A 1,133,326-nucleotide genomic window follows, 5' to 3' on the forward strand; every position below is an offset into this window, starting at 1 on the left:
GCAGTCCTCAACTTAGAACATTTTGAGTTACAACGTTTTGCATTTACAAAGTTTATAAATTGACACCCCATTTCAACTTTCTGATGTCAGTTTTGACTTTACAACGCTTGATCCGATGCCATGCCTTGCCAGCGAACAAGTTCTCTGTGTCACCCATATTCCTGGAGAACATCTGTCCAAACTTCCTTGGACCCTTTCTTTAAAAAAAGAAGACAAGACTCCACAAAAACCTGCAGCCAAGACTCCTGAGAAGACTCCAGCCAAGAGCCCTTCAAAAAGTCCAAGCAAGAGCCCTTCAAAAAGTCCAACAATGTCACCTCAAAGAAGTCCTTCCAAATCAATATGATTGCTATTTACAATATAACTACATTAATATAGCTATATTACTCATCTATAATTGATTGAGTACAAAATTCTGGGTTATGTTTGGTGAAAATAGGGTATTAGGCATTGGTTCAGGAACCAATCCCCCATTTACAACATTGTTTCCTATGAGAAAATCAGTTCCAAGTTGCAATGTTTCACGTAAGAGGCGGTTTTCGGGATCCAGTTGTGTCAGAAGTCTGAGGACTGCCTGTATAGGCCAGAGCCAGGAACTCTGAGCTCTTGTTCAGTTTTTCCATTATTCCCTACTTCCCCCAGGCTTACAGCCATATATATTACATGACTACATAATAAACAGTTATTAATGACATTCATCTTTCTACAGCCTGATTAGATATATGATAACAAAAGGGGTTGATCATGAAGCCCGTCTCCTCAAATAACTGAAGTATTGCTTTGATTGTGTGGCTCTAGTCAAACACCTAAATCAGTGCTTTCTTGTTTACATCAGCAAAAACCTGGAATCTGGCCTTGGAATCAAGGTTACCCAAAGTTCCTTCCAACCTTTATATAATGGAAGATATATACAAGGTGAAAGCACTTATGCCAAAGCTTCTAATGTGTTCCTTACATGTGTACAAGCTCTAGTAGAAAATTTAGATCCTGCACTATTTTAGGTTGGGGTTTTTTTTCTCATTTTGATATATGTATGGGAAAAGAATCAAGCCCTCCATGAGATTCAATGAACAGCAATTTTTTCTTACCCTTTTCCAGGCTGGACTTGAACAACCCAACATAAGTGGTTCAGGCAGATATTCCATTTGTTGTGTGATTGTCCCCCTGAAAGCACTCTACAGCTGTGCCAGATACACATGCATGACTTGAGAGCAGTTTGAAAGTGGCCTATTACAGGACAAATTCATCCTCATTTGATTCTTGTTCCCTAGGGTCAATCTGTCCCATGATCAGGGCTGGACTTATGTAGCCCAGCCCTGCTCCCCATGCTGTCTGCAGAAAGGGATGAGGGAGTGTGCTGTGGGCTAGGGTTTGCACAGCTTGAGCTGGGGTGCAGGGGGTAAGCTAAATTGAAGCCCCCACCTCATGGCCTCCCCCCAGGCTCCCACCCTCTAGCTCAGGCTGCAGCACACTCCCCCTCCATTCTCCGCCTTCCCTTCCTGCAAAGAGCACTCGAGCCGGAAGGTGAGAGTGAGGCTAGGGGAGACAGGCTGCAGGCAGGCTCCTAGGCCTCAATTGTCTCCAAAGAGGAGCTTGATTCCTTCCCCTAACAGAACAGGTGAACATCTGTTGGGTCGGGGTGGAGGCATTCTACCTCATGGCACTTTATGTAAAGCACCATGAGTTAGAATTGAGGACCAACACATCTGTCAATGCCCAAAGAGTATATCTTGGTATCACAAGAACTATCTAGCCCAGATGCATATAGGCACATTGCCTGTGTTGCTCTCTCATGCTCACCAGAGACATCTCCCTAAATGAGTGACTAGCTTTCTCCTGCTTATTTGTAACACAGTATTACAGATCTGTAAGACTTTGCTTTCTGTGAGTTCTGAGAATCCCTCTTGAATCCAGACATTCAGCATTGTTTTCATCACACTTGTACTTTGTTCCACTTTTAGTAGCAGCATGATGTCAGTCACATTTAAATCAGATGAAAACCTGAATTTTTCATATTAATTAAAGTTCAATGGATTCCTTATAAAGAATAGATGAAAGGAGCAGAAGTGACAGGGGAGTCTTGTAGGCCGGATTTTCTGCAGATTAGCTAAAGCTGGTATGAACTTCCCCTGGCTTTCTGGAATGTTTCTTGATTTTGAATAGATTGACAAACTAGGTTTTACATAATGCTGCAGGAGCAATTACCTTAGCAGTTTTACAATGTAAAAAGGAGACAAATAGAAAATGCTCTCCAAAATGCTCTGTTAACCCAGCAACCAAATTCATCCCTGAGACCAGGATAAAGACTGCATAGACTTACCCCAGGAATTAGCGCGGCTCCAATATGTTTAGAAGCCAAAATAGGATCATTTAAAATGTATACCTAATTTATCAGCCAATAGTTTTAATTTGAGAGGGGAATTGTCAGGTTGCTGCTACCACTCCTCTCCTTAGGGTATTAGATGGTATGGACATCGGCAAGGTACCACCTTCTTCTACCCCAAGTCTTAGAAAATCCACCAATGAAACAAAAACCAATGTAGTTCCAAATGGACAGGTGATTGGAAGGAGAAAGTATGCAGTTCATGTCCAAGAACTGCATCGGTGTCCCTCATGTTTAGTCAGTAGGAATAAACAGTAAAGTCATTGTTAGAATATGTACAAATACAGAGACCTATCTATCTTCTATTGTCCCATACTGAGCTCAAGTGTGAGAGAGAGGAGAGAAAGATTCCTACTATTCCAGTCCCAGCATGCTACAGAACCTTTCTATCAATCTCAACTTTTTTTTTTTTTCCGTATGGAGATAGGTTTAGGATTTAAATGTATATTATAAATGCATATTCATAATATAAAATAATATATAAGTTGCTTCAAATCCTCTGTTTTTCAGTAGAGGGTGTTAGTTACAGCTGTAAAAATAGGACAAAAAGTGAATCTGTTTGCAAAATAGGCATCTAAAAATGGGAAAAAAATTACAAGTATTTTCACCTAGTTAAAAACATTGTAAATAGGAAGTAGTGACACATCTCAAGTCAGCCCTCATTTTTCTATATTCTATTTTAAGCAGACACTTGCCATTCACAAAGTATAAGTAAGATTGCTTAACTAATATCAGCAAAAATCAGAGTCATGGAATTTTTTTTTTTTTTAATGAATCAGTAGGGGTAAAAAACAAAATAGCACTGTGACAGAATCTTTTGCCTGACATCTCATAGTATGCCATGAATGTCAGTAGATTTCCATGAACTAATCTCTGGTCTCATCTCTATTTTGTAGGGATGTAAATATTGTTTAACAAATGATCCATTTAACATCCTCTAATTATGTTGGTTAGACAGTTAACTGATAACAGATATCTAGTCCAGGCTGGGAGGGTATGGAGCCCAGGGCCTGCCCTGCCCCAACCCATCACGGGGAAGGGGCCACAGCTGCCTGCCTGGAGCAGCATGGGACGGTGGGGGCTGCACATAGACCTGCTCAGAAACAGCTGCTGCTGGAAGCTGCTCCCCAGGGCCTTTGATGGGGAAGGGGATGGAGGAGACAGAGGCAAGCCCCACCAGACAGCATAGCCCGTGTAATTCTGTGGGCAGCAGCAGCAGGTGAGAGGCTTTCTCAGCCTGCTACAGCTGCCAGCATGATGGGAGAGAGGGAGCAGACTAGCTATGTGTACTAGTCCCCCCTTGCCCATTACTCTCACCCTCCTCTCCTCCCTCCTTCTCTCCCTCTCTTCCTCCCTCATGCTTGCCCTGCTGCCTTCCTGTTCCAGAGGCACCACATCATTTCCCTTCCCCACTGGACTGTACCCCATGCTAAATGTTAACTCATAATGCATTACCAGTTAAAATATACTCATCATTTAAACATTTAACTTTTCACATCCCTACTGTTTTGGAGATGAGGAAACTGAGGCATAGAAAGAGTGAGTTATTTGCTCAAGGTTGTAGTTCAAGTCCATGCAGAACTTAGAATCTTATCTTCTGATTCACACTGCCATGTCTTCATTATAAAAGTGTACTGTCTTCCCAACCTACATGTACTGATTGAGTCTAGGATGACCATGAACTACCAGTATAAGACAGCTGTGACAAAGGCTACTGCAATGTTAGGGTGCATTAGATATGACGGAGAGGTGAGGAAGCACTAGAATACCATATGTATTTCAGATAGATAGATTACACTTTTGAAAGAGCCACTTGGATACCACGTGAAATATTGCTGCAGTGCAGAAGAAACACCCCCCTGAATTGCACACCGCTTGTTATGACATATCATACTTCCCTGGAACCTATTTGGTGCTGGTCACCAACTGGTTGACCATAATCAACCAGTAGATCCTGGAGACTCTTGAAGTCTATCCTGAGCTGGGTGGGGTTCAGCAGATGCATACATGCATGCGCTCACCTCCCCCAGCCCAACAGGTCAGTCGGTGGGGGAGAGAAGAGGCGGAGGCCCAGGGGACACAAGCAGGAGGGCTCGGGGCACAAAGCCCAACCCGTAGCAGGAGCCACCTCTGCTAAGCACAGATGGCGGGGGGGGGGCACATGCCCTCCCACAAACACGGGGCACCACCACCAGCTGCAGCTCCGAAGTAGGTAGCAGGGCTGGAGCGGGGGCAGGCCCTGCACAGCCGGTGTGGGGCAGGGGATAGAGCCATGAGTGGCTTGTCTGGGGGCGCATGGGGAGGGAGGGCACATAGTGTGGGAAGGCATGGGGGGCACTTGCCTCTGGATCTGGCCATGGGGCAGGGTGGGATGGGCTGTGGGCTGCTCCCACACGGCTGTTCCCAGATGCATCGTGCTTGTGCCAGGCAGCGGTGGCAGTGGCAGTGCTGCGAGCGAGGCCATGCAGGGGGGCCATAGCCCTCCCAACCCTCACTCCTGGCATCGCAGTTGCTCACCCAAGCACATGATGGGCCAGGCCTGGTGGGAACAGCCCAGCGCATCCTTCCCTCCCCCCCCCCGCCCCTAACCCCCCAAAGACATGGGAGCCAGGGACTGGCAGGTGTGGATCAGGGTGGACTGTAGCTGCGGGCTGGAAGGCTGCACTGGGCTGTTCCTACCAGGCCTGGCCCACACTGTGATTCAGGTGGGCAGTTGTGATGCCAGGAGCAGGAGTTGGGAAGGCTATGGCCCCCCTCCATGGCCTCCCTCACAGCACTGCCACCACTGCCTGCCCCAAGCACAACCTGGCCAGGAACAGCACAGTACCACCCAGCCCGCAGCCCATCCCACTCTGCCCCGTGTGCATAACTGGGGGAACACACTCCATGTGCCCTCCCAGGCTATGTGCTCCCCCTCCCGGTGCCTCCCAGATGAGCTACTCATTGCTCCGTCCCCTGCCCCATGTCAGCTGTGCTCCCTCCCTCCCCACCATTGGGGGGTGGGGGCAGATCAAGGTCCCAGCAGTGTGGAAGGGAGTGGGGGCTAGGGCTGGGGCCTTGAACTGCCCCCCCCAACAGCCCTTTCCCCTCCCGCCTTCTCCTTCCCCTCCCCACAGACTTACCTGCTGTAGAGTGGGAGGGTCGATCTTCAGCTTGTTTTAAATTCCCAAAGTGATCTTGGACCTAAAAAGGTTGAAAATCTCTGCTATACAGAAATCTACAAACAATTGCACACCATGCTAGAATGAGACCCAATTCTCAAAGAGATTTCCCCAGGACCACCCATCCTATCCTAGAAACAAGCACCAAACCTTGTCAACCTCATCACCAGAAGTAAACTTCCTAAGGCCCAAAATGTACTGAATTGGATCTAGACCATGCTAAGACAAGAAATGTAAAACCTGACAACACATCTCCACCACCCCCACAAAAGCACCATCAGCATTCCTGGATCTTACACCTGCACCTCCACAAATGTAATATATCTCATCCAATGCACCAAACGCCCCAATGGAAAATACGTAGGAGAGACCAAACAACAACTGCGCACCAGAATGAATGCACACTGAACATCTACCAAAAAGAGGAATACCCAACTACCTGTGGGGGAACATTTCTCACAAGAAAAACACTTTCTCTCTAATCTCTCAGTTCTAATCCTCAAAAGAAATTTACAAAACACCTTTCACAGAGAAGCCTATGAACTTCACTTCATCAACCTACTGGATACAAAAAATCATGGACTAAATGTAGACATTGAACTGATAACACATTATAACCTACCTAACATCTAACTTCTCAGGTAAACCCTCCACTTTTTACCAAATATTCTCAGTTCCTTGCCCCCCCCCCCCCCCAGCACCTCTCATCCTTTGACTACAGATACTTTCATTCCCCCTTCCACCTCAATTTACATCTTAACTGACTGGCTTTCTTGCAAAGGTACACTCCTCTGACTGCTTTACCACTCCAGCCGGGAAGAGCACAGACCATCTGCAGACACTTCCTCAGACTGACAAAGGGTGTTTGTGCCCAAAAGCTTGCTAGGTAAGAACATCTTTTCCAACTATTTGATTTGGTCTAATAAAAGATGTCAAGTTTACCCAAAGAGCCATGTCTGACTATATGTATTTGTGATCACCAGTATTAAAAAAAAAAAAAAGATAAACTGAAAGGAGCTTAAAGAAGGATCAGTAAAATGGTCAAGGGCACTGAGATCTTTTCTTATGAAAGATCAAAGGATGCTGTTTTTTTTCATTTAGTAAAATATGGATTGAGAGGAGATATATGATCATCTTTTGCAGGTATATTTTTGGCATGAATATTTGGGAAGGAGAAAAGCTTTTTAGGCTGGAAAACAACATCAGCACAAGAACAAATGGCTATAAATGGGCTATAGAGACATTTAGATTGAAAATTAGAAGATGATTTCTAAATATATGATTTGGAATGATCTTCCAAGCAGAATGGTGAGATCAGAGAACCTGCATTTGTAAAACTAAACTGGATAAGTTTATAGAGGGGGTGGTATGAGAGAACTGGAAATTCTGGCACACCAGTTCACTTTTGTGATGCTGAGTCCCTTGTCCACAGAGCACAGTATGGATAGACAGGAAACTTTTGCCTTGTGGAAGGCATTGGGTAATCCTCCACCTCAGGGCTTTCTTACTTGAAAGGGTGTTGATTCTCCAATCAGCTGGAGCTCATCAGTGATCCTGCACAGAAGATTGGAGAAATAAAACCACAGAAAAAACACATGGAACACCTCAGCAGTCCCATGCAACTTTCTGCTGTGGTTTTGAATACCCAGGATGCTTCACAAAACTTCATGTTTGCAGGTTTGGGAACCCACGTGAGAGATATCTAGGTTCCGTTGTATTTAGAAAACCCAGAGGTTTCTGGCTAGCAACACTTGCTCTTTGGCTCTGCATCAGTTTCCAAAATCACTTGCCAATCTGGAGTCAGGAAAGATTGTTTTTCCCCAGGTCACATGAAGGGTTTTGCCTTCCTGTAGAACCTGGGGCATGCCCATTTTCCTAGGATCTCCTGAGCATATATTAACCAAATGCTTCATTAGGAAGGCATTGGCAATGCCTTTGTCACCCCTGCTTTCATCTGCGGCACGTTATAAGTTGCTCTATGTATTTGTGGGTGATGGTTTGCAGCGGTAATTTTGCAGGGGGCTGGGCTCACTAATATTCTTGCCACTGATTTTGTTTGGCTTCACACTGGAGTCTTAATGTTGCAGCAATGAGGTTGATCCTTGTTTTCCCCTTGAGTCAACTTCAGAGCAGGATTCAGCCCTAAATTAGTTTCCTGGGTTTTGCACAAGTACTAAGGCCCACACTCCTTTAAAGGTATTTTAGGTATTTAATGCCATTGATTTCAAAAGAACTTAAGTGCCTGGAACATCACTGAGAATCAAGGCATCTATGCTTCCAGAACCGAAGCCTTGTAATGTAAAAGAGTAAACAGCTAAGGCCTATCTTATATAAGGAAAATGTGAATTGACCAGTTTATACAACTACTACATTTGCTAGCTCTATCAGCAAATAAGGTTACACTTTTCATAAATATTTGAGGAGGACTAATCAGAATAATACGGTCAGAACTTGCGTGATGTCCATTTCCTTTTCCAATCAGGAAAGGTTGCAAAAGTCTTGCAACTGTGGCATGCTAAGAAAAAGCTTTCCTCTTATTTTATTTTTTTTTTCTATACAGATTTGGTTCTTTTACTCTCTACTCTTTGTACTGCCTGTTACAGGGGTTGGAAATAAATCTTTTCATTGTCATCTGAATTGAAAACTGTCTACAGGACCCTAAACAATGGGTGATGATAAACATCAAAGTAGAAAGTTGCTGGGAGGTGTCGAACAGGTACCATGGGGATTTGTTTCAGGTCAAGTCTTATTTAATATCTTCATTTTGGTCTAGCGGCAAGGAGCAAACAGAATACTAATGAAATTCACAGATGGCATGAAATCGGGAAAGGTTATGAACACTGGTGAAATAATGCAAAATGCAGATTAGGAAAATGGGCCTATAACAAAATTATATTTAACTCAGAAAATGGCAAGATAATCCCACTGCAGAAAAAGAATTAATATTCAGTAGCAACAGGGATGTAGGTGACCTAAAATGCAGTGATAATGAAGGAGACATGGGGTGAAAGTAAACAGTAAATTAGATGTGAGACTGCAACGTGAAAAAAAGGGAATAGGGTGGGGGGAAGAGGCAGTTTGGGAATGATTACAAAAATCAGATCCATCATGACATAGGACAAGAGCAATGATTATCTCTCCCTGAAGAGCTACACCTGGCATATTGCATCTAAATGCAGGTATCTCATTAACAGCAGCAAAAAAGTATTGTTGAACTACAAAGACTTAAGAGAAAATCAATATTATTAGAGGTTGTAAGGATTGAATTTGTTTTAGTGAGGAAAAATTAAAAGTTAGAGTATATGTATGTGTGTGTGGCTATATTAACCTGCAACTATTTGAAGCTTTTTGCAGCAGAAGAATAATTTAGGGGTTGCCAAGGAGCAATGGGGTAGAATTAAAAATATCAACATTAAGATCTAATGGACTGTAAAATACTCACTTATGGGAAGAGAGGGAGTCTCGTAGCTAGAGTCATTTAAAAAAACTGTATAATAATGAACCTTGCCATGGTAGGAAGATGGACTCGATAGCAAAATAGATCTTTCCCATTTATATCATCTGTTATTCCCTGCTGACTTTATCCCTTCCATTTGGAAAAATGTTGTTATTGGGACCGAGGGTTTCAAACAAGACGGAGGTTACAGGAGGAGATTTACTTTTTGTTGTTCAGTTCAGCATCGCCATTACGATTTGTGGGGGATTTTAAAGGTCAGAATAGACTATTATGTTCATCTGGACTGACCTTCTGTAGCACGGATTTTACTATTTTAGCTATCTGAGCAATTCTAGAGCTCTGGTAATAGTGTCATATTGTGCATTTGGCACTTATGGCAAAATCGCAGTTAACAAATCCACTGAGTCTGGGCTTTGAGTAATTATGAGTTGGTTCCAGTTTCTACAAGTTACCAGTTACTGCACATGGTCTTTTTTCTTTAAACTTTTAGATTTATATCCTGACCTGTCCAAAAGACTTAGGACTAATGTATTAGCAGTTTAGCTCTGGCCAGGAACAGGCATTCAGTTTCTCCTGCAAGAGTTTCTGCTTTCCCAGGAGGAACCATGTACAGATATTCAGAATTTTCCTCCCAGAGCAAAAAGGGAAGAAAATAACCAAGTTGAAAAACTGTACATATTTTCATTTGAGAGAAGTCAAAGTTCAGACCTCCAGCATTCCCAGGGTGCTTTGCTTCTTCCCACCCCCAAAGACACTGGGTCACTTGCTGGACTTTACTGCTCCAGCTAAGTGGGGAATAGAATACACCCCCTTTACAGTCTCCACATCATGCTACAGGAAGACATGGGCTGAACAGCCCAAGTCAGCCAATCAGGGCTGCCTTATGCACCCTTGCCATTCTGTCTCCAGGCAGACTGAGGGAGCTCACAGAGCAGCCCTGTGAGCACTCTGCTCTTCAGGGGCTCAGCATCCAAATGCCTGTTCAGGTATGTCCAAGTAAGTTTTTTTTTCACCAGAGAAACAAATTCAGGAAAATTCTCCCAGATCACTTGAACATGTGTAAGCAGCCTCTGTTCCCACGGACCTAGGTAAGTTATTAAATATCTTCTGTACCTTCCTTTCATGTTGAGAAAATAAAAGATAATGCACAATAACAAATAATGCAGTCTTCCATAAAGTGCCATCAACATATGGAATTTGTTATAATTATGCATTGTGTATTTTGGAGGCCTCGTTCTATCACTGTCTTCAGTACAAAGTAAATTCATTTTTGTCCCTCTAAACAACTGATTTATTTGTTTCCAAAAACTCTTAGCTATACAGTTATAGGATTTTATTAAAGAGTTTATGATCCACAAGATGTTCCTCAGCAGATAGCGGTTTTAAGACAAATCAAATTTTAGGCCTCAATTACATGTCTTTTTAAAGCTGGCACATCTAGTTCTTATTTTATAGAGAAAGGCTTCCTTTTTATGTACAATACCTAACAATGATTAATGGGTTTCATTGTTAGGACCAAAACTTTAATGAAATCTACCGTAAGTGCTGTAATAACCAATAATTGCCTAAACCGAATTATCTAAAGTCAATTGAATTGTGAAAGGGGGGAGGGAAGTGAAAAATCGCTTCCTACTTCATTAAATATGATATGCACAATACATGATTCCTAATTGTTTAATACCAGAAATTCAAATGAGTAACTGTAAATTGCAGTTTGTTTGTAGCTGCAACAGCACTCATTTAAGCCCCTAGCTTTTTTCTGTTTTCTTTTTTTACATCATGTGGAATGGTCTTTGAACTTTAAATCACGTTTTTCCCCCTTTTTTCTTTCTTTTTTGTTTATGTTCTGGTTTGTGGGGGTGGGACTGGGGTGGGGAGGGCTTTATATTGTTTTCTGTTAACTCAGAAAAGTCTCAAGTAGGAGACCAGAAAATTGCAATAGCCAACAGGAGTTTACTATTGCACATATCCATCTTTGGGATCTCTTGCTGCTTAACCCAGCGGAAGTACAATTTAGTGTAGAGATTTCTATCAGGAGGTTTGCTGAAATTTTGAAAAGTTCAAGAAATACACGGGAAGCTGGATACAGAGGGCATATATTCTATCTCACACTCCAGCCCCTGTACAACAACCCCCTCACAAGACCCGGCATGAGGAGTATGCCTGCAGCACTCGGCACAGCGGGGATTTGGAGCTGTACCACAGCTAATAGACGTCTTAGCATCCAGAGAAATCATTCAGGGCATGTGACAGCTTCTCTAATTTACACCAGGGGCTCCTGCCCCCACACCCACCATGAATCCCAGAACTTAGAATAACCTATGAACTCTTCATGTTTAGCAGTATTAGTCCTGAAGGTCTCTGTGGGCTGCTGCTAATGGTAACATATGCTTCAGTCAGTACTGCAGCTTGTGTGAAAAGTGACACGCTCATACACGGCGAAGCAGTTTGGATGGTCTCACACTCGGAGGGTATGCCACACGGTGGGTGGGGATAAACACAGAGCATATCATATAAATGAGTTCCTAGTAGGCACAGCAACTAGTTAAACCATCAAATTGAACTCGGCAGGCACAGCCTCTGTTCATTATTACTTTTATGTGCAAGGAGTCATAGACCTGGACCCCATCCATGCTGTACAGGCACAGCTCCAAAGGGCTTGGCATACTTCACACGCCCATATTATACCCCAAAGCTGTGTTAAAAGAACATTAGGGTTCAAAGTCAAGCCCTCCAAATGTGAGGAATTTACAGAATTAAAATTGCATGTGCAGCATCAGGCCACATGTGCACATGAGTTTGTCTTAATGATGCCATCGCATTCAAGCTGTGATTAGACCATCATTCTGTTTCCACTTGGCACCTTCTCTAAATTCAAGCTTGTTGCCTATGCTCTTTCATACCCTAGTTCCCAGTTTCTTCTGCCAGGCTTCTAATGCCTTTATCTGGTTTCAGTCCCATCATCCCCCACCCCTGCACAACACACTCCCTGTCCAAATTTACTCCCCCTAAACCCACTTCACCTCTCGTGCCTCTGCATTTGAACCAAAACGTTTCTTTTCCCATGCTGCCAGAGCTGAGAAGGAGATAAGTAGTAACAGCACTAGAGAGGCAGGCTGAATGAGCTCAATTCATTACAAGCAGGGCTGGATTAATGCATAGGCAAACTAGGCACATGCCTAGGGCCCTAAGTGAAGAAGGGCCCCAGTTGTCCTTATTTTACATATTATAATAATTGAGTAGCAAAGTAATATAAATATACAGTATTACAAATTTGTTTGCCTAGGGCCCACTAAAGGGTGAATCCAGCCCGGGTTACCAGTCCTGAACCCAATACATGCCAGAGCTGTAATCGTTGTTAAAGTCTAACCTAGCCCTGGGCTGGAGACTACTGGCTTCTGATGGCCCTTCAGGGAACTGAGCTGCAAGTCTCTTTTGAGCACGTGTGAACCCTTCAAATCGATTTAGAGTTTGCAGCGTTGCAACTTGCAACCACGTAGCCATACATCTGTCATGTGTACATGCTAATTCACTGAATTAATGTGTACTGAGCCCCTTTTAAAGCTTGTAACGTGGCTGAATTTGGTTACATTTTCACAGGGACAGCAAAATGCAAATCTTGAATCCCCCCCCAAACCTCCTGCCAAGTTTCATGGCACTGTTTAATGCATGAGCTCATTAGAATTTCTCCGAAATACTACTGTAATATGTGAAAACATCATATTTCTCTCATCTCGGGTTCTTGGAAATGGTTGCCTTTGGGCTGTTCAGCAAGCAGGTAACCTACAGTATGGAAAACTTCATCCCAATTTTGAGTCTGACAATAAGTTACAAGCAACAAAAAACAGGGTTTTAGATTGGCAACTGTTGGGTAACCTCAGGAAACCATACTGAGAGCCCTGCTTATAATTGGCATTTCTGTAGATTTTATATTATTCCTCGATTCTTTTGTCAAGACTGCAAGACACAATGAAGAAGTATAGATGGGCTAAGTAAATGATGATTCATTGGTTCTCTACATCCTGATGTTTCTCTACACGAGACACTGACTGAGCTGTACCTTGTTACTACCGCGCAGTAGTGTTTCATGGCACGAAGCGTGACACAATGCCATTCAGGGACACTATGGCACATTTAGTATTTGTATATGCAAGTGCTAAATGCACAGTAACACCTGCACAACCAGCATCTCGTATAGACGTGGTGAGTGGGTTTTCAATTTGAAAGCAAGATTTGTTCAGGTGAGATCTGTCATCTGTGCCTTCTTCAGTCCTCTTGGTTTCCCCAGAGATTGCCTCAATAAGGTGTTAATACAAAAACCAAATTGCAGGGTCAGTGCTGCATTGCAAGGATGTCTTTTTTGACTAAGAGTTCAATGAACACTCCTATCATATGTGTCAGGATTTACTGAGTACATTTAGGGATGCTGCCAAAGTGTTTGGAGTGCCTTTGGCAGAAGAAGAAACAGCTGGTCCCATCAAAGTGATCACATTCTTAGGCATTAAATTAGAGCCTGAGAATGATGTGATGCCTGCCTAGGGATAAGCTTCATAATCCTAAAGGGTTAGTGGCTCAGAAATTGCAGGCTAGGATGGTAGGTTTAAAACAGTTTGAATCACTTCACTAACCAATCACTTGAACTTTGGAGGAGTAGTCATTTATACAAGGTGCATGTTTCCATACTGACTGACTCCATGTCAGCAGTGACATTATTGTTATGCAAGGTGATTAAGCACTTAACTTTGGCACTGAATACCATTTCGGGGAGGCTTAGCTTATATCAGATAGCAGATCAAGTCAGTGCTAAAGCAAAGATGAATTATGCAGAGAGGTGTATTATAAATATCTATTTGAATATGTTTGTAAGCTATACTGTGAACTTATGGTTGGCTCAGTGTACTGTCGAGGAGATAAACATCAGAGAAAATAAAATATGCATATATAATCAGCACTTTTAAAACAGGTAGTCCATAGCTGTTCAAACTACTGTGGTATTTCTTAAATTTTGAATGGAACAAGTAAAACTGCATTAAATGTTGACTTTATAGTGTTTCTATGGTATGCTATGGGATTAGTTATATTTTGCAAGCCATGTTAAAAGACATATTGCTTTTCAGTCCATCCAAACACATATACTGAGCATCACTTTCCCCCAAACACCTTACAAATCTATAAGATCATAGAAAAATCAGGTTGAAGACAGTTCAGGGAAACATCTAGTCTAATCCACTGCTCAGGGTAGGATTATTCCATGTCTAAGCCAGTCCATATAGATGTTTCTCTAATATGCTCTTAAAAACATCCAAGGATAGAGATTCCCCAGCCCCTCTGTGTAGTCTGTTCCAATATTTAACCACACTCCTAATGAGAAAGTATTTCCTAATTTTCAACCGAAATTTCCCTTGCTGCAATTTAAGACCATCGTCCCGTGCCTTATCCCCTGTGGCCACTGAGAATAGCCAAGAAAAATCCTCTTTATAACCATCCTTCAAGTATTTCAAGACTTTCACTAAATCCCTTACCACTCACCTCTTCTTTTCTCCAGACTAAATAATCCCAGTCCTTCCAACCTTCCCTTGTAAATAATGTTTTCTAGACTTCTAATCACTTTTGTTGCTATCTACTGGATTCTTTGTGCACATCTTTCTTGAATTGCAGTGTTCACACCTGGACTCCAGGGGCACTTGTACACATGATGGCAAGACAATGTACACGTGATGAAAATTTCTCTTTGTGTGGCTTGGTGGCATCACCCTTTACACGTACATGAGTTTTGCAGGTTTTAAATTAGTTCTCACCATTACAAACTAAACCACATCCTGATGTAGTTTAGTTTGCAGCGTTGCAACTTGCAACGGTGAGGCCATTAATCTGTCACGTGTACATGCTAATTCACTGAATTACATGTACTGGGTCCCATTGTCCGCCCATCGTCATGACAGTTTGCAGGTATTTATGTGCAATGAATGTTTTAGGGCACCAGGTGTAGCTGCGGAGCCTGGCATGAATCAATCTTCTGCTCACCTCTTCTTTTTTTAACTTTATTGAATAAATAATTCAAAGAAACCACTTTTTCTTTGTTGTCTCCTATTTCATTTGGTGTGGTGGGTGGGTGTGCTAGGGTGTGTTGGGGTGTGGAAGATCGGGGTAATCCCAGTCTCCGGTGGAAAATGATCACTGTCTGCTGTATATGTGCTCCCTTCTCCATTATTGTGGATAATGCAGTGTGTAGTGTACCCTGACCCCCTCAGTGCTATTATAGAAATCCTGCTCAGTGAAGCATGCTATTGAAGGCTTTTGCTCTGAGCATTTAACACCTAATAGGAGGTTAATGGGTCCCCAAAGTTCCCTTGCTGCCTGGACAGCTGCCCTGCTCTAACTCTTTGTCATGACCCAAAGGGTATGATTTTGTGTGTGCTTCGGCACTGCAGAATTATTTCCCGCCACGAGGAGCTTTCTTTGCACGGTGCAATTCTCAGTTGCATGGAGAAAACCCCGGTGCAAAGGCGTTCCCGCCACCCGTATGTAAATTTGTGTCCCACTATTGGCTGTTTCTAAATTATTCCCACGTGGCGGCTAGCGATTGGCTTGCTAGCTATATAAGAGGCTTGAGCGGTTTCCGCCCAAGCCGGAGATCTCCGGGGAGGACCTCATTTAGGAGGACTCCACATCCATCTCGTGGAGAACTCTAAGCGCTGTGGAGCTTAACAAACCCCGCGTGTGCCTTAGAGGAGGATATAGGGGCCTGATCAACCTCTAGCCTCTCCCCGTCGCCGCCTGATCCCTCGACGTACCCTTCCCTGCGCGCTCGTTCCACGGAGCCTAGCAAACTTCGTGTGTGTGTATCCAGAGCTCTGTCCGGGTTGTTTCGAGAGGCTCGAGTTTTCTGTGGGTCTTGTTCAAGTTCGTGTTGTGGAGCCTAGCAAACTCCACGTGTCTGTCTGTAACTGCAACGCAAGCAAGTTTTTCCTGCCTGCACCGCGACCATCCACGGTGTAAGTAAAATAATCTTTAATCAACCTCTACGCGTCTGTGCCTAATTCTAGTCCGCCGTGCTGAATTCCCCGACCCACGTGCCAGGGCTGCTGGCCACAGCTCGCCGCGCACCCCCAAAAGCCTCGGACCGCTCCCGGCCCGCACACTCTTTACAAAAAGAGGAGAGGTGAGCTCTGGCCCTGTTGGGTGTTTTCTGGGCTGAGCATTTAATGCAGTTAATGCCTAATAGGAGGTGAATGGATCCACAAAGTTCCCTTGCAGTCTGGACAGTGGCCAGTCTTTGCAAGTACAAGGAGGTCATCTCTGGACCCATTGGGTATGTTCTGCTCCAGCCAGAGGAGGGATGGTTGCAGGAATCAAATCCTGCTGGGTGTGGGACCTCTGTGGCCCCCACCCTGCACCTCTAAAACATCCCTTCAGCTGGCTGTGGCATGACTGTCCCCCATAACACCATTAATTCGCAGACTGCTTTTTTGTGACACTACCAAGCGAGGTTCTGTGAACCCCATTACGAGCCTAAAGTCTGGCCATTTTATGAATAGCAGGTGAGTTCTCTCACCATTTATTCCCTCACTGGCTATTTCTCAAATGCACATCTCACGGGGTGTGCTGCTGGGACCGGTGTCTTGACACATGGGTCACTGGGCAGCCTGGCTCTGTTCCACAGTATCCAGAACAAGCATGCCTATAAGATACACTGAGTTGCTACAGGTTCAGCCAGAGCCCCCGCTCCCGGGTTTGACCCTTCCTGGCCCCCGAATGTCTCAGGTGAACCCCTCTCTCTGGCACCAAAAGTTGCAACACTTGAGACCTCACCAAGCTGAATAGATCAGAAAAGTCCCCCTGCCACCACCACCTTGCCTTTTAATTGCAAGTGATGTTCCCATTAAAACAACCCAGTAAACTATTAACATTTTTTTTCCATCAAGTGCACACTGTTATCTCATCCCACCGTCAGCAATAACCCCCAGGTCTGCTTTAGCAATGCTGCAGCCCAGCCAGTCATCCCTGTCTCTACCTGTGATATTATTTCTACGTAACGTATGGAGAAATGGAGACTCAAGGTCATGCCATAAGAAAGTAACAAATAGCAACATCACCCCAGGTTCTGTGTCCCGTCCCCTATGTCGTAACCACTAGCACAGAAGATTACAAAAGTGTCCCTGGGGAGAGATGTTATCGTTGTTGTTGGTGGAGACCCTTCCCATTTGCAACCGGATGGACAGCATCTCCTTTCATCTATGAGTGTAGACTATCTGTCAACATTATGAAATTGCTGAGTGCATTTTTTTCAGCTGCATTTGGATGCAATTTAGCAGCTGGAAACAAAGAGAAGAGCCACTGCCATGTGATCAACTGGTTCTCTGCAGACCACCGGCCAGCATGCTGTTGAACATAATTGAACAGCAGCTGCACTAGGCTGAACCCCTAAAAAATCATGATTATGAATAGAAGTTGCATCCTTTTCCTTTCACTTTGTTTCCCAGGTGGGGAGGGAGCTGGCTAACATTACGCGTCTGCCCTTTTAGGAATAGTTTGTTGAGTAGAGCCTTAAGACGCAAGCATTTGAAAGGCTATTATGCAAAGCTGGATTAATTTATCAAAGTACCAAATCCTGTAGATATTTTTATGCCAGCCCTTTTTTGATTGTTATGAGACAGCAGGGTGTACTTAGGGGATCGTCACAAATGTATGAACAATTAATTCAACTACAAGCGAGGAAATGGAGAAAGACTGAGATGTGTAACTGTCTGTTATTAAATCACCCTATGTACAGAGGTATTGTCTTCCTCCAATATGGGAGGTTGTAGAAAGAAAGCTGTACATGAAAAGATGCGCTAACAAGCCGTGTGGTTTTTTTATTTCCCCTTCTGGAAAATATGTATCGATGGTCATTCAACACACAGCTATCATTAGAAATATATCAGCTTACCTTTCACATTGTCAAACCATTTTCATGTAATCTGGGGGATTTTTTTTCCTGTCATATACTGGTGAAAAGTATATAGCTCAGCTCGTCAGATGTAGGATTTCTACGACAGTACACTAGTGAAATAATGCACTGTTTTCAGCAACTCGGCGGACTGTACAACAAGTATTCAGTGTGCAGCAGATGCCACACAAAAAGCTTCCTTTAAAAAAGCTTTTAATTACTGTATATCTTTGTTTAGAAGCCACCCTACATTACCTTTTCCATGTGAGCTGCAGGGGAAAGCAATTAAATATACCAGAAAGCCACCCTCAATTTACAGCTGCAGGAGGAAGCAATTAGGTGCAATAGAAGCTGTTGCTGCTAGACAAAGATATACGGTACGCAAAGTTTCCAAAGACTATACTATTCAGACCTAGTTAATACAGACCGTAAATCTCAAAATATACAAGGTTGAAGGCTCTAACCAGACGCATTGCCTATGTGTATTTCTAGGTTCCTGACTTTTATTTAGGCAATGCCCTACTTTGTCATATAACTTATACTTTAAGGTCTCTCTACATCTGCAAGGCAGTGTAAGGAGATTTAGCATGAATGAATAGCCAGCTCCTTTGTTGTTAGGCTCTTTCTGGCAGGAGGGGTTGATAATGATTTATACAAAGGCCTCTCTTACTACTTTGCCTATGGAGCAAGTCTATGCCATGTTACTGCTAGGCAGCCTCACGCAAATGAGAATCTGAGCCCAAATTTCTATCTGCTGAGTTTGCAAACATTATTCCTGAGAAACTGGATCTTAGATCATAGGATTAGGCCCTTATAGGGTACACTAAATCATCAGCCTGTTGAAGTCAGTGGCAAACTCCTATTGATTTTACTGGGGCCAGAAAATGCCTCATGCAATCAAGAATATTTAATTAACCTATGTGAATCCTTTTCCTGAGACACCTTCTGTGGTATTATATGATGCGGCTACTTCCACTAATTAATGCCTCTGTAATTTACCATTGTTTCATTAAAGCTGATTGTATAGCTACAAAGAAAGATAGTGCACAATGCCTGCCAGACACATGGTACCTGACATGACTTATTTGTACTGCCCAAATTTTACAACCTTTAATCAAGCTTAGTTATCACATGGCTGCTGCACTTCGAACAATGCATCATCATAGAAGAACAGAGGTAACAAGTCCTGTTGCCTCGTACGGGGGTTTGCCCTGTTGTGGACCAAAATGTTTGTCCTGATGTTTCCCCATCATCCAGGAAAAAAAGAGAGAGACCTATATATCTGTATCTGTATCTATATCTATATCGATTATTCGATTGATCAATAGATAGATATGTATGTGTGTGTATATATTTGTATATATGAATTGGTATATAAATTGGTCTCCCGTGTGTGTGTGTGTGTGTGTGTGCATTATATAATGTGTGTGTGTGAACATAGATTAAAAATATGGATGTGGATATAGATAGATATACACACATTTTTATTTAGGATTTTACCTTTATTCCATATCATCAGTATAGGTTTTTGCAAATATGTGCTTTTACTACTTCTTCCCCATTTGGGTCAAATATTCATGGATCTGTTACTTTGCTTGACTGTATCTGCTTGCAAAATCAGGCTTCTTTCAGCATTTGTGTTGTGTACTGTCTTCGTTGTTTAAAGACGCAATTCAATTATTTGTATATTGAAAGCTTAAGTGCCTTATATTTTTAAACTGCCAAGTGTACTAAGAACAAACCATCCTTGACTTTTTCAAGGAGTACATAGACAAATGAGTTGGAGTCAGTGTGAGTTGTGGGGGGAGAGAGACAAAGGTACCAAGAAAACACGGATCGGACACTGTCAAGTCATCAAGGATAGTTTTTGACAGCTTTTGTGTTCCACGTAAAGAGTGAACATGGAGTATCCAAAATTTTCGACAAAGGTTGAAAAGCTTGGAGACCCAAAGTTAGAGAAAAATGGACACATTGTCACTTGCTTAGCCTCTAAAATGTGGCTTCAGAGCAATGGGAGTGTCAATCGCCATTATATTCTCATTCAAAAAGGCTAATGATGCGCATTGGCCGTGTGCAACTTATGAAGGCATTTGATGTCAGAGGGCTCCCACTTTGAATACAGGGCTTGGTTGCTGCCTTTGTTCCCATTTGCCTCCACATTGAGATAACATGGGAGAGAGCTTTGCACCTGGCACTGAACTAATAATATAGGGTCTTAAGCTCTCATTGTCTTTTTAAATGGAGCATGCTTGGGCAGAGATGACTGCTCTCCAAGGTAAACCAGATTTTCAAATCTGAACTGTAGGACCTGAGGTAACTTAGTAGTGCCTGGGACTGATATCTGATGAAACGGAGAGAGTGACAACGGTGACTACAGGTTAGAAATGGAGGGCTCTCTCATTCTCTGGCCATTTGAGAGAGCAAGAGTGATGAAGAAAATTGACCATAAAATGGGAGGGGAAAGAGAGAGAGACTGACTCTGATTCAAAGGAATAAACACGTATAGAAATCCCCTTCTTTAGACAGCCCTGACATAACCCCAAAGAAAGCTCAGAAGTACTGGAGAAACTGAGGCAGGCACTGGGGAGTCTAGAGGGAGAGGGATGCACTGGTAGTGGGGGCTAGATGTAGCAAAGGCCTAGTTTCTGTCTCAATAGAGAGCATGTGTCTAGGAAATGTGTCAAGGGAAAAAAATAGTGCCCCATTTCCCACAGACCAAGGAAATGTTAAGAGCCAAGTCAAGTATAGTGTCACCTAAGGAGCAGCCTTGTGAGTACCCAGCCGGGGAAGGTCTACAAAGGTTGTACAATACTTCCAACACTGGGCCCAATCCTTGAACACTTACATTGTGACTAGTCCCACTGAAACTATTTCATCTGCTCAGACAAATAAAGTCCTGGACCCATTCATGGTAAAAGAATAATATAATACACTTTGGTACTGCAGAGCTTCTGAAAATCTTCTTAATAACCCAACTGTCTATGTATGACAAATATATTTTATTGAGTATGTTTGTCCCTTCTCATCTCAAGACCAAACTCAGTGTATGAGCAGAGATTAGAGTTACATTTCAGCTTTTTTATTTCCTGGTTACACACATAAGTAGGATAATCACTGAATACAAATTTTGCCTATTTACTGTGTCATGATCTGAGCAATTAGTACTAAAGCATTAAGGAAAAGGATCATTTCACTCTTTTAATTTTACTTTATAATTAGGTCAGAGCCATCCTTTCATGGTTACAGTGTGTGGTTTTTCTTTTGTTTGTTTAGGAAGTATCCGTTTTTAGGTTGGTTGCAAAAGTCTGTTAAAAACTGTACAACCAACAGACACAGCACGTGTCTTTGGCCAGTGTAAATTTGCATCAATTATTTTTGTACTTCCATGACGGTTTGCATTGTTCTCTAACACGTACTGACTTTGAACTTGAGACGCAGCTTTAACACATCCTGTGAAATAAAGAGGGTCAGATCCTACTCCAACTTCTAGGCATTGAACTGGACATGGGCACTGAAGTATGAGCCTATTCCAGCCTGCTCAAGTTTCTGATATAGCACTGATGCCTCTACTTTTGTAACGTGCCAACGTCTTTACCGAGGTCGCAAAAAGCAGTGAGGAGGAGGGCGAGGACCCACCCATCTTTTGTGCTAATGTTTTTTTCAGGCACTCGAACAGGCTGGAATAGGATTCTACTTAGGTGCCTGAAGCCACTTAGGCACCAAAAAAAAAAACAAAACAAAATTAAATAAGAGCTTTTATCTACATGTGTTGTTACATTTGCCCATTGTGTTTTATGCATTGTACTGGTTTTCCTTATTATGTCTCCTGTTTCTGTTACTGTCATTGTTACGTCTGTTTTAGCAAGTTCAGAATGAAAACAGAAAGCAGAGAGCAAGCAGAACTGGCAACTGCTCTGTGCCAGAGGAGTTCTCACTTGTTTTCCTGAAAAGCTTGCTACTTTATCGTCTTTGTCCACTTTCCACCCAAAAGATTTTGAATGGAAATACAACATGCACGCACCCCCAATGGGTGCATCGTATTTCTAGAGGCACAATTTTGTATTTCCAGCATGGGTGTATCCGCAGAGAATATGCTATTAAAATCAATCAGATCGAGTGCATTTTAAAGCTGGAAATCCTGAATAACGCTTTCTCTCTGGTGCGTGCTATGTCTCATCAGTTCAAATTAAATGAAATTTCATGCAAAGAAGCAAACTAAGGGGGGGGGAGGGAGCCCCCACAAACAAACAAACAAACAACAAACCCTTTCCACTAATGATTTTTAGTCCTCAGGAGTGGAGAGAGACTCAGACAGCAGACAGCATGGTCCCAGCATGCTTTTTGCCTTTTTTTTGTTTGCATACTCGCTGTCAGTTGCAGCCCTGCAGGTAGAACCCAGTGGGAAGAGGGGCGGGACAGAGTGATGCAGGCTGAACTGACAGCAAATTTAAATGACTGAGCCTTCTTTTTTTTTTTTTCTTCTTTTTTTCTTCTTTTTTTTAATATTTTTTTCCTACTCTGCGACAAACTGAAAAGATTCTAGCACACGCTAATGTAACAATCCTGCTTCTTCTATTTTTTTCCCCTCTCCTCCTGCTTCTAGGATAATTAAAAGAGAAACCTGTAAAGGCAACATTCCTTCAAGCGAGTTGGTGCCATAACGTGCCGGTAAGACCAATTTATTTTTTTCCACCCCCCCCTTCCACATCTTTTCTTTTCCTTTTTTGGAGCAGAAAGCTTTTGTATATGTAATGCAGGCATAAGTGTGCTTCCCTGCTGTGAGGGGTTAGGACGTAATGAAAAGGTGTAATTGCTCGATATGCAACCTTCTCTTATTACTTAAAATGGGTAATAACAGCATTTGTATCTGTCCTGATGATGCCTTCTCTCTGTGAATTGACTATTTGCCCAACAGAAGCAATGCTGTGATTGTCGCACTATGACAATGATGACTTGATTTTTTTTTTGATTTTTTTTTTTTTTTGGTGTTACCATTCCATAATCCTCTCAGAAAGAATAGTTGAGTTGTCTGGCTTTTGAAGTTGCCTAAAGCACTGACATTCTGGGAGGCGGGTTTAGTAGCTCCTGGGGCTCACTGACTGTTCAGCTGTTTCCCAGGTGGGAAGTGCGACGGTGAAACTTCAAAAGAAAAAAAATAAATATTATTCTTCACTCTGGTCTTGCTGGGGTCAGAGTATACAAGAGTCACCATTGGTGCTAAGTAAAGTTCTCTCAGTCCATTAGATTATTCTTCTCTCAGGTGGGAGAGGAGGAGCTCCACTCTTACTTCTTCCTACTTAAATTCAGTGAAGCTGAAAACTTTTGCATGGAATAGCTGCAATGCCTTTGAAAAGAATGAGTTTGATCCTGGAGAGTTTCCTAAGAAAACAAGCATGCCAAGTTACAGTTATTAGAGCTACACAATGCACCTTGCAGATTTTGCCTTCAGCCTCTCCTGGTTTCTAACATCTTTCTGACCTTGTGAATGAATCAATTCAATACATTTAATCCATGCTTTTAAGAAAGATTAAAAAAAAAACCCACACAACAGATACATTGCCTGCCATGTGTGGCTTTTTGTTAGACTTTCTGGGTCTGAACCTCCCAAATGCTGAGTGCCTGAAACACCTACTCAAGTCCAAAAGCAAGCTGAATTTGCCCAAAAGATTACTGAGCATCTCTGTGTGTTGGACCCTAGGGTTGACCAAGTATCTGTGTCTTAATTTTTCCAATTACTATTGAAGTGTTTTTACACTTAGGACATGCTTCTGCAAATTGTTTTTCACATCAACAGTCACACTGAAGTTACTGGGGCTGACAGCAAGAGCCAGAATTACTCATCCGAGTAAAAGTTTACAGATTCAAGCCATCACATGGCTATGTTGAAGAAGACCTATTTAGGTGTATTTGGCCGGGGGTTTTCTAAGGAAGTGAAGTGCCAAGTTCTCAATGAATTTCAGAGGGATTTAATCCCCTAATGCTGTTGGGCTCCTTTGAAACTTTCTGCTTCCCCCAATACAGTACCAAGGGCAGCCATGATTTGCTCTGAAATTAATCAACCCTATGTTGATGCACCAAAACTTTATCTACTTTGTCAAGTCTGCAGTATATGGAAGGGATACATTGATGTTATAAAAGGGAGAGTAAATACGGGGCAGAGGGTAAACACAAAGCTCTCTTTAACAAATCAGGACAGGAGAACAGGGAGAGAGTTATGCCGTGTGTCAATTTACATTATTTTGCTGTGAAAAAAATGGTTTGAAAAAGTGAGGGGGGTAAACAGGGAATCTGCTGGTGTAAGTCTGTTGCTGTACCTGGTTCTGTTATATTTTACCATAGAAAGGTTGTGCCACCTGTGTAGAGATGTATGGTATCTTATGAAATTAGGTCAGTGTCACTCCCGCATCTCATTTCTGCACTTGATAGCTCTGTGTCCCCCCCGAGCAGTAAGGTCCACAAGGGCCCTGGAATTCAGGCTGTGTCCCTGTAATCCTAATTCCCCAACCATTTATAACTAGAGGAGGGAAGTACTGATTGATCTTTCTCTAGACTTGTTATGGAAATATGTTTTTATTCACTATCCACTGACAGTTAGAAACTTATACGATGCAACATGAATTAACTGTTGTCTGTTGACAGTAAATTATGCAGCTCCAGACCCTGATTGTCTCTGAAATAGCCCTTTTTACAATTCTCCAGCGTTATCAAGGGGATGAAACAATACATTCCCAGCTCCAGGCTGATTTTTCCAATTGATCTAGAATAAGCTGATCAAGAGTAGAGACTTCCCTCATTGCCTCTGTCAGTCATGGTGGTGGCCAGGCCTAAAAGCTTCAAAGTGCATACCCATGAGCACTGAGCACCATAGCAGAGTACCATAACTCAACTGCTAAAAGTTCAACCATTGTAACTTGTCAAACAGGAAATGAAACATCATGATCTAGAGAACTGTGCCTTTAAATATGCATTGACTTTCACTTTAGATTTAATCTTCTAAAAAAAATTTCAGTTTAGGAAACTGCACTTTTATATTAGCACTCCTCTTTATCCACTCAGACAGCATTTGGGAATGTCTAGCTGAATGGAATTGATCTCCTAAAAAAATGCAAACCTTATAGTAATTTCTTGTCAACATCATTGAAATAAGAAAACTCCAAGCTCATAAAAATCTATCTGAGGCTACAATTGTTACCAAGATTCTACAACTGAAATGGTGCTATTAAATGTGAAGAACTGTTATCATCACTAGAGGAATGCAATATAAAATTATGGGTTTCACTATAGGGCCCTGTCATCCAAACCAGCAATCAGTCCATAATCCTACTCATGAAGATGCCAGGAGACCTGATACTTCTCTCTGTTAATAAAATATTAAGGACATCTTGCAATTAACAGTTTGATAACACTCCCTCTAAGTTTCTCTGACAAGAAAGAACAAACTCTGTGTTGCATTTCTGCTGCACTTCACACTTCAGATAAGTCATTGATTACTAAGGACGCGCACGCAACGCAAAATCAGACCAAATCCTACAGAGAATACGTATGGGATTCTACCAGGTATTTCTTCTTCACAGGCAATTTGAAAATCCCATGAATCCAGGCCCTGATCTGTCAAAGCGCTTAAGCATGTGCATGTGATTCATCTCAGTCCCTGGAAAAATTATGGAGCAGGTCCTCAAAGAATCCATTTCTAAGCCCTTGGAAGAGAAGAAGATGATTAGGAGCAGTTAACATGGATTCACCAAGAGCAAGTCATGCCTGACCAACCTGATTGCTTTCTGTGACAAAATAATTGGCTTTGTGGATGCAGGGAAAGGAGTGGCCCTTGACTTTAGCAAGGCTTTTGATAATGTCTCCCGCAACATTCTGGCGAGTGAGGTGAGAAGGTATGGGTTGGATGAGTGGACTTTAAGATGGATACAAAGCTGGCTGGATTGTCGGGCTCAATGGGTAGTAATCAATGGCTCAATGTCTAGTTGGCAGACGTTATCAAGTAGTGTCCCAGGGGTTGGTCCTGTGGCAGGTTTTGTTCAATATCTACATTAATGATCTAGAAGATGGGATGAAGTGCGCCCTCAGCAAGTTTGAATATGCCACCAAGCTGGGGGTGTTGTAAATAGACTGGAGGCTAGGGCTAGGGTGACATAAACAAATTGGAGGATTGGGCCAAAAGAAATCTCATGAGGTTCAACAAGGACAAGTGCAGACTCCTGCACTTAGGACATTACAATCCTATGCACTGCTGCAGTCTGGGGACTAACTGGCTAAGCAGCATCTCAGAAGCAAAGGACCTGGGAGTTACAGTGGACAATAAGACAGATAAGAGTCAGCAGTATGCGCTGGTTGCCAAGAAGGCTAAAAGCATACTGGACTGCATTAGTAGGAGCAATGCCAGCAGATTGAGGGAAGTAATTAGTCCGCTCTATTCTGCACTGATCAGGCCACATCTGGAGTACTGTGTCCAGTTTTGGGACCACATTATACAAAGGATGTGGACAACCTGGAGAGAGTCCAGTGGAGAACAACGAAAATGGTTCGAGGACTGGGGCACATGATTTATGAGGAGAGGCTGAGGGAACTGGGTTTATTTAGTCTGGAAAAGAGAAGATGGAGAGAGGATTTAATAACAGTCTTCAACGTACTGAAGGGTGGTTCCAAAGAGGATGGAGCTGGACTGTTTTCAGTGGTGGCAGATGACAAAACAAGGAGCATTGGTGTCAAGTTGCAGCAAGGGAGATTTAAGTTGGATATTAGAAAAAATAACTTTTCACTAGAAGACTGATGAAGCACTGGAACAGGTTACCTAGAGAGGTGGTGTAATCTTCATCCTTAGAGGTTTTTAAGGCCCGGCTTCACAAAGTCTTGGCTGGCTGGGGGTGGTCTTGCTTTGACCACCTAGATAGTTCCACTAGAGGTCCTTCTGAGGTCCCTTCCAACCCTAATTTTCTATGATTCTATGGTGTCATAGATTTTGATGGGACTATGTACATTCTGATTGCTAACCATGATTAGCTGGACTAGAGCCATGGCCGTTCAGAATCATTTCAAAACATCTAGAGCAGTTGACCTTCTGGAAATATTTTGTTACATTTGGTTAATGAAAGATGAACTTCTATACTGTTATTTAATTTCAAGTGGATGATTTCTCATTTAACTGAACTTGATTTACAATATTATTTAGGGGGCTGACCTTTTTACATTTGACCTAATGAGATATTATCAATCAATTATTCTTCAACAGAAGCAAGATCAAGCCCAAGGGTGCCAAGCAAAGCAAAAGCTTTTCATGCCAACATGTTTTAATAAAGATGAGGCTTAGGGTTTGTTCCAAAATATACTTGTAGTTTGGGCTAAACCAGGGGAAAGGTCCTCATAGATACAGATACAGAAAGGAGTATCTAGCTCAAGAGTGGGCAATTATTTCTGATGGAGGGCTGCTTACCGAGTTTTGGTAAGGTGTTGAGGGCTGCATGCATGAACGACGCATGCCCTTGGTGGCCAGTGGCCAGTGGGTTATGGTGACCACCCACAGGTGACAGTGGCAGCCGGGGCATGGCAGTGGCGAGCGGGGAGCTCCCGCAGGCAGCTGTGGTGGTGGTGTCGGTGGTGGGGTGGGGGGGTGGGGTAGCAAGTGCCATCCGGCAGTCAGAGACCACCCTCATACACTGCCAGCAGCATTGGTGGAGGCCAGTGGTGATCAGCAACCACCCAGAGATGCCACTGGCTGTGTTGGCAGCAAGGGGGGTGGTGGCGAGCACAGACCATCCACAGGCACTGTCGGCAGCGTTGGTGGTGCTTCTTTCAGGGGGTGCACCACCAATCTCAGGGAATGCACGTGCACCTGCATGCACCCCCTATGCATTGCCAATGGCCACATGGGTAGCCCCACCCCCTGATCACTTGGGCTGCTTTTCTCCCACATGGAGCAATAGTTTGTTCCATGCCCCCACTGCTCAGCTTGGGCCCCACACAAGCTCGGGGCTGAGGAACAGCAGCAGTGGCAGCAGCAGCTGGGCATAAATTGCTGCTCGGGGATGAGGAAAGTGCCCCCACCCCTCACCATCACAGGGCAGTGTTTGCAGCGGCCACCCAGAGCCCTTCTGTGGTGCCCAGTGCGGCATCAGTGGCCATGTGGAGCAGCTACACTGGGCAGCTCACAAGCAGCAGTGTTCAGCATGGGAGAAAAGCAGCCCCTCCCTTTCCTGCTGCTGGTGCTCCTTGGTGCAGCTGCTCTCAGCCCACACAGAACAGCCCAGAGGTAGTGGTGATGTGGCGGAGACACAGAACGGCCCCACATCGCCTCTATGTGGCTGCACCAGGAAGCATCGGCCATCGGGAGAGGGAGGAGCCACTCACTTCCACTGTCCCCTGACCCCGCTTCACCACTTTCCCCATTTTCCTGCCCACTCGCCACCCTCTACAGCACCATGTGGCTCCCGGCTGTGCATGGTCAGACTGGGGGACTCGGCAGGAGCCGGCCCAGCCCCAAGGACTGGCACAAGTGGCACAGTGTGCAGTCTCCTCTGCTCCTCCCCACACATCCATCCTGGCTGGCTTCCTTTGGCACTGTATAGTCCTAACACTATGGTTTCTAGCAGCCCGGCCCACATGAGACAGGGCATGATGCAGTATGCCCAGTAGCCATCCCATCCACCCGCTGCAATAAACTGCTGCTGCTGGTGGTGCTGACGCGCTGCACAGGGAAACTCGAGGGTGACTGCTCCTGACCAAGCCCCGCCATGGCTGGCACAGATTAGTGGTGCCATGGAGTAGTGGCTTATCATGGTGCGTAGATGGTCTGTCTACTCACTGCACTGTATCACGCCCTGTCCAGTGCAGGCCCAGCTGCCAGCAGCCGCAATACCAGGACTATGTAGCTACAGTGCCAACAGAAAGATGGGCTGGAGGGATGAGTCCAGGGGTGGAAGGAGGCGTCTTCCCACTGCACAGCCTGGCACAACCCTGGCTGTGGCAGAGCGGAGTGGTGTGGGGCACAGCCCTCCCTGTTCAGGCTCCTAGTGGCAGCCAGTGGGCTGGATAGGATCAATTGGTGGCCCGCATATTAGGTGGGCCATAAATTTGTCCACCCCTAGAACACAGGATCATAGGAAATTAGAGCTGGAAGGGACCTCATGAGATCATCTAGTTCAGCCTCCTGTCAAGGCAGGATCATATCTGACTCAGCCATCCCAGACAAGTGTCTGTCTAACTTGCTCTTGAAAATTTCCTGGGATGGAAATTCCACGACTTCCCTAGGTAACCCATTCCAATGCTTGGCCACCCGCAGAGTCAGCAAGTTGTTCTTAATCTCCAGCATAAATTTCCCTCCTGTAGCTTGAGTCCATCGCTCCTAGTCCTGTGACCTATAGCCACAGGGAATATTCTATCTTCATCCTCTCTGTAATCAATCACCCTTCAAGAATTTGAAGACTGTTCTCCGATCTCCCTCAGTCTTCCCTTCTCCAGACAAAGTAATCCTAGTGCTTCTCCTGGCTTCATAAGTCTTGCTTTCCAGGCCTCTAATCAATTTTGTCACTCTGCACTGGACTCTTTCCAATCTGTCCATATCCGTCTTGAAATGTGGGTCTCAAAACTGGACACAGTCCTCTAGCTGAGGCCTCACCAGTGCTGAATCACTTGCCTTGATTTGCAAGGGACACTCCTGTTAATACAACCCAGTAAGCTGTAAACTGTTGTGATTTTTATTTTATTTTATTTTTGCAATGAGACTGTGTATGCATACATACATACATACATACTAAAACATATCATCATACTTTTTCTCATTTTCCTTTGTCATACTCAGCAATAGGAATATTTTACGGCCAGCATATTAAATAAATTAAAGTTGAAGTTTGCATTTATAATTGCTCCTAATTGTCTTACTCCTTGGGCTTCTCAGTTGTATTTTAACAACACCTGCAGCTGTGGGGCATTGAAATTACCCTTGTCCCCCTGCTTTACCTTTAGCAAGTTACATGTTCTTGGTGTTTCTGTGCAATCTGCCTTGTAGTTGTGCAACAGGGTTTTTGTGTAGTTTCAGGAATAAATTAGACAAGCACTAGTAGGATGGTTTAGAGAGGATAATCCTGCCTTGGCCAGGAGGTTGGACTATATGACCTCCTGAGGTTCTTTTTCAGCCCTCATTTTCTTTGATTCTGCTATATTATATTATAGTACCTTACTAATAAGATGCAGTATTCAGTGCCTTTTAATGCACATCCTAAGCATCCTTAAATTATGAGGAAAGCCTGAATTTAAAAACTAGGACTAAAGATCGAATCTGACTCTAATTTCAATGATGAACAATGGCAATATTTCCAGTGATACTGTCAGACAGAGACTATTCTGTGGACAGTATAGGCTAGTCACTGTTATTGAATGGGTTTATGCATTTAAGCCTTGAGCCTGCAATGACTTAGACACATGCTAGCTTAACATTACCAATAAAATCCTGGCTGTGCTGAAATCAATGACAAATCTCCCATTGACTTCAAACGGGCCACCCTGTGAGTAGCCTTGTTGACTTCAGTGCAACAATGCACAAAGTTAAGCATGTTGAGTAAATCTTTGTAGGATCCAGCCTTTATTTGGATGAAGTATTAAAAGACTGGGGGTGATGCAGTGCATCTTTCAAAATGCTTCCTCTGTTTCCGGACAGACCATGTGCGTCCAATTATGCATCACAGCTTGATCTGGAATGCAGTGCTCTGTGGAAAAGCCTGCAGGAGTGGGTTCTGGGAGAGGAAGCACAAGTTCCTTCTCCAGCCATCCATGGGGAAGAGGGGTGAGTGGTTGGTCTATCCCTTGGAACAGGCCCCAGGACACAGTGCTTTCAACATCACAATATTTACATGATACCTGATGATTTATCTTAAGCCTTTAATCCTAGCATTGGGTAAGCACACCAGAATCTCAGCTTTTGCTACAAATTTTTAGCCACCATGGTGGTAGAATTCCTTTGGAAAACATGTGCCCTGTTGGCTTAAAACAGCAGGAAGCCAAAAAAAGAACCCCAGACATTATTTTAAAAATACATATTTTTGCATTCTGCTGTGAACTTCATGTGCTTGAAGTTGGCCATGCTGATGACCTGTCTCCGAACCTGACAGCTCCTTAGGACTCTGAGAGACTGACTCTGGCCCCATCAGGCCAGGCTTTCTCTCTTCCGCTCCCTGCTTCCAGTGGCCCAAAGTGAGAAGTGCCACAAAGCTGAAGAGTTTAGAGGAGCAATGGGCCACATTTGTTTCTATATATATTGGACATCCCAGTGTTCCTAGGCACCAAAGTAGGATCCTAGTCCACCTTGAGGTCCTGAAAATCCATTGCATCTAGTTTTGCAACACACCAGCATCTGACCATTAAGATTGAATCACATAAGCAGTGGAGGACAAGGAGGAGGAGGACAACGGCATACTGACCTTTTGCATTAAATGAAATAGATTTGCAGTTAGGCACCTATGTCTACGTATGCATCTTGTACATGGAATATAACCTGGCCCAATATGTGTCTTGTCTTCCCGTTCCTCCCCATGTCCTTCCAGCTCTCTACTCCCTCCCCACAGTATAGCACCACACAGGTCCACATGTAGCCTCATAGCCACATGGCACTCAGTGTTCGCTGACTGGGCCACAAAGATGAGTGAACATGCCATAGCTGTGACTAATATTGTGGGGAGCTGGTGGTGAGGCCATGAGAGGGGAGAGGAAGGGAAAGGAAGCAGACGGGGCCATTTGCACCACCGCCATGGAGCAACGTACCCCCCGCCCCTGCAGCTCAGAGCCCTAGGCATGTCCTTAGTTTTCCTATATATTAATCCAGCCATGTGTCAGGCAGTGGTAGCAAATATTATAATATCCAGATATCACAGCTTCCAATGACAGGGTTGTGCATTACAGCTTGTTTGTAATAGGAGAGTTGTACCAGTCTGTCTAAACTAGCACAACCCTCTTATTGCAGGAACAGTTTCATGTACATAATTGTACTTATCCTGCCTTGGGGAACTAGCAAAAGTGCTATTAATACAAATACAATTGATAGAACTATATACCCTAAAAAAGGATTTGCACTGGAATCGATTTGTTCCTTAAAAAACATCACATGCATAACCAACATAGTTGTTAGTCAGACATTTGACCCTTGCAGGTGCAGATCTGGGAAAAGAAAAAAACAGTTCTATTCAATGCAGTTTTAAATTATCTGGGGGAAAAGCATCTGAAGAAATAAATATTTCCCAGGAAACTTGACTCTTTAGTTTATAGCAGGACTAGAGAGCAGGGTAAACCTCCAGTTGACATCTGTGTACACTAGTTTACTACTTCTAACCTCAAAATTTGGCAATCACTTAAAAAAGTTTATCATTTTGGTGGCATGAACCAGGGTTTATCTACATCTCAGTGTTTCTGCTGGACTCTGCACTGCAGCAGAAAAGGAAAACATTTCAGACATTAAAATTAACTTATTTTTTCCTTCAAGTGTATTTTAATTTTATCTTCCTTTCCATCATGGTGCCATAGCAAAGAGGCTTTACATAGTCTTAGCATGGTTCTGTATGATAATTTTTATATAGACAGGTTACAGAAATTTACTGTCTCACAGACACAGTCAAGTTGCCACAAGATTCTGTTCGTTAACATAGCTGTACAAATGCATTGGGCCTGCCATCGCTTAGCATAGGGATTTTAAATATAGCTAGGAAGAATTTAAGAGAATGCCTGTAAAATGGGGTTTGGCCTTGTCGGTTTAGCTTTTAGAGGAAAGAGTGCAGTGTAAAGCCCTCTCCCATAATTGGACACAAGTGACAGCTTTACTTAATGAGTGTTCGCAAATGACTAAGCAACGAAAATACTCTGCCTCTTCTCACCACGAAAGAATGACCATGCTAGATGTTAACACTGTTGAGAAAAGCTCTGTTGTAAATGCAGGTGAGACAAATGGGAGACTCGTTAGTCTGTGAATTAAAACCTCCTCACAGCTGTTCTTAAGATATGCATTTATGCATTATCAAGTTGGGGTAGGGTAGCACATCCTGATGTGAAGCTGTAAGAGAGACACCTGCAGAACAGGTATGAGACTAAGCCTGTTCCACTTATTAGGCATCTAAGGCTTTGGAGATACGTAACTTGAAACTGTTTATCAGAAGAGGTATTGCCGCTCGGGGGCATATATCAACTGTACCAGTTTAACCACTCCTATAGGGATATAACTAAGGTAACTGTAACAGGGTCAATAGTACAACCATTTTACTCCACTTGTAACACTACAGAAGTGAACAGAAATATCAGTTATGGGACACATCTACAGGAGACTTTAGTGCGGAGTAGCTAATTAGCTTTGCAGTAAACATCGCGCGTTTACACGTGCATCCCTATTAGGCTGAAGTTAATTTACTCTGCAGTGGGATAGTACTTGTAAATACTTGTAGACTTGTAAGTACTTTTTTATTCTGCAGCAGCATACGTGTTAAAGCTACCCCAGCTGGTTGGGGGTGCTTCAGTGCCTGCCTCCTGGCTAGCCCTGCACTGAAGCACCCTCATGGCCCAGCCAACCCCTCCACAGCATACTTAGCCAGAAGGAGCAGTTCCAGTGCCTGGGGCTCCCTGCCACTTGGGGCTGCTCTGACCTGGTTCATTGTGCTCCGGTCCCAGGTGCATGTGCAAATGGCTCATTTGGAGCAATAAACTCCAGACCAATAAGTTCTAGAGTTTATTGCTTTGCATTCATATACACACGTAGATGCACTCAGGGTAGAGTAGGATTGTACTTACGTATCTAAGTACCACTTAAATGTCTAATAGATTTGGTTTGCCATGTTAGTCTGAAGTCAGGCAGAAGGTAGAGGGTGAACAGGGGTGGTGACATCTGATTCATAGGAACATGAGCTTTCATAAGCCACAATTTACTTCATTAGCTAACATCTGATTCTATTTGATGAAGTTGTTGGCTACAAAAGCTCATGCCTCTCTAAATTAGTTAGTCTCTAAGGTGACACTCTGCCCTATCTTTTGCATGCCTAGATAGATGTAATAAGGTCTGGCTCACAGTTCTTTCTTCCTGGGGTATTTAGAGCCTGGACTGTTCCTGTAGCTGTGCTTCTATGCAAGTCCTTATCTCTACATCAGTCTTTCTTGGTTCATCTTACAAGAATTATGTGGTTGCAGAGCCACTGGCCATCATCTTTGAAAACTCATGGCAATCAGGAGAGATACCAGATGTTTGGAAAAGGGCAAATCTAGTGCCCATATTTAAGAAAGGGAGGAAGGAGGATCCAGGGAACAACAAACAGGTCTGCCTCACCTCAGTTCCTGGAAAAATCATGGAGCAGATACTCAAGAAATCCACTTCTAAGCATTTGGAAGAAAAGTAAGTGATAGGAACAGTTTGCATGGATTCACCAAGGGAAAGCCATGTCTGACCAACCTGATTGCCTTTTATGATGAGATGACCAGCTCTGTGGATGCAGGGAGACTAGCGGATGTGATACATCTTGACTTTAACAAGGCTTTTATTATGGTCTCTAATCACATTCTCACAAGCAAAGTAAGGAATTTCAGGTTGAATAAATGGACTGTAAGGTAGATAGAAGCCTGGCTGGATCATCAGGCTCAGAAGGTAGTAGTCAATGGCTCAATGTCTAGTTGGCAGCTGGTATCAAGTGGAGTGCCCCAGGGGCCAGTCCTGGGGCCAGTTTTGTTCAATATCTTCCTCCCTGACTTGGAAGGTGGGATAGAGTGCACTCTCAGCAAGTTTGCAGATGACACCAAGCTGGGGGGAGTAGTAGACACACTGAAGGGTATAGGTAGGTTTCAGAGAGACCTAGACAAATTGGAGGACTGGACCAAAAGAAATCTCATGAGGTTCAGTATGGACAAGTGGAAAGTCCTGCACTTAGGATGGAGCAATCCAATGCATCATACAGGCTGGGGGCTGACTGGCTAATCAGCAGTTGTGCAAAAAAGGACCTGGGGGTTACAGTGGACAGTAAGCTGAAGATGAGCCACCAGTATGTCCTTTTTTCCAAGAAGGCTAGTGGCATACTGTTTGCATTAGTAACAGTACTGCCAGCAGATTGCGGAAAGTGATTCTTCCTGTATATTCAGCATGGGTAAGGCCACATCTGGAGTACTGTGTTCAGTTTTGGGCCCCCCATTTCAGACATGATGAGGATAAATTGGAGAGAGGCCAATGGAGAGCAACAAAAAATGGTGAGAGGGCTGGGGCACATGACTTCTGAGGAGAGGCTGAGGGACCTGGGCTTATTTAGTTTGAAGAAGAAAAGCCATGGTCTCCAGTTGCAGGAAGGGAGGTTTAGGTTAGATATTAGTAAAAAAACTTGCTCACTAGGAGGGTAGTAAAACACTGGAACAGTTACCCAGAGAGGTGGATCTCCATCGCTGGAGGTTTTTAAGACCTGGCTAAATAAAGCCTTGGCTGGCATGATCTAGTTGGGGATGGTCCTGCTTTGAGCAGGCAGTTGGACTAGATGACCTCCTGAGGTCCCTCCCAACCCTAATTTTCTATGATTCTATTAATGTGTGGCAAAATAGTCTGGCTGCTGGGTTTTTATCTTCACTCCAAACACAAAACAAATTTATGGTGTACAGCCCAAATATGGACTGTTCTACTATTTGTATATATGCATATTGTTTTCTGTTTTCTTTTGAGTGCTACAGCTTACAAACTGTGAACTGAGCCAGGAATGTCTGCTGACATTGCTTCTACATGTCTGATCCTGGTTCATGGCAAAAATTGTAGCTGGCTTCAGCAACTGGTCAACTTTCCAAAGTTTTAAGAACGAAAAGAAGTTCTACAGCACCAAAATTTTCCTGTCTCTAATTTTAGCTGTGACAAAGTAAGAGCCAACAGGAGTATTGACTCCAACATCAATAGGAGTATTTCCATGGATCGTTAATAGGCAAATAATGAACATTTCCAAAAAGGCTGAGTATTTAATTCCTTTTTTTTTTTAATTTCATTCTTCACAAAAAGAGTGAGCTAGCAGATGAGAAGCATAGTCAGGAACAAGGACAGGGAAAGATATACCCAAGTTAGAGTAAGGAGAAAGAAAGTGTTTAAGCAAGTGTTTAGTTAGCTAAACAAGCTGTTTTTAAATAAGCAGGGCCTGTTAAAATTCATCCTAAAAAAAAAAAAAAACAAGTTAATTGGCCAAACTAATTCATGGAAGTCAGGTGAGGTGCCAGAAGACTGGTAGAAAGAACAAATATAGAGTTTTTCAAAACAGAAAAAGTAGGACAAGGGAAATTGAAGAGCAGGGATCCAGGTCTTCTATTCCCTTTGGAAAAACAGAGACAAATGTGGATTTCCCCTTTTACCCAAAGAAAATGCAGATTTCTCATTTTAACAGACAAACACATGGATTTTTCCCTTTTGCAAAGAGCTGTCTGCAGGCCAGGGCCTGCGTTCCAGCCTGCACAGGGGCTGGGGGAGTGGGAGGAGGGTGCCCAAGCAGGGGGCACCATGTGCATGTATATGCACATCACCACCAGACAGCCTGGAGAGCAGCTCCTGCAGGTAAGTGCCGGGTGAAGGAGGGCTTGAGGCCCCCATAGGGAGGGAGGGAGTTGGGGAGGGCTGAGGCTGGGGGTGGGGCTGGGGCTTTGGGGCCTAGGGCTGGAATGCATGGCCACCAGGCCCCAATGGGGAGTGGCACAGGGCCATGGGCACCTTATCCAAGGGGCTGGGGATGGGGCCAGGTCCTCACCGCTGTGCAGACACCTGAGGAAAGAGGGGGGATCCATGGCACCCAGATCTGTGCATGGGGCAGGAGTAGGTGTGGGTGCTCACTGTGGTCTCAGACTCCCCATCCTCCTGCCCTCCCCCAGGGTCTCCACAGCCCAGCAGGTGGGACCTGGTCCAGCAGGGCAGAGTGGGGTGGCCGAGGAAGCTCCTTGCCACTGCAAGCTCCATGCAGGCCTGCCCACCCCACAGGTGTGAGGGGCACAACCCCTTAACACTGCCCCCACTGCTGTGGGGTGGGCAGGGGATGCCTCACCAGGGCAGCAAGGGGCTCACAGCAGCAACGAGTTTCCCCACCCACTTACCTCTGCTTTGCCCTGCACCATGTCTTGCCCATTGGTCCATGGAGGCCCCAGGGGAGGGAAGCAGGTCTGGGAGCCCCCATCCTGTACACAGATCTGGGGGGCATGGGTCTCCCCTGGCTCTCTCAGGAGTGTGCACAGTGGTGGGGAGACAGCCCCACCCCACCATACAAATCTGTAGCAGGCAGCTCACAGCCTGCACCTCCCCTCCATGGGCTGCACTGCAGCCATGCTGCCCGTGGCAGAGAGGGCACCAGGCTCTGCTCTCTGCTTTGCTGCAGCAGCCACCACTTCCCACAGGCAGCAGCTGGGACTCAGGTGCTGCTGAAGGGCACAGGGGGCTGTGGACCCCTCGGCTGTGGCAACTGGGGGGGGGGGAGTGAGGGGCATGAGCAGGGGTGGGGTGCTTGTGTGGGGGGAGTAAGGGGTACCAGCAGGGCCAGGGGCTGTGGGGTAGAATGAGGAGCACCATCAGGGCGGAGATTGGGATGGGAAGGAGTGAGTGGCACTGGCATGACCAGGGGGGCTGTGGATGGGGAGTGGGGGGCACCAGCAGGGCTGGGGGAGTGTAGAAGTGAGTGAGGGGTACTGGCAGGGCCAAGAGGCTGTGGGGGGAGAGGCGGATGAGGGGCACCAGCAGGGCTAGAGGGCTGTGGCTTGGGAGTGAGAGACCTGGACCTGTGTTCTGTGAGCTAAGGGAGCAGGGGGAGCTTTGATTTTCCATGATAAAAAACCCAAAATAAAATACCAATATATATAGGTATTTAGAATGTATTTTATTATAGTGATTGAGGCACTGGTAGGCTTCCAATTTGCTTTAAAACTGTAAATATATCAATAAAATATTGTGTTCAACTGATACCTATGTATATAGCCCCTTTCATTTTAATCACAGATTTGGGGTTTTTTAATCAGAGAATTTGCAATGTTTCATCAGGGAAAACCAGGATCCTTGCTAGTCAGTCTAGATTTGATACCTGGAAAGGTACTGAAGGCTATCATTATATAATTAATCTGTAAGCACCTAGAGCAAATCAAGATTATGTAATCCATCTTTGATTTGTAAAAATCAAATTATGTCTAACCAACCTGATTCCTTTTTATGACAAAATGATGGGTCTTTTGGATAGGGAAGCAGCAGTAGGTGTGGTGTTCCTCAACTTGAGTAAGGCGTTTAATGTGGTTTCTCATGACATTCTCACAAGACATTTAAGAACATACAGTATATATGAAACTATTATAAAATGGGTGCATCACTGGGTGTATCACTGGTGGGTGAATTTAAAAGGCACATCCAGATGAGTGCACATCTGTGGTTTGCAGCACCTCAAAGCTGTTTGAGGCACTGCAAACTGCATACAGTACATGTGCTTCCATTCACCACATTGCTAATTTGCAGTGAGGTGCCAAAATTTGACACCAGGAGATCCCAGTGTCAAAAAAAAATGTGAGGGCAGACAGGCACCACTGCTTCCCTGGGAGGACCCCAGGACTCCAGGTAAGGCTGCTGGAGCCAGCACAGGTGCTGGCCCCAACCTCCCCTACCCATCCAGGACAATTTGGTGCGTGCTGGAGTGTGCATGCAGGGGTGTTCCCTTGCACATATATGTACTGCTGCTATTTGTGCCATGGCAAACACACACCCCTGCACATGTGCACTCCTCCGGATGCTCCCAAAGAGCAGTCATCAACATCTCAATATCAAGCTGGGAGGAAGTATCCCCTAATTTTACCTAAGGCATGTTATAGGGTGATCTTAGTGTTTAGGGGACACTTCCAGTTAATGAATGAAGAGGATTGGTCTCTGGCCCAGGAGGTCCGTTCCAGCTTTATGTTGCTGTATATTATGTGGGGTTCCCCAGGGATCTCTTCTGGATCCAGGGCTGTTCAATATTTATATTAATGACATAGAGGACAGAATTGAGTACATTTACAAACAAATGGAGCTTGGAGAAAAAGTAGAGGTCTAGGAAACATGACACTGAAGGAAAGCTGGGAATAATTCAGATAAATTGGAGAACAGATGAGGCTGAGATGGGATTTGACAACAGGCAAATACAAAAAGGGTCAGGGGCAATGCGTAGGGGGTGCACACGAGTGTACGTGCACCCCCGAGTGTGGCGCTGCACCCCCTGCAAAAAGGTGCTGCCAACACTGTCGGCAGCACCAGCAGGTGGTCACCACTCACCACCAACACCTCCAACAGCATCTGTGGGTGATCCATGATTGCCCATAGCTACTGCCAACGCTGCCGGCAGCACCTGCAGGTGGTCGCCAACCCTTAGTCAGCACTCGCCATCCTTCCTCCACCGCCAACGGTGCCGGCAGTGTCTGTGGAAGGCCACCAGGCTCTCGCCATTCCCGCCACCGCCAGCGCAGCCATGCAGCTGCCGGGGGCACATGCCATTCATGAAAAGGGTTATCATAAAGATGATTTCAATCAATTCCCTGGAGGGTACCACCAAGAAGTCATGAGGTTCTAAGTAGGAGGGTGACAAAGCACAGGAATGGTTGCCTTGAAAGGTGGTGGAATATCTGTCATGTGAAGTTCTTAAATGTAGGTTTGAGAAGCATTTGTCTGGGATGGTTTAGACTGGGATTGAGCTGGATGAACTCATAGGGCGTCCTTCTAATTCTTTATTCTATGACTTTATGAATGAGGCTGATTAATATAATGTTGTTCCTGTCAGACTCAGGAACAGATGTATAGAGGCTGTGCTCAAGCAAAACCCTTAATCACATCCTTAACATGATGGTTTCCATAAAAGACATTTGGTCTGTGCCCTCCAGGCCCATTCCTATTTAGAAAGTGATTTCACAGAAATCAACATAATGATCCCAATACAAATATTGGGGGGGGAAAGTTTTCCTCTATAATTAGTCTGCAGAAGAAAAAACTGAGAGGGGATTTAATAGCAGTCTTCAACAACCTGAAGGGGGCTCCAAAGAGGATGGAGCTGGACTGTTCTCAGTGGCAGCAGATGACAGAACAAGGAGCAACGGTCTCAAGTTGCAGCAAGGGAGGCTTAGGTTAGATGTTACGAAAAATCTTTCTCCCTAGGAGGGTAGTAAAACACTGGAATGGGTTAACCAGAGAGGTTGTGGATTCTCCATCCCTGGGGGGTTTTAAGACCCGGCTAGACAAGCCTTGTTGGGATGACATAGGTGGGGATGGTCCTGCTTTGAGCTAGGTGTTGGGCTGGATGACCTCCTCAGGTCCCTTCCAACCTTAATTTTCTACTATCCTATAATTAAATATGCATGTGATCTTATCTCTATTCAACAAAACACTTAGGCATGAACATTAAAAAAATCTTCTTAAAGTTAACTGTGCACTGACATGGGGATTAGGTCTTTGCTGGAGTCTTCATTTCCAGTGTTATCTGGGTTTCGTGAAATTTAACCTGGTAATCCGGTGGAGATTTTTCCTGTTAATAAAAGGTCACTGGCCCCCATGCTTCCACAAATTTAATAGTGGCAGAAGTAGAAGTGCCAAGTGCCAAATTCAAAATGCTCTGTGTGTGTGTGTGTGTGTGTGCGCGCGTGCACGCACGCAATCTTTTCATTACAGACTTTGGGCAGAGTGATTCTGTTCTGTATAAGTGCCCAGGAGTAATGATGTCCAGGCACAGAGCCAAATCTCAAAACTGCCCCCTCCCTTCCTAGAGGGATATAGTCATACTTTGCAAGAGCAGCAGTAAACCGTGTTCTCATTCTGCATCCGAAAGCACAGCACCCCAGGAGGAAAATTCTTGCCAGGCATATGAATAAGCCTCACCAGGGTTGAGCATTGCTGGATAACAGATTGTAGCTCATAAATAAAAATCCCATGCCATCCCCAATTCATAAATCTAACTGTAACATGTCTCTTTACAACTCTAAGTATGGAGGACCCATGGAGGACCATGGGTTATTTTTACAGAGTTTAGGGCTGGAAGGGACCTCATGAGATCATTGGGCCCAGCCCCCTGCTGGGCAGGAAAGACTGCTGGGGTCAAATAACATGGGATGGCTAATAACTTAACCAGTGTTTGAATGAACCTGATCTCATGCTAAATCAGAATTTACAATAGGATGAGATGGGCATTGGCAGGATCCACTCTAGATGAATCAATGACTGGTCACAGTACTGAGAAAATGCCAGAGAAGTATAATTCCTTTAACTGGATCACTAGCTGGTGGTTTTTGAACAAGCAACTAGACTGCAGTGTTGATTTTGGAGCTGACGTCTAGGGGTGTGCAAAGCAGGCCCTATTCGATTCAGATTTGGACTTGGCCCAAATCAGGGACAGTGATTTGATTCATTGGTTCGGATCACTGTCCCTGCTTTGATTCAGCCTAATCTGAAGATTCAATGCCGATTCAGAGAATCAATGACTCAGACATAGACACAGCTCCAAAAGTTTCCTCTGCATACCCTGAGACAGCAGGCGTGGCTCGTGATCGCAGCAATGGTGGGGCAAATGGAGCATCCCACAGGAGCGTGGCGGGCCTCCACGTGCTTGGCAGCAAACCAGGAAGTGGACCAGAAGCACCCCCAGTCCACCTCTGGGTCTGCCAACGAGCAGATCGGTGATCGGCTGCAGGGGGACCCCAGTCCCGGGAGGCACCAGTAACCAAGCCGTGCTCACTGGGAGACCCAGAAGTGGGCCAGTAGTGCTTCCAGTCCACTTCCAGGTCCACTGCCAAACATGCCGGGGAGTCCCCTGCGCTCCTGTGGGACACTCCATGTGCCCCAGCACCACAGCGATCACAAGCCCCCTCTACGTTTTGAGGGAAGCCAGAATAGAGGTAGCCAAATTCCAGTTCACTCTCCTAAAACTGTCCATATTTGTTTTTGGGAAGGTATTTATACACAGTGCCTAGAAGAATTTAGCCCATAGTGCTCTTATTCATCATTCATACAACCCCAGCGAAGTATGCACTGGAGCTCCTGCTATGCCAGCACAATACCTCTAATCCAGCTGCTGCTTAAACGAATGAGCTGAGTTCTTGATAGTAAAAGTTGGGTGGGGATAAGGACACACTGAGGGTGTCTACACGTGCAAATGCTGCTAGATGGATTTACTCCACACTAATTTACTATGGCGTAAACCCACCCTGGGTAGACATCTACACACGCAGGCATTTGGGAGCAGATTTGCTCCCACCCTGCTCTTCCTCCTGCAGCAGCTGGGGAAGCTCCAGGCTCCCCCTAGGTGCTAGCCCAGGGGATGGCAGGGAGCATGGGGCCAGGAATCAGCTGTCTTCTGGTGAGGGCTGGGAGATTGCTCCCTACTTCTGGGAGCTGCCTGCTGCCGGGTTGGGCTCTGATGGTGGAGCCCAGGCTGGGACAATGTTCCCCTGTCCTGGCAGCAAGGAGCTCCTGGGGGCAGGGAGAAATCTCCCACCCCCTGTTCTGATTGTGGAGTTGGGGCCAGGAGCTCCCTGATGCCAGGGCAGGGGACCATTGTTCCAGCTCAGGCTCTACCATCAGAGCCTGTCTCAGCAGCAGACAGCTCTTGGAGGCAAGGAGAAATCTCCAAGCCCAAACTCCAATTGTGGATCCAGAGCTGGGAGCTTCCTGGTGATGAGGCAGAGGGAAATTGTCCCAGCCTAGGATCCACCATCGGAGCCCAGGCAGTAGCAGGCAGCTTCCAGGAGCCAGAAGCAATCTCCAGCCCCCTGCTACCTGGCTGACAGGGAGCAAATTTGCTCCCCCTTAGCCATCTACATGTGCCTTAACGCCCAGTAACTACTCCACAGTTAATTTGCTACTTGCATTTGCAGGTCACAAATTAACCTCAAAGTAGACCAATTTACTGCACAGTAACCATCTGCATGTGTAGATGGCGATGTTGACTGCACAGTAAATTGGTCTACTGCACAGTAAAGCATCTCATGTAGATGCACCCACTAAGTAGAAACAAGGACACACTTCTTGAAAAAAGGTTTATTTATTAACTTCTAATTTCTATACAAGGAAAAGACAGCCTGATGGTCAGAACAGGGAACAGAGACACAGAATATCGATGCTGATGGCTATTATAGAGATGGTATTAACTGTAGTGCCTACAAGCCCTTTTCAGAGAGCAGGGCTCTAGTATGCAAGGTACTGTACAAACACACAATAAAAAGCTTGCTTCTGCCCAGAGAATTACCAATCCTAGTAAAAGACAAGAGACAGCAGGTCAATACAGACAGAGGGAAATGCACAAAAAAGGCAACCATAATTATAACCATGAAATTTAGTAACAACAGCCTTGTTTTACAGGTATAACAGCAACGGAGAGTGTTAATGAGGCCTTTAACAAAGAACAATGTGATCATTTACCAGGAGTCCCTCCCAAAAATTAAGACAAAGGATACTTCTTCTATAGATTTAGACAAACAAATTACTTTGTATCATAATTTTCCGAGCTGTAAAATGGGAACAAGAACTCCTGTTTAAGTACCTTCCAGAGGCACCATTAGAAATAATTATTTAATATTTTCAAAGTGCTTTCAAGAAGAAAAAGCATTGTGTGTAACCACTAAGAATTGTTAATATGCAGCCCTAAGTATATTATTAATATTTCTTGATGGTCACATTCTCCAAAGAGTGGTAAACAGTCATCATTTCTTTTGTGTTGGCAAATACCTGGTGGATTTCATGGATTTATGGGTACTGGCACACCGAGCAGTTTGCAGGATCATGGCCTTGGCTTTAACTGTAAAAGAAGTTGAAAATAGAGTTCTTCTTTGAACTCTTAGTTAATATTACAGGGTAGGTATCATTTAACTAAGTGACAGCACTACAGCCCAGATGCAGACACAGCTCTACAAGCAGAAGGTGGCTTTCTGCTGTCTGAGTTAAACCAACTCTTTGGAAGAACAGTAACTCTGCTGATAGTTATCTTTTGCTCAAAGAGTTTCATCTATACAGGGGATTTTGCTGACACTGCTGCTTTCATTACCTCCCAGCAAAACTAGTGATGCTAGGTCTTTGTCATATAGACTGGTCCCTAGCTGAGAAAGTTTATAATCCTTACTAATCCTACCACTCTTAAAGGAGGGTGTCAAATAATTAGAGAATGGATCATTTTTTCAAAAGCCAATGTGCTAAATTGTGCATGCTTGACTTACAGTAGTTCAACACTTGTTCATCACCTGATTTTGGTGAGCAAATCCTCATAGGTAAATTGGGTTTTGAGTACACACATGCATTTGTACATAAACAAAAACACAGGAACGGTTTGATAGAGGTGCTTTGGAAAGCTCAACCACATGTCCTTTAAAATATTGCAATCTACTGATTTTCCCCTCTTGAAATGTTGCTTTATTCTTCTTTTTTAAATTAAGCATCTTTATATTTCATTATTTCTGGTATCCCTCAAAAAGGGTTATAAACACAATCCATCCGTAGTCCCATTGAAATAGTAATGACTGAGGATTCATTGGAAATGCAGGAGATCCAATTTAAGTGAAAGTTATTTCTGGCAATGAAATATTCAGAATCATGGATGCAGAGCTACTAATAATGCCACTTTCTTTTCTTGCTTGTTTGTTTCGTTATCCACATTCCCTGACTTATTTTAGCAAATGGAGATTACAAACCTAACAATAAGCATTGCATTTGTAGAAGAGGACAGTGCACAGTATTTCCTCGATGAGAAAGTTAATGTATAGGGTTTTAGCCTCTGTAGTGTCCTTATCTGTGAAGTCCTTTCCTGCTTTTGGCCTGTTTAGAACTCTACTAAGAGGTGGCCTGAGACTCAAGCCAGCCTTGATCTATAGATTGTACCTCCCCAGCAAATAAGTATCTGGCCCTAAGTGGCTGTGTCTACATAAGATACTGAATGCACATTAGCTCGTTACTACTGTGCAGTAGGGCTGTGCGAAACCGCACCATTTTGTTACAATTTCCATTTCACTGTTTTGATGGGACAGTGTCTCATTTTGAGTTTCATTTCAAAACCACTGTTTCATTTGGTTTCATTGAAACTTTCGCTGTTCGGATGCAGTTTCGATGCTTCGCCCATAGGCTATAAAGGAGAAGCACATAACTGCCTATAACTGTGTCATTTTTTGGCAGATTTGTATAAAAACAGCAAGCATGGTAGCCCCTGCTGAGGTGACAGAGCCTGCCAAGTGTCAAAGTGATTGGTATAGGGAGGACTGTACCTCAAGCTGCTGACAAGCAAAACTCATGTCACACATGTGTGTTGAGGCACAGCAGGGTGAAAACTGCAGGGATGGTAGCCCCTGCTGAGGCCATGAAGCCTGCCAGCTTTCAAGGAGACAGGTGCAGGGATTTCTGGGAAACTGCACCTGAGGCTGCTGACAAGCAAAACTCATGACATGTGTGACTGTGTGTGTATTAAAGTGCACTGTCACTGGTGCTGGGGCCTCTTCATGACACGATAGTGTGCCCCAATGAGGACTCCTCCTCCCCTATGGCCTCAGCCTGGTCCACCACTTTAAATGACAACAGGTAAAATAATAACTTAGTGAGCAGCAGCACAGTAGTGCCAGCAGCATCTCAGGCAACCAAACTGTGACAGAGCCTTTCTTTCCTCTCCTGCAGGAGCTTCTTCTACAGCAGCTGCAAGAGAACTCTCCCTGCCAGCCCCAGCCCTGGGGCTTAGATGTGCCAGGGCCCTGTGTCCTTCCGGTCAGGTGCTAGGGGTGTTGGTCTAAGGACATGGCACGGGCAGACAAGGTCCTTTGGGTCAATCTAATCTGGTATGTTTTAGCAGACCAACTGAATAGTTACAGAAATATATCTTAGCAAGGTTTTGGGTTGAAAAACCCTTCGTCAGGCTGAGGAAGCACCTGCAGTTGGTGTGTGCACTGTTCTTAGGTGAAAGGAATAGTAAAGAAGCCAGAGGCTGGCATGCAATGCAGGCAAGAAAGACAGTCAGTAAAAATGGAAATGGAGGCATCAGGGGATGAGGGACAGGCTGAGCTGCAGGAGGTGGGAAGGAGAATGTAGCAGTGCAGGTAAAAGTGGAGAGGTACCTGGGGAGTCAGATGTCCGGCAGGTTGTAGTGTGTCAGAATTTCATTGTCTATATTGAGTCCATGAGTTTCTGTACCTAGGAGGTCGATGAAGTGCAGGTCATAGGCTCATCTGTGAAAAGTGGTTTGTAAATTCAAATAAGCTCTGAACCTTGCTAACCTCATCACCAGAAGCCAACTTCCTACAGCCCAAAACACACTGAATGGATCCAGGCCATGCCATGACAAAACACACAAAATCTGCCAACAATATCTCCAGTATGGAGATATCTTCACAATACAATACATATCTTCATCAGGGCACCAAGTACCCTGTGGAAAATACGTGGAGGCACCAAACAACAACTGTGCACCACAACAAGTGTACACCGAAAATCTATCAAAGACAACAACAGAACACCATCTGTCTCCAGTCTCTCAGGCCTGATCCTCATAGGGAATTTACAAACCACTTTCCACAGATGGAGTGAGGAGGGTGGCATTCACTCCATCTGCACCTGGAGCTTGGGGAACCCCAGCAGCAGGAGGTTCACCTTGAGGAACACCAGCTGCTCCACCAAACCCGGATCCAAGCAGGTGCAGTGGGGTGTCACTACATCCCCAGCAATACTGAACACCCTCTTGTTTGGAACACTGGTCAGTGGATAGGACAGGTGTTCCTGGGCAACCATGGCCAGATATGGCCACATCTGGCTGCGGCTTGCCCAGTATGTCAAGGGGTCGCACAGCAGCAGCTCCAAGTCCTCGGTGAGATAGACAGCCACCAAGTCCAGACTGCTACCTGCCTGATGGTGGGGTCTGGTGCCTCTGGACCCCACCATGGAAGCCATGGCCTTGGCCTACATTGGCAGCACCTGTGGAGCTGGTGGAGGAGGAGACTGGCTGGTGGATGGGGTGCTAGCATGGGACAGTGGATCCCCCGCTTCCACATCCCCCCGCCTCTGCTGTTGTGTCTCCCTGACTCTCTGCACCAGAACCTCTGTCCAGTGATTCAGGCTTTATCTGCCGCATACAGTGCCCTTCACTCTCAGATCACATATGGCAGCCGGAATGTTGACCATACTGGACAGCAGAGTATCAAGCCATTTCCTGATGCCCTCTTTCACATGTCACACCAGCGCCTGCATGTCTGGTGACAGTGGCTTGCCCCACCCAGGAACACTGATCCCCTAGAAGCTCTCCATTTGGCTCTGAAGTTCCCTCACTACAAGGATTACCTGGCTAAAGAGGGCATCGCCAGCGTTGAGGGTCTCAGTGGCCTTGAGGAAGGCCTTGAGGACCACCAAGATCTGGGAGATGGTATCCCACTCAGCTCTGTTTAGGGGACCACTGATCCCAATCTCCCCAAGCAAGGCCATCTCATGGATGGCCTTCTGTTGCTCCACCAACCTCTCAAGCATCAGGTATGTGCAGTTCTGCCGAGTCTCCACATCCTGCATGATTTTATGCTGCGGGATGGTCAGTTCTGCCTGTTTGTCCCACAGTATCTTGCTCCCCTTGATGCTCTGGTGGAAGTAGCCCACCACCTTCCTGCATTTGGAAATTGACTTGCTGGTGGTGCTGGCACTGTCACCAGCAGCCCTGTCCCCCTCCAAGGCATCCCTGACTATGAGGTAGCATTTGTGTGCCACAAACCAGATGCCAACAAAGTTGGCATCATGAACCACCTTGACCATATTGGCCCCATTGTCACGAAGCCAAAGGTGAGCTCACTCTGCCTAATGAGCCACCCCTGCACCAAGCAGTTCATGCCCCCCATGATCTCTGTGGCCATGTGGGACTCATTCATCACCTCGGCTCAAAGGAGAGACTGCTGATGGCCTGACTGGTCACACCAGTGCCCTGTGAGGGAGAGATCGGCATGATCTCCACCCTAGCTGCTCCAGATGTCCGAGGTAAAGCGTAAGGCCACCTGCTGACCTGCCTTGTGCGGCTCCTCCCTCAACTACTCCCTTCATGTCTCATACAGGGAGGGTACCACTGTCCTGCTGAAGATGGTGCATGGTAGGATGGGGCCACGAGCGCAATGAGCTGACTGAACCCTGGCTGCTCATCTAAGGAGAAGGGCTGGCCATCCACAGCAAGCATCTCCCCAGTGCTATGAGCAATCTCGCTCACCTTGCAAAGCACACCCCCTTCTGTCCGCCTTTCCCCCACTGTTCCAGGGTGGCCTGCCTCTGCTTCAGGAGGATGGGGGCTTTGGAGTGAGAGGGGGACATCCCTTTGGGCATGCTCCTGCTGGTGCCAGGCTAAGGGGGAGCAAGGGCAAGGGGGTGGTGCCAGCAGAGATGTATCAGCATCCCTGTGGTGTTCATGTGTTTTGTTCCCTTGCCCCAGCTGGTTTTGGCTGAGCAGTGCAGGTAGATAGCATACATGGGATCATCTTCCAGCTCAAAATGATCCCAGACCACACTACCCACTTGCTTCTGGGGTGCAGGTGCATGTGTGGATGCTGCACTTTCCCCCTTCTCAGCAAGTGGAGGCACAGCAACAGGAAGAGCGGACTCAGCTTAGCCGCTTGCCTCTGCAACCTCTACCTTAGCCTCCTCAGAAGTACCTTCTGGGGAAGGATACCCAGCTCTAGGGGAAACTTGATGGGTGTGGAGAACAAATTCAGCTGATTCCCCCTCCTTCCCCAGAATTTTCCTTGCTAGGGCACTCAGATTCAGCTCCAGCTCCAGCTCTTCCTCTGGCACTGGAAGGCTCAGCATGGGAAGTGAAATGGGGGTGAAGGAGACTGTCATACTGGTGCTGGTGCTGCTGTTTGTTGTCATGGTGGTGGGGTGGGGGTTATGGCTGGTGCTCTTGGAGGGGATGCAGACTGAGGCACAGGCAGTGGCATTGGCACTGCTCTTCTCTCCTTGCTGCTTGTGGAAGCCTCATCCCTGCTAGTTGTAGGAAAGAGGCTGTGTCTCAGTTTGGGTGAGGGGGGAACTTACGCCTCTCCCTCTACCCCCTCTTCCACCTGTCCCTAAAGGCTTGCCAGCTGCCTTTCCAGCATGCTTCATGTTGTGTTTCATAGTGTCTTGTCTTTATAAAAATATATAGATGTATATGTGCCTTCTTATATAAATTCTATAGTATAATATGCACTATAATTATCAAATTGAAAAGAATAAATCAATGAATATAATAATAAAGTAAAAGGGTCTAGAAAGCAAAAGGTATTGTGGATCCCACTTGCTAGGCTAGCAAGTAGGAAATCAAATCAATGGTAGTAGTAGCCTTTGGTGTCTAACGCTCCAGAGCTGCGGGAAGATAGCTCAGTAACTGTCAGACCCCAAGGCAGAAAACAGGCCATTTCAAACAATGCTGCCTTTTATCCTGTTGTTCCATCCCTCCCCCAGAGCACTGGGATTGGAAGAGGCCTCAGGGAAGGATCACAGTCACTTGACAGCTACACAGTCAATGTCAGACCAGTCCTTCACCCCTCTTCCCCCTCCCTCTCCTTAACTTTCTGTTTTCCTGCAGGCAAGTCCAGCTTCAGCTTCAAAATTCAAAACACTTTTAAACTTTTGAAGCATTTCAACAGCCCTTGTTTCGTTTCAAAGGCTGTTTTGAAGCCCTTCGTTTTCTTTCAGTTTCACTGTTTCAAGCTCAAAATAAGTCGAAACAGCGTCAAAATGAAACAGCCAGTGAAATTTCGCACAGCCCTACAGTGCAGTAGCATCACGTGGCACAAAGCGTGGCACAATGCTACTGCACAGTAGTAATGAGCTACTGTGTAGTCAGCGTCACCTGAAAGCTGTTCGGTGATGCTACCGTGCAGTAACTCCAGTTACTGTACGGTCATTTTGTACTTGTGTATAAAAGTACTAAATGACTGTGCAGTAATGACTGTGCAATCAGCATCTCATGTAGACGTGCCCAGTGAGTTCCTCTTTATCTCCTACTTCTGTCACTACCTTCAGTAACCTGAAATGGATTTTCCTACCATTCTTCTCTAAACAAATACTTTCTTACCTTGCCTTTTTGTGAGCTGGAAGCTTCTATGGATGTTATTAGATGTTAAAATTTGCACGTGGTAACTCTATGCAATGGTATTTAGTATTAAAGGTAGAATGCGCTGTGAGCAGTCACACATTGGCCATATCCACACAAGCAGGGGCGTTCATTTGCAGCAGCATAAACAGTAGCTGCACAAATTTGTGCCACTACTTTGTGCGGCAGTGCACACCCCTGCCCATGTACATTATCCCTCTGCTTCATGTGCTACACAGGGGGATGACTGGGGCACAGGGTGCCTATGTGCAGGCCTGGCTGGCAGACAGCCTCCACACTAAGGCACACAGTGCCCCAGCCGGCTGGGAAGCAAAAAGCAGACACAGAGAATCAGCCAGCCCAAAGCCATCTCCATGTTTGTCCCAGCCCACTGCACTTTGGTGTGTCTTGAGCCACATTTTTATGGGTTGGGCAGGGGCGGGGGGGGGGTTGCCACTTGGAAATCCTGGTGCAAATTAGCAGTGAGGGGCATGGTTTGATGTGTGACACATGTGATTTGTGGCATAGAGATTTGCAGCACCACAAACTGCATGTGCCTGCATGTCTGGATCTGGCCATTAAGATTTAATACCCTCTCTAACAGGTACAGCTCTGACTTGCTGCTAGATGGTTAGTGAGCAAAGGCATGGCTAAAAGCTGTGAAGTCTGGCCCACAACGGCTCAGCTGTCTGGTGGCTCTCCTATGGCTGCCCAGCTCCTTCATGACTGCCCACACCACTGCAGCTCCCTCTTGCCTGCCTGCTTTCCCAGAGCTCCCCCATGGCACCCTTGCAGCTGCCTGGCTCCCCAGCTCCCCATCAGTCTTGCTGTCCAGCTTCCTGGCTCTCTATCAGTCCATCAGTCTGGCACAGTAGAGTTTGGGAGTATAGATCACACATGCAGAGGGTGGAGGACCTAGGAGTGGTAGATCCTGGGATACTGAAAGACCACAAATTGCTCATATTGGGCATATCCAGATGAGCATGGACATTTGGTTCCCCAGAGACAATTAGCAGCTGTGCACCTTGCGCCACTGCTACATGTCCCCAGGGAATGCCTATGCCATGAGCACTTTGGCGTATGTCAGGTTATCCTGGGTTGGGTAGGGGGGGCTGGGACCAGCATTGGGATTGTCCCAGCAGCCTTACCTGGGGTCTTGGGGGCCTCTAGGAGCTGCAGCAGTGGCAATTCTGCCACATGGAGTCTGGCCAGCAGCCGCAGTGCAGGTCCAGGCGACCCAGCTCCACCTTTGAACGGTGTACGCTGCCTGTGCATGTGCTGCTCTGCTTTTTTTTTTCTACGGGGGTTTTGACCCCTGGGCCAGGGGTCAAAACCCCTTTTTTCCAAAGGGGAAAAAAGAGAAGCAATGCATGCATAGGTAGCACTTCCTTGCAGTGTAGAGAGCGTCTAAACGCGCGGTATGTGGTGACAGATGTTTGTGGTGCCACGTGCCACACGGCTGCGCTCATCTGGACACAGCCATTGATGCTATGGAGCTGACTGACATTGTTGAAACACGAGCTGACTAACACCAGCTGCAGATACTCCTTGCTTGAAGAGGCATAACTTTGAAATGTTCAAAGCACACCTAGCTTGTCTTTTCCTGACTTAGTGTGTGTGTAGATGAAACGGGGGCCCTAAATTGAAGCAGTGGGTTTTTAAAAACATCACTTCAATTTAGGGCCCTTTAAAACCCCATGTCGTACACACACCCAAACTTACCTGCCTCTCCGGCGGTGCAAAGGGGAGAGTGATCTGCCGACGGGCAGAGCAGTCCCTGGGCTGTGGGAGGGGCTGGTGCTTCCCTCCATGGTAGTGGCAGCACCCCACCCAGGTGGCACCCACCTTCAGGCACCCAGCTCAGGCAGTCCTGAAGGGCACTGCAGCCATGGAGGGAAGTACCATGTCCCCACACAGCTCAGGCAGGCAGGCAGGCTACACAGGGGGAAAAAACGTTCTTGGGTGGACCATGCCTTCCCAGACTGCTGCCAGGCTGCCTGAATGGGCATCCTGCAGAGCCCCTGAGCTGCACAGAGCCCAATGCTTCACTCTGCATCTGTAGGGCAGCAAATTAAAACTCCTCAGTGCCCCAAGTCATTTAAGGTGCATTACTCCACTGATTTTGCTGCAGCAGCTAGAATTACTGCACAATACGCCACCGACACGTGCAAATACCAACACCATTAAAGCGGTGCAAAAGCATTTAACCCACTTTAGAGTGTTGTGTACACATGCCCCTCAAATTGTCTACACACAGCCTTAATGTGCAGATGTCTTAAGCATATTTAACATGGGAAGAGTGTCATCTAACATCATCCTATCTTGTCCTAAATGACAAATTCCTTAATAGTGTAAATGACTGAAACTCTCCCTAAGTTAATAAAGCAGATCCCATTGACATCTGCAGAAAATTTGGTTGATTCCATATCCAAGAAAAATGGAAATCCACTTGGGATTGGTTCTGGTACATTTGATCATCTGTAAAAATGTCCTTCCTCTCCTACAGAAGATCGCTTTGTCACGCAACCTAAGCTACAATGGAAAAGGCGGTCAAAAATGCTCTTGATGAGACAATTCTGGTAGATAAGATGATCTAACAGGGATGTTTGAGCTATATAGTCTGATCAAGCATGGGCATAATTTATTACGATTTTGTTACCAATCTCCTCAGTTTCTCTTGTGTACCCTTTTGCAGGAACACCTTCACAGTGTGTAGCACTGATTCCAGGTTGCTTTTCAAAGAAAGCATCTGCTGATGCATCAGAGATTAAATAAGTCACTCATGATGGATTGTGCTTCATGGCTTTATATACCACAGAAAATTATGCATTTTACACTATCTTGTAAAATAGCCATTTATCTAAGTAAACATATTGACTTCTTTTGGATTCATATGAAAACTATCCTGGGCTGTGAATCTTAATTTAGCAAACTGTTGACAGACAGGAAAGAAAAAGAGGCAACTAACAATGATGGAGAAGAATCAGTTACTTAAATGTCAATAGGGAGAGTTTAAAAAATGAGCCCCAAGTAAGAAACCCATTTGTTCTCAAGCATCCAGTTTGAGATACAGCCTTGGGAACTTTACTGCTTTTTTTCCCCCGCTTGAAATGCAGCCGTCAGCATAGTTATATACCAATGAAACTGCCACATAAGGGATACCTTCTGCCAGCCTCTGGATGGCAGTACAAGAATTGGGTTCAGATTTGGTGAGCAGGGTTGGCTTGAGGCACACCTAAAAACCAGAGGAAAATAATCTTTACTTGGTGTCCTGAGAGAACAGTTTCCCCACTCTCACGCATTTGTGTTATCAAACAGAGAATAAAAGTTTATTGAAGGTAAATAAAAGTAACCAAACCTTATCAAATATCACATCCCACCATATCAAGTACTCTAAAATATTAAACTCCCTGGGTCTCTTAGTTGCATTCTTTATTTGAAGACTCCTCATCCCTCGGAGTTGCTACTTTGCACTGTTCAGTGGGAAGGGGAGTCTCTCTCCAGATTGCTGCTGGAGATTGCATCAATGGTTGCCATTTTGGACTTCTTGTCCTTCTTGAGGGTTGCCGTAACTCTTCAGGAAGCACCACTTGGGCCTCCACTGCTCTGGGAGTGCCGATAGGAGTCACCACTGCTCCATCACTCAAGGTTAGCACTGAGGTGCGATGCCTACCACCATTCTGCATCTCTGCCTACTCTTAAGGTCACTACTTTGGATTGCCACTACTTGGAGTACAACCCCTCTGGGATGTTAGCTCTTGGTCTTATGAGGAAGATAGATTCAGATGTTTTTTTACTAGAGAGGGCTGAACAAGCCACAGCAAGAATGTCCTCAAAGAAGGAATCCAACTTAAAGTTTCTCAGGGCTCTGCCTACTTAAAAAAAATCTATAGGCCACCTCACAGCAGGTTGTAACCAGCTCACAGTGAATACTATGGTTCTGGGCTAGGGACAGACGTTAAAAAAAAAACAACTGAGCCTGAATTGATTCAAACTTTGCAGGTTAGTCTAACCCGGCTAAAGTAAATCTGTCTGTAACCAAACAGGCATCCCAGACATGCAGTGCTAGAGCAGCCCTCCCTTCCCTTCCACAGGGCTGAGCTAAGGGAGGCATGGCCAGGTCCTGGCAGCATTAGGGAGGGGTTCCCCCCCTCCTTGATAACAGTATTTATCAGCTCTGTTATCAGCTGTTATCACCCCATCAGAAAACAAACAGCCTCTCTCATTAGCTCAAGCTCTTCTTAAACAAAGAAGGACTGGAGGGATGTTACCAGCTGAGCTGTTGATTAGCTCAAAAAAGTCCTAAACCGACCCCGCTGCCTGCCACAGTATGCTAGCCAGCATGTGGTATGCTAGCTAATGCTGAGGTGTCTGTGTAAGGCACAGGGGACAAGGAATCCCTGCTTTATAGGAAGTGGTGAGGGGAGGGGGAAAGCAAGAAGAAGTCAGGCAGACACTGCTGTGCCTGCAAGTCTCTGCCGGAGCTGCAGCCAGGGGGCAGAGGGGAGGAGCCAGGCCTGCTGTGGTGCAGATAGCCCCAGCCAGCCCAGAGAGCATGCTGGGATGCTGGGGGAATCTGGTTTATCTTAAACCAGCAACGGGTCTGGGACAGACATTGCATAAACCAGTTTGAGACAAATCAGTTAAGTCTGATACTACATTCAACCAGGCTTATCTCAAACTGGTTTCAGACATTTTCAAACCAGTTTATGTGCACTGAATATCTGTTCTGTTACAGGTTTAAACCAGCTTCTGATCACTTTAACCAGTTTATGTGTAATGCCTGTCCCTAGCCCTGGTGATTCTGCGCAACTGTCTCGCACAGGCTGTATGTGTGTTCCTACTGCAGAGAATCTGGGATGGCGGCCTAGTGATAAGATATGGCCAGAGACACACAAATTTGCCTCCCCAACCCACCCACTTACATTTAGTTTTGTAGACATAAATCAGATTGTTCAATCTTTTGCATCTGCATACAGTAAATCAGAAGTCTATTATCGGTACACATGACCAAACAGTGATAGTATCAGCAATTCACAACCTTTTTAGACTTAAGGCAGCCCTGGAGAGATTTGACACATCCCTTGGAAAATACCAGCTCTTAGTTTTCACTCTTTTTGACCACAGAAAAATAATAGAACAGTTTTTCTTTTGCAAAGAACTCATAAAGACAATTATGGATTTCTATTTGAAACTTCTGGGTTTATCTTGTTTCGGGGGTATAGGTTGTAGCTGTGTTGGTCTAAGGACATGGGCAGACAAGGCTGTGATACTGTGAGTCATCCAGGGAGTATGACCTCCCAGGAGACAGTCCAGGTGAGGTAGAAGGAACTTCCTGGTGTGGTAGGATCCATTAAGGCGAGGCCCCAGACTCTTTCAAGGGCAATAACAACACTGATCTTTTCTGTAAATAGTTCCTTATATAAGTTCCTGTAAATAATAATGGGTTTCCACACCACAGGATTATAGATTGTAGCCGTGTTGGTCTAAGGACATGGGCAGACAAGGTTCTTCAGGTAAATCTGATATCTTTTATTATACCAACTCAAATAGTTGTAAAAATTCTTCTTAGTGAGCTTTTGGGCACAAACACCTTTTGTCAGGCTAAGGAAGCATCTGCAGTTGGTTCCTCAATCTGATGAAGGGTATTTGTACCCAAAAGCTTGCAAAGAAGAATTTTTGCAACTATTTCAGTTGGTCTAATAAAAGATATCAGACTTACCCAAAGAAACTTTTTCTGGATTTATCTTGTGACTCATGTTTGCAAACCTAACAGTGTTTAGGTTGCAATCCATTGCGATTCATTGTGACACCCTTGAAAGGCTGTCAAGGCACCCCAGGGTGCCATGGCCCCCTGTTTGAGAATTACTGATATCTGTATCAGCAGGGTTGCATAAGCATGCAAAAATCAACAGATACAATGCTTATTAATAGATGCCATAGTTACAACTAAAGTTAGCAAGTGGCAGTCAGTTGTCTTGCATCCTTTTCCTGCCCTCCCCACTGAGTTACTGTGAAAACCTCAACAAGACATCTTGCCCCTTCTATGCCTCAACTTGCCCATGTATACAATGAAGACATAATTGAAATGAGAATGATGTTCAGAACCTGGCCCTTTAACAGAATTGTACCAGTAAATAATTTGTCCCACTTATTTTCTTTAGCTAACTTAATTATTGAGCGGCACAAGCACGGTACAGGTTTGCCTGACTAAAATGTACACAGAACCTTTCCCCAGCATGAAAAAAGTCAAAGTCTGTCTAGGGCAAGTGGCCCGCCATGGCTGAGACACACTGCCGTCTAATATCTAACCACACACAGGCAGCAATCTAGCTAGCATCATATTCTGCTGCATTTAACTTTCCAGGCCTGTTTTTTGCACCAGGCTAGAACAGGGCTTGGGCTCCCTCTTCTCTTGGTAGACACTTTAGCAATAGCACTGCTCCATGCAAGCAGCGGTGGTGGCACTAGCATCCAGAACTGGCAGGAGGATGGCAGTCCTGTGCAGCTATCAACCTATCAGCTGGTCAGTGCACATTGTATCCATCTCAAAGATAATATGATTACCGCGCCATTGTACACGCCCCTATATGAATGTTAGCTCCTCTGCACCTTTATCTAACAAAGGGTTTACACTCCACTCAAATCAATTCCAAGGCCAGATCCTTATTGCTATCTTTACTGGAATGAGGCTATAATAGCTTAAAACATCTGATTGCCTGGCTCTTAACTCTTAAAATGAAAAACCTCAGCGACAATGACAGAGCGAAGTATTGTCTTTTGTGTATTCCTTTTCCCCACAGGTTTCATCTTCAAAAAATGCCATTGTCCTGGACACTGTGTAACGTAATTCACCATGGAGCAAAACATTGTAACTTGATACAGATCTGGGCAGTGATTGAAATAATAACAGACTGTTTAATTGCTAAATTACAGTGGCGATATTATGAAATAACATATTATATCCTCATTTATAACAAATTAATCCATCATGATTAAAGGTCTCACAATGAATACCAAATGAATTAATACATGATTGGCCTTTATAAGTGCAAGGCTTTAAAATTATGCAGTGTTCTACGAGCACTGGCAGCCAGCACAGGGAAGGTACTGCGCAAAAAAGGCCCAACAAAAGTTTCCAGCTCTATTTTAGAGTTTGCAGGGAAGCCTTCATCCTTCAGTGCATTTTATTCATTGAATTAGATGACAATTGTGATAGAAAGCTTTTTACCATGAGAAAAATATGTCCGTAATCACACAGTGTTTGGGGAAAGGGGGAGAACATTACCATGATCTGACTAATTTTATGAAAGACATCTGTCATTTTCTACTGTTATGATACATGCAGTTTAGTAAGTAAATTTAATTAACCAAATTTCTCATTTAAAAAAGAAGTCGGGGGGTGAGGAAGGGAGATTTTTAGAGGATGCCAGGAACGTATCCCTTGAATACAGTTTTGTTTAATGTCTCTAATTAGATGGAATCATCAAATTTTCTGAGCCTAAAATATCTAAAATTAATTTGCTTCCACGCTGCTTGGTTAGAGACCATTTTGCAGCCAACTGTATTGTCTGGTGGATGTTTTTTATTGTTGGTCTTAGAATGGTGCTTAACTATTGCAGCTGATAACAAGGCCATATCGTGCTGGGCACTGTACAGTCATTAAATAAGGAAAAGTACTTGCCTAAAAGATTTTACAAACAAAACAGACAGGCATAAGAGGCCTGTGAGGGAAAACAGAGACCTGGAGAGGCGCAGTAACTTTTTGCAGGCTACAGAGTAATTCAGTACCAGTACCCCTGATTCCCAGCCTATGGCTCTATCCACAACTAGGCCACATTGTCCTCTCAGCCCATGATTCTGCACTAATTAAATCCAGTGGAAAGGTTTTGTGGCAGAGAATTAAGGCCTTCATGTCCTTCTAGCAAGATAATGGAACTCCCATTGTAGTTCATAACCGTTTCATGCAAGGGAGAGTCTTCTATTAATTTATTTTTCATTACACAATGATTATGTGCTTGGTTTGATGCTGTACAAAATGGAAAATACTTGACTTGTCTACACATGGGCCTTTTAAATGGGATGAACCTAAAATAGCTATTTTGAAGGTGCATGAAGGGCGCAAGGTCACATGTGTGCACCCTTAATGCGGTTTAAAAATGGCAATTTTAAGCTAATCCTTCCTAAATTTGATACCTGCTTAAAACAAGTACCAAATTTAGGCTGGCATAGCTAACCTGCGTTAACCTACATATAGATGCTTGAATGATCTATTTGAAAATGCTCCTGCTCAAAGCAGGACTATTTGAAAATGGTCCTGCTTTGAGCAGGGGGTTGGACTAGATGTGACCTCCTGAGGTCCCATCCAACCTTCATTTTCTATGATTCTGCGATAACAGACATGGATCTCTGAACAATTGCACTCTTTCCCAGAACAAAATGGTTTATCTTAGGACAAATGTAATGTCTGTTTATATGTGGTAAATCTGATGCCCACCTCATCTCCATCAGTATTTACAGTTATATCTCAAGCAATGCTACCAAATTTGGGGGCTGTGGGACACAGAGCTAATAGGAAAACAGTCACAGGGTAAGGAAGATCATCATGATACATGGACAAACCTGGACAACCTCAAGACCACACCTGCGCGTGCAGATTGTAAATGTTCAGCCCAGTGTCCAACCTTAGACTATCTAGCTCTACACCAAAGTTTTCTTTCCAGATCCTGGAGCAGTGTCAGGGGCTCCAGGTTGCACCAATGGATGTTTGAGCATAAGGGGAGAGGGAGAAGGACTGTGGGAGAGAAAATGGCCCAATGGTTACAGTGCTAGGAGCTGGGGTCAAGTCTTTAGTCTTCAACAGGTTCTCTGTGTGTCCGTTCTACTCTCTGTACGCTGGTTCCCTGTCTGTAAAATAGCATTGCCCCAACATCAGGGCTGGAATGAAGTGTGTAAGGTATCTAGAGCCCTGCTCTAGACCAGGGGTTTTCAACCTTTTTTGAGGAGTGTACCCCTTCTGGTGGGCACCCCTTTCCAGATGTGGGGATGGGGGACCCCTGGGGGCCACCAGTAGACAGTCAACAAGCAGGGGGCATCCCCCAGCGACGCGAAACAGTGTGGTGGCAGTGGCAGTTCAGGGGTGGTGGCAGTGGCAGTGGCAGCACAGCGGTAGTGGTGCTGCAGTGGCCACACAGCAGCACAGTGTGTATCCCCTGGGGCCTTCCCGAATCCCCCCAGGGGTACATGTACCCTCAGTTGATAACCCCTGATCTGGACCTTGGCCAAAGGCTGCCTCCAGCTGACCCAGCTGTAAACTGATATCTGCTTGTTTGGGATGGGAAAACAAAGGCAGCTAGATGTGATATTAGCCCCAGTGCTTTCTCATGTGCCATTGGATATGAAAACTGGTGTGCTTGAACCATGCTAGTCTAATGGGCAGCCAGGCTTGGGAAGGCATTGAACCTTGAACTTTTCTGAAACAGTTAGCACTGCAGTGCAGAGATTAAAAATTGGGCAACGGAGACTATTTAAGTAATCATGGCTTACAGACACAACAGGTGTGCCCGTCCAAGCAGATACGAGGTATCATCCCATCTATTGCTACATACAAAGAGGGTCACCAGCGAAGATGATCTTAGGATCCTAAGGGAAGTTTCTCGGAGCAAAAGCAGTCGCCTCAAGCTCCGTGTCTGAAAAGCTTTGAAGACAGCATAAACAATCCGGCAATTAATGGAGACATATTTACTTAGTGCATATTACGGCACAGCCGACCTGCATCCTTGGCTTATTAATTTCTCCCACTAGTACAAGGAGGTTGACGTCTTCTAAATTAAAAGTGGTTCCGCCTTAGGAAGAATTGCCAAAGAATTTGTACATTAGAAGTCTCAGGAGATGCAGCTCTTGCATGCTGCCTTCACTGGGGAGGAGTACATGCTTATCCTTCAGGAAGTGTCATCTGCCAATTATGACAGCTACATATTTGTATTCATTTATGAATTCACAATGTACAACTGTGGCTATTTAACACTACAATTCCCTTGAAAATCCTTGGACTGTGGGTTTGCATAACAAGTAAAAACTTTCAAAAATAGCTTTTTTTCTTCCCTCTGCTCTATTTTTGTTTTGCACCCAGCTAACGTACCCAAGACTATTTTAAAGCAGGTCATAGCAGTCATTATTCTAATTTCTATGCATGCAAAAAATGTCTTCGGCAGAAATGAACTATTGGCGGGCCTGCTCTGGGTGACAGCAGCACTGACTGGGTTATGTTCTGCGATGATCAGCCTGGCTCTGCTACTCGCATATAAGGACAGTCCGTTCTGGGGTAGGAAGGAAGCTCTGCTGGAAATGGCAGTGCTGTAAAAACCCAGAGAGATGGGTTCAGTTCTCTGTGTCGTACTTCCTGGGGGTATGTTATTTAAGCTACCAGGAGCTTTAGCTACACATCTGTAAAATGGGACGTATACTTTCCTACTGCAGAGGTGTATTGTAAGCTCAGGTATTGCCCCCTTCACCATAGAAAGTAGGTAGCTAGACTGTTCAGTCTATATGGTGTGTTGCTTTACATAGGTGTCTGATAACAGACATTAATCTGTGGCAAGTCAAGGCAATTAGTTACAGTCTCGTGTTCTCAGCTTGGAAGGATCTGGGAATTCAAGGGGGATTGTATACATGTGTTTTTCTCTTTACTTTCCATTCATAGTCTAAATAGCACTGTTGGTTAAGGGGGGGAGTTATAAATGGTGAGAACAAGGAAGGGTTTGTTTATGTCAGTGGAGGCAAAAATGAGAAAAAGCTGCCAAAAGCATGAAATGCCGTCTGAAAAGGCGAAACAAGGGCCGAGTTCTGATCTCATTATAGCAGAATAAGTTTGGGGCAGCACATTTACCTGCATATAGCATGAGATCAAAATCTGACCCTCACTGGCAGATTGTGCTTCTCTCTTGCCCTACGATTTTTTTTTTTTAAGAGAGGATTAAAATATTTGAACACTGATGGTCTGTCTGAGAAGAGCAGGGGGCGACGAGACTGCAGCAGATTAAAAAGAGATCTGTTGGTGGTGGAATACCTCAAAGAAGTCCGGGCAACATGCTGCTTAGTGCACAAATGTAATAATGGGAGATTTATGAGGAGGAGAGTAGGCTATAAGAATAGATCACATTAATCTTCTGCTTCAAACTCCACTCATTAATCTCCCAGTAATAAACTCCAGTGGTCAAAGAAAAGAGAATGTTTCTCTGGGCTGATTTTGCCACAATTTTACTGAGTCCTCTAGTAGTTTCAGATAACATGGGGCCTTTATTTTGCTTCCATTTCTCACTGCTCTCAGTTCTGGCTGAGGTCTGACAAAATCCTCCTGGAATACCCCCGCTTCATTGTAGTCACCTGGCTAATCACCCGGACATCTGATCACTTCTAGCTTTACATGAACATGGCCATTTCTCATGAACCAAGCCCCCGACTTAACTACAGTGACTTAACTACTAAAAGAGCAGTATTAGTATATAGACAGACATTAATACATGTGTGATTTACACTGAATTTGAATATCTAGAGTAAATGACACTGGGATCAGGAACAGGCAGACATGAAGCTGTTCTATGGTAGTTGGCATTTCTATTATGCATCACTGTTAGGTGGCAAGGGAGCAAGTAATAGCTTGCATTTAGCAAATGGCTACACTGCGATGGAAGCAGACAGATGAAACCAATGTAACTCACACTGGTTTTATGCTGGCTCTTTCAGGGGTAACTCTCCACAGAATGGGGCAAAGTCGCTCTGGCTTGGAAGTCAGCATTGTGTGTGTGCTACTTTTTTTGCCAGCACAACACCAGTTATGCAAGTGTAAGCAGTTCATCTGCAAACACACTTCCAGAAGTTTGCTGCTGCAGTAGATTCTGCAGGCATTACAATTTGCGTGTGTGATATGGAAATAGAAGTGGCAGCAATCTGACAAAGTACACTGAAAAGATATGGTTTTGCCTTTATTCCCCACAAAACAAACAGAAATTCAGTATTAAAGGTTAAATGTCCTGTTGAGTACTGTATGCTGCAGGCAAGTATTGCAGCAAGTGCTGCGTGTTGCTAAAAATTATACCCTATCCAAATAGCCTAGTAAAACGTATTGATCTAATCACTATCTATTGAGTTTCAGTTTAGTTTCCTTGCTCTGGTGGATTGCAAATATTCACTAAGTGTGGTTTTACAATTTTCCTTTATCTTTAAAAATACCTTGGAAAAAAAAACAATATAGGCCCTGACCAGATAGGGATCATGGACCCAGTGTAGTCATTTTTCTTCACAGGTTAGTAGGAGTAACACTGTCACAGCAGCAGAATTATATTATATCCAGGGAGTAAATATATTGATCGCTTTCTTAGCTGACCTAACACATGGTGTGTATTATACTTATTCTCTACAGCCAGCACTTGACTCCCAATATGATTTTGGAAATAATTCAAGGTGTTGGTTTTGGCTGGAGTCCTGGCTGTTTTGGACTTTTTTTTTCCCCCTATGTACTACTTCCTATGTCCTGCCAACAGGACATATGAAGATCCAACTGCTAACTGTCTCTGCTGAACAACGAGGCACTTGCAGGACCTCAGCTACAGAATATACTTCTGCTGGCTTAGTAGCACTCACATCATTTTGAGCACAATGCAAAACTCATCTATTTTCTCAGACTTTTGCCTGGGGGCTGAGTGTGGGCTGAGTCAAGGCCATAACTACAGGAATTCATTTCTTGACATTTGTCATTTTGTTTGCCATCATTGTTTTCATGTCTTCTCTGCATGTGCCCAGAGGTTTGTGCCATTGCTACTTTCTTCCAACATAAAATGAATGTGACAGAGCCTTTCACCTCTTGGTCACTAAGATCAGCTGGAGTTCAGGTTAGCAGTGACCAAATGTTTCCCAGCTGAGCAGTTTCTCAGCCGTCTGTGTGAAATGATTTAAGTTCAGCTCTTGCTGTTCACAGCTGGCACTTGTGAATGTTTAAGAGCCAAAGTTTCTCTGCAGGAGGTATATGCTCCTCTTTGCTTTAGTGGGATGGGTATACTCTTCTGGCAGGGAGTTTTAGAGAATCTCAACTCTGTGTTTTAGGCAATCTGAATCTCAGTGCTGATATTCAAGCACCTCTCGAAGACACATGACTGTAAATAAAGGGAAGGGGCCTGCAAATGAATGTTTGACTAAGTGACATGTACTTGATGTTTCATTACTTTGCTTTGCCTTTGAGAGTTTTGCTCATTATAGCATTGTTTCCCTGAAGAATCCACCTGGCCATGAAATGGGATTTTGATGATGTGCCTGCTTTGGCTTGAACACAGGGGCATAAAAGAATGATATTTTGCTGTGTGCTGTGGGCGTGCTAGGTGTCTATTCAGATTTCTTTCTAATAAAATGCTAATAGCCTTGGCTAGCACATTACCTGTGTGACGGCCCCTACAGAGACTCTGCCTATTCAACTTAGCATATGTCTACACTGCCGTCAGGCGAGGAGGTGTGCTTGTGGTGTGTGGATATACCCACACTGGCCTTTGACTACCCAGCTTTGATACCAGGTGCTGTGAAGCTGTAGTAGCTGCAAAGTATGTTCCCTGGCAGGCCTGTGCAACCAGTTCTGAAGCCCATGCTCTTGCAGCTGTAGTACTATCAACACATGAGATAGCTACATTAAAGCTAGCATGGGTACATCCACAGAAGCCTCAGTCACATCACCCAATTTCAGAGGGCTGGCTAGAAAGAAGAAGGAATTTTTCAGCCTTTTTAATTTTTTTGCAAGGCCTTATTTTAACACAGCTGTCTCTGGGAAAGGTTTCTCCGAGGGAGGAAACTCACCCCACAATAGCAAATAGCCCAGTGGTTGTGGCATGTGAGTCATACAGAAGGCTTTGGATCTCAAAAAGTGATGCGTGACCCTGCTCCTGCACATCGCAGGTGAGTGTCTGAACCACTTCTCTCTCATGAGTTCACCAAAAAATAAGTTTAATGTGGAACAGGACTTTTTTTTAAATCTCAGTGTTTTAAATCCTTGTGGGTGCATCTACATGAGATGTTTACTGCAGAGCTGGCTAATTAGCTCCAAAGTAAATGTGTCAGCATCCACACATGCAGGGCAATCAGGTTGGAGTAAACTCAACTAATTAACGCCGCAGCAGGATAGTACTTGTAAATACAAGTACTATCCTGCTGCAGAGTTTTTTACTCCATAGCAGTGCACGTGTAGACACTGATGCAACTGGCTGGGGGTATGACGGTGCTTTAGTCCAGAGGCTGCCTGATGACTAGTCCTGCACTGGAGCGCCCTCGTGCCCCAACCAGCCCTTCTGTAGCACGTTGAGCAAGGCAGGAGCAGCCCTGGGCTAACAGCCTTCCCTGCCAGCAGGGGCTGCTCCAACCTGGCTGAATGCACTGCAGTCCCAGATGCACATTCAAACGGCGTGCTCTGGAGCAATAAACTCTGGCACAATAAGTGCCAGTGTTAATTGCTTTGCATTGATTGCACATGTAGACACACACAGTGTGTGGAACAGGAACACACATTTTCTGGCCATTCCTGGGTCCCTGGCCTGAAAACGGCCCCATGTACTGTCACCCAAAATACTATATTTTTTACCTTTTCTTCCCTCAAGGCCACTCACTGGGGGGGGTGCACGTTCATGTTCTGTAGAGAGGGGCTATGGTGTGCTGTCTTCGGGAGGTTTGGTGCTGAGAACACTAGTGTTGAGAAATACTCCAGATATAGCACAGAAAAAGCAAAACTTCCTCGGGTCCTTAGCATCCGTTGAGGGATGACTGTCCTTGTCCTTATCTCTCCCGCTGTGTCTTTTAAATTCTTGCATTGCACCCCCTCCTGATCCCAATCAGGCCACAGAGCTGCTTTGTTATCAATTCCATAAGCTCTCTTCTCTTCTCCGTTCTGTGAGAACAGATAAACGGGAAGTAGGTGTGCTGTATCCAGCATGTTAACTGAGCGAGAGCTCCCAAAATCTGCTTCTGTAGGTCTCGCTTTTATCTTGTCTTTAACACCAAGCAGCAACCTCAGATAACAACCAGATTAAAAAGCACTATCAGATTAACATTTTTATGTAATAAATGGTCAAGAAGACATTAAAGGAGTATCTTCCTTGGCATTAAGCATCCTTCACTCACCCAGGATGCCTTTATCAGCTTGAACCTGCTCTGCTCATTGCATAATAAATCTCTGAACCCTGATTTCATCGTAAGGAAATTCTTCATGAGGACAGCAGGGACCTAAATGGATGACTGTGTTTGAATGGAAAATCAAGCAAAAGATTAAAGGGCTGGTCGTCTTTAGTTTAAAATTAACTCCCTGTGTTAAGTCTTTGAGCTGGGGGATTGCCTGGCTGAGGCATTTTGTGATGCAAAACCATTTCTTAGCCAGGTGAATTCTTCAGGAAAGTCAATAGTATAATGTTCTACGCTGATTCACATTCAGCTTGAGCAAGAAACAGGTTGAGAAAAACCGATGATCTACCTGAGACGGTCAGAAATGAGAAGGCGTCCTTCACCCTCCCCAGTTCATTTGATTGAAAAATGGCCTTTCTTCTAAAAAAATCTGTTTTTCTCCCCACAGTGGCCAGCATGATTTGTTTCTCACAAATTTATTTATAAGAAATAGAAAGATGTTTAAAATCCATCTCTGTTTTTTTCATTACTTTTCTTACTTGAAAATGAGTTTCCAATAAATAAATCAATCAATACAAAATGTAGTAGATAGTGTCTTTTAAAAAGTTATGAAAAAGGAAGTGATGTCTATTTTGAATGCCAAGTGGAAGCAAGTTTGAAAATTTCACAAAAAATTGTGTTCTATTTTTCAATCACTTCCAAAAGTCACTACAAGTTGGGCGTTCCTTTATGAACATGAAGTAGTTTGGACATCTCAGTCCAGTCTATAGTAGAGATAGTTATACATTGCACAACCATCTCTATGATTGACACTAATTTATACTCTTGGATTGGCTAAACGTTGAATACGTGCAGAAGAACAACCCTCATATCTCTAAATGTGGCCCTCTCCAACTCCAGGGATGTTGGACAAGAGTGAGGATTCAAGCCTGTGCCTATCCTAGGGATAAACAAAGCATTTGATGAGCTGGCCACTTTACATGAGCGCTCAATAAAACACAAGAAGAAAATCCTTCTGACACACTGAATAAATGCAAAATTGTCTTGCACGGAAACACTGCTTTTTTGCATAGCATATCCATGCTAAAATATGATGACTTAACGAGGTTTTCAACAGCTTCTGTCCCAGAAACGGTTTTAAATTCATTCAGTGCTCTGTTGCTCTTCAATATCTTTCTTGAAGATAATCTTCAGTATACTTTAGCTACACTTTAAAATAGGCTGCCTGGCACAGTCCCAAGTTACTTGACTACCGGTGCCTGATAGATTTGATTTTCAATCCTGAGATTATTTTTGGAAAACATATTGAGAATCTATAGTGCCTGAAGGAAACTGAGTTTAGCTTTCTCTTCATGCTACTGGACAACCTGGGTCCTTTATTACTGGGCTGTACTATACTTAAACTAGATCCTTAATAGCCTTCCTATACACTGTTCTTAAAACTATATATAAACTCTAACACCTTGTCACTTAATAAAACAGCTTTTCAAATGCATGTGGTCCCAGCTTTGGGAAAAGAAGAAATCTCCATCTGTGAGAATTTCACCCTTTCCATATCTAAGCTTGTTAGGAATTACAGCTCTGTTACCATGTTCATTCATATGCAAATGGAAAACGGTTGAGAAAAGTGAAAGCCAATAATAATTTTAAAGCTACTGGAATAAAAAGGAATCTGTGTACATCGTGGACTGCCCATCAGATTTATGCAAACAAATTGAGGGTGATTAAGCAAATTGCACACAGAACAAGCAGAATTTGGCTACTATGGACATGGGCATTGCTTGGTTTTGGGGGATGTTTCTTTTTTAAAAGAAATTCTGTTCAATATGCACCTGGCATTAGATGTTGCCTTTCTGCCTCACACTAATTCTTTTATGCACATGGAGCTTCATCTAGCCATTTCAACTGAAATTTTGCCACTGACTTCAGTGTGAGCAGGGTCTGAATATCGCCTACCAAGTCAACAGTACTTTGGTCGTTCAAAAATTGCATAATCCAGTCTCAGTAATGCACAGCTCCAGTTGCTGAGTTGGAGGGTGTGCATGAATGACACCACTGCAATTGCTAGCCCAGACACTGGCCCTGCCACCACTGTGCACCACGCATGAATTGCTTGTTGCGCCTCTGTCCATCCTTGGGAGTTGATCAGGTAGAATTTTTATGCTGAAGCTGTTATAATGTAAGGACATGGATGCACTAACCACTGGTATTTCAAAGTACATGGGGGCACTTCAATCTTTATTTGTATTGCACCTGTCATCTAGGCAGATCCCAAAGTACGTTGCAAACCTAGCTCATTGTTCAAACAATATGAAGATGCATTTATCCAGCAGTGAAGTTCAGCAACAACTGGGGCTAAACAAAGCAACAGCATAGAGAGAATCTCAACAAAGGCATACGGCGTAGAGGTAATGACGATTCCACAGGGAGGAGCAGTCCCCTTTTCTTTCAAAGATATTTGGGAAGCAATCGAAGTGGTAGGTGCAGCTACTATTGTGATTAGTGGCAGAAGAGTCTAGATGGACAGGCTGAGCGAGCTGATTGGGTAGGAAGACCAAACAATTAAAAAAGTGCTTTCAGCACCAGATGTCAATTTCCAATAAATGTAAGTACCACACAGGGTTTTAGCCACATGTCTCCTATTGACTTTAATAGGAGTCGTGCGGCTAAAAACCCTCATTGCTCTAAAAGCTGCTTATTAAAAAGTGAACACAAAAATTAATTCTAGACAAACGGCCTATTCTGGAAGATCTGGCATAGAAAGACGTTGAGTTCTAGCGCCAGAAAATGTGCCCTGTTAGTTGCAAAAGTCCCTTAGACACATTTGCTATTTGATATCTTCGCTATGCCTTCTCCGAAGCATTCGAGCCATTGGATAGAGAGGAGCCGTCGCTCGGTTAATGGCTTGGTTGGCTGCCAGGAGGAAGTTAATGAGGCTTCTATTTAAAATTTCTCTGGAGATCCAAGAGTAGGACTGTGCAGCTCTGTAGATATGGCATGCTTAAATCCCAGCTTCGGGAAGAGGACTATGGGTCCTCTCTCTCAGCCCTCCACTGAATAAGCTGCTGTGAGACTAACCTATTTGTGTCGGTGAGAGGGAAGGGGATTTGAGCTGGGAGGATGGAAAGAGTGTAGAGAACCTCCCTCCAATCATTAGGACTTACAAAGGATGAAATATGTTTCATTCAAGCTGCATCCTCCACAGGTTTATAAAGCAAGAAGAGAAAAATGGTCTGGACAAGGGAGAAAAAAGACATTTTCAGCCAAGACAAAGTGGAGCATAAGTAGGAAAGCAAAGGAGCACAGATTCCCCTGGCAGGCCTGGGGGAATACTCAGAGATTTCTTTAGAAACACTGATTAGAAAGAAATCATCTGCTTGAACAGGGATTGTATGTTGAAGCTGTCATTTTGTCATAGTGAAGTAATGGGCAGCTATTATAGTGCAGATGTTTGGGCCAAAGCTACTGGTTTGGTTTGGTTTGGTTTGGTTTGGTTTGGTTTGGTTTGGTTTGGTGGGGAAGGATTGAGACATTCATTGTTCTGGGAGCTACACTTCAAGAAGGACATAGAGAAGCTTGAGAGCATCCAGAGAAGAGCCACTGATATAATTAGAGGCCTGAAGAGCAAGCCATATGAGAGAAGGCTGACAGATACGGAACTGTTCAGCCTAGAAAAGAGAAGACTTTGTGGGGATTTGGTGGCAGCAGTCAGGGGAGAGCATCAGGGGCTAGATGAACAAGTATTCACCAAAGTGCCCCAAGGGAAAACCAGGAGCAAGCCCCCAAAGTGCCCCAAGGGAAAACCATTACCATAAACTTCTAGAAGAAGGTTTCAGACTGGATATAAGGAAAAACTTCTTCATGGTTCCAGCAGCGGTGGTGCAGGCACCTACCCTGGAGACCTCCAAAAAGAGACTGGATGCACACCTGGCTGAGGTTATTTGACCCCAGCAGTCTTTCCTGCCTATAGCAGGGACCCTATGATCCCATGAAGTTCCCTTCCAGCCCTAAACTTCTGTGAATTGTGGGGAAAAGACATTTCTCCAACTTAGTTCCTAACACCATTTACCCCATAACAAACTCCCTCGAGTACATGCGCTTGAAACACTGCAAATACCTTTGCATTAGTGTTCAGAAACATAAGAAAAGCTTCTAATTTGAACTATTACTGTCCTTGACAGAGATGCTGTGTAGTTCCCCGGGAACAATTAGTTCTCACGCAAAGGCAGCTGCAGTGCTGAATACGTGTTGCTCTTTTGTTCAGTGCTCTGGCAGAACAAATAGTCGTATGTAGTTGTGTGCTAGAAACATCTCATAATCCTGTTTTATAGGAAAGCAGAGCTGGAAAGAGAGGTCTTCTAATCCAGTTTCCCATTTAAGGCAAGATCATCCCTGACAAACCATTCATGTTTGACCTGTTTTTAAAACCTTCCAGTGATGGAGATTCCACAATTTTTCTTGGTAATCTGTTCCAATGTCTTTCCTAATATCCAACCTAAATTTCCTGTGTTGCAATCTACTTCCCCTGTCCCCTGTGGACACAGAGAATAGTTGATTGCCATCCTCTTCCAATCCTTTTTGTATTTGAATATTATCAACTCCCCCTTCAATAAAGTCTTCTTCAGATTAAATAATCCCAGTTCTTCCTTATAAGTCAGGTTTTCTAGAGCTCTAATACTGTTTATTCTTCTCCATTGAACTCTTTTCAGTGTATCCATATCTTCCTGAGGTCTGGTGCCCAAAACTGGGTATATTATTCCTCACCAGTGCCTCTCAATGGAATGGAAGAGTCACTTCCTGTGATTGCATGCAAAATACATCCAATTCTGCCATAGACTATTTTTGTGATGGTACAATAATACACAGTTGATTTATATTCAGTTAGCAATCCACTATGGCTAGGAACAGACATTGCCTTTGTCCCTGAATAAGTTGTGCCCGTTTTTATCCCGGAACAAAAATAGCCCAGCATTGGTGTATACACACATTGCCCTTTTAATCAGTCTTAATCAGTGCACCTGAATGCACTCCTGTTTTTCTGCTATTGAATCCATGATGTAATCCCAAGAAAACTGTACCAACATATTTTGTAATATCCTGGAAAAACTCTTACCATATCCCATCTGGGAAACTTTTTTTAGGATTTATCCTGGGATAGCAGACATATGCTCTTGTATGATTACATTTTGTTCCAGGATAAATTTTGGCCTACAGCCCTCAAGTCCTTTTCTGAAGCATTATAATGTAGCCACTTTTCCTCCCAATTTCAGTTTGGGCATTTGATTGTTCAGTCCTAAGGGCAGTGCTTTAGATTTCATTAAAACACCATCACTAAAATAATTATCTCTTTCTAAAATTATATCGTTTGTGTTACTACACAGATCTTATGCATGGTTGCTATGTTAGAACAGAGTGGATCTACTTGGTACTAATAGAATCATCTCTTATTGATTTGTCTGCTGTCAAGAAGTATTGGCATTTGATATATTGGGCCAGAAATTCCCCATCCCTCCAAAGGAATGGCTGACAAAGCGACAAATGAATGAATATAAACTAATATGCTTCAGTGCTTAACCTACTTTCTAATTATTAGAGAGTTAGAGGAGAGTTTAGTGCTCTAGATCTTCCCATATCTATCAGCTGCTAAGGCCAGGTACAAACATTACACTTTTACTAGAATAAGTGATCAGAAACCGGTCTATGCCAGCAACAGAACAGAAATTTGGCACACAACACCAGTTTATACCTGTAACCGAACAGAAGTTCAGCACACACAGACTGGTTTAAAAATGACAAAATCTGGTCTACGATTTGCCCCAACTACTGAAGAGTGAATATGTGTTCTGTTGGCTACCAATCTAAACTACACCGATTACAGAAAACCACATCACATAGATCGATTCTGCCTCATGGTTTTTGAATGCCTGTACCTAGCCTAAATTTCTCGTACCTTATTTGATGGCATTTGTAGCTCACTAGGCATGTCTGCACATGCAATTAATGTGCAGCAATAAACTCTGGTGCATGTGACACCAGAGTTCATTGCTCCCAGGCACTGCATGAACATGCACCCAGGACCACAGCACGTTGAGATGGATCAGAGCAGCCCTGGCTGGTAGGGAGCCTAGGGAGGTCAGCCTGCCAGCCAGGGGCTGCTCCAACCTGGCTCAATGTGCTACAGAGAGGCTGTCTGGATCATGAGAGTGCTTCAGTGCGGGGCTAGCTGGTAGATAGCCTCTGCACTGAAGCACCCTTTGCCCCTGTCAGCCTCATCAGCATCTACACATGCATTGCTGCAGAGTGTAAAACTCCACTATAGAATACTACTTGTGTATAGATACAACCTATGGTGGATTTAATTAGTTTACTTCATCCTAATAGCACTACACATGTAGATGCTGAGACATTTACTGAGGAATTAATTAGGCAACTCTACAGTAAACATCTTGTGTAGACATGCTCGCTATGTTGACAATGGGAAACTAGGTGACCCAAAGATGACATCCAGTAGGGCAATCCCATCACTATGTGATATAAACCCTTTAAAGGTAATTGAGAGGCACAGAAGTACAAGTAGGGTATGTGAGAGTCTAATCCAGTTCTACCTTTGTAAGTGATGTGCATGTTAGGAGCTCTGAATAAGGAGCAGCAAGAGGAAACAAATGCAGTACAGGTCAAAAAGTGTTACTGATCATATAAAGCCCAGAAAAATATATGACAATCTCCATCAGTTGTCACTCTATCTATAACTATTTACTTTTATACTGATAGATTAGTCCTATAACAGTGCCCAAATAACCTGTCCTTGTAAACCTTTTTGGATTCTGATTTTGTATTATGATTTCATGTTCATTCTTACAGAAGGTCTCAGCTTCCCCATCCACACCCCATACACAGGTGTCATGGTTTACCATCCCGTAAGTAGGAGGCCAGTACAGGAGGAAGCTTTAAACTGTTTTTCTCTGCCTATCAAGTTCTTGCGAGACTAGGGAGAAACTCCAATAGTATCACTATTTCTGATACCTCTGTATTGTTGGCTTCCAAATTGTGCATAGTAGCGAGTTTGCAGAAAGCAAAAGTATCTACGAGGTTTTTCTCAATTTTTTCAAGCTGGTTGGTCCATGGCTAGTGGTAGTGGCTGTGTTTCATGCAATATGAGCTGTCACTTATTGTACAAATACAAATACTTGTTATATTTTGTCATTAAACACAGCCTACAGAAAGTCCCTTTTCAGTTAGGTGACTGAGCATGGTGTGTAAGTGCTTATTTTTCAATTCACAGTTATGATGAGAAGCCTGAAATGTTTTGATTCTTCAGTTAAGATGTTCTTCCCAAGAGGTTTCAAGGTCCTTGGCATAAAGATAAATGTGTGCTTAAAAAAAAGAGAGAAAAGAAGAAAATATCCTTGTAGCTTGCATCCATTCCTTGGCAATCAAATTCAGAATATACCGTTACCCTCAAACATGTCTCTTTGTGCTGGTAAAAAAAATGTAGCTTTAAAAGGAAAAAAAAAGCCTGAATATGTGCAATACTAAGACTCAAGAGACACTAGACACAAACATCAGTCTTCAAACTAGAAATATGTTAATTGGAAATCAGAGAAGAACAATGTAAAGCAATGTAATGAAGCAGCAATACGCAGAAGGTTTTCAACTTATACCTGTAGTTAAGAAACATATGGGAACTGCTTTGCTTGTTGTATTCTTTGCAGGTTGATTCAAATAGCTGATAAAATGGAAGAGAATAAGCAGTTACAGAAAGTACTCCTCTTGATCACGCTGTCTTGACATAACACCATTTTTGTTAACAGTAGGTGCATCTCTATGAGACGCTTAACTGTGTATTAGCATAGTTTACTGCAAAGTAAGCATGTGCATCTGCAAATGCACATGTTCACTACACAGTAAATCTCCCTAATCCTGAGTAAATTTGCTACCTGCAAATGCAAGTAGCAAATTTATTTGAGATTAGTAATGATGTCATATAGACACCTGACCAAGATCAAAATCTGCCATCCACCAGGGGGTGGGATATAGCTCAAGTTGCCTGCTGCCAGGGTGGGCTCCACCACAGAAGTCCAAGGGACTCAGGGGCAAGGGGCTTGGAAAGAGCTGCAGGGGTGAGGTAGGTTCCAGTCCCCTGCCTTGATCTACCAGTGAGGCAGCTAGCTGCCCCTCCGCTGCAGTTCTTTCCATGCCCCTGATTGGGGAGCCAGGGCCAGGAGCTCCTTGCTGCCAGGGCAGGGGGACATTCCCACCCCACAGCAACAGGGGAGCCTAGACTTCCCCCCGGTGGCAGCAGGCATCCTTTGCAGGGCTGTAGGAACATGGTGGAAAGAGCGGCAAATCTGATCCCTAATCCTCACATGTGTAGATGCCTGTCTAAAAGCATTTACTCCCAAGTAGTTTACAACAGAGTAAACTTAAGTTGGATTAAATGCATGTGTAAATGCACCCAGTGAGTGCATCTACATGTGCAACTAATGTGAAACAATGAACTCCAGAGCAGTTGGAGCCAAAGTAAACTGCTCCCATGTGCAGCATCTACATGTGCACCCTGGACAGCAGCAATTTGACCCAGGGTGCAGCAGGCCCCCAGCTGGCTGAGCTGACTGGGCACAATTTACTTGAGGTCACTGTCTACGTGTGTGTTTCAGTGCAGTAAATGACCCCACCATAAGATACTACTATCCCTGACAGCACTATCTTATGGCAGCGTTAATGGGTGTCTTTATACGTGCTCTGGAGGCAAGAGGGGGACACTTTAATTAAAGCAGTTCTAGTATATCCCAGGCTGCTGGAGTCTAATTAACCAAGTCTGCTCCAACATGCTGTAATTGCAGGGTGCCAGAGCAAACATCCCGCACATCTACAGGCACCCAGTCAGTTTACTGATCCCTAATACTGGCACACGTGTAGATGGTAGCACTTTACTATATAGCTAATTAGTCTACTCTGTAGTAAAATGAACACGTAGATTCACCCAGTTTGGTTACAAAAAAACCTTACATTCCTTACATACCTGAATTTTATATTCATGAAAATTATATGCAGTGCTTAAACAAATAGTGCTTCAATAGGAAATTAATCATTTTCAATTTCAATAGGGGTTTTAAGGGTTATAAATTGGCTATTGTCAAAGTTGCCAAAATATGCCATAAAGTTAGATCCCAGAATCCACATTTCAGTATGTAGTATGACATGGTATGATTGGTATGATTTGCACTGCTCTGTGGGGGGTCAGAACTATGCACTATAAACTATGGTCAGAGAACCTGATCAAAAGCCCACCCCTGTTAACTAGAGTCTTTCCATTGACTTCAGTAGGCTTTTTGATACGGTATACAAGGTCAAATTTTCAGTTACTTGGAAACTAGCTGGCCTGGGAAGCCCAAGGATGGAGGTTCTTGGCCCCTACCATTGGTTGGCAGCTCTGATGTAGTCAATGTGGCACCACTGCTGTAGAACCCTAGCTGTGGAAGCCTGACCCAATTTTTCGAAGACCCAAGCTTCATGCCTGGGAGCCTAAAAGCCCCAGCTTGAGTTAGGGATCCTGGGGCTTTCAGACATCCTCTGTCAAAGTCAAGAATCTAGATGCTGTGCCCCATCTACACAGGAGCTCTCAGAGATGTCAGGGCTGCCAGGTTCCTGGCTCTACATCAAGGAGTGCTGAACACTGGGAAGCACTGTCTTCCCCAGCCCAAAGAGAGGTTGGATACCAGGGCTGTACCAGGATGACAAACCATGAAAGTCTTGGTTTCTCTGCTCCCACAGCAGTCTGCTGCCCAAAATCACAGACCCTAGGAACCCAGATTCCTCAGCAGCCTGTGGGGTGATCTTTCATAGATTTCATAGACATCAGGGCTGGAAGGGACCTCGGAAGATCATCGAGTCCAGCCCCTCGCCCAAAGGGCAGGAAGTCAGCTGGGGTCATAGGATCCCAGCAAGATAAGCATCCAGTTTCATCTTGAAGGTGTTCAATGTAGGTGCTTGAACCATCTCCGATGGCAGGCTGTTCCAGACCTTGGGGGCTCGGACAGTAAAGAAATTCTTCCTTATGTCCAGCCTGAAACGATCTTGTAGTAGTTTGTGACCGTTTGACCTCTTACAGCAAACAGAAGGTTTCCAACAGAAACCAGCATGTCCTTCTGTGAAAATGTGTCAAAATCAAGATATTTCCATAAAATGCTTAAGTTTTAGATAACTTGCCTTTTTTTCAGCAAAATGCTGTTTGACTGGAAGATTCCTCGCCTGCTCTAGAAACATAGTACGAGGAAGCCAATGGGGGACAAAATGTCACAACAAAACTAAGAGGCCAGTTTCCAGCCATTGAACAGCAAGGATATCACTGCAACTTGAAGATATTAGGTTTACAATAAAATAGCAGCAGCACTGTTGGATGTGACAGATCTGATATGTACCTTCCAAAATCTGCATGAAACCTAACTGTAGAAAATCCTCACTGCAATTGCTTCTCTTCTTGCCGAATCTGGATTGCATGGTTCTGGGACAATCTCAGCATGCTCCTACACTATTGCAATCATCTCTAAACCTCCTTTGGCTTTTCCACCCCTATTACTTGTCCCTACATCCAAAATTCAAACCACAATTTATCATGTCAACAGGAAGATTAGAAGAACTGGTCAGGCCACAGTTCAAAGCAAAACAGTTGCCCTGCTAAGACATATTTAAAGGCAATGAGATCTTAACTATAGTAATGTTAAAAAGGGGGTTAGAAGGAAATATCTGATTTTAGAAGATATGTGATTATCGGTAAAAGATGGGTGAACCCATTGGCTAATGTGTATTACAGGACTTCCACTGTGTCAGTCCAATCAATAGAGGATACAGATTGTTATACTTTTTGGCTACATAGCTTTGGCTCTTCAGCACAAACTGTAGTGGCTTATGCTTTAGCCTTGGAAATCCTCAGTTCAGTCCTTGCTGTGTCAGCCAGGAGTGCCCATGGCACATGCCGTTGATTTTGAGATCAGTTTTGAGATCACCGCTTTGATATCCATGCCCAGATTTTCACAGTTGCTGATTACTCCAACCCCAAACAATGTAACTGAGGGCTCAAAGTGTTTGCCCTCTCTGACAATCTGTGTCCCTGTGTTTCAGATGGGCACTTATAGTTAAAGGAAACTTTCAGTAATGTTGGCCTGAACATCTTACCCACACAAGCTTTGAAAGAGCCAGGTTTCCTGAATCCTGGTCCAGCCATTTAACCACAAGAACACACTTACTGTCCTCAGTGACTGAGAAACATTTCTCCCATAGGCTTTTTAAATAATTTACTCTAAAAGTTTGAGCCACTAAGACACATTTTAAGGTGAATAGTTTATTTTATTCTGTCTTGCAGTTCCGGCTCACAGTAACATTAATGGGAGTTGCACGCATGCATTAGAGGTGATATGCATCTAAAGATGATACTTTGAAGTGCCAGCTTTTATACACTTGTATGCCTTACTCTTAATTCATAAGAAAAAAATAATAATCTTGAGAGACAGTTGTAAGTCATTTTATTACCCAATATGCAGGCTTCACTGATTTATGCCACCCAGCTTTCCTGCAGTAAAATGGGGAAAAAATAGAAATGACATTCAGCAGACACCTCCTGCCTTTCAATCCTTCCTTATTAACACAATTAACTCCCACACAATCCATGGTAACGCTCCTATTAACCCTGTCCAAACAAAAAAAATAACATAAGCTAATCCTGACCATCCTCTAACTCAAGCAAAACCATGACACCGACACCCATTTAAAATCAACCCTAAAGCCATCTATACCTAATGATTCAAAAACTGACAGGTTTATTCATATATTTCACCATGCACACTTAGCCCCTGAGGGCCTTGGATCATTTTCTTCCTAGATCCTCAGGGAATTTATGCAAATACCAAGTTCTCTACTTAAGAGAGTTTCAGGAGTGGAATAACAAGGATGCTGTAACTCAAGATTCAGGAGCTGCAATGCGAGGGAAGGTTGCGTAACGCCGTATTCCAACCGCATCTGGGCAATGTAGTAAGGTCCTTCACCTTTATGACAAGAGATTCTCACAAGAAATGTTTTGGGGTTAGGTGAGGTCATACCCATCTGAAGAAGCAGGTTAAAATGTCTCTTTGGTTGGTTAGTACACTGACCATTAAACCTGAACCATTTATTTCTCAATGAATAAAGTATTCACAAAATTATGGTAGTTTCAGCCAAAAAAAAATGTTCGCAAAAGTCTAGACTTTTTTATTGACAGTTTTAAAACAAAGTCCCAAGTCCTATTCTTCCTCCTAGAAAACTAAATATATCCAGCCACCTGGCCAAAACATGGGTGTATAAGCTCAGGAAAGAGATCCTATTTTGTTTTGTGTTAAATAGTCATGGGCATAATGCATAATTGCATTGGGAACTCCCTCCCTCCCAGGGGACTGATCATAGACTCATAGAAAAGTAGGGTGGAAGGGACTTCAGGAGGTCATCTAGTCCAACCCTCTGATCAAAGCAGGACTGTTCCAACTAGATCGTCCCAGCCAAGGCTTTGTCTAGCCAAGTCTTAAAAACCTCCAAGGATGGAGAATCCACAACCTCTCTGGGTAACCTGTTCCAGTGCTTTACTACCCTCCTAGTGATAAAGTTTTTCCTAATATCTAACCTAAATGTCACTTGCTGCAACTTGAGACCATGGTACCTTGTTCTGTCGTCTGCCACCACTGAGAACAGTCTAGCTCTATCCTCTTCCAAACCCCACTTCAGGTAGTTGAAGGCTGCTTTAAATCCCCTCTCAGTCTTCTCTTCTGAAGACTAAATAAGCCCAGGTTCCCTCAGTCTCTCCTCAGAAGTTATGTGCACAAGCCTCCTAACCATTGTTGTTGCCCTCTGCTGGATTATCTCCAACTTTCTGTAGTCCGGGGGCTGGAGCAAAAATAGACACAGTACTCTGGATGTGGCCTCCCCAATGCTGAATAGAGGGGAATAATCTCTTCCCTCAATCTGCTGGCAATGCTGCTACTAATGCAACCCAATATGTCATTAGCTTTCTTCATAACAAGGGCACACTGCTGCCTTATATTCAGGTTATTGTCCACTGTCACCCCTAGGTTCTTTACCGCAGAGCTGCTGGTTAGCCAGTCAGTCCCCAACCTGTAGCAGCGCATTGGATAGTTCCATCCTAAGTGCAGGACTTTGCACTTGTCCTTATTGAACCACATGAGATTTCTTTTGGCCCAATCCTTCAATGTGTCAAGGTCTCTCTGAATCCTAGTCCTACCCTCCTTAGAATCATAGATTCATAGAGGCTAGGGTTGGAAGAAACCTCAACAGATCATCAAGTCCGACTCCCTGCCTGGGCAGGAACGAGTGTTGGGATCAGATGAAGTCAACCAGATGCCTATCTAGCCTTCTCTTAAAGACCCCCAAGGTAGGGGAGAGCACCATCTCCCTTGAAAGCTTATTCCAAATTCTGGCCACCCTTACCGTGAACAAGTTTTTCCTGCTGTCTAACCTAAATCTGTTTCCTGTCAGTTTGTGACCAGTGTTCCTTGTTACCCCAGTATCTCTACTACTCCCCCCAGCTTCATATGATCTGCAAACTTGTTGTGAGTGCACTCCATCCCATCTTCCAAATTACTGATGAAGATTTTGAACAAGACAGGCACCAGGACCAACCCACAGGGCACTCCACTTGATACCAGCTGCCAGCTAGACATTGCACCATTTCTTACTAACCTTTGAGCCCAATGATCCAGTCAATTTTCTATCCAACTTTCAGTCCATTCATCCAACCCAAACTTCTTTAGTTTGCTTGCAAGAATGTTGTGGGCGACCATATCAAAAGCCTTGCTAAATTCAAGGTATAATGCATCCACTGCTCTCCCCAGATCCACAGAGCTAGTTATCTCAACTTAGAAGGCAGTGAGGTTGGTTAGGTATGACTTGCCCTTGGTGACTCCATGCTCACTGTTCCTAATCACCTTCTTCTCTTCCAAATGCTTAGAAATGGATTCCTTGAGAATCTGCTCCATTATTTTTCCAGTGACTGAGGTGAAGCTATCTGATCTGTAGTTCCCTGGCTCCTCCTTCCCTTTCTTAGAGATTGGCACTATATTTTCTCTTTTCCAAACATCTAGGACCTCTCCTGATCACCATGAGTTTTCAAAGATGATGTTCAGCAGTTTTGCAATCACATTGGCCAACTCCCTCAGCACCTTTGGGTGCATTGTGTCCTGCCCCATGTCCAGCTTTTCTAAATAGTCCCTAACCTATTCTTTCACCACTGTTGGCTGCTCACCTTCCCAAACTGTGCTGCAGGTGCAGTAGTCTGGGAGCTGACCTTGCCTGTGAAGATTGAGGTAAAAAAGGCATCGAGTACTTCAGCATTTTCCACATCATCTATCCATCACTAGGTTGCCACCCTGTTCAGTAAGGGATCCACACGTTTCCTCATCTTCTTCTTGTTTCTGACATATTTGCAGAAACCCTTTTTGTTACCCTCACATCCCTTGCTAGCTGCAACTCCAGTTGCACTTTGGCCTTCCTGATTTCATCCCTGCATGCCCAAACAATACTTTTATATGCCTCCCTAGTCTTTTGTGCAAGTTTCCACTTCTTGTAAGCTTCCTTTTTGAGTTTTAGCTCACCGAAGTGTTCCCTGCTAAGCCAAGTTGGTCATCCTCCATACTTGCTAGTCTTTATGATTCTTATTGGGCTGTGCAGTCAAGCTCCATTCTGTTTACTTACCTTCTGGACCCATGTCTCCTGCATTTCTTTCTGACCCATAGCCAGTCTTTAGCAGAGGAATGGAAGATATTTCAGCTTTATCTAACATAAATCATGGTGGTTAGGACACTTTCCTGGGAAGTGGGAAGGGTGGTTCAAGCCCCCCTCAGAATGAGGTGGAATTGTGGCCCAAGTTTCCCAATTCCCAGTCAAGTGTTTTAACCACTAAGCTGTTGGGCCATAAGTAGGTGAGCCCTCCTCTCCCCATACCCTGCTGCAAGACAAAGGCATATTTTAAAGGAAAATTTATTAATGGTTTTCAAAGGACTCAAGAACAGGTGGAATAAAATCATAATCAGATTTGTAAAAGCCAGGTAAGGGCCACTTTCAAATCGTAGAGGTGGAAATGAGCCAACATGTTCCAATTCTTCATTTCAAAACAATGTTTTTATTTTTAAAGCCAACATTTATGTGGTATATACATGTTTAAAAAGGACCCCCCCACAAATACCCCAAAGAATTACGTATTTGGGTTTTGATAACCCCAAATATTTTTCCCCTTTTCTTTTTTTTAAGAAAAGATTTGTTTTGTGTTGATCCAAAATGAAATGTTTTCTTTTCTATATTTATGTTTAGTCAGTGATCCAAGAAATAAGTTACTTGTACTGACTGTCCAGTTGAGAAATCTAAAGCAGATGCCATCATCTTAGATCTGCTTCAGTTTTACTTACAATAAGTACATGATAAAAATCAATAGGAACCTGTGTGCAAGCAACGAATAAACACATGAAAATCTGAGGCAGCCTGCCAGAAAGCAAAATCTAGAAATGGCCTATTCAGTGCCCACTTACTCAAAACCATCCTGTATAAATTCTCTGTATTGATTTTTGTACCTTGACAACTGTTGACATTTAGCTAGCAAATTTGGATAATATGGTCTCATCAAATTTATCTCTTTATGTACTGTACTATCTCAGTAAAGTGATGTCTTGCTTGCTCTTTAGCTTGGTTGGTTACTTTGGAAGAGACAACATGCTTTTGCCCATCCACTATCTAATGGGTTTCTAATTTATTGAATTTCATAAGATCCTCGTGGGCTAGGAAATTGCTGTTAGCTCCATCATAGCTCTAATCCAGAGGCCAAAATCATCCATGGGATTTTTGTGCCAACTCTCCAGGACCTGATCTAAAGAAACTAAGGCCCAAATATGTAGGACCATAAAGATGCTACCAGACTGTAGCCACCATTAAAAACCCCAGTGTTAGCACTAGATTTATACCCATATACCTTGTTCCGGGTGGACCCAAACTCTCAAACTGACCATAACCTCTCTATTCGATAATAGGTGAATTCTATTGATCCACAGTGATAACAGATAAGAATAATGCAAACAATCCTATATCCACCAGTCCTAGAGCTGTCATCAGAGGGAAGGTACGTCTAGCCAATACACAAGCTTCACCCTGAGGTTCTCTCTTGAATGTCAGATGTCAGCAGCCTGGAGGTTGAAGGCTGGCCCCTCCTACCACCCCGCCCCCACCCCACGGAAGGTGGGTGAGGTGGGCTGGTGGTATATCCTCTGTCCATAGTGGCCTTGTGTTCTCCTCCCAGGGACCCTCTGCTGCTCTGAAATCCCTCCTTTTGTATCTTTTTCTTCCTTTGGTGTCTCTTCATCTCTGAGTATCACTGATTGGTCTCCCTATGATCATCATACTATCCAGGTTCCATCCTGTCAGGCTATTCTTTTGGGTCACAAACCTATCACATAAACACATACTAATTTGGTTATTTCCGGTGTCCTCTTAATTTGGTCTGTCTCCAAAACCAGAAATCCCAAGGGTTGTACAGTTGGGATCTGTGACTGGCCCCAATGCTGCAGAGTCCCTTGTCTCTGTTATGAAACAGTATGGTACATATCTTCAAATTCCCAGCCTGTGTCTGCTTGCCTGTGTCAGACCCAGTAGGCCTTGAAGAAAATTTTGTCACAAACAGGCTTTTAGAAATCAATTAACCCTTGCTGTTGCCCTGACCATTGTTCTAATGCATATCTACTTTACCTACAAGCCAGTTCCCAAAAGCAAATCTCTAAATAGCATTTTCTAGCCATCACCCACTAGCCTCCTAAATACATTTTGTAAATCAGGCCATGGGGTCTACAGCAGTGGTTTTCAACCTGTTTTCATTTGTGGACCCCTACAAAATTTCAAGTGAAGGTGCAGGCTCCTTTGGTTTGTAAGTGTGGGTATTTGCATACATTTGATTGATCATAGTCATCTTTCATGTAACCCTTAGACATAGAGGTAAGGAACTGAATTTGGATATGCCATGAGCCAGGGTAGTACCTTATCCAAGAGGCTGTCCATCTCTGATAGCACCCCTCTTGTCTTCATTTTCACCTGTGTCCTTTAAACCCATCCAAATCCTTTGTCCCTAGCACAAAAGAAAAAGAAAGAAAAAGACTCTTTCATAGATCTGTAACTATAGCAGAGGGTTTACCAGGGCAACCATCCCAGAAACTGACTCCAGAGCTGGGGGTGAAAAAAAAATGTCTGCTGCCAACAGCCTCACAATAGCAAACATAATTGTACCAGCAACCAGAAACCACCATTGCCTCTGTGTCATGGGTGCCATGTCACTATTCTGCAGAACTACAGACAGATGAAAGATTTCAAAACCTTCAATCTGTAAAAAGGACAAGACATATATATCATTTTGTTACTTCCTCCTGCCCTCCTCCCCACCTCCCCCCAGTGCAAAAAAACCCCAACAAACCTTTATAATTGGCTGGAAATATTGGAAATTTCCACAAACCAAAAAAAGGGGGGGAAAAGTGCATTTCTATTTTCGTCAACACTATCTCCAACCCACCCATTGTACTTCTTATTAGCCACCTGGAATATCCTTATCTTAAAGCATAAAAAGGCACACATTATTAAACTGATGATATCCATTTCTCTTAAGCCAGTGATTCTCAGTCATAGTGCTATAACTTTCAGGTGTGCCACAGGGTGCTATGCACAGTTAATCTTGTTAAGTGTACAAACAGAATTCACAAGATAAATACAGAGATTTCAAATAAGAATCCAGAGTGTTAAAAATATCTTGACCTGTGCTCTGCAACAGGAGAATTGCTATATTATTTTCCTGTAGCCAAAAAATGAGCAAAAAACAAGTGTTGGCATCTTCCAAGGATGCCTCAAGTCCAATGGAGGGTTTCTTTAGTCTAAAAAAATTAAGAACCACTGTCTTAAGCATTCACTCAGGTAAGTATTGAAGCTCATGCTTAATATGGATTTCAGGAGGACTTTTTACATTCTTGAAGTTAATTGTGTCTTTAGTGTTCTCCTTACCTGAGACCCTGATCCTACAAAGCTTTACATGAATGTTCAACTTAACCAAGTCTAAATTACTCTTAGGTCAGTGGAACTATATCTGTGCTTAAAGTTAAGAAAATGTGAGGCAACTGGGGCTTTAAAGAAAGAGTGTGACAACAGCAGTGATGCCAGATAATTATTTATTACATTGTCCTTATCTTTGGAAGGGCAGAACAGGGACAAAAGTGGTTCAGTACTTATTTTTCTCCTGTTGTTCCTTTCTTTCTTTTCCTGATTTTTAAAAAAGACCTTGTCCTTAGAATTTAGTGTGGCTTTTTCCCTGTTGCATTCACCCAGGGGCAGCTATCATATCATATACAGGAAAGATAATTGAATGAAGAATTGATTTTATTGCCTGTAATAAAAAGCAGCTCTTATTACTTTTACAAATTACTCATAATTACAATTGTCTGGAGAATGTCTTATCAGCCTGAGTGGGACAGAAATAAGCTGGATGCACAATAGCACTTCTTTGTCTGTGATTTAAAACTTGTATTCTCATTAATGGCAATGTAAATTAGCATTATGGCAAATTTAGTTCATATCATTTTACTGGACAGATTTTAATACAGTTGAGGAACAATCTTAAGCAGACATGCAATTAATTCTGAGTGGCATCATTTTGGTTAGAGCATGTACATTGGGTCTGAGGAGTTTTTTAATTATTAAGAAAGAAGAAGAAGCATGCAAGTTACAACGCATAAAACATTTTCATTCTGTCTTTTAGAGCGAAAGTGCTGCAAACTCTGAAGTGTTATAACCAGGAGGCAGATATATTAGACTGTAGACACTGAAAGCTATTTTAAGCATTATGATTGTTCTGATTAGTTTGGCAGACACAGATTGAGTGGCCTTTTCTAAAGTCTTGTCTTCACATTTCACAGGAGAAAAACAGGAGAAAAAGTTACATCTGCCATGTCTGAATACTTTATCTTGTATAGGATGCAAAATGGCCAATTAGAAATATATCTTTGATTTTATTTTATTTTTACTGGGGACGGGGGAGTAGTAGAACGGGTAACTATTGGTTACTTTCCAATCTCTTATCTGGTACAAGACTGAGAAGTGAAAAGCCATGATTAATTGCAGCCCCACTCCCCTCCTTAAAGAAAAATGAATTAACAATCTGCAAAGCAATCAGTCTTCATTAACTTCCACCATAGAGGTCTATGCCTTACTTAAATGGGCCATCCTGATGAATCAAGGTATTGATCCTATTTTGTTATGGGGGAAGTATCTTCTCAGTATAAGACCACAGGAGTGGGAGTAAGAAATGCTGGGGTTTATTCTTTGTTCAGTGACCTGTGCCACCCTTATGCTAAATCTTGTTAGCCCAGATGAGAATCAAACTGTGAATTTGCTGAGTCAGATTTAAAGCTGAAAGCTGACTTAGTAAACACTAGGACTGATACTTGTACGGAATTTAAGAATGACGTAGCTATGATGATCCAGAAATTATGCAAAAGGTAAGGATTGCTTAGGGTGATATCTCTTATTGGCCCAACCTTTGAAATGCTTTCAAATGCAAGATATTCTTTGTCAGGTCACCTGAGTCAGTGCTTAAGACAGGTTACCTGACAAAGAATGTCTTGCATTCAAAAGCTTGTCTAACTCTGCTACACAGTAGACACATCTACATGTGCATTAATATGCTCTTGCTACTGTGCATTACATTTAGCATTTCTAATATGAGGTACTACATACTAGCATCTCTAATATGCTGTGCGGCTGTGCAGTAGCAAAGGCGCCTAGTCTTTTCATGACGCTAAATGTGCAGCAGACTAATTCTACTGCGCATTAGCACAGGTTTTGCCATGACACACACATGTGATGTAGAATTAGTCTACTGTGCATTAAGTATCACATCGGCCCAGCTGGGCCAATAAAAGATATCACCCTAAGAAATCCTTACCCTCAATATAATTTAATACAGAGGTCTGGGGATTGAGTTCTGGCATTTCGTTCTGGTATCATTTCAGGCTGGTTTTACTTGGGATAATACTTGGCTACTGTCCTGGATGTTTAGGTAATTTTTAACCAATAAACAAGTGTTTCTAAGTCATTGAAACCACATGGGCATATAATATACAGCTTAAAGATGGTACATAGATTATGTTTGGATATCAGATGTCCTAGGTATATAGTAACAACAAATGCGGTCTTGCCAGCAGGTCATATAAGGCAGCACTTTGTAGGCCTTTCTTTTTGGACCTTCTGCGGCCTTTCTTTTTGGACCTTCTACGGCTAAAAAGAAAGGCCTACAATGGATGGAGGATGGGATCCATCTCCAAGGAGGAATATTCCACACTGGTCTGGTCCTGCAGGGAGCAAACCAGGAAAGCCAAGGCTGCAACAGAACTCCAGCTAGCTAAAAGTATCAAGGAAAATAAAAACTCCATTTTCAGATATATGGGGAGCCAGAGGAAAAACAAGGGCAACATTGGACCCCTGCTAAACCAGATGGGACAACTGACAACCAATGCCCAAGAAAAAGCCAACTTATTAAATGGGTACTTTGCATCAGTCTTATATCAGTCCCACGGGATACCTGTGCCCATTATGGGACAGGGAGGCCCGGGTGAGGGAGATTCCCTGCCCTCCATCAATGCTGACCTCGTGAAGGAACACCTTGAGAGGCTGGACACCTTCAAGTCAGCCAGCTCTGACAATCCAGGGTACTCAGGAGCTGGCTAGTATCATAGCCCAGCCCCTGGCATGGATCGTTGAGCACCCTGGCGTTCTGATGAAGTGTCCAAAGATTAGAATAAGGCCAGTGTGGTGCCTATCTTCAAGAAAGGGAGGAAAGTGGATCCAGAAAACTACAGGCCCATCAGCCTGACCTCTATCCTGGGCAAGGTCTTGGAAAAGATTATCAAGGATGCCATCCTTAACAGACTAGCTGACAGCAATATCCTGAGGGATACCCAGCATGGGTTTGTTGCGGGTAGATCTTACTTGATCAATCTCATTTCTTTCTATGACCAGGTGATCTAAACACCTGGGCAAGGGAGAGGAGATTGATGTCATATATCTTGACTTCAAAAAAGCCTTCAATCTGGTATCCCATGATCACTTCTGGGCAAAAGTGGCCAACTGTGGCCTCGGGTTCACCACGGTCCCCTGGCTGGGGAACTGGCTCTGTGGTCAGACCCAGAGGGTGTTGGTTGACGGAAATTAATTGTCATGGTGCCCTGTGACCAGTGGGGTCCCCCAAAGCTCTGTTCTTGGACCTGTATTGTTCAACATCTTCGTTAATGATGTGGACATTGGAGTCAGAAGTGGACTGGCCACGTTCACCAACAATACCAAACTCTGGGGTAAAGCATCCATACCTGAGGACAGGAGGGCAATCCAGGCTGACCTTGACAAGCTCAGGAAATGGACGGATGAGAACCTGATGGTGTTTAACACCGAAAAATGCAAGGTTCTCCACCTTGGGAGGAAAAACCTGCAGCATGCTTATAGGCTCAGCAGTGCTATGCTGGCTAGCACTACAGATGAAAGGGACTTGGGGGTCATGATTGACCACAAGATGAACATGAGCTTCCAGTGTGATGCTGCAGATAGTAATGTGAGCAAAATGCTGGCTTGCATCCATAGATGCTTTTCAAGTAAATCCTGGGATGTCATTCTCCCGTTGTATTCAGCCTTGGTGAGGCTGCAGCTGGATTATTGCATCCAGTTTTGGGCTCCACAATTCAAAAAGGATGTGGAGAAGCTTGAGAGAGTCCAGAGAAGAGCCATGTGCATGATCAGAGGTCAGGAAAACAGACCTTACGATCACAGGCTGAGAGCCCTGGGGCTCTTTAGCCTGGAAAAGTGCAGGCTCAGGGGTGATCTGATGGCCACCTATAAGTTTATCAGTTTATACTGTTTATACTGTTCAACATCTTCATCAGTGACTTGGATGAGGGGGTAAAAAGCACCCTGTTCAAATTTGCTGACAACACTAAGATGTGGGGGGATGTGAGCACACTAGAAGGGAGGAATAGGCTGCAATTGGACCTAGACAGGTTACAGAGGTGGGCAGATGAGAACAGGATGGGTTTCAACACTGACAAGTGCAGGGTAATGCACCTGGGGAGGAAGAACCAACAACATATCTACAAGCTGGGGAACTCCCTTCTTGTCAGTGCAGAGGCAGAAAAGGATCTTGGAATCATTATTGATGCCAAAATGAACATGGGCCAACAGTGTGGGGACGTGGTCAGGAAGGCCAACCGCACCTTGTCATGCATCCAGATGCATCTCAAGCAGGTCTAAGGAGGTGATCCTCCCCCTCTATGCGGCACTGGTCAGGCCGCAGTTGGAGTACTGCATCCAGTTCTGGGCACCACACTTCAGGAGGGATGTGGACAACTTGGAGCAGGTCCAGAGGAGGCCACTCACATGATCAGGGGACAGCAGGACAGGTCCTATGAGGAGAGGCTAGAGGACCTGAACCTGTTCAGCCTCCACAAGAGAAGGCTGAGAGGGGATCTAGTGGCCTGTTACAAACTAGTCAGAGGGGACCAGCAGGCATTGGGGGTGTCCCTGTACCCCCAAGCACTCCCAGGAGTGAGTACAAATAATGGTCACAAGCTGGCAGAGGGTAGATTCAGACTAGACATCAGGAGGTGCTACTTCACTGTCAGGGTGGCTAGGATCTGGAACCAACTTCCAAGAGAAGTGGTGCTGGCTCCTACCCTGGGGGTCTTTAAGAGGAGGTTAGACAAACACCTTGCTGGGGTCGTTTGACCCCAGTACTTTTTCCTGCCATGGCAGGGGGTCGGACTTGATGATCTGTCAAGGTCCCTTCCGACCCTACCTACTATGAAACTATAAGGAAGATTTTCTTTACTGTCCAAGCCCCCAAGGTCTGGGATAGCCTGCCATTGGAAGTGGTTCAAGCACCCACATTGAACTCCTTCAAGAGAAATTTGGATGCTTATCTTGCTGGAATCCTATGACTGTAGCTGACTTCCTGCCCCTGGGGCAGGGGGCTGGACTCAATGATCTTCCAAGGTCCCTTCCAGCCCTAATGTCTATGAAAATCTATGAAAGGGACAAGGAACCAGTTTAGTTGAAAGGGACACATTTACAGCATCAAGATTATCATTTAAAAGTCATATTTGAGGGTTCTTTTAGGACAATCTATTAGACATTTCAATGGCTGTATCATTATATCTCCATTGTGTTCTGAAATATCCTTGATATGTTAGAAAGAATGCAGGCTCAATCAGGTGACTTTCTGTTACTGAAGTGCAATAAAAACAAAGAAAAATAGCCTTTGAATGGAAATCTCATTAGCTAGTGCTGGTAATTTCATACTGGTACCCAGTAATGCTATAAGGGTTCTGCATCTCCCTTGAGAGACTCAATAAAACTTTAAGATTCAACATGGTGGCCTCATGTTTTATACTCTGTTGCAAGGCAAATGGAAGAGGTTACCTTCTTATTTTCCAGTTGGATATTTGCATGCTTCCCCAGTTTCTCTGTTCTTTATATTGACCTCCGATGAGTGGCATAACTACTTGTTATATATAACAACTTTCTTCAGTGATTTTCTTATGGGTGGGCTTTTTGTTTTGTTTGTTTTGATGATTGATTATATTTCTGCATTCCCCTAATAATTAAAATCTGCCCTTTTAAGTAATTTCTTTCAGTATATCAAAGGTATACACACATTACACACTTATTTCTTATATTTTTCCATTTTCCTCTTATACCATTCAATTCTTATCACTGCTTGAGAATAACAATAATGGAAGTATGTAAAAAAGACAAACTGACAGAATCCTGTGTCAGGAAATTTATCTGGAGCTTTATAGCTGCACTAAATTTGATAGATGTGGTCTTTGCATTCTTTGGTTGCATCTAATATATTCCTTTTCACAAAGCTTACAATAGAATATGGGACCTATATTGAAGGACAGATTATCTCCGTATCAAGAAGTGGTATATCTTGTTCATAAAGGAGACGGGGGGGTTTATTTGGGGAGATCAGATGTAGAATTGACTTCTTTGGGGCTGATCAGGAAACCTGACCTTGTTTACTTTGAGTTCCTTGTAGATAATACAGGAATCTGTTCTTAAACAGTATTTTTCACCCATTAGTATAACTTAATTGTGATAAAAGGGTCAGCCCTCAGAGTACAGACCTGCTGAGGGTGCAGATTTGTATAGACCCTTTCCAGCTTTCCACTGAATATGAGGGCCATGCAGTGAGAGCCAGGGTGTACCTAGGATAATCAGGAAGTACAAGATGCAGATGAGGACAAACCACAGGGACTCCCAGTATCCCTGGGAGGAGATTTCAGGAGTTATCTCCCATGTGGTCATTCCTAATGCAGGGATGGACCCATCAATGACTGAGGGTTGCTTTGCACACACCGCTATCCAATGATCTTTGGCAAAACTCAAGATCGTAAAGTTTCTGAGAGTCTCAGAGTGAATGAGCACTACCTGGAAGACATCTAATATGGCAGGAAAGGAAAGACTTTGATGCACTGGGAGCTGTCTTGATGGAACAGACATCAACTGGAGTGGAAAGAGGAACAACATTGTGGACTTGGTCCAAAACATTACTGAAGCCAGGTTGCAGGAGCATTTTCTTATTTGACATGTGGACCTCACCTTCAGAGATGATTATGTAGTCCTTAGGTATCTAAGGCTAAGTCCAGCTGTGTGTGTGAATGTGTGTGTGTGTGTGTGCATGCGTGTGCATGCATGCTCATACGTGTGTGTCCCAGATGCCTAGGTTCTGCGTGTGTGTGTTCATGTGTCCTGGACCATGTTTGTGTGTGTGTTTGGTGGGGGGGGGGGGGGGGTGTCCATACCTCAGACATATGATTTCTGTGTAAGTGGGGTGGCCACACTTCTGGACACACGTGCATAACTATGACCACAGGGGGTGGCCTATAACAGCTTCAGCTCTCCCTGCTGCCCCTTCCTTTCCCCCTTTCTGCCCCCCCAAGGGTTCCACATCACCCCTAGAGCCTGGGTCTCCATCATGGTCACACAGTGCTGGAGTGAACCTTACCATCATGGGCTGCACAGCATCCTCGCACAAGGCCTGGCTCATCAGGAGAATTGTCATGGCTGGTACAAACTCCATGCCTCTGGGAGGGGTGTAGTGGAATATGATAGCACTTGTGGAAGCCATGGCTGGCCCCTGTGTGAGGAACAGTGTCCCAGGGCCTCCCCTCATAGAATCATAAAAAGTTAGGGTTGGAAGGGACCTCAGCAGGTCACCTAGTCCAACCCTCTGCTCAAAGCAGGACCATCCCCAACTAGATCATCTCAGCCAAAGCTTTGTCTACCTGGGTTTTGAAAACCCCCAATGATGGCGCTTCCACTACCCCTCTGGTTAACCTGTTTCAGTGTTTTACTACCCTCCCTGTGAGAAAATTCTTCCTAATATCTAAACCAACCTTCCCTTGCTGCAACTTGAGCCCATTGCTCCTTGTTCTGTCATCTGCCACCACTGAGAACAGTCCAGCTCCATCCTCTTTTGAAACCTCCTTCAGGTAGTTGAAAGCTCCTATTAAGTCCCCTCAGTCTCTTCTCTAGACTAGATAAGCCCAGTTCCCTCAATCTTTCCTCGTAAGTCATGTCCCCCAGCCCTGTCACCCATGGGAGTGGGGGGACTGCCCTGTTCTGGATAAGGAAGCAGCACAGGTCCTTGTAGAACGTCAAACTCTGCCTCCGGCACCTGGACCTCTTTGTAGTGTCAAGCATGCAGTCATAATGTTTCTTCATCAACGTGGTCTTGGCAAGGCACTGAGACCAATCTCTGTTGTGCATGCATCTGCTGGGTAATACACTTGAAGACATGGTGATGAGATCCTTTATTTTCCTGTAATCACAGTTTGGTGCCTGGGTTTGGCTGTTGGCAGCCGATGGGATGAATTCGTCTGTGGTCTGCAGCAGTGTCCATGGGTGGGTGTGGTTTCTGGCTGAGAGGGAGTGAGTGGAAGGCTGGAAGGGTTGATGGATGAATGGAAATGGTGGCAGATGCACAAAGGTGTGGTTTGGGACACTTGATTTCACTCTCATTTCAGAGGTTTGTGGCCCCTGCTCCTGTGTCACCTGGGCTCCACTGATCATATCACCTCCACATTCTTGAAATTCTCAGGGGCTTTCAGCAGATTCCCTGTGTTCTGGCAATACCACATGCTCCACCTGGGCTGTAAATTCAAGTTGTTCTTAACCCTCAATCAAGGAGGCAGCTGGGCACACACCATGTGGTCCTGAAGGTCCCCAGGTGTCTGTCTGCTTGCCCCAGCTTGGATGTCCAGTGCCCCTCCTGACAACATGTCCCCCCACATGCTCTTGCAGTACAGGATTCTGTAGCTGCAGCCAAACAATCCTTTCAGCACACCATAGACCCATGGCCTGGGTTCCTTACGGTATTGCCCGAGCCACTGAATCCACAGGGTTGGCTCCATGCAGGCCCATGGCTGATCTCCTGGACCCTGCCATGCAGCTCCTTCTCAGTGGGGAAGGAGGACCATGCTGGGCTCTGCATGGAACAGTGATTAGCCCTGGAGCTCCTAGACTGGTCTTCTGGGTGCCAGGGCTGTGATTCTGTGGATCTGTCCCCTTGTGCTGGGGCTTCTCATGGGCTCTGTACCAGGTCTGTGGAGTAACTGGTGACTGAATTGTGGTGGGAGGGCAGGGCCAGATATAAGGGTGGCCCATTGAAGGGTCTGGTGCAATGAAGGAGACCCCTTAATCCCCCCACCCACCTCCTGACAGGCTGCAACTCACAACTGGCCATGATCTGAATACAATAGATGAATGAATGTGTCATGTGTCTTGTGTGCAGCAGAGGTCAGAGGTGAATTTAGATTGAGCTAAGGATGTCTTACAAGCAAGTGTATAAAGGATCCAAGGTTTCTGGGACTTTGTGTCTGTGAGCTGGACTCCTGCATTTCTGGTCCTGCAATCTATACTGAGCACAGGCAATGTAAGTGCTTCTTACAATCTACATTTTGCACATGCATTTGGTTTCCCCAGACAAGTTGTGAAAGAGTGATACTACATATTCATATTAGTATGTGTAGGTATGTTGCTGTATATTTTGGGGCATGTTCCAGTATATTTTTATAGGAATAGGACTTGGGGTTCCTATCTACACCAGGGACTCTGTAACAGTGTTTGAAAAGCACAATACATTTGACAGTGTAACAGAACTATTAAGTAACTTGGTAGAGGCTGAGGCTAGAGGGCATTTCCATCACCAAATTTATTTTGATGCCATTCTGAAGCAAGTTATATAGCCAGGAGTTAAACTTTTTTTTTTTTATATCAAAAGTCTCGTGTCCGTTAGGGAACTTGCCCATTGCCAGAAATCAGTGCAGATGAATCAGTTCTTAAGACAGGTTAACTGTGAGCAGAAGCGGCCCTAGTTTCTTTGAGCCTAAATCAGCAACAAAACCACACTCAGTCTTGCTCATCGGCACCCATGAAAATATGCAATAAGAGAAATTCAGCAATAAGCTGTTTTCTTTGTGTGGTGTATCTATGCTAACCAGAGAAAGGGCCTGAGTGGGCCTGGAGACAGAAGCTTCGCTGACTCTGGTTAAGGCCCTGTTGTTCATGGGCCCCTAGGAAGGGAGAAAGAGTCTGGAGGGACTTCTTCATGCATGTCTACATAGTGGCAGCAGCATATTTAATCCAGGACAGCCTCAAAGTACACCCTACCCATGCTCCAAACCAAGAAATGCACTGATAAAGATGCCCCAAAGAAATTTTCACTGGTGTATTTTCAAGTTTTCAGATATGGACAGGGCCATCCCCACTGAGATATGCCACCACCACAATGTAGACATGTGCTTCCTTCAGCAACATTCCCGCATCTGGTCATCTACCTTTATACTAAGTTCATTGAAGACCCTCGACCATCTAGAGGAATCAAGCCAAGCCAGTCAATCTTTTATTTTGTCCTTAAGGCCAGGATGAAAATGAAAACATCGTGCTGGTTCATGCCACCATGAGTCCTCCATCTCGGAGCAAAGGCAGCAAGAGGGCACAGCAGCCCCCCTGGCTCTCCAGGGATCTAGCAGACCTCCTGAGGCTAAAAAGAAAGGCCTACAAAGGATGGAGGATGGGAGTCACCTCCAAGGAGGATTATTCTGCACTGGTCCGGTCCTGTAGGGAGCAGACCAGGAAAGCCAAGGCTGCAACTGAACTCCAGCTAGCTTTGAGCATCAAGGACAATAAAAAGTCCTTTTTCAGATATGTGGGGAGCCGGAGGAAAAGCAGGGGCAACGTTGGACCCCTGCTGAACCAGATGGGGCAACTGACAACTGACGCCCATGAAAAAGCCAACCTATTAAATAGGTATTTTGCGTCGGTCTTTCATCAGCCCCATGGGACGCCCGTGCCCGCTACAGGGCCGGGAAGTCCGGGTGAGGGTGATCCCCTGCCCTCCATTAATGCTGACTTTGTGAAGGAACATCTTGAGAAGCTGGATACCTTCAAGTCAGCCGGCCCTGACAATCTTCACCCCAGGGTACTAAAGGAGCTGGTGAGCATCATAGCCCAGCCTCTAGCGCGGATCTTTGAAAACTCTTGGCGCTCTGGTGTAGTGCCCGAAGACTGGAAGAAGGCCAACGTGGTGCCTATCTTCAAGAAAGGGAGGAAAGTGGATCCGGCTAACTATAGGCCCATCAGCCTGACTTCTATCCCGGGGAAGATCTTAGAAAAGTTTATTAAGGAGGCCATCCTTAATGGACTGGCCAATGCCAACATCTTAAGGGATAGCCAGCACGGGTTTGTTGCGGGTAGGTCTTGCTTGATCAATCTCATTTCCTTCTATGACCAGGTGACCTATCACCTGGACAAGGGAGATGAGATTGATGTCATATATCTTGACTTCAAAAAAGCCTTCGATCTGGTGTCCCATGATCGTCTCTTGGAGAAACTGGCCAATTGTCGCCTTGGGTCCCCCACGATCCACTGGCTGGAAAATTGGATCCGGGGTCGGACCCAGAGGGTAGTAATTGATGGAAGTCACTCAGCGTGGTGTCCTGTGACCAGTGGGGTCCCCCAGGGCTCTGTCCTTGGACCCATACTGTTCAACATCTTCATTAATGATGTGGACACTGGAATCAGAAGCAGACTGGCCAAGTTCGCCGATGACACCAAACTTTGGGGCAAAGCATCCACACCAGAAGACAGGCGGATGATCCAGGCTGACCTGGACAGGCTCAGCAAGTGGGTGGATGAGAATCTGATGGTGTTCAACACCGATAAATGCAAGGTTCTCCACCTTGGGAAGAAAAACCCGCAGCATCCTTATAGGCTCGGCAGTGCTATGTTGGTTAGCACTATGGAAGAAAGAGACTTGGGGGTCATCATTGACCACAAGATGAACATGAGCCTGCAATGCGATGCTGCGGCTAGTAAAGTGACCAAAACGCTGGCTTGCATCCATAGATGCTTCTCAAGCAAATCCCGAGACGTCATTCTCCCCCTGTACTCGGCCTTAGTGAGGCCACAGCTGGAGTACTGCATTCAGTTTTGGGCTCCACAATTCAAAAAGGATGTGGAGAAGCTTGAGAGAGTCCAGAGAAGAGCCACGCGCATGATCAGAGGTCAGGGAAGCAGACCCTACGATGACAGGCTGAGAGCCCTGGGGCTCTTTAGCCTGGAAAAGCGCAGGCTCAGGGGTGATCTGATGGCCACCTACAAGTTTATCAGGGGTGACCACCAGTATCTAGGGGAACGTTTGTTCACCAGAGCGCCCCAAGGGATGACGAGGACGAATGGTCACAAACTACTACAACATCGTTTCAGGCTGGACGTAAGGAAGAATTTCTTTACTGTCCGAGCCCCCAAGGTCTGGAACAGCCTGCCGCCGGAGGTTGTTCAAGTGCCTTCATTGAACACCTTCAAGATGAAACTGGATGCTTATCTTGCTGGGATCCTATGACCCCAGCTGACGTCCTGCCCTTTGGGTGGGGGGCTGGACTCGATGATCTTCCGAGGTCCCTTCCAGCCCTAATGCCTATGAAACCTATGAGACAGAAGACACTGAAACTCTGCAGCATAATTGAAGATGAGGCATGAACCCTGTCTTCTGGCCTGTCCTGCCACCTTACTGGTTTATTCACAGTGAGTGTGATCAAAGATGATTGGCATGGCTCTTATATGATGGGTTCGTGGAAGGCTGCAGTTTCTAAGGAGTAGGGAGGCCCAACAGGCAATCTGATTCAAGTCATCTACCTTCAGGTCCACACCAGTGTCCATCAGACTCATGGTGCCCTTCACCAGCTAGCCAGCTTCAAGAGCATGTTCTTCTGTCTCTGAGTACAGACAACCTGCTTTAGGGATTTAAGGTAATCAAGGCCTTCAGTATTCCTGAATTGTGCATCTTGGCATTTCTTCCCTTGCCCGGGTCTTTCAGTTCTACGATCTTGTTTGTAATTGAGCAGTACTGTTTTACAAAGATCTGGGATGTCCTTCCTCCTTCTGTTTTGGACCATTCTAATTACTTTACAAAACTCAGTGCCTGTTTGATTGACACTTTTTTGTTTCGTGAACCTAGGAACATAGGGCCTGACTGGTCAACCTGGAGGGGACTGGCACTGGGGCAGTCTAGCTCAATTAGGGCTGAGATCATAGAACTGAAACAGAAGCTGAAGATCAGGAGCCAGGGAAGGGAAGTAGGAGATCAGCTGAGTGTCAAAAGTGATCAAGTTTGGTGTCAAAAGTGATCAAGTTTGGAACCAATGGCAGAAAGAAACAATTTAGCTAAAGGTATAAGGAGAGACTTGGAGCAACAGCCACAGGCTTTAGTGTTACAATACTACTTAATAACCTTTTGGAATGTATTTCATGATCATTTGTGGTAGTGTTTTAATTAAACTCTTTGCTATGTGTCTGCTTGAAAACACAATGAGGCAGACATCCTTGTTCTATGGGAGTTGACTGACAGGAAGGAACAGATTGACTTGGCATGTTAGTGGGACTCATTAATCTTCTTCAAGTACATACTGGGAAAACATGGAGTTCTCTCAACAAGCTGTTACCAAAACATCACTTCTATTTGAACAGTTGGAAAACTAACAGTACAAGTGGAAGTTATAAGCAAAGGATGACATGCTCTTCCGTGATAAAGGTTCTTTTTGTAATCGTGTGTAAAATGTAATATTGAGAACAGTGTGATACTTATTAGAGTATGATCCATTAGTGCTCAAACCTGCAGGCTTAAACTCTAAATATTTAGCTATTAGCTATTAAAGTCTTGGCTGGGTGTCCTTGATGAGCTTTGATCTATACATTACTGTATTAATTTTATATTGCATGAATGTGAAGCTAATTAAAAAGAAAACCATGCATAACAGGGCACCAGAACCTTCCAAAATAGATAGAGCCCATTGGAACAAAATACAACAGAGACACAGTAAGTAAAATAGATAGAGACGTCCTAGAGCTACCTGGACTTCTGTCTTGAGAAAGACACAGATGAAGTCTCTTAGCCAAGGCCTTGTCTATCTCATGATAATGTCATAATGGGTGCCTGTAGATGTGCAGGGATGCACCTTCCTTGGAGCAGACTTGATTGATAGAGTCGGTTGCAGCGTGCTAATTAATGCACTCCAGCAGCCTCAATATGTTATGTATTCAGCGTCCCTGCAGTTCAAAATGAAGGAAGTGGTACTTTAACTAAAGTTTGTCAAATGAGCTTTAGTTAAACCACCCTGCCACCATTTTGAAGCTCAGGATATTGAATACACAAGACACTGAGGGCGCTTTAATTAGAGCAGCTCTCAGAGCCACCCCACCCCCACCCCAGCCCCTACCCCAAACCAACCTGGAGGATGTGTAAAAAAGCCCTATTGCTCTAGAATAGACTATCCACACGAAGTGGAGTTATGCTATAGCTACAGCAGAATAATTATTCTACTCGCAGTTCTGGTCAATTGTCTAAGTAGACAAGCCTTCAGATTATCCCAAAATTATTAAGTATATTGAGAAAAGGTCCCTCTGGCACTGACCATTTTCTTTATAATATTTCCTGGGATATTTTTTTTCCCACATGAATGGATTCCTAACTAGCAGGAAATTAAAATTGTAACTATAGCTTCACAGTCAGCTCCCATAGTTGTTGTCATACTTATTAATCAGATATATTTGTCAACCAAAGAAGCCTCTCTTCAAAAGAGAATAGATAAATAGACTCAAGCTATCTTAATGTATATGTAAATGTTGCATTATTGATATGCGCTGGGGAACTGGTGACAACCTGGCTGTAATCCTTCCAGTAAGTACTTTTTAGTTTCCAGTAGCTTCAATAAGAAGTTTAGCACCATACAGAATTACTTCCATAGCACAAAACTGTTAAGGCCCAGGGAACAAAGACAAATCTTAACAGTCTTCACAATATCATCGGTGACCATACAAAGATGGGACCGTATTTTTTAAAGTCTCATCCCCAAGCTGTAAACTGCATCATACTTAATTCATAGAGAGAAAATGTTAAGTTGTCCCCAGTGGTTTTTCCAAATGTAGTTGTAGCGAGTTTGAGAGTCTTGTTCTCATTTATTGTTTTTGCTAATTCTAATTCTCAGTGCACTTGTCTGTCAGCATATGAAGGCCCTAGCTTTAATAGAAAAAAACCAAGCCTCTGTTATTTCAAACCTGATGCTTAAATCACTTAGCCCTTAAATATATTTTCCATTTTATTTATTTATTTATATAAATAAGCGTATATACACACACATACAGGTTGATGCTAGAGATAGTACTGGTAAATTATGTGTCATTTTCTAAAAAGAAAATCATTCAGAGTGAGGTCAACGTCTTTTGTACACGGTACGTGGTAAACAGAAGTTTCCATTCATGCACTGCATGAGAGATTTTTATTCACATTTATTGTGCCATAAGATTTCTTTTTTTCCCCCCAACGCATATCAATTGAATCCTTACATGGTCTAAGGCTAAGTGTAGGTACACAGGAACAAAGTTGGATATTGTTATTGGTAGTTTCTTGGTACCAGAATCACAGCAATGTAAATTGTTAGTTACATTGGTTACTAGAAATACTCAGGAATGTCATATTCTGTTCTGAGAGGCAGAGCTGACAACAGCGACAAAAAAAATTCTCACTCTTGTAGGTAACCTAGGAAATACTTCAGGTGGTTTGCATTGTCCCTTCTTCTTTATGCACCTTTGACCTTTGAAGTTATATAGCTGCTTTCATTTTCAAATACCAATATACATTCACACTATTGTACACTCTACGGAGGTGGGTAGGGAACCTCGTCCCCATTTTATTGATAGGGAAAGGGATTCATAGAGAAAATAGCCTATGTTTGCAGACACCTACAATGATTTTGATTGTTTTGGTTTTGTGATGGTCAGTTGAAACACCTTGGCTAGAGACAGAAATTACACACAAACCAGTATAAATGATTGGAAACCGGTTCAAATCTGTAAGACAACAGAAGTTAATTGCACATGAAGCGCTTTCAAAATGGCCAAAACCAGTTTTAGAGAAACCTGGATGGAAATAGTCTCAGACTCAACTGATTTAGGCTAAAATCAGTTTATTGAACTTCTGTCCTAGATCTCTTCCAGATTCAAATTAACTCACAGTCCTTCCACATCCCAGGATGCTTTGCACCTCCACCAAAAACCACCCCTCACAGGGTGGGCAACTTAGCATTGGACCAATTGTGTCTGCTTCAGCTGAGTGGGAAGGCATGCTCTAGTGCCCCCCAGCTTCTGGCCTGGGCCACTATGGTTGCATTTCCGGAATCAAAAAAGTGAATGTGTGTTCACTTGTTTAGTGGTTCAATCTATGCAGCTTAGACTAACCTGCGAAGATTGAATCAATTCAGCCTCAGGCATTTTGATTGTGTGTAGTTGGCTCTTGGACCTGATTGTGAGAGATGTTATCTCTGTTTCAGCTGAAATTAACAGGAGCTGATGATCAAGCTCACAGAACCTCAGTTGAATGTCCCACATCTGCCTTAGCTAAATTTGATGGGTGTCCAGATAATTCACTACATTGACTCACTCAGGGCCACTTGGGAGTCTGCCGGGATTAGCACACAAAAGAAATGTTGGAATATTTTTGCTGAAATGAAAAGTTAGCAAATTTGTATCTTTATCAAAGCTGAATCATTTTCAAAATGAGCAGAAGTTTCCATTAAACATTCACTGGGCAGGTTTTGAATCCAGGGCTGGTAGAGGAGACAAAACAAATAATAGAAACTCTGACTTTCTAGCTTGGTGTTTTATGCTACTGAGCTGGGATATAAAACATTTGGGTTGGCATGAGTGACTGGTGCCTCCCAAGTCTGGGGGGGCACCAGATCACTGACTGGGGTGGGGAGGGGGCCACGGCCAGTCGCCAAGCGCAGAACCACCAGCAGCAAAACTGGAAGTGCATTTCCGCCGGCACTTCTGGTTTCACGGCTGGCGCTTCCAGGGAGTGCACGGCCAATCTCAGGGGGTGCATGCACCCCCTACGCGTTACCATTGGGTTGAAGTACCTACCTGCCTTGCTTGATTTGGGATAAAAATGCTGATCTGAATCAGCCAGAGCAGGAATGTGACTTAGAGATTATCATATCCCACACTAGTCCTTGAACTGCCATGCAACATGGCAGGAAAGGAAGTTTGAAACCTCATCACTTGCTGTGAATTGGAACTGTTGTCATCCTTCTTTACCAGTCAGCCCTGCCCAGTTTCTGGAGTCCTGTAATCAGAGCAATGTATTGTGCCACCTTTGTCTTTCATTGACCCCACAAGGTTTTATTACCACCACTTCAACTTGTTTTCCAGGTCCATCTTCATGCTCTGAGTCACCCCTCTACCTGGGGTTATATTCTTGAAAAGCCAGAATTGGAGCACAAACTTCTGAGTCACAACATATAATTGTGTGAAAGCAACAACTAACAATAGATTGGGCTATCTTTCCATCCAAGCATAAAATGTTTTTTCTCTGCAGAGAAAGACCTAAAAATGGATAGGAGTCCCCTAGGGAATACATTTGACTTAACATTAAAAATAAGAAACTGAGAGACTTCTGACCTGTACTTATCTCAGTCCCATGGCATCATGCTCTAACATCTCCTATTTAGGAATCTCTCAGGATCCAAAGTTAGAATACTGTAAAGTGTGACCTCTTGTGGACCATTTTCATGAGTGGTTTCCATAAAAGGATATTGTGTTTTTCCTTACATATATTAATCCCTACCAAATAAACATTCAAAACGTATACTATCTTCCAAACTACAGAGCATCTTATAGATCTGGGTATAATTTTAAACCATTTTGCTTCCTTAGCCTAATCCATTTCCTGAAAGCTCCTAGCAAGCTGAGTTGATGGTTGCCCATCATCAGTCAGAAGATTAGTTCAACCACTTGCTTCAGGAAAATTATTCCCTTCAACAAATTGAATCAGCAGACTAGCTACATGCAGGGGAGTGTTCTGCTGTGCCGAAAAAGCTGAAATTCCCCTCTGTTAAAGGTTTTCTAACAGACAAGACAATTTCATGTTACTTCCCTCTCTTTACCAGAGCATCCTGACTTCCTCAGAGTTAATCAATAGATGGGACACCCTTTGGACTCCACTGTTAAGTTAACAAGTCACTTAAATGAACTGATGACCCTTCAGCAGCCAGTTTAAACATTCCCAGGCCAATCTCATCATTGCTTTCAGAAGACTTTTAGACTCAAATTTTCTCTGCTGCTACCCTGACTTAAAAACTGTAAAATGGAGAAGGAAAGAATACAATGTACAGGCCAATTAGAACAGAGGTGGAGGAAGATATGATCATTTCAGTATAGACTCAAACCTTTCCTGTACCCATAGTATTAGAAGTGAAATAACAGGTAACTGCTTTTATTGAGAGGTCCATTTTTTTAATTGCTAGCTGGCCTTCTCAAAGATTAAAAGGCATGGGAGGAGCATGGCCTTCTCCAAAAGTGCCACTAAAATGTTCTCAGAAAAAGACAAGTTCCTCATGCCCCCTTCTAACATAAAGATAAAGGGTAAGATAAAGGGTAAGATTTTCACAAGCTCCTCAGACCTTTGCACCAAAGCTCTCAGTAACTTTCAGTGGGACCTGCGTGCCTAACAATACATCGATACTGGCTCCATACCACTCTTGAGATTGCCGCCAGACAATAAACCTCTCCTACCAATTTCTGCTCTGCAGGCTCCAAAGTTGGAAAAACAGCAGTGAGAACGTTTTAGAGATATCCACTGCTATCACAAAATTGTAAAAAATTAGGGTTAGAAGGGATCCCAGGAGGTCATCTAGTCAGAAGGGCCCTCAGATTGGAAGTGACCTCAGGAAGTCATATCATTCAAATATACTCTTTCGGATTCCAAAGCGAGTCATGTATTTATTTATACACATACTTTTTTGTCCTGTGACATGCTGGAAAGCTGCCGCTTTGGAGCAGACTCGATAAATCAAGTCTGCTCCGCACGTGAGCTGATGCAAATTGCGCTGTGCCGCGTGCAGTTGTATAAGCAGCAAAATACACAACAGCGTGCAGAAAATGGCGGCAGCGCGCAAAATCTCCCAAAATCTCCAAAATGTTTTAGTTCAAAAGTGCGCCACCACCATTTTCTCAGTGCTGACGCACATTTCGCCATTTATACACCTGCAAGTGTTGCAGCACCAGATGCTTGGCACTGCAGCACTCGCAGGTGTAAAAATGCCTATTGAGACTAAATTGCATTGACTTATATATGTTTAGGCTTCTCAGTGCTCAGCCTATAGACTTCTGAAATTCTAGACCTAACTGTCCCACCTATAGTCACCCAGAGAATCCGTGCCCGAACCAAAACTTGACCCCACTCTTAGCCTCCATCAGTGTCCTAATTCATCCTTCTTACCATCTCTGCATCCCTAGTGGCACAAATGGGCACCTGTTATATAACTCCATATAAATGAAATGTTTATGTTAACACAATCATAGAAAACTCCCCCTAAACTGACATGTGGAAAAAGCAGCAAGCATTGTCTTATACTCCGTCTCCTATAAGGAAACCAGACAAATAATGGCCCAAGTGCTGAAACTGGCAGAGAAAGAAGGAGCCTTTAAATGAAGTGCATATTGCACTGAAACCATCTAAATGGTTAAAGAGCTGAGACAAATGGGAATAAGTCAGCAGAGGAGATGTATTCTTTTGGCTGCATTCCAGGAAGATGACTGTGGAGGGTTTGAAGAACATGCATTGTACTTTAAACCCCTCAGGATAGAGGATGACACCGATAACAATCAATGAAGGAAATATGACAAGCACTTTAAAAATTATTCCTATCTAAGGCACCTAGTGCTGTTAATCCAGTCAAAATAGCTTCAGAAGTGCTGGAGCTGCATATCCAATAGCAACAGTTATCTAAGAAACTGCCACCGGGTACTGATACCATTCTTACAGTTTGCGGGGTAGTGGGTGTTATGCTAATTCACAAAGGGCATGATAATGGTTTAGTTATTACCACATCATTTCTGTATTGCTAATTATATGGCACATTGTGAATAAATTATTCATAAACAGTTTAACCTTTTTTTAAATAAATGTTTTTAATCTAGCTCCTGTCCACTGTACGCAGCACTCTTTCTGTTCAAGTGTGTGTTCCCATTTTGGATAATTGAATTGCTGCAGGTAAAAGGAGGGATAACTTGGAGGGGGGTAAAAGCAGGGGGGAGGCGACAATATTTCAAGACTTCTGTATCGCCCTTTGCCTGGGCACATGGTTACACTTAATTACTACTCTAACTATGTGGTAAGTAGGCCAGGTTGCAAAACCAATCATAGTTAAATGAATCAAATATTGTTTCTGGCACAGTAATGGATTGTGTACAGTTGATGATCCAACTCATATTGCCAATTACATTACAGCCTGGTCAAAAACAACATGAATGATACTAGAATAAATAAGCTGCAAACCCTCTTCATTATTATTATTATTGCTATTGTTCTGCCTGCGTTGCCCCTTTTGGGACATTCACAGGCATCTTTTGACAATCACTTAACGTTTATAAGAAATGTGGAAGGTCAAGAAAGTCTGACCTTGTTTGACTTCTCTGGGTCCGCACCAATGTTCAGTACTCATAGTAATTATGTTTTAGGTAGAAGAAGCAATAAAGTATGGCAAGTCATCCTGAGACTAGGAGACAAATCTTCCCAAGCCATTCCATAAAACAGGGCCGATGCTATATATTTTCTACATGTCTGGTATCTTTTAAGCCAATGACAACTGAGCATATAACAATTGCAGAGTGACCCCTTTATGCTTGAAGGAACACATTTTCAACACCCAGAAGCTTAACTTAGATGCCCAAATAATTGGATAGATTTTCAGAAGAGTTCAGGTCCTAATTAGGCATATAAATAAATGTGCCAGGCCCTAAAAAAAAATTGGAAATGTTTCCTGATATCCAGTTTTCAGTCTCCTTTATTCTTCGTAACACCACTTTGGAACTTCATTTTAAAGGCTTATCTGAGATACAAAAATTAATGCACTTTTCATTTCCTAGCATTTGGTATTAAACACAGGCTGTAATCTTTGCATTATTTTTTGATGGCAAAGGTTGTTATTTTTCTCTTTGCCACATAGATGTCTGTAACTAACAACACGTAAAATTATCTCTACTCTTCGATTTGTAAAATTGTAGAGACATAGTGCTCCACTGTAAAGCTCTGTAATTTTCATGTTTTTTTCCCTTTCTTTTTTTTTTTTTTTTTTTATTTAATACCCTGCATTTAAAGTTTCACATCTGCAGATCTGAAGAGGAGGATGTGAAATATAAAGCACACAGTGTTCTCAGGAAAACAAAAGAGGAGTGGGTGGCTTTAGATAAAGCAATTGCCTTGTATCTCTGACACTGATTATTTTGTTTGGTGGTAATGTGAGGCTTTAAAAGAGAGTCCATTTGGGAGAGTCATCCACTCTCTGAAATTGCCAAATACAATATGATACGGGTTAGTCCTTGGTTGAAGAAACTGTTCAGATGAATTAATGCAGAAATGAATGTGCTGTGTTAAGCAGTGGGGGCCGTATTCATGAATAGACATGAATGGACAGAAAATCGGTCATACAAGTCTAATGCATCACGTTTAAAATGAAAAGAAAGCATTGCCTCCCATTTCATCTCCCTTAATTTGCAGTCAAGCAGCAGTGACAAAATGCAGGCTGCCTTTCGGTCATTATCAAACCAAAATTTTGATGACCCCTATCTGCCAAGTAAAATGAGGCCTTAGACACTATGGGCACTTTTACACACGCTCCGACACATTCTGATTCGAACGCATCAGAGCAAACTCGATTAACTGCATCTGCAGGAGCATTCTGACTAGAACGCTTCAGCCTGCTACAGTGTCTCATGTATTCGGCATCCCTCATTTCAAAATGGTGGTGGGGGCACTTTAACTAAAGCTCATTAGTTAAGGCATCACAGCTGCCATTTTGAAATGAGGGATGCTGAATACACAAGACACTGTGGGTGTTTTAATTAAAGCAGCTTTTAGGAGTTCCTCTAATTAAAATGCGCCCCCCACCACTCCTCCACACCACACGTATAGGTGCCCTATCACACAAGAGATGGTAGGCCACCCTGGACACAGGTCCATCTTGAATCTGTGACCAAAAACAAGTCACCAGCTGAAGGTGACATACACTGACTTGGATCTGAAACTCAAGATCTTTCCCTGAACTGAGAATACTTCGTCTATGTATATTAACATACTTTGATCAAGACTTTAAAAGTTTGGTAATACTATGTCATTCACAAGAATTTCACAGGGAAGAAGCACTTTCTTGTATGAGATTTTCTATTGCAAAACTAGCTGGAATACAAATGTTCTTGCAGGTCAATGAAAGCAAAGGTACTAAAACCCTTTGTTTAATAATCAAAAAAGTAATATATGATATATCTGTGTAGACATCTATCAGATTCAATAGTTGCTTTAATTAGTCTGGTTGTAGTGCTAACAAGGGATAGTGATCCCTTTGGAGTACGATCATGTTAGATTATAATCCTGTTGCAAGAATTGCTTTACGCACCAATTATAAAAAAAAAAAAGCTTTCTTTCAGACTCTTCTCATTTCTTTCGTCCCCAAAAAGGAAGATAATTCGAAAGATTTCACTTTTAAGTGTCCTACTTTAAAAGACTACATAGTACTTTTATCTTTAGGTATTTCACAAACATTAATTCAAAGCACAAGTCTAGGAGGAAATGCAAACTGATAGGTAAATTGAGGCAAAATAAGGTTCTGTAATTTGATCAAGGGAATGTAACTTGTTGTTGAAGGGCCAAGAATAGAAATAAGTGTTTTATCCTCTAGTGTCATCTTTCCCATAACTGGAAACCACAACATTATTTTCTTCACATGTAAGATTCATGTGCGTGCCAATATTGTTGCTATAGGTCTCAAATGGTTGTACTGAGGGTACCTTATATACTAAAATGAAGACAAAGGGAGTGATCCTTACCCTTCTGGTCTATCACTCTGCTTCCTTTGGGTATGTTTACACTGATTCTTGAAATAAGCTCCTCCTACTACATGCATGCAAATTAGTGGAGCTGATGGCTCCTACACACGTACATATACATACACATACACACGCACCACTGTGCTCAGATTCTCTGTCTCAATGTGGTCTGAGGGTGTGCACACAGGGGCCACTCAAAGTCATCTAGTCTGCAAATCTGTGGGCTTGGGGTCATACGCGGTAATTTGAAGTACACTGACACAAAAGCAATGTTTCCAGTTCCTGGGATTTTTTTTTTTAATTTAGTTTTAGTCTGAATTGCATGGAAATAACCATTTGATTCCTAAATTCTGCACAAACTGGAAGCTCCCTGTAGCAGGTCAGTGAAATTGACATTCTTGTTAGTTTCACTCGTAATAGAATGTCAGCTTCACTGAGCAGCTACAGGCATCTCTCAGGCTCCCTGGCTCTAAAACAGGACTTCCAGGTGGACTACCGCAGAGCTGAGGACCATCGGTTCGCTCTATTTTCTTAGAAAATGCCTGGCTTGTTTTAGTGCAAAGGGTTCCTGGAAGGCATCTGTGGGAAGATCCCCCAAAACCTGTGGAAGACCACTATAGATTGTACGTCTGCTTTGTAAGGACCCCCCCACTTCAAGTTCTGGCATAAGAGGCATATAACTATTAGACAAGCAACTTCTTAATGTTCCTCTATTTCTTTTGAATCATTTGGAACTGTAACCCTCTCACATGCAACAGCTGCAGTTCAAGACAGTGAAGAATCGGGCCAACAGAGTAAGATTTTTTTTTTAATGTTCCCAAAGCCTTCCCTGGTAAATATAGATGCTGCTGGCACATTATTTGTGCAGTGGAATCGAAAGATTCATTTGCAGGTCTGACACTCCTTTGAATATGCTCTTTCTATTCCACACTCTGACCACCTTCTAATCACAAATATCAAGGGTAGTATATAGTACTATAATAGATAGTATTATGCTTCCTAGTTTACCTTGACCAAGGGAAATATCACAGGCATACAACTCTTGCTCTTCCCCTATCCACAATGCTAAGTGGTAGGAAAAAGGCAAAGAAATGGCGAGAAGAACCAAGTTAGAAACTGGCTTACTTTAAACCACCTAAACCCAACCTGGGAATGGCGTGTGCATGCATTTGCAGCCGGTGGGATCAGCCCAGGCAGCCCAAGATAAGTAATTTGGGGTGAGGGGAGAAGCTAGTAGTGAAGGGAGGATTGATGGGTCTGCAGGAGGAGTTGGTGGATCCTTGGGATGGGGAAAGGTAATCTGGTCCAGGGAGGGGTTAGCCAAGGGGCTAAAAATACCCCAGTCAGATTTGGGGGAAGGGGTAGGAACAGCAGAGCTTTCCCAGCCCTGGGGCTGTGTTGTGAACACATGCAAGCATTTGCTAGATCAGATTAACCCTTTGTAGATCTGGTTAACTCTTTTTTAATCACCTCCTGAGGTAAACTAACTTAGATCAGGCAATGTGATTCTTACAAATGCCTGCACCACTGAGTATTTCTGTTGACCTGACCTTAGTTAGGCAATCTAAATGTAATGCTCTTATGTACCTACTGGGCATGTCTACACGTGCGCCCCACTGCCCAGCTGGTACAATGCAGTCATTTACTTGCTTTAGCAAGTACTAAATCTCTGGGCAGTACCCTCCGGTACTGTGCAGTCCCAGTGGTGCACGGGTCATTCCCGACCTTACTGCACAGTAGCAGTACTGTCACAGTTAGTGCCCGCTGATGCTACATCACTGTAGCAGTGAGCTACATTGCCAGAGCTCATTGCTACAGCAATGGAGCACCTCGTATAGACACGCCCACTAAGAGCAAAATGGAAGAAAAAGAAAGACCGAAAGCTAAGGATGCAGAAAACCACTAGGTGAAAGATAATATGAATAAAACAGACATGAAGGAACAAATGAGACAAAAAGTTTCAGAGCCAAGAAGCAAGAAAGGAGCATGTTAGTGTGCTGAAAACATTCAAAGATGGAACAAAACCAAACTAAGAAGAACGAGAAAGAGAAAACTTAAAATGGAGAATTTCAGGACAAAGCCAGGAAAAAAAATGGAAAAGGACAAATAGTCAAAGAGTAAAAGAAATATTAACAAAAAAAAAACAACCAGTAATACAGTACAATTTCAAATATCCTATTTACAAGAATGTGACCCTAACCATGCCTGAAGATACTGAATCTATAGCAGCCAAATTTCATTTGCTTTTAGGTGCTAAAATGTGGGAGTTTCTAGGACAGAAATAATGTATTGTGGCTCTCACTGAGAAGGAAACATAAGCACATGCTGAACTTTAAGCATGCAAGAAGTCCCTATGATTTCAATGGATTTTCTCATGTGACTAATCAGAGTATATGCTTAGGAACTTTTCTGGACCAGGAATTTTAGAAGATAAACTGAAAATACCTAAGCGAGGACAGAGTTTTGCAGTAACATCAATTGACTCTTACGCAAGGCCTTTTTCTGGCTGTTTAGGATACAACAATAGAAACACTGGAGATCATCTAGTCCCAACTCCCTGCCTAAAGCAGGCTTATCCCTATCTAAACCAGCCCAAGCAAATACTTGTCTAATTTACTTCTGAAACTACATAGCAAACCCACTCAGACAGCCACAAAGCATAGCACCCTATACTGCCATAGGTAAAGCAAGGGGACAGTGATGGCCAATGTCCTGCTGCTGCAAAGGTTCTTCAAATACACTTGCATGCCGGAAGGAAAAGGGGCCCACACCCCTACTGCATGCGTGTAATGCAGAGTTCTGCTCAAATGCATCACTTTCCATTTTTCATTCATTTTCACGGACAATGAAAGGCCATTGTTTCAGGATGACTTTTTTTGTGTTTTTGTTTGCTTTTTGTTGCTGAAGTGGGATACATCCTTTAGTTCCTTTGCCATCCTGTTTGCAAAATTCTTAATTAGAGACCAAGCAAATTAAATAGATTTACATGAAAAAATGTAGTGTGGGAAGAGAAAGGTAGAGAACATTTCAAGTCCCACACATTGAAAATTAATGAGAATGCTAGGTCAAGTTGAAGGGGCAGGATTTGGGAAGTATACAGGAAAAACCATTCATGCATGTAAAGAGATCCCCCCCCCCCCACCTCCAGTTACTATACTAATTAATCACAAAAGGTGAGGCAGTGGTAAACATTAGCTCTGGTTTCTGTTCCTTTTTTCTAGCAGATCTGTTCTTAGATAATTTTCGTTTTATGACTTCTTCAACACAGCAGTCATATTGGGATACATCAGCTGCATTACTGCCAAATTACATGATTAATTTAATGTGACCTAAGTAATGCAGCTAAATGAGGCATGTTCTGAGTATGACAAGATGGAAGGCAAGTACAGCACAGAAGGGAGGGGTCTTAACTCAAAGTTGAGACAGAGTTATGGATTAATCTTCCCCTGCACCTTTTGTACTTACGTACGTCTCTGCAAAGGGGACCTTAAATGAGACTCAATAATGTATACAAAAATGCAGGGCAATGGTGAATCAGGTTCAGAACGTATTCTGATAGGTGTCAAGAGGACCATGCTCTCCAACTTATCTGTCTTTTTGCTGCCAGTCCTCTTCTCCCTGACTTCAAACCTGGCGATCGTAGGTACAAGGATGACAGTTCTGTTGTTTTCTTTCAGCCCTTCTAGAGTTATTCATCTTTTCTGCTTGTTTTAACCCAGTGAACTTCACAGACCAAATACATGCATTTGAGGGAAGGAAGACTCACTTAGACACACGCTTAAAAATAAGTACAAGCTCTTCTTGAATCAGAGCCAAAGAAGGGGAAAAAAGTGACCTGCCCAAGATCTTTGGAAGAGACTGTGGAAGACTCTCCTTGAGTCCCAGTCTTGTTCATGGCATCAGCATAGACCATCCTGCCTCTTTTTTAACTTCTTCCTACATGGTGTCTGCAAGCTGTTATAGGCATTTTCCCTCACAACATCATTTGGCTCTGAAGCAGACTCCTAAAGCACTGATATTATCAACCTCATTTACGTTGGGTAATATTATAATATTTTTCTGTTGACCATCTCTCCCAGTGTACCTCCCGTTCATTATTTAATTCTGAATTGCTTTTTAGTTCAGAATAATTAGTAGATGCCTCTCTGTCCTCTTCAGAAATATCTCTGATAAATTCTCTCTGCTGGCTTTCTGCCATCCTTGTCCTGATAAAAGGCCTATTGTGAGAAACGTTAGATTTACAAGCCAAGGTAGAATATACAAATTCCCTTCCATCCAAGCACTGAAAACATGTCTCTTTCTATATCCACTAGAGTCTTTTAAAAAAACCAAAACAATATTTTATGAAGAGGGCTCTTAGAGTCCATTAAAAGCTACTAACAGAATCAATTAAACATGGCACAGTAAAAACGGCAGAACAAAGGAAAGAAGCTTTTCCGGGTACAGTATGTTCAATTAATTATTCCTTTACGAATTAGAGGCAATTAAGATTAAGATCTTTTTCATTGATTTGTGCAAGTTTATCCAGGATTGAGCCAGACATGCATTTCAGAAAAAAATACAGGCCAAAACAACATTAAAATACATTGAATTTATTTCCTCTCAGCTGAAGTTGGGAACTCTGCAAGCATGAAGCATTTCTGGTTCTTTAGGAACCAGAAGTAGCAATTCAAGTTTTCAATCTATGGGCCCAGTTCTCAGCCTCTCTGACTGCATCCCATTGAGCATGCAAATGCAGGAGTGTGTTTCCCATGGGACAAATAGCAATGGCCACATATTTGTGCCGCTGCTGTTTTTCCCTGGGCGCACCCTTGCACGTACGCTCTGGCACGCATCAGAGACGCAGGTGGGGTAGGAGAGGCTGGGGCCAGCACCTCTGCTAGCCTCAGGAGCCTTTCCTGGGGTCTTGGGGGCCTCCCAGGACAGCAGTGGCATCAAGGCAGATGCTCAGAGCCTGGCCAGCAGCAAGAGTGTGACTGTCAGCTGACAAGCGCCCCACAATAGGGGCCTCGGCCTGTCTCAGGTGGCTTTTCCTACCAATTATAAGGTCTCTTCCTGCTGCCAGAATGGAATTTAAAGTCTTTTCAAGCTCAGTGTCAGAGTCTGTAATTCCAGACAGTGAAACACTAGTCACTTTTATGGCCCTGAAGATACAACAGCGCCAGCTGACACCAGTGTCATGTTTACTACAAGCCTGCAAAGACATTTCCCCAAGAGTGAAAGCAACGGGGGGGATTGACTGGACCAGCAGCTCTAGGTCACTGGACACCGCACCAACATGCTGTAATTACAGCGTGTCAGAGCAGATTCTATTAATCAAGTCTGCTGGCGTCTGCTAATTAGCGTGCTCCGGCAGCCCCCGCATCTCACAGATTCAGCATCCCCATGCTTCAAAATGGCAGTGGGGGCGCTTTAACTAAAGCTCGTGGAATGAGCTTTAGTTAACACATCCCCAGCACCATTTTGAAGCACAGGATGCTGAATACATGAGATGCGGTGGGCACTTTAATTAGAGCGCCTCATGGAGGCGCTCTAATTAAAGTCCCCACCGCCATACAAGCACATGTAAAAACACCCTTTCTTAGCAGGAGGGTAGTAAAGCACTGGAACAGACTCCCCAAAGGGGTTGTGGAGTCTCCATCCCTGGAAGTTTTGAAGACTCGGCTAGACAAAACTTTGGCTGGACTTATCTAGTTGAGCAGGGGGTTGGACTAGATGTTCTCCTGAGGTCCTTTCCAACCCTAATTTTTCTGTGATTTTATTCTATGAAGACTTCCCCCCCCCCACCACCACCACCACACACATGCACACACACACACGCAGTAACAGACCTTAGTAACTAACATAAATCTCCTTACTAGTCTGTTAACATCCTTATATTCCAGTGGAGTCAGCTGGCCTCTCAGATTGCATGGACATTCATGGATCTTCATTGCTTCGGAGTTGCCCACCAATAAACATGGTTCTGACTACCTGTTCCTTCTCCTCATGCACCAAACTTGGAAAGCAGACAGTGGATCTGCCTTAGGGGTGTCCATCACTCCCACTCTCAAGCTCCATCTCCAGGTTGCTTGACATTAATGCCAGGAGGCAACACCAGACTGGCTTCCCTTCTGTGTTTCTAAATTTGGTACATGAGGAGCAGGATGGGGGGGGCGGGGATGGTTCTCAGCATGTCAGAAGCACATTCAGCGGTACTGGGAAAGAAGTATGGACGTACCTTCTGTCATTTATTCGCTCCCTGTGTTGAAAGGGAAGGCATTGTAGGAGACACAGAAATAGGGTCAGAGGAATCACAAAGACTCTCAAAGAGGTATATGTTCCACATTATATTTCTCCCTACAGTCTATACTGCATGATAATATGGACAGAGCATTTTCCACCTCAGTAACGGGCCTATAATATGGAGAAGAGTGAGGGGACTGCAGGAATGGGCTCCTTCTGAAGGATAATTACTTTGTTTGAATCGAACTCCACCTATAACATAACACATTTATGCATTTGTGAGAAGAACTAGGTGCCTCAGTGGGACAGCAATTGGCCTTTAAGGGTGAAAATTTAGCCAAGGTCAAAAGTTGATGCCATCTATTTGTTGTTTAGTAGCCTTCATGAAATGAGTTGTGTAGTCTACTTCCCAGTAGACAGCAGCATCACATCGCAGTAATGACTGCCATCACCGTCACTGTTTCTTGATGCCAGTCTCAGCCCTCAAGGGTAGAAATGACCTTAATTCCCATCATTGGTAATACGTAGGGCATGCACGCAGGTACACGTGCACCCCCTGAGATGGGCCGTGCATTCCCTGGAAGCACCAGCAGCGAAACTGGAAGTGTACTTCTGGTTTCACCACTGGCTCAGCAATTGGCCACTGCCCCCCCCCCCCCCCCACCAGCGATCTGGTACCCCCCCAGACTCGGGAAGCACCAGTCACCCGTGATTCCCATAGAGGCAGTGTTTTCAGATCAGGATTCAGCCACATTGATAGGTTAGTATGGGGAATTCTGCTATTCCTCTGCCAGGTTGTGCATGTCCCTTGAAATGGCAGTTTCAGAGTCCAAGGGCTTCCCCTGAGATCAATGTCATGATAAACAAAATCACTTGAACTATAGAAGCATCCCATATTTCCTCTTTGCAATGTGCATTTACATAAAGATATAAATCAATGAAATGTGTGATTAGGAAGAGCGTTAAGAAATGTCTAATCTCTCTAATACATTTTTCTTTCTCTAGTCTCTCACTTCCCCTCCCTCTTTCTCTATGTGTGTGCCTGCCTGTCCATCTCTCCTGCCACATGTATCCACTCCTCCAAAGATTATGGCGTGGTCACAAAATAGGCACAAACGTAGATAAGTACAGGTGCACCCATGAGAGCTAAGATGTCCCATGCCACTTGGAAGCATGCATGGAAGTCATTTAACTCTTCTGCACACACCCATTTTTGGAAAGCGGGTCCTGTAAAATCACTGTTTCCTTGCTTACATTTTAAGTGCAAAGAGAGTTGTTATCTTCCTGAAAGAGGAAAGTGCAAGTGGAATAAGTGTGACTAAACTGATTTGCTTCTGCTCCACTGTATGCTTGCTAAAGGAGCCTTTATTTTTATTTTTTTACGTTAGCTTTTCACAGCTGCCAGTAGCTTTTTATAGATGATATTGTGCATTTAACAAGGAACCTCTACATTATTTTTTTTATATATAATTTCCAGGTAAATAACTGATGTAACTGAAGAAATAAAATTTAGCCCTGGCAATCTGTGCCTTTCCATAAGTAGGCCTACATATATGATATATATCAGTCGTCCTCATGCACAGTGCTGCACCAGCCCAGGGTGTCACATACCCTCCAAGGGGTGCCTTGAACAGTGCAGGAACAGCCAGCAAGTGAAACTGCTACTTGTGTCTCTTGGACAGCAAGATTGGGATGGGCTGCGGCAGGAGCAAGTGTTCCTGCTGCAGGCCATCCGGGTCCAGCCCCACACTTTCCTCCTGGAAACAGAGCATGGCAATTCCCTTTGGTGATGGTGGTGACAATATAGAAGCCTGGTGATTTATCTGGGTGTTTCTCTAGCCTGCTATATTTTCCACACCACCATCAGAGTGAACTGTCCCATGTGCCTCTGTTCCCAGGAAGGGTGTGAGGCATCAGACCGTAAAGGGCTGCACCAGAAAATATTAGGTTTATCAAATAAGCCTAATATACATGGGAGAGCCTGTTCCTGCTGCGGCCTTTTCCAGCCTGGCTCCATGTGTGGGGAATGTGGCAATGTCAGCAGCCCAGTTGAGAAGCACAGAAGTAAGCTGAAGCAGTTATGGAGGGGTGCCTTAGGTCTAAAAAGTCTGAGAACCACTGTGCTATACACTACTTTCCTACCTTCTGCTCGTATCCTGAATAAGCATTTGTATAAATGAATTACACAGTATTTAGATCAGCTCAACAGATCTCAGATTTGCAGACTGCAGATGTTAAGACAAGTATATATTGCATATAAATTCAATATTTTGCATAGTCTACCATCTTCATGAATATTAATTAGGCAATGTAATTGTTTCCTTAAATTTTACTATTTTAGCACGTAGTAGAAAATCAGCTCCAAAAATTAACGTCGCTTCACAGCAAGTGATATAGATCTCTAGTACTGCAGAGGCAGCACCCTGTCTTTGGCTAATCCTTTGCTGTAGCATAGCATACGTTGGTTTTAATTCATTGCTCAGGAGGGAGTTCAGTAACTTACACTGGGTAAAGCAAACTTCTTTCCGTCTTTGAGCATTTCCACTTATATCTCAGAAATTTTGTTGTGAAGTGTCTTGGGGTCATTTTAATTGTGGTAGTACTTTTCACAGCATGATGGCCCCATACAGCATATATGCTTTATTAGATCATTCCTTCAAGCTTTGGCTGGGGTTCCAAAGAGTGCTTGTCATTTGCAAAGTGACCCTAAAGGACTTCGTGAGCTCCCATTTACCTTCTCCTAATGGGTTCCATGCAAAATGTCTCACTACACGTACAAGGATGTACAACAAGGTGGATACATAACGGGATGGCTCAGTGTAATCAACAAGTAGTCATCAATGACTCAATTTCTAGCTGGAGGAGGTATCAAGTGGAGTTCCCAGGGGTCTGTCCTGGGTCCAATACTGTTTAATATCTTCATTAATGGTTTTGGAATTAAGTGTATGCTTAACAAATTTATGGATGACACGAAGTTGGGTGGAGTTGCAGATACTCAGGAGACTAGGGCTAGGGTCTAGGATGACCTGACAAGACTGGAAAAATGGTCTGCAATCAATCAGATGAGATTCAGCAAGGACAAGTACATAGTCCTACACTTGAGATGCAATAAGTGCATGCACAAATGCAGACAGTGGAATGACTGGCTAAGCTGCAGTACTGCAGAGAAAGACCTGGGGGTCTTAGAGGACCAAAAGCTGAATATGAGCCAACAGTGTGCTTGCTGGGTTGTGTTAACAGGAGTGTCAATGGCAAATCAAGGGAAGTGGTTCAGCACTGGTGAGGCCTCACCTAGAGTATTGTGTCTAGTTTGGGGCCTTACATTTGAGAAAGGATGTGGATAATTTCCAAAAAAAATCCACTGCAGAGCAACAAAAATTATTAGGGGCCTGAGGGGCACAAATTATGTGGAAAGGCTGAAAGAACTAGGGTTATTTAGTCTGGAGAAGAGAAGATTGAGGGTATATTTGACAACAGTCTTTACATAAGTGAAAGTTTCATAGTTTCATAGTTGGTAGGGTTGGAAGGGACCTTGACAGATCATCAAGTCTGACCCCCTGCCGTGGCAGGAAAGAGCACTGGGGTCAAACGACCCCAGCAAGGTGTTCATCCAGCCTCCTCTTAAAGACCCCCAGGGTAGGAGCCAGCTCCACTTCTCTTGGAAGTTGGTTCCAGCTCCTAGCCACCCTGACTGTGAAGTAGCTCCTCCTGATGTTGATTATAGAGTGGATGAAAATGGGGTTTTCTCTGTTTACGTGGGGGTCAGGACTAGAAGCAATGGCCTCAAACTGCATCAGAAGAAAATTTGGTTGGAAAGTAGGAAGAACATCCTCACTATGGAAGTGGTTAGGCATTGAAACAAGCTACCTAGAGAAGTCATGGAATCCCTAACCTTATTTTCAAGAGTAGTTTGCACAAACACGTGCCTGGGATGGTTTAGTCAGAGATGATCCTGCCTTGAGGTTGAACTAGATGACTTTGAGGTGCCTTGCAGCCCTACTTTCCTATGACCCTATTTTCCTTTCTTCCACCATTTGACCTGCAAGCTCTGTCTGGATCCTGAAATCAGAACTCAGGCTAGGTTCTTCCTGCTTCTTGCTTCATCATCACCCTTAACAAATAATCTACAAGTGGATAACCTTGCTAATGATGCCCAGGTGATAACAAAACTCAACTTGTTGTAACCAGTTGGCTTTGTAGTTATATCCTAGGAAAATATCATAGTTTGTCCCACAACCCCCAATATAACACATACCTTGTTTTTTGGAAGGCAGAATATAGACAAAAAGATTTTTTCAAGAATTATGGCCAACTGTATGACACAGAGTAACTTTTCCTGAAAACAAAGAGCATCCAGTCACCACGGCATCCCTCCATGGCAGTCTGGTTGAGGTAACAGGAACTTCCTGGTATGGCAAGAAAGCAGCAAGGATAGGCCATAGGCCCTTGCAAGGATAGCAGAAAGATGGTTACTTCTTTACTGAAATAGTGTTTTATATAAGGTCCTGTATATAATAGTGTTGTTTCCACACCACAAGATACTACAGATTGCTTGCAGCAGCAGCTCACTCACCCTCAGGCACTCACTAGCTCTCCAAGCAAAAGTTACTGGTTCACTAGTGGGTATGACAGAGTTAGCACAGGACTCTGCCTCTTCAGCTTCCTGGATCCAGAGGGCAGCAGCAGCAGGTATTTTGGCAACCATTTCAGCAGAGTGCCCACTTGCTTCTTTTCTTCTCTGCTTCTATTTCAGCAGAGACATTCCCATCACCCCTGCCCCAAACTTCCTTTCTTAAGACATGAACCCCCATTTTGGAGGGCTGATTTGGGGGGGGGGTACATGTGATAGATGAGTAAATACGGTATGTTTTCTATCAGCATGGCAAAGAGAAGATTAAGAGGAGATATACAGAATGAAACATAGCATAGCATAATACACTGTAAAAGGATATTAGTATTTAATGAGGAGATTGCTTTGTTCATTGCCTGGCTCAAAAGATCAATCTGAAATAATACCTAAGGCAGATTGCTATACCTGCATGGAATCCAATTGACTTACATGATCAAAGCAAGAATTGGTCTTTATCCAGGATTTTTTATTAAGTGCCTTGAGGACAATATAATGATAGACTGTATATCCATGACAGTATCATTTTTATTGAACCATTCTTAATTTTTTCCCCCTAATATAGTGTAAGAATAGTTTCCTCAGGCTGAGAAGCCAACCGAGTAGTAGCCAACAAGGATTAGTGTAATGGGATTACAGAAGATATTTTGATGGTCCTAGTTCTAGGTAGATGTTTCCGCAGCAGTAGGCTCGTTTTCCTTACTCTCACCTCTCAGAAAACCAGGAAGCTGTTTTTTTAGGAATTACATTGACTGTATCTGAGTGGGCCTTACTACAGTTTGTTCATATTACCTCTGTCATAAGCTGGAGCTTTGTGAAAATTGGGTTTTGAAGTGACAAGAAAAAGATTGTAAAAATTAATACATCACATTAGTATTAACAAGTAAAACCTCAGCCAAATACAGTTATCATAGAATAATTGTGGACTAGAAATATGGGGGTGTGAAACAAAACCTTTAATCTTCTTGAGTTGCATTGCACTGTCATATTTTTATGGTAGATTGCTTCAAAAAGCTCCTTGCTCTTATGAAATTGCAGGAATTTTTTTGTGTCTGTATATGTGACTTGCTCTTGCATGTGCTATGCCTAATCTTTCACTGCAAATACAGGTATAATGCACTTCACCATTCCTATCAGATACTGTATTTTTGTGCATGTATGTGTGTGCATATGTGTTATACTCATACATGTTCAAATCACTCTTTTTAACATTAAATAGTCTTCTGGGGCAAAAAGTAGGTTAATCAAAATAACACTGTCAAGTGGAGAGTACAGACTTTTTTATATGAGAAAATTAAGTAGAACTGGTAATTATAACTGGTGTACAACCTTTCAATGTAGTCAATAAGAAAGTCAATTTGCTTAAAATAATGAGGTACTCTGGCATGAACAATCTGTTCATATTTTGTTCCCAAGAGCCTCCAGTGAAAATCACAGCCCTAGCTGACATTTGATACTTTCTGTCAATTTATCAACTCTGTGTCAGTCTGAGTTATAAGATGGGGCTTGGAGGTTGTTTGGGGACAGCTCTGAAACTGGGAATGTAGAATTAGTTTCCAATGCAGCACATCCTTCTTTAAAATAGGTAAATGCTTCACATTTCTATCGATGCTCACTCAAAAACTGATCCAGGAATGGAACATTTATGTAGCTGATAAAAAATATGTAGTATTAATTCGTACAAAAGCTTTTGGAAGGTATAATACAGGTCCTGATTCAAGACTTATGGCAAGCGCTAAGTGTTAGAAAGTATAATAAAACCTGCTGAAGGGAGAATAGGAATTACCCCATATTTGCCTATGGGGTGGTAGGTCTTTTGCTTTCTTGTGAAGCAGGACACTGAACTAGATGCGCAGTTTGACCCATTGACAATTCCTATGTTCTGTGATTTCCAAGGGGTCAGAGCAAATCTGGACATTTGGGGATTCCTATGAATGCTGTTTTCCCAAATATATTTGGTCTGTGAAAAGGTCTGTAAAGTCTAACTGAAAATATACATAAACAGCAAAGTAGAGGAAGGGAGGGCTCTTGCTATCACCTGCAGCTCTCTTTTACTTGCTCCGTTCTCTAGTCTATCCTGGACTAAGCCCTGCATGGACTGACCCCTGCGATCCATTAACATGAACAGTGATGTGTGTGGGGATGGCAATCCTTATAAGATCACACTACAGGAAAGATGTCTATGTATAGTTCATTAATGGGTAATAAGCCGGGGTTTGCCTGCTGTGAATTTCAGCAGTTTGTAAAAATCAACCAAAGATGAACCCATCCCATTGTTAGCACTAGGCTTAGAGCTAAGCAGAGGCAGCTGTCAAGATTGCCAAGAAACTGCTAACAAAGCATAACAGCATAATAGGCCACTGCACAATATTCCTAGACTGGTCAAATAACCCATCAGAGGACATGGGCCAGCCATGCACTGCTTCATTTGCACTGGGCAGGGAAAGTTCCCATGTTGCAAAAATATTTGAGGTGTCAAGTATTAGGATCACAAGACCTTTCTAAGATTTTCATCAACAAAGCAAACTTTCACTCAGTAGCTTAAGATGTATTTGCACTCATCTCTGATACGAGAGATCAAGGTTCAAGCCTCTGCTGAAATGAAAATTTAATTATGACAAGTAATACCCACAGGAATAGCTCTGAAGAGACACTGAGAGAACACCATGCCACGAGAGCCAAGAGGTCAGGGTAGTCTACCAGAAGATGGGAAGATAGAGATTTAAGTCCTCCTGAATATTGGTTATCTACATCCTTAGTGAATGCTCTAATTGCTAAGCTACTGGCTATTGTGAGACGGATGAGACTTTCTCACTCCCCAGGCCTTGACCAGAAATACCATCTTTCTTAAAATTGGTACATACATACAAACAGATGACTTTGGTTTTAACAAAATGTTATTTTCCAGTGAAAAGCTACTGCCTGAAAATCCCCAGCCAGCTATAAGGTACATAGAATGCTTACAGCAAATAAATTTTAGGAGCTGACAATAATGAAAAAGGTTATATAACAAAGCAAAAAGGGGCAACAGCAAAACACATTTTATTGTGACAGAGATACCAGATAGTTTGTTGAACTCCTGATAGGATAGCCAATAAAGGTATTGTCAATTCCTCAGCATAGACACAAGAGAAGGAGACGAGGAATGCATCTGAGGAATAGCACCAAGATTATCCATGGCCTAAAATATCTCCCCCAGTCTAGCTGTTATTTCCGAAGAACCAGAGAAGAATTGTCAATGTGGAAGACTCAAATGAGTTGTATTTCATTTTTTCAAGCAATGCCAGAAAAAGGGCATTTACCAATTGGTTTAGTGACCCTTGTGAGTTAGCAGGTGGGGTAAGGTGGAAATATGTGGTGTCTTGCATAACTTTGAGCCCTATTTCAGACCCATGTCAAAGGCTGTTCAGCTGACACAGCTGTAAATGGTTCCCTCATTTGGTGAGTGAGGGAGACAGCTGGAGTGGATATGATACTAGTTACATTGCTCCCTTCTCTGCTGTTGGCTCCAGCAACTGGCACCCATTAACCAGACCACCCCAATGTGGACCTTTGATTTTGACCTCTATGACTTGCCAAAAGTAATACTAGAAAATCTAACAGCACAAATCTCCTGTGGCTGAAAAACAACAAAAAGAAAAGACCAAAATGAAACCAAGTGAAGTGAGAGAGCATCAAAAAGCCTGGTCATTTCAAAGACAATAATCAGTTGAGATTTTGACCTTTTCTTATTAGCAAAATGTCATAGAGTTTTCCCTATTCATATCCTTATAATCCATTCATGACCAAGAAGCCAGTAGATAGCATTCAAGAATAAGCAGCATTGTTCATTGATCTGTAAAATGAATAAAGGTGGTTGTGTCCTAGAAATGTCTTCTTGAGTGTAGCCCTTCTACATGGACGCCGTAACAGTTGTCCGCCCACATGGAACTGAACACAGGACCTGGCCACTGGTGAGCTAGCAAGATCTTCACTGTCATGCCTAGGGCACCGGGGTCCATTGCTACTATTTTAACAATGAGTGCCCCCACGTTGTTTTGCTTGGTTTTCTAAGTAGGCCCACGTAATAGGTCTATTTGCACTGGCAAGGTAGATGAACTCCTCCCCCTCCCTCTCCCCCCCCCCCCCATTTTATACTAAGTGCTTCCCTACAAATAGAAAGGAAGGAATCAGCACCCAGGAAACAAAGGTAGGCCCCAATCCAGCATAAATTCCATAAACTCAGATATCTACAGCCACGCAATACCTTTCTGAATGTATTAGTACTCTGCAAATGTGCTCTTGCAGGATCACAGCTGTAAAAAACCTTCCTAGAGATGTTGATATTACCATAGGACAGCTGACAGTGCTTGTAACAGGAGAGTGCTAGAAAGTAACGACATTTTAAAGAGATTATTCTCTCATAAAGAAACATCTTTCAAATACTTGACTTCTGGCGCAATCTGGCCAGCTTTGAAAGCAAATGTTAGTTCTTCAGAAGTATTTTTATGGAGCTCCATGGATACGATTCATGTCTATAATTTAACCTCTTACCCTTCAATTAAGTTCATAGTAATTTAATAAGATGGTCCCAGGAGGCCCCCTTCTGCCCATGATTGTAGCCCCTTTGACTAGCATAAGTTATGGAAGATGCCTAACTTTACAACAGCTTGTTTTAAAGGAAGAAAAACACATTAAATACTGATCAAAAGATGAAGACATTAATTACTCTGTAATGTAAACCAAATCCAAAAAGAATTTCATTTCCATGAACTTGTCTTACAAGAAAAACAACCCAATTCCAGTAAGAAAAAAAAAATAGGTTACATTAATTTTCAAAATAAGTTCCAGTTAAAACATAAAACACAGATACACATCCATATAAAAGTGTTCAATATCGTCTTCCAGGAAGTTGTCATCATGACATTATTGTAAAACTTCCCCAATGCTGAAGGGGTTAGTCAGCAATTTCCTGACCTGTTTCAAGCCAGGGAAATGCTAGAATACATTATTTCATTCTGGATCTCCACTTCTTTAAAAAGTGCAATTTTAACTAGCCATGAAGAATTGAAATTCAGGCTGGACTTGTATCACAAATATGAGCCTTTAATTCTGGAAACATAACACAGATTAACTTTATTAAAAGGGAAAAATCTAATGGCACCTACTGGATGACAAATGTAATTTAGCTCACCCAGTGCACTGAATGCCCTGATGGAAACTACGTAGGAGAAACCAAACAGCAACTGTGTACCAGAATGAACACACAATGAAAATCTATCACAGACAAAAATACCCAGTTACCTGCAGGTGCACATTTCTCATAAGACAGCCACGCTCTCTCCAATCACTCAGTTCTGATCCTCAAAGGAAATTTACAAAACACCTTTCGGAGATGAGCCTATGAACTTCCCTTCAGAAATCTACCAGATACAAACAATCATAGACTCAATATAGACATTGGATTTATGGTCCATTATAATCTGCTTGCTATTGGATAACTCCCTGTAGCCTCTCTATATTTTACCAACTATATTTAATCACCAGGCAACATTCCCCATTTTTATCTCCACACCTCCCCACCCTCCCACCACCTAACTGTCTCACACCCATTCACTCCTATCCTCTCTGATCATCCCTGCCACACATTTACATTTTCATAGACCCACATTTTGCATATTGGCTTAAGCTTCAATTTGACCCTAGACAGTACACAGAGACCAGCAGACTTTCCCTATGCCTGAAGTAGGGTGCTTGTGCTTGAAAGCTTGCAAAGAACAATTTTTTTTCCAACTATTCAGTTGGTCTAATAAAAGATATCACATTTACCCAAAGAACCTTGTCTGCCTATGTCCTTAAACCAAGATGGCTAGAGCCAACACCCCCTAATAGCAGACAACCAACAGTCACTTCTAACCTACTTACCCTTTTACAAATGCTCACTATCAGTCTAGGCTACCATACACAACCATTTTATAGACCTTTATAGACCTTTCCAGAAAGGGGTGGGGCATAGAGAAAATGTAGGTATCATTGGAAGAGGTTCTGTAACAGCTCTCACCAGAGGGTCTTTTGCAGCACTTTGCTTGCTACAGGTTAGAGTTTAAGCTGAATCACAGGGACCACACCACAAAATGAAGTGTAGACCCCTTCAGAAGTTGTCTGAGGGTTTATGGCATGGCCTTGTGTTTCATTTGCACAGCATCTGACTGTGTATTTCTCTGATTGATAGTAATAAAAACAGAAGGTAAGGATGCTATCACATGAAGTTGAGGTAACAAAACAGTCTTCACACTAGCACATGGCCACACACAGAGACACACAGTTGCTAGAGGATACCAGCCTAAGAACTCACCAACTTACTAAGGTAAGCACCTAGTGTTCACCTCATGCTAATGCTTTTGTTTGTAGAAAGGTGTGATTTTATATAGGCAGACAAGGTTCTTTGGGTAAATGTGATATCATTTATCAGACCAACTAAATAGTTGGAAAAATTGTTCTTTGCAAGCTTTCAGGTACAAACAACCTTCCCGGCTACAACCAACACCCCCGATTCCATATAGCCAGTGCCATAGCAATGAAGTTTGGTGCCTGTGGCAAAGCCCACAACAGCACCCTACACTCGATCCGCACACAGATCCAGAGGGCACATGCCCCCCCCTCCACCTCCCCACTTGCCCAGGAATGCACACAGCGGTGGAAGAAACCCTCCCCCATCCCCCCCCCAAATGATCCACTCGCAGCTCTCTCCCACACCCCGCCCTAGTTGGGCAGCATGTGTTGGCACCCGTTCGCTTTGGTGCCCAAGGCGGTAGCCCTGCTCACCCCCCTCCCCCTTGCTACAGGGCTGCATATAGCCTACATTTTCCAAAGTGACCAGTGGTGAATCAAGGTGTCTTGTTTTGGAGAAACTTTATATTATTTTTTCTTTCCTAAGTTAAAGTTAAATATAGTACCTTGGGTGAAGCAATCTTATGTAAATCTCCCCAGGTATAGTGGCCCTGCTCAAGGCTGTCTGGCTGTGCCACATGTTCCATTCAACCTACCTAAATTAGTAGGCTACTCTTTGATCCTAAAAGGAGGTGCCTGAGTCTCTAATGCTGCTTAGCTGGTGGAGAAATTGTCTGGGTTGCTTTGAGGCCTGAGCCTTCCAGTGGCTTTTAGATGTATTTTACATACATTTTAATTAATGCTGATATGCATTACAACAGTGACTCCCAAGTATATTCCAAGAACTCTGGATGGCCCATGTGCACCCCTGTATTTGTGCTGTGTGATATGGACAAAATCCAGGCAAGGGTTACAATGGGACCATGCCTGGTGCAGAGTCTTCTTGTTTGGGAGGGGTCGAGGCCTCAGATGAGGTGGAAACAGCATCCCCTGCAGCAGATGGCTGTGTGCAATCAGTGGCATGTTAAAGATGCCACATGCCAGCATAATTTCCCAGTGCATGCTCTGCAACTCACCTATGTAGCAATGCAGATGGTCCTCAACGGCTCGCAGCTAAAGGCTGGATGGGAGATCTTAGAGCTGTTTACTGGGAGTGGCATTCTGCATCTCTGGACACGTTATGGGCTGGAGATCCATCATTTGTTGGACTTATATATGAATTACAGTATTGCACACTAATGTGATACTATTTTAACCAAGTCATCATTCATCTTAGCCTTATAGATAAATCACACAAAAGTGCAAGTAAGTGGAGGACTCATTCAACTCCTGCATTAGTAGTTTTTCATGGACTTCAGCTGGGTGGAATAGGATCAACTTAGTCACATAGAGGGCAGAATAGGATCTGGCACCTCTCCCCTTTCCCAGCCTTTGCACACAACTCAAATACTGGTTTGCAAAGGTCCATTAAGCCTTCTGTACTATCAGGGCACTATCAGGCACAAGTAAATGACTTTATGAGGTCCTGCAGTATGTCTGTAATGGAGCTCAGTAGTCTTGATTGTCTTTTCCTTACTATGACCGTCAGCCTCTGCTCTCCCTGCCGTAGAAAAAATGGAAGCGCAGAACACAAATGATCGTTAAGCTTGTTTCACAACCTAGATAAGTTGCTCTGCTGTGTCTCATTCCATAGTTATGATATAATCTCAAAAGGATTCTTATCTCACATCTTCACAGGGCTTATGCACTATTTCTGGTGTGCAAGCCTGAGTTCACATCAATGGGGATTATATACACTCATGTTGCAACTATCTTTTGCTTGAAACTTCAGTACAATTTGCATGTAACCTGTTACATGGACAAAGTTGCTGTCCACTACCTATCGATTAACTGACTTTCCTGTCTTCATTACACTCAGGGGGTCTTTGGAATGAATATACTGCAGCTTTTTTTATTAGTATTGTGGCAAAATCATATTTTCCAGGACTTCATGATTGCTTCCCTACCTGGAAAATGACAGCAACAGAGAGGAAGAACCCACTGCTACCACCAGTTGTGTTCAAGAGAACATGTGTTTGGTGTTAGCAATATTGGGTTTTGTGCTGCACAGTTCTAGTACGGATTTGATCTGATAGAGGATAGTGGCTCATACATATACCAAACAATTGATAACTGTAGGGTAGAGATTAAGAAGGGTAGTGAAAAGTGGCTGAATAGACAGTAGTACCTTTCCATCTTGCCAAAACACGTACTTACTGTGTTTCCCTTTTATGAATCAGCCCAAGGGGATTTGCGTTTTTTGTAAAAATATCTTTCTGAATAATTTCTAAGCCTGTGTTCTGTCACAGAGCTAGTGGTTCAAGAAACAAAAAGCATTAAAAAAATATTTCTCAGGGATCTATTTTAGCCACTGTGCCAAGTCAGTATAGCTTTTATGATCTGCAGCAGATCTGAAATATTTCCCTTTGTATTTCATCTGCATCCCAAGTATTTAGTGTACTTGAAATGCTAAATGATCCAATGATTGATTTCTGAAGCTGTAGACAGCATGCATAAAACATGAGCATGTTTATTGCATGTTGTCTTGGTATCTCTTCTGGAAATGTCTTTTATAGATTTGTCAGTCATCATTAGTTCACAAGTGCTATCACACTTACCATATTTCTTCTGGGACCTAGCAGTGTGCAAGGACTTTGACTTGTGTTGGACAGCTGTAATGATCAATATCAAAACACTGAATGAAGCTGTGCTGGCAAAATGCTTATTAACGTGAAGCTGGGGGTAGAGGGAAAATGACCCATCTTAATGCTGCTGACAGCACATTTGTCTTGGTGTCTTTTTGTTTTAATTTGTCATCTGATAAATGTCCATTTATGTAACTGAGAGATAAGTGTTCATTAGTTTATATTTAGTGTTGTGTCTGGAGTCAGGTCAGGCTGCCAAAACTGATGTTACATGAAAGCTATTAATAGCCACAAAAGATTATTTCACTAGAAATCTCTAAAATGAAATACTTGATTTGTAACCGTTGAATAGTCTGAGTGTGGTTGTCTTGTCATTTTCTCATTTGCTTGACACTAATTTATGCTCAGGGTTTGTCTGTTTGTTTGCCACACTGTTTCTTGAAAATGTTGTGCACCGACCCACAAACTTGGAATCACTTTTGTATAAAAACTTTAAATTGAATCTGAAATGTTTAAAATATAAAGTTTAAAATGCCTCACTGTTGTTGCCTGGGGGTATTGTGAGTATTGTTAAAACAATACACAATTGTGTACCGGTCACTTTTGGAGCTGTCCCATGTCCTGATCTTTTGCCCTTTTGATTTTTGCATGTGTTTTTGTGTGCTTGATACCGCAGAGGACTTAAAGACTTTATCAATGCTAGTTAAATTGCATGTCTGGAATGGTAATTTATGGGGCTTGCCTCTGAGATCTGCGATACCTGATAGCGAGTAGCAGGAGGGGCATAAATTATGAGATAATCCCAAATTTATTACTGGGCTTTCAGTCGAGCCAGTCAGAATTTCTTTTTCAAAGACAATTTTAATTAAAATGAATTTTTGTCAAAAATGACGCTTTTATCTTTGCCAAAAATTTCAGCAGAAAAAATGACTTGGTGAGATTGGAGCAGAAGGGGTTATAGAGCTACTCATATAGAAAAACAAACTGGGGAGCGAGGGAAGAACATTTATTTGTTCTGGTTTTGTGCACTGCCTGGCACAAAGGGGTCCTGATCTATAATTTACTGCTCCTAGGCACCACCGCAATGCAAATAGCAAGTAATAAATAATAATAGTCCCTAGATTAGGATCTGCCTTGGACCCAGATGGTGCTTTCTACCCATCTCCAATGCAGAATACACAGTTCTGATGCTGCATACAGGTATATAATGGTTATATATTAAAATCCTGTGTGTAAGAAAAGGAATTAAGTGTCACAGATACAGAGTGGAGAAGGTAAACAATGCATTGCAAAGCACTGAAAACAATCTCCTTGGTGTCTCTTTGATATCTTGTTTCCCTAATACTTCATATCTCCTTTTCACTACATGCCATAAAGCAGGTTGATATAGACAGGTTTGTAGAAGTTGGGCAGCAATTGTGGTCTATAAAAATATCTGCTTTGTGAAGTGTTATACAGTAGTTCAGCCACTGTAGAGGTGTACTGCACCTATCAGTATTGCCAACTGTCATGATTTTTGGTGTTATGCTTAAAGTCTACACTTCGGGAATGTGAAAAACTTAGCTCTTTCATATATATGTATATTTATATACATGTATGTATGTATGTATGTATGTATGTATGTATGTATAGATAGATAGATAGATAGATAGATAGATAGATAGATAGATAGATAGATAGATAGAAAAGACTGTTTTTCACATCCCTGAAGCATAGATTTTAAGAACAATACCAAAAATCATGGAAGTTAGCAATACTAAACTATTGGTGCCAGGTTAGAGAAGACAATCAAATCTGCATTGTTTGGAAACCAAATGGGCCACCACCGTGATGGCTTCTGGTTGCACATCACACATTTTCCCATTTCTAGTTTAAGGACTGTCACGCTCACCATTCTCCAGACACTCTTACCAGAAGTACCCAGCAGTTCAAGATATGGTAGGGTGAGATGACACATTACAATTAGACCATGTTAAGGCTACTTAAAACTTGAATGATCATACATTGAGCGTCGTTACACTTCACAGTTAGCATGTGCTAATATAAAGGAATGTTAGTTGGTGTTAGCATGTCCTATGAGCAGTCACATGTTGAGGTGTAATACCTCCTGTAATGCACACTGCTCTGGCCTGCCCTTAGAGGGCTAGTGAACAGGGGTGTGGCTAGGAGCCCAGTTGGCTCTGTGCCTGCCTAGCTCACCTGTTCTCTGGGGCAGTAAGCAACTGATCAGGACCTTACCAGCCCCTGGCAGCCCACACTAGGTGCACCAGCTCACACCCACCTATGCTAGGTACCTGCTGCCCCTCACCATCCACTGTTCCCCCAGATCAGGTCTCCCACCTTCTTCCTCCCGCCGTCACCAGCCCCACTCTCCTTCCAGCGTGCATCTGGCCTGGCACTAGCCCAAATTGGGCCTGCCCCCCGCAGCACCTGGTGCCCTACTCACTACGTCCCCAGCAGGTCCCAGCTCCGGGGCACCCTCCCAGGGGCACAAACAAGGAAGAGGAGTCTGCCCACCACCACCACTGCTCACTGAGCTCGGTTCAGCCCAGAGAACAGCAGTGGTGGTGGTGGCAGCAGCAGCAGTGGGCAGGTTTCTCCTCTCTGCCTGTTCTTCCAGGACAGCACCCCCAGCCACAAGTGAGTCAGGAAACTCAAGAGACATGGCTAAGCCATGAGGGATAATGATAAGGCCCTGACAACAGGGTAGAAACAGAGCAGGGAATCCAGTGCAGCAGGGGAGAAAGCCCCAAGAGATGGGACAGGGGGCAGGTGGGAGCTCTGGGGGCAGGGGTGAGCCCAGATCAGGAAGGGAGGAGGGAGTCTTATCTTTAGGTGCTCAAGTTAAGGTAACTTCTGGCTGTCCACTGGAGACAAAACCACCAATTTGTGATCCTCCAGTATCCCAGGAGACCGTATTTCCAGGTCGACTAGCTATCATCCAGGACTCTGTGGCCCTGGACTGATAGCTGGGCAGCAGGTGAGTGGGGAAGGAGAAGGTCTATGGGGAAGGAGAGAGAGAGAACAGAAGTAGAAATGGGAAGAGGGAGGAGGAGGTAAGGAACCTCCCCTCATCACCCAGTCTTCCTCCTACCATCTGGGTACCACCCTGCAACTCTGATCCTCCCTGAAAGCGGTGATGGCGGGGAGGGGGTTCTCTCTCCCTGCATGATCCCGGGCTCCCTACAGACCACATCCCTGTGCACCCAGGTGAAGAGCTGCTGGGCAGCCACAAAGCCTGGTAGGGCCTGGATCCAAGCACACAAGGGCAGCATAGGTTAAAGACAGCATGGAAGCAGGCAAGGGTAACCTCTACCGCCCACTACCACCACTACCCCTCTTATACTGATTGGGGTGGCAGGGTGGCCATCCAGGGGTTGGGGGTTAATCTGAGAGCCAATCGAAGTTGGGGAGAGCAGAGATATGATCCAACCTGCTGGGGGCCCCCCCTCCCCTCTCCAAGCTTACCCTAGCTTTCATGCAGCTAGAGTGCCAGCAGAGCAGGCATGGGGCAGACTTGGCAGCTCCTAGCTATGCCCCTGCTCACCAGCCCTCCCATGGCAAGTCTGAGCAGTGCATGGTAGAGTTGGTATTAAACCTCAACATGCTACTGATCACTAGCATGTGCTAATTTTAACACCAACCAACATATGTTACAATTAGTACCTGCTAATCCTAATGTGTAATCTCACCTTAGCTTCTGTTCATATGACTGGCATGGTATAGAAGTCTGAAATAGGTGGGAATGGGATCAAGCCTTGTCCTTTGCAGTCAAGGAGCCCCAATCAAGAGGCATCAGCCTGGCTGCTCTACAATCACTTAGTAAAGCCACTGACCTTATAAAGATTCAGTGAAATCTCTTCACTAGCATCTCCTTGTAAATTCTGGCTTCTACCACCTTGCAACAAGTTATTACTTTGCCTTGTATCTGAACTCTGACTCCTACAGCTGAATTTAAAACAGCTTTAGCCTCAAATCCTTTTAAACATAGGGTGATATGAGAGAGCTTAGTGTGTGATGCACAGCATTACTGGCACGTTAAAACAGCACGTGTAGTGTTTTAAAAGCAATCTGAGACCTAAATATATGCTGACTTCAAATCCATTCTCTGGCCCACGTTAACCTTACTTGAAAAAAAGCAAGATGGTTTTTGTACAGCTTAAAATGTAAGAAATGGACAAGAGGACAGCAGCTTGTAGGGAGAATTATTTTCCATCTACTTCGGCAAACTGAGGCAGTAGGGTCTACCTTCAGGTGCCCGCCCAAATAAGCAAGTGGATCAGGTACCTAGTGTGGGTTTCGATCTAGCCTCAATTTTTCTATATATAAAATAGGATAATGATATGACCTCTTTTATAAAGAGCTTCTAGATCTGCTGATAAAAAGTGCTTCATAATTATGACCTGGTAATGGTGATTTGGAAATGTCAGGGACCTTAACAGGCAGGCCAGCCTGGGCAAATTGCCTAGTGGGCCACACCTGCCTGGGCCTTTGACTGGCAGCCCTTACCCAGCTAATGACTCCAGCTGGCCACTGTCTGAGACTTCAGCCTGGCTGCTGGAAGAGCAGCCTCTCCATTTATCTCCAGCTGTGGCAGCAGGCACTAGGCTAACTAATATTTTTGACTATGCTCTGCTTAGGTAAGTCTCTGTGTTAATATGCTCTGTAGATTTCCTTTTTTCCAGACCCTTCTTGGCTCTGTTCTTGCACTCTAGTTTGTGGATTTTTTTTTTCCTTTGGCTTTGGTAACTTAGCATCTAATCCTCAACCTGTCTGTATTTTGGACTCTGCCCCTGAATTTTCCTCTGGGTATGGTAACTCAGTCTCAAACTGAACCTTGACCTACTTCTTTTAGCCTCTGCTTCAAGGTTTCCCATTTAGATCTGGTAACTTGAGTCCCAAACCATAACTCAGCCTCTTTTAAGCTATGCCCTTGGCTACTGCCTTCCCTTGGTGCTCTAACCAGTAGGCTAGATAGCTTCCTGTACGGGAGTGGGTTGTAGGTAGCTGATCACTGGGCATTACATTTCCTGCTGATCGTGGGAGGACGGGATTCTGTATGTCTAACATTCACCTGGCTGCAAGTCTGGCTCGGGCTTTCTGCTTGAAGGTTTCCAGTTGAATCCCTGGTGCTCCTACACAAATTCCAATTCCCCTCCAACATGACAGCCAGGGAGCCATGGTGGATCAGGTTGGGAGTCTTACCCCCCAAGCCTCAGAGTACAATAGTGAAAGGGATTTCCTTTCTACCTGCACCATAGGGAAGGGATACACAACATGCAGGTATTGGGCTACGTGCAATTTCCCAGGATAACTCCAATTCCCTATTAGCCCAGTTCTTTCAACCAAAGAGAATTTGGAAAGCAGAGTAGTGAGTCCTACCTCCTCATTATGTAGCTGTTAGTTATTCTGCTTGGGCACCTGCATGTGTGGTCCAGGTTCCTGCTTTAAAGCTGCTGAGAACTTTCATCCAGTTAGGGTAGATTGCACTCATGGCAGCCATCCATTGGAAATGGAGCTGTGAAAGTCAAGCAGCTTTCCATAAAGCTTGAGTTGTGCATTCCTCCTCTGGTGAATACAAAAGGTGGTACAGGGAAAAGTGCCAGGGATGCTGGGGCAACTGAGGGTGTACATGGGCTGCTTTCCACTAAGTGGAAGTGAGAGTGCCTTGTTTGTACCAAGCTTAAACCACTTATTTTCAGAATAAGGATGTCCGTATAGAATAGGATATGGACAGATGAATATCTTACCATAGTGTTAACACGGGGTGGGAAAGACATCGCCACACCTCGGCTACTCAATAACTGTCTGCGGGCATGCCTCTATCACATCTATTGCAGAACAGGTGATGCGTGTAATGGGGCCCCTTCATTCCATTGCAGGGAAGAAGGGATGGGGACATTTTAAAGAAGAAATTGGGCAGGCTGGAAGCCACACACCTGAGAGCATTGTAAAGGACGGGCCTCAGCAACAAAGGAGACCGAAGGGCTCTGCCTGGGGAGAAGGAAAGACCTCTGCATGGAGTAGTAAGAGAAGAGACCCAGGAGAGCTGCCTGGGGTAAACCTGGAATAAATACAGGGAACTTTTTCAGAAAGAATTGGAAGCTTGAAAAGGAAGAGGCGGCTTGAGGATGAGCCTAGAGGACTTTCCAGGGGGCAGAAATCCAAGCTAAGAACGTGGCAGAGTTGGGGGGATCAGCAGAGCCCCAAACCATGTCGATTAGATGCTCCTCCTGTCCAGTTACCTGCGCGCTGAGTCAAATTCTCACAAGGTGGGTGAGATAAGCAGGGACATGTGAGAAGGGCCAGCGAGGCTGGAGCAGGCAGGAGTACAGTCGGGGTAAGTGGCAAGGTGTGAGCTGTTATGGTACTCTACAGAGCCCCAACCTCTTCTCTTGTGGTGTTTCCCTTTTTACCTGTCAACGCGTGGAACTGTCCCCAACTAAGGATATGGACATGCAATCCGTGCAACGGTACTGGGAATAAAGAGATGGTGTAGAACAACATAACCGGTTCAGACAATGTTGCTGATGTAGTTAAATATTTTTTTTTAAGCTGTTTTGACTGGGTGGCAGCATTTTTCAGTTAAAAAAAAAAAAAATCAGGGTGTGTGTGGTGGAAAGGGTGCTGCATGGGCTTTTTTTGAGGGGAAGGGGGGTTGTTTTGGGGTTTTTTGTTTCTTTTTTAATTATAAAACTCTGGTATAAGTGTACATGTGTAGTGGTTTGTTGTTGTTTTTTCTCTCTTCTCTGCTGCATCTTTCCCCTCTACCATCTTTTTAGTGGAAAAATGGAAAAAGGGGCATAGAAGAGGGAAATTGAAGGATAAAATAAAACTGTAATGTTCCAGGATTACCAACTTTTCCTCCTGTTTGATTAAAATGTTCATGGAGGTTTCTGCATCCATAAAACAGAATGCTGGGATTACAAATGTCCATTGGGACATTTGAATCCTGTTGTGAGAGGGTCCCTCTAAGTGTCTTAAGTAGAAGAGTGGATACATCAATGCTATCTATGCTCATTTCTCCTATTCTAGAGCTCTACACTGCACAAGCTGCGTCGTGCTGACTTAAAGCCCCAGTGATAATTTGTAGTTTGGGGCAAATTAGGTTTTATGCCTAGGATTTTTCGCCTTGGCAAGGATTTCCTATACACCTATGATGCACACTTCTTGTTTGTTAGAAAATGTCCAGCCTTGATGAAATCCTAGGAGTTCCACTCGTCTCTGGCTGGATGAATACAGGGGTGGGGTAGGCCTTTGGTGACCATTTTTCAATAACTAGTACTTTGTTGGGCACTGGGATTGCTTGCAAACAACTTTCAACGGGGGGGAAAAGGACTGAACTCCTCAGAACTTGCTCTCAACAAAAAACTTTTCAGTACAAGCTGTACAACATCATGTTACAATGTGGTTTGTTTTAGCTTGTGTTCCTGAGAATGCAATGCAGTCAGCTTGTCCTGAGAGACGAACTGCAAGTTGTAATCCTAAGGGTTCCCATCAAACAGTGCAGCCTGCTTCCATCATACCAGTGTATGTAGGGATCAAAAGGCTCCTTAAGAGAGTTGCAAGGCATTTCTGAAGGTCTTTTCTGAACATAACAAAAAAAACAACCAAAAAACAGCTTGGTCTACAGTTTGCAGAATATTTTTACCACTGTATCATGGTTTTAGATGCAATTTTAATCTGCAGAGATCACATGTCTCAAATGAATTGCTGGTTCACCCCATGGGTTTCCATTAAGCCCATTGCATTTTACATACGTGCAGAATTATGTCAAGAACAGGTTACAGAAGTGAACCATACCAGCATAGAGAAAGGCGGGGGCTAGATTGCAGCTTTTCCCACAGCCCAAAGCAAAGCATGATGAGTAAATGGTGGCAGTCCAGACAGTTTTGAAGCAAAGCCCATCTGCAGTCAAGGTCCTGCTCATTTATAAGCATTAAGACTGAAGATCCAGGTAGCCCTGGCAGCAACAATAGGAGGGGAAAAAAAGTGGTTCTTCAATAGCATGGAAACATGGTGCAAGTTGAAATGGAGATCTAATGAGGCTCTGACCTTCGTTGGACCTCTCAGTGCTACTATACTAATAATATATGGGAAGTAATACTTATTTGTGCCACTCACAGACTGGACCACTAATGAAATAAGCACTGGACAAAAATACGATTCATGTCTCCAGTCTCACAAACTAAGTACACTTTGAATCCCCTTAATTTTACTAGGATCCAAAGTCCAATTTGGCCAGGCTTAGTTTACTATATATTGCACTTCTTTAGGCTTCTGAGACCAATCAAAAGGGATCTCCTAAAAAGCATAGTTCACACAGAATAGACTCACTATTTTCATTTTCTTCCACATAAATAATGCAATGTTATTATGGAAAGGAATAGAAAAGATTATCTTTTTTTTTTTTTTTTCCCTTTAGTTCCAGTATTGGGATGAAGGTTGAAAAATATATTACTGTAGTTTGCAACATTACACATGGAGAAAGGAATTTGAATATCAATAAGAAGAGAGGCTTTTAAATGGATATTTACATATAATATCACTGTGTTTACATTTTAATATCACATTGGATTTAATCTTATTACGTTCAAAAAAGCAATTGGGTGAAGAATAAACACTGTGGGAAGTTATCTCATTGATATGCAGAATCAATATGATGATCATGTTGCTGATATAAACTCATAAAGAAAAGCTTATGACATTTCATCTAGGCTTCTTAATTTCAATATTTACAATGTATGTCTGAAACTATATACTGTAGTCTTATTGTTTTAATTATGAAGATTGCATTTTGTATCACTTTTCCTTTTTCTAATTACTCTTATTCTCCTTTCAAATTACTGGAGGCTAATACTTTCTGAACTACTAAAATGTCATGGAGACATTTTCTTTTTATAAGATGTTTTTATTAACGGATACATAGCAAACATAAAATGAGGAACCAATAACAGCTGAGGGAAAGCAGGGGGATGTAGAGCGTACGTCTCCCAGTGTCTCAAAGCTGTATGATTGTTCAAGGGATCATGTCGGCGTTCCTGTAAATGTTTTGAACCGCATGAATTGGACAGTCCGTATCCTGACATTTGGAGAAGCATGGTCTTGTGGTCGCGGCATTAGACTGAAAGCAAGAGGGACCCGCTTCTATTATTCCCTGCTAGTCTCAGACCACTTGCTGTTTTAACTGCCGTTTGACTGTCTTGTTAAACGGGTACGATGTCTGTCGCAATAAAATCTGGTCTCATTTGGTCATTCTCATTACTATCATGTAAAATAAGTGAGCCTTCAAGTCCATTTAGGAATACAGCCCTGGAAAGGGACCTCCTAGTTCACAAAGTCCAGGCCCCTGCTTCTGCAGGCAACCAGGCCCTGCAACTCCTGCTTTAAACTGATCAAGCTCCATCTGAAAACTAATTTGGCTTTTACCTCCCCACCCCATCATGCTCCTTTTAATTAGGAAGAACCTCACTCATGTGATGATTAGGAAGTTTCTCTCATTTTAAAGCCTCATTATATCCCTGACCAGTTTATACCCCTTTCTCCTTGTGGCAACATTGTCTTTTTAATTTAAATAGTGCACTTTCTCTTCCCTGGTGTTTACTCCCACAGCCTATTTCTCAAGAGCAGTAATATTCCCTCGGTTTCTGTGAAGACTGGCCCCTGCAACGGAGAAAGCCCTGAAAAAATTCCCAGCCGAAGTTCCCTTACCTCTTCACTGGGTTGTCCACTAGAGCACAGCATCGCATATAAGGCCAGTGCATTACAACAGCTCTCTGATAAGGAGAGGCAACAATGACAAAATATCTTTCACAAGTGCCTTTAATAAAGTGAGGACACTTCATGAAACATGCTTCACTGTCTCTGTTAAGCAACCTTACCCCTGTGCAAAGCACTCTATGAAAAAGTTATAAAAGTCCAATGCCTCTAAGGCTGATATATCATTAAAGTCTCCACAACATTCCAGGCAGCACCACAAGTAATTTTGCGAGGTAGGATTGATTGGGTCTCTATTCAAGAATAAAAAACGAGTGGTGTGCCAAGAATGTTGACAAGGAGCAATATGAATCCAGCCTTATCTCAGTGTTATTGCTCTTGCCAGTCACTATCTTACTATTAAGATAAAGCAAGTTACCCTGGTGTGTAAGCCACTGATTGAAGGACGGATAATGATTTTGGGATTTTTCACTACAAGTGCGATATTGGACAGAGGCTGCCAGAAGATGGATTGGTAAATTGGAAACGTACACTTAAGGATGTGCATGTGAGCGCTTAATGAATTTATACACCTGAACATGCATGTTGCTCCCTTTGTCAGCAGAAACAAAAGGCATCTGTTTATAAAATTGTACATGAAAACATTCCCTTTATGCTTATTTATATACTATGATGCAAGATGTTATTCCTGTTCTGAAGAGTCTTGTGATATGATGTGCGTCTTGGAACTCAAGAGGTGCTTCTGCTGCATGAATGCTGCACAGTTGCATGCAATGCTTCCATATATGAAAAATAGGCAGTGGGCCTTATCCTTTGCCCAGTGAAGTAAAAGGAAAGGAAAGGAAAGCCTGTGCTGCATGAGAAATTGTTTTTCTGATTTCAAAAGTCTTACACAGCAGGACAAAGCCAAGGCTTGTAAAAGTCCCCTCCCTCCTGAGAAAGATGCACCATGGTAAATGAGTCCCTAGGCACTCACCTGTGAAAATCTTGGGTTGAAGTCCCCACACTCCAATCAGAGACTCTAATCTCATTCCGATTTTCTTCTCCTATTTTCATAGACATTAGGGCTGGAAGGGACCTCATAAGATCATCTATAGGCAGTGGTGATGTGTAAGGGATGCACGTGCACATGCACCCCCTGAGAGTGCTGGTACACCCACTGGCTGGCTGCAGTCATCGCTCAGGCAATGGGTGGGGGGGCCCAGTGCCCTCCCTGCAAGTGCCGGGTGGGGCGTGGGAGTCTTTCGCAAGCACTGCAGCCGCTTTGCTATTAGCTTCAGGGGCCCCCACTCCAGTCGGTGAGATTTGGCTGCAGGGGGACCCTCCTCCCCCAGTCACTGTTCGGTCACTGGAGGGGCATGTGCCCCCCCTGACTAAGGTGGCTTCAGTCACCCATGTATTTAGGGATAGTCTAACTAGCGTTGAACAGAAATTCCATCCTGAGAACCCTTTCCCTGTCAAAACCAGTACTTGCCTTGCTGTGTTTGTTTCAACATTTTTCTGATGAGAACCAGTTTCATCCAAGGATTTGCAACCAGCCCGAATGTACAGCCGTCATCCCCTCTGTGCATGCATGTTTTACAGATTACTGTGAGTTCATTCTTTCAGCCCTCCTATGAGAGAGGGAAAGACCATTGTCTTATATAGGTGGAGTGTCTCACACAACAGGATTATAACCTGGCTGCTAACATATTTGATGTTAATATGTTTGTGGTGTTTAATATATTACAAGCAAATACTTCAATTTTAAATATACTGATGAAGTGCTGAGCGAAGCGATTTCCCTCTGGTCGTGTAGGATGTTTGTAGCAAAGCCAGGTATTGTAGTCAAAGCTTTGGGTCTCCAGTAAAATGCTTTTACCACAGCACCATTTTCCTTGATTTAGGGATTAGCAGTTGAAAAGTGACTCAACAATAGCTGATGGGGCTAAGGGAAGGCTACATAAATGTAACCCACTAGGTAGCATGTCTTCTGTGTCCCACTCTGTGCCCAACCCACAGAACCTGTACATTAAAGCTGTCTATAAACCAGGATGTAATTCTAGTGCAGTAATTTTTTTCAAACAAAATACTCTGCAATGCTGTGAAATGCTTTTAGGGGCGCCACCTTACTAGCACTGTTAAGTCATGGGTATATGTTTGCACACTTTAAAATTCTCATAAAATAGGGGTTTGGGGTTTTTTACTTTTTCTAGAAGAAATTTAGCATTTTTACAATAATGAAGAGTTTCCCCACACTTTCTTCCTTTGTTTTCTTCTCTCAAAGGCAAAATACCACGGCTGTCTGTCTTTTCTTTCTTAAGTGGAGGGAAAGAAAAATAATTAAGAATAAACCAGGAAAATGTGGAAAAAAAACAAGAGGAAGAAATAAAATGAGGATTTACATTAACATCGTTAGACATTTATAATGGTTCTCTAAGCACTCGAGAGGAGTAATTTTTGTGTCTTCCCTAGTTTTCTGGGTGTTTTCACCATCTCAAACTTAGAGTTTATTTGAATTTGAAACTCAGGTCAAAAGGGAGGGTATCTGCAGATTGACATAAAGGAAAAGTCGCATGTCCTACCTGTTCAGTCATAAGTTTCTGTGTTGAAGTGAAGAATGCAAGTTACTCTGTTTGCATATGTATACATATAATTTACCTTGTTATTAGATAGTTGTATTACACCGTTTTGTTACTTGGTGTGCGTTTTCCTAAGAAAATAACCCAACACTATGCGCTTCTATGTTGACTATACATGCAATTATTTATTAAGGCCCAGCCAGGGAATGGAATAATTAAACTAAAGGAAATCTAGATTGATTTCTACAAGTATTCCAGAACGTTTTTCTAATTTCTATATTTTTTTTTCATAAACACCATATTTAAAATGTAGAACCTATAGTCTGAGGCCTAAATGTGTTCCTTGGGCTTAAATCAACATGGCAACAGTTTCTATATGGTACCTGCTAGTCTGAGTGGTTATCCTGCCCTTGGATTTTTTTTTAGTTGCGAACTTCTTTATCGCCTCATACCTTTGTCTTAAGTAGACTGGTTGACCTGTCTCTGGAATATTGTAACTGATAGGTCTCAAACTCAAGAAACTTTCTGTGGTTTTTTTTCTGTCTCTTTGAAGACCACAACAACAAAATCCACACATGCACAATTATCAGTCTTTGCCCCAGATACACTGAAACAATATATTGAGTAAACTTTGAATTTCTGTCTAGGAAACTACAGTGAGTTATCCTGTAAACATCCAGTTCTGAAGCAGAGAGAGACCATGTTTTGGTGCAAAATCTGAAGCAGCCAATAGAGAGCTTCATGCCAGCTTCCAAGCTTGAACGTTCACTTGCAGCTTATGGGTGCATTTTGTTAAAATGCTATTTTTAGCAGATTGATCAATTTTTCTGTTACTAATTTGTTCTTCATGATTTTTTCCACTGAAAATCCTTGTTTTCAATCATAGTATCACAAATTGCACACACATCACATAAGTGAAATTAAAGACAGTATTAACCTACTGTATAGGTATTGCAAAAGGTCTTTGCTCATACTCCATATATTTAATGTGTATGTAGTATGGCATGTTTCTGGAGCCCAGGGAATGAGTCCTATCACCACCATTCATCCCCTCCTTTCTTCTGCCACTCAGTTCAACAGGGAGAGGAGGGCAAACAGCAACAGTGCTCAGCCCTTGGGCTCCAGGGCAATGAGAAAGCAGGGGATCCAATCAGACCCCACCCCAGTCATTTTGTGAGCTATTGGTCACGCACGGTACTTGAACCCAGTCCTGGCTCAGTATCCTAACCAGAAATTCATTTTTCTCTTTATTGCAGAATGGGATTTCTGAGTGTTTCATTTGTTCTTGAGTATTGATAGTACCCTTAAATCTGTGTAACAGGGAGGTATAGCTTGTATTCTGGAGAGCTTTAGAATCTAGCTGTCAATGAATACATACTGTGAGAAGGACAGTTTAGCAGAAGGGATATCTTTTGAGTCACATTCCTTTAACTGAAAGCTTGGAAGGTCAGAGACTTTCAGCTTGGCAGTGGCCTTGAAGAATTTCAATGAAGTGAAGTTGAGCATACAGGAATAATACCAAAAAAGTCCTGAGGACTGGAACATGAGAATAGGAGGTGATACCAGAGGTGAGAATTTGTTGGAAGAGCGGGGAACAGAAGCAGTAGGAAATGACTGAGACCTCTGCAACTGCTGAGTTCTCACAGACTCCTAAAGAGGTAGACAAGAATATAAACTCGATACAGATGACGAGAAGAAGCTAGAAGAGAAATTGGAAGAAACAAATTATGTGGGGTTTGATCCTGAAGAAGTCTTTGGCCACATCCAGCCAAGCACAGCTGTGCGATATGTGGTGCCACAGCCATGTCTATGGTGCCATATGCCACATGTTCAGTTGTTCTCTGTGTTGCAAGGGAGCAGTGCAAAGAGTTTTTTCACCTATCCAGGGGGTCAAAAAAATCTATGGAGAAAAAAAGGAGAGTGGCACATGTGGCGGCAGCATGCAATGACCAGCCTGAGCTGTGCTCTGTTGCCAGCCAGGCTCCTTGTGGTGGGATTGCCGCTGCTACAGCCCTGGGAGGCCCGCAGGAGCCCAGGTAAGGCTGATGGGGCCAGCCCAGTGCTGGCCCCAGCCTCTCCTATGCTACCCAGGGTAACTTGCCACACGCCAGAGTGCACGTGGCACAGGTGTTCCCAGGGACAACTAGTGGTGGCACAAGGTACACCGCCACTAGTTGTCCTTGGGAAACCAAATATCCACATGCATCTGGACATGGCCTTCAAGTTTCTGTCCTGGGTGACTGGTGCCTCCTGAGTCTGCAGGGGCACCAGCAGGGCACAACCCAGGGAGGGGGGTCTCCCAGCAGCCAGCCAGCAAGCGGCAGAAGTGCCGGCACTTTCTTAGAAAAGAAAAAGAGACAAATCAAAGAGAACATATCAGGCAGGAGGTCCAAACAGTGAATAAGCATTTTAACTGATGGTATGAAGAAGAAAGCCTAGAATAATAAGGGTTTGAGAAGAAAGAACTGACAGGCTTTGATTGGGTTGGTTTTTGGCAAGAAGAAAGCTGAAAAATCACCTTAAGGTTGCAAATCTTCGCCATAGGGAAGATGGCCGCAAACGTCAGCAATGAAGGAGAAGGGGGCTGTGAGAAGAAAGAACTGGGAGGAGAGCTGATGATTTTGCAATACTAGAACATTTCACAGTGAGTGCAGCCAACTTTCAGCTCCAAATGGAAGCTCCCCTTCTCCAGTATGAAATACCTTAGATTGGAAATATTACTCCTTCAGTGATCCAAGAATGCAATGTTAAGGCTGGGTTGTATCTGTCCACATTGATTATCATTAATCTGGTGTGCTCTTGTGCACGTATCAAATTGTAAAACATGTTGGCTCTTTTATTGATTTACAGTATAAATTACAGGCTGTCACTGCTTAAATTACTGCTTGGTCCACAACAACGCTTGGGCTACCAGAGTTTTATCATTCATGATAAGTCATTTGCACACGGAGGTTATGTTAAAGTTCCCATCAACACATGCCTTGACAAATGTGAATGGGCTAATGTATAGAGTAAATGAGGTAAAAGCAGAGCAAAGGCTGTAAATCTTTAGGAGTTCAGTATGCAGTTAGCAGCATGTAGATTCATGAATGTGATTAACAATCTTCTGCGTGTAAGCCAGCTTTGCTAGCTGTCAGGACTTACACAGAGAAAAAACCCAATTACACATAAACAGATCTTGAATTCTCCCTCTGGGCTTGTGTTTCTCTTAGCTATAGATTTTCATTCTTTCTTTTGATTTTTTTTTTCCAAATGTAATATTTAATGCATCTAAAGGTTGTTTTTTTTTTTATTGAGGAATTCAGACAGTGTAATTCCCTGAGTGGCATTTTTTTGATTGCAAGCAGTACATTTGGAATTGAATATATTGACAGCCTATTCTAACATGCTTTGTCCTGTAAATTAATTTACAGTTTACATACATTAAATATGGATTATAAACACCTATTTGTATTTCTATTTTAATCATTTAGCCACTCTTTATATACAAGCACCAAAAACCGGTAGTACATGTTTTGCGGTTTTAAATAATAAAATCAAGTTACTCCTAAAGGAAACTTGTGAATGGGATGTGATGACTTGGACCATTCCATTCATAAGATTTCATTTCATTCTGTTACCAAGTTCTTGCTTGCAATCATATGCCCACCAAGATTCAAAACCTGCCATCTATTTACTTTTTGATTTGCATGGGACAAGTTACTTCCAATATAAGTCACTAGAGAAAGGTCCACCCCCTTGTTGGGACCCTAAGGAGTAGGTTACATAGAGCTAAATAACTAAATCACCTCACTTTTATTGTAACAGGCGAGTAGCATCCATGGGGATGTTGGCACTGCTGCTACCCGTGTTTTAGGGATTATAAACCCTGAAGTCTCAAATCCCTTCCATACAACATGCATAAGAATACAACTCACTTAATTTTAAATTTCTTAATATTAGAGGGAAGCTGTGGGAAACATCTGTTAAAATCCATTACAGTACTTGTATGGCATTTTTAGCAGCTTTGTTATTGTGTATGTTTCATTGCAATATGCAGACTGTTCAGGCCATAATGTCTTTAATTACCAGTAATCTATGCACTGGGGGTTTCTAGTTTCTATACACACACTGAATTCTAAGGCTCAAATATGGGAGCCCCAGGCTACCAAAAAACATGCAGTGAGCTATAAGTGACCTCAAAGGGAAACCTAAAGCAGTTAAGATGTCATATAAGGCAATGAGGAAGGAGAAGCAGTAATAAAGAGGTTGGGATTGGATCCAGGGTTGTACAAAAGAGAACAGGGAAGGGAAGATATCTTTCCCTGGGTCTAGATTTCTGAATAAATTTACTATTTATTTCCCCACCTTTTAATGATGGGTGCTATAATTTAGAGATACTGCCTTACTTAGACTAAAGAGGTTGGGAACTTCAAGGAAGTCCCTGAGGCAGGTTAGTTAGTGCAAGGGAGACAGACAAAAAGTCCACAGAAGTGCCTACTGCTCCACAATAAAGTTTGTTGTTGTTAGTTCTTCCCATTCATGTTTGCCTGTATTTATTGAATCTGGTAATCACCACACATTTCACAATCCTAAAGTCCTCTCCCCTTGAGTTATTATGTTAATCCTAACAAGAAACTTCACTTGGTTCTTCCCCCAGGTTCTTTCTCATCCATCAAGTCTGACACTACTATCTAAATCTCCAACATTATCTAAACCTAAACCTTTCAGAAATCATGGCGCACAGGGAATACCCCTGAGGATTCGAAGAGGGCCAACATTGTGCCCATCTTCAAGAAGGGGAAGAGGGAGGACCCAGGCAACTATAAGCCAGTCAGCCTAACCTCCATCCCAAGGAAAATCCTGGAAAAACTCATTAAAGAATCTATGTGTGATACACCCGTTGAGGGTAAGATTATGAATGACAGCCATTTCATCATGGGTAGGTCTTGTCTTACCAATGTCATCTCCTTCTACGAACAGGTCTTTCACCACCTAGACATGGGAGAGAAGGTTGACATATACCTAGACTTCCAAAACATCTGTATGTACCCTAGGAGACTATTTCTTTCATTCTAAGAGTCACAAATAATTCCAGTCCACTTCCAGGTTTGCCACCAAGCATGTGGGTGGGCACCCCGTGCTCCTGTGGGACACTCCATGTGCCCCAGCATTGCCACATTCACAAACCATGTTGGTACCTTGAGGTATGTAGAAAAAAACATTTAAAGCTGTGTCCATGTTCGAATCACCGATTCTTTGAATCGGCATCGAATCACTGTCCCCGATTCAGGCCGAATCTGAATCGAATAGGGCCCACTTCACACACCCCTAGTTTTTGAAGGTGAATGGGGGAAAATAATCAGAATGATTTATTTTAACGTCTGATTCCTTAGAAGCTGCAAGGACTACAAATAAATGGTATGCACTGCAAGTGAGTTTAGATCTCAGTCTGAGCCTCCGAATACTGTGTTATTCTACAGAAAATGTCTTTGCTGCCATTTTTGCCATCCATCTTCACGATTCATTTGCCTTTAAAGTCTAGTCCAAGTTAATAGGCACTCACTGAGTTCAAAACAGGCCAACTGATATCAAGTTCAAGATACCTTCTTTTTTCTTATCCTGCATCTGGACGTTGCTAGGTCTTAACAAATAGTTTATACTTGACTGGTCCCTTTGACTTTGCTTAACTTCCTTCTCTGGCCTATATCTATTTGAAAATTTTTCCTTTTTTGGCATAATAACTGTATACAATTTATCCGTGTGTAGTGGTGTATGTGTATATGTGTGAAATCGAGTACTTATCTGGCATAAACTGGTGTAGTTTCCTTGGATGCCTATAGGTGTATGGGGAGGCTGGTCCAGTGTGCTGTAATTATAGCATGTTGGAGCAGATTTGATTAATCAAATCTGCGCAGCCTTTGCATCCTGTGCATCAGCATCCCCAGTCTTCAAAATGGCTCTTTGATTCCTGCCCCACCCAAAATTTAAAAGCAGATTCCTGGGAGTGACAGCAGCATTTCTAATCAAATGGTGCTGAGGAAGTTAATTGACTTCATGGCTCATTATAATCTACCTGATCCCTTCTAAACTCTTTATTTCATGACACTTTCTTCTTTTGAATAGTTTTAATGGTTGTCTAATCAAGCTAGTCTTTGCTCTGCAATTCAGTTGTCTTGTTGGCTGCTCCTGGTAATGAAGCTCCTATTTCACGTCCCTGAAGATAGTTTTTAACTCATTCCAATGAAGTTACATTTGTTTTTGCTTCAATCTTAAATTGAATAATACAGCCCTAGGCCCCTAGTATATTAGTAAAGTTTCTATTTTATTTTTAATTGGAGAAAAATATATGTTGTGTTCTATGTGATGGTCCACTTCACCGTCTGAGCCCTGCTTTTCGAAATTGTAGATCCCATATCAGGTACCTGTTGTTTATAAATGGTGATTGCTCCTCTTCCAGAAGCCAGATGAATTCAGTACAGTGACAGTGTTTTGTATCAGTTCCCTTGTGATGACATAAAACCCATGTAGGAAAGCTGAAGAATTAAGACCTTATGCAAACATTAGACCAAGTTATGTTTTCAGTTACCCCTAACTCCCATGGTCCTCCTTGAAACTGTGAGCTCTAGCAAATAGTGGTTTCATTCTAAAGTCAGAGCAGCATTCAGGCCCTGAACCAGCACACTGCTTAGGCATGTGTCTAGTTCTCCTTATATCATTAGTCCTATTGACCTCAGCAAGACTTACTTTCATGCTTCCAGTTGGACAAGTCGTAACATGATTTGTAGATCAGGGCTTTGTTATACATTAATTTTAGGTGGCTCAGGGAGCTCTTAACCCCTGGATTGTCCACACACTAATACATGAAACTATTTTAAAGCACCCTTGAGGCATCTTAAAGTTCTACCACTCCAGCCTTATCTGTGTTACCCAACTTTTGTTAGGCTAACATATGGTCACTCTAAGCTACACCCCTCTGCTTCCCCATCCCCTGCTAGCTCCAGTCAGGCCTGCTGCACCCCCCCTCTCCCCCAGGCCCCTCTGTATCTGGCTGCAATCTGTCATCCTCCCCTCCTCCCCTATCAGCCCAGATTGGGCCTGCCATCCCCCACAGCCATCCTCCAGCAGCCTGGATCAGCCAGCTGCCCACCCCACCCCACCCCACCCCACCCCCATCCCTCACCAGCCCAGATTGGCCCACCAACTCTCTCTGCTCCCAGCTCACCTGTGGCACTGTCCCAGGGGAGCAGACAGGGAAGGGGGAACCTGCCTGCCCAGCTGCTGCTCTGGCTGCCATTGCCACTTTCTGGGTTGGGTTCAGCCAAGAGAGCAGCTGTGACTTGGTGGTGGTGGTGGTGACCAGGCAGATAGGTTCCCCTTCCTTGCCTACAGGAACAGTGCTAGCAGCCCCAAATAAGCCGGAGGAAGGGGAGGGGGGCATGGGTGAGCCAGAAGGGCCAGAGGGCAGGGGAGAACCCCAAACTGTAGAGGGGAGCCCTGGGATTGTGGGGAGGGACCTGGGGGAGACCCAAGGGGTTGTGGGGGGGGGGAGGGGAGGAGCCCAGACTGGGAAGGGAGGGGAGGGGAGTCCTCAAGGTTCCTGCTTGCCTGAATGTGCAACTAGTCTAAACTCAAGCTAACACTAATGCTGCTCAACATTTAGGAAGTTTAAAATGCAATGTGTAACACTCAACTTCTGTTGCTTTTAATCATTTTTTAATTATTCCCTGTTGGTTATCCATATCGCTTGGTTCAAAAATGGGTAAAAAATGTTTTAAAAGATTCCTGTCTGTCATCAAAAGACGGTTTATAAATGTAAAGCCATATGGATTTGCTGTGATACATACCTGCCTTTTCAACCTGCAAAGGCCTTTTAGCTAAGACAAGGGAGCTGTTCAGTTGACATCTAAATTTCTGGGCCTTTTCGCCCAGGAACTGCTGGAGAGATGCCAGCTCCATGACAAGACAAGGCTCTCAGTAGATATGGATATTATGTTTTGGTATTTTAGATTTGGACTTTAATTTGGCCTTGATGTGGGAATACAAGCATCCTCCTCCTTGCCCTCTTCTGGTTACTCCATAATTAACACTAGAGAAAGACGGCTTTAATTCTGAGAGACAGATATTTATTTAAAGTACCTTCTGCTGTATATAGTAACCCTTCTCTGTTTACTTTTTAAAGCAGTTTTGAATTTGGCCATAAATTTTGGTTATGTTCTGGTAATAGCCTGGGATGGTAGTAAATGGGTCTGTTTGAAAAGAGAGGCGAGCCAATCATGTGCAATATTATTGCATATGTTTGTACTAAGGATACACATAGGGGATGCACAATGGAAACATGACTCATAAATATAATTTATGCTGGACAATTTATGGAGAAGATTATTAGCATGGAAGTTGTAATATCAATTTACATGTATCATCTGCATACACTCATGCATTAACTGGCTGTTTTCCAGTTAGCTTTTGGAGGAAGTAATAGCAAAGTTAATTTGTTACATCTATTCAATTCCTTGGCATGAAAATCATCCCAGTGGAGAAAGAGTCTACACGCTCCCAAATAAAGGGGCATCGGTGGGGATGTAGGACATGTGGGGTGAATCTCATCCTTGGTATTTGTGCAGCTTTCTGCAAAGGAGCAAAATAAGCCATGTAAGATGGTTTTCACCTTCAGCAATTCAGCAGAGACTAGATGCAAAGGTATCTTTGAAAAGGTTTCTGTAGCTACAAATGATTTATTTCAGAGCTCGGTTCTTATAGCTAACACCCGCTGCTGTTTCCTCCTCATTCGCTGTAATTTAAATACCAAATGGTTGGTCACGTCACGTAATATATGCATAGGCATGGCTCTCCAACTCTTCTTTCCTATCTGGGGCCCACACAGAGGATGCAAATGTTCATACCTCAATGCACAGTTGACACTTTGGTTGTATGATTTACACTTCACCCAGCCATAGCGCTGTTGTGGATACCTAACTAATGTACACGCAGAACACAAACTTTATGGACGAGATTTTCAAAGCTGACTGGAGGAGGCTGCCACAGAGCTCTCATTAATAAAATAGGTGTTTTGTGGTCAAATCCTCTGGTCAGCTATGAATACTCCAACCTACAGCTCTTTGCACTTTTCCATCGCTAAGTGAGAAATTTGGGGTATCACTTATTAAAGATAATTTATTTAAATTTTGAATAAATTATTTTAATAAATGTTAATAAATTAAATAAATTTTAATCTAAGCTTTTGTAGATATACCCGAGCGAGATTTTAATTGAGCCCTCCAAAAGAGGGCTAGATGAAAGGTGCCATGTGTGATTCATCCCCTTCCTCCAGAAAAGAATTGAGTGTGAAGTGTGTGATTTTTGTTTTTGTGGGGTGTTTTTTTTCTGAGAGCCGTCTTTAAAGGTCTGAGAAGACAAGCACTGTGAGCCATAATAAGGAACTCGCAGGTGGAAGGAAGGATTTGTTTATGGATAGAGATCTCACAAAGGTGTCACAGATTTTCCTAAAAATATTACAGTTTGCTCCTGATTCTTTGAAGTAGCTGGATAATGAGTAAATACTCCGGCATCTGGACAGCTTGCTGTTGGCTACATATATCATGTGCAGGAGTACAGATGAATCCTACCAGAGCCAATTGTAATTTACACTAGCTAAATTGGATCCAGATCCACCTTTTTTTCTGACAGTAACATAGAAATAACAAAGGTCTTGGGTGGGGGGGGGGGGGAAACATTTTTTCATCAGCTGTTTCTTTTTTTTTTGGATATTTGCCATCACAAACACAGAGGGGATGTAATAACAGTAATTTGGAGTTCCGTAAACGTTGTCGTCGGAAGATCTCAAAGTGCTTTCCAAGTGTTAATTAAAGTCTTATAACATCCATGCGCCCATGCAGAATAGCTTTCAGGTTCCTAGCCTGTCTCCGTGACTGCAGCGGCTCACCAATCCTCTGCAGCTCTCCTTACAAGGGGAGCCTGCTCAGACATCTTAGCTCGGCTTCCCAGCAAATACCTCGAAGGCTTATTTTGTACTGGCTAAAATCTTCAAAGGTACTGAAGTGTAGCTATGGAGCCACTAAATCTTAATGGCACCTTTTTAAAAGTGTCCTTGTTTTCTTGTATAAGACGTTTATTAGCAGTTTGAGAGAGAGCGGCATTAAAAAGACACTTTGATCAGTACTACAGAAAGCAACGGCACCAAACTTGGGCATAAAGTAAAGATGATTTCCCCATATTTTTTCTCTCAAAACATTCAAAAAGCATGAGTCAGGCTTCAATTTCATTTCTTTATTTAATTGTTTTCAACTGTGGGGTATTCCTATGTGGATTTTTACTTGGCTTTTAATGTTGAGCCTTTGGCGTTCATGTGTTCGAGTTTCTGCCCGCCCCCCATGAATCACAGCTTCATAGGATAGTAGGACGGGAAGGGACCTCCAGAGGTCATCTAGTCCAGCTCCCTCCCCTCCAAACCATCCCATATGATCCATAATCTAAACTCTGTGCAAGACTGCACCACAGACGTAACGCCGTAACTTGCCATAGGCCAAGTAGGGGAACCACACCAGCCAATCTCCTGCTTTTATAAAAGGTTGAAGACCAGAAATATTCTGTTTCAAGTGAAAACTAAACATTTTCTCGCTGTGACACGATTCCAGGGTTACAAGGGGAAAACTCCAAACATCGTGGCTCACTTTAAAATTGTGAGTTGGAAACACTACTCACCTCTATATCATCATTATCTTGTCCTTCTTCAGGACCGGGTGTCTTCCAAGGTGAAAAAGGCTCGCCCAGTCTCTAACAAGAGACCCTCTTCACCCCGATTACAGCACAACCAGGCCTTTGAAATCTGTGGATTCAGATGATCAGGAGTATTTCACTGCCCAGCTCGGGATGCTTATTTGTCTGGTGCTCATTTGCAAAGCTATATTCTTTTTTAGCTATCCATCATTTTTTCTGTGTTATACGTTCCAGTATATGCCGTGTCTACAGAAGGGGACTGTTGGTCACAGCCTTCACTAGGGTACCTTTACTGTTTAGTTCAAGCTGTAGCACTTCTATGCTTTTAGCTCAGACATTCAAACCTCAGTCTGTCAGCCATGATGATAGCCATCACGCATGGATCCAAGGAAATATTCTCCCCAGTCTTCACCTCGGTGTTTCTTTCCCTTGAAATACAACATGTGGACCTTCACAAAATAGCCGCTAGTGCCAATAGTAGTCGAGGTGCAGCAGGGCAGAGCAACGCCTAGGTGAAATTACTCTGCTGAGACATCTTTTTGGGACATTATGTACTCTCAATCTTCAGCAGAAATTCCTTCCTTTAACAGGCTGCCTGTGAATCAAGGCCAGTCTAAAATCCTTAAAGACTGGAAAGATAGTAAGAAGCTAGATTTCAAGAGTTGCTTTATGATCTTGATACCCCATAAGCTACATACAGCACTTCTTTAAGTTAATAATTAGTCATAAAAACTTTAAAATACTCATTCTCTAGCAGAAAATATTGTTTTCCTTGTATTGTTTGTGATTAATATGCAAGTTATGAATATCTCACTGGATAGCAAAACACAATACCTAAATGTCTTGATTTGGTTTTAATGGATAATATTACTGTCAATTTGTGGCATGCAGCTTTTTTAATTATGGCAAAAGAAGAATTCCAAATTAAATTAAATAAGGCTGCAAAGAACACTTTAGCTGGAGGGGGCGGGAGGCGGAGGGGGGGCTTGGGTTATTGTTGTTTTTTTTCCTGTAAAGTTTTTTCTGTGCTTGAAATGTCCTAGTCTATTCAAGTTTTTATATTGCATTTAGCATTTCATTCCCTTTCAATGTATTAAGTGATGTGACTAACTTCTGTCACAAATTGTTTTTCCTTCTACTCAGCCACCCGAAGGAAATGCATGCAACATTTTGTCTTGGAATTTGGTGCATGTCTGTGTGTGTGTTGTAGGAGGTGAGCTCAAAGAAATGTACCTTGCACTTGTGATTAGCTCTCAGATTTTAGTTCAATTTTAGGTTTGTACCTAAGAGAACTCCATCTCCTTCGTAGGGTTGGTGCAACCCTGCCATTTCAGGGCATAATCAGTGTCCAAGGCTCTCATGGTCTCTCTCTTGGTATGTTACCAAGAGGTTCCCCATGTCCCAGATTACAAATTTTAGGAAAAGGTTCAGCCCCTCCTGCATCATCTTACAGATCACCCTCAAGATATGTTTCCCCCTGCCCTTCTAGTAGTCTAGCTCATAGACGATAGGCTTGATCATAGGTGTGATGGCTATCATCATGACTGACAGACTGAGTTTTGAACACCTGAGCTAAAAGCATGGAAGTGCTATAGCTTGAACTCAACAGTAAAGGCTCCCTAGCGGAGGCTGTGACCAACGCTGTCCTATAGCCCTCTGCACTGTCTCTTAGTCCCTCCTTCCCAAAACTTCGTATAGCCAGAAATCCTAAGAAGCTGTCAAATCAACAAGAAATAACTTCAAAATAGTCTACGACTATTTTGTCTGAGAAACACCCTGAACCATTTATGACCCAGTAAGTCTGGGTAAGGGCTCATAACTCATTAAGGGCCGTTGAGTCCCAAAAGTGTGTCTAAACAACAAGATCATCCTTTCTTCTGTTCTTACCTGAGAAGCTTCCTGAACCATTTTATGAAATATCCCTGTCTAGGGGAATGTAGACCACTCATTGTAGGAGCTGAATGCCTTTCAAATATCAGTGAATTGCAACTGGTCAGTAATTATAAACCCTGTACAACAAATGGGGAAACTGAGGCATACATTAAGGAAGTTGGCCAAGGTCAAACAGTAAGTCTGGGTAAGGGACTCATTTTAAGGGACTCAGTAAGTCTGGGCAACAACTCATTAACGTCCGTTGAGTCCCAATAGCGTGTCTGAACAATAAGATCATCCTTTCTTCTGTTCTTACGTGAGCAGAAGAATTGATTCTTATACTGACCCTAACTCTAGGAGTACACGTGATAAAAATATGAAACAAGTGCAGTCTATAAACCATTATATAGGTTTCTTGGCAGCATTACAGCATACTTAAGCTTTGATCATAATTTGAAAGGTGGCACTTCTCTGTATCGTGACTGCATTCTCCTTTCAAAGTGTTGTTCCTGATGAAAAACAGGATACGATGGCTTTGAAGTTAACAGCCATCAGGATATTACATTAATGTTATGTTGACTCAGTCCTTCATCTTCCTGAGAGAGAAATTGAGTTCCATACAGGTTGCTATGTGTTAGACCTTTAAAATAATACCATTGCATACTTATTGTCACATTGTCAAGATCAAAGCACTGCTATGGGGAAGCAGTAGATAAAGCACTGAATGCTGTTCTTAAATGAATCATTTCCCTTTCCCGTGCCTCAGTTTCCCCCTTTGTAAATGGAGGTAATGAGTACAACCCTCCTTCTGCAAAGCCTTTTGGGATCTGTGGATGAAAAGTACTATATTAGAATTAGGTGGTAGTGTTTAACAGTACCAGGTGCTATATAGACACCACCATAAGAAATTACAATCCAAAGAGTTCAGTCTAAATAGATAAGTTAGAAGAGGGAAGATGCAGGGAATATCACCTCCACTTTCATAGCTCTGGAAATGCAGGGTGGGCCTACATGTTGCAGTATATTGTCATGGCGAGATTCAGGTCTGGGTGATGGGCAAAGCATTTTGAGGTCTGGGGGATGGGTGAAAGACTTCAGTATCACTGAGTCCTCAGGGAAAATATTAGCCAACTAACATAAGTAGCAGCCAACAAATACTTTTCATGATGTGTATAAACATTTCTCCTTACTAAGCACCTTCCAGAAGAGGCACTAGATCATAGTCAGCAGGGCTGATGTAGAGGTGGAAACCAATGGATGAGGTCTCCAAGATGTCCTCCCTAGGAGAAGAAGATAGCTGACAAGCTAGGTGGCTTCTTCTCATATTGGGACAGAAGGAGGAAGAGCACAGGGCAGGCCAATGATTCCATGAGCAACCACCCTCATGCTCTGATCCATGGCAGAAGATGGCTTTTCACTAGGGAAAAAAACCATGGAGATGTTTATTTCAGTTAGCACAGAGATCCAGGCTCATGTTGGATGCTTCACATAAAGGTAGATATGATCTCCACAGCCAAGAGTCATGCAATAAAAGAAGGAAAATTGGGTGCTTGTATCATTCAAGAGCAAGAAACTAACACTGAAAATGGAAGTCACAATATACAGCAGATGCAAGGAAATATTTCTTGTTTGGGTTATAATTTTTAACACTGTACACCATCAGCCTGAAGTTACTATTGCAAGAAATCACAAAGGCTGAAAGTTTCTTTGGATTAAAAACAAGCACAACTCTCAAGTTTCTATGAAGAGTTTGTACCTACATTACAGTAAAATGAGAAATTAAAGCCTAATGCTTTAAGGCATTAATTTAACCTTGACCTAACATGAGTTAAGTTGCCCCTACGGGCAAGTGAAATTACCCTTATGGAGTATGGTAGATGATATAGAAGTGGCTTGTCAAACTCACTTGAAGGAGACGGATGAGTCAATGATGGACCCAGGTGAGTGGGCCAGGGTATTAACTCCCCAGCATGCACAGCGACTGCTCCTTGGGTCAGTAGGATTTTTTTTTGCACAGGGATCAAGGGGATTATCTGGCCTTCATGATGGCCTTTTGCAAAGGTGCATATCTACCCTGCCGCTGCCTTGTCATATGTCAGCCTATGAAAATATTCTCCCCATCTTTGTGTGTTTCCTTCTCTCCATTTACTTCCCTGCAGAAACTCCCATCCAGTAAAATGACCAGGGATCATATAGTTCCAATCAAATCAGTAGAAGAATAAGAGTGTCCCTTACTCCTCTGAGTCATTGCCTCAGGCTGCCTGTATGCAGAGGCAGAAATCACTGCCTTGGTAACACTCTGTTCCTGTAAGGAAGATTAAGTTTGTAACCATGTGGGATGAAATCCTATTCATTCCTTTAAAAGAAAAAAACGGCCCTTTATTAATGAAAGGCTAGTTTTGGAGAATCATCATTGTGAGCCTTATAAAATGCAGCTAGATCCAGTCTGTGGGCCATATGTTTGTTTGAGAGCCTTCTTCTAAAGCTTTGCTGCTGGTCATTGCTGGAGGCGAGATACCGTGTTAGAGTAGAGGACTCGTATGACCTGGAATAGCCATCCCCGTGTTCCTAACCTATCTAGGATTCCCTGAAATGCATACCTCCACAGGAGCTGAACTCTGTAGAGCCTTCCCCAGCTTTGGTAACAAATGTCATGTTACGTCATTTTTAACGTAGCTCTGTTCCAAAACAAAAAAATTTACTGTATCATCTGAGCATGCCGACACCCTAACAATTCCTTTTGTTATTCCCTGGAACACATTGGAATTAAAAGAAAAAAACTTTATGACATTTATTCTAAACATTATAAAGGAAGAAATGCACATTTATTCCCTGTGCCCACCCCTCTTCTTGCATTTGTTTTTAAATGTCAGAGTCACAGGATGGCTTGCCCTTCCTAGAGGAGTAAAGAACACAGGAATAAAGGACTGGGAAGGACCTCCTGGGTCACTGAGGCAGGTCCCCCGCTATTGCAAGCAGACCATGTGATATAATACCTTTCATACATTTATCTGGTCTTGCCTTGGGGCCCACCCTCACCTGTTATGATCAGCTGTCTCCTGGCTTAGCCTAACTGGCTAGGGACCAGGTGACTGTAAAAACTATCAAGTGGTTCAGCTGAATAGAGAGCTGCAGGGGGGAAGTAAGTCTCCTGTACATAGGTGACTGGTAGGGGGGGGCCCTGAGATTGCCCCCGAATCGGCATCGCTCAGAAAGGGGGGGTGGGGTTCATGCGCAGGCCAGCAGCGTGTTGTGGGGTGGGGGAGCACTAAAATGCAGCCCAGAAATATAGGAGTGGGTATGGGGCTTTTGGCCCACCCTTGGGTACACCCAAAAATTATGCCCCCCCCGACTCGGGAGGCACCAGTCACCCCTGCTCCTGTAGGAGTATGTGGGGTACATGGGAGAACTACAGCAATCTGCCAGGCCTCTGTCCCCATCTCTAGAGGCTGTCGGGGAAGGGAAGAGGTCTCTAGCAGAAGCCCTAGGCTAAGGTGAGAGAGAGCTCGTGCATCTGTTTATGTGCATGGAGTTTCAGAGTTCGTGCTGTCAGTTTTACATGGGGGAAATGAAGCTAAAGCACTAAGAAAAGGATTTGAAACAGAGTTTTGGACATAGCAGCTCCTCTCTTCAAGCTTGGTAGGATCAAGCTTGCACAGATTTCTTGGCCTTTTAGATTAGAAAGCCACCCCACATTTTAATGCAGTACAAGACCAGAGAGCATATAAAAAATACAGGTGTTGCCTTTTAGGTCCTGAATAAAGCACATTTCTGACCAGAGGGCTGGGGCGAAAAAGGGTGTTTACAAGTTGTTAATAACACAGTGTTGCAATTTAGGCTTCCTTTACAAAATCGTGTCTAGTATCTACTGTCTCATGATAAATAGAGGCTGCATTGCATGACACTTGTGAACAATGGGTGAAATGGATATTAGAAAAATCTCATTTATCTTCTGCTTTATTTCTTGATAGAGGTCCTTGTCACCGTGGCTATTATGTGACTAGACCTGGAAAGGCCATCTCATTAGTTTTTTCTTATCAAGATAGCAAGGTCCCCTTTAAAGGGACAGCATATACGTTTTAGATTAAATTAAAAACAGAATATTTTTGTTGTTACTTCTAGTTCGAGATGCCTGACTGTTGTGCTGCTTAAATGCAGAGGTTATTTCCATAGTTACTATTACTGTCATCACGTTGAAATTAACACTCCCATCAGGAAGAAGGTGTCTCTGGGCTACAAATGCTGGAAATGTTGTTTTTATGTGCCGATTGCCGGGATTTGTGATGTGTATTTCTTAAACAAAAAAAAAAACAACAAAAGCAATTTTGTGACTTGAATTTTGAATGTATTTTTCCCCTTTGTCTTCTGTACTCACAAGTACAATCCTCCTCTCCTCTGACAACTACTTTGAACGTTTCTTCTCTTGCCACCAAGGCAACAGTGTGTGTGTCAACAAACCAGTAATGATTTAGATGTCAAACGAAATTCCACTTTTTAGTCTCATTTCAAAAATCTTAATGACAGCTCGACAAAGTTGGACAACACCATCTCGGGCTGGCTTTCTCTAAATTTAGATGGGCATTTTTACAAGATAAAGAAATTGCTTGCCAGATTTCTGGAATAGACAGGTCTGGAGAAAGAGTAATACAGTATTACTTCAGCAGAGCTAATAGTACAGAATTGCTCTATTAGCCTCTTCTAACCTGATGCATAATTAAGAAACATTTTGGATTGTGAGGAGAAAGAGCAATGATTACAAAAGCTTGTTGTTAGTTTCTCTTCTGTCACACGTGGTCTAGTCGTGATGAACTGTCTCTCATAAAATGTTTTTAGATAGGGATAAAAATTGAATGAGCGTACAATGACAACTTACCCAAGGAGACACTCAGTGGTAACAGGAGATTAGTGAAGTAAGTCTGACAACACTCCTTCCCTACACTATAAAGCATTGTGATTTTATTTTACTGCATTTTAAATTCAGATAAAATATTAAATGCAAAAAAGTAGTGCATTAATACAACATTAAGGTTAGGAATTTAACAGCATAAAGAATAGAAATGTAAAAACTAAGGCTTTCTTTGTAGTATTACACATGCATATATCCAGTAACTAGTATTTATCACATTTATCACATTGCATGCAAATATGTAAAATACGTGGGGATTTCTCAAACTATGGGGCCAGCTGATGATGCCTAGGAGAGTGAGGGTAGATGACGGTTGATATTTTTGCCTCTCCAAGTAATCTGTAATTATGAATCGGAAAATGAAAATCACAGTATAGGATTTTTCTTATGACTTATGCATAAACTGCCATGGTACTGCTCAATGTGTTTTCCCTTCTGCAATGAGTTGGAGCAGCAGTGGGAACTATTCCTGGGAACTTTGAATCAATTAATATGTGTTGTTATAGTGCCTAGGGATCACAGTCAAATATGGATGACCCCATTGAGCCTTACTGTACAAATACAGAGCAGAAGATGACCCTTGCCTCAGAGATTTGCCATATAAGTATATGACAAAGGATACAGACAGATAAGGGGGTAGAAGGAAACAATGAGGCAATATTGGTTAGGAGAATAAGTAGTAGTTTCTGAAAGGATAAGCCTATACTGCCTAAGCCAGAAGACACAGGTCTGGTAGCCAAGACTGTAGTATGTTCACCAACTGCTATTTGGGACCAAGCTATCACTAAAGTGGAAGAGCATACTACACTTGCATGTGATGCCAGCACAAAGAGGATGGCAGATAGATAGAGACTGAACAAACAAATCTGAAATTTAAGGAATGATTTACAGATTGGAGGCCTTGCTGACTCATAAGTGGTGGTAGAAAATAGTTCCCTTGTATTTCTGTTCTTGTAGTTGGCCCCTCCTGGAGCCTCTGTTTCCCTATTCATTTACCCATTTCCACTCCCTCCAGAGCCTTTGTTCCTGTTCAGGTATTTAAGGCCTACCCAACCATTTTGGTCTGGGACAATTTTTCCACCCTGGATGAACTCCATGATCAGCAAGAAACTTCTCCTCTGAATTGAAGAATATCCAGGCAGCATTTAATATGTTGGGGTTGCATTTGTGTATACAAATAATCATGGGAAGAGTTTTATTTCACATGTTGAAATACAAAGTGGAGCATGATAGTTGCATCCCTTGCACTAGAAACAGGAATGAGACCCCCCACCCAACTTCATTTAATGTAGATCAAAAAATAATAGTCATCAAATGCATTACTTCAATATTAGCTTTAATCCAGAGTGAGTCAAGCAGTGCCCTACAGAGGAGAAGCTCTTTTCTAATAAGGTTTTTGTACTGCACAGAGTTTCAGTTTTTTATTGTAACCATTGTCTAGAGATCATCTATATCATCTAAAGACCCAAATGGAAATTGCATTTCTGTTGTGCTGGGTAACGGCAAAAGGTATTAATGGCTGCCATCAAGCATATCTTTGACTGACCTAAAGATGAAACAGATATGGTTACAATCAATAGAGCTATAGGGAGAGAGAAAATTTGAGCCTGAAAAGAGCCCACCTCTAGGGGTGTGTGAAACAGATTCAAAGAGGTCAAAAGATGTTGCGCACACACAGTGCAGCAGGTCATTGTGTGATAGAATCAAGGTCCCAAAGTGTCAGTTGAGTATAACATCCATTTCTATAATTTTCTAACCAAAAAATCTTTTAAAAGCCTTCTTCTATTTCATAACCTCTCAAATTGTAGGAGGTTCTGTTGAGGGACAGGGACTTCTTTTCTTTTAAGTCTTACTGGATGCGTCTACATGTGCAACTAAATCAAAGCAATAAATGCCAGCACTTACCACGCTGGAGTTTATTGCTTCCAGGGTGCCACATTTACACAAGTTCCTGGGAGCACAGTGTGTTGAGCCAGGTCAAAGCAGCCCCAGCTGGCAGAGGACCTGGGGGATTAACTTGCCAGCCCAGGGGTGCTCCAAGCTGACTTAACTTGCTGTGGAGGGGCTGGCTGGGGCACAAAGATGCTCCAGTGTGGGTCTGGCCAGCAGCCTGCACTGAAGCATCCTCGTGCCCCATCCAGTCCCTCTAGCATCTACACATGTGTTGCCATGGAGTAAAAAACTCTGCAGCAGGCTAGTCTTTGTATTTACAAGTACTATCCTGCTGTGGAGTTAATGAGTTTACTCCCACCTAATAGCACTGCATGTGTAGACATGAGATGTTTACTGTGATACTAAGTAGTCGACTGCAGTAAATATCTCATGTAGACATGGTCACTGGCATGTTTTACTGCATGTAATGTTCACCTCCATGGTTCTGGAAACCATCACATAGACAAAAACCAGTCAGTATAAATACCACAGGCACTTGTTACATAACAAATCTTTATCTATTTACCTTTCAGAACATTAGATCGATTTGCTGTGAACTTTGGTCTTTTCAAAATAATAACTATGATTGTTTCCCATTCATTGCAACTGCTGAAATAGCAGGGGTACTGCTGATGCAAAGACCATGACCTTACTTATTACACCACCTGTGTACCCTTGAGAACCCTATAATTGAAACATTACATGTTGACTTACCTTTTTCTATGATGTATTGTATCTTCTCAAGGCTAGGGTTTTCAGTCTTGGGTTTTCAAAGTTGTATTGCTGAAACTGATTTTAAATCAGTTCTAAGAAAGAAGCAGCTCTTCCTCAAACTCTAAAGCTTTCTCAGATATTTCACTCCACTGGAACACAAGCTCTTAAAGCCAACCTTGTTCCTCCACTCCCCACTGGATTCTTATATGTACAAAGTGGTAACTTTGAACAATAACGGTTTAAATCACTTCTGTCCAAATAATTCTTTAGAGAGCGCTTGAGGAGATCTGTGAACCCCCACAGCTGACATAAATGTTTTGGGGGGAGGGGGGGCTTCTGTCAAACAGCCTCCAATTTGTGATTATATGGTATTTATTATGGAATTGAAGGGTAAGTGATTATTGCACTGATAGGCATATAGGATGATCATCTTCCTAATCTCCCCTGGTCTACTTGTTGAAATCAGAAAGTAGAAAGTGTATGGATCATAAAAGAAAAAAACATTTTGGACAAGGTACTGTACTCAGATATGTCCCCTTTTACCTCTATACTGGGCATGTCTACACATGCACTTTAATGCACATTAAAGCATCACTAAAAACCATGGGCATTGAAACATGTACTTTTGTCTGCTCCAATGCGCCAGAAATCCAACACATTGGAGCAGACTCGATTGAGTCTGCAGATCACACAAACCGATGAACCTGGCGCTGCATTGCATACATTTGTATAAACGGTGAAATGTGCATCAACACTAAGAAAATGGTGGTGGTGCACTTTTGAACTAAAACACATCAAAGGAGTTTTAGTTCAAAAGTGCACCACCACCATTTTCTTAGTGTCGACGCACACTTTGCCATATATACAAATGCATGCAGTGCAGCACAGGGCACTCTTAAAAGTGCCTAGAATTACATTGCATGCTTGTATACAAATTCCAGGTGCTATTTAGTTAATGCGCATTAAAACAGGCTAATGTGCATTAAACATCATTAAAAAAAACATGGGCTGCCTCCACATGAGCATGGAGGCTGCTCTGATGTGACAGAATTCCAGTGCGTCATAGCATACTTGATTACTCTCAATTAATCGAGTCTGCTGGAGCATGACAATCGCTGCACTGCAGCAACCTCCTGCATCTCATGTATCACTGTCCCCTCACTTAATAATGGTGGTGAGGGTGTTTGAACTAAAGTTCATCAAACAAGTTTTAGTTCAAGTACCCCTGCCACCATTTTTAGGTGTGGGGATGCTGATACATGAGACACAGTGGTGCTTTAATTAGAGCAGCTCTCAGAACTGCTCTAATTAAAGTGTTGCTCCCCCTTCTCACCCCACACATGCAGGTATAAAAGTTCCCATGCTCTTTAATTAAAGCACATTTAGACAGGATAATGTGCATTTTCCTAGTACCTCACAGTGGAGGGTGTTTATAGAAGTGCTCTGGAAAGTGGAGGAAGTGCTTTAATTAGCTTTAGTTTAAAGTGCTCCACCACTATTTTTTCAGTGCAGGGACACTGATTCATGTGACATTGGAGTTTGCTGGAGTGTGGTTATTACCATGCTCCATACTGGAATTACAGCACATCAGAGCAGCCACCCTGCACATGTATAGGAGCCTGGAGATACTAGATTTAATGTGCATTAACTAAAGCACATTAATGCATCTGTAGATGCACCCACTACTGTGTCTGAAGATAGCTCATACAGAGTTCACCTGCTGGACTTCTGTGCTAGGTACAATGCATCTAGGCTTGTTGTCTTCTCATAGACATGTCTGGAATAGAGTATGGCGGGGTTTAGGACCCCTTCAGTCTTTTTGTACTTACGGGGACCTAGATGATGAAATTAGTTCCCTAAAGGTATCAAATTCCATGCCCTGATAACTAAAAGAAGAGGCACCAAGATTGCTGTTTCTCTAGTAATCATAAAACTTGAAGCATACTGAACTCTGTCTGAAGCATAATTTAATTCTAACCAAAACCACAATGACATATTCTGGTGATCATTCTTGCAGACAGCTTTTCAGGCCTTGACCTTAGATTAGCCAATTACTTGTAAAGTGTTTATAATGAAGAATATGACACCTCCTGCAGTAAACATGGACCTTTCTCTACTACTGTTTCCCATCTGAAATTGGGATAATGTTGCTGATCTTTAAAGCATTTTTGAGATCTACTGATGGAATGAGCTATAAAGGAAACAAGGCAGTTGGGCAGAAAGAATTCGAATTCCTATGTATAGGAGTTGTTAGTCTCTGGGATGTAACACCATTTCTTATTCTCTTCTCAGATGAAATGCATTTGCAGACTATGGTATTCCTATTCTATAGACCTTTTAAAAAAAGGATAGTCTCTAAAAAGAAAGGCATGAAATTTATTCTTGGCTTTGGTTACTAGAGAAGTTTAATATAAGCCACTTGGATTATTATTATAAAAATGTTATTCAAATGTTTTTCCTTATGTAACTCTACCTTGAGAGTTTGATCATGAATGGCTTTTGTTCTTCAAGTTCTTCTTGACCTGCATAATCCTTTGGTTTAAATTCTTATGGGAAAATAGAGGTGTATTAAGAAAATCATGCTCAGTGTACAAATAATTTTTCACTATTTGCATAATGAGAGAGTAGACTTACTATACTCCTTTCTTTTCTGTGAAAAAATGTCTTTATGTCTAAGATGCACATAGTCAAATCAAAGTTGTAAAGTATGACAATGAGTTAAAACGCTTTAACACAATAATTTAAAATATGCTGTACCAGTTGCTTTCTGCTACTTATTTTTGGCAACAATAACATAATTAAGAAATGAAAAGGAGGAAAAAAACCTGTTTTCTTTGCTGGCCTACATAGAGTTTCATGTCTGGCTTGTATACATAATAACAGGGGAATAAGGGAAGCACAATCATTCTATTGAAGAATTGTTAAAGGAATTCCACATTTTTGAAAGACTAACCAATGTGATAGACTTGTTTCAAAGTCTGAGAGGAAAAGGGAGAAAATATTTAACAGTTGCTTGTCACCCTGAATATACAATTGTAACCTACACTCGCTCAGCAGTGGTCTTTGTCATGTGGGTAATCCACATACTGGCTTCTGAGTCTACTACTCCTTTCTGGTTACCTGGTATTATCACTAAAGCAATCAAGACTTTTGTTTTCACAAATTCCATGTTCACTTGTCACTGATGACCTGCCTAAGAATGTTATCATCCTATCTACACCTGTAAAAGAAGGCTATATCAGGTGTGAGATGGAAATTCAGTGATTTGATCACAGCTAAAGAAAGAGTGCTGCGGTTAGACCTGCCAACCTAATTTCCTTCCCGTCCCATCCCATCTGAAAATGATACACAGAGCCCCAGATCTCTAAATTATGCCTCACTTTGAAGAAGGAACAGACGTATTATTATGTAACTTTTTCCATTACTAATGTGGCAATACTGATGAGTTGTGATGTATTGCAACATCCTGCTGGAATTTGCTAGACCAAATGTTTTTATCACCTTACCCTTGCGTTCCTAGAAAAAACTTGAAAAAAGTATGAAAGGAACTAGACAACATTTTTTGAGAGAGAAATTTTTTTTTGTTTTTATTCGTATGGAATACAGCAATGGAATGACAGAACAAGCTGGAAACAACCTGTAGAAAACCTATAGACAACAGCACTGAGGGATAAGGCTAAAGTGACAGTTTTAGATTTGATATCCATTGCAAAGCATCTTCAGTAGCCTGGTGCAGGTCTTCAGTTTAACCATTAAAATGATAACTAGGACACTCCTCTGTGATCTGTGCTATAGTTTGGTTTTTACCACAGTCACACTTGTAATCTTTACTAAAATTCCATTTATGTAGTACGCCATTATATCTACCTTGTCCAGTATGAACTCTCTTCAATGTTGTCCAACTCTGCCTTGGTAATTCAAAGCTAGGAGGTTTAGATATGGGGTCTGTGATGAGAAATGTATTAATGATGTCAATTGTGTTCCATTGCTGGATCCATTTTTCATAGAGTCATAGATTGTTAGGGGCTGGAAGGGACCTTGCTCTAGACACAAAGACAACTGGGGTTAGGTGACCCCAGAGTGGTGACTGTTTAGTCTCCTCCTGAAAACCTCCAGGATAGGTGAGTATACCACCTCTAGAGGGAGTTTATTCCACAGCATGGACATCATGACTGGGAAGGAGTTTTTCCTGGTACTATGCCTGAAGCAGCCTTCCAGGAGTTTGTATCTATTGGTTCTGGTCTTCCCCAGGGGTGCCATAGTGAGCAGTTGTTCAACAAGCTCCTGATGCACTCCTCTGATATAGCGGTAAGCCAGCCTCGACTACTCCACAGTCTGATGTCTGGGGAACTGGCTCTGAGGTTGGACACAGAGAGTGGTAGTTGATGGAGCCGAAGCAACATGGCACTTGGTGACTAGTTGTGTCCCCCCAGGCTCCGTTCTCGGACCTGTACTCTTCAATGTCTTCATAAATGATCTGGACACTGCTGTCAAAAGCAGACTGGCCAAGTTTGCTGATGACACCAAACTTTGGGGAAGTGTCTTCACACTTGAAGTTAGGCTGGTGATCCAAGTTGACCTCAATAGGCTTACAAAGTGTGTGAATAAAAATCTGATGGCATTCAATATGGAGAAATGCAAGGTGCTCCACCTCGGGAATAAAAACCCGCATCACACTTATGGGCTTGGCAATGCTACACTTGCTAGCACCATGACTGAAAGAGACTTGGGGGCCATGATTGACCACAAAATGAACATAAGCCACCAGTGAGATACCACAGCTGGCAAAGCAAACAAAACTCTGGCTTGCATCTACCAATGAATCTCAAGCAAGACCCAGGATGTCATCCTCCCACTATACGCTGCCTTGATGAGGCTACAACTGGAGTACTGCCTCCAATTCTGGGCTCCACAATTTAGGGAGGACATAGAAAAGCTTGAAAGAGTCCAGAGGAGAGCCATGTGCAAGATCAGAGGGCAAGAGAACAGGCCTTATGAAGACAGGCTGCAAGCTGTGGGGCTCTTCAGCCTGGAGAAGTGTAGGCTTAAGAGTGACTTGGTGGCAGCCTATAAGTAAATGCGGGGTGTGTTTCAGGATCTGGAGGAACACCTGTTCACCAGAGTACACCAGGGGATGACAACATCCAACGGTCACAAACTCCTGCAAGACCATTTTAGGCTAGACATAAGGAAACACTTCTTTACTGTCTGAGCCCCCAAGGCCTAGAACAAACTCCCCCCAGAGGTGGTGCCAAGCACCTACTCTTAACACTTTCAAGAAATATTTAGACATTTATCTTGCTAAGATCCTTTGTCCCTAGCTGACTTCCTGCCCTTTAAGCAGGGTGCTGACCAGCTGATCTTACAAGGTCCCTTCCAGCCCTAATGTTTATGAAATCTATTTGTAAATGATGCCTGTAGGTAAGACTATCATCAAGGTGGACTCCTGAATGTCTGGGGTTAGGTTCATAGTTGACCAGTTTTCCACACAAGCTGATTCTTATTCAAGCATTTACCTGGGTTGTAGTGAGATGAAAAAAGGATGCTGCGCACATTGGCTGGGGCCTAGACAGTACTGTCTAGTGGGTTTGGGGCAGGTGCGGGCAGAAGCATGGCACAGGCTACCCCAGCCAGCAGTAGGCAGGGCTCGGCCCCATGAAGAGTGCCATTGGCCAGATTGGGGGTGGGAGGTGGACTGCACCTGCACTACACTGCCCAGGTGAGCTCTGCTGCACATGATCCCTGCATACCCCTCCCTCCCCCCCACCCCAACTGGCTCCTAGGACCTAGCATGCAGGCAGCCTCCCTCCCCACACAAGTATACTCACCCCCCCACACACACACTCCCCACATACACCCCCCAGTCCTCCCCACACACAATATGCAAGAATAAATCTTTTATTTTGAGTTATCATGCAATCACCTCTATATACACTACTCAAAAAACATAAATCAAGCAAAAATTATTTTAAATAACATTAAAATGTTATAGTAGACTTTTTTATTTTTAATACATGATTTGGTTTTTTATCTATAATTTGTTAAAAATTATGTCTTCTGAAAGATTTTGTGTGTGTGGCACTCAACGGCTTACTAAAACTCATTAAGTGACCCTCCAACAGAAATAATTGCCCACCCCTGGATTACAGGGACTGCATCCCTTATCTGCATATCCCCTATTGGTATTTCATAGATTTCATAGACATTAGGGCTGGAAGGGACCTCGGAAGGTCATTGAGTCCAGCCCCCCGCCCAAAGAGCAGGAAGTCAGCTGGGATCATAGGATCCCAGCAAGATAAGCATCCAATTTACTCTTGAAGGTGTTCAATGTAGGTGCTTGAACCACCTCCAGTGGCAGACTGTTCCAGACCTTGGGGGCTCAGACAGTAAAGAAATTCTTCCTTATGTCCAGCCTGAAACGGTCTTGCAGTAGTTTATAACCGTTTGACCTCGTCATCCCTTGGGGCGCTCTGGTGAACAAACGATCCCCCAGATACTGATGGTCACCCTTGATAAACTTATAGGTGGCCATCAGATCACCCCGAGCCTGTGCTTTTCCAGGCTAGAGAGCCCCATGGCTCTCAGCCTGTCATCATAAGGTCTGTTTTCCTGACCTCTGATCATGTGTGTGGCTCTTCTCTGGACTCTCTCAAGCTTCTTCACATCCTTTTTGAATTGTGGAGCCCAGAACTGGAAGCAGTAATCCAGCTCCGGCCTCACCAAGGCCGAGTACAATGGGAGAATGACGTCCCGGGATTTGCTTGAGAAGCATCTATGGATGCAAGCCAGCATTTTGGTTGCTTTACTAGCTGCAGCATCACTTTGCAGGCTCATGTTCATCTTGTGGTCAATGATGACCCCCAAGTCTCTTTCTTCCGTAGTGCTAGTCAGTGTAGCACTGCTGAACCTATAAGGATGCTGCAGGTTTTTCCTCCCAAGGTGGAGAACCTTCAGTGTTAAACACCATCAGGTTCTCATCCACCAATTTGCTGAGCCTGTCCAGGTCAGCCTGGATCACCCTCCTGTCTTCTGGTGTGCATGCTTTGCCCCAAAGTTTGGTGTCATCGGCGAACTTGGCCAGTCTGCTTCTGACTCCAATGTCCACATCATTAATGAAGATGTTGAACAATATGGGTCCAAGGACAGAGTCTTGGGGGACCCCACTGGTCACAGGGCACCATGACGATTGACTTCCAGCAATTACTACCCTCTGGGTCTGACCACAGAGCCAATTTCCCAGCCGGCAGATCATGGTGGACCCAAGGCCACAATTGGCCGGTTTTGCCAAGAGGTGATCATGGGATACCAGATCAAAGGCTTTTTTGAAGTCAAAATACATGAGATCAATCTCATCTCCCTTGTCCAGGTGATAGGTCACCTGGTCATAAAAGGAAATGAAATTAGTCAAGCAAGACCTACCGGTAACAAACCCATGCTGGCTATCCCTCAGGATGTTGGCATCAGCCAGTCCATTAAGGATGTACTTTTTAATAAACTTTTCTAAGATCTTCCCTGGGATAGAAGTCAGGCTGTTGCGCCTATAGTTTGCCGGATCCACTTTCCTCCCTTGAAGATAGGCACCACATTTGCCTTCTTCCAGTCTCCAGGCACTACACCAAAGCGCCAGGAGTTCTCAAAGATCTGTGCCAGAAGGTAGGCTATGATGCTCACCAGCTCCTTGAGTACGCTGGGGTGTAGATTGTGAGGGCCAGCTAACTTGAAGGTATCCAACCTCTCAAGGTGTTCCTTTATGACGTCAGCATTGATGGAGGGCAGCGGAACTCCCTCACCTGGACCTCCCTATCCCACAGTGGGCATGGGCATCCCATGGGACTCATGAAAGACCAATGCAAAGTACCCATTTAATAGGTTGGCTTTTTCCTTGTTGTCAGTTGTCCCATCTGGTTTAGCAGGGGTCCAATCCTGCCCTTGCTTTTCCTCCGGCTCCCCACGTATCTGAAAAAGGACTTTTTAAGGTCCTTGATGCTCAAAGCTGGTTGGAGTTCAGTTGCTGCCTTGGCTTTCCTAGGTTGCTCCCTGCAGGACCAGACCAGTGCAGGATATTCCTCCTTGGAGGTGACTCCCACCCTCCATCCTTTGTAGGCCTTTCTTTTTAGCCTCAGGAGGTCTGCTAGATCCCTGAAGAGCCAGGGGGGCTGCTGTGCCCTCCTGCTGCCTTTCCTCCGAGATGGAATTGAATTAGCTTGTGCATTGAGGATCGCTCCCTTGAGGAGCAACTACTCTTCCTGGACTCCCCTCCCCCTGGGGTCATGGTCCCTTAGGGCCTCACTGGCAAGTCTCCTGAGCTTGTTAAAGTCAGATTTCCAGAAGTCAAGGACTTCTGTATTGCTGACTGACTTGCCAGCTTTACGGTGGATGGTGAAGATGATCAGCTCATGGTTGCTGTCACCCAGCTTCCCATCAATCACTAGGTCACCGATTAGGTCATCCCCAGTAGCCAGTACCAGGTGGAGCAGCGCTTTACCTCTCATTGGCCCGTAAACTTCTTGAGTCAGGTAGAGGTCATCCACGCACAATAGGAAGCGTTGCGACCGCTCAGATTTTGCTGAGTGATCCTCCCACGAAAAGTCTGGGTAATTGAAGTCACCCATGACAACCATGGTCCTGGAGCATGCGGCCTCAGCCAGTTCCTGAGCAAACTCCTGGTCAAGTTCTTGACTTTGGGTGGGAGGTCTGTAGTAGACTCCCACTGTTGTGTCCCCTGTGCTGTGTTCCCCACGCATTTTAACTGAGAGGGTCTCCAGTTGTCCACCCTGGTCACCAACATCAGCTTGCAAGGATGCGTAGCTTTCCTTAACATAGAGAGCTACACCCCCACCCCTTTTATCTACTCAATCTCTCCTGTAAAAGGTATAGCCATCTATACCCATGGTCCAGTCATGGCTGGAGTCCCACCAGATCTCCGTTATCCCTATGATGTTGTAATTATTTGTGTTAAGCAGGAGGACGAGTTCCTCCTGCTTATTCCCCAAGCTCCTGGTATTTGTGTACAGGTAGGCAAATGTCTCCTTGGGGGCTCTTGCCTTGTCCACAGATTGTACCAGGGCTGGGGCAGGGGTGGGCTCCCTTAAGTGCCTTGGCCTGCTCACTTTGCAAGGGTTACTCAGTGGGTCAGCAGTGGTGGTAGTCCCCCTCTGCCCTGGCAGGCTTAGTTTAAAGCCCAGTGGAGCAGGTTAGTCAGTCTGGCTGAGAAGAGTTTCCTCCCCAGGGGTATGCATGGGTGAAGGAGTGAAAAACTCTTTTGTGCTTGTTTTTACCGTGATGACATGTTTTAACTGCTCTTATTTTGACTGTAAGAGGCCAGGGAAGTCTGGTTTGTGTACACTGGCCATGCCTTCTAAAATTGTGAAGTTCATAAGGGGACCGATATACTTTCATCCTTTGTGGGCGAAGATGCTTTCATCCAGTGTGGGGAGGGAAAGGAAGGGAAGAAGAGAAAAAAGAAGTAGGAAAGAAAAAGGGAAAGGAGAAAAAAGGGAAAGGGAAGAGAATGAAGGGGATGAAGGCTATGTCACGTGAGTACGTAAGTGACTTATAGGTCCGATCTTTGCTTTGAACAATCTGCTGCAGCAGGGGCAGGAGAGCCATGAGACTGGATACGGGGGATTTTCATTTCATCATTACTGGCCACATGTTTCTTAATTGCTTCTGCCATGCATTGCTGTTCAAAGACCAATGCTCCATTCTAGATTTGGGATCTCCAGGATGGACGGTTGCAAGTGATTTGCTCCCATGACTCTGGGTCAATGCCAAAACTCTTTAGAGACACCTTTAGATTGTCCTTGTACTCTTACTTGGTGTGCCGCAAAAGCGTACTCCATTTGACAGTTCTTCATAGAAGACTTTCTTTGGCAAGCAAGTGTCAGGCATTCCCGAGAGGTGGCCAGCCCATCTTAGCTGTGCCAGTTCCAGTAGTGTGTGAATACTGGGGAGAGTTGATCTTCTGAGCACCTTGGTGTCCAGAATCTTGTCCCGTCACTTGATCTTTAGTATCTTTCGCAGGCAGCACAAGTAGAAGTGGTTTAGTTTCTAGGCATGACACTGGTAAATGGTCCAGGTTTTGCAGACATTGAGGAGGGTCGGAAGGATGATGGCTTTGTAACCTTCAGTTTAGTTGACATTCTGACGCCTCTCAGGTCCCAGACTGATTTACGGGGTCTGCTGAAGGCCATGCTAGGTTTCACTAATCTCACATTGATTTTGTCATCAATGTGGATAGCACAGGACAGCATGCTGCCTAGACAGGCAAACTTGTCGACCATCGACAGTTGTTGGCCTTTAACTGAGATGTGTGGTTCCTGGGGTGTTGTGCCAGGTGCAGGCTGAAACATCACTTCTCTCTTCTTTGTATTAATAGCGAGTCCAAAGTTATCACAGGCTGACGAGAGTAGAGGACCGATAACATAAAAGATAATTGAGTAAATGTAGCTGAGGGGTCAGTGGTCACCATCACTCGGTGGAAGTCTAATATGAACAGACCCCCAGCTCAGGAATCACAAGAGTAGGAAAGGCTTTAGATAAAAACTTTTCTTACTTGTTACCACTGAGGTGGTTTTCCCAGGGGCAGGGAATGGCTGCTTTTCTGGCACAGGGTAGTACCCGTGGTGTTAATGTATAGTTAACCTCTCACTTTCATTTCCAGTGGGAAGATCTTGGCTTTACACCCACTTTATGGAAATGGGAGACTCCTCCCTTGCTGGCTCCTGTGGCTATGTGGCTGAAGCCAAGTGAAACTCAGGGGCATCTGACCCCCAAGCCTCTGGGTTTGCGCCTGCACATAAGATGCCTACTACATGATTAGGAAGTATCTGAAGCCCCAGGTGGGGTGGAGGATGTTTGCCAGTAGTAGGGCCACATATGGTCCTTGAATGACTTGCGGATTTGGAATTGATTTGGCTGATTTGGCTTGGAACAGGAAAACATTTCATTAAAAAAAAAAAAGTATGGTATTAAATGTCACCATAATCAAGAAGTTTTATACTAGATATGAGTAGATACTAACGTGCTTCTCAAAAGTGTGTTTATGAAACACCTGTGTTAAAACTTGCAGCCATTTAAAAAAAAGGTAACATGGATCAATTCTGGATGAGTTAAGTCTATGGGTACTATATGCAAATTGCTCTAGCCAGTGTCTGACAGTGAAGGGAGGGGAAAAGGGAAAACGTTGGGGTAAGTAGAAAACAAAGAGCTAGCTGATTTCCCAGATTTATTTTCCCTACTGTAACAATGGCTAACCTCCAATAATTAGACTCTATATATGGAAAATTTATAAATTTGTTTTAATTTTCTAGGTATAGAATCAGATTATTAGGGGGTCCTCTTATAATAATCTTCTAATCAAGTAAGTACAGTAATTGCAATGGTGGGAAATGTCATGCAGAAGCTTTGTGGTGGTCCAGTATGCATGGCATGTCTTCTGAACTAGACAGGCTTAATGAACATGTCCACACACATCACTAACAATCATCTGAGCTTACTTGCATAAAGTATTCAGCAAATCCCAGCAAAAAGCAAGGGTTGGAATTGGCTGTGGGTAAAGGGGGGAAAAGCGAGGAGGAGAAGTGGGGCTTCATTTCTTAAACCACTCAATTGCAATGAACTGTCTACGTTTGTTCATAGTCCAGACTGCCGTATGTTGGAAACTGTCCTAAAATGTCCTCACTCTTTCTGTTTAAAGTCTATCGCAGGGGTCAGCAACCTATCACCTGCAGGCCAGATCCAGCCTGCAGAACCATTGGATCTGCCCTGCAGACATATGGCTTCAGTGGCATTTGGCAGCGGGGGGATTTGACTGTGGCCTCTCTTCCCATGCTGCCTCAAAGCCGAGCAGTGGTGACAGCCAGATCCTAATACCTGCCCGCCCATCTCAGATTTGGTGTGTTACTGGCCGACAGACAGAAAAGGTTGCCTACCGTTAGTGCACAGCATGAGAACACGGAGGCAGGCCCTGTGTCCATAGGGGAGAACATGATAGTGTAAAAGGAAAATGTATTTATAGTTCCAGATGAAAACGAAGTTAAAGTTGAAGGTCGGTGTTCTTGCAGGTTTCGCTAGCTATCTAGAATTTAAAATAGATTCAGTTATGAATGCAACAAAATCATGGTAACTGGAAATGTGAGTCAGTTAGTTGTGCCATAGACTGAAACATAACCGCTGAACTAGAAGGGCATGGGAAGAAGAGCTATATGCCTTTATAAATCTAACCTCTCTCCTTCCCGTCATTAGATTCCTACTCTGCTGCTGAATAGTCTTTGGTAGGGGCTTTTAGCATTTGATAAATGAAGGCAATTTGGGGATTTTTCTACTTGTGGATATATTGCAGGACTTGCTGTGTAACTTGAAAGCATTTTTCCTGTAAATCAAATATTACCTTGGAAAATAACAATACTGGCAAATGAAACCAGTGAGGTGCCACTCAGAACTGCGTTCCTGCTTTAATCATGTTGCTCTTAGGGAACTTAAAGCTTTTAATCACGTCAGGCTGCAGCATTTTTAGTTAAAATTTATGAGAATTTTCCAATGTTATTTTGACCACTGGAGAGCTTCACATAAATATAATGGGGAATCTATTGAAGTCACTGTATTTTTTTTTTTTAAATGGAATGTAATGACTCTAAATTTCAAAGCCTGGCATAAGTTCGTAAATGGCAATTTTAATGAAAAATAGGCTTAATTTACTACAAATATGCATCTTCAGTTCCTTTACAGTGTGTCAGCAGTTTGCATTTTCCCATGATAGATAATAACAATTGATATGAAAAAAAGAACAAGCTCACTTTGATACAGTCAAAGCAATAGCTCAGTTCAGAGAGAGGGCTTTGATAGGGAATTCAACTGCACAGGCAGATCTTTACATTCATGGTGGCATCTGTGTGCAGTTTAAGTTAAATGTTGGTCATCTCTCATCTACTACCTGCCTAGGGTTAAGCAAAAAGGTCTGCTGCATAGTGGTAGGTAATAGGGAATTATCAGGACGAGTCAATTTTGCATAGTGACGCTGCTCCTACCAACACTGTGCCTCTATTCATAGTCCATTAGAAACCTCAACGAAAAATAGGATACACATGGTGTGGTGAAAAAGCAGAGCAGGTCTTAAAGATACTGCAATCAAACCAGAGAGTTGGAGGGAATGCAAGAATGAAGTGACCTGCTGAGGGTGAGACAACAGGTTGGGTATTGGAGTAGCATTTGTTCTTCTGGTTCTAGTTATTTGCCTTTGCCTTTAAATGCATTGATCTGGCAAGCAGCAGGAGGTCATTGCCTCATTGGTGTCATTTGGTATAGAATTCCCATATTCCAAAATGGCACTGAAACAATTGAATTACTTTTATTTGTCAAAGGGGAAGAGTACATGAAAAACTGGGAAACCCAGTTGCATCTGTTTTGTGTTTTCAGAAAATTCTTGAGGTTAATACCAGGTTGTGGAAAACTAATAATATGTTATAAAAACCATTAGTGGAATCCATGGGTCAGCCTTGCAAGTTGATGCGGGAAAGATTGACTATATTATAACAAGCATGTAGGCCATTTTTGACTGAAAACATTGCATACATTTATGAGCCTTTTGAATAATCCTCCATCAGTAATATTCTTCACATTAAAAATCTTTCAAATACCTTATGCAAGCATCGTTTTATGCAAATCAGACTTTCAAAGGTGCCATATGAGAGCATATGCGCTAGAGCCAAATCAACTACAATGCTAGGAGTAAATTCATGTTGCAAAGTCATGGTCATGGGAAGATCAGAACTGACCCCCTCTCTGCCCCCCACAAAAATAAACCAGTATTTCTTGAGCCTAGATTCACTTTTCCACAAAATCATTTTCCAACTAGATTTATTTCTCAACATCCTAAGTTTTTAGTACATCTTGGCTTGGCTTTTCACACCTAGAGGACTGTCAGATAGATATTTGAACAGCTATCTGTTTTTCAGACATTTAAATTAATCTATTCATGGATATGCATGGCTTGTAAACCTTCCTCTACGCACTGATCTTAATGAGATTTTGCTCTCCAGATTTCTGGCTATGGGCAAAACAATACAATTCTTTGACTCAGGTATACGTGTTGAATATGAAATTTGTCTGTGAATTTCTACCTCTCACCTTGGTATCTGGATATAATGGTATCTAATAATGTCACACATAAAGAACTAGAGAGTTAATTAGCCATGTTAGTCTCAAGTTAGGCAGAAGTCAGTATAGGGTGGCACCTTAGATACTATTTCAGAGATGCATAAGTTTTCATAGGAAACAGCCTACTACACTTTTTAATAGTGAAGCCAGTTAACCTTGCTAAACTTTGTATGGTTTGTATATTTGAAATTGTGCACAAGCACTGCAAAATCTACTGACACTTCATTCTAACAAACAACACTTTCCACAAAATACCTTGGTGCTGTTAACATTGAGTTTAGCATTTACGTATCATTTACATTGAAATTAAAACAGTTTATATCAGAACGCAGTCCAGCACAGTAGATTTTATTTTTCTCGCAGGGTAGGTTTGCTATTGAAATTGTTAATTAACTAAATTTAATTAGTTAAATAAAGGGCTCTCTAGTTGCTTAACCTTTAAGGGTCTAATGTATTAGCTTTGTGAAGTTACTTTAAGTATTGCCTGAATATTCAGTCCAACTCAACCAAGTTGCATGCTGTGTAACTCAATAAATATACTATCTTGAAGAACTTTGAAAATGCTATCTTAGATTAACTAGCTCTCAGTAAATTGTCCAACATAGCTGTAGTGGAATAACTACTGTGCTGTAACTATCCTGGTATAATTCTCCCATGCGTATACTCAATTTTGGAATTAAAATCACTTTAATTATTCTGAAATACAGCATACATACTGAAGAGTTATGTCAGAATAATTTATTCTGCTCCTGCTGTGCTATGCCAATCATTTGTAGACAAGCCTGATGATGGGAGGCTTATGCAAAAGGCTTACACTGGGCATGTCTAGATGTGCAATTAATTTGACACAATGAAGTCCAGCACAGTTTGTAGAGTTTATTGCTCCAGGCTCAGTGTCTTCATGTGTGCCCAGGATCACAGCATGTTAAACTGGGGCAGGGCAGCCCCAACTGGCTGGGAGCCCAGGGGGTCAGCCAGCCACCCTGGGGCTGCTCCTGCCCAGCTCACTGTGCTCCAGAGGGGCTGGCTGGGTCACGAGGGTGCTACAGTGTGGGGCTAGCAGGCAGGCAACCCTGCACTGTAGCACCTTTGTGCCCCAGCCAGACTCAGTCACCATCTACACGTGCATTGCAATGAAGTAAATAACTCCACCGTAAAATAGTACTCGTGTTGGGCAGTACTATCCTATGGCGGAGTTAATTAGTTTACTCCTGCCATAATAGCACCGCTCATGTAGATGGTGAGACTTTTTACTGTGGAGCTAATTAGGCAACTCCACAGTAACCATCTCCTGTAGTTGCACCCACTGAGTGGCAAACTGTGCACATCTCTGTTTGGGAGCATTCCCACTTAGGCAAAGGAAAGCATTTTTTAAGTATACTAGACAGGCTGGCAAGCTTGCTAGCATCAGACAGCTAAAGTTTTAGTGCTGTTTACCATAGGTCCCTGGCATGAATCTATCAAATATCGGTAATAGCTAAAAAGCAAGTTTTTCATCATTGTTTCCTGTTTGAGCTGCTTGCGCACTTGCCCAATACAATCAAGGTCTTGCCTTCCAAACAAATAATGGAGTTCTTGGCCCCAGAATTTACAGTATCGGCAGTAGACAGATTCCAACAAGTTTCCAGCAGACTCCAACAGACATACATCAAGGCTGAGGTAATAAGATGGACAAGAAAAGAATAGGGGTTTTTTGCCTGAATTCAAATGGAACTTCAATTGTAGTGTCAAAAGAGAGAGAACATGAAGCTAGTGTGGACTTGAAAGGATTGACTTTGCTACAAGGTCAGGCTCCTAGATACAAACCGAACTATAAACATCAAAGAGAATAACATACTTTAATACTTTATCACAGATTTATGGTATTCTGAGAAATATGTTATAGACCTTTCAAGAGCTAATAGTGTATACCTAGATAAGGACAATTTAAATCCAATTTAAAAAGATGAATTCCTGATTATTTTGATTATTCTTATTCATTTTTTTTTTAATACAACCTTTTGAGAAGTAAAGTTCAGATAAGCTTAAGAAAATGTTTCATGTTCACATGCCTCTACTTTTCCTGATTTTTAATGACAACTGAAAGTGTCAGAAATAATCATCAGGACCTATTATCAAGCTATCTCTGTTCCAACAAGAAATAGGGAGTACAGAATTCAAACAAGAAAACTTGTAAGCTTTCCACTACTATTGCTTTATGACTTCAAGTTGGATAGCTTTAATGTATGTAGAGTAAGACTCCAAACTTTTTAGTAGTGCAATATGAAGTCGAATACTGAAATATTAATGGAGATGAAATGATCCTCCCAAATCTGCTCTGGAGAGGCCACAAGTCTAGAGTATTTTGATGAGGCAGTTTCAGAAAGACTGTTTCTTTGATCATCTGGCAGATATTATGGAGGCTTTCAGTCTCCAGCATTACCTGCCTTGAGCGGAAAGAGGGGGAAAGAAAAATACTTGTCCAAGTACATTACATCTCCCTTGGAAAGAGCTCAGTGATCATCCTCTCTTCTCCTGTTTTAAATGCTCTTGCAGTCCCACATTATGTAGGTAGCCCCTGACTAGCTGGGTTTCTGTTCTCCAGCCAAGGGAATGCCTGTTTTAAATGAAGCGCCCATCCACCTGCGAAGTAGTAACGGGTTGTATTGACAGGTAGCTCCAAACTTTTATGGGACTTTTGGTAGATTTCTCTAACAGTAGCCTGAACAGAGTTATAATCAGAGTTTCTCTCTGCAATGGCTTTAAATCTAGGATTACCCCTCCTATAAGCAGGTCATTTTAAAACTGGAGAAGTTTAGGACTCTCTGAATATGAGCACTTAAAGAAAGCAGCGCATCAGCAAAGGTTCTTGGCCATTGATAGGCTTTAATGTGTTGGGATGTATGCCACTTAACAGCAGGACCAATCATGCTCCATGCTCACCAGCTAATAAACCAAATCAAATAACCTCTCTCCTCTCATTGCCTTTCTGGTGGCATTTTTAATTTTAGCTTGACAGTTGAAAGGTGGGTGGGGTGCCAGGTAGTCTAGCCATACTCGGAAGCTGAGCGCTGCAGAACGTACTGAACGTTCTCACGTTCTGCTTATGCACAAATGTAACTTTAAGTATTTGAATAATCGTTTTGAGGTCAGTGAAGCCATTTGTTTACTTAGTTATGAACGTTCACCGGTATTTGACTAACTCGGGCCACTAATGAGTTTGCTCCTGACAGGTGCTTAAAGCCTAATTCTGGCCTTTGCATGCCTCTTTCTACTAACTTGCTTATATACATTGAAGCAGAGAATTTGGCATTTAATATCTATTGTTGTCTAGTTAAATGCATTTTCCTTTCATCCCCGTACTAAAGTAGTGCTCTTTTAGGGCTATGTGCACTAAAATGTTCACCAGCTGTGTACCAGGTGCAAGATTTACATTCTAAACAAGTTATTTAGTATCTTGATGAGAGTTAGATCATTTGAGATTTAAACTGTTATAATCTGAGGCCCTGACCCTCAATTCAACCAAAGCATCTGAGCCTCAATTCCTAATTTTGGTGCTGTTCAACCGGAAGAAAGACTTGAATATTTGGCCAAAGAATAAAGCAAAGTGCTGACTTAGTTCTGAATCAGCAAAATGGAAAACTATATGTTGTTTTTAATTTCTGTTCATACTTTTATTCGTTAGGTCTACAGACATAAGAACTAAAGGCATTAACCAGTTGAAGAGGTAAGAGTCAAACTTTATCTGGGATTTAAAATTTACTGTTTTTATTGAGTTTCTCCAGTTCCCTACTAATATTATTATAGAATAAGCAAATGATCTGATTGGCCTCAAGTGTCTACTACTTATGGACCTTTTATTTTCTTGGGGGTTGGGAGGGGGTTGGCACTTTTATATTTTGTTACTACTTTTTCAAGTTTACTTCTTTTTTTTCCAAATTTTAGCAGTCATATTTTTAATAAAAAAAAAGATTAACATAGCAGCAATGTATTCAGGTCAATACAAAGAAAGGCAGCAGGGTGATGGCTATTTCGTTATTGGGAAGCCGGAAAAAATAACACCTCTTTCAAAGCAAAGTTTTTAGAGTTTAGACACTTTTCCTTAATCCCAGCATGCACAAATATGCCCCAAACTGTGAAAATTTGATGTAGCTTTCTTGTGATTATGTGAACTTTATCAAGACAGTTAAGGAATAATTGAAATAAACTCCTAATATCATGTTTTTAATGCAGTAGTTAGAATATATATGTATTGTTTCTAGCAGAGCCTTATTAACATTTACAAAGGTTCAGAGCCCAGAAGATAAATTACAGCAGTATCAATAGATTACTTGATCATCGTTTAGTAAATACATTTTTTTTTTCTCCTTTCCTTAGATAGTCAGCTCTTTGCACCTGAATATCAAGATCTAGGTAAGCTACAATGATAAATGATTCCTTCCAGTATCATATTCTATTTATAGCATTTTCATTCATTAGGGTTTTTAATTTGTTTTGGTTTTGTTGATTTTCATGCTTGCATGTATTTCTTTAAAAAAAATCATTATGGTTCATATGTCTTTCTTTTCAATATTATAATCCAATTACTTTCTCAGTAAACAAGCATTCTTCCCATTTATGTGTAATGAACTACAAGCAGGAGTGATTTCTGATTAGACAAGCTAATTTTGAAAGGACAAACAGAATCAAGCAACAAACTGTATTATTAGCAAAATATACCTTGTTAGATGACAAATGAGACTGATTATATATGGTGAATATTGGAGGTACTTGATATTAAGATATATTAAATGACAATCGTCTTGTTTAACTGCTATTTACAGCTTATAGTTAATTTTCTGCTATTTACTTGTGCCTGCTATTCTTTGTCATTGTCCTATATTGAGCCGGGCAAGATTGTGGCTTTTAGTTGGACCTTCACATTGGGGGCCAACATCAACAATAAACAGTGTTATTAGGAATTCATAGGGAACCAATTACATGGCATATTGTTCACAGAGTAAGAATCCAACCAAGCCCCCTATTCAGCAAAGTTGTAAAGCATTTGCTTAATTTAGGCATGTAATCAATGCCACTGAAGCCAATGTGACCATTCTTGTGTCTAAGGTTAAGCAGGTATTTGCTCAAGCCCTGCTGACTTTGGACATTGAATGTAATAGAGTCTTGGGTTCACTGCTAATCCCTTGATATAGCTTATCAATATTGTCAATTGTTCATCTGTTCATCACTGGGAGCTGTGAAATGCTGTGGTCAGAACACAGGGGTGAAAAGCAAATGCCATAACATTTTGGTTTAAAAAAAAAAAAAAGGAAAACCACCTTTAATTTACAATAGAAATCTGGAATTTTTTTTTACAAAATATGCTGTAGAAATCCTCCTTGCCATTTTGTTCAACAACAAAAATTGCGAGTGGATGGCAGCTGCATGTTTGCCTTGACTTCCTCCTTTACGCCTCTTACTGCTTGCTCATGTATATTTTTAAGCAGTTATGCAAGCTCCATAACTCACTCAGCTGACCTGTTGCTTTAGTTTTTCTTTCTTCCCCTATATATTAAAAAAAAAAACCAAAAACCGTGCACGCAGGAATTAACATGGATGTTTGCTTTTAAAAACATGGACATTCGAACACGTGATGTTTTTGACAGCAATGATCAAAACATAACCTAAGGCCCCTGTCTGGCAGTCGCATCTGCAAGCATAGATCACTTAGCCTATCTGGAACTCTGCTGATTGCTGGAGCTCAGCCAAGGCAGCTTTGATTTCAGGATTGTGACCTTAATTTATTAGTCATTAATAGTAGCAAAGGCAAGGAGGAACTCAAGACTTCTTTCAAGGCCCATTGTTTTGAACAGCTTCTTAAATAAGTATCCAGTAGCTGATTGAATAACTTGATGGTGATGTATTCTGTTTTTCCCTACCACTCGAAATTTTCCGCAGTTTGTTTTATTGTTTGGTAAAAATATATATTTATATGCTATTTGCTCAGGTGTATAGGTTCAAGATGACTGGCTTTTCCTCTGTTCTGGTAAATTCTAAAGTACATCAGTAAAGCAAGATATCTGGGATAGAAGCAGAATGAGGAGGGGAAATTGTGGTTCAAAATAAAGTCCTTCTGTCAGTAAGGTCCTATCGGTCTATACACTGGTACGAAGGTAAAGTGGGAAGAAGAGAGAGCTCCCCTCCCAACCTTATTGCTAGTAACATATGTAGTAAAATGTGGGAGACTACTTGGTGATTTTTGTCACTCAAATAAGTGAGATGATGGATGAGACGGAGCTGGACCCTGCAGTTGGCTAACCTGAGAGCAACAGGACTTGTTTCTGCTCTCAGGTTTAACACTCCTTATCAGTGAGGCTGCTCCAAAAGCTACCTTGGAGAACAATCACCTGTCTGAGGACTTGAGGAGTTTCCATGGGTGCAAGCGTGGGGGCTTGGATATACCTCTCTGCCTGTGTCTGTCAGACAGGAGTTTAAAGACAGAGGTGCATGCTTTTTGGGTACAGAATGCAGAAGAATGGCAGACTGCTCAGCAAACAAACTGCCTGATGCTGTTTTCGGATGTACTTATGGAAACAGACCTTTGTATACCAATGTGCGGGGGGGGGGGGGGGGCGGCAGGGGGGGGTATGCCTAAGAGTATGCCTGAGCCATTTAATTTGGTTCTCATCCTAATGGAGACAATGCAAAGCCCTACACTGTGACTCAATCATTGGGTGAATAGGGCACAATATGAGTACTAGTGCTTAAAGTGCACAAGGTCAGTTGAACGCAATTAAATGAAGATGTATCGTCTTGTTATGGGCACGTTACTGTGGCATGACACTAACTACTGTTGCTTATTCTTAGAGCCAGCAGTTAAGCAATTAGCAGTTGAGTCAGCTAACCCAGCTGACATGCTTAAATTTCTTTTTTGTGTTCAGCATCTGATATTCTCCATTGTGTTTGGAGCAAGGAGGAATTTTACATGTCACCCATTACCATTGTCTGTCGTAATGTATTTCCATTTGTTCAAGCTTTCTTTATCCTCCCTTAGAAAATTGTAAATAACTCTCCTTAAGTAATTTTGAAGATTTTCTGCTTTCAAACAGTAGAGAAATACTATTTGCAACTATTAAGAGGTCAGAGTTTGACATCGTCCTCTAATGGTGTATTGTATCATTGTATTATCTCAAACAGCAAATTTACTTTTGTGAAAGACTCAGTTAAGTACTGCCAGTTACTGCTGTTGGAAGAAGGGAAAAGTATCTGCAGATGCAGTTTAAGCAGATACTACTCCATTCTTGGGGAGATTAGGGGTGAATCGATCTTCCCAGCACCTCCAGAACAAGTACTAGGCAGCAGAGGACCCCTTTTGCTATGGGCATCACTAAAAACCCACAACGTGCCAGTGTCCTGTTATGTGGCCTTTAGGAAAGAAAAAACATCGAGGGAGCCAACCAAAGATGGTAGAAGTAGTTGCAGAGCAGCTTAAGTAGATGCATGGACCACCTGCACCCTTGAAGTATTTTCTACAGTTTTAACAAAACATCATATTCCTTGTGCTACATCCTCTGCTCACCCTCCCCTTCAACATCTCTTCATCTCAGCTTCATTCAACACCTACCCACGTATCCACCTCTGTCCTGTTTTGCCTTCCTACCGTCCTGCCTCCAAACTTTCTGTTTTGTTCATCACTTCCAACTCTCCAAAACAAATGCAATGAAACCAAATGGGATGTTTGCCATCATCATGTGCTGCAAACGTTTTCTCCCCTACTTTTCATCTCTTCCATGTATTGTAAGCTGTTTGAAGCAGGGCTGCCTTGTGCTGTTTGTACAAGGAGCAAGCTAAGTTGATGCCTAGGCATTGCCATAAAAAAAAAACAAAAAACCTCCCCCACGATTAATAATAAAACTTGAAGAGGAGGCCTTGTATGTGGATATACACCTGGCAATTAACAGTATCCAGTGCAGGCCATGATTTTTAAGCTTTCATAGATGTATGCACATTGAATGGAGATCTGCTAGATCTCTCCTGCAGTCATCCCCAGAATTGCAGAACCTCTTCCTCAGTCCCCTGATTTGTACAATATTGGGGAAGTATTTGAGTCACATTGTAGATGTGATGGTCCAGAAAATATGAGAGAAGCAAAGGATTTTTGTGGGTGATAGCTTTTATTGGACCACCTGCATGGATGCAATAGACTTACAAGCTTTTGACTGCAGTCCATTCTTCTTCAGGTCTCTTAGGGGAGTTGTTTGTTGGGGGGGTTTTTGCAGGTGGTGTTATTTTGGTTTGTTTTTTAAACTATTCCTGTTTCCTCTCCATTTTGTGCACCTTTGAGAAGCAGATAAGCTAGTTCTCCTTCTATGTTATGTTGCCTGGAAGTTGTAGGCAATATAATTCTTCTTTGCAACAAAGCTCCTAGATTAATCTAGATGCCGGAAGGTATAATCAGAGACCTGCCAGTCAATCAGCGACAAGTAAGAGCTGAAGAGAACTCAACCTGAAAGTCTGAGAGCCTGACTGCCAGTATAGGTTATGCTTGATGGTTTTATTTGCTGGCTTTCCAAAAGAGAAGCTAAAGTTAAGTTCCTACAGGGGAATCTTCCCTCCTATTTTCTCAGCCCTTTACAACAGGTAAAATGGCTGGAGTTGCATAAAACCCCTGGGCACTTTTACATGTGCTCCAAAGGGAAGGGGGTGGCAATTTACTTAAGAGTGGCTCCAAGAGCTGCTCTAAGTAAAGCACTGCCACGTCTCCTGTATCATCATCCCCGTGCTTAAAAGTGGTGGCAGGGGCATTTGATCTAAAGCTTGTTCAAGCTTTGGTTCAAGCACCCCCCCTACCATTTTTAAACTGATACACAAAATGCAGAAGGCAGCTGGATCACACTAATTACCGCACTCTAGCAGACTCAATTAATCGAGTCTTCTCCAATGCATTGGAGTTCCAGCATGTCGGAGCAGCCTTTGCGCTTGTGTATGATCACCCCCTGGTTCCTACTGGGCTTGGCTTCACCCAACAAAGGCACCGTGAAGGTAGCTGAAGACATGCTGGAGATAGAGCACGTGCTTTAGAGCAATTTAGTGGGGGTGAAACTTCAGCATCCACAGGACACGGTACTGGGGAGCCCCCCATGGAATACATATAGACTTACATCTTCCTTGGTTGCTCTAAGTTAGAACAGAAACCTTATCCTGATCTCAGAAGATGCCAGGACTAAGGAACGGTTAAGTTGGGGCTGGCCCCGATGATCTTCCAAGGTCCCTTCCAGCCTTCCAATTTATGAATCTACTAATTACAATCTATGAAAAAGTTAGCTTACAGTATCACGCTTAAATGGCCTCTCTTCTGGAAGTCCCGAGTACTTAGTGGCTCCCACTGAAGTCAATCTCTGAATCTCTCCGGTTGAAAGAATAGCAGCTGCTTATAATCTCACAGAATTGAGGTAGGCAAGGAGCTAAGCAGGTTTTATTTTACATGGGATTGTAAGGTCTGATAATTTGCAAGATGCTGGAATGGTAACTAATGCTGTCAGTACCAATACACTTGATCAAACATTGGTCCCGGGGGAGAAAGAAATGAACCCTGTGTTACCTTTGGCCCTTAAAGCTGTGCTTGGTTTTGGCAACCAAACTAGTTATTTTAAAGGGCTGTCATTATAGATGAGAGTCAAGCTGTTGCTGTAAGAGGGCATATTGTAGATGCATCTTCTTTAAAGCAACTTTTCAAATCCTACATTTTTTTTTTTTTTTTTAATTTGGATGCTGAGAACTTCCCCATTGTGATATTATTCTAATTGAATTCTTCTTGTCCTATCACAGAACGTAGGAGTCTTGCCGCTGTGTTTCCAGTGTAATGAAACTCCCGGTTCATTTTTTTCCATGTCATTTTCACCTGGAAAATATACTAATATTACTAATATTGCGTCCACAATAAAAGATGTATTCTTCTAAATGAGTGGCTAGTTAACAAAATACCAAGTCATTCTATTCATTTTGCTGAATTTGTTTCTCTCATCCTGTTTTCATTTCTTAACCTAAAAAATATCTACTATCAACAAAAAACCAAGAAGTCTTTTGATGTCTTTGCTGATTGCCAATTTCTTTCTAAATGATAAATTCTTACAGCACAAAAGAGTGCTTGCTCTTCTTTCCATTTTCTCATAAAGACTAAACCGCTATTATCCTGATTGCACATAACTGGAGGTTGTATGTCTCCTTCCTCCCTTATTCTACTCAACCATCCCATGTCTAAATCCCTCCAATTCATCTTCCATGATACCAATATAAAACCTTTTTTGTGTGTTTCAGTAGCTGAAACTTCCCTCCCTTTTTTCCTCAGTTTCTGCAACCTGTTTTCCTCTGGCTTCCCTCTAGTCTGAATGAGATGATCCCACCAAGATTATATTCAATGTCTATAGTTCTGACCACATGACCCTCTTGGAGTCCTTTTCTCTGCAGCATCAACTTCCTAAGATACTTCTAAATGGCCATCACCATATATGGTCTGGGTTACAGAGAGAGGCCGAGTCATCCAGGGTTATACAGATGTTTAGTATCTGTATCTATTGCCTTAACCACTAGACCCAAGACTTCCAGTAAAGACGGCAGCTCCACCCTAGTTGAGGAACCTGGAAGTGAGCACTATGTGAGTTGGCTTTTGCCATACTACTGGCAGTATATACAATATTTGTTCTGATTCTTCGGTCCTGGGTGGGCCATGATTGCACAGCATTCAATTATTTTTTTCACATCTTCAGGCTGGTTTGTCTATCCATAATGAATACAAAACATAGATGGGGCAGCAGAGATGAATGTTCACTTATTACTCCCTTGTAACAGTTGCTGTTGTAGGTTGGTGACGTAGTGCAGTGGTTCCCAACTTTTTTTTTACCGCGGCCTAGCAGGAGCAGGACAGGGGCATGCGAAGCCAGCTGCCTCCCTCCCGGGGTTTTCCCGCCATCTGGCTTTAACTCTGGAAGCTCAGCTGTGGCCCCAGAAGCCATTCACCCTGGTGGACAGATGAGGGTCCAAGCAGGGGGCTTATGCCATGAGCTGGCAGCCAACCCACGACCTGGTGGTTGGGAACCTCTGATATAGTGAATTTAGTGCACGTAAAAGATAGCATAAATCAGAGCCTTTTTCATATAACCAAAATGAGTGCAGTGTGATATAGACCGTATAAAGATTCTCCATATCAATCTCAAGATGTGCTCCATCTAGAAATAGAGAAGTAGTTGCTCTTGAATTAGGGAAGCCCTGTATTCTTGATTCCAAAGCGATCCACTTTGTTGAACTGGATGGGCATGCAGACAATTTTAAACCCTGCCTCTTTTGGAAGTTTCATCAAAATTGCACAGCCCTGTGAAATATTTTGAGTGTGATGAATCAGCATTTTACAACAGAGGGAAAATGTTCTGGTTGGTATGCTTGCAGCTCTACTTTAGCACATTGCAGCTCTAGTTCCCATATCAAGGACACCCTCTCCACCAAAATTAAAACAGCCTTTTGGATAAGGACTGTTTTCCTTTGTTGTTTTAATGACGCTACAGTGGCTCAGACCATAACATAAGCACAAGTCAAAGGATAATTCTCTAGCAGTCAGGTTTTCTTTTTTTTTTTTAAGTTTCCAGGGCAGTTCAATTGATGGTCCCTCTGCTGATTCTACCAGGATCTTTCCTCTTGGCTTGCACGCTGATATATTTATGCTGCATAAATATATTACATTATTACCCACCTAGGATCAGTCAGTGGTACAGAACGCCTTAGGTTGCCATAAGTATACTTAATATATGAGTCTACTTCAGGCTATGCACCCCAATAAAACTCAGTCCCACAATTTCAGTGTCTTAATGCAATGTTTCAACTAGTGATTTTTCTGGCTAAACTGGTCTTCAGTTCAGAGAGAAAATCAGGTTAATTTTTCTCCTTTCTCATATCTACCTCTGAAGTTTACTTAATGTCCAAGGTAGCATAATTTATTTTTCACTCTAATTTTCTCTGCTCATAAAAGGGGAACTATGATCTCATGAAACTGACATTAAATTATCAAACAATATTGAACAGCCTAATGAAAATCTTAAGCAAAAGTCATTGTAAATTAGTTATTTGCTATACTGACAACGCAAGCCTTTGTAAACCTGATATTGTTCTTATGTAAACTCCTGAATGGAGACTTTCTCAAATAAATTACTTAATAACATCAGAGAGTCACTGGCTGTGTAAATATATCCCAGGGGCACACACAAAGATTTCTGAATTTAAATGTTCAATAGAATATCATATTTGTCACCTTTACTAACGAGTTTTTCCTTATGAAATCATTATTACCATGAAAAAAGTTAAATTTGGTATCTAATTTCTTGAGTTAATGCTCTTTAAGGACCCTAAGGGTTTGAAAGTTCTCTTACTGGAATGCATCATTTACATAATTTTCATCGCCCCAACACTTTACTCCGCTATGACTGCGCATTGTCATTTTTTATGCTTCAAGGTAGCAGCTTTTATTTTTCTATACACAAAACAATTAACAGAAAAATAACAGGTAATAAAGCCAATTCATTCTCAAGCATTATGTTAGTGATGAAGGGCCATATTTCTTGGCTCTGCCACAATACCGCTGCCTGAATGATAGGTCAGCCTATGATGATCTTGTTTCACACTATGAAAATATTTGATTAGAATGGGGAAACAATTGAGTTAAATGAGATTAGTGAGCTTTCCATCATTTTCAGGTTGACATTTGTAAGCACGCAGCGGCATGGCCAGATTTTTAAATAGGCAAGATGGTTATAGCCCAGCTTATTTGCCATGAATGTATTTGCTTCCTGACAAGTTTCCTCAACTTGCCAGAATAATATAAATCCTCCGCTCCCCCCGTACAGACAGGAAATTGTTATCTCCACAAGTATGCTAACCTTCTGAGAGCAGTGCAAAATGCAACCTTTGACCAAGCATTTTCCTGACTGACAAATTTCTGGCTCTTGTTCCTAATATTAAACTTTTATTAAAGTAGTGGCTTGTGACTCCAGCTGAGGAAAGGGGCTCATTACGATAAGCTTTGTGCAAACAATAGTCCCTGCCCTGAAGTGCTTATTTCAGGTTAGTTGGAGAGCTTAGTACTAGATCTCAGGACTGCATGCTTAGTGCCATCCCTACTAGATAATATCATTATGTCCTGATTTGATTTAATGTTACAGTTGTTTGGATGCTATGTGGGACTGGGGAGGGTTGTTAATCTGTTTTGTTGCTGAATAATGTAACATGCCCAGATGCAGATAGGGAAAATGGACTGCATGTTTTTGCACAAATACATGGAAGTAATATATTCTATCACCCTTCAAAACTGATTTTTCACCAAAAATAAATGTTCAGCATCAGACACATCCACCTTAAGCCAAAGACAAAGGAAACAGTATAGTAAAGTAAATGTGGATTTTTTTTAAAACAATCTGGCTGTATCTCAAAATCCCCTGAATTCTCTTGAAACTTCCATAAAATACATAGTACTCTGGGCTTGCTTAAAGCAGGTAAAGAAGAAAAAGAAAGGCAAACATTTTCTATGTAGCTACAGAATTTCTACACATACCTCAAAGGATTTGTATCATAATTTTATGAGTAATCTTTGATGTCATCAGACAGTCCAATCCCAGTAGAACCAAAGGTATTCAATGATCAAAAGGCTATGGAAAACTTAAATGAAAAGGAAACTTGCTATATAAAAGGAAAACCAAACACTAGGAAATTGAAATCCAAGTCTATAATGTGTCTTAAGAGTAAGCAAGAGTTTAACTCAAAGATAAGATTTGACAGAATGAGACCAATGTTCCCTGTAAGTCTGTCTTCCAACACTTTCATGATGGTCCTCCCCCGCCTTATTTCCTTGGATGAACTGCTCTGCCTACTGTGGAGGAGATACAGACACGTGTGACCAATTATGTTCAAACATAAACGTTTATAATTTTATCAATTTGATGACATGTGCATGTGTAGGAGTTCACTGTCTCTCAATTTCTTCATTCAGGTTTCTCAGTTAACAACTTAACACATTATTTCCCGGCCCAGATTGCTGGAGAAGTCTTAGGAGTAGTTACAATTAGAAGTGTAGATTGCATTTATGTACACGCCAGAGCAAGAATCCGTCATTCAAGTTTCTTCCAAAGCTCCTACAAGTCTGTGGAAAAATGTCTGTTGCCTTCAGGGATTTTTGGATCGGGCCTACAATAACGTCTCTGTTCAACATTAACTGGTTGGGAATGCCCAACCAGTGCTCTAACTTGGCTCCAATATTGCCTCAGTTTCTTGTGGACTCTCTTACTGGGTTAATTGTAGTGACAGCAATCATAAATCTCCAATTAAAACTTTCTATTCAACTTCCCCTTATTAGGAGTATATGTCTAGGGGAATCTAGGTGAGAAGGTCTCTGTATTCAATATTGTTCCATAAGTTTGCTCAGACCTACAACAGTCAAAAAAAAAAAAAAAAAAAAGAAAGAAAGAAAAAAGACCAATAGTGTCAGGATGGTGGCATCTTCTGATTAGAACTGCCCTTTTCAGTTAAATACCTATCTCAGGATGAGTAATTCTTGGACATCTTTTATTGCAAGATTATTGACTCCAAGATGAACATGAGCAGCCAACACCAGACCGCAGCCAGCAAAGCCAACCACACCTTGTCGCGCATCCAAAGAGACATCTCAAGCCAGTCCAGAGAGGTGATCCTGCCCCTCTACACGACATTGGTCTGGCCTCAGTTGGAGTACTGCATCCAGTTCTAGGCACTGCACTTTAACAAGGATGTGGCCTGCCTCGAGAGGGTCCAGAGGAGGGCCACCCGCTTGGTTGGAGGGCAACAGGGCAGGCCCTATGAGGAGAGGCTGAGGGACCTGAACCTGTTCAGCCTCAGCAAGCGGAGGCTGAAGGGGGACTTGGTGGCTGTCTACAAACTCATTAGGGGAGATCAGCAGCAAATAGGAAGGGTCCTATTCCCCCCAGCAGCACCTGGGGTGATGAGGAACAATGGTCAGAAGCTGCTGGAGAATAGGTTCAGGTTAGAGATTAGGAGGCACTATTTCACTGTTAGGGTGGCTAGGATCTGGAACCAACTTCCTAGGGAAGTGGTCCTCGCTCCTACCTTGGGCAAATTTATAAAGAGGTTGGATGAACACCTGTCTGAGGTCGTGTGATCCCAGCGTGTGCTCTGGCCAGTGGCAGGGGGTTAGACTAGATGATCTATTTAGGTCCCTTCTGACCCCTAACTACTATGAAACAAGACTATTTTGGTACTGCTTGTATTCTTATTGCCAAAATGTTCTCTTCCCATCAGAAACTGATCCTCCAAAAGTATTCCCACATGCTGAAGTTGTGATTCAGTGGAGCACATTTTTACCTTTCTTTCTTCTGAGTTTATTTTAGAACTCAAACTTTAAAAGACCTGCTGGTTAAGAAGTTCTCCAAGCTGTCCAAATGATTTTCGTTATTGCACAATTTTGGCTTGTAACTTCTCAAAAATAGTTCTCAAAAATAAAATATACATCAAGGAGCACTTTACTTCCTAGCATAAAGTTAAATCATAATTTGGATAAGAATTCACAAGAAAAGGGAACAAGTATTTGGTTTCATTTTCTTGGAAATCTGTGCCTACTAACTGCTTTGCTATGCTCGGTGTCCATATACTGTCAGCTTTTCCATTAGTGTATCTTTACTATGTGTTTTAATTTATACAGTAGGTATCCAGTACATGGCCTTGTATACATTATAAGTTAATTAAATAGCTTGAGATTGTCTTACTGTATTGAAAGATTTGGCATTCAACTGATTGGGCACATCTACACATGCACTTTACTGTGCAGTAGACTAATTTACTGCACAGTAAAGCATCACTGTCTACATGTACATGGCAACTGGGCTGGCATAGACTAATTTACAGCACTGTTAGATAGTCTCATCAGACACAGGTACTATCTGATAGTGGAGTATGTTATGCACTTAAGTGCACGTGTACATGTGACATTGGGATTAGTTTACTCTGGCTCAAATTTCATCAGAGTTTATTCAGTCACATTAATTGCACGTGTAGACACCCCCATTGTGGTCTGCTGATAGTTACCTAAGGAAAAAGCTCCAATAAAAGACAGCTTTTAATCTAGCAGAAAAAACTTGTAACAAAACCCAGTGATTGAAAGCTAATGTTAGACAAATTCTGTTATATTTTTCTAATATTGAATTTTTCTTGGTGCATGACTTATGCAGAATGTTGCAGCTTCTACAGTGCTTAAGACTGGCTCTCTTTTTAAAAGGTACTATAGCTCAAACAGAAATTGTTTAATGGAAAAATTACTGTGCAAAGTTCTTGGCCTATATGATATAGGATGGCGGACAACAAACTTATCATAGCAGCTCCCTCGGGGTTTAAAAACTACGAACTTATAGATATGTTTGTTACAATCACTGGATAGGCTGTTTCTCCCAAGACTCTTCCAGAAATCTGACCACAATGGCAAGTGCAGACTTACTCCTTCTCTTTGGAGTGTTTCCAGTCATTCTGACCAGCTCTTATAATGTACACCGCTATGGTTGCTAACTGATGTGTTGTAGAAGTACAATGTGTGTTCACCTGCCAGAGCTTCCCTTTAGGAGCTTCTGGACAGTAAATATCATATTTTTTTCACATGCAATATGCAACTTTTTTCCAAAAATCAGCTGCTGGAAACTGGGACGTAAATTATAAGCTAGGGAATACAAAAATAGCAGTTTCTGCATAGTAAGCCTCTGCCAGGGAAAGTGAAAGTAATGTTGCACCTTTTCCACCAGGGGCACATCTACATTTGTGCTTTAATGCACATTCACCTATTTTAATTCACATTAAAGCATCACTTAACAAAACCATGCTAGGTAGTTAATGTGCATTAAGACAGGCTAATGCAGATTTTCCTAGTACCTCACAATGGAGGGCATTTATACACGTTCTCTGGGAGGGGGGGGAGGGTGCTTTAATTAGAGTGGCTCTGAAAGCCACTCTAATTAAAGTGTCTGGAAACAAGCTTTAGATAAAGCACCCCTGCCACCATTTTGAAGCACAAGGACACTGATACACAAGATGCAAAAGGCTACTGGAGCACAGTAATTGCCACACTCCAGCAAACTCGATTAATCGAGTGTGCTCTGATGTGCTGGAACTCCAGCAAGTTGGAGCAACATGCCTGCTCATGTATAGGGACCTGGAGGTACTAGATTTAATCTGCTACGTGCACATTTAATGCACAATTTAATGTGCATTAACTAAAGTGTGTTAATGCACATGTAGACATGCTCAGGTAGTAGCACAGTGAGCATTCTGGGGTCCTTAGCTGCTGCTACTCAGTTTCTTATTGCTACTTACTCTCATTCTGGAGTGTTTATATGTAAAAAATATATATATAATAGTCTGTAGCTTCTTCAGACCAAAATCAGACCAGTCTGCCAAAAGATATACAGCACTCTAAGAAAGGGATTTTAAGTAAGTGACCCATGTCTTATCTAGGCATGGCATTCCCCTCAAGTCCCTGAGTGGAGGAGGTGTAGGCTTGGGGCTCCCCATTTTTGCAAGGACCAGGTTGCAAAGTTTTGCTAAAGACTCTTCTATTAGTCCACATCTGCCTCTCACACTTGACAGTCTTTCTCCCCACTTCTTCTGGAGGGCAGGCAGTATTTGAAACACTTCATGTCCTTCAACCTCCAGATTCTCATTTCATAGCTTTTTTTGTTTAGCCATATTAGGCATGTGTGTCCTGGACATAAGCCAATAATATTTACACTGGATACTTCTCACTAGGAGCAGATCAGCCATTTACTGTAATATATACAGAATTTATTTACCAAGTATGTGAAGGTGAGCAAGCATGTGTTGAATGCTTTATAGAAAAACAGTTTCTAAGCAGGCCACACAATACAATTAGATGGTGGTTGTTTTAAGTGTAAGTTAAACTTAATGCACTCCAACATATAAAACATGGTTGTGACTTTTAAAGGTAAACACAACACCTTGAGCACTTACAAAAGTCTGTTTAAAGTCACTGTCTTCTATTTATTTCTTTGGAATTCTTTCCCCATGGTTCCTGCTGTGGAAAACTCAGAGGGAACAGGTTATAATGGAATAGCAGATAAGCAAAATGAAAGGAGGACATGGTTGGTTACTAGACCATGTGTTTTGAAAGTAATCACGCATTTTAGAAGAATGCGCTGAGACATCTAAGGAAGAAGTCCATTTTTAAATTGGACTTGGAAAAGAAAAGAATGGAGGTATGGCAGAATGGTCTAGTCTAGAGACTGTAAACATAAAGGACTATGTTGGAAAAAGGCATAGAGATGAGAGAGAAAGAGAGAGAGAGAGAGAGAAAGAGGATAAAAATTAAAGCATAAAATAAAAAGTCTAAATCCCTTTTCCTTGGAAGGCTTTTAGGAACATCCAGCAAGACAGAGAATCTCGTATACCTACCATATTTCAACAGTAATTTTTTACTATAAAAATTTTTAGTTTCCACCAACAATGTATTCCTTTTCACTTGATGGCAAACAGTCATCTGCATGTTTTATCCCCTTTTTTGTTATGGAAGTCAATGGATTTACATAGATAGAAGTGAGGAGAGAGTTGGATCCATTGTGTTTAGTGGTATCCTAAACATCACTGGAGAGAGTTTTCTATTATGAAGACATTCTGCAGTTGGCTACTCTTTGATGAGGATGCATCTCATTTGCATCCTCATAACACTGAAATTCCTAACAATTTCTTCCTCCAATGTGGGTGATTTTAAAGAACAGCCCATGATTTTCATTGAATGACAGTGAGGAGATGGATCCAAACAGTATTCAGCACGACACTGTAGTATAGTGCAGGCTCAGGGGTGATCTGATGGCCACCTATAAGTTTATCAAGGGTGACCACCAGTATCTGGGGGAACGTTTGTTCACCAGAGCACCCCAAGGGATGACGACTAGGTCAAATGGTCATAAACTACTACAAGACCGTTTCAGGCTGGACATAAGGAAGAATTTCTTTACTGTCCGAGCCCCCAAGGTCTGGAACAGCCTGCCACCAGAGGTGGTTCAAGCGCCTACATTGAACACCTTCAAGAGCAAACTGGATGCTTATCTTGCTGGGATCCTATGACCCCAGCTGACTTCCTGCCCTTTGGGCAGGGGGCTGGACTCGATGATCTTCCGAGGTCCCTTCCAGCCCTAATGTCTATGAAATCTATGAAATCAAAACTAGCCACCTTCCCAACATTAGGTTCCATTAAGATAACTCAACCTAAAATCCTACCTTTAAACTTGACTGTTCCCGGAGTTCATCCCTTTGGAGTTGTCAGATTCACACCTTACAGAACAAATTTCACTTCTTCTCTAAGGTGATAATAAAAAAGCTACACCTGCCACCTCAAGTTAGTATGTCCTGGCACCTGCTAACAAGTCAGGCCGATTGAATAACTCAGCCTCCCAATGTCTGTTATTAAATGGTAGAAATCTATGAAGTTAACTATTTGCATTTGGCATACACTATTTTGAGATGAAATCACTCAAGATGGTCTGTTCATGAGAAGTTTTAGCCATGTGTAAAACAGAATGAGAAAATGGGCTCATTCACATTGTGGATGTGATGGAAAGCCAAACCACCTGGACAGACAGATACCAATCCTAGGATTCTAAGCCAACTCCTCTGGGAATTTTGAACGAGCTTTGATATGGCCCATGCCTGCCAATGGTTATCTGAGAAAATGCATATGGGCTACCAATCTGGGACATCTGAAATGTTTGAAATGCCAGCCCTATAGGCCGGGTACAGAAGTTACACTTATTGTGCAGTAGGAGTGCAGAAAGTGCTCTATAGCCCTAACCAAACAGACAGTCAGAGCACACAGAGCGCTGCAAAAATGGAGGATCCCACTCTCAAATAACTGTAGATGGATGTGGTATCATAATGAACACCTGTACCATGCCCCATCCCAACTCATATTAGGTGACATTCTGCCAACAACCCATGGGGCCTTGTAGCACCCTACTTACCCCCTCCCCCGCTTCCGTGGGTAGTGTTCTAGCTTTGGCTAAAGCTCATCTGGTCTGCACAACTGCCAGGTCAGCCCACCCCTGGGCTCTCACTGATGAGTCAGTGAAGCCTCTGTCCCCAGGCTTGCCTACGTCCTCCCTCTGGGTAGCATAGATGTATCCACATAAAGAAAACTGCTTATCGCTGAATTTCTCTTATTATATATTGTCATGAGTGCAGATGAGCAAGTGCTGAATGCAAGTCTGATGCTCTTTCGTCTCTGCTTACAGTTAACCTCTCTTTAGAATCAAGTCATCTGCACTGATTTCTGTCAATGGACAAGTTCCCTAATTAAAGTAAAAAATGTACTTGAACATGCCCAACATGTACATTGCCCAACGTGTACACCTATGCCTACTAATATGTAGCATCACTGTTTTCTGACTTTTCAAGGGAAACCAAATGCATAGGGTCCTACCGAATTCATGGCGCAAGTGGGCTGCAGGACAGCTCCCCATTGCTGATTGGCTGAGGGGCCCGATTAGCCCTGCTGTTTTTTGCTGATTGTCTGGGAGGCAAAAACGGCACCATATTTAAAACCATGGATTTTGCCTCCCTGCCAACCAGAAGTGAGTGACGGGGCCCCTCCACCAATTGGTGTGGGGGAACCTGCAAGACTGAAGGAGCTGCCATGCAATCCATTTCCACCATGAATTTGGTAGGGCCCTACAAATACATGTGTAAAATGTATATTATGAGAAGCACTTACACTTCCTGTGCTCAATACATGCTGCAGGACCAGAAACCCATGAGTCCAGCTCACAGACATGAAGTCCCAGAAACTTTGGATGCATCCAACGACCCATAAAGAAGCAAAAAGTGTTTCTCTGTTCTCATGTCTTAAAACCCATTTCAAATAATTTGGATCACTTGAGTAACGGTTTGGAACCATGTGCACTAGAAAGTGTTACAGAGTTTGAGGCATGCTGCTGGGAGTCCCGCAGATACCTGCATAGGGCAGCTAGCCCTGGGAACCTTTTTTTTTGTCAGGTTGCCAAACTTTTGTTTTATTACTTCATGTTTTACAGTTGTCACTTTACCTGGCCATATGAATAATAATATCCAATGGCCTTGCTAGCATTAATGTAGTGTTCCCTTCTTAAGGCAACTCCCATTACAACCCCCCCACCCCCAAAAAAAAACCCTCTGAGACACAGTGTCTATGATGTTCCCCTTAAGAAACACCTCATATTCTTTAATGAGAAGAGAGGAAACTCTTTCCCCACCTTCCCAATCTGCTGCCTGCCAAAGAAGCAGAGATTTGATTTTCCCCTTCCGAACTCAGTAGATTCCCTAAAATCTGTACTGAATTTTGGAAGCCACCAGACAAACAGGGTCATTCTCCTGAAGCCCTACTGAGTGGAGGCAGTCCCATTTGTTGGGTCTTTCCCCAGAAAGGCTGACTTAGGATCACCAGGTATTTGGTACTGTCTCATTATTCCACCAGTTCATTTTGAATTGCCTAATTACCTGGAGCCCTAATATTACTAGCCAATTGGAGGCATTGCATGTTTGCAGGATGGGCAGTGGAGCCTAGATCCCTTGGCCCAGGGCAACACACTGTTTATCAAGAGTTTGTTCAAAGGTTTTAAAAAGCATTGAATGTTTGCGCTCAGGGCAATTACATTTCCAAGTATGTGTTTTCTAAAGTGATCCAATGGATAGCACAGTGAACTTCGGTGGGGGGAAGGGGAGGGGCATTTAGTTTATCACAGTCCTTCAGTCACATGCAAGTTGTTGAAATGTAGCAACACTTAAATCTGAAATTGGGGTAATTTTCCCTTGATTTCAAGTGGAGCAGGTTTGAGTCTTTGTACTGTGCTATTTACTCTATAAGGTACATCTCTAGCCTGCCCTTGTTTTGTCTCCTTGCAATGAATTGGAGAAATTGCCTGAGCTGGGTAATCACTAAAAGCAGTTAAATTATGCAAAAATTCTGCAGTTTGGGGTTAGGGGGAGAGAAAAAACAGCACATTCAGGGATGAATGAAGTGCACTAAGGTTTATCAGGTGAAGCTGCTAAGCTCTGTATACCTGTAAAGAAAATAAGAATAAGAGCCAGTTATGTGTGTGGATAAAATAGGAAACAAAATCTTGCCCAAAATATTTTAATAGCATCCTACTTTCTTCATCTGAAGGCTTTTGTGGGGGAAAAATATCCAAAAAGTAAACTGTATTTCTTGGTTTTGATATCTATAATTCATAATATCTACCCTCCCCATCTTGCACTCCAGAGTGATTTCAGTAGACAGTATGCTCTCATGCAGTAGGAGCTGATGCACTAAGTGACTTCTTACACCCAGAAGTATTTTGTAATGTCTTGATGCAAACAGTATCTTGTTCAAATCAAATTCGTGCTTGCCTGGGACTTAGGTTAGTTCTCAACTTTGAACCAAAAACTCTCTGGGCATGCCTAGTTCATTCAACTATGACTTTCACATACAGGGGGTAAAGGGATAAAGGGATAGAGGGGTAAAGGGATAAAGCCTTAAATATGAATTTTCAATTTAGGTGCGTAGAGGAGTGTTTGCATTAGGGTCTTGGATCTGAGCCATGACACATGGTTTTGTTTCCAGCACTAAAATAGTTTTGCCTATGTCTCTTCTTGAAGGGTTACAGCTCCGGATGATGGAAAATAATGAGAGGAGATGATTTGTCCTTATCTCTGTCTCAGACCTCCTCCATAATCTTCTTCCTTTTAAAATCGCATGCCTCTCCATACCGCATCTGCCACCACGAGTCATTCCAACTTTCTATCTTGCTCAGGTTTATAAACTGCATACTCAATGTATTTATTTATTCCTTAAATATCAAAATGAACTCATACCAATGCAAAACAACCCTTTGACAGCGTGTTGCCTTGTGCCTCCTCACTAGTGACATCTGTATTTATATTGAAATCACCTCCAAACAGGGACCTTATCGGTGCCAGTTGAGAGACGGGGAAAGAAAGGTAAAAGTGAAAAAATGAAATCTAATTAAATTGACAAGTTTTATTTGGGGTTGAAATTCATAACATGCCACTAATAAAATCCAGTACCCTAAAGTCTCCCATGTTATAAGAGTGTAAATTAAGGATGGCTGAGTTGGGCCCTAAATATTTGGCATCACTTTTTTTTATTATCCTAGCTGAGTCCTGGCCTACGGCTCTCAGACAGACATTGGGCCTGGGATCATGCAGCTGTCCAGCTCCTATACAGAGAAGTCCCTGGTCTTGATTTCAGACCCCTGAAAGTAGGGTGCCAGGTCAAAAGCCCCTTACCCTGTGCATCTTCTTCAAGGTTTCATGTTTGTTGAGTTCAGGCCCCGCAGCATCCCCCCAACCCCAAACCCCTTCCAGGTTTTGTCGCCCCATTCTCAACCTCTTCCTATCTCCGGTGCTGCCAAAGGTTTGCTGTTTTGTGTTAATTGGGAGGAGGGACCAGGCTGAGGCACAGGCAACGTTGAATGGGTTTTCTTTATTAAACATAGGAACAGTTTGGCAACCACAACATTTTAAACTGAGGCATGTCTCTTCCTTACTCTGCATTCTCCCACACCCCAGCATTGTGCCCCTGGTGCGGGGGAGGTTGTGGAAGGAGAGAGGAAGGGGGACGGTGCTTGGGCAGCCAGAACTGTGGGCAGCTGTGCCCATGATGAAGGGCTGGAGGAGCCCATGACAGGAGACCCATGGCCTTGTTTCAGGGTATGAGCATTTGAAGCCCTTGGGCTCTACTCATCCAGGTAGAGCTCCCAGTCTGCACAGATGAGGAGCTACTTGGCTAGGTCTTTGTGGATCCAGACAGCCTAGTGCAGTGTAGTGCCACACACACTAGCGAGGGCTTGCCCTCTTCCCCATCCCTGCACCACCTGTGCTCACGGTGCCAGGCTGAGTCCATAGTTGAAGTGCTTCTTCAGTGGTCCAGCTGGCCCGCAAAATGCCTCATGAGTCAGGGCCAGAGGGGGTAGGCCAAGCCGACCAATGAGGATTGAGAGGGCAATGTCACTGCTGATGATGAAATCGGGGACCCTGGGAGCATAGCACCTGCTCTCAATCATCCTGGGGAACAGGGATTTGTGCAAAAAACAGGTATCATCCTCATAGCGCCTGAAATCCAGTGGCCCAGTCGTGCCCCAAACATTGTGTGTGTGTGTGTGTGTGTGTGTGTGTGTGTGTGTGTGTGTGTGTGTGTGTGTGTGTGTGTGTGTGTGAGTATCAAGGACACGTGGGTTTTGTGTGTAAAGGGTGGGGGCATGTGAACATGCATGTGCACAAACATACACACACACACACACATAACTCAGGCATCTGGGACAAATGTGCATGTACACACTCTCTCATAGAACACAGGTGTCCAGGACTTACACATGCAGAACTCAGACATCTGGGACACACGCGCACACACACACACACACACACACACACACACACATCCTAGACATTTGGGGGACACACACGTGGATTTCAGGCATCCGGGACATGCACACAGATCCCAAGCATCTGGGATGCACACACATACACATGCGCGCGCACACACATCCCCTAGGCATCTGAGATGCACACAAATACAAACAAGATCCCAAGCATCCAGGGAATGGACACACACACCAGGTGTCTGATGCACACACACTTGGAGGGCACCAGGTGCCCTGAGTGGGCATGAGAAGGACGGCCAGCTGATGGTTCACAGTCATAGATTCATAGATGTTAGGGTCGGAAGGGACTTCAATAGATCATCGAGTCCGACCCCCTGCATAGGCAGGAAAGAGTGCTGGGTTTAGATGACCCCATCTAGATGCCTATCTAACCTCCTCTTGAAGACCCCCAGGGTAGGGGAGAGCACCACCTCCCTTGGGAACCTGTTCCAGACCATGGCCACTCTGACTGTGAAGAAGTTCTTCCTAATGTCCAGTCTAAATCTGCTCTCTCCTAGCTTGTGGCCATTATTTCTTGTAACCCCCAGGGGCACCTTGGTGAATAAAACCTCACCAATTCCCTTCTGTGCCCCCCGATGAACTTATAGGCAGCCACAAGGTTGCCTCTCAACCTTCTCTTGCGGAGGCTGAAAAGGTCCAGGTTCTCTAGTCTCTCCTCGTAGGGCTTGGCCTGCAAGCCCTTAACCATACGAGTGGCCCTCCTCTGGACCCTCTTCAGGTTATCCACATCCCTCTTGAAGTACGGCGCCCAGAATTGCATGCAGTACTCCAACTGCAGTCATGATGAGCCACTACCACATCAGGTCCAGGTGGGTGACCATGATGTCCCCACCAGCCAATCAGGGGTGGCTCCGCCATTCATCTCCTCTGGGAGGTCTTTGACTGCCTGGGGAGCCCACAGGGTATACTGAAAGGCATGCAAGAGTCCCCCTACCTGCTGCATTCAGGCCATGAAGGCAGGCTCTGAGCCCCTTCTTCCTGCATGTTCTGCTTCCTCCCGACCTAAGAAGTGGTGCTTACAGTAAAGCTCAAAAGTTAGAGCACTCTTGCCACAGGCTTCTTGAATGCCTGTACTTAGCCATAATGACTGAGGCAGTTAATTCTGCTGGCAAATGTTGTGCAGTGTTAATTTCTAAACCTAAATTTAAATGCTTAATTGAGAAAATGTGAAGTATAGTGAAATATAACTAGGAAATTTCATTTTCTGCCTATTAATGGTTGAAAAGAAACAATGCAATGGGAGTATTCATTTCCAATAGATAATTCCACCCAGAATCAAAATGCATACCTTACTTAACTTCAACCAGATTTGACTTAGGAACCAACTGCATTAAAGTGTGCTATGGTTTCAAAATAATTTCTAACTACAAATGGATTGAATCTCTTGTTTTCCATGGACGGTCAATATTAATGAACAGATATTGACATTGTTCACCTAACTATTTTAATAATAGGCATTGAGTTTGCCATAGCATAACCAGACCCCTATTTTTTTTCCTCTTCATTTAAAAAGGAGCGTTTGCATGTTTCAGTCAATGGTGTGGAGAAAAAAAAGACCATAGTGCCTTAACCACGCTGCATAACTTCCATAGAAATTAAGGCATTTTGAAATGTGAAGATAAAATATTGGTCAAAATTTTCAAATCTAAATGTGTTTAAAGCCAAGCAAATATAGGCTCTATTTTTCATCAAAGTGATATTTTTACTCCAGAAATGTTACAGTGCACCTCAGCTTTGTCATTTTCCATTATCTTCTGTACACTTGGTCTCCCTATTGAGCTACAAGTCTCAGATGCACTATGAATGTCAGCAAGAGGCAATGGCAGGCTAGGAACCTGATATTCCATGGGAAAGTGATGTCAGTGGAAATTTCAAACTGTCGTAGCCCAAATCCATATTTAGGCCTTAATTTTTCACCTGATCGTGAGTGTCCAACATTTGATTTTCAGAGAGTGGACGTTCAATCGTTTCTAAAAATTGGTGCCCTCTCAAGTACAGCACCCAAAAAATCCCAAGTCACTTTTAGAAACCTAATTTTGTATTTAGCTGCCTAACTTTAGACATCCACCTAGTGAAATTCTTCCTGTTCACTGGCTTGAAGGTATTTGTAGTGAGTTTTATACAAACAAGATGAAAAATTGTGACTGTTGAAAACTACCAGTTGAGCAGATTAACTCATGCTTTCCTTTTAGCTATTGTTTTCTTTTTGCTGCATTCCTTCACTTTTCCATCTTATTCTTGATATAAAAAATCAGTAGTTAGTCATTCTGGGGTTTTTTCCAGCTCTGTAGCAGTGATAATTGTAGCGACACTTCAATTTTCTCTACAGAAGAATCCAGAGTGGAATACAGGGTAAAGCATTGGGTTTATATGGCTACATAATCACAGAAAACATTGATCTTTGAAAAAGGCCAGATCCATAGATGGTGTATAATGGCACCTCTCTATTAAAATCAATGAAACAATGCCAGTTTCATAGATTTCATAGACATTTGGGCTGGAAGGGACCCTGGAGGATCATTGAGTCTAGCAGCCTGCCCAGGGGCAGGAAGTCAGCAAGGATCATAGGATCCCAGCAAGATAAGCATTCAAAAGTGTCTTGAAGGCATTCAAAGTAGGTGCTTGAACCACCTCTGGCAGCAGTCTATTCCAAACCTTGGGGGCTCGGACAGTAAAGAAGTTCTTCCTTATGTCCAGCCTGAAATGGTCACAGAGGAGTTTGTGACCGTTTGATCTTGTCATCCCTTGGGGTGCTCTGGTGAACAGACGTTCCCCCAGATCCTGATGAACACCCCTATAAACTTATAGGTGGCCACCAGATCACCCCTGAGCCTGCGCTTTTCCAGGCTGAAGAGTCCCATGGCTCTCAGCCTCTCGTCATAAGGGCTGTTTTCCTGACCTCTGATCATGTGTGTGGCTCTCCTCTGCACTCTCTCAAGCTTTTCCACATCCTTTTTGAAATGTGGAGCCCAAAACAGGACTCAGTACTCCAGCTGCGCCCTCACCAAGGCCGAGTACATCGGAAAAATGATGTCCCGGGATTTGCTTGAGAAGCATCTATGAATGCAAGCCAGCGTTTTGTTTGTTTTAGTAGCCGCAGCATCGCATTGAAGGTTCATGTTCACCTTGTGGTTGATTATGACCCCCAAGTCCCTTTCATCTGTAGCCTAACCAGCGTAGCGCTGCCAAGCCTATAAGCACGCTGCAAGTTTTTCCTCCCAAGGTGGAGAACCTTGCATTTTTTGGTGTTAAACACCATCAGGTTCTAGTCTGCCCATTTCAGGAGCCTGTCAAGATCTGCCTGGATCACCTTCCTGTCCTCAGGGGTGGATGCTTTACCCCATAGTTTGGTGTTGTCGGCGACCTTGGCCAGCCCGCTTCTGACACTATGGTCCACATCGTTGATGACGATGTTAAAAAGTAAGGCCCCAAGGACAGAGCCCTGAGGGACCCCACTGGTCACAGGGCACCATGGCAATTGACTTCCATCAACCGCCACCCTCTGGGTCCGACCACGGAGCCAATTCCCCAGCCAGCAGATCATGGTCAGGTCGAGGCCGCAGTTAACCAGTTTTGCCAAGAAGTGATCATGGGATACCAGATCCAAGGCTTTTTTAAAGTCAAGATATGTGACATCAATCTCTTCCCCCTTGTCCAGGTGATAGGTCACCTGGTCATAAAAGGAAATTAGATTGGTCAAGTAAGACCTACCCCCAACAAGCCCATGCTGAGTATCCCTCAGGATATTGCTGTCAGCTAGCCTGTATAGGATGACCTCTTTGATTATCTTTTCCAAGACCTTCCCCAGGATAGAGGTCTGATGGGTCTGTGGTTTGCTGGATCCACTTCCCTCCCTTTTTTGAAGATAGGCACAACATTGGCCTTCTTCCAATCGTTGGGCACTACACCAGAGCACCAGGAGTTCTCAAAGATCCATGCCAGGGGCTGAGCTATGATGCCTGCCAGCTCTTTGAGTAAACCGTCAGGTGTAAACCATCAGGGCCGACTGACTTGAAGGTATCCAGCCTGTCAGCATGTTCCTTTACAAGGTCAGCTTTGATGGATGGTAAGGAATCTCCTTCACCTGGGCCTCCCTGTCGTGCAGTGGGCAGAGTTGTCCCATGGGACTGGTGAAAAACTGATGCAAAGTACCCATTTAGCAAGTTTGCTTTTTCCTGGGCATCAGTTGTCAGTTGTTCCATCTGGCTTATACTGCCCTTGCCCTTTTTCTCCGGCTTCCCACATATCTAAAAAAGGACTTTTTATTATCCTTGATATTTGTAGCTAGCTGGAGTTCCATCACAGCCTTGTACGGAGGGTCTGGATTGAAAAGTTCAGGGTAGATGCACATCATGTTCTGAGATCATGCTCCTTTAGGGAGTTTGGACTATGCCAGTGCTCCGTGCCTCTAGGGTAGGACACACAATCCAGTTCTGACGAACAGAGCAGAGAAGGGAATTTTGCTTACCAAAAAAATACCATAGAAGGAAAGGTTTCAACTGCTCTAAACAGTTTAACACGGGCCTGTAGTGTTTACGGCTGTAGTATGAAGGAAAACATTTATTGAAAAGAATTTTAATAAATAAAGTAGAGCAACATGAGTGTAATATACTCTTGGCTAGTAAAATTGGCTTCATTTTTCTTTTGCTTTGACATCTCTAAAAGTCTTATTTGTATGCATTATAAATCTTTGATAACAATAGAGTATGGTGACTTAGCTTGAGCCTGACCAGTGCTGACTGAGTATAAAATGATAATTTGCTATTGTGTGCAGCCATTACTATGTATTCTCTTTTGTTTATACCTCCTTTCCCATAATCCATAATAGACTGCATGCACAGTCCAGCCATCCCCCTGAGTAGCTTGTGGAGAGCCAAACCAATACTAATGACTAATGGGGTGTAGTACTGTATTTATTCAGATGCCATATTTATCTTTCTCCCAAAAATTAACCTTCCAAAACTGGGGTGTGTATCTTAAACAGGGGAAGTTGATTTTTCTACCCACACTAGGAGCATGGAGATACTACAAGATATCTGTTGCTTCTTTTCCTTCTCTTCCCTCCAGCAGTTGCATAGAGGGAGGGACATATCCAAGGGCAGTGCAGTGGTGCGATGACACCCAGCTTTTATTCTTCTTCCACCCAAAGTGGCACTTCTACTCAGGCAGGACTGGAGGAGACAATTGATATCATAATCTACCTGATTCCCACCAACTGCTCTTCAGTCCACCAGTATTAGTGACCCTCCTTCCTTTCTAATGTTCTTGAAGTTCCACTAATCATGCTTTTCTTTTTTCAGCAGTTTTACTGCAGTTAGCTATTCTTTGTTCCTGGTTTCCTATTTCATAACTCTGCAAACTGTTTTTAGCTCTTTTTGAAATCCTAGATCCGCCCATGAAGTCCAGACTTCAGCAACAGCTATGGTTTCAGCTTTTGGCTCAGCAGCCAAGAGCAGCTGACAGTTTCGCTGTGAAAGAGTTCCTAGGATCATAGGAAAGTAGTGCTGGAAGGGGCCTCACCAGGTCATCTAATCCAGCTCCTCACTCAAGTCAGGATCTTCCCTGACTAAACCAACCCAACCAAGTATGGCTAGATATAGACATTACATATAATCTGGAATAATTGGTCAGAAAGCAAACCAAACCCAAACCTATACGGAAGTCTGGGACATGTAGACTGTTCTAAAAATGGTGTAACCCAGTCTAAGATAGTTCTGGATCGATGTGCACTCAAACTTATTCAGATTAGGTTAGTGCGGTGCATTGAACTTCTGTACTAGATCCCCTATCCAATCATGTTACGTCGCTGTCTGTCAGCATCCAAGACTTCTTCATGGCCCTCTGCATTCCCTCCCTACCAGGGAAGTGCAGTACCACTTGCCCTGCACTCATCTGCTCCAGCCAATCACCTAGTGGTTCCCACCCCCAAGCTCTTCCAGACCTGAGCCAGGAAAGCCACAGTCTCCAGACCCGCCTCCTGCCTGTGGTCAGCTGTCAGTGACAGCCAGGCAGCTGGGGGGTGGTAATGGAGGCTTCTGCTGCACAGCCCCAGCCCCTAATCAGGGTTTGCCTGGCCGCTCGGCTTCACTCGGCATTCTCGGGCAGCCTGCGGAGCCCTCAGGGCCTGCTGGGAAGAGTGCTGGCGTGCCCCAACCTGCTGGCCTCAGCCCGTGCACGCAGCCCCACCCGCTCAAAAAGGGCAACCGTATGTTCTGTTTGCTCCTTGTCCTTTACAGAAAACTGAGTAACTTAGATCAATTCTGCCTTAGGCTTTTTCAACATCTGTACTTCACCTGTCTTTCTAACCTGCTCTCGGAAACTTTCAAGGATGGAGATCCCACAATTTCTTTGGGTAGCCTGTTCCAATGCTTAACCACATGTACAGTCAAAAAGTTCCTCCTCATCTCCAACCTGTATTTCCCCTGCTCAACCCTGAGGTCATTACTCTTAGTCCTGACCCCTGCAGTCACAGAGAAAATCCATCTCCATCCTCTCTTTCTCAGTCTTCACTTCTCCAGATTAAGTAGCCCTAGTTCTTCCCAGACCTCTAATAATTTTTGTTGCTCTCCACTGGACTCTTTCCAATCTGGCCACATCACGCTTGAAGTGTGGGGCCTAAAACTGGATGCAGAAGCCCAGGTGAGGCCTCACACATGTTGAATAGAGAATAACTTCCCTTGCTTTGCAAGTGACCCTCCTCCTAATACAACCTGTATTCTCTTGACATTTTTTGCAACAAGAAGACGATATGTAATTATAGGTTTTACCTGCATAGGAAATAGAGGGTGAGTATGCCAAAGGCTAGTCTCCATCCCTACTCTGTGTGGCCATAACTATTTTTCTTCATTCTGCCTGCCCAAAAATAAGCTGTGTGTCTTATTTTGGGGCATGTGAATGTGGTATATTATGATTTATTTATTTTATTTTATTAGATTTTTTTGCTGCACTCCCCAAAAGAGGCTCAGGATGGGATACAATAAAAGACAAGTTAAATTACAAGTAAAATAAAAGAGGAGGTAATAGAACAATGTTCTCAAACAATACCACAAACTTACCATCACTAGATGAAATTCTGCCCATATAAAGGTCTTACAATACCCCCAGAAGATAGCCTTGTATCAGATATGCAAGAGGGCTGATTTGGATTGGTTTTAGATATGATTAACAAATTGAACGCTTAGTTGTAAGAGCTGAAAACAATGTCCAGTGATTTATCTAGACCTACATGTTTATTTTCATGTTGCAGGGTTGCAATTTGACCCTTTCATTTCAAGAGAAAAAAAATTGAATGAAATCAAAATTTTAGTCTGTCATGGGGGCAGAAGGGGTTGCATTTGTTTCAGTGGAAATTCATTTGGGATTGTTGCAATATTCACAGTGCCAAATTGAAACTAATGGACTTTTTTATACTTTTAATGGTAGCAAAACCTCTCCACACCTCTATTCCAAAACTGAAACAAATGAAATGAGCCTGAAAGCAATGTTATATTTTTTCCCTGTAATCAGAAAAAATGAACAAGATTATATTTTCATCCATTTCCACAATTTAAGGTTAGCTCTCAGTAGTAAGTATGATTGTTAGTGTTCTTTTCACACAATACAGTACCAAACACAATAAATTACGTAAATTACTATGGTTCATAAAAATCATTGTAAATGCAATACGTCTCATTTGGTACAGATTAACTTAGTTAGGGTTGACACAGTAAAGATAAGTTTCTAAATTATGAACAGTATTTCTGTCTTTTATTACACATAACTCAAAATTGTTTTTTATTTGTATTTGTAAAGATGAGGTTAATGTTGAGGCTCAGTGGGAGCCTTAAGATCACAAAGGCAAAAAGAGTAATTGAAAACAAAGTTAGATCAACCAGATTTTGGACAGGGAGGCAAGATGTGTGTTTAGAGAAGCTAGACCGCAAAATGCTCAAGACATGAGAATGCCATATTATTCCAGGCCAGGTAATGGGCTTACTTTTTTAGAAAGAAAGGAATAAAGAGCATCCAAGAAATGGCTATAAACTGGGAGAGTAGGAAGGGATCAAAGAGGACTAACAGGCATGTGAGCCTTGAAGAGTTTTTTTGTTTTTTAATTTTTAAAAAAGGAAAAGATGCCTCAAATACTAGAAAGCAGGGGTGTGCAAAACAGGCCATATTCAATTCAGATTTGAATATTCAGCCTGAATCAGAGACAATGATTCAATATGTTAATTCAGGTCACTGTCCCCGATTCAATTCAGCTGAATCCGAATCTGAAGAGTCGGTGCTGATTCGGTCATAGAAACAGCTTTAAATGTTTTTTCAACATACATCAAGGTACCAGGTGCAGCTCGTGAATGCTGCAATGCTGGAGTGGATGGAGTGTCCCACAGGTGTGGGGGCTCCCCCATGTGCTCGGCGGTGAACCCAGAAATGGACCGGAAGTACTTCCAGTCCACTTCCAGGTCTACTGGGGAGCGCACTGGAGGCCCCCTCGCACCCTCCCTCGCTCAGCGATCAGCCAAAGGGGAACCCCAGGTGCCCCCCCCCAGACCCAGGAGGCACCAGTTGCTGAGCCAGGGGGGGAGCACAGGGGGGCAGCATGCTCCCTGGCAGACTTAAAAGTGGACCAGAAGGGCTTCTGGTCCACTTCCACATCTGCCGCTCCATGCTCCTGCAGGATGCTCCATCCTCCCTAACATCGCAGTGTTCACAAGATGCCTGGAACCTCGAAGTATGTAGAAAAAATATTTAAAGTTGCATCTATGTCCAAATCTCCAAATCTCTCCGAATCCATTCAGAGGGTTCTGATTCAATTTGGATTCAGAGATTCAGCCACTGAATCGGGCCTAACCTCTACTGAATTAAATCAGGGACCTAAGCTTCGGACAGCCCTGCTAGAAAAGTTTTACTTCCAAAACTAATTTTAATGAAAAGGTAAATTCAGTAAAATCTCTCATACATCATACCAATCCTGACCACAATGATGATGATTATAGACCAAAAAAATGTTCCACAGTCAATCAGATGAGATTCAACAAGGACACATGCAAATACCTGGACTTGAGATGGAACAATTGCATACACAAATGCAGACCGGGGAATGATTGGATAGGTTACAATAATCCAGAGAAGGTCATAGGAGTCACAGAGGGCCATCAACTGAGCCATCAGTGTGCTCTTTTTGCAAGAACAACCTCAAGCATGTTTGGTTCAATTAACAAGAGGGTCACTTGCAAATCAAGGGAACTGATTCTACTACTCTATTTAGCCCTGGGGAGGCAGTAGTGTGTCCAGTTTTGGGCCCCACACTTCAAGAGTTATGTGGACAGATTGGAAAGAGTCCAGTGGAGAGAAACATAAATGATTAAAGGCTTGGGAGGGAAAATTTATGAGTAAAGGCTGAAAGAATTAGGGGTATTTAGTCTGGAGAAGAGAAGAATGAAGAGAGATTTGATAAGAGTCTTCAGATACTTGAAGGGAGTTTATAGAGAAGATGGAAATGGTCTTTTCTCTGTGGCCATAGTGAACAGGATTAGGAGCAATAGCCTCAAGCTTCAGCAAGGGAAATTCAGGTTGGAGATTATGAGGAATTTTCTGACTCTGAGGGTGGTCAAGAATGAAACAGGGTACCCACAGAAACTGTAGGATATCTCTCCTTGGAAATTAAGAGCAGATTGAACAGGCACTTGGCTGGGTTGGTTAATTAAGAGATGATCCTGGCTTCAGCAGGGGACTAAACTTCATTAGGTCCCTCCAGACCTACTTCTGTATGATCCTATAGCTTCTATCATTGCTAATAATAAGGCTGATCATTGTGTCCATGATCTGATTTTAACCATAATGAAGAATCTCACTTTATTTTTTACAAAACTGTCTATGTAAAGATACCAATAACCTGATAAAAACAATGTTAAACTAGCCCTTTGGTGAAGAGAAAAGGAAACTGGATTCTACTGTTCAGTGCAAAAGATAGAAGGAATGTATCAATCTCTGTGTGTGCAGAGAGAGAAAAAGAAAGATAGAGAACGAATGAGAATAGCTAGGTGATTCGTACTGTAAATGCATGATTATTCCTCCAGTGAACCAGTTACATTTGGGTGGTTTTCCAAAAACTCTCTCACAAAAGCAATCCAAACTTTTAAGCTATTCCTTTGCATGGGGCTGTGATATTAGACAGAAAACTGAAGATCAACAGAGCTGAAAAACTGTAGCAAGACTGATCATGGTTAATAAACACTATGAATGAGATTTCCATCAACCCTCACTTTAGCCTACGTCTCCTTTTGTCGATTTTCATTGGAGCAGAATGGGACAGTGTGCGGGATTTGCTAAAGTCTACCTACAGAACTGTATGCTGTTCTCCAGCCATGCTGTTCACTACTTTACTTTTGTATGTAAATCTAGCTTTAGGTTTTGACTTAAATATAAACTAGAAAGTCATCAACTTTGATGAGGACTTAGCCCTAGCTGTAAATTGTAGCCTAGAATTGGACAATAGTTTAACTACTTCTTCTTTCTGTAAATGTTCTATAAAAATGGATTGCATTAAAACAATATAGGTTATTTAGATTAGATTAAAATATTCCGTGGTGGGACATGTGGGGCAGAGGGTTGGAAGTTAGGGGTGGGGTCTAGTAGTCAGAGACTGTGCTGAGCAGTCAGACGGCAGCCTCCGACATGTTAGATTAAATATGTAATCTAACATTTAAATTATTTACCCTGTTTTAACTTTTTGGTGAGTGTCATGTGTCTGTAATATTGAAACAGGAAGTATCATTTCCTGGTTCATAAAATGTTTCCTCATGGTATGAACCTTCAAGAGAATATTTAAATTGCCTATGAAGTTGTTTGCAGCCTTTCATTTGCATGAACCATTTATGTTCTTTATTACATACTAGTTAACCTCAACATTTACATCTGAAATATCTGCTTGCTAATTGTGTCTCTTTAATACATCCATATTGCTAATCAATGTGAGTGAAGTGCTTTCGTAATCTAATAATGAAGTGGATAAATCCAACTTTTCAAACAGGTGAGGATAAATCATGTGTGCTTGTAAATAACAGTTTTTATCAGTGACTCAGTGGGATCATAATGTATTCTTTCAATCTGTACCAAAGGTAGTAGCAGGAAGCTATTTTATAGATTTCTTGGTAATCTGAGCTGATGTTATACCTGTTACAGGACATTTCCAATAAAATAGAAACACAGCAGGATAAAAAAGATACAAATGGTGTTTTTATACTAGTCAATAAAAGCATGACTATAGTAATAGAAAATATGTTCATGAATGGTAGCTTGGTTGGTAAGGCATTAAAACAATTCCTGTCCTGCCATTGTAACTTTTTTACCATTATGCCAACATGTGCCTTTAATTTTCTCTCTCTCATTTTCATTGTCAACAAGGGGGGAAGTCAAGTACATATACAGACTGCATAATCAAAGCAGCATATTGGAATAGCTTCTTAAGCTACTTTTTGTAGTGTTTTTGGCAAGGGAGGAAAAGTCCAGCACAGTTACACATATCAATTTACATCTAATGGTTCTATTTCACATTATGGAAGCTAATGACACAGCTTCCTTCTCTAACTAAGTAAAGCTAAGGCACATTTTTAAAATCTTTTTAACTCTACACTTTGATTTGCAACCTGATATATATTAGCAGACACCTGTCCCTATGCAGTTGCTTCTCTAATTTCACTGGGACTTTCCACAGGTGCAAAACTCTTACCTGCAGGAATGAAAAAGTTAGATTGAGCCTATAATTTATGGACGTACATTACAGATACACAAGTTAAATTGAGTGGGCCAGAATCAGATCTCGGCTACCCCAGCATAAAATGGGAATAATAAAAAACTTTACTGTAGATGCATTTTTTTTTCATAATTTGGCCCATACGTTTATAAATCTGTCACATAGTTCTTGAGTTTGCTTCAAAGAAAATTTAAGGCAATCCAGAGAAAAACAGCAGGAAAAAAGCACAGATATAGTTAGATTCAAAGAATGCACACGCTCATTCGCCATTCTATGTTCATGTGGCGGACCTGAAGCTGCATGAACATAGACCAGGAGCAGGATGTAAGGCATTTGCTGATCCTAGAAGCTGGGTGGGGAAGCTGTAGTAACTGAGGGTGTGGGGAGGGATGGGTGGGATCAGCAAGCATTGGCAGGATGGGGGGGGGGCTGGCACAGGAAGGGGATGGGTTTCTCGAGGGAGGGGGGTTGTCCTTCTGGGAGTGAGGTGATCGGGGGGCTAAAAATAGCTGGGTCAGGGTTGTTGGGGGGGGGGGGGGTTGAAATAGCACAACCCCAAGGCTGGGGCAAGTGGCAGGGCTTTCCCAGCTGTGGGGCTATTCTCCAAATGCAAAGAGGTGTTCATTTGTATTAGCTAACCTTTTCCCAATCTAAGTTAATTCACCTTCTCAGGTGAACTGATTTAGGTCAGACACACCATTTTTTGCCCTGTTTGACCTCCCTGAAAGCCCATGTGATAAGGCATTTAGATCAACCTAGCAATAGTTAACTGACCTTATGACAGTTAGGGTATGTGTAGCCCAACTGAACTGGCATTAGGTAAGGCAAACAAGTAGGTAGTTCAAGTTAGTCTGCCTTTAGCCCCTTCTCTGCAGCTGAGCTCTAATCCTCTACATGCTGCAGACGTGTATTTGTCATTATCACGCTATGGTGATAAACTTACTTTTGAATAATGCATATTAATTTTGAACAGCAAGAAGTTGAGATGTTTATTTCACCAAACATAACGGGGTTAGTTTTATCCTAAACAAAGGGAGTCTGGTTAGAAAATGCTGTGATTTTAAAACAAATGCAGCTAAGAACATATTGACCATAAGGGAATTGTCTTTTCTTTTCTACCTTGCATGAAAAAAATCATGAGTGGTATAAATTTTACATCTTGGATCTCATTTCCTCTCTTGTACATAAATCTTGTGCAAGGGAAATTGCATCTGTATTGTTTCTTAAAGATAAAACGGTTTCTAATGTGGATTGTCCATATTCCCCCAATCACATTCCTGGTGGATACTTTAATAAATAATTAACTACATGCCCTAGCGGGAGGATTCTTAGTTCGTGATTACCCTTCTTTCTTATATTTTTTTATGTATTTCAATCTCTATTAGGAAAGGATGGTAATAAAATTAGACACTCTTTTGTAGGTTTATTAATACTGAGTTATATAGAATAAACAGGAAAATCGGTTATGTTTTTGGTTGTTTATCATAGTTTTATGCAGGTGTTCATATTTGTAATGACCCACAAGTACAAAAAGTTGCTAAATGTCCATTAGTATCTCCATGCAGGTATGTTGACTAGCAATGAAACAGCTGAAATGCTTGTCAAAATGGTTCAACAGAGTACATCATAGAAGAAAGAAAAGTAAACCAAGAAATAAAATAAGTAAATAAATAAATAAATCAAAGATTAATTTCATATGTGAGCAATAGTGTCCAGTGCGAACAATGGCAGACAGCTCTAATAACACTGCTTATACAGGCTCTACTTAGAACAAATTACCCAGGGCCTTCAGTGCTGAATAAATCCCAGAGATCATATGAGAATCTGAATATTAGCTCTTTCTCTGCCAAGGTATTCATCTCTAAGGTCTGTTGAATCATTGTAATCATCTTTTTAAATTTCACTTCAGCTTCCAAGGACTGAGCTAAGGTCAGTGAAAAGAAGCTCTCATGTTAAATGACCCCATCTACGTTTGTGAATGTTTTCTCATGATTTTCTTTATAGTCCTCACCTGTTGAATTAGAGCTAGGATAAAATTTTCAGAAATGCAGAAGGTAAGGATTTTTGTGGATTTTATTGAACCAATTGCATAGTTGGGATAGACAATCATTTGAATGAGAAGATCTCTTTATCAGGGCATCAGTCCAACACTATCATCAATACAAAAGTGATTTAAAATGTAGCACAAGCTTGGTAAAGCTCTCCTTGACAGGCACTCAATAGGCTTCTGTGTAGGTGATCCCAGGTGCTTGGCCTATATACTTTTTAAGCTTTCAGAGACTAAACAGAGCCAAGGTATTGCCTGGAATATAGGTGTCTCTGGATTTCCAAGAACACTCAATCTGCAAATTAAGCACCACATTTATATATGAGCCAAAACCCTGGAGTCTGGCTGTCTGCGATGGCCCCAGAACTGATGCTGGTGTCCCTGACATCCACTGACTTATGCAAAACCATTCCCACAACTATATCTTAATGAGCAGTGTGTTTTATAGCATACTTCTACATGGATTGTAGCTCATAACACAGATTGCAAAAGGGATTCTGAAACAATTACTCTTTATAGAGACAGCATAAGTGATATAAAGACCCAGAAAAAGCATTCAAATACTTATGTATGGATTCTAGAGGGTTCATTGGGATTTGGTTCAGTATCTTTTAAGCAGTCCCAAATCCTTCCCTTTTCCCAGCATCTTTCACACAGTTTCTTCTCTGGAACATGAAGTCTACCTAGTCTCTTCTCCCTCTCTCTAAAAATTGGTCTCCATTCCTCTTTATCAGGTGACCTCCCTGATCAGGCTCAGCAAGTGATCAAGGTCCATTCCTTGGTGACAATGTCTTGAAAGTCGGGAATAAAGGGGAAGAATGTCAAAAAAAATAAGTTGTCGTCTTTAGCCATTTAAATAAAAAGGAGAATCAGGTGAAAGTGAGGTAGCTATGCAGTGAAGGAAGGGGGTAGAGATGGAATAAAATCCAGGTCTGGCAGGAAAAACTAAATTAACGCTTGGTCTCTATTTATGATATTGCTACTGATGATGAAAACTGGGACAAAGAAACTATTGGCTTGAAAGAAGATTACCTAGTAGATCCCAGGTGACTAGACTCTGAGAGCCAGGTCATAAGCTCTGCAAAAAAGGACCTGGGGTTATAGTAGACAATAAGCCAACAGCGTGCTCTTGGTGCCAAGTCTAACAGCATACAGGGCTGCATTATTAAGAGTGTTGCCAGCAGGGAAGTGATTCTTTCTTCATATTTTGCCATTTGAATTGGAAACTTAACAATGTGAAGAAGAAAGAAGCCAAATCCAAAGCGACATGTATTTCCCAAGCCTGGACTAAATATTGACTTTGGATTTATGGCACACTACATCTTGCTTGCCCTCTGATAACCCCAAGCAAACTACCTGCTTCTTAACAGCTATTGTCTCCCAAACTATTCTGCATTTGCATATTCACAGAGCAGCTTTTTACAAATTGGCTTCTTTTCTGCCTTGGAGAACTCATAACAGCTTCCGTTTCTCCTTTGCCTGATGAAGGGCATGTGAGCTCAAAAACTTGCATAGAAGAAAATTTTTTGCAATGATTTGGTTGGTTTAATAAAATATATCATCCCTAGCCAAAGAGCTTTGTCTGCCATTTGAATAGGCAATGTTTCAAATCGAACAACCCTCAAACATTAGTTAAATGGCAGATGGAAGATTGCTCCTCCCCTTCTTGTGAAGTTTACCTGGGTGTGGAATTTAAGGATGGTAGAGGAGGTGCACACACTCAAAATGGGGCATGAAGCCTGAGCCAGAATTATTATTATATTTAGTGTACTGCCTAAGAATACTAGTTTACAGGAGCAGAGGAAAGCATGGCAGGAAGGAAGTTGTTTAGTCCAGCTGCCTGCTTGGGGTAAGACATCTCCACTTGAATCTCTCTGAGTTAGACATTGAGCCATTGATAACTACTTGTTGAGCATGATGATCCAAATTAGTTGCATACCCACCTTACACTGGCTTGTAATTTCTTAATTATTAATGAGCATATCATGGGAGACAGTGCCAAAAGCCGTACTAAAGTCAAGATGCATTGCATCCACTGCTGTCTCCCTTTACATGCTGGCTGTCATCCTGTTCACTTCCATGATTTTAGAAATAGACTCCTTGATAACCTACTCCATAAGTCTTCCAGAGTTTGAGGACAGACTTCTTGGTAATTCCCCAGATCCTCTTCCTCCTCCATTTTTTTAAAGCTGGGTACTATATTTACCCCTTTCTGGCCATTCAAAACCTCACCTGCCCTCTCTGAGTTCTTAAAGACTATAAAAAATGGCTTTGCAATGACCTCAGCCAATTTCTTCAGTATTGTAGAGTGTATCCCCGCTTGCCTGGCTGACAAGAAAATATCCAATTTCTCCAAGAAATCCCTAACTTACTCTAGGATATCCTTCCCTATCCTTGCTACCAACTGAACTTCTCATCTGGTAGCTGACCTTATTCATAAAAACTGAATTAAAAATGGCACTAAATACTTCAACCTTCTCTGCATCACCCATTATTAAATTGCCTTCTGCATTCAGTAAAAGACCTAAGCTTTCCTTTGTCCTCTTCTGACATACCTGTAGAATCTTTTTTTTACTGCTTTTTACATCCCTTCCTAGTGGTATCTCAGGAAATGGTTAATTCTGTTCTTGTATCTAACACAAAACTTTGCATGTAATGTGGATTAAGGCACTTAGGCTGTAATTCAGTAAGATACTTAATCACAGAACTCACTTTAAGAAAGAAATATGCCCTGTTTGACTTCATTTGGATGACTCAGGTGATGCATTGCACTGGCTGAATCAGGGCCATAATCTGTGGATTTCATTTTTTTATCTTTAAAACAGGGTTTGTACACACTTCCTTGTCTTTGCACATTAGACTATCTGTTCTTTGGTTGAAGGAGAATCTCTTGTCCTGTATATGTATTGTATCTAGGATTATGTGACCCAAATCTTGGTCTGAAATTTTAGATGGTATTGCAAACAAATATTTGGATTATACTTAATGGACTGATTGCACAGTGGCTGAGCAGGAGAATTAGGGACGTGGGCAGAAGTGCAGCTGCTGGGTCTAACTCATGGCAATTCATAGGAAGCAGCATGCGTTAGACTGATCCTTCTGACCCAACAGACATTAGCTGTTGGATTGGGAGGGTGGAGGATCAGCTGCAAATTGGAGCCAATCCAGGGAGAGAGACTGTGTCTGTGCAGCCTCTCCCCCTAGCTCTGCTCCCCCTTTCACAGCTCTGCTGCTGTCTCCAGATGTGAGGTCTGTTTTGGGGTTGTCTCAGCCCCACTGGAGTGGGGGTCAGGTACACTAGAGCCCCCCTGAGGTGAGGGGCTCCAACCCACCCACCCCTCCAGTCCAGTGGGGCTGAGGAAACCCCAGAACAGGCCTCTCTCTGCTGCCTTCTCCCCCTTCCATCCAGAGAGATCAGGTGGGCCAGGCTGTGCAGCAGCCGGAGCAGACAGAAATTAACAAAAGCACTCAGCTTTATTTGAACCCTCATACAATGAGGGTTCATTTGTCGTGCAATCAGAGCCCTGCTGTTTCGTTTGGGCATGGCTTTACAGAGCTTTCAAGGGGCCGATCATGTGACAAATGTCATTTCTGCCTGCACCCTAGACGATAAGTATTCTTTGATCTTCTTTACCATTAAACTGATTTGGAATCATATTCAGATCATTTGCTTCCTTCTCATTTTGTCATAGCTAATTTAAATGATCAAAAGCGAATACCAGAAAGTGAGCTTGGTTTATGCAGAATTCTAGCCTGGATTTCCCTGGGTGTTTAAAAAAGCTTAAAGAAAAAAAGCAGTTAGGAGAGGAACCTAACAATCACCTTGGTAGTCATTGTTTCTTTTATACCAAGATTGTAAATTACTTCAGCTTGGTCAGTCCTTTTTCTGTCTTTGTACAATGGAGTCTTGGTCTATAGAGGCTTGAGAATCATGACTTATGAGAGATGGCTGAAATAACTAGGACTGTTTAGTCTGAGGGCGACTGAAGGGGTGTTTTGATAACAGCCTTAAATATCTAAAGGGGTTGGAGAATGGAAATAAACTTTTCTCTGTGGCCATAGAAAAGATAGGAGGAGAGGAAATATAGTTTGGAGATGAGAACTAACTTTTTGACTATGAGGGTGGTCAAGCCTTGGAACAGGCTACCTAGAGAAGTTGTGGAGTCTCAGTCTATGGACATTTTTAAGTGCAGGTTAGACAGACAATTGATTGGGATGGTTTGGTCAGGAATGATCAAATAGCATGCTCCTGTGTGCAAAAAAGGCCAATAGCACACTAGGTTTTATTATTAAGAACATAACTTGCAAATCAAGGGAAGTGATTCTCTCACTATATTTGGCACTTGTGATGCCTCACCTGGAGTATTGTGTCCAATTTGGGGCCCCACACTTCAAGAAACATGTGGAAAAATTACAGAGTCCATTGGGGATCCGCAAAAATTATTAGAGCTCTGAGAAATGTGATTTATGAGGATGGGCCGAAAGACCCCAAATTATTTAATCTGGCAAAGATAAAACAGAGAAGGCCTTAATAATACCTGAAGAGTGATTATATGAAGAATGGAAATAGGCTATTCACTTTGGTCACAGGGGAAAAGATAAAGGGCAGCGGGTCCTAAATTGTAGCAGAAGAAATTTAGGTTGGAGGTTAGGAGGAAATTTCTGACTGTGTGTGGTTAAATGTTGGAATAGGTTACCTAGAAAAGCTATCGAATCTCCATCCTGGGAAATTTTCAGAAGCAGGTTAGACAAATACTTAGTTAGAAAATTAGAAAATTATGCTTGGTAGGGGCCTCAGGAGGTCATCCAGTCCAACACCCTGCCCAAAGAAGGATCATCCCGTAGATCATCTCAGCCAAAGCTTTGTCTAGCCAGGTCTTGAAAACTTCCAAGGATGGAGCTTCCACCACCTCTCTGGGTGACCTGTTCCAGTGTTTGACTACCCTCCTAGTGAGAAAACTCTTCCCAGTATTTAACCTATACTTTGCTTGCTGCAACCTGAGACTTTTGCTCCTTGTTCAGTCATCTGCCACCACTGAAAACAGTCCAGCTCCAGCCTCTTTTGAACCACCCTTCAGATAGTTAAAGGCAGCTATTAAGTCCCATCTCAGTCTCCTCTTCTCTAAATTCAATAAGCCCAGTTCCCTCAGTCTTTCCTCAGAAGTCATGTCCCCCAGCCTCCTCACCATTTTTGTAGCCCTCCGCTGGACCCCCTCCAATTTGTCCACATCCTTTCTGAAGTGGGGGACGCACTGGAATGGTTTAGCTAGGGTTGATCCTGCCTTGAGCAGGGGGCTGGACTAAATGACCTTGTCAGATCCCTTCTGTCCTTACTATCTTATGATTCTGTGACTCTAGTCCTAATCTTAGACCACAGAGCTATCATTCTTTAATATATGTGGGGTTTTTCAGTGTATTGCTAACAAACTTTTTTCCAAAACTGTTCCATAACTTAGTGGATCAGTGGTGGGAAATTTCTGCAGGTATCAGTTTAAATATTCCTTTTATTATTTTTGGTTAATTTCTAGTCTGATTGGAATGGAATTAGTTTTGACCTTCAAAATAGTTAAAGTATTTAGTATGAATCTCTTTTCTCTCTAGTCTTATATTAATTTTCAGGTCTTTGCAGGTAGCACTGCATTGACGTAGTAAGGGTGAAGTAACACATTATACTTAAGCTATACTAAGGGTACCTAAAATGCAAGCGTCTGCACATTAAAGCTTGTTAACTTGTGCTACGTGCCCTCTGATCTCAAAGTTATGCCACTTCAGGCAAGGCTTAACTCTGTACCATGATACCTAGCTCAGGTTAGGGTAACTTCAGGGGGTTCCACAGTGATAAAATGAGCAATATGCAGTCCCATGATGCACCATTCCCAGGGCCCCAACCTATCTCCAGAGCAGGGATAGGGCTCAGGTATCCTAGTTCCTAGCCACACAACTTCTTACTAGCCCTCTAGAGCCAGAAGGAGAAACAATTATGAATCCCTTCATCTACTACTAAAATGCTGTTATGAAAGTGTGGCCGTTCTTTGGTGATGCAAAGCAAAACTACACAACCAGACAGGACAGGACAAGAAAATCTGTTCCATATCAGTAGTGGGAACCTATTGACCTTTTAGAGTTGACATGAGATGCTAGTTCTTAATAGTCTAATAATATTTTCACAATAAATTGGATGGATTTTAAAAACCAAAATTGATCAAGATTTCTGTTGCACTTTTGGCACTGAAGACATTTCTAGTACCCTTCTGCTCCTCTTATGACACAGCATTCTGTAAGAAGTACTGACTCGGAGAAACTGAATCCAGCAGCACTATTTCCAGCAGCTCCCTCCTTCATCTTACAGGCCTCCCAGGCATGTATTTACCATGCCAGCCCCTGCTAAGCATGTGAGATTTGATGCGATAACACCCTGAGGTTGAATGGATGCAGGCCTTAGGATACTGTTGAGTACAGAAGGAAAGGAGATTAGAATGTCGAAATCTTAATAGTGAATCACAAGCCTATCTGCAAAATATTAATTCCTAACGTTGACTTTTTTCCTCCAGAGGATATTGTGGCTTCTGTGCTGACACAGTTCATTAGGGCCTTGTTACACAGTAATTTTAGGTGGCTTCTGTATCTCTTAGCCCCTGGGTTGGCTACACCTTAACACCTTTATGTGGCTTAATGCATTTGTTATTCAGCTCAAAGTTACGCCACTCCAAGGCAGGATTATCTCTAATCCGCACAACCTTGGTCCTGTTCCATTAAGGTGTGGTGGCTCCCCACAGCTATTTCCGCCCAAGCTGAAGTCTTCCAACATCCCCAGATGCTCCAGGGATGTGGCTCTCGTTATGCCCGGAAGAAGCAGTGAGCTGGTCCAGGCAGTGGCAAGAGGCAAGACACTCCAGGGCTGCGGCCCTCACTCTGCCCAATGTTCCTGGGTGGCCACTGACTGGACTGGCTCACTGCTCCTGATGGGCAGAGCAAGCACAACAGCTCTGGAGTATCCAGTGGCCACAGCACCTCCCACCACCAGCCAAACCAGCTCGTTGCACCCACCAGACAGAGCTACTGCAACAGTCCTGGAGCACCTGGTGGCTGTGGTGCCTCTGGTGTGGTCATCTCCCCCTCCCCCCCCCCCCATGTCCAGCAACCCCTCTCCCCAGCCACAGATGCCCTCACCCCTTTTACTCTCCAGATTGAAAGGGGCTCAGCTTTAGGGGGCTCAAATCAGTTTTTTAATCACAGAAAAACATATGAAACATTATGGAGTATCACCTTTATCTAGGGCTGTACATAGCTCCTAGCCCTGCCCCTATTTCCTAGTCATGCCCCTCACCAAGCCTCTAGTGGCAAGTCACAGCTGAGCAGGTGAAGGACTGTCAAAGATGAGGTTTTTTGCTTTAAGATGTGACTGTTCCACTAAACGGAGCAACACTAAGCCGATTAACATTTGTGCATCTTACAGCATAAGGTATAACAAGGCCCTTAGTGACTGTGGTTGATCCAGAGTTATTGGCTTATCTTTGATCAGTCTCAGTCTCCTCCTTGTAGAGCGCATTAGTGCGTATCCCAATTGCCTTTGTACCTTTCACAGGAATAGCAGTCAGAGAGTTTACTTCACCAGGAGAGTCAAGGCCAAGTTTTCAGTCCGATGCATTGTTCCTAATGAGTCACAGAAATTACCTTATGTTATTGCAAACATTGTAAATTATGCTCTGGGTTTTATTTCTTGCAATTCCTTTTCCACTGCAACATACATCAGTAACCGTTCTCATTTCTCCCCAAGTATCAAATGAGCTTTAAAAGCAGAAGTTCTTATTAGATGAATAATTTATCCTTAAGACAACAGCTGTCCTATTGAGGCTTTAAGTTTCTTAATTGCCTCTGACTATTTATATTGATGTGCTAAACTAAAATACACAGTAGAATCCCTCTTCTCAGCCAAGCCCTTGGAGGTGGTGATGTTTCTGTTTTATGTGTAAGTGAAGAAGAGAGCTAGGTGCTCAGATGAATCTATCCGTAGCCCCACTTCAGCAACATAGTTAAGCCTATGCCTAACTTGAAGTATGCAAGCAGCAAAATTGAATTCAGATATGCAGGGTCATATATGTTCCTTTCACCACAGTATCTGAATACCTAATATCCCATGCATATGCATCAGGGTTTTTAAATTAAAATTGCCAAATATTCTCTTGCCTAATTTGTTTAGTAAGGAAAATAATTACAGAGTTAAAAAAAAAAAAAAAACCCAACCCTTTTGAAATTATTGTCTTCCTCCTTTAGTGTTGATAGGAACACATTTACAAAATTGTGGGTGCCTTGTTTAATAAGACACCAGCTGAAGACTACCATTTGTTTTCTTTGATGTGCTGTTAAAATAACACCTTAGATGCCTGAAAAAGATTAATAGTTTTTGAGCAAGAACTTTCTAACTATGGGAGTGATGAAGCATGAGAACAGACTACCTAGAGATTCTTGCAAGTTTTTAAAAACAGTTTAGGCAAACACTTAGATAAGGTGGTTTAGATAGGGATGATGTTGTCTTGAGCAGGGAATTGGACAGATAGATGACCTGAGATCCATCTGTTCCAGCCCTGTTTTTCTGGTTCATCCTTTCGTTCTTTCATCATCTTTGTTTCTTTGGTAGTTCTATTATAGCCATTCAGTGTTCCTGTTTTATATCTTTCACAGCTATTGGGTAAGACTGGGGTGTGTGTGTGTGTGTGTGTGTGTGTGTGTGTGTGTGTGTGTGTGTATTTATATGGGATATTGTTATTCTAAATCCAGTAGCAGCACTGAAACCTGAAAGTTGTTTTATAACAGCAGTTCTCAACCAGGGTGCTGCCTTAAGATCTTTTCAAGGCTGCCAAAGGGTGCCATGAAATATTATTACTTTTAGGTGTGCAAACATGATTCAAAAGATTAAACACAGAGGAATCCATCATGTTCAATGCGTTCTGACTACTTGTGTTCTTTCTGAATTCCTTGCAACAGAAGAATTGCTTTATTATTCAAGAAACACATATAAACTTAGAGCCAACGTTTTCCAAAAGTGCTTTAAGTCCAATAAGGTTGAGAACCACCGTTTTAGAATATATTTTGAAATTGGTAACATTTTAACATGTGTTCATATTATTAAAAGGCGTGGCTGTGATTAATTGTGTAATTCTATATGCTGGGTCTGCTATAGCAGTAGTCATGTCACCAGTCTCAAATGTATTGGTATAACCTGGATTACGGAGTGCAACATCAAGCACCATTGCCCTCTATAAGACAAGTGGGCATTGGGAGAAATAGAAGCTGCCCACTGCCAAACTAGTGAGAACACTGTGATAGCAAACTACCTTTAGGACTTGTATGCAAGAACTAGTTAGAAATGCACAAAACAAATGTGAAGAACATATGTTCCTTACTCCAATCTCAAAGCATGGACATGTGTTTATAAAATGTTATCTTTTTATATATTTGGATTGTATATTTACATAATTTTATAAATACATGTCCATGCTTTGAGATTGGAGTAAGGAACATATATTCTCCACAGTCTAAAATGTGGTGCATGTTGAACAACTTTACTAACACTGAAATGCAGCCATCTCTGGGATGGAGTATGACCACCAAGTGATGAACATTATACATCATATTATTTGTCTGCCTCCCATGTTCTGAATCATGGCTATATGAAGCTCTGTAGACAAAAAAGCCAACAATTTTTTTATGGATGCCAAAGGGGTAGAAAGCATAATTGTACTGTATTAAGAGACTTTCAGAAAGCCTTGCAGTCTCAAAACTGTCATCTGGCTTTAAAAGGAAAAAAAGCTGCTTCTTTCTGCTTGCTTTTATATTTGTACAATCCTTTGAAGACTGAGAAGATGTAGTACCATCATTAGTAATCTATCTTGTTCTTACATTACTTTGCATGTTTTCTATTAATTTCACATCTATTTCTTTAGATTTATTAAGGGCTGCCCCCATACCAGAGGCATTCTACAAATTTAAATTACTGCATGCAAAATAAAGATGCCAAAATCAGTCTGCACTTCCCAAGCCATAACTCAATAATATCTACCTTCCATGAAAATAAAACCCATAAAAATGTCATAAAGTCTGTATTACCTTCATGGAGCATAAGCCATTGATTCTACTCCTTCTACCCCTCCCCATAAAATCCTCTGAGTTTAATAAAGTAGGCTATTTAGTCTAGGTGCTAGATAGGATGTCTTTTGTTTTTGGTTGGGGTTTTTTTCATGAGCATTAGTGTTGCCTAAAATGAAACTTTTTGGAGTGCTCCTACTTCCTATCCATTTGTAGTGCCCGGTGCGAGGTCCATCCTTTCTTTCCACCGTGTTTCAGAAGGTGTAGTTGAAAAGAGTAAAGTTAAATGTAACAATGCTGATTACACTCGGCCTGCTGAGTTCTGCGTTTTGGTTACTACCTTGACTTCCATGTTTGACAAAACCTGAAAGAAGTTGACAGGCTGGAGGCTGCTGAGAAGATCAAGGACAGTGATTAGCGGATGAGCCTGATTTAGAGAGGAACAGAAAGATTAAGAATGAAAAGTGAGGATCTGGCTATTGGTTCAGAAGCATACCCTGATAAACTGCATATTCATGGCAGTTTTCTTACTGACCTCTCCTTGCAAGTTCAACATGCTGCTTATCCTAGGCTGTCATCCATTTCATTTGGAAAAAAATCATTTTTTGTGGCATATAATATATGCCAGCTGCCCAATATTGTACAGAATGTTCTTTTTGGTGAGCTAAATGAAGAACAGGTGTAAACTAATTACTTGGTTCAAGAGACATTAAAAACATTCCGATAACCGCAGATTCATACAAGCTCATTTTAGTTGTATTAGGACTTTTCCATTCAAGGAACAAACAAATTAGGCTTTAAGTACCCTGGGCTCACTTGTTGCTTTCAACCTAATAGTTACAGTGCACAAGCCTTACTTTCACTAACCTTATTTCTACCGCAAAACACCCCAATAACAACGTAGGCATATCTGTAATTTTCAAAAGGGGAAACAGAGCTGCCAGAAGTGGTTGTTTATCCACAGTTCAGCATAGAAGGGACTAAAACCCAGGTCTCTGACCCCTAGCCCTGTGCCTGTAACAAAGCCATTTGTTCTCCCTTATACAATCCATAATGTGTAGGGTAATAACTGTGTTTGCAATAAATGATAGATGCCAGCGAGGGTTTGAACTAAAAGAGAGATCATTTGCACAGGTGGGCAAAATGCGGCCCACGGACCAGATGCAGCCCTCTAAGCCATTCTATCCAGCCCATGGAGCCCCTAAAAAATTTAGAAAATTAATATTTATCTGCCCTTGGCTACGTGTCATGTGGCCCTCAATGGGTTGCCAAAACTCAGTAAGCAGCCCTCCACCTGAAATAATGGCCCACCCGTGCAAGAGATATTTGGTTCAGTGCTGTCACTGTATAGCATCCACTTCAGTCACTGCCAGAGACAGGATATTAGGCTAGACAGGCCATTGGTCAGATCCAGTACGGCACTTACGTTTCTTATGTTCTTATGTTTTGTTTTATGTCCATAATGTTTGCTCCAATATTAAGAGCAATTACGTCTATGGGCAAATGATCAAATAGGGGCAAGGGCTTACTAAGGAACAGCTGACATGTGGTCACTGTCCTTCTGTCTTATGGTAAGTGAAAGCTAAACCATCACAGATTACCCCGATTGAAACAGGGCTATGTCACCCCAGTTAAGCTTTCACTTACCCTAGAGGTAATGAGCATATGGTCCATCTAGCCCAATATCCTGTCTCTGACAGTGGCTAAAGTGGATTCTAGACAGAGAGAGCACTGAATTGGGTATCTCTAGAGTGATCTGTCTCCTAGTTCAAACCCTCCCTGGCATCTATCATTTATTGCAAACACAATTATTACCCTACACATTATGGATTGTATAAGGGAGAACAAATGGCTTTGTTACAGGCACAGGCCTAAGGGTCAGAGACCTGGGTTCTATTTATGACAATGACAGCTGATCTTTAGGAAGCCCCTCCCCACTAGCACACTGAATTTTGATCATTTTTCCACCTCCTAATATTTGATGAAGAAACAAACAGGACACCTGTTGCTGACTTTCACTGTGCAGGGAAGGGGACCAAAAAAGGTGAAAAAAGAAAAGGATGTCCCTGAAACCAATAGATCGGGTCAGCAGGGAGCCCTTCAACATGTTCCCTAACTTCAAAACCTACTCTTCATGAACCCTGGTGATTTGGAGGTGTGAGGAAGTTTATAGAAATAGGGGGGGAAGCTACTTTGTGAGCAGGTGTATAGAAGTGGGGGGGAGGGGGGAGCAACTCCGTGCAGCACGACTCTCTCCAAAAATCTGACAGCAATCCACATGGGAGTTAAAAGGCTGCCTGCAATATCATTAACTCCCACTCAGTGAGGGGGAGTACTTCACAGCCATATGGGAGGGAACCAGTGACAGCACAGCTGCTGTGAGTGAGCCAGGCTGCTAGGGGGTGGAGGGATGCTGGATAAGCATAGTGGCGCCCACGAGATTTGCCTGAAGATCAGAGGAACTGTGTGATGGTGTGATTTTGCCTCGCTACAACCCCCACTTCCCAGAGGGGGGAAATGCAGCAGGAATGGAAAAGGCATCAGGAGGCACATTCCCCCATCCTGAGAGATTTGGTCAGGACTTGCAAGTCTATGGAGGCTTCTTGCTTTATAAACTTCTCTGATACTACTAGCATTTGCTTTCAATCTAGCTCAATACCAGCCATAGGCAAAGACGAAAAGTACGTGCAAGCTGAAAGCGAGATGAAGGCTGCCTGCAAAATACAGAAATAGTCCATTTTCTTTCCATTTGCTGACCGTTTGCTGACCTCTTTGAGACTGACTTTGGCCAAACCTCTAGTCAAGCATCTATCACAAATACAACTTTGCATAGGCGACTGGTAGTAAAGGCATGGGGGGGCACATGCCCCCCCGAGATTGGTGGCTACTGCCACCGGCAGCTTCTGCGGGCAGTCACCGCCCAACACCCTGCCTCCAACGCTGCTGCCCCCCAGTCTCAGGAGGCACCAGTCACCCATGCAGCTTTCTGCCTTTTTCATAGTAACCTCCCCATTGTGTTGTGCCATCAATCTAATGGAGCCAGTGGAGTTCATCTACTGAGAACAGGGTTGAAACACATGGTTGGGGAGTTGAGGGGGAATCACAGAGTTGAAAGGAACCTCAAAGGTCCTCTGATCCAACCCCCACAAAAATATCATGTGGAGAGGTGCTGAGCAGCCAATCAAGGTCCTGGTGACAGGTCTCAAACCAGGAAGCCTGCCATTGTCAGGCTAAGAACACTACCAGTAGGCAATTACCAGGGGACACAGGGACAGTTGTCCTACCTTTTCTCATACATTTTGGCATAGTCTGGGGCAGAAACCAACTTTTCTTGGGCGTAAGAGGAAGACATTTTAACCTAATAGGTAAGTTATCCCATAACTGCCTAGGTACAAGGTTTCTTGAATCTTCCCTGTGTGGTGACCTCCGTGATGGAGACAGCACAGAAGAATAAATAGGCATCTTTTGTCCATTTGTGATATAGACATTTCCATGTCCCTCCTAGGTGTTAGGCAGCTTCATGCATATCAATCCAGTACCTTTCACAAATGCTAAAGTCACTCTCGATGTAATCTGCAGTAAACATATTATTTAGAAAGTTGAGCTATTCTGCCTACTTGGAAATACATTAAAATTGAGGCTTTTTTAAAAGACTCGAGGCAGGCCTATGCCAGTTCCAAAAGTTGACAAATTTTAAAATATTAATAATGTGTTTGCTTGTAGTTAATATAATTTATCCATGTTAATGTACACTGAAATGTCACTTGGAAGTTAACAGCAGTTTATACACAAATAATCAAATATTTAGTAGCCGTTTAGGAAAATAATAATTGGTAAAAATCAAAGCTGCTATTTGCATTCTTTGATTAACATTTGTGAGCTAAAGTTTTGAAAACAAAATAGTGCCTCACAGCAATTTTCTTTATCAGTGCATATTAGGTCGCAGTCTGGCTCTGGTTAAAGCTGTTTTATAGGGGTGTGTAAAGCAGGCCCTATTTGATTCAGATTCAGATTTGGCCTGAATCAGGGGATAGTGATTCAATTCGTTGATATAGATCACTGTCCCTGATTCGATTCGGCTGAATCTGAAGATTCGATGCTGATTTGCAGAATTAGTGATTCGGACATGGATGCAGCTTTAAATCTTTTTTCTACATACCTTGAGGTACCAGGTGGCTCATGAATGCTGAGATGCTGGGGCAACGTTAAGTAACATCCAAACCCAATATGAAGTAGCATCCAAACCCAAATTTATGGTGAGACTTAACTATGTGGTGAGACTTTCAATGAATCTGAGCAATATCCAAACACAACTCGGTAATTTGCATAAAGGCCAAATTTTCCCAAGCGGCTTCTTGATAAAAGTTTGCAGAACTATGCATGCACAGGGCCAAGTGCTACTTTAAGTCTACCTACGTCTGTTGCACTGATATTAATGCAAAATTAGTGAGTGTTGAAACCTGTTTTTTGTCCCCACAAAAGGCTACTTGCTCCAAGTGTTGTATACCTTCATTTCCATTGTAATGAGCTGCTGTAGTGAATTCTCCCTCCACACTGCCTCACTGGTTCAGTGTTGACCCTTAAAGAAAAAGTAATTCCTACTTCAGCTTCTCCATCACTTTTTTCCCCCCTTTTTTTGGATTCCTGTGTTCTGGTGATCTCCAGGCCCAAATACATTTTTAGCTGGCAATATTTAATGAACTCAAAGGCCAAGGTGATATGACTGCACACTTTGTCAATCATTTTGAATGCAATTTCATAAAAATTGAAAAGTTTCAGTTCAGGAACTTCACTCAGTTTGAGTGAGCTCTTACCATGTAAAATTTTTCATGGGGATTTTCAGAGGAGAAGTTTTCTGGGCAAACTCTAGGTAATACTCAGTGTTAGCTCCTTTTGTGCTGGCACAGCACTAGCATTTCTGAGAATTCAATTATTGTAGTGCTGGATCTTTAGATGAAACTTGCTTTGGATTTATCAGTCCTCAGCGCTCCTTTACTCTGAAGAGTTTGAAATTACAGGCCCATCAGTCTGACCTCTATCCCAGGGAAGATATTGGAAAATATTATTAAAGAGGCCATACTTAGCAGACTGGTTGATGGCAGCATCCTGAGGGATAGCCAGCATGGGTTTGTTGCGGGTAGGTCTTGCTTCACCATCTCATTTCCTTTTATGAACAAGTGACCTATCACCTGGACAAGGGAGATGAGATTGATGTCATATATCTTGACTTCAAAAAAGCCTTCGCTCTGGTATCCCACGATCACCTCTTGGCAAAACTGGCTAACTGTGGCCTTGGCCTCACCTTGATCCACTGGCTGGGGAATTGGCTCTGCGGTAGGACCCAGAGGTTGGTGGTTGATGGAAGTCAATCATCCTGGTGCCCTGTGACCAGTGGGGTCTCTCGAGGTTCTGTCCTAGGGCCTGTACTATTTAACATCTTCATTAATGATGTAGACATTGGTGTCAGAAGCGGACTGGCCAAGTTCACCAGTGACACCAAACTCTGGGGTAAAGCATCCACACCTGAGGACAGAAGGGTGATCCAGACTGACCTTGACAGGTTCAGGTATTTGGTGGATGAGAACTTGATGGTATTTAACACCAAAACATGCAAGGTTCTCCACCTTGGGAGGAAAAGCCCGCAGCACGCTTATAGGCTTGGCAGTGCTACTCTGGCTAGCACTACAGATGAAAGGGACTTGGGGGTCATCATTGACCACAAGATGAAGGTGAGCCATCAATGTGATGCTGCCGCTAGTAAAGTGAGCAAAACACTGGTGTGCATCCATAGATGCTTCTCAAGGAAATCCCAGGACATCATTCTCTTGTACTTGGCCTTGGTGAGGCCACAGCTGGAGTACTTCATCCAGTTTTGGGTTCCACAATTCAAAAAGGATGTGGAGAAGCTTGAGTTAGTGCAGAGGAGAGCCACATGCATGATCAGAGGTCAGGATAACAGACCTGATGAAGAGAGGCTAAGAGCCATGGGACTCTTTAGCCTGGAAAAGTGCAGGCTCAGGGGTAATCTGGTGGCCACCTAATAAATTTATCAGGGGTGCTCACCAGGATCTGGGGGAATGTCTGTTCACCAGAGCACCCCAAAGGATGACAAGGTCGAATGGTCATTAACTCCTCCGTGACCGTTTCAGGTTGGACATAAGGACAAAGTTCTTTACTGCCCAAGCCCCCAAGGTTAGACTAGAATAGACTGCCACTGGAGGTGGTTCAAGTGCCTACCTTGAATGCCTTCAAGAGACACTTGGATGGTTTTCTTGCTGGGATCCTATGATCCCTGCTGACTTCCTGCCCCTGGGGCAGGGAGCTGGGCTTTATGATCTTCCGAGGTGCCTTCCAGCCCTAGTATCTATGAATCTATGAAATGAACATAAAATTGGAGGAGTATTTGAACCCAGATTCTATCTGTCAGGGAAGAAGCTAATGCCCATAGAAAGAATTTAAATCCTGAAAGACTTGGGGACAGATTCTGTGTCACCTGTTAAGCTCATAGTGGACTTAAGCATGTAAATGTGATTCTGGTCCATCCTGCCTAAGTCCCTAAAAAACAATTAACTATTAAATACTATTAATAACTATTAAATAAAATTTAAACTATTAATAAAAAGGTGCATGGGTCCTCTTCCTCTTCTGTCCTATTCTGTGACTCAATCTTAAAGTTAGGATGGTGTGTTAAAGAAGTGAATGTATTAATGCTTGGATAACAAACTCACCTGATGTCCCAGTCCAGGTCCAGACTGCATGACTTCTTCTTGGTTAAATCCAGCCTGGATCCAGAGACAGTGGGAGGATTCTGGTGGTGACAGTAGGTCCAGGGAAAGGGTCCAGGGCTTGCTGCTCATGGCTATGGATCCAGGGAAAAGGTCTGGGGCTTTATTACCGTGTTCAGCAGGGCTAAAGGGCCCTGAATGCTGAAGCAGGCCACACACCAAACTTCCAGTGGCCCTCCAGTAGACTACAGGGCTCCATGCACCATATATCTGGCCCTTTGTGGCCTTAGTGTTGGTATGCTGCCAATGTTTTACCAAGGGGTCTCCACCAAATCTTTTCCTTTCACTGTGATAGGCCATGTGTGCCAGGATACAAGTAAATCAGCCAGTGAACATGCGTAAACATGTTATCACTGATATATCCATTTTTTTCTTATAGTATATAAATTGCACTACAGTTCATGGTATAGTATTGATGATATAGTATAGTGTCAAACTTTTGCACTTGAAAAGGTGGTGGGAAGTAAGGTCCTTTATTATGGCACTTGAGGGATGCTCTTAAGAATCACTCTCACCATTTGCTATAACCTAATTCATTACAAAGGCTCAAAAAAGATCTCTTTTAAGAAACCCACTGTAAGTCATCTCCGGCAGGGAAATATGACTCATAGCTAGAGTAAGGGTGGGTTTCACTACAGTTAGGGAAAAGGCAACAATCTTTCTTCAGTCCGGGGGTGGAATTCATAAAGAGGGGCTCCCAAAAGCCCCTTTGAGCACTGTGCTTTACAAACCCTTTGAAGAACAACTTTGGAGGCTTGGGGACATATTCTTCAAAGAGTAACAAACGGATAGCCTGTTTGTACAACTTTAGCAAATAAACACCAGTCATTTCATAAGTAATTTTTCTACATCCTCATGTTCCATGAAGGAGTTTAGGTGAAGGATCCCATTGACTGAGTCCAATGTTTTTTACTTTAAAACACAGTGCTTAACAAGTAGACGATTATATTTTCTGCTGGGCATGCATCTGTTGAATCAAGTGACCATGCTTCAAGAAAGATAGGGACAGTTTGGAAGGAATCCAGCACAGAACAGTAAAAATGATTAGGGGCCTGGGAGGCAAGACTTATGAGGAAAGGCTGAAAGAACTTTCTTTAGCTGTTTTGTTCCCCCCAGAGAAGACTCGGAAGGGTTGGGGGGAATAAGTTTCTTCAAATACGTGAAGAGCTATTATAGAAAAGATGGAGATAGGTTTTCCTCTGTGACTGTAGGACATAGGACTAGGAGTAATGGCCTCAAGCTTCAGCAAGGGAAAATTAGGTTGGAGATTATGAGGAACTCTCTGTGAGGATGGCCAAGCATTGGAACTCAAATGAAGTCGGTATCAAGTACAAGGATGGTCAAGCATTGGAACAGGCAACCTAGAGAAATTGTGGGATCTCCATCCTTGGAAGTTTTCAAGAGCAGGTTTGAGAGGCACTTGGCTGGGATGGTCTAGTCAAGGATGATTCTGCCTTGAGCAAGGGGCTGGACTGGATTACTTCATGAGGTCCCTTCCAGCCCTACTTTCCTATGATCCCATATTTTGGGTGGGGGGAAGGATGGAGAGAGAGAAGAATGCAGATGAAGCTGCAATCAGTTGCTTTAAATTTTAGACTTGTTTGAAATGGAAATCTGCCTTAGTTTTTATACCCAGTGGAGAAATGAATAGAGGTACAACAACTACCTTTTTCTGAAAATTGTTGGTGCAGTTTTCATTGCAGCTTGTTATTCAAAGGTGAATAAAGGCGACTTGATCTGTTTAAAAATCTTGCATTTTAAATAGTTACTAATAACACCATGTGCTATTACAGTAGGCTGTGGTACTAACTCTCCCAATTTTCGTGCTGTTTTGTCTGCAGTTTAGACAGCGTACATTCATCAGCTTCAATTTAGTTTCTGCTGAGCTTCATTCAGACTTCTCATTGGTTCCTGTACCACAGTGTTGCCGTGTTTAGGTTGCAAAGTATTTCAAAGAGAACATGTCAGCTTTGCTGGATACAAGGGAATTTGGCAATCACAGAAATAAAATGATTTCATGGCCGCAAACAAATTGATAACAGGAATTAAACCTTTGGCAATCAAAACACTGTGCAAGCTGAAGGAATTAATTGCATTGATTGTAGCATGAACATACCTACTTAAGTAGTGCATTGTATAAACATTTCTGTTGATCTTTGTTTCAATTTAAAAAGTTAATTAGGACAATTTTGACCTGTAACCAACAGTGTAAGCAGTTATTGAAATATCATTGAAAATCGGTGTGGTTTGGACTACATAAGCGTCTAAAACACTTTAAGAAATAGAATTTAAGCATTGGTTTAACACATCACCCTTGGGTACTACCAGAAATTGTCAGGAATACCAAACTGGCAAGCTTGGCACCTTGTTATTAATCCTCCAAGTTTCCAACCAATAAAACTTATATTTAGATGGCTAAAGTAAAAATGCTTTTTTCTTGGGTGAAATTTTATATATTAATACAGAAATCATTTTCTGGATCTTTCAGCTAAAAGATGCCAAATTATAGCTCAGTTAGGACCTCTATGCAGTAAGTAGATAGGAAAAGTCAAACTTCATGCTCTGCTTACTGTAGGAAAAAAGTCATCCTTATTTATTTAACAATTAGCTTATTTTAAATAAACGGCAACAAAAAGAGGATTGGAATATGAGTTTATTTTCTTTAGAAACACAGTTTCTTTAGAAACACAAGGCAAGCGGAGTAAATATTCAGCTCCTGGAATCTTCTTCTTGTTTGGAAAACAACGTTTGAATTTTGTAATCATTTTAAAGAGCAGTAAAAAAATGGTTTCACTACATATGGTGAATTGAATTTAATACAAAAACGTTTTTTAATCACAAGTGGTGAAGGCAATTAAGAACCAATTTAATTTAGGTTTTTAACTGCCTAAGAATCACTTGCAAGAGTGACTTTTTAAAACAAGACGCAGCATATGGACATAGGTACGTATGTTTGGAGCCATTTCCAAAGGGGAGCCACTGATCAGGAGTGAGCAGCAGGTATTACGCTCTAACTGTTCCATATGCACAAGTTGAGAACGATACAAATTGTAGAAAATCTGATCTAGTTTTAACATTACTTTATCTAGTGTTGAAAATGGAGCAGTTTTGCTACTTTCGTATCATTTCAGGCTTCTCCACACACAACTGTTAGAGCAGTGGTTCTCAACCATGGTAGAATAAAGGCACCATTTGTTAGACTCAAGGCATGCATCAGAAAACGCTTGCTTTTAGTTTTCACTCATTTTTTGACTACAGGAAAATAATGGCACAATTCTTCTATTGCAAAGAACTCAGAACAATGAAAGAGGGCAGACTGGTTTTAACACTATGGATTCCTGTTTGTAATCTCTAGGTTTATCCTATAAACCACGTTTGTACACCTAACAGCTAGGCACCTTTGAAAGGATCTCTGAGTATCCATAGCACCCTTGAAAGGATCTCAACGCAGGATGCTGCGGCACATTGATTGAGAACCACTATGTAACAGCTGCCACACGACCGGGCGCAAGAGTTGCCCCCTCCCCATTTTGAAATATCTGTGTCCCTTAAGCTCCTTAGTCAAGTAAGCATCTTTGAAAATCTTACGTTGTATATGGGATTCAAAATCATCCATTTGACTTGAAAGGGAAAGCCATTAAAAATTAGTCCGATAAACTTGGAATTAAAATGCATTAAAATGTAGATCAAAGTATTTTATTCATTTTATACATACATACACGTATATCGAATAAAATATTTTGATCTAAATTTTTAGGTATAGATATGTCTATGTCTAGTAGGGCTGTCCAGCTTCTAAGTGGCTGAGTGCCACACAGACTGCACCAGCAATCATTTAGGCCAGACCCCCACAGGCCACACGAGAGTGAAACATGGGCCCCAGAGGTCATACCCCCCCCCCCCAATACTGCACCATGCAGGTATCCCCCACTGCTGCACCCACATCTCCAACACTGCGCAGCATACACACCCCCACCACTACCACCACTGCACTATGCATCCACCCCCTCCCTATTGCTGCATTCGACACCCGAGCCCCCACACCCCCAGCACTACACTGCGCACCCATGCCCTCTCCCCAGTGCTGCATCCCAGGCCTCTAAGGACTGTCTGCTTCCCCCCACCCACTGCTGCAACTTGTGCCTGAGACCCTTAGGTACCCCAAACATGCTGTACTGCATTGCCGAATCCACCAGTTAGACAGACCTGATATATAGCATATTCATAACATAAGTGATATAGGACAATTACGTATATGACGTGTTAAGTCTACGTGAACGGAGCACATATTTAATAGCAAATATGTTTTACATATGATAAATATCCAGCTTTATGTTTGTATACAGTTGTTATATGAACTCAGGGACAAAAAAGGTGTCAGATAGCTAAAAGACATTTCTCCTTATTGCAGACATCAATACAGTTTTCCCTGTACTTTCTCCAGCAGCCCTGAACTACATGATCATCTCAGGGGTAAATGGCAGTTCAGTTGGATAATCCATAACACATTCCCTCACTTTTCCTCTGTTTAGGTTGTTAATTGTGACTTTTTACATTTTGCATGAGATGTTGACCACTTTGCACTAAGACCCCCAATTCATTCTGCACAGAACAGATCACCAGTGTTCAAGCAAAAATGTATCCCATTCTTTCCAAACTAGGTTTTTAGTGGGTCCCCTAAGGGTGAGGGAAAAAAGACTGTCACATTCCACATGTTTAGGCTAATCAGGGATCTTCCCAAAAAGCCTAGGATAGCACAAGTTGACAAAGCACTTTCAAAGAAGAACATGCTTCTGCATTCCACTTCATGTTGACTTAATTAAGTGGAGAGAATTGCATTGGTCAAATTGATGTTATTCCCCCCACCCTTCCTGTTGGGTGAGAGACTTGAGGACGAATTGCAGGAGGGCTCACTGATCTGATTTTAAAAAAAAATTACAAAGGAAGTTGATATTATCTCCATTTTACAGATGGGGAAAACTGAGGCAGAGAAAAAGAGAAGGAGACTTGCTCTATTTCATCTAGTGCATTAGCGGCTGTCAGCAGAATCCAGGTCTTCTGGGTTGCAGTCCTACCCTCTATAGTTTAGACCAGAGGTTCTCAAAGTGTGGTCCGCGGACCACCACTGGTCTATGAGCTCCCTTCAGGTGGTCCACAGAAAGGGGACCTAAGGCTAACAAACATTACACCCAACTTCCCAGAACTTTGCTCAAAAAAAAACAAACAGGCATATCTATCACATTATAAAGGTAAGACTACTAATATTAAAATATGAGTTATGTGCTTTGATGTATAGAACAAAAAAAAGTTAAAGTGGTCCGCCGAGACCCTCAGCAATTTTCAAGTGGTCCACAAAAAAAAAAGTTTGAGAACCACTGATTTAGACCGTACCTCCTTCCATTTGGTATATCCCCATTTCATCATTTAATAACAATACACTCAAGCTAAAATATCCATGAATAAGGTTGCCACCTTAACTATGTTAACGTAATTAAAGCAGCACAACACATTCAGTAGAGATGCAATTCTGCTGATTAGTATAGCTTGTTAGACGCACTTTTCCTACTTTGGTGAAGCAAAATACACTAGCATAGAACACGGGTTACCTATATACCTCTATACTAGTGGTTCAAACAATGTAACTATGTTATACCCCTTCTTGACATATTGGAAAAAACATTTAAAATGTAGCTCTTACTAAACGTTATAGTCCTGTGCTTACTGGACGATAACATTTGCAATTTGCAGCCCACATAAATGCTGGTGGAAATCTAATTTGCCTGTCATGGAAGACAAAGGGGTTTTTTCTTGTTTTGTTTTCCCCCTACTTAGATCCGTACGTTAAGATAAGAAGTCATCTGTACTCAAAGTCCTTGCCTTCACCAGGGGAAAAATGTATTCTAACCACATGTTAGCTAAATATGTGGAGTACAATCCTAAAGAAAATTAAGCTGTTGGTAGTTCACAGGGTAATACATTGAGGTTTGTTTAGTATGAAAGATAGCAGCCTGCGTGGTATGTACTAGGATTGTATCTCATTTAAGTATAGGTCAATTTAGACTTTGTAAGAACATGTGCCCCCCCTTCCCCTCCCATGTGAACACACTGAAAGTGAACTTCCTTATTAGTAGAGAGTTTTTCTTTCTTTCTGTTTTTACTGTTTTTTATTCCGGTCTGATAGTTTCATTTTTTTCCCCCAAAGGCAGAGTGAAAGGAAATAAGTATTTTGTTTTATAGCATTTTCAGATTGTTCCTTTCAGAAATTACAAGGATAAGACAGTGCAGAGTTGCATGCATCTCATTTCCCCAAGGGATAAAAACCCTCCATTCCTAAGAGATCGCCATTTTAATTCATTATTTAAAAAGGAGAAGAAGAATTGGAACCCCTGGTTTGTATTGGAGAAGTCATTAGGAGTAAAGGTAAATTTTCAAGAACTACAGCTTGAGAAATATCCATTTTGTATGCGGCACATATATTTGAATGCAAAGTGCAAAAACTTTTAAAAGCTCTTAGGCACCATTTATGCTCTGACTGAAGGAGCAAATAAAGCATCGAACACTTTAGTCCACTTAATGGAAACCCATTTAAAGTAAAAATATTTTCCATATATCCAAGGTTTCCATACATTTATCAAGAGTCCTTTTTTAATCTGCAAAACTCTATGCAAGCACTTATTCTCACAAAGTACCTAGGAAGGAAATAAGTTTTATCTCCATTTGGACAAAGAAGCACAATCAGAAATCAACAGATTTGACCCAAGATTTGACCCAATTACATCAGATGAGGGGAAAAGGGCTGAACTAGATAGGTCATGGTGCCATGCTCAAATTGCAGAGATATAATCTATATTGTAGTTGATAGGTTTCCTAATTCCTAGTTCTCTGCTCAGGACAGTAGTCTGATACTATTGTTTCTTTTGTATACTAACAGCACATGATTACTAATTCAATGTCAATTAAAAACAAGCGACTTTCTGCTTTTAACATCGGTGAACTTAGCACATAGCACAAAAGAGTGGCTCACTGAGTTAATTGTATATTTTAGTGGCTTCAATACAGCTGCATTGTTGCTTTGTTAAACAGTGACCTACACAGGACCTGGTCCCAGATCTTTTGAGTCACCATCAAAAGGAAAATTGTAAAATTTAATTGTAAGCACTTTGCAGAAGGGGCCACGTCCTGTATTGACTAGAAAGCACCCAGCCACCTTGGGGAACTGTAGAAATGATTAATTTTTATTACTCAGCTGTTTCATGAATAATATGAGAACAGACCTGCTTCCGGATGATTATATTAAGGATAATTGGGACAAAGTAGTGGGGCATTTTCTTGTTACCCTTTGTGAATTGTTGTTCCTCATTTATAGCCTTCTCATATTATAGCCTTCTAAAATTAAATGTCTTGTATTTGTTTTCCTGTTTTAAGGAAGACAATATTGTTTTCCAAGTATCATTTCTAGAGAGCCTTAACACATACCTGGTATATGTAGGCAGTATAGCATGTAAACAGTGTAAGTTTGTATTTTTTGTACTTTCCTTGCAATATGAGGTGGGAGCGCTAGCAGGTTGCTATATTTATGGGACCTGAAGCAGTTAAATGATTCAGCTGTCTCCTAATGTGCATTATATTTGAGTTTGGGGGGGAGGGGAAGACATTATTGCCATAACAAGGTCTACTGCTAAACTGAACATATGTTGCTCATAATGTCACTTTCTAAATCAATGAAATTATCATTATAGAACATGTCGACAAATTAGACATGTAAAGTGCAGGCTGTATGCGGGAGAGATGTAATTTGGCTCTATAAAAAGAAATTAAACAATAAAATATCAATGACAGATGTAGTTAGCTAAAGGTTTTGAGGTTTAAATACCAATTTGTGAAAAAAAATTACGCAGACCCAATCAGGGTACGAGATAAAAATACCAGCTTTCGTGCAGCAAGATGATTAAGTATTTGGACCAGATGTTCGGAGACCTTAGCTGTGCCCTTTATTTAACTGGCAAGCATGCTGGCAAGCCCTTAAATTTGTAAAATCCAAGTAACAAAGGTTAGCTCAGATGGAAGTAATAAACCAATCAAATATCAACAGTCATTCATGTCTACATACGATAGATCACGTTGTAGTTTTGAAACCTTTCTTTCCCTCCACACCAGCATTAAGTTGAAAGGAACATTGCTTGTAAATCTTTTTTTCTTTAAAGAAGAACAAAAGCAACATTTGTAAATATTTCCTCTTTCCAACTTCTTTGTTTCCTAAATGGATCTAATAATTTAATCCATTAAACATGGTCAAGACTGTATTCCCACAGGTTCTCAGATTTTTATGGCTCTCAGGTGTCACCTAAAATCAATACGTTGTATACATCTGGATTATATTCCAGCCTCTGAGTTGCTATTACTACGAGCAAGCCCCTTACGGCTGACTTGTGAAATGTTTCTACAATCCAGGAGAGATGGTCTTGGGTGGATAGATACTAGACTGGGAATTACATTCATTCCAGATCTTACATGGTCCTCTGGAAAAGACTTTATGAGATAGTCACTTAGGGCATGTCTGGTGCACAGTGTGTTGCAACCAAAGTGTTTCCCAACATCCTGTGTCCACTCACTTCAGCTGACAAGCTCCGAACCAGAAATGTGCTGGTGAGGACGCTCCAAGGTATCCCGTGGCAGCTGCTGTGAAGACCTCTGACTCCAGTTTGCTTGAAAGCAACCACCAAGGGACGCCCTAGAGTGGCCTCTCCAGTGTGTTTCCAGTGTTGGTGTGTGTTAGCAGTAATGGGTGGATGGAGCATGTTCAGGGAATACCAGGTAGAGCATGCTCTCACCTCAGTGTAGATATGCCCCCTAGGCTCTCTGTAACTTGATTTCTCCTCTATATAATGGGGATCTATATAATATGTTTGTTCTTCTGCACTTTGTCTTTTGACAACAGACTGACTCTTACTATGTCTGCCAGTGCCTGGTATACACAACCCCCAGTCTTGGTTAAATCTTCAAGGCACGGTCATACAGGTCTGGGGGCACATATAGGACCTTCTCTTTCATGGGGTTTTCAGAGGGATGGCTGGGTGTGCGTAAAGTGTGTAGGAATCAGAGAACAGGTGCCTGAAAATGGGCTGACTTATGAATGTGGCCTTCTAGAAAACAGACCATAGACATACCTCATAACTTCTGTAAATATGTCTCAGATGTCCATGATTTGGTTGTGGTTCAGTTGGGTGCAAGGCACTATTACCTTCCAGTGGCTACTCAGCAGCAGTGGTGGCAGCAGTCTCCTGATATGAGGATTACAGTCTTCAAGTAAATAGGGGAGTCATTGGGGAGTCTATTGATGACCAAAGAGGACAATCTGAGATCCACATGTTTGATTGCAGATGTGGCAAATAGTCCTGGAAGAAAGGAGTAAATCCTGGTGCTGTCAGGTCACAGCTCTTTCCCTTTGTCTCTCTATCATCTGTCCATCTCCATAGTGAGGTGAGTTTGCTCAAAATGATGGATGCTTTGTCATACATCATGGCACTACCAGGGACAACTCAGTGCTTGAGTCTTCCAAGTGTTAATGTTAATATTGCATTTCTTCATATTGGTCTTCAAGGTGTCCTTGAATCTTCATTTGCCCACCTCTAGAGTGGTGACCATCAGAAATCTAGGACCTGTTTAGGGAGCCTGTTTTTAGGCATCCTTATGACATGTCCTATCCCATGGAGCTGGAGCTGTATAAATGTGGCTTCAATGCAGGTGGTGTTTTCTTGAGCTTAGAACACTAGTATTCACTCTTCTGTCCTTCTAATTGAAATGGGGGATTTTTCAAAGACATTCAGAGCTTTCAGGTGTTTTCAGATTTGTTGTCCAAGTGTCACACCCATACAATACGGTACAATGGCTTCTAGGCCATTCGCTACATTTTGAAGTCAGAGCAGCTGAGGCATACTGGCGCTTTAACTGCAAGTTTGCTTACCCCTATAACCTCCTCAATATGATTTCTTCTCTGTCCAGGCCTTTGCAGTCTTCTTAGAAGTGTATACTGATATTAGTACATAGCAGAGCTGATTCAATAAGGGACAGGGTGGACTAGGAGATGGATATTTTGATTAAGAAAAACTATTTCTCATCAGAAGTTTTATTTGATCTTTTTTCCTTGAATCATCCCTAGAAAAGTTGGGATTAGCATTAGGGCTGTGCGAAGCTTCGCTAACGCTGTTTCAACTTGTTTCAAACTCAAAACAGCAAAACCAAAGACAAATAAAGGGCTTTAAAACAGAAATGAGGCCAGTCGAAATGTTTCAAAACTTTCTAAATGTTTCAAATTTTGAAGCAGCATGGTGTTGGGAGGCAGGGGAAAGCCAGGGCTCCGCAACCCGATGTGGCTCAGCCCCGTGGGGCACACGGCCCTGGCTCTCCCCGCCTCCTCTGGTGTGGGGCCCAGGATAAATCAGTTTGTTCATGGACCCCCTGCCACCCCGATCCTGAGCCAGCAGCAGGTCCCCACATGGGCTGACTTGCGGGGCCCTGGGCAAATCAGCTCGTGCACGGACCCACTGCTGACCTGATCCTGAGGCAGCGGCAGGTCCCTGCACGAGCTGATTATGCCGTCCAAGGAGGGTGCAGGGCCTGGGGCAAATCAGCTTGTGCGGGTACCCATCCTGGGCCCACGTGCCACTGGCCCCAAGCAGCAGCACCAGCCTCCTGTGATCCGGGAGGCAGATCAGGGACCTGCAACCCTGGGAGCAGTCCAGCACAGCCCCTGCAGTCCTTCTGGGGGTGCAGGCAAGCCCCCAATCTTCCTTCCAGATGACACGAGGCTGGTGCTGCTGGCTGGGGCTGGCACTGGGCACAGTCTGTGCTGGGAAGATTGGTGCTGCCACTGGCCCCAGCTGGCAGCACCAGCCCCCTGTCGTCCAGCAGGCAGATTAGGGGCTCACCTGCATCCCTGGGAGGGCTGCAGGGACTGCTCCCGGTGGTGCGGGCTCTCCATCTGCCTCCCGGATTACAGGAGGCTGGTGTTGCAACCTGGAGCCAGCAACAGCACCAATCTTCCCGGCACTGCCTATGGATGAAACATCAAAACAGCATCGAAGCAGCCAAAGAGTTTCAATGAAACAAAATGGACCAGTGCTTTCAAAATTAAATGAAACTCGAAACGAAACACTGTTCTTTCGAAACAGAAATCAAAGCAGAACAATGCTGTTTCGCACAGCCCTAGTTAGCATCTACCACCTTTTCTCATCATAAATAAAATCTATGAAAGATGACTAACAGTATGGGGAATATGTGGTTTGTATTGGGGCAAAGGACTCGGTTCTGGAAAAGTAGCACGTTTAAAAGATCAGTTTCATCCTCTTTGAGGACCAGATCTTGATGCCTTGATTTCAGTGAATAGTCTTTTTTTACTCTTTTTTTTTTCCTTCAGCTACCCCAGTGTTTACTTATGGAGTACAATAATATCATGGTGGATCTGGGATCCCAGTATGGGGGGGGTTGAAGTGAGCAAAGAGAGCTCACTATACATGTGCCGCACAGCTAAAAGGAGTATGATCACACCCGCTTTGCTCAGATCCTGGATGCCAGTGAGTCTCTGCTTTTGCATGGCTCCAAAGCCCAAGGAAACAGCATGTTCATTGTTCATCCCCCCCCCTCCCCCCCAAATTCAACAACAGGGTAAAAGAGACGACATGCAGCAGCGCTCATCTCCTAGGCTTAGGAGTTGTATGAAAGCTGGGACTCTGGCCAGACCCTCCATTCACCAGCCTGTAAGCTCAGAGCTTGCATGCAAAGCTCCAGCAGCATCTATGCTAACATGCTGGTAAGCTCAGAGAGTTCACTGCACATGTGGTGCACAGCCAGAGGCTTTACACCCCCCTTGTATACTACTCATCATGGGTGATAGTGTTAGAATGAAATCTTAGCAATTTCAAGGGATTAATATCCACATAACTATGTAGATATTATGCTCTCCATATTTATAGGTGTATCTTGGTCTAAATGATGCCTTCAAAGAAATATCTGCTTTCTGAATTGTATTATCTTTTTTTTTTTCTTTTTCTTTTACTCTTGTTTCCTTTCATTTCTGTAACATTGCATTATCTATACCATGTTGCACTGAACTGCATTATTGCAATAAAATCAGAATAGCAAAATGTTGTAACCCAGGCTACCTGCAGGTCAGCTAGGACCCTGTGCTTGCTGCTAGCTGAACTAATTGTGAACTGTTTGACATATTGCTATTCCTACCATGGGTCTTGTGTTTCATTGTTTCATGTTTAATTATTTTTACTTTTGTCTGGGCATGATTAGTAGGGCAGTTGCTACTTTTCTAAGGGGCTTTGAAAAAGCCACTGCCTCATCATGGCAAACTTTGCAATCATCCTATTAATGGGCACAAAACAAACTTTCTCCATAACTGAATCACTCAGCCCATTGAATGGATTGGAAATGGGGTCCACCTACATTACCCAACCCCTGATGTTCTTTTCTTACTTATTATGTATATTTTAAAAGTGCACCTAACCAAACAGTCTGGGCATCATGTAACTAAAAGAGTCATGATTTGTCCAAGCAGGGGTCAGAGATACTCTCTAAGGCAGGGCTGTTCAACTAGTGGCCCATGCTTGGAGCCTCCAGGCTCTCCTTCCCTCTTCTGGTTTTTGCTGCTTGCCCCCTTCCCAGGGCATGAAGCAGCACCATGCAGCATGGGGGAGCTGAGGGTGAGGCCAGGGGAGGGTAGTGTGGCAGTGGGAATGGAGGGTGCCTGCATAAGTATATCATGCATGAAAGGGGGGGTCACACACAATGGTGGTCACCAGTGAGGAGGCATCCACTTGGGGCGCAGAAAGAAGTGACAGTTTTCAAGCAGTATGGCCCTTCAAAGCAACCTACAGCCAAGACTTAAGACATACACAACTGCAGAATGTTTTAAAAATGGCCAATCACATGAAAAAGTAACCCTCATTAAATCAGGTATTATATTAAAGTGTTTAAAAGCAAAGTGCCTTAGGAAACTGATGTTCCCTTCAGAGTTAATTTGGGGTTGCCCAGCCCCACCCCCCAGCTGTCAGGGGGAAGTCAAGGGAGCTGCAGGCAAATAAATGTGGGGGTGGGGGGAGGGAATGGAGCCCCTTCACCTTGTCATCCCCCCAGCTACCCTGGCCAGGATGTAGTGGGGATCTGGGTCAGGCTCCCCAAAGTGAAGGGGCTCCAGTTCCACCCCCCATCCCACCACCAATTCAGCTCCCATCCAGCAGCTGGGAACTCCCTTACTCACAGCCCCAAAGCTGGGGGGGCAGGGCTGGGGAGGGGGGTTGGTGGCCTCCTGGGAGGCTTCTGGAGTTCCCCCACTTGCTAAACTGGTAGTGCAGGCTGCCTCCAGCCAGCCCCGCACTTGCCCCCAACCCAACAAGTGAATGTCTGTTCGGTCGGGGATGGTACTTTAACTGAAGGTATGTTATGTTAAGTGCCAAGATTTAGAGTGGGGCCCTAATCTGTCTGTGCCAATGGTACGCAGCTCAGGGGGCCCATGGCTCACTCTGGTGCAGCCTCTTCTGGGTGGAGTCCCCCACCCCAGCTGCATACAAGTTGGACAGCCCTACTGTAAGGAGTACATGCAAAATAGTCTACCACAAAAAGACCATATGCAGAAGATGACTAATAAGGAGACAGGTTGAGGGAATATGATACCTCTGTTTAGGAGTCAGCCTAACCAAAGAGATGTCTGACAGCATGCTGTGAAGGAGCAAGACATAGGCTCCATTGGGAGCTGATCACCTGGCCCCACAAATTCAAAGTTGAAGGCTGAAACCTAGTTGATTAATTGCATGTGCATTCTTCACCTAACAAAAAAAATCTGTAGGCACAAATGCAAGATAGGGAAACATTCTTCCAGTCTATACATTTTATATAGTTTAACTTAGGACCTGCTATCATGGACTTGCTTTGTAGATATGTCTACCAAGATGTTTGTTTAGATGCTTTGTAGAAGTATTGAAAGGTTTGGTAATGAAGCTCTTTAAAGATGGGGATGTGATCTTTAGATATGTACAAATCGGAGTTAAGTTAGAGATGTTAAAAACATTATGCCAAAATATTTTTGATGGCAAGTTGTTCCAAGGAAAAAGAAGATGTCAGTCTCATCCATTTTTAGTTGTCTTCAGAAAAAATGAAAATGGGAAATCTCAATTTTCAGTTTTTTAACTGAATTCTGGACAGTGTTAAAAACCCTCAGTTTTTTGCAAGTAAAATTCTTGATCAAGTCTCTTGTATAATATCCATTTTGCATGGTGTCAGGATTTAATTTTTCCCTTCTAAGTAACTACTAGAAAAAGTTGATTGTTGGCATGGATCCAGGCAGCTGGCCTCAGTGGGACATCTTCTTTGGCCAAGCCTTTGAATCCAAACTTTGTAGATAAACACTGCAGTGAATAAGCCACCCCTTTAACACTGTGCTCCAATTACACCTGTTGCTATATCTATCTATCAATCTATCATTATATATATATTACTATATGCATAGTACTATATATATAGTCATATATCTATATATACAGTGTTTTATTTTATATATATATACACACACACATACACACACACACACACTTATTTTTTTTTTACTTTGCCAAGGGTAGACCATCCTGGAGCAGCTGCTGAGATTATTCCAGCATCTTGGTCTGAGATCTCATGAACTGAAAGCACTAAGCAAATGAACTCCACTGTGATTCTCACATAGCACAACCATGAAAGTTGAGTAATAACCTACATAGATTGTTTGTTTGGATTCTGAGTTTAACTGGGTTAACTCAATTACCTTTAGTTAATCAGAGAGATAAGCCTAAAACAATCTCCTCTAGATAGGAGATGCAGTGTCAGATCCAGAGGGGGTGCAGAGCTGCAGTCACACACTCCCTTTGGCTGTGCCGCACATGAGCTCTCAGCACGGGTTCTCCACACAGACCCTGCTTTCAAAACGTGATCGCTGTCCCTACCGCTCATCCCTTCCTTCCCCCTGTTACTGACTTTATCGGGGAGGGGGAAGAATGGGAAAGATGAACGGCAGCAGCGTTCACCTTCTGAGATCTGGAGTCGCATGGAAGTTCCCCAACCAGCTTTATATATCTATATCTATATATCCAGACACACACACACACACATATATATGTACGTATATGTCCACATGCATATATACATGCAAAGATGCATATATGTACACACACACACACATACATATATGTGTGTGTTTATGTGTGTGTGCCTAGATATAGATATAGATATATATTAGTGTTTTCATTTTTAATCATAGAAAAACACAGATGGGGGGGGGGGGGGGTTAAACAGAGACTTTTAGATTTTTAACAGAGAAAACCAAGATCCCTGGATAGGAGGGAACAACATTTACAGAGACGTGTGTGTGTGTATACACACACACACACACGTTTGACACAATATTTTATTGATATATTTATAATTTTAAAGCAATTTGGAAGCCTGTCAGTGTGATCATTGTCATAAAATAAATTCTAAATACCTCTATATATTTTGGTGTTTGATTTTGTTGGGTTTTTTTTATCATGGAAAATCAGAGCTCTCTCTGCCTCCTTCACTCACCAGGCTGCGGCTGCGACTGCCCCCGCTCCCCTGCCCCCCTGCTTTGTGGTGCTGAGCAGCCCTGATATGCCAGTGCCATGCCACTGCCCCTCACTCCCAACCCACAGTTCCCCAAATCTTCCATCTCACATAGTGGTTTTCACAGATAAAGGAGAAACTGATTCCTGTCAGTGCCACTCACTCCTGACCCACAGTCCCCCACCCCCTGCAGCCATGCTGGTGCCCATCATTCCCAACCTGCTGCCCCCCACCCCCAGGCCCCAGGCCCAAATTGGGTGGAGAAGGGGGGGTGTGGGGAATGGAGGGGGTCTGGGGGACAGGGGTTCTGTGGACATAAGTGACACCATAGATGCCATTTTGGGGGGCGTAAGGGGGCATGTGCCCCCCCAAGATTGTTGTACCCACAGCTGAACACAAGGCTTCAGCCTGGCTGGAACAGCCTCCATGGCCCACTGGGAAGAACCTGACATGGGAGGGAGCACCACACCACCGTGGCTGCCAAGCTGGGGCACTCCCTGCCCACCTGGCAGCAGCAGGGGAGGGGCCATGACTCTGCCACTACCAAAAGCCCTGCACCAGCCATGAGACCATAGCTACCAAAGCAAGGTGCTCCAGCAACATGGAGTTGTGCCCTCCACTATAGTTTCATAATTTCTAGGGTCAGAAGGGACCTGAACAGATCATCAAGTCTGACCCCCTGCCCTGGGCAGGACAAGTGCTGGGATCATAATAAGTCAGCCAGATATCTATCCAACCTCCTCTTGAAGTCCCCCAAGGTAGGGGAGAGCACCACCTCCCTTAGGAGCCCATTCCAGAGCCTGACAGTCATAACCATAAAGTAATGCATCCTGATATCAAGCCTGAATCTACTCTCAATCAATTTGTGGCTGTTATTCCTTGTTATCCCAGGTGGTGCCTGGGGGAACAGAGTTTCACCTATTTTCTACTCGTCCCCCCTGGTGAGAGAGAGGGCCACCAGATCCCCTCTCAGTCTTCTTTTGTGGAGGCTGAATAGATTCAGGCCCTTTAGTTTATCTTTGTAGGGCCTGGCCTGCTGCCCCCTGACCATGTGAGTAGTCCTCCTCTGGACCCTCTCAAGGTTATCCACATCCCTCTTGAAGTGCGACACCCAGAACTGGGTACAGTACTCCAACTGCGGCCTGACCAGCGCTGCATAGAGGGGAAGGATCACCTCCCTGGACCTGCTTGTCATGCATCTGTAGATGCACGACAAGGTGCAGTTAGCCTTAGTAACTGCTTCCTCTCATTGGCAGCTCATGTCCATCCTGGAGTCAACAATGACTCCACAATCCCTTTCAGCCACTCAGTTGTTGAGAAGGGAGTGCCCCAGCCTATAGGTATGTTGCAGGTTCCTTCTCCCTAGATGCAGCACCCCGCACTTGTCTGCATTGAATTCCATTCTATTCTCATCCGCCCACCTCTGTAACCTGTCTAGATCTAGTTGGATTCTGTCCCTCCCCCCCCAGTATGCCCACTTCTCCCCACATCTTTGTGTCATCAACAAATTTGGACAGTGTGCTTTCCACACCCACCTCAAAGTCACTGACAAAGATGTTGAATAGCACAAGCCCAAGGACCGAGCCCTGGGGAACTCCACTGCCCACATCCCTCCAGGCCAAAAATGACCCATCCACCACCACTCTCTGGGTGCAACCATAGAGCCAATTTGTCACCCATCTGACTATGTAGGCATCAATGCCACAGTCACCTAGTTTTTTGTGAAAATGGGGTGAAAAACAGTGTCAAAGGCCTTCTTGAAGTCCAAGTAGACAACATCCACCTCAACGCCTGCATCCAAGGACTTTGTGACCTGGCCATAAAAGGAAACCAGGTTAGTCAGGCAGGATCTGCTCACAATAAACCCATGTTGGTTGCCTCTGAGCATTACTTCCCATGCTTGGCCCCCGCAGATGTGCTCCTTGATAATTTTCTCAAAGGTCTTCCCAAGGACCAAGGTGAGACTAACTGGCCTATAGTTACCCAGGTCCTCCTTTCTCCCCTTCTTGTAAATAGGGACCACATTGGCCCTTTTCCAGTCCTCTGGGACCTGGCCCGAGCACCATGAGTCCTCATACAGCCATACCAGGGGCTCTGCTATGACCTCCGCCAATTTCCTCAGTACCCTCAGGCGAAGAGCATCCGGACCTGCTGATTTAATCATGTCCATCCCCTCCAAGAGTTCCCTAACTAGATCATCCCTGACCCTAGGCATGGCATCTTGTCCCCTGAGCCTGTTCATAATCCTAGTGGGAGAGTTGTCTCGGTCCCTGCTCAGAAATATGGAGGCAAAAAAATCATTGAAGAGATGAGCTTTTTCCTTTGCTACAATCACCAGCTTGCCAAGCCTGTCCTGTAGGGGCCCCACATTACCTGGTGCCTTCTTCTTACTCCCTGTATATTTGAAAAAGGACTTTTTGTGACCCCTAATTCTGGTCGGCAGCCCTAGTTCCATCTCTGCCTTGGCCTTCCTAACCACCTCCCTGGAATTGCAAGCAACCGAGGTATAATCCTCCTTGGCGATAGCCCCTTGCTTCCACTAATTGTATGCCACCTTTTTTTCCCTTAGGCCCTCCTGGATGCCTTTACTGAGCCGAGAGGGCTGTTTAGCACTCTTGTCCCCTTTGGTTCGTATTAGGACTGACTCCCTCTGAGCTCAGAGGATCATCTCCTTAAGAAGCAACAGCCTGTTCTGGACTCCCATCTCATTGAGGCTACTACTGCCAGGCAGGAGGCACCTCACCTTAGCAGCCATGGTGGCACAGCACTTCTGGCAGTAGCAGCAGCACCAAGCCTCCCTACCCAACTCTGCCTTCCTGCACCAGGTCCTGCCCATTAGGCCAAAGAAGTGTCTCCTACCCAGTGCGGATCTGGCCAGGCTGCAGCCACATGCCCTGCTGGGGGCACAGAAATCTGAAGAGGTCTTTGACCTCCCCCCATGTGTCACCTATGCCCCCCTGCCCTCCAACACATCACCTATACCCCCTACCCCACAAAGCATTGCCTATGCTCCCCATAGACCTACCTGGAAGGAGCTGTGGGAGTCGCTCTCCACCACCCTACCTGGCTGTGCTGCTGGCCACGTGCATGTGTGCACATGCATGTGTGCATGTGGGCCCCTGCCTCTGATCACCCTCCTCCACTTTCCCCAGCCCCAGCAGCCCCTTGCAGACTGAAACTCTGTCAGGCTGCAAGGGGAAACCCAGCATTTCCCAGGGTTTTCTCCATTAAAGAGAAAAAAAGGCATGATTTTTTCCTTTAAAAGAGGAACTCTGTGTTTTTCTGCAGGAAATGGAAAACCCAGATCCCTGCTTATAAGAAGAGCTTGCCATCAGATAAATTCTAAAATGTAATCTCTTGAAGAAATTTTCCATACATCTTTATTTCCTCCTGTGTGTGCAACAATTTTTCCATCTTCCCTGTTTAAATTTATCAATACTCTTTAAAAAAAAAAAAAAAACCCTTGATATTAAAGTTTCTAAGCAGAAAAAGTGCAAATCTGATAATGGCTTTATGCCTGTGGGGATTTTTTCCTCTTCCTTTTTTTTTACTCCCATGAAACCAGTAAGTTAAGAGTCTTTACTTTCCTGTTGTTTGTTGCCTATCTGAAAGAATTTATCTTTGTAGTGATATCTTAATATGGTAAGTATTTGCTAGGAAAATGATTAAGATATTACAGGCAGATGGTCCTGACACTTATTAAAGGAGTTCACCTGCTCTTTGAAGCTTGTCTCATTTTTGTAGAGGATTCTGCCTGTACTCAGTTTCTCAGGAATAGTTCCATCAACTTCATTAGGACTACACATGCAATATAAAAATAGGCATGTGATGTAAGTTGAATATACAATGTGGCATTTCTTAGTAGGTAATTAAACTTAATACAAATATGTTTACAAAACACCGACCCCAGGTTTTAGATATCATCACTTTCTGAAAACCGTGGCAACAAACAAGGGATTCTTGCAACCTACAAAGCATCTGTGGCTTGACACCACACCTGATTCCTCATTCCCATAAACAGTCAGAAGGAAGTTTCCAACTTTATTGCAAGGAATTCAGTTCCTCCTGTTCTCACTCACTGCCGAGATCTCCTGTCTAAAAAAGGTCATCCTCCAATATTAGCATATTTAGTCCACATAATAAAGACAGCATGGGTACATCTACACATGCAATTAACATGATGCAATAAAATCCAGAGCCATTTCAGCCAGTCAACTGCTCCCTGGAGCAGCATCTACATATGTGCCCGGGACAGCAGCCATTTGAACCAGGGCAGAGCAGCCCCAGGCTGGCAGAGGGCATAGGAGGTCAGCCCCAGATTTGGGGTTGCAGCGTTGGGGTTGGCTAGGGCATGAGGGTGCTTGGAGTGTGCAGCTGTATGGCTACGCAGCAGGTAGTCCCCACACTTCAGCACCCTCATGCCCCAGCCAGCCCCGTCACCATTTACACATGCATTTCAGTGCAGTTACTTATTCCACCATAAGATGAAGGAGGCATGCTAGTGAGGAAGGCCGCGTGTACATGAAATGAGAGGTGTGCATGCACGACACTTTAAAGAGGGCTAAATGCTTTTGCATTGCTTTAATGGTGTCGGTGTTTGCACGCCTTGGCAACATATTGCACATGAATTCCAGCCGCTATAGGAAATTTGGCAGCATAATGCACCTTAAATGACTTGGGATGCAGCAAACTAAAACTCCTTCAGGAAGAATAGGCAGAGGAGAAGGAGGAGGAAGAGGTGCACGGGATGTAAAAGAGCTGTATGATTGCTCAGAGCTCCAGTATGAAACTGGAGATAGGCCAGTTAAAAGTCTCTGCATTAAGGTTAGAGGGGAGAGAAGCAAGGGTAATGTTGTGGTGGATGTCTGTCTTAGACCACCAGACCAGGAGGATGAGGTAGACGAGGCTTTCTTCAGACAACTAGCAGAAGTTTCCTGGTCACTGGCTGTGGTTCTCATGGGGGTATTCAATCACCCTGACATTGCTGGGAGGGCAATACAGCAGTGCATAGGCAATCCAGGAAGTTTTTGGAGAGTGCTAGGGACAACTTCCTGGTGCAAGTGCTGTAGCAGCCAACTAGAGACCATGCTCTTCTTGACCTGTTGCTCACAAACAGGGAAGAATTAGTGGGGAATATAATAGGGGATGGTAACTTGGGCAGCAACAACCATGAAATGCTTAAGTTCAGGATCCTGAGGAAAGGAAGGATGGAGAGCAGCAGAGTAAGGACCCTGGACTTCAGAAAAGCAGACTTTGACTCACTCAGGGAACTCATGGGTGGGATCCCCTGGGAAGCCAGTCTGAGGGGGAGAGGAGTCCATGAGAGCTGGCTGTAATTTAAAGAAGCCTTACTGAGAGTGCAGGAACAAACCATCCTGCTGTGCAGAAAGACTAGCAAGTATGGCAGAAGACCAGCTTGGCTTAGCAAGGAACTCTTCAGTAAACTAAATCACAACGAGGAAGCTTATAAGAAGTGGAAACTTGGACAAATATAAAGGGAGCAGTATAAAAGCATTGCTCAAGCATGCAGGGATCAAGTCAGGAACGGTGAACTGCAATTGGAGTTGCAGCTAGCAAGGGATGTGAAGGGTAACAAGACGGGTTTTTACAAGTATGTCAGTAGCAAGAAGAGGATCAGGGGAAATGTAGGTCCCTTACTGAATGGGGCAGGCAACTTTATGACAGAGGATGCAGAAAAGGCTGAAGTGCTCAATGCCTTTTTTGCCTGTCTTCACAGGCAAGGTCAGCTCCTGGACTACTGCACCAGCCAGCACAGTTTGGGAAGGAGATGACCAGCCCAGCGCTCAGTGGTGAAAGAACAGGTTAGGGACTACTTAGAAATGCTGGACATCTACAAGTCCATGGGACCAGATGGGATGCACCCAAGGATGCTGAGGGAGTTGGCTGATGTGATTGCAGAGTCATTGGGCATCATCTTTGAAAACTCATGGTGATCAGGAGAGGTCCCAGATGATTGAAAAAGGGGAAGCATAGCACCCATATTTAAGAAAGGGGACAAGGAGGATGCAGAGGACTATAGACCAGTCAGCTTTACCTTAGTCCCTGTAAAAATCATGGAGCAGATCCTCAAGGAATCCATTTCTAAGCACTTGGAGGGGAAGAAGGTGATTAGTAGCAGTCACCATGGCTTCACCAGGGGCAAGTCATGCCTGACCAACCTCATTGCCTTCTGTGATGAGATGACTATCTCTGTGGATGCTAGGAGACCGGTGGATGCAGTGTACCTTGATTTTAGCAAGGCTTTTGATATGGTCTCTCACAGCATTCTTGCAGGCAAGCTAAGGAAGTACGAGCTGGATGAATGGACTGTAAGGTGGACAAAAAACTGGCTGGAACATCAGGCTCAGAGGGTAATAATCAATGGCTCAATGTCTAGTTGGCAACCGGTATCAAGTGGAGTGCCCGAGGGATTGGTCCTGGGGTCAGTTTTGTTCAATATCTTCCAAAGCTCTCTACAACCAGATCATCGATCAAACCCAAACCCTGGTTGTTGCCAGGTTATTTTTCTCCTGAAACTGCCTGTTTTGCTTTGAGAGAAAGATATTGAATATCTGCACATTTATGGTTTCTCCTAAAAGAATGGCAACTCACCCAGGAGGAAGTGGATGTCTTAACTTGGCCTAAGTGACTTGCTCAGACAGATGCAAAAAGTCCATTTGTTACACAGCGCAGAACTGAGCTCCTGGGGCTTCTTTACACATGCTCTGGGGTGGAGGAGCAGTGGGCTCCAAGAGCTGCTCTAATTAAAGTGCTTATAGCCAGTACCATGGCAAGGAAGTTTGGTGCCAGGGGGGAAGCCCGCAGCGGCAGCCAACCCTCGCCCCGTGCACAGATCTGAGTGGCACCCCCCCCATGCTTGCCTGGGAATGTATGCAGTGCCCCCCCCCCCGTCCCTGCACCCTACCCCCACCTCCCCAAACAAGCTTCCCATGGCTCCATCCCGTGCCCTGCCCCAACTGGGTAGCACCTGTTGGCGCCCCTTCGCTTCGGCACCCAAGGCGGTCACCTCGCTCACCCTCCCCCCCTCTTTGCTATGGCACTGCTCACAGCATCGCGTATGCAGCATCCCCACTGCCATTTTGAAGCGCGGGACAATACAGAGCTCCCACCTCTTCACCAAGCAAGCTATTCTGGACACTAACAGATCTCATCGAACAGCCAGCAACATTTTATTTAAAAAGTTTTTCCTTTTTTAAAAAAGCTTTTACTTTAAAAAGTTTTACTTTAAACAGTTTTACTTTATCTAAAAGGTGTTTCTTGCACCCTAAACATGCCACTTTCACTCTTACTATAGAATCATGATTTACATGAATGACTTAGAGAATAAGAGATCTTTGTTCAGGCAAGATATGGATGGAAATGTGTATGGCAGAAAAGGGTTTTCTTTGTTTTATAGTTAAGCCTGAGAGTTCATTCCATAAATCTCTATTCTCTATCATTAATTGTCTTAACACGGATAGCTGGAGCAAAGTATTAATCCCATGAGTTGCTCTATCTAAATACCTCTGTCCAAATCAAATCAGTAGGGTTGCTTTGGATCCTTCTTTTACAATCCTCTTTATGGATTGTATCACAGAATTAGAAGCCTCTTTTTTTTTCCCTTTTTGCTGTTTGCAAGATGAGTTGAAAAGAAACAAATGAGGACAAAAATTGGGTTTTGTTTGTGTTTTTTTTAAACAAGGTATCTTGTTTTCAAAGTAGAGTTCAAGTAGTAGTGGAGCTATGGTGATCCAGGAGATCTATAAAAAGCAGGACTTGCAGATAATATCTTTTATTGGACCAATTGTATAGCTGGGAGAGATGTTAGAAACATTTCTGGGTACAAAGTGCCCTTCCTCAGATCTTGAAAGGAAGCAGATTGAACCTAAGCAAAATACCATAACAATTATTTTTGTTAAACTCGGTTAAGTAAATGAAAATAGTCACTTAAAGAAAAGAAAGATGTCAATAAACCCATGAAGCAAAGATCAATTATCAGAAGTAGCTACAAACCTAGTAAAAGGCAGTTGAAATAAGTAAATCAATAATGTAAAGAATGAGACCATTCAAAAGGGGTTGTTTTAAAAAATAATCAAGATTTCTTCATGCAACCTTAAAAAATTCCTGTAACCAAGTTTTTATGTCCACTCAATGGAGTCAGTTTCTCCTTCATCTGTTTGGCAGCCTAATGGAAAGAACAATAGGGTCCCAGTGGAAACAATAGGGTCCTAGTGGAAAGAACAATAGGGTGGTTGCTATAGTAGACTAGGACTTCTAGAGATATGACAAAAGATTTTTCATGTGTCTTCCATCAGGCTCTTGTATGTCTCTGTGGCCAAACTCCCTCGCATATAAAATATAGCCTATGCCAATTCTTTTCTCCTACCCGTTGGCTACTGAGTCTGTTTTGATCACTAATACTTTAGGACAAGGACCATCTTTTACATTGTATATAGGGTACAACAAAGCCCTGATCTTAACAGGGGACATCTCAGGGTGCTAATGCAATACAGGCATGAATAATACTGAAGTCTAGTTTCAAAGTTCAGCTCCAAAAAGCCTATTACTGCCTGTTCCAATTTGTATGCGAGTGGTACCTAAGTCAGTCATTATCCCAAACTAAATGGAGAGACGATGAAATAGCGGGTGTGGAATTCCTGTTCTGGCCTTTGGGGAGCGTGTATTCTTTGCAATGTATAAAATGTTCCATTTCTTTTGGGCCTTCCTTTGTGCCCCGACAGCCAATCCTTCAAGATGCTAATCACCTCCTAAAATACCTTTAACTTTAAATGAAAATAATGGCATTGAGCAATACCAAAGGTTGGGCAAAGCATTGGAATAAAATGCAGACACCGCTATAAAAAGATGGTAAATGTAGGAGTTGAATGCGACTATCTGCTAGGATAAATAAAATGTGGCATTCGCATATATATAATTTTTCACTGTGATGTTTAGGTTTCACTCATTTATGTGGGAATATTCAATACCTCTCTCCGTACCCTTCAATTATTTTCACATCTGAATAATTGCTATTCTGAAAACACATAAATTGAAGTAAGTGCCTTTTTTCATGCGCTAAAACCAATTTGATGTGTGTGGACCTGAAATGTAAATAGGTAACAGCAGTGTTAGTAGGTTTGCCTGGGCATGACAGTAGCTTTGTAGCTTCTGTGAGCAAGTGAAAGAGAATGGTATTGTCACCTGTCTGTCTCTCTACCCTCCTTTATTTAGGCTAGAATTGATTAAGGTGTCTCAAACACTTCTTGATGTAGTGCTATTGTTCTTCTCAGCCTTTTTAGATTTGAGGTGCATGTTGATAGACTTAATTCACACCTCATTATATTCAAGGGACCCCTCCATAACTTGAACAGCACCCCAGTAAAAAAACTAACTTATTTATTGCAATTTTTACCTCCTTGCAGAAGGGCCAGGGAGTAGGGTGGCATGATAGCTAAGCAGGGGAACCCTGAGCCTGCATTTATCTCCTTATCTTCTTGCACCTTGGGGCACCCTTCAAATTTCTATAGTAGAAATGCAAAACTCTAGAACCCTTGGTTCAGAGGTGATACCTTTTATTAGACCAACGAAGAAATAGCAAAAAAAAATTATCTTTTTCTGCAAGCTTTTGGGAACGCAGGCTGAGCTTGAGGAAGGGCGCATGTGCCTGAAAGCTAGCAGAAAAAGATAATTATTTTTGCAATTTTTTAGTTTAGTTTAGTATCATCTCTGAGCCAAGATTTCTAGAGTTTTGCAACTTATTTTTTTTCTCCAACACAGCCACCAAATACATCTCTAATATAGTAGGATGCTTTTAAGAAGCTGCTATGGGTGAAGATGCTTCTCTGAGTCACTAACTCTTTTATTTTTTACTCAAGTTCACACATACACATCACCACCTTCCTTCGTTAAAAATGCAAACTGGTACTAAAACCCACAGACGTGACACATCCTGCTTCTCAGTATAATTGTTGGAATTTTAAACATGTTTTCCCTAAAAATCACAGCCTATTCCCTCTGCTCTTTAGAGAATGCAGTGGGATTAAGAACACAGTTGTCTTTGTTACACACACACACATCACAAGACTGTGTGGTGAGTGTCTAGTATTTAAAAAATATTCTGTACATGTCCAGGGCCCAATCCAAAGCCCCGTAAATTGGACCCTTTCAGAATTCAGTCTGTACTTAGCTATAAAAAAAAGGACACCCAAAAGAGCTACTTGAGTGTTTTAAAGCCTGTGCCTTCTAAATATGAAGTCATTAATGCTGGAATTGTGAAACAGAAAACCATCGGTCATTCTTCACTTCTATTAAAAAAAAATCTAATGTAGATCTGGCCACTGCTCACAGCATAATCAAGTTACTTGTTTGTGAGAAAGATGCGGCAGCATTTATTTTTTTCAGTATGTCTTGGTATCTAGGTACCATTCATCATGTTACTTGATGCAAACTCTTATTTGCAACTTTTTACATTATTCTTTTCTCCAGTGTTTGAAGAAGTCTAAATGTTTAGATCCTAGTAAGGAATGAATAATTGCAATAATTTTGTTACCATACATATCTGGCTTATAACCTTGACTAGGATCAAAAAGTTTCTCACGCATAATTGCAGTCATTTTTTTTTTTTTTTTTTGCCTATTATACAAAGTTATAATGTTAAATAAAAATTTGAAAGCAGATAACAAAGTGGACAACGTTTTATATTAGTACAGCCAAAACAAGATCTATTCTGTTCACTATTCAGCAGTAACACTTGCTATCTTTCCAGTGATTTGCACAGCATTACAAACCTACCTTGAATGTTGTTTGCTCTATGCAGTAATCTTATTGGAGCATTTTAGGGCAAATTTTGAGATCCTGTTGATTTCATGGAAAACAAGATAAAAATAAGTGAGACCTATCAAACTATAGTATGTCTTTTTCATACTGAAGCTCTCTCTCATGAATATTTTCTGCTCTGGCATTTTGATTGTGTTTTTGTTGCACTGCAGATCTTGATGTTGTATCATATTTTAAATCTCATAATGCTTGATACGCCCATGATAGCTAGAAATATTGGAAAGAGGTATTTCATGTCAAAAGGTCTTGGGGTCTGTTTTTTTGGAAACACGTACGTGAGTCACTTTAAGCTTGAAGCCCTGTAATGTTGTCTTGGGCTTTCAGGAATGAGCAAGAAAAGTGTTTCATAAGGCAGTAATTCTTTTTCAAATAAATCCTGCTTTCTCACTTTAAAAAAAATCAATATACACAGTAGCAAACTTTTTTTTTTTTTTTCCAGTAGGGTACAAACGACTAGAATCCATGAAAGAAAAGAAGTAGCTTGTCAACTGCAAATACTGTATTTAAAACTAAACCCTGAATACTGCCTGACTAGACCAATGTTTAAGCAAATAATTATATTCAAATATTCAAAGATACAGTTGATGTAATAACACTTTTTGCTCTGCTTAATTCCAAAATCATCACAGTGTAATCAACAGAACACCCCTTAAAAAAACTAGGAGAGAATGAAACAAGATAAGATGGAAGGGAATATAGATGAAAAAAATCACAGCAGATATATGTAGCAGTGAACTCATATCAGCAAAGGAAACCAAACTGCACATTAAAACAGAAAAGGCATAACATAGTTGATGAGAAAAATAATTGCTTATATAAGATAACCAAAGGAGACTCTCTGCCTACGCCAGCCACCTCATATGGCAGTGCTTCAGTTTGGTGTCAAATATCCAAAGATAGTGGGCATCTCCAGACAAGTGGGAACATACGGTTTGCGGTGCCTCAAAGGCATTTGAGCCTTTGCAGGAATCGGGCTTGCAGGAATGAGCAAATGCATGCGGTGCATGTGAAAAAGTTCTCTGTGCTGCAAATATGCAGCACAGAGCTGAAATGAGATACCAGGAAATCCCAGGATCTAAATAACCCGCGCCATAAAAAAGTGGGGTGGCGCACATGGCTGCAGCGTGTGCCATCTGAAAGTGGAGCCTGGCCGGCCGGAGCTGGCAAGGCTCCATGTGCCTGTATCACCACTGCTGCAGCCCCAGGAGGCCCCCAGCAACCCAGGGAAGGCTGCTTGGGTCAGCCCAGGTGCTGCCCCAGCCTCCCCTACCCCACCCAGGGCAATCTGCCGTGCACCAGAATTCACGTGCACAGGCGTTCCCCAAGGAAAGTAGCTGCTATTTCCCCCAGAGAAATGCACATGCATGCTCATGGGGTTGCACTGTGTGAGTTTAGTTCTCTAAAATCATGATTTAAATAAATAAATAAAGACAAGGTTCTTATTACTTCTCTTGTTTCTGACTTTATAGGGTGCCGAGAACCACATTTTCAAGCTTTATTCTGGATCTCTCAGGGTTTGAGACATTGCATTTTTTATTAGAAAAGTGAGATTCTCAAATGTTCATGTGGATCCTGGTGCTCGGGTTTGAAGGAAACTGCCAGGTGTACTGAGACAAATGATAAAAATCATAGGAATTGGTTAATATGGCTATTAACACTATAGTAGAAGGTCCAGTTTATTTCAAAAGTTAATTCAGATCTTGAATCTATGGCACATTTAAACATATTTAACTGTAAGTACTTGCTTACCTCCCATTGAATTAAGGAAGAGCTCCCTTGCTCCTCCCCACCCCTTTTAGTTATTTTGTCTGCCAGTCTGTAACCATAAGGATGGGACTCTCTGGCCCCATCTACACGTGCACATAAAGACCCAATAGGATCTAATGCACAATCCACATAATTGCACCTCCTGCCATGCCACACATACATGGCAGGAAGCATGATCATAGGATCCAACTGGATTTTATTGCTGTGGTAAGGGGAGCCCAGTCCTTTGCTGATGGGGCTCCCAGTTGCAGGTACCACATGTAGCTGGGACCAAGAGCCCCCTCAGGTGCAGGACTTAGTCCCAGCCTTGTATGTGATGCAGCCAGGGCCGAGCGCCCCATCAGATGTAGGGATTTTGGGTCCAAGATGCTGGGACTGCTAGCCCCATCAGCTGTGGGACTCTAAGCCCCTGCAGTCATGGGATGCTGTTGTGGTCTCCTAGCCACAGTGGTGCATGGAGCACCCTACAGCTGGGAGATTGCAATGGCTGGCAGATCATAGCAGCTGGCTGTGATCTTCTAGGCCCAAGAGGTCATAGTGGGCTGAGTGCTCCCCAGCAGCTGGGAGATTGCAGCAGCTGCAGTCTCCCAGCTGCAGGACTGCCTACACATGCAAATTATAGCTGGATAGAATGTGGTTATAAAGTTATTACACATTTTTGAGCAACACTTTTATAGCTGGTTGGTTTAAGGCGCTATAGTTAATTTGCACATGTGACCAGCCAAAACGTGTTGTGCAATTAACAAGGTAATTGTGCAACAGATACGATGTGTAGAGGAGGCCTCTGAATTGGAGCGGAGTGGAGGGCAGTGCAGTCAAGGCTGGAGACAGAACTGAACGGTCAGTACTAAACCTGCCAAGTGAAATCTGTATGCAGCACAGCAGCCTGATCAGTAGAAGTGAAGAGAGGTTATAGTGCCCACCGCTTGGTTTAATTGGTGTTAAGTAGATCTATTATGTCTGTGTGCCCCATAGACTAGCTGTTTATTTTGATTAATGCGCACAATGCCATGAGTGAGATTTTTTTTCTGGGTAAGTGTGGCTTTTAGGAGAAATAAATGAACAGGAGAAAAATGCTTTGTTCACCTAAATTCTTTCCAAAGTGCTTGTTTCATTTCGGTGGGCAATTCCAGACCCTGTTAAAGGGGAGGGGGAAAGCTACTTTTCAGAGTGGACAGTCCTTAGCCATTTTGAATAGGTCTCACTTCAAGAGGTCATCAGTTTTACAGGAGGCCAGGCTGGCGAAAGAAAGAGCCTATCTTCATAACTATGTGTCTGTACTTATATTATGCAGTACAAAAAAGAGCCCAGAGTTGTCAAATATCACTTTAAATAAAAAATGGTCACTTTGCCCTACACAGTCATTCTAGTAAAAAGATTACATGGGAAGTTTTATTGAAGGTTAACGAAGTTGAGCTATGATGCATACAACAAGGTGAGCGAGCTCCATAGCTGAAGTGCCTTTACCAAGAGGAAGCACTCTTCCCAAAGAAATCAAACCTTGAGCTTTGTACACACAGGCTAAGCGCTCAGCTAATTTAAGCATATGAATGGCATGATTGCTTACAGTTATATTTACCTAAAACTGAGCAAAGTTAGTAGAAACTTCCTCGCTTGTCTGATCTTATCCCTTGTATCCATGTAGTTATAAAGAGAGAATTAGGAAGTGTCTAAGGAAAAACGGACCCATAGAGATCCTTGTAGACCCAAATGTGTTGGGTCTATTGGAGGATGGAAGGGTAAAAGGGAGAACGAGAGAAAAAAAAACATTAGAGGCTTTTGAGAAGGTCATGACAACAGAAACCAAGTCCTCATTGGAAAAGGAAGAGGGAGGATTAACTCAAAACTGGGATAATAGCTCATAAGTATTCAAACTTTCTAGATGCTTATCCTAATGGAAACTGAACCTCTGGTCCTTTGAGGTTAACTTGTTTCCCCTTATAACATAATTAAGAGATAATGTCAATGGGATGGAACATTGTCACAGGACAGCAGTTTCCTACTGCTAAGTAAATGCTGAGCCCAAGCCAAGATATTTATTTTCAAAGTGGGAGATATTTATCCTGTAAACATGTTCTGTTCCACTGCCTTTATGTCTCTTTCACCAAACTGCTAATGAGGTGGATGCCGTCTGATACATGTGGATAAACTAATAACAGCTTCGCCACATCTTGCTATTGAAAAAAAAATCTATGTTTTTATTGGATTAAAGAATAGATTAGTTCAGCATTTCAGCCAATCTGAAACCCAGCTGATTCACTCTAGTGTTGTTTTCTGAAATATGCCCTACTTCAGTGGCTCCCAAACTTAAACAGCTGGAGAGCCATCATGTCATTAAATGGAGCTACAGAACTACAAAATGATTGCCTTACAAATCTGATGTCCTGACATTTTGACTTGTCTTCACATCTGCGTTAATACCATCACAGAAATCAAAACTGAGATTTTGAAAGCTTAGATGCACTACTCTTTTTAATTTAAATGGGATTTATGTATCTGTTAGGCTTTGAAAATATCAGCCACTAGTTCCTGACTGGCTGGAGAAACTGAAGTTTCAGCTTGAAATCTACCCGGCGGATACAAATCCATGTGTTTTTAATTGCATATCATTGGAAGCATTAAAAATAATGGTTACCAATACATACACAGTAAAGTCTTTATCATGACCAGATACAGGAAAACCCAGAAAATATCACATGGAAAATAAACTCAGAGATAAGTGTAGCATTTAGCAAAAAGACGTAGTGCCTTATAGCTACCAGTCAAAGTACACTGCTCCTCCAACGATCAAATAAATGTCTATTAAAAGTTTCACTGGTCTGACCTAGAAACAGTAACAGGAAATTTAAAACATCCTGACTGAGAAACAATATGACTATATATTGCTAGGTGACCGATATATTTTAGTGGAGCATATCGGTTTGTCATTTGCACTGGTTGTCTTAATTTCCATGACAGCTTTTTCTTGTTTTAGGTAAAGGAACTGAATAGACAACCCAAGATTATTAAACCCGCTCCTAAATCACTCACAGAGGTCTCAGAGCATCCCTCTTCTGTGTTTCTGTAGAGCACTTTTTTCCTCTCCACACCATCCTCCAAGGGGAGGGGGTCTTATCCAGTACTTTGGGAAATGTGCCAGGCTTTCAGTTCAGAGATTTAACAAGGCCACCTAGATGGCCACTATAACCCAGTTTATTTCATGTTCTTTATTTTGTTATGAACTCTCTGTGCTGCATTCACTTCTATAAGGGCTAAAAAAGAATTGCAATTTCCAGGAACAACACTGGGCAAAGGATAAATACCTTATAGCTGTGTATGTTCATGCTTTTTGACATATATTCAAAACTGAATACATTGGAATGATTTGCGAGGGGCAAGGTCCTTGCAGTGTTTCAGATTAGGAAAGTTTTACTGTTACCTTGATAGAATAGGAAATTGTGTGGCTGAGGGGAATTTGTAACGGGGTTTGTCACCAAAGAATCCAGCCCAGGTTGTTAGTGATAGCCAGGTGTGTGAAATACATTGGTTGTCTCACTTTCGTTTCAGAAGGCTATAAAATAGCGCTATAATTGACATTAAACTATACCATTATTGCCATCTCTCATGACTTTTGGTGTTGTTGTTGAAGTCTATGCTTCGGGAATGTGAAAAACTTAGCTCTTTCTTCTATAGATGTATATACATAGCTATAAAAGAAAGAGCTAAGTTCTTCACATTCCCGAAGCATAGGCTTTTAGAACAATGCCAAAAATCATGGGAGTTGGCAATACCACTAAACCTTCACTGGCTGGCTCAGAAGAGACAAAGAAGTGCATGCCCAAGGATACTTAGTGGTTTTCCTGGCTCTCTCAGGGCAGGATTGGAGTCACATTGAGGGCAGTTTGGAAGAAGCTTAAACTGCCACTTCCTGTTTTGCATTTTCTAGTTTTCTCCAGGGCTGTAGGTTAGAAGCTTTTCACACACAGTAAATTCATCAATGCTCATTTTGAACCATTTCCCTTTAAGGGACTTAGGCTATCCCCATGAAGAGTAAAAGAAAAGGCTGAGAGATTCTGTTTTTCAAAGTGACCTCCCATTCACTCAACATTGTAACTGAAATCTGTCTCAGATATTAAATTTGTAGTTTTAGCTTTGAAAGTCACTTTTACCACAGAATGGGCGAGCAGAAATCTTGTTAATAAGTACAAAAAAAGCAGTTACAGGTTCTGGAGCTGCCTGTGCTAAGGGTTTGCCTCGATTTTAGTTACCACTTGCCTATTGCAAGCATATTTATACTGGTGCAACCAGGGTTATCAGCTGTACATAAAAATACAGGCTAACCCCCTCTATCTATAAAGTCCATAAGAAAATTTAGTTCTGTATAAAAACACAAAGCAACCTGGAGCTGCTTGAGTATCCCTCATCAGAAGTGAGGCTGCAGTTCAGCACTGAAGGACAGACAGAGCAGAATAGCACCCTCTGGGCTAGAGACAGAATTTGCACATAAACCAGTTTAAGTCATGAGAAACTGGTTTAAACCTGTAACAGAACAGAAGTTCAGTGCACATAAACCAGTTTCAAAATGGCTGAAACTCATTTAAGATAAACCTGATTGAATGTAGTATCAGACAACTGATTTGGGTCAAACCAGTTTATGAAACTTCTGTCTCAGACCCCTTCCTGGTTCAACTTAAATCACAGTCCCCACAGCATACTTTCTAGCCCTGGGCTGGGCTGGACTGTCAGTTCCAGCAGAGAAGGGTTGGGAGGGGAGGCAGGGACTACCCCCCTCAGGCTGGGGTCTGGGGCCAGGGAAAGGGGTTAAACCCCCCTTTCCCCAAGTACCGATCTGTCCTGCACTGCTAAACTTACTGAAAGTTACTGCTAGGTATAACTGTGGACTAGAAATCCCAGAGGCACCTGAAAGCAAGAAAAGGAAGTGATGAGCAACCCAGCAGAATCCTGCTGTTGTGATTCTGGACTGCAAATCACAGAGACCTTGGGGGCAGCAGGAAGAGGGAGTGAACACAGCCCATACTGGCTACATGTTAGACAGCTGTGCTATAGCACCCCCCAGCTTCTGGCCTGGGCCACTGCAGGCATGTGGCTGCATTACCTGAATCAAAGGTAAATGTGTGGCCAGTTGTTTCTCAGTTTAATCTCTGCATCTTAGAATAACCTGCAAAGAGTGAATCAATTCAGTGTGGGGCTTTTTGACTGTCTGTACTCATCCATGATGTCTGAGTGGGAGCCAGTAACCTTCACTGATCTCTGTCAGGACTTTCTAGCTCAGTGGTTCTCAACCATTTTTTGCACCAGGACCCGTTTGTTAACATTAATAGCCAATCCCAAACCACTGCCCCTGCCACCCACAGGCCCCAAGTGTGTGGGGCAGGGGGTGGGTATGTGGGTGATGAGGGGCCCCAAGCAACCCCTTGCAGGCTGAAACACTGCCAGCCTGCAAGAGAAAAGCCAGTTTCCCACATTGTTCACCTTTAAAAGATAATCCATTTTAATAGTTTGTTTGTGACCCTTTCATATACTCTTGTGACCCACTTTTGGGTTGCGACCCACAGGGGGATGTCAGGGTATGGGGAGCCTCAGGGTGTGGGGTGGCCTCAGGGGGCTTAGGGAGCCTCAGGGTGTGGGGGGCCTCAGGGTGTGGGGGAGTGAGTAGGGGAAACCTGGGGAGGAGGGGAATCAGAGTGTAAAACCATTACTGCAGTCAAGGAAGGTTGCCAAACCAAGAAAATTTACTACGATATATGTTAAATCCCTAAATTTGAACTCAGGCCTTGTCCAGGGCCTGGCAGAATTATGATACTTATGTTACATGAAACATATGCTAGTAGAAAAGTTTGGCTGTCACTAAAAATGTTTGTGGACTGTCTGTAAAAATAAATGAATAAAAATCTTGGGTTGGTAACTATAACAGGGGACCTTCTCAGGGCCGAATTCCCTGTGGCCTGCCCACCTGTTTCTGGGCTAACCAGCTACCTTCTGTCCTGCCATGCCTTGTTGTTAATAGTTTAATTGATCTTAATAAGTGGGAGGCTGCCCATTTCTTGCCCCGATGCCAGGGGGCTCCATTCCTCCCCTACACCGCAGTCCAAGCCTCGCAGATGGCATCCATAGTTCCACAATCACCGCCCCCCTCGCTGAGCCCCAGAATCCTACTGTTGAACCCCTCTACGATCTCTCCATTCTGGCAGCCTAATCTGCCTTCATCCTGGGCAGCATAGCTCCCTGAGCTACTTCCCCCTCACGTGTGTGGTCCCCCCAAGACCTTGGGCTACTAGCCCTGGCCCACCTCCAGGCCAGGTGGAACCCCAGGGCCTCGGCTCTTGGGCATTCCTCGCAGTGGGCCCCTGGTCCTTTGACCCTTCCAGTCCTGGCCCCAGCATTGACCAGTCGGGGGGATGTTCAGACAGGTTCGTGAGTCCATGGCCTCTCTTTCTCTCTCTCTGGGATTCCATCTTCCAGACCCTACAAAGTGGGGAACCCACCCGATTGTGGGGGCTAGGGGTTAAGGCACCCCAAGCCACCTTTCACTGGGGTGATAACTGGCCTGGTATTTCCTAGGGGCTCCTGCATCACTGGGAACCCCACCAGGTCACCCATTCCTAGCAGGGTGCAGTTTTAGGTCATACCCAGGACCAGGCGCCTCCTGACCATCCCCTACAGATCCTCTCTTACCTCCAGATGATACCTGCAGCCAGGCAATGTTGTTGCCTCACCTCCAGCAGCAAAACTGCCCTGTTTATATGGGCAGCGCCAGATTCAAAATGGGTGCCCTCATCAGGCACCTGGCAGCTGCCAGCTCCAGGCCCTTAAAGTGGCAGGCACCCGCAGTGCCCTGCCACAGTAACCCTGGGTGCAATTCCCTGAGAGATGGGACTATAAATTGTTCTTCATATTGACATGACTAACTCCAATTTGAAATAGAGGTGTATCACCAAACTTTTCTAGTTTCAACTCTAAAAAAACCCCAGAACCATGGCCTTTTCTAGAAGAGGAATTTGTTGGTTTTTTGGGGTTTTTTTTAAAGAACTCATTCTTTTTTTTTAATATTGAAAAAATTACATTGAAAAAATAGATATTTTTTCTGCGGATTTTTGTTGGTTTTCTTCTTTGCTTCTTTCTCGTTATCAGTAGCAAAATCCAAACCCAAAATTAAAAATTTCAAAAATAGGATATTGAGATAAATATTTTTGCAGAAAATTTTGGATAAATAGAAAACAATTCTAACCAAAGAAGAGGTTGAGATGGGGCTTAGTTATGGTTTTATTTCTTCCCTCATTTTTTTGTAGCTAGATCCTATCAGGTTTGATGGACTACACTATGAGTTGTATCTGTAGAGATATGGTGATCTCTGAAATGGGGGCTAATCCCCTGCGTACCCAGTGCCTTTAGAATTTTTATAAATATGCAAACATGAATAGCAACATTTTAGTATACACATTATTCCAAAGGAAAATTCAATTCATAACATGTATAGAAAGAATTGAGACATTAAGTCTGCTGCAGCTTAATGTGGAAGCTTAATTTGTATTTCCTATGTTTATTTATAGGTAGGGTTTTATTATGAACAGGATGTTCATCTGATCAAATGCAATGATGCAATTAAATTGCTGCTTGTTGAGACAGGTTTTATAGTGCTTATTAAAAGTAAATATAAATAAATGTTTGGAGATTTGTGTATTCTCAAGCGTTTTTTAATATTAGAGCAATAAAATACGTTAACCCTTACAATGCTGAAGATGAGTGCATTAATTCTCCCCAGAGTGGATTAATATAGAGACAGTTGATATAATTTGTCAAAGCCTATCAACAAGAGGCTATTAAATGCAGTAATCATGGACAAGAGTTAAAGCATGGTCACGTATCAGAAATTGGGTAAGAGCAGAATAGGTGGATGGGCAAATGTTAATGGAGATATTCAATACTCCTTTGTTAGGAGTTGTGTAGTTTAATGCATGTATTAATATGCTCAAGTGAGGTGACATTTGCAGAATGACACAGAAGTGCACCTCCTCTGTGAACAGGACACAGAATAATTTAATTTAGCTAAAATTATAGAATGTTTTGAGGGACTTCAGATAGGACCAGACACAGCCGAATGGCAGATGGATTTCCTGTTGGCATACATGTAATGATGCCGTTTGAAATAAAGATATTGAATTACTCATATGCACTCATATGCACTGCTGGGCTTTAACTGTCCATAACCATTCAGGAGGAAGTCCTTGACATCACTGTGGGTGGCACAATGAAAATGTCTGCTTAGTACAGTGATAGAGTTTTCTTTTCTTTTGGTTTTTGTAAATGATAGGGTAAGGGATGGATGTTAACAGCATTCATGGCCAGTTAACTACAGTGTGTGACATCCCTTCTTGATCTAACATGGGAGCATATTGTTTTTTCTTAAATTAGTGCAGTTTCTTGGACTTCGCCAACTTGCTTCAGCTGAGAACTTGGCCTGATTTCTGAAGGCCTATCCCGAGACCAAAACAGGTTACAGGCTGATGCTCAAATCTGTATATCTATGTTAGTGTTTGTGTGTATGTGTGTGTGCGCATATGCATGCATGTGTGTGCCGCACAGACAGATCTTTGCAGTTGTTTGACACTGGCATGGCCACCAGCTATATCTGTGCATTCTCATTTTGAACTCTGGGACCTTGAAATAAGTGGAACAGAGTTAATATCTCTGTGCTGTGTAACTGAGTCTCGATAAAACTCAAGTTCTTTTTATTGATAGGCGATGAACTCTGTGACTAGAGTGTATGGAGGAGGGAAGGGATTCCTATTGAAGAAAAAAATAACTATTGAACTACTAGTTTTGAGGAAAAAAGGAAACAACACAACTCTATGTACTCTGTATTAGATTCAGATTCACCTCTAGGCCCTTTATGTACTTTTTATCCATTTTTCTCCCTGCTTTGTTCAGTTGCTCCAGCCCACAAGGATTTGTCAGCAATATTGCCCTTCAGCTCTAAATGGAGGGCAGCAAAATATTAGCTAGTTTAATGACATGCTCCTGCTCCCTACCAGAGCAGCATTCATCATTATCATTTAAGAAAACACCTCCTCTCTTTGTAGACAGGCTCTAGCAGATTATTATATTCACATCCTATCATGAAGGTACAGTATCTACATAGAGGTTATACAAAAGTCAACGTGTATTTTACTACTACTTCATAGAGAATTAATGTATTGAACCACTGTGTTAGTTAATTATCCATATCATTGACCTTGACACCTTAATGGAAAATACTATTCGCCCATTGCATGGCAGTTCACATAGAATTAGTGTTGCATTCAAGACGCTATAATTAAGGGTTGTGAGTGCATAAATTGTTAGAAATGGGGAAAGGCCACCCAATCCATTTTGCAGGGCCAATTTTGGTCTTAATCCTATCTTCTTGTTATACCTGCAGACACAACTGTACATATGCTTTGAATTAATATGCTTGTACACATTTTGTTTCAGCCTCCTTCCTTAGTAACATCCTGCATGTTAACCATCCTTCTCACAAAGAAGTTTCCATTTTCTTCTCTTTTCTAGATTGCCATCTATTTTTGAGGCATTTTCAATTTTTGACCCACTGTTAATTTGCTTCCTTTTTACCTATGTGTTAGTTCCACTCTTAATTTGGAAAGTGTCCACTAGGTGACTTGGAGTCAGACTCCTGAAACATTTTTCCTATGACTTAAATACAATGAAGACAATTCTTCGTATTCCCCACACGATGCACAATTTTAATATAATTATTTGTGGTGAGTGAATCATTTAAAGATGTAAAGATTTAGCGGGGTGGACTATAGATGACCTCTGGAGGTCCCTTCTATGATTGTTTCTATGATTCTATTGCTAGATTCTAGGAAAGCATTCAAAGGTTTGGATATTGGTCACAATCTTATGTGCTTGATTTCAATCTTCCCAGAATTAGCCTGGAAATTTCACAGTATCAGGTACTAATTTGTTTCCAGGACCTCTACCTTCTCACTCATGGGTTGGAAATATCATGGGATCTGCCTTCTATGGGCATTTTGGTCCCTCGGTTTCTGATCTTTGCTGGGACCAGGAACTGTGTGTAGTAGTGAATAGAGGTAAGAGAGGTAAGAGAAATTCCAGACATGAGAAAGTTAGTCTTTCCATGCATTGGCCCAAAGGAGGAGGACTAGGGGTATTATGCAGCTTGGAGTGGTACAGTACTGGGTTGTCACTCAGCTTTTATTTTCCTGGGGGCAAACTTGCCATTTTTCAATCTCCGCCCTCCCCTCCACTTTAGGAGAACAAGTCTATATTTGCATATTCCAGCCCAGGGCAGTGATGTATCAAAAAACAAAAAAGCTGCAGGAATAGGAACTACCTTGTCAACTGTGGACTGGCCTCCTGCATGGCATTAAGACATGTTAAAGAGTCATGGTCAGCGACCAAACAAAACCAGGCCTCTAGGAAGTAGTAGCAGAAGACCTCAACTGCCCACTTAATTCCTAGGCACTCTTTTTCTATGATGGCAGACTTCTGCTCCAAGGGAAGGAGCTTCCTACTGAGATGCAAAATGGGGTGCTCATCATCCTCAAACTCCTGGGAAAGAATCACCCCCAGGCCTCTCTCTGGCATCTGTCTGTAATATAAAATTATTTGGTTAAGTCTGGGCTGCACAGAAGTGGTGCACTACATAGCAGCCGTTTTACTGCCACAAATACTGTTATCTCACATTTGGGTGACCACTGAATCCTTTATGGTGCTCCCTTCTGCAAAAGATCAGTCAGTGGGGCTATAATGGATGCAAATTGTGAGATGAAGTGCTGAGTAGGTTGCCAAACTCAGAAATTATTTCATCTGTTTTTTCGGTTGTTGGCACCAGTGCTTCCACCAAGACCTTTACTTTGTCAACTAGTTGACAAATATACTATTGCCCAGTATATATCCCAGGTATCCATGTACCCCAGGCAACATTTAGCTGTATTAGCCATCAGACCAGCCACTAATATTGACCACAACACTTCTTTCAGCTGCTGGAGGTGGTATGCCCACGTGTTGGTAAATACTACCACATTGTCCAGATAGGTGGCTGTATATGCTTGGTGCAGGTAGGGTACTTTGTTCATTAAACATTGGAAGGTTGCTGAGGTTTCATGTAGACCAAAAGGTAAAATCTTGAAGTAGTACAGTCCCCAGGGTATTGCAAAGGCTGTGATTTCCCATGGCACTGGATCCAGAGGAATTTACCAATATCCTTTGGTCAAATCTAGGGTGGTTATGTATTTGTCTTTCCTATTACCTCCACCATTTCGTCTAATCTGGACATAGGGTAAATGTCACATTCTGAAACCATGTTGACTTTACAGAAGTCAGTGCAAAACTAGAAAGTGGTCAGGCTTTGGCAACAACATAATTGGGCTACTCCAGTCACTGGCCAATTCCTCTATTACCCCATAGTCCAATATCTTCTTAATTTGTTTTACCATTTCCCCAGTTGTACTGGAATTCTCAAGTGTCCCTTCTGACCTGTACAGTTTGGCTTGAGGATAATCAGGTGTTTGATTAATGTCGAGACTCACTGTAACCACCTTTTTAAATTCTTCCAGGAGACTTCGTATTTCAGCCTGTTGAATCAGGGTCAAATCCTCCCCTAGAATGAGGACAGCTATCAGATCCAGGAGGGGATCCAAAATCCCCAGGCCAACTTCTAGTAAACACATACAGACCAGACAGGCCTCTCATACCTTCCAGTGCTTTAGAGGGTTCAGGTGGTATATCTGTGAACACTACCATTTCCCCACTAGGCAAACTTCATAAATTACCTAACCTACCATCTGCAGGACCACAAAAGGGCCTTGCCACTTTGCCAGTAACATACTCTTGATGGAGAGAAGCAATAGTAAGACTCAATCCCCTGGCTGGTAGACCTGAAGCTGAGCATTTTTACTGTATTGCTGTTCTTCCTCCAGTTGGACCACTTCAAGTTGTTCCTTGTGAGGGCCCCCCTCAGGTCTAATATTTCCTGCAGCATCAAAACATCCTGAACTACATTTTGTGTAGTTGTCCCCTGGGCCTGCCAGGACTCTTGCAGGATGTCTAACATGTCCTGGGGCTGCCTCCCATGTAGGAACTCAAAGAGTAAAAAGCCCATGAAAGACTATGGAACTTCTTGTATAGAGAACAAGTAGTGTAATAACTGACTGCAATTTCACGGCTTATCTGAGACAAATTTCCTCAACATCCCCTTCAGTGTTCGATTAAATCTTTTGACCAGGCCATCCATTTCGGGATGGTACACTGAGGTCCTTACTGAATAAATCTTCAATGAGCCCCAGATTTCCTATAGTAACCAGGGCATGGTCTTCAGGAGAAAATCTGTAGTAGCTCACAGGCCACTGCTGTGCTAAAGCCTCAGGGCAGTAGGTGGCATAGTCAACCAGGACCAGGATGAACTTGGATTCCCTTGAACTGGGCTCCAGTGGTCCCACCAAGTCCACCCCAACCTGCTCAAAGGGTATGCTGACTGACAAGACAGGCACCAGTGGGGCCTTACAAGCAAGCCATGGGGCAGCCAGTTGGAACTCAGGGCACGATGCACAGTAGTCTTTGCTTTTCTAGTATGCCACAGGCCAAAAAGATCTTGCCATCACTCTATCTTGGGTCTTTTCCACCCTCAAATGGCCTTCCTGTGGTACATCATGTGCTGACTTCAAAACCTGGCCAGGATAATGTTTTGGGACCAGCAGTTGAAACCACCACACCCCTGTGTCCTTGACTTTGGTCACCCTCATCAGGAGGCCCCCTTGCAAATCAAAATGGGGGCCCTAGCCCACTGAGATTGCATCCACTATGGCCTCATTGGCCATCCCATCCATCTATACAGAGAGGCATATACCAGACTCTCCCTTTGATCATGGATGAAATCTCAGCCTTCCCCCACCTGGTGCAGTCGATCCTCCTGAGTTTCCTTGAACCTCCACTTCCTTTTAGGGGGTTCAGATCACATTGAACTCACACCCCTTTTCCTGAGTCTTTCTTCTGGCTGGCAAGGGCCTTCCGCCTAACCCACCACCACTCTTGGTGTGACTTGGGTTGAGGTCCAAAAAGCTCAGGGTCCAAAAAGAGAAATATCACCCATGGTTCTGGTTCCATGAGATTGGAGTCAGCCTGGGTTTTATCCATTTTCTGGGCCAACCATATCAACTTGGTCATCGAACCCCAATCTCACCCCACCACCACAGGATAGGCTAGATAGCTGGCCACCACTGCTCTTACATGCCCTTCCTGTCCCCTGATGGTCAAGCTCAGGCAAATTATGTGGTAGTGTCACATATCCCCATGAATGCAGGTGACATATGCATATTCACCTACTGGGATGTCTGCCATACTTACAAACCACTAGTAAAAACATCTGGCTAGAGCCTGAGCCATACCACATGGACATCCCCAATTTTTACAGGTTCCAAACATCCCCTCAGGCCTCAGTTTTTCTGTCTAGCTTCCAAGACAAAGGTATGGAAGTACTCACAGTCCATCTGTGGGCAGTCCCAATATCAGTGGCCTTTCTCCTAGCACTGGAAGCATATCATTTGACCTTCCCTTCCTCTGTCTGGGCTGCAGGGATGTCCAAGGGGGTTTTCTTTCCTGGTGGGTACATTCAAGGGCTCTCCTCCTGCCTGGGGCCTCAGAGGTGATGGAGGAAGAGCCTTTACTGGAAGCCTCCCTAGAGACCCTGCCTGTTTGCCCCATGGCCCCAGCTCTCTCAGGCCTAGCTTTCCCAGGGATCCTGGAAGTCTAACTCTGGCCCCATGAAGTCCTCTACCCTCCACATGGCTTCCTCCAGGCTGGCCGCCCAATAGTGGTATACACAACCACTGGGCTTTTATTGAGAGGATGGCACAGAACTGTTCTAAAATCATTAGTTTCATGACCTCTGCACCTGATCAGGAGTCCAGATTTAGACAGCAAGTGCACAAGTCCTTTAGCTTGTAGGCCATGGGATGCGGCCGTGCACTTAGATTTCAAGTCTCCACTTGAAACCTGTGGCTATAGGCCTCCTCCATGAGACCCAACTGGTCCAGTATAGCCACTTTAAGGGTCTTGTAATTCCAGGCTGAATCTGGTCCCAGGGTCCAGTAAGCAGTGTATGCTTCCCCAGTTAACAGAGGAACCACCTTCATAGTGTATGTGTCTCATGGCCACCGATAGGTCTCTACTACCCACTCAAAAATTGCAAAGAAAGCCCCTGGGTCATCTTCAGGTCCCATCTTGGTAAGGACTTCACCCTCTAGCTTCTGGGAGTCTGGTGACTCACCAATGTGGGTGGGGATCCATTTCACATCCAACTGGCATTTCAGGAACTCCTGTTGTTGCTGCTCTCTCTGGAGCTGCTGCTGCTGGGTTTGGAGCTGCTGAAACAGATACTGTTCTTGCTGCTGCAGCCCCTCCAACCATTTTAGCAGGGTTCCAGTCTCTCTGGCTGACATGGGGTTTAAAGTCCCTGCATTCTCCACCACATGTAGTGGGTTGTCATTCAGCTTTTATTTTCCCAGGGGCAAACTAGTCCCCACAGGAAACAGCATCAACCATAAGACAAAGAAATATACAAACAACAAAGGGTTAACTAAAAACCTGCAAACTCAGAACGTGTGGTCCTTCCTTGCACCTGAAGAATGCAACCCTTGTTCTGTGCTGCCTTTCTAGCACCGCTGCCTTCCCTCTCTCCTTCAGCTCCCCTCCCTAGGAGCTTTTAACTTTCCCTGGGACCAGGCAATCATCCCTGTCAGCTGTGCTCCCACCCCTCAGTTATGCACCCAGTTACAGTTACACACTAAGTCACTGTCCTTGTGCCTTAGTTTCCCTATGCATTAAGTAGGAATAATATTTAAGTATTAAGGCATGATAACTTCTGGCAATTGACAAAGGTTAAAGATGATCTTTGCAATGGAACAGTTTGTCTTTAGTAAAAAGTTTTTAATCCTTCTTTGAAATGCATAAAAGCATTACTGTCTTGTGGAGTCAGCTTCATGAAACTGCTAGAGAGAGAAAGACTTGGAAATTGAGATTCCCAAGGAAGCAAGATACCATCTTATAGAACAGAGGTATGCCGACTCACACACAACACAGCTTGAAGTCCAGTGCAGGAGCATCATTCCCATCTTGGGTCTAAAACTGAATGGCAGCTATAGCACAGAATTTTTTGCCCTTAAAATGAGCCATCAGAGATGGAAGTAGGTTATACAAGAGTAATCCTTGCATTTTTGAATCAGTGAGTCTACAATGGTAGGAATATTTCCAAAAAACCAGTAAAAATAAAAACCCCTTAAGACTCAGTTGCCAACGTGTAAACATCATTGTATAATATTGAGACTACAAAGTATCAAGTCTGTAAAGCAAATAGAGTAAAGCTCAGTACATATTTTAGTGGATTAGATGTATAATGCAGGTAGATGACTGGCCTAGGCTATGTTTTGTTTGCTACACTTAATGCATCACATCTTACAGCCCACAGAGAATTGTGCTCCTGTATTAATTACATTTTTAAAGTGATTTCCTAATCTTTGGACCATTTAAATAACTGACTGTTGCAGAGACAGTGAATTAGAATTTCACACAGCCTTGCCATTTGAAAGAATTTAAATTGTAAGCAAAAGCTCTCCATTTCTTAGTGTTCTTTCAGCCATTTATTTCTATTACTATCAAAGTAGCTGCTTTGCATTATGCAAACATTCATTCTAAAGGCAAAAGTATGTTTGATAGTAGGTTAATTTTTATAGAAGAAATACAGTGTGGGTCATGTTACATCCTGGGTAATGTTACAATCATGAGTTTGCTTGAGAGAGAGAAACTTAATATTAACTTCAAAAGAAATCAGGCTTTATATCAAATGAAATTACCGTAATCTCAGTAAGAACCTAAAACACTGTAAGACCACTTATCCAACAGACATTGTAATTTGTATTCTGGGCTGTTGCATTATTTAAACAAAAATAGTATGGTAATAAAAAGCATGGTACTGCAGACAGTGGTATGCTAAGGAATGTTAAGAAACCACAAAACCATAAAAGCTAAGGGAATTCAGAGCGAAGCCTATAAACTTTAGAATAAAGCAATACCTTCATCTCACCAATTTAGGCTGAGATCTTATCTCATTGAGGGCATTTCTGGATACAGTGTTGCAGTGACTTTTAATGAATGTGAATTTTCTTGGTCCTTTGGGCCTCAGACTTGCAACCGAATGTTACACACTTTTAAGCAGATAAGGCTCTTTGGGTAAATATGATCTCTTTTATTAGACCAACTAAAGAGTTGGAAAAAATTGTTCTTTGCAAGCTTTTCAGCACAAACACCCTTCTTCAGGCATTTCCTCTGCAGTAGACAGGGTAATCCTTATTAGGGCTGTACGAGGCTTCGGACCGTGCTTCAGATCTGGAGAAACTCCAGACACTTCAGCATATGAAGCAGCATGTCTGGACTGAAGTGCTGGCTTCGTTAGGCTTTCTGAACTGCTTCGGAGCCGCTTTGGAGATCCAGCCATAGGGTATAATGGGGAAATGATGAATTATCTATAACGTTGTTGTTTTTTGTCTGATTTGGGTGAACTTTGCAGGGGTGATAGCCTCTACTGAGAGCATGAAGCCTGCCAAGTTTCAAGAAGATCGGCAGGGGTCCAGGGGAAACTGCACCCCAAATTCTTGAAAGAAAACTCGTGTCATGTCTATGTGTTACACCACAGGGGAGTGAAAACTGCAGGAGTGATAGCTCCTGGTGAGGCCACAAAGCCTGCCACGTTTCAAGAAGATTGGTGCAGGGGTTTGGGAGGAACTGCACCCCGAATTCTTGAAAGCAAAACTCATGTCACGTCTATGTGTTGCACCACAGTGGAGTGAAAACTGCAGGGGTAGTGGCCCCTGCTCAGGCCACAAAGTCTGCCAAGTTTCAAGGAGATAAGTGCAGGGGTTTGGGGGAAACCGCACCTCAAGCTACGGACAAGCAAAACTTGTGACATGGGTGACACTGTGTGTTAAGGTGCAGCAGGGTGAAAGCTGCAGGGATGGTGGCCCTTGCTGTGGCCATGAAGCCTGCCAGCTGTCAAGGAGATCGGTGCAGGGGGGTTCTGGGGTCCTGCACCGCTAGCAGCCGACAGGCAAAACTCACGACATGGGTGCTTGTGCAGGTGTGTCTGTCTTGGGGTGAAGAGGGGTGGGGGTGGGGGCGGGGAACTACTGCAGGCCTGGTTGCTAAGCTACTGTGTTACCAGTTATCAATCAATCATGATTCACTCAATGCACAGTTGCTAGCTAATTTAACCAGTTAATTAGCAACAATTAACACCTACAAAACCACAGACTAGGGACAGGAAAGTATCAGTACAGACAATCAACTGCCCCAAGACGGAGACAGTCAGTTGCACAAGCACCCATGAACTTGAGTTTTATCTGTCAGCGGCCAGAGGTGCAGGGCCCCAGGACCTGATCTCGACAGCTGGCAGGCTTCGTGGCCTCAGCAGGGGCTAGCAGGCCTACAGCTTTCACCTTGCTGGGCCTTAACACACACAGTGTCACCCATGTCACAAGTTTTGCTCATCGGCACCTTGAGGTGCAGTTTCCCTCAAACCCCTGCACTTATCTCCTTGAAACTTGTCAGGCTTCATAGCCTCAGCAGGGGCTACCACCCCTGCAGTTTTCAGCCTGCTGCACCTTAACACACAGAGACTCATCTACGTCACGAGTTTTGCCTGTCAGCAGCTTGAGGTGCAGTTCATCCCCAAACTCCTTCACCGATCTTCTTGAAACTTGGCATGCTTTGTGGCCTCACCAGGGGTTACCACTCCTGCAGTTTTCACCCCACTGTGGTGTAACACATAGACTTGACATGAGTTTTGCTTTCCAGAATTTGGGATACAGTTTCCCCCAAACCCCTCCACTGATCTTAAAACTTCATGCTCTCAGCAGAGACTACCATCCCTGCAAGTTTCATCTAAATCAGACAGAAAACAACAAAGTTATAGATATTTCATTGATTCCCCATTATACCCTGTGGCTGGATCTCAGAGGCGGCTCCGAAGCTTCAGAGCCACTTCAGCCAGATCAAAGCGGGAACTGGCCCAGAGATCTGGATTGGATCCCTGGCATCCGAAGCAGCTGGATCTGAAGCCAGATTGAATAGCTGCCTACTCGTACAGGCCTAATCCCTATAAAAGTTGCACTAACCAGGAAGGGAAGTTGACTTCATATAATCCAGCTGCTGAAAGGGACTTCCTGAGGTCATCTAGTCCAATCTCCTGCCTGAGGGGATACAAATAAATTGTCTCACTTATTAGCAAAACTACACAGTCAACCCTGACAACCACAAAACACCCTAATCTGCCACAGGTAAGACAGGAGCACCACAGCAGCCTATGTCCTGCTCCTGACCATAGGGTAAAATTCCTTCCTGACCCCAAATATGATGATGGGTCTGACCCTGGGCAGAGGGCCAAGACCCTCTAGCCAGGAACCTCTGGGTTTAAGGGACAGCCAGAGCATTGGCAAGCCCCAGTCAAAATCCCCGGCCTTGGCTCCAGCCAACACCCAGTGCTTCTGAGGAAGGATGTAAAATAAATCCTGACACAGCATCAGGAGTGGGGAATATTCCCTTCCAGCCCCATGGCAATCAGCAAAGCCCAGGTGTATGGTTAATATTCATAGTAGAGCATAGGCATAGCCACCCCTAGACCGTTCCTGACCCCTAGACCCTCACTTTCAGTAATAGAAAGTCCATGACTTCCCCAAGCAGTCTATTCCAATGCTGCAGTGTTTTAACGGTGAAGAAGTTTTTTCCTGATATCCGATCTAAACTTACTTTGCTGCAAATTCAAGCCATTGGTCCACATCCTGCTCTCTGCAGCAAGAAACAATGTGTTTTTCCTCTTCCCTATGCGGCCCTACAGGTATTTTAAGGCTGCTGTGAAGTCCCCTCTTACGCACCTTTTCTGTAAGCTGTCAGCTGCTTTCTGGACCATCTCTAACTTCAAGTCCTTTTTAAAACAAAGAGTACAACATTGCACACTCTAGGTGAGTCCTAACACTGACAAGTAGAGAGGCACGATCACCTCCCTTGTCTTGCAACTAATGCTTCCGTTAATGCATCCCAAAACCGCATTCACATTTTGTGCAGCTGCATCACACTGCAGACTCATATTGAGTCTGTGATCTACCAAGGCTCCCAGACCTTTCTGCACAGTGCTGCTATCCAGCCAGTCCCCCAATTTGTATTTGTATTTTTGATTATTGATTCTTTCGCAGGCATAGCACCTTGCATTTGTCAACACTGAATTTCAGTCTGCTAGCTCTAGACTAGCTTTCCAATCTGTCAAGATCCTTCTGAATTGCTGTTCTGTCCTCTAACATGATCACAGTCCTTACCAGATTTCTATAGTCTGCAGACTTGCTCAGTTCTTGCATCTAAATCATGAACACATATGTTGAACAACACTGGACATAAGGCAGTCCCCTATGAAACTGCACTTGAAATCTCCTGCCATTCTGACATGGCTCGGTTTTTAATAACTGTTTTCTTGTGGCTACTGAGTCATTTATTTATCCACCTTACAGTAGATTTCCCCAGCCCACATTTCTCCAATTTGTTTATGAGACGGTCATGCAGGACCTTGTCAAAGCCTTGCTGAAGCCTAGCTTTGCTATATCCACAGCATTTCTTTCATCCACCCACGTAGTTATTTTGTCAAAGACCAAGTTTGTTTCACACCATTTGTTCTTCGTGAATCTATGCTGGGTTCTTGTGATCAGCCTTTCCTTCTCCAGATGATTGCAAATGGGCTTCCTTAGGATACACTTCAGTATGTTCCCAGGTATTGGGGTGAGCTAACTGGTCTGTAGTTCCATGGGTTTTCCTTTTTGCCTTCTATAAAGAAAGGTGCTGTATTGGCCCTTTTCCAATCCTCTGGTACCTTAATCATCTCCTGTGACTTCATAAATATTATTACCAAGCATTCCAAGATCACCTTTGCCAGTTCCTTCATTATGTGGACTGAAGTTCATCATGCTCTCCTGACTTGACTTCATTCAGACCCATCAAAAGCTCTCTCTCTCTTGTTATCTCATCCCTCAGCTTGTTCCCTTCCTTATCCATATAATCCACAGTAGGTGTCTGGTTGCAACTTTAATTTTTTTGTGGAGACTGAGGCAAAATAGGTGTTGCATAGCTCCATCTTCTTTGCATCTTCTGTTAAGACTCACATTTCCTATTTAACAGTGGACCCATAGCTTGCTTAGAGCTTCTTTTTTGGACAATATTTATAGAACATCTTCTTGTCTTTAACCTCCCTTGCAGGAGCTGCTCATTCTTTATATGCCTTCCTGATTTTGTCCTTGCATGTTTTTGTTATTTTCTGGTAATCTTCCTTTGAGACCTGCCTATTTTTCCATTCTCTGTATGCTTTCCTTTTACATTTCAAGCATCCTAGAAGCAAATTGTATAACCACATTGGTCTCTAACCATTCTTCTTGTGCTTCCATCTTGTCAGAACAGTGTCTTTTTGGGCTCGAATACTGTGCCATTTGAAACTTTCCAGGTCTCTTGAGCACCTTTATTCTTCAGTTTGTCCTCCCATGGCACCATACCTATTAAATGCTTTAGTCTATTGAAATTCACCTTTTTGTAATCTAGTACCCTAGTTCTGCTGGCCTCATGCTTTCCCCATCTCAGAATCTGGAATTCTATCATATCATGCTAGCTTCCTCCCAAGTTTCCCATCACCTCCACATCCTTCACCAGTTCTTCTCAATTGTTTAGGACAAGATCCAAGATAGATGTTCCCCCTGAGGTGTCTCCTCGACTTTCTGGCACAAAGTTTTCCTCCACACAAATTAGAAACCAGCTCAACATTTTATGTTTGGCTGTATTATTCTTCCAGTAGATGCCTGAAAAACCGAAGTCTCCCACCAGTACTATCCTACAGCTTTTGTATGATTTTGTCACCTGCTTGAAACGTACCTCATCAACCTGTTCTTCCTGAGATGGTAGCCTATAAATCCTCACTATGCATGTATGCACATGTATTCGCTTTCTGCCAGTTAAGTTGACTTAACTATCCGAGTGTACACACACGGAGTAGAGTCAATTTAAAATGCAGCACAAGATAATATACCTCCGAGGTGTATTATCTTGAGTCACATTAGCCAAGTCTGTAAGTTGACTTAAAGTACATGAGTATGGTATGTCGACTTAACTTGGCCAGGGCTACTAGGGGAAGGCCCACAAGATGAGTCCCACCATGTCAGGGATCTGTACATGTGTACACGCTGACATGGTTTAACTTAAGTTGACTTAGTTAAATCATCTTAGTTAAGTTGCTATAGTTTAAGTTGACTTAGACATGTGTACACTAGGGCTGTGTGAAACACCATCATTTGGTTTCAACATCCATTTTGCCACTTCGAAGGGACAGTGTTTTGTTTCATCGTTTCATTTAATGTAGTTTTGAAGCACTGTCCTATTTTGTTTTGTCAAAACTGTTTTGACACGTTTCGCCCATAGACTATAATGGTGAATCATGAAAATGCCTAAAACTTTTTAATTTCTTGCCTGATTCAGATGAAAATTACAGGAGTGGTAGCCCCTTCTGAGAACAAGAAGTCTGTCAAGTGTCAAGGAGATAGATGCAGAGGTTTCTCAGAAACTGCACCCCAAAATGGAAAAAGCAAAACTCATGACACTTGCTGGCAGCGGCAGCCTCCTGTCACCTGGCACACAGATCCAGGGGCCCACACCCCCAGGAGGGCTGTGCCAGACTCTTCCTGGGGGTGTGGGCCCCTGGATCTGTGCCGGATAACAGGAGGTTGCTGCTGCTGCCTGGGACTGGCGCTGGGCACAGCCTGCACTCAGCGCCAGGGAAGACTAATGCTGCCTCTGGCCCCAGGCAGCAGCCCCCTGTCATCCAGCCTTGTGGCAAGAGGCAAGGGAGAGCCAGGGCTGTGCTCTGAGTGGCTCTGCAGCCCCATGGAGCTCAGCCCAGTGGTGGGAGATGGAGTGCAGCCCTGGCTCTGCCCACCTTCCACCATTGGGCTGAGCTCCATGGGGCTGGCAGAGCCTATTGGAGCACAGCCCTAGCTCTGCCTGCCTCCTGCTGTTGGGCTGTGCTCTGATCAGCTCCACCAGCCCCACAGAGTTCAGCCCGGTGGCAGGAGGTGGGGAGAGCCAAGGCTGCACTCCAATCAGCTCTGCCAGCCCCACAGAGCTCAGCCTGGTGGCAGGAGGTGGGCAGAGCCAGGGCTGCACTCCACCTCCCAACATTGGGCTAAGCTCCATGGGGCTGCAGAGCCACTTGGAGCACCGCCCTGGCTATCTCCTGCCTCCTGCCACTGGGCTGCTTCAAAACTTGAAATGTTTTGAAACTTTCAAAAAGTTTTGAGTGTCATCATTTCGTTTTGAAGCTGTTTCGAAGTTTTTTGTTTCATTTTGATTTCACTGTTTCTAGCTCAAAACGCATTGAAACAGCTTCAAAATGAAACACTCAGCAAAATTTCACGCAGCCCTAGTGTACACAAACTGTTATATCAGAGCTGTATCTTTAGTCTTTTATCTTTACCTAAATGCACTCTGCTCTGCTATCTTCTTTCTCCTGAACCAGAGAACTTGTGTATGCATTTTTGACATTCAAGGCAACACCACCTTCTTTTCTCCCAACGCTATCCTTCCAAAACAGGGTAGCCCTCAATGTTGACTTTCTAGTCATAAGAGCTGTCCCACAAGGTCTCTGCGATACCAGTCAGATCATAGTTCTTTTCATAGACTGTGACTTCCAGTTTATCATGTTGCGATAAAATCATGTTGTCTACATTCGTAGACATAGATTGGACATATTTAGCATTTCAACCTATTATTTTCCCTTTTGCATCATTTATTGCTGTCCTATGGCACTCTAGCCCTATCCCAGAGTTGAGCTGCTTTCCCATCATACCCCTTCAAATTTTCTTTGCTTGCAAATAGCTCCACAATACTGAGTACCTATAAAAAAATAAGAACAGATTCATCACCAGATCTAGTTTTCAAATTCTCTATTAAAGTTTGTTTTCTGGAAATGTTCATTTTCTGAAATTTTGCTGGAGTTTGTCTACTTGGGCTAAAATTTTAGTTTGACCAAATTTTGGTTTTGCCAAATTTTTACACAGCCCATGAATATTTTTCCCCATTTCCTGACCATGCTATATTAATACCTATCCTTATTGTAGAGCATTCCTCAACACTCCTATTAAATGGCCACTCTCATTATCATTATGGGGGGGAAGTAAGTTGCTCAGGACTACTCAGTAAACCAGTTAGAGGAATAAAACTTATCTCCAGAAGCCTTGTCCAGTGCTCATTCATAGTCACTATTCAGTAGTTTCTACATTGGACAACTTTATTTTTAGTAGAGATGGAACCATGGATCCAAATACCATGAAATCTGTGCTGAGATGTGGATTTGACATTCACAGCTGACTGGGTTTCAGCAAATTCACTTGCAGCAGCTGTGTTACTCGCATGCGTAAATGTTCACTGAAGGAAGCCCTAAAATTTGTCTTGTAAAATATCCTTCCTACCTACCATTCTCAGGAGCCAGATATCCAAAGTATGTGGTTCTAAATTTTATAGCTTTACTTTTTAGCTCAGCTGTAAAAGAAGAGAGGGAGCAGGTGTGGGAAGGAGGGAAGAACAGTGGGGCTCCTTCAAGACAGGAAAAAATATTCTCAAGCAGGGAAAAAATAATAGGTTTCTTGCTATGTGTTGCTAGTACCTAAAGTGAAGGGCAAAACTACATGCCAAACAGTGTTTCAGTTGCTCTGCCCACACATATTTTTTTCTTTGTTTTTTTTTCCTTTTTTTTGCTTAATGGAAGAACCTTATACACTATTATGTCAAATTAAAGGCAATTATCTCATGCAGTCACTAGGATTTTCATGATCCTACACTCCCTATCTGCTGGATGGTTATGCTTGAGGAATATTATGGAACTAATATATGATTCCTCCTCTCCTAAGGCACATTTTCCATGTAGTCTTTTCAAAGCCTCCCTTCACAGACACAGATATTAAACTTTATTTGTCTGTCCCTAGGAGAAGGACTGCCATAATTCAGAGCTGGTACAAGAAGGTCTGGGGATGAAGCTGTTCTTGTTAACTTTGGGTCACACAGACCTTTTGAAATCCCCAAGAAGACTTTCACAATCATGAATCACCCTCTCTGTGTCCCTAATAAAGAAAGAAGTGAGAATCTGAACAGAGAGACAATAGAGCAAAAGGGAAACCTGGGATCTAGGAGTGTTGCTCTGAATTCAGAGGAGCTCAGGAAAGGCAGTTGAGCCCTAAAAAATCATGATTCACTAGCAAAAGAAGTGCTAATGGAGAGAACTACACAGAAAAGTTAATCTGTAAAGATGAGAACTTCCAGGACACCTGCTTTTCATTTTTTACCTAGGAGCCTGGAAGTTTGCCAGCCTCGCCTGTGAATATCAAGGCTATTTTTGTTTATTCTGGTTTATCTGGAGAGCTTACTTTAGAGATGCTGGCTTCTGACTACTGGATCCTATGTTTAGTTAATAGCTAGACTAATACAGGAGATTTATCAAAGGTATTATTTTGTCCTGTGGTCCAGAGGAACCTCTACTGCAGTGGTTCTCAACCTTGTTGTACTCAGGGCACCCTTTGTTGGACTCAGGACACTCCTCCATAACTTTTGTGAATTGAGTAGAATCCCATTTCAAAAACTAATTTATTTATTACGGTGCTTCAGACAGTAGGGAGTGGGGAAACAGCCAGGCAGGGAGAGCCTGGGTCTGCCCGTATCTACTTATCACCAGATCTGGAGCTAAGGTGGCCACTGGCACATCCCCAGAATACAGAATATCCCTTTGGTGAGAGGCGGGTCCCTTTGGCCAACCAATGGTGAGTGGTGGCACCACTTCCTCCTCAGCCAGTCAGCAGCAAGGGGTGGGGCTGCTGGACCCCTTGGCCAATCAACAGCAAGGGGTGGTGCCACCATAAAAAGGCCACCTCCCTCCCTTGCTCCCTGGCTGGGAATCCTGCTCCTCCTAGATGGAGAGCAGCAAAGTAAGGACCCTGGACTTCAGAAAAGCAGACTTCAAGGAGAGGAGCAGAAGTTACACATAAACAGGTTTAAGTAATCAGAAACTAGTTAAAACCTGTAACAAAATAGAAGTTCGGTGCACATAAACCAGTTTCAAAATGGCCCAAACTGGTTTAATATAAACCTGGTTGAATATAGTATGAGCATGCAGGGATGAAGTCAGGAAAGCCAAAGCGCAATTGGAGTTGCAGTTAGCAAGGGACATGAAGGGTAACAAGAAGGGTTGCTACAAATATGTACAGAGAATCAGGGAAAGTGTGGGTCCCATACTGAATGGGGGAGGCAACCTTGTGACAGAGGAAGCAGAAAAGGCTAAAGTGCTCAATGCCTTTTTTGCCTCAATCTTCACAGGCAAGGCCAATTCTCAGACTACTGCACTGGGCAGCACAGTTCGGGGAGGAGATGAGCAGCCCTTAGTGGTGAAAGAACAGGATAGGGACTACCTGGAAAAGCTGGAAGTGTACAAGTCCATGGGGCCAAAAGGGATGCACCTGAGGGTGCTGAGGAAGTTGGCTGATGTGATTGCAGAGCCATTGGCCATCACCTTTGAAAACTCATGGCAATCAGGAGAGGTCCTGAATGTTTGGAAAAGGGCAAACAGTGTCCATATTTAAGAAATGGAAAAAGGAGGATCCACGGAACTACAGACTAGTCAGTCTCACCTCAGTCCCCAGAAAAATTATGGAGCAGATCCTCAAGGAATCCATCTTGAAGTACTTAGAGGAGAAGATGATTAGGAACAGTCAGTATGAATTGACCAAGAGCAGGTCATGCCTTACCAACCTGATGGATTCACCAAGAGCTGGTCATGCCTGACCAGCCTTCTATGATGAAATGACTCACTCTGTGAATGCAGGGAGACCAGTGGATGTGGATATACCTTGATTTTAACAAAACTTTTGATACAGACTCCCACAACATTCTCACAGGCAAGCTAAGGAAGTACAGGCTGGATGAATGGACTGTAAAGTGGATAGAAAACTGGCTGGAGCATCTGGCTTAGAAGGTAGGTATCAATGGCTCAATGTTTAGTTGGCAGCCAGTATCAAGTGGTGTGCCCCAAGGGTCGGTCCTGAGAACAGTTTTGTTCACTGTCTTCATCACCAACTGGGATGATGGCATTGAGTGCACCCTCAGCAAGTGTGCACACGAAACCAAGCTGACGAGAGTAGTACATGACACCAAGCTGGTGAAAGCTGGAGGGTAGGGCTAGGATTAAGAGTGACCTAGACAAATTGGAGAATTCGGCCAAAAGAAATCTCATGAGATTCAACAAGGACAAGTGCAAAGTCCTGCACTTAGGATGGAAGAATCTCATGCACCAAGACAGGCTGGGGGCTGACTGGCTGGGCAACAGCTCTGCAGAAAATAACCTGGGGGTTACAGTGGACAATAAGCTGAATATGAACCAAAAGTCTGCTCCTGTTGCCAAGAATGCTAACAGTATACTGGCTGCATTAGTAGAAGCATTGCCAGAAGACTGATGGAAGTAATTATTCCCCTCTATTCTGCACTGGTGAGGCCACATCTGGAGTACTGTGTTCAGTTTTGGGTCCCCACTATGAAAAGGATGTGGACAAATTGGAGTCCAATGGAAGGCAACTAAAATGGTGATGGGGCTGGGGCACATGACTTATGAGGAAAGACTGAGGGAACTGGGTTTATTTAGTCTAGAGAAGAGGAGATTGAAAGGGGATTTAATAGCAGCCTTCAACTACCTGAAGGAGAGTTCAAAAGAGGATGGAGTGAGACTGTTCTCAGTGGTGGCAGATGACAGAACACGGAGCAATGGTCTCAAGTTGCAGGAAGGCAAGTTTAGGTTAGATATTAGGAAGAGTTTTCTCACTAGGAGGGTAGTAAAACACTGGAACAGGTTACCCAGAGAGGTGGGGGAATCTCCATCCTTGGAGATTTTTAAGACCCAGATAGACAAAGCTTTGGCTGGGATGCTCTACTTGGGGATGGTCCTACTTTGAGCAGGGGGTTGGGACTAGATTAGGATCCTGAACTCAATCATGTCATGGTCACTGCTTCCCAACTTGCAATCTACTTCTACATCTCCCACCAATTCTTCCCTGTTTGTAAGCAGTAGGTCAGGAAGAGCATGGCCCCTCATTGGCCTGTCCAACATTTGAACCAGGAAGTTGTCTCCGATGGTCTCTAAAATCTTTCTGGATTGCCTGTGCGCTGTTGTCTTCTCCTCCCAGAAGATGTCTGGGTGATTGAAGTCCCCCATTAAAACCAGGGCCTGTGATCCGGAAACCATCCACTACTACATTCCCCACTAATAATTCCCTGTTTGTGAGCAACAGGTCAAGAAGAGCATGGTCCCTAGTTGGCTGCTACAGCACCAGGAAGTTGTCCCTAGCACTCTCCAAAAACTTCCTGGATTGCCTGTGCACTGCTGTATTGCCCTCCCAGCAGATGTCAGGGTGATTGAATACCCCCTGTCGCAGGGCACCTCGGTGCCCTGCTCCTAGAGAGGGGAAACTGCCAGGGAGAGAGAGCCCTGACAGGGAATAATGAGCACAGCTGGGGGTTGCCCGGGGCAACCAGGAAGCCAGCTGACCGGAAGGGGCAGGGCCTGGCCCTCATAAAGCCCAGGGCTGAGGCCAGGCTGGCAGTTCCCTGCCAGCAGCCAGAGGGGCGGGAGCTCCTGAAGTTAGGATACGAGGAGAAGCCTAACAGCAAGTACAGCTTGATCAGAGTTGAGCAATGTTGTTATAGCCAGAGGGCGTATGTTTGAGTTATAGCCAGGAGGCTCGAGTTTGTGTTGTTATGTATTACACCGGTGGTTTGGATGAGGCTCTAGGGGGTTGCAGGAGGCCTCATTGAGGACTCGCAATGAAGTGTGAGGACCCCAGCACCAAAGCAGGTGCAGCATACTCATAAAGGGACCCACAGTGGCATAGGGACCCCGGCACCAGTGAGGGCGCAGTATCCTTAAAGGGGCCACACAGCCGAGTGTGAGGACCCCGGCGCCCAGGAGGGCGCAGCATCCAGGGTGTATAGACCCCAGACCTAGAGAGGGGCACTTTTGAGAAGCCCAGGCGTGGGCGTGGTGAGCTGCAGAGAGGGGACCCTATTGAGTAGCCCAAGTTGGGCACAGCAAGCCCCAGAAGGGGGGTCGCACTTCTGAGAAGCCCCAGTGCAGGTGTGGCGAGCCCCAGAGAAGGGGTACTACTGAGAAGCCCTACTGCGGGCTTGGTGAGCCCCTGAGGCAGGGCGGAGTACTGCGGTAAACCCCGGAGAAGGGCGGAGTACTGCGGTAAACCCCAGCAAGAGGGGGTAGTGGTGCGGTGAGCCCTGGAGAAAGGGGGTAGCAGTGCGGTGGGCCCGAGAGACAGGTGGCTCAACCAGGAAGTCCCAGAGTGGGCACAGAAGTCCCCAGGAAAGGGGCGGCTTCATAGGGAAGGCCCCAGAGAGGGGCGATATTACAGAGAAGGACCCTGAGAGGGGCAACACTACCGAGAAGGCCCAGAGTGGGCATAGAGAGCCCTAGGAAAAGGGCAGCATTAGAGAGAGAGCCCCAAGAGAGAGGCAGTATTCTAGAGAAGACCCAGAGCAGGCGAGTGTACAGAGGAGGCCCCAGAGAGCGGGCGAGTGTATTTTGACAGACCAAAATCTATCCCATCTGCGAGGCTTGGGGCATGGTATCAGGGGTGGTTGGAGCCACACGTAGCCCATAAGGCTAGGGTGCCCAGGGCACCCATTTGCAGGACAAGACCCACGAGGGGTCTGGGGGTCCAAGGGGACAAAGGTCACAGAAAACCGTGTCCAAGAAGACGTGAGGCAGCCTTCCAACCTTATCTAACAGCAAAGACGTGGCGGGCGAGAAACCGAGGATGCCCTTGGGCCAACTTGGCACGGAAGAGGGGGCCTTAAGGAGATCACGGCCCTCCTTGGAGGACTCCGCCATGACACCCCCATAAGAACCAGGGCCAGTGACCAGGAAACTTCTGCAGTTGTCTGAAGAAAGCCTTATCTACTTCATCCTCCTGGTCTGGTGGTCTAAGACAGACATCCACCATAACATTACCCTTGTTTCTCTCCTCTCTAACCTTAATGAAGAGACATTCGACAGGACTATCTCCAGTTTCATACTGGAGCTCTGAGAAATCATACAGCTCTTTTACAGACAGTGCACCTCCTCCTCCTCTTCTCCCCTGCCTGTCCTTCCTGAATAGTTTGTACCTATCCATGACAGTGCTCCAGTCATGTGAACTATCCCACCAAGTCTCTGTTTTTCCAATCACATCATAGTTCCTTGACTGTGCAAGGACTTGCAATTCTTCCTGCTTGTTTCCCAGGATTCTTGAATTATGCATAGACACCCAGTGTGACAAGCCAATTGCCCTGCTATCTTACAAAGAATGAGGCCTCTCTTCTTGCTCCCTCCTGCTTCTGCTTCCTCCAGGTCTCCTGCTTCCCCACTTACCTCAGGGCTTTGTTTTCTATCCCCCTGTGAGCCTAATTTAAAGCCTTTCTCACTAGGTTAGTGAGCCTGTCTACAGAGATGCTCTTCCCTTTCTTTGTTAGGTGGATCCCATCTGTTCCTAGCAATCCTTGGAACAACATGGTTGAAGAAGTCAAATCCCTGCTGGCGACACCTGCACAGCCATGCACTGATCTTCAGGATGCATCCACTCCTGCCAGGGCCCTTCCCCTTGACCAGAAATTGAGAACACCACCTATACCCCTGGCTCCTTCACCTTTGCACCCAGAGCCCTGTAACCACTCTTCATCTGGTCAGGGTCACCCCGGTAGTATCATTGGTGCCCACATGGATTAGCATCCTGGGGTCATAGTCAAAGGGTTGAATGAGTCTCGGTAATCTTTCTATGACATCTCAGATCCAGGATCCAGAGAAGCAACAGACTGATAGACCTATCGGTCAGGACAGCAGGTAGATCCCTCCATACCCCACAGAAGGGAGTCTCCAACCACCACTATCAGTCACTTCCTCTTCATGGCAGTGGTCTTGATCCTCCCCACCTTAAGGATTCCTGGCCTGCCTTCTTCCATCAATGAAATGTGCTCCTCCTCCTCTGTTGCTAGCACTCCATATCTCTTCTCCAGGCAAACAACTGCACATGGAAATGATGACTTTTTTTGCTGCCAGAAGATACAAGCTTTCAGCTTCCACATTCCTGGGAGTCCATGCCCTCTTCCTTTTCTAGCACAACCTCTGGCAGCCCTTCCTCTACAGTCCTGGAGGTTTCCTCCAGCATGGACTCTTGAGCCTGAACCTGTACTTATCAACTTATCTCTTCATACTTGCTGTGGCACCCCATGATGCCCAGGCACCCTGGTTGAGAACCACTGCTCTAGTTTTTTACTAGTTCTTTGCCTGTTTCTGAACACAGCTGAAAAGCCTGGGGTACCACCATGATCTGAATACTAATGGAAACTTGGAGATGCTTAGGCGCAAGAGATAGAGGAGAGAAAAAAACCCAAGCTTCATGACTTTAATTAGTTCTGCCCTGCAACCATCATGGAAACCCTCTGTCTCAAAAATGTCTCTTCTTAAAAGATGGAAGTGATAGACCAACATATTGAACAGTGCCTAAATGAAAAGTTATTTATTGTGTTACAGTAATACATAGAGGCTCCAAACGAGGTGAATGGTCAGATTGGTATAGACTGTGGGGGTTTTGTCTTCCTCTGAAGTGGAGGGCATGTCCTTCTTCCTGGGATCTCTTGAATGTATTTTTAACAGCCTTTGCATCAGCATGACATTGACTGCTGAGGTCCCCTTCCTTTGGCAGATTAGGGTGTGTGTCTTGTGTTATTTTAGGATTGACCTAGTTTTACTAAGAGGTTAGAAAACCATGTGTATGGGATGGTTTAGATAGATTCTGTCTCAGGCAGGGGGATTGGACTAGATGACCTCTCAAGGCTTCTTCCAGCGCTACTGCTTTATGACCCATTGTGCTATACATTGAACTAACATTGGGCAAGACGGTTTCTGTCTGAATGATTTTACTATTTAGATGGACAAAAGCATGGGAAAAGTAAAATGGTAATGATGGTATTTATGAAACAGGAACTGAGGCAGACAGGTTAAGTCACACAGCAAGCCTGGAATATCCAGCAACAGAATCCAGATGTCCCAAGTCCCAACCCTGTGTCTCAACCAGAAAGCCATCCTTTCTGTCTTAAAAGAGCTGTTGTCTACACCATTTGATCAGTGTCCAAGGCTGTCAGCATTCATCCTATATCCTTCCAGATTTCCATGTATCTATTAAGTTTCCTCTAGATGGAGAATGATGTAAAAGGTCAGGCTAAAAAACCACATAAAAATGTGTCAAGGAAAATACCGTCCCATTTCTGAAAGCTTAATGTAAAATAAATAAAGTCGTATTAAAGAAAAGAAAAATTACCCAGGGAATCATAAAAAGTTAGCTTTAGGCCAGAGAAATGTTGCTTTTCATTTCTATACAGTTCATGGGAATATTTCGTGGACTAACAGTGCATGAATAATGTTTTATTAAAACGTATATCTTTACAGCTTTATTTTATCAGGTCCTTCAAGGCTCGGCATAAAAAAGGTTTAACAAGTTTGACACATGCTGATTTAGCATTTATACCACCAACTGAATCTGCTGCTTTGTGAAGGAAAATAGGCCAGCTTTCAAAACACAAAACACTGAAGTATTCAAAATGAAACAAAACAAAAGTGAGGAGTGGGAAGAACAAAAAATAAGCCACAATTGTTTGAACGATGCTGTGTACGTTTCAAAAGAAAGGGCTTTGGATTGACTTGGACGATTGATCGCATTAAGTTTTCAGTATCTTTTGTCTTGGTATCCTAGTGCTGTGATACAAAATGTTCATGTGGGGACCGATCCATTAAAGTCAATAAGATTCTTTCCATTGTCTTCACCATGTATTGGAGCAGGCCCTTAGTGAGCAATTGTATTGTTTTCAGTGGTATGAGCTGCAATACATTTTTGGCAAAAAGAAAATAAAATCTACAGAGATAAATAAGCTCTTTATTATTACATATTTGGTCACTGGCAGAGCCAAGAATTTAACCTTGGAGTCCTGACTGCTGAGTTTGGTCCCCATGCAATTGACCAGAACTGGTTAGGGGTGCCCAGGTTTGTCTAAACCTTGACAGTGGCAGGTCTTGTAGAACAGGGTTGCTCAACCTCTGGTCCATGGCCCATGGAGCCATCACATATGGCTTGTGGGGCTCCCCATGGGTCAGGAAATTTGGTGGTGGTGGAGCAGTGACTATTAATATGGTCACCCTGCCTGTGTTAAATTCCCAAACCCCAAGCCCTGCAAAGCTGGCTGGGGCTAGGCATGGCAGCAACCCCTTCCCCTACAGGGCTGAGCCATGCATCCTCCCACTGCAGCTGTATCAGGAATGGGCCATGCCCCCTCCCCTGTATGGGGACAGGCCATACCTGCTGCCCCCCTCCAGACTCAGGACTGGCTTGGGACTGGGCCACATCCATTTCCCCCATGGCCCTGGACTGGGGCTGGCCATGCCCCTTTGCCCCCAAAGGCTGGCTTGAGGCCAGGCCACACCCCCTTCCTCCCATAGGGTGAAGCCACATCCCTTCCTCCTCCTGCAGAACCAGGTCAAGCCCCCATCCCCTGTGGGACTGGGTTGCACACTGCCCTCCTGCCCATGGCTGGAGGGTGCCTACTGTACCTTCTCCAGATGCTGGATTGGAACCACCAGCCAGATCTAGCTCATGGACCAAACATCAATGCCCATTCAGCTCTCTGGAGAGAAAGGTTGAGCACCACCACTATAGAGAGTTAGATGCATAGATTCATAGACGTTAGGGTTGGAAGGGACCTCAATAGATCATCAAGTCCGACCCTCTGCATAGGCAGAAAAGAGTGCTGGGTTTAGATGACCCCAGCTAGATGCCTATCTAACCTCCTCTTGAAGACCCCCCGGGTAAGGGAGAGCACCACCTCCCTTGGGAGCCCGTTCCAGATCTTGACCACTCTAACTGTGAAGAAGTTCTTCCTAATGTCCAGTCTAAATCTGCTCTCTGCTAGCTTGTGGCCATTATTTCTTGTGACCCCCAGGGGTGCCTTCGTGAGTAAAGCCTCACCAATTCCCTTCTGTGCCCCCATGATGAACTTATAGGAAGCCACAAGGTCGCCTCTCAACCTTCTCTTGCAGAGGCTGAAGAGGTCCAGGTGCCCCAGTCTCTCCTCATAGGGCTTGGCCTGCAAGCCCTTGGCTATACGAGTGGCCCTTCTCTGGACCCTCTCCAGGTTATCCACATCCCTCTTGAAGTGTGGTGCCCAAAATTGCACGCAGTACTCCAACTGCGGTCTGACCAGTGCCCGATAGAAGGGAAGTATCACTTCCTTGGTTCTGTTCGTCATGCATCTGCTGATGCACGATGAAGTGCCATTAGCTTTTCTGGTGACTTCGTCACACTGATGACTCATGTTCATCTTGGAGTCCACTAGGACTCCAAGATCCCTTTCCACTTCTGTGCCACCAAGCAGGTCATTTCCTAGGCAGTAGGTATGCTGGACATTTTTCCTCCCTAGGTGCAGCACTTCGCATTTCTCCTTGTTGAATTGCATTCTGTTGTTTTCTGCCCATATGTCCAACCTCCCCAGGTCTGCTTGTAGTTGTTCCCTGCCCTCCAGTGTCCACTTCTCCGCACAGTTTTGTGCCATCCGCAAACTTGGACAGAGTACACTTCACTCCCTCGTCCAAGTCGCTGATGAAGACATTGAAGAGTGTCGGTACAAGGACCGAGCCCTGTGGGACCCCACTGGCCACACCCTTCCAGGTCAATACCGACCCATCCACTATGACTCTCTGGAATGAGTTAGGAATGAACGTGCCCTACCTACTGTTCCAGAGACAGAAGTTCACATGTGAGGCCACTTCAGACTTTACCCTAGCTCCTGCTCTGAGATACACTGAATACCAAGACCTCAAAACCAGGCTCCAAGGAAAAAAGTGCACCAGTCTCAGTCAGTTCACCCTGACCCTTGGCCCAGACAAGCTGCTGGTAGCCTTAAATGCAGTCTCTGACAGCTGACTGTGAAAGCTGTCATTAAGAGCTCTTCTAATAAGAACTCAGAATTTATCCTGGAGATTGTTAATACAGTCAAGTGCTCTAGGACCTGACATATCTGAGGCAATTCAAGGCCTCTAATGGGAGTCAACAATACTCTGAATTGCATCCAGAAATGGGTACAAAATGAGGAGTGCATGTCCAACATCAAGTTACGCTACAGAATAATTTGTCCTTCAGTAAAAAGAACACACAAGTGGGGATAAGGAGGCATAGCTTCTATTCCTTGAGTCTTCCTATGACCTGGTGTGACAGGATAAGTTACTTTGCCCCTTCAACTCTTCTCTTGCCAACTTTATGTAAACTGTGTAGTTTCCAAGGAAGTACAATGTTTGCATTTCCATGGATGCAAAACACTGAGAAAACATCACTTTCCCTTTTAAAGAATATCTAATTTCAGTAAAACACCAGTGATCTGTTTCAAATACTCATCTTTCCATGTGAATGGTTAAGAACTAATAGGATAGGAACAGACATTACACATAAACTGGTATAAGTAATCAGAAACTGGTTTAAGCCTGTAATAGAAAAGAAGTTCAGTACACGTAGACCAGTTTCAAAATGGCTCAAACTGGTTTAAGACAGACCTGGATGGATGTAGTATCATACATAACTGATTTAAGTTAAACCTGTCTAACTAACTTCTGTCCCAAACTCCCCCTCCCTACCTCCCCTCCCCCGCCCAGCACAAGTTAGGTCTCAGTCCTCCTGTATCCTACAAAGGATGGAGGACTGGATCCACCTCCAAGGAGGAATATTCTGCACTTGTCCAGACCTGCAGGGAGTGAACCAGGAAAGCCAAGGCTGCAATGGAACTCCAACTAGCTACAAGTATCAAGGACAATCAAAAGTCCTTTTTTAGATATGTGGGCAGACAGAGGAAAAGCAAGGGCAGTATTAGACCCCTGCTAAACCAGATGGGACAACTGACGCCCAGGAAAAAGCAAACTTGCTAAATGGGTACTTTGCGTCAGTCTTTCACCAGTTCCAGGGAGACCCAGGTGAGGGAGATTCCTTACCCTCCATCAATGCTGACCTCATGAAGGAACACCTCGAGAGGCTGGATACCTTCAAGTCAGCTGGCCTGGACAGTCTACACCCCAGGGTACTCAAGGAGCTGGCTAGCATCATAGCCCAGCCCCTGGCATGGATCTTTGAGAACTCCTGGCAGTCAGGTGAAGTGCCCGAAGATTAGAAGAAGGCCAATGTGGTGCCTATCTTCAAGAAAGGGAGGAAAGTGGATCCGGCAAACTACAAGCCCATCAGCCTGACCTTGATCCTGGGGAAGGTCTTACAAAAGATTATCAAAGAGGCCATTTTTAACAGACTGGCCAATGGCAACATCCTGAGGGATAGCAGCATAGAGTTGTTGTGGGTAGGTCCTGCTTGACCAATCTTATTTCCTTCTATGACCAGATGACCTATCACCTGGACAAGGGAGAAGAGATTGATGTCACCTATCTTGACTTTAAAGAAGTCTTTGATCTGGTATCCCATGATCACCTCTTAGCAAAAGTGGCTAATTGCAGCCTCGGCCTCACCACGATCCACTGGCTCGGGAATTGGCTCTGTGGTAGGATTCAGAGGGTGGTGGTTGATGGAAGTCAGTCATCGTGGTGCCCTGTGACCAGTGGGGTCCCCCAAGGCTCTGTCCTTGGGCCTACACTATTCAACATCTTTATTAATGATGTGGATATTGGTATCAAAAGTGGACAGGTCAAGTTCACCAACAACACCAAACTCTGCGGTAAAGCGTCCACTCCTGAGGACAGGAAGGTGATCCAGTCTGACCTTGACAGGATCAGGAAATGGGTGGACAAGAACCTGATGGTGTTTAACACTGAAAAATGCAAGGTTCTCCACCTTGGGAAGAAAAACCTGCAGCATCCTTATAGGCTCGGCAGTGTTACACTGGCTACCACTACGGGCGAAAGGGACTTGGGGGTCACAGTTGACCACAAGATGAACATGAGCCATTAATGTGATGCTGCAGCTAGTAAAGTGAGGAAAACACTGGCTTTCATTCATAGATGCTTCTCAAGCAAATCCCAGGATGTCATTCTCCCATTGTACTTAGCCTTGGTGAGGCCGCAACTGGAATACTGCATTCAGTTTTGGGCTCCACAATTCAAAAAGGATGCAGAGAAGCTTGAGAGAGTCCAGAGGAGAGCCACATGCATGATCAAGAGTCAGGAAAACAGACCTTATGTTGAGAGGCTGAGAGCCATGGGACTCTTCAGCCTGGAAAGCGCAGGCTCAGGGATGATCTGATGTCCACCTGTAAGTTTATCAGGGGTGCTCACCAGGATCTGCAGGAACTTCTGTTCACCAGAGCGCCAAGGTCTGGAATAGACTGCCACCAGAGGTAGTTCAAGCACCTACTTTGAACACGTTCAAGAGACAATTGGATGTTTATCTTGCTGGGATCTTATGACCCCAGCTGACTTCCTGCCCTTGGGGCAGGGGGCTGAACTTGATGATCTTCCGACGTCCCTTCCAGCCCTAATGGCTATGAAATCTATGAAATCCCAAGATGCATTGCAGCCCTCTGCTAATCCCCAACACATTGCAAGTCAAGTGGGCTAGCCTCCACCCCAGCTTGTCTGTTCTAATCAGGCGGGGGAAGGGGGGGCATCCCCAGCTGTCACAGAGCTAAAGCAGCCTCCCCAGACCCACTGGGGTGAAGCCAGGCTGCATGTGGGGGGATCTGCTAGGCTGCAAACATGCCAGCCCCACCCATTCATCAGCCCCCTGCCTGTCAACCTTGGCAGGGGGAATGAAACCCTGTTCCAGTCCCCCAGCCAGGGTCTGCACCATGGGTAGGCCTGTCAGCCTCTGGGGCTTCTCTCCAGTCCTCCCCACTGTGCAGATCCTAACTGGGGGGGAGGGGTCAGGACTGAAGCAGGGGTCCATTCCTGCCCCCACCACCTACCTGCCTGTGGCTGATAGGCAGGGGGCTGGTGAGGGGCCGGGACTGGGACATTTGCAGCCCAGCAGAGCTTGGAGGTGTGAGAGATCTCCCCCACCTTCTGACCTTGGCCTGTGCAGGCATCCACCTGCCTTGGCCAACTGATGAGAGAAAGTGGCGTCGCTTGAATTGATTCTGTTTCAGGCTCTTTGATTGTCTGTATTTAACCTTAATGTCCAATGAAGTTACCTAGTTTCCTAGCCAAGGCTGAACAGTTCCAAATACATCAGTGTCTTTACAGCTCATGTAACATGCACTGTGTGAATAATCTACCTAAATATCCAAAAAGAGCAAGAGGTGATTTACCTGTTATAAAAAGAACTACTGCAGTGCTTAGGGGATAACATTTTTTCTTGCCTATTCCTGCGATGTCTGAGTAATGGCATGGCTTTCTGTAAGCAGTCTGATTTTACTGCTATGTCAGTGGGTACTACATCCTGGAAAGCAACAACTCTAGAGTGAAAAATTGTGAAGTCAAACATCAGTGCAAGTAAAATGATCTTCCTTGGATCTCTTGAGCATATTTTAACAAACCTTGCAGCAACAGGATGCTGGCTGCTGCTGTTACCTGCTTTACCTGTGGCAGGTTTGGGGCTGCGCCTTATTGTGTGACAAGGATGACTGTGTAGTTTCAGGAATAGGTTAGAAATGGATTTGTATGGGGTGGTTTGGATAGGGATGATCCTGCTTCAGGCAGTGGTTAGAATAGATGATCTCCAGAGGTATCTTCCAGCCCTACTTTTCTATGGTCTAATGCAGCTAATGCAAGTATGTAGATAGCCCTCCACAACAAGATCCAAATCTCATATGTGCTTCAATTTTTTAATATCTATTTACATTTGTGTCCTGTTTCCTGCATATCTGTCAAGGTGGAGAGAAGAGAAACTTGCATTCAACACAGCACAGATTTCAACTTGTGTATCTTGATGTTTTTGGACAGCAGGGACATACAATAAATAATAGCTCAACATCACCTAAAGTTGTGATCTGCTGTGTGTGATGTCCATAGTTGTATGTTGTCTCTATCAGTGGTGGTTTTCATGAAACGTGTTTAGACTAAACTGGCTTCTCATGGTCTTTTTCTTTCTCTTTACTCTACAAATCTACTTTGTAGCCTTTAGAAATCCTCTCAGCAGAAATCACCCCAGAAGTAATTAAAATATTTTGGATTTATATAGATCTTTCCCTGCCAAAGTTTTCTTTTCCTCTCTCTCTCTCTCCCCCCCAAATTTGAAGACATATGCAAGCTTCTTGCTAGAATCATATTGTCTTCCAGCTGTTTAAGTGAACAAAGCCACCCTACACAGCAATTCAAGAACAGAAAACAATGATGAATATCACATGTAATTGAAATATCTGTATTATGTTCTTGAAACTCTAAAACCTCCAAAATAGACCAAAGTCACATAATGCATCCAGTGTGTTTTGAATGAAACCAGCACTCCTTCAGTAAGAAGTCTACTAGAAGCAAGCAACTATTGTAAGTATACATGCCAGAAAGTCTGTAATTTATTTTTGAGCTTTGTGAAAGCATCTTTGTTCTGTTGGAAAGGGAGCACTTTGTACTTTCAGCCAATAATTTTTATCTTAACTCTATCATCTATTGAAATTCTTGCCTTTGCAGCCTGTATTGGCAAAATAATAATAAAAAGACACCCTTTGCCCTCCCAATCAGATACTTCTTTTCTCCTTGTGGTAACTGGTGTGGTAACATGAATGCATGTTTTAATTCCTTTGTCTCTTTTTGTTGAGTATAGAAAATCTTCATGTTATCTATGGAGTTATACCATACCTCCATAGAAGCACTGCCAGCATTTTTCCATCACATTTTAAATTGCTGGATGATTCAAAATGAGCTTTGAAATGTCACTTAGAAATAATTTAAGGGAAAATAAATCTGAAAAAGAAGTCTGAAATTTGATGAATTCTTTAGATTTCCTGTAAAAATGTAGATTATAACATTTCCTGGGTCTCCTACTATGCAAACACTTGGGTTTTGATAGCTTAGAAGTAGCTTACACTGGAAAGGGGACTTTCATGGCAATAGTAATGAGATAAATGAAAACATTGTCTCTGAGTATATAGTACAAATCCTACTAGCCCTTTAGGCCTGAAATTCCTGATGTTAAAGTTATCAAGTTTGTTTTCCAGTTGCTTACACAAAAGTGTTTAGTTTTCCCTGTAATGTGTAATCTTTTATATGCACAGTAGACTGCTCTAAAGAGACAAACCTTTCATAGCTGAGATCAGTGGCATATAAGGCCTAAATTCTATGACAACGACCCTTAAGTTCAATAGCAGCAACTCCTAAATTATGCTGCCATGAGAAGACTATTGATATTACCATATTTACCTAAATCAAAGATTACCCTGAATTTAAGATGACTCCCCAAGAATTAGACTCTATACATGGAAAATATATAAATTTGTTGTAATTTTCCTTGTATAGAGTCTCATTTTTAGACTTAAAGTTAACTTAAATTAATATCCCCAACTGCTGCAGCAGGGGAAGCTGTGGCAGTGGAGCAGGAAGTGGGGGAGGCAGTAGGAGGACAGGTAGTAGAGGGCAAGAGGTGGGGAGGTGATAGGGGGTGGCCACCACTGCTACAGGGCTGGGCTGGGCTACGACCTATGCAAACAAATGCTCCATGCCCTGGGCTACAGTGGGGACAGAGCCTGCCAGAGCCAGGGTGAGTAGGAGTTCCCCCCGCCACATCACCTCATACTCAATTCCAAGACAAGGGGAGTTTTTTCCCCATGTTGAATGGGGAAAACAAGCTCATCTTGGAATTGAGTAAATACAATAAATCCTTTTCTCCTATTCCTCCACCCCACACTGTCTGAGATCTAGGTGAATATATTCATTGATCTAGAAGGTGTTCATAGGATTTTGACAATTATTGGAAACACCTGGATCCCTTGGCATGTTACCAGCAGCAATGTCTTTGGAAATCCTCCATATCATTTGGAAAGACAGAATTAAGAATGCCAGCCCCCTGTGTCGAGCCCCTCTACAGAGCCTTCTGCCTGCCTTCAGACTAGCATGACTTACTCCCTGTTTCTATTTAAAATATGGGTGCTCAATGCCCAACCTGCAGGGCTGCCCATTGGTCTGGAAATCTGGCAGTTGGAGAGCACTGGCACTACTCCCCTGCTGCCAAATTTCTAAACTGGTGGGGAGCCCCAGGCTCTGCACTCTGGATCTGGGGCCTGATCCCAATGTGCAACACTGGATGGAGGCAGTGCCAGACCCCCAGCACCCAATTCTGGTATGTAGGGGTGGGAGGAAGTGGCACCAGGCCCCTAGGGCCCAATCCCAGTGGGAGGGAGTGGCACCAGCCTCTGGGGCTCGATCCCAGTACAAAGTGCAGGGAGCGGGCAGTGCCAAGCCCCAGCGCCTGATCTTGGCACACGATGTTTGATCCGGCCCATGGACCAGCCCTGCAGCAGTCTTCTAGCCCACAGGGCTAAATGGTTGAGCACCACTAATCTAGACCGTTTAACAAGTTAGCCTTATACATAAGACTCCTTATCCCTCTATTTCATATATATAAACTCTTGCTCTGAGAGAATAGCATGTTCCATGGAATAGGTGACAATGCGTGCTCTACTGCACTAATAAATACCAGCTTGGAGGGAAAATTGGACAGTTAAAGGTTCCTCTCCCTACAAGACATAGTTACCTGCTTTTGAGCTATATGACAAAAAATCATAGCAGGAGGCAGCCAAATTCTGTGTCTATGGAATCCACAAGGTCCTGACTGAGATTAATTGAGGCAATTCACATGTTTCAGAGTTTCTGCAGACTGAATTAGTTTAAATGCGGTTCATGTTTTCAAGTTTATCTCCACAATGAAGGCTAGAAACTTTTTTTTTTTTTGTTAAAACCTCAGATCTTGGAGTGCAATTCTGTGCCAAGTAGTTAAATTATGGAATATGGAGAGTCAGGACCCTGTGACTATACAACTAACTAAGCAAAACCATCCTGTAAGATTAGAGGATAACATATCACTTTCCTGATTGCATAGCTGGAGCAAGCTACAGGAGGGGGCCTTCTTGATGGACCGCCTTGTCATCTGAGGCAAGTGGTTATCAGTGACTTCATATTAAGATGACCAGACAGAGAATTCAGAAAACACTAAAGAAACAACTAAAGAAGAGTGTGCCATTTGCCTGCAGAAAAAAAAATAGATTTAACAGCAAGATGCGATGGGATTATAAAAGCATCAGATAAATCTTCACTGGTGGTGGTGAGATGTAGTGGAACAAGTGAGGAAATGTCTTGCAGTTGCCTACTGATCATAGAGCACTGCAGCTGAGGAAAAAGGCCACAATTCCACAATCAAGGAAGAGAATCATTTTGGCTAAAAATAACTCCAGTTAATGGTGAAGTGGAGGTAGCAATTAAAAATTGTGTGCATGTGTGTGCATGCATGCATGTATGAAAATACATTTTAAATGGTGAGGCACCAAATAGGTAAGCATAGGGCATCTCTACACATGCTTTTAGGCATGCCTAAGCTTAATGCACATTTGCCTAATGCGCATTAAGGCAATTTAGGCAAGCATCTACATGTCCATGTGCTAAGTTGCATTAATACGGTGTGTAGACTGACTTGGGACTCAAGTTAGTCCCAAATCAGTCAACATACACAGCGTTAATGCATCTTAGCATGTCTACACGTGCATTAATGAACTTTAGCTATTCACCCTGAATTTGATGCCTGCTTTTGCAGGTATCAGATTTAGGCAGAAATAGCCTAAAATTGCCATTTTTAAGGTGCATTAAGACCACACATGTGTAGACCCATACCTTTAATGTGCCTTAAAGATGGTTAATGCACCTTACATCGGCCCACATAGATGTGCCCATAGATTAGAATTTATCTAGAGTAGAAAATTGAGAAGAGATATTGAAGACATAAGAGAAAAACCCATGGCTGGCAGGCAGAAGGATAATGAAAATTGTGTGTGTCAAGAACAAAATCTTTCTAGCAAGGTTCTCAACCTTTTTAGACTCAAGGAACCCTTTCTTTTACTGTACACACCTCTCAGAGCTCTTAGCCTTCTTTTTTTTTTTGCCTACAGAAAAATAGTAGAGTAATTCTTCTGTTGTAAAGTACTCAACAAGACCACAACAGGTCAGAATGTTTTTGACATTATGGATTCCTATTTGAAATCTCTGGGTTTGTCTATGAATTGTGCATCCGTGATTGCACCTAACACTGCTAATATTGTGTGGCACCCTTAAAAGGATCTCACAGCAGCCTGGTTGATAATCAGTGGTATAATCTGTTACTAGAGAGGGAGAGTTATTAATAATAGTTCAGAAAGAAGGGCAGAAAGAAGGGCACTTAAGAGACTTACTAGGTCAGAGAGGCATGAGCTCTCATGGCCAATAACATACTTCATCAGATGCTGACAGTGATGCTGAAACAGCAGATATAGTCCATTAATATTCGCTATGTGTATAAAAATAAGCAGGATGATGTACCCCTCCCAATGAGGGTGAAGAGTATTTCCCAGTTCATTAATTTGATGGTCATCATACCAACTCAATGTTGGTGTCAATGGTGTTAGAGGAACTGGAGAATTTGCAAAACAAATACTTCCTCTGTGGGGCCTACTAACTAAAGTGACTTGCTCAAGGTCATGCAGGATAGCAGCAGCAGGATAGGAAAAGGAATGTAAACCTTTCAGGTTCCAAGCCAGCATTTATAGCCCTGGGCCATCCGTCTTCCTTCTCGACTATGAATAACTGAGACTGTTAAAGAAAAGTCTTGTGGAGATAATTTAATGTAAATTAGTCTAGATGGTTTTTACCCAAGAGCTGCTAAGGAGCTGAGCCACCTATCTCCATTGTTAGTGTCTTGGAGAACTGGGGAAATTCCAGAAGACTTCAAAAGGCGTCATGTTATGGCAATATTAAAAAAAAAAAAAAAATCAGTGGGATGAGACAAGCACCTTTGAATTTTTTGACCTGACATCCTAAACAAAATAATAGAGAAAATCATATAGCGGTGAACGGCTAATGAATTAAAATATAACTAATGCTAGTCAATATACAAGGGTTTTTTTGAAAACCAGGTCTTGTCAAACCATGTAATCTCAGAAAAATAAAATAATAATGTAAGAGTAGATAGAGATATAATAGTGGCAAAGTGCCTTGGCTCCGATACTGCATGACATTCAGACATGTTAAGTGAATTTAATGTTGGCTATGTGACAGATCTCAATAGGGGATCCCTCTCAAGCGTTCCTATTTGCATTCGCATTGATCAGTATTAGGTTCACCACTTATGTAGCAGGGCTTAGTAGTGGGCCTAACGTCTTCATCAACAATCTAGCAGTAAATGTATAAAATAGCTGCTGTTAAAACTTCTGGGGAACACGCATATTACCCAGGTGCCAAATCCTCATGAGGACATGGCAGTCATACAGAGCACCTTGGATCATTGGATCAACTGAGCCCTTTTAAAAATATATTTTAATAGACCTAAATGCAAAGTATTTTTTCTTGGGAACAAAGGATGCAGGATATACCTGTAGAATAGGGGACAGGATTGTGGAAAGCAGTGATTCTGAAAAGGATGTAAGGGTCATGATGGACAAGGAACCTGTCGGGACCGAGGGCGGTCTAAGGCTATGGCCAGTAGCCCGGACCGTCAGGTGGGGTTTTTCCACAACGGAGTAGAGTTAGGCATGGAAGCGTATTGGTTGTACAAAGAAAGCTTTACTTACACTGCCGATGGTCACAGTACAAGAAGAAAACTTGCTTGATTTACAGTTGCACACAAACAAACAGAAGTGAGATCTCTTCTCGCACCAAACAGAGATGAGTCGTCGATATACGACTCTGCACGCTGAACACGGGGGATACGTCAAATTTTCCACTATGTTGGGGAGTGGCTAGAAGCTGATCAGGCCCCTATATCCTCCTCCAAGATACATGCGGAGTTTGCTAGGCTCCACAGCGCTCTTAGAGTTCCCCACGAGATGGTTGTGGAGTCCTCCAACTTGGGCGGAAACTGCTCTAACCTTTTATATGGCTAGCAAACCAATCGCTAGCTGCCAGGTAGGAATAATTTAGAATTGACCAATAGTGGGACACAAATTTGCATACGTGTGGCGGGAACTCTTTTGCACCGGGGTTTTCTCTCTGCAGCTGAGAAATCCACCATGCAAAGAAAGCTCCATGTGGCGGGAAAATTCCAATGTGCCGAGGCACTAAAAATCATTGGGTTATGACAGAACCGAATACAGGCCCCCAATGCAAAGCTTCAACATAAAGGAGTAATTCATTCCTTGGTTGTATAAATGGGGAGTAGTGAGTATCATAGAAAGGAATAACAGTATGATTTTACCTCTGTGTATGGCACTGCAGAACCCAGTTCTGGAATACAGCAACCAGTACTCACCTCCACTTTTTGGAAAAGATTTTGAAAACTTGGAGAAGGCACAGAGAAGAATTTTAATAAATGTAGTACGCAATCAGAGGTTTAGAGCTCAGTCGGTTTAACCTATCTAAAAGAAGATTGAAAGGTGACTTAGTAAGTACTTTTGCCAGAAGAAAATGCTGTAGGTCTTTTTAAACTAGTGCAAGAAAATGCTGTAGGTCTTTTTAAACTAGTGGAGAAAGGCGGAACAAGAACCAATGGCAGGTAACTAAAGCAGACACTCTGAATTGGAGCCAAGGCACAAATATTGAACCCTGAGAGTGATTAACTACTGGAACAAACTACCAAGGGAAGCATTTGATTCTCCATCTTTTAATATGTCCAGTTCAAGCCCAAATGCCTGCCTAGAAGAGATGTTTCAGTTGAACATAAATTGTGATTTAGGGCAGGTCTGCCCTGCCTCCATGCTGTGTCTAGGAATGTTGCCATTAAACTTGTTCCATCCACTCACTGCCACACCGTTCATGACAAAATCCACCCCCAAACAAGACTGTAACTACCTTGGAGCAGCCCTGTGTCCATGCCAATATGCTCACTCAAGGCAGAGCTCAGAGTGGTGCTGGATGTGCATGCAGGGCTGGTCTAAGGCAGTTATGTTCTTTCATTTTTGGGAGTTGTCTCAGATAGAGCAGGAGTAGGTGGGTGAGGTGTTCTTCATGTGGAACAGCACAGAGACCGTTAGCCAAATGCATGTTATTTGATACAGAGATTAAGAGGTAAATGCTAAAGAGGTCAAACTTAGAGGCTCTAATGATCCCTTCTGGCTTTAAACACTATGAATCTATTAAATTAATCAAGCTTCCTAAGGCCAGTGGGTCAGTATGAACTTGGACTGTTCTGCATCTTGGATCATGCTGAGTTCAGAGATTAAGTCTTTGGGGTTTTTTTCAAGTCTGTAGTGGAAAATCACCAAATCGGAAATGGAGAATTGCATCCCTGGGGTTCTGTGCTCATCCCATTCAACCATGATCTTCTGTCTAGACCTCCAGTGCCTAGAGGGCAGCATAATGCCTTAACAAGCTGCTTCTATTTATCCAGCTCTTTTGTAGTCAGATTCTTCATCTATCAGACCCCGCCAGACTAAGCATTTATGCCCAAGGTTTCTAAAATAATAAAAATGTTTTATTTCAATCTGGGCACTTATGCCTGCCTTTATGAGAATCACAGCTCAGCTCCATTTAACTAGAACAGTGGTTTTCAACCTTTTTTCATTTGTGAACCCCTAAAATATTTCCAATGGAGGTGCAGACCCCCTTTGAATAGTAAGTGTGGGTATTCACATAGTTTTAATTGATCATTGTCATCTTTCGTGGACCCCCAAGACAGAGACTGCAGATCCCAGGGTCCGTGGGCCACAGGTTGAAAACCACTGAACTAAAAGAAAAATCACCAGTGCTAGTGAATAGCGAATAAGAGGAGCAGTAAAGAGATCCTGAGTATTTGGGAATGATGAAGGGAACCCTTGCACTAAATGAAAGACTTTTTGGCAGGCAGTGATTGTTCTTAATGTTTTGAATTAGGGCACATTTCTGAAAATAAGAAAAAATGAAATAGGCAATAAATATTTTTTATGTGATGTTCTTCTGAAATGATTAGGTGTAGAAAGAAGGTAAGTTTTATTTTATCCTTAATGAAAGAAATTTTTATTGTACAGTTAACTCAGGGGAAGTAATTGAGGTGTGAAAGCAGGTTGAAGCCAGAAATTTCCCAATTTTTTTCCTTAGATAAGACTAGGAATCTTTTTTTTTTTTTTTTTTTTAATAGCTAAGCTGAATTTTCTCACTAGACTCTAAGTTGATTTTTGTGGTAGGATCCCCTTTCCCTCACAGACACCATTTTGTTTTCACAACAGGCGGGACGAGATTTACTTTTCTATGTGATCTGTTATGTCTGGCTTGTGTGAATGTGTGCCCGTACTTTATATTAACACAATAACACATACAAGCCAGGCACAACAGATCACACAAATATATGCAAATAAGCAGCTGGCTGAAGTTTTTCAAGAACCAAATAAGAATTATTTGTCCAATTTCTACTTGTTTTTCAATAAGAATTGAGTATTAACAGTTCTTTGTGCCTTTGAAATCCTCCAGCTGCCATGGGAAGCAGTAGTCTCTTATATTGTAGTATTTTCCTACACTTGGGATAATAAAAAAATGCCATCTCCAGTGTGCGTGTGGCAAGTGTTGATAAATTTTGAATCTTGACCACTATTATACATAAAGCCAGTCAGCACTGGTGCAGTTCATCCTTAGGCAGAAAGGATGTTCCTCCGTGCCTTTATATGAAATATGAATGTGACTACTCAAGCATCTAAATCATTTTCTCTTGCCCTACTTTCATGTCAGGTTTTTTTTTTTTTTATTTTATTTTTTTGGATCAGTAGCAAAATGTACATCCTTATTTGATATTCTCATATCTTCTTTGTTTAGATCACATTAGCTACTATGCAAATAGGAAGTGCAAACGTTTGTGCTCAGGGTTTTCAAAAATATATGCCTGAATTTCGCTGCTTAAATACGGAATGCTAAGCCTTAAAATCCAGTTCAGCAAAGCATTTCACTATGTGCTTCAAGCCATCATTATACAGCCAAGTTGGTAAGGGTTGGCAAGTTAAGCACATGGAAATACTTTGCTGAAGAGGGGTGAACTGCTGTTGAGGGAGCCTGTAGATGGGAAAGGGGAGCTGCTGGGTCCTCTGCATTTTAAGTTCTCTTTTTAGAGGCTAAACTATGTACTAATTTAAGGCTCTTAAACTTTTTTAAAGCTTTTTGAAGCAACTCTCTTGGTCTTCACCTATTCTAATGAAACACAGAAATATGGTTATTTTTTAGGGCATTAGACCAGCCCATTCCAAGTCACTCCCTCCTAACAGAGCTGAGAGTTAATCACAGAGAAGGACATCCGAACTCTGGATATGTATTCACTACAGCCGCATTTCTCAACCCACGGGTAGTGCCCCAACAGTGTGTCGCACGACTATACAAAATGGTCGCAAACAAACTTTAAACATGGATCCACAAACTTTAAAAATGGATTCTCCTTTAAAGGTGAAAAATATGGGAAATGATGGCTTTTCCCTTGCAGGCTGGCAGAGTTCCAGCCTGCTTAAAGCCCCCGTGTCCCACACACCCACCTCCTGCCCCACAGCCTGGGGGTCAGCGGGTTGAGAGTGAGAAGCACCGGGTTGGGACTGGTCATGAATGTTTACAGATGGGTCCTAGTATAAAAGAAGTTGAGCACCACTGCCCTACAGAACTAGCTTCAGTTGATCAGCACCTGGGTGTGAGCTCTTATGTTAGCCTAGCCTGGGTGTGAGTGGTCACCCTGCAAAGCCTGGCTGTAATTTTTGGATACCATCTCAGGCAGCAGTCCCCAGTATTGGGTCATTAAGACCTCTGGAGGCATTGTGTGTAGTTCTTGCTCCTCCAGTTTGATATGCTGAATATTTTCTGGTGAACTGTAGAATGGCTGTTCTCCTAGGAGCATGGGGGAAATTCCTGCAAGGGCAATGGAGGACAATCCATCCATGAAAGTCTAGCTTGAGTTCTTAGTTTGAGAGCGAGTTACCAGTCCAAATGAAAGCAGCAGCCAGATTCTAATTCCTGTCCCCAAACGGGACATCCAGTCTACATTGACGTCGCCACTAAATCTGAGACGAGAGTTTCTTCGTGTTTGTAGCAAAAGCAAGGTGGCAAGGATTGCATGCTAGCGTAAGAATAGCAGCTAATTCTGCAGTGAAGACATACCCTGAGTTGCTGAGGGACTTCTTAAATAATAACTTATCTCTAATGAAAATACACTTTTAATTCTGAGAAACTCCCATTAGCCCTCCCCCGTTCCACCCTAATTAACATGGAAGTTTAGCTTTTTCACTCTTTTTCTTATTTCTCACTTAGCTCCATTTAGGCCTGCATCGTCTCTAATCCTGCGTAATGGTTTTTATTTTTAATACAGATGTACATGAGTGACCATAATTCATGGCTTGGATTTTTGGATGTAAAATTTCCCAAATTTTCCAAGATGATGGGAAGCCATCTGTCTGAATGGACTGCCTCATACAGGCCATCTGACTTCTATTTATTCTATTTAACGGAGTAGAGAAATAATGTTTCCGTTGATCTGGCCCTAAAAAACTTGCCACCTTCTGCTCTTTGGAGATGGAACGGGGATTATCAATCCTTTAAATTGAAGTGTTCTACAGTATTCTGGCATCCGTTTTTTCTTTGAATGGGCATTATCCCTCCTTCCAACATGAGAATTGGGGTATGGAGATGGGAAATGCCTTGTTTCCAGCTCATGCAAGAAGATTGCATCAGGAACTAAGCCAAGACATCCAGTTGAGTGCCTTAATCAGTAATCTTCCTTTCCTGTGGATTTCTGCAGTAATTGTATACACAGAGATGCATTCTTCAAAGTACCAAGAGGAACGGGGCACTTGTGGAAATTCCCTCTTAAAAATGTTTTGCCATTTGCATGCTTCATAATTTAATGGATTTATACTTTTAACGATACTAGTTCTGGATTTATACTTTAACAGCTTGCAAGCTGGGAATTTCATTCACAGCATATGGAAGTGGCTGTGTCATCTGAAAACATGGCATTCAAACCCAAGTGATTGTTAAGGTCATTATCTAAAGTTGTTTTTTTTTTTATTTCCTGAGCTACATGGTGGAGACTGCCTCTACAATGAGCTTTTCATAGGGAATTCATAAGGATCCCTGGGTGTACGCTGACAGTGGATGGAAATGGAAAGACAGAACAATATGTGCTTTGCTGTTTCGATCAAGTGCAGCACTAGAGGGGTTAACAGCTGCTGTTTTTCTGTGCGTACCAAATTTGACCCGTGACTCCCCTGAATGGAATGAAAAGGAACAGATTGGGGTGTGTGACCAGCCCTTTCATAAAATGTCTGGCAAATACAAGGAGGCTTTATTTTCTATTGGGTTGAGAAAGGGAACCCATGTATTGGAAACTGCACAAGTGTTCTTGTTCTGCCAAGCCTACAAAATTAAAAAGCTTTCCTTCTGGCCCATAAAGAGTAGTTCAGTAGCAGACACAAAAAGTTTGGTCCATATGCTGTGTAAGGTGAACTATGAATGCTGTAAAGGTTTCCAGGTCTTTTGAGAGACACTGCAAAGAAATTCTCCCATGATAAGGTAGTTTGTAATAGTAACTCCTTGTTAGGTGAATAGGCACAAAACACATCTTTGTTCATAAGGCTTTTTATTGTGCCAGTTGTCATGAGCAAAACCTGAAAGTACTTGAAAATCCATTAAAATTGCATTCACATAAAAAAAAAATGCCATCTCTTGAAAGTTCGTCTCTGAAGACTTTGTTAAAGTGAAACGTCGATATGTATGAGACATTTATGTAATTTAAGATTAATGGTTAACTGTTAAAATGCAGGTTTCACACACGCCTGGCTGCTGCGTAGCAGGAAAATGAAATACTTAAAAGTCAACATCCAAGTTGTTTTCTCGGGGTGAAATGTATCAAATTTCAGGCTTCTTGGGTATTAGTGCGGTGCATATTGGTGCTTGCTAATTGTCTGATGGAGGCTCAATCATGGTAAAATATCACAGCCCCAAACGAGGTAACTGTCTTCAGGCTTCACTAAGGTCTTTTAGAGCTACTTTTTCTGAGTTCAGATCTTCGCGCACCGCCCTGCGATTCTCCTGAACTTGGGGCTTACACAGGGTCCGAGTGAAAAGAAAATGTATTTAACTGAGCAAGGCAGGAATTGTTTTTTAAGGTTTTGAATACTTTGGATTCTCGGAGAGCAGTTATTAATGTTGACATATTTGGATTGCAACAGAGTGATTAAACTGGGTAGGATTTTATCACTTGAGTAGGCCGAGAACAAGTGCCTGAGTTCCCAAGTTTAAATGGTGCCTTGCCAACTATAAAACATTTGGCTGGTCAACAGGAAAAGAAAGGCTGCTTTTAAAGTACTGGAATGCATTTTCAATTAGTCATTGCATTGCTTAAAAAGAGAGCCATTGGGCACTGTGGGGTTGTGGCTTGGTAATGTGGGAGGGGAAACAGCCAGAAGAAGAGTCTTTATCAGGCAGCAGCAGACAGCAACTAAATTTGAGGCCACACTTGAATAGATAAGTTTGTTTCACAATAGGCTCCCTCCAGAGACAATTGGGGCTTAATAATTAAAAAAAGAGAGACAGAGACCCAAGCTTCTTCTAACCTAATATTTCTTTGCATGCAAAGCCCTGAGACATGGTTATGAGAGAAAAAATATGAGTGGTGGGAAGATGCTTTAAAGGGCAGATAATCCTCACCCGGACCTTTCCTTGGCTGTCTGATAACCTGATTATTGGTTATCCTGGCTCAAACTGATTGCTTTGGCAGACTCTTTCCTTGACTCCCTCAAATTCTTTTGAATGATGTGACCCCCTGCAAAAGCACTGCATGGCTGAACTACGCTGCTGCTTACACTTGTTCTACTGTTTGCTGTCCGACACAATTACATGCATAGCACAACAGGTCCCTGATGAACGAGCGCCTGGAAAAAAAATCATTTTGACATAAAATCAGCCTTATACACTCAGTAACTGTCATCTTTATCATTTTTTTTGGTGATACTTTGTCCTGCACTTGACCTGCAAATGCTTGTAGCTGACTAATCTGGAACTTTTCGAGTGCTTACAGCAGATGTGGTTATCTCAGCCAGGAAAGGGGACACTATTTTGAGGTTGTTGGTTTGGGGTTTTTTTCCTTGTGTGCATGTGAATGTTGTATTGGGGTTTTTTTAAATCTTTTAGCACCAAAGAAATTCTTGGAAGCCTGCTGCTTATTAATAGAGAACTGCTAACCTCTTTCTGGTGCTGCATTCAATACATGTTACAACAAGGACAGACCTGAATTGCATTGACAGGTAGGCTGGGATCCTTCAGCAGGTAGAGGAAACTTTCAGCACTATTGCCTCCAGGCTAACTGTAGTAAATTTTACTTTGTAATATTTTACAGATGTGATTGTCTGTTTGATGGGGAGCAAGCTGAAGTTCACTGATTTTTTTTTTTTTCCTATTTAAAAAAGAATTTAAAAGGGTAAAAGATCAGACATCACAATTACGCAGGAATTTGGCTAAAAGAGGGGAAAGTCCAGTAATGAGCCGCAAATTATTGTATCCAGGGCTTTTTGGTCTTGTTTGGTTTTTCGTCCCTATTGTTGCTAACCATTATTATTATTAACTATTATGTCAAATGCATGAGGCTGTTTTGGAAAATCCATCGCCTGTTGCAAATTTCTCTGTGCTAAACTTAACCTTCTCATCTTATTTTTAGAAAGCTTATAGTTGCTTTTTTTCAGTGCTGGAGAGAAATTGGCAAAATGTCAGTCAGGTCAGGAGAAAGAAGGATTTGACTTTATTTCCAGAGAGGGATAGTTTAAGAAGAAAATAATATAAATAACCCTACACAAGTCTAAATGAGAGAGGAAATATGTTTCTTGACTGTTGGGATATTTCTTTACTGTAGAGACAGTGGAAGAAGGTTATAAAATGCTCTCCAAGGGCAGACCAGGACTTTTGCAAAAGTGAGTGCAAGTAAAGCACGAAACACATTGACTAGAGATAATATTTGCGACATGAGCTAGGCTTTGTGGGCTTTGCAGATATGGAGATTAAATTGGGCTCCGAAATTTTGGAGGGTTTATTTAAGCAAGTTTCGATGTGGAGCCTGCAGCCTTGAACAAGTTGCTTTTCTAGGCCTCAGTTTCCCAATCTGTAAAATGGAGAGTAATGTTACATGCTCTCCATTCAGTGTAGATGAGGCATTATGCTATGTCAGTCGTAGGGCTGGAATGTTATATACAGGTGCTCCTATCCTGTGGTTTGGTTCAGGCCCATCTTTATGTGAGCTACATGGCCAATAATGAAATGATAAAGTTATTTATAGCCCTATAATAGGACCTGGAGTGAAACTAGTTCTCCCTTCTCCCAGCTTTAACTATATAACACTCATCTTTTATAATGTGACAAAGACCCATGATATGATTGATACAAAAGGGGAAAAAAAGGAAGTTTGAGGTGATAGGATATTTTCTTCTCTGTCTCCCTCTCTCTCTCCCTCCCTCCCTCCTTCCCCAATTCTGAAACATTGCTTAGGGTGAAAAAAGTTACACTTTTTTTTATCTTGGTAATTAACATGAATTAAACAGTGAGAGGCCTGTAAGGGAGTGATATAAATGTGGTTGGGGGGGGGGGGGTTTAAGTGATTTATTTGAAAGTGAGGTAAAGTGGAGAGAGTGGGAGAGGAGTATGTGCTTCCCCTATATTAGCAAGAGACCCCCAGGAAGCTCACATGCTTGCAGAGAGGAGGAAAAGAGGGAATGTATAATTTAGCCTTTAGGTAGAATCAAAGAAACATGAATTTTCCTTCACCACAACCATGAAACAAGGTTGCCAACCCAAGGGAATATTTTCTTAAATTTGCAATCTGCAAACTTTCTACTGACAACCAAACTTTTTTACTAGCATGTGTTTTACTGATATGTCTTAAATAATGTAAATGTAATTCTTCAGCCAGGCCTTGCCTCACTGCAAGATCCCAGTTAAAAGGGCTAGGTTCAAATTTAGGATTTAACATTAACCACAATAAAAAAAATAAAAGTTAGTTTGGTTGTCATTGGGGAAAAAAAAAAGTTTTCAGTATTTTTTTCTTGGTTTGGCAATCCTGTTTGACTGCAGCAATGGTTTTACATTGCACTGCTCCTGTACCCAGGTCCTCTATTAACCCTGATGCCCCGACCACAACCTGCTGCTTCATCCAAACTTACCCCTGACCCATCCTGGAATGGACCCCCAAAAATGTGTACCTGCAATCCAGCAATACTCTAGGCCAGTAGTTCTCAACCTTTTGCACCTTGCGTCCCACCAACCATTTTGTCAAAAAACCCTGGTCCCACCGTGATAAAAACAAAACCCTACTTTTTCCGAGAAGTGTATTTTTATATTTACATGCATTTTAGTATTATATTCATCATTAATGGACATTTTTAAGGACAAAAAAAGTCCGGCCTACATGATCTATGCGTCCCACTGGTTGAGTAACACTGCTCTAGGCAGACAAAAGGGCTGTCCACAAAGCATAGAGGGGTGCTGTACTGCAGGGTGCTGTACTTCTGCCTGGACAACAGGTGGCGGTGCTGTGCTCTACCTGTCCTTCAACACTGCACCAAGCTTATTGCAGACCAGGGATCTTCAATCAGATCCAACTGCTCAGAGTTTTTATGGATGGCTGAATTTTTGTATGACTTTTATCCTGAATTTTTACTAGCTTATGGACAATTGGCAATCCTGCCATGGAAGGAAGCAACAGATTGGATTGCTAGAGGAGGGCACTAATCATGTAAAGCACTTCAATGGGTTTATTAACAAACTATCTAACCACCTCACTGTCTTTAATGTGTTTATCCAAACGAGCGCCCTGTTTCCTGTGTAGACAAGGTATTTTGGGTAAATCCGGTATCTTTTATTAGACCAACTCAAATAGTTGGAAAAATTCTGCTTAGCAAGCTTTCAGGCACAAATGCCCTTCATGTTGCAGATGCAGAACTGCAGGAGAACTGGCATAAGGCATCTGTGGAGTAGCAGGGACTTTATCCTGAGTCTCTCAAGTTCCAGGCTAGGCTCTTTCTCACTGGACTTTCTTGCCTTAGGAATGCAAATTGTTCCTCACTTTCCCCGAGAGTTGTTTCTACTGGAGGACAGCATAATTTGGAAGGAGGAAAATGGAACAAGGGTTGTCCCTCTGCTAATGCATGGTTGGGGAAATATCCACCATTTGGTCCAGCCTGGCCCTTTCCAGAGGTTTGCCTGGCAGTTGCATGTTCAGTTCAGCGCCAGCATTTTCATTACAGGAACTCTAGAATCTCCTCCAGTGAATCAACACTGATGGGCAGGAGGGAACAATCATTTTTCTTTGAATGGGAGGTGTGAAGAGGAGAAAAAAATATATAGACAGACACATTCAAAAACCAGTGTCAAAAACAATCGTGCAAAAAATACAAAGAAAGCACTCATTCATATATATATTTTTAAATAGCGTATTGGCCCAGAAGAGTGCTGTTAAAATGCTGTGCACTCTAGTAATCTGAACAATGCTTGACTTTTTTTTTAAAGATGAGAAGAAAAAAAAAAAAAGAAACTGGCTTGAAGGATTTTAAATAGACACCTTTAAGCCCTTTCAGGCTTTTATGGGGATACATTTGACTTTGAATTATTAAGCTTGTTCTACAAAAAAAAAAAAAAAAGGAGCCTTGTCCAGAAACCAGGGTGCTTTGAATTGGAGCTTCAGTTTACAGAGCTGTTATATTTGAGGGGAAAAAATACAAAACAAGACAAAGCCAAATTTGTAAGGCTCTGAAGTTTTTGTTATGTTTGGTTTTTTTTTTAAAGGGGAGAGATGTGTATGCAGAGTGGGGAGTCGCTTTAAAAAGACCCTACTTGAAGTAGCAGAATCTAAACTATAGAAAAGAAAAGCATGGGGGATGGGAAATACTAAACAACCTTTGGAAAAAGGATATGAAAGCAAACCTCAGAGGCAGAAGAAATACCCAAAAGGAGAAGGCTGCAGCTTGCAGTAATCTGTAAATGATTGCTGGCAAAGTCTAGAGGCTTCAAGCTTGATCTGTGTTTGTTCCAAAAGAAAGCCAAGAAGGACGGTGTTAATAAAGAGAGATTTAACCGAGAGCTGTGCTTGGAATAAAGTGGGCTACAAAAAGGTCAAATTTGATCAGTTGGAGCAGATTACAAGGGCTTTAAAAGGTAGTGGTGAAGAAATGAAACTGGGACTGTGAAGCAATATAGCACAAGATTGATTTTGGGGGTGGAGAGAAGCTGGGACAAGTGCTTATCAGCTTGAGAAGTAGGAAGAGCTCTGCTGGGGCCGTTGTCATTCCCACACTGAGCAGAGTACTTGCTGCTTTTTGTGGTTAGCCTTCTCCGCAGCTTTTTTTTTTATCATTATTATTTATACAATGGTTTCTATAATCTCTGACTTGGATCCTCTGAAAAGCTGGAAAGTTTTAAGGTAGGCCTGTGTTTTCTTCTTTTTGGTACAGTCATCTTGGTTTAGCCCCCAAATTAACTGGAACTTGAGTTATAATCGAAATGTGAGCCCTGGGCTTAAGTAACAGAGGAGTTTCTGGTAATTAGATCCCTTTAAGATACAGAAAACCTTTAAGCAGATGTTTAGAGAGACTCCAGGGAGCATTTAAAATATACTTCTCCGTGTTACAGTGCAGCAAAGAAGTGCTGATCATTTTTTAAAGGGAGATTACTCTGTAAATTAAAGTTAATAGTAAGTCTAACACCAGTTGATACTGCAGCAGGATTAACTCTTTGCTTTCATTGCTTTGCTTCCAAAGGGAACGTTTTAAGAAACTTTTAATCAGCGAGAGGCGGTGCAAAAGTTGATCAGTAAGGATGGATGTTCTTGCAGGGAAAACAAATGTGCTGTTGTCTTATTTTGTGCTGTTGGGCATTTCAGTGGTCTGTTGCTTCTCTAAGGCATAGGCATGGTCTTTGCAACTTCTTCATGATTCTTGCTTTGCCCTCTATTTAACAAAGCCAGTGAGAAATATAAACATTGTAACAGCCACATTGTTTTTTCCTGATCTTTTTTACTCAGTGCAGAGGTTGTGAAAGTTTTATTTTAAAACTCACAGCCATTTAACAGGTCCTGGTTGGTGCTATTTTAGCTGTATGCTTGTTGAACTAATTGCATGATAAAACTTTGAAGAGTATTTTAGGGGAACTTCTGTTGAATGTTTTGACACCTTTTAAGTCTGAGTGGCGAAATCCAAGCAGTTTTAAATCTGATAAATCTGTTCCCGTTTTATGCCCTCTCTTAATACACAGGGTAGTACACCATGCTATTATACTTGTGTGAGGCTTCTGAAAGGAGTGCGACCCATAATTTTATATACTATCCTGTCTTTTACCTTTTTAGCATATGTCTTTTCAAAGTGCTGATTATGTTTGGTGATGAATTTGGAAACTGCAGAATATGAGTTCAAAACTTGAGCACTATTTTAATCACACTTCCTTTCTGGAAGTGTTCTCTAATACTTACAAGGTGTTGAGAGTATCTTCAGAAATGAAACTTGCCACTTGCTATCTGGGTCTCAGCTAGGATGTTATATGCCTGTCTGTGGTGCGAGAACAGGCACATCCATCCAAATACACTGTAAGTTTGTTTTGGGTGTTTCTCAAGTAGGATTGTTACTTTTCAAAGAGCTCCAGTGTATTTTTCCACCAAGCTAACTGCTACAATATTAAATTACTTTTAAACAGGAGAGAACTTTCCATATCCACTGCAGAAATAATGATACTGGATGCAACATAGGCATAAAATATGATAGTGTAGTTTGTGAGGCTTTATTGGCATAGGGTTTGGGAGGGAGTGAAATCTTGAGTTACTTATGCAAGTCACTCCAAATGAATGCTAGTAAAATGTTTTTGCAACACCACCATGTGTTTTTATATATGTCACATGAGTTACAGAAAAGCTATTTTAAGAATCTAAACTCTTTGAAACATAATTTTACAACATCTACTAAAGCTGTATTCCTATGTTAATAAAGTCAGGTGGGACTGGCTGAGCATTAACTGGGATATAAAGCTGTGGACTTCAAAGCTAATGTATTTTGGGGTAAAGAGTGTCTGTTGTTCGAGCTGGACTGAATTGTGCCTGTCCTGGATCGTAGGCTGAAGGGTTGTTGTTGTTGTTGTTGTTTCGTGGGGGGAGGAGGGAGCAGGAAATGCAGCATTTTGATGGTGGGAGAGGAAACATGTCTTAAGCTAACCAAAAAAAAAAAAGCCAATTTACTAACATCCTGAGGCTGATGAATTAATAGATCAAGGGTGTATGATTAAATTAATTCCTCACACATTCTTGCAATTTATTGCATGTATATCACATTATAAGTTAAGGTCTGGGAATACCAATTACATTTTCCAAACACATAAAGGTGATCAGCTGATGATAAATCCAAACATTATTTATGTGTTTGAATTTTAAGCAGAAGACCAAACCAAGAAAAAACATGTTACATTCATGTTTCTTTCTTTTAAATTTCAGCCTCTTTTACTTTTTCACACCATTTTCCCATTTCAGTTTCATTCTTCCTTCCACTTGAATATTCAAATTCCCTCCCTCCACAAAACTTGTACATGATTGAGTTGGCATGTTTCTTGCAAGTTGTAGAGCCGTGATTCTCCACCAGGGTGCTGGGGCACCCTACAGTGCTGCCACATCCTTTGAAGGATGCCACAAAGTCGGAGGAGATAAGTGAGGCCTAAGCGATGCCCCAGCCCCGTTGCCCATCCCCTGTGTAAGGAATTAAGCCCTATATTATATTAATTCATTTTTGAAATTGGGGCCACTCAATTCCCAGAAGTTTACAGAGGTGTGCCTCGAGTCCAAAAAGTTTGAGAACCACTGTCCTAGAGTATCAGAAGAGGTGGTTCTTTGGAAGAGATTTAAACGAGGTAAGCGTATGTCTCAGGCCAGCTCACATGTGGACAATAGCCATGTGTATAGGAAAAACCACATTTACATGGAAAAACAGACCAGCCAAGCATCAAAACTAAGTGGGTCGGGCCAACACACATAAAGGGCAGGAAGAGCTACATTGGGGTTAGGAGAGGATATCAGCAAGTGGAGGCTGCAGAACTAATAAGGGATTTCAGAGAGGAAATAGGACAGAATAGGGGGGTGCCGAAGCCGTATTATGCATAACAACGTTGCAGGCCCCCTTTCCACTCGCGTTTTGCTGCAATATAGGCCACAGTTCTTTCTCTGTGTCAGGCTCACTCGGAAAGTGTTATATTGTTAAACTCTGATGAATGGGTGTTAATAGTTCCCAATCTCCACAGAACAACACACAGAGTCTTAGTAAGGACCATGCCCCACGTTAAACTTGAGGCACATTACCTACACTTAAAATGGCAAGCATCCATGCATTCAAGCAGCAAAAAACATGCTAAGTGTGATCGTGTGGTACCAACATGATGACTTTTCATGGGAGGAGCATTCCCAGATCATATTAAGAAATGTAGTCGGCTTTTGTCAAACTGCTCCACAGCGGTAATACGAGTTCCAGACTGGTGCAGTGCCAGGGCTGGGGCAATCATCTGATTGTCAGTCCCAGCCCTCTCACCGAACTGGAGCTGGTTCAACACTGCCCCATGGACCCAGTGGGAGGAGCTGTACCTCTCCCAGGCTCAGCTCCTTGTGCCTCCGTCCACCTGCAGCAGAGACCCGGCCAGCGCAGTGTGCCAGGGGCAGGCACACCTGGCCTAGGCAGTGTTGGGCACATGGTGGTGAGGGCACCAGGCTCGGTGTATGTGTGTGGTTTGCATACTTCATAGGCAGATGTGCAAGCTGCAGCATCCAGTACTAGGTTAGGTAGGGGGGCGAGGGCAGCAGGGGCCCTGCAGCTCCAACCCAATCCAGAGCAAACTGAGATCACAGTAAGAATTACTGCTCAGAACACTTTCCAACTTTTAATATGGCACCATAATGCTAACTGTGATCTCGGATAAAGCATGTGCTAAGTGTTCCAGGTGACAGGGCCCTAAGAAAAACATTTCACACCTGCACACAGAGAAAACATTGTAAATAGCAGCAGCTATTGTCTGGTATTTGCAATATTATCAGTAGTTCTTGAACAGAAGCTGTTGCAATTTCAAAGTTATTACATGCTGCAGTATGAAGTATAGAGATTTACACATGCACAGGCAGACAGCAGCACTCTTCTGAATTCTTTCTCTCCAAGAAATATGTGAGATTGGCTCCAGCTTTAGGCTTTATCTTCTCTACCATAAAAAAAAAAAAGTGTGTTCTTAGCTCAGATTAGCTTGCTCCAGGTAAAGTCAAGGCATTTTGTCATTTTTTTTCACAAGGATTAGCAAATTAATTAAATGTTTGGAGCAGGATGTGTACCACAAGTGGCATGCAGAGCCTCTTTGTGGAAGGTGGCAGATGAGGCAGGGAGCAGAAAGCGGAGCAGCAGATCAGGAGGTGAGAACGGGTTGGAGTGGCACTCTGGGAACGTGTGGGGTTTAGCTTGTGGCATGCCTACGAAAAAGGTTGGCCCCCACTGGCCTACATGGTACCATGAATTTAACGTAGTAATTCATGCAAAAGCTACGAAGTTCCTTGATTTTTAAGAAGATTTTAAGGAGTTACTAAATCCATATTGGCTAACTTACAAACACACTCTTTTTGTAGTGAACACGTGTAATGTAGCTGTTTTCAATCTGTCCCACAGAATTGGGCTCTTGTAGCACAGCCAAACCCACCATTCACAATTAAAATACCGGTGAGGTCTCTCCCTATGTAAATTTTCCAAATCTGTTTCTAAATAGGTTTGGATTTTCATGGTTGAAGCAGTCTAAGCACTGGGTTGTTATAGTTGGTGAATGAGAGAAGAAGACATTTCAGCTTTTCATTTGTGATTACAAAACCAACAATACCGTGGAGGATTTTCTCTGGATAATAGCCAGCATATTAAGAGAAGTCTAGTTGGTCTATGGTGCTTAGTTTTAAAATAGGGAAGGGAGTTTGAAGTACAGCCTGTGCAGTTATCTATTTCAGTTCATGGCCTGGGACTTTCCAGGGATACTTTTTAATTGCAAGTGGTGTTGTGCCACGTGTACCTGCCACAGCTGTGTGTTAAAATGAGACGCCTATGGAAGTGAGTAATACGCAGAGATAGTTGGACTGGATAGGGAAGTCACTGCTGATTTTACTTCTGCCTCTGTGTTTCAGTAGGACCAATAGAGGGGAAATCAGTAGGGTGATGGAGAGGACTATTATGTTTTTTGAATTAAGTGGATGGAACATTTTAGTACGTTCTGGACAATCAGCGTGGAATTACCATTGAAAGAAATTTGTCTATAATTCCTCTTTCTCTTTAGGGTCCTCGGACCTACCCTTAAAAAGGGCCTGAGTGTAGAACACAATCCTGGAGTCTATCACTACCCTGAAAAGATAAAGGAATTTTGGACCTCATTTCCCTTGTAATTGCCACAATATGTTTGTTAAAAGAAATAAATATGCAAGAAGACAGGGCGTATACATCTGCTGTTAATTGAAAACACATTGAAAAAAATGCTTTCCCGTTTAACCCATTTGAAAATACAGGCCCTATCAAGTTCAGAGATGCCTGTGGAGGTCATGCAAGCCAGAGCCAGTTACACAAATGATAGCAGCTGAGAGGAAGTTACAACATTTTCACAAGCTCTCTGGGATTTTATAAAATTAAATAAATAGAATATAGGAGCGGTATAACACAGCCAGGTCCCTTCTGTTCTTGGGTCAGGCCTGTAACACAAAGTAAAATGAAAAGTACTTGCATCAAAGGCAAAACCCAGTGCTGCTAAAGGATATTTTCTTTCTCCCATATTTAGATTCATTTCCGTTGTGCGTGCTTAGTGAGTTTCTACAATTGCACCCTAATTGCACAATGAGCTATACTGGCAGTGTGATCTGAATTAGTATTTCTGTATTTGAGTTCAAGTAGTGTGCCAAGACAAGGCTCTTACAGGGTTAAACGAAAGACACAATTGAGAATTTTAAGCTATAGTACATAGATAGTGGTTCACTAAGAAATGGTGTTAGGGAGTTAGGAAATGTACACTAAGAAATGTATTTTTCTTATTTCTTAATACAATTTATTAAGAATTAAGCAATAAAATTTATTAAGAAAAATGTATTTTTCTTGCTTCTTAAATTCTTATTACACTAAGAAATGGTGTTAGAGATTTAGCAGTTAGGTGTTACCTAATTGGTGTTAGGGACAATCCTGTCCAAGGGGTCCATTTCTTTCTCAGTGCAGAATTATTCCAGATATATATTTCTCATACTTGTTACACCAGCTTAAAATGGGATTTCTACCATTGCCTAAAGGAGACAGTTCTACAGTCTTTTCAGAAATCTTCCTGTTTTAGATCAAGGCTGAAAGCGAGTTGACTACATAACCTGTTCATTTAAGCATGAGAAATTTTATCAGGGCTATTTGGAAGTTTAGCCATGTGACTATTAATACTATCCCCCATCATGGTTGTTCCACCATTTGGTTATTTCCATTGCCTAATTAAAATTCATAGATCATAGTTCCATTGATTTCAGCAGCAGATTTAGCATGGAAAGAAGGGATAGCCTAGTAGATACAGCACTTGAGTTGGACTCGGGTTTCCAGTTTCCTGCTCTGCCACAATTTTCTTCTGTGATCTTGGATAATTACTTAATTTCTGAGCTTCTCTGTTCCCTAGTTATAAAATGTGGATGATATCCGTCTTGCCTATTTAAGCCATTCACGGCCCAACTACGGGTTTGCACAGCACCCTAGTACAGGAGGAACCTCGCCTTGTTTTCTGCATCACTAGATGCCTACCATAATACACATACTTAATTTTTACCTCACTAGTACCATAATTTAGATCTAATGAGATCAAGTCATCTATAGTTTATCTATAACATCTCTTCTCTCTCTTTTCTTTGGACCGAACACATGTGGAGTTTCCTAATTACATGAATTTTCCAAACTCCGCAGGTTTTTCAAACCTTTTAATGAGACGTTTTTGAACCCTGTGTTCTAAAATGTCTTGCCCAGAAGGGAATGCTCCAACTATGGCTCCACCAATGGTGAACTGCCTGGAGTGGAGTTATTTTCTGTAAGACTTCATAATATCAATTACATGGATTTTTGTACTCTATCAACTATCTGTGAAAGCCAAGTTCCTTTCTTACATAACTGTTCTGTAAATAATACTCTCGCATTTTGATATGTGTTCTGTCGAATAGTTCCTTGCTAAATACATTGCTTTCACACTTAGTTCTTGTTCCTAAAGCTTCAACCTATTTTTTTCTTAAGTTGTTGCATTTTAACTATCACAGCTTATCATACATAATTCAATATGAATTCAGAACCTTGCACCATCTAAAAGCCGTTGGTACTGTTTTCAGCTGGTCAGCATGCGTTGTTTCATCCCCTCTCTTACCTCTTTGCTTAATCCACAAGAGATATCGAACTGGGCAAAATTGCTTTGCATATTCAATAGAAAATGATTTTCCAGTTTGACGGCGACCAAAGTTATTCAAATTTATTGAGCGCTTTGGCAGAAGCAAAAGTTTATATAAGCATTCAAATATCTAAATGGTTCTTTTAAGCTTTACTAAAACAAAATACTTACTGTTTTACGTAGGATTACTTGGGGCCTTTTTAAATTTTGCAAATGACATGGTTTGGTCTGAGAGTTAATTTGTATACAATTTACATTTTGTGTGATAGGCTCAAGTCTCTAGTTCAAAGTCTCCTGCTTCCCAGGATACTGTTTGAACCACTGGCTGATGGAGTGTTTTGGGTGGGTCTCTCTTGTTTGAAGGTATTTAACTTCACATTCCTTGGAGCTGGGATTTCAGTTAGATATTGCCACTCCTAAATGCCCCAACTACCAGATCATAGTTATTTTTACTCTCTAGCCCGTGACTATTTAATAAAATTATTTTTTTATTTTAAATTTTTCAACCAGATATATGGGAAACAGCTAAAGAAAATGTTCATTAACGTTTGCAAGATGCTTTGGGTACACGTGATACCTTTTATTAGATCAGCTAAATAGTTGGGGAAAAGTTTTTTGCAAAGATCTATTTAGTTGGTCTAATAGAAGATATCACATCTACCCAAAGAACCTTGCCTGCCTGTGTCCTTAGACCAACATGGCAACAACCCAGTGTGCTGGGCAGCAGACCCGGAAGTGGAACAGAAGCACTTCTGGTCAAATTCCTGGTTCACCCAGGAGCACACGGGGGGGGGGGCAGTGCCCCCCCCAGCTCAGCGACTGTTGCCTTCAGGGTCTGGGGGGGCACCTGGGGTCCTCCTATGGCCAACTGCTGAACTGAGTGGGGTGCAGGGGGTCCCCCAGCACGCTCCCTGGCAGACCCAAAAGTGGACCGGAATTACTTCCCTTCCACCTATCAGCATAATCTGGTGACAGTTTAGCCCCACCCCTACAGGTGTGGGGGGAGGGAGGGGGGAGAAGAGTCCCTCCGGCTTCCAATCTGGGCCACTGCAGGTGTCTGGCTGCTTTTCTGCATTCAAAAGTGAATGTAAATTCACTTCTTTATTGGTTCAATCTACAGAGTTTAGAGAAACCCGTGCAGATTGAATTGATTCAGCCTCGGGCTTTTTAGGCTGTCTGTACTTAGCCTAAATAGGTGGTAGATAGTATACTCATGCATATCCTTTAAAAGGTGTAATTTTGAGATGCTAGCTCTGTCTTTGCTCCACCCTAGCATAAGGCCTACACAGGGGAAATGTTGATGTTTGAGGAGATAGTAGTTCTTCCACAGTCAGTTTTAAATCAATACCTATGAATACTGCTAAGGATGCTGTCTTTCAGCTCAGATGCAAAACTGAGGTCCCACATATGAAATATTACGGACCTCCAAGTGAATAGATTTGCTGGCTCTGAAAAGGAGTTAGGTTTTGGAGAAACACATGCATCACAGCTGACAACATGTGTTTAGATGCTGAATATTAATCATCAGCTGTCCTGTCATCTTTAATCTTTAAGAATCTTTTTATCTGTATAGATAGTGCCTGCTTGTTGGAAAGTGAGACGGTCGCCCAAGGAACTCTGCAGGAAAAGCTTTTGGAAGTAAAAACATAGTCTAAGAGAATGATCATACCACCTAAAAAAGACTTGAATTTTAGACCAGAGAGATTTATCTATATTTAACTATTAAGATGGCAGTCGAATCAGTTTTGATGGAAAGATTTAATTTTGATTGAAATGGTGAATGTAGCCATGTTCATATCATTATAGGGACAAAGTACTTGAAATGATAATTTAACTGTACGTCTTTCCTTTCCACTTTCTTAAAAAAAAAAAAAAAAAAAAGAGAGCAGAGCACAGTGAATAAGGAACTTTTATATAGCGAGGGGATTAGTAAGGGACTTTAAGGTTAAGGATCATTCTTGTGTTTGGCATGTCTTCTGTGTATGTAGCATGACAAACTCGTGCAAAAAAACCCAAACCTATTTATGCTGTGCATGTCACCACACTATCGTGCTTTTCGTGTAACGCGTTTGGCAAAAGAGATGTACCGGATGATGTCAGCTCTGAGTAATTGTATTCCACCAACAATATCGAGATCTCCCCTCCATCCTGAATTTTTAATATGGTGAGGTTAACTTCACTTTTGATTGGAGACCTTCGCACTGCTCTGTTCTGAACAAGTTGCTGCAGTTCAGACAGAGGTGGCTTCAGGCCTTTGGGTTAATATAGCTTGTAGTAGGCAAAAGTCCCTTCAAGAAGAAAAGCTGTGCAAATGAACCTCATTATATATCTTAAGGTTTGATTTACTCCAGATTTTCAGTGAAGTGGAGTTGTCAAGCATACTTTCTGTTCAGCCTGGGACTGCCTTCCTCTCCTTCTTCTTTTTTTTTTTTAATTTTAACCCAGAAATAGGGATTCTTGATCTTTGTCAGTATACTAGGCAGCTGTTCTGGGATTTTTAACATTAAGCATTCTGTTTCCGCCAATGGCCAGTGCTGTTTAGCATGGGGAACATCCAGTGGATTGAGAAAATGATGCCTGGCAGCAGTTACGATGTTGGCAACTGTGGTCAAAAGTGTTTTTATAATTAAAGTGTCTGTATGGACTTGGAGGATATATGAGGTCTGGAATGGCTGTGTGTGTAGGAGGTGGGCAGCATTTCAATGCTGAGGATATGGTTACTTAAGAACATGTAACCAATGGGGAATTTTCAAGCAAAAATGCTGCAGGGCCCGAAGTGCGATTGTTTGCGGGTGGATTCCCAGCTGATGTAAGCTGACAGAGCTCCCCTTGACTTTGCTGGAAGTATACAGACTGACTACAGCAGAAAAGAATCTGGACTTGGGTTTTTAAAAGGATTCGCTCTCTTCAAACAGGAAGTTTCTATAACTAAAAACTAGGGGGAAAATGTCTCAGAGACCTTGTTAAATAAATTATTTCAATCCTGTTGATGTCCAGTTCTATGTATGCTGCATCTGCAGGCTGGACTCCAAAATGCTTCTGGGAATAGAGCTACAATAAGCTTTAATTCACTAGGGTTTGGGCTTTTATTCTAACATAAGAAAAGATGACAACTGGCTTATTTGTGCTCTTTAGGTCATTGTTCAAGCAGCCTCATAAAATGAGCATGTTCCACTGACAACCCCAAGCCACCCCAGGTTTTAGAAGGAGATCGTGGCTGTGCAAACTGCACAGTACTGTCAAATACTGGAAAGCAAGAAACAACTTGAAGTCCTTGACATGGGAGTTCTTATTACTTACATGTTTTCTTAAGCATTTTACATCTGCCTCAGTCCAAAATGTGTGATTTTGCAGACAGTATTTTTCTCCCTATGAAAAATAGTTCATCTGCTTAACCTACAGTAACTCTGTTTCCTATGTCGAGCTGTGGGACTGCTGTTATTCACAGCTTTGATCCCACGGTTATATAGGGAGAGTTGCATCAACATCTGTAGGCAGTGTGCTGCTCTGTTTGCCATCTATATTCATAAAACCGCTTATTAATTAGAGGTTAGACTGTCAGAGCAGTGAAAATGACTGTGACTCCAAAGGACTGTTACATAATGCCTTGAGGTTAGGTGGATCAGAGCTTTAAACGGAGATCTTTGGGAATCTGAATACATTCCTTTCCATTAGAAGAATGAATTGGATGTAATCTCTCTCTTTTTTTTTTCTTTTTTTCCCCCCTCCATAAAAAGTTAGTGAGCTTTCAACTTCTAATCAGTTATATAAATGTCTGCTTAAAAGGATCTTCTGCTAAAACAGCCCCAGCTATGACTACCAATTGAAACATATAGAGCAGTGATTCTCAACCAGCTTGCTGTGGTGTGCACCCCCTTAGGTGTACACACAATTCACAGGATAAAATTCAAGATTTCACATAGGAATCCATAGTGTTAAAAACATTCTGACTTTTTGTGGCCTGAGTTATTTGAAACAGGAAGAACTGTCCTATTTTTTTTTTTTTTTTTTGGTGGTCAAAAAGGAGTGAAAAATGGCAGTAAGAGCTGGCGTTTTCCAAGGGATACCTTAAGTTTAATGAGGGGTGCCTTGAATCTAAAAAGGTTGAGAACCACTAAAAATTTAGAGTGTATCAAAAATATTTGGGTATTAATTATTCAAATGTTATGTCCCTTTTTCTATTAAAGGGTTTTTTTTTCCCTCCGCCTCTTTATTATTACTTCAATTCTGTTGCCAAAAAGAGAGAGATTCAGGATAATATACAATAAAAATGGCTAATTATTCTTTTTGCAGCAGCTAAAACATGTTAGGTGTGATACAGTATAAACATAGAGGGACAGGTCATAGTAATGGGAAAATTACAGTGTCATTTTGCATGTGACCTGACTGCATAGTGGTAAATATAGGATTTGAATGAAGAAGGAGGTAAATTGCAGCTGTAATTTTATGTAGTAACTTAATTTGGACACTTGAAAATGATGTTAACATTAGTATTTTTCTAAATTAATAAACATTTACTTGAGTGTTGTGGAAAAAATGAGTAGTAAAGCTGGTTTATAAGCTGACATTTTATCAGTGAAGTACATATATACAATAGATAAAGTAATCTGCTGAACAGAGAAACTTGGCATGCCTATGCTGAGTATTAAGATTAATCCTATTGTGCTAATTCACTGCCTTGTTTTGCTATTAAACTCTCTGCAGGTGACCATATATTAAAACATTGGGTCTAGTATATGTGAGATATCAGGTTATGGATTAAAGTTAAGCAGCTACTAAAAAATATCTCAGAAAAGATTTAGTTCCTTTGATGAAAATGAGTCACGTGCATAACAAGTCAGTGATTTGGATGTGCAACAATGTTGGATTCCAAGTTTGGGGGGTAAGAAAACAGAACAGATTGAAGGAAAGAGCTGTTCTTCTGTATTTTTATCTGTTCCTGTACTCCACTGCAAGTCAGACCACACAGGATGTTTGCGCAAGCTTACCAAATGCACTGAGGGTGGAATAAGGAAGGAGAAACTAGTTCAATGACACTGAGCTGTTCTTTTAAGATTAGAAATGTAGTCTGTTCATGTTGATTTTAAAATATGTCCGTATAGTGGGTCTTGTGAAGGTCTGGACAGTGGTTTTCTAGTCAATCCAAAAATGTAAGGACTGATGTATTGGAATAGATCATTTGCCCCTATATGGTAGTCCCTGTCTTCTGTCTGGTAGCGTCCAAGTTTGAATGCCTTTAGGAAGATGATAAATTGATACTTCTAATAGAGGGGTTCCAGATATGGTTGACTAGTAATTACAGGCATGAAAAGATTTCCTTATGAGTAGAGAATGAAAGATTGGGACAATTATAGTTTTGGAGACGAGACAACATAATACAATAATATATGAAAAGATGACACTGGAGAAAGTGAATGGGCTCTGCCATTCACCCTTCGTCATAACACGGCGGGGGTAGGGGGAGGGAAGAAGTATGCCACAGATTTTAAAATGATAGAGAAATTACTGTTTTATGCACAGAACAATTATCCCATGAAACATAGTGCCAGCACTTAACATTGAGGCTAAATGCTTAGGATTCAACAAAGGATTTATATGGATAATTAGAACACCCGCAGTACATTAGGTAGGATTAAAAAGAATTGGAAGGGATATAAACCCTCATGTTGCAACCAACCATGAACTGTCTGAGGTTATGAAGGAACTTGTTCTATTTGGCAGGTGACCCATAACTGTCCATTATAGGATTCTTGCAGTCTCTTGGTGCTTGTTGATTTAATCTGGTATTCTGTTCATAACTCCTGGTCTGATCCAGTCTGCAGCTCCAATGAGCATGCCACAGCCCACAAATCGAGCCTAATTGTATAATAATCTAATACGAGCATAAATTTATTCTTGATGCTGGCTGTTGATCTGTTTACACAATAGATAACCTTGTGTTACTAAAGATGACATTGCTACAAAATAGACTTCTGTTGTCCTAAGCAATTTCTTGACTGTATCTTGTGGCAAAGTATTCCACAGTCAAGTTTTATATTGCGTTAAGACTGTCCTCTCTACGCAATATAAGTAATTGCACGTTTTTTTAGAGCTTCAAATGCTCTTAGGTAAATGAAAGATGCATTTTTTCCCTGAGGCTTGTGGACATGTGACCCATTTACACTGATGCAAGCTGCCTTTATGCTGATGTAGATGTGGAACAGCCACACAACACATGGCCTACACCAATGCAAGTCACACTACCCAGGGTAGAGCTACTTTGAGGAAAATCGCAAACATCTGTACACTAGTGTAAATTGGGCAGCTGGGGTCTTGTGTCTGCAGTTCTTACTGGTTTCATCTTGAAGTAGTTTTTTGCTCCAGGAAAACAGACTGTTACCAGCTACTTATTTGTACGATAGTGTAATAGCACCTATGGTGGAGACCTGTCTACTGGAGGTGGTTGTCTGGCTTAGGTTGGTATACAAAACAAATGCAAATTGTATGGGTCTTCAGGCACATAACACATTAGGAATGTATTTTTCTCTTGGTACCTTGGGGAGAATTTACGCTGCTGAAGTAAACCATCTTCTCCTTTATTAAATCACCATAGAAGGTGATATTACTGCAGCACGCTAGGATGTAGACAGTGCCATCACAGAGTAACAAATTGGCCAACCTAACCAAATGTTTGGTAGAATAATGGAGTATTGGGTTTCAGCTGCAAGGCTGTTCATTTTTAACCTTGATTGGGTGGCAGATAGCCATACTAACAGCTTGCACGTAGTTGATATATCGCAGTAAAGTTGTTTATAAACAAGATTCCTATTTCATTGTGGGGAATTTAATCTTTGATGGCAACGTTGTTCAAAGATAAATTCAAAACAGCCCTGAGGATATGTGTTGTATTTGATTTAACCGGGAAAGGCTGCATATTGGAATTTAAGTCATTTCTTTGGTGGCAGTAAACATTTCCAAACCTAGAGGGCCCAATTTCCCTCTTGGGAATATTTTAAAAATCTGTATTTCAAAAATTCCAGTGTGCATAGAGCGGTTAAAAATGACTGTTGCTGTTTTGCCTTGTTTGATTTCTACCGATTCTAGCTTGAATCAGTTACTATAACAGATTTACACACTCAGGCAGAAAACTTTCTTTTGAAATCCTAAATTATTGTCCTTTTTATGTGATTTTTATTTATTCCCCCCATTAAAAATGCATAATGGAACCAAGCTGACTTTCTCAGATTTAAAGATGAGCTGAAAATAAATGTTTCCACTTCATGGAGCTTAGATCCATCAGGATCAAAAACTGGATTAGAGCTTTGTTGAATAGCCCCGTCTCTGTGACAGACTGAATAAAACCTCAAAATCCAAATTCTGGAGTCCACATCTAAACTTGCACTTTCAAATTTAGCATGGCTGCGTGCTAAATAGCAACAATAAAATAGGAACTGATCTCAGATATTTACCCCAAGATGAAATTGAGCATAGACCGGTCTGTCTCTGAGGTTTTAAATTATTGGGAGCATCATTTAAATATTGTTTCCCTTTTTTTACGGTTCTATACCTGGTATTTTTAGTTGAGATGGGAAGAGCAAAAATATCACAAAAGAAACTCCAGTGTTGCAACTTTCATAGTGTCACCATTTGTCTCACAATAGCTGATGCTTAAGTTAAAGCCCTAGCTCCCACAAATACTGAATTTCCACTTTAATTTTGTTTCAAAAAGTTTCTCTCTTTCATAGGCACAGAGATGAGCTTAAAACCCATGGCTGAGGTACACAGTAAAGGCTCAAATTCGGACAAAATAATACTTTTTTTTTTTTTTTAATCTATAAAAATTTAGATTTTTTTTTCTTTAACTCATGATTTTAAAGACCTTTCCTTATATGTAAACTCTTGGAGCTGCTAGTTCTGGACAGTTCACATATTTCATGCTGAGCAGAAACAGGAAATAAGTAAATATTGCAAGTAAGGCTCTCCACATGAGATTTCCAACCACATGGGAGTTGGAAAAGTAGTTTTGACAATTATCTGAAATGAGCCTCGAATACTTTGAAAACTCATATCTACTTTGGTTGTGATATTTCTCTTTCCCCTTATTCAATAGCATTCATGATCCAAACAACATTTCTCAAAACTGAGTGGAGACATCACCCTTTTTTTTTTGCTGACTTTAACTTTTGTGGTAAAGAATTTTGAATTATATACAGTAGAAACTAAGGAAAAATTGCTACTTCACTCCAGCGAAGGATGTCAAAGAAGCTTAGGCTGTGCTGCTTAATGAGTTGAAAATGTGTTTTAGGAAAGAGAGGAGGTCAGCCTAAAAAAATTGTATGACTGGTGTTGGCAATAAACATAAAAGCATATTTAAAGAGAATGTATTTAAAGAGTTATTGCTTCTGAATGGTGCTTTTGTGAACAATTAACTATTCAGTATTATTTACGTGCCTTAACACTATGCTCCAAGACACACTATTTATGCTGTTGTTTACCAAAGAAGTATCTATGCCAAACCAGAGACCCATATCATCATTGAGTGCTGGGTGGAGACCTTTCTGTTTAGTTTTTGTTTGTCCTGGAGACAGTGTTATGCTGAAGCATGTATTTTTTAAGCAGCAAAGGGATTAAAAATTATAGTTCTACAGCCAAGTTTTCCGATTTAATTTTAGACGAAGCAGAATCCATCAAGGCTATTAGCCGAAGTGCTCTGTACCAATTATCTCCCATTTGTCTCTTAAAAATGCTCAGCACCATTGTTAAGCAAGCCAATCTGGTCTTTAACCGATATATTGAGGCAGATTTTAAACCTACCAGTTTATTGTTCTAGGCACCCGCAGGTTAATGGATATAGGGATATGGGGACTCTCGCTAGCCAAAGGCACCTGCAGCAAGGTGGCAGTTGCCTTTCATTATCCTTGAGTTTAATAGGGTTTGGTTATATTCAACACCTGGTTGGATCAAACTCTTGATTTATCCTATAGAGAGAAGTCAGAACATCTGGACCAGAATTCCACTTATGCTAATTTAGGAACGTTTGGGACATGGGGCTTTTGATTTTTGTATTTTGTCCATATCTTAATAGTTTCTAATTGCATTTTAACCTAAATGTGAACTTCTGTTTGGCAAAGGATTGTATTTGTTCATTTGGAACAGGTTGGGTTTCCACGCCTTGCCCAAATTTCCTCGTGTTCTCCAAAATGTCAGTGGTTTATTTGGGAAGCTGGCCAAAGTATTATATTTCAAATAGTGGTAGTAAGATTTGTGCTTTCAGATGAGGCTTGCATAAGATTGAAGCCAATATTTGTGGGCAATGATTATATATGTTTGGTGTTTTCTAGGGAGGGTAGGGAGGAATGTAAGTGTTTTATAAGTTATGCTTTCTGCCCACTGGGGTTTCTGTGAATCCAAGCAGTGACTCAACAGGTTATCCTGCAGAGGGGAAGTTTTTTAATATGTAATGCTGATACACATAAATCAAAAGACTAATTTCTGTCCTTATGCTTTTAAGAGAGATCATGGGAGCAATATATTAGAACATTAGTTTCTGGTAAAATACATCATATGCTCATTCACATGCAACAAGACAATTTAGAAATTTTGGGTCTTTGCAGACCAGGAACTTTTAGAGCTAGGTGTCTTCAAGTAGAGGAGATGAATTAATACAACTTTTATGAAATCTCCAAACAATTCACAGAAAAAATGTGGATACATTTTGGTTACTGTGTCTTAGGCTGCATACACACTGGCTAAGTACAGACAGTCAAAAAGCCCAAGCCTGAATTGATTCAGTCTTTGTAGGTTAGTTTAAGCTGCATAGATTGAACCAATAAGCAAGTGAACAGACATTCACTGTTGATTCCAGAAATGCAGCCGCATGCCTGTAGTGGCCCAGGCCAGAAGCCGGGGGGCGCTGGAGCACGCCTCCCTGTTGGGCTGGAGCAGACAGCTTGGGCCAAGACTAACCTGCCCACTTTGTGAAGCACGGTTTGCAGGGGAGGTGCTAAACAATCCTGAGATGCTGGGGGACTGAGTTAACTTGAATCTGGAGGGGATCTGGGACAGAAGTTCAATAAACCTATATAAGTTATTTCTGATACTACAGCCATCCAGGGTGATCTTAAACTGGTTTCAGACATTTTGAAGCAATTTATGTACCCTGAACTTCTGTTGTTTTACAGATTTGAACCAGTTTGTGATCACTTACACTGGTTTATAAGTCATTTCTCTCCCTAACCACAATAGCTGCCTATACACATGCTCAGAGCAGGGGAGGGGGGCATTTTAAGTAGAGTGGTTCCTGGACAGTGGCTTTAATTAAAACAGCTCACCATCACATGTAATAAGCCCCTGTATGTTTAAAAATGGCCATTCAATGAGGTTGACTAAAGTGCCCCCGTGGCCATTTTAAAATGTGGGAGGGCTTAATACACATAACAGTGAGGTGACGCTGGAACATTCTAATTAGAACACAAATGAACTTGTGTATAGGCAACCGTTCATATCCTTGTGGGGAATTCTCCCAGGTTTGTTCTCCAGGTAGAGAAACTTACCCAGAGCCTCATGTACAGACATTCAAATGCCGAGGCCCTGAAGAATGCAGGGCTTTCAGTCCTGATGCTGTGCAGCTGAGGTGTAGTGAGTGGGGGAGAGGCCTAGGTATGCATCTCATCATGCTCTGCAGGCTCCCATAGACAGATGGTAGTAGTTCACAGGACAGACTTCACTGGTTGACCAAACTGCCCATGGTCAGCCTGTGTTTCCCTGCAGCACAATGTGGGGATTGTGAAATGGGGGGTGCTCCCTGGGAGCATCCACTGAGCAACGCAATCTCCCCGGGGAGGAGGGGAGGCGAGAAGGTACAGGGCTCATGCTGGAGAATGCATGAAAGAAGCCATGGCATGTACAGATATTCACTCTTCCAGAAGAAACTCCTAGGAGTGGTTTAACTCTGGTTGTTCCCAGGTATTTTTCTCCTAGAGTGGCCAGGTTTACTCTGGGAGAAAGACTGAACTCATGGTTTCTACTGGGAAAGCAGCGAGTCTTCCAGGAAAAACTGAATATCTGTATGAGGTCTCTCTTGGTGAATTTTTAACACCATGGTAATCATTCAGAACTATCACTTAAACTTTCAGATTCCTCTGCAAGGTAGAATTACATTTCTTGCGGAAAAATGCAAATATATATTAGGAAGATGCCTAGGGTGAGATGTTCTGTTTGTTTCCAGAGCCATTCTGTTCATATTCCGGAATATTGGTTTTTTGGGTTTTTTAAATCGTTGCTACTCTAAACAAGTCAATGTGTTGCATATAATCTAGTCTCGATATAGTGATTTCTGGCCAGAAGTATATAGCCTATAAATGGCCTCCTATAATAAGAGAGATTTTAGGCTCTTGATATGCAAAGACACATTTATTTATGTTATGTAACACTACTCCAAAGCAAAATACAAATTCTGGCTATTAAGCGTGATATTTTTATTTTTTAATTCAGTCTCAAAATGTATTGTGGAATTATAGTAATACCCCAAACAATGTTTTATAAAGGATGGTTGGACTGTGAGAAGCAATATATTCATAGATATTTTATAGTGGTGGTTATGGCTGTGACTTAATTTTCCCAAAAACATGCAATAAAACATGTGGCATACTAAACTGATTGTTTCCATATGAGAAGTAATCAAAATTAGATTGTGGTGGGGGGTGGGGGGGGAGGGGAGGATAAACTCACTCTCTTTCATACTTGGAAGCATAAAAATTTACTATATCCAATTTTTAACTTTCTTCTACTGTATTGAGGCAGGACGGAGGTGCACCTTATAGACTTCACTGAATCAGAGATGCGTAAAGTTTTTTGAGTTACAGCTCATTTCATCAGATGCTATGGAAGGACATGCAGAGAGCAAGCTATCAAATAGGAGTGATTTAAATACCTTAGGTAGGGAGAAAGGAGAGAGAGCCATGAAGAGAGAGGCAGAGGTGGTTAGAGAGAACAAGTAAGCAATGCGCACATAGGCCGCATCCAGAAGAGCATGGCCATGCAGTATGTGGCACCGCACACCCGTCTGCAGTGCCACACCACACATTCAGGTGTTCTCCATGCTAAAGCTAGCAGCGGAAATCCTGGGGTCAAAAAACCCATGCAAAAAAAAAGCGGGGCAGTGCATATGGGGGCAAGGTGCACCACCCAAAAACGGAGCCAGGCCGGGTGTAGCCACTCTCCAGCTGCTAGCCAGGCTCTGAGCAGCAAGTTCACCATGGCTGCAGCTGCAAGACCCCCAGGTAAGCTGCTGGAGATAGCACAGTTGCTGGCCTCAGCCTCCCCTACCCCACCACAGGTAACCTACCACACTCCCGAGGGCATGTGGCATAGGCGTTCCCTGGGGAAAAGTGTGCCACTGCTTCTTTTTCCTGGGGAAACAAATGTCCATGCTCATGTGGATGCAGCCATAGGGACATAACATCTAATCTAGGTGACAGGATAAGAATCCATAGTCCTGGTTTTTACCATACTTAACACCAGCCCAGTCTTTGGATGATTTCTTGTTCTGCAGTTTTGTGTTCAAGTCTATTTTTAAAATTCCATTGCTTAAGAAGAGCCATTCGTTAGTCAGAGATGGGCTATCCAGAGAGGTTGAGGTGTTTTGCCATAGGTTCTTGCTTATCTCTGGACTCAACGTCCGTTCAGTGCCCATTCATTCTGTCACATAGGGAAAACCCTGTCATTCCAATGTAGACAGCAGAAAGCACTGTGGTCAGGTGATGGCATATATGACATTGGTAGAGAAGCAGGTGAAAGATGATGAAAGTAAGGGGTGCGGTTAGTAAAGTGAATTGGGCAGTCTCACTGAATAGCACTGGGGGAATCTGGAGTAAAATTCATGTTTCCATACTTGAAGTTCATTACTTCTGTCTAGGGACTTGCACTGCCACCATGTAAAATCAGGAAGCCCCTTTCTCCTAGATTTCTGTAGCCTGGGACCTTTTCTGTCGTTCTGCTCTTTTTGCCCCACATAGGCTTGGTTCCTTGGCTCTGTCTCATAGCTTTCTTGGCTGTCACAGCTGCACTCTTCCTCTTCAGCTTTCCCAAGCTTGTTCATCCTCCCTGCAACATAAATGTGATGCAGTTGTATTCAGTTCAACTCAAAACCGAGTTGAAGCTGGCTCTCAAGATACCAAAAATTCATTTCTCCTTACATGGTATTAAAGTGCTAATGTGCACTAAGAAATGCTACACTGAGAGAGGCTAATAAGGGAGGATAGGAGTCAGACGGTGAAATGGTACCACAGTGACCTCTTAACCGACGACTAATATACAGACACTGCTGAAATGATACCGTAAAAGAATAAGCTTAATGTGGTGAAGATTCTAGTTTTGAACCGCTGGGACTCTAAAGGAGTGAATTATCCATATCTCAATTGAATTTCAGTAAGACTCGGGTATACCACCTACACCAGTACCTCCACGAAGAATGGACTAAAACTGGATTTGAGTCCACCTACACTAGGTAATGTTTTGAAGTAATTATAATCTACCTTTCAAAAAGTGATTTTGTTAGATTAGGCCAAGTTTGGCACCTATGTAGTCACAGGTACAGGCAGGTAGGGTTGTAATCTAAATGCCTCCATGTCTACCCTAAAAACCAGAGGTGTGATTACACAGACCAGTGATTCTCAACCAGGGTGCCATGGCACTGTAGGGTGCCTTCATATCCTTTCAAAGTTGCTCTGGGATACTAGGCAGTGTTAGCGCTGTTAGCTGTACAAATATGATTCCCAAGATTAAAAATAGGAATCCATGGTGTTAAAAACATTCTGACTTGTGGTCTCTCTGAGTTCTTCTCGACAAGAAAACTACTCTATTATTCTTCCATAGTTAAAAAATAAAACAAGTGATAACTAAAAGCTAGCATTTTCTGAAGGTGCTTTGTGTCTAAGAAGGTTGAGAACCAGTGGCATGGATGTATCTAAGTTAGCTTTAAAGTAGGTAGTTTGGGTACTGATAACGGTGGGCCATTTTACATGTGCTTCCAGACATGGCGCCAGGCGCTTTAATTAGCAAGGTGCACTAATTAAAAGCAGCTGTGCATCTCATGTATCAGCATCGCCGTGTGTCCCCCTGCACTGAAAAAATGGCAGCAGGGCACTTTGAACTAAAGCTCATTGAACATGTTTCAAAGTGTGCCACCGTCATTTTGTCAGCACGGAGACACGCAGTAACGCCGATACATGTGACCCTTGAGGTTGCCAGAATGTATCAGTTTCCGTGCTCCCGCAGACTTGATTAAATGAATATGCAAATTAGTTAACCCCCCCGGTCTAATTAATCGAGTCTGCTCTGATGCGCTGGATTTCCAGCGTGTTGGAGCAGGCTCCACACGTGTGTAGGAGCCCAGCGTGACTCCTAGCAACACTGAGCTCAACACAAGTTGTCAAACTTGCCTAGTATGGTAGCTATACACCCACGTTGTTAACTGAGCTCTGTGCTGCCAGAGCTACAGTTATTAGTCCCTAAAATAGCTAGTTTTAAAGTTGGTTTGGGTTTGGGTATGCCCCCTTCAACTAGCATGTAGGATTCCCGTAGTTTCTGTCTTGCTCAATTCTCCATATGTAAACGGGGATAATAGTAGTGTCCTGCTTCACAGGGTTGTGGCATGGTAAATGCGTTAAATGGTGTGGTGTTCAGATACTGTCATAATCCACATCATATAATGACCTTGGAATGGGATTAATGCTTTTTTGTGAGGTTTGTTTTTTGCTTCATCCATACCTGGATCTTCTCATTTTTTAAAAGGTTTTCCTCATTGTCGCAGTTATTCTTCAGCCTTCCCGCTCCATGGATCACTTGAGAAATAAATTCTTTAATGGATCATCTTCTGTCCCAACTTTAGCATCCCCTTTTGTCCAGGTCTCATTTATTCCATTCCAGTTCAGAAATGGGTCACATCAGATTGTTATGTGCTAACCACAACTGACATTCAATTTGTCAAGGACTCTTTAGAAGAACAGTAATAGAATGTGACTGCTCATGCTGCATGTCATCTCTATGGCTTTATAATGATGCCCAGTCACTTCTAGATATTTGTATACATTTTTATTGTATTGATACAAAAGACCATACAAAACAAGAAAACACACAACTACTTTTCTCTGTTGCTTCATAGGATCCAGTGCATATTCCATATGGTATGATTAGAGTGCTCATATTAATAAAAGTCATGGCTATTCTTCCCCCAACCCTTTCGCCCCCCCCTCCCCTCCCCCACCCTCTGGGCAAGACCCTTTGGTTGGCTTTTTTTTTCTTTCTGTCTTCACGTCTTAATTTACCAAAAGCAAATTGGTGATAACAGCAGGTCATGACAAGCGTTGTGCAAGTTCTTGCCAATGGCTATGCTAGTTCTTTCCCACTCTTACCTGCAGCAACCCTGGTATTTTAATCATGGGCCCCAAGCAGAACTTGTCAATTAGATAGAGCCTTGTGGTTGTCTTTTGAATAAATGTTCCTTAGCAGGTAGATTTAGTTTCTAGGTAGTGTATTCCCCTGGTTTCTATGTGCAATACACCTTCCATATACACTAAAATGAAGTAGCTTCCTGGGGAAAAAAATTCTATCTAAGTGTACACCAGATAAAGTGGCTACTCAGTTGAGCTCAAGAAAGAAATAAGAGGGCTTGATGAATGCCTTGAGGCCAAAACAATGATTCTCTTGCTGCTTTCTCCTGGAATAAAATTGTAAGAAGGAAAATCTAAGTTATTTCAATTTAAGCAGTACAGAGGATTGTGCTAAAAGAGGCAGAGTAGTCTCTTTTATTGGGTCTGCATTTGATCAAGTGCTTTTTTGAACAATTTCATCCCCAAGTGGGACAGGAAAAACTGGGAATCTGTATGCAGCTACAGTTGCAAATTATTGGTGAATGGACCTAAAATATATGTGAAGATATACCATGACATATTCCATCTCACATTTCAGTGTCGGTGGATGCTTATGAAGTGAATAAGTTCACAATGAAGCATTTAAAAAAGCAGTATGCGGTTTCAGCATGCTTCCAATGCCCATAGCGTAGAAACCATGGTCAATTTGCATAATACTAAACCCTAGGTAGGAGAACTATTAGACTTGATAGGTAATAGACATAACTGAAGGATGTCACAAATCCATGGCTAAACAATTTTAAGAAATTTTATCATACCATTCTTTGAGGGAATCTTCCCACAAATTTTAAGCCCGCATTAGGAATCCTTTTTTCTTTTGCAGTAGGGTTTTCGCTACTGCTATTCATTTTACATGGAATATGTTCCCATACTGTGGTGCTGGCCGACAGTATCAAACATTAGGATAGACCGAACACACTCATGTCTTGCCCCTTGATTGCCCATCTGGATCGTGGTTTGGGCACATTAGCTGAAAAGGCTGGCAAAGCTGAGCCTTTCTGATGCTTGACTTCTGGGCTAGGGACAGACATTACACACAAACTGATTGAAGTGATCAGAAACTGGTTTAAACCTATAACAGAACAGAAACAGCTTGAAAATAGCTGAAACTCAGTTGAGATAAACCTGGTTTAATGTAGTGTATCAGACTTAACTGATTTGAGTCAAACTGGTTTATGCAAAGTTTGTCCCATACCCTTGCTGGTTTAAGTTAAACCAGATTTCCCTCAGCATCCCAGCATGCTCTCTGGGCTGGGCGGGGCTGTCTCCACAGCAGAGCTGGACCCTCCCCTCTGCTCCCTGGTTGCAGCTCTGGCAGAGACTGCAGGCATTTGCCTGGCTTTCTCTTGCTTCCCCCATCCCCTCACCACTCCCTGCTAAGCAGGGATCCCCTGTCCCCTTTGCCTTACACAGACACCTCTCAGCATTAGCTAGCAGGCCACATGCTGGCTACGGTCCATGCTGTGGCAGACGGGACAAAGGCAGAATCAACAGGTAGCTGTTAATGTCCCTCTGTTTGCTTAATGGGGTGATGAACACTGAGTTAGGGTACTGATAAACAGTGTGTTATCAATTCCCTGCTGGGCTGGTAAGGGGGGGGGGGAGGAACCTCTCCCTAATCACAGTGTCCTACCCACGACCCCCTCAGATCAGCAGTGTGAAAGGAAAGGGAGGGCTGCTCTAGCACCCCCTGGCTTCTATCCTGAGCCACTGAAGGCATGTGCCTGCATTTCTGAGATGTCTATGCAATTCAGCCTAGCCAGGTTAGACTAACCTGCAAAGATTGAATCAATTCAGGCTTAGGCTTTTTGAATGTCTGCCCCTAGCTCTGTGGATGAAGGGCATCAGTATACAAGGTTCTTAATACATTATCTTCAGAAGTCTTAACTTCATTTAATCCCTCTTCTTAAACAGTGAAGGGTAATTAGCAATATTAGTCTGAAGTCAGGCAGAAGGCAGGGTAGAAGTGCACCTTACAAACTAACTGAATTGGAGAAGAATAAGCTTTTATGGGCAACAGAATGAGCTGTTGTTCATGAAAGCTTATGCATCTGATTCAGTGTTAGTCTACAAGTGCACCTCTACCCTGCGTTCTGCCTCTACTTAAAGGCGAAGAGGGAGAAAATCACTTACTGCAGCTTTTAAAACTGACACTTTTTAGACCTTTTGTATGTCTTGATTATAAGGAGCCACAATTAATTATTGATCCAGCCTGGTTCTTAGCAAGCACTCCTCCTTTAATGTCAATCAGAGACATTCATGCTTATTTAACGGGAAGTTTCCTCTGAAGGATAAGGAGGTATCCCAGGTGAGTTGTGAGCAAAATGAATGTTGGCATAACTGATCTGGCCCCAGTCCTCCATTCCAAATTCTGCCAATATATTGATGAACAAAGTGCCATCTTTGGCAATATATATGACTCAATATCTCAAGAAATGGTAAAGTATATCTGACACAGGTCTTTATAGATCCAAGACTCTAGAATAAATAATTCACTAGATTGATTCTGGACATTGCAGTAGTATGGTTGTTCTCACAGAAATCAGCTTTTATTTGTGTATGAGCTTCCTGGTATATCCTTGTTCCAAACTGGTAAAAGACTGAAAGGCAAACCTACCTACCTAAACATATTTTAGATTTTCTTTCATCCGTTGAATCTGCTCATAAATAGATGGGATTAAAGAAAATAGGGATGGACAGGATCTCGAGGCATCCCATCCATCCCCCTGTGATGAGACAGGCTCAATGACACCTAAACTATGCTTGAGAGACGCTTGTCTAACATACTCTTAAAATCCTCTTCTGATAGAGGTTCCAAAAACTCTATATGTAATTGTTGCCAGTGTTTATCCTTAGTTATTTTTTTCTTATCCCATCTAAATCTCCCTCATTACAATTTTGTGCCACTACTAATTTTCCTGTCCCCAGTTGACATGCAGAACAGTTTAGAACTTTTCTTTTTGCTTTACCTTTATCTTTGACCTCTGAAAGTCTGTCGCCCCTCACCACCATCCTCATTTCTCCACGGAACAAATGAAGTTCTTACTCAATTTATCATGTTCTCTAGAACTTGGTCAGTTTGGTTTCTCTTCTTTGGATTCCCTTTCCAGTTGTCAGCATCTTTCTTGATGAATGTTGTCCAAAACTGGATGTAATGTTCTGAGATTCTGAGGCCCCACCAGTACATACATGCATTACTCCTGTTTATGTATCCTAGTATGGTGTTGGTGTACTCTTGCTCTTTCTCGTAACACTAAGGGCGTGTGTAGATGAAACAAGGGGCATGTGTGCATGGCACTTTAAAGCAGGTTAAATGCTTTTGCACAGCTTTAATGGCATTGGTGTTTGCACTTGTCAGCAGCATATTGCGCATTAATTCCAGCCACTGTAGCACATTTGATGCCGTAATGCACCTTAAATGAGTGGGGTGCAGCAAGCTAAAACACCTCTGAGGAGTTTTAGTTTGCTGCCCTACATCCACGGAGTGAAGCACTGGCCTCCATGAGGCTCGGGGGCTGTGCAGGCAGCCTGGCAGCAGCCTAGGAAGGCAGGCTCTACCAAAGGAAGAAAAGAAAAGGAAAAAAAAAAGCTGTGAGCCTGATCCACCACCCGAGCCTACCTGCCTGCCTGCCTCCCTGCATGAGCTGCGTGAGGACCCAGTCCTTCCCTCCACGGCTGCGCTGCCCACCCCCTGGACTGGCCGAGCTGGGTGCCTGCGGGCAGGTGGTGCCTGGGAGGGTCCGCCACTGCCATGGAGGGAAGCACCAGGCTCTTCCCCTCACGTGCAGCCCAGGGACCACTTCACTCACTGGCAGCTCACCCTCCCCTCCCCACTGCCGGAGAGGCAGGTAACAATTGGGTGTACACGACACGAGTTTACTTACTTTTTAAAAACCCACTGCTTCAATTTATCGCCAAGTAAACCCCCGTTTCATCTACACACGCCCTGAGATGTTAACTCTTGGTCTGTTTATGGTTATTTTTTCCCCCCTGTAACTCCTCAATACTCCACAGAAATCTGCCCTAGTCGGTCAGTCCTGGTTTTGTATTTGTGCAGTTGATTATTCCTACGTAAGTGCAGTGCTTTGCACTTACCCTAACTGAATTTCTTCCTATTTATTTCAGACTAGCTCTCCAATTTGTCAGCATCTTTTGGATTTTAATCCCTTTCTCTGAAGTGCTTGCTATCTCTCCTGGCTTATCATTTGTAAATGTAGTAAGTGCAGTCCACACCATCATCCAAGTGATTAACACAAATGTTGAATAATACCATGGTAGACCCTTGTCGAACTGCACTTGAATCATCCTTCCACATACTCTGAGCATGATTTTCCAATCAGTTGCACCAACCTTTCAGCTGCTTCCTCTCCAGTTTGCTTAAGAGTGTTCTTAAGGTGTGGATGATCACAAAAGACTATTGAATTTGCAAGAAAGTTCAAAATTCTTGTCAAATATTTATTTTCACGTTACGTCTTGAGACTAGAGCCCTATTGTGCTCAGAACTTTACATGTGCAGCGTAAGAGACGCTCCCTTCTTTATGGAGCATGCAGTGATCTACTGCCACCATTGAGATCAGATGAAAAGGAAGTTGTTCTTATGTTACAGATGGGGAGATGAACTACAGAGCAGTTAGCAGGATTGGTGAAGGTTATACAAAGTCTCTGGCAGAACTGGGAACTGAATTCAGGTTTTCTGACTACAGGCCCAGTGCTTTAACCACAAGGCTGTCCTTCCCCTTCAAAAATGAACCACTTCCCTTAGTGTCTGCTCTGAGACTTACAACTGGGATGTAGGAAAATGGATCTTAATCTTTTCACCTTTGATCTCTAAAATATTGAATTGGTTCCCCACCCCCCATCTCTTTGACTAATAGAATCCAGGTACAGAATGGAGTTGAAATTATGAAACTCTGCTACTTCTCCAGCAGAAAATGGCATTTATTTTCATTAAAATACAGGGAAATTTCCAATGCTAGTTGGATAATCTATGATGGAAAAGAGTCTACTACCACATGAACTCCGGGAAGTAAAATGCACAGAGTAAAATGGAAGCACCACTTTCTTATGTTTCCCATACAGTTATAAAGCGACTCCCTGGTTTGTTTGAATTTCCTTTGTCATTATGAGTCATAATACTCCGCCTGCCTGATATTAAAAGCAATTGCATCTCCATTCATGCAGATGCCAGCCTGTTTAGGTGAATTTAGTTGGTCCCTAGATGTAAATGTTTATATTACCGTTGTCTTTGGGCCGTGCTGAACATTATAATTCTCTTAAACTAACCTCGCCTTTCCTTTCATCTCTTCATTAGCACTTTCATCATGAAACATGAATTTAAAAAAAAAAAATCTTAAAATGGTATGTAACAAAGCTGTTTTTATCATCCCAATTTGTTAGGTTGCGCTTTCAGAGCTGCATGGTTTTCAGAGTCATAAAATGGCACAATTATTTTTTTGTGTTGTATTGCTTTGTACCCTGAGGTTCCATTTGAAGCAACGCAGAGACATGTTTATAGGCCGTATTGAAAGCAGTGTATATGGATCCTGATGTCAAGCTATATTTTAGTGGAGCAAGATTAGAAAATAATCTGATGACAAGCTCTGCTCTACTTGAAGGAAAATCAGAATTAGGTTTTAATGCCAAAATATGTAGTTTTAAACAAAATTAGAGCACTGTCAAGCCATGGTGATTTTTTTGCATGTTAGTGGAGTGGTATTTTTGTGGCCTTTAAAATACAATTTTGAGTATTTCAGGGGAAATATTCTAAACAGTTTAAACACATTGGACCATTTTGAACATTGCAGCCTATCCTCAATACTGTCAGGTTTGGGTTGTGGGGTATTTTTTTTTAATACCCTGGAGGTATAGAAGTCCATCAGATATCTGAGGATTGCAATTTCCTGCTATATATTGTGCATATCTGTTAAGATTAAATCCTTTTGAACAAATTTCATTTCCTCCTCGTGTATAAAATTGCCCTTTTAAACAAGTGCATTTTAGGTAAAAGCTTTTTTATTTGATCTTTTCAACTACCTCTTTATTGCTGTGAAAACAGCAAGGCTGTGAAGGTTTACTTTTTAAGGGGGCTGGATTTAAGGTAAATCTATTTGTATGTCAAATGCCTGTGCTTGGCTTTATTTAATATCTGCAATACAGGCAAGAAAATTAGTACCAGAAAATGATCAAAATTGAGGATTATGTTTGTGTACAGTATAAAACCGTGCCTGGGGGAAGCAGGACTTGATAAAATTGAAGTTGGCTGTACTTTACTGGCCAAAAAATTCTCTCGTTAGTCTCCATGGGAAGCAAGGTTTGAATTAAAATTACATTTGGGATTAGCAAAGAAATCTGAAACTACCACAAACCACAGGCTTAGTGGTACTATTTTTTAGGCTTCATATCAGGGAGCAATCAGTTTTTTAAAAGGTGGTCAGGGGAATATCTTAATGCAGCTCCTGTGAAGAAATACTACATGGCAACTGCATTCACATCATGATTTCAGGGATGCTAGCATGTCGCTATCTCAGTATTGCAAATCCTTAAGGTACTCTGAATATGGCACATTGAAAATGGCATAATTGCGCATTCTGGTTGTGTTGTAAAATGTTCATAATATTTAAGTCAAAGAAAATGTTGGGTCCCTGCCAGTCTTGCAAACTCAACCTGAGATCCAAACGTCAAGCTGGGTTCCTTCCATTCTGTGCATTGCTGATAATGAAGTAACCACCAGTGCCTTGGGTAGATGTAGGAACTCAAAAAAGAGGGTGCAGGAGATGGCACTGGTGCTGTATGGATGGCTGTAGCCCACCCCTTCCCCTCCCAAGCAGAAAGACTGAATCTCAGCAGCAGCTGCTGTGGACTTTTTGGGTCCCTAAAGCAGGTAAGACTCCTCCTCCCTCCCCACCCCACCCCACCCCCCTCCCAGCATCACCATACCATCTAGTGTAAGCACCCCCCAGCCCATTTCTCCTCCTCCCCTCCCCCTACACTCCACCCCAGCAAAGTTTGCCCAGGGTTTTCTTGGCACAGGAAGGAAGGGACTGCCCACTGCCACTCCTGTCCCTGGTTGACAGGTGTTGGGAACCCCAGATTCACTTCTGCGAGCATCTGCTCAGCATGTACGGCTTGGCCAGGGACAGCAGCAGCAGGTGGATCTTCCCTTACAGGTGCTTCTTCGCCCTGCCCAGTTCCTCTGGATGTCTCCTTCTGGATAGGAGAAGGTGCTGGAAGGGGAACTCTCCAACCATTGTTACCATTCATAGCTGGGCTTCGCATCCCATATAACCACTCCCCTCAGCTGGAGTCCCTGGGATGATGGGAGAAGCGCAGTGAAGGGGAATGGAGCAGGGACCCACCCATTGGTGCTGAGCCTGGAACCCTGCACAGATGCTCCCAGCAGGAGCCTCCAGAAAAAGCAGGGCAGGAGTAGTCCTGGGGCTTCCCCCATCCCTGGATCATCTGGGGACAACGGTGGCAGTAGATGGGCCCCTACTTCTTCATCTGGTCCCCACTAAGTCCCCTGGTCTTCCTGGGTGCCCATGCCAGCCTGGGGCTCCAGCTGCACTTCCAGACTCCACAGGGGACCCAGACATTCAGAAATGCAGGAATTTGGAGCTGCTGGTGCATGACGTGTGCTGTGGAAGAAGGGGTGCCAGTTCACCACAGCACCACCCTAGACTCTAGATCTACCCCTGGCTGCTGCTCTTCCAGTACTGGAAGAAATAAAATCTTACCTCTGTGTGATCTAATGGATTAAATGCTGAAGCAAGAGTTGGCAGACTAGGTTCTATCGCCGGCTTGGTCGCTGACCCTGCTGTGCAACCTCTGGCACGTGGCTATATTTCTTTATGGGTGTTTTCTCTTCAGTTGTGTGGTTCTATTTACATTAAAATCTCTTTAGGTTAGATGCTGTGCTCTGTACTTGACACAAGGGAGTTCTTGATCGTGGTCTGAGGTCCCTAAACATCACTGTAATGCAAATCATAACAGTAATGTTCTACAGGCATTTCTCTTTTGCAAGGTGATTAATGCTGAGGCCACGTGCAAAAAAGATTCCCTTTCACCTGATGGGATTTTAGGTTCCAGATGCACACAGATTCCTTTGTAAAGGAAAACCCAACAGGGTTCAAAGTGTGTGTATGAGGCAGGGGAGGGATAAAATAGTATCTATTTTTCTTAATCCAAAGAGCAAAAATATCACTAGTTTTTCTTTTTTTTTTCACAGCATCCTCCAGTAATATTCTGTCCACATGGCTCCTATCCTGCATACTATTCTGATGCTTTTTTTGATGAGCCACATCCTCACTCTGCCCAGAACACTGGGCTAGCCCATAGCGTAAGGGTGGTGCCTCGATCAGAGATGTGCAATTAATATCCTTCAGGAGAAAGGTTTTGTGGTTGAGCTGCTAAACTGAGACTCCAGAAAATACAGCTTTCAATTGTCAGTTCTTTCTGAAACTCATATATAGCTTTGGGCCTTGCTTCTCAGTCTCTAAAGTGAGGAGAGACCTTTGTATGGACCTTACCAGTTTTGACTGTGAAAACTTTGGGGTTCAGATTCTCTCATAATATGTGTGTACAAAGCATAGCACCGTGAAATCAAATTTAGATTGGAGTAGGGCTGGAGTCTTTGTAGCTGTGATTATCCAGATGGGACGGGTTTGCAGTGATTTTTTTTTTTCATTGGAACAGCTGCATAGCTGGGAGAGATGTTAAACTCTCAAGCCAAAATTACCCTTCCTCGGGTTTCTTCCCCAGACCGAGGGAACATCTCTCCCAACTATGCACTTGATCCAATAATAGATCTCTCCAAAAACCCTGGATTCTTGGGACCTTTACGTTCTACTCTAAGGCTAAAGACAGACGTTACACATACACTGATTTAAGTGATCAGAAACTGGTTTAAACCTGTAACAGAACAGAAGTTCAGGGCACATAAACCAGTTTCAAAATGGCTGAAATTGGTTTAAGATAAACCTGGTTGACTGTAGTATCAGACTTAACTGATCTGAGTCAAACCGGTTTATGAAACTTGTCCCAGACCCCTTCCAGGTTCAAGTAAAATCATAGTCCCCCAGCATGCTTTTCAGCCCTGCACAGCTGGACTGTGCTGTCTGCCCACAGCAGCAGCAGAGTTCTGCTGCTGTGAGCCTGGACTGCAAATCTCAGAGACCTTGGGGGCATCATGCTCTAGCGCGCCCCAGCTTCTGGCCTGAGCCACTGCAGGCATGTGGTTGCATTTTCTGAATCAAAAGTGAATGTCTGTTCAGTTGTTTCTCTGTTTAATCCCTGTAGCTTAGACTAACCTGCAAAGACTGAATCAATTCAGCCTCGGGTTTTTGGACTCTCTGTACTTGGCCTAAGACAAATAATGAAAACAGGTTCTTGTCTGTCATCCAATGCAATAAGCAGGAAGGGATGGATATCCTGTGCAGAAGGTCATCTCCTTTTATCTCATGAAAAGGTCCCGGTAAACTCTATGACCTTGATATGCTAATATGACAGAGATGATCTCTGTGTGCAATTGTCAACTATGTATGTGTGTGCCAGCAGGTGCATCACATATTTTTATCCTTGATACATGTACAGCTTTTATGAAAGATTTCTTGAGCCCCTGCTGCAATACAACATGTTGATTTGGCAGCTTCATTTATGTAGGAGCTCGGTGTCTCTTTCTTCTCCTGATCAGATGCTCTGTTTTGGCACACGTGTCAACAAGTGTGATCAGGTGTAAAGAGGCAAGCAGCACCGAAGTGACATGGCTGTCACAGAGGATGGACTTCCTGGTGTAGAGATGGCACTTCCCGCGGTATTGTGCAGGCTGCTCATATAAAATCCTTTGGCATTTGTGTCCCAGTAAGAACTGGCTCACCCCTTAGAAAGGGGCATAAAACCTTTTCAGCGCCTGTGATGTGACACCCAAATTCCATGTGTGGAACAGCGACACTGCTGTTCTGTCCCTCTGCTGCTTTGCTATGTCTTTCTCAGGAGGCTACGGCATTGTAAATTCAGCTCTCAGTAGGATTAATTTTGTCTAGATAGTCCCTGTAGGTGATTCTTTGCAGGATTCAGGGTTTGGAGGTTGGAAAATAAAAATAAGGAAATTTCCTTTTTCCCTTTTTTGCTGTTTTTGACAGAAAATCACTCTGGTAGAACAGACTCCAAAAATGGGAAACTAGGTTTGGCCCCAAATTGAGACTTTTATTTGATAACCTCTCCTTGCTGCAGCTACTATCTAGGTGGTTTTTCATACAGTGGGTGACTTTTTTTTTTTTCTTCCTTTGGGAAAATATTGAAATTCTGCACAGTATGCAATACCTTAAATGAAGCTTAATATTAACCTTCTGAGTGTACAGAATTGACCTACATAATAAATATATTAGTAGGGGGGAAAGCGCAAAAGCAAGACTAATGAAAATATGACATTCGTAGTAAACGCTGTGTCTTCAGTACAGCTTCCTTTAGAAGGTATTCTGGCAGGACTTCTGGGGGGACTAGTAATGGGACATGTGGGCTTTCCTTCTACTTACTCAGTTTGTATCCAGCAAAAGCATATTCTCAGCTGTTGTAAATTTTCATAGCTTCTTTGAAGTCTGTTTCCCCCTCTAAGTATCTGACTGGAGGGCGCTGAGAGAAAAATGGCCTTGTGACTCTTTGACCAAGGTGAAATATATTGCTTACCTCGGTTCCAGTCCTAAGGGATATGTTCTGTCACAAATAACCTCACCAGCATAATTGTCTATTGCAATAGAGGTTGAGGATTTAATATACAATTCTGAACTTCACTCTTGTGAAAGTCAAGGCTCAGGTACTTTGGTACAGTGTGGCGAGGCTTGCCTTGCTGCCTGTGATGTATTGGTGATGAGGATAAATCAATAACTTGAGAGTGTAGAGCTGTCAGTCTGACATCTTTCATCAGTGCTAATTTAACTTAAAAAATCTAGAGGGACGCAAAATCAAACTGGGCTTGTCCCATAGCTGTGTTAACTAATTTTGATCGCATGCGCCAAAGCTGGTGGTCCAGCATAGGCAGGTGTCTGCACTTTTTTCCCCCAGTGGTCTGGGCAAAGCTCACTGAGTGTGGGGGGAGACAGAAAAGCAAAAGAGAAAAGAAACCGCAGCCTCAGGAACAGTGTATTACTCAGTTGGGTTTGAATGCACAGATCCAGAGCACTGTAGTTCAAAATGCTCTGATTAAACAAGGCAGTGACAAAAATTTAGGCTGAGGCCGCAGCGCAAAATTCCAACCATAATTGCAATTCTACTGAGTCAGCCTATTATTCAGACAATGAACATTTGAAAAGCTATTGACATCACTCTATTTCCTTAATCTTATGATTAAGATATTATATTAATTCACTTCTGGCTGCAGTCAAATGTGGTTAATTATTCATTTAGTCATCTCAAGACTGATTTGGAAAAACCAGGGTAAACCAAACTTCTCTTGGTGCACTACTGACAGCATGTCTTGTTTCAGACAGAGGCCCATGAAGGATTTAGATCAACTCTCAACAGGTTCAGCATTATAATTTGGTCCTCCTGAGTACAGGAAATTGGCTGGTTTTGAGTATCATAGCATCATAGAAAATGAGGGTGGGAAGGGACCTCAGAAAGTCATCTAGTCCAACCCCAACTAGATCATCCCAGCCAATGCTTTGTTGAGCCAGGCCTTAAAAATCTCCAAGGACGGAGGTTCCCCCACCTCTCTAGATAACCCATCCCGGTACTTCACCACCCCTAGTGAGAGAGTTGTTTTTCCTAATATCCAACCTAACTTCCCTTGTTGCAAGTTGAGATCATTGCTGCTTGTTTTGTCTTGTATCCTGATCTTGTTCGCTGTGTTTCAAGAAAAACCTGAAAGGAACAACCTCTTCCATAGTATTTTGTTTTCAGTTCCCCACTTGAAGTGCGAGAGCTCCATGAAAAGGTAGTTAGACCAAACTTCTTCAGCCTAAAATAGGGTTTAATTCAAACCGTGGCTCCTTGTTTTAGAAATTAGCCTTCTCCAGTTAAAGGTTTGATCTGAAACTTTATAATTCTAAGGAAATTTCCTCTCTTTGGGGGCTTGTTTTCAGTGACTTACCTCTCATATCTCTTTGTGGGGTAACTATTAGCCTGGCGTCCAAGGTATGTGCTCTGTAGAGGTGATTCAGTATATTTTTTTTACAAATCAGCCAACTATGCGAGTGCCTAGGTTGGTGTAACTACTTGGATTTACAAGCATATTAAATAAACCTAAGAAAAGAAAGATCAAAATTCTCCCCCCAGAAGCCCATCAGTCTAGCATGCTTAAAACCATACGTACTCGTTTCAATATCCCGCAGTACACAAGGGAGTGATGTGGTTAGTAGGGCTGCGTGATATTTCGATGGTTGTTTTGTTTCAAAGCTGTTAAGACGCGTTTCGAGCTCAAAACAGAAAAATCTAAATGAAACAAAAGGCTTTGAAACTGCTTTGAAATGCAATGATGGCACTCGGAACATTTTGAAAGTTTCGAAGCAGCCTGGTGGCGGGAGGTAGGGGAGAGCCAGGGCTGTGCTCTGAGCGGCTCTGCCAGCCCCATGGAGCTCAGCCCAGTGGCGGGAGGCGGGGTGGGAGAGCCAGTGGTGGAGCCACTCTAAGTGCAGCCCTGGCCAGTGGCTCTCCACTGCCAGGCTCAGCTCTGTGGGGCTGCAGAGCCTCCCACTGCTGGGCTATGCTCGCCAGGGCTGCACTCTGAGCGGCTCCACCACTGGCTGTCCTGCCGCTGGGCTGAGCTCCACGAGGCTGGTGGAGCCACTTGGAGCAGAGTCCTGGTGAGTGTGGAGGCTCTGCAGCCCCACAGAGCTGAGCCTGGTGGTGGGAGGTAGCAGGAGGTGACGGAGAGGCAGTGGTGGAGCTGCTCAGAGTGCAGCCCAGTGGTGGGAGGTGGGGGAGAGCCACTGGCCAGGGCTGCGCTTGGAGCCAGGGCTGCACTCCGAGCAGCTCTGTCCCTGGGTCTCCGCCGCCTCCCATTGCCAGGCTCAGCTCCTTGGGGCTGCGGTGCATCCAGCCTCCGGGCTGTGCTCACCAGGGCTGCACTCTGAGCAGCTCTGCCACTGGCCTACTGCCACCGGGCTGGCAGAGCCACTTGGAGTGCAGGTCTGGCTCCGAGCACAGCCCAGCGGCTGGAGGCTCTGCAGCCCCATGGGGCTGAGCCCGGCAGCGAAAGGCGGCGGAGAGCTACTGGCCAGGGCTGCACTTGGAATGGCTCTGCCGCTGGCTCTTAGAATGGGCTACCATCCCTGTAATTTGCATCTGAATCAGGCAAGAAATGACAAAGTTATTGGCATTTTTATGATTCCCCATTATAGCCTATGGGCTAAACGTCGAAATACATCGAAACAGCAAAACAGTTTTGATGAAATGAAACGGAACAGCACTTCAGACCAAACAAAACAACATTTTGAAATGGCAAAACAGAAGTCAAAATGAAAAGGTGTTGTTTCACACAGCCCTATTGGTTAGCATTATACCTGGTTGCTTTTGCCTCAAGCCCAAAGGATTTAGTACCTATTTGCAGCTAGGTTGATTGAAAATAGCTTTCATAGGAACATAGCACTGGAAGGGGACTCCTGGGCATTGACACTTTTCCTCTTCATTCACAAGTGATTGTGAACCAGTGAGATCGAGATCCTGAAAATAAGCATTTCAGGCTCCTACCGACACCATAAGCATGAGTGTGGAGAGAAGCTTAAAGTCATGTCTCTGGATCCAAAGGAAGGTACCTTTCTGGTATATCAGCCCACACTAAATCTAAGATTTCTATTAATCTTAGTGCCAAGTTTACTGTTTTAATATGCCATCCTATCCCAAATAAACACTGGCAGATAAAGCATCCCTCTACTGAATACAAAGGTCTTTCAGATGTTCCAGTCAAGAATAACTAGGTCAACTTCTCTTGGATTTCTTTACAGAGAAAAATTATTTATATGTGGCGGCTAATAATTTTCACGTATATATTAAGCAAGAAGTGAGAAATGTGGTGGTGTGCTAGTTAACTCTAGAAATGTAGAATTCTGCTAAAATCCTTAAGTCATCCATATTTTTCATAGGCTTTCAACTGTCCCAGTGTCCTTTTGGAGCAAATATCAAAGGCTGGGATTTTCATTGGACTCCATACCCTGCAATGCAAGGACAAGGCTTTCATCACACATGGATACTGATCTAAAGAAGGGGTAAAGCTACATGGGCTATCTCATGAGCAACTGGTGCCACCTTAGCCAGGGGGAGCACATGCCCCACTAGGGACCAGTCAGCAACTGGGTGGGAGGGTCCCCCCATGGCCAGTGTTGCCAACCGGAGGGGGGGGGGTCCCCCCCATGGCAAAATTCACTGACTGGGAAGCAGCCACGGTGCTCCCAGAAGCGACTGCGGTGCTACATCCGGCACTCCTGCTCCCCAGCCGGCACTCGCAGTGGGGGCACTGGTGCTCCCACCTGCCCTCCCTGCCCATTGCCTAAGTGGGGAGCATGTCTGGTCACGGGGTGTACCAGTGCTCTCAGGGGGCTATCTGTTTTAAAAAATTGGACTGAAACATCGGATACCTGAGGTGTATACCAAGCCTTGCCATAAAGGCCTTGTGTGGCCATGGACTAATTGCTTAATATTTCAGTTCCTTAGTTCATCATCTGTAAAACTAAGGTGATGATTTCCAACCTCAGAGGACATGTTATAAGGAACAGATGTATTAAGTCATGTGTAGTCCCCTCTGCTTGTTTTATTTAATGACACTGTGCCGGTTTTTCTTCTAAGACCTGTAGTATATCTTGCATTCAAAAGCTTTCCTAACTCTGTCCTAACTATGTAGCTGGCCCAATAAAAGATATCACCCACAGCAATCCTTGATTCTCACATAGGTCTCAAAACAGTATCTAAGGGCTATAAGTGATATCTAGAGAGGTGAATTTTCATGGATTCCTGTTAGGGGGATTAGGTTTTTGGTCTGAGTATGTTTGACCATGCTACAGGCTATTTTGCCATTGCTAAAGTACATATGCATAGGTGCTCCTTTTGTGTATGACTTTGATGATAGTCGAAATGTAAAGTTTTAACATAACTGAATAGTGGTACCTTGCCACTAAAATTACAGGAAAATTGAAAGACATGGCAAGGATCAAACTCTTCAGGGTACAAGGGAAAATATGCTTGTATTGAAGTGCAGCAAATCTTGCCAGTGCAAGGGTTTGTCTAAATGACTAATATAGATTATGTTTTTATGTTAAAAACAGAAATTCATAGTCACAAAAAATCCACTCCCTGAAGATGGTCTTAACACAAAAAGACTGCTTTAGTGGTTATAGTTTCTGCCCAAATGTTAGCTTTTTTCACAATTAGAAATGTGTTCTCCATGAACTTTCCTCTCCTTCAGAAAAGTGCTGATCAAGATTACATGAATAGAGTAACCTATCCTTGCATGAATCTAGTTATTTGTTTTTTTGAAGCATCCGGACAGGGCTAAGACACAGTGTCCTACGCAGCGTACAAACACTGGAACATAATGTCCATGTTCTGAAGAATTTAATGTAATTAAGATAAAATATATTAAGTGGGTGTAGCAAATAACTAGAAGCAGCAAGGAGAGAGGATTTGAAAATCTGCAATAAGAGCATTGATTTGCATAAGGATAGCTGTAAGCACAGGAAGGTGTTTTGAGTTTCCTTCAAATAAACGACGATGTATGTGACAAAAGAGAGTAAATATTAAAGATTCCTCCTGGCATTCTGCCTTACCATCATCAACAAATGGTTTTCCATTGGCAAAATATAGATTTTGGGGAAGACCTTTGGAATAGGTCAATGGGAGTGAAGGAGTTGCAAGGCAAAGGGACCTGAGAGGTCAGCCCCTGCTATTGCAAGCAATCCCATTTATGTAGACTACTTTTGGAGTATGGGCTCTATTATTAGTGGGCAGGGGTCCATGGGAATAATAGATACCAAGGACAATGCCATTGGTATTCACAATACAGTGCAAGTAGAATTGTGTAGAAATGGGCTAAAACCATGGCATTTTTGGCTGGAGGGGGTAAGACAGTACTACTTTTATTTTGCCTTTTAAGCCAATTTAAAATTCAGTGGTAGAAATCCACCCTGATCAAAATACTCTGATCTCATGTGTTACTGGAGCGAGAAGTTGTTTTTGATTTTGGTTTGGTTTTTTCTAATATACATTTATGCAGTCAATGATGTTTAAAGGTCTCGGAAATTATGGTACTTTTCTACAGCATACAAAAACATGGGTGCTTTTTTAAAAACTAAAACTTCACTAGCACTAGTTCATACTAGGTGTAAATGCCTATGGATATTTGTAGGAGAAGAATAAAATCTTATTATTTCATTATAAGCCTCCTAAGTTCCTGCCTTGGGGGTCCACTTTTACTAACATTGCTGTATGTAGGTAGTGCCACTTTGGCAAGGTAAAGTACTTGCTCGTGTAGGCATGGGGAGGTCAGGCTACTTTCTTTTTGAGATTGTTTCCTACATGTTTTTCTTACAGCACTTTCAAAATCAGGCCCCAGTGTATTTTGCTGCAATAGAAATACATTTTAAGTCCTATAAGAGTGGGCGTGATATCCTAAATTCACTTTGCAGAAGTGCATCCCAAAGGAACTGGAACATATGTGGAGTTTCATCCTCTTATGAACGTCCTGTCTCTTTGGGGGTTGTGACAGTTAGCATTACTTTTATGTTTGTGTGAGTTATGAGGAGTCAAAGTGGTGATTCATGCCAACTTAGAAATAGGAGTGCTATCGTTGCTATTTACACAGGATAGAAGCTGAATGTGGAATCGGAGTTACCCTAAAACCCGATTCTTTTTGTGTGTTTGCACAGATCTAATCACTCCTGAACATTCAGGCACCAACCAAAAAAAAATCCATTTTAATAGGGGCCTGAACTTATGGTGCAATATTTGCAGTGGGAATTTCCTTGTTTTCTTAATTGTCATGTTTCCACATGTTCACTGAAGAAGAAAAATACTGTCAAATACATCCAATTTGCATGAGATTTTTCATGCATGAAGTTCTTGCTGTGAAGTAGAGTACGTTTCCTTTGCACTCAGAGAAAAATGAGAGCCTGCCAGTGGCTAGTTTAACACCTGTAAACCCATCTGGCTCTTAACCAAATACTGTGTAGCCTGATAGATAAAGTAGTCCTATTTCAAAGATACTGAGTTCAAATCTGGTGGTGGTACATTTTCTTTTATCTTCCGTGTCCAATCCATTATTTTGTTTTCAACACTTAATTTTCTTTTTTTCCCCAGTACTCTAAACTGAGAATGAAAATAATCCCAGTACAGAAGGCCTTGCCTGGATAGTTTGATAAATGAATATATTTTATTAAATTGGGTATTTTATATAAAGGGCTGCTGAAATATATCAAATTATCACATATGGAAACAAAACACATGATGCAGTCTAATTTTCATACTGTTGGATAACTATATAGCTCTACATAAAGCACTTTGAGTTTCAGAGCCAGCCTACTTTTTTAATTATTTTCCCAGTTCCATATGCTTTTAATACAGCCTCTTGCTGGCCAAAGCATTCCCCTTGACTTCCCTGAGGCTACTTTGACATCTGCTACTCCTTTTTCATAGATAATGAATTGGAATTAAAATAATTATGTATGAGCTTTTCCAAAAATGTTTAGCTGAGGCACAGATTCACAGGAGAAACTTTAGAATGAGTATTTACATTGCAAGCAATTGGCTGTAACAGAAAATGTCAGGGAACTTTAATAAGGTTTTTATTTTATTTTATTTTTTTAATAATACATATGGCATCCTGCAGGACAGATGCATCATTGTACGAGATATATATGTATTCAGTGTATGTGTGTAGTGCTTTGAACACTTCAGCTGTCACCTACCTATTGGTAGGCATAACTCCAAGTTTCTAGGGGTTATATTTACAATAAATAAATAAATGGTGTGATCAATTCTTTTTCCTTTTCTAAAACAGATGAATAGATGTGTACTATTTGATTCTTAAGACTGTGCATCAAAAATCTAAAAAGGCAGAATTCTGTCATACTAAATATAATTTATGTAAGACTCGCCAAGTTTACAAAAGATTATATGGTTTACTTATGGCTTACTTATGAAACTGGGCTGAGACCTGCTAGAGTCTTGCAAAAGGTGTTGGACACTACCCAGAGGATTGGTGCCTGGTCTACTCTCACTGAAGTCCATGAGTGCTGACAGTCTGCAGTGATTGAAAACTCAAATTAGACAGGATGCAATTGTCTCCTGAGTCATCCCAACTCAGAACTCCTCTTTATTAATGCACAACTAAATTGGCTAAACGTTTTTTTTCTTTAATCAGGACATTTTCCAGCTAATCCCATTGCTCCTGAGTAAGATGCCTTGTCTGGAAGCATGTGATTTATTTTAAGGTTTGCGGAAGTCAAAGGGAACTTAAATATGGGCTTGAAGTTAAGTATGCATTTTAGCCCTTTACTACTTGAGGGCTTTATGGCCAGGTACACATTACACTTTTACTGGTATAAGTGATCGAAAACCTGTCTATACCCAGAACAGAACAGAAGTTTGCTGCGCACAGAATGGTTTTGAAATGGCAGAACCCGATCTAAGATTTGCTCCCGGCACCGTAGGGCAAATGCGTCTTCTGTTTGCTACCAATTTAACAACACAGCTTACAGAAAACAGCGTAACTTGGATCAACTCTGCCTTGGGCTTTTTGAATGTCTGTACCTAGCCTATGTGCCTGAGCTTTAGAATAATAGAAAATGAGGGTCGGGGGGGACCTCCAGGCTAGGGACAGATATTACACACAAACCAGTTTAAGTGATCAGAAACTGGTTTAGACCTGTAACAGAACAGACGTTCAGTGCACATAAACCAACTTCAAAATGGCCAAAACCAGTTTGAGATAAACCTGGGTGAACATAGTATCAGATTTAACTGATTGAGCTCAAACCCATTTATGCAATGTCTGTCCCAGATCCCTTCCTGGTTTAACTTAAACGAAGGGTCCTCCAGTATCCCAGCATGCTCTCTGGACTGAGTTCTGTACTCCAGCAGACCAGGGGTGGCCCCACCCCTCTTCTCTCCAGCCAGAGCAAGGACAAGCAGGGAAAGGCAGGGGCGGGGGTCTGGCCAGAGAAGGTTTAATTCCCCCCTCCCTGTCCCGCCAGCAGGGACCCGAGCCAGGTCTGCTGTGTGCTCCCCACTCGCTGCTACAGCAATGGGTCAGCATGTCCCCTAATGCACGAGGTGTATGGGGGGGAATTATTTCCCCCACTGCCCCTGCGGGACTGCAGCCAGGTCTGCCCACCCCGACCACTGCCACCGCTCGCTCCCTGCTTGAGGCAGAACAGGGCTCATTCTGCTGCTTGCCCAGGGCAGGGAGCAAGTGTCAGTGGCTGGGGCAAGCAAACCCCACTGTGGTACCCCAGGGGCAGAGAGAGGAATAACCCCCACTCCCTGCCCTCTGCCTAAGTGGTCCTGCTGGCCGGCCTGTTCCTGCCCCCCCCCCCCCCGAGCACCGAGGGGGGAGTGACCATGATGGGCAGCAGCCCCTGTCATGGTTTCCCTGAGCATGAGCCTCTTCTCTTGTGGGGTGGGGAAAGCTGCTGCGGGCAGTGGTGGCAGCTTGGAAGGCTCTGGCCCCCTCCAGGCCCCAGTGCTGCCATGCACTGACCACTGCAGTGGGGCCCCCACACTGGGAGGGGGCTCACACTCCCCAACATTGTGACCTGGGGTTGCTGCCCCCACCAAGAGCCCTGCCCCCTCACTGCTGCAGTGCCCAGGTGAATAGCCCCCTACCCTGCCCCCTCTGCCTCAGGGGCCATGCCAGCCAGCATCTGGCCGTGCCTGGACCCGCCACTGCAGCAGCTATTGGGGAGCACCTGGCAGACCCAGCTGGGTCCAAGGGTGGAAAGTCCACAGCCTCTCTGGGTAGCCTGTTCCAGTGCTTTATTACCCTCCTAGTGAGAAATTTTAGTTCTCCTTCCATATGAAATGTGGGTTTTTTATACTTTTTACCTTGCCTTTTGCTTTGTTTTGCACCAGGCTTTCACTTTCCACATGGCACAGGGAAATGTAGGGTCCTTTTTTCCATGATCATGGACAGGATACTGATAATTTATTGATGATTTTCTGTGAATAACAAGGAAGCCTAAGACTGAACAGTATTAAACCTTCTGCATGTTCTTGCCCAGAAATGAAAAAAGGTTATTACCTTGAAAGAATATTATTACCTCGAAGCTAAGAAAATGAACTTTGAGAACTTTGTTTAACAATCATTTCTCCTCCTGATTGAAATAAATGAGCCCAAAGATTTAGCCCCATGTTCACTCATCTGAGAAAGGGCTTTTACATTGATTTCTTTCAATGAGCATAATTTTTTATTTTGATGTGCAATTAGGGCAAATTCAACTTATTTTTTCCAACTTTCACCTCCACACAATGCCCCTTAATTAAGAGTACTATGTGGGGATGGCAGGTGACTTGATGTGCCAGCCTGAAACTCCGCTGTGAACAGAATTAGAGCCACAGTTCACACCAATCGTTGGCACTTTCTGGGATACACAGCAGCAAAATTAAAGGTGAGGAAGCCAAAGAAACATAATGGCTCATTACTGAACCAGTCTTTGAAAACCAAGCACCAGTCTGCCTTCTCTACATGTGAGGCAGAGGGCTCTATTGAGCACAGCATTGTGTTTGCCAGCTGGTGTTCACACACTGCAGAGGACACGTCTAATTAACGGAGTCCAACAAAGTGACTGGACCTGATGTGTCCATCTTGCATGTTAATTCAGCTGCAGACTTTTACTAGGACTTTTATATGCGGAAGCAGCTCCGAGTGAGTGAAAAGGAGCTTGCGGCTTGTCAGGCCAGCGGGAGCTGCGCTAATCAGGTTAAAGTGGTGCTGCCTTGTGTTCTGTGGCCCGGGCTGGGAATCAGTAAGAGATAACACTTCATTCTCTGGCTTGAGCAAACCTTAGTGTCCTTGGCTCTAACATGGGTATCATTCTTACGTGCTGTTCCAATATTCATAATGTTCATCTTGAAAGTACTTTGTAAATCTGAGGCAGTACTCTGCTTCAGCTGGATATGGCCTTTTGGTACATCTGACATGGGAAATCACAGGTGGTGGTGGGGAGGAATGCTGGTTAGTCCATTCACAATGCATGCAGAACTGAATCCCCAAATGCTTTACGGGCTTAAATACAGCCAGAATTAACTAGTAAAGTGACGGGAGGTAAAAGCCAAGCATGGAGCATAGGGAAAGAAGATATTTTTATCCTCATAGCGAAGCCGGATGAACCACAAGAAGCAGAAGGAGATAGGAAGCATCTTCCAGACAGCAAAGGAAAGCATATCGAGGAGGAGGTGCAAGATTGCGTTTTAAGGACAAAAGCAGGTCAGTGCCAGGTGAATAGGGGAGTGAGGTAAGTTGATGCTCTCAAAACAAGCTTTAAAAATAAGAAAGGGTGAAGTATTAACTAAATTAAGATAAACAGGAGTAGTGGTTTCTGAAGACAGGAATGCAATTCTCTAGGTGTTCGGAGTCACTGCATACAGTATAGATTAGGACCTGGGGAGGCCTTGGGAGAGGGGACTGCAGTCAGGGAGACGGTTTCTTATCTTCCTTTTTTAATATATCCTGGTTGCCTCTATCCATATTTCCTCTGTGAGAAACTCCACAGTAGCTGCCCACAAATTGTTGTGAAGTGCAGCAACCCGTTATTGCCCTGTAAATAATTGAATAACCTCTTCCAGGCAACATGGTCAAGATGCAGATTTAATTTACTTACGGGCCAGGAGTAAAGATGGCTGCATCCGCTCGGTTCACTGTCTGCGGTTAGGGGCATAGCATATTGGTACATAAATAGTTTACTGAAACTGTCAAATTCCCTGCAGAGAATAAGTATGCCCTCTGGTCTGTTACATGTGCTTATATGAAACCGTTTCCCTTCAGTTCTCAAGCAGCAGGGAGTAATATATTTTCCAATACTTTTGTGGAAAAGGCAGAAGACATAATGAATCATACATATTGTAGTAGAAACATATATGGATTTTTTGATTTTTTTTTAAGTTGAAGGTGGTGAAAAATCTTTGGAAGTTTCCCTGTTTTCCCATGACATGGTATGGCTTAGCTTTCAGGGTGATGTCCAAAGCTTTTTTTTTTTTCTTTTCTTTTTTTTTATGTGCTAAGATTTGAGATCAGGGTTCAGATTTCTTTCTGCTATCAGATGGCAGCGTCACCAGCACTGAAATAGCAAGTCCCTTAAATACAAGGTGATGTCACGCTAATCAAGTGCAGGGATTTCAGAATTTAAACTGGCACCATTGGCTCAGTGACCTGCAATCCCACCCGTGTCCTGGCGTGCAACAAATATGTTGGCGCTCATTTTTACACTTGACCTGCCACCTTTTGCAGTGTCTCTGGAATATGCTTGGTGAGGGTTTCATTTTCAGAAATGCTGAGCGTCCATCCCCTGAGAATTGAGGTTTTTAAGTGGTTTTGCATGGGTACCCGGAGACGTGAGGAACTCCAGGATTGCCCATCTTGTTTGAAAATTTAGCCTGATAAGCAGCAGCTTTTTGGACTATTTTAAAGGGAAGCAGCCTAAAACATAACCCATGTGGCCAGCTTAAAGTCACAGTAGCAACCTTGGATGAAATCATGACTCTCCTGAAACTGGCAGGACATGATAAGGACATGTGCCCAGTGCCCATGTGTGCCATTTTGGTGTTTCCAGAGCATGGAGTCTAGCCAATGCAACTTAAACAAATACTCTCTTTCTTTTTCTTTTACCCCCAGTAAAATTTTCAGAAAGTACATGTGTGTTGTGGTTTGCTATACAAATACATAACAGGGAAGATGCATTATTTTGTGCATTCTGAGGTTTTGCTTGACTTAACTTTTTTGTGCTTTGTCGGCTTGAATAAGGCAGCCCAGAAAAACTGGAGAAGTCCTGTTTCTAAAGCGTATTTGTTTTCAAAAGATCACTTGTTCTTTCATGCAGGGGTGTGTGTGCGCGCGCGCACGCATATGTGCACGTCTGTCTGTACAGGTAATAATTGCACACACACACACACATGCACATTCAATATTTATAGAAGCACTCTGTGCGACTTAATAGTTTTGTCACTTAAGTTGCAAGCTTACATAAAATCTATGGCCGCTGTAGGGCAAAGGAATAAAAGTTTCATAAGTAATATAAAATATACAAAATGTTGTTATTAATATTTAATAAAATTTGCAGCAGTCAATGAGCACAATCAATGTGTATTAATTAAGTTGTGTTGTAATAGCAGCTCTCTTTCTTTTTTCTTTTCTTATATGCATGTGGTGGTGAGGGAAGACCACTTTTTTGATCTTTAAAAATGATGGCATCTGCAGCACTTGTATTAATTAATCATGCTTGTATTTAATGCTTATATATACTTGTTTTTCCCTTTTTTGTTCAGTAAGCAAGTGAGGCATTTTCAGTCATATCTTTTATTTAAATGTGTTCCAGAAGAAAGCTGAATTTTGTGCAGAGTATTTAGTGAGATAAATTGGAGGTCACACTGGTTATACAACACACAGCTAATACCAAATACCTTCTGATACGTTCTATTCCATCTCTATTATAATATTCAAAGGAAGTGGGGACAAGTAGGTGCAACATATGAGTTTATCAAGATTTGGTATCTTTTACAGTGGAAAGGCCTAAGGTACATGCAGACATTGCACTTAAATTGATTGAACTAGGATTAAGTCAATCTGATTGCTGATCTGCGCAGACATTTGGGGAGATTAAATTAGGCAAAAATGCTGGGCCTGATCTAAATGAATTGAAGGTGAACTGAGGAGGTGAATAAATTTTAGACTGGGAATGTGTTGGTCCCAAGCACAGCCGTGGGGCTGGAAAAATACAACTGCTCACCCCAGCTCCCAGACTGCACTCTTCCTAACCCCCCCCCACAGCCCTCCTGTCTACTCCCCACCCCAAGTTACTTGCACCCTATTCCAAGCACAGCTCCCGGGACTAGTGAATGTGTCCCAAGTGCTGCTCCAGATCTACTATCATGGAGCTTAAAGCTGTGTGATTGTAGACCAGGTGTGGCAAATGACTGCATGCACCCCAGTGAGCAATTTAATAGCCTGCAGGTGCATCTCTATGGGATTGATTCAGCAATATGCTTAAACGTGTGCCTCAACTTCATAGAACGACTCGGTTCCTTGCTAAATCAGACTCATTGAGCTCTGTCGTGCAAATATACATGTTCGTCCCACTTGTAAGCCAAACTACTCTAGCAAGTAAAGTTATTCACCAGCACACACATTTGCAGGTCCAGGCCATTTATCAGCTGTAATTCAAGTGCAGTTACAACTCGAGTCGGCTCAGTTTATCAAGATTGCACAAAAAATGTTAGCCTTGAGGTCTTGATGATGTGAGACTCTGACCAACTGTGATTAAGAGCAGGCAGCTGCAGATGGTCTGTTATGACCATAGCACTATCTTTTGATTAAATTGGATGTACAACATTATTTCTGTCACTAAACCTGCTCGTTAATCTGACAACGTGGTTTAAACTTTTTTTTCCACTTTCCTATGGTACATTTCCCTTGAATGAAACCAGAGAGGGTCACATTTAAAATAAATGCATAAGGAAAAGGCTCTTTAGATACAATTTGAGAATCCACTCTAAGGCATTAGAACATTTGGTTACCAATGATTGAGCTGAATTTAACTAAATATTGATGGCCAAGAATGTAATGCTCTAGCTCAAAGGTTGGCAACCTATGGCCCACAAGCCAGATCTCTCTGGCAGAGGTCCGGTCCTGCATAGGGAATCAGTGGCATGGAGCTGTGGTGTGTTGCCCATCCTCTCTGCAGTGCTTCCTTCCACTGCAGAGCCTGCTGTTCCACCCCGTCTGTGCTTTTCTTATTACAAATGGGTTAGATGCCTGCAGTGAGGGTGAGTGCAGGCAACCGGCTGTTCTGGGGAGCAGAGACATGCAGCCAGTAAAGAGGGCTGGGTTGCAAGCTCCAGCCCATGCTGGTGAATGGTTGTCAACCCCTGCTCTAACTGAAGTTGTTTTATGTAAACTGTAAGGGCCTATAAGTGTATCTCAACTTTTCTGGCTAAGTACAGACCAAAAAGCCTGTGTTTGAATTGATTCAATCTTTGCAGGTTAGTTTAAACTGCATAGATTGAACCAATAAGCAAGTGAACAGATATTCACTTTTATTCTGGAAATGCAGCCACATGCCTGCAGTGGAGCAGGCCAGAAGCTGGGGGGCGCTAGAGCTGGGGGTGCTGGAGCAGACAGCTTGGGTTGGGCCAGACCTAGCCTGCCCACCCTGTGAGAGATGGTTTGCATGGGAGGTGCAAAGCATCCTGGGAGGCAGACTGTGAGTTAACATGAATCTGGAGGGGATCTGGGACAGAAGTTCAATAAACTGATTTAACCTAAATCAGTTAAGTCTGCTACATCAGCCATCCAGGTTCATCTTAAACTGGTTTTAGCCATCGTGAAAGCAGTTTATGTGTACTGAATGTCTGCTGTGTTATGGATTTGAACTGGTTTCCAATCACTTATTACAGTTTATATGTCATTTTTCTCCCTAGCCCTTGACTGATGCATAATGTACCAGGGAGGACATAGTCCATTTGGATATGATAGTCTTATCACAATTAGATGACTTCATACAAATCAGATAATTTTTGTTGGAATATTCCCCCCCACCCCAAGGACCCAAGCATTGCTGATTTTAAGTTGAACCAGACACCCCACCCCCAGCATCCCAGCATGCTGTTTGAGCTGGGTAGGGCTCTGCTGTCTGCTCTGAGCTGGCCCCTCCCCTCTGCTCTCTAACTGGAGCAGGGACAGGGCATGGCCAGGTGCTGGCCTGCCATAGCCCCTGAGGCAAATTCATCACACCCCCCCACCTCTCTACCCCCTACCCCGCAAACCCTGCGGACTGCAGCTGGGGTTTGCCAGCCTCAGCGGCACGTCCACGGCTTACCTGCAGCCAGGCAGGGGCTGAGTTAATTCCTCCCTGTTCCCTCTGTCCCCTGGAAGGGAGGTAGGGGGTTGGGCTATAGTCTCAATCATCACACATGTGCTGGAGATGTAGTTAAGGGAAGTTGCAGACAGCTTCACCAAAGAATGCACCAAAGAGCTACATTTACATTATAAAGCAGAACCTGTAAAAGGTGAGAGTACCTAAACAAAGCCTTTCTCAGTGCCTGGCTGTAAGGAGACACGGGATTAGTAAGATTTATACAAGGCTTTCTCTTGTCTTCCTTGTTTACATTTAAGTTGGACTAAGTTGTATATGCTGTGTTTTACTGTATCTTAGCTTAGGCAAAGATTTGTGGTAGTTCCCTGTTGTATGCTTTGCAGATTGCTACATTCACTATATACTTGCTTCAGAGAAAGGACATTTTCCCCATCCCCATTCCTCAGTCTGGCAGCAGCTGCCTCCCCACAGAAAGTAGCTGGCATGTCATGTGGCTGATGCCTGGTCACACCCCGTCCGCTCCAGCAGGTAGGGGCGAAAACCTTGGAGGGTGCCTTCTTTCCTCCCCTTTGGCAGTGGCTGGCAGGTGTGCTCTAGCACCCCCCAGCTTCTGGCTTGAGCCACTGCAGGAATATGGCTGCATTTCCTGGTATAACAGAGAACATCTGTCCAGTTATTAATCACTTCAAGCTGCATAGCTTAAACTAACCTGCAAAGAGCAAATCAATTCAGGCTTGGGCTTTTTGAATGTCTGTCCCTAGCCAAGAGGCTTTAACTATTTCAATTTGAAATTACTTTTCGTGCAGAATTTTTTCATTATGCAAAATAGACTGAAGCGAAACAAGAGACGAAGAAAGCACAAACTTTTTTCAGAACACGTCTTCATGCACAATTCTGAGACTTTCCGTTTTTATTACCATTCAAAATAAAGCCAAATCTAGAAATCCTGTCCCTAACAACTCCTAATATTGATTCTTCAAAAAGCACCTGCAAAGTAACAGCTTGGTTGATAGAGGCAGAATCTAGCAGTGCTGTAAACTGTGCAAGGCCGAAATAGTTAAGTCATTAATCTATTTTGTCTATGACCATCCCTAAAGCAATCATAAAAGCCATCATACTTATTTAATTTTGTACTTTGGGCTAGAAATGACTCGAGTCTACCAAGGATCTTGGTTGGAATAACTTTTTACAACGGCGCCACATTATTTTGTAGTGCACTTCTAGGGGTTTATTGAAATACATCAACCTTATTGCTAATATTTCACAGACGGTTCTTCATTTCAGCAATATAGAATTCAATTTACCAGAAATGTGATATTCCTTCTGAAATTTTAAATTCCCTGTAGATGTATAATTCAATTAAGTTCAGAAGATTAAAAAAAAACTGAAATCATTCTCTATACATACACTCTTTCTGCTCAGTTCCAAAATAATGAAAAAGTACAGCTGTTCAGTTTTGGTTCATCTATCACTTTGTACAATTTTTATGGGTTTTATGTGTAATCACATTTGCAGAGAGAATTTTTATACAGTCTGCTCCATTTTTGCACAGTTATTATCTTTCCACATTGAAAACAGATTGTAAAAACTGATATATACACACACAATCTTAGGGTTCACTCTTTAAGAAAAGTAAAGCACAATCATTAATCATTAGGTTGTCTTTTATGCACTCAATTCGATTACACTGTGGGACTTCCCTTTTTCTTCTCTCCCTTCAGTCAGTGCACAATGATCTTCCTGACCATTTTGCATTTATTACATTTATTGGAACCAATCTTGCAATTGTTACCAGTGCATAAGTGACTTCATTCAGAATTTAAAGATATATCTAAATTATAGGGTTGAGCCCACTGTCTTCAAAAATGAAGAATCCTTTTGTTTAAACCTTCAGAAATGAAGAGGTTCTTGTCAGGTGAGTATCACAGATTTTGAGATTTATCTGAACCCACCGGTCCCAGAAATCAGCTTGGAAATCTTGAGGGCCATGGAGAAGGGTTTGCTGTTGTGCTATATTTTATATACTTCATGTGATCCTTGTAATGTCAAATAACTCTGCATGCCTCAGTTTTACCCGTCTCTGAAATGGCCATAATGCACCCCTGCTTGATGAGGTTATTATGCTGCTTGAACCAAACTGCATCTTTTCTAGATTCTGAATGCCTTCTCCCAGAGAGGACTAGAAATCCTATGATTCAGGTTCTGCGTTTCAGAGGTGTAACTTGTTCTTTGCTTTGAATCTAAAATTCCAATGGAAAGATGTCATCAATCTACTTTTAAAAGGTTCCCCTGATTGTTCAATCAAGAAGGGGGAGATTTGCAAATGCTACCTTAGCAGCTCATCAAATGTAAATAGCATCTAATCAACTGTCTGCCTGCTTAACACTGCTTTAAAGCTTGGCATTGACCTCATGAGAAAGTAAACAATTGATTTGCTGACCTGTCACTTGAATGATTTTAGCCCAGTGTAAGTTCCCAAAGGTAGAGAGGCTTCATACTTATTCAGTGCCCTGTAATAAGGGAAGAGCATCAGACAGATGTGAAATATCTCCCGGTGCTTCCACCTGCAAAATAAACCAAGTGCAGACATGTGAAAACAGGGTTAGGGAAGCCAACAGGTTCTCGTACAGCTGGAGTTTTATCCCAAGTTTTAATTTCCAGTCAAAGTAATTGGAAACAAACTTGAATGATGGAGCAAAACTGTGGTTAAGGATGGAAAGAGATGTGCTGAGCAAGATTGCGAACGAAGATGGAGCTTTGTAATTACTACAGTCGCCCCACACAAGGTATCCAATTACCCATCACACTAGCAGCAACACCTCTGTCCTACCTCTGGGTTTGTTGTACAAGTCACCAATTATTCCCACGGCCACAAAATGATGCTCAAGCCATAAATCCTGTGTTTGTTCACATATTGCTTTTGATTAAGTAGGGCACCACAAAGTATGGGAGAGCTGAAGAAGAATAGTTTTTGTAATGCATGTGTCCTGTTGGTGTGAGATTATCCGAAGGTTTAAATCGTAATTTTCTTGTCATAGCTTTGACATCCAGCTTCCTTCTTATCTCACTTTTGGCTCTGCCGCTGATTTGTTGGGATGTTCAGATGAGTCAACGCTCTCATGCCTTTATTTTTCTATTTGAATAATGGGGGCTGACACCTTTGCAAATCACTTCGACGCATTCAAACATTAATGCTCCCACTTCTGTCGGTCCAAGGTATCATGAACTTTACCTCTCCTCTGCCTCTTCTCTCTCAATTTAGAGGCCAAAGAGAGAAATGCTCTTTTGCTTGATGAAGTTGTAAGTGAATTGTGCTTGACAACCCTCCCATTCTCTCTGCAGATTGGCCACCTAGTAGCTACCTCTGAACCTCACGCTTGTCAGGCTATGGTGAGACTGCTCTATCCACTTCCAAAGCTGCCACGGCCACTTAGCAGAACAGCAGCCTCTCCTTGTACTTCCAGTCTTGCCTGCATGCTTAATTTATATTCAGCACAAACCTGCGCACAGCAAGAGGAGGAGAGATGTAGAAAAAGGGCTCATAAATGCCATCGGTGTTTACAGTGATCTGGAAGGCTTGCATACAGCATTGTATTTACTTGGACAATCCAAAGGGGTATCATTAAGCATGATTGCACTTTATAGCTGTCTGCTGGTGCCGTATAAAAAAAAATATCGGGAAAATGTATCCCCAATTTTTTATGGCCTGTAGAATCTATTTTAACCTTTTATATGAGCCATGAGACCAGGGTGATGAGACAGTTTATAATGTAGAACCAGGGCACTTGTCACAGTGGGGGGTGGATAGAAAGTAAATGTGCTGGGGTTTGACAGGCGGAGAGTGATCTCTGCTTTTTCTCATTCCCAAGCATACAGATACTCCTCCCTCCTTCCCTATGGGAAGCCTTATCCTTATTCCTCTTCTATAGCTAAATCCATCCCTTTCCATGCTCCCCCTCTCTTAAACACGTTGAGGCCAGCTGCCACTGATAAACCCTGGAACTGCTTCATTGCTTCTTGCTGCTGAGCCAACCCTGCAAATAAACTCCATTCAAACAGATAACGTGGCATCTCCATCCATCTGCTGTTGTCACTGATTTAACAATTTACAAAGTATTCTGGATCATGCTCGTCTAAGTCACTGTAGGGTACCTGACCCAGTTACTAAGGGTGGGACAAAACGTAGAGGCCCAGAATAGATGTGGAGCAGAGAGACTGTGAGACAGCCCAAAGCTGGTGCTTTTTTGTGAATTCGGGATGTCTGGCTGCCATCTCTGAGACAAAGCAAGAAGCTCAGCATTTCATATTTGCATATTGTTACCCAGCTGTGGTCAAACACTCTCTCCAGGTTGGACTTCATAGACGGAGCCTCTTTTTCTCGCCCAGATATTGCTCAGCTCTCCTGCAACCCAGAGCTAGGAGCAGGGGTCTGTTCAGTGTTCGCATAGTGAGGAATATGTGCCTGCATGTGGCAAACTTTTAATAAGTTTAAAACTTAAAAATAAGCTCTCTTCAGCAGTGAATTGTGTGTGTGTGTGTGTGTGTGTGTGTGTGTGTGGTCTTCAACCAGTTAATAACTGGGATACCTTCCCGTCACTTATAACACTAAACACCTTTCAAAACTGCCTTTAATTTAGCTGGATGCCAGGCCACATGACTGGGGCCAGGAAGTGAAGTTGAATTTCCTACCTTTCCAATCTCTCCCCCTTGTTGCAGTGAGTTCAGCAAGTCTAACCTTCCAGGGCCAGCATTCACGCAGCAGCAGCCGGTATATTATCTACGGTTAATTAGGGCCCCAAAGTCAATTTTCTGTAGCAGTTTGACAGGTTCACAGGTTTATCAGGCTGGGCTCTCCTGGAGTGGATGCAGCCACCAGCTTCTCCACAGCCTTCCAACACCTGTTTTTAAAAGGAAGCTTGGATACAATTTTGAAGTGCCGTTAGCAAACAGCTTACAGGTTTGGTGCTTCTCTGGGAATGCATGAGCAATGGCGTCCATCCTTAGAAGTGTGGTAATAGCTCTTATTCAATCCACTACGTAGCTGGGAAAGATGCTAAACCAGCTTTTGGGCACAAAGGGCCCTTCCTCAGGTCTGGGATAGAAGCTAATGCAACCTCAGCTAAATACCACTCATTTCAGTTGCTTCCCCAGACCTGAGGAAGGGCTGGCTTTTGTGCCCGAAAGCTTTTCAGACATGTGTCCTAACTATAGAGTTGCAGAATAAAAGTTATAACCAATCAAATCTTCCTTCTTGCATATTCTCTGAAGCATCACAGCTACCGCAGTAATCTACAAGTGTCCATGATTAGTACAGTTTTCTTCTCTACCATACTTCAAGCAGGTCAGTGCTACACTTGTAGGCTCAGCAGTACTACACTCACTAGCACCACGACCGAAAGAGACTTGGGGGTCATGATTGATCACAGGATGAACATGAGCCACCAATGCGATATCACAGGTGGCAAAGCAAATAAAACTCTGGCTTACATCTACCAATGCATGTCGAGCAAGACCCAAGAAGTCATCCTGCTTTACTCGGTCTTGGTGAGGCTGCAGCTGGAGTACTGCATCCAGTTCTGGGCTCCACACTTTAGAAAGGATGTGGAGAAGCTTGAGAGAGTCCAGAGTAGAGCCATGCGCATGATAAGAGGTCAAGAGAGTAGGCCTTATGAGGAGAGGCTGAGAGGCATGGGACTCTTCAGCCTGGAGAAGAGAAGGCTCAGGGGAGACTTGGTGGCAGCCTATAAGGGGTGCACATCAGGAACTGGGAGAACATCTGTTCACCAGAGCACCCCAAGGGAAGACAATCTAGCTGTGACAAACTTCTGGAAGACCGTTTTAGACTCGACATAAAAAACGTTTTTACCGTCTGAGTCTCCAGAGTCTGGAACAGACTCCCCCCAGAAGTGGTGCAAGAACCTACTCTGGATACCTTTTAAGAAACGCTTGGATGCTTATCTTGCTGGGGTGATCTGACCCCAGCTGACTTCCTGCCCCTCGGGCAGGGGACTGGACCTGATAATCTCACGAGGTCCCTTCCAGCCCTAATGTCTATGAAATCTATGATATTGTAACTGAATTTCTCCCTTTAAGAAGAATGTAATTTTTTTCTGTCTGAGGTGTCTAGAATAAACAGGACAAGTTAGAGGTTTGTTTATAGGTTGGTCCCTTTTTCTTATTGTCGGGTGCACATTTACATCTCCAATTACTTTCTTGTTTCCATCAAGAGAGGAAAACAATGCTGAGTGCACTCACAGGTGGTCAGCCTTTTAGGTAATCAAATGAAAGCAATTAATTCCTTGCATGCATTGCAGTGCACTTCCTCTTAATGGAAAATAAACATTGTCACTTTCCATAACACAGCTGAATGCTAAATAAAAGACCCAGCGAACCTGGATCTTCTCATCTGCCACATCCACTGTAATGCTCTTTCTTTCTTTTATTTTTGGGATTCTTGGCTGGTCATTTGTGTTGTAAAATGACTGCCTGGGAGGAAGATATTGCAGTGCCATAGAGAGCAAAGGACTAGAAGGAATCCTCTGGGCCACTGTGTTTAGTCCCTACATTGCCAGGCATCCCGTTACCTAGAAACTACTAAAATTGTCCCCCTCAAACTGCCACATGTGACATATATTACACAATTAACTGGTGAATTGCATGCAAAGTAATTATCACACCATAAAAATGTCCATCAAGCTATAAAACAAGCCAACTGGCTACAAAGTTAGTGCTGGGAAACGTGCAACAACTTTATAGCTGGTTTCTAGCCAGGTTTAATTTGAACGAGTGGCAGGGCCTTTGTACACAACAACTGCTCTATGCAAAATGAGACATGCCAATAAAAAAACCCCCCCGAATTCGAGAAGGTAGCATAGATGAACAGTAGGGGAAATGAAGGCACGGACAGTGCCCTGTAATGGGAGTGAAGTAGTTGCTTTGATATGTGCTCAGTGACAGGTAAAATACTAAGGTACTTATCTCTGTAACAAACTACTTTTTTTAGAGGAGCTGGTGTTTAAGAGACAGAACAGTAGACAATAGCATAATTGCAATTAGTTTTGGAAGCTACTGTTTCAACCCTTTAAGCTTAGCCATACTTTTGAAGCCTCACTGCAACTTGCATGCCTCGTGGTGCTACATTTCAAACATGAATACAGCCAAAGTTTAGAGATGTGGAGTGCTGCTAAGTTGAGAGGTACAGGAACATGACAGGAGATAGCAGCTCTGTCCGTCTACCTGATGCCATGACTCTAATCGATTCATGTTAGGTCACTGTCCACCAGTATCCCAGGGGCCTTTGCAGCCCTTCCCACTACCCTTCCTCCTATAGAAAGGTGTGCTAGCACTTACCAGGTGCTTGGCTTCTCTGGGCTATCACAAACCCAAGCCAGCACAGATGCAGGTGGGAGGGGGGCTTGTGCTGGCTAGCAGGGATAGCACTACATAGAAGGAAGAATTGGGCCCCTCAGATCTCATCACCATGGCAGCTGAGGGGCCTGGTCCTTCCTCCTGCAGAGAGCCCGTGTCTCAAGCCTCCTGAGCTTAGCACCAGCCATAGCAGGTGGCAGGGACAGCCACTCTGGAGAAGGAAGGCTTGGACCCTCCAGAGCTCAGCACCTGGGACAGCCGACAGGACATGCCCAGCAGCCTGGGAGGCTTGTGGAGTTACTCCAGAGAAGGAAGGATCAGGCCTCTCAGCTGTCACTTGTGCTAAGCTCCAAGGGGCCCGGTTGTTCTTTCTCTGGAGCACTCCTGTCCCTGCTGCCCGGCACATCCTGCCAGCTGCTGCTGGTGCTGAGCTCTGGCAAGATGCAGCAGGGGCAGAAGCAATCCATTGAAGGAAGGATTGGGCCCCTCAGAGCCCGATCCTTCCTTCTACCAAACTGGACCACCCCGATTAGCTGTCAGGCATGCACCCCCATTCCCCTGCCATCCCTGCAGACCTTCCCCCACACCCAGCCCTAGACTTCCAGGGGAGCCCCAGAGCAGGTCACCATGGCATGCCTGGCTGGTGGTGGCAGGGGGGGATGTGCCATGGTGACCTGCTCTGGGGCTCTCCTGGAAGCCTACAGCTGGGTGCAGGGGAGGGTCTGCAGTGACAGCAAGGGCTTGGGGGCATGTGCCTGACAGCCACTCAGGGATGGCCCCTGCTCTGCTGGCTGTCCTCGGCAATCTCCGGCATGCTGGGAGGCGTGTGAGAGCACCCCCCATCTTCTGGCCTCGCCAATGTGGGCAGGCGTCTGCTTGCCCCTCTCCATGCCCCCCCCCCCCTTTGGTACTGATTCCAGTCTACGCAGCTTAGAGAAACTCAAAGGCTTGATCGATTCTGCCTCAGGCTTTTTTGAGTGTTTGTACTTAGCCTAAGAGTATGGTCACCTATTCAGTGTCTTTCAAATATCGGTACAAAGTGAAAGGCTTTAAGAGTCATGTCTTCCAGGGTGTCCTCGTCCCTCCCATGAAAACGAAGACTGGAAACTTACCGTTTCGTAAAACATGAAAGCTGACTTCTGCACAACAACTCCAGCCCAGGCAACTGGTAGGGAGGCACAGGGGGCCACGTGCCCCCCCTCACAGGGCCGTCCCCGCTGCCAGCACTTTCTGCAGGTGCTCACCAGCCCCATCCCCACTGTCAATGCTGCCAGCGGCTTCTGCAGGTGCTCGCCAGCTTCATCCCCGCTGCCACCAGTGGCTTCTGAGGGTGCTTGCCAGCTCCACCACTGACACCACTGGCGGCTTCTGCAGATGTCCCCCCAGACTCAGGAGGCAAACCATGAACTCCAGAAGTTGAGGTTTGAAGAAAAATGCTATTGCAGGACTTGCCAATCAGAAGTCCTGACCAACAGACATGCCCTTTCAACCAAAGAAGATTCATGTGATTGGAAAGGAGATCATTTCACACAACGCACAGGAGTGTGAATATTTGTCTTGGTTGAAATTTTTTCAATTTTGAATTCTCCTGAACTCCACTGTGGTTTTTGTCTGGTTGTTTTTTTGTTTGTTACTCCATGCTTTAAAAACATTTTTAAAAGTTTGGGTTCAGGTTAAGTTTGGACAGTTGCATCTCGCCTTTCATTTTGAAATGAAAACATCCTATAATAGTCCAGTAGTTTGCTCCAGTATCATCTTTGAGGATTTTCAAGTTACTTCCCAAAGCAAAAAACTTTCTCTAATCAGAGAGTGAGACTGAAGTTGCCCAAACCCAAAATTCAAACCAAATCATTGCGTTTGTTTGAAAATTTCAAACAAAATAATATAAAGCTGAATTTGTTTTGCTGCTGCTGCTGTACTTCCTGAGTTCATCAAACACTAGATGCAAAAGTAAAGTATCATGGGAGAGGTTGGTCGCGTGATGGCTCCAGTCTGGCTGAAAATGGAAAAGAATGTCAATTTATTCTTGTTTGTGATGTTAGAAATTGTGGAGTTAGAACTACTGCAAAAAAGGGAAAAGGAAGAAAGAATATTTCTCTAAATGTCCCTATGTAGAGTTGTCTCAAGACAATTATTTGCTTTTAAAAAAATACTCTGGGGGTATATTAGATGGTGGCCTGTGGCCATGCATGTTGTATTGTTCCACAGGGAAAAGAAATACTATGAACATGTCTACCGAAGGTCAGATGGTGATGAAGGCATGCCCGGCCCACTCACTCCTGCTTCTCCCACGATGCATGCTGGAAAAAAGTCATATAGCTGCTTTTTAGTGCATTCCCAATGTATGATCCTGCTCATGTGACAGTTTACCAATTTGTAGAGCACACAAGGTGGGTGGGGTGTGCTTTTTATCATGCCCTGACTAAGGAGACCTGTCTATTCTGTTTTATATTGTGACAAGTCTAGCCTCTTTGGCTCACCACAACAATCAATTATCTTGAATTAAGTGAGCTTGGCATTTTTACAAGTTTTTATTAATCACTGAAAGACTTGCAGGCATACTCAATAAAATATGTACTTCAAGACTCTGAGGTCTGCAAACCTTTCTGTTTGAATATTTTTTAACATGCTTAACCCTAAAGCTAAAGAATAAGATACCTGGGGCATGTATTGCAGTATTTCACATATACGCATATAGTTATCTATCCCCTCTTGTCTGTCTGTCTGCCTCTGCCTGTGGTGCACTGACAACATCTTGGGATGTACTTGTAATGCCAAAGGCCAAATCTAAACTCAACTGAGATCAGTGGAAAGACTCCCATTGACCTTAATGGGCTTGATTCTTCTCTATATGAATGCCTATCAAATTTCCCATTAAACCCTGGTTTATTGGAAATGTATGGTAGGTGAGTTGGAATATACGATGACTAGTGAATATTTGATATTTTCAATTCAAATTACACTAGAACTTCAGATGCTGTAGTCTGACAGCTTAGCAAATATGCCTGTAATGGGAATCTATCTATAAATTGAATCACTTCATATCAGCTTGGAAAAACTTCCCTGTTACTGCCGACCCTCCTCTGAGCTCACCACTTTTTGATACGTTCACTCAAGGTCAGGGAAAGATACAGCTTTCTCCTGATTTTTGCATTATTTCTGAAGTCACCGAGTCAGGTAGGATAAGGTGTAGCTAGTTCCCTGGCGGCCACACACATGCAATTCTTAAACCCTGTGGTTGGTCTCTGATTACTGCTTCAGATGTAGATAGATTTAACACATTTTTGTGAAAAGCAGGAAGCTATTTACTACTTCTAATCCTACTCTTGTATTTGGAGGACTTTAGCCTTTTGGGTTACAGAAAAAGCTCCCGAGGCTTTCTCATGAAAGATGGTCTGCAGGATTGGAATAATTTGGCTATAATTTCTGTCTGGACTTCTGATAATGAGACTATATTGAATCTCTCTTTCTCTCTCTCATCATCATCTTTTAAAGAATTTCTGGTTTTATCTTTTTATCTGCAGCAGGTTTTATTATCCCAGTTTTGCAAATTTTGATATTCTGGTTACTTTCTTGATGAAGGCAGCATAGATTTGCACCTTATAGACTAACCAAAGTAGATATTTTGCATAAGCTTTCATGGGCTGAAGTTCACTTCATCAGGTGCTGTGAAAGGGCATGCACAAAGCAGTGTATAAGGAGAGAGAAATTTAAATATAAACGGCAGAAGGGAGGGGGAGAGAGAGAGGACAGAGGGGGAAGCAGAGTAGTGCTGGGAGAGGCAAACAAACAAGCATTAAACCCACAGGAACAAAGGACTTGCAAACCCTAATCCAGGTGGTGGATAAAACTGTTTAAACAATACTTAGCAGAAGCCAGTCTGTGGATGATTTCTTTTCTCTCAATTTCCCAGGCTTTTAAATGTTGACTGCCTAAGAATGGCCATCCGCAGGTCAGAGACGGAGCGTCCAAGCAAATTAGTGTTCTGCCACAGGCCCGCATGATACCAGATCAGTGTTCATTCATCCTCTCACATAGGGATTGCCCCGTATGCCCAGTGTAGACAGCAGAAGGGCACTGTGAACAGGTGATGGCATATATGATACTGGTAAAGCTGCAAGTGAATGCATCATGAATGTTATAGTTCATTTTATTCTGTCCAGTGATGATGTGGTCTGTATTGATGTTGGGGCACACAAGGTATCTGTGCCTGTTGCAAGGTCTGGTGCCTTGGTGAGCCAAGGAGTTAGGTAGCCTGTTGCTTGAGAAATACCCCTTGAGCTCTCTCTGTCTATAAGCCAAGACTAGTTTGTCCCACGTGGCTACTTTTCCTGGAGGGTTGGGGGCCATTAATGATGAATCTCAGGTGTTTAAGCTGGGGGATGTAGGTGACAACCAGAGAGACTCTGTTCTTGTCCTGAGATGGGCATTGTAACATCCTGATGTTGGAATGGTCTGACTCTGGCTTGTTGGTTTGAGTGGCTGTAGTTTTGGGATTGTGCTGTAATTATAGCAATCCTTGTATTAGAACTTGAAGATCCTAATCAATGGAATTAGAGCAGATACAGCTGTAACAGAGAGAAAGCTTAGCTGGAGACAGTGGATCTAGTAGTGTGCTTAAAAAATTGGTGGTGTGAAGGTAATTGTGGCAGTCAGTTGCTTTCCAAAACAAATGGGGGAAAGGTAGCAATTGGCACCCTTCACTATAGTGTCTAAAACATTAATTTGTTGGATAGAGTATTCCAGAGTTAGCTTGATGGAGAAGAGAAAGTTGTTAAAATCCTGGTGATTTCTCTAGCGATTCCTTCCCATGTGTCCATATAACAAAGATGTCATTGATGTACCTTAAGAAGATGAGGGGGATGTGAGGACAGCTGCAGAGGAAATGGTCTTAAAGGACTATCATATATATGTTGGCATATTTGTAGGAGAGGAAAGTGGGTATAAATGTGCCCATGGTAGTGCCACTTGTTTATAGACATAGTCCCCAAACTTGAAATAGATGTGTGTGAAGACAAAACTTAATTTCTTGATGGCAACCTTTCTGGTGAAATCACCCTCACACTTAGTTTTCCAATGTGTGTGATATTTTGGGTCCCAACTTAATTTTTTTCCTATAGGCTAATTACAGACAGTCAAAAAGCCTGAAGCTGAATCAATTCAATCTTCACAGGTTTGTCTAACCAGTGTAGATTGAACCAATAAGCAAGTGAATAGACAGTCACTTTTGTTTCCACAAATGGAGCCACATGCTTGCTGTAGCCCAGATCAGAAGCCGGAGTGGGAGGGGGGGTGCTATAGCATGTCTCCTGATTCAGCTGGAGCAGACAGCTTGGACCAAGGCTAACCTGCACACCCTGTGAGCAGGGCTTGCAGGGGAAGTGCAAGGCATGTGAGTTAACTTGAATCTGGATGGGATCTGGAACAGAAGTTCAATAAACTGATTTAAACTAAATCAGTTAAGTCTGATACTAGTTCCATCCAGGTTTATCTTAAACTGGTTTAACCACTTTGAAAGCAGTTTATGTACACTAAACTTCAGGGCTAAATACAGACATTCAGGAGGTTAAATCAGATTAAAAATGACCACCTGATTTTAAACTCGGTTCATCCTGTGCCGAGTTTGCACTTACAGACCCAGTATCAGTGCCCAGCAATCAGTCTAAACCTATAATTGCACAGAAGTTTCATGCACACAAACCAGCCTAAAAATGGCAAAATCTGGTTTAAGATGAAAGACCTGGATCTATGTAGTACCAGACTCATTCTATTTAGGTCAAATTGGTGCAGGGAACTTCTGTCTACTTCCTGGAAAAACCAAACCACTGGCCCCAGCCCCAGGGCTGCTCTTTTTACTCCCCCCTCCCCCACACCATTCTGTTTTTGCCCCCAGCCCTCTCAACCCCCATCCCACAAGCTACTCCGGGTGCAGCCGCTTTTATCAACATTCGCCACTGCCCGAGTCAAACAAGTAAGTCCTGTGGGGGGGAAGGGTAGGAAGGGTAGGGATGTAGGTTCATGGGGGGGACCCCACCACACCCCACCCATTGGTTATGCCTGCCCCCCCACTTCACTCGCAGGTTGTGCCTGCTCTTCCTCACCCCACCTGTGGGTCATATCTGCACCCCAGTCTCCCAACAGACCCCAAATCCTCTCCATCCTGCTGGACCCCCAACTCTCCCCTCTGTCTAATTCCCCACCCCCCATCCTGACTTACCTGATATTGGGCAGCCATTTTGAATCAATCTAACCTGCTCCTAATGCCCCAAATGTCTCTACTTAGCCCTGCTGTGTTATAGATTTGAACTAGTTTCCAATCACATATACCAGTCTATGAGTAATTTCTGTCCTAGCCATACTGTATTGTGGTAAATAGTTCATCTCCCTATGTTGTGTCCTCAGTTAGTTTTATTCCAATAAACTTTACCAAATGTCAAAGGGCTTCTACACCTTAACTCACTTGTGTTTAGTTTCTTGTTTTTTCATGTACTAAAAAAGAATAAAAACAAGCTTAACATCTTCTGTTATCCATTATAGTAACTACAGCAATGTTTGTATGTGGTCAGGCTGACTGCCAATAACTTAAGAATTTAAGGGTTCATTCCACTATAGATGTCACAACTTCAGGTCATTTGAGTGCTGAGAAATTGTCTTAAACTGCTAAACTATCCGGTAGATCATTCAGGTTGCTGCTGGCTTGATTTGTCTTCCTCTAAAAAATCTTCCAGCCAGAAGGCACTTAAAGTAGCACATTTGGTAAACTCTCTACCTCTGCTATCTGTTTACTGATTTCTATTCATAGGATGGCAGAAGACGAGCATGCGACAAGGAGAAAATTTATTTGCTGGTAATTTTTTGTTATCCTGTTCTTCTCCTATCCCACATTCTTCCTTTCTCAGTGTCTGGGCATGTGCTTGACAGATATTTCGTCCTTATCTCACTCTCTCTCTATTGCTTTGTCAGTAGTATCTGATTGACAGAAAGTGGGTAGGCTGGTACTTACAAAACCATCCTTGGCTGATAACTCTTTTTCTGCCACCTCTTCTGGATGGTGATGGAGTCGCTACTCTGTTTTGACTGATTCCTAATCATAGGCTAGGATAAGAGATGGCTATGACAAAAATAATTGCCTGTGGGTAGTTCTAACATGGAACATTAATAATACCTGAGCACCACAATGACTCTGCTCCAACAAAGGATGTAAGCACAAGCCTAACTATTAAGTTCCTCCGGCTTCTAAATTTTAACACATGTTCAAGGATTCTGGTCAGGTTCTAAATTCAGTTTAGATAACAATCCAAAAAGATTTTGTTTTAAGTTCAAATCCCCCCCCCCCCTTTTTTTTTTTTTTTTTAACTCTTCTTTATATATCATTTGCTGGTCCTGGGTATGACTGTAAACTGCATCTGACTGGAGGGGCTGGTACAACGTGGTGGGGCTACTTATGGTTGGGTAGCTCCTATAAAATATTGCAATGTTGCAGCCTCCATAGTAAGGTAAGTATAGGGCACCTCACAACCCTAGCCCCCACTGCCTGGTGTGTGCTCCTTGGTTGGAGAAGGGCTAAGTGACATCACAGAAATGCCCCCTCATTAGGCAGTCAGCAGGAGGTCTTATCTGTTGCTCTCTGGCAGAAGCTACAGTCATTGAGGCACCGAACATCTGGACTCGGTCTGGCCTTTGAAGTCTGTCTCAGTTGTCTAAAGTGGGGATAGTAGGTCTTGGGCAGCCTTCACTTCTCCATGCTCTTGCCTAGGCATATGCATCAAAGGTCTTGGTGTGATGGTCACAGGACTCCATACAAGCAGACTCATTGGGCATCTGACTAGACCCCTTAGGCGTACACCATAATACAGAGGATCAATGGTTACCTACTGGGCATATGGTTTGCCCAATCCTGGTATTAACTTCCAATTAACTGCTGATAAACCTCAAGGAAATTAAGGGATATGGTGATGAGATGTGTGTAAGTAGCTAGACAGATTTAAATGCCCAGATGTTTTTAAGGACTCTGTGTTGATAACATAATAGTTACAGATAGCCATAGTGTGGACCCTTGTCACGTAATGGGTAAAATTGGAGTTCGGTCCTTAAGTAATTTATGCCATGTTTATCTGACAGATGATTTTCATCCCAGGCAGCAGCACCCTCAAATACACTGTACTGTCTCGTGTGGGATGACTCCTAAACCAGAAATGGCCTGGCCACGTCCAGCTGTGCTGCAGACAGGCAAATTAGTGTGGTCCCTCAGCAATCCTACCTAATGCAGCCCCATTGCTTCTAGTTTAGGGAATAATAACCCATTTGGAGAATTATGTGTTTACTGTGACCCTTACTGAAAACTTTACTCAACTCCACAATGCAATGCAGCATCACTGTTGTAAATCTCATTATTTTATCCTGTGTTGCATCCTAGCATCGTGTTGTCTTGTCTGATTAGTTATAAGATGCTTGGGGTAGGGTCTTTACTCTTCTGTGAAGCATCACAGACAGCTATGCTATAGTTTTTTTGTAAAAGTCTAAGGGCAGGAAGGAAATGGGAGAGGGATGTTTCTTACCCTGATGGTCCCTTTTGGACTGAACAGAAGCACCACCACTTCTACATGCAGCTGATAAAACATTGATGGGAAATTTTAGTCTCTGGAGCTGTTGTTTGCAAGTCAGTAAATCAGCTGTAAAAGAGATGTGTTGCTGCTTCCTCCATTTTTGGTAAAAACTTAAAAGTACAGCTTGCTTTTCTCATTCTTTGTTTTAATAAGCAACCAGTCCAAGCTGCTAAGACACTGATGTAATGAGAACCGCCTTTTGGACAATTGTGTCACTGTGCATCCTTTTTATTATCATCTTAACTAAGTATCATTGCTAGCACACAAAGTTTAACAGGACAGTTTTACCATTGATTTCATTGGGACTTTGTGTAGCAAGAAAAACCTGGCAACTGAAACATTTTATGCAATAAGAGCAGTGTCTTGCAAGCAATTTAGGAAACCGCTGCAATGCATATACTTATCACAGTAGAGTACTTTGGGAAGTCTATTTGAATTGAATAAGGCTCCCAAACTGTTGATTTTGTTGGCACTTTGTGTACTAACAATAATAAACAGGGATAGTTTATGGTCACCTAATATATGAGGGTTAGGATATTTTGATTGCTGGAATATGTAACAACAGTCATGTCATTTCCACTGAGCCCAGACAAGAAAGCGAAGCAATACAATGAATGAAAAGTCTAACTCAAAGGCACAGAAGCAGGAAACTGCAATTAATTCTGCCCTGATTTCCTATATGCCTTGGTATAACACCTCATAATATAGCGGGTAATTACAACAACCTTGTAGAAATAATTTAAATAGCATTAGTTTTATCCAAATGCACTTCATAAATGGATCAGATATGCAAATAGTTTCTGTGCTTATGCTGGGTAGATATAAATTAAATGGCTTGAATTCATCCTGATGAAACTTGCCTGAAAATAGACATTTATTTACTTGTTCAGTTTGCCTTTTTTTCTGATCTTGAGAAGACAATTGTTGCTTGTGTATGAGAAGGTAGATTACTTTTAAACCATTTACTGATGGTGCATAATAGGAGTATATATGTGTGTATATAAAAAAAAAAGAAAAGAAAGCTAAAGAATATTTCTCTGCCACAGCAGATGGGAAGCAAGAGACATTTCAGTCTTAACGTTAGAACTGCATAATTAATTCTAGTACTTGGGATTTACACCGTTAAAAGCAATTGGGAAAAAAAGAAAGGGAGTCTGATCTGTCCAGCAGGTCTTCTGTTCTTTTAACTGACTATTGGTTACAGCAGTGTTAACTGGTTTCCCAGCCGGCAAGAATAAACAGTGGGTGCAAGTGTGCAGACCGTGAAACAAAGAATGATCCTCCGCATTCTCCCCTTAATGTATTTCTCATCAGTACTATAGCTGGACCTGTTTTTTATTCGTGAATGGAACGGGGGTGCAGTGCCTAAATAGATCACCAATTGAGCTTCTAGGGTAAAGACCATAGTTGCACATGTGGATTGGTTCAAACCGCTGCAATGTAATGCATCTTATTTAGTGGAATTTTTTATAACAAAAAAAAAAGGCTTCAAAAGTCCCCTGTATGTAGCTCTTGGTTTTTTTTAAATCCTTTATGCAGCAAATACTTGACTGAAACTGCATCCATTAAAAATGTAGGCACTAGTTCTTGTAGAAGACTATGGGCCATATCACGCTGTTGCTTTTTGAAGCAGAACTCCCACTGACTTCAATGAGTTCTGCTTTAAAACAGATGGCTTGCTTTGGCCCAGTTGAATTGTGCAGGAAATAAAATCAAGGCATGAACACTCTGTTCGGCAAATCCTTTTGAAAATGGGGTAAAAATTTTTTTTTTGGTTTTCTGTGATCTGGCTCAGATCTCAAATACTCAGGATATTTTGCACTTCTTTGTGGAATAATTTCTTACTGTGCAATGTCAGGAAAGCTTTTTCACATTCCTGCTGATCTCCTGTGATCAAAATTGTGGCATTTCCATCTCATTTCTCACCTTTCTTCCTGTTAGGACGCTTGTTCCAGTATCTCCACATAAAGAGTGGACTTTCCTCTGGTACACAGAGGGTCCACAAATGCAAATCGTTGAGTGCCTTAGGGCTGTAGCTGTTTTAAATATTTTTTTACATATATTTGCTCTAATTTGGAGGCAATTCAGATTGATTCTGTGCTTTCAGAGGACTGGAAGAAATAATTTTGAATTTTATGAATAAATATGGCTTAAAAATTGGAACCATATATTTTAGCTTGTTCTCAATTCTATTTATTTACTAAGATCTGAGAAAAAAGCAGCACAGTTAATGTGAAGCGCACACACATTTGCATCGACTTCAATTAGATTGGTTTCATGCTTAAAGTTGATCACAAGCCTGAGAGCTTTATTAGACCAGGGACTAAATCCAGCAAATCTGACTATAGTTTCCAAACAAAAAAAATCTAAATAGCCTTCACCAGCAGCGTCCCCTCTAAGTTGTGCGATGTGCGCCGCCACGCAGGTGTGCCTGGCAGCACGGCGTGAGCGTGCCTGTGCAGCCATGCACACCGCACAGCTTAAAGGGAATGCTGTTCATCAGCCAGAAAGTCACTGGGACACGAGCCATCTCTTTTTTCTTGGTTTTTTTTAAACAGCCCTAGTCCAGGAAGGGGGAGGGAGAGGGTTACTACATAACAAGGCTTGCTAGGCAGTACAAATAATGATTTTTTTTTTCATATTTTGCCTGAACCTGTTACCCTACATCAATTTTTTAATCTCATAGGAATGGTTTCATTAAGATTTGGATGCCTCTGCTACACTTATGGTGCCACAGCATCTGGGGAACTTCACAGCCTTTAATATGTTTATCCTCACAACTCCCTTGTTACAGAGGGAAATACTATTAGTGCCATTTTTCATAGCTGGGGAAACTGAGATGTGAGGAAAGTCAACGACTTGCCTACAGGACAGCTGGGTCTCCTAGGTCTTGAACTGACACTCACACCACTGGCCCACCTTTACTCTGAAGTCTTGTGTCTCACCACTCAAGGAGGTTTGCTTTCTTTTTGGTGTTTAAGGTTTGGGCCTGGGTTAGACAGAGCCCAAACTTGGGTTAAAACTGATATTTCTCTAGCGTTATGGTGATTGGAGCCAAATCCTTTTCCAACCTTCTCAGGTGTCTGAAAAACCAGTACGGCCCTCCAGCTGCAGGGGGTGAGGGAAGGGGTCAGCAGCAGGGGCATGGTCCAGACCCAAGCCAGCTGCCGGTGGGCATGACCCAAGTCCAACCTGTCACATGAGGCTTGGGGTTTGTGAATTTGATAAGGGAGAGGGTGGCATTACTAATTGCCACCTCTCTCCCACCACCAGATTTCTGGACCTAGGGGGAGCCCTGCTGACCAGATGCAATGGCTCCATGGGGTTGTATCCTGGAGGTTGAGCACCCTGGTATAAACCACCCAAGTGTTTGTTTTTTTTTATAATCTCTTCTGAAAAAATTCACAAACAAATCTTTTGTACAGCTTAAGTGCCCAAAACATCAAAAAACCCTAGCTTTACTTTGGGTAAAGCAGAGGCATAAGGGCACTGTCAACGTCCTACCACTGTGAAGATAGGACGTAGTGGTTAAAACATGCCCAAGAGATTCAAAGAAGCAGATCATACCTCTTCTACAGGCAAAAGTCCCCACGGACCATGTGGATCTGCTCCTAGATGGATTGTCTGCATGACAGTTTTAACACAGGTTTTCCCTGACTATGACCATGAAGTGAGCAGAAAGCAGGGTCGATTTTTCTATGGTCTGTAAGGTGCAAATCTACTCTGCCTCCTACCTGACTTCAGACTAACATAACTAATCACCTCTTTGTGCTCATGAAGTTGGCACCGTTGCAATCTAGTCTGTTTTTTTTTGCTCTGCATTGCATTTTCAGATGTATCATTTAGGAATAGAGGGACAGCTTTTGTCTAATTTCACACTCTTTGGTATCCAGCGGGTTGAAATATTGAATCAGCCTTGCAATGTTTTGGTCACACATTTCACTAGGAAGATTCTTGTCTTGATGCCACCTAGGCACTGAATAAGCCTTGTGTTAATTCAGGGCTGTCTAAGATATGGCCCATGGACCAGATCCAGCTCGTGGAGCCATGTCGTCTGGCCCCCAGTGAAGTCTGCCCCATCCTTACTCTTCACGCCAGATCTAGTGCCTGCAGTGCTCACCACTTGTGGTGTAGCCCTGGACCCAGACAGAGCAGGTGCTGGATCTGATACTCCATGGTTCCCCTACATGCGGGGTCCAGCACCTGCTCCAAATCATCCAGGACCCACACTGTACATGGCATCCTGGCATATGACCCAGATCAACTGGAGGGGGCAGCAAATGCAGTTCACTTCCTGAACCGGCCGAACCAGTCACCACATGTGGTGCAGTCCTTGACCAGCTGGAGCAAGCACCACAGGTGCTAGATCCAGAAATGGGAGAGTGAGGGGGGATGGGACAGGATGGGGCCAACACTGGGAACCAGATGGTGTCCTGATCTGAGCAGAGTGGGCACTGTGGGTGCTGGATTTGACATACAGGTGAGGGAGTGGAGGGGTGCCGTGGGTCTGTTCCGGCCTATGGGGCCGGTCCTATGCCATTCACTTGGCCCATGGACTGGCCCTGCGTCTCTCATCTACCTGATGAGTTTTTCCTACCAAATGGTCCCCCATTAAATGTAATAAACATAGAAAAAGACTAGATATGTTCCACATCCTTAAAGTAGCTGTGTAGTTGGGTGAATAGTAAGCGGAGTAGCTTGGACTTGCCTTGGGACTTTTCAAATACAGACTGTGTATCGGGGGTGGAGGGGTGCGCAAACACGTATGGCTTTTAATGATGACATTTTTTTGTGACTGGATAAGGGATGGGGTGGAAATAAAGGATGCTTAGTGAAATTGCTCTCTGTATACATGTAATTTCTAGTGCTTACTGTGAACACTGGTATTTGCTGTTCAATAATCTATTCAGTGGATGTCGCAACTGGACAATAGAGCATAACTAGAGGTACTGTGCTAGATTCTTTAAGCTTATTACAGTTTATGCAACCAGCAAAAACACAGCAGGATGGCAAAAGCATGATCTATTTTCATATATCCCTTTAGTTGCTAATCTCAGGGTAAAATCTCCATGTACCTCCAGTAAAAAAATAAAAGGAAACCAGTAAAAAGATGACATCTGTACAATTAAATGCAACTGCATGACATACTCATGTGTGTGGATTCAACCCCCAAAAAGACGCTAAGCCAAAGGGATTTTCAGACTGAAATCCATGGATTTACTTTCTTGTTGTTCTCTATTCTGAGGCTATAATTTTGTGAGATTGAGACCTGCGTTTGGTGTTCATCTATACCTAACAACATTTCTGAGAAATCGCGTGCAGTTGTGCTTCCACTTTTTTTTGTTTTAGTTCAGTGTATATATAATATTGCACAATAACCCAAAGAAAGCAGGGTAAAGTGAGGAGATAAACTCCACTTGTGAGTGTTTTTTTTATACACCGATCAAAACAACTAGTGTTTATGTTGCATAGTAGGTTTTTTAAATAACACACATCTCTACCCCTAGTGTTTTTTCTCCGGTATTTAGGAGTGAATGTTTCAAAGCCACATAGAGGAATTTAAAAAACCGTATGCATCACTTCGAACGTTAATGTCTAGCTGTTCAGTTCTAGTCTACTGAATGACAACTATTAAAAACAAATGAGGAAACATGACTACACTGAGCAGTGAATCCAAGTGCTTTTCCTGCATAACCCAGCAGTTCATAACTCAGGAAAATAACAAAACCAAAAAGTAAAGGAGCAAATTCTGCTCTCTATATAGGATTGGGGGGAGTGGGGCCAGAGCATGGAAACATGGCTGCTGAATGCTAGTCCAATGGGTGGCCGAACGCAGGACAAACACAGTTCGGTAAAATGGTTTAAGGAAAGAACTGTTAAAAAACCTGAATTTCCCTCCTGTAGGAGATTTCAGTATTTCAACAGGAATCTTTATCCTTGATCAAAATAAAGGTGAAATATCAACATTTTTTAAAGAAAGACAACTATTGATATTTCGGAATACAAGTTTTCAGAACTTTTCCTTTTAAACACTCATGATTAAAACAACAAAAAAACCAGAAGTAGAAATAATTCAGTTCAGTTCAACTGAACATTGAACTGTCTGCTTGTAAACCCAGGAAATGGGATTTGGATGTGTCAAACTTGCCTTCTGTTCTGCGGGCCAGATGGTCCGGTTACATGATCCTCTTCGATGAGGACACTCTTGAAGGGGACACGCGTGTGATGTCACATTCTGTTGGGGATTGATTTGCAATGTATCATAGGAAACGTAGTCCAGTGAGGAAAGTAGTACCTGGAAGATCATGGGAACTGGCATCTGAATGTCTTATGCACCCATTAAGTACTACAGTGGTTCAGGTAGGCATAAATTAATGGAGCTGAAAATAAGCTGCTTTTTTTTTTTTTTTCATTGTGGTTTTTAAAAAACATTATTTTCATTTTGACTGCCCCGACCGGAATAATAGAGCAGTTCTTCTGTTACAAAAGACCTCAGAAAGACTACAACAGGTCAGAAAAATTTTGACATTGTGGATTCCTCTTTGAAATCTCTAGCTTTATTTTGTGAATTGTGTAGATATTTGCACACCTAAGAGTGTTAACATTGCACATGACCATGCAGCATGCTTGCAAGGATCTCATGGCACCCCAGGGTGCCACAGAATCACTGAAGTAATGCAATTGTAGGTATAACTATAATAACATGAATGGGATCCTGAGGTTCCCATGTGCCTTCTAGCTTTAATAATATTGAAAGTGATCATTTAGACCTTAGTGGTGAGGGATAGGAACAAAATATCCCCCTTTTGTCCAGTCTTCCTGAACCTACTTCTTCATTTCCAGCATGTAATATGCTTGTCATTGCCAAATACTAATGCTCCCACAGTCTATGAACCCCATGACTTATGAATCTAAACACTGGGAGCCAACATGTATAAGGCAGCTCCTATGTATGGGAGAAGTTCTCAAACTGGTAATTGCCCACAGTTTAATGTAGTGGTACAATAATAATGTAGTGGTATGCTCACACAATAATTTAATGTAGTGGTTCACACATAGTGATAAGAGAAACTGATCCAAACTGCCCTTTTGGCTCCCCCATTATTAGCTATCTTAACTTGCCAGGTGTGGGCAGATTGTGGTATCAAACATAAGATTGGGGTGTGTTTGGAAGTTATAGTTAGGTTTTGATTGTATTGAACTTAAAAAGATTGTAAGGCCTCTATCCATAAGGGCAAATTGCAGTGTATTGATGGAGCTGAAATATGAGTACTTGGCACAGCTATTGTATCTGAACCCTTGTGAAAGAGGAATAGAAAAGAAAAATGCCAGGAAAGGAACTGTGTTTTGTCCTCATGAAGACGCAGAAGAGAGGAGAGGACAGAAATATGTTGTAGATGGCCATGAGCAAAGTATAAAAAGAAGTGTGAGCTCAATGTCAAAAGCAGCAGAGGGTAGATATATTGAAGGGATCAGAAACTTTGATATAAGTTTTATAGAGGACAGAAAAGAAAGTACTAGGGAGGTCATAGTATGGGAAATATGTTACTTTTCCTTTTTTGAAAAAAGGTTGTCTAGGTTTTATGCAGGGCAGGTAGTAGCAGACTCGAAGGAAGGACCTCTACAGTTAAAAATCAGAAGCTAGAATTTATGACTAGGAAACAATTGTAAAAATGTTTTGGGGTCTTGAATTGCAAGTGGTCAAGATCTCTTCCTTAAAACTCAGTATCTTCCAGCAGCACAACCCACCCTGGCATCATTCTTAGGCATTGGTTCAATACTAACTCAAAGGAAAGGATACTATTTATTTGAGTCACCAACCACCAATTCCTGGAGCAGCTATGGTTTCCTCAGCGGTTTCTCTCGAAGTACTGGTCAAGCCTGTCCCTGTTTAGCTTATGAGATCTGACGAGATCATAGCCTGAGGTAGTACAGTTTCTTTAAAGAACTCCATAGAGGCAAGGGAAAGGACGGATTGGGGTCAAACTGATGAGATTTAGGTTGACGTGTATTTCTTGAGATTAAAAGGTCATGTTTTAATGAATCACGTGTTTTTTCTTTTTTCTTTTCTTTTTTTCTTGTCTCCTGAACTTTACAGTTCCTAATCTGGTCCACAAAATTTAAAGTAGTGTCATTACCTAGGAACATAAAGTCATTCTAGGAACATAAAGACTGCAGGCAGAGTACATGTTCTGCCAATGCTATATTTCTCCAAAAGCACTGCCATTCCTCATCCTACCTCCTACATATTTGTAGGAATATCACCTATGCCTCTTTAAAGTACTAATATCATAACTGGCACTACAACATCATATGTAAGTCATTTACAGACTATGTTGTCATTCCCATTACAGAGATGTAACCTGTACAGTTGTGGGAATCGGAGAGTTAAGAAGGCTGTTTCTCCTTGCAATGGAGGTTGAATAAAGAGGCTAAGATATCCAATATGGATGTGCTACTATTGTGTACTATTATTATGCATTTGTATGATGTGAGCACCCTTGGGTGCATCCACACATGCAGGCACGTGCACTTGCAATAGCTCAAATAAGAGTGGTACAAATTTGTGCCAGGGATTTTTGCCTCAGCACACGTGCCCAGACATGCATTTTGGTGTGGGGCAAGATGTGCCACTTGGGGCAAAAAAACTCTTCCCAGTCCATCCAGATCTGCAGCCAGGGGGCTAGAGGCAGAAGTTGTGCCACAAGTGCTGGCCCCAGCAGTAGAAAAAGCTGCCCTGGTGACCAGCTCAGGCAGCTTCTGAGGCCCAGCCACTTGGGATCTGGGGACACTACCCCTTGTGCCAGCTGGACTGCTGAAGCAGCCCTGACCTAGAGTGGTCCCTGCCCCCTCTACCCACTGCAGCAGTCTGGCAGCAGAGGCTGCTGCCTGGCTGTGACCTGCTGCCGCCTGTGACAGCATCCACCCCCTTGGACCTGTGGCCCCATGGCTGCATGCCTGCCAGACACAGATGGGGTGCCCCCACTTGGGTATCACCCAAAAGATGTGCTCCTTGCGGTGGCCCGCTTTGAATTGTGAAACTGTGTCCCAAATGGTCAAGAGGTCAGCCACCTCATCCGGCCTCCAGTTGGGTCCCCAGTCCTGGCCCTGGACCAGCTCCTCTGCCCAGGTTCATAGATTCATAGATGTTAGGGTCGGAAAGGACCTCAATAGATCATCGAGTCCGACCCCCTGCATAAGCAGGAAAGAGTGCTGGGTCTAGATGACCCCATCTAGATGCTTATCTAACCTCCTCTTGAAGACCCCCAGGGTAGGGGAGAGCACCACCTCCCTTGGGAGCCCGTTCCAGACCTTGGCCACTCGAACTGTGAAGAAGTTCTTCCTAATGTCCAATCTAAATCTGCTCTCTGCTAGCTTGTGGCCATTGTTTCTTGTAACCCACGGGGGTGCCTTGGTGAATAAATCCTCACCAATTCCCTTCTGTGCCCCCATGATGAACTTAAAGGCAGCCACAAGGTCGCCTCTCAACCTTCTCTTGCGGAGGCTGAAAAGGTCCAGTTTCTCTAGTCTCTCCTCGTAGGGCTTGGTCTGCAGGCCCTTGACCATACGAGTTGCCCTTCTCTGGACCCTCTCCAGGTTATCCGCATCCTTCTTGAAGTGTGGCGCCCAGAATTGCACGCAGTACTCCAACTGCGGTCTGACCAGCGCCCTATAGAGGGGAAGTATCACCTCCCTGGACCTATTCGTCATGCATCTGCTGATGCACGATAAAGTGCCACTGGCTTTTCTGATGGCTTCGTCACACTGCCGGCTCATGTTCATCTTGGAGTCCACTAGGACTCCAAGATCCCTTTCCACCTCTGTGCCACCCAGCAGGTCATTCCCTAGGCTGTAGGTGTGCTGGACATTTTTCCTCCCTAGGTGCAGCACTTTGCATTTCTCCTTGTTGAACTGCATCCTGTTGTTTTCTGCCCACTTGTCCAACCTGTCCAGGTCTGCCTGCAGCTGTTCCCTGCCCTCCGGCGTGTCCACTTCTCCCCATAGCTTTGTGTCATCTGCAAACTTGGACAGAGTACATTTGACTCCCTCGTCCAAGTCACTGATGAAGACATTAAAGAATATCGGTCCAAGGACCGAGCCCTGCGGGACCCCACTGCCCACACCCTTCCAGGTCGAGACCGACCCATCCACCACGACCCTTTGGGTGCGACCCTCCAGCCAATTCGCCACCCACCGGACTGTGTAGTCATCCAAGTCACAGCCTCTTAACTTGTTCACCAGTATGGGGTGGGATACCGTATCGAAGGCCTTCCTGAAGTCTAAGTATACGACATCCACCCCTCCTCCTGTGTCCAGGCGTTTCGTAACCTGGTCATAGAAAGAGACTAGATTGGTCAGGCACGATCTGCCTGCCACAAACCCGTGCTGGTTTCCTCTCAGCATAATTTGCCCTGCCGGGCTCTCACAAATGTGAGCCTTGATAATTTTTTCAAAGACTTTACCAAGGATGGAGGTGAGACTGACTGGCCTATAGTTGCCCGGGTCCTCCTTCCTCCCTTTTTTGAAAATGGGGACCACGTTAGCCCTTTTCCAGTCCTCCAGGTCTCGCCACTTGTCTCACCAACAGAGATCCTAGTGTTCCCTGTTTAAAAATTGCAAATTTTCTCATTTTAAAATACCCCAAATAGTGTTCTTTCGTTATTAAAATGAAATGCCACTAGAGAGAGAGGGATTATTTAGGCAATGTTTTATTGATATACTTCCAAGTTTTAAACAATTTATAAGCCTACCAGTGCCTCTATCATCATAATAAAAGAAATTCTAGCTATCTATATGCTTTGGCATTTACTTGGGGGGGGGGTTGTCAGTTTGTCATAGAAAAATCAGAGCTGCCCCTACCTCCTTCACTCAGAGACTGTCCCTGCAGGGCCACAGCTCCCCCCACAGGGGTCACAGCCTCCCACTCCCACAGGGCCCACAACTCGCCCTGCAGCAGCAGTGGCCAGGCCCGCTGCTGGGAAAGCCCCCCACGGTGCGGCCCAGCACTGGCCACCTGAGACCCGGCGCCACCTGTGCTGCTGGTGGCAGGGCCGGCCTGGCTTGGCGTGGTGCTGTGCAATGTCGGCTGTCACCCAGGGCTGGTGCCAGTGCTGCTTGTGGGGACCAAGCGTTGTGCCAGGCTGGATCCTGGCATCTTAGGTTCTGACTACAAGGGTAACTGCTAGTACAATTTTGTAGATTGGAGGTGGTGGGGAGGGAGTTTTCCCCACAGCTACTTTTTTACAGATAGTATTACAGATAGGTAGTGGTTTCATTTACTTTCTACCCAATTTGGAGATATGCAGCCCAAACTGGGTCTTGATTCCCCAGCTGAAATGCTGCTTTGAGATATTTGGCTGCATTTTTCTACGTGATCATGATCCATCTATGACCCCTGTACTACTACATTATCTGACTCTCCGAATAGCCGCATAGTTTCATTCACTATTGCTAGGTTTCAAAAGTACAGTTGATGTATTTAGAGAAACAAGAAGTAAAGATGTGAATTTAGCTTCTTAAGTAAGACATGTTGTGGTATCCTGTTGGAAGGATTGATTTGGGCAACTTCCATTTTGATTATCCTTGTAACGGAAGTAGATTAATGACACATGTTCACAGCACTGATTAACCTCTGAAAAGAAGGAAAGGAGCCGTCTCTATTTGTGTTCTCTTTGATCTGAACAATCAACACATTCAACGATAAAACAGTGAACCTTCTTATGTGCACAAGTGCAAAGAAGTAAAATCCTCTGTCTCAGCGAGTGAGTGAGTTCTACCATGCATTTTAATGATGAGGCAGGTCAGCCAGGTTATAATTGTCTTTTTAATTTGTGCTTCCAGAAGCTGTAACATTTACCTGCAGAACAGTGGCGCTCAATAAAGTGTAAGATTTTTTTTCCCTGCTTCTGAAAACATCAAAGAAGTGCCTTCGGTTCTGATATTTAAAACAGAACAACCTGCTGATTGACCAAATACATCAACACACAGTTTTGCTTTTATTTTATGTTTTTTCCTATCTTCCTTCAAGAACATTACAGGATGTGCTGCTTGTTCTTCACATTGAATAGCATGTTGAATTCTCATGATTATCTCTGAAATCCTTGGAGACTGTGCAGAATTTTGTAACTGAGGTTATCTAAGTTCTTGTCTAGTTTTTGGGGTTTTTTTAAATAATGAAAAGAAGAGATTGTCTTTCCTGCTCTATCCAGTCTTTTTTTTATCTTGTCTTTTTAAACTCTTTTGCCTACAAGGAGCTGAGTAAGCGATGAACTGCATGTAGCTGAATGGATTTTTTTTTGTTTGCTTTTCAGTTCTGTGGTCACCAGTAAAAATCCCTTCCTTTTGGAGAAGTTTTCACAGCAGACACCCTTAAATCTTAATTTCCTTCAGTTATTTTGCTCGTTGTTGGATTTTAGTTGCTTTTTCCTTCCCTTTTCTCACTTGTTCCTTTGTGGAGAATAGGTTCCCTTTCAGTATATCTGTTCTGTGGGAGGCAACTGTGGGTGGTTACAGCTGAAAAATGTGCTTCAGAATTTTGTAGCATTTGTTAAAAAATTTGCCATTTGCTCTGTTGCATTTTTAACTAGTTGAGGCATATCCTGTCAGTCTAGGGAACCTTGCACCCATGCCCCAGAGCTATGACATTTCTGTCCCACCAGTGCGTTGAGACCCACAGTCCCAGAGGACTCGGATGGGACTTCTACAACAAGAATGCCATGACTCTGTCTTCTGGCCCTATTAGAGAAAAGGAAAGGGCACAGAAGTTTTCCGGGTTGCAAACATTTCCAGTCCCTTCTGGAAACTTCCTGTGCTGATAAGAATTAAGGAGAAGAGCTGCCTGTGCCTTTTTTAAAAGCTTTTCACTGTCCCATCTACAACCTACGCTCCTGCTGTATCACCTGGGGAAAGCAGCTACCCACGACAAGAAGAGGCGGGAGGCAGTGGGAAGTCCACTTATGCCAGCCACCTGTATGAGCTGGGAGATGTGATGGTGGAGGAGGAATAGTGAGAGAAGCCAAAACACTCGTGGTGGAGGAATAAGGGAAAAGAGCTTCTGTAGATAGAGCGGAGGAGGTAACAGATCAGATATTTGGGAGTAGAATACAGGTAGTCCTCAGACTTGCAACACAATTTGTTCCTGAAAACCGCAACAAGTCAAAATGTTGTAACTCAGAACCAATTTTCTCATAAGAAACAACGTTATAAATGGGGGATTGGTTCCTGAACCAAGGCCCGATACCCTATTTTCACTAAAAATACCCCAGAATTTTGTACTCGATCAATTATAGATGAGTAACATAGCTACATTAATGTATTTATATGTAAATAGCAATCATATCGATTTGGAAGGACTTCTTTGAGGTGACTTTGCTGGACTTTTTGAAAGGCTCTTGGTTGGACTTTTTGAAGGGTCCTTGGCTGGACTCTTCAGGAGTCTTGGCCCAGGTTTTTCTGGAGTCTTGTCTGCTTTCTTAAAGAAAGTGTCTAAGGAAGTCTGGACTGATGTTCTCCAGGGAGATGAGCGATGCAGCTAACTTGTTTGCTGGCTTGGTGTCGCATCGGATCAAGTGTTGTAAAATCAAAACTGACGTCAGAAAGTTGAAACAGGGTGTCTATTTATAAACGTTGTAAGTGCGAAACGTAACTCAAAATGTTTTAAGTCGAGGACTGCCTGTAAATATTTTGGGTAAGTTGATGGCAATAGGCCTGTTTCATAGTATTTAGGGTTAGCTTGTCCTTCAAAATTGATTTGGGCACTGTCTAAATGGTATGTTTCCATGCTGGCCCCATGACAAGCTGCCTTAAGGGGACTGTGTAGCGTGATCCTGTGGTCTCTGCAAAATAAGTTTCCTTAACATTATTGTTACAGAGATACTTCTGCTCCTCGTGGCGAGTCTCAACATCCATCATGCGAAACAGAATCTGAGTTCGTTCTTTTCCTGGCATTAGAAAGGAGATTTCTTTCTTTGTAAACATTGAAATGTTTTGCAGCTTGTGTTCCTTGGTTTTAAATAGAGGGGGAAAATTTAGCTCAGTATAGGATTTTGCTTCAGTTCCAGCATCTGGTAGAGGGGGTTTAAAATAGTAACATTTAAAAAGAGCCTAAAATATGATTTAGTAAGGATTAGAATTTTAACTGTAATTTAGTTTCCATTTTTCTACTTTTCCAACTGAAAGACTTTTGTCATGGAAACAAATGCCCTTCCTTCTTTTATGAAACTAAAAATATCTTAATGCAGCGTCTTTTCATAAACTGCTCGCTGTTTACATTAGCAATGGTTTCAAGATTCATAATTTAGAAATGGGTTTGGGACACCCCCGACATGGTGGATGTTTTGAAACTGAAGTCATCTTTCAGGGAAACATCCAAATGTAGCTGATTCTACTTAACTCTTATTTACTGTCATCTAATGTTCATTTACAGTGGGGGGGGGGGGGGTTATATAGCCTAAAGCTTAAGAAATTCATCTCTTTTCTTTATATGGACCGGATGAATTGTGTTTTTGTCCACGTGGATCTTTGCTCTTGTGGTGTACTGATTTCTGGGCATTGTCGCTTTTGAATCTGTGAATTCTTTTTGTCTGGAGCAAAGGCAAAACTGCAGAGGGATGAAAAGTGGAGGGTCTAAAAGTCAAACATATAAATCCATGTTCTTGCATTGTATTTGTCCATTTTTTGTTTTCCTTCATGTGAAACTAGTCATGTAGAAGAGTGAATGGTTCGTCCCATGTTTGAAAGGCTTTTAGGTTCCTACATTGAGCATGTGTTGGGTCCATTCCCATGTTCTTTGCCCTTGTGACCCTGAAACATTCGGGGCCTCCTGGAAAACCCAGGACAAGCTTTGTCTTCATAATCCTGGACTCAAGTTTCAGGTCCCAGTTTTGGTGCAAAAATCTAGAATACCAGGGAGAGGCAGGGAAGGTGATCCTTTGGGAGCTTGCTAATGTGCTCTTGTAATCTTCCACAGAGATTTTCATTTTAGAGTCATCTTAAAAGAAAGAAAAAACCCTCTAATGCAGAGATAGGTAACCCTCTGTATGGGTGCCAGAGCATGGCAAGTGAAGGCATTTTGCTTGGCATGCACACTTTGGGGAGAACGGCCAGGAAGGGGTCAAGGCTGCACTGCCACAAGGGCCACTCGCAGCTCCCTCCCCCTGGCACACCAACCTCTTACAAGATGAGGTTGTAAGCGTTTTTGGCACTCTGCCCAAAAACGTTGCCAACCCCTGTTCTAATGTTCTCTTTGTCCAGAAGTGAGAGTACCTCATCCCATGCTTCCAAGAGTATTCATGTCCACGGTTTCCCTTGACCCAATGGGAATCATGGAATTCAATCCCTGTGCCCATGGAAAAGGTGGTCCCAACCCAGGTTTCAAATGAACTTTTATCTGCACTTGGTAAAGAACCTCTTTTGTCGTCTCATAACCTTTTATCAGCTAAATGAATATACGTGATTGCCAGAGAAAACATTTTCACTGGGCTCTATTATAAATGATAATTCTGGTGGATAGGAGTTAAACGATTAGTTCTAAGGAACGGTTCCAAAGCTGCCACAATTTTAGGGATATTTCAAAAAGGTGAGAAGTAGGTGTCATCCACAAAAGAAAGCACTTGTCTCTGGCTTTACAAGTATCCCTTTAATTTCACAAACCAGTATATGGATGAATTACTACACTGCAGATCAGTCATGTCGTACAGTATAGGTATCACCCAAGACCTCCAACTGAGATTGAGGACCCATCTTGCCATACACTGCAAGCTCGTTATAAGCAACAAATCCTGCCACAAATAGGTGCATTAGGCAAAGTTTGGGTGGAGAACTAGGTCGTCTGGGGTGGAGTGACATATCTTTTGTTGCATGGCAAGTCAGTGGCAGAGCCAAGAATAAAAACATATTTCCTGATCCACTAGATCATGCTACCTCTAATGATGTACCCGTGAAAGATTAATGGAATAGAAAGGGAAAACCAATAGAAGTCAGCTTCTGCGATATGATTATCTACTTAGGTGATTGTATTTGTTATGTAGTTGTACAGGGCTGCAGGTTGCATGCCATATCTTCATCTTTTACATGCCATATCTTCATTTAGAGACTGGCACCTTTTACATTTTTTTTTCTCTGCTCTGTCTTAAAATCAAAGGCAGCTTAAAAATGAGGGTGGCTTCTATTACCCTTAATTATTTTTCCCTGTAGCCGGCATGGTTACTAATCTGGCAGCTTTTAAACAGAGATATAGTTAACATATCCTTTTATGAAGGATGTTATGTAAAAGTAACCTGTAAAATAGAGGAACACAGCATACCCTTTATACCAAGCTTAATTTAATAACAGCAAAACAAGCTACTTGTAACAATGTTTCCAATGTTATTTTAAAGATTTTTTTTTTAAGCCAAATTTGGCCTTAAAACATTTAAGCAATGAAACCTTTAATTTGTTCAAGTTTTTTTTTTTTACAGATGTATGGGGTGAAAAAGGTTAATGATAGAATTTTTTATCATATGTTCTATTGACTCTAGATGGCAGATCTGACAGCTAAAATGAAAATTGTTCTAGAAGAAACTTGAGTCAAACTAATTATGGGAGATGTTATAGGGCTGTATAATTATATTCACCTTTTAAAAAAGAAAGGGAAAAAAGTTTTATTACAAATGTGCTTTTTAAAAGAACAAGTGGAGAAATAAAAGCTGTAATTGTTCTTAATTATAGCTAACTGTAATTGCACACAATTTCAATATGCAGCACATCAGCAGTAGATTAAGAAATCCTGGCGTATATACAGTGAGCACAAGCAACTTTGAGGAGAGGTATAGTTTTATGAATGCTGTTATCTATAATTTAGCTCTTTTACTTTTGATTCCATCCTTGTTGATTTGATTTTGGTTTTTACGGTTATTGTAGGGAGATAATTGTCAATGGGAATGTGCTGTTGCTGTGAGTTATCTGCTGCAGATAAGTCAAAATTACCACCTTCAAAAGGAAGCTGCCAAGGTTGTTAGATGAAAAATTCAGCCTTTCTTACCAGTGATCTATTCCACAAGGGACAGATTTTTCTAAGGTACCTGGGCAATTGACAATGCAGATCGGCATCCCGTGGGATTTGCAAGAGTTTCTAAATAGGCTCGGCTAGAGAAACGTAACTCCCGTTAATTTTGGCTTCAATTTCAGGTACATTTGAAAATCCCCTTTGGTGTCCGTCTGCAGCTTTACATGCCTCCGTATCGTTTGAAAATCTGACTCTAAATCCCTAGCCTTCGGGAAAAATGTTCTTTGGCCAAAAATGGTTAATTGGTTGCCTAAAAGTAGGGTCCTATTTGCATATTTATAACTTAAAGTGGCCTGTCTCTTTCTTTCGTTCTTTCTTTTTTCAGCTGCGTATGGATCACTGGTTAATTTTAGTGAGACATTGATGCTATACAAACAATGTTGTTTTTGGTTTGTTTTTTTAAGCATCTTACATAGAATTTCGGAGTAAGACATCCTGCTTAGTAAATGTTGATATTTCTGTCTTACTTAAACCCATACCTCTTACTCTTGGTATTAGTACAGATGAGGTTTGTATGCAAGTGCACACAGCTATTCATGAACGTATGGTTTTATGGTGACCATTCTTATGCCTCTTTGACTGCTTCATATGGGCTGTATCCACTCATCTGTCCATGCCAGGACTGCTTCCAATATTGCAAACCTGCTTCAAACAGTTATTCTTTTAACCCAAGGCCAGGTACAGACGTTACACCTATTGTGCTTTAAGCGTGCTTAAAACTCTCTAAAGCCTTAACCGAACAGACAGTCATAGCTCTTAGAGTGCTTTAAAAATGACAGATTGTGCTCTAAATTAATCTTTAATGGATCAGGTATTGGACCAAAGCATTTTCTGTTAGAGCGGTTTATCAAACATCTGTGCAAGATCCCATCGAGAGTTAACTTAGAGCACGGTTGCTGCCATCCCAAGTAATGTTGTGCAGAGCTGTGCTCTCGCCTTGGCTCCAGCTCATTTGCTGTGTCCAAGCACTGGGTCAGCCCTGCCCCCTCAGCTGTCACTGACCCAAATCAGTGACCGCTTCTGATCCAAGCCCCACTTTCTCCCTTTGGCCAGCTGTGAACCACCAGAAATGATGGTTTATAATATAATGGTAAAATAATGCCTTTTTCAGACCATCACTTTGCTTTGTTCTAGTACAATTTAAGGGCTATTATAGTTCCACACTTGAGGAGCTGTTATTCCACATCTCATTGTATTTTACTATGTGTACATAGGGCAAATGCCCGTGTCCATTCTTGAAAAGGCTGGATTGGGTTTGGGAGATAATTACTGAAATAGCTTATGGTTTTGGACGATAGATATCAATAAAGAAGAGTTGCAATCTGATCAGTAGGTCTGAGTAGAGGATGTAACATTATAAGATTTAAAATCTGGAAAGGAAGAATGAGGAGAATTCATGGTTAGGTTTATAGGGAAGTAATGAGTGTAATATGGGTATATGTATGCTCTTGAGCGTGGGGATGAAAAATCAGAACTTGTCGGAGAGAAATTATTAAATTTCTCAAAACATTGAGAGCAGTGTTGCTCACTGCCATATTCTAAATAAACCTCTCATTTTCAAATGGCTATGCTATAACAGTAGCATACCTATTAGAGGGTGCCCAATGAGCAAATTTGAGTAACATTTCTTGACAGCATTTAAAAAAAAAAAGTCTTTGTTAAGCGGAAAAATATCTTAAAGCTAAAATCCAAATAGCAACCAATTTTGGTGCTGTTTTCTTACTCTAACATTAAGTATAGATGGATGTATTGACCCTGATGTGAACATCTTGGAGGATAATGCTAGTTAGCAGAAGCTACTTAATGTGGAATTAACTGTGTATACATTTGTGTGTGTATATGTCCCCAGAAAAGCCAATAATATGATTCCGAATGCAAAACATGTTCGCTGCTCCTCTTTGTTAATACATAGCATTGCTTGTGCGCGGCAATAAACTATTATTTCTGTGCTACTTCTGTAATTACATTTAATAATCAGCTCTCAGAGTCCAATAGTATTAAACGTAGGAGTCTTTTCAACAAACGATGATAAATAGCTCTTTGCAGAACTGTTGTACTTGAGGAAGCTTTATAGCTCTCTTTGTAAGATTTGTCATTTTCTTAATGCAGCTTCAAAAAGCTCATAAGCTTTGCTGCGTGGCTTGACCATCTCTTCCCCTTCCCCCCTCCCTCCCACTTTTCTCCCCTCCCCGCCTTTCTGTCTGTGACTGGAGCTGGGTAAATGAAGCTTAATGTGCCATTTCCAAGCACTATGACACTCCTCCAGGGCTGGTTACATTTACCATTGCTAAAGTCTAAATAAGTGAGTTTTAATGAGTAGGAATGCTTGCTAATAGCTGATTCAGGTACTTAGCGTCCATGTTATTTAACTGTGGTAGAATTACAGAGCATAAATGGCCTGATGATTAATAGATGTACCTGCTATGTATTGCAGCCTAATAGTTCTTTAATGTACAAACTATCTTATGAAAAGTACTTTTTTGGAGGAGTGCATGGGGAGAAAAGGTCCAACTTGGATGCATGTCCTCATAGCATTAAAAAAAAAAATCCATAATGCCATGAATCAAAGGGTAAGAGAACAATAGTGTAGAGGCTTCCCTTAGAGCCCAAGTCCACAGGTTTGCTTTTTATTTAGGGCTGACTAACTAATGCTGGTGATTTCTTTAACAATAATGGCTGAACAATAAAAAAATGGACAAGATGCTATTCACACTTCTCTCCTTGATCTGTGCAGTGCTAGGGGTATCAACCAGGATGTGACCAGATGGTTTGAATGGTTCTGCTGTAGAGGTCAAAAATACCCTAACCCTTTTGCAGATGTAATAAAGAAACAAAGGCATCTAGCATGAAATGAATAAATCTGGCACATGGTGAGAATCAGACGATCCAAAAGGATGGACGTTGCAGTACTTCAAAATAGTTTGGAGGTTGTTGTGAACTGCAGCTGATGCATTTCCCTTGGCCAGCAGTGTCAGTGCATCTTGGTACCCTGTCATCCACATACATTTCCTGTTCTCTGCCACTGCTTGTGGTTTCTGTCCTCACGTTACTAGATTTTTCCTTTTTCTTCCTCTCCAGCAGTGAGACTGGGTGTTGTGGAGTGATACCATGAATGAAAGGGTAAACTGAGCATTTATTTTTTATTTATTAATAAGGGTACATGTATTACGGTAGATGGATTAAAGGAAATCTGGAAAGTATAGTGCTTACAATACAGAGAATTATATAAACTGGCGTGTTATCTGTCCTGTTATCCTCCTTAAATGTTGGGTTGTATAAGTAGTATCCAAAATGTGTGGATGCTTCGCTGCCTTGGCTGAGGACAGACATTACACATAAAACAGTAGAGGCAATCATTACAAATACTTGCTTTTTAATAAGGGGAATCCCAGACTTATTTGATAGAAATGTCATTTGTAGTTAATTTGGAGTGTTATAGTTATGAAGATCCAGGAAATGCATGAGAGGCAAGGTTTTTTGTGGTATCTTTTATTGGACCAACTATATAGCTGGGAGAGCAGTTGAACAAGTTTATAGCCGTCAGGGCTAGGAACAGACATTACATATAAACTGGTTGAAATGATCAGAAACTGGTTTAAACCTGTAACAGAACAGATTTCATTGCACATAGACCTGTTTGAAAATGGCTGAAACTGGTTTGAGATAAACCTGGTTGAATGCAGTATCAGACTTAACTGATTTGGCTCAAATCTGTTTATACAATGTCTGTCCCAGACCCCTTGCTGGTTTAACATAAACCAGACTCCCCCAGCATCCCGCCATGCTCTCTAGGCTGGGCAGGGCTCCCTGCTCCACAGCAAGGCTGGGCCCTCCTCTGTGCTCCCTGGCTGCAGCTCCAGCAGAGACTGCAGGCATTTGCCTGGCTTCCCCCTGCTCCCTGTTATCTGGAATAACACTGTTATCAACTGCTTGCTGGGCTGGTCAGGAGGGGGCAAACCCCTCCCTAATCAGAGCATCCTGCAGGGGCCTGGCCACGCTCCCCTCAGCTCAGCCCAGTGGAAGGGAGGGGAGGGCTGCTTTAGCACCTCCTGATTTCTAGCCTGAGCCACTGCAGGCATGTGCCGGCATTTCTGGAATGACAAGGGGATGTCTACCCACCTCCAAATCAGTTCAAGCTTTGCAGGTTGGACAAACCTGCAAAGATTGTATCAGTTCAGGCTTTTTTAATGTCTGTCCCTAGCCCTAGAGGCAAAAGCAGTTCTGTGGAAATCATGAGATTTTAGGGATTTCCAGTTTTCTGCCACGTGGGGAAATAAACTTCAAGTTGTTGCAGTCAAAAATGGAAACAGGAAACACCAAAAGTTTTGAATGCCATTTCTCTTGCAGTTGTCAGCTCAGTCTTGCAGAATATGGAAGTGGCAAAATATATTAGAAAGACTCCTAGACTATCCCCCAGCTAATTCATGCTCAAATCCACTATGCTACCTTTGATTTCAATACCTAATTTTTATCCAAATTTCTCTGACCTTACCCCAAAGTGTTTAAAGACCCCAAAAGTCATAGCTGTGCCCATTTAATATTTAGGTGCAATTCAAGCATCTAAATATTACATTATTAGAATTTCTTTATCCCCTACCCTTTGCTAATTTTGACATAATTGTCCCAATTAGGGATTTTTAGCTAGGTCAGAGACAAGAAACCTTTAATCATGATGCTAATTGGCAAGAAGTCTGGAGTTTTCCGAAATAGCATTTGCGGAAAACCCAAAGTTTCCCCCAGTGGCACCAAGTCAGCATGAGTTAGCAAACATACCCAGTCCCAGGAAATCCCAAGATCTTAGGTTCTTAAGCACAGATTTTGTTCCATCTCTTGGGTGCCTACATTCAATTGATTTTTTTTTTCCCCCCCATCCTACTCAAGTCCCTGAAAAACAATTAATAAAAAAGGTGGGTAAACGGTCTTTCTCCTCACTGCAGTTATTGTGACTTAATCTTAAAGGCAAGATGGCAGTGTGCTAAAAAAGTAGATTCATTGAATGGACTTTCAGGATTTAAACAGAGTAGAATAGAATTTTGCCACCTGAGTCCACTTAGAGCAGTGGTTCTTAAACAGGGTGTCAGAGCACCCCCGGGTGCCTTGAGCTCCTTTCAGTGTTGCTCCAGGATGCCAAACATGATTTACAAGGTAAAATCCAGAGATTTCAAATAGGAATCTGTTGTGTTAAAAATGTCTTTCATCTTGTGGTCTTTCTGAGTTCTTTGCAACAAGAAAACTGGTCTAATATTTTCCATAAAACAAAAAGACAAGTGAAAACCAAAAGCTAACATTTTCTGAGGGTTGTCTCAGGTCTAACCAAATTAAGAACCCCTGTATTAAGGCTTAATGCATGGTGTAGAATCTGGCCTGTGCTGTATGAAATCCTACTAAACATTTACATAACACAAAGCTCAGTTAAGAAAAAAAGTCCATAATAACACTGAAAGAGGCACAATATTCCACATACACACACATCTAAGGAAGCATAACTCATTTTTAAAAGTCCAAGACATGAATCATGCATTAAACAATGTGTACTTACAAGGAAACAAAAATCTGTCTTTGGTATCAGAAGATATGTGCCCTGGTTTCTACAGAACCGTCTTAGAAATTAAGGTAGAAAGGGCATAAGCCATTCTTCTGCAAACATATGATTGATCCCTAAATGCTGGTTGTGCTATATGGTGTTTCACATGTCCCCCCTTGACGGTTTGACTTGGTCTGTGGTTTTACTGACATACAAAAAGCTAAATTCTGCCCCCACTTATGCATCTGTGCAATTGAGTCTGCCCTCCAATTACTGTCAATAGCTCTATTGCCTTGACACTTACATTTTTGCAATCTTATGTAAAACAATTTTGCATCTGCTTTGATGCAGGATGCAGGGCACTGGAAAGCCAGGCCTGCAGGTTTTGTAGAAACAGAGATGTGAATTCATTAGCACTAATGGGAATTATCCATAGTCACCAAAATAACGAAAAGGACAGTTTGGTCTTCATTAAGACCAGATCTTTTTTTTTTTTTTCAAGCTTCTGCATCTCCAGTTTCAACTTCCTCAGGAAACGAGAGTTCTCAGAAAGGGCAGATCCTCCCAGAGACTTCCCCCTGCTGCTGCCTTCTGCATGCCATTTCCCTATATAACTGAATGCTGCACGCCAGTGGTGGCACTCACCATCAGTTCCCCAGCCTTTTCCTGGGATTTGTTACTTTGAGAAACCATATAAGGACAGGAAGAGGATAATTTTATATATTTAAGAAACTGGATTTGAATCTTTTACATCAGTTCTCACCTCTGCCTCAGATTTCCTTTATAACTTTGGGAAGTTGCATAATCTTTGTGCTTCTACAAAATGAGGATAAATCAACCTTTCTCCTGCCCTTTTCATAGATTCATAGATGTTAGGGTCGGAAGGGACCTCAATAGATCATCAAGTCCGACCCCCTGCATAAGCAGGAAAGAGTGCTGGGTCTAGATGACCCCAGCTAGATACTCGTCTAACCTCCTCTTGAAGACCCCCAGGGTAGGGGAGAGCACCACCTCCCTTGGGAGCCCGTTCCAGACCTTGGCCACTCGAACTGTGAAGAAGTTCTTCCTAATGTCCAGTCTTTTGGATGCTAATCTATTTTGGGTGGGCACTGTGTCATACTATGTGTTAAGCTAATACTTACTAGGGGAGTGTGAAGCGGGATGTATTCACCTTGGGTTCAGATTCAGCCTGATTTGAGGGATAGCGATTTGATTAGATGAGTTGGATCACTGTCCCAATTCAATTTGGCCAAATCCAAATCTGAAGATTCGATTCTGATTTGGAAAATCAGTGATTCGGCCATACACACAGCTTTAAATGTTTTTTTTCTACGTACCTCAAGGTACTAGGCACAGGTCATGAATGCTGCAATGCTGAGGTGGATGGATCATCCCACAGGAGTGCATGGGCACCCCTTGCATGCTCGGCGGTGGACCCAGAAATGGACCAGAAGTACTTCCAGTGGACTGGAAGTAATTCCGGTCCACTTCCAAGTCTGCCGCCGAGCATGCAGGGGACCCCCCCCACCCCCCCCCCACTGCATCCCCCTGGCTCAATGATCAGCTGTGGGGGGACCCTGGGTGCCCACCCAGACCCAGGAGGCACCATTTGCCGAGCCAGGGGGCAGGAGGCGTGAACTCCATGGTGGACCCAGAAGTGCTTCTAGTCCACTTCCAGATCCACTGACAAGCACACTGGAGACCCCCTGCGCTCCTGTGGGATGCTCCATCTGCTCAAGAATATCAGCATTCATGAGTCTCCTGGTACCTTCAGGTGTGTAGAAAAAACATATAAAGCTGTGTCTATGTCCGAATTATCGAATCGGAGGCTTCCAGTTCAATTCAGAGAGATTAATGGGTCTCCTGATTCAATTTGGAGTTGGAGATTCAGCCGCCGAATCTCCTCCAAATCAAATCAGCAACCAAAGCTTCGCACAGCCCTAGTGCATAGTATAATGTACCCTAATTTTTAGTAGTAACCTATAGACATCACTGCTATACAAATAGCAAGGTGTCAGTGTTCACTCTGCATTATACTTGGTACAAAGACTCCTCTTCTAGAAGATCACATTCCCTGAATATGTTTGTTTTTACAACAAAGCTAGAATTTTAGTATCTAAAATGCTTCTGTTTAGAAGGCTAAGGAAAGCGTGCAGCAGTTGAGTAGGTATACGACACTGGTGACAGACATTCACATCGCTATGTCGAGTACACACTATTGTTTTCATTGTAAGGTGCAAAAGTTTGAAATTCTGATTTAACAAAGTTACAACAGTGAATTAATTGACTTTAAAAATAGTCCTGAGGGCAAGCATCAAGCATGTTTCCTCCTGTCCTCTGCTTGACAACAGTCAGCTAGTTTTGCAGAGTATCAGCTTGTACAGAAATAGCTTGTACATATGAACTTACTGCATCACTTCCTAAAAAAAGACATTTGTGCTTGAAAGGCAAATTCTGTGGTGGCTTACTTAATGACAGTGTTGCAAACATACAGGATCCATTCGATAGACATTTTACAAGACTCACAATTTTTAATGTTCTGTTATAGCATCAGATCTAGTAGAAATGGCAAAAAGGTAACAAGGAAACCACTAGCCAATAAGAAAATCCCTTTGAAAACCTTAGGTTTTTTGTTTTAAATATAAAACTATTTATAATAATTTTGATTCTTGTCCATGTGGGGTTGCTTGTAGGGCATTATTCCTGAGAGAGGCAGCAGCCCCAGCCCAGTCAGGGAGAAGCAACAGCAGCTTCCAGGTTGGGCTGGGGGCTACAGGGACCGGAGTTGGAGCAGAAAGGAAGAGGGAAGAGGAATTCAGGGCAGAGGGAGGAGTGGGAGGCAAGCAGGCTGTACAGTCTCATGCTCCCCCTGAGGTATGTGAATGCCTTCCCTGGCTTCCCCCCTCCCCTCCACCCTGCCCAGAAAAATAGTCGATTTGTCCTATAGACGTCTAAACCAGTAAAATCACAACACAAAGGTTTTCAACATTCAGGAGCACACTAAAACTAGAACCACATGCATTCTCTAACCATTGGTTATTTTAAAGTGATCCTACAAATCCAAGGGAATGCTTCACTTGCAGAATGGTATGATTACTCATTTCAAAATGGTATTTCCATAGGCAGTCTTCATTCCTGCAGGTCCCTGTTCAACTAATCCCTGGTGTGTTGCTGAGAAAAGGAGGCAATACTGCACCTTTGGTGCTGTTTTCCAGCTGTAAAATCAATGTTCTGACTATTTGTGGTCATTAAAGGTCCCATGATACTTTTCTGCAAAAGTAGAGGCATTAACTCCAATGTCCTGGTTAGATTCCCATTAGATAATTTTGTTCTTCCTGGCTTAAATGCCCCCTGCAGTTATAAGTGGATAATTCTTTACTTCCTGTTGCTGTTTTGTTTTGCTCTGTTGAATAGTCATTGTCTTTTCACCTCCTCTTTGCTGCGTTGTAGAGATAGGTACAGATTTTCGGGGGGGGGGGGTGTGTGTGTATGTGTATATATATATATATATGTATGTATATACACACACAATTTATTAAGGGTTCAGTCCAAGGCCCAGTGATTAATGGCATCCATCCAAGTAATCACAGTTCTTATGGTTCGCCTCAATATTATCTGATATTGCTTTGTGTGGCTGGTATGGCAGATAATCCTAGAGAAATATGATTTTTCCTTCTATTTCTTGATTTCTAATTATATAACTGGTGCCTTCACACACTGTGGCATGGATACTTGGCCAAGGAAGCTCTAGAACCCAACTTTAAACTGTTACAGGATTCTCCAAAACCAAATTTGTCAACCCAACCTTCTCTTTTTCTACCCATTGCTTGATTGTTAGAAGAGACAGATTTGGTAATGTAGCTGAACAGCACATTTCAGCCCTTGGCAAACAGGTGGAGTGAATTCCATCATTAGGGAATAAGGAGCATCTGACAGCTTCCTACCTTTCTCACAGCATATAATAAAATACCCTACTCCGCCCACATGGGTAAAATGAGCTGTTAGCTAAACCGCCTTCACTGATCTCTGCTGTGACCCATTGCATAGCTGTCCTTGATTGTGCAAAGATCACTCCTTGCAAGGTGGAAAACTTCCGGTGCAGACAGAAGTGCGGCTGACTTCTGCAAAGCATGCTGAGTTACATTACCCCAGACCAAACAGAAGTTCACTTTTGGTTCCAGGAGGGAGGGGAATGGTTCCCTTAGGAATGGCCAGGGCTCTCTGCTAGTACTCACTGTTTTCACAATGGGAGGGGGGAAAGGCAGCGGAGGGAGCTCATTCTTGGGGCTCCCCAGCTGGTGCTGAAGGGTGAGCTGGATGAATTGGAGCCTCCCCACTTTGGGGGAGGCTGCAATACTCTCGCCCCACCCTCAGGGGGGAAAGGGGCTGAAATCCCCCCCAGACTAAACTCCATCCTCTCCCTTTCCCCTCTCCCATTCAGAAAACAGGGACAGGCTGGGAACTCCAGACACAAGTTACAAAAGATGGTACATTTGGTAATATCTTTATCTGATCCAATGAGGGGTCAGATTTTCACCCAATCGGCCATTTTTTTAAGCTGTTTGCAACTGTGCACTTGTGTTTGGTCACAGCTATAAACTGCTTTCTGTGGCCAGTTCATGCAAAAATTATCACTTGCATCTGCACCTTTTTTGTGTTCTAACTTTTTACAAACATTAAGGGGTTTAAGGACCAATTGCAATAATTCTGTACAGGAGCCAGTGCTTTACAAGGAGGTATGCTGATTTACACCTTCTAGTGATTTAACGTTTGGCCCTGAAGACTTTTTGCATGTCACGGAAAGACTTTTGATATAAGTAAAAAAACAAAACAAAACAGATGTGCACATGAATGCTATGGGAGACTGCACTGGAAGTCATGTGACACACATGCTCTCTGTTAATTCCCCCCCTCTGCCATATATCAGTTTTCACATCTATGAATTTATTTGAAAGAGGGAAAGAAAGAAACACTGTTTTTTTACTGGAAGGAGACCAGAACAATCCAGATTAGATGGGTCGTAACATTATTTCATAAATTATTTTTAAGGTACTTTCCATAAAGAGATTTGAAATTGTGTAAAATAGTGTGTACAGTTCATTCCTAAAGAAACAAGAAACGTTTCTAAACACAATCCTGACCAACGTGGCTTCCACTTGTATAGATTAGTTGGGAGAGTGCGGGGTGCAGACTCAATATTATAGTACAGTTCTATTATACAATTTCCTCTGACTTACTTTCCATCTCTGCTGATGCTTAGGCCAGAATCTCTATTCTGTTTAGAAAGAAGAAAGCACACACAGTAAAACCACTAACTATAATACACAAAATGCTTAACATAGATGGTAATAGCAGGCGCCAGTCACCCTAGAGTACCATATGCTTATTTAGAACCAAAGCATCAATACAAATGCAATGTTTGCAAAACCCTTTTATAGGGGTGCACTGATAGAAATTTTGGGGGTCAATACCAATAGCTGATTTTTAAGAAGGCATATCAGCCGATACCGATCCGATTTCCGATATGCAGCTCTTCAGCTTGAGGAGTTGCATCCAGCTGGTAAGTCTGGTGTAGTAGAAGGGGGATGTGTGTGTGGCGGGGGGGCAGGTAGATCAAGGCTCCTGTGGTGAGGGAGGGAGTGGGGCTGGGGCAGGGGCAGGTGCTGACTAACCAGGGCAGGGAGGGGCATGGAACAGAGACGCAATCGGCTTGTCTGGGGAGCAGGTTGGGGGTGTGCACCTTTGGATCTGCATGGCACGGGGCGGTCTGCAGCTGCAGGATGGGGCTGGGGCCAGGGCGGGCACGGGATGGAGGCGTGGCTTTTGGGGGGTGCAGGAAAGGAGAGGAGCAGCTCCTGTTGCTGTGCATGGCTCATCCAGTGCTCATTCGCCAGTTCCTGCCACTGTTCCCACCACTCATCTGGGAGGGCATGGGGCAGGTGTGTACCCCCAGATCTGCCTGGCCAGAAAAAGCCTGGCCCCAGCCTGCCCTGCGCAGATCCAGGGGCACACAACCCACCCCCGTGCCCTCCTGGATGAGCATCGGGAGCCGCCAGCTGAGCACTATGCCTGTCCCAACCCCGGTTGGGCAGACCCCAACCCCACACCATCCCTCACCATGGGGGTCTTGATCTGCCCCCCACACCTCTTCCCTCTCCCCTTGCCCTTTCCTTTCCCCTTCCACCACACCAGACTTCTCAGCTGTACACAGCTCTCCATACTGCCGGGCTCTGCTCCTCACTGCCTACATGCTGTGCTGCAGCTGCGTGCATGCACAGGCATTTATCGGACAAATTATCGGTCATATCAGCCCTATTTCCAGTACAAGAAATTTTCTTTATATCAGTGCCAATCCGATATCAGACTGATGTATCAGTGCACCTCTACCATTTTAGGAGTACTTTTGAATAACTTCCTCAAACACACTGATTAGCAGTAGGCTTACTGGTATTCTCCATTCAGAAGTACTCACTTTGCTGGTTTTACTGGTATTTCAAGGCAAGGTTGTGGCAAAACATTTATACTTTGGTGCACACATGCTGCTAAAATCTCTCAAGGCCGATTTCTTGGTCTATTAAATAGTGCCTCAAAACTCATGTGGCATACTTCCTTGAATTCTGCAGTCTGAAAATGGCATCTTCATGTTTCTTCCAAATGTTACCAAATTTCTTCAGCAAAAGGTGCAAAACTATTCGTAGCTAGCAGCAAGTTCAGTTCATGGAGCCAATACAAACGTGCTCTCCATTTCCCATCTGAGATGCTGGAATCTCTAGCCTGTACCCAAGCTAATAGATTGGGTGATGGTGACAGACAGCTGCTGAGTTCACAAAGCAGCCTATGGTTTTCTCCCTGTCTCCGACAGTACGCACGCACGCACGCACGCACACACACACACACACACACACGCACACACACACACACCCTCTTTGAAATGCTGAGTATGTGGAACCTGCCTTCCCCTACCCTGTCCACATTTTCAGAGAGAGCTATTGAGCTTGTCTTGTCATTACCCTGCTTCTCTGTTTCTGGGTTCCCTTACATTGTCCTGGTCTGCTCTTTTTATTCTTCTGTACAGACATAGAGGATTGACTAAAATCCATGTTCGTGTCGTCTTGCCACAGTTCGTCTCCTCTTCCTTAGTTGGGACAATCAAACACTGCATGTGGGTTACATCTGAAAAGGCTTGATAGTAATGCCGTTTCATAGAAAGCACAGTTCAGCTGGTCTGCATCTTCCTAGGTGGAGCTGTATACTCTCTACTTCCATTCTGAGAGCTTAGGCCTTAGGGAGAGTTGAATGTTTTAGCATAAAGTCATCCACTGGCTAACACTCTGCTCCTATAAGCAAAAAATGTAGTGTTCAATGAGGTTATATTAGTACACTATTTAGCCACGTAACTTTTACATTTGTGCGTGTGTTTTTTTTTTAAAGGTTGTCCTTCCAAACTTTAAACAGGGTCTTACCATTATGCTATTTGTTTTATTTGTCCCCTGAGTATTATCTTTCCCAGTGTTGGCTCATCTAAGACTGATTTTTTTAATAAACTTTTTATTTTGTTTTTCCTGCTGACACAATAAATACAGACAATGATTTACTAAGCAAGTCATTTGGAAGCAGTAGGAATATGAAAATGAGTTGTATAAGTCTAGTTTCTGTTTCTTGGCTATTTGTTTTTAAATAAACTTCTTTTTTTAGGGTTTTTTTTTTAGCTAAGTAGTCTGCTTTATAGAAAGCAAATATTTAGGAGATTTTTATTGTGATAAATGTTACTGTTGTAGAAGCAATCATTGCAAGTACTTGCTTTTTAATAAGGGGAATCCCAGATTTATTTGATAGAAATATTGTTTGGAGTGTTGTAGTTGTGAAGATTCAGGAAATGCATGAGAGGCAAGGTTTTTTGTGGTATCTTTTATTGGACCAACTATATAGTTGGGAGAGCTGTTGAACAAGTTTATAGCCATCAGGGCTAGGGACAGACATTACACACAAATGGGTTTAAGTGATCAGAAACTGGTTTAAATTTGTAACAGGACAGATATTCAGTGTACATAAACCAGTCTGAAAATGGCTGAAATCAATTTGAGATAAACTTGGTTGAATGTAGTAATCAGACTTAACTGATTTGGGTCAAACCAGTTTCTGCAATGTCTGCCCCAGATCCCGTCCTGGTTTAACTTTAAGCCCGAGTCCTCCAGCATCCCAAATGCTTTGCAGCCCTGGGAGGGGTGCTGTGCTCCACAGCAGGATTGGCTCTGCCCTGCTACTCCCCAGCTGAACCTCAGGCAGAGACTGCAGCCACAGCAGCGTCTGCCTGGCATCCTTCCCCCCCAGCCCCCCCCTGCTCAAGCAGAGATTCCCCCTTTCCCTCCCACAGCACAGACCATAGCCAGCATGTGGTATGCTAGCTAATACTGAGAGGTGTCTGTGTAAGGGAGACAGGACAGTGTCCACTTAGGGCTTTTTGAAGCTTAAAGAAGAGTTTGCACTAATGAAAGAGGCTTTTGTTTTCTTGATGGGCTGAGAAACACTGTTACTCCCTGTGTAACTCCCTGCTGTGTAAGTAAATGCTGTGTAACTCTCTGCTGGCTCCATCACTGGTCAGAGGAGCAGCGGGTGGTGGGGGAGGGGCCCTCCCTAATCAAAGTACCCTGCCAGGGCCTGGCCATGCCCCACCCTCAGCTCAGCACTGTGTAAGGGAAGAGGGGGCTGCTCTAGCACCCCCAGCTTCTAGCGTGAGCCACTGCAGGCATGTGCCTGCATTTCTTCAGTCCAGAGGAGATGTCTGTGTGGTTACAAACTGGTTCAATCTAGCCAGGTTAGACTAACCTGTAAAGATGGAATCAATTCAAGCTCAGGCTTTTTGAATGTCTGTTCCTAGCCCATGCCTCACGCCTGAGAAAGGACATTTGATGCCAGAAAGTTTGTCCAACAAGTCCCTCAACTATACACTTGGTCCAATAAAAGATATCACAAGTTGATAGTGAACAACCAATCTTCAGGTAACAGACTCTGATGTTGTGTAATTTTTTTAAATTTTTTTTTTTGCTTTCGAGTTGCATTTGTTATCTGATCACCATTTGAAAGCTCCTTCCCTTATACATTTTTGTTAAAATGCAAATGTGATTTATCAGAATGCAAAATTGATATTATAATTAATCATGCCACTCCATGCTCTGTAACCTGGATGAGTTTGAGCATGTGCTTATTTTGTTATAATACTGAAACACATGTTAAAATAGGTTTCATAGAGTTTTGGTTGTTATCATTACATTGTTTTATGTGACTAAAAAACAAAAGCAATCTCTCTTTTGGAAGAAGGAATGAGCATCTTCCATAGCCTTTCCATCCCATTTCACTAATATCTATGGGAAGGGAGAAGGTTTGGGATTAAAATGTATGAGAAAAGGGAACCGATTAGTACAGAAACCTTTTATCAAAAGGCTCATTAATATTTTATAGAAATGTTAGTATATTAATGAGTTTTTGGATTTTGGAAGCAGTGAGAGACTTTGGGATATCTCATCACTTGGAATCAATGTTATGTGACTCATAATACAAATACAATGTTTTAAAATCTGTTGCTACACAAAACACTTCCTCCACAAGGTCAAACCGAAATGCGTGCTGCTCCAAATTAGGTTCTTCCTCTTACCCTTTTCCATTCAACCCTTCAACTTTTCATACTACTAGTTTTCTAGGACCATGGCCTTAAGAGGTATCTGAGATTTATATAATATGAGACCTTTCCAATATATTTATATGAGGTGTCTGAGGCTAAAATATACTAAATGCTCATTTGGTTGATATCACTAGGAGCTGAATCTAGGGACTGTAGGTATAACTAGGACCTTTACCTTTAAAAATAACTGATAGTGAATGGGATAGAGAAGTGGAGAACACAAGTAGCCCTCTCTATCCCTGATGCCCCTCTGCAAAAGCTAGATGCAGTTGCAGTCCCTGTGTTTCCTGAAATAATGCACTCCAGAAAAGATTGGGAACAGTGGAGAGACACCAGGTTTCTGTCTCTGTGCATAAGCCAACTCATTCTATCAAATGATGTAGCAGCCACACTGCTCCATCAGCTCCATTTAAAACTGTTTTTTGTTTTATGTACAAATACCAAACTTATCTGTGACACTTCACCCTGAGATGTCACTGGAGCCAAATGTTTAGGAAGAATCAATACAGGTTGTTCAGTGCAAATGCATAAGTTTACAGCAGCTGCTGTAGTCAGTAAAAATCTATCAGTGAAATCTTTTAAAACAAAGATGGCCTTGTGAGCCATAGAGGCACTTATTCAGGATCTCACCATATCATTGTGCCAGTACCAGAAAAAGCTTGCATGTTAGAAAATGTTAGGAAAAATATATATTAAAGGCTATCTTTTGGTGCAATTCAGAAGCTAAGATAGAAGGTGGAGACGTTGTCTGGCACTCGAGTACATCACACACCAGGAATGTTCATAGGCCCTAATTTAAACATGTATATTTTGAAGTTATATGACATTAAGAAGTTTATTATTAGTGACTTTCCCCCACCCCCTTTTGTGGGTGTTTACATTATTATCTAAGGCATGTAGGAATGGGTACTTTTGGAGGGCAGATAGATAAAATGAATGGACCATTTGTCTAAATATGGTAGCAGTCCATATGTTCCTTCTGGTTTTTGAGAAGAAGTGTGTTAAAAATAACAGTTTTTCCTTACAAATTCTCAAACTAGATTGCCTCTTTGAATATACTGAGGTCTCACAAGAATGGGTTTAGTAGTGCAGCTTGATTTTGGTTGTACCTGTGTTGGTCTAAGGACATAGGCAGGCAAAGTTCTTGGGTAGACATGATATCTTTTATTAGACCAACTGAATAGTTGGAACAAAGTTCTTTGCAAGCTTTTGGGCACAAGTACCCTTCTTTAGGCATAGGGAGAGACTGCCATTGTTCTGAGATCTCCAAGGAATGAAAGAAGCTTAAAGTGTGACAGGAGGTCAGTGAGAATATAAACAATGGGTAGAGAGGGGAGGGGAGAAACAAGGGGGTAAAAAATGAGTGAAGGTAAGCAAGGGAGACTGCTGTAGTGATGAGTTCTCCAAGGTGGAAGAGGCAGTCTGTAAAAAAAAAAAAAACAAAAAAACAAACAAAAAAAACAAAACAAAACCAAAAAACCAAAAAAAAAAGTGAATTTCCTGTATCTGTCAGTAAAAAAGGGTGGGTTTTTTTCAGCATGGAAAAATGTAATTTCTCACTTTTTAAATTACTACTGCCCAAGGCCCAGAATGAGAAGATTCAGTCCTGGGCCACAGTAACGTTTGTACATCGTAGCTTCACAAAATTGCAGTCAAAACTCAGTATTCCTGCCAAGTCCAAAATGAGAGCTTTTTTTCTCCTGTGGCAAATGGACTCACCAGGTTCTGGCTTTCAAGGAAGCAGCAGTCTTGGCATTTGAAGTCATGACTTTAAAGTTGCACATAGAAAAATAATTTCAACCATCCAAAATTCAAACCAGGGAAATCTTTATTATCCACCTCCACCATCTATTTCTTATTTATCACATGAGTGTACATGTTATTACGGGTATATTGTTTCTTCAAAGGAAGTGTGTGACCGGTGTCAATGCGAGTCTGTATAGAAAATCCAGCTGGTGTTAAATGTCTTCACTTTAAAAAAATATTGCAACCTCTTATAATACTAACCAATTTTTCCTACCTTATATCTCTTTCAGAGAGACTGCCGAGTTATCTGGAACATTACCAAGGTAAGCAAGCTGTTCTAAACTAAATCTGTATATCAGCTCTGGTTGATGCTGAAATAAGTGTTGCCTCTTGAGACAGCATCATTCTTTCATGAAGAAGCCTGCCATGGTGAGGGAAGAAGGGAATACTTACATAAGGAGAAAGCACTTTGATCTACCTGATTTGTTGCCCTATCCAATACAATGGCTGTGAAGTACTGTGACCCTCCCCCCAAAAAAGGATCACTCTAAGGCCAGGTACAGACATTACACTTTTATTGGTATAAGTGATTGGAAACCAGTCTGTACCCATAACAGACCAGAAGTTTGGCGCACAAAACTGGTCTATATATCTGTAACAAAACAGAAGTTCAGCACACATAGACTGGTTTAAAAATGGCGGAACCCAAACTAAGATTTGCAGCCCCTCCTCCCCCCACCAAAGGGCGAATGGTTGCTCTGTTGGCTACCAACCTAAACTATGCCGCTTACAGAAAACCATGTAACTTGGACCGATTCCACCTTTAGGCTTTTTAAATGTCTGTACCTAGCCTAAATCAACATGTTTCCAATTACTTTGAGGCTTAGCTCAGCTGTCTGCTGCTTCTGGACAAGCATTGCAGAGATGGAGATCTGCCAGGTTCAAACTACACGTGTTGTAGGTGGCTTTGACTTTGTTTTATACTCTACCTGCGGGTAGAAGTCAGTTATGAAGATCCAAATGAAAGAACATTTAGAAAGCGGGAAACCTCCATAGATCCAATCCACTCATTGGCGTGGCATGGAAGTAAGCTTCCAAGGAACAGGTTACGGGGAGACCACCTACATGGTATCGGATGAGACAAACAATATGTTGCAAGCATGCAAGTAGAAAAAAAAAAGAAATCTGGGGTGGCATCCTGAATTCTGTTAAGTGACAGATTTACATTCTGAATATCAAGCAACAACCCATGTGTTCCCTTTTGCATCTCATTTCATTGCAGCTTGTTTATTATTCAGCTGTGTGGTTTTTTAATAAGCTTAGTTATTTTTCAATGAATATGATGTTGTAGTTTGTTTGTTCGTAATGAAAATATGTAACATACAAACAATGAGATCCTTGTTGCAATTGCCAAATTGATTTTTTTAACATGATAATAGGGGCATTAGACATGTCAGTTCGTTTTCACTCTAAGGCAGCTAAAACATCTGCCTAACTTTTTTTTTCCAGAGGATCACTGTGGTATTAAGAGTTTTGGCTTTCCTTCGTTCCAGTATATAAAAATTAGGTGCATCTTCCTTTATTTAATGGCTGTTTTCCAAGCTTGTTTCTCTTGATAGTGGTTTTGAAGGTGCAGTCTTGTTCAGTATAATCAGATGTTTGTGTTTTAGGGTACCTGTCATTTGATGCTTTAAGGCTAATGAAATACCTTGGAGCAACAGAAACAGCCTCTGAAATATTGCACTGGCTAATGAATTTTATGTTGTAACAAACAAAATGCGCACAATTCTGCAAATGGCCAAAAATAAAAATAGTGATTCGTAAAGCAGCTTAACGGTGATTCTTTCATTGAAAACATTAGTCATTTCCATAATCCATATAATTTAGAATTGGTTTTAAAGGCAGAAAAATTCTGGTTTGCTGTTATGTCATTAATTTAACCTAGGCTAACTGTGAGCTGACTACATGTTCAGAATATCACACCCCTTCTGCAGAAGTAACCTCTATCTTGGTAGTTTTAAACGTTTCAGACTTAAAATGAGAAATCTGCAGTAGGTGCTTGAGTAAGCATCCTCGGTGTGTCTCGTTACTAATGATAACCTAAATGCATTTTTGAATTCCTGCCACAGTCAGAATTAAAGCCTGGTGGTAATATGTCAAAAGTAAAAATGAGATTATATGAGCAATGTGCATGAGGCTTTGTAATTATATTATACATTTTAAAACCAATGATCTTGTCTAGATTAAAACAAATGTTTACAGCTGTGTGCATGCTTGCATTCTTCCACAACTCTTCAAGCCCTTCTCTGCTGTGGTCCTGTCATTTGGTTTTTCTTTAAAGAGATATTTTGCTGGATAGGTTCATATTGCCCGTACTCACCCTCATGTGCTTAACGGAACAAAAAACTGCATAGTTCACACTGTTATGTCTCATTTACACAACTACACTCAATGGCTTTGCTCTAATACTAACAGTAAGTCACAAGGATATTTTGTAGTGCAATTTGATGAAATCTTTTATTTTTTCCTGCATTAGTAAATATAGCCAAAGGACATCTTTAGCCCCTCCAAGGGCTATATGAGTTCTCTGTGTATCGGAGGCCTAACTACCAGGCTCTGTGCAATAGGGGTAGCCAAAGGGGCCCGGCTGGCAACGGGGGCAGCAGCCGCCGTTCTAGCATCCCGGTGCTTGTTACATTACCGCTGCGTATGTAAGCGTTTGTCTGCCCATCTGGAGGGTGTTGGCATTCTCAGAATTAACTGTGCCTCTTAAGTGTTTTCTGCCTTTGTCCAAGGTAAAAAAAAATATTCCAAATTTATACCCTAAAAAGTAGGATTCTATATGAAAAATTGGTGTTCCAGTTTGCCAGAATACTAAATAATCAGCTGTAAATTAAGGGAAACATGTTCTTCTCTCCTGCACAAACCAAGAGAGAAACCTATGTTTATTCTTAAAGAATAAAGGCAGCAAAAGATTCCCGTTGTAACAGAAGGGTTTGGGTTTTGTGTTTTTTTTCATATTGGCATCAGCTATTGAGTGATGTTGATCACATTTCATATAATGATTATCAAATGGAAGAGACATCGTTTTGAATTTATTTTGCCAAGACAGTTAAATGCTAGATCTTGGCTGTGCTTAGGGTAAAGTTGAATGCCTGAGTGCTATGAACTCTTCTGAAAAGGAAATTTAATGGATAATTTGAGTGTTTGCAGGAAAATAGAATAAAACCAAGCTATTTGTCTGTGTCAGTTCTTATTTACTGGCCATTTCTGATGGTCTGTTCTAGCATGGCAATACAGCCAACGTGTAACACTATATTTGTATGAGCTCATAATGTTGTTTTTCTAAGAGAGGTTTTCTGTGTGTAGCATAACATCAAAGAAAAGATCTTCACAAGGAAAACTTTGTAATATTATTAGGTTGTTCATTGCATGACCTATTTAGAGTACTCAAATTCTTCTTGTTGTAGACTACATAATTAAATTTTAAATGGAACATGATAAAGAAATTATACCGGTGATCTCCAGAGATTTGAATACCCTATTTGGCTCTTTACAAGAGTGTAGCAAAGGCATACTTTAAAATTTAATAAAGGTCTGGCCTAATTTTTTCCTTTTAGATGTTCTATTGCTACTATGCCAATCCTGTTCCAAGCTGTATTTGCGGTTCTGTATGATCTGTGTGTTACCTGAAATAACAGATCAAAATAAGACTCTTAAAAGCACATTTAGCTCAACTTGAGAAATCTACTATTTAAGCATGATCAGTAAGCTAGGCTCCTAAATCTTGCAGGGCCTGAACTTGTAACCGGAGAGTTGGGATTCACTCAGTTTTGGTATCATTCATGCTGTCATTAGTTTATCTAACAAAACGGGGCAAAATACTGTTTTTAGAGTGAGAAGAAATTTTGCAATGAGTACTGCAAATGCATGATGAGAAATTTTGAGTCCATAAGGGGTCAATGAAATGAGACAACACAGCTTCTAAAAGAAAAAGGCTAGGTTTCAACACCCAAAGAGCCATTGCAGGCTGTAGGGTAAATAAAATATGTTTTATAGTCTGCTATGGAAAGTCTTTCATCTTTTAAAGGAGAATTATCAATACAAATATTATATAAGCCTAAGTATCTCTTTTTTTGCTACCAGCATCTTACTAGTAGTTGCATCTCAGGTTATTAATGTTATTTTCCCTTTTTTATGATATTGGTTTAATTTTTCATTTATCAGCAGAGGGGAGAATAAATTTAATCGGTCACTTCCTGTATTAACCAAATATTGCTTATATTTCCAAAACTGAAGGGAATTAAAAACAAAAACAAAACCTATGGAAATGAAACAAAATGGGAGAAACTGGATAAAAAATTCAAGACTATTTATTGAAACCATGATCAAAATTCAGGGAAAAAAAATGTTAAGCTTCCATTTTCAAGTTCCTTTTTTAACTTCTTAAAAGAAAAGAGGAAGAAAAAAAAACAGATATTGGTATTGAATTATAATAAAGATTATAAGATAAAGTAGCATCAAAAGCTGGGACATTTGAAATGCAAAATAACAGTCTGTGTTTGAGTCCTATGATTTTATGTGTATTTAAACAATATATATACATACTGATTATTAGCAGTATATATAGTAGTTTGCCCCTTTACATTTCCTTGTGCATTTTTTTAAATGTATATGTAAACATTTTTGGTATGTAGGAGCCCCATTTCTTAGAGAAACTTAGGCTTCACTATGACAAGTCACTTTGAAACTGGAATTTAAAACCTTGTGTCACTTAGGTACATTTGAAAGTTTTACCCCAAACTTCACCATTATTTAAATCTAATGCAGCTAAGCTTTTATCTAATGGGGAAAATGGAATTGACAACCCACTGTATGACAAGCAAAGTGAAATCTCTTGATCACTAACTGTCAGGAGTTTTTCTGATACTATTGTGTTATAGAATGATATGCCTTCCAAAGAGCTAAGTACACAAGATTTTGCATCATTACTGGCTCCGCAGACTTAACCCAAGTAGCTCCTGGAAAGTGCCAGATGAATTACAGAATGTGCGTGGCTATTTAGAGTTAACAAAATGTTCATGACAATGTTAATTTAACGTATCATTTGTAAAAAAGAGCGTTTCTCATAGGCCTCCATGATACCCATAGGCTAGGGACAGACATTGAAAAAGCCTGAGCCTGAATTGATTCATCCTTTGCAGGTTAGTCTAACCTGGCTAGGTTGAACCAGTTTCCAATCATACAGACAATCCCTCTGGACTCAGGAAATTCAGGTACATGCCTGCAGGGGCTCAGGCTGGAAGCCAGGGGGTGCTAGAGTAGCCCTCCCTTCCCTTGCAGAGCTGAGCTGAGGTAGGTATGGCCAGGTCCCAGCAGGAACCTTTGATTAGGGAGGGGTGTAAACCAGCCTGCCAGCAGTCTTGGGCTTTTTCCAGCTCGCTGCTCAAGGGGTGGGAGTGCTGCCAGCCCCCGGCCCCCAGCTAGCACTGAGGCAAAGTGGGTATGTGCAAGCATGCATCTGTTGATGATACGGAGCTTTTCAATCTCCCTCTCTGCTTCTGTATACTGTCTGCAGCAAACTGACAGGCAACCAAGATGGGGGTGGGAGGTCTGATAATAGTGTCACCCCTACCTCAGTGTTTATTGCCCCATTAAGAAAACAGAGGGACATTACAAGCTACCTCTTGATTTTTACCTGTTGATTCAGCACAGACCCAGCACATGGTCTGCTAGCTAATACACAGATACCTTCTCTACAAGGCAGAGGGAAGGGGGGGGGGGGGAGGAATGTATGCTTATCAGGAAGGGGAAGGGGGAAGCAAACAGCTCTTAAACAGCTTTTCCAAGGAAGGACATTAGGCTACCTGTTGAATAGCTCTAAAAAACCTGTCTGCCTCTTGTCTCCTACAGCACAGATGAGAGCCAGCATGTGGTCTACTAGCTAATGCTGAGGCGTCTGTGAGGGACAGGGGAAAGCCTGCTGAGCACGGAGTAGGGAGGGGAGGGGGGAGCAGAAGCCAGGCAGATGCTTGCAGACACTGCCAAGCTCCAGTGAGGCAGCAGAGGGGAGGGGCCAGCCCTGCTGTGAAGCAGAAAGCCCTGCCCAGCTAGAGAGCATGCTGGGATGCTGGGGGACTCTGATTTATCTTGAACCAGCAAGGGGTCTGGGACAGACATTGCATAAACCGGTTTGAGCCAAATCAGTTAACTCTGTTACTACCTTCAACCGGGTTTATCTCAAACTGGTTTCAGCCATTTTCAAGCTGGTTTATGTGCACTGAACATCTGTTCTGTTACAGGTTTAAACTAGTTTCTGGTCACTTAAACCAGTATATGTGTAATGTCTGTCCCTAGCCATAATGCCTCTCTCTTTCCTCAATTGTAAAAATGCCAGCTGCTAGTATTATCTTAATTTTATGTCATTCTGATCATGTCACCAATGTGTTTTTTCATATCAAGTTCAACTTTATTCCTTAAATCCTTGCCTTCTTATCTATTCATGTTTTGGACCATGTTAAGCTCTGCCTTACCAAATGGTGCTGGGCTTGAACACCCATTTTGTCCATTTCTCCTACACACATGTACCTCTACCCTTATCCATCACACCAGTCACAGAAATGATTAAGCCCAAAGTGACGTAAGAATAAATTAAGTATTATGTCCTGGGGAAAGCAAGAAGTCAAATAAATTGATTGTAATTGTTTCCTCTCATCCTAAAATGAAGGAACTAGTCAGAATGGTTCTTTTTCCTCCGCTATCTCTCTTCTCAAAGATTCAGTTCCACTATCATGCCTATAAGGGATAGACCCAGGTAGTCTTGGTGAAGTTAGGCTGCAGTTGCAATAACTGATACTGTTAATGTGTATACTTTTAAATTTGCAGCCTTCCAGTTATGCATGTAGCTAGTCTCTGTAGCTGCATGACCTCTTATCTTTCCTACATGCTACTGTTTGAGAAGTTTGCTATGTCTCTTTCACACATTCCCAAAAGTGACATGAAAGTTAGGATGCTTCATTTGAGATAGCTTAAAACAATGATATTTACAAAGGTTGATGCTCACCACTTTTTTTAAAAAGCTGATTCTTTAAAGATATTAGAGCCCCAGAAATCAAGGGTCCAAAATACAAATCCCTTTTGAAAAATCTCCACACCAAATTTTCTATGCCCCAGTTTCCCATTCAGAAATAGAAATAATCATAGTGCCTTTCTTCGTGCCTGGTTTATGACTATAGTAAGCAAGGATGGTCTATTATTCCTGGGCCTATATGGCATTGTGTAGCCATTGTCTTCTTTGGTTCATGCGCTACTGTAATAGAAATAATAAAGATGATTCATTTCTACAATAGCAGGAATGAGTTGTTTGTATTGAAATAGGCTTTGCTTTTGAGCAAATTGTACCAAATTATAACTTGATTTTTTTTTTCTGATTTATTTTTTCAAGTAAAGCTTTAAAAGTCCTAAAGAATTGGTGGATTATTTTTTTTCTTCTGTTAGTAGATACTGGAATAATTTATAGATTTCATAGACATTAGGGCTGGAAGTGACTTCATGAGAACATTGGGTCCAGCCCCTTGCCTAAGGGGCAGGAAGTCAGCTGGGGTCAGATGACCCCAGTAAGATAAGCATCCAAATGTTTCTTGAAGGTATCCAAAGTAGGTGCTTGCCACACCTTCTGGTAGGAGTATTTCAGACTCTGGAGTCTCTGACAGTAAAAAGTTTTTCCTCATTTCTGGTCTAAATTAGCCAGCCGATTTGTGACCATTAGACCTTGTCTTCCCTTGGGGTGCCCAGGTGAACAGATGTTCTCCCAGTTCCTGATGCACACCCCTTACATACTTACAGGCTGCCATCAAGTCCCCCCTGAGCCTTCTCTTCTCCAAGCTGAAGAGTCCCATGCCTCTTAGCCTCCCCTCATAAAGCCTGTTCTCTCGACCTCTAATCACATGTGTGGCTCTCCTCTGGACTCTCTCAAGCTTCTCCATGTCTTTTTTAAAGTGTGGAGCCCAGAATTGGATGCAGTACTCCAGCTGCACCTCACCAAAGCTGAGTAAAGTGAGAGAATGACTTTTTGGGTCTTGGTTGAAATGCATTGGTAGATGCAAGCCAGAGTTTTAGTTGCACCTGTGGCATCGCATTGGTGGCTCGTGTTCATCTTGTCATCAATCGTGACTCCCAAGTCTTTTTCAGTTGTGGTGCTAGAGAGTGTAGCACTGTCAAGCCTATAAGTGGGATGTGGATTATTTCTCCCGAGGTGGAGCACCTTGCATTTTTCTGTGTTGACTGTCATCAGGTTTTGATCCGCCTACCTTGCAAGCCTGTCTAGGTCGGCCTGAATTGTCAGCCTATCCTCTAGCATGACCATACTTCCCCATAATTTGGTATAATCTGCTAATTTAGCCAGTCCATTTCTGACAGCCAAATGCAGATCATTCATGAATATATTAAAGAGTACTGGTCCGAGTACTGAACCCTGGGGGATGCCACTGGTCACCATGTGCCATGTTGGCTCGGTTCCATTGACTATCATTCTCTGGGTCTGACCATGGAGCCAGTTCCCCAGCCATTAGACCATAAGGTTGTCGAGGCCACAGTTCCCCAGTTCTATGATGAGGACATCATGGGAGGCCAAGTCAAAAGCTTTTTTGAAATTCAAAAATGACATCAACCTTGTTGATGTCACCTGGTCATAGAAGGAAATGAGGTTGGTCAGGCAAGACCTACCTGCAATGAAGCCATGTTGGCTATCTCTCAGAATGTTGCCTTCCATTAGGTTGTTGTTGACAGAGTCTTTGATAATTTTTTCCAAGATCTTTCCAGGGATTGAGGTCAAACTGATTGGCTTGTAGTTCCCTGGATATTCCTTCCTTCTTTTCTTGAAGATAAGCACCACATTGGCCCTCTTCCAATCTTCTTGGACCACTCCCAAGCCACAAGTTCTCAAATATAATCGCCATCAGTTGTGCTATGATGTCAGCCAACTCTTTTAGCACTCTTGGCCACATTCCATCTGGGCCAGCTGACTTGTGGATGTCCAGCCTCTCAAGGTATTCCCTCACAAGGTCTTCACCAATTATAGGCATACCTTACCCTAGTAGTCCTGCATCTTGTCAGATAGGGTGATCCCCTTGTGTTGGTGAAAAACTGATGCAAAGTAATCATTGAGGAGACTAGCTTTTTCCTGGATGTCAGTTGTCAGCTGCTCCATTTGGTTCAGCAGGAATCCAATGTTGCCCTTGTTTTTTCCTCTGACTTCCCATGTATCTGAAGAAGGAGTTTTTATTATCCTTGATTCCTGTAGCCAGTTTGAGTTAGGTTTCAGCCTTGGCTTTCCTGGTCTGCTCCCTATAGGTGCGGCCCATTGTTTGCATAATCCTCCTTAGAGGTATTACTCAACTTCCATCCCTTATGAGCTTCTCTTTTCAGATTCAGGAAGTCCATGAGTTCCCCATTTAGCCAAGTGGGTCTTCCAGCCCTTTTGCTACCTTTTCTATGTGCCAGGATGGACTTCCCTTGTGCTTTTAGGATCACATCCTTAAGCAGCAACCACTCATCATAGACTCCCCTCCATGTCAGATCATGATCTCTCAGGGCCTCAACTATCAACCTCCTGAGCTTGAGAAAGTCAGCTTTCCTAAAGTTGAGGATTTCTGCATTGCTGACTGATTTGCTGGCTTTCCAATGGATAGAGAAAGTGATAAACTCAAGGTCATTGTCACCTACCTTCCCTTCAATCCTCAGGCTACTCACTAGATCATCCCCTTTGGACAGAACCAGATCCAGCAGTGCCTTATGTTTTGTTGGCCTGCCTTACCTCTTAAATCAAATAGAGCTCATCAATGCAAGTGAGGAAGCTTCGCAACCAATCAGATTTGACTGAATGCTGTTCCCATGAGATGTCAGGATGATTGAAGTCACCTACAATAACCATGCACCGAGAGCATCCAGCCTCTGCCAGTTCCCTAGAGAATTCATGGTCAGGCTCTTCATCCTGGTTAGGAGGTCTGTAATAGATTCCTATGGTTATATCCCTTTCATAATGTTCTCCTCATATTTTAACCCAAAGGGTCTCGAGTCTGTTCATTCATCTGTTCTTGAATGGCAATCTCTGCTTGTAAGGAAGTGTATTGCTCCTTCACATAGACAGCTACACCCCCACCCTTCCTTGCAACATATTCCTTCCTGTACAAGGTATAGCCATCTATACCTGTGTTTCAGTGATAGGTGGAGTCCCACCAGGTCTCCGTTATTCCTATGAGGTTGTATTAATTTTTGCTTAGCAAAAGGGCCAGTTCCTCCTGTTTGTTCTCCAAGCTCCTTGCATTTGTGTACAGGCAGCTAAGTTTGCCATCAGAAGCCCTGGGCTTCTCTGTGCCTTTAAAAGAGTCCCATCTTTGGGATGGGGTTGGAGTAACTTCCCTTGTGTTACCTGACCTACTGATTCTGTGGTTATCACTTCCAGGGCTTGTACTGATGATAGTCTGCCCATCCCCCAGCAGTCTTAGTTTAAAGCCCTGTCAAGCAGGTCAGCCATTCTGGCTGAGAAAAACTTCTTTCCCATCAGAGTGAGGTGGAGGCCATCCCTTCCCAACAAACTATTGCCTTTCTCTCTGAGGTGCTGGCTGTGATTGAAGAAGCCAAAGCCTTCATGGAGGCACCAATGTAGCATTCATCTGTTCACTTCTTCAGTTCATCTCTCGCTCCTGTGCCTGTGACCCATAACCAGGAGGATGGAGGAAAAAACTACCTGTGCCTCCAACTCTCTGAGCCCAGCCCACAGAGGCCTGTAGTCTCTCATGACCCAGCCAGGATTGCTCCAAGCCATGTAATTTGTGCCCACATGGATGAGGAGCATGGGGTAGTGGTCAAAGGGTCAGATAAGTTTGCTGCCCTGTGGGGTCAGGCCAACTCTCAGGATTTCAATATTGTGCTGTTAGACAGGAGGGTGTGACACAATTGCAAATATACAAACACACGAATCAATTAGGTGCACACACACGCACACTACCAACTCGGGCACATGCACATTCAAACCAGCCTAGGCACATGCATACCTATCACCAATTCAAGCATGTACACTATACACCCCAAAAGTTAGACAAAAATCAATTGTCCATACCCGCACACTCAGTACACATACACAGATTACTAATTCATATATCATACACACAATGGCATTACACACACACACACACACACACACACACACACAATGGCAGCAGGAGAAAGAGACTCAGTGGAAGGGCTGGAGTCCAGGTAGGGAAGAGAAGCAGAGTCCAAGTCCTTGGTTGAAGAGAGGGTGGGGAGTGATAGCTACCTATCCAGGCTGGAAAGGGATCTTTGTCCAGTAGTTGTTGTCCAGAGGGGAGTCACCGGCAGGGCCTCTGGGTGGATAGGTGGTGTGGCATGGTGCTGGTCCAGATGGAGAGGGTGTCCCAAGGAGTCAGTCTTCACTACCCCTTTTATGGGGCAGACTACCTCTGATCTCCTATGGGGAGGGCCTGTCCAGGTAATGTCAGTCCTGTTCCAGCGGGCTCCAGGTGTTCTTCCCAACCATGTGCTGCCTGGCACAATGGTGGGTTTCCTCATCTTTCGTTTCTTGAATGCTGAGGGTGGTTCCAAGGGCTGGGTCATTGGTCCAGGTATTAGTGTTGATGGTTTGGTCATTCAGAGGGAGCTATTTTTAGACCTACTGTCATTGTCTCTCAAGCACCCCCATTCTTTTAGGAACCAAGTTTACATAGGAGCGGTAGGTGTGAGACAGGGGTTACACAACCAGGCCTGGGGACAGGATGGAGACTTGACAAACAAAATGGAAACTTGACATGACTTGTGCTAACTTACATATGTAGGCCTAAATCATATAGTACCAGTAAAACAGTAATATAGAACAGCAAAAATCAATATAAACATAATAATTATACAATATAAAGAAGGAGAAAAAACAAAACAAATACAACTTGCTGCCAAAATAAAATGCTGAAGCTTATCCTCATAGATTTCATAGACATTAGGGCTGGAAGGGACCTCGGAAGATCATCGAGTCCAGCCCCCTGCCCAAAGGGCGGGAAGTCAGCATTAGCTAGCAAACTACATGCCTAGGATCCATGGGGCTGGGGTCCACGCTCTGAGAGATGGGAGGGAGGGGAGAGGATCTCTGCTTGAACAGCAAGCAGGTGGTGGGGAAGGGGGACGGGACGGGACTGCTGTACCTGCAGTCTCTGCTGGAGCTCCAGCCATGGAGCAGAGGAGTGTGGGAGCAGCCCTGTTCTCTGGAGCAGATGGCACAGCCCAGGGCTGCAAAGCATCTGGGACTCTGGGAGACTTTGGTTTCACTTAAACCAGGAAGGGGTCTGGGACAGATGTTCGGGTTTGACGGAAATCAGTTGTGTCTGATACTACATTCAACCAGGTTTATCTTAAACCAGTTTCAGCCATTTTGAAACTGGTTTATGTGCACTGAACTTCTGTTCTGTTACAGGTTTAAACCAGTTTCTGATCACTTAAACTGGCTTATGTGTAATGTGTCTGCCCCTAGCCTTGGACTACTGTGTTCAGTTTTGAGCTCCCTGCTACAGATGTGGACAAATTGGAGAGAGTCCAGCAGTGGGCAACAAAAATGGTTCGGGGGCTAGGGGACATGATTTACGAGGAGAGGCTGGGGGAACTGGACTAATTTAGTCTAGAGAAGAGGAGACTGAAGGGGCTTTAATAGCAGCCTTCAACTACCTGGAGGTGGTTTTAAAAGAGGATGGAGCTGGACTGTTCTCAGTGGTGGCAGATGACAGGACAAGGAGCAATGGGCTCAAGTTGCAGCAAGGGAAGTTTAGGTTAGATGTTAGGAAGAATTGTCTCACTAAGAGGGTAGTAAAATACTGGGACAGGTTATCCATGCAGGTTGTGGAAGCTCCATCCTTGGAAGTTTTTAAGGCCCGGCTAAACAAGCTTTGGCTGGGATGATCTGGTTGGGGATGGTCTTGCTTTGAGCAGGATGTTGGACTAAATGACCTCCTGAGGTCCCTCCCAACCTTCATTTTCTATGATTCTATGCCTATTTCCACTTGACTGCCTTAAAAAATATGGCACTTAACTTCTGAAAGCACTTAGGAGCCTCTGAAAATATTATCTTCTGTTTTTTTTAAGGTCTTGATAAGTAAACTCCATACATAATAGTGAGAGAGAATTGTTCTATGAAATGGCCTGATGTTTGTTTGAAATTATACCAATTTTGACCATGATTGTTGGTGCTGTTCATTAACTTTAATAATTTTTTATCCATATTTTACAGCTGGGGAGTCTAAGGTATATTTATTCACTTTTTTATTTACTAAACTTCCAAATACTCTCTTAACTTGTCTTTAAAAACATAACACTCAAAACAGATAATAATAATAATGATAGTAATCTGTGGCAGAAACAGGGGGGGTAAGAAGGACAGATAACATCAGAATATCTAATTGCAGCTTCCAAAGGTGAATTCCAAAATTATGATTATTTTTATTTTCACAGTGCCTAAACAATATTCAGTACTTTATATAACAAATAAAAGAGGTCTTGGGAAAAGGATGATTTGCTATAATTTAATTTTGGTCCAGACACAATCAGTATGAATGCTAACCAGCAAAACAAGAAGTAAGAGAAGATGTGTGAGGAATATAATGAAATGATTGAGCAGTTACTTAGGTTTATTATCTGTACTGCTTAAGGGTGCCACTACTTTTTATTAGCTGAAGTTAAATTTACATTGTTCGGAGAATAATGCTTGACTGGCTTGGGATTTCTTGGCTGTGTGTGAAAAGTGAACCTTTTGGGAAGGATTCGAAGGAGCATAGCAAGGCACATTAGCTGTGGTTAAGGTGTTTCACTGTGGCAGCTCTAGAGGCATGTGTTCAAGTCCTGCTCTGGATTCATCCCAAAGGCTGCCCCAAGTTGACGCAGCTTTCAAGGGCAAGGCACCTGTTAATTTAGGTTGGGAAATCAAAAGCAGCTGGATGTAAAGTTGGTCACAGCACACTAGTACTGTGGTCCACACTAGCACACCCAGGGACCATTACACTTAGATGGACCTTTCTTTTTTGCTTGAGGGGATGGAAGAGGGCCAGAGTCTCATACCCTATGATTTAGGAAGTCTTTCAGTGCATAGGGGACAGCATAGGAAATTACATCAGAACTTGAAGGGCTAGTCCCTCCTCTAATTCAACAGGGTCAATGGAATTACTCATGCAATTAAAGTTAGGCATGTGCTTAAGTATTTTTTCTAAATCAGAACCCTAGGGTAGGGACAAAATGGCTGAAACTGGTTTAGGGTAAGCCTGTTTTAAGTTAAGCGTAGGCTCAGGGGTGACTTGGTGACATCTCTTATGTACATCAGGATCTGGGAGAACGCCTGTTCACCAGAGCACCCCAAGGGAAGACAAGGTCCAATGGTCACAAACTGCTCCAAGACCATTTTAGGCTGGACATAAGGAAAAACTTCTTTACTGTCCGAGCCCCCAAGGCTTGGAATAGACTCCCCCCAGAGGCGATGCAAGCACCTACTCTGAACAGTTTTAAGACACATTTGGCTGCTCATCTTGCTGGGATCCTTTGACCCTAGCTGACTTCCTGCCCTTGGGCAGGGGGCTGGACCCGATGATCTCTCAGGGTCACTTCCAGCCCTAATGACTATGAAATCTATGAGACTTAACTGATTGGGGTCAAACCTGTTTATGAAACTTCTGCCCCAGACTCCTTCCTGGTTCAAGTTAAATCACAGTCCCCCAATGTAGGCTATGTGTTTACTTCCTCTTCCTGCTGCCCCTGAGGTCTCTGGGATTTAAAGTCCAGATCCACAGCAGCAGGACTCTGCAGGGTTGCTCATTACTTCCTCTTCCTGCTTCCAGCTGCCTCTGGGATTTGTAACCCATGATCACAGCCACCAGGATTCCATGGGGTTGTTCCCCTCTGTTCAATACATGCTTGCTTCAGAGAAAGGACTATTCTTGCTCAAGCTTTTATGAATTTCAGTGCCACTACCTTTCTGCTCACCACCCCCCCACCTTGCCTCCTCAGCCTGGCAGATGCTTCCTTCTCCCCCCTCCTGCCCAGAAAGACCCTCCAACTAGCTCTGGGCTGGGGATTGGCTGTGCCCACTCCACTGGAGCAGAGATGGGAAAAAAGCCTTGAAGCTGGCAGGCTGGGAGGTGTGCTCTAGCACCCCCAAGCTTCTGACTTGAGCCACTGAAGGCATGTGCTTGCATTTCCTGAGTCAAAAGTGAATGTCTGTATGCTTGCTGGTTCCATGGGTCTAGAAATTTGGCACTGGGGCCTATTGGCACCATCCAGATGCACTGGGTCAGGAGAGCGCAGTGCCAGGCCCCAGAGCCCAATCTCAGCACATGGGGCTAGGCAGGGGTGGCACCAAGTGCTAGGGCCCAATCCCAGTGTGTGGGGCCCAATCCTGCCTCTCAGGCCTCAGTCTGGCCCACAGACCAATCCCGCACCACTTGGCTGACCTGCAGGGTCAAAAGTTTAAATACCAGTATTTTAGATGGTTCTTTAAAAACCTATTTTGAAATAAGTGCAGGGTGTCACAGAAGGTTGTTTGTACACTTGTGTCTCTTGGGTGAGGCATATGGATAGAGACACGTTGATGGAACAATACAGAGAATCTTTCACTTCCGCTCCTGTAATAGGTGATAAGGCTTCAATCTCTAGCCCGTTTCATCAGCAATACATTCATTCTTTTCAGTGTAAACACATCACTTTTATTTATAAATGTAATAATTAGAAAAGCACTGTAACAATTATTATAATTTCCTAAGATCCTGCTATGAATTATGTACAAGTCTCTCACAATTCTATATAAAATATTTAAGAAGTTTGAAAGAAAAAAAAAATAATGCTTCTTGCTAGTGTTCAAGGTTAATAGTTCATATTTCATCTATGTTATATTAAAAGCATTTTTACTGGAATATGTAAGCCTTAAACTTCTTACAAAACAATGTGTCTAGTTCCATAATCAACAAATAAACCAGGGACATGATTTTCAAGCAAAATTTTAATACCTCAGTTTAATCTGAGGGCCAAATTGCGACATCCTCTAGGAATCAAAGTGGGTACTCATGTGACTAAAGGCAACCAGAATTAGGTCCCTAAATCAGTAAGGGACCAAAGCAAATGCAAATCCATCAGGTTTTTCGTGTGACCTTACATACATGAGGGGTTCAATCTTCTGCGGGTAGTATAGCTCCATTGACTATAACAGTGCTATCCTGATTTACAGAAGTGTTGGCAATGGCCCAGTTTCTGCTTAGTCTGTTCCCAATAGAGTTTTGCAAGATCTAGCAACATTCGCACGCACAGCACTTCCAGAACAACAAAATGAAAACTTTGCATTAGATTAGTTGGGCAGTAATGGAATATGTTTTTTATCCAAACTTTGGAATCTTTCATCTGGACTTTGGAAAAAGTTACGGTAGCTTTCTGCAGAGGATATGTATTTCACAGCACATGAGCAAGGCTCTCTTGAGTAGATCTAAGTCACAGTTGTTTCTGTATTTTCATCTTCATGGGAAAGAGACCTGAGAGGGATGAGAGAAACTTGAGGCATACGGTTTTACCTGCAATACAAATAAAGACCTCCTCATGGCCTTCTGTTAATGATATTCAGAGGGAGGGAGAGAAAAAGAAATAAAATGCAGTCTGAACATTTGGCTCATTGTACCATAAAAACTAGCATGCTTAGGTGAACAGTTTCATTGACATCGGTGTGAACACTCAAGTCAGTATGATTAAGCAGGAGAAAAAGTGCTTTTTATTAATTAGGATCATCTGCAATTCAAGGGACAACTTCACCTAATTAGAACAGCAAAAGCAATACATGCATCTAAGTAAATCTGGGGCCAAATTTGATTGGATAGTATCATTTTAAAAGCACTGCCTGAGGTTTTTTAATGGCTGACTACAGTTCTATATTTAGCATCCCGAGTGAGCACTTTGATTTTCAAGCCTAGTGAGAGAGACCTGGTGGGAAGAAAATATCTTGCTAGGTGGGATCAAGAACCCTCATTTCAAGTGTCCATGTTTAAAAGGCTTGGTCAATGAAATGTGCTGCTCTGAAAAGCAGGTGCCAGTCCCCTGACAGCACCAGAGATCTGCCTGCTTACCCTGGCAGTGATTTTGTCCTATTCTATCCATCAGTAATGGGTTTCATTTCAGGATTTTATGATGGGGAGTAAACAGAAGTTTTCTCCACTAGAAAGTTTTATTTAACAAAAATGAAATATTATTATTCATGTCACGAGTAATTGAATCCCCAGATGTTCTCATTCTGTATCAATGACTGTGGACAATATGACTCTAGATAGACTGTGACAGCATGAATTGAATTTTTTTTTATTATTTTTTATTTTGAACCTTTGAAGTGACTGGCTTTTTTTAGCTGATTACTCGGAACTGACATTATAGGCAGTGCAGCTGTAAAAAGGGCCTTTTCATTTTCATCTAGAATAAATAAAATAAAATATTACAGAAATTGCATTGCTTCTCTTCGTTTTTGCCCCTGCTGCAATAAACAGAGGTGTCTTGGCTATAACAATTGAATTTGAAGAAGCGCTGGAGAAAAAAGATGGTTGCTTTTAACACTGAATATTCAGAATGTAATAATAGAAAATAATTACTTTTGCAAAATGCCACCTGTTGACTTGCTTGGGTTTTGAATGTTAATTTTGAAAGAGTAGATCTAAAAAAAAAAATCAAAAAGGGAGTTCTGATCCTTAGAAATATGATTATATGTAGTAAAACACAGTTTTCTTTTATTTAAGTTTAACAAATAATACACACCCACATGTCTAAAACTGTTAAGAATAGTTCTTACCACTAGTAGAAATAAAGCTGGTTAACTTATTATTTTGAAGGTACTAACATACTGTGAAAACTGAAAAATAAGCCACAATGCTAACTAGGACTAAGACATTTTCTCTAAAAGATTGCTTTTACATCCTGCATCCCAAAGGGTACCAAAATAGTGAATGGGCATATATCCCTGAAACAGCCATCTCTGGGGTTGATAGCAACTTGGTGCAACCAGAACTTTGCAGATACCACTACATTTTGGAGGTGGAAGGAAAACATATTTAGTTCACAATCATAAACAATATGCAATTGTAATCCTACTGGCAGTTTGCAGATGAACAAAATCAATTCCAGAAGTGCCTTGTTTAGATCTCATAATACAGCCAATATTCTGAAGCCTTTTTGAGTTTTAGGTTTTTCTGGGTTCATCTCTAAAGCTCTGCGTTGCAAAATGCTCCATGTTCCCAAAGTGCAGGTGCAACCAGTGAATGGTCAGTAGGTGAAATTTCTAATTGACATCTTTAGGATCAGAATTTTAATTTGGCTTCATCTCAAGGCATGGCAGAGCTCTGATTTAAGTAAGGCATTGCATTTGTTCTTCATCCATGAAAGCAATCCTATGGTGATAGCAAAGGTACTTTATGAAAGCAGAGTGGGAATAATGGTGTACATCAAGAAGTGAAAGAAGACATTGTAATGATGATAATTGGGTCAAAACATCAAGTTACGTGTCTGTTTCCACAAAAATCACAATGCCAGCTAAGCCTGATGGAATATAAAGATAGTGAAGATCAGTCATTTTTCTATAGCAACTGTTCTCTTGAATCCGTTCTCTTGCTGGAATTTGAATCTTACAGAAATGCCATAAGCAGGAGAGAATTCAGACACTTTTCTCGGAAATGGTTTGCAAAGGCTGATATGAGAACTAATAGGGGACAAATATTTAAAGGGAGAGGAAAGGGGTGTGTTGGGGACTCATTAAAACATATGATGGTTCTGCTCTCAGCCTAAGAAGCCTGAGGAAGTCAATGAGAGTAATTGCCTCTGTTGCATGTCATTGCTAGGTTCCATTATATGTTGGCAGTGATTGACTTCTCTCTGTGCTTCTGTCAGGCAATGTAACATAAATGGGGACTAGCTTCACATTGTGAGCATGTCACATGATACTGGAAACGTAACTGCCATCCTTGATATTGTGAAAAATCAGAGCTCAGTGAGATCTTAAAATGCTGGCAGTCGAATCTGGTTGTCTACAATGATCTACATGTTCTAATTTTGGTCTTAAATAAATGACATTTTATTAATTATGGCACAGTCAAGTTCGCCTGGTGCTGGTAACAGATGTCCCACAGTATGAAATATATGACAGGCTGCAGGTGGAAAAGAGCTGCGGCAGTCTGTGTTCTCCATGATCCGGTACCAAGTATCTCAGAAGAGAGTGCAAAAACATTTTGGAGGCAGTTATAGAATAAGTGGTCCACAAAGAACGATTTCTGTTTTGTCCCCAGGTTGTCTCTCCCCACCCTCTCCCCCAATTTTAATTAGGTGATTTATATCCTGCAGCATGACATTTTATGCCTCTTCCCATCCTTCGAGGTGTTTCATAAACCTTATTGTTATAACTCTGGATATTCTTCTCTATCAACAGAAATGTCCAATCCTGGTGTCTTGGTGTAAGGTCTACAGAGTAAATGTTAGCAAAATGAAATCCTTTTGCCAAAGTGACGTTCAGGGAGAAGGCTCACTTGTAAAGACTCATGGTTAGATATCAGAGGACTGATTCCAGCAAAATAAGGAACAATGCTCACGCCTAACCAGAACAAAACCATTTATAAATTTTGAGAAATTCCCTTTAAATCTCATTTTAACTTCTGTCAGCCTTGTACCGGCTGGTTGGCCCCAGGGCCACATCTGGAAGAGACAAAACCATGATAATTTCAAGAGAATGAACTATGCTGTGGCTGAGGCTGTGTCTTGTAAAGAAATAAACCAGTCCAAACTGTTAAAGCAGCATAAATCCAGTAGCTTCATTAATCTACTGAATCTTCAGTGATAGCACGTCTGGTTTTTTTCCTGCTGTCTTGCTTTTCTGTATGTAGAGCTCATATGGAAGCAATGGAAGGGGTTTAAAATTTAGGTTGCAACAGAGAGCTTAATGCTCCTGTTACTTTAAGACAAAAAAGGCTGCAGGAAGGCCTCAATCAGCAATCAGGGAAGACACCTGACCAGAAAGGGGCTGGGCTTGGGGTGTATATAAACCCAGGTCCTGAGCTGGGCAGGCATTCTGGCCCTGGAGGTTGATGTAAGAAGAGCTCCAGACCATTGAAGGGCGCACACGGTACCTGTGGGTAATACACGCTTATGGATGGGGTAAAGCTGGTGGTTTAGGGTGGACTATGGGGAGGTGGAAGTCCCAGTGATTGGTGATTAAGGGGGACAGTTGGCCCAGGAGCAAAGCCAGAAGCCTGGGAATAAGGCCAGTTCATGTTACCTATTTTATTTCGTCATATGAGGTCACTAATAAGCTTTGGCAGCAATAATCAGTCCACCACCATTGTCCAAAAAAGCAGAAAGCCATGCTGAAAAACACCATATTTATTCACGTACCACACACATCTTTCCTCCAAAAAAAAAAAAAATCAGCCATCCAAAATTAAGGTGTGTGCCTTAAGCAGGAAACCTGATTTTTCTTTACCTGGAGTCAGCATTAGGCCATGACTGGAAAAAAAAAATTTTTTTTAACCTTCATTCTCCCTTCCTAAAATAAGTTGCATGTCTTATTTGGTGTGGGAGGTGTGGGGGAGAGATGCAAAAACATGGGGAAATTCAGAATACACATTTGAATGGAGATCTGTTCAGTATGTCAGATTTTAGCTTTCTGTTAAAAATACAAAAATGACTTTTTTTTTTCAAGGACAAAGAAATATGTATTATCCTCTGCTTCTCTGTTGGACTTCATCCTGACAAACTGTTTTAAAAGCTTTCAAAGAAGGTGTTCCCTTTCTCTGCCTTAATGATAGCACTACAAGTACATTTTAGAGTGCATTGGTGCACTAGCACTCTGTGTTTGCCGTTTGTAGGGATACTGTTATGTCTGCAGAATGCATTCATTTGGCATTGTAGAATACATAGAAAACTGTCCTTGCTTCAAGGGCCTTACACTGCATAGACTTTTGTTAGCTAACCATAGGGGATGGTGCAGTATTATGATGTCATCAACTATTTTTCTGAAATAGAACCCAAAGATTCATGGTGGGCGGTTGCTACTTCTTAGTGGCAAGATCTCTAACTTGTAGACTTCCACGGAGATTATTATTGGTCTATTTCTTTCCTTGTAGCCAGGCACCTGCTCATTTGTGGGGTTTGTAAAATTATATGAAAAAAAAGTGAGATGCAGCCAAAGTAAATTCTTAACAAATGCAACAAAACATTCCATAAATTTCCCTCTCTCCCTATGAGGTGGTAAGAGATGTTGGGTAATAGAAAGATGATGAGTTAGGGGCTGCTTACCAAATTAGCTATTGAAACATTACTGAACTTGGCTTCAAATTCTTCACTGTTGAGTTACTCAACTGTACACATTTGGGTACAAGACTCTCATTTTCTAATATTGGTTAATACTATGGTGGATCTTTGCTTTCAAATGTGAGTGATACTGCCTACTTGTTGGAGATTCAGTCACTGTCGGTTAAAGTCTTCTCTAAGACCCACGCAACAGTGCCTGGGTTTGAAAGTTTAATCACTATATGTAGACACTACTTCAAGATAGTCCCATAAAAATGCAGGCTATCAAAGGTGATTTTTTTCCATATAGTTATCACAAGGGATAGGGATTACACATAAACCAGTTTAAGTGATAAGAAACTGGTTTAACAGAACAGACGCTCGGTGCACATAAAACAGTTTGAAAATGGCTGAAACCAGTTTGTGGTAAACCTGCTTGAATGTAGTATCAGACTTAAATAATTTGGGTCAAACCAGTTCATGCAATGTCTGCCCCAGACCCCTTCCTGAATTAAATTAAACCAGCATCCCAGATGCTTTGCAGCCCTGGGCAGGGCTCTGCTCTCTGCTTCAGCCCAGCGGGGCTAGCCCCTCCCCTCTGCTTCCTGGCTGTTGCTCTGGCAGAGATGGCAGGTACAGTGGCATCTGCCTGGCTTGCTCCTGTCCCCTCCTCCTCCACCTGGACTCTCACCACTCCCTGCTCAAGCAGGGATTCCCCCTTCCTTTCTGCCTTATGTGGACATCTCTCAGCATTAGCTAACATACCACATGCTAGCTATGGTCCATGCTGTGGGAGACGGGACCAAGGCAGACAGGACAGTGTTGGCTTAGGGCCTCTCAACAGATATCTGGTAATGTCCAGATGGTAATGTCTGTTCCTTCCTTGGAAAACGTTGTTTAAGAAGAGCTTGAACTAATGAGAGAGGCTTTTATTTTGTTGATGGGCTCATGAATGCTAACAACTCCCTGTGTAACTCTGCTGGATAACTCAATGCTCTGTTATCGACTCCCTGCTGGCTCCCTCACTGGTTGGGGGGTGGGGGACCCCTCCCTAATCAAAGCATCCTGCCAGGGCCTGGCCATACCACCCCACCTCAGCTCAGCATTGTGGAAGAGAAAGGAGGGCTGCTCTAGTGCACGCCTCCCCTTCCCCCCCCAGCAGCTTCTAGCCTGAGCTACTGCAGGCATATGCCTGCATTTTTTCACTCCAGAGAGGAAGTCTGTGTGCTTACAAACCAGTTTAGCCTAGCCAGATTAGACTAACCTGCAAATATTGATTCAATTCAGGCTCAGGCTTTTTGAATGTCTGTCCCTGGCCAAGAAGACTTTCCTGTTTAGTCCTTCTTTTCCCCCAAAAAATTCTCCCCCAGAGCACCACATGCTCCTTACTATTTTTTTGTGATAAAATGTTCCCCTGTTTATCAGATATTCAGTACACATTTGGTGATACTGAAACCTGATAACTGGGATATGATTTTATAATGAAAAATCCCTGAGGGAAGCATGCAGATGTACTATAGAAAGATATTGACATATTGTGCTCTATTCCCAGGGAGCATATTAACATTTCCTTCTTTTTAACAGAAAACAATATTAAATCTTAAAAGAAAATGTATTAGCGTAGACTCATGGGTCTTCCCATGTTATGGTTGAACTACGTACATGAATTAAACTGACACCATATGACATATCAATCTGAGACTTAACCACATTCTGGAAGGATACTGTACTGCTATCATGTGATCTTGGTAATAGCTAGCTGCTTCCCTTCTCCTGACTCAGTTGGCAACTATTTCAATTACCTTTGTGGGACAGAATAAATTCCACAGCTATTCAGTATACCAAGATGCAGTAATAGCAGGAGGGGTCCACATCTAAAAGCTGTTTTGGCACACTTGTGAGACTACAAGTATGATTTAGGTACATAAACTATTTAAGATTCCAGCTAAAGGATGAAAATCATGTCTAGAATCAATCTAAAGCATTTAAAAAAAAATAAAATAAAGTGAATGCTCCCAGAGCATTTAAACAATGTTAATTGAAAAGATGGAGTACTGCTCCTTGGGAGAATACATCAATTCAAGGCACGTAACAGGAAAATAAGTGCTCTGAACTATTCAAAAAGAACCTCCCATGGTAAAACCTATAATTGTTTTAAAGTTTTTTAAAACCCTACATGTCTGTTCTCATCTCGTCCCACACACTGTGTTACTCCTTATGTTCCTCACTCTCCTCCCTCAGAATGACTCTCTGTACCCTTCTCCCACTCCCTGCTCGCCTGCTCTCACCTCCTACACTCAGCACACCCTCCCACTGTCCAGGCACCCAGCGCTCTCCTCCTTCTTTAAATTTCCCTTTTTATTCTTTAAGCTGTTCTGTGATCATCTCCTCATCAAAGCCTTCAGGTAATACAAATCAAATTCCTGGATCACTCAAACTTTGGATCCATATTTAGGAAAACTCTCAAATAGGTGAAACACACTGGTGTTATTTATGTCTTCTACTTTCTGAGATCCACCACCGAAAACCGGCTAGAATGCTTTTTTTGCATCATGAACCTTATTTTCTAGCCTTCTCTTTCTTCTTTTCAAATAGTTTTTTTTTTTTAATGTAAACTGTATAGATTGCATCTTTCAAAAGAATATGCCAGGGCTTGTACAGGTGGCTTTGCAGTTGTCAAAAATGTTTAACATGGTAATCTGCTATTATCTAAAATGTATTTTCTGTAACCTGTGAAGAGTAAGTACATCAATAAAAATCAGGTGCAGGAACTGTGTGGGGATATGGGAACATGAAACTGTATTGCTTGCCTCCCTCTTTAATCTCTATCCCTTACCGATCCATTAAGCAGTGTGATTCTGGAGATGCTAGCTAACCTACCTTCTTAGCTGCAGATGGTCTGTCACAGTGACAGCAGCTGTTCCAAAAGAGAGGATGAAGGGAAGTATTATAGATGCTTAAATATGTTTACAAATTTGCAACAAGACTATTTAAAGTATGTCCTTCTGTATTTGTAAGCAGTATGTTGAAATCTAAATGTCACTGGTTTGATAGAGGAAAATGCAGAAGTATGGTTGCATATTTACTTTTAGAGTGGTTTTCCTTCTCAAGGGATATTTGCACCGATCTTGTCATCTTGCACAATTTGAAGTTATTCACTGATCAAAACTTCATTTTACAATGTGACTTTGCAAAGGTTCAGGAATCGTGGTTGGTTCAGGAATCAAATGAGAAGGTGTAAGGAATCAAATGGGAAGAGACGCTATCTTCCTGGGTTTTACCTGATGGATGTTTAATATGTAGTGACAGATGTATATAAGCATAGGAAATATTGGATTTTACATTAAAAGGAAATATAAGCAGAAAGGAAGGTCACTCAGTTATTTCTTGTTGAGTACGCTTCTGGTAATACTAATGGATGCATGTGTGATAATATCTAGCGGCTAAGATGGCTGCTTTAGTCTTAGATTAAAGTCTGATTTCTTGCTGAATTACCACAGCACGTTGCCAGGGCGGTCGTCTGACTGCAGAGCCCTGTCTGTGAAAGACACATCTCACTATTACTCCCAGTGAAGCCTTACGGTTGTATTTCCAGATTGAAAATGGTTAATATCTAGTCAAGACCCCAAAATGTTTAATTTTCAGCCATTTGTTTCTGATGAAAAGTCAAAGTTTGTTGAAAAGTAGAGACACCTTAACTTTAGAACCAATTTTCCATTCCCAGGTTTGTTTTTTGACACATTTTTCAACCAGCTGCTGTTTTAAAAGCCAACCATTTGTGACAGTTTGTCATATAATAAGGACTTGATCCAAAAACAGTGAAGTCAGTGGGTCTCTTTCCATTGAATTCAGTGGGTTTTGGATATGCACTTCCTTTCCTATAGTTAACAAATGCTTTAGTGTGGCAACTTAGTAAATACTGTATATACTGACAGAAGAGGCATAACGCTCTTCATATAGAACAAAGTGAAGAGCATATTCTATTAAGACTCATATGTCTTAGGGCTAGAGGATACAAGATATTAATGAATAACTTTTGGTCAAAAAGCTATACATTTACCATTCTGGGAGTTGGATGCTGAACAGACCCAATTTGGATACTTCGAAAATGTCTGGTCATTTTGAATGTTATAACAAGTGATTGATTTCTTGATAAGCAGTTAGGCTTTCTTCAAATTACTTGTGGGGTGAGGAGGGCAGGTAGAAAGTATATTTAAACAGCACATTTAAAAATGGTACCTTTGAGAATCTGCTTAATTAAAGGTCAATAAAATGTACATACAAAGAAAATTACCCAGTGCAGATGTGGATTTTTGATTTAAAGTTGACATGTTAACATTTGCAGAATGTCATAAAACAAAATGCTGAAAATGATTACTGTGTGTACAGTCAACAGAGCTACAGTAACTCAACCCTTTGTATCTAGTGGGGGAAGCTGAGGAGGGAGGGACTCTCAAACAGTCTGCTTGTCAAGATGAGTGGAAGGCATATTGCAGATCTGCCCAGGCGTTTACTACAATAGGGTTGAGCAATCTATGCAAGTCCTGAGGATTTCAGTTTTATACCTTTCTTCCAACTTTGGATCGGTGATTTGAGCCATAAGCAGTCAAACTGTAGAGTAGAGACTTGATATAAAAGACTTTTATCCCAGAGCACCTCACTGTGTTATTCCAAAAGGATGTACAGGGTGATGCAGGAATTTTAAAGACTATATAATCTGATTCAAGAATATACTAAGATGATAGGAACCCTCAATGGTCAGGAGAACAGATCTGGCCAGCAGCTGGCTGGAATTATGTATCCTTTATTTTGTTCTTTGGGATTTTTCTGGACATTATTTCCCTTTCACATGGCTGGAGATGGGGAACCCACTGGTTCAAGAGCAATTCCTGTCGGAGTGTCCTGTTAGCTGCAGTAAAGTACAGAGAGTAGCTGAATGATTCATGTACTCTCTGCAGCTCCACCCCAGGAAATGCCAAAAGCCAGACTCTATCCCATCCATTAGGTAAGTAAGTGGATTTAGGTGGGAATCTATTCCACCCCCATTCAAGTTTCCAAAGAACAGTTCATGCAAAAATTGGGTTTGTCCTCCTCATTCTTGTTTTGAATGAGATCTCATGTTAAGAGTGAGAGGACAGCATGTTACAAAACTAGGTACATTAATGGATTTTTCAGGGCTTGAACAGGGAGTTAGAATTGCATTTAGGCCCCTATGCCCACTTAGATGGCTAGTAGGTAAAACAGTCTGACCCTACCTGCTTTTATCGTACGTGCCCTGGTAAGGCATGTCACCGTAGAAGAGTGTCAGCTTGTTCAGAGCTAGCTTAGGTACAGAAGTGCTCCAGATACATTAGAGCCATATAAACATGACCAACTGTCTTTGGTATAATACATATACCTAGTGTCATTTACTCATTCCTAAACCAGTACATATAGTGTGGTGTAGGCCGGCTGTTATGAGATGAAGTTTAGCATCGTGAAATGGATGAGTGTATATCAGAAGATGCTTCAAAAGAGCAGAGGGAGCTCCTGCTTGGGAGTGTACAGCAGTTCTTCTGCTGTGACCATAATTCTTGCATGAACCTGTAGTGATACCTGCCTTCGTATTTCAGTGCTAGAATCTTTGTCTGCCATGCAGGAGACCCGAGTTTGATTCCTGGACATGCATATAACTACAGCCATTGAGGCACTGCACAGCCAGACTTGGTCTGGCCTTTGGATACCGTCTCAATAGTTTAAAAACGGAATGGGAGGTCTGGGCAGCCTCTGCTCTTCCATCCTGCCTAGGCATATGCGTCAAAGGTCCTAGTGACCTCTCACTCATACACCATGGTCCAGAAGCATCAACAGTTGTCTACTCTACTCTAAAGTTGGCTGTGACTTTGGCCCAGGATGAAGCAGGTTTAAAGTTGGAGCAGTTATGCTACGTTTGTTCCATGCTACCATGATATGGAATGGCTTGGAAATACTTATGGGTGGATACAGCAAAAAAATTAAAAATGGTCATATACTATACTGTATTCAGTGAGGTCCATAGATGTTCCATACAGCTAAGGGGCACTGAGTCTACTTAAGAGTATACAGCTCTTAAAAGCAGAAGAGTGTACCTGTGTGAAATTGGTGGAAGTGAGATTCAAATCCAGACTAAATCTAAATTTTCCTCACCGGCCTTGTGGATACTTGATGCAGAAAAGACAGGAGCTCATGATTTCTGAAGATGAGCCTTACTGACTCTGATTTTTTAAGAAGTGGAAAGACATTGTTTGCAAGTTCCTTCCTCCCCTTAAATGTTAAAAAGGGTGAAGGAAAGAGAAGGGAATCTTTCAATCTTCTCAATCTCCAGTGACATCAATCAGAAGGTAGGGTTGGGTGGCACCTTAGAAACTAACCAGGTCATAGAGACATGAGCTTTCATAGGCAACAACCTGTTTCAACAGACAATATGAATGGCCCTGCTACTAATATGAGTAGTATTTAGCAAAGCAGCCTTTTACCTACAAAAGTTCATTCCTCTCTAAAGCAGTTCATCTCTATGGTGCCAGCTCCCTACCTTCTGCCTGGCTGCAGACTAACACAACTAACTACCTCTCTGACATGGATCAGTTACCAAATATGAAAACAAATTTGTTTCGGAAACAAGTTTTAAACTAAAGCAAATATTAAATGAAGTTGTATTCACCTGGAAGATGGCTAAAACATTCTGATATAAATCTTTTAATAGTTGTGATTTGTGATTTCTGATTTATTCCTTACAGAAACAGTTTGGATATAGTTGATAAGAATAGGTGCGAATATGATATGTATAATATGTACATTTAAATGTAGAATGCAACTTTTTTCATTAAAGTTTATAAACTTTCATAACTTCTTCAAGAGGCTATTAAAACAACACATCCATCATAATCAGCAAGGCGACCTTTAACTAGCCCGTAGGACCACGTTTGGACATAAGAAACAGCCAAGAAACCAGGCAGATTCATGTGTAGCCACTGGAAAAAAATATATTCCAGAACTTCATGTCAGGTTCTTGCTAATGTCAAACATATTCAGAGTCTGACTATAGGTGTAGTACGTGGTGCCATAACACACTAAACAAAAAGACAGGAGGGAATAATGTGTTTTGGCTTTACTCAAGGATTGCCAAAAACAGGACAAGACTTTAAGTTGTTAAACTTTTATAGCTGTTTTGGCTTTGAAATTGCAGCACTATTTATGCATGTCAAAACTTTTTTGCTGAGGTGTAATGGAGCAAACATGAACTCTGTGAAATGCCAAAAAAAATGTAATAAAGTGGGATTGCTATGTACTGAGGAAGGGGAGAGCTCTGACATAGAAGAGAGTCAGGGGAAAAAAACCCATAATAAACTTTTGACATTTTTTTGAAGTTCTGCCACAGTTAAGCTATTCTCACAAGATTAGCATGTTACAGTAAAAATGAAAGTTTAACAAATATATGTATCTTCCTGATTGTGACCTTGGCAAGCCACTTCATCTTTGTGCCTCTTTCTGCTCTTCTTCTTGTCTTTTTTAAGATGGTAAACTGCTCCGAGTACGTGCTTGCTACTATATTTGTTTACAGTGCCTAACACCATTGGGTCTTAAGCTCATTCATGGATCTGGATGCTCCAGCAACATTTTGATTACTACTACTAATAATATTGTTAAATATCTACCAAAAGGTACATTTTTGTCTTTTAAAAAGTCTCTAAACATAGCCTGATTTTTGGCTTCCATGCTTAGTGTATTTCATTGATTTCTAGAAAAATGAAGAGATGATGGTTGTGACTTTCATATCAGTCTAGGGGAAGAAAATGAAAGAGGTATAAATCCTATACACTGCTTTCAAAATTTCAGCCACTGCTTTCATCCTTTTAGGCCAGATCACTAAAGGTACTTACAGACATCCGGGGAGGTTAAAGGTGGGGAGTGGGGGAAGGGAGAGGGGGGGGGTTAGATCACATTAAAAATGGCCACCCAATCTAACTTAGATCCACCTAACTAGGGATCCAAGTATAGGGCCCACACCTGGGTGAAATAAATGCAAACTGCACAGAAGTTCAGGAAGGTTAGATTGATCCAAAAAGGGCTGACCCAATCTAAGTTAACTCAACCACAAAGGTAGTCTAACTAAGATTGGGTCCAGGGAGACTAATCTAATTGAACTTCTGTACAGTTTCCAGCACAGCCCCCAAGCTGGGAAAGCCTAGCCACTGGTCCATCCCTGGGGTTGTGTTTTTCCTACACCTTCCCCTGGAATCAGGCTACTTTTAGCTCTCCGGTCCCTTGCCTCACCCCCAGACAGACAACTACCCCCTGCAGACCGACTAGCCAGCCACCCCCACCCCCCCACCCCCTGAGCCCGCCAGACCCTCCCTATGCTGCAAGCCACTCCCAGTGCTGGTTTTACTGGTGTCTAAAGCCAAGGAAGTAAGTTGGGGTTGAGGGAGGGGTAGGCAGCATCTGGGGGGATGTTCAACTGAAGGTGGAGGGTTCAAGGGGCTGGCCCTGGGATGGGGAGAGAGAACCCCATTGCCCTGAGTACCTTGTGAATCCTGCTAGCCCCCTTAATCCTGCCAAACCCTCCCATCCCCTATGAGTTCCTCTGTGAACCCCACTATCCTCCTCCCAATCCCTGCACTCCCCCCCCCCCACAGACTCCACTATCCCCCAGATCCTCCTGCTAGTCCCCCATCCCCATTTACCTTAGATGGGGTGGCCATTTTTAACTTGATCTAACCTCCCCCTATCTTCCGTGAATGTCTGTACATACCCTAAATGAGAAAGACAGTTTTGACATCACCTACAAAGAGGATTCTGCAATTGAACCTTCATGGATAATTCTCTTCTAACGGGAGAAGATACTGTAATATTGATAGCAAGATCTTATTCTGTTTGGGGAGGAACTTTGAATATACATGGGCATTATATATTTGTGTGTTCAATACTTAAATAGTTTAATTTTATAATAATGCCTAAAGACTCCAGTAAGACTCAGGCCATTTTTTGCCAAATTTTGAACAGGAACATTGGTTGCCCTGGAGAGATTAAAATAGTCATAGACACTGGTCTGATTTGTTATAGTCTACTTGCACTGTCAGGGTAACATCATGGGGTTGCTCGTAAAATTTTCATCAACTTTTATACTGAAGAACAATGTTACGCAGCACCTGTGCCTTGCTGGCAACACTCAGGAAAGCTTTTTAAACAGGTTTCCTCATCCGTGTAATTTTGGATGGAGGACAGCAATAAAATTAATAATACTCGAGGACCACACCAAGAGATGAAATTGCTTTTTTATTTGATATTTGAGATACCCAGTTTTGCATGTCTAGCTAGTGATTATCATTGCTAAATATTACTTTGTGCTAATTGTCCTGAAACAAGAGATCATGAAGTCCCATGTACCCATTTACCAATTTCAAAATATATTTTAGACTTTAAGTTTGCCTAATTTTATCATGTGGTTTGGGGGGGGGTTTCCCACTCTTTACTAAGTTATTTGACATTACATTTTACAAACCTCATGTTTCACACTTTTTCCAGGCAAGTCTTTATAACAGTGTTTGTCACTTTTAATATTTATGCCTGGAAAAACATCTGTATAGAATTTGGTACTTGTTTGTGTCCCATGGTGCACAGGTTGAGATTGTGTTCAAGAAGCAAAAGGTCATTTTACGCTGCCCTCTTGTGTGAGGTCAGAGCAGTTTCCAAGCAAGGTGTGTGTGGTAGAAGTATTTTTTTTTTTGGCATGAGGTTTCAGGCAGTTTTGGAGAGGTGGGGGTGGAGGGAGCGGAGGGTAAATTAGCAATCCACATTTTCAGGGGTATCTAACGATATGGTCTATTTTTATTTTTATTGCCCAATCATGACATGTAAAATTTCCACATTTCCTAAAGATGGTTGTTCAATATATCTGAAAATCAAGGCCTTTTACTGCATGGAAACATTGAGACATGCTTTTTAAAATATAGGTCACTATGTCTTTGGAGGGTACCATCTGTGTCCTCACCGTAGTAACCTATTACGTTATAGGGAAGTGTGACCTCACGCTGGTGATGTCATAGAACATTGTGAATGAGACATGACTCCACTTTACTGTGCTTGATTTCTAATGATATCATTTGTGAAGGTTGAATTTGTGAAGTTAATAACTCCCGTACGTTTACTCTCTTCCAGCTAGTTTGATTGCGCATAACAAATGCAAAGTGTCTGAAAAAGGGGTAGTTACCGCAACCTTTAAAAAAACCAAAACAAAATAACTTATTTTTGGTCTCAGCCAACCCTCACCTTGTTTTCTAATCTAAACAAACCTGCTGGCTAATGAATGATTGAGAAGTATGAATGCACAATTCAATAAATTAAGAAGAAAACAAACATAAAACTCCACTGAGATTTAAAAAAAAAATGCATGCTTAAATGCACTGTTCAATTACTCTGTTTGCTGCTTTGCCTCCCATTACTCTCTCCTTTGTTAATATGTTGTCTATCTAAATGGCAATCTCTTTGTGACAGGAACCTTTTCTTCGTATCTTTTACCTGTTGGTGCAGAACACTGTTGGCTCTCGGCAAACACGAGGTAATAAAAAATCAATCGCAGGTAACATGAGTCACATGATGGTTAGTAAAGCTTTTCCGAGTTCTGTTCTTAACACTCAGCTTTTGCTTTCAAGAGAGCTGGGCCGGGAGTCAAGCTTTTACCATCTTTGTGAAGTTGCCTTGAGATGTGCGACATGCATTTTAACTTGGTATCACTCGTCTAACGGGGGAGCCGGGGTGGCACGGATGCTAAGGCACACAGTTGACAGCCCAGAGGTCACAAACTTGAGGCCACAGCAGAAGCGCTCCCGGCACAGCATGTCAGATTCCAACAAATCTGTGAATTCTGCTAAATACCTTGTCACAAGGAGATGAAAAAGGAAGGAAGGCTCTTCTAATCTTTCCTTCTGGAGCTGCGTAATCAAAGGGTCTGAATCATTCTGAAAGATGTTGACTTAAGGATGCAGACGCCGATATCTCTCGAGTTGCAGAATTCTTCACTGTATTAAAAAGCAATGGGAGAAATAAATGTATCGCGTTTAAGACAAGGCAGAAAGTGTAAAGCCTATCCACAATGTCTTTCGCAGGTTATTTTAACTATCTGGGATTTAAATGAGTCAAATTCCCACATAATGTTTGTGGTGGTAGGTTGTATAACATTTATGAGGACTGGGGGAGTAGAATCATCGTTTTAAGTGTACTGGCATTTAAAATTGACTGTTAATTCTCAGGGGGCTTGGCTAGGGTGTTATTACAAGCAGATGTTAGGAAACACTGAAAATGGATGCACTACTGATGATGACTCCATCATAAAAAGATGCAATAAAAATGTCATTACCTTTGCATTGTTACATTGCATGTAGAGGATGAAATGCTACACTCATTATGGAAGGAACGGTTAGTCTCTACATCCTCCAGCTATAATCAATTGCATGTCATTAACATAGAAAATCTTTCATAATTAGCTTTTATGATCAAACAGTTATCATGAGGTTAGTTTCAAAGAAACCAGAATTAAACTCCGTATAGCTCAGCAGGACAAAATTATTGAAATATAAATGCCTAGGTCAGCTTTACAAGTTAGGGCAAAACAGTCTACAATGGTTCATTAGGTAACTATAACTACCTGATAGAGAAAAAAAAGTCACTAGACGATAACATTTATTTTTTTTCAATATCCTTATGTACTGGTAACTGATAAAGTTAATATGCTAATAAATGGAAGTCAACTGTAAAAGAGAAGATGCAATGATGTGTTTCTATCCACCAGGGTTTGGAATGAAATGTAGCAATTCAGTCTTGAGTATAGATTCATTTAATCACCCCATATGATATCAACCCTCATTGCTATGAAACAGAACTTCAATGTTATATTTTAATTTTACAAAAAAAAGCAAAATACCCAGCAAATAGGCTTTGAGGCACAATAAATTATTTCCCAGCACTGCGCGTCATGTGTTCTTAAAACCGATGCAAATGATTTTGGTTTGCAGCCCTCCTTCCTGTTTTACTCTGGAGTTTCACTTTGACTTCAAAGTTCCTAAACCCTGAAAAGGAAACTCAAAGCAAAACTCTGCTTTAGCTGCCTTTATGCCACACCACTCTGGAACATATTTTCTAAAGAAAACCTATAGCACTTTTTTTTTTTTTTCACACATGCTGTGAGCAATTTTTTTTTTTTTTTTAATCTTTAAAATGTTAAAGATTCTTCAGATGAGCAGGCAGCAGTGTTTAAAGTCAAGCCACTTTTATTTAAGTTTCTATCTGTTTTGAACGGCTGTACTTAGCAGTGACATTTAAAATTCCCCCTCTAGGAAACCATGGGAATGGCATCCCAAAGAAAGGAGTGTAACCTCCATGACACAGACCATTTGAACTATCTTATGTGGACTACAATTTCAAAATGTTTGAGCCATATTTGGAGGCTGATTGTACATCAAAGCAGAGAGTCATATGTAGTTAGCTGTTAGATGAAGGAGAGTTTTGTGTACATTTCTAAACATATCTTGGCTTTTTTAGGGTTATAGATGGACTTTACTGGCTGTCATATCACTGAATGCAATAAAAGTATGTTTGATTCTAAAATCCATATTATGTATTTGAGATATTTCCCCCAATGGGCCTTTCCTTAGTCCTGTGGTCAGTGTCTGGCTAATCAAATAAGTCAGCAGGATGTGGCAGGTGGAGTTCAAGCAGAATCTGTAAACAGTTCAGCCCCAGGCTGGATTATTCTGCTTTCCAGAGACAATGAAAATCCAGCATTTTCAGTAGATAGCAGAAAAGGGCTGTAGCACACTCTTATTTCAGTATGGTCCTCTTGAACCAAACATTCACAGTTCCCATTAAGCTCATTGGGAAGAGAGCATACATACTGCAGTAGAGTTTGGTCCATTCAAAGGTGCTGTGGAAGCAGTGAGACAAGCTGTTGTACGGACCCCGGCCAGTTCCGGTCCAAACTGGGTGGCTGCCTCCCTGGGCACAAGAAGGGTTTTTGGTGAAAGTCAGCATGGATTCAAGCAAGGTTAAATGTGATGTCATTCAGGGATGGGATACTTCACATTGCGAGCTCTACCAGTCTCTCCAAGGCCATACAATCTATTCATGCGTAACTGGATATAAGGGGGTCTGTGCACCTTGCATGGAGCTTTCAAGGCCCTGAGAACATAAGAAAGGGTTAAATTGTGCAGTGACCCAAATGCCCTCCATTTTTTTTTTTTTTTAAATGGAACAAATCTGTAATTTCTCAAGTGTTGGGAAAAGTCTCTTTAAGTGTCTGAAAAATAGGTCCCTGTACTCAGGAGACTTTTCACAAAAAAGCAACTGGCCCCATTATTTTACTAAGTGAATTCACTCTTTATTTTTTATGTTCTGGTATTGGGTGCATTTTTAGCAATTCTTGGACCATATACTACCAAGCCCTCTTGTGAGGAGGAGTGTGAGTGATACTCTGTTACAGGTTAATTTTGTTTTCTTGCATAATTAGAAAATAGTGCGAGTTGCGAAGCTGGGTGGCAGGGAGGAAAGTAGATGCCCGCAGCTGTGCTTACATTTTTTTTATTTTTTATTTTTTTTGCTTTTTGGCTTCTTTCATTTTCTAGTCTGCTGCACTTCTTCTTTCACTGATTTGGATGCTAGATGCCAATTTAAATTTCCAGTGCATTTAGTGTCTTACAACACTGGGGGATTGAACAGAGAATTAAGAATGTAGATGGCATAGAAAAATGTTATATTTTTCCTACAGTACTTTTTAACTCCCTGCGATCACAACAATAAGAGAATCCAATAAACTATCCCCACAAAACCTGGATAAATGTGTATTCTGCAAAGGTGGTTTTTTGTTTTGTTTCGTTTTTTTTTGGGGGGGGGGGTTGGTTTGGTTTTTTTTCAACAGTGACTAGCCTGGCTTCACTTGTGTTGCTTATAATCTGCCAGGGAGGCTTTCACAGATCAACAGACTATAAGATTGCTTTTCTGGATATGAGCCACTGATGGACCCATACAGGCTAGTGTGCTAGCTCTCATGTAAGAGTCTTTTATACTGTCTCAGCAGGGACATCTTCCCCATAGGTTTCATGAGAGAGAATGTTTTCCTAGCTGCTGATTTAATATTGGAGGGAGGGGGATGGAAAGAAGATTAATGTTTCTGCCAGTTCCCGGCAAGTTCACAAAAAAACATTGGCTAGAGCAGGAGTGGGCCAACTCTGTCGTGCTGAAACCTTTAGTGTGCACTTAGAGTGGCATGTTTTTAATCAAATGTGAAATATAGCCTTAGCAGGTCGAATGGATTAGCCTTCCTTGTAAGTAACTCTGTCTACTTTAGTCAACAGTGTAGCAATTTTTTCTAACGTTTTACACTTTAGGTTGTCGTTTTTAACTTCATCAGTTTAATGGGCCTTTGGAGTTTTGATCATTAAAGGTAGGAGTCGTTTAATAACCAGACCTTTCTGGTTGTGTTTAAAATACGTACTGTAGCAGATGCTGAGGTCTGAGGACTTGCCAGCAGCATATCGTGAAGAATAGTTGTTCTAGGCAAGACAAAAGCCAGTTCACTGCCACACTGAGACGTAACCATTTTGTGTGTCTTGTCTTTACCTGCTGTATCAATTTTTTTCTTTTTTTTTTTTTAAATTTACAGATTCGAATTTATTAGAAATAGAGTTTAGAATTTGTCCAGAGATAGAGGTCTGTGCCTTTTATATGTGTTTAAATTTAGCTAATAAGATTGATGTCCCTACTCCAACCCTGATTCTTAGTTATTAAAGTCCCATCAGTTCTTTTGCTCTTCTGTAGGCTTGAAAGACCCCATCAAAGACCAGAAAGAGGTTACGACTAGCTCATTTCCAGCTCACATTAGCAAAGCTTCTGATATTTAGGCTACTGCAATATCACGGTTCTTTTAAGTGCATTTGTAGCCATTACAACTGGTGGGAACAAAGCAAAATAATTTATATAACACGTGCCAGATTTTCAGATGCTGTAAATTCCTACTTTTTCCAGTTAAATGAATAGTTGTGATGATTTTCATTAGGTAAAGTTCTGACCCAAATATTTGAAATATATTTCAAAATAATACCATTTTGCACTCAGGTACCTTTGACCAAAGGTGCGTTGATGTTAGTCATTGGGAGTTTTTTTCAGTGAAGCAATACCATAAAGCCTTGGCATTTCTTTTCTGATTTTTCTTGCAATTCAACCTTTTAAAGTTAAGGAATCTGAAGTTTGAGCATGGCTAATTAAGAACAGTGCTGAAAAAAATTAGACTGCGCTTTGGAGTGTTGGTTAGACGATGTTAATTAACCATCAAAGTTTTCCAAGGACTCACTCCTTTCACTGAGGGTAAGACTATAATGATGGTTTGTGGACTTTTTTTTATAAAGAAGTGCCTTTAGTGAAAGCCTGGGGATATGGGGAGGAAGAAAAGAGGGAGGAGAATAGAAGAAAGAAAACTGATCTGAGACTCCAGGGACCACATTTTCAAAAGCAATCAGGGAATTTTGCTATAGAGTTAATGGGAGCACAGCTAGAACAGCATTTAAGCATTTCTGAAAATTGCACCATAGAAACTTTTACCCATTGCCGCAGTACCTGAAGAATCCCAGTTGAACTGCACTAGTCAGCAACATAATGGTAGATAACACTAATCCAATGAGATCCCAAACAACAGAAAATGGAGTAATGTCGAGTTCGTATATCATTTCAGTTTTGATTAAAAATGTGGGATTAGGCTGTTGACTCCAAGAAGAAGGGTCTTACGCAAAGCATAAAGAGACAAAATATTAATATGTAAAAAGGATGGTGTTATGTATCCAAATTTATTTAAAGGAGGCCATGAACCCTGTCATCAAGAACTGAAAAAGGCATGAGAATCTAAACTCCTGGGTTCTTAGTCCTTACTTCTTTCCTGGCTGAAGACAAGCCCCTTAAATGTTTGTATCAGTTGATCCATCCACAAAGCAGGTATAGTAATTACAGATCTCCTGTAATAAGGTTTTGAAATGTCTTATTTAAAAAAAAACCTAGAATGCTGGCTCAAGGGAGTGTGGCCAGGCATTTGAACATGTGCTTAAGTTTCATTATCTTTAGGGATATATTGAAAGCACTTTGCTGAACTGAGACCACGGTTCTTATATGGAAGAAATTCAATGCAACTTTATTGTCATGGATCAGTAATTGGATCCCCCTTTTGTTGTTTTGTTATAGCAAGTTATTACTTGTGACCAGATACGGGGAGCTGTTTTTCTAGCTACACGGTGCACCAATGACAATGCATTGAGTAGGGATCATTCTGCTACCTGTGAAAATATTTAGTTTATATGCAGACAGCACCTTCCCAAACATCACTCTTTGATCAAAGTGGGTTTATTTTTTAGAAGCACTATCCAAAACAGATGTCAGATGAAGAAAATATTGGGGCCTTCAGATTTTCCATTGTGCATTTTCAAAGGCATACATTTCTGTATGTAACATGGCATGATGCTTATTTGAACTGAGTGAACATTTTGCCTTCAACTTGTTTCTCTCTCATTCTTGCCGCTCTACAGAATATAAATATATGTGAACTAAATAAACATATCTCCAGTGCAAATGCTGGAGATTTTTGAAGGTGAGTGGAGAAAAAGCAGTAGTTGGGACTAATTTTATTCTGTATATCAGGTTGCCAGTAGAAATAAAGGCATAATGCCATGTGCTATCAGTTCTGAAAGTTTTTTCATTGTTAGAGGGTTTGTATTGCTGTTAAAACCGTAAGCACTCCAGCAGAATTTAGCAGTGGGAATACTACCATGCTGTACACAGATGGCTAATCCAACTTATTGTTACATTAAATGCAGTTTATACATTAAAAAGGGCCAAACTTTTCACCTGCGCGATTCCCACTGACTCATAGTGAGGTTCAGACATAAGAAAGGTAAGTTTTGGCCCTGACTAACTCCCAACCCAAATAGCCAATTGAGCAATTATTAATTCTAGTCTCTTTTAAAAATGATGTACTGTAGAAGACTGTTAAAGGGTTTGAAATAACTTTACGTATCCAGTACCATACATTTGCAAAATGTGTTACAGATTTAAAGTGATCGTGATCCTGCCCTGAATTTGCAGTCTACAATCATGGAAGTAATCCATGATTTAACACTACTAAATTGAACATTTGTACAGATTTCCAACCAGGACAAACCTTAAGCTAGCAAAATCAATCAGTCTCGCTTCTGGCGAAGCCCTTCAAGATCACAGCCTACATCTGATACAGCCAACAAGAGGGAGAGGGATGGCAAGACACAATAAGGTTTAAAAAGGAAGAAGAAGGCCCTACTAAGGAAAGGTGATACAGGTTTCCAAACATCTTTTCAATCTCCAAATCAGCTTTTTCTATTTGCCTTTTTTTGGAATGATCAAATCCAGTATTTCAATAGATGTCCTCATAGTTTCAAGGGGTTGGAAAGACATAAACTTCCCATGAAGCTTCAAAATACTAAACTTCATTCTTATATTGTAAGTCCACTATCTAAGCCAGTGGTTCTTACCCCTATTAGACTCAAGGCACCTCTTGTAAGACTCAAGGCACCAGTTGGAAAATGCCAGCTCTTAGTTTTCACTAATTTTTTGACTACAGAAAAATAATAGAGCAATTCTTCTGTTGCAAAGAACACAGACCCCAACAGGGCAGAAAGTTTTTAATGCTGTAGATTCCTGTTTGAAATCTCTGGGCTTAATTTGTACAGTCTGGTTGCACACCTAACAGTGCTAACATTGGGTGGTACCCCACTACCCCCTTGAAAGGATCGCAGGACACCTTAAGCATGCCATGGCACCCTAGTTGAGAATCGTGGCTATAAGCATTGTCCAGTGCTGAATTTAGTTCTAAAAGAGCGTGTGCTAATCTACGATATTTTTTTTCTGTAATTCGGGTATCTTTGCTGCTAAATAGGGTTCAGTTTCCCAGGACCCTTTGCATACCCTTTGGGTATCACACTTTTCTGCAAATTTAAAAAAAAAAGGGAGGGGAAAGGGTTGTGATAGAACCAAAAGCCACCATGATAGTGCCAATGGTGGTGTGACTCTTCATCATGAGTAGTGATTCAGTCTCCTGATGTCTAGAGAGGTTCAATATGAAATGAGATGCTGAAGACTCAAAACCCTTTTACTTGTCTGGAATGCTATATTAGCATGCGGTAAACGATACCTGAATGAGATTAAGGAAGGCTGCCTTTCTCCTTATCACAGAAAGCTGTGGGAGGGGGTGGGAGGAGTGGGAAACCCAGAGTAATGATTGGTTCCAGTGGCGAGAGATGAAGGTAGATAGCAAAAAGGGAATTTCTAACAGGACTTTTTGATTTTATTATTTTTAATTTCATGCAAATCAGTGACTTTGTAACATAAACCAGCAGCCATATTATTGCATTACTTGTATTATTCCCTCTTGCAGTTCTTTTTAATCCAAAATCTGCTCTCAACATGATTTCAAGTAAAGTGAGAGAATATTTAATGATACAAATCTCTATTTACAGCCTCAATGCTTAGATCCAGTTAAATTAGTAAAATTAAAAACAGAGCCCATGTAATTGGGAAGCAATTTAATTTGCCCAACCATAATAGTACACAGAGAGTGGTTGGCCCTTAATTCATAAGGACACATTTAACATTGGCTGAACTTTGGGCCAGACTCTGCTCTTAACTTATGCAAAGCAACTCTATTAGGACCATTAGAGTTACTCCAGGTAATTGAGAGAAGGATTTGGCCCCTTGAGGTTAAGTGAAACTCAATGTCAAATTGCAATAACTATGAAGTCAATTGCTTTATAATTTCCCATAGGTTTTATCATCAGTAAGGTCTTTTGATACTAGGATGAATTTCGAAGAATGTACTGGTAACAGCCTGCACACGATGCCTCAGCACTAAGCTCTGCATTTTTTTTTTTTTTTAATTTTCAAAGAATATGAGAAGAATGAAAACATGTTTCCATAACATGCCAGCCTATTTGCTACAGAAAGAAGCCCCATGCAAATAAGGCAGAAAGCTGTGCTGCTCTCTGAGACATCTAATATTTAAAAACTATTGCACTTAACTAGTATTTTGGTTGAAGGACTTGGTTCTTTGTATTGACTATATCAATCCGATACGAACTGCAGACACAGGGCCAGATTCTGATCTCATTTATATCCAAACAATTAGGAAATATTTTAGAATATAGTGTGTCCATATATACATTCGACTTGATTCTCCTTTGTGCTTAGATCCTACAACTCCACCCTGGTATGTAAAGTCATCTTAGAAAAAATTGTTCACACCCACTATAAGACAATTGTATATGACCAGACTGATATAAAGGGACCTTTTTTTGCATTAATAATGCATATATGCATGTTCATAATACACATAGTACTTTTAAGGTTACTTTTGAGGTGGTTACTGCCATGGAGCATTTACATTCCCGGTGTACATGGACTTGTGTGCTTGCAGTCTTAAAAACACCATTATACAGGGACTGAATGTTTGTTCTAGGCAAAAAGCACAAGGAGTTAGCTGCATTATGCATGTCTGAACCATTTGGAGGAGCAAAGTGGTGTCTGTTTTCTTTGCATAATGCAAGCATATGGCATAAAAGTAAGAAGGAATATAGTAATTGTGCTTGGGAACTAATTGACTTGCTCTTCTAGACCAGGTTATCCCAGCGCCTACTCGTGAAGCTTTCAGCCTCTCAAGAGCATCTGCTATGAGCACCTGATCAAACTATGGACCACATAGCAACCCTCTGCCCTCTATACAGATTTGACAACAACATTGCAGAGATGCATCCCCTTTCCTCAAGAGCATGAGGCGGTTAGCTAACCGTAAACAGAATTTATAATTGTTGCTTCAAGTCAGCCATAAGAAAGAAGAAGGAGCATCTGCTGATTAAAATGCCTCATTTTGTGAGTGCCCAGTGGGACTTATTTTGGGAACATTAAGTAAGACGTATTGACTTCAATAAGTCAGATTTTGCTGCAGTTGGAATGGATGCTCTGAACTTCTGGAATTCAGGTGTCTGAAAGATGATGAAACAGGCAGTAGGACATAGGGAAAGGAATTACTTCATTATCATAATATTCCTAGGAGGTTTTGTTGGAAGAAGAAGTATGGTTTTTTTTTAAAAAGCAAATACTTATTTTTCTGTTTCTCAGTGGAACAGGGAAAAATTCCAGTCCAGCCCTAAGTTATTATTTTTTTCTTGTGTTTGTTTAGGAACATATAAACAGAAACATTGCATACAGAAACTGTTGATTAGCCGACAATATGGAGAAGTTATTTTCTGTGTGCTCTCATCTTGTTATGTATGGTAGTCTTGTAACCTCCAATTTCTGGTTTATAAATATCGGTGATGGAAAAAAAGACATGCACTGTGGAAAACAACAAAAAGTAGTTGTTTATACATTTTAATTTTCTCAAATTGTTTTCCAGGAACATATAGTGAACAAAACCATTTGGCGGCTTGAGAATAATGAGAAACAAAAGAGAATCTGATGTAGGATTGTTGCTTTGAGTTGAGGAAAATCAAATCACTCTTTAAGGAATTTATTATGATAGTTTGTTGTTATTAAATATTGATTTTGGCGCCTTTTAAGTTTTGAATAATTATATCCAGTATTATTGTTCTCCTTTCCCCTCAGCAAAGCGTACCTATTCAGAGTGTGTGGCAGACACATCCTCAGTCAAGAAAATATTTGCATTGTAATGATGATGATGGGAAATTTTGCTTTTCTGGAATTAGAATCGCTGTGTGGCATGTGGATGTTGTCTTTCCAGGTTCTGCTCAGACCTTACCTTGTGTATAGCAACATCATCTGTGCCCCAGGGGCAATATTTTCAAAGAAAATGGCTTTGCAGCACACACTTTCGATGAAGCTTGCAAGTGATTAAGTCACTTTTGAAAAGGAGACCTTAGTTATTAAGACACCTTTGCAAATGTTATCCCTGTAACTTTTTTCTGTTTGAATAATAACAGATACAGAAAGGAGCAATGTCAGTGTGTGTAAAATAAAAGCAGAGAGCAGAGATGAGAGGCCTACAGGTGCTGGTTTTTGACAACAATTAGTTATACTCTACATGGGTAAGGGGCAGGGGTACTCATCATTTGTGAGCACATCACCTGATGCATTGTAGTTGTGTTGTCGGTCTACTCCTATCCCATGGCAAATTAAGGCATGCTAATTTAGCCCTGCTTTCTTCAAGAGTTTGCTGCCTATACTAAACTACTGCTTGCTGGGGATGGAAGCAGACAAAACACTTACTGCAGATTCAGCTGAACTGTAGGAGTTTCCAATGCTCTTGAAAGGCTTAAAGCTGCACCAGTAGGAGCTGTGATAGCCTGGTCTAGAAGAGCAAGTCAATTAGTTCCCAAGCACACTTAGTATATTCCTTCTTCCTTTATTCCATGTGCTTGCTTTATGCAAAGAAAACAGACACCACCTTGCTCCTCCGAATGGATCAGACATGCATAATGCAGCTAACTCCTTGTGCTCAGTTCCTGTATTTTGTGCGTAGGTATGATTTTTGCCTAGAACAAACATTCAGTCCCTGTATAATGGTGTTTTTAAGACTGCAAGCACACAAGTCCATGTACACCGGGAATGTAAATGCTCCATGGCAGTAACCACCTCAACAGTAACCTTAAAAGTACTATGTGTATTATGAACATGTGTGTGTGTGTATATATATATATATATATATATATATATATATATATATATATTATTAATTCCAAAAAATGTCCCTTTATATCAGTCTGGCCATATAAAATTGTTGTATATTGGGTGTGAATACTTTATTTCTGTCCCCTTTTAGAACTGTATAATTAATCATCTATTCATTCCCTTATTAAGTGTTTTACAAATGGAATTGCTTGTCTGCAGTTGGCCAAGGGTTTCTTGGCCGTCGGAGGACTTGTGGACATCGAATACATATATAAATTGCACTAGGAATGCCCAAGTTGACATCAGTTTCTCTTTCGAGCAGACACTAACCTACAGCAAAGCTCCCACTGTTTGGCAAAGGATCTAAGGTATTGTCACCAATACTGGAAAACGCTGGGATTAAAGCCTAGGAATCCAGGCTCATGGGCCTAGGAATCCAGGCTAATTTTGGTAGATGAAAAGTTACTCGTGAAAATCCATGCATTTATTTGGGATCCATTTCTCCCCCTATAGTTTGGACTTACCTTTAAAGAAACCCAGACCTGACAAATGTCAAAACTAATAGGGGCTATCTCTCTGTTCTGTATTTACACAAGGTACAGGTTTGGTAAACACCTTAACTAAAACTGTGATACTAAGAGAAAGCCTTGACTATAGACTCGATTAGCCAGTGAGTAACACCTATTTAACAACTGCTTCCTGTCCTTGCTATCAGCCTCCTGCTTTACCTATGGCAAACCACAGTGTTCTTGAGGTTTCAACTATTGTGCCTGGTGGTTGTACAAGGGGGTGTTTCTGAAGGCCTTAAGAATAGGTTAGACACCAACACTTGTCTAGGATGGTTTAGATAGGGATGGTGCTGACTTGAGTAGGGAGTTGGAGATGACTTTCTGAGGTCCCTTCCAGCCCTACTTGTCTATGATTCTGTGATCCCCTCTCTCTCCAGTTCACCTGTCTGTGGGAATTTTAACCATATAAACTAAGCACAAAAAAACCACACAAAGGCTAAGTAAAAGCTTCTTTGCCAATCATTCTACCCTACAAAAAGGTTGCCTGAACAGTGGTATGAAACTATACTGAAATATGAAAGTGTGGGCTCCTGTATAACTGAGGTACCTTTATTATATTTGGAATTTTGTTCACTTATTCTTAATAGAGCTCCACTTTAAGACCGGGAAAATTGGTTTCATTTTCTCTTCCTCCCATTAATAGCTATTAGAGTTGAAAATAAGGCTTTATACATATCATTAAAGTACACTTAAGTAACTTGCAATTGACAATTAACTCAGCATGGCAATACATTATCATAACATTTTATCTTGATAGATTTGTCTTTTTTAAAAGACACACGAAAAGACAAAGGACATCTTTGCAAGGTTTATATTAAAGCTATTTTTGTTTTAATTATTTGTACTTTATACATTTTCTTAGTCAAAGGTGTACGTAATGGAAACATCATTCAAAAGCATTCCTTTTGAGCTATTGGCAATATACAGTTCTGAGAAAGAGACTGGGTGTCTTTTTTGGGTATCATATATTTGAGGGTATAGTGGGAAACAGAGGAGTGGAAACTGGATCCAGATTTTAAAGGTCTAAGAGTTTGGTAAACTCAATTAAGGTTGAGTATAATCAAAACTCAGATTAGCTTTCAGATTTTCTCCAACTTCAGGGTGTGTTGCTTTTCAGAATTAGGTAATAGTGGTAGTGGTGAAGATGCTGTTTTTTGACAGCGTTTCAGAGTAATATGTTGTTCAATTTTGTCATCAAAACCATAGTAAAACGGGGTAGTATTCTGAAATCTGAATTGTTGTTTGTCATGCCTCATCATGAAATGTAAGCTAAAGAGTTAAACTTCAGAGTGTTTTCTCTCTGCGTAGTGACCAATGAATGCCAGCTTGCAAAGCTTAGTTTAAACGTTACTATGACAATAGCAACACGGATGACATTCCCCATTCTTTGTGCAGCCAATAGGCATTGACCTTATCCTGTCAAAGCATGTAAGAAGCAGTGTGGGCAACACTGGCTTTGTAAAAATTGGACAGTTTTATCTAGGACATTTCACTGAATTACCATATACTGAGCTGTAGAACTGTAGCTAAAATAGGTCCCGTATTATATGCTTTTTCCAGTGGATCTAGAAATATAACAAAGACAGCCATAGCCCGAGTGAATGTTACTCTGACCCTTTAAAAGAAAAGCAAAAACACTAGTGCCAGGCATGTAAAGATCCAGTCAGCTCTGTAGTCGAGATCTTGTTTTGCAAAGCTCATTTTCAAAAGTACTTGATTAGAAAATGTGGACGTTGTAGGTGTATAGTCTGGAAATTAGCTTCTATTGAAAGCACATTTGCCATGCTTATGTCTGCAGAACCTACCGGAATCCAACAATTTACGTAAATGCCAAAGAAATCAGCATCAGCTTAGGATCTGAATATCGTGTTTCTCAGCCCATTTTTTCCCCATCTCTTGCCTTCTCAATCGCTGCTTGAAAATTCCATCCTAATAACCTTATCCAAGTCATGAATATGAAAGTCAAATAAGCCCAAAGGAGATTTATCATCCTCTGACTCGACATCCCTTCTATGATTAATAATGACACTGATTCTGTTAGAAACTAAACAAAAATTCATTTAAAGGTTCTGATTGGTTTTTGTATTGGGTAAACTTAACATATTGAATGAGCGTAAAACAATTATCAGTCTTATTAACAAAATTAGCTACAGCAAATTTACCAGAAGGAAACTGTTGCTATTTAGCTCTTTAATTATGTGTCACTATTCTGTGCGACCAAATGATGTAATGAAAATAATTTGATATACTTGTGCTGCATAAAGAATTTTGTAGGAGCAACTGAATATCATAATTGCTTTCCATTTTCCATGTCTTGTGTTTCAGAGTAGCAGAGGTCAAGGGTTCCAAAAAAGTTTCAATTAAGTAAAGTTGAACTATGTTGGGAGGAATATGAAATACATTCTCAAATCTTATTGAATGCTATATTACAGCCCTCTGTGGGCTGGAAGCCCTCTGAACAGGACTTGAACCACCTGATCCATGGCTCTGAAAGCTTCTGCAGACAGACACACACGCATGCATGCACACACCTGGTTTTTTATACTGTTTGCAGCACCCCGGGCCAGATGAAGACCTGCGGGTACGTGTGGTTTGTAGCATTGCAGACCTGTTTGTGATGCCACAAAGTGCACACGCTGCATGTTAAACTGTGCATGGCACTGGAAGAAAAAAATGGAAGAAAAAAGCAGTGCAAAGCATGCCGAAGTGGCAAGCACTGGGACACAGTGTACCTCGAAATGGGAGACCAGGCAGCCCTGGGCTGGCTGCTTCCTTGTCTCAAGGTACATTGCACCCCAGCCAGCTTCTCCGCAGCTACTGAGGTGCAGGGCACCTCAGCACGGCGACCCCATGTACCTCAGTGTGGCATGCAGAGACAGAGGAGCCCAGGCTGCCTGCTCCTCCGTCTTGAGGTGCCCTGTGCCCTAGCCTGCCAGGAAGCAGCTGGCTGGGGCACAAGGTGCCTCAGTGCGGGGCCCTGGTCTGCCTCCTCCCATCTCCATGTGCTGCTCCTCTGCTGACTGGGGCATAGGGTGCTTCAGCACAAGGGCTGCCTGCCAGCTAAATTGCTCATTGAGGCACTCTCGGCCCCATCCAGCCCCCCTGCCCCCCGCAGCACATGGAGCAGTGGGACATTATGTGTATGAGCAGAGGCATGCACTGCAGCACAAAGTAGCGGCACAAATTTGTGCAGCTACTATTTGTGCCATTGCAAATGCTTGGCCCTGCTTGTATGGACACGGCGCTGGAGTCCAGTGAGATCCTTTTAAGGGTGCTATGGGCACTGTGCAATTTTGGCACTGTGCGCTGCTGTGCAATATTGGCACTGTTTGATGTGTTAACATCTACATGTGATTCACTAGACAAACCCAGGGATTTCAAATAGGAATCCACAGTGTCAAAAACCATCCTGACCTTCTGTGGCCTTTCTGAGAGTTTTGCAACAGAAGAATTGCTCTATTATTTTTTTCATAGTGAAAAAATGAATGAAAGCTAAGAGCTGGCATTTTCTGAGAGGTGCTTGATTGTAACGAGAGGTGCATTTGGTCTTAAAAGGTTGAGAACCACTGGTTTATCCAGTGGAGCTGGGTATGAGCTTTTGCTATTGTCCACATATTTGTCAACCCTTTTCCTCAGTTAATGTTACCCAAAATGTCAAGCCTTTCTAACTGTGAAAGTTAAACATGGTTAAACACGGAGCTGCATTAGGAGTAGCACGTGCCCTTTACTGTTAGATGCATGGGAACCAATGTCTACTCTCAAATGGGCGAATCAAGGCTTCACTGTTTGAATCAGATGTACATAATTTTGATTCTTAGGTGTTGAACATTCATCTGTCCTGACTAACGTGAGTTATAAACCATTGGTGCGTTATCCCTTGGGAGGAAAGCATCAGGCAATGATAAATTTACATGAAGATCATGCATAGCTATGCAAAGCTCCTCTCTTCATGAAATTCCCTTTTCTTAACAGGAAAGCAGCAGCATCTCCATGTAGCCCCTGACACAAGCTCGCTTATCTCGTGATACCCTTTCTTCCTGAGTCATGTTTCAAGGCGGGGAGAAACCCTTTCTTCTTCTTTTAGGTTTGGAAGTTATCACAAAAGTCCTGAGAATTTCCATTTACCACTGAGGCATGTGGTTATGCCGTTGCAGTGCTATCCAGACCCGTTAAGTGGGTGTAGCAAGTAGTGTCACTAAATTACTCAAAGAGCTCCCTCTACAAAAATGATGTTCAAATATCAAGAGAGATTTGGAGATATCTTTTAAATTCCCATGTTACTATTTATTGCAACCCCAAAAAAACCCACGTGTTTTTCCTCTGTGGTTCTTATACTTGATCTATCCCAATGGTCTTATTGACCGCTATATTTGAATCTTGCCCACAAATCTCTGGGGTGTGTGTGTTGCAATAGTCCATCCAATTATCATATGGTATGGTGGTACCCCTTAAATGAATGTAGCAAATTTCCCCTTGGTGTCGAAGGAAAGAGTCAGTCGCCTAATGCAGTCTGCAGCTGCCAAGTGTTGAAATCCCCCCCTCGTTAAAGTCTGTTCATTTAACCCAAAAATATAAAATATCCTGCCCAAAGACTGCAACTAAATTATGGATAAAAGGCGAAATGATGCCATTCTAATCCAAGCAGCCAGCCAATGAGAGCAGCTTTAACTTCCTAGGTCTCCTGCACTCCCACTGGCTCAGGAAAACACAACTCACATTATGAAGATCAAACCCATAGCCTGAACACACTCATTAAAATGCCTTTCCTGATGCCTCTCATTCCCTTCTATGTCCTGTGCTGTTGTTCCAGTGTTCCTCGTTCTCGTCTTGCTAGGGTGTATGTTAAATTAAAAGGGGTGGATATTTTATTTACTTGGGGACCATTCATCCATTGAGAGCCCTCAGTCGTCATTTTGGGTCTGAGCCATTTTTTAACTTGCTTGCTTAGGCATTCAGTCAAAAGTAGCCCTGAGCTGCCACCAGAAGGGTGGCATTCGCCTGAGCATGCCTTGCTGCCATTCAGGAGCCCCCTCCTGGAGATTTCACTGCCCAGGAGGGGCTGAATCCTTCAGTCCAACAGGAGGATTTAGTCAATGCAAGACTCCTATTTTTGCAGCCTTAAGACAGGCATCTGTGCATGTTTGCGAGACTAGCCGTGAATGGCACATTCGGTTAGCATTCATGTTTCCTTTGATTAGACTTTTCTTCCAATGGGCAGCATCTCTTTGCATCCCAAAATCATGAGCTCGATTAACACACCTACATCTACTGTATCATTGCCAGGGATCCTAGTTTCTGATTTTAAAAAATTCCCCAAATCCAAAAAAATTTGGATTAAATAAAAGGGACCCAAAATCCACAAGGGACGGCTACATCTCTGTGTCCCACATTATTGTTGTTTTGAACCCTGCATAGTCACTCAAAGGCTAAGCACAGACAGTCAAAAAGCCTGAGGCTGAATCGATTCAGTCTTTGCAGGTTAGTCTAAATTGCAGAGATTAAACTGAGAAATAACTGGGCACGCATTTAAAATGAAACACCACTAATACATAAATATATATTACATTATATAAATATATTTATAGAATATATATTTATAAATATATATTAGTGGTGTTTCATTTTAATCACAGAAAAAATGTGGATTTGGGCTTCTATATCTTAGTTGTGTTTCATTTCAATCACAGAAAAATGTGGATTTTGGGGTTACTTTTTTAAATCTGAAAATTGAGAAAACCAGGATCCCTGTTCATCGCTTCTGGGGAAAATTAAGTAAATGAATCTTGTTCCTTATGCTGCCTCTGCACTGTAGTTTTGTCACTTGTACGTACATGTGTGTAAAATGCACCCAAATAACGCGATCATCTATCACTTCTGAAGCAGCTTGTTGTTAATATTTTCAGCTGGGTATCTTTCTGAATTGCAAACACTTAGGGAGCGGCTTTGGGCAAGGGTCATTTTGGCACAGAAGAGGAGCTTTTTATCCCAGGTTGTGACTGACGTAAGACAAAAGTGCAAAAACTCCCTTTGTTCTTGAGCACAAAGTGTGTATTTATTGTTTGTTCAGGGCAAAGCAAAAGGCCCAGCAAAGTCCAACTGGAGATCTTTAATAAATGTGGCAGTCTCCAAGCTGTCTCTCCCACAGAGTAATCCTAATGACAGAATCATCACACATAATTTAACAGACTGTGACACAGGAATCTCTGCTCTGGAGAGACCGTGGAGAGGGATACTCTGTTATTACTCGGCAAAGCCGGCCACCATAGAGAAGCAGAGCTCACATGGTGGACATCTGCGCTTTGACACGGTTCCATATTTCCAGGAATTCGGGCTTGGACTGAAATGGACAATGACATCAAGGGAGAACAGCCATCAGTTCGTGATGGAGAAATATTGAGGTATAAAGCTCAAGGGAAAGTCTTTTCTTAGTCAGCAGCTCATTTAGACTCACACTCTGTGAGCAATTGTTATGTTTGCTTGGTTTTTAATTGAGTTGCTGCCATTTTGTGCGAGTTGCATAGAATTGTTGGGAGTCCAAAATTATTTTAAATAGCTACCAGATTAGGAATTTGTCAGAGCGATGGCATTTGAGGGTTATGGATTCCTATAAGCAAGCTGGGATTTACCTTGCATCAACTCAAGACGGGGTGGTTATCGATGGGGTTGCTGCCAATTCAGCCCACTTGGTCCATCATTTTGAATGACAAGTGTGGATGTGGATGAACACAGATTAATGGCAGAATGCTGTCTGAATGAGGTGAGCATTTCAGAGGGCTTATTCTCAGCTCTGCCACAGATAGCATGTGTAACTTTGGACACTTCAGTTTCCTCTACTGTGCCGCAGTATCTAACGGAGATAATTATATTTATCGCAGGGCGGGGGATAGAGGTGTTGCGAGGCATAATTACTTATTTTTGCAACATAAGAGAATTCAGTGCAAGTGTAGGGGAAAAAAGAAGTAGGAATTCTTTGGACTTTTTGGTGGGGAGGGGTTTTTTTGCTACTACAAGTCAAAATTTACCCCCACCACTTAATACAAATGCAAAAATGCATTCGTGCTTTAAATGTCAGACACTCCAGAGACTCCTGTAGGTCTGAGCGATACCCACAGTTGTGTCTGATACCAAGTCAGTCGTCAAACAGAACCTCAGTGATCCATGAGAGTGTCAGGACTGATAACTGGGATTCAAACTGACAATGCCAGAATAACATTTCTATAATGGACCCTGAAACCCTCTAATAATAAAATCATTGTTCATTCTCTGATTTGGTTGCCAAGAACATGGCAAGGTCTAAAATAGCAATCCCTGTTGGCCGTGTACTCCCTACTCCCTTTATCAAGTCAGATGTCCAAAATCAAGTGCCTGTGTACTCTGCTGACAAATGCAAAGGGATTAAGAAGAATGATGGTTTTAACAAGGCTGGCTCAGGGTTTTGTAAAATGCATCTTGGAGCCTGGGCTCCAAATAACCGATGAAATTCACCCCGTGCGGTGCAAGAGAGGCGGTTTCTGGATCAGAAGCTAATGATGCTGTTTTGGGGTGGTTGTCCTGCCGCCCTTCAAGAAGACAATACAAGCCTATTTGACTCCGAGGAGGCTGTAAAACCAACAATGATTTTGGTGAAACTAGTGAGCAAATAGCAAGATGCGTTTTACCACTAGAAAAAAAAAACCCAACTGATTTCTGGTCTGCGTGAGAGCCACTCAGGCCAATTAGCATGAAATTTAATTTGCATTAATCAGCACAAGGTCAGCAAGAAATTAACTTGAGGTGTGGATTTTACATATAACAGTGTATGAGGGGAAGAGCAGGAAAGCTGTTTCTTCCAAGGTGCTGACAAGCAGAGACTAGTTAAGGATACTCAGTGAATTGCAAGATCAGGCTCCAAAAGCAGGTACAGTCAATTGGGTGGAGCTTGGAAATGTTTAAAAAACAACAAATCGACTTCTTCAGGCTTCTTATTTGACGTTTTGAGGTATTTTAACAGAATCCTTATCATTTCCTTGCTAAGACCTGAGATCAGGGCAGTGTTCTCCCTACAACAGATGGTGATATTGCTAACACCTGAGGGCTTTTTTGTCCAGCTGAACATACATGCTGTCTCCAGCAATGTGGAGGCCCCAGAAGGCCGTGTATGATGTCTATGCACTGCGCCAAGTGATTCAGGGCGTAGGTGAACAGTTAGAAAGCACAGTGCTCTCTCTTGCTCCTCAGTAATATCGGGCAGACCACTAACGAGGGTGAGGGGTGGGGCGGGGCGGGGGGTCATGTAAGTGACTCGTTTTCACTTATACGTGCTCCTTTTTTGGATCCAGTTTTCTCCCTCTACACAGGCTCATGGAAATGTCTCTGGAGCAATGCACCTTTTAAAGCTCTAGATGAATGGTATCTAAGAACATAGCCATTGTGGAAAATGGGAAGAAGAGACGTATTCTGCTGGTCAGGGGTACAGACTGCGTTGGTGTCAGGGAATGCGTTTCTTCACGTCCCTAGCTATCATGGTCATCAGAGCTGTTGGCCATAGGGAAGTGCTTCAGCCTCCACAGTCATTTTCTGTGGTGTCCTTGCTAGAAAGTAGCCCGTCCTTTTCCTCAAGACCCTTGGGAGTGAACAAAAGAGACTTTATGTCATAAGAATAGGCCATGTCGTCATTGTTGTTATTACTATTCCTAAGTATGTAGAAAGATGGAGAACCTTGAGCACTATATTACAGGGCCATGTTCCAGAAAGAATAATGTTGAAATCTTTGTGGCTGCTGAGCTTGCTGTGCCTAACAACATCATCACGTGGCTCTGCAGCTCTGGGTGATAGCTAATGATTTGAGGCAGGTGTATATAGGCATAGCCTTTGAGTCTTATGTTGTAATTGTCATTTTGGTATATTTTTTAAGTGTTTTTTTTTTAATTATGTCAGCTAATAATTGCACTTTTGAACTTGAGCTCTTCTTGTACAACACCTGCACCCTGATAGTTGAAGGAACAATTACTCCTTTATACCTGAATTTGTCCAAGTTATTCAAAAATCACTGGCACTTCTATTTTACGGCATCCAATTCAAGACCCCTTAAAGGAGCATGATTTTTCAAAACATTCAGGGCATCTAGTCTCTGAAATTCAGGCCCCTTTCAAGTGCATTCAAACTCACTTAGCTGTTCTTGAACATCATGGGAAAAACTTATCAAGTATATGACAGGAGGAGAAAGGTAAAAGGAAAATGTATTGCACAGTAAATCTACTTGAAAATTTATATGCCAGGCACTTTTTACTTAATCAATTCTAATAGTTTTTTTAAGCATCCTGAGGATATAAAACATTAGGTGCAGCATTTAAAGAATTACAGAAGTGAATAGATTTTTATAGCATTCAGTAGCAATAGAATTAATTAGTCAAGGATGAAAGCTACTGAAACAAGTGTTTATAGTAACTTGATTATGAAATTATATAATTTATCATGTAGTTCTTAATCAGTTTTTGGGTAATGATAACTGCAGCAATTGATCCATTTCCTTTTATTTCTCTCTTTTTCAGTGAGTGTATAAAATACAGTATATTGTGTCAAATGTTTTCATCTTCCTCCTTCAAATGTCTTATATCATGGAATTATAGCAATGAATGAATCAAGCTTCCAGAGCTAATTACCCAGATTTTGTTTTCAAGTCAGTTAAAGTTTACTTTTGTTTTGCTTCTCTGTAAGACTTTGTGCCAGATAGCCTTGTGTGCTAAGGCAGATGGAGGAATGTGATGATCCAATAGGTCTTTCCCCCATGGGGCACCATGCTCCTGAAGGTTCCCGTCTCTTCGATGAAATGTAGAACTGAGGTCTGCCAATCATGTGCGACTGTTAAAAGTTCCCAGAGCACTTCTTGCAAGAATGGAAGTGTTAACTCTGGTATCTTGGCCAAATCTCTAACATGGGTAATTAAGTTCCCCTGGCGGTTTCATTTGGACACTTCCTGTCCAGAATGCTTTGTGTTAAAAATCCACATTTATCTCTAATGTTGCCTACATTTGACTGATGTGTGAATGATCCCTGTGCACATAGTGCGTTGAAATCATTCTAAGTTACAGGCACACATATATATACCTGTTTTGTTCTAAACAGATAAGCAGCCATGACAATCTCATACTGCCTATTTGCATACCCTTACCATTGAATAGATACATGGATGCGCAGTAGACTGATCATGAGACATTATATGGTCTTTAGGGTATCACAGTTTCAGAGCCAGAAGGGATAACACAAGTTTAAAAAGAAATAACTGTTTCATATGCATTATGATCTATTCATAACACAGGTGGTCTAGATTTCTGTTTTAAGGAACAGACTGTAAATGGCCATTCTCATCCTTTTCAGATCTAGTTCTCTCTTACCCCCTCCTCCTCCTCACTCTCTTTTAGCTACTTAAATCAGCTTTTTTCTACTTTTCTTGGCTGCTGGCTGGATAGTCTTAAGACACGGCAGACCCTTCCAAATAAATTATTTACTTCGCAGGGTTGGCATGTCTTCAATCACAACCTGGCCAATTATTATGTGCTTTCAGTCAAGAATTTCCTTTAAAACGTGCTGGTTTCTTTGTTTGAACTGTTGGAGGTGCATCGACTGCAACTTCTCCTTTCCTGGTGTAAAAGGAGCCCTGAAGAACATGCTAGAAGAAAAGAGGTTTTTAGTTTCTTCTAATGCCTCTGTCCTCCAGCTGCTGAGATGCGATGAGTCACCTCTCTCCATTACTGTCCATCTCTTCTCACAGAAAGAGAAGGCTGGCAGTGAGACAGTGACATAAGCTATGGTAGGAAACCTAAACCTTTACTCCTTGGAATTTACAGTTCTTTCCATAGTACTTTACTAGTACTATTTAATCTTTGCAACATTGCACGTGAGGCTCATAGATACAGCATAAGGCTAGACAAGACCTCTGGAATCATCCAGTGTAACCTGCATTTTGCACAGAGTGAAATATTATTATCCTCATTTTTCAGATAGCAAAACTAGACAAAGATGCTAAAAGTATTTCCAAAGGAGACCAGAAATTATTGGCAAGTCTTGAATTGAAATATTGTAGTCCCCTGTTTTCTGCTTATGCTTTATGATTATGGTTTGCTTCATTTTTATTACAAGGGTTCGAGCACTTATGACATGACAAATGCCAAAACTGCACACATTCAGCATATGCCATACAGGTATTGTTACATTTACTATCTCTACTGAAAATAATGGGGAAATATAAACTAGATTTCCTTGTTGGCCATTTCTCTACTACTGTAATGCAAGTAAACAGAACAAGGGAAGGGAGCAAAGGGATAGAGGTCATACCACAGGCTAGTGGTGCAGCCAGGAATAAGATCCTGATCCCATGGTTTCCAGCCCATTATCGTATCGTTTGGACCATATCGACCCAAAGCAAAACATTATGGCCATGTCCAGACGAGCATCTGCAGCACCACGTACTGCATGTTCAGTTGTCCTCTGTGCTGCTACCTTGCACCCAAAAACAAGTGGAGTGGCCTACACCGCAGCAGCATGCATGGCCCCAAGCCAGAGCCTGGCTGGCCAGAGCCACACTCTGCTGCTGGCCAGGCTCCACATGGCAGGAGCAATGCCGTGCAGCCCCAGGAGGCTCCCAGGACCACAAGTAAGGCTGCTGGGGCCAGCCTCCCCTACGCCACCCAGGGTGAATTGCTGCACACCAGAACACACATGGCACAGGCATTCCCTGGGGAAACTAGTGCCAGTACAAGGTGCACTGCTGCTAGTTATCCCCTGGGAACCAAACATCCATGCATGTCTGGACACAGCCTACGTTTCCAATTCCAGTAAAGTAACTCAAAAAATCCCATTGGCTTCAATGCTAGCAGGAACTGATCCTTGTGCTGTGCAATTTATTGACATAAAACTTCATGATGTATGAATGGCTCCCCTCAGTGGGAGACTCTGAAGGAAGCAGCTAAGTGTTCTTGGTTACTCAGAACCTGAGTAATCCATCTGTTTCTCCAGAGAGATGGTGCAAGAGACAGCTACATCTCTGTCCCGGATTACTATTGCCTTGAACCCTGCATAGTCACTCAAAGACTAAGCATAGACCATCAAAAAGCCTGAGGCTGAATCAATTCAGTCTTTGCAAGTTAGTCTAAATTGCAGCAATTAAACTGAGAAACAACTGTACAGACATTCACTTTTGATTCAAGAAATGCAGCCACATACCTGCAGTGACTCAGGCCAGAAGCCAGGGGTCTCTAGAGCACACCTCTCTAGCTATAGCCAGCATGGGCTGTGTGCGCTTCCTCTTCTTGCTGCCCCTGAGGTCTCTGGGATTCGCATCCAGATTCGCAGCAGCAGACCTCTGCAGGCTTGCACATCACTTCCTTTTCCTGCTTCCAGCTGCCTCTGGAATTTGTAGTCCACAGTCGCAGCCAGCAGTAAATTTTTACAAGACAGCTCTATATGCAGGGGAAGGGAAGTTTAACTCCCTCCCCCCACCCCACCCCCTGGCCCCAGCCCCCAGCCCGTAGCTGGGTTTTTTTTGGGGTGGGGGGCAGTCCCTGCCTCCCCCAAAACTGTCCTCTGCTGAAACAGAAAGCACAGCCCAGGCCAGGGCTGGAAATCATGCTGGGATGCTAGGGGATGCTGTGATTTAACTTGAACCAGGAAGGGGTCTGGTACAGAAGTTTCATAAACTGGTTTGACCCAAATCAGTTAAGCTTGATACTATATTCAGCCAGGTTTATCTTGGTTTATGTGCACTGAACTTCTGTTCTGTTACAGGTTTAAACCAATTTCTGATTACTTAAACTGGTTTATGTGTTACTTCTCTCCCTAGTCAAAATGTTTCTGGATAAAATAGGAGTTGTTCTTGCTCATAGTTTCATAGTCAGTAGGGTCGGAAGGGACCTGAGCAGATCATCAAGTCCGACCCCCTGCCATGGCAGGAAAGAGTACTGGGGTCAAACGACTTCCTTTGGCTCAGGGGTAAGTGATCATGCTAGATGGTGACAGTGACTGCCCTGGTCACTGTCCTCATGCAACATATGAATGTTGTCAGGTTCCCATTACTATAGTACATGAGCATCTCTTGGACTTCAAAGCATTGCCCTCGTATCGTGCCATCAAATAGAGGTGCTCTTCTCCTGGAGCTGAGGCACAGAGAGAATGACTCGCATAGGAAGTTTGTAGTATATCAGGGAAGTGGATTCAAGGATCCAAAATCCTAGGCCTGATGTCTTAACCATTTGTCCCCTTTTCTCTCTCTGTAATTAAATGCAGATTGTTGCCCTCCCTATTCTATTGTGCACATAGAAGGGCACACGCCCAATATGTTGCTGATGTTTTGACAATTTATTTTAGCAATCAGAATGGTTAAAGATAATCCAAGGGGAAATTAGAGAATATAGGGCAGATCCTCAGATGGTATAAATTGTCATTGCTTCATTGACTTTATACTGGTCGCCACAAATGTCTTTGCAGGTAATTAACATTGCCACGGCCCTAGGTATAGTTGCAGCACAGCATAATTAGGATGGAGAATACTTAGAGAATGCTTAGGAGGACTGTGATTATGTTGAATTCTAGCCAAAGCAGTTGTAAAGCTTTTAATGGCTGCCCTCATATATAATTGTGTATAATGATCTACAGTATGTATGTAGAACTTACAAATCTGTGATTGATTTTTAGTGTGAAGTGTTGAATTTACTGTAAGCTCTCCAGCTGGACTTCCATCCTGAAGGAAACCAGATAGCCCTGTGCATCTGTTTTAATCTTCCCCCTAAGTCATATTATTTTAAAATCACTCCTGTTTAGTACATGCTACAATTGAAAAGTAATAGTCATCACATATTCCCGCTCATCCTCGGCAGCTGTGATCCCACTGCAGATGTTGTTCTGTCAGATATTTCATTTTGTTGGGTAGAAAAAACAAGGTTGGGTGGTTTTGGTCTGTTTAATGTTAACACTTAGTGTGGGTTCTTTGCTTTGCCTGGTTTACACTGTCCTGACGGATGAATGCCACCATATCCTTAGACTTCGTTTCCCATCATTGTTACCATCCCTTCCAGTTAAAAGACTGGACCAAGGATTTCTGACTTCATTGAGTTACCCACCACAGCCTGCTATGATTCCATAACCAAAGGTTTCTATACATGCCTTTTTACTCGGTCCTGAAAGGAAACCAATGTACTTTGAATCAGCAGTGACTGAGGATAATGGATCTCCCCATACTCCTGGACAATTGGAGCTCTTGAGCAGCTAGCACTTGACAGTTCCCAGTAAGCTATGCATTTTCAACACACCCGGAGTTTGCATTCCTCCAGATGCCAAGCTCTTGAGTGTGAGCCTGGTTGGATCAGTGGCAAAAAATAATCTGGAAATAGCAGCGGCACATCAGTGCATAATCCAGAACAGTCATCTTGGGGGAAGAAGGGAGAAACCTAGAGTGTCAGTCATCAAGCCAGAAATGGCTCTGAGAGATGTAATATTTGGAGCTGGAGGTACAGGATTTTCTTCCCCACAACTGGAAGCAACGTCAGTGCCTTTTGATGCACTGCATTTCAACACGGATTTCTGAACATCTCTACTTCCACCGTGTAAACTTGTTCATTTCTATTGCGATAGTATGCAAAAGCTTCAGGCCAGCTTCAGAAAAGCAGTAGATCGGTACCATGAGGTACACTGTGCAGGCATAACACAAGACATTCCCTGCCAGAAAGAGCTTATGTTCCTAGCACAAACCTAAGGACAAATGTTTACGCACCTCCCTGTTGTATTATGTTCTGTGTTAGCTCCTGGCGAGAACGCCCCCTCACATACGACTGCTCCCCAGAGAGCTTCCTCGTTTGTCTGCTGCCCAACAAAGAGAGCGCATCGAATACTGTAGAGCAGTGGTGCTCAAACTAGTCGAGGGACCACCCCTGGTCTGCGAGCTCCATTCAGGTGGTCCGCAAAAACGGTTGAAAATATCTATACTGTAATGTAAGACTACTGGTATTAAAATATGAGTTGTGCGTTTTGATTTGTGGAACAAAGAAAAAAGTTTACAAAGTGGTCTGCCGAGACCCTTGGCAATTTTCATATGGTCCGCGGGGAAAAAAAAAGTTTGAGAACCACTGCTGTAGAAGAAGTCTCCAACTCTTGGATAACGGTCTGCTGCAAGCAGTGATGCTGGGAGGATCAATTCATAGTCAGGTTCTAGTAAAGAGCCTCTGCCAACAACCAAATCCAAACACGCCCAGATCTTGGGAATCCTGATTTTGAGACACGAATATGTCCTTAGCTTAATGTGTCAGGCATCCATGGTGCCCTTTCAATAAGTCTGTGTTTGAGGTGTGATTCTTATTTAACCTGAGGCCTCTATACACATTCTCAGTTTAAAATATTGGCGCAATCAGCCAGCACTTTAAAGATGCACTTACACTGTCAGGTGTATAAATAGGCTTCAGGGTAGATGAGCATCAAGATCTTGGTATTAGGTTATTTACTGGGCCAAAAAGAATGTATTTTACATAAGACTTAAAAAATTAGATTGAATGTTGTGACTATTCAGTAATACCAGAAATGAAACCCAGTCATGAATGTAGGTGGCATTTTGACTGGTGACCAGAGATCAAATCCTTTCCCCATTGAAAGTAATGGCAAAGCTCCATCGGCATCAGTGGGAACAGCTTTGGTCCTAATTGAATGGCAGATATGACTTTTGTCCTGTCTTTCATGGATAGCAAGTGAATAAGTAGATCAAAATGCAGCCCCTATTGTCTGTGCAGAGATGTCTGCAAAAGCCATATGTCCATAAAGTCACGAGTTAAGGCAAACTGGGTCATTCGCTGAGGCTCGGTAGAGAGGCTGTGCTTGCAAGGGGTTAAAACAGCAGAGGCAAACTGAAAACTCTTTAAAAAGGTCCCTAAGCCTTCGAATTAAAACTCCTCGATTTTCTCTGATCTGGGCTGGTGGGTCCCATAAAGCCATTCAGCCTTGAACAAGGAAGGAATGAATGGGGGAAGGGAAAGGGGAGGGGGGGGAGAGAGATCCTACTGTGAATCCAAAGCCCTAGAAAGAGAGCCTACCCCAATTCCCTTCAAGTGCACAAGCCCTTCGACCGCAGCATCTGTGCACTCCACTGTTCGCAGATAATTCACCAGGCAAACAAAACAGAAATGTCATTTTTTTCTTCCTTCCAAACAGAACAGGAAACTCATTAACAGATTTCTTTTTTCTTTTTTCTTTTTTTTTTTTTAAAGGGGGGGGGGTTATTAACACCAGCTAGGCAAGAGTGAACGCAAACAAGACCCCTATAGGCAGCACAGTGCATTAATGTAAAATATGCCCAGACAACATAACTTGTCAGAGAGGATTATTTCTGCTTAGTGAATCTGCAGGGGCCCCTTTGCTCCACCACTCAGCGTCTGACTAGAGAGAGAAAGAGTAGCCATTAGTGAGTAGCTACTGTGGCATTGATGTTTGAGCGCACTTCTGAACTGGCTTTTGTTGAGAATATCAGTGCAGAAAGCATGCGCTGTCCCAAATCTGCTGTTACTATGAGAAATGAGGAGCTGCTTTTAAGGTACGTTGTTGTCTCCTTTGTTTTATCGGGTGCTGTCTAGTTGCTTAGGCCCGCTGCAACTATAATCATGCTGTGTGTTAAGTAGTTTCCCTATTTAACGAAAAAGACCGAGAGGCATTTCCAGTAGTTAGAATCGCACGTAACATGCATGATGCCAAATGTATTGAGAGAGTGGGCAACAAAAATGGGGAAAGAAATCTGAAAGCTGGTGTTTCTTTTCTCATCTCCTTTGCAATATTTCTGCCTGCTTCATTATTATGCATTGGGCATGGAATAAGCGTGGAAAAAGAGCTAAGGGAGACTCCATATTAGAGCTAGTGCCCTAAATACTACTTTAATTTTCACTTAACCTATGTAAACAGTCATTAGTGTTCTTCCTAGTCTTGATCTCTTGAAGACGTTCAAAAAATGTACATATGCATGCATGCATGCATTGGGGGGGGTATATATATATATATATATATATATCTATTCTTTACGTTCCACCGCGTAGCAGTGAGCAAACAGCGGCTACTCTTTTCAGAGCAAGAGAGAGACACATACACACGCGCGCGCGCACACACACACACACACAATTATGCTAGAATTGGCACCCTGCTTTGAAAAATGTAGTCTTTTGTTTATTTGCTAGCAGACGTTGTAGCGTTGAATACATCTTTTGGTCTGACAATGGGACAGCCGAACAATGGTGCTGTCAAACTAGCTTAATGTATGTCTGGTGCTGGGTTTTTGTTTTTTTTCAGCCCCCTTTTTATTTCCTCTAATCTTGTTTGTATAGACTGTAGAGTATGAAGTGTTTCCGTGTTGGTTGTTCATGAGGGTTTTTTAAAAAAATTTGATATCCACTGTGAATAGTGGGGGCTTGCACCTTATAATTATGTGTATTGCATTAAGTTGGAGATTTATTACTAAGCTCTCCTTTAACTATAGAAAGAAAACTTACTTATTTTTTTGAATGCTTGTAATATTGGGGTCAAGGTAACAAACATGAGGTGGCCAGACATACCCTTGCAATATTTTATGCCTGATAATTTCAACTTTGACAGCTATTTAGTAGATCCTGTTTTTAATTTTGTTTCAGTAATGCAAACAGCTGCAAAAATGATAAAGCAGACCATGATACTCAGGACACTTTCTACATTAGGTGTAGCAGAATAATATACCTGGATAATTCCTGTCCTGAAAGCCAACAATTTTGTGTGTGTGTAGCAGTTTTTAAATTATTCACCCATTTAGAAAGACCTCATTTAAGATCACAATATTGACAGATTTATTTTTTTTTATTATTATGGTTGTTGATTTGGACATATTCTCATAGTCTGGTAAAATGCAGTGTTAGGAAGGGAAAAACTCAGTAACTAAGCTTGCAGAAGCTTTGAGTTGTTTCCTAGGACATTGGCATGTATCTTAAATAAGAAGGATGTGTCATTGATAGTCTGGAGTTTCTGCAACTCTTTGAGTCTTTCAACACTTTACAGAATAATTAAATATAGCAATATCTTGTGGCTATAATAAAGATAATCACTTAGCTGATTTTACTAAAAGAAAAGGACATTACTTAGTGTTTCACTTGTTTATTTGGGGAAAAAAATCCTTGAAGGATTTGTTTTTAGTTACTGTATTCTGCTACATTCATTTTAATTTTTTTTTAAACGTACTGTTTAAAGGAGAAGATATGATTTCTTTATAAAATACAAGTTAGAGATATGTAGCTGTAAGAGAGGGCTCCAGACAACACACAATCGACAGAATTGTTTTACTGGAACAATTCAGGGTGCCCCCTTTACCCTGAGCTAGAGATAATACAAGATGAACAGAGCATAGGTTGAGTTCATATCAGTAAAAAGCACTCATTTGAAAACTTAAAAATAGAGACCATGAAATATTAAATTGTTCCAGTGTGATGCACGTTGCCTGCAGACAGTATAAAAGTCTGGTGTTTAGTATGATGAGATCATGCTATGGTCCTTTCTTCTATGTCTTAGAGGAACTTTTTTTTTCCCTGTAGACAAGTGCTAACTAGTTCTCACACAGCTGCTACTTTTCTTTCCTATACCATATAGTTTGGGGTGAGCTATCTTTTATCGGGCTCCCCTGCTTTACACACTGCATTCTAGCAGCTGCTTTTATCATGGTCCCTTCTGATGATCTGGCAAGGAGGAGTGTGAGTAGCTCAGTCCACTTGCATAGAAATAGTCCTTTGACAATCACATAAAGCAGAGCGCTCACAAAGTGAGAGGAGAGCCATTCTTGTAGCAGGTGTAGCTATCACCTGTACAGCACATTTTCCCTTCCTCACCTGATGGATGGATCTGTGTTGCCAACCTGTTTCTGAACCCACATCTCAAAGATGAATTTGAACCAAGCTGCCAGCAGTGCAGTGCTTGGTCTATTTTTGTGGTGCTAAAGATAAAATGCAAAGAAAATGAGAAGTGGTATTTCATTCAGGTCCAGCACTGTGTGCACATGTTAAAACTGACGGTGCAACTTGCATTGCAAAATATTTTTCTTTAATGGGTCCTGAATGGTTTATGGCTCTTCTAGTTTTGTTTTGTTTTTTAACAGCTTGGACTGTTAAAACATTTCTCAGAGCCACGTCGTTTTTAAGCTGTGAGGTTTAATCTGCTATTTGGGATCAGAAGAATGTGTAGGTTGGGTCTCCTGCAATATTATTTCAGATGTCCTTAGCTTTCCCTAATGTGAATAGGTGAGATTCAAAGAGCAGTGTGGTGCTGAGAAGTTGGTAAACTTGTCAACATCTGTTTCCATAACAGTGATAAGAGAGCTAATTCAGCAACTGCAGTGAGGAGTTATTTGTTCCTGCAATGACCAGGTGCAATGCCAAAAAGAATTACCGTTCTTAGCCCTACCTAGCAGAGCTAGACTACTATGGGTGCTGAGATGGGAAATGGCTTTCAATATTGCTGTAGGAAAACTGTAGCTCGAATGTATTTGCTTATTAGTGTGGATTCTTTGTCTATATTTTCTTCAGATTAATGAACTACAGTCTGTAACATCAATGTGTTAATATTCTCTTTGTTAAATTAGAATAAAATTGAAGTGTTTCTGTTATCAAATTTAAGTATATAAGATTGCAAACTATACCTTTGGGGCTGAAAAACAAAGGAGAACATTCAATTAATATTCATATCTAGAACTTTTACGGCAAGTGTAGATTGTGCTTGAATACTTAAGGAGTCATTCAGGAGTGAATCAATACTAATTATTGTAATCAGGAGGGTTAATTAGCTGAAGATGCTGCTGATGGAAAGTTCACTGCTTACAGTCTTGAAAACACCTAAGCTGATGAAATCTGAAAGCAAGATACCTAAGAGGACTTTATGCAGAGAGGTTTGGCCTTCCTTTGGCATTTGAGGGGCTGACTCTCTCAAATGAGAAAATATGGCTTGTGTTTTTTGCATTTTATAAATACTGAGGAAATTGCAGGTAACCGAGTCTCCCTTGAAGAGGTTTTCTGCAATACTTCCTAATCGAATGCAGCACCATTTCAAGTAACCTGCAATGTCTCAGTAGCATTCATTTGTAGATTACCATAAATTAATATGGATAATCCTTTAGGTTTGAAATCTAGCTTCAGCGCCTTTCTTGGGCATCCCTATCCTTTACCAGTCTATTTTAATTTTTTTGTTCTTAACTATATAGTTAGGCAACTTAGAAACCTTTTTTTCGCATTGCTTTTTGACTACTGTGTCCTCTGAGCTCCCAGTCGCTTCCGTGCTGTAGGAAAGTATTCAGCTTTACCTAATCCAAAGGACAGTTCTTGAATTAGCAATTTGTTAGAATTTAAGTTAGGTGAGATGGGATAAAAATGAAAAGAGGAGGAGAGTGATAGCAGTGAAGAGTGGCAGCATCTCTTAAAGTAGACATCATTGAATTCAAGAAGAATTTAGTTATTTAAAGCTTTTTTCACAAGTGGAAGCTGAGAGGGGTTGTTTTTTTCCTTTTTGTATCTGTTAAGATTGCAGCCCAAATGAATCCCTAGATGGTTATGTGAGCACAGTGTCAAAAAATAAAATAGTAAAGTGGTGTTTTTAGAAGGGTGAAATTCTGTTTCAAAACACATCATTCTTTGCTCTCTAATGTCATTAGAGATTATCACGTACAGGTGCTATTTATCTTTGCAACTGCTTTCCTATGACTGTTTTACTGCTTCCAACACATTTACTTGTATGTCAGCCGTATAAAAGGTAACTGAAAATGGCAGCTGTTGAGAAAGCATGTCGCCATGCCTGGAATGACATGCATTATCAGGGCAGCATGAGCTGCTGGCACTACAGCCCATTTCTACTTGACCTGTCGAATGATTGGCTGCCTGGGATAGTGATGAATCACTAGAGTTTATGAAACAGGACTGCTGGCATTCCCACAGAGGAAATAAAAACTGGAATTTTCCTCTAACACTATTGTCATGGCGAAAATACAGCTTTGTGCATTCCTTTTGTTGTTTTATCCCACAGCTAAAGCAAATGTGTCAATTAAATCCATTTTAATGCTCTCCTTGGTAAGTCCAGCATCATCCCCAAGGTTAACTGAATAGAGTGGACAAGAGTGAATCCCCAGATACAAATACTTTGTAATACTGGAAGGGTTTGCAATTGGGACCAAATTGTAAGGATCACCCACATTTGCATTACTTCTATCCACAGAGAAGGCCAGAATGATATATACATATAGATGCCTATCTATCTATCTATCTATCTATCTATCTATCTATCTATCTATCTATCTATCTATCTATCTATCTATCTATTTTCTAGTTTTCTAGCAAATGACTTTATTTTTGTCTGGTCTGAAGGTCATGCAACCATTGCAAGGTGTGACATATGATGCATCTTTGCAGCTACAGTACACAGGTAAATGTGGTACTCATGGTTTTGTGCTTACTCATGATATATTTAATTTCTATGTAGCGCATGAAATATACCTTAAAACCACACTGTTTGATTATATTCTTGTGGTATTGGAGCGCACCTTGGATTTACTAGTATTAGATTGACGCAGTAAGTCACTATCTGCCCTGTGAGAATACAGCCCCGTAAAACACTGCTTGTATTTCAGTTCAACGCTGTTGTTTTTGGGGAGGACGGAGCGGGGCTTCTGCATACAACGTTGAGAGTGTGGCATGTAGCACTGGCAAATAAGTCTTAGTTTTAGTCTACTTACTGTTCAACATTGTGTGTCGAAAGGTTGCGGATAGATTTTTTTTTTTCTTTAATGACTCTTTAAATGTAGGACGTGGACAAATAAAAACAACTCGTGCAGTCCCATTTGGGAAGAGAAGCTGCATCTGGCTTTGCCATCACTACCTAAGCTGATCATCATTTGCCTGGGAAGAAATTTGCACATTATTCACCAGTTTACTTTGTTTCGTGTTCTGCTGAATGGTTCGACAATTGTGGCTCTTCATGACCTGATGCCTCCTAAATGTACACTTCATTATTTGAGCCATAGCCTGCTGGTCATCTTCCTAAATTTCAGTAGTGTCCTAGGGATAACTTCTACAAGTCAGGCAGTGGTTGGTCTCTCAAGTGGCATGTGTGACCTTCACGTGAGTGAGGCATGAATACTGTACTCACTGTGGCATGCTCCCTTGATAGCAGGTTGTCTTTAAGAGCAACCTTTGAGAATCCTAGGCCATAATCTGCCCATAGTAGGTAAGCAAATGATTGAAAGTGGAGGGAGGGGAGGAGAGGAAAGAGCCCAAAATGAAGGGTGGGTGACTGTGGAAATGTATTACACCTCCCAAACTAATGGATAAAGCAACCTGAAGAAGTGAGGCTGGTTGCACAGTTAAATATTCTACACATGGTAGAAGGACGTGTGTATGCTCTGTAAGATCCCGCTGCCCATTGCAATGCAGAATTAAGTTCTTTCAGAAAGGAAATGATGCGAGCGATCAGAACATCTGAGGGGTTGTTTTTTTTCTTTCTCACAAACTTCACTTCATCTGTAAAAGTCCCGTGGGTTTTACTTCCTCCCCAAAACTAGGTATTTCCAACCAAACTCCGGTGAAAAAACTCACTCTAGAGTTTGCCTGCATCGTTTCAGCCCACAGTTAATTTTAACAAGAGAGTTACATAACCCCTTTAAAAATAACAAAATACTAACAGTCCCTGAACGGCAGCAGGAACATCAGGTGTTCGGCAATGCTGCTCCAATGAATCATGCAAAAAGATTGCTCTGAGCAAACCTGGTGCAGCCAGATCGAATTCAGGGGACCCCAAAATGTACCAGTTAAAGTTGACCGGAGGTTTTCCCGTGCAATATTTTTAATGAGAAACTGCCAGTTTGTCAAAAATGAAATGTTTAATGGGAATGAATCCATGCAGTCAGTTTAGGTGGTACGTTGCGATACAATCAAAACAGAATATTTCAACTTCATGTAACTGAAAAGTTGTTGCCGTTGAGTAAGATCAAACAAAACAGTTTAGAAATACTCAGTTGTATGAACACTTTTGGAGGTGGGGAATGACATTACAAAATCTTGGACTTTACCAAAGATTGGAATTTCAATTTTTTTTTTAACTAGTAATCTCACCAGCAAAAGGTTTTAATATGGAAATGAAATTCAAAGGGGAAAAAAAGAGAGTCTAGGTGCTTTATTAGAGAAATTATGGATGCAACATGGGTTTTCTGTAGAAATCTATTGTAGTTTTTTATAATCCACGCCTTTCATCGCTGTTGTGTTAGACCTACTGGACTTCTCTTTTAGAAGAAGGGTGTTAAACACCGGCAGATATTAATACCATATAACCAAGGATCCAAGGATCTGCTAAGCACTTCATAAAGACCGAGGAAATTTCCTACCTTGACGAGCTTCTAATTCATGTGTGGTGAGAGCTTCAACCTTTGGTAGCAACTAATGATATAAAGAGATAGATATAGTAAGGTCATATGGTAACTTGGGTTGCTTAGAGGTACATAGTGGCATTTTAAACATCTGAACATTTACAATTTTTAAATTCCCCATCCTACATGTACCGTCTTTTCTCTTCTCGCTAATTCTACCCCACACTTTCTCTCTTACATTTGCCATTCACCCACTGCCCATTTTAGCCCTCACCCTGCACCTACCTATTGATTTAGTCTTTAGCTGTATCCAGTCCTTGCCCACTAGCTACAATCATCCCCAACAATCCAATCTCCCAGAAGGACCAAATGGCCCAACTTCTGAAAATTGTAGGTGATCATGGAGCTTCTCATGCTTCATGATGCTGCTAGCAGTTGTGGCTGTTTCTCTTCTCCAAGGGGAAGTACAGGGACTTCTGTTCATGTTGGAGAGAGCTGGCTCCTGTGAGAGACCCAGACAAATGACTCCTTCCCGAGCCAGCTACCAAAGAATTGTTCCATCTCACTTGGGAATAATCTAATACCCAATCCAACAATGATAAAGTGGTATCATATGTTCCTTTTCTGACATTGCCTGGAAAGGAGGCGTTTTGCTGCATGAATAGAGCAGCTGTTGTCTAGTGGAACTGCCCAGTTGGAAGGAGAGTCCAGATTTTCCCCCGGATAGATGGTAGCTGTTAGGTTTGCCATTGCTGGACTCGTTCCATACCACTTTTGCAGTGGGAAATAAAATGGTTAGACAAGGACTGGATGAATGTTCGACTGAGCTGGGTGTGAAAGAGAAAGGAGCCTTAAAAACGTATACACAAAACGGTACACAAATACAGACTCTCCATTTCAGAAGAGTGATGCTCTTCTAGTATGTCTACATTAATAAAAGGATGTTGGGGCCTGATTCTGATAACCATGATATTTAAACAGCACTTCTTACTAAGTAAAGTTGCATTAAGCCACTGGACCCGCTATATTGCTTTGGTCATCAACTCTATTCAGCACTGCACATTTGTCAGGCCAGGCCCTTTGTTTCCATGGCTGACTATTGTAAATGTTTGCACAGCAAACCTAAGTTGGATATTTTTTGGAAGCAAAATATTTTTTTAAAGCCCTCCTTAAGACACAGCATGGGCTGTTAATAATGCCTGCTTTTTGCAACAAAAAAGTTGGCTAATTGTTTCAGAAAAGATTGAGGTATTACTCAACACATGGAACAAAGGCCTTATACCCACAGACTGATGAAATCACCTTTTCACTGGTATAAAACAGGAAAAGAAGAGTGAGTGGGAAGTTTTACTATAGCAACCGAGTTTACATAATATCATTATGTTTTGAATGAAGGCTCTAGAAATACTTAATTCAAGGTACCTTTTCTCTGTACTAATTTTAACTGACATTTATTTCTGCAAATCACTAATTAAGATGCAACAGCCCAGGGACTGAGACAAAAAAGCTCTCAAGTACCCACAGTTTATCGGCATTTAAAATATGTTGGCTAGACCCAATGAAAAATTCCCCCTTTTTAAAGCTGCCGTCATCTGTAAGCACTTTAAAAAAAATAATAAAAAAAACTAGAAACACTTATAACATTTTAATTTAAAATATGACGAAGGGAAGATGTGTTAGATAATGGCTTGAAATGAAGAGAAAGCCTCGGAGGCAAAGAAAAATCCTTTAAATGAAATATAGGGTCGGAGGCTGCAAGATTTTTACTCTGCAAGTAGTTCTGGCTCTTGAAGGAAGTCTCATTAAAACGAGCAACTTGCTCAAAGGAGTAACCGGTTTCCAGATAGGGCCCTTTTGATTGTGCCACACACAGAAATAATTCTGTAGCTTGTGGATGACCCTGTTAAGCTGCAGAGGTAACATTTTTTTTTTTTTCTTAATTCTTCGTACTATTATGGAGAAGAGAACAGGCAGCAATGTTATAGCAAGCAAAGAGTCTCTTATCTTGATGCCCGTTTCTCTCCTTCCCTGTCCCTCCAGAAGTCTGCTCCTAAAACGAAGCCTCCGTTCACTGGGAGCCAGGTACTCGCAAATCCCTCTACAAGATGAAAGAATTAATTATCTGCTGCTATGCATACTGCTACTTTCCAGCCTGTGCTGTGTGGCACGGGTATTTCTTTCTGAAATGTAGTGAACATTTCATTTGCATGCGGTGGAGTTGCTGAGGCCCGATGCTCATCTCCTTTACATCAGTGGAAATATGAAGTCACTTGAGGCTGCTCCAGGTTTACATCCTTGCAACTGAGATTCGAGGCAGCCTCCTTGTTTCTGTGAGCAGCTTGCTTTGATGCCAGAGATAAGCTGCCAGAGAGCAGCTCTCATTGGCGTAGAAGGGGAATAAAGTAGTATATTTGAACTCTCCTCACACTGCCTTGTAGGCTTTCTATGAAATGAAGTCATTCAGAAACTTTCCCTTGAAGTGCTTCCAAGAGGAGCATTTCCTTTGTTCAATAATGGATGGGAAGTTGATTAAAAGAATGACAATTAGGTAAGGTGTAAAGGGGGGGATATGAGATGTATGCAAGATTTGATTGTCAACGGGAGGGAGAGGGGTCTCTGCTTGATTTCTCACAGACCGAATCAGAAGCCCAGGCAGTGATGTCAGCAGTGAGCTCGTACGCGCTGAAGTGGCATAACACGCAACTATCGTCTTCCTTCCATTTCCCTTTTGTGTGGGCGCCTATAAAGAGATGTTTTTAAAAGGCCAAGATGCTATAGACTGTATATAGCACTTCATAGGCTCAAAGAGCTGTACCAAGAGTGTGACTAATCTAGAAGGCCGAGGTGAATTAGTATTTTCCTGCCTCGTTTTACATATGGAAAAACTGAAGCAGAATGATCTGAATGATGTCTATGACGACAGGAAGGCCACCAACCTTAACCACCTCCTCTGCAGTCAAGGCGAGTTGGATGGGAGCCTGAATCGGGGGTAGGACTAGGGCCCGACAATGACTGGTTTCCAGCAGAAACGACACCAGCCAAAAGCAGCAGCTTAATTTCACAACCAAACCAGTCAATAACTCCAAGCTCCAAAAGACAGTGCTGTATCTATCATTGATTTCATTCTCTTGGCATGAGTCCAAATTCATTCATTATTTTACCCCAATATTTTTTTTCACTGTGCGATGGCAACGAGACAAAGCATTTTATTTAGCTTAACTCAACCACATTTCTTAATATTTCATGAAAAGTTGCTGTAGTGCACAGGGATTGATCGCAGAAACGGAGTCGGTGTTTGAAATAAGAGGACTGCAGTGTAAATACTATAAACATGAATATGTCTTCTTTCCCCCCCCCCACTGACGCACTGAATTGTGCAATGAGTGGATGTGCAGGCATCATGTTATTTATGTTGGGAAACCAAACTATTCAAATGCAGATTTCCATCTCCTCCCCCTCCCCCCATGCACGACTCTGGATTCACATGTCCGTATCCTTCATAGAGCTGGCTTCCTTTTGTATTTGACCCTGGTCATGCCTCTAACTTTTAAATGGCAAAAGCAAATGTGCTTTGAAAAGTGTGTTACACTATAGTTTTGTTAAATAAAGCAATAACCTATGCACTTGTAATGCTTTCTCTATGACCTACTTACATACTACTTCACCCTCCTTATAGTATGATTAAAAGCTGCTTTGAATCCACTATTCCCTCAAGGGATTTGAGGCTAGAATTTAACAAACTGCTGAGAAGGCTTAAGTCAGTAAGAGGGCTTCCCTACAGCTTCTTCCAGCTAATTCACATGTAATTAAAAAGAAAATAAATATTTCAAAAGAACATATGTTTTAATGAAGCATTTTTACGCATTTATACCTTGCAAAACAAGACAAATGTATACAATTCTTCTATTACTCATGTACTTTTTGGGCAAAATTATTTGCGATTTCCCCCCCCCTCCCCTTTTTGTGCATGTCATAGATTTACTTATTCAGCGAACATGTGGGAAAGTCTTTATTCATTAGGACAGCGTTTCTCCTGAATGACCCATGTAGATTTAAGGAAGGTCGGGAGCCTGTATATTATGGCCCAGTTTTCCAATTAGGACTGTTGTGTGATGGGGAGCATGAAGGGTCAAATGGGGGTGGAGACGTCTGCTTAAAAGGATAACCTCATCCTCCCTGAGCACTCTGCCTGCTTCCTCCAGGCTAAAGCCTACCCCTTCTGCAGTGGCAAGATTTTGAAATTGAAAGTTAATCCAACTCTACTTTAGGCTGGATTAACCACTATAGAGGCCCCAAATCAAAAGCCAGGTGGCTGCATCCAGCTGGAGAAAGCCGTACTGGCTTTCCCTCATTTCTGCTTCACACACACTCTCTCTCGACTGTAAGGGTTTATTGCCAGATAATGTCATGATGGGTGAAAGTATGAGAACCTGGACAGGTCTGATACCAGGCATTGTGGTTTTGTTTTGCACATTACTACAAAGTGTTCAGATATGATGGTGATGGTGGTGGTAGGAGAACCTATAGATTCATAATGCCATGTAGGTATCTGTTCAGAGCTGTGATTCTCCTACGTGGATTACGTTGAGGTTTAGGTGAGCCTTCTCTTTCTTTCGTCTTGCAAAGTAGGCAAAAATGCCAGTAGCCTGTGAGGTTTGCTTTTCTGTCAACTATTTAGCATGGCATAATGTCTTAAACGGTGAAATAATCGAGACTCTTTAAAAACCAGCCCACTCTGTTGCATATTAGCAAGTTGATTCTTTTTTATGTAAAACTTAAATGAATTTTGGCCTCGTAAACAGCGTGTTTATATATTGCTGGAATACATTTCTGGATAACGGTTCAAATGCTCTGGATTAAATGTAGTCTTTGTTTATTAATGTTGTTTTCACATGCTGATCATCAGTAATATCAGATATTATGACATTTGAGAGAGACTCGTGAGAAAAGACAATATAAATAACAAGTTGGCTAAGGTCCTCGGATCACTCAGTGATTGCTGTAACTATGTGAGCAATTCTTTTGCCTAGATATGCATTATATTCAAGCAAATATAGGGATTGTGTGTGTGCGTGCATGTGTGTGTGTGCGTTTCTGCCTGTCTTCATTTGTTGGCTTGTCTGTTGGCTGAGTTGAACTCCAGACACATCAGTGGTGGATTTTTGATTTTGGAAAATTTATACAAAAAATAATTACCATTGTTGTTAAAAAAAAAAAACAACAACCCTTTTTTTGGCTGTCAGAGGAGTATTTTTATTCTCCAGATTCTTATGAGCTGGTACCATAAACTTAAAATCGGACGCAGTGCACGATAAACCTTGGCTGTAGAGATCTAGAGGTGGTATAGTCTTTAATGAGAAATTATTTTTTTCTGCTGTTTCAATACTAATGCTCCGGGTTCACAAGGTAATTATGTCTTTTCACCAAAAAGTGTCAATTTAATCATCTTTCTGTGTACATTTCAATGAGATGTTTATGCTCTTACTAATTTCAGGCATGTCACTTTTTAACAACAGCCTTATTAACAATGTGAAGATTAATGTCTACTTTTATGCATTATCCTGATGTAATATAATTGTGTGCATTTGTGGATGGTCATATGTGTACGACCGCTAATCGTTCATATACGTGCCGGTATCGTGATGAGCATTTGTTTTAATATTAAATTGGCATGTATTTAGTTAATGCATTTACTTTTCAAAGTTTAGTCAGCCTGTTTAATTTGGCATAGAAATGACAGCTGGAAATGAAAGTGGAACTAGGAGGTAACAAGTCATCAGGGTTTTGAGCTGTGCTGTAAAGTCTCGATTGCTGTTTGGAAAACAGCAGGTTAAAGAGTCGGTGCTATTGCACTGTATTTGTCAGTGGAGTAATGGATTGCACAGAAGATTTCCTTGTTTCCCCGTCACCGGATAAGGTTCTCTCTCTTGCATGCATTTTCCAAGCTATTGTGAATACCTACGGGGGTGCATGGGTTAAACTCTAGCTGCAGTGGGAAAGGAGCTCCGCCTCCCGTTTCAGCACCTGGTGCTCTATAGACAGTTGCCTCAGCAGTAGATTTCAGAGGGGATTGGAGGAAAACAAGAGGGGGAGAGAATGTGACAACTGCCGACTCTGGCTGCTGCCTTGGGGAGGCCTCCTGCACCTGTCCCTGCCTGTCTCTTGGCCAGCACAGTTGTTGAATCAGACAAGCATAGAAACATTCTTATTTGCCAGACCAGAACGGTGTGCACAGAAAAGAACATGACTTCTTCATTCAAGCTGGATTTTCTCCCGGAGATGATGGTTGATAGCCGTTTGCTAGTTTCTGATAGAATGTAAGTAGAGATTCAGTTGCCTGACAGCATCCAGATAGAAAACGGAGCTCCTCGGTAGCTAGTCACGGTGCTTGTTTGACGTTTGTGTTTCTTAGAGGTTTGGCCATATAAACAAAGCGCTGGGTTTGTCTCTGACTTGCTGCTGGAAGTGTCTGTCAGGAGTGTCTATGGGGTTTTTTGTATTGGTTCCCCTCCCCTGCTCTCCCCCCGGGTCACTTGGAATTTCTTTGTGATCGGTCGTTTGCTGGTACCCCTCCCCAAAACGGCTGCGGACCCATCTCGGTGATATTTTGTATTCTGTGGACGGCTAAGGGGGAGAAGGACAGAAAGATAACTAAGATTTTTACATTCTGCTGATGTAATATGGAAAAATGCCTACAAACCTTGCATAAATAAATGCACTCTCTCTTATGCCCAGTAGGAATTCCAGTACAGATACTTGTCTTCTGCATCAATCATTTAAATTCAGTATTAGTGTGCATTCTCGCTTGCTGTCTCTGCTAATATAAATAAAAATCACTTATGACAAATTAGTCGCTGAACTGACTTTGGGTTTGCGAAAGAGGTATCTTTTTCAAATGCAGGCAAAATACTGATCCTTAAGTTTAAGCACAGCTAGGTGTAGCCCAGGGCAAAAATTAGAAGTAATTTTATGTTAACCCTGTGGCTGCATGGTATGCATAGTGTTAAGTCATGTGAGGATGGTTGGTTTACATGTAGTTGAACCACTGATAAGATATACTGGAATTCATTCGCTGTTGGAATTTCAGACAGAAAAGTATTCATCTAATTTATCTCGGTCCCATTAATCTTGAACTAAAAGTTTCTATTATCATTCTGATAGCTATTGTCAAATGCCAAGTATTTTCACATACCCTGAGCATATAAAACAGAGAAAGGAGGAAAGTAGCCGATTGTTGAAAGGTCTGAAAACTGAAGACCATGTGATTGCATTCCTAAAATGTCTTTTATTTTAATGATATTTGCCGTCAGCATGATACATATCGGGAGTTCTGTTAAAGTCGAGGAAGACACTTTGACACTGGCAATGTCCTGTAGCTGTTCCGGTGGAAGAAATGTTTAAGTCACAAGTGTAAATAAAACTGTGTTGTAATGACTGCCACCTACAATTTGCTTTCACAAATCACCCTTTATACTTGGGCACATTCAAAGGCCATTCAGACTTTTATTTTCTCCTTTGCTGGCAGCAAACTTTCTTTTTAGGGTATAATGTTCCGTCTCAAACACAAGTTTTCTGAGTAGAGGTATTCAGTAATAGCCAGTTGTTCAAGCAGCTGAAAGTGCATGTGTGTGTGTGTGTAGGGGGGTGAATGAACCTGTGTAATGTGGTGACCCATACCATTTCCATAGTCCAAGTACAGCAAAGAGTTTTGCATTAATGGAACCCATTGTCTCAATTCAAGTCATCTTCAATTTGAATAGTTTCTACCTGGATATTGTTTTCTTTAAAAAATCTTTACTGATACCATCTAATTAGGCTTACTTGGAAAGGTCCTGCATTTCTTGTCTATAAATGACCGTATTAGTATGCAAAGTTGCTGCAAAAAATTCACATACCTTCCCCCTCAATTTTCTGAGAAGACATGCCAAAGCCAAGAATGTCCTTGTTTGCACAATCTCAGCTTTGATTATTCATTGTAGCTCCTGTTTTCCAATCAGCAAAGATACTTCTAATAAACATCTCTGAATTCAAGGGCTCTATTAACTGAATCTGATGATGCCCAGTTGCCACTTCAGCTTATGTAACTCCATCATCAACTTGCCCCCTTTTTAGAGTGAGATCATGTCAAACTGCTCCTTCTGCATTTAACCTTTCTACTTTGCTCTGGGAAACACCTACCACATACTTTAACACAACTTGAATGCAGCCATTAGGAATAGGAAGGATTACAGTAGGAACAAGTCCTGATACATGTCCTACACAATGCAAATGATATTAGGCATCTGCCAGGCTCATCTAAAGAGATCTCCAAACACTCGGGTCTGTTAAGTGATGAAAGCTTCCTTGTTCTTTAATGTTCTTTGCTCTCTACCTTCATTTGGAAATTTTAATCTCGGCTACAAGAGTTATGGTATGTTGTCTTGAAAAGAAAACTTATTTGCCCCATACTATTAGGCAAATGTTGGTTTGGTTCTGATCTAAAGAGCTGTGAAGATGTATGATTTCATGAGATCATTTATCATGCATGCAGATTAACAGTTGGACTGAGTTGGGATCTGCTAAGGGAGCCTCCATGCCTAAAACAATCTTTTAGAATAAAGGAAATGTCGAAGGGTTGTTATACTGTGTTTTTAAAGCAATTGTGTATTTCAGTATTTGCTTCATCATTTGTTTCCCCCTCCCTAAGCAAGTGACGGAGCATTTAAATGTGTTGTTCCATCTGCAAGTCCCCAGTTCTCTGGATGCATCAACGCTGAAGAGCAAATAGCTTTAGAGATTGAGTGCACATGCTGGGTGATTTGTCATATAAGCATATTACCCTTTAGATGGCCCAGCCCAGACTTCCAGACTGACACCAGCAGCATGTAAACCAGTTTCACCTTTTGGTACAGTGCATTGGAAAACGTGCACAAAGTTACAGCATTAAACAACCCTTAGCCTCACCCTATGGGGTTTTTTTATATGGAAAGTAGTAATACAATTTCCTGTTTTATAGAAAAAAATTTTTTGAATTCACTTTTCCCCTCTAAATTGAAAATTAGAGAGAACTCATTTTTTAATTTCAGGGTTGGTTTTTTTGAATCAGTGGCACCTGAGAAGTGTCGAGAAGCAAGTTACAGTGCAGGACACTGTATATTTCCAGTAATTATTTCTTCCTTCTGCTTCACAATCTCAACCTCGATTCCAACCAGTAACAGAAAGAGACAGATTTTTTTTTAAATAATTTTCAGTGCATTTTGGTGGCTTCTGTGTAATCAAATAACAGCGCTTAACAACTGTAAATTAGTCCCTGTATTTAATAACTAACAAAGTAACAAGCCTTATGACTTTTCATATGATAAGGTGATGAGCCTTATGATATTGTCTTAGTATTTTACAATATTTTTATGCTTTGGTAATTTTACAGTCATGTCCACATACCTGATGTAACAGGTACCTCAAATGAACCAGTACCATTTGCTTTGCTGTGTTTTCTGTAATTTAAGAGGTTTAGCAACCTGCAGAATGATATCACTGGAATTAATTATAAGGATCTTAACTTTTATTTATAAAAATATATATAAGGTCACTTATCATGATACAGAGATAAAGATTTTATGAAATTCTAATTCTAGAATAACTTGGTTTTAGGTAGTAAGTAGGAGGTTGCATACAGCGTCCATTTTGAGCAGGTTGATAAAATAACTTAATTATATCACAGCTGTTAAATATATTAACAGCTAAACAACTTATGATCTCGTAATGGCGGCCGATTTTGGGCCTATGTTTACTAACTGAATGTAAAAAGCAACTTCTGCTCTTTGAAAAGAAGGCATAAATGGAAATGAATATTTTACAACCTGATCAATGTAAGAATCGAATCATTAAGAGAAGTTGCGCACCGACTGCCTTCAGCGAGTATCTTTTACATACAAACTGTAGGATTATAAAATGGTTTGTTTTAAAGATCAGATGGCAAATCACAGTGAGGAGATTCCCTTTGCTCTTGCACCAAAGATTTTCAATTCCATGATACCAATTTCATTGAAAGAGGGAACTTGAGATGAGTGTTACTTTCTAATACTTCAGGGACAAACTTAACTTTCACTTTTGACGACTGAATAAAATCATTAGACTCCAAGATACTCATAAAAGAGGGCCTGAAATTGGGCCATCTGCAACTAATGGGGATCCATGGAAATTTGGCATAAATTATCCATAAAAATATTTGTGTTTGAATTTGCATCTCTAATGCAGCCCAAGAGTAAGTCAAATTCAGATACATGTGCGAAATGCTAAATAAGCAACCAGTGAGGATACATTTTCAACAGAATATATTTTTGCCTCACAATGGATTAGCCAGTTAATATTTCATAGATAAGCAATTTCATCATTCACATGGCATAAGTGCACCTAGATACAAATAAAACAAGACCATTACAGATAATAGGTTATAGAGTTTTCCAAATGTTTAGTTAATGGGGATGACTGAAGTGAATTAAAAAAAAAAAAGAGTACCCCACTAAAAAATTGAATTTCTTAGCTCTTTTTATAGGTAAAATATCAAGCTGCAAATCAACAAATGAAAATGCCATGAAAATGCCTGTTAGTATCAGCTGTCCTCTGAGGCTGTAGCCTCACCCCCTGCTGGCATTTTGAAGAACAATTCTCTCTCTGATTTGGTTAACTGCATTATTTTAAGTATTATGACTTGCTGCGTAACTGCATTTTGCTCAGCTGAGATTACTTTGCATCTATTGATGGAAAACAAAGAAAAGAGGAGAAAATTCCTTGAAAGAGTCTACAAAAAAAGCTTCATTAAGCAAAAAGGATCATCAGACGTATGCCAAATAATTAAGATTTCATGGGGTCACTAATTCCCCCCCCCCCCCCACCATCTCTTTTGAAGCAGCTGTCTCATTAAATGAGACTTCACCATATAACTTCTGAGAAGTTTAAATGAAGTATTTTTTATTTAACATATTTTTTGCAGTAAGGTCTTTATATTAAATACTTCCAAGTATTTTGACTTTTATTTTTTGCTGACTACTGCTGCTCATCCAAATTAAACACCTTTTATTGCTTTTGGAAAGTTTTACCATTCTAAATATATCAGCATATTTTGAATTGTTTGATATTGTATAGTCATTTCAGCTAAGGAGATTAAATTTCATAATGAATCCCAAAAGGTGTTTAAAAATATTGCACACCAAAGATAGAAAGAAAAAGAATGCAAAAATCTCTGCTTTTTAAAAATTCATGCAATGTAAAGAATGCATTTCAACAAGAAAAGTCCCTCGAGAGTCATTGATATACTGCAGTTTGTGCTTATCCTCTGAACTCGGTTTGTATGGTGGAGGGGCTGGTGCTTGTGTTTCCTCAAACTGCATTTCCTAGAGCAAATTATTTTCAGTTCGTATAGTCTCGAAGTATATTGTAAGCCCTGATATGACTTTCTGATTAAACACATTGATAGGCAGGAGTTAGGTAACAACATACTTGAATCAAAATGTAGAGAGTTCACTGTCACATATATACTGAGTTATTTTTTAGGGAGAGGAGGGGGAAAGGATCAACTGGAGGGTGAAAACCATTCAGAGGCATATGAAAAATGCAGGAACTAGAAAGCCTATTTGGAAAATAAAAACTAATTAGAGCAATATATGCAATGCTCTCAGGTAATTGTGAAATAATTATTCTCCTTTGGAATCATCCTACTTTAATTGTTTCACCCCACATTCCTGCGTTCTGCATTCAGCTGTAAGGGGATGGAATCACTTCTTTTCTCTCTAGGATCTCATTTTTCATTTCAGTAAGCTGCTGGTTTTTCCATAAAGGTTTTAAGAAACCTTTTCCAATAGAGTTATGTTCTTCTATAGGGAGTTAAATTTAAAAGGTGAATGGCAGATACTGAAGCTAGAAATTCGCTCTTTTGGACCAAATAAACCACACTGAGACTACTTGTGCAGTTTTATCTGTCCACGGAGCTAGAGATGAGGAATCAATTTCTCCTTTTGTCTGAGCCCATGTTGCACACACATTTATGACACACTTTGGTGGTGCAGTCTCTTTCCTTACAGCTTGATCCTAGAAAATCATCTGACAACAGTTTAAAATGATGATATTAATAAAGAGGAGATCATCTGGCCTTCAAAGTGACATCTGAAAGCAGCTTCTGTTTTGCGGTAAATCTTAATTACTGTATTTAAATGAATGCCTAGATACTCCAATTCACAAAGGAGTTGCATACTGTACTAAAAGTGCTGGTTTGGTTATTTTCCTTTGGATTCACTCAAGTAAAAAAATGCTTGCATTTAGCAGGGAGCAAGGATGATCTGTTACATTTAAAATATCAGGACCAAAAGGCAGAATATCTTGCTTCCTTTCCTTGTGCTACAAGATGAACTTTTTTTTTTTTGCATTGTTGTCCTCCTTTAAACAATGGGGATAATGATGCTTTACGTCACACAGGCTCTGAGAAGCACGGGAGAGTGGGACATGACTTCATATGCAGTCCCTTGTAGAGAACTATGTTATGACATCATGGACCTCCTGTAAGCGGGGACAGCAGATTGCTGCAGCTCAAGAAGGAGACTGGGACTCAGTTCTCCTGCAGCTCCAAGGAGGGTGTAAACTTGCCAGATATATACATACCTCAGCATAGCTAAGAGGCCTGGCATATTGACGGTGAGGAGACAGAGCCTTCCTTATCATTTGTCCACCTTTTCAGAGCCTGCCTCCTTCCCACACTATTGCTGAGGGATACCGTATATCCTTTAATTCCTTGCTGAGCCGCTATTTGGACTACAACTTTACTATAGGAGAAGCAATAGCAACCTGCATTTTAACGTTTATATTGTTTCCCATTATAAAAAAAAATCATAATTGCTTTAGCGAAGAGTTTTTCTTGCATGGGTCTCACTGTACAGTCTTCCAGGTAGCACCGTGGTCACATTCACAAATGCAACTATGGACCTACTTGGCTGCAAGCCCATTCAAATGGTCTGGTCATACCGATTTCTTTCTATAAAAGAAATGGTGCAATTAATGCCACCATGTTGCCATAAATCAAGAGTAATCCGAATGACGTGACTTAAAAGCTAAGTACAGTCAAAAAGCCTGAGGCTAAATCGATTCAGCCTTCTCAGGTTAGTTTAAGCTGCATAGATTGAACTAAAAAGTAAGTGAATGGACATTCACTTTTGATTCTGAATGCAGCCACATGCCTGCAGTGGCCCAGGCCAGAAGCTCAGGGGGGCTAGAGCGCACCTCCCTGCTCTACTGAAGCAGACCGCTTGGGCCAAGGCTAGCCCGCCCACCCTGAGACAGAAGTTCAATGGACCAATTTAATCTAAACCAGTTAAGTCTGATAGTACATCCATGCAGGTTTATCTTAAACTGGTTTTGGCCATTTTGAAAGCAGTTTATGTGCACTGAACTTCTATTGCATTACAGGTTTGAACTGGTTTCCAATCACTTATCCTGGTTTGTGTATAACTTCTGTCCCTAGCCAAAATCACATTGCTTAAAATCATCTAGCAATGATGACTTCTCATTGCCGGATTGAGTACATTGACAATAAAAATGCTGTAGCCGATTAACTTTTAGACAATATTCCAAATGGTTGATGGATAGTAAATTATTCATCCCTAGCTGATCTGTATGCAATGACTGGTTCCCCAGTCTCTTTGGAGTTGACTCCTTTTGAACCAGCCTGGGACCCCTCTATCAAGAACTAGACTATTTTGCAAAGGTGCTGTACAGTACACCCTTTCTAACAATTAATGGCTGAACATGAGTCATCGCTGAATAGGCACTCCCAAGTGTAACGAGTAATGAAGATACCCATATCCTTACCCCCCGAGGTCAAGCTGCCTACTTGTTTAATAAACACTGGTTCCTCCCATTTGTTGCCTTTTAGTGCCATTATTCCTCTAACTCTGATTCTCAGACAAAAAGCAAATCAACAACTTACTTGACCTGCCTCTTGTTACCTCATTGACTGCAGATCTCATGGGCACTTGGCATAAAGGTACTAGAAACACATAGCCTGATGTAATGTCAGATAAGTGCACTTCATTTGCTTGAAAACATTCCCAAGTAATTGAATGTTTTATGTAATTTGCAAATTAAAAGATTCTTGGAGGTGGGGAGGGGGGCGGCATTTGGTTTGGTTTGGTTTTTTTGTTCTCCCCGGGCTCATTCAGTTGTCTCAGACTATCAGCTTTCTTAGTTCAGACGGTGGTCAGCAGCAATTATTGATGGATTTCATAGATTCATAGATGTTTGAAGCGGGAGGGACCTCAGCAGATCATCGAGTCCAACCCCCTGCCCTGGGCAGGAAAGAGGGCTGGGGCCAAACAACCTCATCCAGGTGCATGTCTAGCCTCCTCTTAAAGACCCCCAAGGTAGGGGAGAGCACCACCTCCCTTGGGAGCCCATTCCAGATTCTGGAAACCCTTACCGTAAAAAAGTTCTTCCTGATGTCCAACCTAAATCTGCTCTCCGCCAGTTTGTGACCGTTGTTCCTAGTTACTCCAGGGGGTGCCCTGGTAAACCGAGCATCTCCTATCCCTTGCTGTCCCTCTCCCCTCCCCAGTGAATTTGAATGTCTAGGCGACCACAAGATCACCTCTCAGCCTTCTCTTGCAGAGGCTGAAGAGATCCAGGGCCCTCAGTCTCTTCATGTAGGTCTTTGCCTGCAGGCCCCTAACCATACGAGTTGCCCTCCTCTGAACCCTCTCGAGGTTGTCCACATCCCTCTTGAACTGCTGTGTTGATGCAGTACTCCAACTGCGGCATGACCAATGTCACATAAAGGGGAAGTATCACCTCCCTGGACCTGTTTGTAATGCATGATAAAGTGCAGTTAGCTTTACAGATTGCTTCGTCACATTGACGACACATGTTCATCTTGCTGTCAACAATGACTCTGAGATCCCTTTCCTCCAGTTTGCTGCTGAGAAGGTCATCCCCTAGCCTGTAAGTGTGCTGGTGATTCCTTCTCAGAGGTGCAGCACCTTGCACTTATCCTTGTTGAACTAACTGCATCCTTTTCTGTTCTGCCCACATTTCCAACCTGTCCAGATCTGCCTGGATTTGTTCCCTACCCTCTAGTGTGTTAACCTTACCCCATAATTTGGTATCATCAGCGAATTTGGACAGCGTGCTTTCCACGTCCTCATCCAAGTCACTGATGAAGACATTGAACAGCACAGGTCCAAGGACTGAGCCCTGTGGAACTCCACTGCCCACACCTTTCCAGGTCAATACCAACCTATCCTTCACCCCTCCCTGGGTGCAACCCCGAAGCCAATTTGCCACCCACCTGACTGTGTAATCATCTACGTCACAGCCTCTCAGTTTATCTGTCAGGACAGGATGAGATACCGTACTGAAGGCTTTCTTAAAATCCAACTAGGTGACATCTACCTTGATTCCTGTGTCTAAACATTTTGTGACCTGGTCATAAAAAGAAACAAGGTTTACTACACAAGTAAATATGAGAAAAATTGAAAAAATATGAAAAATATGCACATAGCATAGTATACATTTTGAGCGTCGTTAACATCAAGTACAAACCTATCTTCTATTCTACCATTATTCTTGCTGTGTTTTCCCTATGGAGGATCATTTACACTCCATTGGAGGCACTATTCTGAGATTTATGTAGAGCATTGTAGAAAGTCCCAGTGCCACTTTCTATCCTTACATTGTTTTAGTGTTAATTTTAATCAGCTTGATTTTCTGGCTAGTTACAAAATTCCTTTATCTCTAAAGCTTCTCTGCCTTATGCCCAGTTATATTTGAACAAAGCTTTTATTTTTGCATTTATTTTTTGGTTAATGAAATTATGTTTTTAAAACACCCTCATAAGTATTATTTTCTTAAAACACTTATTATTTGCCTCCTACATGTTCATACTTTATGTAACCATTAGATACACACACACACACACACACACACATGCACGTTTCCACACTGTGATCCAAGAAATAAACAAGAGTCCATGCAGAGAAAAGGATATAGATGGTCATTTACTTCAGATTGTGTGAATGAGGCATGAAAATAATCTGGTCATTTTTAGGCTATATTCAATGTTTCTTTTTTTTAAAAACTAGTTCTTGAAAATATCCCATTTGAGCTGTTTCACAGACATTTTCATGGCGTAAGAGGAAAACTGGACTGCATAATTAAAGAATGGCCGCAGGTCTTGACAAACTCTACATGGAAAGAAGCAAATACCATTCTCATGGTCTAAACAGAGATGTGAAATGCATCTTTTTCTTTTCAGTGCTGAAGTAGGTCAGGACTATGCAAACTAAGCAGAAGCTGAGTTTGGCCTGTTTTTCTTTCACCGGATCTGAATTACCAGCTCTCCTCTCACAGTGTGCATGTGGAGGGAGAGGGAGGGTGAACAAAATTTAGGGTTGGCATTTAACTGGAAGAGGGTGAAATAAATGGAACAAATAAAATGGGTTTAAAAGAAGACTTGATGGGACAGTTTCTTTAGAGGTATCAGTGGTAATACTACATTTCAATTTGATATCCTGCAAGGCCTTATTCCAAACAACATTTTTCTTGAACTTTCTGGATACCTTGCTGGAGTGAGGAATAGAGAAGCTGACCCTGTATTTGTGCTATGCTGTCCAGTTTTGATCCATGTGGAACCACTTTAGGGGATTTGTCCCACCTTTTTCCCAGCCTACTTTGAATAATTAATTTAACTTCCACTTACCTTGCCCTAGTTTGAAGAAAATGAATTGACATGAACCTAAATACATTATATTGATTTCCCTCCACTCCCAGCCAAATATACCATCATTTAAAAACTGGTGTGTGAACTACTAGCCTGATTTTTGAATTAAGGAAAATCATCTCTAATTTAGCCTGTTGCACTATATTATCTTACTGTTTTGTGGTTTTGTTTTCTTTTTTCTGAGAGCTACTTTTTCCCCCTTTCATCCTTCTTTTGATGGTTTATGGTTTCCTTGTCATATACATCCACTTTAAATCTGTGGAAGATGGACTCAGGCAATTCTTAATCATCTGGAAAAGTTCATTAGTAAAAAATATGAGGGACTCCACTCTCTTACAGATTCAGCACATGCTGCCACATTACTCGTGTTGCCTGTTTATGTCTTCTCGTTTATAAGGAAAAACCAGATCCACAAATCTCTTTTAAGCCTCATAACCTGATCCAAAAGTTTACTATTATAGCATATAGGTTTTTGAAACAATTGCCTCTACCCACTTTTGTTCCATCTAGTCATTCATTAACTTCTGACTCGCCGGAGATCTTGGGGTAGGGGCATGGTGAGCATGTATAAATGTAAAGAGTGAATGGGATTGGACGATCTATAACCTCTTATCATGGTTGTCATACTGCTCAGTCCTCCAGTCTGTTTGGTCTCCCTTGAATTTTTTTGAAGACTGATACTACTTTCCACGTGGTGCAGGATACAATCAGTGGTAATCGGTCTGCACCTTGGGCGTCCGGGACCAAGATAGTCGTTCATGCTCTCCTCTGTGTTCCTGCCCAGAGCTGGTGCTATGTTCATCAACAATTCATTATGCTACTGAAACACGAGTTCTTAGGGGCAGTGTTTTTGTTCTGTTTTTGTATGATGCTAGCCTGTGTTGGGTTCCTGGTCTTTGAATAGCGCTCCTAGGCCCTAGGATAATAAATAACCTTCCTCCCTTCCTCTCTGCCTCCCCCCTTCCCCTCAGCACTCAGTATTATAAACTGTTATAAAGAGTGCAAAGTTCCCCTAAGAGAATAGCTATAACAAACATTTTATACTTTAAATGTCAAGATTTTAATTAAAATAATTTTAAAAATTAAGATGCCCACACCTCAAGTATGAGGTTGTTGTGATGGGGCTTATCATGATGATTGCAAAGTGTGAATCCTTGAAGAATTTTGTGAAAAATTTAAGAGGAAATAACTAAAAATGTATTTGGAAAAAAGTCTGTAAATAAATAACCACCCATAAATAATCAAGGATCCAAGAGCCAGCAAACAAAACCCCTCCATCGGACCCAGCAACACGCTCTAAATAATGAAAAGCCCTCTGATCCAATGGTACAGGAAATGGGAGCTGCTTAAAACGTAGGATTTCTAAATTCCATTGGCACAGCTAAAACTCTTGCCCGAGCTCACTCTCACGATCTCACATCATGAATACTGTAACGTCCTCTTCTCTGCTTAGATCAATGCACTTGTCTCCATTCCAAATATTGCAGTAAAGGTAATTTGCTGAACCCATCTCTTTGACCACATCTTCATTCTTATTTTATTCCTCCACAAACTGCCCTTTTCCATTTGCCCCAGACAAGCTGTTTCTGGCCTATTCTGTCCTGACTTCTCTCTCCTTTGCTATTGGGATTTATCCTCTTGCCTCCCATAAATCAATGATGCCATTGCCTCTTTGAAAATAAGCCCCTTTGTGCCTTCTCTGTGGTTGTTCCTCAAGTTTGCGAGCAATTCCCTGTAAACCCATTCAAATCTATCTCATGTATTGTACTTCAAAACTTTTGCTGGCTATGATGGGCATTTTTACATGTGTTCCCAATGCAGCGCTGGGTGCTTTTAATTAGCGAGCCACACTAATTAGAAGCTTCCAGTGCCACATCAGAAACACATGTATCAGCGGCACAGCATGCCTTCGCGCTGAGAAAATGGTGGCGGTGAGCTTTGAACTAAAGCACATGAACACATTTTTGTTCAAAGCGCTCTGCTGCCATTTTGTCTGCTCAGAGGCGCGCTACACCACTGATGAACGTGACGCACCGGGCTGCCAGAGCGCATCAATTTACGTGCTCCAGCAGACCCGATTAATCAAGTCTCCTTCTACGTGCTGGATTTCCAGTGCATTGGGGCAGGCTCCCTGCATGTGTGTAAGTGCCTGATGACTCTAAAACACTGAACAAGTCAATGAGTGTCCTTGGATGACTGTTCGTGATGCTGACTAACATTGTCTTGTTGCTTGCTTGGTACTCCACTTCTGTCTGGCTGTTCTTGTCTTAATATAAGAATTTGGGAGCAAAGACCATCTCTGCCCTGTGTCTGTGCAATCCCTAGCAAAGTGTGGTCCTTCAGGCACAATATTCCTCCTATTTAGGAAATCTTTAGTTCCTTTCCAGGCCTTATTCCTACTGGAAGACAAACCCCTGGACCCTTGTTAATTCTCTTATTAGTTCAGCCAACCCCAAGAATTCCAAATTTTGAATTGGGCTCTGTAGAAAATCACAAAATCAAGTTAAAAATTGAGGCCGTTATCCTTTTTTTTTTTATACTTGCCTTCTTGTTTTTCAACCTTGCCTTCAGGTCACATTTTTATCTTGTATCGATGGTAAGTAGGGCAAATACTTGCATTTTGTTCTAAATAAGTTTAGGATCTGTGATAATCTCATGACTCCTGGAGCTGGTGGGCTTTCAGTAAAATATATGAAATATGAGGCTTTTAATAAAATCATGATAGTTGGCAATGCTGGATTCCCCTTGGGCATTTCTGGTGATTCCCAATACCCTTCCTGTCGTGATGATCTGTAAGGGATTGATTGCGTAGGAGCAAGTTCCAAATATGTAGGTAAGCCCATAGTGCCAGAGCAATCTAAATGACTTTTGAGATGCTAGAGTAATATGCCGGTTCTTTGTTCTCATGGGGAAAGTGTACATCCTCTCCCCTTGCTTGAATGTGAAGTTGTGCGTCTGGCATGCACGTTAATTTGCAAATAGGTTAATTTCTTAGTTAAGAAGCTCAAAGCATTCTAGGAGATGAGCCTGTTGAAAAGGGAACCAAAGCAGCATCAAGATCACTTATGCCTCAGGCTGATTCTGGTTTACTATTGAGACAGAAGAGGAGTTACTTTGAATGTACAAGGACCCGTCATTTTTATTTAAGATATAGTTAATTTATACTGTGCCGAACTCCTCTGATATGGGTTTCTTTTTGGAGATCAAATATATACATTTCATTTTTCCCTAAAATATTATTCACTCTGAGCTTGACTGTACAGATAAAATCAAATCTTTGATTTTTGTTCCTTATATTCAGGCAAACAACTGGCTGTGTTAGCAATGAAATTGGCTTCACTCTCATTTTGAAGCAGCAGCTGCCTGCTGCATCTCAAACTGACCTGCTTTCTTGCAAAAATGGGGTCTCTAAACTTTAATAGATAGATCTCACCTGATTTATGGTTGCTGGTCTGCAAAGTGCAGTGTGAGTGCATTTAAGCAGCAATGTGCTGAAACATGTCTGTAGCTTTTAGCTAGAATATTTAAATGTTTTCTTGACATCGGGCTTTCAAAGAATCGTGAGTTCATCTTTGTTCTGGTTTATGTGTAGGTTCACAGTGTGAAGGGTAGAATAATAGAAAAAAATAAAAGTTGAATTCATGCTTGGGTTAGTATAACTTGCAAGCCATTTCATACTGAATATGAGCTTATAGAAGTACCTCTGCTCTTGGCAGGAGACAAGCTGCGTAACCTAAGAGGATGCAGTCTGAGTGGAGTTTTTATGCCCCATGTACTCATTGTGTTCCTGCTACTGATGCACACATTATCTATAATTAAATTTTCAAGAGACTGAAAATTGTAGTCTTTGTGGATCAAAACTGCAGCTGAAGAATAGAACATATATCCTCTCCACCCCTGTTATACAGCTTTCAAAAGCCAAAATACAAGGTCCAATGCTGTGGTTCTCCATATATGAACCCAGCACCACTCACCTCTGCTAACATTTTTTTCATTTAAAATGCTGGCTTTCTGTGCTCCTGTTATAATAAAGGTGAGCTGTGTTACTATTTCTTGTGATTGAAAGTTGAAGATAGTCAAATTTAAACTAGAAATCAGGTATCATTTATTTTTCTTTAAACCAGAGTAGTTAACCACTGGCATGATTTAGGGACAAAATGGGCTTTCAGTCTCTTATAATCTTTTAAGTTAAGACTGAATCTCTCAAACATAAGCCATAGCTCAAATAGAAGCCAATGACCTGATGCTGCAATGACTGAGTGACTTTTTCATTGACCTGCGTTAAGCAGGCCAGAGATGCGCTGGCCTTTTAAGCTGTAACACGTCATGTTTATACCACCATCTCCAAAATCCTGATCATATTTTCATTGTAAGCCCTATATTTCAAACCATAGAAACAGGGCTCAAAATTGCTTGTGGTTATGGTTTTACATCTAAGGGCATTTACACGCGTACATTTTTGTCCCGCGACGCATTGGAGATCCGCTGCTTCAGAGCAGACTCAATGGATTGAGACTGCTCTGCATGTGAGCTGATGCGAACTGCACTGCACCACGTGCAGTTGTATAAGAGGCAAAATGCGTGTTAGTGCACAGGAAATGGCAGCGGTGCACTTTTGAACTAAAGCACCTCCTATGTGTTTTAGTTCAAAAGCATGCCACCACCATTTTCTCAGCGCTGATGTGCATTTCACCACTCATACAACCATAAGTGTTGCACCGCCCGGCACTTGCATATGTAAAAATGCCCATAAGTTTCATCCAAAAGCTTACATTTTTCTTTTCTTTTTTAGAAGTTTGCTTGTTTGTTGGGTTGGTTTGGTTTGGTTAGTAAGTAGTAACATACCCAAAATGTTATGCTTTCAGATTATTTTTTTCCATATCCCTATTAGTCAAAACACTTTTGTGGACACAGGCTGAGATTTTCACCTGACCCTAAGGGACTGGGTGTCTTTTTTCCACTGAAATTCAGTGGCATTTAGGATTTCTTAAATAATCCTGACTTCCAGCTATTTGATGCATTTGTAGATGTGTGTATATAATTGGAAATTTTTTCAAGACTTACCCCAACATTTTATACCCATTTCAAACAAACAACTTCCATTTTGTTTTTTTAATCAGGTTTCCAAAGATTTTTCTTCTTTTCAACATATATTAAAGATGAGTTATGGAGAAAGGATAAACTAGGAAGGAGTTCAATGAACCATGCAAACAATGCCAGTAAACCTGTATATTATTTGACCATCAAGTATTCTGCATATGTCATACCCATTACCAAAATATATTTTAGGAAAGTTTTAGAAGTTTTATTTTTCATTGTGTCTAATATTTGTATTCTACAAAACTGTGCGATGCATTTAATATCAGTAGCATATATTGTACAAAGTGGAATATATGTCCAGGAATCCATGAGATCAATAAAACATCTAGAAGCTGCCCCAAAAAGATTAAGACATTTATGTCTGGCTCTTCTAAGAAAGGTTGAGACTTTGTCCTTTACTCACAGACCCTTCTTTAAATCATTTGAAAGACCTTTAGGTTGATGTATAGTTTGTTTGACTGTTCTGGGGATTGGGTTGATAATTTGAAAAAAGGGGGGAAATGCCATATTTAGAGTGAGGGGGAAGAAATGGTGGTCTTTTAAATAGTATGACAGTGGTTTGTCTCTTTGCATGTGTTTGACCTAGTTTAGTTAATGTTAGGGATGGGTTAATGGACTGGGAGTGGGCGGCATGATCAAAAGTACAGGAGGAACTCACATGGCTGTTCACACAAATGTCCTACAAGTATGCATGTGCACACATAGCTTCATATAGATTGCATATATATAAGCCAAGGAACATGGTGATGCATTCCAGTTTAAATGTCCTGTATTGAGGATGGCTGAAAGATATGCAAATGAATCATTCATGTCATGCCAGTAGATTCACCAAGGAACCATTATGGCCCACCATGTTCTCTGTGAACTAACACTTGTTGCAAAAAAAGGCTTTGAAAACACTATTCACTATTCATTATTCATATTTTTCATGTTCCTTTGTCTTCAAATCGAGGTGAATTGGTACAGTGAATCCAACCATACAGATCTAAGAGGGGAAAAAATAATTACAAGTATGAAAAATTATTTTTCTATCACTAAAAAAATATTTCAGTACATAAAAATGCCACAGTTTTAAAGCTGAAATGATTGAGATGGAAACATAATCTGTATCCCAGTGGAAAGATGTTGACCTGTTCTTTTAATGGCAGAAGAGATTTTGGAGACCTTGGCAATAAGTTTCATGCAGTTGTCAGATGGGCCAGGTGCCAGAGGACTGGAATGGGGCCAGCATAGTACCTCTCTTTAAAAAAGGCACGAAGGAGGACCTGGGGAACTACAGACTGGTTAGCCTCACCTCAGTACCTCGGAAGTACTGGACCATAATCTAAGGATGGCCATTTGCAAGCATCTGAAGCAGGAAAGGCTGATCACAAGCAGCCAGCATGGATTTGTGAAAAACAATTAGTGTCAAACAGACTTAAGTTTGACAAAATAACTGTTTGGGTGAATGAAAGGAATGCTGTGGATATAGTGCATCTGGACTTCAGCAAGCCTTTTCACAAGGTCCCACATGAGCTTCTCTTAAACAAATGTGGGCTAGATAAAAGCTACTACAAGGTGGATAGATAAGTGGCTCAATAGCTGCCAACAAGAGGTAATTATTGATGGTTTCATGTCAGAATGGCAGGAGGTTTCAAGTGGACTCCCACAGGGGTCTGTCTTGGGCCTGGTCCTGTTCCCTGTTTATTAACAATTTGGATGCTGGCATAGAAAGCTTTTTGAGCAAGTTTGCAGATGACACAAAACTAGGAAAGACAGGGAAGCATGCTGAAGGATGCCAGTGCAATTCAGAAGCATCTCAGCAGATCAGAAAGTTGGGCTAGGGCTAACAAATGCAAGGTGCTACACCTCCCGGGGTATTATCAAAAACACAAGTATAAAATGCATGACAGCTGGCTGGCAGTATTGTGGGAGATGATTTGGGAGCCTTGGTAGATCACAGACTCAGTATGAGCCTGCAGTGCGATGCAGCCACACAACAGGTGATTGCAGTTTCGGGCTGCATCAAAAGAAGCATTAGGTGCAAAACACAGGAGGTGTTAGTGCCTCTCTGCTCAGCACTGGTTAGGTCTCATCTGGGGTACTGTGTGCAGTTCTGGGCTTTACATTTTAGAAAGGATGTGGAGAAGTTAGTGTCTAGAGGTGGGTAACACAGACGATAAAAGGCTTGGAAGGCAAGTCATACGAGGAGAGGTTGAAGGAGCTAGACATATTCATCTAGTGGAAAAGGTGCTTAAGAGGGGATATGATAGCAGTCTTCAAATACTTGAAGGGCTGCCGTAAAGAAAAGGAAAAACACCTCTTTTCTCTTGCTGCAGAAGAGGATACGGACCAGTGGCTTGAAGTTGCAGCAAAATATAGGTTAAGATTGGGTATCCAGAAAAACTTATTCACTGTTAGGACAGTGCGGCAATGGAATAAAATGCCTGGGGAAGTTGTGGACTCTCCATCACTGGAGATGTTCAAGAAGAAGCTGGATAGCCACTGGGCAGGGATGATCTAGGCCTGCGCGAAGAGGCTAGTATTCACTTCGGATTTGGATTCAGCCAATTCAGGGGACAGTGATGTGATTCGGTGATTTGAATCACTGTCCCAAATCAATTCGGCTGAATCTGATTCGGAGATTCGGCTGCTGCCGAATCAGCCAAATCCCCAAATCACACAGGTCTCATCCCCTCCCTGCTCTCCCAGCCCCAGCAATGGCTGCCCCACCTGGTCCCGGCTCTTTGGGTAAAAAAAAGCCCCACTCACTGGCTGCTGCCCAGCAGTGGGGTGATCCCTGCTGCCCCCCACTGTCCCACACTGCATGGGGGGGCTCTGCCATGAGCCCCCTGGCCCCCTCCCTGCTGTCCCAGCCCCCTTCCCCCCCCATGGCTGCCCCGCCCGCCCCAGCTCCGGCCCTTTAAGAAAACAAAAAACCAGAAAAAAGCCCCGCATATATTGACAACTTTTTTTAGAAGTTGGATGTTGGCTGCTGTGGTTCGAGTTTTTCCTGTGGCAGGTTATGGTGTTAGGTCTGTATTGTGTCAGGATTGACAGTAGTCTTATATAGAGTTTAGATTATGGTTTGTACAAGATGGTTTGGATAAGGATGACCGTGTCGTAGGTAGCGGGTTGAACTTGGTGACCTTTGGAGTTCCCTTCCAGCTCTGCTTCTCTATAATTCTATGATAAATGTGTCATATATAGCTCTGAAATCTCATGAGATATGAGACCTCTGGTCTGGGGCTGAATATTGCCAGTCACACAGATTAGATCTTCTCCATTTTCAGGGAAGGAGCTGACATTTTTCTGACAGATTTTATTTTGTTTTCCAGTAGGAAGAATTTCAGTCATCTCGGTGTTTACACTGTTAGCATTTGCCTTAATGGAATGAGAAGCGTAGGTTGTGTGCAGGTGGAGCGCTTGAAAGGTGACTTTTCCTCCCAGGGTAGAAACCGGCTTAGATTTATCACATGATTACTTCTGCCAGTGGCGTGTGTATAAATTTTTAATGATTTAATTATGAATGCTTGAAAATAAATGAGGGCATGATCCTGCATGCCCTTACACTTGTGAGTAACTTTGAGTGCTAGTCAGTTGGTGATGACCAAAGTCAGAGCCATCCCTAGGGTACGGTGAATCGGGGTGACCACCCCAGGCCATGTGCTTTGGGGGGGCCCTGTGGAGCCAGGCGGAGTGGCCGCGGCCTCTCCCATGGGGCTGTCCTGGAGCTGGCGGCTCAGCCCTGCACCGTGGAAGAAGTGTGGCAACCCACCCCCCTTTGCGGGATACCACGGCCCTGCTCAGTGTTAAGGGGGCCCCATATAGGCTGATTTGCCCTGGGCTCCGCACCCCGCTAGGGTTGGCCGTGACCATGGTATTTGTGTGAGTAAAGGTATTTGTAAACTCAAGTGAATGCCTACCTGCTGATTCTCCTGTAGTTCTTTCACACTGTTTTCTTATCCCTGGGAAAATCTACTTGAGCTTACAAACTTTCAACATGTATCCAAGAGAGCATGTCAGCTGGAGCGCACACTCTGTTTGTGGTTGTTCACCACCCGGAGAAAGAGGCCCCTAGTCGAGACCTGTCACTGCTACAGAGGGTGACAACGGGAGCAGCTGGATTCAAGTACATTATGTGAGTCCTGTCCAAGGTGCCCATAGTCTGATTAGAACAGGGTATGAGCATTAGGACTGGAGTGACTGAATTCTCGAGTTCCCTGGATAGCATCTATTCTTAGTGGTCCAGCAAAACTTATTAAAAAAGTAATTAGAACAAAGCCAAAGTACATTAGCTTTCTTAATGTCCCTGAATTCTCAGAGCTATCCATGAGTACTGGCAAAGGCAGGTTATGTTTCCACTACAGGAATCGATGCAACTTACTCTATTAAAGTTAAATCTACTTTTGTCCACCTTTTTAGTGTAATAACAAAAGTGTGGGGGTTGTTTAAATTATTTTTGTAGTATTATGAAGAACTGCATTGGCAGCCTGTTACCTATCAGACTGGCTGGAAAAAGCCATCTGTAATTTTATTTTCTAGTTTGAAATGCCATGTCTGGAGGTCCCAAGTTCTGCATTTTAACTTTATCTTCTAAATGTTTTGTGGCTGCTGCTAGCTCCCAAAAGAGAGCTGCTTTCATCTTTATGCCAGCTCCTGAGCTTCAAAAGGTATAATGTGTCCACATCCATTTCCTTTTCAAGAAAAGCACTTTTATGATTGAAGAGAAAGGGACATTTTCCTCCCTCACCCCCACCACTCAACCCTGAAGGGGTGAGAAGACAGTTTTGCACCCTTTTGCAACCTCTCCCTTCTTCCATGCTACGTCTGTCACATAGGTCAGGTATTTTAAGCAGAATTAGATTACTAAAATTATCTTACTGAATTCAAATTATTCTCCCTTCAGAATCCAAAACTCATTTTCAAGCCTCTTCAGATTATCTTTCTTCTTTGAATGAGCCAAACCTGTTTCTGTTCAGGCTTTTGGGGGATTTCTCCAGCCTTTGGAAGATTTCTCTGGCCCTTAGGCTGCCTCTGAAATTTCAGTACTTTGAGTGCCTCCCAAGCCTCTGATTCCATAATAATAGCATTCAATAAAGATATGTTCTTTATCAAAGTAGGCCCCAGAGGGCCTATAGCTCTTCAGTTCTCCCTTCATTTTTTCCAGATTTACAAAAATTCAGTATATATTATCTTCCAGTTTACAAACATGCACAACAAAATAAGTCTAGGAGATGGGGCAAGCCGAAACCAGCAGTGAAGAGAGTTTCAGGATTTTCAATTTGTAGACACATTTGAAAAGCACCAAACATTTAGAAATGTGGTTCTTAGTGTTATACTAAAAAATTATTCATGTTTGCTTTTCTAATAGCCTCACTTGATGTAAGTGTATAAATGTACTCTTTTCTTCCTTTTGTGTTGTTTATTGGGGATTTATTTTGTTAAATTTTTTTTTCCTTCTGCCATTTGCAGCCTTTTTTCTGTATTTGCTAGTTTACTTAGCTCTAACCTCCAGGTTTTCTGCATCACGTGCATTACTTGGTTGAATTTAGTATCGGTCGTAAAGATATGGCACCCCGCATGATGTATTTCGGTGGATAATAGTAATGTTGCCATTTAACAAGAAGGTGTCTCTGTCCAGTAGGATAGATGGAGTTTCAAGGATCCAGGATTGCATGTCTTAACGTCTTAAAGCAAGTTTGGAGTTGTGATTCCATGACTTTTTTCACTCTGCTAAGATTTGGACTTCCATCACTTCTGGAATGAAACATAGTTTCCCAACACATGACACAACTGATGGGATGGGGCTGGAGGGGAGCAATCCATCAATATTCAGCTTTTCCTGAGACTTGCTGTCTATCATTCAGATAGTACTGAATTAGAGGGGAAAAAATATGTTTAGTTATAATATTATGGTTGACAAGCTACCAAACATGCTAGCAAGCTGAGTTTGCAACCTTGTGTAGCTAGGGGATTTTTACCCAGCTCCACTCCATAACTATTTTAAAATGTGTTTGAGTAGTAAATATTACAGTAGCCAAGAAATAATGTACTGCTACCAGCGTTGAAGTAGCTGGTTCCCCATTTTAGGGAACTGAACTCCAGTCCTCAGGCTATTTTATTCTGTAATGCTAATAGCACTAATACAGTATTTTTGTGTTTGAGACTTCAGAGATACTGTACAAGCATTTTCTTATGATTTCCTGATCTTTGCATTTATACCCAGCTGTTTGTTATTCAGTTCAGCCATCAGCATCTGAGTCTCAATGGACCATGTAATATGCAGCTGTAGCCAGATGTAATGCTTCCTATTCCTAAATGTTTCTGTTAGAAGCTAAGAGTGGCAGGCTAAAGACTACTGATAACAGTGCTGCTTGCATTAATTTAAACTCTAGAGCTACACTGATTCTGTTTGGCAAATTTATTCCATGGCCAACAAGCAGAGAAATATTTCCAATCTTCATTGTTGCTAGCAATGTTGACATTAAATACATCAAGTATGTCTATGCTGATATGGAATATACTTATATTGCTAATTCAAATAGTAGGAAGATGTCCAATCTACATAAACAAATACATTTTGAGTGCCGTTCTACTGAGGAGAGGTAAAGAGAAGGAGAGAAGCCAGCTCTAAACAATACCTCAAATGATTTAAGCCAGTTCAGCGAGCCCTCGTTCACCTTAATTTTTCATTTCACTTGCATAATGGGGAAGCCTTATAGCATCTTCTTCAAGCTACAGTCAAGTCTTGCTCCACAGTGGAATAGGTGTCAGACCCTGTGAGTTTTTCCCGGTACGACTAACTGTGAAACTTCAGGCAAGTCATGTAAATTGTGAGCCTGGGAGTGCTGCCAATCTTTCCATGGAGGCTCAGTGACCCAACAGGGTTCCCTATGAACCTTGGGAGTCCGGATGGAGATGGTTGCTCGAACCTGTGTGCCTTCCTTATTTACTGCATTGTAGAAAACAGTATAAGGAAAACCAATTTATACAGCCCTGATGAGCTTGAAAAGATGTTGAAAAATCTTTAAATATTTCACTTTGAGAATGGCATCTCTGCTTCATCGTTGAACACTTCATAATTCTTTCCCCCGTTGTTTTTTTTTCCTAATAGCTGCGAACCTTTCCTCATAGCCTGGCTTTCAGCAGGTGTAACACAAGCATCCAAATAATCCCCATCCTCCCCCAAAACCGGTGTGGATGAACACGGCCCTGTTTTTCTGTCTATGATGTATACGCCCAGTGTGTTTAGCTCTCGCTCACGTGCTAGGCGATATGCGTGCATGTTTTGATTCCAGAGCAATCGGCATTACACAAAGGATTTGATGCAATTGTAATGAATTACATAGGGGAAGTGCTTGTTTGAAATCAACTCCATTAACTCGGAGCACAAACCATTGCAAAGTCAACAGTTTTCCGAGTGGCCACCGCCAAACCATCTCTTTTGAAAACACTAATGGGATGTTTAATTAGGTGGTGAAAATTGTTTACAGTCACTGATCCCAAGTTTTGTCATTTTAATAATGGTTTGTGGGGTTTTTTTGGATTCTTGGCAACTCTTTTATTGTTTTGTAACCTGCTTATGTCTAGTCTAATTCATTTGACTGTATTAAAATTGAGCCACCCTCCTGCACTAGGGATGTCTGTTTAACTGTGCTATAAGAAGTACAGAATAACTAATACGTGGAAGCCGAAGTTAAACAAGCACTGTATTACCAAAGAGGATGTATATTAGTGTGTGATGTATCTCTGGAGAAAATGTGCAAGTCTTCCTGCAAATTCGAGGAATATCTACAGTTTTAGATATCGTATGATTGAAAAAATAGTCATTTTTAGTTAGCCCCAGATTTAATATAATCTGACACTTTGGCAATCTGAGAAGGTACAATGCACGCAGGTGTCAAATTCTGCTCTCATTCACGCACCTGACTTCTGTGGCTGATGGGTTCTCATAGCTGAGAGTAGGCATGTGCTTTTACCTCTTTCTTATTTTTCCACACTTCCTTGATGAAAGGAGAACTGGAGATTTGGAGTCCAATGTCCTGATCATGGATGGCTTGTATTATGTATGGTAGGACCTACAGACCCCAACAGTGTTGGTGTTACCCCTAAATTAGGCAGTGTATGTAAGCGTGGTCAGAGACTGTCCTTCCTTTAAGGAGCTTAAAAGCTCAATAGAAAAAATAACAGGAAAGAAAACAGCAATAAAAAGAGATGGAATGATTTGCCAAAGGACATTCATCAGCTCAGTGGCAGATGCCAATATACAGCCAAGTTTTTCCACGTCTGAAACCAGCACTCTTCTTAGTGGGCTAGGCATTATTTTGTTTAAGGTAGCATCCACTATGGGCCAGATGCTTTTCAGACGTTTTGCTCCAAAGACCTGAAGTCATAGCACAGGCAGATAAACAATTCGACAATAGAAGGGGAAGTAACATCCTTTGCAAGCTTTTATTTCTTTTTCTTTTTTTTCCATTTAAAATGTGTGTCAACCAGGTAACATGACAGGAGTGGGTCTTCAAGGACTTGAATATGAAATGGGTAGGGACCTTTCAAAAGAGAGAAAACAGGGCATGCCATGTGTATATAGTACCATGAAAGAAGGAACAAATGTATTTTAAATGAAAAGCTGACAGGATAAGCCAGTCTGCTCAGAGCTCGGGCTTTTTTGGAGGTTGGTCCAAGTCCAGGGAACTCCTGCAGGGTCTGACAACCCTCTGCAAACCTCTGCCTTCTGCTCCAAGTATGAATGATACTTCCTTGCCCCTAACTTCATTAATATAAAGTGATAGCACAGTGTAAGTATAATTTTAAAATTTGCGTAGAATTTCTTCATAGAAAAACAGGATAAAGTAAGAACCACATGTGATGGATCGTTAGGGATTACATTTCCAGTAGTACATTAGCCCCATTTTCAGAAGTGATTTAGGTACTTAAGAAACTGTAGTCCCAGTGACTTTTGGTAAAATTTGGGTTCAAAAGTTGCTAAGTCACTTCTGAAAATGGGACCGTGCTCCTGTCACCATAGGGTAATATATACAAACTTCCCACTCATAGCGTGCTAAGATAATCATTATCATGAGAGGTTAGACTACAGCCTGTACAAAGTAGAAGACTTGTTTTACCATTGCTAAATGATCTTTGTATTTTTCTGGAGTTTTTATCCAAAGAAAATGTGAATATTCTTCATTTCAAGATGATGAATTTCTGGGAAGTTCTCTAAATAGGATGCTCTACAGGAGTGAAGGCAAAAGAGTTTCTTGCTTCCAATTGCATATGCAAGTTGTCACCCTAGGGAGGAAAGAGGCAAACATAAATAGATATGGTTTATTCTAAAGATTTAGCAGTGAAGTTGCGTGATCTGAATAACAGCAATATATAATGAATGCAAGGGTTTGCAGCAATTTGTCTTGGAACTTTATTATGTAATTACTACAAAATGGCTTTAAATTTGTGCACAAAGTACTAGTAATCATTTAAAAATATTGTAGTCCAACATAAGTATATTTTGAGAGAGCCACTCACAGCCACTATAGTTAAAGGGTCTTCCATTATTCCTTCGTAAACCCCTAGGGTGGGGTGGGGTTTATTACTTAGTACCAAAAATATAATCTGGTTTGAAAATGTGTATATTCTACTGTAGACTGGAAGATTTTTTTTCTATTTTAGTTCACTTTTTAATTAGAAGTGTATTGATTTTCTTGTTCTCAAAGGTAAGGGGGGAAAACAGGGTTGGAGGGTTTGGACTCTAAATCCTCACCAGCATTGCGTTAAAGCAGCTTATGTATAAAAACTGCATGGAAAAACTGTATACAGGATCTGTCCCTTCTGGGACACCAGGTTTTATCAGGAATCTGGCTTTTCTTCATCCTCTGACAGCTGTTCAGTGCATGAAATGAATAGGTGGATTCAGTCCAGTTTATAGTGGGAATGTGTCCATACCACAAGAACCACCATCACAATTGACACTAAGTAGCATCCTCGTCTCTTGATATAAAGCCTGGGAATTCAATGAACATGAACAATGAACTCCTCTCATCCATAGAATTGGGGCAGGTCAAGTTCAGAGATAGCTTGCCCATGTGTATTGATGAACGGGACATGAGTCTCTACAAGCCTGGCGATCCAAAACCTTTCTTAAACAATAAAGTCACTGAAATATGAAGTTAAAATAGTTTAGTTTGTGTTAGTGTTTACTCGTTCGGTATAGCTGTAGTCCCCAGAAGATGCTAGGTTCTTTCAAACCACACAGGAAAATCCACCCCCTGCCTTGCACAGCATTAAAAGAGCAAAAAAGAGAAACGATGAAAAGTAGTTTTACATTTTTCAATATGCCAAGCCATTTGGCTTTAAATAGCACAGATTATGTACAATGCCCTAAATTTTCAAATTTGGGTGTTTAAAATTAGGCACAGAAACAGCTGGCCTGGTTTTTCAGTCTTCTGGCACATTTTCACAAGCACAAAAATGCACTGTATTGTATCCTACCATGTAATATAAATAGATAAAACATACTTTTCACTCAGCGCTTTTTGCCTGAGGATCTCAGTGCACTTTACAGATAGTAAGAGTGTCAGTTCCTCTGTCAAGGAGAAAAGTTTGATCCTTTCATATTTGAAGATGGGCAACGTAGGGTACAAAGTTTGTGGTGGCATAGAGTGGAACTGGCAAGCTCCTGGAAAAGCACCACGGGTGGAATCAGACATTGCCTATCATTGCCTTTGTACCACCATAACATTTTTTTATGGTGGCCCTAAGGCCAAGTAAAGAGATGCCCATGCCCCTTGTCATACCACAGGTCATGCCCACTATTTAAGGTGGTATCAGTTTGGGCCATTTTGGCAGCCATCTGTTTACTTTACAGGAATTCCCAGGGTATGCAGGATGGGACCCCTTGCGCCCCAGGAGAACGTATCACCCGTTTACTGCAGCATCAATGGGCGAGACAATGAGCAATGTGTGTTTCACCCAATGAAGCAGATCAGCTGTACAGGACACCCTGGCACAGCTCATCTGCTTCATATGGTAATTTCTACCCTAAGGAAACTCTGCTCCTAGACCTGTCGTGTGAATACTAGTCAACACTGAGGCTTTAAACAGATGTTTTTCCTGTAAAAATATACATATACATATACACATACCCCTATATCTCTACAGTTCTGTGTCATGACTGATCTGGTTTACTTGACAGTCCATAACACACACTTTCAGTTATACCATCATCACCCCTATTACACTGACCACAGCTGCACTCCTGCTTGCCCACGGCCATCTACTTTGACCATTACAATCATGCAAAACCGCCCCTTCTCCCTGCTTCTTTCCCTAGTACTTAGTCCACATCGCCTTTGTTGTCTTCTTCTCAGTCATCTCTGTTGCTTACCCCGTCTTCTTTGCTATCCTTGTCCTTTCCCTCATCATTGCCGTTATCGTCTTCTCTAGGGGTCTGCCTTAGAAGAGGCTGTGCCAGTCTTTCCTCTTCCATGCCATTTTTTCCCCATCATCATCTTTCAACTTCCTGTAGTACACCTGCAGCTCACTTGCTTCCATTCTGGCACAGTCCTTGACTGGGAGGTTCATGTGTTTGTACATGAGCAGGTTCCTGGCCTTCCCCAGGGAGATCCTGCAGCAGGAGATGAACTGGTCGAAGCAGGCTGTTGGGGTCTCTTGCTGTTTGGACAGGTGGCCGAACAGCATTGCCTCACTGGTCAGGGTCACAACCTCTGTCACCATCAGAAGGAGTACAATTACTCTCCCCTCATGCCTGCCTGGCATACGGGCAGCTCCAAAGAAGGGGGTCCATTGTCTCCTCCTTCCACTGGCAAGTTTGCCTGGGGCAGGTGGGCTTAAAACAGATGTCTCACTTGAGGCAGTCCTGATTGAGCCGAGTCAGATCCTGAGCAGTATTGCCCTGTACACAAGTAGCCCTTCCAAGCTGTGTTGTTGTCTCTCTGACAGACTTGTCCCTGGGATAAATAGCAATTAATTTAAATGACTCTTGATTAGTTTACAAATGCACACAGCATTGTCCCAGCAAAGGTGTTATCACATTTTATCTTGGATACTTCACCGGTACATAAAGTGGGATGATGGGGTTGCACATCTGTAGGATCTCTGGACAAAAAGCTTTTTTTTCTTGCAGAAGAAATAGCTTTTTTTCTCCCAGGAGAAATGGGAGGTTTGTTTACACCCTGAACAAGAAGAGTATTTGTGTTTATAGCCACAATGTATATAAAAATCATTGTGTGTTTTAATTCCAATCATACTAGCTTAATTAATGTTAAAATATAGTTATGTCAGAAACAGAACTCGAAATAAGAATGTAATACGTATTTAATCTAAGCATGCCATTAATAATAGTAGTAGTAGTATGCATAGCACCAGTTGAGATCAGGGCCCATCATGCTCAATAGCATCTATATGCAAACACAATATCAAACAAATCTAAATGGAGTGATTAAAATGGAAGAAAGCATGTAAAATAGTAAGATCTTTTTTTTCTTTTTTGGTGTTTCCACAGGTCTCTCAGGAATTTTTTTAGCTGCTTATTTGTTTAACCCACTCAAAGAGAGTGCAATTCTTTTTTTTTCCCAGTCCACATAAGAAGGCAAAGATTCTGCTGTGGCAGTAACTGCCAACTGAAGGACTTGGTCTTTTAGCTCAAGTAGTAGATGCGCGTGTTGTTTAGCTCAAAAAATCCTTGATTCAAACCCTGCTGATATCCCAAGTGGACTGGATTAAGCCTGTAGTTTTGGGAGCAGAGTCAGGCCTGTCAGGCACTTGACCAGAGCTAAGCCCTTTTTTCTGAGAGGCTGCCAAGAGATCTTTCTGCTGCAAAGCCTGAGGCCAAAATATTCCTTTTTTTCTATCCTGTAGGTCTTAAAACTGGCCAATTAACAAGAAGTTGATTTGAGTTAATTAAATCTTTATTTATCTGTTTAAACGGTGTTTTTGTTCAGGCTGAATGCCAGGCGTACCTCAGCAGCCACTCCCTGCTGCCCATCAACGGGAACAACAGACAGCAAAGAAAGCAAGAAGAGCATCCCAGGTCCAGGCTCTGTCCTGCTGCTCACCCCTTGCTGAATGTGCCTGGGTGATGATTTATGTCTATGAAGCAGTCTTTCAAGAGAAAATGCCAACTGCATTTTGCAGGAATGAGAGTTTAGCTTCAGTTTTGTGTTAGAAAGAGAGTTCTTGAATTTCTTGAGAGGGCGACAACTGAGCCGCTCCGTGTAGCCCAGAATATTCACCTAGCCTAGTTAGGATGTTCACCTGTGAAAGACCCAGCTTCAAGTCCTTACTTTGTTTCAGACCTCGTACTTGAAGTCAGTCTCCCACGTTCCAGTCTATTTTTGTGTTCTGAAGTAGAGGAGCTCTCAAATTGTCCTGTTGTAACTGCTTGAGTTTAAAGAATAAGTTTCCCAGTAACTATTACGTGGACAGGAAGGCTTGGTTTCTTAAACTTGACTTGAACATGCGGGGCGTGTCTACACATGCGCTTTAATGTGCATTAGCCTATTTTAATGTGCATTAAAAGCATCACAAAAATGTGCTCTTTAGCTAATGCACATTAAAATAATCTAGTGCACCTTTTTTTCTAGTACCTCACAATGGAGCTGCTACATTTAATGTGCATTACCTAAAGCGCATTAATGAAGATGTAGATGCGCCCTTTCTAACCTGGAGAGACCAGAGACATCAGCAACCTTTATTTACATGAGTTCCTTATTGGGGAACCTTCTTCACTGGCGGTTTTCAAGAAGAGGTTGGATAGGCATCACTCTTGCATGGCCTAGGAACAACACGTCCCTCAAGGGGATGGACTGGAAGACCCTTCCAACCCTATAACTGTACGGAGGTCTGTTCTTTCTTATACAAGTTGCCTCAAAATCTTTAGCCTGAATTTTATGGCTTCTGTATATTTGCTCATCTTGAATAAATCCGATGCCAGTCTTGTCTGTACAGCAACACTAATTTTGTTCTCTTTTTTGCTAATCATTATTCTACAGTAATGCTCAGAGGTACCATAGCGTACAATGGGACAATTGCAGCAGTAGGTCATGGCCGTGGTCCCCAAAATTGCTTAGAGTCACGGTAATGCCAGCATCCTCTCCTTTTTTCCTGGTGTTCTCCCCCATCTGGTTGTCTCTTTGTTCTGTATTTGTACAACAGCTAGCACAAAGGGGCTCTGAACTGTAACAGGGGCCTCTAGGCGGTACCATAATATGCATAATTTGGGGAAGTATAATTTTATCACACTGCAAAAGCAAATGATAGCTGTATAAAATGTGTAGTAAAGAAGATGTGTGAAGACAACAGTATTTGGTAAAGCTGCTTGCACAAGGGACATCTGTCTGACTAACCCAACCAAGTAAACATACGAAACATTGTGGAGCTGCGGTCAAAAATCTACCGCTCCATGTGTTTGGCTGATTTCACCTCCATTTTATTATCCACTCCTGCTCCCTAAGGAATGTAGATGAGGTTTAACTTAGCTGTAATCATAATAGGCTTGGAATCTTAACATGCTTTTACAAAATTAGCTTTGCTCCTGGTGATCTAGGAATTAAAATGCTTCATTAAGAGAGTCCTGATCTGACAACCGAATGATGCACTTTGTGATTTCTACTTTTAAGAGCAAGCATTTTTAGAGGGGAGAAGGCTTGTACTATTGCTGTGTGTCTGAGTATGTGTAAGCACAGCATAAGGCCTTGGGGAGCCCTGTATCCAATACAGTATTGCAAAGGCCAACATCATTACTCACCACCAGGTCAGTTCTGCATTTCTTTCATCTACCTTTAGAACATCCGTTCTCTTAGAAACATAAAATCGTAGAAAAGTAGGGCTGGAAGGGACCTCCAGAGGTCACCTAATCGAACCCCTGCACGAGGCAGGATCATCCCTATCCAAACCATTCTGTACAAATCCTATATTATATTGCATAATCTATTAGCAAAACTACACAACCACCAAAGCAACGCAACCACAAGGCATAACAGGGACAACTACTCTGGTGGTCTTTGCCAGTGCACACAACGCAGAGTAAACAGAAGCATCCTTTGTCTAGGGATAAGGACTTGGAGCTAATAGGTTACTGAACTACATGGGGCTAGTAGGGGAAAGAGCTGAAAAATAGCACGTGTGGCTGCTTGCAGGCATGAAAAAAATGGCACTTTAAGCTTGGTGCACCCCCACTCTGAGTGCAACACATACGCAGAAGAGGCATTGCATTAGTTTGATCCAGCTTGCCCAACATCTGCATAGACCAGGCACTTCAGTGGGGCTTTTTGACGCTTTTATCTAATAGCTGATTCAATCTGATTGAATCAGCTATTAGATAAAAGCTCCAAAAAGCCCCACCGAAGCATCTGATCTATGCAGATGTTGGGCAAGCCGGATCAAACTAATGCAATGCCTCTTCTGGTAAAGTTATTTCATTTTTATTTTTTTCACATCTTTCAGTAGGCTGTGCTTGTATGGTAGGGAGTTCATTATATCTCTTCTTCTTTACCAAGGCATGCCAACACTCTTTCCAGAGTCTTTAGGGATGCTCAGATGGTCAAACTTTTTTTTCAATCCCGCAGTAACAATAGTTCTTTACTGTCTTTCATAATACAAGCACTAGAGGTCATAAAATGGAAGTAGTTAGGCATTAAGTTTAAAACTAACAAAAGGAAGTTCATTTTGTGCACCGAATGCAATTAAACAAGGTGTTGCAGAAGCTGACAGTTTAACTGGATTCAAAAACAGTTTGGACAAATTCTTGGAGCAGAGATGCATCGGTAGCTATTGAACGTGGGTGAACAGGGATATAGCCTCTGAACCAGAAGGTCCTGGACCTTAAATGCTGGAGGGTGCAAGTGGGAGAGGAACCAGGGAAAAACCCTGGTCATACTCTGCTTACTCTCCCTTTCCACATCCACTCTCTGCCCCGGCGACACAGATTACTAGGCAATGTGGACCTGTGGTCTGACCTAGTCGATGGCCGTTCTTATGTTCTTGGATCCATTCAAAAACAAGCAGGTGAATCGTTTGGGATTTTGTCATGTAGCTGGCTTCAATCATGCTGCAGGCTGCTGAAAAATATTATATTAAATATGTTTTATAATGAAGAGGTCTGGAAAACCAGATGAAGCATCCCATAACAAGGTAATGAGTTTCTGGATGGTGCTAGCCTGTAGCTTGCAACTAGAGAGGGATAATACGGTATGTTCCAAACTTTCCACATCACAGAAAAATCATTTCATTTTTTAAATATGCTATAAATATATATGCTGCCCTGAGATCACCTCTATTTGTATTATAGTGTGTCTCAGGAATTATTCTGGTTCCAGGCTATAAGGCTGCTCAGTGAAACCAAATGGCTCTATCCCAGGCAGACCATGTGGTATCCTGGAGGCTCCATAAAAATAATCACAACAGCCTGAAATACGAAGCAACTTGAAATAAACTTTATTTTATTACGATTTAAGAATAGTCTCTCCCCTTTTATATAACTTGCAAATGGAGCAGTCCAGCAGGTTTCAAATGGCACAATATAAAAACATTTTGTTAGTTCCACAGCATGAGGCATCATCCCCTTTAGTTTCCAAATTGGAAGGGTGCGAACGCTCAGCCAATCCAGTAATCTCGCTGGCTGGATCGCCTGAAGTGCTTTGTAGCAAAGGATTTAGCATGCCCAAAGCCATTGCAAAAGATTGAATTTCATTTGCATTTTGGTCTGTGCAAACCCTCTAGTTCATGTTATGCTTGTGCCCACTAGATTACTCTCTGCTACGTCCGCTTTGCAACATTCACCTAAGAAAGAATTGTGTAAAATGTCAGTATTATTATTATTATTATTATTATTATTATTATTATTATTATCATGGCTAAGAGCAAGTCTGTAGATTTTTGTGGTTGAACCATGCTTTATATGGTTATAAAAAAAAGTTCAGTATGTACGTTGTAATAGCATAGTGTCATAACATGCATTTTGTGGTGCTTTGTCAGGGCTTGGGGTTTTTAATGGTATCAAAATTTAGTATTTCTCAGTTCTTTTGTGGGGTGTTCATTTCTTAGGCTGCATAGCTTAGGAAGTGGTAGTTGTCGCCACTTGCCTTTTTGAGAAGAAGATACTGAAGTTCGGTACTCAGGGAGTAATGAATAAGATAGACTTGCAGATTAGCAGTTCAAATTAGGCACTGGTGTGAGAAGAGAAGAGAAGTTACCCTTTGATTTTTCAGGTTGGACAGGAATCAGTAGCAACAGGATCTGTTTTAAGACGATGTTCTATCCTTCAAGAATTTATGACTGGCCTTGATGCAACAAAACATTTAAGTACGAGCTTAATTTTCCTGAGCAGAGAGAGGTAGTTAGCTGTGTTAGTCTGAAGTCAGGAGGAAAGCAGGGTAGAGATGTGCTTTATAGACTAACTCAATCAGAGAGCTCACTTCATCATACGCATCTCTGATTTCCTTAGTCTATAACAGGGGTGGGCAAAATGTGGCCTGCAGGGCAGATGCGGCCCGCCAGGCCATTCTATCCAGCCCGCGGGGCCCCTAAAAAATTTAGAAAATTAATATTTATTTGGCTGCTTGTCATGCAACCCTCGATGGCTTGCCAAAACTCAGTAAGCGGCCCTCCACCCGAAATAATTGCCCACCTCTGGTCTGTAAGGAGCATCTATCCCCTGCCTTCATTACACGAGTCCCTGTGGCTGTGATGTTAAGGATATGAATTGCACTTAATTTGGAGTTAAACCTGTGCTTCAGTGCTTTGCTACACAGCGCTTGCAGAACGGAGATTTGTGTGTATGATATTTAAAAAAAAAAAAGAAGGAAAAAAACAACACGCTAAATGGCTGTGCTGGAAATGTCCAAATTTGTACTGTAAACACTAACATTGGAGGGGGAGTTAATGACTAGGAACAATGCCATGAGAATAGAAAGCATTTCAGTCATTTCAGTGATGGGCAGTAGACGACAACAAATGCATTTCAATGCAAGTTTAAAATGATTATATTTGGAACAAGGATTTAGCCTACAAAATGAGTGCTGCTTGCAACGCTGCACTGTCAGTAGGAAATGTAGGTTATGTTGTCTGTCCTAAATCACGTCCCAGGAAATCTCCGTTTGATTTATTCAGGGTTTTGGTTTGTAGGTTTTCCTACAAAATATAATCTGTACATAGATTCTTTTTCTAGGTATGCAGGCACACTATTTACAAGCCTGCCTTTTTCTGAGTGGTGTTTTTTGAGAGGGATTTGAACGTGGACGGGTAGGTAGTTTCGATCTGATTTGTGTGTTGCATGCATCAAGGACAGTGTGGAAGAGTGAAGATGGAAAAGGGAACCAGCCTGACGAGAGAGAGTTCAGAACCAAGCAAAGACGATGAGTATAGGTTGTGTAGTGGGAAGCGAGCTAAGGGATCCCAGGTATGTTGGGGGATGGGAAGGGAAGTAAATAGCCAATAAGTAAAATAACCATCTCCTTTATTCTGAAAAGAAAGCACACAGCTCTTGCATATATTTCCACTTGCTTGCTTTCTGTATCACTGATCCCAGGTAATACTTCATGAAAAAGATTTCCATGAATATACCAAAGTCCAGGCCAGACTTCTGACTTGTAAATTCTGGAACGACTTCAGGGATGAGGGATAACTAGAAAAATAAGCACCCAAGATTAAGAAAAAAGCAAATATTATGGAAATTGAACAGTTTGGGGATGACTTGTCATGGGCTTCTTAAGAAAAAATTAGCTGAAGACATCCGCTCAGCATGCATTATAGTTGTGGACTGTAAATATCCATGCTCAAATAGTTTTCTCAAGCCAGAGTTGGTTTAATTAAAAAAAAAAAATGGATATAGCTTCTAACACGAGGAAACACAAAGGCCAAGCTACACCTAAGAGTATTGAGCCAGGTACAGCATTATGTTGTACCTCTGGGTTAGCAGACAGAGCCTTAGGAGCGTTGGACATCATAATGCCATCAGGGGTGCTTAAGAAATAACTTTGCTCCTGTAGGCAGGGGGTAGCTCCACTGATGCTTCCCCGTGTGCCTAGTGGCAACCTCAGCCAGAATCACCCATACCAAATATCACTCCTATTTTGAACTCCCCAATCCTACTTTTCTTTTGGGAGGCACCGAGGCCCTTCCCAACTCCAGTTCTTGTACAGAGCCAGGAGTAAATTTGGCTTCTGATGTTCAAAAACAAGAGATCCTAATTATAGTTCAAAACAGCATGGGCAAGTCAGTGTGAAGGGTTATCGAAAGAGCCCGTCCTTGCCTCCTGACAGGCTTTTTTTTTTTGCTCTGCTTCTCACCCTGTCTCCCAGTGACGTCAACCTCCTAAGCTGCTGCAGCCTTATGTAACTGCCCCAGCTATCCCAGCATGCCCTGCCGTTTGGGGAAAGCTGCTGATTCACCCTGTGCACAGGTGCTGCAAGACAGCTGAAACTGCAGCCCTCGGGTCAGGCAGCGCCAGCATCTCCTGCATAATCTCTGTGCTGAGACACAGCAAAAAGTAAAGGAGGAGTCAGAGGCAAGCTGAGACTTAAGGGGTGTACAGAAGTTGCTTTTTTCTTGCAGTTTTAAAGCGCTTTATTGCTGTGACTTAAAACTGCATGGCTTTACAGCACTTTAAAAATGGGCACAGCACTTCAAATGAACTCTTGTTAAATGAGGTATTCCATTTGAAGTGCTGTGTTTTTCAGCACTTTAGTGACCTACAACACTTTTAAATGACTTCTGTACGCTGGTCAAATTTTTGACCAGTGGAGAAGCCCCAGGAGACAGTCGAGCGCTCCCTGCCTCCTAGCCCGGAAAATGCAGGGAGGCTTAGAGCCCCCCCACGACTCACCAGACACTGCATTTCTGCCACACTTAAGAGGGCTGTAACTTTTATAGTGCTGTAAAAAGCGCTCTAAATTACAGCACTGTAAAATGTTCATGGAGCACTTCTGTACACCCCTTCGATTTCTGAGGGAAGAAAGTCTCATCATAGCATCTCTGTTTTCTAATTCTTATAGAAGCAGCCAGGAAGAAGAAAAAAACCAAGACTAAGCAAATACTAGGTTATACTAGGAAAAGGAACAGATATAAAGCAGGTGATAGTAACAAACTGAGCAGATCTGGGTATTTGTGCTACTTTGGGAAGTGTGAATGCAGGACAGAGAAGCATATTTAAGCTAGCTTTAATCTCTAAGATACATAAGTAAAGACAATGATGGGAGCTAGCAACCTGCACACTTTGCCAGGCTCCCCTCAGGCTTGTATAACCTTTCACTGAAGTCGATGATGCCACGTCCTCAGTGCTAGCTCAATTCAAGCTAGCCGGTGTGCGCCTACTTGAGGGAACCGCATCGCTCAGCCGTAGCACGGACCTTTCTAATGTTCACCGCTGCATCCCATTTGGCGCTCTTGCATTGAAATACACTTGGGGTGGAAAGAGACATTGCTTTTGTAACCCCAGCAAGTTTTTTATGGCAGCCCAAAGGCCAAGCAGACAGTTGTTCATAATATCCCTTGTTGCACCACAGATGCCCAAAATTTGTGGCCGTGGCAAAGATGGTAATAAGTTTCTAATGCTTCACTGTGGCAGATGTGTATTTTATGACACGAGCTGGCCCAGGCAAGTGCTCCTGTAGCTTGAGGGGCACACACTGGGAATTCCCACACAGGATCAGGCCCCTCTAGTGCCTTCCCAGCTGTCCCCTTTTACAGAGACATGCCCCAGGCAGTCTCCAGGGTGCATCTCTGGAAGCGTGGAGAGCTGGGGTACCATGCTTAGAGATGCACCCTGAAGAATCTGAGGCATGTCTCTGTAGGCAGGGAAGACATTGTCCGTTGTCGCTTAGGATCAGGCCCATGAACGCCGCGTGCTTCCAGAGGCTGGGGGGTATGGTGACCACCTGCAGGCGGCAGCGGTGGCAGTGTCAGTGGTGGGGGCATGGTGGTGGTGAGCGGGGAGCTCCTGCAAGCAGCTGCAGCGGTGTCAGTGGTGGGGGCGGGCCGAGCAGGGAGCTCCCGCAAGTGGCCAGAGCAGTGTCAGCAGCAGGGATGGTGAGCACGGACACCGCCGGTAGTGTCGGCAGCAGCGAACAGGGATCACCCGCAGATGCCGCTGACAGTGTCGGTGGTATGGGGGGTGAGGGTGAGTGGTGACCACTCACTGGCACCGCCAGCAATGTTGGCGACAGTTTTTGCAGGAGGAGCACCACCAATTTCTGGGGGTGCACATGCACCCACATGCACCCTTACACGTCGCCAGTGATCAGGCTCCTGTCCAATGCAGGGCAACAGACAGTGTGTTTCACCCCCTGAAGCAGATCAGCTGTGGCAGGACACATCCCACCACCGCTGATCCATTTTGGTTGGCAACCTCTGTTTATGGCCTTGATGTCTATCCATGCTGCTCACTTCAAATTAGTCACCGTCAACATGGTGGCTGGATGCTTGCGCTAATGTAACCAAGAAAAGAACGCGACTCACTTCGTACAGCAAAGCGAGAGTAATATTGCTTGAGAGAGTGGGCAGCTGAGGGTATTAGGGCCTGGCTCCCATGTCAAGAAATTTTGAAATTATATGAAGACAGATGGAAAGGAATTAGTTTTGTTTGTTGTTAACAAAGAGGACACTGGACTGTCACCTTGCTGGGGTCACCTGACCCCAGTTATCTTTCCTGCTTGGTGCAGGGGGCTGGACCCGATGATCTTCCAAGGTCCCTTCCAGCCCCTTACAATCTATGAATCTATGGAGGTACCAAGATTGCTTCATTAGACATGTTCAGGGAGTGCATTTTTTATTATTTTTTACACTTTTAAAATCTCTTCTCTCTTCTTAAACAAATATTCTTAGATGTCGACAAATGGAACAAGTATAAAAACATTATACAGCAAAGAGATGAGAGGCAAAGAAAAAAGAGGATGGAAAGGGGTGTATTGATTTACCACTCACTAGATCTCCTGCAAGGATCTTTAGTCAACCATTTTCCAGAAGCCATCCCAAATGGACTGAATTTTTTCTGAGATTTGCATCTCTTGTCTGTGAGTGTGCAGATTTCAAACACAAGACAGGTACGAAAAGGATATGTTCTTGTATTGATAATGCTCCTAATGCCCAATACATATATCATTTAAAAGTATATACACACTTGATGTGATTTGCAAAGTGTCCCTTAGTGAGAAATGCTTACAAATAACTGAAACCCCATTCTCAAGGGATTAAAGTTGTTTTATTTCCTAAGTAGGTTAAATAGAGTATTATATCCAGCCAGCTTACATAGAGAGCGCAGTAGCAGCCTCACCACGAAGTAACTTGTGCGATTCACCTATATAGGGCTAATTCTGAAAGTTTCTCCTTTATTGCAGGCAAGCCAGTAACTGCTCTCCCTCCGAGAACTTGGTGGTTAGAAGCAGAGGCACTAAATGAATAGATTCAGAGATGATGCATGTGCCTAATTTAAAGGAGAATGGGCTCCTGCAGTATCTGTAGTTGTGGCTGAGAGGGTAATGTGTTCCGACTCTATCATGTAACTCCTGTGTTAAAAAGGAAAAGAAAAATATGTATTATGTTTAAGCTTAATACTGGTGAAAGCCCTAGAGAACAAATGTCTTAGTTTACCCATGTCGTGCGCTTTATTTTTTTTCTGGTAACAGAAGACGAAGATTTTCCTCACTGCCCCAGAATATGTCCCAGAAATAGGTTTTGTTCCTTACGAGTGGTTTCATTTTACCTTTTAAGAAGCAAATCCATTTATCCATGTGGGCTAGGGACAGAAGTTACACATAAACCAGTTTAAGTGAATGTAGTATCAGACTTAACTGATTTGGGTCAAGCCAGTTTATGAAACTTCTGTCCCAGACCCCTTCCTGATTTAAGTTAAATCACAGTCCTCCAGCATCCCAACATGCTTTGTAGTCCTGGCTTGGGCTGTGCTGTCCGCTCCAGAGAGCAGGGTTGGCCTTGCCCCTCTGCTCCCTAGCTGGACCAGTGAGGGCTGGCTGACAAGGGGGGGTGGAGGAGACAGGCCCAGCTGGAGATGTAGCCCAGCCTGCAGGGGGGCCGGAGGGGCTTACTTGCTGCTGGCTGAGATTGGACTACAAAGCTCAGAGGCACCTGGGAGCAGGAAGAGGAAGTGATGAGCAACCTTGCAGAGTCCTGCTGCTGTAATGCTGGACTTCAAATCCCAGAGACCTTTGGGGCAGCAGGAATAGGAAGCAAGCACACAGCCCATGATAGCTACATGCCAGAGAGCCGTGCTGTGGCACACGCTGGCTTCTGGCCTGAGCACGTGGCTGCATTGCCTGAATCAAAGGTAAATGTCTGTTCACTTCTGTTTCAATTTAATCTCTGCAGTTTAGACTAACCTGCAAAGACTGAATCATTTCAACCTCGGGCTTTTTGACTGTCTGGACTTAGCCTTGGTCACCAGCAGTGCCTTATCAGCAGCAAGCCTAAGCACTTTTATGTAATTATATCCTAGTGGTTAGCACCCAGGACTGTTTCAATACATTTCAAATTGGAAGACTTGCAAAATTTCCTACACTAGGCCTACAAATATGGTTGCCCGATATGCCGGGGATAAACTGAGTACTGCCCGGTAGAACAGACAGTGGTTACAAAACTAGCAAATGAATCGTATGGAATTAAAATTGCAAATGAATGAGCTTAGAACTAATTAGCTGCTTATATCCTTTATCCCCTGCAAAAATCCAACACTTTTGGGTTGCTTCTGCAACACTGCCATAGATAACACCTGAAACAGAATCAGGCAGGCAGAGGTGGCTGCTCCCTGCTCCGTGTCTGTTGTGAGTAATGTCATTGTTGCTAGAGAAACACAGAACCTTGGACTGGGATTCTGGCAGAATAGACGAACCTTTCAGTTCATATTTGATCACGTTCACAAAGAGGGGGAGAAGGATCCTTGCAAAAATCCTGTTTGTCCACTAGAGAGCGCATAGGCAGTGCTGCTCCTTGGAGGAAATGCAGAAATCAAGCCCTTCATGATAAAATACAGGGTAAGCGTATACTACATTTTTGTTCTTCTCAGTTGTCTATGAAGAATCGAGTAGAGGTAACCTGGTAGAAAGCTTCATAGAGCGGTAACTCTGTAGCCAATAGCCAGCTCCACTAGCCAAACACCGTACACTGTCACTGGTTTGCATCCTTTCCGGAAAAGCATTCAAACAAAAAACAAATTATTTGCTAAATTACTGAGATTCATGAAAGCTGGAATAAGTTTGAGCTGGTGTATGGTGCACCAACAGGCTAGTGCTTTGTGTAAGCCCCAGCCATGTCTGCTTTTCTTTTTTCTTAGGTTGTGAAGAAGCTTCTAAATGCAAACGGGTTTGTGATTTCACTGACTGCAATGGCCTGCCAGAAAGGACAGTGCAGAGCAGGTGTCGGACTGTGAAGTCCAATGCTGTTTTTAAAAGGATCGGTCTTAACTGTGTCTCCGCTCTTTCTATGTAGCATTTGCCCAGGCACAGAGATGGACTGATGTAATACTCTTGGGGGGGGGGGTCATTTTGACCTCTAGAAACTGACCTCTTGTGAGGTGACTGTAAGATGTTTTGCTTTTCATGCATTGATCTAATTTATATTAAAAATGAAGGATTTAAAATGATCAGACTGAAGGGTGATCACTCTAATTTGATTAACTGTGTGACAACTTTGACAGCTTCCTAATGCGTTTAATAACTCCAATCATTAATTAATTTATATATTTTTCTGTTGGTATTGACTTTAACTGTTTCTCTTCTTGCTGGCTAAAAAGTCGTGCTCTTAATACACTCTGTAGAGTATGTAGGAGGCAGGATTTGGATAAACCGTTGGCTTTGTTACCATAGTTAGCCTCATTTGCTGCAAAACAGAGGTTGCTCTACTTAAGCCTGCACCCTTCTTTGAGAGCCATGGATGCAAAGTTTTACATAAGAACCAAGTAAATCTTCAGTTTTTCATCTTTTCATCTGGTCCCTTTTACCTCCATATTTCCTATTTATGTTGTAAGCTGTACAAGGCTTGGGGCATGACTCGTTATATCCATGCAAAACCCTTAGCACATTTCTGGTGTGATATAAGTAATACATTTAGAGCATTATTTATTACATTGTTCTCCTTTTTACCCATGAAGTGGTGCATTGTTATTTATTATTTACTAACTTCCACAAGTCGGCTCAGTGTTTTGCAATACAATTGTGTGTTGCTCAGATGCTGAATGAATTCCACTGAGAAAGCCAAACAACAAGGGCAGGAGTATATAGATGCAGATTATTCTCGTTCCTGGCTGTCAAAAGTTTGCTGCTTTTTGCCAATGAGCAATTGATTGACCTACTTTGTATTATGGAGTCTGTAGCAGAACACTATGTTAAAATTCATTTTATTGCAAAGAGATATTTTAAAGTCAATTACTCCTCGGAAAAATTTGGATGTCTTTAGTCTTAACTGTCGCGGTAGTATATTGGTGTTTAAATAAACGGTGATGAATGGAACCAGGCGTTTAGGATTAGAAATAAAGAACATGATGCATCCAGTCACTTTTGGATTGCTTTGCATTTTGATTCTGATTGATTTTCTAGTGTTTACACTAAGTACACATGACAGAGAAATCTCTGTGCCTTTTCTATTTTATTTTAAAATGTAGCAATATTAACTTCTGGGACTAATTAGGCCTTTTATTTGACAGCATAGTAGGATTGTTAAAATCTGCTCGGCTGCAAAACTGCACCATTAAAACATCTGAGGTAGAACTGAAGAATATCCAGCCATTTCTCTCTCCTTTAGTGTTCTCCAGAAATACACTTAATACCTGCATATTTGGTTTGCAGTTTGGCTGATAATTTTTTATTCTTCAGGGACAGTAAGCCTTTGTGATGCACGTGTGTAAAACAGAGAAGTAAATGTCAAAAGAATACATTAGGGTAACTGTATTATAGATTTTGAATTGATGGCAGTGTGAGATAGAGTGAGTGGTTGCCACAGGACAATAAAGGGAGGCAACTTTCCTAGCTGGCTGTCATAATTCATAAAATATGTAACCAGAGAAACTGTGAATTATGCAAACTGTTAAATGGGATTTTGGGTGTAACCTATGAGCATACGTTGCTGGCAGAGAGGGAAGACTACTTGTTGCTTGCTTGCATTTTCTTAAGTAATAATTGTTGAGACGGTCTCTTTTCTTCATTTGTTATTGGAGCAAAATATACATTTCAGGGATAGTGTCATCATTTTTATGTGTGTTTGTTTCCACGGATCAAGGGAATTTAGAGTTTGGAAGACTAAAGTTAGCTTGTGGGGAATATCATTCCCAATGAATGCAGAATTTTACACGAAACAATCCGAGACTTCCAGACATAGGGACGGGTAAGAGATTGGTTCTTAGGGATGTGATGTTGGTTTTGTTTTCGCTTTGCTTTTTAATATTGAGATAAATGTTCGTGTTGTTTTGTGATTGGATATAGCTTGCATTTAACTATCTATGGGCGTTCGCTGAATTCTCTTAAGTTAGTGTGCTTGTGTTTTCAGTTAAAATGATTGACGTACCGGTAGTTGATTTTATATATCACACGAGTCAAACCTTTTTATGCAAAGAGTAAGCACAATGTTTGAAATTCATCTTACCTGACTTAATTGCATTAGTTTTCATGTAGAAAACCAACAGCACTTCACTGGAAGGCATACTGGGCAGGAACACTTACTAAACATCAAATTTTGAGTCCCCTAAGAACTGCGTTTTGATTCTGTTTGGCAAAATGAATGCACCCCATAAAAATCCCCATATCCTCATGCATATATTTTTTTAAAAACATGGCACTATTAACTTCTGGAACTTAATTAGGTTTCTTATTATTACATTATCATTCAAGGTCCCTGACCTAAATAAATAACAATCCAAAGGGCGAATGAGACCTGGTGAATCAAATTTAATATGATGAATTTGGCTTGAATTTTGAGTTTTCTCCTCAGAGGGGAGTGGGGTTAACAGGTGTTGGGGAAGAAGCATGTTTTTAAGACATCTAATGCAGGTTTTTAAGCAGATTCCTACCCAAAGGTCCTTTCTGGTCCATAGTTAGAGAAAGGCTGACACACACAGTAGGGGAAAGACACACTTAGTCATGCAGCGGGTGAATATTTCAGCCAGCTCTCTGAGTTCATCAATCATGAGATTAGGCTAAAAATCAGAAAGGATTTTGTATGTACATTTTAGGTTCTTTTTATTAACTTTCCAATTTCTGAGTTTTAGGTTACACTTACTAGGTATTTTCAAGCTTACCTCTGTAAGAGCGGGCAGCACCATAAAGTGTAAGAGCAATTTGGGAGGAGTGTTGCCTGCTAGGGATAGTCTACAGAGCGCCCTCTTTTGGCACCTGGCAAACGAAATTCTCCTTTACCCCAGTTGTAGAAGTTCTTCCTGACTTCTGAAACTTCTTCAAGCTTTTAACGTTTTTCCTGTGGTTTATCAAGGCAAAACCAAAATCTTTCCAAAATCTGTGTCAAAATACTAGACGTCAGCCCAACTCAGAACACCCTAATAGTCTAGGTATCCGATTGAATGTGAGATACTCGTGTTCAAGGCCCTAGTCTGAAATAAACAGAACAGGGACTTGATTTGGGTCTCCCAATGTTCCCAGCGAGCATCCTAAGCAACAAATTATTTGTATTCTGGAGCTGTAGTCAGTATCTTTCTCCCCCTCCTTCACCCCTTTCCATCTTGAACTTTTCCAAACTTTCCCAGTGAACATTTTGACAACACCGGCATATCCCTCAGAAAGTTCTCGTTTCAGTGGAGGATCATTAGGGTCCTGGGAGCCAAGACTTATGAGGAAAGGCTGAAAGAAGTAGGGCCATTTAGTCTGGAGAAGACCAAGTCAAGATTTTATATCAGTCCTCAAATACCTGAATGGCAATTACAGAGAGGATGGAGATGAGCTTTTCTCTGTGGCTGGGATTAATGGCCTCAAGCTTTAGCAAGGGAAATTTAGGCTGGTGATTAGGAGGAACTGTCTGATTATGAGGGTGGTCAAGCATTGGAACAGGCTACATAGAGAAGTTGTGGGATCTCCATCCTTGGAAGTTTCCAAGAACAGGTTAGACAGACGCTTAGCTGGGATGTTTTAGGCAAAGATGATCCTGCCTTGAGCAAGGGACTGGGCTAGATGGCCATGTGAGGTCCCTACTTTCCCGTAATTCTATAAATCCACATTTCCCAAGTGGTTTAATCAAAATAATCTTTCATAGCTCTAGGAAAGCCATGTTTATTACACGACCAGTGCATTTTGGATTGGAGAGACTAGAGTTTGTGTCCTAGCTCCTGCTGGCATATATTTTATATAGAAATTGTTTCAGTCGTCTCAACACATAAACTTGTTGTTGCTGCAAGTGACAATAGTGCCTTAAAAACCTGGATCCCCGTAGCCTGGGTATATCATAAGCCCGTGGGAAAGAGTTGCTACCTCCGATTTTAGGATAGAAAGAGTGTTTGCTTTAAAATATACATGGTGTTAAACAGAGCCACTGGGGATTCAGTTCTCCGCATGTGGTGGTCTTAACACAGGAAGTACCATTAGAGCATGGAAGCTGAATATAATGCGGCAAGAGTGCTTAAATAGCTTGCATGTACCTTCTCTGTTATTTGCACTTTGTTTTTGAGCTGTACAATCAACAAAGCCTTGCAAAAGGGACACGATAGTTTCAAAATTAATTTAATTGTTTTATGGCCTACGGTATTCACTTTTTTGGAAGACCTCTGCCAAATGGGTATTTTTTTTGCCTTGCTTTCATCAAAAAATTCTGAATTTGTCTAAATTTGATTTTTGGAAAGTAGTAGTTCATAGTTCAAGAAAAAAAAAAACAGATGCCTCAGTGATAATCAATCAGTTTTGCTCATAAACTGCCCTGTTTTATTGCAAATCTCCCCTATCTAAAAGTAGGAGAGAGAGCTTCATAATATCATTATCTGGAATATGGTAATTTATTGGAAACTGAAGAATTCAAAGATAAACTCAACTTGGGTGCTATTACCAGTGTTGTCCAGTATTGAAAAACCATGAAGCAGGCCTGAAGACATCAAAAAATATGGGCTGAAAATCTTTTTCATTGGTCCTGTATTTGCTCCTTTATGGAATACTAAAATGATGCTTTCAAGGTTCCCATTTTGGCCCCCATGATTCAAAGTTTATATCTTTTTAATATGACACTTGCCACAGTCTCTTCACTTCTTGACCTTGGGCAATAAGACATTTCAGACCAAACTCTAGCCATTTCAGACCAGCGGTGTAGCCAGGCAGCTCTGTGCCCTGGGCAGCTGTATGATGGCTTGGGCTATTTTTGTTCCCCCAACAGAAACCCCGCTCCAATTTCTGCCTCAGTCATGCCCCCCCCCCCCCCTCCAGCTTTAGTTACACTATTGTTTCACATTTGATTAAATAAATAAATAAATAAATAACGGTAAGAGTTGGCAGGACCATGTCTATTCCACAGGCAGGGTTGTTGGAGAACAGCACACTACATCGGCAGAAGGAAAGTTAAAAATGTGGAAAGGTGTATTCATAACTCGCCTCCAATGTCTTTAGCTAAATGGAGCCTTTGTTTAAGCTCTGCTTTGAAAGGCTGGAGTTAAGAGTAGGAATTATTACTAATTTATTCATTTCCAGGAGGATTTCAGCCCCACATTAAGTACGGATTGACTTGAATCCAAGACCAGGACTTTTTTTCTCCATTCAACATGAGGGGGGGAAAAGGCTCTTGTCTTGGATTTGAGTACAAAGGCGGGGGGGGATAGGCTCAGGGTCAGAGCTGCAGTTGCTACTCTCCCCCCAGTGACTCTGACCTCCTCCCCAACCTGCTGCCACTGCCTCCCCGCCACACACACGGGGAATGAGGAGGTAGCAGTGGGGTCAGGTGGTGGGAGTGGGACACAGGCACTGATGGGATCAAGTGATCAGGGGAGACAGGTGGCAAGGGACAGGGTTCAGGCCTCCTGGCCCCTGCCTGCCTCCCTACCACTTCTTTCTCCACCACAGCTGTAAAGGGAAAGGGGGGGTGGGGCGGGAAGGAATTTCAAAACAATCTTCCAATAATTGATTCCTATACATGTAAAATTGTAACAAATGTATAAATTTTCCATGTATAGAATTATTGGTGATGTCATCTTAAATTCAAAGTCATCTTGGGCTTGGCTAAGTAGGGTATTTTTTTTTCCCGGATTTATTTTGTGGTACTTTTTTGCTTTTGCTCTTTGTGCTAAAACCAATTTGTCATTTATTTGGAAGAACCATCAATATAATTTGGTGCAAAGTACATTAATATCCATGCCCTTCGCAAAAGCATCCCAGGGAGCTTAGAAATATTAAATATAATCTTTAAAAGCCACATCAAAGGGTATGTTTTTTCAGTTCTCATATTTAAAAAGGGCTACAACTTCTAAAATTGTAAGTGGGAGCCAGTGCCTTACAAGAGGAGCATAATTACAGAAAGCTTAGGAATCCACTGACTTCAATCAGCTCTGCAGAACAGTCGGATAATCAGCAGTTACTGATCTCAGGCCCCATTTTAAATACAGTTCTGCTAAACAGTTCTACTGCTGTCCTTGGTATGACATTCAGTAAGTTCATCAGTGCCTGGATTTGCATTTCCATACCACCTACTGTTTTCCCTTTGGGTCCCAAATCCATGATTCTCTCACATGTTCCAAGAGGTAGTCTGTCGGCATGCACTATCTTGAAACTTTTCCCCATTTTCCCTCCAAATTGTCACTTGTGCAATGAGTTCAGTCCAGGTTTTCCACATTTGTTAAGGTTTAATCTCATTACCATTTCTTAGTCCTTTTTGTTGCTTTATAGCATTAATAGGAAGCATTATGGTTTGCTTAATTGCCATGTGGGAAATCCGGTTTTATTCATTATTACCATCATGAAAATAATATATTTGGATTTATGAAATACCCATCTGATTAGGTTGGAGGGAGGAGAAAATGCCTAGAGGGGAGCACATGAGAAAAACTGGAGCCCTTATTTTGCTTGCCTGGTCTCTGCCTTTGTCATAAACTGTTACTCCAGATTTGTCCAATGTAATGTTTTTTTCTTAACCTTAGCAAAACTAAAGTGAATTCTTTTGTGTTTTGTAGAAGTGCTAGGGCATATATCCATACTCACATCAACAAAGAATTAAACATGTGCATTTGTTAAATCACAAGAGTACTTCCATTGACTGAGTTGGGTTGTATGGAAGGTTTTGCTTACCATTGAAATTAAGATTAAAGAGTCGCTACCTTTCTTCACCCTAGATCCATGTATTGCTGTTGTTCCATAAAGTCTTAGGGATGTGGGGAGCCTGCTCCGACACATTGGAAATCCAGCACGTCAGAGCAGGCTTGATTAATCGAGTCTCCTGGAGTGCGGAAATTGCCACGCTCCGCATGCGTCATATGTATCGGCATCCCTGTGCTGACAAAATGGCAGCGGCGTACTTTGAAATAAAGCACACCTGCTGAGCTTTAGTTCAAAGCGGCCCACCGCCATTTTTTCAGCATGAAGACACGTGGCGACGCTGATGCACATGACGCATGGGTGTTTTTAAGTAGCGCAGTTCGCTAATTAAAAGCACCTGGCGCCACATCCCAGCACATGTAAAAATGCCCCTAGTTATCTCTCCTTTCCCTCCACTGTTAATCAGATCCTAGTCAAAGATCTATGTGCCGTCTCTGAATATGATTCAGTTAAATAGCTCTATTTCTGCACATCTTGACTCTGATCATTCTTATAACTCCTGGATTTAGCTGTGCAAGTTAAGCAGTGGAACTTGCTCCATCCTCAGAGATTTAAATTGAACAAAAAAGCAACTGATAACAAAAAAAAAAAGAGAGTTTATAGGAGGCCCTTTATTGACAGAGTGGACCTTCAAGTCCCAGGGAGTAGCTTTCACTGTGAAGAACAACATTCAAACTCTTAGCCCTTTCTCTTGCATAGCCAACCTTGATACCATGCATCAGTAGGAAGTGGATCACAACAGTAGGAAGGAGCAGGCTGCAACATGTCCAGTTGTAGCAAGAGACGGGGAGAGACTTCGACACTTTCCTTTCCCTTTTGCAAACACTTGCAGAGCTTCATCCAGCAGCCAAGGGAGTCAATAGTGTCTCTTTGTATTGATTCCACTGAGACTTGGGATCAAGGTATCAAAGAGTAAACAAGTAAATAAACTTGCATGGATAATTCAATGCAGAGCAAGGCATTTAGAAGGCCTTGAGCAGTGAGAGAGAACAAATGACAAGACCGGAGTGTATTACAAGCCAAGGGATTTGTTTGTAAAATAAAAAGTATCGGCTCTTTTCCTTCTGCTTCCTCATTTCTGAACATTGTGGCTAAGTACAATCAAAAAGCCTGAGGAGCAGATAGCGCAGCCCACAGCTGCAAAGCATCCTGGGATGCTGGGGGACCGTGAGTTAACTTAAATAAGGAGGGGATCTTGGACAGAAGTTGCATAAACCAGTTTGATATAAATCAGTTAAGTCTGATACTACATCCCAACCAGGTTTATCTTCAACTGGTTTCGGCCATTTTTAAAGCAGTTTGCGTGCACTGAACTTCTGTTCTGTTGCAGGTTTAAGTCAGTTTCTGACCACTTAAACAAGTTTATGCACAACTTTGGTCCCTAGCTTGAGGGTTCATTTGTTTCATATTCCTTCCACCAAAACCAGCCTCCCTTTTCTACCATCAAGCCTACGCTAGCTAGGAAGAAATTCTAGTACCCTAATAATTCAGACCTGCCTAGAAGGAAGGAATCACTGAAAAGCTTCCATTCATCAGTCCAAGACCGCGTAAAAGAAAGCTGGAAAAAGAGGTGCGGCCAGAGGCAAAGTGCGACTGGGCACTCAATACAGTTTAAGCAAGAGCTGTGGTCTGTTGAGAAAACAAAGACTCTGGTTCACCATGGCATTAATCCAGTTTTCAGTGAAATTATAGTTGATACTGTTTGCACTGCAGTGACACCCAAATGATTCATTTTGGATTGGAGCCAGAATATCCAGAGAGCTCTAGTGCCCCCAAATTGCTTCCAGTCCAAATACAATTGACATTAAGCTAATCTAGTGCAGCAGGCCCAAGAATGAGATGAACCAGAAGAACTGCAGAGAAGCAAAATATTAGCAGCAAAAGGGGGTGGAGGGGGGGAGATCTACCTATACATAGACTTTGTCGGTAAAAGCCCCACTAAAGCTTCCCTTTTTTTTAACCAGGGGTACAACTTAATGCAATTACGTACCCTCTGCAATGGAAAGGCTTCAAAAGCGATCAGCCACAGCTGAGACTGCATCGTGGTGATTAGCAAACAGTAGAGCCAAGCAGATCAGAGTAACATCTGCATAGCAGTGAAAATATAAGCCACAGTGCTAAAAACAATCAATCCAAGAGCCAGCACACAAGCACTGAAGAACACAGGACAGAGACCAGAACCCTGTGGCCCACTAGAGTACAAACTATGTGGATCAAATGCAAATGTCCTCATAAATACAAGATGAGAGTGTTGCGACTGAAAAGAGTCAAACCCAGCAAAGGCTGTGCCAGGGAGCCCCTCAACGGGTCCGTAATTGGAAGGAACTGAACTCCAAATCCACTGCCCTATTATGTTACCCCCTAGCGTCACCTCTTGCCAAAGGGAGCTGTAATTTTTATGAATGCCTTGAAATGCAGCCAGGTAATTACCTGCAGGAAAATTTCATTTCACTAAGCGTTAATCTATAGCGAGAGAGTGAGGAAAAGGAAAAACAAGTTTAATAGCATGATAAACAACCAGTGTGCCATAGAATCCTTATAATGGAAACCCTGGGTGTGGCCTGATAGGAGGTATTTTGCTTGAATGAGCCTTAAATCCAAGGAGAATGGCTTGCTTTCACTGAGTACACACAATGCCCACATATGCGAGCAAGCACTTTTTTGAAGAGCTTTTCCTGAGCTACTAGAAACTGGGTTTGAGCACCATAGGCCTGGTAAAAACACCACTGATTGCCAGACTGTTACTTGTCATTTTTCAGCAACCAAAAAACATAAAATCTCTGCTGGAGAGGCTGTTTCCCAAAGTCCATCTTCCAATGTGTTTATTTACTTTGGCTACAACCGTTATTTGCTGCATTCCAGAAACGACTGACATTTACAGGTTGGGCAGGATTGGAAAGATTTCATTTGCTTTAAATGCTGATTGTGTATGCTAGCAAAGATACGTTTTTTTTTTTTCCCACTATCTGCTGGCTTTCCATTTCAGCTTTGAAGTCTCATGCAAAATAGATGAAACAATGTAAAAATTCTCTGAATGGTTTGGGGGAGTTTAATCATTTGTCTTACGGGGGGGGTTTTAAAAAATGCTAATACAACACTTATTATGATTCCACAACCGCTGGAGAGTTTGACATTATCACATTAGTTGCTAATGTATAAATGCAACACTAATGTACTAGAATTAAAACACTGTATACCGACCTACCCTTAGCTCAGCCATTAAAAATACATTAATGTTCTTTTCCTTCCAAATTGGCCGTTATATGTAATTTATTCAGCAATAACTCTGTGTGTGTGTGTGTGTGTGTGTGTGTGTGTGTGTGTGTGTGTGTGTGTGTGTGTGTGTGTGTGTGTGTGTGTGGACAAAATCTGATGCACTGTATTTTGGTGTTACTTTTGAGAAATTTAAAATCCAAACCGGGTCTACTAGGTTCTGTCTGGGTCCCTGTTACATTTTTTGCAAGTTAGTTGGCCCTACGTAACTCAGTAAACCCATCTGTAAAATGAGTACATTGTCTACCTCACATGGAGACTGAGCCTTAATTAACAGATGTTTGTAACTGCATTCAGACCCTAATAAGAATTGAATGGTGCAAGTTCAATATATCAATTATGAGGAGTAAAACCGACACTCAGTGCATAAGAGTGACAGCTTTAGGGGGGAGGGGCTTAAGTATCTTATTTAAATAGTGTGTTTGAAGGAGGTGGAGTCTGTGATGACAAAATCATCTCCCATGTGATTGCCTTTTTTTTCTTCTTCCTGTGCAGCGATGGTTTTAAAGCCTTGAAAAGCAAGTTGAATAAAAGGACGGCAGCAACAGCAATAGGCATGTAGCGGCACACTTTCCAATAGCAGCTGTCAGGACGCAGGAGATGGAAAATGCAATGAAGTATATACGCTATAGGAAAATTTGGCCTTGGGCAGTATGCTTTCAGTTCAGTCATTTTAACTCTTTATATACTGCAAATACTTAAAAATGAAAGAAAAAAAAATTATGCTGTTGCTGAATATTGAAAATCTAGAAATGTTCCGTGAATAATTGGGATAGATGTGGGTTAGAAAGTGCAAATGTTGCATTTGGAGAGCTTGGCTTTTATCTGATTAAGAACCACGTGTTTCCTCAGATGGGAGCGACCACAGATGCAGTCAGTTGTAGTTTCCCCTTTTTCATATAAATGAGTTTCAATAGGATTGCATAGATCAGAAGTCGAAAGTAAAATGTGTGCATATATAAATTTCTGACCTTTTACCTTGGTTTCATTGGAAATCTTCGGTTCACATGTTCATCATTTTACAGTGAAGTCCAAACGTTGCCTTTATTGTACTTGTAGCATATTTTACATGTGTCTTTTGATTATAACATGAAATAATATGGTGGATAAATAGTTCCAGGGCCATGCATGGAGGTCTTTCCAAAGACTTGAAATCTAGAAATACTAGCATGATGGAGGAGTTGGATAATGAGATTTCAAATCCAGCCTGGGTTGAGCGCAACTGAAAACATTGCTTTGTGGAGGCTTCTGTAAAATAATTTGGTGGTCTCAGTTGTTCTAGATAAACACGCAAATGCATTTGGCACACACTTCAAGAGCTGCCTCCAAGGCAAGTTGGGGTATGTTCGTAGGCCACATACAGTAGCTCTCACAGCCTCCGGCCATGCTGTATTTGATCTGTGACTAAACAGAGCATTCTTCAACAAAACTCTCATTCCCACACCACACTACGTCCTGTTGAAAAGAAAATGAGCCTATACAGGCTGCTATCCACATCTACTTTGGCACTTCTCCTCTAAAACAAAGCTTAATTATCACAGCCCCTTGTTTGATATTTTCTTCCTTTATTTCCTCCACTGATTTGTCTGGAATCGTGATAGCTAGGGCTTGAATGCCAAGGCTAAAACGTGCATTCAATTAGAAGACAACTCTCGACTGACCTACATAACAGTTCATTCATGAGATAATGTGACCTGCAGTCATAGAGATAAAAGTCAGTTGATTGAGTTGGTTTGGCCGTGCGCACTGCAAACTCTCCAGTGATTGGGGAATCATCTAAAATTAGACTCGGCTTCCCATTACCGAGAGAGCTTTGCAGATCCGTCTGTTTCAGTCATGTTTCTTTTATGAAATGGTCATCAGAATTTGTCACATTGCAATCCTTTAATGCTTAACTTTATTAGCACGAAGCACTTTGGTATCAAATGAAATGCATGATTAAGTGAGTTATATTTCAGGTTTGCCTCTGTTTCAAGGCTTCAGTAGCCAGGCTCCTGTGAAAAGTATTGCACAGTATTAACCACTTCCTTTTGAGAATGGCAAAATGGTGGTTTTGTAGCTGAATCTAGTGGTGCATATCAGGCCCAGTTCCTACTATGCAGTACATTAGTCTTTTTTTCATAAGGTTAATTGCATTTGTTTAACAAAGTGCAGGAAGTCTTTTTTTCAGGGTCTTGTTGAATAGTTTTACAACAAAGATTATCTCAAAGCACTTTGCTCACGGGGCGGTGGGGGGAGGGAAATGCTAACCAATGAGCGTGTGGTTTTAGCCTAACGCTTAAGTGACATTTTTATATGACTAAACCACAAAGGAAGCTCAAATAAAGGTTGCAGGTCTGATAGAAATTTGTACAAGTAGGCTCATAAAGTAGAAGGGTGCTGAGAAGAGAGGATCTCTCACTCCCAGGCCTGAGGGGATTGTGAGGTACTTTAATAATTTTCTTATCCTATCTGCTGTATTCTCTGGAAAGGCATTTGAACTGCGTGCTATGGGGACCTAATTGCAGGAGAGGCCAAGTGTGCTTTTAGAGAGTGTCATGGAAAACTGTAGCTTGTCAAACCAAGGCCCAGGTACCGTTCCTCTGAAATTCAGCCACGCTTAGCAACTGAGCAACGTATGTAAGAGGAAGAAAAGAACAGACATTTTGTACGGGGCCTTTGGGGTGATTCTTCCAAAATGTGCTATATCCTTAAAGCCCTTTAGAAGTCTTTTCCGTGAACCTGATTTTTTTTTTAAGTTTATTTAAAAGACACGTGTATATTCTTATGGTCTTTACGTTGCTTTTCCTTCCCTCCCTGTCCCCCCACTCCCCTTTTGATTTCTCATTGGCTTGCTTTTATTTGCACATTGCAACAGAGGTGATTCAGCAGAGAGGGAAAAAAACCTACCACAAAGCAAAGGAATTCCAAGTTAAGTTTGTCTCAGTAATTATCCTACTTAATTGTACAATGCAAAGTATTGGTCAGATTATTTTCTGCTTTGCTTTGGTACATTGGAATAAATTAATGGGACAGGAACAGCTCTAAAAGCAAAGCGAAAGTGCCCTTTTTTACCTTAGTGTTCCCGGTAACACTAAACTAACCATATGAAAGAGCTGAAAAGAAAAAAAAAAAGGCTCTGGATTTGTTTGTTCAGTCTGTTTTGCTCTGTGCATTTGACAGCATTTTTTATTTAGTCCGTTTCTCGTATTATTTGGGTCCTGAATGAAAAGTGCGGTTGTGAAGCGGCCATAATCGACAGAAGAGCTCTGTGGAGGGCGAGGAGGATGGGGGGCAGGTGTAATATCTAAAACTAACTTTTAATTCTGGGTTGTTTTTTTTCTTAAACTGACAAGATTGTAGACAGGTAGTGAAAGCTTTGTGTGTTAGAAAGTTTTTTATGTTCCTGACTAGGATGATCAGGGGCATGCCTTGTGTTACGAATGAGACTAAAAAGATCTTTTTTGCCTAGCAAAATGAAAGCTGAGAGATTGTATGATGGCTGTCTATAAAACCCTTAGGGGTAAAACACCCCAGGAGGGAGAAGAGCTGTTGAAGCTATAAGACAATACTGCCAGAAGAACAAAAGTATAGAGACAGACCACAAAGATGTTTAGATGGGTAACCATCAAGTCGTGAGTTTATGATCTAGGCTTCCAGTCCAAGAAGAGGGGCAAAAAAACACTAATTTTAAGATGGAGCTTCATAGATTCATAGACTGTAAGGCTGGAAGGGACCTTGGAAGATCATCAGGTCCAGCCCCCTGCACCAGGCAGAAAAGATAACGGGGGAGATCAGGTGTCTCGAGCTAGGTGACTATCCAGTCTCCTCTTGAAGATCTCCAGGGTAGGCGATTGCTTGATGAATAAGATTTGAAACACGTGTTTTCCTACAATGGCGGGGGGATAGACTCTAACTCAGGAAGTCCATTCCCCTCCTGTGTTTCTTATTCTACCTTAAAAGACCAACAGTTAAGGGATGTTTGTGGGGGAGGGCACCTGGCATCTTAAAATTAGGGAACAGATTGAGCCAGGAAATGTATGATGTCTAGTCAGCACAGTTGCTTTTTTGTCCTAGGTAAACAATGGCTCTCCATTAGTTCCTGGTCTGCTTGCAAAATCTATTTATCCTCATGGCACCCTGCAAAAGTTCATTATGCCCCTTTCCCAGATGGGAAGCTATAATGCAAAGAGATTAGGAGTCCATCTAGAGAGCAGTCCAAAGATGAAACTGAAGCTGGTTTCAACTTGCCTGAGCTCGCTTTAAAATAGTGAGCTTGAGTATTGCTAGGTGCAGCAGCATGGGGACTCTTGCAGCCTGTGCTGAACCAGCGTTAGGGCAAGCACTCCTCACACTTTGCTAGTCTAAAGTGAGTTTGCATGCATCTACAGCTACAGTACAGATGAGTCTTGCTCAAGGTTACACACAAGAAATCTTCTGCTGACCAGGGACCTGAACCTGTCTCTCCCATCTAAGAGGTTTCTGACCTAATCACAGATCCTCTCACTGTAATGCCGTTGTGGGGACTGCTGAATATTTTGAATGCAGCTTTTTCAGGATGATAAATTGTTTTGTTGGCAGCTCGAATGCTAATAATTAGCAAATTACTGGGAAACATCAGGCTACGGAGCATCTACCAGCCCCCAGGTCAAAGTGCAAAAGCTACATTTTTTCCCCCCATACTCTTAGTCCTCTTCTACTCTTAACCTTATCCCGCTAAGATAAGGTTACAGCCCTGAGGATCTTCAAATATATGGTTCCTTAGCGGGAGCCTGTATTCCAGCTACAATATCTCTTTTCAGGACTTAAGCCTAAATAATTAATATGAAAAAAATGAGTCTTGTAAAATTGCCTTGTAAATTTCCTGGCTCAGGTGGAAAATATCTGTTCACTTGCTCTGTATTATAATTGATGATGAAAAAAATCTAATGATATTTAACTCACCTCCGACAAGTTGGCAAGTAGCATTTTGTGAGGCTGATATGGCAGGGAATACATATTTGAACAGGTTTTTTTACAAACTGATTTGTCTTCCAGGCTGTATCTTGCTGTATTATATTTTAATCAAATTACAGTTTATTCCCTAGACCTTTTGGGTTGGTGGAAACCAGAATGCTGACCTCCTGTAGAAAAGCCCCTAATGGTGGTTGACAAGGCCTGTTGTAAAAAATGCACACAGTATTTACTTCCAACCTTCTTGGAGTTTCCTTTGCAGCCATTAGTACGTCTTGAAAATCTGCAAATGCACACGTCAAAAAAAACACTGTAAAAAATGTTATTTGGCTCTTCGTGTCAAATATAGAGGTTAGGGTTTCATTGTAGAGAGTTGGTAACTAAGCTATAACTAACTAAATTTACATCCAAGTGCAAAAACAATTGAATTAGAGACAGCCTTGACCCAAGACCCACGAGCTGTGAGATGGTTAGAATGTAAACATGAGTCTTAATTGAGATTTGACAGTGATCCCAGGTCTCTCTAATATGCTGAATTGAAAGACTCTGGTCCTGAATGCGAGGGTCTTCATAGCCCAGGTCTGATTTCTGTTGCTTGAACACACCTCAGTGTGAAATTAATAATGAGTACTGTTGATACCATCCGTTATTTTAACAGACAGCTGTATAACAGAATGTGATTAATAAGAGAGATCTCTCAATATCTGTGAGGACTGCTAAATGTTGATGTGGGTTTCACTCTGTGTCTATGAATGCAAGAGGAGTACACAAAAAAGAAGAGGAAAGTAAATTTCTATATATTCTCCCGCTTTCAATTTTAAACTGAGGGAACAAATAGCTGCTTTGTCTTCCTCCAAGTTATTTCATCAAATGTGGGCAATAAATTGGAAGAATTAGGCACAATTCTACCCTCTTAATTGATCTTACAAAAGATGTAATGAATTTTTAGGGACATTCCAGGGAAGAGGAGTCCTGGTAGGACTCCACTGACTTCGGAAGAGGATCAGATTCAGATCTGTGGGGTAAATCGGAAGGTTGTTGTAGCTGTATTCAGAGTTTTGTTCACAAAAGTTAACAGCACGTTGTCAAATCGTCCAATATTAAGTGTCAACCTAATGCTTTGGGGTCAGAGGGAAAGCAGAATATTTTCCAAGGATTAAAAAGACCTCCAGACTGCGTTCCAGTGGAATCTGTGCATCGCTGTATCCACTAGAGAGGGCATGGGCAGTGCTGCTCCTTGGAGGAAATGCAGAAATCAAGCCCTTCATGATAAAATATAGTGTAAGCTTATAAAACATTTTTGTTCTTCTCAGTTGTCTATGAAGTATCGAGTAGAGGTAACCTGGTAGAAAGCTTCATAGAGCGGTAACTCTGTAGCCAATAGCCAGCTCCACTAGCCAACCACCACACACTGTCACTGGTTTGCATCCTCTCCCGAAAAGCATTCAAACAAAACACACATTATTTGCTAAGTTATCGAGATGCATGAAAGCTGGAATAAGTTTGAGCTGGTGTATGGTGCACCAACAGGCTAGTGCTTTGCGTAAGCCCCAGCCATTTCTGCTTTTCTTTTTTCTTAGGTTGTGAAGAAGCTTCTAAATGCAAACGGGTTTGTGATTTCACTGACTGCAATGGCCTGTCAGAAAGGACAGTGCAGAGCAGGTGTCTGACTGTGAAGTCCAATGCTGTTTTAAAAAGGGTCAGTCTTAACTGTGTCTCTGCTCTTTCTATGTAGTATTTGCCCAGGCACAGAGATGGACTGATGTAATACTCTTAGGGGTTATTTTTTCATTTTGACCTCTAGAAACTATATCCGTATAAATCAGTTCCTGTACCTACAAGTTAGGGCTTCCTATTGATGAATTTTCCTTGTTTGTTTAATTGTAGCGCTTCTTTGCTTAACATCCAGGAAGAGCACACACCAACTGCTGAAACTTCCTTAGCCTGACGGAGGGTTTTTGAACCTGAAAGCTTGCTTAATAAATATTCTTCAACTATTTGGGTTGGTCTAATAAAAAATATCAGATTCACCCAAGGAACCTTGTTTGCTTAACAGTAGCATTTATCTTTTACTGTGTTGGGGCTACTTTTTTCGCTACCTTTAAGCCCTGTGCCTAGGTATCATTAGACCCTGGGTGCCACTGCTAGACTCAGCAAGAACTATCTGTATATTAAAATGTAGATTTGCAAGCTAGATGTTACTTTACAAATTGGATCACTCTAGGCATGATGTGATAATGCTGTTCAGTAGTGCTCATAACCCAAGAATGGAAAGCGGATTGCACCAAGCTGTGCTTGGTTTATGTAACACCACTGTCTCCTGACAGACCTAGGAGAAACTAAATGAATTAGTTGAGAATCATGGTGATTGGTGAAATCTGATTGGGCTTATTCAAGTGACTTATATGGACCAGTCATCCATCCACGCCCATTTTGGACCATACAAAGCACAACCTGGAATAATTGTGTTGTAAAGAGAAAAAGAAACAGGTCCTTCATTATACAGTCCTGCAGTGGGGCTGATAAATCAAATTATGTCAAAAATACAGAAAGGAAAAAAGATACAAACCAAGCACTTGTAGCCATTGCCTTTACTTGGCCAGTTACATGACCTAGCTCACTTTGACACCTGCCACTTGTTAAAGTGAGTAGCACGGCCAGCTGCTGTTGGTTGAGTCTGATGGTCAATTAGGCCTCCTCTGAAAGATATGAGGCAGAGGGTATCTGTGAGAAAATGAGGGGGGAAGATGAATGGGTTATGTTGGCATGCATAAAAGCATCAGTTTGTATACTCTCTACTGAGCAGAAGCTAAATTTTTAATCAAGCTGCTGTTGATTGAACCCTTCCAGTACAAGTAGGGTAAGATTTCTGGGCAAGGTAAAGGATTTCAATCAGAGTAGTTTATCAGTCTTTTAAAAAGTGATAGCAAATGCTATTACTTACTGTCCATCTCTAGTGCTTCTCAAGCATCCCCCTGAAAGGTAGGCAGCATTCTGCAGGCGTAGCAGTAATCTGAATGCAACCAATCCATACCTGGAAACCACAGATGTTGAAAGCTGAGAATCTGAAGGTGCCGTATGTCTCCTGTAATTGAAAGCAGGTGCCCTGAAGGAAGCAGAGACTTTTTTCCATTTTATGAAGTATCCAGTGCCAGCAGAGGCAAAATTCATTAGTACTCTCAGAAGCTTCATTCATTAGTACTGGATAGTAAAGATTAAAAATGCTGTTTTATGAGAACTGAGAGAGCCTAGATCAGTGTTCACCACTGTAGGAAAAGATCTGAGCGAGACAGTCCTTACCCAAAGACCCTAAAATGCAGGTTAACGATTCAAGATTCAACATGTGGGGAAAGGATAAGGATGACAAGGTAGCAGTATTTTGGGTAGCCTTGAAGGCTGATTCTGATAGGGCACATTTTGTTATTTGGGGCATGTCTCCCCACTTCCCAGGAATAGTTGTTCCCTCCCAACTGCACTAAAATGAGCACCGACTTAGAAATGAGAGGAAGATGTTCAGTCTCGCACATCATCATTATGGGAGCTTCAAACAGCAAGCAGGCCGCTGCCCATCAGCAGTCAAGCTATGTTAGGTGGTGCCATCTTCTACTTGTTTTCTTGACTTCCTCCACCCAACCGTGGAGCTCAGTTCATCCACATATGGGAATGTGGGAAGAATCCATTCTTTTCTTATAAACTGGTATTAAGAATATATAGGTTAGGTATATATATCTATCGTGTGTGCATGTGTTTATATATATATATTTATTTACTTATAATGTTATAAATATATATGCTATAGGATTTGCCACTCCAGTGATTCAGCCTGGTAAATGGGAATGAGAATGCAAGTCAGGAGCTTCTAAATTCTCGGCGGAGAAATCATTTCACTTCTTTGTGCCTTAGTTTACTGTGCCTCAGTGAAAAGGAAGCAATAATCAGAAAGGTATTATGAAGATTATTTAGTCATTGGTTTATGGAATACGCTGTACAAACACTAAATATTAGGATACTGATAAATTAGGCTAATTGAGCCTGACCTTCAAGATCAGGATTGTCAGTCTCCAACTGTAAACTTCATCCTTCCCAAACTTCATGAATGCCTTCAGACAATTTAGTGGTGGAGATAGGAGAATCTGAAATTCTTTCCTGGTTCCTACAGCAGTCAGCTTACATCCTCGGTCATAGTAGCTAATGCTCAGCAGACGCAACAGTTAGAAATCTTTTTGGTCAAAATGTTTTCTATCCCTTTTATAGAAATAATGGAACCTAATGAAATCTCACCATAGACTGAGGGTGACCACAATCTCCTCTCCACCAAAAACATTAAACTGAGGTTCAGCAAGTGAAGGCTGGATTATATTCATTAGACCAGTGGCACCCAATCTCCCAGCCAGCCCTACATGCCGGATGAGTTGGTGGAGGTCAGTCTGTGGGCCAGATCTCATGCACGGTTGGTCTGCGCATGCCATCCAGTGAACCAGCTTGGCTCGGTACCCTGCCCTGACCCTGCACACTGGATCCAGTCACACACCAGCCTAACCAACCCCATACACTGGTGCAGTCTAATACACAGGGCCCTGTTATCCAGGCTGCGGAGCTCCCATGGGGCTGGAAATTCCCCATCCCGGTGCCAAATTTCTGGACTTTGGGGAGCCCCATGCAGTGGATAACACACTTCAATGGGCTTGTGGTTGAGCACCACTCCATTACACTCATCAGTGTGTGGCACTCTCCAGTCAGTTCTAACAAATGACCTTTCAAAAGTGTGTGGTGCTTTTATACATGCTGTGTTTTCTATTCATGTTGTCAACAAGTTCTCAAATTCGGTAGTGGGTAGCAATCACGGAGATTTCATTAACATCATAGATGTTAGGGCTGGAAGGGACCTCGTGAGATCATCAGATCCATCCCCCTGCCCAAAGGGCAGGAAGTCAGCTGGGGCCAAATGACCCCAGCAAGGTGAGCATACAGGCATTTCACGGACATATCCAGAGTAAGCGCTTGCACCACTTCCAGGGGGAGTCTATTCCAGACTCTGGAGACTCAGACAATAAAGAAGTTTTTCCTTATGTCAGTCTAAAATGGTCTTCCAGCAGTTTGTGACCATTAGACCTTGTCTCCTCTTGGGCTGCCCTGGTGAACAGATGTTCTCCCAGCTCCTGATGCACACTCCTTATGTACTTATAGGCTGCCTCAAGTGCCCCCTGAGCCTTCTCTTCTCCAGGATGAAGAGTCCCATGCCTCTCAGCCTCTCCTCATAAGGCCTGCTTTCTTGACCTCTAATTATGTGCGTGGCTCTCCTCTGGACTCTCTCAAGCTTCTCCACGTCCTTCCTGAAGTGTGGAGCCCAGAATTGGATACAGTACTCCAGTTGTGGCCTCACCAAGGCCAAATAAAGCAGAAGGATGATTTCTTGGGTCTTGCTTGAGATGCGTCGGTAGATGAAAGCCAGAATTGTATTTGCTTTGCTGGCTGCAGCATCATATTGGTGGCTCATGTTCATCCTGTGATCAGTCATGACCCCCAGGTCTCTTTTGGTCATGGTGCTAGCGAGTGGATTCTTTCTTCCGAGGTGGAGCACCTTGCATTTCTCTGTAGAGAGAGCCCCATAAACTCAATCTGAAAAAAGTAGAAAGTCCTTAGTCACTATTACACTATGGATGTGAACTGCAGGTTTTGCTGGGAAAAGTGGTGTTTATTTGAATGCCTTTTAATGCATTTCATACTTGCCTGCCTTAAAGTAGGATCCTACATCTATATGTTGGCACCCAAAGAAAGGGTCTGTTTTTGAGGGGTGCCGCTATTTGTTCATCTCTTTTGAAAATGAAGCTCCTTAAGTAAGTACATTAATATGAAATTAAGACCTCAGCTATAGCCATTTAAAGTAATAGCTGCTTAATGTGCATTAAACTTAATCCTTCAATCTAATAGGCATTTTTCACACAGGAAAGAAAGATGTGTCCTTTTTATATACATAAACCACTGGTATAACTTGAAGTTGGATGCAAAAGCCAAAGATAAGAAGAATCAAAGCCTAATGACTAGAGCAGAAAGCTGGGGCACAGGAATCTGGAATTTTATTCCTATTTCTGCTACCAGTATACTGTGGGATGCACTATGGGCAAGTCTGTCAATCTCTTACTAGCTTATTTTTCCCATTTATAAAATGTGGGTAATATCTCCCAGGGGTAGCAACATTCTAAGTTCCTTCATGTGCATAAATTACTTGAGATTCACTGATGTAAGGCATTATGGAAAAACAAAGTATTATTATGATTAGCATTATGTTTGTTCATAAAATTGAAATTTTTTGGCATACACGGCATAAAAGTATAGAACAAGAGCTGAAATTAGTAACAGTTGTCTGCAAGCCACACTGTTTCATGTAAAACATTTTAGACACGCATCTCTGGAAGGCATATAAACATTTCTATTTAATCTTACAAATAATTTCCTTTTCTAATGTACATTGCAAAGAGAGGAAAAAAGCTTTGAATTTTTATAGTTTGTGTATTTGCATGCAGTAAGGACTGTCTGTGTATTCCTTCTGCCTGTGTTGACTAGCTTTCCTCTGTCGGCTTAAAGATTTTTACAATTTAATACAATTTACAAGCTTGAAGTCAACAGACATCAATAATTACTATACAACAGTATCTAGGAAAATAGCTCCATGGTGACTGTTCTCTGCTGAGCACTTCTGTTGCAACGGCTGCATGTAGGACTGTAACAACAAGTGACAAATCTTAGTTGTACTGAGTGAACTCTCATGTACTGTCCATCTATTCCAGCACATCAAAAGTTCATAAATATTCTGTGTGTGTGTATGTGTGTGTGTGATTCATAGGGTTTGCTTATGATAGGCTGAGTAAGAGAGCTAGGATTGCAAAGCCTTCTCAGAAAATTTAATCATAGTAATACCAAGTGCTTTTTCCAATACAAATTTCAGTCTCTTAAGTGCTGGAGTTTCCTCTACTTCCCCTGGGAGATTATGCCACTTTTATAAACATCACTGTGAATTTTTTTTCCTGATGTCGGGCATAAGTCACTTACCTTGAATCACCATTTACCGGTCTGTATTAAAGAGACTCCATGCTGGTGATGGAGGTCATACCACTAGATCCCAATATAGGATTGGGGTTTATTTCCCTTTATTTACTTTTCCTCAAGTGTTTTTGGTTAGACCAAGTAGTACCAGTCTGAACAAATCTTATTTGGGGGTTGTATGTGGAGGAGAAACAATCAAGGGTGTGAGGTTGTCATTTCAATGTGGCTGACAGTGTCTTCATGGTTTGGATGTAACTTCCTTCCCTTCATAAAGCCATAATTATACAGATGTCTATCATTTTTCTACCTGCAAGTTTACAGGAATGGCTTTCTTCCAAGTAATTGCTTTTTAAGTTTGAAATTCCTCAGAAAAGGTGTTCTGGATAAAGCATTGGGAAAATGAGCTTTCCAAAAAAAGAAAAAAAAAATTTCTAAGATCGTGTTGGAGCTGTATGTTTGTATGACCTAGCATGTTTCTCAGACTTCTTGACATCCCTGGCAGGACAGGAGGTTTAAAAACAAATTTAAAATTTTAATATGGCAAAATTTCCATTTTTGCTCTGAACAGAAAGGTAAAGATTAAGAATAGATGCACTCTCTGTACTGTGTTCAGAAAGAAGCAAGTGCTAAAACTGTATAGTGACTGAATGTGAGGAAAGATAGAATTGAATAACATGGAAATCAAACTAGAATGGAAATGAGCCAATGGGTGAACATCATGAAAGTTGAAGTTTATTATTCTTACTCTCCCGCCAGTGTGTAGTAGAGTGTCATGAAGCTCTGCTTGCTTGGCCTGGGTTCAGTGGCCTGTACTTTCTATATTTGCATGTCAGCTTTTTAAAACTCATCCCATTTATAAAGTGTCTGTAAGACTTAGAGCAGTAAAGAGAGTTGTATGGGGCGGGTGGGAGGGAGGGAGGGAACAGGAAGGGAAAATATTTGGGAAACCTGGTTGAGAACATTCACATTTATTATATTTATTTCTCCGTGACTCTCTTTATTTGTGATTTGGAGTGCTCTTTAGAAGCTTAGGGATTTCATGCTGGAATTATTTCGTAAACATATTTCAACTTCAGAAATGTGCAGCCTATTAAAAATGGATAGGGTTTAGGGGGTTAGTAAACATCTTCATTGTACCTTATGTGGAATTACTGAGACAGTCCTATGAAGTTTGGGAGTTTTGGAGTGAAGTAGTTGGGTTGACTGACCCTATAGAGTTTGTAGGTTCCAGGGGACAATCCAAATTTAAGATTATAAACTGCCAGAACAACATCTCCATGCTACAGAGCTTGTCTGCCCCATTCTTTGTTCTCTGTAAGCATTTGTATAATAGAATGCCAGACGGAGTCAGTGAAGGACTGTTAGGGGCATTAGGGTTTCCCACTGTGAACCCCTCAACAACCCATGCTTATTGTTACAGATCTATAGAGACTATTAAGCTAGGGACAGCCATTCAAAAAGGCTGAGCCTGAATTGATTCGGTCCTTGCAGGTTAGTTTAACCTGCAAAGCGTGAACCGGTTTGGAGGTGAATAGACGTACCCTTTTCATTCCAGAAATGCAGGCACATGCCTGCCACGGGGCACGGGGTGCTAGAGCAGCCCTCCCTTCCCTTCCAAGGTGCTGAGCTGAGCAGGGATTTAGGCACTGGCAGGATGCTCTAATTCAGGAGGAGTCCCCCGTCCCCCCCCCCCCCACAGCTTACTGTTGATAATAGAGCATTTATCAGCCCATCAAACAAAGCAAAATGGCCTTTCTCATTAGTTCAAGGTCTGGGACAGGCATTGTGTAAACCAGTTGGATCCAAATCAGTTAAGCCTGATACTACATTCAACTAGGTTTATCTCAAACTGGTTTATGTGCACTGAACATCTGTTCTGTTACAGATTTAAACCACTTTCTGATCATTTAAACCAGTTTGTGTGTAATGTCTGTCCCTACCCTTACAGATTTGATTAAGTCTGACAGTTCAGAGATACTGGTATGAAACTTAAATACATCTGAAGTACCTACAGCTGCGTATTTCAATATTTGAATAGCTTAAATTTGTTACTTAAAATATATATTGTGTTGCCTTGCTTTATTTATCCACGATTCCATGTCTTCCTATCATTTCTATATTATATCAGCTAGAGGTGCACTGATATATCAGTTGCATATAAGATCAGCACCAATAAATGGAAAATTAACATAATCAGCAATCGGCTTTTTTTGGCCAGGGTAGCCAATAACGTCACTGATAAATGCTGTGTGCATGTGTGCAGTAGCAGCATGCATCCAGCCAAGAATGCAGCCCTGCAGCTTGGGGAGCAGTGTCCAGCCAGTAAGTCTGTAGGGGGAAGGGGCATGGGGGAGGCAGAGTGAGGCCCATACAGTGAGAGAGGGAGTGGAGCAGGGGCAGGCAAAGGTAATGAATGCAAAGGTAATGAATGCAACCCCACTGGGAGTGGAACGGAGCCATGGGCAGCTTGTCCAGGGGGCGGAGCGGGGGTGGCTCCATTTTGCTGTGTGCACCCCCAGGGGAGGCATGTTCCCCCTCCCTGTGATTTGTGCAAGCGGCAAGGGCAGGCTGCCTGCTGTGGGCTCAGGGCCAGGAGCTAGAATGACCTTTTCCCAGTGGAGGGGCTGGGGTTGGGGCAGATGGCAACAACGCTTGGAGGGGTAGCTATGGGTGGGCGATAGCCCCCAAATTTGCCACCCCTCCCAACACTGCTGCAACCTGCTCCCAAGCCCAGCCCTGGCCCAGCCCCCTCAGCGGTAGACATCTACCTTGGCTGGGCAGTGCCTGCCCCGCTCACTATCTCACCGTGGGGGCCTTAATCTGTCCCCACTGCTCCCTTTTCCTCCCCTTTTCCCCCCCACAGACTTACCAGCCGGACGCTGCTCTCCAAACTGCCGGGCTGCATTGCTGTAAATCAGCTATTGGATTGGTATCAGCCAATATGGTTGGTTAATAATCGGCCATCAGTATTGACCAAGCAAATCTTTACTGGTGTACCTCTACTATTAGCTGATACAAGAGCATTTTCCTCCTCCATTCCACTTAAATATAGAGCTATAGATGTATAAAATATGTCTGTAATGCACAGTCTTAGACTTTGTCTAACTTGGCTAGAGCCTCCCATTTTATTTATCTATAGAGGAATCTCTGGCCCATCCTGGCAGAGCATTGAGTTTTATAATATATATACTGAGGACAGACACTGCAAATATCCATTGGTAGTATAAATGCAGATATGCTACAATGTACACACCAGTAGGCAACATCTTTGTTCCCTAACTGAATAAGGACTGCAAAAATAGGACCCATAATATCGGATAGTTCACATACATGAGCCAGCTGATGTTGTGACAACTTAGTGCCCATGCAAGACGTGGGAAAGGGCTTAGTCTTTGTCTGTTAACTGCTTTGGTCAGGTTACAATTTAAAGTTCAGAAGACTTTCTTTGGCTTTTTGTACCGCATAATATAAGAACAGATGAGACTGTGGTTAAGAAAATAGGGATGCTATTTAATTTGTGTTCCAGATGAATATTGTCATTGGCATTCCCAATTCATATTCATGTAATTACAGAGTTCTGATGCTACTGTTAATAAATAAGTGATGTCTTAGTAAAGCTTTGTCAGAAATATCTTGTATACTTGCGCCTGAAAGACACTGAGAGAGGCACATGCTTTAGAAAATGTTTGTTGCCAGATATACTTGTTGACCAATGGTCATATTCATAAACTCAAATGATTTATGCCTTCTTTGCAATCTTTAGCTTGTGGTATCTATTTTGAGTTGAGTGGCTTCTATCACATGCCCTCTTGAGTTTTAGCTATCACATGGCACCTCACAACTTAAGTTGCATCAATTTGTCTTAATCTATAGCACATGTACAACTTACTTGCATACCAGTGGCTGAGTCCTGTTTTACTGATAGTCTATTCTGCTTAACTTTTTGTTGTGGATGTTGCAAATATTCAAATTGGTCGCACTTACTGTATCTGGAAAACAAAAGTGATTTATTTCAGTTTTAGCTGTAATGTCAGATTTTTCTCCAGTGAGTATCTCATGTTAACCCAGGGGATAATGTGATAAGGATTATGCTGAAGCAGAGAATAACAATAAGGAAACAAGGAAATTATTTGCAAATCAGAGAGTCCCTATCCATTTGTGTAACAGCCATCCAAGCACAAACTCATTTTGAAGCAAGGTAGCATAACAGCATGACAAAGAAAAATTGTCCCAGTATTCACAAACTATTAGAAAACATGGATGTTATTAAAATAAAAACCTGCCAGTATTTTGTATATCTAATTGGGTGGCTAATACTTGGGACTAGAATGTTTTTTATTGATTTTTTTTTTCTGGAATCTGCTGGTTTTTTGCACAAAACCAGGAGGGAAATACTAACCAATCTCAAGTTTTGGAGGTTGAGCTTGTATGTGCATGCCTGAGTTTGTGCACATCCAAACTCTGCAGTGAAAAGCATGATAAATATTGTAGGTTCAAGGCACTTGCAGGCCACAGATCCAGGTTAAGCCAAACTTGGCCAAAGGCCTAAAGCAGCTGTTTGGTGACTTAGCAAGAATTGCCATATTTTTAAGTTATGCAGTGTTTCAGCTCCTCTTATAAGCTCATTTTTTCTCACTTTTGGGGTGCTTTCATTCTTACGTCATCATAACACTTAGATGCTTTACCAGGACTGTATGGTGCTAGGCACAGAGGGGGTGGGAACAAAAGGTCTGTGGTCCTAAAAGCATGCAGCCTGTCACTAAAAATGAACAGGAGGTGACAAAAGGCAAAACTAACCCAAAAAATAAGCATGTTCTAGATGTGAGCAAAGGTTACTGCTATAATACGTTATATGTGTGGTTTGTGCATCTCTAGTATTAGCATAAGCATTTGTATTTTTATGTAAATGTTGTCAGCTTCACCAGATATGAATGCCCTACACTCTTGCTCTTTTTTTCTGACTCTGTTTCATCTCTGAATGCTGCCTTCACAATGCACATCTTTAACAGTGCGGTGCATAGCTTTAGTCACTCTCTCCTTATGCTTTTTCTATGCTATACGGCTCTTGGGTCTTGCTCTAATAGGTCTTCATAGGGCTCTTGAGATCCATGTTGAGGCAGCAGATGTAATTCTTTCACTCCCACAATCTTGAGAGCAGCTTGAATATGGGGTGGGAAAATAGGAGGGGAAGGGAAAGAAGAACAAGGGTGGGGGGAGCTTCTTTCCTTTGCCACAAACTAGAAGCCACAGAAAGAGGAATAGAAAGCAGACGCCCATTGTCTTCCCAAAGGTCAGAAAGTGAGAGGAGGCAAAAGAGGAGAAACAACCTTCTACTATGTTTTCAGAAGAGAAACGTTGAGGTGTACTGAGTTGAACAGATTCACATAGGTGTCTACATTCCCTGTCATTTATTCATGATATTTATCTGATTAGTGTCTGGTGTGGGGCTATGATGATACTGTTTTTCATTACAAACAGCTCCACGTGTTCTTGAAACGATAATTATTTCATTGTTCTCTATGATTCTGTGTGATGATTTAGGGAGCTATCCAGCCCCACCAGACTAAGTATTACTGATTTGAGATACGGCCCCACTAAGTAATATGCTATAGGCTTTTTTGTATAGTTTAAATAAAGCTATTTGGTGAATTCGTCCATCCCTTGCTTTATCATAAAGCTCTGAGAAAGAGGAAGGCCGTGTAATGCTGATCTTACTGAATACTGCTATAGTGTCACAATCAAGGCACCGCTGGTGTTTCTGAACTCTGTTTAGCATCACATTGCACACTTTCCCTGGCTGTACCAATGTGTCCCATGTGCATCTGTCACAGTTCTTCTCCGGAAACATTTCTACACCTAAGTATGTAAACACGTAATTGCTCTTTGCTCTTTCTGGTTGGTACTCATGCCAGCACGCACGAAGGAACTATGAATATTTCTGTGGTTACAGATGGAATCTCTCATGCATTTCCCATGCTGTTACATTCACCCGTCCTAAAATATCCATGTTACGGTATGTAGAAAGGGAAACCAGTTGTGCTCTTAGGCCAAGAGTAAATCTACAGATCTCCCTCACTAGAACAGGTATCTGATCTGCTTACCTAAACTTGGATCCGCCTTGATTCACTTGAATTTAAGATTTCATGCAGAGGTTATTTAAATGGTAGCACTGAGGAGCTATCTTTAATTACATTTACAGTGCTGGCAATTTAAAATTCCTCTGTCCTCTTTTAGGAACTTAAAATGATTCAGTGGAATTCACCCAGCAGGTGATCAGCCTAGCCAGTGCCGTTTTAAAGATTCAGCTTGGTGTAGCACTGACAAAAGGTACAAGCAGAAAAAAATGTCTTTTATTTAATAAAACTCTCTTCCTTGGAGATTTATTCATCTGGAGAAATGAGACTACCCATAATTCCCAGAATGTACGAGTGCCTTACTTTATAACTTCATCCTAATCTATCTAGCTATGGGGTCACAGGCCATAGTGACCCTTGTGTTCATACCATTGAATCTGTTGACAGCTGACACCTCAATGGGAAAACAAGAATGAGAGTTGATGAAAGCACCATTATCATTTTGACAGATGTGCATTATCATGGCATCTTTGGAAGCTTTAAAAGCACATGCAAAGATCACATGTGAAACTTATTGATGCCATGGCTTGAAAAAAAAATCTTGTTCTGATATGACATCAATTTAATGTTCTACAGTCAGGCTTGAGTTTTAAATAATAGGGAGATCATAACACAATTGGCTCAAAAAAGTGCAGGAAATTCACAGTCAGGTTTGTCTCGAATGTGCCATATTATGTGTGGGAGGGTGACTATAGGCACAAAGTTATTGCATATTTTTCATTTTTGGCATTTGTCAAAATTGCAATATCATCCTCATTCATTAGCAAGTTCATTAAAAACCTTCCAGATTAGGAATCTTACAGTTTATGAAGATACCCCGCAGACAGCACAGTTGCAAATATTTAGTAACATCGCAGTAACCTCGTTCCACATTTGCAATTAATACACGTCTCTGTTTGCATTTGTTATAAGACTCCTGACAGCACCAACACAACAAGAAAAACGAACAACCTGAGTAATAAATCTCTGGAGGCGTTCAGCAAGTGCCACAGGGCTCATTAATCTTGATTATTCCCCATAATAGATAACTTCACAAATCATCTATTCTTACCAATCGTGCACATAAGGATAATGTATATATAATAGCTTCCTGTGTTGTGAAACCCCAAATAGAATTTCATTTTTTTAAATATAAGTCTTAACAAATGCAAGACAAATATTTGTTGAGCAGGGGTGGAGCTGCTTTTAATTTGAATTGTGGCAGAGTAAGGGAAGAAAATCCCCTGGGTAGAGACTGCTGTGGGAAGAAGTGACAACTGTTGGCTTTTTAAATTTAAGATGTCTTTATTTTAATCAAGGAGTTCATTCATTTATAGCCTAAAGTTGTTGGGGATTTTTTTCCTTAGACTTTTTTTTTTTTTTAGCCAGGGAGACAAAGAAGTCTGCAGCTGCAGCATCCGTGCTTGTTATTTCAGGAATGTAGCCAGGGAAAAATAGAAGGCACTGAGAAACAGCCTGAATTCCCGGCAATTTATTATTTATAACTTGCGCTGTGGCAACTGGTTCACCCTCTCTCCATTGTACAATGCCTACCCCTACAGGGGTCATGCCTTCCCTGGGGGAAGAGTCAACCAAAGCGCCAGTAGCTCTGATCCATGCCAGACCACACCTATCCATCAACGTTCTGCCTCCACCACCCTTCAGCATGCCATTGCGTTATAATAGACCCAATCTGAGTGAGATCAGATTTACAATAGGATAGGACTATGTAAATGGACATGCATGTCATGCCCCTGGTTGGCAAACTATACAGATCCTGCCAAGACAAAAGTAGGAATATCTTGCTTCCCTTAAAAAATATTGATTATGCCGAGGAGTATAGGAGTGTAGCTATATACATGAGTGCAGCAGGCTGAACGTAATCAGTGTAACTGAGAAAAACCAGAACATCAGCAGAAAGGAGCTGAACTTTAGTTGAGCATTTCCCGTGTCTTTCCACTAGCAGTGACCGCGTGACCCTTAAGAACGTATATCTCCTCTCACAAAGAGAGTCATTTGTGCAGTGTGGTATGTATTGGTGGGAATGTCTCCTTTTTCCCTCGTGATGATCAACTGATGCCCAGAAGCATGAGATGTGGTTGCCCTTATCTTCCCCTGCAAAACCATACCTCAAATTTCTCCAAAAAAAATTTCAGACACTTAAAAATCCCAAGCACAGGGTTAGACTCTGTGACCCCCGCCAACTGAATCATTTAAATAGTGTTTTGGTGTTGTTTTTTGCTGCCAGTTAGGATGCATTTTTCTTGTCAAATAGGAGATTAGAAAATAAATGCGTGTAGTTCCAGAATTAAAGCATAAGCAATCTCATCTGTGGGCCCACACCTTTTGCCCTGATCCATTTTATTCTCTCATCTAAGCAGTGTTGCCGCATCAATTCTTTTGCACATCAACACAATGAAGGCCTCCAGAGCACAATATTCCTTGAATACATGGCAGTCTGTACCAGCCTTGCCTCTCTCAGCTTCTGATCAGCTCATGTATTAAGAATATTCAAGGCATGATATAATTGTGTCCAAGAGGATGCACTTGTTTTGAACTTCAGCATATTGTTGGGCTAGGGCCATTCTCTAGTGACAAAGTGAGTGAACTCTGCTTCTCTTGTCAGCAAGTAAAGAACGGGAGTCTCTTCTTCAAAGGAGTCCTGAAAGGGAGAAAAATAAAAATGCCGCCATTTGTCGTTTTGTTCAGTTGTTTAACATTTGCGTTCGGCTGTTTAGATGCGAACCGTTATCTTCGCAAAGAACGCAGGGATGGCATTGTAGAAAAGCACTGGCGCTTCCAAAAATGTGCTTGTTCTTTGTCAGCAGTATAGTCAGTCTATTCCCAAGTGACATCCTGCCTATTTCTGAAACCTCTGGGCAAGTTACTTAATCTGTTCCTGCCTCAGTTTCACCATCTCTGCAAACCAGTCTACAATCCTCTGATCAAAGGATCTATTTTAAATTCAAAGTATTCTTCTTAATGAAAGAAGGAACCTGCTTATTATTGAAGAAATGCCGTATATAAACATTGGAGCCCTACAGGCCAGGTATTATTCCTCCGCCTGGTGATTCCACCCATCGGTTTGCAGCGTTGTTTCCTCTCTCACCTCTCCACGAAAGAGCATACGTTTGGCCAGTGATTTGGATGCAGTGTGGTGCAATGAGCACCAGCATGTGCTGTTGGGCTCAGTGATTGGCATCAGCTGTAATTTCTTATTCTGTCTGAGAACTGTCATGGCAATAGATGCAAAGTGATGTGCAGTCACTCATAATTGTTCTCCTATTGCTCTGCCTCACCGGGCGCACTTTGATAGAGGAAGGAGTTAGTGCGGGAGATAAGCCCAAGCCATACAGTTCAGATTGAGATCCAAAGAGGTTCTGGTCTGGGGTTTGGATCTGGCCTCACCTTTAGATAATGTCACTGTCAAACACTTGAAGCAAGTTTCCTGCTGCTTTGTGAAGGGTGTTGATCAAAATGCAAGGGCTGTTTGTCTAAGGGTGAATGTTAATTTAAAAAAAAATCCACCTAGTCAGAAAATGACTGGAGCTACAGTTGGTCAACAGCAACAGCGACAAAGTTAACAAGGAGGAAAATGTGACACTCCCTAAGTGGTTTTACAAATAGATTTTGATGGTGCATCCAGTCGGTTTTAATATTTTCTCTTGGTATTGATTTGTGTCTAGGCCCTATAATGTCACCCATTATTCCACTCTTTGCTTTTCCCAAATCTTTTTCTCTTTGCAGCTTTCATTTTCTTCAATATCCCATTACTGATCATGTCACTAGGGGGATTTTTTCATCCTTTACCAGAGTAGGATGAAGCATCCAATTCATAGGCCATCAGCAAGATAGGACATTTGAAGAGGGACATGAAGGAGAAGGTTGAAACTTAGTACTTGCAAAGCCTTATCTGCCCGCATCTTAAGTTGTAACTCGGCCACAAGTTAAAACAATTAATGGTGTCGTAGAACAAGGAATAAGCCACAAAGCTATTCCACAAAAAATGCAGAATAACTTTGTGGCTGGTTCCTATCATGCCATTAATTGAATGTGTGGGCAGGTGCACCCCTAGGACTAGGTGCCCTGTCAGTGGATGAGAAAGCATGGTGTGCCCTCACGGGTGGGAGCCCCATCAACTGAGGGGACTCCCAGCCATGAGAGCTTGCTACGTGCTGGTGCAGGGGGAACCTGGGATTGTAATTCTGGGCCCCCCCTGAACTGGTAACAAGACAGGTTGGGATTTAATGCCCAGTGCCACAATCACACCTCCTTCTGTGCACACTTGGCAGGGTTGTATGGACTGCACATCAGATCCTCTTGCACCTTTACCTGCACATCTGGCAAGGGCCTTAGTGTCAAGGCTCAAATAATGGTGTGCTATAGAAGAAGGTGCCATTACCCCTTTCAAAGGGACTTGTGCAGGGTGAAAAAGGATTAAATTTAGGTACTAAATTCACTCAGATGCCTAAAAACTAGAATAGAATCTGGCCCTGACTATCTTTTATGTAGCACGGTAGTATGTACTGGGGTTGTTCACATGGGAGTTAAAGCTAGTGCTCTCTCTGCTTATACCCTAGCTGATTACACATTGATTTCCATATATAGACAGGCCTCAGGATAGGGAGCTGGTTCTAGGAACATGGAAAAGCTATAGAAGGGCCAGGAGACTAGAACAGGAGGCAGGCAGTGGGTGGTGCATCATCATGCTCCTTTGGTATTAAGGGAAATGAGAGGAGATAGGAAACCCCAGGATGTGCAGAGACTAAGACAATAAGGAGGGTCTCTTTGCACCTCATTCTCCAGTGCGTTTTGTTGTATCTTCTATATTTGACTTGGCTTAAATGGGTTAGAGATTGATTTGATTTGAGCAAATCCAAAATAAGCATATCCATACAGCCTTCTACGCCAGAATCCATTGAAACTTAACTTTTTCTGGAAGATGAGACTATACCAAGGCAAAGTAGGTATTAAGATGCCACAATTTTGATTTAGTAGAGTCTTACACTCTACCACACAGGTGTAAATGGCTGCAGAGGGTGCAAGGGAGTAGAGCCTCAGGACCCTTCTGTGTGTAAAGTCTAAGGCCTGACTTACCTTAGAGACTCAGAAAAGTTACTTGATTCTAAGGTTATTTAAGCCTAACTTGCATAAAAGGAACTTTTTCACCCAGGGGAGACTATAACTTCTTTTTATTCTCCTGTGCATTATGAATTGTCATTTCTACCTGGGAGAAATGTTACAATCTGTGTTTTCTCCCTTTCCTGAGGAAGGGCGGGTGAGCCCAAAAGCTTGCAAAAAAATTTTTTTTTTTTTTTTTGCAACTATTTAGTTGGTCTAATAAAAGATATCACTTTTGCCAAAAGTGCTGCATGTTTTCTGATTCTAAGGTAGTGTTCAAAGCCTATAATCCAAGCCAGTAATGAAAAATGGTCTGTAGCATATCAGTCATCTTAAATCTGTGGTCACGATTTTGTATGCATGTCACACCTTTCAGATATAAGCATCTAGAAGTGCTTCACGCAGTCAGGCCTTTTGTTTTGGACCTGTGTACGGGAATTATTTTGCTCTTAGCTAACATGTTGTTGCGCAGTCAGGGCACTGAGGCAAACACCGAACACTACCAAAACCGGCATGGGAACCTGATGATAACATACTGTTATTTAGGTAGTACCTGACCCAAAGGCATTACAGTCTTTTTGTTGCATGTTTTCATATCACAGTAGCACACAATGGGATCCACTTGGTCTATGTGAGAGAACCATAATAAGGATAATAAATGGTCAGGATTTGGATTTTGCCTATGATTTCAAAAGATTGTAGTGGGAGCATCAGCTAACACCACAGCAAGGCATGGCTTCAACATTATTTCCTGTTGCATCTGTGTTTTTATCCTTAGGGTCATTTACCTAGGTATTGCTCGAACCCTTGCATACTTGATCACATCAAAAAAGAACAAAGGCCTGCTCCTAAGGTAAATGAAAGTAAAGCATATCATTTTTTTAAACCCATTTGGGAGCTTGACCCATTCATCAGTTATTCAGAATGATATCCAACCCCCCCAAAATGTTACTTTAAAGATCTGGAACATTATGTATAGGTACAGATCTGAAATATAATGTATGGGTAGAGGATCACATGACATATACATTTTGCTCAAAGGATGAAAAACGTATGTTTAAGTCTATTTGCCCAATTTGGGAGTAAACGCATGTGATCTTTCAGTCCCTGAAAAAGGCTCTTTGTTATGGAAAAAGTTTATGTAATGCTGCTTCCATTATAAATAGAGATTAAATGTCTCAAAAAGACTCTTAATACTAAGCAAACAAGTAAACTAGTACTAAAAAACATTCTCAGTGCTTCATTGCCTTGGGTTTACAATATCATTTGCACGTCAAATTATATTTCATCTTATGATTTAGTAATGCCAGAAGAATAGATCTAATTCTGTGTCTCATGATACCCTTAAAGATGGAAGATTGCTTTCCATGGAGTGTAAAACTCAATTTGTAGTCATGTGTATAAAACATGACTTTATGGCAGATTAGCTTGCTGTAGATTTAGCTCTCTCTGACAGTGAACTGAAAAATATTAGCATTTCACTGAGCACAATATTAATGACAAGAAGAGAGTATTATAGTAATGTAAGAAGTAGAATGGGATTTTTGAGAGTAGAACCAATAAGTAGAGGAAAAATGTATTTAGAGATTTGCACAGGGTTGAGACAGAGTTGGTTTAACTTTTTATTTTGAGCCATTTTGAGGAATGACAGAGAATTTGCAGCTGTCATATTATAGATTACCCCCATTATTATTATGAACATAATTTGTTATACGGAAAGAGGCCAGTGGACCATTCAGTCCAGTATATTTCCATTGAAGATGAAACAGTAAAATTCCATAGGAGAAATTGCTGAAAAAACTATAGGGTCATTTGTGCCCTGAAACAGGAAGAATAATTTTTTATCCTATCTAATTTTAATGTGTTATTCTTAATAATCAAGTAAATGGCCAACCTTTTGGGGAATCTAAGCTCTTGAGTTTAATACTATCGTGGTGGGGAGTATTGCAGGATTAATTATTGTATTAAAAGAAAGAAGAACTTTCTTTACTGCATTAGTAAACTTGTGGTTTTTTTAATTTCATCATTTGTTGCTTTGTTATATTATGAGAGAAAATAAGCGGAAGCTCCAAATAATCATTTCTACACTGCTCATTATCCTGTGTAACATGTTAGTGGTGATGCATCCTTGAAGCTGTCTCTTCATCTAAAGCCACCTGGAGATGTTCACTCCATCTAGTCACTTTGATTTTCTGAGACCTCCTAATAGAGATGGACCAGAACTTATACCATATAGCTAAAAGCATTATACTCATGAAGCAGGCTAAGGTTTTAGCAGAAAGTTAGAATAGGAAACAAAAAGAGGGGTAGAACAAGGGATGTGCCATTGTAAAGGTGTGGAATACACTTCAAATATATGTCTGCAAGAGCTGAAAGATACCCTACACTTTTTTAATTCAATTTATTTTCTTTATTAATTAAATGTGTCCAGTTAGTTCCACAAAATGGCAAGTGATGTGTGAAAAAGTATAATTACATTTTGATATTTCTGCAAGAATTGTAACTAAATTTAATCTGCATTTGATCCCTCGAGTGATTTATGGCATCTATCAATCGTTCATTTTTTCCCTGCCTTTGATTTGCTAGCAGGCAATGGGCCTGCCTGCTTTCTTCTGCCATCTCAAGCTCTGTATGTTCTTTTGACTAATATCTTGACCCCAAACCTTGGTCAGACATTCAAAAATCCCGAGGTGGAATTGATCTAAGTTACGTGGTTTTCTGTAAGTGGCATAGTTTAGACCGGTAGCAAACTGGACAGTTGTTTGCCTTTGGGAGGTGGGGGGCACAAATAGTAGACTGGGTTCTGCCATTTTTAAACCAGTCTATGTGTGCTGAATTTTTGTTACGGGTATAGACCACTTTCGGATCATTCATCCCAGTATAAGTGTAGCATCTATCCCTGGCCATTAGGTATAAGGGGCTGAGCAAACTGATAGAATCCAATCCCTTTCCCCAACAGTTTACACTCTATCTTGAAAAGACAGACAGAAAATACAGGTACATATCTAGACGTTCAATTAATGTGCTTTAGGTAATGCACATTAAATCTAGTACCACTGGGCACTTTTACACGTGCTCTGGGGGGTGGAAAGGGGCCATGCAATTAATTAGAGCGGCTCTCAGAGCATCCCTGGTGCTTTAAAATGCTCTTTTGATGAGCTTTACTTCAAGTGCCCCCGCTGCCATGTTAAAGCACAGGAACACGGATGCAAAAGAAGCAGGAGACTGCTGGAGCGTGACAATTGCCACACTCCAGCAGACTCGATTAATCAAGTCTGCTCCCGACGCACTGGAATCCCATCATCTCTGCGCTCATGTACCTCCATTGCAAGGTACTGGGAAAATGCACATTAGCCTATTTTCATGACCATTTGCTAAAGAGCATTTTTTTGGTGATGCTTTAATGTGCATTAGAATAGACTAATGCACATTAAAGCACACATCTAGATGCACCCCAGGCGTTGCAAATTATGTCTTCCCAAGATGTATTCTGATGTATACCACAGTTCAGGCCCTAGGTAGCTTTAAACTAGTTAGCTCTGTGCTGCTGGCAACTATTGTAGCTGCAGTTTCACCGAGCTCAGTGCAGGTTGTTGGACCCACCCAAGAAGCTGAGTAAATTTGTGAGTGGCTACAATGGCTATGTTACTAGAAATACCTGAGAGAGCTCATTTAAATCTAGCTTTGGGTATGTATGCAGGAGTGTAGATTTACCCCTAGATAAGCGAGTGGGGCTGCTCAGGGTTACTGTGTCAGTCACTGGCAGAAGTGGGAACAGAGTTTTAGATCTCCCGAAGCCAAACCTTGCTGTTAAACGAATAGTGCAGTGTGGAAGAAATTATCATCAGTGCAGGGAACACCATGAAATCCTTCCTCGTGTTGTGTATCATTTTCTTCTCTGCCAGTCGCATAGGTTAAAGTAGAATTACTCTAGGAGTCATCTGCTATTTGCCCTGACAGGGAGGGTGTTTGAACCTGGCCCTGTTTAATCACAAAGGAGAAGTAAATCAGTAAAATGTTTGTTTAGTTTTCAAAAAAATATGCTGGTCCCTTTGCCAAACAGTAAGAGACTGGATGGGCCTGACAGGTTAGTAGCACCAGGGAGCAGATATTTGTAAGACCCAGTTAGTGTTTTCTACTGAGAGTTGTTATAAAATGTTATTACACACAGCTCCTTTATCGGAAACAGGGCCGGGGAAGAACTACATAAACTATTTCCTCTGCAAAAACCTCAGCTAGCAGAAACTTCTCAGCTGCCTCTAAGAAGCAGCTTTCTTTGGTGCCTGCTTCTCGTGGATTCTTCTGAGCACAGTGCAACTTTGGACTATCTGTGCACTAGGAAACGAGCGCTTATTTAAACACAAGGGCTAGGGACAGAAGCTACACATAAACCGGTTTAAGTGATCAGAAACTGGTTGAAACCTGTAACAGAACAGAAGTTTAGTGCACATAAACCAGTTTCAAAATGGCTGAAACTGGTTAAGATAAACCTGGTTGAATGTAGTATCAGACTAAACTGATTTGGGTCAAACCGGTTTATGGAACTTCTGTCCCAGATCAAATTTTGGACAAGGTAGTGGCAGGTCAGTGTTATGAGTAGGAGAGACCTTAATGCTTGCCTTGACTTAATTATGGTTTTAGCAGTCCTATTACGATCTTGTCTACACAAGGGATTTATCATGTTTGGTGAAATGCATTTAAAAATTCACCTGTTTGCCTAGCAAAAGACTTTCTGCCTTCGATTCTGCGCTTTATCTCTGGAAACACACTAGCACACAACTGCACAACTGCACACTGCATACCTAAAAAGGAGGCTGTTGTACTCCATGTTTGTCCCTGCTTTGCAATAAGTAAAGGAATACCATAAAAAAGTTTGTCTGCCTTGGGAGACTGCTCTAAGCTCCACTGTCTCCTGAACATCAGGTTAGATGCCATCAGTGCATTCGGTAGTATTGACTATCTTCGAAGATGGCGGTGGTTAGCTGTGTTAGTCTGAAGTCAGGCAGCAGGTAAGGCAGGGAGGCACCTTAGAGACTAATTGATTAGTCTGTACTGTTTGGAGACTTTGATCCTGAGTACATATAAATCTATGATTTATGTGACATCATCACCGTATGCCCTACCACAACAATATTTGCTATTTGATTAACAATCTGCAGTTCCCTGAAACTCATAGGAATGATTGATATCAACTGTGAAGTGAGTTCAGAGTATTTGAAAGAGGAACACCCTTAAAATAGTTCGTAAACAGGCAACTTATCTAAAGATCATCTTCGCAAATATGACATGAAGGTTTGTGAGCTAGTTACTTTGCTTAATGGGCAGGCCAGGTTGTTTGGGTAGATGTGATATCTTTTACTAGACCAACTAAGTACAGTAGTTGGAAAAAAATTCTTTGATTTTCACAAACACCGTTCCTCAGGCATTGGGAAACTATTGCTGTTCTGAGTTCTCCATGGTAGAAAAGAAGCTAAAAGTGTAACAAGAGGTCTGTGAAAATGCAAACGGGTGGAAGCTTGGAAGACAATAGGTAGAGATGTGTTGGGGGAAGGGAATTTCATACCTTCACATATTTTCCCCCGTTCCTCCTCTCCCCTCCTATCTTTACCCATTGTCTTCCAAACTCCTCCTCATTTACATGTTCACAGATTTCTTGTCACACTTTTAGCTTCTTTTCTACCTTGGAGAACTCAGAAGAGCAACAGAGTCTCCCAGTGCCTGAACAAGGGTGTTTGTGCCCAAAAGCTTTCAAAGAACTTTTTTCCAACTATTTAGTTGGTCTAATAAAAAATATCATAGCTACTCAAAGAACCTTGCCTGCCTATGTCCTTAGACCAACACGGGTACAACCAACACCCATTTACTTAATGGGTGCATCTACATGTGCACTTTATTGTGGAGTTGACTAATTCGCTCCGTAGTAAAGCATCATATTCTATATGTGCGCCGGCCAGTATAAAAGCACAGTAAGTTAACTAATTCCACTGTAGGCTAGTACTGTCAAGGATAGTACTCTCCTATGGTGAAGTAATTTAATCTGCTGAAACATGGATGGTGACATGGGCTAGCTGAGTCACAACGGTGCTAAAGTGCGGGAGCTGCCTGCCACCTAGCCCTGTAGTTTAGCATCTTGTGCCCAAGCCAACCACTCCACCGCCTGATGCCACCACCCGGAGCCCGGGGCCAATCCCTTGAACTTCCTGCCAGACCAGGGCTCCTCTGCCCTGACTCTAAGTGCTGCAGTCCTGGGCATGTGTAAACATTGCTCCCAGGAGCAGTTTTCTCTAGTGCAAACTGTGCCAGTGTATCACATCCCCTCAATAGCAAGTGTAAATGCACCCAATGAGAGTGTCACCCAGTTGAAATCTCAGTATCAGTGATTAGAGATGGAATTTAAAAAAAAAACCAAAAAACATTTCTAGTTGTTATCAATTTATTCTGGGAAAGACCAAGAGTTTACAGAAGGCTAAGGGAAAGAATGAAACTAGGTCTCAGACCTTGACTACTCCAAAGAATGGCTATGTATGAGCACACATCAAATCAGCTGCAACTAATCTTTGGCAACACTTGATCTTTAAAGGATTTTCATAACCAATGCACAGCCCTGGAATGTGCACATAAGTAATGGTCCTACTGCACAGAATATAATATTATATGACTGCAATAGTTGTAAATGTATGTAATGTGTGCTGAAGATAGGGCATCTTTGGAGTGATGTATTTCATAATTTCATCCTTCTCTGAAATGTGGATTTCTCCCCCCCCTTGGTGGGAGGAGGAGCAGGGCGGGGGGTTGGGGGAGAGAAATGTTCAGCATTTGGGCCAAACCCCATGTTCAGTATATGCCATAGGAGAGTTAGACTGAAAACACCTACTCCTCCTTGTCTTGTGGTCATGTGGCTTCACACCCATAGTTAGCTCAATTAATGCTGGTAGCTAAGAAAAGAGCAGTTCCTAGTGGTGAGTTACTTTGGCACTTGTGGGTCCTGGGTGGCTGTAGTTCATGGGGCAATGTCAATGGCTGAGCTGGTGGTGATAGCAGCAGTGGCTAAGCCAGCAAGGCAGTGGCTTGTATTTCATTGCTCCCTTCAATTCAGTGCCTGGTGCTGGTGCCTTGGTCAACATCCCCCTATTGCCAGTAGTTAAACTACTGGTTCCTAGTACCACATTACTTGTTTGTTAAAAACACAGCAAAGTTGGAGTCCTGACTTTGAATCTACCATCTGGGTTTTCCTTCTGAATGCTCTGATGAATGTTCACCTTCACAATTTGACTCTCTGCAGAAAGAATTGCCTGCATCCTTGTTTTCTTAGCTCCTTAAATGAAACTATTCAATAATCAGATGGAAAGTAGCATTCAGGTGCCCAGTCCTATTAAGGCTCAGGGAATTAATTTCTGTTGTGTGGTTGCAAGAAAAAGCAGGTATCAGCAATGGAGTAGTGGTGTCAGTATGGCCGACTTCAAGCTTTTAAAAAATATCATTATGAATCAGGTCCCCCTCTTCCCCCCAAGCGAGAAAACCTTAAAAACAGAGTAAAGGATATGATTGTTTTTTGTTTCCCTGTTGGTATTTGAACCTCAAGTTTTTATGCATTTCTCTGCAAGTGAGATGGAGGCCAGAAGCTTGCTTTCTGTTCAAAAATGGAAGCTGGTATCTATGATTTCAAGAGTGCGGGCATTAAGAAAAGCAAGTTATTATGAGATGCATGTTAAAATAGCAATGGTTAGCTATGCCACTGTCTCATTTTTTTAAGGTAGTTAATTTAACAGAAACTACTAAAGTATCTATAAACAATTTAATAAACATAATAAAACTTCAGAAGCTTCTTTATTATGCATTCAAATGGGACTCTCATCCTCTTGAGTCCTACTTTACATCCTCAAATGTTGCTAAGTAGCATCATTAAAACAGTAGCTACTAGGAGACCAGTCTCACTTATAGAGATAGTAAAATGGGGACAAAACAGCATTGTGAATCCATTCTGAGCTAGGTATGGTTCTATGATAAATGTATTGTAAGATAAAGGGGGCACATCGCAAAGTATTCTGTCTCAAAAATTAATTTACCATGTAACTGCTAATATAGCGGTGGTTCCATGGTAAATTTACACTTGGATAATTACATTTCCTAAACTACCCATCTAGCTGAGATTTTTATGCCATAGAAAATCTTCCATGCAAATTTTACAGCAATAGCAAAGGTGCTGGTTGACTTCTGGGAGTCCCTAATTGATTAGGATTGAACTTGACCTGCTAGCATGCTACAGCTTTAACTGTCCTAAGAAGGATTTTAACATATTACTATTTTGCCTAATGAAGAGTGGTTAAAAACTTGGTTAGAAGGAGAGTATGTTTGTCTTTCATCCTTAGCTGGTAATTTAGTTTGAAAAGTTTGGGGGTCCAGGCTTTTGTTTTGTTTCATTTTTGTTTGTCTGGGGTTTTGTGTGGTGTTGAGTATATGTAAAAGTTGTCTGAGGTTATTTGAGAAGAAAGGAAAACTGGTGTGTTCAGTGGTATAGTTATGATGAAAAGGCCTTTAAAAAAAGAAAAAGAGATTTTTGCAACCTTTCCTAATGGTGCTTAGTTTTCAGTTTGTTCTTATCTTCTCTGGATTTGTGCTGGCGCTGGATGTAAATCTTCCATGGATTGTCCTAGGTTTTGTGAGCTACGTTGCCCTAGAGAAGCCACTCCTGTTGTTGTAGTGGAAGAAAGTGATGTGTTTGTCCTCTAAGTAAACTGTGAAGTGGACGTGCAGTCTTCCATGGTTAGTTAAGTCTACAGATACGTCTTACAGAGGCCAGTCCTGAGGTCTGTGCATCTATAGAGGGTCTAGAACCAACTTTGGGGGGCCACAGAGATTACTGCAGCTAGAGCAAGACTAGTGCACTTAGTACCGTGGGTAGTGTAGGAAATGTGGGCTAGCTGTTAGCCCACAAGGCTCTTTGTGTTTGCAGTGCACCTCCATTGTCCGTCCGGAGTGCAGGAAGATTTCCTTTTCTCATTCCTTACAGAAGCTCACCCCCTATAGCAGGACAGGACACTGAACCCTCGGTAAATGCAATACGAATATTTGACTGCCTACTTCTGAATAAGGTTTGTGAGATGAGGTCATTCATTTTACTGGACCTATGTAATTGTCAGTGATGAGATGCAGGCTTTTGGGCAGAGACAACCTGAGCAGGGTGCGGGGCCTGGGGCAAATCAGCCTGTGCGTGGTCACACCCCTGGATTTGAGGAAGCCGGTGGCGAATTTGGCAGTGGAGGGGGTGGCGGGGGGGGTGCCGAGCAGCCGAACATGCCAGATTCAGCAGCAGATTCAGTGGCAGGGTGCCAAGCAGCTGGATGTGAAGCTGGTGGTAGCGTGGAGTTGCCATAACTGCTCCACCAGCTCTGCAGGACTGCCCAAAGCATGGGACCCACGACAGTCGCCCTGATTCACCCTCCCCCCCCTGCCCCAAGGACAGCCCTGCTTTTGGGCTTCACTTTTGTGCATAAAAGAGACCTGCTAAAGAGCATTTGAAACCCAGAAGCTTTTCTCTCACTTCTTCTGCCTTCATAAGTTCCTCCAATAAAATATATTACCTCCCATCACAAATCTTGCCTCTCTCCCTTACCTCTCTCTCATCCCTGCACCTTCATGGCTGCAAAACTAGTTCTGACTCAGAAACACATGCAAGTTTTTGTTGCCTTCATCTATTCTAGAGAGAGAAATATTATTTCAGGAGTGGCTACATGAAAGTACTCCTAGCTCTGAAAGATCTGCTCCTTTCTTGGCTTATGAAATCTGTTGTTCTAAACAATGAAAAGCTGATTAAGAATAATTTTCTAGAGAGAAAATAAAGGTACCTAGAGCAGAGGAGAATATTAGACTTGCTCTGAATGCTCCTGTTGCAGTGGTTGTGCTCCAGTAATTAAATCCTGACAAACAGATGAACAAACAATCTCCAGGGGTAATGAGGCTCAGTCAATGAACCACAAGTGTTCACAAGTGCTAACAAAAAGAGAAAATACAATTGAAACTACCTCCTGTTTGTTATGCAGAGCAGAAGTCAAGAAATAATGGAAGAGATTTTTGTTCACCTTTATACCATCTGAATATCAGACCATGTTTATTTAATATGTTATCATTGCATGTGCATTTTTAGGGAGTTGTTTCTGAACTAGATGTGGAATAGGGCTTACAACATTGATATTGCTCGGCAGGCATGTTCAGTCACTACCACTGGCCTCTTTTCTACGAATCTGAAGCTATGTAACCACAGAGGAATGGAGTTTTTCAGATGTAATATGCCTCCCCTTTCCATAGAGTGTATGAAATGCAGAATGAGAAAAATGCGGTTGTAGAAATTGAATATAGCGCTGAGCCACTTTCCAACTTTTTTGATGACAGCATATTTCACAGGCTTTGTGTAAGGAACTCACCAGCTCTTCAGGAAAAAATGGTAACACATGCCATCACATCAGACTTGTAGTACAGCTTCTTGAATCAGGTGAACATGTATAATTGAGTCCAGGGTCAGATGGCAAAAACATTTGCCATTTTTAATTTTATTTTTTTTAATAAAGAAAAATGGCTTTTCCTATGAACTGTGACACAGGCCTCTCCCCACTTCAAAATTAATTTCTCCTTGTAAAGAATCTTCAGGGTCGATTCCTTGGCCCTTTTTAGAAATGTCTGCTTCTTTCTTTGTTTCTATGCCTGTTTTTGTGTTTGTTGAAAGTGAACAGAAGGGTGACAAATTTTATTCAGGATACTATCAGAAAATAGCATATCCTATTTTAGGGCTGCTGTCAGACTTTGAAAGTTAATCCCGTCAATAACGATAGTCATTTGATTCTTATTCATATTTTTTATTTCCTTTATCTCCTGGTCAGCTTGTCACAAAAAAAGCATCAAACTGCCTGTTTTTGCGGGGAATGGGAAAGCTTTTCCTCGGGACTCCCCCAGAAAGCAGCCTTATTCAGTCTCCCTGTCCTGAGAGGACCCCCACATCACCCCCTCCCTGCAGCCAGCCTTTGTGTAGTTTCACAAGGGGCAATCCTCTTGCTTTGAAACCCTGGCGCTTCTCCATTCCTGGCTTCCCCAGGGATCTGTAGTAAAATACATCACCTCTGGGAGCTCTTTCTTTTTGGTCGGCTCCTAGGAAGAAAGGGGTGTTTTCTTCTTGAAGGCTAGGGACAGACATTATGCATACACCAGTTTAAGTGATCGGAAACCAGTTTAAACCTGTGACAGAACAGAAGTTCAGTGCACATAAACTAGTTTCAAAATGGCCAAAACCAGTTTGAGATAGACCTGGTTCAATGTAGATTCATAGACTGTAGAGTCGGAAGGGACCACAATGGATCATTGTGTCCGACCCCCTTCCCCTGGCAGGAAAGAGGACCGAGGTCAGATGACCCCAGCCAGGTGACTATCTAGCCTCTTCTTGAAGACCTCCAAGCTAGGTGATGGCACCACCTCTCTTGGAAGCCCATTCCAGATCCTGGCCACCCTTACTGTGAAAAATGTCTTCCTAATATCTAACTTAAATCCACTCTCAACTAGTTTACACCCGTTATTCCTAGTCACTCCCTGGGGCGCCCTAGTAAACAGCGTTTCCCCTATTCCCTGTTGACCTCCCCTAATAAATTTATAGGCGGCCACAAGATCTCCCCTCAGCCGTCTCTTGTGAAGGCTGAAGAGATTTAGCTCTCTCAACCTCCCCCCCGTAGGGTCTATCATGAAGGCCACTAATCATGCGAGTGGCCCTCCTCTGGACCCTCTCGAGATTCCCCGCGTCCCTCTTGAAGTGTGGTATCAGACTTAACCGATTTGGTTAACATCAGTTCATTTCATTATCCGTTCAATCTACGCAGCTTAGAGAAACCTGCAGGAATTGAATCGATTCAACCTCTGGCTTTCTGACTGTCTGTACTTTAGCTAAAAGAGAAGGGATTAAAGTGTTGATGTCTCACACAGCATAGCAGCCTCCGCTTCAAAGCAGCCGGTCTCTGTTGTGCCATTCCAGTTCCCTCTGTTCTCGCTCGGACTTACGTCTGTCCTCCCTGGGACCTTACTTCTCTCCCAGTCTACCCTGGGACCTTCTCTCCCTGCAGCTCTTTCAGAGCCTCACTTATTTCTCTCTGTCCCAGTCAGCTGCACTTGCAACAAAACAGTTACAAAACTGTAGTCTTAACCTGGGCACAACACTCACCAAATACAATGAATTATGTCTTTGGGAACAATAAAAGAGCAATCTCTGTGGCCTGCTGTCAGGCCTAGACTGCCCTCTGTCTCTGGGGTGGAAAGGGCATTAGGGATGCAGACAGAAGTGCAGCTCCCAGCTGTAACTCAACGATTTCTGCAAAGCATTTTGAGTTACTACCTTACCCCAGACCAAACAGAAGTTCACTGTTGGTTCAAGGGGGGAGGGGAATCCAGCTGGGAGCCTGCAGCCAGGTTCCCATAACAGTGGCCAGGGCTCTCTGCCATTGCTCACTGTTTTCAGAATGGGAGGAGGAAAAGGCAGCAGAGGGAGCTCATTCTTGATGCTAGCAGGTGGGATGAGGGAATTAGAGCCCCCACCTCGGAGCGGGGGTTCCAATGCACCCACCCCACCGTCTGGGGGGGGGATGCTGAAAACCCCCTAGACTGAATTTCCTCTGCTCCTTTTCCCCCCTCTCATTCTGCAAACAGCAACAGGCTGGGAGGCAGCTCAGACACAAGGTATAGAAAATACTACATTTTGAAATGTCTTTATCTGATACCTCATGCAATGAAGAGAAAAATTTGAACTGATTGGCCATTTTTGAAGCTGTCTGAAGCCATGCACTTTTGTTTGGTCATGGCTATGGACTGCTTTCTGCGGCCAGATTAACGGTAAAGATTGCCCACAATGAGTCCGTCCCCGTCCCCCCCCACCCCCCCGAGTGCTCCGCACTAGAACCGCAGGCTAGAATCCAGCTCACTTACGTTCCTTCATCACATAGCTGCCATCTATTCTTGGTTTCAAGCCTGTCATATGTTACTACATATCGAATTGCTTACATACATTACATTTTTTTTTTCCATTTGAAACATGTACATACAAGGATCATGTGAAATGTCTTGGCAAATACTGTAGATCAGCTATCTAACTGGAGGCCAGCTTGTGGCCTTCAGACTCTGCTGCCAACTATAACTGCTGCAAGGCAGGGGAAGGCCTGGGACTGGTGCTGCCAGAGCAGTGGGCTGGAGGGAGGGAAGCATGTACCTCCCATGTCGCCCACAGGCTGGATGGGGAGGATCCCAGGGGGCCCATACCACCAGTGTTGCCTGGGGGAATGGAGGAGAGTGGGGATCCTGGAAGGTCACAGTTTGTGGTTTGCACAGTCCAGTGACTCAGCCCCCAGTTGCAGTGAAGTTGGACAGCACTGCTGTATATTATTCTTTTTTAGAGTGAATTAGGCTTTTAAAATATAGTCATCAGGACTCAGGCCTTTTCTAGATTATGTCAGTTGCAAATTACCATGTCTTGAAATTGTTTAAAAGATGCAGGCCAAGAAGACACCTTATGGTAGCAGATCCTTAGCCACAGGAATTCATGGTTGTGGCTCCATGCTATATATGAGACTGGGTCTCCTTGGAACTTCTTGGTAGCTGTAGATCTATCGAATTTGAAAGCACAGCCTCATCCCACCTAGAAAAGAGAAGTCTTCTCCACTTGCCAACAGTATTGAGCTTATTATGCATGGCTGAGTTCTTTTTCCATCCAGGAGAGGGCAGCAGCATGCATGCATGCAAGATACTGTAGCAAAGTCAATGACTGAAAATGAAGCTAAACCTTAAAAACAGTGAGTTAATCTAGGAGTTTGGGTATTTATTTATATTTATAAGTAAATATATTTTGGAAAGACAGCTGCAGGGGACTTCAAGCCATATGCTTTAGTATAGTTTGCAATTAAATATAAATAAACACAATTCAGGTGAAAGTGGAGATTACATTAGATATGGTCTTGAGTCTGCATAATAAAGACCATGGGGTTGGTTCAGATGCCCTTTTTCTTCATCTCCCCTACAGCGGTGGAGAGGAGGGAATTAATTATTTTAATTTTGTTCCCTCTTTGTGAAACTAAGCAAAATATATGTTGCTGGGTGAAAAGGAAAGGACCATTGCTAGTTTGTTTCCCACCTCACTTCACAACTAAATGCAGGACTGGGTGTGTTCAAAGGTCCTAAATGCTTTCAGGGCCTGTAAACACCTCTCTGGATTAGAAGAATTCCATAATAGAAAGAAATATTTCAGTGAAGCAAAGAGGAGGCTGAGAGACAGTGGCCACATCTACACATGCACTTTAATGTGCAGTAAAACAGGCTAGTGCGCATTAAAGTGTCACATAAAAAACCAGCTATCAGCTAATGCACAGTAAAATAGGCTACTGTGCATTAAATGTCACTTAAAAACCATGCACGTTTGTCACTGCACATTAAGGCAACCTAATGCACATTTGGTTAGTACCTTAGGGCACGTCTACATGTTCATTAATGCATTTTAGGTAATGCATATTAAATCTAGTACCTCCATTGTGAGGTACCAGAAAAAGGCACATTAGCCTATTTTAATGTGTATTAGCTAAAGAGTACAGACATTTATACACATTTCGCTACTGTGATGCGCTAGAGATCCGTTGAGTCAGAGCAGACTCAATTAATTGAGTTTGTTCTACACACGAGCTGACATGCACCATGCTGTGTTGCTTGCAGTTGTATAAGTGGCAAAATGTCCATCAGCATGGAGAAAATGACGGTGATGCACTTTTGAACCAAAACACCTCTAAGACGTTTTAGTTCAAAAGTGGACTGCCACCATTTTCTTCGCACTGATGTGCATTTCGCCACTTGCACAACTGCACGTGTCACAGCGTTGGGCACTTTTCAGAGTGCCTGGTGCTGCAGCGCTTACATATGTAAAAATGCTCTATGGTTTTTTGCAATGCTTCAATGCTCACCAAAATCGGCTAATGTGCATTAAAGCGCACGTGTAGATGCACCCTACATTGGAGGTACTAAATTTAACATACATCAGGAAAAGCATCTTAATGTGCATGTAGACATGCCCACTGTGCTTAGGAGTTTGATGTTTTCCTCTGCCTGCATTGGAAGGCTGTCAGGCAGCGAGTTATAATCTAGATTTTAAAAACTAGATTTTGTTCCTTAAATTATGTTGTTTTTCATTCCATTCTCCATTATAGATCTTTTTTTATACAAAAGAGCCAAAGCTTCATTTCTCTTTGTTGACACATTTACACAGCCTTATTTTTCCTAGGTCAGCATTAACAGGAAGCACGATGGTCTGTTGTATTGATGTGGCCATTGATGATGATGTATTTTACATCTAGAGCCGAGTGAGATCCATAAGCCTAGGTTTAGAGCCCCCGGTTGTCATATGGGAGATGAACTCAGCAAAAAAGAGGGAAACGGGGGGAGAGCTATTAAAGCAAAAAAGACTGCAGAAATGTAGAGCGCATTTAAGACATGGGTGATTTAAAATGATTCGATCAATTTAAAATTTTGTTTATGCAGAGCAGCATGGAACACTGCGTTAAAAATGAATTTTTAGAAATATGTGTAATTACTCACAATAGCTCAAGATCAACCAAAATGAATGAATACAGTTGAAAAGAATCCTTTACATGTAAGAAAAAGAGTGTGTCAGTAATGGGGAAGCAGAGGAATAAACATCCTAGAAATACTCTATATATGAATAATAAATAAATATAATTGATGGCATTTGTATATACTTGCATGCAGTTCATAATCCAGAGGCACAGTTCTTAAATTAATCTTAATAATTCTGTAACACATTCTGCTGTTAGAGCATCATTCACACACAGATCTCTAAGTGCTTTACAAACATTAAGCAAGCCTCAAAATCCCCCCTTGGCATCGCGTAGTCATTTTTCAGACAGGCAAATTCCTTGTGCAGCTACGACGAGAACCCAGGCTTCACCCAGTCCCAAGGTCCGCTGCCTCTATATTCTTTCATCAGTTAAAATATGATTTCATGCCACCTTTCTAATCTTTTAATATTCCAAATGTAATAGGTCTCTTCTAAACTGCTTACTGTGTAGGGATCCTATTATCTTCTGCTTAGTTCAGAGTTTTGATTGGTGTTTCACAGACTGAAGGCTCCTGTCCCTGTTGTTCCTTTAAGCTTTCTCTCCTCAAAAAATCCCCTTCTAAAAAATTTGGATTTTATATGCTTCATCCACTATATAGAGGGTATAGTTGATCTGGGGTTTGAATTCCCCTAGCACACCCTGGAGAGGCAGTTAATAGAGGGGAAAAATAAGCAGATATCTTTCTTGAAGGCTGTATTTAATTTTTTTTTTCTTTGGAAAGGAAATCTCTAATCTGTACCTTTTAATCCTTTGATGAAAAGTAGGATTTTTTTTTATTCTACCTACTAATGCTGAATTCTTAATCTGTAATGGCTAGAGAAAAGGCTTCACTGGCACTGAAAGGTTATTTATGCATAAAAACAGGCCTCTCTTTTTTTTTCCCTTCCTGTTGTGTGTCACTTGAATTCTCCATGTCTGAGAAATTAAGGTTGTTTGCTGTCATGTCTACCTCTAATCAATCCTGTTATCATTAAACTCTTGTCACAGAACACATAAATGAACCGGGCCTCTGAATGTAGTATACTGATTTCCTAACATCAAGCAACTCCAATTTCTGTTGCTTGTTCCTGTCACCAAGCCAGAGCAAAAAAAGACAAACTTTCCTTCTACAATATGTGAACAAAATATCATTTTCCCTTTGCCTGGAATAATTTTGCTTGAGATGGCCCTATAGGGATAAAAGCCACTTTGCTATTACCCACTTACTACCTTCTATGGGGTTATAATGATCTTTGCTTTTGTTGACAATTTGGATAATGACAGAAGAATACAATAATTGATTAAACTTCTTGGTTTAAAGCAATTTCCTGTGGGAGAAATCAACTCCTTTACTAATATAATAGTCCACAGGTAATAAATTAAATCTTCAAAAGTAATATCTTTCCGAAGGAGCAATACCTAGTGGAGTCCTTCACTATTGTGCTAATTATAGTGGTGTTTGGGGCAACAGGTCTTCAATAGACATGTCTTCAAGTATACCCTTTATAAACCCTGAGTTGCTGAATTTAGACTCTAATATTGCTCTTTGATACATTCAAAACCATAGTGAAATCAGTAAGGCTCGGTCTCCAGAACCCACCACCTCTACCAACAGGAAAAATGCATAGAGGTTCAACTTATTCGGGTTTCTTCGGTAAACATACAGGCTAGGTACAGTACAGACATTCAAAAAACCCAGGGCAGAATCAGTCTAAAGTTACACCGTTTTCTATAAGCGATGTAGTTTAATGAGGAGTGAACATAACACACGTTCACCCGTTGGTGGGAGGGGGGGCAAATCTTAGACCGGGTTCTGCCATTTTTAAACCAGTCTATGAGCACTGAACTTCTGTTCTGTTACAGGTATAGACCGGTTTCCAGTCGCTTATACTGGTAGAAGTGTAATGTCTGTATCTGGCCACAGTAGACTAAATTCATAAGACAGTGTTTCCCATTCAGCCATGAAAAAGAGAGAGTTTTGTTGTGATCAAATAATTCTCTGCAAATTCTTGGCTTGGAGAAGTCTTAATTTTAAAACCTGATGATATTTTTCTTCATATTATTGCTAAATATATATGCATTGATGTTCATAATGCCTTTTCATCTGAGGCTCTTACTTGAATGGTTTTATTAAATTGATAACCTCACAAAACATATGCCATACGTGACTTGACTAGTGCCAGTAGTAATCACAACCAGCGCTTACAAAACATAGCATCTTTCATTTGTAGATCTGGAAGAGCTTTAAAGAGTGCCTCATCATTAGTTTATCCTTATTGCAGATAGCAGAACTGAAATTCAGAGGCTTGAAGCCAAGGTATAAAACAAGTTGTTAGTAGAGCCAGGACTGGAACGTAGAACTGCTGATCACTTCTCTAAATCACTCTGCATTCAGTTCACTAGCCTTTCCTGAGCGGTCTGTGTTGTTCATATTAATCCACACTTGGTCCAGAAGCAAAACAGCATTTCCTCGCATGATTTTTATGCATCAACTTCTTACGTTTAGATTCTTGTGGATAGCTCAGCCAGTCTAAATTTTGCCATAAAAATCTTTCTCCTACCCTCAGACAGCTTACATACACGCATCAGATTTTTACAGCTGAGTTATGAACTCCTAGAAAGGGAAAATTGAACAATGGAAATTATTACAAACTATAGCTATGAAATACACCTTTAAGAGCACTATCTTGGGTATATTTATCGGCTAATCATAGAGTATTTTTGGTGACAGCTAATGGAAAAAAACCTGAACTTCAGGCATGGTTGATGCTGTTGTAAAACAGATGTTGAGCTAAAGATTTGTGGCTTTACACCAACCAGATATGTTAAAAATTGTACTTAAAGGTTAATATAATAAAAATGTAGTTCATGTGAGAGTGATAGAAATATTGATCAGGGAAAAAAATAGTGGTCCAGAAATTCAATTGTAAAGAGGGGGGGAGGGGAGACAGGGGGAAGAACTAGTTGATGTATGAAGAATTTGAGTTGTGACACTGAGATCAATGGCTGTATTTTCACCCAGTGAAGCATGTGAGCCTCAGATAAGGGCAGTTAGTCAGTGAAATACTGACTGACATCACCCTTTTACTGTTGGCATTTAGTCTCCAGTATTGATCTAAACTGTCACTGCCAACAAAGTATACCAAGGCTATATTTATGTTCAGTTAATGCCACATTTGATATTTTATGAATTATGGTCAACATCTGCAGGTGTTTCATGGGTTAATTCTAGTAGCCTTCCTCACTTACTTGATTGCACTCTGTACATGGCTACAAGCCATTATAATCTTCTGCCAATCAGTCAGAAAATGGGCAGTGCACTGTAATCTGCAACGATTCTTTATATCCCGAGATTCAGCCGTCTCGGAGAAACGATGTGCTGTTCTATAAACAACGGCTATACATCACATTCGTGCTCTATCAACAGTGAGATAGGAGAAATACTGTACTTGGGCTTACACAGTAATATCAGCTATACTGGCACAAAAATAAATGTGTAAAGGAAAACCTACTATTTATTTTGTTAATCTAGAGGAGTTAGTATGGCTGACGTTGAAGATATTAAAAATAATAGTGATATTATAACTAAAATGTATGGCCTTTTGTAATAAGAAGCCAACAGCAAACAACTCATATGTTCATGATTTTGTATATATTTTTAAAAAATCATTAATTAGAATAAGTTTGGTTTGGGGTCAGAAATGCTAATAAGAAAGGGCCCGTGGCTCCCCTCCCCCCCCCCAATCTGCAAATGATGTTTCCCTAACGTCCCAGCTGGCAGGCAGAACAGCATAGAAATGGCTGAATGATGTAGATAATGTTTCAGCATGAGGTGTGGAGCCAAAAGAGCCAGGTGAGGTTTCAGAAGGAGATTTGGGTTGTAACGCCAACAGTTGAAGAGTGCAAGCTTGGATTCCAGTGGCTTGCACGTAAAACTCGAGCTTGAGCGTATAAGGCCAGCATCCTCCCTTATAAACAACTTCCCTACAACTCCGCTTACCAGTTGCGCTCCTTATTGCCAGTAGAAAAATAGTTTTGCCATATAGCCGACTGCCAACCAGAAAGCTTCACTTGTACCCATCCGCCCATCCACTCCCGAAGAGATGTTCTGCTTCTAGAAAGTCGCTCCAAGTTTCAGTGCCTTAGTGCTGCGGCTTACAAATAGCCTTCTGCTCTGCACAATGGTGGCTTTGTTTTTTAAATGTAGTCATTTAAATTAGAGGATGCTCAACAGTCTGCTTTAAAAAAAAAAATGGTTTTGAATGTAGTGTTTGTGACATGTTTCAGACAGCTCTGGTGTCTGAGTCTCTCTCCATAGCCACACAACAAAGATAGAAAGCAGCAGGCTCAGGCTCACACCCGGCCCCTTGGCACATCTGTGGATCAGGCTTGAAATAAGTGGTGGATTCCATTTCCCATCGCCCATACACGGATCACACTAAGGAATAATTATTTGCATTCCTTGAGGAAATACGGAAAAGTGATTTAGGAAATATCAGGCAGGGTGCTGGTGTGCAGTGGGATACTTGGGCTTCCTGGCTTGCCAACCAGTGGCTTTGTAACGGTGCAAAATGTAACGCCACATAATCTAAAACACTTTTGTAACTCAGGGCAGTGAAGCTTTTAAGCAACTGGGGGATGAACGGCCACAGGCTACACCAGAGTCAGTCATGGGCTTCTTGGTCTGCACACCACAGGGATGCCCCTCCACCCTGCTGCACCATGCAGGCATCAAGCCTCTGCCACACCACACCCCTTCTCCCCCCTACTGCACTGCACTGCACACCCATGGGCTCACAGCTTACCCCGAACTCCCCCGGCCATGTTGCACAGCTTACCCCCATGCATGCTAGGGTAGGAGCAAGCATTAAAAGCTGGAGGAGGGTGGAGGAGCCCAGAGACTCTGGCTGCTATTATAGCCAAAGCAATGCAGGGAACAAGAGTGGGAGCTTGGAGGCCACAACCTAACCCCATACAGACCACCAGTTGGACAGCCCTGTTGTAACTTGTTCTTTTGAAAGGAGAGCGAGAGAATGGCCTTGCACATGGAATATAATAAAGCAGTCTGTTGTTGAGTGTTGCTTTACCAGTCGATAAATGAAATTGCGCCAGCACCGTTCTTTCTGCTTGGGGACAGGTGAGGGAAGCAGGTTTATAACAGTGGGAAGAGCATTGAGTCATAGAAAATGAGGGTTGGAAAGACCCTCAGGAGGTCACATCCAATCCAACCCCCTGCTCAAAGCAGGACGAGTCCCAACTACATCACCCCCGCCAAGGCTTTGTCTAGCCGGGTCTTAGCTAGCCTTTGTGAGATTCATTTCATTAAGACACATAAAGGACAAAGGACTGGCAGGGACCTCCTAATTCATCCAGTCTAATTCTCCTAGTTCTTTGAGATCTTTGCATTAAACCTGCCTTGTAACTAGGAAACCATTTTGCATATTTTCATCTACTGGCAAGTTGTTTTTGTAGCCCAGGTTGGGATCTGAGGCATTTCTTGGTTTTTTGTTTCTGTTTTTTCCTTAAACAACTGAGTTCTTTGTTAAATCACGAACTTCTTCATCACGGGCGAGTGAGAGCAGACACCTGTGCGATGCACCCGTTTCCCTGACGGCTGCTGAAAGCCAGCAGAGAGAGAGTGGGCTCGGTAGTGAGAAGTGTTAATGGCTCTCTGCAGCAAGACGGTCTGCCTGACAACTAGAACAAGCAGTGATGAGGCCTTGGTTCAACACTCCCTCACTCCTTCCGGACAATGTTTAGACAGTGTTAGTCTTAGTATTCAGTTACTGTCCTTTTTATTTTTTCCTTTTCCCTTTTTCCTGGCTGCAGTTCAAGATCTCGATAGCCTCTAAATGCTCTGGGATGCGGTTATCTGTGGGTTCCCTGAGAAGTGCTTTTGTCCGTTCTTGGGGCCAGGGAAGGTTTTCTCATCCCTTTGGATGACACTCTCCTTGACGCATTACCAGGACGTGATAGAAGATGGTTTATCTTTGGCTTAAGTTTCTTTTTGCTAGTCCTAATCATAGTCTTTTTTTTTGTTTTAAAGAAAAAAACATAGCTCCTACAGACAAATGAACCTGCCCACTCCTTTAAAAAAATGCACCCAAAAAATTGAGTGACAGCATGCCACGTTAGCAGCTTACAAAGATGTGAACAACTAAGCTCATATGGTCCTACTAACATCAATGCAATGACAATTTAAGAGCATTAACAGTCCATATCAGCATTATCTTTAGTCCACTGAAAAAGCCAAAAGCAAACATTAACGTAGCCAGTTATGGATGGGAATCCTTTTTCATTTCATTTCATTTTATATTTGTGACATTCTCTATACCCTCTGCCAGTTATGACTATCTGCTTCACTGTGGTCATTTTGCTGTCACATAGCAAACCTCATTTTTTTTTAATTTAAAGTTCCAACAAGAGAAGCAAAGCCATTCATCCTTTGGAGGACTTCAGGTTTGTTTCCAGTTTCTAACATACACGGAGCTGGCATAAGAACCAACTTTTTGACCCTTCCTGAGATTCCTTGTTTCCTCTGATGGTTTTTATGTCATTTTAATGCATTTTGATGAGTTTGTCATTTAGCTAATGATGTTCTGATGCTTTCAAGATGTCTTCTAAATGTCTAGTACGATTAGGGAGCTTATAAACAAGCAGATCTGTCCTGGTTTTTCAGAGGTGTACATCACTCCACCGCTCCTTTCAGAGTGGGATTTGTAGATGTTCAGTCATCCCTGGAGATCAGACCTCTTCACTGCTATAGCCATAGGCACTGTACAAATCATTAAGCTAAGTAAAATGATAAATTATTTGCTATTGTTGAGAAGTATATAAATGCTCGTTTGATATCAGAGTGTTCTCAGTGTTGCTTACTGAGCAACATGGCCTCATATTAGAAGGGTCATGATTTCAAAAGACTTGAAATGACTTTAATACATCTAGTCATATTGTGAATGTGTAGTAGAGCGTGGCAAAAAACCTTTGTTCATTTTGACTGCACTGGAACTGACTTAATGCCTTATCCTGTAGCTGCTTCACATACACATGCCACTCCTGTTCGCTTTGGCTCTTGCCTGCACAGAGCTGGCTTGCCCATCATGTACATTTGATAAAAAGTTTCAGACATTGTTTGGAAGTTTTGCTAGCTCCCAAGGTTGTGTTCTAAAAAATATCAGCCTTTGTGACTTAGGGAAATGCTGCTGTACTTCTGCGCATGCACTGAGAGAAGGCGTTTCATTTCGGTTACTTGGAATAGTTGTGCAAACCAACCCTGGAGGCTGATATGCTACAGGGCAGAGAGGGAAATAGTCTTATGAATGTAATCCTTTTATCTTGGTGGCTACCCTCACTATTGTAAGGTGTCTAGCCATTGCTTTCTGAAAGGGTTGAGCAGCTGGGTATAAGGGCCCAGATTTGCAACAGAGCGTGGCAGCCAAAAGCTTCTGTTTCAACACCTAATGAGTGACCCTCTGTTCAAAAGCACTTGGCCTTCAGCAACTACCAGTGTCCTTGTTGGGACTGGATCTCCCAAACGCTTGTGGAAATCTGGCTGACTGATTTAGGGGCTTAATTGAGAACCATTCAGCTTTGCAAATCTGGCCCTGGTTGATAGTGCTGAGAGCTATTTCAGGATTTTCAGTAATACGCGGTTGCAACCATTTCCAAAATACAGCTCTCCCATTTGATGACTGTATTGCTTTGCCAGACAGGTTCCTAGACTTCTTCTTTGGTTCTCCCATCAGGCTGTCCTTGCTCAGTAAATGATAGCAGAGGCTGAAGGGGAATAAGCGCTTTGAGTAAGTGACTTTCTCGCTTTTGATGGAGTAAACCAGCTGTTGCAGGAAGTCTTGTTTATTTGGGTTTGTACCCTACGTATTTTACTCGAGCAAAATCTTCTCTTTGCCTCAAACTTTCTGTGATGGGTGGTGGATGGTCATAGCTTCCCAGAGTTGTCAAAAGCAAAGTTAGCTTACCTGCAGTAGCAAGACTGGCAATGTTGGTTGCTTCTGTTCTCCTTTACAGCTGTGTAAGTCTGGAGTACACCCTCTGTCTGTAAAAAAAAAAAAACAACACACTAAGCCTCTTGCAAAGTCTTAATAAAATCTTTTTAATGTAACAATATTTTTAAGTGTTTTAGAAAGCTTTGTGTTTCATTTGGAGTAGGAGGGGGAAGATGCGATGTGGTTTGGGTGGTTAAAATGTCTTCCTCTGTAAAAAGAGACAGATGAAGAGCTGAATATATATGGTTAAGTTAATCCATAACTAAGACGCATGGAGACTCACGGTCCAGTGGTTTGGGTGCTATTTAGGGATTTGAGACATAGGTTTGGTTCCTTCCCCTGCCACAGAAAGATTTGGGCAACCTTGAGCAAATCACTTAATTTCTCTGTCCCTCCATTTTGGCTGAGTACAGGCAGTCAAAAAACCCAAGGCTGAATTGACGGAGTCTCTGCAGGTTAGTCTAAGCTGCAGAGATTGAACTGATAAGCGAATGAATACACATTCACTTTTGATTCAGGAAATACAGACACATGCTTGCAATGGCTCAAACCAGAAGCTGGGGGCGGGTGCTAGAGCATGCCTGCCAACTACTGCCAAAGGGAAGAGAGCCTTCCAAGAGTCTTGCCCTCTGCCCCCCACCCCTTTGCTGAAACGGGTGGGGCGTGGCCAGGCCCCAGCCCATGTGCTGCCTAGGTGGAGTGGGGGAAGGGAGTGGCATTGAATTTATAAAAGCTTGAACAAGAATAGTCTTTTCCATGGGTGACTGGTGCCTCTTGAGTCAGCGATGGCGGGGGGGTCCCTGGCAGCCAATCCCACTGACTGATAAGGGGTTCCCCATGGCCGATCTCACCAAGAAGCAGCCACACCGCTTCCGGAGATCCCACAGCCACTTTTGCTGGTGGCCCTGCTCCCCACTGGTGGTCCCATCTGCCCCCCTACCCACTGGCTAAACAGGGAGCATGGCCTGGCAGGGGGTGCAACAGCGCTCTGAGGGGGTGCACGTGCATCCCCATGCTCCTCCTACACGTCGCCACTGGTCCTTTCTCGAAAAAACTGTAAACCAAAGAACTATAAACACAGCCTGGGCTATGTGTCCCCTTACTCTTCCTGCTGCCCCCAAGGTCTCTGGGATTTGTAGTCCACAATCACAGCAGAAGGGCTCTCAAGGTTGCTCATTGCTTCCTCTTCTTAATTTTAGGTGCCTCTGGGATTTGTAGTCGATAGTCACAAGCAGCACTAAGTTTTAGGAGGGCAGCTCTGTGCTTGGGGGAAGGTGAGTTTAACCCCACTTCCTGGCCCCTGGGGTTTGCCTATGGGGAGGAGGGGGCAGTGAGACTGATGAGCAAGCCCTCACTGCTCCAGCTAAGGAGCAAAGGGGTAGGGCCAGCCCTGCTCTCTGGAGCAGATAGCACAGCACAGGCCAGGCCAGGGCTGGAAAGCATGCTGGGATTCTGGGGAACTCTGATTTAACTTAAACCAGGAAGGGGTCTGGGACAGAAGTTTCACAACCCAGTTTAACCCAAATCAGTTAAGTCTGATACTACATTCAAACAGGTTTATTTTAAACCAGTTTCAGCCATTTTGAAACTGATTTATGTGCACTGAACTTCTGTTCTGTTCCAGATTTAAACCAGTTTCTGATCAGTTAAACCAGTTTATGTATAACTTCTGTCTCTAGCCTTTGAATTGGTTCATGGGGATAACCACACTTATCTACCCCTTAGGGACAACACCAAGGTAAATGCATTGAAGATCACGAAACACTTCAGTAGGACAGTAATAAAGCTTGCATAGGGACAGAAGGACAGAGAAGCATTAGAATGATGTAAGTACAGAAAATAAGAAAGGGTAGGAAAGAATAAGGATAAGGAAAGGGTGGGGAGAAGAGCACACAAAAAAACCAGAAAATGTCCTGATGAATAATCTCTTTTGTACTGCAAAATAATGTCCCAAAGGGGGCTAGGTTGGGCAAAACTCTGAAAAAATATGGTGAAATCCACATCCCTGTGCCAGAAGAGGCACAGATGAGGTGCCAGTATCATCTTCATGTTTTTTCATCTCTAGTTTTTAAAATGTTACAGACGCAAATACAGAGTTTTTTACGTAGGAAATTTAGCTTTGTTTAATTAAACAAAAAATTCATTTGTGCACATCATCTCATTTGCAACTTAAGAAACAAATGTTACTCAAATCAATTACTGGAGAAAAGTGGCCTGCTAATTGAGTTAGGCAAAGACTCTGCCCAGTCTATTGTTGCAGTGATGCATTGAATATGACAGTCTGGCTTGACTCGACGTGTGTGAAGCATGGCTGATCCTTACTGAAAGCCTGCGTTCAGTGAACCAAGGCATATTAATAGTGAAATCAAGGTTCACTGCTGACAGACATCAGTTTGCCACAGGCTGTTTTTTCACATTCCCTCCTGCTCTTTTCTGGTAAATCCAGTAGATATTTGGAAGCTCTGCTCTCGAGAAATTTGATGAGCAGAGCTTCGTTCATAATGCCCACTGTAGTCTCTTCCAGGATGAAAATATAAATGAGGAGAATTATGGATGATTCAAATTGTCCTTGTGCAAAATCAAACTTAGAGCAAATACAGATTTGCATGCTGTTTGAGTGACCTTAATTACCGCATGGTTACCCTCCTCCCCCATTTTATTTTTAGAATTTAAAAAGAATTATGATACGATTGCCAATATAGAGATCTCCAGGTGAGCAGTAAATACTCTCATCTCAGTCCAGTTATTTTTGTTCAAACAATAAGATCTTAAAAAGTCATCAAGGCTAAGTACAGGCCTTCAAAAAGCCCCTGGTGGAAGTATCCTAACTATTTCGCTTTACTTAAAGTGCTGTAAGTTAGAGCATGAGTGAACCAAGCAGATGTTCACTGTTTAGTGGTGGGGGCTTGTAGCCTGTCCATACTGGCTGCTGGGAGCACTCCTACACAAGTTGCCTCCTCCTCCCTCGCCCCATAACAGCTGGTAACTGTCAGCAGGGGCCGGGGTGGAGAGATCCTGGAACTCCACCCAGGCTGCAATGCAAGCTCGGCTGTGGAAGAGAGATCCCAGAGCCCTTTCCCTGCAGCCCCCCACCACCCCTTCCCCCAGCCAAGCAGAGGTACACTGCTAGCTGGCCTAGGCTGCTACAGGGGGAGACACTCCCTCCCAGAGCCCTTCCCATGCATCCCCACAGTCAAGCAGTGGCTCACTGCTGTCCAGCCAGGGCTGCTGCAGGGGAGAGAGAGACCCCAGACTCCTCTCCCCACAGCTCCTCTACCTAGGCTGCACTGTTGTGTGGCCTGGAGGGGCAACTGTAGGCAGAGAGACCGCAGGCCCCTTCCCTTAGTACACATCCATTGAGGGTTAACTTAGAGCACCACCATTTTTAAAGTCCTCTAAGGCTAGGGACAGACATTACACATAAACTGGTTTAAGTGATAGGAAACTGCTTTAAACTAATAACAGAGCAGATGTTCAATGCACATAAACCAGTTTGAAAATGGCTGAAACTGGCTTGAGATAAACCTGGTTGAATGTAGTATCAGACTTAGCTGATTTAGGTGAAACCAGTTTATGAAATGTCTGGCCTAGACCCCTTTCTGGTTTAAGATAAACCAGACTCCTCCAGCACCCTGGCATTCTCTCTGGGCTAGGTGGGGCTCTATGCTCCACAGAAGGGCTGGCCCCTCCACTCTGCTCCCTGGCTGCAGCTCCAGAAGAGACTTGCAGGCACAGAGAGTCTGCCTGGCTTCTCCCTGCTAAGCAGGGATTATTCCCCCCGCCCCTCTGCCTTACACAAACACCTCAGCATTAGCTAGCATACCACGTACTGGATACGGTCCATGCTGTAGGAGACAACAAAGACAGACAGGATTTTTGGAGCTAATCAACAGGTAGTTTAGTGTCCTTCCTTGGAAAAGCTATTTAAAAGCTGTTTAGTTAATGGAGAGAGGCTTTGTTCTCTGCTGTAAACATTCTTTGCTGGGCTGCTCAGGAGGTGGGGAATAATAAGAGCCTTCCAGGGCCTGGCCATGCCCCCTCCCCACCTCAGCTCAGCCCTGTAGAAGGGAAGGGAGGGCTGCTCTAATGCCCCCAGGCTTCTAGCCTGAGCCACTACAGGCATGTGCCTGATTTTTTTTTCAGTCCAGAGCAGGATGCCTGTGCAGTTACAAACTGGTTTAGCCTAGCCAGGTTAGACTAACCTGCAAAGGTTAAATAAATTCAGGCTCAGGCTTTTTGTATGTATGTCCCTAGCCTAATAGCATGATTGTCTGTTCAGTTACAGCTTTAGAGTATTTTCTGCCTGCTTAGTGTGCAGTATGTCTAATGTTTGTACCTAGCCGATGTGACTTGTTAAGCAACAGTATTCTGAAGTACAGTATGCCAGGAAAAGAAGAATCCATGCATTACATGAGTAAATCAGTTAAAATAACTGAAGATCATTAACTGTGCACATTTATAAAATGTGCACGTTTTCAACATTTGAGGTCCTTCAAGTGAATTGAAACCTGTTCCTAATGTAAGCTGGTGGTATATGTTCAGAATCAACCTTGCATTTTTTCCTTTAATTAGTAACATGTTTCAAAACTTCCTAACAGTTTTTTAATGTGCAATCAACTTGGTTTAATGGGGAAGAAAACAATTGAGATCATTTAAAAGCCCATGCTGCCTGTATGCATTCAGGTAGTGAAATAGTACCTCTTGATATATACAGAAACGTTTTTTTGAGTCAGTGGGATCCATTATCCATGTCTGCTGAAGTGCTGTCAGATATGAAGTAAATTTAGAGACCTGGTTGTCCCTTTAGCCTATTCATCACTGTTGATTGGCTCCAGTGGCAGTGTGTGGTATTTTTAGAGCAGAGAATGATATGGAATTTCTCCATGTACAGAACATTAGCTGATCCCATTACTCAAAGCTCCTCAGAAAGTCACAGCTGACACTTCAGGTTGGTGCAAAAGAAGAACAATCAGCTTAGAAAGCAAAACGCAGGAAATGACATGCGATGAAAATACATTAGCGGGGCCATGGCTGTATTGTTCCCCTTGTCAATTTGACTAGGCTGTTCCTTGAAGTCCATAACATCATACAGTAATTCAGTAATGTTTGAAATGCACATATTTTTCCACACGGAATAGAATACAAGCAGTTACATTTTTCATGTGTTGAACCTGAGAGGTAGCATGCAACCGAGTATAGCAAGCATTCGTTTTCTGTGTAAGCCATCGAGGATTCCGAGATCGTTGGTCGTGAGCGTTGGGATATTTTCAGAACAATATTTGCAAGTGGCTACGAATAAGTTATTTTGCAAACCAAAGTCATCTGTGTTACTATTATCATTATTTCATCAAAGAAAATCCATTTAGTTTAATATTCATTTGAATTGCTTCTCTTGAAGACCTCCAAATCCCAAGAATGTGGCGAACACACTCGAGAATGTCAAAATACTAAATAGTATGTAATTTTCTCCGACAGTAAGTGGTTCAGCCCTTGCCAAAATTGTTCTCTTTTACGCCCATTGTGACTCTATTGCTTTTTTGAGTCAGTGATATTTGACTTTTAAAATCCAGTAACGAGAACACCGCTGACCTTTTTTATAATGTTATGGAGAGCAAATTGAATTGGAGGTAATCTGTGCTGTGTTGACTAAGGGAAAGCCAGGCAATGGCCAGTTGTCTTTAGGATGTATTGTTGGATGCCAAGCTCCATAGGATAAAGAAGGGAGGGTGGGCATATTTGTTGAGCATTTAAAAAATGTATGACTCTCTAGAGGATGTACCTTTTGAGTAGCTCTCTTACTGACCCCAAGCAATGTGATACTGAACTTCCAAAGCTTTAGGCTCACAATGAATAGCATTCATCTTAGCTCCTGGTTCTGATCTGGTAAAAGCTAACTCATGCATGCACAACATGATAGACCATGTCACGCCTCAGAGCCTTTTTCAGCACTGTCATCTTATACATTTTTTATAAGCCAGAGCGCATTCATAGAATTCTGTCTCGGAGGGCATTGCACCTTAATGACTGCACTGAAACGTGTAGTCTCAGGCCACGTGCTTCTGAAAACAAGAAGGGACTAAAATGTTTAATTTTTTTAAGGCTTGCTTTAATAATCAAAAATTAAAAAGCTGCAACACTTAAAAATGGAAGACTATTCATAAACTGGCCTCTGTTACAGCTTTAATCAGAGGGATAGCATCTTAGTTGCTAAGACACATGATATAGGTTTATATGTAAACATTTCTGAGCAGTTTTGTAGGTAATGTATGTTGATGCAGGCAAAAAAAAAAAAAGCCTGTAAGCAGGTAGACAGCATGGACAGGGAGAGAACAAGTGTCAGATTTTTATTTAAACTGCTTTTTTTCAAATCTAGTTGTCATTTTAAAGCTCAGGAATTAGTGCAGCTAACTTCAAGCAACGCCGATATATGTAGCAAATAGAAACATTCCCCAGCTATTGTTCACACATGATTTTGTCACATGATTACACAATCCAGCATACCCAAACTACGCACTTAAAACCTGATGGAGAAACTATTTCAAGGAATATATTTATGCTTCTTCACTTAAGGAATAAAATATACGGGCATAATATTCTTCCTTTGGATTTAATTTTCTAAACAAAATAAATAAAATTAATAAGCTATATCAGTTTAAGTAAACAGTACTATTTAAGTGGACGGTACTATTAAGCAAAAATGAGGATGATATGTACTTTGCTTAGCGTTAAGTACGTATCCAGATCGATTAGTAGAATTGTAGAGTTAGAGCGATGTTATAGCCAGGATGGTTTGGGAATTATGCGAGAGGCAAGGACAGGATCAACTGCATAATTGGGATATAATTAGATGAGCTTTCAAATGCAAGGCAGTCTTTAAGTCTGAGCAGTAAAAGCCCTCACAGTATAGTAAGAGCTGGTCAGGAACTTTTCAAATGGGTTTTCAATTGGAAAATGCCTGTTTCTCAAAATCAAAATGTTTTACAGGAATGGTATCAGTTTTGATTAAGCTTTTGTTGAGAGAGGTTTCCTGTGCCTGGAATAGATGGAGAAGAATCGTGTGCTCCAGGTTTACCCCACAACAGCAAATCACTTTGGTCAGGGCTCTTCCTGATACTCAACGGGGATTTGTGCTTGGCTATCCCACGTCTCAGCAGAACGTCCTGAAAAACACTCTAACGCAAGGGTGGGCTATTATTTGGGCCAGAGGGCCACTTAGGGAGTTTTGGTAAGCTGTTGCGGGCCAGGTCACAACCCGCCCCCCATGCCGGGCTGAGTCGGCACCCACCTGCCAAGTGCACCTTATCCCAAGTTGGGCTCCCTGGAAACCCCGCCACCCACTCTGTCCAGCACCCCCAGTGGTGGGTGCAGTGTGCCCAGGCCATGGGGCTGGGTCCAGTGGCGATGACAGAGACTGACAGCAGTGGCCAGAAGGAGCCACCACTGCAGGGGCTGCTGGGAAGTGGAGTCCAGCTGCCGTGCCACCCCAATCGCATTGTGTGCCTGGGGGCAGCAGGACTGGTTGCACATGCCATGGCCTGGGCTGCCCTTTGCACCTGGGCTGAATGGGGCCAAGGGACCCACCACAGGCCAGACAAAATCCCTTGGCATGCCAGATCCAGCCCATGGGCCATATTTTGCCCACCCCTGCTCTAACTCTGGTCTGGGAAGTGTCTCCCTCTGAATGACCTGCTGAAGCTGTTCCAAATCAGATAGAGAAGAGGCTGAAATATCCCGCGGCTAAGTCACTGTGGTTGGCGTTGTATAAATAATCGAATGTTCCCGGGATTGAAGAGAATGAATTTATTGCCCAGTGGTCCAACCACTGCCCTGGATTTAGGAGACCCAGGTTAAAATCCTGCCCTAATAAGTATTTAATGGAACAAATTATGCTCAGGAGAGATTTTGGTGTACTTTGAAATTGAATCGGGCTGTCTTGGACTGAGGAAGAATGAATTAAAGTTTGAGGACCTCTTTCATAAACAACATCTCTGGTTACTGCTGTCAGACGATTGCCAAACAGCTGCTGAGATTTAACAGTGGATTAAGGGCTCTAGCAATAACTGAAAAGAAGAAAGATACCATCCTGGCTGCATTTTGTGCTTGTTTCCTTCACCTGTCAGTATTACCTCAGTTTTAGCTACATTTGGCTATAAAGAGGTAGCTTATCCATAGCCTTTTCCAACTTAAACAGTGCTTTAATCAAATGAGACAGCTATAAAATATGGACACCTGCATACAGAAAACGCTATAGTTCAAAAGTGGCGTTCAGCAGTAGCTCTAAGGATGCTTTAGAGAAAGAAGACCAGAGCTGCAAAAGGAAGCCATTGTTCACTTCTGCTGCAGCTCACAAGCAAGTCAACACCTACTTTGCCATAGCACTGAAGATAACTGTAAAACAGTGCCATTACCCCCTGATCTTCTCCCATCGCCAGCTTATCGCAGCGATCAGCCTATACAAACAGCCCTGTCCAATAGTCTTATGCTGGGATGTGCCACAAGCAAACAGATCTTCTGATCGGCTGCTGTAATATGAACGGACTAGGAGTAGCAGTGCTGCTGATCATGCAGTTCCCTTGCACACACATTACAAGGGAGTTTGGTCTGGTGATTCAAGTAGAAGAACCTAATCACCAGGTGTTCTTGAGTTTAACTCTGGGCCTTGTCACCCAGGACAGGTAGTACACCTTAAATCTGTGTAGTTTTAAAATTAGAGTCTGTTCTGACCAGTTGCATGTAATATTTACTGTGCTGATGGTTGGTATCTGCCTTGGGTCTCTCCGCGGCTGCAGGCACCTGGCTTTCAACTTGATCCTGGAGGAACTTGACAAGGGAAAGATCCAGGATCCTTCTTTCTGACACGTGTGGCTTTCCTTGTCCCATCTTGGGGCTTAGTACAGCAGAGGAGCAATGTCACAGCCAAGCGAGGACTGCAAATAGCTTGTATTTTCTCTGTGGAGCCATCCATTGAAAGCTGAATGTAGGCCTTGCTGTAACATTGATCAAAATATACTGCTCACACAAAGGCTTTGCTAAAGCATTGGCCAGTGTAGGCCTGGCCAGCAAACCTGACGAACGTATGAACTTCTTACATAAGTGAAACTTGGCATGTGGGCCAGATGGGCACTCGTGCCAGAAAATGGGAGGGAGGAGATGGGTATACAAGGGGTAGGATAGTCTAGTGCCTGTATGAGAAGACTGGAAGAAGAACAACCAGGTCAGGATGCGAAATAAGCCCATGGTATTTGGAGACATTCAAGATACAAATGGGATGCAATATGTAATTTGTCTTGATAAATGTATAAAAGAAGAGTTGGAAAGTATGGGAACTTTGTAGCGGCCTAGCAGAGCCTGCATGGTGTTGTGACAACTACCATGTCGCAAGTACAAATGCCTTAACTCCTGGTCTGATGTACTTGTTAGGCCAAAATGTGTTAGGGCTGTGCTTGTAGACAGTAAACTTGGCCGAATTTTTGCCGCTGAACTGAAGCTGTGGATGTCCTTTAAACAAGATTGATTGTTGGGATCTCGTGGCTGCGATTTGTGTAGGCACCACAGTTCTTGAGACTTCAACACTAACAACACATTAATAAAACTGGACAAGCACAGCAGCAATGATGACACTGATAACACCCAATGACACTAAACACATTACTTAATATGATCTGGAGATGCTTTTTGCACAAAAAAGTAACTTTGCTATGATACAAGGACACTTGGCACATATTTTATTGCTTAAACTCAGGGCTACTCATGTTTTAAGTGCATTAACACATGCTAAGTGTAACGTGTGATATGGCCCTCTGATACCTGAGATAAGTCGCTTGCCCACTCAGGCAAGCTTATCTCAGGTATCAGACAGCCATATCACATGTTCCTTTGACCTTTCTGAAAAACGGGGTCAATATTTGTGTTGCTAGAATGTGTGAAGCATTTTAAAACGTTAAAATGAAAAATGCTACCTTAGTTATAACCTCACTATTGTAGGGAATATCTGCTTTAAAATCCATGATACCATGATGGCAGCACTCATGCGCCTGAAGCATGCTAACATCTTTATAATTATGCTGAGATGATTGCTCTTTGGACACTGGAGATTTGGTTGCAAATATTGGACTCGGATCTGAGTTTGTATGTCAGACATCCATAAAGGTCAAGAGGGGTTTAGAATCTGGGTCTTGGATTCATTTCTAATGTAAGAGATGGGATCAGATGCCTTTTATTATTGTGAGAGAGGATTATTTGTACTGATCATGTGCTTTCCAGCTGGAAGAAAAAGAAAAGAATAGCATGTGTGTCTAAAGTTGGGGCCAAACTAATTAGCCTTTTTGAAAGGAAACAGGCATATTAAAATCTTCTGTTGTGATTCAGAATCTCTTTACAGGTTTGCAAGTATTTTTGTGCTGCGCTATTCCCTTGCTTGGCCTGCTCAGCTCTAGCATAAGAACCTAGTTAGTGGTTGTACAGTGTTTTTTGATGCCAGTCCTCTAGGTCTGCTGTCATCCCAGCACCAACAGCACAGACCTTGCACTTGCAAACTGTAGCCTCTTCCCAGCTCTCACATATTTCCATGGGGCTTCATCAGGGGGTTTTGTAACATTTATTCAGCTGTTCGAACATCATGTTAGTCACATCAGGCCATGCAAGTGTCTAGAAGAGAGAAGGGAATTGGCAGCAGTCAGATCAAGCTTGACTGAATTGGTGATTAACAAGAGCTTTTAATGTGCATGTCTGTATCATTACATCATCTATGCAACGGAAGATGAAAACATTTTAAGAAGCTATATTTATCCTCTACGCTAATGTCGTAAAATACCGTGGAAAACTGTAATGTTTTGTTCGGCAAGAGTCAAATGCTCTAATATATTGTAACAAATCCGTAGTTTTCTGGAGACGTGGTGATTGTCACTCTGTTTTACACCGTGGCCATTGCATCTGCACTCTGACAGGCTTTGGATGCCTCTGCTCCAGAAGCTATTAGCACTTGAGCTAAAAAAATCCCTCGTTAGTGGATCCCCAGTTGAGGAGTCGTGAGTCCACCTAGTAGAGGGCAGTGTTCTAGTATGTGATAATTAATGCTTGGTGTGTTAGAAGCAGCATGAATACAGATCATAGACTAATAGCTGTATGCCCAACTGGATTCTGAATCATTTAAAGAGCTTTAAAAAATATATGAATGAATATGAATAAATATGAATATTTATGAATGATCCCCACCAGCCATTTTATTACAATATTTTTATCAGGGTAGAAATAGTAGGTCAAAACTCTTAAGGCACAAATATGTGTAGCTGTTTAAATTATACTCTAATTGAGCTGAAAAGCCATCAGATACCAAACAGGAAGTTATGCCATAAGCAACCAAGGAGGCAGGTGATGACTCGAAGACAAGCTTTGACTAGGTTCAGTATCCCCTACTTCACCCTGCAACAGATTAGGGTGTCATGTTGTGTGTTGTGTCTGGGTTGACTGTAGTTTTGCTAGGAGGTTAGATAGTATGGTTTGGATAGGGATGTTCCTGGCAGGGAGTTGTACTAAATCAGTGGTTCCCAACCTTTTCTTTACTACAGCCCGGTGGGAGCAGGATGGGGCATGTGAAGTCGGCTGCCTCCCTCCCAGGGTTTCCCCGCTGCCCAGCTTTAACCCCGTAAGCTCAGCTGTGACCCTGGAAGCCGCTCGCCCGGACAGACAGATGGGGGTCTCATGCCACGACCCGGTGGTTGGGAACCTCTGGACTAGATCACCTCCCTAGGTCCCTTCCAGCCCTGTATCTCTGCGATCCTGTGAAACTGCCCAAAACGTTTTGGAGCTACTCATAATATCCAAGACCTTTGAATTTTTTTTTCTGTCACTGCAAGACTATTTGTAACAAATAGATCTCAGAAAGCAGTAGTATACCACTTGAGACCCCAGTCCCATCATCCCTTTGTTTTGGGTGTAAAAATACACAAAATCTGTCCTTAAAATTATAAATGGCAGCGGGTAAGACAGAATAGTCTGGCAAGGTAGAGTGTGGACTAGGACACTGTTCTCTTGAGTCCTGGTCCAGTGCAGTGTTTCATTTCCTCTGAGGCATTGGGTGTTGGCCGCAGCCAAGGCTGGGGATGTTGAGCTGGACGTGCAGTGCTCCTGCTGCTTAAACCCAGAGGTTCCCAGCTAGAGAGTCTTGTGCCCACCCCGGGTCAGACCAATCACTATATTTGGGGTCAGAAAGGAATTTTACCCCATGGTCAGATTAGTATGGACTAATCTGCCTTCCTCTGTAGTAAGGAGGTGCAGCCCTCTATTTGAGTGTATATTAACAACTTTTTACAGAAGCAAAATGTTAGCTGTGGTGGCCCCCCCTGCTTTACCTGTGGCAGCCTAAGGAGTTATGTCTTGTGTTGTGTCAGGGTTGATAGTTTATTAAGAGGTTAGATTATGGATTTATAAAGGAAGGTTTGGATAGGGATGATTCTGCCTCTTGCAGGGGGGTGGACTAGATGACCTCTGGAGGTCCCTTCCAGCCCAATCAGGCTGATTCCATGATTTTGAGTGTACATCACACTTCTCTCCATAAGACGCATTCTTATTTAAAATGACAAAACACTGCTTAATATTTGGAATCGTTTTATAGAAATCAGGTTCTCTGTCAAAGTGAGGTTGCAAACCTGTATCACTTCTGAGTCAGCCAGTCTTTCATCCCAGAGGTTTTTCCCAAACACCCTGGCTTTACAGCCTCAATCAACATTTTCTGTAATAATGATGATGACCACTGGAATAATATCAACCACTTACTAATCAGTTTGGTAAGCAAAGGCGTCTGCTTTACACAATACAGAGGCAAATTAAGGAGGCTTTCCTAGTACTCTGAAATTGTCTGTTAGACGAAATTAAAAAGGGGGGAGAGAAACTAATGGTAAATAAATTGGCCCTTAGTGCTGGTTTTCATCCAGCTGTAAACTGCTATAAAACAGCTATCTTAGAAAGCCACCTATTATTTATTAATTCAAGATGACTCCAGAAAGCAATTCCTCCATAAATTCCTTGCCAACAACCTTCTAATCTCAGTAAAGTGTTGGCAGAAGTTGTGCTAGAAGAATACTGTGTCATCAATCACAGTTCTCACTACAGTAACTCCGCAGTACACTTACCTGGAGACACTTGGAGGAAATTATAGCATTTCAAAGCATGCTCTTTTTTTGTATGTAGACATGTCATTTTGTTGGCGATGTGGCTAAAATACTCAATCCTGTCATGCAGGAAGCTGCAGAGTGACTTTGGGACTTGAATAATCTAGGCATCCCGGATCAGATTGGCTTGGTTTGCTTTATTGGCCTTCCCATTCACACTCTCCCCATCCCTCACTTTCCTGCTAATAGACTGAAAGTGGTCATTTCACTGCCCATAAGACAAAACTGCCTACATCCCCCTCCTAGCTGGAAAAAAAAAATAAACCGCATAAGCACAAGGCTTATTTCACCTACTTTCTCCATGTACTGCCTGGACGTGGGAAATCCAACTCAGCCACCTTCTGCAATTTGGTGCCAGGACTAGAGATGAAATAATGGTTTACAGTAGGCATTGAGATTCAGAGTTTTGAAGCTGATCTCACAAGATTTTATTTTTTCAAGAGAAGAGCTATTGCTAGCAAGGTTTTGAATTACTCTAGACCGGAAGCATAACATAGTCCCCACTTCCCGCATTGGTCTCTTTTTTCCCAGATCCAAATTGGATGCAAATTTGATGTAGCCCTATTCCTCCCAAATATTTGAAGGGGGTACAATTGGACTGTTTCAGCCTGCAATACTAAGAAGTAGACGTACTGGCTTAGTAGAGGAGCCAGTGGTGAAATGAGTGCACTACCAAGCAGTGGAGGTTTGGGGTGATAGTGTGTGTCCCCAAAATCTGAAGGTTGAGAGAAATTAAAATATTTTGGCAATGAAGACATTAAACGTGTCTCTCTCTCTTGACTTGAACCTTAGACAGCTGAAAAATGTCCTTGTGTTCATATTTCTGGTTTGGTAAAACTTTAGTGGCAACAATCTCTATTTCTGTATTTCTGATGCCATGATAAGAGACGTTTATCCCACGTAATGGTAACAGGTAGACATTGAAACCTGTTGTAGCATTTGCATATATTTTCCCATTTAACAAGCCAGGTCTGGATGTGCATGTGTGCTGCTTCACGTGGGACTGGAGACATTAAGGAATAAAGCAAAACATGAGAGCAGATGGCACCATGAGAGATGCTTAAATATATATTCAAGAATTACTTGCTTCTGAGTTTAGGCCTGAGTAAAGCTGTGCAATGTGAAAAAGCAGTATTGTTTTTAAATTGCTTTATAATCTTTCCCTTTAGATATTGAGTGCTGGGGGAAAGTGCTTGTTTTGATGACTGGAAGCAAACCTCACCACTCCCACACAGTGGTGATTTGTGATAGGACTGGTGCATGTCTCTACCACAGTGCTGTAGTGTACGGGCACAAAAGGTAGAGATGATAATTGGCAGGCTGCAAAAAAATGCAGGGAGCAGTCTGGCCTGTGTGGGTCTACTCTCGCCCCTCCTGGAGTGAGACCGAATCGCAGGAGCAGGGCCCAAAGAAAGAGTTCCTTTCATGGGCCTTTGAGCCATCCAATTCAGTCAACGCAGCACTGAACCAAAAACAAAAGGATTTATATCCCATTATCACCTGAGCCACCCAGCACTCCGCTGTCTGATTTCTGATGAACCGTTCAATTTTGGCTGAAAAAAATGCAGTTTCCCTTGGCCTACCCACCATGGTGAACACTACATCACTAGTAACATTTTGTAAAATCAGGCCTTTCATCTAATGCGATTGAAACAGTGTTGTTAAAACATGTCTGTTGCCATTATATCAAACATTTAAGCTTCTGGACCTCATATCTGACCATTCAGTGCCTGTCCTCATTTCCCTTTTCCATGAACATATCTATCTTTCGGTCGCATCCAGTGCACTCGGTTGCTTCCCAAGCAATTTATTCTCTATGTTTAGTGCCCTTTGGAGGGGATAATTCCTCTTGGCTTCCCTGCTTATCTTCATTTTAAGGACATCGCTTGTTATTCTCCCTCCCTCCCATCCTTTTCAACTTTTCTTATCATTTTTAATTATTCATCAGGCTTTCTCAAACTCTTTCCATCAAAAGGTCTCTACTGTGCATTAGAAAGTAAGATTACCTGGTGCAATGACAACCAGAGGCTGCCCTGTGTATGGCAGCTATCTCAGGTGGCCAGCCACATCGTTATGCCTCTGGTTTAGAGAGCTAGTTGCAGCTGCCTGATTATCTCTATGACCTCAGGCATATGGGTTAAAGCAGCTGGGGTGATACATGACCTAGACGTACACCACCTGGAGATTACCGAAGCATATAGCAAGAGAACTGCAACCTCTCTTCACCCCATAAAGCAGGAGCTATGGGTACAAAGCATAGAGCTGCTCTTGCCTGGCCTGACCTAGGTGGTAGTGGAGGGTATTTCCCCCTCTTTCTACTTTTCAGGTAGCAAAGAGAGATCTGCACAGAGCTGAGAATGTGCCAAACTTCAGCCTTGCCTTTCATCTCATCTTATCCTTGTGATTTTGCCCAGTCTCATATCCCCAGAGAAATGGTAGCCTTCCTACTTTGGGCTAACCCAAACCCTGCAGCATGTTCTAATCAATGTCTTGTCAACTGAGAACATCAAATTCCCTAAATGTGCTATCCCTTATTAGTACACACTAATATCTTGTGACAATTACACTGGTGATGCCTGACAAACACGAAATGGGACAAATACTTGAAATGGCTCCAAGGCCTGTGGCAGACATTAAAACAATGGCGCAATTGGGATCAAACATGCACGGCAGGTAATGCAATGTTTGGGACGGGACCTAAAATCCCTCCCATCCCAATCACCCTATCGCAGGGCTTCCCCAACCCAATCCTGTAGATTGGACAGGAGGCAGTTCTATCCCAGACCCAGGGCTCCCCTAGGTCCTAGCAGGTTTGAGACCCTGCTGTCCAAAGCCATGTCTGGCAATCAGACAATTATCAGACCTGGCCCTGGACAGGTCAAGGGTGGGTTTGAGACCCAGGACAGGCTGGGGCTAGGTCCAACAATCATCTGACTCTCAGCTGGCCCTGGCACAGCCCGAGGACCATGCAGCTGCATATGCAATTTCTGGCAGACCTGGGATCCAGGAGACTCTTTCCCATACCAGGTTCCCTTTGCTCTGGGACATCTAAAAAACATGATCCACCCAGCTCCCCATGACCAAGTTACTTGGCAGTATCTTGCTGTGCAGCCCCACAAAGCAGGAAAGGCTGCTGGGCTTGGGGGTTGCCAGGTTCCCAGTGGCCAGAGCCCCTCACCTCCCCCTGCTGGGAGAACTTTGCAACTCACTGATTGTCAGCATTGGTACATAGGTGGCCTTTAAGGTAGGGGCAGGAGCAGTGCACCTTGGGATGCGGGAGGACCCAGCAAAACCTATGAGCCAACCCATAATGTATCATATGTTCAGATTAAAGCTTGATAGAAACCAGCTACAAAAATGCTCTAGCAATATTTTTCAAGCAACATCTTTGTGTCCGGTTAGCCATTTTATTGTACAATAATTGTTTTGCATGTGTAGCTTACATTTATTGTGCAATTAACCTGTTAACTTCACAAATAAATGTAACACATAGGAGGAGCCCAAGACTCAAGTTCAAACTCATATCCAAAGTTCAGAGGTATTCCAATCCATGGGTTTTTGTAAGAAGATAAGTATGTTTTTCCCCGAGAAGTTTGACATTATGTGGCACAGGGTACAATTATCAGAGTCATTTAAAAGGTTTGGCACCAAATTCCTCTTCCAGTAAAAGTGATGTGCTGTGTAGGAACTGATGATCACACACCTTCCTTAAAGGCTTTGAAATACTTCAAGAACCTAGAGACTGATCTGGATGTATGTTGAGTTTTTCTGTTTTTATTTTTGTCCTGGTTGAATCACTTTGAAGAAAACCCATTCTTCTGAGTTTTCTAGTCCAATGATCTGGTTATAGAATTCTAGCTAAGATTCATCCAAACCCCAACTCTGAATTTGTTTCATAGCTTGGCCTTACTACTTTATAAGATGGATTTAGTTAGACAGTAAAACTCATCAATTGCAGTTCCATTGAGAAAACTGGAAAATAAATCAATACTTGCCAAGTGAAAAAGGAGGGGAGAAAGGCTGGTGTGGCAGAATGGGGCGGGAGGTATTTTTATGCTTCAGAAGACATATTACAAACAGTGGAAAACTCCAGATCTGTTTGAAAGGTAGAATTTTTTTCAGTGTCCTCCTTAAACAGCTAAAAACAGAGCATAGCTTTTTCACATCATAAAACCATGTGGATGTGAAAGCAGACATGTATTCTAACTTCTGGGGCTTAAATATAGAAGTTACAGGCCTGGGGCCTTATCTGGCCTATGCTTTCCCCCTTGTTCAGTTGCACTTCTCTCAAAATACTACAAAATTGGAATGGTTTTACTTTGCAGAAGTATAAATGACAAAAAGTGCAAGACAGAGCAGAATCAAAGCCTCCTCCTCCCCCCCCCACCCCCAGTCCATTGCTCTGGGTCTGTTATTTTGCACACAGTGCTGCCTATTTTAGACTGTTTCATTTTCCTAGGCAGATCTAGATTTAAACTGGAAGCATTGAAAAGAAGTCTTGGAATAATAAAATCAAAAGTATAAAAGTCAGGTTGAAAGTCCCATTGGCTGGAATCTACTGACCAGTTCTGAAGACAGCAACATATCCACGAAAAATAAGACGGGATCTTTCACATTCCTTAGAATGACTCACTTCCCTATCTGTGGGAAGTTAGTGTGCATCATAAGCTGTGACAGCAATTGTGGTGAAACTGTTGCTGCATTATATTGGTTTCCATAATTTCTGTAGTGAGGGAAGAAAGAGAGAGCAATAAAAGTTTTGACCCTGATAATGTGGAGCTGTTTAGGTCCTCATTGATCATAAAAGCCACAACTCCCAAATCACAGTTCGTTATGGAAGAGAGATGACCCGATTATTTCATGATGGTATAAGATAATTGTGACTAATTTTCAGTTAAGGGTTGGGTTTGAAATCGATCCTTTGTGCAATAGGGATCTGTTGTTATAAACCACACAGTGCAAGATGCAAATTGATCAGCTGGAAAATAGAAAACATTGTAATCTGTTACCTGTATGGATAAACTGGAATCTAGCAGAAATAAGTCATTACTAACAGAGCTGAGGAAGGGAAGGCAGGTTTTGAGGTTAAAGATGTCTTGGCCCCAGGCAAATTTTCAAAAAGTCATAAGCAAGCAATAAAAATAGGTCTATGTAGTAACAAAGAGAAGCAGCAGCACTGGGATATATTCATAGGAACTTGCAAATCAGCAAGATCTTGACTAGTCAAGGAGCCGTGTTAAGGAACTGTGTCGAGGAAATGTGGGTAATGACAGGATCAGGTAAATGTCTTTGTTTATGAATGTTCAATTGCAGAAAGTTATAGCTCATTCCAGATCTAATATCCATGATGCACCCTGACAGCAGCAAATTCAGTCCCCCATCAAAAGGTTTAAATGAAAAGCAGTGTTAATACCATCGGTACACATGGTAGAGAAAAATGACACAATTGTGTCTAACAATGCAACCATGTAAATCAAAAGATTAGGGCCCAAACTAGAACCCCAGATTCTGTCTATTCTGAGAGTCCAAACATGGTCTTTCCTATTTGCGGAGAACAAATTAACCTTGTTTGAAGGGTATAAAAGGCACCAATTAACTGTAACACTGCTATGCTGGACGATGACTCCAAACAATCTTTAAGAGTGCCACTTAGACTCGATGGAATCAAAAGCAGGGGTGGTATCACATAGCATTAGGAAGATTGGCAGGCCGGACTCACAATTGATAAGACTGTCATTAATTACTCTGACGAGTGCTGTGCAAGGACTGAAAACACCACTGAATTTCTTGCTAGACATTGCTCAGAGACAAATGTACCTCATGCGTCTAAGAAGGATAAGTCAGTATGGAAACATTTGAAATGCAGGCATTGATAAGGGGAGCCTTTCCAAGTTGATGCATTCATCTCAAGAGAAACTGAAAATGTCATTTTCTAGCCTGAAACCATTTAAAATGATGAGGTGGGATCTGGTTATCTGCTAATAGGAGCCAAGTTGTGTACTTGATACAATACTGTGCAGACTAAGTCGGTTATGATGATACCAGGGGAAGTACAGTAGCATAATGAGCAGTGGGGAAACCTTTCACAATGTGTGAAGTCCCCGACAGCACTCCTTAGAGGTCTTTTGAAGCCTTAGATGTCATATATGCATACATTTAATTATCAATCTTTGTTTCATTCAGAAAAATAATGCAGCTTAGTCAGACCCTGATAAATCTGGTCTCTTTTTTTTTTTTATATATCTTGACAAGGTTTCCTCGGTCCCCTTTTGGCATGCATTCTGAGTGGTGAATTAATTTTCAAGTGACTAGAAGTACTTAACGTTATGGTATTATTTGCATATATTTTACTAAAGATTTCTTCACCCCAGTTTAGAAGTTAATATCGCTGTTGTTTTCCCTAGTGCCCGACTGAACTCAATACCACGGGGCATGTTTCTCAGTAAAGTCAAGAGACAAAAAAAAATGGAGTGATAATGTGCTAACAGAAAAATAAGAAGTGGTTAAAGCAAGGTGGAGAAGCATCACTCTGCTTTCTTCTGCATCTTAACCAAGCTATGGTTTAGCCAGTGCAGTGGGAGTGTGGTGGAAATCAAAGTCAAACCTCCTTTTAAATGAAGTCTGCATGCTGTTTACTTTGCCCTTTAAAGGAGGGAAGCGGTTGCAGGAACTCAGTGTTATTCAATAGAAATTAGTCTGCATATCAGGAAATATCTTGCACAGCCTAGGTAAAATTCTGTGACTTCAGAAGTTGCATGGCATGTCATTTTGGTTGTACCGTTGTTCAAGCTGCAAGACGGCCTTTGTTTCCCAATGATTTGTATGCTGTTTCACTGGTAGCATAACTGCCACTCAGCGTTCTCCCCCTCTGTCCCCCCTCCCTCCCCCTAATATTTCATTTTTATACCTGACATGAAATAGTTCAGGTCGAAAGTCAGCATGGAGTGCATCATTTGTACATTGTGTCTTTTTCCCTCGTTGGCCTCTGCTGCCACAGGAATTGAACTCTCATCCATTAAAAATCCATTTATTGTGTCTTGACTCCACTGAACTAAAGTACAGGACATTTCATCAAGCACTACAGTTTAAAATCAAATTAAATTGTACTAGTGGCCAGTGAATGTGACAGGAAAAGACTTCCATCATTTAAAAATCATTGTAAAAATCCCCTTGGTCGTATTTAGCAATACATCAATATGTACTTAATGGCTATGATTTTCAAGGCCATGACTAGTAATTTTGGGGCGCAACAAGGGACCCCTTAAAGTCTAAGTACAGACAGTCAAAAAGCCCAAGGCTGAATCGATTCAGACTTTGCAGGTTAGTCTAAACTGCAGAGATTAAACTGCGAAACAACTGGACAGGCATCCACTTTTGATTCAGGAAACGCAGACACATGCCTGCAGTGGCTCAGGCCAGAAGCTGGGGGGTGCTAGAGCATGACTCTGGCATGTAGCCATCATGGGCTATATATTCGCTTCTTCTCCCTGCTGCCCCCGAGGTCTCTGGGATTTGCAGTCCAGAATTACAGCAGTAGGACTCTGCAGGGTTGCTCATTCATGCTTCCTCTTTCTGCTTCTAGGTGCCTCTGGGATGTGTAGTCCACAGTCATAGCCAGCAGTAAGTTTTCAGCAGGGCAGGGCAGCTCTGCACTTAGGGGAAGGGAAGTTTAATCCCCCTCCCTGGTGCCAGACCACAGCTGGGGTTTACCCGGGGGGGGGGAAGACAGTCCCTGCCTTCCCTCCCCCAACCCTTCTCTGCTGGAGCAGACAGCCCAACCCAGCCCAGCACTGGAAGGCATGCTGGGATGCTGGGGAAATCTGATTTAACTTGAACCAGGAAGGGATCTGGGACAGAAGTTTCATAAACCAGTTTGACCCAAATCAGTTAAGTCCAATACTACATTCAGTCAGGTTTATCTTAAACCAGTTTCAGCCATTTTGAAACTGGTTTATGTGCACTGAACGTCTGTTCTGTTATAGGTTTAAACCAGTTTCTGATCAATTAAACCAGTTTATGTGTAACTTGTGTCCCTAGTCAAAGGGGCTTGATTTTCAGCAGTGGGGTGCTCAACACTTTCCAAGAAGCTTTCCACTTCAAGATGGATATGCAAAGAGCTGAAGCACCTATCACTTGAAAATATTGATCTAAAAGGGTCCCTGCCATTGGCCTGTGTGGTATTATACATTGTTTCTGTAAGCGTAGAAACAACCTATATTGACCCGTACCTTGCCAGGACTGTCCACTTCGTTTTAGTTATGCACTGTGGAGCTGCTACAATTGCAAGGCTTATTCTCAAATCACAGGCTAGAGCATGCTCAGTTAAATAAGAGGTGGTTGAGATCTGACCAATGCAACACAAAGTCCTTAGCAATGTGTCAGGGGATCAGATCCCAGTAAAATGAGCATTTGCTAGGAGCCTTAATGAGCTCCAGTTGCGGTCTTTAATCTGGTACAGAGATGCTCCAAGCGACTAGGAACCACAGCTTTAAAAAGCGGTATTCAGCTGGCAATACAGTACCTTTATTGCCAAATGCAAGCACAGAAAGCAGGCAAAATGCTTAATAAATACCTTTACTGTGACAGCTGTGGTTTCTGTAGTGCCGAAACACCACTGTAAGAAGGCAAGGGATAGTTATTCACAGGTGCATTGCAGAATTTAATTTATTCTACCTTATGTTGCCATACTGTAGGTACATACGTGGGGAGTCTCTCTAACTCTAGGAATCAAACCAGGTCCTGGGAAAGCATTTTTTTTTTTTTTTTTTTTTTTTTACCTCCCAGCAGGACTAGTCACATGGGCAACAGCTGGAATTTACACGGCTCCTTATTCAATTAATTTTCGGAAGCCACTGCATGGTATTTTCCCACAAGCAAAGAAAGAATAAAATCAAACTGCTAAATATAATATCACTTACTTCCCTGCTCTGTCTCCCCTTGTTTGTGGCGTGTTTGGGGGGTTTTCCCTCCCCTCCCTTTCATAAAAGCGTTACGTTTGCTAAAGGGGTAACTAGGGACCAGGATAAGAACAGTACAGTGTCTCTGCAGAATCTAAAGGAAATTACATTTAAAAAGAATGGTGCCAGCCTGTTGTTTCGTATGGGCTTCCATTCCTTACTTTAATGCATTGTAAAACTGTAAAGGAGAGCTTCAGCACGTTTGACATGGTTATAAGGTATGGCTGGGTGTTTGAGAAGCAACCTCAGCCATAAAGGATGAAGGGAGTACAGAAGTAATAAGTAATCGTTATTTATTGGATATCATACTAAATAGCCTTCTTGAGCTTATACAACATAGAGTCAATGCAAATATGTTACCACCGACTTTTGATTTAAAGTTCTTTATCCACTGAATAAATACCACATTTCCTTTTAGTATTTATTGTTCGCCCTGAACATATACAGATTCGGAAATGATTTTTGAATCTACTTATTTTTCATGTGTATAAATAAGAGGTGTCCAATCCGTTTGGCTGCATTCCTCCTGGATACAACCTGATGATATTCCTGGCTCCAAAGCTGCGAGAACAGAAGATTAGGCCAGAGGATGTGTTCCCTTATAGTCCCCTGCTATAGAGAAGACAAAATCAGGGCTGGACTACAAATTTCAAAGCTTACATAAAGTCATAAATAAGCCCCCAAAGAATAGGTCTTATGTTGGCTGCTTATTTTGTGTCTGCTTATGAGCTAGCCTTGAGGAAAGGAGGCAGAGGACACTTAATAAACTGTGTTGTTCTTTTTGGTTGGTGTGAAGAAAGGTTTGTAATCTAAAGATTACTTGGCATTTCTAGTGGGAATATTGACAGATGACCCAGTATTTAAAAGGTCGTGGAGGAAGGCAAGTTTTAGTTTTACAAAATCAAAACCAGAGATGGTTTGGATCCATTTTTCCATTGTTAAAGAACCATCAGTTTCAGCACAGAAGACGGGAAGGCGGCAATAAAAGATGCTTTTCCATCCTTGGTTTCGTCAAACTTTGCTGGCTCAGACAGGTTTCAATCTATTCATTCCAGCAACACGTGAAAAGGTCCAGATGGAGAGTCCCACATTTGGATTTGGGAGCCAGGTTTTTACCACTTGGCCACTCTCCCAAAAATTGAATCATTTTACCTTTGTCTTTTGCTACATAGCCTTGGTTCAAGGAAACCTGTGATTTAGGCTGTTTCCCTTTTTCCCCGTTTCTTTTGACTTAGCAATTGCTTTGCAGCTCTACAACTGCCTACGAAAGAGTACCCATTTCACAGTTCATTCCTGATGGTAGTTACAGGAACACAGGACCAGAAAGGACCTTCGTCATGCCATCAAGTTTAGTCCCCATTATAAATGTTTAAAATATTTGTTGCTGCATAAATCATAAATAATTTTTAATAGTTATAGTGCAGAGTGACAGCAGATGCTAGTAGATTAGGAACTGTACTTTCCTACATAAAGTATAATGAGATCTTGCGTTTCACTGACAAACTTCAGTGGGGCTGTTTCCATAAGTCCTGTAGCAGCTGTTTTTTGGGGGCTCCTCAAATTGCAGCATAAACATTGTTTCCTGATGCCAGATAATTGCGTTGTGTTTGTTGTTCAGGTAAACTAAGGCATGGAGCAGGTTTTTTGGAGGGGAGGTTGTGAATTATCAAAGATTTATGGAGTGTATTGCAAAGGCCAGAAGTTCTGGCTCCTAGTTTCCTGGGAGACAATAATTTATAATATCTCAATTATAGGACAGTCCTGACTATATCGTTGGCCTACAGCATTGCCAGTCACCATAGTATATCTGTTAAATGTAGGACACTTGAAACTTCAGTGTTGTCGTGGTTAAGATTAAAATTTTCTGCATTGTCAGGAAGACTTGTACGTCCCCGGGTAGATCCAGGATTTTGTAAAAGGAGGGGCAAGAGCAGCTACTGGCATTGCAGGGGTAGCTGCACCCTTGTTCCCCATTTTCCCCTTCTCCCCTGTGGTGGGCAGACTGTGACACAGAAGCAACAACCTGGGACTTCTAAGTCCTCCCGATCAGGTAAGAATCCCTCCTCCATTCCCTTTTGCTATTGCCATTGTCCCAAACAGCTAAAGTGGGTGGTGCACCAGAGCTGTCCCTGCCCTGCTGCAGCCAGGCTGCGTGGAGAGCCAGGCTCAGGTTCCTAGCTTGCAGGAAACACCCAGGAGGGGAATGGGCAGGGAGAAGAACTCACCTGCTGCCACTGTTGCTACTATCCCCAGCAGAGCCCACCTGGAGCAGGGCAAGAGTGGCTCTGGAGCTCCCTTTCCCCCAATTCAGCTGGGGTTGGCAAGGACAGTGGCAGCAGGAGGTGGAAGAGGTGGGAAAGGGAAGGGATGTGCCACGTAGCACAGAGGGGAAGGGAAAGGAGTCACCCTGCTGCTTACCTGTTTCAGGGACTTCTTTTAAGGCCCCGGCTGCTGCTCCAGTGGTATGGTCTGAAAAGTGGCTGCAAACCGGGCCTCCACATTCCTGAATATGTTGTGTGCGCACTTTTGTGCACGTGCATACACGTGGCCACCTCTTGGGAGGAAAGGCACTTCCAAAGAAGTGAAATCTGAATTGAGTCCTGTAGGAAGCAGCCTCCTCCTTCAAAGGGGTCCCCCAGCCAGATGCCCTCTACCAGCAGTGTATTGATGCCCATCTCAATAATCTTTTTTTCTAGGTGCTGGCGCCCATAGCATGCTCATTCACAGTATTGTCAGGGTGAGACTTCAGAGAAGGATTGAATTCTTTTCTTTTTATCGGATGTTGTTGTGGCACTTTATGTGCTGGCTTCAGCGTGGTATTGTTTGAGAGGGTTTTAATGCGTGTCTGAATGGGATTAAAGATAGTAGAATGACTTGTGTTTTGGGAAATAGCTGTTTCTTCTAGCTGTATGGTTTCAGCCCTGTGAAATACTCCCTGTATTTATGAAAAGCTTAGCAAAAGCTTAGCTCTAAAAGTAAGATGTTACATTAATGAAGTACTTAAGAAATGCCATACTAAACATGTATTAAGCACAGACGGCAACTGTATAGAGGAAAAAAATATTGTATGCGACTCTTTGGGAGTTGAGGACAGGTTGCTAGATGTCAAATAACCAGTTCAGCTGCTTGGTATGTTAAGTATGCGGTTTAGCTTGACCTGGAATTGTAAGCAGTCCCCATACTACTAAGGACATGGAGGATGAGGACCAGAGCCTTAAATTGGACCTGACATTGAGTAGGTAGCCAGTGGAGTTGGCAGGGCACCGGCATGGTACATTCACATCTGCATTCTGGACCAGCTACACTTTCTGTGCCTTTCTCTCTGTCTTCCCTAGCTAGAAAGCATTGCAGCAATCCAACCTTGAAGGAGCAAAGGCATGGATGACTGCGGCCAGGTCATGTCTGAGCAATACAGCAGGGCTGTTTTTTTTCTTGCCAGTTGCAGGTGGAAGAAGACTCGGTATCAAATTAATTTTTTTCTCATAGGATTTCAAAACAGCAGGGAAACCAACTTAACGCTTTCAACACTAATGAAAGGTGAAGTCTATAAACAAAATCATGGGCTAAATCATCCAGTTCTGACATGTATTTCAGGGGGTGAGTAGCATTTTGTTCAAAAACATCATGAAATAACATGGACTCTTTGCCTGCAATAGTTTCATAATTAGCAGTGATTTAGGATAGCAATGAAGATGCCTCTAATGGGCAGCCTATGAATGCTAATAAAATTCAATGGCTAGAAAGGAGATGTTAAATGCAATGATTTGTGATTGGGCTGATGGGGTTAATATTTTTTAGAATATAGATTTAGCCATTTTTATTCTAAGGAACAGCGTAATGTAATTACAAGTAACTCGGTAGATGGACTCAATTGCTTAAATTGTGAAAATTAATTAGCAGGATCATACTAAGGATTTTTTAACTCCTTACCATGCTCCTGCCCTGCTGGAAGGGAGTAATGTGTGCATGGGCATGTGCATGAGTGTGTGCATGCACACACACTTACATGACCTGCACCAATGGATCTATCCTCCACATCTTCCTGATGTGAGTACTTCCTTTACGTTAAACCAGGAAGGGGTCTGAGACAGATACTGCATAAACCAGCTTGAGCTCAATCATGAATTCATAGATGCTAGGGTCAGAAGGGACCTCAAAGGATCATCAAGTCTGACCCGTTGCCAGTAGCAGGAAAAAGTGCTGGGGTCATATGACCCCAGCCAGGTGCTTGTCCAGTCTCCTCTTGAAGACCCCTAAGGTAGGGAAGAGCCCATTCCAAATTCTGGCGACCCTTACCGTGAAGAAGCTCTTTCTGATGTCCAACCTAAATCTACTCTCTATCAGCTTGTGGCCATTGTTTCTGATAAACAGAGCATCTTCTATTCCCTGGTGTCCGTCCTCCCCGTGAATTTGTATACTGTCACAAGATTCCCCCTTAGCCTTCTCTTACGGAGGCTGAAAATGTCCAGGTCCCTCAGCCTTTCCTCATAGGGCCTTCCCTGCAGGCCTCTAACCATATGAGTGGCCTTCCTCTTGACCTTCTCAAGGTTGTTCACATCTTTCTTGAATTGCAATGCCCAGAGTTGGACACAGTACTTTAGGTGCAGCCTGACCAGTGCTGCATAGAGGGGGAGCATCATCTCCCCGGACTTATTCATGATGCACCTACTAATGCATGACAGAGTGCGGTTAGCTGTGGTAATTACTTCATCACATTGACAACTCATATTCATCTTGGACTCGACAACAACCCTGAGATCTCTTAATGCTGCTGTGCTGCTAATGAACTCATCCCCCAGCCTATAGGTGTGCTGGTGATTCCCTCTCCTTAAGTGCAGCACCTTGCACTTGTCCTTGTTGAACTGCATCCTATTGTTCTCTGCCAACTTCTCTAACCTATCCAGGTTCACCTGGATTTGGTTTCTTCCTATCTTTCTTCCTAAATTTTTTCAAGGATTTTCCCAAGGATAAAGGTGAGACTAACCAGTCTATAGTTACTTGGTTATTCCTTCCTTCACTTCTTGAAAATAGGAACCGCATTGGCCTTTTTCCAGTCCTCAGGGACCTCACCTGAGCACCACAAGTGCTTAAACAGTCATGCCAGTGGCTCTGCTATGACACTGGCTAATGCTTCCAGCACCCTTGGGTGGAGCTCATGTGGTCCCTCTAATTTAAACACATCCAGTCCCTCCATGTTTCTCTTTACTAAGTGAGCGCTGACAGTTGGTGGGCTGGTGTTTCTTCTGCTTCTGTCGGTAATGCATTTTGGAGATTTGTCTAGATCTGATTTCAAGAATACAGAGGCAAAAAACTCACTGAAGAGCTCTGCTTTGTCCCTCCTATCTGTCACCAACTGCCCTTGTCTATCCTGTAGGGGTCCTATGCTGCCCTGCGCTGCCTTTTTGCTCCCTGTATACCTGAAGAAGGACTTCTTGTTGTCCTTAATTTTTGTCGCCAGTCTGAGTTCGAATGCTGCTTTGACCTTCCTGACTGATTCCCTGCAAGTGCAAGCCAAGGAGGCATACTCCTCCTCGGTAGCTACCCCCTGCTTCCACAGCCTGTATGTCCCTTTTTTTGCCCTTAGGCTTTCCTAGATTTCCCTGTTTAGCCAGGAGGGTTTCTTGGCCCCTTTCCCCCCTTTTCTATGCAGTGGGATTGCCTCCATCTGCACCTGAAGGGTTGCCTTCTTGAGGAATGACCACCCTTCCTGGACCCCCATTTTGTCAATGCTTTTAAGCTTTAATGCCCCACTAACTCATCTCCTGAGCATACTGAAGTCAGCCTTTCTGAAGTCTAGCACTTCTGCCCTGCTGGTTACTTTTCCCACCTGTCACCAGAGAGTGAATTCAGTCAATCGATGGTCACTATCCCCTAGGTTGCCTTGTTCCTGCAGATCCCCCACCAGGTTGTCCCCCATAGCCAGCAGCAAGTCCAGCAAGGTGGTCCCCCTAGTGGGACTGTAAACCTCCTGCATTAGGTGGAGGTCCTGTATGCAGGTTAAGAACCTACATGAGTGATTAGTTCTGGCTGACTGATCCTCCCAGCAGATGTCAAGGTAGTTTAGGTCACCCAGGACAACCGTATCTCTTTCTGAGAGCTGCCCAAAGAATTCCAAGTCTAGCTTATCCTCCTGGTGTGGCGGACTATAGTAGACCCCCACTACCAAGTCCCTTTTACCTCAACCCCCTCGTATGATAGCCCACAGTACCTCAGTTTGGCCCTCTGCTGATCCTGTCTTGATTATAGAAGATGTCTATTGCTCCTTAACATAGAAAGCAACACCCCCCCCCCCTTCTTTCCCCATTCTGTCCCATCTGTGCAACCTATAACCTTCAGTGCCTACCGCCCAATCATGAGTAGGGTCCAACCGGGTTTCAGTTAGCCCAACCAGGTCGAAGTTGTTGCTTGCAAGCAGGAGTGCAAGTTCCTCCTGCTTGTTCCCCATGCTCCTTGCATTAGTGTAGAGACATTTAAGCCCCCACAATGGGTGCCCTTAGTACCCCTCTAACCTGATGTCTCTTGGGTCCCTTAGTGTTTACCTGGGCTGATCCATCGTGTGGCTTATGGTTCTCTGAACCTAGGTTCTCGTTGTCCACTGCATCCCCATCCCCCAACAAACCTTGTTTAAAGCCCTTTGGAGGAGATCAGCCAATCCATAAGAGAAAAGACCCTTACCTTTAGAAGAAAGATGAAGACCATCTCGTCCCAAAATACATTTCTCATGGAAGTGCGGATCATGGTTGTAGAAGCCAAAACCCACACAATGGCGCCAACTCCAGAGCCGCAGATTGACTTCTTGGTGTTGACAGTGACCGCTGACCAGGAGGATCGATGAGAAGACCACCTGTGCCCAAGTAATCAGTTAAGTCTGATATTACATTCAACCAGGTTTATCTCAGACCAGTTTCAGCCATTTTGAAACTGGTTTATGTGCACTGAACTTCTGTTCTGTTACAGGCTTAAACAAGTTGCTGATGACTTAAATCAGTTTATGTGTAACTTCTGTCCTAAGCCCTAAAGAACATCTTTTTGGTGCCCTGAGGTAATTTGACCACATGCTTCACACCGTGGAATGGCAGATGTGGCCCCTGTTTATCCTTTTCCCTGCCATCCTTGGCCTGTCATTCACAACATAGATATTTCCAAGTATTAGTGATGGGAGGGAGAAGTCCTAGAAATTCCCTGCTGGAAAATCCGTTGTTTAGAAAATCAAAAATAAGAAAACATTACTTGTAAGTCCATGCTGGGTTTTGCTGTTGTTCATAGCTCTAGTTTCTTCTGCTTTCCGGACAAGCTTCTAGTTGTTTCTGTGTGTGTGTGTACACACACACACACACACACACACACACACACACATGTTCTTTCTCTTGGTAATGAAACAATTTTATGGCTATATTGAAACTGCAAAAGATGATCTCTGTTAAGCACTTTCCTTTATGATCTCTGGAGACTCAGAACTCTAAAACCAACTATTGCATTTACCATAATCTGTAAAAGGGAAGAAACATGGATAAAATGCAGAAGTAGCCAATGTAAAATAGCATTCCTTCTGAGTGCCATCCATTGAACCATAACTATGTGCATGTATTCATTTTCTATATGTCTATTTTTGTGACTATTTTGGGGCAGGTGACTTGATTAAAGGGGGACCAGCAGTAGCCAAAGCAAAAGAGGACATTATAGAATAGATGTTCGCTAAGGTAGTAACTGGAATAGAAATCAACTCCTGGTTCTTTTTTTTTTTTTTAATTTTAATAATGCTAATGGAATGCAGCAGGAGTCAATAAATACAACACATCATTAGTGCAAGGCGGTAGTTCCTTATTAATAATGTGCTATGCGAATTTTGTCATATATTGAACAGTCTCTGGTTTCTTTACATCTATTCATTGGTCACAATTTGTTGCTAAATAATTTCTGTGACTAATCCTTGGTCAGCAACTTGTGCATGAGGAGCTCATTGTGACTGGCCTGTGTTTCAGGTGATCTGAAGGGTACCGTGGGTCCTGTGCTGTGTTTTATTTCCCTGAGGGAAGGAGCACAGCAAGCTTAAAATCAGGGTATGGGTGCAAATAGTCATGGTAACTAATTAAAAAGCCCTCTTGAGTGAATCTCTTGGAATGAGAATTTAAAATGCATGCTTTCTGGGAATATTCTTGCCAGGGATGTTGTCTGCTAGAATATTCATAGAAAACAAACACAAAAGGGCACAAACATGATCTGAACAAATACATTTAAAATTTGAGTGAATATTAATGACTTTTTTCTAGCAGTATTCACTCATCTTCGATCATACTGGATAACACTGAAAGGGCAGACAGGGGACCTGGTTTGTCCCTTGTGTTGGGCCTTGGTCCCCATTTGTGCCTTCTCAAAGTAAGTACAAAATACTACTGCTTTGCATAACTGTTCTGAGGACACGATGAAAAATCCATTGAAATTACTCAAAGTCTTTTAGTTTAAATGGAGTTTGTATCAGGCCCTCACTGACAATCTAAGGTCCAGATCAGTGAAGAGCCAGGCCCCAAATTGGAGCCAGCCAGAACACAGAATATAGCGGAATTATATTTAGAGTAATAAAAAATTAAATTAAATAAAAGTTGGTCTAATAAAAGATATCGGATTCACCCAAAGAACCTTGTCTGAATATAGTGGAATGCAGTGCAGTTGACTGCCTTTGTTATATTTGGGGTCAGGGCGAAGGTGGGGGACTTCTAGAATATGTAGCTCTCATTGGCTTGCACAAGCTCTGGAGAGAAGCAGCAGACAGCCAATCAGCAGACCAGAATAGCGGGAAGTTGAGTCAAAGATGTCGAAAGTCCTGAATATCTAGAGGTCATGGCTTTAGCTGCTTTGACTTCTGTTGCCTGAAGCTTCTGAATGGCTCATCTCTGCAATTATCCCCACAGGATCCTATGCCACAAGAAATAAAAGGCAGCGTCTGGAGGTCTAGTGCCCCCGGACTGGAAAGAAGTGACTTCCTGGGCCCAGCACTGGGAGGGATGATCCAAGGTGTTGTCCTTTAACATGGTAGCTCCAGTTTTGGCTCCTTCTGCTCTGACCAGTTGGAAACTGGGTCAACATAGGTGTTGTACAACTAAGCACCATGGCAGAATGAGGCTTGTTCTAGTAAAGGTATTTTATGGCCTATGCGTATTGTTTGGAAACGTAAATACTCGAGTTACTCTACTAATAGAAGTAGTTCCGCTCCGGTTGGTGTGACTACCTTTAAAACTGAATGGCAATGTTGTATTCAATTAGAGGTACATTTAGTTTAGTGCATATGATCATTTTCATCCCCTAGGGCCTATTAAGAGTGAGAGCCTCTTGTTCAGTGCCAGCTAATGGAGTTGATCCTTTAATTCAGTAAAAGAGCATTAGGGTCTTTAGGTGCCAGCGCAGAAAGTACTGAAATCAAAGGGAACGTGCCTTTGATTTCAATGACTTTTAATTATGCCATGAGCATGGGAACAAATCGATATCCATAGAGATGAGACAAAAACTTGAAGCAACCTCATGTGAGAGGCAGTTGTATCCTGGGGGTGGCTATGCCCTACCATGGGGGACATGACTTGTGGTAGGAACAGTGTCCAGACATGAGATCCATGCCCTGTGAGGCGGAAAGGGGCATTTGGCATGTCCAAGTGAATGGTGACCCATGCCATCGCTCCAGAGGCCCCCTTGGTCTCTACTCCCTTGGCCATTAGTGCTGAAAAAAACCTGTGGTTTTGATATGTGGTAACTGTGTTTTTAAGCAGCTGTGATTCATTTGAACACTGGTTAGTATTCACTGGTTAGGCAAAACAGTTTTGGCATTCTCCCCACAGGGCCTGGCTAACACTGGCCTCCTGATTGGATAATCCCATTTATGAATTTTATCCCTAGAGAGGTAGTGCATACTTGAGACAAGAGAAAGTTTGAAGGATTCTTCAGCCCTGTGTAAAATTAATGGTTGGTGGCATGAGGTAATCTAAACCAAAGACCAGATTTTGATGCATCCAGTGATAATCCGTGTGGTATTTATAGCTGTATAAATGTTGCATATGTCTTAATTAATCACCAAAGCATGCTCTGTCATTTCCCCTTGTTATCCATTTCCTCGGGTTTTAGAGGCTTGATAAACTTTGATTTAGCATTTGCAGAAATGCAAATGATGTATGTAGCACATTGTAGAGGTTTTTGTCCTGTATATTATTAAACACTGGTCAGCATTTTTTAGTGATAAAATATTCATTTTTTGTTGCCCCCCCAACCTTCAACAGATTGTGTTCATGACAGCCAAGTTTTGACTTTTTTGTCATTGATATCAGTTTAGGGTCTTTATAGTTAAAAAGTGTGTGGGAAGCATTATCAAATTTATCAGTGCTGAATTTATTTTTTTTTTATAAGGGGTTGAAGGGATTGAAACCATTTTATAATTTCAAAAAGACGTTCCCTTATTTTTGGTCCAGCCATAGCGGTATTCTTACATATCTAGTCCTTCACTCCTTAAGCGTCTAAACACGTCTCAAAGAACTGTACACGTACCAGGATTGTCTTTACCCACCTCTGACATGTAGTTGCCTCTGGGTTATCAGTTACACAGATATAAAGTACATCTATACACAATAATCTAGGAAGATCTAAAAAATACAAACCCCAGTGTATCATACTGAAACTGCATGGAAATGTTAAGGAATCAGAATATAATTACGTATGTTTAGATTTAGACAGGACGCTTGAAATTGCTTCATTTCTTTTACAATGCCAAGGAATTTTAATTACAGCCCCGCCAGGCTCCAGTTTTACAATTTATCTGAATGACCCAGCCTTCCACGTCGCAGATCCATACGCCAGGCAGGGATATTGTTAGGGGGCGAAGAGGGGAGTGTGTTGCGTAATAAATGAATGAAATATCTGCTTTGCCGTAGCAACTGATTTCAGCATTTTTGCATTCCATTTTCTACCTGGTTGGTGAGAGGGCTGCATTAAAACAGCAATACTTCAACGTCTGAGGCTCATTTATTCAGAAATGAACACCGTCTCACTTAAATCCCTATTTGTCTCTCTCTGCCCTTACGATATTTGCCTTGTACTCATTTCCCCTTGCTAATTCCAATCCACCCAGCACTGTATATGAAAAGCCATTTCAGTCGCATGCTTTAATGCTTGTAAGTCATCTTGGCTTTGCTGACTCATTGGTCAACCTTGAAAAATTATAGCAGTGCAAACACTACAGTGCCATCAGAGGACTAGCAAGTTGCATAGGGGCTCCTACTACTGATTAGTCTCATTTTTTTTAAGTTGAAAGAGCTATTGTGTTTAAGACCATGAGATTTAGAATTAGGAGTAATTAAAAGCAAGGCTACTTCCTTCATATTTTTTAATATGAAGGGCCCCAGGAGTTTCTGTAGTCATTAGAAAATCCCATTCTCGTGCTAAGCTTGTCCTTATAAGCAGTTCTGTTGTTGGCTTTCCTGAATGTAAAGCAGGATCTTGCTCAGACCAGTTGCCCAGGGGAAGAAAAAAATATGCCGTAAAGAAAGAAGGGGAGGAAAAAGGATATTCTGTAGTTGCATGGTTGCTTTGTAATGAGTTCTTAGCAACTGGATTGCTACTCTGTCTTGGGGTGAAAATAGTTGATGGGAAAGTGTTAAAGGAAAGAGGATCACATTTGATCCGTGACCTAAAAAAGACTGCAGCAATAAATAAATAAAATCAACTTGGATCATGAATGAGGTTCAAACTATTTTCTTACATGGATTGTTGAAAGAACTGGGTAAAAATGCTATTCTTGTCACTTGGCTACATGATAGAAATGGCAGTTCATACTCTTACGAGCCAGCATATAGCTGCAGTGTTTAAAAAAAAAAATCACTTGTTTTAAATACACTCAAGTAACACAATGATTAGAAATGACAGTTTGGCTGTGGGGCCTTCTTTTCAGTTCAGGAAAATACAGAACATGGCTGAGTTATCCTTTCCTAGTAGATGAGGTCATTAATACCACTCGATATATAGTTCCTCAGCAGTGGTACACTACATGTAGAAAAACCCTCTTGTCTCATTGTCCTAAACTTGAAATCTCACTTGTACTGATATCCCCCATATAAAAAAGCTCATTTTCCTTACAAGATTAGAAAGCACAAGCTATGATTTAAAGTTAATGACTCCTCAAGGATATATTGTTTTGATTTAACTGTGAGTGGCACATGCACTCATGTATCTCTGTGCGCTCCTAAGAGCAATGCTTTTGCTGACTCTCTAAGCTTCTTATTGCTCCATATGGCCAAGAGAAAGTGTTGCAGTCTGCTTCTTTTTGCATGAGGCTGTCTGCATCCCAAAATACTAAAGCTATCTGAAGGGCATCATTGTGGTAAATGTTTTAGGCGTGTGTACACACACACACACACACACACACACACACACACACACCCCAAAACATTTACTATAATGATGTCTTCAGATAGCCTGTGTCTGTGTGTAATTGTGGTTAATAGTGGTTCTGTATATATATATATATATATATATATATATATATATATATATATAAAATTGTAGTTTTATACACACAGACAGACAGACAGACAGACAGATCTTTTTGCTAATCCCAGCTTTTTATGTAAGAAACCGTTGGAGGCTTGACAAACTTTTAATAATTATTAAAAACAGTAATAATTACAAACTTTTATGTCATGATTATTTTTTACACACAGACTGAAAATTGGTTTCCTTAGTGCATACCAATTAGCTGTTATAGGACTACTGAAATTACAGTGCAACTTTAGTTGGCATGACATCCTTTGAATAAACTCTGTCCCAGAATGCTTCATGACATTAGATGTTGCAGGATGGACTGAAGATGATAGATCAGACAAGTGACTGTTTTCTGGCTGATTTTGCAGAGATGTGGGTTGTTTGATGCAAATTATCACAAGAACGGCCTACAAGATTTTGGAGCAATTGAGCCAGAAGCCTCTAAATCAGATTCAACAACTAAATCATCCTCCAAACATAGCTTTGACCTAATTGGGGCTAGAACTTCAGTTCCTAGGACCATGTTTTGAGTAAAGGCATTGTATGAATGATTAAGGCAGCTGTTTATACAGGCCAGTCAACGCACAAAGTAAACCACAGAGGAGGAGGGATATGTTTGTTAAAATTGGTATTTGGAAGAAGGGAGTCCTAATTTGTTCGGAGCAAATAGATTGTACACCAAGGAAGTGAGGTAAATAAGGAGCCTGAATGGGGGGGGCGGGGGCAGTTACCTTCAAAGTCCTCTGGGTGTGAAACATAGCTCGGTATCTGAATGTACTATTGGTGTGTTCTGGTTTTAAATGATCTGTCTGTTGCTTGCAAAACAGTCTTTATTTGGGGCCTTTCGAGATGCTACTGAAATGCAGATGGTGTTTCTTTAGAAGTGTTTCGCTTCTGTTATATTGCTTACATTTCAAATGTTCTGACTAAAGACCGATTAGAAACTCCAGGTTAAAAGAAGGGACAAAACAGTCTTCATGCCATGTTGTAATAATCTGCCAGTTTGGTATTTATATAGCACATTTCACCTCTACAACTTAGCAGAGCTGGGAGAATGCAGTGCAGGAAACTGAGGCACAGGGCGGCGAAGTGACAAACTCAAAAATGTGCGACAAAGCCAAGAAGGGAGCTCAAATCTGTCTTAGCTCCCAGATCTTTGCTCTGCCCACCAGCAATACTTTCTCCATTTTTTTTTTACCCGTTTAGGTGTTCCTCCTCCATGAGCTTATCCATCAGGAGAATTATGTCAAACCTCCTTTTTAAAAAAAGACTGATGTGCCTTAAAATAATCTGTCAGTAATACCCTTCTTAGTGAATTTGAAATTGCTCGAGTAAATCTCCCCATTCTATGTTCATAGATGACCGGCTTAGCTGGAACCCATTTATTATGAGTGCTTGTGTTGGCATGAGGCACAGATAGCCTTCTCTGAGTTAAACCACTAGTGAGCTTAGTCAACACGCTCATTGGTCCTAACGTATTCTGTCTGTTCCAGATCTGCCCATGCTCCCATGATACAACTCCCACTAATTTCAGAGATGAAGGATCAAGCCTCAAACGATTAAAATCAATGTGTGGGAGCAGTCATTTGTGGCGCACACCAGCTGGTGCAGGGGCCTGAGTGTCAAAATTTTTGGGTTCTCATGCCAGTACAACAAATTGTTTTTTTTCTGAATATACTCAATCAAGTTATTTTACTACTTAGTACCTCAGCTTCATCACCTGTAAAAACGAAGATCACGACAGAGATACAAGGTTGGGTCTTGTAAAAAGTGATGTCAGGGAAGAGTGCTGATAGCGTGCAAGAGCAAACTCCTCCGTTCTCCAAAGTCTTGTCATCACAAACGAGTCTTTTCCCCTCCCTCATCATTCCTTAACCCCGTGACCCAATTAGTGGAGACTTCAATGAATCGCATCGTATTTCAGACTAACGTAAACGCTGATGAAACCCTAAATTTACAGCTTCTCAGGTTGAACAAGTTATAATGAGATTTGAGGTATATCCATGAATATCTTTTATTTTTTTTCTCTTTCACAGCATAAATTTAAACTAAAATCATTTGCATTGGAAACAGTGGTCAGCAGCCCCCATCTGGTATTTGCATCTTTTTTCCTTCTTTTTCTTTCCCTCGCATGTTCCATGTATGTATCTCTTCTGGAAAGCTGCCAAAGAGTCCTCCAAGACCTGAATTCTCTTAAAATGTTAATAAAAACCTATGGGAAATGATAATCCACCATGATAAGCTTTTCTCCATATAATAGTGAAATGACCTCATCCTTTTAAAATCCCAATGCTGCAAGTATTTACTATGACCCTGGAATACATAGTCAAACTTATAAGGCACATTTTCTGGTCAATTGGCAAGAAGTTCCATAATGGTTGAAGTCTAATGTTTTCTTGCTGTTAAACTTGCTCAGAGTACCATGGAAACTCAAAATAGACCATGGAAGTCTAACTTTGAAATCAGAAGTGTTTCCCTAAATCATTGCCATATGGTTTAGGGGAGAATATTAGGGTATTTGGTCATGGTTGGGCTTTTTAGTGGTAAGTTGCGTTTCTTATTGGATGATAATGCACTTCTTGTGAGTGTGCTTTTTAATAATGTCTTTAAGGTGGCAGATGTTCGGGGGAGAATCTTCTCTTTTATTGTGTGTGTATTTTTCGTAAGCCTCCAAGTAATATTGCTACCGCATTGTTCCAAGAAATAAAATAACTTAAATGGCAGTATTAGAATAAATAAAAGATGGTCTAGCAAAATCTTATGCATAATAACTATACCTTCTGGTTTAGTTTACAGTAAAACCCAGAGATCCTTTGGCTAATTGTTATTTCTTGTGGAACCATCATGTCCACAGGTGTAAAAACATAACCTTTGGCAATCCATAATACTAATAAAAACTATTTCTTTATGAAGGGTTTAGAAAACACATCCCAGTAGAATTTAGAGGCCCTAACATGAAGATTATGGAAACAGCCAGTCTTGCTACAGTGCGGGCAGAGGCATTTTGCTTCTGTCTTGCACGTATTACATTATTGTTAAAAATGACTTAAGTTAGACTCAATATGCTAGTAGGATTTACTGATAAAAAAACAAAAGAAAACCAAAAAAAAACTTCCCAACTGTAACCCATTCATCATGGCTGCTTGCTTGGGCAATGAGACTTTAATAACTTTCCACTGAGTTGAGGTACAGTCTTAATGTTTATACCCTTCAAGAGCCCATGGTTAACTTTCACCTTTCTTCATGTTGCATCGTACCTTGTTCCATGAAAAAACTTCATTGCAATCAATAGGACTATCTGCGGCATAATGTACTGTTCAAAATGAATAAGGCTGACAGAATCAATCTCCAAGGAACTTCAAAAGCACCAAAATGATCAAGGAGGATGTTGAAAGTCAATAGGCATTGTTCTCTGTGACTCCCCTATGTGCTTTGGAAAATCCAGCCTAAATGCTTAAATTTTCAATGATAATTACACGAGATACTATAATCTCTTAGTTGATGTCAAAATTCTCTCATACACAATGTGAACAGGGCAGTTAAATCTAAAATTCTGCTTGCTGATTAGTCCTGCTGAAACCTCAGACCAGTTGTTTAATTTCTCTTTATTTTCATTTTAATTGTTGGCTTTGCTCGTGACCAGTGATCTGGGACAGTCGATCAAGTATTGATTTTTAAATTGGAGAAGATGGAAGAAGCGAGAGTGGTAGAGACCGCCCGGGGGGCACTGGAAAGGGACTAAAAATACCGGGCCTTCCTTAGCAACTCTCATTCTTCTCTTAAGACTCAGCAAGACTCCTATCCTGTGGGCAGATATTCAATTTAGTTCTCTTCTTACAAGGGCATCCATCTCTGTGACATCTAGGCACCTCCCAAAGTGCTAGTAACCAAAACAACAAGGCTTATTTTCCTACCTGGATCTCCAGAGACATCCAAGGCAAAGGAGTTTGATATTTGTTTCAAAGTTGTTTTTTCCTTCTCTCTCGTTATACCTAGCCTGTTGCTGCATTGCAATTTTGTTGTTCCTGTTTGCTCTGTTTGTTCTGAGATAGTAGAATCAAGAGCCCGCACCTCCTCCCCTGTACAGGAGCTGCATATGCAAAGGGATGCAGACAGCCTCCAGCAGATTACAATATACACGGACAGAAGGCAGGGAGGGGGGCCAGGGAAATAAAGCCACAGAGCTTTCCTAGTGTTGGAAAGCCATATTTTTTTCCCAGTGACAATAATGGGAAACGTACTCCCATGGAATCCTGTAGCAGTAGGGACCGGCCTAATGGAAATCATTATTTAGCAGATTCCTGGCTTTCAGTTGATATATGTATTTGGATTTGGAAGACACACAGATTCAGGACAAGGAAGAAGTGGTTTGGGGAAACTTCTAAAAAATATATGCACCAGCCCACCCTGTTGGCTTTTTCTTGCTAAAGAACAAGTCCCAGGATAGGAACATTTTTTTCACTTTCCTTCCCTGGCTGTAAAATCTCACCCCCACACCAACCTAATTAAATGCTTTAATATTAAAATGAAGCATACTGCTTAGTTCCCCCTTCCTTTTGGTGTTGTAGATTCCCACTCTGGTCACTTCTTTGAGCTCCAGTTCACAAAGCTATTCCATGTTTAGAAAGCAGAAAGTCGGCCCGGATCCTTCTAGGATGACTGGCAGGTTTTTTTTCTGGTGACATCAATAGGCTCAGCTAGTGTGGAGTTAATCCAGAGCGCTCAGCGGGATGCCAAGAGTAGGCATCGCTGGGTGCATCTACATGTGCGCTTTACTACAGAGCTAATTAGCTCTGCAGTAAGGCATTACTGTCTACACATGCACCTATATTAGGGTGCAGTAAATTAATTAACACTCTTGTAGGATAGTACTGCCAGGGACAAGTACTGTCCTACAGCAGTAATTACATGCGCTAAAACACACATGTAGATGGTGACTGGGGCTGTTTGAGGCATGAGGGTGCTACAGCACAGGGACTGGCTGCAGCACGTTGAGCCGGGGCTGCTCCACTCCTGCCAGCCGGGGCTACTCCACCCCGGCTCCATGTGCTGCACCAGAATTTATTGCTATGTGCTCATTGCACATGTGGATGCACCCTCTGTCACCACCTTTAAACTTGCCGTGCATGAATTAGTGAGGGGATAGCCACGCAAACCTGGGTTAGAACAGTATGTCGGGGAGTTTCTCCCCCAACCTCCGAAAGGTTAGAGTCTTTCTGGTTAACAGCTTGCACCAGCTGTATTCATGCCATATAAAACACGCTTCTAAGTGCCACATAAAACGGATCATTCCAACCTCATGTTGTAAGGAAACAAGTGTCATACTGTGCAAAAATGTGTCTGTGTGTGTCAGCAGAGTGATCTTTTGGAATGATAGCAGAGAGCAAGAATTTCTAAAGGAACCAGGCAATTAAATGTAAAGCCAACATCTTTCCTATTCACTAGGAATTCTTCATAGAATTTCATTTCAAATGCACAGAGGTTTATATACAGTACACACACACACAATATTATTTTATTTTATTTTTAAGATTCTTGTCTCCTGTTGTTTTTTTCCTGGCCAGGTTATACATATGCTAATAGAAATATGCTTATTATTTGAAGCATAGTGCTGCTTGTCAATGAAGCTTCATTAACACCGTTATCACTGCCTGACATTTATCTTATAATTTTCCAGAGTTGACTGTTGCCATCTCCATGGAAACCCAAATTGCAATTGAAACAAGTGAGATAATAAAGGCATCCAGAGAGGATTGACAGCATGCAAGCCCACTCAGTTTATAGTTCCTTAGATGAATCTAGTGCACTTGAGACTTTTAACATTACCTGTTTGCTATTTTAGCGTAACTGTTATTTATTGCAAAAAGTTTCAGTATTTCTTAGTCTGCTGTTTAATTATAGTGCTAAATTTTATTAGAGTCATCAAGAGACATTAAAGGCCTGAAGATGTAAATTCCACTATGATGTCTTCTTGGATGAAATATGAAATTCTTTAGGGATGATTTTGGCACTATATCGACTTTTTGGGGGGAAATAGCAGCAACTTATGCTGACATTTTTTTGGTACGCAAGAAAGATCTTGTGCTAGATTTTTTTTCTCCCTCTCTTTTTACCTAAGGAGTTGAGCTCTCTAAGTTCACGACTCTAAATCAATTTAGCTGGTGCCTCAAAGCATAGAGTCATGAAACTGGAGTGGGTCCAGAGTGAATTAATCTGAAATTAATTTGATTTTGAAAGGCTCCACCTGGCTGTGTTTGGAAAAGGCGGTTAGACAGATATATAAACAAATGATCATCTGCATTCTGTGTGGCAGATGTGGTGTCAAAAAATGAAGGAATGGCTTCAAAAAAAAAATCAGCGAGGGAGGATCTTGGTATAATAATGCTCAACCTCCTAGAATTACAGTTATACTATACTTTTGGAAGTAATCCTATTTTTATTCATATTTGTAAAGGGGCTGGGGGCCAAGAGCAGGCTTGAGAACGTTTCTTTTTTTAATTATAAGAAAGCTGAATGCTGCAGCCTGCTCTCTTTGAAAATTTCAGGATTCACATAAATAACCATGGCTAAATGAGTCAGACCCTGCACTTCATGCAAGCACCTCTGCGCTCTTCTGTTTCACTCTTAGGGAAGCAATTTTGATAAAGCGGCAAGGTCAGGTGCGAGTTGTTGGCTCCCTTGTTTTTTGACATATGTTTTTGGACTCTATTAGCATAACGCTCCACATCTCGTAAAGCTCAGCAGCACGCTGGTCTGCGTGTGTCTGTGCCAATCTTGAAATGTGCTGGCTTCTAATGTATTTCCCGCAATAATCATTTGGCTTCAGCATGCCGTATTTTAAAGCAAATATTTTGGTGGTCCCTCCTGCCCACCTCCCGTTTTTCAGCTGTGACAAGTCATCTACAACTGAGAGAATTCGTGAAAACCTTAGCATACCATGTTGATAATTGCCACTCTAAAAAGAAAAATCATTACAGTTGACATTTGCTAGTTATCACCTTTTAAAAATATATGTAAAAACCTCTGTTGTCTGCGGGCTTCTGAGCAAGGGAGGACAGGAATTGAGTAAAAACTTAGCAAATGTTGAGCAATAAGTGTGTAGAAGCAGTAGAGAGAGGGTGAAGCTGTTGACAAGAAAACAGATGCTCTTACGTGTGCTGAATTTTGAGTGCACAACGCTATTCTAATTTGGTAGCTGGCATGTCAGAAATGGAGGAAATTGAGGTGTAATTGAATAATATATTTTTTTAAATATATTAATATCAATAAATGTTTCCTGCCACAATGAAGTACTACTGCTGATTGTAAATGGGTCTAATTAGGAAAGCACAGCATTAATAACTGCTGCCAATTACTATTATGTGGTTGGCTACCTCAAAACATTGTAAAGCTGTGCAGTGATATGAGAACAGGTTTGGTTACCAGAAGTTGTATAACCACGTTCGTGTAGTGCCCACCTGGGCTAATTTACCCTGCTTCTGCATTTAGAAAATAAAGAAATCTGTTCCAAAAGCAAAGTTATAATGGCACAAGCACGTGTGCACTGTTACACAAGTTATGACCTGATGTGCAGTAGTGCCTAAAAGCCCTGACTAACGTCCATTTGTGCACATGAAACGTGATGCAAATCTTCTAAGCTAGGTCTCTGCACTGAAGAGGTTACAGTCCCATTTGAAGACATAATAGGAGAGGGTATCCAAGAGCAAAATGCAAATATTGTACAGTAATCAGGGCAACAGAAGTATTTATCTAGCCCTCTTAATTGTGGTGAACTTGCATTGGAAGTCAGTTTTAAGAAGGGGCATAAGGTAGTGATCCTTTCAGACATTGTTAATAATAGGATCTCCAATTCAAAAGGTGAGAAGAGTCTTAATTTAATAGACTTGGAGTCGTTCAGATCTTCAGCCCCTGACTCACAGGTCTCTACCACGTGAACTCTGAACTTCTCCATTATCTCCCGCTGTAGTAGAGTTTATAGGTTAGGATTTGCAGATGTCTGGTGCCCCATCTCTCACAGGCTCATACCAGTGGGAAGATAGCACCCGGTCAAGTCTGATGTGGAGCTTGCGTTTCTATTTCCACTATTGAATGAACTAGCAAAGCTATTTTATTAGCATGCTTAGTAGACACTTGGATCTGAAAGGATCTCTATGCTATATACCTGTGTAATTAGCATTCTATATATAGCATGCATGCATCCACAGTGTTGCAATGTGTATTATGAAGCAATTCACTCACTAATGAATATGTATGAACAGCTAACAGTGAGAGCTGAGGACTGGTAAGTCTGTAACTCTGGATTTCCCCAGTTATAATCATTTATGTGAACATAGGAGGGGTTTTTTTCCCCTGAAGATTTGATGGAGCAGATGCACAAAGCTTTTTGCAAGCCTGTTAGGTGACCACAATTTTAAGAACATTCCCTCTCCAAAATGTAACATTAAAATAAAGGTAACCTCTAGATTTAATGTGACACAAACCCAGGGCATTCAAAGTTCAGTCTGAAATCCTGGCCTTAGGTCAACCCATATGGAGTAGGTAGGGATTGCTGCAATACATTAGGGGAGCTGGAGGTACCATATCAGCTGAGCCGCCTGGGACAGCTGAGCATGCAGGAGTTGCCTGTGTGTCTGGCTATGGTCATGTAGGAGCAGACATTTATGGTTTGGGTCAATCAGCCAAACTCCTAGAACTCATTTATGAAACTGTGAAACCTTATAATACAGGACTGTACAGGCTCCAGTATACACAGTCAATTGAATAAAGTCCAGATAGCATCAGGATCACTGGGGTTTTCCCTGGTCTCTTCAGGACCTCTGTAATAGCAACAACCATAATAAAAATGTATATCTGTACGATCCAAGCCTGGATCTACCAGGGATAACGCACAGGTATCCTTAAGTTTTCAGTAAAACTCGGAGGTATTTCCAATGCATATTTTTTCTAGCAGTCTACCCTGTGATATAGTTATGTGTACAGTTACCCAATGACTTTTCTGTGGATTTTGAATGCTCGTCTTATTAAAGGGATTTCATTCTCTTCTATCCTTTCTGAGCGCTGGTGTTGCATATACTTTCTGTAGACCTTGAAGGCGAAGGTGAAGAAAAAATATCTTTGCATTGATCATCCGTCACACCAATTCCTGCTGGTTACAGTATTAGACTTTGGCAAGAGACAGGCTAACAATGCACTAATGGAAAGAAAAAAACCCCTAACCCCTCCCCCCCCCCCCCCCCCCCCCAAACTGGCTCTCAGCATTGGATGTCTAGCACAGAAATTGCAGTAGAAAATAGTGAATGGTTATATGTATGACAGTGCCGATCTGTGCTGTTGCGCTCCACTGGACAGATTCAGAGTTTTTCACATGTTAGCCTTGCTTTGCTAAGACACTGGGTGATGTTTGGGATGAAGGAGTCTGAGTCTTCTCCATCCTGAGATGTTCCAACTGACTTTGGTGTGTGGCATGCTGATAGCTTTGCAAATCCGTCATAGCTGTTAGCTTGATTCACAAACCTGTGGCTAGAGAAGAGCAAAGTTGAGAGAGAGAGAGAGAATTTGGGCAATGAGTGGGGGGACTCTGTACTCTGCGAGTACCACATTATATTGCATGTACTGGATTGAAAGTCCTGCAGTGTGCTGCTGTGTTAATTAGACACGGTGTCAAATCTGTTCGATGTTTGCTTGTAGGGATACATGTTCCTTGACTTACTGAGAAAAAACTAAGAATGGTGTTTCTTACAAGCATCTACTGTGGAAAGTGCAGGGAGCTACAAGAGCTGGTGATAATGTACGGAAAGTCCTTCTTTCCTCAGTCTCTTTTGAACTATCACCCTTTTAAAGTGCTGATGGGACAACAACCCCCTGGAGAAGTCTTTTTTTTTTTTCATGAAACAGCCCTGATCATGTGTGCTTTTGGGGGGATTTTGCCAGAGGTGTCAACCCCTGGTGTCCTGGCCAAAATCCAAATTAGGTAATTATGTTCTGTATCTATGAACTCTCCCCCACCGCCTCCCCGGTTGTGTCACTTGGATATAGTATTGTTCTTCACTTCCTGGCTTAAATTTTTGTCTGGCAATGTTGCGTGTCGTTAAACAGCTGCTGTTTGTCACTCCAGGATGGAGTCGTTCCTGTATATGTTAGGTTTGTAAATCACCTTGGGATTCTTCCAGGTAAAGGATGCTTATAAAACCTATGATGATATCATTTAAAGATACAGCATTTTATATGTTTAGGGCATTAACATCAGCAGTGGTGTTAACGCTGCAAGGCTTCCAGGTCAAGATTGTTCCTTTGCTGTGTTTGTTCAGCCCCCAAACAGTGGGTCCTTGATCCCAACATGGGCAGTACCCCAATATAAATATTTACTACTTCCGCTACTAACTACAGTGCTTGTGAAGGCCACGGTGGTTGAATGCATTTAATCGCCTGCTTATTTACAAGCTGGGGTTGTTGGGTTTTTTTATTTTTCCCATTTTTTTTCAGTGTACGTGTATCTCTGAGAGGTCGAGTGCGTCAGTGGGCTATGTTCAGAGTTAAGCACAGCTTTGTTGAATTGAATGTGGGAGTGGGGGGGAAGTTAAATAATTGGTGTGCGAAGAGCTTGGATGGAGAGGGAGCATGGTTTGATCAGGCCTAGAAATGAAGCCAAGAAATGGGTCTGGAGGGAGCGCATGGGGCCTGCTTTCTACCTCTCACTGACCTCCGACAGTTGGGTAGTTATTAATGTAACTAGCTTGCTCTACCTAGGATCTGAAGGCTCATCTGCTTTGGGATCCAGATTCAAATACTGTTCGCTAATTAGAAATATATCGGCGCCAGTAGATATGGTGCTCTCAAATGTTACAGAGAGGAGGTGTGACTAATTTTTAAGGTGCTGCTCCTTAAACAGAAGTGATATTAAAACAATCTCTAGCTCCTGGAAGAGTGACCCTGTCAAGTTACTGAAATGATGGAACAGTAGTTGGGTTATTAGAAGGAAAATTGGCACAAATTGAGAGCGAGGATGCTCGGGCAGCATCCACAAGCAGCCAGCCACTCATTGGCTTCATCTGTGCCCTCCGGCTGCTCTCCGCAATATAGATGACACCTTGTCAGTGATTAAGATGACGTGATGGGTCACCTGTGAGTCCAGTGGGCTAAATTGGCCATAGAGGGGGGACACGCTGCAGTGCAGAGGCAGCTGCCCACGTAACCTCATTTTTTTTATATATCATCAGGGTACTGACAGCAATTGTCATGGGACTCCGCTCTCATTAGTGTCCCCTAGACAAGGCTCCCTTTGTGCTTGTGCCTTCAAGAAATAGTAGAGGCCTTAAGCTTTTGAGACGATAGGCTTGTTTTCTCTTGGAAGGAAAGTTTCATGTGGTTTTTCTTTTGCTTTATTTCCTGAGTAACAGGGCCGGGGAGGAGGAGTTGAGCCACTTCCGCTGTGTGCTATATCCTGCACGCTGGCAAAATCGAGCAACAAAAGGGCTTATTATCATTGCTGACGAATGGGTCTTATCTGAATACAGAATATTTTCCCAGCAAGTGAAAGTAAAGATTGGGGTTTCCCAGAGGTCTTCCTAAATTGAGGGGTTTTACTAGCGGATCACAACATTGGTTCACCTAATTCAAAAATCGGATTGCTGTTTTTTTTCCCTCTTCCCTAAAACAGGCTGTGCAATAGCTGAACGTTAATGCAGTTGTTTTTGTAGGGCTGTGATTCTCAATGCATCCTTGGAGTATACTTTAGTGATTGGTTTAATAAAAGAGTTGAGTTCTCCTCCTGCCCTCTGTTGTTTTCTTCAGTTTATTTGTCTTCAGTGCCTTAGTTGTTGGCGGGGGGACCGGAGGGACAACAGCATGTTAAACATTACAGCAAAAAGAAACCCTAAAGGATAACATGGGACCAATCCTAAAAGATTAATTTTACTATTATTCCATAATGGACTGGATGGGAATTGAGAGGTTCCTTCCAGGACGCATTTACTACCTCGGACTAGCCTATTGGTATCATTATCATGTATTGGACTTGTGTCCTCTCCAAAAGAGGCTCCAGGCAGGTCACAATAAAAAAACAGAAGAATTTTCAAGGCCGATAAAAAATATTAATAGGTAAGAAAACAAATTTCTCAGACAACGCCCCAAAACTCAACCCTGTCTGCTGAAGATCTGCTCAAATTAAAAGGTGTTACCACATTGCAGAAGATTTCAGGCTCAGGCTCTGATGAACCACAAGGATGAACTACCACGAATGACCTCCTGGGTGTTATCACCAAGCACTGATGGGATTTGCAGGAAGCATGCAGTATAAACTTTAGGTCCCAGTTTAGGTCTATAAGGCCAAATTTAGTTCTTTCATTTGCTTATAGGTAGTGAAGAGTAGGATCTAGCACAGCAGGATTTTCCAGAGTTGCCACAAAATCAGTGGCAGAACCCAAACCAAGAAAAATGTGTCCCGCGATTCAGTAGCTTATATTCTGACTCACTAAAATGATCAAGTGAAGCTCAGACCTTTTAAATCAAACCCTTTAAAGTATGATTCATTTAATATCACTACAATTGATTAGACAAACACTAAATAAATGAGCAGTAACCACTCATGTAGACGTGCCAACTGTGTCGTTGGTACACTGTTCTGGGTAAGAAGCAAATAAATGTATCAATGCAGGAATAAACTTGTTATCCTACAAAAACTACCAGTTTTTACAATAATTTTGACATAGTAATCATGTATATGTTGACAGAGGAAGAAAAGGGGCGAAGGAAATAACTTTAAAAGAAATGAAGCCTGTTGCATGTAAACATAATGCAGAAGGAATCAAAAGAGAAAAGTAAGCTTAGTATCCTGTCCAAAATATGTGAATGGCTAGAAAGACCCATCTAAGAAGTCGGTAGAACAAGCTAACTGTAGAGCAAGTTTATGCTTATAAATATGGGGGTATTTTTCAAAGGCACACATGGCAATTTGTGGTCTGCTCTGTGTTGACATTGTTGTAGGATAGGATTTGAAAATCTCCCCCAGTATGTGTGTGTGCATGCACACGAAACAATTCCATGATGTTCAATGCCCAAGGGAATCATTATGATTATTTCATTGGACCTCCAGTACCATAAAAGCCCCAGCACTTCCCCCAGTGATTCCTGCAGTTATGCGATATTAAGCTGTCAAGTGTTGTGTGCGGGTAAACCCCTGCACCCATTTAGATAAGGACCATGGCTCGGTGAGGCTCAGCATGGGTGCTCACATGGAATTGAACACAGGATCTGGGCCGTTGTTCGGCTGCATGATTTCTCCCTCATTCGTTGCACTGGAACTGAGAAGTTGGGGTATTAATTCCACAAGTACCCAAGCAGCCACAGCAGAGTTGTTGTGATCTGTGAAGGATCTTTGAAATAAAGAAAGAGTGCAAGATCAATGAGGCTATTTGCACATTAAAAGTAATGGAGTAGGATGGACCATTATCTAGGCAGAAGTCCCATTGGAGCCACTAGGAATTTTGCCTAATAAATGCATGGAGTTGATCCCATTTCCCGCTGAGCCATGTCATAGACACTTCACAAAACCAACGATCACATTTTTCAGCATTTTTTTTAAAATGCACCTTTAATGTAACTTTCCCCTCCCTTCAGTAACTGGAAAAAGTGCAAAAGTTAATATGGGCATATTAATGTGTTCAGGTGCTTATGCTTCAGAAGAGATGAAGCACAGAAAACTGAATAATTTGTCTTTGCATGAGTTATAGCCCTAAGGCAGGAAAATTAAACAGGGGGGATTTTTTCCCACCAGTGTTAGTGTTTTCAACATGTAAAATATAGGATTTGGTCTCTCTCTGTGTAGATTTCAGCCCCTGAGAGCAATAGGGGCATTCTCTTCTGAATAAATGTCAAATAAAGAATGTATAATCCAAAGCCATGATGCTCAAAAGTGACAGGTGACACCAGATGCCTCAGTTCTTGGGTGAGCAGCTTTCGACACAGCTTAAAGAAGCCTGAGGTTGTGCACAAAGCACTGAAGGCAAATCAGGCCTCTTTTAAGGTGAGTCGAGTCACTCACCTAGAAGTGGATGTACCCCAGAACCACAGGCTTCTTTGAGAAATCTGGGGACAAGGAAATGATCTGACATTAAGTGGCTTAACTTGCCAGCAGTTGCTAATGTTTCCCAAGTTCTACTTCTTTTCAGCATTTGAAATGCTTTGTTTCCCTATCATTTGGGGAAAGTTGTACACCAGAACGTGTAATTTTCCTTTTACAGCCCATTTGAAAGTTATTTGAAAGGAAGAAAATACTCTTTCTCCCCCACCTCCCCCCCCCCACCCGCAAAATGTGTAATTGTTTTGAACTTAACTGCACATCTGGAAATCGGAGGGGGAGCAATTTAGAGGGCGTGAGCGATTTGAAACATTTCACATTCTTTGCATGGAGCTGAACTTTTTTGAAGTCGTGCTTCCTTATTTCTGAACAAAGCGAGCCGTTCTGCCCCTGCCTTCCCCTCCTGAATTGTGCTCTTTGTGCCAGGGTGCAATAAACAGCGTGCTTTAAACTGGAGCTCTCCAGACTCTCATTCCCTTTTGAAAAGCGTAGGCAACTAATCGGCAGCACCCAGCCACATAGCTGGAGTGTTTTCCATACTAGGCAATATTATACTAATTTGATGCACACATGGATGCTTCACACAATCTGCAAATTCATCGCTGGCAACTTGCATGAGTCATCTGACGGATTGCCAAGCGTTTCATATTCCTTTCATGTGACTTTATTACAAAACACACCAGCACTGCCTTATTTCTGCCAATAGCCAGTTTTGTACGAATACGCTGCAGTTCTGTTTACAACGGTCTTGTAAAGAAACCTCTACTTATTCCTTACTGTCTGCTGCGTTAAGATGCAGAGGTTCCAACTTGGGGCTTATGTTTTGCAGCTTTTCTCTTACATCATGGTATTAAGCAGCAGTCTGCCGTGAGCACCAGAGTCAGTGAGAAATGTAATTGCATTGTTTTGGGGGGGTTTTGTAATATTTATGTTATTAATTAAACATGGGATTTAGTCCCCCTTTGTGCCCATTGACATCATCATCTTATATACCAAGCATCAAAATTGCTTCATTTCCTAATTGTGTCTTTTTTTTTTTTTAATCTTCTTGTTCAACTTTGTAGTAACGGCACAGCTAACAAGATGAACGGAGCTTTGGATCACTCAGACCAACCAGACCCAGATGCCATTAAGATGTTTGTTGGACAGATTCCACGTTCATGGTCGGAAAAAGAGCTAAAAGAACTTTTTGAGCCTTACGGAGCTGTCTACCAGATTAATGTTCTCCGAGACAGGAGTCAGAACCCTCCCCAAAGCAAAGGTATGGTAGTAGTAGCAATGCCGTGTGCATTTGGCTTTCGGTTTTAAAACATGCCAAGTGGTTTGTATTTGGGGCATCTGTTTCAAAGCATATTGTACGGAGCCGTGCGGTTGACCTAGGAAGAGAACTTCTCTCTACCTATCGATTACTGTCTTCCTCCTCTTCTTAAATTACAGTTTAAATGCCTGATACCTGGAAGAGAGCAGTCCAACTGTGCAAAAAATAACAAAGAGTGCTATCCTTGTTTAAATTATTATTGCCAAGAGGCGGAAAGAAACCAAAGCAGCCAGTTTCCCAGGATTAGCTCATGAAAAATATAATTTTCTACCTCCTTTCACTTCCTCTCTTAGCACCACAGGTGGGAATAATTCTTGGGATACAAGGGAAAAGAAGGCAGAACCGGGCTCTTGCTGTGTCATCACTTCAGAGATAATAAAAGATGTGATCCTGCCTCATTTCCACATTTGTTTCTCTTTCAGTCACATTGGGGATTGATTTAGGCACTGTTACATCTCTAAAAGACAGTATTCCTTCCCCACATTGTGTAATATATCCACCCTGAACTCTCTCTGTGTGCACATAACTATATACTTGCATATATGCATATAAATACGTGTGTGTGTGTACACATACATGCACAATTCAAGAGACAAATATTTTGCACGTCTATCACACAACACTTTTTTTTTCCTCAGATAAAACCCTTTTTGTTTTTTTTAAGCATTTTCTTATCTTCTCTACAATGTGTGTGCGAAGTTATTATCAATGTTGGAAATAATTAGAGTGAACCTTATGACATTTTGATCCCTCCAGATGTACATCCATGCCTGGATCTGGGATTTACTGGATGCTTTTTTTTCAACCTTAGTCTTCCCTTACTACTGCTTCAAAAACCTTTTACGCTCACATGCTATGGAGAACATCAGAAAGTGATCTTGTGGCTAGCCACTGATTAACACTGTAGAGAAACACTCTATAAAGATTCCCATTTCATCTGGATTTTATTGCTCTTCTTTGGGAGCAATCCAGGGTTTTGGATGCACCATTTTCTTCTGTTCTCATTGCATCTATCAGGGATTAGAGTTTCCTGTCAAATCCTGCAGCTGTGCTGCTGGGACACTGATCACAACTCTTTGACCTATTTTCCTTCCTATTACTCACTCCTGTTGTAACCCAGTAGAACAACTTGATCTGCCCTCATACTTTGTAGCCTCACTAATGCTTTTCATATTCCCTCCATACATTACTACTCCCCACCAGAACAACTCTTGACCTTGGCATTGAGCAGATGTATAGAAAGAGTCTACACCAGCCTATTCGGGTGCATAATGGGTGTGTCTACACAAGACATTTACTGGGCAGTTGACTGATTAACGGCACAATGAATATCTCAGCGACTCTACATGCGCCCCTAGGGTGCACAAAATGAATCAACTCTGCAGCAGGATAGGACTTGTAAATGCAAGCCTTGTAAACACAAGCCTACCCTGCTGCGGAGTTGGGTTTTTTTGTGTGCAGTAATGCACGTGTAGACGCTGAGCCAGCCGGCTGGGGCACAAGGGTGCTTCGGTTTCAGGGCTGCCTGCTGGCTAGCCCTTGTGCCCGGCTTTAGCACATTAACCCTGGTCAGAGCAGCCCTGGGCTGTCAGGCTGACCCCCAGGTCCCCTGCCAGACAGCTGCTGCGACCCAGCTCAGTGTGCTGCGCTCTGGGTGCACGTGTAAATCATGCACCCGGGAGCATCCCGGGAGCAATAAATTGAGCAGCAATAAGCTCCACAGTTTATTGCTGCCCTCTAATGGCACGTGTAGATGTGCCTAATAATGTTCATATTCCAGCCTGAATCAGCCTCATGCTTTGGTACCCATAAAACCTGAAGCTTTTCTTATTGCAGAATATCTGTGTAGTTCTTCCACCCTCAGCTTTATACGTTTTCTGACAAAGCAGGGACAATGCATCTCAGCAGAGACCCCTACTGAGTTAGTGCCGTGTTTTCACTGTGTGTCTTTATCTCTAATGCTGGATAGAAGACAGTATTAAGAGGTCACGCAACTGGATTTACCAAAGTCAAGGCTGATATGGATGAGTAAACTCCTACTTAAGTTAAACCACCAGAATGCTGAACTTGGAGGCTGGCTCTTTGAAAACCTGATTCCTGTCCCACAGAAGCACTTTTCCCCTAAGCTGCAGATGAAGTAAGGATGACACTGTGGGGAGACAAAAAGAAGCTCATTGATTTCCATGCCTGTGATGTTTCCTATTATTTATCACCTGTCCGTCAGGAAACCTGAAGGTATGAAGATTAAGTGCAGGCCATGCAAATCTGTATACACCAATTATCAAGACTGTATTAGTCCCCCTCTTTGAATGCTGGTCTTAGCTTTGGCTCTCTTTCCCACCAGGGGCACAGGCAAATGATATGCCACTTCCTTCTTGTTTTGTTTTAAATGAATTTGGTCATAGACAAGCCTACAGACTTCAGCTTTCATGATACAGCAGCCAGCTATATTATCAGTGAGATTCATCCATGGAAATCACCTATGAGGTGTCAAGATCTATCTCCATTCCCATTCAGTCCTTTCCATCTCTGCACAGATAGACATCCAGGGTGCTAAATTGGACACCTCTACAGTCTTTTGTGGGTTCCTCTCTTTTAGGAATAGGAGTTACTTGTATAAGTGAGGATAGAAAGGACCCTTTGCCTGACAGAGAACTTTTTTTTTAAATGAAAAAGACCTTTTTTTATTTACCAATGGTATCTGTAATAGTCACATCAACACCAAGAATATGCGGGAAACACTTTGTCATTAGGGGACTAGCTTTAGACTCGTCTTCATATTGTAGGAGATAATCGAAATCAGTGTTTTTAGACAACTCGCACATGGGAAAACACACAAATTCCCATTAATCAAGATGGGTGGACTGGAATACAGGTTGGTAGCTACCTGAAATCTCTCCACATTGCCTAGCATCTTATGGGACAATGTCTTGTAAGGTTAGCTCTGATAATCAAAGAGCTCTGGGCAAAGGCATAACAAGTAAGATCTGCATACCTGGTGGCCACACTTATGTGCCTCTGACGGTCCCCTCTACCTGCTCTGGCAATGCATCCCCTCCTCTCTGCCTCTGCAGTGCCCTAGCCCTGTGTGCTCTGAAGTGCCGTATACCAGGGGTGGGCAAAATGGTAGATCCGGCCTGTGGCCGGACTCCATTTCCCGGCAGCAGCAGGTCCTTTGGCTACCACTGCTTGACCCAGCCCCACTGCCCAGGCACCCAAACCCCTACTCCCTGCACCCACCGCGGGGGGCAGGACCCACGTGCGCAGGGAGTGCAGACAGGCAGCTAGGATGGGGCTGCAGTTGAGAGTGCAATGGGTGGGCAAGGCTTGCTTGACCCCAGGATCTTGGGGCAGTGACAGCATGGGGCCAGGACCAGAGCAGAGCTGCAATTCACTCCCTGCACACCACTGCCCATGGAAGCTACACTCGTTGCAAGGGTGTACAGGCTGCAGATTACAGCTCGTCCCTAGCCCCAGCCCTGGCCTCAGCCCTGCACTGTCACTGTCCCAAGATCCCAGGGTCTCCCCGGTCCCAGCTGGCCATTTGCTCTCAGCTGTGGCCCCATCCCAGCTGTCTGGCTGTGTGCCCTGCCTGAATGGGTCCCGTCCCCAGTGGTGGATGCCGGACAAATGGGCAGGGGTGCCCAGGCAATGGGGCGGCGGTCAGTGTTGGCAGCCAGAAGGAGCCACCGCTGCAAGGGCTGCCAGGAAATGGAGTCTGCTTGGCATATCACCGTGTATGAAGAATTTACAGGGCCAAATTTAGCAACAAGGGTGAGAGACTGGGGTACAGAGTGGGGCAGTGCAGAGGGGGTTGCGGAGAAACAGGAATGAATAGTACATGCCAGAGCAGCAGTCAGAGGGGACCAAGGGAGGGAGCAATGTGAGAGTGCCTAGCAGATTTAGGAAACACTAATCAGAACAGGCAAGCACAATACTAGTCTATAAGAAGACGCCCCCTTTAAATCTTGAGGGCACCCCCCACAAGTCAGTGCCCAGAAATCTTGCCCTCTTTGCGCACCCCAAGTTATGCTACTGGCCTCAGGTTTTCCATTGCAAGGACATGGATTTTCATCAGGACAGAACAACATTAAGAGAATTTCCTGGCATCCTGCAAGTCATGAATTGCAAAGGTGCATGAGCTGGTCCATCAGTTTAAATGCACTCTATCTTAACAGTGTACGATGTTGAGTTTTAGAAAGACTTTGCTCCTGGTAGACTAGGGCTCTGCTTCTGTCAGCTTGGCTGAAGGGGCTCCTCCAGTCCGGGCAGGATGCGTCTCCGATGAGCTGTTTGTGAGACTGCAGCCTGAGCCTCTTTCAGCTATGTCAAAAATAACCACAGGCTGGTTCTTTCTCCTCTGCTGTCATTACACTGTCTTTTCACCCTCTAACTATGAATGTCCTAGTTCACTTGTCTCCTAGTTTTTTGTATTGCTTGCCAGTTCTATGTAGCTGAAGTTGGAGAAGGCAGAAGACAGGCTGATAGAAAGCAAGGCTTGGCTCACTTTGGCGAAGTCTCTTAAAGTACACTTCATTTTTCTTATGACATGAGGCCTTAGAGGCTCCTTTTTGACTGGGAGAGGACATTGAAGATCCAGTGGGACTTATCCGGGTGTTAAGCCAAGTGTCGTCCTCAATATTCTGCCTCCAGTATCCCATATGGGATATACATTTATGTTCTATTCCATTATTTGTCCTCAACCTATGCAACTTTTTGCTAATCAGATACTTTTCCATCCAAAGAGCACTTGCATTTCACTGGTGAAAATCATATTCTCTCATCATATGCCAACCATTGAAACATTCAGGCATTTGCACCTCTCCATTCACTGTATGCGTACACATGCGTGTGTTGTGTCGTGTCGTGTCGTGTCGTGTGTGTGGGTGCACACACTTCTCCAGTTAGTGTGTGTGCATGTCTGTATGTGCTTTGAATAGCTCATTGAGGCTTATGTACATGCAGGTATTAATATTGTACTCCACTCGAACTCCTTTAAAGCTTATAACACTTGATAAGAATGTATAACAATTTCCACCAGAAATTAATATTTCTTTTACTAAGTGTGGGGGGGAAATGTTATACACTCTGAGATAATACTATATAAGCACTATATTTTGTATAATGTATAATGATATGAAAACAGATCTTATTTTTAGGAAAATGCCCAAGGCGTCTGGAATTATGATCAAATTTTGCAACCTTGGTTCTGCAGCTTCTGACTCTTGCACATAATCTATGTACAATTCTGGAATGGAAGGCTTTGCAAAAGTTTAGAAATTAAACATCCAAAAGTAATATTTAAAATATACTTTATATGGGAGCTCATTCTTCTTTTTAAAGGTAATTCTTCTTTGACAAATCTGCTAGAGTTTTTAAAGAGGTTTCTCAGAAGGGGGACAGGTGTGAAATTGTGTATATAATCAGCTTGGATTTCCCAGGGGCATTTCACGCAGTGTCACACTGGAGACTAATACATAAGGTTGCCAGGAAAACAGAGACGGGCCCATTTTCAAATGGAGAAAGGAGTTGGAGAGATGATCGAGGGCAGATTAGACTGGGGAAAGGTTATGGGTCAGGGAAAAAACAGGATGATGATTGGAGAACCACTGGGATTGGTATTGGAGATCGATACTTTTTCACTCTCTATGTAAATGACTTTGACAGAAAGTACCACTAATATGTACTCCAAGTTTTTTGGATAATACAAAATGGATTGGATGAGGAAAGAACTGGCAAATAACAAAAAGAAAGTGATCAGATACAAAGGAGTCCAGCTGGATAAAATGACCCAGAAGTAACGAGAGCAAATTTGAGGTTCAGGACAAAGTATAGTTAAACTAAATACATTTTTGCAAATTCAAGCACAGGAGAAGGATTTTGAAGTGTGAAGGGATGTCATAAAAGACTAGCATGATGCATTTTCATGCCTTTGGTCAAAAAGGCACTGACAAGATGAAGCTGTATAAATGGGAAGCATAGAATAGAACTTCCAAGGAAATATTGTAACACTAAAAAAGCAAAGGTTTTGATCATGTTTAAACTGCTTTTCCCAATATTAAGCTTCTTTCTAGAGAAAGGGGCAGAGGTCCAGAAGAGAGCCACATGAATCATTAAAGGTCTGGAATGGTTAACCTATGGTGAAAGGTCTGAGAAGGTTAACTTGAAAAAGGGTTGGAGCATTGACTTACAAGAAAGAGAAGAAGGGGAAAAATGTGGAAAGATACCAGGTTGTACTAGGCCTAGGAAGAAAAAAGTTGCAAGGGAATATGATTGAAGTGTTTGCAATATGCTGAAGTGCACAGTGAGGGTAGAAACAGATCAGCTCTTTCAATTAATATTAAACCCTGGGACTACACAGCATTGACTTAAGATATAGAAACAGCAGGCAAAAAAGGATGTTTAAACCAAACTTCTTTTGCTCCCATGAGCGAGGAGGACTTTCTTCCATCAGTGGGATGAAGGAAAGTTCTTGCAGAAACTTCTCGCTTCTGCCAGTAACATTTCAAAGTGATGCATTTTGGTACAGGGAACATCACGTAACGTTAGTTCTGCCTCTGTGTACCAGGAAAGGTTTAATTACTCTGGATCACATGCCAAGTGCATTATGGACACAGCTCCTACTTGGCTGGCTGTGTTCAACTGGAAAAGTGTCCTGGCTTGTTTTCTGACCTATGATATTTTGCATTGTTTTGAAACCAAGGGGCAGACGAGAATAATTTCTCATCCCAAAGGGTCCTCTTCGCCAAAAAACCCAGTCATAGATTATTGCAAGGAAGAGAAGGAGCTCAAAACTAAAATACACCAATACAAAACCACCTGACAAAGAGTGCATTTTAGCTACCACAGATCATGGAGTTATTGTAAAACGAGAGGGGGGGTTTATTGTTAAGTTGACCTATAAGGGGAAATAGTAGAGAAAGGAAGGTTGTATCATTTGTGCTGGCAATTAATATGTGAAGATGATCTGTAAAAGGTTTCATTTTGGGGGTTCTTCCCTTCAAAATGTAACTCGTCCAATTTGGATCCCTGTAAATGAATAGAGAAAGAAGTGAAATTAAGCTTGTTGACCATTTTTTTTTGTTCAATGCCTTGCACAGTGGGATCCTAGTCAAACACTGGGGCTTCTGTGTATTACTACAGTGTAAAGATAGACCAAAATAATAGTGCATCTTGGATGAGAGAGTGTCAACCACTCTGGGGTCTTCTCTACATATTTTTGGTACCAATTTGACTACACTGAACTAAACATTTCAGCTTCTTGAAAATTTTTTTTAAAATCTCTCCTGATACAAGCACACTTATAACTGCATTAGCACTAAGGGGTTGAGCTATGCTTTTATTGGTTTCTAAATCAGAACAGTGAAACCCGTGTATGGACCAGCTCTTCGCAGGGAAACATGTCTCCATCAGACTTTAAAACTTTGGTTTTGTTAACGACTATGCAACTCTAATGTTTAATAAACTCTCAGCAGAAAGGAAGTCTACACTAAGGAACCTGCCTCTTCAAATAAGGGAGAGAGATGCATGCTGATTTATTTTTGGAGATCAATTTCTCCAACAAATCCAGAAAAATATGGAAAATATCAGGTTTAATAATTCTGATATTTCTAAAGGGAAAACTCAAGGAGGAAGGGGGGAAAAAACTTGTTATTAAATTGAGTCCTTTCTCATAAAGAAAAGAAGTGGCTCAGTTGCCAGCTACTTTTAAAATCAATTGCAGGTTATTGTAGGAGAAGAATTATAATGCTAAAATTATAGTTCCTTCCAACTGAGGTTGAACTGGAAAAAGGTGCACAGATGAAGAAAAAGAGTAGCGAAATCCTACCCCCTTTGCAGTTGAAATAGAGCTTGCCGATGTCAAATCCAGCGTTTGTGTAAGGAACATCTAGACAAAAACCGTCGCACAATTAGCCATGTTTTTCATAGATACAAAAGGATAATGTTAGCTCACAAGACCATGAATGGGAAGGGAGTGTTCAAAACCTGGGAAACAACCAGTCTAGTTTCATTGTCCCGGTTGAGTGAAATTCACAGCTTAATCAATAGGCATAAATTGTAACAAGTATAGTAACCCCCACTTGATCCTTTGTCCTGCAAATACTGTATTAACTCGAATCCAACCCAACTGAATTTGAAACAACGACCTGTAATTAGATGCTGTCCTCTGGAAAGTTTAATAACTTATTTGTTGTAATTTTCCATGTATAGAATCTAATTATCGGTGGGGGGGGTCATCTTAAATTCGTCCTCATCCCCCCACTGCTGTAGAAGGGAGCATAGGGGGAGGCAGATGGCAGGGGAGTCCAGAAGCTTGACTCCTGCCCCTGCCCTGTACTCCTGCCCCTGCCCTCCTGTACCCCTGCTCCTGCCCTGTACACTTTTGGCTCCCCCCATGCCTGCCCTCTCCTGCCACTTTCCCTCCACCCTTTCATCCCTCCTCCCTCCATGCCACTGCCACTTACCCTGAGTTGTGGTTCTAGGTCTGGATCTGGCCGGGGGCATGAGGCACATGCTGGCCCTAACCTTGGGCCGTGGGTCGGAGTTGGAGCCTGAGCCATAATTCAAGATAAGTGGCAGCTGGGGTGGAGGGTGGAACGGAGATGGTGGAGGAGCAGAGGTGGCAGCTCCGACTGTGAGCCCCGGTCAAGCCACAGCCACAGCAGCCGCCTGTCCCCCTGCTACCTTGCACTCGAATCCAAGATGAGGGCCTTTCCCCCTGTGCTGAATGGGGAGAAATCCTCATCTTAGATTTGAGTGAATATGGTACTTAAGTGATACAAGTTTATCAATGGAGAAATGTCGGGGCATAAAATCATGATATGCCTAAGTGTTTTCAAATTTGGAGGCTTACCATTTTTTAAATGTGCTACTCTTGTAATAATGCAAAGTATTGTGCATATTGAATTTATGACAGCTGCTATAGTTGCATGTTCAACCTCCTGTTGATAAGTTTCTGTGTCTTTGTGACATCTTCAGGCTGTAAGGTTTTTCTCGTTCCTCCTTTTTTTCTGCTACATGAGAAAAGGTACAACATCTTTAGACTAAAATATGCATTGGGTTGTGTGTTCTCGTGCATCTGCTAAAGGACAGCAACATAACACGAGAGGAATCCTGTATAAAAAAAAAACAAAAATTGTCTTCTGTAATAGCCTGTCTCTCACTCATAACAGAATTTCTGAACAATGTGCAAATCAGACTGCTGTCTTCATATAATGGCGAAGGAAGCACATCCTCTAGGGACCCCATATTCTAATTGTGTGGAACGTCCATATTTAAAATGTCTTCCACCACAAGAATCACACCCTAGAGTACAAATACTCTTATCTACCCCTCAGCCTCTACCAGCCATAAGAATGCAAATTTAATAAAAGCTTAACCATAAATGAAAATAAAGACCCTACCTCAAACAAGCATTTGATCTGGAAAGCGGAGAAATGTCAGACTCCATGAAATGCAAGACACAACTCCCTAGTGCTATTGATTTTATGCAAGAGATGCAGGAAGAACAGTGACCATATAAAAACTCTGAATGACAGAAGATCTTGTAGCACAAAGACCGCGTCTAGTGGTAGCCTTAGGGTTGTTGGGGCCCTGGGCAAGAGGGTAATTTGCGGCCCCTTAGAGGTACTCAGGTAAATATTAACCCACCATAGTTGTATCATGGGTCGTTTTAATATTCTTTGAGGGCATTAGATAAATAGTCAAGTGTTAAAATGCAAATAGAGCCACCTCCTTGCAAAAACTTCACCCCCTCCCCCCCCCCCAAAAAAAAATTGTTGTAAAATTTTGGGGCCCTGGGCACTTGCCCAGTTTGCCCTCCCCTAAGGCTGCTAATGACCGTGCCAAATTTCCCAAATCTCGACAGAAAATCCAAAGCCCACAAGGAGATTAGAGGGTAGATCCCCTTCTTTATTATATTGAAATATGACATTGGATGTGTGTGCATGTGTATGTGGTGCTTTTCAAGTACATTTACTGCCCTGAATTGTTTTAGCTGTGTTCCATGGGATCCTGTTGTCATCTATTTTACCACTGGGTTTTCTTTCCCTCTCCCCAGCAAAGTACCAGCATGGCATAACGGGGAACCATCAACGTGGGTTGTTCGGTCTCCCGAGCCCATTCAGTCTTTGGCCTCCCTGCTAAGGATGTCAGGGAGGGAAACAGTCAATGTCAGCTGTAGGGATGCTTATTGTAAAGTAGACGGTGCTCAAGGATGTAATGGTTTACCGCTACAAGCTTATTTCACAGCACACCAAACAGCTTCCTAGTAGTAAAATCATTCAGTGTCTGCTATGTCTGGGTTGGGCTGAACTCAAACCCGTGACCTATAGGTGAAAGGCTGCATATCCCAAATTAATCCCCTGAGCCATCCAGCTCAGAGAAGGAGACATTTACAAGAATCCAGGTCTTTCTAATTTCTTTTAAAAACACTTTGAGAAAAGCTGGTGCATAAATTAAAACCTAACATTTCCAGTAGATCTTTTCAGGTTTTCATTGCACCTAATTACTGTCTAATCTATGCCCATGAGTACACACTTTTAAGTGGGACATGTCAGACTTTCACTCTGCAGATTAAACTCTGTGGTGCATAAATTCATTATTATTTGGAGGGAGAAAGAAACTTTCTACTGCATTGTGGTTTTAATTTACAATAACCAACGTTTCTGAGTCAGGCTCTTTTCCTTCAGAGGGCTGAAACAAACTGTAAATAGAAAGGGAGATATTTGTGTACCATAAACTAGGTCTCTTATTGCCTTACTGAACTGGCTGAATTTATATTTCAAGAAATAATTGAACTCTTCTTCTGGGAGATCAAGACATTATGCTTCCAGTTGCATCTCTGGTATGGGGAACTATGTAGAAGAATAAAGGAGATTCATGTATTATACCAGCCCGAAGATCATTTTTCTTTTAATAATAGTTGACTGTGGATGGTATATTGAAGATCAGTAATACTAGCTTTCACCATGCCTAGATTTCAAAATGCTTCCTAAAGGGAGAGCGTTAAATGTCATTGCCCAGAAGGGGAAAAATGAGGTTAAACAGGTGTAGGGACTGGCCAAAAGACACCCTGGTTTGGTCTGCACTGCAGTTTTGTCAGTATAGTTGTTTTGGCCAGGAGTATGGATAGATCACCCCCCCTCCCTGATTTAGCTATGCTGGCAAAAAAACAGGTCTGCAAGCAGCTCTGACCATAGGTAACGCGGTGGGTACATGCCCCTCCCCACCCCCATCTCTGCACTAACAGTGGGATGCAGGGCACGGGGCTGCAGCCCAGCAGCAGCGGTGGCAGCAATGCCGAGTTATGTCCCCCCCACACTGTCAACACATATTGTCTATGGCTATGGCAATAGAAGTGGGCTTCAACTGAGGTTGCTCAGGGAGGTAAAAAACCGTGGCATATGCCGTAACTCCACTATGGGGCTATGGCAGCAAAGCTGTGGTGGCAGTAGCCCTGGTGGTGTCAGCAGCCCTGTAATGTAGAGGAGCCCTTGGTCAGAAAGGGAATTGAACATTTCTCTCCTGACTCCTTGTCCATTTTGCTCTAGCATCTGGATCAAACTGCCTCAGTTTCTATTCTTAGTTCTCAAAATATTACTCCCGTTAATATTAATAAATGCTAGCACCGCCCAAGTGAGATTAGAGTTAGCATCCCCCTCTGTTAAATGGCCTTTAAGAGGCAGAAGCGCTATTATCCGTCATGGGTTAGGAATCAAGGGAATGCTAGCCCCCATTCCCTAGCTCTTACCATTTCCTCCCCATTTTAAAGCATGAGTTTTAAGCAAGAGCTTTTCTTTTTTGTTTGCTGATCATGGGATATAAAAATCATTGTTGTTTTAAAATGGACTATATTAACCTGAGCAATTCTGCTGGGGCTTTAGTTTCTATAGTGAAGAATGTTGTGTTGTCTCTGGTTCAATTAGATTTTTCTCAGTGTCAATTTTAATTCACTTCACCAGAGCATGTAGGGAACTCTCTGTGGAGGGGAAAATTTTAGTTCTGAATGATAACCTGTTCTATTCCACTCTTTATTTAGCAGTTTAAAATGCTTAGCAGTTCCACATTCTCCATTGATGTCAGCTATTGTGTGCAACAGGAACTGTAAGAAATCTCTTGGGTATTTCATAGCAAATTGAATGTTTAAATTCCTTTAAGTAAATGGAGGTAGGGAAATGGCTGGATTCTCTCTCCTCCCTCAAAACTACAAAGGAATAATTATTCACCAGCTTGGATGACCAAACAAACTTTTCCCATTTCTTCCATAATATTTTTCCACCACCAGCATTTGCATCCTTGCAAACATCCATCCGGCCACAGAGTGATAGCAAGACTTGCCTCTGCAACAGCTCAAAGACAGGATTGAAGTAGAGTTTTTCGACAGGTTGCTTTCACCCTTAAAGATTTACTGTTCCACCCCCATGACACAGCCACTCCTGCCAGCCATGAGAGCTCGGATACTGAGCTCCATCCACTTTTCACTCTGATCATGCTGCTTGTAGACTGCTGAGCCAGCCCAAAATGTGCTGTTTCTACCACTTTGTTAAAGAGAAAGTGATCTAAGCAATAAAGATCTAAGCAGATCTTTATTCAAGGACATTGTTGGTTGTTTTATGCTCTTTAAAACCCAATGACTCCGTGTTTTTCTTAGAAAGAGGCCTGAAAGGCATATTAAATGTCCATGGCAGAACAGACTATTTTGACATGTTCAGTTACATAATGAATGCTCAACAGTGCTTTATTTTATGCCCATCCATATAACTCTCCTTAAAATCAAATTATGTTGCGTTTGATACATTTAGGCAAGTCGCATGCCCAAAAGTATTCAGACAAGGTTCTTTGGGTAAATCTGATGTCTTTTATTAGACCAACTCAAATAGTTGGAAACCAACTATTTGAGTTGGTCTAATAAAAGATGTCAGAACTGTTTGATCTGGTCTAATAAAAGATATCAGATTCACCCAAAGAGCCTTGTCTGTCTATGTCCTTAGACCAACACAGCTACAACCTATACCCCTGTAAAAGTGTTCATACTTCCCACTGCTGGGGGAGAAAGGAGGGGGAAGAACCAGTCACATCAATATCAGCAGTTATCCGATCTTCAAAGAAATGGGCCATGTTAGTGCTTGTATGAGCCCCCTATCAAGAAGTCCCAAGAGTATTATATAAAGTGGTGGATTATGCATCATCAGCTTAGTCTTCCTTGGGAGCCAGGTTGCAATCCATAACCCCGAATGATATTGGGGGCAGTGCTGTTGCTATAGATGCTTTCTTTTAAAATGCGATGTTGAGTATCTTTTAAGCAGGGTATGAAGAATGAGCTATAGTATTCTTGCCATATTTTTGGCTTTCTCTTCTGCCTACCTGCCTGAACATTTGCATCGTTTTGATTGGCTGCTGCATTTTTCTTCACTTCCTGTCCTAAATGTCTGCTTAGCACAGCTGTGTGCCATGCCTGTGCATTGCTGCTTATTAGTTTGTCCTTTAGGATCTTTGAGCTGAGAGAAAATTATTATTATTTTGATGCTGCAGTGCAAGCGGTCTAAAAAAAAATCTTACAACTAAAGGTCAGCATAGCTTGCAGGTTTACATATGTGCCGTGTGAGTAACCTTCAGAAATTTCATCATGACAAGATAAGTGCAGTAATTATATTTAAATGAGTGCAAGCAAAAATTTCACTGTAAACTGCATTAGCTGAAGAGAGTCCATTGTAAGAGCATTTAATTAAATTAATGTTACTTACTATCAAATGCTCCATCTAGTGTGTTACCAGTTCTCCTTACCACTAAAAAATAATATTTAGCTTTTCAAGGCCCCAATTCATCAAAGCACCGAAGCACAGGCTTTGTTCTAATGCCATAGGTAAATGGTTGAAGTTAAGCATGTGCTTAATTGTTTTGCTAAATATGGATGATTTTAAGCAGAAGTTTAAAGCTGAGAACATATTTTAACTGTTAGGGCTAAATTAGAGCAATGTAGCAATATTTCCTTGGGATAACTGTGCAGATGTACTCTGTAGCTTCCTAAGATAAGATAAACTCTTACTACCTCTAATTTGGGAAACTTTTTGTTAGGATTTATCCCAGGACAACGGATATGAACATCTGTATGATTATACTATGTCCTGAGATAAAATGTGACATCTGTTTGCAGCTTATGATGCCCAAGTTCAATTCTGTTCTATCCTATTTGAGTCATGAAAATTCATTAATGCCTCTACACAGCATAATGCACCATCATTTTACCCTTAAGGCTGAGTTATGAAAAAGAAACAGGGCAGAAGAGAAGCCATCTGCCTTTTGTATTAACTGTTTTTCACGGACTCAACCAGGGTGAAATAGAATCACACACAGGCACTTGGATTTTGGATTTATGTAGCAAAACAAATTCTTATAGCTCATAGCTAGCACAGGTACCAACAACAGGGCAAGAAACAGCATTACAGAGTTGCAAGCAATGTGTTTGTGTAGTGCCCAGCAGGAGCAATCAGGGCACTAGCCCTGGGCACCAATTTTGAGAGGCTTCAAGAATGGTGCTGACCCAGCCACCACCACTGCCCCAGCCATTGCTGCTACGCAGGGCACAGAAACTGCTTGTTACACCCTGGTGCCCAGCGGGGGAGACACAATCCTCCTTGGTGTTTCAGAGTGATGATAATAATAATAATAATAATAATGTATCCCCACTGAACATCTTAAAGCTGCTTGCAGAGGGCAGGAGCATAAGCATCCCAGCTTCCAACCGGAAACCACGCTAATTGACTTGCCAGTAGCACTCCATTAACCTGGCCATAGGAGCCAAGCAGCAAAGCCCCACACCCAGCACCGTAATGAGGAGTGAGTGGGGCGAGTGAAATGGTGCTTTCCCCACCTTCCCTCCAGTATTTTTTGTCCTATCCCTAAGCCAAATAGCATATTTGAGGTGGGGGGAGTGAACAGGGCACCAGGAGCCCTTCCCAGAGTCCATGCCGTGGTGCTGCTGCCACCCAGCCAGTGCTGCTACTGCAATGGCAGCAGTAGCTGCTGCATTCAGTGTGCAGGGAGCCAAGGGACTTGTCTATCTCTCAGCCCCCTCCCTCTGTCTATAGTGGTTGGCATACCCCCTACTTTCTCCTGCCTCACCACCCCGAGTGCTGAATGAGCTGGCTATGCCTCTGAACTTGGCCATATTACTTGCAATGGGGAAGCAAATCTACTCAGAGTGAGTGTCAAGCATCCAAGGACATTTATACACATGCTCTGGGAGTGTTGGGAGGGAGGCACTTTAATTAGAGCAGCTCCAAGTGCTATTCTAATTGAAGCGCCCAGAGAGTCTCATGCATCACCATCTCCATGCTTAAAAATAGCAGTGGGGGCACTTTAACTAAAGCTCATCAAAGGATCTTTAGTTAAAGTGCCCCTGCCATCATTTTTAAGCTCAGGGATGCTGATACATGAGATACCGGAGTCTCCTGGAGCGTAATTACCACGGTCCAGCAGACACAATTAATCAAGTTTGCTCTGACGTGCTGTAATTACAGCGTGATGGAGCAGCCTTGCTGCTCATGTATAGGCACCCTAAGATAGGATTTGCTCTGAGCATGCTCCTGGCAGGCACACTAATTAGCTCACAGAGCAAACTACATCCTATAGTGGCAGTACATCTTGCCCAAGGTGCAAAAATCTGATGCTTTGGCTCAGAATACAACCTTGCATTATTCTAAGGTCCCAGGGTGTGATAGCAAATCCTGGAAGATATCCATAGGAGAGCTACAGGGAAGTAGTGATGCCATATTCCCACTGCATAAATAGGAAAGCTCAGAGACATGGAGATAAAGCGACTTTTATACAAGGATGCTCAAGTCAGTGTAGTTTGCAAAAGCTGTTGACAGAGCCCTGTCCTCCTGCTATCCTGCTCTAGCCATTAAGTAAAGAATGTGATTTAATCCCCTTCAAAATATTTGTCCCAAGAAAATTAACAAGACAGAAACATCATTTAATCATTGGTTTATTTTACAGTAATAGTTTTATACTGTTTAATTTTTGCCTTCGTGTGTTTTGTTGTATCAAACTAACAAACGGGATGAATTTTTTTCTTTTAATTATGATCTGGCTTGACTAGAACAAATGCCAAAAGCAAAATTTAAAATAAAAAAGACAATGTGTTTGTAATGAAGACTCTTTCTTCAGTTACAAACAGCTCTTTTATACAAACTGGAAAACAGTGAAATAGTTTCTAAAGTTACTTTCTATATTGCAGGCCAAACCAAATGGTAAAAGCTGCTATTAACCTACGCATCTAACATTTTAATAATCCACATTTCACTCCTGACTTCATTCACCCTTGTTTATGCATGCAGTTGGCATTCTGTTACAATTACTAAGGCATGCCATTGAAAGGGGGTACAGTGAGCTCTTTGTTAAAAATATATAGAGAAAGTGCACAAGTTAATTAATGTCTATTGCAGGACATTATTTATGTCCTTCAAAAAATTCATTATCTGGTTTTCACTGAGAAAATAGTTTTGATCTTCATTTGCAAAAGAGATGCCAGTATATATAGCATAAATATGTAATATCCAATACTGCATGGAGGTAAAGTCCATCAGAATTGTGACAGGCATTTGCTTCATTTAAGAAATGACTCAATAAATCTTCCATTTTAGCAATGGCTAAAAACACTGGTAGCATTCTGGTAAGCTGTGATGTCTAGGGTGTTGTGTTTTATTTTTTGAGAATTTAATGTTACATGCACATGTATGGACACCCATTATAATTATTCATGGGATAAATTCAGATAGTAGATGGCTATGCTTTCCCTTATTCCCTTATGCTTGTGTAGTTTTTTTTTGTTCTTGCTGCTGTTTTAAAAAGAGCTTTCCAAGGACCATACGGCATGCTAGTCCCTTTTACATTGATATTATGGCTCTGAAAGGCCTCCCTGAAATACAGAATGCTCCATCTCAGCTCCATTTTTTGTGGCATATATGAATTTATAGTGTATAAAGCTTGAAAGCAGCAGCAGCAGTGGATGGGGAGTTCCCCCTTCCTGCCTGCTCCTGGTCTTCCTGCAGCCAGCACTGCCCATGCGTGCTTGGATCTGGCCTCTGTTGGACCCCACAGCTGCTCAGCAGCTCCTCAGCCCCTTCAGCCACGGGGCTGTATCCAAGAGCATGACAGTGATGCAGGCTGTATGGAGCAAGCAGGGAAGGGGACCCCTGCCTTGCTATCACTGCTTCCACTCTCAGGCTGGTCAGGGTGACAGGGCAGTGATCTGTGCATGGAGGAGCCAATAGGGGGGAAGGGGATGATTTGGGAGGTGATTAGGATGGCAGTGGGGCAGTCCAGGGTAGTGGTGCCAATTGGAGCAGAGAGGCAGTCTGTGGGCCAATGGCCACACAGATCATCAGATGCTAGGACTGGACAGGCAGAAAAAAGTTTTTATACAGAAGGGAAAGAGCCCAGGCAAGGGGACGCTGCTGAGAAAGGAAATAACAGTAAGGGGCTGTAGTGTCCTGGATGATAGCTAGTCCACCTGGAAGCAATGCCTCCTGGGATACTGGATGACCACAAATCGATGGTTTCACTGCAGGTGAACAGCGAGATGTTAACTTAACTCAAGCTGGGTAGCTCAGCCAAAAGACAATCCTTGCCAAAGTGACATGACTTTAAGATGCCTCGAGAGCACTTAACACTTGTTAGCAAGCCTTAATGTGCAATCATTCGTGTTTGAAGTGCTTTTGACATGATCTAATTCAAATGTGTAATCTCACTTAGCTTTAGATTCAGGAGCCTAGAAGCAAGAGAGCCAAGTATTCAAATAACCTCCCTCTTATGTCATTTCCAGTAATGACAACATTTCCATCTCCTTATTCTGGTCATCAAAGCCTTCACATCAGCTTTCTCTGCCTTATTGTGCTCTAATACCCAAAGTTGCACAGAGGTGTTTAGCCATTAGTGCTATGATGGTCACTAGGGAGGGAATAAGAAAAGGGAAGGTGATTGATGAAAAGGCAAGATAGGTGCCCTTCTATAATTATCCAAATGAGCATAAGCAAAAAGGGTGATTTTCCAACTTTTAGTTAAAGGTAATGAGTCATGAGCTTTCATAGTCAACAACCTATTTCATCAGATACTAGGACTGGACAGGCAGAAAAAAAAATTTTATACAGAAGGGAAAGAGACCAGGCAAGGGGACACTGCTGAGAGAGGAAATAAGTGGATTGATTTAACCAGTTAAGATAGACAAGATGGTTAATACCTGGAATGACCTAGGAGTAAATGGCTAGTCCAGGTAATGAATGGTATAAGAATCCGTTGTCTCTGTTCAAACCAAAGTTCATACAAATGAAACTATAAAACCTACAAATGGTCCTACCTCTCTGAACCAGTTAGTCACCACTCTTTTGCTTGGCTACAAACTGATGGCTAAACACCTCTGTGCAACTTTGGGTATTAGAGCACAATAAGGCAGAGAAAGCTGATGTGAAGGCTTGATGACCAGAATAAGGACATGGAAAGTTTGTCATTACTGGAAATGACACAAGAGGGAGGTTATCTGAATACTTGGCTCTCTTGCTTCTAGGCTCCTGAAACCAGAAAAATGCCAGCACTTAATGCTTTTTTTTTGGACATGCAGGAAAACCATCCACTTATGCCTTTGCATGGTCTCTCCTAAGAAAAATAAGGCAGCTCCTCTCAGGTTACTTGAATCAACTTTTAATAAGGTTACTGGATTAGTCTGTTTAGGGGCTGAATATTAAGACTTACTGCTTTAGGACAATTTTTTGAGGGACTGAATCCTTGTATAAATAGTGACCATCCATAAGATTTATAACAGGGCTTAAGCCTGTTGATATATTTTGTTGAATCAATAAACAAACCATGTATTTTTTAAATGAAAACAGACCTGCTTTGGTTCTGAAAGCAGCCCTTTAAAAGCAGCCCCCACCTACTGCCGCTTAGGGAAAAGACCTTGGGGAAGAGAGTTTCAGAAAGCTCTGGCTGCTCCATTAAATCAAGGTGCTTTGTCGATAATAATAGAGATGAAAAATATTTCAGCTCTGGTATAGCTGATCATAATCTGGAAATTATTGTAGCTATCAACCAAAACAACTTGAATGATTGATTCCTATTATTTAGAAAAACTTTTATTTACTTTATAGGGCAGTAAGGTCCAATATTGGCCAGGTATATTGAGTTTAGAAGAAATACCTATCCTATTATGGCTGCAAAAACCTAGGATTTGCCAAATCCTTTAAAAAGGAATACAGGAGAGGACCAGTTTCAGTAAATGAATTGAAGAGGATTGGACTGTAAGTCTTTGTGGTGGTGACTCCACTGGTTTTCAGTCTGGTGCCTGAGCTGAGAGTCATAGAGAAGTGGGGCTGGAGCGACTCCTGGCAAGTATTTGCTTAACCTGCTCCTAGGGCCTGCTGCATCCTTACGGCCTGATCTTGAGAGGTCCTGCGCATGTCTGTAAGCCATTTAGTAGTGCGCTGTCTCCCTGTAGTACTTGCCAGGCCACAGATATAAGTAGATGAGGCTGTTATGACCTTGGCCGGCAGACCTGACTCCTGGAGTTCGGACCATAGAAACTCGTACTTTAAGAACCACAGGTCTCAGGTTCGGTGCTTGCTGCTAACAACGTAGCCAGAGGCAAAGTATGGCATTCAAAGATTCATAGGAAATAGGCTGGAAGGGACCTTGGAAGATCATCGGGTCCAGCCCCCCTGCAAGCAGTCACTCCTAGAGCAGTTAGAGGAACTAAGCAGAAGAGTGAATGGATGCAGACCCATTACAGCATCAACTGTGGATGTTGAAGGTAGAAAAGGACCATTGGCCCTTCCATTTCATCTTCCAGCCAAATGCATTATTGTTTTCTTTAGGGCCTTTCCAAGTGCTTTATCCATGCTTTTTTTTTTTTATGTGGCCATATGAGGTGGTTTCCACTCTTTCCCCTAGAAGGGTAGGCATTTATTGCACTATTAGAACAAGCCATTGTTGACATCTTTTGGGGTCTTTATTTCCCCCTCAGTTTATTTCTGAATGGTTTCCTTACCTAAGCACCATGCTATTGTTGATGAATGAGAGGGCTTCACTTTCTGTCACGAAAATAGTACACGGGATAAACTCTGCTTAAGAATTTGGCTGACCCCTCAATAGGCTTAGCTGAAAAATTAATTTGTCATTACCCAGGTGCTATGTGCTAAGCTTTATTGGCATAGAGCAGCTCAGCACACTGTACGTTCACTGGAAGGGGGGAAAAAAAGTGGTCATGTAATCATTGAGACAGTAAACAGTCATTTCCAATCTGGTAATATTTTATGTGAACTGGCACTGTGTGTTGTATATCATTTATCTTCCTAATCCCTGTTCCACATTGCCTCCCACTTGAGGCCAAGAACATTACAGCTGTGCCAAAGAGTGGGTGGAAAAATAGCCTTATTATTAACCTAGGTTGAAAACATAATGGCTTTTTGAATGTCTTCATTCACAGATGCAGTCATACTAAATATTAATACCCTTAAGTATGGCTAAACAGAAGTTTCATTTAAAAACCCATTGTCTATGTGTGTTGCATAAGAGAATCCCTAAAGAAAGAAATTGTCATGTAAGCTGCTTTATCCCATACCTTTCACTACATCCTGCTAGCGCCTACAGTTCAGTACTTTATCCTTATAGTGGGTGGGTCAAGCAGTGGGTCAAGTTCTGCTTCAGTATAAATTTGGCTTCAGTAGAGTTACATGGGTGTAGCAGAAAGCAGATTTTATCTGAGCTTCAGAACAGAGAGGAAGAGTGTATAAAAGTTTAGTGCGATACACCCAGCGTTATCTTAGGCTCTTGACATACAGAAATATGCAATGGCAGAGTAAGTGTTGCTGTTTCAAACGCAACCCCAGAATGATAAGAACTGCCAATGGCAAACCTATCTTGCCAAATGGTATTTCCTAGGAGCAGCTCTCATAAAAGCTTGAAGGGCAAATTGCAAAGCTCCCCAAATTGATCTTCATGGTAGCCCAAAATCTCTGTTGTGCACACACAGATGAGAGAAGTAACAAGGTCCATTTAGCAAATTCCCACTAGCAAGATACAGAAGTCCAAGAGGATGCTACTCCTCACTTGCCTTCTGCCTACCAGCGGAGTGCCCTGCAGTAGAAAATGCCGTACTTGCCAGTCGCCTTTTTTTGGAGCCTGTAATTAATTTCCGTAAACTTTAAATCTTGCAGATCTACCAAAGACATCTTTTACAAGTTACTCTGGAATATTCGTCTTCGGAAAAATTGATTCTGACTGTGATAATTTGTGGGTAATATATGAAAATGCCTCCCCTTTTAAATATCCAAAACTGGATCTTAACCTCCAGTGCGTCAGGCCTTGTATTGTAAATCAGACTAATTGTTTCAGACTTCACAAGTGTTTCATCATTTTAAATTGGCCTTGTCTGATATTTAGTTCCACATTTTTGATAACTCGGCAGGACTAATCTGAAGCCTGCTGTTGCACATGAAAAGCTGTTTTTATCCATTCTTTTAAGACTGATGAAATGAAAAAAGGTTGACAAGTAATCGCTTGGTTATCTCTGTCAGAGCTTATAATATGCATTATAGTGAAAGCCTGCATTATGCAGTTTCAAAAATAATTTTGCTATACATTTAGTTGATTCTTCCTCATCTTTCTTGCCACAGTAGGAAATACTGCTCTCCAAGAGAAGACTCTGCATTGCTTTGAAGCAATATATACGTGCCTTCGTGAACTCCAGTTCACTTCATCAGATGCTGTGATGAAGGGAAGTCAAGTTCATGAAAGCTTGTGCTCTATGTGCATCTTATTTAGTTCATCTCTAAAAGTGATTGTCCATGAGGGTGTCTTGAGATCCTTTTGAGGGTGCTATGAGGTGCCACATGATGTTCACACTGTTAGGTTTACAAACATGATTCACATAATAAACCCAGAGATTTCAAATAGGAATCCATAGTGTTAAAAATGTTCTGATGTGTTGTGGGCTAAGTTCTTTGCAACAGAAAAATTGCCCTATTACGTTTCCACAGTCAAAAAAAGTGAGGAAAACCAGAGCTAATATGTTCCAGGGGGTGACCTATGTCTAAAAAGGTTGAGAACCTATAAGGTGCATATCTATGCTGCCTTTTGTCTGACTTCAGAGTAACATGTCTAACTACCTCTCTTTGCTTGAAAATGCTTTTAAACTTTGGATTCTCGAGGGATAAAGGTGTCCAAAGAACCTCAGTCCTGATCTCTTGCCAGGAGCTCTCTGCAGGCAACCCCGTACCCCATACAGAGCCTCTTGCACAATCAGAGCTTTGCATAGCAGAGAAAGGGATTTCAGACTTCTGGGATCTCTTTGCAGCTCTTTTATTGATTCATGGCATACATTTCAGCAAGTTATCTACAGCTGGGTTTTTTTCAGAGCGCTCAGCAGAGGGTGTTCTCTGTGGGAGCTTGTGGGTGCTGAGCTCATTTGAAAATCTGACCTCCCACCCTCTGTTGCCCCAGTGTCCCCATCAGTTAAAATGATTCCATAATCTTTATTTGCTGTGCATGCACATTTGGAGATATAATAGCACCCTGAGGTCCTCAGACAAAGGGTGCTGTGTAAGTGCAATGCATAATTTGCTAGTAATGTATATTAGTGAGTAAGGTACATTGCTAGCAAAATACCATTATTGTTCCCCTTGCTCTTGCTGAAGAAAGGACAGTCACGCAAACAAAAAGCAAAGCCAGCAAAGGTTTTTGACTGGGGAAATGTGCTGTAAAAGAAGCTCCTTGGAGTTTTGTGTCTTCTGAAGCAGGGCGACCCATCAAAAGGGCTCTGAATTTTTGGAAGGGATGCACCCTTACACAGCACATCTGTGATCTCTCATTGGGCACATTCCTGCAGCTGCCACAGTGACCCAGAGAGAATGCTGTACAAAACCATGCCTCTACTGCAAGTGATTAGATATATTCAGGATTCTTGTGCTATTGATGGCAAGGAACACTGAATAGTTTCATCCGCTCTGCAAACATGCTTCAGTGTAAGCCCTCCTGCCACTGCCTAGTCAAGGCCACCTTTGACAGGCGGCAGGAGCCAACACAGAGCTGTTTAGGCACTCTTTTTGTTCCTTTTGTCTATTTTTCTCTCTCCCCCTGATTAAGTTGCCAATCATTCTTTTACCCCTTTCTCTTCCTGTCTTGATAAGTTGCCAATCATTTCATAGAGCCTTTACCTCTCTAGCCAAATACTTTTCTTGTCATAACTTGGAAACAGACTGCTATAGATTTATTCAAAATCTTGCTCTGATTAAGTGCCAAGTACGTGATACAAAGGCTTGGAGTGCAATGGGGCCTATATATATTAGTCTACTGTCTTGGGACTGGATTCATCAGATGTGGTATCATGGGAGGTGGTATTGATGCATGATTCCCCCTACCACCATCATTCCTGTATTTATTTAATTATATGTATAAAAATATCCATGTCTTACACTATTATAATCATTTGTGCGTGCATGTGTATGTGTATGCATGTGTGTGTATTAGAGCTGTGCAAAACTTTAGTTGCCGATTCGATTCGGCAGAGATTTGGCCCGATTCGGCAGACAAATCTCTAAATCAGAATCGAATCAGGAGACCCTTTAATCTCTCCGAATTGAATCGGAACCCTCCAAATTGATTCAAAGAGATTCAGAGCGATTTGATGATTCTAGCATAGACACAGCTTCAAATGTTTTTTCTACATACCTCAGGGTACCAGGCAGCTCGTCAATGCTGCAATGGTGGGGCAGGTGGAGCATCCCACAGGAGCATGGGGGGGTCCCCAGCATGCACAGCTACAGACCCAGAAGTGGACCAGAAGCACTCTCTGGTCCACTTCCGGGTCCACTGCGGAGCACATGGGGGACCCTCCCCTCACCCCCTGCTCAGCAATTGGTGTCTCCTGGGTCTGGAGAGGCACCCAGGGTTCCCCAACGGCCCATTGCTGAGCCAGAGGGGCATGGGGGGGGGGTCCCCTGTGCACTTGGCAGTAGACCCAGAAGTGGATCAGAAGTACTTCCAGTCCACTTCTGGGTCCACCGCCGAGCACGCAGGAGGCCCTCCCGTGCTCCTGTGGAGCACTCCATCCACCCCACCATCGCAGTGTTCACAAGCCATGCCTGGTGCCTTGAGATATGTAGACAAAACATTTAAAGCTGTGTCTACGGCCAAATCACTGATTCTCTGAATCAGCATCGACTCTTCAGATTCAGATTTGGCCGAATCGAATCAGGACAGTGATCTGAATCAATGAAGACAATCAATCACTGTCCCCGATTTAGGCTGAATCTGAATCCAAATCAAATATGGCCTGTTTCGCACACCCCTAGTGTGTGTTCGGATGCCCCTGCACTGTCTGGGAGGGGAACAAGTTAGATGAATTTGTAAATCTTTTGTCTTCTCAGTGTTTTCTGATGTAATGAAAACTGTTTTTTTAAATGAGTAAGACAATAACTTATAACATTTTTCACCCTTTTTGCCGGGCAAGTTTCCAAATTTTATCTAGGTGACTGTTGTTAAAAAGAAGTCATCAATCATTTAAAGTCCAGACTAGCATAAATCACTATATGATTAATGCAGTTCTTTAATTTGTTTGAAATTAAGCACTTGTTTAAATAGACATTGCAACAAAGCTGTATATTCCAGGATGATTCAAAAGGATATAACTTGAATAATGGCATAAAATGAAATAAATGTAACCTGAATTCTAGAAATAATTGCATAATATGGATGTTTAATGGATGGTGGAATGGTGTCTCAAAGGAAGCAGTAATAATCTCCATGAAGGGATAATTGGACTAGATGAAACTTTGAAAAATTCGAATCGGATGCCCCTGCACTGTCTGGGAGGGGAACAAGTTAGATGAATTTGTAAATCTTTTGTCTTCTCAATGTTTTCTGATTTAATGAAAACTGTTTTTTTAAATGAGTAAGACAATAAAAATGTATTCCTCTGGTATTTATGCGATCATCTATATTAGTTCATTTTCCAACCACAAGAAAAAGGCTGCATGAATCATCTTGGCTCTTCTATCCATTCAGCAGCAACTATTACATACCCAAGAATCTGACTGCATTGATTTTACATTAGTTGATTCATTGAATGAAAATAAAAAGTAAGCTTAGTTTAAGATCACTTTGACCACTGACATCTTCCTTGTTCTGCGGAGCTACCTGGGCAGCGTGAAATATTAAGAGGAACGACCAAGCAGAGAAGTTTTATGCTGTTCATATGCCCTTCTTAAAAATGTACGTGTCTCAAGACCTAGGAGGCTGCAAAAAAGAGCTGAGATCTTGGATCAGAAGTCTATCCACAGATGCTTAGCAAACAATTTGAACAAGTACTGAATACTTCTCACAAGAGTCTGTGCTCTTCTTCCCCCTGCCTGTCCTCATTAAACACCGCCATTTCTTTTTGTGTGCATGCACAAATATATGGCTTTATTGCTAAAGTGTTCTGTTTATCTTTGCTGTTGCTGCATTTATTTTAGTACTCATCTAAACAATTAATTAGCAAAACACTCGAGTAGAGAATATGCTTCTTCAGATACAGTGCTCAGTTGTGTTGGGTTTTTTTATTTCCAGAAACATCAAACAATCAAAAACTAAATAATCTACTGCAGCTTTTTCCTATCAATATCTTTTCCTTCCCCTGTTTGAAGCTACTGAAAGCAGAACATATTGCCTTGAAAGACCTTGGGCACTGTCAAGAGTTCAAAGCAAAGTAAGGAGTGGTCTTTGCAGTTCAAAGGCTCCATGGAGTTGTATCTCCATCTGCATAGAATAGTTTTACCCAAGTAAAGAAGATGCAAGAAGCAGCAAGGAAGTTCATATGATAGATAGATAGATAGATAGATAGATAGATAGATAGATAGATAGATAGATAGATAGATAGATAGATAGATAGATAGATAGATAGATAGATAGATAGATGCACGCACACACACACAAGCACTCGTGCGTGTGTACTTCAAAAAAAGCAGCAGTTTTATAGAGGAAAAAATGTGTCGCTTGTAACAAATTGAGGAAAAATGAAGCTTCATAGATCAAACACTGCTTGAAGGTGCATGTAATGTGAGATAGATTTGAGATATGCCATGACCCTTCGAGAGTGAAACTCTGAATGCCTGAAATCAGTGAAAGGCATGTAGAGGTGTATAATACTCAAGTCAGGAATAAATTTGAAGTTTCCAGATAGGTCTTATTCAAGCAGAGCGTGACATATTCAGACAAATGGTGGAGTTTTAAATCTGAATGGGAAGATAGGACAATAGCTGCTCGTTTTGAAGAGAAGGGATTCTCTCACAAATAAACACCATGTAGTGGAGGAGTGGGTTTGTAGTGAACACTGAGTCCTAACCTTATGTGATGCCAATCTTGGTGGTTTCATTGACCAGCTGAGGATGTAGTCCATTGGCTGGCTATGAGAGTAATAGCAGTAAAATATGACTTGATGGGGCCAGGGGTATTTACTGTGATACACTCTGGGCAATTGGAGGAACTGTTTAACCTCTTTAACCTCTCCCTGCTATTCCTTTGAAAGCTGCTCTGTATTTGTTTTTAGAAATTCCTTCCTTTGCCTGTATGTAAGTTGTTCGCAGAGGTATAGTTGACCAGCAATTGCTGGGGGGGAAACGCAATGTATCTCAAAATCAAACCAACTCTATTTCAACTCATTTACGATTCCCATTATTGTAATGTTTGAGCACTTAACACCTTTGAAAACTAAGTCTATGCAAGAACCCTGGTGGGGTGGAAGGTACTATTACTCTCACTGTGTAGACGAGGAACTCAGGAACTAGCCAGGGGCCAGATTCTGAAAGGTAGGTCAGTGCCTAAAGATGTCGATGAATTCCTAGTGGGATTTATAGGAGCAGCTAGGTGTCTAATTCCTTGTCCAATGTGACAGAAAAATTAATGCAGTACTCCTAAGCCCCAGGAAAGAGCTGTAAGCAGGAGAACCGTTGTGTTTGTGGGGAAGGAGCAGACCCACAGCAGTGCATTCAGTGGGTTTCCAGCAGCACTTCTCTTTCCTCTCCTAATTGTTTTGTCTCCTGTTACTCTCCCTTTGTTGTCACTTTGCATGATTAAATTTGGCTCCTTTCCGAGAAGAATAAGTCCAGAGCTCTGGAGCAGTGGGGAAGAATGGGAGAAGATGGCTCATAATTGGAGGGGTTCTCATTTTTAGACACCTCTAAGGTTGAATTTCTCATTAGGAATTTAAATTGAGCCCCATAGTGTAACAATTATATTAAGCTGCAGTACCCTCTAACTAAAAGAAACGTGTATTAATACCAGCCTTTCAATTTGCAGGACTCTGAACGTATTTTTGAAAACAGGATGTGGCAGGCAGTCCTGGATTCATGCTGATCTGTGACATGATCCAGTCTATAATTACGTATCAGTTTTAATTCTTCAAGATAGGAAGACTTCATAGTCTGTAACCCCATTTCTTTCAAATTAACTGGTTATTGAGAGAGGGTACTTGAGAAAGCCAGTTCTGACACTCCAGCAATCCAATACAATGATAAAACATACCAATTTAGCAGTTATAAATCCCTGATGATGTCAACTGAGGTTAAATGAGTTAGTAAGATATTTCTAAAGAAGTCCTATTTGGTTACTGGGTTATTCATGACTAGCCTATTAAACAGCTTTGTTCTCATTTTACTAGAGAAATACGATTCTGCTTGGAAAGCCTAGCTTTTCACAATGGCAGTATACATTGTCAGTACAAACTGCTGTTTACTGTCCAGATATTCAGGAATTTTATGATGAAGTCCTAAAGTTTTATATTTCTGTTTTGGATTTTGTTTCCCCCCTCTTCCTTTCCTCCCCCCCTACTCCACAGGGGGGGGGAAAAGCCTTTTTTGCCAGGAATGAATGCAGGGACTACTTTATGGCAATTGTGTGAGATATTCAGAGCAATTTTCATCTTAAAGTTGCCCCATTACTGACCTGGTATTTTAAACTGCAAAAGTTTCTCCAGAGCCACAGTGAACAGCTCCGTTAGGAATTATATTTCTGAGTAAAGCGATGGGCTAGAAGTGAGGGAGAAGCAATACCCATTCCTTTGCCTTGTCTTTTAAATACATCTTTGGAACAGTGATACAGGAGAGAAGAGATACAGGACACTTGATTTTCATTCACTGCTACTGTGAATCCAGGCCTGTGAATGCTACACGGATACTATCCTGCAACATTAGGGATATATCCCCATTTAGATTTGTTTGTGAAGGGCTGCCCCTTTCTGCAGGATTTGAACTGAGATAGTTTCCCCCCTCCCCACCCCCAACCCATTAACACAGTGGTTAATAATGGGGCAGAGATTTCAAGATTCAGACTCTGACCCTTAGTTTTTCTGATCTTTCCATGGACTTATTTTTAGCAGGAGAGTGGGAAGAAAGAAGGTTCACAACCTTTGAAAGGGACTGTAGGAGGGCTAAGAAGGTTTAAACTCTCTTGAAATCCAGTAACCCCAAACCTGTTACCTGAGAGCCATAGAAAGGGAACATCTGATGGCAGACAACCCACAGGGGAAGGGTTGTTCTGTCAGGAGAGTGTAAGATGATTAAGGGTAAGAGTGGGAAAAGAAAAGATGGAAAAATATAACGGAAAATAGAATGAAGTATAAGAGCCATGTGATGTTTAATTGACTACAATATCGGGACTTCAGTTTTATCAAAGCATGATTTGTTAGGCTAAGTACAGACAGTCAAAAAGCCTGAGGCTGAATCGATTCAATCTTCACAGGGTAGTTTAAGCTGCATAGGTTGAACTGATAAGCAACTGAACAGACGTTCACTTCTGATTCTGGAAACGCAGCCACGTGCCCACAGTGGCCCAGACAAGAAGCTGGGGGGCGCTAGAGCATGCCTCCCTGCTCCGCTGGAGCAGACAGCTTTGGCCAAGGCTAGCCCGCCCACCCTGTAGGGAGAGGTTTGTTGGGGAGGTGCAAAGTATCCTGGGATGCTGGGGGACTGTGAGTTAACTTGAATCTGAAGGGGCTCTGAGACAGAAGTTCAATAAACAGATGTAATGTAAATCAGTTAAGTCTGATACTACATCCATCCAGGTTTATCTTAAACCAGTTTGGGCCATTTTGAAAGCAATTTATGTGCACTGAACTTCCATTGTGTTATGGATTTGAATTTATATCGGTTCCCAATACCAGTTTATGTGCAATTTCTGTCCCTAGCCTTAATGATTATTTGTTTGCATCTGAGTAGTACCCAGGTGGTACCCCAACAAAAAATGAGGCACTGTTGTGCCAGGGCTTGCATATAGTAAAAGACCATCCTTATTTAGGATAGATTACAGCTATAGGAGACATAAAGTATTATCTTCCCTATTCAACACATAGGAGAATGCAGTGAAGAGACTAAGTGACTTTCCCAGTCACGCACAAAAAGCCTGTAACAGAGCTCTGTATTGAATCGTCATGTCCTAAACCTATTCTCTTGGCTTACCCACTGGTTGATCCACATTATTTTTTGTTATAAGCACTGCTAATGTTTTTAGTACCACATAAGGCTCCAATTAGAAGTGGTACTTGCCTCAAAAAGCTAGTAGTGTAAACAGAACGCAAACTAGGTAAGATGTACTAGAAAATGCATTAAAGGAAATACTTAGGATTGTGTTGAATTCATATTAATTATTGATACGTTTCATGTGGGTATTGAAATAGGAGCAAGGAGTCATTCCGTGGATGGGAACTCAGCTAGACCAGAACTGGGAAAACATTTCATATATGACTGAAGTTTTTTTTAAGTGCAGGCAAGGGTTTAGGGCTGACTCCAGAAATAGAGTGCCACCTACCGAATCATTAGTGCCACAGCAGCAGGTCATTTTATACTGGAAGCTATCCAGCCACAAATTAACCAGGACCAGTGTTGCCAAGAGCACCTTCCAAGATGGAAAGGCAACTGCTTTGAGTATCCAATTAGGTATTGATAACATCATGCTGCTTCATGTAATTAATCTGACTTTTTTTTTCTCCGTGGATAAGTTAGGCTTCATTTCTCACCTGACAGGACCCAAAATTTCTAATTCTGAATCTCCTTTTTACCCATTGTCACACACTGCAGATGTCAAACGGTATTGTCAAGCTGCAGATACAGGACTTGCCCCTTTTCTTCTCGCACTAACAGGCAGCTCCTTATAATGCAAGCATGCTTGCAATGAATGGAAGCATGCTCTCCATTCATTATGCATACAGCCTGAGAGTTCAAGAATATCTGCTAAAAGCTATGATTGTCCTATATGAAAAATTTACATTAAAATTCTTCAGATACATTTTACAGCTATTAGACATCTAAAATTGTTTAATGTAAGTGGCTTATTTCTGAGAGCAAGAAAAAGCAGATTCTAGTAATTTTGTCCTTGATATCTTTTCTATCTCTGTTGCACTTTAGTCAGAATTTACATAATAATGGATGGAGTAGTGTTGTGGCACACGAGCCAGTGCATATTAGTTCTTAGTTGCTTTCCCAAAAGGCTTGAAAATGCAGCAGATTTAATCTAGGTCAAAAAAAAAAGACCTCAATTTTCCAGGCAGAGGACATTTATAGAGAGCATTTGTATTCACAAGGGTATGGGAATGACAGAGTGCGACTCTTCCAAAAGAACTCCCCAATGCAGCTGAGGGCTGACAGGAAACTAGGACTTGTGGCCAATTAACAGAAATGCAGTCATAACTTACCAGCAATGGAAAGAAAAAATTGAGCTCCATGGGATCGTTTTTCACCGGTGGCCGCTTACAGGGCTGTTACAGGTCTGGAGCGCTCGTGTTATCATGTGTTAGAGGGTGTTCAAAGCATCACACAGCTGGTATTGCCATCCTAGATGTTGAGAGGTGGTTAGTAGTGTTGGTCTGAGAGCAAGCAGAAGGTAGGGATAGTATAGCACCAGTTAGTCTCCAAGGTGTCACCCTGCCTTACCTTCATCCTGGATGTTATAACCAAAAGAAGAGGAGGGAAAGGAGCAGAGCAAGCACAGGTATTAAACTCTGCAGAGTCTAATTGTGACCTCAGCTGGAATACAAGCCTTCTCCACCGCCAGGCAGTGTTTTAATATCACAAATGGCAGTGCTTTATAATGCGGCACCATTAGAATTGGGAATGAGTGGCTTTTCTCCTTCCTGGCTGGTGGCCAGATTGGTAAAATGGTTTCCATCAGGGTGCCAATTATATCGAACTCTAAAAACCTGAACTAATTGGAATGGGGCATCATTAAAGGTTGATTTCTGCAGGATATGGCCGTTCTATCTGTTTGATTGCTTCAGGAATGAAAGGTCCCTATCGTATGCCCAAGCTAATCCATATATTGTAGAACTGCATGGTAAAGGTTGAAAGCGATAATGTATCTCTAACTGCACCGCCTCGTTTTTTATGTTGAGGGAGAGCACTGAAACAACCTGATTTCACCTTCCAAATGTATTATATTCCTTTCATTCCAGACCCTTCCCTCTCAGCCTTCTCTCACTTGTCTCAACCTGTGTTTTGCATGGCCCAGTTAGAAACACAGTATGAAATAACCAAACCAAAGCTTAGGCTTGATGACTCTAAACAGCTCTTACAATACTGAAGTGATGTCCTCTGTTGTGTTTAGCTAATTGCACTATAATCTGTGATACAGCACAAATGCAGCCCACACTTCCATATGCTCCCCCTCTCCCTCCTCCTTCTCTCCCTTGGCTTAATGCAGGTGAAAGCGACTGTCCCCCAAGCACATACTTTAGTATCTGTAGCGATAGGTCTTGTCTGTGGATTTAAAGGAAACGCCTGTTTTGATATCTTAATTGCCTTTTGGAAAATGCCAGGGCAGGTTATGGTGTGTTTGGTTGAGAGTCATGCTGTTCAGGCAGCTGTTCAAGATTCATGAAGCACGTATTACAGTCTTCGGATGTGCAGCTGGAATGCAAGAGAGCCTTATAAATGCAGCCTGTTAAATCATAATGTAATATTGAAAACAGGGGAGGAGGGAGGGAGAGAGAGAGAGGGAGAGAAACTGCCGAAATCAAGAGCCGAACACTTGGAGTAAAACCCTCCTTTGACTTAAAACTTGCTTGAGCTGTGGCAGGTTGACAAGAAGCCAGTGTCCCAATTGAGATTCTGAGCTTGTGTGAAGCCAGCACCTGCTCTGCTTGCAAATGTCTATACAAAAGTGAGCTTCATTCACAGAAAGAAAGAAACATAGTGGGACTTCACTCATTTAGCCTTCCAGGGCCTTCAGTCTCTTGATCTGTCAGCCCCTTAGAATTCAAACGCAGCCTTTAAAGGAATTTTCAGTTCACAACATGACGACTTTGTTGATGTCCTGAATGTGAATGTATTGTGAATTGAATTTGTCTGCTAGGATTCCATTACTTGCTAAAAGAATACAGAGTTCAATCATCAGATAATCATTATAGCTGTTTTGAAGTGTTTATTTTATTAGTCTAGAAGGTAAAGCAGATTTCATACTTTCAAGTTGTTGCAGCCTTTGCCGACACACTGATAAGCTCTTGTATTCCTATACCCTATGTTTAGGGTTCAGATGCTGGCAGCAGGTGATAATATGTGCAACACAGTACAGCTCCAAATTGACAATTTTTGACAGTTGAAAACGATAAAAGCTCAAAAACAAGACCAAGAAATATGTCACTGGTTTTCTTTTTCCCCATATTTCTCACCCTTCCTCACTCCCATCTTAATCCAAAAATGGTTGTTTGGGCCTTGGAAATCTGCACAGCGGTCTACTCTGAGCCAAATTATTACAACGGAGCATTTGGAAGAACAAATTCTGTAATTCCTGCCAAAAACTTAAGGGTTATATTTCCTTATTCTTGCACATGTGTAATTCCCAGTATCCTTAAACCAGGAGCTAAGCATTCAGCTTAAGGGGAGGAATAAATTGAAGCTTAAAAGAACATTTTCACACCCAAAATAAAACGTTCTTTGCCATCTTCACTTGAGCGTGAAATCCTGGCATAATAGTTCAGCCTCTTTGCCTCTTTACGTAGATTCTGGTGCCATTAAAAGCAGCCTTGGGATATGTCAGCCATTGCTGCAGAGGGAGGGCAGTTCCTTTGTGAGAGAGGCAGAGTTAGTCCCAAACTAAGGATGTAAACAAGACCTCTTTGAGCAATTAACATTTGCTTGATAGGGGAGAAATGATTTGAAGTGATGATATGATCGAGCAATCACCTCTGCCCCTTTCCTCTGGCCATCTGCTGAAGTATTTATACCCCTCAGCACCTCTTGTGACCCCTTTGTACAATTCTGCATATCATCTTCATCCACTGGTCTGCTGATGAAACTCTCAAACCTGTTTAATTAGAGGATCATTTCACACAAGTCAGTGAGGAAACTCATGTCTCTTTGGAAATCAGTGCCATAAGTCACTGAGATCCTTATGAAAATCCCATTCTGCTGGTCTAATTCAAAATACTATGTCATACAGAAAACCCACCCAGTCCCTGCCACTATGTCCACAACCTGTGGAAATCACCACCACAACTGTGTTGTGGATTCTGTAATTCTGTAATTTGTCTTGAATTGTTTCTATCTTATATTTTCCATATACTGGAACTTCTAAACTATCATTTAAAAATACAGAAGATGCACCCACTGCACCATAAATCCATATATTCTGCTGCCTTTGTATTTCTTCTAACCTTGAAGAAATCAGCTTCCATCCTAGTTGTTTCCATCAGCGTCTCAAAAGAGAGAGAATCTGCCATTGGCACTAATTGGTGCCCTTGGCAACCTGAACAGAGACTTGTGTATTGAATACATCATAAAGGATAAAGCACGACCTCTTTCCCAGACACGGGGCTGCAGAGGTCTTTCTGATACCAAATTCTCAAATTAGGGGCCATATTTTTAGAGGCTGAGGGGTTGATAAGGCATTTTAAAGCCCATGTCTGGACACTTAGGCCATCAAAGTTTATCTCCCATTTACCAGGTATTTTATTGTTTGCTGTCAGGCTCTCCCTTCTGTGACTTTTCTCCAGTTTATTCAGCCAACATTTTTACTATTCCTGATGCCATACAGGATTAGCAAGCTAGATACATATGATCCATCTAATATCTTGTCTTTGTATGAAGACAGCAGGGCATCTGTTACAGCTGTAACAAGTGGGCATCCCGGGGCCAGTCTCAATCATAGGCCTTCCCACTTGTCTTAGGGCTAACCATCCACCCACCTTACCTGCCACGCCTTGATATTAATAATTACTGAATGTTAATCAGGCAGGAGACTGCCCTTTAGCTGCTCTGGTGACAAGGGCCTATTTACATGACTCCAGCCTTCCCTTATCGTATCCCATGCCTTATCAAGCCCCATGCCTCATAGATGTTCTGTGGCCTAACACCCAACCCAAGCCTACTCGGCCTAGCACCTGGCCTCCAGCTTGTCTAGGCTGACACCCGCCTTATAGCTTAGCGGGGGCTCACCAGGCCTCCCTGCTTCGGTGAGGCCTCACCCGGCCTCCAGCTCAGCGTGGCCTGACACCCAGGCTTCAGTCTGGCAGCACACACCTGGCCTTCAAATGCTCCACACCCCATCCCCAGGGTCCAAGCCCCATCCTCATGCTCCAAGCCCCATTCCTGGGCTTCAAGTGATTCTCTGGGCCCCAGGCCCCTCACATCAGGCTCCAAGCCCCTCTCTATGGGACTAGGGCTCCAAGCCCCATCCCCCCTGGAACCTACCTCCTGGCTCTCTTCCCCTGCAATGACCAGCTACCCACCAGGGATGTTGGGGCTGGGGTTATCAGGTGCCCCCACCTGCCTTTCATCAGGGAGGTAACTGGCCTGACATTTCTGGGGGGCTGTCCTGACATGGACAGTCACACCAGAGTGCCCTACCCCAGCAGGGTACAGTTTCCAGTCATGCCCAGGACCAGGAGCCTCCTGCCATCCCCAATAGTACCTCCCTTATCTCCAAGACATTGTGAGCAGCAGTTCCAGCCAGGTGGTGTCCTCCAGCTGGCTGGCAGCCACCTACTGCTTTGTTGTTCAGGGCCAAACCCTTATATAACAGCTGGGCCCTGTTTCCCAATCAGGCAGCATTGCCTGGGATAACAGCCAGCTGCAGACTTCCTGCTTGCTGCCCACACCCCTGAGAGTAACAGAGCACCCTGTGCTCTGTTACAACAGCCATTGCGTCAAAATGATGGAGAGCCTGGTTTGGAGGGGGAGGTGGGAGGGTTGTATTAACATTGTATAGTTTCTTTACAATCAAAAGATAGTCAAAGATGAACTTACAACAGAGTTAAACTAAGCTAAATTTCTAGTACAGCTCCTCTTTCCATCACAATTGCCAGGCTCCAGAATGGACATACTTTGTCATCTGTTTTGAGCCAAAAGATTTCTGTTTTGGTTTCCATTTGTTTTAAAGGCCAAGGATTTCATCTTGAGGTGCAGCTGATTGGTTGTAATAAGACCAAGAAGACCCATATCACTATGTTTTACTAAAATTATTCTCCTAGTGGTACCACTGATTTCTCTTCATCTTCCAAAGGTAGCATGAATTGCTTTGGAATAATAATGGAAGGAAAATACATCCCTGGCATCCTATTGGGCAGCTGTCAGTTTTAGGTCAATAAAATACTCCTTTTTATAGATAGGGATCATTCCTTCCCATATTTCTGCAGAAGAGATTCCAAGATGACTTCTGCATTTTGTCCTATCCATGTAATGTCAAGATAAAGTAATGTTATGCACAAATGTGCACCTTTAGGTCCAGATCTGCTCTTTCAAATCGCGTAGGTTTATGTAACTTGGAACCATATAACTATATGAAACTTGGAACTGTGATCCTAGCAGTAATTGCTTCTTGAAAATCCCATAGTCTTCTGTGTAAAATTTCCTTTAGGAGATGGAAGATGTTTGTTGTTCCTTTATTTCTATCCCCAATATTCTTGGAAGACCGATTGAAAACCATACACCAATGACTGTCACTTAATTTAAAATAAGTCAAGGAGGTTTAAATACATTTCAGTAAATGAAGCGAGCTCATCTTTGGACGTTTCTAGATCCACAAGTTATGAGATTAGAAAGGGCCATTCTGACAATGGAGACCTGCCTAATATTTTGGTGTTGTTCCTTGTGCTGCTTCATTCTCCCATTCGTTCTTCACAAGCATCACTCTTTTCCCCTTTAGATGCCACTTCTACACACTCTTTGTTGGAATTACCATAAGTAGCTGATACAGGATAATTTATCAATTCATCCTCTCTCACTGTGCACAGCTTTCAGATTCAGGTTCCTTGAAACAGTACCAAACTGACAGATCTTACATTTTTTGCATATTGGGTTACACTCCAATATTAACTTCCCATCTAGGTGGACTTGAAGCTGCCTCTGCCCTCCCCCCTACCCCCATTTAGCCATGTGTGAAAAAACAAAGCAGTCACAAAGTGATCACAAATGGCACATACCCACAGGCCAATAATGGAAGAAGCTGTGAATAAAAGTGCAATATTAAATTAGCTAGCAACATAGAGAAAACCTGGTGACATATTTCCACCTTGTATTATTTACCAATTGCATATAGTCTAGCATTTATTGTTCAGTTTGGGTTCTGGAGTAATAATTTTGAAATCACAAAGCCTGCCATCAGACTGGAAGATTTTTAAGCTCCCGTAAGTAGCATGAGCCTCAAAAATCAGACCCTGACTGATTTAGAAATTCCTACTGAATGATCATCAGTTGACTGAAATAATTGCCGGTTTCATAAACACTTAAATTTTAAGGGAATTGGTTACCATTTGTTTGTGAAAGATGTTTTTCCCAACAGTGTTAAGTCTACATTGCTTGCCTGTCAGCGCATTTTACTGCCTTTGAGTGCACTTGTGTTAGAGGACAAAGTCCTTGTAGTCCACCTAGGAATACAAGATTACCTTTACTTTGTTATAAAGGTGACGTTCATTGTTGGCCCAACTGAAAGCCTCAGGGAGCGCTCAGGGCATAATGTGCTGTTTAACCAAGCAAGACGGTGGCAGGAGGGAGAATTTTGAGAATTTAAACCTTCCCTCTGGACTGAGGTGCCAGCCCTCTCCACTCTCCAAACTAAGATTATTTACTGGGTTTTCTCTCTCTGGCATCCTGTTTACCACTGTGATGACATTAAATAATTAAGTGGAGACTAGACTACCTGGTATGACATATAACATCATTTTAATAAGCAGGAGTCGAATGGAGTTGATATATCTTTGTGCCCATTTGCCACCCAGAAGGCAAATCATCTTTCCTCTGCCACACCTTGCCTTACACTCATCAATTCAGGGAACAAAAAGGCTGCTATAGATGTTCATGACTCTGGACATTTCTTCTGTTTTCTGTGCGTTTTTGGAGAGTCTCTAGACTTCCTGGAAATCCATGTTTATAGCTACACCATGAGGAATGTTTTCTGAATCCATAGTAAAATATATATGTGTAAAATATCTAGTAAAACAACATTTTGATCTATATGAAATAATCCTTTTTGCTTCTGTGTGTAGTGCCTTTGAACTGAAAGCTCCTCTGTGAACCCCCCTGAAATAGGTCAGTGTATTTATTCCAGTATTGCTGGAATGCTGAGGCACAGCCTTCACAAGACTGGCTCCAGCCCCATACATAATACATATGCAACCTGATTTCAGGGATGAGAGTCCATGTTTTGTCTATTGAGGTCTGTCTGTGCCATTACCAAAGATGTGATTGCAGCCGGGATACCTGAGTAGCTTTAATCTACATAGCATATAGGAACGAATGTTCTGGGTCATAAACATCAGCTTTGAAAACCTACCAAGATCTTCAAATTAATAGTTAGTTTGCTAGCTTATACTAAAGTTTACCACTGTCCCATGTTTACTTCTGTGGAGTGCAGATGGAAGTTACATTTTTTGTGCAACTGGCCCCCTGAAGTCAGTCTACAGCTGTGCTGTGGCACATGCACAACTGCAGAACGCTTTTGAAGCTGATTGCACAAAAAATGAACCCTCCTCAAATGAGGTATCAGATGAAGGTGCTCTGCTTTAGAGCGCCGTAGGGAACTTGTGATCCCTTGGGTTAATTTGTTGCATGATTGGGGCTGCATTAGCCCAGCCGCATCCCTGGAGCTGTCAGCAGGAAGGAAGGACAGAGGCGAGAGAGGAAAGCAAGCAGCAGTGAGCTGCCATCTGGGGCTTGCCCAGCTTGAGCTGGAGTGGGAACAGGTAGATCACAGCCTTTCCATCTTGCATCCTCCCCCAGCCAGATGGCAGGGCTGGGGAGAGGGATGGCTCTCAGCTGGATGCTCACCCGCTGGCAGGCTTGATTTCCCCCACCCCCTCCCACCACCCCAGCAGAAGAACATCTGTTGGGGCAGGGCGGTGCTTTAACTCATAGCACTTTCTGTAAAGCACCATGAGTTAGAGCCGGGGCCTGCACATCTGTCAGAGCCCATGGTTACCTCTGTTAGCCCTTACCTACCTACAATTATACCTTCAGCTTCAATGGAGACATAGCCAAAGAGGTATACATTAAAATTGGCAGTCTAGAGGAAAAAATAGAAGCACTAGTATTTGATCTATTTCTGGTCACAGATCTGCTCTTCTAGTGAGGACTAGGCATGTGTGCAGCTAGACAACTGATCAGCACCCTCATCCAGCAGCTATCTCCTATATCTCTTCAGTATGGACCTCTCCTGCAGGCTAAATTGCTTCTCATTAATGAGACACTCCTGATCATGGTGCCCACAGCTCTGCACAGTTTACCGGAAAGCCTGGTTTACCATAAAACATCAGCACATATGTATGTATTCCTTTAAGTGAGGGCTTCCTTTTAATCCAGTTTTCCATCTGGGCTGCAATGGCAAATCTTTACCACTCTGAGCTTTCAAGCTGCTTTATAATCACACTTTAATGGGTCCTTGAGGAAAATTTAACTTTGTTTACACTTCGGAGTTGACTGAATTTTGGTTAAGTTAATCCCAAAGTGGTTAGAGCCTGCTGAAGAGGTAGGTATGCTATGGATACAATGCATGTGGGTGATATATTTTTTATTTTAAACAATAAAAGGTTCTTTTTATTCTTGTCAGTCATGCAGGCTCATTATAATTCACATTTTCAGCCTTCATAATACAATTGTTCAATCATTTTTTTTTCCTATTGTGCTCTTGCAAACCATTCTGGTTAATTTCTGAAAGCTTTTCATTTCTCTCTCTAGGTTGTTGTTTCGTAACATTTTATACAAGAAAAGCTGCACTTGAGGCACAGAATGCACTGCACAATATTAAAACTTTACCTGGGGTGAGTACATTTACTTTTTGATCCTAATCACTTTATTGCTGGAAAATAGCCCCTTTGCTGAAGATGCTAGTTATAGGCTCTTAGTGCCCCAAATGACTTTGATCTTTTCAAGAGAGGGTTCTTGACCTGATGGTTCACATGCAGTAACTATGCCAACTGGCCAGTCCAGTAGCAATGGCATTAGCTCTGAAGAAAGCTGCTTTTCTATAGAATGTCTCCTAGCTGGAAATAATAGTGGATTCTACTGTTAACAGCAGCTGCTGGAGTGTAAAGGGAGTTAACACTTAAAGAAAAGAAAAGTAAGGACAAGAAAAGAAAAAGGAAAGTAAAACTTTACCCACCAGGGGTTCTTTTTAAAAGAGGGTGTGGTTAAAAACATGAACCCAGCATAGGTGCAGTGTAACTTTCACAATGGTTTCGAAACAATTGACTGCCGATTACTCTGGATGTCATGTATCGATGTACAGCAGACAATTAGTAGAGTACAGTTGTATTCAAAATGCCATCCCATTTCATTTTGGTGTTCTTAGCAATCAATTCCCACTGATTCTTCACACTGGTAGTAACAATAGATGGGCTTGTATTATTGGGCTACTTAAACAAAATACACCATCTGTGAAATTCTGTCCTCTTTCAGTTCTAATTACAGTGGTAGAAAGCACTGCATTTCAAGGTGGTGGCTTGGTAACTGGAAGTTGTTAACTGATCAGTCGATCTAATATTTAAAATCAGTCTGCAGGACCCAAATGATTTTTTTGTTACTGTTGTTATTCTGATATGACAAATACTTGATGACTCGGAGGGTGATGGTCTAAACAGAAAGTGAAAACAAAGGGCATCGAAAATATATAGCACTTTGTGAGGAGTAGAGCAAATGGCAAAATTCCTCCGTAGTTCCCATGTGCTACATGTGAATCCAACCCTATCACTTTGAAAAAACTACCATAATCTATTCGGATATCCTGCTTACCTTTCCCAAAAAATCATCCCTTTGAAATCAGGGTGTATGTCCTAAGCAGGGAAGATATTTTCTGCACTGGAATTAATGCATTGGGATGCTATAATATGGTTGCCTTGAGTTGTCCTTCTCTCCTGTCCAGGAGACAGGGAAGGAGGGCACCCTTTAGGGTCATGGTTAATTTTAGTCCTATCACAGCCACTGCCTAATTGGCAATAGCTTTTGACTGAGCAGCCAAATGCTGCTGCCAAATCAACACTGGTTGTGAGAGGGTTAAAACTGTAGTGCTGAAATTGCAGCTAGAGGTTGTGATGCTAATGAATCAACTCTGCCCCTCCTGGATGGACTGACATTCAGCCATGGTGATCCCATGCTGTGGCAGTTAAGGTCCTAGAAAAAAAAATTCTTCATCCTGCCTTACCAAAACAAGGTATATGTCTTATTTTGGGGATATGCCGTGTGCAAAAACTATGGTAATATCTGTCTGCTCCACCCTGCACAGTTTACGGTAGGATTAATTCGTAAGGTATTATGGAACTATATAATTACAAAGATCAATGTCTGAGAGTTACCCATAAACCCTACCCATTCACAGGAGTATCATGAAAATGCTCGGGAAGTCAGTCTCTAGAAAGTCCTCCAGAATCTATCTCCGGTAGATCATAATACCTATTATACTAAAGCAGTGATTTAATGAAACAACTTTACTTGAAGCAAAGAAGGCTCACTCTGTCTGGTTCTGCAATGTGCGCATTGAAAACATTGGATTCCACATCTCTTCAGTTGAAGTTTCTTTATAACACATGCCATTAACTTCACTGACTTTGGATCAGGCTCTAGAAGCAGTTTCTGTTGAACGGAGGGAGGGAACTAGCATACAGGCCCCAGTGCAGAGGCTACCACTAATCTTTTGGCAGAAATGGAAATCACCTTCCACTGCCATTGTGAGTCAGACTAGATTCACATCAGGGTGAATATGGGCAGTCACGTATTGATGTACAGCAGACAATTAGTAGAGTACAGTTGTATTCAAAATGCCATCCCATTTCATTTTGGTATGACAGCCGGCCTCAGGCTGCTTTGCTGTAACACTAGATTTTGTCTAGTAGGACCTTTGTACATGCCATGTTTTTTGCCCTTTCATGCGCTGCAACTGACTGTCTTTTTGCACAAGGGGAATTTCTGGATGCTTTAAAAGCCTTTCTTGTGCATTAAAGTAAAACTCCTTGGATGTAGTTTAGATTGACTTGCCAGGAATTAAAGCATCACGTCCATGGATTCATTGCGCAACACTCCAAAGCTTAATTATTTTGAAAGCCTAGTGCATGCAAACACTGACATGACACTCCAAAATAAACAAGTTTAAATTGTATAAACTTTTTTAAATTTGATGAGAATTAAAACCCATGGGGTGTACAGGCTCCCTTAAAGCCTTCTTCTACAACCCCCAAAGTCTCTCATTTTCAATCACTTGAAATCTGTTTGTACTTTTTGGGGGTTATCCTTGAAATAAGGGTCAGGTCCACAAACCTAAGTGGGAAAGCCAAGGATGATCCGTATGGATTCTGGTTCATTAGAAGGCCAGAGCAGCTGTCTCCATATGTAAGGCTTGATTTACGGTTGCATGTTGTATGTGCCACCATCCTTTCTAATTTAGGTCTGGTAACAGGCTTTGTACACAGTTGGTAGACTGAGTGGTAAACTTCATCCTTAACAGAGAGATGAAAATATTGACCTCGTTCTTGTTTCTTTGAATTTCTGCCTTTTAGTGGACATGAAGAAAATAGGACCGAACATAAATGATTAATGCAGATTCTTGGAAGAAAATATTGCAGGGTGCCTTGCTGTTTGATTACAAGCCTTGGAATTAGTCAACATTTCCATAATTCTAAACCAATATACACCTGTTTTCCCACTGTGATGTGAAGGCACAACTTAATTTAACAGAAACCCTGCTGTGCCAAATCTCTCATTAAATACCAAACTAGTTCTGTAATTTAAAGTTGCAGCACCGCTATTTTGACTGAATTGCCTCTGTATTATGAAATTAATAAGAACTTAATGATGCACTTTGCTTATATTCCCCCAGTTTTTTTAAGATCAAAATTAAAATAAATTAAAACAAAGATGAAGATAGAACTGGTACCAGCAGACATCTCAAGGTTTTTTTTTTGGTTTTAATTATTTTCACAAGGATAAAATATATTAAAAATGCTATTAATTTAAAAAAAAAAATCATGTCACAAACTTTCAGCCAGAGCCAGGATCAAATAACTTCTTTCTCCTCATAATGACTATAATGTTTACTTGTTATATAATGGGGCTTTTCTCATCCCAGTGTAGATGTGTTTTCAGATAGTTAGGTACCATCTGCAGATTAGCATCTTTTCTTGACAGAGAACAAAAAAGCAGCGTCTGAAGAATACAAGCTGGAGCTGATATACCGTGCATATCAGCAAAATGGATAAACCCCTCTGTTGCTTAGTCTGTCTTGATGTCAGCATTATTAGGAGTAGTTTTTACATCTTGTAAACAAGTTTCTGCATGCATTACAGTTTCCAATATAACAATCAGACTACTCTAGTTCATAGAGGTAGGTAGTGATGCAGTTTGGATGCAGCTGATAAAATTCAAATTACCTTCAATTTGTTTAAGCATGAAAGTGATTTTGTTTAAAATACGTTATAAGACCTGATTTCAGTCTAAAAGGAACAGTTATGTTCTTACAAATATACTTATTTTGAGTGACATAGGAATAAAGCTTTGATCTATCCCTGGTCATATTGCATAGAAGCTGACTATTGTATGGGGCAGGCAAGAGAGAGGAGAGGGACCAGGGGCTTGCTCCATGACCTGGATAAATTCATGTAATAAATTCTTCCTCTCTAAACCTACCCAGCATTTTAAATCAGTCCTAGCACTCTCAGTTCCTTCTTGCCCTGAATTTGTGTCCAGTGAATATGTATATTATTAAAAAGATGCCGTATTCGTCCTCAGAGATGGTCACAAGGTTGTATTAGGTATCCCAGTCCTGCAACCTCATTTACAGCAATGAGAGGGGTTTTTTTAAGAATAAGGCTTCTCATTCTGAGCCTCCACTCCTTGCAGAGGCAAAGTTGCCATATAGTTCAGTAGGGTATCCTGTGGGGGGTACTAATAGGTTGATGAGTTTTACTTTATAGGATCAATCTTTCTATCTGTAAAGTCTGGTTCTTGGGCCTAATCTTAACATATCTGATTCTGTGGACATTTACAGAATCATTGTGAAATGAAGGATCTGCTGGTCTCCCTTTACCAGATACAGACAACCATTTGAAACGTCCCCTGGAATTCTTGCAAGAGGATGTGATGATCGTTTTTGATTCATATAGTTATGGTTGTTTATCTATAGATCAGTTACCACAAAAAACCTGAATTAATATTCTTCACTGAATTTAATTTTCAGTATCCTTGTCTCCTTGACAGTATAATGCTTTGTGTGTAGGTGTGAGTCGTTTGGAGGGAAACTCTAAAGCAGTCTTATTAGGGCATTTGCTGTATGAATCAATTTAATTAAGAGTGCAATAACAGAGAAATGCCGTTTTGAAAAAGCTCTTAAAATTTTAACAGCAAGGAGGAGTCTACAGACTCTAAATGTCTTGTAAAATATTAATGGACTTTTTCTGCCAGATGTTGTCTGGGAGAAGGTTTTTCCTTTTTTTTTTAAGAATCACTACTGGTTTTATTAAATGTGCTTATGTAATATAGAAGCATAATTGCCTTAGAGAGAACTTTTTGTTCAAAATATTCTGTTTTAACTTTTAATAAGCCACGAGATTTCCATAACAGACTATAGAATACGTGCAAATACAGTTTAAAAGGCAAGGTACCTCTTTTAGACTGCAGTTTGTTCTAGACTAGAATGGGTTCACCATAACTGCAAGTTCACTGTAATTTGCAGATTGTCAGTACATTTTAGGATTTCCGCTTTTGCTCACCGTAGCAGAGTTTTCAATCCCTGTCACGTTCAAAAGCCTCCAGGTCTATGGGCTAATGATGCACCAGTTCAAATTAGTGGTACAGCTCCCACAGATGTTTTCAAAAGTAGGATCTTGCCTCCTGAGTTTTGATCCAGCTTATAAAAGGACTGGATTCGAGTCAGGCAAAATGGATTGTTAGCCAAGCCAAAGAAATGAATAGATATGTTTGGAAAGAGAACGTGACAACCTGTTAAAATTACCTGTAATGTAAAAGTAACCATTCAATCTGACTGCAATAATAGCCCTGAATATAGAGCATTAGGGCAACTACATACATAATGGGCCTCTGCTCCAACGCATGCTAATTAGCATGCGTCAGAGCAGACTCGATTAATCAAGTCTGCTGGAGCATGCCAATTAGTGCTCTCCAGCAGCCTCTGCGCTGCATGTATTCAGCATCCCTGTATTTCAAAATAGCGGCAGGGCCGCTTTAACTAAAGCTTATCAAACGATTTTAGTTAAAGCGCCCCCGCCATTACCATTTTGAAGCGTGAGATGCTGAATTTACATGACATTGCGGGTGCTTTAATTAAAGCAACTCTCAGAGTCATTCTAATCATAGGCGACTCATAGGAGGGACACCGGGGGGGGGGCGGGGGGGCACGTGCCCCCTGAGATTGGCCGCCACCGCTGCCGGCTTTGGCGGGCAGTCACCACTCGCCACCCATCCCCCCTTTGCTGCTGATGCTGCCACCAGTGTCTGTGGGCAAATGCCGCTCACTGCTGCCAACGTCTACAGGCAGTCCCTGCTCTCCACCCCCCGATGCCGATGCCAAACCCGATGCCAGCATCTGTGGGTGGTCACCGCTTGCCTCTTCCCCCCACCACCGACACCGCTGCCAGCATCTGTGGGCAATCCCCGCTTGCCGCTGACACTGATGCCTACAAATGGGGCCCCCCCTCGGTCTCAGGAGGCACGAATCGTCGGTTCTAATTAAAGCACCTCCCACCCCGACCCCAGACCACGTGTATAGTGAGTTGGAAATTAAGTATCAGAAAGTTTTTGACAAATTTGAAGACATTTCAGGGGAAAGGAATTAAAGCAATTAAAGGACTGCCATGAATGAAGATTACTAAAGTAGTACCTATCTAGCATGGCCAAATGCTACCTAACAACAATCTTAAAGGTCTATAACTCCTTAAAAGGTTAAATCAACCTTAAAAGGGAAGCAGGGCCTTCCAGAGGTCTCTCCTCCCTTTCGTAATGGAAATTGTTTGAGGCAGGGCTAGGTTTTCTTGTGCTGCATAGAGCAGGCCACCACCCTTACAGTCATCACTGTCGAAACTTTCCAAAACACCAGAGCAACTGAAGGACCCAAACAAATCTGCACAAAAAACTGACTTGAAACTGACTTTAGCCAAGTAGCAAATCTGAAAAATAAATAAATAAAATAAAAAATAAACTCATGTGGAAATGAACAAAAACGTTTTTTGTGTTTCGGGTGCAATAAACCTGAATATGTTATGTTGGAGCATGTTTTTCAAATAAAAGCAAAAGGCTAGATTCACAAAGCAGAGGAGATCATCCGTTGTCTCCCATACCTATGTCTCAGTGTTTAGGGAATTCACTTGAAATAAAGGAGAGTTGGTTTCAGTTCCCCTCTCTGCCTGATTTACTGCCTGCTTTTGAATTCAGGTAGTCACTCTAACTTTCAGGAGAGTGACCTAATGCTTGGGCTGTATCATATACTAGCCTGGGTCTCATCTCTCCTGGTAAAGCTGTTCTAATCTGCATAGAATATTTAAATATCCATTGATTTATAGACTGTTTGGAACTACTTTTCCAGAAGAGACTGAGTATGATCCACCACAGAATATCCAGGGATAAAAGACCCAGGTTTAAAACCCCTGTTCCAAATCAAGCAGTGCGAGGATTTGAACCTACATCTCTCACGGCCCTAATACTTCCACAGTCCAGCCATATGTCACTTAGGTGCATTTGCTAATTTTGCCTGATGACAGCATTGGGATTCAGTTGAGTAGCAGAAAATGTTGGCTAATGGGAGAAAAAAATCCTAATATCAAGTTTTCTTTGTCAGCTGAGGACCTGTCATTTTGAATTCTTTACATTAAGCAGTAGATATTGTGCTATAACTTAATTTTGGATAGTTCTGGACAGACTCTGACCAAATTTTCTGAAAAGCTTAGTGCTTTCTGAAGAGCTCAGGCACTCAACGAGCTTTGACATGTTGCAGCGCTGTTCAGAACGTGCTAACAACCACCCTCACAAAATCAGCGCTATCAGGAGGTCTTTTGTGGAGCCCAAAATCACTGACCGTATTAAAGATTTTGTCCAGAGGTTTTGCATATGGTAGACGTATGTATCGGAAATACAAGCTTGAGCCAAGTTATGAGGTCATCAGTGGGACTGTCTGGAGCACTAACCTACACTAAGTCATGATACTTAGGCAAGGAGAATAGGGTGGTCATTTTCTTAAGCATGTATTCATCCTGCTGCTGGTATTAGCTGTTTTCTGTCATCCAGAACAGAAAGGACGGCATTTCAGTCAGCCTCAGTATTATGACACAAGTGAGTAAAACTGTCGTGATAACGTTCAGAAACTCACTTTCCTAGTTGCCTGAGTACTTCCAAACATCAGAAATTAGAAAGGCAAATCCTAAATAAGGTTGCAGACATTTGAAAAAGGAAAACTGTTGGAAATAATGTCAGATGCCACTAGCCTTTCTCAACCAGAACTTCCACAGACTAATATCCGGAAAACCTATGGCAGCCAGTGTAATTTTTAGAGACCCAGTGCCAACAGACATGAGTTCTGTTATGAATCAAAAGCTAGAGCCTCAAAGCATGTTTATAATAACCATATTTCTATTGTATGTGCAATGTACTTCTGTCGTTGTGACTAAGCTTGCCAGGCCATGCGTCTTTTTTTCCCAAGAACTATGTTCTGGTGTCTGTAGCTGTCTCGCACGGCATTGTAGTATCTTCAAAGCTGATGAAATGTGGTCTGATTACTACTCGCATGGGACTTCTTCAAGAGCAGTCCAGTAAGCTGCATGTACTAGCATTGGTGATTCAGGAAGCTGACATTCTTCCATTTGAATCAGTAATGAGCTGCAGAGGTGCCATATTCTAGATGAGAAGTTAAACCTAGGTCGTGCCCACTTTGTCATTCAGGATCTTATAACACTTGCTGGAAAAAAATCCCCAAACAGGGTGGTTTAATCCTGGGTCCTATTTTTAAATGATGGTTTTGATAACTACAAATCTGCACTTAATTCTTTCTGTTAGTCAGGACAATTTTTTTTCTTCACTTCTGCTCTTAATTTAGTGCACCACCACTAGTGCTAAACAGTAAGGATGTGCGAAATGGGCCCTATTTGACTCGGATTCAACCCAAATCGGAGACAGTGATTCGATTCATTGATTCAGATTACTGTCCCTGATTTGATCCAGCCGAATCCCAATCTGAAGATTCGATGCTGATTTGGAGAATCAGCAATTTAGCCATAGACATGGCTTTTTCTACAAACCTCAAGGTACCAGGTGCAGCCCATGAATGCTCCAGTGCTGGGACACATGGAGCATCCCACAGGAGCATGGGGGGCCCTGTGTGCTTGGCAGTGAACCTGGAAGTGGACTGGAAGTACAACAAGGCTTGGGACAGCTTTGTGAAATCAGTCTGAATTAATTAATGGGTAGCTTTCCTTTGACACCACTTTGATATTTGGCTACAGCTGGATAAAAATCAACCACAAAGGAAACTACGTTCCACCAGAAGTACTTCCAGTCCACTTCCAAGTCTTCCAGGGAGTGTGCTGGGCCCCCCCCCCCCCCATGCCGCCCAGCTCAGCAATCAGCCACAGGGGGACCCCGGTTGGCCCCCCAGACCCAGGAGACACCAGTTGCTGAGCCAGGGGGGCATGGCGGGGCCCCTGCATGCTCCCCAGCGTACCCAGGTGTGGACCAGAAGTGCTTCTGGTCCACTTCCAGGTCTACTGCCAAGCGCTCTGGGGAGCCCTCTGCACTTCTGTGGGTTGCTCCGTCTCCCCCAGCATCGCAGCATTCATGAGCCGCCTGGTACCTTGAGGTATGTAGAAAAAAGATTTAAAGCTGTGTCTATGTCCCAATAGCCGAATCTTTCCAAATCTCTTCGAATCAATTCGGAGGGTTCCAATTCGATTCGGAGAGATTCAAAGGTCCTCTGATTCGATTCAGATTTGGAGATTCAGCTACCGAATCAGGCCGAATCTCCGCCGAATCCAATCAGAGTCCGAAGCTTCGCGCAGCCCTACTAAACAGCTGCTGTATTCCACCCAGAGCATTTCTGCATTTGTAAAATTCAGTGACTGGCAAGTGTTTCTTATATAGTGCGTGCAGTCTATAAAGCACCTTGGGATTCTTCTGAATGAAAGGATCTATCTATACTTATAATTCTGTGGAGCTGACTGTCTTAGCAGAGCCTGATAAAGCAAAACAGTTGAATTTGGCCTGCTGTCTAGAACAAGCCTGTATTGTGGGTTTCCACCCCAAAACGACAGTGAGTGAAATACCAGCAAACTGTACTTGTGGATATTACAGATTTTAGGGCAATGAGAGGGAACGTAACAAGATTCTGTTACACTTCATTATTTTAATTATCGATCTAAATTATCAACTGGTCTTAGCTGATGTAGCTTTATGGAAAACAACACCAGTTGGAACAAGCTGAATATCTAGGCCAGCATAGTATATTCTCAGTGTGAACAGTACAACGTACTTTGGGAGTGAAAAGCAGTAGCATTTTCCATCTGAAAAAGCGACCTATGAGAATAGATTTGAATGGCAAGTCTGATGTTTGTCTTGTTTCAGAGCTGTACATCATTTTATATGCAGCTTGGCTGAGATCAGTAATGGCTTCACTTCAGGAATACAGGCTATGAGTATTTCCAGGAGGTGAAGAATTCACTGTTGAAAAACATGTCATCACAACTCCCTTTAATAATGAGAGTCTCGGACAATTAAAAAGGTGACCACTGCAGACAGAAAATTATGGGCTAAACAGGATCCTAGCAACGGTAAACAAAATGTAGTTTCCTTTGTGGTTGATTTTTATCCAGCTGCAGCCAAATATCAAAGCGATATGAAAGGAAAGCTACCCATTAATTAATTCAGACTGACTTCACAAAGCTGTCCCAAGCCTTTGCTGATATCTGATTCTGACAACTTCCTAATCTTCACAAGTTGTCATTAAGAGTGACATTAAAGCTGCCTGCAATCAATCCCAGCTCTCACCCCATTGTAACTCAGAGACACACTCTCTTTAATCATGGGGAAGGAGGGGGGAATAAGCAACTTTTCTTCTTTACAAGCCGAATTTAAAATCTGTCAGGGAATCGTGCCAACAGATCTACCTCTATTGTTTGTGGCAGGCACCCACCTCTTCCAGCTGGGGAAACTATAGGAACCTCTTGCAGTGAATGGAAATATGTTTCTTTAACAGCCAAGAGAAGCTTAAGGAGGGAAGGAATAATCCTTAGAAGTGGGTAATGTTCTTTAAACAGTATGAGTATAGCCTTATTATTGATTTAGAGATACAGAATGCAGGCTACCTGAGATATAGGAGATGTGGTTGGAAGAAGATAAGACGTTAATCACAAGAAAAGATTTGTCTTTAAACCATGACCCACAAAGAATGCACCTCTGCAAATGTGCATAAATGAAGCCAGTAATTCCACCTGTGGACATAAACAAAACGCTCGGCTGCTTCTTACCATTACCTGAATCCCTCCGTGGGATTACAGCCTCGTGTAGCATTTCAAGGTACGCGATGCCTTTATATTTTCATTCAACTGTGAATGACCCAGATGATTGAAAGTAGCTCATGTTTGTGTTCTAGTCCATCACTCGAGCAGGTATCCACTAGACGGCGACTAATATTATTTTCTGGCCAAATCATGACAATGCCTTAGAGTAAAATGTACTAGAATATTATACAGAATGCTTATTTCAAAGATTGCATTCAAAACAAAGAGGTTAAACGCCGTTCTGGGAAGGCAACCCAAGCACTGACAGCAGCATAGATGTAGTCATTGTCTTTTCTCAGGAGCCACGTATTGCTACTGCATAAAGACTAGCAGCAAACAGGAATTGTTTTTATGGTGCGTAGAGGGGAGAATTCTAAGTTGCGGCTTATCCTAAAGGAAGGACAATTGAGATTGAATAACAGGAAAAGTGGTGTTTCTTCCATTGGAATAGCCTTCCAAGGGAAATGAATGGAAAGGTATTTAGGGTAGAAAGAGCTAGACCATATACTGCAGGCAATAATCCTGTATTGGCTTGAAGACAGTCCAGAGATTAACTGAACAAATTGGCTCCTTGCTAATTTCTGGGATTGTTAAGAAGAGAAAGAAATTGGCAATCTTGTTTTAAATGCAGAGAATTCCCACTATGTGCCAACACAAAACGGTGTCCAGACTGTGGAGTAAACTCTCTTCAGAGGTGGTGCAGTCACCAGCCCTAGTGGTTTTCAGGAAGAGACTGGACGGTCACCTTGCTGCGGTCACTTGACCCCAGTTGTCTTCCTGCCTAGAGCAGGGGGGCTGGACCCAATGATCTGCAAGGTCCCTTCCAGCCCCTAAAATCTCTGAATCTATGAAAAATATATATGGATGACAGAGAAAGATGTGGTAATAACTACTCTAAATTGGCCAGGTATTTAATTGCTTCCCATATGTTAATATCTCCTTTCACTACATGCTTCCGCTTAGTTTTTTTGCAAGGTTGCTCCGGTTCATGTGACCAGAGTCTCAGCAGGAATGGTGCAGGCACCTACCCTGGAGATCTTTAAAGGGAGACTGGAAGCACACCTGGCTGGGGTTATTTGACCCCAGCAGTCTTTCCTACCCAGAGCAGGGAGGCTGGACCCAGTGATCTCACGGGGTCCCTTCCAGCCCTGAACTTCTATAAATCTGTGAATCATACACGCTGCATGTATGATCATATAAAGCCAGCTCAGGTGGTACTGTGGCTGTTTTGCATAGCACTACTACAGTGCATTACCCTAGGGAGGGTTTACCTCAATTTGAACCTGCCATTTCAGGAGTTCTGGTGAGCTGTTGCAGGCTGGCGGTAGGGACGGGGTGGGGGAAGGTGCTGACCCAGGCATTTGATCCTATCCAGTCCTGGGCCTGTCCTCCCTGCACCCACTGCTGGGGGCACCAGATGGAGTGGGTGCAGGGGTGCAGGTGGGCAGGTAGACAGGCTAGAGACTGGCCCAGGACCCCTGCAGGCAGGGCACACTCAGCTGGGTGGCTGGGATGGGGCCATGGGTTAGCAGGGAGCAGCTTCTGGCAGCAGCAGGCAGGACCAGGGCAGGATCACGGGACGGTGACAGTGCGGGACCGGGCCCAGGACAGAGCTGCAATCCTCTTCCCGCATGTCCCTATCACAGGTGGCAGTTTCATGGGCAGGGATGTGCAGGGAGCGGATCATGGCTCTGCCCCAGGCCTTGTCCCTGCATTATCACCACCCACCCATCCATCCCACTCCCAGATGCCATTCCCTACCCACCCACCCATGGCACCATCCCATCTGCTCGACCAAGCACACCCTGCCTGTGGAGGTCCCAGGAAGGTCTCTATGGAGACCCTACCCACCCTCACCCATCTAGCACCCCCAGCAGTAGGCGTGGGCAGACAGATCAAGGTTCCCAGGCATTGGTGCTAGGTCTGGCAGCTTGATAGAGATATTGGCAGTGGCAGCTAGAAGAAGCCGCTGCTGCTGGGAAGCCAATGCCAGCCACCATGCTATTTCCACCCCACTGTGTGCCTGGGGGCATCAGGACCAACTGCACACACCATGGCCTGGGTGGGATCCTGAGCTGGGGCTGGGTAGGGCCGAGGGACACACCGCAGGCTGATTAGGATCCCTTGGTAGGCTGTATCTGGCCCATGGGCAGTATTTTGCCCACCCTAACAAAAGGGCTCTTCTTTATTCCCCACCCCAAACCATCCTGCCTCACTCTGCCAAAAGGGGGTATGACTAGATGCAAGTGAGGCAGTGAGCCATGTTAGCCTGAAGTCAGGCAGAAGGCAAGGAAGATTTGCACCTTATAGACTAACTAGATCAGAGATGCATAGCATAAGCTTTCATAAGCAGCAGGGATATGTCATCAGATGCTGTGAAGGATCTACAAGAAGCAGATCGTAGAATACAAAGGGGAGGGGGGAAAAAAAGAGGGTGGTCACTGCTGAGAGAGAGAGGAAAAAAACCCAGTTAACACATTGGGGATCATAGGGGGTTATAAAAGCTAATGCAGGTAATGAGAGAAGAATCCATAGTCTTGTTTTAGACCATACAATCCAGTCTGTGGATGATTTCTTGCTCCACAATTTTCCATTTAAATTCATTTTTTAAGTTTTGCTGTCTAAGAACAGCCACTCTGAAGTCAGTGATGTAATGTCCAGGGAGGTTCAAGTGTTCTGCCTTGGGCTTGTCTGTCTTTCTGGAACTGATGTCAGATTGGTGTTCATTGCCCCATCTATCCAATGCAGACAGGAGAGGGGCACTGTTAGCAAGGGATGGCAGATGTGACATTGGTAGAACTATATGTAAATGGATCTCAGATGTTATAATCTGTGTTATTTGGTCTAGTGATGGCATGATCTGTGTTGATGAGGTGGGGGGGGCAGCTCCAGAGCTGCTCTGGCTGGGCTGCACAGGAACCGGGCTCAGACAGGGACAGCTGCAGCAGTGGCAGTCAGTCAGGTTTCCCCTCCCTGCACCTGCTCCCAAGCTGGTGGAGAATATTTGTGGGACCAGGCAGGGAGGGGGAACCTACCTACCCCCCACCATTACCGCTGCCAATGTCCTGGGATGAGCCCACAGAACTGGTCTTAGGGAAAATGGTGCCCTGGGTAAACCTGTATTTTGAGTCTGTCCCGTCCTCCCCAGCATCCCTCCCTGCCCCCCTTCCGGCGCCACCCCTCCACCCCCCCCAGTCAGTGGCACTGCTGCAGGCAGAGGTAGGCAGGCAGGGGCACAGGGTGCAGTCTGGCAGGGAGGCAGAGCCACCTGCACTGCCTGGCTCCTGCTGAGCAGTAGCTGGATGTAGGCGGGGTGCAGGCTGAGCTGGGCACCACTCCTCCTGCTGCACTGTTGTGCACGCATTTGTGTGGCATGGCCACTGGTGCCCCCCTGATCATGGCACCCTAGGCCATCTCCTAAGGCCTGCTATGTGAGTCCAGCCCCCATGTAGGCCAGCTGGAGTGGCTCTGGAGCTCCCCTCACCCTCAGGACAGTGGGGACAGCAGCAGCAGCTGGCGGGGGAGTGGAGGGGACAGAAAGAAAAGGGGACAGGGCATGCCTTTGAGCACAGAGCGGGTAAGGGAGGAGTAATTTAATTCTTACCTTCAGGGAATTAAAGTCCATGGCTATGGCTCCTACTACATGGTCAGAAAGGGGGTACAACTGCACCACTGTACCCCCTCTGGATCCACCCCTGCATGTAATGCATGATTATAAGCCCAATATATAACAAGAAACTACTGCAACATTTTAGGGAAAATCAGGGGATTCAATCCCTGGGAATATCATAAGTGGAAGATATTTGGGGAGCATGCCCTAATGCTTTGTAAACAGACCCAGGCATAGATTAATCCTGGTCTTGCTCACTGTGACAACGCCACTTTTACCAATAAAATATTATTATTAGAAATATCTGGAGAGGCTGCGAGGATCGGGTTCCAGTGTAATAACCAGCGCATCACAAGTTCCTTTAAATATCCTGTACAGCTGGGACTTTTTTAAAAAGATGGATTTCTTCTTATTATTGCCCATTTGGTTCTTGTTTCTCAAAACTCCTGAAGAGGGAACTATTCTGAACACATCTTAATGCATGTAATATATAGCACCGTGAATGTTCATGGCATGTTAAAAAGAAGTCAAATGACATTCTTTTTCCTCAAAGAAAGATCGTGTAAGTGTGTTTGACATGACATGGAGACATTAAGGAATTTGGGCAAATGAGAGGCTAGCTTTATACAACATTAAGTTATGAGGTCACTTTACTTATTGTACATATTTTATTTCTACTGGTTTTTGCACTTACATGACTACAGCAGACCTTGCAGATTTTGACAGGTTTAATGCAAGTGTAACTTAAGAACACGGAAGACATTTCTGTCTTCATAAAATAGCCAAATTGCTTTCCACTGTTAAATACTGGCATAATGTTGATGACTTGTAGTTATCACCACTGTTTGCCAGTTGTAGAGAATTAGTAAAACTTAAAAGTTGGTTATGATTCTGTGAGGTAGACCAGATCATTAGTTGGTGTAAATTAACAGAATCAAACATGCAGCTCAAAGTGCTGCTGTATCCGGCCTTGCCTAGGCTACCGCCAGATTAGGGAAGTTTTGGTGTGGCTGGAGAGGTGTGCGTTACCAGGGAATTTAGGGCCCCCGTGTCCTGATGGACATGCCTACAAACCCCACAGCTGCTTTGTCCATCACCACCACCGTGGCAAGTGACCTTCTGGCCTAGAGCCACTAACCCTACTGCTTCCAGCCCCACTACCACCACCCTATTCCCCAGGCTGGGTCCATCCCATGAGGAGTCCTATGGTCTAGATTGGGGCAGGCCAAATAAGGCCCACGGCCGAATGCAGCCTGCCAGGCCATTCTATCCGGCCCGCAGGATAATATAGATAAATAATAATAGATTTAATAATATATATTAATAATAATATTTATATATTATACATTTATATAATATATATAAATAATAATATTTAATCATATAGATTTAGAAAATTAATATTTATCTGCCCCTGGCTGCCTGTCATGTGGCCCTCAATGGCTTGCCAAAACTCAGTAAGCGCCCATGGCTCCATTGCTTTGAGTATAGGTATGCCAGTTCAGGATATGGTATCAATCTGATTTATTCCCAAATTTTTTGTAGTGAGGGTACAGTTTTTGGTAAGTTCTGTGATAATGAATGAAGGAGGTATCAGTACAGTGCAATTCTTAGAAAAGTCCAGGAACATAAACCGGGCTAATTAGCTGTGATTTCCCCCCGCTCCCCATATATTCTTGGGGTTTTAAATTACCACCTGTCAGTGAATTGCGGTGTCTGTGCAGCTTCACCCTTGCTATTTATTTCATATAGAAGTCTCCACTACATAAAACACTTCCAGGTGAAGGGATCTATCAGTAGTCTGGCGCTGTTTATCAGACACTGCCAGATGATATCAGAAACCTCTTGATAAGGAGTTTTACACAACAGCTGGCAACACAGACATAACTCCCAGCTGAGTCTTTTCGGTGTAATGCAGTCTGGAGACTCAGACCCCTGACATCTCATTCATTGCAACCCCACTTTTGCGCAGATGTGTAATATTCAGACCACAGCTCACTATAAGTAAGTGTTGGAAGGAAGGGGGGTGTTTTGTTTTTTCTTCTCAAAATTTAACTTTTTTTTTTTTGAGCTGCTTTATTGTATTTTTTGTGTATGTCCTTTTTGCAATAGTGAATAATGCAACATGCAACTGCACTCATGAACCATAGGCAGCTATATTAGTAGGTTTTTTTCCCTTCTTGAAGTGGTGGGTTTCCAACAGTTTATCTTGGGGTGTCCATGTTGTTGTGCACTTTGGTTAATGTGGACTGCTCGTTAGGCCAGATCACTGAGCTAGCGAGGATTGGTTTCAGGTTGTTCCCTGAAAAAGTGTGATTAATGTGCATGCTACAAGATAGTTTGGAGCAAAATCTAACTTTTCTATGATATCTGTAGATGGTATTTTTTTGGCAAAGGAGAGAAATCTTGACATATCAATTGCTGGAGGAACGGGACTTGTGAATAGAGAAATGCATTCCTGGCTCGGAGTTTTTCCATGCCTTTGTGAAGTGAAAACTGCAGAGGCCCCAAATCAACACTGCTAAGTCCTTATAAACCGTGCCCTTTGGGCTAACTTGAAAGGAAGCATTTCAATAGAAGTTATAATTTGGATGCTTTTTTGGCTTATTTTAGGCTTATCTCTATCACGCTGTTTAAAAATAAGATGTTCTTGCTTTTGCATTGTAATGCAAATATTACATATTTCCAGTAGGAACTTTTAAGGACATTATAGAAAAATCTCATACCCTAGAATTTTAGTTTTGAGCTAAATAATAGACTCAAAGGTCTGACAAAAGGCAGCCAAGCAAGCCATTGGTCCAAAGTGACCTTCCATTCTGCAAGACAATCAGTCGGGTTTGCTAGGAAGATGAACGAGTGCTGAACAGAAGCCCATCATGCTAAATGAAAGGAGTGGTAGAAAATGGTTTTGCCCTGGGGACATAATGACTTAGAACATCCAAAATGAAGGAAAAGACAACTAAAATCACAGACAAGAGGTCATCAAGGTCTAGATTTTCCTTCCCTGCTAAGACTGTGCTATCCTGGAGAGTTTTGTCACCTGTCATTTGTTTTAAAGGGTCAGTTCCCACATGTGATCATTGTACCATTGAAACTCAAGGTAAGGGATAGATTGCTACTGAGAATTTGCATCCTGATTTCCCAACACTTAGTTTACGAAGGAGCTAATATCTGGACGTGCCTGCAAGACATTGTTACAGTGAAAATAAAAGCTCCTATTCAACAGGCATCGTAGAGTCACAATAACAGTCCTCTTGGTCACAGCTCATCTGGTGAGACGTTGTTTTATTTTTTTTAATGAATTTCATTCAGGCTATGATTTCTCGTGGCTAGTTTGAGATCAAAGATGCATTTGTTTTAGTAAGCTAGTAAATTTAAATGTAGGTGTTTTTGTGGAATTGGAACGCAAAAATATGCTTTTTGCCAGGGCTAGATTAAAGCACTCGCACCATAAGGCTGCAATTAGAAATCACCTGTGCAGAATGGAGTCTCAGCTGCCAGTAGAAAGGAAAGGTTGAGGATGTAACCTAAGCTTGCCCAGCATATGGTCATAGAGGCCAGGGACAGAAGTTACACATAAACTGGTTTAAGTGATCAGAAAGTGGTTTAAACTTGTAACAGAACAGAAGATCAGTGCACATAAACCAGAAGTTCACTGGACATAAACCGGTTTCAAAATGGCTGAAACTGGTTTAAGATAAATGTAGTATCAGACTGAACTGATTTGGGTCAAACCGGTTTATGAAACTTCCAGACCAGAGAGTCTGAGAACAGTAAACTGACCCATGCACCTCACATGGGGTTAAGCCACAGAGTATGTGTTCACAGTATCTCTAGATATACCCCATATCTCATGGCATATTGCTTCCTGCTTTGGAACTGTACCCAATGCCTCCCTTCATAGGGATAATACTTTTGAAAATGCATTTTGAACTTGAGAGTCACTTACGCACCTTCATGAATTTGACCTCCAACCAGTAAGGGGTCTAGCTGTTCTGGTGCCACTTAGCTTCTCAATGGCTCAGTTTTACCCTATTAAAAATGGGAACAGCAGCACTTCTTCATCCCCTAGATGTGCTGTGAGAGCCCCCCGGGTGTGTGGGGCTCAGATGCTATGGTGAAGAGGGCTATCTAGGTCCCGGAGGGCAGGGGTCAGCAGCCTACAGTCCATAGGCCATATCCAGCCTGCAGAGCCAAGACTTTGATGGTGTTCACTGGCAGGGGTGCCTTGCCCATGCCATGCTGCAGGCAGGTGGCAGGGCCTTAGCAGAGGGAGGCTTTGTCCACACAGTGCTGCAGCCAGGCAGTGGGTACAAGTGGCAGCAGCAGTCCAGTCCTGATGTTGGCCTACCTGTGTCCCAAGCTGGGTCATTCCAGCTTGCCACTGGAAAACATTGCCAACCCCTGCCTTTGGGGATCTGGGTTCTAATCCAGGCAAGGGCTCAGTGTTAACTGGGCCCATTCACATGGGGCTGTGCTGTACATAATAAAATTATTTCCCTACTCAGTCAGCCAACATCAGGGGTGTACTATGTGACCTCTTGGTCAGTGATAGCACAGTAGTGTTTTAAATTTAAAGAAAGAAAATATTTTGCATGTAAACTTCAATTGGTGAAAAGTCAACAGAACTTATTATTGCCGCAGATGAGATAAATAAATATCACAGTTAAAACCATATCTAGTGTTTTTTGCTGAGACATTTAATGGGTTTGCTATTTAAGCACGGGTAATATGAAGTAGCCTTGCGGCATTATGGCAAAAAAGATACAGAATCCAACTTAGTATCTATTTTTAGGACTGAATAGACTCTGTAAAGGCTCATTTGTCTGCAGACGAGCTAGTTAATCATTTCTGTTTACATGTGATTATGAAAAGAAAATTTCTACACCGCATTCCTTTCCTTAACTCTGCTCTATCTGGCCTGCGTGTGTCCCAAAGTTGCTGTCATTTGTGTGGGTGGAAAGAAGTGAGAGGATTAAGTAAATGAAGTATAACTGCAGCAGCCGTTATTTGTTCGTTATGAGATGAAGTTGTCATTTCTAAAACCACCAACTTGTGTATTTTTTATGCACGGGTACAACTTTTAAAGAAGACAAAGTGTTCTACGCTAATTAATAAATGTGGCTGGCAGAACAGCAGGATGAGGGAGTTAAGCAGGGGAAGGGATCGTTAGAATGGTGTTATTATTTTAAAGCAAAGCGTTGTTTTCAGTTGCTCAAGTTAATGTTCAATTTAACTTGAATTAAAAAAAATGAAATATAGCGTGTTGCAATTGACTGACTTGGAGAGCTTCCAAACGCCATTGAATTTCAGCAGTTTCAATGTTCTCGTCTAAGAGAAACAACTGGTTTTAAATAAGTTCTATGCTCGTTCCTGCTCTCTGAATAGCAAATAATGATGTTATGCCTTGCTACGTGAACTGTATTTGGCACCCAACAACACTATTAACATTACGTGCAATCACATATATGCAGTGTGAATGACAGGAGCCCTGGTCATGGACCAATCTATTAGACACTGTACAAACACAAAGCAAAAATATTGTCTTATCGTTTTGTATGTGGAAAATCTAGAACAAAACTGTCCTCTGGCTTGTCCCATCTCTAAGAATATCTTTAGTGCTGCTACCACTTTTGCTTTTACATTTGATATTTTATATGAATACAATACAAATGTTAACTCACCATTTTAAATATGCCTATGTGTTAGCCACTTATTATGCTCGTTGTACAGATGGGTAAACTGAGGCTCTAAATGACTTGTCCAAATTTATCCAATAGGATGACTTACCCAAACAAGCCAGTGCTAAGAATCCAAGAGTCCTTTGTCTGATGAGCAGATTATACTTCTCAAATATGTCTTTCTTTTGAGCTGCTTTTCAAACAGCTCCAGAGACGTGTGTGTATGTATGTATATATGTGTGTATATATATATGTATGTATGTGTGCATGTATGTATGTCTGTATGTTCTCTGGAGCTCTGTGTGTGTGTGGGGGGGGTGTATAATATAAACTGACTACAGCAATTAATATAAAGAGTATTCTGCTTACAAATTCATTTAGCTATTGAGACATGGATTTTGCGTTTTTTATGAATACTCCCTTTACTCCGAGTGCGGTAAAGGGAGTATTTTACTGATAAGATCTTGGCTGGGTATCAAATTCATTTGGTACCAAGTAAATAATTTCCACTGCAGTTATGTCTCAGCAGAGGTAAGGAATAAGACTGTTGGGAGCATTTTAGGACTACCACAACACTGGAATAAAGGAACATGTGAACCACAAGGAGAAGAGATGGAGATCATGATTGAGGGAGTAAGGCCAGGGTTTTAGAGAAATCAGGGATGTTGATGGTTTAGAGATTATGGTAGGATTATGACCCAAGTGCAGGGATCAGTACTAAGAGACAGCTCCCTTTCTACATACTGATCTGCTCGTGTTCCCTTTTTTTAGCATCATACTGTGCTCAGCTCTGGAGTAATTTAGGCAAAAATAGTTTGAGTAAAGTGTCAAAGCAGGTGAAAGATGGGCTCAAGACTTGACATGTTGTCTTTTGCTTGTAGCCATTAGAAATTACGAGGACTTGGAAACTGTGCAATCCTGGTTCTCACACACTGAAATTAAAGCATCTGACTGGGACCTATTAATCCCAAGTGATCTTTTTTGTAATGAGTCATAACTAGATTTTCAGCAGTAGCTGTCATGTTATGGTAGGATACATGAGCAGCCAGAGCCTCTGAAAGGCTGCATCTCTACAAATGCCAGAGTCACTAGGAAAAGCATCGCTGCAAATCAGTCCTAGCAGTCTTTTGTTCTGTATTCAAGTCAATTCACAACATACAGGGTAGTCTACAGACTAACACTGAGCTCCTGTTTAAGAGGCAGCTACAGGGGGGCGCAGTGGCATGGTTGCCTCCCCCCCCCCCCATAGGTGTGCCCAGTCGGCAGCAGTGGTGGGTTTGTTTCCTTGCTCAATCTGTCCCCCCTGCCACTGTTCCCAGCCTCATTGCCCACCCCCAAAATGCAGCTTACAGGAGCCTCCAGTTGGAGCAACCCTGGGGCTCCCCCCTCCACCCCCACTGGATCAGCTAGGGACAGTGGAGGCAGTAAGCAGGACCCCTTTCTTCCAGCCAGAGGTAGGTACCCCTGGGCACCCCCTGCTGGAGAGGGTGAGAGGGCAATGGGAGGGGAGGTGCCTGCACTGGAGGAAGGGGGTGCCAAGATCAGTGTGGCAGTGGGGGAGGAGGGGGTGGCATCTCATCTACTTCAGGGACTCCAAAAATGTCCCCAGCATCTGCTTCCCTAGTTCTGTCAGCAGGGTGGTGGGGAAGGGGGGCTGTAACCTCCCCCTGCAGCACTGGTGGCAAGTCCTGCACTCCCCTTTTCAAATTCCTGGATTTGCACATGCACATAAACACTTGCATATAAAAAAAAAATCCTTCTCTCCTGTAAGGTGAGTACGAGGGTGTTTCAGAAAGTAACGGCAATTTCAAACTAACGTCACTTTGTGTGCAAGGTTCATTTACTGGACCACATCACTTCTCTGCATAGATATAAATAGTGGGTGTGTTCAGCAATGTGTCGTTTCCCACTCGTGGCACATAAAAGTTGCTGACAGACATGGAAAAAGGTGCGCTTTACTGGCAGAAGCAGTGTATTAGTTGGACCCGGCTCCACATCATCTGTATTGATCAAGCGCTTCAGTGGGGCTTTTTGGCACTTTTATCTAAGAGCTGATCGAATCAATGGGCAAGCCAGGTCCAAGTGGCACAATGCCACTTCTGGGTGTGTGCTGGGCTCAGCACAGGGGCACTCAGGCTTTAAATTAAATCACCGTTTTGGGGGGCTTTTTTACATCTGAAAGCAGCCAAAATAATATTTCAAAATAGCCATTCCTTTCTGTAACACACTCAAAGAATCAAAAGGCACGGGCCCTGTAGGATCATAGGATCACAGAAAAGTAAGGTTGGAAGGGACCTGCAGACATCATCTAGTCCAACCCCCTGCCCAAGGCAGGAGCATCCCTATCCAAACCATCCTATACAAATCCATAAACTAACCTCTTATTAAAACTACTCTCATCCCTGACACAGCACCCTAACCTGCCACATATAAAGCAGAGGGTCTATAGCAGCCAACATCCTGTTTCAAGCAGCATATGTAGAAATAAAGCCTGGAATTCAGGAGTTGGCCTGTCTAAAGGATTTCAGACACATGATTTCAAATCAAATTAATAAGAATTGAGTGTCCAATAGGGCTTTGCAAAACATTGTTTCATTTCAACATCCATTTCAAAGGAACAGTGTTTCGTTTTGTCATTTTGTTTTGTTTCATTTCAAAGCGCTGTCCCGTTTCGTTTTGTCAAGCACATTTCAGCATTTCACCCATAGGCTATAATGGGGAATCGTGAAAATGCCTAACACTTTGTCATTTGTTTCCTGATATGGGTAAAACTTGCAGAGATGGTAGCCCATCTGAGGGCATGAAGCCTGCCAAGTTTCAAGGAGATAGGTGCAGAGGTTTCTCAGAAACTGCACCTCAAAGTCTTAAAAGCAAAACACATGACACTTGCCAGCAGCGGCAGCCTCCTGTCATCCGGCATGCAGATCCGGGGGTCCGCTCCCCTGGGAGGGCTGCGCGGCAGTGCTGGACTCCTCCCAGGGATGCAGGCTCCTGGATCTGCACTGGATGGCAGGAAGCTGCTGCTGCCACCTGGGACCGGCGCCGGAGACAGCCTGCACCCAGCGCCACAGAACACAGATGCTGCCACTGGCCCCAGGCAGCAGCGGCAGCCTCCTGTCATCCCGGTGCAGATCCAGGGGCCCAGAAGGGCTGCAGGGCTGTGCCAGACTCATCCCAGGGGTGCAGGCCTCTGGATCTGCACCAGATGACAGGAGGTTGTCTCTGCCTCCTGGCACAGCCTGCACCCAGCGCCAGGCTCCATGGAGCTCAGCCCAGCAGCAGGAGGCAGACCACAGCCCTCACTCTCCCCACCTCCCGCCGCTGGGCTGTGCTCCAAGCAACTCCACAGCCCCACAGAGCTCAGCCCAGTGGCGAGAGGCGAAGCACAGCCCTGACTCTGCCTGCCTGCCTGCCTCCCATCACCAGGCTTCGTTCCACGGTGCTGCGGAGCCACTCGGAGCGCAGCCCGGCGGCGGGAGGCAGGCAGAGCCAAGGCTGTGCTCTGCCTCCTGCCACTGGGCTGAGCTCCATGGGGCTGTGGAGCCACTCAGAGCACAGCCCTGGCTCTCCTCTGCCTCTCGCCACTGGATTGCTTCAAAACTCGAAGTGTTTTGAAACTTTCAAAACGTTTTGCATGCCCTCGTTTCGTTTCGAAGCTTTTCGTTTCATTTCGATTTCGTTGTTTTCAGTTCAAAACGCGTTGAAACAGCTTCGAAACAAAACGCTCAGTGAAATTTCACACAGCCCTAGTGTCCAAGTCCCGGTTGGTTTTGCAAATGCTTTCCTTTGCCTTCTGTGTGCTAACAATATCACTAAAAGGTTAAGCAATTGCTGCTAGCCTGGCAGTTAACGAGAGCATCCCAAGACCTACGTTCAGCCGGCTCTGCTGAGAATTCCTCCCGTGCAGCGCAAGCTCTCTCTGTGTTTAAGATTACACCTGATTTTTTAACATTCTGCAAATAAATAGAACAAGCTGTAAGCTTATGTTGTGCAATGTGAAAACACAATAGTAATCACAGCTAATGACTCTGCTAAATGCTAGACACTGCGCACCTCCTTGTTTGGTATTTGTTTTGTATACAGAAGGTAACATCGACTGAATAACTAGGATGCCAAGTTACAGATGGGGTTGTGGAATGTTTTTTGACAGCCGATTAGAGTAATCTGACAGAAATGATGACTTAATCACCACGACAGACTCCAAATTCCCAGATAGAATTCCACCCAGGTTAATCTAATTTCCCTGCAATATTTTTTGCCAGAAATAGACTCTTACCCTGCTTGTTTTCTCCCATACAGATGTCACATGGTTTTGACAAGAATGTAAATAGGTAGAGTTATTACCATTGAAAAGATGACTGGGAGGCTTTAAAGCTGGAAAGGAGCTGTATCTTGGAGAGGTTTTATTTTTTCCAGCATGGCTACGTTTACAAGGGGCTGCACCTGCTTAGGGGACAAAGATTTTTTTTTTTAAACCTAATTAGTCATCTTTAATTTATAGACCATGACTTGGGGTTGGATCCTGCCAACACTGAAAATCCCATTGGCTTCAATGGAGCAAAATTGTACATCTTGTAAGCTGTTATTTCTTCTTAAGCTCCATTTCCTGTGTGGAATCTGCTTGTCATGTTGGAGTCCTGATCCTCTGTGACCTGGGCTAAGGACAGAACTGACACATAAATCGATATAAATGACTGGAAACTGGTTCAGATCTGTAACACAACAGAAGCTCAGTGTGCATGCACTTTCCAAATGGACAAAACCAGTTTAAGACGCACCTGGATGGATGTAGTATCACACTTAACTGGTTTAAGTTAAATTGGTTTATTGAACTTCTGTCCCAGATCCCCTCCAGATTCAAGTTAAATCCCTCAACATCCCAGGATGCTTTGCACCTCCCCTGCACACACCCTCCTCACAGGGTGGGCAGGTGAGCCTTGGCCCAAGCTGTCTGCTCCAGGTGAGCATGGAGGCGTGCGCTAGCGTCCCCAGCTTCTTGCCTGGGCCACCACAGGCATGTGGCTGCATTTCCAGGATCAGAAGTGAATGTCTATTCACTTGCTTATCAGTTCAATCTACACAGCTTAAACTAACCTGTGGAGATTGAATCAATTCAGCCTCAGGCTTTTTGACTGTCTGTACTTAGCCCTGGTGAATACAGGACTGGCCTGGGACTTGAGAAACTTTGGTTCATTTGTTGGCCCTGCCATTGGCTTTGCTGGCTAATCACTCTCACCCCACTGTGCCCCCAGTTCCCCATGGGGTTACTGATGCATACCTCCTTTGGAAAGTGTTTTGAGATGCACTGATGAAAAGTGCTACATAAGTGTTAGGTGATATTTTTTGTCTGTCTGAATGAAAAAAATAAAATAAAAATAAATAAATTAGGGCTGTCAATCAGCATTAACATGCACGATTAATGCAAGAACCAATTAATGCGTTAATTTTTTTTAACGCATTAATCGCACATGTGGTTTTGGAGCCAGGTGGAGCTGCCACTCTCCTCCCTGTGTTGCCCAGGATCCTGCCAGGACTCCCACCAAGCTGCTGGATGTACTGGGTCCCAGCGGGAGGCTGGGTGGCACAGGGAGGATAGCAGTGACTCTACCTGGCTCATCGGCAGCACTAGGCATGACTTGGACTCCTTCAGGACTGGGCTGAGGCCAGGCATTCAAGGCTGTGCAGGGCAAGGGCTGGTGGGGTGGCTCACTGGAAATCCCACCCCCACCTGCCAGCAACAGCTGTCTCTGCAGGGTCATAGGGCAAGGGGCCACCATTGATTCTGCTCCCTGGTGACCCAGATTGGGGATTCACAGGTACCCCCGGGTCCAGAGGCAGCTCATGCCAGAGCTCCCAGGCTGTCCTGACCCACCCCAAGCTCGAGCTATGGGGCCCAAGGGTGCCACGCAGCCCTGCCATGGCTTAGCGCTACGTTCTCCGAACACCCAACACTGCCAGCCCACCTACTTGAGGTCCTGGATGGGGATTGTGCGGGGTTTGTGCGTGCATGTGCTCCACCCACCCCCTGTCTTCCTGCTATATCTGCTGGAGCCTGCATCCTGCTGGGACCCGCATGGAGCCATCAGACCTGCTGAGAAAGTAAGCAGGGTGGTTCAGGCCAGGGTCTTGGCCAGAGCAGCTGCCCCCAGCCCGGGCTACTCACAGCCACTGCTGCTGGGGCAAGGACAGGGTGAGCCCACCACTGCTGGGGCCATGCTTGGGCTGGGGATGTGCCCTGGGCTTGGGGAAGCTCCTTGAAGACCCTGTTCAGATTGGGCATCCTACAAGGGCATGCAGGGGTCCCCCTTCCCTGGGCTCCAGACCCCCCTGCAGGGAACCCCTGTCCCTGGGCTCCAACCCCCCTCCCCCCCCCCCCCCCCACACACACACACACACACCGAGCTCCCCACACCCAACCCCAACCATACAAAGAGCCTGCATAATTTTGCATGATTTTGAGTTTTTCTGTGCATAATTTTGAGTTTTTACTTGTGCAAGTAAAATCACTATTAAATGTGACTATTTTTTTAATCATGCAATCAATCACAATTCAATGTTTTAATCATTTGACAGTCCTAAAATAAATCAATAAAAGAGCTATGATAAAATCATGTATATGCTCTAGTTCCAAAGAACTCTAGGTGTGATCCTTCGACGTCTCTTTGGAGGCTCTTCCACATTCAGAGAGCCCTCATGTTAGAACACAACAGTTGTTTCTTTTGCTATGGGATCCAAGCTTTATTCCAAATCTTGTTAATGGGTGTAAATAATTTACTTGCCTTACTTTTTTAATTCCCCACCTATTAATTGCATAAGTAAGCTCATAAATACTACACTTTTATAAGTAAAGCCTCCTTCAGGTCACAAAAAGGCAGCCTCCCCTGTTTATAGCATGACAGCATGGCATGTTGAGAAATCACTTACCTAGAGATACATAAGTGTATGGCTTTGTGATGTATAACTACAATAACTGCTTTCTGATAAGACGTGAAATCCTTCATTTCACAAGATGACATGATTCTAGTGGGTGGCATCTAATTTGAAACAGGTTTATATCATCTGTAATCTTTTGGAGGACCTGAGAAGCACAGCTATTTTATTATTTTATAGCCTACAGTTATACAAGCAAGATAGAAAAGGCAGAGATGATTTTCTTTTTTTCTTTTTTTTTTTTTCTTGGCGCTCATTGTAGAGTGAAAGGAAAGTACTCATTTAGCCTTTGTCTCTGTCCCTTTAATTTTCTCATTCACTGCACACCTCTTCCAGATTCATTCTTTTTTTTTTCCCCTGCCTTTAAATATTTTATGGGCAGAGGGCTTATAATATGTATTGTCACGGCAGTTGTCTCTAGAGGTCAGCAATGAGTTTCATAATGAGATGCGAACCAGTGACTCTGTAAAACCCATTCCAGGTTATAAATGGCATGTTTTATTGAATCTAGTGTTAAAGGTTGTTAACTTATCAATTGGTGATGGCCAGGGTTAAACAAGCTTCAACACGAGCCCTCTCATGTTAGGAACTTGACAGGGTAACATTCTTTACCACCCTTTTCTTTCCAGCCCCATGTTTGTGTTCTGCACCCATTTCACCGTGGCTGCCCTGCGGTTTCAGCTCTCAGGACCTCCTTCCAATCTCGTATTAGTTGTGCATGATTGTAACTCTATGGACTACAACAGAGTTACTCCTGGTTTACAGAAGAGAATGTGGCCTGCATAGTTTAAGGGTAGAAACAAATGCAGCCTTTGTGCCTCCATAAAAATCCTGCATTACCCCAGAAGACTCTTCTTCAACCTAAAAAATGTTTATGGAGGCACAAAGAGACAGCAGACACATTAGACATTTATACCTTTTGTTGTACCAAAACATGCTGCTTTATTGCAGCAGGATTATTTGCTTTATGGTGGGAAAGCACAAGCAGCCCAGAGCTGCCCACACTGTCCTGCCACCCCTAGCAGGCATTTTTGGGGTTTGGGGGTCCTGGTCCTGCATGCCTCAGGAATTCCTATGCAGGATTGGGCCCCTCAAGCCCAGAAAGTGGGGTAGTCTCTGGACGCAGGAAAAGATGGGGCTCCCTACTTCAAGAAACTCACCCCAGAGATTGCCCGGGCACATCTCTGCAAGAAAGGAATCCCAGTTTTCCCCACAGGGAAAGCTGGGACACTCCGGTGTCATTCCTGGGTCTCATCCTGTGGACCACACCGAAGTGTCAAACTCACTGTGGTGCAGTCCCAGGGCTCAGACTGTCAGTCAGCCAACGAGCTCCGATACCACGTACTGCACAGCTGATCCCCTTCATTTGGCAATGTTTGTTCCTAACCTTGGTCAGGACGTCATGGACAAACCAGTCACAGCTGGCGCAAGAGGAAGATTTTTAATTTCTTTGCGAATGTAACACTAGCAGATCTGTAGTATTTATTCCCTCGTAGAAGTGGATTGATTGTGATACGGTGACCACTCTGGGTAAATGATGGTGGCCACTGTATTGCGAAGAACTCTTGTGTTACAAACTTGATCAAATTGGCTTCCGTGCTAAAAAGATCCCCACAAATTAGAATCATATCATTATCGAAATCAGAGATGCAACTACATATCTTCTGAGTCTGTTTTGATACTACAAAAGTAAGTGATTTATCGGTACTGGAAGAAAGGCAGGTAGATTTCCTGTCCAGTTCAGAGTTTGGTTGGTTTGTTTTATTTTCCATTACTGCATATTCTCCAGAGCATTGGCCATTTGAAATAACCCAGGTATTGGTAAATCCTGCATTTCCCCAGAAGACTCGTCTTCAACCTAATGAACCTTAATAGGTACATAGTATGTCAAGAAATACCTCTGACCACTCAGGCCTAAATTTCCTTTGCTTATTGCTCCAGTTATATATTTATACAGTCACCTATACAATTCCTTTCCACATTTGACTTTTTATCTTTCAGCTGCTTTGCTTAATGAAGACATAATGCATGTAATGCGATCATTTTAGCAAGCTACGCCCCTTTTTCATGTTTCATTTTTCTCACAGTGGGAGAAGGTACAGTGAGTTAAGTCATCTACAGTGCACAGAGTATTGCTGATGACAGACTAAAAATTAGCATCAGTTAAAGGAGATAGTGCATGACGTAAATTCTCTTTTTCTATAAATTGGATGAAACCAGAGTTGTGGCAGACAGGTTCTGGACAGTTAGAGTTGATTTGGGAAAGAAATGGTTCAAAGAGAATGGAATTGTTAAAACAGAAGCAGTTTATGCATCCTAGTGACTACATCTGCCTTGTGGCTTCTGTCTTTTCCTTAGGGCATAGCAGGGAATGAAAAGGAAGAGCTTTTTCAAACAGAACAAGGAATTTATTGATTTGTGGGTCCAAGCTACAGTCTGAACTTTGAGCAGATTTTTATGGAAGACCCAGGGCCTTGTCACCTGTTCACTTGCAACAGTTGGAAATCACTGGAATGTGTGACCTATTAAAGCTAGTACATGTTGGGAGATAACTCTCACCTGAATGGGCGCAGCAATGCCACAAGGCATTTAACATGAGCTAAATTGTTTGAATGTGTGTCTGCTTGCATTTTAACTGCAGTTAATAAGTGTTAAATTGAATGTGTGACACCACCCTCACACTAATTCTCTTTTCTGGCTAACGAATCCAGCAGACATTGGCAACTAAACACCACCACCAAAAACAACACATGATAGTCAGTTTCTCTCTGTTTCTAAATAGACATTTGACATCCTTGCGCAGTTCCCATTTTGTGCTTAATTGTTTCTGTTTCCCAATCTCCTACTTAGCATCTTTTCTTTTCTAATAGACTCTGAATAGTAGCTGATGGTTTTAAGTAACCTGTGACCCACAAGTATCCAGCCACTACACCAAATGTATAGACCATTCAATATGCCCCATTTGACATATAGGCTAGGGACAGACATTCAAAAAGCCTGAGCCTGAATTGATTCAATCTTTGCAGGTTAGTCTAACTTGGCTACGTTGAACTAGTTTGTAACTGTACAGATATCCCCTCTGGACTGAAGAAATGCAGACGCATGCCTGCAGTGGCTCGGGGGGGTGCTATAGTGGCCCTCCCTTCCCTTTCATACTGCTGAGCTGAGCAGGGCATGGCCAGGCCCCAGAAGGACGCTCTGATTAGGGAGGGGTCCTCCCCACCACACTGCTCCTGACTAGTAAGGGAGCCAGCAAGGAGTTGTACAGCATTTAATTACACAGGGAGTAGCAGAGCATTTACCACCCCATCAAGAAAACAAAAGCCTCACTCATTAGTTCAAGCTTTTCTTAAACAACTTTTTCCAAGGAAGGAATTGGGGGACATTACCAGCTGACCTGTTCATAAGCTCCAAAAAGCCCTAAGCAGACACTACTATCCTGTCTGCCTTTTTCCTGTCTGCCTTACACAGACACCTCTCAGCATTAGGTAGCATACCACATGCTGGCTATGTCCTTGCTGTGGGAGAGGGGAGGGGAGGAATCCCTGCTTGAGCAGCAAGTGTGGGGGAGGCGGGGGGGCGTGGAGCAAGGGGAAGCCAGGCAGACACTGCTGCGCCTGCGGAGCTCCAGCCAGGGAGCAGAGAGGCAGGGCCAGCCTGTTCTCTGGAGCAGAGAGCCCCGCCCAGGGCTGCAAAGCATCTGGGATGCTGGAGGACTCTGGTTTAAACCAGGAAGGGATCCAGGACAGACATTGCATAAACTGGTTTGACCCAAACCAGTTAAATCTGATACTACATTCAACCAGGTTTATCTCAAACTGGTTTCAGCCATTTTCAAACTGGTTTATGCGCACTGAATATCTGTTCTGCTACAGGTTTAAACCAGTTTCTGATCACTTAAACCAGTTTATGTGTAATGTCTGTCCCTAGCCATACAGGATTCACTGTAGAAAGAAGAGTCTGTGGCCCTGATCTTGCCTTGAGCTGTAAGTGGTTAGACGCTTGCAAACATTCAGAGCCACACTGAAGTCATTAAGTCTCTATGCAGGCCCCTTTGTCTTTCCCTGTATAACAATTTGCAAGGTTAAGGCTTAAAATAAACATTAAGAGATGATCGTTGCGTGCAGTCAGTAATGTGTCCATGAGGATGGAAGAATGGTAGCACTGTGATCAGTGGGATTCCTCTGCAGATACTTTCTAACCATTGAAGAACTGGTGCCACTAATATAATGGTAGAAATATGGGGGAGTCTGCAAGAAATGGTATAACAAATGCAACACTTTGTAGTAATTTAATCTCTTTAGTGTTTTCAAATTCAAATCTGTGTGCCTGCTAGGGACTGAGTAGCGCAGTATCCACTCTGAAAGTCAAAGCCTTTGCCATTCCAGTGCTAAGCTGTAGAATAGCGCTGTGTACAGCACAGCACGCTAGTCACTGCATAAAGCTCTACATAGGAGTTTTCCTCTCTTTTGGCATTTCCTATGAGAAACAGCTCAAAAAAGAAAAGTGCGTTAGGGTTTTTTATTGCAGCCAGGGTAGTAACTCCATATAAAAGGCAGTTTTATGAACAAGCAATTTAAAGTATATTGAAGAGAAGGTCAAATACTAAACAAGCAAGAGCTATAGGAAGTACAGAACTCTCTCCCTTTGTTACGGAAGGAATAATCACATACCTATCAATCATGAGGAAAAGTTCATTTCTTAAGCCAAACTCCTTCAAGTCGTGTAGGTTTCTGCTGCTGCCTGGCAAATCTTAAATTACATTAAAATTCTGTCTTGGTTCTGTGGTAGTTCACAAACTCAAGAAAAGGAAAGTCAAAAGTCAGTAAAACAGAAACCAAGCATGTCATAAACTAGTGAAGGGTGTAACTTAAGAGTCTTCTGAAACTAGATACAAGAAATTAAAGTTTATATGAGTCCTGTGGGCCCAATGATTTGGGGAGTTTTTTCAGCTTGCTAGTTATAAAATCCTCCTTTAACATTATGCTTCCATTCAAAAGCCAATATTATGGTATTATTTGAAATTTATATCGTTCTTCCTGTTTAAGATTGATCATGTATCCTGTTAGTCTCCTCAGTGGCTGAACTCAGGGGTGCCAGTAGAGTACTTGATTTTTGTAGCTATCCAACCTACCTTACTTTCTTTTCATTTATATTTTTAGATGCATCATCCCATTCAGATGAAACCTGCAGACAGTGAAAAGTCCAATGGTATGTGATTAACCCATTTCTTATTTAATGTGTATGTCTCTCTTCATTAAAAAAAAATGCAAGATGTAGCTTATGCTTGGCTCTCTGTATAGTGAAAATTCTTTAAGAACGTTTCCCTACAGCTAAAAAAATGTCGACCTGCTCTGAACCCCTTATCTATACCTAAAAGAATGGAGGAAATATTCTGTGAAACTGCTCTTTCCTTATTTTCTTGTACCTGCTCTGTGTCACAGTCTTGTTGCATATGCCTTTTGTTTGCATCCCACTGTGGCTGTTGTAAAGTTTCTTAACAATCAGGTGAACTCAGGAGCATCTGATGCTAGATAACCCTCTATGATGAAGGTAACATGGATTGGAAAGAGAAGCCCCACAGTCATAAAGCATTTCAACATCTAATGGAACTTAAACAGCTGCTTCCAGTTAAGCATGCCCATAAATGCCTTCTCTGCATGCAGGGTTTTTTTCTGCATATGGACCAAATTCCTTGCATGAATCATATTTTATGTATAGTACTCTAAACCACTCTAAAATAAATGTTATACAAACAATAATAGCTGTTCAAAATCCAGCTTCTGGACTAAATGAATGTATATAACTTGTAAAATATACAACTTGTTAAATCTATAAAATGTCTTGGTTTGCATATTCAGAGAATAATATAATATAATGGTATTCCTGCATTACTCTGTGTCTGTTTATATCTCTTATGCCACTTGGTTCATTCTATAATTTTCTAAAATATATGTTAAAGCTATCTTCTTACCTTCTTAGATTGCAAAAGCTTCTTTTTCCCACAAGGCCTACATAATCAGAGCTGGTTCCTTCCAACAGGCTTCTTTGCACCTCATTAATTAGTAATCAGGGCAGAAGCCATGCACTTAGAGATCTACATATCTGCAAATGTAAATTATGATTGGGCTCTAAATCTCTCTGCAAGGTATTTTTTGCTAATTGTAGTGCATCCCATTTTCAGACTTCTCCATGGACTCTAAAGTTCAGAAGGAAATTAAAACTTTGTATTGTGCTTTTTCAAATAGCGTGGCCACCTCTGAAAATTAGCTAAAAGTACAGATTGAGCAAGGACCTGTTTGAAAAGGAGTGGTATTCTTACCACTAGAAGTAGTAAGAGTGAGGTAGAGGTGTCTAAACCAGTGTTTAGAAGTAGAGGTGTCTAAACCAGTGTTTCTCAACCTGTGCATTACAACCCAAAAGTGAGTCTCAAGAATATTTGAAAGGGTCACGAGCAAGTCCCAGAAAAATTTGGGGAAGCATGGGTTTCTCCTTGCAGGCTGGCAGCATTCCAGCCTGAAAGGAGCTGCTTGGGGCTATTGGAGGCATCTGACTTTACTTGCTACACATGTGGCTGCCATGCAGCCAGGCAGGGTTGTGGGAGCAGCCCCAGTAGCTGGATGCAGGTAAGTGTATGGGGGCGAGTGTTGGAGATCCAGGGCTTGGGAACTGTCTGGGGGGTGGGGTTGTGTAGGGGAAGGGTGTGTAGTGGGGGGGGGGAGGTGCCTCCTGGGACTGGGGCTGGCAGCACCAAACCTAGTGCCCATACTCACAGGGGTGGGGTGGTGAGAGACACTGCTGGGCGGGTGGGGGCAATAACCAGTCTTCCTAGTGCAATGTGGGAGTCCCAACTGAGATAGGGGTGCCACAGACCTGTCTTCCTCCTCCCTCCAGCCCGTGCCAGGGCTGGACTCACTCCATGGCCACCCGCATGAACTGCAGACACTGTAGTAACCACACTCCAGCCCTAGCAGATGGGGGCAAGGAGCTGCGGGTTGCAAGAGAGGGGCACTAGCATGCCGCAGGGAGGTAGGGGACTGTGGATTGGGAGTGAGGGCACCAGCAGGGCCAGGGGTCTGTGGCTTGGTAATGAGGGGTACCAGCAAGGGCAGGGGACTGTGGGTCAGGAGTGAGGGGCACTGGCAGGGCCAGGGGGATGGTGGTCCTGAGTGAGGGGCACTGGCAGGTCCAAGGTGATATGGGTGGAGAGTGAGGGGCACCAGCAGGACCAGGGGGCTGTGGGTCAGGACTGGCCATCAATATTTACAAATGGGTCCTGGTACTAAAAAGGTTGAGAACCACTGGTCTAAACTATTTAAGCTAGGAGTAATTTATTACCCTTGTTTGGATGTTCAGAAGAAAGGCCAAGTAGTATGAAAAGACTTGTAGACACTAAGCAGTACTAATCACATGAAAATCTGCCTCCATTGATATCAGTGAGTGTTTTGTCATGGCAGGATTTAGTCCCCATTAATTATCGTGTTCTCCAAGGATCATTTTTTTTCTGTTTAAGAGGGACCCTATGAACTAATTACATCTAACTTAATCCCATATGAACACTTTTATCAAGGTTCTCATGAGCAAATTGAAAACACAAGAACCCCAAATAGACTTGAAATGAAAAGTTACTTCACACCTGAAGTTCCTTCTTCCCCAAACAAGTTTAGAACAGTAGCATAATAGGATTGGAAGGGATCTAACATCCAATGCGAGATGAGCTGTTTCTAAATCTTCTCAGACAGATGCTTACCCAGTATCTTGACAAACTCCCGTGAAGGACATTCAAAATTTCCACAGACAGCTTGTCTTGCTGTCCTACTTCCTCTGCTTCCATATGGCTGACTTGGAGCAACAATTATAAGTCCAGTTTCAGTTTGTTAACTAGTCTAATGCTCTTGCGGAAAGGAAATTTATCTCTGCAATATCACCACCACATTTGTATAGGGGGCAGAGTGTTGCTTTGTGGTTCATAGTTTGATCAGGGTTGCCACAGTCATGTTCTGTAAAACTCCTTCTACACCATCTGTGCATCAAGTGACCGCAGCGACCATGCCCACTTCGGGTCCGATTTGGAAACTTCCGTGTTTTTTGCGGAAGGTCAAAACCAGGCAGCTTTATTGTTGGGTCAGAAATCAGATGTTTATTCCAAATGGTGGTTTAATTCCACACTTTCCTCCAAGCTGCCTCACCATTATGTCCTGCAAGGGCTTGTACGCATGTCCACCAAGGTTTTCAGGAGACCATGCGGTAAACTGGGATGTTCTTTAAATCTCTGTGGATGGGTAGGTCTCGATTGTCATTCATGCAGATGACCTCTCCATATGTAGCTTTATTGCAGCAAATGTTTGGAGGAGCAATATTGGCCAGCACCAGTAACCATTGAACTGGTGTGGATTTCAGGGTTCTGGTGTAGCATGCATTGCAGAATTTCATTGCTGTTGTTGTTAACAGTTGAGCTACTATTCTTATATTAAGGATTTTTTTTCTGAGATTGGATCCAAATTGGCTTTGCTGCAGTTTAAACCCATTGTCTTGTGCCCTGTTCTCTACAGGGACAGAGAACAGTTGTTCTCCTCTTTTGGGGAAGCCTGTCCAATATTTGAAAACTACTCTCATGTCCCTCTCAATCTCCTTTCCCCCAAACTAAACAGACCTAGTTCTCTTCCACCATTCCTCAAGCAGCCCTCATTCCAACCCCTTTATCATCACCGTTGTGTGCCTCTGGATCCTCTCCAGTTTCTCCACATTCTTCCAAAAATGCATACAGCACTCCAGCTGAGGTCTAACCAATGCCAAGTAGAATAGTAATATCACCTTCTGTGTCTTACATGCAACGCTTCTGTTAATACAGCTCAAAATTATATTTCCTGTTTTTTGCAACTGCATCACACTGATGACTCGGCTTGAGTCTATGACCCACCATATCTCCCAGATCCTTACTGCTTAACCCAGTGATTCTCCACCATGGCACCCTGGGGTGCAATGAGAACATTTGAGGGATACCACTGGGAGAGAGGAGATAAGCCAGATAAGCTTGAAGCAACAAGTGCAAGCTCTTCCCTTCCAGTCACTCCTCCCCCCAACTTATTTCAGTATAGGCTCTTGTCTGCCAGCAGCTCCTTCTCCCTTCCAGCCCCTCTTTAAGCACTCTAAGCATTTCTACACATGCTCCGGGATTGGTGGGGGGGGGGGAGGGTTGCTTTAATTAGAGTGCTCCAAGAGCTGCTCTAATTAAAGAGCCTGGAGCATCTTATGTATCAGCATCCCTGGGCATAAACATGGTTGCAGGGTTGCTTTAACTAAAGCTTATTCAACAAGCTAAAATTAAAGTGCCCCTGCCACCATTTTTAAGTATGGGGATGTTGATACACAAGACACTGGAGTCTGCTGGAGTGCAGTAACTACTACACTCCAGCAGACTGGATTAATCAAGCCTGCTCTGACACACTGTAATTACAGTCCATTGGAGCAACCTCACTATTTGTGTATCGGTGCCCTATAATAAATAATAAATTTTTGGACGGGGTGCCACTTGATTCACAAACACTATAGAAAAATGCCTTGAGTCTAGAAAAGTTGAGAATCAGTGGCGTAACCAATGATCTCCCATGTCTGTTTGTGCATTAGGTTTTTCTTCCCTAGGTGCAAAACCTTACAGCTGTCTTTACTGAACTTCATTCTGTTGTCTATAGCCCAGGTATTCGATCAAGCAAAATCCTTTCTAGTCCTGTCCTCTACTCTGTTTGCAACCCCTCCCAGTTGTTTGTCATTTGCAGACTTGACCAAGAAGTTCTCTCTTTCTGCACCAAGTCATTAATAAAAAGTAGCACTGAACCCTGTGGAACCTCACTTGAAACCTCCCGCTCTTCTGACATTGATCCATTTTATAGTGACTCTTGGCTAGCAGTCAGCCTAACAGTAATTCTATCTAGCCTACACTTCTCCAATTTACTTGTAATAATGTCATATGGGAATGTGTCAGAAGCCACGTATTATGTTCGCTGCATTCTCTCCAACTAGCTACCCACGTCAAAGAAGGAAATCAAGATCAGTTGGCATGATTCGTTGTTAACATGTCTATATTGTCCGCTAGTGATCACCCTTTCCTTGCTTATGTGTTTACAACACATTGGCCAAGCCCTATGGAGAATTTTGCAGTGTTTGTACCTGTTCTTATACATGGTGGAAGCAAACTATATCATGGGTAGGGCTGATAAGGTCAAAGAGACAAGAGGGAGGAGTGGTATGGCACATATGGGAAAGAGCTAAAGAACTGGAGACATCTTGATTTTTGTGATTGATGGTGTCTGAGCTTTTGGGGTGGGCTTGAAACCTTGATTACTAAGTACTGAAGGGAGCTTAGGAACTGAAGAGCACCAATCATATTTACCTGTATTTCATTCTTGTACTTCTCTTTATTTTATAGGTAAGTAGAGCATGTAAAAGTCTAGATTTTGAAGAAATCCTTTTTGGTCCAAAGTTCCATGTAACCTCATAAACAGAAGGAATTGAAATCTAGAAAGGGGTGTGGCTCTTTTCAGCATCTTTCAAAGGCTCGAGAGACCTGAGAAAGGTTGATACGAGTCCTGATATCCCCTTAGTCAGTTTATAGGGTTTCTAAGATTCAGTAGATTTCATAGACATTAGGGCTGGAAGGGACCTTGGAAGATCATCGAGTCCAGCCCCATGCTCAAGGGGCAGGAAGTCAGATGTGGTCATAGGATCCCAGCAAGATAAACATCCAAATTTCTCTTGAAGGTGTTCAAAGTAGGTGCTTGAACCACCTCCGGCGGCAGTCTATTCCAGACCTTGGGGGCTCGGACAATAAAGAAGTTCTTCCTTATGTCCAGCCTGAAACGGTCATGGAGGAGTTTGTGACCATTTGACCTTGTCATCCCTTGGGGTGCTCTGATGAACAGACGTTCCTGCAGATCCTGGTGAGCAGCCCTGATAAACTTATAAGTGGAAACCAGATCACCCCTGAGCCTGTGCTTTTCCAGGCTAAAGAGCCCCATAGCTCTCAGCCTCTCTTCATAAGCTCTGTTTTCCTGACCTCTGATCATGCGCATGGCTCTCCTCTGCACGCTCTCAAGCTCCTCCGCATGCTTTTTGAATTGTGGAGCCTAAAACTGGATGCAGTGCTCCAGCTGCGGCCTCACCAGGACCGAGTACAAGGGGAGAATGACGTCCTGGGATTTCCTTGAGAAACATCTAAGGATGCAAGCCAGCGTTTTGCTTGCTTTACTAGCCACAGCATCACATTGAAGGCTCATGTTCATATTGCGCTCAATCATGACCCCCAAGTCCTTTTCGTCAGTAGTGCTAGCCAGCGTAGCACTGCTGAGCCTATAAAGATGCTGCGGGTTTTTCTTCCCAAGGTGGAGGACCTTGCATTTTTTGGTGTTAAACACCATCAGGTTCTGGTCTGCCGATTTTCTGAGCCTGTCAAGGTCAGCCTGGATCACCGTCCTGTCCTCAGGTGTGGACGCTTTACCCCAAAGTTTCGTACTTGTTGAGTAATATGTTTGACAATCCCATTGAACTAGTACTAGTTTAACCACTGGATTTCTAGAATCCAGTGTCCTGGAGCCCAACAGCACACAAGGGAATGACAAGTGAACTTCTCATCCAGCTACATTTGATTTCCAGTGGAAATGACTTAAGTATCTACTTACAGATGGGTTGACTTCGGCTCATCCAGACTATGACTTATAATCATGCTTCTGAAGATAAAGTGAGCCACCTCAACCACTCTGCCAACATGCCCCTACTACAGAAATGAAGCATCCTTAAAAGAAGTTCCTGCTTTAAGATGTAGTCTGCAGTACATTCTGCTTTTTAAGATTTGTAGAATTAATGATTACATATGGCCTTTAAGTTACTTGGATGGTTGTTACCCATGTTAGCTGGAAGTCAGGCAGAAGGTAGGTCAGGGTGGCAGAGATGAACTGGTTCAAAGAAGCATAAGCTTTTGTAGGAAATGACCGACTTTGTGAGATGCTAGTGTATTCCACATGGCCCCAAAGTTCACCTGCTTACTGCTGTGTTGAGCCCAATAACTTTTATGTTTAACCTGATCTTTAGAAACAGAAGAAGCCTGAATTTGAAGGCTTTAAGAGGTATAGAATCCATTACTTCTATTGGTAGTTTCTTCCAAAAGTGAATCACCCTCGCTCTTATAAATGTTGGTCTTATTCCAGAAAATTTGTACCTCCTGGCTCTAATGTAGAAAAATATTTAAACATGTACTTTACTTTAAGAGGTCGGTGGGAACAGTAAAGTGCTTAAGTTAAGCAAATATTTAGGTGTCTTGCTGGATCAGGCTGCATATACTTCCCATAAAAACAAATGGGAGTTTAGAGCTGGGGTGCTCAATGTATTGGCCCTGTGGGCCTGGTGTGCAGTGTAGGACTAATCTGCAGGCCGGATTAGACCTCGCACACCAGGATTGGGCCCACGTGGCCTCAGTTGGGCCCTAATTGCCAGGATCAGGCCCTTGGGTCCCACACCACTTCCACCCAGCCCACATGCTGGAATTGGGCCCTGTGTACCCGATCTAGCATACAGGGCCACATCTATGGGGCTCAGGCTCCCCATGGACCCAAGGGGAGCCCCATAGGATGAAAGGCACAGCACCGGGACCAATTCAGGCCTGTGAGTCAGGGGTTGAACACTATTGGTTTAGGGCATAGATCCTATTTGTGTATGGAGAAGCCAATGAAGTTCTCTTTTAAAGAATAAAGGAAATTGTACAGCATTATCCTGTATTTAGTCTCGGAGTCACTGAAAACTTGAAGAAATGGTTTTGAAATTCTAAGTGGAGAGACTTGCAGATTTGGAGGCAGTAATTAAATGCCATATGCTAGCACTAACACATAGAAAAGTTGTTAATTAATTCAGGCAGCTCTGGATCCAGGTGTGACTTTGACAGATTGTACACTAGGGTTTTTTGCAGGTTTACAAATAGGGATAAAAATTCTGCTCCCCCTGCCTCCCCTTCAGAATAGAAAATATAATTATACTTAATTAACCATTTCTGGATTGGCTCAAATGAAGAGGGCAGCTTCTTCTGTAAAAGATGGTCTTCTAAAACTCCCGAAAGAGGACTCCAGTCACTTTTAAAGGAGCACCCGCCCCAACCCCATCAATGTTTTGTCTTCAAAAAAATAAGCGTGGGAAAACAAATCAAAAGAGATTTTTCTTCACTGTTTTAAGCCTGCCTCCTCCCTCACTTCTTTAATTTTGAGTTTTGTCATGGTTTGACTCCAAAGGCTATCACTTGGTGGTAATATATGAAAATGGACTGTAAACAAAGAGGTGAAAACTGTGTTACATTTCACCGTTGAGCAAACAGAGCACCTTATTTTGCATCAGGATCTGCACAGGTGGGTCCCTTCTCCAACCTCTGTGGGACTCCATGGTTACAGGGCTTCTCCCATGAAGCTGGCGCTCCACGCATGAGTCCTACACATGCTGACCGGGCCAGGTTCAGTAGCTTTGTCCTGCTCCAGCAGTGCAAAGCAGCTCTATAGCCCACTTAACAGGACTACTATGTCCGATTGCACCAGTGTGACTATTGTAAGCAGATGCAAAGCAGCAGGCTGTAGCATGGCCAGGGTCCAAAAGCTGACTCTGGAGGAGAAACTGTATGGTTTTGGTCACTCTTCTGGATTTTTGAACCGCTGCTCTCAATGACTGGGGGACCATTAAAGGATGGAAAATGAACATGTGCATGCTTGTGAACGGTGCAAGCACGAGGGCTGGCCCTGGGCCTCCGCTGCCTCTGCTGCTTTGGGTTGCAGCAATGAGGTGAGGCAGCTGCTGCTAAGATCAGATGAAGAGAAACTTTGCCCAGCTGCATAAGCCTGCTTTGGGACCACTCAACCCAGAGCACATAAGGCATGAGGTACCGCGCACAGCTGCTACAGCAGCTTGCAGCACGCCCAGCACAGCAGCATCCAGCGGCCAAAGGCGGAAACGGCAGACCTCTCCGGCCAAGTTCCCGAGCTTGCCTGCACTTTATCACAAGACCCTCTCAAATCCATTTGCCTGCATTTGACCCATAAACCTCCGTCCTTTCACTAGGTGTTTTTTATAATATTTCTGTGAGAAAGGTAAGCGCTCTTTTTAGCATAGAATAATTGCAGTGGGACAGTTAAATTACCTGGCAAAAAACATGGAAGCAGCGTATAACCCAGAGAAGGAGCTCCAATGTTTCTGGCTCCTGCTCTCATGCAGAGAAGCAGAGCTCCTGCTTTTCTCTGCACCAAAGTGTGCATTGTTTCAAGTGTGCTCTTTTTAATGATATCGCTGGTTAGAACAGAGGTAAGGAGCCTATGCAATTTTAATATTGACATTGCCTCTTTAAATATTCATGACGTTAGGCCATCAGCCAATATAATATTGCCATTTTCTTCACTGGTTGGAAACAGCATTGGATGCAGGGCACGTCATCATGTCAATATGGGGGGGGTTTTTGTACTCTGAGCATATTTTTTGTCGAAATCTGCATTTTTAAGATGTACCGTACACAGAAGCCGGATGCTTAATTTACTATAAAATCACCCTCCAGCTGAAAACCTGCAAATCATTTTAGCTAAATGGCATATTTGTAGGTTTACTTGTGCAACTGTGGGAGGCCAGTAGGGAGTTTGTCATCTGCTAGCATTTAGAAAATGAAAACAAAGTCTTAGCTTTTTACTTTGGGGGCAAAGAAGTTAAAAGGGCCGGTTGCCAGAATAGCAGCTTTTGCTTTTCTGTTATGGTAAAGGAGGGAGGAGGACCTCGGTGTCCATGAAAGAGCCTTTATTTATCTTGTTTCTGACCTCCCCTCCTACAGTCGCTTTTGACAGAGTCTTTGTCCAACCAGGACTTTGTCCAAATGTGGCTCCCTGTCACCGCACGGTTGCTAAACAGACTTGAGTCACTGTTGGTTTTTGGATGCGGAAGGGGGCTGGGAGTTGGAAAGTCTTGAGTTCACACCCTGGACCTGCACCTGACTTGACAAACAGCCGCGGGCAAGACAACAGCTTTTCTGTATCTCCATTTCTCCGTTGGTCAAATGGATGCCCATAATAGCAAAGCCTATAAAGAAACAGGAGAGAGAAAAGATGCTATTGCTACCAGGTTAAAAAATGGTTAGAGAGCCCAAATAATCTCCAGGTTATTTACAGCCCCATCGTCTTCTGCTGCAGTCAACCCATCTATAGCTCATAGCTGTAACAGGCTCACAGTATTTATTCTGCATTTGTTAACTCTTCATGAACTCTCTCTAAATGTAAGCCTGATAGAAACTGGGAATGGAAGTTCTGAACAGGACACTTTCCTGAATGCTAAAGTCACACCGGTCTCCTGGAAGTCTTGGGAATGAGAGTCTAGATCCTAGAAATCAGCAGACAGGGCTATCTATGCCAGGCAGAGTGAGGGACCCTCACTACAAATAAATGTGGTTTATTTTCCACCACATTTCCATGATCTTTTCTGGGAAACGTATTTGCTCTCCCGCTATAAAAAGCAGAATGTCTTCTTTTTGTTTTCCCAACTAGGAATAGATATGTAAAGAAAAATACTCCAAACATCCCTGTGGTGATCAATAAAAATTAGCCTCTGGTTTTTACTGTTGAAATTATGTTAAATGCCCTAAAAGTATCAATGCATAAAACTAGTAAAATAATACTAATAAAATAGATGGATTTCTACTTTCTCAGCTGCAATGTATTCTGTTTGGCAAATGCATGCTAATACAAGGGAGGTGGGTTGGGGAGCAAAGGAAGATTCGTATTTTGCAAGCACAAAATGCAAATACTTCATTACAAAAATAATTTGCACAATAATAGAAATAAATAAGTGCACCACAGATTCTCTGGAGTAAAGCTTCCCCTCTATCTTTGCTTCCCCACAAACTCTGACAGCCTGCTCATTAACAATGAATAGGATTTGCATGCCATTTCAAAATGAGAAGAAAGGAGAAGTGTATATAGCATATAATAAGCCCTTAGATTTTATTTTTTTTAAATATAGATGAGATAATGAGTTCACTTTTTTTTTTTAACGCTTCCAGGTCTGAGTTGTGCTGTTATGAACTATTTCCTTTTTTTTATGGCCGTCTTCAAGGTTTGAACCCTCGGTCTAAAGTTTGGTTAAGCTGCAGAGCCGGTACATATATTCTGCTAGTGACCTAGTTTACTCGGGCTACGGTGACAATAGAGAAAGGAAATAATTTACGGATCGCTCAAGCAAACTGCCTTTTGTATTTCTCGCAAACTCAACATCATTTCCACTCAAAAGGGTTTGGCTCTTAGAAAGTAATATGCACTCGTCTTGTTAAAGTGCTGCCCTGAAACATGCCTTATGTCCCCTTGGAGGAGAGACTACTGTATAATTATGAGTAGAGAGGAGAGAATATGATGCATTATTCTTTCCAGAGCAGTTACTACAAACCTGCCTCTTTTGAGTGTTGTGTATTACAGCAGGTTAAAATTGAAAGCTAGCAGCCTTTCTGTATCAGCACATTTCTGTAGAGTATTTTTCATTAATTCATTTTATTATGTATCTGTATCTATATCTAGATATAGATATATTTATCTATATCTAAATATAGATATATATATCTATATTGATATAGATAGCTATAGATAGAGATATATTTCAATACATAAGGAAGGCGTGGACTGTTACCTGTAGTGAGGATTTATGCAAAAATGTCTGCTCTCTGACACAGGGTGCTGCCTCTTAACTATTATGATGGGATAAGGGATGCAGAATCGAATTAGTACATTAGATAAACAATCACCACCAAAAAAAGGAGAAGGATAAAGAGGGGAAAGATTTGGGGGGTGGGGGGAGGTTGTAAGTATAATGCGTTTGCCTTAGGACTCGTCTTCAGTGACAGAGCCAGACTCACATGACTGGAGCCTGGTTTGATGTGGTAATGAAGCATTGATCACAGGAAAAAAGATGAAATGGCCTTTGCTCATTCATTATTTTTATCTTCTAGCTGTGGAAGACAGAAAATTGTTCATAGGAATGGTTTCGAAGAAGTGTAATGAGAATGATATCAGGGTGATGTTTTCTCCATTTGGCCAGATAGAAGAATGCCGAATTCTTCGGGGACCTGACGGGCTGAGCAGAGGTGAGTGTGCGGTCTATAAAGTCTCTTTCCTTAAGTGCTAATTGGAGCTATATGTCACAGGCAGGGTAGATGTAGCCACTGTCTGCAGCTAGAGGTTATGCTGTAATATGCCCCACGTGATGACGTTACCTACATGAACTTTTCACAGTGACTGAAATTATCAGCTTTTATTTTTAATGTCAGAAAGGTCTTGGTGCCAACATATTAACTTGTGTTATCACACTGTTTGTCAGATGGAAAGGTACCATTGCACTCTGAGAAAACAATGCCCATTCTCCCTATCATGCAATCAAAGATTTTGCTTCCCTCTCCTTCTCCTTTGTACCAGAGGGGGAAAAAAATCAACCATTTAAGTGATAGGTTGAAGACATCTAGGGTCATGTGAACTGGCCCATCCTAGACTAATAAACCCTCTATTCCCAAATTTCCTCTCAACCACACATAAAACAAGAAAGCTCTGTTGTGACTCAGGAATAAAGTCACAAAGGGGTTAACCGCTAGAGTTTTGTGCAGACAGAGCTTGCAAAGGGAGCTTTCATAGCTCACGTCCCTAGGTCAAACCAGAGGTACAGCAGGAGCGCATCGCTCAGCCATGTGAAAGGCACAGTCTGGAGCGCGTACCAGGTTATTATTTCAGTGTGTTGGAAGAAAAGTGCAGTGCAGACTTCGACAGCTGATTATCCCCTTTTAGCTATGCAACAGGCAGCATTTTGTATCTGAGAAAGGCTCTTGAAAATATATTAAAAAGAGAAGCAGACATATTGATGACCCATGCTGCCTATTAAGTCATTGGTGTATGGATGTGACATTACTCTCCGAGCACAATCCTTCCCACCAGCTTATTGCCATATGGAGCTGCGTTGGGAAGAGGATCATGGCAAGCCCATCTGCCTTAGGGGAAAGATGCCATGCTCCAACTGACACACTTTAAAGGCACAGAGCATAAAAATCAAGTAAAAAAAAAAAATGTGGGGTTGTAAAGAAACATATTATTTTGAAGAAACCAAAAATGACTTGTTTCTGGCTATTTTCTTTTTCTTCTAAATATGTAAAAAAAAAAAGTACCTAGGAATCACAGTTTATGCATTTTATTACAATTTCAAATCACAGAAAATGTAAACAAATTCGGGGTGGGGGACGGTCCAATTTCAGAAGTATTCAGTTGCCTTAAACTCTGGAGTCTATAAAATTATGAGCAGCAGCTTGCAGTTTCAAGATGGTTATATGCAGCAATTTGTCAACTGGCTATCGAGTCCAGCAGAAGAGGTGGGGACCTGAGGGCCAGCAAGGCGGCTCTCCTGGTGGAAAGCATTGACCATATCATGTCCGTGTAAATAAGAAATAAAAAATGCCCACTGCAAACATACTCTGCCTGTGAGTAGGAGACCACATATTCCATTCATGAGCATGGGACAAGCAGCACACGTGCCTGAAATTGTACGGGCAAAGACCCTGGTGCTATAGGCTTCACAGACAGGGAGGCAGCAGTCCATCCATGAGCAAGTAGCAGGCTTGTATTGCTTTTAAAAACCTTAGTACCCAAAAAGTAAACTTCTAGAGTGTGCATAAGATTTAACAAGCAAAGCCAAAAAGTGTAGGATACCCAGTTAATTTTGCAAATCGCATTGTATCAAACAGTAAATATGAGCTGAGCCAGGCCAAACCACTTACATTTCCAGTGGCAAGGGCATTCAATTGTGTCAGCACCATTGGGGATGAGGGGAGGGATGCTAGGTAATTATTGGAGTACTCAGAATGGATTATAAAATAGCAAAGCAAATGTTTTGAGTCCTATAAAATGTTTTGGCTCTTCAGCATGTACCTATAGGGGAGTAACTGAATATCCGTGCATTCATCTGCTTCTCTTCAATAGATATGAGCTTTTCTATTTTTATACATGTATGATCAGGAGGGCTAGTGGGAGAGGCTGGGATGGTACGGTTTTATTCCCCAGGAGATGGCAATTACACGATCATAAAAGTTGAGATTTTAAGTCCCATTACAAATTGATCAGGTGTTCCAATATAGCACGGTGATCAGAGAGCATCATAGGTTAATATGCTGGGCTTTCACCTCTGGAGACTGAAGATCACATTGTAGATAGGTCACACACAAATAGATGTAGGAATGTATTGACTTAGCAGAGCTATAGACTCTCTAACGTTTGGGTTCATTTCTGACACAGTCACACACAGTGGTATTATATCATGCCCTGATGTATCATGCCTTGTTAAACTTGAATTGCTTTCTACACCCATGTTCACACTTGAAAATGAGTTCAGCAGTGGCTGCCTAGTTTCCAGGCAGATGTTTATCAACTTCACAAAACCACCATGCCAAGAGAGACGGCCAGGTGTTGGGAAAAGTGAATGGTATTGCAGAACTGAAGTGAAGGGTGCCAAGAGGGATCTTAGAGGAGACAGCGTGCAACCAAACTCTGGTTCTTTCTAAGTAGGAGAAAAATGAATACAATTCAAACTTGAAACACATTCAAATGTTTTATTGCAGGGGTTTTCAACCTTTTTTAATAAGTGTACCCCCAGCAGGGGGCACGTGGCAAACCAATGGACACGGAGTGAGGGGGTGGCAAACAGCCAGACACAGGAGGGAGGACAGGGTGGTGAGTGGCGGGACCTTTCGAAGTACCCCCAGGGGTACACATACCCCCGGTTGACAACCCCTCTTCTATTGGATTCCTATTTGAGTTTCCAAGAAATTCCCCACTACCATACACAATCTTTTTTTCCCCTCCGTGTATGGCAACTGCCTTTTCAAATATCCAACCCTCACAGAGAGAGAGGCAGGATGAATGAAGAACAGTCACATTCATAGGAGAGCATTGTCCTCCCAATGCACATATGTTTGAGAGAGGACACTGCCCACAATGCAACAAAATGAAAATGCAGCCAACCCAACAGGCTCTGCTTGGCTATTTTAAACTGTTCTTCAACTACGTAATCATTGATGGCTTTAAATATTAGCACATCATGATACCGTAGAAATGAAGAGCAGGAAAAATATAGTCATTGACATTTAAGTAAGCTTTGGACTAAGTAAAATGCTTTGGGGAAGGAATTTTTATCATCAACAGATGAGAATTTCCAGTCACCAAAGATTGCCACTGACACGACTGTTTTGTAGAACAATTTGGTTCAGTACTACTGCTTTTTTCTTAGTAAATAAATGAAGCTTTCAATCAACTTTTGCCCCTGTTCACAGTATGCTGGTAATACATTTGCCTCTTAGATGGCTGCATTAGACTATAAACATGTAGCATGGACCTCTAATGGCAGTATACCGTGTAGCCTGAGCAGGAACAAGTCTCCCCATCCACAGTGGCATGACAAGCTGTTACACTTTGATGAGTGTGATAGAAATGCTCAGATAAAGAGAGGGAGGGAGATGGATTGAACAGGTTGTTGTTAAAGTAGTGTCAAGCCAAGAGCAGATAGAGCTTTAATAAAGTCACACCCATTCATGTTGCTACAGATAAAGGTCTGTCAGCATTTCTGCTTCAAATTCCTATTGCCAGCTTTTAGAAAGCCATCTGTAAAACCAGCATATAAGGTCCCAGTGGTGGAGCAATATATTTTAAATGCATTTTCTAAAACCTCTGTTTAGCCACCTCCTATTGCCATTGTTCCTTTGCTCCTGCAGCTGAAAAAAATGGCTTTATTTTACATCTGTAAGTGGTTTGATTTCCACACAAGTCCAGCAGGTAGGCCGTGGCCATCAAATGTTCCTTGCTATCTAATGTCCATTTGAAAGCCTTGGTAAAATTGCTTTTAGATATAGAGACATTCTGCATTTGGGCTATGTCTGTTTAAAAATAAAAATAATGAACTGGCTGTCTCAGGGCTGAATAGAAATGAAGGCTGACCTACCATCCAGGTCAGGTTTCTGAGACTGTAGTGAAGCTTGAAACTTCCTCTGAGCTAGGGACAGACATTCAAAAAGCCGGAGCCTGAATTGATTCAATATTTGCAGGTTAGCCTAACCTGCCTAGATTGAACCAACTTGCAAGTGAACAGACATTCCCTCTGGACTAAGGAAATGCAAGCACATGCCTGCAGCCACTCAAGCCAAGAGCCAGGGGTGCTGGAGGGTGCCTCCAGCTGCAGGGCAGCTATGCTGGGGAAGCATGGCCAAGCCCCAGCACTAGCCTGGAGTGAGCTGGCCAGGGAGGGGTTTAATTCCCCCCTCCCTGTCTTACCAGCATGGATCAGAGCTACAGTCTACTGGGCACACTGGGGAACGCAGCCACATGCCGGCTGGCGTGGCCCCCTGACGCAGAGAGGGCAGGGAATGAGGTTATTGCCCCTTCTGCCCCCAGGGGACCGCAGCTGGGGTCTGACCACCCCGACCACCGCCGTCACCAATCATTCCCTGTGCGGAGCGAGTGGCGGGATAAGCCCCCTCCTGCCTCCTCCACGAAATGCCAGGGGGAGAAATAACCCCCCCTCACCTAAGGGGGCCCCTCCGGGCAGCTTCTGGCCATGCCCCGGCCCTGCTGCTGGAGCAGCGAGGGGGGAGCAACCATGACGGGGGCTGCAGTCCCTCTCGTGGCATCCTGGAGCACGAGCCTCTTCCCAGCAGGGGTACTGCTCTGTGGGGCAGAGAAAGCGACCACAGACACTGAGAGGTTAGCGGCAGTGGTGCTGGGCTGGTTTGGGGGGCCATGGCCCCCTCCAAGCCCGGTGCCGTGTGCAGCAGCTCTGACCCCCACACTCACAGCCACCTGCCACGAAGAAGTTTGTGCTCCCCAAACACTATGGCAGGGGGTGCTGCCCCTGGCATAGTCCCTGCCCCCTCGCCACTCCAGTGGCAGGGTGGGAGTGTGGCCAAGAGCCGGGAGGCAGGCCCCCTAGGTGAGAGGGCAAGGTGGGGGGTTATTCCCCCTTCCCTCCAGCATCTGAAAGAGGGGGCAGGAGGGGGCTTATCCCTCCACTTGCCCTGTGCAGGGAGCGAGTGGCAGTGGCAGTGATCAGTTGGAGCTGGCCATAACCTCGCCACTGGAGCAGCCAGTGGAAAAATGCTGGTCCGTGCTGTTGGGGGAAGAGCGTGGGGGTAGAAATAAACATCTTCCATGCTCCCTTCTGGGGCCAGTGTCTGGCCAGGCCCCTGCCCTGGCCTGCCCCTTCTCCGGCTAGGGAGCAGAGGGGAAGGGCCAGCCCAGCAGAGAGCACAGCCCAGAGAGCATGCCAGGATGCTGGGGGACTCTGGTTTAACTTAAATCAGGGAGGAGTCTAGGACAGAAGTTGCATAAACTGGTTTGAGTGTAACTTCTGGGCACTTATACACATACTTTTATGTCTCGCAATGCACCAGAGATCTGCCACTTAGGAGCAGACTCAATTAATCGAGTCTGCTCCGCTCATGAGCTGAGGGAACCTGCACCGCACTGAACACAGTTTTATAAGTGAAACAAGCATCAGTGAGCTGAAAATGGAGGCAGTGCGCTTTTGAACAAAAGCATCTCTGATGTTTTAGTTCAAAACACGCTACCACCACTTTCTCAGTTCAGATGCCACTCATACAACTGCAAGCATTGCTTTCATGTGTAAAAATGCCCTCTTTCCTTAGCCCTGGTATGTGTCCATTCTGCAAATATGTGGATTTAACTTCCAGGGTAGTTCAGCAAGCGTTTTTCATAGGAATGTAGTATATTTTGAATGAATTTGTAGTGACAGTATCACCTACTGAGCTCCGTTATCGTGTAAACGCAACAGAGAGAATGATTAAGGTTCTAAATCACTTGTTGCAAAAGATTCCCCAAATCTCTGAACTTGTTAAGGAAACATAAATCTCCTGCTTCCCAGCCCTGTGCACTGCATACAAGACTGCATCCACCAGCACAGACCACTGTGATCTGAGAGATGAAGCATTCCAACAGGGGACGTAATGGTCAAAATGTGAGCCCCAACTCTGCTACTTATTTGTTTCCAGAATCCTGTCTCTTGAACTAGACATAACAAGAGTCATCTTCCATTATAAAATGCTTTTTAGATCATTAGATCCAAATTGTGATTTTACTATAGATATTATTATTGTCAATAGTTTGATCAAGACTCTTACAGAAGTTGCAAATAGCAAATTATACTGATATGTCAATAAATGCAATACAGATAGTGTAAAGAAGTCAATGCAGCCATTAGTATGCAGTGAAAGAACCTGCTACGTATGTGATGTATGCAGTCAGAGCTATCATTTGCATTTTATAAGGCCTCTACATGCATGATAACACATCTTTTAAAATCCTATTTGTCTGATTTCTGCATGACACGGTTAAACCAGATGAATTCTTCAAATTCTGGGTATAGGGAATTTATTTTGCAAAGAGCAAGTGAGACTAGTGTAAGGAGAATCAGCTCACAATCAGAGAGTAATTCAACTTTGCAAAATTCTACTCGCACGGCAAGGGTTTTCTGAAAAATATCATCATAAATAATTGTGTTGCTATCAATTGCAATAAAGGACAGGTGAATGGATTCTGTGTCTACACAAGATATTCCATTGCTCAGTCCCGGCAGCTTTGTCAGGCTACAGTAACATAATGTGCAACACATGAAAACAAATCTGGGTTTGTGACTAGTCTGTCTCTCCTAGACAAGCATGCAATGGGAAGAGAACAATAAGTGGGCTATATATTTCCTATATGGGACACTATGTAGGCCTTCCATCTGAGTACGTCAACGCATTTGCACTGTTACTTTACTTTATAACTTTTCAGTTTGTAAATACTATGGTAAAATCACTATGTTTTATTTATCTGTTTATCACTGACATATCCAAAGTTGGAGGAGATTTGGAGATGTAAATTTGTAAGAAGAAAAAAATGTACCTTAGGACAGGAACCTAAAAAACTAAAAAAAAAAAAAAAAAAAAAAAAAAAAAAAAAAAAAAAAAAAAGGCAGGGGGAGGAGGAAAATCATATTCATTGTCAAAACAAGAAATTAATGGAAGAGGTAGCAGATAAGCGCCCTTGGTCGCTTATATGTATAAGAAAGAACATTTTATCAAAAGCTTGTCTGCCATTTCTCCCATGTTGGTCCAGTAAAAGATATTAATGAACAAATACCTGCTTCTCTCACATTCCCCAGATTATCACAGCCACAACAATTCTGAGACATTAGAAAGGGGATGTTTGGGTACTTTAGTTTTGTATATTTTGGATTTTGAAGTCAGCATTTTCCAGTCACTAGTGACTTTGGGAGTCTGATATGAGACACCTTAAAAGACCATGGTTTTCAGAGGATGTTCTCCCATAGATATTTTTCTTTTCCATCACAGGGGTCATAAGAAATAACATCTCTCATCTAATCTATAGATATGGAAAATCAATAAAGGCCTAAGTTAAAGCATGTTGGTAGGGTGGTGTGGAAAACACATACCTTGCTATGTGTCTGATATGGACAAATGAAAATGGCTTCAGTCTCCAGAGTGTTCTGTCCAGCATCTTTCACCAAAACTCTTCTCTCGTTCTCAGGCCTACGAAACCATGTTGTGGGGGAGGAGGATCACATAGCGTGCCTGTAGATGTGCAGGACACCTACTCCGATGCACTGTAATAACAACTCATCAAAGCAGTCTCAAATAATTGAGACTCCTAATTGGCACGCTCCAGTAGCCTTGGTGTCTTGTGTATTCAGTGTCTCTGCACTTCAAAATGGCGGCAGGGGCACTTTAACTAAAGCTCATTGGACGAGCGTTAGTTAAAGCACCTGCGCCACCATTTTGAAGCACTGGAACTCTGAATACACAAGACGCTGCAGGCACTTTAATTAGAGCAGCTCCTGAGAGCCACTCTGAAGTGTCCCCACCTCCAGAGCACATGTAAAGACACCCATAAAAAGGAACTTCAGCCTCAAGAGACCACACAAGGGACCACTAAGAGTCTGTACCATTTGCCATTTCCTTGTCAATATGTAGCAGAAGTGTTCTCTTTTTACTTGGGGATTTTTGGGGTCACCTGTTAAGGTGAAAGGTTGCCTAATCAATGTGTCCCCGTGTACAGATTACACTAAACCACTTAGTCAAGTATTATTTTTAATGAAACTGACTACTAGCTGCACAAAGGAGTCTTTAGGAAAGGACAATTCCACTGTAAAGTCAACTTGAAATAATTGATATGAGAAGAACCTTTTATTTTCTGTCCCCCTTCCAAACTTCTCTAACCTTTTATTTTATTGGTAGTTTGTAATTTGGTACAGCCTTCCTAGAAGACCCTAAAATACTTTGCAGATGCACATTGGTGCAAAGACCATGTGGTAGGGTCACTTCAGTCATCAATGATGGGCAGACACTTTCAAGAGAAAACGTGGCAGCTGATTGTTATAGTAGTTGTATCACTATAGTTAAGGACAGTGGTTCTCAACCTTCTTAGGCTCAAGGCTTGTTAGACACAAAGCACCGTCAAAACTAATAGAGCAATTCCTCTGTTGCAAGGAATTGAGAAAGACTACAACAGATCCGAATGTTTTTGAGATTATAAATTTCTATTAGAAATCTGTAGGGGTTTTTTGTGAATCATGTTTTTGTGGTTATATGCCCAAGTGAGGGGTAGCATGTGCCATCCTTAAAAGGATCTAACAGCATCCCAGACTACTGCATCCCCCTGGTTGAGAATCACTGGTTTAAGAAAGGAATGTTATACAGTATTTGTAATCAGATTTTGGGCAGGAAATGAAGAGATGAGTAGCAAATCGGAAGTAGATTAAATATCAGAAGGACCTTCCTAACTGTAGCCATAGGACAGTAGAGCAAACTGCATCTGGATGTTGTAGAATTGAAAGTTTTCAATTGGAGTTTTTCAAAGAGAAGCTGGATAGACACCTGGAGTAGATGGTCCCTGAAGTCCTCTTCTACCTTATGATTCTATGAAAACAAGCACTAGACGATGATTTGTATTGCCAGAGGCTGAGATTTTCAAACCTATATTTTTAATGAGAACTGAGCACCTCAGTGGCTGAGATGACATAAAAGAAAGAATTACAATGAGCTTTTCAGTGTCTTGAAATTGTCATTTTCTTTTTAAAGCTGATTTTATATATATAGTTTGTATTTAAAATATTGACAATATCAGAATATAGAAAAAGAATGAGGATGAGCTTTTATGTGTATGTTTTATTTATTATAAATATAATACATGTAAATGTATTTATATTCACATGTATTATATTTATAATAAGTAAAACACACACATAAAAAGCTCATCCTCATTCATTCTATGTCCTGAAATTCTTGTTTTTGTATTTAGAAGTGTGTAGGTCTGTGCCCACATGCATGTGTGAAATTAGCTGTAGAAAAATTAACAATTTCAGAACATGGAAGACAGGGTGAGAAAATATATTTTGTATAAATTAAATATGCAAATAAAAAAGTAATCCTTGTTATTTCTTATGTCCTGAAATAGTAGAATTTTAAAGCTAATTGTGTGTGTATGTATTTAAAGCACAATTAGCTTTAAAAATCTACAATCCTATGTTTATTTATTTGAAGTTCAGATCCATCTTTTATTTGAAGTTCAAATCCTTTGAGGCCAGATTTATTTTAAGCTTCCATTCTCAACATTAGGGACCAAATTCCATATTTAGCTACCTAGGTAAAAGTGGCTGGATTTTTAGATGTCTGAAATGCTTGCAACTGCCATTGCCTCAGCTGGGAGCTGTAGCTTCTCAGCATAGCTGGCTAGGGACAGACATTACACATAAACCAGTTTAAGTGATCAGAAACTGGTTTAAACCTGTAACAGAACAGACATTCAGGCTAGGGACAGACATTCAAAAAGCCTAAGCCTGAACTGATTCAACCTTTGCAGGTTAGTCTAACCTGGCTAGGATGAATCGGTTTCCAGCCATACAGACAGTCTCTCTGGCTTGATGAAATTAAGGCACATGCCTGCAGTGGCTCAGGCTAGAAGCTGGGAGGGAGCTAGAGCAGCCCTGCTTTCCCTTCCAGTGCTGAGGAGAGGGGGGCATGGCCAGGCCCTAGCAGGAGGCTCTGATTAGGGAGAGGTGTAAACCCCCACCCTGTCTGCAGCATCACAGGCTTTTCCCTGCTTGCTGCTCAAGGGGAGAGAGTGTTGCCAGCCTGCAGCCCTGGGCTAGCACTCTGAGGCAAGTGAGGGGGAGCGGGGGGGTGCAGCGCATGCATCTGTTGATGATTTCACTCTCCCTCCCTGCTTCTGTATATTGTCTGCAGCAAACTGACAGGCAAGCAAGCTGGGGGGGGGGGGGGGAAGGGGGGAGACAGATAACAGTGTTTATGACCCGTATCTCCATGTTTATTGGCCCATTAAGAAAAAACCAGAGAGACATTACCAGCTACCTGTTGATTCAGCATAGACCCAGCATGTGGTCTGCTGGCTAATACACAGACACCTTCTCAGCAAGGCGGAGGGGAGGGGAGAATTTATGCTTAGCAGAGAGTGGTGGTGGAGGGGAGCGAACAGCTCTTCTTGCCAAATCAATTAACTCTGATACTACATTCAACCAGGTTTATCTCAAACTGGTTTCAGCCATTTTCAAACTGGTTGATGTGCACTAAACATCTGTTCTGTTACAGGTTTAAACCAGTTTCAGATCACTTAAACCAGTTTATGTGTAATGTCTGTCCCTAGGGTCAGTGCATATAAACAAGTTTCAAAATGGCTGAAACAGGTTTAGGATAAACTTGGTTGAATGTAGTATCAGATGCAACTGATTTGGCTCAAACCAGTTTATACAATGTCTGTCCCAGACCCCTTCCTAGTTTAATTTAAACCAGAGTCCCCCAGCATCCTGGCATGCTCTCTGGGCTGGGCTCTCTGCTTCAGCCCAGCCGGGCTGGGCCTGCCTCTCTGCTTCCCAGCCCAAGCAGGGACAGGCAGGGGCGGGGGTCTGGCCAGGCAGGGATTTAATTCCCCCCTCGCTGTCCCACTGGCAGGGACCCAAGCCAGGTCTTCAGGACACTCTCCCCTCACTGCAGCAGCAGTGGAGACCATAGGTCCTGAGGTAGAGGGGGCAAGGAGAGGGGTTAGCCTCTTAGGGGGTGTGGCAGCACCAGGGTCTGGAGCCTCACCCCCAGCGCTGCCCCTGCCACCACTGGAGCCCGCAGCGCTTTCCACTTTTCCCCAGCACTGAGCAGCAGTTTTTCTACCATACCGCCACTGCTCAGCCTGGACAGGCAAGCGTGGAGCCAGCGCGGGGTGCACGGGGTCAGGGCTGTGCACACTGGTCCCTGCCTGTACTGTGGGGCTGGGGCCAGAGGCAGCAGCAAAGGAGCTGCTGTGGCCGGGCTGCCTAGAAGGGCAGTCCCACTGCAGAGCAGACCCAGCCCAGCTGTGTGCCTATAGGGTGGCACCTCAGCCAGGCAGGACCGAGGGACCCACTGGGGACCAGACAAAGCTCCTCCATGGGCCAAATCGGCCCAGGCGATAACGTCTGGCCATACCTCCACCTGGCTGCTGGAACAGCAAGGGGCAGTTTTGCCAAGTGTGAGCCTCTTCCCGTTAGGGGGCCACGCTGTATAGCAAGGAAAGCTGCTGCAGGCCATGGCAGAACCAGTGGCAATATTGGGGGGGGCTCTGGACCCTGATGCTGCCCCGCACAGCCCACTGCAGCTCTGCTCGCTTCTCATTGGGGTCCCCCCCCAGGTCGGGAATCATACTCCCTGACATTATGACAGGGTCTGCTGCGTGCACCAATGGTCCTGCCTCCTCCTGCTTCAGTGACTGGGTGGAGGCATGGCCAGATGCTGGCCCAAAGGGCCCCTTGGCGGGGCAGGGACAGGGGTTATTTCCCTTCCCTCTGGCATCTGGAGGAGGGTCCAGCAGAGGGCTTATTCCCCTGCAGGGAGCGAGTGCAGTGGCAGCGGTGGGCAGACCCGGCTGCCAGTGGGGTAGAGGGGAGACTAACCTCCCCCCCATGCCCACCTCTGCCTCAGGGACCATGGTACCCCATTGCTGCCACAGCAAGGGGGGAGCACCTAGCAGACCCGGCTCCGGTCCCTGCCAGTGGGACAGCGAGGGGAAAATTAAACCCCTCTCTAGCCATGCGCCCCCAGCACAGCTTCCCTGCAGCCAAAGGCCACTCTAGCACCCCTGGCGCCTGGAGACTGCAGACACGTGCTTGCATGTCTGTTCTTTTTAAACCAGTTCAACCTAGGCAAGTTAGACTAACTAACCTGCAGAGGTTGAATCAATTCAGGCTCCAGCTTTTTGAATGTCTGCCCCTAGCCTCTTAAGACAGGCTGGTTTGTTTTGTGCGCCAAATATGAAATCAGATTCCCAAACTTCGGCACTCATGTTTGAAGGCATGCGGCTTGGTATACAATTTGTGAGTTGTATTAGTGCCATGCAGATGTTCTTAGGCTGTACTTTACTAGTATTCCTGGAATGGGCTTGTCCAACGTGGCCAGTGACCGAAAGCTTGACTTCAGTGGAAGCAAATTAGGCCAACACAGGCACAATATGAAATTTCCACCCTGACAAAGCAGTTCCCGGTTTTAGGGGAGGCGCTTTGTAGGAGAGGCATTTACAATGGATTCGCAAGTTCTTTCAAATTCTCTTGCAATTTGGAGAAAAGACAAAACATCGAAGTTTAGATATCCTTTCAATTGACATGACAAGTGTAATAGATGTGTTCCAAAATCTGCTTTGTGTCAGGGCTACGTGCCTTCCTCAGATTCTGTCTGTAGGAGGAAATTACTTTGAGAAACCTTTCCCCAGTCAATCATTTATCTGTTCTATCAGGTTAGAAGGCAGCCGTAGAGAAATAAGTGAAATTCACCCCTTTTCATTTCTATTAGTGTTCCATGACATTTTGAAAGTAGAGCTGATAAATAATTGCAAGGTGAATTACAGGTTGGTCATATTTACAAATTGATTTTTGTTTTTAGATATCTGGTGATTTAAGGGAAGTAATTTCCACGCTGTCTTGGCTACAAAACAGTTGTCTTCATATCCTTCCTATATTTTCCCCCAGACTGAGTTCTTCTATAGCTCTTGCCTAGAAAGAGAATTGCTGAGGCAGCAAGCTAAGGAGCATGGCACTGACCATGGCAGATCAGACGCTTGGTTAATGAGGGTCAATGTGGTGCCTTTGGCAGCGTCCAATAGCTGCTGCTTCAGAGGAAACGTGCCCTTTATCTTAGAGAAGCATACACAATTTTATATGATGAGCTGAGAGGGCATAGGCATCCTTATTGTCTACACCTTACACGCTGAAGCATGAGATCTGATTAATCTTATTTTAACGTGCCCAGTTACAGATATTATTAATGGTCAGAAAGCTATCTGTATGGGTCTCAAATGACTGCCTGTTGTCACAGATTCTCCGGGTTGATTATACGCTGTGTAAAAGGAAGGTGTTCCCCTCTGCTTTACTCAAAATACCCCAAGTCTTACTGTTCTAGCAAGAGCTGGAGGGATGCTTCAATGTCTCTGGGCCAGATCGGGTTCATCAGTGTTTCTCTGCTCCCTCTCCAACATGTTATAGTCGGACAGATCTTCCATTATGGGGGACATGTGTGTGTGTGTGTGTGTGTGTGTACTACTAAAAGTAGATCACTCCAGAATGAGTCAGGTTGGTTATGTTTTATCCTGAAACACAGCTTGGGAACCGTGCTGAATTTGCTTATTTATCTTAGTGTGCTGCTATCTCCAAAGCCTCCTGATATCACTTTCAAAGCCAGATTTTCAAATGATTCCAAGGTACCTACAGTTCCCACAGCTGTTTGTGCAAATTAGGTATCCACGTGCACAAGTGGCCAATGGTTAGCAGTACGGAAATCGGCTGTGAGCGGTGGGTAATTTATACACCTAACCTAGCCTCTGGTCCTCTGCATAGAATTTTCCATTTTAAAAATGCTCAACATTCAAAGAGCTCCAATTCATTCATCATCTGCTCCTGTTTTATAGACAATGAGTTTCCTTTATGCTAGTAGCTCAGTATATGGCACTTTACACAGGACTAGTCTAAAAATCTTTTCACTCCAGAACTAAGCAATTAAAGGCTATTCAAATGAATTTGGGTCGGGGGTGAAGAGAGGCGAGGCTTGACCATCAGATTGGACGGAGAAAGCCCCAACAACTATGCTTTGTGGTTGAGAAATGGCAAGAGCTTGAGAGAAGGAGGGAAAGAGCCTGCATAATGTGGATAGGAACATAGCTTTATTGTCTGGCTGCTTCACGTTGCTTTTGAGACCTGCTAATTGCAACATCTCTCAGTAAGTTACTTACAGCAGTACTGCTGCATAGAAATTGTGATAAATGCATAAACTGTGTCTTATTGATTCTTGTTGACATCTCACATGCTTCTTATGCATGCTTAACCTCCATTTGGTAATTGTCACTATGGTACATGCCCCTGGATAATAAGAGTAAAGGAAGTGAATGAAATGGTTCTTTGACCCTTAAAAGCAATATTATTCAGGGCTCTATATGTGTTTTTTTTTTTTTTCTTTTCTTTACTCTATTAGTTTGCCCTCTTCCCCTATTGAAGTCACAAGATAAGAAATAGTGCTATCTCCTCTGTTAATATTAATAAGAGTGATGTTTTTAAGAGAGATTACTTTGAGACTGATGGTAAATTTGGGCCTCTTTAATTTTAGTGCACAGCATCAATATGGAGTCTAGCAGAGGTACTGTAGTTTATTTACCATTCTACTACACATTTTGTCTAGAATGCCGTATAGAAAGCTGTTTGTTAAATTATTTTCTTTGACAACAAATTGTTTCTGGATAACAATAGTAGCAACATATGTAGTATGCCTAAACAGTAAAACATTATCCATTGTTATGTTATCTGCAAAAAAATATATGAAATAGCATACCATTGTAAAAGTCTGCATAAAGAATTTTGACTTTAAATTTTATAAAGCTGATCTGTCAATGATGTCTAATAGATTAGGCTCCCTTGTATCAAGGGCGTTTATATTTAAGGAAAAAAAAAATTACCGCATGATGCAAAAAATGCATTGACTTTATTTTCATGATTAGATGTAGTGCTTTTGGGTAATGATCAGGCATTGCTTTCTCTTACTGTTGTTTGATTAAAATGTTAATACAGTCTTGACTTGATAATCTTACCAGGTACACATGGAGCAAAAGAAAAAAAAAAGATGTTTTATGCCTCACAAATTGATTTACATAAACCAAACAAGCTGTTGCTTGTTGGATTGCAAAATGGTTTATTTTGCCCATTGGCCACAGGGGCAAAGATATTGTATTTTTGATGCCAGAATGTAGCTTTCATGCATTAGGTTTAAAATGACAATATGCTTCAGCCTCTCAGTGCTTAGATTTGCTTCATTTGGAAATCTTTTAAGTAGTAATAATAATAATGTTTTGAGGAAATTGAGTGGAACACTAAATTATTCTCTGAAACCTAAGTTCAAACTGTGCAAGGCTAAGGGAGTTGAAAATCAATGCACTTTTAAAGTCATTAGAGATCACAAGTGAAATAAGTCTGTGTTGCTTTAGCTAAGCTTTTAGTGTGCCATGGTATTATTACAAAATCAGCCTGAATCTGCATTAATTTCACAGTCTTTTTCTTTAAGATGCCCAGGGGTGCATGAAGAATCAAATGTAAATTTTAGAAGGCAGTGTTTTTATTAGTTGAAAGGGCAGTGAGCCATGAAATACTCGGGCTGACCTATGCAGTGCCCAGTATTGGTGTGAGTAGCAGTCAAGAGGAGGGAAAAAACCAGCCCAGGCGCTGTTTGAAAGAAGGGGTGGGGTGGGGGGAATGGTTTCTCAACTGTTTGCACACACAGCTCTCTCATCCTTAGATTTGGGCATAGCTTTCTTACATCACGTGCACCCAGACCTTTGAAAGCTAAAAATCATGAAGATCATTTGAAATAAAAGAATTTCTTAAAAACATTTCAGTTATACCTTCATTCTTGAATTTCCCTCTAGGTTCTTTGATACTTAATTTCAAAACATATTACACACATTTCCCTATTCTTATTTGTGTAGCTGTTCTTGCCATGTCCAAAAAAATGTACCATATCTTTATCAAAGTCTTTAAATTCTGTCCTGTTTTGCTAGGAGTCCCAGCTAGTTCATTTAAATGGACAATTAAAAAGGAAAAGACAGAGCAACGAATGACTAATGCATGGTTTGGAATGAGCTGAAGGTATACAATCCAAACTTGACACACACAAAAAGTCTTACTCATTTCCAACCCTGTGGCTAAAAACAAAGCAAAACGAAACACAAAAAAAAATCCTTTCTCCTCGTTACTACCTATTTTTTTCTCTTTCATCAGTGGTCAGATTAGCAAGTCAGCACTGTCAATAAATAAACTAGAGAAGTTGTTTATTTTTATGTACTACTGAGAACAGTGTCGTCTTGTGGCCGTTCTCGTAGACTGTGTTGGTTTAACAAGCGTCCAACCCTTTTGTCTTGTTGTTTTTTGTCTTTCCTGCTCCCTGTCCCCTTGTTCCCACAGGCTGTGCGTTTGTCACATTTTCTACAAGGGCAATGGCACAGAATGCAATCAAAGCCATGCATCAGTCTCAGACTATGGAGGTACAGTACTGTATCATCTGCCCTTTCTTTGTTTTCTTTGTGCAAATGATTGCGAATGGTAAAGCCATGCTCTCCTGGAGAAGATCGGACACATGACAATCACAGATTTAAATTTGAACAAACTCGCTGGGCCGCTCTCGGCGAAATGATTTTTTTCTTAATGATCTGAAAACGCAAGGGAAAAAACAAAAAGATCTCTGTGTTGCACCCAAGTGTTACTTGCACAGTGCTTCCAGTGGCTTCCAGGAGAAAAGAAAATAGTCTCTCTTTAGCAGTTCAAAAAACACTCTTCAGTCCTTCCTAAAAAGTGTTTGGCGACTAAATTCTAAGTTATAAATGCAAAAAAGAAATGCTTTATTTTTATACGAATTTTAAGACGTTTTGATTTGTACTGCTCTGGGAGAAGACTCAAGAGAGATTTAACCTGGCCATGCTGAATTACTAGTGCATGTGGTTTTTTGCATATGGAATCTCTTTTTAAGTTAATATAATTTCTCCTACTTCATGTAGCCAATAAAAATGCTAATTATGTTGGAGAATAGTGAAGAGTTGGGCTTGCTGCAATACATTACCACGGCAGGACTCTGTACAAGCAGCGATCTTTAATTCCTCTAAAAACTGCCTCCCTGGCAGCAGACTTTTAATGATGAGAACCCAAACCTTTAAATTTACTTGACGAAGAAGAATAAAGCTGCTTCATAAGTTCAGTTCACTGGGGTGGTTATCAGATGCCCCAGCTTATCTGGTGGCCTCAACATTTTTAGTCTGTGATTTTTGTCATGGTCTTTCAGAATTTTGCACAAAACAACCTCGCAAGAGTACTAAGCCTTTACTTATTCTGGATCTTCTAGTATATCATTTGAGAGTGCATGTTATACTGTATTATGTATACTGTATCTGTGTATTGATGATTTTCTCGGAGGTGGCATTGATGTTATGTGCACTTGTTTCTTTTTCTTTTTTTTTTTTTCTTTTCCAACAAGGACCTTTCAATTTTTTCTTGAGTAATTTTTCTTTGCAATGCTGTAGTCTCCCAAAGCATGCTGGGCACTAAACAATCATTATTGCGTCATGTCGTTGAGCCGCTTTGTGTAATGAGCAAAAGGGAAAAGAGAGAGAGAGAAAAAAAATTGCATGCTAGTGTCACTAACTGTTTTCTGTATTCTACAAGTAATGATATTGGCATTGCAAAGTGATTGTCTTTCCAAACATCACATTTAACTTTGGTTAAGATTATTTTATAATTGATGTTTTTTCTTTTCAGTGCAATGCATTTTTTTAGGCCCTGAATATGCAATCTTAGCTGAGAATGTGCCACAGAGAAAGCTGTACTTAGGAAGCTGACACTGCACAATATATTTTACTATGCAATCTGACTGTATATATGGATTTAAAAGTGCCATTGTTGTTCCCTGACATAATGCTGTTTTAAATTTGTTGGCCACACACTGCCCAGTGAGTTGGGTCCAAGTATATGTTTGCTACGTTTTGTTCCAAGTAAAAGGAAAGTAGTTTTAACAATGCTGTGTTCTTATGTATATTTTTCCATGTGTTCTCATATATTTTTGGTCTAGAGTAATGAGTTTCAGCTGAATCAGCCTCACCTCCAGAGGATTTTTAAAAATAATACCTAAAGGTCAGATTCTCCCATTCTTATGCCGTGTATAGTATCTTACTTCAAACAAAGCTGTGTTTTGACATACTGCTCATGTTGAATAGCACCATATCCAACAGGGAATCCACTAGCTCCACCGAGTAAGGGTTTCACACTGGCCCTGTGGGCATAACAACTTTCCGAGCAAAGTGCTAATCAGCAGCCTGAAAGGCTGGGGAATCGGTGCCTTACATAGGATACAAACGGCATCTCCCAACTAGTATGATGGTTCAGAATAGCCTGGATCTCGAAACTTAACCTTCATGCCAGTTGGGCTCAGGTCTACAGCGCAGCTGATATACTTGCTACTTTGGGGAAGTATATCCCTTCCTGCACAGTGTTTTATGGTATCAAAGGAGTCTGCACATACCACCTGGCCAGCAGAAGTAAAGGTGCCCTGGAAGCACTTCCTGTTGTGAAGGGGCGATAATGACATTAAATTGGGTGGAGAAAGAAGACAGCCATAGAATACAAAGGTAGGAAATCCCCCGACCCCGCTCATGCAGAGGGCATGCCCTGTCCCGGTAGAAAGAAAGAGGGAAGGCAGTTAAGTCACCATTCAGAAGCATTCCTTGCGTCTGAGTTATTAATTTCCATGTTATTATGGCAAAGGGCTGACTCTTGATAGCTAATATTAAATCTGGACCCTCAGCCAGAACAATAATGCTCCTGGGCACTCTGATTTCATGTTTAATGCAAAAAAAAAATGACTTTTAAAACAGAAGATTATATATTATGTCATCAAGTTTCAATTGAATGACTCAAGTTATTTTTTCCAATTTCATTTTTTTGGGGTTCTTTGGCACACATCATTGCCTAAGATGTATTTTCAAACTGAGCTAAGAGCTCAAAAAGATGCGAGTGCTAATGTTCAGAAGAACAAGTGTGTCATAAAAATAATGAATTTTCCTGTTGCTCTTTGTATTTGACTGTCTATTCAGGTTCAGGCAGCTCATTTTTAAAGCAGTAATCATTTGTTCAATTTTCTGCTTTTCTACTTCATTTCTATATTTAAACACAAACAATCCACATGCTGTGTTAGTAGGAAACACGACTTAGCTATCACAAAATAAACGTGACGCAACGACAACAAGCTTTTTCTCATATGTTTCTACATGTAACGTTACACGTTTCTACCTGTCATTTCAATCTTCGGTGTGTTTGCTCTTTTGATAATGATGAAGTGATGAAATATAGAGTGGACAGAGAAAAAAAAATGAATGATGTATTCCTAAATTGCAGAGGTATTGTTTTTTATGCAATTTACTGACATTTAAACATTTACAGATATAATGTCAGCTGTTGTGATGAGTTCAGAGTGGCTGAACTGAATACTAGAACAGCCATATAATTATTCTTCCTTTTCAAATTCATTTCTATTCCCTTTGAAATAGACTTGAGTCTCATGTCTGTTCTGTAATCCAACATTGCACTTAGCCCAACCCCTCCAATGAAAAATAAAATATAATCTGCTCTGTCCTTTTTTTATTAACTATGCTAGAAAAATACCTCCAGATTTTTCCCTCCAAAAAGAGCTTGTTTTAATGGTATAAAAAACTCACTGAAGAGAGGTAATTGTGTACCAAGCTGACTCCTTCATAATCTTTATTCAATTGCTAGAGTGGTATATCTCCCGTTTTAGTCGCTGAAAAATTGAAAGACATTTTTACAATGAAATATACAGGCAAGTGACTGGGGGTGGAATAATAAATCTCAAGTGATCATTTTCTAAAATGATAATTCTGAAGGCATGGTATTGATGGGAGGTCTTCCTGCCATGAAATAGCTATAGCTTATTTCATCATTTTATCTCTTGGTTGTGAATGTTCTTATTGTCCTATTGTGAGGATCTTCAGAGAAAAAGTATACAGCTACTCTTTGTAGAAATGGAGAATGGAGAACTTTTCTGAAGAAGCTCACAGGGTTTTAGAGCAGCCATTGAAAGAGTTAGGTTAAGTATAGCCCCCCATTATACATTGTGAGCCGAGGCTAAATTCCTGCTACGTTCATTGGCTCCAAGTGGTCTTTTACTCTTCTAACTGTGCTGGCATTGGGGGTTAGAAGAAAAATGAGCCCGAGAGTGCATGGGGGATTTCACTTGTACGGGATACAGACACTGCCACAGTAGCAATGCGGTATAAATCCCTGAGATAGATGGATGGCTTCAACACATCTTAAAATCTTCCAATTAATTTTCCAGAAGTAAAGTGGAACTGCTACTTTTCTACCTTGTACTTTAAATTAAAACATCTTAAGAGGTTTCCATCTAAAAACAATGAATTAGATCTGTTTTCAATCATGTGTCACTGTTTATATCCTCTTGATGTCTTTGGCTATTACTTGGAAACAGACAGAAAACAGAAGGACAAGTCCATTTTTTTAGGCATGTGAACCGTGAAGCTTAATTAAAGAGCATTGATAAGTTCTGGTGTCTCTGGGGGTATTAGATACTTAGAGGTACAAGACAGGCCAGGGGAAAGGGTTTTATCAAAAGAGATAAGAAACGAATAATTTTTCAACTGTCACATTTCCAAAGAAGTTGAAATCTTAATCTTTGCTGTCTTAAATATATATAAGTAAGAAGGGTTCAAGATATAATGTCCGATCACTTCAAAATGGATTCAAAGAGCAAAAAATACGCTCGAGAAGTGTGTAAATGTGTGTGACGTAATGTCTTTGTTTCCCAATCTGTCCAATCACAGGGCTGCTCTTCGCCAATAGTGGTGAAGTTTGCCGATACCCAAAAGGATAAGGAGCAGAGACGTTTACAACAGCAGTTGGCACAACAGATGCAACAGCTCAACACTGCCACCTGGGGGAACCTCACAGGCCTTGGAGGACTCACACCACAGTATCTAGCTGTAAGTTTGTGAAATGTGTTTGGTTTAAGATAGTTGAAACGTGTAGTCATTAAACTCACATTATAACGTTAAGTCCTCCAGGGCAGAGAATATGTCTCACTATGTAAAGTATCTGTAAATTTACAACGCTATGGAAAAAAAATCTTACAACAACAGCAAATTAGAATGGAAGTTCCAAGATATTTTTATGCCTTGCAGTGTGAAGGTTGCAAGTCGACTTACGCTGGAAAATGCAGCATCCATTGTTCCCCTATATTTCCATTATATTTTAGAACATTAAATTCTACTTTTTTATAACTAGAATACATTAAACATTCCTTCTTTTTTATTTCAAAATCAAATTGGTACCTTACAGAACACAGGTTAGGCACTTGACAAACTTATTAATGAATAGCCTTCTGAACCCACAACGTCTCTGGTTATTTCTACTCTGCCTTATCATTTCACACCCTGCCCCAGTTCGAGTTAATCTTCTAACAGATTTGAAAATAGCTACCACTTTCAGAGTTAAACGCTATACACTGAGTGTTCTTTTGTAATTATTAATTGTGTGGGGTACGTATTACTTTAAAGAAGGTTGATTTGATTTGGGGTAGCAATTAGTTTCTCGTGTTTTAAAATGACGTTTTCTTTGACCCTTTCCAAGCTAGGAGGCACAAATGAGTTAGCTACTTTGGTACGACTGCCCTCTGATGGAGAAATCTGAACAGCCAACTGTGTCTTAAGTCCTGTACTGCTCTCAGAAATTTCTGTATGGTTTTAAGTGCTGGGGGCTCTCAGCCTTTTTTTTGCTGTGGAGTTTGTGACCGGTCTTACTGTGTAGCATATTGACAGCTGGGAAGTTCATAGATGTTTAGACTTGCTTCAGTATGCTTAAAGATCATGTACAGATAGGAACCCATGTGTACGTACATATTGTGTGCATGTATAAATGTATGGGGGGTGTAAAAGAAAAGAGTGCATAGTTATATGTCTGCATAAATATTCATTTAGCTAGAAGTCTAAAAACAGTATACTAAATGAATACTTGATTGTTTACATAAGCTTAGCACCTGCCTCTGAACTAATGAATATCTGTGTACTTGATTTATCCTAGCTAAGGATGAAAGAGGGGGGAAAAAACTGAATTAAAGGGTTTAGGAAGGAATGGACCATGATTGACAGAGATGAGTTATGGTAACTACCAGACTACAGAGGGTTATAATTAGTCACGCTATGTTGGTTTAAATAGATTTAACACCTGGTTGTTAAAAAGAGTAAATTGATTAATTGTTTTAAAGCAGCAATGTTATTGAGTTTCCCCAGTGTCTCTGTGTTTCTTAATAGAGATTAGACATTAATATGGATTTACAGCATTGACTCTGGGGATGTTCTTTCCGACAATACGCAGAAAAGAGAGCCCACATAAATGTAAAGGAAACTATATGTACTGCAAATGTATTTGGTAGCTAACATTGCTTTAACCTTAACTTGTCACTTTGATGCCATTTCGATTATTGTTGTCATTGCCATTATTGTTGCTATTACTATTGTTGTTGGTATTGTTGTTGTTGTTATTATTATTATTATTAATTTGCAGCTTCTGCAGCAAGCAACCTCCTCCAGTAATTTGGGTGCCTTCAGCGGCATTCAGCAAATGGCCGGTGAGTTAAAAACCATTTTGTTTTAGCCCATTATGTTTCATTTTCCTAGGGCTTTTACATTCTGCATCCCTAATGATCACATGTTGTTGAGGTTGGGTTTTTTTTTTCCCCTGGTTGCTCTTTGTAAAATGTGCTGCATGCATTGGCAGCAGACAGCTCGTGGTTCACACTCAATAGAAATACTTTCTCCATCTTTCAGAACCTGAAATTAAGCCAACTGTTCCTCGATGGAGAAAACAGTTTGTCTTGCGTTAGTCACCTGCCATTTGTCCCGAGTAACCAATTGTAAATTGCAGGAGAGCTCTTAGTCCCTGCAGCTGTATCCTAGTCTACTAAAAGGAGCAATAAAGCAACAGTAGGATTACATTTTAATTTTCAGCAAGATTTCTCTATCCGGAAAATCAAATTCATGGCAGCCCTCAAACATTTTAATAATAGGTGGCAAATAAAAATGTTCTGACCTTTTTAATGAAACCCAAGATTACAGACCTACCCTTGATGCAAGTTTGCAGTCTCTTTTTTATAATCGCAGCAAATTAACTGGGTGCCTTTTTGACTTCAGAACCCTAGTTGACAAAATTACACAACAGAAGCTTTTATGTAAAAGTACAATCTTTGGTCTAGGGGAGAAAAAAGAAAGAAAGAAAAAAGAAAATCAAAGTGTAAGCGTATTTGAAAGCCAGCTAGTTGGAGGGTTTCTTAGTAATGAGCTCTGTGCCAGTAGTAACTGATGTGTAGTGATTAGTAAAAGGTCGCCCCCACTGTGTGACCTACCATGCTGATACCCTAACTTAACATGTTGCTAAAGAAGGCAGCATGTGCAGTAAATCCAAGTACAGATGCACAATTCGCCTGCCGGGAGAAACTGTTAAAAAGCCTTTTTTCCTTGTTTGATTTTTTTTTTTAAAGCCAAAAAAACCCCCCAAATTGGTACATTAGTTTATTTTAATCAGGAACCCACGGAACCAATGAAAGGTTGTGCTGTGCTTGCCTCAGCGTCACAAAAATATTCAGAAGTCTTCATGAATATGATTTTCTTTCTATCTGTTCCTCCTTTAATCCTAGTCTTTAGCTTCTTCTGTCTTCACCTGGAATGAATCTTGAAATACTTTTAACAAGTATAGATATACTGCAGGATAGAGCTATACCCCATAGCTATCCTCTGCTCAATTGTTACATTATGCCATTATTGCAGTGGCATCAGAAACTAATGTGAACCTGCCGTCTGACGATATAAATTGGCCTATAGATGACAATATCCCTGAATTATTCTCTCTTTCTCACACCTGCTGGCAGTGCTTGCTGTTTCTATCATGTTACACTTACAATCTAGCATTTTTTCATCAAAAAATATATCTTAATATGATAAACAGAGCAGAGTCATTCAGTAACATTTTCTCAATTGGCATTTTTTGGAGCTGGCTTTGAGCTCACGGGTTGTGTTTAGGGTTTTGTATTTGGTTAACTCTACAGAATGACAAAATTGAGAACCTGAAGAAAAAAACAGTGAGATTTTTTTTCTGTATAGTCCCATTGCATTACTTGCACAGGAGGTTTCCATTGTCTTTTGTTCACTGTTACTGCAGATTTACTTTTCCCTTTTTCCTTTGCTTGGGCTCAAATTGGGGATTTCTCTCAAGTAATTCTAGTATGTGCCCTCAGTCCAATATGTGAATTATGCATAGTGGCTCGTTTGGTCCTGAGACTGGTTCTAAGGAAGTCATCTGTTGTGCTCTTAGTGGTCTGTCATTTTTTACGAGGCTAATGTACCTCCTCACCTAATGGCCAGATTGTTAATGTGCCCGTATATTGGATAATAATTCACATATTGCATGTTTGTCCTGGAGAGCATTAACAAGGCAGTTTCCTTGCTTTGCATTCATATTATCATCACTTAATGCTTTTCTGAGTTTACCTTTTCTTCCCCCAAAATCTATGGCTCTTACACTTAACGTCCAAGGTCAAATTAGTGATGTAAAATCTCTGTCCAAGCCACAATAATTCTACATGAAAGGGCAAAGGACTTGATACTATTGCATCATTAAGACTCAAAGTTCGTGGCCTTGAAAGTCATAAATTATTCCCAACCTTCAGTTTTCACCCGCCAGCATTAACCAAGCTGCACTGTGCATCCAGTGGTATGCTTTTATAAAAGAGCAATATATTAAAGTTTTGCAAGAGAAAGAGGAATGGAAAATACAGATCAGGTTTTGTTAGGTGTCTAAGTGGACTTAGGTGCCTAAATGTAACTGTTGCACCTTGAAAAGCCATTACCTCGCTACCCTTATAACACACCATCATCTTACCCTTAAGACTGAGTAAAAAAAAAAACCCCAGTGAGTGTGTCTACACATGCACTTTACTGTGGAGGTGACTAATTAGCTCCTCAGTAAAGCATCACTGTTCACATACACTGGTATTTGAGTGCAGTAAATTAATTAACTCCACTGTAGGACAGTACTGGCAGGGTCAGTACTATCCTATGGTGGAGTAATGACGTGCAGTGAAACGCATGTGTAGACAGTGACCCAAGCCGGCTGGGACATGAGGGTACTGAAGTGCAGGGGCTGCCTGCCGCACAGCTCTGTACTTTAGCTCTCCTGTGCCCCAGCCAGCCCTGATGTTTCCCGGGACTGGCCCCCCGAGGCTGCTGCCAGCCTGGGGCTGCTCCACCCCGGCTCAGACTGCTGCACTCCTGGGGACACGTGCAGACTCTGGGCCTGGGAGCAGCTGACTGGGACAAACTATGCCTGAGTTTATTGCTCCACATTAATTGAATGTATAGGTGCACCCAGTGAGGAAGATGATCCACCCACTTTTGGCATGAACTGTTTTTCAGGGACTCAAGCAGGGTGGAATACAATCCTACTGAGCCCACGTAAGTACTTCATAGGTAGAAGGTAAGACAGGGTGGCACCGTTAGAGATTCAGAGAGCTCTCATATAAGCTCATGCCTCTCTGAACCAGTTAGTTTCTAAGGTGCTACCCTGCCCTGACTTCAGATTACCAAAGATAATCACCTCTGTGCTTCAAAGGTGGAACAGAATCTGTAGAATTGAATTTTACCCCAACTATATATGCACGTTGTTGGGCTAAAATAATTGAAGCAGTCTTTGAGCACTTGATCTTGCAGCCATGGAGTAGCACAAGAGCTAGAAATTTTTTTTTTTTAATATTTTTCAATATACATTTGAGTCGTATCTATGCATCTGATAAAAATGCATCTCGAATAATTGTCAACTGCATGTGGCTTGCATATTTACATTAGAAGTCTAATTTTTCTGAAAGGAAGAAAGTCAAAGGATAATTGGCAAAGTCACCTCCAGATCCCGCTATCGGAGCTTGTAAGACCTCTGACCCAAGAAACGTTCATGTAGTGTCCCATCTGTGTTAGCCTTTTTGACACTGAATTTAACAGGAGGAGTTAGGTTCTGCTCTGCCGGAGTGATGTTGGCAGAATCTCCGCACACATGCATAATGCGTCCAGGATAGCGGCGGCCAACTGTTTTGGCAGGTGTGCTTCAAGTTAGCCCCCCTCCCACTTCATCCCCATCTCTCCCCCCCAGCCCTCCCCACCTCCCCACCCCCAGGGTGAACCTGATAGAGTTTGCACCCTGGGGCACCAAAACGGAGGCTGGGGAACTCCAGCCCCTGGCTGTGACTTCATGGAGCAAAGCAGGAGCAGGGCACTGCTCCAAGAGCAGGTGTCACCTCCAAGAGCCAGCTTAAACCCCACAACTGTTGCAGTTTTGTCTGACAAGCAATGATCCAAAGCCCTGATTTTGGCAGTGGCTGTAGGACCAGGGTTAACCTGGCTCTTGGCAGTGACATCCTCTCTCAGCAGCATCCTGTCCCCGTTCTGCTCCACATAGCGCTCCAGTCCCTGCCTCCCTTTACCTGGGGCTCACATGCCAACAAGGAGCTGCCCATGGTACTTGTGGCACACGTGCCATCATTTGGCCACCCTAGTCTAGGAACACAACCCTATACTGTAGAAGCGATTGGGTTTGTTGCAGTTTACTTGTTAAGCAAGTGCTTGAATGGCTTGACCTATCCGTTGTGTTAAGCCAGCATATGAGCCAAAACCAAGGACCGCCAGAGTCTTAGTCACCGCTGCTCGTGATAAAAAGTCAGGGTCCATAGCTGAAGGCTGGAACAAATACCTGTATTGAGCATGGATGGGAGTTGGTAGCACACAACGCATTTCCTGTAGATGTGAAGAAATTTCTCGTCTGGGGTTCTCAGGTGATTATATCCCTCTTAAACTACTTTTCTTGGCAAACAAAGCAAAGCCACTGCTCTTGCCAACTTGTATATTGGTTTTTATTGTGATGTCTGGAAAATCATGCTTAGAATAATTTTTACATGGGGAAAACTGCATTGTTGTTGTTGTTGTTGTTTTTAATCCTAAGGAAAAAAAAAACTGCATTAAAGAGCTTTTGCTCAAAACCTTACTTACATACAGAGGCTGAGCACAGAAGATTTCAACCTCAAAAGTGAGTGCTTTGAACAATTTCTAACACGTTGAAGTGCTTTAGTAACTTGTAGCATCCTTTGATAGCTTGTATTATATAAACTATTACCTCTTACAGTGTTGCTAGTCTCTGTTTAGACAAATCTAAGCAGATCACAATATTGCCTTAAACGCAAAGAGATTTCACAAGAAACAAGTTCTTTTTAAGTTCTTTTAAATTTGCTTCTCGGGTTTCCGAACTTTTGGGGTGCTCTTGGATCACAACTTCAGGTTTTTCTCCACAAGCATGAGAGCCGAGGGTTTTTTAAATTGAATGCCGAGATTTTTCATGAAGCCGCTTTAACCAGAGGAACGATGTCTTAAAAAAAACACTTGATCTAACAAGACTTGCAATGAAATTGTGAGAACTGGCAACATTGCCTTTGCTGTTTTAATAACACTGAAGAAGCTCCGCTTAATTTTTCTTACATATGCACATAAATACTTGTGTCATCTATGTTTTATGTTCCCCTCTCTTTTTTTCCTTACTAAAGAATACTGCGGTATAATTAGCAATTTAAAGCCAATTCTTTTTCTGTCTAACATTAGGCTGTAATGTTCAATCTGTACAGGAATAGAAACAAAAAGGGCTCTACTAAATCAGGTGCATAATTTGAAATTAAAAACCTGGTTGAACTGATGCATCCAGGGATCTATACATTTGTATTTCTTTGCTTTGGGTTTCAGATCAATAAACTCTGTACAGATGGGGCTTTCTTCTGTTTCTGAATGTGTGTTTTGCTAAGCCCTTGAAACTGAACCCCAAGAGAGGCTTGAAACGGATTGAGCTTCTGGCTGGTTCTGATTTTTTATTCAATCCAGTGCTCTCCTCTCCTGCTCCCCAAGCCAGATCTCCTCCTGCTGCAGAATATGTGGGAGCAGATGGGTGAGAGAGACTGCATGAAGTCCTGTTTTTCTGAATGTTTTTCCCCTAATTGTTTCATTGGCTCAGAGGATCTTGGGGGGACTGGCTGAAAGCCAGGACCATCTGCATAGAGGCCCTGTGCTTTTGCGTTGGCTGTATGGTCCTTTAGCTCCTGTAATTCTTTGGCATCTCTGTTCCTATGGAGCCACATTGAGAGGTCTTCTCCTGCTGGGTGCTGTGCCCTGGCATCGCTATAACAAGAGTCATTGTCCTCAAACTGTTGGGTCCAGCAGTAGTCGCACAGAGAGGGCTGCCTCTTACAGTCAGCATTTGTAAATGCTGGCCTATCCCAAACGACTAAAAGCAACGAGCTGTCTTTCTGTTGAAGAGATCATTGCGTCAAACCTTGGCAATCTGTGGTTTCCTCAAGATTTTATCACAAAGGTCTAATGAAGGATTTCTAGAGAGCTCAACTTGGAGGGGAAATGGCCTGGTCTCAGTTCAAGACGCCCACACAACTTCTAGTAGCAATAGGGCCACAAACCCAATGTAAAGAAAACAGGCTATCCTGAGCATGGGTGCTTTGTTTGGGTTTAGTCCTCGTTGCAAGAAAACACAAGCGGGACTCTTGGGTAGGTGGAGACTGAGCAGAGAGGCTGTAATTCTTCTTGGGCCTTATACTGACTCCAAAAGAGCTAGGAAGAAATAAGAACCTTCTTATTTCCTTTACCGTTTTTTGCAACTACATAAGGGCCAGTAAAAACACAGTGGAAAGTCCTGATTGACCCATCGTGTCATTGTCATTCTTATTTAAAAGCAAATACTTAAGTGCATAGCAGAAGCCAACCCTCTTAAGACCAAAGGGAAGGTACTAAATTCACTGGAATTTAAGAATGGTTTTATATTCTTTGCATGGGGAGACCTAGGATTTAGTACTGGCACCCCACATAGCTACTTCCTGCAGCTCACAGCTGGAGTGGGACAGGAGTGGCTCTGGGGTTCCCACCATGCCGAGACTGGTGGCACTGGAAAAGGGGTGCAACCACACTGCTGCACCCACTGCATCTGCCCCTGACTCTGGTAAATAGGGATGGATTAAGCAGGTGTTTTGAAGTTAAGCATAGACTTCACACGCTTTGCTGGATCTGAGTTAAGTGTTTAGAAAATAGATACTGTATAAATAAGAGAATAAGGTTCTCCTAAGAGGGATGTAAAATGTATGTGATTTGGCAAAGCTGAAGAGCGGGGTTTCCTATTCTACCCATCTTTAATGGTGCTTAAGAAATGGTTCTTTCAAGAGCACTCTCTGAACCTGTCACCCATCCTGAATGAAGTTCCTCAAAAGTGATATTTAGCTTTAAAAAAATTAAAAGAACAAACCACTCCTGCCACCAGCAACAATACAGAGTGGCCAACAGCATCAGTGTTAACGGATTGCTTATTTTTGGATTGGAAGTGATGTAAGCAAGTAAAAGTTCTCTTTCATCCATTGAGTTTCTCTTGCTGCCTTTGGCTTGTTTCTTTTGTTTTTAAACTCCAATCAGGATTTAAGTTAAAGAGAGTAAGCCCTAATATCTGGTTGATTTTTGGGTGACAAAACTTTAGATACCTAATATGGACTCAGTTGTTACCAAGTGCTCCATATCTGAAAAAAAACTCTACTCTTGAAGACCGTTCAGGTTCAAGAACAACTACTGTTGTCGACGCCAGGATTCCAGTAGGATTCGTCCAGAATAGATATCCAAGTGTGCCTTTTATCATAGTCCAATGTCTTTTATTAAACTCTTTACATCTAAAACACAAAGCCAACTCAAAAAAAAAAGTCTTTGGAAACGGTCTGTGGTTCTATTATATCCTGTACAAACACCTTGCGATCCTTATAGTTACAGTTATCACAGGAGGGAAGTGGCGGGGACTAAAATGCAGCAAATTGCCTTATTGTATAAAAGTTTGCATTGGAGGCAGCACAAGAAACTGTAAAATGTAAATCGTGTGCTCTCACATTTACCCGTGTTCTCACAGAACTGCATCTGTGACTGCGCAGCACTACAAAAATTTCCTGCGAGTGTGCTAATAGGCCTTATGAGAATGTTCTATAACCATCCATCTGTCACTTTTTAACAGGCCTGATTGGCAAGCACTTGTAACAACTGACATCTGTTCTTGCTTATTGATATGTAGATTTATGGTAATTGCTGTGAACAATAAGACACAAAATTACCTAAGGTGAACATTAAATTAAATTTTCATGCCCCTATCCTTATAAATAATTTTTTTTTAAAATCTTAAGTTTCAAGCAGGCATATTGTGCATCTGTTTTGTACATAATTTAATTGTTTTTTAAATCTGCCAAGTAGCAAAATGAAAGTTGAGTTCTTCGCCGTCCTGAATATTTGCCAAGCTGATAGCATATTGGTAAATATGCATTATTAAAAATGGAATGCGATTGAATGGTGGGCCTATTTTTTTATTTCTTTTTTAGTCTTTCTACTTACATTCCCAACATTTTCTCCATTCTGAATATCAAGAGTTATTTCCTACCCAGAAGCTCTTTCCCTACAGGGGGAATTATATTTTTCATGTGCAGCTCTGCCTATGAAGCTGTTCATCAGTGGTAAGCAATTTGCATTTCTTCAGAGAGAGATGCATTTGCTGAGTATGCAGCAGTTTCAAATGAAAATGATCAACTCATTTTTCTGTCCAATTCTGTTACAGGGTTTGGGACTGCTTGCAAAAAAGCTGTGGGTTGTAAAAAATTGTGTGCGCTGCAGGAGCAGAGACCGTATGAAAGGGGGGACAGACAGCAGACTGCTGTACCTTGGCTGAGTTCACTGGAACCAGAATCTGCTCCTATTTTATAGCCACACAGGTTCTGGGGTCCATGGATCAGCAATACTCGATTCCCTCTCCTAGGTTTTTTCTAGCAAGTTGTAATGTTGACACGTTTGACGAGTTGAGGGACAAGCCAACGAAGAGGGAGCGGTGATGATAAAACGTCTGGGGAAACTGAAACACGGTGCTGACAAGGATGGATTATTGATGTGGTTGAGCAGACAGTCTCTAGGTTGGGAATGAAGTGATGTCTGTTGACGTAATTGTCTCTACAGCATGCTGGGTGCCGGGTGCGCTCTTCGAGCCTGCTGTTGACATTCACACTCTTGTGTTCAGCTCCGCTCCATCCTTTCATGTACTTCTCATACCCGTTATGACACCACCAAATGGCTCTGTTCTGCAGGCTCTGTAGCTGACACCCCATAACATCTGTAGAGCTGGTTTACTGCCAGAGTGCCATACTCATTCCCTCCGTAACACATGCCGGGAAGAAAAAGGACGTCTTCATTGCATGGCTCTTCAGAACATATTTTTTGGTGGTGAACTCATCTTCCCCCTGTGCTGCCACTGGAAACTTTGGGCTATAAAAATGATTGGCGAGATGAGAGGAGATAGAAGTTCATCTTGCCTTCACCAGGCCAGCCACCCCAAGGGGAAGGGGGGGTGCTGCTTTTTAGTGCTGTTTACTGACCTCTGCTTCTGTAGTTTCTCTTTTCCTCTCTGCAGCACATGCAAGCTGTCTCTCAGCTTCCGTAGCCTTGCACATACACAGGTTGGCATATACTACAAAATAGAAAGCAACAGAGACTTATTTCAAAAACCCTTTTTGATTAGCAACCAAATTTCAGAGAAATTCGCATGCACCTGCAGAATGTTGTTGAATTTCGCCCTGCTGAAGGTAGCCTTCCAGCATTGCTGAGTGCCTCTTTGTGCACTGCTGTTTACCAGCTCCAGCAATGCACTTTTTAAGCAAGTGATATAAGGAAACATCATCACAGAGAAAAATATCATTTGATGGTGACAAACTCCTTCTGATCTGCAGCTGGTCCAGGAGAGGAATAGCGATCGAGGCAGCCCTCTGGGAAGCGGGCACACTGTGTTTCTGTGTCTCCTACCAGCTGAATCACAACATGGAGACTAACTGCGGGCTTGGTGAAGGCCTACAGTGTTTGTTGTTAAGTTGTTTGACTTCTAGCGGAGAGAGAGCTTTAATGAGGGGCATGACAAGGGTCCAAATAGCCATCCAGGATGAAAACAGAATTCGTTTGAAGGCATTGTTCAGTGTATTTGCAAAAGAACAGACCCTATAAACTCCGGCCTTTTCTCTTGCTAAACTTGTGATCTGTTAGTTGGAAAACTCTGGAGATTTGCAGCATCTGAATCAGAATCATCAAATGTATTTTATGAGGTGGCCTAAGTGAATTCAGAGTTTATGAACAAGATTCAAGGCACTCCTCTCTCCTTCCTCTTCACTTTTGTTGCCCGTGCGTAAGAGCCAGACTGTCATTAGCCTTGGGCTTACTGAGTGCAAGGTTTTAAAAGCCCCCAGTACCAGCAAGCAACATTAGAAACTCTAGGCGATGGGGAAGGGCAGGATCATAATCAACCTTCCCCTCTGCATCAGCAAGCACAGCTGAACTGGTGCAAGAGAACGGGTTTGCTTCAACCTGTAAAAGGTTGACCATGCTCTCCAGGCAGCCTTATTATATGCTGCCTCAGAGGCAACTCCATATCTCTGCCAATACTGTCATTGTCATAGCAAGAATTTAGCACCATCATGGTCTCATTCTTGCTAAACAAATGCAAGTGTGGAAATTCCTGGTGGTTTAGTAGCAGACAAACCCCTTGAAGTTGGGCTCTGTATCAACCAGTTTGGAGTACTAAGCTTTCATGTAAAGGCTTCTTTACTATTCATTTCATCCAGGAAGAGCACACACCAACTGCAGAGGCTTCCTCAGCTTGATGAAGGGTTTTTAAACCTGAAAGCTTGCTAAAAAAAAAAAAATTCCAACTATTTCCATCGGTCTAATAAAAGATATTGGATTCACCCAAAGAACCTTGTCTGCCTATGTCCTTAGATCAACACACCTACAACCTCCTCCCCAGTAAGCTTTCGTGTGAAATTTCCAATATCCCCTGGTTTTCCTCAGCTAGGAAAACCTCTGAGAGTGGCTTCTTTGGAGTATTTTAGAATTTCGTCCTCCTCTGGCATCTAAAACTATATTAGAGGTTCATGTAACAAAAGCTATTTTAGAAAGTTCACCAAATTCTTTTGTATTTCAAAAGAAGACTTAATTTAGGACTTGAACTATGTTTCAGTCAGCTGATTTTCTTCAGGTGGGTTTGCCCTTCACTAATTCTTTGGTAATTTGAAGTTTCCGTATAATTAAACTACAGAGGTTTTACAATTTCAAAGGTATTATTGTAAAGCACTTGAACATGATAAGTGCTATGTTAGAAAGCTAAGTAAACTCAATGATGACCTGTGATTACATGACACAGTAGTTACAGCCAATTACCTGGATTATTAGTGCCTTATAATTAGAGTAGTTTTATTGTGTCTTGTAAAAAATATATATATATATATATTGTAGGTGATAGGAATTGAGAGAGACCTTAAGGGTACACGCAGATGTTATGTTAGGTCAACCTAAGTAGGGTTAGGTTGATCTATCTATCTAAGTGCTGATCTGTACAGATGTTAGGGAAGGTTAGATCAGGCACCAAAAAAAATGGCCAGCCCTAACTTAGTTCACCTGAGGAAAGCTCCACCACATATTCGGGGCTGAATGAGAAGTGTTATACTTCACAGTTTTGGCAAGATAGGCATCCCAGTACAGGTGGGTACCTCCGCCCTGAATCAGACCTTAATCTACATGCTCATGCTTAGCATTTCCTATGTCCTAGTCCTACCACCTAGGCATAGGCATCTCTCTTCTGAGAGACTTGAATCTTATAGACTCAATCACCTATTAGATAGGAGCAGTAAAAAGCCCTGCTGAAGCACGTGAGCTCTACAGACTCTGGGCAAGCCGGGTCAGACTTCAGGGCACTCGCTGCACTTGCCATAGGGATGCACTGAACTCAAAGTAAAGCGCTGTTTGCAGGTGGAGGGTTTCATATCTCTAAGCAACCTTAAGTGACTTGTCTTGCTGCCAATCTGTACCAGAGGTGGGAACTCAGCTGAGATATCCTTAACCACAAGAGTAGCCACCTTTTGAGACAGAGGTGAGGTATGTTGGTGGGGATCATTGATCGGTGTTTCTTAATGAACCCTGTTGCTGAAGCTTCGTTCTCTTCTCTCTGCAGGCATGAACGCTTTACAATTACAGAATTTGGCAACTTTAGCAGCCGCAGCAGCCGCCGCCCAAACCTCAGCTACCACCACCAATGCAAATCCTCTCTCCACAACAACTGGTGCTCTGGGAGCCCTCACAAGTCCCGGTAAGAGCAGAGGCCTTTTTTTTTTCCTTTTAGATTCAACAGAAAGGATAGATGAGGAGAGTATCAAAACGGTGATATGTTTGTCGCCTCCTGAAACAATAAATGTGCATACAAAACTCAGAGAGAACATTTTGGTATTTAATGGCTAGATTTAAAAAAAAACCCAATCAGCTAAATAATTTTGCAAGTTGTTACATATAGGGATCTATTTTGAACTCACTGCAGGATCTCAGAATAATCTGACAGCATCCAACCAGTACAGGATTATTTTAGTTGCATGAGGAAGTCAATTAAATTTAACACTGCAGATAGAATCCAGAATATGAGCAAAATCCCTCTTTTCTAGGAAAATATCAACTGATTTTGACCATTTTACTCTCTGAATAAACCATTTTTACTCTCTCCGAAACCAACCATTTTACTCTCTGTGAATAAATATCTGAGTAAATTTTAAAAAATTAAAATATCAACCATATTACTGTCTGAGATGGACTCCTAGGACCCAAGGGGTAATCAGTTGCGTTACTCCTAACTATCGTGAACTTTTAAACAAATCCACCTTCATTTCTTTTCTTTTCTTCTTCTTACGGTGCTTCCAGGGAGTTCTGCCAGCGTTAACTGAGAGGCTGTTATGGAAGCGAGATGAGACAAATAGGCAGATTCTAATCAGAGCTACCCTGGTGTAAATTTAGCTGATAGTAATTCCCCATCATTTCTGATATCAGTGGAGAGTGGAATTAAGTTAGTGTAGTTACTCTAGATTTAGGGCAGTGTTGCCGAGTTGAATCTGGCCCCTAATCTTTACATAAAAGCCGCAGGGTGTAATTATTTGCATCATGAAGTGTGTTTATTGCAGTCCTAGAAACATTTGTATTATTTTAGATGCCGCTAAAGAACATTTGTGTTTAATCTTGTTTAAGAGTGTATTTATGCCTCATGATAAAGTAATTCATGGCAGAAGGCTTGAGTTCAACAGCAGAAAAAACAAGAGCCACCCTTTCCCATGTATGCAAGTTTGGGTTGGTAACACCACCTATTCTTAAGGTGGGCAAACATTTCCCATCGTTTTCCCTTTTATTCTGTGGGTCATAATGGGATGACATTTTTAACTCTTTGTGCTGAATTTTTCTGTGTCTTGTCATTGCTGCTACTCAAGAATAATGGGGCCTGGCATCAGAGCTGAGGGCAGGACTCCTACCTCTGTTGTTTTATCAGTGATCCCTGACGGCTCACAGGCCTCATGGAGGAGGAACGTGCCTGACATTTAGACAGAGAAGACAAGACATGATATGGCATGGGGGAGACAAGGAGCTTAGTGAGACTGGGGAAAGAGAGACGCTGCCAGGGGTCGTTTTTGAGAAGACTAGAACTGAGAGCTGGAGATAGTAGAAGAGGCTACAGGGGCATCACTGAAATAAGAGACCGAGAATGAGAGTTGAGGGGAAAGGAAAGACTCGGACTGGGAAGTTGGAAATAGGTGCCATTGAGGACAAGGGTAGGGGGATTGGGAGCCCATTCTCGGGAGTCACCAAACAGTGCGATCAGACAAGAATCCAAAAAGGAGGAACAAGGGACCTGGACAAGACAATTATGTCTGGAAACTGGGAAATTAAGAGTTGGGGAATGGGTGTGAAGGAAGGATGGATGCTGGAAAAATTACTTACACCAATGTTTTTGCAGGTGATCACTAGGTATGATTGATGTTTCTGGTTGCTCGGTGTGAGACCATGAGACCAATCAGCTTTAATGCTGAGCACTTGTAGCTGTGATTGTAGTCACTGGAGTGCCATGCTTTGACCATATAAAATGTTGTATAATGCAAAGTACTCTGAGAAATCAGGTTGTTGGCATCTGATACTGGACATCCAAAATTAGCCTTTGTTTTTTTTGTTTTTACCTGAATCTCTCTACATCTCACCTCCCAATCTGTAGAATGGAGTTACCACGCCTTCATTTCACAGGGGTCTGAGATGACTATAATATATAAGTGCTTCCCACCAATGAATTATTTCAAAACCAACCTAAGAAAAACCCACGATAAAGTACATCATTCTGTCTTCAGAGGCTGTTTGAATAGTATACAGTAAATGAGGCATAAGGTCCCACACTGAACAATACCCCATCCATACCGAAAACTGAATGAGATATGAATCCCAGGGAAAATACAGTATGCAGTGATCATGTAATTAAAGACTGTATCATAATGCATATGCACAAGCAGGCCAAATTAAGGGTTCAGAGAGAACCTTAATCTGTGATGACTCTCTATGGGGTATGTGGTACAAACAGCAATCTTGAAGATTATAAACGCTATAAGTTTTAGAGATGAAAAACACTTTCCCAGTCATCTAGTTCAATGGCTGCCTATGTTGGATTGTTCCCTAATGTGTATTTTCAAGTGCTGTTTAAGCTGAATCACTGCAGAGATAGGGATATTTACATTTCCCTTGCAAGACTATTTTATGGCCCAATTGACCTTAGTGTTAGAAAATGTTTTCTGACATCTGGCCTCATTTTTCAGTTTTATCCCATGTTTCTATCCACTTCTATAAATAATTCTTCCTCTGGAACCACAGAATTTGAGTTAGAGATGGGATAAAAACTCATCTGGTCCATATTGCTACCATAGGACTTTTTCTATAGCATGGTTTCTTCTGTCTGGGAAAAATAGCTTTGCATGTCGCAATTCATCCAGCCTCCTTCCACTGGTTTAATCGTGTCTATAATATTTTCCATGGACCCTTTTCATTGTGTCTATGTCCCACTGAACTCGGGCATGCGTGTGCTATAGATGTGGTCAGTTTGATCATAGACTATTATCTCTCTTAACTCTGAAGTCATGTATGCAGTAGAACACAGATAATTTATTGGATTAGGTTCTTCAGCCCTAGCAGAGATTGAGGGTTTGCAAAACTAACTGGGAGGATGTGCAGCTACAGCAAACAGCTGAGTGCTCCTGGTGAGTGGAAACAGCTGGGTGGCTTGTCCTTCACTCATCAACTTGTGGCAAATTAGGCAGGTTGCGACCATCCGTGACCTGGGTACTACTATATTGGGCTGTATACACATATCATACAGCCCAGTATAGCACAAAAGTTGGTTATTTCCATGTGACATTGTAAGAACTTGTGCATAAACTACTATCCACCATCCCTCCCTATTTTGTCTTTGCATCACTACTAAGAAAGTTGGTCTCGATGAAACCTTAAGATTCCTTCAAAGCTACAATCTGTAATCGATGCTGGAGCTGTGCTGACAAGTTGATCCTCTTAGCTCCTGCTAAGGATATTAAGGTGGAGCAGTTACCTTCTGTTTAGGTACACAATTATAGGAGATTTGGGAAAGAAATGCAACGGACAACCAAGTTCACGCAGGAAGCATAGGCTAACGCTTCCATCAGTGAAACTTGGTATTATTTTCAGTTACTAGTGTAGCCAAACCCCAGGAAGGATGTGAAATTTGGACACCATCAGGATTTATGTACTCCAGCTTGTATGACTCAGTAGAGCCATGCTATTTTATCCTGGCAGCCCACCTGACCTAAAGGCTTCAGTGGTAACTCCAAGGAACCATTGGAGTAGTGTTTTAGGGCTGAAGGTAGCCTTGAAAGCATGGCTATTTGTTTCATTGTGCCTCTTGCAGATGTTCATTTAATGGCACATGCATGGCAGGATGTGTGTTTTTGGAATCAGATCCCAATCATGCAATCGCTAACGCAAGGAGCTTGGCACTGGGAGCGGGCCCCAACCCTGAGAAGCGCTGGGAAGATGTTAATCACTCCAGAAGTGCAGATTCTGCCAGAAGCCAGTAAATGCCTGTTGTGGCATGCAGAGAAGAGTCAGGAAAATGTTAAATATTTCTTAATGGTAACATCTGCTAGGGCCCTGTACATTATAACATTGGGGATACTGTATGGACATTGTATTGCATGGAAATCCCAAAGCCATTATATGAGTAAGTAGTAGAGAGCATTAGAGGTCAGAGGACAAAACTTGAAGCATCACTGAGAACTGGCAAATCCCCCTGGGCAAGTAGGTGTGTTCAGCTCATGGCTGAAGGTGAGGGGTAGAAGGGAAAATACAATGAGGATGAAGCTTCAAACCTAATGAGTAAATGCATCATAGCATCCAGCACAGCTCAGGCCCAGTATCCATAGGACCTAGAAAGCAGTGATGGCATCCTGAAGGCAGAGACCAAGACTTTGCTAAGAGGCTAATGATTTTGTATGACCTGCAAAAGAGGCCTGATTGTCAAGAAGCTCTATATGCCCCAAATTGCAAATTTCTTTGGAAATTTTTAGCTAGAGTTAATAGCTATATCCAAGTCTGTTTTTCTTTTCAATCTTAGAGAGCTTGCTGTGGCACAGCACAGAGGAAGTTTATATTTAATCATCTCATTAACCTGTATGTATTCCACAACTGACCGAAAACCAAACATTGCTAAAATGTCCTTCAGCTTAACCTTTCTTATCTGGTTCCACATTCTCCACCCCATTAAATATTTTGTAAACCTAAATAATATCCTCAATGATTCTTCTCCGCTGTATGGAAAATGAATTTAGTTCTCTACAGCCTTTCATAGCAGCTCAAAGTATTTTCATTACAACCAGAAATATATTGGCTGAAAACATTTAAATCAGCCTTTTGGTGTGATTTTTGAGGCCCCAAGGGTATTTTTGGTCTGGTTTTCTTTTAATTGAACACTCCAGTTTGTTGTATTTAATAAGAGGCAATTATTTCTGTCCAGTTTCATAGCCCATAGTAAGCATAGAAATAAATGTTTTTATCTCTTTAGATAATGGTCCCAGATTTGGGAAAGTACTGCTGTTGAACACAGGTTTCATTTTAACCTGCTAAAATGGAAGCACTAGTCCCAAAAGAGATGGACTCAAGCATTTTCGGGAATTGGGGCAAGTAACGAGAGTCCAAAACTGCAAAGTTCAAATCCAGATTTTCCCACCCGCCTCCTAACTTTCAGATCCCTGTGGGGGGGATGCAAATGGGCAAAATAAAATGATGGCGGCTTCAATTAGGTCTCAGCTTCGGACCTAGTTCTGTGAGATTCAGAGCGCCCTCATCTTGCACAAAATGAGGACTGGAAACCCAGACCTGCATGCCCTTAGCACCTCATAGGAAGAGGCCTTGACGTGGGTCTGGTCCAAAGCAAACTCGTGTTTGCTTGAGCGCACCACGTTTTGCCGCAGGCCCCGTCCAGCAGTCATCAGAGTCACCGGTGCCGTGCTTGTTCCCAGGCTGGCAGGGAATACCCGCGGGGCCAGGTGTGGACTTTAAAAAATACCCACTGCTATGCAGCCCAAAACAGAAGTGTGTCTATGCCACTGTACCCCTTCCAGATCCAGCCCTGGACCCTTTAATATTTGCTACCGAACTGATATGAAATTTCTGCTTCCAGATTCACAGTGTCATATATTTCCAAACCAGTTACATAGTACAATAGTTCTTCACATCTCACCATTAATGTAAATCCATACAACTTCTAAATGGATTTGACTCCAGTGCAGTCTAAGGGCGTTCATTCTCTTCCCCACACTAAATGCTTTTAAGCATGCCACTCTCTGAATACTTTCTCTTAAGCTTTAGACAGTATTCATCCACAAAGAACAGAGACAATGCAATCCCCCAAACTATTAATTTTTTTTATAATTGTAAATTTATAATTTCAATTTTGCATACCCATGGAAGTCTCTCCCTACAGCATTGTTAAAAAATGATTTTTAAAAAGCCTTTGCTTAAAAAACAAGAAAGATTAAGCTTTCATTTTAGTCCCCCCACCCCAAAAAATCCCCTCAGGCAATAAATAGGTTCTTTTGTCTCGTGGACTTGGAAAAAAATTAAAATGGTTTAAATTGCCCATGGTTAGAGTAACTGTTTCTTGCAATTATCAGATGGTAGTGAATAAAAATGAAAATTAAATCATGAAGGAATAAAAACCAGGTAAATACATATTATGTCTTTCATGAGTTTCTCATGGGTCTTTTGAAGACTCATTTAATCATCTTCCTTGTCTTTTATTTTGATATGATAATTGTTTCCTTTATTTACTTTAATCGCCCCTATTTAGTTAGCTAATTCCTCATTCTTTTTTTTTTCTTTTCCTTTTTCTACTTGCTTAGAATACTTTCCTTTTAAATGGAATTCTATATCAATGCAGACAGGTCATATTTAATAATGTAAGAATGCGAATTTCGGAGTAAAAAACCCGGTTTCTCTTCCCTACCTTCTGGCCAAACTATCACCACAAAGCTAGGCTAGCCCAGATAGCAGAGCTCTCCAGCATGTCCACTTTATGACCTATCATGAATCCACGTCTGTGCACAGAGAATAGGGGTCTTAAGGCTCAAATTGAAACTGGTTTTTCTGCTGTAGCATTATCATGCCAAAGTCAATGTTTTTACTCCCTGTTGTTTTAGCCACTAGAGTTGATGCTTTAAAAAAATGCAGCCTTTTCTTTTTAATAAAGAAAGTAAAGAAAAAAAAAATAACCTTCTTATATTCAAATGTAAGTCATTTTCCAGAAGAGATCAGCCCTGGAAAATTTCAGATTAAAAGAAAGAAGTTTCCAAGAGTTACAAGCAGCTGAAAAGAGGAGGTTAACATGCAAACAGTTATTTAACTTAATGATGGCCATTGCTGGCCTGTTCCACAGTAATTAATTCATTTTTCCCACTGTTAAAAGTAGAGGATCGTCACTTAGTTTGTCCAGGGTTCATTGGTCAGATATCTGTTTGAGCTGACATCATTTCTATTCTTTTGTCCTTAGAGATGGAGTTAAATAATTTGGGGTTCATTTGTTATTTTGTCTACTCGGTAACATAGCACAACAATTGCTTTTGTTAGTTAAAAGTATTCAAGTTGGAAGCACAATTGTTGAAATGTTAGGTATTTTATAGAGAATTCATGATGCTTGAGCAGAGAACAGGCAAAGAATGATCAAATAGACATCCTGAAAAATCCCCTTTTTATTCACTTCAGTATAATACATTTTTCTCCAATCAGCAATTCAGTCTGCCACAGTGACATTTTGTTATAGGCCAGTACACCCACTGTGCTATCTCTGCTTTGCTTCCAGGATGATCCAAAAATAACCATACCTGTAGGTGGATGTGAATGTCTGACAGCTTTCTACAGAAAGAATCAGTGTAGATGCTTCATGTTGGAACAAATCCACTTCAAGCACAGCACTTCTCTCTTTTTTTCTTCAATAAAAATGGACTATTTTTATATCTTGGTATAGAATTAACATTAGGAAGTTTGGTGTATTATACCATCATTGAAAATAGTATTCATTTCATTTCCCGGAGGCAGCAGGGAACCCTTACCTACCTTAACATTCATTATTTTTATTCCAAAAATAGCGATATTTTTAAAGGCATATGCTCTGTGTGTATGAGGTAGGATTCTTCAGTGGTTAGAGCACAGTAGCTTGCAAGAGATGGGTCCAATTCCTTGCTTTGCAGAAGGTGTCCTGCACTCAAGTCCCCTAGCTTTCTTGTGCCTCAAATCCCCATCTATAAAATGGGGATAATATCTCTTTCTATCTCATGGGGAAGTTGTGAGGTCCATTAAAGATTGAGACTGACAGATCCTACAGCGATACCAGTCCTACCTACAGATCCTACAGTGATACCAGTCCTACCTTGGAGAGATACTTAGGCAGCTAACATACTTAACTGCTAATTTTATATTAAAAACTAGCTTGATTTCTCTTTTGAGCCTTGGGTGGCTGTTTATACAACTAGGAGAAATAGGGCAAAATGGGAGATAGTGAGAGGACGTCTTCCAGAACCCAGAACTGAGAGAATCTCTTAGCACTAATTCAGAACCAGATTTTTAAAGGGGTTTAGGCACCTAAGCAGGCAGACAAGAGTAAGCATTATCTAGCGTACAGACATTATTACTATCAAAGAGATCATTCTTGAGTCTCAACCCCACAAGCTACCCAAGTCCCTACCAACTGGCTTTCTCAAAACTGAGTACATGGTGGGGACCCCACTGCTAATGAGCTGCTTAGAGCCCTACGTGAGATCAAAGCCCCATAAACTCTTAAGTGCAGCTTCTGGACTATATGGGGAGCACTTCAGGGTTTTCTAGATAGATGGTCGGTGGGTATGGGCCTGAGGGCAACCTTAAGCCTGACACTAACCACCAGCGTAGACATAACTTTCTCTGCCTAACTTTACCCACGTGAAAAAAAGAATATTTTGTATTTGCCTGTTAACATACCTTGGATGTGATATGAGTTTTAGTTTAAGTGCCGAAAAGTGCTAATATTAGGATGGTGGTGGTGTGGCTGTGAATGAATGTTGTTGATTATTAAAAATAGGAGGAAGTTATTAGCCAAAGCAGTGGGTGTCATCTTGGCTTAGTCACCAGGAAGGGGCTGAGCTGGCAACCCCTCTAGAGCTGCAAGCACAAGGTGCTACAGCTAGGATCAGAGATAACTGAAGGCTGTAACGGAGTCTCACGCTCTGTGGTGCACAGAGGGACTCTAATACATTCTCGTTAATGTGTTACAGTGGCAAATGGGACTTGAATTTCCTTAGGTACAGCACACTATGGCTTAACGGTCGAACTTTTGCCTGAAAAACGTGGATACCGAGACTTAAGTTTGTACGTTCGTATTAAAGCATCAAATAAGTGACCTGATTTCCAGAAGCTTTCAGCACTAGCCACTCCCACCGATTTCAGTGGGATATCTTGGAGGAGCCTAGTGCATCTGGTAACTGAGTCACTTTTAAGGCAGCTAATCAGAGATTTAGGAGCCTTGCTTTAGATACTCACGCTTGAAAATATTGGCCTATGTTTAATTTTTTTTAACATCCCACAAAAGTGTCCTACACATGTGAAAAGCCGTGAGTCATGGCATAAATTGCCGGGAGGATTACTGGAAAAAACGGGGTGTGGAGGAGTGGAGTTACAAGCAGATCATTTCATTTCACTGATGGAACTTGTATCCCTGAAAATGTACCGAGGGACAGTTAGAGGATATTGTACCCCTTAAAATGCATTAAGTCCTTTGCACCTTCTCCTAGCAATCATGTTGCTCTCAGAAGGGACTGCATTGTTATAACCTCATCAGTTGGAGCAGTTCAGTCACTGCAGTGTTTTGAGTGGCAGGGTGAAGGAAATGAACAGAACCTGTCAGTAAAAAAGTTCCTACAACGCTAGTAGCAGGCTTTGTGCAAAACTTCTTGTCTCCTTTTAAAGTGACATTTTACGAGTTTAGACCTAGAAACTTTCTCTCCTTGGAGCTTGCATAGCTCTTCTGTGAAGAAATGAATCCTAATGCTTGCTGAGAGTACCATTTAATAAATACCAGACATTGTAAAAAGTTGCGTGCTTTCTGGAGGATAAAAATGCATGCATATTGTTCAGAGTAAAGCATATGCTAGTTAATTTTTTAGTTTTTTTTGGAAACAGAGTTTGGAAACAGAGTACAGTACTTTACTAAATGTGGGATGAGATGGATCTCTTTTTTTAAATATTAGTACATTATCTACTATCTAAGGTATTAAATCCATCGCCTTGGCACATTTCAAGTTTAGCTGGGGTACATTTTGAAAGCGTCTCTCCAGCTTGCACTTAATCTGTAATATTTCTGTAATATTTGTGGCTGTGGTTAGCCACAAGAAACTCCATTTTAAGAAAAGCACATCAGTACAAGCTGCACGTAGGACACACACCACCACTATATTACTGCCTTGTTCCAGTTTATTTTCTGCCACAGAGTCGTCAGGTGTTGCCGTCAGCTCGGCTACCCAAGGTCGAGCTGTGATCTCCAAAGCTGTATGCTTTTAGCAGAAGTCTGTAAGCAGAACAGCCTAGGGTTCTTAACAGTCAGGCATTCATTTAAATCATAAAAAAACCTGCACACCTGAAGAAGTTTAATATTGATGGTTCACCACAGCCAGTGCCAGTCCTGCACCTCACCGAATTCTGCTAGTGCCCAAAGATACGCCTGTCGTGTTCTCCTGGGCCTCAATATTTGGAGGTATATGGTGTAAATTGAAGTTCACTGAACGTTATTTAGCCTCATAGCATGTTAAAAAAAAAGAATGTGTTTTCTGCCATGGTCTGCTGGACTGAGTATGGGGCTACATACTGCTGACTTGTATGATTTGACCGGAGGAATGTAGTCTTTGCTATAGTATCTATTAAACACTTGTATGCCTTTGTTAGGTACTTTGCCCTCTATGGATGCTCTCATATAGGACATCTTGAAAGCACTATTACCATACTTGAGTGGCATCGACATGTTATTTTATAATTATGTGCAAAGGAATGGACCAAGTATAATTTTATATCCAACCAAATAGCTTTCTGCAATCCTTTGTTCTTTATAGAGACAACCGATTGCACATCATGGCATGTCATTGGCCTTTCTCATGGGCACCTCATGCCCAATTAAAAATCCTCTCCACAATGCAAATAGTTCTTAATACACATTCCAGACTTTTAATGATTTAAGGCAGGAATCTCAAGCTGTTTCATAAAAAGGCCACCTCTTTTCTCATGGATGCCTCCCCTCCAATCATGAAGACCACCTCCGCTGTCATTTATAAGTGAACAGTCTTTTAAACAAGTACACTAATTGTGGACCTTTAAACCACTGGCCTAGCCTCTCTTGACCTTGTCTTTTTTGATGGAAAGATGCTGCTTCTTATGATTATGTATGTATGTATGTATTATTATTACTACTTAGCATTTAAAAGTATGCTAAGGACATTATAAATGTATAGAAGACCGGTCCCTGAACATAATGTAACTTAAAGTCTTAAGTTTTTGCTACTATCTTGGCCTTCATGTAGAGAGATCCTAGGACCAGACAACAGCCTAATGACTCTAGGGCTAGGGGCAGACATTCAAAAAGCCTGAGCCTGAATTGATTCAATTTTTGCAGGTTAGTCTAACCTGCAACGCTTGAACTGATCTGGAGGTGCATAGTCATCCCCTTTTCATTCCAGAAATGCTGGCACATGCCTGCAGTCGCTCAGGCTAGAAGGCAGGGGCACTGGAGCAGCCCTCCCTTCCCTTCCTTCCCACAGAGCTGAGCTGGGGGGGAGCAGGGGCATGGCCAAGCCCCATCAAGACGCTCTGATTAGGGAGGGGTGTAAACCCCCACCCTGCCTGCACCATCCCAAGCTTTTCCCGGCTCGCTGAGGCAAGGGGCATGTGCAGTACAGGCATCTGATGATGATATTGAGCTTTTCAGTCTGCCTCTCCCTGTCTGCAAACCTGACAGGGCTGCAAATCAGCAGGGGGACTGATAAAACCACAGTGTTATGAGCCCATCAGCAAAACAAAAGGCTCTCATTAGTTCAAGCTCTTCTTAAACAGCTTTTTCCAAGGAAGGAACAGAGGGACTTTACCAGATGACCTGTTGATTAGCTCCAAAAAGCCCAAAGCTAACACTGTTCTATTTGCCTGTCCAAGTGAAATTGGAGACACGCACACACAGACACCTCTCAGCATTAGCTAGCATACCACATATCTAGACTCTGTGGGGCTGGGGGCTGGGATGTGGGAGCTGGGAGGGAGGGGGATCCATGCTAAAGCAGCAAGGGAAGCCAGACAGACCCTGCTATGCTTGCACTCTCCCCCAGAGCTCTGGCTAAGGAGGAGAGGGGCAGGGCCAGCCTGTTTTCTGGAGCAGAGATTACAGCCTAGCCCAGGGCAGCCCAGCACAGCAAAACATCTTGGATGCTGGGGGGACTTTGGTTTAACTTAAAGCAGGAAGGGGTCTGGGACAGACATTGCATAAACCAGTTTGACCCAAATCAGTTAAGTCTGGTACCACGTTCAACCAGCTTTATCTCAAACCAGTTTCAGCCATTTTCAAACTGGTTTATGTGCACTAAACGTATGTTTCATTACAGGTTTAAACAAGTTTCTGATAGTTAAACCAGTGTGTATGTAATGTCTGTCCCTAGGCTAGATCACCGTTTATCAACCAATGTTGCACAGCCAGTAGATAGGCTGTGAAAGGGCTGTGGATAGGCAACAAAGGCTTGTGATTGATTCCTCCAGAATGTTTCCATGGCAGCAGTCCACACTAAGTTTCAATTGTGTTCTGTGCACATAACCTCCCAAAATGGAGACAGAATAGCTGCCATGGTGTAGTGCTGCAAGAGGAGCTAACTAGCATGGCTACTTAGAAAGCAGAGCTAGGATATGCAGAGCCACCTTGGGTTAACTTCTACATCAGGGCAGCCCTGGAGGGATTAACCTGTGGCCCCCCCAGGCTCCTGGTTCCCCATTGCTCTCCTGCTGCTGTTTCTGGGGTCTTCAGACTCTGCCTCCTCCTTCCTGTTTCTGCTTCTGCTCCTGCCTCTGCAAGGCAGGGTTATGCAGCCCATAAAACTGAGGGATCCTACATCCCAGCAGCCTGGGGGAACCTGGGTACCACACATAGGGCAGAAGTGCCTGGTGTACAGCGTGGAGGCACCCATCACCCAGCCGTGGGGGAGGGAGCACAAGGTGCAACAGGGGGACCAACACAGCATGGCCCAGCATACGGCTCCCACAGCATGCAGCCCAAAGGACTACAGCTCTCACAGCATGTGGCGGGTGGGGGTGGGGAGAGCTAAGACTCCCTTACACTGACATAGGTAGCTCTGCGCAGTTTCCCAAAGCTAGCTCTGCCCATCCTGATGGAAAAGTAGAATCGCCATATTCATGAGGGCTGTGCCTCTCAGAGCTGCCCACGCTAAAGGGACTTCACCGTACTACTTTCTGTTGTACCCATACTCATTTCATTTCCAGAAGACCCACTGCTCCTTGTCGGAGCTTTTTGAGCAGTGTTTTAAATGGGGTTCTCTTCATTTGTCTGTATAGTTCATTGTAGTAGGAGAACTATAGTATTTGAACTGTAGCTCGGTCAAAGTGCAAAGAATTTGTAATAATAAGAATAGCTCTGTTACCAGTATTAACTCAGTTGGTGGAACTGGGTGATTTAGTTTGGAGAAGAGAAGCCTGAAAGGGGATTTTGATAACAGTCTTCAAGTACCTGGTTGTAATGAGGATGGTGACAGTCTGTTCTCTGTGGCCACGGGGGACAGGGCAAGGAGCAAAAGTCTTAAATTGCAACAAGGGAAATTTAGGTTGGATATTAGGAAGAACTTTCTAATTGTGAGGGTGGTTAAGCACTGGAACTGATTACCTAAAGAGGGTGAGGAATCTCCATCCTTGGAGATTAACCTCTTAAAAGCAGGTTAAATGAGCACTTGAGTGGAATAATTTAGACGGGGATGACCCTTCCTCAACCAGGGGGTTGAGCTAGATCAGGGCTCTCCAACCGGCAGCCATGGGCTGCACGCGGCCTGCCAGCAGCTAACAAAAGGCCCACATCTCTCCGATTGCTATGCAGTGTAGAGAGTGAAAGGGAGAGGGGTCATGTATCTCCAGTGTAGCCCCCACAGAAGGGGTTGGAGGGTTGTGTACCACTGGCAGTGCCAGGGGCAGGGGAGGAGGGGCCCACACAACTGGGTGTATCCAAAGAGGGTCAGCCACAAGCATGTGCACAGCATGGTGTGCAGCTCCGGGGGCGACCTACAACTGCACTGCAGTTGAATAGCCCTGAACCAAATGAACCTCCTGAGCTTCTTTCCAGCCCTACTTTTCTATGACTATGTAGTTCCCGAGCAGTTTAATTAAGGCAGCACACAATTCTTGGCCCACCGCTGGAGGTAGGGACATAATATTTCAGTACTGACTGTACATTTTTTTCACATTAAGAGATTTTTGTTTGCTTTTGTTTCCCAATTACAGCTGGAATTACTGGATAGTGTGAACTGATGTATCCCTTTACATGCTAGTACGCTGTGCCCTATTTTGTTTCCGCTAAGTGTCTTAGAGGGATGCATTGTGCATGTAAGACCAGTGATTTTTTTTCGGTTGTAGAAAATATACAATATATTGCTATGCAAGTCATAGAAAAAAGAATAAAAGACTGGCAGTTTACAGCAACGATGGCTGATATCTACAAATCAATGCCATACAAATAGAACAGAAAGAACAATCTGAAATCTGCCCAGTAAGTAACCTGCTCTAGACTGTCCCCATCTCCATAATCTCATAGGTAAAAATGCCTGTACACACAATCTGTTTCCTGAAGGCAAGGGTCTTCTATTTGCTAGAGAGGGGATGGTAAAGAAAACACACACTGCAGCGAACTAGAAGGCTACACAAAATTACCGACTCCCATTTGTTTCCATGTCTGTGCAGCACCCTTATATATTCTGTTTCCTCCTCCTTTCCCTCTATGGGGGACCTGTGATATTACAGGGCTGGGAACTAAAACAACAAAAGGCTCAAGATAGGCCTCTAATCAATATTCAATTATAATTATTAATTATAATAATATTTGATTATATAGGTGATCTGGTCTTCAACAACGCTGAGATTCTTGGAGCTCCTCTGAGCACTTGTGAAAATCAGGCCAACTACTTGAGAGTCTAACTTTAAATTCTTTGAGTCATGGTCTCTGATGCCCGACTGCTGTTCCCAGCTCTATCAGTGACTTCCTGTTTAGCCTTAAAGAAGTCACACTGCTGCATTGTTCCCCTTCTGTAAAACGGGTATAAGAATAGGGACCCATAGGACATTACAGACTGTGAATCAGTCTTTGGAAAGCCACTTCGGTAAAAGGTGCGCTCAGGAGTGGTAGGGCCATAGCAAAGAAGCTAAATGAATTCTTTGCATCATTGTTTACTGCAGAAGATATTTAGTGAATTGCCGCACCTGATCAGTCCTTCCTAGTAATAGGTCTGAAGAGCTGGATTGCACTGAAGTGGCAACAGAAGATTAAAATAAATGAATTAATTAAATACCAGTAAGTCACAGAAATGGATGAGGGTCACCCAAGGGTTCTGACGAAACTCAACGGTAAAATCGCAGAACTGTTAGCAATAGTATATGAACTGCTACTACAAATGGCCTTTATGCCAGAGGACTGGCAGGTTCCCAACATAACATCTACCTTCAAGAAGGGTTTCAGAGCTGATTCTGGGAACTTCAGACCATGAAATGAGTCTCACTTCTCCCGTGGCAAGGTGGTAGAATTTATAATAAAGAATAAAGTCAGCAGTCACTTGGAAAAGCATGGCATGCTGGAAAAAGTCTAACTTTAGGTTTTTGTAAAGGGAAAGTATGCCTCACCAATCTGCCTGGTGATCTTTAAGGGTGTTAACATAAATGTGTACAAGGGGGATCAAGCTGACATAATATATTTGGATTTTCTACAAAGTTTGCAACAAGGCCTCTCAGTGAAAACTTTTTTAAAAAAGGAGAAAGAAAAGGAGTTGTCATGGGATTTGAAAGAAGGTTCTTTCATGGACTGAGAGCTGGTTAAAAGAGATTTAAAAAAGGGTTAAATGGTCACTTTTCAGGATGGAGAGGAGGTCAAATGTGTGGTTCTCCAGGGATATGTGCTGGGTCTGGTTTTGTTCAACATTTTCATCAATGACTTGGAAATGAAGTGCACAGTGAAATCTCTGCAGGTTTGTAGATGATACTAAATTGTTCTGGGTAGTCAAATCCCAAGTTAATGGAGAGGAGCTGCAGCTAGATCTCACCAGTTTAAGTGAATGGACAAAAAATGGCAGGTGAACTTCAAAGTTAACAAGTGCAAAGTAATGCACGTGGGGAAAAATAACTTCAATTATATGTACACAATGCTGGGTTCTGAACCTGCTGGTATGACTCAGGAAAGAGACCTCCAAGTCATTGTGGACAGTTCTCTAAAAGCATCAGCTTGATATGTAGCAGCAACCAAAAAGGCTAACAAATGGTATCATTAACAATGGAATTGAAAACAGAACAGCAAACATCATCGTGCCACCATACAAACCCATGGTGCACCCACGTCTCAAAAAAGATGCAGTAGAATTAGAAAAGGCACAGAGAAGGGCAGCCAAAATGATCAGGGGTCTGGAGCAGTTGCCATACCAGGAAAGACAAAAAAGGCTAGGACTCTTCAGTTTGGAAAGGAGAGGGATGAAGGGGAATATGATAGAGGTTCATAAAATCATGAAGGGTGTAGACAAAGTGAACAGAGAACTGTTATTCCCCAAGTCCTAGAGCAGAAATGACTTATGGGACTTGTTACCAGAAGAGGTGGTAGAGACAAATAGTATAGCCAGGTGTATCCTCCAGCATCTCCTAAACTAATGATGGTGAATGCCATTCACAAGGGATCATTCTAGATATTCCTTGTTCAGTGCTCTCCCTCTAAAGTGTCCGCTCCGGATGCTGTTGGAGACGGGATACTGGACTAGGTGGACCATTGATTGGACACAGTATAGCACTTTTTATGTTTTTACGTTCTCCTTTAACATTGAGTTGGGCTGTAAGGGCCCACGTACTGAAAGGTTCTTTAGTCTCCCTCCCACTACAGAGATTTGAGGTTGATGCTGCATCTTTCCCTCCCTTCTGCCTAAGAGCTGGTCAACTCACCGGGGACCTTCAGCGTCTTTCTTCCTTCCACCTTGTTAGTGCAAGGATCAGCTTACATGGGAATCACTCTTCCTGTGTTTCAAAAGGGGAAGAAGGGGCTGGCATCCTCTGTCAGGCTACTCAAGAATGGCTGTACAACTATTACCTTGTCACTCCAGTGCTTCCCTGTGACTTTCTCACTTGTTCATTGTTCCCAGTCTCTTGGGGGCTGTGTCTCATGTTTTATTCTGTCCTGTGTGCAGGTGGAACACATAGACTTACAAGGATTGTGATCTTTGATGTGCTGTCATGCAGCATTTTGGAGATCACATGCCAGTGAGTTTTAACTTTTCCCTCCAGCCCATCAAGAGTGTGTTAATTAAAGTGCCTGCTAGCGAATCAGCCTCCCAGCCCCGATACAACCCCCAGCTCTTTTTCCAGAAGTTGCCCTCAGAAAGTGAATTGAATTGGTACTCGCCTGCCTCGGCTCACGACACAGATTGTAACACCGCTAATTTGGATGTGGGTGAATGTTTTGATTGGCTGGAAGCTACTAAAAAAAGGGCAGATAATTTAATGCCAATCACACACATGCTAGTTAGCTTAGAATACTGATGAGCGTTTTGAAAGGCCAACTGCATCTTCTTTTAGCAGAAAAAAATTAAATGTCCTCCTTTCTCTCCCCCCTCAAAAAAAAAAAAACCTTCACAAGAATAAATTAAAACTTGGAGGTGTGGTTATTATCACAGAATAATTGGACCCCATGGGACTGGAGACACTCAACGTTTGCTAATGCCCCTGGGTTGTGATTATCTAATAATGATGATGCCTCTGTCATTGCTTAATTATTCTTCCCCTCTTGAATCTTCCTTCTGTAGTCAGAACCTGTAGTGCGTGCTCATTTCAGACAGAAATACCAACCGCAGGTCCCACAGAACAGGGTCACGTGGGCGGCTTGATTGACTTGGCCACTTCTCCTCCACACCCATATAACTTTTATTTCATAAATTATGTCGTTGCTAGCCTTCAGTTGCTTGTCTTTTCCAGGGAAGACATTTACAAGCTGCATTAGAAATAAAGGTATCTCCTCACCCTAAAACAATCCTTTCTTGTCTGGGGCTGTGTGGATGGGGGGCACTATGTAAGGACTGTGTGGTGGGAGCTGTTGAATACAGATCTTGGACACCTAAGGTCAGATCTCGCACAGATCAGAAACGACACCAGATCGGTAGTCTTAAATTCCAGCAGAAACTAAACTACCCATAATACAGTGTGACTAGTTTTTTGTCTAGGAAATGATTTGGACTGAAATAACATGGAATCAAACAGGAGCTGCCAGCTGTATGTAAAGTCTGCTCCACAATGCTAAACGCTGACCCAAGTCCTTTAGCTCCTCATTCACGTTAAAGTTGAGAGTGGGGGAGAGAGAGAGAGACTCAGATCGCCGTTGGTTTACCAGCTAAAGATTATAATGACAGTGGCAAATTCTGCATCATCTGATTATCCTTAAATCCATCCTGTTTGCTGAGCTTTGCCCTCCCTGTTGGAGTGGGAGACAGAATAATAGGGTTGTTCATCCGGGGGATTTCCAATGGGAAACAAAACCTCCTAAATTCCACTCCCCGGCATTAGTCCTGGTTCCCTGCACCAAAGATCACATTACCCAAAGCCCCAACATTACTCTTAATGATGTTGATGACCAGGGTCCAATCAGTGGTCAAAGAGAACATCACCTAAACCTTAAATTAGACAAGTCATAAGAAGCTGCGGCAGGAGAAAAGGGGAAAGAGGGACGTCCAGGTTGTGAGTACAGCATGCCCCCATGCTGGTTTTCACCTTCATGGTAATGTTGTTTTTAATGTACTCTCCACTCCTGTCTTCCTGGGTTTTCGTAGTATATGACAAACTGTTGCTTACAACATCTTAGGCATCTCTGCTTCAGTTAATCTATAAGGTACAATCCCACCACCTTTATCACTGATTGAAGAGATGTTGGATGCATAATTAGGAAAACAAATCAAAACTCTTCCATGTTTTTATCTCTTTGTTTTGCAGTAACACAGAGGGTCTCAGTGAGGGCTGAAGACCTCACAGACACTTTGTTCCAGCCCCTGCAAAAAGGCTTACCCTGTAAATCAGGGGCGGGCAATTATTTTGGGCAGAGGGTCACTTACTGAATTTTGGCAAGCCATCAAGGGCTGCATGACAAGCAGCCAGGTGCAGATAAATATTAATTTTCTAACTTTTTTAGGGGCCCCGCGGGCCAGATAGAATGGCTTGGCAGGCCTCATCAGGCCCACGGGCCGGATTTTGCCCACCCCTGCTCTAAGTAGGCAAGACAGGCTAGAATTAGAAACAGAGGTGCAAGCTGGGCAGGTGAGTTGTCCGAGGTCATGCAGCATTTCTATGGCAGAGCAGAGGACAGAGCCCAGAGGTGATTTCTAATCCAGCTGTCATTCAGTTCTCTTTGGTTCATCTTGGCAGATCCTCACTTGGCTGCATGCTACATCTGTGCTCTTGTAGTCAGGAAATGAGCACAGCAGAATCCTTTATCTAGTCCCGAAATCAAGAAAGGTTATAGATGCGGCGGTAAGGCAGAGCCAGACTTGCAGTGTTGGATGCAGCTGAGCTCTGTACAAAAAAAGTAGGATCAAGGATCCAAGAGGTGAACCAAACAACAGGGTCTGGCTGCATAGGTTATGGAGAAGGAATTTATCCCAGAGTAAGAAATCAGCCTGGACTGAAAGCTCCCTGCTTGGGGAAAGGAGATGCTGGACCTAAAATTTTCAGAGGTTCTGTGCTGTCCTTTTTTTACCGCAACATTGTGATGCACATAGTATAATGTGCACTGAGTTGCCTGAAATGTTTTATGGAGCAAAACAAGATGGAATAAAATGCAAGCCCCCTGTCAGAGAGGGCTGTGGGACTGTACATGGATGTGTGTGCATACCCTCTGTACTTGGGTGAGCAGGACATGAGGGTAAACCACGTGTTGTCTCATCCGAGGGGTGGGATTCTTCGAAATGCAAAAGTGCAACATCCAGAAAACAAAAACAGCACAGCCAAACTGCCTGAAGCCAGGTTGACTCACAAAATAAAGGTCATATGGGGAGCATCCTGCAAACTAAACAGCACTGAAGGGAAGGTTACGTGTATGGTGAGCTCAGGTGCTCCTTAACACTCATTGACATCCTGATGAGAGAAGAACCAGTGAGACATCCGTTCCACATTCTTTTCCTAATATCTATCAGGATTATTTTTTTCAGTGTGTAAGAAGATTGGCTGTTTTGGGAGCAAAGCACATCTTGTAGTTCAGCAAGTCTGAAGGGCTAATGTCGACTTACCCTCCTGGCCCATTCTTTCTAAAGGAGAGGTTCTTGTAACATATTTAAACCGGCAATGACCTCAGGAGACTCTTGCAAGAGTTAGAAGTTATTGGCATGCCAGGAAAGGTGAACGATGCTCCCTGGCCATTCCCCCATGTTGTATAAAGAAGGAGCTAATAGAGCAGCTCTTTATACCCCAGGGATTTCCTTGGGGCAGGAAGGATCTTTAATTAGGCCAGTACTTAAGGCTGCTTTGAAACACTGGAGCAACCTCAGCATAAAGTAGGATTTGACCCAGTGGTATTGACTCCCATCTCTTGCTATCAGTGAGTGCTTGGAACAAGTACAGCCAAGAGACCTACGCTGCACCTCTGAGCGGACAATTCTGCCCTTGCTTGCAGGATGAGCAGAAATGCTTTCCCTCTTTCATAAGAGGGTGGGGTTTTTTTCCCTTTCAGGCGGGTTTGACCAAAAAACCGATTTTGTTGCTAAAAAGCAATTCTGCTTACATCTTAGCAGATGTTGAATTATGCATCCAACATCTCTTCAATCTTAGGAAACCCACTTTTGGAATTTCTCTCTACTTCAGACCAGGGATACCTACTGTTTCTGTATTTCTTGTTTCTTTGTGGTCCTGTTATCAGTCGGCCGTTCCAGCGTCCTGGGGCCCAGCATGTTGACAAACCAAAAGGTAGGATGTCAGTGGCAACCTTTAAGCATATCATAGGCAGTCTCCTGGGGCCTCCCTTTGCTGCGGGATCTCGGAGAAGTCATTGGAGACCTGTGAAAATCTGACCTTTATCAAAGAGAGTGAAGAAGGGAAAAAAAAATATTTTGGCCATTTAGTTCCTCTCCCTGCCAATGTGCTGCTGTGGGCGTTCACTGAAAAATGTGAGAGACAGGAAGAGAAGAAGGATGCATAAGATATGGGGTCAGAAAAGTTCTGGGTATAGGTCGAAAACCTGGAAGAAAGGTTAGAGTTTCTCCTAGAAGAACAGTTATCTTGACTTTCTCTCATATATAGAAATTTTACTTTTCTCAAGACAGCACACACCGCTAAGTCTCTATATAGGAACAGTACAGATCCCTGTGAGGGAGATGGCAGCAAGACAGCTCGAATGAGGGGTCAGAAACAGAAGAAATCGGCAAGAATTAAAGTGCAAGTGCTCAGATTTTTTTTTTTCGCATATTTGTAGACCCGACCCTCTTACAAATCACAGACCAGAAAGTTTCAGCCGCGAATTCTTGCATTAAGCCTGATCAATTCTGGTTAAAGCAAGAGCATATCTTTTAGAAAGACATCTAATCATTCCAATGACTGGTATTACAGTGACGAGTGCCATAAAAATGCATCTAAGCAAATAAAAGCATGCCTTCGTTTTACAAAATGTATCCAGTCTTTTTAAAAAAAACATAAAAATAATTAAGTGAAAGTGCAGTCCTGTTCCTCTGTCATTAGTCCATGGTCACCCACTATTCACCAGACTTTATGAGTGGCTTCAGTGGTAACTAGCTTGCTTAATGCTATCACTGCAGTTTATTGAAGCTTTAATGTATATGGATTTTAAAGGAGGCAAGGAAAGAATAACTGATTGATATGAATGCAGTGTGCGCCATGCAGGACAGTTCCAGAAGAGCTGACCATACAGCAAATTTTGTGTATTTCTATTTTCCTAACAATTAGGCTAAACGCTGGCGGATGGGAGTGTAATGGTGCTGCCTAATGGTGCTCTAGGTCAGTACATCAAGCTTTCTAAGAACCTGGAGACAGCTACTGGCTGGTTATTAAGTGCTGCTGTGAAGTGATTCAGCGCAGAGAGGCAGCGTTCCAGGGTTTTTTTATTTTGTAGACACAGAGCTCTGGGAGCAACCAATTTATAAATTCTGTAGGGATCCAATATGCCGTTGTCATCTGGACAGCTGAATGCAATACATATAAAATAATGCTGTGACAGCAGTAAGTTATGCTTCCTTTGCCATTAGTAAGAGCAGCTGCTGAGTCCAGGAGCTTTGCTGATACCGGTGAGCTGTGCAGGGTTCCCAAATGAGTGCCTCGATAGCCTTTACCTTGAGTCTTGTGATTATTTTTTCCGCTCACCACTTCTTTTGTTTAGTGCTCACCCCTTCTTTTGTTTAAAGCAAAGTCACTTCAATTGAAAACAAAAAAGGGGAAGGAAAAATGGAAAGCTGTCATCATGCTTACTGAGAAACTAATCTTAGCGTACTCTGAATTTAGATAGTAGAAGTCTCTATATATGGCCTCCCAGGTATTCTAATTTTTTTGTCTACTTCCATTACATTTTGATAATGATGTTCATTAACTTTTTGGCAGTTTGTAGAAATGTTTTCAGTGCTCATTTTTTCCTTAGCACTCTCATAGGCTCCCATTACCATATCAGGTTAGCCCCTCTTTGCCTTCTTTTGTAGCTGGGGAATAGAGGTAGGAAGCAAAGTGGGTCCTTCCCAGTGGTCCATCCTTCCTTCTCTTGATCACCTTGTGCTCCTATAAAATGTTTAACCCCACGCTCTCAAAGAAATGATCAGTAAGATAGGAACAATCTGAAAATAGCCAAGACATTTTTGAGGTCATCTCTTTCCATCAGGTTTGTGCTGCAAAAGTAACCCAAATGTGAGTGCTGAGATTGTGGATGCCCTGGGTTGCATTTCATGTTGGTTCTGCATCATCTCTTTAGTTAAGCAAATTAAAATAATATGATCTATGCCTTCAGATTAGAGCATGACTGAGGTGTCTCCTCCTCTGTGTGTTGACAGGAACTTGAACCTAAGATGTTTCATTCAACCCCAGATGTTGGTCATCCACTAACCATGTGTTTTTGAACAGTATGAACCTGAATCTAGCCACCATAGTAAAAACCATGGAAAAGGAGAACTGGCTCTGACTTTGGCAGCCATCCTCACTCACAAATATTTATTGACTGCTCTTGGAGGTCAGCTGGGGTGAGAGCTTCAGATCTGAGGTTTATATACTTAGGCCCCATAAGCATGGATGAAACATGGAGCAGCCCACCAGATGGGCAAATGGGCATGTGTGAGTTAGTGTGTGTTGGGGCAAGAGCTTTGGTCTCTGTTGAAGCCTACTTCTTGGGTCTCATCAGCTATGGCTTTTCTTTGATGATGGTGGTAACTCCAGGATGCATGAAGGTGAGTTAGGGACAGAAAACGTTCCTAGTTCTTTCATTGTTGCCTCGCACGTGTGACAAAAAGAACAACTGTTACTCCCATGTTTCTGATGCATCACCCCTGAGCTGAAATTGTGACATTTTAAAGAATATTTTCCCTTTCTGTAAGAGGAGAAGAAAAATGGTCTGATGGTTGATACACTGAGGTAGGGCTCAGGAAATACGGCTAAAACTCCCACCTCTTTTACAGCTTATGGTAGTATCGGTCAAGTCAGACACTTGTGCCTCAGTCCCGCATCTGTGAAACAGGGATAATAATATTTTCCTGCCTTAAGGGGACAAATATAATAGTGTTTGTGAGGCACTTAAACAATATGCTAATGTGAGTCATATAAATACTTGCTTAGCTGGACAGACAGAGGCTAGAATGGAAACTGTTTGAAAAATGAGTAATACATTATATTTGGTACTTCATTAATTATTTTTCTTATTGTATATTTTTGTGATTTCTTGATTTATATTACATTTTATACAGTACCCTAGAGCTATGGCAGCATAACAGTGTCTCATTTAGAATGGAACAATTTTGGGTTTGCTTAATAGTTCTGGAGTCCAGAAGAAGAACTATTCATAAGGCAAAATCTCCTCTGATAGCAATTGAAATGAGCTATGCATGATTTTTTTTTAACAGTAGAGCTAAGAAGAGAAAATGTCTCCAACAGTCTATTTAGCTGGTCCTCACTTTCTAATAATCTCCTGTGAATATGCTTTTCTTTTTTTATCTTTTCACTTATTTAGTGTTGCACTACTTTGCAAAGAAGGCCAAATTATTCAGCTGTTATCATCAAAATCATTAGGGCCAAAAAAGTCAGCAGCCCATCCTGTCCACCACCAATACCTTCTTGAGAAAGGCTGCAGCATTGGTCTGATTTCTTATGTTTTGTAAGGAGTTTTGTTGTGAAGACTGGAACCTAACTGTCACGCCTAATTGTGACAAATTCAATTTGAGTTCTGCTTACTTCACTTTTGCCTTGCTCTCCCCCTTAGTGGCTGCGTCAACTGCTAATTCCACGGCTGGTGCGGCCATGAATTCTTTGACTTCTCTGGGTACTCTTCAAGGACTGGCTGGAGCCACTGTTGGACTGAATAATATTAATGCACTAGCAGGTACCGTAAACAGTGAGTATTTATTGCTGTGGTGGACAGCCTTCCCCAATTATCAGTCTAGGAAAACTATCCATTGTAAACAAATGATACTATTTTTAATGCATTTGCAAACCAGTTGATCAAGTTCTGTGCTTGGCACTCCAATCCTGGAGACTTCACGTTTCACTCTGCTTGACCTGCAAGGTGAAGTCTGTTGGTATCCAGCAAAAATTACCTTTTCTTGTAGGACATACGGAATTTTAAAACCTCTTCTGTGTAGTCAGTGTAGATTATGGAGGTCAGTTTTGGTTGTACAATAGGTTCCTTTTTATGTCAAGAGCCAGAAACATCAACCTGTGAAAACCTCTACCTACAAGACAGCACTAAGGAATTTAGGTCATTAAGAGGCACCTGTTTGCTGCAGAGACAAAATAGGATGCAGCCTTTATCAACCTAAATGCAGAAATTGCTAGGTTGTAGCCATGTTGACATGGGAGCAATATATTTGCCTAAAAATTAAAGCCAACATCTTGGTTTTTATTTTGCAAGTATGTGAGAATGGCTGAGTTAGTTGCTCATGTGTTAGACCATGAAAATATATTGCATGTAGTTTAGGGTAAGCACTGACCTTTCTGGCTTAAGATGAGGGTGTCAGCCTTTAGAGAGAACCTTCATCCCTGTTCTCAACTGCAATTAAGCCTTTACTGACGAACAATGATTTCTGTTCTATATCTGTTACAATGACTTCACCTTTGCCTGCATTGAAGGGAATTCACCTTGCATCTTCCCTCTCCCTCCTAGCTGTTTTTAGCTGCCCCTGTTCCTTGCATTTCCTCCTACAATGCAAGGAAAATACTTGATCACCACCACCAGTCTCTAGTCCATTAGCCATCGTAATGTACCCACAGGAATGGATGTCCTCCTCAGTATCACTTGCTCACTCTAATGCTCTGCATGATGTCCTTTTTGTCACTGTTATCTGGCTGCTCACCAATCATTTTGTTCTGTGATCTCTGGTTGTTGATGTTGGGAGCCGGGGATGGGAAGGGTTAATGGATTGTCCATGAAACTGTGGTGAGCGGTTGCATGGGGCCTTGTGTAGAAGAGGTCTTGCTTCTGGCAAGGACACAGATATTAAAAGGAAAAAACAAAGAAGTATCTTCAAAGTCAATATGGTTCAAGGCCAGTTTAGTGCGTTAGATTCCAAAATAGCTCACGTATGTTGAAGCCACCCATGTTTTATAGGCTGAAACCAAACCACAGAACATGGCATTTGTGAAAGATGAGTCTCCTTGGCCTCATGAGCTCTCTCAATGATACACCCTTCTACATGGAAGGGCTCACTGGGAGCTGATGCTAAACTTCTTTTCCCAGCCAACTCTCAAGGTATGCTGTGTGGTACCTGTGCACTGTAGTGTTAGGAGTAGTGTGGCATGGCCCCCATTTCCACAAATATTAAGGACCCAAGCACACTGGCACACTTAAAAGCAATGTTCCTTCACTACAGCTGATCTGTAGCAAGTCACCCACATGCTTTCAGCTCTTGACAGCATGTAAGAATCATGCCATTGCCCATTGCACTCCATTGTAGTGACACTTGCTAGATTCTGGACAATGAGTTTAGATTTTCTTAACAGGTATTTTCAGATGATGTGAATGCAAACCCATTTGCATATGACATCTGAAGTAAAATTGATGTAAACACAACCAAGGACCAAATTCTACCTGGGTCTAAGCAAACACAGCTTCCACGGACTTATACCAGCGGTGGGTTTGGTCCAAAATCTTGTTTGTCGAACGTGTCTGCAGACAGCATGGAGAGTGTGTATGCATATAGTATCTGTATGTATATATTATACATACATATTTACAAAATGTGTGTATATGTCTGTGTATATATATATGTGAGAAATGTTTAGAGATGAGATTTGGAGAGGGGTACTGTGTGCTTCTCATGTGCTGTTTTATGAAACCTTTTTCCCTCCAAATAATGATATTGATAACCAACCTATGGTACTCATGGCACTAATGACTTCAGAAGCTGTAACAAGAGACATTTCCCACTAACTTTAATGATCTGCCTCTTCTGAACCCAAGTCTGCCGCCAGTGACCAACTTCCTTTGGGTTTTTTTACACTCTAACCTATTGTGGAATTTATAGACAGGAAAATTCAGTTCGTATTCCATGATTGGGTTAGATCGTGATCAATCCAAGGAAAGAAGGAATGCCACTGGCTAGTAATGCCAGAGTCTTAGTCTTAGAATAATTGTACAGGAAAGTTGGAAAGCCATATGTGTTTTGGATTGAGGAATGAATGCTAGCTTGCCAAAGCATAAGTGGAGCAAAGACGGATCTATGAATGAGAGCAACAATAGACACAGCAGTGGGTTGATGTTACAGGTACTGGCAAGACCCTCCTGTGAAAGCTGTGTCATCACGCACAAAGGAATTTGTGATTCACGGAGCAAGGGTGTGCAGGCTAGTGTGGGAGGGCAATCACCTGGGAGAGAGGGGAGTCCTGGATTGTGGGCCTTGCCTGTTTTTATGCCTTTGCATTTGATTTATGCAGACAGCCTTAGGAATAGCAACTATAAAAAAGGTTTTCTCTTCCCATGCAAGTACCCTAGCCATTAGTCTTTCCAGTTATGCTATCTTATGCTTCTTTCTGACATTGTTGCTATGCAGTTTCACTGGAGGGGTGGAGCCCACCCCCTCCAAAAATTGCTTTGAGGATGGTGCTTGGGTCCTTCTCCTTGAAGGTTGGGGATGTTGATCTGCCCCCCATCAGGCTGAGTAGAGCCTAGAACCTACATCTCCCACTTCCTGGCCAAGTGGACTAGCCAACGGGTAGTTTTGTAAAGGATTGGCACCGTACTTCTTCCAGCATTTTGGTAGAAAGGGACCCAGTCTGGTCAGTGTGCATGAAGCCTGAAGATGCCTACCACGGTGGGCCTCTCAAGACACTGAAACCTCATTTCTGGATCCTGATTGAGTTTAACCATGAGATAGCACTTAGCTACTCGGCCTGAGGGTAGTTAGGGACACAAGGGAACAAAGAAGTCAGTTTGCCAGGAGCATTCAATAACTAAATAGGGCAGCACCGAGTTAGTTCAGTCGCCTCCACTTTCAAGCAGCACCTGAACATGCACACACGAGCACACGCATTGTAGCTTTGTTGTTAAGCGCCTCACTTCTGCCTAAATCCTACTGTAGGGGCCTGTTCCCCCTTTTTGGATCTAGCTGTGGGTGGCCCTGTCACCTCTGGAAAATAAATAAAATAAACAGAAAAAAATGTTGCTAATAAAAATAAATTGATGTTTCATAACAAAATCCTTACTCAGATGGGTCGGGGAAAGAGTCTTGGGATTAAAACAAAAAAAAAAACAAACCAGCCTGGATCTGAATATTATACTTATAGTTTTTCTCTGTTATCCTCCGCCAACATATGTCCAGTTTCCTCATCTATAAAATGCGGATTAAGATACTGATCCTACCATGGCCTGAGAGTATGGACAGGTTTAAATTGAATGTGTGTGAAGTGCTTTGAGATCTTTTGACTAAAGGTTTTCGAATTGCTAAGCATTAACGTGTATTATTTTCACTCTGAATTACCTTGGACAATCCAAGGCAGCTGGAAGGTGGTTGCTGAGAAACCCGGGGACAAGGCAATTTTACTAATGGGGAAGAGCATTCGGTGCAAAACAAGTTGAGGTGCATTGGTAGAGCGATGTGGAGGTCACACTCTGCCTATGCATGCTTTAGGTCCTTGTAAATTCCATAAAACAAGGGGAAATCAAACTAAAATTATATCAAACAGTAGAGGCCTTTCTACAGACCTGTTTCTCCCTAGTGATGGTAGCAATGTCCTTCCCAGAGGCAGTGCTGCAAGACAGGGCTTTCTGCTTAATCATCTGAAATAGCTTGGTGGAAGAGGCTATCGGTTCATGGGAAAGGATGAAAAGGCCTTGCCATGCACTGAGCTTAGCAGCACGGAAAATATGTAGTTACTAGATGGAAGACTCAAAAGATCATATGTTATTGTTATACTTTTTCTATGATCAAGGTCTTTCATCGCCATACAAGAAAGCTCCAGGAACAAGAATTGTCTTATCGCAGGTCTTTGCTTCACAGGCACAAACAGAAGCAACGATAAAAACAAGGCATAGAAACCTTGGTGAGGATCTCTGGAAATCATGCCAAACGTGTTTTCACCTCCCAGCAGTGTTTTCACAGTGGTTTTCACCTCCCAGCCATCAGGCGCAAGCAGTGAGTGACTGGGCCCCTCCGCCAATCAGAGCTGGTGGGAGGATGGGCGCAGGAGGAACTCCAAGATTGAAGAAGCCATGGTGCACTTCTGGCACAAATTGTGGAGATCCTTAGCAATATTGGCATCTTCATTTAAACAACACATTTTGTAGTTGAAGACTGTTATCAAATGGCCCCTTAGCCCTCTGTGTTTCCTACTAAATTGTCCCAGTTTCTTCCAACCTTTCTTCATGTGTCTTGCTTCCTAGATCTCTAGTCATTTCCATTGTTTTCCTCTGGATTCTCTGCAGCTTGTCCATGTTTTTCTTGAAGTGTGTTGAGCAGAACTGGACACAGTCCTCTTGGTGATACCTCCCCATTTCTCGGAAATTGCATACAATATTCTTGTTAATAAATTCCAGTATGCTGTTCACTTTTTTGTATCGCTATTACACCATTGACTCAATCCAGCTTACTACCTGCTATAACACGCAGGCTCTCACCTGCAGTACTTCAGCCTAGCCAGTTGTTCCCTATTTTGTATTTGAGCATTTGATTGTTCTTTCCTCAGTGTGGTACTTTGCCTTTGTCCTTACTGAATTTCATCCAATTTATTTCAGAGCATTTTTCCAATGTATCAAGATCATTTTGAATCCTGATCCTGTGCTCTAATACGTCTTTTACCCCTCCCATCTTGGCATCATGCACAAGTTCACTAAAGACCAGTTTCTAGTCTACCTGAAGGGCACATAAATGGATTTAGGCACCTAAATACAATCTTACTGCACCCACCTTTAATCCCTGAAAAACAGTTACTGCACAAGGTGGGTGGTCTTTCTCTTCTCTTCTTTTCTCTGACACAGTTTAAAAGTAAGATGATGGTGTGTTGCAAAAGTAAATGCAGTACTGGATTTTCAGGGTTTGAACAGGGTGGAGCAGAATTGCACTTAGGCAACTCAGGGCGCAGACAGAAGTGCAGCTCCCTGCCGTAACTGAGAACGCTTTGCAGGGAGTCAAAGGCAACAATCCCCCGGACCAAACACAAGTTCACTGTTGGATCCAGGGGAGGGGAATCTAGCGCCTGGCTGCCAGCCTGCAGCTGGTTTCCCCTAGCAGTGGCCCCACCTCCCTACCAGCCCCAGCTGTTTTAAGAATGGGAGGGAGGAAAGGGGGCAGAGGGAGCTCTACGGGTTCCCCAGCTGGTGCTGGAGGGTGGGGTGGGTGAATTGGAGCACCCGCCTCCCCCCCAACATCAGAGGAGCTCCAATATACCTGCTCTACCCCCAGAAGGCCCTAAAAAACCACCAGCTCAAACTCCCTCAGCTCCTTTCCCCCCTCCCATTCTGAAAACAGCAACAGGCTGGGAAGCAGCACGGACAGAAGGAATAGATGCTCTGCTTTGAAACATCATCATCTGAACCCTCATGCAATGAGGGGTCAGATTTTCACCTTATTGGCCATTTTTTAAGTACTCTGCAGTAATGCACTTGTGTTTGGTCATGGCTATAAACTGTTTTCTGTGGCCAGATCAGGTGAAAATTGGCACTTCTGTCTGCACCTTGTCATTTAAATGCCTATTTGGTGAAATAGAATCTGGCCATAAATGTACATTCAAAAATGCTTTATACCTGTATATTGCTATACTATCACTATCGATTGCCAGCTGCTTTTTTTTAATCAGTAGCTCAGTATACCAAAATATCTGGCAATTTTATACTCTTGTCAAGGCCTTAGCTCTGTAATTCATGTTGTGCAGTGCAGTTCATGTCAAAATGCAGCAATGTCCTCTCTCCTCTCCTCCGAGTTCTAGAGCTTCCAAGTGAGGACATTTTATTAAGCAAAGGCTGTCGAATATCACTTCTCTGTCAAGTGTTAGTTACACAAATTATCCTACTATCAAAAGGTATAATTTATACAGTAGAGGCCTCTTAATTGACACAGACCTCAGTGGTACCAAGAAGTTGCCACTTGAGCAATTGTCCTGATTATTACTCTCATTGTTAGAATCTGCATAAGAGGTAGTAAAGAACTTTTTCAGGTCATCATCTTTATCCTCCTTTGTCAATGTAGGATTATTCTCTTTCTAGTGGCTCTCCATCTTTAAATTGCTCATGTGATAGGGTTTGTGACACTTCCCTTGGTGAAGACAGTTGCACAGTCTAACCCATTTCATTGTTAATTTTTCCTGACCTTAACCATAAAGTGCTCATTGATTAATGTCATCACCTTTTTCAATGTATGTATTCCCTTTATTACCATGCTGAATAACTCCTCTCTCCTATTCCTTGCATTTACAGTCCTTAAACACTTTAAGGATCTCACTTCCCCTTTACCCAAAGTTTTGGTAAGGCAGTCATCACAACATAAATCTTAATAAGTAGCTAGTCATTTTGTGTGCTTTTGGCATTCATGGATTTAGTAAGAGATGCATTATAGCAACTTGATTTTAAGAGGCCCTGTTCAGATATTATTCAGTACTTAAGATTACTAGTTACCGTATTGTCTCACATATAATACACCCCCTAAATAAGATATACATTGTGTTTTGGAAGACAAAGTTTAATTTTTTTTTCAAGGATTGTGGCCTAGACCTGGCTCTTTCATAGAGAGGATATGTTGCAAGATGGCTGCCATCTTTTCTCTGATTGAGCAAGTAGGAGGGATAGAGTCGAGTGTTATCACTTTCACAGCTACTGTCAAGTTGGCAGCAGTTTTTGGCTGCTCAGCCAAAAACTGTTGCCAGCTGTGAAGGGGTTAACACTGGACTCTACCCCTCCTACGTGCTGTCCCAGAGAGAAGTTGGCAGGCCTCTAGCAGCACAGTGACTCCATGCTTCTATTTTGAGCAAAGAAAAATTAGCCTCCATAGTTAAGACACACTCCCCCTGTGCTGATATTTTTGGGGAGGAAAGGTGCATGTGGTATGCACATAAATATGGTACTTATGAAAAAATGGCTTGATTTTCAGAGCTGTTGGGCACCTGTAACTCACTGACTTAAGTTGTAGTTGTAGATGATCAGCTGTTCTGAAAATCAAGCTGTTAGTTCTTTTAACCGTTTTAGTTACCAGTCTCTAAATTCTTCCCAACCTATTGCCCTTAACCTTGCTAAAGGACCTATAAGTAAATTCAGGGAGAAAAGGACCTTTTTATGTCATGAACTGCTGTAAAAATATATAATAAAATGCGTAACTGAAATAGTTTAAGCTCCATGAAACTTGGCTAGCTACCTGAAGAGGGAAGGGAAAAGAAGAGAGAAGACAAGTGTTGTGAAAGACTGCATCACAGGAATTCATGATGTTAACCACCAATTAATAGATGTAAAATGCATATCATGGGCATTTTAATGTAGACTGGGTGCACCGGACAACAGTATGGAGCCCTTGCCCCAAATTTCTTCTTTAGCAGTCATCCTGGTGATTCTAGGTAGTGTGCCCATTTTACAGGGTGGAGAATAGTGGGGTTTTTGGTGGTTGTTCTTGGTATTGTTTTACTGCCAGGGGGCTTGTCTACACATGCATTTACGCTGACTTAAATTTACTGCGCAGTAAGCGGGAATAGGATGGTGTCTACATGTGCAGGCATTAACACATATTAACACTGTGTGTGGACTGACTTGAGACTAAAGTTAGTCCCAAATCAGTCCACACACACAGTGTTACTGCACAGTAAGGCATCTACATGTGCATTATTATGCAGTAACCAATCGGGTGTAAATTTGATACCTGGATGATGCAGGTATCAAATTTATGCTCAAGTCAGCATACATCACCATATTTACTGAGCAGTATGGGTGTGTATGTGTAGGTGCACACCCGTACTTTGCAGTCATTTCAGTTACTGCACAGTAAATGTGTATGGGTAGATGCACTCAGTGAGAAGGAAAGGAGCAGAAGTGCCAAAGACCAAATAGTTGTCTTTATCTCCAGAACATGCACAATTCACTTGACAGTGGAAGAGACTGCCATGTATTCTCAATCCTGGACAGTAACATGAATGAGAAAAGAGCCCTGCCTCTCTGACTGTTCAGTTTTGTAGGCCATCTTCCTGCAGTGAGCAACCGGGTGGAGGGTGTGTTGCTGTAGCGATGTTTTGTTTGGGACTGTGGATGACTAAAGTTGCCGATTAGTTTTGTATAAGTCACCAAACACCCTGGGTATAATGGTAATGTCTAGTTGCTCATGACTGTGATCAAATGTGAATTGTGCATCCCAGCAGTCACTGGCTGAGTCAATCGAATCATCCAGAACAACTCTCCCAAGTTTGTTTTCCTGAGAGAAAAACTAACCTGTACAGAAGTTCAGCCAGAGAAGCAAAGTCTGCAGTGCGGACCACGGGCTGCCAGAAATCCCTAGAGAGCCCAGAGAGCTTTGCAGGCTTTATTTCAAGTGAATGGAGGCAGGGATTGGCAGGGTCAGGGAGGGCGCGGGTGGGGTCTGTGCCATTCACAGAAGAGTCCTCCACCCTTTCCCCTCTCCGGTGCTGTGGTGCAGCCCAGCTAAGGCTACGCTGGAAGTATTATGCTTCTATACTTCCCTGCACCAAGTGCTGCAGGGTGATTCAGGCAGGGACCAAGCCAGGAACAAAACTTGGGTAGTTGTTGGGCCTGTTTTACACCAGACCATCCTGTTTTTAAACCCTTTGACACTTGTCCATTTCTAAATGAGGTACGGCCTACAGAAAGTCCTGTTTTTTCAGTTCATTCATGGAAAAACACGTCAATCACTTGTCCTTGTGATTTTGTTAGCTGTGCCTAGAGGCAGGGCTGGACACAGCCAGGAGGAGCAGGCCTCAGAGCCAAACAGGGAGGGAGGGAGGGAGGGAGCCTTTTCGTGGTGGCCCTGCCCCTTGATGCTGATTGGCCAAGGGGCCCAGGTGGCCCCACTCCTCGCTGCTGATTGGCCAAGGAGGCAGTGGCCCTGCCCCTCACCTTCCCTTACCCAATATCCTGTATTCTGGGGATGGGTCAGTGGGCACCCTAGGCAGAACATGCCCCTTAAGTGCTTCTGTGCTACAGGGGTGTAGGTTGTAGCCATGTTGGTCTAAGGACATAGGCAGACAAGGTTCCTTGGGTGAATCTGATATCTTTTATTAGACCAACCCAACAATTTGGGTTGGTCTAATAAAAGATATCAGATTCACCCAAGGAACCTTGTCTGTCTGTGCTACAAAGCATTTGGGGGGGTGTTCTGCTCCCCGCTTGGCTGAGCCTGACACATGCTGTGTGAGAGGGGAGGAGAGTGAAGCAAATCACGTTGGGGTTGCAGAGATCAGCTCTTCATCTGCTGTCTGTACAGAAGTTTTGTCCCTGGAGAACCACTTCACTTAGGTTGTTCCCAAGTTATTTTCCTCCCACTTTTACTTTGGGAGAAAAATGAACTTCTATATGCTTGTGGTTTCTCTGGAGAGAGTAGGAACTCTCCCTGGAGAAACTAAAAGCCTGTCCAAGCCCACTGTCTCCTATCCTGAGAGCCACCAGTCACTTACTGAGATTCCAGTCAAGTGGACCGATTCCATTCAGCCCTTTGACTTCCCTGGGTACTCTTCAAGGACTGACCGGAGCCACTGTTGGACTGAATAATGTCAATGCGCTAGCCGATCCTGTAAACAGTTGAGCTTTTATTGCTGTGGTGGACAGCCTTCCCTAATTATGACTCTAGGAAAACTATCCATTGTAAACAAATTATATTATTTTTTAACGCACATGCAAACCAGCGGGTCGAGTCGATCAAGTGCCGTGCTAGCACTCGAGTCGATTCCAGCACTCGGCCTTTCAGGTACCTCGACATAATTGACGGCAGAGGTAGGCATGCCGAAACGGAAATCAGGGCAGAATGTCAGAGGCACAAAGCTCACCGTACTTGCCAGTAGCAGGTTGCATGCAAATCAGTCTGGTCGTCCAACCATCGTGCTAAAGTGATCTCTACCGAAGTGGTGTTTCTTTGTCCTGAGTTCCATCTGGTGAAGTGCTGAATTGCATGCACTGCCGTCGTTGTCGGTGTCATATAATGCCAACTACTTTTGGAAAGCACTAATGAACAAGTGCAATTTCTTTTCTCTATTGTTGGGTTTTTTGTAAAGTTGCTCAAATGCTCTCAGGTATGGCGGCCCTGAATGGAGGACTCGGCGCTACAGGCTTGACGAATGGTACAGCCGGCACAATGGACGCCCTCACCCAGGCCTACTCAGGAATTCAGCAGTATGCTGCAGCGGCACTGCCAACATTGTACAGTCAGAGCTTGTTACAGCAACAAAGTGCTGCAGGCAGCCAGAAGGAAGGTGAGACAACAAAGCAAACATCTCAAGTAGCAGATTATTGTTCCATTGCTTAATATAGCAAATATATCAAAGTAACTTCGGCCCATTTAACTTGGTTTGGTTTGGGCTTTTATTTCCATAGATGGGTTTTTTTTTCCAAAAGCTGGATTAGCCTAGCCACTGATTTTTCTTTTCCTTTTTCATTGTTCTCACATTTTATTTTATGTTTTAGTTTAATTTTGACAGTGCAACCTTGAGAATTTGTCTTACTTTCCCCTATTTATTAATATAAATGTACTCACTGGTGAGTCATAATAGACATCCATAACAAGAATAATGTTTAAAGCGTGTGTGCTGTTGTTGCTAGGAGTAACACAGAGGTGGAAAAGGGTGGAGTAGGTGAATTTCCTCTCTTCTGGTTTCTGTGTGCTGCGATCATGTCGCTTCTCTTATTTAAGTTAGTTTCCAAGTTAATGACAAGATCCATCGTTACACTGAGTGGTTATTAGCTTAGTTGTGGATCTTGCGAGGAAGCAAACAAGTGATTGATTGCCCCCTCCCTGTGCCAATAGAGCAAAATAAACCTCAGGAAGTTAACACCAAAAATAAATTAATACTAATGGCAAGATCTTTAGTGAAATGAGGTGCTGCTTCTCTCTCTTTGCAGATACCTTGAGGTTTTGGGGAGGGTTGTATTTAGGATTTTTTTTTTCTCCTCCTTCCTAACTTCAAGTAAATACTACAAGGGTAGGAAAGTTTTATACGGCTTCTAAGAAAGTTTTTGTTGTCATTACTGTTCTTGCCAGGGATGAGCTTCAGAAATAAGCTATTTTACGGCCATCCAAAGATTAACCGCCCTTAAAATTCTCTTGCATTATTTTAAGAGAACACCTTCCAGGTGACACGGAGACCCCCAAGCTAGGGTACAGGGACATAAAACATTAGATTATTGAAACTGAAAAGATTTCTTAATAAATATATATTTGTCCATTTCTTTGCTATCTGCTGCTCACTTTCACGTGTCACTCAGTTTGGATGATGGTGAAAAAAAACTCACGTGAGAGGCTTTTTTTGTTTTTCTAAATGGTTTTTGTTGGTTTTAAGTTCATGAAGTGTTTCTAACACTAGCAGGTTGTGTTAATTTAGCCTGCAGGGCAATGCCCCTTTAAAGCTGTAGCCTTTATCATCTACGTTTTGGTTTTTTTCCAGTTGGTACATTTTAAGTGAACATTTCATTATTGAGTTCTGCTGCCTTCATTTTGTGTGTTAGCATCTGACTCCTAATGGAATAGCTAGGTGTCTTACATAGGAAAGGGGGAGAGCCATAGACCAGGGGAGAATACTGCATTAAACATTAATGCTGAAATTTGGAAAACTGCATTATTCATATTTAGGGCCCTACCAAATTTGTGATGTCACAATTTTCATGAAAGCCACAAATTCGGTTGGTCTCTGTGAAAAAGCGTGGGGACCATGAAAAGGCGTGAAATCGGCAAGCGAGCAGGGGAAAAGAAAAAAAATGGAGCTGCAAAACAGAAAACTGCAGGAAGCCATGGCATCCTGAAGCCGGGGGCAGGGAGAGAAAGAGAGAGAGGGAGAGGGAAGGGGAGAGGAAGCAAATCAGAGACAGACCCTGACATGGGCTCAGTCCATGAGCCATTCAGGGGCCAGCCCGGGAGTTTGCAAAGAAGCCTGACCTCCCCCTTCTTTTTTTCACTTTGATTTTTTGGGGAGGATTGCATTGCATTGCAAATGCCCAGCCTGGCGTTGCCTGCCTGCCTGCCCACCGGGGCACCCGTGTGTTTCAGTGGCTTTGTGTGAGGAGCTGCCTCCTTTCCTGGCATGTGATCAAGTCCATGGAAACCATTAACCGCATCCTAGACTACTTGCTAACGCATCAATTAATGGCTTCCACAAGCTTAATCCCCTAATCAAGCCCACGGAAGCCATTAATTGATGCATTATTAAGCAGTCTATTACACAGTTAATGGCTTCCACGAGCTTCATCAAGCCCGCAGAAGCCATTAACCTCATCCTAGACCACTTAATAATGTGTCAAGAGATTAAGCCCATGTAAGCCATTAATTGAGGCATTAGCAAGTCCCAGTTTGGGGCCATCTGTCAATCTCTGAGGAGGGGCAAGACTTCTGGGGCTCCTCAGCCAATCACAGTCGTGGGGGGGAGGGAGGCCACCACACTCCACCACAAAAATGGCACCGGGTGCTCAGATGGCAAAAAACAGACATCAGTCACCCTGATTTAGGTAGGTCTCTATGCATATTTCTTTAGATCTAGGTTCAGTCTGTTTAGTTTGGTCCATTAAAAGGACATCTTCTTTTTGGTCAGAAGAAACTTCTTCTGGCTTCCTTCCCTCCTGCCATTTGGGTTATTTTTTTTCATTTTGTTTGGTTTTCTACCCTATTTCTCTTTTTCCTTTCCAATGTATGCACCCCTTTTGATCAGGCGGTGGGAGGGCAGGTAGTCCAGTTCCTCTAATGGGAACAGCAGCGTGGCTCTATGAATCCGCAGCAGGAGGTATTGCAGAAGTATTGAGATTGTACTTTCTTCTCCTTCCCTAGGCAGTAACCAAGCACATCACATTTAGGTCACATTTAGTTTGCCAGCCATCAAACTAGAGAATATCCATATAGACCACTCCAGAGCCTGTCTGCACCAGAACCAAGTAGCATCTTAGTTTTCCATGGATACAGTGGATCAATGATCCTATTTTTAGGGCTGATAATGGTAGGCTGGAGCTGTGGAAAAAATATTTCAAGTGGCTCACAAACAGTCAGTTGAAAGAGAAATATTTTTGTTCAAAATCAAGTAAAAAAAAAATGCCTTTGAATGCCTTTGTTCAAAACTTGAAAATGTTTTGAGATTCCCAAAGTTTTCACAAAACATTTGAGTTTCACAAGACCTGCGTTTCTTGTTGCTTGTTAAACGAACGGTTCAGGGATTTTTTTCGGGTTTTGTAAATATATTTGATGGCATTTCCTGCCTCGAGATGAGAGTTTTTCCAACTGTCATTTCCCTTCTTTCTTTCTTTCTTTAATTCGTGAAGCGTTCCATATCTTTCTTTCTTTCTTTCTTTCTTTCTTTCTTTCTTTCTTTTGTTAAAATAATCCATGTATCTGTTTGTTAAAAGAATCCATGTATCTGGGAAGTAACTACATATTCACTCTCAGGAGTTCTTATTTTTATCTTCTCTCAATGATTTCCATGGCAAATCAGTTTGCAAATCAGAAGACGTTTTGTGCCCTGACTCCCATCCCCCAGCTACAGACTTAAACCTGAGATCTTCAGAAACTAAACCCGGCTCTTCGTAGCTCTTACATTAATCTCTACAAACAAAATTTAGCTGACACAATAGTTGAGGATGTGGGAGGCAGCACAGCACACAGCTATACAACTTGAAGAGCTGAAGAGAGCAGATATTGGAAGAAGCTGCCACTTTCATGCAGTCTTTTCTCTCCCGTTTAAGACACTTATGCAGATTTAAGGAGGAGACTGCACTTCGCCTTCTCCTTTGGCAGCAATGCTGAGTAAAGAACATAGACAAGGGCAGCTCTTCTATAAAGGACCTGCCTTTCAACTCTACTTTGACTACTTTATGCAGTTTGTTACTTCCAAATGTTTGCAACTGAAATGTTTTTGCCCATCACCCCCTTAGAAATATTGTCAAGAAAGCTGGATAAAATATAAAACCCCTAATAAACATTTTCATGCTGTGCTTGTTTCTCTAAAGGTCCAGAAGGGGCAAACCTCTTTATTTACCATCTCCCCCAGGAGTTTGGAGACCAGGACATTCTGCAGATGTTCATGCCTTTCGGAAATGTTATCTCTGCTAAAGTCTTCATTGACAAACAGACTAATCTGAGCAAGTGCTTTGGTATGCAAAACTTTAATCAATCCATGCGCGGTAGACGGAGAAGCGGTTGGAATGAAAAATTAATGGCAACGTGAAAAATGTCAAACTGGAACCTCGTTCCCAAAGCAGTGGCTTTGAATCCTCAAATGTAGGGGGGAAAAAAGCACAGATAAACCAATTCAAACTAAAAACTACATTGAGGGGGTTGGGGGGGAGATATCTTCCAATCTAACATCTACATTGGATGTGTCAGGAATACACAACTAATTACACCTTATGTGGAGGAATGTCATTCCCTATACTATTAAGCTGCCTTATTATGGATACTTAATTATCCTGTCTTGTATAGCTGAATCTCTGTAAAACTCTGTGTTTAACCCATTACTTTTACATTACAGGAAATCCTTTCCTTTGGGTTAAGTGCAAGATGCTGCCATTAGTGTCTGTATCATTTACACAGATGTAGCACAGAACACTTGACAGATAATTGCTGTCTGTAGATGCAGCTACGAGAAGTACAAGTAGGGTGCACTGTATCAGGCAGTGTGCTGCTAAGCTAGGGCAGAGGAATCGGTGTCAAGTTTCCTAGAGAGTCTTTGACCTGCAAGGAAATTAGACTGCCAAGGTTGAGAATAGCAAGTGTTTGGGCAATATTTAGACCCATGGGTAAGTTTTAGAGCTGATCAGATGCATGCCAGTCCCTTGATGATGTAAATTTACTGGCCTAATGCTTTGTTATACTTTATTGCAAACTGCAAGTAAATAACCACTTCTCATCAGCACTGGGCTAATAGTTCTTGTATGAAGTAAAGCACTTAATCAGGGGCTGTGATGAAAACATGTTTACAAGTAACGCCAATCTATAAAAGTCATCCCTATTATATTGCAACCTCTAAGTGCAGCAACCCGTACCCCAACCAAAGGAAAGCTGCTCTTTGTTAGATGATCAGTGACCAATCCAAAAATCCAGTGCACTGGCAATGGTATCATTCACATCTCATCATCCTAAATCTTTTTTCTTATTTCTAAAGGGCTCCCATAAACCATAGCCCATGTGTTTGTTTGCTTGCCTTAGATGTACTTTTTAAATTGTGGGTTTTGGTAAAATACATCCAAGAGTAATTCAGGAATGCTTGTTGTGCTTTACAGTCACAGCCTTTCAAATTGGTTTAATCTAAGCAGAAATAAGGCACTTACTCTGAAGGATGACACGTGATGTTATTCAGAAATAGTTACACGCTTTAAATTCAAACCCTATATTAACCCAAATCAACATGCAAGTATTGATAAGTCCTTAGTTAGTTAGCTCTGGAAGGACCAGAACGTACTATTTAATGTTACTCCAAGCCCAGACCTTCATTTTCCAAGGTGTCATGTTCAAGCTTCATAAAAATTAAATATCATAAATTAAATATAATAAAAATATCAGGGACAAAGAACAGGAGATTTATGAAAATGTCCGCTTCCATGGCTGTAGTGAAAATGGAAATAGCGCAACTAATGGAAATAAAAATGTTGATCTTCAGACACATTTGGTCTATTCAAGGAGTGTGAAGGTAGCAAAATAATTTTGACCAAAGCCTTTGGGAATCATGACACCAGGTCAAATCAAGCCATGTTAATCAACAGCATGGTACTTGCAATGACAGCTCAACAAAGTCAAAGCAGTGCAATAATTTATATTCAACCCTGCCCCAAAAGAAATATTCCACCCCTTATCAGAAACCATTTGCACTAATAACTATGTCTACCTTAAGAGATGCTCCAAGGATGGAGCAGGTTTGAATATCAACCTTCTCATTAACCACTAGAACAGTTCATGTCAGCTCTCTATACAGCCCCACCCAGGTTATGGGCTTGAGGGCCATGGAAAGGTAGCGATTTTGTCCACAGTGATAGAGATAGGAGGGAAGAAGGTTTTGGACAGAAGAGGAGCTCAGTTTTGACCTTCTTCACTTTAAAGCGCTAACAGAGCTTCTGATGAGATATCAGAGAAATAGGTTAAGCAACATGAGTAAATATAAAGACCCAGGTGAAAAGCAGAGGAGTAAATTTGTGAGCAGAAAGATGCTAGTTGGAACCCATGTGGGCAGGAAGATCTACAACAAGGATGAAGAGGGAGGAGAAAGGGAGAAGGAAGATGGAGTCCTGCGAGGAGGAGGCACTATGAGAGGCTAACAACGTGATCACACGATGAGGGGGACAAGAAAAGGACAGAATGAAAATTGAGGACAACATTTTAAGGAGTGCATGTCAAACCACCTCAGAAGTAGTCAGGGAGAATACAGCTAGAGGAGAGGTGCTGAGGTTTGACTAAGAAGAGTTTGACACATTTCATAGTTTTTTAGGGTCGGAAGGGACCTTAGTAGATCATTGAGTCTGACCCCCTGCCCTGGGCAGGAAAGAGCGCTGGGGTCAGGTGACCCCAGCCAGGTGCTTGCCCAGCCTCCTCTTGAAGACCCCCAAGGTAGGGGCGAGCACCACCTCCCTTGGAAACCCATTCCAGATTCTGGCAACCCTTACTGTAAAGAACTTCTTCCTGATGTCTAACCCAAATCTGCTCTCCATCACTTCGTGGCCGTTGTTCCTAGTTACTCCAAGGGGTGCCCTGGTAAACAGAGCATCCCCTATCCCTTGCTGTCTCCCCTGATGAATTTGTAGGCAGCCACAAGATCCCCTCTCAGCCTACTCTTGCAAAGGGTGAAGAGATCCAGGTCCTTCAATCTCTGCTCGTAGGACCTATCCTGCACACCCCTAACTATCCAAGTAGCCCTCCTCTGGACCCTCTCAAGGTTATCCACATCCCTCTTGCAGTGCAGTGCCCAAAACTGGATGCAGTACACCAGCTGCGGCCTGACCAGCACCACATAGACGGGAAGTATCACCTGCCTGGATCTGTTCGTGATGCACCTGCTAATGCACAATAAAGTGCAGTTAGCTTTACTACACGATAAAGTGCGGTTAAGTTTACTTAATAATTGTTTTTCAGCTATTTAAGTTGGTCTAATAAAAGATATCAAATTCTGCACCCAAAGAACCTTGTTAGCTTTACTGATCACTTCATCACACTGACAACTCATGTTCATCTTGGAGTCAACTATGACTCCGAGATCTCTTTCTGCCGCTAAGCTGCTTGGGAAGATGCTTTGGCGTAAGCAGTTTCTAGGGAGTGGAAAACACAGAAGTCAGGTTGGAGTGGATCGAGTTGTGGCAGGGCGTGCAGTGAAACCTGAGGCTATGCTTACAAATGGCATAGCCAATGATAAGAAGATGAACAACAAAAGGAAGACACGGGAGCAGCAAAGGGACATGCAACAGTTTGTCTTTGTCTTTTGAAATGGAGAAACCGTAGCTAGTTGATATTGGAAGCAGCAGGAATGAGACAGCAGTGAGATATTAAGAAGAAAAATAAGAGGGGCAAAATTAGGAGTACATGGAAGTCATGAGAGATGGGATTGTGGGTGGCTTAATAGAGGAGAGGAAGTGAGAAATATAAGTGTCACTGTCAGAGAGATGGAAGAGGATGCGATGGGCAATCTAATCTAATCTAATATAGAAGAAATTGTTAAAACAAATTCCAATGGAAAGAAAAGGGCGCTTTTCAGAGCAGATGCATGCATAATACCAGGCTGGAGTACAGTAATTAACTGCAGCAGAAGCTGAGTGGCAGTTAGGAGAGCTGTACAATTAAGAGTGGGATGCCCAGATAGGAAAATTGAGTGCAGCCTCTAGGATCAGAGAGATTTCAGTCTATTATGAACCAAGTGATTTCAGTCTTGAGGAGGCAAGAATACAAGCCAGCCCAGTCGGAGTGAATTACAGGGAGAGAGCACTTTCTAGTGGTTAATCCTCAGAAGGAGGAGGCAGAAGATGTCCACCTCTGCTATTGTTTTGCTGCCACTTAAGCCTAGAGTCCCAGGGCTTTGAAGCTGAATTAATTCATGTTTGCAGTGTGTCAAGACCCTGAAAAGTGCTATAGAAATGCAAAGTTAGAGGAACCCGGAGAGACTTGGAGTTAATTCCTTCTCTGCCACAGACAGAGGCCCAGATCTTCAGTACTATTCAGTATTTGAAATCAGTGAGAGTTAGCTACCAAAATATTTTTGTGGGTCTGCAACCTAGTCACTCCGTGCCTCAGTTTCCCAATTGTTATCTGGAGGTAACAGTACTTTCCTGCTTTACTGAGCACTACTCAGCCTACAACACTGGAGTGTGGAGGGGCACCTAACATACACCAATATGATGTAGCTCCCTACAAAATGTCTCTTAAGAAAGGCATGCACCCCCAAGTTCTTCAGCTGGCATCCCAGCTACCAAGCAGTGAGGCAGCAAAGTGCTGAATGCTAGTAAGGCAAAGGAAGAGCCAACAAGGGTTCGGAGGGAAGGTCTACAGAGAATAATCAAGGGAAAGGGCGGGGAGGGAGTGAATGTCATCCTTTAAAAAATGTGAACGGCAAACTCCATATTCCAGTGAATTTAATTTTAACCCCAATTTCCCTTTCTATCCCCTTTCCATTTTGTGCTCCATAGGTTTCGTTAGCTACGACAATCCAGTCTCTGCGCAAGCTGCTATCCAGGCTATGAACGGCTTTCAGATTGGCATGAAACGCTTGAAGGTCCAGCTGAAACGCTCCAAAAACGACAGCAAACCTTACTGATCTTAACCCCAGGCGCTTACTGCTCTTATTTTAGCTTTCTTAGGGTAAGTCCCATGAGCAAACGTGTCCTCCACAAGGGGGGTTAAGGAAGAACATATTGCCAATCTTCAGCAAGAGACAGTTATTTTTACAGTTACCACTTCCATTGCCCCCCACTTGCCCTTATTCAACTTGGCTCCCGTTTCCTTGCCAAGTAATTACGTAGTTCTGTTACTGTGTTTAATTTTGTTTTGCAGCATAATTTATCTCCGTTTTTCTTTCTGTTTTTTTTTTTGTTTGGGTTTTTTTTTTCCTTAAATAATGACATCTTAAAGTCTAAAAGCAACAATGTGCAATTTAACTCTGAACCCTGGTGCCATTAGCACACTCGGGTGGGGAATTGAAGTGGTTTTCTTATGTACGGAACCAACTTTACCAAGGTGGCACCAGCAGTTTATAGGCTAAACTCCTGCCAACTGAAGCACTTATTCTGAACCAACAATGATAAGTCTTTCCACTACATTAGCTTGTTTTTGAGAGAGATTTTAATTCTTTATATTTTTTTTATTTTTTTTTTAATTTTTTTTTTTTTTTATTTTTAGGGGTTCAAATCAATGTGATGTTTTATCGGTCCGATATTACACTGGTTGTCTTATAGTTCTTTTTTTTGTTTGTTTTTGTTCTTTTTCTTTTTTTAATTCTTGGTTTTTTGGAAAGGATTAATGTAAAAAAGATTTAGAGATCTGTTTCTAAAGCTACAGGGTTTAAAATAAAAAAAAATAAAATAAAATGAGTGACAATACTTGATGTTTCTTGAGAGATAAATTTAATAATAATAAATAAAAAGAAAGCCACAGGCCTGTAAATTTTATTTGTAAAAAGCATTTCTATTTTTATACAAAATTTTTACTGCCTCAGAAATAATGGAAGTTATTTATTGCCTATTGTTAACTTATTGGATACCTAAAGAGCAGCTCTCTATGCTAGCTAGATACTTTGAAGTAGTCTCTAGAGTAATTGTGCCAAGAATGGGCGCTTTTTCACCGTTGAACCCTGCACCCTTTACAGTTCATGCTTTTATCCTCTTGTTTGTATTTGTCTGGTTATTTTGTTTGTAGTTTCCATTATCTAGTTTAAAGTTCGGTTGTCTGACTTTTTTCTTCCCCCTCCCCGTTATGTCACATTTGTTGAAAACGGTTCTTTCCTCTCCTCCTCTCCCCAAAGAGGAATCCATCTTCTCTAACTCCCTTACGATGGATTCATTTGGGGTTTCATTGTGCTGTTGTTGATGAGTATTGTAAGTTAATGCAAATTATGTGGATGGCTCATAGATTCTAATGATGAAAGATTTGCATTAGTTTTCTCCTGCACCCATAAAAGTGATTTTGTTTCTGCTGCATAGACTCTATGTAACTTTTTCCTCTTCCTTGTTTTTTCCCTAGACATCTCCATGCCCGTTAGTTCATCGTTTGCCTAGCATGTCCCTGTGGCGTCTCAAAAAAAAAAAAAAAAATAAGTTTCATCGTCCCGTCATTGTTTCTGATGTCTTTCTGACCTCACATCATATTTGGTTCTCCTACTGACCTTTGATCTAGTTTGACCTTTGAAATTTGCATGTGACCTCATCTAGCTATGAATTCTGGGAAGTCAATGTGAAAAAACATTGCTGCATTCATGCAAGACTGAAATTTATTATTAGACAAATTAATGATAGGATTTAAAAAAAAAAAACAAAAAAAAACCAACCTGTGGCAAAAATGTTTTTTCTTTCTTCTTTTCTTTTTTGGTTTTTTTTTTCTTTTTCTTCTTTCTTTTCATATATATATATATATAAAAAAAAAACAGACTTGAAAGTATTATACAGGGATTGGCATTCTGCCTGGTCACTGGTGACAATAGCAATATGTGTCCAGAGGCACAGAATGTTGGTTTCTAACAGACTACTTCCAAAACAGTTTGAGAAAAAAAACTGTCTGATTTTAAGTCTCTAGAGGTCTGTAATAGTTTTTACATTTTTCAGGCAGTGTAAAGTTTTTTGATAAGGCCATTTTAGGTGGCTCACTTTCTCATTAAAATATATATATAGAACCACTTTTTGTAGATTAGTATAAGAAAATATTTACCCTGTTTTAGGGCAAATGCTACCTATTTGTGTCACCTTTTGCTGAACTGACTCACAGTTAGACAATCCATGGTTTAATGCACATGAAATTACCTATATTTTATACTGTTCAATGTACAGAAGAAAGGTTACTGTAAACTGTGTTACGTTGGTGCTTCTGTGAATTAAGTTGTGGTTTCATCATGAGTCTTATGGTCTTAAGTGTTCTATGTTTATAAAAGAGGAGTTTAAAATTGGTTTACTTGAACAACAACAAAAAAGGAGTTTCAAAAAACACAAAAAAAAAAAGTTGTTTGCTTAAAAAATAAAAAAAAAAATGAATTTCATGTGAAAAAAATTTAAAACTATTCCAGAATAAGTTTGTGTTGGCTTGTGACGCATTGATGTCATTTTTTTATTGTGGACAATTTAGATGTGTTTGTGTTCAGCAAAATGTGATCGGTTTTTCTTTTAAAGAAAAAAAAAAATCAGTGAAAATTATAGTGCCAAATTCCAAAGGTACTTTCTTCCTAGAGCTTCAGTGTGTTTCTTGTGTGAAGTAATTTGATAACATGGGTATTTTATTATGTGTTTTGTATAAATCCCTAATATTTAAAGAAAAAAAGAGGTTAAAAAGTTTGTTAACTTGCTATCCTGTGGTCTTGTTGCCTGAAATTGTTATTGTTTGTTATTTCTCTTTGATGTTTTTTTGTAAAACATTGTATAAGTGCCCATGTTTCACTTTTTTAACCACTCTGCACATCAATGCTGTGAAAGCAAACCTCACAATGTATTTTCTTCATAATGTATGGAAACCTCTAAGGTGAGAAAGTTTTGAACTTTTAACCCTTTCCACCCAGAGCTGTCTTGAGTGTTAATACCTTTTATACATTCACCATTTTGCTGTTTATTTTTATATATATATCTATATCTATAAATATATATATACTTAGTTTTTTGTGGTTTATTTAATACATGGTTGAAATCAGAAAAATGCACAGGGCAGATCTGAAGGACAAAAAAAAAATATTTTACTGCTGTCTAAATTTCTTCTGTATCTATAACTAAAATTATTTAAAACAGTAATTAACTTGTGGTTTTCCTTTTTAGATTTTGGGGATTTTTGTCTTTTCTTAAAGAGCTTTTAATATGCTGCTGGAATATGCTATTCAGTATTAATAAAATAAAATAAAAAAACAATTCTTTAATTATCTATTGTGTGAGCTGCTCCCAAACCGGGGCAGCAAAGCCACCATTTGAAAAACCTTGAGGGAAAAAAAAAAAAAAGATATTTTTGTAACTAAATAAATGAACTTTTGCTTAAATCAGATTCACTAGATCTTCCTGGATGAAAATTCAATGTGCACTGCAATTAAACTACTTTTTAGGGAATAAAGTTTACATACACTGTAACACGTGGTGTTAGTTGCCATTATCTGTAATGACAAGATACAGCCCCCCCCATCCTCCAGACACTGATGTACCCGAGTAACTTTACTCGTACCAGTAGTCAGCGGAAATGCGTATGTGGCTTAAGTGGGTGTTTGCTAGATGGACTCCTCTATAAGGAACCTGAAAACAAATGCTGGTAGCCCTTCACTGCCTTTTCAGTTTGATTAGATCGCACGTCTCCTGCACAAGTAGTGAGCAGTGGCCAAATCTGGTTCTTTGCTACTGGCAGCTAGAATCCATTGCCAGTCCAAGGCGTGCGAGCAGCAGTCCCTGCTGCTGATATCAAAGTGCCATACCTTTTTCCATGACCTATTCCTAGCTGATTACTTTCAAAGCCTCTTAATATTAATAGGAAAGCCCGATACAAACAAGATGCAAAACGCAAGCGGTGCACCCTGTCTCTTGCCCACAACTTAAATGCTTGTTTATGGAGAAGCCCTGGGATGGAAAGGACTAGCCTCTAGTGATGCAAAAAAAAGTTTTCTTCTAATAGCACATGCACTTATAAATAAATGATCTATTCTCACGTGTTTTTACTACTGCTGGGGCCTTCCTATACCCTTTGAGGGCTATTTTGTACTTCTTGCAGCAATTCTGCATCTTCAGAGTGTCATTTCTCTCGCACCCACACACGCACACACACATTGTATTATATATATGCACATATATATATATAATATGAGACTCTCATTTGAATTTCTTAGACTCACTAATTTTTCTCATTTTGCCCACCATATAAATTCCCAAAGCTTGTTCAGATCTTTTCAGTGCAGGAGGCCCCCGGGGAGATACTGCAGGTTTATGGTCCAGATAAAAAATGTTAATGGGCTACTTCCTCAGCTGGTATCTGTCAGTGTTGTTCTGTAGATTTCAGAAAAGCTAATCTGAATTGCACCAGCCCGGTCTCTGCCCAAGCATTTTTAGTGGAGATTTTTTAAAATATTTTCAGGCAACAAAGATGGGTCATTATTGGGAAAAGTTTGCAAAACAAAAAAAAAATAAAGCGCGCGCACACAGGCAGACACACACACACACACACACACACACACACACACACACACACCAAGTTTAAACCTCCTTAGAGATAATCTATCGCCCACTTCTCTTTCACAATATCGAAAGGGAAAAGCTGCAAGGGTGCAAGGGGCCTAACACCAGAGGAAGAAAAACAAGGGAAATTGCTTTAAAAAAAATTCTAATCAAAAGAACAGACTAGTCATTTTTTTCAAACAAATTAGCTAATTGCAATGAAATGGCAGTCCTCAAAGGAGTAACAAGTTCATCTTTCTTTCACCATAGGGGTTATAGTTCCTTGGCTTGTGCAACTCTGGAATCATTTTACTGTTTCTGTTTTTATTATCTTAAGTGCTAATTAACAAAAGGAAAAAAAAAAAAACCTGTAGTTTCATTACCTTTTTGGATAATGTCATACAAGAAAAAACTATGTATTTGTGTTTTTTTTGTGCTGTGAGAATTGTTGTTTGTAGATTAATAATACTATCATTTTGTTTAGAATTAAAAACTAGTTTTTAAGTATTGTCTGAGAAAAGCCAAAGTTAATGCGACCTAGTGGAAGCTGTAAGACCATTTGAGTATCGTTTCTGTTTTATTGATGCATTTGGATTTTGTTGTTTGATGGAATTTGAGCCAAAAAAAAGCAGGCTTTCCTATTTCTACAACTTGATTGTACTTATGCATTTTGTACCAGTGGAACTTTTTATACTGGAGATTAAAAAACAAATGGAAATTTTTGTGGCTTACTCTTGTGGGCCCCCTGACCATGGCTGATTTTCGAGTTTGATTTCTGGTTGGTAGAAAGAGAGTTGGTTTTGTTTAGAGAATTAAAAACTTTGGCTTGATTTCTTTTTTTCCCTTTGCTTATATCTAGTGTTTAGAATTTTGTCTTTAAAACAAAAAAAGCAAGCGGTAAGTTTCACTTTTTATTCTGTATTGTGCAGTTACACAATAAGGTAATTAGAGTTAGGAGTACTCAGTCACTTTATGTGGATAAATGTATTAGTTAAAACTTTAGGGGTTTGCTTTTTTGCTGTTTAGATCAGAGTTTTTTCTGATTCTTCTGTCCTCATTGTGAACATAACCGTGTAGTTGAAACAGTCAGACTTATTTTTGTAACGTATGTTATTGTGTGATGCAGTTTTTTGCTTCTGTCTCCAATATTAAACCATTTTCCTAATACTTGTCTCTCTCTCTCTGTGTTGTATTGTTGGTGGTCATTATGTGTTGGTAATACATCTGCACACCTCACTGTTTCACGTCCCTGTTTTTTTTTTTTTAATTTATTTTTCTATTTGTCAGTTGTGCATAAAAGATACAGTCGATTCCAACTAAGTGAATATCTGATTGGGGGGTGAAAGAGGACTTGTACACTTTAGCTACGCGCGGTTTCTATTACATTCTTTCCCTTAGTTGTGGTTTATCCCTTGGATGATCTGAGCGGAATATCCTCTTAACCTGACTGCCCTGCAAAATCACAGCGAAGGTGGCTTTTGTTAGTCTTCTGACTACAAAAGTTGATACACACAAACACAAGCAGAGAAGCTGAAAGCCATGAAACAAGTCTTTTTGCTCTGACGTTTCACTCTGTTTGGAAAAAGTGGACCGCAAAGATCAATTTTTAACAGTGATATATGTTTTAAAAATGACTGTGCCACCGCTTTGCAAACAGTCAAGAGTGGAAGGCTATAGCCCTGGGATTTCTTCCAAACTGCACAGTAATCTAGTGGCATATGGCATTAGTCAAACCCTCCTTAGAAGCTAATCACATTTTAACTACAGCTATGAGAGCCTGAGAAAAACCTACCAGGTGAACAAGTTTGCTATATGCAGTATATGTATGTAAAAAAAAAAATAATAATAATTAAAGCTAAATGAGCCCACAGAGAGCTTCGAAGTATTAAAGCCAGTAGAAGGGGGGGTGGGGGGACGGAAATCACTTGCTCAAACGAGCCATATTTTTTGTTGCGGGCTTGCAAAACAGCTCTTCCTCCGCGCGGCTAATAACGTTACAGAAATCTCCAAGGGGAAAATAAATACAGTCCTTCCTCCCCACCGCCTCCTCTTCAGTCACCTTCGTGCCCACCCAGAGGCAGAACAGGGCAGCTTGGCACCTGGCAGAGCAGCTCCTGGGTGCTGGTGCTGGTGCTGGGGCCGATCGATAGCAGTGGTGGCTGTCTTCGTTTCTCCCTCCCGTCCCCGGTCAGGGCTCACGGCTGCTGCCCCGGACTCCCTGCCTTAGTTATGCTACTGCACCAACCTCTTCCCCACCTCGACACACACAACACTCTCTCCGCTTTCCCTAGGCCGGGGGCCCGGCGGAATCAAACCCATCCGCAAAGGGAACTATACAGTGTTTGGGTTCACAAAAGTCTCTCCTCACTCTTTGGTCTGAAATCAAAGCTCAAATTGGAGAAGGGAGAAATTGCAAGGGCCAGGGCAGGGGAGGGAAGAAGAAGCACTCCCACGTGCTCTCTGGAACTGAAGCCATACACCCACTTCCCTTTCCTTTGTCTCACTTTCTGTGACGCTCAGGAATCAAAGGCCACTTAAAAGTGCTCTTATGAGATCCGATCAACACTCCTCCTTCTTGTTTCATCTTTTCTGGACTTTCCGTGCTCCGGCTTTGGCTCGCACACAGACACACCCTAAAACGGCGTCTTATTGAGAATGAGGTCATGGCGCACTGACTTTCCTTATGGTTTCAACAGCTCTGTTGGCTCCTGTGTTTGGAGCAGTTTTGAGATTTTCTGGTGACTCCTGGGTTGGCCTGGTTATGCTTTTACTTGCTTTTTATTTTTTCTTTCCCCCTTGACTCTCTCGTCTGTGAGCATAAAAGGCAAGTAGGCATTGAGGTTGGAAGCCCAAGCTCAAGACATTGCCCATTGTGTTTATTGTCATCCTCCTGCCAGGGCCTCCAACGCAGTTCTGGTTTTAATACAAAACGACAGAAGTCCGTAGGGAACAGTCCAGCGCTGGAGCAGACGACACGGTTTAGAAGTCTTAATAATAGGTCTTGAGCATCTCTTGGTGCTGAGTCTAGGAACGCTTATAGCAGTGATTTCAGCTGAATAACTCCTGCTTTTCCCACACGGGAGATTACAATTGGGCTTCATAATTTGAAGTAGTCGTAGGCGAGTGTGTTTTTTTTTTTTTAAATCCCCACAATCTTACAAGTAAGGAAGAGCGATTCCCGATTTATACCGTTGCAAGCTTAGACTTGGCTTCCTGATTTTAAGGCATGGCTCGTTTGAAACTCAACGCCTTGTTAGCAAGTCGGATGCAAGCTCTTTTCTTTGCAAACACCATCTAAAACGTCCTAACACTGCAATAAAGGAAAACATTCGGGACATAAAGCCCCGGTTTAAAAAAAAAACAAAAAAACCACCAAGAACCGGGAAAAACGAGTTCCCTAAAGCAGTGTGGCTCTACACTTTGTCCTGCTTAACTGCGTGCTTTTAATTTCAATTATGGGAGACACCTTGTGGTGTTAGCAAAATGTCTCTTTGTTAGCTGTATGTGCATCGCCATGGGAAATCGCCAGACTGTCACAAGATTTGCTGATGAAAGTAGTCCATGCCAGCGTGTGTGTGTGTGTGCCTTTGCCCAGTTTGGCTTTTACGTATTAGGCTAGGAAAAACAGCTTAACAAAATGTACTGTGAATCATTCCTGATAAGTGAATAAAGCATTGTGACCTAGCAATCAGATTATTCACTTATCAGGAATCGACTGTACTGCTAGTTCACTTGACTGTTTTTGTTCCTCATCTCTGTTGTAGTTTCACTACTTTGCTGTGTTCTGTTTTTCTCTCATGCTCTAGAAAAATCACTGGGAATATCCCTTTGTGTGACCATGCAACGTGCTATGGAGTGGAAAAAAAAAAAAATATATATATATATATATCTCTTAACAAAATCTATGCACTGCTATCAGGAACACAATACTGGATGTGTCTTATATATATTGAACTATAATAGTGCTCAATTTCTTAAATAAAGCTTAAGAAAGGATTCTGTTGTCTGTAAGATTTTATGAGCATTAAAAGAAAGAAAAAAAAAGCGTTTCTAGGGTTCGGGTTTTTTTATATATGTCAAACCTCACTGGGTTTGCAACTTAAACATGCCCGGGTAAATACGGCACGCAGAATTTGTTCTTCCCATGAGAGCTGACAACCTTGGAAAGTAACCTTCCTAAGGTGGATTAAAGAGTTTTACCCCACCGTGAACTGCAGCAAAACACAGCACTTCGCCACGTGGTTATCTACTGACTGTCAAAGAAATAAAACTCTTGACTCAGTAGCTATAATGAAACCATATTTAAACTTCAGAAAACACTTGAAGTGCTACAGTCTTTTTGTAAACGGGGACAGACCTCTTGTTTCCGAACGGGAGTGCTCTCTTTCTGCATATCTCAATGGAATATGGTTAGAATAAAACGGGGACCAAGAAGCCCACACGAGTGGTGCTCAACAGCCAGAACCATCTTTTGAGCAAGACAGAAGGCTTGGCAGGCATGTTTTCTGCAGGCAGGCCTAAAGAAAAAAATTGATTATCAAAGATGACAGTTAAATTTTTCAAAGCGTTCTGTGGAATTGCAGCGATGTGGCTCCCATCGACTTTAATAGGAGTCTCACAGCTAAAATCCCACCAAACGCTTTGAAAAATTTACCCCCCGAGGTAACAGAGCTGGCATGAAGGCATAAGGTTAAAAGGATCCTTCCACCTCGAAACCAGCCTTTGATGGAGATGTCCAGACTTGTTGCAATTAGCAAATTTAGGGCACTCTCCGCCAAGATAAAGCAAGGAGGAAGTGAACTACTTAATCATACCACGTCCACCGACAGGATCGTAAAAACTCAGGGCTTGCTGATGATTTCTTGCAGCATTTTCTTTCTGCCGATGAGCCGGCCACGCATGCTCAGCAAATTTAATTAAACAGTGACATCCGGTGGTCAGGCTCCTTAGAAATGTGTAATCCCTTTGGGGCAGGGACCAGGAGTGGCAACCCGACCCACTGGCGTCGGTGTGAGTTTTCTCCAGCGGGACCTTGGCTGACCCCCACGTCTTCTTGTGCTGCACAAAGCACAGCAGGCTGGGACCCCAATCTGGATGGGATCTGTGGGGCACTGACACAGATTAAATAATAATAGCGGTTAGCCCCTGTTTGTATTCCCTCTGATTTTTCTCATTAACAGGCTTTCTCTTTCCACTAAAGGGATCTGGAAAGTTGCAATCATTTTCTGATTTCATTCGCCCACTGTTAATAACCTGATTGTGTTATGTGAATGCTAATATTTCCTTCTCACACATTTATATCCATCAGCTAAATCAGCAGTAAAGGAAACCCTTCTGGGATACATTCCTATATCAATTAGCCAGGATTTATGAACCAAAGCCCCATTAGCATTAATTGGTTATGCTCTTTAGCATAAACAATTGGTTATAGGTCTGGTGGACTTTGTTTTAGAAACAAACAAGCATCCACCATGCATTCAGCCGCTTGAGAAGCTGCTGCTTCAGGTAGCGATGGGCCGTTCCCAAGAGGCTGTGCTAGGGCACATTTTCAGGCTAAGCATGAGAGTCGATGATGAGGGTACCAATAACAGGTGTGTCAGTTTGCAAATCTTGGAGTTTGGGCCCTTGAAAAACTTTAATTTTGCTCATATTGTCTGGAATAATAGCTAGCTGCCGAATGCTTCATGGACCTCATTCACTTGCTGAAAACCAAATGGCTTTTTCTGCTCTTCCTCATCGACACATTCAGTGAGCAGCCCTGGTGACTCCTCCTGATTCTGCGTTAACGCGCCCCGGGCAAAATGTGCCAGCCCGCCTGAATCACTTTTGCCAAAGACTTTTGGGGCTTTCCTGCTTAGCTCTCTTATACGGCACAGCGGGAAACAGTCCAGAGACAGAAAAAAGGCCTGTGCTTCCAGGCTGAGTGTTTGGGGGTCAAGCCCCGCCAATGACCTGAAAAGGGGTTTACTTCATATGCTGAGCTTAGATTTTCCCATGAGGTCTTTCACCATGTAAACAGCTGCCAGCTGGGCTTCTTAAAATGCTACTGGGAAGAGTTCAACATAAAAGCTAGATTAAAAGGTTAGAGTGTAAAATAGGTTCAAGGTGCAGGAGAGCCGGTCACTTGGTTCCTCATCCTCGAAGGGCTGCGGTTTATTGCCTTTGAGGGTGTATAGGAAGGACAGTGTGTACCTGAAAGCTTATCAACCCTCTTGCCAACAATGCAGTTGGTTCAACAAAAGATATCCCCCCGCAAAAAAAATCCTGCGTCTGGGATGTACTTCCTGAACTACAGCTATGATGACATTGCCACCCCACTACGTCTTTGAGCGTGGGTGACTGGTGCCTCCTGAGTCTGGGGGCGGGGGGGGGGGGCACCAAATCGCCGACAGGGGTGGGGGTCCCTGGCGGCCAAACACAAACGGGGGGGGTCCATTTCATGACTGGCACTTCCAGGGGGTGCACGGCCAATCTCAGGGGGTGCACATGCACGTCACCAATGCCTTTGAGGATCTAGGCTTTTATGTAGAGCCTTAGGGTTGGATTCACGAGGCTGTGTCTAAGCACCTAACTGCCGCTAGAGATGCCCAAACCCCAAATTTTGCTCCTCATCTTGACCCCCTCCATAGCTGCCTACATACCTACCAGTCAACTCCCGTGGGGAGGCCTACATTTCTGTTGCATGTGTTCAACCACCTGAATATTGAGAGCGATGAGCAGCTCAGCACCTATTTAAGGGCAGTTCATCCCCCACTTAAACCCTAGCAGAAGCCACACATTAGGCCAGTAATCAGCCTTTTTAGCCACAATGCACCCTCCGATCGGCTGAGGCCCTCCCTGATAGGTTTGAGATGCCTCCTCAGAAAATGCCACCCCTTCATTTTTCACTCCGGTTTTGACTGTGGAAAACTAATAGAGCAATTTTTCTATCGCAAAGACCTCCTGAAGACTGCAACAGGGCAGACCGTTTTTAACACTATGGGTTCCTGGTTGACATCTCGGGGTTTACCTAGCGAGTTGTGTTTGCACACCTAACACTGCATGCATGGCTCTCCAGGCATCCCAGAGGGCCATGCCACCTTGGTTGAGAATCACCGGACTAAGCAGTCCTCCACATGTCTCACCAGCCGGTCTTGAGGCAGCAGTAAATTCAGCTCCCCGTGACATATAAAGAGAAGGGGCCAGAGGAGTCTTGTGGACTGGGGAAGTGTTCAACTTCCTTTATAGCAGAGGACTTGATCCCACACTGTCCCCCTCCCAGGAAAAGGAGATGAACCATTGAATTAAAGGGGCTGATGGCATCTTGGTATTTTCTACTGGTTAGCATCATTAAGTCCCCTCTCAGCTCAGCAACCTTAGTGAAACCCTGGTTTAAATTAGGAATTTCCCCACGTCTCAGATAAGGATTTGGGCACCTATAGTCTGAGGTAACAAATGCCACAAAATGACAGGATACCTAAATATTAAGCTTTGCAATGTTCAGCTTAAGCCCCCTTGAAAAATCTTGGGAGTACAAAGCCCAAATGCACCACTAGGACTTAATGAAGAGGTCATTGAGTCTGATCGATATATAATCTTGTTATTTTTATTTTCATATATGCAGATAACAAGATATTAGAGTTATTTATTCGAATATAATAAAGGGCTTTGTCTGTCTGTCCATAACACTCTTGGAGCACTCTGATTGGTTACTCAAACAACCAATCGGAGTGCTCCAAAAGTGTTATGGACAGGAGGCGATGGTGCGGTGGAGCCCTGCCATGATGGCAGGGATGGGCGCCTCCGCACCACAATCCCCACCATCATGGTGGTGCTCCACCACCTCCAGGCAGCAGGGCCGGGGGAAGCAGGGAGCAAGGCCATCAGTGCTAGCCCAGGCCCTGCTCCCTGGAGAGAGCAGAGCACCACCATGACAGTGGGGATGGAGGGACAGAGCACCACTGGCGTCCCCACCCCCCGCAAAGCTCTGTTCCTTGGAGGCAGTGCAGCACAGGGTGCTGGCAGAGCGGGGACGGTGGGGCAAGCTTCCCCTGCACCACTGCCACCTCCCAGGAGCAGGAGGGTTAGGGTTAGCAACCTTCCCCCGCCCGCCCCTGGTCCCTGCCCCAGCACGTCTTGATGGGCAGTTCCCTAGTATATATATAAATAAAATCACAAGCTATTACATTTTAACCAGTTGCACCCTGTACTGAGCCCAATAGCCTACTGGTTTGACTGCAGCATGTATTCCAGAAAAGTAACCAACTCTGAAGTCAGCACAACAGAGGGACTCTGCTACGTCCCATGACACATGCCCTTTTAAAAACATTATTTTCAGTTTGGATTTGGCTATCTTCTGGTTCCAGCGCGTGGGTCTTGTTCCGCTTGACTCTGCTAAGTAAAGAGGCCTGTAGCCCCCATACTTTCTCCCTAGGAAGGTACTAATAGCGTGTATTCAAATGACTTCTCAAGTTAATCTCTGCTTTGATAAGATAAACCGATTGTGCTCTTCCAGGGTGGTGTCTCAGAGTAAGTTTTCTTCAACCCTCAAACCATTTTTTTTTTTCCAGCTCCTTCCTCCACCCACTCCAATTTTCTGGCCTGATTTTTAAAATGTAGACGCCAGATGCGAGCACAGTTATTCTGGTATCGAGCTCACCAGTACCACCTACTGAGGTAAAAAGCACCTACCTACCTCGCTAGTTCCCTGATTATATAGCCCAGGATTGCATTAGTCCTTTTTTTGCCACACCATCACTGTGGGATGGCATTTTGAGTTGTTTGTGCAGTAGCTCTCTTTTTTTTTTTTCAGACGCACACATTTCCAAGCCTCACTCTCCCATATCGGCAGCCCTTGTTCCTAGATACCTAAACTGGCTTGTTGTTTAAATATGCCCAGCTTTGTCAAGCAACCAAGGGCTCTTGGCATGACTGCCCCAGCCTCATTAGTTATCATTGTGTCAATCTTTGGGTCTGCTGCTAATTTTATTGGTAAGGCTTTCCACCCAGACCTTAAAGTGTTGTCCCTAGCTGCTCTTCCTGTTGCAACACCGTGCCCACCCCCCAGCCTAGAACAGCTCACATTCAGCGATTGCCCTTTGACAGCAACATATTCAGACCTGTCAGCCCATTGTTAATCCATTTAGCAGGTGTTTTATTGATATTGTATAGTGTTAAAATGGCTTCATCAGTGTGGTGTAGTACTGTCAACCACCTCATAAAAAGCTGAAGTTTATTTCATCAGGCCAAGTACCTTTATCAGCCATGCTCAGGCTGATATAAGTTTGTCAAAGAAAGAATGGGATCAGGGTTGGCAACTTATTTTCCATAAAAGTGAAGTGACTGGCATTAATTATTTACTTAACCTTTAATTCTTTTCTTCTTGAATGCCTGTATCGGCCTTTCCATTTATTTTACTCAGGATTGATGTCTGCCTACCTGCCTGTAGCTGCCAGGGTCACTCCAATTTGCCTTTTTTGATGATCGGCACAATATGAACATTTTGCCAGTCTGATGGACTAGCCTAGCTATAGGGCCATGAATTACAAGTTCACACCAGCAGGCCCACAGGCAGGACTCTAGACTCAAGTTATCTGAGCCTGCCCATTTACAAATGTATAACTAGGAGATGTTGTCTAATGTCTTCCTCTAGTAATAACAGCGGGAAAGTACAGCCTAGAAAGTACTTCCTTGTGGGAGCATATCATTGCGTGATTTGAGGACACCATCCTGCTTCTTTGCAAATATAGAGCAGGAATACTTTTGAACGCTTCTACTTTTTCTGCATTGTGATGGCATTCACCAACGCCCCGGGCCTATCACGGTACTGGGAGTGCATTTCTTCTGAGTAAATGTGAAGAACTCCTATTGGGATGCAGGCTACACGTGAATTTTTTTTTGATGCCCTACGGTTATAAACATTCGGCAAACTACGCATAGAGAAATCACATGAATGTATAGGTCAATTGGGGAAACTGAGAAGAAGGCTCATTTATAAATCAACCAGTCATTTCTATTTGCCCTCATCCGAGTCATCCCAGCCCTAACTTGAGGACATGAGCCACGTGCCTAATGGGGAGCTTTAATGGGTCTTCCTTTAAAGTAGACAGTAGGGAAAGGCTGACCCTGCTTTGGGACGTGGGGAATATGTAGGCACATAATGGCAGAAACCTGAGACAGATGAACAGGCCTAAATCCAGTTTTAGTCCATTAAGGCACTATCCCCAGACGCTGGCCTGTAAGTTGAACGTGCAAACCCTCCTACAAGAGGGCTGGTGGTTAATAAATCATACACAGAGCCAAGGCACGTGAGCCAGGACTGAGAAGCACTGACAGCTTGGCTTGCGAGGGAATTGGCTGCAGCAGAGACACTGCGATGAGGGATGGAGGGTCAAAAGACATAGCTAATACGCTGTACTTGCCACAAGCTTGTTAACCTGGCTTGCTGTGTTACTTGTATGTGCTACATTTTACAATGAAACATCAGGAAGCTTTCTTGCTAACCTATTCCTAATTAAGTCAAACTGAATTTAGAGCAGCTGATGGTTGCTTTGGGCAACAAATGCTCTGAGAGCAAGAGAGAGAGAGAGAGAGAGGCAAGCTGCTCCTCTGACCCCCGGAAAACCAGGAAGAATGGATCGGTACTAGTCTAAGCACTTAGAGAGCGGGCACCTGCAGGTTTCCTCCCAGGTAGTTAGCGCTAAATAGGCTGCCCGTGTTCAGGAGTCCTACAGGAGAAGAGGAAGTTGGAGGATCACAGGAGGACGGTACACATGGCAGCAGTGGATCAAGAAAGTACATTATTGAGGTAAAGGCACTCAGCTATGATTCACGTTGTGCACGGTTGAGTCCCGGCTCTCTCGCACAGTGCCCTGGGTCTGTCCCTTAACCCCAGGTACTGAGACACTGCTGTGCTGTAATGCATCTAAATCTACCATTTCAGCACCACTAACATCCTCTGAAACTATGGTTTACAATCTTTTTGACCACCCTTCTTCCCCCCCTACCCCCACTTATGTAGACAACCTCCCCCTGAGGCCCTGCACAGCTCACCACGCCACCTGCTGCCCCCTAGCCAGCCTGCCCCGAACACCATGGGCAGCCCCCTCCCACCACCAACTCATACCCTGAGTGCAGACATGCAGCAGCCACACTTGAGTAAGCTCTGCCGCTGCTAGCAGCAGTCATGGCTACACTACTTGGCATCTGCACTAATTAGCCGCCCCCCCCCCCCCCCCAAGGAACTAATGAGCTTATCTTAAGCACTGCAGAAGGGTGGCTCTGCAGCTTCTCATATGGATCTGGCATGGACACAGCATCTTGGTGCAAGATGTGGGGGGGGGATGGCAATCAGCTGACAGGCAGGGTCACATACCTCAACTGACCCCAATTGGGGCAGGGCATATCTGAAGCCTCCTAATTCCAGAGAAACGTGATACAGGGGAATAGGATACCGATATAGATAGCCCTTACCATTGTAGTTCATGTCTGGGCTGCCCACCCAACCCCTGGGCTATTAGTTATGTGAGTGAGACCTGCTAATAAGAACCAGCTGGTTTCCTGCTGTTATGTCCTAAGCAGCTGCTGCTCTTTCAAGGAGGACATCCACATACACAAGAGTGAAAAATATTCCTAGGGGAAGTGTTCCTGGTAAGCAGTTGTTGCTTTTAGCAGGTGTTGCTGCAAGCAAGGAGCCAGGCTACGATACACTCAGCACGTCAAAGAAGCAGATAACGCCTCTTGCACTAAATAATATATTGTAAATAAGGGGAAATGCCCGCAGTGGGGAGCTTGGTGTGTGTTAAACCGGGAGATTGTTCTTAAGGCTTGTGTTAGACGTTCCCATCAGCGGGCCTTTGGACTAATAAAAGCCCTAGAAAATGGGCTTTATGGAACAATCCTCCAGGGACAGGACTCAGAAACCCAAGGGGTCTTTCCCATCTCTAACCCACAGGCCCAACTGAGGAACGGGGTGTGTGCGAGACTGTGAGCTCCACAGCGAGGATTACAAAGAGGCTGGTTCCTGCAGGAAATTTAAAATGCTATGAGAGGCTGCCCATCAATGCAAACAACGCTTCCTATAACTTCAGCATCATGGTTTTTATTACTAATGTAATTAATTTTCAACAATATGAGACGACACCAAATTAATGCAGCAGGTAGGTAACTTGGGGACCAAAATGAGCGGCAGCCCTTGAAATGAGGGTTATTTGAGAAGAATGCCTCGAAGAGTCCTCATATTCTTCTGTGAAATATCAGGGGCTTTCTACTTTCATTTGCTGGATGTCTCCTTTCATTACTGAACGTCCAATCATAAGCCTATCTAACCTGTTGCTGAATGCTTTTATCTCACTATAACTCCACTTTTACCATTGCCCATTTCCTTCTTATGGTAGGCCATTAACACATTTAACTGCCATAATACTCCTTATTAGTACTCACTAGGGTATAATTACTGAGCCTATTTAAAGGGCTCACCTAGCAATAGATCTGGTGACATTCATTGAACCCAAACACCTTTTTATGGAACTGGACATTTTGAATTTTGTAAGGTTCATATCATTGTGGAAATTGTGCCAGCCATAGTTGCTTGCAGTGCCCAAGAGCTGCCCAGCAGTGACCACTGGAAAAATTACAGTATGGCTCTCAACATACAAGCATCAGCTAAGAGTAGGGCTTCGAGCAAACCCAGAAACTCACTGAAACATCTACAACTGGTAGGGTATTATTCCTGGTGGCACCAGTCTCTTGAGGAAGACATAATGACATGTGTCAGCATTCAGAGCTGTGCTCACTATATGGAGGTAGGGGACTGTTGTTACCATCACTTATCTCTCTGAAGGAGTCGCTACCTGGCTGTTTCACTGTGCTGGCAACACAATGCAGTTAATTTTCACTAACTTTACCACTGAATCATTTCAATGTTGCATGTTCTTTTTTTGACCTGTGAGAACAGCTGGCCCACTGGTGCGGTTGTAGGGGTAGATCCTTGCACCACTTTTGTGCTATCATCAAGTTTAGAGTTGAGTAGCAGGGTGTATTGATCTTGAAAGCAGTATCATGCTGCAAGAGTGGGTAATGGGCATAGAAACAGGCCCAGATCCTGAGAGGTATTTTGTGCCTACCTCCTTTCGATTTCAACGGGAGCCTAGGCACCTACTCCTTTTGACAATCAGGGCTACAGCAGTTAGTCTAGGCCAATTGTCTAATAGGTGCTTATGATATCATATCAACAGATTGCACCAATACAATTACACTGTGCATTTTCCTAGATGCCGGCGTTTCATGGATTTGCTAGCAAGGCTTGTTCTCGCCTTTGTATTCCTTGCTGAGGCAGTTCTTTCACATCGCCAGCACTACAAAAGAGCTGATGATGATTGCAGATTCACAAAAACAGGGGCTGAAGTAGCATAAAAATAATTTCACACCAATCTCACAGTAAGAGCACCGATGCTCCAGAGCTGCTCCCAGGCACAGCCCCCAGATATAATATAGAAACAGCACTAGGAGGAGGTTTCTCACCACTTATTTTTCTTCCCTCCCCTGATGATTAGCTGTATATGGATGCCAAAAAAAAAATATTGTGCCTGTTCTTTAGCTTGGCACAAAACCTCCCTTTCAGCTCTTTATCTGATCTCCTCCATAAAGCAGTCGATTCTTCTTCTGGATCCTCAGCTGGAATTTCCCAGCATACCAGTAAACAAAACAAAGCGTGTGCATGTCCTGATGCTTTAAGATTCATTCACGCTCGTTTAATTAGTTTCTGTAGTGTAGTTAATGGCCACTGAGTCTGCTCTATTTCTCCCCGTTGGTTATTAGTGTATCTTTTATATACATTCTCAGGAGAGGCCAAGTAGGAAGGGGCGCTTTGCCAGCTCTGGGCCTCTCCATTTTCTTTCTGCTGATTTTTCACTTTAAGGCTAATTGCTGAAGCAAATGGATTCCCTGCCCATGCTGGGTGGCATACAGAGCACAGGAGCGGCGTAATTGCCTTTCCTGCGCTGCCATATTGGAGGGGACTGTCGCCCCTCCTCTCCATAATAAACCTGCTCACTGAACTTCATCAACTGCCTGCTCTTGCTGAGTGACCAGTGACTAGCAGGGACTGGAACAGTTGTAGGCAAGGCCATCTCCAGATTCAAGTCCTGCATTGCTCCCCAGTGATTGGTGAGGCGGGAGGATCAGGCTTTCTGAGCTCTAGTGCAAGACCTTGTACTCAAAAACAAATGCAAAGAGGGAGCAGTTGGTGGGACGGAAGAAGAATGGGGCTATTCCCAGCATCACGGGACAGATGGCCACCTGAGGCATCATCCCAAAGGTGGCACATTTCCACTAAAACTATTTTAAATATTTTTTATGTCAAAACATATTACTTCTGCAAAATCATTCACTTTTCCCTGTGTTTGTATTTGTATATAAGTCTATGAAAAAAGTTGCTTTTTTCTTTCATAGCCTCTCCATAGAAAATGCAAATGGCACAAAATGAGCTGGCTCCTGACCCTGTCATTTAAAACTACGCGTCAGAACCCACCACGAATGCTTCAGAGCAAAGATGTGCCAGAACAGGGCTCATGTTCCGCTCTGTAGTGCTCCGAGTCCTCGTTATCCCTATGGCAACTGCTAATCATTCATTTGTAGTAGCACGATAAGTACGTGCCCTAAACTAGAAAGCAGGTTATAAATCACTGGAGCACACTTGGAAGTAGGCGCTGTCTATCCCTGAAGGTACGTGTACAGTGGAGAGAGTAAGCACATGCTAATGTGTGTGAATGCATATGCGTGCATGTACGTACCCACACGCACAAGCCAACCAGCACCTCTGAGCTGTAAAATAAAGCACTGCTTCAATTCATAGTCCAACTCACCTCATCTCTTTTGTGTTTTAATAACTGTAAACACTTGGAGCAAAATACTGTAAAAGGAAGACAGCAGCCTCAGATGAGTGCAACCAGAAGCACCAGTTACCCTAGATGCTCGTTGTCTCCACCTGGGCTGAGACAGACTACCGTCAAGTTGAGACAGGGCCACTGAGTTTGGAACGTGGACATTGTGCAATAAGAACTGGCCTGAGCCCATCATTTTCAACAGTCTGCTGAGCAGCAATCACCTTTTGTCAATATAATTTAGTTGTGGGGTTAAACAGGATAGTCTTAGAAGGCTGTAGAGCACAATACCCCCAAGTCAGCCACTCAAACTTCTTGTCACTTTTTACTACCAGTATCACTACCTAGTAGCGTTACGTCTCAGCTCTGTGTTCTCGGCAACCCTGGCACAGGATGCAGCCTGTCTGACTCACAAAGGACTCACCCCCCCTACATAAAACTGATTAAGATGCAGTGAGAGACACACCTAAGACCCTCTAGATAAGGGTGGCCAGAGTGAAACAACTGCCCTAGGTCTCATTTGCATCTGAGGTGGAACCAGATGACCATTCATTTGCATGAGAGATGGAGACCAGAAAGCCTGAAGCAGAGGCTGCAGTGAATTCTGGGACCAGAGAAGCAGGGGAGCACTGCATGATGGGGAATCTGTGCTCCAAATGTTAATCAACCCATGTTCACACACACCCAGCTCAGCATTTATCACACCAGTTCTAATCTGGATTTACAAAGGGCTTCCCCCCACCTCCCCCGACACACACACACACACCGCTAAGTTTAATAGGCATCTCGGGCCGTACATTCCCCAGTCCCACTATGGGAGGCCTATTTAAACTTGATTGACTAAAACTCGGTTGCCTGATTAGGGAATGGTGAGGCAAGAGACCAAGTCAGAGGGGGTATGGGCAACATTTGAAAACTGGTAAAGAGATTCATCACAGCATCCAGCCCGTTGGAGCCCTAATCACAGCTGTTGTCATGCTTTTCCCAGGACGACTGGTGGAAGTCCTCCTGGCCAAAGGTTATGAACACCCCAATAATTGCTTTAAGTCTGTTAAAGATCTGGAAGAGTCATGCTCAGCTGAGGCTTGTTCACAACAAGTGAAAATCCAAAATCCTGATGCTGCAAGCTATCTATTGTTTCTGAAGAAACCATGAGATATCCCATCAGTATATCTGCTATCCATAGGAATTTCAAGCTGGCTCCCAAGTATCTGGTTACTTCCTAACCTTATGTGTTTCCTGATCATCAATCAGTTTCTTGAGATGTTCGAAACCGGATAACCCCTCGTCAAGAGAAAAGACAATGATTTACACTATTGAGAATGCTTCGAAGCAGCTTATATAAAAAATCTGTAAAAAGCAGAAGCGTGTGTGCTTCAAAAAGAAAACTCCTGTCCTGACACCATCCCCTGTTGTTCTTGGGACGGTGGAAGAACAGATCGTCGCCCTTCAAGGACTGTGCTAGAAATTTTACCTGTCAGCTTCGAGACTCGAGTGCCTTGGACTGGTGAGATCCCAGCGGTCTCTCTCTCTCTTCTCTCTAGGCATAAATTTCTGAACCTGAACTGTATTAGTTAAGCTTGAGTTAAGTTTCCCCAAATACTTAGTGAAACCAGGGTAGTATTGTAATTGTTTGTGTTGGTTTTTCCTTTGCATGTCTATTACTATTAGTACCATTATATATTTCATATACTTAGCAATAAATAACTTTTATAGTCAAACTGGTAGTAACTGGGTACATTTTTCCTTCTCTACTTCTCTTTCCTCCCATGTTCTGCAGCAACGCTTCTTTTACCTAAGCTAAAGATCCCCGTGAAGCCCAAAAATACTGTGGGGTCTGCTCATCAAGAGGCCAAAGATTGGGACATGCTGAGTTTGAAACACATAAGGGGATCAGCTTGTACAGGCTGATTGTCCCATTTTGACTCAGACGTGCCCTTATGAACTGAATGCTGGCCCATGAGGGTGTCAGCTGGACACCCAGCCGGATTCAGAGGGATTCTGTTCACCCGTGTGCTTGTGTCCGACTGCAGTTTATTGTTGCTCTTATGAACTGATTCTTGGCATATGAGGGTGTCAGCCTGTCCATGCTGATCAACCCGGGTGGGTCAGGCGTGTCACGTTAATTTGTGTGTGTGTGAGAGTATGACTGATTTGGTAACTGGAGGAACCCAGCCCCATTGAAACTGAGTCCTGCAAGATGGCTCCATTGGGGGCGAGGACTTGCAGAAGGGAGATATACAGTTCCATATAGAAACACAAGTAACACAAGCAGCACATTGACAGAATTACCAAGACCCTAGAAATGTATCCCTAATAAATGAGCACACCCCAAAGTAATGGGCAAATCTGGTAACAGTAGGCCTGTGCAAAGCAGCTAGTATTTGCTTTGGATTCAGATTCAGCGGACAGTGATGCGATTCAGTGATTTGAATCACTACCCCGAATCAATTTGGCCGAATCCGATTTGGAGATTTAGCTACAGCCAAATCGGCCAAATCTCTGAATCTGCCTCATCCCCACCCACTCTCAATGACTGCTCCTTCAGCTTTCCCAGCTCATTTTAAAAAAAGCCTGCACTCACCAGCTGCTGCCAGGCAGGAGGACGATCCCCGCTGCCCCACGACTCATGGGGGGGCCCTGCCACGAGCTCCCCAGCCCCCACCCACTCTCCCAGCCCCCCCATGGCTGTCCCACCCTGACTCACTGGCTGCTACCAGGCAGGGGGAGCAATTCTCACTGCCCCGCGCTGCATGGGGGCTCTGCCATGGGCCCCCAGAAGTCCTGAGGCCACTGCAGCAGCTGGTGAGCCAAGGCTTCTTTTTTTTTCCCCCCCCCAAGAGCCAGGAGCTGGGGTAAGCGGAGTAGCCATGGCAGGGGCTGGGAGAGTGGGTGGGGACTGGGCAGGCTCGTGGCAGAGCCCTCCATGTAGCATAGGGCAGTGGGGAGCAGAAGGGATTGCACCCCCCCTGCCTGGCAGCAGCCAGCGAGTAGAGGCTTTTTTTTTTAAAGAGCCAGGAACTGGGGCAGGCAGGGCAGCCATGGTGGATGGCTGGGATAGTGGGCAGGGGTCAGGGGGTGCTCAGGGAGGCTGGGGGGGGGGGAATCAGGCAGGGGATGGGGCCTGGCAGGGGTTCCCCCATGGTCCCCTTTCTCAACCTCCAGCCCCTACTTACCAGCATAGAGTCCAGGTCCAGCTCCCTGCTGTAGCCAGCGGGGACTGCCTGAAGCACTGAAGCTCTCCAAATCTTTTCTGAATCGATTCAGAGAGCTTCAAATTGATGCAGATCTTTTTATTGGTTTCCCGATTCTCCTGATTCTATTTGGATTTGGAGATTCAGCCACCAAATTGGGCCAAATCTCCTCTGAATCGAATCAGCACCTGAAGCTTCATGCAGCCCTACTACCTAGCTCACTAAACTCTAGAAACTTTGGCATGGTACCTGGGCACCCTCTAGCACTCTCCTTTGTTCTTCCAAAAACAAAGTCACCTTGTTTTGGGGAGATCTCAGCTCTAGAGCTGCAGAGCAAATAACCGTGCTCCTGCCTGTGAACACTGAAGGATAACAAACAGCATAACGAAGTCTGGAAGCTGCAGAACTGCCATGCACAGAACTTCTATTAAGTCAGGGGAGCTCTATGGAAATCAGTCTGGAAATTTTTCCATGCACCGTGTTGCAGCTGTATGGAAACTCACAAAATAGAAACAAGGGCAGAAGAAAACTGCCTCTATTTACAAATGGACCTGGGGCTAGACTTCTGCTGTAGGTCTCATGTTCAAATGATCAGGGAAGTAAATAATGCAAGTGCTTAAATTGTTAGTGCATAATTGTTACACCCTACAATCCGTAAGGATGTTAAACTTGATAAGAAACCAATGGGAGATTTCTCTGTGAGAGAAAAGCAGGATTGGAGGGTAGATTGGGAAATCCCTTCACAGCATTTCCACCCAGGTGCAACCTCTGTGTAAGGTAATCATGTTATATAGGTACAAACTCACATTTTTCTTAAGCAAGATTTTTCACAAGGATTATCTATAAAGAATGTATGTAAAGCTGGGGAAGAAAGGAGTAATCAGATATACTGGATGTGGCATGGCTAAAAAATGTGATGGTACTAAGCACTGAAGAGCTATAAAATAAAAGAACCTTTATAGAATAGACAGTGCATCTATCATGCTCTTTATTAAAATGTCTAAGCACCATCATGTAGTGTATTAAAGCAACATGAGTAATATCTGCCATTTGTTTGTTCTCTCATCCTTTCCCCAGATGGAGAAGTGCATGGGGTGGTTTTGTGTCGGATTTTATTTTTATGATGCGTGTGTGCACGCATGTATATATAGGCATCATACAGCAAAATATAGATATATAGATATATATTGCTATGCGTTTGTGATACAAAGCAAGGTCATACTTTTTCTTTTGACTGAAAGGTGATGAGGTTTTCAATGATCCTCTGTCATCCATGTGAAGCTTTTAAAGCCACAAAGAATGAACTTTTCCATTCTAAAATTCAGGCACATTTTTCCCTCTCTTACTCCCCACTGTATAAAACAAACCTTGAATGGTTGAAAAAAGGGAACATGAGAAACAGCAAGGCAAGAAACAGAAAAGTGATCACTCCTAAAGCAAATATTAAATGCATTTATTACAATGAAAAATAATAATGGGAGACAGAGTGTACATGATGTAAACACCTTTAATGCAATTCTAATTTTATTGTTGCTTCAAGTGTCACAGATTGTTATGGCAACAAAGCAGGGAGAAGGGGGAACCAAGATCACAGCATTAATTTGATATCTCAGCTTCATTTATTCCACATTTGTGTCTCAACTCATGCATAATAAACAATCCAGTTAAAGAAAAATATTGAAGCTATAATAATGGTATAATGTAGTATCCACTCCATCCTCAAGTCTTAGTTTAAAAAAAAAATCCCTCATGAGTCTATTACAGTTCCAGCTGAAATACAAATTTACATGATAATCAATAACACTGGAAGAAGCAGAAAGGGTATTCTTTCCATACATACAGTCTATCAAAGCCATGAGAAATGCTAACATGCCTGCAACAGATGTGGCCAACTGTCCTCGTGAGGAGGTCTATGAAAGAGCTAAAGCTTCAATACTTCCCCTGCTACCTAGTAGAATTTTTTTTTCCCCAAAGACAGGACAGGTATTTTGCCTTCCATCTAACGGGGAAGTTAAGCGTCTAAAGAATTCATGCCCAGAAGTCAGGTAAGTGGGAAGCTGCCTGAACCAGCCAGGAGTGAAGAGTGCCAGGGACAGAAATTACACACAAATCGGTATAATTAATAAATTACACATAAATCAGTTCAAATCTGTAACACAACAGAAGTTCAGTGCACATAAACCATTTTCAAAACTGGCTTAAGATAAACCTGAATGGATGTAGTATCAGATTTAACTGATTTAGGTTAAATCAGTTTATTGAACTTCTGCCCAGACCCTCCCACCCCCAGATTTAAGTTCACTCACAGTCCCCCAGCATCCCAAGATGTTTTGCACCTCCCCTGTAAACCCTCCCCTCCGCTTGCAGGGCAGGTGGGTTAACCTTGGCCCAAGCTGTCGGCTGCAGCTGAGCAGGGAAAAGTGCTCTAGTGCCCCCCAGCTTCTGACCTGAGCCACTGCAGGCATGTGGCTGCATCTCTGGATTCAAAAGTGAACGTCTGTTCACTTGCTTATCAATTCAATCTCTGCAGTTTAGGCTAAGCTGTGAAGATTGAATCAATTCAACCACAGGCATTTTGACTGTCTGTGCTTAGCCAAGGAGAGGAAAGGGATGAAGAGTTGTGCCTACCTCTGCACAGGGTTCCTCTTCTGCTGATAGGCCTTTAGCCCAGGTTTCCTGGTAGAGCTGGAAAGAGTGAGACACATAAAGACAGAGAGATGCATCACCTCAGATTAGTCGATAGCCTACTAGCTAAAGCACTCACCAGGGGAAAACCTAGGCTCAAATCCCTGCTTCACTAGATTTGCCATGAGTCTGAAACCCCATAGGTTATGGGAACCTAGGACACACATACACTCCCCTTTATACGGTACAAGTAAAGGAACGCCCCATTTGGGGATCACACGCCAAGGTTTCTAGGATGGGGTGAAGCCTCCAAACTGCCTGTTAGACTTTGGGTAGCAGTAACTCTTAGCTTGTGCATGCCCACTAGCTGGCACTTCAGGGCCTGCAGAGCAAGTAGCAGCTGGGTGATGGATATGAAGTATCCATGGTGGATTTTGGCATCTAAAGAAGTTAGGTGCCTATCTCTGTGCACTAGTCTTATGTCTTGAGCTGGCAAACAATGGAAGTACCATATTTAAACCTTTTCAGGAGAACAAAAGTCAACCCGTGACTCCATGCAGCCACAAAGAGCTACCACTACATCTGAATGAGCTCATGCTCTCCTCAGGAGGGGTCTCGGGTTGGAAGGAAAGAAAAAGAGGCACCAGAATAGCCAGTGCCCCAGAAGCTCTAGCACTTACCTGTGAATCACCTACTTCACTCAGACTGTAGACGTGAACCCAACTTTCCTCCTACCCCAAGCAGCTGCCCTAACCCCAGCCCTACTAGCTGATCTGAGGGAAAGGGAAAGCAGGCAAGTGCCCCACAGATGCAATATTCAGACTGTCTCATTTTTATTCTCATACAGAATAAAAACGATTTCAAAACCTTAACATTTTTCACAAAATGCTTTTCCTACTGAGAAAAATAGTGTGTGGCATTGGAAGAGGGCTCAGGGGAGACTATTAGGGCAGGAACACAATCTCCTTAAGGAAAAATAGCATCGGAGAAATAGAAGACATGACCCACGGCACACGGAAGAATCTGCTGCCGGCGGCTGACTCAGATCGTAATTCTGGAGTCGTTGGGCCTTCACACATGGATGTTTCTTTGTAGTGACAGTATAAACAGCATGAGGGGTTTAAAGAGCCAATGACTGCTTGATATAAACAGGAATGATTAGAGGCCTGGAAAGTATGATTTACACAGAAAGACTGAAAGAACTAGGATTATTTAGTTTGGAGAAGAGACAACTGAGGGGGGATTTGATAATACTTTTCAAATACTTAAAGGATGATGATAGAGAGGATGGAGATGCACTTTTCTCTGTCTGTAGGGGATGGGATAGGACCGGAACAACAGCCTCTGGCAGCAGTAGAGAAAATTTTCATGGGAAATTAGGAAGATCTGTCTGATTTAGGAAGGTGGTCAGACATTGGAGCAGGATACCTAGAGAAGTTGTGGACTCTCAATCCCTGGAAATTTTCAAGAGCAGGTTGGATAGACACTCGACTGGGATGGCTTAATCAGAAATGATCCTACCTTGAGTAGGGGGCTAGACTAGATAACCTCATGACATCCCTTCCAGCCCTGCTTTCGTATGATCATATGGGCTTCTTGGATCATGGCATGTTCACATGCTCATTTTATTAGTAAAAGCATTTCTCTCAACCTTCAGGGCTGTAAATGCAGCCCAGAGTCTGTAGCTAAGCAGCTGCTTCCTTGAGGGTGCAAAGCAAGAGCAAGTGAAGGCACATAGTGAAATAAATATGGTAACACAGCTAGAAATTAGTTACCAATGCAGTGGACAGTGCAGGAAAGTAGCCAATTCACTCTCCCCAAGCTGTAGTGGTTCAGCAGACAGAAGGTAGTAAAGCATCCAAGTTCTTTAACATTTAAGAGAGAGAACTTGAGTGCTTGCAAGCTACAAGCCTGTTGCGTGAGATGCCATTTCTATTAGTTTTGCAAGGCTGGAAGGACTGGGACAAAGCCTGTGGTAGGGCATCTTGAGGATCAGGAAGGTTAACATGGTGTTAATACTGCACAGTGAATTTGAGCAAAGACAAGTCATACAGCTACCTAATAAACCTGCGAGCCAGAAAAGCTTGGTGATTAGTGTATTGTATTCTCACATAGTAATATGAAAAGGAGAGCATGATATACAATATGCTGAATGGTCAGATTTTTGTCTTTGATAGGCTGGGGAGAGGTAGGCAAAGCCGTGTTTTGATCAAGTGGTCACAAATCCATAAGGATTAGGATGTCGACAATGGATGTCTAGCTATTGTTCTTCCTTCACTGACAAGTGGGCTTGCAGCTATCCACCTCGACTGATCATTAACTGGAATCTACGTGATAGCCATGGGTTCCTTTATAAACAACACTCACAACCTTGCTCCTGTATTTATAAAACCAGAAATGACAAAAACCAGGTTCACCAGAACGACTTTTCATATACCAGCCACAACACTGCTAAAATCAAGAAGAGCCGGCAAATTTTGGACTCCATTTAATTTTACTTCAATCTAAACTGTTCACAGGTGACAATGTTAAGTAGCACAAAATAGCGTAGGCATTGCATGTACCGTGATTAGCACTGTCACGCGAGGGCCTGTGATATTGTAGTAATTCAAACTTGAAGCTAAGTCTTTGGCTAACACTGAACCAACAAGCAGATAAAACAGAAACCAGCATCTGCATCCATCACTCCACCATTTAAGCTAAGATTTCCAAAAGGACCTAGAGATGTGGATGTCCAACCTGAGCTGCCTCAGAAGGATCCTGATTTACAAAGGAGGGGTAAGCCACACTTCCTGAAAATCAGGTTTCTTAACAGGTGATCTGGTGGGACACCTAAATTAATAGACTTGGCCCTAAACCTGAGCGAAGTCCAAACATAAGTTATCGAGATTGATCTAGGGCAGTGCTGGCCAGCTTCTAATGTATTGGGGGCCACATGCTGCATGGGCCACACTGGGGGGGCTGCACTAGGGTAAGCCACAGGCCCTCAGGCCTTACTCCCACCCCCACTGCACCCCACACAGGCATCCCTGTTCTCTACCACTGCACTGCATATGTGTGCAACCCCAGCCTCAGCTCCCTCACTTCACCGCACCGCACTGCACCGCACCGCACACTCCCCCAGTTCCATGGGCTATATTGTGCCTTGCCCCCCCACCCCCAGGGCAGGAGCAGGAAGCAAAGACTGAAAGGGGGGACACAGTCCCCAGTTGCAGCAATAGCTGAAGCGATAGGGGAGCAGCAAGCAGGTAGAAGCACAATAACCTCCCATGGACCACACATGGCCCCACAGGCTACCAGCTGGACAGCCCTGATCTAAGGATTACTGGATACAGCTCTCCGGCGTGATTATACAAGAGGTCAAACAAATGAGAAAGCAGTCCCTTTAAAATATGCGCAGGAGTTTCCACCAAAGAAATATTTGGGGAATGTTTTTCCTTTTCATGAACCCACACTAACAAGATTATTGTGAATGTGCGGCAATGTTTGCTCTGCATAGTTCATTTTATTCCTTGGGCATTCTTTGTTCCTTATTTATGCCGGGAGATGCACGTGACACGCCACAAAGAGTTCTGCTGGGGTCTGCAACGATCGAAGCAGGCGCTTTGGCACTGGCAGTGCTCTGGAGCGTGAACTTTGTTTGGATTAACTGTTCAGCAAGCCCTTTGGAGTAACGAATGCATTTGCATCAGGATCAGGCTATGAGCAACGGGCAAACACTTAAAGACTGCTCAACTCTATTTATCTGTGATAAACTAGGAAATTGGTCCTAATATTTCTTAATCAATACAGGCTGGGTGGGACACAATTGGCTTGTCATGTGCCTTCCTGGTTGGGTACGAGGCCAAGATCAAGATGAACCATTGAGTCCTGGATGTGTTTCCCTATAGACCACATTTAAGATGTCTCTGCATTATATCAAAGATGAAAGGAACCTAAAACCACATCTGCTAAGTTCTCCATATGCCCCCCTCCCACCCACAAGCATGAAAACACCAGACATCCTGTTTTATAACGTACAGAAGGGAGGGAGAAATCCATTTGAATTATAATGAAGCTAGAGCCCATCTTGCTGTCTTCCTTTGGATCAAGGCAGGCAATTATTTTGGGGCAGAGGGCCGCTTACTGAGTTTTGGCAAGTCATCAAGGGCCACATGACAAGCAGCCCAGGGCAGATTAATATTAATTTTCTATTTTTTTTAGGGGCCCTGTGGGCCAGACAGAATGGCTTGGCGGACCACATCCGGCCCATGGGCCGCATTTTGCCCACCCCTGCTTTAGATAATGTATAGACCTGCTTCCCATACCGTCTAGTACAGCTCTACAGCTCTTAAGAAGAATTTTTTCTCAAAGAAGAGTCCTTAAATGAGGAATTTAGTTACACCATGGTCAAAGTGAGATTTTTGGTCATCTTTTCAATACAAAAATCAGCACTTGTAAAAAGTTGCTTCACAGTTACCCATCCAACCAGCAAACTGGCATAGCGCTCTGGGTTTTTCAGTCTTGCCACACAGGTGCACTTTGACATGCTGTAGAGGGCTGGCAACATAAACACAGATGATGCCAGCAATTTGTCCCCTTTTATTCAGCTTTGACCAGGGCAGAGCCTTTGACATTCTTAACAATGAGATGGTTGAAAACAGCTGCCGGGCGTCTGCGCTGACATTAACTTCATCACAAAGAGGAAGACTGCAGTGCTACCGAACTCCCACATCGATGTCGTGCCCATAAAGGAGCATTTCCACTGCCTCCTTGAAATAAAAATGCTTTCAAATGCGGCCATCTCCTTTGCCCACGATATCCCAATTGAGATTAACGTAATAATAACTTTATTGCTTCCAATCCTGAAGTTGATCTTTAAAGCAATTCTGATTTTTTTTTTTTTAAACTTTGCAATATTGAGAGTGATTTGTTCTTTCAAGTGCTTTTTCCCCTCTTAGGCTCTCTAAGCAATATTCAATGACTAATGAAAACTCCAGCACATTCCTGCATGGTAAGGAAGAGGCAAGCACAACTACTATGGTTTCTTCTTCTAGGAATGAAAACTGCATTCTCCAAGGTACTACTATGTAGTAACTGCTGATGAATGTTGACTTTAATAGCTATCGGGGATCTCTCACTCCGCCACTAAAATTCAGCCAGTTCTAGGGCTGGAATATAGCTACAGTTCAGCTTTCCACAGCCATAATAAAAAGTAGTTTAGAGCCGGAAATTAAGACCATCTCCAAGTGAAACAGCAAAAAGAAATTGCAAAGCAAGCTGAACGTCATTGGAATTTAACCAGGACCTTTTTAAAATGCAAACGCCAGGGAACGGGTCCTGGAATGATCACGAGAATTCAGGACCTCGGTTTGATGTCTAATGCTTTCACAGCAGTATTGCACCCTGGAAGGAGGGGCTTGGCCCATGGGAGCTTGGAAGCCAGCTGCAGGTGGTTAGTGGATGATCAGCTGCCTGGCTGGGAGGCTTGGGGCCAGCTGGAAGTGATACCCGCTAAGGAGGGACCAGCCACCAGGACACTTGACAACCCCAAGAGGCAGTGCTGGAGGAGAGGAAGGCAGGCTGCTGTGCTGTGGGGAAGCCCACAGTTAAAATGGCTTCTTGCCTAATGTCTGAAGACAGAGGATTTTGATTGGCCAGTCCTGTTGACTGGGGAGGCAAGGTCTTTCTGTGCAGAATAAACCGGTTCAAGAATCTGAAGCCCAAGTGGACTTGGCTATCCGAGGCAGCAGGGGAAGCAACCTGCTTGCATGCCCCTAACACCAGAGCTCTGGTTCAGTTGTTGTTATTGGAGCTGGCCAGAAAACTCCCATCAATGTTTTCAAAACTGAAATATTTTGATCAATTAGGATTCTTTTGAGGGGGGAGATTTTATTTCATGGGAAATTTCCATTCCAAGTTCTGTGCCCATATCCTTTCTATGGCACTGGCTTTCAAGGCCGCCTTGATACGCTAGACTTAGATTCCTAACATATTCTATCTTTAATCTCTTTTACTGCTATAATTGATTTAGACTTATAATAAAAAGAAATGATTTCTAAAGCATTCATTCAAAAGGTCACACAGTGGAATTCCCTGGCAAATGGGACGAATTTCTTTTCATAGCATAAAAGCTGCAAGGCCCATTATACAAGTCTTAGATCTAGGAGGATTGCTTTCTGCCCCCTCCCAACAGGGTAGACAGACACTTGGGCTGCTTGCAAACGTTAAAAAAAAGTGCTGTACCGGAAGCAGCAGCACGTTACTTTGACCCAGATCCGCAGCATCTGTGTAGCTTGGGCGCTTCAGTGGGGCTTTTTGGCACTTTTATCTAATAGCTGATTCAAACAGCTATTAGATAAAAGTGCCAAAAGGCCCCAGTAAAGCACCCGATCTATACAGACATTGGGGGAGCTGGGTCCAACTAACATGCTGCCTCTTTTAGGTATGCAGTGGGTTCAGCACGGGAGCATGCTGACTTTAAAGTAAAGCATCATTTTGGGGGGTTTTAATGTCTGCAATTGGAGAGTTTAGGGGCTTAATTTTTAGGTTTGGCATACCTATACCCCTGGAACTAAAGGTTTAACTTCCAGGGGGACTGAAAGACCAGCTCTCCAAGATAGGCATATGGAGGAGCACATGGTATATGGGGCCTTACCATCAGACCTAAACACTGAAATCTTGTCAGCTGTTTGTGGTGCTCACCTCTGTGCGAAGAGCAAGAGGTTAAGGTGTAGGGGGCTTGGGTAGACTCATGTAACCTTTCGGTCATGCATTGCTGGAAGCAAAAAGGGCCAAAGAATGAAGGGGCCTGCTCAAAAGTAACAAGTACGTTGGCTCAAGTGTTCCCAGGCAAAACATAGGGGATCTCTTCTCTTAAAGGCAACACTTCTCCATTTGCAAATACTACAGCTGTATGATGCAAGGAAAACTTTATTGCAAATAAAGCTTTCTCCTTAGGAAAACACAGCAACAGTCCAACAATATAAGCATTTAGCCCTCATAACTTTAGCAGCAGCCTATTGCATTGGTTCCCCACTGACTGGCATTCCCGTAGGGAAATATGCCTTAATCATGCCATTTCTCCTTCCTGTTTATGCTGCCTATCGTTTAGTGTCAAGGGGTATCTTAGTTCCAGAGTGAAAGCCAGTCCTGTCTCATTTTTGGGGGAAGTGCTAGCTGCTTCTGCTGCATTTTAATCCAGCTATAATCATTTCAGCTTTATATACTCAACTTGTAGAAGGGGCTCAAGAATTAATTCAACTCATCTTCTGTCCATGGCTCCCTGCCTTGAACAGAGAGCAGTAGTTAGCCTGAAGTCAGGCAGAAGGCGAGGTAGATTTGCATCTTCTAAACTATTTAGTTAGTCTACAAGGTGCAAATCTACCTTGCCTTCTACCTTTCTTGAAGCCACAGATGCAGAGTCCTTAGGAGAACTGGTAGCACATTGGATCCTTGAAAAAAAAAAGGCCTTGCCATTAGAAATAGACTCCTTGCCAGAAAATGGGAATCCTTTTACTTTCCCTCCTCATTTCCATTCAGTCCCCGTAGCCACCTCGTTCCGCTGGATGCAATGACACTGGAGGAATGCTAAGTAGAAAGCTTATGGACGTGAGGCAACACTTAGCCATATTGCCCGCTTCTGCTCTGGAGCTTCAGATCACAGGGATTACACTTGTATTGGCCCTTCACACATGGGTGACTACTACAGGGTCCCTGGACCTTTCTGTTAAAAGTTAGGCTTTGCCATATGTGGACAAACAGTCCCACCATAATGCAGGCTTTGGTGCCACACAACCTAACCATGACCACAATTTCAGTGGTCCTACAGCAGAAATGATCTCAAGAGTAAGGTGAAGCACTGAAAATCAGAGTCAAGTGAATTTATCAGGACCACGTATTCATCCCTGAACTAAAAACACGCTATTCATTTAAGTGTCTAAATATGGGTGCAGGTTTCTAATCCAATGCATCCAGCTTTTTTAATTTTGGCTTTCTGGTGTTCAGAAAGCCATATCAGGATGACCAGAAAAATGGAGATCCCATCACAGAAAAGGAGAGGAAGGCCAAGTTTATGCCATGTGGCGGTAGTATTTCCCAGCAGGGAACTCCTGCCCAGCCAGCCCTGCCCATACGCTTCAAGCATAGAAATGTGCCAGTGAGGCCACTCCAACATTGTCCCCCGCTGAAACAATCTGGATGCCAACGTCTCAAAACCAGCTACAGGAAATGAACCTCCAGCTTATAAGCAGACTTCTGGGTCTGAAGCCTGGGAGGAGGACTGGGCGGGTGAGGCACGCTCAGAGGTCTCTCTGCTAGACCACATTGCTCCCACAGGCCAAGCTAGACATACCCTAGAGAACATACAACACCTGGGAAGTACACGGCTGCAGTCTATAAGCACACAGGAGGTAGGCGTCAGTGAAGGGAAAACAAGATTAGCTGAAGAAAAACGATGGCACAGGATATGGATTCTCCACCAGTAAATTTCGGGTGGAAATTCGGTTCCTAACCATCACAGGGAGGTGCTAGAACATCTCTTCAATAGGTGCATTGAGATCAAATGTTTAGCTACTTTTAGGATGGACATTGGCAAATTAATGAAAAGGACTGTGTGGGGCATGTATATATTGGACATGACGACCCAAATGGGTACCAGAGAGCTTGGATGGAGGCACTACATCAGTGGTCTCCAACCTTTTGAAGTAGGAGATCACCTTTGGTATTTTATAAGCAACCCAAGATCTACCATGCACAGCCACCACCCCCCACTCAGCAGGTAAGTTGGGGGGGGGGGGGAGAGAGAAGGGAAAAGGAGGGGGCAGCTTGAGGTAGAGGGAGAAAAAAATATTTGGGAGCACACCTCCCTAGCAGGTAAGTCCCACCTGGCCAGGGCCCCACTCAACTTACCCCTGGTCCTGCCTCTGCAGCACTGTCCCTCACTAGCCCCTGCTCCTTCCCTCCAACACAGACTGACCAGTTGGGCTGTGGCGCATGCGTGCATGCACGCGGGCACTCAGCCCTCCACCCCAGCTTCAGATTGACTCCAAGAGGCTCCAAGATCTATTGCAAGAGGATCCCAGATCTACCAGTGGATCGAGATCCACTGGTTGGTGACCACTGCACTGCAACCACACTTTTACAAAAAAATCTAAAGGAGTTTGGAATATTCATGCCAGACGCAAGACTTAAGAGGAGAGATGAACTTCCCATCGCACAAGGAAAGGTCACCGCCCATCTTTCCATTTTCCTTTGGTCTGTGCAAAAGTAGGACAAGGTTCAGTGGAGAAACTAGGGAGCTGCTATGCAGAGAAAGATGAAAGAGGGGGAAAGAATAAGGTTGAAAAGAAACATGTGAAAAAAAAGTGAGGGATGGAGGGATGAAATAATGAAAGTGTCTGGTGCCCCTGCAGAGAAGACATACGGGGGGAGAGGGAAGGGAAGAGGAAAAGCTAGTGTAGGGGGGAAACAAAAGGATCAAAAGGACAGAAAGCAAATTAGTCAATTAAAGAGTAAGGAGGCCTGTTCTGACATCAAGGGGGATCATTTTAGGCAGCTGGGAAGCAAAGGGATTAAAAGAGCAAGCGAGCAGCCTGCAGACAGCAATGCAGCCGAACACGGGGAAATGCTTGCGTAGTGGCAGAGAGACCTGCATCCGCACCTTATTTACTGTGCTCCCTTCTCCTTAGGAATGAATGCATCTTGTCATTTCCCTCCGCTGCCAGCTTCACTATCATCTCACCTTGTTTCTTTTCTAATCTGTTCCCCAGGTCCTTGAAGCACTAGCCCTTCATGTCAGAACACTGCTCCTTCCCCTTTGATCAAATAATTGCCTTTTTATCCGGTGATCCCTTTTGTCTTCTCCACGAGCAGCCTCATCATTTATCATCCAATTCTAACCCTTCCCCTGTGATGCCATCCCTCCTTTCTAGCTTCTCCATTCGTCCCCAGTTTCTCCAGCACCCAAATAACCTTGCTCCATTCCTGTCCAAAGCAAGTGCCCTGGCTGCACGCCCAGTATGACTGCAGGTCATCCAGCTTGCTCTAACATTTATTTAACTTGTATTAAAGTGTAATGCAAAAGAACTGGCTGTGTCACTTATGCCATCAATAAGCTGTGGATGAGTTGGCCAGGAAAGAGAGAACATGTTTCCACAGCACAGAGCAATTTGGAGGGGCTGGGCTCTGGTAGAGAGTCTATGCCCTCAGTGACACAGGCCCAAGATTTATTCTAGTCCTTGTTTGTGACATGCAGTTTGCACAGATACTAAACAAGCAAAGAATAAAGTCCCAGGTTTCTGTCCCAGCTGAGCTCTTCTGCATCGCATCTCGCCACCATTTGTTCCTTCTGCTCTGGGCTCTGAGACCAGACTGCAGATTGCTCTAGTCTATGCCCAGTTGCCTAAGGAGCTAAAGTGCTGGGCCATCAACTGGGTATAACTGGACTGTGGCACTACTTGATCCCTCCACCCCCATGTCCCAAGATGCATTACCTGCACTTGGGTCCATACACGAAAAGGAATACATGTTTACCTGCAAACCACCCAAGAAATTATTACATATACCAATTTAAAGCTTAGAAGTGACCCTAAATTCATCAGCTCTGACTTCCCATCTAATGTGGACCATTAAAACTTGACCTATTGACTCCTACACTGAGCCAATCAACTTAAGTTATAACTAAAACATCCCTTTTAGAAAGGCAACCAATACTATTTTGGCAATTTTATGAGGAGAATCTACCATTTTCTTTTGATATTTTGTTACAGTCGTTGATTCTCATTACTTTTTAAAAAGTACCAAAAAAGTGTCTTATTTTGCATTTAAATCTGTTGGGCTTAGCTTTCAGCTATGGTTTCTCATTGTGCTTTTCTCCATTCAACTCTTTCTAGTAATACTGGTATCAAGATACTGCATATTCATGCATTAAACGGATTTTATCTTAAGGCCTGCTGCACGATTTGCAGAAGTAGTAACAGACCTCCAAAAAAAAGATTCCTCATTGTTTGCAAAAGTCATGCAACTTCCAGACAAAGTCCTAAAGTCTTCCTCGGTCAGCTTGGCTTTCAACCCTGGCTGAAAGAACTACAGATATAAATGGGTTTCATTTTCCCTACCCATTCAAACTTTGACATCTCTCTTGAGACAACTGCTAACAATAATACAAGTTTGTGAAATGTGGGACAATGTGTCACCAGATATTCACTGCACATCAATGACAGAGGAAGTCTGTAGCCAATACTAAATTCATGCTAGCCATGCAGAAGTGAAAGCCTCCAAAATTCATGTCCTTCTGCATCGAGTCCACGTGCCCAAGAGTTCATGCACAGAGCAAGGAAAGGAATTTGGATGAATGTTTCATTCACCAAATAGTGCAATTTTGGATCAGTCAAATCAATTTGCAAATTTAAGTCAAATTTGGCAAATAGTTTTGGATGAAAAATAGAAGGCATCCAGACAATTGAAACATTAGATATTGACATTTCCCAAATTCGGATTTTTTTTATTTCAACTTGACATTTAGAGACCACATTTAGTCCAACATAATTTAGAAGAGCCAAAAAGAAGAAAAACATTTCATGTAGAGCCAAGCAAACCAGTCCATTCAGCCTGAATTGATTTTATTCGGGGAGGAGATGTGAGGGAGGAAGAACATCAGATGAAAACCAAGACACTTTCATTTAGGGTTGACCAGGGAACACCCCCACTATTTATTTATTTGTTGTTAGGATTGGGCTTTGAACCCCCAAAATCAACTGTATGAACAGTTCTTTTCTCAGCCATGTTGTAACTGTTTGGTAGTTACGCTAGTTATTTTACATGCTCAAGGCTTTCTTTTATGTCAAAAGATGAGATGACTTCAATAAGCTGTCAGATAAAACAAAAAAAATGACATCAAGAAAGTTTCTTAAAATGACAAAAAGTTGTAAAACTGGTGTTTTTCAGGAAAAAATATGCCTTTTGTATTTTTTCAAGCTTTTATGCACTCATTACAAAAATTTCAAGCTTTCAGAAAATGAAAAAAAGTTTCTAGAACTATTCTCAATTTTTTCCAAAAAAAATATTTTTAATTTAAAAAATTAAGAAAAGAAAAGAAAAGAAAAAAGAATGGAACCATTCTAATCACTTTGAAATGCAAGCAATTGTAACATTTGTCACAAAAATAAGTATATTTTGGCCACTCTTTCTTGACAAATTTGAGACCAGAAGATGATCTGATCTGAACAGCTATGTTCCTATATAAATCCTTCTTCCTTTCTTACCCAGGTGAGAAGTTCAATGCCCTCAGCTTTTTCATCCAACAGTTCAAACAAACTGACAAAGATGGGAGAAAACTAATATTGGTCATTAATTTATAAGTCTGCTAAACAGAAGGAACGGAGACTTAGGCAGAGCACTGAGAGTCAGATAGCTGGTGGTGCCAGAGCACTGTCACAGTTCAAGACACATTAATTACCCTTCTTCAGGAAGCATGCCAGTAACTAATGTCTCTCCAATGGACTCCGTTATTTGTCTTGCCTTTTTTTTTCCTGAAGGCAGCCTGCAACGGAGAAAAAATGTTCTCTTTGTTGCTTGTACATGATGCATAAACGAGACCTGAAAATTCAGCAGAAAAGGATTTTTTCTAATCATTTATGTTAGACATATCTTGAAGTCCTGATTTTCCTGGAAGACTGAAGAGGCAGCACTCTCATTATTCCTGATTATTAACGTGCATGTGAGGAGGCTGAATCTTGCACAAAGAACGATTTCCTCTCAAAATATTTGCCAATGGGTTCAATGAATTGGCTGTTAATGGGAGCTCAACATTTTAATCACTGATGGCTTGTCTACATGGGGAAGATACCTGCGTAGTAGCTGTGACATATGCCTGGATGTGAATTTACAGCGCACTGGCACCCAATGTGGACAGTCAAGGCACATAAAGTGCAAATTTAATCAGACTCTTAGCAGACATTCAATGGGATTGGAGGAATGTTATGCCCTATCCTAAGCATTACACCTCCCTGCCACACCAGATGTGCAGGGCAAGAAGCACGATGTTTGGGATGGGGCATAACATTCCTCCAGTCCCAATCATACCACTGTGGAGCTGCCCCTTGCAGACTAGCCATGACACAACTATTTCCTAAACCCAGAGCCACCCCCAGCCCTGAGTCAGCTCAAGACCCATGGCTGTCCCTCAGCTGGGGCCAACAATCAACCTATTGTCAACCTTGGCCCCGGGACAGCCCTCAGTCCAGCAGTGTTCCTCATATTTTTCAGAATCTCTTTGGGGTTAATTTGCAACTTTATGGCATCATAAATTGGCTGTACATGTAGCACTGTTACTATTTATGGCATTATTAGCACCTTAAATGCACCACAAATGTAAAGGGTGCCAGGGGCCTTAATTCACTAACAGGAAGTAGTTCATGCTTTATACATTCAAAACAAGGTACTGTTGTGACTTCCCTGAATTGATAAACCCTTAGATCAAATTAATTTAAATCAACCAGATTAAAAATCCCTTCCTCCCTAAAGTACCTAGGATTTCATCTCTCAAAAACAGAAGTGCCGCACTGGGTTAGACCAAAGAGCCATCTTTCTCAGTTGTCTGTCTCTGAAAGTACCAAGTAGTAGATGCTTTAGAGGGAGAGTATATGCATGGGGCATGTCTAGAGTGATCCACCCCTTGTTTTACCTTCCCTAGCATCAACCATCATTGGTGTAGGGATATCAGAGGATACATCCTTGATTTTTGTGTGCGTGCGTGTGGGGTTGCTGTTTAATAGCTTGCAATAGACCTGCCCTCCATAAATTTACCCTCCTTTGAACCAGGCTATGTATCTGCCTCTACAAACTCCTCTGGCAATCAGCTCCATATGGTGCCATAATACCAACAGGCCTCCAAAAATCCTGGGAATTTGAAAACCACTATATCTAACAGAAGACACAAACAGGACTTCTTTTTCTTGTGAGAAGAAAAAAAATGAAAGGCAAAGGATTGCATGAAACAAAACATGTTAAAGCAGAAATGTAGGATCAATTTTTTATTACAGCAAAAAGTTTAGTATAGGGTATCTAGTGCTACTGTATTCAGTCCAGTGTTATTTAATCCATTTCATAATTGTAAACGCAAAAATATGTTAAAAATAAAACTTTATTAAGGTTACAAAGTTCAGCACTTAAAAGCTAAGATATGCCAGTGCAACCTTAATTCAACTCCCTTGAATATATGCATTTTGATCATTTTTAATCACATACTATTAATTCTACCAAACAAGCTGTAGTCTTCAGTTTCATTAACGGACGTGACAGTCTCTAACCTGCCTGATTTGTTTGCAAATCTCGTAAGAACTACTGGGTTTTCCATTTGGAAGACAAATTATTCTTTATTCCACGCTGCAAAGTGCACAGCAATAACAACAAGACTTATAATGAATCAGGTAAAAAAAGAGCATCGTTATTCCAGTAAATTTCATCATTTTCCCCAGTTTTGGGCCTGGGATGTTGCGGAGGATCGTTTTGTTAAAACTAAAGCTGGTGGGAATAGTTCATTCAAAACTTTAATGGAAAATGGCTTTTTATTTTGGAATGAAATGGAAGTGCATTCGGGTTTATAGACCCCACAGAACGAGAAAGGGCAACTAACTAAGGCCACCCAGGAGCCACCTCCAACAAAGAATAAAAGGAAGGCCTGGGATTTTAAACAGAAATGTCTGTAATGGAGTGCAGGTTTAGGAAAGATGAAAAAGTGAGGACCTGGTCCACATCCTACCCAAGCCTTGGGCTGGGGCTCTGAGGAGATGGAAAGCCTGAGTCTCCCTACCTCAAAACTCTTCCTGCTGGACCACAAAGGGGTTTGTCTTGTACTCAGATGTGAAGAAGTAGACTTCTAGACTTTCACCAGCTCCTTGACCTGCAATACTAGAAATGGGCTCTTAAGACACCCCTCTCAATGCGAGGGAAAGAAACCAAACGGATTTGTAGAGAGGAAAAAATGCCTTACACAAGGTTTCCAGACAGAGATTATACCACTAAGCAGTTCTGGGATTTTCATGGGAAAGGAAACATTTTTAGCTTTTTGTATCTGAAAACTGTGACACTATTGAGAATGAGAGCAAGGATCTTCCCAGCTATGGACAAGCGTGCAATGTGATGATAATCACTGCAATCCAATCTCTCTCTTAAATTGAATGTGGTAATGATTCTGGCATCTCTCAGTCAATGGGAATCTGTTCCACTTTCCAGATTTTCATAACAACATGTAATTGGTGAGGAAGCTTTATTCCAATGTGCTTATAAATTTCAGCTGGTATTCCACTAGGACCATGTGCTTTGTTATTCTTCATCTGCTTAATAGCCTATAAGACCTGTTGATAAATTGGTGAATCTGAAAGATGGTCCTAAATGAGGTATTGTGGAATGGCATTCATGATATTGTCTTTGACACGTGAATCTTGGTTTAGAGGCTCTTGAAAGTCCTCTTTCCGTGGTGCTTTGATGGTGGGGCAGTCTTTAAAGAGTGTTGTTCCATCCTTGGGCCTCAGAGGGACAGCTTGACCCATATACAGCTTTGATTGCACTGAAGAAACTACACATAGGTGTCAGCAAACTTTTGAATCTCTTTCACTTTGTCGTTCCCCCCCCTCAAACACACACACTTGTTCTTTCACTTTTGAATTTTCCTCTGAGTCTTGGCTTTAATGTAGCCATAAGAACCTTGCTTCTGTTTGGAGTTGATGTCATTCTGCCAAGTTTTGAAGGCTCTCCATCTCTCTCAATGAGATCTTGAATTTCCTTTTCCTTGCTGAGAGACTCTACCCGAGTCCCAATGTGCCTTCAGACCATTCAGAGGTACAATAGATATGATTTTTGTTGCTAGACAGCTGCAGAAGTACCTCAACCAACACCAAGATGTTTATATGGCCTTCATTGACCTAAGGACTTTGATTCAGTCAAGAGAGAACACCAGCGTTCTGGCTCAAGCAAACACCACCAGCATTGAAGCCATGTTTATTTGGCACCAAGTCGATTAGACAGAACATGTCATAAGAATGCCTGATAACCGGCTCGCAACACAAGTCCTATACTCCCAACTCACTGATAGTTGCTGATCTAGAGGTTGGCAAAAGAGATTCACAAGGGCACCTTGAAGGCCAATCTGGAGAAATGCAATAGTGACATCAATACTCAGGAAATGCAAGCACTAAACTGCCCACAGCAGAGCCATGGTGTACAACAAGGCATCAATCATTTTGAGCATTCACCTTTTACTATGGAGATGGATAGATGAGAGAGAAAAAGGGAAAGACCTGGCATCAAGATCTACTCTGCAACTATTTTCCATGTCTGCAGTTGACCATGCAGGTCTCAGATTGGTCTCTTCAGTCAACTATGGACTCACCCATGACTTTCCTATTGAAAGGTTTTCCTCCTTGTATCAAGGGATGCTGCTGCCACTGCCATCAACAATCTGAAAACTGAATTTTTGTATCAACAATGGAAAAAAAAAAATGTTCAGTGAAAAAATATTTTCGACTAAAAAAATTGAGGGTTAAGTTTCCAGCTGCTAGAAATCAGCCTTTGATGCAACCCCCAAAAAGATTTTGGCAGAGGAAAAAAAATGATAGAAGTTACAATATTTTTCCCCATTTTATTTTTTTTCCAGGGAGAAAAAATAATCTCTGAGCCATCCAGACAATGGCTTGAAGTTGCAGCAAAGTAAGTTTGACTGGATATCCAGAAAAACTCCTCCACTGTTAGAATAGCGAGGCAGTAGACTTGACTGCCTAGCAAAGTTGTGGGCTCTCTATCACTGGAGGTGTTCAAGAAGACAGTGGACAGCCACTGGTCAGGAACAATCTAGGCGTAGCTGTGCCATGGGTATTTCCCATGCTCCCCCCACCCCCTTCTGCTACATGTGCCAGGGTGTTTTTAAGCCTTCCTCAGAGGCATTGGGTGTTGGCCCAAGTCTGGGGACTTCGACTAGGGTGTGCCAATGCTCCTGCTGGGACTAAAGCCAGACCAACTCCACTCAGTGCCAGACCAATTGCCATAATTGGGATCAGGAAGGAATTTTACCCCATGGTCACATAGGTATGGACTGTGGGGTTTTTTGCTTTCCTCTGTAGCAGGAGGACATGGCCCTGTACCCAAGATCTCTTGAATGTATATTGACAACATTTCATAGAAGCAGGACATTAGCTGCCATGGTTCCCCTGGCAGGTTACGGTGCTGGCTCTGTTGTGTCATGGTTTAGATTATGTTTTTTATGAAATTGTTTGGATAAGGATGATTCAGCCTCAGGCAGGGGTTGGACTAGATGACCTCTGGAGGTCCCTTCTAGACCTACTTCTCTATGATTAAACATTCACATGATCACCACCTTTGTTCACCTTTGACTGCAACAAATACTTATAGAAAACAGATCAGATAGAAGTCAAATGATAAGCACTTTGAGCTGAACTGAGCAAAGGAAAGAACTCAATTTGTGATCTGCAAATTATATGCATCAGATGGAGACATCATTCTATATTTTAAAGTGGCACCAGAGAGGAATAAACCCTAGAAGTTTAATTAGCCATACACATGCCATGTTGCTAGATGTTGTTGCAGACTTCAAATGTATTTTTAAAAAAGGAAAAAACAGCGGGATTGATTCTCTCACCATGCAGAGACAAAATAAACCTCCTCTTCTGTGCTCTCACCATTTTGTATATCAGGACCACAGACTTCACTCGTGCTTCTGTTCTCTACCAAATCTACTAAATCCATGTTGTTTTGCCCAGCAGATTTTAATAATATAGCTCAAGGGTGAATCTTCACCTTTCATAAGCAGGGATCTTCACTTATTCCATCTCCCACAATCTCTTCTGAATGAGTATAGCCAGCAATAGATATGTTTCATATCCTTAAAGGCCCATAACAACAGTGTATTATTGTAGATTACATAGCAGTAGATCTCAAACTCGGCTGTTAACATTACTGTAATCCCATATTATAGATGGGGAAAATTAAAATTAAGAGGTAAAGAAACTTGCCTGAGGCTACTCAGCAGACCAGTGACAATCAGAAGGAGAGCCCGGGTCTCTTCCTTTAACCTAGCATGGCACGCTATTTCTCTGCCCCCTTAATTCTACTGTAGCAGGATCTGATGGCATGGTACAATTTACACAAAGGTAGTCAGTAGTTTTCACTTTGTTATATCATTTGCAGCTTCTTAGAGAAGACTACTTGCTGATTAACCAGCATTTAGGAATACAAAAAGTAATTGAAAAAAAATGTCAGACTGAGTACTTGAATTGAATTAGCTTCTCTTCCAGCTTCGTTACTTGAGGACCCGAAGAGGGCCCATTTTGATTAATGACACCAAGGGCCCTCTATACGTGCAGGTAAAGGCACAATGGGATCTAACGAGTGATCCACACAATCATGCCTTTTGTCATGCCACACATACAGAGCAGGAGGCATGATTGTAGGATTGTGAATCAGATCCCATCATGCCTGCCAGTGCAGAGGGAGCCCAATCCCAGGCTCCAGCAAGAAGCAAGCTCCTGCAGCTGCAAGCTCTCATCTGATGAAGATCCCAGGTGCAGGGGCGACCCATGCATCCCTGTGGCTGGGAGACTGCAGCTGCTGTGATTTCCCAGCCATGGGGGTGCATGGTGCACCCCTCAGCCAGGATCCCTGTCAACTGGTAGCTCCCAGACTTGGGGGTGCACACATGTACCCCCCACCTGGGGACCCTTGGCTACCCGTTCAATTAATGGCATGATAGGAAGCAGTTAGAAATTTAATTACACATATTTTGTGGAACAACTTTATAGCTTATTCTGCTTTTTATCACACCATTGATGGATTAAACATGTGGCTAGGTGACCACTTAAGGTCTGATTCACTGGTTGATCACACCTTAAATTTAATGTTTAGATGGGGCTCCACACAACCCACACCCTTACAAAAAATTTCCTGAGATCTTTCATGTCATGGTAGAGCAGCAAAGAAGCTGGGCCCACGTATCAAAAGGGCCTAATGATTCAAGAGTGGCCCATTTCACTAAATTCAACAGGCCTTCGATACGGTATCCCACCCCATACTGGTGAACAAGTTAAGAGGCTGTGACTTGGATGACTGCACAGTCCGGTGGGTGGCGAATTGGCTAGAGGGTCGCACCCAAAGAGTCGTGGTAGATGGGTCGGTCTCGACCTGGAAGGGTGTGGGCAGTGGGGTCCCGCAGGGCTCGGTCCTTGGACCGATACTCTTTAATGTCTTCATCAGTGACTTGGACGAGGGAGTGAAATGTACTCTGTCCAAGTTTGCAGATGACACAAAGCTATGGGGAGAAGTGGACACGCCGGAGGGCAGGGAACAGCTGCAGGCAGACCTGGATAGGTTGGACAAGTGGGCAGAAAACAACAGGATGCAGTTCAACAAAGAGAAATGCAAAGTGCTGCACCTAGGGAGGAAAAATGTCCAGCACACCTACAGCCTAGGAAATGACCTGCTGGGTGGCACAGAGGTGGAAAGGGATCTTGGAGTCCTAGTGGACTCCAAGATGAACATGAGCCGGCAGTGTGACGAAGCCATCAGAAAAGCCAATGGCACTTTATCGTGCATCAGCAGATGCATGACAAATAGGTCCAGGGAGGTGATACTTCCCCTCTATTGGGCGCTGGTCAGACCGCAGTTGGAGTAGTGTGTGCAATTCTGGGCGCCACACTTCAAGAAGGATGTGGATAACCTGGAGAGGGTACAGCGAAGGGCAACTCGTATGGTCAAGGGCCTGCAGACCAAGCCCTACGAGGAGAGACTAGAGTAACTGGACCTTTTCAGCCTCCGCAAGAGAAGGTTGAGAGGCGACCTTGTGGTGCCTATAAGTTCATCACGGGGGCACAGAAGGGAATTGGTGAGGATTTATTCACCAAGGCGCCCCCGGGGGTTACAAGAAACAATGGCCACAAGCTAGTAGAGAGCAGATTTAGATTGGACATTAGGAAGAACTTCTTCACAGTTCGAGTGGCCAAGGTCTGGAACGGGCTCCCAAGGGAGGTGGTGCTCTCCCCTACCCTGGGGGTCTTCAAGAGGAGGTTAGACGAGTATCTAGCTGGGGTCATCTAGACCCAGCACTCTTTCCTGCTTATGCAGGGGGTCGGACTCGATGATCTATTGAGGTCCCTTCCGACCCTAACATCTATGAATCTATGAATTTCACACCAGATAAGGTTCGTTTAAAAAAAAAAAAAAAAACTGAACTTATACCAATGAAAAATAAATGCCTCTAAGTTGCCTCATGTCTGTAGCCAGCATGTCTAACTCTCATCATTTTATTGTGAACTACATTATAAATGGGGTTTCTTTCCCCACTAATAGCCCCAGCTTCTGCAGTCACACAAACATGAGTTTGCCAGCTTTGATTCAAAAAGAAAAAGCAAGATTTGAGCTTGCATGCTTATAAAAAACTTGAAAATGTGAGCCCTAAGGACTCCACCCCCAAGAGACGATTAGAAACAATTTTGGTTTGGTCTGAATTTTAGGCCACTATTAGGCTTCAAGAGTGAGAGGACAGGGGCTCAACATGAGTTTTTTTCAGTGCTGGAATGAACAACATTGGCCAACCAAGAGCTGAGGGACTCTCCTTGAAAATGTAGGTGTTAACGTTTTACACAAGGCCACAAACATGCCAAGACACAAAACAAAACGCACAATGCCCAGTTCAGAGGCGCCAAGTATATGGGGGCCCCCGAGGGCCCTGGCCTCCCTCGGGAAGAGGGCTGTCACCTGAAACGCATAAAACTTTCCACATTTCCATCATCTTAGCCTCCCACCCCCAACAACAATAAAAGTTGGTGCTTATGGCTTAGTTTAATCACCGCAGAAAGGAGAAGGGCCAAATTAAACCTGCTGGGATATGGTTCAAAGACCCGTAGGTGCTTAAACCCCGAGGCTTAGCCCACTGGAATTGGAAAATGTCACTGAAGCCTGAAGAACAATGAGCACGTGGAAGCATCTCCTCAGGAAATGCATGTCAGTCACCGCTCCTGTCAAGGAAATTGTCAGCAAAATTTCACACATGCACACACTACCATAAAATGACAAAACCATCAAACCAAGGAAGAGTGATTTTTGAACAGCTTCAGTGTTCTCACTGCTCCAGGGGAAAACAATTCATATGAGGGGGGAAAAAAACCCTTTTGGAAACCACTATGCTTACTAAGATAGTGGCCGGTCTCCGTCAGAGGACAAGGAAAACCCTTCAACTATTCCTAGGGTGGGCAATGAGGGACTCTCACCCTCTGCCGGCCTAAGTGCCCTTCAGAGAGGTGGGCTCCCAGCGCACCCAGAGTTTTCCCCGCCAGGAGCATGGGTCAAGACAAATGATGTTCATTGAACAATACGTTGCACTTGCAGGTCAACTCTTATAACAAATTTCTTGCGTTTCAGAGTGGAGTGAGCACTGCCAAAGCTAGGCATGTGTGCCTGGTAGCGATTCAAAAGCTCTCATGCATTTAACACGCACGCACACTCTTCTGCCACTTCAGCCGTCTCCAACAGAATTGCTGTATTAAGAGGAAGCCCTTGTCTACAATCTGGCCACAGTAAGCAGCAGAGGAATGGGCTCAAGTGAAATATAAAGGCCTGTCTTCCAAAGCTGTACAGACTAGAAGCTCTTCTTGCAGCCTGAGCACTGGGAGGGAGCTAGGATGACAGAAAGAAATCTAGCGCTATAAAAAGGTAGCATTAGTGGGAATATATAGGGTATCCATATGGAAGCAATGAACAGTTCATGATTAATACACGCTAACCTAACGCCGTCTTGTGTGCGACACATTTAGTGAACCTGAGGGCTGGAACATAAGAGTTACCAATGCACGGTCTCCTTGTCTGGCCCAAAGAAAGGGAGAAAAGTATCGGAACAAAGGCATTAGGGAACATCTGTGTGAATTAATTCACATGAAGGGGCAAAGCTGTACCATGCATAAGCTGCTCTGCAGTAATGTTCCTGTCCACATTCATAGCCATCAGAAGAGTAAACTGCCATGGCTCAGCTTTAAATTGGATTGCCCTGAGTCTCGTAGACAGGAGGGAAGGGTACTGCAGCTAGAAGATAATGGTGGTTACCAGTCCTATTCAAGTAGCTGCTTTTACTGAAGGTAGAATATAAAGGTTTAATTTTGGACAATCCTTTTGGTACACCACAGACAATCATCCTCAGAGAGCTAAGTCTGAGCATAAACAGGGAAGTTGTAGTTGCATATAATGTTATATATTATACCTATCCTAAGTTTCTCTTGTTGCTATTATATCCAACCTAAGTACTCTTGTTGTTCCTAATACAACAATACTTCTTGTCCTTACCCCTGCAGACACAGGGAACAATTGATTGGATTCCTCTTTCTAACAATCCTATTTGAAGATAATTATCAAAGCCCCTCTCAGTCTTCTCTTCTCTAGAGTAAATGCGCCAAATTCTTACAACATTGCCTTGTATATTTTCTAGACCTATAATCAATTTTGTTGCTCTCCTCTGAGCTAAGTACAGACAGTCAAAAAGCCCAAGGCTGATTTGATTCAGTCTTTGCAGAGTAGTCTCAGCTGCAAAGATTGAACCAATAAGCAATGAACAGACGTTCACTTTTGATTCAGGAAACGCAGCCACATACCTGCAGTGGCTCAGGCCAGAAGCCGGGGAGTGCTAGAGCACAGCTATCTAGCACATAGCTAGCATGGGCTGTGTGTTCGCTTCCTCTTCCTGCTGCCCCCAAGTTCTCTGGGATTTGCAGTCCAGAATCACAGCTGCAGGACTCTACAGTGTTGATCATCACTTCCTCTTCTTGCCTCCAGGTGCCTCTGAAATTTGTAGTCCACAGTTGCAGCCATCACTAAGTAAGCAGGGCAAGGCAAGTCCATACTTGGGGGAAGGGAAGTTTAACACCCCCCCGTAGCTCCAGCCCCCGGGGGGGGGGCAAGGAGCAGTGAGCCAGCCCTCACTGCTCCAGCTAGGGAGTAGAGGGGCGGGGCTAGCCCTCCTCTGTAGAGCAGACAGCACAGCCCAGCCCAGGGCTGCAAAATGCTGGGATGTGGCGGGACTGTGATTTAACTTGAACCAGAAAGGGGTCTGGGACAGAAGTTTAACCTAAATCATTTAATCATTAATAAACCAGTTAAAATCATTTAAGTCTGATACTACATTCAACCAGGTTTATCTTAAACCAGTTTCAGCCATTTTGAAATTGGTTTATAGTCATGGGTCTTCTATTCTGTTACAGGTTTAAACCAGCTTCTGATCACTTAAACCAGTTTATCTGTAACTTTTGTCCCTAGCTCTGGACTCTTTCCAACTTGTCCAGATCATTCTCGAAATGCAGTACCCAAAACTGGATAATGGTCTCCGCAGGTGACCTCACCAGTGCTGAGCAGAACTACAGAAGAATTACTATCCAGGACTCGCATACAGCACTGCTGTTAATATAGCCCAGTATACAGTACTATCAGCTATTTTTGCAACATTATTATACTGTTGCTTCTATTCACCTTGCTATCTACCATAGCACCCAGAATCTGTTCTGTAACATATTTACAATGTGCACCATAAATGTCTCTTTGGAAAAGAAATGTTCACAGTACTCCTGGTAGTTAACAGAGAACTGCTAACGTCTTCTTCATAAGGTTTGTTATATCACTGCTGTATCATTTGATTCTTCAATATTCTCTTTAAAAGGCCTGAAAGACCATATTCTGGGTTAAGCATCCACAAAAATTAAGCTGAGGTGCAGGAAGGAGAAGAAAGTATACGCGCTTAATATTGTCTCAGCATATATTCGCTACACTTGCAAGGGCCTTAGGGGCGTAGAATTTTTTTTATCAACCGTCTCAGAATTAACTCTTAAACCTGGCAAATCTTATTTACACACATGTGCGCACGCGTGCGCGCACACACACACACACACACTTAAAGCTAGTACAGATAATTGGAAACAGAAGAAAGCCTGTTAAGATGGCTTAACAGATTGCAGTTCTTAAAAAATAGAAACAGCAAAGAGCGCTTGAGTACCTATGTGCCAAGTTTAATCCCCTTGTTAATTAAAATGGCTGAATTATAGCCCCCTTCAAAAATTGGGTTTACAATAGAAATGCCAACTGAACAGACCCTTCACTGTAACAGCACTGCTGGCTCCTCTAGAACACAAGCGCAAAATGGCAAAACATATTGGCACCTCCTGTACATGCAATTGAAATATTCATTCGGTGCTGTCTCTTCCTGTTAATTGCTGTGTGGAAAGTGGTCCCCTTACAACCTCTTTATCTATCTGCTTCAGGAGCATTACCTACCTCCACGATCACTCAAGGGGCACAGTTGGCTTGGCTGCAAGAGTCCAAAGCCAAGCGCTGAGAAGTAGCCGGGTTTTTTTCCCCAACAGTGACATCTGGATCTTTGTTTGGCTTCCTGTCTGGTGCATTGGCCGGCTCTACTCTTGGCTGTTGCAGGGCTGCAGAACAGCTTGTGCGCATCGTCTTGGAGAACGCTTGCTGCTAGACTTGTTCAGATCCCCCCTCCCAACCCTCTCATTTTCATTTCACTAACCCTTGTTTGTCAGAAATGTGATTACTGGTCATTTTTTCAAAAAGTCCCTGTTTGAGTAGCCTTTCTTATTACTGGAGACAGGAGAATATGGTACATAGAGTGCCAGGCTAAAAACCAGGTTTACCAGGTTTCTAGTTAACAATTAACCTGCTGTGCAATTTCCTGCAGACTGTGCCTCTATATCTGCCAACACCTCCTCTCTTCCTTCTCCACTTAGATAGTGGGGCTTCAAGGAGCAAATTCTGTCTTACTCCCAATCTCTGCAGTGAGCCGTCTGTCACTAGTATCTAGACATCATTAGATCCTAAAGAACTACAGATAATAAAATGCAGGCACAGCCGTCAAGACTGTAAAAAACAGCTGCTTCTTCTCCAGCTCTAATCCGCAAATCGACTTGGAACCAGCTGAGGATTTGCCCAAAAGTTTTAGAGTTACAGTATTAAACTGCTCTCATTGTGGCTATAAAAGATGGGATCATACTGTTTCATGATAGCTCCTCGTCAGAACTGTCAGCTAATCACAGGATAGTTACTGGTAGTGACCATGCGAGACAGAGGAAGAAGAACATCTTCAGCTAAGTTTTTGCCAAGTTGGCAGTTAGGAAATATCATATTTTGTTTTCCTAAATTGATCAGGTTTGCATGGAAACCTCAAACAAGTCTCTTCTATGGATTTTGGTTTGGTTTGATTTCACTAAAGGGTTGGGGAGACTCACTGCTAAAACTGATTGACTCTTTTTGCCTCGTACTCTTCGTATCTCCAATGAAAGGCAACTCCAAGTCAGTTGTCTATGCAGCACTTAAGCAAACATCAAACTTTAGGGCTGCTCCGGTATTTAAAGCATTTAATGTTTCCATGGGCTATGGGCTTTAGTTTTTAAGAAATTATTTAAACACGTGGCATTTATATGATACCTATCATCAAAAGATTACAAACACACTGTACCACTGATTGACTAACCTCGATGCTTTTTTGTGGTAGCTGCACACTGCTGTCCCCATGGGTACAAATAGGGAAAGAAGAGATGAAGTTAATGGCCAAATCCCCCCCACACACATAAAGGATGCAGGCACCTACGGTGCCTGTAAACATGCAGGATGCCTGCTCCAACATGCTGTAATTACAGTTCGATTAATCAGCTTGATTAAAACTCAATTAATCAGTGGCAAACGGCCCGGGCAGTAGGACTCCTCCACCAATCAGGGGGGCGGGGTGGAGCACGCAGTAAAATGAAAGACATTAAAGAAGCCACTTCCTGCTTGATTTATGGAAATCCCTACCCATGGGACATAGGGCCCCCAGCTGCTTAGGAGTCGGACAGGCCTGTAGTAGATGATTTTAGGGCACAACTAATACACACATGCACAGACACAGGATGCGTGTCCTCACAAAAGGCAATGGCATTTGCCTTCTCTTAAATCACAAGAAGGAAATGGTGACGGTCCCCGTTTAGGAAATAATCTTGTAATTAAAGCGCTTGCCCAGAACATGGGAGACAGTTCTCTCCCATAGGTATCTCCCAAATCTTCCATCTCACAAGGGAACGGCCAAATCATCAGGCTATCAACTCTTGCAGGAGAGGGAATGTCCACCTTTCTCACTGCAGCTTTATCCAGGACAGAAAACATTCCTCGGCTGAACAAAAGGAATCAAGAGAAAGTTGCATGGTTATGTGTATTAGCTAATGACTACTTCAGAGAGCATGCATAAACTGCGTTTGAAGCAGGAACTGGAAGCCAGACTTCCTCTTGCCCCCCCAGTCCCCAACCAAGGTGAGTGCCCAAACCACAAGAATACAGAATCATGAAAGCCCTCAGGCAACAGGTAAAATTGATACTGGGTCTCCAAGTTCTGGGGCAGGTACTCTAATGTGTAAACCAGCAATTCTCAGCCAGGTGTCCAGGCACCCTGGGGAGTCTTGAGATCCTTTCAAAGGAGTTGTGGGGTGCTACACAATGTTGGTATGGCTAGATGTGCAAGTACTGTTAGTTGTGCAAACCGTTCACAAAATAAACCCAGAGTTTATTTTTCTATTGTGTTTTCATGTAGAAATGCACAGTATTAAAACACTGTGACCTGTTCTGGCCTTTCAGAGTTGTGTGCAACAAAAGAATTGCTCCATTTTTCTGTAGTCAAAGAAAATGAGTAAAAAATAAGAGCTAGAATTTTTTGAGGGGTGCCTTGAGTCTAAAAAGATGAAGAACCACTGGGCTAGATATTATTCAAGGAAGTTGCCAATGACATCATCACCGCCTATGTCTGTGTTTTAAGAGAACAGAGAAACCATCCCTTAACATGGGCGACTGGTGCCGCCTTAGGGGGGGCACATGCCCCCCCTGCGACCAGTCCCGCTGACCCGGGGGCGGGGAGGGGGAGTCCCTCATGACCAATCCTGCTGACCGGGGGGAGTCCCCACTGTGGTCCATCCCGAGATGGCCAATCACTGCAGCTGCTTCCGGGAGTAGCTGCAGCTGCTTCCGGGAGTGGCTGCAGCGATTGGCTGGCACTTGCAGGGGGGGTACCAGCACTCCCACCTGTCCCCCCTGTCCATCACGTAATTGGCGAGTGCGGCTGCTGAAGGGGTACGCCAGCACTCTCAGGGAGTGCATGTGCACCCCCGTGCACCCCCTACGCATCACCACTACCCCCTAATTCTGTGCTTGAAAGAAAGCTCATAAACACCTGCCTTCAGCCGACTGCTGCAAGTTCTGGTACTCAGTAAATGAAGAAGCCTCCTGTGGCCCTGAATAAAACTCCAAAGCTGTTGAGAGGGATGGATGGAAGTTGAAACACAGTTGTCCTCAGCATTTTCCTGTCAGCTAGCTGTAGGTAACTTCCCATTAAGCATGCTGACCCTGCTCACATTTGGTTCTTATAGATCCTATTTTGATTCCCCTCAGATGTTGCAAAGGGAGCAGAGGAACTTAATGCAGTGTTGTGGATTCCACTCCATCAGGCAGGGGCCTAAAGCCCTAAGTGACTTATCCAAGGTCACATAACAAGTTGGCATCAATGCAAGGAACAGAATTCCCATTTCTCCCAACCTCCGGTCTGAAGGCTCCAGCTACAAGAATATCCTTGACCACAAGGCATAATTTAGAAAACTAAACCATCTCTTTGGAAGATGAACTACTGAACTGAATGTTTTAGCTGTAAGATACTAAAGCAAATTAAATCTCAGGGTGAGAGAGAAAGAGAAAGTTTTTAAACTTGCCATATAATATTCTCATGATTGACGTGACTAAAAATACAATAGGAAGAGTAATTAAGCAAGGCCCTCTATCGTTGCTATTCAAATTAATTTTTATTTGTATAAAAAAAAAAAAGGGTGGAGGGAGAGACAGACAAATAGATAGACAAGGCTTGATATATTGTAACAATTCCCTGGCTGTTCATCAAGAAGGACTGGAAATGTAAGTCTATGACAGAGGTGGGCAATTTTTTTGGCTGGAGGGCCACTTAATGAGTTCGGTGATGTTTCAAGGGTCACAAAAGTAGCCCCCACTCATTGATCGCCATCTTGAGACCGGAAGTCCTGCCCCCTAACCTCTGATTTTCACCACCAAATGTCCCTCTCCTTGCCCCCAGAAGGGGATGGGTTGTCATCTTGAAACCAGAAAAAACAAATTGTATACTAAAAAAAATTAAATATCTACAATAACTTATTTTAATTTTATTTTTAAAACATTTTGTCCTAATTTGTGTGCATTTGTGTAGTGTATCCAGAGGTGATTGCATAATAGCCCAACATACAGTCTCACTCTTGCATATTGTGTGTGGGGGGATAAGAGGGTGTATGTGGGCAGGGGGTGTGGGGGTGGGTATGGTGGGCTATGGTGAGTGTTGGGGTGGGAGTGGGAGAGTGTGAGTGTGTTTGGAGGTATGGTGGGGAGCAGGGTGTATGGGAGGGTGTGAGTGTGGGTATGGTGGGAGTGGGGGTTGAGTGTATGTGGGCATTGTTGGAGGGTGTGGGTGTGTTTGGGGGTATGGTAGGGGTGGGAGGTGTAGTAGGGCATGGAGGGTTTTTTGTTTGTTGGGGGGGGGGGCACAATCCTCAGAGTCCCCGGAGTGTGCAAGTCCCTGGAGCTGCATGTGGTGGCAGCAAGTGGGGCCAGCCCCACCCAGCCCTATAGTACGCAGCTCCCCGCACTCCCAACGCAGTCCCTGGCCACAGGTAGCAGCAGCATGCGGGGCCAGCCCCACCCAACCCTATAGCGCACAGCTTCTGCAGCATGTGGGGCCCACCCAGACCCATAGCATGCGGCTCCCCATGCTCCCGGCCCCCTTTCCCCCAGCAGGAATCCCTGGCCCCAGCCCGATGGGACCATACCTGCATTCCCACTCTCGCAGGCAGCAGGGCTGGGAACAGCCTTAGGGTGACCAGGCAAAAGCTTCTGCCAGGCAGAGGCTTCTCATTTCTAGTGCCTCCTAGTTAAGGGCTAGGAGTGGGTCAGGCCAGCCTGGGGTAGGGGGTGGCTGCTTAGCAACCACAGCGGCACTTTTTGCATGAAGGCACCAGCTTTCAAAGGGGCAGCGAGGGCCAGCGTTTACAAAGGGGCTCCGCAGGATGGATGGAATTGCCTGGTGGGCCAGATCCAGCCCACAGGCTGTATTTTACCCATCCCTGGTTTATGGCATGGCACAATGTGGTCAAGCAAACTCATAGTTTAATACTTGGTTAGGTGCTGGAAGGGACCTTACAGATCATTGGGTCCAGACCCCTGCACATGGGCAGGAAACACTGCTGTGATCAAATGATCCTGGCAAGATGGGTGTCAATACATTTTTTGAAGATCGCCAGGGTGAGTGACTGTACCACTTCTGGGGGCAGGGGTTGTTCCAAACCCTCGGCACTCCTTATGTCTAGCCTACAGCGATCTTCAATCAGCTTGTGCCCATTATTTCTTGTCCTCCTTTAAAGATGTTGCTTTTCTAACTGCATTAAGGTCACAGCCCTATCATTTGATATTAAGACACCTGAGCAGGAAGAGCAATAGGGAACATTAGCAAAACCAGTAGGGGCTGCTGAACATTGCATAGAACTTTCTTGGGTTGGTATTTTGGGCTTCCTCTCCTACTTAGCACCATCCTTTAAGTTACAAAGAAGCTTTTTCTAAAAATATCCATCAGTTCATTAAATACAACTGTCAGTAGGAGTAACAAACAAGACTAAAATTCTGGTCAAATCTAGTCATAGAACATTATGGAAAGCAAACCACAGCCAACAAAACGCCTGCCACTCCTGAATCCTGTGGCCAGATTTGCCAAGGGAGCACAGACCTCATTGTCTTATTTTTTTTTTTAGTAAAGAGGTAAGTATAGGCCTCAAGTGAGACTGGGCAAACTATAGCATGAAGCACTGGACATCTGCATAATGAGATGCAAATCTCCATCTCAACAGCTGCCAACCTAAATAGACCAAGGAAAACACGGAGGCGAGTGGAAGGGGCAGAGTGGAAAATGAGTCCTCCAAGCTCACTGCAGATTAGTGACCAAAACAGAGTTAGAATCCAGATGTCACCAGACTCGTTCTGGTGCCATTCCTACTCCATCACGTTGGCCAAGTTATTAGTTACTGATCGACTGAAACATTCCCCTTAGGTGTGTATACAGGAACAAATCTCTAGAAAAATCGAGTTTACTAGTGTTTCTGTAGAAGGCCACTTTGGAGGGGATTGACATTTCTAAGTGGATTGCTAATGGAGCCCTGAGCCTTTCATGTCCATGTTGATTCAAGCAACCCTGTAAGCAGTAAATGAACAGGATTCCTGCTCTGTGGTCCTGTTGAAGCCTGTATAAAATGCATTAATGGTCTCAGGTTACTATCAATATTGTACAGACATAACCACCTTAACGTTTTTGCCCCCATACAATGAGTCTGAATGGTTTGGTTTGAAAATTACCTGCAACATTAAAGTTTTCCCCCATTTCTTTGTGGAAGTTTGAAACAGATAAGGCTAGTAAACACTCTAATCGTTAAAATTGTTTGAGTTGACTTTTAAGGGAATAAAGTTAAATTTGTTTTTCTTGCTGCTTCTCTCTGGATCTACATGAAAATCCTGAAAGGTTTTACCTTTATTTCTGTATCAGAAAGATAATTTAAATTCTGGTCTCTTCCTGTTTTGCTGAAGGACTCTCTTAAAAACCCTAGATGCGTAGACAGAAATGCTCTTAACTGATAGTCTAGGGATGTCAAATATTGAACTTGAAAACTTTTCCTCCAAAACTTTAGTTTCAAGGTAGAGTAAGAAAGCAAGACATACTTTTAAGTCTGGCTAAAAAAACAACACCTTTTTTGGCACAATTTACCTATCATAACTGTTAATCCACTCCACCACAGTTTCTTTCATGGGAAACATGGCAGGCAGGACTTGAATGCTAATACCACCCACCTCAGCCTGCTATACTGGACCAAGCTCCCCAAAGGTAGGTAAGTGCCTAACTTTCCTTTAAATCAATGTGACTTAGGTGCCTAAATTCTTAGCGCCAAATAATAAAGGGCCTCGGCATCTAAAAGGAAAGTGCTGCAATGGCAGACTTTAAGACACATTACCTCTAGAGTGGAGTAACACTGTGGTAGGCATGTCATCTCTCTTTGCACTATGTGAGGTGCCTCAAAAGGGTGAAGCAAACCCCCAAACACACATACACACTAACCCAAGACAAACTCCTACAGGCAGCAAGGCCTCCTTTCTGATCCCTGTAGCAAGGTGCTAACATTATCTCAGGATCCACATCCCAGAGCCCTTCAACTATTCTTTTTACATCAGACTGTCATCTAATATAACACAGAGATAGCACTTGGGGCAAGGACTGGACCTCAGAGCACCCATGCCCAGTTGAGTACCCTAGACCAACTGACTCTAGAGCACCCTAGACTGATACTCTATCTCCCTCTCCATCTCTCTCCCCAAATCTTGCCCTGAAGGGCAAGGTATTCTTAGGAGCCCCTAGGTGTTGACACATGCCACCATGGCAGACAATCCTTCTTCGATTAAAAAAATGCCCAGTGTCTGGATTCCCCTGGGTCTTAGACATGAGAGAGGGGCCGAGCTGCTCGGACAATAGAAACAGAATTCCTGATGCATCCAGATTCAGCCTGCAGCTGAATGGGCAGTGGGAGGGTCCCTCCATCATGATTTTGGGTTTGTATGTCCCAGAGCCCCTCTACACATGCAGGTAAAGGTGCAATGGGATCTCATACATGCAAGGCAGGAAGCAGGGCTGGGGGATTGTGGCTGCTGTGACCTCCCAGCCTTGGGGGGAGGGGTGCATGAAGGAAGGCACAGGAGTTTCATGCATTCCCAAGTACAGCTGCACCTGCTAGCTGCTGGGACCCAGCTAGGTGTCAGCACCCAGTGTCTGCACTAGTGGGACTCTGGGTCCTAATGCTGCTGGACCGCCAGCCCCGGCTGGGCGTGGTAAACTCCTGTGGCTAGGTGCCCTTTCAGCAGATGGGGCTCCCGGCCACAGGACCTTGCTACCCATGCAAATTAAGGCTCAATAGCAACCAGCTATAAAGTTAGTACACGTTGTTGAGGTCTAACTTATAGCTGGTTGCAGCTTTTGACAGTGTGATAGGTACTTTGAATGTGTCACTGGTCTCAGGGTACTTGTGCAATCAACTGGCTACTTACACGATGCCTTTGAATGTGTAGAGGGGCCACAGTGTCACTTCTGCCCTGCTATAGATGGTATAAGATACTGCTAGAGGTGGTACAAGATGCTGCTATAGGTGTTACCTGCACTTGATTAGTTCTAGCCTTTACCTAGCATGCATTAAACAAGGTACCTAATGTTTGTCATGGTTACTTCTTCCTTTCTCTCACTGTTCCTCATTTTTTTTAAAACAAATACATTATTCTCTATTTTATTCTGGGATGAATAGTAAAAACTCTGGGCAATCATAAAAGAGGGGCACGTGGCTATGCTCTGTGGACTCAGTGCTATGCGTGTCAGGTACAACACATGCTGTTCTCTGAGTTCATGTTAGCAGAAGAAAGGTTGCAGAAAAGAGCCTTGCATTTGGAATAAGAGGCAGTGAGGTCTGTAGGCAGTTTTTAGATCCTGCAGTAATTTTATACAACTGTGTTGAACCAGCTTCTTGAAAAAAAAGCTGTCCTCTGAATAAACAAACTCCATTGTGCCCAAGGAGCAGATATGTTAAACCTAGTCTTTCTCCTGGAGCTTTCCCTTTTCTTCTTTAGGTAATAAATAGAAATAAAACTTAAAAAAAAAAAAAAAGCAGCCTGACCTTTGAGTCTCTATAGAGCTTAAAACCAGAACAAGCAGAAGCCTAATTGTATTCCCTTGCTAGGCACTTTCATTTCAGACACAGTCGCTGCCTCTGTTCTTGGGTTTCCTCAGTTGTCCGCCCTAAGCCTTGAATTTCTGCTGATTCTTTTTAGCTAGCCCATCACCAATACTAAAACACAGTCAATTTACTACCAAAGCAGAGCAGGTCAGTGGACTGAGCAGTCATGATCATTTATTCTCAGCCCAAAATTATTCAGAGCATGCAACCATTTAAAATCTACACAGAGACAGAACATAATGCTTCCGGGGAGAAAGGAAATGTAGTTTTCCCTCAAGTTGTCTCACATTCCCTCCATCTTCCATCAGTCTAACACAAAGCTGTTTGCAAGAACCTCTTGAAATGAAAAATCTAATATTCAATCACAGAAAGATTAGCCTTTGACTATACTGCACTCTGTACAATACTGGTACAATCAGGATGAGAAATGCTATACAACAAGAGGTTATAAGGAGGATAGAGGACCAGATGGCGCTGTAGAGACCTAGATTAGACAGGCTTACTTTTGGAAGCTACAGTTGTTGATCAGACTGTCCATTTTAAAAGCATGAAAATGAAATACCACATGTGCTGCTCAGCCTTCGCTCCAGAGCATACTGCTGAGCTCCATGGACACGAGCTTGGGCTGACCTGTTGAAACAGTTAAAATTGTTAAAGAAAACTGGGATTATTTCAGAGAATGATCAATAAAGCAGTTCACATAGGGAGTTTGTACACGCCACGAGATTTCCCGTGTACGCCACCACAACTGCATTTGTTTGCATGAGCGGGATTTCCTGCTGCTTTAAAAGTCTTTTCAGCATGTTAAATTAAAGCTGCTTGGACGCGTTTTAGTTTGAGTTGCTGCTGCTTACATCACCGTATCTATGGATTCGTGGTGTGTAAATGTTGCAGTGACAGTGATTCAGATCCACAAAAGCACGTGAGCACAAAGTGGGATTTAAGCCACTGACACCCTAACTGCCCTCTTAGATGCCTGTGGGCTTTCAGATATCTATACTTTTCATCTTAAGCACTTCACAGCTCTGTGATGCTGTAGACCCATGACTGCCATCATCTTAACAGGTCTGAGCAGCTCTCTCTCTCTCTCAAGCCTGAGCCTATTTGGGATCCATAATTTAGACTCTAAAATCTCCTGGGGACCAGCTCCTTAAGATGTGGTGTGAGGCATGCTTCACACAAGTGTGCACAGCATTGGGTTCCCCCAAAAATCAGAGTTCATAGCTTTCACCCAAAGATGTGGGAACCCAGAATCTAGGCTCACCTCAGCCTGAGGAGATTCAAACCCACTTCTACCACCTGCCTGGAAAGAGAGTACCTTCTAGCTTAAATCTCTTTAGACAAAGGAAAATTTTGATCTCTTGCTTCCCTGGGTAAGTCTCTAAGCCATTACATAAAAGGTTTTCTCATACAAAAATCAATTATATACAATGGTACAAGTGGCAGCTTAAAGGAGTCAGTGCTTAAATTCACTCTTCTCTTTGGCATTTCCAAATGTCTGCTTTAGACACAATCCCGTCAGCATTTTGGCACCTTCAGGCCCCAGTTCTAAGTGCCAAACTCTCTCCATATATTGGATAGGGAACTTCTGCACCTAACTCAGGGTCAGGAATTCAACTTCAGAAGTCAAGCCCCTAACAGCTGAGTGCAGTGGCATTTACCATTGCTACACCAAAGCCTATTTGTGGATCTTTGTAAAGAAGCATGAAAGCAGCTAACGGTTGGGGAACAAAGCAGATGCACATTATAAATTAATTTAAACTGAAAAGACATGAACAAATGAAGGAAAGAGAGTCATGGGGCCAAGGCACCACTTTAGCAATCTGGGTGAAATCCCAATTTACACCTGACACCTTGTATACCTTTGGACAATTTATTTATTCCCTCCGTGTCTCTGATCCCTTATCAGTAGAACAGGTTTAATTATCTACCATGTAGTGCTGAGGATACATTTTTGCAAAATGCTTGGATACCCCAGTACAGCTGCCAGATGAACGCACGGACAGACAGACATCCCTGAATTAGAACCATAGGTTCAGCAGCGTGATTACCTCTCCTTTTTCAGTTTTGATGGAATAACGATGGATAGATAGAGAAGAAACTTACTTGTGACCTGGAATATAGTGAGACTATCATCCTAAATCAAGAGGGAAAAGTTCCAATACATCTTGGAGGTTTGGCTGGCTACAATAGATAGCATGTGGTACCTAGTACACTTGAATCAGTGCCTTTAATAGTCCACATACAAAAAACTAGAACTCTTGGTTCCAAAATGATACCTTTTATTAGACCAACTGGAAAATGGCAAGAAAACTGTCCTTTTCTGCAAGCTTTCGGGAGCAAAGTCCCTTCGTCAGGCTCTGGGAAAAGTGTAGATGGTACAAGATGTCCACAATGCTTTGCTACCATGCCTTGTGATCAAAGACAAGGAGCATATATAACAAATTTAGCCATATCTAACAAGGCTGTCTGGGTAGATTCACATACTCAAAGCAGATGAAGATACGTCTACCACCCAAAGATGAGCGGTAGGGCAACCAATCAGGGGTGACCATACATGACAGCTGGCAAGAGCAGAGAGGCTTTGTGACAAGAATCCAAAAATGTATGTACAGGGCTCATCTTCATTTAGTGATGCTACCCCATTCAGTACTTGCTCGCAACCATTATTTCATTCTGAGAACATGGTGGGATTGACACACTAGCCTGGACTGGGGTCACAAATGAAGTGAATTAAGAGCTTTATCTTCTCCCCAGTGTAAAGTCTCTATTCACCAAGCATCCTCATTATTTTGTATATCTGTCAGACTCCTTCCAATGCTATTTATAACACTAGTAAGGAAAAATGTCCATTATTTACCAAACGTGATAACTACTGTATTAAATTAGGATAACCTGAAACCAAACACCATGTAAGGCAATGGAGTGCAAAAGTCAGCCCTGTAACACAAAAATTCAACTCTCTGAAATGTTTTTCCCTAATGTTTACATTGTAGCACAGCTCTTAATGCAAGAAATAACATTTCTTTTTTACGTAAAGATAACTGAACATCAAAACAACAGCTTGGATTAAGCCCAATTATTTCTTAAACGGGAGGCATTTATTTAATAAAACAACTAAAGCTACAGTTAGAGATTCCCACAGAGCTCAGTTTCCACCTTTTTCCCCTTCGTCTACCAGAGACTACATGCTGGCTAGCATTTTATGCAGCACAGAGACATCTAGAGGCTGGATAAAAAACTGCAAATACACATGACTGGAGGCTCCAGAATGTATGATATTAAATGTAAGAAATTACAGAGGCCTAAAACTCAGCCAGAGACACACATCACATGACAAACCCATGGGGCAGGATGGGATGCACCCAAGAATGCTGAGGGAGTTGGCTGATGTGATTGCAGAGCCACTGGCCATCATCTTTGAAAACTCATGATCAGGAGAGGTCCCAGATAATTGGAAAAGGGCAAATATAGTGCTCATCTTTAAGAAAGGGAAGAAGGAGGATCCAGGGAACTAGGGACTAATCAACCTCACCTCAGTCCCTGGAAAAATCATGGAGCAGATCCTGAAGGAATCCATTTCTAAGCACTTGGAGGAGAAAAATGTGATTAGGAGTAGTTAGCACAGATTCACCAAGGGCAAGTCATACCTGACCAACCTGATTGCCTTGAATGACTAGGTAACTGGCTCTATGGATGTGGGGAGACAGGGGAAGGCATGTACCTTGATTTTAGCAAGGCTTTTGATATGGTCTCCCAGAACATTGTTGCAGACAAACTAAGGAAGTACGGGCTGGACAAATGGACTGTAAGGTGGATAGAAAAAACTGGCAGCAACATCAGGCTCAGAGGGTAGTAATCAATGGCTCAATCTCTAGTTGGCAGCTAGTATCAACTGGAGTCCCCAGGGGTCAGTCCTGGGGTCAGTTTTATTCAATGTCTTCATCAACGACCTGGAAGATGGCACAGAGTGCAACCTCAACAAGTCCGCAGATGACACCAAGCTGGGAGGAGTAGTAGATATGCTGGAGGGTAGCGCTAGGATTCAGAGTGACCTAGACAAATTGGAGGACTGGGCCAAAAGGAATCTCATGGTTCAACAAGGACAAGTGCAAAGTCCTGCACTTAGGATGGAGCAATCCCATGCATTGGTGCAGCCTGGGAACTGACTGGCTGGGCAGCCGCTCTGCAGAAAAGAACCTGGGGTGACAGTGGACAATAAGCTGAATATGAGCCAGCAATGCGCCCTTGCTGCCAAGAAGGCTAATGGCATCCTGAGCTGCATTAGTAGATGTATTGCCAGCAGATGAAGGGGAGTGATTATTCCCCTCTACTCAGCACTGGTGAGGCCACATCTGGAGTATTGGTTCAGTTTTGGGCCCCCCACTTGAGAACGGATATGGACAAACTGGAGACAGTCCAGTGGAGGGCAACAAAAATGGTGATTGGACAGGGGCATATGACTTCTGAGGAGAGGCTGAAGGAACTGGGCCTATTTAGCCTAGAGAAGAGAAGACTGAGGGGTGATTTAATAGCAGCCTTCAACTCCCTGCAGAGGGGTTGCAGAGGATGGAGCTGGACTGTTTTCAGTGGTGGCAGATGACAGAATAAGGAGCAATGGGCTCAAGTTGCAGCAAGGGAAGTTTAGATTAGATATTAGGAAGAATTTTCCCACTAGGAGGGTAGTAAAACACTGGGACAGGTTACCCAGAGAGGTTGTGGAAGCTCCATCCTTGGAAGTTTTCAAAGACCCAGATAGACAAAGCTTTGGCTGGGATGATCTAGTTGGGGATGGTCATGCTTTGAGCAGGGGGTTGGACTAGATGACCTGCTGAGGTCCCTTCCAACCCTCATTTTCTATGATTTCTGTGATTGCTGCCAAAACCTTCTTTGCACATACTTTGTGACTAAACAGGAATCCAGCAAAGATACCCAACAAAGATATTCTCACTGGTTTCTCCTCCTACCCAGAATGACTGACAAGACCCTGAATTTTTGGGTAGCCGTTTGGGTCAAAAAGCAGTAACAACAGACTTTTCCACATTCCCACAGGAAGTGACCTCTGATTTCTGTTTGAGATCAAAGCATGGAACCACATGCTTTCTATCGAGCATGTAGAGCCCCAACCACACTATCACAGGTGATTTGGCCAGCCAAGGTGGATGGGACCAATTTGGGTTTCACCAGTTTAGACGCTATGTTAAAATTCACGGTGAATCTGCTTGCAGATGAATCCAGGGTTCTCCCCAACCACCACTGCCACCACCTAGATTTTATCAGGCATCAGACTCTCAGAATAGCCCAGGTCCAGGCAGTGAGAGAAAGTTGTGCTGGAAAGATGGAGTGGATGTGTTCAAGGGTGTGTAACAAGAGGCATACTAGGCAGGGAGGGGGAAGAGAGCACGAGGAAGACTATGAGCAGGAGAAGATGAAAGAGCTGAAGGCAGCTGGCAGAAAACAAGTTGACCATGCATTGGAAGAGAGAGAGCAGAGAAAAGGGGGAAAGAGAGGGAGAGGCATGCAGGTGGCAGGGAACAGGTGATGGATGTATGAAAATGCCAAGAAGGGCAGCAGGCCAAGGTTAGGCAAAAGGAAGGAAAGGGGATAGGGAAGCCCAGCCTTGATATTCATAGAAATATGCATAAGGCTGCCATGGCCAGGACATGCATGCAAATTGTATACAAACTGGGGATTTCTCCCATCCACAGCATTAAGAGTTGATTAAAACATGGATTAATATGGACAATTTACCCTGACTTTCGTTGTACTCTAGCTTGTTCTGTAATCACTGCAAAATGGAATTTGGCTTTCAACCTGCAATACTTCATTCCAGGGACACAGCCTGTTTTACCTTGCACTCCAACCAATTCTGGGAGATTAAAACTGTATCTCACAAGATTGTCAGAAGCTGCCTCAGAGACTCTCTCTTTTGTCCTTTCCAGAGGCAGGGATGCCAGCCTGCAGTGTGTATGGGTAATTTTCAAAAGGCTTTAAAAAAAAAAAAAAAAACTTTAAAGCTAAAAGCCATTTTTGGAAGGGATTCGGGGAAGAGAAAGAAAAAGCTTTTTAAAGCTGTAGGTAAAAAATACTGACCTGCGCTCGCCTGGGCACTTCACGCTGTGTGATGCGTGTGCTGGAGTCGGCGGTTCCAAAGTTCGATCATTTGACATGTGAATCCCCAGGAGACAGTGGGGGCTGGCCTAGCAGATCATCTGCATCTCTGACCATGAGAGAGAGAAGCTGTCTTGGAGAACTGTACATGGAGTAACAGCATATTCGCCCGCTCCAAGGTTTCCTAGGAGGTGACAACAACATCATTCGTGTGGAACATAAGAGGAGCTCTGAATTGAGTTCAGCCGAGAGGGAAATCCACACTATGCAGAGGCCAGAGTGTGTCATGGGTGCGTCTACACCTGTCATGGGTGTGTCTACACCTTTTTAGACTCAGGGCACCCCCTGGAAAATGCCGCTCTCAGCTTTCAGTTTGGCCAACAGGGGGAAGAAAACAGAACAATTCTTCTGTCGCAAAGAACACAGAAGAATATCGATTAAAAACCATCCGTCTACACCATAGCAGCAGTACATCCCAAGGTAGGAACACCCTTGCTAACCCTACTAATCTATACCTGAGGCAGGCTCCAAACCCAGATGTATGCCAGTAAGGACACTTGGGGGGCATGCAGCTGACCTCAGCGCAGCCTCACTGGCATACCTCTGGGTTCAGATGTATAAGACGTCACAGATGAGGGGAGCAGGTGCGGGCAAGAATGGCCTAGTGAGAATGTGCTGCCACTAGATGCAGACAAGCCCTGTACTATTCAGGACTCAGAGCAGGGCACAAACAGTGCAGAAGCCTTTGTGCTGTCCCTCTGTATAGGATAAATTCCATTTTTATTAGAACAAACTCCATCTGAAGAGCTGTTATCATGACCTGCACTTTTACCTAATACAAAGAAGGGTTAAAAATATTTTTTGTAGACGTAATATTTAATTAAAGAATTCATAGATTTCAAAAAGAAGAACCCCCTCCTCCCACCCATCTCCAGGGATTAGTCCAATTCTGGAGTTTAAAAAGCCACAGAATGACAGTTCATGCTGTAGTAATTCATGTTCATGACATTACAATGATTGGCTTTTAATATGCCCTCCAATAAATTACCCCTATTCAATGAACAGCTCTGGGGGAAAAAAACCGAAAAGGAACATTTGAGGTTCTGGATTATTTATCAGTCAGCTGAAATGCTCAGAAGCTGCAGGAGCATTATACAGTCTGGCCAGTAATCACAGTGAAATGAACAATCTTATGTTTTCAAAAAGAGGAAGATGACATTTTCACTGAAATAATGATGGGAAAAGGTATACACTCATAGACACCTCATTTAACCAAGACAGAGCAATGTAGCAGCAAGAGAAAATGATTAGGTAGCAAGGAGTCTTAAAGTTACCTCCACCGTATTGGACTCTAGATCTCTCTTCAGCCAAATCTAATAGATAGCCAACATGGCTTCATTCTGGGCAGGTCATGCATGACCAACCTCATTTCCTTCTATGAGCAGGTAATATGCCACCTGGATAAGGAAGATGAGGTTGACGTCATTTACTTGGGTTTCAAAAAGTCTTTGAATTTGTCTCCCACAATGTGCTCATGTTAAAATTGGGGTACTGTGGCCTTGATTACTCAATGGTTTGGCAGCTAGGAAACTGGCTCCAAGGCAGGACCCAGACAGTAATAATAGATGGAACAGAGTCAACATGGCACTCAGTGACACAAGGTTCAGTACTTGGACCAGTGCTTTTTAACATATTTATTAATAATTTGGATTCGGGTGTTAAAAGTAGACTGGCAAAGTTTGCAGATGACACCAAATTATGAAGGACTGTGGTCATGCTGGAGGATAGGCTGGGGATACAGGCTGACCTGGACAGGCTCATAAGGTAGGCATATCAAAACCAGATGATGTTCAAGACCAAGAGGCGTAAGGTGCTCCATCTGGGGAGAAACAACCCACAACATGCTTACAGGCTCGGCAGTGTTACATCTGCTACCACCACAACCCAAAGAGACCTGGGGGTCTTGACAGACCACAGAATGAACATGAGCCATCAATGCGATGCCATAGGTGGCAAAGCAAACAAAACACTGGCATGCATTTACCAATGCATCTCAAACAAGACTAAGGATGTCATCCTCCCACTTTACTTGGACCTGGTGAGGCCGCAGCTGGAGTACTGCATCCAGTTCTGGGCATCACACTTCAGGAAGGATGTGGAAAGGATTGAGAGAGTCCAAAGGAGGGCTACATATACGGTTAGAGGTATGGAGAGTAGACCATACGATGAGAGGCTGAAAGAATTGGGTCTGTTCAGCCTGGAGAAGAGAAGACTCAGAGGGGACTTGGTGGAAGCCTATAAGTATATGAAGGCCCATATCAGATACTGGGAGAACGTCTTCAACAGGGATCCCCAGGGGAAGACTAGGACTAATGGTCACAAATTGCTAGAAGACTGCTTTAGATTAGACATAAAGAAAAGCTTCTTTACAACTCAGGTGTCCAGGGTCTGGAACAGACTTGCCCCAAAGGTGTCCTCTCAGGATGCGCGCAGCAGCAGGAGCCATCCCCCTCCCCCCAGACAAGCCGCTCATGACTCCATCCCACGTCCCGCCCTGGCTGAGCAGTACCTGCCCCTGCCCCACTCCCACCCTCACCACGGGGGCCTCAATCTGTCCCCCCCTCCCCCGCCCTTTTCCCCACAACAGACTTATCAGCCAATGCTGCTCTCCAAACCGCCAGGCTGTGCTCCTGGCTATGTGCAGGCTGTGGCTGCCCACATGCACGGGGCATTTATTGGCCACATTATCAGCTACGTCAGGCAAAAGAAAAAAAAGCCGATTTCTGATACTGTCAATTCTCCTTATATCGGTGCTGATCCGATATGGGACAGATGGCACTGATATCTTCTCTGTACCGTAAGGTACCTGAGTCCAGGAGGAATTTCAAACTGTGCATCCCTATCTCTCAGCAGTGCCTAACTTAGGGCTGCCAGTAGGTGTTCAAGTCTAGGAGAGAGGTAGGACCTCAAACACACCTGACTTTTGCCTCCTATTGGCTGTTCAATAGGGAAGGGGTGGAACCAATCTGGCTGCCATGAATTCTATTCCTAGATGCCCAAATCTCGCTCTGAGTTGCGTAGGGAATTTTGGTATAACAGTGAAGAATTTTTTTCCTGATAGCCAATCTTAACCTACTTTGCTGCAACTCCAAGCCATTGGTCCATGTCCTACTCTCCGCAGCAAAAGAGAAAAGGTGTCTCCCTCTTCTTTACAGCAGTCCTTCAGGTACTTGAAGACTGCTATCATGTCCCCTCTTAAGCACCTTTTCCACAAGCTGAATGTGCCTAACTCCTTCAGCATCTTCTCACACGATTTGCTTTCCATTATCATGTTTGCAGGCCACCTCTGCACCCTCTCTAACTTTTCTACATGCTTTTTAAAATATTGAGCCTAGAGCTGCACAGAGTACTCTAGATGAGGCCTAACCAGTGCAGAGTAGAGAGACACTAACACCTCCCATGTCTTGCACCTAACCTTCTATTGATGCACCCCAAAACTGCATCCACTTTTTGTGTGGCTGCATCACAATGCAGACTCCTGTTGAATATGATCTTGTGATCTACCAAGACTCCCAGATCCTTCTTGGTCATACTGCCATCCAGGCAAGTATCAGCAATTTTATATTTGTGTTTTTGATTATTCTTCCTAAAGTATAGGACCTTGCATTTGTCTGCATTGAAATACAACCTGTTAGGTCCAGCCCAGCTTTCCAAACTGTCAAAAACATTCTGAATTGCAGTCCTGTCCTCCAACATGTTTTGTAATCCTTCCCAGGTTTCTGCAAATTTGCCCTAGCTCTCAATCCCAAGATGCAAATCATCAAGCATGTTGAACAGCATTGGGTTCAGTACAGAACTCTGTGGACCTCCACTAGACCTCCTGCCGTTCTGACAAGGACCTATTTATAATGACCCTTTGCTTGCAGCTATTGAGCCAGCTGTCCACCTATCTTATAGCAGTTTTGTCTAGTTCACATTTCACCCATTTGTTTATGAAAAGGTCATGTGAGGCCTTGTCAAAAGCCTTGCTGACGTCCAAATACACTATATCCACAGGCTATAGACTATATCCCTTCACCCACCCAAGTAATTACTTTGTCAAAGAAGGAAATCAAGTTTGTTTGATATGACATATTCTTAGTAAATCCGTATGGGATGCTTGTGATTAATCTTTCCTCCTCCAAATAATTGCAAATGGACTTCCTTAGGATATGCTCCAGTAATGTCCTTGGTATTGAGACAAGGCTAACTGGTCTGTAGCTCCCCAGGTCCTCCTTTTTGCCTTTTTTAAAGAGGAGCACTATGTTGGCCCTTTTCCAGTCTGCTGGTACCTGGCCTGTTTCTCACAACTTCATGAAGATCATTGCCATAGGCTCTGAGACCATCTTTGTCAGTTCCTTTAGGACCCTGGGATGTGTTCATCAGACCTGGGTGACTTAAATTCATTCAGACCCATCAAAAGCTCTCTGCCTATCTCTTTTGTTATCTCATCCCTCAGCTTGTCCCTTTAGCCAAATAATTCTTATTAGGTGTCTGATTGCAGCTTATTTTGTTGTGAAGACTGAGGTGAAGTAGCTGCTGAGTAGCTCCACCTTCTTTGCATCTTGTTAAAGAGCTTCCTTGACTATTTAACAGTGGACCCACAGCTTCCTTGGTCTTTCTTTTCTGGCCAAAATACTTCTAGAATACATTTTCATTGTCTTTAACCTCCCTTTCCAGGTGCAGTGCATTTTTTATCTTTGCCTTCCTGGTTTTGTCATATAATTTCTTAGTGACCTATTCATTTTTCCATTGCCTTTATGCTTTTGATTTGCATTTGAGACATCTAAGATGCTCCTTGGGCAGCCAATTGGTGTCTTACCAATTGTGTTTCCACCGTGTTAGAACAATTTATTGTTGGGTTTCCAATACTGTGCCCTTTAGAGGCTTCCAGCCCTCCTGGACACCTTCACCTTTCTGTGTATCTTCCCATAGCACCATACCAATTAACTCCTTGAATCGGTTAAAAAAATCTAGTATCCTAGTTCTGCTGACCTCACACTTTCCCTGTCTCAGGATCTGGAATTCTATATTGTATCATGATTGTTTCCTTCACCTTCACATCCTCCACCAGTTCTTCCCTATTCATCAGGACAAGATCCAAGATAGATGATCCCCTAGTTGTATCCTCAACCTTCTGGAACAGAAAACTGTGCTCCACATATTAGGAACTGGCTCAATATTTTATGTTTGGCTATACTGTCCTTCTAGCAGAAGTCCAGAAAATTGAAGTCTCCCATTAGTACCATCTCGTAACTTTTGGATGATTCTGTCACCTCCTTGAAGAGTGCTTCATCCACCACTTTTTCCTGACTTGGTGACCTATAATAAGCCCTCACCATTATATCCATGTTGTATCTTTCACCTTTTATCTTCACTTAAATCTATTCATCTGCCATATTCTTCCTCCTAAACCAGGGAACAAATGTATGTGGTTTTGTTTTTTTTAACAAACAAGACAATACCCCCAACTTGCCTCCCAACTCTGTCCTTCCAAACCAGAGTGAAACCCTAAAGACTGAAATTCCAGTCATAAGAGTTGTCCTACTAAGTCTGTGTGATACCAATCAGACCACAGTTCTTTTCATAGGTTGTGACTTCCAACTTATCTTGCTTATTTCCCATACCTCTTGCATTTGCGTACATACATTGGATGTATTTTGCGTTTTGACCTACTCGTTTCCCTTTTGCATCCTTTTTTTGCCATTCTACATCTCTCTGGCAATATCCCAGACTTGAGAAGCTTCTTCTGGATCTTTCCCTTCTGGATTGTTTGCTATGGTGGTAGAAGGATGGATGGATCCCATGTCTTGATAGCAGTCCTCCTCTCCAGAACATCCATCCATTGTCAGTGAATCCAAAGCCTTCACACATCAACACCACCATCTCAGTCGCACATTTCCATAATACACTGATCCCTAGACAGGCCCTTGCCTTTCACTTCTGGTCTTCTTTGGTCTCCTCTGGTCTGTTCAGTGTCACTCCTGGCAGTAGCATTGGTGCCTACATAGATGAGCAGGAAAGGTTAGCGGTCCAAGGGATGGATGAGCTCTGGCAGTCTTTCTGTGACATCCTGAATCTTGGATCCAGGGAGACAGCATACCTCCTGGACTTCTCTTTCTTCTTGGTCCAATGGTCTTAGGGCCTCCATCCCCAGGGTTCTGCACTTCCTGCTTTCGAGACTGCCAAGAGCTCTAGATCCTTGAAGGGAAGCTGTCAGGAGAAAGATTTTTAAATATCTGTGTTAATACAGCTGGTTAAACTTAAAAACAGCTTAAAATCTAACTTAGACTTTATTCTGTCCTGCAGTTTATTCCACTTGGACAATGAAACTACCAAAGTAACTTAAAAACTTCTCTCACAAGTCAATTTCACCTTATCATTCTTGTGCTGTAGTGCAAATGCTGAATATCTTGGTTGCAAACATAGTACAGAAGAAAATTCAAGAGTTAACAAAAATTCTGTTCATTGACATTTCAAAAAAATTTCTTGGAAATACTGGGTTGTTAGGGTTTGTCAGTACCCTTAAAACCAAAATCCAAGTGCCAGGCCTAAACAACTTGAGTATCCAACTTTTATCTATTAGGAAACTGGGCATATGGGGTGCCTGCAGAAATGCAGGGAGGCTGCTCTGATGCACTGTAATTCCGGCATGTCAGAGCAGACTCAATTAATTGTTTCTCATAACTCAATTAATTGAATCTGCTGCAACATGGTAATTTCTGTGCTCCAGCCAGCCTCCACATTGTGTGTATCAGTGTCCCCGCACTTCAAAATGGTGCTGGGGGCACTTGAATTAAAGCTTGTTGAATGAGATTTAGTCCAAGAACTCCCACTGCCATTTTGAAGCACGGGGGCACTGATACTTGAGACATTGTCGCTCTTTAAATTAGAGCGGCTCTCAGAGCCGCTATAATTAAAGCACCACCCCAACCCAACCCAAAAGCATGTGTAAAAATGCTCATAAATTACCTTCTAAGTGTCAGAAGGCCATATTAGTATAGAGTAAATAGCAACCCTATAAAAGGAATTCAATGAACAGTGAGACTCACATTCTAGATAGATAGATAGATATAGTTTCACCGTTTATATATATATATATATATATATATAAAAAGGACTTTGTCTGTCTGTCTGTCTGTCATGCTCTTGGAGGGCATGGCTCCTGGCAGAGCGTGATTCCAGCCAGTGCTGTGCACAGGGCAAATTACCCATCAAGAATGATGGCAGGGATGAAGCACGGGGCCAGACAGGGCAGGGAATGATGGCAGGGATGAAGCACTGCCATGAGTGTGGAGATGGAGCAGGGGTCTAGGCCAGCCCTTCACCTCCCCCCCCAGCTCTGCTCCTTGGAGGCAGCGGTGGCATGGGGTGGTGGCAGCGCTGCACTGGCCTTGCCCTCCCCCTCCCATCCCCATCATCATTCTTGATGGGCAATTCACTAGTTACTTATAAACTGCCCCTTAGATCAGGGGTTCTCAGTCTTTTTGGTTTTGAGGCACCCCTCCATTCTTTTTGTGAATTGAGTGCCACCCAATTTCAAAAACTAATTTATATATTACAGTGCTTACACCTCCTTGCAGAGGGGCTAGGCAGTCAGGGGGGAGGGGGAGGCTTGGCCAGGCAGGGACAAGCCTTAGCCTGGGCTTATCTACTTACCTCCTCATGCAACTTTCAAAGGACCGGGGAACATGTCAGGGTTTCAGGGAACCCGGTTGAGTATCAGTGCCTTACAGGCTTGAAGATTTAGTCTCTTTTCCTACTAACTTTTTTCTCTATTGCATACCCACACTGGCTTGCATACACACAAGGTTGATATTAATGAATACTGAAGTTCTGGCATTGTTTTTTTTTTAAAAAAGAAGTCTTAAAAATATTTCACTGAAGGTGAAAAAAGCCATAAAAACCCTAGGACTTCTCAAACATTATGCCATCCAGCCCCTATACCATCCTTCTAACTGACATGAGGAGCACAATATCTATTCTGAATTTGGTCTGTTCTTGACGATGATATATGCAATAATTTCTACATGAGCAACAGGAGATAAGGACCCCTGGTGTTCTGAACTGCAACCATGCTGGACTGAATGCTGGTGATAATTTAGCACTAACATTTTGTGACAGAAAATTACTGTGTATGCTAATCTCTAAAAAATTCCCTTCATCTCAAACTGTCTTTCATATGATAATTTGAAATATTTATCCTAGACCTTTATAGCTTTAAAAATGAGACAAGTAAAGCACAGAATGTCCTGCGAGCCTGGTAAATGTTTTGCCAAAGACATTTTTAAACATGCATCTTATTCAAGGATTCCCAGTTTGCAATGTAAAAGCAGAGTGTGCTGATGTAATTCTTAATGCTCATATGTAAATGTACCGATACCTCACTGATGTAGTTGTGTCACGTAATGTTCCTATTTGTGATTTATAGACAGGATAATTTGAGACAGAGAAAGCTTAAGTAACTTGCCTCCAGCAGTATGCACAGTTAGCTAACCCCAGGGTGGGGAATTAGAACTCATCTGATTTCTGATATTCAAGCCTCTGTATAATTCAGCAGGCCGCAGTAGCATGATTTAAATACATAACTAATTAACTGTTGATATCTGTAATGTTATTCTTTTTTGGCCCCAAATACTGCAGTATCAGAGAAGCGAGTAAGAACTGAAAGTCCCTGGAGGAAGATCAAGAAGGGAAAATTTTAGGCAAGTAGCCAGCAGAGAAGGCTGAACTTTTTTGTTAACTCAGTGGGATGTTAATTCTGGAGGACAAGCTAAATGTCAAATGCTATTAGTTTATTTCCCAGGGGAGAGCAAACCTTTAGCCTCCTCCTTCAAATCTCCTGGGTCATGAGACCAGGAAACACCTGGGAGTCAAATCAGTCTCTATAAAGAGACTCACAGCACACTGACACCGGCTATTATCTTGCAGAGCTGGAAAGGCTGCCTTTCGCTACAGGCCCACTGGGTGCTACAGCCCATCCAGAAGAGGCAAGCCATTCAAGAGATTCCTGCCTCCAATCCCACGGGGAAGTTTTTTCCTTGTACGCGCAGTCCAATGAATAATTAAGTCTGAATAACAAGTGAGATGGTATTGAATTGCTGCATACTCCGACAGGGCAATCTTTCATTCCTCAGACAAAAGTCTTTGTCCAGATCTGGGGAACAGGTACACCTGGCTTACCAGCGAACTCTAACTTTCTAAGTCCCTTTGTCAGTGTTTAGTTATGTCTATTTTCAGGCTTCCTGGTTCTCTTTCACTTGTCACCTGTTTCTCTTGCTGCCTGTTTCTGCTGTCAGGCAGGCTCGGATGGGACTTCTGAGTCTGCTCCTTTGCTTGCTGTCTGACCACTTGCTTTGAACAATACATGTGATTAAGGATAGGGGTAGGCAATTATTTGGGCCCACAGGCCACATAGGAAGTTTTTTGTTGGTTTTAATTTTTTTTGGGGGGGGGGGGGGAAGGGGGGGAAACAGCACTTTACTTTCAGCTTAGCACGCCCCCACACCAAGTGCAGCACATGCCCAGAAGAGGAGTTACATCGAGTTTGACCCAGCTCGCCCAGCATCTGTATAACTCATGTGCTTCAGCGAGACTTTTTGGAGCTTTTATCTAATAGTTGCTTGAATCAACTATTAGATAAAAGTGCCAAAAAACCCTTTGAAGCGCATGAGCTATACAGACACTGGGGAGCCGGGTCAAACTGACATGATTCCTCTTTCAATGAAGTACTGTTTTGTTTTGTTTTTCCCCCGCGTCTGTCAGCGCCCTTTGAGTTTGGCTGCATTGTTCTTCCAGCAGATGTCCAGAAAACTGAAGTCTCCCATCAGCACCATCCCATAGCTTTCAGATACATTTGTAAGTTGTTTGAAGAGCGTCTCAGCTCCTCTTCTTGACCTGGTGGCCTTTAATAAATCCCCAAAATTAAATCAGTGCTGCAGCTTTCACCTCTCATCTTCACCCAAATGCATTCTGCTTTGCTGTCTTCCTCCTGATGGAACAAGCGTATGCGTTTTTTGACATATACCCATCACCTTTTCTCCCAAACTTGTCCTTCCAAAACAGAGTGTAGCCCTCAATCTTGATGTTACCCAGGCATACGTGGCCACCACCGAGTGGTGGGATCCTGGGGTGCCACTAGCCAGGGACCTCGCCCAGCCCTTCTAGCGGCTGCAGCAGGTTCCTCGAGAAGAGGCTCTCCCTTTACAGAGGATGTGCCTTGCAAATATATGTTTAGTTGGATACAAGATTTAATTATATACAATATAAATTACAAATAACCAAGCAGGTTTAACTCGTAAAGAGAACATACAATACAAACCCAACAACCCCGGTAATGACAGTCACAACATAAAACCTTTTCTTTGAATACCCCTAACACAAAAGGAGAATAATAATCAGATAAATATTAAGACAACCAACATTGAGCCAACTGAGTTACAGGCGTATTGGCTTGCCCATGCTTATTTATACATCTAATCAATCACTTTTATGCACAAGGAGGAATATGATGGCTCTCCGCACACGTACCAGCCTGAGGCGATGTCTTGAGAGGAAAAACTACTTCTCTGCCCCTCTCACTGGAGCTGTGGGCAAGTCCCCCCTGGCTTGGGTCCCTCTGTGCTTGCTTCAGGCATCACGCGCTGCCGGCCGTCGCTCTCTCCTGGCGTCTTTGCAGTACACCTCTCTGCCCTGATCCGCATCCTGACACAGCCGGCCGCAGGGCCGGGTCTGCCGGCTCAGGCAGTCCCCCTGGCCAGTACACATGCACCCTGCCAGGCAACTGGGGGAGGCTTTTGTCACCCCCTCATCCTGGCTCTCTCTCAGGAAGCCTCACCCCAGGTACGTAGTGTCTAGTGTCCCCTAAAGCCCACCTTTCCCCACCACGACTCCAGGCGGGTCGCTTTGGTTCCCTGCAGCCTGTCCCACCTCCTTTAACCCCACACATAGGTGGAGCGAGCCCCCATCCGGTCCCGCCGGCTCGGCCCACTCAGGGGTTGTGGGGTCCTTCTGGGCTCGGCCCGCAGCACGGCTTTCCTCTTTGTCCCAGAGAGGAGTCCTGGACTCGGACGCCTCCCCAATCCTACAGCAACTCCCTCAGGAGCTCTGCAGGCTCCGGTAGAGTGCCCATATGTCCGGGTTTTCCTGGACACATCCTCTGTTTTGGGCTCCATCCGGGTGGGTTTTTTAAAATGCAAGCAAATGTCCGGGTTTTCGCTTTGCCTCTGCTTTTGCTTGGGGCTGGGGGCAGTGGGGAAGCTGATTGGCTGTCGGGAGATCACGTGCTCGCTGCGCGGGCCCCAGCAGCTGCTGCAAGGTGCGTCTGTGTGGGAGCAAGCTGCTTGGGCAGCAGGGCTGGGAGGGAGCAGGGGCTGCGGGTCGGGAGTGAGGGGAACCGGCAGGGTTAGGGGGGCATATCACTGCACCCCACCACAATCATATACCCCTTCTTCCCCCCTCCCCCCCACAGGTGTCCTCTGGGGAAGTATCACTGCAGCCAGGCTCCCTCCAGCCTTCAGCCTGTGGCACGCACCTTTTCTCTCTCCCCCGGTGGGGGGAAAAACCCTGTTATCAAGGAACTTCCTTGGCTAATCCCCCACAGGGATTTTTTTTTTTTTGCAGGCTTCCCTGATGGCTGCTGTCTTCCCTCTCTCTCTTTCCCAAAATGGGTCTCTCCTGGCAGGCTTCATCTGCCCACACTATAGTGCCTTCTCTGCCACCAACATCTCCCTTTTTCAGCACGTTGTCTCTAGAGGAGCAGTCTTCCCCACGCGCTCCTCGATAGACACTCTCCCTTGCAGGTAATCGCAATCGTACTGCTACTTACATCGACATCCCAGTCATAAGAGCTGTCCCGCCAGGTCTTCGTGTTGCCAATCAGATCATAGTTTCCTAGTTCTTTCCACAGGCTGCCGCTTCCAACTCATCTGGTTTAGCCCCCACACTGCTTACATCTGTATACTTGCATCAAATTTTGCATTTCGACTTACTTACTTCCTGTTTGTGCCACTTGTTGCAGTCTTGTTGCTCTCTGGCCTTTTGCATCTTCAAGTCCTTTCCCCTCTGGACAGTGTGGTCTGTTGCTGGAAGGTTTTGATCACCATCCCTGGTGGAAATGAGTTTAAAGCCCTCCTTAGGTTGGCCACATGATGCCCAAAGATGCTTTTCCCCATTTTCATCAGATGGATTTCACCTTTTGATAGCAGTCCTCCTCCTAAGGACATCTGCCTTTCGTCAAAGAAGCCAAAGCCTTCCTGTCAACACCACTGTCTCAGCCATGCGTTCACTTCCAGGATATGATGGTCCTGCCTGGACTCTTGCCTCCACAGGAAGAATTGATGAGAACACCACTTGTGAGGCAAGCTCTTTAATCCTCCAGCCAAGAGCCTCATAGCCACCTCTAAATCTGCTCAGCGTCCATTCTGACAGTGTTGCTGGTCCACGAAACCATTTGAGAGAGAAATGGATGATCAAATCCAGTAAGTTACATTACAATTACACAAAAGAGGAGCTTTCTCTGTCCATCGCAGAGGTACCTTTTAGACTAGAAAGTACAGCCTGCTTTTGTACAGTGGCCATCAGGTTCCAAAACTTACTGATCGTTTAAAAAAACAACCCAAAACAGTCAGACCTCTTGTGGTAGAGGTGATCTCTTTTATTAGACCAACTAGATAGTGCAAAAAAAATGTCTTTATTTGCAAGCTTTCAGGCTCTCACATCCTTCCTCAGGCAAAGGTCAATGCAAAGATTGTAAAATTTCTCCCAGGTAGAAATGAAATTTCATATTGCATAGGAGGACTGGAGGATGATATAAGTTCTTCTGGGTGGAAAAGTTCATTTTATGCAAATGAGGCTCAGGGAAAAGTTAGAGCAGTCTATTTACCTCAAAGGTGTCTGATGGCAAGCAGGATGTTGAATTTTGCTTCTTTCGTGTTGTTTCATATTGCACAGGAGGACTGGGGAGGGAACATTTCTCCTGGGTAAGGAAGTGCTGTTGTGGTGAAGCTACTTTGCAAGGATGCAAATTTGGCTCGAACAAAGGGCAGGAGCAGAGGTGTTTGCTTCCAGGTCTCAGGGTGTTGAATTTGGCTGAGTTCAGGGTACCATGTTCCAGTCTCCTGTGAAATATGAAGTTTCATTTCTACCTGGGAGAAATTTTACAATCTTTACATTCTCCTTTGCCTGAGGAAGGACACGTGAACCCAAAAGCTTGCAAATAAAGACATTTTTTTGCAACTATCTAGTGGGTCTAATAAAAGGTATCACCTCTATCACAAGAATTCTGACTGTTTTTGCCTTTAGACCAACATGGCTACAACCTATATCCCCCAAAAATAGTCATTAGTTTTGCAATAAATCTACAATGCCATTACTAATTATTACTTCTCTTTCAGTAACAAGCTAGAAACTGTAAATATTTGTAATAAATGCAGAACAGATCACAAATCTTTTGGTATTAATATGCAGGTTGGGGGGGGGAGGAAACCCCTGCTACCATTATTATGAAATCTATATGACTATTGAAAGGGAAAATACACAGTTCTGTTTAACAAACGCTGCACAGACCATGGGGTTTACAGAAAGGGAAGGTAGCAGAAAAGAATGCAGAGCATTTTATAACAAAATGCGGAGCGGATAGCTCTCAGAAGTACCGAAAGAAGAAAGCCAGCAGTCTACATCACAATACAAAATCAATATTGTTTACAGGGAACCAGAGTAATAAGAACAGCAATGAATTAACTTTAAGTGCTTCTAGCAATATATGCCTAGAAAAAAAATGTAAGTATTTAGAGACACAGCTGGACAATACATTGATGGCTACATTGAAATGATCAAAGCAGTTAGGGTTAAAGGTTGCCTACCCCCCAAAAAAAAATACTGAAACAGATGGTGCTTCCTGCAGGGATACTACAGCCACCACGGTCTATAAAAATGCTTTTGCAACTTTAGAGAAAAAATAATGTCCCACACTTGTAGTAAGACTTTTAATAAATATTAGTTCAAGCACCCCCTCTAAGGAAAGGAACTACTGCATTGTCTCACATACCACAAGCCCCCGAATAAAACACATACTTTGTGTTTGGAAGGCAAAATGTAGGGTAAAAAAAATATTTTTTTTTTCCCCCGGAGTTGTGGATGACTATGCAACAGAGTAACTCATAGTCATCCTGGAAACATACAGTGGCCAGGAAACATGGCATCCCAGGAGACAGTCTGATGGAAGCAGCAGGAATTTCCTGGCATGGCAGGACAGGATAAGGCAAGGCCCCCGACCCCTGCAAGGGCAGCTGTTACTTACAGGATCTTATATAAAGAACTATTTACAATAAAGAAGTAAAAGTGTTGCTGCAACACCACAGGCTTCATCAAGATCTTACAGACTGCATGCTGCAGCTCACTCATCCTCACCTGTGGCTGAGAGGGTTAACCCTCGACTTCCCCCCGCCCCCATATGCTCTTTGCAGCACCAGCCAGCTTGGCAGCTATGAGTCCCAGTGCCTCCTTGCCCTGTCCTACCTCACCTCTTTTCCAGCAAAGAAAACTCATCTCCTCTTGAGAGATGCACCCCAATTTTGGAGGGATGATTTTAAGGGGCAAAGGTGCTGTGGTATGTGAGAAAATACAGTATTTCCCCCATAATTCAGCTTTGGGAAGCTCTGAAACACTAAACTACAATACTGTGCTCTCTCTCCTGCCCATGAACTTTCTAGTCAAATTGAGGATCTTGACTAGTCAGAAAATATTGGCATTATTTATATGACAAAGTAATTGTAAGAAAATCTTAGTACAGCCTCCAGTGGGCGGGGACCTGCACCGCAGCTGAGATGTTCTGGGACCTCCCAAATTGTTCTATTCAGCATTACTGGTAGGTGCCATCTCCTGTTTGAACCATCCAACAAAAGGTATATTAATGCAGTCAGAGCAAAGAAATGCATCTCCTCTTCTCCATCTCTGGTGCACAGTCTAATTTTTAAGGCTCTCTTTTGTAGCTAATGGAATATATCTGGTTGAAAGGGCATGGAGTCAGGCTAGCTGATTTAATGGTTCCTTCCAGCTTAAGTTCTATGGAACCAGATGGAGTTCTCCAAACCTCTAAAAGTTAATTTTTAACACATCCTGGAAAATTGGGTAAATTTTAAACGAGTTGAAGAGTGCCACGGTCTTTAAAAATGGGCCACTAGAGACCAGTTAGCCTGACATTAACTTCTGGTAAAATAATGGAACAGTAGATTAAGGACACTAAAACAACAAAGAATTAAGAGGCTAAAAATATGATTTATTCCCTACTGCTATTTGGGTCTGACATATCTGCAGCATCTCTGCTTCTCCTGCCCTTTGTAGCACACAATCATTTAGCCTCCTAGGGTCTGAAATGTTTCAGGTTAACTAAAATTATAAGACACAGTATAGGTAGGGACAGCTGGGTAAAAATGAATGGTCTATGATACACAGGAGGTCAGAGTTGATGATCTAATGGTCCCTTCTTGACTTGATCTCTATACAGTTATGAAGATGCAACAACTAAGGCAGGAGAAGAAATGGGCCTGAATAAGGGCTTGTCAAATCGAGCAGTGGTTTTCAATCTTTTTTCATTTGTGGACCACTAAAAAGTTTTGAATGGAGATGTAGACGCCTTTGGAAATTTCAAAAGGAGATGTGGACCCCTTGGAAATGTAAGTGTGGGTTTTCACATACTTTTGATTGATCATAGATTTATTGATTCATAGATGCTAGGGCCAGAAGGGACCTCAGTAGATCATCGAGTCGGACCCCCTGCCCTGGGCAGGAAAGAGCGCTGGGGTCAGATGACCCCAGCCAGGTGCTTGTCCAGTCTCTTGAAGACCCACCCCCCCCCGGGTAGGGGTGAGCACCACCTCCCGTGGAAGCCCATTCTGGATTCTGGCAACCCTCACCATAAAGGTCTTCAAAATGTCCAACCTAAATCTGCCCTCTGTCAATTTGTGGCCATTGTTCCCAGTTACTCCAGGCGGTGTCCTAGTAAATAGAGCATCTCCTATTCCCTGCTGCCCTGCCCTGATGAGTTTGTAGGCAGCCACAAGATCACCTCTCAGCCCTCTCTTGCGAAGGCTGAAGAGATCTAGGTCCCTCAGTCTCTCCTCATAGGGCCTTGCCTGCAGGCCTCTGTCCATAAAATAGCACTCCTCTGAACCCTCTAAAGACTTCCAGCAGGCCCCTGGGAGCTGCATGTGGTGGCAGAGAGCTGGGAAAGCAGCCAGCTCCATCATGCAGGGAGGGCTTCCCCGGGTACCGTGCGAATCCCGGGAGCTACATGCAAGCCATGGGGAGCCCCCCATGATGGGACCCGGTAGACCTGAGCTCCGCATTCCCGTTGCCTCGGTGGGCACAGGCCCCAGGCTCCCACCAGCCCCAGCCCCATGCTCCAGCCCAGCTGCAGCTTCCCCTTGCCCCCCACCACCACTTCCTTCCCTGCTGCCTTGTGCAAATGCTGCAGCAGGGACATGAGGAGGAACCCCTGTGGGCCGGGGAAGCTGAGCAGGTCCCCCAGCGGCTGCAGAAGTGGCAGCAGCAACCCCGTCCAGAAGCTGTGTGTGCTGACCAGGGCCAGGGCCCTCCCACACATCACGGTGGGATTTAGTGCGCAGGTTGGGCTGGTACAATTCCTTGGTGGATGCCCGCAGGCTGGATGAAAAATCCCCTGGTGGGCCAAATCCAGCCTGCGGGCAGTATTTTGCCCGCCCTTGCCTTATGAGTTTTAGGTGTAAACATGGAGAGAAACCAATGAACCGAGGAAATATTAATGTCACAGAATGGAAGATTTCCAAGTTTCACCAATTTCTCTCTCTTTTTAAAGCTAAATTAGAAATCTTTATTTCTATTGATGGATATTCGTTTACTCTCTCTCACCTGTGGCAATAATACTGAACATTGCTTAGAAAAATGCCTTCCTTGAAGTCATTTCTTTACGGTAACTAAGGTGAGTCCTGAAAGGTAAAGCCATTAAGCCCATGCAGTTGATAGCCTAATGCAGTCACGTTTAAAGAGTGTAGCAGGTGTCACAACCGTCCGCCACTACATGTAATTATCAATGAAGAATCTATTCAGTCTCAGAGGCCAAACACAGTGTCATCTGTTAGCCTTTGTGTTCAGAGCTGTTGCTGGAAGGGTTTTTTTTATTCGAAAAGAAGCCCGTAGGAAAGAGTACAGATTTTACAAGAGTTTTGGCCCTCCATATTGCTTCAAGTCTTTGTCTGTCTCTTTGTCCTTGATTTCAACACTTCTTTATACCAAAGACCTCTGAACCAAAGCTGTAAAGAACTTTCAGAGCTGCAGTAAGTTTCTTGAAGTCTGTTAGAATTAATACAATTCATTTCCCTTCTGCTACATCTTAAGTATTGTATTGCCACTTCAAATACAGAGCCCACTTAACTTGTTCTGGAAGACTTCAGATGTCAAGGCAATGAGGTTTTTGAGCCTCCTGTAGCATTTACAATGCAATTTCATTTCAAACACATCCTTTTAAACAATAGCTGTAAAAAAGAAAAGTCACTGGAAAAAAAATAGAAAATGTTTTCCAGGATGAATTAATAATGCACACACAGAGCAAGAGGTTTGTCTGACAACTAGAAGAGACCAAAATATTTGGTACCACATAAAGAATTCTCAGAGTGAACCAGAGCTCACATCCAGCACTTTTGAACAGACATAAAAGCTTCATTTCACATAGCAGAATTAAAAAAAAAAAAAAAAAGAATGAAATGGAAGATGAAAGGAAAACAGGGAGACAGAAGCGAGGACAGTTATTTGTGTGGTGCCAACACTACATGAGATACTTCACAAAGGAGTGTGAAGATCTCCCAGAAATTTATAATGTGAGGCTGCTAAACCTGAAAGTCTTGATGTCAATGCATATCTTAGAGCAGAGGTTCTCAGCCTCGTTAGACTCAAGGCACCCCTCGGATAATACCAGCTCTTAGCTTTCAATTGTTTTTTGACTACAGAAAAATAATAGAGCAATTCTTCTGTTGCAAAGACTTCAGGAAGACCATGATAGGCCCGAACGTTTTTAACACAATGGATTCCTATTTGAAATCTCTGGACTTATCTTGTTAATTAATCTCTGGACTTATCTTGTCTAAGGTCAGGGCTGTCCATCTAGCAGCTCATGGGCCACATGCGGTCTACAATGGGTTAATGTGAGGCCTCCAGGCTCCTCTCTGTTCTCCCTATAGCTCCAGTTGCTGCAGCAGGATCTCAAGGCCCCCATTCCCCCAGCTTGTGATTCCTGCTCCCACAACGCAGCCCGCAGCACTGGGGGAGCCCACAAGGGTCATGCACGTACGTGGTGCAGCACTGGAGAGAGAAGTAAGGCCTGGGGGCCCACAGATTGCACAAGTGTGGAGCGACCCATGCAGCATATGGCTCCAGATAGCTTAGAATTTGGACAGCCCTGGTGTAGGTGTTTGCACACCAGTAGCTTTCAGCTGTTGTGAATAAATGTACACATCTTGGCTCTGTTGTGACCAACAACTTAAGGCTGAACTGAATACTCATATTAGCAAAGCATCAGGTATCCTAAGCACGCCGAGCAAACAAGTGTGGAACACCGATTGTCCAACTGGCCGATGGTCCATGTATATCATCGCGCTCACGTCAACACTCTTGTACAGCAGCAAATCCTGGACCACGTGCTCTAGTCAAGAAAAATCCCTCAAAAGCTCTTTCTTACGCTGCCATTCAAAACACATCTAATATTCGAATCCAGATTTGAGCTGGCAGAGAAACATGGCAGTCGGTAACAACAATAGAACGTACCTGAGGCAGGTAATAGAGGCAGACAGAAGATATGAATTAGCTTATCAAAAGCACTGAAATGAAAAATATTTTGAGAAATTCTGCTTGACAGAAAGTCCTGCCACGAGGATATTTTTGGAATTAAACATTAAGTACTTTTTTGAGGAAGCTGGCTCCATTTCTTGAGAGCCCCTTTAAGCTGAGAAATATTAATCGCTTTTCCAACAAAGGGGAAAATTTCACTATGGGGTTGTCACTTAAAGCTCTCGCTATTAATTTATGAAGTTACTATAGAATGCCAGCTGATTTTCAGCACAGACAGCACTGCAACAGGAGTAGGGTGTAGATGAGCTGAGATTAAAAGGTTTTGCATACTGGTTAAGTAAGTTATTCTAAAGCAGCGATTTCTCCACCACAGTGCTGTGGGGTGCTGCACAATATTAGCACTGTTAGGTGGGCAAAAACATGCATGATTCACAAGGTAACCCCAGGGATTTCAAGCAGGCATCCAAAGCATCAGCATCACTCTGACCTGTTGTGGACTGAGCTCTTTGCAACAGAAGAATTGCTCCACAGTAAAAAAACAAAAAACAAAAAAATAAGTTATTTGGTCAAACAAGAGGTGCCTTCAGTCTAAAAGGGCTGAAGACCACTGTGCTAAAATAAAACTAAGACCTCATCATGAAATGGATAAGCTTGATCCTGATCTCCAGAAGTACCTCTCTAGCTCTGGAGTCAACAAGGTATGCCTAGACTTCCTCCCCAGGGCCTCTGGGAGCACTGGTCTCAAGCACACACTGACTGCCCCTCCTGCCGCACACTCCCCACTCCTGGAAATGCACCAGTGAAGCTGCTTCAGGAGTGGTCTTGCCACCTCCCTTGAGGTCTCTACCTCCAGGGTGCTCCAGATGAGGTATACCTGCACTGACTTCACTATCTCGTTCCCAACTTTGCTGCATTTGGAGGAGCGTGCATATGCCTGTGAAGGCAGATCTCGGGAGCTATAAGTGCTTAGCCCTTTGAAAACCAGACATCTTTGACCTACTTTAGTCATCAGCAGACTGAAGATGGGTGTCATCATGCATTCCTCCCATACAGAAGGGTAGTGTGAGATTTAACACGGGTTAAGTGCTATGTAAACACAACACATCGGGTCTATGGGTTGGAAGTCATTATAATCCCATGACAACTAATGGTTACTGTCCTGTTCAGAAAGATGTGAAAAGGGGAATGAGAAGACTAGTGTAGGGCCTAAACACAATGTTCCCTGAAATCCCTGGGAGGACAGCTGATACGTCAGTGCTTGCTGGGTCAGGCTGCCTGCAGGAGGACCTGGCTAGATCCATTCCTCCCGACATTATCTCCAGCTCCCAAGCCCCGTGCAGCAAAACAATCAGGGATCCAAGTCCTGCTGGAACCTTCCTGCAAATGCATCAGGCAAAATCAAACCCTGATGACTCAAAGCTGTTTGAGACTCATACAGACTAACAGAGCTTCAAAACACAATACAAGTAGATCCAGTGAGGTGCATTACTTACGTCATGCTATCTGTACTGTACGGCCAATTATCCATCAATTAGTTGGTAAGTAATTTTTCTTCATTAACCCAACTCAAAGATGATTAGGAATTTTGGAAGGTTTTCACTTCCCTCCTACAAGACACATTAATCCAAATTGATGGGAAATTACAAAGCCTTTATTTAGAGCCATTCTAAATACCAGAACATGATTCACTCCTAAAGAGGGGGTAAAGCGAGGGAGTCTACCTTTAGAGTTCATATTAAAGTAATTACCAGATCCGCACAAGTGTTATTTCAGAGGCTGAAGGCCTCTGCAAGAAACCACTTAGACAAACAGGGAAAAACACCGTATGACCAATTCTATGAAGGATAGGAAAAGCAATAGATTAAAAGCAATCTGCTTATGCCCTCCCTGGGCTGCACCTTTTGTGTGCCCAGAGAGACAGGACTTTTGAAAGCATTTCAAAGCCATTCAGACAGAATTTTTAAGAAGTTAAACACAAATCCCCGTTCCCTGAATACATGCTCTCTTAGGAAGATATTTAAGGGCCTAAGCTGTTTTCTTCCTCACCTGAAGACGCTCCAGCAGAATTTTCCCTGCGGGAAGTCCAGGCAAACACGAGAAGCTGCACAACTTGCAGCAATTCTAGATTCCCTGGCAGTGCAAATGAGGGATGGTTCATGCGGCATTCAACAGTGTCCTTGTCCTTCTCATCAATGCCTTGGCAAAACTTCAGCTGTCTGCAAAAAGGGCTAATAAGGAAGAATAACATGTCGCAGAAGTGAATGTCTCATCCAAAAAAATGTCCTGAAAATTCTTAAGGAACGAGGGCCCCTGTGAATTCGTTTATGGAGACAGGAACACCCAGCAGGAGCGAAAGACACTGGTAAAACATTTCTTGGAGGTAGAGCTTACAGCAGTACTTGAACTGCTCCTCAGCAAGAGAAACAGAGCACTTCGTGCCGCTGTCTCCATATTTTGCAATGGTTGTTATGCAACAACATTGTGACTTACCACGACAAAAGCTCTCGGCACAGCTATGGACTGAACGGATTCCATCTGTTGCAAGCGTCTGACTTGTTATAGTAATAGGCTCGGTACTTCTAAGGATGCAACTTATCTCCTGCTGCTCTTGCTATTAAATACTTATACCAGGGAAGCGAACCCAGATCCCACAAGAAATGTTTTCTGTCTGTGGCCCTGGAACTAGGTAGTGTATAAGCAGAAAAAGGTGGTCACAGTTCCCAAAAAATTTACCACCTCGGGCCTTGATCATAAAAAAAATACATGACAGCAGCCCTACTCTCAGTACATGAAGTTGAGCAGGCACATGTCTTTGCATACAGATGACAAGCAGCAGATGAAAGTATAAGGGGGTGGAGGGTATTGCATATGTGCAGTTTGATACCTACATATACATTTCATAGAATTAAACAGTTGGAAGGGATCTCAGGGGGTGGCAACCTACAGCCAGTGGGCCAGATGTGGCCCACAGAGCTGGGACATCAGCAGCGAGCTGAGCATTGCAGAGCAGAGGGGCAGCACCAGCTGGGCTAGAAGTAGTGGCCTATTTTCCAACCTAGCTCCATTAAAGCAGCCCCCCGTTCCTAAAAAGTTGCCAATCTTTGATCCTAGTCAAAGACTTGACTCAAAAGCAGGATGTGCTATTCCTAAACTATCCCTATCAAGCTGCTTATCCAGCCTCTTCTTAAAACATCTCAGAAGAAGGTTTGGCTTCTTTGGAGTCACGTAGATTTACATTTTCCAACAGTCCCTCAGGCCAGCCCTCACAAATGGGTTGATTTCTTGTAGGTAGCACAGAAGTGGGGCTTGAGAAAAAGGCTTTAAGGTGGAAAAGACCATGGTATAAAATCAATGCAAGGATAAGAGACAGAGAGTAGCAAACCAGTGGTCAGGACAGGACGGCAACTCAGCACAGAGCAGGTAGAGAGGGAGAGCAGTCAGAGGGGCAGCGCTGCAAAGGGCACCGAGGCTCAGGATAAGGAGCTTGACCATGAAAAGAAACTGCAACCCTAATGCCAGGTTTGCCTAATTAGCTAGCATGAGATTAATATATTGTAAATTTTGTTGTGGGGTTATATTATTACTACTGAGGAAGCTTGGAGCCAAGGATAATGTCTTTTTCTAAATCCATGCTTTGATACAGGAACCTCTTACTTCACGCATAATAAGAAAGTGGTTCAATTTACACTCGCATCAAACCCACTACCCAGTTTATGCTACTCTAGCATTTCCCACTTGAGAGGAGCCTTGAATGTGCTGGACTTTCAGAGAGTAAATGCTTAATATGGTATTTTCAAAAAAGGATCCCTTTACAACGGTTCAAGTAGGACTCCAAAAATTATGGCACCCAGAAAAATTTAAGCCCACTTTATGGTTTCATGAGTTTTACAATCAAAGTATTACAAATAGGTGGGCATACATTTCAGACTTTTGCCCACTCGCCGCTAGGCTTGTGCAAGAGCTGCCACAGTTGCCTGGTTTCTGTAGCAGGGTGCTTAATGGTCTTAAAAACCTGCTGCTGCAAGTGGGCAGCGAGGAGGCTGGAAAACACTAAATGGGGGTTTGTACACGTGCTTGTGCCTTAGCTTGGAAAAGTGCCTGGCACTGAGGCACGTGTGTTTGTATAAACAGCAAAATGTGCGTCAGCGCTAAGAAAATGGCAGCAGTGCACTTTTGAAATAAAACACATCAAAGGTGTTTTAATTCAAAAGCGCACTGCCACTATTTTCTCAGCCCTGGCACATTTCCCCATTTATACAATCGCAGGCGACGCAGCACCTGGCACGTCAGCCTGCATGCGGAGCAGACTTGATTAACTGAGTCCGCTCTGATGCGCTGGATCTCTGGCGCATCAGAGCAGACAAATGTATGTGTATAAGTGCTCGCTGTGTTTTTCTGACCCAGACCCTGCAGGTGGGTCTTGCAGTAAAGGCCCCAGGCTACAGGACTTGGGATGAAAACCCAGGAATGAAGAATCCCAAAGAGAAGGCCTGGATTGGATTTTCACACAGCTTGAAACTTCCCTTGAGAATAAAGCTGTGCATTGACTGTGACTGGAACAAAGTAGGGAAGGCCCATGCTTATCCCAAAACGTGCAAACACAAGAAGGAACACGTTCCTTTTAGTTAGTGCAAACCACTAAAGTATACTCGGGCTCCTGCATTTGGAAGGAGAGAACCAGATAGTAATCTTGAAAAGTTTCCATAACCCCCTCCAGCCTTTAACATGTCATGTATTCTTAAAGATGTAGCCTTGTGTTGAAAAAGCAATTCCAAATACAATATTCCTCCCTCCCCCCCCACCTGCCCACTCTTCAGAAAACCTTTAAAACCCGTTGAAAAGAAGTTTCCAGGACAAAAAAAACCTTCACAATATGTATAATACTCTCAAAAAATATCTTTACTATACCCTTACCAAGGTAGTAGGGCTGTGCAAAGCTTCGGTGGCTGATTTGATTCGGTGGAGATGTGGCCCAATTTGGCAGCTGAATCTCTGAATCTGAATTGAGTCAGGAGACCCTTTAATCTCTCTGAATTGAATCGAAACCCTCTGACTTGATTTGGAGAGAGTCGATGATTAAGACAGACACAGCTTTAAATGTTTTTTCTACATACCTCAAGGTACCCGGTGGCTCGTGAATGTTGAGATACTGGGGCAGATGGAGCATCCCACAGGAGCACGAGGGGGTCCCCAGCATGGTCAGCAGTGGCCCCAGAAGTGGAGTGGAAGTACTTCTGGCCCACTTCTGGGTCTGCTGGGAAGTGCACTGGGCCCCCTCCCCGCCCTTGGCTCAGCAACTGGCGCCTCTTGGATATGGGGGGGGGCATTCAGGGTCCCCCTGCAGCTGACCGCCAAGCCAGGGGGGGCACAAGAGGGTCCCCAACTCGCTCAGTGGCAGACTGTAAAGTATTTCCAGTCCACTTCTGGGTTCACCACCAAGCACATGGGGGGGCCCCCTCCCACACTCCTGTGGGACGCTCCATCCGCCTCGCCATTGCAGCATTCATGAGCTGCACCTGGTACCTCGAGGTATGTAGAAAAAACATTTAAACCTGTGTCTATCACCGAATCGCTGATTCTCCAAATCAGGATGGAATCTTTAGATTCAGACTGGGCCAAATCCAATTGGGACAGTAATCCAAATCAACAAATCAAATCACTGTCCCCGATACGGGCTGAATCCGGATCAAATACGGCCCATTTCGCACACCCCCAATGGATAATAGGCTCAGTGTTAATAGGCTCAGTTAGAATCTGAAATGCCTGTGTTGCAGGAAATTTTAGCATTTAAAAAAAATATTTTCTGCATTAGTAGGAAACCACTATATTTCCCCCCAAAAAAGAAGTTCCAAGGATTTTATACAGAAAACTCCCAATGCCATTTTGTTTGGACTTCCAGGCTGCTTGCAGACTTCATGCTATGGAGTGGGAGGGGTACAAGGCCCGAGAACTCTGGCTCAAGCCAAGGCTCCCGGGTCTTTCAGACTTGTAGCTCTGCAGAAGCTAGAGAGCCCAACCAGCACAAAACCTTGGAAAACGCACCTGGTTTCCAAAAGAAGATCTGACATCAGTCAACCCGTTCTGATGGGACATTCAGATGGTCAACATGCCATTTTTCTGAGAATACAATTTTGCCAAAAAAATTCTGACCAGCTCTCCCCCTGAGTAATCAAACCAGTTTTCTCTGAACACTGTCAGAAGAAAAGCCTGGAGAGGTGCAGGATGACCTCTGTGTTCTTAACTGCTTTGATTGCATTACCAGCAAATAGCAGTCAATGAGCAAAGCAAACACACGGCTATTCAAGGAAAGTCCAGAGAACGGCTCTAGAAACCTGGCCAAAATGAAGGGGGAAGAGAAGAATGAAATATGGGTTGATTTTCCCTACCACAATAGAATAAACAAAAGAAACGTTATAAAATCGGGGGCAGGAGCGAGAACGTGATATCCTGATTCTCAGAAGATTTCAACCTCCCAGGTGTTCTGTACCTGTGGATGGATTACTGTGTAGGTACAAATAAAAACTAAAAGACAATGCCATGGGCAGGTCTCAAACTCAGGAAAGAACTTGCATTTTTTTTGCTCCAGCTAAGTACTTATTTGGTACAGAGAAACCAGAACACAGTTCTTTTCCTCAAGCTGGATAGATTTGGCAAACATTTTAAAAGCCATGTTCAAATTACTGCAATCATGTTTGCAATTGTTGTTATTGGCCTAACCATCTCTGCATCACAGCAGTGCATCTGAGAGCATTTGGGTCTCCTTAACATCCCAAAAGGGAAAGAAAACCCCCCGGCCTCTGGCATGTTATGCAAGAAGAGAAATCTATGCTTTTTTAACATTTAAAGAGAGGAGACTATTTTTTGCTTAAAGTGTTGTTAAGCTGTAACTATGCAGGATTCACAGATCTTCATAAAGCATGCCATGTTTACAGAACTATAAAAAGGATTTTTTCCTCCCTGAAGTACTGGAAGCTGAATGCACACTGCTGGAAAAGAAAAAGGTAGGCGTTTGATGGCATATTTTGAATAGCACTCTCCCTTTGTGCAAGCAGGGTAATGGGACCCACGGGGGAGATAAAAAAAAAAATCTGTAATTTGCAAGTCAATTTCAAAGTCAAATCTCAGGTGATGTGAAACTCAGGGTAGGGTTCTTCAGAAAAATCTCCTTGGAAAAGGTACACAAGTCCCTCAGGGAACCTGGGGATTCGCCTCTCAACATTGCTAGGCTGTGCTGCCTTTTGACATTTTGATGTTGTTTACTCTTCAGAACTAATTTTGGAATTAAGAGACATCTCAAGCTATGTCCAAGGGTTCCCAGCAGCAGTGCTAGCATTGCTTTGTTTGGTTTGGGGGGGGAGGAGTGCAAGGTAGAGAGGATACAGTGCTAGACTGTTACTTTATAACAAGGTTTCAATTCTTCTCTGGGTTATGACGGTTCTTTTGTATGATAAAAACGGGGTCCGTATCTTTAGCTTTGTTCGCTTTGGCATTTTTGTTGATTTGGGGGCTCTTGGCCGTCAGAGACCTTAACGAGGGATCACTGCATGGAAGTGGCTCTCACCGATCCCTGGTTATAAGGGTGTAAATCCTACTAAAATTTACCCATTTACCTCCTTCCTTCATACTTCTCCAGAAAGGTTGGGATGGCCTGCTTTCAATACACTTCCAAAACTTTTAGCTCTGCATTATGACAATGCATATAATTAAACCTCATGCTTCAGGCTTTCAGATAAGTTGGCTGCAGGGGTCAGAAAGGATACACAATTGGCTACTTTGTTTCCCCCCCCCCCAGTACACATCGTCTTCTAAACCATTACAGATTGACCAGAGATAGAGATGAGACATCAGACAAGCTGAATCAATGCTCTTCAGTAGTATCAAATTCTCTCTCCAGGCTGCTTAGCTGGAGCGTTCACATATCCCAGTTCAGACTGACCATCAGATTGGGAGCTAGGAAGGAATTTATATGGCCAGATTAGATTGGCAGAGCCTGGAAGAGGTTTTTCGGCTTCTTCTACAGCATCCATGGCCTGCTGGGATCGTCTGGACCCACCACTGCTGGGTAGTGTTGACACCTCTTTCCTGTTCTCTGTGATGCAATAATTTAGTCCAGCCAAAGTCCTTATACTTAATATAGGCACCTGGATGAAAATGCCATGTATTACATCATTTTGGACTATAGAGTCTAGCAGTCCACCCACACATTAAACTCTCTGAAATTTTGGGAGGACTTAGCCAAGAGCATTCATGTATCTACATTTACTGTTTGCACACTTTAGAATATGGAAATTAAGAAATTGTGAGGACATCTCATTTGTCAGGGCCCCTGCCAAAGCAGGACTTCTTATGCAAAAGATAATGCTACTTGTGTTTTGCTATATTTTGTAACCCTGAGTTCCTTGTTAACTAACAGGAATGACATCCTGGGTGTTGAGAATGCCTTTAATTACTACTAAATAACTGGATTTTATAAGCAAGAATATGCTTCTTTCTCTATACAATAGTACAGGTTGCTCTGCCACATTAAATCCATAGAAAAACAGATTTGCTCTGTCATTAATACAACTGTAAGGGCTTCTTGGGCCAGTGAGTCCACTGTTGTTGACTCATAGTAGGTGACAATATTGGGAGAGGGTAGGAAAATTAGGGTGACAGTTCAAATTCCTGGTTTCCAAAAATGTTGCGAACACTGCTTTAACAATGAAGAAAACGACAATCAATACCTGTCTGCTTCTGGAATGGTGAAGAGGCTTTCGAAGGACTATATTGATATTGCCGAGTCAAAAAGTAAAACACAGAGACAAAGTAAAAAGGGCCTACATTACTAAACCATGTGTATCATTCATCCTGGGAAGAACAGCTTAACTATGAGCATAATCAAACATGGTAAAAAAAAAGGCACAAAAACAACAAAGACTTAATTATTATTATTTAACATGTTAAAAATATGGTCACATCAAAATAGGATACACAGTTATAAAACTGTTGCAGATGACGTAAGAAAATAGTGTGCATATATTTTATATATAAAAAAAATCTACAGTATTTACTAGTGATGATACATATTTTGGAGCAGCCTTGTGCTGCTTGCACAAAGTAAATTGTACAGCTTTATTTATAATGTATCACAGAACCATGGTTAAACTTTGGGATTATTATGCTTAGCCATATTAATATATACAGACATTTCTTAGCTGCTATAAGCAATCAGAACTAAGGTAAGCCCAAATAATATTTAGCATCACAATTTCAATTTTAGAGTTTCAGTGTAGTGCTTTGCTACTGTTATTTCACTGCAATCTGCAATTATTTTTTAAATATAAAATTGCCCAGTTTATTAAAAATTACATCAGGCTCCTTATATACACAAAAAAGTTTGTGAAATATCCTAACTAAAGATTACTTTCATTAAAAAAAAATTACTTCTGTACCTTAAAACTTAGAGAGCCAACCTGCAGCAAGAATAGGCACTAAAGCTCAATCTTTAAAGAAAAAAAAAGTTATGTTTTCTAGTGTTCAATGTTGCGTTCAGTGTAGACTGCTAACAAACCTTTCAAAACACCTCCCCAACACCCAGCCTGATTGTGATGCTGCTGTTTTGGTATTTAAGAGTTAGAAATCTCTTCTGTTCAGAGCCTGCAAGGGCTCAAACTCGCCAGGCTCTTACAACCTTTCACTCCCATTAGCTTCAATGAGTGCTCAGCACCTTCCACATGACGTTCAGCAGCTCAGAGGATTGCACCCTAAGAATGCCGCTTTTTCATTTCACAGTGGATGAAAACAAAAGGAAAGGTAGTTACAAAAGGCTGCAAGCACTAACCAGTGACATTTAAATGACAAGGAATCTAGGAAAATTCCTATTAACAGTCTGGGTTACTTTAGTATAAGACATTACACAAATTTTTCTCAACAGCCTAACGGTGCAGAAGCATTTGCCCAGCCATGGACATGAGCCTACTGGCTCTTTGGAAAAAGGAGGGCAAAACATAATAAGGTACTGACATGACAGAGCTTAAGAGGGCTGCATGTCTTACTCCTAGCACGTCAAGGGGCTGGCAATTTTTTGTACCTGTAAGAGGACTATTTGGCAATCCAGTAGTGTACCCTACAACTGACTTCCTAAGTCTGACTCCTTGGCATGAGCATCATGCCAAGAATGCAGGATTACTTCTGCATCTGGCACTTTGCCTGTTGTGCTCAAACACTTTGGAGGACTTCAAAAGGGACACAAAGCATCACATTGTGAAACTGGATTTGGGTGCAAAGGTACAAAATCTGTGCTAAAAGTTCACCCTTCCCCTAGAGACATGCTATCCTTATAGACACCCCCGATTTTAAAGCACCATTGTTAGCCAGATCAGACACCATTTTTGGCTTCATGGTTTTTTGTCTGCCTGTTCCATTTTCTTATAGAAAAGGCAAGTCAGTAGCCAAAAGGAGAGGAGATCAGCTGGGCAATATCATCCCAGGTAAGAATACATTAATAATCCCAAAGTATCTCTCCAACTTAGATCAGATTCTGGGTTACTGAGGCAGTTGATACCTGAATAACAGGAAGAGCCCATTCAAAATGAATGGGATCATTTATCAAATAAATTACACATAAAATAATTAAACTGAAAAAATACTTCAAATTTAGCCCAAGAGTAAATGCATCTACATTTTAAACTCTTCATTTCTTCTCCATATATATATATATATATATGGAGAACTCTTTAGGTCTTCTCCACATATATATATGTGTATATATATATATATATATATATATACACATAAAGTTTATGCATACAAGCGCACACATATACTTATACAGTGCATTGTAATGTCAAACTACAGCTTGAAAATGTGTTACATGTGTTAGGCAGATAGATCATTTCTCTACGCAAGTTACTTCAATTTAAGAAACAATGGTAGTATCAGCCACATTATGCATATGACACTATTGCTATGTTTATCTGCATTAGATCCCTTGCAATGGGCTCAATGCAGGTTTAAGCGCTCAACTAGTCTCCAGGCAAACTGTGAAACTGCTCTGAAATAGATTTCTTATTTCTCAGAGACTTGCACGAACTGTCCAAATTCTGTATAAAATACTGATCTGGATAATTATAAACACAGCAATATATCTTTAGTGTTTTTGGTTCCTGTCTTTTTCAGTTAACATAGATTTAGTTCTCACAGAAGTATTGATTCATGCATAGACAACCCATCGCTTCGGCTTCTGTGGGGCTGGACATGGGGTGACGGGCTTGAATATTGATATTGTGGTGAACCATATTCTTCCAAGGTTGGTGAAGTTCTGCATCTTATTGAACCATCCACGGAAACAGTTGGAAGATTATGGTCATGAAGAGGTGCTGTCTGAAAGGATGGATATTTCTGTAAGTTATCCAAGTGGCTTCGGTTAGCATCTTGGTTCCAAGGCTGCCTGTATGTTTCATGTCTGTGCACATAAGGAGCATCTGGCCACATTCTGCTGGAATAATCCACTGGAGGAATTATGAATTTGACGCTGGTAGGTGATCTAGAGTTGCTGGGATAGGCATCAAAAGGCAGAACTTCTATTCTATTAGGGGCTGGAGACAGAGGATTTTGGTGATTGGCAGGATAAGAGTTCATATGTGGTTTATCAGGAAAAAACTCTGTTGAAAAGACAGAACCATATGGTCTACTAGAAGGGCTGGTTCGATTCCCATGATTATACTGAGGAGGTATAAAACCAGAATTCATTATATTGGAGGCATGCTTTGGAGAGTTTCCATGGTAAGTAGGTGGGTTATTATAAGATGGCAGCGGTGGTTTTACATTCAATCCATGACTTGACCCATCAGATTGAGATGAATAACGTGGGGTTCTCGGTTGTGAATTGAAGGCATAATTGCTGGGTATTTTTAGCGGACTAGGGATTTTTTCCACTTGTTTTCTAGGAGAATTAGAGTACATTACATTCCTGGGACTTTGCACGTGAGCTCTCTCTAGCTCTTCCTCAGCAAGATTCTCATTCTCATGGTCAACATCTAGAACATTGTCATACTGTGACGCATTAGACCCTCGCTTACCTTCATCAACATCCAAAACCCTCTTCTTTTGCTTTACATTCAATGGCTGTGGTTCTCCGGGACTCGGTGGCATGCCTGAAACAGAATGGATTATTGTTCTACCTTTGACCTCAGTATTAAATCTGGCAGTCTTTTCAATAACTTTGATCTCTGATGGTTTATTCCACTTAGGTACAAATTCCCTTCTTGGGTTTGAAGTAGCATTAGAATTTTGGTTAGCAGCTGCATTATTGTATTGCCTGGAAGTGTCTTGTGCTGTTGGCTGAGGCTTTTTTCTGATATCTATATCATTCTTGGAGTTCCCACTCCGTGTATCCAGGGGCCCAGACTTCTGGTGTTTGAATGAAGGCCTCTTCTCCAGGGAATTAATTCTTCTCCTGTTATTTGGTGAATTTGCTTGAACTTCTTCAGAAGACGGTTTTCTCTCCGTCTTCTGTGCTGCCTGTGTACCAGTATTGTTCTGTCCATTAAGCATGTGAGTAAGGTTAAGCACGCCAGGCTGTGGGTCTGGTGGAATTTGTCCCAAAGGCTTCTTGGGAAATTCATCATCTTTACCTAAAAGGAAGACAAAGAACAGTAACATTAGAGTGCATTAATTGTTTTTGTATGCATACCCACCCACTGAAATCATCACTTTAAGTAATCTTTAATTCATATCTCACTCTAGAGCCTTGCAGCCAGATTCTGTCTAAACCTTGCTGATTCATGCTGCTTAATGGCTCAAAGATACAGCTTTCTGTGTGTATCCACACAGCTAAAATTCTCGTTTAGGATGTCAGCATCTCACATCTCCATTATCGCAACATCTCTCCCTCTCTCTGACCTTGAGAAATGGAGCCTTGCCCTGCTCATATGCATCTAGAAGGCTGCAGCAAAGACCATTTTCCTAGCCTGTCACTTTTTCCATGTCACTGTTTTTTTTTTTTGCATCCCTCCAATGGCTCTGCCTTCTCTCCTCCATCATATATAAGCAGCTTCTCTTCACTTTCAAGGCCTTTCAGGCCCTAGCCCTTCCCTGTACCTTCTCTCTGATTTAGGAAATTAAGTCCAACTTCTAGCCGATCCATGTATTTATCATGGGTTTGTTAGACTTGCCAACAAAAGCCTTCATGCTCATTTCCCCCAAATCTGAGGGGAACTCCCCATTATTATTTGTAGGGACACTTCACTGCTTTCTTTAACCCTTTGTTAAAAATCTTCTTTGCTGTAGTAATAAGAGACAACATCACTTGTAGATTCTACCCACGTGCTTTATTTATTAAGTTCTCTGCCGTTCTACTTATAAGAGAACTGGTTTGAACAGCAAAGGACTTACAGCCTCCGTCACTATAGTATCCAAATGTGAACACTAAGGGTAAAAAATAGATGTCGCATTTTGATTCTGATTGATCAAAACCTGGAAGCAGCAAAGCCCTTTGCACACACAGCTCATCCCTGGAATGGATGGTAATTAACTCAAATTAGCTGCGATTGTCCTGGGAAAAATGTGTTATTTTGGACACATGAAGTGAGATAATGGGCTTTTACTGTAAGATACACAGTGCTGGGGGATATCTGAGGTCTGTTTTTACCGTAATGTTTTTGTTCTGACTGAGATGCCATTAAAAGAATAGCATTTGTAAGAGGGAAGATATACCTGGAAGATGCTCGTTTTTAGTTATGAGCACATATCACACCATATGCCATGCTTAATTGCCAGTCTCTCAAGAGTCAGTGCTAGTCCAGACTGCACCCATGAAAAAGAATTCTAAATAATGAAACGATAGCTCTGCAGTCTCTGTCTGATGATGCTTATATTACAATTCACACAAACCTTTCTGCCTAAGGCCAGGTACAGACATTACACTTTTACCAGTATAAGTGATCGGAAACCGGTCTATGCCCATAACACAACCAAAGTTTGGTACAGCTAGACTGACTTAAAAATGGCAGAACCCAGTCTAAGATTTGTGCCCTGCTGTTTATAGAAAATCATGCAACTTAGTTTGACTCTGCCTCAGGCTTTGTGAATGTCTGTACCTAGCCTAAGTCATCCACTCCTTCCCCAAGTGAGGTACAGGCGACCCTCGACATTTGCAGGGGGATACGTTCTCATATCCCCCCATGAAGGGCAAAATCACAAATAAGGCACTGTGTTCATGAATAGCATCGGCGCTCCTGTATTTTCTCCTTGTAAATTAACCCACTGGCAAATAAATAAGCCTTTATTCATATGTAAAGTAATTTCATGTTATAAGTAGAAAAAAGTCAAGTATGTTATTTTTAAATGTATTGCTCAAACAAAATGATTAAAAATTTTAGCCCACAATTATTGAAGAATCAGACAGCACAGCCCAACTATTGCCTTCTGTATCAGGAAGATAATAAGTTATGTAAAACAACTACAATGCCTCTGGAAAGGAAAACAAGTTTGGTTTTGCTGATGAATTTTGTAATATAAGCTATAGAAAATGGTTAAAAGTTGAATAATTAGCATTTTGATCCTTACTGCTTTGCTGGAGACAGGACTGCGTGACTCTCCTCCATCACTCAAAGTCTGAGGTTAAAAGTTAATAGCTCACCATTACCAGTTATATGTATGACCAATTCGTTCTGTGTGTCTATACAGGTGCACGTAAGCGAACACTCACACATGCTCCTCTCTCAAATTAACGCAGTGCTTAGAACTATTAAGAGAGTCACAGTAATTGCACAATCAATAATATGAGTTACATCCTTGACAGCTGGTTCTTGTTAGAGGCACACCAATGGATATTTGTTATGACAGCACCTAAGAATTACCAAGGGAGATCAAGGCCATGCCATGCTAGTCATTATGTAGCGAAAGAGAGAGACAGCCTATGTCTGAGTTGTTCAAGAGAAAGCAATGAGATGATGGCAGGTGGAACGACAAAGTAACAAAAGAGTGCTACCAGAAATCGGAAGTCTATTTGCCACGCTCCTAAATAATGCCAATGTCATCATTTATGATGAGATGATGTCATTTTCACTCTGCTCCGAACAACTTCTATGCATGCTGTGTTAGTTCAGAGACTTACCACCTTCCTGAGGTATGGCTTCATGTTGATTCACAGCAGAACAAACTTCAACCTAAGCTTTACAAACACAGCTTGACCAGGTTTCCGCCCATGCTACCCTGAATAGATGGTCATATCCACCTCTTGTACAAAGTTTCTAAGCTATTGGCACCACAAAATGGCAGTGTAATTTCTCAGCCTATTTCTGTAGGCAGGTCAGTCGATCTTGCTAATTGCTTACAGTTCCATTTCAGGAGAGGCCAGGGGAAGTTTTCAAGCAGAAGATTAAATTTTACACTGTTTGCCCTCAGAGAGAAGAAAACAAAAAAAAGAAAGGCTTGAAGAACTGGTTGGCAGAAAACCCAAAAACATTTGGGAGGGCTTGATCCTACAGATGTCATGAGCAGCAGGACAGAAAACTCATCAGCTCATTTCTACAGTTCTTACCATGTTTCTCAACCTGTTTATGGACCAGAGGTACGGCAATAAGTGCTGAGAAATTGGCTGATAAAGTAGCCTTCCTAAGATCATACACTTCACACCACATCAACCATGATGAGACTTGTCCTTTATTCTTTTAGTGTGGAATTCACCTTTTGCTGATTGTGGGGTTTTTGCTGCACCTGAGTCCCATTTACACTCCCACACTAGGAGAAAATGAGATCTTGGCCTGTTCTTCTGCACAGGGTTGTTTTTCGCCTTGACTAAATATTCCCAACACTAAAACCATATACAATTAGTGCTTCCAATCTTATTTGAATAATTAAATGACATCAAATGCGGACTATCATAAACAAAAAGTACTTCTGTTTAATCCTGAATGCTCTATTTTAATGATCAGAATTAAGTCTGATGTGAGAAGCAATGCATACAAAACACCTTCCAAAAAACTGTTCAGACAAATTATGCAGAACAGAGCTTAGTTTTATAACTCAGTTTATAACTTCCAAATGATTCATGAGGAGCTAAATGGCGGTTTTAAGAAAATGACCTGTTATCAACTATAAAATGTTTTAATTTTCACCAAGACCATTTAATGTGTTTGTATGTAATAAATGTCTTCTTTAGGAAAAAACAGAATTCCCCTGCCAGTTCTGTCTTCCTTGTTTGAAATGCAGCTAAAAAGAAATTAAATACCTATTATTCCACTATCTGCAATTTTTTTTTGTATTTGCATGTACATGTTTAAAAGCATCCACCGCTCTCTCCAATCCTTTGCAGTCTTGAACAAATGCATAAGGAGCAGTTTGAACCTTTAAAATGTACTTGGTTAAACAATAAGTGGTTTTGTTTCTTTTTTAAGGTAACACATTTAAGGTCTCTTAATTACCATTAAGCTTCCATGAAACCCAAATGAGAATATTTTAGACATTTTTACTGAATTCTCCATTACTTTAAAGATTACTTTCTGTCATCTTCCCCTCACATTTCAGAACAACTGAGGCATTAGCAATGGTATGTGCAGTTTGCTCTGTTTAGCTGAAATGGGTAATAACCTGAATTATCGCTATAAAAAGGATGTCAGAACAAACCTCAGCAGTCTATTTGGAAGCTGTTATATTTAGAATTCATTTGTGTACCAAACAGTAGCCAAAACATTTTAAAGTAACAACTATTCATTACCAACAAAACTTTTGCATTTTAATATTAGGATACCAAGCTTTCAGCTTTGTATATGCTGGTGATACTGGGACTAGAGTCGGCACTGAAGACAAAAGATAACACATGGGATGAAAACAGACAGATTTATATCTAGGTCATAAGGCTTTCACAGAACTGATAATCAAGTTGGCCTCAAAGTCAAGACATCAGAAGTCTTGCGTATAAGCAGCGTTTCAATCTTGCCTGGCGTAGCCAAGATCATTCACACTCCCAATATTTAGGTGCAGCTACTTTAGGCTCCATTATATACCTAAATCAGTCAAAACCACCTCGCACCTGAGTCCCAAGCTCAGCCATGCCTGAAATAACATGCACTCAGACTTGTTCATCTCCTGCCATAACCCAACAAGAACTAACAGCCCCATGCAAAACAATGGGGTTGCAGCATGAACCCCTAAAAGAACATGCTATCTCATAAAGACATATTATAAACTACTGTCATCTCCTAAAAGAAAATGCATTTGTTTTAAGTTAGAAAATGCTTATTTAATATCCTCTGGAAAAAAAAAAAAAAAAGAGTATTTAGAGCCAGCCACTCCCAGCAAGTCCACATGAAATAAAACAGAATAATCTGCATACCATTCCCATGCATATTTAATACAGACACACAGCTCAAACTCACAAAAAAGCATGCATATCATGTACATGAATGTTGTGAACAAGCCAGAGATAAAATACCAGGAGAGACTTGGGGGGTAGTAGCGAACAGGAAGACCACGATGTCGGGTGCTGGTGGGAACAAAGAAAAAAGATTGGTTCATCCTCACCTCTATTTAAAACACAAGCAAAATGAGAAAAAAAAATCAAAGAAAAGCAGGGTGAAAGAGCAGGTGAGTAACAGCAGAAACAGACAGGCAGCAAGCATCTCCACTGAGAAAAGTATGCAAGAAAAACGTTTTGCGACTTGCCGCTGAAGCATGCCAGAGTACTGAATTCCCTTGCAAGTTGCACATCACGTCTCATTCCATCTCCCATCACAAATCAGCTTCTGCCTCACCTGCAGCTCTCGGGCATGCCTGTGTCTTCAACTGAGATTTACGTTAAAGAGCCCCCAGATTCGAACATCTGGAAATTATCAGCGGGATGCTTTCAATGGTGTCAAATCTGGAATGTGTTTCTAATATTGGCCCGAAGATTAATTTTACTAGCCATTTGGGCATGCCTACCCTGTTTCGCTGCAAGGATGAGAATGGGGTAGAATGGGCTTTATTTTTCATTATGCGAGCAGCTATTTCTGGATGGAGCATCTTTGCATGTGGACAAAACAATCAGCTGGTGCAAGTTAAAAGGGACCAAACGATGCACTGTAGAGCAGCTGATGCGTGGTAACTGTCTGCCTGCTCTGACCCCATGAGACGTGAAAATAAAACTGGGACAGCTTATCCTTGAATGGAAGAGCTGCCCCTGTTTAGCTTTCGCTCACCCTGGGGCGAGAGTAGACAGGTGGACGTTTCCCACAAAGCAGTTTCGCCAAGGAAGCCCCTGCCCTATTTTAATTCACTGCAATTTGATCATCTGTCCGTTCCCTTGATTTAGTTGACACGGGTTAACCAACCTTTTCTAAGATGTATATTAGCAATGGGACATCTTAAAAACTGGAAAATGAAATGGAAGCTGTCAGATTCAGGTGATGGTTGCCTTGGCAACAAAGACTAGCATTATTCACTGCTTAAATGTGACATTTTTGTTTTCTGGAACTTTCTGGGCAATAAGATCCTTCCCAACCTGCCACGCTTAGGTGTCCAGTACCAGAAGGTGAAGCATGGATTTGGATTAATTTTCCCCTCTTTCAATACACCAAGGCACTGGACAAAAGGTTTAAATACTGGGTCTCCCACAAGGGGATATACACCAGCATTTTCAGAGCTGCCACTTAACTGTGGGACTTTTTAGGGAAAGAAGAACGTATTTATTCACCCTGTACCTAAGCAGTAGTAGTTTATTTACAGCTTTTGCTAAAACAATACAATACAAATGACAATAACATTATATAAATCATAGTAATAAAAAACCATCATTTACAGTTTTTGGTAAAAGCACATTATAAGATTATGCATTTTACCGGTTTAAATGAAATTAAAAGAAAACCTAATGCATAAGGATATAAACAAAGAGAGAAGATGAAGCATAGAATAAATTAAAAAAATACGAACCAGGGAATTCGATTAGATTTTGGCCCTTATTCTTTGTGTAAATAATGCAAATACACCTGGGGAGGGCAGGACTGAATGCAGGTTGTAAGAAAGGAGCCAAGTTGTTTTTTCCTTATTAGTCTGGTATTTAAAATTTTCCACTAATGAAAAGAACCATTTTCCTCTTATTTCTTTGAAGAATGAGTAAGACCACAAAGAGGGATTTAAATGTCATCTAGCTCATTCTTCCCACAAGAACATATCCCATCTGTACCCAGGGCCCAACACTCACCTGCCTATAACGACTGCAGATCTCATTAGAGTGAATTGCAGTCTGGTACTGGCCTCTCGCTGTTTGTAGTTTTGTACTCCAGATAGGTAGGTTTCGAGGCCAAAAGAGCGCTTTATTAATGTCAGAAAAGGGAAGCTGGAGGAAGACTCGCTGCTTACATACCTCTCTGCAGGCTGGCATCTTTCTTTTTAAATTTATATCTTGCTTTAAATACAAGGATAATTTTGGGTCGGGGACTGTCAGCATATTCCCTAACCCTGGTGCACTGGTTGTTCCCTCTCCCCCGGCTCCACCCATACATGCATGCTGGGCATAGGGCCGTGATTCTGGCACCCGCTCATAGTCGGCGCCAATGCCCTCTTCCCCCTGCCCTAGTTGCACTACTGGCAGTCATTATTTTCCTCACCAGCTGCAAGTTGGTTGTTAAACTTATTTTTACAAAACAAAACCCATGCTTCTTCAGGAATATACAGGTGAGGGATTAAGCCAAATTTTTTGGTCCCTATGGCTGCCAAAAAATGTCAATTATCTTTACTTTGCCCTGCAGCTGCCAGTTCCTCCCATCCCCTCATTTGATACTGATATTTCATTCCGTTACTTTAGCATAACTTTATTTTAACCTTCTTGCTTTGTTGGAAGCTGGCACAATCCTTTTTTCACTTAATATTAACACCTAAAGCCTAGAAACAGCATCAAAAAACAGGGTAAATCCAAGGGGGAAAAAAAATCAATAATGTGTTTGCTTATTGGTGGTGAATATGCTAAAATATGTGTAGCAGGGATAGGGGCCCATATAAATATTCCTACGAAGATCTGAAATTAAAGTTGTATCAGACAGGTTTTATTCTGACTTTTGATCTAACAAGTCTTTGTCACCACCCTGTGGAAATCAATCTCAACTACAAGACTTCAGAGATTAATTGCTTCAGTGGGTACTAACAGCTTCTTGTATTGAATAAGAGACATATAATTGGAGTAAAGTGCTTTAAGTGCTCTCTCTGGTGAATAATAGTCTTGGCCTTAATTTCAGGTTAGAATATATGCACTTTGACTGTTCTAACAGTTTTCAAGGATGGAAATGGCCAGAAAAATTACTCTTAAAATGACATCTTGGTATTTTGTGTTTATTTTATTTTCCATCAGTGGCCTCCTATTTTTCCTGTTCAGTTTACCAGTCAAAAAGGGGTTGGTTTTTTTGTTGCTGGTTTTGTTTTTTTTTATTTAACTGCCTGCACTGTAAGCTCAAGCTACTGTCTGAAAGTCAAGCTGTCTTTTTGCTCGTTAATATGTTATCATCAGCAAAAGGGATTCCAGAATCAAAATCTGGCTGATAGATTTGCTGCGGCACATAAAACAGAGCAGAATACACGCTGCTTTACTCTGGCTATGCTACGTTTGCAGTGATAAACATCTGTATTTAGATTCAAAACAATGAAGTTAAGGAACCAAATTAACAGACATAGTTGTCAATCAATCAGAAGCTATTCATACAGTATCAGTGTGTCAGCAAGGTGCTTTTTTTTTTTAAGTTACTTTGCTCTACGCCCCCAAAAAAGGGACTACTTAAGTATCTAACTGGAATTTAAAACCCATTTGCTACCTCATGTCTCAAGGCAAGAGGAGGAATCAAAACAGCTAGTACACTGAGTGGGATGAGGACAAGATGAGAATGGCAAACACTGAATACAAAGTATGTCTGATATCCTATCTTTGCATCTCCCTGCAGCCCTGAATTTAGGACCTATGTGAGACTGGGAATCAAGCCTGAAACCTTCTCCTAGAGTTAGGCAGTCATTCCTGATGGGAATGGAGAACTGGCTCACTGCTCTTTTAAATCAATGGCCTAAGAAAAAGAAGTTAATGATGGTGATCTTGCATCTTTTATACAATAGCTCAGCGTTCGAGTACCCAAATGGGAAACCGAGGCAACTCAAAACCCCAGCCACTTCTCCAAAGAGTGCCCTAGACACAGGGACCGGTCACTTTCCACTCCTCCTACGCAAGCCGTGCCACTGTACAGAAAAGAGAGGAAGCCCCAGCGAGACCCACAGAGAGCAGGACTGTAGTCCCAGGTGCCTTCTTCTGCTAGAAAGGAGGAGTTCCAGCCCCGTGTATATATTTTCCAATAGGAAATAGTACATAAATGGTCCTGGAAGCAGAGGACTTCTCCCATTCTCTTTTCTAGCTCCATGTAATACCTGTCTGCTTTCACAGGAGAGGTGAAAAGAGTACCTATACCCCAGTTTAACCTGTAGTCTAGATTTGAAGACCTTCAACCTGAGACGGGCACAAGGACAGGTCTCCAACTTTCTGACACCAAATTCCTAACTACAGAGCCCAGATGGGCACACGTTAGCAGTGATGGGAGGACAAGGGATGGCTATGATCATCCCCGTGCCACCGCTTACCCCGCTGCCTGAACAGCCAGAAGCTCCTAAAGGGTTAGGTACAGATCATATGGCTTGCACTTCTAGATTTAGACTGTCTAACTCCCAATTTAGTCACTAATTGCTTTTTTTTTTTTTTTGTCTGAATGAGCCTTTCTGATTATAACTACAATGCATTTTGTACCAGTAATTCTACACTTCTTCAGAACATTCTAAATGAAATTAAGAACAATAGCCAACACAGCCGGCTGGATCATCGCTTCGTTTATAGAGGAAAAAATATGCAAACTAAAGACTTCAAGCAATAAATAAAGATTATTAAATCATGCAGAACCAATACCTAGAACTGCTAAAAACAACACCATTCCATACACTTACATCCTTTAATTAAGCACTAGGAAACAGTCACAACACACAAGAAAAAAAAGACAGGAAAAGTATCTTGGTTTAGCTGGTTAACAACTGAAGTGCAGTTCAAGGGGAAAAAAAAAAGGTAAAAGATAGCTACGTGTTTTTTCTCCAAACATATAAGTGAAAAATCCCAAACTCCTCTGAAAGAAAACACAGCAGAAAAGTATATATATAAAATCAGACATAAGAAAGTAGCTGTGGAGTGACATAATTTTGTTGCTTTATCTGTCAGCATCATAAGCCCTATTTCCCTGGCTACCATTTACAGCAGGCATCAGACATCCTTTGACAGATGATCAGTAAAGTTATATTGCATCCACTGCCACACATTTCATTGAAAAAAAAATCAAATTGAAGACTAAAATCTATGAAAAAACCACTCTCCATTAGTTTTGCTGCACATAGCAGAAACTGATATGTGGATTCAACTAAAGTGGATGAGCTTCAAAGCTGGGGTTACTGGATATATAGTAAAATGACTGAAATATCTAAGTGGACAAAGAAAAATTCTGAATCAGTCAACTTTTATTCGTATTACAATCAATGTACATGTAAAAAATTCTCAACTACTTTAAGTTAGTGTAAGCATTGTAAGGGATTCACAGGTGTAAGGAACTGTAAGATACAAGTCTGAGGGCTATTTTTTGGCCACTGTGCTTTTTGGATCAAAATGGAGTGAGAGTATGCTGTAGGAGTGGACTGCAGAATTTTCCACTTTGAATTCTGGCCTGGCTGTTCAGTTCAGGACTGTAGGTTCAGGATCCCTTTTTCTACCCCTATGGTTGTGTTTTAAGAAGCAGCAGGTCCTCTGGAAGAACACTGATTTTATTATTGGCTCTGTGACTTCCCTTGGTAAGTGGGAAATGACTCTCATGATCTGTAAGCATTTCAAAGGATTTTTTTGACACTAGCCAAAGAAGGAATCTGTGTTAAGACTTTTTTTTGGAACTCACAGCATACCACAATGCTATCCCTGCCATCACCCACTGATCTAAAACGACCCATAGTTCAACTGCAGGGGTCCAGGATTTTGAGGAGTTTGGAGACAGGCATCATACAGATTTTGAGAGCCAGTGAACACTGGCAGATTTGATAAGCTGTTTGACAAGAGAGTCTTGCTTTTCTGATCAGGGTCATATCAATCACCACATAAGTTGCCAGAAAGGAATTTTTTCCTTAAATTAGATTGGCACAGACTGTGAAGGTGGTTTGCACTGCTCTGTAGCATGAAGCAAGGCTCTTTTCCTAGGAACTTTGGAATACGTATTAACAAACTACTTCCCAGGCATTGCAGAAGCAGGACACTGCCCTTAGCTCCCCTGGTTTCATCTATGGCATGTCATGAAGCAGGGGCAGCAGGCTGAAATAACACAGCCCAGTACAAGGTGGGCTGTTGCTTCCAACCCAGCCACCACTATGACTGCTTCTCCCCACCGCAGTATTGCCACCGCATGCACAACTTAGCTGTCACCAACAGACACAAAACTGCCCTGCTGCTGAAATGGCCTGGGCTTTGCAACCCAGATGAAATCACTTGGGCAGGCCAGATCCAGTTTGTGGGCTGCTGGATGCCAATTCCTTCTGCAGGTTGTTCTTGGTGTTCCAGGTATCGTGCCCCATGCCTTGTAGTTGTGTGAAGGTTTGAGATGGTGATTTGGGAGATTCCTTGGGTAAACGATTGCTTGCAAGTACAGGGACTGGACTGAATGACCCGGGAGGGCCTGAGTACTATAGTCTGCAAATACTCCTAATTTGGACCAGAGTATCCTGACAAATGTTCTGTATTACCTGGGTAGGGTCATGGTACCTAAAATGGAACGATATGATTAGCTTCTGGAATGTAGCCGTTCAGGTAAAAAATTAAGCGTTTCATTTGATTACATGAAGCAAAATATTCAAGGGGGGGGGGAAAGAGTAGGGTGGAAATCAAATACTGTATGTCATTCCTCCCTGCCCGGGTCCCAATTCAGGGTTAGATTCCCCACAAGAAACAGGCCATAGAAAGCTCTACCAGGAAGACTTTTGCATTACTTTAATACTGTGCAAAGTTAATACCTCTTTTGATATTCTACCACAGCCTGTCCAACTAGTGCAGGAAAATCTAAACACCCGAACAGAGATTGCCAGATGGAGAATTCCACCGAGCTTAATTAGCTCTCCACTATTCTCAGATGACTGATACAACCCTCTGATGGCGTCTTCTATGCTTGTATGTTCTTTAGAAATTATTTTTACTTCACAATAATTAAAGGTGTTATGGTTGCTCAGTACAAGAACCTAGAGGAAGCAGCTCTCCCTTCCAATTTCAATTGAAAAAATGTGATTTTTCCCAGATTGCAGTGTGCATGCACGTGTTTTGCTACACAGCGTATAATGGTATGACAAGTTTACACAAAAGGAAAAAAAGAAAAAAGCTAGAGATCATGTGGGAAGCAAAACCCGACAGGCAGGCGTGCGAGCAAGGTTAAATGTCTCGGGAATGCTGAGAGGCTGTAGAAAAATATTACTGCCTGAAGACAACGATTAGAAAAACTAAAATGAGCATCAGAGTGAAAAGAAATAATCAAAGGCATGTGAAATTCATATGAAGAACAAATGAGGAATCAGACTCACTCAACTAAAGATAACAGTAGATAAATAGATAAATCTACCAACTTTCCTAAGATTATGATAAAGGTATTTTATATACATTTTGTGAAAAGTTGAGCAACAGTCCAATTTCCCCCAGCAAAAATATACCATATACACAGAGACTCTCTCAGGCTACTGAGAATATATATATATGAAAAGAAAGGTCTTCTCCCCCCCCATCTAGCACTAAGATATATTTTGGTTTGTTCTTGGTAATCCTCCTGAATGCAGCAGTGGAATGCATGCCAAAAATAATCATTTTATTCACATTAGTGTTGCTTTAGATATCTAAATACACACGTCTCAAACCACATTAAAGATTGTTGGCTCAGAGTCATACCATGAAGTACAACTCTCCAAAATGTCTCCTGACAGAGATGTATGACTAGAAACAATTCCTTTTAAATACCAAGCCCACTATGTATTCCTTCTTCTCTTTTTTGCTGCAGCCCCGCTCCGCATCTCAACCCCTTACAGAACAGACCTGCTCCATCCCAAGTGAGCCTCTGATTTGATACTTCTGTTCTGTTTCTCTACTGAAGGGCAAACCTGAGTCTACCCTCACAAAGCCCAAACAGTCTGCTTTTTAAAGTGATGCCCTGAAAGGTTTGGATGGAATGACGTTCGAATTAAGTACATTTGGATCTAAAAACCAAGAGCCCCTACTACCCGAATTAAAAATCCCAGGGTGCATAGTTAAAAGTAGATTGAGTCAGCTATGGTTTGTGTGCGCTAACAACTAGCAGAGTTGGAGCCACAATGGATTAAGAAGCAGAAAGATTACCCATTTTGTATTATCACAAGGAAATACAGCCCAGGCAGACATCTTTCCATTAGCATCATTCCTTCTAAAGAAAAAAATAATTAAGGGGAAAAGTGTCCCCTACTGGGACATGCATCTGATGAAAAATCACCCTTAGCTCCCTATTTCTCCCCTGCAGCAGGAAGAAACTGGTATTGAGGAGAAAAGATCTGTCAAAACCTAGTTCTTGTTTTCCAGAGCTGCAAGACAGATATAAACCACTGCCACTACAGGCCTACGATACTCACTGAAACTGCGAGAGAAAAAATAACACGTGTGCACAAATTACTACTGTGCTGTGAATCTGGGCTCCAAGGTGTGGAGGAGGTTAAGGGGGCTCCCAAAAAGGAGTTCTTAGCTTCTACGTACTGGGCGCTCTTCTGGTTCTGCCAGTGCTCTGTGGCTGGGCAAGCAGAGAGGGCCCTTAATTAAACCCGGAAACGTGAATAGTGATGTGATAGGATTACAGCGTAAGAGTACACTGTGATATGCCTGCCCCCAGTAACCCAATGAGAGTAGAGTCTCCCAATATTTGAGGAAGGGTGTTTATGCCAGAAAGCTTGCAAAGAACTTTTTCTAACTATTTATTTAGTCTAATAAAAGATATCACATCTACCCAAAGAACCTTGCCTGCCTGTGTCCTTAGAACAACACAGCTATAACCAACAACCCAGTAACCCACTAACTTCCCCATCTAACCTATAGCTGCCTCCATCACCCTATCATTAAATGAGTTACAGCAGAAGTGTCAAACTTACCTGGCCCTGTGAGCTAGATGAGGGGTGCAGGGCTCACCTCCACAAGAGCCAGCACACGGGACTGATCTGGCACAGACACCCCCTACAGTACAAACCCCGGACCAGCCCTGTGTTAGCGCACATGGAGCCAGCACAGGGCACGCGCTGCATGAAATGTCTGTGCCAGACTGGGCCTGCACGCTGGTTCCGGTGCATGGAGCCAATCTGTGGGCCTGATCTGGTCTGGCCTTGAAGCCAGTGCACAGAGCCAGTCCAGCATGGGCACTGCATGCAGCACATGCCCCAGACCACCATCATGTGCTGCATTCAGCACCCACAGCACCACAGGTCCAGCCCCACACACATACACAGTGCACGTGAGACCTGGTTCCTTGTGCCGCATGCAACGTATGGCACACGCAGGCCACAGCCCCACACGGTGGAATTCAGCAGTGGTCCCGAACAATTGGAAGAGAGCTAACATGGTATCCATCTTTAAGACAGGAAAGAGGGACAACCCTGCTAACTATAGACCAGTCAGTCTGACATCCGTCCTCGGAAAAATCTTCCAAAACATTTCCAAGGTGGCCATCAACCACAAGCTCGCAACCGGTGGGGTACTGAGAAACAACCAGCATGGCTTTGTCGAGGAGAGGTCATACCTAACAAACCTGATGTCCTTTTATGACTAGGTAACTAACCAGGTGGACATGGGACAGGAGGTGGATGTCATCTACCTAGAATTCAGCAAGACCTTTGATACCGTTTCCCATGAAATCCTCTCAGTTAAGTTGGAGAGGACTGGCCTAGACCAGGCTACAGTGAGGTGGGTTGGGAACTGGCTCAGCGGCCAATCCCAATGAGTGATAATTGATGGGGTGGCCTCATCCTGGAGGGCCGTCTCCAGTGGTGTCCCCCAGGGATCAGTGCTTGGGCCCGTGTGCTTTAACATCTTTATCAATGACCTGGATGAGGGAGTGAAAAGCATAAGGATTAAGTTTGCGGATGATACCAAACTGTGGGGACAAGTGGGCACATCCAAGGACAGGACAAAGATCCAGGATGACCTTGACAAGCTGGTCCTATGAGCTGAACGCAATCAGATGAGGTTCAATAGGAACAAGTGCCAGGTCCTTCATATGGGTAGGAAGAACCCTCAACATATCTATACAATAGGTGGTGGGGTCCAGTGGCTGGCACTGCATCTGAAAGGGACCTGGGGTGACAACTGACCAGAGGATGAATATGAGCCACCAGTGTGATGAAATCGCCAACAGAGCAAACAGAACTCTGGCGTACATCAGCAGATGTGGCACCAATAGATCCAGAGAGGTGCGCCTCCCCCTCTATTCGGTGTTGGTAAGGCCACAGCTGGAGTACTGTGCCCAGTTCTGGGCACTGCACTTCAAGAAGGATGTGGACAAGCTCAAAAGGGTGCAGAGAAGGGCCACCCACATGATAAAGGGTCTGGGAGGTAGGCCTTATGACTGACTTCGGGATCTGGGTTTGTTCAGTCTGAATAAAAGAAGGCTGAGGGGTGACTTGATAGCCGCCTATAAATATGTCAAGGGAGAACACTAGGATCTAGGAGAGCAACTTTTCAGAAAAGCATCCCCTGGGAGGATGAGGACCAATGGGCACAAGCTAGTTGAGGAAAAGTTTAGGCTAGACATACTGAAAATTGTCTTTTCCGTATGGGTAACTAGAATCTGGAACACACTTCCAGCAGAGGTGGGGCAGTCGCCATCCCTTGAGGTGTTCAAGAGGAGGATGATCAAGCACCTCATTGAGCTTGTTTGAGCCCAACTACCTCTTCTGCCTATGGTAGGGGACCGAACTTGATGATCTCACAGGTCCCTTCCGGTCCTTCTTTCTATGATTCTATGATTAAGGTGCATGGAGTCAGCGCAAGACCCACAGGCTGGACCAGAGGGCTCCACAGGCTATATCTTTGACACCCATGAGTCACAGAAATACAAGATCCCTATTCTCCACCAGCACCTTTGTAGGAACCTCCCATTCACATTTCTCAGAACACCCTATTCCTAGCAGAGTTTCTCCCTTGCCTTATTATACCAGAGATGCCAATGCAGTGGCACTGAAGAACAGATGGTGGTAAGACAAGATGAAGGAGATTCAACATCTTGCTGACATCCACAATATGCATGGTTTTTCCAATGCCAAAGCCATCTACAGTCTGAGCATTCAGGGACAAACACCCCTTGAGACCTAAGGATGGAGGAGACTAGGGCTGTGCGAAGCTTCAGTTGCTGATTTGATTCAGAGGGGATTCGGCCTGATTCAGCGGCCGAATCTCTGAATCGAATCAAGAAACAAATAAAAAGGTCCAAATCAATTTGAAGCCTCCAAATTGATTCAGAAAAGGTTCAGAGAGATTCAGAGATTCGGGCAGTCCCCGCTCGCTGCCTTAGGGAGCTGGATCCGGACTCTGTGCCTGTAAGTAGGGAGTGGGGAAGAGGGGGACCCTTGCCAGGCACCATCCCCTGCCTGCTCCCCCAGCCCCCCCCCACTCTCCCAGCCCTGCCAATGCCTACCCCGCCTGGCCCCAAGCATCCCAGCTCTTTTTAAAAAAAAAAAAAAGCCCTGCACTCACCAGCTGCTACAACAGATCTCGGAACCTCTGGGGGCTCGTGGTACAGCCCCCGCACCCAGCATGGGGCAGTGGGAGGCAGCGGAGATAATCCCCCCACCAGGCAGCAACCAGTGAGTGGGGGCTTTTTTTAAGTTCCAGGACACTGGGACCGGGTGGGGCAGGCATTGACAGGGCTGGGAAAGCAGGTGGGGGATGGGGCCTGCTTGATTCAGAGATTTGGTGGCAGCTGAATCTCTGAATAGGATTTGGCCGAATCGATTCAGGACAGTGATTCAAATCACTGAATTGAATCACTGTCCCCTGAATCAGCCAAATCCGAATCTGAAGCAAACACTAGTCGCTTCGCACAGGCCTAGAGACCTGATCAAGGAAACGGGAGCCATCAACACCTGCTGAAAAGAGAATTTTGAAGTCCTTCTCAAATTGAGACTCTGTTGCTGACAAGACCATTCTCCATTCTATCCTGCCCAGTCAGCAAAAATCTCAGAATCCCTCCAACCCTTGATGAAAGCTATCAAGCAGATGAAGAATGACAAGGTATCTGGAGCAGATGAAATCCCTGCCAAAATCTCCAAGCAGTGGGGAGAGGAGCTGAGATAACAGTCCAACTGTGGAAATTATAGAGGGATCACCTTAGTATCCACCACAGGAAAGATCATTGTGGGAACCCTCCTGAACTGTTTCCTTCCACTTGCTGAAGAGCTCCTCCTGGAATCTCAATGTGGGTATACGGCATCAAGAGGCACAACTGACATGATCTTCACAACTCACCAGCTGCATGAAAAATGCCAGGAACAGCACATACCTCTTAATATAGCCTTCTCTGACCTCACAATAGCCTTGACTATCAACTGAGAAAAGCTGTGGAAGATTGTTTTGAAGTACAAATGCCCACCAAAATTCATCACCATTCTTTTTGCCTGTTCCATGGCAGAATGCGACCAGTGGTCCTCAGTAACAGATCTATCACAGACCCCTTTGAGGTTAAGATGGGAGTTAAGCAAGCCTGCGTCATCGCTCCAACAATCTTCTTGATATTCCTTCCCACGATGCTACATCTGACCACCAACAAGCTTCCAGTCAGAGTGGAGTTAAACTACTGAATGGATGGTAAACTGTTTAATCTCAGGCAGTTCTGAGCCAAAACCAAAACCACCCCAACCTCAATCATTGAGCTCCAGTATGCTGATGATGTTGTAGTCTATGCTCACTCAGAAGTAGACCTTCAGGCAATCACCAACATCTTTACCAAGACGTACAAGAAAATGGAATTGTTGCTTAACATTTAGAAGACTAAGGTCCTCTCATCAACAAGCTCTTAATGAGCTGTCCCCAGCTCTGGTAATTCAGATTCACAGTGAAACTCTGGAGAGTGTTGAGTATTTCCTGTACCGTGGAAGCCATCTCTCGTAGAAGGCTGATATTGATGAAGAAATCCAACATCACCTCAAATGTGCAAGTGCTGCCTTCAGATGCCTGAAGAAATGGTTGTTTGAAGATCATGACATCCGATCCAATACCAAGCTCATGGTTTATCAGACAGTTATGATCCCCATCTAACTGTATGAACCTGAGACGTGGACACCGTAGGAGGCACTTCAAGTCACTTGGAGAAGTACTATCAACACTGCTTATGGAAGATCCTATGAAACCAGCAGGAAGATAGATGTGTCAACATTAGCGTCCTCTTGTAAACAAATGCCACAAGCATTGAGACAATGATCATCCAACATCAACTTTGCTGGGCCAGCCGTATCACTCACATGTCCAACTCCAGACTCCCAAAGCAAGTTTTATTCTCCCAGTTCAGTCAAGGCGTACGCTCAAGAGGAGGGCAGAGAAAGCACTTGAAGGACATCCTCGAGGCCAACTTGAAAAAAAGCATTATAAACATTGTGGCAGAATGCCCTCCCAGCATCTCCCCAGACCCTTCTATTAGGTTTTTCCTTGCTATTGTTTTCATACCTGTCTATCACTCCAATTGCTAAGCAACCAGCTCTGCGTACAGGACCTGGGCAGGTAAATTCCTGAGGGAGGGGGAACCTGCTCCATTGTTCAGTTTTCTGCCACTGCAGGTTGTGTGACTAGTTCTCTCACCTGTCTGTCAACCTGGTTGCCTGAGTTACCCTAGCCCCTATTGTTTGGGCACTTACCTCCTGGCAAGGGGGCAGGGGCCCACACCATCAGGTGACCAGTATTGCTTTTTAAACTGATTGGTCAGCATCAGAAACACCTGCCTGACTGGACCTAGAAGGTGAGGTCACTTGAAAGCACCAGGCATCAGCCAATGGGGCTGCTTCTGGTGGGAACTTAGTGATGAGGTCATGACAGGGATATATAGGGTCCCTTCTTCTTGGAAGGGGAGAGCCATTTTGGGAAACCATGGAATAAGCTCATGGCTTCTGGGGCTCTGCTCGGCTCCAGATGAGCAGACAGACCCATTTTGCACAGCATGGGAGCAACTGACCAGAGGCAGAGAGGGAGATCTCTCCCTCTCTCCCTTGAAACTGGACACACATTGAACTGCCGGCCTCCAGAGGAAAGCTCAACCAGCCTCTGCATAATACTCGTGGGTAAGCTACTTGAAACCTATCTAGATATATAGCTTGCAGTACAGCAACTGTGTGATCAACAGCTACCTAGCCACAGTTTGCTCTAAGGTTATTCTGTGATACCTCTCTATCCTGTACCCTACCTCAAACCTATTCCCTGTAATCAATAAAGTTCTCCATCATTCTAAGCATGGCAGACTGGCTAGGAAAGGGAGAAGAGGCATGCCTTCATGTCCCCTTGGACTGGTTGACTAAGGGAGGCCACTATTTGTGCTCCAGGCCAAGGGAAGCACCCCAAGTTCTTGCAGTGAGTCAAGCACCCTCAAGGTCTACAAGGTCTGCGTACTCCAGGGTGCACAAGGCTGCAGACAGACCAAGACTCCTGGGTAGTAGCAGCGGTGAGCCCAGGCTTGCGGGTGTGCTCCAGGAAGGGGGTTGGCCAGACATGAGACACCCTTGGGGAGGTACCTGGAACTTGGCAGGTGGTCGAGAGCAGTGAGATGGGCAGCTCAGCGCAGGAGCGCCCCCTACTGCCCGCCACAAACATCAACTCATGGGAGATTACTGCCCAAGACCACCCCAAAATGGAGGAGTCGTCTACTGCAAGGATCTTAGTACTTTCAAACCTTACGACAAAAGGAGATGGAAAAGCGGGAGCAGCAGAAATAGTATGCTGCGGACCGAGTCAAGAATCCAAAGCTATCCACTCCACACGGAAACATGTGCCTGAGTTGCAACAGAGTCTGTTGATCCCAGATTGGCCTTGTCAGCTATCTTCAGACCCATAGATAAGACAATTGTGGAAGACAATCATCCTTGACTGTGGGAGATTGCCAAAAAAGATACCAGAGATGCCAGAGTGGTGAGTCACAAACAGTAGTATTCCAGGTCTACAAACCTACTTTTCCCACACATTCCTTCCTACTCTACATTCCCACACACAAATTGGGAAGTCAGGACGGCTTCTTGCCTTTCCATCTCCTGCTATAAATGTTCTGTTAAAATACAAGGAAATTCTCAAACAAAAACTCCACTTGGGATTGATGAAATACAGCACCCTCCCAAAGCAGAATATTAAAAATAGAGAAATAGCCATATTGGAGGACATCTCTTAACATTCAAGCAACTTTCTTCCATTGACAGTGAGGGGTTTTATACAAGCTGACTAAAACCTTTCATCTCAAGGCATCATACTAACACCAATATGAATCATCAACAGAACTGGATAATTAGATCCACAATGTGGATCTCTGCCACCTAGGCAAAGAATGACTGGCAGCATGGCAGGATGTAGAGGCCGGGGCAGGCAATTATTTCAGGCGGGGGGCCGCTTACCGAGTTTTGGCAAGCTGTCAAGGGCCACATGGGTAGCCCCACCTCTTGATGGCCCCTGGTTGCCATCTTGGGGCCAGAAGTCCCATCCCTAACCTCTGATCTTTGCCACCGGAAGCCCCTCCCCTTGCCCTGGAAGTACTCTTTTGCGGAAGAGGGTTTGCCATCTTAGGGGGAAAAAAGCAAATTATATACTAAAATCAAACACCCGTAATAATATATTAAAATTTAATTTAAAAAAATATATTTTTGTCCTGATTTGTGTGTGTTCGTGCTGTCTATGTATAAGTGATAGCATAATAGCTCAAAATGCAGTCTTACTACATGCAGTCACCCCACTGTGTGGGGTGCCAGGGGATATTTGGGGGGGGGGGGGGTTGCGTGCGTGCGTGCGTGCCATGTGGTGCAGAGTGGCCGGCGAGCAGACAGGAAAGTGGGGGGAGTGGAAGCAAGTGGGTGTATGGGAACACGGGGCCTGCACCAATGTCCCGGGGCCAGTGCCGGCAGGACCCAGAGTGAGGCGGTAGGAGCATGGGGTGCGGGCTGCCAGGGGTCTATGGCAGGGGTTTCCAACCTTTTCATACTGTGTGCAAACTATCTAATTTATATCTTTAAATTTAATTTACATGTTTCAATTTAATTTTTATGGGGGGCAGGGTTGCGAGGATTGGATTGGTTTGGGGCACAGGGGGACCCTGCAGGGGAGGAGGATGCGTAGGCAGTGGCCCAAGGGACTCAGCTGGGGCTGCTCAGGAAAAAGGGGCTCTGCTGCCTTTCCCAGGAGCAAGTAGCAGAGCCGCCTCCCCGTACTCCACCCCAGGCATTTCCCTGCCGGCATTACCCCACTCCCAGCTGTGGGTGGGGCTGAGGGGTCCTGCTCGGCTAGGCATGGCCATGGCAGTGGGAGCAGGACAGGACACACAGAGCCAGCTGCCTTCCTCCCAGAGCTGCCCCACCACCCGCACTTGACTGCTGGCGGCAGAAGCCACAACCTGGCAGGCAACTTGCTGGGCTGCAGCCTGGTGGTTGGGAATCCCTGGTCTATGGAGCTGGGCTGGGCTGTGCCAGCAGAGAGAGAGAGAGAGAGAGAGAGAGAGAGAGAGAGAGAGAGAGAGAGAGAGAGAGAGAGAGAGAGAGAGAGAGAGAGAGAGAGAGAGAGTGGAGCTGGTCAGACTCCATAGCGCCCCTCCGGGCCAGGACCCTGCACTCCTACCACCCCACTCTGGGTCCCACAGCAAGCACTGCCCCGCGACGGCAAGGGGGGGTGCTTTCCTCTGCCTCAAGCAGCAGTTTGAGCCCTGTCCACAGGCTGACCTGCCTGTGCCTGCTCCCTGTTGCCACCACTGCCCCACAGTGTGGCAGTGACGCAACGGAGAGTCAGAACAGACCCCACGTGGGCGCCACGCAGCTGCTACAGGGAGCTCTGACCATGGGGAGAAGGAGGGCTGTTTTTGCCCCACAATGAGCAGCAGTTTCTGCCCTGCCACCACTGCTCAGCCTGGATGGGCAAGCACAGGGCGCACAGGGTCAGGACTCCTCAGGCTTCCCCGCCTATACCGTGGGGCTGGGAGTGGGCACTCAAAAGCCAGTGGCAGCCAGACGGGAGTGCGGGGCCCACGTCAGTGTCCCGGGGCCAGCGCAGGGTGTCAGGAGCACGGGGTCCCAGCCAGCAGGGGCTCTATGGAGCCAAGCTAGCTCCCCTCTCTCCCTATTGGCACAGCCCAGCCCAGCTCCATAGACCCTGCCAGCCCACACCTGGCACTCCTGCCACCCCGCTCGGGGCCCCACTGGCATTGGCCCCAGGACATCAGTGTGGGCCCTGCACTCCTGCACACCCGGTCGCTTCCACTCCCTCCCGCCCCCACCACTGTTTTCCCCACTTTCCTGCCCACCCCCTCTCTCCCCTTTCTTACCTGAGTTTCCCGCTCCAGTGCTGGAAGGCGAGAACTGCCTCATGGTCCCAAGCCAGAAGCCCCTGCTAGGCAGGGGCTTCTAGCTGGCAGGTGGGGCCTGGCGGGCCTTGCTACTGCAGGAGCCTGCCATGGCTTTCCCTGGGTCCTACTGCCCCTGATTCCTGTCATCTCTGATAGGCAGCCAGGGGCAGATAAATATCAATTTTATAAATTTTTTAGGGAGTCCATGGGCTGGATAGAATGGCCTGGTGGGCCGGATCCAGCCCACGTGCCATATTTTGCTCACCCCTGATGTAGAGGCTACGCAGACCAGCATTAGAAGAGAAGACAACACACTTTACCAGAGAACAGAGTAGGATAGAAATAGCAGAACTCAGGAATTGTGAGTTCATTTGAGACTTGAGAGTGCCACAGGCCCTCCTACCTCATCCAATCCCCCAGTCCTTTGTGATCAGATGACCAAAGAATGAGGCTGTAAGTGTCTGAACAAGAAGATTTGGAGCCATCTGTCAAGTGGATGGGATATAACACTGAGCATGGACTAGGAGATAGGAGAGACCAGAATGTCTGGTCACAGTAAGTGTGACCTAGTGTAGGAAGAATGAGTACAGGGGAACAGATGTGATGAAAAGCCAGGACCTTGGCAGAAAACTGAAACAAAAGCAAAGGAGAGTGAAGGCTGGGACAAGAAGCTGGGAAGTGGGAAACAGTGTAAGGCCTCTGCACTGCAGAAGGCAACCAGGTCAGTAACAATCAACCCCCTGAGCAGGAGCAGCTGAGCCTGAACCTGAGCCTGCCGACTAGTTCCCAGGCTACTCTTAAGGAGGTCTTGCAGCAGCTGGCACCTGGTGTCTGCCTGGGGCCTCAGCCTGCAAGTGGTTCTCATTCATGTGACTTCCCTGGTGCCTATTCCTGCATTCTTGCCTGCACACCCAGTCCCTGAACTTGAAGAACCCAGTTTGACCTTGGCTTGCTTCCCAACATCCGCTTCTGGTAATCCTCTGGCTTGGCACATGAACCCCAGTTTGATCTCAGCTCATCTCCTGACATATGCTTCTGGTATCCCCCTGGTTCAGCAAGTGAACCCTGGTTTCACCTCAGATGACTCCCTGACCTCTACTCCTGGTAAACTGTCTGGTGTGGCATTTGAACCCTGGGCTGACTTTAGCTTGCCCCCCAACTATGGATGCTGGTAACAACCTCTGGCTACAGCCACTAGGCCTCACGCCTCCGTGTATCCCAACACAGAGGCACCAAGATCTGAGTAGGAGTCAGGGTGGAAGGAAGAGTGCTCCATAATCCATTTTCTAAATATCTCAGAGAATAATAACTACCTGTCTTGCAACTGCAGAGATTAAAAATTATGGGATGGAAAGAAAGCAGCAAATTATTCAAGACCAGGAAGGCCTATTGGTTACCAAGTATTCAACAGATGGATTTATTTAAAGAAAGCTAGTTCATAGAGTCTTCTTGCTTATACATATCTCCTTCTAAAAACCTTAAATTAATAAAGAAAGTTGACTCAGTTATCTGAATTTTGAATGATAAGCATTTTCCCAAAACACAGAATTAGGACTAACCATTTAAAAAAGAAAGAGTTAACTCATAGCATAAATTCTATTTTTTAACCCAAAGGTATCTTAAAAATGGTAAGCATTTTACAGCAATGAATAAACAAATATATTAGTGACATACAGGTAACACTTAAAATAAAGAACTATACTATATTTGTAACACAGTTCTTAGTGTACTGATCAACATATCTAGAGGAAGTTTCTTACCAGCAGCTGGTAGGTCTAACTTTGCTCGTTTCAGTTCTGACATCGAATTTTGAAGCTGCTCTATTACAACGTCATCTTCACAGAAGAAGTCCTTGGCTAGAGTGTCCTGAAGAAATTCTACAAGTTCTTCCATTTGTAATTTCATCAGATGTTCTAGATCATAACAAAATATTATGATGAACAAAAAACTGTTTTATGATATCATTCAAATTTAAGTAAAGACCACTAGAAAGGTGATTTTTTTTTTTAGTTTCTTTAAGTTTCAAAACTGAAACATTTCTACAAATGACAAAGAACCTGGGGATGATGGAACATTTTCAAAACACACTAAAAATGCATGTACTCATCACCCCTATAAATGTTTTCTTATTTTTACAGTAACTGCCTCCCCAGCACGTGTCTCCCAAATTTGAAAGGTGATATCTCTTCAGAAAACTGAAAGCAATAGTACCATCCTTCAGTCTCCCTGTTTTTATGTTACAGATCTACAATTTTTCATCTGCATTTATATATTTTCCAGCTCCTGTCCTTCACCTGGAACATGAAGATATAGGTCTTCATAACCTACCTCTCAGAAGAGAAATTAAGCTGTTTAAAAATGTAACACATAGGCTACTGTCATTCATAACTGAGATAACATTCACAGGAAAGAAAGCAACAGTTTACAAGGATTGCTAGATTCCTTTTTTAATTTTTATTATTACTTTGTTAAGAACATGGAAAAAATTTTCATTAACCTCATTCTTGGAAAAAACAGAATGGTTTATGACTAACATTTTTTAAAGAATTCAGCCTGAAAAGCATCCCAACATGGAAAATTTCAGTCAAAATTGTTACAGCTTGGAGCCAATAAAAAGGAATAGAATACAGATTTTTGTAATAAAAAGTGTCAGGCAGCTTTAATAATTGACAGTACTACCAGTACTCCCCATAGAAACATTAAGGAAGAAATACTGTTAATATTGATGAACTGAGGTTTAGGGGGCATGAATACGGATATGGAATCACGGGGACCAACCTTATAATAATCAAGGCCCAATGTACCAACAGTGACTAGTGTCACACTTCAGAAGGCAGACAAGGTTCTTTGGGGTGAATATGATATCTTTTATTAGACCAACTTAAATAGTTGGGGGGAAAAATTTTGAAAAAATGTTTTTCCAACTATTTAAATTGGTCTAATAAAAGATATCATATTCACCCAAAGAACCTTGTCTGCCTATGTCCTTAGACCAACATGGCTACAACCTACATCCCTATAACACTCCAGAAGGTGAGGTGATGAATAATTACAGCATAATTGGCCCATAAGAGAAATTTCTTAGAGACCCTTGGCAGTTAAAAGTAGATTAAGTAACAAACCACCAAGGTCTATGTACCTACAGAAGCTGGGAATATATGATTTTGGGGGTAGGGTCTAAAAGAGAAAGCAACGGTCTTAACAATTGTGTTCCTGAAAAATGCCAAGATGCTTTTTCAGGCATTTTACCTCCCTTTCAACCGTAACAAAACCTGAGAATCCTTCAATATTATAAAATCAGGGTCTACACAGGAATGGTGGGAAAAAGGGGAGAAGGGACTGAAAATACTGTTAATATGAATTGTTGGTAAGAGGGGAAAAGCTTTTTGGGAGATGGAACGAGGAAGGGATCCAAGTAGTGTAATGAAGCTTAAAAATGAAGTTAAATAACATATAAAATTAATGAACCATATCGTAATAACATTAGGCCACTAGGCGGCGTGCACAATAGGTACTGGTATACTTCTCTGGTGGCTGAAGATGCATGTCATGGCTTTGCTGTTGTCCCTCTGTTCCCCAACAGCACATTTATGCAGCCCCTGTTGCGGCTAAGTGGCATATTAACCTACAGTGAGAAACTGGATGCTATGAGGAAACGATCATATCGGTTTGCTCAGGTGGAAATCAGTTTTATAACTGAATTTCTCTGAAAACTACATGTCATACAACTGTTTTCCACTGCTTACAGAAAGCGGAGATATTGATTTCTTTTAAAATACAACCAGAACAGGGCAGTTGCATGCAAAGCCTGCCTGCTGTACCACTTTACATGCAGTAAGTGACACTGAGGATGCATCTAAACTGCAGACAAAGAACTGTTTACATAGCAGAATAATGCAGACATCCAAGCTAGCTCTAAAGCAGCTAAGTCATATACCAGTAACAATCAAGATGGATCAACAGAATACAACAGACACATTTATCTTGTGTCTTTGGCCCTGTTAAGCCACTGTGGACGTATTTACGTTACACTGTAGTTACCGAATCTACATGTGAAGACTCAGAGTTAAAAGGAAAATTACAAAGAAAATGGTTTCATGGCTGACACAGGGAAAGACAAGCCTAAAATGCGGATGCTCCTCCAAAAACTAAAAATCAGGTATAAGGGGTGTGTACCCTGCCATTAGAGGCATGATTACAGCATTGGCAGGCAAACCTATATTGTGATGGTGGCACACACATCACTGGTACTTCATCTAGCTAATATAGGTAACATCTACAGTGAAGATGTGATGGCACAGACCTAAGCATGCACAAGTCCACTGCAAGTGCTTCTGAAAGAATGTAACTAGGAAAAGCAAAGAACACAAAGGGTTCAACTTGAACAAATTAGCCACTTCATAATCTGTCAGACCACTGTATTTCAGTTATCCAAACCATGAAACTACAGTGCTCCTTTCCTACCATTTCTAGAGGCCAGATTATTCATTAACACCATTTAAATATTATTACTACTATTCAAATATATGGGGAGTAATTTAGTCTGTTGAACAAGGTGCTGACTCACTTGTAAATCACTTAAGTTTTTCTGGAGGAACTGCTGAATACATATAAGTAATTCACTTTTAAGTTGTGCCATGCAGCTGGAAACACTCATCACCACATCCTCATAGAACCATGATTTCAACAACAGACGGATAGCATGATCTACAATAGGGTCGGGCAAAATTAGAGGTGCAACAATACATTAGTCCCATATCAGATCAGCACTAATAAAAGAAAAATTGACTGTATCGACAATCGGCTTTTTTCAGCTGATGTGGCCAATAAATGCCATGTGCATGTATACAGCCACAGCACAGAACACAGGTGGCCAGGAGCACAGCCTGGCAGCGTGGAGAGCAGCCGGGTCCAGCTGGTAAGCCTGCTGTGGGGAAAGAGGCATGGGAGGGCCGGGGGCCAGATTGAGGCCCCAGCAGTGAAGGAGGGAGTGGGGCTGGGGCATGGGCAGATGCTGCCCAGCCTGGGGAGGGCATGGGACTGAGCTGCACACTGAGCTCCTGCCACTGCGCACACCCCTGGGGGAGGTATGGGGGACATGTGCCCCAAATCTCCATGTGGAGCAAGGGCAGGCTGCCACTGCAGGCTGGTGCCCCCAGATGAGCCTCTCATGGCTCTGTCCCATGCCATGCCCTGCCCCAGTTGGGTAACACCTGCTCCTGCTGCCCCAGCCCCACTCCTTCCCTCCCTGCAACAGCTCCCAAAGCCTTGGGAGGATTCCAGCCCTAGGAGAATACTCCTGTCCCTCTAACCCCAGCCAATCATCTGATTGGCAGGAAGGGAGAGGGCATCCTCCCACAGTGGGAACCTTCTTGGGGCTCCAAGAGAAGGCATCTGCCCAGGTGCACCAGTCCCCTGCCTATACACCCCCTTGGGGTCACCCAGGAAAGGTGCACGGGGTGGGAGGCAGAGGCAGCACAGCTTTAGACCCATCCCACAGAGGGACAAGTCCAGCTCCAGTAAATGCTCTCTACCAATCCCGAGGTCTGGGCAGAGAAAGGAGGCAGATAAGAGAGGCTTGAACCTCAGGTTCTAGCCTGGGGAAATGCTCCCACCCCCTTATACCCACAGCAGGTCCTCACAGGTTTCCCTGGGTCTGTTCAGCAACTGGGGGGCCTTAGCTCCCACAGTAGGTCCCCACAGGTCTTCCAAACAGCTCAGCCCTCGGCAGGCCATCAGGGGACCAATGCTCTCCTTCCCTCAGTTCTCCTTGGAGGGAGGGAGGGAGAGCAGAGGACTGTGGGATACTGGGTGTCCTCATTACCTGAGATAAGTATACAGCTGTTCAAGCTGGGGATGGTCCTGCTATGAGCAGGGGGTTGGACTAGATGACCTCCTGGGGTCATGCAACACCTATCCGTGTCCTTAACAGATCACAAGGCTCTCCAAAGCAAACAGTGCAGTTATAGATGCTAAGACTATGCCGTCGCCAAGAAGAGTTCAAAATGGAAGCAAAATGTGTCAAATTATTTACAAATATATTAAGACAAATATTTTCTAAAACAACACCTAAAACCCTGACAAACTGCTATTTAGCATTTAAATGATGAGAGATCTTACTCTTGTGCAGTTTCAGAATTGTGTAAGACATAGCAGTCAGCACACGCTCTCCTTCCAGTATGTAGATATCCCATATCCTGAGGTTTAATGTAAAAGGAGTCTGTAATGACAAAATCAGACAGAAAAGTCAGAACAGTGTGCCCCAACTTAAGACTAAAAATGGGAATATAAGGTACGAAGATACTCACGCGATCAAGGAAACACTGAAAAAACCACTTAGTTGTGTAGAAGCTTGTGGAGATCTCTTGGGCATCCTGTCAAAAGCAAGTATTTATGAATACTCATGTAAGATTAAAACAACAAACTTCCTGGAACATATAAAGGTCATTTTGCTTACTCCTTAACTGAATTTTGCTACTACTGCTATCCAGGCCAGTATTTGGCCATCTTCAAATTAAATTATTCTACTTTCTTTTATCAATGTTACTTCAATCTAAAATATGCTTTCACTTGCTTATAATTTTTCTTTATCTGCTAGATCTTGAGAGATGCCCTCAAATATGCATGTTCAGTTTCACTTCGGAGCAGGTCCAGAATAATGCAAAAACTTTCCACAATGAAACACAATAATTCATGCTGGAGGAGCCAGAGATCAGTCTCCAGGACAATTTAATCTTTCATTTCTCTGCTGACAAGGGTTGCCAACAAATGTTGTAATGACTTTCTGACATGGACACCTATTCACCAGGAAGAAGCTTAAGTCTATCAATTAATTTCACACAGGACCTCAAGAAGCAATTAGAAGGATAATGAATTTTACTTTATAGTAATAGGGGTCCATTGGAACTGGGTACATAAAAAATGAAAGGTGCACTATATTCCAACAGCCATACACCTCTCAAGTCATAATGAACGCCATTTGTATCTAGATATAGGAACACAGATAAATAGGAAAAAATCGCTATGAAGATGTAATGCTTTTATCAGTGCCCACTATTAGAAGCTGGAGACAGAGAAACTTGACAAAATTACACTTTTCTCTAACTGTAGTATCATTGCCATTCCTGCTACTTCCTTTTCTCTAGTCTACAATATAGTCTACAATATTGAGTCTTGGGAGACCAAGCTGTGCAACATGGTGATAACCAATCAAGTAAGTACTACTGAAACCATGACTCGGCTTTCTGTTAAAAAAAAAAATCACAGCTTCTCTGATAAAAATCCAAAATTCTCTGATTAAAAACCTCTAAAATCTGCATTTTTCTGCGATTATAATGAAACGCTACTATAGTTATAGCATCAGTTGAACACAATGTTTTACTGATATAGTTACAATTTAAGAGCAATTTGGAAGGCTACCAGTGCCTCCTCAATCATTATAATAAGTACCTATATACTTTGTCATTTGATTTTGGTTTATTATAGAAAATTAGGGCTCCCCCTTTCCCCAGCAGGGTGCAGGTCCAGCTGTAACTGTCGTCATCCCGTCCCCCACCCTTGTGGTGCTAAGCAGCCCTGGTCTGGCAGTGCCCCCAACTCCCAACCTGCAGCCCCCTGGACCTGCTGGTACCACCACTCTCAACCCGCAGCCACCCATCCCCATGAGTGGCCCTCACACCCTCAGCCCTCCACCTCCTCCAGCCCTGCTGGTGCCCCTCACTCCCAACCCACTTCCCCCTACCTCCAGTGTGTGGAGCTAGGGAAGGGGATGAAGAAAGGGGGGGAACATCATATTCTTGCCATATGCTCAACCATAGGCAACACCATAGGTGACACATCATGGGGGTGGGAGAGAAATGGGGAATGTGCCTCCCCAGATTTGTGTGCCCACAGTGGGGCACAGAGCTGCAGCTTGGCCAGACCAGCAAGCAGCAGAAGGATGTGAGAGCGCTCCTCCACAACCCTCCAATCCATTACTCGTCACGCTGCTGGTGGTACGGCATTAGTCCATGGCAGTGTGGCTGTCGTGGTGGTCCTGGTGCTGGCAGCAGCAGTGAGCCTCGCCACCCCGTTCTGCCCGCTCACACCAGGACCTGCCCACTGGGGAAGCTGGCCTCCTTGCCAGCCCCTCCCTCTCCCTAGATGAATCATCTGTGGCTCTGTCCCACTCCCCAGCCAAGCTCCACAGCCACATATTCCCCAGCCGCTAAACCTGCCCCACTCCCTACCCTACCACGAGGACTTGCCGTAAGTTGCCGCTGACACCGCAATAAGCCCCTCACCCACACAGACTTTCCTGCAGGCAGTTGTGGGAGCTGCTCTCCACCATGCTGCTTTGCTGTACTGCTGGCCACATGCATGTGTGTGCACACCCCCTGCATCCAATCAGCCTCCTCCCACTCCCCACAGCCCCAAGCAGCCCCTTGAAGGCTGGGACTCTGGCAGCCCACAAGAGGAAACCTACAGTTTCCTGTGATTTTCTCCTTTAAAGAGATTATCCGTGTTTTTCCACAGCAGACGGAAAACCTAGATCCATGGTTATCACTAACTGATGTCCTTTCTCTCCACACTCAGCCCCTTCTGGGCTATGGGCCCCTGGCCCCTTTCCCCAGGCTTATCGCCTCCAAAGCCTGCTTCCACCTGGAGCCTCTCTGGTCCCCTCAGGCCTATGGCTTCCAAGGCCTTGCCTCCTCCATGCCCATCTATTCCAGATCCATCCATGCCAAGGTCCTTCTTCTCCCTGGCTTGCCCTGCTCCCAGGCTCAGGCCTGCCCCATTCCCAGGCTCTATCTTGCTTACGCTCCAGAGCTCTGACACAGCCCTCCTGCCAGGAACCCACTTCCTGCAGCACTCAGGGCTAAACTGCCTGATCAGCTCTGGGTTTGGGTTTACCTCCTGGTTAATTAGCTCTGTGCCACACCTGCCAGCTGGTTTCCAGGCTGCCCTTCCTCCCATAGTGGCAGGCTTACCAAGTAACCCGTCCCATAATTAGTCTCCTGCCACACCTGCAGGGTGCTTTCCAGGCAGCCTCTCCTCAAAGTGACATAATCACCATGCAGCCTGTCACACACATCTATAGATTTTGCCATTCTGCCCCAGGCCACTGTCACTGTACTAGTTAATCCTGGGCCAACGCACACTAGTGTATAAGAAACATCAGTTTCATGCAACCAGCATTGTAGCCGATTGCTCATTCTAAGATAATGCATTGTATATATAACCACATTTTATAAGAGGTAGAGCACTGGAAATTTAAAACTATGCACACTCTTCTCTGGATTCAAGCCTGTAACCCTGTGACAGAACAGTTAAACTCATTGGCTTTTGCTCTATTACATATTATTTTAATATTTTCATCCATCTTTATAATGGTTCTAGTTTTTATTGTAAGCTGCACTGAGGCTCTTTTGGGGATGGTGACCTATACAATCCAATGGCAAAATAAATAAACAAACAGAAGTAGTGCGAGACCGACAGGAATAACAGCAGGTTAATTTTATACCCATTTTCAGATTATGTGATAGATGAAACTTTGTAACTCATAACTTCTATTTGAACATACTTACTTGTAGGTACTATAAGTAACGTGTAGTATATCCATAGTGAGTAATCATGAAAATTAACTTCTAATACATCACACCTGAAGCAGTTTTAAAAGAAATGGGTTTTGTTCAGGGATTTCCTAGTATAACAGATTAATCAACAATCTAGTAAATCAAGTACAGCAGGACAGACCCTCAGCTGCTGTAACCTGATGTAGAGCCATTAAAATCAAAGGCACTATGCTTGTTTTTCCAAAGACAGGCATCTCTCCTGACGCACAATTAAAAAAACTCCTTTGTTGAGATTTCAACTAATCCCGTGTCGAACCGGCCAGAAACTCCATCAGGAAGTGATTGCTCTTTAGGATAATTTAGATTAGGTGTCTTATTTATTTACTTAATTAGCCAACTATCTGCAGATCTTTCTCAAGATAAAAAAACCAAACAGCTATAAGCAGTGTAATTTCCATGAGTAATACCATATCGACAGAACAACAGCTCACCAGTTTTTGTCACCTAGATTTGTCTTATCTGAATGCTGTCTTATTTATTTCAATGCCTTTAAAGCATTTATTCATAAACTAAATCCCAAGTGTATGCAAGTGTTCTCCACTGTAACTACTGAATCTATGCCAAAGTATTATACAATTTGTGCCTGAATAAATGAAAGCCTCCAAAATTTTAAACGAAGCAGATCTGCCCCATAGTCTAACCCAGTGTTCTCAACCTTTTTAGACTTGAGACACCTCTCATTAAACCGAAGACACCCATCAGAAAGTGCTAGCTCTTATTTTTCACTCATTTTTGACTACAGAGAAATAAGAGAGCAATTCTTCTGCTGCAGACAACTCAGAAAGACCCTCAGTAGGTCAAAATATTTTTCACACTACAGGTTTATCCTGCAAACTCTGGTTTTATCATGCGAATCACATGTAGGTGACAGCCCCTTTACTTGCCAGGTAAACTGAATCCACAACTTTAGTTTCAAAAACTGCAGATCTAAAGAATCTGTCATCCCTACAAAGAAGTTTATAAATGTACAAAATACACCCATGACTTTGGATTGATCTTTTAATGTAATGAAGGATTTTTGAGTTATTAGACTTTGTCCACTAGCCTGCATAAGTCTCAGCATGTTTTAAAAAATATAGATCAAATTTGTGTGCAGTATTAATATCTAATTGATTCTTGCAGAACCAGTGCCCACCACTGTCTGAATTTACATAATATTTCTATTAAAATATGTAAATGTGCATGTAGTAAATTGCAGGAGACCCTAAGCTGGATGGGGTAAGCAGACACTTATGAGGACAGGATCAATGTTCAAAATAACCTTGATAAATTAGAAAAACAGTCCAAGATGAACTGAATTAAGTTCAGTAAGGACAAAGTGCAAAGTACTATACTTATGATGGAACAATCAAATCCACGATGAGCTATGACTAGTTATAGACTACAAGCTGAATGAGTCAACAGCATAATATCATTGCAAAAAATCTAATCATTTAGGAGGATGATAGGCAAGTCATCAGAAGCGATTTTTCCACTCTACTTAGCATTAGGAAGGCCTCACTTGGAGTGCTCTGTCCTGTCTTGGACACTGCACTTCAAAGACATAAACAAACTGGAAAGAGTCCAGAGGAACACAATAAAAATTATTAGAAATCTAGAAAATATGACATAAGAAAGTTGGAAAACCTGGGACTATTTGGTCCAGACAAGAGAAGAAGAAGAAGAAGGGATTTGATTACAGTCCAGAAATACAAAAAAGATTTGTATCACAGGAAACAGCAAGCAGTTTTTCTTTGCAGATAGGGGACACTGCTTATTGATACTGCAACAAGTTTTAGGTTACATATGGAGAACTTTAATTATGAGGGTGATTAAACACTGGAAAAGATTACATCAAGTGGGTCAGAAATATCTATCACGGACATTTTTTAAGTGCAAGATGGGCTATGGACAGATAGTATGTTTACAGTGCTATATACATACACACTTGTGTAACAGGACTGGGGCTCTGACCCCGGAGTCTGACTCCCCGAGTGGTCAGATTAGTCTGCTATGCTCTCTGGACTCTGTAAAACCTTCAGTGCTAAATGTTATGATGAATCTGGGAGGCTGCCTTTAGAAGTCAGAGTAGCCCTTTAGGTGCTTTCCCCTCCTAGCATAGTCCTCAGGGCTTCTCTGCCCCCAGCACAGTCATCTGGGGCATACCTCCTGCTTAGCCCTGGTCTTAAGGAGCGCCCCCAACACACCTCTGAACTATTCACCCACCCTTGCAGAGTCATCTGAGGTACCCCCTGCCCCAGCACAGTTCGCAGGGTGTGCCCCCGACACAGTCCTTTGGGTTGCTTCACCTTCAGCACAGTCATCCGGGGCATGCTTCCCCCTCCCCTACCAGCATGCTGGCCCTCACCACCAAGCACCGGGGCCCTGGTCCTATCTCTAGGGTAACCCTTGGGCTTACAAACCTGCCATCAGCTACCCTTTATTTTATGGAATGCAACACATGCCAGCACAGTGTTCAGGGCACCCCTAGTAGCCTCCTTTACTAGACACCACATGCCTCACACCTGGCATTTCAGTGTTTAGCTGACCTAGGGTTTGCCCTTATCAGAGAATCACAGAAAGGGTTGGAAGGGACCTCAGGAAGTCATCTAGTCCAGCTCCCTGCTCAAAGCAGGACCATCCCCAACCAGATAATCCCAGCCCTTCCCTTGGCTCTCTCCCACTTAACTATGGCCTGGGGCTGCCCTTTTCCAGGGCCCTTCCCACTTCTGTACCTCTCTCTATGCCAAGGTTTGCCTTTCCCTAGCTTCCCTTCATTCCACCCAGCTTCCTCCCTGCTGGGTGTCACCAGCCCTGCAGACTCAGTCCCATCTGAGCACATTTACAGGGTCACCCCTAAATCCCATCCCCTCCTGGTCACATGACTCTAGCTTTCTATTGGGTCTAGTGATTTCTCATTAGCTCTACCACCGCCACCACTTAAATAGGGTGCAGAACTCCAGGCATCTATCCAGCACCCTATCCTATTCCTGCTTGCTCCAGGTAAGTGGCCAGCAGCTTGTTACTGCCTTGGAGCTATGGTTCCTAACTCTCTTCTGCTGCCTATCTCTTCGCAGCTGGCTTCAATTCAGCTGCCAGCAATCTTACAGTCAAATAATGTTCCCTCTTCAAGTAACAAGGAGAAAGATCCCCTGTTACACCTTGTCGCACTACAAAAATTAGGTGTACAGACATGCACCCTGCTTGGAATATTATAAAAATGGTGTAAGCTCTACACAATTGTTCCTGTTTGAAACAGGAATTGTTCTGTAGCGCCACATGTAAACATGCAGGACTAGAGGGAGTGCCTGGATCCCTAAAATCCCACAGTGCTTCACTCCTTCCCCTGTCCCTGCAGCCTCTAAGGGGGAGGAAGAGAGATGATTGGTTCCTTGACAGACAGCCGGGAAGCACAGCTGCAACCCAGTCAGGACTGGGGGCGTGCAGCTCTACTGCCATGGTAGTCGCAGGGATCACTGCTTCTGCCATGCTGGTGGCAAGTGGTCAGAGCTGCTGTCCTGTCACCCTAGGAGGTGACAAAGAGAACTGCTGCTACCCAAGTCCCTGGCACAGCTACAAAAGTATTAACTGCAAAGTATATATTTTTGTATATACATATGAAAATGCTAGCTGTCTATGCATCAATGACAGCCAGCATGGTCTCCATACCCTGATGGCCGTCAGTGATCAGGCTCAATGACAGGCTCCCCTGGAGAGGACAAGGAAGGAAGCAAAGGAGTAGTCTCTTACTACTACCTAGCTGAAGGGGACACCTTTACAGTCACTGTATATATGAAGCGTATACAAACCCTTCAGAGTGATGTATTTCTGTAGTGCTGCTAAGCACTCTGGCACTTGTCACATTGCACATGTGCATCTCCCCACAACCCTAAACAAACATTTGGTTCGTCTAAAACAGGAGTAGGCAACGTTTTTGGCTGGAACGCCAAAAAAACCGAAATGTTTACCTTGTAAGGTGCCGGAGTGCTGGCATGCCAGAAAAACAAAACCGGTGTGGGGGGTACATGGCAAGACGCACTGCATATTAATATAGTTAATGATCATAAATATTGGGTTGGGATTTTTGTTTTTAAACAGTAAATACCAGGTTTTCTAAAAATTCTAAACCTGATAATAATAAATAAAACTTCATATACTGCCTTTGTTGTTTTGTTGGGTTTTTTTGTTAAGCAAGTTGTGATGAGAGAAAAAGAAAAGAGAGGAGAGGAGAGAAGAGAGAGAGAGGAGGGAAAGAAATAAGAAAGAGAGAGAAGAGAGGAAAGAAAGAAGAAGGAAGAGTGGAGGGAAGAGAGGAAAAAATGAAAAGAAAAAGAGGGGAAAGGGAAAGATGAAAGAAACTACAAGGAGCAGCCGCCAGAGCCCCCCACGACCGCCAGCAATGCAGGCACCGGACCCAAGAGGCGGCAGTGGCTGCCGCTGCTGCTGGTGTCCCCTTCTGCTCCCCACCACAATACAGGCAGGCAGGTGGGTACAGAGGTAGTGCCAGGGGAGGTTTGCCACACGATGTGGTGACTGGGCTCAGGCCTCAGCTCCAGCCCCAGACCTGGCCAGCAGCATGGGCCCCTCACAGCAGCCACTTGGGCCCCAGCAGCAGCCTTGATGAAAATCAGGTGGGGGCATGTCCCCCCCATTCCTCCCTATGAGTCGCCCATAATTAGGAACAGGGCCAGCACCTCTCACTTCTCAGTGGGGCTGCACAGCAGGCAGGACTGGGGCAGGCTCAGCCATGAGCAGGCAGGAGTGGGGCAGTGCTGAGAGGGGGGCTACAGGGGGGCTAGGGTGAATTTTGGAGTGGCTATAACCCCCCTAGCACCACCCCTGATTAGGGACTACCAAATTAACTAAAGGGACTGGGCTGCACAGCCGCTTCTTTAATGTTGAAGGTTCCCCTGTGCGCCCCCCCACTGTTGATTGGTGGAGGGGCCCCAGTGCTCAGGGAGGCAAAAGCTGCTGTTTTAAATATGGCACCGGTTTTGCCACTTGCTGCTTATTGGCCAAGGGACCCTGTCAGCCCCGCTATTTGTTGCTGACCAGCCAAGAGGCAAAAACTGCAACATATTTAAAGCCGTGGTTTTCGCCTTCATGCTGATCAGGAGCAAGCAGCAAGTGTTAGGGGTGGGGAGGGTACATGGGGGAATTTGCAAGATCAGCAGGAATCAGCAGCTTCTTTGATTTTGCAGGTCCCCCCATGCACCACCACAGACACGGAAGAGGGGTCAGCAGAACAAAGACAGCATCCCTGCCTGGGCTGTCCTGACCTTGCCCCCCATGCCTGCTACTGCACTGGGACCTGTCACTGCTCCAGAGGCCAGAGCAACAGCTTAAAATATATATATATTTTTAAACATTTTCCTTGGCTTACCTGCCTTCTGGCACCAAGGAAAATATCTCCATGTGCCACTAACTGGCATGCATACCGGAGGGTTGCCTCTCCCTCGTCTAAAATGATTTAGACTGGGATGCTCCGTCAAGTAGGAGGCTGTACTGGGTGACCTCATGGGTTCCCTCCAGACTTATTTGGCAAGATTTCTCTCCCTCTCTCTGGTTTCACATGCCTTGGCAGCTTATAACTGCCTTCCTTACAGCCTTCCAGCTTCTCCTCTCGTGCAATCTCCTTCCTCTTTGTTGCATCTTCACCTAGCCCTTCCAGATCAAATTTTATGCTATCTTTCTCAGTCTACCTCAAAGTCTGATACCCTTCACCTCCGCTTCCCAAATCTGCCTCACGTGCCTTTTCTCATCAGTTCTTGCAATATGCCCTGCCCATTACATTCTCGAGGCTCTTTTCTTGCTCAAGACAACAGCTCTTTTATGAAGGACCACAAGCTCCTGACTATGTCTTCTCCTCCATACTCCATCTTCATATTTTGTATGATTCTATGATCAACTTTTGTTCAGCCTGAATTCGCTTTAACAGAAATATGGTCCCTGTTCCAAGGATCTTTTAATCAAGTAAATACATGTCTGAAAAGTTTCCTGTATCCAAGTTCTAAAGAATCCTCAGGTGTTTGTTTCGTTTTTTAAAATAAGAAATGCTCCTTGGCTGAAGAGGAATTTACCTAAGTACAAAGTCCTTCCTTCCTACAGGCACTGAATTCTGATTCTTGATATGATAAATTCTTTTCAAAGATGTTAAGTATCCAAGAATTTACTAAATACCATCCATCCTAAATAGCACGTTCTCAGGAACCGAGAATTCAAAGTACTGAGGTTATGCGTCTCAGCTACAAAACCCCAATTAATCAATCAACCTCCCAGCTCAGCCAAGACTCACAGCAACTTCGCAGCTCTTTTGCCTGTTTGAGCTTGGTCTCCCCCCCTGTAGTCAGTAATACTCTAAAAGAAGAGATTAAACTGTGGTGAAACAGGAGTTTAATTAAATTAATAATGCTTTTACCTGGCAAGATAGTAACTTACCAAATGTTGCTTAAGCTTTGACAAAAACTTCTTCAATATTTTGTCATGATGCTCTTGGAACCGCAACAGTTTCGGAAAGCCAGGAACAAAAAACCCTAAGGAGGAAAAATAAAACACACACACACACCTCAACAGGGATATGTTCCACAAACATCCATCTAAAATGTATTCATAGTGTTAACATGTTGGGTTTAAGTCTAGATACTCAAAACAGTAAGAATCAAAATAATTTACACAGTAGCTTTTGGCACATTTATGCCAAAATAAGTTTAGTGTACTCTCTAAGACACCATAGTAAAAAAAAAAAAAAAAAAAAAAAAAAAAATCACACCACCATTGTTTTGCTCTGAAAAATGACCATAGAGAGGTACCTTCTTACTCAGCAAATTTGCCCTTCGGGTCAGAAAAGATGCAGACAGCTGCCCGAGCAGTTACATTAGAGAAGGTAGGGAAGGTTCCCCTATTCAGGCCAAGTATCATAGAAAGCAAAGAGGCGTGAATTTGTACAGATACTATGTGTGAAAACAAAGGCACCCAGTTTTCCTGCCTTAGCTGAGTTTCCACTGCGGGCAGAGAAGGAGTAAACCAAGTAGGTGATTGGAGACATATGGGCCTTCTAAATATTCTGTTAAGAGTCTCTATTCAGAATAGAATCAAACTTTACAACTCAAAAATGACTTCTGTCCAGGCTCCAGTTCAATAATTCAGTGCAATATTCACAGCCACTTAGCAGGAAGGGCTGATATTTCAGAATGAGATGGGTGCAGCATGCCACAAAATGTTCATCAAAATTATGATTCCTCTATCCCATGAATAAAGAAATGTCTGCTGGCATATTAATTTAATTTCACTTGGCTAGGCAAGGTTGTTTTTTTCCTTTACGTAAACTCTGAATGAATACTTCAAAGCTAATTATGCATCATTAATAATGTTCAAAGGTGCAGTTGCTCTTTCCATTCACGAATAAATTCATTATCTTCAATCTGTAAGATTATGAAAATCCTGAAGGAAATAGCTTTCAAAAATCTAAATCATTTTCAGGGTCAGATACCTATATTTTATGATTTAGAGACTTCGTGTCATACATAAAACATTAAGGCTGCAGTTCATCCCTTGATTTCAGTGGAGTTATACCAAGGATTAGTCTGGCTGGGTAGGCTGAGATATACTTGGCTGCACCGAAAAAAAAAGTCTGAGTCCCAGGTGACAGGTGGATGGCAAATGAGACAGAGATGAAAGTGCTTTGTTTATAAGGAGGAACTTCTGCTCTCCTACTCTTGGCAGCACCGCTTTGTAACTGAAATGTCCCACTATCACTAACAGTCGTGTAGACAGCCATTTATTTTAGAGTGCAATGCAATGATAACTCATATTAAGCATGAGAAGAGAGGCTTTCAGAGTTGAGGAATCTTTCATCAGAGGTTTCCCAAAAGAGGGTACATAGATGTTCTTCTCTGATGGTTTATGAATAGTGCACCCAGCATCTATGTAGGGAATTGGAGAAGATGATCCTCAAGGTCCCTTCCAAATTTATGATTCTCTGTTATCCCCACGTTTTCACTTAAAACCCATGCATATCAATAATTTAGGCCCAACGTAGTTTAGGTTTGAAATATAAGAGTTTAAAGCTACTTTTCCAGAGAATAAGTGCAAACAGCAACTTGTATCTATATCTATAGATATATCTATAGATAGACAGACAGACATAACATTCAGAATCTCCAGAAGCATTTAACTTTCTATAAACTGATTTTAAGCATCTATACTGAAATGAAAGCAGAGCACTTGATCATCTGGAAGACTGCGGTCATTCAACAAATAAATTAAGACTATGGTAGCACATTATTAAGCACAGACTTCCTCCCTATGGCATTGTAAAGCTTACTTTTAAAGCACTTAGCATTTTCCAACTGAGAACTACTAAGTACTATTTTATCAAGCAGCTTTTATGTCTACCCTTATGAGAAAATTTCTGTACCAAGTTGAAACTGGTAAAGTGACAAACTTGGCCTAGGGGAGAATCTCTTAACTGGTTTTAATTTTAACACATTTCATTTATTTTTCAGCTTACACAAATGGAGGGGACAGGAAAAGATGGTGAGGACCATGGTGCAGTAGCAGCAAAGGACTCTGAGTCCCCAAGGCAGCTCAGATTTCTCCAAACCGTGCTCTCAACACCCTTCCCCACTGATGCTCAGTGGCACCGCTCCTCTCCTCCCTCCACCTGTGCTTAAGGCACAGACCCTGTTAATTATGCCTCTGGGCAGAAGAGGAGACCTACCTGCTGTTATCACGGTCTCTGGCTGACCCAGGGATGGGGGGAGCCAAGGGCTGTGGGGAGGAGCTGCATAGGGCACTAAGCTCAGCTAGAGAAAGGAGAGAAGCAGTTCCCCCATTTCCCACACCAAGCTATTTTTCAAGGAAAGCTGTGCATGTGTACTCAGGGTGCGTGAGGTCCTCTACCCCTCACAGGCTGCAGCAAATCCCTGCCCAGGGTTAGGGATCAGCAGTAGCTGGGCAAGAGCATGGAGTCACTGAAAGCTTGGCTCAAAATGCAAGGGCAATGGGCTCCCTACCCTTCCAGGGCTGGCCCTGCCTGGGAAGTATGTCACTGAGGTCATGGGCAATGCTGCCACACCCACCAGAGCCAAGAACACCTGCAACCCACCTTACACTTGAACATGAGCCATGCCAGAGACCACAGCCCTCAGCAGAACCACGTCACCAGCCAGGATGTCCCCACAAGCTGCCCTACGCACCTACAGGGAAGTGGGTCTTGCCTACCATGTATGGCCAACAGCATCTCACCAGCCCAGTCAGACTCTCCCCCAAGCCACTGCTCTGGGCTCCTGCTTTAGCTTGAGGTCACAGCACAACTCGATCCACATCTTCTCTGCATCACAACCTCCTCACCTGACTGTGCAGTGCAGAAGAGGGTAGCTTCCATACACCAACCCCAGCTTGTTCCCCCCTCTTGCACTTCCTCCTGAGCTGGCAGAGGACACCTGGGGTCTGGAACAGGAAGCATGCACAGGAAGGGGAACCCACCTGCTGCTGCCACCACCACCCTCAGCAGAGCTTGACACCCTGCACAGCTGATCCCTGCAGCTCCCAAGCTATGGCAGAAAAGGCCCTGCTCCATCTCAGATACAACCCTTTACTTTTACAATGTTTTTCTTTTGGTGGAGATGCAATGTAGATGATTGCCACCTAGCAATTCATGTTGCAAGGAAGAAAGCCTGGGTATATATGAAAGTCACAAGAGAGAGGAGCCATGAAGCAACCAGAACAATTTGACTTTACTTTCACAGGCTTGCAAGAGCTAAGGATTTCTAAATCACTCATTTACTATAAAAGAAGCTCAAGCGACTGGAACTTGTGGGTACAGGATGCATAAAAATACTGAAGTTTAAAAGATAAAAGCCACAATAGTAACGAAAGTAACAAAACGTTGGGAACCAGGAAATTTGAGCGCCAAAGATAAAGCCAAAAAGCTCCTAGAGCCTAGACATAAGGTCAATTTTAACTTCAGATGTTTCTGTCTGGCCAATTGGTACCACAGCCACAACAGGTTTTTGTGCGTTTTTCTGGGGGGATTTTTTTTTTTTGGGGGGGGGGGGGGGGGGTGTTTTGTTTTCATTATTACTACACTGCTATATAAATGTCTATATAACCAGCTTTCAATCCTGCAAGCAAAGATAACCAACGTAGCTTCCATTAATATCATTAATGAAGTCCAGAAACACAGTCCTTAGAATAAATACCTGTAAGTGCTGCATTTGTGTTTAAATAATACACGTAACTGCATTTTAAATGTTGCTGATAAAGTAGCACGTTACAGACCAAATCAATAACATTTATAGCTGAAGAGACATAGCACATAAAAAGACACAAAACCTGACAATTCTAAAGGAACATTAGAACATTCTAAACAATTACAATTCCCTAATTCATAATGTCAAAAAAAAGAAAAAAGAGCTTAGTCTTTGAAAAGGACAAAAATAATTTGAGAGAGAAGAAATGGTCTAATTTGGAGAACACAGATCTACAAAAATTATCACATATAACTATAGATAAGCCTTAACCAGATTGATTAAGAAATTAATAAATATTATTTATATTGATGTAATACATCATATTCCCGATTCAGAAAAAGGTCTCACTGGGTTAGACACTGATCCACACAAGTACACAGGATCTGTCTCAAAGAATTTACAGTATTATAAGGATAAATTTAAATGTAATTTGTGTGACGTGAACTAGAGTTTCATACCATGCATAGCATGCTTAGGACCCGAAAGCAACTTCACCAGGGCCCAGAAGGCATCTTCTTCATTCATATACATAAGGAGTAAAGCTGTGATCTGGCTCATTCCCTGACAGTATCCAACCTCCTGAAAATTAGACAGTAAAAACAGTAACAGCAAGAAAATCATTATGCATGTGGTAAGTGTAAAAAAAATGTATATACATACATGCACACCAACAGTGTTTATTCAATTTTAAGACGAGGGGTTTTTCCCTCATTTAACATGGAAGGGAAGCCCCTCATCTTAGAACTGAGTACAAGACCAGTGGAGGGAGCGGGAAGAAGGCGTCTGCTGCAGCTTGGGCTCCAGCCTTCAACCCAGGATCAGGGCAGTAACTGCAGCCTGGCCCCTGCCTCGGCACCCTGCCACTAGTACAATATATTTCTACTTAAATACTTCTACAGATAAACATTTTTAAATAAATACATGGGCATAAACCCAGAACAGATATGTAATTTTGTTCTTTGTTTTAATTTTGTACTTTTCTGTAGTAAGCCCATCATACCATTCTAAACCAGTTAGTCTCCAAGGTACCACCCTGCCCTACTTTCTACCTGACTTCAGACTAACACAGCTTATCACCAGAGATCCGGGTTTTCAGTTTGCCATGGAAAAGCATGGTAAAACGTGGATTTTCTCACAGGCTCTGCTGCAGCAGTGCTGGGCTCCACACTCCAGTCCACTGGCAGCAGCCTGGGCTCAGGAGCTGCTAGGGAGTGGCAGGAGGCTGCAGGCCTGGGTTCCTGGCCCCATAGCCCTGGCAGCTGGGGGCCCCTCCAGCATGGCTTAAGGCAGCAGGGGCTATGGGTCAAATTGAGAGGTAACAGCAGGGCCAGAGAACTGTGCATAGTGAGGGGCACCAGCAGAGCTGGTGGGCTGTGGCTTGGGAGTGAGGGGCAATGGCACGGGCAAAATGCCGGCATATCAGGGCTGCTCAGTGCCACAAAGCAGTGGGAGGGGACAGTCGCAGCTGGACCCACATCCTGGTGAGCGAAGGGGGAAGAGGGAGCTCTACTTTTCCATGATAAAAAACCCCAAATCAAATGCCAACATTTATAGGTATTTACATTTATTTTATTATAGTAATTGAGGCACTGGTAGGCTTCCTAATTGATTTAAAATTGTAAATGTATCAATAAAACGCTGTGTTCAAATGATACCTAAATATAGAGTAGCATTTCATTTTAATTGTGGAAAAACACAGATCTGGGTTTTTAATCAGAGAATCTGCCATTTTTGTCAGAGAATTTGCAATGTTTAAACAGAGAAAACCAGGATCCCTGCTTATCACCTATGAACACATGTATAAAAGCACTTGCTGAATGAACCATCATGTACATGTTTAGAAATGGGCACAATGGCAACATTTACATCATGTATGCTTTCAATAAGTATCTTAGATGCTCTACAAGAGGGAATTTTCTAACAGCTAACATGAAGTCGAACAACCAAATTTAGGAAAGCATCCTCATATTCAGCATTTCAAAGGTTTAAGTGCCAGGGTGGACTTAAACAAATGCTTGAATGCACTCCTGAATCAGGGTCAAATCATTCGGGTTTCTGTGGTGTATTTATGTACCTCTCAGCTTTAACAGGAGACATTGCTGAATGTAAACTGTGGCTCCTAGAAGAAGGGTGGCATAGAAGCACAGAATATTAATTAGCTGCCAGTTTTTCCCTGTGAAGAGCACCATCCTACAAATAGAGTCTAGCTAGCTCTCTTTCCCCCTCTTCCACGCCTTACGCCACCACTTTAACTTTCTCTTCTTTCTCTTTTTGTGTTGCGGATTACCTCTCTCTTTGTCACTGCCTAGCAAAATATACTTGCTTTCTCCCCAGGAAGATGCAGGAAATGATGGCCCACTATTCTTCCACAGATTGAACTGTTCAAGATTTACTTTGTGAGCACCCACATCCGGTTCACACTGGTTTTCTAAAATGGACTACTAACATTGTTAGGTACTGCTTTTATCAGACATTCTCAGAGTGAGATACTGGCAGTAGCTAGTGGTCCCACATAACTTAGAGCTCCCACAAAGTAGACAAGTCCCAAAAACCAAGCCCTTCACTTGTGTTGTATCCTTGATCACCAAGGAGAAATGCTTAGACTGGGTTTGAACTCCAGGTAGCCACATGACAGTCAGGCTGAACTTGTAGCACTTCAGACTTTTATGTATACTGAGGTTTGGTTTCAATAATTTTTGTAGCTTATTTAAAGAAACTATGTTTAATCTTAAGCATATATGCAAGAAGGCTTACCGTGTTATATATAGAATATGCTGCTAAAACATGGAATAAAGCCTGTTGCCTGGAGTAACAAGAAAAAAAGAAAAGCATTTAATAATTGAGTTTGAAACAAAAAAATGAAGATACCAATTCATTTTCTGGATAAGAACCTCCAGTTTAATTGGTCTCATTTCAAAGTCTTGGAAAACACAGTCTCACGGTCAAAACTTGGGTTTCAATGTCTGCTGTTGTAACGCTAAATTACTGTGTTACTAGACATTAAACTTGAGTCTTATTTCACTGGAAGGAAAATTTCTGCTTTTTATTTTATTTAGTCTTTAATTGCACTGGCTGATTAAACCATGCTATAAAATATTCCTCTAAAAAAGGAACTGCTTTTAACTTCGCCTCTCTTATTTTTTATCCAGCACAGACCTACCTTACAAGGAAAAGAAGGCACAGTTTAAGAAAATCTGCCCTGGCAGATAAACAGAGAGGTGGGTAGAAGCTCCATTCATATATAGATTGTATTCTGCATTTTTAAATGCTGCATCATATTTCACTAACTTGGTGTAAGGATTTTAAAACAAAGAAGAACATTCAGCTTCCTCTCAAGATTTAATGTTAATGTATGGACAAAACATTATAGTTTCATATGCCAGCCTAAAGAAAATTAAATTAATAGATTAGTTTAGAAATAAAATCTTGGTTGTATGTCTCCCAAGATGAAAAGAATGGGATTGAGCTGGATATAAAGGCATCTTTGATTAAACATAAAACTGGTCTTTGTAGTGTGAGGTTCGGTCTGCTTGCTTGCAGACAGATATGCACTATTACTTCCCATATAAAACGCACAAGATTTCCTTCACTCTTTTCTCCCTCAGACTTTCAGCATATGCACAAAAAAAATAATCCTACAGTTTTGTTATATTAGCTGTCTTAATGGTGAAATACTGATTATGCTTTTTAAACTTATGCCTACCACACAGATTAAAAACTTTTCGGGTTTTTTTCAGGTACAGAAGTCAAACAAAATAATTAAGTGCATCTTATTTGGCGGTTTTCTGATTACTACTTGCCTGGCGTTTAGAAGCCAGGCAATAGTCAGAAATAATAATGAGTCTTCAATTAATTTTGCAGGTTTTTTGCATATATAGCAGAGAAAAGATTGAAGCATAAAGTGAAAACTAAATGGAAGGGGCAAAATAACACTATTATTGTTTATCATCAGGTTGTTTCCAATAACGTAACAATTTTATGCTATTTACTTAAAATGCTACCACTTCATCATAAAACAGGATGAACATTCAGAAGAGCACAGCGTGTTGAAAAACAAGCAATTTAGTTTCAGGGGGGGAAAAAAACAACTCAATTGAATTAAGATATTTTGGTACAATCCTTTCCTTAAGTACTCGTAGAGATGCACACTATGCTCTACCAAAGATATGGCTGTCCAGTTTTCTACAAAATTTCGAGTTTTCATTCAGACTCAAAGTTCTCAAAGGAACAGGCTATTTTCTGCATACCAAGTACAACATATGAACAATAAAACTATCATATATTCAAATTTGTAGCTGTTATGACTAGATATAAACTTTGGAAAGCAGATCAATACACTGTTGTCTTCCAGAGACTTTGGGGAAAGTATTACTGAACCACTTACTGAGACGAAACGTTCCCCACTCATCACAAGAGGGTACTGATGCAAAAGCTGAGAGTGTTGACATTGATACAGTCAATTATTTCATTACTAAACAGGTAAAACTCCTGCAGGAAATGTAAAGTATTAGAGAAGTAATAATTGTGTTTTGTTTTTCTGAACAACGGTGGGTGGTATAAAATCTTGATATATTTAACTTTTTTCCCCATGAGGATAAAAATCATTTAATAAATAACTCAGTATTTTCACGCACTTTGGATTTGCTTTACAAAATTCTTGATTTTGAACAAGATGATATTTAAAAAGCAGGGTCAACGCATATGGCTGAAAATAATCTAAAATTTCTTTTTCTTGTTTTTCAGTCCCTAAGCCTTGCATCCTAAAGAAAGAAAGCCAACTGGGTGCTAGCCAAATACCTGTTTTTCAAATATGGAGAAGTAAAAACACCCAGTGAAGTTACGCCCTGTAGTTTCTAATATCTGCATATTTTAATTCAAAGCCCTGTCATAATTCTTGAGTAGGTCAGAGGAGTCCGAGACTGGTCAAATTCTATTTGAAAGACAAACAAGAAATAACTGAATTTAAAGTATTTTGATGTACTTACTTAACACCATATCTGTCTCTAAACATGATATGATCTCTGTATGTCCGATTTACATCAAGATCGATCTGTCTGATATCCGGTGAAGACCCTCGTGCTCGATATTTCAATTTCTAAGAGAAACAGCAATAAAGACTCTAACTTCAGTTAAAAATGAAAACATTTAAAACAGAAAAAAAGAACCTGTTTGCAGCCATTTGGTTTGTTGCTGAATTAAACAACTTGAAACTTCTCAGCTTATACCGCTTAGTATGGAAAAGTGCCTCAAGAGTGAACCATTTTCATAACCCAGCTTGCCCATGGATACAACAAATGCTATAAAGGTGCATGCCCACATCCACCTACCACAGAATTTATGCTTGGGAAAAGAGACACAAAATCTACACTAGGCATCTCTCGGCACTTTCAACCACTAATACTTATGCTCAGAGCCAAGTTCTAACATTCCCAAGCCCCAAGTAGATTCAAGCAAGGTGTGGGCGCACTAACGACTGAACCAGTTCCCAACTGACGTAGTTCAGAGGTGTCTGCATGTACACTGCCAAGGGGTCTAAGTTGAACAGTCCCCTTTTAGGCATTGCAGAGCTGCTGAGCCACCACCATGGAGTGGGAGTGTACTCAGCGCAGCACACCTTGCAGTGGCACATGGCTAAACTTTCCCCAGGATTTCCCTATTGGGGGAGAAAGACCCCCATTGGCTGAACAGGGAGATGGGATGAGGGGGTATCGCGCAGACTAATGCTTTTGCATTCCTGCAGGGCTACATATTCTAGGGGCTACCCAATGCCTCTGTCTCAGGGTGAGGATTTTAAAAGACTTTCCCTAGAAAGCTGCTTGATTAATTTCAGTTCATGCCCCTCATCATGAGATCAGTAGGTAGGTAGGCAGGTGTACCCCCCCCACCCCACCCCCAAATTAACCTGAGGACTGCGACTCAATTGTTTCTGCTTCACAGGGGCAGAGTACTGCAAAGCCAAATCTGCTGGCACAAGAGCTCCATGGGTATGGGGCTCCCGCCAATCAGACAGCCAGTCCAGCATATTCGCAAAGCACTTTGAAAGCCTATGGGGAAAGGGGGAAAGCAGAGAACAAAAAAAAAAAAAAACAAAAAAAAACCACACACACAAACCCCAATGTCCAATCCAGCCCCACTGTCGGAGTCATGGAAGACCTAAATCTAGAGCCTACTGAACCTAGAAGTTGCCCAAGTGGCCCAGGGTCAGTCGCAGGCAATGGAAGTAATTGAGCAACTTTACAGGTAAAGTCCTTTTACAGCCAGAGCATGAAACAGAAACCCTGGAAAACCCAGAGGCATCCTTCCCATGCGACTACCCCCTCCACCCTCACCTGCCATCAGAAATCAGCCTTGGAGGCCAAAGTCTGTGGTCAAGAACAGGCAACAGAGGCTGGGGCAAGAGAGTCCTGCCTGTGCACCAGAGCAGCCAGCTGCCATGCAGGGGTGGGAGAGCTGGGGCAAGGGGAGGAGGTTGTTGAGGCGTGACACAGCGTGCGATTCTTGGAGAACCAACCAGACACAAAGTTTGTTGTCCACACATAATAGTGAACTGGTTCACTTCGAACTGGTTCAAAATAATACCTCACTAACACCAGGTATACTTCTGAGGTTTCAGACAAAAATTCTTGTGGGCGATACCTTTTATTGGACCAACTGCATGGGTGGGACAGACATAAGTAAGCTTTCATGTATCCTTCTTCAAGCTGCACCACTTAAACTGTTTAAATCAGGGGCTGGATAATCTGTAGCACACATGCCAGAAGTGGCACAGGCAGTCTACATATGGCGTGAGAGATCAGGGAGAGGACAGCAGCAAACAGGGCAGGAAGCAGAAAGCAGAGTAGGAGTACAGATAAGGAGCACAGAATAGAGAACGGGAAGCAGAGCAGCAGAGTGGGCAGAGGAAGAGATCAAAGTGGTATTCAGGGAAGGTACAAGACTAATTTATGGCATGCTGGCCAAAAAGGTTGGCTCCTACTGGTTTAAGCCATTCTAAACTGACTTGTATATTTGGACAGGGAAAGTATACATAAGACTTGGGGCCTAAGGAAGAAGTAGGATGGAAGGTGAAGCCTAGTCAGACCACCACCTTCCCAGGCGCCTACCTATTTCAGCACTCCCCCAGCACTAGGCCTTATGTTGCATCATGCAGGCTAGAGGAAAAGCTCCTCTTTGGCAGAGTTTCACTATGCAACAGACTCCTTCCCCATGGAAGAAGGCAAAGTTTTAGCAGCAAAGCTAAAACTACTACTGATCAGACATACCTTCAGATCTGCTCTACACTAGGCAGCTTCAGGCCCAACTCAGTACCAATGGTGTGGTTTTATACCCATCTAGTTAAACTTGTCTAAATTCATATGTGCACCCTCTCAAAATGATTCAAATTTGGCTTATATCTTGTACCAGTCTAAGTTTACACAAATTAATCCAATGCAAGAGTGTAGGTAATGGTCTGCACAGGTTGGACTCAAATCTTGTTTCTAAAGCAGTTCAAAAGAAACTGGTCCACCTTGTGCATGTGGACAAAATGTTATCACTGGACTTCACTTTCTTCCACTCTGCTCACTAAACCTGGAACTTGCATTTTTTTTTAATTAAATAGACAGGACTCCATGAACAAACTCCTGAATTTCCTCTCAGAGTAAGATGATGCTACTTCTATACAGTCATTTTTCATTGCAGACCTGCACTTAAAGAGTCTGAGGTGTTCTCTGGGGGAAGGGGCAGAGGTGGAATCAGACCAATTACATGAACTACAAAACCACAACACACCTTGGTCAAATGTCAGGCCTGTAAATTACAAGGTTTTTCTTCCAGTACAGAAAGGAAATACAGTTAAATATCAGTTCCATTAATTCTATTGCTCAATGTTTCTTATTTCCCAGTACCTGAGAGCTTACAATTCTTAATTCTACAGGAGAATTTTTCAGACTCACATTATAAAAGTCTTTCATTTCTTCTTTCATTTTAGGAACATCAAGTAGTAAAGACCAGACTTGACCTCTGAGCTGTAGTGGGATTCCTTTATAAATTCTCCTATGAAACTGAAAAGGAAAAAAAAAGAAATAGAATTATGTAAATGCCAACACAAGCAAGAAAATCCTGAGTTAATAGCATACATGCATCAAGCACCGAGTTCAAATAGAAGTCGCATAATAATATCAATTACCCAAGTAAGAAGAACTATTCTACATATTTCGGCTAGTTTTAGAGTCCAATAAATAGTAGTAAATAGGCCCTGGTGGCACCTTTACTAGAGTGGCTAAGGACTGGATGGAAATGAAGACTGAACTAACACTCCTAGAAAGGACCCAGGTTAGGGCTTAAGCACACTGACATGACACCCTGTAGAAACTTGTAACGTTTCTCCTAGACCATGCTTGTTCCACGGACAGAGGAAAGGGACTAAAGTTTTTGTGAACAGGAAAACAAGAAAGACATCCCAGTAGCATAACTCAACCGCATTAAAATAAGTGAGTACTCAATATCACTTTTGAGAAACGTCCCATGAGACTGTGCATAAGTATACCAATGTATATCACAAATGCGTGCAAGACCACTACCAATGCAGGAAACATTACATCACAAGCAGACTTCAGGTCTGATACTCTGGTTCTCATACATTGTCATACTTAAGGGAATTTGGCGGCATTGTTGCTGCTGCCTCAGCTTACCTCAGTGTTTCTCAAGTGAGTTATGCTGCCTCCACATAAAACTGCCCTGTGCGTCTGCTGTAGCACCAGCCTGGATTGCCCATAGTACATGCGCATGAGACTACCGCATTAGGGCAGTGATCAGCCTAAAGCAGACAGGAACTGCCTCGTACTGCGCAGCCCTCCCCAGTCTGGCCCCCTTGATCATCCTCCCAGACAGAGATGTTCAGGTGGAATACCCCGCATGCCTGTTTCTGGGAGGAGTGTGGGAGGGTCCAGACTGAGAAGGCTAAAGCCACCCAGCTCCTGCCTGCTTTAGGCTGATCACAGCACTGAAGCAGCAGACGTGCACACAGGGCACACCTTAAGGGGGCTCGTGACACCCCCGGTTGAAAACCACTCATCTAATCAGTCAACTAAAAATGATCAAACAATTCTTCCTCCTTTTAACTGCACATTATGATTTATAAACTGCATACATTTTGTGGCTTTGATTCCTGAGACAGATCCCATATGGTAGCCAGGAGATTAAAAAAAATAGTTCCACACCACGAGTGCTTTTTAACTACACAATAGAAATTAAAATCCCCACAGACACCGAAAGACATAAAGCAAGCACCGGAAATAGGCAAGAAAGCAACAGAGCCTTGCACACATCCTTCTAGTTAAGCAAGATGAAGATTTAATACCATTTAAAAACATAATGCTATTCCATTGTATTTTGAAGTACTGCATTTAAAACATGCTATCCTGGGGTTTGGGGACAGGGTGATTTGGAACTTAGCAGATTTGTTTCTGCATTTATAAAAACAAAAATGTTATAATTAAGGTGAGTAAATACAAGCTAAATGTAGTAAGAAGGATCATTTCCTTTCGATTCCCTATCTCCCTGCCCCCCAACCTCTTAATTCTGAAAGGCCAAATTAAGAAAGAGGAGTCTGGGACCAACCAGGACAAGCACAAGGCCAGACAGAAGAAGATAAAAACAAAAGCCTCTCCTGAATTAAGGGGATTCAAACACTGAAAGCAACCATTCTCCTTACCCAAATGTGAAAGCAATTAAAACTATAAATCAGTGATTCTCAACCAGGGTGCCAAGGCAGGGGCAGCATAGATTGGATCTGTTCAGATCCTGGCCAGATAATTTACTGATCCAATAGGAAGCCCTCTAAGGGGGCTGAAAGGAGATGAAGACCAGGAACAGAGCATGCTTTCTACTCCTGAAACGAACTGAATCATTCTTAGAAATCCTGCTTTTAAGAGATAGTATCTCCTTAAATGACATCTACACTATGAGCCAGCAGTATGCCCTAGCAGCCAAGAAGGCTAACAGCATCCTGGGCTGCATTGATAGGCATGCTGCCAGCAAGTCAAGGGAAGTGATTCTTCCCCTCTATTCAGCGCTGGTGAGGCCACATCTGGAGTCCTGTGTCCAGTTTTGGCCCCCCACTACAGAAAGGATGTGGACACATTGGAGACAGTCCAGGAGAGGGCAGTGAAAATGGCTGGAGGGCTGGGGGACATGACTTGTGAGGAAAGACTGGGGGAACTGGGCTTATTTAGTGTGGAGAAGAGAAGCCTGAGGGGGTTTAATAGCAGCCTTCAACTCCCGGCAGGGGGTTCGAAAGAGGACGGAGCTGGACTGTTCTCAGTGGTGGCAGACGACAGAACAAGGAGCAATGGTCTCACGTTGCGGCAAAGGAAATTTAGGTTAGACATTAGGAAGAGTTTTCTCACTAGGCGGGTAGTAAAGCACTGGAACAGGCTACCCGGAGAGGTGGCGGACTCTCCATCCTCGGAGGTCTTTAAGGCCCGGCTAGACAAAGCCTTGGCTGGGATGAGGTAGGTGAGACTGGTCCTGCTTTGAACAGGGGCTGGATTAGATGTGACCTCCTGAGGTCCCTTCCAACCCTCATTTTCTGCAATTCTAAAATGACAAGCTGTAGGAAGTATGTTCAGGCACAGAAAAGCACCTCACCTACATACAGCAAGTCTGCGTGCCACTGTGGCCAAGAGGGAGCCCTCTGAACTTAACATCACTAACGTACAACTAGAGAAGCCATTCTTGACGGGAGTCAGCAACAATTACTAATTGGGTAATTCCAATGCTTCTGAATCTAGCACAATTTCCTATTCTCGTTGCATAAACAGTATGCTTCAGTGCTTGTACAGTTGAAGACATACATCTGACTAATGTGTGAACAGAACAGTTTCTTTGCAGTTCGTATAGATATTTTAGATACCGGAAATTTTAAAATCTCTTTCTCTAATTAGCAGAGCACAGGCTAGAGGTGAAGAAGTAAGAGTCTTTTTATTTTTCTACTCTCAGAAACTTCTGTTGGGGGATCTGAGCATCTAAGGATTCTGCAGTTGGTTTATCACAAAAGCTAAACAGACTCCTAACCTCATACCACATTTCTTCACATCTAGCAGACTATGTCCCAATTAATTATTGGAGACAGGATACAATATCAGCATAACTTAAAACAGATTTTTCTTTTGGAACCGATGCCAAGTTCTATAGCAATTTCATGAAGAAAAAACAGAATATAAACAAAACTAGACAGAATTCAATAACAGATTGACCGGGTTTTAATTTGCATTTAACATGCACTGAAGTTTACAACAGATATAATAAGTTACAGGATATATAAAGGATTTGTACGAATTATGGTCATAATCGAGACAGCCTTTTAAAACAGCTACACCTGACCCCTGAAAAAGAATTTAAGTTTTTCGCAATGGACCTTACATCCTGTTTTCCGAGGCAAAAGGGAACGAGCCTTGTAAGGTCTATGTTATTTGTCTAGGAAACAGACTTCCCAGTGCAAAGATATATAATTAACTGGTTCAGACCTAAAGTTTAGGTTTAAGTACATGGGAAACTGGAAGAAGAGCCATTAGGATTAGTCATATCATGTATGGATTTAAATACACAAATTTTGCAGGTGTTCCACAGCCTACACTTCTATATGGCTGTAAACTTCATGTACATTAAGAATGTACCAATTAAAATGCTCAGATGAGATTTTTCTTTCTATAACTTTTTGGATAAAAATGTCATGTCTGTAAGAGATGCTAGAGAGACAACCCAGAAAACTGCAATTCTGTTTAATCCACAGATATGCTATGGTATGCACACCTGGGTTGTAAGACTTTGTCCACACTAAAAAGATTGGCTGCTTTAACTATTGGGAAAGAGAGCGGTAGTTGGCCATGTTAGTCGGAAGTGAAGCAAAAGGCAGGACCGGGGGGGGCGGCATCTTAGAGACCAACCTGTTCAGAAATGCAGACGCTTTATAAGATGTTATATTGGAATAGTTAAAATAGCACCAGCCTCCTGATGTGGACAACGTTGCATCAGGAAATCTTAATTATTTCAACACACAGTCATGCCTCTACGTAGTAAAACCTGTCAGCAAGACCAAGCTGCGAGCTCAGAGGGACCCATCACCACATTACCTCCATAGATTCATAGATGTTAGGGTCGGAAGGGACCTCAATAGATTATCGAGTCCGACCCCCTGCATAAGCAGGAAAGAGTGCTGGGTCTAGATGACCCCAGCTAGATGCCTATCTAGCCTCCTCTTGAAGACCCCCAGGGTAGGGGAGAGCACCACCTCCCTTGGGAGCCTGTTCCAGACCTTGGCCACTCGAACTGTGAAGAAGTTCTTCCTAATGTCCAGTCTAAATCTGCTCTCTGCTAGCTTATAGCCATTATTTCTTGTGACCCCTGGGGGCACCTTGGTGAGTAAAGCCTCACCAATTCCCTTCTGTGCCCCCGTGATGAACTTATAGGCAGCCACAAGGTCGCCTCTCAACCTTCTCTTGAGGAGGCTGAAGAGGTCCAGGTGTCCCAGTCTCTCCTCATAGGGCTTGGCCTGCAAGCCCTTAACCATACAAGTGGCCCTTCTCTGGACCCTCTCCAGGTTATCCACATCCCTCTTGAAGTGCGGCGCCCAAAACTGCACGCAGTACTCCAACTGCGGTCTGACCAGCGCCCAATAGAGGGGAAGTATCACCTCCTTGGATCTGTTCGTCATGCATCTGCTGATGCACAATAAAGTGCCATTAGCTTTTCTGATGACTTCGTCACACTGATGGCTCATGTTAATCTTGGAGTCCACTAGGACTCCAAGATCCCTTTCCACTTCTGTGCCTCCAACCAGGTCATTTCCTAGGCAGTAGGTATGCTGGACATTTTTCCTCCCTAGGTGCAGCACTTTGCATTTCTCCTTGTTGGACTGCATTCTGTTGTTTTCCGCCCATATGTCCAACCCGTCCAGGTCTGCTTGTAGTTGTTCCCTGCCCTTCGGCGTGTCCACATCTCCCCACGGTTTTGTATCATCTGCAAACTTGGATAAAGTACACTTCACTCCCTCGTCCAAGTCGCTGATGAAGACACTGAAGAGTATCGGTCCAAGGACCGAGCCCTGCGGGACCCCACTGCCCACACCCTTCCAGGTCAATACCGACCCATCCACTACGACTCTCTGGGTACGACCCTCTAGCCAATTCGCCACCCACCGGACTGTGTAGTCATCCAAGTCACAGCCTCTTAACTTGTTCACCAGTATCGGGTGGGATACCATATCAAAGGCCTTCCTGAAGTCTCCAGCCTGATCTTCCAGGACAACCACACTGTAACTCATGTAGACATCAAGCAGTTGAGGTAATATTGTTTTCCAAAGTGAGCACCTGTCTGGCTATTAGAAATGGGAATGATGCAATTCTTTATATTGCAGGCTCAACCTTGGTAGCCTGCAAGTAGCACACTTCCAGGACCATGCAAGTTGCTAATCTGGTGATAATTATAAAACCACATCATACCTTGATAACTAGCTTTTTGCCAAACCATAATAATGCTGTTGTTATTTCCTCCCCCGTTCCCAACAGCTACTCTCTCTTCATTAACAAAGTGCAAAATGGGGAAACGCCTCCGACCAGTTCTATATTCTAAATGAGGCAGTGCTGGGAGATGGGGAAGAAAAAAGTCAGCAAAACACTAAAGAGCTGTATTAGAAGCATTTTCATTAATCCAAGGCTTGCAATACCAAACTCTTTTTGAAATACAACATAACCAAGTCATATCCAGAATAAATGAAACAGCAGATGTGTAAGCATGGCATTATTAAGCAAGATACCCTTGGGAGAGAAATCTCCTTCCAGTTCCAGGGACTCTACAGCATGTGAAGGTCTATCATCCCTGCCCTTGACACCAATACAAACAGTAAGCAGAATCGCTCTCCAATATCCTATTCGAAGGCTGAGGAAGGAGCTGACAAGAGGAGGATGGAGAATGGATGGAGGGAGTGTTGAAAATACTGTCAGCGCAAACTATGTGAGCAAGAGAAGTGGAAACTGCATAAAGAAGAATGGGGAGTATACTAAAAAAAAACAAACAAAAAACCCACACCTGCCAGGCCCTTACAGAGCTATTCAAAGATATGGGATGATACAAAATAAGAGAAAACCTTTTCAGTTGGTGAGACAAAAAGGATTACAGTACACTTACAACATAAAGCCAGACCACATTCTGGGTTTCCCCGCAGGCCCTAAAGATAGACTGAATTGACTTTGCTCTCAAATCTATTGCTTGATTTTGGCAGAGTAAGAATCTCTCATTATTGAAAAATGTTAGAAAATCTTGACTGGAAACACAACAGAAAACTGGATGGAGAACTCCCATTGTCTTTCTCAGGTTTCAGAAACAGAAAGTCTCAAGGACTGCCAAAAATAAAGACCAATGCAGCCCTATGAAGGAAAAGAACATTAATAGAAAGGGCTTTCTTTTTAAAAAAGAAAAATGTTATTTATTAATCAATGAATCCAACTTATACAACAGACCCAACATTCAACAACACATCCAATCCCTCAAAGCATACACAACAACAGATGCCAATCTCCCATCAACAGCGCTGCCACAACCCAAATCGATGTCCTTTCTCTGCCCCCCCATCCGACAGCTCCCCAGCGCCTGTCAATTTAAGCTTTTGTATTTCTTTATATAATAATTCCCCTCTCCTCAGCCAAAGTCTGCATAACACAGATCTTACTGGCCTTCACTCATCTCTACCCCCAAACTTCAAATTCATTCCCAATTTATTCCTGTGTGTCGCAGGGCACTAAGGTGTGCCTGCTCCTTCAAGACCAAAGGCATTTTAGCTAGGGAGCCCGGAGAGCTAGGCAGGGCCCTGCAGCTGCCTGCAGCCTTGGCACCAGACTAATCGGGGTATTAGCTGGCATCTGCACCTGGTCAGCCGACCACAGGGCCCTGAGCACATATGAGCTCCAGGGCTGGGGCTGGCAAGGGTTCGTTCTGTCAGCAGCCAGGGGGAAGGAGCTCTTGCAGAGATGCTTGGTTGCCTATTCTGCTGCTGGTAAGACTGATGGCTCTAGGACCTCCTAAATTATCTGGGGCCAGGAAGCACACATTGAGGGAGAAGCTTGCCTCCTTACAGGGGCAGGGAGTGACATCCAATATTATTGTTGGTGTTTTGTTATAGCCCAGGGGCTTGTATTTACTCTGTTGTTTGAGTCCAGCTGGAGAAAAGGAGGCCTCGTTAAGGCTGCAGGGAGCCCAGCGCCAGAGAGGGTGTGGTGACCGGGGGCACGAACGACTGGTGCCTCCCGCAACCGGGGGGGGGACGACATGTCTCCCCTCCCCCCCCCCCCCCCCACCACCACACACACACTTCACCTATGACAGGGGGCAAAGAGACCCCAGCACTAGAGGGCACCACTACTGGGGACAAGGGCCCCGTAATGACAGGAGGCCAAGCTAGTCCGTGGCCTAATCAAAAGGGACAACGTTTAAGTACAACCTGCAAGGCATGTGGCATGGTAAAGAGGCAGTTTTGGAGCCAGGCATCTAGCCCAGTGTGCTTAAGGTGTCTCAGGAGGCACTGACTTTGAGCAAGACCCAGCACTGAGTCCATAATCAGCAGAGTCCAGTGGGGTTCAGCAGGACCGTGACTCCACACATACAAGGGAAAAGAGGCAGAGTTTAGAATGGTGGAAAATAGTCACTCGGAGTCATTTACAGACCGAAATGAACATTTTTCTTGAATGAAAAACTTCTCAGCTTTACCTTCTGAAGGCTCATTATAGAAGTGCTGCCCAAGAGAGTGAGGAAAGCCATCAACTCAAAAAATAATCAATCATGACAAGAATAAGAATTAAATCCTAAGGTCCTAAAGAAAAGTATAGTTATAGTACAGCTTTTGGAGGTTTTCCATGTTCCCTAGGTTTTGCAACAAGAGGAGAGTGAAAGTCGCAGAGCTCTGCCACTACCTTCTTCTGAAATCTCAGGAAGAGGAAAGCAAACCTTTATGCAGCCTTTGGCCACTGAACATAAATCAAGCAGAGATTTGACTTCAGTATCCTCTATGAATTCTAAAATAGCTAGAGTTTGCAAGCTATCTTTGCTTGGCTTTTTTTTTTCTTCCCCCTTCCCCCTCTCGGTTCAGATAGCTTCTCAATTAGTGCTAAAGGCAGACTGCAAAAGGAAGTAGTACTTTGGTGGAAAAAAAATCAAATGGGAATACAGTAAGTGGCATTTTTATTTAATCTTTCCTGAAAGTTATGACCACATGAAGACAGGAAAGCTTTAATATCTGTAGTGATTGATGGCTCAATGTACCCTAGCTCATTACACAGCAGAATACAATTAGGAGGAAAAAGCATAAACTAGCAGAGCTGGTGCCAAGAGCTAGAAAATATCACATAGCAACACAAGAACTTTGTGACTCTATAGACACTTCCTGAATAAAAAGTTGATGCTGGAGGAGGCTAGAATTTCATTTTGACAAGCATCAGCCATGTAAAAGGCACAGGGCAGTTTATACAGCTTCACAGAGACCAATATAGAAAGTGCAAGAATAACTACGAGACTGCTGAAGAGAATAAGCATTTAGAAGCCAAGAGGTTTCATTTTGACATGTGTCTGTAGTTACGTGCAAGTTGATTTTCATTAAAGCATCTTTACCTTTAGGTCATCACTTCCAGTCTGAGGGAGGCTAGGTATAGCTTTAAAGCTATAGTAGTTTATTTACTGTCCAGTTCCTAGTGATTAGACAGATGTTCATAACCCGCACAACCAGAACCATTGTTAGCAGTTTCCGCATAGAAACAGAGAGTCTTATGCTCACTTCCCTGCAACAAGGACTAGGAAGGTAGCCAACCCGGTAAGTTAAGCATCATGTCAGTGTCTCCTGATATAGCCACTTTGCAATTTAAAAAAAGGGGGAGGAAAAAGGAAATTCTGGGTCCAAAACTGCCTTGTATCTCTTATGATCTCTGCAATCTAAATCTGAAATGACAGATCTAATTTAGGCTAAAAGTCATTTCTATTTCACATATACACAGAAAAAGGGCATGTAATGAATGCTTTCCCATTAATTCCTCCTGGAAAAGCTAAAGAGGACAGAATTAAAGAAGAAGTAGATAAGCCACTCTAGAAAAGAGAATCAAAAGGAAATTGTATTTTGTATTCAATTAGCTATTTGAAAAAAGTGCCAAAAGCCCAGCTGAAGTGCCTGCTCTATACAGACATTGGACGAGCCGGGTCAAACTGACCCGATGCTTCTCGTAGGCACGTGCTGCTCTTGGCACAGGGGTACACTGAGCTTAAAGTGCCACTTTGTTTTTTTCATGTCTGTAAACAGCTAAAGTTGCATGTTATGAAGGCTCATTACACAAAATGCTGCTTAAATGAGTATGCTTGTTCCCACATTTCTATCTTTGTTCTATCCTTGGGGGTGCACTTTCTCTTTCTTTCTGCATTCTTGGAAGAGATTATTACTCCATTTCCCAAGAGCTTCCACAACTACAATTATAACCCACAGCACTGCAGCAACAACAATAATCATAATTTGATGCCATTCTTTTCAAAACTGCTTTATAAACACTGCAGATTTCCAGAGAAGAGCTAACTGCCTGAAAACCACAGGCTTGCCAGGTAGGACGAAACCATCTAAAGGTAATGCCTGTAAGTTTTCTCTACTAGTACTAAATCTAGCGTAGACCGAAAGAGAAGGTTTACTCTAGGAACTGTTGTGCTTCTGCTTGCTGCTTCTGTGCTTCAAAACAGCAGGGTCAAGAAGCTGCCGTGGTCAGCGCTCCTCAACACATCATCTTAGGGACAAAGATGGTCTCCATCTGAGCTCTGTATAAGACTGAGCATCATCATGAGCTCTAAGATGAATAGCAGCAGACACTCTCGCTTTCTTCCAAATATTTTGAGTGGCTCAAGTTGTACGCACTTTGTGCTCAGTTGATGCACAGAGAAGAGAGAGCAAATGAAGTACATGAAGCATTCAATCTTTTTGTTAATCCTTATACACAGTCAAATGACTAAGAAAGCCACTGGCAAAGTTCATTCCCATTCTGATTAAACCTGTTATCCATGTTGTTTATGGTATTTTTCCACAACTCATTAGATTTACTGAAGGATTCCACGTTGCATTGCTGAAGTCTATTCTAATGGCACCCACAGTGTAGACGGTCACTGTCTCAATCATACCTATCAATCATGAGAGGCACAAAAACACCCTGTACAACTACACATCTAATCATCTTAGTGGGATTGGCATAGTGGGTGTTTAAAAAAAAAAAAAAATTATGCCAACAAAAGGACTGCTCAAGCTCTATGACTTACAGCCAGCACATTCTTGATCCAGCTTGATTCAAACTGAAGATAAAGTAGCAGCCAATTTCCTGTATGTAGAGGCACAATGCTCTGCGCCCTTACATTTTAGCAGTCAAATAGCAGTGGATTTCTTGAAAACCTGAATTGGGCGCTGACGTTCTTTCCACGTTAAACAAGGAAACCCAGGTGCCTAGGACTGGGTCTCAGACACCCAAGCCGTTTAGGCAGTGTGTCTGGGTATCTCTTTCAAACTTTGGTGCCAAAATATTGCTTAAATCTCATTTAAGTGCCTCCGTTCCTTTGCAGGGGTTGTCTGCCTCCATTTCTTTGGGTATCTTGCCGCTAGCCTCCGGGGTAACAATATACTGTATTAAAAATTTATACTTATTTTATGACACCTTTTTTCTGTTAATAATACTTGTCTTTCAAGAAATGCAGAAGTAAACTGTTCTTCTCCCAGATCAGCATTAAAATAGTGAGGTTCACAGTCTGAATTGATAAAGGTGCTTCTTACACAAACACCATCTCTATCTCAGTCTCGCTCTCAGAACTAGCTTCTGTACCACTTAAGGCTACTGCTGCTATAGTTACTGGGTAGCCTTTTCAAATCACATATAGCTCTGCAAAACCTGCAGATAAAGAGCAATACTCTTGGACAAGCCCAATTTGTGTACTGCCCTTACGAGAAGCATTTAAAATACCCATAAAGATGCATGTAAGAAGGAAAGCTAGTGGAGATAAAGGTACATCCACTATTTCTTTCTGGAGAGGTAACAGGACTGCAAGTAAAATTGTGTAAATACTTCAATGATTAAAACAAAACAGAGATGCACAGACAAAAAAGTGTTTCTATTTAAGGAAGTTCTTCACAAGAGCAAAGCAGTGAAAATGAAGGGCTATATTCACGCACCAATCTAAAGACAACGGTGGTGGTAAGCACACATGCAGGATATGCGAGACCTGGACCCAGTCCTCTCTGCTGACTGAGCACACTTGAGATATTCTGCTACTTTCTTTGAAGCATCTCTACTCTGCGTAGAATACTTCAATCTTCATTTAGGGAGTGAGCGAGTGTGTGCACATATGAGAGCATGATACAAGAGCTGGGTGAGAAGGGCACTTCTATGGAACTTGGGACCGTTCTTGTATAAAACTTCTGTTCATTGGAACAAAGAATAACAGTATCATCAGAAGAGACCAAAATAGCCCTAATTTGTATTACCCAGAGCTGTCCAACCAGCCTGTGCATACAGCACCTGGGGGGTTAACCTACAGCCTCCAGGCTCCCAGTTTGGACGCTGCTCCCCATATCACTACAGCTGCTGCTGCTGCCACCAAAAACCCTCCCCCTGCACAGAGAGGCAGGGGGAGGACCCACACAGCACAGCATGCAGCCCACATGCAAGTGGCTAGGGGACCTGCAGCCCCCAGTCACTCAGCAGTTGGACAGCCCTACCATAGCCTAACACAGGGGTGGGCGATTATTAGGGCCCAAGAGCCACTTAGGGAGTTTTGGTGAGCTGTCAAAGGCCAAGTCAGCACCCCCTTCCCCTGCAACAGCTCACCAAAACTCCTTAAGTGGCTCTGCTCTGCACTCAGCCAGGTATCTGGGACTGAGCCAAGGTCAGGCAGGGAGTGGCATCTGGGAGTGGGACAGGCAGGCAGGGATTACAGGGCCATGATAGTGTGGGACTGGAGCTTGTAGCCCGGGGCAGAGCCACAATCTGCTCCCAGCATAGCCCTGCAATGGGTGACAGATCCGCAGGCCAGGGCATGCAGGGAGCAGGCTGCAGCTCTGCCCTGGGCCTCGGCCCCATGCTGTCAGGCCCTGTGATCCTGGGGTCTACATGGAGACCTGCTGGGACCTGCATGGTCAGGGCATGGAATCAGGACGGGCCCGCAGGTGGGGAGCTGCATCCAGGAGTGGGACAAGTGGGCATGGCCAGAGCCGGGATCTTGGGGTGATGACAGCATGGAACCAGCACCTTTTGCAGGGATGTGTATGCGGCGGATGATGGCTCTTCCCCAGCCCTGGCCCCGTGCTGTCACCGCCCCATGATGTTACCCTGTGATCCCAGCTCTGCCCGCCCATCCTGCTCCCAGATGCCATTCCCCACCTGCCTGCAGCCCCATCCCATCCCATCCGCCCAGCTGCATGCCCTGCCCATGTGGGTCCTGCCCCTGCATTGGGTGCAGGGTGGATGGGCCAGCATGTCTAGGCAGCAGGGCTGCCTGGGCAGTTGTTCCCAGCAACAACCGTGGGAAGACATGAAAACTCAAAGAATAACTATTCCATTTCTCCTCCAGAGGATCATAGCGTACCACAGCTGCAAAAAGTTTGCAGCTTACTTCTTCATTCACACAAAAGTCAGCTCTTGCCAGTTGAGGGGCACAGCTACAACTCTGCCTCATGTTCAGCCTTTTTCTAACCCTTCCCAGCCACTTACTCAGGAAAAAGAAGGCAGGGGTGCAGTGAGAGTTCAGGGGTGGTTTACTGAGCAGAACAAGAGCAAGGATCCAAGTCTTACACAGCCTTATGGGGACTGAGGAGCTGTTCAAAACGGGAGGACAGGCAAATACAGGTTTCCTGACTCCAGGTCCAATATCCTGCCATTATCCCTATATGCAACAGACATTTCACAAATAAGTATGTACAACTAACACCTCACCATCACCTCTTAGGACGGTTGAAAAATAAGTTTCTAACCACTTAGGGTTCATCTACATGAGCAGGGGCATGCATTGGCAGAGCACAAATAGTAGTGGTGCAAATTGTGCCACAGCACATGCCCTTCCCTGGGCACTTTGCAGCAGGACACATTGTCCCACTGCTCCATGTGCTGCAGGGGGGAGCTGTCTGGGGCAAAAGGTGCCTGAGTGCAGGGCTAGCTGGCAGGCAGCCCCCACGCTGAATCACGCTGTGCCCCAGGCAGCCAGGGAGCGGCACGTTAGAGGGCTGCCTGCTCCCCTGTCTCCAAGTGTCTCAGTATGGGGGCTCTGCAAAAGAGCGCCTGAGATGAGGCACACAGAGACAGGGAAGCAGCCAGGACTGCCTGCTCTTCCATCTCTGCATTTGTCCCAGCATACACTGCTTTGGTGTGCTTTGCATCACTTTTTTTTTTTTTTTTTTTTTTTTTTTTTTTAGGGGAGTTGGGGTTTTTTTGCTACCAGGAAATCCAGGTAGCAAACTTTGCAAATTAGCAGTGCCGCACATGGTTTAACATGCAACGTGTACAGTTTGTGGCGCTGCAAAGGTTTGCCATGCGACAGACCATGCATGCCTGTATGTCTGGAGCTGGCCTCAGAGTTATTAAAAATCCCACAGCAATTTTCAAGAGCTTTAGTGATATTAACATCAGAATCCTGAACTAAATACGAAATAGATCATTCCACCGACTTAAAACTCCCTGTAGCATCAAGCTACACTGATTTTCTTCACTTTGTCCTGAGCTGCTGCGTAGCACTGCTGTATGCTGTTGAATAACTGCCCCTGGCATTTCAAGAAATAATGACGTGATTCTTATGTACTAATTTATCAAAACTAGAACACCAAGATGCAAGAAACACTCTTGAAATAGATATCACATGCACCATAAAAAGGATCTGGCTTCATGAAGGTCAAGGTGCCAAAACACCTATTCTACTCAGGAAAATGAAATCATAACAAGGGAAATAATTAAATTGTATTTAGAGGTACATTTTCCTTTCTTGTTATATTACAACTTATTCTATTGCATCCCCACTCTTAACACAACACGATCACAGATCTTAAGGGACCACTTAAAGGACAGGCTCACTTAATATCCAGTTACAAAGCACAATTTATGAGTAGTCAGATTCCTTGGGCAGTTACCTAAACCAATTTTACTGCACTAGTAACAGGGCTTGTCTTAGTCCATTCTACAAACCCCTGCCTGAAAAAGGAGGGCTGTTTGTCTCCATGGATACCTAATGAACATTACATAAAGAATAAAAGATTTGACATTTAAGAGCCAGCAGATCTCGAGAGACATATTCCTATCCATATCTCATGGACACTTCTAATGCTACAAATGCCTTTACGGAGCTAGAAAAGCTGATGGGACAAATGGTCATGCCCCCTGTAGCGCCACAAAAATTAAACAAGTGCTACAAAAACAAAACCTACCTGTAGCAATATATTTTTTAATGCTTCATATAATGTCTGTGCCCTTATGTGTAGTGATGCAGTAGATCTCTCAACTCCTGCATCCCACAGTGCTCTACTATGACCCTCCAAAGATGCCCCCTTAGCACTCTATTTTTATAGCTCTACAATGTGCCGGGGCAATTTTTTCCCCCCTCCGGAGTTTTAATTTTTGGATTCAGCTTCCCTCTGGCTCAAGTCTATGAAAGCATTTTAAAATGTACATCAAATGTAGCTGTGTATGAACTTACCAGGCCAGCTACCTTCCTAGTCTTCCTGGCTGAAGACTAGTAGCTCACTCCTTGTTTACTTACTCATCTTGCCCTGTACAGTACCTCTTGCACTTCAGAAGTTATGCTACACACACATAACTGTGGATGGCTCTTCAATCCTAGATATCCTAATCCTACTCCATGACAATAATGCAGTACTGGAATTCATACATAATTATAGTTTGGAATATGTCACGTGGCCCATACAATACTCTGCATAAAAATCTCTTTATTAGAACAACAGCGTCTTTATTAGTGTGTTACATATTGCCACACCATGCAATTAAAAAAAAAAGAGAGAGAGAGCTTTTGAATTGTATTTTGCTGACTATATATTAGGGAAGAATCACCATACTTTATTTAAGTGTTATACCCAACACGATAATTGATCTAAACCACGCACGACTTTACCTTCTCACTGTTCTTGTATTTCTCCCAGCTTTTCAGCATTTTCAGCCATTTTGTGGTTCTTTCAATTTCAAGGTGCTTTTGCTGAAATAAAAGTATATGTCAATATTCTTTCAAGCCTGATTCCTTTAAGAGATCTATACTAGAAATTTCTAAAAGTGATTAAAAACAAAAAATAATATTAGGCAATTATCTTCTACCACAATCCAATAGCAGGCATGATGCTTTGTCATGCTGATGGGCATATTAACATCTGGGTGTATATGGATGTGTAGGTACGTGCCTATATGGTGCCAGACACTGACAGCTAAGACACTGTGTACTAGCTTTGTGCAAAGCAGCTTCCATAGCAAAAAGCACTGAGAAACATTAGTGTGGCTACATTGCATTCAGGTCAAGAACTAGGACAAGTTATCTCATGTTGGCTCAGCCATTAACTATGCAGGCCTACCCATATAAAACCACATGCTAGGGTACATACCAAAATGTCATGCATACAGCCCTTAATTGAATGTGACCTAGTTTCTCGAGGAACTGTCACCTTGCCCATGCAATTCTGTCACAGCTGTAATCAGCACCCAACATATAGGGTAGGTCTGCAAGGCAGACACTTTCAGTGAAGCTCTTAGGCTCTGTAATTTGCTATCAAATTTGGTCCTCCAGAGTTACACATCTTAGGTATTCAACGAAGCCCACACTTTTCTCTCTCATTCAGGTAGAAAGCTGATTGAGGAGGTGGGAACACTGTATGCGGTGCTGCTGTGAAGTGGCTGGGTTGTCTACTGTTGGCATTGATAGTCCATTAGCCCTGTAACTGGTTTAACTTTTGTAAGAAACACTGCAGGGTTTTCATTGTTGTAAGAGTCTCCCAGGCTGAGAATCAGTTCTAAAAAAAAAAAAAGTCAAAACAAAAGCGGAAAACATTCAAGTTTATTGTTTCTGGCTTTCTCTTCCAAAATAAATGTGGGAGAGATTTTGCTTTTTGATAAAATGCTGTCCTACACCTCTGACCTCAAATCTGGGGCTTGATAAGACATTAAGCATATTCTATTATATATGGGTAGCAATGCAACTTTGCAGATGGTATACAGGAGTTTAATTTCAAAGCTCTGCAGGACACTGAAAACTGATTAATGCTTCCATTAACTGTGACTTTGAAGAAAAGTTGCAGAAAAAATATTAATAAAAATTACTACTTGATGTCAAATGGAAATTCTAATTTTACTACTCGCCACCTTCTATTTGACAAAAGACTGCGTGTATTCCTTCTGCCTCATCAACACGGGAGAATGGAAAAAGCACTTGCCTAACTCAATGCTCCCCTAAAAGGAATAAGCCTGAGCTAGAACACGTATAGCTCAATGACGTTACAGTTCTTCTCCACCTTTAATTCCACGATACTGTCCATGAAGTGTCCTGGAATGGAACTTGGTTTTAAAGCAGTTATTTTTACCTCCATCCATCTGGTCCAAGCCTGGAAGCAGGAACAGTCTGATGCCTGTATCTGATCTCTTACAGCTATGACAGCTATTGAGCTATCATATTATACAAAAAAATCTTATCCTACCAGAGGGCTGACTATTTCAGAAATGCCTTTAAGAGCCATACCCAATGGCACAAAAGGCTTAAGGTTCACACACAAAGCTTCCGTATTCTTACACAAGCATTTTCCTAAATTACAGCATATAGGTAATTGCCACACAGGGCATGTGAGACACCTAAGTGCCACTGTGTAGGCTAATGACAGCATCACTCTACAAGGCTGCTGCCAGACAGAAACCATAACAGTGATTTTATAGCATTTCAGGACACTGTAATAGAGCAGAAACATGATGTGCATTAGAATAATTTTCTCAGGCTCTCACCTATAAATATAAGGGCAAGGTATCATTAGTCAAAGTTTGATATTAAGAAAGAAACCTTTATGACAGCATTAGAAAAAAATATGTATGTGCTTGTATAATAAAAAAAACTTGTTTTATTTTAATATGTTTATCCGTAACGTCATAAATCTGCTCCTACTGTCGACTCTGTGTGAATTTGTACTTACTTCTCAGACAACAGTTAAGTTCTGATAAGCAGAATTTATGTACAAGTAAAACAGATAGATGACAACTACAGGCCTGGAAAGCCGAGAGAAAGCACTAGGAAGCAAAATGGTGGCTAAAGAGCTTTTTCCATATTAATGACAGTGAAAAATGTGGTCACAATAAATATATGAATTATATCATAACGTGACAATTGTGTGCGCATTTTAAAGTATCGGCTCCGACTAGCAGTGAATGGAATAAGGTATTTCTACTGTCAGCCTTACGTATCTGACTTTTCAAGTTGCAATCAATTGCCCTGAGGTTTTTGTGGCATTTCATGCTGTGCTTAAGAAATCTTTGTGAAATTTTCTAGGCAGTTACTGGCATCTTTGGCTCTCCAATAGGTTCTTGTTGCCTATTATATGTAGCTTTTAGCTTAAAAGCTAAGTTGTTGCCTTCTATTTTTATACTTGTAGAAAAGTTGTTGCCTTCTACTTTAAGTTTAAAATCACTGCTCTTAAATGTTTTCAGGTCAGATGGAAAAGCTACAGTACCCAATTTTAATATCCCAGGGTTCTCTGTATTGATTTCTGTGGGTATAGCTTAGACTGACGGACCAACATGCATACAAAGTTTCCAGTGCTGCAAAGAAGGTGGCCAGTGGTTATTCAATTAACTGTCAAGAAAAATAAAATCCCATTTGACTCTCATCCTTGATGCTGGACTTTAGGATCTATTTTGAAGATCTCCTACCTTTTCAGCTAGGAAAACATTTCAGGTCAAGGCTCATTCAGATCTCTTGTCTCCTACAACAATCTATCCTGGTTCTCAGGAGCTTCATTTATCAAAAATATCAATTCAGTTCAGCTTTTGAAAAGTTTTTTTTTCCCCCTGACTTTTTTCATAAGCTGAGGGACATTCCCTTTCATGTCTAATAGGCAATGCATTGTGGGCTGCAGGGAAGATGGATGATGCTGTTTCCTCAGACAAGCTAGACCCCACATGGTAATCTCAAAAAAGATCCCTCATTCTGCCTTATGCAGTTGATTTTAAACTTCGGGAATAAAAAAAAACCCTGAACTGAACCTGAGAGAGTTGTTTACTGGAACTTAAAGAAATAAAAGTAATAATCTGAAAGGTAAAGACATGAAATTTAGCTAGCAAAGGTCCACTTGGTGTATAGCTTTCCTTTATATTGCAAACCTAGAGTAGAAAGCTTGAGAAATGCCTTTGGTGGAAGACCCAAGCAACTTCAGGAACCCAGTGTGAAATATGCCATATCAACAGAATAAGAGAAACTCTTAGGTAGAAGAATTTACAACTTAAATAAAGAGGAGAAATTAAACACAGAGAGGCGAAGCAACTTGTACAAGGTGACAGAACAGGAGGCAGAACTGGCTAGAGAATCCCTGTTTCCTGACTCACAGCTTAGTGCCCTAATTTTACACTTAAGAACACTGCATAATTCATACAAAGTTTAATTAGTTTAGATCATGGGGTTTGGGCTGTTTAAATAACCTGGTAGCTAAGTTACGGACGCGTAAAAAGTAGTGATTCTGGATTCACACTGTCTCTAAAGCATTTTACATTTTAGATGCACGCAGAAATACAATTTAGGCTGTGCACTAGAATGTTAAGGAGGACAGATCACAGCTGAAGGGAAAAGAGATTGTGACCGAATAGGTGAGTAAATGCCCTGCTATATGTAACTACGAATGGGATAAAAATATCACTTATCCTTGTTTCTTGACATCACACAAGAACAGAAAAGAAACCTATGCAGTCCTTCACTGTCAAATAACTGAGCTAAAAAGTTAGTGCCCCCCAAAACTTTGGATTTTCTTTATTATTAGCCTACAGTGAAAGAACATATTAACTGTCCTATGGAAACTACAGAAATAATTCACTACTAACAGAAGTAATACATAAGCCTCAGGCCAGTAGAGGTCAGGATATCACCAAAATGTAAAAAGGATATACTGCACTTATTTAAAGAAATACATTTGCAACTGAACATTGGAAAGTAAAATGATTCAATAAACACAAATCCTATGCAGTTGTCCTGTCCAGAATAGCTTTAATGAAACGTGAGACGAAGTCACTATTTTCACTCAGTGAGTTACAGATGAATACATATTTCATGTAAATCAGAGCTTTGAGTACCATAAATAATAATGAAAAGTAATTGAGAATTGTCTCACATTTGACCAGTGAACATTCATGCCTCAACACCCTGCCGGGTCTTTCCAATGAAAATGAAACAATATATACAATCAGCATGCTATTAAGCAAAGTAGAACAGGAAAACTCAATGCAACTTCAGAAAAAAACATTTAAAAAACTAAGGCAGATCAAGGAGTTTAAAAAAAAAAAAAAAAAAAAAAACACACTCAAGAATCCTTCATCCTTTAACAGAAGCACTGTCACCCCTCTAGCCTACTTTGATCTTTGTCAGCTTCTCCTGGTGACCCACATCTTTCCCAAAAGAAACAGTTGTTAAATGCTATTAGATCCTTTGTTTAAACCAAATCAACTACTCCCACTCCATGCACAAAAAGCTAATTTGAATGGCAAAGAAGCCAACAAAGACAGCAGTAGAGGGTGTTAATTAATAGAAAGCAATTGAACTGGCGGGAGGAGGAGGAGAGAGGCAAGTGTATCATGAAACATTTAATGAGAATTATCTTTCGATGATTCAGTAATGTGAAGCAAGAGGACAAATTTGAACTTAATTCAGCCAAGTTCGAGGAGCCTGGAAACAATAATAAAAAGTACGAAATTTTCCTGGGTGACCCAAGAGAGGTATCAGTGGTTCCTGGGAGAGCACCCAGCCTACATGAACACAAGTGTAGTATAACCCAATGTGTGATTTTAATAAGACTTGTATCCCCAAGGAATGTGCTGCCGTGGATATGAAAATCAGAAAATGTAACTCAATACCCCCAGGTCTACAGCAATATTATAAACCAGAGGGGCCGTCTTGCTGTATGTGTGCCAACCTGAGTGTGTAGCATACAGCATGTCAGAGAGTGGACAGAGCGCAGCACCAGACAGGACACAGAAAGCAGAGCAGCAAATCAGCTAGGGAGCAGAAAGCAGATCTGCAGACCAGGCAGGGAATAGAGGGCAGAAAACAGGAAAGGGAAGCAGATTAGGCACAGGAAGGGAATCAGAGTAGCACTCAGACAGCATGGGGCTAATTTGTGGCACACCTGCCAAAATGGTTGGCCCTCACTATTATAAACACGTCAGTTTTATAGACCTAGAAAGTCATTAAACTTACCTTTTCTATTGCTGCATCGTGGATAGGAAGTTCCTCTGAACTAGGAAACAAAGAAAAAGCTCTTATTAGTCCTGCTTAATCATGGCCCAAATTCATCATCACCACAAATTCAAAATCCCTATCATTGCAGTAGTTGTATGTAGCAACTGAACAATCAGCAGAGTTCCTGCAGGTAATCACAGCTGTATGCAACAAGGCTGGCAGCCTTTTTGCACTAAAGAAGTCCTGAGGTTTCAAAGAACGAAACAGGCCTCTAGGAAAAAAAGGAAATAGTCTAAACCAGGGGTGCTCAATTTCTGGCCTGCAGAGCTGTCACCCAGCCACAGGGCTTCCCATGGGTCCAAAAATTTGGCAGCAGTGGTGCAGTGGCAGCTTTAATGCCCACTCCCCTGCTGTTAAATTTCCAGACTCCTGTGGGCTAGGTTGGAGGAGCTCGGTGCCCAATCTGGGCACGTGCGGTGGGACAGTGCGAGGCAGGGTCGGGGCATGCCAGGCCTGATCCAGGCAGTGCAGGACAGGGTTCAGGCAGCACTGGCCAGGTCAGGATTCAGGTGCCAGCCCTGCTGATCCAGCCACAGACCAGCCATGTGTCATTCATGCGGTCCACAGGAGCAAAAGGTTGAGAACCACTGTTGTACACCAACATCGAGTAACATGAAGTCGCTTCAAAGAGATAAATCGCATTCTATTGGAAAAAGGTACTTTTCCCACAATGAAAACTCCCAGCGGAAACACATTTTGAATTCATTGCCTTCTCTCCAGATGTACACGGTGCAGTTTCAAATAAGTAAAGCCTTTCTGATGAAGTGTTTTTCACACAAGTAAATATTTTCATCTTTGTTCTGTCTTAAAAGACTACATATTTCTAAAATAAAGCTTCTGGCAATCCTTACTCCCTTCCATATGGTTTTCAATCAGCAACATTTCTGTGGAGTCTATTACTTTGAGCTAAAGCATCCACCGTATAGGAAGGTTTTTCTTCTTTGCTATTTTACTCAATAATGCAACTCAAGAGGGCTTGAAGAGTCTCAGCTACAGGGGAAAGCTCCATTAATTCGATGGCCTAGAAAACTCATTCTGATAGTGGGGAAAAAACCATGTCGGACATTCAGTAGGTTTCTAGCGTACAAGTTAGGTTAACCAGCTTCCAGGTTTTATTCAATATGTACATTTTGCAGGACTCCAATTTGCTCCATGCCCTCTTGCTCAAAGGAGGAGGACACAACTTGATCCCAAATGATATTTCCTTCCTCTATATGCAGCACCTTCAGCTTTTGCAGAATTCTAGCTGGTGGTTTACAACGGCCTGTTGCACAGCTCAAATTAGAGTCCAACAGACAGACAGCCTTCTTCATTACGCCTGCAGTCAATACTGAACCAAACAACACAGAATCTGGCACAAAGCAGTTAAGTTGCATATGGTCGCACGCACTTCACGTAAAAGATTGTGAATTTTCAAATCTGCGGAGCACCTTTGCACTTACTACCGATGGTATTAATACAAACCTTACCCCAGGCAACATATTCCATGAAGTTTGCTTGTTTAGGTCACACAGCTTACAGCACACAATAAAAACCTAACTTGAAACCCTAAGCAATGCATCTTTTAAACAATGAACATAGGCCCCCTCTACACATGCAGGTAAAGGTGGGATAGGATCGAATGCACAGTCCACGCAATTGTACCTCCTGCCATGCCACACATGCAAGGCAGGAGGCGTGATTGTGGGATTGTGCATGAGAACCCACTGAGCCTCACTGCCAGAGGGATTGGGCTCCCGCTGCACCGGCTAGAAGCAGGCTCCTGCAGCTGGGAGGCCCCTCTGCTGACAGGGCTCCCCCCATGCACCCCCACAGCCAGGAGACTGCAGAGGCTACAATCTCCCAGCCATGGGTGTACTCTACAAATCCCCACAGCTGGAGACTGCAGCTGCTGCGATCTCCCAGATGTAGGGCACCCCACACACCCCTGGTGCTGGGAGCTCCAAGCAGTGCCCCACACCACACAGCCAGAACTGAGAGCCCAGCACTGGGGGTGCATGGAGTGCCCCCACTGACAGATCACAGCAGCTGCAATCTCCCAGCCATTGCCTGGAGCACCCCAACATCTGGGATGCTGCAGTAGCTGCAATCTCCCAGCCCCAGGGGTACACTGTGTGCCCCAGCAGCTTGAGACTGCAGCAGCTGTGGTCTCCCAGCCATGGGAAACTGCCTACACATGCAAATTAAAGCTAGACAGAAACTAGCTATAATGTTATTACACATTTTTGAGCAGTAACCTTATAGCTGGTTGGGCCTTTTTTAGATGCCATAGTTAACTGGCACATGTGCAATTAACCAGGTAACTGCATAATAGATATAACATGTAGAGGGCCCTTAGGGTGTGGACAGACATAACACTTAACATGTTCTGAATACACTTTCAACTGCAAAAGTCTAGACATGAGGGCCGCTTAAGAACAGTTTAAGCTTCCAGGAATGTTTTAAAAGCACACCTGGAAAATCAAGTACCACTTTGAGAGCCAGTCTTCTGTGAACCAGCTCAGCGTTATGTGGGGCACAGGGCATTCTGCCTAATGTCTGATCAGCAGGGACGACCCTAGAGGGGTGCAGGGCCCCCTTAACACTGCGCAGGGCCTGTGGGACCCCCACAAAGCCAGGTCTCCCCCACACCAGGGGAGGAGAGAGTCGCCGCACTTTTTCTGCAGCACAGGGGGAGCCACCATCACCAGGTGGGCCCCGCAGGAGGGGCCACGGCCACTCTGCCTGGCTCCGCGGGGCCCCCCAAAGCGTGGGACCCGGGACGGTCACCCCAATTTGCTGTACCCTAGGGATGGCGATGCCAGTCAGGTCTCCAAAACTCCTCAGCTGCATCACTGCTCACCCCACAAAATCCATGCAGGCAACTGCCCGGAGATCTCGACTGCCCGGAGATCTACTGCATACAGAATAGGGGTAGGGAAGCGGCAAGCCTCAACCTCAGTTTCTCTTTCCTGCTAGGGACCCTGGGTGGGGCCCAGGCCTTTCTGGGGAAGAGTGGGAGTGGAGGGGTTTTGGTTGCTGGGATGAGGGCTGTGTGACCCCCTGCTTGTAGTGCCCGAGAGGGCTCGGTGTTCTGGTGGCCAACACCACCAAGAACTCTGCTTTTTTGTTCCTCCAAGACCTGCTCTGGAAACTATTTTCTCAGTTTCACTTCCTTGCTACGGACTGTGGGGCGGATGGGGAGCAGTGGTGGCAGCCCAGAAGCAGGGGTCAAGAAAGGTCCTCCCAACACCTGGCTACCCCTCCTCCTGGCACCCACTGGAGCTTGGGACCCCACCACCAAGATCCCGACCAGAGAAATGAAATGAGCAAGGTGACTTTCCAAAGCAGAGGGAGGCCCCTAGAGACCCCAACCCCAAGAGCCACAAGCAGAGCGTCTCACAGTCCCCCCCACCCCAGCACCTGGTAACCCCCTCAAAGCCTGCCCAAAACGGACCTGGGACCCCACAGGGCAGGGTCTGCAACAGAGAAGTGAAATTAGCTACATGCTTTCCAGGGCAGGTCTTGTAAAAAAGCAGTTCTTGGGGCACCTTGGAGTACCCAAGTCCCCTGAGCACCATGAGCCGGGGGCTATACAACCCCTGACACCCTTCCACCCTACCGTGTTCCTGTCCCCAATGAGCCTGGGACCCTGATGAGAAGCATGAGGGGGGACACGGCCCAGCCCCAATCCAGCTGCACCGAGAGTAGGGCAGAGAAGCCCCTATCTGGCCACATGCGGCTTGGGGATTTGGCAGCAGGGGAAGTGTGGCAGTATTAATTGTTACTGCTCCCTCATTGCAAAATTTCCTGACCTGTGGGGATCCCAGCAGCCCAAATGCCATGGCTCCATGGGCCACATTTGCCCTGAAGGCCTGGGATTAAGCATCCCTAATCTAACCTGTTCAAAAGAGTCAGCTACTTTACAGATTACTTAGTAGAATTTTGTATGCACTGTTACAATATGTTTCTCCATATATCTGAAACTAATTTATACTGAAAGCAGATATTCCATGTCCTCATCGTGACCTAAAGAAAAATACCACGAAAAAAAGTTTACACAAATAAATAAAAAATCTGCCCAACAAACTGGTCATTCTATGGTATGATAGGATTTAGATGTTCATTTAAAAAGAAAAAAAAAATTAAAAACCCTTGCTTCTTTAAATCACCACGTTCATTTGCACCCAGAGACAGTACAATTCACACGTGGTTTGTTCAGTTGCAGACAAGGTTTGCCAGCACTGGGAGATGCCGCCTCATTTGGATAGCAGCATCCATACAGCACAGTAACTACAGTTTGCATAGCCTTATGGATTATGCATTTTCCCACGTAAGAAACTCTCTCGGTGCCAACGCACATCACCACTGACAGCATGTAAGACAACACTCTGAAGACACCATATTCTTATGGATCTCATGTAAGACAGCTATTATACCACCATGCATCTCTCTTCATGTCCTGATTGGTCATGGAAGCTTATTCACTGTGCTGCATCTGAACAATATTGCCATACTTTGGTCCATGACACAAAATAATTCTCATTTTGGTGCCATCTGTTACAGAACCTGACTTACTCAGGAACTGAATGATGTACCCCAGCACGTCTGCACACACAAAGCCAGCTGGTCCTGATGAGCAGACAAAAGAAGGTTCCTTTCTCCTATGAAATGCACATTTCTCTGTTGATAGACTGATTTAGATAAACTGATGAACAAGTTAATCCTTTAGTGAGAGACATGAATAATAATACCCAACACTCGTGCTGCGTTTTTAAAAACATCCACGCTCTGCGTAAACACTAACTAATCCTCATGACACCTCTCCATGGTGTTATTCCCACTTGAGCAATGAGAAACTGAAGCAGAAGTTGAGTGACTTGCCTAAGGCCAGTGACTCAGTAGATCAGCACTCAGCAGCAGTGGTGTAACAAGCAGAATCAGCCCTCAAGGCAAACACTGTGGGGAAGCGGGTAGGGGGGAGGGAAAGACGATACTAAGAGTGGGGAGGGGCATGCCTTTCCAAGAGCAGGGAGAGGGGCACGTAGGGGGCAGGGAAAGACAATACTAAGACTGGGGAGGGGCATGCCTTTCCAAGAGCAGGGAGAGGGGCACGTGGGTTCTGCAAGCAGGGGCGTAGCAGTCTTACCCATGTCAGGAAGTGCTGGACAGTCCCCAGCCCAGCTACTGCTGCCGCTGCAACACAGTCTGCCCACTCTGGCTGTTGCTCTTAAAAGCAGCAGCAGCCACCAGACACTGTTTTGGAGTCCCCTGAACAGATGTGCTACCAGGACATGGACTTTGCGGGGTTAGAGACAATTCCAGCACCCCTCCTAGTTGGGGCCAGGGATGGGTGCTCCTTTGCCCACACCAGCTAAGTACAGACAGTCAAAAAGCCTGAGGCTGAATCCATTCAATCTTCACAGGCTAACCTAAGCTGCATAGACTGAACCGATAAGCAAGTGAACAGAGTCACTTTTGATTCCAGAAATACAGCCACATGCCTGCAGTGGCCCAGGCCAGAAGCCAAGGGAAGGCCGCTAGAGCACACCTTCCTGCTTGGCTGGGGCAGACAGCTTGGGCCAAAGCTAGCACACCAACCCTGCAAGAGGGGGTTTGCAGGGGAGGCACAAACCATCCTAGGACGTTGTGGGACTGTGAACTAACTTGAATCTGGAACAGTTCTGGGACAGAAGTTCAATAAACAAATTTAACCTAAATCAGTTAAGTCTGGTACTGTATCCATCCAGGTTTATCTTAAACCTGTTTCGGACATTTTGAAAGCAGTTTATGTCCACTGAACTTCTGTTGCGTTACAAATCTGGTTTCCAATCATTTATACTGGTTTATGTGTAATTTCCATCCCTAGCCCCCTAGTTACACTACTACTCAGTGGCTCACAGTTGCTAAACCTGTGCTCAGTGTACTAGGTTACCTTGTCTGTTCACATATGCCCATACACCAGGGCAGGCAAAATACGGCCCGCGGGACGGATCTGGCCTGCTAGGCCATTCTATCCAGCCTGCAGGGCCCCTAAAAAATTTAGAACATAAATATTAATCTGTCCTTGGTTCCTGTCAAAGATGACAGGTGCTAGGGGCAGTAGGACCCAGGGGTAGCTGCTGCAGGAGCCCACCCCACCCAGAAGCCCCATGTGGCTCCTCGTGGCTACACCAGCAGGGGAAACTCAGGTAAGGGGGGGAGGGGGGGGAGGACCGTGGGCAGGGAAAGACCTTTTGCTGATCACGGGGAAAAGCGGCATGGCTGGCACTCCCTGCTGCAGCCGCTCACAGCCAGCACAAGGCTGTCCTAAGCAGGCACACGCATCCCCACACAGGCTGCAAGCAGCTTCAGCACAGGGCGCTAGCCACAACGTGGGGGAGGAGCCACTTTTCCCCACCCTCAGCACCAGCTTGTAACCCGCCTCCGCTGCCAGCCTGGGCCCTGCATGAGCTGGGCTTGCCCATCCGGGCTGCGCAGCAGCAGCAGGAGCTGCTCGGTGGAAAGCGCCCCCCCCCCCCCCCCACTTGCCACGTTGGGCCATATTTTTTGCTGCTGCCTTCCCAGAGCTCGTGCCATGGTAGGCTGTGGTGAGGCTGCCACCACTGCCTCTGTGCTTCCCTGTACTTGGGTATAAAACGGTATTAAGCAGAATCACAGAAAAATAGCTAACAGTCAACCTACTTTTCTTGCTTTTTTGTTTGTTTGTTTTTTTGCTTTAAAGGTTAAATCTTCTTTTTCCCAAGTTTGCGTGAAGTCACACGACAGACAAATATGTATCGCCTACCAATAATGTGAATCTGTACGTTAATATACATGTGCTTCCTGACTTAAAGAGACTACTTTCCTTTAAAAAGCTCTGGTGATATGCGTATTTGTTTAATATGCTTTAAAATAACCACTGCTGCAATCTCCCAGGTGTAGGGCATTGATATTCAACTTGAACTTGATATTTCAGAAAGCAAGACAGAGAAGCAAACTTTAGCCATAGAAAACTTAACATCTTCAAAAATAAGACTTTTTGGTAACAGCAAAAGCTCCTAAGAATTTTATTATCATCTGTGAAAAGGATCTACCAAACTGTGCTGTACAGTTATCTATATATGCAGTACATTTAAAATGTACCTAGACAGTAGAGATTGTCTAGGCTCAAAACTAGGGGTTAGGAGTTTGAGCTCAAAGCCTAGTTCAGAAACTGATTTTGTGACATTGACCAAAACGCTTATTCCCATCAATAAAATTGGGATACCATCATCCCCCTGCCTTATAGGTTTAGAAAGGATTAACTCATCTTTTAGAGTGCTATGTACACTAGCATGCCAAAGCTAGGATTTATTTTTGAAGATTTGAGCGAGAGGGGAGAGAGGAACTACTACTGGGGAAGGCATGCATTGATTAGATTTGAAGTAATGAGTGGATTTAGATCCTTGAGTCAATCATAGCCTCTACAGTAGCAGGTACAGGTTCACATACATTTTTCAAAATAATTGGTAAAGAGAGGGTTACATTACTTGTAGTGAATATTATAAAATGCTAACCATGCTTTACAATGCTTGACAACATTATGAACAAAGGTATGTGGATTTGGTCATTACTGAGTGAGCAACAGACTGTAATTAGCAGGCTCCAGTATCGGGGACAATCTAAACACATTTCCATATTACAAAAGATAGAACAAAGTATAAAGCCTAAGACTTCACTTGTATACAAGCTTACACACACAAATCCATGATTACTATTTACAGTTTAATTTTCTTTGAGCAAACAGTTTCCTCTATATACTTGAGAGAGATAAAAGAAAAGACACCTTCCACTGTCTCATATTATCCAAACCACCCTAAGGTTTATAACAAAATTTCATTGTCAATTTAGCTCAAAACATGTACTTTAAGAATGGATACCTTCCCTTATTTGTAATTCAGAACTTCAATTTGGGGAACCCCAGATTTAAAAACCTCAAATCTGCAGGGATGCTTGATGGGCTAAAAATCAGTTCTCGTACACTTAACACTTTCTAAAACCTTAACTCCAAAACCTAAAAGGGTCAAGTCAATCTTTCACATGTCTAAAGCACATAAAAACAATGAACTACACAAAGATAGTTTTTACAGGCAGTCAGCCTAAAAGTCCCAAGATTATCTGATATCCTTGTAGAAAAATTGGAAGATTGTGGGTTTAACTGCTCAGCAGTTCAGTGGGTGGAAAACTAGCTGCATGGTAGGACCCAGAGAGTTCTCATGAACAGATTTGTGTCATCCTGACAAGAAGTGGCCACTGGTGTCCCTCAGTGGGCTGTGCTTGAACTGGTGCCTTTCAACATCTTTATCAATGATTTGGACATGAGGGTGAAAAGCTCGCTGACCAGGTTTGCGGACAACACCAAGTTATCGGGGAGTGCGGCCATGCCAGAAGACAGGCTGCAGATACAAGCAGACGTGGACAGGCTGGAGAGTTGGGCAGACTGGAACCAGATGAAGTTCAACACACAGAAGTGTAAGGGGCTCCATCTGTGGGCAAACAATCCCCAACATACCTACAGGCTCGGTGGCGACGTTTTGACTTGTACCACAGCCGAAAGGGACCTAGGGGTAGTGATCGATCATCTCATGAACATGAGCTGGCAGTGCAATGCTGTGGCCAGCAGGGCAAACAACACACTGGCATGCATTAACCGTTGCATCTCATGCAAAACTAAGGAATTGATACTCCCACTGTACTCCGCACTGGTGAGACCACAGCTGGAGTACTGCATCCAGTTCTGGGCACCACACTTTACCAAGGACATGGAAAAACTTGAGAGGGTCCAAAGAAGAGCCACCTGTATGATCAGAGACTTACAAGACAAGGCATACAAAGAAAGGCTGAGGGACTTAGGCCTCTTCAGCCTACAGAAGAGAAGGCTGAGAGGGGACTAGATAGTGGCTTACCACTGTATCAGAAAACTACATCAAGAACTCAGTGAACAACTGTTCACCAAGGCACCCCTGGGGAAGACCAGGAGCAATGGATACAAACTCCTGGAAGGCCATTTCAGGCTCAATTCCAGGAAAAACTTCTTCACAGTCAGGGTGTCCAGACTGTGGACTAAGCTCCCTCCGGTGGTGATGCAATTGCCTACCCTGGAAATCTTCAAAAGGAGACTGGACAGTCACCTTGCTGGGGTCACTTGAACCAGTTGTCTTTTCCTGCCTAGTGCAGGGGGACTGGACCTGATGATCTACAAGGTCCCTTCCAGCCCCTAACAATCTATGAATCTATGCATCTATGAATTTCATCTACAAGACAAGTGTTATCACCTAGAAGTGTCATCAAAATCCCAATAGCCCTCTTGACAAGAATAGGCTTTGCTGTGACGTTCCTCAGATTTCTTCCTCCTGCTCTTCCACCACCAGTTTTGTGCATCATTTGTCCTGGCTTTTTCCCATCCTACAGTAGTGTGCAGCATTATCAGTGGAATCTGTAACACATTTGGGGTCTTTTAGGCTGAAAGATGCTGCACACATCCAAAGCTTACTCCAATTTCATTTTTAAAATGGTCAACTTCAAATGTTAATATCTGTTCATTTTAAGAAGTCAATACTCCTCTAGTGCTAACCTGTTTGTAGTGCCCGACATGAGCAAATGTGATCTGGTTATGCATGAAAATGCATGGACCACCAGAAAAGCTTCAAACATACAAATGCTGCCACAGAACAGTACTTTGGAAAGAGGGATTTAATTTTGCATGCAAAATCTCTAGATGGGGCAAGCACCTTTTGGAATAGCCAGCTCCCTTCTCTCATGTCAGGCTGTAAACAGACAGAGGTCAGGCTCCTGCATTTGTGATGCATGTCTGTCGTATTCAAAAAGGAAAATGGATTTGCTGCCAATATGGATTTTTTTTTTTTTTTTAAGTGTCTGAGAAGAACAACACAACAGCTAACTGCAAAGTATATGCTGCAAGTATTTCGGATGGAGGCAACAATGGTAAAAATTTCAGCACAATGAATTTAATACAGCACCTCAAGATGCACCAGCCTACTGAATACAAAGATTTCCTAAAGATTTCCTACAGAGAAGAAAAAAGCAGGGCAGGAAAAAGTGTGCCAAAGCAACTATCATTACACAAAGCGCTAAAACGCTCACAGAAATTTGGGAGTGGAGATGCCAGGGCTAAAGACATGACTAACCATTTAGTGGAGTTTATAGCTCTGGATGAGCCGCCGTTTTCCATCATAAACAATATAGGATTCCCCCATTTCACTGAATGGAGCCTTGTTACACACTGTCCAACAGAAAGTTTATAGCTGAGACTGCACTGCCAGAGCTGTGCAGTGTTGTTTTAAAATGTATACAGATGCTGGTGGAAGATGATCATGTATCAGCACTCAGCTTTATTACTGATATTTGGAGCTCTGATGTGTCACCTATGTCAATGCTGGGTTTAAATGCACAGTGGATAGACATGAATTACAATTTACAGAGGGCAATACTACAAGCCAAGGAGTTCAGCGGTTCCCATATGGCTGAGGCTATTTCAATGGTGTTTGACAAGATGTTTGCAGCATGGAAAATCTCAAAGACAAAAATTCATGCCATTATCAGGGATAATGCCAGAAACGTAGCAAAGGCAATGCAAGACTTCGGTGTGCCAAGCTTACCTTGTGTAGCACATACAATCCAGCTTGTTGTGAATGACAGAGTGTTACCACAGCGCAGCATATCTGGCATACTGGCTATCAGATGAAAACTTATTGGGCACTTCAAGCGCTCTCCGTTGGCCTATTCTTATCTTCAAGGGGTGCAGACTGAGCTCAGAATACTTCCCAAGAGGATACAGCAGGACATACAGACAACATGGAACAGCACTTACTATGTGTTCAAAGCCTTTTGGAGCAGAAGCGTGCGTGTAGAGCAGGGGTGGGCAAAATGCAGCCCGGGGGCCGGATGCAGCCCGCCAGGCCATTCTATCCGGCCCACAGGGCCCCTAAAAAATGTAGAAAATTAATATTAATCTGCCCTGGGCTGCCTGTCATGCGTAAGCGGGCCTCTGCCCAAAATAACTGCCCGCCCCTGGTGTAGAGCGTAGGCAGCTAACGATGAAACCCCTGCAACTCTCACCATACATCAGTGGGGGGTGATGGATAAAGTAGTGCTAGCTCTAGCACCTTCTGAAGAACTAACATGCAAATTGAGTTCATCCTTGGCCTCTGCTTCTGATGTCATCTGATGTCATCATGGCTTTTAAAAAGGCTATTGAGCAAAGTTACAGATTCAGACCATGGAATTAAAATTATGAAAGTTACTTGGCTGGAAGCCATTGAAATGCTTTATTGAAATTGAATCAGAGCCTCTCTACAGCCTTACAACGCTGCTGGATCCAAGATACAGGGACAGGTACTTTACGGATAATAGCAAAAAGCTGCTGGCTACACAAATGTTGGTGACACACCTGGAAAAAATGCAAGCCAACAGGAATGACACAGAATAGACAGAACCCACCACAAAGAAATCAAAGGAAGCAGATGGCAGCACTACAAAACTGAGCTCTCTTTGTTTGATGTATGATGAGATGTTGGAGGAAAGTACCTGTGGGGTAGAAACTGATAAGGGAAAGAGCAGTGCAACGTTTCAGAAACAAAGCTATCTGAGTGAGCCCACACTTCCAAGAAGTGCAGAAAAACTGAAATACTGGGAGAGCAACAAAGGATGATTTCCCATTTTGGCTGAAGCTGCACAGAAATTTCTCTCTGCCCCCTGCGGCAGTGTTGAGAGCAAACGGCTGTTCAGTGCAACTTCAACAAGTTGTGGATGGAAGGAGGAACCGACTGATGTGTAAACAAGCAGAAATGTTTTTCACAAGGAAAACCTTCCGCTTACCCACTTGCTGTGCTCAAGTTATGAGTTAGCAATGAGGAAAGTATAAATGTGTCTTTTTTTTTTTTTAACTTTACGAATACTGTAAATAATTTATTATTATTATTATTACAATGGCTTCTACTACTAACAAACTGTACCTGAAAAATTTTTGTTGGTAATTTTTATGTCTTGATCTGCATTTCTCGCAGGTTTATTTTGAAGCCAAAATTGCTATGATTATGCCATTTTTTCTGACTTTGTTGGGGTGATTTTTATTTTAAAAAAACTGAATATTGAGTTTTATAATGACTTTGCTGTCAAATGAATCATTATGTAAGTGTATAAAGGTTATTCGGCAAACTACCATTTTAAAAGTTAATGTTAATATGTGTTTGTTTTTATTTTGCTACAAAATGTGAGTGTGAGTGAGAGAGAGATAAATGTGAAACAAACAAAGAAAAAAAGGTTTATTTATGTCAGTAGTTTATAACGCCTTGCACTATTACTAAATAATCAGTTACCGGATCAGCATCAGCCAATATGGCTGGTTAATCAGTACACCTCTACTGTTTTGTTTAAATGTACTATTGAGCTCTGAAAACAAAGGCAGTCCTGTTGTATGACAAAACTAATTTTGAGATCCATTCTGGTTATGAGCTGCTGTCTTGACTTTACAAGCCTTGGGTAGACATTAAACAGTAGTAGTGTTATCTCCAGACCACCTGGACCTGCATCTCGTTGGACAGTCTGGTAAATTTTATTCTGAGTAACAAACAGCAAGGAAGGAAACTAGTTCAATTAAGTAAACAATGCAGTTTTCACAAGATTAAATTTACTATGAACAGAACCTTCCACTCCTCCAACCTTGTTTTCAGTTATGTATTTTAGTTTTATCCTACACCCAAAGTCACTGGAACTTTGTTACTGGCTTCAACAAAAACAGGATTGAGCTATTAACTTCTATAGAAAGTTGTTAATGCTGGCATATTTCTGCACTGGTGTTAGGAGATTAAAAGCAGCTACTTGGAAGTTTCATTAAAATTCACAAACAAGTCAAAGCAATTAATTAGTATGTTGAACAGATAAGCCTATGTGCTATTCCATAGCATAGCAATTAGAAAATATGCTGCAAGGGGAAAAAAAAAAAATCCAGGGCTGGCAAGGAGATATACTGTATGAGATTTTGTGAACTAGATTTTTGTTAATTATTTGCTGAATGGTGCCAATATGCACAGCACTTCACAATACTAAGAACATATGGTCCTAATTGAGAAGAGCCTAAAATCAAAGTAAAATAGAAAAAGATAAAAGTAACATATACTGATTTTTCACATTCCGTTCAGTCTCAAAATAGTGAACTTTCATAAAATTACACTATTGCTTTCGAAAAAGAAACTGCAGCTAACATTATCCCTCAAAACAAACACACGTAGGAAATGATCACATTTCTTTTGTTGTATAATTAAATCCAAGATTTCCTTAGATCCTTAGCAAGCCACATTCTGAATGCAGCCTTTAGCACTGTAAGACTGGAGTCAGATGAGTTTTCAGAAGGATTATGATACTAAATAATATATGGGAAATGCTAATTGTATGTCACCCAAATTATTCTGACATGAACCTCCAGATAAGCATATCAGGGTAAGAAAAATGTGTCATCTCTTTACATGCCAAATGTCTTGAACAGAGAAGGTCATTAAACTCAGAATTGACTTCAACATTGTAGAGAGCCAAAAACACACAAGCAACATACAGAACACACCTCTTACCAATGCTGTTCTTGCCATTCAAGATTTCCTTAACCATGTGTGCACAGTGCTTTTATCAGGGTTGAAAAATAGGTATTATGCAGATCAGTTATGCTGTGTATTATTAACAATCCAAGATAGAGATTTAGAACATGAAAGGACAGCTTCATCGATGCTAAAGTTCACATGTACACTCTATCAGCCTTCAAGATATGGTGCTCTGTCTTAGCAATTTAAATATATAATTTAAATTTTATTATTGCTAAAATCTTCCTGTCAATTTTCCTTTCAACACTTCTCTAATGATCAATCAAAATATAGCATCATCAGAACATCAAGCATTTTCAGAGACTTATTGGTTCCTTTTAGGAAGATCTTGTCTTTCACCAACTGACCTTAGGTTGCACTGCATGTCCTGAGCCATCCAGCTGCAACCAGTGTCTGGACAACAACCCTTGATGATGACATTTGAAAATCCTACAGATAACTTGTGAGGAAATGCATCTGGTAATGCTAGAGAACTACATACGAGGAGTGAGAATCTCAAACAAAATACATAAAATACAATTTTTTATTTTTTATTTTTTTTTACAAGAATTACCACATATTAAAGACAAATCTAACCACTGTGCTTCCGTCAGTATATAGTTTTGAACTTAAAAAAAATGCAACTGGTAACTTTCCACCTACATCACAGAAGCTGTTCATATAAACATACAGCTTTTCCTGACATGGCAAGTTTACCTGCTTTAGTACCGCATTCTGCAATCTGATTTTCAGAAGTGGACCCTTATCAAATTCAACAGCACCCTCCATGCATTCAAATAATGTGGGTCTCGCTCTGCTCTGGTTAGATGGATGGATGGATGGATGGATGGATGGATGGATGGATGGATGGATGGATGGATGGATGGATGGATGGATGGATCAAACTTTGGCCCCAGTCCTCCTTTTAGAACCACCTAACTCTTCATACAGAATTGGGCATTAGCTGTGGACTTTTCTGCAGGGCCTGTTTGTAAAGATATTCCATTTTTTGAAAAGTGGCCTTCTGGACTGCAGAGGACAGAAAGCTGTTTTCAGCATGTGGAAGCCAGACTCCGTGACCATATTGTAAGTAGGTTTAAAATATTTTATGGTTAAATAGTTAAATTGTTAAATACAAGCACTCTGTGACTGAATATTACCATCACAAGGTATAAGGAGTGAATGGATTTGAGAGCAGCCAGAAGATCTCAGCAGATTTCACACGCCTAAACATACTGATGTCAGCAAAAAATTAAGACTGACAGCAAAATCATGATTTAAAGGCAACAGGGAGGAAACATGGAAATGTTTCAACACAGGTTCTTGTTGCATGTGACTGCAGTCGAGACCTGAAACCTGTCCTTTTCACAACTGGTAATGCTGGAGTGATGGGGTAGCCATGATAGTCCAGGAAAAAATGCGAGACACAAGGATTTTTGCAAATGATGTCTTCTATTGGACAAACTGTTTAGTTGGGAGGGACTTGGACAAGCTTTTTGGTACCAAAGACTTGAGGAAGGGTATTGTTATACCCAAAAACTTGTCCATGCTCCTCCCAAATATATTGCTGATCCAATAAAAGACATCACCCACAAAAATCCTTTTCACTACTGCAGCTCTAAATGTAGCTAACAGTTTTACTAACAGTACTGAATCTGATAGGATCCCAGCAGATTTTCAATTTCATTGTGCACCAAGAGAGAAAGTGCCGAGGGATGTGTTACAGCCTAGAAGCAGCTCAAGAGCTAGTCTGTCAATTCTGGCATCCTGAAAAAATCCCTAAGGAGAAACAGATTGAGGGTGTCCTGAAGAGATGGAAAGGCTTAAGTGTTTTGGCAACAGATTTCAAGGCAAGTTCAAGAAATCCCCCTGCAAATCCGCAAGCCTACAAAATAGGCAAACTTGCACTATTGGCTTCAATTAAGAGTAAGCACAGAAAGCGAACAAACATCATCAACAAACCGTACATCGTCAAGGACTGTACTGTACAACGGACAAACTGTACATCATTAAGGACATCACAAGAAGAAAACCATACAAAGAAAGCCTATTCTGAGAGATTTTCTCCCATCAGAATAGAAAGGCAACATAAAAAAAAAGAGGAGCATCCTGAATGCTGCCCTGCTAACCCTGAAAGAGCCAAACACACAAGCCCAGATCCACAAAGGCACTTAAGGGTGGCAATCAGCACACAGAGCAGAATTCCCAATTCCCGATATAAAACACACAAGGGGAGAGTCAGGTTAGGCAACTAGACACAGATTTACAACCATCAGCACACTGGGTTGTCTTAAATAACCAATAGGATGTGCTGCAGTAAGGATTTCTATAATGTTTTCTTGCAGACATAGGCAACAGGTGAGAAGGGATCCAAGCTTGAAACCCTCTCATGGCCTTCCAGGTTGCCTCTTTGGGCATAAATGACAGACTTAAAACATGGTTGAAGAGAATTCAGTGGTCCCTACCCCTAGCTGTTAGAGGAGTCAAAAAGAAAGTGGCAAGCCTGGGTTCAATGTCCTGCACTTGAAGTATATCAAACATCGGGAGATGATCCCGATGTGGGGAAAAAGGGGGAAAGGGGCCAAGAGGCTTCCTTGGCTGACCAGAGAAATCCAGAGCAGCCTATGGGCTAAAAAGGGGGCATATAAAAAGTGGGAGTGGGGAGAGCTTACTAAAGAGGAGTATACCTCCTCTGCTCGCACTTGTAGGGAGGCAGTTAGACAGGCCAAAGCTACCATGGAGCTGAGGATGGCATCCCAAGTAAAGGATAACAAAAAATTGTTTTTTAGATATATAAGGTGTAAAAGGAAGGCCCAGGGAGGAATAGGACCCCTGCTAAATGGGCAGAAGCAATTGGTGACAGATAGAGGGGACAAGGCTGAACTCCTCAATGAGTTCTTTGCCTCAATGTTCCTAAGCGAGGGGCACGACAAGCCTCTCACTGGGGTTGTAGAGAGGCAGCAGCAAGGCGTCAGACTTCCATACGTAGACCCTGAGATGGTGCAGAGGCACTTGGAGGGTCTGGATGCGTTTAAGTCGGCAGGCCCAGATGAGCTCCATCCGAGGGTACTGAAGGCACTGGCTGATGTCACTGCAGAGCCACTGGCAAGAATATTTGAACACTCATGGAACACGGGCCAGGTCCTGGAGGACTGGAAAAGGGCCAATGTCATCCCCATTTTCAAGAAGGGGAGGAAGGAGGACCCAGGCAACTATAGGCCAGTCAGTCTCACCTCCATCCTAGGCAAAGTCTTTGAAAAAATTATCAAGGCTCACATTTGCGAGAGCCGGGCAGGAAAAATTATGCTGAGGGGAAATCAGCATGGGTTCGTAGCAGGTAGATCATGCCTGACTAATCTAGTCTCTTTTTATGACCAGGTTACAAAACACCTGGACGCAGGAGTATGGGATGACGTCGTTTACTTAGACTTCAGGAAGGCCTTCGATACGGTATCCCACACCATACTGGTGAACAAGTTAAGAGGTTGTGACTTGGATGACTACACAGTCCGGTGGGTGGCAAATTGGCTAGAGGGTCATACCCAGAGAGTCGTAGTGGATGGGTCGGTATCGACCTTGAAGGGTGTGGGCAGTGGGGTCCCGCAGGGCTCGGGCCTTGGACCGATACTCTTTAATGTCTTCATCAGTGACTTGGACGAGGGAGTGAAGTCTACTCTGTCCAAGTTTGTGGATGACAAAACTGTGGGGAGAAGCGGACATGCTGGAGGGCAGGGAACAACTACAAGCAGACCTGGAGAGGTTGGACATATGGGCGGAAAACAAGGTCCAAGGAGGTGATACTTCCCCTCTATAGGGCGCTGGTCAGACCGCAGTTGGAGTACTGCATGCAATTCTGGGCGCCACACTTCAAGAGGGATGCGGATAACCTGGAGAGGGTCCAGAGAAGGGCCACTCGTATGGTCAAGGGCCTGCAGACCAAGCCCTACGAGGAGAGACTAGAGAAACTGGACCTTTTCAGCCTCCGCAAGAGAAGGTTGAGAGGCAACCTTGTGGCTGCCTATAAGTTCATCACGGGGGCACAGAAGGGAATTGGTGAGGATTTATTCACCAAGGTGCCCCCGGGGGTTACAAGAAACAATGGCCACAAGCTAGCAGAGAGCAGATTTAGATTGGACATTAGGAAGAACTTCTTCACAGTTCGAGTGGCCAAGGTCTGGAACGGGCTCCCAAGGGAGGTGGTGCTCTCCCCTACCCTGGGGGTCTTCAAGAGGAGGTTAGATGAGTATCTAGCTGGGGTCATCTAGACCCAGCACTCTTTCCTGCTTATGCAGGGGGTCGGACTCGATGATCTATTGAGGTCCCTTCCGACCCTAACATCTATGAATCTATGAATTTCTCACTTTAGAAGAGTGCCATGTACTATGCCAGGACAACACCTTAGAGACTAATTGGCTCAGAGAGGCAAAAGCTTGTTACAGGCAGCCTGTTCTGGCAGAGGTTATCAATGGCCATTGCCATTGCCTGGCAATGACTGGACAGTGCCCTGCTTTCTGCCTGACTTCAGGCTAACACAGCTAGCTACCTGTAGACGACCAATTTAAAGACTAGGAGAGAGGAGGGGAACTCAAATCCTGTTGTTGAAACTGTACCACTATGCAGCGAAAAATGAAAGATTCATAATGCCAGAGAGAAAGAGTATGTGTTTAGGGCAGTCACACAGGTAAAGAAGTCCTGGGTTCTGGTCCCTGCTCTCAAGATAGCTTATGCATTTTGCACCAAATGATCGTTGACTAGATATCATTTACCCAGACAGTTAGAACAGACAAACTCTTAAAAAGGGAGCTTCGGGAAATGAAAAAGTGGCCATTGACTAATTCTTCGTAGTATTTGTGACCACATTTCAGTTTGAGAAGCAGGTACAATAACCAGTATTACAGTATTACCAGCAAAGGAAAAACAAAGAGCTGCGGCATGCACATCGAGGTACAATTCTGACTCCCAGCAAGGTCCCCATGACCCCATGGGGAGTCATAAGATCCTTTTAGGGGTGCCATGCAATATTAATGCTGTTAGGAGTACAAACACCTACACGTGATTCACAAGATAAACTCAGACATTTCAAACAGGAGTCCACCCTATCAAAAAATTCTGACCTGTTGTGGTCTTTGTGAGTTCTTCGCAACAGGAAAATTGCTCTATCATTTGTCCATAGTCAAGAAGTGAGTGTAAGCTAAAAGGTGGGATTTTCCAAGGTGCGTCTTAAACCTAATAAGGTCAAGGATCACTAAGACAAAAGTTTAATATGTATATATGGAAAGAGAACTATATATGAGATAACTGCGATGTATGAGTGAGGGTGTGATCACGTTACCCACCATTTGTGAAAAGCAGGGGTCCTCACCTAGAAGGGACAGAATATAAAATGTGCTTGGATGAAACCAGGTTCAACATGTTGCTGTGTTATCTAATGTTTAAATAAAGCTAAATGTAATAGTTAAATACAAAGCTCTCCATGCCTTAACATTGCACCACCACAGCAATTTCACAATTTGAAAGGTCATTAATACATTCTCCATGCCTCCACATTTTAAATAAGCAGTAAGTCTGGCTGAATAAATTTTTAAACAGGAGTCATAAGACAAAATTATAAAGAAAATGGCTTAACCTGAAGCGTGTATGGAACGCTCATAAATGTTTATTATATTGTTAGTCATGTTTGGATGCTGTCATTCGTAATCCTTCTAAAGGCTGTAATTAAAATATTCTTTATTAAAAAAAAAAAAATCACAGAGTGCTTTTGAAAGAAAAAAATGGATCTTCTCAAATGCTAATGAAATGAATCTTGAAATTTTTTTGCATTTCAATTACTAAACTAAAATAAAAATAAAAATCCTTCCAGCATTTCTCATTTTTAAAAAAATATCCTATGCACATGCATGGTAGGTTAAAAAGGCCAAAAGGTTAATTGGAGCCGAATTTGCTTTTTAACAGCATTTCCCAAAAATTTTGCTGGTGCTGATTAGCAATGCATAATTCTAGAGCAGAATCTGTCTTGAGAAATGCATCACACTTTAAAGCACAATTTGTGGTGCGTCGTACGTGAGGTTGTGTTAGAGGTTTATAGCGAACGTTCTAATCTCAGGAGGAAAAAACACTCCATGAGAAAAATAAAATGGCATATTAATGGATTTAATACAAAAGATAATAAAAAAAAGAAAGACAGACAACCTCTAAGGTTAGAGTTGCACTTTTTTAAAGTCTTGCTTTTGGCAGCTGCGGGAGACAGACACTACTATGGTTTCCCCTGGGAGGGAGGAGTCAAGTCACTATCCTGACAGACAGGTCTGACCCTGCCTCACAGATGGCTGAGAAACAGGAAGGAATGACAGCCAGCTTGGAGGAGAGCTAGAAATACCACTGTTTTAATAAAATCTGAATTTATAATCCATCTGTGTTAGGGCAAGAAAAGGTATAGATCTTTCTGCACATCTTCGTGCCACTTAATGAGTCCATTAGTGCCTAAGTTGGTCTAGAAATTGAATGACATTGGTTATATGTCACCATGAAGTATTGCTTTTCCACCTTCCCTAACAATCTTAGTGTTCAAGCTATTACAGCTCTGGCATCCAGATTTATTTACATCTGCTTCCAAGATCAATGAAGTTGAAATTAAAATTCTTCCATTTTTATTGTCTCTTTCCTTGATACAACAACTGCAGCAGCCTTACTCTCCTCCAAGTTACATTCCCTTACATTCTCCACAACTTGCACATGCCTCCCTGTAACGCACAAACACATCTGGTTTCTGAGAGCAGTCAGAGACCAATCCTGTAACCCAGCGACTCCCAAAGGGTGGCCCGGAGCACACAAAAATGTGCCGGCAAATCCTGCTGTGTGAGGAGGTAAGTGTTCTTCTCCCCGGTACAGCATCGTGCACCTGCCCACCTACTGCAGCAGCATCTGTGGTTGCTCCTCTGGGGACTGCTGCCTTCCCCACTGCCAAGCAGCCCCTTGGCTAGCCCCAAAGGCTCCCAGTACACTCTGTGGCAAGCACCACAGCTGTGTTTTGCAGCCCGGCTTGTCCCCTCCACTCCTTCGCAGCAAGGACAGACCAGGAAGGGGCAGACCATGGAAACAGCAGTGAGATCCTGACCCCACTGCCCTACAGTGGCCCCAGCCAGCAATTTTTTTGCAACACACACACACACACACCCCTCACATTTCTATACCTCTACAAACCTGCCTCATGACTGCTATGGTTCACTTGACAATCCAACACACACCTTTATCATTATATTATCCTCAGTCCCATTACAATGACCATACCATGCACCTGTGCTCCTATGTGCCCCTCACCTTCACTTAGCCATCACAGTCATGCAAAGGACCACCTCCACATCTCCTTCCCATCCCCCAGCTCCCAACTCTCCCTCTTCTGATTTCCCAGTCCTTTCACTCATCATTGTAATAATGTTTGATGTCATGGACAAAATATGCATGATATTAGTCCAAAGCCAAGAGGCTCACTATTTACCATATAGTTTATTGGGCTGGGCCCCAGCAGAGTCAGTGTTTCAAGCCAAAGTGACCCCACAGCTCAGCGGGGGAGGGGTGGGGTCTGTGTGTCTGTGTGTCTTCCAGATAAATCACACCCCACCCACCTCTTGGAGGATGGGGCCACACTAATGCACCAGGCTGGAGAGATGGTGACAGAAGAATTTCGGGCAAGCTGTTTGGGGACCCCTTTGGTGGTGTTTGCCAGGCATTTAAGGCTGATGAAGAAACAGGAATCATTAGAAATGGGAAAGACAGCTCACAATGACCTGAAAAAGAGTCAGCGTTGAGGGGGACTGAACTTAATGGGTACTACCATATCTTACTCAGATAGGCTACAGTAAACCTATCCTTGGGGTAGGTTCCCATCAGCATTTTTGGCACCAGGGGAGGGTGTTGGACTTACACTGGCCTTTCCAAGTGCTGACCTGCTATTGCAGCACCTCAAGGTCCAATGCTCTCTCCCTCCTGGGGAAGCACCTGCCTTTTTCTTTTTTCCTTTTTTTTTTTTTTTTTTTTTTTTTTTTTAAGGGCCACACAAGAAAAATAAGAGGCTCCCATTAACATGTTTGCTCAATATAGGGCATGGATTTTATAGTCATACTCAGTGTTGACTGCACTGTATCAATTTCATAGCTGCTTTCCATTACTAAGAACATGCTGCTTTTAGCAGCAGTTCAATGATAGTCTATGTATTTAACGAGGTTTCCTTGAACGCAAATGAAAGACAAGGGGCTTTATACCCTGTGCTAATTGGACAAAAACATGGCATCTTTTATTTATTTGAGTAAATATGGTAATTTAGGATGGTTTGGATAGGGATGATCCTGCCTTAAACTGGAGGTGGGACTAGATGACCTCTCAAGGTGCCTTCCAGCCCTACTTCTCTATTACTCTATGACTCCTTTTCAGATGTAAGAATGTAGTGTGCTATTTTAATCTGGAAAATCCTATGTTTCAGGTATCAAAAAGCTGGTAAACGTTCCTTTAGTCTCTGGCCTTGGTGAACATGTTCACAATCCTATTAAAGAAAATGACACTTTTTGCATGAATAAGGGTTTGCAAAACCCAGTCATGTATCTACTTCTGGACATCAGAGGCTTTAATGGATTATGTAAAGATGTTATGAGATGTATAAACAAAGCAGCAATGGTGTTAGAATGCAGCGGGCCATTATATCGGGTGGAGGGCCGCTTACCAAGTTTTGGCAAGCCTTCAAAGGCCGCATGGGTAGCCCTGCCCATTGACAGGTGCCCCACCCCCGGTCACCATCTTGGGACCGGAAGTCCTGCCCCTGACCTCTGCCATTGGAAGTCCGTCCCCTTGCCCCTGGAAGTATTCCTCTGGGGAAGGGGGTTTGCCATTGCGGGGGGACGGCAAATTACATACTAAAAATCAAACACCCATAATAATATATTTAAATTTAATTTAAAAAATATATTTTTGTCCTGATTTGTGGGTGTCTGTGGTGTGTATGCAGAAGTGATTGCATATGCGGGTTTGTAGGGGTGTGTGTGTGTGTGTGTGTGTGTGTGTGTGTGTGTGTGTGTGTGTGTGTGTGTGTGTGTGTGTGTGTGTGTGGGTATGGGAGCCATGTAATGCAGAGTGGCCGGGCAGAAAAGTGGGGAAAGGAGGCCAGGGGGGAGTTGAAGCAAGTGGGAGCGCGGGGCCTGCACCAATGTCCCAAGGCCAGCACAAGCAGGGCCCATAGCAGAGAGGCAGGAGCACAGAGTGCGAGCTGCAAGGGGGCTGCGGAGCTGTGCCGGGCTACACCAGCAGGGCGAGGGGGGAGCTGACGCCGGCTCCATCGAGCCCCTGCCGGCTGGGACCCCACACTCCTACCGCCCTGCTCTGGGCCCCACTAGCACTGGCCCCGCACTCCCGCCAGCTGCCGCTGGCACCCATGTGCCCCTGGTGCCCCTAAGCCGCAGCACAGGCGGGGAGCAGCGCACAGCCCCGACACCACATGCTCCACACTCGCCCACAGGTTACAAGCTGGTGCTCAGCACAGAGAAAAACAGCCGCTCCCCCTCCGTGGCCGGTGCCCTGGGCCACAGCCACTCGCAGGCCACGCAGGGCTGTCCTGCCTCTCTGCTGCATCACCACCGCCCCACGGCAATGGAGAGCAGGCACAGGCAGCTCCACGTGGCTACAGCACAGGGTGCCGGCCGCAGGGGCGGGGGGCTTTTCCCCGCGCTGAGCACCAGCTTGAAACCTGCCACCGCTGCTAGCCTGGGCCCTGCAACGGCTCCAGGATTGCCCATCGGGGCTAAGCCAGGACAGCAGCAACGAGGCAGAAGCTGCTGCTCAGTGCGGAGGAAAGCAGCCTCCGTCTGGATCCCACGCCGCGCTAGGCTGCGGTGCAGCTGCTTCACCACCGCCTCCATGCTGCCCAGCAGCTGCTCCATACGGCCCCTGCTGCCACGCTGGGCAGCACAGAGGCGGCAGTAAAGCAGCCACGCCACAGGCTCCAGGCAGGCATCTGCACCAAACACTGCCCAGCAGAAGCAATGGGGCAGAGGAAGCGAGCACTTTCCTCCGCGCTGAGTGGAGGAAAGTCCCATGGCCCCTGGGCTTCTGCCCAGCTGATGGGCGAGCCTGCAGCTGGCACAGGGTGCAGGCTAGCAGCAGCAGCAGGTTACGAGCTGGTGTTCAGCACGGGGAAAAATGGCCCCCCCTTCCTGCAGCTGGCACCCTGTGCTGCAGCCGCTTGGAGCTGCCTGTGCCTGCTCTCCATTGCCCCCACTGCCCCGCGGGGTGGCACAGACGAGGCAGAGAGGCAGGACAGCCCCACGCAGCCTGCGAGTGGCTACAACACGGGGCACCAGCCATGGAGAAGGGAAGCAGCCACTTTTCCCTGCACTGAACACCACCTCGTAACCCATGGGCGAGCGCAGGGCACGTGGGATCAGGGCTGCGTGGTGCACACTGCTCCCTGCCTGTACTGCGGCAGCCAGGCAGGAGTGCAGGGCTCACGCCGCTGTCCTAGGGCCAGTGCCAGAGGGGTCCAGATCAGGGCAACAGGAGCGTGGACTCCCATTCAGATGGGGCTCTATGAAACCAAGTCAGCTCCCCCCTCTCTCTGCAGGTGCAGCCCAGCCCGGCTCCACAGCCCCCTGCCAGCTCACACCCTGCACCTCTGCTGCCCCGCTGGCACTAGTCCCGGGATACTGGTGCAGGCCCCATGCTCCCGCTCACTTCCACTCCCTCACCACCCCCTCTACTTTCCTGCCTGGCCACCAAATCCCAGGTGCATGGCCAGACTGTGGGGCTCAGCAGGAGCCAGCCAAGCCCCAAGGACTGGGGTGATCCCCACGGTTCTCCCCCTACTGCTTACCTGATTTTCCCGCACTGGCGCAGCCACAAACAGCCCCATGGTCCCAGGCCAGGGGCTTCCAGCTGGGAAGGGCAGGGCTGGGCAGGTCTTCCTGTTGCAGAAACCTGCCAGGGCTTCCCCTGGCTCCTACTGCCCCTGGCTCCTGTCATCTTTGACCAGGGCAGATAAATATTAATTTTCTAAATTTTTTCAGGGCCCCGCGGGCCAGATAGAATGGCCTGGCGAGCTGAATTTGGCCCGCGGGTGGTATTTTGCCCACCCCTGTGTCAGAAGAACTCATTGTTTGAGAGACTCAGGGCAATTTTCCAACAAATATACCAAAATGAAAAAGAGGGACAAACCCCAAAAGCCACATGTGCACATAAAACACAAAATCCCAATAGAAAAAAACTCCCACAAGTTTATGCCTATCAAAGTGCTCCCTGCTAAAGCTATATAGGGGGGGGGGGGAAAAAAAAAAATCAATGGCTTCATTTTATGACACGTAATGGAGTATCTAACAGCTCTTGATTGAAATCCATTTATTTGCTTCATTATTTTCATTTTTGCCCCATGCTGCAAAAATGCATTACACAGCTAATAAAAATTCAATACATTTAAAGAATACAATGTGACAGAAAAAGAACAGGTAAGTATCCATTCCTCAGCAAGGGGAAGAGTACTGATCTCTGCTGCCCGATACGTGCCCCAGGCAATGCAATAATCTTGAGCATTAGCAAACTATCCTGAATTCATGTTCAGTATTTTAACAGAGTCTTAGGATATAAAGAATAAAACTACCAGCCACACTTCTCAGCTGATGTAAATCGATGCAGCTCCACTAAAATAATTAGAGATACATTGATTTACACCACTTGATGACCTGGCCCTTTTTTTCTTCTTTTTAAGGACCTCAGAACCGCAAAGAAGCCACATTTCTATATTCCAACAGCACTGGGCAGGTATTTGACCATACAGTTCTGTTTTTTTTAAACTGGAAAATAACATGGTGCAGAATCAAGTCCTAAAAATGCTCAACTCCCACATTCTGGTCCCACAATGTCAATGCTCCAATCAGTGCATTCATGCACATTCAGATTCCCCTCAAAGTAATCAAAGACAGGTTTAGACCAAATCACTCAACATAAACCACAGAACACTTGTCAATATTGCCTGAAAAACATTCATAGGGCATGGGTAGAAAAAAATACAGCTGTGTTAAAACCCCTGAAATTAGCTAGTGCACATTTCTTTAATCATATACACTGCTTAAAGTGTGCCTTCTACTTAACACATACAGATGTCTATGCTCTTTACAATGTATAATCCTATGTTATTTATAAAGAGGACTATAGAACAATGGTTTCACCAAGTGGGTCATGGAAGGAGAAAAAATAATTTAAAAGACAGATTACAGTACATCATTTTGTAGTTATTTCTTATTACATGCAGTACATTCATTTTTTAACTTTCTTTTTAAAAACTACACTGACATAATGCGCTCTGCAAATTGTCATATTACTACTATACATATATATCTATACATATTTTTTTTTTTTTATTATTTTTTTGGCTAATAGTAAGGTGGGGGAGTTCACAGTACAGACAGCCCTTTCCAAAACATCTCAGAATTCCAAACAATTGAGTTTTATTTGAAGAGGAATGTATAGGAATGGCCTTCAAGAGGTTTTCTCTCACAGAGGCAACTATTATACATTATGATAGGTGACAGAGCTAAACACATACACATCAAATATAAATAAATAAATATGACATTGAGAGAGATGAGACAAATATACACAAGCCTGCAGAATAATTATTAATGTACATATTCTCTGAACAGCTGGTTAAAGAGGAACCGGGTAAAGAGTTTGTGATAGCTGTCACTTACAATTTTAATAACTCGTCAGGTGTACAATGTGTAAGTGCCAATCAACATATTGTCAGGTATCCAATTTGTAGCCATACTTGTCTAGAGCAGGCGGTCTCAATCCCCAGGCCGGCTGCCAGTCCGCAGCACAGTCAGCTGCCAGACCGGAAGTGGCCGTGGACCGGCAAACCACGGCCCCCCAGAGCCGGGTGGAGAGGCCACGGCTCTTTCTGCAGGGCCCACAGCAGCGCAGGGTTTGGCCCACACTCCTGCCCAGGGGTGGGGGTACCCTTACCCATCTTCTGGCCAGAAATTCCAGCTGCGGTCAGCTGTGACTGCTGGGCCGTGGTTTGCCAGGCCACAGCATAAAAACTTAGGGAACCCCTGGTCTAGAGGAAAAAGCAATCAGGACTCATAGTAGAGGTGGTATCTTTTATTAGACCAACAAGATATTTGCAAAAAACATTCTTTAATTGCACACTTTCTGGCACAAATGCCCTTCATCAGGCATCGGAAAAAAGATTGTAAAAGTTCTCCTTGGTAGAAATGAAAGTCCATATTTCATAGGATTTCACAGAGGAGTAAACAGATGGACTACTGACTCCTCTGGGCAGACCGTTTTTGGCTGGTAGGTGTCTCTCAGCTCTCTTGTGAGGCTCCGTGGCTATACAAATTACCTAAAGCAAAGGCAGGGGCAGTATCTCAGGTTACAGGTGGTCAAAATTCCTTCATGCTTAGGAAATTATGAATATTTCATTTTTTTTTTAAATCAGCTAAAATTCATCATCTTCCATGTGTCAAAAATATTTTTGCAAAAATCTTGTTGGTCTAATAAAAGATATCACTTCTACTATGAATCAACATATTGGCATTCTGTTGATGAGTGATGATGGCTAATGGGCAAGTCCTTCAGTGATTTGGGGATTGTAACATGGAGGAGCACAGTCTCTTGCCTCTGTTTCCACAGCATGCTGAACCACTGCACTGACCAAGGAAGAGTCCCTTTGTGCTGTCCTGACTTCCCTACAAAGGGCCAGGGGCTGTATCTCCATACCACCCAAGGAAGCTGCTTATTCTGCTGTGTTTATATTAGTCTTTGATTCTCGCTAGCTCTCTGAATAGCCTGAAGATTATGAAATGGAGATGCTACCTTCTGTAATCCTATGCCACTGACCTTCAGGGCCAAGCAGGGCTGCTGCTTCTGTATCTGCTCTAAGTTCTTGGAGCATGCACAAGTTTACAAATAAATGGAAAACACATGGAAACACAGGACATGTAGGCTTGGATTTGCAGGATTTACAGGAACATGCAAGGACATAAGCATGCAAGTGGAAAAGAATTTTTACAAAAGTTGTTATGCATGTAGAAGAGGCTGGGGAATAGGTAATACACCATTATTTGAGTACCATAAGGTGGTAGTGGACTATTCGTCTTTAATTTGAGCATTTCTTGCATACCTAAATGCTTACTTACTCTGGACTAACATTCCTTTACTGTAGTTTTTAACAATAACTGGCTAACAAAGCTCTATTTAGGTAACAAAACAGAAAATGTGTTCCAATTCACAAATGAAAATCTTTTAAAAAGTGCTCAAAGGTGTTCAAACTAACACCTATGTAAAATGTTAGTTTATTTATAAAAATGCTGGCTCCTTAAAAACAAGCCCTCACTCTGTGAAGCGTTAAAAGTCTGAAGCCAAACAGTAAAGGAATATAGCCAGTTTTAAACAACTTACAATTTGCCCGTTTATAGGTAAGTCTTTAAAAAAAATTCAAACATTCTTCTAGCTACTACAGGAATGGTAGGATGCAAAATCATCAGAGTCTAAAAATGTTCCAAGGATCACTGGTGACCTTCAGAGCAATTGCTTGTGGGCTGATGACATGATTCTAGCTCTCCTTACTTCCAGCTGCTAAAATACATTAACAAATCAGCTAAAATATTAAGCATGGAGTCCTGGCTCTAATGGCATGAGTGGGAGGCTGGCCAAGAAAGCTCAATCAAACCCTTTCCTAAACTGACTTATCCCATAAGTAACTGCTGAAGAACTACTAGGCAACTGCAAATGGGTGAAGTGTCCACAAGGTAAGCTCCACAGAGCCAAGGCCAACAATGAAAAGTCTGGGAACATTTAAATAGCCATATACTAAACTTAATTTAGGGCACTGGACAAATGTATACTTGGAGGGGTTTCAAAAGCGAAGGGGAAGCTGCTGTTCTGTAGTGCAGCAGCTGTTCTGTTGTAATGGTTAAGTGTGCACAAGCTGAGAGTAATGAGAATGTGGCACAACTGCTCCAGCTTGAAGCACAACTGCAGGATGAAGTTAAAACCAGAGCAGTTTGGCTACTCTTGTTTTTGCTCCCCACTTGTGGGCATGTAACCATTACAATGCAACAGCTGCTGCAAGGCCAGACCAGCAACTCCTCCTCCCCTATTGAAAATGCTCCAAATGTACCTTTGTCCATACCGTAATAAAGCCAAAGGAAGAAAGTCACTGCTTTCCTTACAGAAAACAGGGTTTTCTGAGCTGTTCTGTCCTCGCGAATCTCCCATTTGTGCATATGCAATCCAACACCAGAGTTAGAATCTGTGACCAGCAGTGTCCATCTTTGTTCCGCATATCCCGACCCCAATCCCTCGTCCCCAAGTAAGAGCCCAGCTCCTTCACCATCCAGAATCACAGTTTGTATGGCTCCACAGCAGCAAGTAAATGAGGGGGAAGATGAGGATGGCCATGGGAACTAAAAGGAGAGATCATATACTGTGAAGCGAGTAACTTCATTCTTTTTGGAGTTTCCATCCATGCAGGCCATACTAGTGTTAATCTCCCAAGAGGGCAGCAGATGGCATAGGAGTCATACTAAATCAGTGGTCTCCAACCTTTAAGTAGGAAATCACCTTTGGCATTTAAAAGCAACCCAAGATCTACCATGCACAGCCACCACCCCCTCCTACTCCCCCCCCCCGCCCAGCAGGTATGTCTGTGGAGAGGGAAGGGGGGGAGGCAGATCGAGGCAGAGGGAGAAAAAATTATTTAGGGGTGCGCCTCTCCATCAGGTAAGTCTCTTCCGGCTGGAACCCCACTCAGCTTATCCCTGCTCCTGCAACTTACTGCCCTTCACCGCAGGGACCTTGATCTAGCCCCCACCCTGCCTTCCCTCCCCCACGAACTGACATGGTAGACTGGGGTGCATGCATGCAGGCACTCAGCCCCCCACCCCAGCCTTGGATCAACTCCAAGAGGCTCCAAGATGTATTGCAAGAGGCTCCGAGATCTACCAGTGGATCAAAATCCACTGGTTGGTGGCCACTGTACTAAATTAACTGTAGGAACACCCTGGATCTCACTGGAATCAAAACAGATATAGAGCACATAGAACTCTGGTTCTCAACCTTTGTAGACTCGAGGCAGCCCTGGATAGACTCAAGGCACCCCTTGGAAAGTCCTGGCTCTCAGTTTCACTCTTTTTTACCTAAAGAAAAATAACAGACGTTTTTCTGTTGCAAAGAACTCAAACAGACCACAGCCATGCATCTGTCTGAAACTTCTGGATTTATCTTATGGATCATGTTGGTAAACTTAACACTGCTAACACTGTGCGGCACCCCATGTCATCCTTGAAAGGATCTCAAGACACCCCGGGGTATAATAACACCCTGACTGAAAATCACCAACGTGGTCCTAACCAATAATGTCATGCACAGAGCTCCAAGTAGCAGTCCTGCAGGTCTCAGACACAGAGATGCTTTGAGCATGCCCTACAAGCTGCCTACATTCCAGTCAAATAAGATTTGATACTGGGAATATCATTTGTTGAAATCAGGAGTTCATAACACAGTCAAAGAGCCACATAATAAGAGGCTCCCAGGTAAGATAGTTGGTCCCTTTGACTTCTCTATCCTTTTTTTTTTTTTTTTTTTATTCTCACTGGTCTGGCCATAGCTCATGTGCTGGTCCATGCAGCTCATGTGCACAACCAACCCAAGCTCATCTTTTGGGCTATCATCAGTGAACTCAGCAGTGGCATATGTCCACAGAGTCAGCAATGGATGTTACCAACAGGATTGCAACCTTGTGGTGAGTGGGAGTATGAAAAAGGATGGCTGATAATCAAGCCCCACTGTACCTTCACATGGGATCTACTTTCGTAAAAAAAATCCCTGCGCTCTGTGATGCACTCCATCAGCTACCAACTTAACTGCTGCAGAATTTCCCATCTTAAAATGAGGGCTTTCAGAAAAATAAACAACAAATCAATTCTTATGCCTTACATTATATTACATATAGTTTTATGCTACTCACACATTTCTAGCTTGTGATAAACTTCAGATTAATAAATACACTAACAAGAGAAGTGCAGTGCAGGTGCTGTCACAGGTAACTGGGAGCTCAATTCTTCAGCAAAATGATGTTTTACAGCCTCACTATTAGAGAACAGATCATGTCCTCACCATAATTCAAGATGTATAGTGCAGCCTAAACTGACTTTTCTAAAAGAGGAGTGTGATATTCCTGCTGTAAGTAAATTTCTACTATTAAGAAGTATTTCACAGTTAAGAATAATGTAAAAGAAATGATCTGGAATGAATTAAGGGTCAAGAATCATGAAACTGCCCTCATGATACCCACAGATGAGGGTAAATAAATAAATATTTATGAACTCTCACTCACAATGAAATGCAGCTCAGTGCACTAGTGGATAGATAAAGTAAGGGGCTGTAGTTTGCAAATACGTGGGTAATTTATGCAGCGTGTTATAAATCATTTACTTTGCATCCTATTGAGCTGCCTATACAGCAATGGGGGCCAACCTTTTTTTGGCAGTCATGCCACAAATTAGCCTTGCACCCTCTCCGAGTACCACTCCAATTATCTCCCTCTGCTCTGCTTTCTATTCCCCATTCTGCTCTGCCTACTCAATACCCTGCTTCCTGCCCTATCAGCTGTTGTGCTGCTCATCTCCTCCCACATCTGTCATGTGCCACACAGAGGCTGCCCATGCCATTCGTGCCATAGGTTGGCAACCAATGTTATACAGTATCAAGTTCCAGTAGTAAACATCCACAGTGGAAAGGAAACATGATACAGTGATTAAGGGCATTTCTACACTTCAGCATCAAAGCAGTGAATGTGCTGTAGAGAGATATCAGCGGTAGCTTTAACCTACTCATATTGGGTACCAGTCTTCTTGGCAGTTGAGCTGCATCACTACAGAGAGCAGCACAAGCTAATTTACCCTGCTGAGAAGCATTTCTGTGACCACAGCACAGATCTACTCTACAGCACTAAACGCTACGGTTCACAGAAGCTGAGTTCCCCAAACACAGAGTAACAGAAGAGAAAAAAAGATACAATAAAAATTAGGGGGGTGAGCAGTCCTCAGAGGTTAGTCAAGGAAGGATGTTAATTCAAATAGCAAGCATTAAAAAAAAATCAACTAACAGAAGTAGAATAACTAATACCTAAGTACAGAATCTGTTTGCAACTCTTTTAAGGACTTGACTCAGCTCCCACTGAAATCAATGAGAACCTTTCCAATGTCTTCTATGATCTCTGAACTGGGTCTTAGGAAACAATAGGAAATAATTCCCCCCTGTACTGCCAGTATTTAATTTGCCTCCTTCACATCCAAAATATCTGCATAGTAAAAACTGTAGTCTTCAAGATATAGAGTCTTTCATCCCAGAGGACTCCAATACAGTTTACAAATCATATGAACAAGAATCAACACACTCACTAATGAAGTGAAACCATTCCACAGATGAAATCTGACAGCTAATTAACACCATATGGCAAAATCACAACAAAGGCTAGCAGAAGTTAAAAAAAAAGATTAGTATTAGCATATTTTTGTTAGGCATCATAAAAGTCATTTCTTCATCAGTCAGAGACTATTCTGGACTTCCCAACTTCTAAGCTTCTCTCAACTCCGATAGACAAATATTTAATAAAACCAAACAGTCAGTCAGAATGGAGTTAAGTTAGTGAATCCCAGCAAATCATTCTACATTAATTCAGTATCTGTAAGGCTCCTCAAAACATATCATTAAACCAATCTAGAATGTCTTAAGCAAGTAAAGCAACTCCACTGAAGACGCATGCAGATATTCAGAACATATTTATAGCTTGATCCAACAGTCAATTAAATCATTAGAAAGGCTTCACTATATAAACAGATGTCATTAAGAATAACTACCAAAGAGAGTTGGAAAATAGCACAGTTAAGATCACCTACATAAAGTCGATGCTGCCTCCCTTCATACCTCCTTTATTCTAGTGGTCTTTACTTGCAACATCACATATTCTGGACAGAATTTAATGATGTATTTATTGTTTGACAAACAAGTTGTGATCAAATCTAATTTGAAACACAGAAGCACCTGTAGATATATGCATAATAGATTCTGGCTTGTCCTAACTGTTTAGGCAATTTTAGGCTTCAACCCTCCAATGATGTATTCATGGGCTTAGTTTTATATATGATGAAGCATCTCAATTTTAAATGGGTCTACTCAAAGCATAATGTTAATCACAGACATATCTTTGCAGGACCTAGATCTTTGTCTTTTATAAATGTAGAATTACATGGTATTTGTGGGGTTTTTTTGTTTGTTTGTTTTTGGTTTTTTTTTTTACTTAAGATGATACACAAATAGAAGCTTCTTTCTCTGGGACTTCAAACATTTGTTCTTTGCAACTTTTAAGCGTTTATTTTACCTATACTATTTATTTTATATACAATTCAAAATAAATTATAATGCAGCTGAAGTATCTCCTTTAAATTGCCACACCTAAATAAAATACTTCAAGCCTTTTCTATTACCTATTTATTATAGATCAATTTCAATCATGGAATTAAAAAAAGCTAGGAATAAAAAGCCCAGGGCAAGACCATTTAAAATGAAATTTGCAGCAGTTCTATTAACAGCAGCAATCAATACTTTCACCAGATAGGCATGCAATCACCAGACAGACATGCAATAAAAGATACAAGCAAGCAGTGGAAATCTTTGTATCACCTTTCCTTTTCAAATTAGGAACTTACTGTAGAAAACCAAATCTATCTGTGACTTTGTAAAGATGGTAGTCAGCATCTTCCCAGGGTTCAATCTGTGCACCCTCTCGTCCCTGAAATAAATAAGGAAAGGAGTTAATGGAGGTTTACATATCACCACAATGTAAGCTATGGTAAAGACTCAAAAGAAAGGCCCTAAGCTCTGCAAATGTTGCATGGGGGCATTCTGGAAGAAAAATATAGAAATCCCAATACGGCTTAAGAAGGAAGAGACAATGCCACTCTCCAATTTTTACTAACTGCACTTCAATAGTAGAGGGCTATAAACTGTCCCTTTTTAATAGTGATTTGTGTCACTAACTGATGGCCTAATGATTGAGTTGAAGAGCACTGTGATTAAACAAAAACCAAGAAGTGGTGAAGGAAAAAGTTTTGAAAGGTTTTGAAGGAGACATCATCTTCAACTTGATTTGGTAGAAAGGGAGGAGACAAGTAAAAATATTCAAAGGATGGGGATTGACAGGATCATATGAACAAGCAAAAAATATTTCAGCAACTGCGTGTTGTTCAGATTAAATTGAACCAACACTTGTCGAAGAGGCTGAAGGAGGAAAAACTACAGTAGTCAAGGCAAGGAGAATGTGAATGGTCTATCGGTATGAGAAGAAAAAAAAAAAAATGGGTCCTAGGTGTGTGATAGAGTAAGTTCAGCCATACGCTGACACTTCCTAGATGGAAGAGATGAGCGAGAAGGAGGAGTCATGGATTCCCCAAAATTCCTCTTAGACTGTTAACCCAAGTGACAGAGATGATTTCCAAGAAATCAAAGTTTCCAGATGTAGACACACTGCACACTTGTCAGTGACAAATGCCATACTGACAGCAGGGATGTCTCAGTGAGGGTCTACCAGGGCCACCAACTGGGGTAAATACAGTCTTCATACTCATATACTCAATAATATACATGCTGAGACTCTACTGGAAAAAATCTCTATTGATGTCTCCTTTATGTAAATTCTTGCCCATCAGGGACCCAAATACATTAGTGGATTCACTGTTGTAGCTATCATATTAATTTGAATGCAAGACGACTTTGAATTGAAGAGGACCTCCCCAATAATTAGATTCTATACACGGACATTTATAAGTGGGGTAATTTTCCATGTATAGAGTCTAATTATTGGAGGGTTGTCTTAAATGTGTTCCTCTGCACCACTGCAGCATGGAAAAAGACCCCTGCCCCTTGTTTCCTGCTTGGCCCCTCAGTCACTTGACCCCCTCCTTGGCTCCTGCAACCTGTCATCTGTCCTCCTTGCCACTTGTGCTCGCATGATGCCCACACCCTGCCCACCTATTCCCCCTTGCCCCCCTCCCTGTTATCTCGTCTCCCTTGGCCACTTGCTCCCACCCCCACCACTGTTTACCCTGGGCAGCAGCTCTAGCCCTGGCCCTGCCCCCAGCCCCAGCCCAGCCAGGCACCAGTACCACTCTGGCCTCAGCCACAGGTTAGAGGCAAAACCGGAGCCCTTCCCCTGCCGCTGCACTGTCCCCCACACACACTCCTTCCCCTGCATGCCCCTCCGGTGTCCTGCCTGTGGACTGGGCATAGTGTGATCTCCCCTATGCTACCCAGGCATGCAAAAGGCCCAAGCAGACAGTACCTCCAGGCGCAGCTTCGGCTCCAGCACTAGGACTGGAGCAACCGCTGTCACCCATTCCAAGCCAATGCTCAAATCCAGGAACTGGGGGTTCCCCTCCTCCTTGTTAAGGGGGGGGGCATCATCTTGGATCTGAGTGTGGTGAATCTCCAAGGGTGCATAAGGTGGTGACAGCTTTCAGTCACTAACAATAGTGACAGCCTTGATTTGAACCAGGCATAGGTAAAAAAGACTCTACATCACAACCAGTGCTATTTCCACTGGCCATCATACTCCCCAAGTAACAAAGATCATTCATTATCAGGGACCCATATTTTCCCTGTCTCAGAGAAAAACTAAGTAAAACACAGATTTCCCTCCTTACCAAAGTAAAATGTGGATTTCTTATTTTAGCAGAGAAACCTACAGATTTTGCACTTTTGCAATGAGCTCTTTGCAGGCTGGCAATGTTCCAGCAAGCAGGGGGCTGGGAGGGGGCAGGACAGGCACGGGGCGCCATGTGAATGTACATGTAAATGGCTACCAGGCAGCCTGGAGAGCAGCTCCCATACATAAGTGGCGGGGGGCACTGAGGCCTCCATAAGGAGGGATGGAGTTGGGCTGGGGCTTCTGCACAGCCAGGCAGTGTGTGGGGCTTAGGACCCAGGGTTGCGATGCAGCAATGCACGGGCGCAGTGCCCCTGCTGAGTGTGGGACGGGGCCATGGGCAACTTGTCCGGGGGGGCGCGGGCAGCTCCCTGCCACTGTGTGCACTCCTACAGGCTCATGTCCCCTAGATCTGTGTGGGGCAGGTGTGCACTGAGGGCTCGGAATCCTGCCCTGCTGCCCTCCCCTGGGGCCCCTGCAGCCTGGTGGATGCGACCCAGCAGGGCAGAGGGGCCGCATGGGGAAGCTGCTTGTCGCTGCAAGCTCTGCACTGCCCTAGTGACACGTGCCCTGCATGTGCAGCAGCAGTGACGGCAGCGGCATGGGGTTGTGCCCCTCACTGCAGCCCTGTGCACAGGGAACACATCGCCAGGGCAGCGCAGAGCTCACAGTGGCAAACAGCTTTCCTGCGTAGCGCCGCTCTGCCCTGCAGCGCTGGGTCGCACATACCGGGCTGTGGAGGCTCCAGGGGATGGCAGCAGGGCAGGAGCCCAACCCCACAGTGGGTAGCCTGCCCTACCACTCCACCACACACAGATCTGGGGGGCACAAGTCCTCCCTGCCCCCTCAGAGTGTGCACAGCAGATGGAGCCAGCCTCTCCTCCCCACCTGAGCCCACAGCAGGCAGTGTGGGGGAAGCTGGGCTCCGCTCTGCTGTAGCAGCCACAGCCTCCAGCCGGGGCAGTGGAGCCGGGCCCCTGGCCCCATAGCCCTAGCAGTTGGGTGCTCCCTCTGGCAGGGGGGCAGTGACTGGAGGGGGCAGTGAGGGGCATAAGCAGGGCTGTGGGGGCTGTGGGAAGGAATGAGGAGCACCAGCAGGACCAGGAGGGCTGTGGGGGTCCTTTCATTTTAATCATGAATTGCAATTTTTTTTTTAATCAGAGAATTTGTGATTATTTTTTAATCAGGAAGAAACAGGATCTGTGCTCATTATTCACAAAACTAAATTGGACTTTTTCAGCTATAAGGCTAAGGATTAAAGGTAGCAGTAATATCACTATAAAACAAATGTTGCCAACAATAAAATGACCATGCTCCCTAGAATCAGAGAGCTGCCACACTGTATATGCTATGCTTTGTATAATGTTATGTGCAATGCTACCCTTAATTCTCCAAATTTAAAGTCAGTGATTGTAGAGTATCAGCGCCAATGACAATGCAATGGGAACACGCAAGTAGGTTGTTGGCATATTTATCCCAGTTGCATTTTGCACAGTCTTGTACTAGCTAAATGGTTTAAAGAACACATGAAAAGGTAACCTTTGTTTATAAAAATTAATTTACTATCAGAGTCCAATATGGGTATATTTTTGCCTTTTAAATTAGCACTAGTGATTTAACATTCAATTTCTAGTGCCATATATTAATTATCAACTTAAAAAGTAAATGCACAGGCATAAAAACACTGGTTTAATGTCATACAGAATATTTTAGGAAGAGCTAAGGAAGACTATGCTTCCATTTCTAACAGATTATATTAAATACTACACCGTTAATAAGGACACTTACCCTGTCATACTTGGCGACTATCTCTGCTCGCTCTTGGACAAGTTTGATAGCAGCATCCTGCTCAGCATCAGAGTCTGTGGAGGATTAAAACAAAAGGTTATTTAGAATTACTCTCCCTTTAACAGAAATTTGCAGATAAACACAGAGTATAAATCTGTTTCATAGAGACTCTCAGGCCTGAGAAGCACCAAAACGAATGTATCAAATAAATGAGACCTTGGCACTGCAATCTGACAAGTAACAACTTGAACAACTGTTTACAACCATTAAAAATATAGCGTTGTGTTCCAACTGCTGAGTAGACATAACTTCAGCTCTCAGACCTGAAATCTAACAATATGTTCTGTTTCTACAGCATTATGAAAAACTGAAGAACTAAAGTTTGCATTGCAGCAAGTTACTGTATTTACTTGAATATAAGATGACCCCAAATGTAAGATGATTCCCCCCCAATAATTAGATTCTATATATGGAACATTTATAAATTTGTTACATTTTTCCAGGTATAGAATCTAATTATTGGAGGTTTGTCTTGAATTTGTCCCCCTCCCACTGTTATGGCAGGGACAATAAACCAGAGGTGGGTGTCAGATAGCCTCCTTTCCCTCGACCCACCCAACTTCTTCCCCCTGCAGCCCTTTCCCTCCCCACTTCCTTACTGTCAGCACATGGAAGTGAATGTTTTCAAATTTGCCCCTGACTTCGAAATAAACATACCAGCACTAATTTGCATATTGGCAAATTATAAGAAGTGCCCAAAAAATTAGTTCCTCCAAAATGGATACATTTTACCTTTTTTGAAACTGTTACAAATTTTAGCACAGGTAGTCTATAAACACACTTTTAAGCCTACTTGTACATAGTACAAACCACACATTATTACTCAAGAGACAAAAGGATCACGATTTAAAATATAGTTCATTGGGCTGGGCCCCAGCTGAGCCAACTGTACTTCAAATCATGGTGACCCCACCGCTCAGCACGTGCTTGTATTCTAGTTACCAAACAAAGGAGCCACATGCTAATTAGCCTCCAACTCATGACTGGAACCAGGTGATTCTTGTTGTGGGATCCTCCAAAAATCAGCATGAAAATGATGCACAGGGCAATCTTGTCCAGCTCTACCTAATGGAGGGTGGGGCCACACTAATTATATGCAACAGAATGAGGGAGGGTACAACAGAGGGATTCTGGGTGAAACATTTAGGGCCCCATTTGGTGATGCCTGTCAGACTTTTAGGGCCGATAAAGAACCAGGAACCATTGGAAATGGGGAAATAAAGGCACAGCTCAGATGTGAGTGAAGAGGAAATTAAAATCTATTCAATGTAGTGGTTCACCATGACTTGAAAAAGGACTGGTGCTGAGGGAGGCTGCACAAATGGGCACTACCATATATCTTCTTCAGGCAGGTTGTACTACACTAATACTGATGGGAACCTACCACAAGGAGTTTGCTCAACAGAGGTCGTGTGTTTTATAGTAGTGCTTAATGTTGGCTGCATTTAATCAGGTTCCTATTACTGAGCACAGGCTGCTTTCAGCAGCACTTTAATGATAGAAAAGGTATTTAATGAGATTTCCTTTTATACAAATATGAGATGAGGGGCTTTTCCCTCCCATGCCAGTTGGGAAAAAAAAACGTGTCTTGAATATGTATAAATATAGTATGTAAGAGACTTCTAAGATATAACTGAGTTCTTGACAGTCTTCTGTATTTTTACTATGTGCAGCATGCCTTCTTTGTTTATACCCAATTACTATATTAATTTTCATACTGCCAAGCCAAACCTGTATTATTTTCCCTAACCTTCCCAGAAGAATACCATTTAAATGTTAAAACTAACCAGGACACCAAAGGTTACAAGGAAAAAACTTCTACCTTTCTTATAAGGTACAGATATGGCAAATAATATCGTGATACAACCATCTCCAACTTAAAAACAGTCTAAAGTGAATAGAAATCAACACTGTGAATGATTTCCAAGAGTCAAAAAGAGCAGGATTAGCATGCACCTGTAGTGCTAAGAAGTGCTGCCTGCTTTACCACACGGGTCCCTGGTTATTTATAAGAAAACACGGAGCAAAGAAATGGATCATGTCAGGAGCTAAAACTGAGGCAAGTAAAATCTGGCACAAAGGCAATATCATGACACATCAGCAAGACAGAGCTGACAAGTGAGACAATTTGGATGGACAGGCAGAATGGGACCTGCCAGCCCACTGATGAAAAAGCAATGTTTCAATGCTGTGTTGGGGTTAGAGTAATAGAAAGGGATTCACTTGATTGAGAGGAGAGAAGGGAAAAATCAGAGGCAGACAACTAGACTAGCTTACTTGGCTGCACTGCCTAAGTAAAAATATATTCATTCCTTAGTCCTCTAGAGACAGAGGGGATACCACATAAGATAAAAAATAGTTAAGACATCATATCAAACAACATTTGACAATGAACTTCACTTAACTAATCCAAGAGAGGTTACAGCACCAGAATTAATGAGGCAAATCATCTTCAAACAATGGGAAAACTTTAGCCACTGTTTGTTTTCTATTGAACAACAATGAATTTTGGGGAGGAAAAAAAATCAATAATGCATTTTAAATGTTCTAAACCTTTTTGATTATTTTGAAGCGAGGGTGAAAAGATCTGTTTCTGCTCATCATTTAGTCTATGAAATGGCCATCCTCAGAGTATTCATGCTTTAGCAAGAAAACACTAACCATAAGGCTCAGGCAAAAGATAGTATTAGTGGGTTTTATATACAAGATATGCTCAAGAAAAGGCCTTTGAAACAATAACGAGACGAGAGGTAAAGCACTGCTTGACCTGGTACTGGCTATGAGGGGATGACCTAATCAGCGACCTAATGATCAAAGGGAAGCTGGGTGACAGTCACCACGAGCTGATCATCACCATCCGCCGTAAAGCTGGCAAGTCAGTCAGCAATACAGAAGTCCTTGACTTCAGGAAAGCTGACTCTGACAAGCTCAAGAGGCTTGTCAGTGAGGCCCTAAGGGACCACGACCCAAAGGGGAGGGGAGTTCAGGATGAGTGGTTGCTCCTCAAGGGAGCGATCCTGGACACACAAGCTAAGTCTATTCCATCTTGGAGGAAAGGCAGCAAAAGGGCACAGCAGCCCCCTTGGCTCTGCAGGGAACTAGCGGACCTCCTACATCTAAAAAGAAAGACCTACAAAGGATGGAGGACTGGATCCACCTCCAAGGAGGAATATTCTACACTGGTCTGGACCTCCAGGGTGCAAACCAGGAAAGCCAAAGCTGCAACTGAACTCCAACTAACTACAAGTATCAAGGACAATAAAAAGTCCTTTTTTAGATGTGGGGAGACGAAGGAAAAGCAAGGGCAACATCGGACCCCTGCTAAACTAGATAGGACTGACAACGTCTTTACAAAAAAAGAAAGATACGATTAAATGAAAAAAATCTCATTTAAATAAAAAAGCCTTATCCCGCAAGCAGATCCAGAGGTGCACACCCCCCATGCTCTCCCGGGGGGTGTGCACAGTAGCAGGAGCTGCTTTATTAAGAGGCTGCAGCTGGAGTACTGCGTCCTGTTTTGGGCTCCACAATTCAGAAACGATGCAGAGAAGCTTGAGAGTGCAGAGGAGAGCCACGCGCATGATCAGAGGTCAGGAAAACAGACCTTATGATGACAGGCTGAGAGCCATGGGACTCTTCAGCCTAGAAAAGCACAGGCTCAGGGGTGATCTGGTGGCCACCTAAGTTTATCAGGGGTGCTCTCCCAAGATCTGGGGGAACATCTGTTCACCAGAGTGCCCCAGGGGATGACAAGGTCAAACGGTCACAAACTCTTTTAGGACCGTTTCAGGCTGGACATAAGAGAGAACTTCTTTACTGTCCGAGCCTCCAAGGTCTGAAATAGTCTGCCACCGGAGGTTGTTCAAGCATCCACTTTGAACACCTTCAAGAGAAATTTGGATGTTTATCTTGCTGGGATCCTATGATCCCTACTGACTTCCTGCCCCTGGGGCAAGGGGATGGACTCGATGATCTTCTGAGGTCCCTTCCAGCCTTAATGTCTATGAAATCTATGAAATAAGGGGTTTTCTGTTTGTTTTTCTGCTTTTTTATCTATATTTCTTCAAACCATATTTTTTCCTTGTCATATAGCAATACTATTTCCCCAGATAACTGTTTTCCTAAATATGATAAGGAGGTTAGATATTAGGAAGAAATTTCTCAGTAGGCAGGTAATAGAGCACTAGACCAGGTTACCTGGAGAGGTGGTGGAATATTCATCTTTGGAGGTTTTTAAGACCTGGCTAGACAAAGCCCTGACTGGGATGATCTAGTTGGGGACTGTCCTGCTTTGAGCAGGAGGTTGGACTAGATGTGACCTCCTGAGGTCCCTGCCAGCTCTGATTTTCTATGATTCTATCTTCAAAAGCCTGATTATAAGCAATTTTCCACAATTAATATCATGTGTAGTTAGGCATCAGTGAGAAGAAAGTGTGTGGGATTGACAAGAATGTTCTTTGATTTAGCTGCAGTGAGTAATAAACAAACATTAAGTACACCTTATTCAAGAGGGAGATGATAGGTTAAAAAAAAAGACCCTACATGTTTAACACGTTGAAAGGCAATATAACTGGAAAAATAAAAACCTTTTCAAAACTAGGGCTTTAAATCTGAGATCTCTTTTTTAATCACTGCTGGTATGATAAAATATGCACGCTTAACTTTAAATTGCAATTTGCCCTATTTGGGGGAAGTGGCCAGGTTTTTTGTTCTGTTTGGGTGGTAATACAAATGATATGAGAAACAATATTCAATACTTCCAGTTTCCCAGGCAACTATCCATTTTCACACAGGATTTTATGTTAGGTTCATTAGCACTGTCTATATAGGCTACCATAATCTACAACCTTTAAAATGTTTGAGTGAATTAGTCAATCGCCCTTTAAACAACATTAAACAAAAATCACACTTGACACAGAATAATAAAAGATTACTGAAGCAGTTTGCGAAGGTTATTTGGGTAAATGTGATATATTTTATTAGACCAACTGCTAACTGGAAAAATTGACTAACTGGAAAAGTAGTTTGTTACATTAATGAACTTTATGTTATTAGCAACTGAAGTGGTCTGACAAAACTACTTCTTTAGAGAAAGAGGGGCTTGTATACACGCGCACCAAGGCTGCTCTGATGCATTGTAATAACAGCACAGTGTCACAGACTCGATTAATCAATAATTAATGTTAATTACCGCACTCCGGCAGCCTCCAGTGTCTCATGTACCAGCATCTCTGCACTTAAAAATGGCAGCAGGGACATTTTATCTAAAGCTCATTCGATGAGCGAGACGCTCCCACTTGAAATCAGCTCCAAGAGCCTCTCTAATTAAAGCGTCTTCTTCCCCGCCTCCCTCCCAGAGCACCAAATTCTGGCCGATCCTTGGAGTGCTGGCATATTTTTGCTCTGTTTTCCTGTTAATTTTATTTCTGAAAAAAAAAAGTCCTGAAAATCTAGAAATCTATTTCTGAACAGAAGTAACACATGCATACAGCATTACAGGGCACACAACAAGGTCCGTATTTAAATGGACTTTCCTTTACTACAGGGCAGAAGAATTTATTTTCACGCTACTAAAAGATGTTTTTCCACGCCTGCTATGGAAGAGGCTGCCCGGTCACGATCTCCAAAAAGCTGTTCTCTACAGTCTCCCCTCCGCTCCTTCATACAAACATTGGCAAGAATGGGATTAATATGAGCTAAACCAGAGGTTCCCAACCCCTGGGCCCAGGTTGATGTCAACGCTTGATGCCGCTTCTGGCTGCCGGAGTGACCACATACTACAGTCCGGCAGCCAACTCTTTTTTGTCCTGAGTATAAAAAAGGGTTGGCTGCTGGTTCACAGTATGCCGGTCACTGCCAGTCTGCAGTACTTGTTGCTGCTCCACAGTTCGCCGGTCTGCAGTCTAAACAGGTTGGGAACCACTGAGTTCAGCTATAAAATCTTCAGGCCACGGAGCCAGACTTGTGTGTTGTTGTTTTTGTGTAATATAAAAATCACTTTATCTGAAGAAGGAAACAAAGCAAGACTAGAATTGCTACCTGTCAAAGCTACCTATCCCTGTTCTTTAAACAGAGAGAGATTTACTTGTGAAAAGCCACGAGGAGAGTAGATTCATTAACCAGGGACGCAGCCCTTCATGCACTGCATTCAGCTTTCCAGGGCTCGCCGTTCCTCCTGCTGCCTCGGTTGCTGTGTCCAGGTTGATGCCAACGCTTGATGCCAACGCTTCGCCTGTTCTTGTTCAGCTCACAGGCGGGCAGGACAGGGGAGTCTGGATTTCAGGTCTGCTTTATTTGGCGCTGGTTTACAGCTGCCACAGTGGAGACCTTGTTTTCCTGCAATCTCCCCACCTAACCAAATGCTGACCAAATAGACCAAGGCCTTTTCCATGCCCACCCCTAGCCCCTTCTAGAACTTTCTCCCCAGGGCTTTACAAAGTCACAATGCACCGATGCATGGCAGATTCCAACTTCCCCGAGTGGATTTACAGACCATATACTGCCTGGGCACCGATCATATTACTGGGGAGGACTTTAATGCTGCTTACCCTATACTAAGCCGACCTGATCCTCCAAAACCACCATGTACTGAACACAGATGATATATTCAAACCGCACGAGCTGCCTGGTACTTTGAAAAAACAGCAGCAAAATTAAAACAGAGACTGCCCGAATTGGAATATGGCTGCGCTTGACAAAACAAAATCGTTTTTAAAAAGTGGACCTTTTATTACTCATGATGTTTAATTCTTCTCATTTTGTGCAAATCATCAGTTTCTAATCCATTTTCTCATCTGACCATGTCTGGGTTGAAACTCTCCAGGGAAAAGGTTTGCTTGCTTAATAAGCAGTTCCTGCTGGACCAAAACAAATATTAAACCATTTCCATCATTCCTACATTGAATAAGGTTTTTTCCCCTGCCCCAAAACAAACTTTAGGCTTGATTTGATCCGAGACAGTACACTGACCTGAATGCTAGCGATAAGTGCTTTTCATTAACAGAACCTGGAAGTGTTTCAGGAGAGCAAGCACATCCAAATCTTTTAAAATGCAAATAAGGGTATCTAAGAGAGACATTTTTTATTAATATCTCAAACTAAAGCAGTGATGGAGACCTCATAGGTCTCACACCCTTACAAATCTAATTTGAACATTTTAGAAAAAAATAATTTAAGGAGCTTTTACATGGGGGGGGAGGGGAAAATCAGAAAATGAGTCTGCATCAAGATCCTAAGCCTTGCCCGTCTTTTTTCTTGAATCAGTAACATGGAAATCTAGTCTGACACGTTCCAAACCTCATGACAGTTTCCAAAAGGTTTACTGTATAAAAATTATCCAATTCACTGCTTTCAAGTCATCCTCCTCCCTTCTAGTCAATAGTTTATGCTTCTACCAAGCCACATCCAAATCACAGAAAAGTATGGCTGGAAAGGACCTCATGCTCAAGACAGGATCACTCCTCATTACGCTATCCCAGCCAAGCGTCTGTCCAAACCATTCTTGAAAAGTTCCAAGGACGGAGATTCCAGTTTCTCTAAGCATCCCGTTCCAATGCTTGCTCACCCTCGTAGTCAAAAAGTAGAGGTGCACCAATAGAGAATTTTTGGCCGATAGCAATGGCCAATTTTTAACAAGCCATATAGGCCAGTACCGATCCGATTCCGATAACCAGCCGGGCAGCGTGGAGAGTGACGCCCGGCTGGTAAGTCTGTTGTGCGGGAAGGGGCACCTCCGGGGTGAGGGAGGGAGTGGGGCTGGTGCAGACGCTGCACAGCTGGGGTGGGGCAGGGGACAGAGAAACAAGCGGCTTGTCTGGGGGACGTGAAGGGGGGGCAAACTCCTGCTACTGCACGTACCCCAGGAGGGCGTTTTGTGGGGGGTGGGGGAAGAGGGGCGGCACATGCAGGTCGAGGGTGGGCTGCTGCTGTGGACTGGGACCAGGGTGGCACTGAGCACTTCCCAGCGGCAGGGGTTGGGCCAGGACTTGTGCTTGGGACGGGCAGCAGCAGCACTGAGAAGGGGCTATAGGGGAGGTTGCAGACACCCCAAATTTCGCCAGTCCCCTCCTAGCACCACTGCCACCCACCCCAAACACAGCCCCAGCCCAACCCCCACCGGAAAGAGCCCAATGCTACCCTAGCCCAGCCCGCCCTTGTCCCGCAAGCAGATCCAGAGGTGCACGCTCCCCATGCTCTCCCGGGAGGTGCTCACAGCAGCAGGAGCCGTTTCTCCCCCACCCTCCATGAGCCACTCCTGGCTCTATCCCCAGCTCCACCCCAGCTGTGCAGCGCCAGTCCCTGCTCCAGCCACCCCATGCCCTTTCCCTCACAACAAACTTACCAGCTAGACCCAACTACTCTCCATGCTGCCAGACTGCACTCCTGGCTGCCTGTGTGCTGCGCTGTGGCTGCGTACGCACAGGGCATTTATCAGTCACATTATCAGCCACATCAGCCAAAAAAAAAGCCGATTGCTGATGCTGTCAATTTTCCTTATATTGGTGCTGATCCAATATGGGACCGATGTATCGGTGCACCTCTATCAGAAAGTTTCTCCTAATTACTAGGGCTGTTCGAAATGTCACCAGGTGTTTCATTTCAAAGCTGTTTCAATGCGTTTCGAGCTCAAAACAGCAAAATCGAAACGAAATAAAAGGCTTTGAAACAGCTTTCTTAAAGATGGCACTGTGTGCGCCATTTTCCAGTCATTTGGGACCTCACCCAACCTCCACGACTTCTCAAAGAGGGTAGCCAATGGCTCTGAAATAACCTCAGCCAATTCCTTCAATATCTTAGGGTGCATTCTATCTGGCTCTGCTGACCTGAAGGCATCTCGGCATCTCTTAAGTAATCCCTAATCTGCTCTAGAGGCTGTTTGACTAATTCCCTGTCTTTGGCTGCCAACTGTTCATCACCTGGTACTTGTCCCTGTTTGCAAAGACTCAAATAAAAATGCATAGAATATTATTAAATGGTTTCTCTGAAGCATCCATAACTAGATTGCCTTCTGCATTCCATAAGAGACCTACAGTTTCTTCTTCTTCTAATTCTTGACATACCTGTAGAATCCATTTTTATTGTCTTAGTCTGTAGTTTGATATTAATCCATCCACATACAAAAGCTGGAAAATAGCTTGAACTGGGAATAAGAAGTTATATTTTAGAGGATAACGACCAAATATGATGTTCTCTATAAGAAAAATGTTGAACATTTTGTAAATTAGAAGTTTTGTAACAATTTGGGATTCAGTCAAACCTAAACAATGGAAACTAAAATAACATTTCCTCCCCCTCTCAAAAGACATTTCACCAGCCTACCTGAAAATCAAAATAAAAAGTTATACCTACAGATCAGTTGTAACTCTTATTTGAAACAATGAAAGTGAATAGCAACAACAAAGGATTCAATGCTTTGTTACAGTATTCTTGTATAGATGCAGTACTCTTAAATTTTTGGTAGGGGTGCACCAATAGAGAATTTTCAGGCCAGTACTGATGGCCGATTTTTAACAAGCCATATCAGCCAATACCGATTCAATTCCGATATGCAGCTGGGCAGCATGGAGAGCAGTGTCCAGCTGGTAAGTCTGTTTTGGGGGAAGGGACGAAGAAGCAGGCAGATCAAGGGAGTGGGGCTGGGGCAGGGGAAGGAACTGCCCAGCTAGGGCAGAGTGAAGGACAGAGCCACGAGCAGCCTGCCTGGTGGTAGGGGGGGCAACTCCCACCGCTGCACACACCCCATAAGGGTATGGGAGGCATGTGCCCCTGCCACTATGGGCTGGGGCAACAGCGGGCTCTTCCCAGCAGGAGGCTGGGCTGCACTGGGCTGGGCTGGGGGTGGGCAATGGCAGCGTTAGGAGGGGCGTCACAGGGGGAAGCGGGCTGCAGCCACACCAAAATTCACCGCAGTCCTGCTCCTAGCACAGCCCCGACCCAACCCCTGCCAGGAAGATCCTGGCACCACCCCAGCCCCACCCTGCAGTGGCAGTCCACCCTCGCCCCACATAGATCTGGGGCACACACCCCCCCCATGCTCTCCTGGGGGCACACATAGCAGGAGAAGCTCCCCCCCTCCCAGCAATCCCAGATGAGCTGCTCACAACTCCGTCCCACACCCTCTCTCAGCCCCAGCCCCACTCCCTCCCACACCACTGGGGCCTCGATCTGCACCCCTCCCCACCCCCAGCACCTTTCCTCAACAGATTTACCCTGGCTGCTTTCCACACTGCTGGGCTGTGCTCCTGGCCACCTGTGTGTTGCATTGTAGCTGCACGCATGCGTGGGGCATTTATCGGTGGCATTATTGGCCACAAGCCAAAAAAAACCAAATGCTAATACATTGGTCCCATATCAGATCAGCACTAATATAAGGAAAATTTACTGTATCGGTGCATCTCTAAATTTTGGCACTGTGAACTATATGACTCAGTAAATAGTTAACTGGTAAAACAAACAAATGAAGCAGCTGCTGGAGTACTATCTACTAGTTAAGTGTCACAGGAATCTGTTCTTGGTCCATAGATGACTTATTTTATCAGTTATGGTAAAGAAAATATAAAACTCCATGTTAATTAGGCTTGTAGATGACAGCAACTGACGGTATGATAAATAGCAAGCATGTATTCTTAACGCAGACAACTAAGATAACTTGGAAAGGTGAATGAATGTAAAATGTAAAAACAGTTTGCTTTTTAATACTACCATTAAAATATGTAGCAGCAAAGAATATATACCACGCTTTCAGGTCTTGACAGTATCCTGAAAAACTCTAGGGCCATGTACAGACAGTCAAAACCCCTGAGGCTAAACCTCTTCAATCTCTGCAGGTTAGTCTAAACTGCGTAGCCTGAACCAAGAAGCAAGTGAACAGACTTTCCTGTAGTGGCTCAAGCTAGAAGCTGGGGGCACTAGAGCAAGCTTTCCCTTCCCTTCAGCAGGGGCCACAAAGCTGGAAGAAAGCTGAGAGAGAACCAGGCTTTTCCCTGTTCCCTGCTGGCCAGGCCCCGGCAGGCCCACTATTAATGATTGGGGTGGGGGGTTTAAACCCCCACCCTGACCTGAAGGGACCCCAACCAATGTGTCCCTGGGAAGGGGGAGTAGCCCCTACCAGGCTTTTCCCCTGCTCCCCACTGGAGCAGAGGGAAGGGGGTGGCCAGGCCCCTGCAGAGACAGAGGGGAGGGGAGAGGGGTTTAAAGCCCCTTGCCCACATGGGAGCCACCCTAGCAGGGGTCTGCTTGACAAAGGCACAACAGTCCCTGCCAGGTTCTTCCCCACTCAGTGCTCAAGCAAAGGGGGTGGGGCATGGCCAGACACGTGCCCTGGACTGCATGCTAAAGAAGAGGGGAGCAAGAGGGGATTTAAACCCCTCGCCCTCCCTCAAGCGGGGAGCAGAGTAAAGCCTGGCAGGGGCTGTTGCACCCCCAGCAGGCAAACTCAACTGTGGTCTAGAGCCAGGTTTCCCACCCCCAACCCCTTCTCAGCCAGCCAGAGCAATGATAGTGCTCTGGCTATGGAGCCAAGGGCTGGGGGCAACCCGGCTCTCTGGAACAGACAGTACAGCCCAGCCCAGAGCTGCAAAGCATGCTGGGATGCTGGGGGACTGTGAGTTAACTTGAACCAGGAAGGGGTCTGGGACAGAATTTCCATAAACCAGTTTCACTTAAATCAGTTAAGTCTGAAACTACATTCAACCAGGTTTATTTTAAACCAATTCTGGCCATTTTAAAAGTAGTTTATGTACACTGAACTTCTGTTCTGTTACAGGTTTAAACTGGTTTCTGACCAGTGTGTGTGTACCTTCTGTCCCTAGCCTAGGTTTTTAGGGATCATTGTCATTGTAGACCTACCTCTTTTTCAGAGCACCCACTGACTGAGAATTCATGTTTTCTTAGTTAGTTAACACAGTAAACAGACTTACTTATCAGGATATGCAGGCACAAATTGTTATTTCCCCACCCAGTACTGATAAGAGCAATTGAAATGTATGCCTACACTTTCAAAAAGGTATTGAAGGGTATAAGGGAATTGAGGGCAAGAAAAGCTACAGGAATTTTATTGTAAACATAAGGGAAACCAGGACAGACTAACAGAAGGTCCAGAAGTACCCTGACTTTCTAAAAGCCAATTTAAATCCACCCATGCTGTTGGGCTACATGTGGAAATCCTGTGGTGAAATGACAGGCCTGCCTCCGATATGAAATCTAGATCAAGGTCTTAAAATAAAGGAGCTGCTGTCACCACCATCATTTGTTCTGCTCTACAGTGCTACTGGTTGGGTTTCTGTTAATTAGAAGATACTTAAAAAAATCAGCTTAGCTAAAAAACATACACTTTCCCTGAAAAGCAGACCTCCCAATTAGTTAAATGCTCCAAATCATGTAATCACTTGACACTCCTCCTTGAGCACAAGCTTCACAAACTCAGTGAAAAATGGTGGAGATAGAAGAGCACAAATTTTATTTTAGGATTAAAAATATAGCAGTTCTCCTTGTGCTGTTTCTACATTGAAACCATAGACTGCTTTTAGGTAATGAAGGATGAACAATACTATGCTTACCTGTAGAGAGAGATAGGCAGGTCTGTAGAAAGAAGCACTTTATATCTACAGTAGGTTTCTAATCCTCTAAGTGTGCTTCAAACTAGATCAATAATACAAGAATTTTTAAACTTATTTAATCCTAGACCTCATTTCTGAGGTTACCAACAAGGGTGTCGATGGATGCTAACTCTCTTTAGATATGCTCACTTGTCCAAAAGCATCTGCATTCCAATTACAAGCTAAGCTTTTATATATGGCACCACAAAGCAATAAAATTACTTTTACTTTTGAATCTCTGCTGACCCAGGCCAAAAATAAATGTAAAATCCTCAATGTCTTTTTACTACTCCCTTGAACTGTTCACCCCCTTATGATTTTTATTGGAGTATAAGTGCTATCAAAAGTCTAACTTTTAAAGCAACTAGTTTTTAGAATAACCTTTTTACAAAATGCTGAATATTTAAGCAAGCAGTAAACACAAGCCAAATTTTAGCAATGAAATGTTTACTATACCATCTCTCAATAAAGGTTCGCAGCATTTCAACAGGTTAGCCACAATTAAAGTGGTTCTAAAACTTCAGGGTTCTTGACAACATAAATGAGTATAGTGAATATTGAAGCAATAAAAATCACCAAAATCCTTCCCATTCAGTATCAGCTCACTGTCTTTCATGTCCACTGGGAACTATTGCGAATGTAAGAGCTTCAGAACTGCATATAGGTGAGCCTTTTTTATTTCAATGTGATCTTTGCAATTAGTACAAAAGCTTTCAGCACCAATTGCTTCGAATGGGCCTAGCTGTTGTCTTGTCTACAGCTCCTCTACAAGGATTTTTACACTAGTTAAAGGAAACTCAGACCTGTTGCATTAGACAGCAGTGGAATGGCATCAGAGTAGGTATTATAGCAGCATTTTTCCATGAGCAAAATTTAGCATAGTTATTACTTTATTTCTCCCCTATGTCACGCACTGAAAAGATCTTCTTGTTTATGGGGGAGGAAAAAAAAGAACACCTCCAGCAGTAAAAAGCTGGTTCCATTTCCAGCTGAAACAGGCCAAGAGGAGATGGTAAAACATAAGAGCCCTACTGAAGACACACAAGATGCCTATTCAGGAGTCAAAATTTATCTTCTGTAAAATGAAAGCAAACAAGTTTTGGATCCGAGCATGATTTAGTAGAAATGAAGCCATAAATGAGTTTGGATGTCATCCCAAATAAATGTAGTATGGGATTTTTTTTTCTGGATAATCAGCACATTATGTGGCAGTAAGAGAAAACAAATATTTTTAAAGGTTTCAAGGGATTTCTAAAAATCCTGAGCCTCCTTTAATTCCCACTCTGCCAGCAAAGCTCAAGAAAAGGAAAGTTTAAAACTAAAACTCCTCTAAAATTGACATGCAACAGATTTTCTGTATATAAAGGCCAATATTTTAATTAAATTCTAGCATAAAGGTAAGATTTCCAAGGCCGCATTTATAAAGCGGTGACCAAACTTAGATTAGCATTGGGGATCAAGAAACAAGAAGTCCTTCTTTACGTACATAGGGAACAGGAGGAAAACAAATGGGAGTGTGGGGCCATAGCTCAACAACTCAGGAGAGCTGGTTACCAGGACCCAGGAAATAGCTGAACTCCTGAATGACTGCGTCACCTCTGTCTTTCACCAGACCATGAGGAAAACCACACCAGGTAGAGCAGAGGATGGGCATGGTAGGAATAATCACCTCCCTACTATTGCCATAGAACTGGTGAACGACCGATTAATAAAATTAGACGTATACAAGTCAGCAGGACTGGATGACCTTCATCCGAGAGCGCTGAAGGAGCTGGCCAAAGTCACTGTGGTACCCCCGGCACAATTCTTCCACAACTCACAGCCCTCTGAAGAAGTCCCTGAGGACTGAAAGAGGGCCAATGTTGGGCCCATCCATAAGAAAGGCAGGAGGGAGGACCTGGATAACTATAGGCCAGTCAGCCTAACTTCCATCCTAGGAAAAATCCGAGAGAAGTTTATCAAGGAGTCTATCCATGATAAGTGTGCAGAAGGTAAGATTCTCAATGACAGTCAGCATGGCTTCGTTGTGGGCAGGTCTTGCCTTACCAACCTCATCTCCTTCTATGACCAGGTAACTCGCCACCTGGACACAAGGGAACAGGTTGACACTGTATACCTAGACTTCTAAAAAGCCTTTGATCAAGTATCCCATGATGTCCTCGTGAGAAAATTGGAAGATTGCGTGCTTTATTCCAAGACAGTCAGGTGGGTGAGAAACTGGATGCAGGATAGGACCCAGAGAGTCATAGTGATCAGATCTGTCTCATCCTGGCGAGAAGTGGGCAGCAGTGTCCCACAGGGGTCAGTGCTCAGTCCAGTACTTTGCAACCTCTTTATTAACAATTTAGATATGGGAATGAAGAGCTCACTGGCCAAATTCATGGACGACACCAAGTTACGGGGAAGGGTGGTCACGCTTGAAGATACGCTGCAGTTACAGGTGGACCCAAACAGGCTAGTAAGTTGGGCAGATCAGACATCTATAGATATACAGAGATATATAAAGGGCTTACTCCATCTGTGTGCGTGTCTGCCCGTAATGCTTTTGGGGGACGTGGCTCCAGCCAGTGCTGCATCAAGAATGCCCATCAAGAATGATGGGTGGGGCGGGCCGAGATGGAGCACCGCCACCCACCATCCCACGTTGCCAATGCCTCCTGGGGGGGAGAGGGGGGGCGGCGCGTTGGTATGGGGCCAGATACAGAGCAGGATGGGGTGCAGGGCTGGACACGCCGGGGGGGGAGGGGGGGGAGGCGGCGCATGGCCAGACACAGCAGCAGCAGCGCAAGGCGGTGGGTGGCCACCGCATGCAAGCTTCTCCCCCCTACTCCTGGGAGGTGGCAGCAGCGTGGGGTGGCGGGTGGCAGCACTCCCCCCCTGGCCACCCCTGCAACGAGCATTCTTGACAGGCAACCCACTAGCGCAAGTTAAAAACATTACTGACGGTTCATTTGTTCAACTATCTGCTTGCCACTCTGCAAATAGGAAGGCCTCAAATAGGACAGGATTGGGAATCAAATGTCCTTGTTTCTCATTTCTGTTCTTCCCTTAACTAGCCATGACATGCCTCAGTTTCCCCACCTGCTACTAATAATTAGCTATTGAAAAAAGGAGTCAATTTAATTTTGTCTATTTCTTTAAAGTGCCAGGATGAAAGGTCATTTACAAGTATCAAGAACAATTAGATTAAGGAGTTTCCCACAACATTGTAGTCCAACCATGACTCATTTGAAGCTGGTACGGAAAACTAGGAACCAGAGCACCAGAGAATACATAAATGTATTTCCCGTTATTTCACTCACATTCTTGCTTGTCTGCACATTACATATACCACTGCACTGAGAGCTGTACTGGCATAAGCTACTGACTGCAGGGACTACCAACAGCTGTTCTACCTCCACAACAATACATTCAGAGCTTGCATTCAGGTGACAACAAAACATAAAAACCTGTGGTCAAAACAGAAAGTCCTCTTGATATCAAAGGTATGTTTCCCCTTCCCTTCCTCCTCCACACAAAATAAAATAAAATCGGAATAGATTTTTAAATCACCTTTGAATGCAGCAACATGGGTAGCCAAGATTTAAAGAGAAGAAAATATTACCATGATAAATATCTACATCCATAAACCTGGATAAACAAACTAGTTCTAAACAACCTTGGAAATTATTAGATATGACTGCTGTATTTCTTTTCACTTCAAACTGCTATTTTTAAGCTGCAAAAACAAGAATTAAGCCTTTATGTTTGGAAATTAAAAAATACCTCTTAAATAAGATGCCTTTTCAGAACAGTAACATTATTAACCTTTAACTAAATTTCTTCAAAGGTCACCATTAAGGCCAAAGTCATATAATTTAACACCATTAAAATTCAAACCTTCACCCACCAGAAACTGCATAGGCAACAATAACAACGAGCCTCTCATTCTTAAAGGACAGCACAAGAGAACTGTTATATATCAGAATTTAAATTTAAAAGATATTTTACCATTCTTCAGATTTTTATTTCCTTCCCAGTCCTGGTAATACACAGTTTTAGTCTTCATGGAGAAAAATTTATAAGCTTCTAGATCATATTCTAAATCACTGATTCAAGTGAAGAAGCAAGAGAAAGTGTGTTGAAGCTTCTTCCTCCTCCGCTTGGAAAACCCTACTTCAGATAAGCAAGCTACTATCTGTTGGCCCATGTTCTTACTGAAGAAATGATCCCACTGTAGCTACATGGACTACAGACATTCAAACAAAGACGTTATTTGTTCCAAAGAAGTGTCTTTCATGCTGCACATGAGTATTATCCACTGCAGCCTACAGCCTAGCATTCCAGCTAATAATGAACAAGGGGATTAGAACAAGCGGCTTCACAAGATGCTATTCTTGAAGCACATCAGCACAATGGCACTCCTGGCTAAGAATTCTTACCGGCATTTACTAAGGACTAACAGAAAAGCATCTTCTAGTAAAAACAAAAAACACTTTGGAAAAAAACACAGAATTTAGGCATCCTATTTTCAGATCTACTCTGTTAGAAAAAAAAAGATGCAGTTTGAAATCCTTGTAAACATATAAGCCACCAGACTTCAAGCCTATGCCGTAGCTAAAAACAAATCTGGAAGTTCTTGATTAACCTTTCTCAGTCATGGTATGTGGACTAAGTTTATGGCTAGAACCCATACATTTCACTGAAATATCTAATAAGGTAAAACTTTAGATAGTTGCTGGAAACCTTTTCCTAGACAAAAATGGGCAAAACTTATTATTCAGAATTGACAGAACTAATCTATCCAGAAAGCTTGCAAAACGTGAGCACCAGCAGGACTTGAAAGCAACTCCAAATTAAACATTTTCATGCACAGTTCTGCAGGGAGGTGCAAATAGTGTGATGCATCACTGCAATTAATACAACACACAGTTTTACTAGTTACAAAAGGAAACTAGAAGCTTTACTAAAATACCAGGGGCCTAGGCTTATACAATCCAGTTTAAGACCAGAGCGAAACCAATTTAAATTTACTAGAATGTGCATTACTTTGCTACATGATACATTTTGTATTAAAAAACAGAACAAACTAAGCAAAAAATAATTTTAAAATACCATTTCATTAGCCCTATAGTCATTAGGATTAAATGTCCATCTCTCTCAGATTCACAAAACAAAATCTTGAGCATTTTGATGGTAACCCAACTTCACTGAAAGTTATTTTCATACAAATTAAAATGTTTCCACAGCTCAGTTTACGTTTCTAGCTAGAGTTAAAAGCAGTCTGCAGCACTGTGAAAGAGGCGATATAATTTGTAGGAGGAACTAAGACTGCAAAGGAAAGAATAGCTTGATTAATAGAAGATTAATACCATTAAAAAAGAGAGGGACATTTAACACTCACGGAATGAAAAGGTTTGAAAGAATCAGGTAGATTATAATGAGCCATGAAGTCAAGTGACTCCCTCACTGCTGGATGAATAGAAGTGCTACTGCTAGACAATTTGTTTTAAACTTGGAATCAAGGGGGGGGGGTGCAACTGCACCCCTAACCTGGATCCACCCCTGTGTTTATGCATAGATCAGGCTGACTATCTACAAGGGTGTTTCTGAAAGTAATGACAATTTCAAAAATAAAACCATTTTGTAATCAACAATCACTTACTGGATCACATCATTTCTCTGTATAGTTGTAAACAATGGTCTGACAATGAAGCTTTAGTCTTCCCTGCTGCCCTGTAGTTTCCCACTCATGGCACACAAAATGGTTTCATTTCATAACTGCTGTTACTTTCTGAAATGCTCTCATAAGTACATCTATTTTATTTTCTTAAACAAAGTACTAGTTATTATCCATTAGTCGCAACTGGGGCCTGAAAAAATTGCAATGGACTGTTTCTGATTCACTATGGCTGCTGACAGACATGGGGAAAAGAACAAAAAAAAAGTGCTTTACTGGAAGAGTTGCTTCAACCTGACTCCGCAGCATCTATATAAATCGTGCACTTCAGCGGGGCTTTTTGGTGCTTTTATCTAATAGCCGATTCAAAAAGCACCAAAAAAGCCCAACTAAAGTGACTGATCGATACAGATGTTGGGTGAGCCAGGTCCAACTAGTGCAATGCCTCTTCTGGGCATGCACTGGGCTCAGCATGGGGATGCACCAAGTTTAAACTGAAGTGCCATTTTGGGGGTGGGGGGAGGGGGTTAAGTCTAGAAGCATCCCATACGTGCCTTGTACATGAGATCATGAACTACTGTTTTACTTTCCTTACCCAGCAGTGCCTCACACTGAATCAATTTTATTCCACTTTTTATTACAGCTCTGAATCTCCCAATAATCTTTAGCTCTAGGATTGCACTGATAGAGATTTTGGTAGCCGATACCAGTAGCCAATTTTTAAGGAGGTGTATCGGCCGGTACTGATCCAATTTCCGATACACAGCTCAGCAGCTTGAAGAGCGGAGTGCAGCTGGTAAGTCTGTTGTAGTGGAAGGGGAGGGCAGAGGGAAGGGGCATGGGGAGGGCAGAACAAGGCCCCTGTGGTGAGGGAGGAGTGGGGCAGGGGCTGCCCAGCCGAGCCAGGCCCGGGTGCAGGACGGAGCCGTGGCTTGTCCGGAGAATGCAAGGAGTGGGGGGTGGCTCCTGCTGCTGTGCACATCCCAGAAGGGCCTGGCGGGTATGTGCCCCCCAGATCTGCACAGAGCAGGGCATGCTGCAGCTGTGGACTGGGGCAGGGGGCTCTTCCCGGCAGGGGGTTCGACTGGGCTGGGCTCTGCTGCATTTGCGGCAGGCAGCAGCAGTGCTAAGAGAGGTACTACGGGGGGGGGGGTTGCTGCCACCCCAAAATTCACTGTAGTTCCCCTGTAGCCTCCTCCCAGTGCCACTGCTGCCTGTCCTGAGCACGGCCTCAGCCCAACCCCCTCCCCACACGCCGGGAAGACCCTGGCACAGCCCTGACCCCAGCCCGCAGCTGCAGTTCACCCCACCCTGCCCCACACAGATCCAGGGGCATATAATCCTGCCCCATGCCATCCCAGGGTGCATTAAGTGGCACGAGCCACCACCCCTTCCCCCACGCCCCCCGGAAAAGCCGTGGCCCAGCTCGGCAGCGCCTGCCTCAGCCCCACTCCCTCCCTCACCACAGGGGCCCTGAGCTGCACCCCCACAACCCCTCTTCTTCCCTCCCCCCTCCCACCAAAACAGACTTTCTAGTTAGAACACAGCGCTTCAGGCTGCCAGGGTGCGCTCCTTGCCGCCTACATGCTGCACTCCGGCTGCAGGCATCCACGGGCATTTATCAGCCAAATTATTAGCTACATCAGGCCAATATCAGACTGATGTGTCGGTGCACCTCTATTCAGCTCCAATGATTCATAGATGTTAGGGTCAGAAGGGACCTCAATAGATCATCGAGTCCGACCCCTTGCATAAGCAGGAAAGAGTGCTGGGTCTAGATGACCCCAGCTAGATACTCATCTAGCCTCCTCTTGAAGACCCCCAGGGTAGGGGAGAGCACCACCTCCCTTGGGAGCCCGTTCCAGACCTTGGCCACTCGAACTGTGAAGAAGTTCTTCCTAACGTCCAATCTAAATCTGCTCTCTGCTAGCTTGTGGCCATTGTTTCTTGTAACCCCCGGGGGCGCCTTGGTGAATAAATCCTCACCAATTCCCTTCTGTGCCCCCGTGATGAACTTAAAGGCAGCCACAAGGTTGCCTCTCAACCTTCTCTTGCGGAGGCTGAAAAGGTCCAGTTTCTCTAGTCTCTCCTCGTAGGGCTTGGTCTGCAGGCCCTTGACCATACGAGTTGCCCTTCTCTGGACCCTCTCCAGGTTATCCACATCCCTCTTGAAGTGTGGCGCCCAGAATTGCACACACTACTCCAACTGCGGTCTGACCAGCGCCCTATAGAGGGCAAGTATCACCTCCCTGGACCTATTCGTCATGCATCTGCTGATGCACGATAAAGTGCCATTGGCTTTTCCGATGGCTTCGTCACACTGCCGGCTCATGTTCATCTTGGAGTCCACTAGGACTCCAACATCCCTTTCCACCTCTGTGCCACCCAGCAGGTCATTCCCTAGGCTGTAGGTGTGCTGGACATTTTTCCTCCCTAGGTGCAGCACTTTGCATTTCTCCTTGTTGAACTGCATCCTGTTGTTTTTTGCCCATTTGTCCAACCTATCCAGGTCTGCCTGCAGCTGTTCCCTGCCCTCCGGCGTGCCCACTTCTCCCCATAGCTTTGTGTCATCTGCAAACTTGGACAGAGTACATTTGACTCCCTCGTCCAAGTCACTGATGAGGACATTAAAGAGTATCGGTCCAAGGACCGAGCCCTGCGGGACCCCACTGCCCACACCCTTCCAGGTCGAGACCGACCCATCCACCACGGCTCTTTGGGTGCGACCCTCTAGCCAATTCGCCACCCACCGGACTGTGTAGTCATCCACATCACAGCCTCTTAACTTGTTCACCAGTATGGGATGGGATACCGTAGCGAAGGCCTTCCTGAAGTCTAAGTATAAGACATCCACCCCTCCTCCTGTGTCCAGGCGTTTCGTAACCTGGTCATAGAAAGAGACTAGATTGGTCAGGCACGATCTGCCTGCCACAAACCCGTGCTGGTTTCCCCTCAGCATAATTTGCCCTGCTGGGCTCTCGCAAATGTGAGCCTTGATAATTTTTTCAAAGACTTTACCAAGGATGGAGGTGAGACTGACTGGCCTATAGTTGCCCAGGTCCTCCTTCCTCCCCTTTTTGAAAATGGGGACCATGTTAGCCCTTCTCCAGTCCTCTGGGACTTGGCCCGTGCGCCACGAGCGTCCGAATATTCCCGCCAGTGGCTCTGCAATGTCGGCCAGTGCCTTCAGCACCCTCGGATGGAGCTCATCTGGGCCTGCCGACTTAAAGGCATCCAGTTCTTCCAAGTGACTCTGCACCACCTCAGGATCTACGCATGTAAGTCTGGCACCTTGCTGCTGCCTCTCTACAACCCCAGTGAGAGACTTGTCGTGCCCCTCACTTAGCAACACTGAGGCAAAGAACTCGTTGAGGAGTTTTTCATACTGATGGTCTCTGTAAAATCCTCTGGAGAAGCCAATTTCTACTGTTCATCTTCTCAACATGCTGTGTTGCTAAAAATATTCTGATAGAAAATGCCTTTTATACTTACCATGAGGATATATGGTCCACCAACACAATGAGAAACTATAAAATGAATGAGAACTGGTCTGACCTGCCCCCACCATTTCCCATGTTTGCTACAGGAAGTACCATTTCCTTATTAGCAACAGCCAACACAAACTGTTTAATTATTTTTCTATACAAGCACTTGTCTCCATTTTTCTCACGATAAACAAACTCAACCAGTCTCATGAAATGAATCATGTATCTATTCCCTTATCTTGCAAGCTACCTTACAGTGTAGCTTACTTCCTTGCAAAGGAAGAAAGTAGAAAAAGGAATATCCAGAACAGCCATATGCTCTCATTGAATGGTGTAACTGTGTTTCACAACAAAGATACCAGGGTCATGTAAAAATTGATAACATTGTTTGTTTAAAATTAAACATGTTCAAGCAAAAAATGTAACTTCCACATAGCTAAGAGAGATCTAACAGCGAGAGAAAGAGAGAAAGGGATAGTTGGGGGGGTTCACCTAAGAGCTTGAATAATTTCTCCAGAATAGAAGTCAGCCAAGAGAAAACCAAGAACGTTAAAGGTATTTTTATATTGGCCCATGCAATTTATCTTCTGAACTGAAAACAATTTCAAGTGTGCAAAAATGTCTGGCATGAACGTTCAATGTTTCCTTAGTGTAGAAGAGCCAGCTGCAGGTACGGGTATGTTAAGAGAAACTTATATGAGAAGATAAAGGATTTAAAATTTGCCTGCAGGGAACTGACTGTAGCTCACCTTAATGAAAAATCCAATTTCATTACATAAGTCGACTGATATTCTATAAGATCTCCTGGGAGATTCTGCATATTACAGGCTTCACGATAAGCTTTGTAATAAATGCCACTACTTCAGCAAATGTCACTGCTGAAGCATTTTTAAAACAATCCTTGAAGGACTCAAAATACTAGTTTAATATATTTGCCTCAGTTTCCCTAACTCCAGAGGGGCTTTGCATCAGAAAGGAGACTTAGGAGGTTATCATACAGTTACAAAGAATGTAATGAACTGCCATCACCACCCTGCTCTTGAAAAAGCAATTTATCCAAGGACCTAACACTACTTTACTAATATTAAACAAACCTGGAAATTCTTCTGAAGGGTAGCCAACAAAGAACTTCTAATAACATTCCTGCTAAAAGTATAAGGTTTTGTTGGCGCCGGCACCAGGAAACAACCCTGGGTGCAGGGGAAGTGGCTGCCACACAGGCACAGCAGGTCCCGGCCCCAATTCTGGGCCTGACACGACTCAGCTACCTCCCGACCCCTGCCCAGTCCCAGCCCCAGCCCCATTCCCTCTCCTTTCCCATTCCCCACAGACTCTCGCCCAGAGGGGCACACACGTGCACATGCCCAGTCCCTGCCCCCCCCAACAAAAAAAAATTCCTCCCTCCACCTATGCTTCCAACCTTACTTTCTTATGACCCTATGACTCTGTAAACCTGTTTTATAGTAATGCTCTTATCAGCTAGATGAGGCATAGGATAATCAAATTCCCAAATGTCAAATTACTGAAAATAAGTTGCAGAACCAAGACTACATGTTCACAAAAATTTGCATAAAGAATTAAAATTGAGATATTCATCCATATTCTACTCAAGGGGACTCCTACCCCTAACACTACATGCAAATACAGGATTCTAGAAATAAAGTCCAAAATAGTTTAAAAGTAAATATACTACAATATATAGACAGACATTGACTGGGTGTTACTTAGGGCTTGTCACCATCTGTGAACCAGTTCTACTTGTGTTACACCTAACTAATTGTGTGCGTGTGTAAGAATAGTACTCATCTTTGATTCTCCTTCTTCCAAAAGGGTGTAGTTAGTATCTGCTCTTGTTAGTACTTTATTGTTTTTGCAGTCTCTCACTGGTATGCAGGATAAGTGCTTTACAGACTAGTCAAGTATCACCTACTCACTGCATTTGGAAACCATTTCAGTCACAGAAAATGTAATCTCTACTGTGGCTAGGTTACTAACAAATCTGCAACCACCTGCAAATGTGGTTATCAAAGACGACTTATTACTACTATTCAGTGAGACAGAAGAGCCTTGTTTCCACTAAATACTATAACCAGAGGCAATGAAACCACAGAGCAAAAAAACAAGCTCCATACAAGGATACAGTATCCTCCTACCGAATAATTTTCATGGAGGATTTTAAAACGCATGTTAATTTGACAAAGTTCAAATTCATGGAACTCCTACTCTCGCCATCATTTACATTATTGTCACATGCTTGGAATAGCCACTGCGGTGACTGAGACATCAACAGACTTCAGGATGGATTTCATGGCTTTTCCTAGTTTGTCATAATCCTTACATTATCTTAATATACTAATACAGCAGTTAACCTACAGAGATATTACACAGAGTTGTTCTCACACAAATGGTATTAAAATGCACAATCCCCAAAGTATTTCAGGCATTTCATAATAATCCTACTCTAAGTCAGCTCCCCACCTCCTCTTGCTCCCACCCTTTCATACCAGGTACTGTTTACAGCAGCAGAAAAAACATCACAGGCATGGCTTTTTGTGGCCTTAATGTATGTGTGCGCCCTTGTGTCTCTCACCTACCCAAATTATCCCCCTAATAAATTAACTGTATTCAACCACAGTCAGAGTTGCACTTAGCTCTGGTTTTTATTCGATACCAATGCTCCTGCAGAATTAATGTTCATTTCTAGTGTCACGGCGGGGTCCTTCAGGAGGGCTGTGATCTCCTTGAGGCCCTCTCACCGCACTACTTCGGCCCGAGGGCACCCTCCATTCTCGCCCACCACGTCTTGCTGGAATATGTAATAGGGAGGCTGCCTTGTGTTTCCTTGGGCATGTAAGCTCCTGGACCCCTCGTGGGTCTCCCCGTACGATGGGTGCTACTCAAGCACCCCAGCCTTATGGGCTGTGCGTGGCTCCTACCAGCCCCTAATACCACGCCCCAAGCCTCGCAGATGTAATAGACGTTGTTAGGTCTGTACGCCCGCTTCCTGGGCCTCCTCTATAGTGTAGCCCACTCTGGGCTCTCTCTCTCACACCCAGCCTCTCACTGGGACTCTCCTGATGGTGCGGTCCCGCTCAGGGACTCCCTAGCGGGCCCCGGCCCTTCCGGCCAACCGCACGGGTACCCTCTCTGACCCCGGCTCACCGCACTGCTACTCCCTGTCTTCTCGGGGGCAACCGCAGCGCCCTGCCTCGGTCTGAGGGGTGTTGCCGCACTAGCCTGCGGCCAGGCTCGCTATGCCCGTCTCGGGCTCCTCGATATGGCCCCTCTAGGGCTCGCCGTGCCCCCACAGGGCTTCTCAATCATATACAATGGCGCTCCCCCTCTTTGGGGCTCGCCGTGCCCCCACGGGGCTTCTCAATCATATACAATGACGCTCCCCCTCTTTGGGGCTCGCCATGCCCCCACGGGGCTTCTCAATCATATACTATGGCGCTCCCCCTCTTCGGGGCTCGCCGTGCCCCCACGGGGCTTCTCAATCAGATCGCCCCTCTCCCTGGGGCTGGGGTCTATGTACCCCGCACGCAATCCGGGGTCTCGGTCCCCCGTCTGCAACCTACCGGTTGCGCCCGCGACCCACTGGCCGCGCTCCTCGCCACCAGTTGCTCACGCACGGGCGTGCGAGCTGCGCCTTCCCTGGCGCTATGAAAATAATGTTCCCCCTTGGCGCTAGGGCACCCCACACTCTCTGGGGTCCCTATAATTGAGGCCTCCTCCAACCCCTACAGCCTCACCCAAGCCTCCGGTGTAATAACGAAGCCAAACAAACTCAAGCCTCCTGGCTGTAACCCAAACCTAAAGCCCCCTGGCTAAACCCTAGTGCCCATCTTCTCAGGGCTATCATGAGCTGTACTTGCAAGTCATGCTCCTTTCCATATCTCAGCTGAGGGAGCTCCTGCCTCTCCGGCTGCTGGCAGAGAGCTGCCAGCCTGGCTTCGGCCCTGGGCTTTATAAGGGCCAGGCCCTGCCCCCTTCTGGCCAGCTGGCTCCCCTTAGTTGCTCTGGCAACCCACAGCTGTGTTCAATTAGCTCTGCCAGGGCTCTCTCCCTGGCCGTTTCTCCTCTCTAGGAGCAGGCACTAAGGTGCCCTGCGACATCTAGCTATTTACAGTTCTGAATTCGGCATTATTATAACCTATCATATTCACAATAGTTCACTGTAAACTAGATTTTCCCTCACTGATACTCTCTGACTGTGAAGTGGACATGGCATTACCTCTGTTGTACGTGTCATTTTACACTGGCACTCGGCCAGGAAACAGGAGAGTCTTTCTCCCCCTCATTCAATTTATAATGGACTGGCTTAGAGTGCCTGGACAGGACTTTGGTGACACTGATTGAATACTGATGATTGTATAGGTGGCCAACGTGTGGCATGTGTGCCACAAGTGGCATGGGACACCTTGGGGACAGGGCAGACAGCACAGTGACTGATAAGTAAGGGTCCTAGTTTTCTATGATAAAAAAAACAAAATTATCCAATTAAAAACCATAAAAATCCATACTTTTCCACGGTGAGCCCTCCCCATAAGGCTGACTGGCCAAGAGGGCTGCCCTTCAGGTGGCCCCGCCCCCTGCCACTGATTGGCCAAGAGCTGCTGACTGGAGGGGGGGGGCAGCAGAATTGGCAGCCGTCTCGGCCAATCGGCAGCAGAAGGAGGACAGACGGATACTATCTTGGCTGCTTCCCTGTATGGCAGAGGAGAAGCCGCTGAAGCAGGTTGCCGCAGCAGCCATGAAAACCACTGGCTCCCACTGGGGACACTGGGGAGCCAGCATCTTATTGTCAATAAGTTCCCCCTCCTCACCCCAGCGATTCTAAAGATTCTCCGTACAAACAAATTCCATGTTTTTCCATGGCAAACAGATTTCTAGGATCCCTGCTAAAGCAGCATGCACAAAATGTTTGTGTGTGCATGTACATGCATGTGTCCCTGCAGGAGAAGCCGATGTACATATATAAATCAAAATAAATATATGCACAAGCACAGGCGCCTACATGTACACACACATTTCCACGTCAAAAATAAAGATTGTTACCATTATGGGTTGTTGCCTCATAGGCTGGAAGCCTTCACAATGACATCGTTTATATTATGCAAACATTTAACAGCATTACAGAATTAACAAGAAGGCTTCTAGATGTTCAGTCAGTGCACAGCACTAATATTTATGTAATATACAATCACAACATCTAATTAGTTGCACGCATTTTGTAAATAATGTATATTATTCTTACATTATGTACTACATCGTTAATAACATTATTTGTGCGTATATTTAGAAGAGGTGTACTAATTTACAAGTATCCTTTCAAACTCTTCAAAATAAGTGTTTATTGAATATTTTCTTTTCAGAAACAAATGGGCTCATTTTTCAATACATTTACTTTTACATTTATTCTAGTAGTCGATATCATCTGCAATTCATTTTACTGCATATTCTATCAGTAATAGGCTGTGAAGGCTTTATCATCAGTAAGATTTGCTGCATCATAATATACAGCTGTAACTGCAACCCAGTTCCAGTATTTTAGACTCCAGCATAAAACCCTGATTGTTTTATGTAAAAGGCAAACTATACTGATAGATTTAAATGCAAGTAATAAGATTACACATTGTAAGTATTCATCACTGCATATCCCTACCATTCTTTTCTCTCAGCAGTAGCCAAAAGTAATAATAAAAAGGATTAATGCAAGTTAGAAATTCATTGTTTCTAGTGTCATTTCTATTTCTGCCTTAGACTTAGCCCATACCATCCAGATGAGCAGAGGCAGTAAAGGGAATTGTCAGGGAAATGCTTTCTTTTTCTATTAATGAATTTGTGAAAGACTCTTCTCACAAACATGGTCTTAGTAATACAAGATTGATCTATGACCATGAAATTCTACAGCCCTCTCTCAGCTTTCAGCTGTACAGATATCAAGAGCAAATTCAGAATCCGCTGTCAAAACTGCACATACAGGGAATGTTAAGGAAGAAAAAAGAAAACCCACAGTGAATCAAGTTACACTAGTGGGAGTCTAGCAAGCACTGCTGTACGGAAGAGTCAATTCCTTCCAAAAGTCTACCTGTGCAGAGTGGGACGTGACTGCACAGTCAACTTTGGGATCGTACCATACAGCATTGAAAACCAAATTCAGAGGTATAAAAAGTAGCTTTCATGCCCTAGGCAATGGCAGTGGCTGGACAACAGCAGCCACCACCCATCTTGCACGTCTTCTAAGTCTGGGCCTGGGACTGCTCTACTTGCCCACCCCTAGGTTATACTATTGACCAAATTAATCTGAGAACCTGAAAACTTCTGTACTAAACCAGTCCAAAACACAGATTTTACTCTTTTGACATGGGGTAGGTACAAAGAACTCAATGAGAACAAAGACCCCACCGTCCAGAAAGAAACAAATACTCCTCCAGCACTTTTGGCTCTACTACACAGAACTTATGGGAACTAATACATGACACGTATCATGGGTAAGTAAGGCTGGTAGAGATCCCTTCCACTGGAAGGGACTTCACAAGGTCATCTAGTCTAGGGCCCTTCTCAAGGCAGAATCATCTCAGACTAAATGATCCCATTCAAACTGCTCTTGAAAATTTCCAAGGATGCAGATTCCATAATTTTGCTAAGTAGCCTGCTCCAGTGCTTTACCACCCTCATAATCAGAAACTTCTTCCTAATCTCCAAATCTAAATTTTCTCTGCTGAAGCTTGAGGACATGGCTCCTAGTTCTGTTCCCTGTGGCTGCAGAGAATAATCTATCTCCATCCTCTCTACCCTTTCAGGTATTTGAAGACTGTTACCCTCAATCTTCTCTTCTCCAGACTAATAACTCTGGTTCTTTCAGCCTCCCCTCATAGCAGGTCTTGCTTCCCAGGTCTCTAATATTTTGTCACTCTCTGCTGGACTCTTTCCAATCTGTCCACATCCTTCGTTAAATGTGGGGCCCAAAACTGGACACAGTGCTCCAGGTCAGACCTCACTAAAGCTGAATAGAGAGAAAGAATCGCTTCCTTTGATTTGCAAGCGATACTCCTGTTAGTACAACCCATATACTGTTGGTCTTTTGTGCAACAAGAGCACACTGATGGCTCATATTCAGCTTCTGGTCCACTGTAACCCCCAGATACTTCTTTGCAGTACTAGAGCCTACCTACTCATTGCCCAATCTGTATTTTTGTATGCAATTATTCCATCCCAAAGGCACAATTTTGCACTTCTCCTTGTTTCAGGGATATTGGTTGTAGCCGTGTTGGTCCAAGGACATAGGCAGACAAGGTTCTTTGGGTAAATGTGGTATCTTTTATTAAACTAACTAAACAGTTGAAAAACTGTTCTTCGCAAGGTTTCAGGCACAAACACCCTGAAGATTCATGCCTATCCTTCAGCATCATACCTTCTGTCAGTCTGTCACAAATGGACTTCTTGATAATTTTTTCCAAAATTTTACCCAGTACCAAAATTCAAACTGACCAGCCTATAGTTTCCCAGATACTCCCTCCCCACTTCTTAAAGATTGGCACCACATTGGCACTTTTCCAGTCTTCTGAGACCTCTCTTGAGCACCATGAGTCTTCAAAAAGCTTCACCAATGGTTCCACAATGACTCCAGCCAATTCCTTCAGCACTCTTGGGTGTAATCCATCCAGTCCTGCCGACTTGAAGACACTCAGCCGCTCTAAGTGCTCCCTGACCAGTTTGACACTGATCACTGGCTGGCAGTTGTCCCCCCTGCATCCATCCAGTATCCGACCAGGCAGGCAAGCACCATTTATATGCAGGAACACCAACGCAAAGCATTCATTAAAGAGTTCAGCTTTCTCCTGACTCTCTGTTATCAGCTGTCCCATCACATTCTGCAAGGGCCCCACATTTCCCTTGGTCTTCCTCCAGCTCCCTATATACCTAAAGGACTTATTGATTTCAGCTGCCAACCTGATCTCAGTTGCAGCCCTTGCCTTCCTTATCCTCTCCCTACAAATATGGCCTATACTTGTGTACTCCTTCTTGGTGACTACCCCTTGTTTCCACCATCTGTAAGCCTCCTTTTTCTTTTTTAAGCACTCCTTGACTCCTCTGGTAAGCCGAGAGGGCATCCCAGCCCCTTTACCACCTCTCCTGCATACAGGAATGTACCTTTTCTGAGGAACGCTCCTTTGAAGAATGACCACCCTTCCTGAACTCCCTTCCCCTCTAGTCCCTCTTCCCACAGGGTCTCCCCCACTATTTTCCTAAGCTCATTGAAATATCAAGGTCAGATGTGCTGGTCTGTAATTCCTCAGATCCTCTTTCTTCCCTTTCTTAAAGATGGGCACTATATTTGTCCTTTTCCAATTATTCAAGACCTCAACCAACCTCCATGAATTCTCAAAGCCAAGCATATCCTACAGTATTGAAGGAATCAGGTCAGGTAATTTCAGAGCCATTTTCCTATCCTCTTCCTGAGTAACAATCACATACTCAAACTGTACCTCTAAGGCCTGCCTACAGAAGCCCAAGTAAGGTAGGGTACCATTCCCTCTAAGCCGCACTGATCCAAGGAAGGGGGCATAAGAAAGAAAATATTCTTGCTGTTACCAAAAATTAGGTTCCTTGCAGATATAGACAGATGGTGGCAAAGGACAGAAGGATTAGTCAGGTGGTCACTTGGGCCATAGACCACTTAGAGTAGTAGTTCTCAACCCACGGCCCAATCAGCAAACTGCTGCAGTCCACGTAACATCCTGTTAAAAAAGTAAAAATATTTGACAGTGTAGAAATTAGAGGTATTACAGTATATCAATTTGTATAGCATTAATGTCAGATAACAGATACAAAACATTTTTAAATGGATACACAGAAAGTAAACTGTGTGGACATGGCCCATTATGGCAAATGGGTTGAGAACCACTAACTTATAGATGCCTATAGGGATTGTTTCTTGGGCACAAGAGATAAGAAATCACAGAGAGAAGGAATCTGCAGTCACTTTTTTTCCTATGCTACTTTCCTAGATTAAAGGAGATCTCTGCTACTCCTTTTTCCACTACTCTAAAGTAGTACAAACGACCCAGAAAGAGACTCTGTAATATGCCAGACTTCATATTGTAATCCTGGAGACAAAACTAAGCAGTTAATATCCTGGGAAGTTTTTCTACATTTACAAAGTAGTATTTACATGAATGGGTTAAAAAGTAAGTAAATCAGCCCCTCGCAGGGCACTAAGGGCAGAAACTGCCTAGAGAGGGCCCTAGGAGCCCAACAGAACCCCCACAGCTGCAGGTTGCCATGGCAGCAGGCTAACGAGGGAATTAGCCTGAGCAAATGTAAGCCTCAGAGCTGGGACTGGAGGCTGTTAGTTCCCCAGCAGCTAGCAGGGAAAGGAGCTCCTGCAGAGAACTGCCCAGAGACGCTGTGGCCACCTGATATGCTGCTTACAGGACTAAGGGGCTCCAGGAGCTCATCATGTACCCTGGGCTGTGAGACACTTAAGGCTCAGGAAGGAGTTTCTCTCTTTTAAGGGACAGAATGCACCCTGCACTGTTTGTATTACATTATAGCCCAGGTGCTCATATTTTGGTTATTGTTTGTACACTGGTGGACCAGGATGAGGCTATGTGGGGAGGAGAAGGCTTCATTAGGGCTGCAGCGAGCCCAGCACCAGCAAGGGCATGGAGATAGGGCTACAGGGGCTATAAAGACCCCAGCACCAGAGAGGGCACCACTACAGGGGCTCCGGGCCTAGTGACAACGGGAGGCTGAGCTATTTTGAGGCCTCATAAAAAGGGAAAACGTTTAATTACCACCTGCGAGGCATGGAGCTTTAGTAAAAGTAAGGTTTTGGAGCCATGCATCTAGCCCATAAGGCTTGGGGTGTCCCTACCAAGAGCGTGGTCCATCAAGTGAGTCACCTACCAAGAGTGGGGCCCATCAAGGGGTCCAATAACCCACAGGGTTTGGGGTGGGGTCCATCAGAACCGTGACTGAGCTGCAACTCGAGGGCAGCCTCCCTATTTATTATTTTCAACAGCAAGACGTGGCAGGTAAGATTACAAGGTGCCCATAGGGCGGAGCCGGCATGGTCACAGAGCCCTAGGGACATCACAGCCGTCCCTGGGGACCATGCATGATGACACAGCACAAAAGGGAAGAGTCAGACCTCAAGAAAGTGAAAGGAAGGAGAATCCCAATTTAATGGTTTTAATTTCCAGAGCTTTAACTTCAATATTGTATTTCCTTGTACTACAGTGGTTAATAAGGCAGTCTACTTAGAGGCAGGAAAACATTGTTTACACATATTCTATTTTTATGCCATTTATTTTATACCACACCATTATTAACTATAGTTCAGTTGTTTTGTAAATGTTTGACAAATCGCTACATTACATTTACTTCTTATTCAACAATAGCCTGGATAAAATGAGATAATTCTCAGAATGCATTTCAATAGGACCAGGTACCTATTTGTTTTTTCCCAGTCAGAAGGAAAATTACCTTTCCTAGGAAATAACCTTATTCTAGCTTGCAGTTAGCTTTCATTAAATGACCAAGTAAAACATTTATCAATTTAAAAAAAATAAACCAACCAAGCCACTCTTCTTGCCCATTACTGATCAAATTAACAGCTCCAATTACTGTGAGTAAAACACTGGAGAGAAAAGTATGTCAGTCCATTTGACAGCACTATTCATAAGTACCCCTTTTGTTTAGCAGCTGCCTGCTCATATGGCTGGGGTCTTTTTACAGCAACACTTAGGCTATGGACAGACATTCAGTTTGAGTGCCAAAAATTTCTAGTGCCATGCTACCATGGTGGAAAGCTGTGGACTTTGTGAGCTCTCTAGCAAGGGAGCAACAGCAGGGTTGCTCCTTGACCCCACCATTCCCCTGCCAAGGTGTCCAGTCCTTGACAGCTTGCCTTCTCCTCTACCAGGGAAAGAGGCAGGCTGTCAATGAGCAGCTGGCAGCTGCTGAAAACAACAGTCCTCTACACCCTCTTCATCCCTGGGTATTCCCCCCACCCCCTGCACAAGCCCAAGGAGACCCAGAACCATCCACAAAGCTGGGGGCAATGGCACTGCCATTCAAGTACTACCAGGGAGCCCTGGTGATATTCAAGGAGTTGGGAAGCCATGCCACCACCTGAACAGCTCTGAGGCTTCCCAGGACTGTTCACGGAGGGCTTGGTGGGGAGGCGAGGAGAGAATGCCTGATACTCTTGAACAGCCCTGGGTATTGGCACTGCCATGTAAACTCCCAGTCTTGGGGTCGTTTTCTCATGGCAGTGGGAACTGGTGCCAGTTTGAACAGCCTGGGCATTGTTTAAGTGCTACAGCAGGGTCTCCTCAGGGCTCCTTGACAGCTCACCATCCAGCAGGCCATCTGGGAGCCAGCACTCTCCCTCCCCTCCATTCCCCTTGGTGGAGGGAGGGAAGGATAGCAGACTGGGAGTCCTAGAGATGCCAAGATAAGCATATAGGCATTAAAAGGTGGCACTAGAAAACCTCTCTCTTATAAGAGAACAGAGCAGCTGGTTTTGTTCTGTGAAAAATGCGTGTGCACTAGCCTTTCGTGCTGAGAAATTGCTCTTAGCACAAACCTAACACCTGTCTGCAGCCTCAGAAAACTAAGCTGATCCAAATTGGATTCATCTAATGGTTAGAAACCTCATTTCTAGCCTAAATTCATGGCCAATTTATACTCAACTGTTCTTGAGCCAACATCGCTCTCTAATTTAAATAGTTCTTCGCCATTCCCCATGTTTAATCTTCTGGATGTTAACAGACAAAGCAAGCATATACTTTTCTGTATATAGAGGTTAAACAAGCCTTATAAAAGAGCCCTCCATACCCACGATCATCCTGGTATCCCTTTCCCTGTGCTTTCTCCAGTTTGAAACCATGTCTTTCTTGAACCAGGGTGATCAAAACTGCACACAGGATTCTAGACAGCCTCCCCAATACCCTGCACAATGGCAATAAGGTTTTATGGTTCCCAGGAGTGAATAGGTGTAGGATTGCTATGTGGAAAACAATTTTAAAAAATTAAACATTGCCAACAGGTATCAGAAAGTAATGTACAAGGTGAAAGTAAGTCACAGTTCCAATTCTGTTCATGTTAAAGATGTGCAGGATAAGTATACAAGGTCATTTGGGTAAATGGTGCTATCTTTTATTGAACCAACTGAATAGCCAGAAAAAAAAGTGGTTCTTTACAAGCTTTTAGGCACAAGGGGGTGCTTGTAAAGAAATTTTTTTCCAACTATTCATTTGGTCTAATAAAAGCTGTCACATTTACCCAAATAACCTTGTCTGCCTATGTCCTTAGACCAACATGGCTCCAACCAACACCCAGAATAAGTATCTAATGCGAGTTCTGATGGTGGAACAATATACAAACTCCAATTTACACTGATGTTCACTACAAATAGAGCTGGCGCACACCTCTCCCTTTATTCTGCTTCTGTTATATAGAAGTAGAAGAATGTAGTCCAGTTTACTCCCATTAAGGATTTCCAGGGCAGGCATGTCACCAAAAGCTGGGAAAGGTAATATAATCAGTTCCTCCCCCTCCCATTGTTCCTAAAATGATAGGCAGAAAAGATCACAGCCTGATCTACAGCTGGTCAAGAACCATCCAACAAAACAGATTCTCTTGGATAGTACTAATTTATTTAAATACATCTCTACACAGGAAACATGCCAGCTTCAATAAAGCTTTCATCAGGAAATGATTCTCATCTCTCCAGGTGGAATTTCTCATTGAACCCAGTGAGAGATACATGCACCCACTACAGAATAGTAAAGTCCATTAGTTAGGGCACTCACTAGGAATACAGAGGGCGCAGCTTCAAATTTGTCTGGTCTAAATTAGTCTGCCCAGACTGGAACAGACTCCCAGCGGCGGTGGTGCAGGCACCTACCCTGAAGGTCTTCAAAAGGAGACTGGACACGCACCTTGCTGGGGTTATTTGACCCCAGCAGTCTTTCCAGCCCAAAACAGGGAGGCTGGACCCGGTGATCTCATGAGGTCCCTTCCAGCCCTAAACTTCTGTGAATGTGTGTGTAACCATCAGTCCCTCACATCTCGGATAAGCAGCCTAACAACCAGAATAACTATGCTAACACAGGTGAGCCTGCCTCCTCTCCTCACCCTCCCCGCCCCCAATTTTTTGTTTTGTTTTATTTAATCTTCCTTCGATGCGAATACAGAGCGGGGAAAAAAAAACTTTTAAATTCATAATTTGCAGGATGGGAAAACCATTCCCTGCTCAGCTCTGACATGTAAAACACAGTGTTCCAGCTGCCACTGGGTGGTGGACACAGGGACCCACAGCCATCAGGTGTCATTTAAGGCAGCCCTCAGATTGCTAGCCCCAGTTTAGATTATAATGCAAAACCAACCCTATAATCAAAGACCTGCAACCAAGTCACTTGTACTCTGTCCCTCTCAGGACATAGCTAAGATATCTAATTCTGGTTCCTTAACCTACTGACTTGGCAGGGTGGGGGCAGAATATGGTCTCCACTGAACCAGAGTGAAGTGATTTCTCAAATTATACACTACTGTTCTTGAAAAGTGTTTGTTGCAGTTTACCTAGTCTTCTTCTACAACTGGGGGGGGGGGGGGAGTTTAAAAAAGGTAATAATCTTTGAGCAGATAAATTTTAGCTCTTCTTATACCTTACAGTACAAGTAGGAAGCCTGTGGGTAAGGTCTGTGGGTAAGAAAAAGTTTAAGTGGCATCAGGAAGCTTCCTTGTCACTTTATCTATACTGGTTGGCTTCAACTTAAATTTGAATAAACCTGTAGAAACTTATTAAGGCAGATTTAGATACCTGCCTGCTTATAAATCAGTCATGTCTATGTCAGACTAAGTACAATTTATTGAAAATCTGAGCAAGGAAAATATTAATCATGGCCAGTCATACTGATTCTGTTAAAAAAAAACTAAATGGCACGTAAAGCAGAGAAGACAGAGATCTCCTTAAAATATTGTAAGAGATCTTTATATTCATGCAGGACCAACCTCATTATTTTTATGTCTAGAAGCCAGCTAGAGGAAGGGCAAGAAGTGACAGAAAGAAGAAAGCAAATAGCAGGCTAAAGAAGGCTGTTAGACAGGAAAGGCAGCTTGGGAAGAAAATACTGCACAAGCTTTCAGCTTTTCTTCCTTCCTTCTTTCCACCCTTCTGCCTGAGAGTCACCCAGTGAGCAATTCCAAAGCACGGGTCTCAAGGATTATCTTGTACTCCTTGAATCTAAAAAGACAAGCCCCAAGCTCATGGAAGGTACCAACCTAATGAGGCCTAGTCTACACATTTTTTCCTTTAACTAAAGCAGAGCAAAGGGAAGGGCCAGCATGGATGACACTTCTTTCTGGCCCAGCAAACAGAAGGGGGCAAAGTCCAGCATTAACTCTCTCACAGCCACTAACAGCCATTGGCTGAGCATGGTACCTTGTGCGTGAAGCAGCAATGGAGCTGGCTCAGGGTGCATGAGCTGCTGCATGCAGTCTGTAGTATCTTATGGAAGAGCCTGTGGTATGGACAAGTTCCTTTGGGTAAATCTGATATCTTTTATTAGACCAACTCAAATAGTTGGAAAAAGTCTTCCCTGCAAGCTTTCAGATATAAATACCCTTTGTCAGGCTGAGGAAGCATCTGCAGTTGGTATGTGCTCTTCCTGGATGGTATGAATAGTAAAGAAGCCAGATTTCAGATATTTCTACCCAAAAGCTTGCAAAGAAGAATTTTTCTATTTACAGAAAAGATCAGTGTTGTTATTGCCCTTGAAAGAGTCTGGGGCCTCGCCTTAATGGATCCTACCACACCAGGAAGTTCCTGCTACCTCACCCAGACTGTCTCCGGGGAGGTCATACTCCCTGGATGACTCACAGTATCACACAGTCAGCCAGACTCTGAAAGGAAAAAAAAAAAAAATCTACGTTGTGCCTTCCGAATACAAAGGTGCGTGTCTTATTGGGAGCATGGGTTTAGGTTGTAGCCGTGTTGGTCTAAGGATATAGGCAGACAAGGTTCCTTGGGTGAATTTGATATCTTTTATTAGACCAACCCAAATGGTTGGAGAATAGTTATTAAGCAAGCTTTCGGGTTCAAAAACCCTTCGTCAGGCTAAGGATGCTGCAGCAGTCGGTGTGTGCTCTTCCTGGATGGAATGAAAAGTAAAGAAGCCAGGGGCTGGGCTGGGCTGGGCTGGGGAGTCAGGTGCCAGGCAGATTGTAATGTATCAAAAATCCAATGTCTGTGTTTAGTCCCTGATCTCTAGTATCCAGGAGGTTGATGAAATGGAGCTCATAGGCTCGTCTCTGGGATGTGTTGTGTAAATTTCCCTTGAGGATCAGGACTGAGAGATTGGAGAGAGAGTGGCCCTCCTGTGAGAAATGTGCCCCCACCATTAATTGGGTGTTTCTGTCTTTGATGGATTTCCGGCGTGCGTTCATTCTGGTGCACAGTTGTTGTCTGGTCTCTCCTACATATCTTCCATCAGGGCATTTGGTGCATTGGATGAGGTATACTACATTCCTGGAGGTGCAGCTGTAAGATCGATGGCTCTGTTGTGGGGTGTAGTAATAGTGGAGGTGGTGGAGATGTGGGGGCAGGTTTTGCATTTCTTGTCATGGCACTGTCTGGATCCTTTTGGTGTGTTCTGGGGCTGAGGAAGTTTGCTTCTTGTGATGAGGTTGGCGAGGTTCGGTGCTTGTCTGAAGGCTAGGATGGGTGGCTCTGGGAAGTTTTTTTTAAGAATAGGGTCTTTTTCTAATATGGGTTGCAATTTTTTGAGGATTTTCCGTACAGGTACAAGGGATGGGTGATAGGTCATAACCAGCGGTGTGCGATTTGTGGGTGTTTTTCTTCTGTACTGCAGCAGTTCTTCACGTGGTATCCAGGTGGCTCTTTCAAACGTGCGATCTACCTCTCTGGAGGAGTGTCCTTGCTGGGTGAAAGCCTTTTTAAGATTGGTGAGGTGACGATCCCGGGTGTTCTCTTCAGTTATTGGGAGCATGTCATATGCAAGAAAATGTAGTACTTCCTCTCACCATCTACTCCAGGGGTAGGCAAAATATGGCCCGTAGGCCAGATCCAGCCCTTCAATTGATTGGATCCAGCCTGCAGGCAAGCATCCATCAATTAACTGTATCCATCCCCACCAGCTGCACTCTACATAGGGCCGAGTCCTGCCCGGAGCAACATATGTTGCACTCTCAGCCTCCCCAACTGGAGAGCTCCAGCCCCAGCTGGGACACACACGGACTGGCCAGGGCTGCTGCAGATGCCCAGGGAACTGCTAGGCTCCCCCAGCCTCCAGCGATGCCAATGCCTGTCCCTGCTGCAGCGCTCCAGGCAGCAGATAGGGAGGAGAACCTGCAGTGTTGAGGGGAGCAAGGCAGGGGTGGGCTCTGCCTGCAGCTCACTTTGGTCCTGCTCATGCATGGCAGGGGAGCATGTAGATGGAAAGGAGGCATGAAGGAGCTCAGCTGCTCACAAAGCCCCGCTGGGCAGGCATGGGGACAGGCAGGTGGGATGGAGGCTGCAGCAGCAGGAGTCACTGCAGTCTTGACTGCAGCCCCGCTGGGCAGGTGTGGGACACACCAAAACAGCCAGGTGTTGCCAGGCTAAGCTCCCTGCCCCCACCTTTCTCCCAGGGCCTTCTCTTGCTGCACGTGGGCAGCAGCTGCTTCCCCACTGCTTTGCAGCATGCTGCAAGTGCTGAACTGCCCCCCACTCCCCAACCCGTGGAGGAGCTGGGCTCAGCCACATCACAAAGAGCAGGCAGGGGGGAAGTCAGGTGGGGGGGAAACACCCCACAAGCACACAGCCAACCCACCCACCCACATAGCCACACCCCCCATCCCCCACCATACCCACACCCTAAACTGTCCCACACCCCAACTACAAACCCCACCATACCCACACACACACCCTACACCCCCCACACATTCAGGCACACACCCATAACCCACCCCCACCACACCCACACAACCCACCCCCACCATAGCCATACCTCAATCACACCCACACCCCCACACACATCCCACACCCACACATACACCCTCACCCCATAGACACGTATCCATGCCTCCTACCCACCACACCCACACACATCCACTGTCCCACACCCCCACACACATCCATCCCCACCATACCCAAACACACCCCCAACACTGTACCACACACCCCACACATCCACCTCACCTACACACACACCCCCAACCACATACTCCCTCAGCCACATCCCACCCCCCCAAACACCCCCTACCCTCCCACACAATATCCAAACAACCTCCCTCTTCCAAAAAAGAGTACTTCCTGGGCTAGGGGAGAGACTTCCAGTGGCAAAAGTCAGGGGTTAGGGAGCGTGATAGGGTTACCATATTTCCAGTTTCAAAAAAAGAGGACACCTGTGGGGGGAGGGAGGGAGGGAGGGAGGGGAAGGAGAGGAAGAAGGGGTAAATGATTGGGGAGGGCAGTGATATGCCCCCTGCCCCCCAGCCCTGTTGGTGTCCCGCACTCTCAACCCACAGACCCTGCCCTCCACAGCCCTGCCAGTGCACCACACTCCTGAACCCCAGCCTCTGCCCTCTCAGCCCTGAAAGTGCCCCTCACTCCCAACCCGCAGCCCCCTGCCACCTTCCAGCCCTGCCGGTCCTACACACTCCCAACCTGCAGCCCCCTACTCCCTCCCAGCCCTCCCAGTGCCTTGCACCCCCAAACCACAGCCCCCTGCCCCCCCAGTGCCCCTCACTCCTGACCCGCATCGCCCTTCTCCCTCCCAGCCCTGCTGCACTTGCATGGACAGTCACTCTCCTGCCAGCAGCTGCCAGGGCCCGTGTGCAGAGTGTGTGATCCCCCGACAGTCAATCACTTTCCCCTCCTGCCCCAAGCTGAAGCAGACAAAGCAAAAACCCAGACATTTCCTTGCATTTTAAAAACTCACCTGGACAAAGTACAAGGGGCCAAAAAAGAGGACATGTCTGGGAAAACCCGGACATATGGTAACCCTAGAGCGTGACTTCTGGCCCAGATGGTGACCATGGGGCAGGGCACCTGTCAAGGGGTGGAGCTACCCTTGCAGCCCACAACAGCACACCAAAACCCATTAAGCAGCCAAAATAACTGCCCACTCCTGATCTACTCCCTACCCCAACACATCTCTCTCTCATTATTGGTGCAAAGTTCAGGGTACTTCTGTTTATCCTGAACGTTCTTCACTGGTCTGTCAAGAATCCTCTACCTTATGATATAATGGAACTGGCAACAGGTCATTTTCATTCTATCAGCCTTTTAAATTTCATTTTAACTTTGCTGCAACTTCAGTATTTTTATTTCTTATTATAATTTTAAAGTGCACCCAACAATGTGTGCTATGTGCATCTCCCGCATATATGGTGACAGGCAAGAATGCTAGTCTTCCACAACTGAAATTTGAAGGACATACCAATGTTTAAGTTGGGCTCTGCTAAAACAGAATTACCACTCAGACTGTGCTTTAGGCATGCTTTATCGCAGCCATGAGCAGCTGAGCACAGAGCAAAAAGAAAAGGAAAAAATAGAAAAAGAAATAAAAGGGGGGGGGGGATTTTAATTTTCTAACGTAATTGGATTTAAGGAGCCTGTTAGTAACTTGCTCAGTTGCAATGAATCTTTGACATCTCTATATTAGACAGGCTTTACATCTTTTTGACCTGTTTACTATAAGTTTATTAAATAGTATGAGATAATTTAATGCCACCACTGTGACCTCATGTTAAGCCTGCAATTGTGTGTCCTCAAGGTCATAAATATTTTTTACTTCTATCAACACTAAAAGATTCACTGCAAAATACGATTTTGCTTTATTTCATTATTACCAGTGTCTCTCCAGATAATAATATACTACTATGTTTTGAACAAGCTGTTCTTGGGCACTGCACTCGCATAAAACTCAAGAGGCCCAAAGAAGTATATAGTATGGGGTCAAGATCTAGCTGGACCAGCTGAGGACACAGCAGTTAAATAGTGTTTGTATCACCTAGAGATCAGGAGTAGATCCAGGGAGCTGCTGGGGGCACAGCTGCACAGCACCCTTTAGGGAGGACCTAGTGGGGTGTAAACTGGAGTCTACCTTGACAGCAGCAGAGGCACAAGACAATGTGGAAAACGGTGCCCATGGGGAGAAAAGGAAATTAGAAGATCTGAGGGTACAAGCTGCCCTTGAACCATGAATTGTACTCATCAGAAATCTTTACCAGTGAAAGTTAAATAAATCCACCATGCGTGAAAAAATCTCAAGAATACTTTCCTTACAAAAGAGATGTATTCAGTTGTAAAGTTCAAAGACATTTTTTCTGGGTAGGCTGTAATCCCAATTTAGCTTTTCTTTCACCTAAAAATCATCCATCTGTAACACAGGCAAGATGTTTCTTAGAAAAAGGTAGTTGTAAAGCAGTAAAAGAGAATGTTTCCATCACATTTATAGAGGCATGCCCAATATACCTCACAAAAGAAGAAGGAAGCAAAAGGCTGAAGAAGCTGTTGCTGTATTTATAGAATGATAGAAGTTAAATAGTAACTCAAATAAGCATCAAATGAATGGAGATGTAAAATAATTTCTCACTGATATTCACTCCTCGATAGTCATAAAGAAAAGGCTGCCTGCATAAAACGGTAGGAAGTTAAGCAGGTCAAGAACTTCAAAAGGGGTTCAAAACATGCATGAAAATACCAAAGAGCCTTGTCTTTACCTGGATTATACTTTCGCTTAACCAACATAAGAACACAAATTTTTAAGGGAATATTTTGCATTGTGTACATTTTGCAAAGGCCAACAAAGGGCTTGACCACATTAAAAAAAATAAATCAGGTGTATTGTTAAACAATACCAGCATCTACAAATCTTTTGTGTTTTATGTTTTAAGGCCAAGTTTAGCTTCATCTTATCCAACAGATGCATGTTAAAAACCAAAAATGGCCCCCATCTACATTATAATTTTAAAACTAACCATCTTATTCCAAAGAGATGTCCACCTTCTTCAGAAGCATAGACAAGCCAAAAGAGAAATCTGAATTAAACATCACTGACATGTATTCTCTATTTATCAGCACGTAGGTGTGAGGGATTCATGCTACTCCTAGAAACTGCAGACAAGTGACAGCCTTGCATTGCCACAGTTATTAAATTCATGACTGACAGTGGGCATTGGCAGTTCAGATGCTGTGGGGACATGTATTATAAAAATAGACAAAAAAAAATTAAAAGAGGGCTTAATCAGTAACCTTAAGTTGTGTTGGCAGTGTTAGAAGATTGTTGAGTCCCTCTCCAAAAATCAACTGCTGAGAGGGTTCTTTGCAAGTGAGTCAGATTCAGTTCCCAGGGAATTATTGTTATATGGCCTTTATTAAAATAGCATTGCTATCTGTTATTATTCTGTCAGTTACCATAAACCAAGGCAAAGCTTTACTGAATCACACTCTTTAAAAGAGACTTAATATAGAATAAAAGCAATAGCAGTAACTAAAAAGAATACATTTAAAAGAAGAAAGCACATGGATCTACAATAAAAATAATCAGATCCCAATATACCAAAACGGTCTCCCTAATGCATGTAAAACAAATGCATTACTATCGTAAATGCTTTGAATTAACAATGATAAAAAGTATATATGAGTCAAAAAAATATATAGCCATAAAAGCCAAAATTGCCTTTCAGAGCTGTTCAGACTGGACTCCTCAGTACGATTCAGCTGATAACACAAAGAATCACGATTCCCAATATATAATATATGCCAAATTATATCTATTTGATAATACAGAATATTCCAAACATGAAAAAGCAAAAACACTGGGCATCGAAGCCCTACTGAGCCTGAAAACATGTATATGAGGGATATGAGAGAGAAGACACAGGAAACAGAAACAGCACCAGCATTAAAAATTATTTATGGGAGATAAAAAAAAAGCCTAAAAAAAATTTGGTAACATAATAACTCAATGCAGTAAGTTTTCAACTTTTCAACTTTTTTTAAATAACCTTCAGGTGGCAAGCTTTACGGCAGGGTACAGCTACACAGAGATAAGGAGTGAGTTAAGTAGAGAAAAAAAAGTATAGGATTTTTAAAGTATTTAATATATAAACCAAGTTGGGAATAAGCGAAGCCCAAATGATGCACTGAATCAGACTAGTATCCTACTGTCCCATCATAGAATCAAATTAGCTTAGATACCATGCCCAGTTCTCTGCCTTGTACTCTGTTGATCATCTACAACTCAAGTCAAAAACAGCAATGTTTTCCCACTACACGCTGGTGGAAAACAAGAGTGAAGAGCAGAAGCTTCAGGAAAGCTCAAAGGATTTCCTTTCTTTTGAGCCTCCAGGCAAAAACCCGGGAGATATGCCTGCAGCTCCAAAGGCAGAGTTGGAAAGAAGGCTGCTGTGGGGAAAGAAAGCAACAAAAGGACGTTCGTACTGTTGCCAAGACTTGAATAAGATGTAACAGCACGGCTGCTGCCCAAAGCCTACACAACATATTCTCAAGAAAGGGATTAGAAAATGATGGATAAAAGGGAAACCATTCCTGATTCATTAACCAGAATTGCATTTGTAGCATGCAAGTAGTTACCTTCAAAAATGGTAACCATTCAAAAGATACACAGGAGCCTAATCACACTATCCTTTAGTTGCTACGGTTTTTTTAAGTTGTTTATATGTTTAATGAAGTTAGGAGAGACAATTTACACTTTTGTACTGCATCCTAGAGCAGGGGTGGGCAAAATACGGCCCACGGGTTAACTGGCCCAGGCACAGTCCAGCCGTGACACGTTGTGCTGCCCCCTGGGCATGCAGCAGTGCTGGGACAGCTCTGTGGCTGCACAGCCTTTCCAGCCAGCCCCGGTGGTAGGCAGATCCTTTCAGCTGCTGCCACCGGCTGCCTCAGCCCCACTGTATCAGTGGGGACCACACTGCTAGCCCCAACCCCGTGCCCCGCATGCCTGCTCCAGGCTCGCCGGCCCAGGCTCAGCAGCAGCAGCGCAGGACAAAAGCTGCTGCTCAGCACTGGGTAAAAGCAGCCCCTCCCACTCCCACTAGTTCCTTGCTACAGCTGCCCAGAGCCGCCCTGAGTCTGCCCTGCGCTGCCACCACTGCCCCACGGCAGGAGCAAGAGGGAGAAGGGCCACTATCCCCCACGCTGAGCCACAGCTTTTGTCCCACACTGCACAGCTCCAACCCTGTGCCTGCTCCGGACTCGCCCGCCCAGGCTCAGCAGCAACGGTGCAAGACAAAAGCTGTTGCTCAGCCTGGGGAAAAAGTGGCCCCTCCTTCTCCCACTCCCAGCAGCTCCCTGCTACAGCCACCTGCAAGGGGTTGCCCTACATCTACGCCACTGTCACCGCTGCCTCCGGGCTGCATTGGCAGTGCAAAGCAGACACGGGGCAGCCACCGGTGCAGGCTTCAGGCAGCTGCAGCAGGGAACTCCCAGCAGCAGGAACAGGAGGGGCTGCTTTTACCCCATGCTAACAGCTTTTTTCCCACGCTGCCACTCCTGAACCTGGGAGGGTGAGCCCAAAGCAGGCACTTGGGGTTCAGGCTGTGCAGTGTGGGTCCCCGCCAGTACCACGGGGCTGGGGCCAGTGGCACCCGAAAGGAGCCACTGCTGCCCACACTGCGTAGAAAGGTAATCCCACCACAGAGCCACCCCAGCCCCGGTGCATGTCCAGGGAGTGGCAGGACACACCATGGGCCAACAATGCAGAGTGGGCTGAGTGGGGGCTGTGCCCAGGTTCCGGCTGATCCGCTCTAGTGGGAATGAGTCCAGATGGGGCATGGGGCACACTGTTGGAGGTGGCAGGGAGGCGCCGCAGGGCGCACAGGCTCCAGGCTGTTGTAGAGTAAGGGCGGGTACTGACCAGCTTAGGGGAGCGCTCAGGGGTGCTCCCATGCACAACCCACCATACTCACAAACCCTTCCCCCAACAAACCCCACAATCACACCCTCCCCCACACACAATCACACAACCCACAAACACCACACCACCCCACAAACCCCATGTGCACCCCCGCATACACACACACACCCATGCACCTCGGGGGGGGGGGGGGGAGGCCCTGCTCACTGCTATGTGCACATACCCCACTGCACATGTGCACCCACACTCCCCCACACACACCCCCAGCCACCCTCCCCCTCCACACACCCCACAAACCTCATGCCCACCCACACACTCCCACACATTCCCACAAACACCCCCCACAAACCCCACATGCCCACCCACATCCACACATACCCCCATACACACAGCCCCCCACAAACCTCATCCCCACCCCGCCATACTCCCCTACTATATACAAGAGTAAGACCTCATTTTGAGCTATTATGCAATCACCTCTATATATACACCACACAAACACACACAAATCAGCACAGAAATTTTTCTTAAAGTAAGATTAAAGTATGTTATTGTCAATGTTTGATTTTTAGTATACAATCTTGGGTTTTTTTCTGGTTCCAAGATGGCAACTCCCTTTCCCAAAAGGAGTACTTCAGGGGGCAAGGGGAGGGATGTCCAGTGGCAAGAGTCAGGGGGCAGGATTTCTGGTCCCAGGCCTTTTACAGATATTCAGTTTCTCCTGGGAAAGTCACTGCTGTCTCAGAAGAAACCACAACTATACAGCTGTTCAGACTTTTCCTCCCAAGCTAAAATGGGAGGCCACTCCAAGAGAGAAATAACTTGAGAACAAGCAGAGTTAAATCACTCTCAGGAGAGTTTCTCCTGGGAGAATGAACATCTGTATATGACACGGCTTCTCTCAAAAGAGAACACTGTCCTCTTCCTACCCCCCCAGGGAGACAGTGTGTTGCTTACTGGACTCTGCTGCTCCAGAACACTCACCCTTTACAATCCCCACATTGTGCTATGGGGAAAACTAGGACAACTATGGAAGCCTGCAGAGCATGCTGAGATGCATGCACAGGGTTACCCCCTTCCTGCCCTCACCCAGCAGCACAGTGCAAATTCTCCACTCTTCACAATTCGAATGTCTGTTACACACAGCTCTGGGTAACTTACTCTACAAGGAGAACAAACCTGGAAGAATTATCCAGGTTATCTGAATGTGTACGCCGCCTGAGAGAGATTTCTAGTTTGAACGATGTATCAAACAGGTGCAGGCTCTTCTGCTGAGATCCAAGATTTAAAAGAGAAACCTAACTAGAATACTTTTAAACAGACTAGTTCCAAACCATAAGGTATACTCTGGAGCTTTTTAATTGTGAAAAATAGCCTATTAAGTGACCAATAAAAGAGAATGAAATATTTTCCTTGTTAAACCAGTTCTGTAGGGCCTTTGCATAAAAAGTTCTTTTAAAGTCTAATGCTGAAAAATTTTAAGAAAATCTTTTAATTAGAAACAACAGCTTTCCTCCTAATAATGAATTTAATAAACTAAACTAATAAAAGCCTCATAACCCATAAAAGGCAGGCAAAAGGAAAAAAGAATGTTGCCACAGACTATTACAGGCAAGCTCTCATAAAATTTAAGGCACTAGAAATTAAAGGAAGAGACATGGCTTTTTCATATCCATTTCATAGCTGTGGGCATGTTTAAAATCCATCTCAAATAAGTTTTGCCAAAAAAATTACATTCAAGAGTATTCCACATCAATTCCAATCCAATTCTCTCTTAAAAGCTCCCTGTATCCTGCAGTCTTCTGTTTCTTACAACCTCATACTGTCTGCTGTACTTCTCAAGACACCTCCATTGCAGTACCTCTCCTACCCACTGGGTAAAAAACTGCTGGACAGATCAGCAGGCACTCCAGTAAACACTACTGGGTGCATATAAACGTACTAAGTCAACTTAAAATAAGGCATCTTAACTAAGTTGACTTAACTAAACTAACTTAAATGAAGCCACATCAGAGTCTACATACGTATGTCTTCAACATGGTGGCAGCCATCTTGTCAGCTAAGTCAACTTAATTAATGCGACTCAAGTAATACACCTTGCAACTCAACCTAATACATTGCATTTAAGTCAACTCTGCTCCACATATGTGTGTATACTCTGACAGTTAGTTTTAAAAAGTTAAATCAGCTTAACTGTCAGAAAGTTAGTACATGCATACATACCCATTGAGACCAATTATTCCATGGCAACTTGCTCTGATTCTCTCGGAAAACGCGATTACTTTTAATTAGAAAAAGACTACATGTGTTAGCGCATGAAGATAATCTGGGAATGAACAGTTACAAACTTCTTTCAGAGAATACATGAACATTTCTCATGAAATTCTGTGCTTCACAATGTTAAGAATCAAAGACTACAAACATTCATGAGCCATAATCACGGTCTTTGGCAACTTCATAATTACACACAAAGTGAATTTCATATTTCTCAACACTTACAAGACTTAATTTTACCCCAGCTGAATTCACAAAATATTTTGTTCAACTTCAGGTTTTATATAAGGCTGATATAAAATTTCCATTACTGGCACTCCAGGTGATGCTGTTAACAGTTAACAAGCCACTGTTGTACGTGTTTGTGAATCAAAATCTGCTTCACAACTCGGTCTTCTTGTGATTTGACCTAGCCCATTTAAAACTTACCCTGGACTAGGATAAACGAGAATGCAAAGAAACAAGAAGAGAATGGAACAGAGGAATCAAAGGAAAAAATATATCCAGAGATCTAAAAACATAATAGAAAAAACAGTTTCTCTTGAGACTTTAAAGAAACAGAAAAAATCTCCTACCAATGTAAAAAATAAAATAAAAATGTGTTCCTTAATTTATAATGAGCTGAGAAGGTGTGTTATGCATACTTCGCTTGTGTTTGTACTGGTATTCACCACTGGAACATCTAAACAAAAGGTTCCTAAAAACATCTGTAGAAATAATATTGTTCATCTTTGGAAAAAGCAGGAGGGAGGCATAACTAATATAAAATAAAGTTTAAAAATAAATCAGAATGACAAGAAGCAATGAGGCAGGCAGTCTGAGAAAAGCCATTTAGACTTCCATTTTTCAGAGAGCAAACCAACAAAAAATAAAAAAGTAAGAAGATTATACTCTCCCTTCCTTCCTACAAAAAATACAACTTCATATTTTAATGACATCTGATACACAATTAATCCATAGAGAAATGATGCGACAGTACAGCTTCAGTCCTCCATCCCTTTAAGGGCTGGAGCAGGCAGCCGACAGGTGGTTGATTAGGGTGGCCATTTAGAGCCCAGCGCCCAGGGCTGAGATGGCAGTTTGCTACCAGCCAGCATGGGAGTAATATCATCCAACTGAGCTGTTCCTCCAGGAACACTTTGGGAGTAAGGGCAGGAGCTATGCAGAAGAAGGTGGTCCCATGGTCCTGGGCATGACCTGCACCCTGCTGAGGTAGGGAAACCTAGTGGGACTGCCTGGTGGAAACTGCACCCTGCTGGGGTAGGGAAACCTGGTGGGACTGCCTGTGGTGGGGCAGTACCATTTAAATGCCAGGACCACTCACCTCCCCAATGGAAGGCAGATAGGGCACCTTAACCCCAGCCCCCACCATCTGGTGGGTCATAGAGAGTGGTGGGCCCTCAGAGAGGAGCACCTGAGTTGGAGGCGGGTGTTCAACCCCAGGGACCCAGAGTAGGGGTGGAGTGATGGCCCGAGGAAAGGCCGGTGTGGCCAAGTGAGGGGCTAGAGGCAGAGGCAGCGGCAGCCCATAGTTGCTGAATTGACTGGCAACTGCTCAGATGATGGTTGCAGGAGGGACCCAAGAGGCTGGGCCAGGGCCACTCAAGGAACAAAGAGTCAAGCCTGATGGCCCCCTGGGATCACTCAAGGGAGCAGGGCAGGGTGAGCGAGGCCCGAACAGGGCAATAGACAAGAGGCCCCTGAGAGAGGGGCAGAGCGACAGTGAGTGAATTTAACTCAGAATAGGGCAGTGTGTAAGAAGCCGAAATATGTGCTGAGTTTGGCCAGGCCTAATGCCAGAGATAGAACAAACGATATGTCATCTGCGAGGCATGGGACACGTATAAGGGGAGGTCAGAGCATGTATATAATGCCTATTGACAGCAGGGCGCTCAAAGGGCAGCCTCCTGGCTGATTAACCTATCTCCTTGGCTCGAACTTGCAGGGAATAGGAGATGCTCTGTTTACCAGGGCACCCCTTGGAATAACCAGGAACAATGGCCACAAGCTGGTCACGAGTGGATTTAGGTTGGACATCATAAAGGACTTCTTCACAGTTAGGGTTGCCAGAATCTGAAACGGGCTTCCAAGGGAGGTGGTGCTCTCCCCTACTTTGGGGGTCTTCAAGAGAAGACTGGACAAGCACCTAGCTGGGGGTCACATGACCCCAGCACTTTTTCCTGCCGTGGGCAGGGGGTTGGACTCAGCAATCCAATGAGGTCCCTTCCAACCCTAGCATCTATGAATCTATGAAACATCCTAATTATTTTACATCAATGTGCAGCAGGCGAGCAAGGCAGGCGCTTTACCTATAGACAGGTAGCGGGTCAATACCAAGATCAGGCTTGGGAATTTGCCCCTATCACAGAAGACCTTAAACCCAACTCAAACAGAAAAGCAGCAACTGAATTCAGATGTGGTTGTATATTCACAGCACGCAAAAATAAGCTACATCTAAAAGGTGATACGATGCTGGCAGCAAAGTCACTGAAAAAAGGTGCTTTTGTTTTTTGCCCATAATTTCAGCTCTCCAAGAATGATCAAGAGCACAATGACTTCACAATATTCTCAAACTTCTGGTTTCATAAAGATGTCAAAATGAGATGAGAGACAAGATGAGACAACAGAAACAAAGTTATGATGGAGTTACACATCACATGTTCAGGTTCCACCTGAAAAGGAATGCACAAAGCATTTCAGAGGATTCTTGAGCACACCTATAAGCCCCATTTGGGCGGAAGTACTGGGTGACTGACAATATCAAATTAATTCTAGCAGAATTAACATGAATAAACTACCTCTTTCTATGCATGCAAGTTGGTATTTTGCCGTCCGAACCTTGACCACTGATCTATCTATACTTATCTTATTCTCTGGAGATGGCAGAAGGAGGGAAAGGGGAAAGGCAAATATCAAAAGAGATTCCTATGGGCTGTGCAATGTAGCCATCCTATTGAAGTGCTGCACGCGGGTTAATTAGCTCTGCTGAGGGAAGGGCTAATCAACCTGAGCACATAGTTGCACTTACACAGCTCTGCTGTTTCCCATTCACACGTGCAGCAGTAGGAGGTACTTCAACACAATGCTGCCTGGCAGTACAGAAATATTTGGGGATATCCAAGCTCCTCTACTGCTACCCTATGTGCCCTTCTACCTGACAGAGAGGTCCAGGTCTCAGCTGACGGTTTCTGTAAGATCTTATGTGACACTAGAACTTTAGTATCCAAGTGTCTTCCAACACTGCATTAAGCAACCCAATCTAACATTTGTGAAGTTGGTTCTCTTCATTCTCTCCTGATGGCCTAATGCACGCATGGGAAAGCATTTGGGTGCTTTTTTTCTTTTGTTGATTTTACAATATGTTGTTATGCATCCCTGTTAGGGAAGAAGAGATCAAAGCACAGGGCTGGAAATGGTAATGTTTGCAATGTTCCTTAGTTCCTAAGAGAGTTCGTTCTGCAGTTGAGGATCTGCTTCCCGCAGGTGATTTTACCAAGTGTTCTCTGACATCTACTTTATTAGCATGATAGAGCAAGAGAGTTGTGCATTAGTTTGCCTATCTTCCCATTCCCACAAATAATTACATTGAAATTAATTCAGTTTTCTGTTTGATCTGCAGGTTCAGTCTGACTTAACATTCTTAATGGATGGTGTAACTGCAAGTGCTGATTTGCTGATTCTGGGAAGGAAAGGCTGTTTGGGCTTGCAATGAGTACTTATTGAAAGGCACTTCTGTTAACATATAATAATTTTCTGATCCCCAGACTGGAACCACTGTTGCTGGCTGGGAAAAGAAAAAAAATATCTTCCATTGGGAGCATAATATGTTCCATTGGGAGTACACTTCGTATTTACTATAAAGTAACTGATTAACAGTGGGGACTGCTGCATAGCTGAGCATGAGAGCCATCACGCACTTCAAGGAATCTGGATGTTGCCTAAAAACATACATAGACTGTACCACGGGGTGGGCAAAAAGCGGCCCAGGGGCCGGATGCAGCCCGCCAAGCCATTCTATCTGGCCCATGAGGCTCCTAAAAAATTTAGAAAGTTAAAGTTAATCTGCTCCAGGCTGCCCGTCACACAGCCTTCGATGGCTTGCTGAAACTCAGTAAGCAGCCTTCTGCCCAAAATAATTGCCCGCCCTTGCTGTACAAGCTAATGAGGACATCCAGCATACTTTGGGGAAGCCAGATAAAATGTCTAGAAAGTTGTGTGAATGATGAAATTTGCCAAAATATCATGTGAGCCACCAGGCCAATATAATTATGCTTGTGTTGCATAACTGAGACCTCACTAGAAAAATTTACCATGTTCTAATCCAGTAAATAAATCTCCTTGCTGACATTTATTTCTGCAACACTTTCCATCCCTATTCACTAGTTTAACACGTACATAAACACTCACCCCTCCTCAGCTGTAAATGGATTTTTTAAATAATTCTGTATACATTACACAAATGCTAAACCTAGAGGCAAGTATTCATATTTAACATTAATTCCAAACTTGATAAGCATGAGTACCAAAAATTGCTCACAGCTTACAATAAAAGCAACATTTTTTTTTAAATTAGGTCACCTCCAACTGTTTTTACCATATGCATCATATTAACACTGCAAGTTTATCTTGAGGGAGAATAAGAGCCTTTTAATTGCCTAATAAAAGGGAGCTATTATTGTGTAATGTATTATACATGCAACGCTGATGGTCCAAAAGAAAAACTATGTACCAAAATCATCTTTGATACCATTAAAAAGCTCATAAAATTCCTGCCATCTCCACCATGCATAAGTATTAACGAAATGTTTACAGGAAAATACAACTGCATCCAATCAGTAAAATTATTCTTCAGACTATTAAATAGCCCTCACATAAGATACACAAATACTCAAGTTCAAAGCCATTCCTCATAAATTCCCATCCTTCATAACTAGTGATGTGACCAAACTACAAAATTCATATCAAAGGGCAGCAGCCACTGTAAAAGGAGGCGAGGTTTTTTTCCTCTGATATCCAGAACTGAGTTTTGGTCAGCCCTCTTTAAAACCTCCAATGCAAAACAGAAGCTCAAGATTCAACTGCAGCATCGCGAGAGGCCAGAATCCACATGAAATGCATCAACCCATAGCCTTAAGCTCAAAAGTACTTGACATACTAACCATGCAAAATAAGAATATACCTGAAGGAGCTCTGCACCGGCTCCTTGCAGTGGTGACGGTGTGGTCCAGAGTAGGGACAGAGCCATGATCCACTGCCTGCACACCCTTGCCTAGAGCATGCAGGCTGCAGACCATGGCTCTGCCCCGGCTCTGGACCATGCTGTCACTGCTGCAAGATCCCAGCCTGGCCCTGGAGCAGCTCCCCAACCTGCCACACACTCTGCTAGCGCTGCTGGGGACAGTCTCCATGGAAACCAGCCCCAGCCATGTGGGCAGGGACTGCTGGGAAATGGAGTCCACTGCCAGCTGGATTCAGCTCACAGGCCGGACTTTGCTCTATACTGCTTTAATTAGTGCCAGCAGCATAACACTAGATAAACCACCATCTCCTCCAGAAGACAAAACAGGAAGGATCAAAAAGCCCTCATTCCAAGACCAGTCCTAGAGCTCTGTGTAACTGAATAGGTGCTCAAAGCTAGAGATCTAATCTGCACATACAGCTGGTCCAATAAAATACCTCACCAAAAAACCCCTGCTCCTCTCATGTGTGTTGCCACTCACAGATACAACACTCGAGCCTTACTACAGCTAGAGAGGCAGATGTGCCCTTACCAGCCTCTGCGTAACTAGCAGCATGCACATACTCTGCTCCTGTGAGACCTTTATCAGGCACTGACCTCAAGGAAATGCGAGACCAGTCCCCACCTTCTCTTCTGTCTACTCCAAACTGAAGCAAATAACTGGGTTGAGGTTCTGTATCACTGCTGAAAATGACTGCTGACATACATTTAAGATTATCACGCCGGCATGCAAGTGCAGGCTAAGTACCTTTAGTGAGTGACATGATCTCTGATCATTCATGTGCTGCTATATTGTAAGTCTACGTATATAAAGGCCTTAACTGAAGTTTTCCAAAGCCTTCAAGAGACGCAACTCAGACCCCCTTCCCCTCCCTGCAAAGGGAGCTAATGAACTTTTGAACCTTACTAACAGGGAATAAGTTTCCGCTATCAGGAAGGAAGGAAGCTAATAATGGCCAATGGATACCTTACGGACTATGATGGTTCAATTAGTGGTAGGAGCAAAGACAGAAGTTAGATTTCTCTTAAACCTGTCTGAAACTCTCCAAGGGCCATGAAAAGAAACTGTTTCTTAAAACTTGAAAACAAGGAGCTGGCTAAACTTTCTAGGATAGTTACGTTCCCACTGAAAGCTCAAACATTCACTCTAGGAAACAGACAGAGGATCAGATATCTACCTCCACCATATTTGGTGCCTACAGAAGGAAAATAAGGAGGGATGGGGAGTCTGGACCTTGGACAGTCATATATTCTCTTCCTTTCTGAATTCTTAGCTTATACTAAAAGCCCCGAGTCATTTAAAAATGAATTGGCAAAGGGATAAATAGGCACAGCTCAACTGGTAAACTGGCCAGTAATTAATCAATTCCTACTTTTGAGCAACAAAACACCAATACTTACCTCTGGCCCATTTGGATCTGGCTCCTCCACCACCAGCCAATCTGAATGGTTATGTGGTAACTTATGGAAGACTCATTCACTACTGCCACATAGGGTAACTTCGCCAAGTTTCTCTGACAAACCAAAATCCCCGTGTTACCACCAGAACAAAAAAAATAGCAACTTTTTTTGTCCTTTATGCTTCTATTAGTGCAAATTCCTGTACTATGTTTGAATGAAAGAGCAGCAAGTCAGCAACTGATCCAGTCTTGTACTAATACAGGGCTGTCCAATCTCTAAGAGGCCAGGGGCCATGTGCCACCCCAGGCCATACACCTGAAGGGCAGTATACTGCAAAAGCTGCATGTCATGCAGGCTCCTCACTGGCCAGGAGAGGGGTTCACCAAGGTACAGTGGCTAGTGCAACCATGGAGCTGAGATAAGACCTTTGTTGAAAAAGAAAACATCCCCTTGTCTGCTGCTGAACAAATGCATAAATGCTTACCTTACCTGTGCTATCACAAAAATGAGGTCTCATTAAGACTTTTGTTTACCCCATGGCAAAAACTGTTGAACTTGCCTAGCCAAGGTAAGCAGTTCAATCTGGAATCACCCAGAATCAGGTCTGTCTCTTATTCACAAAAAAGGATTACATTTAACATTTGAAAATGCCATTTCACTGAAACTAAAAGTAGTAGCTCTAGTAAAGGCCGGAATCGCAGCATTACATTCTAGTGCTGCTGAGACATTTCCAAATTTATCAGGTTCTGCAGAGGCTTCCTGAAAGGGTGACTATAGGAAGGTATCTGCTGTCCGCCCCCTCTTTCCTCAGGACTTGCATGCCACGACTAAGGAGCTGGAAAAAAGGTTTGATGTTAATCCCTGAGGGGAGGGGTAAGAGACACCAGACCACCCAGTGGAATGCTTTGCTAAGTGTCAGTTTTATTAAAGATAAGATTGTAAGATCATGCTAATTGCCTCATTAGCACAGGGCGGCTGGATCACTGCTTGGGTAAATTGCAGCCTGTCTGCTGCTCCGACGCTGGTCGCGGGGGCTCTCCGCGGTTCTGGCCAAGCCAGTTGTCCCTGGAGCCTGGTCCCCGGGGTCATGCTCCTCACTCTTCCTCTCTGGGGGTCTGGCCCGCCAGCTACTAGCCCCTGTGCCCCGAATGGGGCTTCTTTGCTACTCCTTCCACAGTCGCAGCCGTTTCCCGTCATGAGGGATCGCGTTCCCCGCCTCCCCGAGGTCCTGCCGGCCGATCTCCAGCCGCTGACCCTGCAGTAAGTGTTCTCCCCATGTCTCACCCATCTAGGGTCATCTTCTCATGCTCCCATTCACGGCATCCTTTACACATCAGGTGACTCCGCCGAAACAGCTTCTTCTTCCTTCGAGTGCCTCGAGGGCAATGTCTGATGCTTAGCCCTGCTTTTTATGTCTGGCAGTAGTCACCCTCTCCTCATCTACTCCGGGTGTGTCCCCTAACTCCCCTATTCACCTGTGCCTAGGTTTCACCTTCAGGAAGAGGGGTTCTGCTTAAGCCCCCTGTTACAGTGACCATTCAGCATCAAATCAAAACCACTAAATTAAATTAACTAATTTTTTTTATTTTTCTTTCTAATCCTTTAAGTAGTAGGAAATGAAAGGGGTTTTGTTTTTTTTAATTACATTCAATCTGCAGCTAATGAAAACCTTGCAACCTTGTACATTCCTTGTACAACTTAAATGGCAACTTTTTAATTGCTTTCATAGATAGATGCACAATTCCTGCCCCTCCTCTCACAGCGCCAACTGCAACAGATTTGGATGCAGTCAATTTTTGTCTGATACAAACTAGTCCAAGTTTACTGCTTTTGCTTAGAGGATTGCAGTCTTAACTTTCATTAGAATTTGCCTAGATATCCTGATCAGGATTGAGTATCATACAAGATGCTGTGAAAAGTAGCAAGAGGAACAAAAGAAGTGAGCAGCAAATAAAAGGAGATGTGGAAGGGAGAAGAAGGGAAACAAAAGATGAAACCATAGAGGTCCATAAGAATTTTCAAAGGGTTTTTCACCCCATTTTACCAAGTGTACAAGCACAACACATGTACAAATACTTGCTTCTAAAAAAGGACACAACAGTATTTTTTAAACCAAGGAAGTGTTCAGTAATGAATGGTACAGAAATGAAGAATTACAGTCAAAGAGAGGGAAGACAGGGTGCATATATTCATACTTCTACCATCACGATGGAATTACACAGTTTCTGTTTAAAAACATCCAAAACATATGGCTAGTGAAAATCCATGCTATACTAATATCTCATTAGTTTTATCACTATCACCAAAAACAGAGGAAGACGGCAAGTAGATGGACTGACAGGGCTCCACCAGGTCTGGGTGTTGTAAGGTCCCCTCTCGCTGCAGGCAGCCTTGGCAGCAGGTGGTGGGTGAGGCAGAAGAGCCCCTCTTCCCCCTGTGAGGGGAGGGGGGTTGTAGGTCCAGCCAAGCTGGTTGGGGGGTCGGGGGGAACACAAGCCTGCAGCAGCTAAGCAGGGCTCCTGCTGTTCCCTGGCCCCACTGCTCCATCAGCAGCTCAGGGGAAGTGGTGGCACCCACCATGGTCACAGCAGTCTGGGCAAGATGGACCTATGGCCTGACCCAGTAAATGGGAATTCTTTTGTCCTTATGTGTGTTCCTGCAATATCTCCTAAAGTCACTTGGTCTGACGAAATTCCTTTCCCAATAGCTAGACAAGACCGAAAACACATTCTCCAGTGTAATAATATGGATAAACATGCATCGTAAGACCATGGGGCAGTGCATGGACTTTACATCCCACTCATTCTTCTAAAGATCAGAGATTGTTATAGACCAGTCCAGGTAAAAAGAGAGGGAACAAGGTAATGTAAGGAACAGTGGAGGGGGGAGAGGGGGGGAAATATAAATTTTGCTCCCATTTTGGGGATATGATTTAAATTAAATTCTCAAGTTACCCTGTGTATGTAGCCAGTTGTTTACCTTTTTAATCTATTTAAACATATTTGAATGCCAAGCTGTGACAAGAAACTTGCATCCCGCTTCACACATTAGACCTAGTTTAAGGCAGCTCCTACTGACAGCACCAAGTTCACAATCAAGAGGTGCTTTCCCCCCACCTCATTTTTTGGCTTTCATCAGCTGGACTCAGCTTCAATATAATAAAAGGTGGCAGACCCCCCCCCCCCCCCCCCGCCCTGCAAAGAGTCATGGCGAGAGGGAAGAAAACAAATCTTCCTTGTGGATCAAGTAATTATAGCAATAGCACAATTTCCTGTACGAAGAACAAAACAAAAATCAATATTGCCTCATTTTTCTAAAGTTCCTTTATAGCTGAATCAAATCCAAGACATCTGAACCAATTCTGGAAAGCTGCATATCAATTCCCAAGATACAGCATCTAAGCATTTTTGTTAAATGATTCAACATACCTAATAATCAAAACACTGAGCAAACAGATGCTAAGGTAATAGTCATTAACAACCACACATGGCTAAGCAGCATTGAGACCTTTCTTAATCACTACATCTGGTGCCTGACAAGTGAGAAAGCAAGATATGTCTAAGCAAACTGGTTTTAAAAGGGCAATAAATTATCTGGATAAAGAGTGAAGTAGTGGTAAGTACATTTACATTCTGGACGGGATAGCAATATTGAAAGTCAGAGATACTGAATGTGAGGGAGGAAAAGATTACTTGGAGTAATACAGAACATTTTAGATAAGAGTTCTCTTGATATATCACTCATTACAAGTCCAATTAACTCACCAGTGATCATACTGCTTAATTATCTGCATACAATCATATCAGTCTGAGGTGAAATACCCACATTATTCTGTATGCACGCACCTTAGGTTAATGAAACCTCTCCCATGCAAGAATGGCCATGCCAGAAAATCTTGTAACACCACATTTCAATTTGTAGTACAGACAGGACCCTACCTATGTTACATAATGAAGTTAAGCCCTTACATTACCAACTGTGCAGAGTACAACATATTCCCTCAACAGACTTGGGTTAAACACACAGCATTAAATTGTCATAGGAAAAGGATTTGATTTACAGTCCATGTTCCAGTGTTACAAGCACAATACTGCTCAGAGTGCACCACAGTTTCCCACGTTGTTTGACAGAAAGCAGGATCAAGAAAATAAAAAAAAGGAAGCAGTCTGTGTGTGGTAACTAAGATCTCAGTCATAAGGTTGCAGTTCCACTCAATATCACTCCATGAAAAAAAACAATGAAAAGTAATCCTACAAATCACAAAATATGATCATTTATTTATTTTTTCACTGGTATATACAGTTTGATCATTTGCACACAATTTTATAGTAATTATGTGTCTGCTAAGGGTGTCAGAAGTTAAGGGTCTAATGGAAAAAAAATCATGAAAAGCTCTGATTTTTCCTATGTGGGAGGCTAAAATGTGTGTGTGTGTGTGGTGTGTGTGTGGTGTGTGTGGACTGAGTAGAGTCTCCCATGGGGCATTTCTTCCCATTTAATACAATTGTAGTTTAAGTAGTCCCTTACATGGGCAGGAAAAGTTCACACATTTGTTTCAGCTGACAGGTTAACCATCATACCTCAGGGGTAGGCAAAACACGGCCCGCAGGCCAATCCCAGTCTGCTGACTGCATCTAGCCGGCAGCTGCCCCACTTCCCCCACAACACTCGCATGGGGCCATGCCCTGCCCGCTCCCACCCAGGGTAGCCCACGTCACACTGCCATCCACACCCACTGACAGCACCGCCCCAGCTCTGACCAGTTTGCACAGGTTGCCGGCAGGGCTGCTCTTGCTGTGCTACAGCTGCCCAGGTACTGCTCAGCTCCCTCAACCTCTCCTCAGAAGTCATGTTTACCAACCCCTTAACCATTTTCACTGCCCTCCGCTCGACTCCCTCTAATTTGTCCACCTCCTTTCTGTAGCAGGGGGCCCAAAATTGGACACAGGACTCCAGATGTGGCCTCACCAGTAGAGGGAAAGAATCACGTCCCTTGATCTAGTGGCAATACTCCTACTAATACAGCCCAGTGTGCCATTAGCTTTCCTGGCAACAAGGGCACACTGCTAGCTCATATTCAGCTTATTGTCCACTGTAACCCCAGGCTCTTTTCTGCAGAGCGGCTGCCCAGCCAGTCAGCCCCCAGCCTGTACTGGTGCATGAGACTGTTCTTTCCCAAGTGCAAGAATTTGCCCCTTTCCTTATTGAACCTCATGAGATTTCTTTTGGTCCAATCCTCCAATTTGTCTAGGTCTCTCTGAATCCTAACCCTGCCCTCAAGCATATCTATTACACCCCCCAGCTTGGTGTCATCTGCAAACTTGCTGAAGGTACAATCCATCCCATCTTCCAAGTCGCTGATGAAGATATTGAACAAAACCAGCCCCAGGACCAACCCCTGGAGCATTCCACTTGATACTGACTACCAACAAGACATCAAGCCATTGACTACTAGCCTCTGAGCCCTATGATCCAACCAGTTTTCTATTCACCTTACAGTCCATTCATCTATCCCATTCTTCCTTAGCTTGCCTGCGAAAGCGCTGTGTCAAAAATGTATCAAAAACCTTGCTAAAAATCAAGGTACATCACATTCATTGGTCTCCCCACATCCACAGAGCCAGTCATCTCAACATAGAAGGCAATCAGGTTGGTTAGACATGATTTCCCCTTGGTGAATCCATGCCGACTGTTCCTAATCATGTTCTTTTCCAAGTGCTTAGAAATGGATTCCTGGAGGATCTGCTCCATGATTTTTCCAGGGACTGAAGTGAGACTAACCCATCTGTAGTTTCCTAGATCCTCTTTCTTCCCTTTCTTAAATATGGGCACTATATTTGCCCTTTTCCAATCATCCAGTACCTCTTCTGATCACCATGAGTTTTCAAAGATGATAGGCAGCAACTCTGCAATCACATCAGCCAACTCCCACAGCACCGTCAGGTGCATCCCATCCGGCCCCATGGACTTGTATATGTCCAGCTTTTTTAAACAGTTCCTAACCTGTTCTTTCACCACAGTTGGCTGCTCACCTCCTCCCCAAACTGTGTTGCCAGGTGCAGTACTCTGGGAGCTGACCTTGCCTGAAAACTGAGGTGAAAAATTAATTTGAGTATTTCAGCCTTTTCTGCATCCTATGTTATGACAATCTTCAAGAACAGAGACTGGTGCAACCATGGAAATTGCAGAAGGATCACCTTGCTGTCCACCACAGGAAAGATCATCATGAGAGCCTCCTGAACCATCTCCTTCCACTTGCTGCAAAGCTCCTCCTGGAAACTCAGTGTGGGTTTAAGGCATCATTGTGATTGTGCCTCTTAATCTTGACTGCTCACCAGCTGCAGGAAAAGTGTTGAGAACAACATAAAACTCTTTCTTTGCTTTCTCTGACCTAACAAAAGCCTCAAACTGAAAAGCACTATGGAGGATCCTTCTGCGGTAAAAGATGCCCGTCAAAATTAGTCGTCATTCTTCACCTGCTCCATTACGGTATGAGAGAAGTGGTTGTCAGTAACAGGCCTATCACAGACCCCTTTGAGTTAAGACAGCAGTTAACCAAGGTTGTCATGGCTCTAACACTCTTCTCAATATTCTTCACCCTGAGGCTACATCTGACCTCCATCTCCACCAGTTGGAGTGGAGCTAAACTACCACATGGTTGGTAAGCCATTTAATCTCAGCTGATTCTGAGCCAAAAGCAAGACTACCCTGACCTCAAACACCGGAGCTCCAGCATGCTGATAATGATGTAGTGTGCATTCACTTGGAAGCAGATCTTCAGCAATTGTCAGTGTCTTTACTGAGGCATACAAGAAAATGGGACTGACGCTTAACAACCAGAAGACAAAGGTCCTCCATCAACAAGCTCTTAATGACCAGTCCCCCAGATCTGGTAATGCAGAGTTATGGCGAGACTATGGAGAATGTTGAGAATTTCCCATACCTCAAAAGCCATCTCTTGCACAAGGATGACATCAACGAAGAAATCCAACACTGCCTCAAACAGGCAAGTGCAGCTTTTGAATGCCTGAGGAAATGAGTGTTTGAAGATTACAACATCAAATTTGAAACTAAACTCATGGATTATCAAGCAGTCATGATCCCCAATTTACTGTACAGAGCTGAGACATGGACAATGTACAGGAGACACTAAGTTGCTAGAGAAGTACCATCAATCCTGTTTGCAGAAGATCATTCAAATCCGGTGGGAAGACAGATGCACCAATGTCAGTGTCCTATCACAAGCAAACACCATGAGCATGGAGGCGATGATCATCCACCATCAACTCGGCTGGGGCAGCCACATCAATGAGATGTCCAGCTCCACATTCCCAAAGCAAGTTTTATTCACCTGGCTCAGTCAAGGCGTACAATCAAAAGGAAGGCAGAGAAAGCTCTTTAGGGATATCTTCGAGACCAACTTTTAAAAAATTGCAACATCAACATCAACTCATGAAAAACTACTGCCCAGGACTACCCCAAATGAAGAACGTCTGTGCAAGGATCTCAGTACTCTGAAACCTCACAACAACAACAGGAGACAGAAAAGCAGGCATGGGAGAAACAGCATGTTGCAGAATGAACCCAGAATCTAAAGTCACCCACCTTGCATGGAAGCACATGCCCGAGTTGCAACAGAACCTGTTGATCCCAGATTGGTCTCATCAGCCACCTTCAGACCCATGGACAAGACAACCATGGGAGACAAATCACCAGCAATTGTGAGGGATTGCCAGTGATGATGATGGAATAATTTACCAATTATATGCATTGGTAATTCTGAGAGGGAAGTTGCAGATCTTTGTGACTTCGAATCTGCCAAAACGTTTCAACCTTGCAGCCCATAATATAAATGTTGGGTGATCATTCTACAATAAAAAGCTAAGCTAAAATGTATATTAATTTAATAGTTAAGGATTTAAACGCATAATTCCAATGGCAAAAGATTAGTTCAGGAACAAGCCAAGTCAAATAACACCCATTTGAGAAATCCAGGTGAATTAGTACTATGTTTATATAGTTAATTTTTCCAGAACATCTCTCAATATAGGTCCTACATACCTTTGGGTTTTATATAACAATACAGATCCCTGGAATGACTGAACCGGGACTCCTAACAAGTATAGGCTAATCACAGATAAGAGTTTGACTCTACTCAGTTTCAGTACAAAATAATCCAAAGTGAGGCCATGGCAAAGAAAGACGACCCAGTAGAAGTCAGTTTCAAAAGGGCTGTACCACCACTGAACAGACTTGAAGGCAATAGAAGGTAAGGAGCAAGAATGGCTATCTAGTCATAAAAGCTGGATTTTCTTATGATTTTAAGGTTATTTAATCCCAATGACATTTTTAGAAGAAAGATTCAATGGTTATATAATGTCTAGCTCTAAATTAGAATAATTCTTGAGAGATTTTGTCTACTGTATTTAGGATGTTAGAAGCCTGACCCAAAACCCACTGAATTGAAATGGGACTATCAACTCCAGCTGACTTTGGATCAGACCCAAAATGATTTAAAACATTCTTTTTAAGAATTGTGATCTTATTTTTTCAAACCAAGAGATCTTTAAAAAAAAATAGTATTTCTCATAATACTATATTTATATGCATACCACATGCTCCCAAATAGGACATGCACCATCATCTTGGGATGGCAGACTGAAGTTAAAAAAAAGATTTTTCCAAAATGTTAACTGCCACAGCAAGAGCTCACCATGCCTAAATGCTGGGATAACCATAACTGACTGCTCCCAGCCACATATGCTGATGAATGGACTCCACCAATTCTGCATCATTCACCCTCAAGCAGCCAAAAGCTGCTGACAATCTGGCAGAGGTTATGATAAGGTTAAACCTGATGCTTTCAAACTGAAGATAAAGAGCAAGTAGTGCCGATAAGTGGGCACATTAGTTGTCATTATATTATTAATGCAATGCAGTAAGAGTTTAGGGGTAGCAAAGAATACATAGAACTTTTTTCAAACAAAGTTTGGGGTTTTGTGTTTTTGTTTTGTTGTTGTTTTGGGGGGGTTGGTTTTTTTCACTTTTTTATCATTCTCAAGTTTCAGCAAAGAAATTATTATGTAAGGCATTTCCTGATAGCAAGCCCTTAACATGAAGCCTTAATCTAAAAATATTTTTGAGGTTATAAATTTAAATTACTATTCAGTATGGGTACTTGCTTATCAAAACCTTTGGGAGGGGCAATCCATATTGCAAATTTTAGCAAGCATTGAAATGGACATGGAAGAAAACCAAGGTTTATATACAAACAACAGGTATGAGCCCTGGCCTGCAGTTATTACGTATACAGTTTTTTTATTCATGTTTATGTGCATGTGTAGGATTTAGGCCTAGATCTGTTAGATAATTTGTTCATTCATTAAACTAAATCCAATTTGACTGGTTTCCTGTGTCACCTCCGGGCTGGAAACATGCTCTATGGCTCCCTTTGTAGCATACAGTTATAACGAGCTGAATAAGCAAAGTGTTCAACTAGCTTGTTAAATTACCAGTGCAGCCCATGACTTAAGAACAGGCTATAAAAGTTTCTTCTTAGGGAGCTTTCCTAGGTTCTCCTAGGAAGAATGTTTATTTATTAAAGTAGGTAGACCTGCCACTAGCTTACTCTAAAGTCTCATTTTCAAGCCTTCATATCATGGCTATAAAGAAAAAAAAAAGTTACTGGCCAATATTTACAGTTTCAGGATTCAACCTAGAAATTAACTTTACAAAAATTCTTCTTTTTTTTCCTAATTTTCTCTTTCAAAAAGACAGTCTTAAAATATAAGCTTGTAGATCATGAGCTCCATTTAAAATGTTGAACTGGAAAGTAAATAAACTTTAAAGAAAATCTATAGACAGGGTATCAAATTTATAAAATATAATATATTTTTTTGTAATAACCCTGCTTTTACTGTACTTGAATTAAAGCAGGTGGATACGAACAAATACGTTTTCCTTCCACCATGTGCAAGTCTCCACCTGACAAAGTTCATTCTCAACTTTAATTTTTAGGCTCAATCATCAGATGAGGGACCGAGTCATGACAAGTTTTAGTCTGAGATTTTGAGCGGAAAGTAAAGTAAATATCTTAAAAGTTTAAATTATGTATACACATGTTGCATTTATGCAGGACAGAGGAGTTTGCAACTTAAAAGAAGTCTGAAAGCGCACTGATACAAGTGTCACACATTATCCAGCATGCCTCAATAAATTCACCTCACATTGCTGTATGTTAGGCTTCCTAGCAACTCTTCCTTTAAAAAATGTATTTCCTCCACCTACAGAAAAAACGAATGAGAATGACTCATTCTGTACAATGCAGTCCTTCACATACACCAAATGCTCAAGGTTACATTCAACTACAGCTTCAAGTGAAATATAATTAATGCCTATTAGTACAGCTGCGTTTACGAGTCAGCCTATTAGCATTTTCCCCATTTTGGGGGATGCTTTCTTCAGTGTTATGATGTTTTTCATAAATATTAGAATTTTAATACCACTAAATACCTTTTAACTGTATTACCTACTTATATAAAATACATCTAGTTAGTTCAGTTGCCAGCAATTTGTGAAGCTTGGCTAAACATCAACTAAGAACTAGGAAGAAATGATTTAAAGCCATTTAACAAGGAGCACAAAAAACAACCCAACACTAAGACCTTCCTCAGCTTTTTGAGTGCAATCAAGAAAAATCATTATTTCAATGTAAAATCTCCATAGTCAAGTTTTTAACACACTTATTCCACTACCTTTTAAAAAAAAATATTAAGCACTATTTTAGAAATGAACTAATTAGCTATATTCATAAGCTATCAAGGTCTATTCTCATCAATACATAAAAAAATGTGTTGCCACAAATGGAAGTTCAGCATATTGGTACTAGGATCTACGCTCCTCAAATGCAATTATGATTACTTTCTTTAATTATAAAATGGGCATTGATTTCTTCTTTCAGAAACTGGCTGAAGGTACTTGACTGTACTGTATAATTCCACTAATCAGAATAAAGTAGCTATTTCACTGCACAATAAGGCAAATAGTTTTAGGAAGTTCTGTTTTATTAACTACCTGCTGTCTTTCAGCAGCAGGGTGCAAATGGGCCCTGATTCAGTGTTTGCACTGGTTTTTATGAAGGTGCAGCTTCAAATCGGCATTACCATGGATCAACACTGCTGTATGTATGATTTATAATCAAGTCCTTAGCCCCTGGCCTCCCAGCATACTTAAGGGATGCAGGGACAATGAGACACAGATATGGGCAGACAAATCATATATAGGTTTTAAGTGACCGGTGACACATTCAGTGCAAAGTAATGAAGTAGCTCCACTAGGTAATTTTCTTTAAATGGCTTTTTAAGAATAGATTTCTTTGGCAATAGGTCTCCTCCCACCCAAAGCAATCACACATTCTTTTAAAAAAATAACAGGGTGGAAATGCAAAATGACTAAAAATGGGCAATCTAAGAAGTATTTTAATAAGTCCCTAATTACACAGAGTACATTTTGAATAGAATTCTACCACTTTAAGAAAAAACGTTTAATGTTAATTTTGATCTCTTCAGTATGTGAAGTATTTTCCCCTTGTTTTACTTACTTACTTATTTATTTAGGTTTAAGTAGTTTCAAGAAATGTCTGGCAACACATGCATCAGCCATTTAGGATTCTGAAGTTAAGCATATTCCATTAATATCTTAAACAGCCACATAAATGGGGACTTTCAGTTTCTCCATTTCCATCAGTATTGATGGGGTCTATTTTTATCCTTGGTCATTGAAAATACTTAAGATACTAAAACTATTCCAATAGGATTTTGCAGTATACTGATCTGATTTGCACTGCCCCAGCTATGAGGACAAAGCAAACATATTTTACTACAGGGAGAAAATGACCACCATGACAAAAGTCACGGTTTACAAATAAAGAAAGGAATTCCCTCTTCAGCACAAACGTGGATAAGGATTCTCCTCCGGAAAGCTGAAGTTGTAAAATGATACAGGTTTAACATGGTTCAAAACCAAGCTACAGTGCAAACTATTTGTGCATACATTTCAATGAACCATATTCAACCAAACTGAAACACAAAATCCTAATTTATAACAAATCACGTAAAGAGTTAGGAATATTTCAGTGCTGATCCTACCTTTCTTCACAGCATCTGTTCTACGTCTTGCCGGCGACACCAGCTCCTTCACAATCTGCAACACTTGAATCATTGCTAGTAAGCCAAGTCAAACACTCGAGCAGTTCCTTTACAATGCCAACAGGTTTCATCGCTCCAGATTACTACATCTCTGTCTTCAATGAGCTCAAGCAAAACTGATGCAGGAACAACTGTTACCTTTCAGAGAAAATTTTCTGCAAAATGACTGTACAGACTAAAGTGATGTATTTAAAGTGCCTTCAGCACATGCAGACAAAAAATACTCCCAGCAAGGCTTCCCATTTGTATTGCCACAGAGCGTTTTAAATTGAGTTATGTATAGAAATCAGCATGGATCTTTTCAATTCACAACCTTTCAAGAAAACACGTTCCCCCAAAAGTAAATTGAAGGGGAAAAAAACAAGCAAACAAACGAACAAACAAGAATTGCTTGAAATAGGTGGTGACAGGGGAAATCTAATCCACAGAAAGCGTGTTTGTACCCTCTTTAAAACCCCTTCATGAAAGATTCAAAGAAAGCCACTGGTGCAAAGAAAAAAGAAACGTGCATCAAGGCTACTAACAGAACTAAAAATAAATCAAGGTTGCTCAACTCCAAGTCCGGGCAACACTGAAAGCACCAGGCACAGCGAAGCACCTGCTAAAAACGAGCCCTTCGATTCTTTCCCGTCCCCTTCACACACACACCTCTGCCACTCGTGTGCACGACCAGAATTGTGATACATGACGCTGGAAACCCGAGGAGCGTTTCAGACAGCCGTCTCTGTCACCACCAGAGGCACAAAGAGCACCTTTCAACTGAAATATTATCATTGCTTCTGTCAGGTAATTTTAAACAGAAGAATGACAATAAGCACCCAATTCATTTTTAATACCTTTTGCAGAACAGACTCCAATCATTCAGGAATCCTTTGGGTCAAAATAATCCACAAAGTTAACAAAAAAACCAAAGAGGAAAATAGCTTCTAATGCACTCCTATAAAGCCATCGGCTCTTAGAGCCAAGGAGAACCTTTGAAAAACTGAATTCCCACAAAAGTTTGTGTGGCTGGGACGACACAATGAAAATAGTTAAACGGAAGCCAACTGCATATCCCAGGAAAACCATAAACATTCAAAACAAACCACAGGCTATGACCAAGACACAGCAAGCTGGATGCTCTGGCCTTAAACTGTCTATTCCCACACAATACACGGGTCAGGCACCGGAGGGGGTGGGAAGGTCAGTTGTTTCCACTTCTAGCTACAGAGTGCAAATATTTCAGATTTTATTCCCCCCCCCCCCCCCCCGACACATTTGTGCCTCTCTCAAAACATTTCTGTGCACACAGACATTCACAAAGTTACCCAAGGTAAACTGTATTTACCATGTTCGCCCCATATGCGTTCTGCCCATTAATTCTTTCTCCACCAGAAGTAACACAATCCCAAACAGACATCATGTTTAGTGTAACTAAATAAGATAATATTTAAATTCAGCCGCAGACCGTCAGAGAAATGCTCTGCTCCCTCACCCTGTAATTACTCGAGTGCTAACTGCAGAGGAAGCCTAGAGGTCACTACCAAGCAACTTAGGGCTAGGAAGTTTTATACTCCAGAAAACAAGAAATCTTCCATTCAAAACTGAAAGTTTGTTTGCAACTATACTGAATCCTCTAAAATCCCAGGCTTTAGATTAATGACTTTATAATAAACAAAAATGTTATATCTATGCAAGCTTTTAGTTTCCAGAAATGTGTTGCAATCTCTCTCCCACTGAGCCTCATGGAGATAAGATGGTGAGAAGAGAAATGGGTATTTCTACCGGCTGCTTTAGAGAAAAAGACATGCTCTCAAATGCACGGTAGAACCTCACTTTTCCTGCTTAATTAAACTGCAAATGCACACAGAAAATGCCAATTTCCAAGTTTCCTGTTCATGACAAAACACAAGCTATTAAGCTAGCACCACTAGGCTCTATGCAAAAGTGCCTCTTCCTGGTTCCTAAAGAGCTCCCTAGATGAGATTTAAATGGGATAACAAGAAAAAGTTATCCCATTTAGGATAACTTGAGGAAAGAGTGAAATAGGGTGAGGGTTCCACTAAATAAGAGAATTCTGTAAATGAATCAAAGCACGAGTGTATCTTGATTCTGTAAAGAGATCATTAAAAAATAGATTCTCTTACTTCTGCAGAAGAAATTCTTTGAAGCATTAGAATACGAATAGGATGACAGCCTGGCAAAAAGCAACATGAAGAAGGTGGAAGCAAGAGAGAAGGGAGAGGGCATTTACTCCACACTTAAAAGACTGCTGTTGTGCAAGATGTATTTTCAATATTGGTGAAGTAAGCCAACGGGGCAGACACCAGGAAATGCAACCCCAACCTGTTTCAGCACACAAGAATCAGAGAGCACCGAGTCGCACATGTTGATCTCCATCCAACAGCCTCTTTGCAGTTCCTAATTTTTCACATTAGCAAAGTTCTACCATAGCAAAAAATAAGCACTACAAGCATTAACGTACACAAGCCCATCCAAATATTTGTTTGCCAAGAGCATGTGAGTGAGTGAAGAAACCAGCATGAATCTGAAGCAGATTCATATTACTATGCATAATAAAACACTGCAATTAATAATTTAAGGAAACTCAGTCAAACCCTGCAGAATCAGAAACCAATTTTCTTGGCTGCTATCCCACCCACAGATAAAAGTAATCACATTACAAAGGAGACAAGCAGGTTTCCTCAGGCTTCATGTCAGCAACGGTGTTCAGGAGTGTATGAAGCCAGTTCACCGATCAGTCTCCTCTTACTCAAGAACACCGATATGGCAATAGTTCCTGGTTCTTTTCTTATCTGTAAATCATCTGCCTCCATAAGTGTTCCTGGAAATATGTATTCAATACACTTGTCATTCTTCAGGATGTACGATCATAACAAAAAGAACAAAACAAAACCACCACTGTGACTCACCTACAGGTGGCAAAGAAGTCTGTAGAAATTCTGAATATCACAAAAGACTGATTCACAGCAGGTATACAAAGGAAAATTAAAAGTCCACCTTAATTAAGTCTTAATTAAAAAAATTAAATGGATTCTATTCACTGTCCTCAGTGTAACGTGTGCGAATGTAATGAATGGAATTCCATACATCCGTCAAGAACTAGTTTAATATAGACTATACAACTTCCAGTCTTGACTGCAACATTGAGGAAGATAAAGGTGAGGAAGATAACTCCCTGAACCCAGTAGACGCGTGGAGAAACAGCTAAATGATGTTCAAACTTAATGGGTCACCACATTCAGCTGTTAAGGATCCTTCGTGTAACAGAAAAAATGGCCTCTATTATGATTAGTCAGCTATCATCACACAAAATCCAAACTGTCTCCATTAACGTAATTACAATTAGTTTGTCTTTGAAAGCAGCTTTTTATGCAGTATATTGCCAGAAGGCAACACATTTACAGCATAAAGAGAACCACAAAACTATTCTTTGAACCTATATCTCAATAAAAATCTGTCAGAAACGGTTGCAAAGTCAGTTTTTAATTTTGAGGAAATCCCAGCAATGTTTTCTCCTTCTCTCTGCCTCCCCCCAACATGTGGAAAGTTTTAAATACTCATGAAATACTGTCTAGGCTTTTAAAAAGCTATCAAACACCTTCATTAGCACACACATATCCAGTGTTACAGCTGCTGGAAAAAGCACCAGTGTGTTCTGCCCTCATTTATAAAGAGAAAGATGTACATGCTAATAAAGAAAAAAAAGCTTAAGGGCATGCATTCAAGGAACAATAAAACTGCACATTTTTCTTCCTAGAAGCAACATTATGATAGGCACTAAGAGCCAGCCCCGCTGGGAACTGAGCTGTATGCTCGCTAACAGACAGCTCACAGATCAGAGCCAAAGAATGTGCACACATTTCTTATACGGCCTCTCTACCACAACACAGATGGTTTTAGGGCAAGTTGTGTGGCCTTTGCTGCAAGAACTCTAAACATGGTGTCCAAAATTAATCAAACATAACATCCCAACAAAGTCAAAGATTCAAAGAGTGATAGCAATCACGGTTAAAGGTTTGTGCTAGGTTTGCAGGACTCATCCTGCAAATGAGAGTCAGCAGCGATCCTGACCGGCACCACTACCAAGAAATTCAGGAGACCAAGTTCTCTTCCCAACTCGCTCACTAACTTTGGATGATCCTCCACAAGATGCTTCAAGGTACCTCATTTCTTCTACCTGGACAACAGAGGCAACAGTCCTAACTTTTGTATGTAATGTATCTGAGATCTACTAAAACGTGCTGCACAAGACCTGGGTGTCTTTAGTAGTAATTAAGACTTTTCATTACCATCGTAAGTATTTGGTTGTCAAGCTAGAAATTGCAAGTTGCAACATCTGTTCAACTTCTCACGGGTCCCGAGTACAGGCAAACCCCACTTAGCGCTCTTAATTGGTTCCTGAAAAACCAAGCATTAAGCAACATGAGCATTAAGCGAAACCAAAAGTATCTGAGGACCCAAGATGGTGACCGCTAGTGTTTTTAATGACCCAAGATGGCGACTGCAAGCATTATAACAAAACTCGCTGAGCGCTAAGTGAAATCAGGCATCAATTTAAAAATAAACATTATAGCAAAATACTGCCGAGCAAAACAGTGTTAAGCAGGGTTTTCCCGTAGTCAGGAAAGATTTTGGCTCAGAAAAGGAGGCGAAGCTCTAACCAGAAGCAACACCATTTCTCTGCTAGCAAGGGAGTTTTCAACATCTCATGTTTTGAAGTGAACATATTCCCAAATTCGTAGAGACAAGTCAAGCTTTTTTCTTCAGAAGAAAAAAAAACAAAAACAAAAAAACCCTTTTTAGATCTAAATTACAAGCACTGACACAATGACAAGGCCTAGTAAGGATGGAGGAAGCGCTAATCCAGTATTGCCAACTTTCGCGAGGGTCGGCGTTGTTCTTAAAGTCTAGGCTTCGGGAATGCGAAAAACTTAGCTCTTTCTTTTCTATGTATGTTTAAGTAGATTATACTTCTATATTATACTTCAATATAAATAGAAAAGAAAGAGCTAAGTTTTTTCACATTCCTAAAGTGCAGGCTTTATTTTCAATATTATAAAAACATTTATAATATTAAAACTTTATACTTGTAAACTACCAAATTACCAGTCAAGAGCACAGGTGCAGGGCTGGGGGGGGGGAACGGACACCTGCGTCCAGCCCCCTCCCCCCAACCTGGGGCTGGGGCCGTGGCCACCCCCGCCTCCCCCGTCCGCTTCGGACCATGGCCACAGGGGCCACAACCGCGAGGTCGGTCGCAGCCGTGGTGGCGGTTGCGGTGGTCCGCCTCCCCGACGGCTGTCGTTTGGGGGGTGGGTGGCACTCCCGCCCCTGGCACCAAGGAGCCGGGGTGGGGGGGGGTGACCCCAGTCCCCACCTTTACCCACGTGCACCCAGCACCCCTTGCCCCCGAGGAGCAGTGCCGGCCACCTGCCTCCACCACCGACCCGCGCGCGCGTCGCACTGGAACATAAAAGAGAGGGTGAAGTTTGTTCGTGCGAAGCACACCGAGCCCCGCGCGTGGGAGTGTGCGCCAGGGAAGTGAGGCTGTTGTGGGGGGGTGGGGGGGGCGGGAGAGGCTGCCTGAGGCACGCGTGAGCGCGGCCTGCCCCCCTGCGCGTGCGCGGCACTGACCTGCTGCCGGGCGAGGCCCACGCGAGGCGCCCACCTCGTCCCGCGGGGGGCGGCCGGGCCTGGCCGGGTCCATCCGTGCCCGCGGCCCCGGCCCGCAGCCTCTTGCCGGGCGGGGCGGGGCGGGCGGCAGGGCCGCGTGTGGGCCGGGCCGCGCGCGTCACCACCAGGGGGCGGGGCCTCCCTTAGTCCCGCCCCTGCTCCAGGGAGGGCGCGACTGATTGGTGCAAGCCCCGCCCCGCGCCACGCTGCGGTTTACCTGCTGCGTCTGCACACCGCGCCTGGGCCCCGCCCCCCGCTCTGGGTGTGCGCGCGCAGGGCCGCTGGGCTGCTTGCGGGATTTGCTTGCTGTGTTGCTTTGCGACCGCATCTCGGACTCGGTGCGGGCGCTCCCTCGCACTCCGGTGTGCACTCTTCGGTTTACTTTGCTCTGTTAAAGCGATGCGTGCTCCGCTTTCGTGCACATTATCCACTGTTGTTTTGCTCTGTTAAAGCGATGCGTGCTCCGCTTTGGTGCTCTCTGCACCTATAATGGAGCAAAAAAAAAAACTGGTTACTTATCCTGATTCGTGTTCAGCTTTTGCTCCCTCTCCACATTCATCAGTTTATTTTGTGCCGCTACAGGCGCGGAGGGCAAAAGCGGAGTACGAATCGATTCAACAGAGCAAAATTAAAGTGGTTAATGTGGAGAGAGAGCAAAAGCTGAATATGAATCAATACAACTAACCATGTTGTTTTGCTGTTACGTTGATTCATGTTCAGCTTTGGTTCTCTCCCCACATTAATCAGTTTGAATCAATTTAACAGAGCAAAATAAACTGGTTAGTGTGGACAGGGAGCAAAAGTGGAGTATGAAATGATTTAACAGCACAATAGACTGGTTAATGTGGAGAGAACAAAAGATGAATATGAATCAGTATAACTAACCAATTTATTTTGCTCTGGTATATTGATTCGTATTCAGCTTTTCTTCCGTCTCCCCATTAACCGGTTTATTTTGCTCTGTTAAATGGATTCATGCTCCACTTTTGTTCTCTGTCTACATAGAGCAAAATAAACTGGTTAAGGGGGAAAGACAGCAAACGCTGAACATGAATATAACAGCAAAATAAACTGGTTAATTGATTCACGTTCAGCGTTTGCTCTCTCTACACATTCATCAGTTTATTTTGCCCTGTTAAATCAATTCATATTCAGCTTGTGCTCTCTCCCAAGCCAGTTCACACAAATCAGTATAATTTTGCTCTGTTAAATCATTTCTTATTTGGTTTTTCACTCTCTTAAACCAGCTCATATATTTCAGGTTTTTACTTTATTAAAACAGTCCATATTAAGTTTATTTTGATCTCTCTACTTTGCATTTCTTGATTTAAACGCTTCATATTGCTTACTTTTTTTGTGCGTTTTTCTGCTCTCTGATTGCCTTATTGGAAATACTTACCCAGATTTACACATACTTCAAATAATTCAATTCTTTCTGATTTTCTGCTTTCTGTTTGCCTGTTTACATAGTCTGTCCTGCCTCTGGTTTGTGTGAACTTCAGGAAATTTTGCAGTTAGAAGGCGGCATATACTGTAGACACATAAACTATGGCTAGTAAATAAAACAAAAGGTAGATATTCCAAAGTTTCAGCTGACATGGAGACAATTGTATGGTTTTGTGCAGCAAGGGGATTGCATTGTCTGTGCAGAAAAGTGGGGTATCTCATAGTTCCAGCGTCCAGAGCCATTTGGCAACTAAGCATGAAGCCAAATTTTCTGGAGTCAGAGCAGACAAACGTGAATCCATTAGAAAAGCTGTTCAGAAACAGACAGCCATCTTTTCTAGTTTTGTAACAAGAACACTCTTTCCACAAGGGCAAGTTACATTGCAGCTCTAGCTATAGCTCAGAAAGGCAAGTGTTTTACAAATGGAGAAAACTTAAAGGACACTTCCTTAAAGCATGCTGAGGATCTGTTGCAGGATTTTGCAAATAAAACAGACATCATTGCTCGTACTGATGAAATGCCATTGTCATCCAGGACTGTTCAAAGGCGAACAGATTAAATGGCAGCTAATGTTAGGGAACAAATGACTCGAGACCTCCATGCTTGTGATGTGATGAACCTTGCAATGGATGAAAGCACAGACATAAATGATATCCCTGTCTTGCTATAATTGTTCAATATTTTATCTCTGGGGAAGTTTGGGAGGAATTGTTTTCTTTGAGTGCTACACATAGCACAACAAAGGCCAACAATATACTTAATGCTGGCAAAGATATTTTTACACAGCAACAAAGCGACCTGCACAAAGTGATCTCTGTTACCACTGATGGTGCACCTGCTATGGCAGGTAAAACAGCTGGATTTGTAAAACTTCTGGAAACTGCGATTGGACACCCTTTTATGAGCTTCCATTGTATTATTCATCAGGAGAGCCTATGTGCTAAGATCTCATCTTCTGATTTAAATGAAATCATGACAATGGTTGTGAAAATCATCAACTTTTTCATTGCCCGCTCCTCTGACACACAGGAGAGTCCATGAACTTTTAAATGATATGGATTCTGCGTATAAAGACTTAGTGCTGCACAGTAATGTACACTGGTTGAGTCAAGGTAATGTGCTCCAAGCAATTTGTTGCTCGTCTCAAATCTATCGCACTGTTTCTTGAGGAAAGTGGTCAGTAATATGTAGACCTTACTGATGAGAGAGGGCTAACAAAACTGATGTTTTTGACAGACATCACATTACATTTAAATTATTTGAATACTAGGTTACAAGGAACACAGAAAACCATCCTTTAGCTGTCTGAAGACTGGAAAGCTTTCTGTGATAAGCTGTCTGTTTTCAGACGAGACATCGAAACATCTGCCGTCCGTTACTTCCCCAGTCTGAAAATCCATTCTGAGCAGTATCAATTAAATAATAGGGATATACACAACTACGTAGGGCAGCTGGAAGATGAGTTCACAAGACACTGCCAAGACTTTTGCAACAGAGGACCCATGTTTTCATTTCTTGTGAATTCGGACTAGGACTAGGGAAAGTGATACAGAACTGCAGACTTTCAGTGGATGAACACTGAAGGATCTGAATTGGAACTGACTGATTTCAAAGCTCATGCATCTGGGTACTGAAGTTAAAATCACTGCGAGGTGAACTTGAGAATGAAAGGGACTGGCAACTCAAGATTACAGCATTGTTGGTCTTCCCTTCCTGAAAAGTATGCCTGCATGAAAAAAAAAAAATAGCTTTTGCCTTACTGTCTGTCCTTCAATCTACTTATCGCGGTGAAAAAAAAAAGTGTTTTCACAAATGAAAGCCATACTCTGGCCTATAAGAAACTGTCTGATGACTGCCCATTCGGATTCAAGTTTGTGTTGAATAACCAGCTATCAGCCTAACATCACCAAACTCAGCTGTCAGAAGCAGGGCCAAGGCAACTACTAAGAAAAGATCTTTTACTTGAGAGCATTTTTACTTGTTTGCTTATGGCAGTGAATCCAGAGCATCTATTTTAAGAAATTAAGTTAGCGTATCCTTAAAGTACCAACATCTTCCACGGCAACATCTCTTTGGAGAGGTATGGGCACAATGTAGGGTTGGAGGAGCTACAAGACCACCCAGGATGTGATCTTCCATGTAAAGGCCAAGGACAATCAGGTGCCAACCCCTGATTCTCTCTATTCTACCTACCATTTAAGGCCAAGGTGTGGTGGGTGAACAAACAGAAGATAGGAGTAGGATAGGTAGGAGTGGGGTAGGACCCTGTGACCAAGGGCCTACTCTGCCCACTGCCACAATATCACCAGGTAGTTAGTGCTTTTCTTTCTTTTTTCTTTCCTTCTCTCTCTCTCTCTCTCTCTCCTCACCCTCTTTTTTCTCTCTGTCATCACAACATCCTTAAAAAATATATATACAACAACAAAGGTAGTACATGACATTTTATTTATTGTCACCAGGTTTAGACTTTTTAGAAAACCTGGTATTAATGGCAAGAAAAAAAAGGAACATCTATGATTATTAACTATATTAATATGCCATGTGTCCTGCCATGTACACCCCACCCTGGTTTGGTTTTTCTGGCATGCCAGTACTCTGGCACCTTACAAGGTAGATATTGCGGTTTTTTCAGCACTCCGGCCAAACACGTTGCCTACCCCTGCCCTAGCTCTTTCAGCCTTTCTTCATAAGTTATGCTTCCTAGGCCTCTAATCATTTTTGTTGCTTTCTGCTGGACCCTTTCTAATCTGTCCACATCCTTCTTGAAGCATAGGGCCCCAAACTGGACACGGTACTCCAGGTGAGGTATCACCAGTGCTGAATAGAGTGAAATTTAATTCTTCACACCATTTCTTTCACAAAAGGTGTCTCACAGAAAAGACACCAGGCCACATTAACCAACCATATTAGCCCACAAAAAAACACCAATAATAAAAAGAATCATGAAAATGTCTATTTTAAGTTATATCTAAGCAGACAATTTATACAGCAAATTATAGCTAATTGTCCTATAAGAATGCAAAATGCAAATTAATGGGAATACTAATAAGTACCCAGATACAAGATCTAATCTTAGAGTACATATGAAGGGGAAAAAATACATATGCACACAAGATCTCATAAAGGAATCTAATGCCAATGCTCTTTTAATTGTGTACTCTAACAATTAAACAGACTTAGAGAAAAAAGCTTAACTTAAAAGACTCTAATAGAAACAATGAGTTTTATAAAGCTGAGTTTATAGCAACACACTAGCCCAAACAAAAAAAAATTAAGACCATAAATACAGCAAAATGTTTCTTTAATTTTGCACTTCTTGTTCCAAGTTTCAAAACTTATGTCACTAACTATATTTGAACTACAAGTATTAAAATTATTCTGTAAAACAAACACCCTGTCAAAAAATGAGAAATTAAAAGAATGTTTTGTGAACTGAGGAAAATGTGAGGATGAACATCCTCAGGTGAATTAAAAGAAATAACAGAAAAAAAGAACCCATCTTTGCTTTTAAATACTATCTTTCTTTGATTTTCTGCTGAGAAAGATATTAACAATATCATTACTTTCTTATGCACTTCCAGGAAACACAAAGGTAACCTTCCAATTCTGATTGTCGCTATAGGTTAGCAAGATCAAGATCACATTTTTTCACTGCGTGCAACATGCCTGTGCTGATATTTAATTCAAGAAATAATAAGATGCAGCTGTCCACAGTCACTACCAGAGAGAATATCAGACCTTATTTAACCACAAAAGATAGTGGATTCATTAGCTGCAAAAAGAAACAGACAACAGTAATAAAAACTGTTCACTGAAGACAACAGTAATAAAAACTGTTCACTGAAGTGTGAACGTCCCTTTATGGAATAAAATGTAAAAATATATATTTCAACTGAAGGCTTCTGAATGTATTTTACTAGACAATTTTTTTTAACAGACTGGGCACGTCTACACAAGACACTGACTGTGCAGTAGTCGAAAAATACCACGCAGTAGCATGTCACAGCATGGATAGTGCTAATACATTATTCCATAGTATTCATAGTTTCATAGTAGTTAGGGTCAGGAGGGACCTGAACAGATCATGTAGCCTGACCCCCTGCCACAGGCAGGAATGAATGCTGGGTTCACAAGACCCCAGACAGGTGATTGTCCAACCTCCTCTTGAATTTACCCAAGGTAGGGGCGAGGACCACTTCCCTGGGAAATTGGTTCCAGATTTTGGCCACCCTAACTGTAAAATATTGCCTTCTGATCTCTAACCCAAACCTATTCTCCATCAGCTTATTACCATTGTTCCTTGTCACCCCAGGTGGTGCTGGGGAGAAAAGGGCTCTACCTATTTGCTGTTGATCTCCCCTGATGAGTTTGTAAGCAACCACCAGGTCCCCCTCAGCCTCCTCTTGCTGAGGCTGAACAGGTTCAGGTCCCTCAGTCTCTCCTCGTAGGGCCTGTCCCGCTGCCCTCTCACCAAGCGGGTGGCCCTCCTCTGAACCCTCTCCAGGCTGGCCACATCCTTTTTGAAGTGTGGCGCCCAGTACTGGACACAGTACTCCAACTGCGGCCTGACCAAAGTCACATAGAGGGGGAATATCGCCTCCCTGGACTGGCTTGAGATGCATCTTTGGATGCATGACAAGGTATGGCTGGCCTTGCTGGCTGCGGTCTGGCATTGGTGGCTCATGTTCATCTTGGAGTCAATAATGACTCCAAGATCCCTTTCTGCCTCGGTGCTTTCAAGAAGGGAACTCCCCAGCCTGTATGTGTGCTGTGGATTCCTTCTCCCAAGGTGCAGCACCCTGCATTTGTCTACGTTGAACCCCATCCTATTCTCATCTGCCCACTTTTGTAGTCTGTCTAAATCTGTTTGCAGCCTCTCTCTCCCTTCAAGTGTGTCCACCTCACCCCACATCTTAGTGTCATCAGCAAACTTGGACAGCATGCTTTCCACCCCCTCGTCCAAGTTGCTGATGAAGATGTTAAACAGTGCGGGCCCGAGGACCAAGCCCTGGGGTACCCCACTGCTCACATCTCACCAGGCTGAGTACAACCCCCGTCCACCACTACTCTCTGGGTGCGCCCCATCAGCCAATTTTTTACCCATCCAACTGTGTAGGTATCACACTATTATTAAGCTACTGCACAGTAGTGTCACCTAAAAGACATCTGCCAGTGCTACTGTGCAGTTACTGTGGTTATTGTGCATTGGTTTAGTACTTGCTAATATGACTACTAAATAAATGCACAGTAGTGTCTCATATAAATGTGCCCAATGATGGGCTTTTTCTTTTTTTCCCCATAGATACTTCTTATCATTTACTCACAGAACCATGAACTCTCTTTATGCAGCAGTATCTATGTGAGTGGCATAAAACATAGATTTAAACCATTGAAAATACTTATATTAGGGAACTGGCTTCAAGAGCCTACAAACCAGTGTACAACTTCTATTTTGAGGAAGCATACTTGCCACCCTGTGTGCCGGGTGAGGGTGGCAAGTAAGATCCAGTCCACAGACAGACTAAGCACCATCCATCCAGCCCAAAGAAGAAAAAAGGTTGGACACCACTGCTTTCTATCATGACCTAGGAACAATTCCCGTGAACCTTGCCAAATTGCCTGTGATGGAGCTACACTGGTGTTGCACAAAGGGCAGGAAAACTCTTAAGGCAATCAGATTAGTCTACAAGAGCAGCCAACTCTTACTTGTTCAGTAAGTAATGATAGGGGAACAGAGACCTGCCCAAAGAGTGATATTGTACATTTTCTGCTCTCACCTAAGGGAGCAGCTTTAGTCTGAGGCAGCCCAAACGAGTCAAACCCAAGACTGTCCCCAGTTCTTGACAGCATGGCGATAAGTTACTACACTGTGCCTAACTGTGCTGCCACCTTTGTTACCTCCAGCACTGCTAGACCAGTATTAAAGAAAAGGACAGAGAAGTGCTGAAAATTCACACAATTAGGCCCAAAACCTCCATCTCTGGCCTCAAAGGGCTCTGAACAGATGCAAAGACTTTGCCCACATGTAGCAACTTGCGCCACTCGGCCTTCAGAACAGAAGCCGTTGAGGCAGACAAAAAAAAAGCAAAACTCATATCTGGGTTTATTTCTGCTAAATGGTTACCCTACTTACACATTTTTAAGAAGAAAAAAAAAGTCCCAGATTTTGTTTACAATTCAGCCCTTTTTAATCTCCCACTTTTAATCCAGGAGGTAACATCTAATCCTGAATTCTTTGTCACTAACAAATAAACTATGAGCCTTAATTTGTCTAGCTTTCCCTCTATATATTTTCAAGTATGAACTATGGACATTTTTTGTCACAGCTTTTGGAGTAGAAGTGAAGCTGACCTTTACCAGTTCAACTCTAATCCCTTCAAGGCCAAGCATAAAGCTGACCTTCAGATGCTGTTGCCATGGCTTGGCATCACTGAGAAAGCTAGAGAGCTGCAGCTGACAGAAGGGTTACTTTCAACTAGGAAAGTGAGCAGGAGCAGTGCAACACAAAGATGCTCAGGGTCAGAGATGCAACCATCCTATTCTTTTAGCAAATATGTAGTAGTGAGTTACTTTCCAGAAAGGAAAGGTCTCTGCTGACTGTAAAAGAAATCAGCATCTGATGAGATTTGTTTTATCTCCATGTTCCTGTGAACAAAGAGAGCCCCTCTATGCTCTACCCCTTGGAGGGCAAGTGCACCCCTCCCCACAAAGACAGCATCCTACTATATCCTATTCCCAGGACTTTTCCCCCCACCACCCAATAAATGTGCAGCATGGTGCAAAGTGCTAGCTTTAAACTTCTGACGCTAACCAGAAGAATAAAAAATTAAATTAAAGCTTCTTATTCTTCCCTTGGCTCTCACTGTGCCTGCCTTGGACAGCATACTGAATAGCTAAGTATAGTTAAATACCAGGGGCCTCCATCTTCCTACCTCTGAAATAGGTGTGAGACGGATGTAACACTTGAACTGGTCCAGGAATGTGGGAACCAGTTCACAACTGCCCCTGGACAGAAGTAGCAGCGTATGTGCAGACAAGGGCTCCAAGTGGCACACTCGCCTTTTAGGAGCTGCACTGTAGCCAAAATACCCCTAGGGGTCATAGGGTACTCAGACCATTATGCCTTCCAGGGGTCATGGCCCATTTTCCCCAGGATCCCCCTAAAGGAGAGGAAGATCCAGATTGGGGTTGAGGGGGATAGAGTGGAAAGGGTGCCAGCTCCTGGGGGGCTGTGTGGCCCTTTGCTTGTGGTTCCCAGGGGGTAGGGTTCCCCCTAAAAGAAACTCCCAGCTTTTCTACCCCCTGTCCTGGAAAGCTGCCTTCTCAGTTTATCCTCCCTGCTCCAGACCCTTGGCAGTGGTTCCAGGCTCAAACGGGGCCAGGCAGGGTGGGGTTGCAGGGATCATCAGGTGTTTCTCACCCCCTGTTCCTTGGCTGCCACTACTGCTCTACACCTAGCCCACAGCCCAGGCCCGTTTCCCTGCACACCTCAACTTGGTTACACACTACCCAGCACTATGTGGTGATACTCGGAAGGGGAAGGAGGGACACACCAGGTATGTGTGCATGTGGGTGGGGGAAGAGGACATGCCATGACTCCCTGGACCCTGCTTCTTCATTCCAGAGGCTGGTAGTTTTGGGACTTCCCACAGTCGGCACCTCCACTGTGGTTTTCAAAGGACCTTCCCTTGAAAGCCACTCAAGTGCCCTGTGTTGCCAGCAAGTGCATAGAGCTGTGTGTGCAAGGTGGAGCCTGCAGGGTAGGGCTCCAGCACAGAGGGCGAGGAACAATTAACTGTGGGCAAATTCAGTTCACATTGAGCATGGTATTGAAAGCCATTCTGTCAACGGCTATTAAATGCCAGTTGTACAATGGCTCCTTTCCCCCACCACTACCCAGTGGCTGATGGATGTTTGTGCTTACAGGTACAGCCCACACAAACATGGGACACTGGCCCAGAGTATGGCAGAATACCATCTCTGTCTCTCCCCAAACTCTGCTATGTGACAATTTGGTTACCATGGTCACTCCAGAGGGCAGACTCCTTTGGTCCCATCTGCTCCAGGTAACCCTGAGTTGTAGCATGAGCTGGATACATGCCAGAGGGAGGGGGGGAAACATGCTGCCTCTGCCTAGTGACTGGCATCACACACCTGGGTGGGGGGCTTAAGCTCCCTATTGTTCTAAGCAACGCCAACCTGACTGGGCACTCTGGCCCAAGCAGGACAGGGGCAGCTGGGGACTTTTCCAGCAGGGCTGGGGGTGGGGTAGAGGGCTGTGGATCCAGAGTGAGGAACAGCAGCATGGCCTTGAGGGGAGGGGGGCACAGGGGACTGTGGGTCAGGCACCAGCAGGGCCAGGGGGTGGGTCAGGACAGACCACGGTTCTTTGCAAATGGGTCCCACCAGGAAAAAGGTTGACAGCCACTGCTCTAGGCAATAGATCTTTGTGCAGTAGAGTCCTCGCTGCATCCCACAACAGCCCCGCTGCCCTGCATGGATTGGAGTCTGTGCGGGGAAGGTAAGTGGTGCAGTTTGGGGTGCCTGGAGGACTGCCTAGACACTAGGCTTGGAATGCTTCGTTTCCGCATATAACATTGAGCCAATTCAAGAAGGACCAACTCAAAATAGTACTTGATTTTTCTGGTGTGCTTTTGAAACATTCCAGGATGTTTAAACCAGTCTAAAAAAAGAAGTGACCTGGACATGTAAACCTCTGGGTTTCAAATCCATTTAAACTGTTCTAAATATGATGTCTTCCCACACCTTCCTTATCTCACAGGAATTCCATAAAGTTTAATTCATTGCCATTATCCTCTAAACTATTACTACTACAACTGAGGGAGGCGTTAATCTGTGCCTCATCATGGGCAGCTACAGGTTCAATCCTGAGTAAAGAAATGCAGCTCTCTACCTGCACATCATCAAGGTTTTATTGTTCTAAGGCAGCATCTTGAGACCCAGGGAGAGCACTCTCACAGTGCGAGACACCAGGTAACAGGGAGCTGGAAGATAGGCGTAGGAAAGAGACGTCCCTGAATGATCACGAGAGAATAGGACACATCCAGAAATTTGCTCAACTTTGGTTTTTGAGGGGAGCGGGGTTTGCTTGTTTGGGGCTGGGCCAGGGCTGCACTTGGGGTGGGTGGGGGCAGGGTGGGTAATGGCAGCGCTGGGAGGGTGGCTACAGTGAATTTTGGGGTGGCTGTAGCCCACCCTATAGCCCCCCTCCCAGTGCTGCTGCTGCCTGCCCCAGCCCCGCCTGCCCCAAGCACAACCCCTGGCCCCAGCCTGCAGCAGGCAACCTGTTCTCACCCCATGTACAAATCCGAAGGACACATGTCCCCCAGGCCTTTCCCAGGGGTGCTCGCAGCAGCGGGAGCCGCACCCCCCCTTAGTCCCCCTGCACAAGCCACCCACTACTCTGTCCTGTGCCCCACCACACCCCACCCCAGCTGGCCAGCGCCTGCCCCTGCCTCAGCCCTACTCCCTCCCTCACCATGGGTGCTTCAAATCTGCCCCACTACACCCCTTCTCTCCCCCACGCCCCTTTCCCCCCCCTCCACAGACTTACCAGCCAGATGCTGCCCTCCAAACTGTTGGGCTGCATTCCTGGCTGTGTGCATGCACACTGTATTTATTGATGACATTATTGGCCACACTGGCAAAAAAAGCCAATTGCTAATAATGTCAAATTTCCTTTTTATCGGTGCTGATAGGATATGGACCAATATATCAGTGCACCTCTACCTACTTCTTCCTACTCACCCTCTACACCAAACAGGTCTTCTTTAGGAAAACAAATGTTGCATATTGCTTAGGATAAATTGAAATGCTTTGTCTTTTAATGCCATGTAAAAAATGAATACTAAGACATGTTTCCTTTCATACCTGGTGGTAAATAGTCCACTCTCAAAAAACTTGATGTTTATCATCATTTTGCATACTTTCAACTGACTGCTGTAAGATAATCATATTTATCAAAAAGATCAAGATCATAAAACTATTTACCCTCACAAGGGAGTTCTCAAACCACTTCATGTTGTACACAAATTAAAACACAGTGCACACAGCACTGGTCCTCATCACATTCATACAGATTGCACACATGCACACCCCTCTGAATAACCATCTGTTTAGGTTTTTTTGGTAAGGTCAGCCATTTCTATTGCCAAACACCTCTGAAGTAACTACAGAAATCCCTTATATTGCCACAAATACCAATACTGTAGTTGAAGGCAATATACTAACTGAAAGCTAGAAGGAGACCCATCCCCATATGACCAGTCTGCTTTCTAAAGACCACAAAGTCAACAGGCCAGTTTAAGAACAGCTGGAATTTTTAGAGGGTCACAATCTTATGTAAGAAAAGAGAAAGTAAGGGACCTAAACAACATAATATTTCAATATAGTTATTAATTCAAGATTCCCACATTTAAGATCCAGTTTGAATTCAACACACACACCAAAAATATATCTGATGAGTTATTCAATATTCTACCCAAGAATTAGGCAGACTTGCAGAAGGCTTTTAAACAGTAAGTCAAAGGACTGTATTCAAGAATAGTCTCATAAGGCAAACCCAACTGCATTATTTAAACAAAGTATTCTTTCATAGTAGTGTAGTAATCTATTGCATACGAGATTTAACTACTGCATGGACAAAAAGATTCAGGCAGTCTACAACATACTGGTATCTTTTCTATCCAGAACCATTATTTACAACAACAATTATTATATAAAATAAATTAAAATAAACAGCCTTTAGTTGGTTAGCCAATCTGAAATTCACTTCAGAAAGCAAGGTGAACATAGGCATGCCAATAGCCAAGAAAAAAAACAAGCCTATGCCGTCCGGCCATTCTCCTGTATAATTTTGAGGCAAGGATCTTAATTATAGTTTTTCCAGAGATTACAACTCTGTAACTAGCTGCTAGATAAGGTATCACCTAAACATAGCTACTTTGTATACAAGAGTATCTACAAATACTCTCTAAAAAAACAGTAAAGAGAAATCCAATCTTTTAAATTTAACAAACTCAGAACCAGTCACAAAATCCTTCTGGGATTACTTGCATTTCACCACATAGGACATCAGTCCCCACTATCTTCCACCTAGGCTACAAGTCAGAGAGGTTATGTCTGATCAGAGAAACATGCAGAGAACTGTGGAATGCCACAGAGTAGTTTGTTTAAATACAATTCAATAATTGTAGTTGAATTACAATGTATTAGCAATAAGAAAGATAGCCATTTAAAGAAGTGGTTGCCTAGTATCATGTTATCATTTCTAATGGTCCACTGATGGGAAGCAGCAGGTGAGTATTTTGAGTGCAACTGAGCTGTACGCTGCTTGAAGTCACAGACAAAATGAGAAGAACACCACGATTCTTGCAAAAAGTCTTGCAATTTGCTTATCTAAAATACCTCACTTAACATTAGTTTTTGGAGAAGCACTTTCTCTAACTCATCCAAGATTCCCATTCCTCTATGCACAAGAGAAACCATTTTCTTATAGATTATCTAATTCATTCATGTTCCCATAACATTATTATTTATATTACTGTGGCATGGAAGAGGGCCAGGACCTTGATGTACTGTGCACTACACAACCACAGAGCAAAGGGTTGTGTCCTTGTCCCAAGATTTATATCTACAGCCACTGGGTTTGCCTGTATTTTGGTTATGAGCTTAATTCCTATGTCCTTTGTCTTTGGCAAGTATTTGAATGTGACATTCAATTTATTACAGGATGATCTGGATCTCAGAAAAATTAAAATCTCTTCAATTCATGGTGGTTATCTGAGATGTTGTTTGATTCATGCAACTGTTTTGCAGTGCTTTTTTATTAATTGCAGCAGTGGTTCAAATCAGTACCGAGCTAGCCACTATCTAACGAAACACAGAGATAGCCCTTGCCCTGCAAACAGGTGAATCTAAGGTTAGGTTGAAACAAACCAGCAGGAAAGAGGGCAAGGTTACTGTGGCAGGGCACCTTTGGTGCCTGCCACTTTAAGGGCCAGAACAGTCAGCATGGCAGCTTGCAGGTGACTGCACTCCCAATCAGGAGAGTCACATGGCCAGCAGGAGTCTGCCTGATTGGAAAGAGGGCCCAGCTGGTAGAGATAAGAGATAAGAACAGGCCCTGCCAGCAGAGCCAGCAGTTGCTGCAAGAAGCGGGAGGGAAAGCATTGCCTGGCTGGAGCTGCCGCTCTCAGAACACCTGGAGGTCAGAACCAGCAAGAACTATGGGGATGGAGGAGGTTCCTGGTCCTGGGGCATGACCTAAATCTCCACCCTGCTGGGGAGGATGGCATGGTGGGGCTGCTTGTGGCAGCTTCCAGGAAATGACACACCTGTGTCTCCCCAGTGAAGGACAAGCATGGGGCACCAGAAAGCCTCTGCCCCCACTGCCTTGCAGGTACCCCATACAGGGAAAAGGCTAGGGGAGCACACCCCAACAGAAAAGCACACTGAGTGGGGCCTGAAGCAGGATCCAGGCCCATTGCATAGGGCCCAGAGAAGGGTCAAGGTATGTTTGTGGACATCCGAGGCCTGTGGGGTACAATGCTCCATAGCCCCAGTGAAGAGTAGGGCATTATGGGGCCTGAAGGACTGCATATGGGCTGACCAGAGTGGTGGCAGCTGTGTAGAGTGGTGCCTTAGGGAGCCTGAAGGACTGCACATGGGCTGACTGGATTAGCCAGAGTTGAAGCCCTAGTGAGGGGACAGGAGGCCCAGGCACGTCTGAGAACACCTGAGGCCAAGTTGGGCCAGCAGCCCAGTTAAGGGGGCGGGGAAGTACTAGTGTATTCTGGATGTCATCTGCAAGGTATGGGACATGGTATAAGGAGAGGTTCAGAGCAGTGTACAGTGCCCTAGGCATCAGTGCATAAAATGGGCAGCCTCCCACATTTTTACATTTAATATCATTACATCTAGGCGTGGCAGGTGAGACAGGGCAGACAGGTGTTCTTATGATGGCATATTTTAGTTGCAACACTGGACTTATCTATCCCACATGGCCAACAACCTAAGCAATATTGAGGAGCAGCAATCAAACCAAAAAGAGAAGATTTGGAGGGTGGGGATATTGGGGTCAAAATATTCACACTCCCATTTTACATAGATATTACAATTTTATTTATTCATAAAGCCATTGTTCCAGATTTCCATCATGAACATACAGCAGTATTATGGCAGATGTGGTACTAAGAGCAAAGGGCTACTTCCTAAAAAGATAAAATCACTCCCCGGAAACTCAGGCCTACAGGCTCCTCCTTCAACATGTTCTAATATGCCAGCTTCCCAAATTTAACTAGCCTGTCCATTCAGGGTGAACATTGGGTTTCCACAAGCCTCTGTGGCCTGAGCTACAAACAGAAGTTGCCAAAGTTTACATTATTTTACATAGGGGGTGTTGTTGTTTTTTTTGTTTGTTTTTTTTTTACACAAACGCACACAATTTACACTGGTAGCTTTTTTTTTTTTTTTTTTAAATAAAGTGTGTTTGAGACTCTGAGAACATATAAAACATAGGACTGGAAGGGGCCTGCCTCCTGGGCCATCAAGTCTGGACATCAATGCAACAAACTCCCAGAATCATCACTTAAAGCCCTTGTGCACAAGTGGGCACAAAGAACACCCTACAAAGCAGGGAACATAAGGGCACAGCCAATCCCCTGTCACCACAGAGAGGTAAGTGGTTGACATATGTTCAGTATATACTCAGACAAGCCTATTGAAGCCAAAACACTCAGCCCTGCCTTCTGCCTATCCTTTATTACATAATTTAATTTAAATAAAGGTAAGGCTCAAGCAATATACATTTGCTGACAAAGTTTTAAAGAAAGTCACACTATTTACCATATTTCACAGTGTATAAGTCAAGGTTTGGAGCCAAAGCATTTACCCCTAAATTTCCACCTCGACTTATACATCATATCAGTACTTCAGCTGGACTTCATGCTGGTGCCCTGCCACACAGGGAGGTAGCATGCTGGCCTCTAGGGGCTTCCCTGGCACTGACTGAGACCAGGCCAGGCTCCTGCCTCCCTGACATCCCTGCCCAACACCCCAAAGCCAGGCTGGGCGCCCAAACCCTACACCTGTCAAGTCTGCCCAGGGACACCACAGGTTGCCCCACGAGTGGATCTTGGCCAGTAGGGTGGAGCTGCTCAACAGTGCAGAAGCAATAACCCTGCCCACACCCCACCTCCCCCAGCAGCATCAGGGCACAGAGTGGCCAGTGGGCTGCCAGTGGGCTGGGCAACCCCTGATCTGTGGGGGAGCATGAGCCTTCCCTCCATAGTGGCAGTGTCCCACAGGCCTGGCCAGGCAGACTGCCAGTGGGCTGGATGCTGCCCCAGCTTGGGGAGGCCTGATCAAACTCCGCTAAGCCTGGACTTCCAGCGCCTCACAAGCCATCCCCGTCACCTTCTCCTGCAACCAGCATACCCAGCCACACTCCTGCAACCTCACCATGCTGCCCACAGGACAAGCCAGCTCCTTTCTGGGCAGCCCCAGGTGTTCTGATGCCCACAGGAGCCTGCTGAAGGCAGAAGTGGTGAGCGACCCAATCCTTTCTTTCTGCAGACCCTAGCCGTCTCTCCACCAGCACACCCAGTCACTTCCCTGCTGCCTCCCCGTGCTGCCCATGGGACAAGACTCCCTCGGACGCGGCTCCAGTAAAGCAGGGTTGACTTATACACTGGATCTATGAAAATCCTAACTTTTTGGATTAGAAATATGGAGTTGACTTATATACACACCATATAGTAACTGAGGGAGAAGTAACTGTTTAAGCACCTGGAACCAGAATTTGCTGAAAGTGATAAATCAACTTTTGACAGCTGTGGCCTCGTCTGCAGGTGCAAAGACAATACTGTCTTCATGTCACTTTATTCAGTTCAATAACTAGTTCAAAGTCAAAAAACTAACTGGGAGGTGAAAAACCAGAAAAGTTTATATCCCTTGGCCAATCTATGAATAGAAATTATGTGAAAAAGGGGCTGAGATCCACTAGTTAGTTATGAAATCTTAAAGGATCTGGTGATGAACTAACTATCAATTCAATTTACAAGAAAAAGAAAAGGGAAGAATTATCAATAAATATGTTCTGTATTAAATCTCACTTATTTTAACAAACTAGCTCTTACATATCGAGCATATTTTACTCTACTATACTGATCCAAGCACACCTTGACCCAAACCACAAAGGAAAACTACTCAGCTAGAAAGAAGTGCCATTCACTATTTTTAAATAAAATTAAAAGCAGAAATTAAGAAACTAAGTAAACTTATATTCAACTGCATACCTAAGAAATTGTAAGTATTCAGTGCAACCTCTGTCTTTAGGCAAGCCATATAATAGCTCCCTAGATAGGGTAACAGCCCCAGTGACTTTCTCTTACACAACTAAAACATATTTGTGTCACAGGACAAAAACACCGGATGTCACCAGAATATGAATCCCAAAAGGAGTACAAGGGTCCTACCAGCAAACGCAGGCTTCTGTTTCACTGGGACTTGTTGTCCTCCAATTCCTCTTCAAGTACTTGGCTGTGGGCTAGGGAGAAGCTGCAAAAGTATCTTGGGTATTGCTGACACCATTGTAATAGGAGCCAAAATGCCCATAAAGTTAGACAGAAGCTGCCACTTGGTAATGGGGACTATGGGGGCTCTTCATCCTTGCACAGCTCAAGTAGAAAGGATTGAAGAATGTCAGTGTATAAGACAGACAGAAACTTCCCTTCCTCCCAGAAAAAAAGCAAAAGGGTCAACAAAGCATCTTCAGTGCAAAGACGGACCTTTAGAAGGGAAACAAAAAGCTTCCAAAAATGTCTCCAGTTAATAAAACAACTAGCGAAAAGTCAGGCCACAGTGATGAAGGAAGCCCCCATCTGATTCCACTTCCTCAGTTAAGCAGGAAACATAACTGTCCTGCGGAGCACAAAGCCAAATTAGCATTTTGGATAGGACCAGACTGCTTTTTTTGTACTGACAAAACTCAAAGGCATTTCCTTATCCACAAAAGGTAACACCAAGCCATGGGAAAGTGAGTTGTTTCCTCAAATAATTGTTGGCATGGAGGGAGATAGGAACACATGCAGTCAATGGAGAATTACCTCGTCTTCTGGGACAGACTTCATAACATAGCATTACATGTTCTACGACTCTTCACGTAAGGGGTATAAATCAGGGTCATCTCTGCAAACCACTCCCCATTAGCAATTCATTGTTGTGACGCATGATCATCACTACAGGCGACCCTCGTCATTCACAAGGATACGTTCTCGTATGCCCCGCCAGTGGCAAAATCTGTGAATAAGGTACTGTGTTCATGAACACCATCTGCATTCATGAGCTCAGTGCCCCTGGCGGCTGGGGGTGGGTCATGGCTGCTCTGGCAGGAGCCCAGTGGCGGCAAGTGTGGAGGTCCAGAGTAGCTCCTTTACGTATATTTAAGAAGCGAGTTCGGCATTCGCGAACATTTGAAACCGCAAATGCTGAACCCGTGAATAGTGAAGGTTTCTTGTACCTGCAAACTGCAGCTTGCCTTGCTAGCCAACTATCAGTATGCTGAAAGTAGGAAGAATACTTAGCACTTTGTGCTCAATGCTTGCAAGCAAAGACACTGAAATTAAAAATATCCATCTATTTTGGCAAACGGCTATATAACTCAGTTACAAAAAACATCTACTGCTGACCTCAGAATATTTAAAATGTAGATGCTATTAAAAAAGCAACCTGTCATATTTAATGTGCCAAAAAAAGATTATAGGATTAAAAGTGACAGGAAAATGCAAGTTTCTACTTATCAGCTAATGAGAGAAAGACGCCCTCTTTCAGATGCTCTATAAGAAGAAACAGTACCTAAATCCAATCTCTGTCCAATTTTCCTAATGACAGCTCAGGCAAGGCTTTTTCTGCAAGTCCAGAAAGTTTTTGTATCTTATTAGCTCTGACTTTGCAACACCAACTCTGCATTTTAGCCCAGAGGCCTGCTTCCAGCATGCTGTTACCCACCACTCCCTGACTGCTGTGCAGAGGCACCAGACAGCTGACCCAGCATTCCCAAGCAGTTTCTGAAGAGAGTGGCAATTAGCAACTAAAATACCGAAGAGTTAAGTAGCTACAAAGACAAAAACAGCCAAGAAAAAGAGCAAAAAAGTTCAGAATATAAGCACTCTTCCTTTTTGGAGCTAAAGTTAATTTAAACAAGTTACTAGAAACAGATTTAATCTGGCTGTTTATGCTGTCTTCCCCTCACCATCTCAATTCTTCTTATACTTCCACTTTTGAGATCCAAGAACCTAACTGGAACATCACATAATAGCAAATAATCTATATTTGATCATTCTTCTGTTGTGTTAATTCAGAAAGAAGCAGTTTATGGGTCTCTTCCAGCAAAACATGCAGTATTAATATTTCCGATGCAATGTACTAAATGTTGTCAGCGACAGCTTTCAGAGACAATAGAGCAGGGGTGGGCAGAATCCAACCCGCCAACTGACTGGATCCAGCCCACAGGCAGGTGCCCACCATTTAAATGGAACTGGCCCACAGCTGCCCCTGCACCGCCATGCATGGGGCAGAGCCCCACTCAGGGCAGCCTGTGCCATGCTTCTGCCACCCCTGGCCAGCGTGAACAGCTCCCTAGCGGGGCTGCTCCCCAGTGTGGCTGCATCCACCTGAGTGCTGGTCAGCTCCCCCCACCCTGCTTCTAGCCACTTCTCCTGCCCCTGCTGCACCACTCTGGGTTGTGGGGCCAGGAGCCCTGCAGCTGAGTGGCTCCTGCCCCAGTGTGCAGGGCTCCAGCTCCACCTCCCACCCACTCGGTCACCCGCAGGTGGCTGCTCATTGCACCGGGTGGGCAAAGTGGGTAGAAATGCACACTGGGGCAGGAGCTGCCCAGCTGCAGCTTCCTTCCAGCCTGGAGCAGGGCAGCAGGGGCAGGAGGAGGAGGAGCAGGGGGAGCCATGCTGTACCTGGGTGGCTGCAGCAGCACCAGGAGCAGCCCCACCAGGAAGATATGCGTGCTCACCAGGGCTGGAGGGTATGGGATGCCCTGGGCAGAAGCAGTTGGGGCTCAGCCCTATGCAGAGGGCCACAGGGGCTGCTGCAGGCCAGATGGGGTGGGAGTGGGGGAGAACTGTGCTGCATCTGCCCCCTCCTCCCCCCCTCTGAACACGACCACTGGTGGGCTCCCAGGGTATGGCACACTGGCAGCTCCCCACACACACGCACAGACACCCCCCCCACACATGCACCCCCCCACACACAATATACAAGAGTAAGACTTCATTTTGAGCTATTGTGCAAACACTGCTATATACATCTATACACATACTACTCAAAAAACACAAATCAGGACAAAAAATATTTTTTGAAATAAAATTAAAATATGTTATAGTCAATGTTTCATTTTTAGTATATGATTTGTTTTTATCTATAATTTGTTTAAATGATATCTTATAAAATCTTTTAGATGTGCAGCCCTTGACAACTCACCAAGACTCATTAAGTGGCCCTCCAGCCCAAATAATTGCCCACCCCTGCAATTGAGCTTAGCAGTTTACTAATCTTAAATGTCACTTATACATTTTGTTTTCCGTGTTATGATGAGGTTTTTCTCAATTCAATCCCTAAAATTTTCCACTAGTTCATTACAAAGTATCTGAAGTTTTTCAGTTCAAACTTCTGGGAATCTGCATTTTTCACAGCTCCTTAAAATTCAGATTTTATAACCAAACCTTTGATATTAGACTGTTGTTTCCAATTTCAATAATAAAGAGTTGGAAATTAAATCTTCTTTTTCATCTCCATAACCTTTAGAAATACTACAATTTGAGACTGCACATTATCCTGTGAAGTCAGAAGGGCAACTCTTGGGAAGAAAAAAATATTAATAAATAACCTCACGCAACCTAGATTTCATTAGAATTTAAATACTGTGCCGTCTTGATGCAAAGGTTTAAAAGCCTTAATACATTACGCATAAGAAGAAAATAACAATCTTCCTTTGCAGCTTCTTATTATCCTTTATAATAAGGACATTTTGACACACTTCATTTTTCTAAGGATGCAATTTATTTTGTGGATGAGAGGCATTTAGTCTCCTTCCTTTTTAACATTATATTTCAACTCACTGGCAGCAGCTGTAGTGAAGTATTTGAAAAAGCTCTTTAATCAATCAGCCTTAGTTATCTGCAAAACTCACTATGCAGAATACACAAAGGGCACTGCAACCACATGCTTCAAATGATGCCTTAGAGCAGGGGTAGGCAACGTTTTTTGGCCAGAGTGCCGAAAAAAACACAATGTCTACACTGGAAGATGCCAGAGTGCCGGCATGCCAGAAAAAAAAAAAGAGGGCAGGATGCACTGCATATTAGTATAGTTAATAATCATAAAAGCTCCCTTTTTATGGTAAATACTAGATTTTCTAAAAATTGTAAACCTGGTGATGATAAATAACACTTCCGATACTACCTTTGATCTTGTGTATTCGTTTTGTGCGGGTCCCCCCCCAAAATAGCCCCCCAGCCCTGCTTGTGCCCCTTGCTTCCCACCAAAGTCCCTTCCCCCCAGGCTTGCTGGAGGGGGCCCCCAGCTGCCAGGGCTATGGGCCCAAGGACCCAGGTCCACAGCTCCCTGCCCCCAACAGAAGACAGTGGCTGCTGCAGCAGGAGCAGGAGCCACCTCCCCCACCCACTGCCACTGCCTGCTGCATGCTTGGGTAGATGGTGGGGCTGGCTCCCGGCAGCAGCGTGCACTCCCGGGGGCCAGGAAGGGCTTGCGCACCCCCAGATCTGTGTGAGGCTGGCAGTGGTGCGCCGAGCAAAATGGCCTCGTGTGCCATGCTCATCGCACATGCCAGGGGTTGCTGACCCCTGCCTTAGAGAAAAGTTTACACCACCTTAACCTGACCATGCACATTCACTCCAAATGTAATCTGGTTTACAATACTTGGGGAGAGAAGGGAAAAGGAGGAGGGAAGAAAACAGGGCAGGACAAGTCCTTTGCAATACTTAACTGTTCTCCAACTATTTGGGTTGGTCTAATAAAAGATATCAAATTCACCCAAGGAACTTTGTCTTGCAATACTTAGGAAATTTTATGAACACATAAAAAATACCCAACATTTTCAGTTCTGTGTAAGATTTTTGTATTCTGCCCTCTCCCCCCCCCCCAATTATTTTGGCCCATTTTGCTTGGTTTATGTAGATATGAATTTTACTGCTCCTAAAAAGGTGATAGTTGAGTTCATTTTTTGGCCACAGGAAAAACAAAACAAAACACATCGTTAAAACAAGCTTCCCACACTGTAATAACAACAGAATGGTACATCTTTTATGTGGAGAATAATTCACTTGCCATGCTCATACAGACTAAGGCCTCTCTACTAAGAGTCAATGAGACTGTCAACTGTAATGAGGAAATGAAGCCGCCAGCCAACCAAATGATAGCAAACTTTGTTCACTACCAAGCTGTCTGATCAGGAGAAATGCACAGCTTCACATCTCCCTATCAGTCCCATCTTGTCTGTCTGTATATGTAAGACTTAGACTGCAATAGCCCTTGCTTTCCAAACACAGAAGATAAGAGTTTTCTCTACATGTCTACTAAGCAAAGAAAAGCAAACATCTGTTCTTGAAGCATACAAACACCAAGTCATGCTTCCAAGCTTAAGGTTTTTAGAGTGCGGGACACAGAACTAAGTACAGAAATGCAGTCAGGGCAAAAACATTTTGTCCAATTTGTTATGAGAGCAGAGTTTATTTAGGAGAAATAATAGTTGGCAATGTATGCCATGGATTTAAAAACTTGAAGCAGTCAGCAGGTTGTTGCAAGAATGATAGTGTTTAGTACAACAGTGTACTAACATTTAGTTTAATTGTTTCTAAATTCCAAATTTAATGTAGCAGCCCAAGGAACAGATTAGATTCACTGTATTGACCTTCTTTTTCTTCAATGGAGAAATCACAGAGAGGGGGGGAAAAAAAACACACTAAGAGTAGAAAGCCTGTAATCACAGGGAAAAAAAATGTAATGAGAGCCTGTGAATCATCCTGCAGCTAAATGTCACCAAGATGAGAAAACTTTAAAAGCTTAAACAGGCTCCTTCTTGTGGGATTTTTGGAAGATTAGGTATAGCTAGGATTTCTGTGATAAGCAATTTATCTTGTAATATTTAAGTACAAAACAAATCCAAAGGAGTCTACTTTCAACCTGCTATACTTCATTATCATGTCCTAAATGCATTATGTAGTTGAATTACTATACAGACAATTTACTAAAAATATGACTTGAAATCTGGATTTACTGTAAAATCAGTAAGATATTTATAAAAACATTAGCAATCCATGTAGTGATATAAAAGCTCCAATATAAATCACCTACAAAATTTAACTTGTTTATAGTGTAGCTGACACATGCTATACAATCCAAGAATAACAGCAACTGCCATGCAAGTTAAACTGTACTTTCCATAAATATTCTTTACTTTTTAGGGCACAATCCTGCAAGCATTTACATATAGGTTAATGTTTAAGACTGGAAGTGTCCCACTAAATTCAAACTACTCATGTGCTTACAACTAAGCTTCTGAGCAAGCATTAGCAGTACTGGGGCATTACATATTAACCTTTTATATTCAGTCAGGGCATTCAGATTATAAAAATAACAAACCCTAATATCTCACAGCACACTGTAAAAGCTATGAAGCAAGTATATTTTACTGAAAGGAAGGGAAAGAGCTATTTAAACTCCAAGTCCATGCTCAGAAAAGAATAATTGGCTATAAACTTGCCATAAATAAATTAAAAGATGAAGATCAGATGGATGAAAATTATTTTCAACCATCAAATAAAGTGAGGTCCCCAGACTTCCAAAAGGAGTAGTGGGGGCAAAAAACCTGAACGAGTGGCAAGGCAGAGCTTCAGAAATCTATTAGTGAAATTAAACATTGTGGTTACCTGTGATGGAAACAGAAGAGACTGACAACCTAGACTGCTGCATCATACATGAAACTGGAACTTCACTTCTAAGCATGACAATTAGGTCTGCAAGAACCGCATACACTGTTTAAAAGGTTTCAAATTGCAGGTTTAAGGCTCCAGCCCTTTTAAATTGATGTTTATCTGTGGACATAATTCTCAAAAGAGGTATGTAAAGGAATGCTTCCACATTGAGATGAGAAATATTTCTGAATGTTCAAGGTATTTAGAACAAGGGATTAGAATATTACAGGGAAGAATATTACAGGCTTATTTAAGAAAAAAAACCTTAACATTAATACTTCCATCAGACAGTATAGTTCATAGCCATATGTACACAATCTTAATTAAAGGAAAAGGCACCCAACTCCCTGGTATAGACAGTTCTCCCAGTATGAGGAGTTTTTCTGCCTCAGGCCACCAGCCTCAAATGACAGAGGTTGTACTGAGGATCTGTATCCACACTAAGGTGTGACTGAAGCTTTGGAGCATAGCTATGCAGCGTAATTGAAGTCTGTTTTTCAAAGCTAAGGACTCCCACTGACTTCAGCTGGAGCTCCAAGTCCTCAGTATTTCTGAGATACCAGGTCTCATAATCAGCACCCAAGGTCTGCAGTCACATTGGACAATACTAACCTTTTAATTGAACTGTACAGTTTACTGAACTGGCTTTTCATTTCCCCCCAACATCAGACCAGAGTTCCCAATTAAAGCTCAAGCAACATTCCCAATGAATTCAATGAGATTTTGCCAAAGCAATAACAGCACTAACAGGATCGTAGGAAAGTCGGGCTGGAAGGGATCTGACACAGTCATCTAGTTTAGCCACCTGCTCAAGGCAGAATCATCTATGACCAAACCATCCCAGCCAAGTGTCTGACTAACCTACTCTTGAAAAATTCCAGGGATGAAGATGCCACAACTTCTCTTCTAGATAGCCTGTTCCTATGCCGGACCAACCTCAAAGCCAGAAATTCCCCCCTGATCTCCAACGTAAATTTTCTCTACTGAAGCTTAAAGCAATTGCTCCTACTCTGCGTAGTCCATCTTCCTTCGGGCATTTGAAGACTTATCAAATAGATGAGCAATAAATAGCCCTAGCCCTTTCAGCTTGTCCTCATAAGTCATGCTTCCCTGGCCCCTAGTCATTTTAGTTGCTCTCCGATCTGTCCACATACTTCTTGCAGTGAGGGGCCCAAAACTGGACACAGTGCTCTAGATCAGTTCTCAGCAGTGCTTAATAAAATGGAAGAATCACTTCCCTTCTGTTGATACAACCCAGAATGCTTTCTTTGCAACAAGAGCAACACACTGTTGACTCACATTCAGTTTATGGTCCACTGTAAGCTCCAAGTTCTTTTCTGAAGTGCTACAGCCCAGCCAGTCATTCCCCATCTGTACTTGTACATGCAATTATTCCATCCCAAGTGCAGCACTTTGCACCTCTCCTTGTTGAATTTCATCTGGTTGATTGTGGACCATTTTTCAATTCTATCCAGGTCATTCTGGATTATAGCTCTGCCCTCCAAAGTGTCTGCAAATCTGCCCAACTCAGTGTCAGCCACAAAGTTGTTTAATGTGCACTTGATCACATCAAAATTGTTAATGAAGATGTTGAACAGTACTGGACCCAGGACACAACCCTGGGGAACCCCACTTGATACTTCCTCCCAGCTAGACACTAGGGCTGTGCAAAGCTTCGGTCACTGATTTGATTCAGCAGAGATTCGGCCCAATTCGGTGGCCGAATCTCCAAATCCGAATTGAATCAGAGGACCCTTTAATCTCTCTGAATTGAGTCAGAACCCTACAAAAATCAATTTGGAGACATTTGATGATTTGGACATAGACACAGCTTTAAATGTTTTTTCTATATACCTCAAGGTACCAGGCGGCTCGTGAATGCTGAGATTGTGGGGCAGATGGAGTGTCCCACGGGAGCACGGAGGGTGTCCCCACTGCACCTGGAAGTGGACCAGAAGCACTTCTGATCCACTTCCAGGTCCACTGGGGAGTGCGTGGGACACCCCCCCCCACCTTCCTGGCTTGGTGACTGGTGCCTCCTGTATCTGGTGGGGCACCTGGCATCCCCCTGTGGCCAACTGCCAAGCCGGAGGGGCACAGGAGATGACCCCCATGCACTCAGCGGCAGACCCAGAAGTGGACCAGAAGTACTTCCTGTTCACTTCCAGGTCCACCGCTAAGCACACAGGGGGCCCTCCTGCGCTCTTGTGGGATGCTCCATCCACCCCACCATCTCAGTGTTCACAAGCCGCACTTAGTACCTCAAGGTATGTAGAAAAAAAACATTTAAAGCTGTCTATGGCTGAATCGCTGATTCTCCAAATCAGCACTGAATCTTCAGATTCGGATTCGGCTGAATCAAATCGGGGACAGTGATCTGAATCAACAAATCGAATCACTGTCCCCTGATTTGGGCTGAATCTGAACCCAAATTAAATACGGCCCTCTTCACACACCCCTACCAGACATTGAGCCATTGATGACTATTCATTGAGCACAATGATCCAGCCAGTGTCAGTACTTCCATCTAGTCTCTATTTCCTTAGCTTATTAATGAGAATGTTGTGGGAGATGATGTCAAAAGCCTTGCTAAAGACAAGGTTTATTATCACACTGACTGCTCCCCCACCCCTGTGACTGGTCCACAAAGCTGATCACCTTATCGCAGAAGGAAATCAGATTGATCAGGCTTGCCTTGCTCCTGGTGAATCTATGCTGGCTATCACTGACCATCTTGTTCATCTTTAGGTGCTTTACTATAGATTCTTCAAAGATTTTCTCCATAACCTTTTTAGGTACTGAGGTCAGATGCACTGGTCTATAATTCCCCAGATCCTCCTTATTCCCTTTCTTAAATATGGACACTATTATTTGCCCTTTTCCAATCATTTGGGATCTCACCCAACCTCTAGGAGTTCTCAAAACCTGAAGTGTTTCTATAAGAAACAATGCCAAAAATGTCTGTATATCTCTGTTGATATAGTAACTATGCTCTAAAAGGAAGGAAGATGCGTCTGACGCAACAAATATCAATTCTGTTCATTGGGCACTGAAAGCATGCTTGATGTTGTATAAAACAAAGGAAGATGAACCCAGCAGAGAAAAACAAACCAGGATATATAGGTTTATGAAATGCCTGGATTACTTAATAACAGCTACCCAGAAAAAGATGCCATGTACGTAATGCTATACATATTATAAATGAAAGCAACTCACCAGATGTAAACAGGTATGTGAAAGAGAACACTGCTAACTTTACACAAACCCTCTCAGCCTACTAACAGTTTCAGCCAGAATAGCTGCTACGTGACAAAGTTTCGCAAATTGAATAAACTGAGCCTGATAATGGTTAGCTGGAAATCTTCAAGAGGAGGCTGGACGGTCACCTCGCTGGGGTCACCTGACCCAAGTTGTTTTTCCTCCCTAGTGTGGGGGGCTGGACCCGATGATCTTGTGAGGTCCCTTCCAGCCCCTAACAAACTCTGAATCTATTAATCTAATCTATGAATCCATGTTTTGTTTGTTTTTTAAATGGGGGAAGGACAGGCCACTCACATATGTCAACTCCAAATATTTTTTGTGAACAGAACACTTTCAAAACCTAGTAAAGAAATGTACATTTCTTTTAAACTGAAGCAAGTTTTACAGATCTTTAATACCTGATAGGGGTGTGTGAAGCAAGCCATATTTGGATTCAGATTCGGCCCGAATCGGGGGACAGTGATGCAATTCTTTGATTCAACTTACTGTTCCAATTTGATTTGGCCGAATCCGAATCTGAAGATTCGATGCCAATTTGGAGAATCAGTGATTTGGCCATAGACACAGCTTTAAATGGTTTTTCTACATAACTTGAGGTACCAGGCATGGCTTGTGAACACTGAGATTGTGAGGCGGATGGAGCATCCCACAGGAGCGCAGGAGGGCCCTCCACGTGCTCAGTGGCAGACCCAGAAGTGGACTGGAAGTACTTCTGGGTCCACCACCGAGCTTGCAGGGGACATCCGCTGTGCCACCCTGGCTCAACAATCACCCACAGGAGGACCCTGGGTACCCCCCGCAACAGCCAGGAGGTACCAGTCACCAAGCCAGGGGGCAGGGCGGTTCCCCCACCCATTCCCCGGTAGACCTGGAAGTGGACCAGAAGTGTTTCTGGTCCACTTCCAGGTCTGCTGCCAACCGCATTGGGGACCCCCCCACGCTCCCATGGGACACTCCATCTGCCCCACAATCTCAGTGTTCGCGAGCCACCTGGTACCTTAAGGTATGTAGAAAAAAAATTTAAAGCTGTGTTTATGTCCAAATCATTGAATCTCTCCAAATCCATTTGGAGGGTTCCAATTTGATTTGGAGATATTAAAGGGTCTCCTGATTCAATTCAGATCCGGAGATTCGGCCACCGAATCGGGCTGAATCTCTGTCAAATCGAATCACTGACCGAAGCTTCGCACAACCCTAATACCCGAGTACCAAAAATTATGAAGATATGGTATAATGAAGGAATATACTCACTCATGACTGGAAGCATCTTTGCATGTAATCCAAATTAATTACTGAAGCAAGGTATCTTGTTGGAGAATATTTCTCAGAGGTATACATGTCCTGACCATCAATGGTATTCATTGAAGAGGGGCGGGAGGAAAAAAAAAGAAGAGAGAAAGAGAGATTGAATTTTAAAAATTGTAAAAACGATACTAACAATTAATGATTCAGATTTCCATCTTCTTTGTGAAAGCACCTCACAAAAATAAATCAATCTTGGTCAGACTCTTGAATTTTATCAATCAATTTTATCATTTTGTGATATGAAATAACATTTTAAAGTTTAATCTTCTGAAGTTTTCACTCTTATAAATAGTGATTCTAGCAGGTCTTCAGGGGTTAGCTCATAAAACATAATGGCTTTCTTATGGGTAATAAATGTTCACAAAGCATGAAAGATACAAGATTGATCTGTTTTTTCTAGTTACTGTAAAAATTATTATAAAATGTCATATTCCTACCCACTAAATTCAATTAAGTAAGAAGATTTAATAAGAGAAATTCTGTATAATGATACAACCACACACAATTTAGCAAATATAAAATGGTTTTAGCTCCAATTTCTAATATTTTTCCTGGAAACTAAATTCTAAAAAGTGACAACTCCATCTAGTGAGCGTAAAATATCAGACTTGTCAAATATATAAATCCAAATCTGAACAACACATCTGAACAACACATCCAGGAAGGCCAGATGTTGATCCTTTAACAATACGTGCCTGGTTTTCCCCAGAGCTAAACATGCAGCACTAAACTAATGTACAACAGAGAAGGCACAGCAAGTACACTGTAGAATGTTTATTGAATAATCTCCATCCTGCTGTTATAAACAATTTCATACAGATGTATAAAAGTGGATAAATAGGTAGGGATGACTGAATTTCATAGTTAAATTAAAACCAAGACAGGGAGAGAGAGAGAGAGAAACCCAAAAATCCAATGTTAAGCTCTCAGGAGAGTTTTCTTTCAATACCTGCTTAGAGATAGGCTTTCTGTAAACTAAACAATATTCTCTAATATGAGCTATTTCTTTTTTTCCAGAACCAAATATACCTTGCACAGCTTGACCACCTGTGCTAGTCAAGCTAAATAATTCCTTCTGCTGACTCAGATTTTAAGACTCAACTCTCTTGATCTCATGAGGCTTAAAGAGAATACAAACATACAGAGACAATTATCCAACTTCTTAAAAAAGTGTGACTGAGCATAACATTTATGGATTCACAGAAAATGTCAACAACAACAACAACAAACAGTGGAAAGGTTGCATTTAGATGGTGGCGATCAGCTCCAACTGTTGGATCAATTGCTAAAACAAGCATTAGGATTGAACATTGTGGCACTGCGGCACTGTAAGAGTGCGGCACTCTTACAGAGCACAGAAAGGAAAATACAGCAGAAGGAAAATGCAGAGAGGCAGCTTGCAAGAGGGTAGATATGCTACCATACTACAGAAACACTTACGTTACCATATTTCAGCGGTAACAGCAGTGATGGCAATCCCTCACGGTCAAGGATGATCACCATTCGAGGTACACCGATACATCGGTTGCACGTCAGATCAGCACCGATAACAGGAAAATTAACATTATTGGCCATCAGCTTTTTTTGGCCGATAATGTCACTGATAACTGCCACGTGCACGTATGCAGCTGCAGCATGCATGCAACCAGGAATGCAGCCTGGCAGCTTGAAGAGTGGCATCTGGCCAGTAAGTCTGCATGGGGAAAGGGGTGGGGCGGAGGGCAGATGGAGGTCCCCACAGTGAGGGAAGGACTGGGGCAGGGGCAGAGGCTACTCAGCCAGGGTGGTATGAACCCAGGATCAGGACAGACCCACGGGTGGTTCATCCCAGAGGTGTGTAGGGGTGGAGAGTGGGAGCAGCTCCCCAGCACTGTGCCCATCACCAGGGGAGGCATGAGGGGGCATGTGTCCCACCCCCCACCCCGGATTTTCGTGCAGAGCAAGAGCGGGTTGCCTGCTGTGGGCTCAGGGTCAAGGGCTCTTGCCAGACTCTTCCTGGAGGGGGTGCTGAGCCACAGCTGCATTCGGGGTGGTCAGGAGCAGGGCAGGCAGCAGCGGTGCTGGGAGGGGGGAGTATAGGGAATTTTGAGCTGGCTGTAATCCACCCTGCAGCCCACCCCCCTCCCAACAGCCCCAGCCCAGCCCCCTCAACCAGAAAGAGGTCAGCACAGCCCCTGGCCCCGAGCCCACCCTTACCCTGCACACAAATCCGGCCTCCCCTGAGGGTGTGCACAGCAGTGCAGAGAAACCCCTCTTCCCAATTTGGACACATGGGGTCAGTCCAGAGACCCACAGGCCAGATCATACAATTCAATGTATCATGTCTGACGTCCCTGTTATAATTCATTTTAAAGAACTGTATTGCATATATACTTTTCAGATTTATGCTTGGAGAGAAGCACTTTGGGGAAGTCAGATTTAAGAGCATTGCATGGTTACCAAATGTGCTGTTATTGTTATATCAAAAGAAGTGCATGTTTATTACTGTGTGGTAAGATGCTGGGGGTTTCTAAATAGGCATCAACTATATTGCTGGCAGGTAACACCCTTAATTTAACAGAAAAGCTTCAGCAATGAGAGATTATTCTCTTAGAAACACTAACATTAAAAAGTGTTATGTAATAATCTTCTTGTAAGAGAGGCAGGAAGGCACTCTTACTAGCTTGTTGTGAAGACTGGCTCCTAAAAAAAAAAACAACTTTCTTTTTGTAAAATATTGAACCAAGGTCCTTTTATGCATCCCTTCTGACTAGGCGGATACAAGGTAAATATCTTATACCACTTCCTCTTTTCCAGAAGTGTTAATCCTAGTATCCTAGTCAGTGTCTCTGTTAATAACGTTACCATACTTGGTTGAAATGCAAATTATTTAAGAGCTCAGCAACACTGACAGTTGCCTCTCCATATGCCTCTATATTACAAGCAGTAGCTCTTATCTTTAAAAAAGATCATTGGGGTATCTCAACTGTGAGAAGCATTTTACGTCAACAAAATCAATTTTTACTTAAAAAAAATGAAATAATTCAAATAATCTTGCCACACCCAGCACTATCCAACCTTACATTAAACGTTCCCCTTGTAAACTGTAATTTCTCTCTCAGCGTCATATTTAGTAAATTAATGTCGCAGGGCACTTTGGTACCCCTGCTCCTAGAAAGGAGGAACTGCCAGGGAGCAAGTGAGCGCGCCCTGGCCGGACATGGCGAGCCCAGCTGAGGCTGGCCCAGGTAATGAGCGCAGCTGCGGGTTGCCTGAGCAACCAAGTGGAGCCAGCTGCCTGTAGGGGGCAGGGCCTGGCCCTTATAAAGCCCAGGGCTGAGGCCAGGCTGGCAGTTCTCTGCCAGCAGCCTGGGAGGTAGGAGCTCTGAGAGTGAGGATGTGGCAAGTACAGCTCATGATAGCCCTGGAGGCTTGAGCTATGATGATGAGTTATGGCCAGGCGGCTTGCATTTGTGTTACAGCCTAGGGGCTTGTGGTTTTGCTTTGTGTTTGTGTTATTACTCCCGGAGGCTTGGGCGAGGCTGTAGGGGTTGGAGGAGGCCTCAATCACAGGGACCCCAGAGAGTGTGGGGTGCCCTAGTGCCAGGGAAGGCGCAGCTCGCACGCCAGTGTATGAGCAACTGGCGGCGAGGAGCGCGGCCAGTGGGTTGCGGGCGCAACCCGTGGGTTGCAGACGGGGACCTAGACCCCGGATTGCGCGTGGGGGAACATAGACCCCGAAGGCGCAGCTCGCATGCCACTGCGCAAGCAGCTGGCGGCGAGGAGCGCGACCAGTGGGTCGCGGGCGCAACCCGTAGGTTGCGGACGGGGACCAAGACCCTGGATTGCGTGTGGGGGGAACATAGCCCCCAGCCCCAGGAAAGGGGCGGTATTACTGAGTAGCCCAGTGTGGGCACGGCGAGCCCCAGAGAAGGGGGGAGCGCCATACTGAGCAGCCCTAGAGAGCGGGGCCATACTGAGTAGCCCATTGTGGGCACGGCGAGCCCCCAGAGGGGGGGGAACGCCCTTGTATGTTATTGAGTAGCCCAGTGCGGGCACGGCGAGCCCCAGAAAGGGGGAACGCCATTGTGTATTATTGAGTAGCCCAGTGCGGCGCGGCGAGCCCCCAGAGAGGGGGAACGCCCTTGTGTATTATTGGGTAGCCTAGTGTGGGCGCACGGGCATAGTGAGCCCGGCTGCAGGCTAGTGCGGTAATCCCCCTCAGACCAAGGCAGGGCGCTGCGGTTGCCCCTGAGAAGACAAGGAGTAGCAGCGCAGGGAGCCAGAGTCAGGGAGGGTATCCGTGCAGTTGGCCCATAGGACCGGAGGCCCGCTGGAGAGTCCCGGAGCAGAACCACACCGGCAGGGGAGGCCCAGAGTGGGCCAGGCAAGAGTCCCAGCAAGAGGCTGGGCATGAGAGAGGAGGCCCGGGAAGCGGGCGTATAGACCGAACAACGTCCATTACATCTGCGAGGTTTGGGGCGTGGTATTAGGGGCTGGTAGGAGCCACGCATAGCCCATAAGGCTAGGGCGCTTGGGTAGCGCCCATTGTATGGGGAGACCCACAAGGGGTCCAGGAGCTGACAGGCCCGAGGAAACACAAGGTAGCCTCCCTATTACATATATTCCATCAAGACGTGGCAGGCGAGAATGGAGGGTGCCCTCGGGCCGGAGTAGCGCGGTGAGAGGGCCTCAAGGAGATCACGGCCCTCCGCGAGGACCCCGTCGTGACAATTAAATTACAAGATATTACATTCTTGTTCTAAGCAGTTTGTGTCTATGCAAAGATAAATCATAAAGCACAAGGAGACTATTACAATTTTAATGATTAGAAATTCAGCTGTTACAGATCTGGGAATACTCCTATTTTTGTACAATTTTAACTTAACATGGAAAAAGTTTCAACTAAAAATGTTTCTTTCCAAAAAACTCCAGGAAGCAGAAAAATCACAGAAGACTGTATGCAATATCCACAGTTTGAGAGTCAATATATAAAATCTTGATAAATTTAGCTAACCAGAGCCCATTACAGGTAAAGTACCATAGTTCACTAGTGTAATCTACCTTCCCCATTAATCCAAAATGTATTTCCTTTCAAAGATGACAAATGCACAACTTTCCCAAGAATATATCTAAAACTTTAAAAATTTCATTTTTTGTTTCCTCTTAGTCATAAATTCTTAGCTTCCAAGTCATGTAATGAGAGGGCAAAGAGAATACTGGCTTACAGACAATTTCAATAAATAAAAATGATCATACAAACTCAATTTGAATCTGCAGTAAGAAGTTATAAATCGGTAAAAATAAATGAAGTTCTATAGTTAAAAAGACGAAGCAAAATCACCTAAGTGTAGCATCACTAAAGAGAAACTTGTTAAATCTTATTTGTGCACCTAGTGCTCTGCTGTTCTAGGAGATCAGAAATGCCCAAGACTAATAAAACACCAATTCCTTGATAAAGGAGTCCTACTAAAAACCTATGCACAGTCACTGACTGACTACACATGAGGAAGCACAAATCAACAATGACACACCCTCTTCTTTGTTCATTGCAGAAATATTTACACTACAAGGAAGAGTTCAGCAAAGTGCTTTCAGATCTGGGCAATACTGACCTAATATACGGCAGCCCAAACAAGCTCAACTTGTGGGTCACAACCCAAAAGTGGATTGCAAGAATATATGAAAGGGTCACAAACAAACTTTAAAAATGTATTTTCTTTAAAGGAAAAAAAGCAGGGGAAATGGTGGGTTTCCCCTTGCAGGCTGGCAGAGTTTCCGGCTGCTTGGGCCCCCCCGCCCTACACACTGTGGGGCTGGGGCCTGGGGGAAGGAGGCAGTGGGTCAGGAGTGAGGGGCACCAGGTTGGGACTTGCCATCAATGTTTTCAAATGGGTCCTGGTACAAAAAAAAGTCTGAGAACCACTGGTTTAGAGGCCAGAAATACACGAGTTCACTCAGACGCTTACCAATCATACAAAAGTGATTTTAGATAGCTTTATACACAGCTGATCCCCAATGAAAGGGGCTTTTCATGATGAATGAGGACCCTATTTTCCCTCCAACAATATCCCCTCTAAGAGCAAAAGCCCAGCCAGTCTAATAGCTGAGTTTCTAGGAAGGTGCCTGTTCCAAACCAAAATGAAACAAGTGGAGTTATTCTTTACAGTTCAAGAGATAGGTGTCAGGACAGCGTTTTACAGTGGTTTCAGTCCAGATCCCTGCAGACAGGTGTCCACATGACCAAAACCACCCTGAGGTTCAACAATTGGCTCCTTTGTCAGCAGGCTCAGCACAGCCCGGTAACTGAGAGCGCCACAAAATCTGCCAGCTGGGTGGAAAGCTTGTTTAGCCGCACCACCCGGATCTCTGCCAGGCTGCGGACAGAAGTGCTCCACTCCCCAGGGCTGCCAGGCAGGCGCCAGCTCCCACAGGAGAGGAGCCCAGTCCTGGGCAGCTCCACCATTATGGGTGCCAGCGTTCACGTGTCAGCAGACCCTGCTTAGCCAAAACCCCCAGCCCTCGAGCAACACCACCAAAAAGCACCCCCAAAATGCTTTGTTGCCCTGGTAGGAGCCCCTGTGGCCTAGACAGAGAGAGCACCAGAGAGACCCCAGGTCACCCAAAATGCCCTGGTGCAAACCCCCAAGCTCCCAGCAGTGAGGGCATCACAGAGCTTTGGATCACCCAAAATGCCCCATTGCCCTGGGCACCAGATTAGCCAAGCCCCTGAACAGCATCACAGCAGTGTGCACGTGGGAGCTTTTGGGCATCAACCTCCCCCCTGCCCCCCCACCGTTCCCTGCCTCCTCCCCTGGAAAGGACAGGTCCTGCCCATACCAGGAATAATGTAGCACAGGGGCCTACCCACCCCCATGCAAATACAGTGCTCTGGCTCCGCACCCCTGTGGGAGGAGGAATGGAGGGGTCTGAGTCGCCCCCCCCCCCAGCAGTAGTAATGGAGGCATCCAGCTCCCCTGTGACCCCCCATAAATAGCAGCGCAAAGATGGGGTCCCATCCCAATCCTGTCCCTACCTTGCTCTGGCCTCACTCCTCCCGGGGCCTCCATCTGCCTCCTCCCCACATCACTGTCCTGGGACTGGTGACCTCACACCAGCCAGGAAGTGGCCGGTGCAACACCTACTCCAGGCTGCTATGGAAACGCACCTCCCCTCCTTCCGCCCCGCTGGACACACCACAAGACACTCCCACCATTGCCATCTTGGCTCACAAGGCTGGGGGCACCAAACGCTGCACCTCAGGGCACCACTGCCACCATCTTGGCCTCACAGCGAGGTTGAGGGGAGCCCAGCTGGTGGGGGAGGTACCCCCTGCTGGGCTGCCTGCTCCTCGCCCTGCGCAGGACCCAGTCCCACCTGAGGGGCAATTTACCCCAGCACTGCCCTCAGCCTGGGCAGAGGACACCTTGCCCGCATCCTCAGTCCCCCTCTTGCAGGACAGGGAGGGTTGGGGGGGCAGTTTTTTAACCCAGTTAAAAATACCACCCTCCCCATGCGGAAGTCAACAAAAAGGGAGCGCAGGTTTTGAGGCACCAGTCCTGAGGAGACGTTGGCCCCAAGGGTGAGGACAAGGCACAGAGGACAGAAAATAGTCCAACAGAAATGCTATCTCCATGCTAGTGCTTCAGGGGCTCAGCTGGATGGCTGCCCTAGTGAAAAAAAGTGCACTATCAGTCAAACGTTGGCAAGAATAAAAGATGTCTCAGGTTGGCAACACTGCTTGTGCCCCACCCAGCAAGGGCCTCTACTAACACACAGTGTTATAGTGAAACAAGCATTCCTTACGATTGCCTTTAAGTTAGGCAACATCAGCTGCATAAAATTTCAGATATTGTTAACTATTTCACAATATGCCCCCAGCCCCAGCCGGGGCCTCTACTCACCCACACACCTGGATGCCCCTGATTACACCATGCTCATCCCTCAGCTTTACCCACGCCAGCTCTGTTCCCCCATCCCAGCTCAGACCCCGAAAGAAGTCTACCGAGGACACAGCTGTATTACAGGTAGCCTGGGGGACAGCAGCAGCATGTGGCTGAGAGAACGCTGCCTGTAGGGCACTGGGCTCCTGCTGGCCCACGAGGCAGTCCTGCTGAGCTCTTTGGAGCTTCAATCAAGCTGCGGCTGCTTAGTGTTTTACTGACTGCTGACATATTTTTATGGACTTTACTAACAGCCATTTTTAGCCTGTTTTTTTTTTTTTTTACTGGCAGTCAGTAAATTTACTGGCAGTTTGGTAACCCTGCTCTGGAGGGTAGGGCTAGGAGGCAGAATAACACAGGTAGACTGGACAACTGGTCTGCAATCAACTGCATAAAATTCAGCCAGGACAAGTACAAAGTTGTGCCATTGGGATGGAATAATTACATGTACAAATACAGACTGGAGAAAGACTGGCCAGGCTGCAGTTCTGCAAAGAAGGACCTGGAGGTTATAGTGGACTAGAAGTTAAATATGAGCCAACTGTGTGCTCTTGTTGTAAAAAAGCCCAACAGCATAGTGATTTGTATGGACAGGAGTGTCACTTGCAAATTAAGGAAAGTGAATTTTCCATTCTATTCAGCACTGCTGATACCTCACCTGGAGTACCATGTCCAGTTTTGGGCCCCATGCTTCAAGAAAGATGTGGACAGATTGGAAAGAGTCTAGCAGAGAGCAACAAAAATGATTAGAGGCCTAGGAAGCATAACTTATGAGGAAAGGCTGAAAGAGCTAGGGTTATTTAGTCTGGAGAAGAGAAGATTGAGGGGTGGATTTGATTACAGTCTTCAAATACCTGAAGGACAATTACAGAGGATGGAAATGGACTTTTCCCTCTCTCTCTAGGGGACAGGATAAGGAACAATGGCCTCCAGCTACAGCAGAGGAAATTTAAATTGGAGATTAGGAGGAACATTTTGACTCGGAGGATGGTCAAATGTTGGAACTGGTTATCTAGGGAACTTGTGGAATTTCCGACCCTGGACATTTTCAAGAGCAGGTTAGACAGACCCTTGGCTGGGATGGTTTAGTTAGGAACAATCCTGCTTTGAGCAGGGAACTGAACTAGAGGAGCTCATGAGGTCCCTCCTAGCCCCTATTATTATATCCTGACTGACAGATATTATTCCCCTTTTAGAAACAGAGACAATGAGGCACATGAAGAGTAAGCACTGGAATGGGTTACTTAGAGAGGTGGTGAAATCTCTGTCCTTGGAGGTTTTAAGGTCCAGCTCAACAAAGCCCTGGATGGAATAATCTAGTTTGGGATGGTCCTGCTTTGAGCAGGGGGTTGGACTAGATGTGATCTCCTGAGGTCCCTTCAAACCCTCATTTTCTATGTGTCTATGATTTTCAAGGTGATGCCTACCTAAGCAGCAGACAAACGTACCCAGGAGAACAACCATCCTCATCCCACACCTTGACTACTAAAAAACACCACCTCCTTCACTTGGGGACTGCTGAAATTTAGTGTTCAACCTTTTTACTCTTTTCTGCAGTCACTAACAACATTGTGAAGGAACTTTACATAGTATCATCAACTTACATTTTCATGTAGATGAAAATTATTCTCTGTTAAAATGGTATATCTAGTAATGTAACTCTTCAGGACCAGGACAGCCACGGGTCCCAGCCTACACCTGCATACACGAGAACATAAGATACCATATGTACAGCAAAAGGTATGGTAGTGTGGCATCTAGACTAACAGGATCAGAGATACGAGCTTTCATAGGCAATAGGCTACTTCATCAATACTATGAATGGACTAGTGGAAAGAAAGGGTTTTATATAGAGGGGAAAGGGACAGAGGGTTGGGACACTGCTGAGACAGGTACAAAGTAGGTGGATTGGATCAGGTATGGTGAACACAGTGTGGCGAAGTGGGGCTCCCTGCCTAGCCACAGTGCTAGGTTCCCCACTTGCCTTTGGGCACGCCTCCCACCTGACTCTCCTGCCACACCTTGTTCTTATTAATTACAATGTTAATTAAGTGGGAGGCTGCCCATTTTATGCCCCGATGCCAGGGGGTGCTATCTGCAGCTCCGAACCTTCCCTACACCACAGCCCATGCCTCGCAGATGGCATCCAGCTGTTAAGTCACACCAGCCCCACACTGGGCTCCAGAATCCTCCTATCAGGACCCCGCTTTGATCCCTCTGCTCAGGCGGCCTACTCCACCATCATTCAGGCTGCCGAGCTCCCTGTAGCTATCTCCCCTCTCAGGCGTGGTCCCCCAGGAACCTTTCGCCACACAGGCCCCGGCCTCACCTCCAAAGCCAGGCAGGACCCCACGCCCTCTGCTCTGGACATCCCTTGCAGTGGGCCCCTGGCCCTTTTGACCTTCCTGGTCCTGTCCCCGGCATTGACCAGTCAAGGGGGTACTCTACCTCCAGCCTCTCACTAGCCCCACTCTCTCTCTCGGGTCCACCTACCTGGATGTGGGAGCTGGGGTACCTCACACCACAACTGGTGCTCCAGGGTCTCACAGGGGACTCTCATTCCCCATCTGGAGCAGCAGGTTGTGGTGCTACTTAAGATCTTACTTTTGACCCACACTTGGCCTCCCAGCAGTGGAGGACTTACCAGGGTTAGGACTCACCCCTCTCTCTCTGGGGCTGAGCCCCCTTTACTTGGCCTCTGGCCCAAACTTCAGCCTCAAGCATCTGAAGACCTACCTGGGCCTATTCTTCTCATTCAGGGCTCCACACCACCCCTCACCTGGGGCTCCACACCACCCCCTACACTCAAGGCTACTCATCTCTTCCCTCGGGGCTCCACACCACCCCTTCGCTTGGGGCTACTCATCTCTGCCCTCTTTACTCAGGGCTCCACACCACCCCCTTCGCTTGGGCTCATGGGGCTTTCTTCCCCAGCAGGCTCAGGTGGCCACCGCCATGCCTGGCCCCAACTGCCTCCAGTGTCGCACAACCCACCCGAAGGTGAGGGCGAGGTTTAAGGAGCCCTTACCCACCTTCCACTGGGGTGATCACTGTCCTGGCACTTCCTGGGGGCTCCCGCTCCACTGAGAGCCCCACCAGACCACCCACTCCTGGCAGGATGCAGTTTTAGGTCATGCCCAGGACCAGAAGCCTCCTGACCATCCCCTACAGCTCCTACCCGTACCTCCAGAATGATACCCAGAGCCTCACAACCAGACAATGTTACTACCTCCCCAACCAGTAGGGAACTGAGCTCTTTATATAGGCAGCCAGAGATCTAAAATGGCTGCCTTAATCAAGCACCTGCTGGCCGCTTAGCTTTGGTCTTGAAGTGGCAGGCACCAACAGTGCCCTGCCACACACAGCAGTCAGGGGTAATGTTCCTTATGGCTTGTAAGCTGTCCTGATGTGTGCAGAGATGTAACATCCATGGTAGCTAACATGGTGTTTGCTAGAAGTCTGTCAGCGGATACTAGCTTTTTAAGGAATCTGTGGTGTCCTTCAAATAGATGGTATCTCTCTGTAATCCTCTTAGCTGTGTGCAAATAATGTATGTATTTGCTCACACTATATACTTTATTGCAAATAATTCTGAACACAAGTAATTAGAAGAAAGAATTCCCCATAACAATGTGATAGCTAATATGAATATTTGAGAATGTTTTATAAGCTTCTCAGAAAGCCACAGTTATGTCATTACCAGAAAACCTACTTTAGGTTAAAAAAAAAAGAGATTGTGGTTAAGAGGAAAGTTAAAGCAGTAATTCAATCATGTATGACAAATAAAAAGAAGTCAACAGCAATTAATGCAAATTAGAAAATAGCAAAAGTAGAACAAGGATGGGGGGTTACCAATGAGAAATAAACAACCTCTAGATTAAAAGCAAGAATGTTTCTAAACATATCAAGGACAAAATAATGAAATGGGTGTGTTACTTGCTGAAGGTGGTTAAATTGTCAAGAATGACACAAGAAAACCTAATATTTAATAAATATTTTTGTTCTGTATCTTGAAAAGACTCTGACTAATGTAGTATAATGCTTATGAAATTACTATATTTATTCTCATACCACACTTGCCATTTTCCTGACAATTAGCAACTGAAAATAGAGGTACCTATCTAAAACAAGGGCATTAGTTCAGAATGGTTTGATTAAATAAGAAAATACTTTTTTTTCCTTCATTCTGCCATCCCAAGATAAGATTCATGTCTTATTTGGGGGTACGTGGTATGCAAATAAATATGGTATGCTCCAACGGTAACCAAAGAGAATGCTAAATGTAATCTACATAAGATAGCCAAAGAGAATGCAAAATATAATCTACTCAAATATTTTTAAAGTAGCAGGTCCAGATAATTTGGACACATCTGTGGAGCTCTCTCAGTCACCAATACTAATTTTTGCTAAGCCTTGGACTATTAGTAAAGCTCCAGAGGACAAGACATACCATACGTAAGGTTGTGCCAATATTCAAAAGGATATATAAGATGACCTAAACAATTGTAAGTTAGCCTGACGTTAATCACAGGAGAAATAATGGAGCTGTTGATATGGCACTCAGAGAATTAAAGAATGATAATGCAATGAATGTATTAACATTGCTTCATGGCAAATAGATCTTGTCAAACAATTTAGATATTTAATAGATTACAAAAATGGTCAGTAAAGGTAACCTCTTTTCTAACTGGTGTTAACAATTACGTGCATTTTACAGTTGTTCAAGCTCTTGTATGCTAAGCTTCAATGCCCCCCTCTGCTTCCTTCGCCCCACCCTGATCTTGCAGAAAAAATAATTGAGAGATCTCACATGGTCATGTTTCTCAGAGCTGGAACTAGAAGTCAGATGTTTAATACGGCAACCACCAGCTCAGCTGCACAACTGCTTAGAAAAAATCTGGGTGATATATATGCTTGGATATGAGATGGTAGCATTGATTACCCTGTTTGACACAAGGTAAATAATTACAAAAGATAATGCAGCGGAGATTCAGACTGGCATTAATGTGCATCTTCTAACATCATCTCAAATTAAGGAAGAAAAACAGTGGAAAATGGCAATGATTTGCTGGATTGCAAATATTTCAAAAATTAATTGCAATTAAGTGGCCTGTCAGCACCCCAAAAGCCCCACGGGGCTTATGGTAGCCCATTCTGACTCCTTCCAATTTAAAGTCTAAAATTTTAAACGAGACAATTAAGAAGCTGTTTGAATATAAAAACACATTTAGGTTTCTTTGAGCTGGGGATTTGTTCCTTCCCTGAATGGCTAATTATTTAAGATAAATGTCTTCCAAAGGGAGCTTTCTCCTCGATGTAAGCTGTCTCTTTCTACTTCCTACACTTCAAACTATATATCATAATTTTCTGCTTTCCATGTGATCCTTGGGTTTTTTGATCTTATGTTATAAGCAGGACTGCAAACGTATTAAAATGGGAGTTTTCAGAGAGGCTGAACGTGATACAGTATCACACTTCTGTTATCAATATTCTTATAAATTCACAGATGACATCTACGCAAACACTCCATTTTTATTTCAGGTCTTAATCTGAGAAGTATTGGTGTAATCATTCTTATTTATGCAGAATCAAAAATGGGTACAGTTCTTTATGAACAAGAGAGACAGGGTCAGCTTCTCAGCTGGTCTTCCTATTGAAGTCAATAGAGGTGCCTCAATTTACATCAACTGAGAAGCTGGCCCATGTGTCTCACTTATCAAACAGGTTACACTCAAGTACAGATTATGCAAGGTCTGACATCCTCAATTCTTCCTCATGTCAGAGGAGGTGGAGGCACAGAGCATCCTGCTGAACAGCGCCTCAGCCTGTAACATCTTTATTTAGGACCAATGCTGCAAGATCCTGAGCACCCTGTACTGCCACTGACATGACTGCTGTAATAATCAAACAGCTCTATATACCACAGAAGAGACTATCAGACTAAGTTGTGTCTATAGTAAAAGAACCTCTTCCCTGTAACTTTGTGATCCTTTCTGCTTACAGCAAGACAGAGGTCATTGATCTGAGCATAGACTGTATGATCTTTATAAGCAAGTGGTTCTCAGCATGCTGGGCCCTTTGTCTTTACCCTTCCATAAAAGCTGGTTCCTCTTTTATTTTTTTATTTTTTTAAAAGAACAGACTTTAAAAAAAAGTTGTGAAACCATCAGTACATGTAGAAAACCATCCAAAGTAATCACAACTTCGTACACCCATCTTGTCCATTCTCAAATCCTTCATAGAGTCTGGCACCATAGTATCCAGGGACTTCCCAAGGAAACTCGCTTCACCCTGAAAGATTCTCTGGTGGACATCAAACTGACAGGAGGCTGTGCTTGGGGTACAATTTTTAGTGCCTTCATTGTTCTACTTACGATGAAAAAATTACTAAAGAGAAAAACCTTGCAGTGTGGTCTAGTCTTCTGACTCTCTGGACTTGCCTCATCTCCTTTCACAATTAAACTCCTTCAACTGAGTGCATCTTATTTCTAGTTCTTACATGCTGTACCCTGGCCTTTGTCAGCTGATTTGAGGGTCATGGATAAAGATGTAATCACTGATGTAGTTAAGTTCCAACACACTGATGGCTTTCAAAATCAAATTGGCAGCAAGAGTGGACTTGGGAGCCAAGGGAAGAATCATAGCAGCAACATTTGCAGCACTGAGGAGGTCCTATTGTGCAAGGAACTGGACAAATACATACAAAGTCGGTGCCTGGAAGAGCTTAGATGATGTATTCTTGGGCAAAGAAGACTGAAGAAATGGAAGCAATTTGCTGGATATAAAAAATGTTAAAACACTTTCAAGTGAACACGTTGAAATTCAACACATGCTTTTCTGGCATGAGGAATTTCCACTTTTGTTTGCAGATCACTTATGAGGTGTCTGATTTGCTGCTCCAGTCTGTGTCACTAGAAATATAAACCATTTATTCATAGCCATGTAGCCCCGAGAGCAGCTTAAGAGTACCCGCAAGTGTCTGAACAAACACAAGCAAGGCCACTTTTTTATTAGCCTCAAATTCAAAGTTACTGTTCATCCTTGAAGCATTGTCACTTTTGAAGTCTACACTAAACATTACAAAGGATACTATTTGCAAAACAACTGATTTCATATGAACTTGTTATAGCCCTGGACACAGTAAGTGCTAGACACCTATTCAGTGTCATACAGTACTGCAAATCAATATTTTATAGGGTTAAAAATACTTAACTTTAAAATATTATGGTTTTTTTGTTCCCTTCCTCCCAACCTATAGTGTCAGGGGGTATGCTCATTTCTTGCCTGATCCTGTTCTCTTGGTACACACCAAACTTCCATGGACATCAATGGGTATAAATGAGCGTAATCCCACATGGAGATGAACCCTCTCCAGGTCCCAGGTGGAAGTAATTAAAGACTAGGATGAGCCATGCTCCAGCGCTACAAGAAGTAGACTGCCCATTTAAGCCTTTATGGGCATTTTTACCCATGCATGCATCGCATGCGTTTGTATAAACAGCAAAATGTGCGTCAGCATGCAGAAAATGGAGGTGGCCTGCTTTTGAACTAAAACATATCAAAGGTGTTTTAGTTCAAAAGTGCACCGCTGCCATTTTCTGCGTGCTGACATGCATTTTGCTGTTTATACAAATTCATGCGGTGCAGCACCACGCGCGTCAGCTCGTGTGCAGCAATTAATCGAGTCTGGTCTGATGCGCTGGATCCCCAGCATGCTGCAGCACTAACAGCTATGTGTATACATGCCCTATAAGGCCAGAGCAAAGAGTGGCAAGCTGCTTGGACAACAGACCACCTTGCTGTGCCTCTGGCCTGCTTGGAACTCCTGGCTTGTGGTATCTTGTTCTTGTATCTTGTCCCCTGGCTTGTGCCCTTGCACACAAGTGGCCTGCCCTGACTGCCATGACCTGATCCCTTACAACAGGATCTTGGCATCAGGCAGGAGTGCAAAACCTTTGGTGATGTTAGCGGTTCTAGTTGCCTATGCACTCTAGAGCAGGGGTGGGCAATTATTTGGGCTGGCAGGACCCTAACAGGTTTTGGTGACCTGTTGATGGCCACACCTCTCTCACTCACTCTCACTCTCTCCATCCCTCCTGTCCAGGGCTGTGACCAGCATGGAAGTGTGAACGGTGGCTGCCCCCCCACACTTCCAAGTCCAGACCCAGCAGCTGCCAGCTGCATCCACAGCTGCTCAAACATGACCAGCAGCTTCCAGGTCAAGGATCTGGGCACAGGGTGGGGCGTTGAGGGACAGGCAGGGTGCACTACAGCTGTGGGCTGTCAGAGCCTGCCTACAACTGTAGTACACCCCCTTTCCCCCCAGCCCCCCATATCTGGAGCCCTGATCTGTAAGTTGCCAGCTGCATTTGAGCAGTTGTGGATGCAGCTGGCAGCTGCTGTGTCCAGATTCGGGAGGCAGGAGGGCAGGCTGTGCTACAGCTGCGGACAGGTTTATGCTTCCACTTCCACACAGGTGGCAGCCCTGGCCCAGAAAGCAGGGAGAGAGAGGACCTAGCACACCAGACGCAGCCCTGGCTGCCTGGCACCACGTGGCTGCCAGAACTGCCGCCTGCCCGTGGACTGGATCCATTCACTTGGCAGACACCTGCCCACAGGCCAGATCTAATGAGTTGATGGGCTGCATCTGGCTGTATTTTGTTCTCCCCTACTCTAGAGTCCCCCCTGAAGCTCTACTAAAACTCTCCAGTTTATAGCTGAAGGTGGCGGCTGAACCCATGTGTGTTAGAAATGGAAATGCAACATGGACTTCTAGGGGAACTACTTGTTTTTGCCCTATTAAGCCTTTCCAACTAAATTGGGGCCTTCTTATATTTCTGGCTGCCTAGGTCTTATTTTTGTCCCCTTTGGTTCTGATTATTCATTTGGCCTCTTAACACTTCCATTGTCAACTCACTGCATATGTTTATTTTTATTTGTTTTTTTAGGTTCAGCTCCGTTGATTCAGATGCCAGCTCCTGCATTTGCAGTCCCCAGGCTACCAGACTGGTTTTGGATTATATAGCGCTTTCTGTCACTGCCTGATAAAAGATCTGTTTCTGTCAAAAGAGATTTTTCTCCATCTCCCTGCTTCCCTCTCTTGTTCCGATTTTCTGTCACCTCTGCCATTTTTTCACTTTTCTCCATTAACCACGTCTTGTCTCTTCCTCCCTGTTACCTCTGTTTCATATTCTGTCTCTCTCTTTTTTGTCCCTGCCAGTCTTTATTTGTTCATTTGAATTCAGCCTTCAGTACATTTGAAAAGCCTATAAAGCATATGAACTTAATAAAGCATGGAACATACCCCACTTTTTTCTTGTGATACCAACACACCTTTCCAGCAAATTGAAAACCATACCCGGATACTAAAAAGCCCCGGATAAGCTGTAGGCAACTGGAAACAAGGATATTACACTACAGTTCTCCCCAGGAACAATGTAATGAAAGGTAGCTAGGCATGGAAGTGTGCAAAAATATCAAGGAGCCTCATTCATTAAATCACTTAAGCAGCATATATATGCTTTACTGGTATCCTGAATAAAGGCTTTATGATGTTACCTGATGTGATCCTGCTTCCAAAGCACACAAAAGAAGCAGATCATTAAAGAGGAAAAGTGTCCACAATCAGATGGTTTCATGTACATATTGAGGATAGCAGGGTTGAGCTGAAGCAGAAAAAGAAATGAGCTAGATGTAAGGGGACTGAAGCTAAACCAAAGGTTTACTGGGTATAATGCACAACAATGGAAGATGGTTGCTTGGATTTTCTGATTCCTGGCATGTAAAGCTCACTCAAAAAGATACCTTTTTGTAAACTGAAGACCTGATATGGACAATGAACCTGGAATCCCAAAAATCCATTTTATAACACTTTTACAGAGCACAATTACACTTAAATCTGAAAAAAAATATTTCTATCACTTATCCACTTCCTCCCCCTCTCCTCCAAATCACTGAAACGTTTTCCTTCCAAATTAGCAGAAAGATTCTCCTCTGGGTGACAGAAAGTTTGAATCCCAAAGAAGATTTTTTTAGAAACCTATAAGGAAATTAAAACAGAAGGTTAACGTGTAGGTATTCTTGGCTATAATGTTTGTAACTGCCATGGGTATAACTGCTTGTCTAATGTAGTACAAAAGTGAATCTTTAAAATCTTTGCCATTTGCTCCTGAGACAAGCAGACAGAGAAGTATAAATGATACTGATGGATAAAGGATGGATTCAGGTCACCAAGTAAAGTTCCTTGCAGGAATACCAAAGTAAATTTGATCTTGAGCCTTTTTCCTGACTCTTCTTTTTGCATATTTTAAAATGAACTTATTGAGATTTTTTAACCATAATACAGAATATTTGAAAAGGGAGTCAAGTTTTCTGTTCAACCGCAGGCGATGCAAAAAGACCCCACTGCAAAGCTGTAACTTGCACATCTTTCTCTTCTCCTCTCCAGCTGAAAACTCAGCAAAACCCGAGATGAGGGATGTAAAAGAAGCTTTAAAACACACCGGTAACAGGGCCACTCTGTCAGGTCACTTCTCTCGGTAAACTGAGGCAGCCTGAAGGTGCCCAGGAGGGGCACAACCACAAACACCCTGCCAAAAGAAAAGGAAGTCTGGGCTGCTCCTCCTTTCTCTGGCCACCCCTGCCTGCCAGTCAAAGCATGAAGTTGGTGTAGCAGCCACTAGCAATAGCTCTGCCCTGTCAAATGGTCCCTCTACCACTGACAAAGAAAACCAGCTTTAGGGTAGCCTTGCAGCACTGAAGCCAGGCAAAGCTGTCTAAGCATAGGGATCCACCTAAGGGGTGTCAGCATTGTTTATCATCTCACAAAATCATTAACAAAGCTGAAGGTCTGTGAAAGCCAAGGCATCAGATATCAGGTTTTCATTCATCCCAGATCCCTACTTATCTAAGTAATTTACTGTCATCACTGCCACAGATAGAAGGGGGGGGGGGGGGGAGGGAATCTCCCAAATCCAGCCCATATTCTGGAGTCAATCTGACTTCATTTCAGATCAATCAACCTCAAAAAGGATCAATCTTCTTAAATACCTGGGGGGAAAAAGTGAATTTGTGCAAGGACACACGTACTTTGAGATATATGAGCCAATCGGCTTAAAATGTTGTTTTGCCCTGACCTGACAAGGCTGGCTGTCTGTGGCAAAACATAATCTCTTTTAATATACTACCAGCAATGTGATGGCTGTTTGGAAATGCTTCTAAAATGCAGTTTATCTTGAGGGCTGACACCTTAATAGAAACTATACCGTCTCTTTGGGAACTCTGTTACAAGCCAATATTAATACGGGTTAGTGTTGATTCAGGGGAGAGACAGATGGCAAGAGATGCTATATCAACTTGTCACAGGTTTTGAGCAGGAGTTTAAAAATGATGTGCCTGGCATCTTAATGATGTGCCTCCACCCAGACGAGGCCAGTGGAATCACCTTTTACCAGTCGGCATTACGGAGGTTTGTCCTTTGCATCAATGGCTTTCGTAAGAGGGCCCCTTCTCTCATTTGTTGCTGTCAGCATGATTTAAAGTTGTGCACTTAAGTCTCTGCTAAGCTTCTTTACAAACACACTTGCGCGTAGAATCATAACGGGGAGAGATTATGGGTAATCTAATTACGTTAGGTTGCATTTGAAATACCTCCATATAAAAGTTAAAGGAATACAAGGCTGCATAAAGAATACTTGCTGCAGCTCAGCGTGAAATACTGGAGTACATCAAAACAAGGGAATGCACAGGAAAAGGTTGCATGTTGAACACAAAGCAAAGTTGTCTTTAAAATTTCTGACCTTGAGAACCGGGATGACTCTGGGGGTTAAGAATAGATTATAGAAACTTTTACCCTCTAGGTAAAGGGTATTTTGAAAGCGACCCATCTGGAGACAGCCCCTCCTTACCTAGCAGTCACCACACAAGGCACATCTTTGTAGTATCCACATTTGCAGCTTTAACAAGGCTGTAGGGAGGCTGAACAAGCCCTAAGACTGAAGACTGGTGCCTGCAGGATTTTGGCACTGAATATGGTCACCGAGTCCTGAATATGGGCTGGCTTTGGGACACAAAAGTTTGCACTGGCCTGGCTCTGCCATCGCTGGCTGTGGATAGACAATGGACTTCTGCCCCTGGGGGCCTATAATGTTGCAGTCACAGCACTGATGATATGGAAAGTATTGAGGCCAGAGCTGAAAGGGAAACTGTAACCGTTAAAAGGCATTTAGACCCATCCTTCATTTTTGCAGCATTTGCAAAAAACACAGAGAGTCAAAAATTAGTTTAGGGGAAAGTGAAACTGGCTTTTCTGAACCCCAAAGTGAATTAGATGCTAACAGTGCTACTAACCTGAAGCTCTGCCGGTCCCCAGACCCGCAGTTACATAGAAAGCTATAAGTACCATTTTAGTTGGGGCATGCCAGGGATTGCATGTTCGGACCTAGAACAGTGCTGCGCTTAGGGCAACAGTCTGGACTTAAGCCATCCGGCCAGGTTGCTGGACCCCAGAAACTGTATTCAGGATGGCAGAAAGCTCATGAAATCACCTGTTCTAGTGAGATTTCCACCACTGTGAGTCATATCATAACTGGATCCAGAAACAGGTCCTAGGTAGTTATTACTTCAACCCAAGAATGAAAGATGTGGTTTTCAAGCCCAGCTCTCTCAGGGATGGTATTATTGGATCTGAGGTTCGAGTTCAGTCCCTTCTCTAATTTTAGAGAATGACTGAAACTAAAAAATAAATGTAGATCTGGATTTTGTACCTACCTGTGGGCTCCAAGATTTTATTGTGGTTCATTATAAAAAGTAAAGACCAGAGGCCTTTTTGGCCCATTCCCAAAATGTTGGGCTTTGGGTCTATCAAAAAAAAAAAAAGAGAGGGAGGGCATCTTTGCAGTAGATGTCCCACAGCAACAGAAACAAACACTTTGCAGTCCCAGTTGCCAGCCAGATGGTCCTATGCATTGTTAGATTCCACCAGGGAAAGAGAGGAAGGAAATGTTTTAAAGGGAGATTATGTTATTTTCCCAAAGTCCTTATTATGAAACCTTCCTGAAATGAACTTAAAACCTTGGAAACTCTGCCAGGGGCATGAATGGAACCGGGCAAACCGGAGGCTTAAAGGGACCAGTTAATAACATGGGAAATGTATACCAGCATGCCACTGAAGTCAAGAGCAGACCCAGAGCTGAGTTTCCAGTTTGGGAGCACATATAGAGAAGCACGCTTCCAAATTAAAAAAAAAAAGTGAGACGTAAATAGTTATATTAAAATACATGAGGTTTGTTTCCCCTGAATGGCCCCCAGTTGGGCAGCAGCTGCCTTCAGGCTGAAAGCTGAGAAAGGAGATAAGATAAGCAATTGTGCATGCACCTCGCAGGGGTACTGTAAACTAATTCCTGTTTGCAAAGTGCCTTGGGAACTCTAGACAAATGGTGCTGAAAAAAGGAATCAGGTTAGTTCAGCATTGTTTCAGACAAAAAGAGGGGCACTTCACGAGGAAGCCCATCTTACCTGACAATGCTCTTGTCCAATGAAATACTTCAATATTAGTTCTGGCCTCTTCTACTAGGCAAACTGAATACAGACATCCAGACTGTTTTGTGACTATTTGTGCCAGCTGAGAATCTGAGCCATAGTTTCAACTTAATTATAACCAGGAAAGGTGAGTTTAAAATGTGCAGCACAAGACGCTGCAAGGATACAAACCAGGCCTGGTGCAACTGGCCTGCTCTTTTTTGCAGGTCAAAGAAAGAAAATTGCATTTGGGAAAAGGCAGAGAATGGCAGTAACTCCTTATATTAGCTTTCACCTAAAATTAATCCACCATCCCTTCATAGCACAAAGGGCTCTGACAGGACCAATAGCTCCATTGTGCCAGTTAATTAAATTGTAGGTCATTTGTCACGTAAACTAACTTTATGGATTTTTCATACAGCAGTACAGATCTGTGTCACACCAGCTGTGTCAGCCTTTCCTTGATTTTACTCTGGGACATCTGGGTTCAGCAGTGATTTTTCATATGTACAAAGTCATAGTCAGGCCGTTCCCACGGGACTTCATTCAGAAGGAAGGACCATAGGTGGCACTCCCCGCCCTGTGCAGAAAAGGACTTCAGCTCTCTCTCTGGCACTGTCTCTTTTTACCTTGTGTCCAGGCAAGGACAAATGGATGCATATGGTTTCCCTCCTCCAACTTCAAGGATTTGCTCTCCTGTGGTATTTACTCTGTGATCGCATTAGGAGACCCAATTAAAAGGGTCTCTTCACATTAAGAGAGACAATAGGAACCTGTGATCATGCTGTCCCAACACAGTCAAGTTGGCAGCAATAAGTGTGGGAGGCTGTCGAGCACACAGAGTTGCAGTGGAGCTTGCTCGGAGCTTGAGACCCTGGTTTCCAGTGGATTACTGGGTTTCTGGGCATGCCCCACAAGAGCAGGGATTTCAAAGACAACCTACCCAAATTTACTAAGAAATTACTGAGATTACTCACCCAGAGATTGCAGGGTTTAGTTCCTTGGCTTGTTTGCAGATGCAGAAGACCACACTAGAAGATCTACTGGTCTCGTCTGGCCTTAAAATAAATGGGGGGAAGTGATGTCTCAAGTCACTGCCTTTGAGAAGTATAACTGATAACTACTGCACTGAGAACTGAACACAGGCAGTACATGCACCAAACAGGAAACAACATCTCATGGGAATGTCCCTTCCCCCTCCTCCAACCCATCCTGATCATCTGTTTCCTTCGAAAAAATATCCTAAAGGAATCTGCCTTTGTAGAATAATATCTGGTTCATTTGCTTTCAAGATTATCAGCAGCTTGTCTAGCCCTGGCTATGTAAAACACGCACAGTGCCTGCCTGTCTTCATGGAAAAACAGACTGTTTCCTTTACTGAAAGGCACTGCATGGTTGACACTGTTCACTTAACAATTAGCCTCATGACTCGCAGCCTTCCTGCTGCAGACTGCAATCAATGAGTTATACTTCCTACCGTCCACAGGTGGTATGTGCATACCTGGGTACACTCAGCTTAGTCCCTGTTTGTATGCTCCAAAACACCAATAAAACTATCTATACTGGCCTGCGATATGGTACATGTGTGTGTGTCTGGGTATATATGTTTTGAATGCTAATTATGGCGTTTGCATACTACAGTGATAAGCTTAGTTCAAATATCTTGCAAGCAGGTGGCCCTCCAGCTCTGCTTCTATCATGCTCACACTCCATGTTGTCCTTAGCTACCCCCTTCTCAATGTCTTGCTTAAAATAAAAACAAGCATAAATACCAGCCTTCCTCCCAAGACCACCTGTTTCCTTGTGTAGGTCAAGGACTTTTATTTTTTAGGGTCAGGGATTATTTGTGCCCTCCACAGAGGTGAGTACAACATGGCTAGCAAAATGGCCTTGGGAAATCAAAACTCCACTGACACAGGGAAACCACGTTACATTTTGATCTCCACCATCTTGCTTAAAGGGGTGTGAGGGTGAGGAAAGTGAAGGTTTTTCTGTGTCCAAAGCTGCTTCTTCCTGCTAAGTACAAGGGACTTCTAACCAGCTATAATAAGAGCCTGACCCTAAAAACAGAAACCCTTTGCTGAGCCCATCAAGCCACCTGGATCCAAAGTCACATGTTACCAGGTTTTTCTCTTACTTAAATTGGTGCAGCTCCTGCTGCATAAAGCCAATGGGAACTGAGCCCACAGAAATGAGCAGAATATGGCCAGAAGCTGTCATCTTTTACACCTACCTACTATGGCATCATCAATTATTGACATACTCGAAAGAAAGGGGGATTCCTGGAGAAAGACTATAACCTTTGTTCTGGCAATGCAGAGCAAATAAAATAAACCCCAGCCCAATCTGTTACCTGAGGTTTCAGGGTTTGAGCCAATATTTTTACTGTGATTGAAATGTAAATTGAGCTCTTTTGTTCCAGTCCTTCCCTTGTGCCTTTAAAAAAAGTGTAGATAGGAGGGAAATATCAACAGCAGTGTCCTGGCAAAGGTCTAACAATGACCTTGTGTCTCCCTGGAAGTCCTCCTACACTGGGGAAACTTGGATCCCGATGGTGCCATTCCCCACTCCCCAAATACACTGGAGCCTTGGGGGTACTGCAGAGAGGAACCTGCCCATGAAGCAGCTGCAGAGCTCAAACTGGGACCCTCAGGCAGAGATCTTCCTGCACTTCTGACCTGTGCCTTTGTCCTGTGCTGACTCTCCAGGCCTCTTCCCCCCCTCGCTCTCAGTCTCTACACCTAAGTGCTGCTCCAGACCTGCTCCTCTTACCCTCTTCTCCCTTTTCTGCCCCTTCTTCTCCCTGCTGTTCACTCCCCACCCCGTGTCTGTCTTTCCAGTAGCCATTCGCAGCTCTTTGGATAGGGACTATCTGCTCCTGTGTGGTTGTACACAGCCTCACATAATGGGGCCCCATTCTTGATTGGCATTGCAGACATCAATATGATTAATGGTAATCTTCCTTCTCATCATAAGACTCCTGTAATTTTGTTTGGATACAGTGGTCCTTTCTTCCCGACCTAAACTACCATGTAACGTTGCTGTGTGCTAAATAAAAGCAGTAACCTCCCAGAGCAGACTACGGTAGGCCCCCAGCTGCTTAACAGCAATATGGTATAGCATTTGCTTGACCAAAGTTTGGGTAAGAGAGGAAAAGACAAAGGAAATGAGCAAGGGAAAGAATGGCAGAGGTCAGAATAATTTTAGAAAGTAAAAGCAAGACAGGTTAAAAGTAGGCTAAAGGTTGCTCAGAGTACATTTACTGATTTTACGCCAGTTAGATCTGGTTTAGGACAAGATAGAGCTTAAACAGGTGATAAAAATAGGCATTTGGGTATTAATTAGAATAGATCCTATTAGGAACCTTTTGAAAAAAACAGGGTATATTTAGTAAGCTGTTTGGTATTGAGCCAGGCAATTCAAATATAATAAAAGCCTCACCACTTCTGGCTGTGTGTCTGTCTGTCCATAATGCTCCAGGCCAACTGCGTGTGCGCTGCCCAGAGCCACGCTGACCAGTAGACAAGACAGGAGGAGGGGGTGGGGGCCAGGGTGGGCTCTGCCGCACCGGGGGCAGGAGTGGCAAGCAGAATGGGGCATGGCTTGTGGCCCTGTGGGGACGAGCCGCGGGGAACCTCATGCCCAGCTGCAGGATGTCACACAGGGAGTGGGCATGGGGTACACAGGGCCAGCTGCAGCCATAGGGTACACAGGGCGTGTGGGGGGGCAAAGGGCACAGGGGAGACGTGGCTTCCAGCGGGAAGTGGCACACGGGTCCCTGGGGAGCTGGCACAGGGGATATGCAGGTGGCACCCGCCAGCTGCAACACATGGCCATGGGGTGGGGCGTGCCCCCCACACCTGCTCCCCGCGCGGCACCCTGCGGCCACACCCCCTGTGCGGAGCGACTGCCAGCTGCGGCCACGGAGCGCATTGGCTGGGGGGTGGGGCATGGCCACAGGGTGCTGCAAAGCAGGGGGCATGGCAGCCCACCTCTGCTGCTGCAAGGACAAGGGGGACTGGGGCTGAGGCCGTGCCCAGCGAGAAGGGGGCCTGCACTCAGGCCGGGCCAGGCTGCAGGGCCAAGGGAGCCTCACAGCTCCTCCAGGGCCAGGGATGGGCAGCTCCTGCCACTGCATGCACCAGGGGGTGTCAGGGAAGGGGTCCCATGCTGACCCCTTGGCTCCCCGGTGCTGCACCCCTGCACAAGCCGCCAGGCTCTGATGGCCCCTGACCCGGCCCAGCTGAGGCCCTGTCACAGTGAATGCAGCCCTGGCCGGGCCAAGCCGTAGCACGCTCAGAGCCCAGCGGCTCCTCCCGAGGCAGTGCCAGGGGGCTCAGGGTGTGGCATGTGGGTGTGGCGTGCGGCTGGGTGTGGGTAGGTGTGTGTCAGGTGTGGGGGGGCGCATGGGACTGGACACAATGCTGGGGGTGTTGCGCGTGGTTGGACGCAGAGCAGCGGCAGCATGGGGTTGTGGGTGGTGGTGCTCTGTCGCCGCTGCCCGCCCGTCATTCTTGACGAGCACTTTGCTAGTACAGTATAAAAATAGGGGTTCAGCTCAGAATTTTTTCTCTTCAGCCTTAAGCCATGGTTCTTGTTGAACAACCCATCTCTAGATGAGCTAAGGTGAGTGCTCTTTTAAAACTTAATTTGCAACCTATGTGAGAAGTCCTTCTCCCTAACATGCTCGCCACCTGCTAGAGGCCTGTTAAGACGCAAGGAAAATTCTCTCAAACGTTAGTGATTGGTTATTTCTTGAGCTAAACGCACATTGTACAAATGTTAATTGCTTGCTTGATATTCCTTACCTGTACCACTGCTGTATATCTCATCTATATTTTATTAAGTTTGTTATTAAAATTGCTCTAAATTTCTGTTTGTGAACATTTAATTTTTGTGGGACTGGCTCTTCAAACCTTTCTTCATTCCCAGGATGACTGGGGGTCAATACCAACCATACGTGACTGATCACAACAAGACATGAATCTATCTAACTAGCTATACGGACTCTGTGCATGTTGCTAAGTACCTTGGGAATGAACTGTGCTGTCTAAATGGCAATAATTAATACTGAAAATATAGTATTCAGTGTTTACTGACAAGTACTGCATATCCATAACAATCAGATCATAGTTTCCTCATGAACCTCAAATTGCCAGTAGGTTCCATATGTGTATTGATGTACAAGGGAGGCAGACCCGGGTCCATAAAAAAAGATGAATCCCAACTCTCATGAAGTCAATAGAAGTTTTGCATTGAATCTAATAAAGACCAGAATTTCACTCAACAGGCCTGCAAAATCAGAGGCTTATATATTCTTAGCATTGGGAATGAAACCTTTCTCCTGCAGTCAGATGCTCCATTTGTGTTTTCTTCAAAAGCAGCAAGTCTTTGAAAAACTTCATGGCTGCAATTAATGAATTTTAAAAGGTCTGTATTATCTCAGGCATCCAAACGCATGGAGCTCATCTCATGGAAGATTCCTGCTGAGAATCACACATCAAAGCATGCACAGAGCAACAAAAAAACAAGTGATAGAGAATCATAGACAATTTGGGTTGGAAGAGATCTCAGGAGCTCATCTAGTCCACCCCCCTGCTCAAAGCAGGACCAGCCCCAAATAAATCATCTCAGCCAAGGCTTTTTCTACCCATGTTTCAAAAACCTCCAAGGATGGAGCTTCCTCCACCTCTCTGTCCCAGTGTTATACTACCCTCCTAGTGGGAAAATGCTGCCTAATATCTAATCTGAACTTCCCTTGCTGCAACGTGAGACCGTTGCTCCTTGTTCTGTCATCTGCCACCACTGAGAACAGTCCAGCTCCATCCCCTTTCAAACCCCCTCCAGGTAGTTCAAGGCTGCTATTAAACCCCCTTGTTTTCTCTTCTCCAGACTAAATAAGCCCAGTTCCCCTCAGTCTCTCCTCATAAGTCCTGTCCCCCAGTCCTCTCACCATTTTCATCTCCAATTTATCCACCTCCTTTCTGCAGTGTGGGGCCCAAAACTGAACACAGTACTCCAGATGTGACTTCACCAGTGCTGAGTAGAGGGGAAGCAGGGGTGTAGGTTGTAGCTGTGTTGGTCTAAGGACATAGGCAGACAAGGTTCCTTGGGTGAATCTGATATCTTTTATTAGACCAACCCAAATAGTTGGAGAATAGTTATTAAGCAAGCTTTCGGGTTCAAAAACCCTTTGTCAGGCTAAGGAAGTTTCAGCAGTTGGTGTGTGCTCTTCCTGGATGGAAGGTAGATGGAAGAGTAGAGGGGAAGAATCACTTCCCTTGACCTGCTGACAACACACCTACCAATGCAGCCCAGGATGCCGTTAGCTTTCTTAGCAACAAGGACACACTGTTGGGTCATCTTCAGTTCACTGTGCACTGTGACCCCCAGGGCCTTTTCTGCAGAGCTGCTGCCCAGCCCGTCAGCCCCCAGCCTGTCCTAGTGCATGAGATTGTTCCATCCTAAATGCAGGACTTTGCACTTGTCCTTGTTGAATCTCATGAGATTTCTTCTGGCAATCCTCCAATTTGTCTAGGTCACTCTGAATCTCAGCCCTACCCTCCAGCGTATCTACTACACCCCCCAGCTTAGTGTTCCCTGCAGATTTGCTGAGGGTGCACTCTATGCCATTTTCCTGGTTGTTGATAAAGGCATTGAACAAAATCAACCCCAGGACTGACCCCCAAAGCACTCCACTTGATACCAGCTGCCAACTAGACATTGACATTACTACCCTCTGAGCCTGATGCTCCAGCCAGCTTTCTGTCCATCTTACAGTCTATTCATCCAGCCTGTACTTCCTTAGCTTACCTGCGAGAATGCTGTGGGAGACCATATCAAAAACCTTGCTAAAATCAAGGTATAGCATATCCACTGGTCTCCCCACATCCATAGAGCCAGTCACTTCATCAGAGAAAGCAATCAGGTTGGTCAGGCATGATTTGCCCTTGGTGAAACCATGCTGACTGCTCCTAATCACCTTCTTCTTCTTCAAGTGCTTAGAAATGGATTTCTTGAGGATCTGCTCCATGATTTTTCCAGAGACTGAGGTGAGGCAGACTGGTCTGTAGTTTCCTGAATCCTCCTTTTTCCCCTTCTTAAATATGGGTGCTATGTTTGCCCTTTTCCAATCACCTGGGACCTTTCCCAGCAGCCATGAGTTTTCAAAGATGATGGCCATCAGCTCTGCAATCAAATCAGCCAACTCCCTCATGTACCTTCAGGTGCATCCCATCCAGCCCCGTGGACTTGTATATGTCCAGCTTTTCTAAATAGCCACTGTTGGCCGCTCACCTCCTCCCCATACTGTGTTGCCAGGTGTAGCACTCTGGGAGCTGACCTTACCTGTGAAGAATGAGATGAAAAAAGCAGTAAGTACTTCAGCCTTTCCTGCATCCTCTGTCACAAGGTTGCCTCCCCCGTTCAGTAAAGGACCCACGCTTTCCCTGATCCTCCTCTTGGTACTGACATACTTGTAGAAACTCTTCTTGTTACCCTTCACATCCCTTCCTAGCTGCAACTCCAGATGTGCTTTGGCCTTCCTGACTTCATCCCTGTGTGACTGAGCAATACTGTTATACTCCTCCCTGGCTGTTTTGTCCAAGTTGCCACTTCTTATAAGCTTCCTTTTTGTGATTTAGTTTACTGAAGTTTCCTGCTAAACCAAGCTGGTCTTCTGCCACACTTACTAGTCTTCCTGTACATTGGGATACTTTGTTCCTCCACTCTCAGTAAGGCTTCTTTAAAGTATATATATAGCTACATAAAGTAATAGCCAGAAATTGTTTTGCTGGACTTCTTCCCTGAATGCAAAATATTGAGGAAGGGGAAACGCAGTGAGATTAGACAGACATTTGGGGGAAAGCCCAAATACAAGTACATTGAACAGCAAGTGAAAATGAATATAAAAAGTAGCCAATCAATGTAAAGTCCAGTATTCAAGGTGAAAGAAGGCCTAAAGAATTCACTAGCATAGCCGATGAAAAGACCATTAGTGTGTTAAAACCCTTGCAGTATTAATAATCCCTGTTCTTAATACAACTGGAATTGCCGTATCCTGTAGAAATGATCCAAGGCACAATTAACTTCCAGTCCTGCTACTGTGGCAGTGGAAGCCATTCTTATACAGCACAATGGTATTTTTAATAGGGAGGTGTTAACAATACTGGGAAGGATATTTTTAAAATGAAAATCCTGTACTATCATAACATCTCCTCTAATTTGTGGGTTAAAATTCTTCCAAACACAGATAAATATTCTTTGCTCACCCTCTTTCAATATTTCCTCTGCCTGAAAACAGGCACTACAACCACTTTGACTTACAGAGGGAAAGGATGTTTCTCCATCACAGCACACAGCTGTGGTGGATCAGGCCATTGCCTCTTCCTTAGGCTGGTGCCAACATACCATTCATTTAATGTGTAAGATCTTCAAAAAGAAAAATAATGCAGCTGTTCCAGCTTCCAAAGCAGTTGCACAGAGTAAAGGGAGCTATCAGATCCAGTTTAAATCCTGTGGCCATTCATCCAGCCTCCTTCACTTCATCTGTGCAGAACAGGAGCCAGCACAGAGGCTCCTACAGAGACATAAAGGAGGGACATGATCCAAAACCTACTGCATGCAAGAGAAAGTCTCCCATTTATTTTAGCTACTCAATCTTCCTCCCATAGCCACAAACTGGAGCTAAACTAGGGCTTCACCTGACACCACCTCTCCAAGCCATGGATAAATGTCACTGATTTTACCTTATGTGACCCTTTGCTTTGGTCACCCATAAGAGTGCTGAGCCATCATGTTTCCCCTCTCCCCCTCCTCATCTGACTCAGATTAACTTTGAAGAGCCTGCTCTCCTTATTGGTCAAAAAACCTATTTTGACCAAAGAAATCAAACAAATAAATTCCCCATCAATAATACAACATCTCTTGTGCAGTCCTGGGCTAAGAAAGAAAAGGAAAAGATGTCACATACTGAACTGCCAAAGGGCAGGAAACAAGCTAACTGGAAGAGCGCAGCAAAATGAATGTATCTGGCCAGAAAAAAAAAAATGCTGTAGGGGAGGAGTGGGGTGAGGACTAGCTTCACCGCTGAGCTTACTGACTGCAGGAGTGACTTGGACCAGGCAGGCAAAGTGGATGTGGCGAGTCCAAAATTCAGAAAGCTCTTCGGTAAAAGTCTGCTCTCTGACCCGCAGGGCACCTCTCCCTTCAGAGCAGATTTATACTGGTAAGGGCTCCACTGACAACAGGTGATTCCTGATGTGTGGAGCCAAAGGAGATTTGGGCTCAAAAGGTCTTCTGCAAACACTGAATGTCTGGAGCAATTAAGGCTCTGATGCACATAAGAGCAGGGAGCAACTCTGAGCACAGATGTTTTATTTCTAAGTCTCATTACAGCCTGCCACAAATGGATCACTTCGATCAAAATGCACGGGACTCCCACCTTAGAGATGGGAAGGGCCTAATTGTATAACCTCTGAAATGTGTAGTTTTTAAATCCGCGCTTGCAAGCCAGGGAGATGAGGAAAGAGAGTGACCAAAAACAAGGCAAGATGGATGCAAAGGGCAGCAGGCGACAAGCACTGAGAAAAATGGCAAATAATGAGAAAGAGCACAAAGGACAGCAAACAGCTTGGCTTGGATTATCCGGCGGCTCTCCAAGCAGAGATTTAAAACAGGCAGTGTCTGTTAAATGGAGAAGTGCTGCCACACCGTGACCAGGAAAGAGATCTGTGGAGAAAGCCAGGAGCTTTATGCCTTCAGTGAAAAAACCAAACAGGACATGGACTTGTTTGCTGGAGGAACGCTGTGTGTAAGTGCAGACCTGTTATAATCACATAAGGCAGCGGCCAGCTGCTGTACTAGGCACCCGGGTTTACAGCTTAAAAAGTGCCAGGAACAATTTATAGATAAAGCTTAGGGCAAATTCCTTTAGCAGGCATGAAAAACAAACACTGATCATGGCCACTTACTCTTAGGACATGGGACAAGTTTTTAGGACAGTATGAAGCAAATGTGTTCTGTCACTGAAATGACCTCTTTTTAAAGGGAAGAGCTGGCATTTAAAATTTACTCAGCGATCCCTCCCATCCCTCGCAGATCATTTGTTTGAAAAGGCCTGGCTTGCAGGTGGGGCAGATTTAAATAAAATCCTATGCCCAGGCTAAGAGATAAGCAAACCTATTAAAAAAGACAACCAAGGCTAGTATTTCCAAAAGAGGAGTGAGAGCTGGCATGAAAATCCACATAAATCTCAGGAAACAGACACACTAGGGAGCCCTTAGCTGATTGCCATTAAGACCAAGTTATCAGCACTGTGTGACATTAATTTTTACATCCCAATTCACAGAAGCCAAGAGAGAAAAACAGTAATTTTTCAATGTCAAAATATAAAATTTCATGCAATAAAATTTCAGATTGTAAGTTCCAGCAGTTAATCCTTTGCATAGAGAGGAGCAAGTAAGGAGGGGAAGCAAAAGCTGTTACTCTCCAGGCTACCAGTGTCTAGGTAGCCTGCAAGAGGCAAGGATTTTTGTGATATCTTTTATTGGAACAACTGCATGGTTGGGATAAAGGTAGACCAGCTTTTGAGTGCAAAGCACTCTCTGCCAGATCACATTTCAGGACCGTAGTCTGCATTCAGTGGTTCCACATCACAGAAATCAACTTGCATTAATCTGCTCCTTTGCTGGCTACCCACGCAGAATGCACGAGGCTGGGAAACCAACTATTCCCCAACCCTACTTGTCCTGCTGCTGTTTATCCCATGCCTGTTCTGAAACTAGAGGAGTTGTGCTGTTTTTTCCAAGGTGTTGTATACTTGTAGTTCCCAGTGGGATTTGAAGATGCTCAGCAGCCTGAAAATCAGACCACAAGATCCTCCAGAGCTGTCAGTTTGGCACTTCTCACCAGTCAAAAATGTGCAAGAGAAATAACTGGAACCTCAGGAAGGATTATAACAGCCTCCGACACTTGAAGTCAGTAAGATATGAGCCTGAGCACTAGGTAATATCCTTCACAGCCTCTGTAACAACCTACCATGAAATAACCTAAAGTCCCTTATCATGCACTTTTTCTTGTATATGAAAAATCAATAAAAACAAAGGTTAGAAAAGCCTTATTGGAGCTTCCAGTCCTGTCTCATCTCTATCTTCTGTTGGAAATGAAACTCAACCATAACTACAACTCAGCTAACAGAATGCTATACAAACCGAAAACTGTCTGGAAATGGAATACTCCCTCCAGGTTTTTTTTCACCAGGTATGATACCAGCAGACCTCTTTAATGAGCTGAGGAAGTCATGGCCAAAAAAACCCAGTCTGTAATAGTGGGGGTGGCAAAGAAAATGTGAGCGAAAGGAGCGTCAATCAAAGTGAAGACGGACAGAATTTCCACCAAGCTGGAAACACTTTGGTATTAAAAAAAGAAAAGAGTAGGTGAGCCCTACAGAGATTATTCAATTAGAGGTGGACAGAAAAGGGGCTGGAGGGGGAAGAGCCCAGGAAATACCTTGTGAGAAAAGATATTATCCTTGTAATACAGAGGGGCAGCTTTAGACAAGGACTGGTTGAGGAGAGATCTGAAAGACACTCCCAGTTACAAAGCAGCATCTGAGAACCGCACAGAATTGAAACACCCATTGGCAGAGTCCTTGGCTGCACGAGGCAGAAAAAAACTGGATTGTGATGAAGTCAAAAGAAGCCTGTCTCCCTCCAAATGGGAGTCTTTGCTGCAGAGTACCACCTCCCCCTGGAGACAGCCACAAGACAGCACACCTTGCACAAATGCAAGGGGCTTTAAACTAGTCAGGGGCCCGGGCGCATTGGGGTATGTGCTAGAGCAGGGGTGAGCAAAATGCAGCCCGTGGGCCAGATGCAGCCCGCCAGGCCATTCCATCCGGCCCGTGGAGCCCCTAAAAAATTTAGAAAATGAATATGTATCTGCCCCTGGCTGCCTGCCATGTGGCCCTCAATGGCTTACCAAAACTCAGTAAGCGGCCCGTCGCCTGAAATAATTGCCCACCCCTGTGCTAGTGTGTGTTATACCAGGATAATTAAGACAAAGAAGAGGGCCTGAAACTGAACCTTAGCAGAGGTCTGCCAGATGGTAAACCATGCCACTGCCTTTCATATAAAACATGCAAAGTTTTAGCACAACTCAAAACAGGTGGCCTTAAGGGTAAAGGAGCATTAAGAAACAACTGGGGTGAGGGACAGGAAGTGTCAGCGTCAGACCCACCCTGGCTTGCAGGTGGGTTGGCTCGGGGAACAGGGATATTCGGAGTCGCCAGGTTACCCTGACTGCTGTTTCCAACGCACGTGGAACTATTACCGTGCAGCGAGAGCACCCTGGAGCTCTTCTCAGCGCCCAGGCCCTTGCTATGCAAGGCACAAAACAAAATCCACAGCCCTGCCCTAAGGTGTTACTACTGAAGGACATTCATAATCTTTAGATTCGTATGATAACAGCTCTTTCTTGGGGCCAGGTTTGCAGAAGGGCTGAGGTACAGCAATGACAGCTTCTGCAGGGACCTCTGGAAACCTCAGATGTTTTCCAGATCACAACAGATCAGCAAAAGTGGGGAGGCCTGGGATGTTTGGGGCAAGCCAGGGAGTGAGAACACAAATTCACACTTACTATGCACGCATGCTCTGCTGTGTGCCTGTATTTGTGTTTGTGCACTATTTCTCATGCCCCAGTCGCCCTGATATTTAAACAAGCAGAGATAATGAGACACCTTTATGAATAAAATACTAGCACTGCCCGGATCCTCTCTAAATGTTGGTGAGGGATGCAGAATGAGCAGCGGCAATTAACAGATGAGGGCTGATGATAGCTGGGAATCAGCACAATGACTTAAGTATTTTGATCAACAGCAGCCTGAAGGGTTGTCATGTTGCGAGGAGAGTCGCATCCCACACAACTCACTTTGCGGACTTGCTTGCACAGCTCTTCCCAGCTCTCTCCCCAGGAGGGAGCCCGCGCCACCTGCAAACAAAGAAAAATGTTCAGACCCATGAGTGGTAAGAGGGGAGGTAAAATAAGATTGTATCAAGAGGCAAAACCGAGGTGTAGATTCATGCTCAAGTTGCAGACTTTGAGGCTCTTTATGCATTTGTTGACTGGGGGTTCTCAGACAGCCTCAGGAACTAGACTTTTTTATGCAGTATATAGTTAACTTGGGGAACTCATTGTTACAGGAGCGTTTGCAGATGCAGATAGTACAGCCAGGTTCAAAAAGGGATTGGATAAATTCATGAAGGACAAGTCCATTAATAGCTATTAAACAGAACAGTCAGGGATATATCCTTTGATATCCCTAAACCAAGGATGGTTGTTGCCAGGCAGGTTATGACAAGAGAATGCACTAGACATGCCCAGTACATATACTCTGTCTGTGGCATCTATTACTGCTGCTATCAGAGATAAACCATTGGTCTGAGCCAGTATGGCATTTCTAACATTTTTATGTTTTAGTGATTTGAGCTCCCAGTCCCTTCCTGTCCTATTTCCAACCTTCCTATACTAGGAGCTAATCAAGCTCAATATGCCCCATTTAATAAAAGAATTGCCCCAGGAAAAATGTACATGTTGATAACTATCCTGTTAGTGCTTCCCACCATTCCCAAGCCACAAAACTTGAATCCAGACCCTAACTTGCTCAAAACTGGAAAGGGATTTAGTTCATCCCACTGTACAGAAATAGCTCAGCCATGACTTTCATAGATTGTAAGGAGCTGGAAGGGACCTCGCAAGACCATCGGGTCCAGCTCCCTGCACCAGGCAGGAAAGACAGCTGGGGTCAGGTGACCCCAGAGAAGTGACCGACCAGCCTCCTCTAGAAGATTTCCAGAGTAGGCGATTGCACCACCTGTGAAGGGAGCTTATTCCACAGTCTAGACACCCTAACCATGAAGAAGTTTTTCCTAGTGTTAAGCCTGAAATGGTCTTCCAGGAGTTCATGGCCATTACTCCCGGTTTTCCCCAAGGGTGCCCTGTGAACAGTTGTTCACCGAGCCCTTGATGTAGTCCCCTGATGTATTCCCCAGACTTTGGGATCTGGGCCTAAACTTCCCCAAAGCTTTTGCATGTTGGAATCGCAGGTTTGGATCAGGCTCGTTGTTGGATGTTGTGCAATGAAGAAAGCTGCAATGGTTTGGACACATCACAAAGCTGGACACCCATGCCAACACCACAATGCAGGGCACAGTAGAGGGAAAGAGAAAAAGAGGTAGACCCAAGAAGAGCTGAGAAACCAATATTAAGGACTGGATGGGGCTTCAACTGACAGAGTGCACAAAACTATCCAAACACAGGGCAAAGTGGAGGACAGCATCTAAGATGCCCCAATGTTCACAGCAGCCTCAGGACTGACTTGACCTGACTTGAGATGTCCACACTGGCTTTGTATGCTGAGGACCAAAGCAGAGGTAGCTGCAGGTGCTATTACAGGGCCTCCCAAAGAGGAGCTGGTAATTGGTGAGTTTACACTGAGCAAAGGGCTACACCTGGGATTAGATTCACTAGAGCTGGAGACACTATCCACACACCAGAGTCATTTACACTCCTTGTACTGGTATTATTCCTTGAACATTATATTTCCTTGTATTGGTATATTCCCCAATACAGGGTGTATAGTCGCTCCCGACTTTTCAAAGGGAACTTTACCCAGACGTGTCCTGGGATAGGGCTGCATATTGTGTATTCAGCTGCACAGTCCCACTAGTGTTAATCAGTCCCTGAGTTGTGCGTCCACACCTACAGCATTAACACTGCAGTACGAGGGATGCAGTTCTTGGGCAACTGGCCCCTGAAAGCATAGGATCCCCTTCCTTTCGTCACCTCGTTACCTTTAATCTCTTGTAACTGTAAACCTTCTGCTGAGCGCTTGTCAGCAGCAACAAGGGCTGGGTTCAATTCTGGGGTACTAAATATATTTTACTTTGGCTCAAGCCCCCACCCAATCTACCTGGGAATCACTAAATTAATTACTACAGTGTTCAATAAAACCAATAACCCTTTTCTTGCAAGCAGTGTAACTACAAAATCCAAATTTATTACAAGGCATAAAGAAACCCCCCCACGAACTATAATTTTAAAACATTACGAACTACAAAACAAAGTCTATAGGTGGCACCCCCTGGAAGGGGGTCTTTACCCACACCCAGGCAGTCTGGGACTTAAGACTCCCCAAAGGGTATTTCTGGGGGCCTGCACCCCTACACCTGCCCTTTAGCAATGGCCTGGAGAGGGAGGCCCACACCAGAGAGTCCAATGAGCTGCTCCATGGGTCCGCTGCGCCGCAGGGAGCTGCTAGGGAGTATAGGACCTTCTGCGTTGCAAAGGACCCCTCATTGCTCCCTGTGAAACTGTAACACTTCACTTCTGCGTGGTGGATTTGAAGGGTTAACTGAAGTTTTCAACAGCATAACGCACCCCAAAGTTTTTTGTCCTAATCCTACCTCTGCTGGGGCAGGAAACAGCAAGAGAACTCAGAGAAAAACCAGCCAAACAGCAAAACAGCCTGGCCAGCAACCATGCTGCGTTGGTCAAGACACAGAGCTACAAAAGCAACATGTGCCAGGTCCAGACATACAACAAGAAAACGTACAGCGGGGCTCAGCAATACAGCTATGCGGAGACACAACTGCTGTCAAACAATAAAAGGGGGACTGGCCTGTCTTGCACCTGGGTATGAACATACAACAAAAGAGCACCAGGCCTACTTGGCTGCAGCCTGAAAGTATAGTCTCAGCTACATGGTTAGGCTGAGACCTAACAGCTAGGAAACAACAGAAGAGGAGCCAGGCCTATTTTGCTGGGCCTGGACTGGGCAGCACAAAGCCAGCCAGGCCTATACACCATTGAGCCCCGGATAAACAACAAGAAGCTGGCAGCTGAATCTGCCAGCTGAACATGCGACTGGGGTTGAGCCCCACACCGGTGAGCTGAAATGCAGCAGCTGTAAAACAGCTGTAAAGGCCCAGGCTTATGGCTGCAGCCTGGACGCACAATCTCATCTATACCACCACGCTGTGACACTACCACCCCCAACAGAGGGACTGCCAGGACCCTGTTTCCTGGTCACGGGAAATGATACTCTCATGGCATCATCCCACTCAAGGCCTGCAGAGCCGGTAGCTGCCAGGACCCCGTTCCTGGGCAGCCTGCACTAGGGGAGGATACACCCATGGCATCGTCCCACTTAAGGCCAGTGTGGCCAAAACAGCCAGCAAGATGCACAGCTGGGGTTCAGCGACACAGCTGTGCTGAACCCAAAAGAAGTTGCAACAGCACCTAAACCTGCCAGGCTCTCAGCCCTGGCCCAGAGCACGCCAGCAAAACTGCCAGGCTCCAACCCTGGCCAGTTTGCTGCGGAGATGGATGCCCCCCGGCACAGCACCATCCCACTCAAAACCCAGAAAACAAAAGGAGGGGAGAGGGGGTAAGAGAGGGAGAGAAAAGAGGTCTCAAGCCCTGAGCCAGACTTTCTCTCCCTGTACCTGAGGCTTTCCTCTCACATAGCTTCAGTTTTTTCTGGCTCCCAAATCAGCATTCAGGTTTCAGCAGCAGGAGGAGGAAGAAGAGACCCAGCCCAGGTGGCCTGACCCTTAAGTAACTTTTCTGACCTCAGGTATGATTTTAAAAAAAGTTTTTTGCAAAAATCTAGTTGGTCTAATAAAAGATATCAACTCTACCATGAGTCCTGATTCTTTTCTGACCTCACCACTTTGTCCCCACCAGAGCAGGCGTCACTTGAACACTGCTAATGCAGACCAGGGCGTTTCAAAGGTGGCCGGCAACCCCCAGGGGAGGGGCAGGAGTCACCAAACTGGCTGCACCGGTTCTTTGGAGGGAAGCTGAAGACAAAGGGTCTGGACACAATAAGCAGGGATGGGAGGTGGTTCTCTCCAGTCCTAGAGCAAGCAGAATATACAAACAAGTTACAGGGCAAAAGAAAACCAGAACACACCCGAGCACCCACAACCCAAGTGTGTGTGGGTGACCCCTAACAACAAACCTTCAGCTTGGCGCTTGACTCTCCCTCCCAAAGGTCCCAGTGACCCCAGCTATTCCCCTGGCCATAAAACAATCAAAAAACACAGACTCAATATAGATATTGGATTTATGACATGACATATTACAACCTGCCGGACATCTGATTCACATGGTACCTGCCTGACATGACCTCCTACATTCCTGTTTCCCCCATCTTTTCTCTCCTCCCCTCCTCCACTTTGTTTGCGCCCCAAAGCTTGCCATTCAAGAAAGTTGGGTTTTTTTGCAAAATTCTTGTTGGTCTCATAAAAGATCTCATCCCTACTATAAGCCCTGATTGCCTTTTCCTCCCGACCAATACAGCTACAACCTAGACACCTGACGCATGGAAGATATCAAATTTTAGCTGATTTTTAAAAATGAAATCTTCATATTTTCCCAAGCAGAAAGCAACTGTGACCACCTGAAACCTGAGATCCTGCTCCTGCCTTTGTCTCAAGGTAACTTGCATCATCACGGATGCTCACAGGCGATAGAGGCTCCACACCAGCTCTGAACTGTCTGCCCAGAGGAGTTTTCCATCTATTGACTCCTCTGTGAAATCCTATGAAAACTCTCATTTCTACCCAGGAAAACTTTTACAATCTTTTCTCTGACGCCTGGGAAAGGGCGTTTGTGCCAGAAAGCTTGCAATGAAAGAAAGTTGGTTTTTTTGCAAAAGTCTTGTTGGTCTTGTTGGAGATTGATGTCATATATCTTGACTTCAAAAAAAGCCTTTGATCTGGTGTCCCACAATCACCTTTTGGCAAAACTGACCAGTTGTGGCCTTGGGTCCACCACGATCCGCTGGCTGGGAAATTGGCTCTGTGGTCAGACCCAAAGGGTGGTGGTTGATGGAAGTCAATCGTCATGGTGCCCTGTGACCAGTGGATCCCCCAAGGCTCTGTCCTTGGACCTGTATTGTTCAACATCTTCATTAATGATGTGGACATTGGTGTCAGAAGCGGACTGGCCAAGTTTGCCGATGACACCAAACTTTGGGGTAAAGCATCCACACCTGAGGACAGGAGGGTGATCCAGGCAGATCTTGACAGGCTCAGGAAATGGGCAGACAAAAACCTGATGGTGTTTAACACTGAAACTTGCAAGGTTCTCCACCTTGGGAGGAAAAACCTGCAACATGTTTATAGGCTCGGCAGTGCTACGCTGGCTAGCACTATGGATGAAAAGGACTTGGGGGTCATGATTGACCACAAGATGAACATGAGCCTTCAATGAGATGCTGCGACTAGTAAAGCGAGCAAAACGCTGGCTTGCATCCATAGATGCTTCTCAAACAAATGCCGGGACGTCATTCTCCCGTTGTACTCAGCCTTGGTGAGGCCGCAGCTGGAGTACTGCGTCCTGTTTTGGGCTCCACAATTCAAAAAGGATGTGGAGAAGCTTGAGAGGGTGCAGATCAGCTGACATGATCAGAGGTCAGGAAAACAGACCTTATGAAGAGAGGCTGAGAGCCATGGGACTCTTCAGCCTGGAAAAGCACAGGCTCAGGGGTGATCTGATGGCCACCTATAAGTTGATAAGGGGTGTTCACCAGGATCTGGGGGAAAGTATGTTCACCAGAGCGCCCCAAAGGATGACAAGATCGAACGGTCACAAACTCCTGCAAGACCGTTTCAAGCTGGACATAAGGAAGAATTTCTTTACTGTCTGAGCCCCCAAGGCCTGGAATAGCCTGCCACCGGAGGTGGTGCAAGTGCCCACACTGAATGCCTTCAAGAGAAATTTGAACGCTTATCTTGCTGGGACCCTATGATCCCTGCTGATTTCCTGC

The 1,133,326-nt window shown here is 43.1% G+C and overlaps 2 protein-coding genes and 2 long non-coding RNA genes across 24 annotated transcripts; 1 reads left to right on the top strand and 3 right to left on the bottom strand.

Annotated features, from left to right (window-relative positions):
* Positions 1-22,431: 22,431 nt before the first annotated feature.
* Positions 22,432-796,143, top strand: CELF2 (CUGBP Elav-like family member 2). Of its 14 annotated transcripts, XM_059725768.1 has the most exons (19): positions 22,432-22,598; positions 175,785-175,826; positions 176,477-176,512; positions 409,772-409,804; positions 629,401-629,597; positions 668,840-668,922; positions 701,028-701,076; positions 712,862-712,996; positions 727,586-727,615; positions 729,430-729,509; positions 733,866-734,024; positions 735,604-735,667; positions 738,507-738,545; positions 747,187-747,321; positions 771,286-771,417; positions 781,728-781,907; positions 785,635-785,778; positions 790,288-790,459; positions 791,837-796,143. In XM_059725768.1, exons 5-18 carry the CDS (start codon positions 629,420-629,422, stop codon positions 790,413-790,415), a joined length of 1,536 nt encoding a protein of 511 aa, XP_059581751.1. In that variant the 5' UTR covers positions 22,432-22,598; positions 175,785-175,826; positions 176,477-176,512; positions 409,772-409,804; positions 629,401-629,419; the 3' UTR covers positions 790,416-790,459; positions 791,837-796,143. The 14 variants fall into 14 exon arrangements, with proteins under 14 accessions (XP_059581751.1, XP_059581747.1, XP_059581745.1 ...); XM_059725764.1 differs by lacking the exons at positions 22,432-22,598; positions 175,785-175,826; positions 176,477-176,512 and adding an exon at positions 310,685-311,100; XM_059725761.1 differs by lacking the exons at positions 22,432-22,598; positions 175,785-175,826; positions 176,477-176,512; positions 409,772-409,804 and adding an exon at positions 469,493-469,637.
* Positions 796,144-814,469: 18,326 nt separating this feature from the next.
* LOC109283174 (uncharacterized) lies at positions 814,470-818,653 on the bottom strand. The gene is made up of 2 exons (XR_002090269.2): positions 815,660-818,653; positions 814,470-814,801 (listed from the first exon to the last, which is right to left on the bottom strand). It is a non-coding gene; the product is annotated as an uncharacterized LOC109283174 (long non-coding RNA).
* A 63,745-nt stretch (positions 818,654-882,398) lies between these two features.
* On the bottom strand, positions 882,399-1,115,557 carry USP6NL (USP6 N-terminal like). 7 transcript variants are annotated; one of them, XM_019487572.2, is made up of 15 exons: positions 1,115,472-1,115,557; positions 1,093,001-1,093,090; positions 993,517-993,590; positions 989,735-989,817; positions 956,353-956,392; positions 951,043-951,123; positions 935,829-935,936; positions 932,880-932,989; positions 930,649-930,697; positions 928,353-928,473; positions 924,080-924,174; positions 914,357-914,422; positions 914,169-914,268; positions 909,809-909,961; positions 882,399-886,100 (listed from the first exon to the last, which is right to left on the bottom strand). In XM_019487572.2, the coding sequence occupies exons 2-15, from the start codon at positions 1,093,014-1,093,016 to the stop codon at positions 884,662-884,664; spliced, it is 2,535 nt and encodes an 844-aa protein (XP_019343117.1). In that variant the 5' UTR covers positions 1,093,017-1,093,090; positions 1,115,472-1,115,557; the 3' UTR covers positions 882,399-884,661. The 7 variants fall into 7 exon arrangements, with proteins under 7 accessions (XP_019343117.1, XP_019343114.1, XP_019343115.1 ...); XM_019487569.2 differs by lacking the exons at positions 1,093,001-1,093,090; positions 1,115,472-1,115,557 and adding an exon at positions 1,064,978-1,065,106; XM_019487570.2 differs by lacking the exons at positions 1,093,001-1,093,090; positions 1,115,472-1,115,557 and adding an exon at positions 1,059,281-1,059,869.
* Positions 1,115,558-1,120,608: 5,051 nt separating this feature from the next.
* On the bottom strand, positions 1,120,609-1,132,398 carry LOC109283173 (uncharacterized). Of its 2 annotated transcripts, XR_009461487.1 has the most exons (4): positions 1,131,192-1,132,398; positions 1,127,422-1,127,481; positions 1,122,904-1,123,072; positions 1,120,609-1,121,841 (listed from the first exon to the last, which is right to left on the bottom strand). It is a non-coding gene; the product is annotated as an uncharacterized LOC109283173 (long non-coding RNA). The 2 variants fall into 2 exon arrangements; XR_002090268.2 differs by lacking the exon at positions 1,122,904-1,123,072.
* Positions 1,132,399-1,133,326: the final 928 nt, after the last annotated feature.

The sequence above is a fragment of the Alligator mississippiensis genome, chromosome 4, assembly GCF_030867095.1.
Source record: "Alligator mississippiensis isolate rAllMis1 chromosome 4, rAllMis1, whole genome shotgun sequence".
Lineage (NCBI taxonomy): Eukaryota > Metazoa > Chordata > Crocodylia > Alligatoridae > Alligator > Alligator mississippiensis.

Coding starts and splice junctions, on each gene's coding strand:
- CELF2 (XM_059725762.1), top strand. CDS start 469,531: ATGTTTGAGCGCACTTCTGAACTGGCTTTTGTTGAGAATATCAGTGCA. Junction 729,510..733,865: donor ATCAGTCTCAGACTATGGAG/GTACAGTACTGT, acceptor GTCCAATCACAG/GGCTGCTCTTCGCCAATAGT. Junction 735,668..738,506: donor CGGCATTCAGCAAATGGCCG/GTGAGTTAAAAA, acceptor ACTGTTTTTCAG/GGACTCAAGCAGGGTGGAAT.
- USP6NL (XM_019487569.2), bottom strand. CDS start 1,065,050: ATGGACCCGGCCAGGCCCGGCCGCCCCCCGCGGGACGAGGTGGGCGCC. Junction 956,393..989,734: donor GATAGATTTGGTTTTCTACA/GTAAGTTCCTAA, acceptor TTTGTTTCCTAG/TTCAGAGGAACTTCCTATCC. Junction 951,124..956,352: donor ACGATGCAGCAATAGAAAAG/GTAAGTTTAATG, acceptor CTTTTATTTCAG/CAAAAGCACCTTGAAATTGA.